Below are 1,051,494 nucleotides of genomic sequence, written 5' to 3' on the forward strand. Positions count from 1 at the left end.
ACATAAACCTTTAATATAGTCTGGTCATTAAATTATTAATATCCATACTATTTTCATTAATTTTTAAGGTACTGAAATTTGGATCTCCTCATTTCCTAAATATGCACATCAAGGAAGAAAATGTTTTTGATTGTTTTATGTTTAAATACTAATTGGGCTCCCCAGGGCATAAACTAAGAAAACAACTAAAAAAAAGTATATTAAGGATGTTGGAATTAAAAGTCAAACTATGTAAAATATTTAAAGATGTTTATTCTGAACCAATATGAGTTATCATGGTCCAGGTACAGTCCAAAAAGGTCCTAAGAATGTGTGCTCAAGGTTGTGTGGTTACAGTTGGTTTTATACATTTTAGGGAGACAGAATTTATAGGCAAAGACATAGATAAATACATACAAGGTATACACTGGTTCAGTCTAGAGAGATGGGATATTGTGAATTTGATGAAGGGGCTCACGGGTCATAGGTGGATTGAAAGATTATCTGTCTAACATTTGGTTGAGAGAGATACACTTTGTCTAAAGACTTAGGAAGTCACTAGAAAGAAATGCTTGAACTAAGATGAGGGAGTTTGAGGAAGCAACAGTTCTTGGTATGTAGATGAAGCCTCTATATAACAAGAACTCTACATAGCCAACTTCAAAAAGAATAGGTAGTAAATGTCTCTTTTGAGACCTTAAAGGGTATCAGAACCCATTAAATCTCTCCTAAATCCAGGAAAGAACTAGAAAGGGAAGGAGATTTTCTACAGATGCAAATTTATCCCAGAAGAGAGGGCCATTTCAAAATATATCCAAGAAATATATTCTGATGTACAATACTTTTATTTCCTTCAGGGCCTGCTATTTGTCATGTGATGCTATAGCAGAGTCAACTTGGAATTTAGTATCTTATTGCCACAAAGAGTCTATTTGGTCAGTTTCATGATCTCTGTGTTAATGTTAATGCTGGTCAGTTGTGCCTAAACTCCAAAAGAGAGAGGGTATAATGAGGCGTGTCCAAACTCCTTTCCTGTCATGATTGAGAACTCCGTTTTTCAGATTTCCCTTGGCCCATAAGGGGTCCACTCAGCTGGCTGGGGAGCTTAAGGTATTCTTTTTGGTTTACAAGCGGAACTGGGAATTAGAATAATGCATTTAAGGGATTTTTAAGTTCTAGCTTTGACATGTAAAGAGTTTAACAGGTGTCACTCTTATCTTTATAATAACAACAAAAGAACAGACTGAAGTTTTATGATTTTATTGGGCCAATCAGAAAACTGAAGTTGGAGGGAAAAATGACACCCTGAAATCTGGAGAGACAGACACATCCAGAGAAATACAGAAACAGATCTGTTTACCTGGAGCAGGAGTGCTGGAGCTATTAACTGGTACAAGCCCTGTAACAGTAATTTTGATGAATCACGGGGAGGCTGGATGTGGGCTAGTGTGAGACTGAGAAGCTTCTGGAAGCTGCAGTCTCAGAAAGCCAGTTGCACTTTCCAGGGCTTTAACTCCAGGAACCCACCAGCTTCTCATTGTAAAGATCCAAATAAGATCCCCATACGACTCTGGAAGAGGAGAGGAAGAGCTATCATTGTGAAATAGCCTAGAATACTGGCCACAAAAAAGTCCACCCTCCAGGAAAACACTTCCTAGGGACTTTTCTCACTCGAGCAAGGGCATTCCTCAACCTCCACTCACTCTGTTCTGACTGTCTCACATAAGGAGAGAAAAAATAAATCTCCATCAAAGTTACCGCTCATAGTCACAGGCCCATGAAGAGACAGATTTAATCATAAGATTGTAGAAATCTTTCTCTTCTTTGTACTTCACAACACCACCAAGGAGGACCCCATAAAACAGTGATTTAGAGCTTAAATGATTTGAGACAGAGACAGGTGTATCACAGAAACCGAAAGCCAAAGGGAGGCACAAAAACAAGGACGCTGGAGGAACTTGAAGCCAACGGCACTGACAGTAACAGCAAACATTAAATAAAAAGCTAAAATCCTAACCATATTAGCATAAATCATCACAAGAAAGGCCCATTTACCTGAGTTGGTATTAACTGATACAGTATGCTATCATTCTATGAAACCATAAAAGGCAACCAAATGCATGAAAAAATAGAATTTGAAGGTAAAAAAGCAAGCATTAGAAACAGATTCAGACATGATATATAAACGTTGAAATTTTTACCTAAAGAAATTAAAATTGATACAGGAGCTAAAAAGAAATTATTTAGGCAGATAGTGAGGGTAAGAGAGCCTCAGTGGAATTTCCTTTTAATAAAAAGCAGCCCCCAAATCATTTCTTTTCTAAAAAAAAAATTAGTCTAAAACATCAAGCTACAAACACAGGTAAGCAAACTAGAAGCTTGCATAGGTAAATGCCAGCAACTGTGCAAATAGAAATGGTATAACTGAAAACCAGGTATGTTCAACACGAGGCTCCATCTTCCCTTTACTTTGTCACCATGTGTGCAGTAAAAAGCAGGCAACATGGCGCCGATCAGGTAGAAAACCCATCTGCATAACGAAAGATTAGGGTGGGGTGGCCAGCTTCTTCACACACTGTGTAAATAGCACACCTGGTCCAACTAATCCTTTGCACCCTATGTAAATCAAACACAGCCTTGTCAAGGTCATCTATAAAACCAAACTCATCTTGCCACAAACAGGGAGATCGATTTGGAACACTCTCCCTCTTCATGAGGGAGGTTTTCTCTTTTGCTTGTTAAACTTCTCTTCTTTGTAGAGGCATGATCTCGGCTCACTGCAACCTCCGCCTCCCGGGTTCAAGCGATTCTCCTGCCTCAGCCTCCTGAGTAGCTGGGATTACAGGCACCGGCTACCACACCCTACTAATTTTTCTATTTTTAGTAGAGACCATGTTGGCCAGGATTTTCTCCATCTCTTGACCTCATGATCTGTCTGCTTCAGCCTCCCAAAGTGCTGGTATTACAGGCATGATCCACTGCCCTAGGCCCAAATTTCTGTTCTTAAATTCATTCCTTGTGTGTCTGCACCCTTGCTTTCCTTGGTGTCAGGCAAGGAACCTTGAATATTACCCCAGAAAAACAATGCCATTTCGAAATGACTATAATTAGTATGATAAGGGCTTTAATGAAAAAAATGTAGACAGCATACTAGAATATAAGGATAATGAAAGCAGAGATAAGGTAACTCTAAAGAAAGAATAAAATGCAAATATTAGAAACAATAATAAAGAAAAATTTCAACAGCACTAAAGAATGTCTTCAATGGGCTCAACAGTCAAAAAATCAGTGATCTTAAAGACAGATTGATGGAAACTTTTCAAGCAGAAATACAGAGATAAGAACAAATGGGAATGGAAATGGGGGGAAAGAATATCCAAAAATAGAATTACAAGAACCGTGGAGCAATTACAAATATGTATGTGATTGGAGTACCAAACAGAGAAGAAATAAAGAATGGAGACATACATTTGAAGTACTAATAGACAAGAATTTGCTAAAATTAGTGACAGAGACCTGACCACAGATCTAGGGAGTTCAACAAACACAAAATAAAATAAAACCAAAATATCCACGTTGATAAAGCTACTAAGTGGCGAGTGGCACATACAGCATGGGTACACTGGACACCAGGAGGATTCACGTTCCAGGAAGGGTGGAGAAAGATGGTGGGAAGTTTTATCATGCTATGCACAATGCATAGAATTTTAAATGTATATATATTATTTCTAGAATCTTCCATTTAACATTTCAGGCCACAGTTGACTGCGAGCAACTGAAACCAGGAAAAGTGAAACCACAGATAAAGGGGACAGCTCTATTTTATATGATCCCACTTTATAATCTCCTCTGGCTTGTAAATTTAACACAAAGAAAAATAGTTACAAACATTAATGTAATGACAGCAATATTTCACCCAACTACACCAATGTTAATCTAATTATGCCAATGCTACTTTAAATCTGAATGGTTTAAATATAAATAAAAAACAAAGACAGTGGGGTGAATAAAAAAAACCCAAATATTTGTTATCAATAAATAATTTCATTTTAACTAAAGACTTAGATAATTTAAAACTCATGGAATGGTTTTAAAAAGAAAAAGGAAAGACACAATACATGTAAGGAATAGAAGAATCAAATTTCACAATAAATTATGCCTAACATACATAGAATACTTCAGCCCCAAACAGCAGAATGTACATTCTTCTCAAATAAAATTGCACATTCTTTAAGATAGACCATATATTACAGCTGAAAACAAGTCTCATTATGTTTTATAGGATGTATATTCAAATTATCTTCTCTGATTGCAATAAGATGAAATTAAAACAAGCAAACAAACAAACAACAACAACAACAAAAACAGAAGAAAACCTGAGGATTTGTTGGCAAGATAGCTGAATAGGAACAGCTCTGGTCTGCAGCTCCCAGCGAGATTGATGCAGAAAGCGGGTGATTCCTGTGTTTCCAACTGAGGTACCCAGTTCATCTCATTGGGACTGGTTGGACAGTGGGTGCAGCCCAAGGAGGGCGTGCCAAAGCAGGTTGGGATGTCACCTCACCTGGGAAGTGCAAGGGATCAGGGAAGTGCAAGGGATCAGGGAAGTGCAAGCTCTTCTAGCCAAAGGAAGCCTTTAGGGATTGTACCATGCACTTTGGCCCAGATAACACGCTTTTTCCATGGTCTTCGCAACCCACAGACCAGGAGATTCCCTCCCGTGCCTACACCACCAGGGCCCTGGGTTTCCAGCACAAAACTGGGCAGCCATTGGGAAGACACTGAGCTAGTCACAGGAGTTTTTTTTTCATACCATAATGGAACCTGGAATGCTAATGAGACAGAACCATTCACTTCCCTGGAAAGTGGGTTGAAGCCAGGGAATCAAGTGGCCTGTCTCGGCAGGTCCCACCCCCAAGAAGCCAAGCTAAGATCCAGTGGCTTCAAATTCTCATGCCTGCACAGCAGTCTGAGCTCTATCTGGAACACTCGAGTTTGGCGTGGGGACGGGCATCCGCTATTGCTGAGGCTTAAGGAGGTGGTTTTACCCTCACAGTGTAAACAAAGCTGCTGGGAAGTTAGAACTGGGCAAAGCCCACTGCAGCTCAGGAAGGCCACTGTGGCCGACTGCCTCTCTGGATTTCCTGCTCTCTAGGCAGGGCATCTCTGAAAAAAAGGCAGCAGCCCTAGTCAGGGAATTATAGATAAAACCTCCACCTCCCTGAAACAGGGTACCTGGGGGAAAGGGTGGTTGTGGGCACAGCTTCAGCAGACTTAAACCTCACTAACTGGCAGCTCTGAAGAGAGCAGTGGATCTCCTAGCACAGCATTTGAGCTCTGATAAGGGACAGTCTGCCTCCTCAAATTGTTCCCTGACCCCCCTGTATCCTGACTGGGAGACACCTCCCAGTAGGGGCTGACAGGCAACTTACACAGGAGAGCTCTGGCTAGGATCTGGCGGGTGCCCTTCTGGGACGAAGCTTCCGGGGGTAGGAACAGGCAGCAATCTTTGCTGTTCTGCAGCCTCTGCCAGTGATACACAGCCAAACAGGGTCTGGAGAGTACCTCCAGCAAACTCCAGCAGACCAGCAGCAGATGGGCCTGACTTTTAGAAGGAAAATTGACAAAGAGAAAGGAATAGTATCAACATCAACAAAAAGAACGACCACTCAGAGACCCCATGTGAAGGTCACCAACTTAAAAGACCAAAGGTAAATAAATCCATGAAGATGGGAAGAAACCAGCGCAGAAAGGCTGAAAACTCCAAAAACCAGAACGCTGCTTCTCCTCCAAAGGATCACAGTTCCTCACCAAGAAGGGAACTAAACTGGATGGAGAATGAGTTTGATGATTTGACAGAAGTAGGCTTCAGAAGGTGGGTAATAACAGACTCCTCTGAGCTAAAGGAACATGTTCTAGCCCAATGCAAGAGAGCCATGAACCTTGAAAAAAGGTTAGACGAATTGCTAACTACAATAACCAGTTTAGAGAATAACATAAATGACCTGATGCAGCTGAAATACATAGCTCAAGAACTTGGTAAAGCGTACACAAGTATCAACAGCCGAATCAATCAAGAGGAAGAAAGGATATCAGAGACTGAATATCAACTCAATGAAATAAAGTGAGAAGACAAGATTAGAGAAAAAAGAGTGAAAAGAAACAAACGAAGCCTCCAAGAAATATGGGACTATGTGAAAAGACCAAATCTATGTTTAATTAGTTAGTGTACCTGAAAAGGTACACCTCACCTGAAAAGGTACACTAATTAACTTCAGCAAAGTCTCAGGATACAAAATCAATGTGCAAAAATCACAAGCATTCCTAAACATCAGTAATAGACAAACAGAGCGCAAAATCATGAGTGAACTCCCATTCACAATTGCTACTAAGAGAATAAAATATCTAGGAATAAAGTTTACAAGGGATGTAAAGGACCTCTTCAAGGAGAACTACAAACCACTGCTCAAGGAAATAAGAGAGGACACAAACAAATGAAAAAACATTTCACGTTCATGTATAGGAAAATCAATATTGTGAAAATAGCCATACTGCACACAGTAATTTATAGATTCAGTGCTATCCACATCAAGCTACCACTGACTCTCTTCACAGATTGGAAAAAACTACTTTAAATTTCATATGGAACCAAAGAAGAGCCCACATAGCAAAGACAATCCCAAACAAAAAGAACAAAGCTGGAAGCATCAGGCTACCTGACTTCAAACTCTACTCCAAGGCTACAGTAACCAAAACAGCATGGTACTGGTACCAAAACAGATATATAGACCAATGGAACAGAACAGAGGCCTCTGAAATAATGCCACACATCTACAACCATCTGATCTTTGACAAACCTGACAAAAACAAACAATGGTGAAAGGATTCCCTATGTAATTAATGGTGTTGAGAAAACTGGCTAGTCATATGCAGAAAGCTGGAATTAGATCCCTTTCTTACACCTTATACAAAAACTAACTCAAGATGGATAAAGACTTAAATATTAGACCTAAAACCATAAAAACTCTAGAAGAAAACCTAGATATGACCATTCAGGACATAGGCATGGGCAAAGACTTCATGACTAAAACACCAAAAGCAATGGCAACGAAAGCCAAAATCAACAAATGGAATCTCATTAAATTAAAGAACTTCTGCACAGTAAAAGAAGCTATCATCAGAGTGAACAGGCAACCTACAGAATGGGAGAAAATTTTTGCAATCTATCCACCTCACAAAAGGCTAATATCCACAATCTACAAGGAACTTAAACAAATTTACAAGAAAAAACAACCTATCAAAAAGTGGGCGAAGGATATTAACAGAGACTTCTCAAAAGAAAACATTTATGCATCCAACAAACATATGAAAATAAAGCTCATCATCACTGGTCATTAGAGAAATGCAAATCAAAACCACAATGAGATACCATCTCACACCAGTTAGAATGGCGATAATTAAAAAGTCAGGAAACAACAGATGCTGGAGACGATGTGGAGAAATAGGAACACTTTTACACTGTTGGTAGGAGTCTAAATTAGTTCAATCATTGTGGAAGACAGTGTGGCGATCCCTCAAGGATCTAGAACTAGAAATACCATTTGACCCAGCAATCCTATTACTGGGTATATACCCAAAGCATTATAAGTCATTCTACTATAAAGACACATGCACACATATGTTTATCACAGCATTGATCACAATAGCAAATATTTTGAGCCAACCCAAATGCCCCTCAATGATAGACTGGATAAAGAAAATGTGGTACATATACACCTTGGAATACTATGCAGCCATTAAAAAGAATGAGTTCATGTCCTTTGCAGGGCCATGGATGACACTGGAAACCATCTTTCTCAGCAAACTAACACAAGAACAGAAAACCAACACAGCATGTTCTCACTCATAAGTGGGAGTTGAACAATGAGAACACATGGACATAGGGAGGAGAGCATCACACACTGGGTCCTGTTGGAGGGTGAAGGGCCAGGAGGAGGGATAGCATTAGGAGAAATACCTAATGTAGATGACGGGTTGACGGGTGCAGCAAACCACCATGGCACATGTATACCTATGTAACAAACCTGCACGCTCTGCACATGTACTCCAGAACTTAAAGTATAATTTAAAAAAAGAAAATCTGTAATAATTCACAAATGTGTGGAAATTTTTAAACACACTCAACCATTGAGTCAAAAAGAAATCACAAGAGAAATTTTAAAAAAATTAGTAATGACTAAAATTTAAAAAACCACAACATATCAAAACTTTTTGGAACAGTGAAAGCAGTACTCAGAGGGAAATTGGTAGCTGAAAATGCCTACATTGAAAAAAAGAAAGATCTTGGATCAATAATCTAACTTTACATTTTAAGCAAGTAGAGAAAGATGAGCAAATTAAACACAAGCTAGCTGAAAAAAAAAAAATCAAATGATGCTGAAAAAAAACTAGGTATCCAAATATAAAAGAATGAACATGGTCAACCACACCCAAATATTAGTACAAGAAAAAAAATCAAAGTCCAAAATATAAGACGTAAAACTGTAAAATTTCTTAGGAGAAAACGTTGGGGACATTTTCTTGGACATTAGTGTGGGCAACTTTCATGGATCAAGCAAAAGAAAAAATTGATAAATTGAGTTTGCACTTTTGTGCATCAAAAGTTACTATCAAGGAAGCAAAAAGACGACCAACTGAATGGAAGACACTGTTGCAAATCATATTATCTGATAAGAGATTACTTTTCAGAATATGCAAAATAACTTCTAACATTCCACGACAGCAACAACAAAATAAACAACCCAATTCAAACATGGGCAAAGGATTTCATAGAAATTTTTCCAAAGAAGATATGCCAAGGGCCAATAAGTTCATGAACATATTCTCAACATTATTAGTCAGTAAGAAAATGCATATAAAACCACAATAAAATATAGCAAGTGTTGGCGTGTAGGATGTGAAGAAATAAGAAAACTTTTGTATTGCTGATAGCAGTGTAAACCAATGCAGCCATTGTGGAAACCAGTTTCCTAAAAATTTAAATATACAACAACCCATATGAGTCAGCAATTCCATATTTCATTTTTTTGGTATCTATGCGGAAAAGCTGAAAGTAAAAACTTGAACAAATATGTGTACACAAATATTCATTGTTGCATTATTCAGAATAGCCAAAAGATGAAAAGGACACAGGTGTTTATAAAAAGAAGAATGGACAAGCAAATATGGCATAGTCATATGATGGAATATTAATCAGCCATTAAAAAGAAAAAAATTCTTATGCATGACGTAATATGTCTGGACCTTGATAACATTTTGCGAAGTGAAATCAGCCAGACACAAAAGGGCAAATATTGTAATTCCACTTGTATGTTGTACCCAGAATAAGCCAATCCAAAGAGGCAGAAAGTAGAATTTAGGTTACCAGGAGCTGAGGAGGAGAAAAGAGTGAAAAGTTATTGCTTAACTGGTACAAACTGTTCTTAGGGATGATGAAAATGTTTTTGGTATAGACAGTGGTAATGAGTTCACAACATTGTTAAGGTATTTATAAAATACCTCTGAGTTGTACACTTAAAAATGGTTAAAATGATAAATATTAAACTATGCATGTTTTACCACAATAAAAAGTAACTGGCAAAACAGATACAGCAATATATAAAAATATTATATACCATGACAAGGTGGAATTTTTATCATGAATTCAGTTTTGTAATTTTTTAAAATACAGCAACATATACAAATATATTAGGTACCATAGAAAAGGGAATTTTTTTTCTTACGTATGCAAGGCTTTTTTTCGTATTTTATTGTATGTAATACACCATACAAAGGACAAAGGGCAAAACCACATAATCATCTTAATACACAGAGAAGAAGTTTGACAAATCCAATATCCTTTCAGAATTGAAACACCCAACAAACTAAGAATTGAAGGTAACAAAAGAAAAATAAAAGAAAAAGGAATTGAAAGTGACAAAAGTAAAATGTCTGCTCTTGCCTCTTCTAGTCAACATTGTGTTACACATTCCAGCCAAAGAAATTAGGCAAAGAAGAAAGATATTTTGATTAAAAAAAATAATAATAATAAAAAATAAAAAAGGAAGGCAGCAAGGAAGGCAAAAAGGAAAGAAGGAAAAAAGAAAGGAAAGAAGGATCTCTATTTGCAGATGAAAGTTCTCAGTAATTTGTTCAGAAAAAGCTATTTGAAACAATAATAAAGTTAAACAAGGTTTCAGGATAAAAGATTATTTTAAGAAATATTTCTATAAAGTAGCAATGAACAATGGAATTATGAAAAACTTCCATTTGCAATAGCATAAAAATAACAGCATATTAGTCAGGGTTCTCTAGAGGGACGGAACTAATAGGATATAAGTATGTATGAAGGGGAGTTTATTAAGAAGTATTGACTCACATGATCACAAGGTAAAGTCCCACAATAGGCTGCCAGCAAGCTGAGGAACCAGTAAGCCAGTTTTAGTCTCAAAATCTCAAAAGCAGGGAAGCTGACGATGCAACCTTCGGTCTGTGGCCAAAGGCCTGAGAGCCTCTGGCAAACCACTGGTGTAAGTCCGAGAGTCCAAAAGCTAAAGAACTTGGAGTTTGATGTTCAAGGGCAGGAAGCATCCAGCACGGGAGAAAGATGAAAGCCGGAAGACTCAGCAAGTCTGCTCTTCCATCTTCTCCTACGTGCCAGCTCCATGCTGGCGGCTGACTAGATGGTGCCCAATCAGACTGAGGATGGGTCTGCGTCTCCCAGTCCACTGACACAAATGTTAATCTCCTTTGACAACAGCCTCACAGATACTTCCAGGAACAATACTTTGCATCCTTCAATGCAATCAAGTTGACACTCAATATTAACCATCACAAACAGGAATACATTGAACACAAAAAGTGTGAGAGTTTCATACTGAAAACTATAAAACATTGTTGAGAAAATGTAAAGGAGATCTAAAGAAATGAAAAAGATATTCATACTTCCTGGATAAGAAGACAATATTGTTAAAGTGGCAGCACTCCAGAAATTATTCTACAGATTAAACACTATCCTTGTCAAAATCAGTCTGCTTTTAGTTTTGTTTTCTAAATTATTTATTATTTATTCATTTGCTTTTTTATTTATTTATTTTCATTTTATCTTAGTTCCTTGAGTCGACGTCTTGCTCTGTCAGCCAGGCTGGAAGGTAGTGACACAATTATGGCTCACTGCAACCTCAAACTTCTAGGTGGTAGTGATCTTCCCGCTTCAGCCTCTGAAGTGGCTGAGACTACAGGCACATGCCATCATTTGTGGATAACATTTTTTAAATTTTTAATAGAACTTGGGGTCTCAATATGTTGCCCAGGCTGGTCTCGAAATTTTGGCCTCACCTGATCTTCCTACCTTGGATTTCCAAACTGCTGAGACTATATACATGAGACAGCTCCCAGCCTGCTTTTAATAGAGACTGACAGACTTGTATTAAAATTTCATGTGGAAATTCAAGTTGCCAATAACAGCCAAAATAGTCTTAGAAAAAGAAAACTACTTTGAAGGATTCACATTCCCTAGTTTTAAAATTTACTACAGAAAACAAGACAGGATGGTAGAAGAATAAGAACAGACATACAGATTAATGGAATATATTTCAGTTCAGAAATGTGCCCTTATACTTATGGTCAATTGATTTTTGACAATGGTGCCAAGATAACTCAAGAAAACAAAATAATTCTTAGAATAAATGGTGCTGGGACAAGAGGACATCCACATACAATAGAATGAATTTGGACCCTCTACCTCACATCATGTACAGAAACTAACTCAAAATTAATCACAGACCAAGGTAGAAGGGCTAAAAATATAAAACTCTCAGTATAAAACAGAATAAGTCTTCATGGCCTTGGCTTTACCAGTGGTTTATTAGATATGATGCTGAAAGCGTAAGTGGAAAAAGGAAAAATGAATAAATTAGACTACATCAGAATTAAAAATGTTTGTACTTTAAATAATACCATTAAGAAAGTGAAAAGAAAACCCAGATGATGAGATGAAATATTTACAAATCATGTATTTGATAAGGGTCTTATATCCTGAATAAGAAAAGAGCCCTTAGAAATCAATAATGCATGAACAAATGACCTCATTAAAAAATAAGCAAAGAATCTGAATAGACATTTCTCCACAGAAGATATACAAATAGCAAGTAGACACATAAAAAAAATGATGAACATCATAAGTCATCATAGGGAAATGCAAATCAAAATCACAGTGAGATTCCCCTTCAAATCTACAAGACCGGTAATTTTTAAAAGATAGTTAATTATAAGCGTTGGTGAGGAGCGAGGATAGAAACTGGAACACTTATACATTGCTGCTGGCAATGTAAAATAGTGCAGTTACTTAGAAAACACTTTAGCAACACTGCAAAATCTTAAAAATAGAGTTAGCGTTAGTGTATAATCTAACAATTCTACAAATTCTACATATATAACTGAGAAAAAATAAAAACATAATTTCACAAAAAAATGTGTACATAAATGTTCATAGTATTATTTAATAATAACTCCTAAATGGAAACAACACTAATGTCTATCAATTGATACAAAGATAAATAAATTATAATATAATCATATTATTAAAAGGAATAAAGTACTGATATATGCTACAGTATGGATAAACCTTGAAAACATTACACTAACTGAAAGAAGTCAGTCACAACAGACCCCATGTTGTGTGATTCCAATTACATGGAGTATCCACTATGGCAAATCTTAGAGAGACAGAAAGTAGGTCTGTTGTTGCTTAGAGCTGGGCTTGGAGTCAGAATGAGAACTGATTCCTAATGAGGTTGCTTTTGGGAGAGATAGTTGTTTTTTTTTAATTGGATTGTGATTATGAATACATAACTCTGTAATATACTAAAATCCATGTAAACTGCTCACTTTCAAATTAGAAATTTTACGGCATGTGAATTATATCTATGTAAAGTCATTAATAAAAATAATATTACTTGCTTTAGGAATAGTATAAGAAACAAATGTATTTAGTGATAAAAATATGCTCAATAATAAAATATTTTTATTATCTTTCCTTTTGTATTATGCATGCTAGCATTCTTCTCTACTAATCTATTGAGTTGTTATAATATAATCACTACTTTAAAAAAAAAAGCAAATACTAAATAATGATTTGGAGTCTAGGTTCAGTTACTTGCTCTTGCCCTAAACTATCTCCTGTATTAATGCCTTAAGTATTGTACGTTTCAGAAAACTTCTTTAACAATGTATTAACATTGCTGATGAATATCTTGGCAACAGTAGGGTTTTTGTACTAGTCAAATGCTGCAATTACTTTTTGAGTTTGCTTTTTATGTGGGTAATGTAAATATTCAATTTCCCCTAACTGTACAAAACTACCAGATCCCCATAGGTGAAATCAGCTATCTCTGTGGTACTGGTGAATTTTCTATCTATGCCTACGCCATTTTCCAGGTTACCAAGAGTGATAAGATAATAAAAGTGAAGTTACTGAGAGCAGTGAATAAACCACCTACTATGGTGGTTTATATATGGTGGTGTATATATAATATACACTTTAAGTTTCAACCCTTAATCAATAATGCTTATGAAGTTGACAAAATGCCTTTCAAAGTAAAATAATCTACCTAGAGATGTTAGCTAGTATATAACTATGATTACTGATACATTTTCTACCCTGATAAACATTATTTTAAAAAATACAGAGTATAATTTTCTATATAGATATATAAGTACAGGAATCATTGATATTTTAATGCCTCAATTATCCAAGGAAACAATGAGTAAATCATTATTGCAATCAATTAAATACAATTGTTGATATTCAAAATATTTTTTTTTCTTAAATGACTTGGAATCTTTTCTAAAGTGTAGTAATTAACCCTCTGTCTTTGGAACATAGATCTGAATTTTCTGAAATTACTTTGTTACACTCTTTGACACACTGCAAATTTTTTATAATAAATGTATATTTTAATTTTGAGAAATAGAGATAGATCATGCAATTCTTGGCTTCTACTCACTAAACAGAGAGAGTGAAAAAAGTGAAACATATGTAAAAAATTGTATTTTGTAAAAGTAAAAAATCTAAATATGAGAACCAAAATTATTATTTTAAACATATCTGTTTTGTTTGTTTTTTAATTTGAAAAAAATAACACAATGCAACCCCAAGGGCTCTTGTCGTTGTTCACCTTCTGCTCCTATCTAGGAGCAAGAAGACAGAAAACCTGGAAAAGCTACTACCTTAATCCCAGCAATCAAGCAATAGCAAAGGACCGTTCATTTCTGACCAAGAAAGAGCTGGCAGATGAGAAAGGTTAACAACAAAAGGGCTAATTTGTTATGATTTGTGTGACTTATCCCGGCAGGAATCTGGCTTAAGATTCAGAACCTCAGCCAATCATTGGAATGAACTGTCTACTAAAATGAATGTAAGTATTGACATCTCCTTTCAAAATAAGACATGAAAAGTAAGAGAAAACAATTTCATATAAACCGTTTTCTTCATTGTACAAATAATCTATACATTTATGATAGGAAATTTTCTTTAAAATGTCTCTTCTCAAATGTTATTTATTATTAGATTTTATGATAGCACAAAATTACTTCTAGATAAATACACCTAAACTCTGTAATTAATGCCTATCAAAATACTCAATATGAGTATTTTCATATAATTGATAATTATTTTGACAAATGTATTCATGTTGTTATAATTTTCTTTGTTTAGTGAAATTCTGAGTATACTTTTGTTTTCTACTTTTATGTTTGCAAAAGTATCAAATAAAGATGTATTTTTATGAAAAAAATCAACTTTACTGTTGTCAAGGTTTTGCTTCTCCAGCTTCTTAAATGTAATCTCTTTCTCTCGCTCTCTTGTTCCGCTTTCATATATGGATATGTATTATATATGTGTATCTGAAAGTTTTAAAACTTCAGACAAAAGATATTGAGTAAATAAAAATTATTATTACAGAGATAAATTTCTCATATTTTGAACTGCATCTTTTGCCCCCAAAATATTTAAAGAACAGCTAAGAAAAAGCTTATCAAAGACTTTTTAGTGCCTCAACTTAATGAAATTGCTACAACCCCAGCTAGAAATGCAATTCTAAACATAATTTTGTCAGAATAATCCTCAGTAACTATTGTTTAAATGGAAATATCCATATTATTAGTTAGTAGGTTCTCTAAGACTGACACCTGTATGTAGTTGATATATCAGGTGTTTCTTCAATAATTCTTGCATCTCCTCCATTGCATATATCAAGTAATAATAAATAACAACAACAATAATAACAACAACTACAACAATAGCAGCAAAACCCTTCCTATGTGCCAGGCATTGTTCAAAATGCTTTACATTAATTAACTCATTTAATCATCAAGATGATCCTATAAAATATAGTAACCCCAATTTATGGATGAGGAAACTGGACATAAAAGTTTGAATAATTTCCCGAAGTCACATAACACGTTAAATGATGGGGCAAGGATTGACTCCTAGAATAATATTTTCAAGCTAAGCTTTTTACCACTGTGTGCTACTTTGTGTCTTCCTATAACACACACACACATGCATTTGCACACACAAACACGTGTGGCTTTATTTAAATTTTCTTTAAGCTCCAAACTTCTCATACACTAATAACAATACAATTTTTTCTTTTGTTTCAAGTAATATTCCATAGAGCCTCTGGTGTACCACAAACCTCAGTACAATAAGACCATAAAATTGAATTTATTGAACTACAGAGTTGCCCCTCGTGGTCTTATGCTGACTTGGTGTGAACCAAAGAAAGACTGTGCCTATAAAGACTACAATAAAGAAGTCCTCAATCAGCTCAGTAGGTAGAACGATTTCCACAGCTACCTTAGGAGGTACTTAATTATGATGCTCATTTCATTAAAGTAAATTCACGCAAATAATAACTCTCAAGGACAAGATCACTCCCAGGCATGATAACACTAGAATTCTTACTTTTTTTTTTTTTTTTTGAGACCGAGTCTAGCTCTGTGACGCAGGCTGGAGTGCAGTGGCGCGATCTCGGCTCACTACAAGCTCGTGCCCGGCCTAGAATTCTTACTCTTGACTGTTATGCTATCAAGACACTAGTCAAGGCTTGGAATAAAAATTCATGTCTTCATGGCATCCGCATTTTGACAGTAGCTGAAACCAAAGGAAAATATAAAGTTGTCCAAAGAAAGCAGTCAAGTTAAAAACAATGAACTGGACTCACAAAACGTAAGCATTAAACATATAGGCAGAAAAAGAGGTGAAGAAAATATGAAAGGTAGGATAAATACTAGCTATGGGTGCTTGGAGGGTGGCTCAGGGTGAAAAAGGCAGCCAGTTTCAATTTCAGAAAGGAAGGGGAGGTGCCATCAAATGAAATAACGTTTCACTAAGGAAAAAAGTCTTGAATCAAATGAAAGCATCTATGGAATTTAGGATAGTTTCAGCAAAGTGGTAGGCTTGGAAAACATATTTAAGTAGAGGCTGGGTAGGAGTGGTTCATGCCTGTTATCCTTGCACTTTGGGAGGCTGAGATGGGTAGATTGCCGGAGCCCAGGAGTTTGAGACTAGCCTGGGCAACACAGTGAGACCCTGTCTCTTAAAAAAAATATATAAAAGTTAGACAGGCTTGATGGTGCCCACCTGTGGTCCCGGATACATGAGAGGCTGAGGTGAAGGATTGGATGAGCATGGGAAGTCAAGGCTGCAGTGAGCCATCATTGCGCAATTGCACTCCAGTCTGGGAGACAGAGTGAGACCCTGTCTCAAAAATAAATAAATAAATAAATAAGAACAGGCAGAGGTTTGTTGAGGAAATTGGATATAGGAAAATGGAGATAGCAGACATAAAACCTTTAGGTTTTTGTTTGTTTGTTTTATATAAACTTGCCTTAGGAAAAAAAAATAGCTAGTTTCAATTGTAAGACAAGTCAAAGTTGATTTTTTTCCTCCTTTGATTTGACAGAAAAGTAAGAAAGTTTATAGCTACAGGAAAAATGTTAAGAGAAAGAGGTTAAAAATAGAGGTAACAGTAGAAAGAGGGAACACTTACTAGGGGAAATTATTGGAAGACATTAACAAAAATAAAATTAAGATTTAATTTTAAGAAATTTGACTCTTGGCTGTTGATAGGGAAGCTTGACACAGGGCAGGGTTCCCACTGAGAACAATCAGAAAACGTAAGTAAAATACCAAAAACAGTTTGGAGGAATTGGAGAGTTTACACTGTATTCATAACTTAAAAAGCCAGACCCTAGAGGAAGGGGAGCTTATGTAGAGAACCTAAGTTTATGCAAGCCACATTTCCCCTTTAGCATTTGTCTACTGAGCATTGAGGGAAAGGCTGAGAACCAAGACAGAGGGCAGGAAGAGGAACCACCAAACTCCGGGACGTTCGATGGAGGAGACAGAACAAAATATTAGAGTTGATGGGTCAAGATGACCAGCTGGTAAGGGGCCAAAATCTCAGAGAGGAGGGAAGCACAGAGATGTGAAAGTGATATTTAGCATCTTCTGTCCTGTTAACACATTGTCTATATTAATCTATGTGGTAGACTGTATGATAATAATCTACATAGTGAAGGAGAATAAAAAACAAAACAAAAAGGAACTGCAAAACACAGTGCAGTTGTTGGCACTATTGCCCTTCTAGAAGACAAAATGGAATCAAGGATCCAAAAAGAAGGAAGGCTCTAGGAATCATCCCAAGCTCTCAGTTATTTTCCTCCCGGTACTACACCCTAGGAGTGTGGGTAAACCAGAGAAAGACTGCACCTTACACAGACTATAAACAAGCCATGATTCACTTCAGTCCCTAATAGATTTGAGGCTATCCAATTTTCTGTTCCCTGCACAAAATACTAGAGCACAGGATGCAGCCTGTATGAAGAGAGAGAATATTATCTGTAAAATTCTCAGTTTTTCATATAAAATTCTGAGCAATCATTCAAAAATGTTGTAAGTATGCTAAAACAAATAAAATAGAAAAGCAAGCAGCAGAAACAAACCTGCAGGTGACCAATATCAGAATGGGTAAAAACAAATACTACAGTTACAAATTGTATAACCCAGTTAAAATAATAAAATAAAATAAAATAAAAAATAAATAAAATAAAACAATATACCAATGGAAAAATGGGCAAAGCATGATACCCCACAATAGAAATTTCCAAAAGCTTCCAATATTATACACTTCCAAAAGCATATTATGCTGTATGCAACTTCATTAATTGTCTGGGAAATGCAAATTAGAATCTCAGGCAGACTCTACTAGAGACCTACCAGAATAGTTAAAAACAAAATGACTGATAATTTAAGGGTTGATAAACAGATGTTGCCACTGGAATCCTCAAACATTGTTGGTAGTAATGAAAACTGTGCACCTACTTGTAAAACTCCTAGCAAATATCTGCTAAAATACATGCATACCCATTTATATGAAGTTCAAAACCTGACCAACGTTATCTAAGCTGTTACAAGTCATCACAGTGGTAATCTGTGATGGGTAGTGACCAGATAGGAACACAGGAAGGACTTACAGAATACTCTTTTTAAAGTTCATCCCTATTCCCCAAATCACATTCTTGCAAGCCTACCTATTTGTGTTAGCCATTGCTGTAGCATTGAGGGGAACATAAATGTCCTTCAGCTACATTCTTTATGACTTAGATTCTGTGTCTCTTATCTTCTATCTGGAGCTTCTCTGCAGCTGTCACATTCTATAACTATAGGAATGATCTCAAACATACCAGAAATTATGTAAATATATAAATACAAGGTAGTCACTGCATTCTAATGCTTTGATCAATATCAGGCAGGAAAAATTGTTGATATTACCCTTTCTTGGTTTCTTGTAGGCAGTTCTGAGATGTGTTCTGCACTGCTTTTCAGGGATCCCCAGTTACCCACAACACACACTAGCTCAATATACACTCTTGGATTGGATTTTCCTTCTTAAGGATTTTTCTAATCTTAAAACCTTCAGTTATGTTCCTTTTAATTACTTTAATTACTTCCTACTTTTAACGACTTGTCAACAATCCCTTGATTCAGATTTTGCTTTTTGAGGAAACCCAATCCAAATAAGTCAGTACTCTCAGATTCTGGAATAAGACTACTTATTGATCAGAAGATAACCTGATCTTATTGCAGATGAAATTAGAATATTGATAATCCCTCAATGTGTAATAAATTACAGTTACTAAAACCTGATCAATGGTTGATTATACTGAGGTACAGATGAAAAATGAAGCATTTGTTGAAGACCTAGTAGACACTTGAATGTTATAGTGTCTGTGATAATTACCTGGGTTTATTAAAAAATTTAGAATCCTTGAAGAAGACAGAAGCAGAATCAGATTAACCATCAACTCACCTCACCCTGAGAAAGCCAAAGATCTTCCAAGGCAGCAATTAGAGGCTCATATCCTGTAGCTACAAGATGGAGTGTGCTACAGATTAGTCTAGAATATAATTGTGAGAGGAGCCAAGGTACAAGGAGAAAAAAATGCCACACCTCCTCCCACCACCAAGTCTCCTCTGGCAACATTAAGGAGTTGATAAGATCCCTCTTAGCATAGGCTAGGTGATAGGGCTTAAATGACAGAGGCAAAGTGGATACAATTCTAACCAAAGTGATATAAATATTATTGTGTGAATGCCTATATCCTCTCCAAATTCATATGCTGAAATCCTAACTCCCACAGTAATGGTATTAGAAGGTAGAGTCTTGGACAGTGATTAGATCATGAGGATATAGGCTTCATGATTGGGATTAGTGCTCTTATGAAAGCAACAACAGAGAACTAGCTCACCTCTTCCACGATGTGAGAACACCATGAGAAGGTGACATCTATGAACCAGGAAAAAACCCTCACCAGACACCAAGTGTTCTTGTTTTTCGACCTTAGACTTCCCAGCCTCCAGAACCATAAGAAATAATTTTTTGTTATTTTAAGCCACTCAGCTTACAGTATTTTTGTTATAGCATCCTGAACAAATTAAGATAGCAAGAAGAGAGACAAATAAGAAAGCAAATAGGATATTGTTTGGCTTAACCAGAGAAAATTACCAACAGCTTAAAAGCAAAGATTGAATTCAGCTATAACAATAGAAAAATGCTACTTTTCCTAAAATTTCCATATCTAAGCCAGTACTTTGACTAGTGACCTACAATGAAACAGCAAGCGTAGTTCATTTGGGGAAAAGTCTTAAACACCACTGCATGTATATGCAATAAATACTACCCCAATATTTTGCCAAAAGGAGCCAAAGTCATTCACCAGAATAGAGAGAAGAAAAAATCAAAAACAAAAACAAAACAAAACAAAACAAAAAAAGCGCCATTCACCATTGTGTCAAATCAATGTGCAGGGAAGCACTGGATAGTTTTACAGGATGACGTTTCCTGCAGCTGTTAGGGTGGTGCCTCAAGCTAGTGATTGTATGCACATACAATGGGCTTTTCAATAAAGAACTCATGATGACAGAATGGAGCCTATTATTGATTCAAAATTATAGACTCCATCTAACTAAGGCCAATCTAAATACTGCTACTGATGGAGGACCAAGCTATTGATAGCAGAAACCAATATTTAGCCTTTGAAATTGCACTATTCCTCAAGAGGATGAGCAAATTTCCTAGTGGCACATTGATTAGATTGCATCACTTCTAGTCTGAAGTGGGTAAAATTTTGTCCTTACTAAAAGTGATATCTGTTCTGGAAATGAGCTTGCCCTAAATGCTCAAAATGCCTCTGCCAATACCAGCATCTGAGGGTTTAGAGAAGGCTTGATTTACTTTCATGAATCTCTGAATAAGGCTTCCTCAAATAAGGATTTTTTTTTTTTAATCATGAAAGTATGGCAATGGGCAACTAAACCAAGAGTCTCAGGGCTCCTCGCAGATATAGCTTCACTCAGAAACAGTCAGCCTAGTAGAAAGATGGAATGTAAAACCTTATTAAATTCTCAGCTAAAGTGTCAGGTAGGGGTTTGGTGTTGTCCTTCAGGATGTAGTATATGCACTAAACCAATGACCAAATACTATACAGTATCCGTAGTACCTAAAATACATGGATTTTTATACCAAGGCTTGGACATAGAATCAGCACTTGTAACTATCAAACGGTTGAGGAATTTCTACTTCATTTGACCACAGTTACATTGGATTAGAAGTGTTTGCATCCTTGCATCCGTGTGTGTGTGTGCGCGCGCACGCGCATGTGTGTGTCTATTGGGTGTGCGTGTTGGGATGAGTAGTACTTCCCTACAGGTAAACAGTAAGGGTTTCACTGAACCCAAAGCTGTGATTTCCCCATGACAATGTTCGAGTTCTCATGCTGATTGACTCGTAAGCAATAAATGAAGTTACTATATTGGTAGGATTGATTGACACTGATTTATATGAGTGTCAAAGCATAATACAACACAATAGAGATAGAAAGGATGATATCTAGACCCCAGAATAATCACAGATTCATCTATTGGTGCTATGTCCAGTTACAACTGTAAAGGGGAAATCATTCCAATTATGGCTCAATTAAGGCAAAAGCAATCAAGGACTCTGATCCCTTGTACTGTTCATCTTACTGGATACAATGAGAAAAATCTAAATGGGTGGGAGGTAATAGACATCATAAGCAGAAAAGATAGCTCCAGATCAGTTATAATTGGTGAGTCTGTAAATTATTTTACTGGTCCTTTTGTGTTGAGTCTCTTGTAGAGATTGTGATCATCTGATACTTTGCAGTCTTTTTTGATAGTCCTGATTTAGATGATGAAAAAGCATGAGTGGATCCAAGGTGCAAGGGATGAACTGTGCTGAACATCCATTGTACCCCATTATCTTGGCCAAATGTTTACAGTTGGTCATTCACAGCAATCAGTTGAGCATAAAATACAGCTTGAGAACATACGTCCTTGATTTTACTGTTTATCTCTTTCTTCCTGCTCTGAAAATTCTCTTTTGCTGCACATAGGGAATCTGAAAGAGTGTACTGAGCCATTTAACCACGTGTATGAATCTGGAAGTGTGAGGGTGTTAGGACCTCTTGGGCAAACCTTGGGCAGTGCAAAGCAGGTGTGGTCAGCAAACCTCTTCTTCCATGTGTACAGCAGACTGCCCTTCCCAGTTGGTCAGAGGATCACCAGTAGGATTGAAGCCTCTTTGTCCACAGTGGTAACCAGTTCAATTTTCAACTATTCAATTGGCTTTCTTTCTTTCCTTATTTCACTGTTCTAAATTCCCCTAGTTTTATTCACTGAAATATTTCAAATTAAACTAGCTGTATACAAGTTTTTGTCTCCAGTTATGCTTTTTAGAAGAACATAAGCTAAAAATATGACAGTGCTCTATTTCATAATCTGGGTGGTTGTTACACAGAAGTAGAGAGTAATGAGTGTACTATTCAGCAATAGAAAGTTTATTTTAAAATCATATACTCCAACTTGGGAGATTCTAAGCAGATTCTAAGACCATACTATCTCATGAAAACTTCTTACCCTAATAGAAATGATATCCACTTACTCTTAATATACCTTTTCTTATCTCCTTGAAAATGTTCCATTCCATATCCCTCTTATCTGATACAAGTCTGTATGAGTCCGTGAGATTTTTCTTTTCTCTCTTTTAAAATTGTCATTAAAAAATAATTTTAGATGCAAAAACATTGCACAAGTTATTTTCATATACACTGAGCTTCTGCAAATGTTAACTGACATAATCACAGTACAAATATTAAAATCAGGAAATTAATGTTGATACAGCACTATTATCTAATCTACAGGCCTTATTCAAATTCATCACTTGCCTCACTAATACCATTTTCCCAGTCCAGGACCCATTGAGGATCACACGTTGCATTTACTTGTCATGGTTCCCTTGTCTTCTCTAATCTTGGGCAGATCCTCAATATTTCTGCTTTTTGCGACCTTGTCATTTTTGCTTCCATTTTAATACCACTATTTTTCTTTTTTACTTAACCAGACTAGACCGATATAGTTCAGTGTGTGTGGCCTTGTAACTGAGCTAAAATCAGTAACATATAAGGAGATATAATGTGGGACTCTGCTCTTCCTGTCTCATGAAACTCCCTGCTCATGTTCTCCATACCATTTCCTTACCAGCTGCCTAGATCAGAGGTAGTCACTCAGTGGGGAAAGGGGGCTGGATGTTGAAGCCATGGAAGAAGGCAGAGCTTCTGTCATCTTGAGGCACTGATGTGAAGAATGGCCAACACAAACCTACTCACTGCAGGTATCATTCATAAGCAAGAAAGAACTCTATTATGTTTGACTAATTTTGCATTTGTATTTGACTTACTTAACTAGTTGTTTGGGGGTCCAGACTACCATAACTAGTTCACAGAAAAAAAATGATTTGAGGAGTTAGGCAAAGTGCTTAAAATAAGCAATGGGTTTCCAGATTGGGGATAGGGGGAGTTGATGAGGGCAGAGAACTATGATACAGAGATGAGGATGCAGGAGAGTGCAGCTGACTATAGGGATGCATGGGCTTTCTGAAGAATGACTACAATTAATTGAATACACAGTGCAGTACCAATTCATTAACTGAGACCCCGCACCTAGTCAGATTCATTTTCAAGCACTACAGACTAAGTGTTTTCCTGGAGTTGTATCAGGCACTGAAAATTCCAGGGTCCAAATCTGAATTCATGACCTCCCCACAAAATTCTCCTGTGAGTTTTAGCTTAGAAAAATGCCACCACCATCCACACAGTTATTCAGATTCAGAAATCTCTAAACCACAGAAATAGTCTTCTAGTTTTTATGCAACATCCAGTTTTATCTCTTCCATCCACTCCTTTCTCCAAATGTTGCCAAAATGTTCACTTTAAAAGCAAATCTGATAAGATGACCTCTCTCCTTCTCCCTTCTCTCTGCTCCCAATCTACTGTTATGAATCATGAATGCTGATCTTTTCTTTTACTATAAAAGCATATTCCTTACCGTGGCATCTCTGGCGTTGCATAATTCAATTCTTTGGCCCTTAAGATGCTCTTTATTGTCACTCCAGGGATTTTGGATATGCTGGTGTTTTGTTGTTGGTGGTTGTTTGTTTTTTTGCATAGGAGAGATTTCTCCAACTACTGATGACTAACTCACTTCCCTCCCACACCTTAGGTCAACTCTCACTTTCTTTAGGAGACCTTCATTGAACCCACAGTGACATATGTTCCTGTTGACTCCCTGTACTTCTCCATTTGTAGAACTCATTGTAATTATGGATAGGTGTTCACTATTTGTATAATTGACCTAAAAATAGATCCTTTGGAAACAGAAGATGCCTGTTTCATTGAGTAATTATCTTGTTCATATTTTGAGTAAATGCAAAATGTATCTTCTCTCCAAATGGCTCCTACCACATCTTCTGTATCTTGATCCCCTTCCCCAGTCTGGTGAGCTGACTTAGAGACACACAAAGAAACCTCAATCACTTAGAGCATTATATAGAAACAATGAATTTTCAAAATCTATAAGCAAGTGCTTACAAGGTATTGTGGGGATATGTGAGTGAATGTCATGATTATGCAGGGCAGGTTACACAGCAACACTTCAGGGAGGATTTAGGTGTTGAGATAAGCTGTACAGAATGAGAGAAACTTGATTTGACAGGAAGAATTAGGATCAGAAAACCACTAAATGGAAAAATGTGTGCATTCATACACTCGGCAAACAGAGTTACAGGCAAGCAAAGATAAGCATCCATAAGCTCTTCTATCGGGTGCTAAAAACGAGCAGGAGGAAATGCACAACAAATCACACTAATGAAATGTGGGCAGTTCTCTCTGCACACCGTTGTGCAGTTCATTATATTGCTTTTAGCTGAACAACTGATTAAAAAGGATAACACTATTTGGGTTTTATTTATTTTATGTATTGAAAAGTCAAGGTTAGGGGATCCTGGGACTATTTAGAGATTCAACACCAGAACTTTGGGTCTGCTTTAGTGTGATTTTACAGACCTCTGGGCTTGCTTGTAAGGGAACTACAGCAGTGCCAGGTATCCTATTCTGATATGATGATGCCCTAAGTGGCCCTCTTCTCTCATGGCTCATCCAGTTTCTCGGCAGAGTAGGTGGGGGTGAAGGGTGCAGATCTCATTCAGGAACCTGTGACCACAGCAAAGCTATTGCCCAAGGCACAGAAAGTCAGTACAACAACACTGAGGGTTGTAGCAGTAAAAGAGCTTAATAATTGTAGGGCAGCCAAATGAGGAAATAGGAGGAAATCTCAAATCTGCCTCCCCAAAGAGTTTGGGGGCAGAGATATTAAGGAGTTTAGCATAAGCTGGGGTATGAGGATCACTGATTAGTCAGAGTGCAGGGCCAAGTCATGGGACCAGGAGAGGAAGAAACTGCATTCTCATGATGATTAGGTTTCTCTGTGAGGATCTTTAAACTATTTGGTGTCAGTCATTCAGCCAGAATTCAGAGTCAAAACACCTTAAGCAATCCTTTTCTTTTCTTTTTTTTTTTCTGAGACGGAGTCTCACTCTGTCGCTCAGGCTGGAGTGCAGTGGCGTAATTTCCACTCACTGCAAGCTCCGCCTCCCGGGTTCACGCCCTTCTCCTGCCTCAGCCTCCCGTGTAGCTGGGACTAGGGAGCCCGCCACTGCGCCGGGCTACTGTTTGTATTTTTAGTAGAGACGGGGTTTCACCGTGTTAACCGGGGTGGTCTCAATCTCCTGACCTCGTGATCCGCCCGTCTCGGCCTCCCAAAGTGCTGGGATTACAGGCGTGAGCCACCGCGCCCGGCCTAAGCAATTCTTAAATTAAAAAGTTATGATTCTAAGGTCAGCAGTCATATCTATAGGAGCAACAGGGATACAGATGGTCAGTATCTAGTGCTGTGTAACTTGGAATTACAAGGAAGTAATTCAAAGTTAATTCAATTAATTAAGCCTGATTAATGCATGCTTATAACCATATTTCTGCCCAGAACCCAGAATGTAATTCTTGTTAACATTGTGAGGACAGCATCCAACCCTCCATCCACACCACTTCAGGTCAAGATTGGGTAACAGAGCCATGTTGCAGCTGGGAGCCAGGTTATGGAGCTGAGTAGCTAACATTTTCTATCCTGACAGCCGGCCTACATCTGCAAGAAAGGGATGTTCCCAACTATTGGTACTCTGTGACCTATCAACAGTGTGTGCACATGTAGAAATCTCAGTTATTACTTATTAGCTCTGACCAAATGACGAAGATCTTCAAGGAAGAAACAGTACTTCAACTAATATGCACTTGAGAGCCAAACTTGTTCCTGAACTTGGGAGACATGGAAAGTAGAATGGTGGAAAAACAATCATAGCCCCAGTCCCTCAGGCCATTGGACTTGCTGGTGTCCCTCAGGCCATTGAACTTGCTGTAGCATCTTCCTCAAGATTTGCACGTGACTGGCTGCATTTTGTCATTTGGATACCTGCTCATTTGGACACATACCACACTATCAGAGATGCCTTCCAGATGTCCTCATCTCAAATAGTTATTTTCCTGCTGAAATTGCACCTGTCAAGTGCTCTTTAAGTTATAAAGCTCTCCAAGTTAACACCTGGAATGTTTTCGATGAGATATGTAAGAGCAAATTAATAATATAACTGGAAGAAAGACAAAATGACTAGGTAGATTGTGGTATAACAAAAAATAAGTAAATACTTACTTACTTTTGTCTGGGTTCCTGGTAAAAATTTCTAAAATCTTTGGAATCTCTGCAGGGACAAGAGTGTCTTTTCTGTGCTAATGAGACAACAGGTGGCTGGGGTCTCCTAGATAGCTTCAGGATGGGGGCTGATGACCAGAAATAAAAAATAGCAGGCATGAATAGAGGGCCAAAATTCTCATTAGTCCCTCCCTCCTAATTCCCCACCCCAGTCTTGGGACTGGGAGACAGGCTAGAGGCTGAGTTAAGTCACCAAAAGTCAATGATATAACTAATCATGTCTGTGTAATGAAACCTCCATCAAAATCCCTAAACAATGTGGTTTGCAGAGCTTCCAGGCTGGTGAGAGTGTGGGATACCTGGGAAAGCCACCGAAGCACCACACCCCTTCCTCCACAGCTTGCCCTGTGCATCTCTGCCATTTGGCTGTTCTCGAGTTGTATACATTATAATAAACTGGTAATAGTAAGTAAAGTATTTTCCTAAGTAAGTTCTATGAGTCATTCTAGCAAATGATCAAATTTGATGGGATATCCTAGGAACTGCTGAGTTTGTAGTTGGTGAGGCAGAAGTGCATGTAGCCCGGGCAGCCCATCTGTGGCTGGCATCTGAAATGGGGTCAATCTTGTGGGACTCCCTTAAATTTGTGGAGTCTGATGCTAACTCTAGGTATTCAGTGTCAGAATTAAGTTGAAATTTTGAATACCCAGTTGGTATTAGACATTTAGAGAATTGGTTGGAGCTAAGAGGAAAAAAACTGCTCATTGATAAAAACATTAAATACAGAGATAAACACTGACAAAGAAGGAAAATAAATCATAAACTACAAACACTTGCTAATATAGAGACAAAAATAGTAAAAAAAAAAAAAAAAAGTTAGCAAGTAAGACTGATACTTTATTAAGATTATAAGCTACCACCAAAAAGTGACCTTAAGAAAAACCATTGTTTCCAATGGCAAGATTCATTAAGGGAATACACACAAAAATAGCAAAAGAGTAAAAGATTATTCATTTGATTGTGCCTGAAATGACATTTGTTTTTGTTTTCCCACACTACACTGATATGTAAAATGGCACTTGAAATAAGTCAACATTTCTTCTTAATAGAATCTCATAGTGAACAAAAAATAAAATGAAATTAAATTAACAGAAAATATAATATCTTAAAGCAGGCACCAACATTATGCATAACAGTAAAGTCACCATAAGGGTTATTTTCAGATAATATGATGGTGAGCTAGAAAAAACAATAGAATTAGCTGCACCTACCTCCAACTACAATGACTCACAAAAGTGCTCATGAGGGTAAGATTCAGAATACTCTTTTATGAGTAAGACAGATTTTCTTCTTGCATCACTGATGCCATCCTGATTCCAGTGTAAGTGCTAAGGAGAAAGACACCTGGAGACATAGGGAGACAAGATAGTAGGGAAGCCATTATTAGGCAGGTATAGAAGGGAAATGTTGTACCTTTCTATTTCAGAGGACTGTGGAAAGGAGAAGGTAAGTAGAGAGATTGTAAGGTTGAAATCTTGGATTCTAATGTCCTCCTAACTGTGGAATTGGCTGTGAGAAAAAGGGGGAGGTGAGGAGAGAGCTGAAAAATGAGGAAAGAATTTGGCCCAGTTCCCATTTGGTTTTCCCAGAAGCGATTACTTCACTTTTTCGTTTTAAAGAATGTTGGTCTTTAATAGAACTTCAATTCTTTAAAATTTAACAGAGATCAAAGTACAGAACATCAGAAGGTATTCTCCATCTGCACTTCTGAACATTCACACTGTTGGAACAGAGGTCACTTGAATTTTAAGGAAATATATTAAAAATATTTTAATCCAATTAAGTATACAGTTCTGTATTCTGATAAATCTATACAGGCATTTAACTACCACCACAAGATACAGCACAATTGCATCAGCTAAAAACATTCCCCCTTGCTCTTTATAGTGAAGCCCTTCCCAGACTTACAGCCCTAATAGCCATGGAACTATGGCCTAGCAGTTTGAAAGCAATAATGAGATCTATTTTGTGCAGTTATTTATTTATTTTTTTTTACCAAAAAGTTTTATTTTCCAATTATTTGGCATCATTTTAAAAGTACCTTTATTGGGATATGATTTTTTCACTTCTTACTCCTAGTCTCCCTGCTCTTAGACTCAAAAATACTTTGACAGGAAAAGGTAGAAGAACCAGAGGCTAAGTAATCTGGAAGAATAATTATATAGAGTGTTTCTCACTTTTTTTTTTTTTCGTCTATCCTCCCCTGTTGAGCATGCATGCTATAGACAGTGTGCGTCCTGGCACCCTCTATGGAGCCCCTCTTAACATCCATGTGGTAAAGAAAATATCCATAAGTTAGCACAAGCTCGAAAAGAAGAATACGGGAAATGATTAAGGAGCATGATGTCACAAAGATGTCACAAAGAAAGCAAATTAACCTGTAGTCAAAGATTACAGCACAGACCTCCCAACCTACTGGAAATTAAGCCAGATCTTAAGATTCCACCGTGCTTGTGAAAAATAATGGAACCAATCACTGACAGAATTTGATGACTCTCCTAGGGCAGACCACTGCTCACATTGGTTTCAATGCTAGCTGAATACCCAAAGTCAGCATTAGACTCAACGGTGGAGTGAATAGCATCTACATGCATACAAAACCAGCCCGAGCACCGGCCTGAGATCAGGCACCCCCTTCCTCCATCGCCAATGCCATGAGTCTCTGAAACACCCATGCCATCTTAAAGAGGAAACAGAAGGAAAATAAAACAATACCAAAACAATCCAACACATATCTCCCAAATCAATGAATGATCCGAAAGAGAATATTTCAGTTGATAGACACTGAGAAAATAATTAAAGAGAGGTCTAATGGGTGTATTAAATAAGTTACATAAAATAGATACTTTTTATTTAAAAATTTAGGTATAGTTTTCTTGTAAACCAAATAGTTAAGCATTTAATATATTCCACTGCTTTTATATATAGCAGCAGAAAATAAATGGAGAGACCTATCAAGTTCGTGGATATAACCTACTATTGCAAACATATTAACTCTCTACAAGACTGTCCATACAATTAAATTAATCTAATCAGAAGAAGAAAAATTAAGAAGGAAAACCAATAATTTCTAACATCAAGAAGCAGGACCTCCTTGTCCCTAAAGTTCATCTAAGTATATAAAATTAGAAATTATAAAAAATGAGTTATTGGATAGACATATATTTTAGAATATATTATAGAATTTAATCAGTACATAAAAGATGTTAACAACCTTACAATAGACAGACGAAGTTGGAAATTGATGGTTACTCAGTTACTACTGTGGGGAAAATAACTTTTGAAACAATTTTTTAAAATGTGATCTATTTAGGTCACTAAAGGAAAATCCTACTAAATACAGAATGTACATTGTGTTTGCCTTTGTTTATGCCCTGTGCATGCAGAAAGACTATCTCTACGTGGAGATATTTTATCACTATATGTAAGCATAAATTTAAAAAGAAAATGCTGAGCTGCAAGTAATTTTTAAGCATTCTGTGATCCATTCACACTTTGTTTGTTTCTTTCTTTTCTTTTTTTTTTTTTTTTTTTTTTTTTGAGATAGAGTCTCGCTCTGTCTCCCAGGTTGGAGAGCAGTGGCGTGATCTGGGTTCACTGCAAACTCTGCCACCTGGGTTCAAGCAATTATTCTGTCTCAGCCTCCTGAGTAACTGTGATTACAGGTGTGTGTCACCATGCCCGGCTAATTTTTGTATTTTCAGTAGAGACAGGGTTTCACCATATTGGCCAGGCTGGTCTCGAACTCCTGACCTCAGGTGATCCACCCACCTTGGCCTCCCAAAGTGCTGGAATTACAGGCGTGAGCTGCCGTGCCTGTCTTTTAGGAATTTTAACAATTTTATAGATTTATGTCCACTATCTTGTTTTATCTGCAACATATAAACAATTCTTATTTGGCCATTATCTACATTGTTTTTGTTTAGTATATTGTCCCAATTTTTATTAAACCATAATTTATATACAGTAAAATTAATCCAATTCAGTATACAGTTCTGTATTCTGATAAATCTATACAGGCATTTAACTACCACCACAAGATACAGCACAATTGCATCACCTAAAAACATTCCCCCTTGCCTTTTATAGTCAAGTGCTTCCCAGACTTCCAGCCCCTGACAGGCCCGGGTCTGTTTCCTGTTCCTACATTAAGGGTGGTGGGGGGAAGAAAGCCTTCAATTTTCCTTATCTGTCTTTTTTCAATTTTCACTGTAGAGATCTTTCGCTTCTTTGGTTAATTCCTAGGTATTTAATTTTATTTGTGTCTATTCTAAACGGGACTATTTTTCGTTATTTCTTTTTCAAATTGTTCACTGTTTGCATATAGAGATGTTTCTGAGCTTTGTATGTTGATTTTGAATCCTGCAACTTTAGCGAATTTGTTTACCAGTTCTAATAGTTTTCTGATGGGGTCTTTATGTTTTTCCGAATATAAGTTCATGTCATCTTCAGATAAGGCTAATTTTACTTCCTTTCCAAATTGGATGCTGTTTATTTATTTGTCTGGTCTGATTGATATTTTGTTTCTTCATTATGAATTTAGGTATAGGTTTAGGTCAGTGAGAATTCTGTTGTGCCCTCCTGAGGGGTGTGTGTGTGTGTGTGTGTGTGTGTGTAAAGGAGCGATCACAGCCCATGGATTTGAGGAAAACCTTTCCCTCATCCTTGTGGTGAAACTTTGAAGGTAGCAAACATTAAGCACTACCGTATTTCTCTTGGTCTGTTTTTCTCACCCATCCTTCCCCCCACCCCCTACTCTGAATGCACTGATATTCTGAAATGTACCACTTTAGAAATCTAAGATTATCCAGATGTGAGGAAGAGGAGGACTCTCAGGTAAAACTCACCTATGTGGTTACAGAATAGGATTTTCCTCAAGGATTGTGGAACCCACACTCTGAAGAGGAGGAGACTGTCCACAGCAGAGGAAAGAAAGGGACCCTGAGACTGGGCAGCAAGGACTTTCTACCCTTTGAAAGGCACTGAGCACGGTGCTCACATCCAGGTTCACTGTGAGTAGTGCTAGTCTTTTGATGTCATTTAAAATTCTTAAATTCTTCTTTTAGATTCATCTTATAACCATCAAATATATGTATTCAAATAATTCTTTTGAAATAGAACATGAATTTTCTGAGTCCCTGTGTGTGCAGAAGTATTTTTCTATTGACTTTAATTATTGCATACAAATTACTGAGAACAAATGTCTTGGTTACAATCCTTTCCCAGTCAGCACTCTCTGAGGCCATTTGGCTATGATTAGATAGAATTCTTTTTAGGCTGACGTCAACAAATTCTAACCTCTTTAGTTCAGAATACACATTTCCATTTTTAAGGTAGAAATGTTTCATTTAATACTATGCTGTATAATTGCTTAGCTTCATTTGTAAAAAGATCTTCCTTGGGTCCAGCCCTCATTTTACTATTGGTTCTATTCTTTTTTGTCTATGATCCCCACCCAGTCCCTGGTTTTTGATAAGATTCCCTTCAGCATGCTGTGCTATAGAAGGTAGTGTTGTTCCCCTCACTCATCGTTCACCTGAACCATCAGGCCCAGTCAACAAGTGTTGTCCCTGAAACACCCAAGACCCCTCCCAGGGCATCTGCTGCTCCCTGCACGCTGTTTATCCATTGCTCACCACTGCCCTTTACTTATAGGGAGCCCGTGTTCAAGTCGTTGCTCACCAGTTTCTCTCTGTTTGTAGAGTGTAATAGAATGAGTTTATAAATCTTGGGAGTTCTAGAAAAAAATAACTGTCTAGCAGTCTACTTCCAAATCTATGTAAACAATGGAAACCAGAATGCACTTTCACTCTGTTGTCAGAATTCAGATGATATTTTTCCTGTTGAAAGGTCAATGGAATTAGACGAATAACATAAAACCAGTAGTTGTATTTACTTGGTGTCTCTCAAAGCAAATAGGGAGATCATTATCCCTTTACTGTCTGTACCTGGACTCAGACAGCCAAAGATAATTTTAATGAGAAAATTCAGCAGTCACCTCTTTACTGTGTTTTTGCAGCCTTTCCAAGCAGCTGGGCTACTTTTTCTTCCATCAGTACAGTCGTTCCTCCATACAGTTTCCTGTGGAAAACTGGTTACAAGACTTCCCACAAATACCAAAATCTGAAGATGTTAAAGCCCCTTACAGGAATGGCATAGTATTTACATATAATCTGCATACATCCTTCCAAACTTTAAATCATTTCTAGATTATAAATAATACCTAATGCAATGTACATGTTATGTAAATAGTTCTTAGACTGTATTGGCTTTTATTTGTGATATGGGAGGGGGGCAGGGAAGTGCTGGGAGGAGAAGGATAAGGTCCCTGGCAAGGGCTGCACCCTCAGGCCTGGGCCCACGGACCTAGTTGAGGACAGGCATTTGTTTTCGTACCCAAATATTGCATTTTCAAGACCACCCTGGCCCATCACACCCCCTATCCTGTATCCATAAAAACACTGAGACTCTAGAAGGCACAGACATAAGTCTGTGGACTTTGAGAGGAACACATTGGTGGAAGAACACACAGGCAGTTGAACATTGAGGAGAGTCGAGTTCTCCAGAGAAGCCAACAGGCCATTGACTGTAGGACAATGTGAAATTCGGCTCGAGCAGTTATAGTGTGTCCGGAATTGGTGGGTTCTTGGTCTCACTGACTTCAAGAATGAAGCGCAGACCCTCGCGGTGGGTGTTACAGTTCTTAAAGATGGTGTGTCCAGAGTTTGTTCCTTCAGATGTTCAGGTGTGTCTGGAGCTTCTTCTTTCTGGTGGGTTCATGGTCTCGCTGTCAGGAGTGAAGCTGTAGACCTTCACAGTGAGTGTTACAGCTCATGAAGGCAGCGTGGACCCAAAGAGTGAGCAGCAGCAAGACTTATTGTAAAGAGAGAAAGAACAAAGCTTCCACAGCGTGAAAGTGAACTGGAGCAGGTTGCCACTGCTGGCTTGGGCAGCCTGCTTTTATTCCTTTATCTGACCCCACCCACATCCTGCTGATTGGTCCATTTTACAGAAAGCTGATTGGTCTATTTTACAGAGAGCTGATTGGTACGTTTTGACAGAGTGCTGATTGGTGCATTTACAATCCTTGAGCTAGACACAGAGTGCTAGACAGAAAAGTTCTCCAAGTCCCCACCAGGTTTGCTAGATACAGAGTTAGCTAGATACAGAGTACCAATTGCTGTATTTATAAACCTTGAGCTAGACACAGAGTACTGATTGGTGTGTTTTCTAACCTTGAGCTAGACACAGAGTGCTGACTGGTGTATTTACAATCCTCTAGCTAGATATAAAAGTTCTCTAAGTCCCCACCAGATTAGCTAGATACAGAGTGTTGACTGGTGCGCATAAAACCCTCCAGCTAGATATAAAAGTTCTCCAAGTCCCCATCTGGCTCAGGAGCCCAGCTGGCTTCACCTAGTGGATCCTGTACTGGGGCTGCAGGCAGAGCTGCCTGCCAGTCCCTAGCCGCACCTGCACTCCTCAGCCCTTGGGCTGTCGATGGGACCAGGTGCCACGGAGCAGGGGACAGTGCCCATCGGGGAAGCTCAGGCCACGTGGGAGCCCACTGCAGGGGGGAGCTCAGACATGGCAAGCTGCAAGTCCTGAGCCCTGCTCCGTGGGGAGGCAGCTAAGGCCTGGTGAGAATTTGAGTGCAGTACCTGGGGGCCCAGACATAACCTCTGCAGCTGCTGGCCTGGGTGCTAAGGGCCTCACTTCCCTGGGCCTGCGGTGCTGGTTGGCAGCTCCATGTGCAGGGTCCATCAGCCCGCACCCACCAGAATTTGCACTGGCCTGTGAACATCACGTGTAGCCCCTCTTCCCACCCGTGCCTCTCCCTCCACGGCTCCTAGCAAGCAGAGGGAGGCGGTTCTGGTCTCAGCCAGCCCAGAGAGGGGCTCCCACGGTTCCGTGGCAGGCTAAAGGGCTCCTCAAGCGCCACCAGAGTGGAAGCCAAGGCTGAGGAGGCACTGAGAGTGAGGGCTGCTGGTGCATTGTCACCTCTCAATCACCCTTCTAAACAGGACACCCAAACTGCTGTTGGGAATTTGGCCTATGACCACTCTAGCTACTTCCTGCTTGATAAGGGCAATGAAGGGGCACTGCAGTTGTAGTGTCCTCCAGAGGGGAGCTCTCTAGGCCACTGAAAGTGCCAGTGGGTTGGTCCAGGGGTCCTTAGTAGAAGTTGTTAATTGAGCTCATTTGGGGTTCCATTTGTAAGACCATCTGTAGCTTGATGGCCTCGATTCTACAGGAAACAAATTTGACAAGAAGGTTAAAGATACAGGGTCCAAAGGCAAGTAACAGCAAGATGGCTGCCATGGGACCTAGAAAGGGGAGAAGCCATGTTGCCCAACTCCAGAGGTTGTTATAAGAATTTGAAAGGCGTTGCCTGATTTCAGAAGTCTTTTCCTGTAAATGCCAGACAGCATCTCGTACTATCCCTGACTGGTTAATATAAAAACAACACTCTTCCTCTAAGAAGGCGCAGAGTCCTCCTTTCTCAGCAGTGTTGAGTTCTAAGCCTCGGCAGTTTTGGAGAGTCACTGCTGCTAAAGAGTCTATTTGGGATTGTAGAGTAAGGATAGATTTCATTATTTCTTGCAAATTGTCTGAGAAATCCTTTGAGAGTGTGTGGTAGTAGGATAATGAAGTAGATAAACCAGCTATTCCAATTCCTGTAGCAGTAGCCATTCCTAGCCCTACAAGTAGGGGTATTAATTGTATGAGTCTGTGCTGATGGACTTGAGCTTTGAGGGGTACTGACAAGGTCTGATTTCCTGGGTCAATGTTAATATTGAGACTTAGAAAGACTAAGATGCAGGTGCCAATCCAGTTAGTTGGAAGGCAGATGCAAGTCGATGTTCCACATAAGAAGAACATGCCTTGGCTGGGTAGACATTTAGAAATTTACCCTGGGGGCTTTTAAAGGAATAGGGTACACTGTTTTTTCTTTACTACTTCCATCTCTCTTTCTTGCTCTTTGACTTCTCCTTTGTCTTTCTTTCCTTCCTTCTTTCTTTGACTTTCTGTATCTTTCTCTCTCTTTCTCTGACTTCCTGTCTCTTTCTCTCTTTCCGTCTTCTCCTGGTCTTCCTCTGCTAGCAGCTTAAGCTGCTGTACTCCCTCTCCTTTCCATTCTGATGACTTTGGCAGTGTAAGACCACCACCTCCTTGGGTATTTGCACTGCATGGAATAACTCCGTAATTTCCTTGTGGCATTTAATGGGGGTTCCCCCAGAGGGGGAACATGTAGGATTAGATAAACATACTTGCTATCTGCATATACATTTATTCTTTTCCCCTTTCCCAGTTCTAAGGCTCAGGTAAGTGCCACCAGTTCTGCTAACTGGGCACTGGTCCCTGGGGGAAAGGCTTACTTTCAAGTATGGTTACATCACTAACTATGGCGTAACCTGCCCTTCGTATCCCATTCTCCACAAATGAACTTTCATCAGTATATAGGTTAAGGTCAGGATTAGTTAAGGGGACTTCTAAGAGATCATCTCAGGCTGCATAAGTCTGGACTATAATTTGTTGGCAGTCACGCTCAATTGGTTCCCCATCCTCTGGGAGAAAAGTGGCAGTGTTGAGGGCCACACATGTACGCATTTGAAGCACCGGTCCCTCAAGGAGTAGCATGTGGTATCTAAGTAGGCGATTGCCTGAGAGCCATAAACTTCCTTTGGCACCTAGTATGCCATTTACGTCATGAGTAGTCCAGACAGTGAGATCCTTTCCTTGTATTATCTCGATAGCCTCTGACACTAAGACAGCCACTGCTGCAACTACCCATAAACAATGAGGCCAGCCTTTTGCTACAACATCAATTTCCTTACTGAGATATGCCACTGGTTGTGGGGTTGTCCCATGAGTCTGAGTAAGGACTCCAACAGCTATACCTGCACTTGTGACATACAGAGAGAAGTTTTGTCCTGTGGGAAGGCTTAAAGCTGGACCTTGTACTAGGGCCACTTTAAAGTTTTGAAGGCTGTTTCTGCCTCTGCTTCCCATCCTCCTAGATGAGTATTTACCCTCGGAGTTTCCTTGATTAGAGTATAGAGGGGCCTGGCTATCTCGCTGTATACGGGGATCCATAGTCGGCAAAAGCCAGTAATTCCAAGGAACCCTCGCAACTGTTTTAATGTCTTAGGGTGAGGATAAGCCGGTATAGGCTGTATTCATTCCTTGCTGAAGGTCCTGGCCCCCACCCCCCCGGCTAAGATTAGGCCTAGATATTTTACCTGATGTAGGCAAAGCTGGATCTTCAACCTGGACACTTTGTACCCTTGATTAGCTAGAAAGTTCAAGAGATCTAGAGTAGCCTGCTGGCATGAGGCTTCCAAATTGGTAGCCAAAAGTAAATCATCTACATACTGAAGGACCAGAGTGCCTGGACTTGAGAAGTGGCCCAGATCTTGGGCTAGTGCCTGACCAAACAGGTGAGGGCTATCCCTAAACCCTTGGGGCAAGACGGTTCACATAAGTTGGGATGTGTGGTCTGTGGGATCCTCAAAGGCAAAGAGAAACTGGGAGTCAGAGTGCAGGGGAATACAGAAGAAGGCATCCTTGAGGTCCAGAACAGTGAACCATTCTGCTTCCTCTGGTATTTGAGATAGCAAGGTATAGGGGTTGGGTACAACTGGATATAGAGGAATTACTGCCTCACTGATGAGCCTAAGATCTTGCACTAGTCTCCACTGACCATTTGGTTTTTGTACTGCTAGAATTGGGGTGTTGCAAAGACTGCTGCATTTCTTTACTAAGCCTTGAGCTTTTAAATATTTAACAATATCCTGTGATCCTTTATGAGCTTCAGGACTTAAGGGATGTTGCCTTTGACAAGGAAAAGTGTTGGATTTTTTAACCTGATTTGGACTGGGCAGGCATTTTTTGCCCTTCCAAATTGTCTTTCCAATGCCCAGACTTCAGGTTTGATTCCCTCCTCAAGTAGGGGACAACAAATGGGTAACCTGTTCCCCATATTCATGTAGATAATAGCTCCAGTCTCGGCTAATCTATCCCTCTCTAATAAGGGTGTGGGACTTTCAGGCATAACAACAAAGGCATGTGCAAAGAGCAAAGTCACTCAATTACAACTGAGGAGGTGGGAGAAATAACCTGGTTACAGGCAGTCCCAGGATTCCTCGGATAGTAACGGACCTTGGAGTCAGTCGTCTAGGACAGGAGATTAACACTGAGAAGACTGCACAGTGTCCAGGAGGAAGTCAATTTCCTGGCCCTCAATGGTTAAGTGTACCCAGGGCTCAGTGAGAGTGGTGACATGAGCTGGTGCTTGCCTCAGGCACCCTCAGTCCTGCTGTTGGATCATCTGGTTGGGGGCTTCTGATCCAGAGAACCTTCATCCTCTGGGGCAGTGTACCTTCCAGTGATCGCCTTGGCATAGTGGACATGGATGAGGGGCAGCTTATTTCTCATTGGACAATTTTTTTAAAGTGTCCTATTAAACCACACTGATAACAAAGCTTACTGGGTGAGTGGCCTGCTCCCTTTTCTGTCCTCTCTGAACCACCAAGGTTTGTTTGTCTGGGGGCCATGACTAAGGCTATGGCCTTTCTCTGATCTCATTTTTCCTTTTGGGCCTGTTCCTCTTGGTCCCTGTTACAGAACACCAAGATTGCCAAGTTTAATAATGCCTCCAAATTTTGTTCAGGGCCCAGGACTTGCTTTTGGAGCTTTCTCCTGATATCTACAACTGACTGGGTAATAAACTTATCTTTCAGAATCAATTGACCCTCAAGTGATTCGGGTGACAGGGGAGTATAATTTCCTAAGGCCTCCCATAGCCACTCAAGGAAGGCAGAAGTATTTTCTTCCTTTCCCTGAGTTATGGTGGACATCATTGAGTAATTCATGGGCTTTTTCCTAATTCTCCTTAGTCCTTCTAGAACACAGGCCAACAGATGTTTATGACTCCAGTCCCCATGATCTGAGTCAAGGTACCAGTGGGGATTCATACTGGGGATGGCTTGCTGACTGGCAGGGAATTTGTCCCTTTCTTTGGCTGTCATTCTATCATTTACTTGACTAAGATACCAGGCATCTCCAAACTCTCGGGCTGTAGCCAAAGCTGCACTCTTTTCATTAAAGGCCAAGGTTTGATCTAACAGTAGCATGACATCTCTCCAAGCGAGGTCGAAGGTTTGCCCTAGACACTATAGGACATCTATGTACCTATCAGGATCATCTGAAAACTTCCCCAGGTCTGCCTTGATCTGCTTTAAATCAGAGAAGGAGAAGGGTACGTGTACCTGGGTTGGGCTGAATTTCCCTCCCCCGACAGCTTGAAGGGGACATAACCGATAGCCTGAGGGTTTTTGTGGTCCTTTGGAGATTTCTTTGCTTATTTCCTTCTGGGCAGGAGAGATTGGAGGATTATTATTAGTAGGAAGGGGAGCTATGGGGAGGCTAGGATACGGGGGTAAGCTAAGAGGCCCTCCTGTGGGATGTAAATTGCAAGCTTTGCATAGTTGTGTATTCTCCCTCAATGAAAAGAAAGCTTGGACATAAGGTATTTCACTCAATCTGCCTTCCCTCTTACAAAAAAGGTCAAGCTGCAGGATACTATTGTAATTTGTACTTCCCTCAGGTGGCCATTTTTCCCCATCAGAGAGAGAATATTGGGGCCAAGCAGTAGTGCAGAAAAAATGAGTCACCTCTTTTTCAGCGTTTGTGGGTCAAATTGGTCCCAATGGCTTAGGATGCATTTCAAGGGTGAGCCTGTTGATGCCTGAGTGTTTCCCATCTGAAAGACAAAATCACCCGCGGTTTTGGTTTGTTTTGTTTCTCCCCCGGACCAAGAACTTGCAATGGTCCCTGCACCCTGCCGATTGGAATAGTTGTGCTCACCAATGCTGCAGCAGAAACAACCCTTGCCCAAGAACCTGCAACGGTCCCTGGACCCTGTTGATCAGAATAGTTGTGCTCACCGACGCAACAGCAGGAACACTAGTTTTTCCCCCAGACCACATGGAGGACCAAGGAAGGTCTGACTTAGTGGCCCTTACCAATGCATTCTCAAGAACCTCCACCTTTGCCTGTCCACCTAGACCACATGGAGGACTGGACAGAGAAAAATCAGATTTAGCGGCCCTTATCAATGCATTCTCAAAAACCTGTACCTGTTAGAATCCTAAGCATTCTCCTGTTAGTACTGGGACTTTATCCCTGTCCTATAAACATGTTATGCCCCAAAAATGAAGTGGAGAGCCATACCCTGAGGGAGGGAAGGGATCTCCAGGGTTGGAAGAGTGACACCTTTTGTCCTCATTTATATGAATAGGAAGGATACAATTGCTGAGGCTTCCCACATCCTAGCTTCAGGAATAGCTTTTGTTAGGCCTGTTAGTCTGAGGGACGACCCTAAAATTCCAGATAGTCCCCCCTATGACAGGGATTTGGACAAAAATTATGTCTTTCTGATTGGTGAGCCTGGGTGCCTAAAGGTGGTAACTGAGTCTTGAAGTTTATACTAGAAGTCATTCTTATAGGAGAAACTAGAAATGCACCAGAGACAGGAGCGATTTTTAGAAGCAGGACTAACCTCAAAGAGAGGTGAGGGGAAGTTTGTCTGGCAGGAATTAGGACCCGGGGGTAAGGGTCAGGGTAGATAGAATAGATGGGTGAGTCTCGCTTGGGCGACCTGCCTTTGAGAGTTCTGCTCATGGCCGCAGGATCAACCAACTTGTTGTTGGGACCCCAGAGCTGCATGGCTTTCCTCTCAGTTGACCCTTGGCTCAGCCCAGAAGTACAGGAAAAGCAGAAGCTGGTTCTAGGCAAATCAACGCTCCCAACTCCAAAGAGTCGGGGATTGTTAGAGAGCCCTTTCCCAGAAAACCTGACACCCGTGTCTTTAGTCCAGCGGCCATGCTAGTCACTTTTAACTGGCCAACAGGTGACTGGTATTTAGCTCCCGAATTCTAAGGAAAAATAGGACAGAATAGCAAGTGAAAGGGGTCCGTTGGTGCTCACTACTCGGGGATATTCAATGTCCCACTTCTTGGTGATAGGCAAAAGTCTCACTGCAATAGGCGATAGTCTCAGCACTTGGCGATAGGCAATTGTCCCTTTGTGGTCGTCAAAATGTGTCTGAAATTGGTGGGTTCTTGGTCTCACTGACTTCAAGAATGAAGCTGCGGACCCTGGCGGTGTTACAGTTCTTAAAGATGATGCGTCCGGAGTTTGTTCCTTCAGATGTTCAGATGTGTCTGGAGCGTCTTCTTTCTGGTGGGTTCGTGGTCTTGTTGTCAGGAGTGAAGCTGCAGACCTTCGTGGTGAGTGTTACGATTCTTAAAAGCAGCATGTCTGGAGTTGTTCATTTTTCCCGGTGGGTTCGTTGTCTAGTTGGCTTCAGGAGAGAAGCTGCAGACCTTCGCGGTGAATGTTACAGCTCATAAAGGAAGCGTGGACCCAAAGAGTGAGAAGCAGTAAGATTTACTGCAAAGAGCGAAAGAACAAACCTTCCACAATGTGTAAGGTGACCCAAGCAGGTTGCCACTGCTGGCTTGGGCAGCCTGCTTTTATTCTCTTATCTGACCCCAACCACATCCTGCTGATTGGTCCATTTTACAGAGAGCTGATTGGTCTATTTTACAGAGAGCTGATTGGTGTGTTTTGACAGAGTGCTGATTGGTGCGTTTACAATCCTTGAGCTAGACACAGAGTGCTAGACAGAAAAGTTCTCCAAGTCCCCACTAGGTTAGCTAGACACAGAGTCAGCTAGATACAGAGTACCAATTGGTGTATTTACAAACCTTGAGCTAGACACAGAGTGCTGATTGGTGTATTTACGATCCTCTAGCTAGACATAAAAGTTCTCCAAGTCCCCACCAGATTAACTACATACAGAGTGCTGATTGGTGCACATACAACCCTCCAGCTAGATATAGAAGTTCTCCAAGTCACCATCCGGCTCACGAGCCGGCTTCACCTAGTGGATCCTGCACCTGGGCTGCAGGTGGAGCTGCCTGCCAGTCTCTAGCCCTGCCTGCACTCCTCAGACCTTGGGCTGTCGATGGGACCAGGCACCACAGAGCACCCGTCAGAGAGGCTCAGGCCTGGCCCGAGCCCACCGCATGTGGGGAGCTCAGACATGGCGGGCTGCAGGTCCCAAGCCCTGCTCCACAGGAAGGCAGCTAAGGCCCAGCCAGAATTTGAGTGCAGCCCTGGTGGGCCAGCACTACTGGGGGACCCTGCGCAACCTCTGCAGCTGCTGGCCCAGGTGCTAAGTCCCTCACTGCCCTGGGCCTGTGGCGCTGGCCGGCCACTCAGTGTGTGGGGCCTCCAAGCCGGTGCCCTCCAGCCAGAACTCACACTGGTCGGTGAGCCCTGTGCCCAGCCCCAGTTCCCGCCCCGCACCTCTCCCTCCACGCCTACCCGCAAACAGAGAGAGGCGGCTCTGGCCTCAGCCAGCCCAGAGCGGGGCTCCCAGGTTTCCGCCATGGTGGGCTGAAGAGCTCCTCAGGCACCACCAGAGTGGATGCCAAGGCCGAGGAGGCACTGACAGTGAGGGGTGCTAGCACATTGTCACCTGTCAATAGGAGAGGAGGGCTGCCAGCGGCTGACTCCAGGGGAAGACTACTTTCCCACTCTCCTCCTTCTGGCCTCCCCATTCACCTCCCTGCGAGCTACCTCCACTTAATAAAACACTGTGCTCATTCTCCAAGCTCACGTGTGATCCGATTTTTCCTGTACACTAAGGCATGAACCTGGGATGCAGAAAGCCCTCTGTCCTTGTGATAAGGCAGAGGGCCTGGCTGAGCTGATTAACAGAAGCCACTTGCAGATTGTGTTAATCAAAAACTGAAACTGAAAGAGCACACTGTAACACACGCTCACTGGGGCTTCAGCAGCTGTAAACACTCAATCCTCAGACATTGCCCTGGGGTAGGCCCTCCTCACTACCTGCCCTTAGGCATGCTCCCCTCTAGGAGTATGAGCAGTGGGGCACCAGAAGCGAGACATACCCCCATTGCACGCCCTGTGAGGGGGATAAAGGAACTTAACCCTGTTTCATGGGCAGTATTTTTTATTGTCACAGTGTTATTTTTATTTTTTACTTTTTTCAAATATTTTAGATCCACAGTTGGTGGAGTCCCCATATGCAGAGCCAGGGATATGGAGAGCTGACTGTAGTGCTCTGTGACAATCATTAAAGGCCAAATTCTCCCTCCTCCCAAGAAGAGCTAAAGTGTAAATTAGTTATACTAAGCTCAGTTCTTTGGAGGTAAAATAAAGATCCCTTATTCATATCATCTCCCCTAATATGTATTAATTAATCCTTTTTTAGAACTTTTCTTGATCTTTCACCTCTGCCTAAAAGTAGGATTCAACTGTATTGTTTCTTCCAGCCCTTTCTTTCCCTTCCCCCAAATAAATGGCGGCCTATAGCCATAGTCTCCATTTTTTCCAGTGACATCCTTTAATATCTACTTATTCCTAACCAAAAGTTCAGGGGATAGTGTTCTCTTTTACTGATCTCATTAATGAACCACTTCTCACAATGAGTCAAACAGATAGAATTAGTATTTTAGAAGATTTTTCAAAAACTTCTTTATCTGAAACAACAGACTGTCAGCACTTGCTTACTATGTTGGAATTCTGAATATTATTAAATTCACTTAATTATTATAAATTTTTGATGCTGCTTAGTAATATAATGTAATTTTACTCTGGAATTTGAATGTTCTGTGTATCAGATTTGTCAGCTAGTTTTGTTTTCAATAGAATAAATGTAATATTTTATGAGAATTTATATTAATTTTCTCAACAGTCAATGACTCATATTCTTGTCATTAAAATGTCTTTCTTCATATTGCATTAAATTCTCATTTAGAAAGTTTCTGATTTTGTTAGGGCAGCAATTTTTATGTTCTGGTTTTGGGAACTGTTTTAAAGTGTGAGTTCAATAATTCATGAATAAATGAATGCTCAGATAGTAGTCAGGAAATGTCGTGAACATTTTTCAGAGTGTTTAAATTTATTCTTGAGAGTTAAAGAATTAAGTTTTGTCCTTGAAATGCCTATTTTATTTTCATATTCTTATATGAAATATTTATCAGTGAATTCACCTGGGGACATCACTTTAGATTAGAACTAGAAGACAATAACAATGATATGCGACAATTACTTTATTGTGAGAGTGACTGTATGGTGACCATGTAATTATGTAATGCTTACCTGAAAAGTTTAGGCAGTTAAACTTTTAAGCAATGAACTAGAGTTCCCTGCCAAGATATTGATGACTAGCCAATAGTGATGCCATTTCCTAGATAGAAAAAGGCACCACTAATAGGTTGACTGGATTATTTGCAAAAGTACCCACATTGTATTGAAGCTAAAGGCAATAATTTGATGAGATCTCATTTGTTTAATGTCTAGGGAAAAATCTTTTCAGGAAATTGTACTTATCTTTAGATAGATGAACTAGTAATGGCTTTATAGTTAATGGTACTTTGTCAGTTCATTGAATACTTTCAGACTATTCTGAGGTGGACCTGATAAATCTGAAAGCTTTGTGAACGGAGCAGAAGAATAATGTTTTCAAAGGAACAAGTCATGTTTCCCGTAAAATGTGAAAACTTTGAGATATAACAGGGCAAGTAGAATGACCAAAATAAAATTGTAAAGTAATAAAACATTCCCAAGTCCTGACTGAATAAAATAAACACTCAGTAAAAGGTCATTATGTACCAGGCACTGAATGCTTGGGGCTAGAGATAAATTAAACACAAGCTATTTTTGTTTTCTGAAGCTTCCAGTGAACTAGGAGAGGGGAGCATACAAACAAACAAATGCCCTGTAGGATAAAAAAAAAAAGTGCTTGGCAAATAATAATTTTTCCACAAATATTAGGCACTTTGTTTTAATGGGACTGAGAACTGAATTACAATGGGAAATCCCTGGAGAAAGTGGTTCACTTAGTTCAGTGAGGCTATGCAATCTTCACCTCCCGGGTGGTGATGCCAGAACTACTGAGTCTAGCAGTAGCCACAGTTGTCCAGAGATAGATGAGGACACTGTGAAACCTCAACTTCTTGTGTCTTTGCTTGCAATAATCTCTCTACCACTATAGGCCCATGTAAATATTGCAGTGACCTTCACTGTTGCTCAACAATTTTCTTTGGTGATAGACATTGCTATCACTGATAGCAATAGAAGTAGAACCAGTCTTTGAATATAGGTTGATTCACCATTTTTCAACACCTTCCACTGAAGTTATTAACCAGCTTAAATTAAGAGTAACCAAAGGGTGCCCTTTGCAATCAACACAGACATTTCCATGACCAAAATTAGAACCAGAAATTACAAGGTCAATAGATCATTGTGTAGATTTAGACTTCAGAAATGCATCCAGAAAACTGATTGACACCTTAAGCTGTCTGATTTAAATTACACCTTTTCATTTACTGGTTTATGACTTGAAAAATGTATTTAGCTGCTTCTGTGTCTATTTTGCATCAACATAATGAATTTATGAGTAATAAAAGTTTTACACAATTATGATGATTAAATGAGATAGTCTACATAAAGGAAGTGCTGTATTCTATAGAAAAGCTCAAGTTATTATGTAACTTTCCATAAACCTAATAATTTACATATACTTAAATGGTTTTATATTGTATTTCCCACATGTGATCCATAAGTTATAAATGAGTAGTTTTTAAAGTGTGTATTTTAGAGCCTCAGGACTGCACCAGGGGTCAGACAAGGGAAGAGAAAAGATGTAACAAAAGCCCTCAACAACCTATGAGAATTCAGAAACAATGGTATCAGGCTGCCAAGTATTTGTAATCTTTATTATATCTTTTGCATCTGTGGAAATTTAAACATTTTTATAATCTATAAATGTTGGATTTGATTTTATTAAAGAACCTACTTCAAAATGTATGTGTCTAGAATTTATTCAACTATTTATGTTTTAAAATACATTTTTCTATAAATAATATCATTAAACACGTGACAAACCCTACATGGAGTGTTATGAAAGTCTCATTTTAAATACAGAAAAATTCAGACTCAGGGAGATTAACTTCTTATTGTTTCATTGCTCACAGACTTACTCCGTAGGGCTCAAAATATACTCATTGTTTTCATATTTAAAGCACTATTTTTTTCATTAAGGTTTTCATTGTGACATAATTATAGATTTACATGCAGTTGCAAAAAATAATACATAGAGATCCTTTATACACTTTATCTAATTTACTTCAATGCTGATAGCATGCAAAAGTGTAAAAAAATTCACAACTAAAATACTGATATTGATACAGTCAAAACACCGATTTGCATCAGAGGCTCCCTCATGTTGCTCTTTTACAACCACACCTTTCCTTCAGTCACCAATCCTCCCCACACTCAACCTTTGGCAACCACTGAACTATTTCCATTTCTGTATTTTTGTCATTTCATAAATATTATATAAATATAAACTCATAGACTTTATAACTTTTTGGGGTTGACTTTTATTCTCAGCATTATTTTTTGCAAATTTCTCCAGGTTGTCAAATGTATCTATAACTTGTTCCTTTTCATTGCTGAATAATATTTCATGGTAAGGACGTAGAACGGTTTGTTGAAACTTTCTCCTATTTAAGGACATTTGTGTTATTTTCAGGTTTTGACTGTTACTACAGAAGAGTTAAGCATACATTTTAATAATTAATTATCACTGTTGAAAATATATGAAAAACATGATTCTGTGGTCTTGATACAATGTAGATTGCTTTTATTTTCCAGAAGCTAAATCAAATATGCTGATTAGACTTGTAGATATGTTCAAAATTTTAATGATATAATACAAGTAAACTTCCTTCTTTATATTTGAACAAATGGCATGTAAACTACTGGAACAATAATGAATACTAAGCTCCCATAAATTCTATGAAGTTACCAGGGAACAAAAATCTAATTTTCTTCATTGTAATTTCAAATATATAAATATTTGAATTTCTATATTGTCAATTTGCTTTTTGCTTAGTTTCAAAAATTTTTAACTTTCTTTTTATAACCTTACTTTTTATATCCATATTGTCTTTTGGGAGCTTATGTATGACTTATTATAGTTACCAATGCTTTAGGTGAAGAGGTTAGGAAGAGGGGAAGGAGCTCTTCACCAATCTCTCTAATGCATGCTCATTTTCTGATTAAATTGGGTGCACTCAGTATCAGGTTCTTAAAAAGGAGAAGAGACCTCAGTGTGCCAGGAATGGAGCACCAGTCACCTGTGCTCTTAAGTTCTCCCAGATATTTTCATGGCCAAGCAGAGGCATTTTCTACATGACAGATTTGGCTTGATTAGCCAAATTTTGATATTGATTATATGGTACCACTTAGACCGTGGCTTTACTAGAGCTAAGAAAAGTCAGGAGGATCAGTGGGGTTTCACACTCACCTGAAGAAGCAGGATGTGCATGCAGGAGCGCCACTTTATAACCGAAGCTCAGAGCTTTCTCCCTCTAAAACCAGAAGCAAGAACATTTACCTTCCCAGATCATCTCTTCAAAGTTATTCATTTCAAATGCAGTACCTACTCCTTTCCAAGTTAGTTCAAGGGTACTGTCATAAGAAGCAGGAAAGTCATTCTTATATATTTACTTAAATGTATATTTTTATTAAAATATATTTTAGTATACTTTATTAGTTTTTATTAAAACATATTTTTCAAAACATTTAAACTACATTTATTTGAACTTAGTGACACTAAAACCCAAAACTTTTCAGTTATTAGCCCATGCTGTTTTATCATAGGACTGTGGCTTGCATTTTTCTTTCATGGCAAGAAAATCTTCAGCAGTGCTTTAAGGTGTTACCTGTGTATATCTTACAATTATATTTAATCTCCTAATGACTCCTTCATTGGAAAATGTTGACTTGAAAATCTACACTGAGTTTAAAGTTTTGAGACTACTACTCAATATCTCTATTGTCAAAAGATTTACTGAGTCACAATTATGTGCCATACACAAGGCTAGGTATGCAAGTTATTATTACTATTGGCATAACTCTGGTGTTAAACTACACATAGTCCAGTAGGTGAGCAGACCAGGAGTATAGTACCAGGTTTTAACAGTTGCAAGAAAGGCCTGTCATTCTCAAAGAGAGGTCCTGTTTATCTCACTCAGCAGCACCTCTAGCATCTAGCACATTAATTAGCATTCTTTTTATACTCAGACAATATTTATTAGATTGATTAACTGAATAGATAAATTATGGGCATAGTAGAGCTTGTAGAAATTCTATAATTCAAATGTAGAATTACCTAGATTAGACTGGCAACCCATACTATCATATATATATTTTCTCTTTTGAATATTTTTCTCTAAATATAATAGCAATGAATATACATTTGTGGTTTTTGAAAGATTTAGCAATGTAAAATTTTAAAATAAATATTTTCTGTATTTTCAGGACCCAGAAGTACAGGTAAAATTGTTTATATGTTTTCTTTCATTTGTATTAAGTGTTGGACATTTTCCAAATAAAATTAGTAGCATACAATATATTGGATTTTATTTTCTTTATAATTAGCATTATATAAACAATTTGTCAGTATAGTTTAAGGCTACATGATAGCTCATCCTATATGTCAGTATATCAAACATTATTGACAATTACCTTACTATAAATGTTGATTGTTCCCATTTATGTACCATTAGTAATACTGTGATAGATAGTAATGTGTGTTCCTAAGTGTTTGTTTCAGGTTACCTCCTGTATTAGTGAAACGGCTTTGTTGTCTGTGGTAAATACTCTGGGTTCATCATCTTATGCCAAGAAAATTTAGGACATGGATACACATGAGGAGTTTAGAAGCAGAGGTTTAATAGACAAAAGAAAGATAAATGAGGACAGCTCTTTCCCTACTGAGAGAGAGGGGATTCCGAAAGCAAACACCAGCCAGTGATGGATGCACTGAATTTTATAGGCAGGCTTGAGGAGGCAGTGTCTGATTTATGTAGAGCCCACAGATTGCTTCGATTAGGTGTGTGTGACATTTACATAGTGCACAGGGAAGACTGGCCACTCCACCCTGGTCTTATTATATAAATGGCTTTCCACTTGACCAGTGCCATCTTGTCTGCTCCTTACTGTACAGGTGGCTGGCAAAGAGAGAAGGGAACATGGAGTTGCTATTTTGAACATGGTTAGCCCCAGGTAGCTTTTTCTGCTAGCATTCACCCATGCAAGCTTCCAGCTTGCTTGTCTATGTCTGCAGCTCAATTTTACAAACTGTTCTTTGTTAGAAAATGATTTGGGGACTGTTTTTCATTAATAAGGAAAACCTTACTGAGGACTCCATACCCTCACTACCTGCCTAAGTAAATTCTTCTTAACTCCTGTATCATTAGTCTGTTCTCACACTGCTATGAATAAATACCCGAGACTGAATAATTTATAAAGAAAAGAAGTTTAATTGATTCACAGTACCTCATGGCTGGGGAGTCCTCAGGAAACTTACAATCATGACAGAAGACATCACTTCATAGGGCAGAAGGAGAAAGAATGAATGCTGAGTGAAGAAGGCAGGCATCTGTTCTTATAAAACCATCAGATCTCATGATAACTCACTCACTATCAGGAGAAAAGCATGGGCAGAACTGCCCCCATGATTCAATTATCTCCACCTTGTCACACCCTTGCCACATGGGTATTTTTACAATTCAAGGTCAGATTTAGGTAGGGACACAGAACAAAACCATATTACCTCCTAACAGTATCTTGATCTAATTGCTATTGTCTTTCCCTTATCATCAGTCTACTACTGAAAAACTACAAGAAATGCTAAAAGATTGAAAAGTCTAAAGATGAATATAGAAGTTGTATTAACAGCCCACAAAAAATTGTGATGTTTCTGAGCAATAAAATTCTACGAATTTTAAAAAAGAAAAGGATGATTTATTTTAGAGAAAAAGAAAAGGACGATTTATTTTAGAGTCCCATGAAAAGAATTTTTGCTCCATTTAAACCCAGACCTCTGATCGTTTCACATAATCATTGCATCTAACCAGTGTAGCTGGGGTCTTTGACAAAAATTGATAAATATACTAGCACTCTGTTAGACTTCATAAAATATTAAGGAAGAAGAGGAAGTAGCACGAGCCGCTAATCAACAAGGATGCTGTATTAAAGAAGCTTAGATTGATTTGAAGATGACCATCTCTAGCAGACAGACATTCCAGAGGACAAGTAGAACTACTTATGTGATGCAGACTCATAACATTCCTGTAAATAACACCGGTCTTTGCTCGTTTAGAATTCATCGGAGAATCGAAAAACCATTAACAGTGTCTGAGCGTCTGTGCCTGGCCGAGTAACTGTGATAGGTAAACAAAACATTTTCTCATTCTCTAGGCATTTACAGACGTGTATTGCAGTTATTTAAATGCAAGAATTCCTGCTGAATTAGGCAGACAGATTTTTAATACAAATTGTAGTAAGAGATGAATAAACTGTCACGTAAATAGGAGAGATTTATTCATATTAGGGAACCCAGGTAGATAATAACTTTATTCGACATCTATTCAACAAATATTTATTGAGTGTTTATCATGTTTTCCAGAAATAAATCACATAGCAGTGAACTAGACAGAAGTCTTGATCTCATATAGGTTTCGCCACAGTAGAGGAAGGCAAACCCCAAACAAATAAAACAGGAAAAACAGAGTTATCATTTACTGAGATGGGCACAACCAAGAACGGCCTGCCCTGAGGGACAGAGTAACAAAAGCTCAGTTTAGCTTGGGTTAAGTTTAAAATTTAAAAGTTTAAGGATAAGAAAGAGAATTTCAAATCAAAAGAAAATTTTAAAATTAATATTTTGGAATTCTAGAATCTAATCCAAAACATAGAGCAATCAAAAGGACCGTTTAAATGAAGAAACGGATGAGTGAGTTTTTGTAGGGAAAGCATTGTGGTAGTTTTGTTCACCTGGCCACCATCTCTCAGTCTCCAGCCAGTGGGAGTGGTCATGGCTGTGAGCTTGGCAACCCGTGTTCCCAATGTGCCTTGCTGGTGCCAAGAGGCTAATAGGCACCTTGTTCTCAAAAGACTGGCTCTTAAAATTCATGTTAGTAAAATACTGTGTTTTGACTTTTTTGTGGTTCCCAGAGGAACAGGCACAAAGACTGACCTTTAGTTTGTTTTCTTCTTTCCTCCTTGGGTTGGAATGATTGTCCAGGCAGTGACACTGGTGGTCTGTCTAAAAATTTAGAGACATATGCTACCCATTCATACCTGGAGAAAGGGACAATAAACAGGGAAAACTAAAATAAACCCAAGGACAGGAAGAAGAAGGCAGAAAAGAAAGTTCCTTGGAGGAATAATGGCTCAGAATGACCATTACATATACCAGGGAAAGAGGGAGTGGAATGTGCAGGCCCAGCACCGGATGCAGGCTCAGAAAAGACTGGAGAGGACCCTGTGCCTACCCTCCTGGCCGATCTGCAGACTCTGCAGAAGCAACAGGGAAAAGCAAAGCTGAATTATAAGCAGCCCAGTTTAGCATTGAGAGATTGCTCCAGCTCAAAGCCAAACAGAAAAAAATTTTTTTCTCTCTCTCCTTCTATTTTTTTCTCTCCCTCTTTCCCCTCTTGGCTATAAATGTTTAATAAAATTACTTCTCTATGATTTGGTGACAATTGAGAAAGTGAACAGAGATGTCAGTGATCACACATGACAAGGAATGCATTATTGCAAAATAGTTTGAAAAAAAGTTACTAGACCACTGTACAACTACAGATCTCAGCAAGCAAACCTAAGGGAGGGGGAGAAAGTGACTTCCAGAGTTACTGGAACACAATACTCAGAAGCCCAGTTTTTAACAAACCATTACAAGGCATACAATGAAAAAGGAATGTATGGCCCATTCAAAGGAAATATTAGATTGACAAAAACTATCCCTGAGGACATCCAGACATGAAACTTATTAGATAAAGACTTTAAATGTACTGTCTTGAATATGTTCAAAGGGCTAAAGGAAACTGTGGACAAAAACGTCTAACGGAAACAATGGAAACCATATGTGAACAAAATGAGAATATCAATAAAGATATTAAAATTATAAAAATGAAGCAAATAGAAATTCTGAAACTGAAAAGGGCAATAATTGAAATAAAAACTTCACTCCAGATGTTTAACAGGATTTGAGCAGGAAGAAGAAAGAATCAGCAATTTTCTTGAAGACAAGACAATTAAAATTTCTGAGGAGAAGAAAGAAAAAATAATGAAGAAAAGTGAACAGAGTCTTAGGGATCTGTAAAACACCATTTTACCATTTCACACCATATCACCATTTAAATATAAATTTATTATATATTTTATAATAATTTATATATAACATTTACATAATATATATAATTTTTATATATAATAGTATACATAATATATATTAATATATAAACTACGTATATTAATTATATATAAACATGTATATTAACCTTGTATACTATGTATATTAACATATATGTTAACTATTTATATAGAGAGAAAGATAAATATTAGCTGAAACCCCTTTAATAAGTGGTGCAAGAACAACTGGATTTTCAGATACAAAAAAATAAGATCAGGCTTAGCACAATAGCTCACATCTATAATCCCAGAACTTTGAGAGGCCAAGGCACACAGATTGCTTAAGTCTAGGAATTCGAGATCAGCCTGGGCAACATGGCAATAACCTGTCTCTACAGAAAATAACAACAATAAAAATTTAGCTGGGAGTGGTGGCATGCACCTGTAATCCCAGCTACTTAGGAGGCTGAGATGAGAGGGTCATTTGAGCTTGAGAGATTGAAGCTCCAGTGAACAATTACTGTATCACTTTACTTCAAACTGGACAACAGATTGAGGCCCTGTCTTAAACAAACAAGCAAGCAAACAAACAAACAAAAAATGCTCTCAGAGTAGAGGATTTAAAAAATAATAATAATCATGTTGGACTCCTAAATTTAAAATGGATCAGTGACCTGAATATAAGCACTAAAACCATGTAACTCTTAGAAGGAAACAAAGAGGTAGATTTTTACAGCCTTATATTTGGCAGTAGATTTTTAGGTATAACATCAAAAGCAGAAGCAGCAAAAGAAATAAAAGAGATAAGTCAGACTTCATCAAAACTGTAAGCTTTTGTGTATCAAAAACTCAGTAATAAAATGAAAAGAACCTACACAATACAGCATATTTGCAAATATTATAGCTGATAAGAAACTAATATACAACATATATAAAGAATGCTTATGACTCGACAACAAAACCACAGCGAACCTAATTAAAAACAAGCCCACGGACTTGAATAGACCTTTTCCCAAAGAATACATACAAATGACTGATAAGCACATAAAATGATGCTCAACATCATCGGTTATTATGGAAATGAAAAAACACAATGAGATATCACTTCATTCCCACTAGCATGGTGATTTAAAAATAAAGAAAGAAAAGAGCAATTGTTGGCAGGGATATGGAGAAATTAGAACACTCATAAACTCTGGTGAAAATGTAAAATGATACAGCCACTGTGAAAAACAAATAGTTAGCTCCTCAAAATGTTAAACATAGAATTACTCTATGACCCGGCCATTCCACTCCTAGCTATATACCTAAGAGAACTGAAAACTTATAGTCATATGAATACATGTACATGCATATTCAAAGCAAGCAGCACTCTTCACAATAGCTAAAAGGTGGAAACATCCCAAATGTTGTTCATCAATAGAAGAAGGGAAAACAAATCATGGTATATATGCATAATAAAAAGTTATTAGCAATAAAAAAGAATGAAATAATTATTGATATATGCTACAAAATGATAAGCCTCAGAAACTTCATACTAAGTAAAAGAAGGCAGGCACAAAACATCATGTATTGTCTGATTCCTGTTATATAAAGTATAAAAGTCGGGCACAGTGGCTCACGCCTGTTGTCCCAGCATTTTGGGAGGCCGAGATGGGTGGAACACCTGAGGTCAAGGGTATGAGACCAACCTGGCCAACATGATGAAACCCTGCATCTACTAAAAATACAAAAATTAGCTGGGCATGGTGGCAGAGGCCTCTATTCCCAGCTAGTCGGGAGGCTGAGGTGGGAGAATCACTTGAACCTGGGAGACGAAGGTTGCAGTGAGCCAAGGTTGCACCATTGTAGTCCAGCCTGGGCAACAAATGTGAAACTCCACCTCAAAAAACCTTAAAAAATATAAATAAATAAATGCAGTATTCAGCATAGGTAAATTCATACAGACAGAATTTATATTGGTGGGTGTTGGAAGGTGGAAGGAGGGGGAATGGAGAATTACTTAATGGTTACTGAGTTTCATTCTGGGATGAAACAAAAATGTTTTGGAACTAGATAGATACAGAACTTGCAGAACAATGTACTAAATGCCACTCACTCACTGAATTGTTCCCTTAAAAGCAATCAATGTAATGTTATGTGAACTTTATCTCATTTAAAAATATGATGTAAATGAACTCTGTAAATTGAATACACTGATGCACCAAGAAAAAAAGAAGAAAAAAGAAAAGAAAGTAATTCAAGCTAAGATATAGAAGCAGAAAAGCACCGGTATAACAAGGGATAATGGAAAATAAGTCTAACAAAATAAGTCTACTGTGATTATGAGAATAGTCTTCATCATAACATTGTACTAAAGCAATTGTAGTGTTACTCATCATACAGGTGTTAAAATATGAAAATGTTAAAATATGAAAGATACCTCATATTTTGTGGTACAAAAACTATTTTGGATTCTTTGTGGAAATACTGAATCAGTTTTAGGGCTCTACAACTTAATGTGAACACAGACTAAAATTTGTTACAGAAACCATTTCAGTGAGTCCTCAAACACTGTAGACACAAGATATATATAAATATCCATATGCTCATTGTCTTTTTACTTTTAAAAAATCTAGAGAATGAGAAAATTCTCAAAGATGGAAACTAAAATAATCCTCAGATTTGTATAAAAACACGTTTGCTTTTTAATTGAAATAATGCAATTAATAGTGGTTATGTTTTCTAATGAACATTTAATTTACTCTTTGAGAAATTACTTAGGATTACAAGTCATTACCAAATAATTGCATGTGGTATAGTGATTTGTGTCGTGTCATTAATTTGTACTGGTGAAAGAGACCAGTATTTCTAAAGTCAAATTCTAGCCTTTTGTAAAAAAAAAAAAACAACTTTCTTTTTCATAATAAAAATTAATACTGTTGAAGCAAACTAAATATGGCCTGAGAAGGACTCTGTACTTCTGTATTTGAGTCCTTGTGGATGAACTGCAACCTAACTTAACTGGTAGACAAGATTAAAAACGTAACTCAGGAGTATGCACCTGTAAAAATCGCTAAGTCTTGGCCACTCCCAGCAGCCATACTTCATACATGGCTGAGTGTTCAAACTGTGTTCAAATAAGGCAAACACGGAGCTATAAACAATCCAGTTGTTTCTGTACCTCACTTCCTATTTCTGTACCTCACTTTACTTTTTTAATCTATTAATTTCTTCTGACAACAAGGCACCCCTGGAGTCTCTCTGAATCTGCTGTGAATCTGGGGGTGCCCAATTCACAAATTATTCATTGCTCAAATAAATCCTTTAAATTGAATTCGGCTCAAGTTTTTAACGGTACTCATAAATATAATCGTTTTCAATTGCCTGGTGTTTGCTGACAAATCACTGATGGGATAGAAATGTCATTTTCATTTAAAGAAGATATCAATAATAGAGGAAGGGTCAAGCTGACATTTATTTCATTTGGATTTAAATCATCAACAAAAGAAGTGCCCAGTTGGAGTAGTAGGCTAGATAGCTGATGACTGCCATTGCAGACATGACTTACCACATGTGTAGCATTTTCTTTTGAGATGAATCTCCTATGAAAATTGCCATTTTGCATTGAGTGCAATTGGAGGTGTCCCTTCCTTTTGCTGTAGTCAGTCTACCAAATAGTCGCCCTTGCCCTGAGGGTGCGGCACAGGGAACTCCAGCCCAGCAAGGGCCGTTGCCTCAGTTGCTGCAATGGAACAAGCCATAGTGGAAATGTGGGTGGAACATCGGGCTTATTGTATTGCTGTACCCTGGGAGTCAAATGTCTGTGCTCAAATGTCAATATTCCTACCAATATGCTCTGAGGACCTGGGGCAAACTTCTTATCATGTGTTAGCTTCAATTTCCTCATTTATTAAAAGCGGACAACTACAGTACTGGGTTGTTGGGATTCAGTGAAAACTGTGTAAGGCACTCAGCTCAATTCCTGGAAGAATGAAAAAATATTCAGCAGATAACAGCAGTTATGATTATTGTGAGTAGTTGTCACCTAAGCAAACTATCCATAAACAATAGTTTGCATGTTTTTGCCTTACTGGGAAGAAAACAATTAAGTGAGGAAGAAATTCCTAGTTAAAAATATAAAGCAAAATGAGTACTTATATTATAAAGAAAACAATGGTACACTGGACATTTTACAATATCACTTTCAAGGTTAAATGCAGCATTTGGCATTTAACAGGCTTTCTCAGTGGGAACTCAAATATTATTCTATTTTTAGGTGCCTGGAAAAAAATAGAGGTTCAAGAAATATCTGTAGGATAAGTGAAAGAATTTAACAAACATCTATGAAATGAATTTTTTCAAAATAGCTATTCTATAGGTTAATGATAGCTAAACTAAGAATATTAAAAAATTAAAACCTTTTTTGTGGGTTTCCCATGTGTTCATATTATCAGGATGTCTTAAAAGACTATTCCATTGAGTCAGAAGCAAGGCTTGATATGCACAAATTTGAGCTTACCAGCCAGATAAATATCTGTCCTGATAAAATATCTACAATTTTCTCTTAAGCTGTGTCTCAATGTAACAAAATAAAAAATCTTAAATTTATTTTTGTATAATATAATATATCTGATGCATATAATTAAAACATACTATGTATATAATTATTTAATTAAAGCAATTACAAAAGAAAAGTGCATGTGGTCCTTTAGGTTTATCAGCTTTTATCTCATAATCTTAAACTAAGGTGATATATCTATTGGTTGAAAATATCAACTGAGGTTTAAGTCTCAAAATTTCATTTACAGACTTTTGTTCTGGAAAAATACTCTGGACAGATTCAAAATAACATGACCAACTCACTGATGTTACTGATGTTATTTAGATTTCTACAAGCAGCTTTGATCAATCTCTTGTCACCCAGAGTAAAGAAATAATAACTTTGTAAGGAGTTGCCAGATGCCTGAGGTGGCAGCCCATGCATTTAATAAAAATGAATGATGGTGCAAGAGATTCTGAATCCCACATACTTGCTATAGCATGGTTAGAACAACAGTGCTGCTCTTTCTTCCCACATCTCTGTAATCTGTCAAAAGCACATCTTATTTTTGAGGAAGAATTTTTATTGAGCACATATGTGCCAGGGCTGGCCTAACGCACTTAAAATATCAACTCGAAATATATATTTAGAATAAGTCCAAAAACTTAGAAGTGATCTGAGGTAAAAGTTAAGCCAGGAGACCAATTTAATCAATGGAAGACACCCAGATTTTTAGTCCTTGAATTGTTCATCAGAAAATAGAGATAGCAGAGAAGGAGAAACAGACTTAAGCTCTACCCTGAAATAGAAATGGCAGGAAGAGTGTTTAAGTGGCTCCAGGTAACAGTAACAAAGGAGCACTTATTATCCAGCACCTCGTGCAGCCTGTGGGCCGAGCATCTCACTTCAGCCCTTGGAAGCTGTTTCTCATCTCTATCAAGTCATGGTACATTATTTCATTGGGTGGTCTGGGGGGCATTGCCTGTCATAGGCACTTCCTTTGCTTCACTTTATATTCATTAAGAAACTTCATTTCCAAAGCTCTTGTAAAGTTGTAGATGATTCATTTAAGAGTGGGTTTCAACTTGCTGACTATTGGTCGAAGTCCTGTATTGATGACCACACCAAATGAATCAGGAGCAGATGATTGATAATGACAAACTTGTGTAGTGACCCTTTCAGATAAATCTAGAAACACCAGTCACCCTACAGAATCACCAACAGAGTCGCCCACCAGCCATCCTACAGAATCACCAACAGCATAGCTATTTAAAATGGGACCAATGGATACTTGGGCATAAAGAAATTAACAAATTTAAAGGTCACATGTTTATGTTAGACCATATGGATACTATTAATTAAAATAATCCGGAACTTCAGAGTCTCAGCAAGAAACAGCATCCACTTGAAAATGGTTTAAATAATGAAACCTAAATAAAAGACTATTAATAGAGCATGGTCAGGATTAAGAAAAACAACCATGATGTATGCTGGGATCTAAAGGAGCAACGGTTTGAGACTACAGCATGGAGCGAGCAGGAAGGAAACACCCTGACCTCTACTGCATTGTCCCTATAGCATCTCATCACTCTTTTTCAATTAGAAACAAGCTGCCAAGGATTGGAATGACGAAGAACATTGGGCAGAGCCTTGAAGATCACAGAGCAGGGCAGTGGGATCAGAGAATGTGCCTGGGAAAGACCACTGGAGACTAACCGGCAAAACTCATCCACTTATCCACCAGCATTCTTTCTTGTCTTTTGTTCATGTGAAGAAATTCTCATGCTAAGCAGAAGGGAGTCATAAAGTATCATTGGCCATTGTATATCACTATGTGATGTAAATTTCACACTTCCTTTTAGAACTTAAATTAGGATGTTAGACTACATTTAGGCACCAGTAGAACACTGAAGGAGAAGTAGGAAGAAATGGTTAAGATAAAATACCCATACCTGCCATGATTGGCCTCTGTAAATGAATACTAGACTCTAGACCACAATTATGAGCATACCTTTCTCCTTCTGTCATTCATTGTATGTTCCCCTTTCCTTCTGCCTATACCTTGCCTAGATAAGGTTGTATCTTTAATCTTAATGGATCTGAGTCCTCAGTGGTCTCATCTCTGTCAAGGTGCTGGCCTTTACTTTTGGACACAGGGATACCACAGTATGCACTGGGACAAATAGCTTCTACATCTAGTCCCTTTGGCCCAGATGGTTTCTTCTTGGCAAGTGGGACTGATTGTCACCTTCTTCCCTGCTTGCCCTTCAGTGGCATATGGTGGCCAAAATGACCTAAAGACATGAGACATGTCTCAGCTTCCAATTCCGTTCAGAATTTCTTGGTGAAAGTGTTTGTTTTCTTGGGAAGTAGGGCCTCCAAAATCATCCAAGGGAGAGACAAGAATCAGAAACTCCTTAAAGGCTGAAAGTTGAAACTGTGAGGGATACTCACTATTAAACCCTCCTCCACATCCCTGGCCCTGGATTCTTGCATTCTGGAGAAGGGGGAAAACAGCACCATATATTAGTTGTGAGTTTAAAGCAAATGCGGCAACCAATGAGTCCTTATTTCGATTTGAAGGATAGATGATGATAGACATGGAGATACATTAGCAAGGTCTCCCTCAGGGACTGTTGTTCCAAGGCTGAGAGGGTAACCAGCAGACAGTCTTCACTGGTCTGGCCCTTCAGGGATTGCCCAAGCTCTGAAGAGCTGCCTCCTCTAAGATCATTCCCTTCCTTTATGCATCATATATCCAATGACTTACTGAGATGGGTTGTAAAGTTCTGGGTCCTTTGGCCCACTGTGGAAAAACTCAGTCCTTTCCAGTTCCAGGGTGTCATGTAGAGTTCCTGAGGCTATCAGGTCTGAACAGCAGGTTGTCTCCTTTCCCTGTCCAATTATGCTTCCTTCTCTACTTTCTGCAGATGTCAATCCTAAGGACATTCAATGAGAAGTATATCAGACATTATGCTCCCTCTTAGAGTCTATTTCTTAGACAAGCAACTGTCACATCTTATCTCTCAGATGATGCTGTCACTGTTGGTTCCATAATTCACATCAGATTTATCAAGTCAGTGGCTTGTAATGGAATTTGCCAAAAAAAAAAAAAAAAAAAATCAAAGTCAAGTGGCAAGTCTCATACCACACTTCTTTCCCTGTAAAACAAATTTTTAAGTCAAAAGCAGTATTTGTGGAACACCATCTTGGCAAGTAAAGAATTCTGAATGTCCACAGAGGACAGTGCTGGCAGGAACATGTGGGCAAAGGAAGAAAACTTATATTTGAAAATCATCTCTTTCCTCATGAGAACATCACTGTCCCCTATGGGATGTAATTTGTCCAGTGTGTCCTACTACCCCTGGGAGCCTGGCTGCCCCGATCTGTAATTCCCAGGGAGTTGCAACAGGTCATGGACTCTGTGCTGGCCTCTGCTGTTAACACTCAGTGAAAGTGTCAGTCAGACCTGTTTTGGTGAGAGGAGTTCTGTTATCGAACCCCTGTATGTCCTCCACCCCTGCCTGGAATGATGAGTAAATCTATTGCATAAGTGCTGGGAAAAGCAGGGAACAGAAGCTTGTTGACATCCACAGCTCAGTTGTCTTTCCATCCTCATCTGTTCCACCTGATAAAAGAGCATCTGTCTTACCACAGAGGCCTGCTGAGGGGTGGTCCCAGGATCATGGACATCCTCACACTCTTTGCCCAGTCTGAGCAACTCACCCATCTGGTCTTCCCGGACCTCCTTGTTCTTAATCTTCCAGTCTTTCTTTTTCTGGGTCCTTGATCAATGAGGCAAACCATATGTATGCCTATGCTCCTGCCTCACACCACTTCTCTCTCCACACGCAGTGGACATTATTCTGTACTCTTGCAAATTTCCACTCTCCACTGTATTCCAAGGCGCTCTCCTGAGTAGGAATCAAATGCATCACTTTCTGTTTTGTGATATGTTCATAACCAAGATGATTGATCTGTGAACCAAACTTGGTTATTTCTTTATCCATCACTCTCACAACACACACACCAAGAGGCAGAGCCCTGGTGGGCAGTGAGAGATACAGGGCCTGGGACACTTGCTAATGCATCTTATTGTGTTCTGGCTCTGCCCATTTCTCATCTAGGAGGTACCTCACTTGTCTTTATATGGATTGCTGTTGTGCCCAAATGATCTTACGACTTGATAGCTTTTATATAGCTCAGTTCATGATGGGTCATTTTGGCCACAAGGTTATTTAGTGCCCCATGGTTAGACATTTCATATCTGTTAGGTCCAGTAGCATATCAAAAATTGGTTTGTTTGTTTTTTAAAAATGTATCATTCTCTTCTGCATATGGCTTGACCTTACTTCAATACCCTAAAGTAAATGTTATAATTTTGCTTTTGGGCCTTGCACAGGAGGCCATGTGAGATGATAAAATAATTAGAGTATAATATGGTTGGATTAACAGGTCATGTGTCCCAAATGGCAGGACTAGCTGCACAGCAGCCTGGATCTTTTAAGAGCCCTTTTCTTCTTTAAGTACTATTAAAAGTGGGTAATCCCTTCAAAGTGGGGGATCCTTTGGGTGATACAGTTAATGCACCTGGTTCCCAGGAAGCTGGCTCTAAGCTGGAGGTCTGCATGCATGAAATTTACTGGAGAGAATTCATGGGATAACACTTAGAGAGGAGTGAAGAAAATGTGGTTAGACAGAGACAAACTGTTAAATTGTGATTTTAGTTGCAAAAAAGCTCTCAGCAAATCTTTCAGGGAGTTCTGCATCTGGGATATACTTTCAGGCTTAAATTGGAGCAAGGGGTCCAGGCCTATATATTTTTACAGAGGTATCCACTGTAAGCACACATGGGTCAAGGAGGCTCTGTTCAGTTAAAGGCAAATCCCCAAAGAGGAATCAGCTGAAAGCTGTCAAAGGCCGAGGGAATAAGTGTTTAATCCTGGAGGTGGAGTGGTGGAGGCATTAGATTTGCCAGATTTACCAAATAAAGGTACAGGGTGCTGAGTTTAATATGAATTTCAGATTTTTAAAAAAGCATAAATATATAATATTTAATCTTTGGGACATATTTATGACTAAAAAACTATCTGTGTATATCTAAAATGTAAATCTAATTGAATGTCAAACAAAAAGTTTTTATTTCATCTCAAATGGGCAAGCAACAGAATAAGATATTACTGGTCTAGCAAAATTTATTATTTTAATATGAACAATATGTAATAAATATCTGACATAGATTGAATTGTGTGCCCCCAAGATTCCTATGTTGAAGCCCTAACCCATAGGACCTCAGAATGGGACTGTATTGGAGACAGGAACTTTAAGGAGGTAATTAAGAGTTAACGAGATCCTAAGGGTGGGGTCTCCATCCGAGGTCCCTATAAGAAGAGGAAAGGACACCAGATATCACTCTCTGTCTCTCTCCAGGCATGAACAGAGAAAAGACCACGTGTAGTGGAATCATTTGGCCATCTGCAAGCCAGAAAGAAGTGTCTGCCTCATTAGACACCCTGGCACCTTTATCCTGGACTTCCAGCCTCCAGAACCGTGAGAAATACATTTCTGTTATTGAAGCCACCCAGTCTGTGGTATGCTATTTTGGCAGCTCAAGCAGGCTAATATAATATCCTTCCCCAATTAAGCAGTTAATTGTAAAACAAACTAGAAAGCAAACACAGTTTGCTAACTAAATATTTAATTGACACAATAGAAAATAAAGTCATTGATACCCCTGTCTTGGTCACTGTCACTAATATGGAAATTCATGTATACATGAATTGCCAAAGAAATGTTTCTCATCAGAGTGTTTTCTTCTAACATAATTTGATTAAGTAATTTTAAAATACCATAATGGGGAGTTTAAAATTGTGTGAATAATTATATTTTATTTGCATTTATTGGAGTTTCCTAAAATAGTGTCTCTGAACATATTCTTAGTGGTCCAAATTTTCAATATAAATTTTTTTTTCCTGAGACTTTACTGAAGTTGCATATCAGCCTAAGGAGATTTTGGACTGAGATGATGGGGTTTTCTAAATACTCAATCATGTCATCTGCAAACAGAGACAATTTGACTTCCTGTCTTCCTATTTGAATCCCCTTTATTTCTTTCTTTTGCCTGATTGCCCCAGCCAGAACTTCGAATACTACATTGAATAGGAGTGGTGAAAGACGGTATCCTTGTCTTGTGCCAGTTTTCAAAGGGAATGCTTACAGTTTCTGCCCATTCAGTATGATATTGGCTGTGGGTTTGTCATAAATAGCTCTTATTATTTTCAGATATGTTCCATCGATACCTAGTTTATTGAGAGCTTTTAGCATGAAGGAGTGTTAAACTTTGTTGAAGGCCTTTTCCGCATCTATTGAGATAATCATGTGGTTTTTATCATTGGTTCTGTTTATGTGATGGATTACATTTATTGATTTGCATATGTTGAATGAGTCTTGCATCCCAGAGATAAAGCCAACTTGATCGTAGTGGATAAGCTTTTTGATGTGCTGCTGGATTCGGTTTGCCAGTAGTTAATTGAAGATTTTCACATTGATGTTCATCAGGACTATTGGCCTGAAATTTTCTTTTTTTGTTGTGTCTCTGCCAGGTTTTGGTATCAGAGTGATGCTGGCCTCATAAAATGAGTTAGGGATGACTCCCTCTTTTTCTATTGTTTGGAATAGTTTCGGAAATAATGGTACCAGATCCTCTTTGTACTTCTGGTAGCTTTCAGCTGTGAATCCGCCTGGTCCTGGACTTTTTTTGATTGGTAGGTTATTAATTACTACCTCAATTACAAAACTTGTTATTGGTCCTTTCAGGGATTTCACTTCTTCCTGATTTAGACTTGGGAGGGTGTATGTGTCCAGGAATGTATCCATTTATTCTAGATATTCTAGTTTATTTGCATAGGGGTGTTTATGTTATTCTCTGATGGTAGTTTGTATTTCAGTGGGATCAGTGGTGATATCCTCTGTACCATTTTTTATTGAGTCTATTTGATTCTTCTCTCTTTTCTTCATCATTAGTCTGGCTAGTGGTCTATCTATTTTGTTGATCTTTTAAGAAAACCAGCTCCTGGATTCATTGAATTTTTAAAGAGTTTTTCGTGTCTCCATCTCCTTCAGTTCTGCTCTGATCTTAGTTATTTCTTGTCGTCAGCTAGTTTCTGAATTTGTTTGCTGTTGCTTCTCTAGTTCTTTTAACTTTGATATTAGGGCGTCAATTTTAGATATTTCCTGCTTTCTCTTGTGGGCATAAATTTCCCTCTACACACTGCTTTAAATGTGTCCCAGAGATTCTGGTATGTTCTGCCTTCATTCTAATTGGTTTCAAAGAACATCTTCATTTCTGCCCTCATTTTTTTATTTACCCAGTAGTCATTCAGGAGTAGGTTTTTCAGTTTCCATGTAGTTTTGCAGTTTTGAGTGAGTTTCTTAATCCTGAGTTCTAATTTGATTACACTGTGGTCTGAAAGACTGCTTGTTATGATTTCCATTCTTTTGCATTTGCTGAGGAGTGTATGTGGCCAATTTTAGAGTAAGTGCGATGAGGTGCTGACAAGCATTCCTATATACCAATAACAGACAAACAGAACCAAATCATGAGTGAACTCCCTTTCACAATTGCTACTAAGAGAATAAAATATTTAGGAATATAACTACAAGGGATTTATAGTTCTTCAAGGAGAACCACTGCTCAAGGAAATAAGAGAGAGCAAAAACAAATGGAAAAACATTACATGCTCATGGATAGGAAGAATCAGTATCGTGAAAATGGCCATACTGCCCACAGTAATTTACAGATTCAATGCTATGCCCATCAAACTACCGAGACTTTCTTCGCAGAATTGAAAGAAACTACTTTAAACTTCATATGGAACCAAAAAAGAGCCAAGACAATCCAAGTCAAAATAACAAAGCTGGAGGCATCACACTACCTGACTTCAAATGATACTACAAGGCTACAGTAAAAAAAACAGCCTGGTACTGGTACCAAAACAGATATATAGACCAGTGGAACAGAACAGAGGCCTCAGAAATAACACCACATGTCTGCAACCATCTGATCTTTCAAAAACCTGTTACAAACAACCAATGGGGAAAAGATTCCCTGTTTAATAAATGGTGTTGGGAAACTGGCTAGCCATATGCAGAAAACTGAAACTGGACCCCTTCCTTTACACCTTACACCTTATACAAAAATCCACTCAAGATGGATTAAAGACTTAAACTTAAAACCTAAAGCCATGAAATTCCTAGAAGAAAACCTGGGCAATACCATTCAGGACATAAGCATGGGCAAAGACTTCACAAATATAGCACCAAAAGCAATGGCAATAAAATCTAGAATCAACAAATGAGATCTCATTAAACTAAAAAGCTTCTGCACAGCAAAAGAAACTATCATCAGAGTGAATAGGCAGCCTACAGAATGGGAAAAAATTTTTGCAAGCTATCCATCTGAGAAAGGGCTAATATCCAGAATCTACAAAGAACTTAAACAAATTTACAAGAAAAACAAACAACCCAATCAATAAGTGGATGAAGGATATGAATAGACACTTCTCAAAAGAAGATATTTATGCAGCCAACAAACATGAAAAAAAGCTAATCTGCACTGATCATTAGAGAAATGCAAATCAAAACCGCAGTGAAATACCATCTCACGCCAGTTAGAATGCTGACCATTAAAAGTCAGGAAACAACAGATGCTGGAGAGGATGTGTAGAAATAGGAATGCTTTTACACTGTTGGTGGGAATGTAAATCAGTTCAACCATTGTGGAAGATGGTGAGGCAATTCCTCAAGGATCTAGAACTAGTAATACCATTTGACCCAGCAATCCCATTACTGGGTACATACCCAAAGGATTATAAATCATTCTACTATAAAGACACCTGCACATGTATGTTTATTGTGGCACTATTCACAATAGCAAAGACTTGGAACCAACCCAAAAGTCTATCAGTGATAGACTGGATTAAGAAAATGTGGCACATATTCACCATGCAATGCTATGCAACCATAAAAAAGGATGAGTTCATATCCTTTGCAGGGACATGGATGAAGCTGGAAACCATCATTCTCAGCAACCTAACACAAGAACAGAAAACCAAATACCATATTCTCACTCATAAATGGGAGCTGAACCAAGAGAACACATGGACACAGGGAGGGGAACATCACACCCTGTGGCCTGTCTGAGGGTAGGTGCCTGGGGAAGATATAGCATTAGGAGAACTACCTAACGTAGATGACGGGTCGATGGGTGCAACAAACCACCATGGCACGTGTATAACTATGTAACAAAATTGCACATTCTGCACATGTACCCCAAAACTTAAAGCATAATAATAATTAAAACATTTAATTTTTTTTTTTAATTTCCCCTTTCTTTTGGTTGCTAATCTGTGTGTGTGTGTGTGTATGCGCGCGTGTGCATGCGTGTGTGTGTGTGTTTACCTGTTCTAGGTCATTTCAACAACAATTTCTTACTTGAACACTGCCATGCAGCATGCACATTTGTATTACTGCTATGATTGGATTGGTGCCCAGTGATGACCTAACCCTACAATGTTTTATTTTAATGTTATGTCCCTTAAGTGGAAGTAGAGGACTCTCAGGATTCTAAAGAGGGGGATCCAGTACTTCTCAATCAACACTGAAGATTTCTACTTGTGTTTGGCAAAACATTCTCACGGTCTCTGTTAGCTTCCTCAATTTTAGACACAAATTTATGGAAAAGATTATTGGTCAAATGGACATCGTGATGTCTGCTTCCAGGAATTTTAAAAAGCATATTAAGATACTAATTTAGTCTGGTATCCCCATCTTTACAGCAGTGAATAAAAGACTTTTATAACCTTCATATAATTTTTCAAAAAGATTATTGTGCATCTTAACAGAACATCATGCATTAATACTTAATGCACTTTGAAATACAAAAGATTTTAAAAGAGCTACAGAAGAGGAATATAATCCTTAGGAAAGAGTAAAACCAAGACAAAGAAGATTAAAGGAGGCACATTCAGCTGAATAACAATTCGCACTGAAGTATCATTAACTGCAGATGGTTAAGGTGAGTTTAGTATGGGCTGCAACAGAAACCAGAATGAGTTAAATTAGGCCAATATACTTCCAACTGGAATGATAAGAATTCAAATTTTGCAGGCATTGAAAACCAGAGGCTAAAAAATGTAAATAGATACTTTTGTAATCAATCATAATTACTTAATTATGAAAATTATATATGTTCAAAAAACAAACTCTACATAAGCATATTGAGATGAAATTGTAGGCACTGTGAGTAAATGATGATTAAAGAAGTCTCAGAGAAAATAAATTAGCATTGGTAGAAAGGCTTTTATTTGTCTTTGTGGGGCAAAGTCAATGGGAACAGTAATACAGAAAAGTGAAAAACCATCTTGAATCTGCCATGGGTCTGACTACTTGATCTGTGGCTATGAGCCTTTCGAGACCAGGGAACAGCAGACTGCAGCATAATTTCTCATCAGTGTCCCTCAGGTTGGATGCTGTTCCTCTCTCTTCCTCGTTGGAACATTCAGTAATATTAAGGGATAACAAAAACTTTAAAAGTGACTTTCACTTCTTGTGTTTTCTGCCACTACTCACCCTTTTTACCTAAGAAGAGTTTCAAGATATGGCTATGCCTTTAAAACGTCACAGAAAATGTTGCTGCCTTTAACTTATAAATACATCTGCGAAACAGTGTAGAAAGGTGTAGTGAGCTTATTTCCTTGTAAGGAAGATCAAATCACATTCTTCTACGAAAGCTTCTTAATAAATTAATGTGGACATCACACCAGCCATCACAAAAGTAATCAGGAGTAAGTGAAAATTCATAACCATCTAATGATATGCCCTATTAATTGGCATATGAAGTATGACTGCAATTTTCAGATACAATTATCACCTTTGTAATCTCTTGAGTATCTACATTAATGAAGAGAAGAGGATAGTGTTTAATAGTTAATAATATAAATATATATTTGACTTTAGGATGACTGTTCACTTTAGCCATCCTTTTGCTTTGGAAAAGAATCTTTTTTGAAGTAAGGTGGGAGGGCCCTAGTTCAATATGACTTTTAAAAGGAGGAAATTTTGATATAGAGACAGACACACAGGAGGGAAGATTATGTGAAGACACACAAAGAGAAAGTCATGTGAAGACACACAAGGAGAAAGTCATGTGAAGACTGGAGTGATGCTACCAAAAGCCAAGAAACAATTGGGGCTACCAGAAGCTGGAACAGGGAAGCAAGATTCTTCCTCTAAGATATCTGAGGGAGCGTGGCTCTGCCAACACCTTGATTTCAGACTTCTGAACTCAAGAACTGTGAAACAAAAAGTTGATGTTGTTTTAAAAAATCTTTTTTTTTGATACTTTGCTATGGCAGTTTTAGAGAACTAATAAGCCTCTTGATACTTTTCATGATGGAAAACCATGATGTTGCCTGAGTGTCTGTGGCCTACAACCAGCTGCTGTAATAAACCATCGTGGGCTGTGCTCTTGGCACCCATCTTTCTGTTGTTGGGATGATTCAGCATCTCCAACAAGCACATGCAGGATGCTGTTTCTAAAGGGCAGCTCACTGTCCCCTTTAAACCGGAATGTAAGAGATTTCTAGCCCTTTATGAGTGAGTGCATCAAACCTCACAATTCGAGCTTACTAGTGGTCCAAAACTGATGGCATTTTCTTTGTCAATTGTAAATGTAACATATGTTAGAAAAAGTCCTGATGGTTCCCTAGACAAACTCCCAAACTTACATTTGGGTCTCTAGTTATAGATTTGCAAAATACTAATTTTACAAATGAACTTTGGAAAGTATTTCACAAAATCAAGGCAATGGGAATTCACCTTGTAGCACTCCCCTCACGCATTTTGATGTATACTTTCTCCCAAGTCTTTTTGTTGACAGGCATGAAGAACACTTGCACTTCAGCAGCATTGAGAGTTCTAATGGAGCAGACTGTGGAGGAGCCGGAGGAATGGTGCACACATTTGTCCCTCTCACCACTTATCCTTCCAGGGTCCAGCAGTACAGTCCATAGCCCACTAGAAAAGGACAGATCCTGGCTACACAGGAAATGCTATGTTTTATATGGACATTGCGCGTGCAGGCCTGTCTCTAAGCCCTTTCTCTAACCCACCTCATGCTGTCACTCTAACCCCTGAGGAATATGTAGGGTTTTCATTGCCAATGAATTTGTTGGTGGAAAATTATCTAATGGAGTATAGAGCACTTTGAAATTGGGTAAAGTTTAAAAGGGAGTAAAGGATAGCAACCACGCATTGCTTTTTTACTGTTTACTGTATAAGAAAGGCTGTTGAAGATTCAAAGACTCTTCAAACAATTTCTCCATGAAGTAGGAGATATATGATTTTAATCATCATGTTTACTATCAGTAAGGCAGCATTTAGTACAGACTTCAGTAAGTACTTGGAAGTTGTAATTGTAAGCATGCTCAGATCTATCATGTCCTAGGCTGCTAGGCAGTAAGAAAAACAGCAATGTTCAGTTTGCTGCACCTAGACTTGGCCTAGGTCCTCTCCCCACATTCTCTCTAAACCTCACAAGGAGGCACTACAAGGAAGATGCCATCAAATTCAGCAAGCCTCCTTTAGGAATAAGATAAGGAAAATGACAATTGGAAAGATGGAGCTATTTGATTCTGGTTGTGTATCTTGTGAATGACAGAGTGAGAATTAAAAACAAGCCTCATCTTTGCCAAAAAACATGCTTTTGTTTGTTTTTACTTCATTAACTTGTCATAGCGAAAAAAAAATGGACTTTAAAAATTAGACTTAGAATCAAGTTTCTTATTTAGTTATATGACTTTGAAACATGCCGTACCTATCACAATGTCCCTCACATACAAGATGCTCTAAACATAATTGCTCAATGTGTTTATCTGAGTTTCAGTTTCACTGACATCAAAATGGACCTACAATACTTATTTTAGTGGCTTATTTATCAGGATTCTGTAAGATAGATAAAAAAGCCTGATGTGTTTTGCTTTCAATAAATGTCAGTTTTCACTCCCTTTTCTTCTTCTTTCTCTCTAATATTTCTTTATTTAAACAAGAAATAATCAGAAGCTTTCAACATCAGTGTGTGTTAATATTGTATAACTTTCATATCATGAGATAACTTGGACAAAAGAATCTGCCTTATTGTGTATGACATGTTCTGTCAAAGCAAATGAGCCTGAAAAACTGTTTCCTTACACAAGGTAACAGAGATACATGTGGAAATTACAGACCGTAACTAACAATATATCATGCAAAATGTATAGTCAAAAGGAAACATCAATATAAATAAAACTTCTTAATGTAAGACAGATGACTTTTTTCTTTTCAATAAATGAGAAAATTTCAGATAACCTGAGCAGACAAACGGCGTGAAATTGTTTTGCATCTTAGTAAGATCAGTTTTACAAAGAAGAAGTTACTATGTGGAACAAGCAGATGACACATTGAGTTCAGTGGAGTTGTCTAAACAAGTTACTCCAAGTTCCAGCCTGGGATGATGGAGGAGGACACTCACACTCATTCTGCCCCTGATTATGCAAATATTTTTTCTTGTCATAATAATCCATGGTAAGATTGTGTCTGTCCACTTCGTTTCACCTCTTGATTGTAACATGGATTTTATCCCATTTCCCAGTGACCTTCTGTGAACGTCATGCAAGTTCATGATGATTTTATTCATTGTGGTGCACACATGACTTGAAGAGTAATTGGAGAACTTGTTTTATTTTCCTTGGGAAACTAAATAAAAGCAACTATAACAAATCAGTCTTAAAAATATATATTTGAAAGGATAGACTTACATTGAAAGGAACTTATAAAGTTTAATAGAAGAAAAATCTAAAATTTAAGATTAGTGATTGTAGACAATTACCTTTTACTGTTATGAGAGTATTTTTGTATAATCCAAAGCACGGATGGCTTTGCTCTTGAGAAAATAACAATTCGTGTATTGATACAATTTTCCGTTTTGCAGCTAAAATGAAATCTAACATATGGCCAAGGAAAATGTGCAAGGTACTAATTGGATTTGGCAAAATAAGTTCATTGGTGAACTCAGTAAAAGCAGAGAGGGAGGCTATTGATTTTCATTGATTATGATGGTGGTTCCAAAAAAGTGAAAATAATTAAATCTACCAAAACAAGTCAAAGAATATTTGCAGAGGAAGGGACTTAACCTAGTTCAACAGACATGAGACCCTTTTCTTCAGGAACTGCTAGAAAGCAATGGGTCTCTAAGTATTTTAGAAAATTTTATTCAAATTGGAAACAAAAACTTGATTGTCTCTATGGCTGGTCACAAGAAGGAAGAGTATACTAATTTTCTATTGATGCATAATAGATTAGAAACCAAGGGGCTTAAAGCAACACACTCCGCAGGAGTTGAAAGTCCAGGCATGGTATTACTGGGCTCCCTGCTCAGGATCTCACAGGTGTCAGTTATGGTGTTGCCAGGGTGCATTCTCATCTAGAGGCTGGAGTGGGAAAGAACCCATTCCTTCACATTGTTGGCAGAAATCATTTCCTGTGGTGTGTGACTGAGACCCTTGGCTGTTGCTGGCAGTGGGTTCTCAGTCACTTGTCTGTCCACAGTCACTTGTCACACAGACTCCTCCAACATAGCCAATTACTTCATTAAGCCAGCAAGGAGAATCTCTCACTTGAGGGAGGGACCTCATCCCTCTTGTAAGAGCCTTTACCTAAGTAGGTCAGCCCCACTCAGGATGATCTCTCTTTTTCTTTTATTTTCTTTTGTCTTCTTTTCTTCTTTTTTTTTTTGGTTTTGTTTTGTTTTGTTTTGTTTTTTTGTGTTGTTGTTTTAGACAAGGTCTTGCTCTGTCACATAGTCTGGAGTACATTTGCACAATACTGGGCTCAAGCAATCCTCCCACCTCGGCCTCAAGTGTCTGGGACTGCAGGTCCATACCATCATCATCATGCCCGGATAATTGTTTGAAATTTTTTGTACAGACTGGGTCTCATCATGTTACTCAGGCTGGTCTCAAACTCCTGGTCACAAGTGATCCTCCCACCTCAGCCTCCAAAGTGCTGGGATTACAGGTATAAACCACTGACCCTAGTCCATGTCACTTTTGATTAATTTAACATTAACTCATTTGGGGCCTTAATTCTTTCACATTGGCCATATTCTTCTAGCCAGAAGCATGTAACAAGTCACACCCATGTCCAGGAGGAGGAGGTTATGCAGGATATGAACTCCAGTGGATAGAATTAAGTGGGCTCAGTAGGGTCTGCCCATCAAAAGGAGAAAATAAAATGTTGGAGCTGAAGCTGAAGCTAGGGTTTCCTGAGTGGTAACCATGCGGCCTAAAAAAGAAAGTTCACTAAGTGGTCACAGAACTCCCCAGCAGAGGTAGATTAAGACCTTTAGATACTGAAAATATTTTGACAATTCTATATGTAATTTAAAATAATGCTACTTATTTTATCGTAATGACTAACATTGTCTTTTTTAAAATATTGCATTAACAAATTGTAAATGTTCTAGGCTGGGTGTGGTGGCTCATGCCTGCAATCCCAGTACTTTGGGAGTCCAAAGTGGGCTGATCACCTGAAATCAGGAGTTCGAGACCAGCCTGGCCAACATGGCGAAACCCATCTCTACTAAAAATACAAAAATTAGCTGGGCTTGGTGGCAGGTGCCTGTAGTCCCAGCTACTTGGGAGACTGAGGCAGGGGAATCACTTGAATCTGGGAGGTGGAGGTTGCAGTGAGCCAAGATCACACCACTGCACTCCAGCCTGGGCGACAGAGCGAGACTCCATCTCAAAACAAACAGACAAATAAACAAACAAAAATTGTAAACGTTCCCTTTTTGCTGTTTTTTCTAGGTACATATGTGCTCAGTATGCTTATTGGGTGACTCAGTTTTGCTCCCTGTAAAAGATACACGATATTAGGTACCTATACCTGAGAGAGAAGGGTATAAGTTGTGGGTATATTTTTTAACTAATGGATTCACCTATTATGTCGAGGAAAGAGAAAAAATATAACATAATCTGTTATTTTCACAAGTGGCCAACTTTTAAGAATTGGCTACTTCTTTTCGAATAATTTCATGAAAGATCTACATCATACTGAAGGGGAGGATTTGAAACTTATTAAGAAATAGTACAATTCTCTATTGACTGTTTCTGCTAATTGGCTACTAAATAACATGACTGTAATAATTGTTTATAAAGCTGCTTTCTATCCTGTTTTAGTTCTGATTATACAATATACAAAATGAAGAAAAAGGTATAAATTATCTTTAAAATTATCTCTATTTAATACACACATTCTATATATCTCCAGTTTTGTTCTGCAAAACTGCTGGTTCTAACTTTATGAAAATCCTGTTCAGCATTTCAGAAAAAAATAGGCCACTGATTTTGAGTTTAGTTGCCTCTGAAGTCAAATTACATAAGGGGGAAATTTTGAGCTACAAAAGTCTATAGGGCTACAAAGTATTTTGAAGGTTGTTCTATTTTTCTTTTCCTATGCTCCACAGACATGCTTCCTCACAGCTATAGCACGAGCCTTACAAGGCAAATTCTATCCCAGACATAACTGTTGTGAAGTGATTACAGAACAACACAGGGGAAATCAGAGCAGCTTCCTATTCACTTCCAAGCTGTACACAATGTCAACCTCAGCAGCCTCTAGTTAATGTTCCTATAGTCTCTACTTAGTGCTTAGTTAATGGGAGCTAACCTCCAATCCAAGTCCACTGGTGTGTAGCCCAATAAATCAATCTTCAGTCTTGCTGTTTATTTGACTTGAGTTAATTTGAGTTGCCAGGAAGGTTCTGGGGCATTTAGAGCTACCTCTGCATCTCCAGGTGTCTCGGCAACAAAGAATATAAAAAAGAGCCTCGATCAAGAGGGTGATACACACTTATCACAGACCTTTCTCACTTACTGACTCCTTTCACAAAACTAAGCCTTTCACTAGGACTATAGGTGCATTAACAGGACTGACTGTGTTCTTAGACCACTATCTTTGCTTTTAAATAATAGTAAATACCGGCCGGACATGGTGGCTCACACTTGTAATCCCAGTGCTTTGGGAGGCCGAGGTGGGCGGATCACAAGGTCAGGAGATCAAGACCATCCTGGTAACACAGTGAAACCCCATCTCTACTAAAAATACAAAAAATTAGCTTAGCTGGGTGCGGTAGTAGTCCCAGCGAGTAGTAGTCCCAGCTACTCAGGAGGCTGAGGCAGGAGAATGGCGTGAACCTGGGAGGCAGAGCTTGAAGTGAGCTGAGATCGTGCCACTGCACTCCAGCCTGGGCGAAAGAGTGAGACTCCACCTCAAAAAATAATAATAAAAAAAATAACAAAAAATGTCAGGAAATCTATGTTTTTTTTTTTTTAAATCAGGTATTGGAATGGATCTCCAATAAATTAGTTCACCTCAGTGCTCAACTATGATTCACCTGGTAATTTTGGAAAACAAGGATATTATTTTAATTACCCCACAAATGGAAGTCCATAACCACAGAAGTGAGACTAACCAAACGTTCAGTACCTGAGAATACAACAATATCCATTAACCATGGGAATGAGCAGAACATGAACTAAATCACACTCACAATGGAGACTCAAGGAAAAATGGACCAGAGATCTAAGGTAAAACATGCTGTTAAGCCTCATAAGGATTGTTTTTGTGTCCTGGAGCCAAAGCTAGCAGTAAATGATTCTATAACTGCCTAAAGAAGTATTTTTTAAGTCATATTTTGTGTATCATTACAAAGATTGCAAATTAACTGCTGAAAAATAAATCTGTCTCGAATAGAACATTAAGAAATATCTCTTGGCAAAGAGAAGCCTTAACTTCACTATTAGTCTTTAATTTGCCTTGCAAAGCCACATCATGTAGCTCAAGGTAAATGAAATATAAAGTGAAGTGACTTGTCTAAATAAAATAAAAACAAATTTAATTCTTTTCTACAAAATTATGGTAATAGCTTTTCTTGATTTTTATATATAGTGTTTTTTGAAGTGATACCAGCAATGAAAACTATAAAGCCAGAAGTTGTAACTCAGCTGAAATCAACAATGACATCCTACTCCGTTAGAATACTTAGTAGGAGAGCTTGCTGCTGGATTGGATACTGGAAATTTTGTGACTGATAAAGAATAAAGGATAATTATTTTAGGTAGGGTTCTATTTCTTTAAGAAAAAGTCAAGTAAAATGTCTATGTTGTTAAAAGATTGTCTATGTCCAGATAATTAGTTTATTAATGTGATTTCACTTCTTTCTCTTCTTTGTCAATGCATCCATAGTGGACCACCCAGCCTGAACCTGAAGTAAATTCAAATATTCCTGACAAGGCCAGGCGCGGTGGCTCACACCTGTAATCCCAGCACTTTGGGAGGCCGAGGCAGGTGGATCACGAGATCAGGAGATCGAGACCACCCTGGCTAACACAGTGAAACCCCGTCTCTACTAAAAATACAAAAAAATTAGCCAGGAGTGGTGGCGGGTAGTCCCAGCTACTCGGAAAGCTGATTGAGGGGAATCGCTTGAACCTGGGAGGCAGAAGTTGCAGTGAGCCGAGATTGCGCGGCTGCACTGCAGCCTGGGCAACACAGCGCGACTCTGTCTCAAAGAAAAGAAAGAGAGAGAGAGAGAGAGAGAGAGAGAGAGAGAGAGAGAGAGAGAGAGAGAGAAAGTTAGTTCCTGATAAGCTTAGATAGAAAACCTCCCCTTTAAACTTATTTTCAAAGGAGCTGAAAATCTTCTTGGAAGAGAAGCTATAATAAAGGAAAAACAAATAAGAAACAATAAGCTTGACTCAGTGAGTGCTTCCTTCTAGGAGAGGAAGGGTGGTCCCGGGCAGGTTGTCCACTGTTGCTATTTGCTCGGTGCCCAGGGTTCACCCCAGTCCTTCCTGAGTGAGAGGACTGTAAATAAAAATGAAAGATCAATTTCTTAAAACTCAGGGTGACACTGAGATTTAAGGAGCACCACTGTTTCCTCTCCGTCAATTTGTAACATAAAAGGAGGAAAGTTTCCTTGCAAATATTCAGCAGGACACTTTACAATTTTTGCCATCTTGAAGTTTCTCCCACTTTCGGAGGAGCGGGAAGAGGTGGTATACAGAGGTGGTAGTGCTCAGGTTACCTGGTGGGAAACATCTCTCCTCAGCAGATGGCCAGTGAGAAATGATAGGAGAGATTTCCTGAACTTCTATAAAGCACACCTTTAAAAATACTCTAGAGATACCTGAATACCACTTTCTTTAAGGATACAGGTGCGGAGAACTGGTAGAATGAATATTTTTATATTTATTGGAATTATGTTAGTAAAATAAGAAAAAAAAAAAAAGCTACTGAGATCCAAGAAAATAAGGTTGTGCTTCAGTTCTTTAGAATATCAAACTCCTTCCACCCCTATTTTTTTTGGAAGACTGGTATCATTTCATTTATATTCTTGCCAGTTTCTCTTCTAATAATACAAGTGGATTTAAAAACTTTTAACTTTTCTTTCCAATGCCATAGGTATCTGTGAATTCTTAAGAGGAGTATTATATGTAAGTGGGTCTTCTAAGCAGAAAGATTATTTATTCATTTTTTATTTGTTTGATAATCTTTTTTTATTTTATTGATAATCTTTATTTATTATGATAGCTGGGACAGCCTCAGGAGGGTTCAGTGAGGAAGTATTATGGGATCAAGGACCTCAGGGAGTGAGCACATAGTGATAGTGGGAGTCAGCCTCTCTCCCACACTCTCCTCCTCTGATTCTCAGCTCTGTTCTTTGCGTGTTGGTTCTCCCCATGGCAGGGAGGTTGGTTTCCAAGGCCCAACCTTACGCTTACACTCTAGCATTCAAGCAGACAAGTGGGCAGCTGTCCATCTCCAGTTAAAAATATTGCAGAGAAGAGTGCAGATTGTCCAGGTCACCTTCTCATACTGAACATATGATGAAATGTTCTGGCTATTTTCCATTTTGCATAAAAGTGAATGCTCAACAGTTTCAAGTTCCTCTTCATGAATATACTTCTTATGCAGACTCAAATAAATATGAGATATCATTTGGGAAAAACAAATGAGGCCTTGGTCAACATAAGAATTTTCTCTTTGTTTTAATGTTATCTTCAAGTTACAGCAATAAACAATGTTTTAAAAGTAATTCGCATATATAAAAAGTTACGTATTTAAAACATTTCTTCAATTCTTCAGTTTAAGTCAATAACTTTTCTCCCCAACTATGTAAAGTTGGAAAAACCCCATCTATTGATTAACAAAACTTTCTTCGGCTGTATCTTCTTCAAGAAACTTGGTCTTTCTGGGTAGTAATAGCATCACTATACCTTGCATCTAAAGCCAACTTGCTAATGTTGGCTCTTGCATTTGGTGAGGTAAGTCATCAGTATATCTGATTCTAAAACCACTTAAAATAATAGCAATTGATGCAAACTTCTTAACAGTGGGAGAAATTAGATGACAAATCTGAATATTTAGTATTTACTGAATTTGTGTGATTACATGAAAGAAAATGAATGTAAAGATGTGTTTTGTGATTCAGTAAAAATGTCAAGCTTTCTGTCAAGCAGAATTTTAACTTCCACTTTCATCAAGAGAATCTAAATTGGTATTAATACAATGAAACTTGCACTACAAGGTCATAACCTGTCTTCAGACTAAGTGTAGAAAAAGTAAATAAGATGTAATATAGCTGATATGCTGTGAGTTGACTCTACTTAAAGACTTAAAAATGTGGCAATCAGTGCCTGTTGTTATACTTTATTATGATATGTAATGTGTGAAAAATCATAGCTTATTTTCATAGATAAGTGTCTCATATTAACACCTTGAAAGTTTATCAATAAGATCCTGGAACAGCAGAAATAAAATAAGCCCATTCACAGAAAACAAACATATATTTAGAAATGTTAAGCAGCATTTACTTAGAGATTAAAACTTGAAAAGTGTTTTCATATTCATTACTACATTTGGTTCTTATAGCCTTGTAATTATTATTATTTGAACAAGACAATTATGATTGAGAAATATTTCATAATAAAAAGTAACTTATGTTGATCTAAAATTCAGAATTTTTCTATGTAAAATTATTTCTAATATATGGGAAACTAATTGGTCAAAACTCATAAAGCCAATCCTGTTATGATCACAGTTTATTCTGGGATCAACTTCTAGCAAGCTGGAGTCATCACCAGTTTTCTGCCCACTACAGTGATACCCTTTCCTGTTTACAGATTCTTTCTGTGAGGCCTTATTTTTCAAGGAGCAAAAGCATGAAACCTTTTCACCCACATGAAGCAATACTGCACGCACCAACATTAACATCTGAACTTTTTCAGGTGACAGCTCACGACAGAAAATGTTGAGCTTTTACAGATGTTCATCTTTTTTTCTTTTCCTCAACCAACTTAGCTTATCAAATTTTGAACTATTCAGTTAGAAATATGAGGAGGATTGTCAGTTCCTCTCTGACAAGGCCATATGTTTCACAAATCAAATTTTTACACTTCTCTTTGCTATTTAGTGATCACATTTGTAGTTTAAGTGCCTTCACTAAAGCCTTTTTTTTTTTTGCCACATTTATATCTCTCTTTCAAATTCTTTAAAATATAATTATGCTCTTCGCAGTGTTTAAGCCTTAAAACTATATAGAATACTTTGAGTGAACTCTTCTCTTAGCATAGAGGGATCATGCTTAGATGTTAAGTATCAGGCACTTTTGACATCTTATATGTGAAGAGCTAAAGATATCTTCTCACCACCACCAAGGAAAAAGCATCCCTCTTACCTTTTTAGTAGCATTATTGTGCATGTATGATTATTTGATTCATTTCTACTACAAGAACATGTTCTGAGAAATTATTTGATACAAGGTCATAACCCACAGATCTAACTTAGCAGATAAGAGAACAAATGAAAAAATGTACTGACGTTGAAGATGCCAAGTTTGCTTGACAATATCAAACAGCATCAGTTTCAGTGATTTCAGTCAAGGAGAAGACGACTTTGATATAAATACCAAGTTTTAACAACTCCAATGTGTTAACTGAATTTGATGTCTTTAAGTAAGCCATGCTATCAAAAAGCATTCTTTATACAGTTTCTGAAATGCTTGGCTGTTCAACCAAATGAGCAGTAGAGTCCTGAATAACTGTGACAAAAGTTCTTGGTAAAAACATTGAGCACATAAATGCTGTAAGAAAATAAATATTCCACTTATTATAAGTTAAAGACAATTTTTTCTTATAGAGGTACTGATATCTGGATTTCCTTCTATAGTGCTACTGTGTCAGTTAAATATGTACTTTTTTTTTTTTTTTGCTTACGTGAATGTTTATACCCACATGCGATATCTGTTCAAGTTCTACACATAAATATTAATTTATTATATTTATTAGGTTTGTTATGTTAACATCATTTAATAAGTCCTTTTCTACTTAAGCTAGAAAGAAAGAATGTTTTGATTTACAACTAAAAAGCTGACCAATACAGTAACAGGTATTAGAAATCAGAATTTAATATCTGGTCTAGTTGATTGGAAACCTGTGAGGATTAGCATTAAATTATAAATTATTTGATAGTTCTGAATCCCAGCAGGGAGCAGTTACCTAGAATGAGGTGTCAAAGATAAGGCTTGGTTTCAACTGTGTGACTATTGACCCTGTTAGTATGGGCATAGGATATGCTAGAAATGGGGAGTGAGCTGGTCACTTTTATGTGCAATACAGGACTTAGCAATTTAATATGAAAAGGTCTAATTTTAATTTCTTGGGTCAAATTATGGTCAGAGAATGAGCAAGTTTTCATAACTGACAAAAATGTTTCTAATCTTTGGTGATATGTAGATCAGGGCAAAGAAAGAAAATCAGTCAGAGTCAGGTCCTAAATATTATTGTGTGTATGTGAATAGTTGCTTTGTCTCTTATGTGAAATTTCCTATGTAAAATTTAAGACATAGTGGGACAAGCTGAGCCTCTGACAAGTGAAGGATTGACGTTGGGGAGATTCAGGTGCCTTTTAGGCCTCTCTTTTTGGCCTTTTAGACCAAACACACTGCATCTCCATGCCAGGAGTGGAATCTGCTCCTTTCTCATCTGCCTAGACCCTGTGAGGACCTTACCTAAGGTTTTGGTGAGCAGAAGTGTGTTAATGTTCCTTAAGAATTACTGTAAAATGTTGAAAGACTCTAGGCCTCAATCTGTGTCAGATCACAGTATGCCTCAAGGATCCTATTTCAGGGCCAACCTGGTAAGAAAAGGTGTATACATCAAACTAACTGTATTTTTGTGTTAATGAATATAAGAAAAAAAAAAAAAACTTAGTAAGTGAAAATGGGCATTGATGGTGCTAACTTGGAGAAGTAAGGAAAGGTAATTCTGATTTGGGCCAGAATAATTAAAAAGAAAAAATATCATTGATTATTTTAACAGATATAGCAAAAGTGTGAAAAAGTATCAACTACCATTCATGATACAAATATCTGCAGACAATTAATCGAAGGAAATGTTTTTAACCTGATAAAGGACCTTACAAAAAAGGGGAGCCTGTGGGCATTTCCTCAAAATGCTAAGCTTATAGTTATCCTATGACCCAGCAACTCCATTCCTAGGGATACTCTAGCTATATTCAAAAGAACTGACAATGCGTGTATTTACACAAAAACAAAATATGGTCTATCTTTACAATGGAATACTATTTGCTTATAAAAAGGAACACAGTAATAATATGTGTGGTTGAGCTTGAAAATATTATACTAGGCCACAGTCAATGGCTCATGCCTGTATTCCTAGCACTTTGGGAGGCCGAGGTAGGTGGATCATGAGGTTAGGAGTCCAAGACCAGCCTGGCCAAGATGGTGAAACCCCATCTCTACTAAAAATCTAAAATACTAAATACTAAAATACTAAAATTACCCAGGCATGTGGTGTAATTCAGGAGGCTGAAACAGAGAATTGCTTGAACCTGGCAGGCAGAGGTTGCAGTGAACCAAGATAGCGCCACTGCACTCCAGCCTGGGTGACAGAGCAACACTCGGTCTCAAATATATATATACACTAAGTTTAGATAGATAGATAGATAGATAGATAGATAGATAGATAGATAGATAGATAGTATATATATACACATATAGATAGTATATATATGTACTATCTATTATACTATATAGTTTGATATATATCAAATATATATACACTAAGTATAAATATATATACACTAAGTAAAATAACTTAGTTAAAAAATATTATTTGACTTTCTGTATAGAAATAATATACAGATATAGACACCTGTTGGTGGCTCTGAGTTAGAGGTTCTACGGTGCTCTGTTCAGAGTATAAGGGAGACCATAAGAAAATCCAGGGACTCAAAAGTGTCCTTCCTCAAGTTGCAAGGTCATTGAGCAGCTCCCCAGGTTTGTAGTTGGAAAAGGGGGCTTTAGAAGGGAAGGGTGAGTCTTTCTTGGTTGGAACTGGAAGTTGTCATTTATTTTAAAAGATCTTTATGTCCCTTTTGAAAGATAATAATATTATAGCTACCATTTTCAATGCACTGTTCTGTTATTATGATGTATGTATGCCCCAAACAACATATGAACTAATTAAATATTCCGACTATCTCCAGATTTCATGCAAGAGTATTCTGACACACAATGTTTAAGCAACTTGCTCAAAACCATTTAGCCAGTAAATATTTGGCTTTAGAAAAGAATCTATGACCTTGCTGGAGGCCACCTGATAATTTGCTAGATTCTGAGTGATGACTTGATGTAAGAAGACTATAGGAAGTTTTGTGTTCATTTTTATCCTCCCAAAACAAAATTAAAACTAGAAAAGTTCTTACTGTGGTCAAAACCAAAGTATAAACACTGCTGACATAGTCATTTTGTAACAAATAAATGGGAATATATAAAATTATAAAATTGTCACAGATTTACCAGTTTATTTAAAATGGTTCTAGGGAAAAATCCAATTTTAATCTATCAGTTGTTCAAGTATAATCAAATTAATAAATCTGTTTTTTAAGTTGAGAAATTCATGTTAGAACATAACAAATGAAAAATGGTAGGTTTAATTTATGGAAAGTTATCAGACTTTCATCATCCCCTGACTCCATGCTCACCAAGCATCTTCTGAATACATTTGTCTTTGCAAGTATATTTACTTCCAAGGAATTTTGCTGTACATCACCAAAATCTTCTTCTGTCTTCTTCTGTCTGAATCATATATTTTTAAATTGCAATTTGGTTCATACACTATCTCCTTGAGAATTTTATCATCAAGAAATAACGCTGGATACCAACCCACTTGGAGGAATTGACCATTTCCAGTTTCTGTGAGTCTAAATGTGAGGACCAGTTCCTAGACCATGCAGCCTCACCAGCATGATGCCTCCTGGAGAAACCAGGCTTAGTGGGCTAGATGGATGCCCTAGAGAACAACACTCTCTTATTTCTTGTCAGCTGCAGCATTGCTGTCATCATGTGAAAGATTTATGAAACATATCTAAATTAAAAGTGTGGACTAACATGGCCAGGACTGGAACACACGCCTCTTAACTTCAAGTCAAATTATTATTCTGTAAGAGTCTCTCTGTCTCTGTCTCTCTCTTTTGATCTATGTACCTAAGCGTGCACGCGCGCGCGCACGCGCACACACACACACACACACACACAACTACTTAAGACCTGAGTGAATAAGTAGTTCCCAGAAAAGTGGCATTAGCATATGGTTGCAAGTAAGCATTGTTTTTGTCTAATATTAAATTAACAAAACTGATAAAATTATATCTTGTGTAAGAAAAAAGTCATGTAAAGGGAAAGCAGACTGTAACTCTAAAATGTTGAAGTCATTAATTTCTAGAAGTAAAATATTTTAACATACTTTTAATTTTTTCTATTGTAACATTGATTCATATTGTACAAATTGGTAATTTATGCTTTGAGATATAAAGCTATCGTTTTAAATTTTAAGATATAAAGCTATCTTTAATAAATCTACCTTTGGCAGAGTATCTTTCTCTTTCTTTCATCAGTGGTAGAGCAGGTAAATAATCTTTGAAAGTTTTTTGACTAAGTCTTGAATATTGTAAGGCAAAGCAGATATAAAGATAATTTATATTGGCTTTAGTACTAGCTTACAATTTCCAAGGAAAGTGATATGATTATAAAACAAACAATAGCCACTTAGTTTTCAATGACATAGATATGTTACTTAGCAGAATTATTAATCTTTATCATCCAATTTATGTCATTCTTCAATTCACAAAGCAGTTTTTCATGGAATAATTCTTTTGAAACTCTTTCCATTCTCTAGAGGTATATCCCCATATATTTTATAACACAAATAGCTGACTTCCCAAATAAAGCATAATGGGATATTGGAAATGCTGCTGTCAAGATTTACACATAAAGCAATGGGTTACAAGAATCATAAATTCTGGATGAAGTAAATGCTCTTCTGTGCTAGACTAGCTGCAAATTTCATTAACAAAGGAAGAATTTTAGGCTATAGTTTACATGAAGTATTTTTTTCTAGAAAGAACATTTTATAAGTTAAAATGTCTATGCTAATAATTAATCAAAAATGTTTAAAGCTTATTTCAAATAGTTTTAGACTGTGTTGGCATTAGAATAATATATGAACACAAAAAGCCCACTTTTGTCAAGTCTGGCAGCCTGAAGATGCAAACATGGACATGTTCCCAACCATTATACATAGTTCACTGGCTCTCAGTTCATGTGCCCATACAGAGTTCCAAGTCTCTGCATCAACTTGCAACTGATTATTTTTTGGAATTCAGATATATTGTATGGGGTGCTTCATGTGTACTCTCCAATATGTCTGTGAACTTCAAAGTGCCATTAGCTATTTCTCGTTTCCCATTTCAGATCTCTCCATATTGCCCATTGTCAAGGGTCTTGAAGCCACTAGCAAGTTCCTCAGTGCCTACTCCAGAGGAGCTCCAGGAAATCCATCTTTTGTTCTCAAAATTCCACCGCCACCACCATCTTCCCCTATACAGATAATGCCTTTATCTGTGTCTTGACACAATTCATCTTTAGATCAATACCCAATGACCAGTTACATTATTTTAACAACATAACACAATATCTGTGTATTGACTGGGTGAAAATCATTTATTTATTTATTGTATTTTTCCATTGGTAGTAAACCTTTCTTTAGAAAACATAGATTTTTATTAATCTGGGCTCAAAGATACAGTCATTGTTTTTAAGCTACAGCACGATTCCATTTTTTGCCTGCAAGACAGAACAAGGAACAGAAGTGTTAACTTGTATTACACTAAAGTGCCTTTCTATTCTCAGATCAAATTGCAAAACTCTTTTCTGTTATGCTTTGAACCATTAAGATATTGGCTTTGAAAGTCCATCAGGCACAGTAAGTGTTTATAGGTTAATTCCAAAGACATCCTCAATACCATGTCATGCAGTAAAATAAGCAAATGGAACCAGGGCTGGACATGCTTTAATTAGTTTTGTCTATTGGAAATCACAGGAGGCTTATAGAAACCTCTTCATTCCTCCAGGCTTTATTACTTGATATATTCACAGCATGTATTTTCTGTATCACCTTATTAAAAAAAACCCAGGGTAACTACTAAAGATCACACTGTTTTTCCACGCCATCCAAGTAGCATTTTAGAGGAGATGTAATGATTCTCAGCAAGAATAAATGTTTTATAATTTTGATCTTTGGCACAAAAATTAAAAAGAGCAAAGACAGTGTTTGCTTCCTGAGAGACACCTTCTGTTGTGTTTTTTAATCTCAATCTTTTCTGGTACCCTACAAAACAATGACTTTAGAGATCTGTTTGGCAAGAGTCACATTTTAAGCACACTTAAATAGGGTGGTATATTCTGCTTGATCCATATAAGGTAAAAACTCATGTCCCCTACATCTGATGATATGTCTTTGTCCATTGAAATAATCACTTTTATAACTCCTAGTGCTTCCCTCTAGAAATTTTTTATGATGATAATATAATATTAATTTATGTAAATTTACCAACTTACATAAATTCATGTAAAAGTGCCAAAATCACTTCCTATAATTTATTGCTCCACGTGAGACAAAAAGCCAACTACATGTACGTTATAGATCTACATGTAAGACATGATGATAAAACTTCTCATCTCAAACATGTATAATATATTAGACAAAGTTCTTCAGGTAACGAGAACTAATCTAATTGGAGATATAGAAAGATTGATGGTAAGGAAATAGTCTACGTAATTGTGGAGGCTAGAAAGTCCAAAATCTGCAGAGTCAATGTCCCAGCTTGAGTCCGAAGGCAGAAGTTGCTGTAGAAATAGGAAAAGGTGATGTCCCAATTTTTTTTTCTTTACTTATTTTTTATTATTATTATACTTTAAGTTCTAGGGTACATGTGTATAACGTGCAGGTTTATTACATATGTATACTTGTGCCATGTTGCTGTGCTGCACCCATCAACTCGTCATTTACATCAGGTATAACTCCCAATGCAATTTCTCTCCCCTCCCCCCTCCCCATGATAGGCCCCAGTGTGTGATGTTCCCCTTCCCGAGTCCAAGTGATCTCACTGTTCAGTTCCCACCTATGAGTGAGAACATGCGGTGTTTGGTTTTCTGTTCTTGAGATAGTTTGCTGAGAATGATGGTTTCCAGCTGCATCCATGTCCCTACAAAGGACACAAACGCATCCTTTTTTATGGCTGCATAGTATTCCATGGTGTATATGTGCCACATTTTCTTAATCCAGTCTGTCACTGATGGACATTTGGGTTGATTCCAAGTCTTTGCTATTGTGAATAGTGCCGCAATAAACATACGTGTGCATGTGTCTTTATAGTAGCATGATTTATAATCCTTTGGGTATATACCCAGTAATGGGATGGCTGGTTCATATGGTACTTCTAGTTCTAGATACTTGAGGAATCACCATACTGTTTTCCATAATGGTTGAACTAGTTTACAATCCCACCAACAGTGTAAAAGTGTTCCTATTTCTCCACATCCTCTCCGGCACCTGTTGTTTCCTGATTTTTTAATGATTGCCATTCTAACTGGTGTGAGATGGTATCTCGTTGTGGTTTTGATTTGCATTTCTCTGATGGCCAGTGATAATGAGCATTTTTTCATGTGTCTGTTGGCTGTATGCATGTCTTCTTTTGAGAAATGTCTGTTCATATCCTTTGCCCTCTTTTCGATGGGGTTGTTTGTTTTGTTCTTGTAAATTTGTTTGAGTTCTTTATAGGTTCTGGATATTAACCCTTTGTCAGATGAGTACATTACAAAAATTTTCTCCCATTCTGTAGGTTGCCTGTCCACTCTGATGGTAGTTTCTTTTGCTATGCAGAAGCTCTTTAGTTTAATTAGATCCCATTTGTCAATTTTGGCTTTTGTTGCCGTTGCTTTTGGTGTTTTAGACATGAAGTCCTTGACCATGCATATGTCCTGAATGGTATTACCTAGGTTTTCTTCTAGGGTTTTTATGGTATTAGATCTAACATTTAAGTCTCTAATCCATCTTGAATTAATTTTCGTATAAGAAGTAAGGAAAGGATCCAGTTTCAGCTTTCTACTTATGGCTAGCCAATTTTCCCAGCACCATTTATTAAATAGGGAATCTTTTCCCCATTTCTTGTTTTTCTGAGGTTTGTCAAAGATCAGATGGCTGTAGATGTGTGGTATTATTTCTGAGGACTCTGTTCTGTTCCATTGGTCTATATCTCTGTTTTGGTACCAGTACCATGCTGTTTTGGTTACTGTAGCCTTGTAGTATAGTTTGAAGTCAGGTAGCGTGATGCCTCCAGCTTTGTTCTTTTGATTTAGGATTGTCTTGGCAATGTAGGGTCTTTTTTGGTTCCATATGAACTTTAAAGCAGTTTTTTCCAATTCTGTGAAGAAACTCATTGGTAGCTTCATGGGAATGACATTGAATCTATAAATTACCTTGGACAGTATGGCCATTTTCACAATATTGATTCTTCCTATCCATGAGCATGGTATGTTCTTCCATTTGTTTGTGTCCTCTTTTATTTCACTGAGCAGTGGTTTGTAGTTCTCCTTGAAGAGGTCCTTTAACATCCTTTGTAAGTTGGATTCCTAGGTATTTTATTCTCTTTGAAGCAATTGTGAATGGAAGTTCATTCATGATTTGGCTCTCTGTTTGTCTGTTACTGTTGTATAAGAATGCTTGTGATTTTTGCACATTAATTTTGTATCCTGAGACTTTGCTGAAGTTGCTTATCAGCTTAAGGAGATTTTGGGCTGAGATAATGGGGTTTTCTAAATATACAATCATGTCATCTGCAAACAGGGACAATTTGACTTCTTCTTTTCCTGACTGAATACCCTTGATTTCTTTCTCTTGCCTAATTGCCCTAGCCAGAACTTCCAACACTATGTTGAATAGGAGTGGCGAGAGAGGACATCCCTGTCTTGTGCCAATTTTCAAAGGGAAATTTTCCCGTTTTTGCCCATTCAGTATGATATTGGCTGTGGGTTTGTCATAAATAGCTCTTATTATTTTGAGATACGTTCCATCAATACCGAATTTATTGAGCGTTTTTAGCATGAAGGGCTGTTGAATTTTGTCAAAGGCCTTTTCTGCATCTATTGAGATAATCATGTGGTTTTTGTCTTTGGTTCTGTTTATATGCTGGATTATGTTTATTGGTTTGCATATGTCGAACCAGCCTTGCATCCCAGGGATGAAGCCCACTTGATCATGGTGGAAAAGTTTTGGATGTGCTGCTGGATCTGGTTTGCCAGTATTTTATTGAGGATTTTTGCATCGATGTTCATCAGGGATATGGGTCTAAAATTCTCTTTTTCTGTTGTGTCTCTGTCAGGCTTTGGTATCAGGATGATATTGGCCTCATAAAATGAGTTAGAGAGGATTCCCTCTTTTTCTATTGATTGGAATAGTTTCAGAAGGAAAGGTACCAGCTCCTCCTTGTACCTCTGGTAGAATTCACCTGTGAATCCATCTGGTCCTGGACGTTTTTTGGTTGGTAGGCTATTAATTATTGCCTCAATTGCATAGCCTGCTATTGGTCTATTCAGAAATTCAGCTTCTTCCTGGTTTAGTCTTGGGAAAGTGTAAGTGTCCAGGAAATTATCCATTTCTTCTAGATTTTCTAGTTTATTTACATAGAGGTGTTTATACTATTCTCTGATGGTAGTTTGTATTTCTGTGGGATCGGTGGTGATATCCCCTTCATCATTTTTTATTGTGTCTATTTGATTCTTCTCTCTTTTCTTCTTTATTAGTCTTGCTAGTGGTCTATCAATTTTGTTGATCTTTCCAAAAAACCAACTCCTGGATTCATTGATTTTTTTGGAGGGTTTTTTGTGTCTCTATCTCCTTCAGTTCTGCTCTGATCTTAGTTATTTCTTGCCTTCTGCTAGCTTTTGAATGTGTTTGCTCTTGCTTCTCTAGTTCTTTTAATTGTGATGTTAGAGTGTCCATTTTAGATCTTTCCAGCTTTCTCTTGTGGGCATTTAGTGCTATAAATTTCCCTCTACACACTGCTTTTAATGTGGTATGATTCTGGTATGTTGTATCTTTGTTCTCATTGGTTTTCATAGAATATCTTTTTTTTTTTTTTTAAGTTTTGCTTTCCATTTTATTTATTTATTTTATTTTTTTAAATTTATTTATTATTATTATACTTTAAGTTGTAGGGTATATGTGCATAACGTGCAGGTTTGTTACATATGTATACTTGTGCCATGTTGGTGTGCTGCACCCATCAACTCGTCATTTACATCAGGTATAACTCCCAGTGCAATCCCTCCCCCCTCCCCCCTCCCCATGATAGGCCCCGGTGTGTGATGTTCCCCTTCCCAAGTCCAAGTGATCTCATTGTTCAGTTCCCACCTATGAGTGAGAACATGCGGTGTTTGGTTTTCTGTTCTTGTGATAGTTTGCTAAGAATGATGGTTTCCAGCTGCATCCATATCCCTACAAAGGACACAAACTCATCCTTTTTTATGGCTGCATAGTATTCCATGGTGTATATGTGCCACATTTTCTTAATCCAGTCTGTCACTGATGGACATGTGGGTTGATTCCAAGTCTTTGCTATTGTGAATAGTGCCGCAATAAACATACGTGTGCATGTGTCTTTATAGCAGCATAATTTATAATCCTTTGGGTATATACCCAGTAATGGGATGGCTGGGTCATATGGTACATCTAGTTCTAGATCCTTGAGGAATCGCCATACTGTTTTCCATAATGGTTGAACTAGTTTACAATCCCACCAACAGTGTAAAAGTGTTCCTATTTCTCCACATCCTCTCCAGCACCTGTTGTTTCCTGACTTTTTAATGATCGCCATTCTTATTTCTGCCTTCATTTTGTTATGTACCCAGTAGTCACTCAGGAGCAGGTTATTCAGTTTCCATGTAGTTGAGCGGTTTTGATTGAGTTTCATAATCCTGAGTTCTAGTTTGATTGCACTGTGGTCTGAGAGAAAATTTGTTATCATTTCCATTCTTGTACATTTGCTGAGGAGTGCTTTACTTCCAATTATGTGGTCAATTTTGGAATAAGTGTGATGTGGTGCTGAGAAGAATGTATATTCTGTTGATCTGGGGTGGAGAGTTCTGTAGATGTCTATTAGGTCTGCTTGCTGCAGAGGTGAGTTCAATTCCTGGATATCCTTGTTAACTTTCTGTCTCGTTGATCTGTCAATGTTGACAGTGGGGTGTTGAAGTCTCCCATTATTATTGTATGGGAGTCTAAATCTCTTTGTAAATCTCTAAGGACTTGCTTTATGAATCTAGGTACTCCTGTATTGGGTGCATATATATTTAGGATAGTTAGCTCTTCCTGTTGAATTGATCCCTTTACCATTATGTAATGGCCTTCTTTGTCTCTTTCGATCTTTGATGGTTTAAAGTCTGTTTTATCAGAGACTAGTATTGCAACCCCTGCTATTTTTTTTTTTTTTTTCTCCATTTGCTTGGTAGATCTTCCTCCGTCCCTCTATTTTGAGCCTATGTATGTCTCTGCATGTGAGATGGGTCTCCTGAATACAGCAAACTGATGGGTCTTGACTCTTTATCCAGTTTGCCAGTCTGTGTCTTTTAATTGGAGCATTTAGTCCATTTACGCTTAAGGTTAATATTGTTATGTGTGAACTTGATCCTGCCATTATGATATTAACTGGTTATTTTGCTCGTTAGTTGATGCAGTTTCTTCCTAGCCTCGATGGTCTTTACATTTTGGCATGTTTTTGCAATGGCTGGTACTGGTTGTTCCTTTCCATGTTTAGTGCTTCCTTCAGGGTCTCTTGTAAGGCAGGCCTGGTAATGACAAAATCTCTAAGCATTTGCTTATCTGTAAAGGATTTTATTTCTCCTTCACTTATGAAACTTAGTTTGGCAGGATATGAAATTCTGGGTTTAAAATTCTTTTCTTTAAGAATGTTGAATATTGGCCCCCACTCTCTTCTGGCTTGTAGAGTTTCTGCCGAGAGATCTGCTGTTAGTCTGATGGGCTTCCCTTTGTGGGTAACCCGACCTTTCTCTCTGGCTGCCCTTAAGATTTTTTCCTTCATTTCAACTTTGGTGAATCTGGCAATTATGTGCCTTGGAGTTACTCTTCTCGAGGAGTATCTTTGTGGTGTTCTCTGTATTTCCTGAATTTGAATGTTGGCCTGCCCTACTAGGTTGGGGAAGTTCTCCTGGATGATATCCTGAAGAGTGTTTTCCGACTTGGTTCCATTTTCCCCCTCACTTTTAGGCACCCCAATCAGATGTAGATTTGGTCTTTTTACATAATCCCATACTTCTTGCAGGCTTTGTTCATTTCTTTTTCTTCTTCTTTCTTTAGATTTCTCTTCTTGCTTCATTTCATTCATTTGATCCTCAATCGCTGATACTCTTTCTTCCAGTTGATCGAGTTGGTTATTGAAGCTTGTACATTTGTCAAGTATTTCTCGTGTCATGGTTTTCATCTCTGTCAGTTCGTCTATGGCCTTCTCTGCATTAATTATTCTAGTTATCAATTCTTCCACTCTTTTTTCAAGATTTTTAGTTTCTTTGCGCTGGCTACATAATTCCTCCTTTAGCTCTGAGAAGTTTGATGGACTGAAGCCTTCTTATCTCATCTCGTCAAAGTCACTCTCCATCCAGCTTTGATCTGTTGCTGGCGATGAGCTGCGTTCCTTTGGAGGGGTAGATGTGCTCTTATTTTTTGAATTTCCAGCTTTTCTGTCCTGCTTTTTCCCCATCTTTGTGGTTTTATCTGCCTCTGGTCTTTGATGATGGTGATGTACTGATGGGGTTTTGGTGTGAGTGTCCTTCCTGTTTGTTAGTTTTCCTTCTAACAGTCAGGACCCTCAGCTGTAGGTCTGTTGGAGATTGCTTAAGGTCCACTCCAGACCCTATTTGCCTGGGTCTCAGCAGTAGAGGCTGCAGAAGATAGAATATTGCTGAACAGCGAGTGTACCTGTCTGATTCTTGCTTTGGAAGCTTCCTCTCAGGGGTGTACTCCACCGTGTGAGGTGTGGGGTGTCAGTCTGCCCCTAGTGGGGGATGTCTCCCAGTTAGGCTACTCAGGGGTCAGGGACCCACTTGAGCAGGCAATCTGTCCGTTCGCAGATCTCAACTTCCATGTTGGGAGATCCACTGCTCTCTTCAAAGCTGTCAGACAGAGTCGTTTGCATCTGCAGAGGTTTCTGCTGCTGCTGTTGTTGTTGTTGTTGTTGTTGTTGTTGTTGTAGTTCAGCTGTGCTCTGTCCCCAGAGGTGGAGTCTACAGAGACAGGCAGGCCTCCTTGAGCTGCTGTGAGCTCCACCCAGTTTGAGCCTCCCAGCGGCTTTGTTTACCTACTTAAGCCTCAGCAATGGCAGGCACCCCTCCCCCAGCCTTGCTGCTGCCTTGCAGTTAGATCGCAGGCTGCTGTGCTAGCAATTAGGGAGGCTCTGTGGGCCTGGGACCCTCCAGGCAAATTGTCCAGCAATCGCCAGTGAGATGAACCCAGTACCTCAGTTTAAAATGCAGAAATCACCTGTCTTCTGTGTCGCTCGTTCTGGGAGCTGGAGACTGGAGCTGTTCCTATTTGGCCATCTTGCTCCGCCCTCCGATGTCCCAATTTTAAGGCCTTTGGGGAAATTAGGTTTTTGTTCTATTCAGGTCTTTGTCTGATTGACTGAGTCCCATCTACATTAGAGAGGGCAATCTGCTTTATTCGGTCTACGGATTTAAATATTAATATTACCAAAACAAACACACACACACACACACACACACACACACACACACAGAGAAACATCCAGGATAATATTTAACCAAATATCTCAATACCCCATGAACCAGTCAACTTGACATATAAAATTAACTGTCATGGGTATTATGAATATACATGTGGTTTGGAGAACTAGTTCTTGACACAAATTAAAAAGGATTTAACCCAGGAGTTTGACACCAGCCTGGGTAACATGGGGAGACCCTGTTTCTATTTTAAAAAAATTTTTAGTCAGGAGTGGTTGTACACATCTATAGTCCCTGCTACTGGGGAGGCTGACATGGGAGGATTGCTTGAGCCCAGGAGGTCAAGGCTGCAGTGAGCCATGTTGGCACCACTGCATTCCAGCCTGGGCTGCAGAGCGAGACCTTGTCTCAAAAGAGAAGAGGCTTTAACCATAAAGAAAAGATTAATAAAATGCCACATTAAAATTAAAGTTAACAAATTCTGTTTTTCAGTAGCTACAATTTAGAGAATATATTTACACAGCTAAGTATGCTACAGCAATCAAAATAAATAATCTACTGTTATAAGCAATAACATGGATAAATCTCACAAGCATTGTATTGAATGAAAGAAGCCCTATGCAAGAGTGAATGTTCTATAATTCCACTTAATGCTAACTCTAGCAACTAATAAATATGATCTTTAGAATTCAGGATAACACTTGCATTTGGATAGAGTAAGGATAAAGATCTGGGGGTTATTTATAAGCTTACATTCACTTTGTGATAATTCGTCAATGTATAAATTTATATTTGTATGGTTTTCTTTATGTATAACATACATATAAATAAGAAGTCAACTGCAAACTTTCTTATATTTAAAAGAAGCAGTTAAATTGCCAGTCTAAAGTACAATTTTGCTATATCTTCTAGAGTTATTAATCATCAGAGGAACTAAAGACAAAAATGATTTTGCAAATCCAAGAGGAAGGCACAATCAATACTTATTATAAAAACACAATTTTAATATAAAGAAAGATAACATAATTAGGGTTAACATTTATTACTTTTAATACTGCTAAATCTATACTATTCCATGGTGTATATGTGCCAAATTTTCTTAATCCAGTCTGTCACTGATGGTCTTTTGGATTGATTCCAAGTCTTTGCTATGGTGAATAGTGCTGCAATAAACATACGTGTGCATGTGTCTTTATAGTAGCATGACTTATAATCCTTTGGGTATATACCCAGTAATGGGATGGCTGGGTCAAATGGTATTTCTAGTTCTAGATACTTGAGGAATCGCCATACTGTTTTCCACAATGGTTGAACTAGTTTACAGTCCCACCAACAGTGTAAAAGTGTTCCTATTTCTCCACATCCTCTCTGGCACCTGTTGTTTCCTGATTTTTTAATGATTGCCATTCTAACTGGTGTGAGATGGTATCTCGTTGTGGTTTTGATTTGCATTTCTCTGATGGCCAGTGATGATGAGCATTTTTTCATGCATCTGTTGGCTGTATGAATGTCTTCTTTTGAGAAGTGTCTGCTCATATCCTTTGCCCACTTTTTGATGGATTTGTTTGTTTTTTTCTTGTAAATTTGTTTGAGTTCTTTGTAGGTTCTGGATAGCCCTTTGTCAGATGAGTAGATTGCAAAAATTTCTCCCATTCTGTAGGTTGCCTGTTCACTCTGATGGTGGTTTCTTTTGCTTTACAGAAGCTCTTTAGTTTAATTAGATCCCATTTGTCAATTTTGGCTTTTGTTGCCATTGCTTTTGGTGTTTTAGACATGAAGTCCTTGACCATGCATATGTCCTGAATGGTATTACCTAGGTTTTCTTCTAGGGTTTTTATGGTATTAGATCTAACATTTAAGTCTCTAATCCATCTTGAATTAATTTTCGTATAAGGAGTAAGGAAGCTATCTAGTTTCAGCTTTCTACATATGGCTAACCAGTTTTCCCAGCACAATTTATTAAACAGGGAATCCTTTCCCCATTTCTTGTTTTTCTCAGGTTTATCAAAGATCAGATGGTTGTAGATGTGTGGTATTATTTCTGAGGCTCTGTTCTGTTCCATAGGTCTATATCTCTGTTTTGGTACCAGTATCATGATGTTTTGGTTAATATAGCCTTATAGTATAGCTTGAAGTCAGGTAGCGTGATGCCTCCAGCTTTGTTCCTTTGACTTAGGATTGTCTTGGCAATGTGGGGTCTTTTTTGGTTCCATATGAACTTTAAAGCAGTTTTTTCCAATTCTGTGAAGAAACTCATTGATAGCTTGATGGGGATGGAATTGAATCTATAAATTACTTTGGGCAGTATGACCATTTTCACAATATGGATTCTTCCTATCCAGGAGCATGGTATGTTCTTCCATTTGTTTGTGTCCTCTTTTATTTCACTGAGCAGTGGTTTGTAGTTCTCCTTGAAGAGGTCCTTTACATTCCTTGTAAGTTGGATTCCTAGGTATTTTATTCTCTTTGAAGCTATTGTGAATGGTTCATTCATGATTTGGCTGTCTGTCTGTTACTGGTGTATAAGAATGCTTGTAGCCGGGCGCGGTGGCTCACGCCTGTAATCCCAGCACTTTGGGAGGCCGAGGCGGGCGGATCACAAGGTCAGGAGATCGAGACCACGGTGAAACCCCGTCTCTACTAAAAATGCAAAAAATTAGCAGGGCGAGGCGGCGGGCGCCTGTAGTCCCAGCTACTGGGGAGGCTGAGGCAGGAGAATGGCGTGAACCCGGGAGGCGGAGCTTGCAGTGAGCCGAGATCGTGCCATTGCACTCCAGCCTGGGCGACTAAGCGAGACTCTGTCTCAAAAAAAAAAAAAAAAAAAAAAAAAAAGAATGCTTGTGATTTTTGCACATTAATTTTGTATCCTGAGACTGCTGAAGTTACTTATCAGCTTAAGGAGATTTTGGGCTGAGATAATGGGGTTTTCTAAATATACAATCATGTCATCTGCCCTTGCCAGAAGTTCCAACACTATGTTGAATAGGAGTGGTGAGAGAGGGCATCCCTGTCTTGTGCCAGTTTTCAAAAGGGATGCTTCGTTTTTGCCCATTCAGTATGATATTGGCTGTGAGTTTGTCATAAATAGGTCTTATTATTTTGAGATATGTCCTATCAATACCGAATTTATTGAGCGTTTTTAGCATGAAGGGCTGTTGAATTTTGTCAAAGGCCTTTTCTGCCTCGATTGAATTAATCATGTGGTTTTTGTCTTTGGTTCTGTTTATATGCTGGATTACATTTATTGGTTTGCCTAAGTTGAACCAGCCTTGCATCCCAGGGATGAAGTCCACTTGATCGTGGTGGATAAGCTTTTGGATGTGCTGCTGGATTCAGTTTGTCAGTATTTTTTGGAGGATTTTTGCATCGATGTTCATCAGGGATATTGGTTTAAAATTCTCTTTTTCTGTTGTGTCTCTGTCAGGCTTTGGTATCAGGATGATTTTGGCCTAGTAAAATGAGTTAGGGAGGATTCTCTCTTTTTCTGTTGATTGGAATAGTTTCAGAAGGAATGGTACCAACTCCTCCTTTTACCTCTGGTAGAATTAGGCTGTGAATCCGTCTGGTCCTGGGCTTTTTTTGGTTGGTAGGCTATTAATTATTGCCTCAATTTCATAGCCTGTTATTGGTCTATTCAGGGTTTCAACTTCTTCCTTGTTTAGTCTTGGGAGAGTGTAAGTGTCCAGGAAATTATTCATTTCTTCTAGATTTTCTAGTTTATTTGCATAGAGGTGTTTATAGTATTCTCTGATGGAAGTTTGTATTTCTGTGGGGTCGGTGGTGATATCCCCTTTATCATTTTTTATTGCATATTTGATTCTTCTCTCTTTTCTTTTTATTAGTCTTGCTATCAGTCTATCAATTTTGTCGATATTTTCAAAAAATCAGCTCCTGGATTCATTGATTTTTTGGCGGGTTTTTTGTGTCTCTATCTCCTGAAGTCATTTTTAAATGAGATTAACATTCAAATCAGGAGGCAGAGTAAAGCAGAGTGGCCTCCGTAATAATAGTGGGGATCGTTCAATCAGTTGAAGACCTGACTAGAACAAAAAGCTGATTCTCCTTCCAAACAAAAGAGAATTTTGCCTTTCTGACTGCCTTTGAACTGAAACTATTTTTTTTTTTTCTGGCTCTGGAGAAAAAAAAAGCAAAAAAAAAAAAAAAGCAAAAAAAAAAAAAACAGAAAAAAAAACTGTTTTTTCTGGCTCTGACTCTGGTTCTGGCTCTGGCTTTTGCCAGTCTTCAGACTGAAGGTATTTCAGAATATCTAATAATCACACAAGTAAGAACCTTTTATATCCAATCTATGCAATATTTCATCATCTGCGTATGAGTTTCTATTTTCCTAACAATACACACACACACATTTTGTGTATTAGATTTATTTTTCTACACTAACTGTAAATTTTTATTTCTTTTTGCTAAGAAATGTGTTACACTTTTCTGCAATTTAGAACTCCCCTCCTGTGAACTGCCCTGTCTTACTGTTTGCCTGTTTTGTTATTTCCTGTCTTTATTTGTTGTAGAAATTATTTATATAATCCTAATAGTAATAATGTCTAAATTATAAATGTAAAATGTTTTATCAGTTCTAAAAGTGATTGTGGATTGCTTTTTTCATTTTAGTATCATAATTTAAGAACTATTAAAATTTAGTCTTACTGTAGTATAATTTGTTGGTCATATCCATTTGAGTTTTTGTTTCTTTATCTTAATAGATATTCATACTTTGGACCAATAAAGATTATGCCAGGTATTTTCTTCTAAAGTTTATAATTATTTACTTTTATATTTATATCTCTAATTCAACTTTAATAAAGAATAGTGTTTCAATGTTTTGTTTATCCATATGAATAACCAGTGGTTAGGGTATAATTGGTTGATTCTTCCCCCACTCTTCTGTGTGTACCCAAATCATATAACAGCAATTATATGATATATAAAACAAATGTATAGCTTGGATGTATTTTGGTATTATCACAACTTTCCAATATTTCTCTCTGGTAAAGCAATATTTGTCTTCAATCTATTTCTTCAGTGTATTTAGGGATATTTTTGGCCACTGACTTTTCCAAAATAAATGTATACATTGCTTGTTAAATTTTATTTGAAAACACATGCTAACCTTATTTTTAAAGAATCTCTGCTTATAGATACTTTTAAAAAAAAATCAATCTGCTTTTACTGACTGTATTTAAGAATGTGTATTACTTCTCAGTTAAAGTCTTCTCATATGTATTCCAACAAATACATAAAGAACAACAAATTATTCTACATAAAGCAACTACAAATATTTTCCTAGACTTATTTCTATTAGTTCTAAAGTTATCATAAATGTTAACTCTTTTAATACTTACATATTCTCACTCTTTGTGAGAACATTTCTGTGATGATATTGAGAAATACAATTGATTTTTCTAAACTTAAATTTAGTCACCTTGGTGAATTATCTTACTTATAAAAACATTTCTCCATAGACCCTATAGGATTTTCCATGTATCCTTTCAATGATCTGTTAACCATGACTCTTTGATTTTGCCATGGCAAATCATTATATCTTTTTAAAAAATTTTCCTTGCTGAAAAGGACTGCCCATACAATATTGATGAAAAATGTTCATAGACACATTCTTACATGATTTTAAAGAAAATGTAACGGGATAATTCTGAAGTAAGCAAAATTTCCTATGATCTTTCTCAAATGAGGAATTTTATTGTTGGATTCATTATGATCAATCTAGTTTTCCCTGTAAAATAAGTTTTGCATTGAATTTTTCATAAATGTTTTAAAGTTAAATTATCCTGATGAGATTTTAATTGCTCATGATTTCTATTTTCATATAAAATTGCAGAATTTATTTTGCTAATAATTTCCTTTAGAGTGGTGGTATCTAGAGCTATAAGTGAGTTTGGTCAGTATTTTTTTCTGGATTTTGCATTATTTGCTTTTATTTTTTCTTTAATACCTATTGGCTTCAAATAAATAAATTAGAGAATGTTCACTTTATTTGCGGTTTAATCCTAATTTGGTTACTGTAGCATTTATTTATTTATTTATTTATTTATTTATTTATTTATGTATTTATTTTTTTTGAGACGGAGTCTCGCTGTGTCGCCCAGGCTGGAGTGCAGTGGCCGGATCTCAGCTCACTGCTGCAAGCTCTGCCTCCCGGGTTTTTACGCCATTCTCCCGCCTCAGCCTCCCGAGTAGCCGGGACTACAGGCGCCCGCCACCTCGCCCGGCTAGTTTTTTGTATTTTTTAGTAGAGACGGGGTTTCACCGTGTTAGCCAGGATGGTCTCGAACTCCTGACCTCGTGATCCGCCCGTCTCGGCCTCCCAAAGTGCTGGGATTACAGGCTTGAGCCACCGCGCCCGGCCAGCATTTATTTTTTAGAAATTACTTCTAAAATTATTTGTGTTGTTGCTTTGAGGAGGCAAAATTTAAACTACTGGTTCAACTGTTTTGTTTTTTTAAGTATTTTTTAAATACCTATGTCCTTCTGTTTCAATGGTCATAAGTGATTACTTTGGGAAAATTTTCCAATTATTTTATATAAATTTAAAGTTGATTGGCATGACATTTTTTCCTAGTAATATGTTAGGCACTTATGAATACATAACTTTGTCACTACATGCATTTATGCAAACTGGTTTTCTTTCTGTTTTTATTGATAAATCCTACCAGATACTTTTCTGTTTATTATTTTTAAACAATCAAAGTTTTGATGCTCTATTGAATGCATTTTTATTATATTGGTATTTGATTTTACCTGTATTGTATCATCTTTTTCTATTTTGGGTTTATATAGATACAGATATTTGGTAAATTATTAAGTTGGATGTTGATTTTATTAATTTTCATCTTTTTAAGCAAACATAAGAATTTAAGGGTCTGAAATTCTTTTGAAATATGCCTTAGCTACGTCTCATGAATTCCTATCAAAAAAATATTTTCACAAGTACAAAATTTTAAGGTATTTTTGTACATTTTCATTTATCAATCAGATATTTACAGGTGGGATTTTAAGTTTTATTTAGATGTATAATTTGTAGTTTATTTTATTGTAAATTTATAATCCAATATTTTTGTTGTCAGAGAATGTCATATGTGTATTAATTTTTTTGATGTCTGTAAGAGTTGGATGTAGGGCTTAGAAAATAACCAATATTCAAAATGTGTCTTGTATGCTTAAAAATATTGCACATATCTAAGTTTTGTTTTTTATTTTCCAGCATTTTTGAGGTATAATTGTAACCATGGAACCAGCTCCAGATGACTAATGATTGCTTAAATTGTTTCAGGTGGTACAGAGCCAAAATTGCCCAGCCATGGTCAACAGAAAGGGCTTTAACCTCCTAACTCTGAACACCACCAGCCTGGCAGAACAGCAGAGACTGTTGGCATCACCAGGGACTAGCTGGGACCACTATAAAAGCTTGACTCACCCTCAGCTCGGAGCGACAGATTCGAACGTTGTCTCCTGTCCCCTTGCCAGCTGACTTGCAGTAAAGCTTTTCTTTTCTCAAAAGATAGTGTCACGGTGTTGGTTTCTATGCCCATCAGACAGTAAGCCCATTGCTTGGTAATGTAATTTACAAACAAAATTCAAAAATACTTAAAGTGTACAACTTTATGTTTTGATATATGTACACACTGTTAAATGACTACCACAGTCAAATGAATTTGCATAGCAATCACCTCACATAGTTACCTTTGTGTGCATGCATGTGGGCTGATGGTATTTAAGATCTATCCCATTAGCAAATTTCAATAATATAATATATTCTTATTAACCCCAGTCACCATGCTATATACTAGGTCTGCAGAATTTATTCATCTTGCATAACTTCAGCTGTGTGCTCTTTGACCAACAACTCCCTATTTCCTCCACCCTGTAGGCACTGACAACCATTACTCTACTCTGTGCTTCTGAGAGTTTAACTTTCTTATATTCCACATATAAATGAGATTATGCAGCATTTGTCTTCCTAAACCTGGTTTCTACATTTGCATGCTGAGTTTGCAAAATGTCCACAAGATTACATGTCATTTATGACATTCAGAATGGCTATATTCTTAATTGTTTATGTTTATTTAACTGATCAAATTCTTAGAGAACCATGCTATAATCTTGCATGCTAATGTCAAATTTCCTTTGTAAGTCTATCAGTAATTTTTCATCTGGTGTACAGAAGGTATTTACCATAAAGTAAGTTAACCTTTGTATTAACTGAAATATAAACTCTATTCAGACCTTCTTAATGTTTTGCCTAATATTATTTTTTCTGTTCCAGGATTCAATTCAGGATACCACATTTCTGGTAGTGGCAGGTTCTTAGATTTTCCTTTTCTTTTCTGACTTTAATAATTTTGATGACTACTGTTTAATTATTTTGTAGAATGTCCCTCAACTTGAATTTGCCTTATGTTTTTCTAATTAGACTGGGACTTTTGGGATTTAAGGAGAAAAACCAAAGATATACAGTTCATTTTCTTCCAGTATATTAGGGGTATATACTATCAACATGACATCACCATTGAAGTTGACTTTGATCACCCAGTTGAGGAAATGACACAGGATTCTTTTGGTGCCATTTTGCTAGGCAGAAATCTCCATGGTCAGAAGTGCCTCTGACTTGGCGTCACTTGGTTCTGGGCTCACCACTGGGCTCACTCTGCCCACCCAGCCCGACAGGCTGTGCTTGGTTCATGCCTGGATTTTGCAACCACTATGGGCTCTGCACTAAACCCAGGGCTGAGGCTGGCATGCCATGACCTGCTTCCACCTTGGGCGCCTGCATCTGGATGAGGGGAATTCAGTGATGCCCAAAAATTTGGAAATGCAAGCAACTGTAGAGTCCCAAGTGGTGCTATGCCTCTTTCCCAGGGAGTCCCAAGGTCTGAGTCCCCAAGGACTCAGCTTGGCAAACAAGGGTGGTGGGGGGCTTGTTGCAGTTCATTTGTGTTATGGCTTTTGTTTGTTCTCAGGCCCCACAGCATGGTGTATGGTGGGGTGGGGGCATGTTACAGTTTATTCATGTTACAGTTCATTTTTACCACTTGTAGCTTGGCGAATAGGGGTGTGTGGTGCCCAGCAGCTTGGCAAACTTGAGGGAGGGTTTATGATGTTACAGCTACTTTCACATCGTCTGTTTGGTAGGTTCTGTGTTATTGTCCCATGTCCAAGAGGAATGAGGTGCACTGATACCAGAGAGTAAGCAAGATGGAGAATAGATTTGTTGAGCAACAGAAGGAAAGTTATCAGCAGAGAGGCGACCCAAGAGTGGGTAGCCCTCTGTGTGAGAGGGTCCCAAAAGTCAGTAGCCCAATGTGTGGCTGAGACCAGGACTTTTATGGGCTCAGAATGAGGGAGTGAATGCTGACTAGTCCATGGGTAGGCCTAGAAAAAGCACCATTTGATTGGGTAAAAGGCATTGAGGAACTTCTCACTTCAGTTGTGGCCTTTACCCAGAACTGGCAGCTCAGTTCAGGCTTTAAATTATCTTTGGTTTGAAGGTCAGGTTTCACCAGGGACCCACCCCTGTCTGCCTAGGGATGTGTCTATCTCCCGCCACTATCAGTAATAATAATTACCAATACTTACTCTCATTTATAAGTAGGAGCTGAATGCTTTGTACACACAGACATAGAAAGTGATATGATAGGCCTTGGAGACTCAGAAGGGAGTGAGGTTGGGAAGAAGGTGAGGCATGAGAAATTACTTAATGGGTAAAATGTACATTGTTTGTGTGACTATTACACTAAATGCCAGACTTCTATGCAATATATTCATGTAGCAAAACCGTCATTGTGTCCCTTAAAGTTATACAAACAAAACAAAGCAAAAACAGAGTATCTCATAACTTATTTTTTTAAATTAACTCAAAATGGATCACGGTGGGGAGCAGTGGCTCATGCCTGTAATCCCAACACTTTGGGAGGCCAAGGAGGGTGGATCACTTGAGGCCAGGAGTTCAAGACAAGCCTGGACAACATGGGGAAACTCCATCTCTACTAAAAATAAAGGATAAAAACACTTGGAAGCGCTGTGATTTCGATGATGATTGTGCTTTTTAATCTGTGTTGTTTGTATAGTCTGCAGATGTGGATTCTGCCTCCTGCAAGAAGTAGCTCACCATGACAAAGCTGCCTTTGCTTTTATCACTTTGCAAATCAAAGAAGGGAGACATGTTGGGAACAGGCCCCCCCCCCCCACCAAAAAAATCTGGCCATAAACTGGCCACAAAACTGACCGTTTTGTTCAGATCAGCTGAGCATAGTGTGGCCATGGCATGCAGACTGAGAGGTGCAATTTAAGCTAAACACCTTAGGGGACCAATTAATAATTACTCCATAGGAATCATTGTGCAGCGCCTCTGCCTGTTCTGCAATACAATCTTCCTAAACAAATATGTTCATTTTTTCTGACCAGGTTCAATTTTGTTTACAAATAGGTTTTTGAGGGCGGTATGCCTCAATTACAGGAGCAGATTTATTATGGTAAATACTGAGATCAGAAAACATGTGTAACTGTGTCATAGAGTGATTACATCCAAGCATTATTACCAGCCAAGATTGATAAATATGCCCAATAAGTATAATTGTTCTCTGTGTCAGCCCTTGCTGAAGGAATACTCATGGCAATGGTGGTCATCACTATCATAGCTACCATTAAATTACTCATTGTGACTGGTTGTACTGCTTTCCTCAGGTTTTCTTCCACCACCTGTGACAGTTTCTTGATCTGTCCCCAGGTGGGTGGCTGTGTTCAGTGGGTGTTGCGCGTTACAGTTGAGGTCCTCCTCAGCATCAGCCTCAACATGGCTGCAAACAGAGGATCCTCAGGATCCTCCTGGAATCTCTTCCTTGGCATCTGGCTCATGATAAGGTTTCAGGTGTCTTGATGGTATCCAAATCAGCTGTTGATTTTGGCCTGGAGAAACACAAGCATACCTTCTACTCCAAGTTATTATTTTACCTATTTCCCAGACTTTTGATACCGGATCTCTCCACCAAACCAGTTGTTCTTCTTCTGTATTTGCAGCTGGTTTCTGTAGATGCTGTTCAGCTGCTGATAACATCTGGCCATTGGGCAAGCTCAAATATTTTAAAGTTAATAATGCTAGATTCTACTGTGTATGGGCTGTCCCATAATCCCTATTTCTTCTCTTTTTTGGGGGGGTTTTGTCATCAGTTGTTCATCTGTATGAATTTGTAACTGAGCATTTTCAATTAGCTGTGTGGAATGAACCATGTATGAAGAATCACAAATCACATTAATAGGCATATCAAAAGCAGTCAATACCTCAATTACTGCTATAAGCTCCACTTTCTGAGCTGAAGTATAGGGCGTCTGGAAAATTTTACCTTTTTATCCAGAATAAGAAGCTTTACCATTACTAGACCCATCTGTAAAACAATGAAAATGCTTAGCAGGATGCAAGTTGTTTACCACAGGAATTGTAAATGCAAACCGTTCACAGTCTTGCTCAGCTAAGGGGATAGTAAAGAAAGTCTTTTAAATCTATGACTATTAAAGGCCAATTTTAAGTTATCTAAAGCCTCCAGTTTCTCTTTACTCAGAGGCCATTGTTCTATCCAAATTGGCTTATCTGTTAACCGTTATAAAGGTATAGATTCTGGAGGCTTAACAATGGCCGCCATCAAAATTGATATCCCAAACCTTGGCAGGAACTTTGTCTTTCCACTTGAAGTGGTTCTTTCAAACCCTGCACATTTTTTTCTAGTCCCATACCAGGGACATACCTCATTTCATGCATCATACGTTGATTCTGAGGGCTATATAATTGTTCTGGAATTAGAACTTATGCTCCCCATTGTTGTAATAAATCTCTTCCCCATAAGCTTATAGGTGCAGAAGTTATAATTGGTTGAATAGTCCCAGGTTGTCCATAAGGCACTTCACAATGCAAAATATAACTACTTTGATATACTTCAGGGGCTTTTACCAGCTCCAACTATGTTAAATTGAGTGGGTTGAATTGGTCATGTGGATGGCCAGTGCTGTATATAAATGACTGAAATGTCCATTCCTGTATCTACCAAACCTTTAAATTTCTTTCCCTGAATAGTTATTTCACAGGTAGGATGTTTATCAGTAATTTGATTTACCCAATAAGCTGCTTTGCCTTGTTTATTTGTGCTTCCAAATCTTCCTGTTTGTTTAATTTCACTTTTTCCCATTCCCACATACGGCACAATCAGGAGCTGTGCTATGCGCTCTCCTGGCCCTGCTTTCCAGGGAACAGAAGTAGATATAACAATTAGAATTTCCCCATTGTAATCTGAATCAATGACTCCTGTATGTATTTGTATCCCTTTTAAACTTAAACTAGACCTTCCTAAAAGTAATCCTTTGTCCACACTGGCAAGGGTCCACAGACTCCTGTTGGGACGTTTTATGGGGGTTCCCCAGGCAGAAGGCTCACAGCTTTTGTGCAGCATAAATCTAATCCAGCACTACCGTCTGTGGTATTTCCCAAAATCGGGTTCCCATCTTTATCAAACTTAGAGTGACACTGTTTAGCCCAATATTTTCCTTTTTTACATTTTGGACATATTTCGGGCTCAGCCATTTTCTTTTTTCCCCTATCTGGTGGCCTAACTCGCTGATGTTTTCTACATTCTTTTTAGTATGACCACGCTTTCTACAGTTAAAACAAGCTCTAGGAAATGGAGTATTTCATTTATCCACTCTCAGTCCTGCCATTGCCTGTGCCAGCAAAGTAGCTTTATGCAGATTACCTCTGATACTATCACAGGCCTTGATATAATCAAGTAAATGTGCTTTCCCTCTGCTGGGTCGCAGAGCAGCCTGGCAATTGGGATTAGCATTGTCAAAAGCTAGTAACTGCAGCACTGTATCCTAGCAGCCAAATCTGCAATCACCTTTTTAAGAGACTCCTGTAACCGAGCTATAAAATCCACATATGGTTCTTTTGGTCCCTGTTTTAGAGCACTAAAGGAAGGGTATTATTCTCCACATGAAGCGATTTTTTTACCCAAGCTCTTATGCACACTCCTCTAAGCTGTTCTATGCCATCATCCTGCATGACCACTTGTGTGTCTAAACCAACCCAGCCACCAACCCCCAATAGTTGGTCTGCAGTTATATTAATTTGAGGTTGGGGCTGGGCATTGCGAGCAACCTGAATGGAAGCTTCATCTGCCCACCAACTTTTAAATTGTAAGAACTGAGCAGCAGTTAGACAAGCTCGAGTAAGAGAGTCCCAGTCAGTAGGAATCATCCGACTGGAAACAGCAAATATTCTTTAACAGTCCCATTACAAAAGGAGAATCTGGTCCATGCTGATTTATAGCTTGTTTAAATTCTTTGAGTAATTTAAAAGGAAAAGGCTCAAATGTAGCTATAATATTTCCCTGTTGATCTGGGGGGTGTATTCTAACAGGGAACTGCTGAGCCTCTAAATCACCATCTCATCTAGCTTCCTGAATTTCTACCTGAATAGGACTAAGAGCGGTCGCTCGAGGCCCTGCTCAAACAGTCACTGGGGCAACTACTTTTCACCTAGTGTCCTCTGGAAAAGAAAGATCTGGAGGGCCATTTTCTTCAAAATAATAATGAGGGGGTGCAGAAGGGTACGGATGAACCTCTCCCTCCTTTGCCACTTTAGCTTTAGCTGGCAAATAAACCTTCTCTGTAACCTCTTCTGTTACTTTGTTATACTCTCCTTCCTCATCATCATCAGTGTGAAAAAGTTCCAAGGTGGAATGAACCAGACCCCACACTTGTCCCATTGTTACCCTGACACTTCTGAGCTCCCCTTCTTACACACTACGGGGATTGCTTTAAGAGTACTCGGGTGTCCTCCAGCGAGTTCCATATTCTCCAACCGCTGCTCCAGTGACCCTTCAACCTGAATTTGAGCCCCCATGATGGACGTCACTTGTCGAGACCAGCTCAGGTGGGGAGATCCTAACCCAGTGGTGCTAGAGGAATTAAAGACACACACACAGAAATATAGAGGTGTGAAGTGGGAGATCAGGGGTCTCACAGCCTTCAGAGCTGAGAGCTGCAAACAGAGACTTACCCACATATTTATTAACAGCAAGCCAGTCATTAGCATTGTTTCTATAGATATTTGATTAACTAAAAGTATCCGTTATGGGAAATGAAGGGATGGGCTGAAATAAAGGGGTGGGTCTGGCTAGTTATCTGCAGCAGGAACATGCCCTTAAGGCACAGATCGCTCATGCTATTGTTTGTGGTTTAATAACACCCTTAAGCAGTTTTCCTTCCCAGGTGGGCCAGTGTTCCTTGCCCTCATTCCGGTAAATCTACAACTTTCCAGCATGGGCATTACGGCCATCATTAACATGTCACAGTGCTGCAGAGATTTTGTTTATGGCCAGTTTTGGGGCCAGTTTATGGCCAGATTTTGGGAGCCCTGTTCCCAACACAATGTGATGTGTGCCTGTAGTCCTAGCTACTTGGGAAGCTGAGGCATGACAATTGCTAGAACCCAGAAGGCAGGGGTTATAGTGACCCGAGATTGTGCTACCGCACTCCAGTCTGGGTGACAGAGCAAGACTCTGTCTCAAAAATTAAAAAAAAAAAAAATTTTTTAAATGAATCACCAACATAAGTGTAAGGCATAAAACTATAAAATTTTAAAATAAAAAATAAGAGAAAATTAATCTGACCTTTAGCTGGCAAATAAATCTGCTCTGTAACCTCTTCTGTTACTTCATTATACTCTCCTTCCTCCTCATCATCAGTGTGAAAAAGTTCCAAGGTGGAATGAACCAGACCCCACACTTGTCCCATTGTTACCCTGACACTTCCAAGCTCCCCTTCTTACACACTACGGGGATTGCTTTAAGAGTACTTGGGTGTCCTCCAGCTAGTTCCATATTCTCCAACCATTGCTCCAGTGGCCCTTCAATCTGAAAGGCTGGTGAAGAGTTCTTAGACTTGACATCAAAATTACAAGCCATAAAAGAAAAAATCTAAATTGTATCTTGTCAAAATTAATTGTTTTTACTCTATAAAAGCACCCATTAAGCTGTAGGCTTGAAGAAAATATTTCTAAACCACATTTCTGACAAAGGACTCATGTCTAAAATATATAAAGAACTTCCAAAACTCACTGCTAGGAAAAAAAAGCCCATTAGAAAATAGACAAAAGACATGAGCAGACATTTCTCTGGCATCTAAGTGTATTAAAACATGTCAGTATTATTAGCTATTAGGAAAATGCAAATTTAAGGCCATAATGAAATATTCCTGCATGCCTATCACAATAGCTAATTTTTTTTAATGACAATAACAAATGCTGACTAGAATCTGGAAAACCTGATTACTCATATATTGTTGCCAGGAATGTCAGATAGCACAGCTTCTCTGAAAACAGTTTGTCAATTTCTCTTCCTGCCTTCCTGCCTCTCCTTCATTCTTTCCTCCCTCCCTTCTTCCCTCCCTCCCTCCCCCCTTCTCCCTCTTTCTTTCTTTCCTTCCTTCCTTCCTTCTTTCCTTCCTTCCTTCCTTCCTTCCTTCCTTTCTTTCTTTCTTTCTCTTTCTTTCCTTCCTTCCTTCCTTCCTTCCTTCCTTCCTTCCTTCCTTCCTTCCTTCCTTCCTTCCTTCCTTCCTTCTTTCCTTCTTTTGAAGGAGTTTCACTCTTGTTGTCCATGCTGGAGTGCAATGGTGTGATCTTGGCTCACCGCAACCTCCACCTTGAACCAGGTTCAAGTGATTCTCCTGCCTCAACCTCCAGAGTAGCTGGGATTACAGGCATGTGCCACCACACCTGGCTAATTTTCTACTTTTAGTTGAGACGGGGTTTCTCCATGTTGGTCAGGCTGGTCTCAAACTCCCGACCTCAGGTGATCCATCTGCTTCAGCCTCCCAAAGTGCTGGGATTATAGGCGTGAGCCACTGTGCGTGGCCCATTTGTCAGTTTCTTACAAACTAAACATGTGTGTTGGTGAAAGAAGCCCCACACCACCCAGAGGAACCCTGAGTCTGGCAGAGACAAAGGAGTTAGAAAGAGATAGAATAAGCATTTAAAAGGCGGATCCAGGGGACTGGAGCATCAGATGCTTGCTCACAGCCCAGAGCTCTTGGGCTCCACTCAATTAATTGGTTTACAAGCTCTTTGTTCTTAGGGCAGATGGGAAGGGGAGGAAGGAATGAGGAAAAGGATTAATCAATGAAGGAGAATTCGTGAGTCATTCAATAAGATGTATAGTAGTGGCAGTTTCTGTGAATTTCCTTGAGCAAAGGCGTGTGTCTGAACTACTTAAGATCTTTAACTTGTTGGGACTGAAATGGGTGGGAGGGTGGCAGCGTGTTTCAGGAGGAGCCAAGGTGTTTGATTATACTCCACTGCTTCAAGGGAGTGTTATCTCCCTGAGCAATCTATGGAATGCCGCTGAGCGGTTATGCTCTCAGGGCATAAAGACATGAAGGCAATAAGGAGACTTTTCTCCTCAGAGGCCACCCATGGCTTCCCATGGGTGTCTCACACAGGGGAGACCAACTCAACTGGCACCCCAGACACTCTCTTTCCCACAATGCGCTTAGCACATAACCCAGCAATTGCACTCCTGGACATTTATCCCAGAAAAATAAAAATGTATGTTCACACAAAGTTTTGCATGTGAATGTTTCTAAAAGCTTTGTTTGTAATAGTCAAACTACAAAAACAACACAGACGTCCTTCAACAGTTGAATGATTAAAGAAACTGCAGTACATCAATACCATGAGATACCATGTAGCAATAAAAGGGAAGGAACTATTGATACACACAACTTGACGGCTCTCCAGGGGATTTTGTTGAGTGAAAAAAGCCAGTTCCAAATGATTACATCCTTTAAGATTCCATCTAATTAACTTTATTAAAATGAGATGATTATAGTCCTGAAGAAGGCATTAGTGGTTTCTAGGGATTAAGTGAGAAAGGAAAAAAAAAAAATTATCTGAGGAATGGGGAGCCCCTTTAAATTATCAAGCTCAAGGAGGCATTTAAAGTGTCATGTCAGTCAGGTCACACTCCCCCTTGAGCTAAATAATTACCTCTTGAAGCCGCTTGCTATGCTCTAGACTAACTCATGCCAAGTAGCCATAAATGCCATACACTCAATATCTCAACAATGTATAGCCAATCACTAATCAATGTTATTTTGCAAGCCAGTGACAATTCCTGATGAGCAATTTACATAATTACCCCCTCTCCTGATTCATCATTTTTTTCTTTAAAACCTTGAGCCTCTCCTTTGTTCTCTGGAACACTCTCCATGGCAACCTAGAACTGTGCCCTGGATTGTAGTCCCAGGCTGCAGTCCTAAACCTTGGCCTAAATAAACCCTCTGTATTAATTTAGCATCAGCTTCTGCCTTTTAGGGCAATGTAGTGATGGGTGAAGAGGGAGGTTGCAGCTTATAAAGGGTCACACAAGGGAGGTTTGTCCTCTAGCTTGACTGCAGTGGTGACTCTACAAATTCACACATGATAAAATCACCAAGGACTAATTGCACACACACACACACACACACACTCACATGACTACATTTAAAACCAATAATATTGGAATACAGTCAATGGTTTATATTAATATTCTCCTACTGCAATATTTGACTTTATCTGACCAAGGTGTTACCACTGGATGACACTGGGTAAAAAGTGTGTGGGCTCCATTATTTCTCACAACTGCATATGAACATACAGTTATGCAAATAATATAAATAAATCACTTAGACCAAATGTATCTTTTAGGTATTAAAAAAGTTAAAACCTTTATAATAATATTAAGAATTATCATCATTATTACTAGTCACTTGTAGTCTGAAGCCTGAGTCCTTCCTCCTTATCTTCTCTCTAAGTTATTGCAAAATATTGGATCAAAGTTTGGTTTTCTTCTAACAAGTTCATGAATCTTCTTAAAACTCATTCTGAACTGATTATCAATTACTTCTGCCTTAGCTCGGTTTTATTTCACTGAATAGCCACCTTGTAGCTATTTAAACAGAACTCACTTATGATGCACCAAGTACTGTATCTTCCCCAAGAGACATATTCATAATTTATATTCCCATCCATTTTAAAGTGATTCATTCTTGTCATAACATTGTCTTACTAATTAGAGTCACATTTCTTCACCATTTCCTTCCAAATCTCTCAAATGTGACATCTAAACAGCCTCCTTTTAAGACTTGTATTCATCTGTAAATGACTCCTTCAAGGTCATTGATACCTTTTTGCACTGCTGAGAACACTTTCTAAGTCCATTACTTTCTATAAACCTGACATAAATAAGTCCACATTAACGTTTTCCAGTCGTCATTCACAGGAGCAGTAGAGTTTTGAAATTAAATCAGTAAAATAAAAGTCAGAAAATCTTCCAACTCAATCATCCTATTGATTTACTGAGAATGTTTAAACACCTAAGGTAGTGGTATTATTTTTCAAAGAAATCAATGTTTCATATGATGGTTTTTTTTGCAATGGCAAATACTACTTTTAAATTAGCTCAATTTATTAATATTGAGATGTGAGTACTGGGAACAGAAGAGTGTGATCCCTTTAAATGATATGGAAGTGGGTAAAGGAAGTGCCGGGTAGACCAGGGCATGGTTCCTGGCTAGGGCTCTACCCCAGGGAGCTAGGTGGATACAGGCACTTCTGCCTTTGCACCCAAATGTTGCATTTTCCATGACCACTCTGGCCCACCACGCCCCCCATCCTGGGCCTATAAAAACCCAAGACCCTAGCAGGCAGATAGAGCTGCTGGACAGCGACAGGAACACATTAGCAGAAAAAGACAAGTGACTGGACATCAAGAGGACATCGAGGGGAGCACACCAGTGAAAGAGCAAACCAACAGATGCTGGCACCCCCGCAGGCCACTGATCAGTGGAACAAGGCTGAGTTTGGCCGGGGCAATTGGAGGAGAGCCGGGCCACTGAGCACCCCAGCTCTAGGCTAAGACCATCTCCCTTCTGGCTCTCCCACCTGCGAGAGCTACTTCTTCTCCACAAAACTTTGCACTCATTCCCCAAGCCCGCATGTGATCTGATTCTTTCAGTACCCCAAGGCAAGAACCCCCAAATACAGAAATCCCTCTGTCCTTGTGACAGGGTAGAGGGTCTAATTGAGTTGGTCTACACAAGCTGACTATGCATGGCAAAATTAAAAAAACAAAACTAAAAGAGCACCCTGTAACATACACCCACTGGGGCTTCAGCTGTAAACATTCACCTCTAGACACTGCCGTGGAGATTAAGCCCCACAGCCTGTTCATCTTTATGACCGCCTAGAGGTTTGAGTAGTGGGGCACTGAAGAAGCAAGCCACACCCCATCACGCGCCCTGTGAGGAAGACAAGGGAACCTTTCCCATTTCAATATTATTAAGACTGCTTGCTAATAACGAGATTTGAAATGGGTACTCTTTCAAAATGTTAATATACACAATATGCCTGTGCCTTTATGTTTTTTACAATTAACGTTATTATGTGTTTCTTGCCTTGAGATCCTTTCCAAGGTGCCCAACTATATTAGTTGCTTTGTGAGTTACTTCTTGAATTGAGATGTCTTCAAGACATTAAGCCGAACACAACAAATTCGTTTAAAAGGAGCTTGTTTTTAGTGCTCTCTATGTAAACTCTTTAAATGTTCTGACCTAACGTCTCAGGCCAACTCCTATTTTTGCTTTTGAGAAGCCTCACTTTAGGGAGCAGTTGGATCCTCTTATCCATTTTATATTTCAAAATCTAAGCCTCTAAACAGACATTCCATGTTTAAAGGGCTCCCAGAACTCCTGTGAGGTGAAAATACAGGTGGGGAAATGTGGTTTGGTCACTGTGAGAGTTGCCCACTTGCTTTTGTCACACAAAGGCAAACCTTCAAGCTCTTGCATAATGGAAGGAATGATTGAGGCTAGGCCTCATGCTTTTTATAATGTGGGATTTTTATGCTATGTTGTATTTTTCTTTCATCTTTTTCTGGCATGCTAACTATTTTGCATACATAATCTCTTAACTGATTTCATTTGCTCAGGGATCATAAACATTTTATATGCTATTGAAAGAAATTTTGCCTTTGATGTAGGATGCCTGGAGCTTAAATTTAAAATGTATCATTCATTACTGCACATTTTTCAACATTCTAAAATATATTTCAACCAAAACTATATCACAAACCAGAATAAGTAATGCTGATACGCTATTTGAAAGTTACAAGGACTAGGTCATTATCACCACTAAAATCACCCCTGTTTTGCCTCTATATGGATGGATTCACATAGAAGTCTAAGTAAAAGAGAATTAAAATATAGCTAAGATGTTTAATTCTCTATTTCATATAATTATGTATAATAATGTAAATAAAATAGTCTGTTGAATCATAATGGTGTTCAAATAATATAATTTTAGCAACTCTATCTTTAGGAATGGAAGATAGAGTGCAGACTATCCTTTAATAAATATAATGGCAATAACTAATGGAGTCACCCCTTGGCATCTAGTGAGGATTGGATCCAAGACCCAGCGATACTAAAATCCATGGATGCTGAAGTCCCTTATATAAAATGGCTCACTATTTGCATATAATCTATACACATTCTCTCCTATAGTTTAAATCATGTTTAGGTTATTTATAATACTTAATATATCAATGTCATGTCAATTGTTATCATACTGTATTTTAATTTGTGGTTTAAAAAATTTTTAAATATTTTTGATTAGTGTTTGGTTGAATTTATTGATGTGAAACCAATGAATAGATGGCTGACTATATATAGATGCATCTTTTCAGTTAGTGAAGAAATTTTATAAACATAGTTGACTGTAATAACACACACACACACACACGCACACAACACAGTTCATGTCTTTCCAATCAGAAAACAAACACAGATTAGGTTAGCTTTTCTCAATAAATTTTCTTAGAATATACTTTCTTCATAGTTTCCAGTTGTCTATCAAATGGTTCATAACTCCTTTGGCAGTTTCAGGAGAAATGGCAGAGGCAAGTTGGTCTACAAACATTCCTCAATTTGCATGTATTTCCCATGGATAGTTTTACCTAGAGATTTTCTGATGTGTGTCAGTACCTTAGGTCATTTCAAGCAAAAAAGAAGGTTCAGTAAAGCCGATCCTAATGTAAAAGGTTGATACGTTTTAATCATGAATTTTTGCATTCAGCACTATTTATTTGTATTAATGACATTTTTGTTGCATCCTTAATTTTGTACCTAATAGGAAAACAAGCATGGCTAATAACTGAATTGGTTCATATCTAGCTTAAGTTAGTTAGCTACCATTCCTCTTGGACAACCGATTTCCACATTCATACATTATTGCTTATTTTTGTTGTATTCCTCTTATTAAAATATCATTCATTGTGCCAGCAGTTCATCAACATGCATCACTGACTTAAAAGGATTAATTAAAGCAAAGAATACTAATTCCTAATAAAGATAAAACTAACATATAAAGTATAAAAATAAACAACTGATAATAATAGAAATGGAAATGGTGAACATAAATCAAGAAATGTGATTTGGAATATGAGTGAGAAGAAAATATTGAAATGTTCTGATTGCACAAACATTCTGAAAAAGCAGACTTTGACTAGAAAGAACAAAAATAATTATCTAAAAATTATTGTTCTAATACTGAAAATCCTTAGTTTCCTGTATATTATCTTTTACAAATTTTATTAGAAAATGGCATAAATCTAATAAATGTATCATTCTCATTTTCTGAAAATTTTGGTTATCTAAAATTTGAATTTAGGTTTTCTAATACATTAATTTTTGCCCAGAAGGCTTACAGAAAACCTAAACTAAGGAAATATCATTTAAAGGAATACCAGTAATGGCAAAAACTTATTCAAGTTACTTTATTACTAGCCAGGCACAGTGACCCACACCTGCAATCCCAGCACTTTGGGAGGCCAAGGAGGCTGAGGAAGAAGAATTGCTTGAGCCCCAGGAGTTTGAGGTTACTGTGAGCTATGATTATGCCACTGCACTCCAGCCTGGGTGACAGGGTGAGACAAGTGAGACCCTTTCTCTCAAAAAAAAGAAAGAAATAAAAACTCTTACTGAGAAAATTAACAACTTGTACCAAAGTTAATTTTTAAAAATCTTATGATTTAGGAAGAAACAGAATGGATGTTGGCAGAATTAGTTATCATTATAATGATGTGGAAGTTGCACAAAAGTAGAAGAATAATTATTCTTACATAAGTGAAGTCATAAGAGAACACGAGGCATCCCCTGCCTCAGCCTCCCAAGTAGCTGGGATTACAGACATCCGCTACCATGCCCCACTAAATTTTTTTGTATTTTTAGTAGAGACGGGCTTTCATCATATTAGCCAGGATGGTCTCCATCTCCTGACCTCATGATCCGCCCGCCTCGGCCTCCCAAAGTGCTGGGATTACAGGCATGAGCCACCACACCTGGCGAGAACATGAAGCATCTCTTAGCGTACATGTGGTAGTCATTTAACAGAGAGTGCTTTCTTGGTGGTTTTCACTAAGTGAGAAAGGTTCTCATATTTACTGAACATTCTTTTTGAGTCATGGCAGAGACTGAAATTATATTTCAGAATTAGACTGCATTTCCAGATACAGCAAGAAAGTGCCTTAATGCCAGCCAGCAGAATTGTCTGTTATATCCACAGACAATCCTTGGTGATGGATAGCAGACTTCAGGGTCAAAAGACCCAGGGCGAGTATGGCTTCGGTCAATTCTCGACATGACTGCTGGATTGTCAGTCGTGAATGGGCAGCAGGACCAAGCCAGACTTACACAGATTTGTTCTCTGTCCAAGGGACAGACACACACTACATTTATGAAAATGAGAGGATTTTAAAAATTCTTCAGATAGGCATATCTTAGCTTATTTGGTTCACTGAAATTCCTGACACTCTCACTTCACTGATGAATTTTTTTTTTTTTTTTTTTAATGTTCAGAAAAAGTTATTACAGTTTCTTAAGAAAGCAAACTGTGGAAAAAGAAACTCGACAATTGAATAATTGAATTTTACCCGATTGTTAAGTCTTTGAAAACCATGTCTAAATTCAACAGCAAAGCATGGTGAAATTTATTCCAGACATGAATGCAACCAAAGAGATGATAAAAGATTATTTCCTTGCTTTCTTCAAAGCCAAAAATTTAGACTTTCAGTATATTTATTACTCATGCACCATGAAAAATGTCTTCAAAGTTTCTGAAGTTGTCAAAGGCAAGTTGTTTCCAGTACTGTTTTACAAAGCTTCCAACACCCCTTCTTTTTCCTAGGAGTATGATTTTGAATTAGAAATGTCTGCCTTAAATAAAGATTAATTAGAAAAACTAATGGTATATTAAACTTTGCTTATTGCTCAAGCTTTTTCTTTTTGAGTTTTACATGGATTCATTTGTGAATTGCAAAACATATAACTTTCTGATATGAGTGTGCAAACATACACGTGTATACAAAATGCATATTATTGCAACTTTAGTTTTTCTTAAATTTGTTTTTTCATCTGTGGTATAAACATGATTAACTGATTCACAGTAGCCAAAAGTCTGAGAAATGTTATTCTAAATGTAATATAATTTATAATTTTATTTTTACTTTAATACAATATGGCATACATAACAATTGACTAACTGTTGTCATTAATTGATTAAATATTAATTAACAAAAATTGTGAAATTAGTTCAAATTAATATGTTGTTTGCTTTATGATTCTTGTCTCATCATATTTGTGAGGAAAGAAGTAGCTACAATTTTTTTTTAGTCCTATGGATTATCTCTAATTGCTAGGAAAATAAGGAATTTACCTCGTCTGGTATATCTTAAGGCCTTGCTGTTCAAAGTTGTGTGTATTTTATCCTAAGGTGGGAAGGTTTGTAGGTTATAAGTAGAAAGGAGGACTTTTTTGAATTATATATTTAGAAAATCATTTTGTAGAGATAAGCAATGGGGAATGCTAGAATAAATCACAGCTACTGGATTAAAGTCAGTGACATCAGTATGAACCATTTAGCTTCATATAAATACTGATGGATATCCATGCATACATACATATGTGTGTGTGTGTGTGTGTGTGTGTGTGTATGTTACAGAGGTGTGAAGAGATACAATTAGTATCCATTCATACATATGTTTCATAGTTCTATGCACTAAAAATGTCTAGAAATAATAACATCCCAGAAGCACATCCAGTGCCCTTATCTTGATTTCTGATACTGTTCTCCAAGTATAGAAACAAGAACTCTTTGGAGAAATGGCTCATTCAAGGGCTGGGAAAGAGATTATACAAGATGAGACTAGAACGTCTTGCAGATCCAAAAAGTAAGGAAGAACTAAAAAATAAAATGATAGGGCTGATTGAAAGAGATACAGGAGCCAAGTGAAAGAGCTCTCGATGGCAAGCTGGAAACATTGAAGTGAAAATAAGTAAAATCATATTGGCAAATCACCCAAAGCATAAAATAAATATTAATGAGTTCTTACCAATATAATTAAATGACTAAATAAATACGTAAATGGAGGAGAAGAGAAAAATCTCCCAAGGAGAATACCAAATTATCTACATATTCCTTCTTCAAGAAACTAGACCACTATAGGGACAACCCTTAGCGACTTGTTTACAAAGAGTATAGTAAAGAAGTGAGAGGAAGTAAGTTGACATGGAGGCACCTGAGGAACACTACCTCAGTCAGATGATCAAGGGGAGCATCATCAGTGATGAGTCACATGACAGCACCGCCCTTGACACACATGACATGTTGGAATTGCACTTACCTCTGTCGTCTTCTCCCCAAAACACAAAACCCCAGCCTGACTTTCAGAAAAACATCAGAGAAACACAAGCTGAGTGACATTTTACTGAATGTCTCTGACCAATATTCCTAAAAACTATCGAGGTCATCAAAATCAAAGGACTTTGAGAAACTGGCACAAACCAGAGCAGTCTAAGGAGATACAGTGACTGAATACAGTTTTCTGGAAGGGCTCCGGGAGCTGGAAAAAACACAAATAGGAAAAAACTAACACATCCAAGTAAAATATGGAGCTTAGCTTAAAAAATGAACAAAAAATTACTCTGACTACTCTAGAAAGAATGAGATTTGGGGCATGCGCTTGCCTACATAGTACCCTTTCTCTCTTCTTTATAATTACCTATATGTACTTAGCTAAGATCCTGTAGTTGCCAAACTCCTTTGTGGGAGCATGGCTCTATTTACTTACATCCAATGAGATGTAAGCCAGATCGTGTGGAACCTCTGAGAAGTCTGCTGAGAGGCAGCTGTTTCAGCTGGGGGGCGAGGTCTTACCCACCACTTCTCTATGCAGCCTGAGATAGTGACATGATGGAAGAAGCTCTGTAGCCATCTTGGATTAAAGTGACCTTGAGGATGGCAGCCTCACAATGAAGATGGCTGAGTAGAGGACACACGAGCCTGGGTCCCTGATAACTGTAGAAACATCACACGTGCCTTTTCTAGCCTACCTTAAAACTGCTTATTTTGCAAGAGAAAAGTGAGCCTTTTAATATTGAAGGCATGAGTTTTCTGCATTGCACATCTGAACTTACTCTTACCTGACATAGGCAATATTTGGAAGTGTCAAGGCTAGTTAATAGAGTATTAGTAGTGTGAACCATTTGATATTGCTTTTCTTGTAGGTGAAAAAAAATTCAAGCATTAGCAATTTAATTTCGTTCATTCTAAATAGTGTTAGTCTAAGTAAAAGTGTGACTTAGTCTAGGATTTGGAAATGGGAAAATCAGAAAGGTTCAGGGTATATGTGGAAGATCAAACTAATAAGACTTAATGATGAATTATATATTTTGTAATTAAAACAAATGAAATGAATGTGGCATCTAGCTTCCAGGCATTAGCTATTGGATGCATCCTGGACAGAAATTGTTGGGTGAGCTGAGGTGAGTGCTGGGCAGAGGTAGCATCTGGCTCCTGCCAACCAACGACACCCCTCAAAGCAGGGCAGCAGTTTTCCCTGAAGCAGGTCTGAGTCCAGCATGTCTGGGTGCTACAATCTTCCAGGGGGTTGCCTTATTTTCGTCACTCCTTACTTCAGTTCATTCACCACCGTCCCTGGATATATTTCTCAAGGAAGCAAACACTAATTTGCTGTGCCATCCCCTTGTTTGCTATTTTTTAGAGACTAAAAAAACAAACTACTACACCAAGTTTTGACATTTTTCTCTATACATTTTAACACTCAATCATCTGTTCCAAACCCAGTACTCCTCGCTTTCCTACCAAAACCCTGATTATCAATTAATCTACATACTGTCCTTTTCATACCTGAGGTGTATTTCTTCCTCTGTGTCTTCTTTAGCTTCTCCAAACCTATTTGCACTCCTACTTCTCTACCTGAATCCAATCTCTTTTACCTGATCTTCTCTTCCCCTATCACTGAATCCAAACAATTATTCCTTCCTCTGATCCTGTTCAGCACTGAATTATAACATTATTCCACAGATATATCGAATAAGGGAGTGCTTTGACTGAGCCCTTAGATTTGCTGCATTTGGTTCTTCTAATGATGTTATTAACTCCTTAGTAAGTAGAAACAGGCCTTATGTGTCTATTTTTGGTATTTAGCATTCAGTTTAGTATTTATGTTAGTCATGAACACAACATAGCTTAAAAATATAAGAATTGCTGTAATTTCTCAGGGTAGTTCACCAAGTAAAGGCAGTATTTGGTGTAGACACGATTAGTCATTTCTATTCATTTGTGCCACCTTAAATGGTAGAATATTACATACAAGGATACATTGTCTTTGTTTGGTAAAGAACAATGTCAAAAAGACCAGTTATTCAAATCTGCAAGCTAGAACATCAATATTGGTCATATTTAAATTTATTTTTGTAGAGAAAGTTTTATAGAAGCATAAACTATGGCTTAAAGAACAATTTAAAAATTGAAATCATACCATATATCTTGTTTTATTAATTTATGTTACCATAATCCTTTGCACACATTTTAGTAGAACTGCTAGATCCCAAGAGTACATTTGTTTTGAAGGATTTTGCAGCCACATTTCCTCTAGATGTGAAAACACAGTGCATATGTCATCTCTTTCCTAAGAAAGATGATGCCCTTGGCAGAGTTACCATCTAAAATACCCAGGACCACTCTACACAGAGCACGTGTGTCATCCATCATTTCACTCAGAACATTACAGTCCTAAAGAATTATGTCTTTTTTACCCTGAGGGCTGCATCACTTTCAGGAACAGCCATGGAAATATTTGCCAAATGAGCCACATTTCTAAAGAGGGGGTGACTGCTATTTTGGTTGATCAAAATATATCACTTAAATTGGATAATTCTAATATAGAATGTGAGGCATCGCACTTTTCTAGAAACGTGAAATATTTCTATTTCAAGTCAGTCATTACTCTGTGGCTTAACGCTATACGTTCTTACCTGAATGTTGTCTTTAGACTGTCCCTTTTGTGTTCCTTTTGTACATTCACTTACGGTTTGTCTACTTCATTTTTTGTCACTTTTCAGTGGGTTCCTGTTAAAACACTTGATACCCTGGCTAACCTAACAAGAATGAGTCAAATTGGGACTCAGAAAAAGCTGGCTTCACTATAATGTTGGTAATACTACCAATATTTTGCATGTGGAGAAACAATGATTAAGCAAAAAGCAACTATCCGAGGATAATCCAGTAATAAATATGTGATGTATATTCAAATGCAGGTTTCCTAAATCTGCATGCTTCCCATTGTATAATTATAGATTTCATAAGTTGGGTGTTTTATGTTTGCATAAACAGGCACAATTCCTCTTTACTTTTGAAATAAGTCTTCGACTTCAAAAATGAGCTACTCTGCTTCCAATTTACTTTAAACAAAATACAATTTAGGAGGGTAAGAATAAAGGAAATAATATTTAGAGAATGCTTGCTACATGTCTGACATTAAGCTACAAATTTTATATGTTAATTAATCATTTCCAATTGGTAGCTTTCATCTAGCATTTTGCAGAAACTCTTAATCTCATTGGCAGTTAAAAGTGCACTGTAGGGTGGATGAATTTAGCAAAGGCAATCTATCCTGATGATTGTATTCACAGTGTATAGCTTCATGTCATTTTTAATTAAAGATAATAAATTGGTTTGACACGAATAGTTCAATTTCATGCATACTCATTTATTTCAATTATCTATTCAATAATTAGTAATTCCAACCTTATAGAACATCTTAAGGTAGTAACTAGAATCCTTAGTTTTTTTATCCTTTGACATTTCATGGGCTTTCATATTAATATATGAAAGGGACTTTCAAAATGTTGAAAATTCAACAGTGCAGAAGCAGACAATGGCCCTATTCTCATACAACAGGGCTGACTTTGCAGTAGGCTAAACAGATAATAAACGTAGTAAAGTAATACTAAGTATAATTTTTTTTTCTTTTTTTTTTTTTTTTAGAAAAGGCTAGTCAGGCGCCGTGGCTCATGCCTGTAATCCCAGCACTTTAGGGAGCCGACGCGGGTGGATCACCTGAAGAGTTTAAGACCAGCCTGGCCAACATGTTAAAACTGCATCTCTACCCAAAAAATACAAAAATTAGTTGGGCGTGGTGGTGCGCACTTGTAATCCCAGCTACTGGGGGAGGCTGAGGCAGGAGAATCGTTTGAACTCAGAAGGTGGAGGCTGTAGTGAGCTGAGATCATGCCATTGCACTCCAGCTTGGGCAACAAGAGCGAACCCTGTCTCAGAAAAAAAAAAAAAAAAAAAGAAAAAAAAAGTCCTTTGTTTCATTAGGCCTTTCTCCCCTTGTTATCCAGCCTTATTTCAAAGTGGCACTGAAAGTTTTTAGCCCCTCTTTATTTTTAGTCATTCAGATCAAATGCCTACCATGATGAGCAATAGTGAGGAAACAGGAACTTCCAAGAACCTTCCTAGAGCTCACTATAGAGGTTATATAGTGTTCTTAATTACCATCCATCATTCAACCTGGCTTTTCAATTGCAACATGTTTTACACAATCTGCTTGTCCCTGTTTTACTTACTTATAAATAAGAGTAGTTTCTGCCAAACACGTTTCTCATTTGTGAAGCACAATGGACACATGCAATTAACGCATTAACTATGGTAGACCACATGGGCCTCTTTTTTTTTTTTTTTTTTTTTTTTTTGGCAATTGTATCCTTTATTATCTATCCACAGTGGTTTCAAACAAGCATTGGGAGCAATCACAGGTAAACACTTTCCCCAAGTTCTCTGGAGAGTGCATCATAATTTAACTCTCTTGTATACAACTCACTGTTCCTTCTCTACTGACTTCATTCTTTTTTTTTTTTAATTATACTTTAAGTTCTAGGGTACATGTGCATAACGTGCAGGTTTGTTACATATGTATACTTGTGCCATGTTGCTATGCTGCACCCATCAAATCATCAGCACCCATCAACTCGCCATTTACATCAGGTATAACTCCCAGTGCAATCCCTCCCCCTTCCCCCCTCCCCATGATAGGCCCCGGTGTATGATGTTCCCCTTCCCGAGTTCCAGTGATCTCACTGTTCAGTTCCCACCTATGAGTGAGAACATGCAGTGTTTGGTTTTCTGTTCTTGTGATAGTTTGCTGAGAATGATGGTTTCCAGCTGCATCCATGTCACTACAAAGGACACAAACTCCTCCTTTTTTATGGCTGCATAGTATTCCATGGTGTATATGTGCCACATTTTCTTAATCCAGTCTGTCACTGATGGACATTTGGGTTGATTCCAAGTCTTTGCTATTGTGAATAGTGCCGCAATAAACATACGTGTGCATGTGTCTTTATAGCAGCATGATTTATAATCCTTTGGGTATATACCCAGTAATGGGATGGCTGGGTCACATGGTACTTCTAGTTCTAGATCCTTGAGGAATCGCCATACTGTTTTCCATAATGGTTGAACTAGTTTACAATCCCACCAACAGTGTAAAAGTGTTCCTATTTCTCCACATCCTCTCCAGCACCTGTTGTTTCCTGACTTCTTAATGATTGCCATTCTAACTGGTGTGAGATGGTATCTCGTTGTAGTTTTGATTTGCATTTCTCTGATGGCCAGTGATGATGAGCATTTTTTCATGTGTCTGTTGGCTGTATGAATGTCTTCTTTTGAGAAATGTCTGTTCATATCCTTTGCCCACTTTTTGATGGGGTTGTTTGTTTTTTTCTTGTAAATTTGTTTGAGTTCTTTGTAGGTTCTGGATATTAGCCCTTTGTCAGATGAGTAGATTGCAAAAACTTTCTCCCATTCTGTAGGTTGCCTGTCCACTCTGATGGTAGTTTCTTTTGCTGTGCAGAAGCTCTTTAGTTTAATTAGATCCCATTTGTCAATTTTGGCTTTTGTTGCCATTGCTTTTGGTGTTTTAGACATGAAGTCCTTGCCCAGGCCTATGTCCTGAATGGTATTACCTAGGTTTTCTTCTAGGGTTTTTATGGTATTAGGTCTAACATTTAAGTCTCTAATCCATCTTGAATTAATTTTCATATAAGGAGTAAGGAAAGGATCCAGTTTCAGCTTTCTATTTAAGACTAGCCAATTTTCCCAGCACCATTTATTAAATAGGGAATCCTTTCCCCATTTCTTGTTTTTCTCAGATTTGTCAAAGATCAGATGGTTGTAATGTGTGGTATTATTTCTGAGGAATCTGTTCTGTTCCATTGGTTTATATCTCTGTTTTGGTACCAGTACCATGCTGTTTTGGTTACTGTAGCCTTGTAGTATAGTTTGAAGTCAGGTAGCGTGATGCCTCCAGCTTTGTTCTTTTGACTTAGGATTGTCTTGACAATGCGGGCTCTTTTTTTATTCCATATTCAAAGCAGTTTTTTCCAATTCTGTGAAGAAACTCATTGGTAGCTTCATGGGAATGGCATTGAATCTATAAATAACCTTGGGCTGTATGGCCTTTTTCACGACATTGATTCTTCCTATCCATGAGCATGGTATGTTCTTCCATTTGTTTGTGTCCTCTTTTATTTCACTGAGCAATGGTTTGTAGTTCTCCTTGAAGAGGTCCTTTACATCCCTTGTAAGTTGGATTCCTAGGTATTTTATTCTCTCTGAAGCAATTGTGAATGGAAGTTCATTCATGATTTGGTTCTCTGTTTGTCTGTTACTGGTGTATAAGAATGCTTGTGATTTTTGCACATTGATTTTGTATCCTGAGACTTTGCTGAAGTTGCTTATCAGCTTAAGGAGATTTTGGGCTGAGATAATGGGGTTTTCTAAATATACAATCATGTCATCTGCAAAGAGGGACAATTTGACTCCTTCTTTTCCTAACTGAATACCCTTGATTTCTTTCTCTTGCCTGATTGCCCTAGCCAGAACTTCCAACACTATGTTGAATAGGAGTGGTGAGAGAGGGCATCCTTGTCTTGTGCCAGTTAACAGTGAGTAAAAGAGCTAGGGTAAAAAACGCTGATGTGATGTGTCTCTTTTAAAAATACTTTTACATGATGTGTCTTTAACTTAAATTCTTTGATGAGTCTGAAAGAAGAGAAATTCAGTGATTTAAGTGTTCATTTTTTACTAGTGTGCAGACGTCCTCTGTGTAACATTTATTTCGTTGCTTCTGTTTTATCGAGCCTTTCACCTTCATTTAACTTTGCTGATGTTCTAATGAGTCAAAATTTGAAAAAAAAGAGCATAGTTTTATACTGATAAACATGGACCCTGAAAAAAATAAAAAGAACATGCAAATCTCATTATTACTTTTATAATTTAGTTTATGCTTTTAGCTTTCCACATTCAAAAGTTTCCCAAACTAAATATCTAACCAGAAATGTTTGAAAAGCTGTTTGAACATATCACTGTTTTTTTGGAAATGACCTGTCTACATTCCTTGGAGAATGTTTAATTGTTGTATTTATTGTAGCCAATTCTTTGAAAAATTAACAGTGTCTCCTAACTTGCTTTTGTAATCTTTGTTAGCATACAAAATTGCAAATAAGGATAAGAAAAAGTAATCTAATGATCAGTATGAAATGTATATATTTGAAAATGTCTTTCTCTTATCCTAAAATTCATAACAAACCTAGGTAAAAATAAACTATAGGGGACAATCAAAGTCTACCCTATCTGTGATTAGAAATTTTGTGACATTCTTTCCTAATCCCTAGTTGGCTAGCACAATTGGAGGAAATCATCTTAATGCATGCATGAGAGTCATTGATCATAGACTTTTCCCTGTCTACTTCTTACTACACAAGGGAATTTGAATTAATAAAATTATACAATTTCTCTTCATTTACTTAGAAGAATTCTCTCTTTCTAGCTGCATAGTAGGGGATAATATCCTCAGGGATATGGAGACAAAAGAATTCATCCTATGCCAATTTATTGTGGTAGGAAGACAAATTATCCTACATTAACGTAAGCCTGTGGGAGCTCCTTCCAAGGACTGATGGCAATATAGAAATACATAATACACCTAATGTAAAAGATACAACTACCATGTCTCTAGAATAAACAGAAGAAGGATACCTTATTTATCTTGCAATAGGCAAAGACTTCTTAAAGAGGACACAGAAAGCATTAACCACAAGATAAAAGGCTGACCTTATTAAAATAAAGAACTCAACAAATTAACAACAATCCTTAAGTTTGTGAATACATAAAGAAGACTGGGAGGAAATAGCTTCGATGCATACTGAAGAGAGGTTTTACTTCCATAATACATAGAGAACTCATAAAATCAACCAGAAAAATGGAGAAAACTAATTATCAGAAAATTAAACATTAAAATGAGAATGAAATATTACTGCAATCATTCTCAAGTATCTAAAACAAAAATGAGAGACAACAGCAAGTGTAACATGGACATGGAGCAATTAAAACTCTCATACAGGCTGGGTGTGGTGGTTCATGCCTGTAATCTCAGAAATTTGGGAGGCCAAGGTGGGAAGATTGCTTGAAGCCAGAAGTTCAAGACCAGCCTGGAAAACATAGTAAGATCCTCATCGCTACAAAGCGCGTGCACACACACACACACACACACACACACACAGAGAAAAACACTCTCATACATTGCTGAGTGGGAGTGTAAATTGGCTGTCCACATTGGCAAATCATTTTGTAGTATCTCCTAGAGCGAATCATACATTCACACTATGACCTAGCCCTTTCATTCCTGCCAATGAGTGCTTATCCCCAACAAATTATATGCAAAAGAATGCCCATACTAGTATAATTCATAATTGCCAAAAATGAAAACAATTCACATGTCTATAAACAACAGAATGAATAAATATAGCAAGACATGTTTATAAAAGTGTATTTGACATAGCAACAAAATAAAACTAATTATTATCATAAACAAGAACATAAATAAATTTTACATCGCAAAAAAATTCATGCTGAGTAATTTCATTTGTTCGAAGTACAAAACCAGGCAAAACTGGTCTGTAAAGATGGTGGTCTGAATAGCATTGGTAACTGACTCAGAGGTGACCTGAGGAGGTCCTCTCAGATGGGTAATGTTCTATATGCTGATTGTCTCAATGATTTCCTCCTGACATGCTCCCTTTGCCCAAATCCAGTAATAATCCATAGGCCCTATAATCTACAGATGCCGAACATTTGGCTCAGCCTTCCAGGACACAGAAAGGTGGAGATGAGAGAAGGAAAATCTGAAAGAACAAATGAATATCCATCCCATTTCAAGATTTTGAGCAAATATGTTCTAGAGCAGGTCTGGAATCATCTTTAGTCAAGGGTATGGCTTCTTATTTCAGTCTTCTGTTTTTTTTTCTGGCAAAATTGTGTTATGATTAATTAGGTCAAGAAAGTGCCACCAAACAAATTTGGAAGCATAAAATAACGTCTTAAAAAGTAAGAGACACTAATAAATAGTGGTTAAGAGCTTGCATTTTGGAATCATAGCTGGGTCTAATCTGTGCCCCAAGGTTCTTATTTCCAAACTTCCAGCACTAACATTTACATTGTTAAGATATGTGAGGGTTCAACGAGATACTGAAGGTGAAGCTTTTGATACAAGGCCCAGCACACAGTAAATGGCAGCTAACTGACATTAAGAAGCTGTGTTGCAATAGATGAAGGTTGTATAGTTTTCAGCCCAGGTCAGCGTGAAACTAATGACTCCCGAAGTAATTTTGAGGTACATAGGGAAGTGAGAGGGTTCTGAAAAACAGAGTGGTCAAATATATCAGTCAAGTCAAATGCAGAAAATGAGTGATTTAGGACGTCATACTTACAGCAGATGGAATTTTGAGTCCCTGGAATATTTTTTAAATCATGATTAATGAATATAGTAAATACAATAGGAAATGGAAAACCGATAAAAGATCATTGGGAAAGTTTCTGTAATAGTCAGTAGGACTCAGTCCAAATGACAAGGACATCAGAAATTTCATGATATTGGCATGAAACAGGAATATAAAGTGCTAATGCACTTTGTAGGGAAGAATTTATTAGCCTCAAAAATAGCATATTCAGGGAGAACAATGGTTATTGCTGGGTTCTGAATCCCTTCCCCCCCAACAAAGTAGAACAAATCACTCTTAAGATGACTAAGGACAACAAGTCCACATGTGACTGCAGTTTCAGGAAATACAGATGTGAGAGTCTTCAAAATACTGTAAAATAGTGACAAAATAATAACAAATCTGATAGATTGAAGCCCCCATGCACCACTGTAAGCCTGAGGATGCCAAGGGCTGGAAAGAGCCACAGGGTACAAGAAACACAGCAGCCAAATAAATAACCAATTCCAGTCAAATCCTGTGCAGAGGGAAAACTATGCTACAAAGAACATCATCGGTCAACTGAAAAAAATAACATATAGATGATTAGATTTTTAAAACTCATTTTTTTTCTTTTCTTTTTTTTTAAATTTATTTATTATTATTATACTTTAAGTTGTAGGGTACATGTGCATAACGTGCAGGTTTGTTACATATGTATACTTGTGCCATGTTGGTGTGCTGCACCCATCAACTCGTCATTTACATCAGGTATAACTCCCAATGCAATCCCTCCCCCCTCCCCCCTCCCCATGATAGGCCCCTGTGTGTGATGTTCCCCTTCCTGAGTCCAAGTGATCTCATTGTTCAGTTCCCACCTATGAGTGAGAACATGCGGTGTTTGGTTTTCTGTTCTTGTGATAGTTTGCTAAGAATGATGGTTTCCAGCTGCATCCATGTCCCTACAAAGGACACAAACTCCTCCTTTTTGATGGCTGCATAGTATTCCATGGTGTATATGTGCCACATTTTCTTAATCCAATCTGTCACTGATGGACATTTGGGTTGATTCCAAGTCTTTGCTATTGTGAATAGTGCTGCAATAAACATACGAGTGCATGTGTCTTTATAGCAGCATAATTTATAATCCTTTGGGTATATACCCAGTAATGGGATGGCTGGGTCATATGGTACATCTAGTTCTAGATCCTTGAGGAATCGCCATACTGTTTTCCATAATGGTTGAACTAGTTTACAATCCCACCAACAGTGTAAAAGTGTTCCTATTTCTCCACATCCTCTCCAGCACCTGTTGTTTCCTGACTTTTTAATGATCGCCATTCTAACTGGTGTGAGATGGTATCTCATTGTGGTTGCATTTCTCTGATGACCAGTGATGATGAGCATTTTTTCATGTGTCTGTTGGCTGTATGAATGTCTTCTTTTGGGAAATGTCTGTTCATATCCTTTGCCCACTTTTTGATGGGGTCATTTTTTTTTTTCTTGTAAATTTGTTTGAGTTCTTTGTAGGTTCTGGATATTAGCCCTTTGTCAGATGAGTAGGTTGCAAAATTTTTCTCCCATTCTGTAGGTTGCCTGTTCACTCTGATGGTAGTTTCTTTTGCTGTGCAGAAGCTCTTTAGTTTAATGAGATCCCATTTGTCAATTTTGGCTTTTGCTGCCGTTGCTTTTGGTGTTTTAGACATGAAGTCTTAAGATCAACAAAATTGACAGACCACTAGCAAGACTAATAAAGAAGAAAAGAGAGAAGAATCAAATCGACGCAATTAAAAATGATAAAGGGGATATCACCACCGACCCCACAGAAATACAAACTACCATCAGAGAATACTATAAACACCTCTACGCAAATAAACTGGAAAATCTAGAAGAAATGGATAATTTCCTGGACACTTACACTCTTCCAAGACTAAACCAGGAAGAAGTTGAATCCCTGAATAGACCAATAGCAGGCTCTGAAATTGAGGCAATAATTAATAGCCTACCAACCAAAAAAAGTCCAGGACCAGATGGATTCACAGCTGAATTCTACCAGAGATACAAGGAGGAGTTGGTACCATTCCTTCTGAAACTATTCCAATCAATAGAAAAAGAGGGAATCCTCCCTAACTCATTTTATGAGGCCAACATCATCCTGATACCAAAGCCTGGCAGAGACACAACAAAAAAAGAGAATTTTAGACCAATATCCCTGATGAACATCGATGCAAAAATCCTCAATAAAATACTGGCAAACCGGATTCAGCAACACATCAAAAAGCTTATCCACCATGATCAAGTGGGCTTCATCCCTGGGATGCAAGGCTGGTTCAACATTCGCAAATCAATAAACATAATCCAGCATATAAACAGAACCAAAGACAAGAACCACATGATTATCTCAATAGATGCAGAAAAGGCTTTTGACAAAATTCAACAGCCCTTCATGCTAAAAACGCTTTAAACTCATTTTTTAAAGCAAGCTAAAGAGAATATCTATAGAAAGACTTTGAGATTTGAATAAATAGCAGTGCTGGCCCTTTACAGCAGGGAACTGGTGACTGTTTGTGGAAAGAGTCAGAGAGAGGTGCTTGTACTTTTTAAAATGTTTCACCATGATTATGTGTATGTGTGTGTATGTTCATGCATGTGTGTGTGCATATTTCTAATAATAAATACTTTTTCTGAGTAAAGTGGGAGTTTTTGAAAGGCTACCGGCTCAGTTGCACAGAACATGGGCTCTGGAGTCAGACAAATTCCATCTCCTCCCACTTACTGGTTTACCTCTATCATGTTATTTAAATTCTTAAGCCCTAGCTTTATATCTAGATTACATAAAGATGACCTATGGTTGTTATTGCAATAAGTGAAGGAATTGGTATAGATTTCTGAAGTTTGTTAGCTCCCTCAGTATGTTGAAAGTCATCACCATTAGGCTCTGGGTACCTAACTGTTTACACAGACAACTGCAGTGACAACTAGGGCATCTGTGCTAACTGCAGGTCAGAACAAAACTCTGTAGTCACTCTGCTCACTAAGATGAGGAAACATGGAACATATTTAGAAAGGGGCACAATAAAATGCTATTGGGCGGGGATTTAAAGGGCCTGAAAATCCTAAATTTGCAGGACCACCTGTTCCTTAAACAAAGTGAAATAATTTTTGTTTGGTTTGCATTCGGTTCATTTTAAGAGACTTGTGACAGCTCTTATATTGACAGTAGTTATTTAAAACTTTTAAAATTGCACATGAAATCTCTCAGTCTATGTGAGGAAAACCTTTAACCTCAGACACATGGAAACTTGGGTTCAGTGTACTTCATTTTAAAAAGTAAATAATTTTTATTTTTGACTTCAGGTTTATATAAATAATTAAAAATTACTTAAACACTTAAACACGCTTTTCTTGTTTGATTCTTTTGAACAACAACAAAAAAATAACTTTCAAGACAAGCTCCATGAAGATGCTTTGCTTTTTACTGTTTTTTCCCTATGGATAACTTTATGGCAAATGCTCCAAGATGTCAAAAACCTAAAATAACTGCGCATTCAGAAAAAAAAATTTCAAAACTAAAAAAATTTCAAAGAAGAGTAAAATGACTAGAAGAAACAATGTGGATCTTTATTTATTCTTATACTTTTCCAGTCAAATACATTTGAGGTCATTTTTAAAAATAAATACAAATAACAAAATGGAAACTATAGATGAAGAAGAAAGATCGAGATACTTCTCAGCAACAAGGAAAAAGAGGGAATTGAGAGGTGCTGCCCCTCCTCACTTGAGGGAAGGCTCCCTAACCCCTCTCAGGGTTACGCATGTATTTTAAACAATGACAATAACAACAAAGGGTCACCTACAATGACAGGTACATGCTATTGCCTCCATAATTAAATTTAAAATTGTATGTATTTGTAGAAGAATGCAAAAGTTAAATATATTCCAGAACATCAGAAATAAGCATATTTATATTTTTATCAGAGAAATAAGCCTTTTGATTTTTCCTTTTAAAAAGATTTTTATTTTAGAAGAGATTTAGATTTATAGAATTATTGCAAAGGTAGAGCAGAGAGTCCCACGCATCCTAATCCCTAGTTTCCCATATGAACACCTCATATCAGTATGGTATGTTTTTCACAATTAATAAAAAATATTGCTACATTATTATTAATGAAAGTCTATACATTATTCAGATTTTCTGTTTTTCTCTATTTTTTTCTCTTCCAGGATCCCATCAAGGATACTACCTTTTACTTTGTAGTTATGTCTCCTTACATTGCTTTTCGTTGTGATAGGTTCTCAGACTTTGCTTATGAATGCCATTAGAATTTAGGAAATTATGTGTCAGATATTTTATTGAATATCAATCAATTGAGAATTATCTGTTGTTTTTCTCCTGATTAGACTGGGGTTATGGATTTGAGGAGTGAAAACACAAGGGCAAAGTTCTATTCTCATCACATTACATCAAGGGTATGTATTATCAGCATGACTTGTCACTGTTGGTATTAACCTTGATAATCTGGTGAAGGAAGTTTTCGTCCATTATTTCCACCATAAAGTCACTGTTTTATTTCTCCCTTCTATAAAGTAATCTTCAAAAGAAATTCACTATATATACCACACTTTTCACTTGGCTCCTCTATCTTTTTGATATATCCCATGATTGTGTGTGTGTGTGTCTGTGTGTGTGTGTGTGTGTTGTGTTTTAACATTTTCTTATTTTCTGATCCTACAAGATGCTCAAGGCTGATCTTGTATATTTTCTGTCCCAGTCAAAGAGTCAGCCATTTCTTTAAAGAGTTCTGGTTTCTTTTGTCAATGAATGGTACAAAAATCCAAGATCTAGGATATCTTTTTATCTAGGGCTTTTTAACTGACAGGACAAGAAGATATTTAGGTGTGTATATATCTATGTATAAAAACATATGTATAAATATTTCCATATATAATTTTATGTATATTAACATAAACATGAGTTCATACTGATATCTCCAACTGTAATCATTTCTACGGGGAGCAGTCGCAACTTTTCTCCTGGTTTGTCTGTAAGCTCCTACTCCAACACTTAAAAACAGGGCTCTCACCCTCTGCCATCTATTTACTAAATTGTTCAATTCCAGTGTACATGTATGGTGGCTTCAGACTTATTAACCCATATCCCCATGGGAAACAACTTTATAAACTACAATGCAATTCTTATGCACGTTTCTTTTGTCCAGTTTCTTGTGCACAGACTCCACACTGATTTTCAAAGATATTTAGGTCACCAACTAATTGCCCACTTCCATCAGTGAGATTGTTTCTGACATTTTTAATACTATTAGATTATTTTGTCACATTATATACCTCATCCTGTTGTCACCCAATCTCCTGAATAATTTTCTAAATTTGCGTACATTAAGGTGCAATCTTTGTTCTGTAACTTTCTATGGGTTTTGACAAATGCATAAGCACATGGATCCACCATTAGAGTATCATATGTAATACTTCCAATACCCTATAAAATGCCCTATATTTCACCTATTCATCCCTCTCTCACCCCAAACGTCTGGCAATCATTGATGTTTTTTATTGTCTTTATAGTTTTTCCTTCTACAAAATGAAATACAATTGAAATTATACAGTATATAGCTTTCAGTCAGGCTAGCTTCTTTCACATAACAATATGAATTTAAGATTTAGGTCTGTTTTTTTGTGGTTATATAGTCCATTTTTTTATCCCTCTATAATATTCCATTGTATGGATATTCCACAATTTGTCTATCAATGTCTATCCATTCACTTCTTAAAAGTCATCTGGATTGCATGTAGTTTTGAGTAATTATAAACACATCTACTAGAAATACAAGCATGTAGGATTCCATATGGACATAAGTTTACTGGAGTGTAATTATTGCATTGTATGAGAAGACTATGTTTAGCTTTGGAAGAAGCTGCCAAACAGCATTCTAAAGTGGCTGTGCCATTTACTTTCACACCGTGAATCACCAAGAGCTTCTGCTGCTCTGCATCCCCACAGCCATTTGTATTTTCAGTGTTTTGAATTTTAACCATTATCAGGGGTATATATCAATTTTACTGTGATTTTCATTTGAAATTCCCTAATGACAAATAATGTTGAGTATATTTTCATGAGTTTATATCCTCTTTGTATAACTTCTCTGGTGAAATGTTTGTCCAGATTTGGATTACTTTTAACTAGGTTGTTTGTTCCTCGTTGTTGATTCTTAAGAGTTCTTTGTATACTTTTGATATGAAATTTTCATTATATTTGTATTTTGCAAATATTTTCTTCCAGTCTCTGGCTTGTCTTTTTATTCTCTTAACGATGTCTTTTGCAGAGAAAAAAAATTTAAGTTTGATCAAGTCCAAATTATCAATTTTCTCTTTCTTGTATCATGGTTTTAGTATTGTCGCTATAAAAATACAATTAAACCATTGGTAAGTATTTTTTCTCTTATAATGTCATGTAAAAGTTGCATATATTTTACATTTTACAGTTAGGTCTATAAGCAAATTTGAAATAATTTTGTAAGAAGTCTAAGGTCCTTGTCTAGGTTTGGAATATTTTTAAAAATTTTTTATATACAGACATTTTAATTTTTCCTCAGCATTTGGTTGAAAGACTATCCTTTCTTCATTGAGTTGAATCCTTTGTCAAAGGTCACTAAACTATATTTCTGTTGGTCTATTTGTGAGATCTCTATTGTAGTTCATCCTTCTATATGTTTATTATTTTGCCAATAGTAGACTGTCACTATTACTTGTGCTACGTGGTAAGTTTTACAATCAAGTAGTTTGGGTACTTTGACTTTGTTCTTCAGTCCTGTATTGGCTGTTCCAGGTCTTACCTTTCCATACAAACTTTAGAATCAGTTTGTCAGTATCTCAATCTGTTCCAGCTGCCGTAACAAAATGCCATAGAATGAAGCTTTAGCAACAAGCCATTTATTTCTCACAGTTCTGGAGACTAAGGTGTCTGAGATCAGAGTGCTGGCTAATTCTGTTTATGGAGAGAGCTATCTTCCTGGCTTGCAAATGTCTGCCTTTTCCTCTGCCCTGCCATGGAGCAGAGAGATAACCCTCTTTGTCCTCTTATTGGTCACTAATCCCATCACAAGCACCCCACTCTCATGACCTCATCTAACCTAATTAGCTCTCAAAGTCCTCATCTCCACATACCATCACACTACGAGTTAATGCTTCAATATATGAATTTGGAGTGGGGTGCAAAATTCTATCCATAACAGTCAGTATCTACAAAATACCTTGCTAGGATTTTTATTTTCATTGTGTTGACCCTAGAGATCAATTCGGGAAGAAATGATATCTTAACAATGTTGGGCCTTCCAAACCACGAATTTGGAATATCATTCCATTTATTTAGATATTCTTTGGCTTTTTATCAATGTTCTATATTACTTTCACACATATGTTTTCTGTAATTTTAACTTAAATATTCTATTTATGTGATATTTAAATAATATTACATTTTTAACCTCAAATTCTAATTATTCATAGTTATAGTATAGGAAAGCAACTGAATTTTCGCATAAACTAAACTTAATTATAAGTTGCATAAGCTTTTTATGTAATTCTTTGGGGTTCTCTCTATATAAAATCTTATAATCTACAAATAGAGTTTCTTTCTTTTCAGTCTGTATACATTTATTTTCCTTATCTTGTCTTACTGTAGTAGGTAGGAGTTCTAGCACTATGTTGAATAAGAGTTGTGAGAGGACCTCCTTTGTTAAGTATGATTTTTACTGTAGGTTTTCTGTGGCTACACTTTATCAAATTCAGACCGTTCTCTTTCGTTCATAGTTTGCTGATAGTTTTTATAATGAATGGATATAGCATTTTGTCAAATTATTTTTCTGAGCCAACTGATATGTTTGTATTATTTTAATTCTTTTGTCTGTTGATTGGATACATTACATACATTTATTTTCTAAACTTGCACAACTGTAGTAAATCCTACATTGTCATGATGTACTTTTTTGCATTATTAGAATTAATTTACTAATATTTTGTTAGTATTTTTGCATCTCATTTCATGAGAGATAATGTTCTATTTCTTTCTTTTTATCTTTTATCTGGTTTTGATAATAGGATAGTTCCATACTTATAAAATAAATTAGAAAGTTTTGCTCTGCTTCTATTTTCAGGAAAAGTTTATGAATAATTGGTATCATTCCTTCCTCTGTTTTGTACAATTCACCAGTGAAACTATTTTGACTGTTGATTTATTCTTTAGAGAGCTATGAGTTATTGATTCAATTACTTTAATGCATATAAGCACTGGGAATTCAGGCTGCCTTTTTGCTTTGTGTGAGTTATGGTAGTTTGTGTCTTCCAAGGAACTGGTCTATTTCATCTAGTTATCAATTTTGTGGCTAGAGAATTGCTCATATATATTTACTTTTTAATTCACTTAAAGGGCCTGATATTAGTGTTGATCATTTTTGTATTTTTGATATTGGTAATTTCTTTATTCTCTTTCTTTCTTTCACCTGCCTAGAAATTTATTACTCCTATTAAACTTTTCAAAGGTGGATTTTTTCCATATTTTAAATTTTATTAATTTCTGTTCTAATTTTTGTCATTTTCTTATGTTTTCTTTAGCCTAAAGGATTCTTTTGTCTCTATTTTTATGGTGAGAGCCAGATTATGGATTCTAGATCTTTCTTCTCTCTTAAATATACTTTGAATGCTACAAACCTTCCTCTAAGCACTGTTTTGCTGCTTTCCACACATTTTGATAGTGTGTTTTATTTTCTTTAGTGCAAAACATTTTTAAATTTCTCTTAAAAATTCTTGTTTGATCCATATATTACTTAGATGTGAATAGTTTAATTTTCAATTGTTTGCAGATTTTCTAGGTGACTTGTTGGTACTCTTTTCTAGTTTAATTAAATTGTTCCTAAGGACATATTCAGTATGCTTTCAGTTTAAATGTTTTCCTTTATTTTGTTAATGTGCTGTATTACATTGATTGATTTTTATATGCTAAACTATCCTTGTATTCCAGGAGTAACCCTCACTTGCTTATGGTGCATAATCTTTTTAAAGTGCTGCTCTATCCTGTCTGCTGGTATTTTGTTGTAGATTTTTACATCAGTATTCAACAGTGTCATCGGTCTGCATTTTTGTTTTTTTTTTTTGTTTCTGTTTTTGTTTTGTTTTTCCCTATACTTCTTTGTCTGGCTTTGTATCAGGGTAGTGCTGACTTTATAAAACGAGTTTGACTGTATTTCCTCCTCTGCAAGTTTTTAGAAAAATTTGAGGAAGATTGGTGTTAATTTAATTCTTTTAAAATTTTTAAGGTGTGTTTATGATGCAGATTGTGGACTATCTTGATAAATGTTTCATGCAAGGCTGAGTTGAATGTGCATTCTTCAGTTGTTGGATGTGGCATTCTGTAAATGTTAACTAGATCAAACAGATTGATAGTGCTGTTCAAATAAAATATATCTTTACTGCTTTTCTAGCTGCTTGAGCTATACATTACTGATAAGGTATGCCAACATCTCCAAACATAATAGTGGATTTATCTACATCTTCTTTCAGTTCTACAAATATTTGTCTCGCATATTTTGATGATGTATTGTTTGGTGTTTATGCATTTAGGATTTGTATGTTTTCTTGGAAAATTTGCCCCTTTATGATTATATAACGCTCTCCTTTTCATTAATAATTTCCCTTGCTCTAAAGGCTTGTCTTTAGTTAATATAGTCATTCGAGCTTTCTTTTGATTTTTGTTAGCAATATACATTCTTCTCAATCTCTTTACTTTTAACCTGTCTTTATTTTAAAAGTAGACTTACTGTACATAATAGATAGTGAGTCTTGTTTTATCATATATACTGGCAATCTCTGCATTTTCACTGGCATATTTAGACCGTTCAAATTTAAGGCGATTATTCCTATCTTTGGATCAATATTAACTATGTTTGTAACTCCTTTCTATATATTGCCAAAGACTTCTTTTTCTGTCCTCTATGGACTTATATGAGTATTTTTATATGACTCAATTTTATCTTCTCTTTCAGGATATCAGTTATACCTTTTTAAATATTTATTTTATTATTTTTTGTTGATTTCTTAATTTTTATTTTAGATTCAGGAGTAAATGGGCAGGTTTGTAACATGGGTATATTTCAGGTCACTGAGGTTTAGTGTATGATTTATCCCATCACCCAGGTGATAATAATATTACCCAATAGGCAATTTTTTACCCAAACACCTTTCTCACTCTCCCCACTCAAGCAGTTCCCAGGGTCTATTCTTACAGCTTTGGTTTATGTGTATCCAATGTTTAGCTCCCGCTTATAAGTGAGAATGTGCAGTATTTGGTTTTCTGTTCTGGTGTTACCTCACTTAGAATAGTGGCCCATAATCCCAGCACTTTGGGAAGCTGAGGCAGGTGGGTCATGAGGTCAGGAGTTCGAGACCAGTCTGGCCAACATGGTGAAACCCAATCTCTACTAAAAGTAGAAAAAATTAACCGGGTGCAGTGGTGTGTGTCTGTAATCCCAGTTAATCCTAGCTACTTGGGAGGCTGAGGCAGGGAAATCGCAGGAACCCAGGAGGCGGAGGTTGCGGTGAGCCACGTTCACGCCATTGCACTCCAGCCGAGTGACAGTGCAGTGTGAGACTCTGTCTCCAAAAAAAAAAAAAAAAAAAAAAAAAAAGAATGATGGCCTCCAGCTTCATCCAAGTGGCTGCAAAGGGCATGATTTCATTACTTTACTTTTTATGGCTTTGCAGTATTCCATGATATATATGTACCACATTTTATTTATCCAATTTACTGTTAATGGGCATCCACTTTGATTCCAGTCTTTGCTATTGTGAATAGTCCTTCAATGAACATGCAAGTACCTGTGACTTTTTGTTAAAAAAAAAAAAAAAAAAAAAAAAAACAGTTTCTTTTCTCTTGGGTATACACCCACTGGTGGGATTGCTAGGTTGAATGGCAGTTCTGTTTAAAGTTGTTGAGAAATTTACACGCTGCTTTCCACAGTGGCTAAGCTGATTTACATTCCCACCAGCAGTCTCTAAGTGTTCCCTTTCTCACATCTTCACCAACCTCATTGTCTTCTGACATTTTTTTAATAGCCATTCTCACTGGTGTGAGATGCTGTCTCATTGTGGTTTTGATGTGCATTTCTGTAATGATTAGCAAAGAGTATTTTTTCATATTATCTGGTGGCCATATGTATGTCTTCTTTGAAGAAATGTCTGTTCGTGTCCTTTGTACACTTATTTTCTTTCCTTTTTTATTTTTATTTATTTATTTTTTTGAGATGGAGTCTTGCTCTGTCACCAGGCTGGAGTGCAATGGTGTGAACTCAGCTAAGACGTTCTCAATCTCCTGACCTTGTGATCTGCCCACCTCGGCCTACCAAAGTGCTGGGATTACAGACATGAGTCTCCGTGCCTGGCCCCTTTGTACACTTTTAATGGGGTTGTTTTTTGTTTGTTGAATTAAGTTCCCTACAGATTGTGGATATTAGACCTTTTTTGGATGCATAATTTGTGAATATTTTCTCCCATTCTGTGGGTTGCCTGTTTACTCTGTTGAGAGTTTCTTTTGCTGTACAGAAGTTCTTTGGTTTGATTAGGTTGCACTTGCCAATTTTTGGTTTTGTTGCAATTGCTTTTGAGGACTTAGTCATTAATTCTTTCCCAAGACTGATTTCCAGAATGGTATTTCATAAGTTTTCTTCTCAGATTCTTATAGTTTTAGATCACACATTTAAATTTTTAATCCATCTTGAGTTAATATTTGTATGTGGTGAAAGGAAGGTTCAATCCTCTGCATAAGGCTAGCCAGCTATCCTAACAGTATTTATTGAACAGGGAGTCTTTTCCCCATTGCTTCTTATTGTCAGCTTTGTCAAAGATCAGGTGATTGTAGGTGTGTTGCTTTATTTATGGGTTCTTTTGTCTGTTCCATTGGTCTATGTGGCTGCTTTTCATACCAATACCATGCTGTTTTGATTACTATAGACTTATAGTATTGTTTTATGTCAGATAGTGTGATGCCTCCAGCTTTATTATTTTTGCCTAGTATTGTGCTGGTGATTTGGACTCTTTCTTGGTTCTATATGAATTTTAGAGTAATTTTTTTCTAATTCTGTGAAAAATAACATAGGTATTTTGATAGCAATAGCAGTGAGTCTGTTCCCCTGTGCAGTATTGTCATTTTAACAACACTGATTCTTGCTACTCATGAGCATGGAATGTTTTTCCATTTGAATGTGTCTTCTTTGATTTCTTTCAGTAGTGTTTGGTAATTCTCATTGTAGAGATCTTTATATCCCTGGTGAGTTGTATTTCTATAGGGGTGGTTGTAATGTCATCTTTGTCATTTTGGATTGTATATATTTGAATCTTTTGTTTTTCTTTATTAATCTAGCTATAGATCCATCTTGTTTATTCTATTGAAGAGCAACTTTGGGTTTCTCTGATCTCTTCTATGGATTTTTTGCATCTCAAATTCATTCAATTCTGGTCTGATTTTAATTATTTATTTTCTACTGCTAGTTTTAGGGTTTGCTTGCTCTTGTTTTTGTAGTTTTTCTAGGTGTGGCATTAAGTTATTAATTTGAGTTCTTTCTAACTTCTTGATGTAAGAGTTTAGTGCTATAAATTTTCCTCTTAACATTACTTTAGCTATATCCCAAAGATTCTTGTATGTTGTGTCACTCTTTGTGTTAGTTTCAAATAGTTATTTTTATTTTTGCCTTAATTTTATTCCTAACCAAGTCATTCAGGAGGAGGTTGTTTACTTCCACGTAATCATGTGGTTTTGAGATACTCAATTCAGGTCTGATTTTGATTATTTATTTTCTACTGCTAGTTTTATGGTTTGTTTGCTCCTGTTTTTGTAGTTTTTCTAGGTGTGGCATTAAGTTGTTAATTTGAGTTCTTTCTAACTTCTTGACGTAAGTGTTTAGTGCTATAAATTTTCCTCTTAACATTACTTTAGCTATATCCAAAAGATTCTTGTATGTTGTGTCACTCTTTGTGTTAGTTTCAAATAGTTATTTTTATTTCTGCCTTAATTTTATTCCTAATCAAGTCATTCAGGAGCAGGTTGTTTCGCTTCCGTGTAATTGTGTGGTTTTGAGATATTATCTTGGTATTTATTTCTACTTTTATTGCACTGTGGTCTGAGAATGTGGTTGATATGATTTCAGTTTTGTTTTTTTTTTTTTTAATCTGTTGAGACTTGCTTTATGGCGGAGCATTTCGTCAATCTTGAGTATATACTGCATACAGAGAAGAAGAATGTATATTCTGCTATTGTTGGATGGAGTGTTCTTTAGCTATCTATTAGGACAAATTGGTCAAGTATTGAATTTAAGTCCAAAATATCCTTGTTGGGCTTCTGTGGCAATGATCTGTCCAATACTGTCAGTGTGATTTGAAGTATCACACTATTCCTGTATGGTTATCTAAATCATTTTGTAGATCTCTAAGAACTTATTTTGTGAATATGAGTGCTCCAATGTTGGATGTGCATATATTAAGGAGAGTTAAGTCATCTTATTGAATTGAACCCTTTGTCATTATGTGATGCCTTTCTTTATCCTTTGGAATGGTCATTGTTGGTTAAAGTCTGTTTTATCTGTTATAATAGTAGTGATGCCTGCCTTTTTTTAAAATTTTTGTTAGTGTGATAAATATTTGTCCATTTCTTTACTTTAAGCCTATGTGTGTTGTTAGTTGTGAGATGAGTCTCTTGAAGACAGCAGACAGCTCAGTCTCGCTTCTTTATCCAACTTTTCACCCTATGCTTTTTAAGTGGAGCATTTAGCCTGTTTACATTAATCATCAATAATGATATGTGAGGATTTGATCTTGTCATTCTATCATTAGCTAATTGTTACGCAGACTTGATTGTATAGCTGCTTTATAGTGTCAACAAGCATACCTAAGTGTTTTTGGTGATGGCAGATATTTTTTCATTTTCATACTTAGCACTGCCTTTAGGACCTCTTGTAAGGCAGGTCTAATGATAACAAATTCATTTAGGATTTTCTTGTCTGAAAATGAGTTTATTTCTTCTTTGCTCAGTTGGATGGAATATGAGATTCTGGGTTGGAATTTCTTTTCTTTAAGGATGCTGAAAATAGGCCCCCAATCTCTTCTGGCTTGTAAGGTTTCTGCTGAAAGTTCTACTGTTAGTCTGATGGGATTCCCTTTGTAAGTGAACATCCCCTTCTCTCTAGCTACCTTTAGGAATTTTTTTTTTTTTTCACATTGGCCTTGAAGAATCTAATGACTCTTATGTCTTGGGGATGGTCACCTTGTCCAGTACCACACAGGGGTTCTCTGTATTTCTTGAATTTGCATGTCAACCTGTCTGCTGAAATTACAGAAATTTTCATGAATTATTTCCTCCAATATATTTTGCAACTTGCTTGCTCTCTCTCATTCTCATTTAGAAATGCCAATGAATTATATGTTTACACAGTCCCATATTTCTTTACATAATCCCATATTTCTCAGAGTTTTTCTTCATTTGTCAATATTCTTTTTTCTTTATTTTTGTCTACCTGCATTGCTTTGAAGGAGCTGTTTTCAAGCTCTGAGATGCTTCCTCAGCTTGATCTATTCTGTTGTTTATGCCTTGTTTTATGAAATTCCTGTAGTGAATTTTTTATTTCTAATAATTCAGTTTGCTTCTTTCTTAAAATAGCTATGTCATCTTTTTACTCTCTTGGATTGTTTTACTGTTTTCCTTAAATTGGGTTTCAACCTTCTCTTATATCTCATTCAGCTTGCTTGCCATCTAGTTTCTGAATTCCATTGCTGACATTTCAGCCATTTCTATCTAGTTAAGAACCATTGCTAAGGAGCTAGTGTAATCCTTTGTAAGTAAGAGGACACTCTTAACTTTAAGAGTTGCCAGAGTTCTTGCACTGGTTCTTTTGCATCTGTGAGGTCTGATGTCCCTTTATTCTTTGAAGTTGTTGTCCCTTGAATGGGGCTTTTTGTTTTTATGTTCTTTATTGCCCGGGAGGGTTTGACTGTGGTATGAGTTGTATATAGTCGAATGGCTTCATTTCCAGATCCTTTCAGAGGGCCAAGTTTCAGCTCAGCAATCCTGAACAGATTCTGGAGCTGGAATCAGGCCCTTAACTTTGTCCTCTGGTCCTTGAGGGGTAGCACTGGCTGCACCGCAGGGCTGAGTTGCTCCCAAACCACTGGCAACAGCACTCCGTGGGGGTTGTGTGCAAAAATACACTGGCAGGCAGCATGGGGGTAGTGTGTGAAGGTGCTCCAGTGGGGTGGTGGCAGAGTCATGGCCAAATGCATTCCAGTAGGGCAATGATTGGTGGGGGCATCTTGGAGGGACACACTCTGGTGGGGAGCTGTCAGCAAAAGGACTTTGGTGGGGTGGCAGGGGCTGCCTGCAAGAGCACTATGGCCACAGCGACTGCAAAAGTGCTTTAGTGAGACAGCTGAAGATGTTTGTGAGCTGGTGTTGTCAGACAGGGACTCTGGAGGGGGGCATCAGAAAGGGGGTGGGGTGCACAAATGAAACTCACCCCTGTGCCAGAAGAAAGGCAGCCATGCTTTCTCCAAGTGCAGCAGATAACAAAGTTAAAGCCACCTGGAGGAATATGGAGAGTGTTGGGGGATGGGTGCCTATGGCATCTTCCACCACATCCTTTCCCCCACTAACTCAACTGAGCTCTGTGCAGATTCAAGCTCTGTCTTTGCCAAATCTCTGGGCAGTTTCTCCTGCCAACTAAAAAGACCTTGGGGCTCATGGGGTCATCTATACTAAGATTCCGGAGATCTGTGGAGATAGAGGGCTGATCTATATTTCGCTCACCCGTTCCTTAGAATCCATTCAGAACCAGGAATGAGTCCTGATGCTTGACCTCAATTATACTTCTTCTGATTTTTTTAAGTGCTTTTCTTACAGTTTACAACATAAATTTTTGGCTACTTCAAGGCCACCTTAAAATGATACTATTTTTCATGTTACTTCAGGCAACTTATAATGGAGGATCCAAATTTTGACTCTCACATCCCTTGTGACAAAGCTTACATTTAACTTATTCATAGGCTGTAAATTCATGATACTTTATTACTATTATTACTTATAATAAATCATTATCTTTTACATCATTAAGAATTATAAATAATAAAACATATTAATTTACCAAAAGTCATTACTTCTCTGTTGTTCTCCATTTCTTTACATTGATTCAATATTCTGACCTAAATGGTAACTTCTTCCAGAATAAAAAATAATAATAAACCTTATAAAGCAGGTCTGTTGGCCATGAATTCTATTTGTTTTTGTGTGAGAAAGATTTTATCTCCGTTTACTTTTGAAAGGTAATTTCACAGGGTATAGAATTTTAGGTTGGTAGTTTTTGTTCTTTCAACATTTTAAAGACACAACTCTGTTTTCAACTAGATTTTCTTTTGTTTATGTGGTTTCCAATAAGAATCTGATGTTTCTGCTATTCTTCCTCTATAGATAATTTTCCTCCACTCTGGGTCTATTTAGAAGTTTATCTTTGTCTCTTGCTTCCTGGAGTTTTAATGTATGTTTAAGGTGAGAGCTTTTTGGTTTTCTTGTTTTTGTATTTATTTTGCTGGGTGTTCTATAACCTTCCTGATTCTGTGATTGTCATTAATTTTAAAAAGTTCTCAGCATCATTACTTCACAACTTTCTGCTCCATTGATTTTTCTTCTCCTCATGATACTTGATTACACCTATATTACATCATTTTAATTGTCCAACAGTACACAAAGATTCTGTTCTATTTTTTATCCCCCCCAACTTCACCTTTTAATTTCATTTTGGGAAGTTTCTGTTAACTTATATTCATGCTTACTGATCCTTTACTCAACTCTATCTTGCTTCCTTCCATCCTACTGATGACTTCAAATGACATTTTTAATTTGTTGTAGTGTTTTTATTCTTAACATTCACTTCTGATTTTTAATTAAAAATACCATATCTCTATTATGCATCTGGTCTTTTATGTTCTTACTTTTTTATTAGAGCCCTTAATACATTAGAAATCATTTTTGGTGTTTTGTTTGGGGGATTTTTGGTATTTTTTATTGAGATAAGACTTAAATAACATGAAATTAATCTTTATGAAGTGAACAATTCAGTGTCATTTAGTGTATTCACAATGTTGTACAAGTATCACCTTCATCTAGTTCCAAGACATGTTCATCATCCAAAACAAACCCCAGGCACATCAAGCAGTTATCCCCTACTGCCTTCTCCCCAAAAACCACCGGTCTCCTTTCTGTTAAATGGATGTATTTATTAGGCTAGTTCATATAAATGGAACCATACAGTATATCGCTTTTCACGCTTGGCTTATTTATATTAGTATGATGTTTTCAAGGTTCATCTATACTGTGGTATATAGTGGATTTCATTCCTTTTTAAGGCTGAATAATATTCCATTGTGTGGATATACCACCTTTTGTCAAATGTCAAATGTCCCTTGATAAGCATTTGGGTTGTTTCCACCTTTTGGCTATTTGAATAGTGCTGCTATGAATATTTATGTGGAAATATTTGTTTGAATATCTATTTTTATTTCTTTTGAGTGTATACTTAGGAGTGAAATCCCTGGGTCACATGGTAATTCTATGTTTAAAATTCTGAGGAACCTCCAGTGTTTCCCATCATGGCTACAACATACTGAATTCCCATTAACAATGTACAAAGTTTTTAATTTATTCATATCTTTCCCAATACTTGTTATATTTGTTTATTATTATTTTTTGATTGTCACCATCTTAGTGGATACAAAGTGATATTTCATTGTGGTATTACTATGTATTTTGCTAACGATTAATGATGTTGAGGGTCTTTTCATGTGCTATTGGCCATTTGTATATCTTTGTTAGAGAAGAAAATAATAAAAATAAGAGCAGAGATCAATGAAATAGAACACAAAAAAAAAGGGGAAAATCAACAAAACAGTAAGTTGATTCTGTAAAAGATTAGCAGATTTTTTAAAAGTCTAAAATGTTGGAGCAAGAGAAAAGAGAGAGAAAAAATACAAATTAATAATATCAGAAGTAATATATTGAATTTCAGTACAGATCCTACATATTTTGAATCCCTTCTGTCAGTAAATTACAAGACTTAGATAAGTTGTACAAATACATTGAAAAAATTAATTCATTAACATAAATGCAAGAATAAAATTAACACTGCATATTAATCTTAAGGAAATTACATTTGCACTCAAAACTTTCTATAGAAAAAATTTCCAAGCTCTAATTGCTTCACTGGTGAATTCTGCCAAAATTTTATGAAAGAGATCAATAATACATTTTTAGAAAATAGAAGAAAAATAGCTTTACAATGACATTATAAGAAACAAATGTTATAAACCAATTATTCTTCGTAACATACTGGCTAAAAGAAAATAAAAGTAGTATAAATCAAAACTATTATTAAACAAGAAGTATAATCCATTATTACAGAGTAGGATTTATATTAGAATTACAAGTTTGCTTTTACATTAATAAATATATGTATGTAATTTAATACTTAAATCATAAATAGAATAAAAGACTATGTGTAAGGTTTAACAAAAACTGTCCTTTCCCTTTCTTCATGAAAATTTGGTCTTTGGTTGATTCCCTGCTTTTGTTTCTATAGAAACTAATGGCATGCTTTACTGGACAATGCTGTTTATGGAAAAGCTGACCGTGGATAGATACATTGCTCCTGTAGTGGCAATTATAAATACAATATTCTTTCCTTATCCCCAATTTTGTTTCCATACCTTCAGTCACCCCACTCAACCATGGTCCAAAAATACTAAGTGGAAAATGCCCCCCAAAATTCCTAAGTTTTAAATTACATGTCATTCTGAGTAGTGTGATGAAATCTTGCCCTATTCTGCTTCATCCGGACTAGGATGTGAATCTTCCCTTTCTCCGGTATCTCCACTCTATGGGGATCTCCTGTCTGCCTGTTAATCACTTAGTAGCCATCTCGGTTAACAGATGGATTGTGGTGATATCACAGTACTTGTGTTCAAATCACCATTATTACTTAATGATGACCCCAAAGCGCAAGAGTAGTAGTAATGGCAATTCAGATATACCGAAGAGAAGATGTAAAGTGCTTCCTTTAAGTGAAAAGTTGAAAGTTCTTAACTTTATAAGGAGAGAAAATCAAAGGTATGCTGTGATTGCTAGTATCTATGGAAAGAACAAATTTACCTGTGAAATTGTGAAGAACGAAAAAGAACTTCAGACTAGTTTAACTGTTGTACCTCGACACTGTAAAATTACAACCACAGTACATGAAAGGTGCTTAATTGAGATAGAAAAGGCATTACATTTGTGGGTGGAAGACATTATCAGAAACATGCTCCTAATTATGGCAATTGGGTTCAGCACTGTCCATGATTTCCGGCATCCACCTGGGGTCTTGGAATGCATTCCCTGTGAAGCAGTGGGCACTGCCATATACTGTGTGGCCCTTCTATCTTTTGGCTTTTTTAAATGAGATAACTTGTGAATGGGCAGGTTATAGGGCACTGAAAACTATGGTTATGGAGCTATTACAGGCTTTTGGTGAGAGAGTGCAGCTTCTAAGCCAGCGGAGCTCCTACACCAATAGGAATTTTTGATAGAAATCCACATTTATGATTGTATATCTTCACTGCATTTTACCATGGGTCTTATTGCAGACACCGAATCAACTCTTTTTAGGTACATCTGTTTAATAAAAGCTAAAGAGTTTGATATATAACTCACTGAATCATGCAGTAGTTCTTATAATGTCAACATATTAAGTTTTGATAATCAGTTATTTTATTGGTGAAATATTCTATAGTTTTAAACACATATCTTCATTGAGAATCAAACCACGCATTTTCTTGATGGTGGGAAAAGAAATAGTGTTATATTTCAATAGATCACTCTAAGTGATTTATTGAAGTATTATTCTTTAAAAGTTAGGCAATACTGATTAATTATCAATCAGGTCTGCAATATGTGAAATTGCAAAGCAGGTTATGGTTTATAATGATCTTACATGGTTCTCTTAATCTAATTGTAATTTTTCTTTATCATTTTCTCTACTAAACACTAAAATTACAAGTTTGTTCTCTTGAACAAAAAAAAAAATGTTAATGTATTCCTCCTGCTAAGATCAAACTATATTTTTTTGGTGACTGGAGGGTACGTGTCCTGCTGAGGTAACATAAATTGCTACACTTCCCTAAGAGTGTTCAGTTACAGTAACAATCTACCCTGCCAGGTCCCAGCAGGAGAAAATGACTCACTTCTAAATCTAGTGAATATCCAGACACATTTAACATCTTTTTTTTTTTTTTTTTTTTTTTTTTTTTTTTTTTTTGAGACGGAGTCTTGCTCTGTCACCCAGGCTGGAGTGCAGTGGCCGGATCTCAGCTCACTGCAAGCTCCGCCTCCCGGGTTTACGCCATTCTCCTGCCTCAGCCTCCCGAGTAGCTGGGACTACAGGCCACCGCCACCTCGCCCGGCTAGTTTTTTTTGTATTTTTTAGTAGAGACGGGGTTTCACCGTGTTAGCCGGGATCGTCTCTCGATCTCCTGGCCTCGTGATCCGCCCGTCTCGGCCTCCCAAAGTGCTGGGATTACAGGCTTGAGCCACCGCGCCCGCCCATCATCTTAAAGTGTACTTTTACCAGATGATTTTTAATATATATGTCATAATATATATTATGACAAAATTATTTTATGGATTGTTATCCCAAAAAGAACCACTCAAATCTGAAGATTATAAGCACCTATTGATTAATTACTCACACTTGTCAAGGGTTTAGAAGGTTATGGCAATTTAATAAAATTCACAGACAGTCTGGGCATGGCAGCTCATGCTTGTAATCTCAACACTTTGGTAGGCCAAGGCAGGCGGATCATGAGGTCAGGAGTTTGAACCAGTCTGGCTAACATGGTGAAACCCCGTCTCTACTAAATATACCAAAAAAAAGTAGCGGGGCGTGGTAGCAGGTGCCTGTACTCAGGAGGCTGAGGCAGGATAATCACTTGAACCCCAGAAGGCAGAGGTTGTAGTGAGCCTAGGTCACGCCACTGCACTCCAGCCTGGCAACAAGAATGAGACTCCGTTTCAAAAAAAATAAAATAAAAAATATTACAGGCAGAAACAAATTTTTCCTCTTTTGGAAAATATACATTTTTATCTCCAGTCTCCAGAACAATATTAGGTGAATGTAGGCTATGATGATTTGAACTTTGATCTTTTAAATTTGCAGTGACACTAGAGTTGATATTTTGCCACTGAAACATAATATAACTGCATCTTGCTGGGAAAACATCAGGAAAAGTGGTAATTCATAATAGTATATTAATGAAAATCAGACTGACTCCTGACTCCTGTAAGGAAGGATGTTATAGAAGTTGGGAGGTATAAAATGCTTAAATTATCTTCCTCTTCTCATTTCTCACCCTCTGCATCCTTATGCCCCAGGATGTTTTGGAAATCTCCAAGGCCAGCAGAAAAAGGCAAAATATTTTTCAAGTGCTTAAAGGAAAGTACTGTTAACCCAGAATCCGATTCCAGCAAAAATATTCTTCAGGCATAAAGGGGAAGTCATGACTTTTCAGATGGCGAAAACATACAGAACTTGTCCCCAATAGGTTTACCTTAAAGAATGGCAGAAGGAAGTTCTCTAACGGTCAAGATCTGTGGCTAGTCAGTAGCCTAGTCAGTTCTTAGAACTGACACCAAAAGCATAATCCACAGAAGGAAAAAATAATAATATATAGAACTTCATTCAAACGTTTAAAAGTTCCTCTGCTAAAATTCTCATTGTTTTTTACCCACAAATAAGGCCTGTCTCTCTCTCTCTGCTTTGAAAATATTTTTCTTGGTTTTTAGTTTTAGAAGTTTGAAGATGATGTATCTTGCTGTGAATGTATTGGAGTTTATCCTGTTTGGTGTTCCCTCAGGTTTATGTCTTTTGCCAAATTAGGGAAGGTTCTAGCCATTATTTTTTCAAGTACTTTCTCAGTCAGTTTCTCTTTTTTCTCTCCTTGCAACAGTTTGATAACATGAATGTTAGAAATTTTATTACAACCTTCTCTGTTTCTGAGGATCCACTCCTTTCTTTTTAGTCTATTTTTTCTGTTAGTCAGATTGAATAATTTCAACTATTTTATCTTTCAGTTCACTTTTTCATTTTATGCCCCCTCCATTCTATTGTTACACACATATATGGAAGTTTTATTTCAATTATTATATTTTTAAGTTGAAAACTTCTATTTTTTTGTTTCTTTCCTGAGACTTTTCATTTTTTTTTACATTTTTATAAAGCATATTTATAACTGCTCCTTAAAGTATTTTAATAATGGCTTCTTGAAAGTCTTTAATAATTCTAACATCTGTATCATCTTGGTATTGTCATCTGTGGATTATCTTTTCTCATTCAAGTTGAGATCTTCCTGTCTCTTGGTATGATGCATGACTTTCCATGGAAACAAGCTGGGATCTTCAGACTTTGCTATATCAAACATTTCTGGAACCCTTAAGGTCATTATATTTGTTTATCATTATATTTATCATTATATTTGTATATCCATGTTATTGAATGCAATTGCACTTTGTTCATTCATATCAATGTATAGTATTTCATTTCTATTGAGAGAGTACACTTATTATATATACTTTACAATATATAAATTGATAGGTTAGACTTTATTTCTGCATATACAGATAAACTTTATGTTGAAACCATTTTATATATTTTTTAAATCTTGAAGCTTATGAATAGCTCTGCAGTGATAATCCTTGATGTATCTTTTGGTGAATATATGTCCTTATTTTAGTTCACTAGCTACATAAGAGTGGGATTGTTGAGTCACAAAGTGTACATATACTCAGCTTTGACAGATACTTCCAAACAGTTTTCTGATATGGTTGTACTAACTTATTTCCCATTAGCAGTGTATGAGAGTTTCAGTTGTTCCATACTCTTGACAGCCCTTGGATCACTGTTTTTTTTTTAAGCATCATTGGTGATTGTATCATTGCACTGTGGTTTTAACTTGCATTTCTTAGACAAAGACTACAGTGCTTCATGTGTTTATTGTACATCTGAATATCCTCTTATTTGAAATATCTCTTCAAAACTTTTGCCCATTTAATGTAGAATTGTCTTTTTCTTTATTATAAATATATTGGAGTTCTTTATATTCTCTGAATATGCATGTGTTTTAGAATCTATATCTATACTAATGTAGATATAGATCTATATCTAAATGATTATCTTCTATGTCTCTGCAGGCTATCTTTTCAATTAATGTTATCTTTTGATCTGAAGTTCTTATTTATAAGTAAGTGTGATACAGCAATTTTTTTTTGTGGTTAGTGCATTTTTTTCCTCCTTTAAGAAATGTTACCTCCTTTAAGGTCATAAAAATATTCTTCTGTGTATATTTCTAAAGGTTTCATTGTTTATATTTATACCTATAATTTATATTTATATAAATATAAATCTATATATTTATATCTATGATTAAAGTGGAATTGATTATTGTAAACGGCATGAAGTAGAGACAAGAGATTTTTTAAATCTAATAGATTAAGAGTTACTTATTTACAAGACCATTTTTTTTCCACCATTACAATGCAGCATTACATTTTTTTCATTAACAGGTAAAGTACCCCTATTCCTGGATTCTATCCCTGTTTCAATTTCACATTGCCTCATTTACTATCACTTTATAATAGATCTTAAAAGAGAGAACATTAGGAAGTTTGAATAAATAATAATTTTAAATTATCTATTACAGAAAAATCCATCTTTATTCTTTCAATTTTTTTATTTTAACTGAAAGACAGCCTTGTATGTTTCAATCATGTACATATGGTGTTTTGAAGTTTATATATATTGTGGAATGCTTAAATCTAGCTAATAAATGCATTTTTTGTGATTTGATAAAAACACACAACTTCACATTCTTTACTCTTTCAAAAATAGAATGTATCTTAATTATAGTCACCTTCTGTACAAAAGATTTCTTGAAATATATTCCTTCTATACAATTGTGGTTATGTATCTTTTGACCAAAATGGATATTTTTCACATGTAATAAAATTTTTTAGTTTTTATTTCTTAATTACTAAATTTTATGTATAAAATAAAATTCTTCATGTGATTTTTAAAATTTTCTTATATCTAAGAGAGATGAACAGGTCTAATAGCATTTGGAGACAAATTTACATTTGTAAATATAAATTAGCTATTTGTTTGTTTCTGGATAAGTCCACAAACATATCCAAATATTTTTTGCAGATAAAGCTGATGATATCACATAAATAACCTTTTCTGCAAAGTTTATATTAATTATTAGGATATTTTATGAGAGTTTGCAATCTTATACAATCACTTATTACAATCTTATACAATATTTTATAAGACTTTTGCAATCTTATATGACCTTATATAAGATCATTATTTTGATCAATGATGAACTGCACATTCATCTCATAAATTATAATGAAGAGGCTGTGCCTGGTGGTGCACACCTGTAATCCCAGCACTTTGAGAGGCTGAGATGGGCAGATTGCTTGAGCTCAGGAGTTTGAGACGAGCCTGCACAACATGGAGAAACCTCATCTTTACAAAAAATGCGAAAGTTAACTGCACATGGTGGTGTGCACCTGTAGTCCCAGCTACTGTGGGAGCTAAGGTGGGAGCATTGCTTGAGCCCAGGAAATCGAGGCTGTAGCGAGCCCAGTGTTACTGCACTTCAGCCTGGAGCTGTTACCGCCCCTAGAGACCTTCTAGTGGGACAAGATGTGGAGTCGGAAGACAGTGATATTGATGATCCTGATTCTGAGTGTAGGCCTAGCCTAAGGTGTGTGCCTTAAATTTTTTTTTTAAGTGTGTGTTTGCAATTAAAATTTTAAAAGGTAAAAAATTTTAAAAAAGAAAAAAGTACATAGACAAATGATAGAAAGAAAGAAAATATTTTTGTACAGTTGTACAACATCTTTTGTTTTGTTTTCTTCTTCTTTTTTTTTTTTTTTTTTTTTGGAGACAAAGTCTCACTCTATCGCCTAGACTGGAGTGCAGTGGCATGATCACAGTTCACTGCAACTTCTGCCTCCCAGGTTCAAGCGATTCTCATGCCTCAACCTCCCAAGGAGCTAGGATTACAGGCATCCACCACCACGCCCAGCTAATTTTTGTATTTTTAGTAGAGACGGGGTTTCACCATGTTGGCCAGGCGGGTCTCAAACTCCTGACCTCAGGTGATCCACCTACCTCGGCCTCCCAAAGTGCTGGGATTACAGGTGTGAGCCACCGCACCCAGTCGTGTATTGATTTTAAGAGAAGTATTATTACAAAAGAGTAAAGGAGTATAAAAAAGTTAAGTTTATAAGGTAAAAAAAGTTATGCTACGCTATGATTAATTTATTATTAAGAAAAGAAACTTTTTAAAAATTAAGTGTAGTGTAGCTTAAACATACAGTGTTATAAAGTCTACGGTAATGCACAGTAATGTCCTAGGGCTTCGCATTTAGTCACCACTCACTCATTGGCCCAGAGCAACTTCCAGTCCTTCAGGCTCCATTCTTGATAAGTTCCCCCTACCGGGGTACCATTTGTCATCTTTTATATTATATTTTTACTGTACCTTTTCTATGTTTAGAAACACCAATACTTGCCATTGTGTTACAATTGCCTACAGTATTCAGTAGAGTAACATATTGTATAGCTTTGTAGCCTAAGTGCAATGGGTTATACCATGAATCCTAGGAGTGTGGTAGGCTCTGCCACCTGTGATTTAATTATATATTTGTCAGATCATATCCCCATTATTAAGTGACACATGATGATAAATCCTAATTCTGAAAAGAGTCAGGCATACTTAGGTACTTTTTTATTATCTCCCTGCACCTTGCCTAGCAGATTTAGCCTCAGGCCCTTGGCTAACTACTGACCATCCTGAATGATTTATGGCTTCAACTGCCCATGAGACACGCTCCCAGGGATTTCTGATCTAGAGGTACATAAATTTATGACTTAACTACTTTGATGTAAGTGATTGACAAACAGACACTTGTACAGATCAAGGAGCTAAATCAGTTTATAAATTTAAACCAGCCATATACAGATATGAGCATAAATAAATGATGCATAGAATCTTTGAGACTATCTCCTTATCCTCGGAGTACAACTATGTTGGATTTATATTGTAGCCTACTAATGATACAAGTTGGAAAGTTGTTGATGAAAACATCCACCCACTTTTCTTACAAACAAGGTTAGATATTTTCTCTTCCTTACATTTCTACAAATCTATGACTTGCAAGCTCTCTCTATATATGCTCTCAGATAACTTATACTATAACTTATATCTATGACACTTTGGTACTAAAAACTGCTAAGCTATTATATGTACTATGCAAATATATAACATAAATACTATGATTTTCAATGGTCAAGAGTGTTACTTAAATTTTATTTAGTTGAATTCCGTATAGACCCCCAAGTGATTAATTATATGTGAAAAAATATAATTTTAACCAAGATAATGTCAAATAAAAATGATATATAGGATTAGAGAAAATATATCAAGAATCTGCTCTTGAAAGCCATTGTAAGTTGTCAAATAACCACTAAAGAGCGAGACTCTGTCAAAAAAAAAAAAACCCACAATGATATATCATTTTATGCTAGCAATAATGGCTATTAGTAAAACACCAAAACAACAGATATTGATATGGATATGGAGAAAAGGAAACATATATTGTTGCTGGGAATGTAAATTAATTTAAACTCCATGGAAAATAGTATGGAGATTTCTCAAAGAACTAAAGACAAAATGACCATTCAACACAGCAATCTTACTATTAAGCATTTACCAAACAGAAAATAAATTGTTATATCAAAAGGGCAGTTGAACTTGCATGTTCTTCATGGCACTATTCAAAATAGTAAAGGTGACCAACAATGAGTGTCCATCAATGGTTGACTGAATAAAGAAAATGTGGTACATACTCACCACGGAATAGTATGCAGATATAAAAATGAACTAAATCATGTCGTTTGCAGCAATGGGGGTGGAGCTAGAGGCCATTATCCTGAGTGAACGAACTCAGAAAACCAAATACTACATGTTCTCACTTACAAGTTGTATCTAAACGATGGGTAAATGTGGTCATAAATAAGAAAATAATAGGCACTGGGGACTCCAAAAGGAGGGGGAAGTTGAAAAACTAACAAGTACCAGGTTCACTATTTGGATATTGGATACATCAGAATCCTAATCCCCACCGGTATGCTATATACTCATGCAACAAACAAGCACATGTACCTTCTGGATTAAGATAAAATAACATAACATAAAATAAAAGTTTACAGTTAAAAAAAAAAAAAAAAAAAAAAAAAAACCTGTTGCAGCCCAGCACAGTGGCTCACACCTGTAATCCTAGCATTTTGGGAGGCTGAGGCAGGCAGATCACGAGGTCAGGAGTTCAAGACCAGCCTCACAAACATGGTGAAACCTTTTCTCTACTTAAAATACAAAAATTTGCTGGACCTGGTGGCACGTGCCGGTAATCCCAGCTATTCAGGAGGCTGAGGTAGGAGAATCACTTGAACCCAGGAGGTGGAGGTTGCAGTGAGCCGAGATGGTGCCACGGTACTCTAGCCTGGGAGACAGAGTGAGACTCTGTCTCAAAAAAAAAAAAAAAAGAAAAAAGAAAAAAGAAAAACCTGTTGCTAAATCGGCAGTCTGATTCAGAAAATATTTACTTATTTTACTTCAAAATTGACCCCAAGTTTTGTACTCATATCCATTAATATATTATCCAGTTTTTTTATGCAATCATTATTTTACTCTGAGGCAATAAACGTTTCTATTTTTCTTTGGAGTGCCAATTTGATCAAAGTTGCAATTATCCGTCTAAAAGCAATGTTTAATATACCTAAATTGCTTGTTTCAAACATAATTTATTGATGAAACAAACATATTTCCAGCTCTTTTCTCAATGGCCACTTCCACTAGAAAGGCTAAAAAATAAATAAAACATCAATATATAATTATGGTCTTGTAGTTAAAGACAACCCTGTGACATCATTTTGGTCGAAAAAGGATTTATAGAATTATAATGGCAGGGTATAGAAGGTGTTGGTGCTTTTAGAGTAAGGGGGCATTCACAGCTGGTGCTATTTCTCATTCTCCTTCCCAAGCTTCCCCCCTTTATGATGGTCATGATGTTTCAGACGATCCCATGTGTCTCACAGGAACGAACTGACAAGCATAATGGAATGATTTCCAGAATGGCTACGTGAGGGGCTTGGCAATTCTCTTCCCCGTAAAACAACCAGTTAATTGATAAAATATACAAGAAACACCCACTTACCTTAAAGTCTCTGAAAACTGATCTAATTTCATGTAGCAAATGGAGAAACAGTTATTCAAAAATACCTGCTAACTTTCTGTGAGAACAGCAAGAATCTGTAGCATTTACAATCTGCTTCAATTAACTTCCCATGCATGTTATAAGGAGTCTCCACCTTGACAGTACAACCAAGAAAGAAGGATCCCTTTTCTCACTGGTGGTAGCCTGAATAGTATTTCGCTCACGTAGGAACATGGTACTGGTAACTATTATCTCCCATAACCCAGCTCTCTGTGTAGAAGCCTTAATCTGAGAAGGCACAGAAAGAGGACTAGGTTTCCCTTCCTTCACCCAGCTGACACACATAAGGCAGAACCTCTATCCAGACACGTTAGCCTAATAAAACTAGGACCCATATCTTTCCGGCCACAGCTAATGGTATGACAGAAGTTCATACTAGGAAAGAATGATGGGAAGACCAGGAGCTATCAACCCTCTCCTCCACCCCCATGTCCACTCATGGAACAATGGTGTCATTCTTGAAAAGAAAAATATAGTAATCAAAACACCTGAAAAATTTAAGCTATAGAGAGGAAAAAAGAAAAGGAGGTGCCAGAACCTGCCTTAAAGAGAGTGCAGATCTTAGATTTAGTGAACAAAAACTTCAAAAACAGCTATTATACATTTTTTCAAAGGACTGCCAGGAACTGTATCTAAAGAATTAAAGTATAATGACAAGTTTTTATCAACTAGAGAATATCAACACATAAATAGAAATGATAATGAAGAATCAAATGGGAATTTTAAAGTTGACAAGTACAATAATAAAAATTTAAAACTTACTGAAGGGCTCATCAGTAGATTTGAGTTGACAGAAGTAAGAACAAATGAACTTGATAAAATTAAAAGGTAATTAATGATCAGAAAAACAGATAAGAATGAAGAAAAAGTTAACAGAACCACAGATAAATGTGGGACAACTTAAGCAGTCTAAAATATGCACAATAGGAATACCAGAAGAAGAGAGAGAGAAAGGAACAAAATACCATTACAAAATAGTGGCAGACACTGCAAATTTGATGAAAAACACAAATACTCTACATATTTAAGAAAATAAACAATCCTTAAGTAGGCTAAATACAGAAATATCCCCACCAAGAAGCATCATAGTCAAAAGGTTAAAAGCCAAATATAAAAAGAAAACTGTGAAAGCAGCTACAGAATAAAAATTCAGGCCAGGCACAGTGGCTCATGCCTGTAATCCCAGCACTTTGAGAGGCTGAGGCGGGTGGATTACCTGAGGTCAGGAGTTCAAGACCAGCCTGGCCAACATGGTGAAACCCTATCTCTACTAAAAATACAAAAAAAAAAAAAAAAAAAAAAAATAGCAGGGGTGGTGGCTGGCGCCTGTAATCCCAGCCACTCAGGAGACCAAGGCAGGATAATCGCTTGAACCCAGGAGGTGGAGGTTGCAGTGATCTGAGATCGTGCCATTGCACTCCAGTCTGGGCAACAAGAGCAAAACTCCACCCACCCCCCAAAAAGAAGAAAGAAACAATAAGTTCAAGAAGTTCTGAGATGGCATATTAAAAATCCTGAAGACAAAAAGAGAGTCTACCAAAAATCTTATTCCCAGGTATACATATTATTCAAAAATGAAGAAGAAATAAAGATGTTCCAAAGCAAGAAAAACAGAAAATTGTTGCTAACCCACCTGCCTTAAAAATATACTAAAGGAAGTTCTTCAATGCGAATGTGACAACAGATGGTAATATAACTATACACACTCCCACATATCAAAATAGCTTCAGTAAAGGTACTTTTGTAGATAATGATAAAAGACAAAATAACTATATGATAAATTGTCTTTTTTTCTTCACTTATTTACAGGGCAAAGAGACTGAATTAGTCATTTTTAAATTTCCCACAAAGAAAAGCCCGATTCCAATGGCTTCACTGATGAATTCTACCAGACATTTAAAGAAAACTTAAGACTAATAATACCTCATAAATTTTCAAAAAGTTGAAAATAGAGAGTACATTCAAACGTAATTCTATGAAACTAGAATTCCTTGATATTAGAACAAGAAAAAGACGTCACAAGAAAAACTGCAGACCAATGCCTCTTATTAAAATAAACATGAAAATTGTCAACTATAATTATCTGAAACCAGTGACATGCGAAACAGATTACACACCTTCAACAAGTAAGATGTAGCTCAGAAATGAAAGATAGGTGTAACGTGTGAAAATAAATCAACGCAATATGCCATATTGATAGAATAAAGGACTAAAACCACACTACTTAATCTGAAAAGACCCAGAAAAGCCATCAAACAAAATCCAACACCCATTCATAATAGAAACACTAGACAAACTCAAAGTAAAAGTGACCTTCCTTAATCTGACACACAGCATGTATGAAACACCCAGAGCTAATATCATAATGAATGAAGAAAAATAATGCTTTCACTCTAAAATAAGAAAGAAGATAATGATGTTTGCTCTCACCGCTTCTGTTCCACTACACGCTACATGTTCTAGTCAGAAAATTTAAGCTAGAAAAAAAAATCCAGATTAGAAAGGAAAAATAAAACAATGTCTATTTACAGATGACATGGTATTTTATATCTACAACCCTCAAAATTTACTAAAATACTAATAAATGGGTTCACAGAGATTAAATGATACAAATTCCACATACAAAAATTAATCATCTTTCTATACATTGGCAATGAATAAAGCAAAGAGGAAGTTAAGAAATAATTTTATTTATAATAGCATCAAAAGGATAATAAAATACATAGAAATACATTTATCAAAATAAGTGCAGTATTTGTAAACTGAAAACAACAAAATATTGTTGAAAGAAATTAAGTTCTAAATTATTCATATGGCAATGAGTTAAGATTATTAAAGTGACAATACTCCCTCAAATTTTATCCCTATACCATGAAATTCAAAATTCCAACTAGATTTTTTGGAGAAGTTAACAAGCTCTTCCTAAAATTCACATGGAAGTCAAAGAACCAGAATAATTCGTTAAAACAATGTTGAAATAGAAAAAGTTGGAGGAGTCACAGTTCTCTTTCAAAAACTACAAGAAAGATATGTGCTGAAATAAAACAGTGTGGTGCTGGAATAAGAATAAACATATGGATAAATGTATTAAAACTAAGAGTTGAGAAGTTAACCCGAATATCTATGATCAATTGATCTTTGGCAAAGAGTTCTTAGCCATGACACCAAAAGCAAGATACATAACTTTTCCTCTGGGACGATTCTGTTAAGAAGATCCAAAAACAATTGACAGACTGGGGGAAAATATTTGTAAACATGTTATCTGACAGAAATCTAGTTTCTAGAATATATAAGGAACACAATGGAAAAATACAATGTACTCTAATCCAAAAATGGACAAAATCATCAAGATTTATTTCACCAAGAATACCTGCTGCCAAATAAGCACATGAAAAGATGTTCAACATCATCAGTCGTTAGCAAAGTGCAAATTAACACCATGATGAGATGTCACTTTGTGCATATTAAAAGAGCAAGGCAAAAATATTATATATGGTATTGACAATACAAAAATGCTGACCAAGATTTGTAGAAACCGGTGTTCTCAATCATTGGTGGTAGAAATTTAGAATTGTACAGACACTCTGTAAAATAATTTTGCAGTTTCTTCATTGAAAACATAAGTAATCACACATTTAGTGGATGATCCAGCAATCGCCTTACTGGGTGTTCATCCCAGAGAAACAAAAAGTTATGTGCATGCAGAAACATGTACATGATATCTCACAGAAACTTTATTTAAAATAGCCCCAAACTGGAAACAATTAAAATGTTTCTCAATAGGTGAAGGATGAGATATACTTCTATGCTTATATGGAATACTACTCACCACTCGACAGAATTAACTATGAATACACATAACAACTTGGATGGATCTCAAGGGCATTATGCCGAGCGATAAAAGCTTATCTCAAAATGTTGCATACTATATGATGCTACTTATATAACATTCTTAATGCGACACAATCATAAGACTGGAGAACAGATTAGATTCCCCAGGGTAAGCAATGGCATACAGGGTTGGGGCAGGGCTGCGACTAAATGGGTTGCACAAAGGAGATCTTTGTGAAGGTGAAATAGTTCTGTATCTAGATTGCAGTGGTGGTTACACAAATATGAGCATGAGATAAAATGACACAGAGTTATATTTACACATTGAGCCAATATTAATTTCCTGTTTTGATGATGTATTAGAATTACGTAAGATATATTGAGGGAAGTTGGGTAAAGGATGCAGGTCTTTTCTGGAATATCTATCCAACGTTCTGTGGTTACATAATTACTTCAAAATAAAAATTTAACAAGAGAAATTTACAACATAGTTTTATCTAAAAAACATAATACTAAGTGAAGTAAACCAGTCAAAAATACTGTTTATTGCATGATAATGTTTATAAGACATTATCAAAATAGGCAACTATAGAGAAAGACAGTCTGCAAGTGGTTGCCAAGGACTGGAGGTGAGGTGGGGCAGGACAATGGTGAAGAACAGGTAGTAGGTACAAGGATTTTTTGGGGGATGATAAAAATACTTTAAAATTATATTATGATTGTATTTGCACAACTCTCTGAATACACTACACCCCATTGAATCGTGTACTTTAAACAGATGAACTTTATAGTGTGTAAACTGTAACTCTGTACAACCGAATAAAATGAAGAATATCTGAAAGTCCCTGAGGTTTACTAAGGCCCTGGCCTTGGCCTTGAGCTCAGAAGTTGATGATGCCATCAGGATCCACTGAAACTAGATGGATCTGCAACTTGTTGTGTTTCATAAGCACTACATACTTTGAAATTATAGATAAAGCTCTTATTAATTAGTTTTAACCATTGCATGGCATTCCACTGTATGAATACACAATGGTTATGTATTCTTATTTCTATATACAAGTAATTTATGTATTTCTCCTTATACTCATAAAGGGGAATTTTATATTGAAGAGAACAATTTTTGTGTTATGACATGAGCCTATCTTAAACTTTTTAGATGAAGGCATATTTTTCTATGAAGCAATGGACCAATTACTCTCCTACTGACACACTGTGTCATACCTGTTTTTCAGGTTGTTTCCTGTACTTGTTATTGTCAGACTTTATTTTTCAGTAAATTGCTTTTAAATTGCACATCATTGTGAATTGTATTTTCCTAATTTCTAGTAAAATAGAGTAGGTTTTTAAATGCTTATTTATTTTACATTTACAAATCAGAAAAAAAATCATTATATGATTTACCCATTTTCTATTATTTTAATTGCAGCATTTTTCCTTTTAGATTTGTATGGTAGATCTAGGAATCTTTATTGCAAATATCCTTTCCCAGCTTCTGGCAAGCCTTTTTTTGTTGTTTGTAAAGTCTTTTTTAGATTCCTAAAGCCTCTGTTCTAATGGAGGAGAAATAATAGTTGTCTTTAAAAATTGGTGTGTATTTTGTATAATTGTTAATATTTTATTTTCATACTTTGATTTTTCTTAAACCGAAGCACCTTTCTATGTTTTAGGTAATGTTATATTTTTTTCCATATAGATAATCAATAGCCCCAGTATAATTAATTAAATACTCCATTCTTTGTGAATTCATACTACCACTCTAAGATGCTGACTCCAGAGATGTTTTGAGATTTATTTTACTAGATACGTGAGTGCACTATCTTGCTGTCATTAACATTTTGTATTATATATAAGCCTCTAGTTTTCAGGACCATGAAGTGAATATAAATTCAAACTCATGACTGATGACATATGATTATGAGTCTGCTGGATGAAATTTGTCCACCCAGTGTCCTGATGAGGCAGATGAATTTGACCTTGTTGCTGCTTTACACCAATGGGGAGATGTTTTGATATTCATTGTTTTGCTGAAGATATAGTCAAGCATCAGAAGTTCCTCAGCACTGATATGGTTAAAACGTCTTATGTCACCCAACGTTCAGCCTATTTTTAGTATAAAAATTCACTAAATTAAAATGATTTTAATTTTTGATATTTGAAATAGTTGAGATAATTATCTCAAATTATAATCCTCTAAGAAAGTTCTAAGCATATTTCTAAGGGGGGAGGGGCGTGGAGACTATTTTAAGATATTTAATTAACTTCTAAATAAATACCATACATACCACCCCACAACTCTGTCAAAGCAAGATAGTCATATTTGCTATGTATTTCTTATAAAGTCGCTAAAATGTTTCTTATGTCACATTTTCAAAATTCCAAGTCACCTATACTGTAACATAGTGTAGCATATTTTCACCTTCAAGGAAAGCCTATTATGTGGCATTAAACAATTGCTCTCCTAAGCTTTGCTACAGCTCATAATTTTTGTTATAGAATGTAATTACTGTTTTTTTAATCATGAGATTAGCTATGCTAGACTACACAGGTAACAGTTCACATTTTCTTCTTTGCTTTTTAAGTTATGCATGAAGATATACCGATAAACTCTCTCAACTTAATCTCTGAGTACATTACAAATGAAACAGATGTCTCTGAAAAAATTTGTATCAAAATAATTTTTTAAATTTCAAGCTCATTTTTCAGTAAACCTTATTATAAAATTAAAAGTGATTATCTTTAAGAAAACATTTGCCTTCAATCTTTTCTCTACACAACCAATTTAAAAACTCACATATTTTAGAAACATTCTAATTTTCTGACAAAATGTGAGAGCTATTTAACTATGTTTTAAAAATATGAGGCATGAAAGTATGAGAAGCTATGAGGTTGGTTTGTTAGAGATTCCACAGGCACTAGCAATGTGATCCCAACAACATACAAGAAGTTTTCATTAGGATTACACACAACTGGGCAGAGCGGTATTGCAGACTGCAGCTGATCAGCTTTAACGTTTTCAAAAATAAAAAGAAAGAAGAAAAATTGACAAATAGGTAATGCATGTATTATTAAATACCTTTTGTCCGACTGTTACCATCACCTGTATCAATGCCAAAACATTATTCATATACACTGAAAAGACAAACAAAACACAATTGTTAATGTTGAGTTTCCTTGCATTTTTTCCTCCATATTCATGAAGAAGTCAATAAGAAGGAGGATCACAGAGGTCACAAGACTAGTGAGGGCCCCCTAGCATTAGAAGGCAAGTGGTGTTGTTATTCATTTTTTCTTTTGTTCAGATTTTTCCCAGCCAAAGGTTTCCAGGTCTACAGATCCTAGAAGGTGATTATTAAAGTCTAGGAGTTATTTCTTTTTAAATGAATGTATTGCTCAACTAATTCATGTTTGTTGTAGAAAAACTATAAAACACAGATAAGCATACAATAAACAATCACTTCAAATCCCCACAATTGAGGCAAAAACCCTATGCCAATTGAAACAATTTTAAATGTAGATGTGTGTTTTTTATGAACACAAAGAGTGAAATTGCCTTTGACTATGATAAGTCCAGAAACCAGAACATTCTGCTACTGTATTGCTAATTATAATTCTCATAAATCATATCAATCTCTTTTCTCAAAATCAAATTCAAACATGTCACTATTTTTTAAAATAAAGAAATCCATCCCAATGTACCCTAAAAAGTTCTGTGCTTTTATTTTACATGATCTTCATCTTTCAGAGCCAGAAAGCAATAAATTTACCTAAATTTATCTAAGCTTTGGCTTTTTTTGGACATATAATGTTTACATATCATAAAGTAAACAACATGTGTCAACACAAAAGAAAGAAAGCTGTGAAGTAATTTGAGGCTCCACTGCAATGTTCTAATTTTATGGTCTCCTTTATTTCCTTGAAATAAGGTAAATGGAAATTAGGATGGCATTTAACAAGAAGAAGATGCAGGGGCTCTAAGGAGGAAAATGAGCAGGATCCTTGTAGCTGTTTCCAGTGTGCTTACCTCTTGTGTTAGGTAGGAGAGTATTTCTGGTTTCATTACCCATGAAGAGGCTTCCAAATGGATGCCTCCCCATAGGGTTCCCAAGCAATCATTCCATTAGTCAATGAATAAAGAGACACTCAGTGACTAAGTCATCAGACTAATAGCACATTCACGGGTTGTAATAAATGAAAGTTAAACAAAGCCTCTGATTCTCACAGAAAGTCCAGAGTCAGAGACATACCTCTTGACCCACATTCCACACCCAAAATATTCCCTTGTCCTCTTAACTAGGAAACTGATTTGTCTTTTCTTTCCATTCTCTGTGACCATACACTAATTAAACAAATATGTGTTGGGCGTCAATAAGAAATAATTCCTGTCGTTAACAAGAATCCCTCCTTAAGTTCAAACTTGAATCTTTCTGATTTCAAAGCTGCTGCTCTCAGGTAATAAAGTATACTGCCTTTTACAGAAATAGTATTATTTCATTTTCCTTCCGTAAGTTTTTGTCTAACATGTGCAACATACATGCAAGGGGATACAATCTCCATCACTTTGATGAGAACCTGAAAACTAGAAATATTCAAGCAAACTTTCCAAGATAAAAAGCAGGTAAATTGCAGAGCCAACATATGAACACTGTTATTCCAAATACGTGAGTAGAATAGAGATGAGGTGGACACAAACAATACCCAGTTTCTGACCCAGGGTAACATCCTGAGTGGTAATGCCACCTAAATTAGGGATAGCAGGTTTGAGGAAGAAGAAAAATCAATGATCATTGTATCAACTGAGTGAATAGAAATTGGAGGTAAGATAGAAGACAAAATTTATCATTTTGTTTTCAAGAATTTTGCAGACGACAGTCAAGGAAAGGTTTAAGAATATCTAGATACACAAATAAGATCAAATCAGCATGAAACTTTATTATTTTAATTGCTTAGCTTGTTAGGTTAGTATGTTTCTAATAAGATGACAGAAACTTGAGGATATTTGTTGACTTGAGAAGCAAAAGGCAGAGATGAAGGAGCAACTGAAGAAGGGAATTTGGAAACAGTGTTCTAAAGAAACAGGAAAGAATGGGATCAAGAAACAAGAGTGCAGGTTTAATTTAGACAAAAGACACTTGATTTCAATCAAAAAGACATTTGATTTCAATAACCTTAATTAACTTCTATGGTATTCTGCTTTGATGTCACTAATTTTTTACTAGCAATATTTGTCTACCTGTTACTTTGAATTTTATGACAATTGAATTATTTTTAATCAACTTCCTTATGAATGTATAATACAAATATACATGGTATGGTTTTTATTTTTGTGATTGGACACTGCATCATATTAGTAGTCATTAGGGCAGTCTGCATACTACAAAGTGTAGCAGAAAGGGGGTGACAGAAAGATCCTCTGTAATGTTGAATCTCAGACATTCCTATCAGTATCAGGTCTTCAAGTTGAATTGGGCAATTATTGCTACTTCCAATCCATGGGCAGAGTCTTGTCTTCAGAATTCCAAATCTCAAAACTATAATAAAGTTACTAAAACATTATTAGTGTAATCCATTTCAAATGAACTGCCACATACATATAAATAAGCAATAGATGGTTTAAGGAAAGAGCCATCAAATCTAAAAATTTAAAGCAAAGATTCCAGGTTGAAGCTTGAGTTCAGTTAACATGGTTTACTCTTGGACTCTTGGTTTTTTGCCAGTGGTGGTAGGACATCTTTGCATGCTTTTGAAACTTTTTAAACATGTTTATGTATGTCAGTGAAAGTTGTTAATCCAGGTGTTATTTTTCTCTATAATTAAGCTTCCTAGTCATCCAACATTTTGGGTAATAGCATAGTTACCATCTCATTAAAAATGTGAATGCCAATGAAGAAACATGTTTCTAGAATGAAGCACCTTCTTTCTTTTTACCAGGTCACTGTGACAGAGATGAGACATTTGATTTCAATAACCTTAATTAACTTCCATGGTATTCTGCCTTGATGTCACTAATTTTTTACTAGCAATATTTGCCTGCCTGTTACTTTGAATTTTATGACAATTGAATTATTTTTAATCAACTTCCTTATGAATGTATAAAACAAATATATATGGTATGTTTTTAGTTTTGTGATTGGACACTGCATGATATTAGTAGTTAGGTCCTACCACCCAAATATGTTGTGTCCCAGCCCTATGTTTGCTTCTTTATAACTTACCACAATGAAAGTTTGCTCATGAGTGTTTAGTAGGTTTTTGCTGGTATCTCCACCTGGAATATAAGATACAAGCACAAAACTGTCTTTCTTTTCACTATTCAATTCTCACTGCCTAACCGAGGGTATGGATTAGTCACTTAATGTTTGCCGAAGAAATGCTTGAATGAGCCAAATCATTGTAAATGTTCCAATTGATTTGCTTTCTACAGACCTGGATTTTGATCTCCCTTTTTTTTTTTTTTTTTTTTTAGTTTAGTAACTTTAGACTATTTCAATGATTTTCTTTAACAGTAAGATGGATAGATAGATAGATAGATAGATAGATAGATAGACAGATATGTGAACTTTATCAATGATATGGTTTAGATCTGTGTCTCCACTCAAATCTTATGTCAAATTGTAATCGCCAGTGTTGGGGGTGCTGCCTGGTGGGAGGTGATTAGATCATGGGGGCAGTTTCTAATGGTTTAGCACCATCCCCCATGTACTGTCTCATGATAGAATTCTCATGAGATCTGGTTGTTTAAAAGTGGGTAGCACCTCCACCCTCCATCTTTCTTTTTCCTGGCCATATGAGATGCCTTCCTTGATCCCCCTTTGCCTTCCTAAGTTTCCTGAGGCTTCCCGAGAAGCAGAAGCTGCTATGCTTCCTGTACAGCCTGCATAATCATGAGTCAATTAAACCTCTTTTCTTTATAAAGTACCCAGTTTCAGGTATTTCTTTATAGTGGTGTGAGAATGGATTAATACAACCCAACTCAACTCATTATAGATGGACAAACATATATTTTTTTACTGTATTCTTAATTACAGTGGTTTGGTTTTATATGTGTGCTTGCATCTTGTTTACAAATGATCATATTTTTAAAATCCAGCTGTACTTCAAATAATCAAATAAGTGGATTATAAAAGTATTTTCATTTTAACCACTATAAATACAGATGCTGCTAAGTTGTTAATTTCCTGAAAATAATCTCTTACATCTGTTTAAATCCATTAGAATACAAATGACAAGCGAGTTCTTTGATACTTATTTTGATGTCCTTAGAATGCATTTATCTCTTTCTCGGAGAGCTAATTGTTTATTTTTTCCTTAAATATCCTTTTAGAAAGATATCATTAATGTTTATTCTTTTTTCTTCCTACTGTTTGACCTCATTTGTAGGTTTTCCACAAAACATAACAGCTTGGATTTGGTGAATGGTTCATCACACGAATCACAATCTCTCCCTAGCCCTAGTTTAAGAATCCTTAACATGATTTATAACTTCTCCCAATTTCTTTTTACCTCCACTTTCCCATTTATTAACATCTTTACAATTTTACTCTCCCTTCTAAATATAATTCTTCTCAGCACAAGTCAGTGTTTTAATACACTCTTGTGAGGACAGGGAGAGCACACTAACCCTGGAGAGGAGTGACAGCCTGAGAGATTAGAACATTATATGAGAAATTTGACTAAAATTAGAAAAGCAACAGACGCCTTTCTCCCGAACAGGTCTCAGGAGCATGACTTGACCCAGGAGGTTTAGTACATGGTCCTGGGATTTAGCAGTGATGAGGAAAAATGTGCAGTGCCTTGGGACACTTGCCTGTTTAAATCAGTGTTGCCAATCATTGTCTTTGCCCTGAATTTTTAAATATTGACTTCCATATTTGCAAGGCAAATGCTCTTAATTTCTGATGCAGTTAGTGAAGTCTGCCATCTACTTTGTCCCAAGCCCTTTAACTGACATAAAGAGAAAGGAATTTTAAGAATCGAAGTATGTAAAAGCCAAATTGTTCTCTCTCTCTCTCTCTCTCCCCCCCTCCCCCCACCCCCCACCACCCAAACACACACACACACACACACACACACACACACGAAGAAATAACAGTCCAGCGAGTTTGAGTTATTTACCTGTTATCACAATGGATGGGACACCTTCCCTGCCTCTCATTACATTTATGCCTATGGCCCCTGAGGAAGAGCAGAGCTTAAGAAGAAGTCTGGCTCCCTGATCTCCATGTAACTCTACCAACCAGAAACAGATGACCAAAAATATAAATCCAGGTATTCAGATTTCTAACGTGATCATCTGGAGATTTAAATGAATTTTTATGATTAATCACGATGATCTAAATAAACAAAAATACTTATATTAATTGTATTTTGGCCACATGATAAGAGTCATATGAATTCCAACTCTTCTTGGCTGGTTAGCATGTTCAACAGAACCCCTGAAGATAGAAAGATATATCAACAGGTAAATACAACCTCTCCACGTTTATTATACATTGAAATTAGAAGCAACAGGAAAAAGAAGGTGAATGGAGGTAAATGACTCAATTGAGAAATTAGAAATATGGCCAAGTTCTGCTATAAACATACTTTGGGTTTTGGTTTTCTTTCTTTGTTGCCATTTTTCTTTGCTGTACTTGAGCAAAACCATGATTACCAACCGTATATGAGGTGCGATCATTCTTAAATACACTTTGACATAGAGATGGTAAACCCAATAGAAACATGACTCATCCCCAAATGTATACACTATAAATTCATGATGCCCAAATTGAACAATTAAAGATTTAGAAGGATTAGTCATCCACATTTATTTTTTTAAATAACTGTAATTGCAAATAATGTACTTTACATTATACTGTAAGATGTAGTAATGACTGAATAAAATCTCAATGTAGGATAATTATATAAGAGTACCCCAATAATACCTGTGATGATAATAATGTCTCTACCTGCTATCAGTGATGAAAAAGAGCATGAATAGGAAACCTGGTTAGCTCAATTAAGGCTTTTAATAATAAGCTGAGTACAACGTGATAAGTACAATGTTTCGCATTAAACATATTTGGTATATTGAATATTATGAAGGAAAATGGAAAATTCTAATTATGAAATAAAACTACAAAGATAAGTGATATCAGAAAATGGGAAGTAAAAAATATAGTCTTTGTCACCCAAGAAATTAAAACCCAAGGTTTTAGTTTTTCTTTTCTCTTCATTTATACTTTTCATAGATAAGATAGTTAATATTTAACTTGATATTCTTGAGCAAAGTTGAATTACAAGAATTTTTAAATTTGCATTATAGATTCCAAACTACTTTGGAATATTCTCCACACATTTAAAGGACATCTTTTTCAAAGCACCATGGCTTTAGAGATAGAAAGGGTTTGACAGGGTGCTATTAATTATGACATTTTCACAATTATTTTCAAAAACTAGCTGGAATTTTTATAAATAATGTATTAACCTGATGTGATGAATCTAGATAGCAAATTATCTCTTACACTTTTTTTAATAAAAGCTAATGGCACTTGTGGAAATACATTGATCTGACTCCATCAGAAAACACTTGTAACATGGTAATGAAAACCTGAGTACCATAGATAAAACACAGCAAATGAATTTCCTCATGTTATGAGAGCAATATCAAGCACAATGTGAATGTTGCTATTAATTCTTATTTTCCATTATTGTTGCAAAATGTTGTTAAAAGCATTTGTGAATTCAAACTAATTAAATCTTTTGACCTACTCCAAAAGAAATGATCCCCCAAGACATAGCTTCAAAAATCTAATTTTCCTTCAAACTGTTGTATATTTGAGGGCTTTAATTAATTCATTAGTTTATTTAATATGATAAAATTAATCTTGATTTTGCATTTCATTTTAATAACTTTGATAGCTTAAGAACTGCATTGATCTTATGATAATTTTGCCTGAGATGTGTTATAATCTTGAAGGATTTCTCTGAATTCCCATTTGCAAATAGTCTCAGAATTTGCAAGTATTTGCTTGTTGAGCACAAATACATTTAATGGTAAAAGTAGCAAAAATGCAGACAATCACAAATAAACACTGAAAATAAACACAAAAATGTGTTTCCAAACTTCTTTATATAATTTTTTTTACGGACTTAGCCTCTGATTGGAGAAGAAGTGCTAATGTGAAATTCGAAGGCTTCCCCCAGGAGACTTCTGATGACTCTTTTAAAGTGCATTATTCAGATTAGAGTGAGCAGCTGCTCCTGTGCCCAACTGTGAATAGTTCTGAAAGCTTTTCTCTATAAGTCACTGATCCAACTGTCATAGTTCACAATAATCATGCTTTAGGTTAAGGCCTTAAAATGTCCCCATTAAAATACATATGAATTAATTGGCAATGGGGTGACAGGTAGAGGGAGACTAGATTAATCCAAAGATTTTCAAAATATTTTTGAAAGGTTTCATGAACAACTTTTACTCATAAAGTTTGAAACTTAATTCCACATTAATTCATTTATTCACAAGTATTTATTTGTATGGACTAGACACTATTCTTGGTATAGTAATGATTCAGGCATATGTACCAGGGGAGCATCTGCTCTGCTGTGGCCTGCAAAAGACCTTTGGGTTTCCTGAAGCTCTCACTACTTATCCCACCTAGTGTCACTTAGCCTGCACTGCTTTGTATTGTGTATTGCATGGGATAGCAATCTCCTCCACCCATGGTGTGTCAGATATTGGAGGGGTGATTTTATTTGACATACAGCACTGATCAATGTCTCACTGTGAAGTTTAGAGGATGCTGATGATAGATTGAGCACGTGTTTTATGCATGTATATTCTTTGACTTACAACTTACGTATAGTGTCTTCTAGTTCTATTTCCCAATGAGCTATTTGAGTTAACTGGCTCATTTCCTACTGAAAATAAATTTGAACTCCACAGGAAAATATCCTGATTTACTTAATTGCAAAAGGTATGTCAATATTTGAATACCCAACTTTTCAATTCCAATCATTAGGGACTATTTTCATAATATGTTGAATTCAAGGACTTCTAAAATATAAGCAATGATTTGGGAACAGAAAAGATGAACTTGGAAGCTGTAGAGTCTCTACAGTAAAAAATAATTGGTTATGTTCTAGCTGCATGGCTTTATTCATGTAACTTCTTCAATCATAACAATGTTTACTTAGTACCTACCATGCACTAAAAAGAAGTACAAGACATTGAAGACATAACTCTGAAACAATAGATGCCTTATAATAATCAGCTTATGGTCTAGGAACACCTAAATAACTACAAACAGGGCAATAAATACAGTCGTGAGGTTTGTACAAAAAGTCAGGGAGATAAATGGAAACCACATCTATTGTATTTTGAGTGATCAAGGCAGGAGTATTTGGAGAAATACAGCAGAAATCAGCCAAAAGAGGAGGGAGATAGAGGATAAACAAATTCTTTCAGAAAGAAAAAACATGGACATAAGGTGGACAGATGACATAGAGTAGAGTTTATTGATGAAACTAATGTGAATTTCTATATTTTCTCTCAAAATGAGAACCATTATGCTTGTTATACTTACCCCACAGGCATTTATTTATAAAGAGCAAATGAAATGGAAATGTTAGAGAATATATATGAGAACTGGAGTATTTCTGGTTTCACTAGGTGGCTTCTATTCATAGTAAAGACTTTTCTAAAATTCTTATTAACTGTTATTCAGTTTGTTGAAGTACAAGTAGAAAAACAGTTTTAGTTAATCAAATGTTTAAATATTATTACTCTATGTATAAATATACTATATTTTATCAATTCTTTACAACATTTTTGTATCTTAGCTAAAATCCCTTATATATTGTTACTTTATAAATTTAACATATCAAAATTTTTAAATACCTAAATGTCTAACAAAACATTACCAATTAATAAATGTCCTATAAATCTAATGAGTTAAGCTCATAAAGTTAATACATTTTAAGTTCACATAAGTATTTCAGGGTTGCTTACAATCTTAATGAAAATCCCTTTATACATTTTAATATTAAGTGTAAACATAATTAATCTCTTTATACATTTCAAATAGAAAAATGAGGCTTATCCATTAGGTCTCTATTGTACCAAATTATTTTAAACATAACAAATACCATTACACTAAATATACATAGTTGTTACAAATATAACACAAAAATATTCAAATGATGAGTGTGATTGGCTTCGTAATTTTGAATATTTATTTCTGGTTATTCTGAAATTCATATTCAATGCTTATCTACTACCAATTGTATTATTCCAAACAAATCAGGATTCTCTTTTCAGTATTTTTATGTCATCCATAGAGATATTTTTTCAGAATGCTGGTGTCAATACTTGCTTAATATACTTATTGAGACCATGAACTCCTGTAGTCACAAAAACAAATTTCTATGATTTGCTAAGAACTACATTCCTACATATTCACCTGATTTAAATCGGAAACCTACCAACCAAATTTTCTAATCTGTTCATCAAATTCAACTAATTAGTTTACTGCCAAATTCTATTCTAAAATATTTTTCCTCTTTCTCCTATGTGATAGGACCACAATTTATGTAGCTATTTTTATTTCGTTCCATTAGATTTTTTTTATCTGTCAAAAGTTTGTCACATAATTCACATTTGACATACCGTCAGTACAGGTCCTGCCCTAGGCACTGATGTGGAACGAAGAGACACAAAATTCATTCTCCCATGAGGCTTACATTCTCATGGGGTCATTATCGACAAGGGCTTACATAGAAAATTAAATAAGATTATGGAATAGTAACTAAGTAATTTCTTTCATTAGTTGGTCAGATAAGCCCATTCCCAATAGAAAATGAGCAGAAACTTTAAAATCAGGGAAGAAACGTGACTGAATAGAAGGAACTGCTAGTGCATTAGGATTGAACATAATGTATTTAAGTGTCTCCAAATCAGGCAAGCAGGCCAGAACATAGAAAATTAAGGAGGGAAGTGTTGGACAGATACCTGCAGGCCAGATCTTTCAGACACTTTTAGGCAAGAATAAATAGAGTAAAAAAGTCATTGTATAGTGTTAAGCAAGGGTGGGCATGGGTGCATTAAAAAAAAAAAAATTCTACTGATTACCATGTGTAAACTAATTTTAAGAAGCTAGATTGTAGATTGTAAAGTAGTGAGATAAGAATGCAATTAATCAGGTACCAGTTGTTGGGAACTCAACTAAAGAAATAAACATGAAGGTGGTAAGAAATGGTCAGACTCAGGATATATTTTAATGTTAGAATATGTAAGAGTTACTGAGGGACTGAATCTGGTCTTTGAGGGTAGAAGGGAAAATCAATTACTGATGATGTATTACTCTGAAATTTGGAGTTTGAGAATCATGGTTGTGAGAGTTCTATTTTGGACAAGTTAAGTTGAAAATGTCAATTTAACATCCAAACGTTGATGTCAAAGGCACCATTTGATATACATCTGGGGTTATGGAGAAAAATCAGGGCTAAGAAACATATTTTAGAGTCTTTGACATATAGGTGTATTTAAAGCCATGAAAAGAGCTGAGATAATATAAAGAGTAGGTAGACAGAACAAGATCAAAGGGCCTGGGAACAAGTGATGCAATATTTTGTAGATGAGAAAAAAAGAAAGACGAGCCAGGAGGAAAAAAGAAAGAAAGAAAATAGATGGTGAAATATTTTATAGAAGGAAACACTGAGTATTTTGTTTTCTTAGAAGACCAGGGAAAAAAGAGTTCAGGATGGGAGGTATGGTCAACAGTGCCAAATACTGAAAATCAGCTGGGTGAGATATAAACAGAGAAGTGAACATTGGATTTGACAACATAGAAGTAAGGTCAGAGCCTGACTAGACAGGGTTGAGAAGAGAATATGAGGTAAGGAAATTATGATAGTGTCCGTAGAAAATTCTTTCAACAAATACACGTTATCTTGTTCTTTTTGTTAGTCTAGTAGAGAGATGAGACAATATCTAGAAACCTATGTGGCATCAAGGGGTCAGGAGACAGTTTAATATTAAATGAACACATGATTTTATGCTGATATAACTAAAACAGTGAAAATAGAGATATGCTTATGCAGGGGAGAGAAGAGATAACTGGCAATAATTTAATATTTGTGATGTAAGACCAGATGAGATGTACTACTCAAGTAGAGATGGATTTTTCGTAAGATCTTTGGTAGCAACTAGAATAGTTTGTTCTTATAACAAGAAAATAGAGAGCAGGGAGTAAGAAATGTAGTAAGAAAATATGACCAGATTGCTTGGTCATACTTGAAAGATTTCAAATATCCATTTGAAATCTGTGATCATGAATTTAAGTTAGACTCTTTAGCAACTATCTTGTTATGTTCTCAGGCAGAATAGGGGCTAAATGAAGCCTGCAATCTTTGATTTTCTATCAAAGTAATTTAACAGGAGAAAGAAGTGAGAGAACTAAGAATGTCTGCAAAAGAGAAATTACAGCGACGTACCATGAAATCCAGGCTGGCCAGGGAGGGTTTGACAGCACAATAGGGCAACTGACAATGAGAAAAAGAAGTGGTGATGCAGTTTTGTTGTTGGCGATGAGATTACTGATGTAACATGGAAATGGACCGGGTGGTGCTGCTAAGTGAAAATGTTGTCAGTGAGGAGATGCAGTGAAGGCAAATATTATCTACAATTGTTGACGTCACAAGGAATAGAGATAGAAAGGGAAATGGAAGGGGAGATGTTAAGCAGGACAATAAAGTCACAAATGAATGAAATAGAAATGACTAGGAGACAAGTAAATTATAACTAACAAGAAGAGGTAGCAGAGGTAACATGAAAGTTTAAAATTCAGAATGAAGACTTAATTAAAGGGAATAGTAACTAAAAACTTTTGCCATTTCTAGACTCTGTTATTTTTAAATTTTTCAATGAAGTATATAAATACCAAATTTCTTCCTTTTAAATTACTACCTTATAGCCATAGAAATATAGATGGCCTATAACAAATACAGTTTCTTAAAAACCCACAATACTAATGCAAATTTACCCCATATAGAATGTTTAGCTTGTTAAATATATGTATATTGAAAAAACTCAAAATCTTCTATACATCTTAAAGTAAGAGTTGATAATCTTTTTTCTGTAAAGGGTGAGAGTAAATGTCTTAAGTTTTATAGGACAAGCAAGCTCTATGGCAATTACTGAACTCTACTACTGTAATGTGAATGCAGCCATAGATAGTATGTAAATAAATTTGTATTTTTGAAACAATACAACTTTATTTATAAAAACAGGTGATGGGTTAAATCTGACCTCCTGGTCTTAGTTTGCCAACAGTTGAGTCCAACAACCAACTTAATTAGAATCTCAATTTTAAACTCTAGTGGATTATAAAAATCAATAATAGCAATGCCTTTATATCTATATCTCTAAATATATATTTAAGTGGACAGTATTTGGAATTGAGTTTTGACCTATGAATATTTTGCCTTACAAATATTTGAAATTTTGGAGATTAAAGACGACTGAGTTATGCATAGTTGCTCAGTATTCTAAAGACACAGCATGTAGACAAATTCAATATAACATACTTATCATTGGCTGGGCGCAGTGGCTCACGCCTGTAATCCCAGCACTTTGAGAGGACGAGGCAGGTGGATCACAAGGTCAAGAAATAGAGACCATCCTGGCCAACATGGTGAAACCGCGTCTCCACTGAAAATACAAAAATTAGCTCGGCTTGGTGGCATGCGCCTGTAGTCCCAGCAACTCCGGAGGCTGAGGCAGGAGAATTGCTTGAACCCAGGAGGCATAGGTTGCAGTAAGCGGAGACCGCACCACTGCATTCCAGCGTGGTGAATGTTACCTATATGTATTTCTTCAAAAGGTAAAATAAGATAAAAGATGTTTGAGGAAAAAAGTGTCATACTAGTTGCTCTTAGAGGAGTTCATTTAAATACGTGTTTTAGATAAAATTGTACATCCATCATTCGTGATCTACAAGATCAAATAAAAATGAAGTTAAGGGCCGGGCGCCGTGGCTCAAGCCTGTAATCCCAGCACTTTGGAAGGCCAAGGCGGGCAGATCACGGAGTCAGGAGATCGAGACCATCCTGACGAATATGGTGAAACCCCGTCTCCACTAAAAACACAAAAAAATTAGCCGGGCGAGGTGGCGGGCGCCTGTGTTCCCAGCTTCTCGGGAGGCTGAGGCAGGAGAATGGCGTGAACCCGAGAGGCGGAGCTTACAGTGAGCCGAGAACGCGCCACTGCACTCCAGCCTGGGTGACAGAGCGAGGCTCCATCTCAAAAGAAAAAAAAAAAGAAAAAAGAAAAAAAAATGAAGTTAAGATAAAAATGGCTTAGGGTAACTTTCAGTTTCCAGTCTGGCATCTAAGGGCTCCAAAAGTTATCACTTCCATCTCTACAAGAAGATAAAAGAAACTGAACAAATTGAAAATCGTCAATTCCTTTTAGATCTTTCAGAGAATTGAAGTCAACACGTCAGTCACTGTCCCCCAAAATTAGAGAGACAAAGCAAACTAACACAGGAATAGAAAAACAAAATACCACATGTTCTCACTTATAAGTGGGAACTAAACATCAAGAACATATAGACACAAAGAAGGAAAAACCCACACCAGGACCTACTTTAGAGCAGAGGATGGAGGAAGGTGAGGATCAAAAAACACCTATCAGGTACTATGATAATTACCTGGGTGATAAAATAACCAATACACCAAATCCCCATGGTATACAATTTACCTATATAACAAACCTGCACATGGGCACTTGAACCTAAAATAAAAGTTAAAAAAAAATTGGAGAGACAGACAGGCACATACAAAGTATCACAATATGTCAGAGCAGAAGTCAAGGAGCAAAAACTGCTGCTAGAGCCAGTAGTGAGGTAAGAAAACGTAACTGTAATTTAAAAACTGTTGAAGGTTTAGTATGGACAAGAAAAAATCTACCCCTAGTCATATAAGATTCAAACTGCAGAAAATCAAAATGAGAGAACATTCAAAGAAGTCAAAAGCAAAAATACACTTTATCTATAGAGAAGCAAGGATAAGATTATATCTGATTTCAGACACGATGCAAGTAAGAAAAGATGATAATAAAATATTTAAAACAGTGAAAGAAGAAAATGTGACCAACCTAAATTTCTATTTTCTATAAAATTATCCTTCAAAGATAAAAGAAAAATACAGATTTTCTGAGATAAACAAACGTTGAGGAAATTTGTTACTGTTAGACCCATCTTGCAAGAAGTGTTAAAGCAATTTCTTCAGAAAGAAGAAAAATTATATAGGTCAGGAAGTCATATGTACATTTTATTAGTCTGCTTGTGATGCAATAACAAAATACTTGAAACTCGTAAATTTATAAAAAATAGCAATTAATTTTTCCACAGTCTGAAGGCTGGGAAGTCCAAGATCAAGGTGCTGGCAGATTCATTGTCTGATAAGGACTCTCTCTTTCTGCTCCCAAGATGATGTCTTGTCGCTGTGTTCTCTAGAGGGAACAAACACTGTGTCCTCATATGGTGAAAGGGGAACAAGGGGTGGTAGCTCTCTGAAGACCCTTTTATGAGGTTTTAATCCTATTCATGAAGGCAGAGCCCTCATGACTTAATCACTTCCTCAAAGGCCTTAATACTGTCATGTTGGGGTTTTCATTCCAACATATATATTTTGAAGGAACACATATGTTCACACCATAGAGCCTGCAGTGATAGCAGCCTTGAGAACATTTATTTCTCCTTGGCTTCACCCCTAACGAGGTGCCATATGATTCAGAGCTTATTTTTGGAAATATTTTCACAATTACCTTTAAAATGTTTAACAATAGCAATTTGATGTCAAACTTAATGGTATGAATGTTATCACTTGTGAACTAATAGTACCTTGCATGGATATGTTTAAGATTAAACATGGGCCTAGAACCATTGAATTGGGAAAAATGAAGAAACATTTTAGGAGAAGGAAAATATAAATTTTTGTAATTGCATTCATCTTCACCTGTGATTCTCACTCTTCTCAACCCAATAAACCTTACTTGCATTCCTTATGTTCCCTCATAGTCATTATAAAGACAAGATCATCTACACAATTAAGTCAACCTTTCGAAGTTTTTTTTCCTATCTGCTTAAGGCACTTATGTTTCAGTTGTTCATTCCAATTTCCAATGAGATAACTGCTCTAAGGCTGACAGAGATGGGGTATGTTCATGTTATGTTTTATTGCCTTTTTTTGTTATTATTTGCATTTCTTACCAAAAAAATAATTTCAAGTTCAATCAAGAATTTGCTGTTTCAAACCTTTGATTGCATTCTCTGAGACTACTTGCATTATAAGTTAATTGAGAAATGGGTTAGAATAGGTGTTCATCTCAGTTAACACCCATTTTTATACCTCAAAGAGATCTGAAAGACCAGCAATGCACTCAAATCTTTTACTAGGGAATTTTATTCACAGCTGTTTTCAAGCATTTATTTCCTATGAGTGATAGGTGTTATTTTTTAAATCACATTGGTGGTTTTCACTGGTGCAAAAGAAAAATGTTATCTCTTTGCCCATTGATGAGTGGCGTAAGTAACTATCTGCCTTTGTATTTCATGAATTCAACTAGCAAGCTTAGGAAACAGACTAAGGCATCTGAGCTGGTACCTGGGCTTTGGTTTTGTTTTGTTGTCTTATTAGTAGGAAGGTGGTAAACAACTCATAACCAATTAAATTGTCATAAAAGTTTACATACGAAATGCAGTTATCTGGAGCGATCAATTCTGCCCTGTGTTTTACTGAACAGTGTATGTTTGATACGTAGACATTAGCAGAAAACCAATTTATAGTGCTTAATATTATTAATAATGAGATATTCATTAGTGACACAGGTTAGTGAAATATCACTACAAATAATTATGTGTAATAACTCATTACCCAGCATAAATGTAAATGCTCTTTAGTTTCAAATTTTTTGTGATGTTCAATCTCCTTACTTTGAGAGAAAAGCATTTACTAGTTGCCTGTCAATTATCAAAAATGCAAATATGCCCTAGTGACTTACCATCCCTTTTCCAGTTTTTTGTTTATTTGTTTGTTTGTTTACAAAATATTACTAATCTTTGCATGAATGTAAAGCACCTAGTTACGTGGTTCATTTGGCTCAAATTTTAATGAAGTATATCCATTAAATTATCCGGATACACCTACTCTAAATTAAGAGTCTTCTAAATATTTCAAGGAAATTAACAAAAGAATGTATATGCTGTCTCCCTATAACTGAATGAAAATTAGGTAAAACAGAAATCCCAGTGAAGAGTCAATATTATTGAAGTGAGAGAAAAAATAATGAGGTAACAAAAGGATCAAGCAGAACACTAATGTCTTTTGACATCTCTCACAAATCTGAAGTGGGCATGTACAACATTCTCCCTGACAAGCTCAGCCTCTGTGCTCTGTGCTGCCAAGTGCTGCCCACCCATCAGTGTGCAGAGGCAGCCTGTGGGCAAGGCTACCTCATGGGCAAAACCAGTATTTTGTAAAAAGCTTGAAGGAAGCGTTTTTATCTAAAGCTTGACAAGCATTGATTCCACCGAATTTGATTAAAAACATCTATTAATGTCAACCTTTAAAAATAACAGTGAAAAGCAAACAAACAACTCCATCCAAAAATAGGCGAAGGACATGAACAGACACTTCTCAAAAGAAGACATTTATGTGGCTAACAAACATATGAAAAAAAGCTTATCATCACTGGTATTAGAGAAATGCAAATCAAAACCACAATGAACTACCATCTCATGCCAGTCAGAATGGCAATTATTAAAAAGTCAGGAAACAACAGATGCTGGTGAGGCTACAGAGAAATAGGAACGCTTTTACACTGCTGGTGGGAGTGCAAATTACTTCAAACATTATGGAAGACAGTGTGGCGATTCCTCAAGGATTTAGAACCAGAAATACCATTTGACCAAATACCATTTGACCCAGAAATCCTATTACTGGGTATATACCCAAAGGATTATAAATCATTCTACTATAAAGACACATGCACAAGTATGTTTATTGCAGCACTATTTACAATAGCAAAGACTTGGAAACAACCCAAATACTTATCAGTGAAAGACTGGATAAAGAAAATGTGGCACATATATGCCATGGAATACTATGCAGCCATAAAAAAGAATGAGTTCAGGTCCTTTGCAAGGACACCGATGAAGCTGGAAGCCATCATTCTCAGCAAACTAATACAGGAACAGAAAACCAAACACTGCATGTTCTCACTCATAAGTGGCAGTTGAACAATGAGAACACATGGACACAAGGAGGGGAACATCACCCACTGGGGCCTGCTGGGGGGCAGGCGAAGGGGAGGCATTAGAACAAATACCTAATGCATGTGGGGCTTAAAGCCTAGATGACAGGTTGATAGGTGCAGCAAACCAGTATGGCACATGCATACCTATGTAACAAACCTGCACATTCTGCACATGCATCCCAGAACTTAAAATAAAATAATTAAATTTAAAAAGAAGTTCCTCAAATAGGACTCAGCTCAATATCTCTGAAGTTCTCTCAGTCTTCTCACCTCTCTGTGTTGCTTTTATACTTCAAGTTTTACATCTGTTCGAGGCCCAGAGGAAGACGGAACCGACTTACTGCAGCTTTCTCTTTTTTGTTTGTTTGTTTGAGACAGAGCCTGACTCTGTCATCTAGCCTAGAGTGCAGTGGCACCATCTCAGCTCACCGCAACCTCCACTCCCTGGGTTTAAGCTGTTCTGCTTCAACTTCATCAGTAGCTGGGATTACAAGTTCCCACCACCATACCCAGCTAATTTTTGTATTTTAGTAGAGACAGGGATTTACCATGTTGGCCAGGCTGGTCTTGAACTCCTGACCTCAAGAGATCTGCCTGCCTCAGCCTCCCAAAGTGCTGGAATTACAGACCTGAGCCACCATGCCCGGCCAGCTCACTCTTAAAAATCAAAAGCATGACTCCCTAGTAAGCCCTCACAACAACCATTGTGTCTTATGGGCTTATAACTGGCCAAATGCTCATTTCTGAAATAATGCTTTTGGCCAAAAAAATTGGAGCAACTAACATTGTCTGAAGAAATCACTGTGTGAAGGGAGATGGGAGTAATCTGATTTAGGTAAAATAATCAATGCCTATCACGAAGCAGGAAAAATGATCAATCTCTTCTCAAAGCACAGAACTGCTAAAGAGAGAACAACACATGGAAGCATTTTGGAGAAAGAGGAGCACTACCAACTGTACATCCAAAGCACAGAGATCTAGAAAGAAGAAAAGTTCCTAATTTTCAAGTCTTCACGTAGGTCATTTCTATTTCGCATGCATCCACTGCCAATGTGTGTGGTATCCTGGGACTTTAGGCATTACATCTTGCCTTAGAAATTAGCTCTGACCCGTATTTGGTTCACATGAGTCTATAACGAGCAAATACAATATAACAAAATATTTGTACTTTTCATGAACTGGTACATTAGTAATGTGTTCATGGTTAAATAAACACAATATTAGAATACTTAATAATAAAGTGATAAATACTGTGTCAATTATGAAATAACTATTTTACTAAATAATGAATCAAGAAATATTATTTTTAAATGCCAACAGTTTGATCAAAACTTTGGTTCTACAAGTTTTAGTAAAAGCACGTCTATCAGTTTTGAGATGGTTCACTACTACAACAAATGTCAATCTCTAAATAATTATAAACAGTACAGAGAAAGAAAGCTGATTCGCAAATGCAGCAAATAAAGTCAGGAATAAGTCTGCTTTGTCCAACAACTTCTCACCCAACAGCCATCACACATTTAGCATTTGATTATGCATGTGTTAGAGAGGCATGACATTCCATAATACAAAATTATAACTAAAAGCCATCTGTTTCTGCTTATGTTTTAGCAAGTTTTTATAATATGAAAACAGCTATTTTTCACCAGAATAGACAGCTGGTTTGTCTTAATGTAGCCGGTCCTTAAATTTGACATGCCAGTCAAGCCACGAGGGGAGAACAAAATATATAATTTGATATACCAGCAATGTCATTGCAAGAGAATGAAACGTAGAAGCCAGTATGTGTGTGTGTGTGTGTGTGCGCGTGCGTGTGTGTGTGTGTGTGTGTATGGTGGGGGGTGTAATAGAAAGATAAAAATTAGAAGGGAAGAAAATTTTATTTACAAACAACAAGCATTACATAAATTTCAGATGATTCACATTTAAAAGATATACTAATATTGATTTTTTCAAAACACTGTGCTTAAAACAAATGAAACCAGCAAAATCTCCCTGAGATTATATAAATAATTTAAGGTAGGCCATCCTCTGTCCTCAGCCCACTTGTATGGAACACTCCACTACAAATGTAAGGAAACTTAAACAATTTCTTCACCATCATGCCTCTAATTCACAAATGAAGAAACTAATTAAGTCCACACGAGGCAGAAGAAGAAAAGTCCAGATTACAACTTGGATACTAAAACTTTATCTCCACTGTATCAGACTATTTATCTGATGCAAATCATTCCCTGTGTCTCCACCTAATCTGCTAATATTCACCTACATACAATTACTCATTAAGATCCTTCCGGAATTCAATTGAAATTCTTTTCAGTCAAACATTTCCCTAATTCTGCTTTCCACTAAAATTCGGCTTATATTTAATAAATTACAGGAAGCTATTCATGATCACTCACATACTTCTTAAAGTCCCTTGTGTCTGATCATTAAGATTCATTGTCAACAAATGTACATAGAGATGATTAATAGTATATTGGTTTTATACACATTACACATAGTTCAATAAGTAGTTAATTTAACTGTAAAACATATCCAATGTTAAAGCAAATTACAAGTAATGTGAGAATTTAACCAAGGCAAACTTTTGGAATGAGCTGCCAATTTCACTTCATTAAGGTTTTGGTGAACATTTACTTTCTGTTTTCTGACTGATTAACTTTTGAACTTCTATGCCTCATGCTAATTTAAATGTTACACTGATTATGGCAAATAAACATAGAATCCACAAATCCCCTCTATGAAAACTGGCAGTATTGAGTAAAAATTAGTATCATCATAAAGTGTATAAACTGTGCTTTCTGATCTAGCTTTTAATTTATGACCACACTTCTCAGCGGGTCTTCAGCTTCCTCATGCTCAACCCCCCAAAATTCTATTAAGCTTTCCCAATAGCCCTGCTACTCACTGTGCTGAATGAACTATTTCTCTCCCTTTCTGTCTTCTCCAACTGCCAGCACCCGTTTATTATTTTCTATTAGTGGATCACCTTTATTTCTATTTCCTGAGAAAATACAAGCTCTAAGAAGAAAATTACCAGTTTTTTCTACCATCCAACTAACTACAAATATTCTTGTTAGTATGTGAGAGCTGTATCTTGTTCAACATAAGAACAATCCTTCTGCTTGTGAACGGATTCTACCTTCTCTTATCTTCCTAGAGCTTAACTCCTAAAATTATTTCTTCTTTCTCTTAAATCATCAATTTCCATCTGTGTAATCACATCCAAGAAACTGGATGAAATTGCTTCCACTTATTCAAAGTATCTCCTTAACCAAGGCAGATGTTACATCTGAGCCAAGATCACTCCACTACACTCCAACCTAGACAAAATAGTGAGACTCCGTCTTTTTAAAAAAAAAAAAAAAAAAAAAAAAAAGTATATCCTTAACACTTTAAGCTTTTTCATTTGGGTATTAGGCCATTTTCATACTGTTATAAAGACATACCCAAGACTGGGTAATTTATAAATGAAAGAGCTTTAATTGACTCACAGTTCTGCAGGGTTGAGGAAGCCTCAGGAAACTTACAATCATGGTGGAAGGGAAAGAGGCATTTCTTACATGGCAGCAAATGAGAGAGAGAATGGCAAAAGACGAGGGAAACTTATATTAATAAAATCATCAGATATTGTGAGAACTCACTCACTATCATAAGCACAGCATGGGGAAAACCGCCCCCATGATTCAATTACCTCCACCTGGATTCTCCCTAGCCAAATGGGGTTTATGGGGATTACAATTCAAGATGAGATTTTAGTGGGGACACAAAGCCTAACCATATAAATTTGCCACCTCATTTCTCTGCTCATTTTAATGGCAAAATTCTTTTAAAGAGGTGCCTAATCACAGTCTCCCCTTTTCATCTCCCACAAAACACTCTAATGTGAGTTTTCCCGCCATCACTGTACTAAAATCATTCTCATCAAGGCCTCTGAGAGCCTTCTTTTCTTCAAATCAAATGACCTAATATCTTACTATTCTTCATCTACTCAAACCCTTAGCAATGATTAATATGCTCAAATCACTATTCAACTGTTCACTGTTGTACTGGAAACTGCCGTTTTTCACTTAGTCTTAGAGAATGCACTTCCTTGCTTTTCTGCTGACCCCACTAGACATTCTTCTCAATTTCGTTTGCTGTCTCCCTTTTCCCCTTACCTAAATATTGAATTGCCCTAGACCTCAGTTTTTTCTTTTTTTTTTTTTCCTTTCAAACTGCACTCCCTCTATTTGTGATGTCATGCTGTATCATGGCTGTCACTAGGATGACTACAAAATAAGTACCTCTAGTTCTAGACTTTCCCCTAGAGTTCTATGTTACTTGCTCAGTTTTCCATTGACATGCTCAATCACACCAAAATTTATATGAGCAAAAGGAAATGTCTGAATCCTGATGACTCCACTCCTTAAAAATAATTTCCTTTTTTAGTCTTTCCAAACTCAGAATGACCATTTGAGTAATTAGGCCAAAACATACATAATATGGTTTCGATCTGTGTCTCCACCCAAATCTCATGTTTAATTGTAATCCCCAGTGTTGGAGATGGGACAGTGGAGGTGATTGGATCATGGGGGTGGGTTTCTCAGGAATGGCTTAGCACCGTCCCCTGAGTGCTATCTGTGAAATAATGAGTGAGTTCTCATGAGATCTGGTTCTTTAAACGTGTGTGCCATCTCTCGTTCCAGCTCCAGCCAAGTAACATGTCTGCTCTCCTTCACCTTCCACCAGGATTGTCAGTTTCCTGAGGCCTCCCCAGAAGCCAAGCAGATGCCAGCATCATGCTTCCAACCATGAGTCAATTAAACCTCTTTTCTTTATAAATTATCCAGTCTCAGGTATTTCCTTATAGCAATGCAAGAACAGGCTAATTCAATACACTTTATCCTTTATTCTTTGCTTTCCAGTAAACCTATATTCAATCAATCAGAAAATCCTACTTCGAATTACACCTTGAATATGTCCACTTTATTCTATCACTTTTTACTGGTAATACCTTCCAAACAGGTCTCCATAGTGACTTTCTTGTCACATGCATAAGCATTTCTTCATGCAGCATTCAGAAAACTCTTCCAAAAATGCAGAAGAAGTTCTCTTGCTTGAACCTACCACTGGCTGTTAATAATACTTAGAATAAAATCCAACTTCTTAGATCCATCAAGATCTAGCATCTCCCTACCTCTCCAGTCTCCACTTCTCTTCTCCTTGTCTCCTGCAATCCAAATATCGGATTTTTTTGTTCATCTTCAAATTTTATATATAACTTCACTCTAGCAATTTCACCTTTAGCAATTATTTGAAAGTTGAGTAATTTATTTTAATTCACTTTATGCCTTTTTCAAAATCTAAGTGCTATTGTTCTCATCCTTTGATCTGATTGGTGGTTAGCAATTATTTGAAATAACAAAACAAACAAGTAATAATGTTGAATTTATATAGATATTTATTGTACTGCTGTTAATGATTATATGAGATATTAAAATGACACAAATAATGTGAAATATGTTTAATAAAGTTTCTTACATGGAGTAAATGAAATAATAGATTCAAGAGTAAATTTATTGATGTGACACTGTATACTAGCAAATGAAAAAAACTGTATTAAAATTTCCACAGTATAATTCTGAATATATTAGAAATAATGAACAACCAAACATGTAAAAATGGAGTATACACATTAATATGTTAACAGTAATAATTTAAGTATTGGAGAAAAGTTAATTTTAATCTTATTTGAGCTTATTTGTTTAAATATGTTATATAATAACATGTATCACTTGGGAAATAAAGAAAATGTATATCTATAAAATGTTAAGGATTATATTTACAAGAAGATTTTGAAAACACAGCCAGTTGATTGAGCCCTCATCTCCCTCTACTGTGAAATGCATGGGACTACCTCTTCAAATAAATACCAGGACTTACAGGGGACAGCGTTTGATGCTTTGTATTATATTGGGGGGTTTGATGGACTGGACTGGCGTGAGAGTCCGTCCACTAGGGTGGGAGCCTAACAATAGGAATTGGAAAGGAGTTGATATTAAGAAGATCTGTCTTTTCTGATATCTGGGGACTCCATGAAAGAAGGAAACTGTTGACCATTCTGAGTCCCTAGAGTCCCAGAAAGCAAGAGTGAGTATAAGGATGATGTCTTTTGGGACTTTCATAAAGTAAAAATGAGGCCATAGTAAAACAAAGAGCCTTTCTTCAAGAACTTCAAAACAGAACCGGCTTTTAGTCCTCAAGTGCAGGGACAGAAATGGGAAGCCCATTTGCATTTTGTCCTCACTGGACCTCTGCTATTTAGAATGCTGCAGCCACCTTGCCTAAGCACACATGGGCCGACAATAGAGAAGTGGAGTGCCCATCTGAATTCACAAGAACTTACCACCAATCAGATAGAAAGATGAGAATAATCGGACTTAGATTTTGAAAACGAGTGAAGTGAGTTAAAATAAATTACTCAACTTTCAAGTAAAGTTTCGTTCAAAAAAGAGAAAGAAATGAATTTTATAAAGACAGTGAAACAAACAAAAATCTTCAAACTGCTCTGATCATTTTCTACTGCTCTGTAACAATAGCAACACTGCAGTTTAAGAAGCCAATGTTTGTTTTCTACAGTTACCGTGGTTTAGGAACACAAGTAAGGAGTACTGCGTCCTGTGTTCAAGGTCTGCAAGGCATCAATGAGGGTACCAGCCAAGTTGCATTCCCATGTGGACATGCAGATATTTCCAAACACGTTCAGGTTGTTGGCAAAATTCATTTCCTCCCAAGTTTAGAATTTAGGGCCCCAGCTTCTTGCTGGCTATTGTCTGAGAGTTGCTTCAGTTGCCATGGGACCTCTCTGATGTGGCATTTTTCTTCTTCAGGGCCAAGAGGAGTAACATCCATCGTCACTGTCGTATTCTATTGATTGGAAATAAGTCCCAGTCCTGCCCACATTCAAAGGAGAAGATTGTGCGGGAAGTGAACACTAGAGAGGAGAAATTACTAGATATCATCTTAGAGTCTGTCTGCCACACAAATAAAATAATGAAAAATGTAGCTAAATTAAAGGAATTGGGTCATCACTGAGACCTATAATGAGCAAGAAATATATCAAGTGAGAGATCAAAAATTAAGAGGTTAAAATCATGAGGGGAAGGTCAAGGAACTGAGTGATGGAGTCAGAAGACCTAATGTATGATAACCTGGGGTCTTAGGGGTCGAAAACACACACAGGATAAAAGAAATAGAAGATTGTGGAGACACAGTAATCCAATAAATAACAGGAAAACAGTTCTCTTTACTTGATGGAAACAATGTAATAGAAACACTGAAGTCTGAAAATCAAATGGGTTCATAGAGTTCCAATCTATATTGAGGAAAATACACACACATACACATTTATACACACACATATTTATACAAACACACCCAACCCCCGCCCCCCCCACCCCCACACACAGACACACACACCAGGGAATCTTCCTGAGTATACAACTAGTCTACGTTTTCCAGTCTTCTTTGAAAGTAGATGTAGCCACAGATGAATAATTTTTGTTAATAAATTCTGAAAGGTATACCACTTCCACACCTGGCCCATGGAAATTTATGAAAGCTCTTCATGTTCTGTTTTCACACATAGGGTAGGTGGAATGGAAGCCACTCCTCAGGCAACTTTGTAAAGCACACTTGAGCTGGTAGAAGAGTCATCAGACGTGATGACAAGCTACAGGGAAAGCTGCCTGCTGCCTGGTTCACCTGCCGCCAAGACAGAGCATATTTGTCAGTAAGTTTCATGCTCACAAAAATAGAAGTAAATCCTTCACTGGCCTCTTAGAATCAACACTGTAGAAATAAAGACAAAAATACAAAGAATTTATGAAAAATAATATTATTTTGAAGTCTGTGGACCTGGAACAAATAGAAGTTTTATAATTTGGGGCTTTGCTATAGATACACTGGTATATTCACATCAGCATATATCATTCAGTTATTCAAAAGAATAAATGAGAATCAGTGAGTTGAAATTATTTTCGTAGTGTCTCACCCTTGATATGAAGAAGAAAAACAAAAAGTGGGAAAGTGTGTTTAACGAAGTGTCATTAAAAACGAAAAATATCAACATTAACTTTAAAAAAATCACTTTATGGGGCAGGTGCAGTGGCTAACACCTGTAATCCCAGACACCTGTAATCCCAGCACTTTGGGAGGCCGAGGCAGGTGGATCACCTGAGCTCAGGAGTTCGACACCAACCTCAGCAACACGGTGAAACCCCGTCTCTACCTAAAATACAGAAAAATTAGCTGGGCTTGGTGGTAGGTACCTGTAGTCCCAACTACTCAGGAGGCTGAGGCAGGAGAATCGTTTGAACCCAGGAAGCGGAGGTTGCAGTGAGTCAAAATTGCACCACTGCATTCCAGCATGGGTGACAGAGTGAGACTCTGGTTCAAGAAAAAAAAGTCACTTTATAAATACTTCTATGTTTACAGAAAAAGAATGTTGAAGGATATACATGAGATTGTTATAAAGACAACTTAAAGAGAGAAAGGAAATGATACTAGTAATGGGAAGAAGAATGAAGAGGATCCAGCTAGAAAAAAAAAATAAATTTTAATACACTAAAAAGAATTAATGTGATCACATTCATAATTAATGTAAAAGCCTCTTTAAGTGTATATATGTATAAGGAAGTTAAATAGATATTTATTAAACAATTTTAATTATCTCAAATTCGCTTTCTATAGTTATATGGCAGACCTAGAATAGGATAGTTACCAATGATGCGTAATGTGTTGTTTCTCAAAGATACTGGGGGGCAAAGGATGCATGGAAAAACACGGTCATCCAATTATTGTCCTAGATCCTGTATTATAACCTTAACATTTTAGAAAATTTATTTTCTCTCACTTTAGTGTTTTAAAAAAAATTCATATAAATGCCAAACCTTCCAATCTATTCAAATTGAAATGATGCAAATATCTATTCTATATGTATTTATCTCCATATATACTGATCTTTTCTTTGTCTTAATCTGTTGTTTTGAAAATCATATCAAAATAGGAAAATATAAGAATGATCGATAAATTATTAAACATATTATATATTCTTCAAGGACATAACACTAAACTTTGTTACCTGGGATTGTTTTAAAAATGGACTTGCAAAAACCAATCATCTGCTTTCCTTGTTTCTATCAGTTTTATATATTAGTATTTTACAAGAAGCCAATTTATTATTATGAAATTTTTACTTTAAGAACTCTCATTTTGACAGCACTCTTTACATGTTGGCTTAATAATAATTTAGTAATTCAAATCAGCCAAAATGCTGTTTTGCAATTTTTAAAGGAATAATCTCCATTTACATTGAATTACAAATATATCAAAATAATGAGAAATATATTAATATTCACAATATGAAATACACAAATTTAAGAATGAGTTTTGGGGACATTATTCTATATGCAGAATAATCAGTAGCCAGAAAACAAAACTAAATACTCAAGTTGTTACTGGAACTTTGTGAAGAATGACATTTTCTCTCTGAGTCTTCTTTCAATGTCTAAGAATTACTAGTTAATTAAGTGAAATCTTTAAAAAGCATTTGGATCCTCAAAGTTTTGCTGGATGGCGCTTGACTTTCTTAATGTGCTCAGTTTGTTTTCTATAGCTTGCCATTGCTGTCTCATGTCAGAATTCTTTAGTTATTCCTTTGTTGTTGTGTTTGGTTTGATTTAGTTTGATTTGGTTTTGGTTTTATTTGTCTCAAAGTACGATACTACAGACCTCTTTTCCATTGGGTAGTCCACTACTCTACAGTATACAAAATAGATATTCAAAATTTTAGTAATTTTTTTCGCTGACTAATTTGTCACTTACTGACCTAACCAGTGAATATCTAAATATGATAGTAAAGAGCTGCTATTTTTGAAATAGTCCCTTTAGAAAAGTAATAAACTTCATTTTATTCTATCTATTAGAAATATAAATACATTTAATTTTTGTAGAGCATTTTTCTACAGCATTCCAATAAGCCATATATAATGGATGTGGTCTTCCCCATGAAAGAAAAAACAAGTGGTCTGCTCTCTGGCAGTGCCTTTTTTCCCATCAGATCAAGGAAGTACATGCAGTGTAATAATATCACAACATCCACACATGAGGAAAGTCATCTAGTCCATCTAGTCCACACTATTCTGTGTATCCCAAATAAATATAAATAAACTCTTGTAGAAATCAATACTGATAATAAGAAGAAAGAAAAATAAATTAGCAAACCAAAAACATTTTTGGTTTGTCTATTAAAAAAAAATGATCTATTTGCATCTCTTCCTTTGAGAAATGTCTGTTCAGATCCTTTGCTCATTTTTAAATTTGGTTACTTGTTTTCTTGCTTTTCAGTTGTTTTAGTTCCTTATATATTTTAAATATTAGTCCTTCATCAGATGTATGGTTTGCAAATATTTTCTCCCATCTCGTAGGTTGTCTCTTCACTTTGTTATTTCCTTTGCTGTGTGGAAGATTTTTGGTTTGATGCAATCCCGTTTGTCTGTTTTTGCTTTTGTTGCCTATACTTTTGGAGTCTTATCTAAGAAATCATTGCCCAGAACAATATTGTGGATTATTTTTCCTATTTTCTTCTAGTGGCTTTATAGTTTAAAGTTTTACATGTAAGTCATTCATCCATTTTGAGCTATTTTTAAAATAGGATGTGAGATAAGTTCTAATTTAATTCTGCTGCTTGTGCATATCCAGTTTTCCCAGCACCGTTTATTAAAGAAACTGTCCTTTCGCCATTGTGTTCTTAATATCTGTATCAAAAATCAATTGACTGAGAAAAGCTGGGTTTATTTGTGGGTTTTCTATCCTATTCCATTGGTTGATGTATCTGCTTTTTATGTCAGTGTCATGCTGTTTTGGGTCACAATAGCTTCATAATGCATTTTGAAATAAAGGTGTTGTGATGTCTCCAGCTTTGTTATTTTTGCTCAAGATTGTTTTGGCTATTTCGGGACTTTTTTGGTTTCTTATGAATTTTAGGATTTTTTTCATATTTCTGTGAAAATGACATTAGAAATTTGATAGGAACTGTATTCAATCTGCAGATTATTTTGGGTAGTATGGATATTTTAACAAGATTAATTCTTCCAGTCTATGAACATGAGGTATCTTTTTATTTAATTGTGTCTTCTTCAGTTTCTTCCATGATATTATATAGTTTTCAGTATACAGATACTTCACCTTCTTGGCTAAATTGTAAATGGGATTGTTTTCTGGATTTCTTTATCGAATAGTCTATTTTTAGAATATAGAAATGTTACAGATTTTTGTATGTTGATTAATGATTGGCCAACAGCTATATTAAAAAACTTCAACATCTCTAATCATTAGAGAAATGGAACTTAAAAACACAAGATATTGTATCCTGCCTGTTAGAATGGCTACTATCAAAAAGACGAATGATGACGTGTTGGTGAGAATGTGGAGAAAAGGCAATCCTTGTACATTGTAGGTGGGAATGTAAATTAGTAGATGTATTTTGGAAAAGAATATAAGGTTTCTCAAAAAGCTTAAAATATAATTGCCATATAATCCAGTGCTTCTGGTCATATATCCAAAGGGATTTAATTAGTATGTTAAAGAATATCTGCACTTCCATATTCATTTCAGCAGTTTTTATTTTAGCCAAGAAAGGGAAGCAATCTAAGTGTCCATCAATGGATGAATGGATAAAGAAAGTGTGAAAAATATAGATAGATAGATAGATAGATAGATAGATAGATAGATAGATAGATAGATAATGGGGGAGGCTATGCATGCATGAGGGTAGGAAGTTATGGGATATCCCTATACCTTCCTCTCAATTTTGATCCTCACCTAAAATTGTTTTTTACAAAATAAGTCTAAAAAAACCTTACCATAAAAGTGAAACTTTTAATAGTATATAGTATTTCTAAAGTGAGCATCTCATTTGATATTATAGCTGCCCTGTTTATTTATTTAAATAGATGCCTGTATAACAGAATTGAATTATTTGTGTTTTTTTTTTTTTCAGTTGTACTCACAGCTCTAATTTATTATAGCAGAAGGATACCAAGAAAAATCAGCAAAGGTAAAAGGTGAATGAAAGTCTCAGGAAATCAGGCACAAGCTTCCAAAAATTCTCTCCCAGTAGTTACACAGGACATGGATGGCAACATGTATGAAATGCTGTCTGCCAAGGAAGCTTATTAGAGACTCACTCCCCAGGGGTTTTAAAACTTATTTTAAACTAACAAATAATAATTATGTGTAATTTTGAGAGTAGTGTGATGTTTTGATCTATGTATATATTTTTAAAAGATAGATTGAGCTAGTGAGCATTTACATCACCTCCCCAATTTATCTTTTTTTGTGGTGAAAACATTAAAAATAAATTTTAGCAATTTTGAAATATACAATACAGTATTATTAACAGTGGTGAACATGGAGTGCAATAGATTACTAAAACTTCTTCCTCCAGCCTAACTGAAACTTTGTACCCTTGGAAATACTATATACTATTAAAAGTTTCACTTTTATTGTAAGGTTTCTTTTTTAGACTTATTTTTTAAAAAACAATTTTAGGTTAGGAGCAAAGTTGAGAGGAAAGTATAGGCATATCCCATAACTTCCGAACCTCATGCATGCATAGTGTCCCCCATAACAGTATCACCACAAAGGTGGTACATTTGTTCTAACTGATGAACGTATATTGGCACATCATTATCACCGAAAAGACTATAGTTTACGTCGTGGTTACTCTTGGTGTTGTACATTTTCTGGGTTTGGGCAAATGTATAATGACATGTAGTTATCATATAGAATAGTTTCACTGCCTTTGAAGTCCTCTGTGCTCTACCTATTCATCCGTCTCTTCTAATCATTGGCAACCACTGATCTTTTTATCGTCTCCATAGTTTTGCCCTTTTCAGAATATAATGTAGTTTGAATCATACAGTATGCAGCCTTTTCAGACGGTCTTCTTTCACTTAGTAATATGCTTTTAAGATTTCTTCATGGATTAAGAGCTTATTTCCTTTTAGTGTTAAATATTATTCCATTGTCTGGATGTATGTGTTTATCCATTTACCTATTGAGGGTCATCTTGGGGACTTCAAAGTTCGTCAATTATGAATAAAATGGCTACAAATATCCATGTGCAGGTTTTTCTGTGGACATAAGTTTTAAACTGCTTTGGGAAAATACCAAGGAGCATGCTTGCTAGACCAGATGGTGAGAGTATGTATAGTTTTGTAAGAAATCATCAAACCATCTCCTAAAGCGTCTGTACTGCTTTGCATTCCTTCCAGCCATTAATAAGGATTTCTGCTGCTCCACATTCTCACCAGCACTTGCTGGTGTTATGAATTTGGCCCATTTTAATAGGTTTACAGTGGTATCTCATTGTTTTAATTTTCATTTACCTGATGGTATATAAATGATGTGGAGCACTTTTTCTCTCCCAATTTGCCATCTATATGTCTTCTTTGGTGAGGTTTCTGTTCAGGTCTTTGGCTTATTTTTAGTTGATTGTTTTATTATTGTTACATTTTAGGAGTTTTTTGTATATTTTGGATAACCATCCTTTATTAGGTATGTTTTCTGCATATGTTTTCTTTCAGTCTGCGGCTTGTCTTTTCGCTCTCTTGACAGTATTTTTTTGCAGAGTAGAAATATTTAATTTTAATGAGGGTCCAGCTTATCAATTACTTCAAGGATTGTGTCTTTGCTGTCATAACTTAAAAGTCATCATCAAACTCAAGATAATCTAGATTTTATTCCATATTATTGTCTAAGAGTTTGATAATGTTGTGTTTTACATTTAGGTATGTTATCCATTTTGAGTTAATTTTTGTGAAAAGTGTAAGGTCTGTCTCTAGATTCCTTTTTTGGCATGCGAACATCCAGTTGTTCCAGCACCATATGGGAAAACATGATCTTTGCTTTATCGTCTTGCCTTTGCTTCTTTGTCAAAGATCAGTGGACTATTTCTGAGCTCTCTATCCTGTTCCATTAATTAATTGTCTATTTGTTCACCAATACAATATTGTCTTGATTATTGTAGCTTTATAGTAAGTCTTAAAGTTGGGTAATACTTGTGCTCCCACTTGTCCTCCCACTTGTCCTACTTCATCAATTCTGGGTCTTCTGCCTCTCCATGTAAGCTTTACAATCAGTTTGTCAATACTCATAGACTAATTTTCTGAGATTTTTATTGGGATTGCATTTAATTTATAGATTGAGAAGAACTGACAATATGGAGTCTTTCTATTCATTAACATGAAATATATCTCTGTTTGTTAGTTCTTTGATTTATTTTATCAGAGTTTTGGAGGTTTCCATGTATAGATTTTGTACATGCTTCACTAGATTTATACCTAAGCATTTAATTTGAGAGGAAGTGTTAATATAAATGTATTATGTTTTTTATTTTAAATTCCACTTGCTCATTGATGGAATAAAGGAAAGTTGTTATCTCCTATTTATTAAACTTGCACGCTGCAAACTTGCTATAATTGTTTATTAGTCCAAGGAGTACTTTGTGGATTCTTTCCATTTTTCTGCACAGATGATCAAGTCATCTGCAAATGAAAACAGTTTCATTTCTTTCTTACCAATATGTCTATCATCTATTTCCTTTTCTTATCTCATTGTAGTAGCTAGGACTTCCAATACAGTGTTGAAAACCAGTGGTGAGAGGACATACTTGTTTCGTTTCTGATCTTAGTGAGAAAGTTACTAATTTCTCACATCAAGCATGATGTTAGCTTAGATTTCCTGTAGATGTTCTTTATTGAGTTGAGTAAGTTCACCTCTATTGCTAATTTACTGAGAGTTTGTATCATGAATGTGTGTTGGAGTGTTTCAAATTATTTTTCTCCATTTATTGTTGAGATCATGGGATTTTTCTTCAAAAGTCATTGATGTGATAAATTATATTAGTTGATATCTGAATGTTGAACCAGCTTGCATACTTCAAATAAATCCCATTTTATCATGGTGTATAATTCATTTTATAAGTTGTTGAATTCAATTTTCTTTTTTTAGTATTATTATTTTTTTTTATTTTTGAGACAGAGTCTCTCTCTGTCACCCAGGATGGAGTTCAGTGACGCCATCTCGGCTCACTGCAAGCTCTGCCTTCCAGGATCACCCCATTCTTCTGCCTCAGCCTCCCGAGAAGCTGGGACTACAGGCACCAGTCACCACGCCTGGATAATTTTTTTTTTGTATTTTTAGTAGAGATGGGTTTCACCATGTTAACCAGGATGGTCTCGATCTCCTGACCTCATGATCCACCTGTCTTGGCCTCCCAAAGTGCTGGGATTACAGGAGTGAGCCACCACGCCCAGCCAAATTCAATTTTCTAATAGTGGGTGTTTGTACCTGTGTTCATGAGTAATATTGTCTATAGTTTTCCTTTCTCATAATATCTTTGTCTGATTTTGGTATTAGGGTGATTCTAGCTTCATAGAATGAGCTAGAAAGTATTTCCACTGCTTCCATCACAAATAAAGAGATTGTAGAGAATCTGGTAGAATTCATTTCTTAAATTGTTTGGTAGAATTCACCAGTGAACTCATTTGGAACAGATGCATCGTGTTTTGGAATGTTATTAATTATTGATTCAATTTATTTAATAGATATAGGCCTATTCTGATTGTCTGTTTCTTCTTGTGTAAGCTTTATCAGATTGTGTCTTTCAAGGAATTTGTCCAGTTCATGTGTTATCAAATTTGTGAGCATAGAGTTTTTCATAGTATTCCTTCGTTATCTTTTCAAGGTCCATTGATGTCCACTTAATATACTGATGTCTCCTTGTTCATTTCTGACATTAGTACTTTGTGTTCTCTCTCTTGTTTTCTTAGTTAACCTAGCTAGAGGCTTGTCAATTTTATTAATCTTCGTGAAGAAGCAGCTTTTTTAAATTGTGTATTCTTATTAATTTCCTGTTTACAATTTTATTGATTTCTGCTATTCCATTATTTATTTTATATTGTCAATTTTGTATATAATTGTTCTTTCCTTTCTAATTTGCTAAGGTGGAAACTTGCGTGATTGATTGGGAATACAACAATCATCTTGGCAGGGTTGTTTTTTTTCTGTTAACACTCAAATATTTCGCTTCACTTTTCTTGCTTATATGGCTTCCGAGGAAAAGTCAGATATAGCTATGATATTTTGCTTCTCTATAAGTAATATGTGTTTTTCTCTAGCCTCTTTCAGGTTTTGTTATTTATGTTTGACATTTTTTTTTACTTTGAAAATGATACATCTAAGTGTAGGGTTATTTTGACATTTATCCTGTATTAACATTCTCTGAATTTCCTGAATCTTTGGTTTGGTGTTTGACATTAATTTGGAGGGATCCTTGGTCATCACTGTTTCAAATACTTATTCTGTTCATTTTTTTCTTTCTTTCCCTTCTGGTATTCTCATTACATGTATGTTGCACCTTTTGTAGTTGTTTCACAGCCCTTGAATATTTTGTTCTTTTTTTTTTCATTCTTTGTTCTCTTTGCTTTTCAGTTTCGGGAGTTTCTATTGACATATGCTCAAGGTCATACATTTTTTCCCTCAGCAGTGTCCAGTCTACCAAAAAGCCCATCAAAGGTATTCTTCATTTCTTTTACAGTGTTTTGATATTTAGCATCTGTTGTTTCTTTCTTTGGATTTCTATCATTTGTTTGAGTTGCCCATCTGTTCTTGTGTATTGCCTACTTTAGACATCAGAGCCCTTAGCATATTAATCACAGTTATTTTAAAATCCTTGTCTGATAATTCCAACATCCCTGCCATGTCTGGTTCTGGTGTTTGATCTGTCTCTTCAAAATGTGTGTGTGTGTGTGTGTGTGTGTGTGTGTGTGTGTGTGTGTGTGTGTGTATGTGTGTATATATATATATATATATATCTCGAGAGAGAGAGAGAGAGTTTTAGTATGCTTGCACCTTTTTATTGATAGTCAGATAAGATGTACTGTATAAAAGGAACTTCTGTGAATAGGCGTTTAGTAATGTGGCGGTAAGGTGTGGGGCTGGGAAGAATCCTATAGTCTTATGATTAGTTCTCTGTTTTTCAGTAAGTCTCTGCTTCTGGGCTATGACTTTCACAAGTGCTTCTCCATTTTTTTCTTCTTTTTCTCTCATTCCATATGCAAGGCTGAAGTAGGCTGGACTTGGGTATTGCCCTTTTCTCTGGTAAGTTATGCTCTGGCATAACTCCAGCAGGTTTGGCTCTGGTTAACTGTATCAGTCAGAGTTCTCTAGAGGGACAGAACTAATAGGATAGATGTATATTATGAAAGGAAGTTTATTTAGAATTTTCTCGCACAATCACAAGGTGAAATCCCCAACTGACCATCTGCAAACTGAGAAGCGAGGAAGCCAGTCTGAGTCTTAAAACCTCAAAAGTAGGGAAGCTGACAGTGTAGCCTTCAATCTGCGGCCAAAGGCTTGAGAGCCCTGGCAAATCATTGGTGTGGGTCCAAGAGTCCAAAATCTGGAGAACTTGTAGTCTGATGTTCCAAGGCAGGAAGTATCTAGCACAGAACAAAGATGGAGGCTGGAAGACTCAGCACATCTACTCCTTCCAACTTCTTCTGCCTGCTTTATTCTAGCCACCCTGGCAGCTGATTAGATGGTGCCCACCCAGATCGAGGGTGGGTCTGCCTCTCCCAGTCCACTGACTCAAATGTTAACCTCCTTTGGCAACACCCTCACAGAGACACTCAGGAACAATATTTTGCATCCTTCAATTCAATCAAGTTGACAATATTAACCATCACAAGTCCACCCCTTGAAAACTTGAACCCATACACATCTCCAGAAATCATAAATAATCTTCAAATAAAAACAATAGTAAGGTCATAATTATGCCTGACTCAATATGGCTATCCTTCGTACAACCAGAAACACACTAATCCTTAACCTAAATACTATTACATAAAGTTAACAAACACTTAAATACTGATATGAAGTCAGTAAACATTATGCCACATGATAAAGAAAAAGAATGAAATAAAATGAAGATATTTTCTTACTACAAGTGTATACATGCACAAACATGTTCTTAACAAAATAAGGAGGAAATACTCATCACAATTACAGTCCTTGTTTCTGCAACTGGCCATGTGGTTATAACTAGTATTGATGACTACCTTCTTCTACTACTCATTCTGTATCCCTTTTGTTTTTAGTAAGCACTTCAGTGGGTCATGGATTTTTTTTACCTGGTGAGATGAAGCAAACCTTCATTCCTGAAGAGTCTGGACCATTAGTAGGTCCTGTCTGGATTGGGTTGTTGTAGTTTCTCATTGACCTTAATCGCAGTTCATGATAATACTAAGAGATGCCCTAAGGGATCTCCTGTATTTCACACATTCTTCTTCACCTCCATTGTGGGCAGTAGATTGATTTCATCTTGATAGTCTAGATCAATCACCACAGCCAACACTGTACCTCCCTTCTTAGCCTGTTGACTTAGAGGTAGGAGGATCCCAAAGTGGCCAGGTGGCAATCTTAATTTCCAGTTTAATGGAATTGTTGTGTCTCCTGGTGGCAGCCTTCCTCCCACTGAAACTAAGACCTCTTGGCCAGGAGAACATAATGCATTGGGAACAGGAAGCAAAATCTTGCTAGTGGGTCCCTAGGGGTGATGGTGAGTGGTGCCATCTCCACTTCTACCCCTTGAATTCTGGAACTGTGAACCCTGGTATACACAGCTTTCTAGAGTACTTATTTCTCAAGTTAAGAGGGCAAAACTTGTTATGAACAGAGTGCCCCAGCATATTTCAAAATGGTTCATTTTCCTTTTCTCCTGCTGGAAGTATGAGGGGATTTTTCTGGTTTCGCTGTGAGAACACTGTGGAGCTCCTGAAGGTAAGACTCACAAAAGCATGGTGGAACCCTGGATATTTTAATTCTTAGATTTGTCCACACATGGACTCCAGCAATTCTCGATTATGTTTCAAGTTCTCCTACTCCAACACAGGTTCCTGTGAAGGTTTCTACTCTAGCATGTTGTAATTACTTTTCTCTACCTGTCTATCTCTTCAATTTTGGCAGCAGTAGTTTGCCTTGTGACCTCACTTCCCTTACGAATCTCAGAAGAGTTGCTGACTTTTTATTGTGTTTAACTTTTTTCCTGTGATTAAGACAAGAGCAACATTCGAGGTCCTTACATGTGGAACCTGACCAACTGACTTTTAATATGGATTAAAATTTTTATATTTCTGACCAGTTCCTTTTTTCTAAGATTTTTAATAAAACATAAGTAAATGACTTTTCTACAGCTTCATCCTCATCAACAATAACAAAAGCACAGGCCTTAAAAGATTCAGGAAAATAAGCATTTTATACGCTTTCCATATTCTTTTTTTTTTTTTTTTTTTTTTTGAGACGGAGTCTCGCTCTGTCGCCCAGGCTGGAGTGCAGTGGCGCGATCTCGGCTCACTGCAAGCTCCGCCTCCCGGGTTCACGCCATTCTCCTGCCTCAGCCTCCCGCGCCCGGCTAATTTTTTTTTGTATTTTTAGTAGAGACGGGGTTTCACCGTGGTCTCGATCTCCTGACCTTGTGATCCGCCCGCCTCGGCCTCCCAAAGTGCTGGGATTACAGGCGTGAGCCACCGCGCCCGGCACACTTTCCGTATTCTTATACAGAAAACAAATTTCAGGCACCTTTAACTACTCTTACAGGTTGAACTCATCTTCAATAACCTTATTTTGTAAACTGCAGATTAAATGTTTTGTACTTTAAAGTCACAATGTTTTAAACTTTTTTGTTTGGTCGGTTTGTAATCTGGTCAACATGTATTTGTGAAATGCCTACTAAGAAAATAAGCACTGTGTTAGACTGAGAATGGAGGAAGATAAAAGGTGTTTTGTTATTGTAAACACTATAGTATTTTATAGCAGACAGTTGTGGAGAAATATAATTATACCATAATAAACTTGTTATATTTATATGAGTTACAAAGGGCTTAAGGTTCCATCTGTTTATTTCAATTGAATATATGAACAGAATTCAGATGAGAAATATTTATGGTTGTCCAGTATGGACTTTAGCTAATCTTTAGCTATCATAATATCTAATTAATGATTATGCAACTTTTTCTATAAAAAATAAAAATGGAGGGATATCAGCTGATGTGTTTACAAAATGTCTTTCTTTTCTTTTTACTTTTTACTAAAGTAGTCATAATAGCAAAAGATGAAACTTTATTTTAACAGAAGAAAATTATTTCATTTCTGTTATTCATAAGACACATTTTATATTTGCAGCAAATAAATGTTATATATGCCAGAGTGCAAAGTTCTGTAATGAAATTGGAGGTGGAGAGGAGAAAGTTAAGGCAATCTCTACCAGGAAGAGAGGCAGAAAAATATCAGCCCCTGCCAGAGCAGAAATGCCCTTAGGAAAAATGTGGCAACTGAAATAAATTGTAAACTAACCTAGCACAGGGATTAATAGGGCCCTTGGAATTAAATTTCTACCCAATTTACTTTGTCTCATGCTGTCTTTATAGTAAATTTTAAGACTCGGACCTCAAAATAAATAATATAAATTTTTAAAGCAAGGTATTTTGCAAGAGTTGGCTGATTTTGTTTTTATGCCACATAATATGTCTCTATTATTAAATTTTAAGTAATACCTTCCTATTCTTCTATGTGCCTATTCTTTTATTATTTTCTCACCAAAATGGTTATTAAATTTCATTCCTTTCTCCCTTCAAAGACACCTTGCTGTTTTACACTTTCATTATTTTTCTTTTCTTTTTTTTGGAGACGGAGTCTCACTCTGTTGCCAGGCGGAAGTACAGTGGCTTGATCTGGGCTCACTGCAACCTCCGCCTCCCTATCAAGTTGGTAGGCCTCCTGCTTCAGCCTACCCAGTTGCTGGTACTACAGGAGCACACCACCACGCCCAGCTAATTTTTGTGTTTTTAGTAGAGAGGGAGTTTCACCATGTTGGCCAAGATGGTCTTGATCTCTTGACCTTGTGATCAGCCCGCCTAGGCCTCCCAAAGTGCCGGGATTACAGGCGTGAGCCACTGCACCTGGCCTATTATTTTTCTTCTTGCTTTAATATTCTTCTTGTTTTATTCTTCTTGCTTTAATATATACTTTATTTTTATTTCATATAACTATTTATTCCCCTGAAATTACTGAAAAAATAACTACTTCATTTGGATAGAGATTGAACAAATGGTAGTGACTCAAAATGTATATTGGTGATTGAATTTATTTATTACACATACCAATTATTTCTAACTCTACTTTTTTCAGGTGGTTAATAACATATGGAAAACTCTTTGACCTGTTATGTTCCTTGATACTTCACAACAAAAACTACTATTTATTTACTACTATAAGTTTACTAAATTCCTCTAATTTACAGAATACTTAATTTACTGGATACTTAATAGGCATTATCAATTCAGTTCTTACATCAGTCATATAGGATATATAATTTATGACCATAGTTTAGAAATAAAAATGATACTTTGACAGGTTTATTCATTTGTCCAAGTAACGCAACTCAGTAGAAAGTCAGAATTTAAACATATCTACCATGTATGTGCTATTCTTTATCATCTATTTTACCTCCACAAGGAAAAAAATATGCTCTTAATTCAAAAGCTTATATGTTCCTTAGATGAAATAGAGGAACGTGAGATGATCTCAGGTATTAATTAGGCGAATGGCAAACAGAAATGAAAGGAAAACAAGAAAGATCTCAAACTGGGAACTGTGTGGATGGAAAGCCAGATGTTGCAGAAACCTACAGAACAGGAAGGAGGCCCTGACCAAGCTCTTCAGATGGCCTCCAGCTATATGTCACTAAATTGAGAGAAATGCTTGAGTTGAACAAGGAAGTGAAGACACTAAGCAGTGGCACAAACTAATTTCAGAAGAGTACTTTGATTTTGGCTACTGGCAGATGGAATTGGGTGGAAGAAACAGATCAAAAGTTTACTATCTAGGACAGGGCCTCTAGAACCTAGAACCTGAGGCCAGGATTCAAGTGTTGATACTTTATTTGGAAAGTGCAGGCTCAGGGCTGTGAATGCAATGAAAAATGGAAGTGAAGCACACAGAGATCAAAGCTTCAGGATGAGCCTCGAAGACACGGGGGATTTCTCAGGCAGGGCTGTAATCCTATCTCAGAGTAGTTTACAAAAGGGACAGAGGAAGGGGGTGCATCCGCTTCACTCCCTCCATGTCCGTTTCCTGTCAGTGGAGAGTTTCTCATGGTGGGTCATTCCAGGTTGTGTCCCCCAGAGCGAGTTTCAGCGGGCGGGGGCCGAGGGCGCGGGCCTCCGGCCCCGCACTCGGAGAGGCCGGCGGGCGCCGCTGGCCCAGGGCAGTGATGGGCTTAGTACCCGAGCCAGCAGTTGCAGAGGTTCCGCCGGGTCCCCCAGCACTGCGGGCCCGCATGCACCGCGCTGGAATGAGCCTCAGCCGCCTCCCTGCGGGGCAGGGCTTGAGACCTGCAGCCCACCATGTCGGAGCCCCCACCTCCGCGGTGGGCTCCGGCGCGACAGGAGCCTCCCCGACAGGCGCCGCCCCCTGCTCCATGGTGCCTGGTCCCATCGACCGCCCAAGGACTGAGGAGTGCAGGCGGGGCTGCGGACTGGCGGGCAGCTCCACCTGCAGCCCCAGTACAGGATCCACTAGGTGAAGCCATCTGGGCTTCTGAGTCTAGTGGGGACTTGGAGAACCTTTATGTCTAGCTAAGGGATGGTAAAAGCACCAATCATCACTCTGTGTGTAGCTCAGGGTTTGTAACTACCCCAATCAGCACTCTGTGTCTAGCTCAAGGTTTGTAAATACACCAATCAGTACTCTGTAGCTAGTTAACTTAGTGGGGACTTGGAGAACTTTTCTGTCTAGCTAAAGGATTGTAAAGGCACCAATCAGCACTATGTCAAAACGGACCAATCAGCTCTCTGTAAAATGAACCAATCAGCAGGATGTGGGTGGGGCCAGATAAGGGAATAAAAACAGGCTGCCTGAGCCAGGTAGGGCAACCCCTTGTCCTACCCTTCCGTAGTGTGGGAAGTTTATTCTTTTGCTCTTTGCAATAAATCTTGCTGCTGCTTACTCTTTGGGTCCATGCTGCTTTTAAGACCTGTAACACTCACTGCGAAGGTCTGCAGCTTCACTCCTGAAGCCAGTGAGACCACGAACCCACCAGAAAGAGTGAACAGCTCCAGATATGCTGCCTTGAAGAGCTGTAACGCTCACCACAAAGGTCTGCAGCCTCACTCCTGTCAGTGAGACCAGGAACCCACCAGAAGGAAGAAGCTCCAGACACATCTGAACGTCTGAAAAAACAAACTCCGGACACACCATCTTTAAGAACTGTAACGCTCACCTCGAGGGTCCGTGACTTCATTCTTGAAGTCAGTGAGACCAAGAACCCACCAATTCCAGACACACTATGAAGGAAGCAATAGCTGAATCCGAAACACCCGTTATGGTGTATTACCTATGAAACTACAAGGCTGGACTAAAAATGTCTGTGAGTTTTCAAGTCTAAACAGATATTTATGCTCTCAAACTTATCCAGTCTATTAATTTTGTATGCCTGTCTTAACAAATTACCACAGACTGAATGGCTTAAAAATATATAAATTTATTTTCTCATATTTATGGAGACCAGAAGTCCAAAGTCAAGGTGTTGGCAAGACCATGGTACCTCTGAAGGCTCTAGGAAAGAAACTTCCACGTATATTGAGACTCCTGGTAGCTCCATGCATTGCTTACCTTGTGGCTAATTCTATTTTCTGCCTCCAACTTTGCCACATTCTCCTTCTGCCCAGGACTCTTCCTTCTCTTTCTCTGAAAAGGACAGTCATCATTGCCTTTAAGGTTCATTCAGGTAATCCAGGATTATCTCATCTCGAGATCCTTAATTATATATCCAAAATCCTTTTTCAGATAAGGTAACATTCAGGGATTCCAGGAATTAGAATATAAAGCTATTTTGGGAAGCCACCATTCAATCCACTACAGGAATAGGTTGTTAAATGCAACAGTCTTTAAAAAATGAATACTCTCCAACATGCACTGCAAATGTGGCCTGAATTGCGAAGGTCAATAACTAATCTTCCAAGGGGCTGAGTTGGAGGCCCTGGAGAACAAGATAAGGGAATTTTTCATGTTTCAGCACTAGGGAAAGATGGATCAGCTAAAAGATGCCATAGCTGGGGCAGAGAATATTTGTAATCCAGCAGGATTTAATAGTTGCTATAAAGTAATGCCATCTTGGTGTTTTCCATCTTTGTCTGCTCTTTGTTGGGGTTAGTGAAACTGACCCAACAGTCACATAGATAGTTTTTTGGATAAACAGAAATTGACGCTCTGGTCTTAAAGGTTGAAGCTTACATTTGCTTCATCTGAGTTCCTTCCTCAGGAAACCACCTTCAGGTCTCAAAAAAAGTATTAAAGAACTGAAGCTCACCAAATCGCCACATCCGGACAACATAATATGCCACCTTCATTCATCATGATTGCTTCCTTGTTCCTCCCTAGTTCCTGTTTTCTTACACATTGTTACATTTCTTTCCTGCTATGGAAACCCCTAGTTTTAGTCTGTCAGGGAGTTAGATTTGAGACTGAGGTTACATTTTCTCTGCTGCAGCACCAGATTTAAGCCTTCTCCCTTGGTAATACTTGTAATCTCAGTGATTGACACTCTGTAAGGTGAGCAGCAGGGCCTAGGCTGAAGCCCTGGTGTTTTTGGTAACATTACATCATGAATAACTTGGGTGTGCTTCACCACTGAAGGTATCCAAGTGTGTGAATGCAGGGGAAGGTTGAAGGGAAGCAGGCAATTTTTCTGTGTATTTTTAAGAGGCGGTCTCACTCTGTCATAATTTGCGTTTAATTTAAAAGTTACAGGAAGCTACCTCCCAATCTCATGAAAAATGCTGCACATCACACACAAATCTTAGATTTAGTGGTTCCACCCCAATTGTCTTGACTGAGTAAGGGATGACTATCTATGGAATGAAGAAAGGTAAATAGGGTCACCTGGCAGAAACCGTTAGTTGTTCACAAAAAAAAATAAAATAAAATAAAAAATGTTCTGTTCTTTCTTTCCTAAGAGCAGAATTGTAGCTTGTGGTTACGATATACACTACATGGAGACTGCATATATCAGTCATTTTACTGCTAGATGTGGCCTCATGACTGTTCAAAACCAATGGATGGTGAGCTAATGCAGCACAGGTGTGTCCTGGAAAGTCTTTAGCATGCACCTTGCCATGCCATTTCTCCATTGTTGCTGACTGGAGTAACCAGAAAGACCTTGAAAGTTTCATGTTCCAGGGAGTAGAACCATTGTCAGCTGATGTCGCTGAATGATTTTTCAAGACAAATACACTATGGAGCTGCTCAGTGAAGTATAGGATACACTGAATTCTTACACATGTGAAAAATAAAATACTTCATCCTTTGTCTTATTATTCTGAAGTCTCTTATTACAAAAGGTAAGCCTTTTATTTTGGAAGAATTTTAGATAGTTCACTTCAATTAAAATTATTGTTCAGCGATTATTGTTATTACAGAATGCACTGGCTATTGTGGGGAAGAGTAAAAACACAGACAGAGAGAGAGGATCAATGTTTTAAGGAGCTTTAGGTTATTGGAGGTATCCGAAGAAATAACAGAGTAAAATACCAGACAAATAACTAGAATATGAACTCTCATATAAGTTCTAGAGCAGATTGTAGGAAGAGCCAAATGTGCATTGGGAAATCAGAAAAGACATGACAGAAAAATGTAACATTTGGACTAGAGATTTGGTTCAGATAAGAGGTTGTCAGGTGTAAATCCAGAGGAGAGAAAAGAGCAACCGAGTAGTTTTACACACTATAGTAAGAGTCATGTGTATGCAAATCTGTGATAAGCACATAACATGTTTAAAAAATTAGCTACATCCTGTGAGGAATATAAAAAAATAATGACTGCTTCTCCTCTCAATGGACTTGCAAGTTAGCAAGGAATACGACACAGCCACAGAATTAACACTACACACAGAATTTAATGAGTGCTACAAGGGATATATAAATAACCTGTTAAAAAGGAAGAGCTCCACAAAACTCTTAACCCTTTCAAGCAGCAATATTGTCTTCATTTGTAAAATTAAAAAGGTACATGACAGAACCCACAATGTTATTGTTTTTAATGTTAAATGAGCTAAGGACTGCAGAATATGCGAGTGCCTTAAACATGGTAAACATGCTGGTGTGGAGATTGTTGTGGTTTTCGCTGTGGTTGTTGCTGTGTTTTGCGTTGGGTCCTGGGGGTTGTGTAGAGTTTGGATAATCAGACTTCACATCAATTTTGGTAGAAAGACTAGCTTGCACAAACTGTAAAATCAGGAATATCCAGGGACCATTCAGAGCATAGGGGACAGTTTGCTTTCTTTGTGACATGATATAGACAGGGTAGCAGATGGCCTCCCTTCACTGCCATGCTAAGAGGTTTGGATGTCGTTTGATTGGTGGGGACAGGCTATGCACTGAATGCATTTGAGCAAGGAAGCTGTAAGTTAAAAGTTTTCGTAAGTTTTTAGGCCAGATTAAATTTCAGAGAACCTGGAAGTAGAGTGACCCAGATAGAAGGCTATTTTCATAGTCTAGTGAGAGGTAATTAAAGTGTAGAGATAGAGCCACAGATGTGGGGAAGAAAATGAACTGAAGAGTTTGCGAAACATCACAAAGATATAATTTATAGAATATAGCAATTGATTACATACGAGAACTGGTAAAGTGAGAAAGAGAAAAATTTTTAAAAAGCTGTCAGATTTTTAAGTGGTCAGGATCATGAAGGTGATAATTTCAAGAAAGAAGTAAACAAAAAATGCTGGTTTGTTTTGGACATATTCTTTGATGCAATGGTGGAACATGTTGGTAGGATTCTCACTTAGCAGTTGGAAATTTCTGATTGGCAGTTGGAGTGAGAGCTGGCTAACATGCAAGCTGTGCTCTTAGTGGAGAGAGCTGAGGCAAAGAATATAAAGTAAGGTTGTTTTGATACTCTGGCCTGGAGATTACTCTGCTCTTTATTTCGAAGGGGGCATTCAATAAATATGTGTGTCAAGACAGCTGTGGAATTTGGCAATACCTCTGTCTCCTCATATTCATACCAGCAAAGTGCAGACCTCGTTAACAGCCCTGTTATTCCTCATCTGTGCCCTTGTTGCTCAGGATGTCAGACAATGCTGGTAATGAGCCTGAGAGTATATGTATAATTCCTTTAGAAGATGAATACAAATGTTAGCTTGGCCTTCATTCCCTCAAAGTTGTACTGTTTGTCACAAGGAAGAGAAAAATATCGATTCAGAATAGATTAGTAAAACTCTACCTCGTTGTCATAAAAAAAAAAACAAAAAACCCTGAAGAACCTACTTTCTTGTTTTCAATACACTCATTAGGTTCATTACTTCAGTTGATTCATTACTTTATCTCTCATATCTGTCTTGGTGATGGAAGTTTATTTGAAAGTTTATTTCCCCCAATTTTATAACAGTTTCCAACATGTGTTCATGTTCCAAAGAGCTTCTGTTTTTTTCTTCCAAACTCAGTATTCTTCATTAAGTATCCTAGTATTATCAGTATCTCCTGCTCGCTGATCTCCTAGTATTATCAGTATCTTTACACACATGCACAGACACATGTTATTGAATAATTCATAATTTAGGATAATTCATAATCTTCCCAGAGAGTACACTAACTCATCTAATACTGAAAATAAAATTCAAAAATGTGAATTAGTCCCTTCTTCAGTTACTATGAATTTAACAAACTGAGATGTAGCTGCTGCTTTGAATATTTTTACAAATGGAGATTAATGTTACATGACATATTTGAACAACTTACTTAATTATTTACTTATAAATATAATTCCTGGAATTAGCTGACTTAAAATATTGCCCTGACCACATTTTGGCTGTATATTTTTTAAGTCACTATAACTCTCTTAAGTGAAAGATATCATTTGCAAAATAGATGCATAATTGGTTCTCATCCCTCTGGGATGTGAGCATGAGAGATAACTTAGTAGTGCCAAAGATGATAATTAGGGGTAATGGCAGTAGTCGTCCTAGTGACAGTAGCAGTAATAGTAGTTAGTGGTGGTACTATTGGTAGTAGTGATGGATCAGTTAAGAATTTACTTCAAAGTCTTGATGGATATTGAAGAGGGGCCATTCGGATGTAGATAAGGATAGAGGACTAGGCAGAGTTGCCCAAAGATAAAATGAAGAGTTAGGAGAGAGAAAGTTAAGACTGACCTGGGACAACTCCCCAAATTGAGAAGATGAAGGAGGACGAGCCAGCAGTGGAAAACTGAGAGAAAACTGAGAGAAAAAGAAGCGACGGGGTCAAAGAGGAAACAGCAGTGAACCTTGCCAGATGCTGAGGAGAGTTTCAATAACCTGAGCATTGAACGAGTGTGAAATGGGTTGAAAATTATCTATCTTCAAGGCAGTGAGAACACAATACAGGTAATAATAGGCTTAAGGGAAAAAGGTGGTAAACCTAAATATGCCGTATGAGATTTTTTTTGTGGTAAAAGAAAAAAGAGGACAAAGATACATCAGTCATGGGAGGTTGACAGAAGAGCATTTTTGCAAATGAAGCACAGAAACACAGCCAGGCCCATTTGTTTGCACATTGTAGATGGCTGCTTTCTCTGACAGACAGAGCTGCCTCCCTAGGACAGAGTTGAGAGGCTATGACAAAGGCTGCATGATACACAAAGCTGAAAGTACTTACCTTTTGGCTCTTTATGGAAAACGTTTACCAACCCCAATTCTACGTGATCCTGGGAAAACTGATTTTGGAACTTACAGATAGAAACATGTTTACTCCTCCTCAAATACATGTATTCAAAAAATATCTATCTATCTATCTATATACACACATATATTTTTATGAAAAAATATTTGTGCAGATTATTTATGTAGATACCAGCTCTCCCTTCTTGAATGAATAGCTTCTAAGTTCCATAAATAATCCACTGTCCCACGATAACCTTTTTTATTATGTCACTAAGCAAAACCAATAAATTCCATCATCATTCTCTCAATTACATAAAACTAAATGCAAATAAAAGTTTAAAACTTTTCATCACCAAAATAGTGTTAGAAAAGCAACTTTATAAAAATAGAATAATTTTTCACATTTCCTACTATTTGAAGGTGCATTTTAGAGTAAGTGTTTGAATTTATGTATAATAAATCACAATTTGTGAGCATATTTAATCATTTTATATTACAATTATTTTTAATATGAATCATTAAATAAATTATCACATAATGAATTAAGGAATAATAAAAAAGCATTTATTACTTCTAATATGTATAGTGTCATGAGTACAGAGAATTAACAAACTTGTTAAACACCACCTTAGTGAGTTATGGTTTCTATAGTACTCAATAAAAACAGATGCCAAATTTAATTGAATTTAATTATACATTTCTCTTGTTGGAGTATATTGAATTTGAAAATGTTAAAATTTACTCATTAGTTCTAGGCACAAATAGACAATATGTCTCATATATTTCAGGAAATGGGTAATAATATCTGACTCCTCAATTTTCGTGAGAAGCAAAATGGAATGTGCTATTAAAAGTCTTAATGCTAGATGTGTTGCAGCTGCCAAATTCTAAAATTTCCAATTAATGACTGTACAATAAACATTAAAATAATAAGCAAAATAATTAAGAGTGAAGCTTACATATGGCTTATATGCTTTTAACTAGGCGCTTAGAGTTTGCAAAGACCAAGAGCTGCAGCACTAATTTCGTTGAGAGATTTTTTAAAAATTAGTGTTCTTCAGAGAATCTAGATGAATACTCAAAAACAGTTAAGCATGTTAAGTAAACTTTCACATAAGAATGTTTTTTAAAATTGTGTTTGAAATGTAACCAACACATTGGTGTTGATTCTTCCTTAGACAGTGTCAATATTTTTTAAATAAACCTAAAATGCTTGAAATTTATCTGTTTGTATACTTTGTAATGAAATTAAATTTACTATTAATTTTCTTTATCAGAGATTTTAGAACTCTTTTTAGATTTTTATGTTATAATATTTTTGATAAATGTACCTGAATTTCTAGCATCTTAAGAATTTTAAATGATCAGGCTAGGCACAGTGGCTCACGCCTGTAATCCTGGCACTTTGAGAGGCCAAGGCGGGTGGATCACCTGAGGTCAGAAGTTCAAGACTAGCTTGGCCAACATGGTGAAACTGCATCTCTAATAAAAGTACAAATATTTGCCAGGTGTGGTGGCGCAAGCCTGTAGTTCCAGCTACTCAGGAAGCTGAGGCAGGAGAATTGCTTGAACCCGGAAGTTGAAGGTTGCAGTGAGCAAAGATTGCACCATTGCACTCTAGACTGGGTTACAAGAGCAAAACACTGTCTCAAAAAAAAAAAAATTAATGATCAACAATGACTTGGCTTTTATTGTTGCACCTTCTCTTGGAAAAGTAAGCAAAACTGCCTTTGATGGTAAGAAAAAAATACCTTTTTTCTTTTGAACTTGAAAATGTTTTAGAGAAGAGATAGAGTAGATGATATTTGAGTCACTAATAACATCTAGATGCCTTAGCTGCAGAGAACAATCAACTCCTAGACTTCTTTAAAACTATATTCTCAAGGATGCAGAGATATTCTGGCCTATCTGTAACACTTACTCTGAGGACGACGCAACATCAACTAAAACATTTGCTACTTAAGTTATGTTATTATTGGGAACTTAGGTCTCTCAAACTAATGCTTCAGAAGATTGCCTCTTGCTCAACAAGAAGAAAATGTCAGGACTTTCTCTGTGGCTCGATGCTGTTGGCCATGAAGAGTGTCCAGGGACTGAGCAGGTGCAGGCTCTGTGCCAGGCAGGCCAAGACATGCATCCAGCTTTGCTGTCACTAGCCCATCATCCAATTCTGCCTAGGGAGAACAAAGTTGGTAATTCAGTAAGAAGTTAAAGATGAAAAGGGGGACTGCTATGGCAACAAAAAATGCTGGATTTCTGTTCTCACACACTCTGCATAAATGTCACCAGAGAGGGGCTCAAAAACCACTTCTCCCATGGCCTGTGTAGGACACAGGGACATCAGAGGCACATGGGGATGACTCTAGGTGGAGCTCAGAGAGTGAACAGAGAAGGCTATGACTGGAAGGGGCTGTGTTCTCCCTATGGCAGGGCACAAGGTGTGCTTTCTACCGGCCAACTGTGGATCTCCTGAAAGAGATGCAACTTGAACCATCGCCAACAGATCCCATGGTGCTGAAGAGGACTGCCTGGTGGCTGCGTGACACTGACAAGAGCTGCTGCATAGGGGCTGAGTGGGAGTCACCTGCGTCCATCTGGAGAGGGTTTCACCTGACTCAGAAAATTACCAGGTGTCCTGGTTGGGAAGTCTGAAAAATCCACCATGGCCTTTACCTAAAAGGCAGCTTTTAATTCTTTTGGAGATTTAGGAACATATTGGAAATATGATTATTATTAATAAGTTGATAGAAACTTTATACCTCATGGCATTCTCTAACTCTTAATTTGAAGTTCAAAAAAGGAGCTCTTTGTTTTCCTCTACTGAATTAAGAATTCCTTTTGTGTGTTTGGCATTTCAGCAACCTTGCCAAGATATCTGTCACCTCCTAATTTCTTATCTTCACTCTCTTCCTCTCTCCGTGGGGTCTCCAATATCTCCAAATTTTGGTGGTCTCTACATAAACTTTAAAAAAAAAAAAAAGCAAACAAAAATAAACAAAGGCTTATTTAACTCATTTCTCCTCCTCACTTGAGAGGAGCTTTTTTTCCATTGCTATAATTGTGAAACAAATGTTCTATACTCATAGCTACTATTTCCTTACCAACAATTTGTTAGTATGCTGAAATGCGTTCTTTCACATTTACTCTATCAAAATCACCCTTCCAAAGACCTTAACCATTTGCATCCTACCTACAAAAAAGAGTCCTGTGTTTTTTCTTCATTTATTCTCAGTCACATCTTGAGAGTATTTTCGTTTTTTGCATCATTTCTATGGTGGGTTTCAGGTGTCAGAAATATTGAGCAAAGTCTCACTGATGCAATGAACAAGAATAGAAAACTTTTATTAAAAGAGGAGATTTTGACAAATGTGGTTAAAATTACAACTTTAAGAAGTAAATAAGACATTTATAAGACAATATAAATATATATGATTTTTTGAACTAAAAAATTACAATAACAATACTTAATAAAATATAAAGATAATATGGCTTCTAAGCATTCCATCGCACCAAAAACTTTTCCTCCTCTTCCAGCTGCAATAGAGATAAAAGAATTTACCCAACAAACATATTGTCTATAATTTGACATATGAACGTTACACTGAATAGAACTCAAAATGCCAACAGCCATTAGTAAGTGTAAAATTGTGCTAAGATTAAATGACAAACCTTTGCCTTTTTAGTTTTTCGTTTGAATATGACTTTGTATATTTAAGAACATCATAATTTCAGGAGTGTGTTAATAAACTTTCTGTCTTGATAAATTACTGTCATTATCTCTAATAATTTAGATCCTATAAATATATGCACACTTTGGAAAATAATAATTGCATAATTCCTAAGAATATAATTGATAACACATTAAAATTATGAAATTTTATTTTTTTATTTATTTATTTTTTTTTTTTTTGAGACGGAGTCTTGCTCAGTCACCCAGGCTGGAGTGCGGTGGCGCGATCTTGGCTCACTGCAAGCTCCGCCTCCCGGGTTCTCGCCATTCTCCTGCCTCAGCCTCCCGAGTAGCTGGGACTACAGGTGCCCGCCACTATGCCCGGCTAGTTTTTTGTATTTTTAGTAGAGACGGGGTTTCACCGTGTTAGACAGGATGGTCTCGATCTCCCGACCTCCTGATCCGCCCGTCTCAGCCTCCCAAAGTGCTGGGATTACAGGCTTGAGCCACCGCGCCCGGCCAAAATTATGAAATTTTAAATAAATTTATCCATATCTATTGCCTATTAAGAATTCTTGGCCAGGCGCAATGGCTCACGCCTGTAATCCTAGCACTTTGGGAGACCAAGACTGGTGGATCACGAAGTCAGGAGATCAAGACCACCATGGCTAACACGGTGAAACCCCATCTCTACTAAAAAAATACAAAAAATTAGCCAGACATGGTGGTGGGTGCCTGTAGTCCCAGCTGAGGAAGCTGAGGCAGGAGAATAGCATGAAATCAGTGAGCCAAGATCGCACCACTGCACTTCCTGCCTGGGCGACAGAGCAAGACTCCGTCTCAAAAAAAAAAAAAAAAAAGGAATTATTGACAGAGTGAACATCCTTGCCCTACTCATAGGGGTACAAACTAAGTGCTTCACCAACACACCAGTTGTACTTGAGTCTATATTGGCAGCAAAATGGCGAAAATGCTAGATATTTAAAACACTTTAACAGGTCTGTTGAAGGTCTAAGCTAAATGGAAGACGAATAGGAAAAAGCTTTGTTTATTTACCCTCATTGTCTTCAGATGGCTTCTAACCCATTTCTACCTCCAGCCTTTTCCCCTCTCCAGAGCATATCTCACAGCTTTTCTGTTGGTCCTGAACAGGCTAGTGCAGAAGCTCTATCTTACATGCAATGCAAGAATTCTTCCCACCTGTCTGCTTAGTCATGATCCTTGGCTGAGCGGCCTGCAGTGGGAAAGGGGATTGTGCCAGTGTCTTTCTCTTTCTATATGGCTCCTTTTTTTCAAGGAATTCAAGAATCGGGCAGTGGAGAGTCAATTAGAGGAGACAGTTCATACATAAGGTAGTACATGGCACGGCATGCATTCTGTTACTAGAGTTCTCTCTTGTTAATATGATAGTGTTCAACATGCTTCCTATTTAGTGTATCTCCAAATGTCAGTACTCACATGCAGTATCTTATGGATTCTTGAAACTCTTCAGTGCTTCCCAGTGCAAGCAGAACATTCACTAATTGCCAAGGAGACTACTTGTTGCCCAGTTTTTCTATAGTAACAGAGATTAACTGAACAAATGAAAGCCAAGCTAAACAAGATAATTCTCAGCATAAACTGTAGCTTTCAGTGGCTGCCTGACTAAGGTCTCACTGATGGGAAGTGGAAATGATATAAGCCATTTTCACATAGAACTCAGCTAGTCTCAGCTAGAACTCAGAGGTATCACATGCCAGCTTTGACCATACAGAGGACAGTGTCTTAGGAGATGATGAAATAACAGATGGAAGGATCCTGGATCCCTGAATGATTATGTGGAGCAGAGATGCCTTTTCAATCTGCACCACCAACCTCTGAAGAGTTATGTCAGAAAATTTGTAGGCCATTGTATTGTAGGACCTCCTTTTTATTAGCTTAGACATTTCTCTTTCTAATAGTCCAACTCAACTACTACGACTTACCCTCAGCTCCTGCTTTGTCTCCCTCATCCTGACAGAAAGCACCTTCTTGGAAAGATCTTACTATAAGGATTGTGACCTGTCTACTTCCTGAGTTGTCCAAAATACCCAAGAGAAATTTACATACCATTGCCACTTCAAACAATGGAGGCACTGCTCCATGTAGCTGCTCTTTCAATTAAAGCAGATAGCACTGCAAACCTCCTACTTTCTGATTTCTACAGGCAGAACACAGTAAAGAGTCTGTGCATCCTGGCTCTGAAACATGTTGTGAGAAGGGAGATCTCAGTGTTTCCTTCCTCCATACCCTGGCCTCTTCCTCAGTACCCTTCCCTAGAGTTTTACATGTGGTTTACTGGAGGAAGACCAATGAAAGGAAAATGCCACTGCATCCACACATTATCTAGCTTGGATAATTCTTTTCAGACATTTAGGCTGGGATGGGGTGAGTTATTAATACTCCCTCAATCTGTTCTCTATTCAGCACTGTGATGGTTAATTTTATGTGTCTACTCAACTCAGTGTCCAAATATTTGTTCAAATATTGTTCTGGGTGTGTCTGTGAGGGTGTTTTTGGATGAGATCAACATTTAAATCAGTTGACCGAGTAAATCAGACTGCCCTCTCTGATATGGGGGGGGTCCTTATCCAGTCAGTTGAAAAACTGAATAGAACAAGAAAGGCCAAACATCCCCCGGGGCTGGAGGGAGTTTATGTTGCTTGATTGTCTTCAAACTGAGACATTGGTTTTTTCCTGCCTTGAACTGAAACATTGTCTCTTCTTGGGTCTTCGGCCTGGTAACCTTCAGACTTGAACCACACCATCAGTTCTCCTGGGCCTCAGGCTTTGTGCTGCAACTGAAACTATACCATTATCTCTGTGAGGTCACTAGCTTTCAAACTACCCTGCAGATTGGGACTTATTAGTCTGCATCCAAAATCCTGTGATCAATTCCTTATAGTAAATCCCTTTATATGTATGTGTGTACACACACACACACACACACACACATATTCATATACACATTATATATACACATATACGTACACACATATACATATACACATATATACATACACACCCATATATATATGCACACTATATATACACATATGCATACACACATATATACATACACACATACACATATATACATATACACATATATATGCATATACACATACACACATATATACATATACACATATATACATACACACACATAAATATACAAATTATCTACACACACACACACACACACACACACACACACACACCCCCCTAGGTACTCTGCTCCTCTGGAGAATCTGACTAACACAAGCACCTTTCCTTTTAATGTGGGAACTTATCACCTAGTCTCCTTAACTTTGGGACTTTAACTAAAATTCTGAGACCACAAGAAAAATTACACTTATTTTCTTAGTAAATATGTTTTAGTATCAAATCCAGTGAGAAAGAGAAAAATATACTTCAATATAGCATGTGTTTTTGACCTAAAATTTAAAAAACAAAAAAAAACCCTTTTCAAACAATGGAAGCAACTAGAAGCTAAAGGATTCCAGGAATGGGTGTGGAGGGGAGAGGACTCAATCAGATTTTGTGTCAAATAAAGATTACCTATATGGTAATTTTAATATTTAGTGAAATAAAGATTACTAATGTGTAAGTGTCCTTACTTCCCATGCATATTGGTAAGCAGGCCATTTAAAGTTAGATTTGAGCACATTTCTGTCTCTCTCTTTTGTCAGATACCAAATGAGGTCAATTTAGAAATAAACCTAATTGACATGAGTTTGTATAAGTAAATGCTGTTGGACAATTTTTCTTAGAAGTTGTAAGTAAAGTAAGAAGAATAGTATATTTCTGTCTCTATTCATGTCAATAGTTTTTAAGATTAGGTGGTTTTGGTTACATGGATGAGTTATTTAGTGGTAAGTTATGAGATTTTTCATGCACCTGTCACCCAAGCAGTGTACACTGTACACAATATGTAGTCTTTTATTCCTCAGCCCACTCCCAACCACCCCCCAAAGTCCCCAAAGTCCATCACATCACTCTATATGCTTTTGAGTCCTCATAGCTTAGCTCTCACTTATAAGTGAGAACATATGATACTTGGTTTTTCATTCTGAGCTACTTCTGAGTTAGAATAATGGCCTCCAACTAGATTTAAGTTTCTGCAAACAACATTATTTTATTCCTTTTTATGGAATGAAGCATTCCATGGTATATATATATATATACACCACACTTTCCTTTTTTTTTTTTTTTTTTTTGAGACAAAGTCTCACTCTGTTGTCCAGGCTGGAGTGCAGCGGTGCCATCTCAGCTCCTAAGTAGCTGGGATTACAGGCACCTGCCACAATGCCTGGCTAATTTTTGTATTTTTAGTTGAAACAGGGTTTCACCATATTAGTTGATCTGGTCTCCATCTCCCAACCTCAGATGATCTGCCTGCCTCAGCCTCCCAAAGTGCAAGGATTACAGATGTGAGCCACCACACCTGACCCACATTTTCTTTATCCATTTGTTGGTCAGTGGTCACTTAGGTTGGTTCCCTATCTTTGCAATTGCAAATTCTGCTGCTATAAACGTGCATATGTATGTGTCTTTTTAATAGAATGACTTCTTTGCCTTTGAGCAGAGACTCAGTAGTGAGATTGTTGGATTGAATGGTAGTTCTACTTTTAGTTCTTTAAGGAGTCTCCATACTGTTTTCCAGAGTGACTATACTAATTTACATTCCCACCAGCAGTGTAGAAGTGTTCCCTTTTCACCATATCTATGCCAACATCTATAGTTTTTCCTTACATTTTAATTGTGGACATTTCATGTTGTTAATTTTAAAAACTATTTACACATTCACCAACTTGATTTCCTGCAGCAATTCTGGGATCCACCCAGCTCCCTTAAATGGATGCCAGAGAGGACCCCAGGGCTTAGAGTCACCATTGTTTTCATATCAGGGCAAGGAGAGGTATTCAGAGAATTATACTTTCCTTTAAGTAAAAACTTTGTATTTTTAAATTATTTTAAGCAAGAATTAATTATTTTCAGCTTTTATTTTAGATTAAGGGGGTACATGTGCAGGTTTGTTACCTGAGTACACTGTGAGATATTAAGGATTGGAATACAATTGATGCTGTCACCCAGATACTGAGTATAGTACTCAATACTTAATTTTTCAACATTTTTCCCCTTTCCCTTTCTCCCCCCTTGTATTAGCCTGTTCTCATGCTGCTGATAAAGACATATCCAAGACTGGGTAATTTATATAGGAAAGAGGTTTAACTGACTCACAGTTCTGCAGGGCTAAGGAAACCTCAGGAAACTTATTAATACAATCATGGCAGAAGGGGAAGCAAGCACATCCTTCTTCAAGAGCTGCAGGACAGAGAAGTGTTGAACAAAAGGGGGAAAAGTCCCTTATAAAAACCACCAGATCTTGTGAGAACTCACTATCACAAGAACAGCATGAAGATAACTGACCCCATGTTTCAATTACCTCTCACTAAGTCCCTCCTAAGACATGTGGGGAGTATGGGAACTACAATTCAAGATAAAGTTTTGGTGAGGACACAGCCAAACCATATCATTCTGCCCCAGACCCTTCCAAATCTCATGTCCTCACATTCCAAAACCAATCGTGCCTTCCCAACAGTCCCACAAAGTCTTAACTTATTCTAGCATTAACTCAAAGGTCTAAGTCCAAAGTCTCATCTGAGATAAGGCAAGTCCCTTTGTGTCCAGAGTTGGTTCCTTCTGGTGGGTTCATGGTCTTGCTGACTTCAAGAATGAAGTCATGGACCTTTGCAGTGAGTGTTACAGCTCTTAAAGATTGCACGGACCCAAAGAGTGAGCAGTAGCAAGGTTTATTGTGAACAGCAAAAGAACAAAGCTTCCACAGCATGGAAGGTGACCCAAGAAAGTTGCCACTGCTGGCTGGCAGTGGACAGCTTTTATTCACTTATTTGTCCCCTCCCATCATGTTCTGTTTCTGTCCTATCAGAATGCTCTTTCTTCAATCCTCCCTGTGATTGGCTACTTTTAGGATCTTGCCGATTGGTGCATTTTTTTTTTCTTTTTTGAGGCTGAATCTCACTCTGTCACCCAGGCTGGAGTGAAGTGATATGGTCCTGGCTCACTGCCAGCTCTGCCTCTCAAGTTCATGCCATTCTCCTGCCTCAGCCTCCCAAGTAGCTAGGAATACAGGTGCCCACCACCACACCTGGCTAATTTTTTGTATTTTTAGTAGAGATTGGGTTTCACCCTGTTAGCCAGGATGGTCTCAATCTCCTGACCTCATGCTCTGCCCAGGTCGGCCTCCCAAGGTGCTGGGGTTACAGGTGGGAGCCCCGCCTGATTGGTGCATTTTACAGAACACTGATTGATGCATTTTACAATCTTCTTGCTAGCTACAGAGTATTGATTGGTGTGTTTATACCGAGTGCTGATTGTTGCATTTGACGATCCTCTTGTAAGACAGAAAAGTTCTCCAAGTTCTCACTCGACCCAGGAAGTTAAACTGGCTTCACATCTCAATCCCGGCTCTAAACAGGACACCCCAACTGCTATTGGGAATTGGGCGATGACTGCTCTAGCTACTTCCTGCTGGATGGGGTGAAGAAGGGGCCCTGCAGTTGTAATGTTCTCCTGAGGGGAACTCTCTGGGCCAGTTATTGGGGGAAACAACCCCCAATATTTCAATGTAGGTTCTTTCTATTTTCCATAAGTGTCAGCTGCGAAATAAAGAGAAAGAGTACAAAGAGAAGAATTTTACAGCTTGGCCTCCGAGGGTGACATTGCATATTGGTAGGGCCATGATGCCCACCTGAGCTGCAAATCCAGCAAGTTTTATTAAGGATTTCAAAAGGGGAGGGGTACAAGAACAGGGAGTAGGTCATAAGATACATGTTTCAAAGGGCAAAAAGGAGAACAAAAATCACATGCTTCTGAGGAAACAGGACAAGGCCAATTCAGAACTACTGATAAGGGTCTATGTTCAGCTGTTCATGTATTGTCTTGGCAAACAACTTAAAAGAAAACAGGGTTCGATAGCAGAGAACCGGTCTGATCACAAGTTTACCAGGGTGGAGTTTCCCAATCCTAGTAAGCCTGAGGGTACTGCAGGAGACCAGGGCGTATTTCAGTCTTTATCTCAACCGCATAAGAGAGACACTCCCAGAGCGGCTGTTTATAGATCTCTCCCCAGTAATGCATTCCTTCCCCAAGGTATTAATTATTAATATTCCTTGCTAGCAAAAGAATTTAGCGGTATCTTCCTCACTTACACGTCCATTTATAGGCTCTCTTCAAGAAGAAAAATATGGCTTTATTTTGCCCAACCCCACAGGGAGTCAGACCTTATGGTTGTCTTTCCTTGTTCCTTGAAAATTGCTGTTATTCTGTTCTTTTTCAAGGTGCACTGATTTCATATTATTCAAACACACATGTTTTACAATCAATCTGCACAGTTAACTCAAATATCATAGTGGTCCACAAATATCAAGCTGAGATATACATTTTCAGCTTACAAAGATAACAGGATTAAGAGAGTAAAGAAAAGATAGGCATAAGAAATTATAAAAATATTATTTGGGAATTGATAAATGTCCATATTAATATAAAATCTTCAAAATTTATGTTCCCCTGCCATGGTTCTAGCCAGTGCCTCCGTTTGGGGTCCCTGACTTCCCACAACATCCAGTCAAAGGGCCAGTGGATTGATCCAGGGGTCCCTGGTAGAAGTTGTGAGTTGAGCTTATTTGGGGTTCTATTAGTAAGACCATCTGTAGCTTGATGGCCTCACTCCCGGAGGAAACAAATTTGATAAGGAGGTTTAAAATGCTGGGTCTAAAGGCAAGTAATAGCAAGATGACTGTCATGGTACCTAGAAAGGGGAGAAGCCATGTCACCCAACTCCAGAGGTTGATATAAGAGTTTGAAAGGCATTGTCTGATTTCAGAAGCCTTTTCCTGTAAATGCCAGTGGGATCTTGTACTCTCCCTAACTGATTAGTGCAAAAGCAACACTCTTCCCCTAAGAAGGTGGAAAGTCCTCCCTTCTTAGGAGTGAGGAGGTCTAGGCCTCGGCAGTTTTAGAAAGTTACGGCTGCCAAATAGTCTATTTGGGATTGTAGAGTAAAGATAGATTCTATTATTTCTTGGAAAGTGTCTGAGAAATCCTTTGAAAGTGTGTGGTAGTAGGATAACGAAGTGGACAAACTTGCTATTCTGGCTCCTGTAGCAGTGGCCATTCCTAACCTTGTAAGTAGGTGTATTCGTTATATGGCCCTGTGCTGATGGACTTGAGTTTTGAGGAGCACTGATAGGGTCTGATGTCCTGGAGCAATGTCAATGTTGGGACTTAGGAAGACTAAGGTGCAAGTGCCTGTCCAGTTGGTAGGGAGGCAGATATAGGTTGAAGTTCCACATAAGAAGAATATGCCTTGGCTGTATAGACAGAACTGGTTGTGTATGTTAAAAAGGTGTGTGAGTTTGTTGTTTCCATTTTCCCATACCCCTAGAGTACTTGCCAAGGTGGCTCTTTTGAGCAGCTGGAAAGGGGTGTTGGGAGCAAACTGAGTGGCTCCCTGTGTTCTATTTTCCCATTAGAGAAAATATCATTTTGTATCTGCTAGAAACCATTCAAGGAAGTGATAGAAGGAGGGGATGAGAAGGCATTCACTAGTGGTGGGGGCACTGCTTCAGGGGGTTTGGGGGGTGAATCGTCATGCAGGGAGCATGTTTGCCATCACAAAATCCAGACTATTTGTTAAGCAGGGAGAAGGTGATGATTTTTGGAGGCCCTGAGAAGCAGACAAGCCATCTGAATGGAGCTGTTTGGGTGACTCAGAAGTTACTATAATCAATTGGGGCTTAAAGTTGTAGGGTGTAATTACACTGATGGGATAGTAGGTGCCCCAGGGGCAGGCCTGATAAAAGGTTGTGCTGGATGCATAAGGGGACTTGGAAAATTAAGATGGTATTCATGGTTACAGGGTCCTGTATGGCTTTTCATTGCTCATGTAATAGGTGAGGTTGGAAATATAAGAGAGTAAAAGTTGGATTGTGCATCCTGTTAGGGTGTTCTTAGTCCTATCAGAGATAGGGAAGTTGGCTAATGATTGCATATTTAGAAGTTGGAAAGGGTCTTTTCCTTCATAATGAGAATGGTAGGTTAAGTTAATAAAGACCCAGTTTTTTGCAGGAACAGAAGTGGCAACATAAGCAGTAGCTGATAGAGAGATACAAAGTCAACAGTCGTTTGCCAGTGAAGGGTTGGACTGGTTTAACAGAGAGTGGATTAAGTTGAGACTTTTGTAGAGGTAATTAGGAACCAGTGGAAGGGGAGGGGTGACTATCTGGGGTATCCCAGGAAGCAGGAGGAATAGATAAGCAAAGAGTAAGTAGGAGGGTAAAGATGGTACCCTAGAAGATGAAATTATTTTATCCAGTCTAAGTTAAAGGTAGGAGTAAAATTGTTGTCAGAAGGAAGGATGATAGAAAAAAGCTTGACGTGATTAGGATTTTTGTCCCAGCAGGAGCTACAGCTGCAGTGGGACTGCAGCTCCTGCCAGGAGTATGGCTCCTGCAAAGAGTATGTTAGTGTACTGCTTAATAATGTGACAAAACAGTAAAAAAAATTCCATTAATAGGGCAAGGAGAGGTGTTAAAGATTATGTAGATTTTCACTTATTTTTTAAGTAGGAAAGGTTTTTCCTCAGGATCAGCTGTAGGAGTCCTTTTACTCTGGGATGTTTCCTTCCAAATTAGGAGATGCAAGGCCTCCAGTGGCTCACAGGTGTATCGAGGCTGGTCTGGCTGATCTTGGGACTCCTGAGCTGTCGGTCGTGCCGGTTCCTCAGGGGATGTCCTAAGTTTAACTTAGGTGTAGTGAATCCAAGATTCCATTCCTGCCACCATAACTGCAGTGGGGATAGAGAGGATTACTAAGTATGGTCTTCCCACAAAGTATCCATAGATGGGGAGGTACAGGGGAGGGATTTGACCAACACTAGATCTCTTGGTTGAAACAATTCCATTCTCTTTACTCTGTGACATCCTTTGGGTAGATTTTTAAGGTTTTGTTGATATTTTGCCAAAGAAGTTATATATTTGACCAAGTTTTCTGCTTTCTGATCAAGTAGGAGGTCATTTGTGAGAAAAGGTCATCCATACAGCATTTCATATGGACTGAGTCCCATTTTGTGAAGAGAATTTCAGATTCTCAATAAGGTCATGGGCAAGAGAGTAGGCCATAGGAGGTAAGTTTCTTGTGTTAGCTTCCATAAATGCCTCTTGAGTGTCTCATTTGCTTTCTTGACCTTCCCTGAGGATTGTGGCCTCCAGACGCAGTGAAGGTGATATTGTATCCCTAGTGCCCTGGAAATTCCCTGAGTTACCATGGCTTTAAAAGCCAGACCATTGTAGCTTTGCAAGCCTAGGGGAAGACCAAATCTAGGAATTATTTCATGAATTAGGACTTTAACCACTTCCTGAGCCTTCTCTGTCATGTAGGGGAAGGCTTCTATCCAATTTGTAAAGGTATCAACACAGACCAACAAGTATTGAAATCCCCTTGACCTAGGCATATGGGTGAAGTCTAACTGCCAGTCCTCTCTGGCATAGTGACCTATTCTTTGTTCCCCCAGAGGGGCCTTACAATGACCCCAAGGGTTATTCCTTTGGCACACCTCACAGACTTTGACTACTTGTTGGATGCTCCGGAGGATATTTGGTCCTGTAAATAAGGATTTGGCCATTTGATGAGTGTTCTCAATACCCATATGAAAAGTTTAGTGGAGTATCTTAAGTATTTTCCACTGGCTAGCTTCGGGTATGAGTACCTTTCCCTCTTCTGTTGTTAACCACCCCAAGGGGAGAAAACTATGCCCCCATGAAAGTTCCCATTCTGTTTTGATCAGGGAGTACTGGGGCTTAATCTCTTGGAGAAGGTTGTTCCATATCAAAGACCCTTCCATATTTATTTCTAATGAGAGGTTCCACCTGGCAGCAATTTTGGCCTCACTGTTTGCCCAACAGTTTCCTTCTGCCTTTTCTCCTTCACCTTTTTGATGGCTTTGGCAGTGTAAGACTGCCACCTCCTTGGGTTTTTGCATTGGGTGCAATATCTCCATGATTTCATTGTGGTATTTAATGGGGGTTCCCACAGAGGTTAGGAACTCCCTTTTTTTCCATACTGTAGCATGGACATGTAGGATTAGGTAAGCATACTTGCTATCTGAATACATATTTATTCTTTTTCCTTTTCCCAGTTCTAAGGCTCAGGTAAATGCCACTAGTTCTGCTAACTGGGCTCTGGTCCTTGGGGGAAGAAGCTTATTTTCAAATACTGTTACATCACTAACTATGGCATAACCAGCCCTTTGTATCCCATTCTCCACAAATGAACTTCCATCCATGTATACGATAAGGTTAGGGTTAGCTAAGGGGACTTCTAAGAGATCCTCTTGGGTGGCATAAGTCTGGGCTCCAATTTATTGGCAATTATGCTCAATTGGTTCCCCACCCTCTGGGAGAAAAGGGTTGCACATGTGTGTATTTGAAGCACCAGTCCCTCAAAGAGTAGCACCTGGTATCTAAGCAGGCAGTTGTCTGATAGCCATAAACTTCCTTTGGCACCTAGTATGCCATTTACATCATGAGTAGTCCAGACAGTGAGATTCTTTCCTTGTACTATTTTGATAGCCTCTGATACTAAGATGGCCACCACCACCACAAACCATAAACAGTGAGGCCAGCCTTTTGCTACTACATCAATTTCCTTACTTATGTATGCCACTGGTTGTGAGGTTATCGCACAAGTCTGAATAAGGACTCCAAGAACTATCCACGCTCTTGCTGTGGCATATAAAGAGAAGTTTTATCCTGTGGGAAGGCTTAAGGCTGGAGCTTTTGCTAGGGCCTGCTTTAAGGTTTTGAAGGCTGTTTCTGCCTCTGGCTCCCATTCTGCTAGATGAATATTTGCCCTCTGTGTCTCCTTGATTAGAGTATAGACTGGCCTGGCCATCTCGCTATATCTGGGGATCCATAGTTGGCAAAAGTCGGTGATTCCAAGGAACCCCCACAACTGTTTTAATTTCTTAGGGTGAGGATAAGCCAGTATAGGCTGTATTCATTCCTTGTTGAGGGCCCTAGTTCCTCTGGCTAAGATTAGGCCTAGATATTTGACTTATTTTAGGCAGAGCTGGGTCTTTGGTTTAGATACCTTGTACCCTTGATTAGCTAGAAAGTTTGAGAGATCTAGAGTAGCCTGCTGGCATGACGCTTTCAAACTGGTAGCCAAAAGTAAATCATCCACATACTGAAGGACCAAAGTACCTGGACTTGAGAAGTGGCCTAGAGCTTGGGTCAGTGCCTGACCAATGAGATGAGGACTATCCCTAAATCTTTGAGGCAAGACCATCTATATAAGTTGGAACATGTGTTCTGTGGGATCCTCAAAGGCAAAGAGAAACTGGGAACCAGAGTGCAGGGAAATGCAAAAGAAGGCATCCCTGAGGTCAAGAACAGTGAACCATTTGCTTCTTCTGGTATTTGAGAGAGCAACGTATAAGGGTTGAGTACAACTGGATATAGAGGAATTACTACCTCATTGATGAGTCTAAGATCTTGTCCTGGTCTCCACTGACTGTTTGGTTTTCATACCCCTAGAATTGGGGTGTCGCATTTTCTTACTAAGCCTTGAGCTTTTAAAGGTCTAACAATATCCTGTAATCCTTTATGAGCTTCAGGCCTTAAGGGATATTGCCTTTGATAAGGAAAAGTGGTGGAATCTTTTTGCTTGATTTGAACCAGACAGGTATTTTTTGCCCTTCTGAATTGTCCTTCCAATGCCCAGACTTCAGGGTTGATTCCCTCCTCAAGTAGGGGACAACAAATGGGTAACTTGTTCACCATATTCATGTAGATAATAGCTCCAGTTTCGGCTAATATGTCTCTCCCTAATAAGGGCGTGGGATTTTCAGGCATAACAGGAAAGGCATGTGAAAAGAGCAAAGTCTGTCAACTACAACTGAGGAGGTGGGAGAAATACCTGGTTACAGGCTGTCCCAGGATTCTTCGGATGGTAATAGACCTTGAGCAGAGCCATCTGGGGCAGGAGATTAACACTGAGAAGGCCGCACCAGTGTCCAGGAGGAAGTCAATTTCCTGGCCTTCAATGGTTAAACTTACCCGGGCTGAGTGAGGGTGATGACATGAGCTGGCACTTACCCCAGGCGCCCTCAGTCCTGTTGTTGGATCATCTGGTTGGGGGCTTCTGGCCCAGAGAACCTTTGTCCTCTGGGCAGTATGCCTTCCAGTGATTGCCTCAGCATAGTGGACATGGGCAAGGTGGTGGCTTGTTTCTCGTTGGGCAATCTTTTTTAAGATGTCCTTGCAAACCACACTGATAACAAGCCCTACCAGGTGATTGGCCTGCTCCATTTTCTGTCCTGTCTGAACAACCAAGGTTTGTTTGTCTGAGGGCCACGACTAAGGCTGCAGCCTGTCTCTTATGTCGCTTTTCCTTTTTTGGCCTGTTCTTCTTGGTCCCTATTATAGAACCCCAAGGTTGCCAGGTTTAATAATGCCTCCAGATTTTGTTCAGGGCCCAAGGCTTGCTTTTGTAGATTTCTCCTGATATCTGCAGCTGACCGTGTAATGAACTTATTTTTGAGGATCAATTGACCCTCAAGGGAGTCAGGTGATGGGGGAGTATATTTTCTTAAGGCCTCCTGTAGCCACTCAAGGAAGGCAAAAGGATTTTCTTTCTTTCCCTGGGTTATGGTGGACATCATTGAATAATTCATGGACTTTTTCCTAGTTCTCCTTAGTCCTTCTAGAACACAGGTGAACAGATGTTTGCAACTCCAGTCCCCATGATCTGAGTTGAGGTCTTAGTGGGGATCCATACTAGGGACAGCTTGCTGACCAGTAGGGAATGTCTCCCTTTCTTCAGCTGTCATTCTATCATCTATTTGACTAAGATACCAGATATCTCCAAACTCTTGAGCTGCAGCTAAAGTCACATTCCTTTCATTAAAGGCCAGGGTTTGTTCTAATAATAGCATGATATCACTCCAAGTGAGGTCAAAGATTTGCCCTAGACCCTGTAGGACATCTATATACCTATCAGGATCATCTGACAACTTCCCCAGGTCTCCTTTGATCTGCTTTAAATCAGAGAGAGAGAAGGGGACCAATTCTTCTTCCTCTACAGCTTGAAGGGGGTGTAACCAATAGCCCAGGGACTTTTGTGGTCCCTTGGAGATTGCTTGTTTACTTCTGGGTGGGGGAAATTAGAGGAGGCTTATCATTAATAGGAAAGGGAGCTGTAGGAAGGCTAGGATATGGAAGTAAGCTGAGAGGTCCTCCTGTGGGATGTAGATTGCAAGCTTTGCATAGTTGTGGATTATCCTTCAATGAAAAGAAAGCTTGGACATAAGGTATTTCACTCCATTTGCCTTCCCTCTTACAGAAAAGGTTAAGCTGCAGGATAGTATTGTAATTTACACTTCCATCAGGTGGCCACTTCTTCCCATCAGAGAGAGAATATAGGCACCAGGCCATAGTGCAGAAAAAAAATGAGCTGCCTCTTTTTCAGTGTTTGAGGGTCAAGTTGGTCCCAATGGCTTAGGATGCATTTCAAGGGTGATCCTGTTGATGGCTGGGTGTTTCCCAACTGAAAGAAAAAAACAAAACAAAACAAAACAAAAAAAAAAACAATAAAACACCCTGGACCCTGCTGTTTGGAATAATTGAGCTCACTGAAGCAGCAGCAGAAACACTAGTTTTCCTCCTAGACCACAATGAGGACTGAGGAAGGTCAGATTTAGTGGCCCTTACTGACACATTCTCAAAAACCTGCACCCTTGCCTTTCGTCTTAGACCACAAAGAGGATCAAGAAAAAAATCTAATTTAGTGGCCCTTACCAATGTATTCTTTTTTTTTTTTTTTTTTTTTTTTTTTGAGACAGAGTCTCTCTCTGTCATCCACGCTAGAGTGTGGTGGTGTAATCTCAGCTCACTGCATGCTGCGCCTCCCAGGTTCACACCATTCTCCAGCCTCAGCCTCCCAAGTAGCTGGGACTACAAGCACCCACCAGCATGCCTAATTTTTTGTATTTTTTAGTACAGACGGGGTTTCATCATGTTAGCCAGGATGGTCGTGCTCTCCTACCTCATGATCTGCCTGCCTTGGCCTCCGAAAGTTCTGGCATTACAGGTGTGAGCCACCATGCCCAGCCACTGATGCATTCTTGAAAGCCTGTTAGAGTCCTAAGCGTTTTCTCCTGTTGGTATTGGGACCTTACCCTTGTTCTATAAAGATGACTTGCCTCAAAATGGAGCAAAGAGCCATACCCTGAGGGAGGGAAGGGATCTCCAGGGTTGGAAGAATGATGTCTTTTGTCCTCACTTCTCATCATATGAATAGGAAGGATGCAATTTCTGAGACTCCTCATATTCTAGCTTTCGGAATAGCCTTTGTTAGGCCTGCTAGTGGGAGGAGGGATCCTAAAATTCCAGATAGTACCCTCCCTGAAAGGCCTTTGGGCAAAAATTGTCTTTCTGATTGGTGAGTCTGGGTGCCTAAGGAAGGGAACAGATAATCAAAATTTATACTAGAAATCATTCTTATAGGAGAAACTAGAAAAACACCAGTAACAGGGAGTGGCTTTTAGAAGCGGGACTAGCCTCGGAGAAGAGAGGTGGGAGGAAGTTTGACAGGTATTAGGACCCAGGATGAAAAGGTCAGGATAGATAGGAAAGATGGGCAAGTCTCGCTTGGGCAATGTAACTTTGAGAGTTCTGCTCATGGCTGCAGGGTCAACCAACTTTTTGTCAGGAAGCTGAAGTTGAATGGCTTCCCTCTCTGTTGACCCTCGGCTCAGCCCTAAAGTATAAGAAAAGTGGAAGCTGGTTCTGTGCAAACCAATGTTCCCAATTCTGAAGAGTTGGGGATAGTTAGAGAGCCCTTTCCCAGAAAGCCTGACACCCTTGTCTTTAGTCCGGCAGCCAACAGGTGCCCAGTGTTTGGCCCCCAAATTCTAAGGGAAAACAGGACAGAACAGCAAGCAAAAGGAATCCAATGATACTGCATGGCGATACCCTGGACGAGCTCCCAAAATGTGTCTGGATTTGGTTCCTTCTGATGGATTCACGATCTTGCTGACTTCAAGAATGAAGCCGCAGACCTTGATAATGAGTGTTACAGCTCTTAAAGATGGCATAGACTCGAAGAGTGAGCAGTAGCAAGGTTTATTGTGAAGAACAAAAGAACAAAGCTCCCACAGTGTGGAAAGGGACCAGAGTGGGATGCCGCTGCTGGAAGGAGGTAGCCAACTTTTATTCCCTTATTTGTCCCCTCCCATGTTCTGTTTCTGTTCTGTCAGAATACCCTTCATTCAATCCTCTCTGTGATTGGCTACTTTTAGGATCCTGCTGATTGGTGCATTTTACAGAATGCTGATTGGTGCATTTTACAGAGTGCTGATTAGTGTATTTTACAATCCGCTTGCTAGCTACAGAACACTGATTGGTGCATTTTACAATCTCCTTGCTAGCTACAAAGCACTTATTGGTGTGTTTTTACAGAGTGCTGATTGATGCATTTTGCAATCTTCTTGTAAGACAGAAAAGTTCTCCAAGTCCCCACTCAACCCAGGAAGTCCAGCTGGCTTCACCTCTTACCTTCTGCCTATGAGCCTGTAAAATCGAAAACAAGTTAGTTACTTCCTAGACACAGTGATAGTAAGGCATTGAGTAAATACACCTGTTCCAAATCAGAGAAATTGGCCAAAACAAAGGGGCTACAAGCCCCATATAAGTCTGAAATCCAGTAGGGCAGTTGTTAATCTTGAAAGATCCTAAATGATCTTCTTTGACTCCACGTCTCACATCCAGGTCATGCTAATGCAAGAGGTGGGCTCCCACAGCCTTGGGCAGCCTTGGAGACTTTGTTGGGTACAGGTCCCCTTCCAGAGGCTTTCATGGGCTGACATTGAGTGTCTATGAGTTTTCCAGGTATATGGTGCAATCTGTCAGTGGATCTACCATTCTGGGGTCTGGAGGACAGTGGATCTCTTCTCACAGCTTCACTAGGCAGTGCCCCCACTGGGGACTCTGTGTGGGAGCTCCAACCCCACATTTCTCCTCTGGCCTACCCCAGCAGAAGGTCTCCATGAGAGCTCCACCACTGCAGCAAAACTTCTGCCTAGACATCCAGGCATTTCCATACATCATCTGAAATCTAGGCAGAGGTTTCCAAACCTCAATTTTTCACTTCTGTGCAATTGCAGGCTCAACAACATGTGAAAGCTGCCAAGTCTTGGAGCTTGCACCCTTGGAAGCCACAGCCTGAGGTGTACCTTGGCCTTTTTTAGCCATGGCTGGAGCAGCTGGGATGCAGGGCACCAAGTCCTGAGGCTGCACACTAGGCTGCACACAACAGGGAGCCTTCGGTCCTGACCATTAAACCATTTTTAACTCCTAGGCTTCCTGGTCTGTGATGGGAGGGGCTGCCACGAAGGTCTCTGGCATGTCCTGGAGACATTTTCATCATTGTCTTAGTGATTAACACTAGGCTCCTTGTTACTTATGTGAATTTTCTGCACATAATTTCTCCCCAGAAAATGAGTTTTTCTTTTCTATTGCAGGGCAGGCTGCAAATTTTCCAAACTTTTATGCTCTGTTTCCTCTTGAAACCTTTGGCACTTAGAAATTTCTTCTGCCAGATACCCTAAATTATATCTCTCAAATTTTAAGTTCCAAAGATCTCTAGAACAGGGGCAAAATGCCGCCAGTCTCTTTGCATAGCAAGAGTGACCTTTACTCCAGTTCCTAACAAGTTCCTCATCTCCATCTGAAACCACCTCAGCCTGGACTTTGTTGTCCATACCACTAGCAGCATTTTGGTCAGAGCTATTTAACAAGTCTCCAGGAAGCTCCAACCATTCACACATTTTTTTCTTTCTTCTTTCGAGCCCTCTAAATTGTTCCAACCTTTTCCTGTTACCCAGTTCCAGAGTTACTTCCACATTTTTAGATGTCTTTACTGCAGTACCCCAATGTCTGGTACCAATTTACTGTATTAATCTCTTCTCACACTGCTAATAAAGTCATACCCAAGACTGGGTAATTTATAAAGGAAAGAGGTTTAATTGACTTACAGTTCCACAGGGCTGTGGAGGCCTCAGAAAACTTATTAATATAATCATGGTGAAAGGGGAAAAAAAACAGTCCTTCTTCATGGGTCAGAAGTGCTGAGCAAAAGGGGAAATGTCCCTCATAAAATCATCAGATCTTGTAAGAATTCACTCACTCATGCAAACTGAGAGTAACTTCCCCCATGATTCAATTACCTCCCACTGGGTCCCTCCCATAACGTGTGGGGATTATGTCAACTACAATTCAATATGAAATCTGGGTGGGGACACAGCCAAACCATATCACTCCTCTAGTAGTTCTCGGTGTCTATTGTTGCCATTTTACATCCGTGGGTAACCAGGGTTTAACTTCCACTTATAAGAGAGAATATGCAGTATTTGGTTTTCTGTTTCTGCATTAATTTGCTTAAGATAGTGACCTCCAGCTGCATCCATGTTACTCCAATTAACGTGATTTCATTCTTTTTTATGGCTTCATAGTATTACATGTTGTATATATACCACATTTTCTTTATCCAGTCCACCATTGACAGGCACTTAGGTTGATTCCATGTCTTCGATATTGTGAATAGTGTTGTGATGAACATGTGAGTGCATGTGTTTTTTCTTTGGTAGAACAATTTGTTTTCTTTTTGATATACATCCAGTAATGGGATTACTGAATTGAATGTAGTTCTCTAGTTCTAAGTTCCAAGTTCTTTGAGAAATCTGAGGGACTTATACTTTATTTTTATTTCATTGATTACTTTTGTTTTGCTAGTTATTGAATTTATGCTTATTAATTTGTACTTAATTACTTTTTATATAGACATGGTTTGTCATTTCCTACTCCAATTCTCATATAATAAACTGGGGATTTATAAATGAAATGCAAACATGATTTTCATAGGAAATATTAACTCGACTAATTGCTTGGTAAAAACACTCAACTTTGTATTCAAAACAATATCCCAGAAACCCAGGTGCCTCATTCAACCTGTCTATATTCATTACATAGTTTATTTTTCATTTGTTTAAAAATCATATTCTAATAGTATTCTTCAAGGTAAAGTTTGTATTATTTTGCATGTTCTGAAATAAATTAAACTGTGTCTGCATTGTCGACATTGTTCAATCTTTTGTTTTTGTCCTTATTTTGTTTGGTCTAGAAATAGAAATAAAACCTTGGAAACCTTGGAAATGTGAAGTTATAGAAGACTGAGCATGTGTCACAATAAAGACAATGTTTCTGCCATTCTGAGGAATTGGCAGACCTAGTGATTTTCATGCTATCAGCATCCATGAGAGTTTGCAGCCACTCCAGAGGGAGAGAGAGGGGCAGCCAATTAAAGGCTGAGATGAATACAGATAAGCTGGCTGCCAATAAAAATATATATTAATAAAGTGTTCAACAGTTGAATTTAAAATTCATGTAACAAAGGAAAAAAACAGTATCTGCATCCTTTGGTTAAGAATGAAACAACACAAATAAATAAACAGTAAAGCTTACAAAAGTATTAATGAACCTTCTCACTCTCCCTTCAGGCTTAAAAAAATCCTAATTATAGCAGCCAAAAGGTAGAGCTCATCACAGGCAGGTGGCAGCTCCAAGTAAGTAGGCTGGGCTGATTTCTCTCTTTTTCTTTTCCTTTTTTTTTTTTTTTTTTTTTTTTTTTGAGATGGAGTTTTGCTCTTGTTGCCCAGGCTAGAGTGCAGTGATGTGATCTTGGCGCACTGCAACCTCCACCTCCTGGGTTCAAGAGATTATCCTGTCTCAGCCTCCCAAGTAGCTGGGATTACAGGTGTGCACCACCACATCTGGCTAATTTTTTGCCCTTTTAATAGAGATGGTGTTTCACCATGTTTGTCAGGCTGGTCTCAAACTCCTGACCTCAGATGATCTGCCCATCTCGGCCTCCCAAAGTGCTGGGATTACAGGTGTGAGCCACCATGCCAAGCCGGCTGATTTCTTTATTAAAAGTCCTATTCCAGCACTGAGCATGACACTGAAAAGATGGAAGACTTTCTAATTCATTATAAACAATACAGGGAGAACTCTTTCCCAGTGAACAGCGGCATCATGTTTAGCAGCATGGAAATTGCCACACTTGCTCCCCCTACCTAAGGGAAGGGGTTTACCTTGAGGCCAGCAGTGCACTGAAATGTGCCTCTGAAAGGGAATGCTTGTTCTCTGGTGGAGCTTGCCTGGAGCCTGCTGGGGCTGACAGTCCACACTTAGACTCTGCACACACCACTGCATTTCATGCGTGAACAACACATGGCCCAGGGACACTTTCTAGCAAGACAGCACTGTGTCTTGGAAAGGGAAAGGACCTTAGGATGTGTATTAATCCATTCTCATCCTGGTGATAAAGATGTATCTAAGACACAGCAATTCACAGAAGAATGAGGTTTGTTGGACTTACAGTTCTATATGGCTGGAGAGGCCTCACAATCATAGTGCAAGCAAGGAAAACCAAGTCACGTCTTACATGGGTGGCAGCAGGCAAAGAGAGAGAGCTTGTGCAGGGAAACTCCCATTTTTAAAACCATCAGATCTTGTGAGACTTACTCACTATCATGAGAACAGCGTGGGAAAGACCTGTCCCCCACAGTTAAATTACATCCCACCAGGTTCATCCTGTGAAACGTGGGAAGTGTGGCAATTACAATTAAAAATGAGATTTGGGTGGGGACACAGCCAAACCATATTAGGGTCATTTGTTCTGGGTTCTTTTCCTATTTTTGCTGTTTTGAGTGATCTTATGCACATCATTTAATGTTACTAAGCCTCAGTTTTTCAACTGCAAAATGACCATACTTGCCTCACAATACTAATGTGACAATCTAATGTTTGACAGCAAATATCAAATTTAATTGTGAAATGCTAAAATCATTCTACTTAAATTCAAAACCAAGAGGAATGTTCTTTGTCATTATTTCTACTCCAAATTGTGTGGAAGATTCTAGTCAATATAGTAATAAAAAATTATGGAAAAAATAGAATGTATAGGATTAGAAAGGCAGAAACAAAAATTTGAATACTATCTAGAGTACCATAGTTTTTCCAACAAACTCAAGATAATCTAGAAATATACTAATAGGACTAAAGAACTCAAAAGTGTTCCTAGCTCTATTATCAATATAAAAATTTATTGTACTCCTGTATGTCAGCAATGAACATACAGAAAGCATACTTTTAAAGGCATACATTTTATAGCACCCACAAGAGTTTAATATTTATAGGAATTCATCTAAAAAGATATGGAGCATATTGATGAGGGAAAATGCAGTACTACTGAAAGAAGACCAGAAAAGACTTAAGTAAATGGAAAGACATAGGGTATCATATGTGAAAACACTCAATACAGTAAAATATCATTTGCCTAAATTTACCTATCAATTCAATGCAATTTCAACTAAAATCCCAATGGGATTCCTTTTAGGGAACTTTTAAAACTGACTTAAGTGTTCATATGGAAATGCTAAGGTCTAAATCAAGTCAAGACACTGCTGAAGAAGAGAGGGGCTCCATTAGCCCTCCTAGATATCAAGACCTGCTATAAAGCTATGGTGATGAATGTCTTGTAGAACTGTCACCATGATAGACCAATGTAACAGAGCAGACAGCCCAGAAACAAACCCACAACACAAGGAAACTTCATAAGTAGCAGAGGAGGCTTGAAAAAACAGTGGAAGAGTGCTTTGATGAATAGTGCTGTTTATCCTTGTTGAAAGATTGTAATTAGATATACATAAAAAGTAAATTTCAGGTAAATCTAAGATTAATGTGTAAAAAGAGGAAAGTACTTTAACATTGTTTTTGAAAAATAATTTCAATAATTTATGAAAAAATTATTGGAGAATATGTTGTACTCAAGGCTCAAAAAGATTTCTCCAAAAGGCACAAAATTGTAATTATAAAGGAAAAACTGATAAAGTCAACTATTTTAGAGCCTGACACTTCTATATTACGAAAGATACTGACAGGTAGAAAGACAAGTCTAAACTGCAGAAAACATTTCCAATACACGCAAGTGACAATGGATTAGAATGGAAGATACATAAAGAACTCCTAAAAATCTATATATATAGATAGATTTCATATATATAAATAATATTAAAATGTATATTTTATATATATATATACAGAGAGAGAGAGAGAGAGAGAGTTGGAGTCTCGTACTGTTGCCTGGGCTAGAGTGCAATGGTGCGATCATGGCTCACTGCAACCTCTGCCTCCCAGGTTCAAATGATTCTCCTGCCTCAGCCTCCTGAGTAACTGGGATTACAGGCACATGCCTCCATGCCCGGCTAATTTTTTAAATTTTTAGTAGAGATGGGGTTTCACTATGTTGGCCAGGCTGGTCTTGAACTCCTGACTTCGTGATCTGCCCACCTTGGCCACCCAAAGTGCTGGGATTACAGGCATCAATATATTTTTTAAATGAGAATCCTAACTGAAAATCAAGCAAACAATACAGAAAGATAATTCATAAAACTTATAGGACATATTAGCGGAAAATAAGCAAACAAAAATACTCTCCTTTTTATTTTTTGGCAGAGAAATGCGTATTAAAATCACAAGGAGACAGAATATAGCAACAAGATTTTGCAAGTGTAACAATGCTAAGACTCCTACGTAAGCATATGGGGACATAAAATTTCTAACATTCAGCTAGTGGAATTTTAAATTTGCACAACCCCTTTGCAGAGTAATTTGGCAATATTTGAGAAATATATGCATACACTATGAACCAGCAATTATATTAAATATATTCACATATACACTTGTGAGTATACATTCATTGCATTCTCTCTACTATTCCATTAAATATTTCATAATGAAAATATGCTTTCTTTGAAGGTGAAAAATGTTTGTGTATGCATAAACAGAGATGAGAAGTAATTTAAATCTTTTTAGCTAACCTGAAAACTTACTATATGCGTGCTTCTATAACACACTATTTTATTCTTAATTGTGTCGCTAGTAACCTCTCCACTTTTGGAAAATTGTTCTAGGCATTTATGTTTCCTGTTAGAAAGGGAATTATGGAATAAAAAGAATTCATGTCTCTATCTTCCCCACTATCATCATCACATATTTTGCATTTATTTATTTATTTATTTATTTATTTATTTATTTATTTTGAGACGGAGTCTTGCTCTGTCGCCCAGGCTGGGGTGCAGTGGCCGGATCTCAGCTCACTGCAAGCTCCACCTCCCAGGTTTACGCCATTCTCCTACCTCAGCCTCCCGAGTAGCTGGGACTACAGGCGCCCGCCAACCCGCCCGGCTAGTTTTTTTGCATTTTTTAGTAGAGACGGGGTTTCACCGTGTTAGCGAGGATGGTCTCCATCTCCTGACCTTGTGATCCGCCCGTCTCGGCCTCCCAAAGTGCTGGGATTACAGGCTTGAGCCACCGCGCCCGGCCATATTTTGCATTTAATGTGTGCTCAAAAACATTAAGAGTTTGAGAAGCTTGGCGCTCACTAATTCAGGTCCAGCAAAGAAAGCAGGATGTCCTTTGGGGGTGAATGTCCAAGAAGGAGTCTTGGAAAACTATTGTTTCTGAGCTACATATATGCACAAGCTCTGGTTTATGGATTCTTCTGAATTTTTAGGACTGGATAGAATACTGACAGGATAGTGTTTAGGGGCTCATCTCCATTGACATAATTCCATTCCAAACCTCCAGTGTGGGTCAGTATCCCCGATGTATTGAGATACCCTGGGCACCGGACTGTGAAACTAGAGGCCTGTTACACGGTGCCCCCAGAAAACAAACATGAATGCTTAAAAGTAGCAGTGTGAGACTGGGAGCGCTGGCTCACGCCTGTAATCCCAGCATTTTGGGAGGTTGAGGTGGGCGGATCACCTGAGGTCGGGAGTTCGAGATCAGCCTGACCAACATGGAGAAACCTCATCTCTACTAAAAATACAAAACGAGCCGGTGTCATTGCACTACAGCCTGGGCAACAAGATCAAAATCCCATCTCAAAGAAAAAAAAAAAAAGTAGCAGTGTGTTCCTCAGGATGAAAAGTTTATTTGTTTATCTCCAGTGTCTGATATAGTAGTTACTGCCATTAAGAAGATTATATCTAGTTTTAATGTTTTCTAACTCCCCTTTTAAATGTACTTTGGTCTAATCTGTTTTTAATCTAATTTTGCAAATGTTTAATTGCATTCTGCTCAACCACTAAGAAAGTATTGTGATACACTCTAAGTAGTTTTGATTATATCATGAATTATGCATTTCTGTCAAATGGTTATTTTCTATGGTTTTCCATGTCTCTTTTTTGTGATATATAAGCATAAATAACTTCTAGATATGAATAATACATCAAACAAAGTAGAGCTCAATAGTATTAATGCACTTTTATATAAAAATCAATGGCTACTTTTTTGGCATTCAATTCCAACTTACTGCCTGTTCACAGTGATATCTGCTCATTTGACATTCTTGAAGAAAAACAGAACTGAGACAGCTGAAATGTATCATTCTTTCTATAATAAAAATCTGAAATATAGATCTGTCAGATGACACAGTTTCTTTATAATAGAGGGATACTCAAAAGCCAGAATAATTTATTCAACTTGTATACTTTATTGATTTTTGGCTGGGAATACATAATAGAGCCCAATATCTGGAATAGTTCCTTCACCATTTTTTTTGCCTTTTTAAAAATTAAATGTTTTGTTTTTAGATTTTGTGGATACATAGTAGAAGTATATATTTCTGGGATACATGAAGTGTTTTGATACAGGAATGCAATTTGAAATAATCAAATCATAGAGAATGGGGTATCCATCCCCTGAAGCATTTATTCTTTGTGTTGCAAACAATCTTATTACCCTTTTAGTTATTTAAAAATGTACAACTAACTTATTGTTGACGACATTCACCCTGTTCTGTGTTCATAGAGTATGTCTTATTCATTCTTTTTAACTACATATATATTTTGTACCCATTAACTAACTGTTATATAAGTTTGATATATAGAAATCAATGTAGTTGTGATAGACACCAAAGTCCTCTGATCAACAACCATTTGCAACCTTTTTCTCTTATGTAGCCACCCCACTACAGAAACTATGAAAGCTAATCACTCATGTTCCAAAGTTCCTTTGCTTTTATGGGTGCTGAGGCAGCATGGTACTAGCCAATATAAGCAGAAATTGACTGGAGGAAAGAAGTTCTGTGCAGGTTTTGATTTTCTAACAAAAGGGACAGAAAGCCTTAAGTATAAATGTCTCCTGGTGTTCACAGTTATATGAAGAACCTGAGGCACCACATATGGCAGGAAGAGGAAGAGTACAACTAAGAGGTTGGCTCTGCCACTGCATGAATGCCGACAGACACTATATTCACATTTCTATTTTTAAGACATTATAAATAAGGCTGATATTGTTTGGCCCTGTGTCCCCAACCAAGTCTCATCTCAAATTGTAATCCTCACATGTCCCAGGGTGAGGCCTGGTCCGGGGTGACTGAATCATGGGGGTAGACTTCCCCCTTGCTATTTTTGTGACAGTGGGTTTTCATGAGATCCGGTTGTTTAAAAGTGTGTGGCACTTCCGGCTTCACTCTCTCTCTCTGCTGCCGCCACGAGAAGACATGCCTTGCTTCCCCTTCGCCTTCGGCCATGATTGCAACTTTCCTGAGACCCCCAAGTCATGCTTCCTGTCAAGCCTGTGGAACTGTGAGTCAAACCTCGTTTCTTCATAAATTACCCAGTTTCAGATAGTTCTTTACAGCAGTGTGAAAACAGATAATACAAAGGCTAAAAGCTTCTCACAAACAAAAGCTACTTCTAACTCAAACACCAAATAAATAATCTTTCTATTAATCTAGCTAGTTGATTTATAAAGAATTAATTTCCATTTTTTTCACATATCTCTTACAATCACATACTACTTTTAATATTTTCTTTATAGTTCAGATTCTCATATCTTATGCCAGAAATTCAGTTAGCACCTTTATTTGTCATTAGAGTGATGGTGAAGGAGTGCATTTAGCTCATAATGGATCTATTATCACCTGTTCTCTGTGTCTCACCCATTTTGTGTTGACATAATCTACCCCAAGTATAAAATCTGGGTCCTCATGATAAAGGGATAAGCCTCTGAATAGTTCTGGCTAACAGAAACTTTCTTCATGATAGAAATGCCCTTGAGTGTACTGTTCAGAATGGTAGTCACTAGTCACATTTAGCCATCGAGCATATGAAATACGCTCAGCACAAACGAAGAATGCAAATGTTAATATTACTTAATTAAAATTGAATGTATCTTTGCCTTGTGACTACCTTATTGGACAGTAGAGACTACAGAAACCAAGAGAGAGTGGTCTAAGTTCACTATGACTGTGGCTTTCAGACTAAATTTTAGATTTAGTTGTCTCTGGTGCCTTCCTGGTGCCTTCCTGTCTAACCAAATTTGCACATGTTCTTCAGACTTAAGTTTCTAAAGCACTAGGTGATTTCACCTGGTTGTTCAAAAGTTGTATGGGATACTCATGAATTAAAAATTAGATTTCAACTTCTGATATTGACATTCAAGATTCTTCATAACTTAGACTCTCTTTTTCTGCTGAAGTTCCTCCATATATATGTTTACGTTTACCAAAATGGTCTACTCATTGTGTTATTCATAATATATTCATAATTTTCTTTCCTGTTTGCAGTAATTTTGCCACCTGCAATGTCCTGCATGCATCCGTAGGTCAAATTAAAAAGTTTTGTTATCTTAACAATATTAATTCTCTAATTCATAGACATAGGATGTCTTTCCATTTATTTAAGTCATCTTTAATTTTTCTAAACAATATATCGTTTCCAGCATAAACATTTTTCAGCTTTGTTAAATTTATTCATAAGTATTTTTGTTAAATTTATTCAAAGTATTTTATTCTTTTTTGATGCTAAAGTCTTTTTTGAGTCTTTTCCTTTTTTTTATTTTGCTTATTACTAGTTTATAGGAGTATAATTGAATTTTATATATTGATGTCATATTTCTGCAATGTTATTGAACTTGTTTATTATTTCTAGTAGTTGTTAGTGGGGTTCTTAAGACTTCCTATATATGAGATCATGGTTTTCTTCAAATAGAAATAGCTTTACTTCCTTTCCAAAATGAATGCTTTTTTTTTTTTTTTTCATTTTCTTACCTTATTGCATGGCAAGAACTTCCATCACGTAACTGAAGTGTTGAGAGTGGGCATCCTTGTTTTGCTCCTGATCTTAAGGGCAAAACATTGTCTTACAACGTTAAATGATTATGTTAGCTTTGGGTTTTACATAAGGGCCATTTTCAAGTTGAGACAGTTTCCCTCTATTTCTAATTTGTTGAGAGTTTTCACTGTGAAAAGACATTAAATTTTGACAAATGAAATTTCCATATATTTAAGATAATTGTGTGAGTTTCTTGCCCTTTATTCTCTTCATATTGTGTATTATATTAACTGACTTTAAGATGTAAAACCAACTTTGTAGTCTTGGGATAAATTTCACTTGGCTGTGCATGTATCATATATACGTTGCTGTGTTCTGTTTGCTAGTACATAGTTGAAGGTTTTTGGATCTATATTCATAAGATAGATTGGTCTTTAATTGTAATATATTTGACTGATTTTGGTATTAGAGTAATACTGACCTCATGGAGTTTGTTTGAAAGTGTTCCCTTTTGCTGTGTTCTTTGGGGGAGTTTGCAGCAGTTCTAGAAGGGAGGTTTATAGCAAAAAAAAACAAAAAACAAAAAACACACACATCAAAAACAAAAAGATCTCAAATGAACAACCTAAAGTTACACCTTAAGGAACTAGAAAAAGAAGAACAAATCAAGCACAAAGTTAGTGAAATGAAGGATATACTAAAGAACAGAGCAGAAATAAAAGAGAGAAACTAGATCAACAGTAGAAAAGATCAACTAAGAGTTGGTTTCTTGAAAAGATAAACACAATTGCAAACCTTCAGCTGGACTAAGAAAAAAAGGCTCAAATAAATAAAAGCAGAAATGATAGAGGATATATTAAAACTGATACCACAGAAATGCAAAGTATCATACAAATCTACTATGGACAATTTTATGCTAACAAATAGGATAACCTAGGAGGAATGGATACATTCATAGACACATACAACCTACCAAGATTTAATCACAACAAAATAGAATATCTTAAGCCCAGCCGAATTCTACCAAACATTTCCAGAAGAACTATCAGGCTTTTTCAAACCTTTCCCAAAAAAGTTAAGAAGAGGCAATATTTTCAAACCCATTTTTCAAGGCCAGTTTGATCCTGATATTAAAGCTTTATGAAGACACCACAAGAAAATAAAACTACAGGTCAATATTCCTCATGAACATAGATGCAAAAATCGTCAAAAAAAATATAGGTAACTGGGCTGGGCACGGTGGCTCATACCTGTAATCCCAGACAGGGTTTCACCATGTTGGCCTGGCTGGTCTCGATCTTCTGACCTCAGGTGATCCACCTGCCTCAGCCTCCCAAGATGCTGGGATTACAGGCATGAACCATTGCACACAGCAATTTCTGCCTTTTGATCAGATTTTCAGACTAACTTTAAAGTGAATATATTTCTCTCAATCAGCTCCCTAAGCATGAAAGAGTACATTTTCACAAAATTTATTCCTACCAAGTGTATATAGTATACTAGTGCTGCTTCATATTATAGCTAAAAAACTGTTATATTTTTGCTTTGCTTTACTGTTACAGGAAGTCTTGAACATATTTTGTTTTTGATGTTATACAATAAAGTGAATGAACTTTAAGCTATATTATTATAAAGTAGACTCTGCTTTTACTCTACAACTAGGATACTTTAACATCTGTCTCAACTTTCCTTGCACAAAAGAATATTAAAAATGTGTTTTGAGAATGCAAATAGCTGCTATAAAAGCTTAACAAGTCAATGGTGGATTTTTTCAAATATCTCAACTGCAAAAGCAGAAAAGTGGTGTCATGTTGACGTAGAAGATAACACATATACTATATGCGTTTATCTTTCCCTACAAATTTTCACTCTGATTATTGGGTTATTAGTTATTGAATATTGATTCCCCTTGCTTGCTTCTATTTTTAATGTTTGTTGATAACTAACCTCAAGTATAGACTGGATTTCTGTTCCATCTCAGTACACAGTCAAGCATGAAAAGCCCAATGTCCATGCCCAGTCTCTACTTTGGAAAAGGGGCAGCCCCCTGAGCTCTGTGATACTCCCAGACATAACCATTATCTGTCCTGGCCTTTCTACACCACAGGTAATTTAGGATTTTGTGCCAGTGTGTTTGTTGTAGGCCTGAGATTTGCATGTGTTTTGGTGTGGGGGTGGGGAAGGGTGAGGGCAAATCTGATGGTTTGTTGATACCATCAAAAAGAAACAAGCTCACTTACGTTCCTAATCCCCGTCTTTGGAAACCGAAAACTGTATAGCTTCTTTGTAGTCCTACATCAACAAGATACCACTTTTCTGCTTTTGCAGTTGAGATATTTCATGATTATACTATTTAAATGGCTGTAACAGAGGTCTTTATTTTTTGTCTGGTTGTTCTAGAGTCATTTTCTTTGCAAAAATTATTTGAAGATGGTGAAAGTGTTGTGGGTGGCCTCCTAAAATTATAGTTGGTTTTGAAACTACCACTGTTGCTGCTACCCGTAGAGCATCTTGCTACTTGGAACACCGTCTGGGGCTTCGAGTCAGCATGACTTCATATTTAAAGGTCAGCTCAGGTTTTTGGAAGTCAAGCCACTCCATTTTGGACTGCCAACGGCAACCCGGATGCCAGTGTGGTGTGCTGGCTCCTGTAATTTCCTAGCTGTTAATGTAATGACACATGGCTTCCAACTGTGCTTCAGTAAATTGCTTCTTCTTAAGATGCGTTACCATTCTTGGATCTCATAGTGCACACATATTTCAATTTTAAAGCAAAAAGAAAAGGAAGAAAGAAAAAAAACGGTCTATCTTATTGCCTAAAGGTAATTGTGTAAAAGAGCCATTCCAGCATCGTGATACAAAAAGACTCTGGTTCATATTTCATGCTGATTTCTTCCTTTTGCTCACACAGGAATATCCAGCAGTGACAAGAAGAACACATGAATCTTTCATCTGTAGTCAAGAAAACTAGTTTATACATTAAACACTTTCAGGATATACATATTTTATATGTCTAATTAATAAATTTAACATCCATTTAGTCCAACGAAATCAATTTAGAAGACCAAAATACTCTATTGTGGCCTTCATCACTTACAAATAAGAAGTGATTAAATAAATGAATACATTATTTATCAAGTTTCCTCTTCAAGATTGCAGAAAACTCAGTGATACCGTGGGAATTCTTTGAACAAAAATATAATTTGTATCTTTTCCATAGCCTACTATAATGCATGTATATTCATCAAGAAAAATGATTTTAGTTAACCTATGCAAATATGAACTGTTTTTAAGAAGAATGGATGAGAAAGCAAAAGAAAATTTAAATAATTCATAAATGTCAGTTTTCCAGAAACCAAATGAAGGATTTTAACATGAGGGAAATGAGAAGATAGTGCATTCCATTAAAAGAGGCATGTATTCAAAGTGAATGGGGAGAAATCTGATTCTTGCAACCCAAACTGCTTTAAATTTTTTAACATGCCATCAGTCACAATAAAGAAACCAAAGAATCTACTCCTCAGAATTTGTTTCCTTACTGGCCCTGTTTTCATATAAAAATAATTAAACCCAGTTATAATAACTATGAAAGTATTTGGAACCATTTGCAGCAACTAATGTAAACAGTGTTCTTTATAAAAATAAAGACAAAATAAAGAATTCCTGGAGATCCAGATGCCTGGATTTTCTAATCTGAATTATTTTAATTGAGTGAAGAAATCATAACCATACTTTGTCACAGGAGAAGAGTGAAGAAGGATCTTAACCAAATGTTGTTTAGGATTTGCTTTTGAAGTTTTGTCTTGTATAATTTATGCATTAAAAATACGTAGTCTGTCACCAGGGACAGCGGCTCATGCCTGTAATTCTAGCACTTTGGGAGGCCGAGGCAGGCAAGACCTTTGAGGTCGAGAGTTCGAGACCAGCCTGCCAACATGGTGAAACAGTCTCTACTAAAAATACAAAAATTAGCTGGACTTTTTGGTGCGTGCCTGTAATCCCAACTACTTGGGAATCTGAGGCAGGAGAATCGCTTGAACCAGGGGGGTGAAGGTTGCTTTGAGCCAAGATCATGCCCCTGTACTCCAGTCTGGGTGACAGTGCCTCAAAAAAAATAAATAAATAAATTTAAAAAATGAAAAGAAATGTAGTTTGAGTGGAGGTAGGAGAAAGGTCCGACAAGACTCTGGGACTATATATATACACAGATAAATATATACAAGCATATACACAAGCATATACAAATATATATATGTACATGATACACATATACACTGTGTATATGTATATTTCAAAGAAACATTGCTTCTGTGACAATATCAGTCAAATAAGTTGGTTTGCATGACTCTTCTATTTTCATTTAAACTTCAAATCCTTTGAGAAGTTAGGAGCACATCCTTTACATTTTCTGCTGCTTAACATCTGAGACAACATGATATTCAGTACTCTAAGAAGCAGTGTTGCTTTTTTTCAAGGCATATAACTGACTTTTATCATATGGTCCCATGCCACAAGGCCGTGACTACACATACTGGTTATAAAATAAGCACTATACATTTTGGTCATCATTATGCTCTCTTTTTTAAAAAAAAAAAAAAAAAAAAAAAAAAAAAAAAAAAAAAAACGGAGTCTCTCTCTGTCACCCAGGTTGGAGTACAGTGGCGCAATCTCGGCTCACTGCAAGCTCCACCTCCTGCGTTCACGCCATTCTCCTGCCTCAGCCTTCGGAGTAGCTGGGACTATAGGTACCCACCACCACGCCCGGCTAATTTTTTATATTTTTTTAGTAGAGACGGGGTTTCACCGTGTTAGCCAGAGTGGTCTCAATCGCCTAACCTGATGATCCTCCCGCCTTGGCCTCCCAAAGTGCTGGAATTACAGGCATGAGCCCCCGTGCCTGGCCTTTTATTTTTTTAGGAGTCTTACTCTGTCACTCAGGTTGGAGTGTAGTGGCACAATCTCGGCTCACTGCAACCTCTGCCTCCTGAGTTCAAGTGATTCTCCTGTCTCAGCCTCCCAGGTAGCTGGGATTACATGTGTGCTCCACCATGCCTGGCTAATTTTTGTAATTTTAGTAGAGACGGGACTTTGCCATGTTGGCCAGGCTGGTCTCAAACTCCTGACCTCAGGTGATCCACCTTCCTCGGCCTCCCAAAGTGTTGGGATTACAGGTGTGAACCACTGTGCCCAACCTCATGCTCTCTTTTTATAAAGGTACCATTTCAAATGCTTGTCATTCCCAGTAGTGGTGATATCTTAATAGATGGATGATTCCTAAGCAGTCATCACCTGGAAGACTCCACTTAGGTGTTTTTTCCCCACTGGGTATTTTTATAACCCTCCACTGCTAGTGCAGAGGGGAACACTGACTAAAGGACTGTCACTTTCTTCCCAAAATGTTCTAAGATTCAAGTTTTTTCTCATATTTTCCATTACTCCCTTCCACCCCAAATGCCTACAGTGACGCGGCCTATGCATCAGAGACCTGTGTATTAAGTGTTCTGTGCTTACTTGTGGTCAGAGAGAACTGCAAAGGCTAAAAGTAGAAATCATTCAGATGTGATCAAAGTGAATTAATGCTCATCACTCAATTATACTTCACAATTATAACTGCTTTCCACAAGTTTTGAGATACTTTTTAGTTTTGGGTTCAGTCTAACTATTTTATAATTTCCATCCTAATCTATTTTTTGATGAAAGTATATGCATATACTATCATTTTGTTAATTATTAATTTTCTATTTTGAGTGTATTTGTTATGAAGTAACATACAGTGTAAAATACCACTTGATCGCTGAAATTTGTTAAAATATAAAGTGCAACACAGGGTCAGTTTTTCAAAATGTTTCCTATTTTCCACCAGTTCCATTCCTTCTCTTAGTATCCTTCAGAATTTTTTACTATCTTAAATCCTTGGGGTGATAATAATCCTATTTGTTGTGATTTTTTCACTAATCTGTGTGATGAGCCGTTTCCTCATATGGTTTGTGATTTCTTTATTGGGACAGGGCAACTGTTTACATCCGTTTCCTAGCTTGGGATTTCCAAACCTTAAGGCTAGTGTCAATTTAACTGCAGACCTCCACAGGGCATGGGATAAGAGTTTCTTCCATCCCAAGCTGGGAATAGAAAGGACCTTCTCTGCAGCATCCCTGGATTGGAGACCAGATTTTCCAGGCATCCTCCATGGGAAGGACGTCCTAAGGAAGCAACTTGGTTTATGCTCATAGCATTGTCCTGGCCCCAGGCTGCACCATCTAATCCCGAGTGTGAATTTAAAACGCCAGCCTCAACTTTACCAGGCCCTACCTATATCTGACTTTATTTTGTCACTGGCTTGCCTTTTGTATCTCTTGATTTAGGTTCCTTCCGTTGTAAAACTCAGAGACTTTCCGTGTTTTTTTCCTCTCATATTCAATTATATATTTCATGTTCTGTATTATATTTTGTTCAGCATTTTAGAAACCTGAAACAGAACAGGATTCTGGTTAGTTCAGTTTTCCATGTCATTAGAAATTTGGGGCATGGGTTTAAAACATAAAACGTAGTCTTGCAGGCTCTTTGCGCTTCTAGTGTCTGGGCTTTGATTTAACACTGGGCACTAGAGCTCCTTGTCTTCATTGTGCTTGGTTCATTACCAGGATCAAATTGGAATGTTCTCCAGATTCATCAGCATAGACCTGTGTGGCTCCAGCCTGCTCCTTTAGCTCTGCCTCCATGCTCTGCCCTTCAGAGTCACTTGTACATCCAGTTCATGTGTTTTACCTTTATACATTTTTTCTTTCTTTTGTGGGCAAATGGTATCACATTGTCAATCACATATTCCATGCCCTGACAGCAAGTCGTGTTGTTTCTTTCACATGTTTTTCCAAAAAACAGATTACTTGATACTTTCCACTTCTAAACGATTCTAAATTTCTAAAAATCCAAGTTCTCCTCTAACTTGACTTAGTTTCTTTTCTCTCAAAATATCATTACCACCTCACGTGTGTAAGTCTTATCAGCTTACGTAGCTTTTACCCAGCTCATTTATTTTTGATGTGATACTTTCTTTTAAAATCTGAAAAATGGAAATTTCTACTACACACACACAAAGGCACATGCACACACATACACACACACACAGGCACACATCCTAAAATTAAAAATAGTCATTGCACTTAGACTGGAGAAATGAAGGACAGGGTATATATCCTTGGGAAATATTTGAAATTTTTACCATTTGCAATATTATTTTCAAGAATAAAAACAATATTAAAAACATAGACAAACAAGTGTTATACAATAAAATGTACAAAGTAAAAAGCAATTTATATGACTGAATTATAATGATGTCTATAAAGTTGGCTGAATTTTCAAGTTACCTTGTCAATCGACAAACAGTTTTTAAAATCCTCATGTAGTCAATCCAGTTCCATTTTAAATGATAATTTCATTCTGTTATTTTAATATCTGTTTATGTTATATGAGCCAGTCATATTAACCACGTGACATCCAAGTTAATGTGTGGTTAGTGTGTAAAAAATAAAATCAGCAATCACATAGGTCTTGTTTAAATGGCAGTAAGATGAACAACAGCAAATGAATATTATGAGAAACCTAAACTTGACCAAGTTCATTCATAATTGTCATTTGTTACTCTCATCTGCAGGTAAGCTTACTGTGACTGTTTCTGAGGAACGCATTACACTTACATTCAGAAGATTTAGCTGCATTTCACCATGTTGGGTCTTAAAAGGCCACCAAATGTCAAGCATCTGAGATTTGTTAGGTTTTATCTTTTAAAACTTAGTATAATAAAAAATTGTTTTGGATTTTTAAAGGCCATGAAATATAAAACTGTTATGGCATATTAGGATTTATCCTTTTAAACTTTTTTAGTAAAAATTAATTTGGATCTTGGGAATCACTAACACATTTAAAAACAAATATACTACAAACTCCAGAAACATCTTTCCTCACTCACGATAAAAAGAGCTACCAGAATATTTTCTCTAAAACTAATACTGCATTTTACAAAAGAACTCTAAATATTGGGAAACGATGCCTATTTTTAAAAGTTTATTTTGTAATTGAAAAACAGTAGCGCTGTCTCTTTGAGGCCCTCTCTTGGCAGCACACTACATGAAATATTTCCTCAAAGGGTTTGGCTGTCATGGTTGCTTATGCTTATAATTCCAGTGCTTTGGGAGGCTGAGGAGGGACGATTGCTTGAAGCCAGAAGTTTGAGATCAGCCTGGGGAACACAGTGAAACCCTATTTCTACAAAATTTAAAAAAAAAATTAGCTGGACATGGTGGCATGCACCTGTCGCGCCGCCCACTCAAGAGGCTGAGATGAGACTATTGCTTGAGCCCAGGAGGTGGAGGCTGCAGTGAGCTGTGATGGCACCACTGCACTGCACTCTAGCCTGGGTGACAGAGTGAGACCTTGTCTCAAAAAAAAAAAAGCCTTGGCACAAAGTATTCTTTAAAAAGATCTATCAACCCCACATATGAGTACATATTTTTATATCAGATTTTAAAGGCTCTGATCTAATATGAAGTGAAAATCACCTAAATTACTTAATACTCAATTCTGAGTATAAATACACTTGTCTATGGGGTTCTGTGTCAAATGCTGTAAGAGAGTGCCCAAATTAGAAGAACCCTACAGCAACACCTTTTGTAAAAGTCAGAAACACTTTCAAGTCTGCTTATAGTAAATTCAGATTGCTCCTGAATTTCAGGCTTGGCTCTATTTCAATTTTGACATCTCAGGAATGGTAACAATGACAAGTAAGAGGAAGGCAGACATTGAGCAATTCTGCTTTAGTCTCTTTCTTTCAGAGAGTTTGCATTTTTCAGCCACATGCAGAACTAACAAGTTCCCTAAAATAATGATATTCCTTTACTGACTTTTTCCTTATGTCCCAGGACTTAAGAGACTAATGAAGGTTAAGATAAATGCCTTCCCAGCAAAATCTGACAATTGTCTAGGTTGTAGATCTGAGAGAGGGGGGTCAGTGGGGAGAACAGCATCACAACATTGTCATGAAAGTATCATAGACCCTTCCAGATGTTTTCGTAAGTGTGAAACTCATTATTTCAAAATTCCTGCAGATTATGAAACCTGGAGACCTCTCTAAATTCCAAAATTAGAGATTTTCCACAATACTCGTATATTTTTTAAATATTCCATGGTATTCTTTTTATTTCCAGATGCGGTATATAAAACTGACAGCTTACAGTAAGAAATATTTCTTATGATAAAATATTTCCTATGCACTTTATTGCTTTTAGTTTTGAATTATTTCAAGATGTGTTAGAAAATGAACAAAATAAAAGATCTTCAGTATATGTAAGATTAAATGAAGTAAGTTGCTTAAGTCAGTGGTTTCCATATCAATGATGTGACTACAAGTTAAAAGTGCCAAAGTCCTAAGTGTCTCTTCCTGAGAAATTTCCCATTCAGGGCTCAAGAGCACAACACTTTTATTAGCGTTTCTCTGGGGAATCAGTTGGCATTCCTCAGTCTCTGCAAACTGGACAGCAGGTTCCTTTTACCAATTCAGGACTGGGACAGGGAGCCGGCGGACAAATCTCCACCACACAGGTGACCTGGCCACTCTGAAAGGCAACATGCACATATCACCTCCATGTTTTTTATAGTCAAAGTACTTAAAAGACAAATAAATATTTCTTATAATACATAATCTAATAAGCTGACTGTCTCCATACAAAAAAAATTGTTCATAGCATAAGCTCATTTTTGCATGGTTTCTATTCAATCTTTCTTTCCACACATTTGCAGCGCGAAGAGCAAGGCTGCCCTCTAAAATGTTACCTACCATATCGTACCATATGGTAGGATTAGCTGAGGAAGTTCATACATTTCTAGATGGCTGGAAAGAATCAGCTCTGTTCAAAAAGCAAACTAAATAACAAATATAGAGCATGTTTTTTTGTTTTGGTGGACACCATGACAACACTTTTTTATTTTTCCGTAAAATTGGGTAGTTTACCAAGTGCCCACAGTGTTTATAGTGAGCCTGACTGCAGAATAATGAGATGAACTCAAGTCCCAGGCTGGCTCAGTTTACTTGTTGACATAAACTTCCTTAGCCTCAGCTCCTTTGTCCATCAGTGAACATGGAAAAAGCTCGTTGTCTCTGGCAAGTGCTCATAAGATTGTGGCTATACTTTTTTATCAGTAAGCAAAAACCTCAAAATTTTACACCAGTACCTTGATCTTAAAAATATACCTAGAATCTATTGATATAAAGTTTTTTTTTTCTCCTTTTGAATTTTTCAATTATGCTTCAAGTGGCTGGCTAGGAGAAGTGAAATGGGGGGAGCTGGAGGGGAAAAGCAGCACAAACCTCACAGACGCAGTGAGTGCAGTCTTCTTTCATCCAGCGCTCCTCAGCCTTCCTTGGAACTCCTTTAACATCTGTACACCCTGCCTGCCTCAGGCGTGCCTCCAGCTTGTTTATCTGAAAGAGGAGGCAAAGGAAAGAAGAGTGGGAATTGAAGCGGATAGCAACAAAGCCAATCAATAACGTGGTTTGATGAAATGCTCTATTCTGTAAGCACACACCTAGAAGGCAAAAGAAACTTCAAAGCCTACATGATTTTTCTTAATATTTTCCCCCAGAACTTAATGAGCTTGATTCATCCAGTATCCAAACTAATAAACAGTTCTGTAGGTGTTAAAAAATATTGAACATGGACCTAGAGTCTGAAAGAGTTAATTTCTAAAGGAAGGGGAATTAAAATCAAATGAATAAAATTACATATTTGGAAAATCTTCTCAATAAGCATAAATGTAAATTCAACTAATAAGTATTTTTATTATTTGTCACCCAAGTTGTTGTAAAATAATATGTATTTAACAGATATTTATTAAGTTTCAAAGATGAAAGCAAGCAAACCAGGGTCTCTCTGGCTTTACAATTTGGTAGAAAGGCCAATAAATCACGGCTATAAGCCATTAGATAATGAAGGTCTTTAGGAATCCCAAGGAGAGCAGAAGGGAAGTTGATATGGTTTGGCTTTATGTCTCTACCCAATCTCATGTTGAATTGTAATTCCAAATGTTGGGGGAGGGACCTGGTGGGAGGTGATTGGATCTTGGGGCTGGATTTCCCTTATGCTCTTCTCATGATAGTGAGTTCTCAGGAGATCTGATGGTTTCATAGTGTTTGGCAGTTCCTCCCCCATTTGCTCTCTCTCTCCTGCTGCCATGTGAAGAAGGTGCTTGCTTCCCCTTTCCCTTCCACCATGATTGTAAGCTTCCTGAGGCCTCCCAGTCATGCTTCCTGTGGAACTGTAAGTCAGTTAAACCTACTGTCTTCATAAATTGCCCAGTATCAGGTAGTTCTTTATAGCAGTGTCAGAATGAACTAATAAAGAAGCCACACTCAGTTCTGCCTCAGGCAATGAGGGGAGACCTGATTTTATGGACTGAACTGTGTTCCCCCAAAATTCATAAGTTGAAGCCCTAATCCTCCATGTGACTATATTTGGGCATAGGGCCTCTAAGGATGTAATGAAGATTAAATGAGGTCATGGGAGTGGGGCTCCAACCCAATAGCACTGGTGTCTTTGTAAAAAGAGGAAGAGACTCCAGGTGTGCTCACACAGCGAAGGCCATGTGAGGACACAGGGAGAAGGTGGCCATCAGCAAGCCAAAGAATAAGGACTTGGAAGAAACCATCCCTGATGACACTTTGATGGTGGACTTTCAGCCTCCAGAACTGTGAAAAAATAAACTGTTTAAGTTACCCATTCTCTTGTATTCTGTTATTGTGTTGAGCAGACTAATATATGTTATATGGAGAAAAGCATTTGAGCTGTAAAAGATGACCATGTCTTTCAGGAGAACAAGCAGGGAAAAGGCATTTCAGGCAAATGGAAAAAATATATATATGTTAAAGCATGGGCACCACAAATAGATCAGTATTTCAGAAATGTACATTTTTCTCCCCTCCTTCATTGGGGACATCCACAGAGAACATGTTAGTGGGAACTGAGGTGGGATGAGTGGGCAGCAAAGAAAATTAGGACCCTAAAAGTCACATAAATTAATTAAGCGCAGTCTCCAGGCAATGGGAAATAACATCACAACGATCACTCCAGTGGCAACATGAAGGATCATTGGTAAGAAACTAGCAACGAGACCAATATGGGCTCCACTGAGGAAGGAGGCAGTGAGACTAAAAGAGCCATGTAGCAGGTAGAGGACATTGGCTAGATGTGGGTTTAAGAAGAAGAGAAGAACCCAAAAAATCACGATGAACTCAGGCTTCATGTAGAAAGCAAAAAGTCTTGATGTGAAAGAATTTTGATTCTATAAATTCTTTTCACCACTTGTGCATTGAAGTAGGACAGGAGGGTTGGCTCTTGGAAGATAATTTAGCATGAGTGCCTACACTTGGGCAGTGGCATCCACCCATTCATTACTCAACAGATATATTCAGTACCTGATATGTACCAGTTAATACACTAATAAACTAGCAGGACTTGATCCTTGACTTTAGTTGAGTTGCGAGAATGGAGAGGATAAGACAAATATTACAATGCAGGCTTGAATGGCAAGGCTTCACAATAACCAGATGTGAACCAAATAATCCATTGCTCGAGTGGGGTCATGGGTTTGAAGTATGGAAATCACAAAAAATCTCTGAAGATATTAATGAATATGTCCTAGCAGACTAGGACACATAGAAAACTTTTATTTCCAAAAACACCGGGAAAATGCATATCTATTATAAACTTTAGGCACTTAGGACAGTAAAACTCTTTCAAACTTAAATAAAATGACAAATTAATAAATTATTTAAGGGAAATAGTTTTGCTTTTTTTGTTTTGATTTGTTTTTTGAGAGAGTCTCACTCTGTCATCCAGGCTGGAGTGCCGTGGCATCATCATGGCTCACTGTATCCTCAACCTCCTGGGCTCAAGTGATCATCCCTCCTCAGCCTCCCAGGTAGCTGGAACCACTGGTGTATGCCACCACATCCAGCTAGTTTTTTGTTGTTGCTGTTGTTTTGTAAAGATGGTGTCTTGCTATGTTACCCAGGCTGATCCTGAACTCCTGGACTCAAGCAATCCTTCTGTCTTGGCTTCCCAAAGTGCTGAGATTACAGGCTTAAACCACCACACCCTGCTCTAAGAAGGGAAATAAATAGGGTTTTTTGTTGTTGTTGTTGTTTTTGTTTTTGTTTTTGAGACAGAGTCTAGCTCTGTCACCCAGACTGGAGGGCAGTGGCGAGATCTCGGCTCACTGCAAGCTCCACCTCCTGGGTTCATGCCAATTCTCCTGCCTCAGCCTCTCAAATAGCTGGGACTACAGGTACCCGCCACCATGCCTGGCTAAATTTTTGTGTTTTTAGTAGAGACAGGATTTCACCATCTTAGCCAGAATGGTCTCGATCTCTTGACCTTGTGATCCGCCCACCTCAACCTCCCAAAGTGCTGGGATTACAGGCATGAGCCACTGCGCCCGGTCAGGAAATAAATACTTTAAGAATCTTGTATGTACCAGGACAGAGTGCGGTGGCTCACACTTGTAATTCCAGCACTTTGGGAGGCCAATGCTGGTGGATCACTTGAGGTCAGAAGTTCAAGACGGTCAGCATGGTGAAACCCCATCTCTACTAAATATACAAAAAATTAGCTGGGCGTAGTTGGGGGCACCTGTAATCTCAGCTACTTGGGAGACTGAGGCAGGATAATCAGTTGAACCCAGGGGGCAGAAGTTGCAGTGAGCCAAGATCATGCCATTGCACCCTGGCCTGGGCGGCAAGAGCCAAAACTTCATCTCAAAAAATAAAAATAAAAATAAAAAATTTAAAAATGATCTTGTATGGAAGGTAAGTATAAGAAATACAGTGTATGGGAGTTTTGTTCTAGGCTTTACTACAAAGCCTTGATAATAAAAGGATGTAACTTTCCTTTTCCTATCACCCCATGTATTCATTGTTAGTATACAGAAATGCCATTAATTTTTTATATGTTTATCTTGGGTTTATGTTGTATCATCTAACCTTGTTCAACTCATTTATTCATTTTAGGAGTATTTTTGTAGATTCCTTGAGATTTTTCTATGTAGGTATCTGTATAACCTGAAAATAGTTTAATTTCTTCCTTTTCAATCTATAGGTCTTTTCCTTTTCTTGACTTATTGCACTGGCAAGGACTTCCAGCATTAGGTTGGATAAGAGTGGTGAGAATGGATATCCTTGCCTTGTTTGCAATGCCTTGCAATTTTATGGGTAAAGCATTCAAACATTCACCATTCAGCATGTAAATGGCAGGGTGATGTTTCCCTTTTGCTGCTTTCAAAATGTTTTCCTTTTTGATTTTAAAAGTGTGACTATGATGTGTCTTGGTGTGCATTTCTTTGGAATTGTCCTGACTTTCTCTCTTCTTTCTATCCAAGACTTGAATAACACAAATGTTGGATGTTTTATTAAAATCCCACAGGCTTCTTAGGCTCTGCTCATCTTGTTTTTGTCTATGCTGTCTCTGTTGTTGAGAATGTATAATTGCTAGTCTTCTATCTTTCAGTTCACTGATTCTTTCCCCTCTGATCTATATTTTGAGTCCATCTATTAATCTTTTTTATTTCTGTTATTATAGTTTTCAGTTCTAAAATCTCCATCTGGTTTCTCTTTGGGCCTTGTATTATTTTGATGAGATTTTTCATCCATTTTTCATTTGTTTACAGTGTGTTTGAAATTGCTCATTGAAGCATTTTTTATGATTGCTTTATTTATTTGTTTATTTATTTTGAGACATAGTCTCACTCTGTCGCCCATGCTGGAGTGCAATGGCATGATCTCGGCTCACTGCAGCCTCCTGCCTCAGCCTCCTGAGTACCTGGGATTACAGGCATGCGCCACCACACCTGGCTAATTTTTGTATTTTTAGTAGAGACAGGGTTTCAGCATGTTGGTCAGGCTGGTCTCAAACTCCTGACCATGTGATCCACCCACCTCAGCCTCCCAAAGTGCTGGGATTACAGGTGTGAGCCACTGCACCCAGCCTATGACTGCTTTAAAATCTTTTTCAGATAACTGCAATACCTCTATCACTTCAGTGTTGATTGCCTTTTTTCATTCCATTTGGGATCTTCCTAGTTCTTGGTATGGTGAATAATTTCCTATTGAAACCTGGAGGCTTTGGATCTTACTGAAGCCTTCTATTTCAGGTATTTTCCTCTGAAACTGCTGTGGCTTGGGAAGAGGGGTCCCACATCATTACTGCCATGTGGGAATAGAAGTCCAGGTTCCCTCCCTGGCCTCCGTTGACACACAAAGGGGTTCTTTTCATTACTTTTGGGAGGAATTGGGGTTCTGGCTCCCTGTCAGCCCACCTCATAACCCTCCTGGATGGGAGGTGTAGTATTCTGTGAATCCTCCCCACACGGCCTCCATGCATCTCAGGATGGAGAAGGGCAGGGCAGCCTTATCACCCCCTGAAAAATGGAGAGCACTGGAGCCTCCCCTAGGCCTTCTCTGCAACCACCCCAGTGAAGAGGGAGGGGAGCTTCATTCCCGCTGAGTGAGGACGCAAGCCCAGCCTCCCCTTGTGACCTCAAGCTTTTGAGTGCAACCATCTGGCAGGACGATTCCCTAATTTCCTACTTGGCTTTCTCAGACAGCAGTCTCAAGGGGTCCTTAGGTGCCTCAGTATAGCCTGGGGAGAGTGAAAGCCACCTCCTCACTTGGGCTTTGCTGGTCTTGCTGGAGGTGGGGGCCACAGTTTCTTCTGTGCTGTTTGGCTGGGGAAGAATGGTTATTGTCTAAAAGTTACCTGTATTGCTAGGCCTCCACTGTTTTGGCCTGTTGTCTAGAGGGACTCAGGTTTTGCTGGGCCTTTTTCTGTGTCTGTTGATATGCTCAGGTTGGTTGCTGGCTTCTTCAGCTTGAAGCCTGAGCTACATGAGGAAAAAGTGCCCAGGAAAGAGCATCACATTGCTCCTGGAGTCCAAGGTCCCTGATCAGTCTGCTTTCTTGCTCTTCACCATTCTGAGTCATCTAATGTTTGTTTTAAACGTGATATCCAGGGGTTGTAGCTGTCTATACTATAATCAAGAGGCGTCTGGGTGCAGTGGCTCATGCCTGTAGTCCCAGCACTTTGGGAGGCTGAGGCAGGTGGGTCACTTGAGGTAAGGATTTCAAGACCAGCCTGGCCAACATGGTGAAACCCCGTCTCTGCTAAAAATACAAAAGTTAGCCAAGCATGGTGGTGAGCGCCTGTAATCCAAGCTACTTGGGAGACTGAAGCACGAGAATTGCTTGAACCTGGGAAGCAGAGGTTGCAGTGAGCTGAGATCGCACCACTGCACCCTAGTCTGGGCGAGAGAGTGAGACTCAGTCTCAGAAAAGAAGTAAAAATAAAAGAAAAATAAGCAGGAGGCAAAAATATATCTACTCTGCCTTCCCAGAAATAGAATTCTCATTAGACACTATTTCATATAACATTTTTACTTAATTTATTCAAACTATTGCAGTTGTAGATTTCCTAAGGATATGTAATCAAAAGTGTAGCCTCCTCAGCCTCACCGCATTCCCCAAAAGGCAGCTGCTGTGTCAAAGTATATAATACTGACAATGATTGTGTCATTGTTGCCCTGCATTCCAGAAGCATCCTTATCTGCATGGTTCCTGCTTGGGGTTGAGCTGCATCACTCCCCAAATTCAAATCTTGAGGATCTAACCCTCTGTACCTCAGAATGTGACGTTTTTTTGGAAATAGGAGTATTGCAGATGTAATTAGTTATAATAAAGTCATGTTAGAGTAGAGTGAGCCCCTACTTCAATGTGACTGATGCTCTCATAAACAAAGGAAATCTGAACACAGATTGGCACACAGGGATAATCCCATGTGAACATAAAGACAGAGAAATACAAGCCAAAAAACATCACATTCTGAGGTACTGTCTAGTGAGACTTCTATTGCCTATCTCCTTCTGCAACAGGAAGGTGTACTCCAGATAAAGATGTTCCTTCCTCTGGGTTGGAGGACTGACAAACTGTGGAGGATAGACACAGCTGAATCCCAAAGAGCATGCAACATGAGTGAGAAACAATCCTCCTTGTTGCCGTAAACTGAGATTTGGGTTGTTACTGGAGTGTAACTTAGCAAAACCTGTCTAATTCATGGCTTAATCTAGACCATGCTGCTGTATAAAATGCAAGTGAAAGAAAAAAACTCTCACCATAACAACAAGAATTACCAAGTTATTTTCTTCAGTAATGGCCCTGATACAATGATGTAAGTGTCTTTTCACTGGGAGCTGTACAGAAACAGTTATGGGAAATTTAGAAGGGGTTTCTTATTAACCAGTTCATGTTTCTGAAAACCTTTTGTATGCAAAATTAAAAGGGGTAATGGAAAATACTGCAGAATTGTAACTACATAAGCTTGAACTATAAAGTCAAGGGCACTCCAAGATTCAATGTTGTAAAGTTCAATACTTTTGCTCGGTGTACTTAAGATGCATCTCCAGATGTTTTATGCAAGAGCATAGCCCATAAACCTGAAGAGCCAAGCTCCTACAAGATACCAGGACTTTTAAATGGGCAAAGAAACCTCTCTGGGTTGAGAAATATGAGTAAAACATAAAGCAACTCCAGTGTTAGTTCCAGCATGTAGCAAGCTTGTAAATCATCACTCCCATCTTCACGACAAGAAAAATTGGACACACTGAAAATCAATAAATTTCTTAAAGAGCTAAGGTTGCAGGGCAAACCACTAAGGTGAAATCTGAAGAGACAGGAGGATAACAAGAGAGGCAGCAATCAAGATCTACTTACCTGGAACAGACTGACTGAGCATTGAGCCATACTGGTGGGAACACCCTGATGGTTAGTTTTATAAGTCAGCTTGGAGAGTGCTTTTGGATGAGATTAACATTTAAACTGGTGAATTCTGGGTAGACCTCATCATCGAATCCGCAAACATGTCATATACCAACGCCTGAGCCCTATCTATCACTCTCATTGCCACTTCCCTAACAAGCGCCTACAGTGCTCGAACTATTCTCCTCATCCTAACAGGACAACCTCGCTTCCCAACCTTAGTCAACATTAACGAAAACACCCCCACCCTATTAAACCCAATCAAAAGTCTCACAATCAGCAGCCTACTCGCAGGATTCCTCATTACTAACAGCATCTCTCCCACCTTACCTCCCCATCTAACAATATCATCTCACCTAAAACTCTCGGCCCTGTACATAACCGCTCTAGGCTTCCTAGTAGCCTTGGACCTTACTCTTATAGCCAATAAGCTTAAAATGGATATCCCATCATACATATTTAAATTCTCTAACATACTAGGATATTTTCCCATTACAATTCATAGCACAGCTCCCTACCAAAACCTACTTATAAGTCAAAACCTAGCTTCCCTTTTACTAGACTCAATCTGACTAGAAAAATCTATACCTAAAACAATCTCACATACCCACATTATCACCTCCATCCTCACAACCACTCAAAAGGGTATAATCAAATTCCATTTTCTCTCTTTCCTTATCCCTCTCACTCTAGTCTTATTTCTAATAACGTAACCTATTACCCTGAGCAATCTCAATCACAATATATACACCAACAAACAATGTTCAACCAATAACTACCACAAATCAATGCCCATAGTCATACAAAGCACCCGCACCAATAGAATCCTCCCGAATTAACCCCGGCCCTTCTCCCTCAAAAATCACTCAACTCCCTATATTGTTAAAATTAACCACCACCACTAACCCATCAAAATCTAAAACCCATAAAACCAACCCTACCTCCATCGCTAATCCTACTAAAAGACTCCCCAGAACCTCAAATCCTGAGCCCCATGCCTCAGGATACTCTTCAATAGCCATTGCCGTAATATAACCAACAACAACCATTATGCCTCCCAAATAAATTAAAAATATCATTAAATCCACATAAGCTCCTCCATAATTTAAAATAATAACACCTTGGAATCAACCCAAATGTCCATCAGTGACAGATTGGATTAAGAAAATGTGGCACATATACACCATGGAATACTATGCAGCCATAAAAAAGGATGAGTTTGAGTCCTTTGTAGGGACATGGATGCAGCTGGAATCCATCATTCTTAGCAAACTATCACAAGAACAGAAAACCAAACACCGCATGTTCTCACTCATAGGTGGGAACTGAACAATGAGATCACTCGGACTCAGGAAGGGGAACATCACACACCGGGGCCTATCATGGGGAGGGGGGAGGGGGGAGGGATTGCACTGGGAGTTATACCTGATGTAAATGACGAGTTGATGGGTGCAGCACAGCAACATGGCACAAGTATACATATGTAACAAACCTGCACGTTATGCACATGTACCCTCCAACTTAAAGTATAATAATAATAAATAAATTAAAAATAAAAATAAAAATAAAAATAAAATAAAATAATAACACAACCAACCACACCACTAACAATCAATGCTAAACCCCTATAAATAGGAGAAGGCTTGGAAGAAAACCCCACAAATCCCATAACCAACAGTACACTTAATAAGAATAAAATATATGTCATTGTTTCCACACGGGCTCTAACCATGACTAATGATATGAAAAACCATCGTTATATTTCAACTACAAAAACACCAATGACCCCAACACACAAACCCAACCCACTCATAAAAATAATCAACCACTCCCTCATTGACTTACCCACCCCATCTAATATCTCCATATGATGAAACTTTGGCTCACTCCTTGCAACCTGTCTAACCCTACAAATCATCACAGGCTTATTCCTAGCAATACACTACTCACCAGATATTTTCTCCGCCTTCTCTTCAGTCGCACACATCACTCGAGATGTAAACTATGGCTGAACCCTTTGCTATCTCCACGCTAACGGTGCCTCTATGTTCTTTATCTGCCTCTTTCTACATATTGGCCGAGGCCTATATTATAGCTCATTCCTCCTTCTAGAAACCTGAAATATTGGCATTATACTGCTACTTATAACTATAGCAACAGCCTTCAGAGGCTACGTACTCCCATGAGGCCAAATATCATTCTGGAGTGCCACAGTAATCACAAATCTTCTATCAGCCATCCCATATATCAGAACTAACCTTGTCCAATGAGTCTGAGGTGGATATTCAATTGACAATCCCACCCTCACACGGTTCTTCACCCTTCACTTCATCCTACCCTTTATTATTACAGCCCTTACAATTCTACATCTACTATTTCTACACGAAACAGGATCAAACAACCCCTCCAGAATTTCCTCTCACTCCAACAAAATTACCTTTCACCCCTATTATACAATCAAAGATATCCTAGGCTTAATCCTTCTCCTTCTCGCCCTAATAATACTAGTATTATTTTCACCCGACCTTTTAAGTGACCCAGACAACTATACTTCAGCTAACCCCCTAAACACCCCCCCGCATGTTAAACCAGAATGATACTTCCTATTCGCATATGCAATTCTATGATCTATCCCTAATAAATTAGGAGGAGTGCTAGCACTCCTCCTATCAATCCTCATTTTAGCACTTATCCCCATACTCCATAAATCCAAACAACAAAGTAAAATATTCCGCCCACATAGCCAATTCCTATAGTGACCCCTAATTATAATTCTACTAACTCTCACTTGAATCGGAGGCCAACCAGTAAACCAACCCTTCATCATTATTGGGCAAGTAGCATCCATAATATACTTTATCACAGTCCTAACCTTAATACCACTTGCCTCCTTAACCGAAAACAATCTACTCAAATGAACCTGCCCTGGTAGTATAAGTTAATACACTGGTCTTGTAAACCGGAAATAGAAACTTCTCCCCAGGACAACTCAGAAAGAAAGCACTCAACTTCACCACCAACACCCAAAACTGGCATTCTAATTTAAACTACTTTCTGTATTCTATGGGGTGCAAGCTTTAAATGCAACTTAAGTACTAAGTTATTTTATCAGACCCCAATGAAAATCGTGCATTACTGCTATCCAACATGAATATTATATAGTACTATAAATGCTTGACTGTACATAGCACATGCTCTTACATATTTGCTAACTACCCTTGAAAACATGCTTACAAGCAAGAACTCTAATGATTTAACCAACCGTAGAACATAACACTAACATTCAAAGATCAAGCATCTTCCCAAGAATATCAACTAACACAACTGTTCATTTACCATATATAGCACATTAAATCGTTCATTGGGCATAGCACATTTTAGTCAAATAAATCCTTGTCACCACGGACACCCCTCTCAGTTAGGGGTCCCTTTTTTACCATCCTCCATGAAATCAATATCCCGCACAAGAGTGCTACTCTCCTCGCTCCAGGCCCATAACACGTGGGGGTAGCTATAGTGAACTGTATCCGGCATCTGGTTCTTACCTCAGGGCCATAGAAATCAAGATCGCCCACACGTTCCTCTTAAATAAGATATCTCGATGGATCACGGGTCTATCACCCTATTAACCAGTCACGGGAGCTCTCCATGCATTTTGTATTTTTTATCTCGGGTGTGCACGCGACCCCATCGCAGAAAGCTGGACCCCCACACCGTATGTCGCAGGATCTGTCTTTGATTCCTAGTACATACCATTGTTGATCGCACCTACGTTCAATATCCCAGCCCCGCATAAATATCATAAGGTGTTACTTAATTCATGCTTGTATTAAAAACATAATAGCATGTTATTTAATTCATGCTATACGACACGTCCTTCTTTACACTATAAAATCACAACAAATTTTTTACCAAACCCCCCTCCCCCACCTCTGACTTTTTCCCTAAAAATATACTTTTGCCAAACCCCCAAAACAAAAGCCTTAATCCACTTAGCCAGAGCCTATGTTTTCATCTTTTAGCTGTGCATAACTTCAACTGCTACCCCTCAACTAACACAACCCTCATCTCACCCCACTACTCTCAACCTTAATCTCTTCTTTATTCTATCCCACCTATATACTTATCCACTACCAGACCAACACCCTTATTATCACAGCCCCAAAGATAGCACTTCACAACCACATACTCCTCCAAAAATCTAACAAAACCCCGTTTATGTAGCTTAATTTACCTAAAGCAAGACACTGAAAATGCCTAGATGGGTTTATATACTCCATAAACAGACAGGTTTGGTCCTAACCTTTCTATTAACTCTTAGCAAGATTATGCATGCAAGCATCCTCGTCCCCGTGAAAACACCCTCTAAATCACCACAGACAAAAGGAGTAAGTATCAATCATGCACAACGCAGCTCAAAACACTTTGCTCAGCCACATCCCCACGGGAGACAGCAGTGACAAACCTTTAGCAATAAACAAAAGTTTAACTAAGCTATGCTACATTCAGGGTTGGTTAATTTTGTGCCAGCCACCGCGGCCATACCCAAGCTAATAGAGACTGGCGTAAAGAGTGTTTTAGATCTATTCTAGTAAAGCCAAACTCCATCTAAGTTGTAAAAAACCCTAGCTGATGTAAAATAAACTACGAAAGTGGCTTTAAAATTTCTGAACACACAATAGCTAAGGCTCAAACTGGGATTAGATACCCCACTATGCTTAGCCTTAACCCTCAATAGTTAAAACAACAAAACTACTCGCCAGAATACTACAAGCAACAGCTTAAAACTCAAAGGACTTAGCAGTGCTTCACATCCCTCTAGAGGAGCCTGTTCTATAATTGATAAACCCCAATTCACCTCACCATCTCTTGCTCAACCTATATATGGCCATCCTCAGCAAACCCTAATAAAGGCCACAAAGTAAGCATAAATGACCCCGCAAAAACGTTAGGTCAAGGTGTAGCTTATGAGATGGTAAGAAATGGGCTACATTTTCTACCTCAGAAAACCCCATGATGACTCTTACGAAACCTAAGAGCTCAAGGAGGATTTAGCAGTAAATTAAGAATAGAGTGCTTAATTGAATGAGGCCATAAAGCATGCACACACCCCCCGTCACCCTCCTCAAGTATATTTAAGGATCAACTTAACTAAACACCACCTCATATTTATATAGAGGAGATAAGTCGTAACACGGTAAGTGTGCTGGAAAGTGCACTTGGATAAACCAAGGCATAGCTTAACACAAAGCATCCGGCTTACACCCAGAAGATCTCAACATAATTTGATTGCCTTGAGCTAATGCTAGCCCCAAACCTAATCAACACTAATACCAAATTAACCTCTACTAAATCATTTACCCATACAAAAGTATAGGCGATAGAAATTTTATCCTGGCGCTATAGACACAGTACCGTAAGGGAAAGATGAAAAAGATTAACCAAGCACAAAATAGCAAGCACTCACGCCTATACCTTCTGCATAATGAAACAGTTTCGCAAAGAGAACTAAAGCCAAATTCCCCGAAGCCAGACGAAAACTAAAACCAAATTCCCCAAAAACAGCTAAAAGAGCACACCCGTCTATGTAGCAAAATAGTGGGAAGATTTATGGGTAGAGGTGACAAGCCTAACAAGCCTGGTGATAGCTGGTTATCCAAGATAGAATCTTAGTTCAACCTTAAGTTTACCTACAGAATCACTTAATTCCCCCATAAGCTTAATTGTTAGTCTAAAGAGGGACAGCTCTTTAGACACTAGGAAAAAACCTTATATAGAGAGTAAAAAAACCCAGTTCCCATAGTTGGCCCAAAAGCAGCCATCAATTAAGAAAGTGTTCAAGCTCAACATAATTATCTTTAAAAAATCTCAAACATTCTACTGAACTCCTCACATCACACTGGATTAATCTATTATTTCATAGAAGTGATAATGCTAATATAAGTAACATGAATATATTCTCCACTGCATAAGCCTACATCCGACTGAAAAACTTCACTGATACTTAACAGCCTAATATCAATAAATACAAACAAAGTCAATATTATTCATACTGTTAACCCAACACAGGCATGCTTTTAAGGAAAGGTTAAAAAAAGTAAAAGGAACTCGGCAAACTTAACCCCGCCTATTTACCAAAAACATCACCTCTAGCATTACCAGTATTAGAGGCACCGCCTGCCCAGTGACACATGTTTAACGGCCGCGGTACCCTGACTGTGCAAAGGGAGCATAATCACTTGTTCCTTAAATAGGGACTCGCATGAATGGCACCACGAGGGTTCAACTGTCTCTTACTTTCAACCAGTGAAATTGACCTGCCCGTGAAGAGGCGAGCATAAAATAGTAAGACGAGAAGACCCTATGGAGCTTTAATTTACTAATGCAATCAAAATCATATAAATCTGCAGACTTTAAACTACTACACCTGCATTAAAAATTTTGGTCGGGGTGACCTCGGAGCATAACTAAACCTCCGAACAACCTATGCTAAGGCTACACAAGCCAAAGCGAGTCAACATCCATAATTGATCCAATAACTTGACCAACGGAACAAGTTACCCTAGGGATAACAGCGCAATTCTATTCTAGAGTCCATATCAACAATAGGGTTTACAACCTCGATGTTGGATCAGGACATCCTAATGGTGCAGCAGCTATCAAGGGTTCTTTTGTTCAACAATTAAAGTCCTACGTGATCTGAGTTCAGACCAGAGCAATCCAGGTTGGTTTCTAATGTGGGTGGGCCTCATGCAGTAAGTTGAAGGCCTGAATCGAACACAAATAGCAGCCTCCCAGAGCAAGACTGACTTCTCCAGCAGATAGCCTTCTGCTTCATCTGCACCATCAGCTGTCCTGGGTATTCAGTCTGTCAGGCCAAGATTTCGGACTGTCCAGCCTCCATAATGGTGTGAGCCAATGTCTTTGAATACACATATCAGACAGACAGACAGACATTTCCTATTAGTTACAGTTCTCTGGAGAACTCTGACTAATACAAACACTTAAATGGTAATTTTAAGAAGTTGCTGGAGGCTTCCTTCACTTTTTTGTTCCAGTCAGGCCCTGAACAAATTGAAGGGTGCCCCCCTACAGTGGGGAAAGGCACCTGCTTTCTCAGTTCACCAATCACCAATCCTAATGCTAATCTCTTCAGAAATACTCTCACAGAAACGTCCAGAAATACTATTTAACCAGAGAGCTGGGCATCCCACGATCCAGAAATTGACACATAAAATTAACTATCACACTCAAGGTGGCATGGGAAAGAATCTGTTGACCTGAAGATATGTCAGTAGTAATTTCCCAAACTAAAATGCAAAGAGAAAACTGAGAATGAAACACTAACAGAAAACCTAAGAACTACAGGGCAATGTAAAAATTGTGAGCGTGACAAACTACTAGGTGTTACTGTCTTAGTGAGGTAAGGTACTCATGAAGTTTAACTGAAGGAAACTTACAAGGTTCTCATAGAAGACATCCAAGAAACATCCCCTCCTGGCCCTGGCAGGGGCAGGGGAAGATATCCTTTGTGAAAAACACCCAGAGCCTTCTCCATAAAAAAGGCCTCTATACCAAGGGGAAGGAACTTGAAAGGGTACAGTACTAAATTCTAAAACAAACTGGGAAAAGGGATTCTTATCCGCTGCATCCTACTCCAGGCTTCCTGACTCACCTAATCGGGAAAAAGCCAACGGAAAAACCAGGGGTCTGTCCTCCAATGAAATAAATTACCTGCACACCAGCCAGGGAAAGGAGTAGGAGGTGGAGAAAAAGCCACACTACTGGAGCAATGCTTAAGAAAATCACAGCCTCAGAGCGTAAGCCCACTAGACAGCTGAGGATTCATCAGAAGATGATATAATATTTCCCATCCCCACACCTAACCAGCACATCAACAGGATGCCAGCATAATAACAGTGATTACTGCTGAAGCAGCTGAAAGACACAGACTCTCTCTGAGGAAGAATACATAAGAAAGGCCAAAGTCAGTAGGAAAAACAAAAACAAAGACACTGGAGGAATTTAAAGCCATGGCATCTACAGTTACAGGAAACACTAAACGCAGCACAACATTCAGCCTTTTCAATACAAAAACCTAAAAAGGCTTATGACTACAGTTCCTATTACCCAAGACATCATGTATGGCTTTAAACAAAATTTACAAGGCATGCTCCAAAGAAGGGGAAAAAACACAGTTTTAAGATGCAAAGCAAGCATCGGAAGCAGACCACATGAGACAAAGATGTTGAAATTATCTGGAAAGGATAAAACTAACTATGATTAATCCATTCGTGGCCCTAATAGAAAAAGTAGGCAACATTCAAGGAAAGATAGGTAATGTAAGTAGAGAGAGAAAAATGCTGAAGAACAATTAAAAGAAAATGCTAGAAATCAAAACTATAACAGAAATGAAGAATGCCTTTGATGGCTTCATCATTAGACTAAATGTATTAGTCAAGATTCTCCAGGGAAATAAAACCAATAAGACGTGAATGTGAAGAGGTTTACTGTAAGGAATTGGATCCATGTTTACAGAGATTAAGAAGTGCCACAATCTTCTGTCTGAAAACTGGAGACCCAGGAATGTCAGTGGTATAGTTCAAAGATTGGAGAGCCAGAGAACAAATGGTATAGATCAGTCTGAATCTGAAGACCTGAGAACCAGGAGTGCCAAGGGCAGGAGAGGCTTATGTCCCAATTCAAGCAGTCAGGCACAGTTAATTCAACCTTCTTCCACTTTTTTGTTCCAGTCAGGCCCTGAACAAATTGAAGAATGCCCACCTACACTGGGGAGGGGCGCTTGCTTTTCTTAGTCCACCAATTGTAATGCTAATCTCTTTAGAAACACTCTCACAGAAACATGAAAAATACTGCTTAACCAGATAGCTGGGCATCCCACGATCCAGAATTTGACACATAAAATTAACTATCACATTCAAGGTGACAGGGGAAAGAATCTGTTGACCTGAAGATATGTCAATAGTAACTTCGCAAACTAAAATGCAAAGAGAAAACTGAGAATGGAAAACTAATACAAAATCTAAGAACTACAGGGCAATATTTTTAAAAATGTGACTATTTAGAATCCCTTATAATTCCATATTAATTTTCAACAGGCTGTTTCATTTCTGCAAAATTGGTGTCCAAGTTTGCTAGGGCTGTCATAACAAAATACCACAGACTGGGTAGCCTAAACAACAGAAATTTTTTTTTCTCAAAGTTCTAGAGGCTAAAAGTCCAAAATCAAGGTGCCAGCATGGTTGATTTCTTCTGAGGGCTTTCTCTTGACTTGCAGATGGTTATCAACTACATCCACATTATGAGGTACTGGGGATTAGAACTCAACATGAAAATCTGAGGAAAAGACACAATTTAGTCCATAATGCTACACCCTTTGAACCCCTAAAATTCATGTCTTTCTCACAGGCAAAATAAACAATTCACCCCATCGCAATAGCCCCTAAAGTCTTAATCCATTCCAAGTCCCAAATCTCATTAAAATATCATCTAAACCAATTATGGGTAAGACTAGAGTATGACTGATCCTGAGAGAAAATTCCTCTCAATCTTTGAACCTGAGAAACCTAACAAGTTATTTGCTTTCAGAATACAATGGATAAGGACTTCCGGTAGATCATAGCAGACAGGAGGCAGGACAAGATTGCAGCTCCGGATAGTGCAGCATTGCGGAGGCTCTCATTGTGAAACTTAGCTCCAGATCAACTGCAAGAATAAAACAGCAATCCCGAGAGGATCTACAGACCCTCTGAAGGAAGCAGACTGCTCCTGCAGGACCCAGGAGTCACCCCAAATACTGTAAGTGCCCGAAGTGCAGAAGTGGGAAAGGGAGACCCTCCTTTCCCAGACACACACCTCCACTGGCGAAGCTGAAGGTCTGTTTGTGGGAGATGTTCCCGACTTTACCTGAAGCTGAGTTGAGTTAGAGCCAAGCCAAGTGAAATACCAGGGGGGAGGAGGCAGCAGGGAGACCCTGAGAGCTCACTGAATCCCCAAGCCGCCCATTCCTGCCTGACACCACAGGGATCCATCAGGAGAGAGCCAGAGGAGCAGGGGATAAAACCCCACTGGAGAGAAGGACTTCCCTAGCTGAAGTTTGTAACAATTTGAGTGGGGCCAGAAGCCTCCTAGCTGGAACTCTGGGGAGGTAGCAAATCCAGCTAGCAGACATCAGAGGCAGGGAAGAACTAAAACCCTTTTCTTTTCGTAGTTGGGAGGCTGAAAGCCTGAAAGCCTCTGGCAAGTTTTCAAGCCTGCCCTCCACCTGGAAACAGACTCGGGGCTGTTGCAGGTGGCACAGTGGGAGTGGGACCGGCCCTTTGGTTTGCATGAGAGCTGGGTGAGGTCTATGAGTGCCAGCTTTTCCCCACTTCCCTGACAACCTGCATGACTCAGCAGAGGCAGCTATAATCCTCCTAGGTACTAGGTACACAACTGCAGTGACCTGGGAATCTCATCCCCATCCCCCACAGCAGCACAGCAAGACTGGCCCAAGGAGAGTCTAAGCTCACCCACGCCTAGCCTGGTCCCCACCTGATGGTCCCTCCCTACCCACCCTGGTAGCAGAAGACAAAAGACATATAATCTTGGTAGTTCTAGGGCCCAGTCCCTCTCTGTACTACTACAGCTGGTGCTTTCTGCAGAGCACCACCTCCTGGCCGGGGGTCAACCAGCACAAAAATAGAACATTAAACCACCCAAGCTAAGAACCCTCATGAAGTCCGCTTCACCCTCCGCCATCTCCTCCAGCACAGGTGCTGGCATCCATGGCTAAGAGACCCATAGACAGTTCACATCACAGGGCTCCATGCAGAAACCACCAGGACCAGCCAGGAGCTCAATAAACTCACTGAATGGCTAGACCCAGAAGACAGACAACAATCACTGCAGTTCGGCTCACAGGAAGCCACAACCACAGGAAAAGGGGGCGAGTACTATATCAACAGAACACCCTGTGGGACAAAAGAATCTGAACAACAGCCTTCAGCCCTAGACCTTCCCTCTGACAGAGCCTACCCAAATGAGAAGGAACAGAAAACCCTGGTAATATGAAAACACAAGGCTCATCAGTGACCAAAAAAATCACACTAGTTCACCAGCAAAGGATCCAAACCAAGAATAAATCTCTGACTCACCTGAAAAAGAATTCAGGAGGTTAGTTACTAAGCTAATCAGAGAGGGACCAAAGAAAGGCAAAGTCCAATTCAAGGGCTTGTATCAAAAAATGATAATGGAAGTGAAGGGAGAAATACTCAACAAAATAGAGTGCTTAAATAAATAACAATAAAAATTCAGGAAACTTTGGACACACTTTCAGAAATGCAAAATGCTCTGCAAAGTCTCAGAAATAGAATTGAACAAGTAGAAGAAAAAAATTCAGGGCTCGAAGACAAGGTTTTTGAACTAACCCAATCCTACAAAGACAAAGAAAAAAGAATAAGAAAATATGAACAAAGCCTCCAAGAAGTCTGGGGTTATGTTAAACGACCAAACCTAAGAACAATCAGTGTTCCCGAGGAAGAAGACAATTCTAAAAGCTTGGAAAACATATTTGGGGGAATCATCGAGGAAAACTTCCCCAGCCTTGCCAGAGACCTAGATGTGCAAATACAAGAAGCACAAAGAACACCTGGGAAATTCATTGCAAAAAGATCTTCAGCTAGGCACATTGTCATCAGGTTATCCAAAGTTAAGACGAAGGAAATAATCTTAAGAGCTGTGAGACAGAAGCACCAGGTAACCTGTAAAGATAAACCAATCAGATTAACAGCAAATTTCTCAGCAGAAACCCTACAAGCTAGAAGGGATTGGGGCCCTATCTTCAACTTCCTCAAACAAAACAATCTTCAGCCAAGAATTTTGTAGCTAGTGAAACTCAGCATCATATATGAAGGAAAGAGACAGTCATTTTCAGACAAACAAATGCTGAGAGAATTTGCCATTACCAAGCCACCATTATAAGAACTGCTAAAAGGAGCTCAAAATCTTGAAACAAATCCTGGAAACACATCAAAACAGAATCTCTTTAAAGCACAAAGCACATAGGACCAATAAAACAAAAATACAAGTTAAAAAGCAAAAACAAAAAAGTATTCAGGCAGCAAAGGGCACAATGAATGCAATAGCACCTCACATTTCAATACTAAGATTGGAAGTAAATGTCCTCAATGCTCCACTTAAAAGATACAGAACTGCAGAATGCATAAGAACTCACCAACCAACTCTCTGCTGCCTTCAGGAAACTCACCTGACACATAAAGACTCACATAAACTTAAAGTAAAGGGCTGGAAAAAAGCATGTTATGAACATAGACACCAAAAGTGAGCAGGGTTAACTATTCTTATATCAGACAAAACAAACTTTAAAGCAACAGTGGTTAAAAGGTCAAAGAGGGACAGTATATAATGGTAAAAGGCCTTGTCCAACAGGACAATATCACAATCCTAAACATATATGCATCTAACACTGGAGCTCCCAAATTTATAAAACAATTACTAATAGACCTAAGAAATGAGATAGACAGAAACACATTAATAGTGGGGGATTTCAATACTCCACTGACAGCACCAGACAGGTCATCATGACAGAAAGTCAACAAGGAAACAATGGATCTAAACTATACCATGTAACAAATGGACCTAACAGATATATACAGAACACTCCATTCAGCAACTATAGAATACACATTCTATTCAACAGCCCATGGAACTTTCTCCAAGATAGACCATATGATAGGCCATAAAATGAGCCTCAATACATTTAAGAAAATTGAAATTATATCAAGCATTCTCTCAGACCACAGTGGAATAAAACTGGAAATCAACTCCAAAAGGAACCTTCAAAACCATGCAAATATATAGAAAATAAATAACCTGCTCTTGAATGAGCATTGAGTCAAAAGCAAAATCAAGATGGAAATTAAAAACTTCTTCAAACTGAATGACAAAAATGACACAACATATCAAATTCTCTGGGATACAGCTAAGGTGGTGCTAAGAGGAAAGTTTGTAGACCTAAATGCCTACATCAAAAAGTCTAAAAGAGCACAGACAATCTAAGATCACACCTCAAAGAACTAGAGAAACAAGAACAAACCAAACCCAAACCCAGCAGAAGGAAGGAAATTACCAAGATCAGAGCAGAGCTAAACAAAATTGAAGCCAAAAAAAGTACAAAAGATAAGTGAAACAAAAAGCTGGTTCTTTGAAAAGATAAATACAATTGATAGACCATTAGCAAGATTAACCAAGAAAAGAAGAGAGAAAATCCAAATAACCTCACTGAGATATGATACAGGAAATATTACAACTGACACCACTGGAATACAAAAGACCATTCAAGGCTACTATGAACACCTATACACACATAAACTAGAAAACCTAGAAGAGATGGATAGATTCCCGGAATTCCTACCCAGAAGAGAAAACGTATATTCCTTCCTCATATACTTAGAGTCCACAAGAAAATCTAATATGAGTTTATTAGATCTTCTCATCTAGACATTTTCTGCCTCACCAGGCACCTTGTACGTTGTTTTGACAATCTTGATTAGCTAATCTCCAGCCACACTGAACATCACTCTGTTCCTTACATATGTCATAACCTATTTAACCTTAACTGTTTCACCTTCTATAATTGTTATTTAGTAATAACATTACCTGTCTCCTAATTTTAAAAAGCCTCTGGAGTGTCTTTTATTCCTTCCTTTCAACCATCTACCTTTACTTGTTTAATAAAGTGAGGAGGCTGGGTTTTCTGGAATAGTTCTAATGTATGTGTTTTTTTCCCAGGCCTAATTAATTTTAGGTTAACAAATTATAGTGGCCAACATAGTAATCTCCATATCTCTGTTTATATCAGTTTGTTTATTTGTTTTATGTAATTGGCATTCAGAACGGAATTCTGTCTTTGTGACCACAAAGTATTTTTCCGACCTCATGTACCATCTTTCCAATACCTAACTGATTACCAAGTCACAGTGAACTAAATAATCTTCCTTAACTATGGTCTCTAGTTAGTCTACTGTCAACTTGTCATCATCCACACCCTTTTCCACCAATCTCAGAAACAGAAAATGCTTCCTGGATCTCTTTCCTTTTGTGGTTTTGGGTTAGAGTCTACCAATGAGAGGCACTGATATAAGATTTTGAAGCAGACGCCGTTAGTTAGTATCCTAAGTGCAGTTGTCAGAAGATGTATAAAGAAGGGTTGGGTTTGGGGATCCTGCACAAATGACTGAGATGTGCTATGGCTTCCTGGTGAGCTCCCTCCAGTAGCTGTTTCCATGACCTTTGTTCTCATTGCTCCAACAGCTGTGAGAATCTCTGATTTCTCTTATTAAAACCTTTTCTATTTGTAGTACCTCCAGCACATGCATGCACACAGTTTTGTAATATCTGTGAAGACCTCACTAACATTTTGATAATAATTAAACGTGTAAATTCTTATATCTCATCCCATTGTTCATTATATACCCTACACACACACACACTCACACACACACACACACACATATCCATGCCCCCTCCACAGTCAGGTAAACTAGATACAATCTTAAATAGAAATAATAAAATGTTCTGCATGTAATTATGTGTTATTCTCACAATAATCAGAATCAAATAAAAAGGGCAAATATAATTTACTGGACCCAACTACTTACACAAGAGCTATAACATGTCATGGAAATTTGCAGACCACTTTCGTTAGCTTGATGCCATCATGGTTAATAAATCAAGACCAAAAAGTATCATTCCTAGACATTCCAAAGTTACTTAACAAAGGTAAAACTTCAACAGCTTGAAATGTCAAGACTGACCTTATGTTGCAGCCCATAAATGTAATGTCACCTAGAGTTAGGAAGTAAAGGTTAGAAATCTTTGGCTGAGGTTTGGAATCCCCTCGCATCTAAGGGATGAGTCTCAAGAACATTAGTAATCTCCCATGATGAGGCCCATTATGGGATACAGATTCTCTTAAACATTCTAGATTCTGTTTAATCTATTTCTTTGCTGTCTAATTTCACTTCCAGAAATATACATGCCCTTTATCTCTATGCTCATTTTTCATAAAACAAAGGGTTTTTGTAAAGAGCAAACTTTTCACAGGACTTACTGCATCCACACTGGTGAGTAATAGAAAAACCACAAAGTGGCATACATTGGACAATCAGAAATGTCCTTCTCCAGCTAACAGGCTCACTGTTACAACCTGCCTTTCAATGTGGGCCATTAAAAATTTATTGCTCAGTATAGTAAGTGACAGATCAGTAGTAAGTACTAATTTCACAAACACTCAGGGCTTCTCGCATCCCAAAAGACCGTTTGCCCTCACAAAAGTCTGTCTGTCTTCATCATCCCCATCTATCTTTGGGTGCTCCCCACTCTAGTTGCACCTGACAGTCACCCGGGAAATCTGCAGTTTATCATTGCTGTCTATCCTGGGTTCTTTATTTTTCTCAATCCCCTTTAGATGACCTGGGTTGATTTCTGGCTTCGGTCAATATTCCTTATTGCTGGTGTTATGTCATGTTTATTTATTGTTTAAATCCTATCAGTCAGGCATTTGCTACATGTCACTCAGTGTACATGAGGCACTGGGCACTGCTGCAACTTCTTTCCACCTCTAAAGCCTGGTCATAGCTTGAGTAAGTCACTGACCTCTATAAGAGATCACAGGACCTTCTAGTTCTCTCATGGAACCTTGCCCAGCCTGTCATACACCTTAGATTATGGAGAGATCTAGAACTAACTTTTCATGCTCCAACACAAAGAAACTGGTTATTTTTAAACACGGACTTTATACCAGGCTCTGAAGATACCCCTGTGAAATAGTCTCAACTATTAAGAAATTAACAATGGAATGAAAGAGACAGACGATTAAACAGGCAAAAACACTCCACCCTGATACATTTAGAGATAAGTACTAAGAATGCTACTAAACACCTAGAAGGGACAACTACTGCAGTCTTGGGATATGTTTAAAAACATACATCTCTGGGATGTTTTTAATCACTACTGCACACATCAGATACACAATTATCACCATCAATATGTAATGAAATTGAAATTGAACTGAAATGTTGCTTGTGGAATCTACCTGTGTCTATAAATCCATAAATTAAATTTATGAAAAAATAGTTTGTTGAGTGATATATGAGTTAATGTTTAAATTGTTCGGGCCCACCTTCTTTAGCCCAGTGCTGAGGACTCTTCTTTGCTCTTATAACTTCTCTTCTCTGACACACATTAACTCACTGGCATGAAACAGGGTTTGCAGACTCTGTGACGTCCAGAGTTCTCAGTCACCCCAACCATTTCATGCTATCTATCTTAAGGGTAACCTAGAAGCAATGCCTCATGGCTTTCAGATTTTTATAGGACTCAGATTGGGCCAAGCACGGTGGCTCATGCCTGTAATCCCAGCACTTTGGGAGGCTAACGCAAGTGGATCACCTGAAGTCAGGAGGTTGAGACCAGCCTGGCCAACATGGTGAAACACCATCTCTACTAAAAATACAAAATGAGCTGGGCATGGTGGTGGGTGCCTGTAGTCCCAGCTACTCGGGAGGCTGAGGCAGGAGAATCGCTTGAATCCGGGAGGCAGAAGTTGCAATGAGCTGGGATTTCACCACTGCACTCCAGCCTGGGCAACAGAGTGAGACTCCATCTAAAAAATAAAAGAACAAACAAACAAACAAAAGATGCAGATTGGATGGCCAGGCACAGTGGCTCATGCCTGTAATCCCAGCATTTTGGGAAGCCAAGGTGGGTAGATCACCTGAGGTCAGAAGTTCAAAACTAGCCTGGCCAACATGGCAAAACCCCATCTCTACTAAAAATACAAAAATTACCCGGTCACAGTAGTGGGCACCTGTAATTCCAGCTACTCAGGAGGCTAATACAGGAGAATCACTTGAACCTGGGAGGCAGAAGTAGGTTGCAGTGAGCCAAGATCATGCCATTGCACTCTAGCCTGGGCGACAGAGCGAGACTCCATCTCAAAAAACAAAAAAAGGAAAAAAAGATTCAGATTGGACAAGTGATTTCAATGGTCGGTATTTCTGGTCAAGTGAAGGCACTGATATGGACTGCAGCTGCAGGCAGCTTAGCCTCCCAGTGGGAGCCTCTCAGGGAAGCATACGCACCTGGTAATCACACCCCTTCACCTAGGACTAGACGTGCTCACATCCAAAAGAAGCAATCATATTTTAAGGGGCTTGTAGTTCACAAAGTCCTTCTGTTCTAGAATCTCTTTGGATCCTCACAATAGCCCTGAAGGTCAGATGAGGATACTTGTTCTGAATGATTAAATAAATTGACTGCGTCAGGCCAATAGTGAGGACAGAACTTCCTGATGGCAGACCCCGGGCTCAGTCCATCCCCCTACAGTGTTTTCTGCTTTCAAGGCTTTGATGCTATGAAGAAAAGCATATACCTCACAGTGACATTACTATCTAAGAAGCAGACAGCTTGGCATCATGCCTTAAAAGAAATCAGACGTATATTTTTGAATAAAAACATCTACATTGCTATTTCTAATACAAGTCTTTTCCTTCTTGTTGATTCATCCTTAAGTTTTAGGAAAAATGAAATAAGGCATGAGCCAGAACAACTGACAAAATAAGGAAAAGTAGAGCGGGTTGTGGGAATGTTGTTTTCCACAGCTTTGTCAGAAAAAGAAAGCCCGAGAAAACAGTAATTCCTAAGAAGCTTCTTTGACTCTACTCCAAGAAAAATTGATAAGAAAAATATACATCGTGCTGTTAACAATTATATCCATCTGTGCAGATGAAGCAGGCATCAAGTTCACAGTTATTCAGACAAGTGCTGGTGAGGCACTTGGAAGCAGCAAGCGGAGCTGGTGCTGACCAAATTCGTGCCAGTCAGAGCCCTGAGCATTAGGTAGAAAGGATAAGGCTCTCTGCCTCTTTGTAGTGTGAGTTTCCCCAAGCCCTCCTTCCCTGACTCAATTCTTATTACAATACTACTCCCTGCTGGCGCAGTGACTCACACCCATAATCCCAGTACTTTGGGAGGCCAAGATGGGCAAATCACTTGAGTCCAGGTGTTCAAGACCAGCCTGGCCAACATGGCCAAACCCCATTTCCACTAAAAATATAAAAATTAGCTGGGTGTTGTGATGGGCGCCTGTAATCCTAGCTACTCGGGAGGCTGAGGCACGAGAATCACTTGAACCCAAGAGATAGAGGCTCCAGTGAGCCAGGATTGTGCCACTGCATTCCAGCCGGGGCAACAGAACAAGACTGTGTCTTTAAAAAAGCAAAAGTAAAAGCAAGCAAAGAAAGCAATACAACTCCCTGTATAGGTTTTTATTATTCTGATACTGTGCTGTATTTGTGGAGAGTTACTGGACAGATCTTTTATGTTTAGTTGTTCCAATGCATACAATAAGGACATGTTATCTGAGGAGAAAATGAACCTGTTCTCTGAGTGCCGTGATGGTTTCCTGAATTTCCGCTGCAAACGTGCTGAAATCTTGGGAGAACTTTGTTTTTTCCAGAACCGTCACATTTCTTGCATCTTCACCCACATATATTTTATCTTGTTGCCTGTTTATAACAAGAAGCAAATAAAATGCTGAAAAATAAAATTGTGTGAGGATTTTAAAATACCATCCAATCTTCTTTGGTCATTTGGCAGGTACAAGGCATTGTGACTGGTGTTCTGTGTGATCTTAAAAGGAAAATGATATGAATGGGATTCAAAATTAAAATTAAATGGCAGATAAGATGATAATCCAGAGTGTCACATCTGGTTCATGTGATTTATCTAAAATGATAAGAAAGTATTTCTTATGACATAAAGGGAATGTCATGTTGTATTACATATATATTTGATATATTATTTCGATCTTAAAGTATGTCTTTTGCTAATGAATTCCTCATTTGACCTTAAACAGTGAAAAAGCAGTGACAAATTTAATATAACATGTTATCCAGTAGCCAGGTAGGAAAGTTGCTTTCTCTATTATAAATTCATGGCAAGAACTAAAATAAGATAAGGATACTATGAGTGATGAAAATCTAACATTTAACCTGATGCAAAATAGCTCAGTCTTGTTGATAATAAAAGGATATAAGGAAATCATGGGTTGAATTTAAGATAGGTTTCTTAGAGTTTACTGAAATTATCAAGAAACAGAAGCAAAAAACCAGTTTGGGAAATAGAAATGAAATTTCTTTCTATTTACAATTATGATGTATTGCTAAAAATATTTTTAGATAGATTTGATTTATTGGGTATGATATCTGTGTTTCAAGTTCTCAATTTTTTTCCAAATTTTGTAAAAAGTTATTCCTTGTGAAGAAACCATTATAACTTTCAAATTGTTCTGTTTTACTCTATTTGAAATGTGTCTTCCATTGTTTACTAAGAAAATGGCTTGCCAGAAACAGTACATTCTATGAGCCTATAAAACAAGTTATAAATCAGAGACATAGTATAGAGTTTACATCAATCAGGAAATTTTAAAAAGGGAAACACAGAAAAACAACAAAAGTTACCAACAGCAGTAGTTTAGGCACTGGATAACTCCATGTCCTCTGAGACACTGCGAGCTAGAGGCACCATGAATGAGTACTGACCACATGCTAGCTCCTATACAGTACTGTGTTAAAAGGTTTAAATGTACAAGTGTTGTTAGGGATAATACTGATGCAAATGGTTGGACATTTTACTTTCACAATGCTCTCTTCTGTAAATCTTCAATGTCTAATCAAAGGTTTTTAATCCTGAAAAAGCCTGAATGACTGTATGAAGATATAACCAACAGTCTATAGACCACATGTGGGCACACAAGGAAGTGGCTGATGTTGGTGAGCCCAGATGTTGTGGAGTAGGAGAGTATTCACAATTTAACAAGTATGTGTGGGTATGGGCCATGCATCAGGCATTCTGCTCAGGTAGATGGGTGCAGCATGTGAGGGTGCTGCCGTTAGGCTCCTCACATTCTTTCAAAAAGAACAGTTGGCAAAGAAGCAAGACATATAGCATCCGCACTAGGAAGACAATAAGAGGTATAACCTCTTATTTGTAGGCAACAATACTACATTTTAAGCTTTACTGATGTACAACTGATACACACAAAAACACACATATTTAATGTATACATTTTGATGAGTTTGGACATGTGCATATATACCTGTGATACTACAAAGTACTCAATATAAATATACTCACCACCTCCAAAAATTAACTTATTTTTTTTCATGTGTGCATGTGGTTTGTTTTGGTTTTTGTTTGTTCTTATGATGATATTTAATATGAGATCTATCTTCTCAAACTATTTGAAAGTGTACAGTACCATTTATTAACTATGGGTACTAGGTTGTACAGCGAATCTCTAGAACTTATTTGTCTTGCATAAGTAAAACTCTTTACTCATTGAGCAACAATTCTCCATTTCTTCTCCTCCTAGCCCCTGACCACCAGCATTCTATTCTCTGCCACTCTGAGTCCAACTCTTTTAGATACCTCATACAAATAGAATCATGCAATATCTTCCTTTTGTGACTGCCAAATTTCACTTAGCATAATGTCCTCTAGAACTACAATGACATAGCACCTCACACCTGTTAGGATGACTATTACCAAAAAACGAAAGATAACAAGCGTTAGTGAGGATTATACAATGTTGGTGGAAATGTGGGATGGTGTAGCCACTGTGGAAAACAGTATGGAGACTCCTCAAAAAGCAACATGGAACTACCATTTCATCTAGCAATCCCACTCCTGGGTATACAGCCAAAATAATTGAAATGAGGATATCAAAGAGATGTCCGCACTCCCATGTTACCTGCAACGTTATTCATAATTGGAACAATATAGAAACAATATAAGTGTCCATCAATGGACAGATGAACAATACTGTATTGTACACTGACAAATGCGTTAAGAGGTATGATCTCATGTTGTTCTTATCACAATAAAATAAAATTAATAAAGTAAAATAAAATATATAAAAAATAAAGTTTTACCCATAAAAAATAGTGTATGCTATTTAAGAAGACTTGCAAAATGCAGTAAAGTGTAAAAGAAAAGTCATCAGTACTCAATTAAATGGGGGAGGGATGACCTATATTCATAAGAATAAACGTTTAACATAATTATTTATATTTTTAGCTTGTTATTTCATTTACAAATAGGTTTTTTCCATAGTAAAGGTAGCACATGTTATTTTAGAAAAATATGTTAAAGCAGAAGTGCAGAACAACAACAACAACAAAAAACATTTAAATTAATCAGGAAAAATGATTCTTTTATCTCAAAAATTACTTCACATTGTTGATTTCTGATTAAAAAAAAACATTTAGAAATCTCTGAAAAGCACATAATACGAGGAAGAAAATCCCCGGTAGTCTCAAACAAACATGAATGCATAAATAAATAAGAAGGCAAAGCTTTCTACCTGGGAGCAGAGCAGTAATGAGTATGGGAAGCTGTATAAAGAGAATCCCATGTCAGGTCCACGTAGTTAGTGCCTGCTCTGCGCAGGCAGGAGTTGAAGTGCTAGCGTGCACTTTGTGTCATTTAACTGCCCAGTTCTATAAGACACTTTAACTAGCCTGTGTTTCCGGTGAGAATACTGCAGCTTAGAAAGTTCTTAACATGTCCACAGTATACAGAGCTGTTAAACTGCACAGCTGGGATGCAGATTAGGATTCAAAAAAAAGGGCCTTGCTCTTAACCAGTACATAGTCTATTTTCCATCCATAGAGAGTGGTGGGTAATTTAAAGAATGATCAGATTTACATTTTAGACAATTTGGAAGGATGGAAGAGAGGCAAGGAGCCCAGGTAGGAAGGTTTCTGCAAAAAATGAAACACAAAAACTTGTATCCTCAAGTTAAAACAATAATCTTGAAAAGTAGGTATTACATGCCCATTTTACAGCTGAGAAAACGGAGATTTGGAAATTTTATATAACATGCATAGTTATGAAGCGGTAGAAATAGGATTTGAATCCATGTGCCTGACTCTAAAGCCTTCACACTTCCTGTCCAACAACACTATCTCCTCTCCTCAATCTTAGAGTACAGGGCCCATATATTGTTCGAGTTTACAGCTGTAATTGAAGAAATGGATGCCAAAAATGGATTTTGAATTTGGCTGAATTATACCACTTAGGAGGCAGCTATGGACAACAAAAATAGGATATATGGTTCCTTGAAAGAATCTGCATGGCCTATGGAGCTGTGAATTGCAATGTTTATTTTGGTAACTTAATTTCACAAGTAGGTACTGACTCCTTATTCAATGAAAAGGAGTTACTGGACATATCTATGCACAAGGTAATGTTTCTGCTTTCAGAAGCTTCCAAGTCAACAGTAGGGAGAAACTTTTGAAAGCAACACTTTGTATCAAGCTAATATACAAGCTACATAAAAGAAGTCCTAAAGGATTTCAAAGGAATAAGATTGACATTTCTCAGTTTTCTAAGAATTCAAAAATATTCCATCCTGGTCACAAATCAAGTCTTGCTTGCCATGTACTATTCATGAATTCAAATCAACTTAACATGAATTAACTTAAATAGATACTATTACCTTTCTCACAAACAATATGCTATTTCACATTTTCAAAAAGAATCTGAAAAATATCAACCCATAATGTCATTTAAGGGGTCAAAACGAGCATCATGCAATGTAGTTTTCTGAACTTTATTGAGAAAATTCATTGTCAAATACGCTCTGGCTGGGCTACTGCAGAGTGAAATGGAACCCAAACACATTACAGAACTCATTCTGTGTTTGCTCCTTTTCATGTGGTTCATCTTATATGTAAATAAGTTAACTGTGGTCTCTATTAAAAAAGATTAAAAAAAAATTGTAGGTTTGAAGCAAATCTATAGTAAGTTGCCTAAAGAAATGAGATATTTCTATACATACCTACTTCTTAGATGACTTAACTCCATATCTTTCTCATCAGGATAGTTGTTTCGAGCTGAGCGTTTCTTTTGAGATTCTTGTGTCACTTCTCTGAACTGTCCTCTACTCCTACAGTCTGTGGAGAAAGAAGTAACCACAATAGCATCATGTGAGATGGGATGTCACGATCTCATCTAGATCATTTCTTTAATGGTCAGAGAGGGTAAGAGTGCCAAGAAGAAAGAGCAGAGAGCGAGAGTGAGAGAGACTCATTTAGTCCATTGCATTTTGCTGGGTGACCACAGTCTCAGATACTTGCTTTTGCATGTCACCGAATCTCTGTTTTGCAGCAGCAAGTGGGATGCAGAGCAGTCTGCAGAGCCTCTGGAGGAGCCCCAGGGAGAGTGATGTTGAATCTTAGTAAGGGCATGGATTGCACAGCGTCTTTTATCCACTAAGGACTTGGTACAATGAAGAAAGAAGCAGAAAAGTCCTGGGTGGAATGCTTGAAATTTGGCAACTCCTCAAAGTGTCTCAGGCACACCTGATACCCACTAGGGATTTGTTTTTTAAGATGCCTCCTGTTGCACGTCTGTACTGTGCCCTCAAAGTGGTTAAAATGGTAAGTTTTATGTTATGTGTTTTCATCACAATCAAAAAGATATGAGAATAACATGAAAAACTTGTTGCAAATAAATATGGAACTTTAAAAAGTGGTCTCTGATATAGTATGCATGTCCCCCTCAAACCTCCTGTTGAGATGTAAGCACCAGTGTTGGTGGAGCCTGGTGGGAGGTATCTGGATGTGGGAGTAGCTCCCTCATGTCTTTGTGCTGTTCTTGCCATAGTGAGTGAGTTCTCGGAGATCTGTTGTTTACAAGTGCGTGGGACCTCCCCCTACTCTCTTGCTCCCGATCACATCACGTGCCCTGCCTCCTGCTCCCCTTTGCCTTGGCCATGAGTGAAAGCTTCCTGAGGCCTCTCTAGAAGCTGAGCAGATACTGGCACCAGACTTTCAGTGTGGCCTATAGAACTGTGAGCCCATTCAACTGCTTTTATTTATAAATTACCCAGTCTTGGGTATTTTTTATAGCAATGCAAAAACTGCCTAATACACTCTCTGAAATTTCATATGAAAACAGATGGTCTGGAAACTAAGATATTAGAATGAAAATGAAAAAGAATGATATAGGAATCAACATTCCCAGATAGTAAAACTATTATACATGAAGTTCAAAAATAAAAATTCTTAATACTGATGGGAAAATGACTGAAGAAATAAAGCAGGATAACAACCCCAGAGCATCTTACCATGCAATCAAATTTAACACATTATATTAGGCAGCACAAATTGGAAAATAGAGAGAGAGTACTTTTGTTCTGGGCAACTAGCAAGTTATTCCTAAAAGAAGAGAAAGTGAAAACAACTTACATCTTCACCTTATCATACATAAATTAAATTCAAGAGGGATATGACATGAAAGATTATCAAGCAAACATGAATATGAAATGTAGGATGATTTTTAAAATGACACAACAAGCTGCAAATGCTATAACACTAAACAAAATAAGAGTAAAACTTATACATATGAACTCACTGATATTAAAACATACCAGAAATAAACTAAAATGGAAATATCCCAAAATGACAACAGTGACATGTCTAGAAAACTGGTTATGATTGTTACTTGTTTTCTTTTTTGATTTGTACTTCTACCTTTTGTTTTCTTTTGTCCTTGTTTTCAATTTAAAAAGTATTTATAAAATCCAAACACAGTTCACTGAAGAAAATCCAAGCCTTCTTATAAGGTTTATAAGTTAATTCTCATATTGTTGTATATTACCATAATTGGATAAAAAATTTCTGGAGGCCAAGTGCAGTGGCTCATGCCTCAGCCTCCCAAAGTGCTGGGATTATAGGCATGAGCCACCGCGCCTGACCTATTACTACTTTTATAATGATGAAGTCAAAACATTCTAGATAAAGCTGTACATTATACTAAGGGACCCACAGGTGCTTATTTTCCCCTACTGTTATGCTGTTACTTCAACTTAGTACTTTACTGATAATTAATAACCCATAAATATTCACAGTTCTGGGTAAAAAAAAAAATACATAGAAATTTTTAAGAAGAATACAACTAAAGAAAGTAAACTTCAATCACAAAATAAAACTCAGTCTTTCTATTTCTGAATAGCACACAGCTTTTGTCAATAAATATTTATGGAGTTCTTACTGAATTAAGGTATTAGGCTAGGCACTGTAGAGAAAATAAAAATGGATAAGCCATGGTTCCTGATTTTCAATAGGTTGCAAGTATTCTCCCCACTACAATGCAGCATCTCCAGCTAAGCCAAATATCTTTCTTTCCAATTCTCATATAAAAAGGAAAAATGTAGAGAAAAGGCTCTGCAGATAAACTCTCATCATCTATGGTCTTTCATTATTTTGTAGAAAGATAAAGCTTTAGAATTTATTTACTTTAAAGCACCAATAGATTGTTCAAGGTCGTATAAATAGAACCCCAAAGCAAGGAATCGTATATATAAAATCACAGGTATACAGAGATGAGTACACCTGAACAGAAACAACCCACAAGACTGCAGTGATGTGGCAGCTTTCTTGTAATGTGACAGCTAAAATGTTGTAGTTCTGACATCATTTCTTTTAATTCACTTCATTATTTATTCCTAGATACTGCCAAAGAAGCAGAGTGTCCTTGATTGCTGAATATTTGGCTGTTAAGTAAACAACATTACATTTAAATTCAATGTTAGTATAGTAGATGCTTTGATTTTATCCCTATGCATATTTATCTTATATAAATATATACATATGCATACATATATATCCATGTGTATGTGTATATATACCTACATGTGTTGAAGCTCTGTTCTTAGGCTTTACATGAGTTATTTATTTGAAACTTTACAATAACCCATACTCAATATTATCTTCCCTATTGTTAACCTGAGGAAATTAAGGCACAGAAAGATTATATTATCTCATACGAAGTCCTACAGCTTTTCAACCGAAGAGACAGGGTTTAAATCCAGATTATATTATCTTGTACAAAGTCCTACAGCTTTTCAACAGAAGAGACAGAGTTTAAACCCAGACAGTCAGACTCAAAAGTCATAATGCCACAGCACAGAACGATGAAAACAGAAGAAGGTTAACTCCTAGATTTCTGCTTATGCAACTTGCAAATAATAGGGTCATTATTTGTTAACTGAATGAATGGATGGAGGGAGGGTGGAAAGTAAAAGGAAATGACTTAAATTTAGCTCAGCTTAAATTTCTGGTCTATGTATGACATGGGGGCGATAGCAGATAGGGTTTTTGAAGACAGCAATAGATGTGGATGAAGATGCAGCCAGATAACTCGTGTTCAAGGGGCATAATGGTGTGTGTGTGTGTGTGTGTGTGTGTGTGTGTGTGTGTGTGTGTGTGAATCTTCCCATTCAGGGCAGCCTTGGTTGCCCCCACCCCAACCCTGCTCTTGCCTTTGCTTTGTGAATGGTGACCTAGATTCTTAGTGAATGAAACAAGGTCCTTCCCTATGTAGCACCTTCTTGCCTCTGCAGTCTCATTTCTCCCTAATGCACAATCCACAGCCAGTTATCCTGCTCCAACTTCATTTGGTCTCACTTGACTGACAAATGCCATAGATGTCATGTCAGCCTTCTCCAGGAAGCCTTTCTCAACTGCCAAGAGCAAGTTGGATGTAAACTCATTGTACTCTCTCAACACTCTCTGGATACAATGGGTCTCACTCCTCTCATTCTCTGAGAAGAGCAGAAGAGAAGGGCCTTGTCCTACCTACCGGTTAATCCTCAGCACCTGCTTGTGGCATGTGCCCAGTAAATGCTTTAATAAAATTAGAAAATTCTCAAGACAACAGGTTGCTTTAGGAATGTGTCTGAATATTGCAGTTTATTGGAGTGGATTGACAGTCCATGGTGAATAAACAAGGTCAAGTTTGGGAGACTGAGCTATAGTAGCTCAGGCAATCATGTGTCTTTCCATGAACTGATCAAAACTATGCAACTGTGGAACACTAGTATCCCAATGCTGCACTCCATAGATTAAAAATACGTCAAAATTGATTTTTTAAATTGGCAAAAATATATCTGATTTTCATTTTCAACACTTTCAGCACCTCTTATTTGCTTGCAAAAAGGGAACAAGTACAAATAACTGAGAGCAAATTTACAAAACTGACAATAAATTTGCGGGACGCTTTGAGAATGAGTGCATTCATATTGCATATGAAACATCTCCGTTGTCTGGGGTATATGCCCTGGTTCTTTATCTCATACCGAGAAAAAATTCAGGAAACGGACACACACGAGGAGTAGGTTTAGAGGAATAAAGTTTAATAGACCTAAAAGAAGAGAAAGAGAAAAAGCTTCCTCATTCTGGGAAAGCTGTTCGCCCAAGAGAGGGTCTCTGGTTTGGGACCTAATGCAATCAATTTTGTACATAGGCTTGAGGAGGCAGTGATTGATTTACATAGGGTCCAGGGGATTGGTCTGATCAGGTATGTCATTTACATAGCCTAGGAAAAGACTAGTCCTCCCACCCTAGGAAAAGACCAGCCCTCCCACCCTAGTCTTTTATTATGCAAATGCAACTTCTTCTTCTTTTTTGAGAGGGAGTTTCACTCTTGTCGCCCAGGCTACAGTGCAATGGTGCAATCTCAGCTAACTGCAACCTCCGCCTCCCGGGTTCAAGTGATTCTCCTGCCCCAGCCTCCAGCATAGCTGGAATTACAGGTGTGCACTACCCAGCTAATTTTTGTATTATTAGTAGAGACAGGGTTTCACTATGTTGACCAAGCTGGTCTCGAACTCAGCTGATCCGCCCACCTCGGCCTCCCAAAATGCTGGGATTACATGCGTGAGCCACCGCACCCGGTCGCAAATGCAGCTTCTACCTGGCGGCCACCATGACACCCGCACATGTGGTGACAAGAAAAAGGGAGCAGGAACCGCCATGTTGGATGGACTTGGCTCTTAGCAGCATGTATTTACATACGCATATCTATGCTTGCAGCCTGACCTTTAAGACTGCTTTTTGTTAGAGAAGAAATGATTTGGGGCTGCTTTTTATTAAAGGAAAATTCCACGGAGAACTTTTACCCTCGCTAACTTCCCAAAATAATTTCTTAATAATTCATATATTAATAGCAAAATGGCTTCTAATTCTCATAAAATAACTGAGTATATTAATACATCATATCCTTAGATGATGTTTCACCTCAATTAGAATCAATACTGAACTGAACTATTCCCACAATTGTTTTGAAGTGAGAGGGTTCCAGTAGCAACCCATTAATATTTCTTCATACTCTTACTGGTATTTCACTTTCTTATTACAACTGTTTTAGGAATCTATCACAGTGTAACAGGTTACTACAAACGCAATGGCTTAAAATGATACAAACGCATTTTTATGGATTGCTGCGTATTCCCTCAAAATTCGTATGTTGAAATTCTGGCAAACCACGAAAAGTAGGGGGAGGGGCATGGAATGCATTCTCCCACACAGCCTCAGTTGCAACCAGCCCTGCCACCACTTGATCTTAGACTTTCTGCCTCTGGAATGGGGAGACACGTTTTGCTGTCCCGTTTGTGATGCTTTGTTACAGAATCCCAAGCAAACTACCACACGCAGCACATCACACCTTCCGTGGCCAGAATTCAGGAGTCCAGGCACAGATTAGCAGGTCCTTTGCTCAGTCTCATGAGGCTCCAATCAAGAGGTTAGTGGGGCTACATTCTCATCTCATCTGAGGCAGAATCTGTGTTGGCAGAACTCACTTCCTCGTGGTTGTGTTACTGAAGGCCACCTGGAGGCCACCCACAGTTCCCTTCCATGAGGCCCTCTCCATAAGAAATAAAAATCAGAAAATGTTATCTCCACAACATAGTGGTTTGCTTTCTCACAATCAGCAGGGGAATCTTTCTCCCTCTGTCTACTAAGACAGAGTCTAATATGAGGTAGCTTCATCGTAGGAGGGACACCTCATCACCTTTGCTGTATTCTACTGGTTAGAAGCAGGTCACAGGTTCTGCTCTCACTAAAGAAAAGGGATGACATGAGGGTGTGACTCCTCAGGGTTACCTTAGTGTGTGGTCATCTCAACAACTATCTACTGCACACCGCACTCAACTTGCTCTCATGAATCAGGGAGATAGTTATCACCATTAAAAAATTCACTGTAGTATGGAAATCTTGTAAAAAGCTAAAAATAGAACTACCTTTTGATCCAGCAATCGCACTACTGGGTATTTACCCAAAGGAAAAGAAATCATTATTTCAAAAAGGCACCTGCACTCATATGTTTATCACAGCTCTACTCAAAAGAAGAAAAATATGAGATCAACCTAAAAGTCCATCAATGGATTAAAAAAGGTGGTATATATTCACCATGGATGATATGGTTTGGCTCTGTGTTCCCATTCAAATCTCATCTCGAATTGTTAAGTCGCACATGTCCAGGGAGGCACCTGATGGGAGGTGATTGGACCATGGGGGCGGTTCCCCCATGCTGTTCTCATGATACTGAGGGGGTTCTCATGAGATCTGATGGTTTAAAAGTGAGACACTTCCCCTTCACTCTCCCTTTCTCCTGCCACCTTCTGAAGAATGTGCCTTCTTCTCCTTTGCCTTCCACCATGATAGTGAGTTTCCTGAGGTCTCCCCAGCCATGTGGAACTGTCAGTCAAAAATCCTCATTTATTTGTAAATTACCCAATCTCAGGTAGTACATCTATAACAGTGTGAAAATGGACTAATACAATGGACTAATACTCAGTCATAAAAAGAGTGAAATCATGTCTTTTGCAGCAACGTGGAGGGAACTGGAGGCCATTATCCTAAGTGAAATAACTCAGAAACATAAAAGCAAGTAGCTCATGTTCTCACTTATGAGTGGGAGCTAACAATGGGTACACATGGATGGACAGAGTGGAATAACATGCTGGAGACTCTGAAAGGTAGGAGAGTAGGAGGGGAGTGAGGGCTGAAGATTGCCTATTGAGTACAATGGTACAAAGAAGTATACAATTAAAAAGCATTCCTATATCTCAGGACTCTAAGAAAGAAAATGGTGACAAACTTCTTCTAATTTTCAATTTCGTTTTTCTCTCTTTATCATTATTGGAAAAAATGTTATTATTGTGTTATTGTGTATGTTACTATGTACTATATATATTATACCTATATAATACATATTAGATATTAGATGAATATATAATTTCTTATAGTTATTACTTCTGCCTCTTTTATTTTTTAAGCCAGCTATTAGATTTATTCATCACTTCCGCTTATATCTTCATTCAGGCTTTCTCAGAACATTCATATTTATTTAGCTGTCTTTTCTCTACCATCTTTAGCTGTGTGTTTTGTTAATTTATTTTTATTATTTCATTTTTAATAAAACTACAAGTTTGTTTCTGTATTTACCTCTGTTACCCATAAATTTTGATAATAATGATGTCATTAGTATTTTTAGATATTCAACTTAAATTTTGTTGCCTTATTGATAAAATATTTATTTGGTCTAATGACTAAAAAAATTCTAAGTAGCTATTTTCTTTTAAACTTGATTATTTTAGATTAGTTGCATTGTGGTAAAAGATAATGAAGTTTGCTTTTGGGAAATTTAGTGTTTCTAGTGACCTAGCATATAATCAATATTTGAAAATCCTTATGAATATTTGAAGATAAAGTTAATTTTAGCTTATAGGGACAAAGTTAAATACATCTTTCACAAATTGATCTCATTAATAATATTCAAACACAATTCTATTAAGCTGTGCTGAATGGATGCTAAGCTATTTCAAAATTGAGATTGAGAAAAACTTCTTTTTTCAGTTAATGCTTTTCTTACATTCAACTGTGTATTGTTATTGCCACTCCCGTTTCTGTGTGCCTGACTTAACTTTGATGTATGCTTTTATATTTGACCATGTTCAATATTTTACTTATGTATGGCCCTTGTTAATGGTATACAGTTAAAATCTGCTTTTTAGATACATAAAGCAGTCTTCGACTTCCAGCAATTCTCTTAAGGCACTGAAACTTCAGGCACATTTGGGTCTTATGAAGATTTTAAGATTTTTGTTCTTCAATGTTTCCTTTAGACTGCACATTGTTGGTTTTCCCTAGTGATTTGCAGAGCATATATCCTGTTTACCAAATATTTTGCATTTTATGGGAACATATTTGAAACTAAATTTCATTAATTATCAATGTCATACTTTAACAATATTAGTAATTACAAATGTAATGAGGATTTCCAAATTTTCTAATTTTTATCATTTATCATCATGCTTATGCTAAGTCAATTTTATCAGTAGAATTTTGATTTCCTTGATTATGGCACAAACAAATGGACAATTACAAAATTTGCTAAAATAAGTAGATTGGTAACAAGGACTTGTGAATGTTGTTTAATTGCACCTGCAATGCCTAAAGTATTATGCGAACACTCTTGATCCTATTGATTAGCTGATATGAAAAATTAGCTTAAATTGATGTTAAAATGTCAAGATTCTTGCATTTGTAATTGATTAGCATAAGATTCTACAAAGGAAGGTCATCAGCTACAAGACAGTTCTCATATTTACTAAAACGCACATTTCTAATGGGAAAATACTAAGAGGAACATATCTGATGGAAAAATACCGAGAGGCCCTACTTATCTGATGATAAAATAAACTTCTAGTATTAAGAAACCATTTTCTTAAGCAACTTGGTGAAGCCCTGCTAATGAATTGCCTAATCCTGGTACAGAAAGATTTTTCTTTCTTCTATGATATAATAGATTGTAAATAAATGCAAAATGCTGTATTTGGAAGATAACTTATTCTTAGAACTTATGAGAGGGTTATTTTCAAGGGAATGCTTTGTACTCTATGTAAAGTCAACATCATCAGTAGAGTTTGATTAATATTATATATCACTGAACACTCATCCTGTTTTGTATCATTTCAGGGCTACTTATTTGCCCCATTTCCAATTGTAGTGTTCTCACCTTGATTTCCACAAGTTTTGCATGTAAGATATTAGGTACTAACAGACCCAAGAAGAGTGGGAGATGTCCTTATGGTGTTCTATTAAAAATAGCGAAAACTTTCAAAGACAAACCTGAGATCACTGTTGCAATGTAATTGCTTCATTAAAGCTTTATAGGAGTTGTTGAAATCTTACTTCTTTAGTAATACTTAGAAGGCATTGTATAGGTTCAGCATGAAACAGCCACAGAGCATCATGAAATATGATGGTAATAAAATTAGTCTCTTATGAAAGAAATTAAAGTTTAATTAGTTTACAAACATAAGCACAATTTATTTGAAAGAAAGTCATGAGCAAACCTAAATATATTTACATTTGTACATAAAACATACTGTATTTACAATTACTTGATGCTTTAAAGACAGAAGTTAATGTGAAGTATGAAGCTGGAAATTACAAGACCAGATGGTTCAATAAATCCCAGTAGAAAATATACATCTGTTGACTCTTTGTGAAATTGTTTTACTTGAAGGAAGTTTTATTTGAGTGGCATGAAATCTTAGTACATCACTTATCTTGTCTTAGGAAATATCCCACCCGCCTTAGATGTAAGTTTTTAATTTCTAAAATAAATGAGGGTAAATCATTTTCTGTTCCAGGTTGAAGAGAATGCTTTCTATTTTGTGCAAAGTCAGTTTTATCAGTAGAGTTTTGACTGATTTATGACACAAACAAATGTGTCAATTGCAGAGTTTGCTGAAATTAGTAGATTGGTAATAAGAACTTGAGAATATTATTTAATTGCATCTCTAATGCCTACAGTATTATGCAAAGACTCTTGATCTATTGATTAGCTGATACTGAAAATTAGTTTAATTCGATGTTAAAATATCAAGATTGTTGCATTTTCAATTTTTTAGCACAGGATTCTAAAAAAGAAGGCCACCCAGCTAAAGAAGAGTTCCTGTGTTTACTACTGGCGAAAGAGATTTGGAGAAAATCATAGAAGGTATAACAAAAGGAAAACTAGCGATGAGGTGACTTGGTGGAGTGCGGAAAACAAATGGACTTGGCAATGGGGAGTCTGAGCTCTATCCCTAGGTCTGCTAATAAATAACTGAGGGCAAATTACTTAAACCTTTCCAACTTTTGCTTCCTAATCTTAAGATGAAGTGTTGGGTTTTTAATTTTGTTTCTTAGTCAAATAATCTCTTAGGTCACCTCCAGCTTCAAAAATCTATAACTGGCTGGGCGCGGTGGCCCACGCCTGTAATCCCAGCACTTTGAGAGGCCGAGGTGGCGAATCATCTGAGGACAGGAGTTTGAGAACAGCTTGGCCAACATAGTGAAACCCTGTCTCTACTAAAAATACAAAAATTAACTGGGTGTGGTGGTGGGTGCCTGTAATCCCAGCTACTCAGGAGGCTGAGGCAGGAGAATCACTTGAACCTGGGAGGCGGAGGTTACAGTGAGCCGAGACTGCCATTGCGCTCCAGCCTGGGTGATAAGAGTGAAACTCTATCTCAAAAAAAGAATTAAAAAAAAAAAAAAGAAAATCTGTACCTAAGATAGCTAAGGAAAGAAAAGAACCTAGGAATATAATGTGAAACGTTCTATAGAGTATGTTAAGTGATATAAAATATTAAATCTCAAAGAAAATATGAAAATTTTTGCTTTATCTTTTATGCTGGTAAAATAAGATTCTTGGCTTTATCATTATATTCATTCATTTATCAATCTTGGTTAGTGTGATCTTTTGATAACTACGAATTTAGCATTTGTCTTATGAGGTTTCCCTTTTCCTTAAAAGCAAATCAAATCAAAAAACATTTTGAACACTTGCTGCTTATAACTTCACCAGCTATGGATCTGTAGGAGCTCTCTTGGTTCCTCATCTTTTCTTAATATTTTCAGTGGGCACTTACTGTTTCTTAGGCCTTACCTACAGCACTGAATTACTATGTTTCTGCTGGGTAAAAGAACAATAACTCCAATGAAGCAGCTGATTCATCTGATAATTATCACCCAAACCACCCTACTGTTTATATAAGCTCTGAGTCAACTTGTAAGTTGTTTTGCCATAATTTGGACACTGTCAGTGGAATAGCATTTTCTCATGTACCTAGAAAAATAAAAAGCCCTCCTCATGGACAACAAGCAACATAATCTTTCGCCAGAATATCCCATTATTTGAATCAGAATATAGTCTCATTATCCTTACCAGTATTAATCCTTCCAGAGTGCTGTATTAATGAGCTAAGTTGTAAGTATACTGGTTTTCTCCTACATATCTTGTACCAAAGACATCCATTCACCTGAGGCAAGAGTATACACAGAAGCAGCACAGAATTCCTGGCTTGCCTCTGCCATGTTTCTACATTCTCTGGTACCACTGATAGCAGTTCCTGTGCAAACACAGCATTCCCGGAATGACTTCCAGTAAAATGCTGGGTGGCCAAAGATAAATGATTCTACAGAGAATATCAAGAAGTGGTCCCTAAAGGAGGTCATCTGAGCGGATAGTATCTGATGTGGCTTCTTCGGATGCATTTGCACATATTTTTTCACACATACTTAGATGCAACTTGCTCATATTGACAAAACCGGAGTCAGTATACACACACAATGGAGAGTATAAATCTATGTGTCAAAATAACATGGGCAGAGAAATTAACCCACAAGGTAAAAGCAAAAAGTTGGCAACCCCAGAGTGGAACAAATAGGATGCCTAGGGAAGAAAAAATCCCTGACTTTTTTGGAGATTAACCACATGATTTTTATTTTTTCCTCATGGAGGGCTTGTAGGTTTATTTTTGAGTAGGAAAGAAATATGTCAGATTGGACATTTCTGTCAATATCCACAACATACCTTTAAAGCTATGCTTACTTCTGGGGATCACACTTTAATAAAGACCTTAATGAACTATAATGTTCTGAAAGAAAAACAGATTAGCAAAATCAGATTAATGAAGCAACTCTAAATCATGCAGCATGAAGAAACTAGGGAGTTTACGGTGAATGGTGTCTGTTTAGTGCAAGAGAAAAAAGTCATTATAGAAAAGAAAGTCATCTTCAAAGGAAAAACGTAATGTAAGGAGAATTAGAATTATCCCACGTTTCTCCACAAGGTGAAAATGACCAAATGGAAACCTGTTATGATAAGTTTCATCTTAGTATAAGATTAAAAATGAAACCTAATGAATTATTTTTAAATGAAATAGATTGCTCAGACGATGTGGGCTCAGAGCCCATGGGATTTCATCTTCTCTCTTCCCAGGCTAAAAGACAGGAGGGGGCCAGATGAAACAGTAAACAGGTAGTACCAGTTTTGCTTTTCACTTACGATAATCCTGAGGATCCTTCTAAGAGCTTTTTCGTCTTCAAAGAAATCAGTATTTTAGAACTGAATTCTAGGTCGCCCCTTAGCTTCAGATCAAAACTGGTTTACTCAGACCTTGTGTCGGTACATTCCTAGCTCCCACAATAGTGTGAAAAAAATGATTAAACAGGATCTTCTGTGACCTTGAACAACCAGATATGCTGGATAATGCTGTCAGACAGGAAAGCTCACATGCCTGTGCTCTCCCCAAAGAGCTCAGGCCTTGGTCAGCATGCACCTCAACCAAAGACAAGAGGAAGAGTCTCCCTTGGCCCTTACATGAGGTCCCCATCACAGGATGCTCATTGCAGCATGCAGACCCTGAGCTCACAACGATTTGGGAGCATGGTGCTCTGAAGATGAGCACCCCAAAGATGGGTCTTCTTCCCCTCCCCCACAACCCAAGGGGACAGGCCTCCCCTGGGCAAGTGGCATAGGGACATAGAGGCCACAGTGTGCTTGAGAGGAGAGGGAAGCCCTGGGGAAGAATGCAGCACACAATTCTCCTGAAGGCCACAGCCCTGGGGGAGCCACGCCCAGCTCTCCCCAACTGAGAACTCAGAGCAGCTCACCTCTGAAAGGACTTCATGTTCAGATTTCTGGGGTTGCTCCGAGAGCTTCTGCCCTCAGAGCATGCAGCGTGTCTCCACTTCTCAGAGGGCCAAGAATGAACTGAATAAATGGGTTGTCTTCCTGCTCTAGCCTAGGGGAGGCTGATGTCATAGCCCAGCCCAATGAACCTGTCTCCTTCTGCTAGGTTTCTGCCATGGAGATAACCTTGACAACTGGAGCCAAGATAAAAAAGTCACTGTCCATGAAAGGGTCCTGAACAGTCATCAGAGAGAGGAGCCACTTTCTCAGTGAAAACATGACCCAAGGGACGGAGATGACAAAAGAACATCTGTTTAAAATAGTAACAATAATAAATATTAATAATACAAGCAGTTAGGCATTTCTGATGCTGCAAATGATGCCCTAAAACTTAAACAGATGATGTTGGAACTAACAAGTTAAATAGATAAATTTAAAAGGAGGTTGATCTCTGTTGAGACTGATTGGTGAATTTGATATAAGTGATCATGTGCAAAAAATATGTCAGAGCATTTAGCAAAAATATAAAAGAGAGTAATATGAAGGAAAAGAAAAGAGACTTGGAGGGTAGACCTAACGCTCAAATAAAGAATGTTTCAGAAGGAAAAAAACTATTTGGAGGATACATAGAGATATACAGTAATTAAGGAAATATATGCTTGTTGAAGAAATATGCAAATCTGTGAATTGAAATTGTTCCCTAAGTTTGACACTGGATTGATAAGGAAAGTTACATCTAAGCATATTCTGCTCTAATTCTGAACAAAAGATCTTACAGAATCCCATTAAAAAAGAATTAGAGACACCTATTTAAGCAAGGGAAAAAATCCAGACTGGCACCTATCGCACCTATCCTTCCAATTGCAATATAAGAAGCTAGAAATCAGGGAAGGAACACTGGCAAAGAGTAGAAAAGATCACAGTCCAGGAATCCTGTGCAAGTAAGATGTTCTTCACTGTTCAGCAGGAAAAAGATACTTGAGCATAAAATATTATTTGCAGAATACTTTACACAAGTACTCAATTTGAAAGCTTTACTTGATAGACCACTTTAGGAAAAGAGAAAAGAAAAAAAAAAAAGCAATGAGTAGTAAAGGCAAGCATTTTCCACCTATATATGCACACACCTATACATGTGTACACTTACTCTTGTGTAACCTGAACATGTATATATCTATACATGCATGTACACAACCATTCATGTATATACTTTTGTGTACACATATAAACATACCCATACATGTTTACAAATATACATGTGCCCACTAATACATGTACACACATCTACATATACACACTCATACATGCTTATACATATAATACCTATTCATGCATATGACTATACATGTACATATGCATACTTAAATATGTATATATCATACATACACATAGCTATACATGCCTATACTATATATACATCTACATGTACATGCTTATGCATACACATGTATATATGTACACAACTACACATGCACACACCCATATGTATACACACTCATGCATGCACACACCTATCCATGTACAGTTATATACACACATACATACACATGTTGTTAAATTAAGTTTAGCCCAAAGCTACCTCCTTACATATTTTAAGTTCAGCCTAAAGGTTTTTCCAGACATAGTGAACTGTAACCTAACTGGATGTGTAAACAGACTGTAGTTTACACTTGTGTCAATCACTAAGTTTTGGCCAATCAAAGGCAGCCAACTGTTCTAATTGTGTTCAATAATGCAAACGCTGGTCTGGAACCAATCTGGCTGTTTCTGTACCTCACTTCTGTTTTCTGTACATCAGTTCTCTTTTTCTGTCCATAAATCTTCCACCACATGACTGTGCTGGAGTCTCTGAGCCTACTCTGGCTCAGGAGTCTTCCTAATTAACAGATGGTGTCAGAAGTGGGACCTGAAGTAGCACTTCCCCTGATGCCCAGGAGCAACAAGTGACCAAGTGAGGTCCCTGCCAGGCCCACTGTGGTCACTGCTCTCTCACAACAGCTGGGGATCCTGGTAAATTCTCTCTCAGATTCCAAAGCTCCACAGATTTGTTTTTACCTCTCTGAGTTTGTTTGAGCAAATTTTTTATCTGAACTGCGTTCAGAAAACACAACAGAAACTGGACTGATGCAGAATCACATTGAATCTGATATTAACTTGCTTGGATCCGGTAGAGGCCTCTTATGTCTGACAGAAACTGATAGTAAATGGAAATATTGCAGGAGGTGTAAATTTCAGCTTTTGGAAATTCACAAGGATTTTTGTGTTCTACCGCTTCCTAGCACTTTTATTTTTTTGTGTGCTTAGGTAGGAAAAAAAATCATTGACTAAGTTGATTAAGGAGATCTGATAGCCAAAGCCAAGATGTAAGCTAAAAAGGAGATCCTTAGTTTCTAAAGAACTGAATAATCCACCTTCCAGCTATGCCTACATTTGCATATATAAATATCAACTCTGGAAGCAGCAAACACTTATAGAAGTGGTAAAATATAACTAAAGGTAATTTAAAATTAGAATGGAATGTTCCAAATGAATAACACCACACTTTAAGCAGTGAATCTGAAAATGAGAATTCCTAGCCAGGTGCGGTGGCTCACGCCTGTAATCTCAGCACTTTGGGAGGCCAACGCAGGTGGATCACTTAAGGTCAGGAGTTTGAGACCAGCCTGGCCAACATGGTGAAACCCCCATCTCTGCTAAAAATACTAAAATTAGACAGGCGTGACAGTGGGCACCTGTAGTCCCAGCTACTTGGGAGGCTGAGATAGGAGAATTACTTGAACCCCAGGATCTTGCCACTGCACTCCAGCCTGGGCAACACAGTGAGATTCCATCTCAAAAAAAAAAAAAAAAGAAAAGAAAAAGAAAAGGAGAATTCTTGAATTAGTCTCATTTAGGGATGCCTATTGATAGGCAGAAGCTTCTAAAAAGATTTTATTATTTTTACTTTCTTTAAAAGACGTTTTATACATGGAAAATAAAAAGTTTAAGTGACTAATTGAAAAGAAAATATCTGTTAACCTTTTGGTTTAGTTATTATTCTTCCCCAAAGGCAAAAAGAAAGGTATCCCAAAGTGTTTACAAAAGATAAGACCTTCGGTAAAGTAGACTGTCTTCTTTCTCACAGCAATCCATGCTGAATCCAGTCATGGAAAATGCTTTCTTTGCCCTATTCCTTAATGGACTCCATGCTGAACTCAGTAATTTTAGCTAAGAAATAGTAGCTAAGTTAAAAAGAACACCCATGGAACTAAAATATGCCTTTCTGAAATTTAATTGGCTATCTTTAAACCTTTTTGTAAAAGAAATCTACATTTATAAAGGAAATTTGCATTTTTAAGGATATCTGCCTGTGTACATTAGAAACTCTTGCCATTGTTTTCAATTTACATGACAAGTCAAACATTTTTTAAAGTGCTTTACATATTATCTTGTCTTAACTGAACTTTTACTTTTACTGTTTTTTCCTTGGTTTGAGCTGATGATACAATATTTAGGCCTAAAGTCTTAGCTCTGTGCTGTCGAAATACAGATTTTCTTGTTTGGCCTGGGAGTTGGCCCTTTAGAAGTACAGATTTGGGGTTGCCTGGCTGGAGGTTGCTTAGGGCAACGAAGCATGTGATTGAAAGAGGGATAGTCTAAAGAGAGAAAGTAAAAATTATTTATAAGCTAGCTTTATGAAAGCCAGAAGATCTGTTTCTGTCTGTGTTCATATGTCTACTATATATGTTAAGTGTATGTGATAAGATTTGGTAAATAAAACTGTTTTTAAATTGTTGGCAAAATACGATTGGTTTCAAAATTGTCAGTTAAATATAAGTAGGTACTTGTTTGATTTGACTGTGAGCTTATGGTTTGGTTTTGAGAGTCTGGATTCGGTGCTCTGGACAGATGGCCATGGTGAGGTCTGGGGATAAATTCTCAGTTCCTAGAACAGCACCTACAAGCCAGGATCAAGCCCAACATGGCCCCTTCTTCCCTGGCCCAGTTTTGCCTCCTGGCTTCTCTGGAAGGGGTTGTATCCTCCAGTCATCCTCCTCACAGCTGTTTTCTGTCCTGACTTCTGCATCAGGCATGGAAATTCAGGACTTAGACAGGCACTGCCCTTCATAGTCCTCCTGGGTGACACGTGGCTAAATGGCATATGGGGGAAGACATTAGGGAAGGTACCTGGGGGAAGACATTAGCGAAGGTACTGTAGCAGGACAAGTCACAGACAAAATCCCTCAGACACCAAGTTAAAGAAGGAAGGGCTTTATTCGGCTGGGAGCTTTAGCAAGACTCACGTCTCGGAAACAGAGCTCTCCGAATGAGCAATTCCTGTCCCTCTTAAGGGCTTACAACTCTAGGGGTCCACATGAGAGGTTGTGATTAATTGAGCAAGCAGGGAGTATGTGACTGGTGGCTGCATGCACCAGTAATTAGAATGGAACAGGAAAGGGATTTTCACAGTGCTTTTCCATACAATGTCTGTAATTCATAGATAACATAGCCAATTAGGTCAGGGGTCGATCTTTAACTACCAGGCCCAGGGTGTTGCGCCAGGCTGTCTACCTGTGGATTTCATTTCTGCCTTTTAGTTTTTGCTTCTTCTTTCTATGGAGGCAGAAATTGGGCAGAAGATAATATGAGGGGTGGTCTCCTCCTTTAGTACCTGGGGGAAGACATTTTCAGTGCATGTTTTCTGATTGTATGAAAGCTTTCCCATGCACAAGGGCTGAGGTTATAACAGTAGCTAAAAGACTATTCCTGGAGAAATAGCCAGAGATAGAATACTTATTTCACTGGACAACTTATAAAACAGTTAAGCAAGGTATTATAGATACTATAGTACTGGGCAAAGCTAACTGAATTGACTGAATTGTTTTGGTCAAATATATTGTAGATTAATGACAATCAGTCCCACTTCTGGTGTAAAACGTAAGTTGACACCTTTATTATATCATTGAAAGGCCTCTCCCCCTAATAATACAGTCTCATACACCTTCCACTAATACACTCTGACATAACTAAATGCAGCAAAGCCTTGATGCACTATGTCAAGGTGTATTTTCACAAGGTAAAGAAAGCTTTATATGGTGATCTTACTGAGGACAATCAACCCCTTCACAACCTAGAACCTGAAGACTGAATCTTCTGAGAACAACATCAGCATTGGCCTTTGCCATCACATTGTAACAAAACTTTGAGACCTTAAACCTTGGGTTCATGACCTCACAATTCAGAAGGTCCCCTCCACACTCTTCCAAATGTATTCCCACTGGAAACTTTAAGGTAAAGCTAACCAGGAAAAGTTCTCCCCAGAAGAAGATGACACCATTGATATGGGTAGCTTTTTCACCAGATCGAGAATCAAGACTTATCTGCTATCATAAGACTCTTATCTTTCTATTTTTTTCATTGTTTATACTTCTATGAACAACAAAAGTGAAAAAGGAGACTGTTGTGTGGACTCATGGGGTATACTTTAATTTTGTGAAAAATATTGAAGCCAGCCTTAAACACAGACAACTTTATGCTTTGATAGATGGAAGATGAAGGGCCAGTGTAAGTGAGAAATGTTCATGGTACATTTGTTGTCTCATAATCAGTCAGAAACAGAACATTGATACCCTCCTCTTAAGCTACATCATAGGTTAAAGAGAACATTGCTGCCACAGGTTATGGAGAAAATTAATAGGAAGCCTTCACTCTTCCTAATGGGCATCTTTTGTTAGGTTTCTTTTCCCATGGTTTGGAATAAATGAAGCAATGATTAGAAATTTATCCCTCATGATAGGCTCTTACAGCAGATAATACTGTAAATGCTATGTTATACAATAGACTTTATTTTTTTTCTTTATTTTATTTTAGAGATGAAATCTTGCTCTGTAGCCCAGGCTGGAGTGCAGTGGCACGATCTCGGCTCACTGAAAGCTCTGCCTCCCAGGTTCAAACAATTCTCTTGCCTCAGCCTCCCGAATAGCTGGGATTACAGGCACCCACCACCACACCCAGCTAATTTTTGTATTTTTAGTAGAGATGGGGTTTTACTGTGTTGGCCAGCCTTTCCTGGAACTCCTGGCCTCAAGTGATCTGCCCGCCTTGGCCTCCCAAAGTGCTGGGATTACAGGATTGAGCCACCGTGCCCAGCCGGTTATACAACAGACTTTAAATGCTCCTGTGAAAGTTGTGCTAAATAATAAAATTGCTCTAGATTACTTAGTGATAAACAGAGAAGTGTCTGTGCGGTTGTTGGCACTTCTTGTTACCCATGAAGAAATACATCACATCAGATATTATAGAGATTCAGTTGTAAGGAATTAATGAGCAGGCTGCTTGGTTAAAGTGAGTAGATTCTTTACCTAGCACATTCTTTGACCTATTTGATTTTATTTGGTTGGTTTGGTTTACAGGACCCCAGGTAAGGAGCATACTCCAAGCTCTTGGTATTATCCTCCTGATAATCATAACAGCAGTCTCCCTGCTGCATTGTATTCTCTCAAACATTTTAAGCGTTAGCATGCAGCCATCTGTAGAATGTCAAACGGCCTTTCTTCAACTGGAATGACAAAACTCAAAGGAACATGTGACCATGAGAACATCGTAGCCTATGAATGATATGCTGAGACAGAAAACCCAAAATGATGGTAACGAGAGTGGTGATCAGGCCCTAAGTATTGTTCACACACTCAACTATGTGAGAACCTTACCAAAAAGGGAGAGGAGGCTTTAAACAAAATTATGGGAGGTCATTGTTTTGGACTGGGCTCCTGCACTAGGCCCCAACAAACCAGACAAAAACAAAATGGAGGCACTTATGCTAAATGCAACATAACCAAACTGAAACTTTAAGAAAGGAGATAGGTCCTAAAATGACTATTATCCCCCCCTGTAAACAGCAGATTCCAACAAAAGAAGATTGCCCCTACTCTAACCCTCACGCACACACAAAATTACTTAACGTTTAGGATGATGATAGAGTGATATTAATTCCTGAAGTTTTGGTCTATCTCCCAAAGTTGAGAGGATGACCAGAAGAGAGAAATTGCTAAATTAAGTTTAGCCCAAAGCTGCCTCCTTACAAATTTTAAGTTTGGCCTAAAGATGTCTGGGCGTAGTGAACCTGACTGGAAGTGCAAACAGACTGTAATCAACTCTTGCGCCAGCTGAGCCTCATAATCAGTTGGCCAATCAAAGCCAGCCAACTGTTCAAATTGGGTTCTAAAATAAGGCAAAACCCGAACTGTGACCAATTTGGCTGTTCCTGAACCTCACTTCTGTTTTCCGTACATCGTTTCTCTTTTTCTATCCATAAATCTTCGTCCACCACGTGGCTGTGCTGGAGTCTCTCTGAGCCTGCTCTGGCTCAGGAGGCTGCCCTTTGTCAATTAAAGTCTGTGAAATTCAATTTGTCTAAGGTTTTTAACAATGTACACATCTGTATGTGTACACACCTATACTTGTATACAGACATAGATGATACGTTTTCTGTATTATGTAAATAATGCATATGCAAATAATGGGAAAAATAAATAAGGCTAATTTGAAAAGGGAAGCTCTAAATAACAGTAAATGAAGTAACTAAAGAAAGTCCCCACATGAATGAAGCCCTCTGTACACTAGGACCTCGTGGTAGGCAGTACACAGGGAGAAGGAGCAGCACAGATGAAATGCAGCAGCTACTTTGCTACAGAGAGGACCAAGGGACTGAAAGAAATCTACTTAAGCATAAAAAAATTCAAATAAGCCAGGCGTGGTGGCCTACACCTGTAAGCCCAGCACTGTGGGAGGTCAGGAGTTCAAGACCATCCTGGTCAACATGGTGAAACCCCGTCTCTACTAAAAGTACAAAAATTAGCCAGGTGTGGTGGTGGGCGCCTATAGTCCCAGCTACTCTGGAGGCTGAGGCGGGGGAATCACCTGAACCCGGGAGGTGGAGGCTGCAATGAGCCGGGATCGCGCCACTGCACTCCAGCCTGGTGACAGAGCAAGACTCCGTCTAAAAAAAAAAAAAGAAAGAAAGAAATTCACATAAAAGGAAGCAAGTACGTTGCTGCTGGGTAAATGATGAAACCGTTTCAATTTAGTGGTAAGCCTGGGATGTTCACCCTCACCGTTGTTAACAGATAGCATTGGCAGAGAGCTCATACAGATTGATTAAAGGACAAAGACCATGAACACACAATGCACACAGCCAATCCCCAAAACCAAAAACCATGGAAACAGCTGTTTAAACATACTAACAGAGAAATGAAAATTAAAATGAGCTTGAGATAATTAAGTTTTTACTCACTGCACTATCAAAAAACTGAGGACTATATTACCAATTGCTGGTCGGGAAATAAAGTGGGTATTAATATAATTGTGGAATCATAATGTTTATCTTTTTAGAAATAAATATGACAACACCTTTTTTTCATTAAAAAGCCTATATCCTGCACCTCAGCAACTTTACTTTGGGAATTCTATAAGAACCTAGCCTATGGAAATATAAGTCCTGATATGCAAAGTATGGCTGCATAAATGTTGGTATATACAATCCTATCCATTAAACACTAAGCAATATTTTAAAGGAATTACTTATATAAGAAATACATAGAATGACTTGAGGAAATTTATTAAAAAAATGCATGATATGGAAGTAGTTAAGCGCAAAAAGGAAAACAAAAACACCATGCTGTTTTAGAATGGTCTCTAGTTTCTGTGAAGAGAAACTGAAATTCATGGGTTAAAAACTGTGGGTAGGGCCAGGTGCAGTGGCTCATGCCTGTAATCTCAGCATTCTGGGAGGCTGAGAGGGACGGATCACCTGAAGTCGGGAGTTCGAGACCAGCCGGACCAACACGGAGAAACCTTGTCTCTACTAAAAATACAAAAATTAGCCAGGCCTGACAGTGCATGCCTGTAATCCCAGCTACTCGGGAGGCTGAGGCAGGAGAATCATTTGAACCCAGGAGGCAGAGGTTGCGGTTAGCTGAGATCACACCATTGCACTCTAGGCTGGGCAACAAGGGCAAAACTCCACCTCAAAATAAAACAAAATAAAACAAAAACAGTGGATAACAAACTTCTTCATTGAACATAATAAATGACATGAAAAATGCAAACCAAATCCTTAACACCCCAACTTTTTCCAGTTTGATTACCCATACAAACCCATAGTCTTACAGCTAAGTGACACAAATCCCAGCTGCATTATTTAGATCTCATGCCTTCTACCTTCAAAGAATAACAAGATATAATGATGTAAATCTTGATTGTATTTAATTATCACTGTTTAAACAGACTCAGAGTCCATTTCAATGTGTTTAGGAATTTAGGAGAAGAGTTTCTCCAGGATTTTTTAAAAATGTAGTTAAATTTGGAATATGCTGATATCAGTATTAACCAGTAGGCTATTATTCATGGGAAACAAAAATGAAAAAAAAAAAATAGCCCTGTTGAAAATAAAATTATTCTATAAAAGCAACATAAAGAGCTGAGGGTTAATTTAATCATACATTTCATTCTAACAAAATGAACCACTAGGACTGCTTGGAGTGGCCCTTTACATCCCAAACGAAGGTCTCTATTTTACTCTAGGATAATGCTAGTTAAAACAACTAAATCCGCTGGGCGTGGTGGCTCATGCCTGTAATCACAGCAATTTGGGAGGCTGAGGTGGGTGGATCACTTGAGATCGGGAGTTCAAGACCAGCCTGGCCAACGTGGTGAAACCCTGTCTCTACTAAAAATACAAAAATTAGCCAGGTGTAGTTGTGTGGGCCTGTAATCCCAGCTACTCGGGAGGCTGAGGCTGGAGAATCACTTGGAACCCGGGAGGCAGAAGTTGCAGTGAGCTGAGAATGCACCAATGCACTCCAGCCTAGGCAACAGAGAGAGACTGTTTCAAAATCAATCAATCAATTAATCAATCAATCAATCATTTAAGCGCCATCGTTTATTTTAATCTGAGAATGAGATTAGCAAAGGAGAGGGAAGAAATCTATTAATACAACATGAATGAACACACAACAAAGACAAGTGTATTGAGTAGTGACATAGTTTCTAGGTCCTTTAACACACCTTCTCTGTCTGGGAAATTCACAACTTCAGGTCTCAGGGATGGACTCAGTGGAGTCAAACCAGCAATTCTCAACTGCCTTAATTAACTCAAGCCATTAAAATGTATACCCTATCTGAAACTACGGAGCCACAGCCTAGAAACTAGTTCCTCAGAGATCTGAGTGATTCAGCAGGCCCCTAATCTACGTAGAGCAATGTTTCTGTTAATTGGGAAGTGTAAGAAGCCCATCCCATAAGAAAGTGGTCCACTTTTGAGCAGTTACTAAACACCTTTTTTTAAGCCACTCATTTTAAACTGTCTTTTAATTTTTCTGAAAAATCCATGCTTGTTAGTCAAAAAGTACATAGAAAAATACATGTGTATCCATTTGTAATGGTTCTCATTACAAACATTACATTATGGTTGGAACTACATAAGGCATATTCATATCCTTAGGTAATTTTGCTACTGACATGACTTCTGAGCATTTTTATAGTGTCATTAAAAAAAAAAAAAAAACTGTATTTTTGTTTCCAATTAAGTAGTAGATGTTTACTACTGGCTTATTCATTTCCAGAGATTTTTTAAAGGCACTCACAGAGAAAGAGTGTTATTATTCATTGGGACCACAGATCTTGATAAGAACACTGCACAAACTCAAAACCCCAACCCACTCCTGGTCTGTTACATCCTTGCATTGCATTTTCCATAACAAACGTTGCCCACAGCAGACGCATTACCATTTAAGTAACCAGAGGAGCCCTCTTCCTCCGAGTCTTCAATGTGGAACAATGGCAATGGGGGGAGGGCAGCAGAGGAACTGCCCTTGGTGGGGGCCTGCTTGCTGTCTCTGTGCCATGCACCTACCCTACAGGTGCTACCAGGTGGCGGTGGGCACAGAGGAAAGAGCCGAGTCCTTCAGGTCAGCTGTGGGACCTTAGAAAATGTATTTAGTTTCCAGGAGCCTATTTTCCTCATATGTAAATCAGGGATAACAACACCCACCTTGAAAGACTCAGGACAATTATACGAGCTAAGTGTTTCCATGAATCACCTATCACACGGCCAGAGGTGAGAAGAGCTAGAAATGGTATGCGTCAGTATAAGGGGCACCCAGCCCTGGCCTCTACACGGAGCCATTGCTTCCTTGCAGGGCACCACTCTGGTCATCACAGCCCACACCCTGCCATGCCATCTATCTCTCCCTCTGCTCACCAGGCCCTATGTCTCATCCCAGGGACATTGGAGAAGAAGCAAAGGAGTGTTAGTAGTTGCCATTAATATGGTTTGTATACTGTTCCCTGTTCCCCCAACATTCTGAAGAGGGGGGACTATTTCATTATTCCTGGATCTAATTACCAAGAACTTGAGGTAAAGGAAAGAATGCTGCCCTCACTGCAGTACTACATTCCTTTTTGCTGTGTCCAATAAAGCACCACCACAGTGAAAAAGACAACCTTGACTCAGGTGTCATTGAGACTGGCTCTGTCACCCAGGCTGGAGGCACGATCTGGACTCACCACAACCTCTGCTTCCAGGGTTCAAGTGATTCTCCTGCCTCAGCCTCCCAAGTAGCTGGGATTACAGGTGCCCACCACCACGCCTGGCTAATTTTCGTATTTTTAGTGGAGACAGGGTTTCGCTATGTTGGCCAAGCGTGTCCTCAAGCAATCCACCCACTTTGGCTTCCCAAAGTGCTAGAATTACAGGCTTGAGCCATCACACGCAGCCAGTGTTCTATCACGCTTCTAGCAGTGGCTTTCAATTTCCTCCCCTGACCACAAATCTCTAGTACTACTTAGGTACTGAGAATGATCATTTCAGTCCTAGAGAACATCAGAACTCCCAGGCCCATGGCCACTACATGGAGCAGGTATGAAGCTGTGGTGGCACTTGTGTCGTTGGCGTCCAGAGGAGCCGCAAGTATCCTCCATGTAACAAACACCTGTGACGTCTTACCTGTGAAGACGTCAGCATATTCTGCTGGAGAACCGTCAAGTCCTCAGTTCACCTCTAGGTTTCAACAAATGATACATCTTTTCTCTGGCCCTGGCTCCACCACTTACTCATATTTGGACTTTGAGAAAGTCGTCTAATATTTTTGAGCCATACTTTCATCAAAGGAGAAAGAAATCCACATTTCTAAAGGGATATTGTGAGAACAAAACGGACGCTTATAGAAGCACCTTAGGGAAAGTTTGGTTCATAAACGGTGATGTTGTAGATACCACCAATTCTGTCGTGCCATTAGGGAAAGTTTTTTCCTGACTCTATCAAAATTTCCTTGTACTTCCAATGAGCACTACTGCCACATCTTATAAAGAATGAATAGTCTAAGTTAGCCAAGTTACTATCAACTTTCATTTCTCTCTTGTTAAATGAACACCAAGAAGTAGATATAGTCAGTACCAAGCAATTGGCGTTTGATCTTTGGTGCAGAAATCTGAAATGCAGTAAGAAGGCAGAGGCCAGTTTTGACAACAAGTGTCCCCATTCTAACAAGGTTAATGTGGAATGGAAGAGGATGGGCAGGTTGGGAGCCTCTGTTTTTCCTGGTGTCCACCCCTTCATCATCCATCAGATTTCCAAAAGGAAAGTTCTGTGTTGTTGGCTTTTTGTGTATCTTTGTTTAAATCACATCTTTGACACTGAAAACAATTCAAGCGCATGAACATGCACATCAATCTAGATGAACATGCACATCAATCCACTCATTGCATTATTACTGACCTGCACAGCAGTCTTGCCACACTCGCAGGTCCACCTTTGGGATCTCGCTGCAGCTCAGGTAATCCTGTGGGTATTCTGCCTTTACAAAGACATCAGCCTGCACTTGCTGAATGCTGTCACCATTGTCACAAAGCACTCGGCCCAGGGACGCCTGCTTCAGCTGAGTGAGTTGTGCCGGGGTAAATACTCCAGGATTTTCATACCAGAACCTGATAGTCAACAAAAAAAGCATTGTCGCGGGTCTGTGGCCTGAGAACTCAACTGCATGTCAAACAGCCACAATGCACCAAGAAGAGCTCAACATAAAAGGCGCATACTGAAAGGATTATGCTTGTTCTCCAACTGAGTATCCTTTTAATTCCCTCCAATATTTACAACATTCTTACAACATTCTTAAATCCCATGCTTCCAAACTGTCATCACTTTCTACCTCAAGCTTTACGAAAGGATTCAAAGGAAAGTTTTCTAAGGTTTTCCCCCAAAAGAGAAAAGTCCATTATTACATTTTTAAAATTTATTTATTTATTTATTTATGTATTTTGAGATGGAGTCTCACTCACTCTGTAGCCCAGGCTGGAGTGCAGTGGCAGGATCTCGGCTCACTGCAGCCTCCACCTCCAGAGTTCAAGCAACTCTCCTGCCTCAGCCTCCCAAGTAGCTGGGATTACAGGCTCCCGTCACCATGCCTGGCTCATTTTTATATCGTTAGTAGAGACAGGGATTTGCCATGTTAGCCAGACCAGTCTCAAACTCCTGGCCTCAAGTAATCTGCCCACCTCGGCCTCCCAAAGTGTTGGGATTACAGTTGTGAGCCACTGCACCTAGCCCTATTGCTACATTTAAATTCCATGAACTAACCTTAGAAATTGTCTGAGCAAGGTAATATTAACATGTTTGCCTACAAAGAGAGTATCACTTTTGATAATTAACATATACTATTTGGTTGTATCTATCGATTAACTAGAATAAGCACATTCAATTTTAAATGAAAGGATATGATCAATTTTAAATAAAAGATTAAAGTCAATCTTTGGGTTAATTCAGTAAAGTCAATCCTTGGGTTTAATCATTCAGTAAATACTTGAATACCATATGCCAAGCACTTTTTCATACTGGGTATAGAACAGGAAATTAAGATGGTAAGCAAAAAGACTTCTTACCACTCTCTTGATGTTATGGACTGAGCTGTGTACCCCTAAAATGTATATGTTAAAGTCTTATGCCCCAGTACCTTCGAAGGTGACTCTATTTGGAGATAGGGCCTTTACATAGGTATTTCAGGTAAAAATAGATCATATGAGTGAGCCCTAACCCAGTATGACTGGTGTCCTTATAAGAAAAGGAAATGTGGACATAGATACAGAGGGATGACCAAGTGAAGACCCAGGGAGAAGATGCTATCTACAGGCTGGAAGAGACACCCCAGTAGGAATCAACTCTGCTGATGCCTTGATCAGCATCTAACCTCCAGAATTGCGAGAATAAAAAATTTCGTTGTTTAAGCTATCCAGGCTATGTGACTTTGTTACAATAGCCTAGCAAACTAATATATATGGAGAAGACAGCTTACCCCCCAAACTGAAGCTTTTTCAATTATTTTCAGTCTTTGACTACATATATTCTTAAACTATTGCCAATTGATCATATTAACCCAATTGTGTGGGTCAAGAAATTCAATGTTAAAAATGATTTTAAGGAAATATACTATTAATTGTTACCAATGTGCAATAAAGGGAATTAAATCCTTTGCTACTTTCTCTATAATTTGTAAGTGGAAGAGATTTGAAAGGAAATTTAAAGAATAATTTTTATTGTAATTTTAATTAAAAATACAGCTCTGGGCTTTGTTTCAAGTCTTATATACATTATCTCTGCAATACTACAAAAGGTTATATTGTCAAACAGATTTACAAGATTCCTAGATCTTACTCAACACTAAGCTTTACTAATGATTCAGAAGATACCATGCCCTGGAACATACTGGATCCCAAGCAATAGAAGAGCACATGTCCACTCAGGAGAGGGTGCTTAGGTTTGTGTTTCCTGGTTTTTATTCATGGTTAGTTTTGGAACAGTAAAGATATTACATGACTAACTTACATTCTCCAGCCCGCTGTTTCCCATTATTTCATGATTAAATTTATTTGCGATGAACAATTTAGATAAACCAAGAAATTTTAGAGAAGAGTTCCCAGCTATCTTTCCACTCGTAAATGCCCTCATAATGTAATTTTACAGGGAGATCTGGTCTAGGGTCAGCAGGTCTTCCTCCATGAGAATGAAGGGAGGGAATCTCAAGGCTGCTCTCAATTCCTTCCTTCTCAACATCACTGAAGGTTGCAGACATCTTATGGAATAGGTATAATTGTTATTCACACTTTACAGATGAGGAACCTGGTTCCAAGTGATACATGTCCAAAGTTAAACAGCTGTGAGTAGTGAGACTCAGATTCAAGCACAACGTAGTCCATCTAGCTGTCAATCTCTTAATCACCCACTTCTATTGCTTTTTGAGAAATTCTGTTTCTTCTCTTCTTACAAAGATTTACAAAAATAAATGCTATCTGATAATAATGGTGGTTACAAAAGTTCTGTCACCAAATGCTGTCTGATATTTATTATACTCAATATGCATTAAATCATAAAAAATGTGAATCACAATAGGTTATACATATACATTTCAGGTCAAAAATAACTTCTGTGATGTTTAATAAGTATAACAGATAATCCTTCACCTATCTCCATCTCTTAGCCGCTGAAACTGGGTAACAAACAGGCACATAAGTGTTGGTCCCACTCTCGTACCAGGAATCAGGTCTTCAACCATAAGGGCAGGCCAGAGGTCAATGTCACCTGGAGAGCCATACAACCTGGAACAGAGACAGGCAGACAGCACATGTCTGAGACCAGAAGGGGCATTGAAAATATTCCTTTTATGAATGACACCAAGCATTATTGTATCCACACAAAAATAGAAAAGTAGATATGATTATTACTGTGTTCTCATTTCACAGGGGAAAGCACTGAGATGAAGGAACCCTCAGGGATTACCCCACAGGCAGGGTCATAACCTATCCAAGGACATATGACACGAAGCCTCATGCAATGTCCCCTGTGCAATTCTTTATAATTATTCTCTAAGCATATGGAATATAACTGTGTGTGTGTGTGTGTATATATATATATATGCAAGTGTCTGTGTTATGCTCATGTATAAATGCATCTAGCTAATTCCTTCAGAAATACATAGAAAATTAACAATTCGGCATTGAGAAATGTCCACGTCAGTGTATATGCTAGGTATGCTAAAAAGTAAAAAGTCAGAAGAAAATCATAATTTGAGGAGATGATAAGATAATGAGTGTTAGGTAAGTTTCTCTTGCTAAAAAGGCAGTTAAGTATTTGATCTAAGATTTGAAGCAATTTTTTAAAAACAACAAACAAACAAAAAAGCACAATGCAAATGTTGATTATAAGCCAACAGCCGTGGCTCAGTACTCACTTAGAGAAAGAAAATATGATCCATATCCTTGACACTCCTAGTAGGAGTCACTCTTATTGTTTTTTTTTTTCTCTGTACTCTAATGATAAATGTGACACCAACTTAAATTGTCCCTTGTTTTATTTTATTTCATATATATGATTCCCTAAACTACAAATAGTTCAGTGTGCATATTTTAACCTTGTCACAAATGGAAATATAGTGTTCATACTTCCTTTTTCTCACTCAACAGTTTACTTGGCGACGCAATTGTGTGGTTGCATACATTTGTACCTTCTTCATTTTGTCTGCTGTATAATAAACAGTCTATTATTGGAAACCATTCCAATTTAGTTTAGTTACACTGCTGATGAATACTTGTGAGGTTTTCAACTTTTACACTATGAACATTCTCTACATGTTTCTTCATATGCACAAGAGTTTCTCTAGACTAGGCATCAGCAAATTTTTACCATAAAGAGCCAGAGAGACAGTATTTTCAGCTTTGTGGGACAACTGTGGGTTCTGTTGCAACTACCCAACTCCTGTCTTGCATAAAAGCAGCCATAGACAACATATAAACAAATAGACATAGTTGTGTTCCAATAAAGCTTTATTTACAAAATTAGGAAAGTAGGTCAGATTTGACCAATTGGCTGTGGTTTGCGGATCCCTGCTCTAGATTATGTTGCGCAAGAGCTAGAATTCTGAGTGCAGAGTATAATATCTTCAATTTTAATAGTTAATGCCAAACTGCTATCCAAAATTGATGTATGATTCATATTCCCGTAATGAGTATACAGAATTACTCTGTGATACATATCCATATGTATATCTTCAATTTTAATAGACAATGCCAAACTGCTATCCAAAATAGATGTACAATTCATACTTCCACAAAAAGCATATCAAAACTCTCAATGCCACCTGGAAAGTCATACAACCTGGGACAGACAGGCATATTATTCCTTGACACATTGTAACTTATTCCATTTTACTTTATTTTGTTAGTCAACTCTCATCACTGCTGCCCTTCCCCGCTTTCTACTTCTTGGTTTCCATCTTCATTGTCCTCTTATTTATCTTCATCTGGCTCCTTTTTGCTGCAACATCAGCTCCTCTTCCTCTTCCTCTGCCTCCTCCTCCTCCTTTCTTTTCTTAATTTCTGATAATAGGTGGACTTTTTAGATTTCCAAGTGCTTGCTTGAATGTTTGAGGGCCGTTTAATTCAGGTGTGAATGTTGTGTTATTGTTTCCTCCTGTTTCAATTCTTTTTTTGAGATATTTTTCCTGAAATGTTTTGATTTGCATTTCTGTTTTCTTGTTACATACCTTTATTTGAAATTGGTCTCTCTCTCTCTCATTTAATTCCCATGCATTTTCATGAAATGAATTTCTGGTTCAATAGCATACTTTTCTATCACTATAGGGAAGTGCAGTCTTTTTGATGCCTGCTTTGGTGGTAATGGGGAAAAGTGGGAGTTAAAATGTTTTGTTTCTCTTTAAGTGCTACAGCATCCTTAATTTAATTTCATTCTGCTTTCATGTCACTATCAAATCTGAAGGGGCACTCTACCCTTTCTCTACTTACCTCCTTCTTATGCCCCTACCCTCCCCCCCAAAAAAGCCATCTCTGGACACTCTCAGATTTGTAACTAGTGTTGATAACTCCCAGGTTTCCAGAATTTCATTTGACAACCTAATACTTGGTGCTGGAGTATTTCCTTCCAGAGGATTTTTTTTTCTTTCTTTTTTTTTTTTTTTTTTTTTTGAGACAGGGTCTCACTTTGTTGCCCATGCTGGACTGCAATGGTGCAATCACACCTCACTACAGCTTCAAGCTCCTGTGCTCGAGGGCTCCTCTTGGCACAGCGCCAGGATGCCCCATCCTTTTCTATATTTTACCTTCCCTCCTTCCCATTCCTTTGTCCATGGAGATTTTTCGAATTAACTTACCCTTCTTTTCCCCAAACCCACAATGTCAGGCCTCTGAGCCCAAGCTAAGCCATCATATCCCTAGTGACCTGCGCGTATATATCCAGATGGCCTGAAGTAACTGAAGATCCACAAAATAAGTGAAAATAGCCTTGATGACATTCCACCATTATGATTTGTTTCTGCCCCACCCTAACTGATCAATGTACTTTGTAATCTCCCCTACCCTTAAGAAGGTTCTTTGTAATTCTCCCTACCCTTGAGAATGTACTTTGTGGGATCCACCCCCTGCCCACAAAACATTTGCTCCTAACTCCACCGCTTATCCCAAAACCTGTAAGAACTAATGATAATCCCACCATGCTGGCTGCCTCCTTTTTCGGACTCAGCCCCCCTGCACCCAGGTGAAATAAACAGCCTTGCTGCTCATACAAAGCCTGTTTGGTGGTCTCTTCACATGGACACACGTGAGACATTTGGTGCCAAAGACCCAGATCAGCGGGACTCCTTTGGGAGACCAGTCCCCTGTCCTCACCCTCACTCCATGAAGAGGTCCACCTACAACTTCAGGTCTTCAGACCAACCAGCCCAAGGAACATCTCACGGATTTTAAATCAGGTAAGAGGTTGGAGAAGAGATTTCTCCAACCCCTCTCACTATCCCTCAACCTCTTTCTCCTTTCAGACTTGGTGCCACCCTTCAATCTCTCCCTCCTCTTAATTTCAGTACCTTTCCTTTTCTGGTAGAGACAAAGGAGATGTGTTTTATCCGTGGATTCAAAACTCTGGCGCCAGTCACGGACTTGGGAAGACAGTCTTCCCTTGGTGTTTAATCACAAGGGGATGCCTGCTTGATTATTCACCTATGTTTCAGAGGTGTCTGACCACATGGGGACGCCTGCCTTGGTCTTTCACTCTTAGCAGCAAGCACCGCTTTTCTGGGGAGCAAACAACCCCTGACCCCTTCTCTTCATGTCTCCACACATTCTCCACTTTACTGGGGGGCAAGCACTCCCCACCCCTTCTCTCTGTGTCTCTACCCCTTTTCCAGTTTCCTGGGGGGCAGGCACCTCCCACCCCTTCTCCACTTTCCTGGGGGCAAGCACCCCCCACCCTTTCTCCACTTTCTTGCGGGGCAAGCCCCTCTCACCCTGTTTCCACTTTCCTGGGGGGGCAAGCACCCCCCACCCCTTCTCTCTATGTCTCTACCCTTCTCTTTAAACTTGCCTCCTTCACTAAGGGCAACCTTGCACCCTCCATTCCTCCTTCTTCTCCCTTAGCCTGTGTTCTCAAGAACTTAAAACCTCTTCAACTCTTGCCTGACCTAAAATCTAAGCTTCTTATTTTCTTCTGCAATGCTGCTTGACCCCAATACAAACTCGACAGTGGTTCCACAGAGTCAGAAAATGGCACTTTCGATTTTTCCATCCTACAAGATCTAAATAATTCTTCTCGTAAAATGGGCAAATGGTCTGAGGTGCCTGACGTCCAGACATTCTTTTACACATTGGTCCCTCCCTAGTCTCCGTTCCCAATGCAACTTGTCCCAAATCTTGCTTCTTTCCCTCCCGTCTGTCCCTTCAGTCCCAACCCCAAGCATCTCTGAGTCTTTTGAATCTTCCTTTTCTATGGACCCATCTGACCTCTCCTCTCCTCCCGAGGCTGCTCCTCGCCAGGCTGAGCTAGGTCCCAATTTTTCCTCAGCCTCCGCTCCCCCACCCTATAATCCTTTTGTCATCTCCCCTCCTCACACCCGGTCCGGCTTACAGTTTTGTTCCGCGACTAGCACTCCCCGACCTGCTGCCCAGCAATTTCCTCTTAAAAAGGTGGCTGGAGCTAAAGGCATAGTCAAGGTTAATGCTCCATTTTCTTTATCCAACCTCTCACAAATCAGTTAGCGTTTAGGCTCTTTTTCATAAAATACAAAAACCCAGTCCAATTCATGGCCTGTTCGGCAGCAACCCTGAGACGCTTTACAGCCCTAGACCCTAAAAAGTCAGAAGGCCGTCTTATTCTCAATATGCATTTTATTTTATTACCCAATCTGCTCCCGACATTCCATAAGCTCCAAAAATTAAATTCCAGCTCTCAAACACCACAACAGGACTTAATTAACCTTGCCTTCAAGGTGTACAATAATACAGTAGAGGCAGCCAAGTAGCAACTTATTTCTGAGTTGCATTTCCTTGCCTCCAGCCACATCTCTAGCACACAAGAACTCCAGACACCTGAACCGCAGCTGCCAGGGGTTCCTCCAGAACCTCCTCCCCCAGGAGCTTGGTACAAGTGCTGGAAATCTGGCCACTGGGCCAAGGAATGCCTGCAGCCCCGAATTCCTCCGAAGCCATGTCCCATCTGTGTGGGACCCCACTGAAAATTGGACTGTTCAACTCACCTGGCAGCCACTCCCAGAGCCCCTGGAACTCTGGCCCAAGGCTCTCTGACTGACTCCCTCCCAGATCTTCTCGGCTTAGCAGCTGAAGACTGACACTGCCCGATCGCCTCGGAAACCTACAGGACCAACACAGACGCTTTGGGTAACTCTTACAGTGGAGGGTAAGTCTGTCCCCTTCTTAATCAATATGGAGGCTACCCACTCCACATTACCTTCTTTTCAAGGGCCTGTTTCCCTTGCCTCCATAACCATTGTGGGTATTGACGGCCAGGCTGCTAAACCTCTTAAAACTCTCCAACTCTGGTGCCAATTTGGACAACATTCTTTTATGCACTCCTTTTTAGTTATCCCCACCTGCCCAGTTCCCTGTTTTGATCGAGACATTTTAACTAAATTATCTGCTTCCCTGACTATTGCTGGACTACAGCCACATCTCATTGCCACCCTTCTTCCCAACCCAAAGCCTCCTTCTCATCTTCCTCTCATATCCTCCCACCTTAATCCAAAAGTATATAGGATACCTCTACTCCCTCCTTGGTGACAAATGATGCACCACTTACCATCCCATTAAAATCTAATCACACTTACCACGCTCAATGCCGATATCCCACCCCACAGCATGCTTTAAAAGGATTAAAGCCTGCTATCACTGGCCTGTTACAGCCTGGCCTTTTAAAGCCTATAAACTCTCCTTACAATTCCCCCATTTTACCTGTCCAAGAACCAGACAAGCCTTACAGATTAGTTCAGGATCTGCACCTTATCAACAAAATTGTCTTGCCTATCCACCCCGTGATGCCAAAGCCATGTACTCTCCTATCCTCAATACCTCCCTCCACAACCCCTCCATAACCCATTATTCTATTCTGGATCTCAAACCTGCTTTCTTCACTATTCCTTTGTACTCTTCATCCCAGCCTCTCTTTGTTTTCACTTGGACTGACCCTGACACCCATCAGGCTCAGCAAATTACCTGGGCTGTACTGCCGCAAGGCTTTGCGGACAGCCCCCATTACTTCAGTCAAGTTGAAATTTCTTCCTTGTCCATTACCTATCTCGACATAATTCTTCATGAAAACACGTGCTCTCCCTGCTGATCGTGTCTGACTAATCTCCCAAACCCCAACCCCTTCTACAAAACAATAACTCCTTTCCTTCCTGGGCATGGTAGGATACTTTCGCCTTCAGAACCTGGTTTTGCTATCCTAACAAAACCATTATATAAACTCACAAAAGCAAACCTAGCTGACCCCATAGATCCTAAATCCTTTTGCCACTCCTCTTTCTGTTCCTTAAAAACAGCCCTAGAAGCTGCCCCCACACTAGCTCTCCCTAACTCATCCCAACCCTTTTCATTACACACAGCCAAAGTGCAGGGCTATGCCGTTCGAGTTCTTACGCAAGAGCCAGGACCATGCCCTGTAGCCTTTCTGTCCAAACAACTTGACCTTACTGTTTTAGCCTAGCCCTCATGTCTGTGTGTGGTGGCTGCTGCTGCCCTAATACTTTCAGAGGTCCTCAAAATCACAAACTATGCTCAACTCACTCTCTACAGTTCTCATAACTTCCAAAATCTATTTTCTTCCTCACACCTGACACATATACTTTCTGCTTCCTGGCTCCTTCAGCTGTACTCACCCTTTGTTGAGTCTCTCACAGTTACCATTGTTCCTGGCCCGGACATCAATCCAGCCTCCCACATTATTCCAGATACCACACCTGAACCCCATGACTGTATCTCTCTGATACACCTGACATTCACTCCATTTCCCCATGTTTCCTTCTTTCCTGTTCCTCACCCTGATCACACTTGCTTTACTGATGGCAGTTCCACCAGGCCTAATCACCACTCACCAGTAAAGGCAGGCTATGCTATAGTATCTTCCACATCTATCATCGAGGCTACTGCTCTGCCCCACTCCACTACCTCTCAGCAAGCCGAACTCGTTGCCTTAAGTTGAGCCTTCACTCTTGCAAAGGGACTATACATCAATATTTATACTGACTCTAAATATGTCTTCCATATCCTGCACCACTATGCTGTTATATAGGCAGAAAGAAGTTTCCTTACTATGCAAGGGTCCTTCATCATTAATGCCTCTTTAATAAAAACTCTACTCAAGGTTGCTTTACTTCCAAAGGAAGCTGGAGTCATTCACTGCAAGAGCCATCAAAAGGCATCAGATCTCATTGCTCAGGGCAATGCTTATGCTGATAAGGTAGCTAAAAAGCAGTCAGCATTCCAACTTCTGCCCTCATGACCAGTTTTTCTCCTTATCGGTCACTCCCACCTACTCTTCCACTGAGACTTCCACCTATCAATCTCTTCCCACACAAGGCAAATGGTTCTTTGGCCAAGGAAAATATCTCCTTCCAGCCTTATAGGCCCATTCTATTCTGTCGTCATTTCATAACCTCTTCCATGTAGGTTGCAAGCCACTAGTCTGCCTCTTAGAACCTCTCATTTCCTTTCCATCGTGGAAATTTATCCTCAAAAAAATCACTTCTTAGTGTTCCATCTGCTATTCTACTACTCCTCAAGAATTTCTCAGGTCCCCTCCCTTCCCTACACATCAAACTCGGGGATTTGCCCCCACCTAGGACTGGCAAATTGACTTTACTCATGTGCCTTGAGTTAGGAAACTAAAATACCTCTTGATCTGGGTAGACACTTTCACTGGGTGGGTAGAGGCCTTTCCCACAGGGTCTGAGAAGGAAATTTCTTCCCTTCTGTCAGACATAATTCCTTGGTTTGGCCTTCCCACCTCTATGCAGTCTGATAGCAGATCAGCCTTTATTAGTCAAATCACCCAAGCAGATTTTCAGGCTCTTGATATTCAGTGAAACCTTTATATCCCTTACCATCCTCAATCTTCAGGAAAGGTAGAACAGACTAATGGTCTTTACCTCACCAAGCTCAGCCACCAACTTAAAAAGGACTGGACAATACTTTTACCACTTGCCCTCCTTGGAATTCAGGCCTATCCTCAGAATGCTACAGGGTACAGCCCGTTTGAGCTCCTATATGGACAGTCCTTTTTATTAGGCCCCAGTCTCATTCCAGACACCAGACCAACTTGGACTGTGCCCCAAAAAACTTGTCATCCCTATTCTCTTCTGTCTAGTCATACTTCTATTCACCGTTCTCAACTCCTCATAAATGCCCGGCTCTTGTTTACACTGCCAGTTTACACTGTTTCTCCAAGCCTTCACAGCTGATATCTCCTGGTGCTATCCCCAAACCGCCACTCTTAACTCCCTCTTAAAGTAAATAAATAATCTTTGCTGGCAGGGCTATGCTGAACCTCCTTAGGCACTCTCTAATTAGAAGTCCTGGGTCCTCCCAATTCTTAGTCCTTTAATACCTGTTTCTCTCCTTCTCTTATTCCGTTTAGCTTTTCAATTCATACAAAACTGTATCCAGGCCATCACCAATAATTCTATATGACAAATGTTTCTTCTAACAACCCCACAATATCACCCCTTACCGCAAAATCTTCCTTCAGCTTAATCTCTCCCACTCTAGGTTCCCACGCTGCCCCTAATCCCTCTCAAAGCAGCCCTGAGAAACATCGCCCATTATCTCTCCATACCACCCCGAAAAATTTTCACCACCCCAACACTTTACCACTATTTAGTTTTATTTTTCTTATTAATATAAGAAGACAGGAATGTCAGGCCTCTGAGCCCAAGCTAAGCCATCACATCTCTTGTGACCTGCACGTATACATCCAGATGGCCTGAAGCAACTGAAGATCCACAAAATAAGTGAAAATAGCCTTAACTGATGACATTCCACCATTGTGATTTGTTTCTGCCCCACCCTAACTGATCACTGTACTTTGTAATCTCCCCCACCCTTAAGAAGGTTCTTTGTAATTCTTCCCACCCTTGAGAATGTACTTTGTGGGATCCATCCCCTGCCCGCAAAACCTCGCTCCTAACTCCACCACCTATCCCAAAACCTATAAGAAGTAATGATAATCCCACCACACTGGCTGCCTCCTTTTTCGGACTCAGCCCACCTACACAGAGGTGAAACAAACACCCTTGTTGCTCACACAAAGCCTGTTTGGTGGTCTCTTCACACGGACACACATGAGACACAAACTTCCAGGGAACGTGGAGTTCCAGTGGCAGCTCTGAGAACTTGTTATTTTCAGACTTGCCATTGAAATTCATGCCATTTTCTGTCTCTCACTAATTCTGAAGGTATGAGTCATGTGTTATTTTGTGTTCTCTCTGTTGATCTTACAGATTCTGAGAAGGCTGTGGTGAGAGATTTAGAAGTAAGGGACAATTATTTTCCTAGGTCTAACCTGAAAAAATGTCTTTTTCAAAATTTGTGGTAATCTGAGGGGTGTGAAATGATGTTTCATTATGATTCTGGATTTTCCTAATGAATTATACAATTGAATATCTTCTACATGTTGATTGAAAATTTAGTTTTTTCTTATATGAAATGTGTATTTATACCTTTTACCCTTTTTTAATTTTTTTTTTTTTTTTTTTTTTTTTTGCTTACTGTTAATTCTCTACATATTCTGAATGTTAATACTGTGATCTATGTCTAAATGTATTCTTTGTATTTGTGGTGGATTATGTTGGATTCTCATGAAAATATTTTCTTAATCTTAAGGTCATTTTATCAATTTTTATATCAATTTTATAATTTTTTGTACCTTACTGAAAATTTCTTTCTTTCCCCAATGCCATAGAGATAGTCTCGTTTATTTTTTGTGAAGTTAAAATTCTGCCTCTCAGATTTAAGTCCCCAATCTATCTGGAATTGATTTTCATATAAGATATGAGATCAGAATGCATACTCATTTTTAATCCAAGGGTAGCCAGTTGGTACCACACCACTTACTGAATATGTTCTCACTTCTCACTGATGTTTCTTGCAGCTCTTTCGACTTCCATATATGAGCTGTTTTTCTTGTGGCTCTCTATTCTATTCTACTGTCCTAATTACTGAAAGCTTTATAGCAGTGAACTTGGTTTCCCTGCTTGGGCCACATTGAAAGAAGAAGAATTGTCTTGGGCCACACATAAAATACACTAACACTAAGAATAGCTGATGAACTAAAAAAAAAAAAAAAAATCGCAAAAATAAATCTCATAATGTTTTAAGAAAGTCTATGATCTGTGTTGGGCCACACTGAAAGCCATCCTGGGCTGCATGCCTCCCACAAGCCGCAAGTTGGAAAAGTTTGTTTTATAGAAGAGTTGCTAACTGGAACATCACGCCACCCTACTATGTTCCTCTTGGCCATCAGCTTTACCAATTTAATTTTAAAATCAGCTGTTGATGCCACAAAGAAGCATTCTTCATTGGCATTACAATAAATATATCATTTGGGGGAAGCACTGACATATCAGTATTACTGAATCTTTCTACACCTAACATTTAATTAATGCTTACAATAGAATTTTGAGATGTTCTTTATTTAGTTAGGATGTTCCATTTTTCCTAGGATACTAAGAGCCTTTCTTAAATTCTAGAGAAATGTTGCATTTTACATGGATTGTTTTTTCTGCCAGTACTGAAATGATCACTTTTTACTTTTTATTCAGCTTATGACCTAAATTATATGAACACTTTAAAAATCTTGGACCAATTATATTACTGAAACGAGCCTATTATGGTCATTTTATATATATGTATGTATATATGGCATTCAACTTAAGTTTTCAATGCTTTGTTTATAATTTTTATACATATTTATATGAGATACTGTCTTGTAAATTTCCTTGCCTCGTACTGTTATTATTTATTTTAACATCAAAATGTTACTGGCCTGAGAAAGTAAGTTAGTGTTCCTTCTGTTGCATTCCCTAAATGATTCCATGGGCCTTTGGAACCACCCAAATTACATTCATAAGTGGAACACTAGGCTTGATTTTGTATAGCAGTTTTAGGTTCCCAGCAATACTGAGTGAAAGATACAGAGATTTATCATACACCCCTGCATTACTTCTTTAAAATAAGTAAAAAAAAAAAAAAAAAAAAAAAAAAAAAAGGATATATTGATCTCTGAATGGCTAGAATTAAATTATTGCAGAATATGAGAAATAATAGTAATGGAAATCAGAAAGTTACATAGGGTCAGATTTATGTCTATGAACTGTAAGAGTCCAGAAAAAAAATAGTACTTAGAGGTTTTAGAAGTTAGAACATTGAACTTTCCCAGAGAGTATAATCCTGGCTTTGTTAATTTCAGTTCTTCATCATTGATCTGTTTCTCATCTCTTAAATAATGCAGCTAAGCGTCAACTATTCCTGTCCTTATCGTTCTATATTACTTTACCATGGCTCACCACAGCAGGTCCAAGAAATGCTGAGAGTCTTTGTGCCTATACTATATAAGTAACTTATTAATCCTGTATAGCCTATGTTTGGAAAAATAAATCCTCTCCACTTTCCTTAGAGGGAAATCCGAGATCCATAAGCTCTCAAAACATTTCTTATTAATTCATCTGCATTACTCTGGAGAATATCAATTCTATTTTTAAAAATTTTTTCAACTATAGACATTGTAGCTCTTCTTTTGTGGTTATAATTGGTCATTAGTAAGATTATAAAGCAGCTTCTGTGTTAATAGCTTTGGTATGTCATTTCACTCATCAACTTTCACCCCCAAACCTAATGTTAAATGTTTGTTCCATAACTTAAAATGATAATCCATTATAAGGCAGCATGGTTTTATGACTGCAAAGAGATTTGTAATCTGACATGGCATCTAAGGGACACTGTCCCTGAAGGTGAGAATGACAATACACACCAAATCCCTTTCTGTTGTATACAGCAGCAAATACAAAGGGCGCTGGTACTTTTGGCCAGAATTCCCCTAAATGCAGACAGCATGAGAGAGTACTGCCCAAAGCAAGGCTGCAAACTGCCATCATAAAATCTCCTGGCTTTGGTAATGTACCATCTAACTGTGTTTAAATTTACCTTCTAACCTTTTCCATGATTGCAAAACAAAAACACACATGGAATAATAAGAGTAAACAGTCTAGCTATGTTTAAAAAAAAAGTGTGCTTTTGTCGGTACTTTGATATACAGAGAGTTGAAAGAAGATTTGCAGACCTTGAAATGAGCTATTTCATGCCATAAAGACCACAGTGTCAATTCATATCTAATTTCATAATAACAGTTTGACTTAAAGTAGGCTTTAGAAGGAAGGATAATAATAATAACTTTCAATCAACTGGATCATTCACAGAGACACAAGGGCAGAGGTCCTGTATGGAATTTTTTCAGGGTTATACATGCTCACCTGATTCAGAGAGTGAAAGACAGATAGTGCAGCAATGTATGGTTTTAATGAAACAAATAAAAATCCTTCCCCAAAACACAAAGCAAAGGTTCTTTGTGATCAAGTGCCCTTGTGGAAAAGCTTTCTGAGAGACATCTGGATTTTCAGAGCAAATATGATCATTTAGTAGCTTTTAGAGAAAAAATATATTTGAAACATGTCCTTTGGCAAAAAAAGGCAAAATGCCCTTGTGTACTCTCACACAGAATAAAATTTCCTCTGCCTCAGGAAGATTGCATCCATTTAAGGGAAGTAAATGACATTTTACATCAGAGAAATTAAAACGATGAAAACATCCTATCCCACCAGCATGATTAGTCAGATCAGACACATGGTACAAAATAATCTTATGGTTACCAGCACTGAAATAAAGGTGAATGACAAAAAAAAAAAAAAAAAATTCTTATGGTTATTTTGAGTCACTAACAACACCAGACAGAAAAAAATGTCTCTTTACCTGGAAGAAAATTTTCCGAGAATACTTTTTATTAAAAACTATCTTGGGCCTCTAGATATTTTCTCAAAAATCTTAAGGACACCACGTTTTTGTAAAAATAAATTTTTCTACAATTAAAAATGTATGCATTTTAGTAAACTATATATAAAGCTCTATGTTAACAAACATCTCTGTAACAGAAATAGCACAGAAAAGTAAACAAATGGGAAAAATGATTCAAGTGATTTTTACTTTTAAACAAGTATATAATACTATTCATTTATGGGAGGAGGAACTTTTCTTTCTACTACTACTTTAAAGGAGGAAAATAACCTAAGCTATTTATACAAGATTTTACATAGAACTAAAATGTAATAGTCATCAAATTTTCAAAAGCAGAATACAGAATATAGAACTCCGTAATTATATCTAATAATAAAAATAATAATTTAAACTTTGTTCCATGATTAGAAGAAAAAGGAAAGAAGGGCTATAAATATAAGAAGAAAATTAAGAAATAGAATAAAATCAATGAAGGCAGAGACATCAAGAACAAGACAGAGATAAGTCCAGGCAGTCATTGAGACTGAGCTAGACTTCCACATAAGAAAAGAGACAGGTCCATATCCAATAAAAATTCACATGTATTGAACAGTAGCATATTTGAACAATACTTACATCATGATAGCTATTAACAATTAAATCATTTTTAACCCCAATGGGTAAATTTGCTTTTCACTGTCACCTCAGGATGAAATACAAGTAAGTTTTTTAAAAGCTATTTTATTAAATTCTACCTACATACAGTAACCCTTTGAAATCCTGGGCCTGAGACATGTTCTCCTTTTATTTAAACGGTTGACTAAATAAACATCAAGTATTAAGGACACACAGTGTCCAGGTGAGACTACCCACATCATAACCACAGAAGCAGAAAAATAGCTAAAAAGGAAAAAAAAAAAAAAAAAAAAAAAAAACACTTTTCACTGTGTAAGACAATGTCATTAAATGTTATGTTTACACACTACATAAGATTAGTTAGCATACATTCTGGGTAAGTAATCTACAGTAATAAATCATGCTTTTAATTCCTGATTGAGAAGTTAAAGATTAACTTGCCATTTAATCCACATATTCTTAAGGGTTCCCTGAGTTTTCTAGCCACCAGTCTAGACTGAAAAAGGACTAATTAACAGCCCCTAATTTAAAGAGCATAGACCAGTCAGAAGGCATAAACAGATATTTAAAACATAAACTACATTTTTATACCACGTGATATAGTTTGGCTGTGTCCCTGCCCAAATCTCATCTTGAATTGTAGCTCCCATAATTCCCATGTGCTGTGGGAGGGATCTGATGGGAGATAACTGAATCGTAGGGTGGTTTCCCCCATACTGTTCCCCTGTTACTGAATAAGTCTCATAAGAGCTAATGGTTTTATAAGGGGTTTCTCCTTTCACTTGGCTCTCATTCTCTCTTGCCTGCCACCATGTAAGACATGCCTTTCACCTTCCACCATGATTGTGAGCCCTGCCAGCCAAGTGGAACTATAAGTCTATTAAACCTCTTTTTCTTTATAAATTACCCAGTCTCTGGTATATATTTATCAGTGGCATGAAAATGGACTAATAGACCATGGTATTGATAAAAAGCAGATAATGAATAAAAGAATAGCTATTCATTGGTGGAATTCAAGACACTTAACAGAAATGTTGGGTGATTTATTCTTTTTTTTTTTTTTTTTTTTTTGACATCAGAGTCTTGCACTGTCACCCAGGCTGGAGTGCAGTGGCATGATCTCAGCTCACCACAACCTCTGCCTTCCAGCTTCAAGCAATTCTTCTGCCTCAGCCTCCGGAGTAGCTGGGACTACAGGTGCATGCCACCACACCTGGCTAATTTTTGTATTTTTAGTAGAATTGGGGTTTCACCATATTGGCCAGGCTGGTCTCGAACTCCTGACCTTGTGATCTGTCCTCCTCGGCCTCCCAAAGTGCTGGGATTACAGGCGTGAGCCACTGCGCCCAGTGGGGTTATTTATTCTAAGCTCAAAAATCACACCCCTATGTCATGATACTGGTAGTAGTAAGATAGATGACTGATAGAAAAAGAGATAATGATAGATATACAGAGATGACAGAGAATTAGAAACAAGTGACAGATGACTGATAAAGATAAGAGCTAGAGATAATATAGATAGATAAGAGATAAAGAGAAATTATAGAAATAGATAATAGATATATAAGTACGTAAGTGGATAAATAAATGATAGATGGAAACTTCATCTCTACTAAAAATACAAAAATTAACTGGGTGCGGTGGCACGCACCTGTAGTCCCAGCTACTAGGGAGGCTGAGGCAGAAGAATTGTTTGAACCCAGGAGGCGGGAGGTTGCAGTGAGCCAAGATCGTACCACTGCACTCCAGCCTGAGTGACAGATGACAGAGCAAGACTCCATCTCAAAAGGAAAAAAAAAAAAAAAAAGAAAGAGTCTTTTCTACATACCAGCCAAGTGACAAGCATTTTATTTCTATTATTCTATTTAATCAACTATATACACTTGTTTTATAAATTTCATGTATGTCCTCAAAATTGCAAAACTATTTTGGCTTGACGCTCTGACTTTTTTCCAATCTTATGAAATCCATTACAATGTGAGAGCTTCTCCACTCAAATCTGATTTCCCACTGTTCTACTCTTTCACAATCAGAGATGAACTAAGCTTTTCCTTCATTCAGCAAAGGAAGCCTATAGTCAGGACCTCCTCAACTATCCACCACAAACCATGCCACTGCACAGATCTCATAATTGCCCCCCACTCTTACAATTCTCCCTTTTAGATAACATTCTAAACTGATGAAAATTATGCAGTTATAAAAATGAGCAGGCTTCATTTTCTTTCTCCAGCTCATCAGTCCCAATAGGGCCTGTTGCATTGAAATTTAAAACCAATGTTAAGTATGGTAATAGAGCCATCTTTGTTTCCAGGTGGGCATTCTCCAGGGAGGGGCCATAAGGACGTCTCACTTTGTATGCCAGGTCCCAGCAAATAGAGTAACTGCTGGCTGTCATGAGAGCCATGTCTAGAAGAAGTCAGAGATTGCCTCTGTGTTCGGTAGGAAAAAATCCTGTGAGAGTTTAGCAGGGCTTGTCACAGATGCAGGAGGAGAGACAGGTCACACAATTGCTAGTTTTTTGCCTTTTCTAAGCCAGTGAGTGCTTCATCATTCACTACAGTATCAGCTGTGTACCTTTTATTAAGCAAATAGGTGGAATAAAGTAGATACAATAAATATTTATGAATTAATGTAATTACTAATTGAATAAATACACGGATATTACAGTAAAAAGAGATGTTTCTATTTCAAAACCGCTAACAATGTTTTTGTTGTTGTTATTTTCACCTTAAATATGTTTTCAAGTTTTATCAAATGTCATTTTGGCATACTCTGAGATGACTGAATAGGTTTTATAACTGTATATTCTAATAGAATGCCCTATATTGATACTAACTCAGTTTTATATTCTGGACTTATATTAATTATTCCTTCTTAATCATGTTGGACTATTCTTAAACTATTGATGATTTGACTGACAAGCATTTTTTTCTAAATGTTATTACCTAAAAAAAATGACTTTAGGGTTAACATTACAGATCCTTTCTTAAGGTTTATACCAGAGCCATGCTAATTTCAGATAATAAATCAAGTAGGTTATCATCTTTTTATATATTCCATAATACTGCATAATGTGTTCTTTAAAATTTGAAATGTTTTGTCTAGTTAGAACTCAGAAACTATTAAAAGCAATTTTTCAATTATTTCAAATTAATGTAGGCTCTGTCTTGATATTGGTTTTCTTATTATTCTAAGACCAAATGGAAAATTATTCAATTACTATGATTTTCAAGCTATCTTTATAAAAACACAAATAGTAATTTTTTAGAAATCTGTTTTTTTATGTTTTTGTAACTTAACTTTCAGTTTGGGAATATATTAATCAGTCTTTTTTTTTCAACTTTTTACTTTATTAACTTTTGCTTTTGTATTTATTCTTTCCAACTTGAGTTAGGCACTTAACATAAGTGAAAAATATCTGCTATGCTCATCCTGTGAGATTTTTGGTTGTTGATTACCATAACCTCACCTATCTAGACTGATACAGGTTTTCAAATACATACATTCTACTTCCTATGTGAGATGTTCTGCAGATGAGTACATTGGTACTGGTTCTGTTCATTAAATGTGAGGACTCAAGTCCTTCTTCAATTTTATAACTCTTCTATTGCTAACCCTTCAAACTGGGTCTCTCTCTCATTCCTGTTTTCTACCCCTTGGAACTTCTATAAATATTTTATGTTTTCAATCTTTTGTCTCTATCTCTAAATCTCTTATTATTTATTCTTCTCATCTATCTGTACTACACGCTGAGTGAATTCTTCAGATTTATCTTCCAGTTCACCATTTTTTTATTCAGCTATTTCTGGTATGCTGTTTCACTATCTATTGAAATCTTAATTTCAATTATATATATCATGTCTTGAAATTCAGTTTTTCAAATACTGTGTACCTTTTCCTTTTAACATGGTTTCTATTCATTCTCTTAGTTATGTTAAATGCACATACTTTAAAGTCTCTCCTATTGTTTTAATCTCCCTAAGTTCCATTTTTATTTTGTTTTGTTTTGTTGCTTTTCATTTATTCTCATTACTATCTTGCAGCTATGTATTTGCTGAAATGAATTTTAACTTGCATGTGTGAGAAGGAGAGAACTTCTTGGGAGTTTGGTTTGTCATTCCCGTGACTGTCTGTATGCACTGGGTCATAAAAGAATGCCTAGAGAGTGATTTCACATGTGCTTGTGCCAGGATTTCAGCGGTTTCATGTGCCCTGGGCTGTTTTTCATGTTAATTTATCTTCTTGTCTTTCCAGCACCATGGTGTTTGAGTAAATTCAGATTCTTTTCCTGTGTAACACAGGCTGGCATTAGAATTTCAAAAATTTTCCTGTTTTATTTTAGCCTCAGTCCCTGATGTTTACTCGAGAAACCATGTTGCTGCTTCCTCTTTCCTGATGGGAAAGGACGTTCTAGTTCCCTTCATCCTGGCAGAGATGAGGCAGGATTTCAGGCTTTCTGCAGAGAACTCTGTTTCAGGACTCTGATTGGGTGGATTCCATATCTCCTTACCCTGAATGGGTACTAAAACCTAAACTTCTGATAACTAAGACCAATGTCTATGACTGATAATCCCGGGCCAAGACAGCACATTCATTCCTGATTTCTCTCTGGCTTTTAAGTTTCCTTGTCCTTTCTGATATATAAGAATTGCCCATTTTTTTTTTTGAGCTTGTTTATCTTTAAAGCCATTCTTTATAGTTTTACTTTTTGTTCAATGGTTCTATGTATTTTTTAGCAAAAAAGAAGATTATTTTACCGATTTGATTGTTTGCCAAGAAATTCTCAACCTGCCAGTGAAAAGAGGCTATTCTTCAAATGCCTTATAAAACACATCATTCTCTGTTTAAAGTAGCTTTTATATCACATTTCCCCATAATGGAATAGGCAAGAAAAACAAAGAAGAGTTTTTAATATTATATATAGCACAAATATTTACATGTTTTAATTCATTTTCAAATATTTTCAGGTAACTAAAAGTAGAAAATAAACTAATGACTTCATTGGCTATAGAAGTCACGCCCCCCACCGAAAAAAAAAAAATTCTATTCTAGCTAAAAAATGTTATGAAGTAACATTAATTGTTAATGAGAAAATTAGGGTATAGGCAAAATTATCCAAATGTTGCATAGAACATCTGGCATTATGCAAAATGAAAGTAAATATTGACTTAATTCAGTCTTTAAAAACATTCTAAACTGATTCAAACTAGTTTTTGTCTGCCTTAGGCTCATAAGTATTTGCAAAGGAGAATATTTTAGAGCCATTTAAAAGCATTCAGTAAGTTTCCTGTGGCAACCAATGAATAATATGCCCAGGGAAGTGGAAACTCAGGTGGTTCATGCAATTTGCCCAAGATCACAAAGTTAATTACTAGGAACTCAGAAAAGCACCAAGGTAGTATTTTCAGCACATTTTCCGAAATTCCCTGCCTTCTCCATATTAATTCTGGATGAAAGAAGTACAAATATTAATTCACAGATATCTTTATTACAATTTATAAAGGCTTTAAAATATTTTCTGTACATTCTATAAATTTGCATGATAACAGTTATTGCTCTCTTCACACAAAAACATAAAGCACATTGGTTGCTTTCCCCAATTCCAGCCAAGAAGATGTGGATTCAGGTTCTCTGAGGATCTCTATTTGTTTAATGAGGTGACAAGTCGACCTCACTAAATGGCACAAAGCACAGATTTCCAACAGCAACAGTGGCGCCATTTCTATTGTGAGGTTAGGAGAGATTGATTGGCATAAAAATTAATAACAAATTTCCTCAATTTTAATGTAAAGAGAAGACTAGAGAGTATACAAATGGGAGTATTCTCTCTCTTTTTTTTTTTTGAGACGGAGTCTCGCTCTGTCGCCCAGGCTGGAGAGCAGTGGTGCAAACTCGGCTCACTGCAAGCTGCACCTCCCGGGTTCACGCCATTCTCCTGTCTCAGTCTTCCAAGTAACTGGGACTACAGGCACCCGCCACCACGCCCGGCTAATTTTTTGTATTTTTACTAGAGACGGGGTTTCGCCGTGTTAGCCAGGATGGTCTGGATCTCCTGATCTCGTGATCCACCCGCCTCCGCCTCCCAAAGTGCTGGGATTACAGGCTTGAGCCCCCGCGCCCGGCAGAGAGTATTCTCACTTGCAGCCATTTGAAAATATATTTCCTGAGCAAAAGAAAACACTGAGTTACACATCACTGACTATGAATTTTACTTAATTTAAAGCCAGTCTCCTGTGTTTTCATTCTGAAGTATACATTTTATGTGAATGTCATGCTGCTCTGAAAGGAAAAGGAAAGAATTGCTACCTACAGAAAGACAGGTTTCCACCTTACTTAAAGAATGTTTTTTCTTTAATTTTCCTGAATTTTAATTTCCTAAATTTCCATAATTGGAGACCAGTGCAGATTCACTTACACATGGCAATCAGATGTGTGCATAGAGTTAGCATCCAGGCACTCTGCTAAGTGCTTGACATGCTTTAAATTATTTCATCTTCTCAGTAAACTGATGAGATATATACAGTGATTATCCTCATTTTAGGGATGAGAAGTATGAGCCCATGAAGAAGTACAAAAGGCTCCACAGTGAGAAGGAAATGAAGAGAGCACGTATAGCACTATGGTCTGACATCAGAGCCTTTATGCCTGTATTGCTAAGTGCTGGATTATGCTGTTTCTCAGTCTCCTTCTGTGCTAAAGTTGAAGCAAAACAGAAAATAAAAACAAACATTGGCAGTTGCATAATAGCAGTGCACCACCCTTCAAAGATATGCATGGCCTAATCTTTGGAACCTGTGAATATGTCACCTTACATGGCAAAAGAGATTTTGCAGATGTGATTCACCAAAGGATATCAAGAGGGAAAGACCATTGTGCATTAACTGGGTGGGCCCAGTGTAATCACAAGAGTTCTTAAAAGTGGAAAAAGGAATAGGAGAGTGAAAAGAAGGGGCCACAGCGAAGGAGTGTGGGCAGCCTCTAGAAGCGGGAAAGATGGGGAAACAGATCCTCCCAAGAAGCCTCCTGAAAGGGGACAGACCTGATTTTAGCCCAGCAAGACAAATTTCCGACTCCTGGCATCTGAACTATAAGACAATAAATCTGTCTTTTTTTAAGGCATCTAGTTTATGGTAATTCATTATAGCAGTCACAGGAAATAATATAGTGGCTAAAAGCATCAACTTTGGAATCATATAGATTCAGATTAAAACCCGCATTGTCCACTTGACAACTCCATGTCCTTCGGAAAGTTAACACCATGAGATAATGAAAGTGTTAATGGAAAGTGTGAATGTGCCCAGGGCATATACAGAAGAGATCCACCTCAAACTATTCTATTCATGTTGGAGCACGAATAATTATTTTAAAAAATAGCACTTCATGTAATAAATTGTCTTACAAAATGAGAGGTGATGTATGTCACAAAACACTCCTTTTTGTGCAACATATGCTGACCAAATATGAAGAAATATTATTACTATTAGATTAAACCTACCCCATCCATAAAGCCTAAGAGGTTAATAAGAAAAATATGGCTTCCATTTGGGGACTTTTTTGATACGACTGTCTCATATTGAGATGAGAAAACTATAACTCTGAAGAGAAACAGAATCATTCCCAAATCCTGAGATATATTGGAAAAACTCATCAAAGAATATCCTTCTTCAATTTTGCTTTGATTCTGCAACAGTAGGCGTAGGCAAACTGTTCTTAAAGGGTGACTAGTATACCTTTGGACTTTTCAAGCCATACAGTCTTTGTTGCAACTATTCAACTCTGCCAGGTAGTGGGACATAGAGAATGTTAAGTAAATGTGTCTGGCTATGTAACAAACTATTCACAAGAACAACAGCCAGCCTGCAGGCTGTGGTTTGCCAAACTCTGTGTTAAAGTGGCATCTTGACCTGAAGGTTGTTCACTCTAACTCTGAAGTTTTAGCACTCACAGTGCCGTTTTTTATTCTCAAAAGTGCCCTGGGGTACATAGCCCTGGTCCTACAGCCACATAGGACTAGAAGTCTCTGCTCTGCCCAGGATCCCACAAAGGCACTTGGTTGTGTATCTATTCATCTTGGAAGACCTCAAGTGTAGACAGGGACTGTCCTAGACATATGGCACAATGGTCATCCCTTGTCTGCCTCACATTTCACAAAGATGAGCACAGTCAACAACCCCATGAGATACAACCTGCTCAAACGAAGGGAAAGGGTGTGTCATGGGTCTGTATTTGCTGAGTAACTACCCAGAGGCAGAGTTCACAGGAAGCAAGTGAAGATGACTCTATAGAGCCCTAACCACAAGGGCCGCTCCCGAGACCCTAGAGAGGGCCTGCAGGATGTTCACGCAGTCACAATGTGCATAAAGTGTGTGTGCATATAAGCGTCAGGCCTCCTTGACTTTGTAGACACTATTTCAGATGCTGGGTGAACACACTCAACAAAAGAACTCTCAGAAGACTGGGATGGGGCTCAACAAATTCAGAACTATCACCTGCTCACTCACCCTCCAGAGATCATCAATGCAGGTATGGTGTTCATTTCACCTGTGCTGTCTCTCCCTCAACTTCTGTTTAAAACAGTGACTTAATAAATGTCTGTGAAATGTAGATATCAGTGCATTCAATGCAGGAAGAAAGGTAAGTCATTATAAAAGAAAATATTTTTAAAAAATGATTTACTGAGTTAAAGAGATTGGAAAAAAGGGAATTAAAATTATGAGACCAAAGAAACAACCAAGAATTCTAAGTACAATTCTAAGTACACATTGAATTGAAAAATAAAGGGTGAAACTGTGAAAAAGAGGATCTAGAAAGATTAAAAGACGATATAATTTGGTTTCAAAGAGGATACGAAATGTCACAGAGGAACGGAAAAAGCAGTAGAAAAGAGGACATTGAGAAGAGATATATAGAAAAACAGGAAATAAATGGCTATGTTCCTTCTTGCTTGCTTGCTTTTGTTTTGGCTGAGAATAAAAGAGCTTTCCAAAACTTTAAAAAATCTATTATTGCCTAATGAGACCCATACTTAACTCCAATTTACTCTCAGGGCAGTTAGCCCACCACCCCCGACTCTGCCAGCAGAATGCCACTGAGTAATGGGACTGTCACAGGACAATTCCACAGCTCCCCACTGCTCCTTTCTTGTTTTTCGAAGGGAAGATTATCTAAGACTATAGCTAATTTATGGCTATCTACGCCTCTCTTGCTACAGGTACTGACACTAATGGATCTTAGCTGCACTTGGCTGAGAAATAAATGGGTTCTATAGATCAGCAATAAACACAGCTACAGCAGGGAACGCAGCTTCAGCAGACCACCTATGCCTGCGAGAAGAAAGGGATGGACTAGACAGGGAATGGGAATTTGACTGCAGGATTCATGTGCGTATGATGTGTGATTGGGATGATGGCTAATCTGAGTTTTTTCTCTTTCCATACGCCAAAGCCAGATGCCTGGTTGCAAGCCTCTGGCTGCAGGCACCATGTATGCTGCTGGATGGGGTAGTGCAGCACAGGGACCTGGGAAGACCCACTGTCCCCAGAGGCCTTCCCAAGGGGAGTGCAGAGCACCTGTGGCTCCACATGACTCAGCAATGACTGTGGCCTGAGAGTTCCTGGTTGCACAGAAACATCAATCTGGGATTTAAAAATAAACAGGCCAGGTGTGGTGGCTCAGGCCTGTAATTCCAGCACTTTGGGAGGCCGAGGCAGGTGGATCACCTGAGGTCGGGAGTTTGAGACCAGCCTGACCAACATGGAGAAACCCCGTCTCTACTAAAAATATAAAAATTAGCTGGCATGGTGGTGCACGCCTGTACTCCCAGATACTTGGGAGGTTGAGGCAGGAGAACCGCTTGAACGTGGGAGGCGGAGGTTGAGGTGAGCCGAGATTGCACAATTGCATTCCAGCCTGGGCAAAAAGAATGAAACTCCATCTCAAAAATAATGGTAATAATAATAATAAACAAATAAACCATGCATACTGTAGTCCAGATATTCTTTCCAATCAGCCCTGCTGTAAGATCTTGTGTTGGAAGCAATTTTCAAGCTTTTCCTCACAGAAGGAAAAAAAGGACTTACTCATATTTTCAGCCTCTAAACAGTCACTTTGCACTTGAAACCTGCAAACTTATTTGCTATACTTTATTTTTGAATATTTTGATCGCTGTCTCTGCCATCGCCACTCAACTGTGGTCTTCACACAATTGTTGTATATGAACCTATATATATTAGGCCTGATACAAAACCAAAATATGTTATTAAGGGTTTTGGCAGATACATAAAAAGTTGAACACATTTTAGTTGACTACTGTTCTTAAAGTGACTATCAACTGGGGACCATTCTTGTACAGCAAGTCCTTATGAAATAAAATATAAGCATGCCTGCTAACAATTCCAATTTTTTAGTTCCTTAGCTAGACATGGGTTTTGAATCAGTTCTAATGTTTATATTCATGTTACAATTATGACCAAATTATACTATTACTTTTAAAGATTTTGGAACTGTTGTTTAAATTTCTGGTTTGCTATTTAGATATGTTAAAAATGCAAATTGTTTACATAGTTCAAATCCCTAATCTAAGGCCACAGGAAATATAACGCCTCAAAAACAAAAAACTAAACCAACAAAACTTATGCGCTCCATTAATCCTTCTGCTTGTTTAACAAATACTAAGAATCAGGCATTGTTAGACACTTAAGGAGATAAGCCACACTCCTCCAGAATGTTCACATTTTAATATGGAGGTTGCGTATATAAATAGTTGCAATGTACTATAAGCATTTTAATATTAATAGGTGCAAAGTTCTGTGATATTACCAATGAAAAAATAGCTCTGCAGGGGTAACAATATTAGGTGCCATACAAAGGAAGAAATGCATTGCAGGAGGATGTAAAGAGAGCTGCTGTGAACATTCAGGTGTAAGTAGGGAGAGGCCTAAAATACATAGTTAATTACGGTAAAAATTTTTCATTTGAACAATTGCTCAGGAGCTAAAATTTTAGGGGAAAAATACAATTTAGAATGAATGTAAACTTGTTTCTGGCTATGGTGTGATGGAAAGGAGACTAGTTTTCCCATCATAAACAATCACAATCTCAGACTGAGGAGCCTGAGAAGAGGGAAACTCATGACAATGGCCTCAGTTTCCGTCTAGGAGAAACTTCCCACACACTGTACAGAGCACTAGAATCTCAGCACAGCAAGGTGCAGCTGCACTCAAGAGGCTGCCATCCCAGTTCCAGAAAGCTGAAGCAGCTGGGAACAGGTGGCGGGGCCTGCAGTGGGGAGGGGGCAGACATTTACCTTGGGGCCCCTCACAGCCCTGGGGATGGCTGGCTGACACCTGAGCAACAGGAACTGCATGAGGTGTACACAGGGCAACTGCTGCAGAAGGTTGAATCAGAACACGGTGATGGCTGTAACACCTCAGTAACACCCAGAGAGCAGTCAGACAGCAGTTTGCCAAGTCTCCGAGTCTTAACAGAATAACTTCTATCCTTATAAGGATAAATTCTACTCAACAGAGCTGAAAACCAAGCCCTGCCAAGATTAGCATGGCCCACAGCATTTGGAAGTTCAGCCATCCCACGTCAGCGAAGCTTAGGAGACATTCATGGAGTTTCTACATTTCCACCCAAATGAAGCATAAAACCTATGCAAATACAAGACAGAATCACAGTAATTGATATGCACTTAGAAATTACAAGACAGAGAAAGAAGCAAAATTGGAATTCACACTTAGGAAAGTAATGAACCCCTGAATGATGGTTGTAATGTTTAATTTATCAGAAAAGGACATTAAAGCCACTATTATGCATGTATTTAACAAATTAAAGAAGGTATGCTCTTATTGAATTAACATTTAAACAAATATAAAAAGAAAATTAAAAATCATAAAAAAGGTAAATTCTAGAACTAGTGCAATAATCAAAATGACAATTTCAGTTGATATATGTAAAAGGAGATTGAAGATGACAGTAGAAAGTCTGTGAACTAGCAGGAAAAATCAATAGAATATTTCCAACCAGAAGAACAGACGGGAGAAAAAAATTAAGCAAATATAAAGTCTTCTACACTGCCAGTGGGAGGGAATAATATTACAACCGCTTTGGGTAACAATTTGGCAGTTTCTAATAAAGTTAAACACAGAGTTACGAAGTGACCTAGAAATTATACTGTTAGGTTTTTATTCAAGAGAAATGGAATCATAGGCCCACAAAAAGACTTGCGTATGAGCGTTCATCGCAGAGTTATTCAGAAGCGATAAAAACGGGAAACAGCCCAAATGGCCACTTCAAATAGAAAATTAAACAAATATTTGTATATTCTTACAAACAATACCACTCACAATGAACAAAACATATGATCTACAGGTGCACTTCACAATATGTGTGAACTTCAAAAAATCCCAGGCAAAATAATCTTAAAACAATACATACGGTATGATTCAATTTATGTAAAGTTCTAGAAGAGACAAAATGAACATACAGTGAGAAAATTCCAATATGTGTTTGCTGGGAAGGGTCTGGGTGAGAAGACAGACTGCAAAGACCATGAGCTATGCTTCCGGAATGATGACAATGCTCTTTGTCTTCACTGGGGTAATGATTACAGAGGTATGAATATTGTTCAAAGGCATCAAATTGTACACTTAAAAGGTGTGCATTGTACCACATGCCACTTTTGATACATGATGTTAATTGAAAATTTTAGTTTAGTTTAGACAGATTTTGGTGATTTAAAGACAAAATGTATTAAATTGCATTCAGATATATACTCTGTTGGTAACATAGAATTTAGACGTGAAATAAAGCATAAAGATTTCTATAAAGTATTTGCTATGATTTCATACAGTATATAATGAGGAACAACTGAATATCTTCATTTCTGTAAGTGTTAAATTTTGATAACATAATGGTAAAGATTTCTTCAGCTGAATTTTTATAATTGTAAAATAACCTATCATAGTACTACACAATTTTCAAAGGCAGGAATAAAAAGTAGATTCTCAAAGTGAAGAAGTTATACACAGATTGTGAGTATCCCTTATCCAGCTTGGGATCAGCAATGTTTCAGATTTGGAATCTTTTTGGATTTGGGAATATTTGCACATACATAATGAGATATCATGGGAATGGAATCCAACTCTAAACACCAAATTCATTTATGTTTCACATACACCTTATAAGATATATTGCAGCTGAAGGGGGTAGTGAAAGTCTTTTTTCCCTCGGGGATGCTTTTGTGCACCTCTTTTAACTGAAACTGGTCATATGAGTTCGGGATGGAATTTTCCACTTGTGGCATCATGACAGTATTCAAACATTTTTGCTTTTTGATTTTTGAGCATTTGAGGAATTTTGAATTTTTGGATTAGTGATGCTCAACCTGTATATATTTATAACTTCTAAAACACAATTACTAAGACTCACCACTGTCTACACAACTGATATTAAATTAATGTCATACTTTAAGGCGTTAAATTATTTTGCATTCTGTTTTTGCTAGACAAACAGAACTGCATGCCTTCTAAGAAATGGACCTTTGGGGATAACTGACTGACAATCTTATTTTTAATTGGCCTCTTGTCACTTTTTATTTGCTCAGGCATGTGTGTCTTCTGTGTTGTAGGGATATAGTGTTGACAGAATGAGTTTTGATTGGTTAAGTGTGTGCATTTTTAACTTTTTGAAATTGGGGTTAAGGTCATGTAAGAATCAAACATGTGATGTTCTCTGTTGTAACTTCTCATTCTTTTGTATAAAAGATTATACAAAAGATTATAATCATAGTTCATTGATGCCACTTAATAGTTGATGAAAAAATAAATTGGTAAGAATAAGCGTAAAAATCTAGTTTTCACCTAAGAACATTTCTCTTGTCAAAGGTGTTCAAGCAAAGAATAATTTTCCAATCAAAGGCCCTTGGAAAATTAAAATGAATCTCACCCAAGCAAGTCCCACTTTCCCTAATGAAATATCTAGAGAGCAGCTGCTTTGTGCTAGGCCCTGGGCTGAGCTCCAGGGATTCAAAGATAAATTAGACAATGTATCTGCTACCAAGCAGTACATACTCTTGGAACCTGTCATTCAATTAATATGTTCTCTAGAAAAGCAGAAATACTGTGCAATGAAAATGACCAGGGATGGCAAGGCTCTAAAACTGGCATTTAGAGTCAAACAACAAAATTTGGTATAATTGTATAATATAATATCCTTATAAAAGTATTGCTTAGAAAAAAATGTGATACTTAAGACTCTTGTGCTAGCTATATCATAAAAGACTATAAACATGTGAGTAGGAGAGAGCCATCATCAGTGCACCATATGCATAAATTAGGAGATAGGAGAGCTGAGAGAGAAAGGAAGAAAATGCTGAACAGAAAGAAGCAGAGACTAGAGATGAAGACAAGATGCTGGTCCTCCAGAGGTTTAAGCAGCTCAGGACTCTCCTGTGATGTAAAGAACAAAGTCACTGCCTCCAAAAGGGATAGGAGAAAAGGACTGGTCCTTGACTAAGAGTTCATGGTAGTCGCAAATCTGGGGGCTGCTTTTTGGCCAAGGGAGCAGCCATTTGAAGGCATGTGGGAGAGAAGCACCCTTTTCCTGTGTCTGAGATGCCAGCAAGGAAGGGATACTACATCAGTGAAGGAATAGAGGGCACCCAGGAATCTGTGAGTCCTCTGAAAATACACACAGAATGTGGGGTCTATTTTTCTATCTTTGCTGTATCTTCCTGCAAAAGAAGTTTCATAGATTCTACTAGATTTGTGAGATGGTCTTATGTAAAATGGTCAACAATCACTGTTTTATGGCAATTAAAGTTGCTCCTGGGCCTACTAAATACTCAGGAAAGGTGAGGGGGTAGCGCCGATGCAAGGTCTTTTAAGGCTGGCATGAATGTAAAAGTTGATAAATAGTTAGCAGAGGAATGACAGCTGAACATGCAGAAGAAGGAAAAGTCAAGCCCACGGGAAAGGGGCGACCTTTCCTGGCACAGGAAGACAAAGACAGACAATGCAAGTTTTTGGGAAGGAATCATGCGATTTCACCTCCTGAAACCCAGAAGTGGAAAGAGGGAAGAAATTAAATTTTTTTTTTGTTAATTTGTCTGTTTATTTTTAATATTATCAAGTGAAGCTATCATAACATAGGTACATACACAGAATATAAGTTACTTAATTGGTGAAATATGATCTATTTTTTTAAAGAGCTGAGGCAGGGCTGGGTGTGGTAGCTCACATCTGTAATCCCAGTACTTTGGGAGGCTGAGGCAAGTGGATCACATGTGGTTAGGAGTTCGAGGTCGACCTGGCTAACATGGCGAGACCCAGTCTCTACTAAATATACAAAATTAACCAGGCGTAGTGGCACACGCCTGTAATCCCAGCTACTCGGGAGGCTGAGGCAGGAGAATCACTTGAATCTTGGAGGTGGAGGTTGCAGCAAACCGAGATCGCACCGCTGCACTCCTGCCTAGATGACAGAGCAAGACTCCGTCTCAAAAAAAAAAAAAAAAAAGCCGAGGCAGTTACACATTTTTGTGATTATGAGTGACAAATGAAGTTATACTTACTCAAAACCAAAAGTAACCATATCCACAAAAAATCACACACAGTATTATGTTTTCAAAAGAAGATTAAAAAATAGCTTTAAAAACGGTCTCTCTGGGAACTTACGTTCACAATTCAGTGGATAACTGATCTTCACCTTCTGCTCATTACATGTTTTAGGAAGAATAAAAAGAAACAGTGTGATTCTTGAGAGCAAGAATACTCTTATAAAAAGAAAATAATTCATTTTCATATGATCCCGGAATAAAACAAGCTCTTTAAAAAATAAAACACTTTGGACCAAGAAAACAAAATGAAAAAAAGATTTCCTGAGCTCTTGGTACTGAAGGAGGCAGGATGTTTGTACATGTCACAAATCCTACTGGCAAATGCTGCGGTCTGTGGATCTCAGAGCAGTGAACTCAGAGGAGTAGATGCCGAGGAACCCCACCCAGCCCCTGTCTGCCTCTCCCGGAACTCCTCTGCTGTCCTCTCCTCTAGAGGGCAGTGTTCCATGTACAATTCCACTTAGAAGAAAGTGTGTCAGTTTCGCTGGTGCGTCTTAATGTTATGGGGGTGAGATGAGTCCAATGCTAATTCTAGGATTAGACTCCTTGGTGCAGCAAGACCCATGGCGTTTCATGTCTCACACATATCACAGGGGCCCTGGTGCCAGTCTTGACCCTACTTCTCATGTATCTCAAATGTCCTTCTTGGCACTCACAGCCAAGTCTTTCAGAGACAGCTGCCATCTGCTTTAGGATTGGGTTTCCACACTGTTATGATCTAAATGTATCTCCCCCAGATTCAAATGTGGAAACTTCATCTCCGATGTAATGGTATTGACAAGTGGGGTCTTAGGAGATCAGGTCATGAGGGTGGAACCCTCATGAAAGTTATTAATGAATTATAAAAGAGGCTTCACATTTGCTCCTTTTGTCTTCCCTCCACTCAGCCACGTGAAGATACAGGGCTCGAGACACATCTTCGAGGCAGAGACAAGAGCCCCCACCCAGTGGACTGAAGTGATTTAAAAACAAAGTCCTAAAACCACACTTGTGAATTGATACAAAAAGGAAAAGAAGTAATAGGGTAAAGAAATACTATGTAAATTAAACTACTTAAAGCTACGTTATCTTCAGCATTCCTGAGAAATTGCAATCTACAGATTTGAGGACTAACACTGTAAAAAAATTCCAATTTATTTATTTTGCACTCATAGTTGAATGAGTGTATGTTTCATATTTTACAAATTTGCCGTGAATGGAAGGGGAAAGTCAGGCATCTGTAACAGCCTAAGCGAAAAGCATCTGGCTTCTGCTGACTTCTGGCAACCCACCCATGCCAGTCAGCAATGCTCTCCTCCTCCTGCTGATGCCAAGCACCAGGATGCACAGAGTTCCACTAGTTCAAACATTCTCCCAGGCAAGGATAACGACTCAACATTTAGGCTGCATAGACTCTTGGGGCTAATATCCCATATACATGAAAGGAACAAATAGAAAGGTCACTGAGTGAATGCTCAATGCAGTCTCCCCAGCTGCTGTCCGTTTGAAAGGGCACTCATACTTCACATCGGCCACTGCAAGGATGGACAGTGGCCCGCAGTGGAGGCTAATACAGCTAACACTAGAACCACATGATTTAGGAGGAATTTGGGACAGGAAATTTGTAAGAAGAAACATTCCGGGTATTCTAATTTGTGGTGAATTTACAAGTTAGCTGCCAATTGAGAAGTGGGACTCAGATTGCACAAAACATCATACTCCTAGCTTTTTCTAATCCAGATAATCTACCCACAGGAAACATTTAAAATTCTGATAGGATTGCATACATGGCCACAAGCCTATCTGTGCCATCTTTGAGCTTCTCCTGGATGACTCTAGTAGCTGTGGGATTCCTGGCTGCTATGCTAGCCTCTCCTCCTTACAATACACCTTCCAGATGTCTGCCAGTTACTGTGTCAGGGAAGAGTCTCTTTTCAGGTCACTCTCCTGCTTTAGAGTTAAATACGGAGTGAAGATCAGATTCCCTTGCAAGGAGCACAGCCTCTTTAAAACCTGTCCCCTATTATCTTTTTGTTCTCTCCTCCTGACATTCAACCCCACGCCTTCCTGCTTTCAGTCCCTCACCCCAGATGCTACCTGCTGTTCCCCATCATCTAGCCTCTTACACTGAAACTTCTAAGACCAGATCAAATGGCATCTCTTATCAGTGGCTTGCTGTGAGCCTTCCATTTCTCACCGCTGTGTGCTCACAGCATTTAATCACGACTTTTACCAAGCCCTTTCCACACTGATCACGGCAGCTCCCTGGCTCCCCCCACATGCTGTCAGGCTTTCCCTGTGTGGATGCTGTTTCAGTCATCTTGGCTCCCACGCCTACCACAGGGCTGGATCTGAGCAGATGTGCAATATCATAATGCCCCTGACAATTGAAATTATCATGTTATAATAAAATATCTACAGCTAACATTTATTGATTGCCTATGATGCAGGAGGAATGGGGCCAAGTATCTGATGCATTTTATGTAATTTAATCTTTAAACAATTCTGAGAAGAAGGTGCTACTTTCTCATTTTATAGGTATCCTGAGATTGAAAACTGTTTACTTTTCACAGGCTCTCGGTACTGTTGGGTGGTAGAACAGAGATTTAAACCAGGTCTTCGTGAATCCAAATCATTGTCCTTTCCAAAAGAAATGTGCAAATTCAATCTGCGGGGTGCTTTGATTTCTTTTAAATACATTACACATTTTCACAGTTTGATATTCCACATATGTGACAAATTCTATTGGCATAGAAGTATTTATAGCCTTGGTTTTGCAAAGAAAGGCCTAATCTTGGCAATTGGCTACAGAACTTATAATTTAAAACTTCTTTGAAAGATTTCACACAAAAATACCTTAAAATATTAATAAATATTAGTCTCCTATATTTAACCTACTGCAGACAAAAGTTCTTTATGAAACTTTTAAAAATATATATATATTTTTAAAGGAGGAAGGTTGGTGAGCATGAGAAACAGTTGAATCTCATTCCTGGAAATGTATACTTATAGTTTTAATGAAACTTCAAATCCTGTATGTAGAAAAAGTAACAGTAATACTTTAATGAAAGACATTAAAGGTGCAGTGAAAAAGCTCCAACTTAAATTCCGACCATGAATTAGAACTATCACAAAAAATAATTTGTTTTTATTGTCACTACTTTTCTCTCCCTAAGAAGGCCTATGTGATGGGCCAGTTTATTTTATGAATTTATATCAGAATGTATGGTCTCATATCAACAAAAGGGGCTTGCTTGGATTACCACAGAACATAAATGGGCTAGATATGCTTGCCTTGCCTCTCCTAACTGAAATGCAAGTTAATAGGAGGTAGCAATATTTGCATTTCCAAGGAGGTGGGTAGAAAAAGGAACAGAAAGGGGGACTTCAGTTTCTGGTGAATCCTTCCTTTAATATTAAACCTCTCCAACAACAAGTACTAAAAGCTCTGCAACACCCCCAGGGAACCAAATTCCAGCCACACAAAGTGACCTTTAACACTTTTACCTCTCCTAGGAAATGTTTAAATCCAAGCAACATTTGCATACTTACTTTCTCAGTTTTTGTCTAATCTCTGAATCTTTAATTTCATTTTGAAGATCCTCAAAGTTCTTAACTGAAGTCAAATTACAGAAAACTCTGAAGTCAACATATGGTGGGATCCCGTGGTCTCTACCCCTTTGGATGATGGTGGCAGCCGAGTCCACTGCTGCAGAATAAGCGGCGGAGAAGAGCCTCTGTGTCAGCTCAAGACTGAGAAGGTAGGAGGTTGCCCGCCATTTAGCTGCCACGCCAAACAGCCCCCGGAGGACCGGGTCTATCCCACCTTCCTTAATTATTCTGGATGGTGAAAAGAGCGCTTTATTGAACGGAAGGTGGCCTTCGGAAATTTCACCTAAGGTGTCATTCAGTCGGTAGAGAATAGGATTGATTAATATGTGGCCAAATCTAAAGGCTGCAGTAGCAAAAGAGTTAATGATGCCCGCATTCACGTTGGGGTTGTAGCCCCGGTAACCCCTCAGCATCCTAGTGCCAGGGTCCCCCAGGACCTTAGGCAGCCAGTGGCTGTAGGTGATGTGCTGCAGCTCCGCACCTACGATCTTCCTGGCTTCTTGGTAAACCGTGTCTCCGTCCCAGTGGGGGTTTAGGGCGGACAGCTCCCTGGCCAGCCTGTTGTGTTCCCGGAACCACAGGGTGTGCATGGCGGTCAGAGCCAGATGCTCGTTGGCCCGGTGGTCCCCGGCCAGGAAACAGGGGCTGTCCTGCTCCTGTCGCTCGCACCCAGTGGGTGGGTCTGTAGAAAAGGGCAATAAGTGCTTTCCCGAAGGAGGCCAAGGCAAGCCTGTCCTCAGGAGTCCCCGAAGCACGGAAGGGTCTCTGAGAGCCTGGGATTCCTGCTCCGAGCTCCCGTAAACGTTGGAGCCATCGATGTAGGCTGTTTGCTGGTTGATCTGCTCTCGTGCATAGACTGAACCCACCTTCGCAGAGGGTCGGCCGCTGGCACACGCGGGGCTGGAGCGCGCGAAGAGCATGCAGGTCGCGTGGGTGCCCCGGGGGTTGGCGTGCCGGGTGTTCATGGGGAAGCACGGAGGGTCGTTGGTGCAGACGGAGCTGCACGGCCGCCCATCCAAGAAGCGGGCTGTGCTCAGCGCGGGCACTGTGTGGCCCAAGTCGTGCTCTAGAAACCAGCCCCAGTGCATAAGCATACGTGTGTAGCTGTGGTCGGGGGTGACGGCCGCAGCGCGCGCCCACACTGTGGCGACCAGCCGGGGCGGCGGGAGGGGCTGGCGGGAGCCCACGGGAAGGCCGAGCCCGCGGGGCGAGCGGATGCCATCCTGGTAGGCGGGTTGCAGCAGGCGCGCGAAGGCGGTCAGCGCAGCGCCCCACGTGGGCTGCTGCAGGTTGTTGCACGTGCCGTCGTGGGCGCGGTACTTTCTGTGGAAACATGGGTGGGAGCAGTTTGGCAGAGGCCTGCGAGCTGTGCATCCAGATAAACTGGCGATGAGGCCGAGGGAGCGCGGGGACACCAAGTCATTGTACCGGAATTCTGAAAGACACGCGGCAAAAGCCATGAGGAGGGCGGGCCTGGGAGGGCGCGGGCAACTTGGAACTCCAGGTGCTGCGGGAACACCCCGCCCGCCCTGGGTGGACAGAAGCCCTTCTTACTTCTAACAACATTTCGTTAGGTCACAACAAAAGGGGGGTTCATTCTATAACACTAAAAGATGTTTCCAGAAGATCCCTGGATTATTTTTGTACTGTTCATCCTGTAAACAATGGCTAGCTGCTAGAAGAAGCAAAATGGAAAGAGAACAGGTGCCAGCCAGCTACTAACTTCTACTCTGTGCCTTTACAAGAACGATGTTGGCAAGGATTTGTTCATCCACATCCCAGAATTGTTTTGTTGATTTTTGTTTGTTTCATTTCAGAATTTTTTCTCTCAAGTTTTGTGCTTCTAGAGAACAAGGTCAAAGAAATGTCACTATGGATCATGTGAATATTAACCCACATGATATTTGACAAGGAGGGATTAAGCAGCAACTTTCTGAACTACTATAAGCTGTCATTCCCTGGCAAACAGGCAAAATAATAAGGGACATGCTTGGAGCTCTACCTTTTAACAGGGCTTAAAATTCCAGCTTTCTCCCAATGCTACAAAGACTGTTCACTAAGTCGTACGAAAAGTTACCATCCCTATTTAATCCCCAGAAACTGGCAAGCGATAATGGGACCATTTGCACTTTATCTGTGTTAGCCAGCTCCTGGCTGGATCCTGAGATATCCTAATCTTGGGAATCTGGATATTTTGGCTAAAGAAGCTTTGAAAACCCATCATACTGGCTGGCCGGGGACAGTCATATGCCCGTTAGGGAAATTGTACAGAGCTCTAAGGACTGAAGCAAGCTCACAGATAGGCCTTCTGCACCATGTCTCGGTTGATTTTCTGAAGGAGAATAAAGAAAGGGTAAGCCGATAGAAGTTGATGCTGTATTCACAGCACAAATAGTATGTAGCAAAGAATCTTCATTTATTTCATTTGAAAGAGAACAACTTAGAAAATCTGAAAGCTTTCGATATCATCTCATTTGACATATACTAAGTAGATGTCTGGTTTTAAAAAGAAATACACAAGAACTTGCATATACCAAAAAGCAAAACAACAACAACAACAACAGAAAAAAACAAAAATCAAAAGAATTGGGGAGGGATTATAAATATTATAAGTGGAGAAGAAATTTCAAGTAAATTCACTGAATGATTCAGGTGATTACAAGGATAAAGTAGAAAAATATTCCCCTGGTAATAAAGCATTTCTCTGTAAGACACAATAATATCTTTTACATTTGAAATGCAAGTTCACTTAATATAAGTTTCCTAAATTTGTTCTCTATACTTATAACTGTCAAAAGCTGAGACAAGTTTGAATATATATTTATCATCCTTACTTTGGAATTACAGTTCCTATGAGAAACATCTGTATTTATTTGGTAAAAATAATAAGTAAATTAATTTCTAAATCCCAAGATATTCTGGAGATTAAAAGTTCAGTGTCCATTGCTAAGGTGGTAGTCAGTTTTCTGTGGGCAGTAGGCCGAGAACAGAATGGTTTTGCGGCTGACCTTTGCCTTCCAAGTCCACAGTGAGTCCCTGCTTCGCACGTTCCCGTATCAGCTGTAGCGTGTGCTCAAAAATCTCCCCTGCTCTTGCCGTTTCCACAATCAGTGGGTCACGCGGGTAATGAAACTGAGCCAGCAGGTCACTGGAGGTGTGAGGTTTTCTGCAAATGACAAAACACATGATTCTTTACAAAGCAAGACTGCAGAATCCATGAAGCTTGCAAATACTGTGCATTTAAAAAGGCATTTCCCAAACGTTCGAGAAGAATGAAAGCTCCACCACTACCATAGAAGCTCTACAGAGGAGCTGTGGGCTCTTTTCCTATTTTGCTAACAACTTGATTCCAAATGTTAGTCCCAGTGCTGAACTCAAAAATATATGTTTTTAATGAATGGATGATTTAAACAATAGTTTTATGCAGTAAACAACATCCATGGTGGGGTTCTAAACTGGAGGGGTCAATGAATGGATTCTAGGGGGCTCAGTAAACCTTCTGAAGTACTATGCAATACCTCGGTCTGCAAGACTTGGCATTTTGTACCTTCTCTTCCTTAGTGTAATCTCCTAGAAATTCCCGCTTGCCTTTAGAATCCGGCTCAGGCCTCACTCTCCCTGTAGAGTTTCCCTGAGAGCTCTGACAAGCTATCACTCCATCTTCTCTATTACTCCTGTATCCTTAAATACGTCTCTTATATACTCAGTAAGATGTACTTGAATTGCTGACATATTGTCTCCTCTGCTAAAGAAAGAACTAGGTTACTGATGAGATATTGACCTATTATTTATCTTGTATCCCAAATACCAAGCCCACTGACCACCACACAGTAGCAGTCTATGCACATTTGTAGAACTGAACTAAATATGTTAAAAAGAAATTTAAAAGCACTGAGAATGTGAAGCAAACTGTTTTAGAGACTTTGGTCGACTAAGGTACATCTCATCCTCTATGTCTTGAATCTTAATAACTTGAGGTCACAGAATAATAATAATTATGCTAGTAGCTCACTTTGGTTAAGCACTTTCTATTCTCCAGGCACTGCTGAAGCACTTTTTACATATTATCTCATTTTTTCTTCCTAGCAAACACATCCATGAAGTAGATCCTAGTGTTATCCCAATTTTACAGGCAAGGAGCCTGAGGTACAAAGATGTTAAGTTACTTGCCCAAGGTCACCCAGACAGAAAGTAATGAAGTGAGCAATCAAGGAGAGAATATAAATCGGCTGCGTGGTTCTAGAACACACGCCCATGACCACAAAGCCATTCTGTTTATGGATGTGCAGGAAGCCAGATGAGACTCAATTTGGGATTTTACAATGTCCCTTTTTGACCACTAACTGCAAATACTGAATATGTACTTCATTCCATTATGATGAAACCAACAATCATTTTTTTTGTTGTTGTTAATACATCCTGATGTCACAAACACAGAGAAGTTAATGGGATTGGAAGTTTTCACTAGTCCACAAACATTCCAATTCAAATTAAAATAAAGTAAAATGACAAATATCCTAAACATAATGTTTGTCGTAGCCTCCCAGTTTATACCGAGGTGTGTTCAACTTAATAATCATTCTCAATTCACACATTGCAGGAGCACTGCATCTGACACTGTTTGGTGGATGCTGAGGTAACAGAGCCCATTACCTAGTGTCTATTGTCAGCCTGTATAGCATGGACCTTTGGCATATATTAATGCCATTTAGATTCTATGGGGAAGAAGTGTCCCCTTTTTTAAGGTGAACTGATAATGATAGCTAGCCCAGATGGGGACGCATACACAAGGACTAAAGAAAGCACTCTTCTGCAATCTTATGCACTATAATATGACTTATGGAGATGATAAAAACCAAGTAGAACAGAAATGAAAACAAGTTTTCAATCTATATAAAATAAATTCTTACTGTGAAAATAAATGTCTTCGTGTGGAGTTAATTGCACTGTCAACTCTCTGTACAGCATCAAGAATGGAAGACTCAACAAAGTCATCGCCAGCTTGTCTACCCTGTATAGCTTTAAAAATCAATTCCATGATTATAAATATCAAACAGACTTTGAAGTTAGGCATGATATGATATAAATGGCATTACATTTTTAAGAGAAAACCTCTAAGACAATGAAAATGTTATACAATATCTACATGATAATGCCCATTGCAGAGAGTAGGTAATTATCTTGAAGCAAAGCTTCATCTAACAATAACAATGTTATTTAGAGAATTAAATTATTCCAAAATCTAGTAAAGCTATGTGAAATATTTCCTTTTGAACAACGCTGATTCACACGGGATCCAGGTTTGTCAGCAATTTGTCATCTTGGAGAAGGCATGAAATACCTATCTCTTCAGCCACCTTGCTGTAATGTTAAACATTAAAGCAAAGTGAATATTGTTCCATCCCACAGAGGCTTCTTAAGGCAAGAATTGAACTCTCAGTAAGATTTATGGGAAAATTAATTTATGCTTTTTTATAGCTCTCCAACATGTGAAAATACTGCAAAGTTGAATCCTGTAGACAAAGGAAGCTATTTACTTACAGCTGATCATTTCCAATCTATTGAATCTTCTTCAAATACTGGTTTAAGAAGTTTAACCATAAAAGAACAAATACTAAATAAAAATAATTATGAATGAATATTTACAGTTCATATCAGAGATATAATCAGCACAGTATCTAATTCATTTTGAGATATTAAAAGTAGAGTAACATTTTATATGACACAGACAATGAAAACAATAACTTTTTAGCACTGCTAAATACTGAAAGCAAAAGTCGATATAGCTTTAAATGTTAAGTTTGAAATTATTGTCATTTAGGGGAAGTAAAAGTGATTACAAACTTAAATAGTAATAGGAAGGTATTGTATGTATTATCAAAAAGAACTCACAATGAAGTAACCAATGTAAGCCTAAGTCAAGGTGTTACCACAATATAGTATGGTGCTATTTTAAATATATGTATCTATATATGTGTTTATATACATATTTAAGCATATATATTTCACAATAGATGTGCCCATATAGCATTCTACATCTAGATATTACAGGAAAAATCCTGTATATTATGACCATCTATATACCCTAGATTTTATTGTCTTAAAAAGACCACTAACATAAAACAATGTAAAGAAAAAAAATACCAGTGGTAGGGAAATATTATAAGGAAAAAATAAAATTCAGGACTATACTGAAACTCCTTCTTGGCAAACTAGATTATGTTCAGCAATTGTGAGTAAGTAGGTGGCTCCATTGTCAAGTCATTGCAGCCTTTATCATGACCACAAGATTGAGGCTCAAAATGGCCAATGTTGCTTTTCCTAGTCCAAAAAGTACATGGGATTGACCACATATTAGCTAAAGATAATTGAAAGAAAAAAAAAAACACAAAAATTGATTAATTCAATTGGATGAAATTAACAATTTCCTTTCAAGTAAGAATATGAACAAAATAACTAATAAATGACACAAATAGCTGACAACATTTGCAATCTCAAACTCTGATCCAGAAATGATATTCTGTTTCATACAAAGAAACTTTATAATACACTAAGAAAAAAATATATAGGCAAGTTATAAAAGAGGAAAGCTCAAAAGTTAATAAGGATATAACAAGCTCAAAATCACTTGTAACCTCAAAAATGAAATTTAAAGTGTCAATGAACTACCATTTTATGCTTATTCTGGCAAAAAATAAAAAGTTGGTTAAAGCCAAATTTTCTCAGAAGTGAGAGTTCCTATAAATCCTTAGGCAGCCTGATAGGACTGTGGAATTGACACCTATTTTGGGGATTGTATTTAGAGCCATTTTTGGCTGGAAAGAGATTGTGGTTGTTACTTAGTAAAATTACATATGCACACATCCTCTCATCCAGCAATTTCAATCCCATGCATATATGTAGAAAAATTATAATTGAAATCCACAAGAGTATGTATGATAATGTTTATTGTAGCTTTGTGCAGTAGGAATTGTAGAAAATTGGTTGTACAGCGGTGGAAGTGTGGGTGTATTAGTCTGTTCTCACATTGCTATACAGAACTACCTGAGACTGGATAATTTATAAAGAAAAGAGGTTTAATTGGCTTACAGTTCCTCAGGTTGTACAGGAAGGATCACTGGGGGGGCCTTAGGAAACTTACAATAGTGGTAGAAGGTGAAGAGGAAGGAAGCACGTGTTACATGACTGGAGCAGTAGAGAGCAAAGGGAAAGAGGCTACACAATTTTAAACAACCAGATCTCATGAGAATTCACTCACTATCACAAGAACAGCAAGAGGGAAATTCACCCCAATCACCTCCCACCAGGCCCCTCCTCCAACATTGGGGATTAAAATTTGACATGAGATATGGGCGGGGACACAAATCCAAACCAAACCAGTGTGCAAGGAAAATGTGGTGGATGTCCAACGTGCATGCAACAGTTAGAATTGCAAGTGCATGCAACAGTTAGAAAATGTGGTGAATGTTCAACGTGCATGCAACAGTTATACATGATGTAAATGACGAGTTGATGGGTGCTGATGAGTTGATGGCTGCAGCACACCAACATGGCACAAGTATACATATGTAACAAACCTGCACATTATGCACATGTACCCTAGAACTCAAAGTATAATAATAAAAAAAATAAAATAAAAATTTAAAAAAAAATATTCCCAACATAAAAAAAAAAAAAAAAAGAATTGCCAGTGCATACGTGGACAGACACTTAAAAGATGCTTAAGGTAAAAATTAGAAAACTAGAAAGAGATTACCATAAAATGATTGAATTAAAATATATAATACTTAGATGTAGTATAGTTGTTACATACATAGCAAGGATGACGGAAACAGAGTATGGACATAAAAGGGAATTAATTAATTAGTTAACTGAGTAATTAATATAATTACTAAGATTACGAGAAAATAATACTATAAATATAGCTACATTAGTCTGCTTATGTGTTCAAAAAAAGTCAGTAGGAATGAGCCTACTTAATTTACTTTTACCTTAGAAATAAAGAAGCTAAAATCAATCAAATCAATCTGCACTGGCATGTATGACTTGATTATTTAATCAACATATTAGATTTTCTTTGTCCCTTTTACTCCTTCACTTTTGGACCTCAAATATAGAAAGCATCATTAACTACATGCTTCTGTTTGTGTCAGGTATTGTCACTGGGCCACTGCATCTGGGACAAAATATGTTATCAAAGGACTACTTGGATTGGGAAGTAAGAAGGTTGTGTGCTAGGACTGAGTTACCCTACAGGATGTAGTGCTATTGAGATGCCAAAATTTAAAAGGCTATTCACTATGGTGGTCAGAAGTTGATGTAAAGTATAAATTTCAGGAAATCATCATTTAATATGTGAATGTGAATTGGATTGATATTTTTGCTTTTATTCTATTTATAAAATTGTTTTGCTGCTATAGTTGTATAAGATTTACAAGCATGGGCCGGGCGCGGTGGCTCAAGCCTGTAATCCCAGCACTTTGGGAGGCCGAGACGGGCGGATCACGAGGTCAGGAGATTGAGACCATCCTGGCTAACACAATGAAACCCTGTCTCCACTAAAAATACAAAAAAATTAGCCGGGCGTGGTGGCGGCGCCTGTAGTCCCAGCTACTCGGGAGGCTGAGGCAGGAGAATGGCGGGAACCCGGGAGGCGGAGCTTGCAGTGAGCCGAGATCGCGCCACTGCACTCCAGCCTGGGCGACAGAGCGAGACTCCGCCTCAAAAAAAAAAAAAAAAAAAAAAAAAAAAAAGATTTACAAGCATGGGGATTTTACAGCCCTTGTCTTCATCTTTCAGCGCATCCATTAAATGGAAAGAGCAAGCCTTGCTCAGCACAGAGCTCAGGGCTGATGTGATTATCAGATAGCAAAGACACGCAAAGTTCTTTCAAAACTGCATGTCACAATGCACATATAAGGTGACTTTCATGATTAATGTGTTTTAAAACCCACAGGCAATCTGTATCCTCACACGATTATCAATTGATACTATGTTATACTGTCATTTCCTTCAATACGATTTGCTATTTATCTATAAGAATCAGAAGTCAACCAGCGTGTAAAAGTGAAAAGGAGAAGAAAATTTGGAAAATAGAATAGTATGCAAATACTCTTTGAAATATTTAAACTACACAAATAGAAAACACATAAAGTTGTTCAGATTCTTAAAAGCACATTAAATACATGATATATTCAAACAAAAACATTCTTGATAACAAAGCTTTCTCGTTTTAATGTTAGTTGTGTTTTTTTAAGTTTATGTGGTTTAAGAGTAAACTAAAACTAACTCTTTTATTATTCATTTGATTTCAGTGTTGTTTGGTACAAATTGCAAAAATAGTTTTATAAATTTCTTTAGAACAGCACTGTGTTATGTAAGCAAATCCAATGTGTTGGGGGCACATTAGAATTAATCAATACTGTTGTAGTTATTTGTCTCAAAAATCATCTCAGTTAATGGCCTAAGGAATAGAATAATCAGAAAATTCTGAGCATATTCTCCATCTTTTCGTGCAAAATTTTACAGGAGTAGAGGGACAATTAGATCATTTTTCTTTGTTAAGTCTCAGGGTTAATAAAAATGAGAAAAAGGCCTCAGTAGATTTACAAAATGAACATGTTTAAAGTTATTGATGCACATCTACTTGCAATCCTGTCCCTGTATCTATGAGGCTATCACCATTATTGATGGTAAATTTAAATGGTAATATTGAGTCCTTTCAGAAAATGGGGAGCTTAGGCCACGTGGTCACTCACTGCTCTGCATGAAAGGCCTGGTTCTGGGTCACTTGGGGACTGAACCTAGAGATGGGATGGGAAAACTAAACAGCTGTGCTCCTCTGTCACCATTGCTAAAATATGCCTAGACCTCAATAAAGGCTGAGATTTTTTCACAATTACCAGTGGGGTTTTGAGTATCTTTTTATCCTCCGCTATTTCCCCCTGGGGAAGAAAATTACCAGATGATGTAACTATCATAACTAAATAGGTCTTATCACTCTCAGTCTTTCCCTAAAAAGAATGATGCTAACACTGACATATGTGAGGGCTGTCCTAGGACACCAGAGACATGACCACAGCATACACACTGATGGTAATGACTGCCTTTATGAAATCATTTTCTTTCAACAGCAGAGAATCTGTCTTACTCATCACTTTGCATCATTAAACATGGAAACGATTTCATTGCCCTGGAGAGCTCCACTGTTTTTCACAGACTGGAAAAGGAAAGGCACCATCTACTTTGTTTAAGGTTATGGTGCTCAGATTACAACGTTTTATTTGTTTTCTTTATAATGTTTAAACTATTCAAACACTACAACACCAAAAATCTGGAAATGCTACTTACACATTAAATGTATATGTTAAAATTTTGAGAGCATTTATCTCAGGATAGAAGTATGTGGTCACTATGTATTTTAGTACAAAATGGATGAGAAATGTGTTACTTTTAACATAGTTAAACGTAATATAAACATAAGTGTATGTATACTAGGCAGATGCTGTTGTTTACAGAAATATTTCCCCATTTTTGTATTATTAAAGTTTGACAAAATTAAAACAGAAAATAAAATTAAAAGCTTGGCAAGAGAGCAAAAATAGTTTTTAAACTAATTTACACCCTATTCAGAGTAAATTGTAAAATGTAGTAAAACAGCAATTTAAAACTCTTCAATCACCAATTTCACATCATTAATGTTTGAATAAATATAACTAGTGAAAATATTTCAATACCTTATTGTCCACTCATAACTGCAACAACTTCAGTGGCTTAGAAATTGATGTTTGTCTACACCATGACAAATATTGGGATTAAAATGTCCAATAATTCAAATAGTGAATCGTTTATACAGAGTTTTGAAAAATAACTAGAACTCACAAGAATTTAACAGGTTAATTAATGTATAGCATTTGGAACACATGGTAAATGCTCAATAAATGTTAACTCTTATTTTTACTAGTGATATTCCTATGAGTTTAGTATAAGTTATTTCATTAACTTCAAAGAAAAGGTCCCACTAACCTAAAGTCAGCTAATGTAGCCTTACATCTTCAATCAGTTTAGTTTGATAATAATTTATTGGGTTAAGGATACAGTTGAAGTAGCGAATATTACAGGTGGGAGGATAATTTGGAAAGTTATTTCCAAACCTACATTCAAAATGATGAAAGACTGAGCCATAGAACAGGAGTCACATAAAGAAGAGAAGTGGATTTTCACATAGGTGGGAACTGAACAATGAGATCACTTGGACTCAGGAAGGGGAACATCACACACCGGGGCCTATCATGGGGAGGGGGGAGGGGGGAGGGATTGCATTGGGAGTTATACCTGATGTAAATGACGAGTTGATGGGTGCTGACGAGTTGATGGGTGCAGCACACCAACATGGCACAAGTATACATATGTAACAAACCTGCACGTTATGCACATGTACCCTAGAACTTAAAGTATAATAATAATAAATAAATTAAAAAAAAAAAGAAGAGAAGTGGAAAAGAAGCAATTTTGGGGGAGGAAAGACCAGTGAGGCACTGAGGTGGGGTAAGGGAGCCAGGGAGGAAGATAAATCATGAGGGCAGCTTCCTGCTTCTGCTGTGAAGGCATGGTAGGAGGAGACAAGGTATTCAGGGAAAGACCAGGGGTTCAGATTCGAATATGTTCAAGATCAGTTTTTAACACGAGGAATTGCGAGGACCGTGGGTCCACCAAAATGAGGTGCCCAACAATTAGACACTAAACTAGGAATTTCAGAGTATATTGTATTGCTAAGCATTGTTTTCATACAATTTAAACCAGTATATGCATGTTACATGCTCCAAGTTTTTCATTTAATAAATTATGGGTCATCTTTGCATTTTTCACCTTGTCCATGTATTAGTTCAATGTCTCAATGGTAAGAATTTTATCACAGACATGCCATAAAGTGCTTCCTCATTACCATTGCACTATTTTTGTAACTATTGTTTGAATTCTATCATGGAAACATAGAAATTCTATGCCAGAAAATACTCTTGAGAGAGTTCAGGTCCATCTTTTAAAAAAATAAGAAAATCAATTCCAGTCAGGGGTAAGGAAGTTATCCAAAGTGGCTGAGATCAATGAAGTCTGATGGCTTAACCCAGGGTTTTCGTCTCACTATCTCACACTTCTAATGTTTCATATAAATGTGTTATGTATTCAGTCAAACCGAATCATTTTCACTAGCAAGAAATGGGTCTACGCTTCACAACACTTACGAGCACTTTGTAGTTAATATAATGTAGTGGACTGTTAACAATAAATTATTCTTAAATATTTTTAAAAGCCAATAAATATATAAATATTTTATCTAAATAAAATGTGTAACATTTAGATACAAAATATTATCTAGAAAAAAGAGAGAAGTGGGCAAATAGAATTAATATTTGCTGATATAAAATACATTAACAACATCCTAAACAAAAGGATAGCTTCCCAGTAAATACTGTATCAATCTTACAAGTTATTTATGTAAACTGTTTACAAATCTATTAACTCTAAAGGGAAAATGAGCTTTCTGAAAAAATTACAACTGTAGAAATCTTTTTGTTCTTTTGCTATCATAGATGCCCTGCTACAAACGTCAGTCAGTAAAACGTGAATTTTATATAATGCCTAGATGGTTGTGTACTTTTCATTATTCCGCATCACTTTCTATGGCTGTAATTCCCAATGTAAATTAGAAACTCAAAAGTCATGATCACTTACTTGTGTCATTTACTCCACAAATGGAGTTACAACATTCTACTATGACTAAGTGGGGGCATCAAGATTGGAAAATCCTCCTGCAATGTATGAATTTTTCCTTTTAGTTATAATGACTTGGTGAATGAAAGGGTCTCGCTCATAAAACATTAAATGTTACTTTATTTTGCCATATTTCCCCTTATTCTGCTAGTTTGGGTTTTATAAATACATATACACTCCTGTCTTGGATATTAAATTTTCTCAAAACTTTTAAATTTGTATTCTTTCATCTTTCTTTTACTTTATTAAAAAATATTTCTAACATTATGAAATTTATTTGGTATAAATTACTTTTCTCTCATATTGACATATAAATGCCCCAGAGCCAAAATAGTTTTTCTTTGTTGAATAACATTTATTTTATTGCGTTATTATCTCCTTATAGCCTGTTTCAACACCATAGAACAGAATATCTCTGAATGTTATCACTGTTCTGAAATCTGGTAAATAAAGTGATTAATGCATTTTACTGAATGTTTTACTTCTGTTTTGTTTTTGATATGAAGTCTCACTCTGTCACCCAGGCTGGAGTGCAATGGTGTGATCTTGACACTGCAAGATCCACCTCCCAGGTTTAAGTGATTCTCTTGCCTCAGTCTCCCAAGTAGCTGGGACTACAGGTGCGCACCACCATGTCTAGTTAATTGTTTGTATTTTTGGTAGAGACAGAGTTTCACTATTTTGGCCAGGCTGGTCTCAAACTCCTGACGTTGTGATACACCTGTCTCAGCTTCCCAAAGTGCTGGGATTACAGGCGTGAGCCACTGCACCCAACCTGAATGTTTTACTTTTAATACATATGTGTAACTACATTCAGTTAAATTTCTGTTAAAGACGATGAAATTCTTGTGTTGGAGATTCTGAAATGTTTTTTTCACTGTGATTATAGTGCTTCTGTGTTTGTGGAAGAGCAAGACAGAGAGGCAATACAGAGAGAGAGGATGTTTGTTTGCATAAGTGTTTAATGGCAAAGATTTTTAGCATTTCTAAAACATTGGGATATTAATTTAAATTCTGTAATAACTTTTTCCCAAACTATCTCAAGGGCATTTTTCCACAGGTCTCATAAATAGTTGAAGAGCAAAACGTGAACTCCATAAATTTATAAGAAGCACAACTACCATAGATTTTAAATCAGGAAAATCATGAACTCATAGAGAATAGCAGAGTGAGACTAGGATTTTGTAACATTAAGAAATTTTAGGTTGAGGATGGTGGCTCACGCCTGTAATCCCAGCACTTTGGGAGGCTAAGGTGGGCAGATCACCTGAGGTCAGGAGTTCAAGACAGGCCTGGCCAACATGGTGAAACCCCATCTCTACTAAAAATACAAAAATTAACATGGCATGGTAGGCGCCTGTAACCCTGGCAACTCGGGAGGCTGGGGCAGGAAAATTGCTTGAACCCGGGAGGCGGAAGTTGCAGTGAGCCGAGATTGTGCCACTGCACTCCAGCCAGAGTGAGACTCCGTCTCAAAAAAAATAAAAAGCAATTTTATAAGATAAACAACCTCTGACACTATTAGGACAAATATTTGTTGATTACTAAACTACATTGTTACAATTTTAAGAATATTATTCTACAAGAAGACATTTTTACAATATGGTATAATGAATGCATGCTGACTGATGTGCTGCTAATGAAAATATACATTTTATTTAAAATACCTAGACCAGGGATTCTCAACCCCAATGCCTTGAGAATAAATCCATACTCCTCACTGAGGTTTGAAGATCCTATGACAGGGGTCCCCAACCCCCAATACTGGTCATAGCCTGTTAGTAACACAGCAGGAGGCGAACAGCAGGTGAACAAGCATAACTGCCTGAGCTCCACCTCCTGTCAGATCAGCAGGGGCACTAGATTCTAACAGAAGCACAAACCCTATTGTGAACTGCACATGTGAAAAATCTAGGTTGTGCACTCCTTATGAGAATCTAATGCCTGATGATCTGTCACTGTCTCCCATCACCCCCAGATGGGACCATCTAGTTGCAGAAAAACAAGCCCAGGGCTACCACTGATTCTACATTATGGTGAGTTGTAGAATTATTTCATTATGTATTACAATGTAATAATAATAGATATAAAGTGCACAATAAATGTAATGCACTTGAATCATCCCAAAGCCATCTCCCCACCCCTGGTCTGTGGAAAAATTGTCTCTGACGTAACCAGTTCCTGGTGCCAAAAAGATTGAGGACCACTGACCTCAGAAGTTTGATATCTCAGAATATGTAAGTGGAAGAATATGAAAGTATTCATATGATAGGAAAATGGCAAATCTTTATAAATATGAGTTGATAAGCTAAATCTATTTTTTTTTTGAGGCGGAGTCTCACTCTGTCGCCCAGGCTGGAGGATAAGCTAAATCTATTTTAAGTCAGGCCTGTGTTATGAAATATTATTGTACATAATAAAAGAGTTACCCAATCTCTTTTATAAACCCATAAGGCCTGGAAAAACTAAAAGGTAAAAAAGAATGTGTAAAACTATATTTATGAAATTTGTTCATTTTTAAGGAAACCGAAAGATGAGCAAAGCCCAAAATAGCATTCCAGATGCTCATAGCTAAACTCATTTATTTCAACTGTTGATTAACAATACAGCAAAAACTCCTGAACCCATTTGCAAAAAAAGCAACACTGATGTCAACTCCCATATGCAGACATACTGTGCTTTCCTTCAATGCTTCCCCATGTAGAGAACACACCAGGCAATCTTCACAGCCTGTCTCCACTTGTAAATAACCTCAGCTGAGTTTCAGTACAGTCTACGCAAGCCTGTCTACAAATGGACTCTCCCATCTCCCTTGTGAACTAAATAATGAAAAAAAGAAAAAAAAGATTTTTTATAAGACTACGGTAAACAGTATTTTAAACAATCATTATATATAATCAACCCGCAGAGGGTTCTAGCTATATAACTAGATTGATGATAGAATGTAAAAAGCTATGTCAATTATGTTGGCCAATTATAAATGCCTGCAAACATTGAGATATTTGTTCTGGTGGTTGTAAAGCTTACTTGGGAGTTTGATGGATTGATTTCTAATTTTAAACTGGGATTAAACATACTAGACTAGAATACGTAGTATATGTTGAATTTCATATTATGCTTCAACCTGCAGCTCCACATTTTGGCTATAAATACATCTTGCATTCTATAATTTTTGGATTGTAAGAAAACATGATACACATTTGCAAATCTTTGCTATTTATGTTCTTTTTTAAATTGTTATTTTTCACTTTATATCCCTTAAGACTGTTTACATTTAAAAGTTTTTATTTTAAAAAGAATAAAACAGCTTTAACTATAAACACACTTGACCAGAAAGAAAGCATAAGAGAGCATGATTAGTGAGGTCAGTCAGATAGGATTAGCAGTAGAAGCTGTTCAGAGACAGTTATTTGGATGTTGTAAATGGAGCTACTTACAAACACCTACCAGTGACTGTAAGAAACATGTTGGTCACAACAAGGCCAAATGAATTCCGAGCCACACATTCGTATCTTCCCTGGTCAGGGAACCCTGCATCGTAGATAGTCAGCGTGCCTTCACCATCCACATGGAATTTACCACTCTCAGTTATCTGCACACCTTCCTAGGGAACAAAAAAGAGTTGCCACTGGATGGGTATGGTTCCTTAAAAAATCATTTATTTACTTTTTTCAATGTGGGTTCGTTTGTTCAACAGACATGTACTGCATGTCTGCTGTGTGTCAAGTACTGGAGGAGATACATGAATCTAGTGGAGAGAAGGGAGAGAGGAAAAGAGGTTTCTAGGAAGTGTGGTTTTTCTCTCTCTAATTATTAAATATGATAACCAAAAGTTAAATCATGTAATTATTTAATAGAATAATTATTTTAAAATTATCACTCCAATGAATGGAGAGACATAATTGATTCATATATTCCTTACTGCTAAAGATAATTCTGACAACTACATTTGGTCGGGCACAGTGGCTCATGCCTATAATCCCAGCATTTTGGAAGACTGAGACAGGAGGATCACTTGAGCTCAGGAGTTCAAGACTAACCTGAGTGACATAGCAAGACCCCATCCCTACAAAAAAAATAGAACAAAAGTCAGCCTGGCATGGTAGCATGTGCCTGTAGTTCTAGCTACTCAGGAGACTGAAGTCAGAGGGTCGCTTGAGTCCAGAAGTGTGAATCTGTAGTGAACTATGATCATGCCATTGTACTGTGGCCTCGACAACCTCACAAGATCCCATATGTAAAATAAAAAATATTACAAATTGACAAGGAGAAGTATGTTCACAAATCCATCATCCAAAAACATCAAAATATTTTTATTAACGTATTTCTAATTTCCCTTCTATTTCTTCCTTGCATGTACTCATATGTTTCGTATAGCTACACTGATATGTGTATTATATATATATATACACAATTAAAATATACTGTAAGAAGATAAAAATAACTAAATTTTATATGAACTATTATTAAAGTGCATTTACTTTTAATTAATATAGATTTACATACTTTTCATTATTATGGACTTAATTTTAAAAAGTAAAAGAAATTGGCCTTAAGAAATTGCAGTTAAAATGGTGTGCCTCTGCCCTGCCTCTAGCCCCAAAAGACTCACAAGAAACAGAGGATGGGAGATATTTTTTCAAAAGAACTCACACTCCAGCTATAGCCAACAGGCCACAGTGTAACCGTGAACGTTTCAAGTGAAAATAATGTTTCACAGGTCTTCGGATTCTCACAGCTGACTTTACCCAATTCTGAAAAACAAGTCCAGGCGATTGGTAGCTGGTAACTCAGAGTAGGGAGTGACAGGAAGTTGCAGGAACCTACCAGATGAGAGGGCAGATGAGAGAGACCAGACACAAGGCATGGATGAGGCACCCAGGTGCACAGGTCACAGGGCCCAGCGGGTCCTTCCTTCAGAACCACACCTTCCCTGTCTCAGGCTGGCTCACTACTAAATTTTCTTTCAAAGTTGCTCCCTTCTCCTCACCTATTGCCAGAGCTCCAGACTAAATTTATAGCTCTGAAATATCTGCTTGGAGTCTCAGCAATCAGATAGCTTTCCAGAACATTCCTTATCTGCTTATGGTAAGGCTTTTCTATTGCTGGTAGCAAAGGTATGCTAACTCATCCCTTTTCCAAACTCGTGAGCTGAAGAGGACTGTTATGAAGGGTAAATGTGATTGTGTGTGTAAAATGTCTGGCATAGAGTCGGAACTCAATCAGTTTGTGATTAAAAGCTACCTTTTACAAAGTAGACGCTGAGATATTCTGCTGATGTGATTATATAATGATGCATGTCATAGAGTGTAGAATAAGGCTTTAGAGACTGCCCAAAATGTATATTTTTCACACTTTCTATTTTTAGCATAAAAATATTTTAATGTATAATATCAAATTAAAAGGGGTTTTAAAAAATATTCAGACTAATGAGAGGACGTGAACCGAAAGACTCATGATTGAGACCCCTGAACTTACTCTTCATAGAGACTGACATGTGAGACTTGCTACAGCACAAAAGAAGGCCTTGTTAATATATGGCAGCAATAAAAATAAGCCAAGTGGGTTTTGGAAAACAGCTTTGTAACCTTTCACAGATTTTATATTTTGTCAAAATGTTTCAAAAACTGACATTCAGGCGTGCAAATTTGTTGATTTTTAAGAACACTGAAATCTGAGACCGACCATTTTGTTTTGATGAAAAACTTAAAACAGAAGAAGCAGTTATGTTGGAAGAACATGGTTTCCAAAAGATGTAAGATACATAAGTAAGGAGCTATTGTTTCTTTAAAGCCATTCAGGGTTTGAAACTTTAGAACTACTTTTTCTTGTTTCTTTAACATTAGGTTTTCCATTCCTTTCCTGCTTCAGCCAATGACCTACTTTTAATCCACTTCTGAGTTATTAATTTAAAATGGTTTCTTATTAGCCACTAAACTCTTAATTTATATGTGTCAAAACCAATTTTCCTTAGAGGAATTCAGTTATGCTTGTGAAGTTTTCATCACCAGGCAAATGAGAAAGGATAAACCTTATCAAAACACTGACCCAAAATCAGATACAGTTACTTAAAAAAAAAGAAAGAAAGAAAAATAAGAAACAGGAAATAAACCTGCTGCAATGTAAAAAGTATTATTTGCTAGCAAAAGTTGCAACAGTAAAAAATCAATATGAGAATGATTACCTCCACTTCAGTGGGTCGATACATCTGTCAGTGTTTTTAATATTACTGTACTTTAGTTGAGATCTTACCTTATTCCAAGTAATTATGGGCTGTGGTTCTCCTTGAGCATGACATGAAATGTTTATATTCTTTCCAACCTCGACACTTGTATCCTGAGGACGTTGAGTAAACACTGCAAGAGCTGTAGAAACAAACCAAAATAACATCATGTCAAATAATATCATTTTTGTCAATATATGCCAGCTGAGTCAAAGGTATGAATCTGAATGTCACATTGGTTAAGCACACTAGTTTTTTAAAAATCAATTACTTGGACATCTAGGGGAATAACAAGCATCACACCCATGTTGGCACCAAGTAGAGCAGAGGTGAGAGCAGGAATTAGGCAAAAGGAATGCACTGAAACTTTCACTACATTTGCATTTTTAACACGTATCTCTTCAGCTGAGCTGTGGGTACAGCATTTTCATTATTCTGTCTCAGTACTTTTTGTTAAGTGTGAAATAAAACTATATGGTAACATCAAAATTTATCTGTGGCTAAGATAAAAAGATCCAGCTCTTCAGTGAGCATCTCATTTCCTCAAAAAACACAAACTACCATAACACACCTAATATGAAATAGATAATTCAGATAGCTCTATAACTATCGAAAAATGAATTCCTAATCCTTAAAACTCCCCAAATAAGAAATCCCCAGGAAGGAATTAAAATTATTTTACCAGGGAATTTGACCCAGTGTTTAAAAAATGTAACAGCAATTTTATAGACTCTCCTCTATAAAATAACAGAGGAGGGAATATTCCCCAACTCCTTTCGGGAGGCTCATCCTAATATCAAAACCAGATGACGACTATAACAAAGAAAAAAAAAAACTACAGTCAAATACTTCTCATGAACATATACACAAAAATCATTAACAAAATATCGGCAAATAGAATTTATCAATATGAAAAGGTTTAGACATCATGAGCAAGTAAGGTTTATTCCCAGGATGAAATACTGGTTCAATATTTGAAAATAAATCAATATAATCCATCGTATTAATGGCTAAAGAAGAAAAATCACATAATAGTATCAATAAATAAAAAGTGCTTGCATATATTCAACACTCATTATAAGTTAAAGACCTCTCAGAAAGAAAATAAAAATAGAGGGGAACTTCTACAACTTGGAAAAGAACATGTACAAAAGCCCTAGAGTAAGGAAACACAGTGAATACTTTTCACATAGAAAATAAGGCAGGGATATCTGCTCTCTCCAGTCTTATTCAACGCAGTACTGCAATTTCTAGCCTGTGCATCATGGCAAGAAAAGGACATAAAAAGCAAACAGAATGGAAAAGAAGAGATAAAACTGTCCCTATTTGCAGATGAAATTATTGTCTATGTAGAAAATCCTAAAACATATCAAAAATACTCCAAAGTCAGTTCAGCAAGGTCTCTGGATACAAGACAAATGTATTAATATATAGATAGTATTTATTTTATATACAATCAATGAACATATGGACATGGATTTTTTTTAAAAAAATTGCTCAAAAGCATGAAATAATTAGGTATAAATTTAACAAAATATCTACAGTACTTATAAACTAAAAGCTAAAAAATACTGTAGTACAAAATCAAAGATAAAAAAATGAATAAACACATATGCATGGATTGAAAGTCTAAAGACAGTAAAGATGTCATTTCTTTACAAGTTGATATACAGGTTTAATGTAATTCTCATTAAAATTCCAGCAAGATTTTTTCATAGATATAGATGAGATTATTCTAAAATTTATGCGGAAATGCAAAGGAACTAGTATAACTAAACAGTTTTGACAAAAAAGAATAAAGTGAGAGCAATTAATCTACTGGATTTTAAGATGGGTCATATAGCTGCAGTAATCAAGACTGGTATTGAGGAAACGGCAGACACAAACACAAATATCAATGGGACAGAGCAGGAACCCAGTAATGGACCCACACAAATATGCTCTATAGATTTTAACAAAAGTGCAGAAGCAGTTCACTGGAAGCCTTTCAACCAATGGTACAATAGCAAATGGATAACTATAGGCAGAAGAATAAACCTTTACTTAAGCCTCATACTTTATAAAAAAAGTAAATCAAAATGGACGACAAACTTAAATATAAAAAGTAAAACTATTATTTAAAAAATAGGAGAAAATCTTTGCTATTTAAGCCAAAAGTTCTTTGACTTTGCATAAAAAGCTTGATCTATTAAAGAAAAAAATTGGTAATCAGGACTTCATCAAAATAAAAAATTCTGTGCTGTGAACACCATGCTGAGAGTATCAGAAGGCAAGTTATAGACGGAGAAAATATTTGTAAACCACACATGCAGAAAGGAATAGGGTCTAAAATATATAAAGAACCCAACAATTCAACAGTAAAATACCAAACACTTCAAACAGATAATGGACAAAAGGCATGACATTGTACTGAAGAGGATATACAGATGGCAAATCAGCATATGAAAAGGTGCTCAAAATCAGAAGTCATTAGTGACATGCAAATTAAAACCACAAGGTGATATTACTACACACCTATAAAAATGGCTGAAATACAAAATAATGAAATTACAAATTGCAGGCAAGGATGCAGGGAAACTGAATTACTCATACATTGTGGGTGGGAATATAAGATGGTACAGGCACTCTGGAAAAGAGTTTGGAAACTTCTTTAAAAATTTAAACATGTGGCCGGGTGCAGTGACTCATGCCTATAATCCCAGCACTTTGTGAGGCTGAAGTTGGCGGATCACCTGAGGTCAAGAGTTCGAAACCAGCCTGGCCAGCATGGTGAAACCTTGTCTCTACTAAAAATATAAGAAATTAGCCAGGCATGGGGGTGCGAGCCTGTAATTCCAACTACTTGGGAATCTGAGGCAGGAGAATCGCTTGAACCCAGGAGGTGGAGGTTGCAGTGAGCCACTGCACTCCAGCCTGGGCAATAGAGTGAGACTCCATCTCAAAACAAAACAAAACAAGTCCAAAAATGCACAAGCCAAGCCCTATGGTAGTAAAATATGCAGTCTTTTAGGAAAGCTACCAAACTGTCTTCCTTTTTTTTTTTTTTTTTTTTTTCTTTTGAGACAGGGTCTCACTCTGCCACCCAGGCTGGATCTTCGATAAAGGAAATAAGCGCTTTCATCATATCTTTCTTGTATGTTTCTGTATTTCTGAAAAAAAATTATGGTAACATCAAACATTTATTACTGACAAAGATAAAAAGGTTCAGTTCCTCTGTTGGAATCTTATTTTTCTTATGTATTTAAACCTCATGCTATATTCTAAGTTAACACATGCATTTCAGAATGCTGAGACCATGGCTGATTGATGCCTGACAATGCATAATGGACATCTCATGAGGACCAGGGTCAGCCTATGAGGCAGTGATGCTCCTGATCCAATCAAGACGTCTCCAGTGTCTCACTTTTCACATCATAGCCTCCTTTGTCTGATGTCCTTTATTGCCAGCTGCTTTCACCTCCTGTCACAACAGATGCTCATTACCACGAGCTGTGCCATCACTTGTAATATTTTGGAAATATCTAACACCACACTCTAAAGCAAAGTTCTTCTCACTATGCCCTTGCATCTCCTCATTTGGACTTTACCTAGACTTGGAAGGCGATCTGCTTCTTTCCTGGTGACCAACAATCTTCTAGTCTCATTCCCTTTCCTTTTCAGCCAAGCTCCTGTGAACAAATAGAAGCTTGAAAGATCCAGTCCTTCAGGATGAATCCCAAGCGGCTAACTGTGCTTAAATGTAAAATAGAGCCAAACAGCCATTTCCTGACCAGAGGTGACACACATACTCTGAGATCCCTGAAAACACACATCTTTTTAACTTCAAGACCTTCAGAGCTTACCTGAACCAACCAATCAGAACTCAGCAAGTTTGAATCATTCATTTGCATAAATGAACCTGATTGGAAATGTGGGCGGAAACTTTTGCTACGAAACTTGAACTCTCTCTTTGTTCTCTGGAACGCACCTTTGTTTTACACTAGGGATTGTGTCTCTCCAGTTTGCAAACTGTTCACTGGAATAAAATCTCTCCTTCAAATTCCTTTTCAAAGAACTTTTATTCAGGATCCCAAGTTTTATCACCTTTACCACTTTTCTTCCAAAATGCTAAACTCCTTTACCCCATTGTTCTTTCATTCAACTACCCTCCACCATTTTCTTGCATTTCTTCTCACAAAATATCTGGAGTAAAAACAGAGTGATCCTATGTCCTGGTTTGTCAGGAACAAACTGCCCTTGTCAATCCAGATCCTATTTTACATCAACAGCAATGAATTTCAAGCATTCACTTCTCTTTCAAGTCACCTACTTCATCTCTTGGAATACCCTTCTCCTACACAATATTGACTTCTCCACAAAGAAAACAGAATCCATCAGACTATAAATTCCTCAAATCCTATACTCCTCTTCCACAGAGGTGTCATTCAATCTATACACCCATTCTTACCTCCCCTCCTATCCTCATCTAAATTGAAAAAATAACTCTTCTTTTAAAGGTCACTTGCAAATCTCACCCCATCTTGCCACCTGAGTGATCTTAAATTATTTAATGCTCATGCTCTTCCATCTTTTCAGCCTCTCCTTCCTTTAGAAAATACCTAGGAAAAACAGGCCCTTCCCCTTGTTCCGCATGACCCAGCCCCATCTCCACTGCTGTCTCTTTACTGTTTCCCTCTTCACTTGTTTCCAAGAAACAAATACGTTTCTCTGCTTATGGCCCTTCTATCCCCTTTATGCCACACCACTTTCATTAAGGCTTCGATTTCCTTGACTGTATGAAACTGCCCTTGTTCAGACCCTTAAAAAAATTCCAATCTTTACTGAATGCAACTTTTTGTGGCTTTTGACACATTTGATTCTCTCCTTCTGGCAATAACTTTTTCTTAGCTGTTAAGACTCTTGTCTCCTCAGGGATTTTGTGTAACCCAGAGGCTGGGAATTCCTCTATAGTATCACTCATAGCTTTTTCTTCTCTCTACATGCTAAGGGGTTCCAATTGTTGGTCTTCTCACCTTTTCACTCAACGCACGACCTCAGTTCTAAATTAGTTCATTAATAACCATGGAGTTTACATCTTAGGTCCACGCTCAGAAACCAATCGTTTCATGGATACCTACATTAATTCTCAGAAAGGATACCAAATTTAACTTTTTCCCAAGCTGTATTGACTATGTTTTCCCATTTGTTAATTGAATTCTTTTTATTAAATTAGGGAATTTTTTATATGTTACAGATATCAAAACACAAAACACACTTGTCAGTCATATATATTGCAAATATCTGCTATTTCTGACTGACGAATAGAATATCCAAATTTTAATGTAGATAAGATTATCCTCTTTTCTGATACGCTAATAGTTTCCTGTAATTTGTTTTGCAAATCTTTCTATACTACTATCATAATAATTTTACTTCTTGTTCAAAAAGAGTTAAATGTCTTAAATATTAAAACATTTTTATCTGGAATTGATTTTGATGTGTAGGGTGATATAAAGATGTAATTTCACCTTCTCCCTGTGGATAATGAGTTTCCCAGAACTATTATTGAGAAGCCATAGTTTCTGCTCATGCTTACACATACCGTTTTTTTTTGTTTGTTTGTTTGTTTGTTTGTCTCTTTGGTAAGTTGTTAATCCTTGGGCCAATCATACAATATGTTATTCCTGAGTAGTATACAGTAATACCATCTTGGTATTTGGATGATCTAGGTTATTTTTGGATTTTTGTTATTCCATATGCCTTCCAGAATTATCCTTTCAGTTTCCATCAAGAACTCTTTAGGGTTTTGATTGGAATTGCATTGATCTATAAATCAATGGCGGAAGAATTAGCATCTTTACAATAGTAAGTCTGTCTTCTTCAATTTCTTACAATGACATTTTATTTTTCTTCTACACAATTCTTGCACATCTTTTGTTAGATTTATTTTTAACTATACTTTCTCGTCATTTTAAGGAGTTTTTGTTTTTAAAATAAAATTAGGCATTTTGTTGCTGGCATGTAGAAAGAAAAATAGTTTTTACTTGTTAATGTCATATCCAATGATCTTCCTGAACTCTTAGGTCTGATAGTTTATTTGTAGATGTTTTTGGATTGTGTATGAGGAAAATCCTATTATACACAAATAAAATTGTATGTATTTCTTCTAAAGTCATAACATTTGTTTTCTATGTCTTGCCTTTTTGTAAAGACTAGACCTTCCATTACAACACTGAGTACATGCAATCTTCTTCCTAATTTTCAAAGGAATATTTCGGCCAGGCGCGGTGGCTCATGCCTGTAATACCAGCACTTTGAGAGGCCAAGGCGAGTGGGGATCACTTGAGCCCAGGAGTTTGAGACCAGCCTGGCCAACATGGTAAAAACCTGTCTCTACTAAAATACAAAAATTAGCTGGATGTGGCGGAGCGTCCCTGTAGTCCCAGCTACTGGGGAAGCTGAGCCAGGAGAAGCGCTTGAAGTCAAGAGGTGGAGATTGCAGTGAGCAGAGGTCGCACCACAGCACTCCAGCCTGGGTGACAGAGTAAGACTCTATCTCTAATAATAATAATAATAATAATAATAATAATAATAATAGAAATATTTCTAACATTTCACCTTTAAAAATGTAATTTTCTATGGTTTTATTTCTACAAAAAAGGGTGTTTTTTGTAGAAAACATTTTATTTCTATATTGCTAAGACCTTCTCTTAATAATTAGTTAATAAATTTGATCGAATGTTTTCCCTGCATCTATTAAAATGATTTGTCCTCCATTAATCTAGTAATATCAGTGGAGTCAGTGGGGGAATATTTTTTACAGAGATTAAGATTTTTTTGTCCATAATTTCTTTTATTAATTTGAAGTGTATTTCCTCTTATATTATCTGCAAAACTTTGTTTAAGACTGGGTTGACTTTTAGGACATTTACAGAATTCATCTGTAAATTTGCTGCCACTACTCCTTTCTTAACTTTTATTTAAACAATTAATTTGTTGGTTTTCTAATTCATCACTTTCACTTTTCTGATTTGAAACTTATAATCGTATTTTTATGCTTTACTATTTACCCTTAGTATCTGTGGCATTCATACTTACAAGCCTGAAATTAACAGATTAACCAACCTATTAGCCAACACCTCATCTCAGATATGTAAGAATATTATAAAACTTTAATTCCAATAACCATTTTTCCAACATATATTCCATTGTAAGTCAGTATTTAATTGTATAATTTTATTCAATGTCATACCTTAATGATTACAATTATTATTGAATGTAGAAAATATTTTAATATTATCTATATGTTCATCAGGTTCTTTATTCACTAGTGAATTTCTTTTTTTGAATCTCAGCTCTTTTAAGATTTTGTCTTTCTTCAAGAAGATAATCTTTAGCCCTCATTCTTGAATGCTTCGATGGGTATACAATACTATATTCTCAGTTTTATTTTCTGAAACTATCTTTACTTAGCTCTTATCCATGAAGGAGTTGATGCTTATATAATATAAGATTTACAGTTATTTTTGTCAAAACACTTTGAAGAATCGATTCCAGCATCTTTTGGTTTCTGTTGCTACTAACATAAAGCCTGTTGTTAGTTTAACTGCTGTAAGTGATTTGCCTTTTTTCTCTGACTGTCACTTCACTCAGCTCTCTGCTCAAATGTCATGTCCTTCTAGAGGTATCCCCTGACCTCTCTTTTTAAATGACATGTCCTGGTACATTTTTCTGGCCCTATGCCTTGTTGCTTCTTCATCACACTTAACACTCTCTGGAATACAGGATATTTATTTCCTTTTCTTTCCCTTCAGATGAGAAGCATATTTTCTAAGAGAACAGGGATTCTTCTGCTGTATTTACTGCTAAGTCACCAGTGACTAAAATAGTGATACCACATGGTTTGTACTCAATATACATTAAATGTATTTTGTACCATGTACCAAATGGTTCCAGAATGTTTGCTAATAATCTTTTTGGAACTACTAGGAAATAAGAAGGTTAAAAATACTAGAATTAAGACACTATGAATTCTAGTATGCTCTACTGCAGATTAATGGCATTGATATTATTTCCCCCCAAATTATGATAATCATGAGCATTTATTAGATGAGGAAAGTGAGTCACAGAATTATGACAGAACATAACACAGATAAGTTGCTATAGACACAATATATCATGATTTTAGCATTCTATAGATTGCCTCTTTACAGAAATGAGGTAGTAAAAACAGGGTACAAAGGAACTCTTTATAAAGGATTTCTAATGGTTGAACATCTATACCCAAGAAATATCAATTAATAGATCATGTCACCCAGATAAAGAGCTCTGTCCTTTCCACATTTTATCAAGTATATGGATAAAAACACACAAAAAATCTTCATTGGCCGGGCACGGTGGCTCACGCCTGTAGTTCCAGCACTTTGGGAGGCCAAGGTGGGCAGATCACGAGGTCAGGAGATCGAGACCATCCTGGCTAACATGTTGAAACCCCGTCTCTACTAAAAATACAAAAAAAAAAAAAAAAAAAAAGGAGCCAGGAGTGATGGCACGCACCTGTAATCCCAGCTACTCAGGAGGCTGAGGCAGGAGAATCACTTGAACCCAGCAGGTGGAGGTTGCAATGAACTGCGATTGCTCCACTGCACTCCAGCCTGGGTGATAGAGCAAGATTCAGTCTCAAAAGAAAAAAAAAAAAAGTTCTCACCAGTGTTTCTTGTTTGCTTGTTTTTTGTTTGTTTGGTTTTTTAGATGCAACATATTTGGAAGATAAAATAATTATACTGGACTCCAGTCAAGAATGGAAAGGTATCGTTGCAGCCTGGTAGAATGGCTGAAATAAACAAGTTAAAATTTAAAAATGTATAAATTTGGGGAATTTTTTAGATTAAATAAAATTTTCTTTACAAATAGAAGATGTAGATAATGAGAACAAATAATTAGTGTGGAGGCAAGGTGGCGGCAACCAAGAGGAAACAGTATGGAGGCGTGGCAATTCAGGCAAAGAACCCAAAAAGAAACAAAAAAGAGGACGAGTGGCCAGCTAAGCTGAGAGCCACCGCAGAGGAGGTGGAGGAAGAAGATGGAGACTGGATCCCAGGCCGTGTTTGCAAGGGGGAGTGAAAAAACAAGGAATGGATTTTCATCTTTTCTCCCAGAGGAATAAATAAATTTCAGAACAAGACATTTTATGCAGGACTTGAGAATGTTGATGCCTCATTCTAAAGCAGACACTAAAGTGGATCGTAAGTATAAATAATTTGTGATTAGCGAGCTCTGTGAAATGAAAAACTGTAATAAATGCATATACTTTGAAGCTAAGAAAAAACAGGATCTCTTTATGTAGCTTTCAAATTCATCTCATGGACCATCTGCTAAATTTCTTGTTCAAAATATTCATACCCTAGCTGAACTAAAGATAACTGGAAACTGTTTGAAAGGTTCTCGGCCCCTTTTGCCTTGACCCAGCTTTTGATGAATTACTACATTATGGTTTGTTAAAGGAACTCTTAATTCAGATCTTTAGTACACTGTGCTATCATCCCAAAAGCCAACCATTCATGGTCCATGTGTTCACTTTCATCTTTTTGGATAATAGGATATGGTTTCAGAAGTTTCATATCATAGAAGAAGATGTTCCTCTTGTAGAAATAGGACCTTGTTTTGTCTTAAATCTCATAAACATTATTCAGGGAAGTTTTGGAGGATCAACTTTATATGAAAATTCTCACCACCAGGCACCAAAAATGCATTGCCATGTCATAATATCCATCACACCTGCAAAATACAGAGAGAGTCAGCAAGTGAAAGATGTGCAGAAACTGAGAAAGAAAGTGCCAAAGATCGTTCTTCCTCCTGATCCCCCTGTTCAGACCACAGTGGAATAAAATTCAAAATCAACTCCGGAAGGAACCCTCAAAACCATGCAAATACGTGGAAATTAAACAGTCTGCTGCTGAATGATCATTAAGTCAACAGTGAAATCAAGATGGAAATTTCAGAACTGTTTGAGCTGAACAATACTACACAACCTATCAAAACCTCTGGGATAAAGCAAATACGGTGCTAAGAGGGAAGTTCATAGCCTTAAATGCCTACATCAAAAAGTCTCAAAGGGCATAAACAGACAATGGAAGGTCACACCTCAAGGAACTAGAGAAAGAAAAACAAACCAAACCCAAATCCAGCAGAAGAAAAGAAATAACAAAGATCAGAGCAGAACTACATGAAATTGAAGCAAACAAGCAAAATACAAAAGACAAATGGAAAAAATAAAAGCTGGTTCTTCGAAAATATAAATAAAATTCATAGGTCATTAGCAAGATTAACCAAGAAAAGAAGAGAAAAGAACCTAATAAGCTGAATTAGAAACGAAACCGGAGATATTACAACCAATACCACAGAAATACAAAAGATCATTCAAGGCTACTATGCAAACCTTCATGTGCACAAACTAGAAAACCTAGAGGAGATGGATATATTCCTGAAAATATACAATCCTCCTACATTAAACCAGGAAGAAATAGAAACTCAGAATAGACCAACGGTAAGTAGTGAGATTAAAACAGTAATAAAAAATTTGCCAAAAAATGTCTAGAATTCACAGCTGAATTCTATCAGACACTCAAAGAAGAATTGGTATCGATCTTACTGACACTATTCCACAAGATAGAGAAGGGGGAATTTTCCCTAAATCATGCTATGAAGCCAGTATCATCCTAACACCAAAACCCAGGAAAGGACATAATAGAAAAAGAAAACTACAGCCTGGCACGGTGGCTCACTCCTGTAATGCCAGCACTTTGGGAGGCCGAGGCAGGTGGATCACAACGTCAGGAGATTGAGACCATCCTGGCTAACACAGTGAAATCCCATCTTCACTAAAAATACAAAAAAAAATTAGCCGTGCGTGGTGGCTGGCGCCTGTAGTCCCAGCTACTCGGGAGGCTGAGGCAGGAGAATGGCGTCAACCCTGGAGGCAGAACTGGCAGTGAGTCAAGATTGCGCCACTGCACTCCAGCCTGGGCAACAGAGTGGGACTCCGTCTCAAAACAAAAATAAAAAAGGAAGAAAGAAAACTACAGACCAAGATCCCTGATGAATATAGATGCAGAAATCCTTGACAAAATACTAGCTAACCAAATTCAACAGCATTTCAAAATGTTAATCCACCATAATCAAATGGGTTTTATAACACGGATGCACAGATGGTTTAACATATGCAAATCAGTAAGTGTGATACACCACATAAACAGAATTAAAAACAAAAATAACATGATCATATCAATAGATGCAGAAAAAGCATTTGACAAAATCCAGCATTGCTTTATGACTAAAACCCTCACCAAAATTTGCATAGAAGGGAAATATCCTAAGGTAATAAAAGTCATATATGATAAACCCACAACCCAACATAATACTGAATGGGGAAAAGTTGACAGCACTACCCCTGAGAACTGGAAAAATACAAAGATGCCCACTCTTACTACTTCTATTCAACATAGTACTAGAAGTCCTAGACAGAACAACTGAACAAGAGAAAGAAATAAAGGCCATCCAAATCAGTAAAGAGGAAGTTAAACTCACTGTTTGCTGATAATATGATTGTATACCTAGAAAACCCTAAAGGCTCCTCCAAAAAGTTCCTAGAACTGATAAATGTGTTCAGCAAAGTTTCAGGATAGAAAATTAATGTACACAAATCAGTAGCACTGGTATATACAGGAGCAACCAAACTGAGAATCAAATCAGGAACTCAACTCCCTTGACAATAACTGCAAAAAATAAAATAAACTACTTAGAAGTATACGTAATCAAGGAGGTGAAAGAGCTCTACAATGAAAAGTTCAAAACACTACTGAAAGAAATGATAGATGACACAAATGAATGGAAACAGATCCTGTGCTCATGAATGGGGATAATCAATATTGTGAAAATGATCATACTGCCAAAAGCAATCTAAAAATTCAATGCAATTCCCATCAAAATACCACCATCATTCTTCACAGAACTAAAAAAAGCAATTCTAAAATTCAAATGGAAGCCAAAAAGAGCCTGCATAGCCAAAGCAAGACTAAGCAAAAAGAACAAATCTAGAGGCATCTCATCACCTGACTTCAAACTGTACTATAAGGTCATGGTCACCAATACAGCAAGGAACTGTTATAAAAATAGGCATATAAACCAATGGAACAGAACAGAGAACCCAGAAATAAAGCCAAATACCTATGGCCCACTGATCTTCATTAAGGCAAACAAAAACGTAAAGTGGGGAAAGGATACCCTATTCAACAAATGGTGTTGGAATAATTGGCAAGCCATGTGGAGAAGAATGAAACTGGATCCTCATCTTTCACCTTATACAAAAATCAACTCAAGGTTGATCAAGGACTTAAATTTAAGACCTGAAACCATAAAAACTGTAGAAGATAACATCAGAAAAAACCCTTCTAGACATTGGCTTAGGCAAAGACTTCGTGACCAAGAACCCAAAAGCAAATGCAACAAAAACATAAATAAATGAGACTTAAACTAACAAGCTTCTGCACAGTAAAAGAAATAATCAGCAAACAGACGACCCACACAATAGAAGAAAATCTTCGCAATCTATGCATCTGATGAAGACTAATATCTAGAATCTACAAGGAACTCAAACAAATCAGCAAGAAAAAAACAAACAATCCCCAAAAAAGTAGGCTAAGGACATGAATAGACAATTCTCAAAAAAAAGATATACAAAGGGCCAACAAACATATGAAAAAATGCTCAACATCACAAATGATCAGGGAGATGCAAATCAAAGCAAATATGTGATACCACCTTACTCCTGCAAGAATGGCCATAATCAAAAAATTTAAAAAAAAAATGATGTTGGTGTAGATGTAGTGGAAAGGGAACACTTTTATACTGCTGGTGGGAATGTAAACTAGTATAACCACTGTGGAAAACAGTGTGGAGATTCCCTAAAGAATTAACAGTACAGGCCAAGTACAGTGGCTCATGCCTGTAATCCCAACACTTTGGGAGGCCAAGGTAAGTGGATCACTTGAGGCCAAGAGTTTGGGACCTGCCAGGTCAACATGGCAAAAAACCATCTCTACTAAAAATACAAATGTCAGCCAGGCATGTCAGCATGCACCTGTAATCTCAGCTACTCGGGAGACCGAGGGAAGAGAATTGCTTGAACCCTGGAGGCAGAGGTTGCAGTAAGCCAAGATCGCACCACTGCACTCCAGCCCGGGTGACAAAGTCAGACTCTGTCTCAAAAAAAAAAAAAAAAAAAAAAAAAAAAAGAAAAGAAAAGAAAAGAAAAGAAAAGTAGAACTACCATTTGATCCAACAATTCCCCTACTGGGTATTTACCCAGAGGAAAAGAAGAGATCATTATACCAAAAAGAAACTTGCACATGCAGGTTTATAACAGCACAATTTTCAATTGCAAAAATATGAAACTAGTCCAAATGTCCATCAATCAACAAGTGGATGAATAAATTGTATATATACACACACACATGCCATGGAATACTACTTAGCCATAAAAGGGAATGAAATAATGGCATTTGCAGCAACCTGGATGGAATTGAAGACTATTATTCTAAGTGAAGTAACTCAGGAATGGAAAACCAAATATTTTATGCTCTCACTCATAAGTGGGAGCTAAGCTATAAGGATGAAAATAGATAATAATGATACAATGGACTTTGGGGACTCGGGGGAAAGGATGGGAGGGTGGTGAGAGATAAAAGACTACACATTGGACGCGGTGTACACTGCTTGGATGATGAGTGCACCAAAATCTCAGAAATCACCACTAAAGAACTTACTCATGTAACCAAACACCACCTATTCCCCTCCAAAAAAATCCCATTGAAAAATAATAATAATAATAATTCATGTCGCAGTGACCTCTGGGGATGTTACCAGTGAAACATCATGAATGAGTCCACACCATCCATGAAAGCGCTCCCACATTGCAGCTATCCCACAACACTCTACATAGCTCACAACACATGTTGCCCTTACTGACTGACGGTGCACATTTATTCAGTATTTACCTTCTGCTTACAAAATATATTTTAAAATTAAAATAACGGCTAAAGTATCTATCTAGGAAGGAAGTTACACATTTGAGTCTGAATTGGGACACAGAGAAATACCTGAGACCAGGAAGGGTCTGAAAACACAGGTAGCAGGGTATTAAGGGAGCTTTTCCATCTGTCTTAGTATTGCTGCTAAGGCCTATGGCACAGGGAGAAAAGTGAGATGTGTCCCAGCCACCAGGTGCAGAGGGCCAGCAGGATTGCACTGCCTCTCCCCTGTGGGGCTTACTGAGCAGATCCAGAGTCTGTCCAACACCACCAGGTGACTGTGGGAGAGAGGGTCCCATGTCTTTGGGCAGTGCAGTGCTGAGGGGAAGAGTCATCATATAATTTGGCTCTGTGTCCCCACCCACATCTCACTTTGAATTGTAATCCCCACGTGTCAAGGGCTGGACTGGGTGGAGATAATTGAATCATGGGGGTGGTTTCCCCCATACTGTTCTCGTGATAGTGAGTTCTCACGAGCTCTGATGGTTTTATAAGGGGCTTCCCCCTTTGCTTGGCACTCATTCTCTTTTCTGCCACACTGTGAAGAGGTGCGTTCTGCCACGATTGTAAGTTTCCTGAGGCCTCCCCAGCCATGCAGAACTGTGAGTCAATTAAACCTCTTTTCTTTATAAATTACCCAGTCTCAGGTATTTCTTCATGGTAGCATGCGAACCGACTAATACAAGGCCCTTCATTTTCTTGGATATGGAGAAGAGAGTTGCCTCCCATAAAATTGAAAGTGTCACGCAGAAGCGGAGACTAGCATTTACTTCCCTAGTTAGATGTCTGCTTGGTCAGTGGACTTGATGACATGGTAGAGGTGAACAGCAGCAGAGAACTAGAAAGCAGAGGCAAACCTGAGAGACAGAGCAGCATGGCAACGTGACATGCTATAACAAGTCAGTGCCAATTTATTTTAGTGCAAAAAAAAAAAAAATGAAATCCATGCACAGTTTTTTCCTAATATGCCTTCTCCATGAACTTTCGAAGTCCCTCAGCACTGGTACACAGAGAGATCACTGTGATGATTACAGATTGATCACTGTGGTGGTTAGTGGTAACCACAGAAAATGGTGACTTAAGCTGTCTTTCAGGTAATAAATGCTCTGTAGGACTGTACATTGAGTGAGGAAACCCTGTTAGCTGGGGTTGGTTCTAAGAGGATGTAAGATTGGCTGAAAGACCAAATGCTGGAGCTGGATGTCTCACATCAGGGAATAGAGTACTGGGAGGACTTCAATATGGCCTCTGAATAATACACACATGAAGCCTGGGAGCTGGCCACGCAGAACACCCTGATGACCAAACAAGGCCACGCAGCAACAGAAGGAGAGGTCGCCACACTGCTGACTTCCAGTCAGTAGGCTTTTCTCCTCCCTTTTTCTGTACCCTCACTGGGAAGGACACCTCCAGAACAAAACCCATGTGACATGGACCCAGGGTCACTTTTCCATATGTCTATTGAGTTAGTCCCAACTCTTTTATTATTGAGTTGCTTTCTTTACTGACAGAAAATGCTATGCTTTTCGTGCATTAATTTCCAGATAAAATGGAACAAATTTGTAGATTACATATTGTTTTCTAATATGCCATCTGGGTATATTTTAATTATTGTAGGTTTATCATGCATTTTAGTATCTAGTATAATTAGCCCTCCTTGATTCTGGTTCTTTTTCAGAATTTTCTTAGTTATTCTTTCTTACGTCTCTTACCTAATTTTGGTGATTTGTCACTCAACTCTATGTTAAATGACAGTGATGAGAGTAGAAATCTTTGTTCTGTTCCTTTCTTTATGAAAATATTATCTTATTCATTGATTAAGCAAGATTCTAGCTAATGAGTTCAGTAGACCTATTTTATGTTAAAGAAATATCTGTTCAAAACTATGTTATGAAGAGTTTTTGATGAGAATGAATGTTGAATGTTTAACAAATGCCTTTTTAGTAGCTATGGAAATACTCATGATTTTTCTTCCTAAATCGATTAATATAAAATATGTCAATTAATAAAATATATTCTTTCCTACTACTGGTTTGCTCTTAAATTTCTGGAATAAATGCCACTAATGTTTTGAATGTGCTACTGGATTCTTTGATACCGATGATTATATTTATTTATTTTCAATTTGGATTTTTGTGTGGATATGTAAGAGCTTTGCTTTTTTATCTTTCATTAATTCTTAGAGCTTTATTATCAAGATTATGCTTGCTTTTAAAAAATACTTTATGACATTAATATTTTCTAATCTTTGAAGCAATTTAAATAACATTGGAAATGTTATTTAAAGGAGTGATAGTTCCTCCTAGAAAAGTGCCTGACCACATGATTTACGAAACGTAGCTTTTCCACAGGTTTAACACATGGAATAATTAACAACCTCTACAGCCATGCCAGAGAGTCATAATTTGAATATCTGTTCTGCTCTGGTCTCTGGCAACTTGTTTTCTCCTTGTAACATTCTGTTAGATTTCTCTCTCTTTTGACATAAATTTTCATTAATTAGATTTTTCTGTAAAATTAGTAATTTTATCCATTGCTTACAAATATTTGCATATAATTATCCAAAATACTAGTGGAAAAAATAAAATGCATAAGTAAGGGTTAGAAGCACCTCTGGAGTGAAAAGACACTGTCAAAAATGCATGAGGGATATGAAGACAGATATGAAAAAAGCCAGCATAATGCTCTGAAAACAAAGAGCTAAAAGGAATTGAAGACAAAGAGAGAGAGCTAGACATTTGGGCAAAGAAGATCAACAGATGAGTGGCACCCAATCATTTTGGCCTCAGGAACCCTTTACTTTTAAAAATTATTGACAAGCACTAAGATCTTTTATTTATATGGCTCACATGTGCATCAGAAACTAAAACTGAGAATTTAAAAATTTATGTGCTCGTTTTAAAATTGTGATTATAAACTCATAGCATTTTTAAATAACAAATTTTTCTGAAAATTATATTTTCTAAAAAAAAGTAGTGAGTAGAGTAGCATTGTTTTACAAATCTCAATAATAGAAGAACTGCTTCCAAATTCAATCTCTTACAATTAGTTGTTTTGATTGAAGTCTATGAATAAAATATTACCTCACAAAGACATGTTTTTAAAAGTATAGGAGTATTTTTAAGGATTTTTCAGATAATTGTAAACTTTCTTTGATACTATACCAAAATTTGACAATTTCCTTTATGACACAAACTACTGAAAGGACATGTATGTAAAGGTCAAAATTTAATGAAAGTAATATTTCCCCATTTCATCAATAACAGCATCAAGTTACATTACCTTTCTTTTTTACTTTCTGCTACAAACAAAGGATATAATGATATACTCCTACCATTTGGCACCCACTGTCTTGGTTCAGGCTGAGGCTCCAGCAGTTTTACCCACCATGACTTTTGCACCATCAGCGCAAATGTCAACCCAGCGAAGAGGCAAATTACTGATACTATTAGGAGAAAGTTTTAACCTAGGAAATCCCCTCAAGGGTCTGGGGATCTACCTCAACCAGCAACCACGGAACACACTTTGAGAAGTATTGCAACATACACAAAATGTGGAGGTTCCCCAAAAAGAAACAACTAATGAGACAGAAGCAATGTTAAAAGAATTAATTCAAGAGAACATTCCTTAAATAAAATAGTATTTGATTCTTCATAGTAAAACAACAACAAAAACAACAACAACAACAACAACAAAAACACCTAATACCCAAAGGAAATTCAACACTAAGACACCTTAGGCAGAATAAGACTGTCATAGCACATGAAATTCATGTGCCCAAAATATAGTCAAGGAAGCCGATTTCTAGCTGGAAACAGATGAAGGTTCTGCAAAGTATTACTGGGAACAGGTACTGGGGGGAAAATGTTGCTCATAATCTCAGAGATAAAATGATTCAACCTGCTATACTTTTTCTTGAATTCATTCACTCTTCCCTTCCCACCACTGTGATCCTAGTTTATAGATCTCGTATCACTTGGTGACAGTAGTAGCTCCAGTGGTTTCTGACTTTCATTTTTCTCTATTCCACGCTATCCTATCCTCTTTAGGTTAACAAATATTCTTTATACATATGTATATACATATATATATTTTTTTGAGATAGAGTCTTGCTTTGTCGCCCAGGCTGGAGTGCGGTGGCATGATCTTGGGTCACTGAAACCTCCTTCTCCAGGGTTCAAACGATTCTCCCTCCTCAGCCTCCCATCTCAGTCTCCCGAGTAGCTGGGACTACAGGCACATGTCACCATGCCTGGCTAATATTTGTAGTTTTGGTAGAGACAGGGTTTCACCATGTTGCCCAAGCTGGTCTCAAACTCCTGATCTCAGGTGATCCACCAGCCTCAGCCTCCCAAAGTGCTGAGATTACAGGCATGAGCAAGTACCACACTCAGCCCAGGTTAACGAATATTCTGAATAATCAATGTGATCAAGACTTTCAATAGCTTCATAGTCTGAAGTCTAGATCTGATGTGTTCCAATTCAACTAACCATCCCAACTAACTCCTTCCATATGGCTCTCACTATTCACAAAATCTGGTGCTACACTTAGGGCTCTTTGTTCCTTTGTTCTCTAAAAAACTTGTTTGCTTCCATATTCATGCCAATTGCTAGTGGCATTTTCTCAACTATGGATATTTGGTAGATTTACCAAATTCTTCTACATATGCCAACTCCTAGATTAAATAGTGTATTCTAATACTAATTTCAACAGGGGCAACCTAGAGTGGTCTTAGAGAGTTGAGGAAGCCTCCTTAGGGAAATGAAGTGGCTTCTAGATTGAGATCTAAAGCATCAACAGGAGCAAGTCAAGTGAAAGGATTTGGTAATGGGGAAAAATCAAGATGAGGCTATTTGATGTCCTTACCTCATATTTGGTTTTAATAATATGTGTGGACTTACTATTGGTCCCATTTTAAAACATACTATGTAAATACCACCTAATTTTTGGATTTTACTTGAACACCAATTCAAAAGTAGTTTGAAACATTCTGCATACTCGCTTTTGTTATTTCCTCTTAGACAGAAAGGTTTGCCAGGGCACATCATAGCTTGACACCTTTCCACAATTGCGTTTTCAAATCTTCCCACTCATTTGAGTTGCTATTTGCACATCTTCCCTACAATCCTTTTTCCCTCTCATAGAACCTCAACTTCCTTTAAAAAAAAAAAAAGTTTAATATGTCTAAAATACAAGGGGAAAGTAATTTCTAACAGACCATATGTAGACAGTAGCTCTGTGTAGGGTTTCATCTGTGTTCAGGCATCATGAACATGTCAGCATTCCCAAGGCTTCTTCTCACACCTACGTTGACACATGCAGCAGAGCTTTGCTTTTCCTTCCCCTATGCTCTCATCAACATATGTTACCTCTGAATTGAGATCTACTACGTCAGAACAAATTGTAGCAAATTGTGGAGAGACTCGGGAAATTATATTTAAATGTACAGCAGTGCTGAAAATGCAGTTTAGGTGCTGTGCATTTTGTAATTAAGTTCCATCATTTCACCATAAGCCAGAAACTAAGAAAAAATTTCAATAGTAATTAATAACAACCATTTTTCATTTTTATATTGGAATTATCTTTAAAAATTCAGATCTTACATTTTTTCCCTTTTTACCTCTCAGTTGACAATAAATTATGGATGAATAAGACAATCTCATTCCACAATATATATTATCTAGGATAAACCTAAGTACAGTTGTCACATGAAGAGTCTGAAGGGAGTGTCTTTACTGTATTCCTAATACCACTGAGCATAAAACATACTTCAGTGTCAGAGTGAGATTCAGTCTGTCAGGCCTGAGAAGCTGCATTCTTTTGTAAGATAGTCTAGGCAGGTAGGACTAAGTAATCATAGTAATGGTAAAAAATTTTGTAAGAAAATCTGAAATGGCATTTTTAAGGAAAACATAATCATAATTAGTATGAATGAAAGTAGAATTCTAAAAAATGAAGTTATATAAAAGACTGATTGGAAGAAGATATCAAATTTGCATTTCTTAGGTCCTATGACTATATATATATATAGAGAGAGAGAGAGAAAGAGAGAGAGAGAGAGAGGTGCACACTTCAGAATGCGAATATGAATCACAGTATGTATTACCTTTGGGTTTTACAGTCAGCTGCACAGACACTTTTTTCACCCCCAATGAACTGACTGCTTGACATTCATATTGGCCTTGATCGTGCTGTGCTGCATGGTCAATTCTCAAAGTGCCAGAGGAGAGAACTGTATGCCGGCCTTCCACAGGGAGCTGCCCTCCTGCAAAAAGAGGTAAAGAAAGTATTCTACATGGCCCAGAGCACTGAAAGCCAGAGCTGCTGGTTGTCCTGGGTAAAGGGTGAGGCCTGTCTTTCAGGAAATTCTCGGTGCTAGGGTGTACTGTGTGGGTTCTGCCCTAGCATTGCAACTCCAGAAACACAGCATCCCCATGCCACTTGTCGCCAAACATCTGCCACTGCATCGTAAGGAATTCTCATCTGTCACCAGAACAGCCCAGCCTCCTAATGAATTTTTAACCTTCATGTTTGTGCCCCTCAGCCTTACTATAATCAGAAAGCAAATTTCAAAACCAATCTGATTCTTAAACTAGATTTTCAGATATCTTCGTGACAATTGTCTATCATGTGTATGCAATATTTGGAATACAACGTCATTGAAATACACTTAAAATTCAGAGGCAGCATATCGAAAATGGTGATTTTGTGACATTCATGCTGTTACTCTACACAGACAACCAGAGGCCATTGTACTTTTCACTTCTGAGCTTATATGAGCTTCTGAATCCTTCTTAACACTTTTTGCTTATGGTCATTAACAATTAAATCAGATTATCATTTTCAACTAGATTAGTGAAAACTTGTGTCTTAATGAATGTCTTGTTATAGAAGGAAAAAGGAATAGCTAACCCTATTGAGCGTACACACACTGTGCCACCAACTGTTCTAAATGTTGAAGAGTATAAATTATTCAAATCAATCACCACAACTACCCTATGATGTAGGAGTGTCATCACCCCCAACATAGCAACAAGGACTCCGGAAAACAGCAGTTAACACATTTGCCCAAGGTCACATGACAAGCAAATGGAGGAGGAGTGGAGATGTGAACCAAGGCTTTATGGAGATGGGAACCAAAGTCTACCTCCTATCAACTAATCTCATAAAGAACAAAGCAAAAAAATTAATACAAGAAATTCATAAATGTAGATGTATTTTGAATTTTATTTAGTACCTTAACTAATATGGAAAGTAGGATTTCCGAGCCGGGAGGAATCTCAGACAAGCTCTCATCCAGCCAATTGTCAATCTTGTTCTGTTATGTGCCCAGGTTCCCTGGAAGTGTCTGGCCCCTTGGTGGGGCATAGGGGGTTAGATCCTTGCCAGACCCACGCCCAACCCACCCACACTTCAGGAACAGCGGCTCTTTTTTGCGGCTTCACTTCGGATTTCATTTCACTTATGATTTCATTTTGTACTAGATGAAAATTCTCCCACTAAAAAAAAAATGTTTAAAACTGCTACTCTTGTGGCTGGGCGCCGTGGCTCACTCCGGTAATCCTAGCACTTTGGGAGGCCGAGGCGGGCAAATCACGAGATCAGGAGATCAAGACCATCCTGGCTAACACGGTGAAACCCCGTCTGTATTAAAAATACAAAAAAAGTAGCCAGGCGTGGTGGTGGGCGCCTGTATTCCCAGCTACAGGTTGAGGCAGGAGAATGGCGTGAACCCGGGAGGCGGAGTTTGCAGTGAGCCAAGATCACTCCACTGCACTCCAGCCTGGGCGACAGAGCGAGACTCTGTCTCAAAAACAAAAAACAAAAACAAAAACTGTACGCTTTCCAATAATTTTATTTTAAAAATCAGGAAGCAAAGTCCAACAAGGGATGATCTCAGGAAGGCCACACACTCAAATGCCAAAACTCAAAACCCACAAAAATTATGATGATGTTATTTTTAGATCAAAGATTATTTTCTGTGTAATTTTTTCATGTCCATGATATACCTTCGATAATTAATTTAAACCATGTTTTTTACTCTCCACAAAAGAAGGCGTTTACTTTCCCCCACAATCACTTGTAGATGTTCTAATACCTGTTTTTGTCCAGACAATTACAGGAGGTGGGTTGCCGTCAGCTTCACAGAGCCACTCTACAGCATGTTCTTCCAGCACCACTTGATCCTTGGGGGCTACTGTAAATTGTGGAGGAGCTAAAGAGAATGAAACATACATCAAAATTGAAAATTATTTTACAAATTTTCAGTGCCAATAGAAAAAAGAAAATGTGTTCAAATATGTCGTGTGATCAGAATTTGTTTCCAATTATATATAAACAAGGTTATAAAGAGGGTGGAGATGCTTCTGTATGTTTGTGCCTGTTTGCAAGGAAGCCAGAAATACACACATCTGGTCTGCAAAGCAGAACAGCAGTAGCCAATGAGAAGAAACAATTTCTAAATCTTATGGCAGCTGTTTCCCATGATTAAATCATATTGGTTATCATTTTACTAGATGTGATAAACATATTTAAAGCTACAAATCATACTTTAAACTATTAACAAAACCATTTTCTCCAAATTTTCACATGCACAATAAAATTTGAAACGAGTTGATTTTTCGATTTCAGAAAGAAAAATAAGCTCCTTAAGATTAATGTTCCTACAACACTTGAAATTATACTTTTGAAAAAGTCACATTTATGTCAAAATTCAGAGTTCCAAATATTCAGATTTTGTATTATTGATTTTATATAAATAAGAAATAGCTAATTATTGCATATACCATTCCTGAAAAGGGATTCTGTCCACGACTCTTTGATTGAATAAAAAAATAAATCAATGTGGCCATTTAAGAAGAGCACAATGATCCCCAGTAACGCCTAAGTAATCAGAAGAACTTTCACAATTGACTTTGTAACTGGAAAGGGGTCCCAATACAGACCCCAAAAGAGGGTTCTTGGACTTTATGCAAGACAGAATATGAGGCAAATCCATAGAGTAAAGTGAAAGCAGGTTTATTAGGAAAGTAAAGGAATAAAGAATGGCTACTCCACAGGCAGAGAAGCAGTATAGGCTGCTTGGCTGAGTATACTTACAGTTATTTCTCGATTATGTGCTAAACATGGGGCGGATTATTTATGAGTTTTCCAGGAAAGGGGTGGGCAATTCCTAGAACTTAGAGTTCCTCCCCTCTTTAGATCATAAGAGGTAACTTCCTGACATTGCCATGGCATTTGTAAACTGTCCTGGTGCTAGTAGGAGTGTCTTGTAACATGCTAATGCATTATAATTAGCATATAATGAGCAGTGAGAACAACCAGGGGTCACTGTCATCACCATCTTGGTTTTGGCAGGTTTTTTGCCAGCTCCTTTACTGCATCTTATTTTATCAGCAGGGTCTTTGTGCCCTGTATATTGTGCCAACCTCCTATCTCATCCTGTGACTAAGAATGCCAAACCTGCTAGGAATCCAGCCCAGCAGGTCTCATCCTCATTTTACCCAGCCCCCATTCAAGATGGAGTCACTCTGGTTCAAATGCCTTTGACAACCTGACAAATCATTTCTCTGCCTTGTTAGATTTTTGCACAATTCCTCCTACCCCCTTTCTTGCACCGGCATCGGGAAATACAAGAAACATGCCAAAGTAAATAATATTTGGCAAAGTGTATTTGTTGCACGTTTCATACTGTGTGCAGGTACTAAAGAGTTTTTTAAAGTCATCATCGATTCTAAGTAAGGTGCTGGACTAAATAACTATGGTATAAGATAAATTTCCAAGTCACACAAATTCACGGAAACCCTCAGGAATGCCTGCAAGCTATTTGTAATAGAGTTCTAGAAGAGTCAAGCTGGAAAACAGCCCACAAATCAGCAGTCTCAGGCTCCTCATTGCACAGATGAGAAAATTCAGACTGTGGGAGGGAGGATTGAATTTCTCTCAGTCAGAGCTAATAAGTAGAAAAGATAGTAGAGAATCTGGGCCGCTCAACCCCCAGCCTGATGTTCTTTCCAGAACATTACACTAACTCCCAAAATTACTAAGAACAACTTAAAAAGAACAAAAATATTTCTACATTAAAAAATAGATTCATGACACAGTAAAAGAGCTATATAACAAAAGATGATAGTAGTTAGGAGAAATAATGCAGTCCTGGTTCTAGGGTTGGGAAATTTGATTTCAACTTTTGAATAATACTAACTTTGATAATTATTAAAATATTAAAATTTTATTTTATTTTAATTATTAAAAATATTAACATTTAATAATAACTTTAATAATAGTTAGGGTTCACAGTTAGCCAAGTCTGTGTGAAAAGAATTGTTAAGCTTCACGTGTTCTCACTTTTAACAGAACCCAAGATCCACATCTTAGCAAAGTATAGAAAACATTTAAGAAAATAGTCAGTTTACATTTGTTTCTAACACTAAAATGAGCAGCTTGCTAGATCGATGAAGAAATTATGAACATCGCCAAAGCAGGCAGAGAAGGTGGAATAATTAGACAGGAATGAGGAAGCTGACGTCTTTGGGCTTTCCATTTTAAATGATGGCCTTCTGAGACCCACCTCCAGTGCCAAAATAGCACATGCTGAGATGAAGTGTTTTGCTATTTTATTAAAATCTAAGATTCTGGCTATTCATTAAGGTGCTGCCTCACGCATAAAGCATTTTGATTTACATTGCTGATAACCATAGGCCTTTTTACCTATGTGTCCACACTGTGATTCATATCTTTCATTGAAGCTTTTTTGTGTCGTTTTATTTATTATTTATATTTGTTCCAGTCAGTCTGAAAAAGGAAGTTTATCTGTGGCTAACTGTGATTTCGGTTTAAATAGACATTAAAAGATCAAGAACATGGGTAGAAACCCGTTAAAATGACACAAAAGGAGAGCTCTTAAAATGTTTAATCTATGACTAGGCAAATAAAATCAGCCTTTTAAAGAAATGTATAGAACGATTAACGGACCATTTTGAAATCAATTAAAAATCTGGACATACAGATCCAAAAGTGACACAAGTACATGGTCACAAATAACAAAGGACAAGCAGATGGCCATTTCAGTGCAAACTCACTGGCAACAAGAAATCATTAACATATTGCGGTATAAGAAATAGGCAGGATGGTAAATGTTACCAGAGTTCTGTTAAGCATTGACTGACGCAGATGAGCAGATAGAAGCATACGAAGGAAGTACATGGAAAAAGCTGAGAAACAAAAGCCTAGCACAGTGTCGAATACAGGCAACCACTAACGTGTGAAAGTGATCAGGCATTAGGTTTCTAAAAAAACAGACATTGAACACAAAATGATGTAAGCAAAACAAAACCCAAACACAATGTCTCTGAAAGCATTTTTCAATCTCAACATATTAAAAGTTTAAAAATAATGTCTGGATCCTTTAAAAGTAATTTCCCCCAAGAAAATATTTCATTTCTGCACCTTCTTATTAGAGGAAGGAAAGTATTTTCAGGATATTAGCAGTTCTAGGGAAAAACACAATTTTTTTTTCCTGAGACATGTAAATAGGAACAAGAAAGTATTGATCTATTGCTACTTAAGGAGTTGATGCTAAGCAGTTCAAATTAAAAAACATTCTCTGAATGCAGGAAGCCTAGGCTAGAGGAAGCCTTGTGCTTTATGGAGGCCAAGACCACTCTTGGGGTCGCTGGAGCTCACTGTCCTGAAGCCCTCCCAACTCAGGCACTGCACTAGGCTGGCCACTTCCATTTTTCTCTGTTCTAAATTTCACAAGGTTCAGTGTTTTGGTAGACAACATCCCATGCAAATCTTAAAATAATGAAACTTAACTCAATCAAAATATTCATGACATTGGGAAGCCCTTAAAACGGATCATGTGAATTACCGTACTCTCATCAACTGATGAAAAACTGTTTTAGAAAGAACAGGACTTTTGGTATGACTCCAATAGCACTTATATTATGCTGTTTACTAAACTCTAACCCTACAGGAGGATGGCATGCAAGCACACATGCACACACACACACACGCACACAAACAGGTACACACACACACACACACACACATGCACGCACACACACCAGAAAGCAAGGGCCCACCCCAGGCTGAGAACTAAAGTACAAAGAAGAATGTGCCTTCTTTATAACACGATTGCATGCCCATGCATATAAATTAATTTCTGGATTCAGAATAGTTTTATTATTGCTGTTGTTAAACAGCCTGGCCTTGCAGGAGCCTTCAACATGTCCTCAAGCTCTGTTGAGTAGACAGTTTGGTAAGTGACTATGAACACAGGGCACAGCCTTTTCACTTTCATATCTGTACTGTCTTTCCTGTATCTGTAAAATATTCTGAAGCACAAATATCTCTTGACAGTTTCCTTCCAGATTAATGACTCCATCTCTTTTGTTGCTAATGGTTGATTCTGACCTTTGGATAAAGATTGAAGTAGGAAAGAAAAAAAAAACAACTTTTAACTTGAAACAGATTGGCTTTGAAAGTTTTATTGTGTCAAGAAATAATTGGCAAATCAAAATCTCTCTCCACTGATGTACATGACGTTATTTAAGTTGAAAAATAATTTTCTGAGTATGGCGGGAGGAACATTTCAATCATGACCTTCTGCTCCCATACCTTGTACAATTATGTTTGCTGTAGCTTGAACAGAGCCGTAGCTATTGTTAGCGTGACAGGTAAATCGACCATGATCCCGTTGTGTGATGTTCTGTAAGTAAAGTCCACTGGACGTTGCCACGTGCCTGGATCCATCCAGCTCCAATCCATTGTCCCTGGTCCAAGTGATATGGGGGTGTGGGTGGCCTGTGGCCATACATTCCAAAGTTGTGCTGGTGCCAATTAAAACCTCTGTGTCCTGGGGCTGGATTACAAAGGCTGGTTTGACTGATGGTAAGGGGAGAACAAAACAAAATCCAGCAAGTAAGAGTTAGGAAGATGTATTTATTCTGCATTGTGGTTTTAAGATTATTGTCATTTTCAAAATGCCTTTAAACTAAAATATTACATATATACATTGAATTCCCAGAGAATTAAATCTAAAATAATGAAATGTGGATTTGCTGTGAGTACATACTTTTTAAAAAAGATTGCTTGCCTTGATATCATGATATATTATAGATACTGCAAAGCACCTACACAATACATATTCCTTATTTTCGGGGCTAAATGGTTAAACATTCCCTCTTAAGAATACTCACATTTTTAAAAAATTTAGGCACATGTCACTGGGAATAAATAAAAGTGCTAAGTCTAAGTAGTCATTTCTTCCTCCTGTTTGCTACCTGGAATTCGGGCAGGAATGCATTTGGGTTACAGGAGCCACTTTGTGATTAAGAGGTGAAAATTATGAGGAATAAAGAAACCTATGTGCAAAGCAGATCAAAAAGCAGAAAGAAGTATATTATTGGCTCATTGGGGTAAAGTGGTAGCTCTGTGACAGACTACCCCTGTCCTACTTGTGGCATACAAATTAAAATACACATGCACACACACAAACCCACACACATAGATGTTATGCATTTAAGCCATATCTAGCCAAGCTTTCAATTACTTTCAGTTAAACGTATTATAAATTGATTCATCAAGTATCCATGTAAATAGAAAATTTAGATTTTCATGTAAGGAGTTCCAGTCTTACAAATTCATAGGAGATTCTCTTTCTGGAAATCTCAAGCAAAAATTAAAAACTTGCTAATGTGTTAAAAATGCCTAATGATTGAGTCTAAGTTTGGGGAGGGGGGCTCCTCCATTCCTGAGATGAACATACTTGGAAGAGTGGAAATAAATTAAATTAATCCAATTCAACAATAAATGTTTAATTTAATTCCTAACAATAGTGAATGTCTTATGTACCTCAGTAACATGCTGGATGTTGGAAAGATACACAGATGAACAAAAGCACTCCTCCTTGTGTGCTCCTACTCCAGCTGCATGGACAGAGGACAGAACACATCATCCATAAAACCACAGCATGCCTCAGAAGGAATTGTCTCAGAGTTAGATGTAAATGTGATAGGAGAACATTCTGGCAAGAGGTAAGGGAAAGTATAGGGAAAGCTATTATAATAATTGAAATAAATGTTCTGAAGTAAGTCAGTAGCAGTAGAACTGGAAAAGGAGATAATCTGATGCATCTTAGAACTAAATTTTTACAGAATTGTGGAAGGAGTAGCACTCGAGGGTGAATCGGAGGTTGCCGGAGGAGAGTAATGATATCAATAGAGATAGCAAACACAGGATGCTGTGGCTTTGTGTGGGCAAATGTGTTTGAGAGATGTAAAGATTTACATGTGAAGATAAAAAGAAAGTCCTGGCAACATCCATTGAAAGCTCAGGCAGGATCTCAGCAATAAACACTACAAATTTTACATGAAGTATGAAAGCTGAAGGTCTGGGAAGAGCTCAGATGGAAGAGGAAAAAACTGTGATTAGGGCACGGGGGACTAGAGAAAGGGAGGGGAGGACAGCACTATAAGGAACACCACATTTTAGGCAGACAAATGAGATTTAAAAAAAGAATTGAGGACACTAGGAGAAGATCAAGAGGAAGTCATCTCCTCAAAGTAGAAATGAAATTGAGGCAATAATTAATAGCCTACCAACCAAAAAAAGTCCAGGACCAGACGAATTCACAGCCAAATTCTACCAGAGGTAAAAGGAGGAGCTGGTACCATTCCTTCTGAAACTATTTCAATCACTAGAAAAAGAGGTAATCCTCCCTAACTCATTTTATGAGGCCAACATCATCCTGATACCAAAGCCTGGCAGAGATACAACAAAAAAATAGAATTTTAGACCAATATCCCTGAAGAACATCGATGCAAAAATCCTCAATAAAATACTGGCAAACTGAATCCAGCAGCACATCAAAAAGCTTATCCACCATGATCAAGTGGGCTTCATCCCTGGGATGCAAGGCTGGTTCAACATACACAAATCAATAAACGTAATCCACCATATAAACAGAACCAAAGACAAAAACCACATGATTATCTCAATAGATGCAGAAAAGGCCTTTGACAAAATTCAGCAGTCCTTCATGCTAAAAACTCTCAATAAATTCGGTATTGATGGAACGTATCTCAAAATAATAAGAGCTATTTATGACAAACCCACAGTCAATATCATACTGAATGGGCAAAAACCGGAAGCATTCCCCTTGAAAACTGGCACAAGACAAGATGCTCTCTCTCACCACTCCTATTCAACATAGTGTTGGAAGTTCTGGCTAGGGCAATCAGGCGAGAGAAAGAAACAAAGGGTATTCAGTTAGGAAAAGAAGAAGTCAAATTGTCCCTGTTTGCAGATGACATGATTGCATATTTAGAAAACCCCATCGTCTCAGCCCAAAATCTCCTTAAGCTGATAAGCAACTAAGTCTCAGGATACAAAATCAGTGTGCAAAAAATCACAGGCATTCTTATACACCAGTAACAGACAAACAGAGAGCCAAATCATGAATGAACTCCCATTCACAATTGCTTCAAAGAGAATGAAATACCTAGGAATCCAACTTACAAGGGATGTAAAGGACCTCTTCAAGGAAAACTATAAACCACTGCTCAGTGAAATAAAACAGAACACAAACAAATGGAAGAATGTACCATGCTCATGGATAGGAAGAATCAATATTGTGAAAATGGCCATACTGCGCAAGGTAATTTATAGATTCAATTCCATCCCCATTAAGTTACCAATGGCTTTCTTCACAGAATTGGAAAAAAACTGCTTTTATGTTCATATGGAACCAAAAAAGATCCCGCATTGCCAAGACAATCCTAAGGCAAAAGAACAAAGCTGGAGGCATCACGCTACCTGACTTTAAACTATACTACAAGGCTAAAGTAACCAAAACAGCATGGTACTGGTACCAAAACAGAGATACAGACCAATGGAACAGAACAGAGCCCTCAGAAATAATACCACACATCTACAGTCATCTGATCTTTGACAAACCTGACAAAAACAAGAAATGGGGAAAGGATTCCCTATTTAATAAATGGTGCTGTGAAAATTGGCTAGCCATAAGTAGAAAGCTGAAACTGGATCCTTTCCTTACTCCTTATACGAAAATTAATTCAAGATGGATTAGAGACTTAAATGTTAGACCTAAAACCATAAAAACCCTAGAAGAAAACGTAGGTAATACCATTGAGGACATAGACCTGGGCAAGGATTTCATGTCTAAAACACCAAAAGCAACGGCAACAAATGCCAAAATTGACAAATGGGATCTAATTAAACTAAAGAGCTTCTGCACAGCAAAAGAAACTATCATCAGAGTGAACAGGCAACCTACAGAATGGGAGAAAATATTTGCAATCTATTCAACTGACAAAGGGCTAATATCCAGAACCTATAAAGAACTCAAACAAATTTACAAGAATAAAACAACCCCATCAAAAAGTGGGCTAAGGATATGAACAGACACTTCTCAAAAGAAGACATTTCATACAGCCAATAGACACATGAAAAATGCTCATCATTACTTGCCATCAGAGAAATGCAAATCAAAACCACAATGAGATACCATCTCACAGCAGTTAGAACAGCAATCATTAAAAAATCAGGAAACAACAGGTGCTGGAGAGGATGTGGAGAAATAGGAACACTTTTACACTGTTGGTGGAACTGTAAACTAGTTCAACCATTGTGGAAAACAGTGTGGCGATTGCTGAAGGATCTAAACTAGAAATACCATTTGACCCAGCCATCCCATTACTGGGTATATACCCAAAGGATTATAAATCATGCTGCTATAAAGACACATGCACATGTATGTTTATTGTGGCCCTATTCACAATATCAAAGACTTGGAATCAACCCAAATGTCCATCAGTGACAGACTGGATTAAGAAAATGTGGCACATATACACCATGGAATACTATGCAGCCATAAAAAACAATGAGTTCGTGTCCTTTGTAGGGACATGGGTGCAGCTGGAAACCATTATTCTCAGCAAACTATCGCAAGAACAGAAAACCAAACACCACATGTTCTCACTCATAGGTGGGAATTTAACAATGAGATCACTTGGACACAGAAAGGGGAACATCACACACCGGGTCCTATTGTAGGGAGGGGAGTGTGGGGAGGGATAGCATTAGGAGATATACCTAATGTAAATGACGAGTTAATGGGTGCAGTACACCAACATGGCACATGCATACATATGTAACAAACCTGCACGTTGTGCACATGTACCCTTGAACTTAAAGTATAATAATAATAATTTTTTACAAATGCTCATGGGTGCGAGATCAGACTTGACCTAGAGGCAGAAGGGAAGGAGGCTTTGGAAGGAGACAGTGGTGTTTCAATTAGAAATTACTTGGTGTAATCCCAGCACTTTGGGAGGCCTAAGCAGGAGGATCGCTTAAGGACAGGAGTTTGAGTCTGCAGTGAGCTGTGATCATACCACTGCACTCCAGCCTGGGTGACAGAGTGAGACTTTGTCTCTATAAACATTTTTTAAAGAAATTACTTGGGAACTATGTGAGAAAGTATCATATTCAATCAATTGGTAACTCAAGTGACTTTTTTTCCTGGAAAACCTCTTGATTCCTGCAGTTTCCTCCATTCACTTTGCCACTGCCCTATCCATGCTGCCACCAGCTCTGCCCTGTGGCAATTGCCACTGCTGACTTCTTCATCCTGATATGCCTATCTTACCATGCCCTCCTGTTTGTTCTCTGAACTGCCGCCAGCATCATTTTTCTAAAAGAAAAATCTAATTTTGATCATCTTAGTGTAGCGTCATGAGTAGTCTGAGTGATCTGACACCACTTTACACTCCTCACCAAATCTCGTGTCATTCCCAGCCTCTCCTCTCTATGCTCCACGATCATCTCTTGAATGTGCCTTGCTCTGTCTTCCCTATGCTGTCTTTTCTCCTAAAATGATGCTTCAACCCTACTTCTCTGGCTCTCTCTCACTTGTTGTTTCTTTCAACTTAAAGGTCACTGCTCTTGGGAAGACCTGAATGAATGCAATCCTCCAAGGCTGCTGCTCTAAGTGCTCCCCTCCACTGGGATGGGCTGGAGCTGGCTCTGGAGGGCCAGTTGTCAAATTTTCAGTATTCTGCAAACTGATTGCTACACAAAGTCATTCTTAAAATTTTAATTATATAAACTTACAATCAAATAAGTTTTATTAACATCAAAACTAACAAATTCATCCCTATTTTTTACATTTTATTATTATCTTCGGTCTCAGGGTTATTATGCCCACTGTGTCTGCATGCTAGAAATGCTATATTATGATGAACTTCTGTGCATCTCTTCCAAACTCCACATTAAGTGATATCATTTTGGTAACCAGGAACTAGCCATGGTGAGATTATTTATACAACAGATACTGACAAATGCTGCAAGTCAGGGCTCCCTGCTCCTCAGAGTCAATTTACTAACATTTACCAGCACACAACTGTCCTTTATGCTTCTCTTCCCTCTTCTTACACATCACAAAGCTTATTTCTTGAATTATGGCTATCATCTAATATATGATAGCCTCAGTAAGGTGAGAGACAATGTATTTCCATCATGTCAACATGCTATTAATGAAAATTTGTTGCAGTCATCGCGTCTGGTTTATATAAGCCACTGAAATTATGACAAAGCAAAGCCCCTGGAAGGTTAAATAAGGAACGTGGTTGATAACCATTCAATCTTCAACAGCTAGCTCAGTGGGCATTCAATAAATATGTGTTGGATGAATTCATGATGAATGAATGATTGAATGAATTTCTGAAAAGAGTAATATTCCTGCCTAGGTAACACTGGTTCACTCTGCGTAAGGATGCTGGAGAGCCGGATGGGGAATCAAAAGGAGAATAGAAAAGTCTTGGAACCACAATATGCTGTACCAGAAAGGAACAAAGGCAGGAAATTAAAATAAACTTCAAGAGGAAAAATTCAAGTTTCTCTAAAACGAAATTAGAAAAACAACAGCCAATGGAAATAGCTTCACTTTGAAGCATTATATACTCTAAAGCAGCAATATTATGTCATTTTCCAGTGCAAATAACTGATAGAAGCAGAAAATAATAGTTTTACCTGGACGACCGGAGTATCTGAGCATGGCACTCTGTGTCTTGGCTTCCCCAGCGGAATTTCTGGCCATGCACTGATAGACACCTTGGTCTGACTCTCTGGTGTTTTGGATCATGAGTGTGCCATCATCAAACATATTAAGTCGAGTATCATCTTCCAAATCCAATGAATGACTGGAAATATATGTTATACATGGATATTATTTAATCCCATTCATGTTTAAAACTCTTAACAAGACTGAGAATATAGTATTATATAGCTATGTTTCATGTCTACCCAATTTGTTAAATTTATTTTACCTGAAAACTTTAAATTATTTCACTTTAAATCCTAGTTATCTTCTTCCTATTTCAAGATTACACCCTGAACAAAGACTGTGAGTCACCATTTGATAGAGGGAAATGGGGTTGAGATGTTCTGCCTTCCTGAGTGGCATGAATTTAGACACTGAAGCAAACACTCCCATATGACAGACACTTCAGCACATTTTTATACATCTGAATGCCCATTTTTCAGAAAAGAAATCACCAGATGGTAATATGTAATCCTTTTACCTCCTTCCATGAGTCATTCAGTATTCTTTCATATTTTGTTAAAGTGTAAAACAAATATTCCTATTCAAACCAGCATGGGCTCAAAGCCAAGTAGAATTATATGACTGAGCAGTAAATAACATACCTACCTACCCAGTTGTTGAATATCAGGCCCCTTTCTCTAACTTGAACCATTTGGATACACTAGAAAATTCCCATTTATCAATTAAGTGCATAATCCATTGAGTGCAAGTAGGTTCAGATGTGCAACATCATATTACATCAATAACCACAAGAAAGGCAGTGCCTGCATGAGTTATTTTTAGCAATAAATGCAAAGCTACTGACACAGAAACATACGTTAGAAATTTTTACAGATTTTTTTTCTGGCCAAGATTTTTTTTCTTTAAAATATTTAATGATTATGTATGAGAAGGTATATAGATTTTCACATGTGTATGCTTAGTACTAATGAACGTGCTAGACATAGACAAAGGAAATCTACTCTCCTCCATTTTCATCACTCAATACATATTTATTAAACACCGGCTAGATGTCACCCACAAAAACATCATTCACAGAGAAAAAAAAGTCCAGTAGGAGAATCCCATAGTTCTCCCTCTAATTTGTGTACTTGTTTTATAAAGCCAGGTAAACATTTTCCTACAAATTTCAAAATGTACCCACACTAAAGAATAACAACCTATTCCCATATAGGTAAAAGCAGTAAAGCTTGTTAAAGAGATGAAGAAATCATCATTCTTATCTAACCATTTTTGTCATGAAAGATAAGAAAGAAACAGACAATCATCATATTTCACTTTTCCGTTGTAGAGCAGAATCACAGAGTGAAGGCAGGAATGATGGAGACAATCTGATCTTCTTCAGCCATTGGGTGAGAAAAGCCCAATGTGAAGAAAAAGTACCAATTAGCCAAATAAGAAATTTAAGTTGTCATTTTTGAACAGGTTAGTTTCAGAAAAAGCAGGCCCGCTTTTGAATAGCCAGCAATGCAAGACAAAGGCAAGAAAAGGAGAAACTGGATGCTCCTATCCATATCACCTGTGAAGTTTCTCAGTATAAGTAGCATGGAACAAACATCAGAAAGAATTTTTTTTCAAGACCGGGAGCAGTGCCTCATGCCTGTAATCCCAGCACTTTGGGAGGCCGAGGCAGGCAGATTGCCTGAGGTCGGGAATTCAAGAAATAATATTTTTTCTTAAAGTGCCCAATTCAAGAGGCTCATTTAGTATTAAGCAATTTAATTATTTTAAATGCAATTCTAAGATTATCTAACACTGAACCCAAATAAGACTACTTGCAAAGGAATATGATAAATGATGAAATCACATTTTTCAGAAGATGATTTAAGTTCCTGGAATTTTGTTCCAAAACTTTGCAGCCCAAAATTTCAAAGGCTACCAGATATGTATGTGCTATCTATCATCTGGCTACACAATGCAATAGAATTCACCAAGATTCATTATGTTAAAAATGATATAAAACAGGCAGTAGCACATTACACCCATAAATTCAAAATGCATCATTCCTTTTCCTAGTAATTTCCCTCTTTGTTCATAACCTCTTCATTATGCTCATAAAACTTGTTTGCTCATGAATCATGATTTTCCTTCCCAAAAACTCAAAGTCTTCATGTTTCAGTATATTCCATTCACATTGTCACTTTGATGCAAATAGCAATCATATGTAAAAACACAAAGGTTTGCAGAAGTAGAATATATGTGAATATATTCTATTTTTCTTGAAAATGTATACATAAACATATTTGATTTAATGAAGACCTACAAATAACTTCTATTAAGGTGTTTCATTACAACAATCATTTGTTAAGTGCTTTCTAAGAACTAGGTGTTGTAGCTAGATACCAGAAATATAGATAAATAAGTTATCACCACACAAATTAAAACCATCTTCTACAGACATACACAATGACTCACACCTGTGATGCCAGCATGATGGGAGGCTGAGGTGGGAGGACTGCTTGAGGCCAGGAGCTTGAGACCAGCCTGGGCAACATAGTGAGACCCTGACTCTAAAAAAACCTAAAAATTGTCCAGATGTGGTGGCATAGGCCTGTAGTTCCAGCTACTTGGAGGCTGAAACAGGAGGATTGCTTGAGCTCAGAAATTCAAGCCTGCAGTGAACTATGATTGTGCCACTGAACTCCAGCCTGGGCAAAAGAGTGAGACTCTGTCTCAAAAAAACAAAACAAAACAAACAAAAAAAAAACTCCACATAGAAAACCACCATCAACCACAAATTATAGTATAGTTGTAAAGTTTGCTTATAATCTACCAGAACTATCAATCATATTTACCATGTTTAGAATCTGAATTTATCTAGAATGGCCTAAATTTCCATAGCTAAACCTCAACATTAACAAAAGTGTGGAAGACAGCCAACTAGATGCAGCCAGGAAGCCCTTCTCCCACCAAGAGAAGTCAAAATATTGAAAAAGCCATCACACTTTAAACAGATCTTTTGAGGGAAAACACTGATGATTGCTAGAGGGGAAACGCAGACACTGACGCTGAATAGGGTGGAAGCTGGGAAGCCTGCACAGATTCGCCAAGTGCCAAGACCCATTCCTCATCCTGATCAGGTCCTAAGGAAGAGGTGAGTGAAGGAACTGCAGGGCACCACACCCCCGCCATGGACCTCTGGGATCCTAGCTGCAAGAGATCCCATGACCCCCATAAACATTTAAATTGGTGGGGGAAGGCAGCGACAGAGCTTGAGCCTGCATGGAGCCCAGGTTTTACACATGGGGCAACTCCAGCAAAATGTGACCATAGGTACCCGTGCCCCCAGGCTCTCCACTTTGCTCTGAGTCACTCTAGCCCCTGTTGACTGCTGGGTTGGGATACAGCAGGGCTGCCTTTCCTACAGGACTGGGGCCAATCTGATCTGCATGCCCCCTTGTCTCTGGACCCTCCCAAGGACCCAGCCTAGCTGGTCCCATAAGAGCATGCATACAACACAGCCTCCACTGCCCAGCCTGAGTGCTTTGCCAGCAGCCTGAGAGCGCTACAGCCTCCCCAGCACAGCCAGTGCTTGACCCCAAGGGGCTAAAGGAGAAAACCACAGGCTCAATCCCAGCCCCCGAGGGTCCAAGCACACACACACAATTGAAGGATATCAAGCTGAGATCTGTGACCAGAGATTGATCAAGGGAGGAACCCCCAATCTCAGAACACTGTGAAGAGTGAGATGCAGATTTGTGTTCTGGCACAGGAGCTGGGTGTGCCTCCCTGCCACAGGGCTAGTATGGGAAGGATGTGGCCTTTCTGCTAGCCACAGCCTCTGCCTGAGGGAACTCCATGGCCTGAAACACCTGACAGCCCAGCCATCTGGGTGCAGAAGGCTTGGGACAAACCCAGAGGATCGAGTAAGCTACAGAGCAGCCACCAGGAGACCTAGTCAAGGAAGCACAACCTGGGCAGTCCCCGCAGCCATCTGCTGGGCAAAAAAACCCAAGCTGTGGGCACTACACCAACTGCATAGCCAAAATAATTCCACCGTGCCCTGGGTCCTCTGCCCTTGACCTCCTACACAAACACCACCGATGGACATCACAAAGCACAGAGGACCAGTGGGTCACTAGGGAGTTGTGAGTCTCCCTATCGTTTGGCTCAGGTTTCCCCTAAGAGTGAGAGTAGCACAGCCTGTCAGGGCCCCTCTGGGCCTAAGAAAATGTAGGTGTGTCAACAGTGATCAGAGGGGGCCCCACAAGGCCCAAGAATAAACTTGGCAAGGAAATATATCTCTCACTCCCTGTCTCTCCCACCCCAGAGCACTGCAGCAAACAAGAACAAGCTGAAATAGAAAAGAAGTGCACAGCTGAGGAAGAGTCTGTCAGTCAGCCCTTACTCTTAAGCATCATCTACTGAGCTGCAGCCTGAAATATACCACCAAACAAAAATTCTTTCAGCACGCATCACCCATGAAACACAATGCAAAAATCTAGCCACAAATTAAGTACCCGCACAGAGCCTTGATATTCGGAAAGCACACAGAAGCAAAGTCATGCAACTATATTCAACATACACCACAGTCAAGATCTCAAGGGAAATAAAGAACATAAAAACAAAAAAGCCCCATACAAATGACAACAACTTCAAAGAGATAAAGAAACACCAGCCCTCTTGAATGAGTAAGAATGAGTGGAAGAACTCTGGCAATTAAAAAAGTCAGAGCATCTTATTACTTCCAAAAGACTGCACTGACTCGCCAGCAATGGATCCTAACCAGATTGAAATGGCTGAAGTGACAGACATACAGTTCAGAATCTGGATGGCAAGGAAGCTCAATAAGGTAAGGAGAAAGTTGAAACCTAATCCAAGGAAGCCAATAAAATGATCCAATAGTTGAAAGATAACGTAGACATTTTAAGAAGGAACCAAACTGAACTTCTGGAATTGAAAAAGTCACTACAGGAATTTCATAATACAGTTAGAAGCCTTAAAAACAGAACAAACCAAGCAGAGGAAAGAATCTCAGAGCTCAAAAACTGGTTGTTTGAATCAACCAAGTCAGACAAAAAGAGAGAAAAAAGAATTAAAAAGAAGGAATAAAATATCTGAGAAATATGGGATTACATAAGGAGACCAAACCTACGATTCATTGGCATTCCTGAGGGAAAATGAAGAAGAGTAAACAACTGGGAAAATACATTTGAGAATATAGTCCACAAAAATTTCCCCAGTATTGCTAGAGACATCAGCATGCAAATTCAAGAAATTCAGAGAATCCCTGTGAGATATTATACAAGATGCCCCCAAGACACACAGTCATCAGATTCTGTGAGGTTAACGTGAAAAAAAACAAAAACAAAAACAAAAAAAACTTAAGGGAAGCTAGAAAAAAGGGACTGATTTCTTACAAAGGAGCCCCATAGGGCTAACAGCAGACTTGACTGCAGAAGCCTTGCAAGCCAGAAGAGATTGGGGACCTATTGTCAACATGCTTAAAGAAAAGAAATTCCAAACAAGAATTCCATATCCAGCCAAACTAAACGTTGTAAGTGAAGGATAAATAAAATTCTTCCCAGACAAGCAAATGTTAACAGAACTGGTTACCACTAGAAAAGCCTTATAAGAGGACCTTAAGGGAGTTCTAAACATGGAAACAAAAGAATGATGCCTACTACCACCAACACATATTTAAGTACATACCCCATAGATAGATCCTATAAAGCAACTACACAATCAAGCCTGCCAAACAATCAGCTAAACAACAAGATCAAAACATCACATATCAATATTAACCTTGAATGCAAATAGTCTAAATGGCCCATTAAAAAGGCACAGAGTTGCAAGTTGGATTTTTAAAAAGACCCAAACTTTTGGAGTCTTCAACAGACTCATCTCACATGTAATGACACACAAAGGCTCAAAGTAAAAGGATGGAGAAAGATCTGTCATGCAATTGGAAAACAAAAAAGGGTAGGAGGTTGCTATTCTTATATAAGATAAAATAGACTTTAAACCATCAACTATAAATAAAAGGACAAATAAGGGCATTACATAATGAGTTCAATTCAACAAGAAGGCAAAGAAATTCTGAACTTAAATTTGACAGTTGACCAACTAGACTTGATAGCTACAGAACACTTTGTCCAATAATAACAGAATATACATTCTTCTCATCTGTACATGGAAGATGATCACATACTTAGCCATAAAGCAAGTCTCACTAAATGCAAAAACATCAAAATCATACCAACCATACACTCAGACACAATGTAATAAAAATAAAAGTGAATATCAAGAATAGCTCTCAAAATATGGAAATTAAACAACTTAATCTTGAATGACTTTTGGGTAAACAACAAAATTAAAACAGAAATCAAAAAATTCTTTGAAATTCATTAAAATAGAAACACAACACACCAAATCTCTGGAATGCAGCAAAAATAATGTTAAGAGGAGAATTTATAAAGCTAAACGCCTACATGAACAAGTTAAGAAAGATCTCAAATTAACAATCTAGAGGAACAACAACAACAACAACAACAACAAAACAACTAGAATAACCCCAAAGTGAAGCAGAAGAAAAAATATAACTGGCCGGGCACACAGTGGCTCATGCCTGTAACCCCAGCACTTTGGGAGCCTGAGGCAGGAGGACTTTTTGAGCCCAGGAGTTTGAGACCAGCCTAGGCAAATGTAGAAAGACCTTATATCTACAAAAAATGAAAATATTAGTTGGGTGTGCTGGCATGTGCCTGTAGTCTCAGCTACTCAGGAGCCTGAGGTGGAATGATTGCTTGAGCCTGGGAGGTCAAAGCTGCAGTAAGCTATGATTGCACAATTACAATTTAGCCGATCTAGCCCGGGTGACAGAGTGAGACCCCATTTCTAATATTTTAAAAAATCAATTTTTAAAAATGAAATAACCAAAATCAGAGCAGAACTATATGAAACTGAGACACAAAATCCATACAAAAGATCAATGAAACCAAAAGTTGGTTATGTGAAAGGATGAATAGGATTGATAGAACATTAGCTAGATTAACAAAGGAAAAAAGAAATTAAACAACTTAATCCTGAATTTCAAACTGTTGTAGTATCATCTTTGTCATTTCTGATTGTGATTATTTGAATCATCTCTTAAACCAGGAAGAAACTGAAACCCTGAACAGATGAATAATGAGTTCTGACACATGGGCAAAGGGAGGGGAACATCACACACCAGGGACTGTCTCGGGGTGGGGAGCTAGGGGAGGGATAGCATTAGGGGAAATACCTAATGTAGATGATGGGTTGATAGGTGCAGCAAACCACCAAGGCGCATGTATACCTATGTAACAAACCTGCACGTTCTGCACATGTATCCCAGAAAGTAAAGTGTAATAATAATAATGAGTCTGAAATTGAATAAGTAATAAAAATCCTATGAATCAATCAAAAAAGACTTAGACTAGATGGAGTCACAGCCAAATTTTACCTGACATACAAAGAAGAGCTTGTGCCAATTCTACTGAATCTATTTCAAAAACTCAAGGAAGAAGGATCCTCCCTAGCTCATTCTATGAAGTGAATATCACCCTGATACTAAAATCTGGCAGAGGCACAACAAAAAAGGAAACCATGGGCCAGCATCCCTGATGAACATAAATCCCAAAATCCTCAACAAAATGCTAGCAAACTGAAGCCGGCAGTACATCAGAAAGTTAATTTACCACGACCAAGTAGGCTTTATTCCTAAGATACAAAGTTGGTTCAACATACGCAAATCAATACGTGTCATTCACCACATAAACAGAATTTTAAAAAATTATATGGTCATCTCGGTAAATCTGGAGAAAGCTTTCTATAAACTCCAACCTTCCTTCATGATTAAAAAAAAAACCTCAACAAACAAGGCATCAAAGGAACATACCTCAAAATAGTAAGAGCCATCAATTACAATCCCACAGCCAATATCATACTGAATGGGCAAAAGCTGGAAGCATTCCCCTTGAGAACCAAAACAAGACAAGGATGTCCACTCCTATTCAACATAGTACTGGAAGTCCTAGCCAGAGCAATCAGGTAAGAGAAAGAAATAAATGACATCCAAATAGAAGAAAAAGTCAAACTATCTCTGTTTACTGATAATATGATTCTATACCTTGAAAACCCTAAATCTGCCACCAAAGCCTCCTAGAACTGATAAAGGACTTCAGTAAATTTTCAGGATACAAAATCAATGTATAAAAAATAGTAGCATTTCTGTACACCAATAATGTTCAAGCTGAGAGCCACATCAAATATGTAATCCCACTTACTATAGTCACAAAAAGAAAAAATATCTAGAAATATATCTAACCAAGTAAGTGAAATATTACTACAAGGAGAACTACAAAACATGGTTGAAAGAAGCCATAGATGACACCAATAAATAAAAAAGCATTTTATGCTCATAAATTGGAAGAATCAATATTGTTCAAATGGCTACACTGCCCAAGGCAATTTACAAATTCAATGCTATTCCTATCAAAGCACCAATGCCATTTTTCACAGATTTAGGAAAAAAAAAAAACTATTCTAAAATTCATACGAAACAGAAAAAGAGCCTGACTAGCCAAAGCAATTCTAAGCAAAAAGAACAAAGCTGGAAGTATCACATTATCCAACATCAAGCTATTCTACAAGGCTACACTAAACAAAATATGGTGCTAGTATAAAAACAGAAACATAGACAAACAGAACAGAATAGAGAACCCAGAAATAAAACTGCACCCCTACAGCCATCTGATCTTCAACAAAGTCAACAAAACTAAGCAATGGAAAAGGATTCCCTATTCAATAAATCGTGCTGGGAGAACTGGCTATCCATATGCAGAAAGATGAAACGAGACCCCTATATATCTCCATATACAAAAATCAATTCAGGATGGATTAAAGACTTAAATATAAGACCTCAAACTGTAAAAATTTTAGAAGAAAACCTAAGAAATACCCTTCTCAACATCAGTCTTGGCAAAGAATTTATGGCTAAGTCCTCAAAGCAATTGCAATGAAAACAAAAATTGACAAGTGGGACCTAATTAAACTAAAGAGCTTCTGCACAGCAAGATAAACTATCAACAGAGTAAACAGACAACTTACAGTCTGGAGAAAGTACCCACAAACTACACATCTGACGAAAGCCTAATATCCAGAATCTACAAGGAACTTAAACAAATCAACAAACAAAACACAAATGACCCTATTAATAAGCAGGCAAAGTACAAGAACAGACACTTCTCACAGGAAGGCATACAGGCAACTAGCAAACTTATGAAAAAAATGCTCATTATCACTAATCATCAGATAAATGCAAATCAAAACCACAATAAGATGCCATCTACCACCCATCAGAATGGCTTTCATTAAAAAGTCAAAAAATAACAGGTCTTGTTGGGGCTGCAGAGAAAAGCTAATGCTTCCACACTGTTGGAAATGTAGATTAGTTCAGCCACTGCGGAGAGCAGTTTGAAGACTTCTCAAAGAAGTAAAAGTTGAGCTACCGTCCAACACAGCAACCCCATTACTGGATACCAAAAGAAAAATAAATCTTTCTACCAAAAAGACCCATGTGTCCATATGTTAATTACAGCACTATACGCAATAGCAAAAACATAGAATCAACACAGATTCCTATCAATGGTGGATTAGATAAAGAAAATGTACTACATACACACCTTGGAATAATATGCAGCCATAAAAAATAACGGAATCATGTCCTTTGCAACAATCTGAATGCAGTTGAAGGCCATTATCCTAAGTGAACTAATATAGGAACAACAACGACAGCAAATAAATACTGTTTGTTTTTACAAACTTACAAATATTCTCACTTGTAAATGAGAGCTAAATATTGGGTACATATGGATGTAAAAATGGGAACATTAGACACTGGGGAATACGTGATGGAGAGGTAGGGAGGGAGATAAGCATTGAAAAACTACGTATTTGTTACTATGCTCACTTCTTGGGTGACGGTTCAGTCATATTCCAAACCTCAGCATCATGTCGTATACCTTTGTAACAAGCCTGCACTTGTATCCCCAGAATCTACAATAAAAGTTGAAAAAGAAATAGAAAAGTCTGGTTGGTTTTTACATCTCTTTCATCAAGTCATTGTCTTGCTCAACATCTTCTAATGGGTCTCAAAGTTTGTAAACTGAAAGCCCAAGTCATTAGTTTTGCCATTATTGTGCAATCTTTTTCTATTTCTCCCCAAGGTAAAACCTTAATTCTTACAAATGTGCTCTACACACTTTCCTGAAACTAACCTTCATTTATTTTCATTCTGAGTTTTTAATTACTCTTTCTTCAGCCTGGAAGGTTTCTCTCATCTTTGAATCTATTCAGTTATTCTAAAACTACTTACTAAGTGCTGGTAATCATTTCATTTTCCTACTGAGAAGCGTAAAGAATCTCTAAAATTATCTTGACAAATCACTGTTTTCTAAAATTTGTTTAAATTATAATAAAAGGAAGGGATTTTCATGAAATCGATTCTTAGCTATGAGTTGAGATTTTGAGTCTTTGTGTCTTTTGTGATCAATGTTGATAAGTGTTCTATAACTGCTTGAAAATATAGTATGTTAGCTTTGTATATAGTAGATATCATCAGTGTTCTAAGCTATGTTTAGATATTGCTACTAATTTTTGTTCCTAATCTTTCTGGGAAAGCAGTATTAAAATTTCTTGCTATAATTGGATTTATGTAAATATATCCTTATAATTTTCTCAATCTTGTTTTATTCTTCAGCAGCTATTTTGTTAGGTATATAAATGTTCATGAATTTTAAATTCAGGTAAATTACAATTTTTATCATTAAGTGTGATCTAATGATATGCGATTACACTATAATATTCTTACATCATCCTTATCTTGATCAGTATAACTTAGTTGATATATTTATTTACCTATCGACCTTCCACCTTTCAGTGTCATAATGTTTCAGATATACCTCTTATAAATAGCATATAGCTGGATTTTAAAATTCAATCTTATGTCTTCAAATAGACTATTTATTGTTTTTACTAATATGTTTAAATTTATTTCTGATGAGTTATTTTATATTTTCTCTTTCCCAAGCCTTTTCTCTGTCTTTTTAATCCATCCCCGCTTCCATTTTGTGTATTGATCCAGTTTTCTTTATCCACTTTTTTTCTTCTCCTAGTGTGGAAGGATCTTTCTATTTGTTAGTATTTCATCTTAATTGTTAACATGCACTCTTGACTTAACAGAATTCACAGTATCACTCTCCACCTAAAAAATGAGGCATGTAAAATAATTTAATTATTTTCTCTCTCCTTATAACTCTTCTATTAATACTGTCTAACATTCTACTTTTTTCTTACTTTAAAGTTGTTCAATCCTTAATTTAGTAATCTAAGTTTATTCATATTTATCAACATGTTTAAAACTTTCTTTGTTCAAATTTGCTTTTTGCAAATCACATCTTTCTTATTGGATCAAATTCTTACTTACTGAAACACATCTATTTGTAGTTCTTTCAAATATTCCTGAATAAAGCTCTATTCTTTGCCTAAAAATGGTTTTATTTTACCATGTCAGATAATTTAGCTGGATGTAAAATTGAAGGAAATCAGTTATTTTTCCTTAACATCCTAAATATATTTCATTGTCTTCTGTCTGACGTAAAGTTTACTGCAAGTATAATTGCTGCACATTTGAAGGTAATCTGCAAATTACTTGTGAATGAAAGATTTTTGTCTCTGACTTTCAATGTTGTGATCACAATGAAGAGTACAGATTTATTTTTTAAATCGTATTTTGGAATCAATATACTTCTCATTCTGAAATTGTGTGACTTTTTTATTTCTGGATAATTCTATCGTTACCTTTTCAAACGTTTCCTTTAGCTCACTCTTTCCTACCTGCCTTTCTGGAACTCCTACTGGATAGACACTAGACATTTGCATTGTAGCCTCCATGTCTCATAACCATACTTAAATCTGTTTATTCCCACATACCTACTTTCTAATCTTCCAATTCTACCTCTGGTTGTGTCTAATCAGTTTTTAATCCACTCATCTAAGGACCCTAAATCCAGGCCCTCTCGAGGGGAGTAGAAAAGGATAATGATAATGAAAGGACAGATGGGTGGGTAGCTTCTGAGTTAGGGTATTTTTTCTTACCCTAGTTCATGTCGAACAGATGTTTGTTTCAAATTATTTGCTATACCACACTTTATGCTCCATGCACTTTCAGGATATATATTATCTTTCTATAAAAAATACTCAACAGTAAATAATCAATAAGTTAATAGTTGCTCATGTTAAACGTGTTAAACATTTCTTGTCATAAACTCTTCTCTTTCATCTTTAATTTTTTAATATAAAATGATTAACATTTTAACGAACATTTTTACCCATACTTTTTTTCTTTATTCTATTCTTTCTTTTTAGATTGCTTTGTTTTCCTTTCAACTGCATCTTAGCTTCTTTAGTCACTATATTTGAAACTTTTATGTCATAAGTTAAAATAGGCAATGTGATTTTTTCACTTGTTTCTTTCTAAATACTAGTGAGTATCTTTGTAACCTCGAGCACATCATTTTAAAATTTAAATTGTAGGAAGGCAGAAAAAGCAGTTTTAAGACATTACAAGCAGTGATTTCTGTTTCTCAAGCACACCTGAGCAATCTCAAGATGGAAATAAATTGAACACTTCTATCAATTGAAATCTTTCTCATGGGCTAGATTCCAGATTTAATACTATTCATAATTGCCTTCTATATAAGTTATTTTTAACCTATACTTACTAGACTTTTTACAAGAATTTAAAACACATGGCTTAGTTTCTGGCTACAATTATAAATCTAAATTATATGCAAAAAGCAAAAAAAATGTATAATATGTTTTAGAATATTTTATACAGACAAGCAAAAAGAATCAGAGTTGATTATACACGTGACAAAAGAAAATCAGTGAAAGTTTGTACAAGAATGGAAGGGACACATGAAAACCATGCTAACTATCAGTAACATAACTAATGATAATATAATTATCCAAGTGCTATCATTGAATTATATTAGGTATATAGTGCACTTTATGTTTCTATTTTACTTTAACTACCAGTTCAGTTTTAAAACAGATATATAGACCAATGGAACAGAACAGAGGTCTCAGAAATAATGCCACACATCTACAAATATCTGATCTTTGACAAACCTGACAAAAACAAGCAACTGGGAAAGGATTCTCCATTTAACAAATGGTATTGGGAAAACTGGCTAGCCATATGCAGAAAACTGAAACTGGACCCCTTCCTTACACCTTATACACAAATTAACTCAAGATGGATTACAGACTTAAACGTAAGACCTAAAACCATAAAATCCCTAGAAGAAAACAGGCAATACCATTCAGGCCGTAGGCATGGGCAAAGACTTCATGACTAAAATACCAAAAGCAATGGCAACAAAAGCCAAAACTGACAAATGGGATCTAATTAAACTAAAGAACTTCTGCACAGCAAAAGAAACTATCATCAGAATGAAAAGGCAACCTACAGGAGAAAATTTTTACAATCTATCCATCTGACAAAGAGCTAATATCCAGAATCTACAAGGAACTTAAACAAATTTACAAAAAAAAAAAATTCAAAAAGTGAGCAAAGGATATGAACAGACACTTCTCAAAAGAAGACATTTATGTAGCCAACAAACATATGAAAAAAAGCTCATCATCACTGATCATTAGAGAAATGCAAATCAAAACTACAATGAGATACCATCTCATGCCAGTTAGAATGGTGATCACGTTTAACTTTTTAAACGTTTGTTTTTACTATTTAATTTTATACTCAGGTTTTTGAACTCATTGGTTTTATGTTTTATCAACTAGTACCATGAGCATAAAATAAGTGACTAGCTTTTTAAATAATTTTGCATGTCATTTATTGCTAGTTTGCTTAAATAATCCTATACTGATTTACCATAGGAAAGTTGCAATATCAAATATGAAGTATCAGTTTAAATCTGAAATAACTTAGATGTGGCTATATCAAATTATATTCAGCTTTAAAACAAACCAGTTTGTTATTAATCCCAACATTTCCTTCTAGAAATAATACAGAATTATTTTAGTCAGTTACAGAATCACTAAGATCTGGAAATGTATAAGTTTTTTGTTTTTTGTTTTTTGTTTTTTGTTTTTCTTTTGAGACAGAGTCTCGCTCTGCAGCCCAGGCTGGAGGGCAGTGGCACAATCTCGGCTCACCGAAAGCTCCGCCTCCCAGGTTCAGGCTATTCTTCTACCTCAGCCTCCCTAGTAGCTGGGACTACAGGCGCCTGACACCACACCCGGCTAATTTTTTGTATTTTTAGTAGAGACGGGGTTTCACCATGTTAGCCAGGATGGTCTTGATCTGCTGACCTCGTGATCTGCCCACCTCGGCCTCCCAAAGTGCTGGAATTACAGGCATGAGCCACCGTGCCCGGCCGGAAATGTATAAGTTTTAAGAAAAAGGCCTTTACATAGCTTGAGTTAGTCAAAAGATAAAAGTTAAAAGACTTTTTATCTTTAAGAAACTCTGAAAATTTTATCAATTTCTTCTCTAGATAAAGAAGTTAAATTGAGTTAAAAAGATAGCTGGAATCAGAAAGAGAATCACAACCCATGTCCATGCTCAGTATTTACTTGTTGTGTATCCAAATAATCTCAGGTTTGGGGTTTCCTTCTGCCCGACAGGTGAAATAGACAGTATTTCCTGATGGTACCTCCACATCTTGGGGCTCAAAAGTAATTCGGGGGCTCTCTGCAACAAAAGAATTATTAATATATTTTTCAAAGATACAAAATTATGGCCTTCTAAGATGCTGAGAAAGAGATATAGGCAATTTAAATTTATTTCTACATTAAAGTTTTACACATCGAACTGCATTTACCCAGTAATACATGCACCAGGTTAGAGATTAGACATATATTTGACTTATACTTTAGAAGTTTGAAAGATTCACTGCACAAAGGGATCTCCAATGAAGTAAATTAAGTAAATTTTCCTGTGCTTTTATTTCTAGGAGCTCAACACAACCATATTTATGGAAGGAGTTTTATTTTATGGATCAATTTTTCAAACCAAGTACTTAAACTGAGCTTGCAATTTTGCAGGCACTCTTCCTAGACAATTAGCCATCTAAGCACCCAACCACCCACTTTACACAATTTACAACAAGTGATATGTCTAGACCTCAAACCTGGTTGAGCAAAATTCTTATCTATATAAATGAATGATTTCATCTTCCAATAATAATTGAGTGGTAAAACATGAAAACACTTAAATTATTTTAATAAGAAGATGGAGTGATTGATTTTGTAATGAATCAGGTAATTTTATCGAACTTAAATTATAAAGAACAATGCACAAAAGGAACTTTTAGTTTTCTATAGTTTCACTTAATTCCCTTTAAACCTTTCTAAGTAACAAAACTCTTCTTTTTATGAGTGCCTTATCTGAAATTACCTGTCATTAACCATGACTATTATGTCTGTAGAACATTCCGTAGATCTTTACTAATCTTGCATACTTCATTGAAAGTCCATATAATTAATATCTTGGCTTTATTCTCTTTAGATAAGTGATTTTATTCATTTATGTAATTAAAAAAAATAATTCAACATCAGCTATGTGCCAGACAAGGCACTAGGACTAGTGATGAAGCAATGTTCAAAATAGACAAGGTCTCTGTACCAAATGGTTCACAGTTTCATTGAAGCAGTTGAAAATAAACACACACACAAACACACGTGCGCGCACACACACACACACACATACACACATATTAACATGGGCAGCAACTGCTTAGATGGAAAATAAATGATGTTTTGATGGATTATAAAAAGGAACCTGATTCAGTATGCAGGGATAGGTAGGACAGTGGGAAGGGGGTTTAAATGAAGGCTTTCCATGGAATTCATATTTAAGAGGAGAACCATGAAAAGAAGTAGAATCAGAACACTGTAGGCAGGAAAGACAGCATGTAAAAAGTCCTTGGGTTGAAGAAAGACTTAAGAACTTCCAAGAATGGAGAACACTGAAGTGGCTACAACACTGAGAAAAGAGTAAGTGACTGGAGGAGCACAGTGTAGCCAGGAAGGACTGTACAAAAAGAATCAACAACATTAAGAATTGTGTGTTTTATTTTAAGGTAGGAACCTATATAAGGATTATAGGTGAAGAAATGATGTAATAAGATGTGTTTTTAAACAATTTTCCCAAACATAAAGGAGCAAGAAAAATGAAAGCTGGGATATCAGTTAAGATGTGAAGCAATCCAGCCAAACTTGACTGTGGTTTGAACTAGAAGTTAGTAGTAAAGATGGGAGCTATGGACAAGCTTGAGAATTTTTGGCAGTAAAGACCAAGTCAATTTTCTTCTCAATTTGAATATAAATTAATTATATTGATGTGATTTTTAATTACTTGTTTAGAGAAATTCAAAAAATGACTTGCCAGTGAGAGAGTGGAAAGCAAATTTTTGCTGTAATTACAGCAGTCATGTGAGCGAATCTCCAAAACACTGATTTATCACACACAAGCACACACACACGAGGGTGTTCATTTTTTTCTATTTAACCCGAAATACAAGAATAGAGATACATAGAGATATATCCTTATATTCACTTGAAAAGCTTTAAATGAAAATCAAATAATATTGTAATCAGCCACAATAAATTATTTAGGTAAAGCCTATTGCTTTAGTAAGGTTGTCAGAATATAACTATATGCTTATTAAATCCAAGGCTTCCATTATTTAAAAATTTACAATGAGACAGTAAGACTGATTTTCATTATTTTAGTCATATTCATGATCCCATTATACATTTAAAAAATCAATTACGGGATTTGTTGAGGGGCTTTCTCAGCAATAAATATTAGCAATTATTTGATCTAAAGTTGAAACTCCTAACTTATTGATTATTAACACTAAGTCATACGAAGGAATAAGTGGAGATTTTAATGTTGGATACCACTTCTGGTGACCTTGTTGAAAATCAGTTTTCTCAATATTTTTCCCCTGAAATTATGGAAATTAGATTAAATGTTCCTCGAAGACTCTTTCAGCTCTTAATTTTATGTTGATAAAACCTTCTTTAAATGAAAATGCAGATGATGGAAAGAAAATTGGCAATACTTTTACCACATTCCTTAAAAACACTTTCCAATAACACGTTCTTCTAAAATGCATATTATATAATAAACCTTTACAGAAAGAGAGCAAATGAGAGACATTTCTATGTTATGTACACATTGAAATTTACGTACGGCAATTGAATTCCTCTACTGTTACTGAAGCAACTGCACGTCCTTGGAGTCTCCTGGGATATTCACATGTAGCCGCAGCCTGGGTGTGGCCGTGTTGGGCAAAGCCTTGTAAAAGCTCACCCAGCCATATCAGATCACAGTCACAAACCAGGACGTTGGAATCCAGACGCCTAGGAATGCAGGCAAGAAGTACAACTGTTAAAAGGGACTATTAATTTATATGATAAATCTTTTGAGTGGTAATATTTAATTTCCCCCTGATTTACCTTGTCTGTTACATTTTTGACTCCAGGATTCTATTAACCAATAAACAGATTTTAAGAATCACTTAACTTGTTGCATATCTTGCACAAAGTAGACACATTTTCATATTAACCATGTTTTTGAGAAGTCACTTTAAAACTGGAAAAGCGGTTTTCCCTTAATGTGCACTATGTCTATTACAAATAAATAATTGTGAGATGAAATGAATCCTTATTTGTTTTAGAGAAATGTAGAATTAAAACTGTAAGTATGGCCAGGTGCAGTGGCTCACGCCTATAATTCAAGCGCTTTGGGAGGCCTAGGCAAAAGCATCACTCGAGGCCAGGAGTCTGAGACCAGCCTGGGCATTCTAGCAAAGTTCCATCTCCAAAGATAAAAATTTTCTTTAATTTCTTTATGGTTTCAACTTTTATTCTAGATTCAGGGGGTACATGTGCAGTTTGTTACCTGGGTATATTGCATAATGCTGAGGTTTGCGGTCCTGTTGATCCCATCACCAACATACTCAACATAGTACCCAATAGTTTTACAACCCTCACTCCCCTCCCTCCCTTCCCTCACCAGTAGTCCCTAGTGTCTATCATTGTCATTTTTATAACTATGAGTATCCAATATTTAGATCCCACTTATAAGTGAGAACACATGGTTTTTGGTTTACTGTTCCTGCATTAATTCACTTAGGATAATGGCCTTCAGTTATAGACATGTTGGGCAAAGGACATTATTTCATTATTTTTTATGGCTATATATACAATTTTTTTAGTTAGCCAGGCATGGTGGCACCCGCCTGTAGTCCCAGCCACTTGGGAGGCTGAGGTGGGAGAACCACTTGAGCCCAGGAGTTGGAGGCTGCAGTGGGCTGTGAAGGCATCACTGCGCTCCAGCCTGGGTGACAAAGTGAGACCCTGTCCCAAAAGCAAAAACAAACAAACAAACAAAAAAGCTGTAAGTATGGAAGTGTTCCAGTTTGCTTTGTTTATGTGTTATAGAACAAGGAAGCTGTAATGCGGTGGTGGTATTTCAATATTTTTGGATTACTCAAAAGAGTGGTAGAAGCTTTGCTGCCCAAAGGAGGCTTATAAATGTGATGTGTGATCCACGCAGCTCCCCCGGCAAGTTGGCTTTTTTCTTTTGTAAACTCCTTGGCATTAATATGGATAGGCATGTGTTCTCTGTGTTTTCCATTTGCTCTAAAGGACAGAAGCCAAGCTTTCCTTTTTTGTAATGCTCAAAGTCCCGGTTAGAAGGTCCCCCTCTGGAATTGCCACATACAGACTGTAATAGGAAGGCAATGGCTCTTTTCATTTCTTTATGATGTTTCCTAATATAGGCACACAAGTTATTCATTTTTGCCAAGGTTTACTGTGCTTCACTAATTTTTTCTAGCATATTTTTCCTCATGAAATAAAATAGATCACCAAAGAGATTTATGTGTATGTACCTCCATTCTTGCCAAAAGATGTCTGGCAAAAAGGTATAGAAATGATTAATACTTTTTTCATTTCTCCCAGTGGGTTAAAAAGGGAGCTTTTGCTAAGTGGAATTCACAAGTCTGTCTATGGTGGCAACTGGATCACACTCTATGCAAGGAAGTCCAGCAATGAAACAGTAATGTGAACATATTTACAATAGGTGTTAGATTGCTTCTACCTGATTGTAAGAAGTAGTGTCCTATGTGACTGGAGGAGAATACAAAATGCCACAATTTTAATAACTTTTAATCAAAATTATTCATGCACAAAAGTCCTTACAAATATGGAAAACAAACACACAAACATAAATTAAATCTAAAGATATCAATTTGCAAATAAAAATATCACTTCATTGTATTAATTTAGAAATTTGCATCAATGTCATGATACTGGAAGAGACAAACCTGAAAGTAAAAAATTGTGCTATTCTCTAGACGTAGAAACTAAAACACTTCCTAAAACAACTGTATACATTTTAATAAAATTAAGAAAGTCTTATTATCTGACAGTTTCATAAAATGTTTTGTAGATACCCAATTCATATGACTAATTTTTATAACTGTATCTAAATTTTATTATATTACCCTGAAAATGATAGCTATATTTAGTAGCTTTAAATTGCTAAAGGGAAAAAAATTTGCACTTATTGAAAAGTTAGTTAACCATATAGATATTATTTGCTTAATGTTTCCAACAAGACTTCACACTAACGTGAGAATATAAAGCCATGGCTAAAGTAGGGAATTCTGTCAGCCTTGTCGGGAGTGAAGTGTAAGTCGTAAAAGTCAACTAGCACTTGTTCAGGAAAGCGCTGTTGGTTCAGCGGGCCTTGGCTGTTCCTTGTCACTGACTGATTTATTGTACCAGCTACATGGCTATAAAACAGATCTTGTTCAACAGTATTGTGTTCAACATTCACATTTACATTTTGAGTTTAATTTCTTGTAATTTTCTCAAAAAGGAACATACAAGAACTTACTCCTCTAAATATAAAGGAGTAAGTTCTCGCTTCAGCATCACCATGACGTTCGTCTAAATTGAACATAAGCAAGCATGTGAATATACATCCCCTGGGAGCATCCCGAGCATGGCAGCCTCACCATGCAGTTGTCCCATTTCCCAGAGTCATCACTGCTTACTCATCGCCTTCCCTCAGTTATACCTTCCCTTATGCGTCCTCATGCTTATGTGTTTTGGTAACAACTGAGCACAAGATTTCATTTCTTTCTAATTATTATTTTCAATTTAAGATACTCATCCATAGTGGAGTTGCAAAACATGAAGAAAACAACAAAAGGATACAGATTTTCACTTGCCAATTGAAAAACTCCTTTTGTGTTTGGAAAATAATCTAGTAGTAAAACTATACTTTCATATGATAATCTGAGTAATCTTTATAAATAATTTTCAAATTTATCATGAGAAAACGTTTTCAAAATTTTGCCTATAATTTAGAGCCATGATTATTGAAAACTAAGAAGCAATAGGGTCAATCAATAAGAAAGATGATTCTTATGAACTTTTATTAGACTATACTAAATATTGAATACACTATGTTTAAAATCATTATTTTACTGTTCTCCATTTTGAAAGTGCTCTTACATCAAATATCATACCAAGTATAATAAATGAAAGCCCCTCTGATGGTATGCAGTCAAGAATCACAGCACTAAAATAATTACTCACTTGCACATATTCTCTGCTCAATGAAAAATTTCAAAGGAAAAAAGTGGTGCCAGGTAAATTAATCTTTTCCATTTGAAAACAGTAACACCTCACTTGTACTTACACAATCCCTTTCACTTAGAGATCCAAAAACACTTTTAAACAAAACAAAATCAAGAACATTTTATTGATTTTTATAGTCCACTTGTGAAGGGTGTGATTGTCATGAGTTAGAAACGGTATGACAGATGGAGAACCCAGCGTTGGATGACCTTCATAGTGCCAAGCCTGGAGTCAAGGGCAGAATTCCCGCTGCTTTCTCTGCCCTCACATGCTATCAGTGAGTGGACACTCCTCAGTTGAAAAACTTTATTGTTGAAGGTGGAATTTATTTAATAGTAGGCGTAGCCCTCTATTGCTCTCCTATATTCTGTTGTTCTCATCTAAATTGTAGCCTAAATAAGACAAAAGTTGAGGATTTGGAATAAACAGATGCCCAGTTTCCACCCCATCTTGGACCCATCAGGATTTCATGGACCCTGAGCAGTTTGCTCAAATCATCTGTGTGTCAGTTTCCCACAAAATAAGTTCATAAAATAAAGATACTTCATCAAAATAACAAACTAAAAAAATCATCTGAAAACATTTGGATGCACAGTGCATGCATGTAAGGTGCATACTGGCACATCACTGTAAGGAGAACTCCCTCAGCCTCTTTATTGGCAGTTATTTTTGCATGTGTGTTCCAGCAATGGAGTGAATGCTGTTTCAGTAAATGTAAGAGGAGGCTGGAACAAAAAAGCTGCTACTAAGATTTAACAGGAAAGAATAATAAAAAGAGATTAGAAAAAACTAAGGGATTTGGCACTTCAAAACTTTCTCTGAGTCACAGAAGGCAAGAATGACCCAGATAGAAATTTATATAGACAAGAAACACTGCATGGGAATTATAATTGCAAATATACAAAGACAGTGATTCTAACCGTATTTGATGTAACAAATTCAAAAAAAGAGAGAAAACAGACAAGTAGAAAATAATACACAATATTTCTCCCACCACCAAAATGGAACATCCTATGACCCTGTTACAAAATGTCTTGGCATTTTGCATATCCCACATAGGACTGAAAAACAAGAATAAATGGATGTGTTATTCCAAATGGCTGGTGCAGCCAGTTCTGACAAGTAAGAAAACTTTGGCAGTCATCATGGATGGAACTGGAAGCCACTATCTTTAGTGAAATAACTCAGAAACAGAAAGTCAAATACCTCATGTTTTCAAGCTTACAAGTGGGAGCTAAATAATGCATACACATGGATATAGGGAGTGAAATAATAGACATTGGAGAATCAGAAAAGTGAGAGGGTGGAGTGGGCGTGAGGCATGAGAAATTATCTAATGGGTGCAGTGTACACCATTAGGGTGATGGCTACACTAAAAACCCAGATTTCACCACTATGCTATATATCCATGTAACAAATCTACACTCGTACCACTTTACAGATAGATTAGATAGATAGATAGATAGATAGATAGATAGATAGATAGATAGATAGATAGATAGATAGATATGGTCAGTTGATGACCATATCCAAGACTTTTGAGGGCTTAGATACAGTCAAAGAACATCAAGAAGACTGGGAAGCAGCATTATGTGTGTCTGACATGAGAATTACCAAGAAAGTAGGAAATAAAGACTTGAAGAAAAGGATTAGGAGTGGATGAAATGTCTCCTTGATTAAACTCAAAGATTACGAGCGTTATTTCTGGGCACCAGTTGGGCCTGGATTTATTTTCCTCAGGGCTCTGATTTTTACTTAATCATAACATTCTCTTGCTCATGGACCTGTGTCTAGGAACACAATATTAGAAGAGCAACCACAACAAAAGTGGCCTCTGTATTAGGCCATTCTTGAATTGCCATAAAAAAATACCTAAGACTGGGTAATTTATAAGAAAAGAGATTTAATTGGCTCATGGTTCTGTAGGCTGTACAGGAAGCATAGCGCCAGCATTAGTTCTGGGGGAGGCCTCAGGAAGCTTTTACTCACGGCGGAAGGAGGAGCAGAAGCAGGCACTTCACATGGTGAAAGCAGGAGAAAGGGTGGAGAGTGACACAGGTTGTAATGACCAGATCTCAAGAAAACACACTCAATATTGGGAGGACAGCACTTAGCCATGAAGGATCTGCCCCCATGAACCTCCCATCATTCCCCACATCTGACACTAGGGATTACAATTGCACATAAGATTTAGAGGGGACAACATCCAAACTATATTAGCCTCTGATATGGTTTGACTGTATCCCCACCCAAATCTCACCTTGAAATGTAAAAATCCCTAAATGTCAAGGGCCAGGTGAAGATAATTGAGTCATAGGGGTGGTTTCCCCCATACTGTTCTCATGGTAGTGAATAAGTCTCACAAGATCTGATGGTTTTATAAATGGGTGTTCCCCTGCACAGGTTCGTTTGCCTGCTGCCATGTAAGACATTCCTGTGCTCTTTCTTCATCTTCTGCCATGATTGTGAGGCCTCCTTAGCCATGTGGAAATGTGAGTCCATTAAACCTCTTTTTCTTTATAAATTACCCAGTCTCATGTGTGTCTTTATTAGCAGTATGAGAACAGACTAATATAGTAAATTGGTACTGGGAGTGGGGCACTGCTGTAAAGATTCCCAAAAATGTAGAAGGGACTTTAGAACTGGATAACAGGCAGATGTTGGAACAGTTTAGAGGGTTCAGAAGCAGATAGAAAACTGTTTGAAAGTTTAGAACTTCCTAGAGACTTGAAGGGCTCAGAAGACAGGGAGATGTGGGAAAACTTGGAATTTCCTAGAGACATGTTTAATAGCTTTGACCAAAATGCTGATAGTGGCATGGACAATAAAATCCAGACTGAGATAGTCTCAGATGGAGATGGGGAACCTGTTGGGAACTGGAGTGAAGGTCACTCTTGCTATGCAAAGAGACTGGTGGCATTTTGCCCCTGCCCTAGAGATCTGTGGAAATTTGAACTTGAGAGAGATGATTTCAGGTATCTGGTGGAAGAAATTTCTGGTTGGCAAAGCATTCAGGAGGTGACAGTGCATAAAAATTTTGAAAATTTGTAGCCTGATGTTGCAGTAGAAAAGAAAAACCCATTTTCTGGGGAGAAATTCATGCTGGCTGCAGAAATATGAAAAGTCATGAGGGGCCAAATGTTAATCACCAAGACAATGGGGAAAATGTCTCCAGGGTATGTCAGAGAACTTAATGGCAGCTCCTCCCATCACTGGCCTTGAGGCCTAGGAGGGAAAAATGATTTCATGCACTGGGCCTGGGGCCCCCCTTTTCTATGCAGTTTCTGAACATGGTGCCCTGCATCCCAGCTGTTTCAGCTCTAGCCATGACTAAAAGGGGTCAACATACTTCTCAGGTCATTGCTTCAGAGGGTGCAAGTCCAAAGCCTTAGCAGCTTACATGTGGTGTTGGGCCTGTGGGAGTACAGAAGTCAAGAATTGAGGTTTGGGAACCTCTGCCTAGATTTCAGAGAATGTGAAGAAATACCTGAATGTCCATGCAGAAGTTTGCTGCAGGGATGGGGCCCTCATGGAGAACCTCTGCCAGGGCAGTGTGGAAAGAAAATACGGGGTTGGAGCCCCCACACAGAGTCCCTACTGGGGCACTGCCTAGTGGAGCTGTGAGAAGAGGGCCAACATCCTCCAGACCCCAGAATGGTAGATCCACTGACAGCTTGTACTGTGCACCTGGAAAAGCTGCAGACACTCAACACACCCCATGAAAGAAATCAGGAAGGAGGCTGTGCCCTGCAAAGCCACAGGAGCAGAGCTGCCCAAGACCATGGGAGCCCACCTATTTCATCAATATGGCCTGGTCGTGAGACATGGAGTCAAAGGAAATCATTTTGGAGCTTTAAGATTCGAAAATCCCACTGGATTTTGGACTTGCATGGGACCTGTAGCCCCTTCATTCTGGACAATTTCTGCCATTTGGAATGACTGTATTTACCCAACACCTGAACCCCCATTTTATGTAGGAAGTAACTAACTTGCTTTTGATTTTACAGGCTCATAGGAAGACGGGACTTGCCTTGTCTCAGATGAAACTTTGGACTGTGGACTTTTGAGTTAATACTGAAATGAGTTAAAACTTTGGGGGACTGTCAGGAAGGTACGATTTGTTTTCAAATGTGAGGATATGAGATTTGGGAGGGGCCAAGGGTGGAATGATATAGTTTGACTGTGTCCCCACCAAAATCTCATCTTGAATTGTAATAATCCCCATGTGTCAAGGGTACTAAATCAGAGGGGCAGTTTCCCCCATATTGTTCTCACAGTAGTGAATAAGTCTTATGAGATCTGATGGTTTTATAAATGGGAGTTCTCTGCACAGGCTCTCTTGCCTGCCACCACGTAAGACATTCCTTTGCTCTCTCTTCATCTTCTGCCATGACTGTGAGGCTTCCCCAGTCATGAGGAACTGTGAGTCCGTTAAACCTCTTTTTCTTTATAAACTACCCAGTCACGGGTATGTCTTTATTAACAGTGTGAGAACAGACTAATACAGCCTCCAAGGCCAGTGATGGATACACCTGTGTGAGTTTTCCATTATGTGCTCCCTGACTGACATCTGGGAAGCAGGCATCTATCCTTTTCTGATAACTGGAACTTATATTTGTGTTTGGGGTCGAGGACTGGGGGAGGGCGGGGGGCGGTAACCACAAAATAAAACATCAGTAGTGTAGAAGGCTACACACAGATGGGAGTGAAGAGACAGCTGGAATGAAGGAGGGTGGAGACAACGGTGTAAAAAAGTGATGGACATCAGCCCACGGACGGGAGTAAGGAAGGCGTGGAGAACACAGACTTTGCAAGCATGGGGATTTTTGTTTTGTTTTGCTTAATGTAGGAGGAAATGAGTAGGAAGACAACTCCGTACAACAAGGGAAAACTGAAGCCTGGCCCGAGGAATCAGATTTTCTTTGGAACTTCTCACATCTCTTTACTCATAAAAAAGTTAAAGGAAAAGGAAGCCTTGGGAGTCTTTAGATTTAGCCAGCAAGGATATTACAGAGAACCAAGGAAAACTTCTATTTTCAATACTCCTTTCAAATGTCACTTCTAAGAGAATACATGAAAGCCCAGAAGACTATCTGGGTTCTCTATCGCTCTGCAGTTAACAAAACCATTTTCTCCCTAACATGCTAGAATTGCAATGTCTTTCACAGCAAAAGCAGGAGAAGGCAACCAACCATAGTTTGGGATTTGTTTTGGAGGAAATTATAAGGTTTTTGTGTTAATGCACTTGCTTTCACTTACAATCTTTTTAATGAATCCAGATTAGAAAAGCTCCCAGCCGGGATTTTAGATAATTTGTTGTTATGCAAAAATCTGAAAAACAAAAGATAAACTTTAATCACCATACAATAATAATGAGTTTGACAAACAAAACCTTTCTTTTCACCTAACTGTGAATCCCATACCTTTTTTGAAATATTTCAGTGAGAAAGGGCAAACAGAAGTCAGAGTGTCATTTACACAACCATCTGTTTTAAAGATTTACATATCTCTATCTACCACTACTGTATGGGTATTTTTTCACACCTGTATACTCTTGATTTTTTTAGTTTACTTAGAGATTATAAATGCTAAAGAGAAATCCATAAAAATAAACATTTAAGTATGACGAAATCAAAGTAAATAGTCAATGTATTCATTATCAGCATGCAATGTACACATATATCAAATCAGCATGTTGTACACCTTGAATGCATACAATTTTTATTTGTGAACTAAATATTTTAAATTTAAAAATAATGGCACAGGCCAGGCATGGTGGCTCAGGCCTGTAATCCCAGCACTTTGGGAGGACAAGCTGGGCAGATGACTCGAGGTCAGGAGTTTGAGACCAGCCTGGCTGACATGGTGAAACCCTGTCTCTACCAAAAATACAAAAATTAGCCAGGCATGGTGGCAGGTGCCTGTAATCCAAGCTACCCCAGAGGCTGAGGCATGAGAATTGCTTGAACCGGGGAGGTGGAGGTTTTAGTGAAGTGAGATCGCACCCCTGTACTCCAGCCTGGGTGACAGAGTAAGACTCTGTCTCAAAAAAAATAAAAAATAAAAAATAAAAAATAAAAAAAGTGGAACAACAATATATGACAACAGATGCCTGCAGGTGCCTGAGTAACTGATGTAATCCTGCACGTGTGGGATCACATGGAGATGTGCAAGCTCTGCTGCTCAGTCAGCCATTTCTACATGTCCAGGGCCAGATCACAGAGAGGTGCACTTATGAGGCCGTGCCCCCTGCGAGGTGATGGAGGGTGGTGGGAGGAGGAGAAGATCCAGGCCTCAGTACTTCTCCCTCTCCCTCCACCCAAGCAGTCCTGCACTGGCTTTGGCTCCCTCCATACTGCCTTGGCTATACCCATTCTCCTCGCTATGACCAGAGAAATTGTGACCAAGAAAATCGCCAGCCAGGGACTGTCTAGTAACGAGGACCAGTGAATACATATTCGCAAAAAGCCCATGTGTGAAGAGAGAAAACACGATGGTCTCTGCAATACAGAGAAAAGATGGAAACCAGTTTTATTAAGACTCAAGGATATTAGCATAAATAATCAATTTATATCTTAAACTTAACAATTAGCTACATCCAGCCACTTTATGAACTATACTTCATGACTAGTACCTCTGTCACAAAATTAAATAAAATTATGTGGCCATATTTTCTTATCAGTGTTTTGCCTTTATGTTTTTGGCTTTATTTTAACTATATTAAGCATTAAGGTCGGGGGAGTGAGCTGGGGCCAAACTATTTCTACTATTTTGGGAACTTGAATTTCACTGATGCACATCTGAGAAGATAAAAAGTTTTCCTGATCCTTCCTATTTTGATTCCCTGTGCTTGTCTTTACCGGCCCCATCTGATTCACCCAATTCAGAAGCATTGGCTAGAGATGATGACATGAAGATGGATATTGACAAAGACTCTCTGCTTGACCAAACTCTACACAGGTTCTCCTGAGCTCTTTTCCAACTAGACCTGACTTTCGGCTTTCCATGTCCATCTCTACATTGTTCAATTTTAGTAAGAACCCTGCTACTAAGTTTAACCAGCACCTCCCGCCCCTTGACACCTGAAATTCCTCATCCGCATCATTTCCCATGTGATATTTGATCATCACAAAGAGTCCTGTTAAATAGGGTCACCCTGAGCCTTTCCCCTAATGTTTCCTCTGAGTGATTTTTCATCCATTGACTCTACCCTGCTCCTGGGCTATCAACTCCCACTTGCTCATGGTGTATTTGGAATTCAGCCCAATCTTTCTCCCCCAGTGCATAACTCCATTGCACTGGGGCCCTATACCTATACCTGTCACCATGGCCCTCCTTGAATAACATCTTTCTTGCCATGCTTTAACAAGCGTTGTTGAACAACTTTTTCTTCAACAATGTGCAGATGTATGACGCAGTAATTCTCATTCTCTACATCAAGCCCTAGCCGTATGCCATTTCCTTATCTTGGGGAACACTGGAACAGAGTTTCATGATGGAGAAACAACTTATAGTAGATTGCACTGAACCTTGGGAAAAGCCAAATTACCAGGACAATTTATGCCTGCTTTATTTTTGCTAGGTAAAATCAAAGCTTTCTTCATTATTTTATAAGTAGTGCAGTTCTGCAAGATAACAACAGTAGAAAGACTGTTGTTCTTTCTTTAAATGTATTTTAGAGGCTGGAAATTGCATCCATGATTGAATATTGAAAGATATTATTTATTTTCCAAGCCAAGCAGACCAGAATTTATTGCTTAACAGGCAAAACAAATCAAAAGAAAAGTAAAACATTTCCATCATCACAGATTTTGAAGCAAGGTATGAAGCAAGGTATGTAAATATTGAAAAATCATTCTTGAACTTTTTTCTTAATTTTGTACAAATGGTGCTACTCAGGAGGCTGAGGCAGGAGAATGGCATAAACCCAGGAGGCGGAGCTTGCAGTGAGCCGAGATCGCGCCACTGCACTCCAGCCTGGGCGACAGAGCGAGACTCCGTCTCAAAAAAAAAAAAAAAAAAAAAAAAAAATATCCAAATCAATGATATTTTACAACAGTTTATGTCAAACATGTTATATGATTCCCAAATCAGATATTACTGCTACTTGATATTTCTATAACAATTTCCTTTCAAGCAGATTAATCTAAGTCTCAGTCCCTTTATGTATAAAGGAGAAATTATGATAATAATTGTCGTTGTTTATCTCCTAGAATACTATCCTAGTAGTATTCAGTAAATTAAAACAGTAGTACTGTTTTAGCAGTACTGATTTGCATGGGGTGCAAAAATGTGTGCTTGTAGTTTCTTTTTTTTCCTTTCTTCTTTCCAACTTTCCTGAAATTAATCTTCAAAACAGTTCTGCAATGCATTTGTTGATTTCTGCTTGTAGACGACTTTGATTGCTTTACTCCCAACAAGAAGCTGAAAAGCACTTCTTCCTATGTTAAAAAGTTTAGATAGATAGATAGATAGATAGATAGATAGATAGATAGATAGATATTTTTTTCTTTTCAGACAGAGTCTCACTCTTGCCAGGCTGCAGTGCAGTGGCAAGATCTCGGCTCATTGAAACCTCCGCCTCCTGGGTTCAAGTGATTCTCCTGCCTCAGCCTCCTAAGTAGCTACAGGCACACGCCACCACACCCAGCTAATTTTTTGTATTTTTAGAAGAGACAGGGTTTCACCATGTTGGCCAGAATGGTCTCGATCTCTTGACATCGTGATCGCCTGCCTCAGCCTCCCAAAGTGCTGGGATTACAGGCAGGAGCCACTGCACCCGGCCAAAAAGTTTATATAATTATTTGCTGCTGCTGTCTTCTGTCAAAGATGCTTGATCAAAAAAATAGTATTTGAGCAGTATCTACTTTTATACAAAGTTTATACAGAGTTTATACAAAGACTTGTCTCATTCCTGTGACAGAAACATGCATATTATCCAAAAAAGTCAAGTAATGAATGAGCACTTTCCTCATAAATGTTCTAAGAAAGTAAATCTTCTGCCTAAGGTTTAGGTTAATGTTTCAAGATGTATTCCTTGAAAATCCAGGAGACTTTTGAGAAGCAGAGTAAAAGTCATATTCAGATCCTACTCCTTGAGAAAACTGTTTGAAATGGCCTCAGCCTTAGTGAGGTGCATACCAGATAGAGACAACATTGTCTAGTCTGGTGGACTCTGTGTTCTTTAATACCAACCATAAATTTTTAGCCAAAAAGTCCAAATTCTGTAATGCTTGACATACTTTAATGAAAGCACTACTTCGATTTTCTGCCTGAGCACCAAGCTCTAAAGCAACTTGAACATTCTAATCCATGTGGCTCCACTAAATGTGCTTGGATTCTTTTGCTTGGTAACATAATAGTAAGTAGTTGATTGTGTTTGAAGATAAGACTTATCTTTTGGAGAAAACCTAACTTGGTAAAGTGAAGATTTTCAAATCAATCCTTCTTTTTATAGAAAAGAGGGAGATGCAGGACTTCCTTGATTGTATTGAGATCATGACTTCACTGAAAAGAGCATTCCTACCCAGGTGTTAGAGGTTAGTACTTATGAATATAACACAAAGGGGCTTTTGTCAAATCATGACAATAAAGAACCATTCTAGGCATTGTGCTGCTGCTGCTGAATGCACATTACTTGGCTATGTGCAGTTCGCAGATAAAGTCATGGTAAATTTGCTTGAATTTAGAAATGCCTTAATAGGATAATTTTAGCAATAAAAATATTATTTCAGCAAACAAATTTCAAAGTTACGGGGAAAAGAATTTTAGTCCAAAATAGTGAAGTAGATATGCAAATCTTCCTCAATCTCTTTTGAGTCTCCACTGAAATAATTACCGGGATGCTTAATATGAACAAATATATCCATATTCATCAAGAGGGCAGAATGTGGAAGGTCACCAACAGATAAGAGTATTCAGCAAATTCTGGATAAATAAAATGCATGAGAAAATGTTGACAGATTAAATAGGAGAGAAAGCTGCAGCCCAGAGAATCCTATGAGGCGGAGCAATCTGACTGTGTGTCGCCCGGAGACCCCAAACAGTTAAGGCAGGGGCAGAGGAGGGAGAAGTGAGATTGGAAACAAGGGTTCACAAAGACCTGGATGGAGAAACACAATAATTAGTAGCCACCATCCAGAACACCAACAGCTAAGAGGAAAAATGTTAATGATATAGTGATAGATGAGATAGACATAGAAATAGAGATTTTTTTCCCAAAGAAATTGAACAAATTGAAAGAAGAAAAGTAATGGAATTTTTGGGAGCTGAAACCGAAGCGAAAAAGCCTTCCTCATTCTGGAATTTTAGGAAGATAAACCTGCATTTTACTTCCAATTGTGCAAACTAAAATTTACACCAAAGGGGAAATTTTGTAAGAAAATAAACTTATGTAAAAGAGAGCAGGTGAAACTCACACTACCAATTGAAATGCTTCTAATTTCAAATGTCAATAGACAATGAAGAATCACAAGGCATGGGAGGTTAATTAGGAACATGAAAAGGAAAGACCAACATTTTAAAAAAGGAAAACAATGCCAGAAGAAACAGAGAAATTCCAATAACTAGGGAAAAAAAGTAAGAGAGCATTACAATTATTACATGTACTCAGAGACTTCAATATATATCATACTTATAAAAAAAGGATAAGTTTCTATAGAAGATAAATAAATGGGAAACAAGAAAGATCTCTTAGGAATTAAATTCTGATTAAAAAATATTTTCACGTAGTAAATGTCAAAAATTAAGTAAAACATACCAAATTAGGAATCAAAATGACAAAATAACAGATATTATAAAACAAAAGATAAAAAATGTAGAGATCCAGATAATCTAATATTCAATTACAGTATGTCTAGAAGAGAAGACAGAAGGAATAAAGGGAAACATAGTCAAATAAATAATTAAAGATAATCTTTCAAAATTGTGGATGGATTTGTCTTTACATTGAAAACTCCAATAATTGAAAAGTCACATTCCTTGATGTAAATTTATAAGATTTTATTTTGATTTTAACTATATATTTATTTAGAGACAAGGTCTCACCCTTCACTCAGGCTGGAGTACAGTCGCACAATCATGGTTCATTGCAGCCTCAACCTGCTAGGCTCAAGCAGTCCTCCTTCCTCAGCTTCCCAAGTAGCTGAGACTACAGGTGCCTGCCATCATGCTCAGCTAATTTATTTTTATTTTTATTTTTTGTAGAGATTGGTTTTTGCTATGTTGCCCAGGCTAGTCTGGAACTTCTGGGCTCAAGCAATCCTCCCACCTCAGCCTCTCAAAGTGCTGGGAGCGCAGGCCATTACACCTGGCCTGTAAGATTTTTAAAAATAAAGAATAACCATAAAATTTTAAACCTCTCTGTGAAAATAAAATTTATTTCCTATAAAACAGAATGATAATAGGCTAGAAGAAATAGAATGGACTCTTCAAAGATCAAGGGAAACTTCTTGAACTTACAATTTTATAACAGATGACCTATCAACTAATTATGAGGAAATAATACATATAATTTCAGGCATTCAAAGATTATCAAAACTATCTCCCTTAAGACTTTTCATAGTAAGTTCTTCAACATGTGTTCCAGCAGAACAAAGAAGTAACACAAGAAAAAGGAAGAATGGAGATGAGAAACCATGGACTTCACTCAAGCAATTAGTGAAGGGAAATTCCAGGTTGATGGCAGATGACACTAATCCTAATGAAAAGTCAGTTCAAATTAGAAAACGGGTTTCTGGTGTAAAAGAGAAATGACATGGTTTATATAATTTGGTGACATAAAAAATGTGAAGATATTGCAAAGGCACATAATGCATTTAGAATGTCCAGGAAGAGCAAAAAATATATACGAAAGTAACAGTTCAAATATGAACCAAAGACATGACATTATTTTAAATAATTTAAATCACACAAGAAAATTGCCCTTTTATTAAGACAATTATTTTTGAAGTGGCCAGATTCATAATATTTACACAAAGAGAAAGAAATAAAATGTGAGCATGTTTCCTGACCCTACAATAATTTAGTTAAAATAATATATACTTTCAATTGTTCAAGGTAATTTATGGTCAACAGCAAGAAATTTCATTGTAGTTGCAGGGTAGGCTAAACATGTTGAATATCTGAGTAATATAAAGATAATAACATAGCTAACAGAGTGAAGATGTGTATATATATATATTTAGTTCACTTATCGGTATGTAATTGACCTTCTAGTGTGTGTGTGTGTCTGTGTGTGTGCATGCATGTGTGTGTGCATGCAGGTGTGTGTGTCTGTATCACACAGGGATAGCATAAGCAAGATAAATTCTGATCTTCAGAGTGAAAATTGGTATCTTCTACAGTGGAAAAGGAATGAAATAAAAATCTATTACCTATTTGTGACAGTTAATACTGAGTGTTAATTTGATTGGATTGAAAGATACAAAATATTGATCCTTGGTGTGCTTGTGAGGGTGTTGCCAAAGGAGATTAACATTTGAGTCAGTGGACTGGGAAAGGCAGACCCACCCTTAACCTGGGAGGGCACCATCTAATCAGTTGCCAGCGTGACCAGAATAAAAAGCAGGTAGAAGAACATGAAAAGATTAGACTGGCTTAGCCTCCCAGACTACATCTTTCTCCTGAGCTGCATTCTTTTTGTCCTCAAACATCAGACTCCAAGTTCTCAGACTGGCTTCCTTGCTCCTCAGCTTGCAGATGGTCTATTGTGGGACCTTGTGATTATGTAAGTTAATACTCCTAAACTCCCCTTTATATAGCATCTATCTATCCTATTAGTTCTGTCCCTCTAGAGAATCCTAATAATTATGATGGCAACAACCAAAGAATATAAAAGAGAAATAGCTAAAAGAAGCTGCCTTTGGAGAGAGGGTCCAAGATCAAGTTTTTTTTCAGGAGCTCTATTGTGTGATATGATTTGATACACATGTCTGCACTACAAGGTTAAAATAGATACAAATATATTTAGACAATAGGAAAGAAACCAGAAACTAAAACTTTTTTAGTTGGTCCATTCCATGCCTTCCGAGCCCACTCATGGATCCCAAGCTAAGAAGTCCTTTCTATAAAGGCAAGCCCCACCACCACTGCCATGGGCCTGCCTGCCAGGGCTTCCACACCTTCCCAGGCAGCAGGACTCTCCCCTTCCCATCTTCACAGTTTTCAGGGCTGCTGTTGGTGAGGATTTTGAGTCTTGATGGTTTATTGGCTTCACAGCAAAAATACAAGGCTTAGTGGTTTATTGCTACACCACAGGAATACAAGACTAACAATTTGACAAAAAAAAAAAAATCCTTCAAATTAAAGTTGGTGTCTCATGTGTTTTGAAGGTATCAACCATTGTGATGCTAAATCTTGAACAATCCATCTGTTTTGCACCATGGCTGTCCTGCACAGGGCTGGCTCCCTGCTCACACAGGTTAGAGCAGAAAAGGGGTAGTACAGCACATTTTCCTACCTCATTTCCTATTCACGATCACATGCCTCCAGCACAAAGTAAACAAAAGCAAACCATGTGATTGTATGGCTTGCAACTGCTACACTTCCATAGGCAAATGAGGTTGCAGTAACTGCATAAGAAAGTGGTTAACTTGCTCTCCTTAGTCTTTAATTTTACTGATCTATTTTGTGTATTATTTAAGGGCATCCTTTTTTAAACATAAATTTTTAATTCAAATTTTCTTTTAGGGAAAACAGATTTCTGGTTAAGGTTAACTATGTAATTCCACACTTTCTTTTCAGAGAAAAATAGCATATCATCAGCTAGATACAATGAATTTATTAATATAAGGTATTAGAAGAACTGAAGTAGTAGAGTATCTTTATTTGATAAAAGACAAAACAGAAGAAGGCTGTCCAAGTGCCCCTGTGGTTTGTCATTGTCTGTTTAATAAGCCTTTATTGAAATACAAAATACATCCGGAAAAGTGCAGACATTGTGATGTAGAGTACAATGCCTTGCCTGAAAGTGAACACAGCTGTGTAATTACCACCCAGGAAAAACAAAGAACACAAAACATTGCCAGGCCTACAGAGGCTCCTCCTGCCATTTCTAACGTCCTCTCTCCCACCAAAGGTAAGCAGCATTTGACTTCTCAATACTGCATATATTACTCCTATCTCTTAAAATTACTTTTGAGGATAAAATAGAACTATGGAATTTCCAGTGTTCAGATTATTCTTCTCAGAATGTTTCTGACATCCATCCATCTTGCAGTATAGTATTCTATTTTATGAATGTACAACAGCTTATTTCTCTACCATTTTGTTATTGGAGACTTGAGTAGTTCTCAGTGTGGAGTTACCAGAAATAATGCTGCTGCAAATACAAGAACACATCTTCTGGTGCATACATGTGTGCATTTCTGCTGTGTATATACTCGAAAGTGAAACTGCTAAGTCATAGGGGATGTATATGATCATCTATACAAAATTCTGCTGTAAGGTTTTGTTTGTTTGTTTGTTTCTTTCTTTCTTTTTGAGACAGAATCTCACTCTGCAACCCAGGCTGGAGTGCAGTGGCACGATCTTGGCTCACTGCAACCTACGCCTCCCGGGTTCAAGCGATTCTCGTGCCTCAGCCTCCCGAGTAGCTGGGATTACAGGAGTGTGCCACCAGGCTCAGCTACTTTTTTGTATTTTTAGCAGAGACAGGGTTTCACCATCTTGGCCAAGCTGGTATCGAACTCCTGAATGAACTCAGGTGATCTGCCCACCTCGGCCTCCCAGAGTGCTGGGATTACAGGTGTGAGCCACTATGCCCGGCCCCTGATGTAAGTTTTTTAAATAGCTTTCCCTCATTTGTGAAGTGCTTCTTCCTCTCTTTTGCCCTATTTTTTAATTGGCTATTTCACCTTTTCTCCATTGATCTTAAACTATAGAAAGCTTTATATTAACTCTGTTTTATAGTGCCAAGGTACAGGCTATGCCTCTAAAGCTCACGGCAAAGTGGCCTGATCTCCATGGCAGTCAGATGGGTTGTATAAACGGAAAATGTAAAGCAGAAGGAAAGGACATCTAAAGGGTCAACACTTACAGTCGCTCTAATTTCGGAAGGTCTCCAAAGGTCTCTGGCTGTAGCGTTTCTAGTTGGTTGAAATGAATGTACCTGGAAGGCAAAAATTCAAGTTGGTTATTCCTTGTGCTGGTGAGTAAAATAAAATGTTTGAAGAATTAGCAATTGCTTCAGCTGAAATTGTGAATTTCACTGGCTCCAACCACTATATGTCACATACCAAAATCAGAAACTCAGATATTTTGTCGCTTCTGTTCTTCACAGTCCTGGGTCTAAAATCCTGATGTTCCAAAGGGGAATCCGAAGTCCACCCAGAAAGGGGCATGATGCTGCCCCCTTTTCCCAGGGAGCCTCTTGAGTCGATGCTAACTGGTTGTTGAAATTACTCTTTTACTCATTAAAATGTTTAAAGTAGGTGAAGTTAGGGTAATAGTTAAGATTTCAAACGTAATAAGATACATTACAAGTGACCACACGCTTATTTACATTTCAGAACAGGGAGAAGTGTCCTGTCTGAGGGAGTCAAAGGATGACCTATTTGATGTCATATGATCATCATACTCGAATTAATCCTAACCCTGGGGGATCGATGAGAAGTAATGTGTCTTATGTTAATCCTTTTGGAATTAGAGTTTTTCAGACCTCGGTATCCCCTCTGTGCAACTGATCCAGGAGTTATTTCCTAAGCTTCCATTTCAGAAAGGCTTCTCCTAAAACAGGGCAACTGAAGACAGAAAGGCTGGCATTTCCTTCAGAAATCTTGTGATGAAATGGAGAAGCATGCTTCCAGAGCAGACAGCTGAGCAGACCTTTGCGAAGCGAATCTTCCCAACAGACAGAAGGATCCATGGGGAAGGCTGCACACTCCTCTTAGAAAATTTAAATGTATTCCCTGAACCTGACTTCTCAACACAGCTTTTTCAAATACTATCAATGAAACCAACAGTAATATACAGTAGTCTATAGTGAACTGCTGAGGAAAGCACTGCAGATACAAAGTTATCATGAAAAGCAACAAAGTTTCACCCTAAATTGGAAAAAGAGGATATTGTACATGTATGTGGGAAGACACAGTGAATGGTACTTGATTTTGTCAATGGGAAGCTATCTGACTTGAAGTAAGGGCAGGAAAGTAAAAAGAAAGCTTTATAGCCCATGTTTGCATAAAATGTATTTATTTCATCACAATTAGAAATATTTTTGAAAGGAGAAAAGAAGAATGTTTAAGAAAAAATACTTTTGCTTCATTCCTAGGCTTCCTTCTTATAAATCATTATTATAGGAAGAGCACTTGGGACACCTAATGAAAAAGTAAAATAATCACAAGAGAATGAAAACCATGTCGCTGGAAACGTATGCTTGTTTCAGATTACCTTAGGTTGGATCCAGAGTCAGTGCTACACTATACCACTCTCTGAAATTCAGCATCCTGGCCCTTGTCCCATGCATTCCTCCCAGGAGTTCTGTTCATTTTAAAAGTGGTGACATTTTACAGTGGTGACATTGTATAAGACCCAGCAATAATTGCCTTAGGGATAGCATGAAACAATTTTACCTTGGTTGCCTTGAATTATACACACACTCACACTCATAACAGACTCTCACACATACAGACACTCTCAGCTTCACACATACTTTCATAATCACAGACACACACTCTCACATTATTTCACACTGATACACTCTAACACACTCATATGAACACACCCTCGCATGTTGACAGACTCCCTCATACTCACAAATGCTCACACTCACACACTCACTCACATATACTCATATACACTACCACACTTACGCTAACACACACACACTCTTGGACACGCGTGCGCACTCACACTTGTTCACATACACTCTCACATACACTAACACACACTGTCACACTCAGATACACATCTATACACTCGCACACACTCACCTAATCTCACACACTCACACACTGTCATGCTCACACTCACATTGTCTCGTACACTAACACACTTTCACACACTGACACATGTATTCACATATATGCTCACATACACTAACATAGTCACACACACATAGTCACTCCCATGCACTCACACACTGTCACCCACAAAATCATTACCTGCATCACTGGTCTAGCACATTAAAAAGGAGGTAGGGGCTGGGAGAGTGAAAACGGATATGAGGGAGGAGTGTTGGGGGGTGACTGGCTGCTGAAAGCGGGGAAGAGAGAGAAGTCTCTGTGACTGCAGTGAAGAAAGAGCTAGAAAGAGGGTCCATTACAAGGTTTCTCTTCCCAAGTGAAATGTATCGCATCATTGGATTCCAATCTCTGTGTATACTGGACAGGCCCAGGCCTGTAGAGTACAAATAGACATTTTATGAAGACTAGGAATAAGTGCTGATGAGGGCATCAAACTTAGCATGAAGTAAATAAGAGCAATAGCAAAAAAAAAAAATTTATTGTCCTAAGTGCTTTACATGTATTTAGTCATTTTTAATTTTTTGCAACCGCACTGTGTGGTAGGTTTATAAATACCCCAGATAAGGTAATTTGTTCAGTTTCACACAGCCAGCCTCTCTTAACGGCAAGCGGGATGGCCATGCACAGGCTCAGCTGACACAGAGTACCCAGAGATGAGCTATGGAAACCTGATCCAAGAATCCCAGAGCAGAGCCTTTCTCGGGTATGGAAACAGATACTCCACAGGGAGAAGGAAAGTGCCCAAGGCCACAGAGCCAATCAATGGTAAATCCAAGCCACAGACCCAGCAACACTCAGGCTCTTTACACTCCTGTTCTCAGTTTGCCTACATTAGTGGCTTTTTAAATGTGAAGCTGTGGGGTTCTTAACTGGAGGCAAGTATCGCATTCCAGTCATAAAACAAGCTAACAGGTCACAGGAAAGGAGTCACAAGCCAGGTCTGTGGTTTAGCCAAGCTAACAACTCCCAGATTTTCAAAGTGAATATTCTAGCCTATGTATAAGTTCAGCAGAAGTGTTTTGTTGTTGTTGTTGTTGTTGTTGTTTTTGCGTTCAACTTTTTAATGCTTTGGAACAATTTATTATAAAGAAAACTTGAGTTTAGCATAAGAATTTTCAAGTAGCACTAGTATTCCTGACATCATTGATCAAATGTGTATCCTCCATAGTTTGCACAGGTGTCTGCATTGCTAGAACTAGAAAGAAAGACAGCTTTCACTTGGGAGGGCATCTTACACACTGAGCCACCTAAAATTGGGGCAAAGAGACAATCTAAAGGGTAGAATAACATACAACAGTTTATCTAATATCACATAGCTACTATGTGATTTACAATCCACAGTAATTAATAAATATAGATTTAATATTTAAATATTTCACAGGTAGCAATTCATACTTACTATGAATTGCTCATAATTCATGAGAAATGCATAATCTCCTTTTCCACAATGCACCCACTGACAGCCCACTAATCACAGAGCCCTGTCTATTCCCCATCCCAGCCATGCTTCCCTAGAATAAATCACTGCAATCTTAGACTCACCCAGGGATGCCCTGAAGGACAAATGTTTTCTGCTGGACTTCAATCTAATACACAGTAGGGTAAGCAACTGGTATTGGAATTCACTACCAATGAATAAGAAAAATGCATGTAAGATTATTTCCTTGCAGGAAAATAAGACAACCCAGAGAGTTCTGTTCGATTATAGTGCAAGTATATTTAAGTTTTGTGTCCATATGATTTGCCAAATTTTCTAACAAAATTGTTTTCAAAATTTTTTTAAAACTGTAAGTCAATTTAAAGCAGTAGGATGTTTTAGGTTATATGTGTTTGATTTATGTGATGGCTTTAATAGATTCAAATAAGGAGGGAGTTAGCTTTGATCTCCACTCCCTTCTGAGCTTTGATAAGATAGCAAGAGTATCCTCTCCTATACCTTATTTTTCTAGGCTGTGGATAACCCTGTCATTTTTGGATATCTATTGCAGGTAGATAAATATGAATGATTACTTGAGAGTATTTTAAATCTGTTTAAGTCACTTCATCAAGTTTACATGTAAATGAATTAGTAGTTATCCCTTCATTTAAAGCAGACAGGAAATTATTGCCATTGTCGTGTCATGTTGATTCATACTTAGCTTCCCCAGATGCTTTCATCAACACCCCTGGCTTCAATTATTATCTCTATGCAGAAGACCTACAAGTTACATCTCCAACCCAAATTTACCTCTAGGACCTAAATTCATGCACCCAATGTCTTCTTAAAAGACATTGTCTTTTAAGGATTTAAGACATCCTAGATGTCTCAAGGAACCTCAAATCCAACGTGTCAGAAACCCAGCCCAGGATCTTCCTTCACCATACTGGCTGTCCTCCATTTTTGCTTGTCTCAGTTCATGGCACTGCTGTATATCTATTTGCACAACTCAGAAAACCAGTACTGACCCCTCCGTCTCCCTCACTCCCTGTATCTTACCCAATTCTGTGTTTGTTTGTTTGTTTGTTTGTTTGTTTTTTTATTTTGCTTCCTAAATGTCTCTTGAATGTACTCCATTCTCCTCTTACCCACTACTTCCACACTAGAGCAAACTATGCCCTCAGGTACTAAAATATAAGAACTTACCCAATTCTGTGTGTGTGTGTTTGTTTTTTGTTTTGCTTCCTAAATGTCTCTTGAATGTACTCCATTCTCCTCTTACCCGCTACTTCCACACTAGAGCAAACTATGCCCTCAGGTACTAAAATATTAGAACAAAATGGTCTCCCTACATCCATCTGGTCTACCCTCAAAAGAAATACAAGACCCTTAAATGACTTTTAATTTCTATAGAAATAAAGACAGAATTTTTTAACAGAGCCCAAGTTCTAGCCTGTTCTTGCCTGAAAATGCCCTTCCAGTCTCCCCTTTATCCCCCTCTTGCCCCACCTCAATCCCAGTGCTCTGGCCTCCTCCCAGCCACATACCTGCCATACTCCTGCCCACAGCAGTCTCTGAATGATTGTCTTGGTAGCCCAGTAAACCTTCCCACCCTTCTTGCCTGGTAATTCCGGACTTGTTTTCAGATCTTACTGTGCTCTTTCCTTGGAAAGCCTTCCCTGCGCTCCTGGTCTAATGCCCCTGTTATGGGTTCACCCAACATTGTACTGTTGCAACGTTGTATTTCTTTGAGTGATTATGTGATCCATGTCTGTCTGCCCTAACTAAACTCTAAGGTCCATGAAGACAGAAATCATATTGGATTTAAAGTAATATTCACATCCCTAGTTTCTTAGCAGAGTTTGACAAATGGATAGTCAATGCATAGCTGATCACTGAAAGAATGAATGACCAGTCAGTATTTTTGCATGAGCATCGTCTTTGCAAACGTGAGGATAAGACATTGAACTCTTCATATGTTCTATGGTATAAAACAAAAGATGGGAGTACGAACCCTAATAAAAGCTTTCTGAGTTAATATCAGCTCAACAACCTAAAATGGTATTACATTTCCTTGGGGGAAGAACCATCCCAAACATTTACACAAGCCTGACTTTAGTAAGATCTGTAATAATGTATGTTTAATTGTATTTCCTAAAACTTTATAGAATCCTTGAGCACTAATGAACCTAGAAGGCATCTAGCAAAGTCTTCCTGGGGCTTCTCCAGGAGAATCCATCTCACTCCAAAGGGACATGTTAGAATCACACATTTTTGTGAGCACTGAAAGCACATGTGACATCTCTTATCTGAGTAAATATTTATTTATACAACCACCCCGAGGCATCAGGCCACCAAACTGAGGACAAAAAATCTTCCTACAATCTTTAAAACATGCAGAGCAAGAACATGTGGCCAGAGAACGACAACAAAAATAAGAGAATGATTCTCAGGGTGAGAAGTTGCTGGTATCGCTTTAGCTTTCAGCGTGAACTCACTGAGCCACATAAAAACAAATGTTCTGTGCCGTATGATCACCTTGGCAACCTCCATCTAAGGCAAGAGCAGAGATGGAGAGAAAAACACTGTATTTATCTGTATCTAACGGCACAATCAAAATAGCATATACAGTCAATGTTCTCAACCTTTTTGTATAAAGTAGCTGCTTTTTATATTCTCAAAATCCATGAGATTATAAAGAAAAAAAGGCGTACTGTTGGTAGAAGGAGGCTGCACACCAGAGTGTGTCTGTGTGTCTCTGTGTGTCTGTGTATGTAATTTTGCATGTGTCTATATGTGTGCAAACACAAGCTAAGGATATCTGAATCTGAAGCCAGAAATACAGGGGATATTGAAAATAAGATGTCAGCAATCCTAGCACATGAAACAGAGCTTAGAGGAAAAGCAGTTTGCTGATAGCTGGCTTGGAGATCCACCGTGTCCTGCCTCACATCCACGGGCTGGGTGCATGGAGATGACACCAACTTTCTGTATAATAATTTCAGCTGAGATTAAAATAGGCACTTTTTAGCTTCATTGCACAATAGCAAGCAAGAATTATCTATTACACCAACAAATTATTCATAGAGTTTAGGAATTAATTAAACATCCGAATGAAGATCCTTATTTCAGAGCACAGTAAATTATTTCAACTGATTTTAAAGGAAAAACTGACTGAATTATCATAATCCGTTGTTTCCAGAGAAAAGCTTTCCAGCATCTCATTTGCATGCTGTGCTAAAGTCAATAACAGTATATTCTACCAAAATTCTTTATAAAGAGAATTATGTTTATTCTTAAAGAGTTAAAACCAGTTAAAAATCATACTGCACAAGCTTTACTCCCTGGGAAGTTATTTCAATCCTAAATTAGAATAGTTACAGAAAAAGGCTGGGCACGGTGGCTCATGCCTGTAATCCCAGCACTTTGGGAAGCCAAGGCGGGTGGATCACTAGGTCAGGAGACTGAGACCATCCTGGCCAACACGGTGAAACCCTGTCTCTACTAAAAATACAAAAATTAGCTGTGCATGGTGGCACGTGCCTGTAATCCCAGCTACTCGGGAGGCTGAGGAAGGAGAATTGCTTGAACCAGGGATTCAGAGGTTGCAGTGAGCCAAGATCGCACCACTGCATTCCAGTCTGGGTGACAATGCAAGACTCTGTCTCAAAAAAAAATAGTTACAGAAAAAGTCATGTTTCTACAATAGTTTAGATATTGTGCGATTGAGAGTTATGAAAAATCTTTCACACTCTTTGTTCAATCTCTATCTCTTTTTGTCTGAACTAATAGCTATAAATGTTCCACATAAATCCAGTCTCTTCTTTCCAACCTACACTATGTTGAATATGCTTTCAAAATAGCATTATTTTGAAAAAAATGCAGATTAGTTCATCCACTTTATTAAGGATCATCAATGTCTTCTCACCGTCTTTAGCAGGAATTCAAGGATTTTCAAGATTCAGCACCAACTTGTGACTTTCTCCTCCCTCATAAGTCTGAGCACTCTCTAACTAAATTCAATATCTCTGGAATCACTCCTGTTTTTTTTCAGTGTCTAACATTCAAAGTGTTTTCTCACCCATTAGAGCTCAATGGTACTTTTTTTCATTAAGGACTTAGTGACTGCTTGTGTCAGACGTAACTTCACTCCTCTGGCTCCTTTAGTATATTAAAACATTTATAAGTACTTATTGAGTGCCTGTGAAGTGTAAGACAAGATCCTTGACCTTCTCAGTGATTGGAATTAGGTAAGTGGTAAAATACAAGGAATCGATGACCACAGTCTGGAAGAACATGTATTATGATAATGGGATGCAAGGAATACCATGAGAATCCAAAGATCTACATTCGATTTAAAGATAAAGAAAGGTTGTACAGAGAAAAGGATTCTTTACCTAACTTTTATGGCAAACAGTAATGACCTAGGAGCAAAAGAGAAAAGACAGTGTAGAAAATGGGGAGACAAATGTATGTGAGGTGCAGAGGCATTAAAATGCAGGGCTCTTGTACAGAATAGTAAGGAGCTGAATGGGATAGAAGCACTGGTTGCCTGCAGAGCTCTGGAAAGATGGACTTGGGCAGGAACCGAATCACACATTTCCTTTGCACTCAACAAGGTGGTTTGAGCTTTACCTTAAAGATATAAGGACACATGACAAGATTTAAAGAAAAGAAATTTCTTAGTGAAATTTTTATTTTACAACATTACCAGCATCTATGCAAACAAAGGACTGGACATTAGCTAGAGAGAGAGACTCCAGCTAGAGCAATGGTGTGCAGTGGTTTTCAGCTTAGGATAATTTTGTTTTGTCCTCCTCCATCCCCCCAGGGAATATTTGGCAATGTCTGGAGATGTTTTTATTTGTCGCAGCTGGAGGTGGTGGTGCTACTAGCCTCCAGTGGGTAGGGACCAGGGTGTTGCTCAACGTCCTACATGACCTGGGCCAGCCCCACAATATTACTAAGCCCAAAATGTCAACAGTGCCAGGTTGAGAAACACCTGAGCTACAGCCTGCTTTATTTTCTGAGCAGGAAGGAGTGGTGGTGACGATGAACGCCACGTGGAGCCTCAATTGAAGGCTGCAAGAGCTTTTCCAAAGGATCCTAGAAAATGAAATGATAGAAAATTATTAAAAGGGTGCCAAAGAAGAAGAGGAAAGAATTAATAGAAGCAAAGTGAGGAAGACCCTGCACAGGACCAGTGGTACTCGATGGCACCAAAAGGGCTATTGGAAGATGTGACTGTAAAAAGGAGGCAGGAATGTGTCCCAGTGAAACCGGCTGGAACAGAGGAAATGGGCACTAACCCACAATCATCTCTTGTCACAAGGAAAACTAGTGAGATGTCTATTAGCTTTGCCCTCAATTTTCCCCTTAAGGTAAAAGGCAAAGTCAACGGTGAAATATAAGAGATATGTCGAAAAGAAAAGCAGGGGTGTGAATTTTCAATTGTGGCTATATCACACAGGACAAGGAGCTCAGCTCCTTTTGATCATCACTGCTAAAGCTGGGACTGAGTTCTTAGTCCTTTCCCTAGTGGATTTTCAGCAGCATTGGAGTGCATCAGTTAGTCCCTCTCCCTGCCATGTTCTTCCCTGGCTTCCAGGACACCATTCTCCCAGATCCTCTCCCACCTCAATGGACATGCCCAGGGCCCTTCACTGCTTCCTTCTCTTTCCCCAGGCTCCTGGACTGGAGTGCCTGGGGCTGAGTCCTGAGGCTTCTCCTTTTTTCCAGCCAAACTCAATGGCATCCAATACTGGGAACATGAGCACTTTCAGATGCCAAAGATACCCACATTGCACAGCTAGTCCTCACCGCCGCCTTACATTGGAGACCCATGCCCTACTGCCAGCCCCATGCCCATGGGGCTGCCTAGTAGACATCTCAAACTTGTTGTGTGCAAATCTGCAATCCTGATTAGTCTTCATGCCCACTTCCCAGCCTGTCCATCTCAGCTGAGGACCATACTTCCTTCTAGTTGTTTAGGGCAAGAATCTCAGTAATACCTTCAACTTCTTTCTTTCTCCAATATTCTACATCTAAGTGATTGGTTGCAAAAGAAATCCAGATGGTGCACCCATCCCAAACCTACCCTGCTGCCTCCTTAATCTGAGACCACACCACTTCTGGCCTATTGTACAACAAAACAACCAACTGGTCCCCGCCCTTGCCAGGCCATAGCCTATTGTCAACATAGTCATCCTTGTTGAGATAAGAGATTTTAGATGTTCTCACCACACAGACAAAACAATAAGCGTATGAAGTAAAATAGGTTAATTAGTTTGACTTGGCCATTTCACAATGTATGCATATATATAAGCATCATATTGTACATTATAAATATATACAATATTTATTTGTCAAATAAATCTCTATAAAGAAGAATGCAAGAAACATAGAAATCAGAGTGATCATTGTAAGGCCTGTTGGATCAGGTATGCCAACTGTCCTTCAAAACCCTCCAGTGCTCACTCAGAATAAAATGCACATCACTCAAAATGATACAAATCAAATCTGTTCCTCTGATCTACACAGTTCTGTGCTACCTGGGCCTGTCTCTCTGCTCCAGCCACATCAGTATCCAAGGTGTTCCTCTCACATGCCAGGCTCACTCCTAACTTAGGGTGTTAGCAGTGGCTGCCTCTCTGCCTGCACTGTGTCTCCCTGGCATGCATGTGTCTCCTTCCCTGCCCACAGTATATCTGTGTGTGTGTGTGTGTGTGTGTTTACAGATTTAAATATTTGCCAAAGACTTGCATTACACTATGCAATATGCTTGTTCATTTATTAGTTTTAAAGCTTGCCTTCCCTGCTAGAATGTTAGCAGGTCCATCAAGGTCAGGAATTTTATGTTTTGTTTAGTGCCACAGCCCAGCTCCTAAAAGAGTTTTGGCATGCAAAAGACACCCATTAAAACTGAAAAATGATAATATTATCTATATTGCAGGGCAGCTGCAAGATCAGAGAGAATGCGCAATAGACGCTTAGTACAAGGTTCTAGAAAGGCAGAAGGCCAAGTCACCTATGAAATGTGGGAGGAGTATTGGATCTAAGGCAAGAGGGGCACCTTGGGAAGAGTCCGCAGAGCCAGCGAGAGAAGGAGCTCCATTGTGCTCCTTGTCATTGCTAGACCATGGTCAAGTTTTAGTTTTCACCTTTATTGACCCATCGAGAGCATGATCCTACTGAGAAACTCATCTCACCTAGTTCTAGAAGATCACACTCTCTAAGACTTCTTAACAAACATGAGTTTCTGGAAAAATTGAATTATTTGAGGATCTACCTGAAATTCGAGATGGGTTTGTTGTTACTCAAAATAGTACAGCTATGTGATTTTGTGGTTTCCTTCAACACAGTGGAGGAAATAAAGAAATAGAAGCTGAAGTTGGCTCATATTTGAATCTAAAGGACAGCAGGAGCATAGAACAAAGCATACAGAGGAAAAGAACTATAGGCCACATGCAGAGGGACTTAAATCTGGAAAGCATGGACAGATTTTAGATGAGATAAAACCGTACCATGAGGTGAGGCCTGAGACATGACCTAAGAAGCACAGGAGACCTGAGGCTCATCAGGCGATATTTTGGAATTTAAGATTCCCGGGGCCGGGCACTATGGTTCACGCCTATAATCTCAGCACTTGGGGAGGTCAAAGTGGGTGGATCATGTGAGGTCAAGAGTTTGAGACTAGCCTGGCCAACACGACTTTACTGGTTTGCCTGTGAATACTGAGATATGTAGGGGCTGGTCTGTATTTTTTTAAGCACTAATTAAAGGGTTTCAGGCTCAGGAAATTGATGTTGTCAGTGCTGCAATTTAGGGTCACGGTTCAGTCAAAGGTGGTACGATGGAACAGAACAAGGGATGAATTAGCTATGCGGATGCTATCGTGGTCTAGGAAAGAAGAAATGAGGCAGCGGGTCTCACGTGAAGCAGAGATAATCCCAAGAGAAAATGCAGAAATGGATCCCAGAGGCTTTTACAGGGGAAGGATGGGGCAACAGAAGCTTGAGCACTGGACACATGGAGGCCCGCACTCATCTTCTTATTTGACTCCTCAATCACTCTGTGATGCTGTGGCTGGTGATACTTCATGCCAGGGCAGTGGAAGATTGCAGATCACCTGTAAAAATCACCTAGCACCTTTCTGATACATGGCAGAAGTCCAAGGCAACTAGAGAGTAGAGGAGGTTGAGAAAATCCTTATGGTTTAGAATGTTAGACAGGGGCCAGCAGTAGGGAGGGATATTTGGTCTTCTTCCCTCCAGAGTTAATAGAGCATACAATAGAGCAATGCAATAATAGAGGGGCTGGTTGCTGATGGAGAAGTGACTCCCAATGCTGGGCTCTTTGTGAAACACTGGAATGGACAACTTGGTTGGTGCTGAGGTCAGCATGGGGACTTTTACTTCATGCTTCCAAATTAAAATCATCGGGTCCCCTTCCCAAGCTTATGTGCAGAGATATGCAGGGCCTGGAGCATGTCCTCCAAAGCCGTTCACTGACCGGGTTTCAAGGAGGGGGCTGCAGGCCAGACTCAGTCAGGCAGGGCAGAAAAAGGATAACTAGTGGGCCATCCCTGAGGTCACCGCAGAGCCACCCTGATCCAGGGACATCAATCACCAATCAATCAAATGCACTTCCCCCTTTCAAAGGGGGAAGTGTTTGAGAAGGGGGAGAAACGCCCAGGATGAAGAGTGCAGTGCCAGGCTTGAGAAGAAATGTGAGAAAAACACAAGAAGGGGAGAAGGTAAAGCCTCCTTCCCTAGTAGACTGTATTTGCTATATTTCTTCTCAGCCCTGAACCTGAATGCCCCCATCATCCAGCCAAGTTACTTGCTAAAAGATTTCAGTTGAATTTAAAAGCAAAGGAATGGCTGCCTGCTCTGACATCTCCTTCACGCGCCATGATTTTACGGCACTGTGTCCGTGCACAACGCTCGTCAGATCAGACCGCACCCCTGAAACCATTCCCATTAAAAAAACTCAAGTGGGGAGGTGCGCACAATTTATACACCTGCTGACATTTTGAAAATGAAACAAGTACAAGGTATTTCAGAGAAGGGCAGCATAAAGTGGAAATTTCAGAACTCTTGCCATCAAGAAAAGAGAGCAACAAAGTTAGATCCAGAGGAGGAAATAAATGTGTGAAGAGGAGCAAAGACAGCCTCCTGAGATGTGAGGACAGGGGTGAGAAGTGGACCTGATGTGACACGGATGGTGGGATTTCTAAGAAGTGAGAGAAGCACAGAGAGAAGTCAGAGAAGAAGGATCAAATCACAAAGGAGATATTCCAATATGTCCCCCTCTCAGCCATAAAGTGAAGATCTGTTTGTAAGAGTAACATAGAAAAACAGAGATGGCGGCATTGATTCTGTAACAGGGAAACAGCAAATGAATGAATATAACACACTCCATTTTGTTTCTTTTTAATTATACTTTAAGTTCTAGAGTATATGTGCACAACGTGCAGGTTTGTTACATATGTATACATGTGCCATGTTGGTGTGCTGCACCCATTAACTGGCCACTTACATTAGGTATATCTCCTAATGCTATCCCTCCCCCATCCCCCGATCCCATAACAGGTCCCAGTGTGTGATGTTCCCCTTCCTGTGTCCAAGTGTTCTCATTGCTCAATTTCCACCTATGAGTGAGAACATGCGGTGTTTGCTTTTCTGTTCTTGTGATAGTTTGCTGAGAATGATGGTTTCCAGCTGCATCCATGTCCCTACAAAGGACATGCACTCATCCTTTTTTTATGGCTGCATAGTATTCCATGGTGTATATGTGCCACATTTTTCTTAATCCAGTCTGCCATTGATGGACATTTGGGTTGGTTCTAATTCTTTGATATTGTGAATAGTGCCACAATGAACATATGTGTGCATGTGTCTTTATAGCAGCATGATTTATAATCCTTTGGGTATATACCCCGTAATGGGATGGTTGGGTCAAATGGTACTTCTAGTTCTAGATCCTGAGGAATCACCACACTGTCTTCCACAATGGTTGAACTAGTTTACAGTACCTCTAACAGTGTAAAAGTATTCCTATTTCTCCACATCCTCTCCAGCACCTGTTGTTTCCTGACTTTTTAATGATTGCCATTCTAACTGGTGTGAGATGGTATCTCATTGTGGTTTTGATTTGCATTTCTCTGATGGCTAGTCATGATGATCATGTGCCTGTTGGCTGCATACATGCCTACTTTGGAGAAGTGTCTGTTCAAATCCTTGGCCCACTTTTTGATGGGGTTGTTTGTTTTTTTCTTGTAAATTTGTTTGAGTTATTTGTAGGTTCTGGATATTAGCCCTTTGCCAGATGAGTAGATTGCAAAAATTTTCTCCCATTCTGTAGGTTGCCTGTTCACTCTGATGGTAGTTTCTTTTGCTGTGCAGAAGCTCTTTAGTTTAATGAGATCCCATTTGTCAATTTTGGCTTTTGTTGCCAATGCTTTTCATGTTTTAGACATGAAGTCCTTGCCCATGCCTATGTCCTGAATGGTATTGCCTAGGTTTTCTTCTAGGGTTTTTATGGTTTTAGGTCTAACATTTAAGTCTCTAATCCATCTTGAATTAATTTTTGTATAAGATATAAGGAAAGGATCCAGTTTCAGCTTTATACTTATGGCTAACCAGTTTTCCCAGCACCATTTATTAAATAGCAAATCCTTTCCCCATTTCTTGTTTTTGTCAGGTTTGTCAAAGATCAGATGGTTGTAGATGTGTGGTATTGTTTCTGAGGGCTCTGTTCTGTTCCATTGGTCTATATCTCTGTTTTAGTACCAGTACCATGCTGTTTTGGTTACTGTAGCCTTGTGGTATAGTTTGAAGTCAGGTAGCATGATGTTTCCAGCTTTGTTCTTTCGGCTTAGGACTGTCTTGGCAATGCAGGCTCTTTTTTGGTTCCATATGAACTTTAAAGCAGTTTTTTCCAATTCTGTGAAGAAAGTCATTGGCAACTTGATGGGTATGGCACTGAATCTATAAATTACCTTGGGCAGTATGGCCATTTTCATGATATTGATTCTTCCTATCCATGAGCATGGAATGCTCTTCCATTTGTTTGTGTTCTCTTTTATTTCGTTGAGCAGTGGTTTGTAGTTCTCCTTGACGAGGTCCTTCATATCCCTTGTAAATTGGATTCCTAGGTATTTTATTCTCTTTGAAGCAATTGTGAATGGGAGTTCACTCATGATTTGGCTCTCTGTTTGTTATTGGTGTATAAGAATGCTAGTGACTTTTGTACACTGATTTTGTATACTGAGACTTTGCTGAAGTTGCTTATCAGCTTAAGGAGATTTGGGGCTGAGATCATGGGGTTTTCTAAATATACAATCATGTCATCTGCAAACAGGGACAATTTGACTTCTTCTTTTGCTAATTGACTACCTTTTAATTCTTTCTCCTGCCTGATTTCCCTGGCCAGAACTTCCAACACTATGTTGAATAGGAGTGGTGAGAGAGGGCATCCCTGTCTTGTGCCAGTTGTCAAGGGGAATGCTTCCAGTTTTTGCCCGTTCAGTATGATATTGGCTGTGGGTTTGTCATAAATAGCTCCTATTATTTTGAGATATGTTCCATCAATACCAAATTTATTGAGAGTTTTTAGCATGAAGGACTGTTGAATTTTGTCAAAGGCCTTTTCTGCATCTATTGAGATAATCATGTGATTTTTGTCTTTGGTTCTATTTATATGCCGGATTACATTTATTGATTTGCATATGTTGAACCAGCCTTGCATCCCAGGGATGAAGCCCACTTGATCATGGTGGATAAGCTTTTTGAAGTGCTGCTGGATTCGGTTTGCCAGCATTTTATTGAGGATTTTTGCACTGATGTTCATCATGGATATTGATCTGAAATTCTCTTTTTTTGTTGTGTCTCTGCCAGGCTTTGATATCAGGATGATGTTAGGCTCGTAAAATGAGTTAGGGAGGATACCCTCTTTTACTGTTGACTTGAATAATTTCAGAAGGAATGGTCCCAGCTCATCTTTGTACCTCTGGTAAAATTCGGCTGTGAATCCATCTGGTCCTGGACTTTTTTTGGTTGGTAGGCTATTAATTATTGCCTCAATTTCAGAGTGTTATTTGTCTATTCAGGGATTCAACTTCTTCCTGGTTAAGTCTTGGGAGAGTGTATGTGTCCGGGAATTTATCCATTTCTTCTAGGTTTTCTAGTTTATTTGCGTAGAGGTGTGTTTATAGTATTCTCTGATAGTAGTTTGTATTTCTGTGGGGTCGGTGGTAATATCCCCTTTATCATTTTTTATTGCATCTATTTGATTCTTCTCTCTTTTCTTCTTTATTAGTCTTGCTAGCAATCTATTGACTTTTTGATCTTTAAAAAAAAAAAAAAAAAAAAAAAACAGCTCCTGGATTCATTGATTTTTTTTTTAAGGTTTTTTTGTGTCTCTGTCTCCTTCAGTTCTGCTCTGATCTTAGTTATTTATTGCCTTCTGCTAGCTTTTGAATGTGTTTGCTCTTGCTTCTGTAGTTCTTTTAATTGTGATGTTACAATGTCAATTTTAGATCTTTCCTGCTTTCTCTTGTGGGCATTTAGTGGTATAAATTTCCCTCTACACACTGCTTTAAATGTGTCCCAGAGATTCTGGTATGTTGTATCTTTGTTCTCTTTGGTTTCAAAGAACATCTTTATTTCTGCCTTCATTTTATTATGCACCCAGTAGTCATTCAGGAGCAGGCTGTTCAGTTTCCATGTAATTGAGTGGTTTTGACTGAGTTTCTTAATCCTGAGTTCTAGCTTGATTGCACTGTGTTCTATGAGTTTGTTATAATTTCTGTTCTTTTATATTTGCTGAGGAGTGCTTTACTTCCAACTATGTGGTCAATTTTGGAGTAAGTGCAATGTGGTGCTGAGAAGAATATATATTCTGCTGAGTTGGGGTGGAGAGTTCTGTAGATGTCTATTAGGTCTGCTTGGTGCAGAGCTGAGTTCAATTCCTGGATATCCTTGTTAACTTTCTGTCTCGTGGATCTGTCTAATGTTGACAGTGGGTTGTTAAAGTCTCCCATTATTATTGTATGGGAGTCTAAGTCTCTTTGTAAGTCTCTAAGGACTTGCTTTATGAATCTAGGTGCTCCTGTATTGGGTGCATATACATTTAGGATAGTTACCTCTTCTTGTTGAATAGATCCCTTTAACATTATGTAATGGCCTTCTTTGTGTCTTTTGATCTTTGTTGGTTTAAAGTCTATTTTATCAGAGACTAGGATTGCAATCCCTGCCTTTTTTTGTTTTCCATTTGCTTGGTAGATCTTCCTCCATCCCTTTATTTTGAGCCTATGTGTGTCTCTGCACATGAGATGGGTCTCCTGGATATGGCACACTGACGGGTCTTGACTCTTTATCCAATTTGCCAGTCTGTGTCTTTTAATTGGAGCATTTAGCTCATCTACATTTAAGGTTAATATTTTTATGTGTGAACTTGATCCTGTCATTATGATATTAGCTGGTTGTTTTGCTCGTTAGTTGATGCAGTTTCTTCCTAGCATCGATGATCTTTACATTTTGGCATGTTTTTGCATTGGCCGGTACTGGTTGTTCCTTTCCATGTTTAGTGCTTCCTTCAGGAGTTCTTGTAGGGCAGACCTGGTGGTGACAAAATCTCTCAGCATTTGCTTGTCTGTAAAGGATTTTATTTCTCCTTCACTTATGAAACTTAGTTTGGCTGCATATGAAATTCTGGGTTGAAAATTCTTTTCTTTAAGAATGTTGAATATTGGCCCCCACTCTCTTCTGGCTTGTAGAGTTTCTCCTGAGAGATCTGCTGTTAATCTGATGGGCTTCCCTCTGTGGATAACCCAACCTTTCTCTCTGGCTGCCCTTAACATTTTTTCCTTCATTTCAGCTTTGGTGAATCTGACAATTATGTGTCTTGGAGTTGCTCTTCTCGAGGAGTATCTTTGTGGTGTTCTCTGTATTTCCTGAATTTGAATGTTGTCCTGTCTTGCTAGGTTGGGGAAGTTCTCCTGGATAATATCCTTCAGAGTATTTTCCAACTTGGTTCTATTCTCCCCGTCATTTTCAGGTACACCAATCAGATGTAGATTTGGTCTCTTCACATAGTCCCATATTTCTTGGAGGTTTCGTTCATTTCTTTTTACTCTTTTTTCTCTAAACTTCTCTTCTCACTTCATTTCATTCATTTGATCTTCAGTCACTGATACCCTTTCTTCCAGTTGATTGAGTCAGTCACTGAAGCTTGTGCATTTGTCATGTAGTTCTCGTTTTTATCTCTATCAGTTCGTTTATTGACTTCTCTGCATTGGTTATTCTAGTTAGCCATTCGTCAAATCTTTTTTCAAGGTTTTTAGTTTCTTTGCACTGGGTTCGTAATTCCTCCTTTAGCTCGGAGAATTTTGATTGTCTGAAGTCTTCTTCTCTCAACTCGTCAAAGCCATTCTCCATCCAGCTTTGTTTTGTTGCTGGTGAGGAGCTGCTTTCCTTTGGAGGGGGAAAGGTGCTCTGATTTTTAGAATTTCCAGCTTTTCTGCTCTGCTTTTTCCCTATCTTTGTGGTTTTATCTACCTTTGGTCTTTTATGATGGTGACATATAGATGGGGTTTTGGTGTGGATGTCCTTTCTGTTTGTTATTTTTCCTTCTAACAGTCAGGATCCTCAGCGGCAGGTCTGTTGAGTTTGCTGAAGGTTCACTCCAGACCCTGTTTGCCTGGGTATCAGCAGTGGAGGCTGCAGAAGAGTGAATATTGCTGAACAGCAAATGTTGCTGTCTGATCATTCCTCTGGAAGCTTCGTCTCAGAGGTGTACCCGGACTTGTGAGGTGTGAGGTGTCAGTCTGCCCCTAGTGGGGGATTTCTCCCAGTTAGGCTACTCGAGAGTCAGGGACCTCCTTGATCAGATAATCTGTCCATTCTCAGTTCTCAAACTCTGTGCTGGGAAAAGCTATCAGACAGGGACATTTACGTCTGCATAGGTTTCTGCTGCCTTTTGTTTGGCTATGCCCTGTCCCCAGAGGTGGAGTCTACAGAGGTAGGCAGGCCTCCTTGAGCTTTGGTGGGCTCCACCCGGTTCGAGCTTCCTGGCTGCTTTGTTTACCTACTAATCCTCAGCAATGGCGGGTGCCCCTCCCCTAGCCTCACTACTACCTTGCAGTTAGATCTCAGACTGCTGTGCTAGCAATGAGGGAGGTGGGCATAGGACCCTCTGAGCCTGGTGCAGGATATAATCTCCTGGTGTGCTGTTTGCTAAGACCCTTGGTAAAGCACAGTATTAGGGTGGGAGTGACCCGATTTTCCTGGTATTGTGTGTCACGGTTTCCCTTGGCTAGGAAGGGGAATTCCCTTCCCCCTTGCGCTTCCCGGGTGAGGCAATGCCTTACCCTGCTTTGGCTCTCACTTGGGCTGCACCCACTGTCCTGCCCCCACTATCTGACATGCCCCAGTGAGATGAATCCAGTACCTCATTTGGAAATGCAGAAATCACCCGTCCTCTGTGTCATTCACGCTGGTTGCTGGAGGCTGGAGCTGTTCCTATTTGGCCATCTTGGTGCAGATCCAACACTCTCCATTTTTGTTTAAGGGATCTTTACCCAATCTTGCATGTAGGATAGGATAACTTTAGAGCACTGAGATAAAATGCGGAAACAGCTACATGCAGTTTTTGAAGCTAACTCTGGGATTAAAGGGGAAGTATGTAAACATCAAATGATGTTTTGCTGAAGATTTACAGGAGCATTATGACCTGGCCAAGGATAAAATTCCCAACCTTCTTGGACCCTTGCTGGTGCCCAGATGTCTGCAGTCATGATCACATGACTCTTGATCTCAATTCCCTTCTCTCCACCCTGCTTCCCTTAACATAAAAAAGAGCCCAAAATATATACTGACTTAAGATGGTTCTTAGGACACTAGTCTGCCGTCTTCTTGGTTTACTGGCTCTTGAATAAAGCTGATTTTCTTCCCACCAACTATTAAACAGTGAGCAGCCCAAACTAAGTTCTGTTCCAATTATAAGGCAAGGAAGGCATCCTGGAAGGGTCTGTGCTTGCATGCTGTGGAAAGATCCACCTCTCCCTCTGCCTCTTGAGTTTTCATACAAACAAAATCAATTGTACATAAGCATCAGGAAGCTAAGATTTGTTCAAACAAATCAGGACTCTAGCTAGCAGCAGTGTTGAAGACCTGGTTGCAGAGGGGAGATGAACAAGTGGTGGGTGGGGTGCAGGAGTTGTGATGTGGGCTGATGCTCACAGGTGAGGCTGTGCTGCTCTCCAGGTGAGGATGTACATGTGCAGGCAGGGTCTCGGCATAAACACTCTGAGGATGGAAGCAGTGAGGAAAGGGAAGTACGAGAGGTCAGCACTAACGTGCCCTGGACTGTGCCTTGTGAAAGTTGCTTCAGAATCACCAGGGCCACCCCGAGCATGAAGGTGGTGGGCCCACATCTTAGTAGCAGGGGAAGATGAGTCACACTGTGCAAGTGACCAGGAGAAGCCTCAGCTTGCACACCAATGCACCCTTACTGCATTCTTTCTGTGACTTCAGACAAGCATGGCATTTGATTACTACAACAACAGAAACTTTTAAATAAGAAAGAGAATGAAGCTATAATGAAAGTTATAGAAAAATTAGCAATGGTCACTGATGCACAACATTGAAACATTTTCTATAAATATGTTTTCTCACAATAGTGAAAGAGAACACACTATAGATTAGTATCGGCATGCATGCATGCCTCCTTTATTCTAAATTGGCCTTAGAAACTCAAATCTCTTTCTAAATGTATATACTGTAAAAGTTATATTTAAATTTGCTCCATAAGATTCCAACTAACTATAAAATTCTACAATGTTCTAAATATTCTGGCCTGGAAGACTCTCCCAATTAAACCCATAAAGCCAGTTTCCAGACATAGTTGATTGTCACCTGGGGATTTACACCTCAGAGAGAACTAGACACAGCTTTAACCAAACCTGTTCATAAGTGAATATTGTTTCTCCTCTATTTCCATAACAATGGTTTTATTTTACATTTCACTTCTGGATGTAAGCCATATACAAATTAGAGGAGGACAGTCTGCCATGAATAGAGCCCCTTACATTTATTGAAGAACACAGAGCTCTATTCCTCACTGAGGAAGTTGGTTGATGCTTGAAATCTTGAGCATATTTGCATTGCATTGAGAATAAATGGCTTTTATCTCTGCTGGAGCCATAAGAAATAAACTAATAGTAGGCTTTTTAACATTTAGAGGATAATAGGATAGGGAACAATACTAGGACAAAACCATGATGATAGTTGTATGAAATAGTTAATGAGTAAAATTGCAAAGAAGACTCAATTGTTTCAGTCTGCATTTATAACATATTTCCAAATTATAATCCTTATTTCTTTCCTTTTAAGTCACTAATTTCAGATGTAATAGAAAATGTCAGGTTGCTACATACAGAACCATCAGTGAATGAAGCTTTCCAAATGCAACATTTAAGACTCGGGGCAGCAGACTCAATACTATATTATGAAAATTCACATGCTTTGATAATTCAAATGTTAATGACATAATTATTTGTAATACACCAATCCTTCAGGTAGCATCTTCCAATAGTACAATCTAAATGCCTTCCAACACATAGGACTGACAAAGAAAGGTAGAATAGAAATCAAATGGTGCTCCTGAGCCCCCCGTTCAATACTTTGAGCAAATGACACCACTTAAGTATGTCCATACCCACATCCACTATGCCACTCCACAAAGTCTAAGCAACTGAGCAAGACCCTCTGGGGCTTCATGGAAAGCCCAGAGACATAATACATACAGCCCTGGAAATGGGAGAAAGTTACATCCCCACAATGACCTCCAGAAATCAAAGTATTGAAGAAAAGAGGCATTTGAGGCAAGCCAATGTCCTTTTCATTCCCACAATCATTGTTGCTCTGTGCAAAATTCCCATTTCATAACATACACTTTTGGAGAAACATACTTGGAGAAACTTTGGTCTGAAGCATCATGACATTGTCTCAAGCAGATAAATACATAGTAAAGAATAAAGAGAATGGTTAGACCTAAAATTATACTAAAAGCAAACAGCAGCATGAAGCCAGGAGGAGGCTGTGTCCTCACCAGAGCTGAGCCTCACCTTACAGGGACCTGAGAATCTCAGTGTTGAAGACCCCAGGTGTGATGCCTGCTGAGGATAGAAGGGAGCAAGGGAAGTGAGGGACAATCGGGGCGATATGGAAGCACCCTGGTCATGGACTTGCAGGCTCTTCAGGGGCTCGGTGGAAGAGAGTTTAGATGAAAGAGCATGGGGAGATCATCCACAGACGTTGGGTTCCAGGGTGCAGGTCACACCCTAGCTGGTCTGTGCTGGTGTGAGGATCCAGGGTGGAGGCATTGTCGAGAGGTGGAGAAGGAACCCACTGTGAACACATACCTGATAGTTCTGGGAAGCTGACTTGGAAACAAAGTGCCCAGCATCCATGTTCTCCAGGCATTCTTGATACACACCACTAAACACGTACCCAAGCACACTGTGGATGCTTCTTTAGATATTTCTCTTCCCTGTCCATAGCAAAAGTCCTTGGGAGCTGTGAGGAAAACACGTTCCTTGCCTTCATTTTCTGTTCCTCTTGTCCTCCCTCAGGAACATCTCACGGAATTGATGGACTGTCATCCTCCTCCCACAGGGGAGAGAATAAGCTCTTGGCTTGACTTGTCTGATTTCTGGAAAGTAACTGGAACTCCCTGAGAGCTAATGTTCTTATTTGTCACAAGTGAAAATAACAATCTTTTGGAAGTTTCATGGGTGTGAGTGAAATATTCATATATATAGACATACAAAGCACAAAGTACAGACTGTCACAATAATTGTGATTATTTTAATATCATATTTCTATTAGTTTTTTCCTCTTTCCTAATTTCACGTTTTACAAGATTTTAAAGTACTCACCTGGTTCAAGTTTTTATAGTAATAAAGATATATAGTAGTTTTTAAAATGCTTTAAGTAACTTTATAAGCCTCTGGGGGGTGAAATTTCAATTTAGGATCATAACTGAGGTATAACAAGATGTATTATTTTCAATAATAAAACAATTGAAAGATATAGTTTCAGCTTTGGGTAGATTTTCTTTCTGTGTTTCTGACTTTTAAAGGATATTATTAAAGCCTCTTTTGAAATAAAATTATGTAACTTTAAAAAACAAATTTTATATATATAAGATCATTCTGAGATGAGTAACAGCATTCTATAATTTAAATCAAAGAAATATGTTATATTTCTTCTATTCAATTTATATAAAATATGCATGGTGAAAAGCAGAGCTCTGGTTGTGAAAATACAGTACAGCCACTTTTGATTAGAAACACAAATTCAAGTCAACTCTAGAAAGAAGTTAATTTTCACTTGGCCTGTAGAGTAGATAAACTGGTATTTAAGCCTGAGCCTCTGTGAGTATCTTGGCTTTGACAGACACAGATTACAGCCTTTCCAAGAATATATTTTCATTTATATTTCTCCTTCAGAGTAAGAGGATTGATAGTCAGAAAATCCACCATGATGAGTAATTAGGATTTGTTCATGGTGCTTTATTTTACTTTAAATTGACATTCTACCCCAGTATATTTCTAGACAAAATTAGTTTTACAGTATTAGCATTTTCTAGAGAGTGCCATATTATTCTCATCTGCCAGAATGAGATGAGACATGCAAAGAAATGATATAACATGCCTCAAGTCACATCGTCCTTTCTGTTCTTGCCATCGGCTACATCGTAAATCATTCCTTGGTAGTAAAATGCTGCCAGGGCCCCTTTAACTGTTTCCTGACACTAGGGACCAATTAAGATGTATAAACTATACATTTAATAGATGCTCCCTGCCTAAAAGAGTTAAAATGCCTCTGAGGTCCTACTTCAACACCAAAGCCTGACAAATAAAAGAATTAGAAGCAAGCAAGCCATAGAGCTTGACACTGTTAATTCCTATTTATTATTAAACCCAATTATCAAAAGTTCTAATCGTCCAGTTTTTATTTCGTTTTGGCATATTCTGTATATTCTTCCTTTTACTTTGTTTTAAAGAAAAATGTAAAACAAATAAGTAGAACACCAGTAGTGATTTATTTCAATTCATTGTAACCTTTCACTACTGATGCTCAGCTCTGATTGAATATTATATTTACCCGGACAACATTTTTTTAAAATCTAGATATTTTAGATTTTTTTCAGGTATCCACCCTGAGAGATTCTGATTTCACTGGGCTGGGTGGTACCCAGGCACTGTTATTTTTCAGAAATTCTCCAGGTGATTCTTATATAAAACTCGAATGGAAAACCATTGTTTTATAGCAATGAAATGTAGATCCTATATCATAACCAAAATATATTAAAATATATTGCAGTACTTTCTAAAGAAAATATTAGTATATAGTGTGCAAAATGCTTTTATTGTACTAAAGTTTAAAACTAATAATAATGGTATATATAATAATGCTCAGGATGCAAAAATAGTAATAGAACCCTTTCTTATCCATTGTTGGCACAAATGACAACGTCTTGCTAATGCTTTCTAAGACTTGGTCTAGCTTCTTTGTCAGAGCAGTAGATTTGTTATTTCTAAAACGCCAGTGTAAAATAAAATGTATCATACTAGCATTCTACGGCACATCAAAGATGAGTGATAACACTATTATATGTGTAATTGTCTCTTATATGTTTTATCAAGGGATAATTTTACATGATTTTGTTCTTTTTCCTAACTGGTGACAAGCTTTCAACTAGCTTCAGAGGGAGAGCTGAGATTAATTGCAATCTAGTACATTGTAACTGTTGCTTCCTGTTTGTGAAGATCAGCATCTAATCAATAAAATATTAATGACTTTTTTCCAGCTCTTCTAAATTAACAGCTAAAGGCAAAGAGTTGTTTTTGTTCTCCACTCTATTTCTTTATTTCTTTATAGTTGGGTATAAAATCAAATGAAACGTAGTTTTCCGTGTGATTAATGTTGACTTTAACAGATTGCTTCTGTTTGGTGTAGTTAGTTCCTTGATTTATCTTCATATAATGGCAAGGCTCTGTCTCTAACAAACCTCTTTAAGGCTATTGTTTCTTAACAGTGTTCTTCCTAACGTCAGGGTCAGTGTATCTTATTTTGTTTTTATCATAGACTTATGTAACATGTTAATCTTTTTGAAGCACAAATAAAAAACAAATGGCTAACTCTCATACCTACTGAATAAGAACTTCTGTGAGGAGTTCTATAAACCCACAGACGGATTCCAATGCTGAATTTCCAATTGGCCTATGAGAGCTCCTGAAGCTCCACTGGGCACATGTTACTGATTCTTGGACCAAGACTGCCAGAGTCCCTGTTCTCAAGGAGCACACAACACTTGGGAGAATCAAGTGTTTCTGTGCACATCAAACCTATGCACATCAAACAATCACAGCATAAAACATATACATATGTATATATGCATATGCATACAACCATAGAACATATGCTCAAAACTGTGGAATACAGCTGAGTATTTTCAATGGTAGAAAGTGACAGAGATCATTATGGACTGAAGTTGTCAGGGAAGATGTTAATATAACCTTGATTTGTGTCCTGAGAAACTCTTATAGAGGCAGGAACATAAGAAAGAGGTTAGTGGTGGGAAAACAGCATAAATCATAGCAGAAAATAATACTAACCTCACTAGAGGATTCACTGCGCTGCAGAAAGAGGAGGAGGTGACTGACAGGTTACATTACACTGCACCCTGAGAATGAGAGGGAGAGAATCTGATTTTATCACTGTAGGGGACATGGAGCAATTGTATATTAATGAGAAAGAAAGTGGCTGAGGATGAGTCTGACAGGGACACTAAGAATGGGCTCCATAGGAGAAATGATGGTGGCAGAAAAACCTGGGAGGTGGTAATTGCAGATGTTACCTGATGAAGGGAGGCACAAGTGAAGAAAGAAGGGGTGGGAGGAAGGAAATAATTAAAGGTTAATACAAAAGACAAAAGGCACAGGAAATAAAAGAGGACTCCAGGATTTTGGTCAGAAATTTTTTAAAACAGAAACGGAAACTTTGGGATAGGAAACTGATTTGGCCATTAGGAAAGTGGAAGTAATGACATAAGATGGATTTTTCCTATTTTGAGAGTTTGAGAAGAAATACAAGTAAAAATTGCCATTGGTAATCTTAATTCTGTGATGGTAGGATAAAAAATTAAAGTAAGACAAAAATCTAGATTGGATATATAGAATAAAGACTAACATATAAATAATAGCTAAGTACAAGAGTGATCAAGAATTTCCCGCAGAAGGCTGGGCGAGGTGGCTCACCCCTGTAATCCCAGAACTTTGGGAGGCTGAGGCCGGTAGATCACCTGAGGTCAGAGGTTCAAGACCAGCCTGGCCAACATGATGAAATTCCATCTCTACTAAAAATTAGCCAGGCGTGGTGGTGTGTGCCTATAATCCCAGCTACTTGGGAGGCTGAGACAGGAGAATTGCTTGAACCTGGGAGGTAGAGGTTGCAGGGAGCAGGCATTGTGCCACTGCACTGCAGCCTGAGTGACAGAGCAAGACTTCATCTAAAAAATAAAAATAAAAATAAAATAAAAAATAAAAAAAAAAGTTTCCTGAAGAAAATGGAGAAAAGGAAAACACGGAAAAGGAGAAGGAGGAGGAAAGATAAACTGTTTATCATATGGAAGGGCTCAAGCTGGAATGGCTACACACATCTCAAGACTGAGTTCATTAAAAAATAAAGATCAAGAGAGATGAACAACAAGAAAAACTGCAATGGTTGTATAGGTGCCGAAAGGGCGAGTTCTCTCAAGGGGTAAACAATAATGAGAGATTAGGGCATCCCAAGAGACTAGAAGTCAGGATTCCTGTCCTTACAATAAAAACAAGTTCAACGAAACGAAAATAACTACTTTTTTTGGACCCACCAGAGAACTGAGGTCTCAGAGCAATGAGCTACCCCTAAATCTGAAAAGACAGGCACCTTTCAGGCAGAAAAAAACAACCTGAGATTTGCTTACCAGGAGCGGAACACCGCAGGAAGCCACAATCTGGGGGGAACGGCAAGGTTGGAATTTGGAGGAGTTGCTGGCGTCCAAGTGTGGACTGAGGGTGTGGGGTTCTGCAGGCTTTTCCTCCAGGAAGAAGCTCACTGAGACCCACAGAAAGAATTCAGGGGAATCTGAGGGAGCTTCCCTCACACGCGGCAGGGAAAGGGAAAGAATTATCACAGTGCTGTCTGCCCAGGCCCTGCTCCCTCACAGAATTAAAGTCTCAACCTTGGGAAGAACACCGCCAGAGGGCAATAGTGAAATCCCGCTCCATGGGCCCCTCTTCAACCCAACTGTAGCTTCTGCTTTCCCTCAGAAAAATAAGTAAAAGAAAGAAAACAAAACATCCGTCTAGAAGGGCAAGCGCTTGGAATATGTGATCTGGAACCTGGCTGCAGGCAAGGGACTGGGGCAGGGAAGTGACTGGGGCCAGTCACTCCACGCCGCACCAGGAGGAGGGACGGAAACACGCGGGAGAGCCACACCCTGGAGACACAGGCCCGACACGCACCCAGAGGATCCAAATCTCATTGGAAGATCTGAGGACCTCCACCCACCATTTCCTCCCCCTATGCTAATAAATCTCCAGGAACACGAACTATGGGTCGGAGTGAGAAAAGCTCTAAGGAGCATCACAGAGGCCAAACCTGAAACGGGAAGCGAAACACGGTGCACCACAAGAAACGGGATACTCTCCTGCCCACACGGCCAGCAAACTTCACACCGCCCGGCTCTTGCAGAGCAACGCAAATCCTCACACTGAAGCCTGCATACCTCAGCACCTACCGCCTTGCTCAACACTCCTGGCCCACGAACAAAGAAAACTTACAGGCATACCAAAAGTCAGAAAAACACAAACATTCCGAAGAAACAAAACAATCGCCGGAACCAGACTCAACATGACCAAGATGTTGACATTTATCATACAGGGAATCTAAAATAACTCTAACTAGGCCAGACGCAGTGGCTCATGCCTGTCATCCCAGCACTTCGGCTGGGTGGGAGGAAGGCGGAGGTGGGAGGATTGCTAGACGCCAGGAGCTTGAGACCATCCCGGGCAACAGAACACATAGCATGACCCCGTTTCTGGGAAAAAAAAAAAAAAATTAAAATATTAGCCAGGTATTGTATTCCTGCCTGCAGTCCCAGCTTCCCAATAGGCTGACGTGGAAAGATCGCTTGAGCTCAGGAGTATGAGGCTACCGTGTGCTGTGATTGCATCATGGCACTGAAGCCTGAGTAACAGGGTAAGACTATGTCTCTAAAAATATAAAAATAAAAAAGTCTTTACTGGAAAAAGTAAATGACTTATAAGACTAGATAGATAATCTCAGAGAGATGGAAACTATAAAAAATGGAAAATACTTTAACTCAAAAACAATAGCAACAAAAATGCTTCAGCCTCATTAGTAGATTTGACATAGTTGAGTAACATAGTTGAGTAAAGAGTAGCTAATTTGAAAAAAGTCAACAAAAGTTGACTCAAAGAGAACTGAACTAAAATAATAATAATAAACAGATATCCAAGAAATGTGGGGAAATAGTCGTGATGCATACCTAGTTAAAAACAGAAACCAGCAGAATAAATCTTTAAATAAATAAACAATGGCTTCTTTATAGAAGAAATAATGGAAATAAAAGTTTCCAAAATTAGTGTCAAATATCAAGCTAATTAACAATAAGATCACTTGGACTCAGGAAGGGGAACATCACACACAGGGGCCTATCATGGGGAGGGGGGAGGGGGGAGGGATTGCATTGGGAGTTATACCTGATGTAAATGATGAGTTGATGGGTGCAGCACACCAACATGGCACAAGTATACATATGTAACAAACCTGCACGTTATGCACATGTACCCTACAACTTAAAGTATAATAATAATAAATAAATTGAAAAAAAAAAATATCAAGCTAAAACTCCGAGGAGCTTAGACACACCAACAAATACCAGGATAAATACCAAAAACTACATCTATGCATGACATAATCAAACTGCAGAAAACCAAAGACAAAGAGATATCCTTGAAATCAGTCAAAAGAAAGGAAAGGAAAAAAGAAAAAAAAACTTATCTACAGAGGAACAAGGATAAGAATTACATTGAACTTCTCATTAGAAACCATGCAAACAGGAAGAAAACAGAGTGAATCATTTAAAATATTAAAAGAGAAAAACTGCCAATTTAGAATTCTATACCCAGTGAAGTTGACCTCAAAGATGAAAGAGAAATAGACTTTCTCAGACAAACAAAAACTGAGGCAAAATAAACATAACTGAGAAAATTCTTCCGGCAGAAAGTAATTATATAGGTCAGAAACTGGGATCTACACAAACAAGGAATGAGCGTTCTAGAGAGAAAAAATTGAGAGAATAATCTTTTATTTTTCTTATTTTTAAGTTCTCTAAAATTCTAATGAGAAAAGGAAATACAGTGCAAACTTCAAAACTAACAAGTCGATTGAACCTGGACTATATGAAATGGGAATCAAATAGGAAGGAATAATATATTCTAAGTGATGTTTTTCAGAAGAAGATCATCAAAAATAAGAGAAACTATTTAGTAAATCTGTAAAAAGGTATTTGTAGTCCCTCTTCTTCTGGGTTCTCTGTTTTGACTGCCATCGGATCACGTCTGTGGAATTAGTTATGAAATGAGCATGGGTCTAAATGAGAAGATGACCATGCCCCACAGGCAGACTGGCACGCTGAGCTCCAGCATTAAAGGACTGGTTGAAAAACTTAGAGTAGAGTAGAGGAAACTAGAACAAACTACCAGAGAAGTTCATTTTTCATTGAAAATATAATATGTCCATTTTCTTCTATTGTAATTGGCCTTATGAGAGAATGTAAGGCCAGGTGAGGTGGCTCTCGCCTGTAATCCCAGCACTTTGGGGGCCGAGGTGGGCGGATCACCAGAGGTCAGGAGGTCAAGATCAGCCTGGCCAACATGATGAAATTCCATCTCTACTAAAACTGCCAAGATGAGCTGGGCATCATGGTGCATGCCTGTAATCCCAGCTACCAGGGAGGCTGAGGCAGGAGAATCACTTGAACCCAGGAGACGGAGGTTGCAGTGAGCCAGGATCATGCCATTGAACTCCAGCCTGGGCAACCAGAGTGAAATCCGTCTCAAAAGAAAAAAAAGAAAAAAAAAAAAAACAGAGAATGTAATAGAAGTCTCTTCTCATTTAGTAAAATAGTTTATCTTTGTGGGAAACTTATGACCATTAACTGGTTTAGTTTCTTTACCTAGAGATGAAATTACGTACAACAGTGATATCTTTTTATGAAATCAAGCTTCATCAAAAGAGAAAGATAACTATTTTAATGATAGGTTAAAATTGTATATATTCTATTTTAACCTATCATTTAAAAACCAGCCATGTATCCTGCAAACAGAGTATAAGAGGAGCACACTTAAATATCTATGATGTGTCTAAAGAAATAGTACATGAAAAATCAATTAAGATATTAGGATTTTTGAGTGATACAGATATAAAAATATTCTCACTTACGATAGAATGTTGTGAAACATCTATAAGATTTATCCACTTCTATTATTTACTAATATTGCTTTTGGTAATAATAGCTGTAAACTACATTTGAAAAATAAAATTTTCTCTCTATACAAGTTGCGTATCCCATCAACATAGCTAACTATCTGTGGCATATGGGAAAATCATTGACTTGTGGTCTAAAAACCTGAATTCCAGTTGTGTTCTGCTATTAACTTATCTTGTGATTTTGAGAAATTCAGTTCTTTCTCAAGTATCTAGTGTTCTTTTTCAGCATTTAGCTCTTAAGTGTATCAACTGAAAAACAAGACAAAGAAAACACAGATAAAAGAATTCAGCTAGATGATGCAAAAAGTCCCTTCCAGCGTGATATGAAAATGCTTTTAGGAAAATGAGAGTCAACATTATCCCAGGAACCTAGTATTACTGGAAACTGCACCTGCTTTTGCTACTTGCTATCTTGGAGGCTCCCACACTCTTACTTTAAGGTGGGCAAGTGTGATCTTCCCCTTTGTACAGGAGGTCCCTCAGGCCCAGGGGTGAGCCTGAGCAATGATAGGAGAAGTATATTAATCGATTCAAAATTGAACTAGACCAGGCAAAATTTCTTTTTTAATCCCTGAAAGAAATCAGAGAATTCTCTGATCTGTCAGAAATGAAATCAGGGTTGGAAAAGGAAAATTTCCATGATGTTTAAAGAAAGTGATGGGGAAAAAATGTTAGCATCATGTCTCAACTGTGTCAAGATCAATCCCTTCAATAAATGATTTAAGCATGTAACTGGGGCCTCTGCAGCAGGATGTGGGCACCCCACTGCATGTGTGGAACCACCTATATGATGGGCTTGTCCACAGGGTTCCTCATGGCACCCAACAGATTATGATGGAGTCATACCAATTGATATATGACCTTGTTTTAAATACAATCCTGTTATGACACACTGTTAAATACTCTCCCTAACATGACATCTAGTTGTTTTCATCCTCTGAAAAGTTGTTTTCTTGTAATGAAAACAGATAACTTCAAAGCACATAATAGGTATACAATAAATAGTAGTTATTATTAATTAAAATTAAAAATTAAAGTTCTTCTTGCTGAGAATCATGTTGCAGAACTTGGGAATAATTTTTTTATGGCTGGCATGTCATAGACAATTGGCTTGGTAGCCTCCTTTTTCTCTAAAAGGGCAATGCATTTAAACAGTTATAATAGCTTTTAAAAACCACTTCCTAAATCTCTTCCTCTAAGCTTTGTGAAATGCCATCACAAATCTCAAAGTTTAGGCAAATCTTTCCACCTAATAGGGAGTGAAGCACAAAACAGAAATGTATACAATTGAGTTTTTGTTTTAGATGTGAAACTTTTCTCATGACACCACCATTAACTAAAAAACAAACAAACAAACAAAAAAAAGATTTCTATAAAATAAGTTCTTCTCAATTGATTTTTTAGTTATCTTTCAAAAAGTATCTTTTGAACAGTTTGAATGTGTCAGGAAAATGCATCTTTTACTTTTTGTGTGTGCCTAGTTACAGAATGGGAAATCATCAAATTCTCTTCTATGGTCACTGTTCTCCTGAAATAGAAACAGCACAATTTCAGAGGAAATTGCTCTTGGGAGTTTTCCAACCCAATACTGCAATCTTGAGATTTCTGGAATCTTTGAACAAGCTTAAGGTTAGAAATGCAAAAGTTCCAAACCAACCCAGAAAGCACTAAAACTGTTGACTCATACACCCTCGCCTTGCTGGAACAGCAGCGTGTTGAACTCTTCCTGATGAGGCGCCATCCCAGAAGACTGAGAACTGACAAGAAGGAAGAACAATTTTAAAGCAAACACTGCTTCTCCATTTTTAAAAATTGCTAGTTGAATTTATGTGTCACCTTTATAAAAAAAAAAAAAATCTCTTAAAAGTCTTCACACATCATTTTCGCCACAACAGGAAAAGTGCAGGAAAGTTCTGCGAAGCCTTTTTTGCTTTTCTTCTGACCCGCTCATGATTTCTAGTGGCATTATCATTTTTGTGAAAATTACATATACATTATCATTTTTGTGAAAATTACATATTCTTTAAATGGGTAGATTTTATGGTATGTAAATTATAGTTCAATAAAGCTGTTAAAAATGATAAATGGGTTAAGAAAAATTCAAACAATACAGAAAAGTGCATTAAAAAACCCTAAAAACCCAACTGCCCAGTAATTACTCCATGTAACATTTGTCACTGCCCCTGGGTCTGCTTCGCTCTCTATCTGTACTCACACACACTCAGAAACGTGTCTCCAACTTAATATAACATCTATTTTCCCTCCTCCATCTCGGTAAACAAAGTTCTAACATGGAGACAGAAGGAAAATCAAGGCCCAGCTAAAAGCATCAGCCTAGTACAAAATGTTGGACAAAATAAAAAACATTCCAGTGTGGTGACTCTGATGCTATAAATACAAATTAAAATTAAAAAACCTAAAGCCAGTGATCCTGGCTCAGGGAAGATTCTGGCATCCTGTCTGTCCTCTTAGCAGAGCAACCCCTGAGCACTGAAGGAACCGGAGCATGTCCGTGGTCAGCAGTCGCGATGACGGCCATCAGACAGTAGGGCCAGGGGACTGCACGTTACCCGGGAAATGCACAGGCCAGAACTCCATTGTGAACCCTCCCACAGATTTGTCCTAAAGACACAAACACTGATTATATGGAGTTGTGGCAAATAAAACAGAGGAAAACCCAACCCAGAATACTGTGCTGTGTGTCTAATGGCATGCTCACTCATACAGCTCTTGTTAGGGTGAAATACTGCTGAAACTCCAGAAATCTCTCCATCTGAAATGTTTTGCATATATAGTTTTTTCCCCTCACCGAAATGAAATGTCACTGAAATGCCATCATTTTACTATAATCTGTCCTCGGAATGTTCCCAATGTGTGTGTGTCAATCACAGGAGTCCTGGATCAGCCAGGACAGACAGGTGGACGCATTCCTGGCCTCTGCAATTGGGCACCGGGCTGGCGAGGCAGGTACTGCGAGTTAACAGTGCCACCTTCAGGACACAGAGGGCAGAACAGAGCATATCAGCAACAGAAAGAGCTCTCTCTCTAAGAACGAGAAATCTTCAATTTGACTTTAAAAAAAAAAAAAAAAAAAAAGCGAATTACTTTTCCTGACTCTCAATTTGGATGCATGCAGCCCATTTCTTGAACAGTTGCCAGGATATCTTCCCGAAATGAAGGTCTGATTCTCTCACTGCTCTGTTTCTCCTGATCGGTCAGACACCTGAGCTTGCCATAGAAGACCCGCAATGATCTGGGACCTACCTACATGGGTTCCTGCCTTCACACCTGCTTCCTACCTCCTGCGAGTATGTTGGTTCAGTTCCCTACCTGCCATGTTTTCATGAGTTAGAGCGTTTGCTCCCTGCCACCTCATATTTCCATTTGCTTGATAGGCTCATTTTACCTGCTTTCCACCTTCTAATTCCAATCCACACCTGGCAAATATTCACTCCTCATTGTAGACCTCCACCAGAACAATAAGGAGAGCCAACACATTGTGGCATTCCGTGGTTGCCAAACCCTGTTCCAGCTACTTTGTATGAACTATTCCTTTTGTTCTACAGCAACGTTGTGAGGTGAGTATTATTATCCACAGGAGATGTTATGGCCCAGGGCTCAGAACAGCTGTCTAAGTGGTACGACTTTTCTGAGTGTAAATACTTAAACTTAGCTGCAGGCAGTAATGGCAGTGGTTGCCAACACAGGTCTGGACCTCATAGTCCTTATGACCTATATGTAGGAGAGAGAACCATCTGCAGGAGTGTGAAGGAAGGCTAGAGTTGCTATCATGAAATTGTGCAGAGAGTGTGACAGTAGGAATCCATGATGGAGAGACAGAGGTTACTTGTACTTAGCCTTGAAGAGAGAATCAGTCAGGGAAAATATGCAGAGAATGAAGCTTGCATGGAGGTTAGGAGTGTGGATCTGGGGCCCAGCTCCTGGGTTTCAGTCATGGCTCCAACACTGGCTGTTTGAGCTGGGCCAAGGAGTTTAACCTCAATGTGCCTCAGGTTCCTTATCTGTCTAATCTAGTAGTTTCTGTGCAAGATAATTTGGAAAAAGAAGAAACCAAAGGTATCAGAATTAATCAGAGGGCCATTGCAATATTACAATGGCCAGGAGAGGATTAAAATATTAATTAAAAAAATGGTCACTTGACTCATCCTTAAGTTGTTTATACAATTACTATGGGATTGAAAACAACAGACTCCGCTTCTCCTGGCAGCTGAGAAGGTGACTCAGGGACACAGAAAATAAAGAAACAAGTTCTACCAGCTAGTGTCATAAAGATGCAAATAATTTCACTTAAGGATATAACAAAAACTGAAGGCAAAAAGTGTGTTACCCATAGTGCTATTTAAAATAACAAAATTTTAAAATATGCGGATGCCCAACAATGAATGTTTAAAATGAATGATAGTACATTCATATAGTTAATACAATATACAGCCATTACATTGTGTTATCAAAGAATGTTTCATGTTGTTATAAACAGCCCTTCAAAGATGTAAATGCATTAACCTCTGAACCTGACTGTGTTACATTACATGGCAAAAGGGACTTTGCAGACGTGATTAAGATTAAGAGCTTTGAGATGAGAGATTATCTTGGATTATCTGGGTAGGTCCAATCTAATCACACCAGTTCTTAGAAGTGGTAAAGGGGGCAGAAGAGCCCATCAGGGAGGTGTGACATAGGAAAAGGGCAGAGATCCAGAGCATAGGAGGGACTCACTTTACTGTTGCTGGTTTTAAAGATGGAAATGGGACTGCAGGCCCAGGACTGCAGACAACCTCTAGAAAGTGGGTTTTTACAGTTTCCACGACTGCAAGAAACTGAACTCTGCTCACAACACAAGTGAGTAGGAAGCGAATTCTCCCCTAAAGCATCCAGAAAGGAGCACACTCGTGCCGACACCTAGATTTAGCCAGGTGAGACCCACACCGAAATTCTGACCCAAGGAAATGGAAAACAACTAATTTGTATTGCTTAAGATGCTATGGTTGTGGTGATTTGTTATGGGAGCAAATATAGTTACAAATCTGTATATTGTTATACAATTATAAACATTATGGACAATGTCAGGTTTTTTAAAAGCCCAGCATAGCACTGCATAGATACTTTAATGTCACTCACATCCCAGCTGTATACACATGCAAGAAGAAAATGAAATATACAAAAATATTTTTCAGAGTTTGGGGATTATGGGCATTTTCATTTCCTCTGGATATGTTACCCATCGTCACTCCCTCTTATCCCTTCTCCCACTCACTGTCTTTCTGGATGCTAATCCAACTGGGCTTCTGCCTCCATGTTTGCACCTGGAGCAACAGTAATGGGTAACTAGTTTGCAAAGTCGAATGCTCTTCCCACTATCCTCTTACTTGACTCATCAACAGCATTGCCCACAGGTTATTACTCCTGAAGACCTAAAAGTGTTGCTTATTGGGCTCTGGGATGCCTCCCCTAGGATCTTGTAATTGCAATTGCCTGTTCTAAGTCTCTTTTGCTGTTTCATTCTCACCTCTCGATCTCCAGATGTCTGGGTGAATTGGGATTCAAACATTAGATCTCTTTCTGCCACTGGGTACACTCTCCTTAGCCCATCTCATCCATCCTTTGAATTTAATTCATATCCATATAATGATGACTCCCAAATATTGATCTCCCAAGAAGACCTCTACTGTGAACTCCAGAGGCACACAGCCAGCTACCTGTCCCTGCAGTCTAACCTGTCCAACCTGAGTTCCCAGTCTCTCCCCATAACCACACCCCTTCCATTCTTCCACATCTCAGTACATGAAAACTATTCTTCTAGACTAGGCACTATGGACATTTGTGAGGAGCTGTCCCATGCTTGGTAGGAAGTGTAGCAGCATCCCTGGCCTCTACCCACAAGATGCCTATAGCAATCCCCCTTCCCCAGTTGTACAACGAAAAATGCATCGACATCGTTAAATGATCCCTAGGGAGGCAACTTCCTCAAATCCCCTGTGAGGAAGCACTCATCTAGGCCAAGAGCTTTGGAGTTCTTGTGGATATAGGTTGAAGATAAACCAGACAGACTATTAGATGATCAAGGGGAGAGGTAGGGTGGGCAGCTGGGTGTGTGCATCTGGAGTTCACAGTAGAGGTCTAGTTGGGAGATCAGTATTTGAGAGTCATCATTGTATGGATACAATTTAAATTCAAAAGATGGATGAGACGGGTTATGGAGAGTATACCTACTGGCAAAAAAGGGATCTAGCGAGTGATTCCTAAGTTCCTCTCTTCTCCTTTTTGCTCACCTTATAAATCCATTTGTTCATGACATCTGCCTTCCTTACCTTCAACCTAAATCCACAGTAGAAACACTTCTCCCCTGCTCCTCCCCTTCCCTGGCCTCTAGTCTTCCTCTTTCTCTCTACTGAATGGATCAAAGCAGCCAGAATGATCCTTTCAAACATAAATCAGATCTGTCATTGCTCAGCTGGAAATTCCCAGTATCTTTTTCCTGCTCGAAGTAGAGCCAATGTTGCTGCCATGACCACGCGGACTGCCCACAGCTGCTCGGGTGTCTCTGTGGCTCTCCACTCACCCCAGTACAGCACATCTGCCCAACCAGCTCCCTGCTTTTCCTTAAACACACAGTGCCTAGTTAACTCTGACCTCCGGCCTCTGCACTCACACTCTGCTTGTAATGCTCTGTTCCTGAGGCTCCAAGCCTCCCTCCAAGCCTCAGTTCTGCTGTGAGGGCTTCCCTCCACCCTATTTAACACCGCACCCCACCCTTGCACCATTTCCCAGTAGCTACAACCCTCTCTCTGCTACTCCACATATTAATGTGTTCCTTTGTTTCTCTCTCCTCCCTAAAAAGGAAGAACTGTGAGGCTGATACTTTTTTTTTAAATCATTGATTGATTTCCAGTGCCTAGATAGAAAATGCCTAGCACAAAATAGATGCTCAGTAAATATTTTGAATGTGCACAAGAATAAATGAATGAGTAAATGAATGAACTGTAATCATAAGAAAGTCCAAATAGGGAAAGTTACTGCCTGTCACTTTTAAACTTTCAATCAGTCTATGAGCCTCTCATCTGACACTAACAGAAAGAGGGCATTGGCTAAAACTTCCAAGCCTACAGACAGAACGGTCTCCCCAACAAATGCCCCCAAAAGTGTGTTAGCTAGAGCTGTCTAGAGCTACCAAATTGCTTAACCAAGGAATTGAATCCAGTGGAAGGAGTTGTAATTTTGCCCATCAGGATGTGACATGCATTGTAGACCAGTGATGACTGCGTCCTTCAAGATCTCCATGTTCTCTAACGAGTCTTTGCTTGCTTGCTTTTATTAAACCTGTTCTACTCCTCCCCACTCCGCCCCGCCATCCCCAGCGTATACTGAAGAGGTGGAGTGGATAACCTGTCTCCCAGTCATCAGCCCCTGAGGGCCACACCTGGAGCAGCTGTGGAGAATGACAAGGTGCAGAGATCCCAGACACTCAGCTGCTGGTCGGAATGAGACGGGCTCAGGCTGGTCCCTGGGGAGAAGGTAGGTATATTATATAGCAAGTAAGGCATGAACACAGGGCTCTGTTGGGTCAGCAGAGAGATGGAACATGAGACACTGTGAGGTGGGCTTGTTGCTGTTGTGTTGTATATAAGCCCTAACTTATACAGATCTATGGGCAAGAAGGAGCTTAAGTCAAGTGAAGAAGATAGGGATGAGATATGAGGAATGGTGGAGAGAATCTGCAAAGTCTTGGAGGTGATAGAAGAGGAAACGCATTCAAAGAAAGGATGGGGATTGCCATCACACATCTCAGTAGACAACACCCAAGTTCAAGTATAGAAACAGAATTCAACCATTGCCAAACTCCAATCATAAAGTAATGGTGAAGAGCTCCCCCCACCATCATCATCCACATTCAGTTGCAGACATCCCAAGAAGCAAGAATACTCCCTAAACACGGTTTAATGTATACCTTCTCTTGACTAAATTTTGCTACAACAGCTTGCGAGCATTGCAATGGCTTCTTGTGTAGATCAAGGCGGTATAATAATTGAGGTTGCGGGGTCTGTTCTGTCTACGGTACAGAATGCAGGTAAGTATGACTAATGCAAGGCATGCTTCTCTTAAGATGGCTTAGTAATAGCCTTCCCATTAGAGGCACTGACACTGGAAACAACTTTTATAATTACCACTTAAGAATCAGTGGCCAGAATTAAGAAAAGAAAAAAGATTGCTAAAACAGCAAAGCCTGTTATTTTTCATAGTATTATATAGTGATATTCTCATGAAGAACCAAAACTCAAAAGCAAAAGACTTCAGTTTGTATTTGGCATTACTGTTCACCAACTGTGCAACAATGTGTGACTGGGTGAAACTCTCTGAGACTCTGCTGCTGCTTCTATAACCGTTCTGACAGCAATGGTTACCTCACAGTTACTAGAGTATTAATGCCTCAATGTGTACAAAAACACTGTTAACAAGGTTGCCTGACACCAGTGTGTGATGTTATTACTATTATTGCTGTTTCAGTAGAAGTGAGAGTAGCATCTTTGAGTTTGTTTGTCTGCTTTTTGGTTTTTAACTTCTCCTTTGGTAAGTCATTGGTGCAGGTTCAATTGAAAAGATATCAGCAGAATGTAAAGGCTTCAGACAGCTCACTAATTCAAAGTGTGGTCTCTTTGACAAAGTCCTCCCAACGAGATATTAGTGATAGTCTTCTGGTGCTGACTCTTCTATTTTCTCCTTTCACTACCCTGGAACATGGATGCAGAGCAGCTTTCATTAAAGATATTAAAACAGAAGATAGAATAAGCTTTCTTCTCAGATGTAATCATTGAGTTACCTTACTAACTCCGAAATGCCTATACCCAAACTTCTTGTTGAATTAAATAAATGAAACTCTTTTTTGATTAAGCCACAACTCTGGCTGAATGTGAAACTGAATACAATTCTAACTGAATCAAGGAGGAAAAAAAAGTGTCGCCTCCTGACTGCCATAGCAGCATCTCCAGAAGCTGATTCAAGAAGCAGAAACATGGCCCCACACTACAACTTCTGAATCAGAATCTTCTTTTAAAAAATATCACTAAGCATTCATATGCTGTTTATTTATTTATATTTATTTACTTTTTTATTTTTTGAGGCAGAGTCTCCCTCTGTTGCCCAGGCTGGAGTGCAGTGGTGCAATCTCAGCTCACTGCAACCTCTGCCTCCTGGGTTCAAGCGATTCTCCTGCCTTAGACTCCAGAGTAGCTAGGATCACAGGCATACACCACCATGCCTGGCTAATTTTTGTATTTTTAGTAGAGACAGGGTTTCACCACGTTGGCCAGGCTGGTCTTGAACTCCTGACCTCAGGTGATCCACCTGCCTCGGCCTCCCAAAGTGTTGGGATTACAGGAATGAGCCACTGTGCCCAGCCTCATATGCTGTTAAAAGTTTGAGAAGAACTGGTATAGACGTGTCTTTTCTTCTTTCTTTTTCTCCTTTCTCCCCTCTTTCCTCTCTTATTTTCCTTATAAAAGAAAAAAATAATCCTTAGTCCTCATAGAATCTCACAGGACAGGCATAGTGGAGATTATTCTTGCCCCTTCCCTGCATTCACTCTCTTTTACTGTGACTACAATTCTTACCACGTTTCCAGCTTCTGTAATCTGTGTAAGGCTGACCCCAGCCCTGGACTTGGCGGATGGAACAAGTGATTGAATTCAGTGCAACCAGAGCATGCAGACCCCTGGCCATGGTGACCAGGCCGGCAATGGGCACCTGACCATCCCAGTCAGTCCACTCAGGACCACACCCTCTCACGCCTTGCAATTTTCCTGTATATTTGAGTACCAAGTTCTATCTTAATGAACAAGAATGGGGATAAAATGAGGAGGCTGGAGCCCAAGCAACCTTTTTATACCGTTATAGAGCTTGAGAATAAAACTTGACACCAAGGACATAGGAACTGGAAAAGGAGAGAAGAAAACCTTATACTAAGTCGCATCCAGACTATGAGGCCTCATTTTTTGCTTAAGCCAGTTGAGGTTGAGCTCTCACTCTACCACTTACAGTGCAATGTATGCTTAATTATATACATAAAGGGAGGAAAAAGAACAGTAGCTGAACGGAAATGTTGGCTCAAGATATGGGCTTTCTTGGTGAGAAAAACTTGAGCCCACACTGAAAGGAAAGAGGTAATGAAGGTGTGAAGGGGAAAAGCAAAAGAGAACGGGAAGGGCTCAGAGAGCGAGTATGACACCGTCCAGGGAACAGGCCTGACAGTGCCTAGGATAAGGTGGCACCGAGTTTGTTCAATATCCCAAGTCTTTCAGTTTTTTAAAAAAATGCATTTATTCTTTAAGTTTTTGGATTCCTCTTTCTTCATAATATATCACAAATTTTATCAGATTTTCAAAGGTTTATGCTTGGCAAACATGAGTAATTGCTACAACACTAAATGGAACTGAAGAGGTCTGGTCCCCAACAGTTTTCATGCAATTACATAAAAAATGAATGTCTGAGAAAGTGGTTTCTGCAACAAACGTGCTCTGAGGTGTAGAAAAGAAAGTTAAGAAGATGACATCTTCATGACTTCTACTTCTTAGGTACCTGAACTCAGTGTTTATAAAAATCCATTTAAAGCGCAAACCTAATGTGCTTATTTGGCTGGTGCCCGGCACAGCTTTTATGCCAGAGAAAGGCAGACTTTGGCTAATGGGGCTTATAAACCACCGGTGACGGTTGTTAGGAGAGGGTTGTAGACAGAAAAGGAAACATAAATCCCAGATAAGACTCGGATAGTATCTCTAGGACATGTAATACCTTTAAGGTAGAGATAATGATTCCTAACCCTGACCACACATTAGAGTCTCATGGGGAACTCTGAAAAAAAGCCACTGATGCCAGCACCCTCCTCCTGAGACTCTGCTTCACTGTGAGTGCGGGCAGGCAGTTCCTAGGTGATTCTAACATGCTGCGGGCTGGACACCTTCTGGCTGGGGACACTACTGAGCACCATGATAAGACAGAAAAGTTTTCACTCATCTCAACCTATCCTCTTAAAACACAACTTAGAAAAGGAAAATTTAATCAGAACCTCAGGCATATAAATTGGCAGCAATTGTTTGCAGAGTCACTTCAAAACATATTCAGACCTATCAATTTTATTCTTCTCTCTAACCATTTTAAAAACTGCACTGCTTGAAGTTGGACATGAGTCCCCTACCTCCCTGTGATCCCAGCCAGTGACAAGTACCTGTGAGCAAACAAAGAGCAACAGGGGCGAAGAGAGATGTTCAGTTCCACCCCCTGCTGACCTATTTCTCAGTGTGAGTGTCTGGGCCTTTTCCTCAGAAACCTTGAAGAGCCCCCAAAGGATATCAGAGAACTTCTCTGTTTTTAACATGTGCTTCCTATTGAAGAACAAACTTGGGCATTTTCAAAGTAAGTTATGCTCTTTACATCATACGGGCTTTATCTAGAATTGCATAGAAGAGGGAAAGGTCTTCAAACCCTATTTTTTTTCATGCGGTGCCCAAAAAAGAGGTTTTACCAGTGTTAGACTCATGAGAAGGAATATCAGTGAGGAATCAGGACGGAATAGATCGGAGAAGCCACACCACTTCCAGCTAGCATGACATACAGCCAATCCTGCCCCAGAAAAGGATGCTCTCACAACTTAACAATAGAGAACGTTGTATTACTATTTTCTCATCAAATGTGTCTCCAATTTGCTACAAATAATTACATAATGCAGAATAGAGCTATTCCTAGAGAGGTGCTTACAAATAGACTTTGACTGATGCGCAGGGAATGCGGTGAAATTGCAGTGCCTACAACTGCTCTCCAACCCTCGTATCCTCAGGTTCTGTGAAAGAGACACCAGTGATTCTACCCAACTTACACAGGATGCTGTTTCCAGACAAAAATGTGCTTTGATTTTTCCAAATAATTTAGATAACTAAAATGTTTGCTTTGGTATGATTCTACCAAAAAAAAACATGTTTCATTTGTCTGTACATTTATAGTGTGTTTGGTTTTAGAAATTCCAACAAACTGATCCATAGAGTCGATATAAATTCAATCAGAATTCAGAAGGCTTTTTTTTTTTCTCAGACCGAAGGGATGATTAGAAATAGACAATCTAATTCTAAGATATATATGAGAATTCAAATAATTTTTAAAAATAAATCAGCCGGGTGCAGTGGCTCACACCTGTAATCCCAGCCCTTTGGGAGCCTGAGGTGGGTGGATCATCTGAGGTCAGGAGTTTGAGACCAGACTGGCCAACATGATGAAACCTCATCTCTACTGAAAATATAAAAATTAGGCAAGTGTGGTAGTGGGTGCCTGTAATCCCAGCTACTCAGGAGGCTGAGGCAGGAGAATCACTTGAATCTGGGAAGCGGAGGTTGCAGTAAAAACCGAGATCGTGCCAGTGCACTCCAGTCTGGGCAACAAGAGCGAAATTCGATCTCAAATAAATAAATTAATGAATTAAAGTTGGAGACACTTTACTGTCTGATTTTAAGACTTGCTATAAACCGCTGAACAAAACTAAGGGGGAAATCATGCAATTATCTGGTGAATAATAATAATATATTTGTCTTTGTTTTTTGTTTTATGTTTTTTGTTCCTTCCTTCCCAATCTGAATTCCTTCCATTTATTTTCCTTTCCTTATTAGAATCATTAGAATCTCCGGTAAAATATTGAGTTGGAATCATGTAAGCAGACATCCTTACCTTGTTCTTAACCTTAAGTTATTCAGTCTTTCACCACTGAGTATGAAATTCACCAAGGGTCTTTCCTAGATATCTTTCACCAGGTTAAGGAAGATCCCATTTGTTCTTAATTTGATAAAGGTTTTCTGTCATGAATAGATGTTAAATTTTTCCATATGCTTTTTCTGCATATATTGAGATGTTTTTATTTTTTTTTAATCTGTTAATATAATAAATTACATTTTTGGTTTTCGAATGTTAAACTAACTTGCATTCCTAAAATTAAACTTACTTGGGCATTATTTATTTTTACCTTTTTCTTATACTGCTGAACTCAATTTTCTAATATTTGATTAAGGGATTTTGCTTTATTTTAATGAGAAATATAGTTATGTTGAAGGTCTTTTCTGATGTCTGTGATTTTGGTGTCATAAAATAATTCTAACTCATAAAATGAGTTGAGAAGTATCCTACTAGAAGAATTTGTACAGAATTGAATTTGTTTGTTTCTTAAATATTTGTTAGAATTTAACAGTGAAGGCATTTGGGTGTAGAGTTACCTCAAGTTGGTTGATTCTGTTATTCAGGTCTTCTTTATACTTACTTTCTGTCTACTTGTTCTATCAGTTACTAAAAGAGAAGCATGGAATTTGTTTATTTCTTTTTTCTGTTGTATCACGTTTTGGCACCTTGTATTTTGTAACTCTTGTATGATGTGCTTGCCTGGTAATGTTTGACTGGATGATGGAAACTGTGATTTTTAGATTCTTGGGTGCAGATTTTGTTTTTGTTTTTTTTTTTTTTCAAGAATATTGGACTTTCAGCCGGTCGCAGTGGCTTATGCTTATAATCCCAGCACTTTGTGGGGCCAAGGCGTGCAAATCACGAGGTCAAGAGATCGAGACCAGCCTGACCAACACGGCGAAATCTCGTCTCTACTAAAAATACAAAAATTATCTGGGCGTGGTGGTGTGTGCCTATAGTCCCAGCTACTTGGGAGGCTGAGGAAGTAGAATCACTTGAACCTGGGAGGCGGAGGTTGCAGTGAGCCAAGATTGCACCACTGCACATTGGCCTGGCAACAGAGCGAGACTCCATCAAAAAAAAAAAAAAGAATATTGGACTTTCTTCTGCCACACAGTTACATTTCTTGGGATCGGTTTGATCCTTTCAGGTTTACTTTTGTGCTTTATAGAGCAGGCCCAGAATGATCTTCATAATAGGGCTCATATAGCCTTTCTACTAAGGTGACACTTTTCTGAGGGCTCCATCCAATGCCGTGCAGCAAGGTCTTTCCACACTAGCTGGTAGTAACACAAAGTATTTCCCACCCTGAGTGATTTCTGGGAAGTTTTAGGCCTAGGGATTTTTACTAGTTCTTTTCTAGCCACAAGTAGTTTCCTCTGACACGTGCAGGTCAGTGTCCGGCCAAAGATTTTAGGGGAAGCCTCTGCAGGTCTCTAGGGCTCTCTGTGTAGCTCCCTGCTCACTGGTCTCCTACACCACTAATTTTTACGCTAGGCTTCCTGAGCCCCAGTCTCTGTCTCCTCAACTTGACAAGGCTGCTGGTCTCTGGTTGGGAACCCTTCTCTGTACTTGAGCATGGAAACCACATCTGGAAAGCACCAAAGAAAATTCACAGACATCAATCGGTGTGTCCCTTCCCTCATGGACCACAGCCCTTCACAGCCTGCTCTCCAGTTCTCCAACACGGCCATTTCATGTGTTCTGATTTTCTAGGAGTTTTTTTAAGCAGAATATTAATCTGGTCTCTCCTATTCCATCATGGTCAAAAGCAGAAACTTGTTTCTGTTTTATAATTCAATGAAAACTCTCCCAGACATTATATATCAAAAGTGCTTTTTGTACTAAGTTGCTAGTCATCATGAGGGAAAAAAATTACATTAAATAAAGTCTTTTGTAAAGAACATTTACCACCACAATAGTCTATGTTTTATTCTGAATTGCAGGCTTTAATTTATTTTGAGAAAGGGAGAAAAAAAGAGTATCCTCAACATTTAAAAACTGGTTTGGCACTCAGGGGAAGTCCATGGTATTCTCCTATTAAATAGTACCTAACAGAACACAACTTCAAACAAGGTTACCCTGAGATCATGATAAAATGAGCCAAAACAAGCCTACTTTATAATTTTGTCTCAGCATAGACAAAAGCAAGTTTATTGTACATTATGGACTGAATGTTTATGTTCCATATAATTCATACGTTGAAATCTTAACCCCAGATATAATAGTATTTGGAGACAAGGCCTTTGAGAGGTAATAGAATTAGATTAGATCACGAGGGTAGGGCCCTTGTGATGGAGTTAATGCCTTATGAGACAGGAAAAAAAAGAGAGAGAGAGAGAGAGAAGTCGGCCAGGTGCTATAGCTCATTTCTGTAATCTCAGCACTAAAAAAGGTACCCTAGTAAAATATCCCACTTAGAAATAAGTAAATGGGTAAAGAGAAGAAGAGATAATAAATATAAGGCTATGCACTGAAGAGGAAATGTAAGTTAAGAAATAACGACTATGGGAGGATCACAAGGTCAGGAGATTGAGACAATCCTGGCTAACATGGTGAAACCCCTTCTCTACTAAAAATACAAAAATTTGCCGGGTGTGGTGGCATGCACCTGTAATCCCAGCTACTTGGGAGGCTGAGGGAGAAGAATCGCTTTAACCTGGGAGGTGGAGGTTGCAGTGAGCCGAAATAACACCATTGCACTCCAGCCTGGTGACAGAGCAAGACTCCATCTGAAAGAAAGAAAGAAAAAGAAAGAAAGAAAGAAAGAAAGAAAGAAAGAAAGAAAGAAAGAAAGAAAGAAAGAAAGAAAGAAAGAAAGAAAAAGAAAGAACAGACAGACTAGTCAAAGTAGATTATAACTCTTCTAGTTCAATGGTCATATAAGGAACATAGCCAGAAGATACAATTTTTACAAAAGAGATATTTGGTGCCTACTAAGGAGGCAAGAAAAAAGAAAAATTTATTGGCAAGGATAATCAATAAAAATATGAAAATATGTCAGCTCTATCAGTGAAATAAAGGCAGAAATTGTAGATGAGGAATAACTGAAAGCAGGATGATTGATTAACATCAACATTAGTAAACGGTGCTTTCTAAGAATATACTGATTACTCTTGTTCTGAAAAGTGGAGTGATTGAAGAGTTCTCTGTGCCATTTGTAGAGTAGAAATATCCAGCTAACAGGATGTGTATGTAAAAGGAGAAAATAATACCTAATCAAAAGGTCTTTACCTTTGGTAAAAGTTCATTATATCCTCTCAAGTCTGTTCATTTTAAAGTACGATATGCTTCATGTAACTGAGCATGAACTTTCCTGAACAAAATCTGGGGTGGATGGTGAACACGAAGTGCAGATATGAGCACAGAAGCTCTAGCTGATGCTGCAGGCAGGGGGGAGGGCGTGGCAGGGGGGAGGGCGTGGCCTGATAATAAATTATCATCTATTTTCTTTCATAAAAATTCAATGATTATAATTCTTACAAGATGATTACTCCTCCCTATGCTATCTTCTGCACTGACCCAATCAATATAACATCAGGTTATTCTTCAGAACTCTCTAGCCCTCACTGATGCTTAAAGTAACATTTTTGTTTATTCTGTGACAATGTTGTGTTTACCAAATTTCTCTTGATGTAGCCAACACATAGAAAATAACCTAATGCAACATAAAGAGAACATTTATACTTGAAACTACGGTAGTTTGGCAAATTTTCAATCAGCAAAAAATCAAGAAAAGAATAAGGCTAACAAATCCTTCTTCAATGTCCCTTCCTCACCCACCACAACCCTACTTTTTAGGCTCAAAGGCTATGTCATGAAGATAATAGGAAAATCAAAAAGTGTATTTTTATATTAATAATGTTCAACATTTATGTCTGTAGCAGGATTGACATTTCTATACTGTGCTGCTGTCAAGACCTCTGAAAAGATCTATTATTTGTCTCTGCCTTCCTCAAAAATAAATTTAATTTAAAATGGATGATGTACAATAAGAAACATTAAAATAAAGACAATATAAAGAACAAATATCTCAGGCACCTTAAGATCTATCACTATTCTGTCAAGATATACTAAAATAAAATTGACTTTTAGAGTTATGATTAAAATTATGATAAATCTTAAGGATTATAGATTACATGTTTGGAAACCAAAAATTCTCTTTGAATAGTGATTCCCAATAGCATGGAATCAGTTTTAAAAAAGAAAGCAAAAATGTCTGTTTTCTCGGCTTTAAATACTAGGATTACTCAATATTAGTCAAACCAGTAATTATTATCAGAATATAAAGCACTTACTGCTGAGAATTATGTGCATTTTAAATGGGAATTAGAACTTTTCATATGCTAATTTTTATAAGCCATCTGTAAATATATTTGATGAAAAACATCACAGTGATAAGGGCTTTCCATTTTGTCTTTATTTAAAAATGTATACTTGATTGGTTAATGTGATGATTTAGCAATATAGTAAACATTACCTAAAGCATTACACAATTTAAAATTATTTTTTAAAAAGATGAAGGCACACATTTTATCACAGTGATAGTTTATTAGTCATTGTCTTAGTTTTGTGCTGCTCTTTAAAATAAATACCACAGACTTGGTAATTTATAATGAATAGAAATGTATTAGCTCATGGCTCTGAAGGCTAGGAAGTCCAAGATTGAGGGGCCAATCGCCCCCTCAATCCCATGTCATCCCATGGCAGAAGGGCAAAGAGGGTGAGAGAGAGCCAAAAGGGGAAAAAGCACTTCCTTTCATAAGGAACCCAATCCCAAGATGTGGAACTCTCCCCTACAGTAATGGCATTGATCTATTCATGAGGGCAGAGGCTTCTTGGTCCAACCTCTCAATACTGCTACAAGACAATTAAATTTCAACCTGATATTCAGAGGAAACAAACATTCAAACTTAGGTTTCTCTTACATTCAAAATATGTTAATTTCATCTCTATACCTCAAAATCTTAACTCATTCCAGCATCAACTGAAAAGTCTAAAGTCCAAAGTCTCATTTAAACCAGATATCGGTGAGTAGGGGGGATGACGGATGGAAGACAGGACTAACGTGCAGCTCTCATTTGGACAGACAGAACAGCATCTGGAGACTTACATTGTGAACTCTTTCTTCAATAACCACTACAGGAACATATGAGGAAAACCAAAAGAATTCACAGACTCTTTGAAAGCAGTTGCTTGCTGCTACAAGTGCTGTGAGACAGCCAGAAAACTGTGAGTTCCTAAATTGTTAGAGGGGGAAAACTCAGCCTCTGAACATGCATTCCCACTGAGGAACCTAAAAATCCAGATCACAAAAGAAGGATTTAACCTTACCTGTAGCTGAAATGGATTTAAGGAGCTGAGTCTATAGCCATACCACCCTGAACGTGCCTGATCTTGTTTGATCTCAGAAGCTAAGCAAGATCAGGCCTGGTTAGTACTTGGATGGGATTTAGGGAGCTGAGTGAAATATAAAAGTAGAAAAAGCAGCAGGAAGAGCCGTTTAGGCACTCCTGGTCACCAGCTTGAGCCCAGGGAAGCCATTCCTAGCCTTACCTCACAGAGGTCCTTGGGGAAGGGAAGGCAGCTAGCAGAATTGGGGAGGGGCCACAGGGTGAAGGAAGCTCCTAGTTGAACTTGGTAATAATTGCAACTGAGCATGAACTTTCTTGAACAAAATCTGGGGTGGAGAGTGAACACAAAGTGCAGAAATGAGCACAGAAGCTCCAGCCAATGGTGCAGGCAGGTGGGGAGGGGGAAGGCCTGAGAGCCCTACTTGCTTTCTCAGTCAGGAGGCAAGATCTCAGCCCTGCACAATGACTGCATGGATATAAATTCAGTGCAGATGGGCGGGGCACAGCAGGAGTGGGGCGGGGCACAGCAGGAGTGAGACTGGCCTTGATGGCTCCATGGGAACAGGGTGAGGCCTGTCACTGCTGGCTTCCCCCAATTCCCTGACAACCTGTATGAAGCAGCAGAAGCAGTCATAATCCCCCTTGGAACATAACTCCATTAGCCAAAGAACCACCCCCTCAATCCCCCACAGTGGCCACAGCAAGCCCCACCAAAGAAGAGTCTGAGATGGGGACTGCCCAACCCTGCCCCCACCTGATGGTTTTCTCTACCTGCCCTGATAGCCAAAGGCAAAAGACATAAACTGTTGGGAGCTCTATGGCCCCGCCCATCACCTGAGAAACCTGAGTACCTAGCCTGACCAATGTAGGGCAAACCTATATTCCCCTCTTATTGCCACAGCTGGTACTCTCTTGAAAGTATCACCTCCTAGCTAGAGGCCACCAGCTCAAGCTATTATTTCAACTCAGAACAACCCTGCTCCAAAGAAGGAGCAAACGGCAGCAAATTTCACCAGCTGCAATACCCTAGCTAACCACAGATCCTCTGGCCATGTGACAGCTTCACCACTAGCATAATCAGCATTCAAGAAAACCAGCACACTAAATAAAACTCCAATAACAGACTCCGACAGAGTCCACTTCACTCCCCCACAACCTCCACCAGAGCAGGTACTGGTATCCATGGCTGGGAGACCTAAAGACAGATTACATCACAAGACTCTTTGCAGACATTCCCCAGCACCAGCCTAGAGCCCAGTAGCCCTGCTAGGGGGCTAGACGCAGAAGAGAAATACTGGTCACCAAAGTCTGGCTCTCAGAAAACCCTATCCCTAGGGGAAGGGGGAGAACATTACATCAAGGTATCACCCCATGGGACAAGAGTATCTGAACAGCAGCTTGAGTCCCAGATCTTTCCACTGAAACAGTCTACCCAAATAAGAAGGAACCAGAAAAGTAATTCTGAAAGTATGACAAAACAACGTTCTACAACATTCCCCAAAAGCTCACACTAGCTCTCTAGCAATGGATCCAAACAAAGAAGAAATCTCTGAATTGTCAGATAAAGAATTCAGAAAGTTGATTGTTAAACTACTCAGGGAAACACCGGAGAAAGGTGAAAAAGATATTTAAAAAAAATACAGAATATGAATGAAAAGTTTGCAGCGAAATAGATATCATAAGGAAAACACAGTCACAACTTCTAGAAATGAAAGACGCACTTAGGGAAATACAAATACACTGGAAAGTTTTGAACAATAGAATTATACAAGTAGAAGTAACAACTTCAGAATTTTAAAAAAAAAAAAAAAAAAAGGCTTTTGAATTAACCCAACCTGACAAAGAAAAAATTTTAAGAATGAACAAAGCCTCCCAGAAATTTGGGATTATGTTAAACAACCAAATATTAGAATAATTGGTGTTCCTGAAGAAGAGATATCTAAAACTTTGGAAACTTATTTGAGGGAATAATCAAGGAAATCTTCCTTGATCTTTCTAGAAGTCTAGACATCCAAATACAAGAAGCTCAAAGAATACTCAGGAAATTTAACACAAAAAGATCATTACCTAGCCACATAGTTATCATGTTATCTAAATTCAAGATGAAGGGAAAAATCTGAAGGGTTGCGAAGCCAAAGCACCAGGTAGTCTATGAGGGAAAACTTGTCAGATTAACAGCAGGTTTTTCAGCAGAGACCTTGCAAGCCAGGATTGGAGTTCTATCTTTAGCCTCCTTAAACAAAATAATTGTTAGTCAAGAATTTTGTATCCAGCAAAACTAAACTTCATAAATGAAGGAGAGATAAAGTATATTTCAAACAAAACAAATGCTGAGAGAATTCACCTCTATCAAACCAGTACTACAAAAAAATGCTAACTCTTGAAACAAACCCTCAAAATACACCAAAATAGAATCTCTGTAAAGTACGAATCTCATAGGACCTATAAAACAATAACACAGTGGATATAAAAACAAGGTATTCAGGCAACAACTAGCACAAGAAATAGGAGAGTACTTCACATCTCAGTGCTAGCATTGAATGCAAATGGTCTAAAGGATTCACTTAAAAGATACCGAATGGCGGCCAGGAGCGATGGTTCATGCCTGTAATCCCAGCACTTTGGGAGGCCAAGGCGGGCGGATCACAAGGTCAGGAGATCCAGACCATCCTGGCTAACACAGTGAAACCCTGTCTCTACTAAAAATACAAAAAATTAGCTGGGCGTGGTGGCACATGCCTGTAGTCCCAGCTACTCAGGAGGCTGGGGCAAGAGAATGGCGTGAACCTGGGAGGCAGTGGAGCTTGCGCTGAGACGAGATCGCACCACTGTACTCCAGCCTGGGTGACAGAGTGAGAAAAAAAAAAAGATACGGAATGACAGAATGCATAAAAATCCAACAACCAAGTCTTTCTGTCTTCTAGAGATCCACCTAACACATAAGGACTCACATAAACATAAGGCAAAGGGGTGGGAAAAGGGATTTCATGCAAACGGAAACCAAAAACAAGCAGGAATAGCTATTCTTACATCAGACAAAACACACTATAAAGCAATAACAGTTTAAAAAGACAAAGAGAGACATTATATAATGCTAAAAAGATTAGCCCAATAGAAAAATATCACAATTTTAAACATATATGCACATAACACTGGAGCCAAATTTATAAAAGAATTACTACTTGACCTAAGAAATGAGATAGACGGCAACACAATCATAATGGGGACTTCAGTACTCCACTGACAGCACTGGACTGGTCATCAAGACAGAAAATCCACAAAGAAGCAATGGACTTAAACTATACCCTAGGAAAAATGGACTTAACAGATATTTACAGAGCATTCTACCCAATAACTGAAGAATATATATTTTTTTCATCAGCACATGGAACATTCTCCAAGATAGACCATTATGACAGGCCACAAAACAAGTCTCAAGAAATTTAAGAAAAATGAAATTATATCAAGTACTCTCTCAGATCACAGGGGAATAAAATTGGAAATTCACTCTAAAAGGAACTCTCAAAAATATACAAATACATGGAAATTAAATAATCTGCCCCTGATTATTCAACAATTAAGATGAAAATTGAAAAATTGTTCAAACTGAATGATGATAGTGACACAAAACCTCCGGGATAGAGAAAAAGCAGTTCTAAGAGGAAAGTTCATAGCATTAAATGCACACATCAAAAAATCTAAGAGTACAAACAGACAATCTAGGTTCACATCTCAAGGAACTAGAGAAACAAAAACAAACTAAACCCAAAACCAGCAGAAGAAAAGAAATAACAATGATCAGAGCAGAACTAAATGAAATGGAAACAAACAATACAATACAAAAGATAAAACAAAAAGCTGGTTCTTTGAAAAGATAAACAAAATCAGTAGACCATTAGGGAGATTAACCAAGAAAAGAAGGGAGAAGATCCGAATAAGCTCAATCAGAAATGAAATGGGAGATATTAAAACCAATACCACAGAAATACAAAAGATCACTTGAGGCTACTATGAACACCTTCATGTGCACAAACTAGAAAACCTAGAGGAGATGAATAAATTCCTGGAAATATACACACCTCCTAGATTAAACCTGGAAGAAATAGAAACTCTGAACAGACCAATAACAAGTAGTGAGATTGAATAAAAAATTGCAAACAACAACAACAAAAAGTCCAGGATCAGATGGATTTACAGCTGAATTCTATTAGACATTCAAGTAAGAATTGGTTCCAATCCTACTGAAACTATTCCAAAAGATAAAGAAAGAAGGAATCCTCCCTAAATCATTCTATGAAGCCACTATTACCATAATACCAAAACCAGGAAATGATGTAACAAAAAAAGAAAACTACAGACCAGTGTCCCTGATGAACATGATGCAAAAATCCTCAACAAAAACCGAGCTGACCAAATACAACAGCGTATCAAAAAGATAATACACAATGATCAAGTGGGTTTCATACCATGGATATAGGGTTGGTTTAACATGCTAGTCAATAAATGTGATACACCCCTTAAACAGAATTAAAACAAAAAATCATATTATTATCTCAGTGGATGCAGAAAAAGCACTTGACAAAATTCAGCATCCTTTATGATTAAAACCCTCAGCAAAATTTGCATAGAATGGACATACCCTAAGGTAATAAACGCCGTCTATGACAAACCCACAACCAACATTATATGGAAAGCACTACCGCTGAGAACTGGAACAAGACAAGGATACTCACTTTCACCACTTTTATTCAGCATAGTACTGGAAATCCTAGCTAGAGTAGTCAGACAAGAGAAAGAAAGAAAGGGCATCCTAATCAGTAAAGAGAAAGTCAAACTGTCTCTGTTTGCCAATGATATGATTGTACCAGAAAACCCTAAAGACTCATCCAAAAAGCTCCTAGATCTGATAAATGAATTCAGTAAACTTTCAGAATACAAAATCAATGTACAGAAATCAGTAGCACTGCTATACACCAACAGTGACCAAGCTGAGAACCAAATCGAGAACTCAGCCCCTTTTACAACAGCTGAAAAACAAACAAAACAAAACAAAACAAAACAAAACAAAAAACCTTACAAATATACCTAACCAAAAAGGTAAAAGATCTCTAAAACAAAAACTAAAAAATGCTGCTGAAAGAAATCATAGATGACACAAACAAATGGAAACACATCCTATATTCACAGATGGGTAGAATCAGTATTATGAAAATGACCATACTTCCAAAAGCAATCTATAAATTCAATACAATTCCCATCAAAATATCACTATCATCCTTCATAGAACTATGAAAAACAATCCTAAAATTCATAAGGAACCAAAAAAGAGCCCACAAAAGCAAGACTAAGCAAAAAGAACAAATCTGGAAGCATCACAATATCTAACTATAAGCTATGCTACAAGCCTATAAATACCAAAACAGCATGGTACTACTGGTATAAAAACAGGCAAGTAGAACAATGGAATGAAATAGAGAACTCAGAAATAGAACCAAATACATATAACCAATTGATCTTTGGCAAAGCAAACAAAAACATAAAGTGGGGAAAGGAGATCCTATTTAACAAATAGTGTTGGGATAATTGGAAAGCCACACGTAGAAAAATCAAACTGGAACTTTTTCTCATCTAATACAAAAATCAACTCAAGATGGGTCAGAGACGTAAATCTAAGACCTGAAACCATAAAAATTCTAGAAGACAACATTGTAAAAACTCTTCTAGATATTGGCCTAGGCAAAGACTTCATGACCAAGAACCCAAAAGTAAATGCAACAAAAACAAAGATAAATAGATAGGACTTAATTAAACTAAAAACCTCTGCACAGCAAAAGAAGTAATCAGCAGAGTAAAAGACAGTCCACAGAGTGGGAGAAAATATTTGCAAACTACGCATCTGACAAAGGACTACCATCCAGAATCTATAAGGGAACTAAAATGAATCAGTCAGAAAAATGCAAGCAATCCCATGAAAAAGTGGGCTAAGGACATGAATAGACAATGCTGAAAAGAAGATATACAAATGATCAACAAATATATGAAAAAATGCTCAACATCACTCATTATCAGGAAAATGCAAATCAAAACCACCATGCGATACTACCTTAGTCCTGCAAGAATGGCCATAATGTAATTAAGAAAACAAAAAATATCAGATGTTGGTGTGGATGTGGTTAAAAAGGAACACTTTTACAATGCTGGTGGGGCAACCACTAATACAACCACTACAGAAAACAGTATGGAGATTCCTTAAAGAACTAAAAGTAGAACTACCATTTGATCCAGCAATCCCACTACTGGGTATATATCCACAGAAAAAGAAGTTATTATATAAAACAGACACAAGCACAGCTATGTTTATAGCAGCACAATTTGCAATTGCAAAAATATGAACCAGCTTGAATGTCCATCAACCAACAAGTGGAAAATGAAAATGTGGTGTATATATACCATGGAATACTACTCAGACATAAAAATGAATGAAATAATGGCACTTGCAGCAACCTGGATGGAGTTGGAGACCATTATTCCAAGTGCAGAAACTCAGAAATGGAAAGCCAAATGTCGTATGTTCTCACAAGTGCGAGCTAAGCTACGAGGACACAAAGGCATTAGAATGATACAATGGACTCTAGGTACTCGGAGTAAGGATGGAAGCGGGGGTGAGGGCTCAAAGACTATGCATTGGGTGCAGCGTACACTGCTCAGGTGTTGGGTGCACCAAAATCTCAAAAATCACCATTAAAGAACTTACTCATGTAACCAAACACCATGTGTCCCTCCCAAAACTATTGAAATAATAGTAGTAATCATAATAAAACATAGACAAAAATTTAAATAAGTCAGATATGGGTAAGACTCAAGGCATGATTCATCCTGAGGCAAATTTCCCTACAACTGTGAGCCTGTGAAATCAAAACCAGTTACATGCTTCCAAAATGCAATGTGGGACATGCATAGAATAGACATTCCTATTACAAAAGGGAAAAACAGGCAAGAAAAAAGGAGCAACTGGTCCCAAATAAGTCCACAATTCAACAGGGTAAACAACATTAAATCCTAAGGCTCTAGAATTATCTTCCTTGACTCTGTGTCCTGCCTCCTGGACAAGGTGGGGTAGGGGTTGGGCCCCCAAGGCTTCAAGCAGCCCAAGCCCTATGGCTCAACACAACCAAAGCTCTCATGGGTTGAAGTCTTTTGCCTGCAGCTCTCCCAGGCTGACATTGCACATTGGCAGCTCAATAGTTCTGGGATCTTGGTGGCAGTCCCACTCCCTTTACTCCACTAGGCATTGCCCTCACAGGGGCTGTCTGCAATGGCTCTGCTCCTGTGAAAAGGCATTGCCTGGGGCTCCAGGCTGTCCAAGACATCCTTTGAAATCTAGATGGAGACCATTTTTGACCCCGTAGCCCACTCATTCTGTGCATGTGCAGAATTAATACCAAACTGCAGACTCTGTAAGCAAGTGTATAAACTATGCTTTTTAAAGATGTTCTTCATCATTTAGTTTAATGCCTTGCTGTGAGAAGTTTATATATGCGCACTGAAAACATGAAATGAGTGTATTACTTCAAAGATGCATTGTAAGCTGCTTTACTACAGTGAATTGAACTACTTCCCAAACAATGAACTCTGTAAACAAATGTACAAATATGCATTTAAAAGATGTTCCTTACCATTTAGTTTATTGCCTTATTGTGAGGGATTTTATATATATATACATATATATACACACACACACACACACACAGAAAATATAAATTTGGGCATGTTACTTCAAAGATGCATTGTGAAGCACTTTATTAAAATAAATTAAACTGTTTAACACTGTGAACCTTTTAATCACATGTTTAAGACATGCTTTTTAAAGATGTCCCTTGCTCTTGTGTTCTAAGCCATAATGTGAGGAGTTTATATATCCACATTTAAAAGATGAATCAAAGTATGTTACTTCAAAGATGTATTGCGAGCTGACTTATTACAGTGAATTGAACTGTTTACCATTCTGTGAATTCTGTAAACAAGCATATAAAATGTTTTTTAAAGATGTTCTATACCAATAAGTTTAAAGACTTATCGTATGAGGTTTACAAATACATACTAAAACATAAATCTGCTGCCAAGGCTTACCACCTACATTCTTCAAATTAGGGCATAATCCACACCTGAGCCCACTTGAGTGACAGCTGAGGTGACCAAGGAGCACTGTTTAGGAATTTGGGGGGCAGAGACTTAAGGTGGTGGAGGGTAGTGAATGCTGATTTTTTTCAGGCATGATGAGCTGCTCTCTTGAGGCTGCCTCAAAGATCTCTGAAATGAATTGCGTGTCATTCTCCCATTGTCTTGATGAATGGCACCTGGCTTCTTTTATCTACTCTAATCTCTTTATCAAAGGATCAATTGGCTGCACCCTTGCACTTTTTTTGTTCTTTACTTGGCCAGGCTGTGAATTTTCTAAATTTTTATGTTCCACTTCCATTTTAATTAAAAATGTCATCTTTAAATCATTCATTTCTTCCCATATTTTACTCTAGGCATTTAATAGAAGCCGTGCAGCTCCTTCAACATTTTGCTTAGAAATTTATTCCACCAGATGTCCCAATTCATTCTCTTAAATTCAGCCTTACATAAAGCCCTCTGGTATGGACACAATTCAGCCAAGTTATTTTCCACGTTAGAAAATAATGGCCTTTATTCCAGTTTCCATTACCTTGTTCCTCATTTCTGCCCAAGACCCCATCAGAATTGCCTTACTGTCCATATTTATACCAGCATTCTGATCATAGTTACTTAAGCAACCTCTAAGAAGTTTTAGACTTTCCCTACAGCTCTCCTTTTGTTTTGAGCCCTCACCAGAATTGCCCTTAATGATCTATTCATGGCAATACAAGCTTTTTCTATCCTGCTTCTCCAGATTCTTCCATCTTCTACCCATTATCCAGTTCCAAAGTCACTTCCAAATATTCAGGTGTTTGTCACAGTAACACTCTACTCTTTGGTAACAGTTCTCTTTCTGAGTCATTTTGTGCAGCTATAACAGAGTACCACAGATGGAGTAATTCATAATGATTAGAAATTCATTGGCTCACAATTCCAGAGGCTGGGAATTCCAAGATTGAAGGGCCAGCATCCTTTAAGGACCTTCCTGCAGTATAATCCCATGGCAAAAGGGCAAGAGAAGGCAAGAGAGAGAGAGAAAGAAGGATCCTAGTTTGTCCTTTTATAAGGAACCCACCCCCATGATAAAGAGCTTGCTCCCACAATAAGAAACTCACTTCCACGATGACAACATTAATCTACTCATTACATTTCATGGTCTAATCAATCCTTAAAGTTCCCACTTCTTAATGCTGATACCATGGCAATTAAATTTCAGCATGAGTTTCAAACCATAGCAGTCATATAAAAGGAAATTAATAAGAGCCAAAAGTAGAGCAAAGGCAATTAAAAAACTTTTTATGATTGGTTGACTGTGTTTTAATACTATAACCTTCAGCCTTCTATGAAAAAGAAATTTAGATTTCTTCTGACCATACTTATTACAGAAATAATTTAAAATCATGTTTTGAAATTAAGAAAACACATTGAATATGGAAACAAAATTGAGGAGCAAAAACTTCTGATATACAGAAATCCTACCAATACTTAAAAACCAGACTGCATTCTACATATCTGAGTTTCAGAACTATCCCACAGGTTGTGAAAAATGGGAAAAATCTTCTTAATTATCTAATTAGTATTTGTGTTTCAAACACTTGTAATTGACAGAAATCTCTGAATAAAACATCAAATTGCAGTTTAGTAGCAGTATTAGTATACAATATGACTTTTTGATATTGAAGGATTCATATTTCACATTGAAATTATGATGGTGAATCTGAGGTTTTCATAAAGTATCAAATGCTAAGAAGTACACTAAGATAGCAGTCAGTTTGAGTTGTAATAATAATGCTACAGGGCTGGACATGGAAGCTGATGCCTATAATCTCAGCACTTTGGGTGTCCAAGGTGGGCAGATCTCTTGAGGCCAAAAGTTCGAGACCAGCCTGGCCAATGTGGTGAAACCCTGTCTGTACTAAAAATATAGAAATTAGCCGGGCATGGTGGGGCATACCTGTTATCCCAGCTACTTGGGAGACTGAGGCACAAGAATCACTTGAACCCGGGAGGCGGATGAGCTGTGATGGGACAACTGCACTCCAGTCTGGGCAACAGAGAGAGACTCTGCCTCAAAAATAATAATAATGATGATGATGATGATAATAATAATAATAATAATAATACAGACTCTTAATTTGGGGCAAATCATTTAACTAACATTGAATTTAATTTTATTATCTGTAAAATGAGAGGTATAATCCCATGCTTTAGAAGTTCTAATGTCAGTTAAAAGCTTGACCTTCTTTCATAAATTATAGTCACAGCTATAAATTACCTTCTATAAAAAGCCTATTTTATGTCAAGTAATAAACATTTTTGCTTAATAAACATTATTGCTCTTTGCATGCAATACCTTAATATGCACCGCAGAAATATGTGCATTTCAGGATTTGGAAACAAAGGTTCATAGAGGGTAAGTTGCCCAATGTCACACAAGTAATAAATGCAGTGCTGGAATTCCAGCTGAGTTCTATCTGTCTTCTATCCTTATGCCAACACAGTCATACATTCTGATTTTTATCCAACTGATGACAGATATTCAGTCATTCAAGCCACATGGCAAAGTTTAAAATAATTGTTCAGCTATCACATAATGGCATTTAAAAAGCTGTCTCTCTGAACCGTCACCATGAGTGATTTAATAAAAAAGCTTCTATTACTTACAGATGTTCCAAAGATATGAGTCCTTTAAATGTTTGCTTATCTAGTGCATGGATTTCATTCTTGTATAGGTACCTGGAAAATATATAGAATCTCATTAAATTACAAATTAGTAGAGATACTACCTGTCTTAGATACAAACTTTTTAAACTATAAGCTGTGGACCTTAGGAGCTTTGTGGGATGTCCATAGATTCCCTAACAATATATAGAAATTGTTATTTCATTTAAATGTGTTCAATTGGTAAGAGTTCTAAACCTCTCTCATCAAATTCTCAAATGGATCCTTGGTTCAAAACATTAAGGAACATAGAGTATTTGTGGAGAAATTCTGACTAATGGAGTCATTTATATTGAGTAACAACTTCTCTAAGAAAAATATGTTTGACTATAAATAATTTTTTTAAATTTATTTTATGACACTGAATATATTCAACTGGTAGTTATAAAGCTGGCAAATACCACCATGAGATTCATCTTAAGGGACTAAAACATCTTAGAGATGCATAAGATGAGTTTTGATCCTCCTGTGGCTGCTGTTGAAAATCTGCAGGAAAGAATACTGTAAATGGATTTATAAATACGATGATACAACTAATCTTACCAAACGGTTTAAAGAAAACAATTTATGTGACATATGAGCACTTTCTCCATCATTTTTCTTCAACCATAGGTTGGTAAGGTGATTTCTTCCCCACACTCTTTGTTAATGTCATGAAAATAAAGCCCTGGATCATTTCTACTTGTGCCTCTCAAGGTTTGAGACTACTAGAATTCCTGAAACCTTCTATCAAGTGTCTTTGGAATGTGCTCTTGCATATTATCGGTGCATCAGAATCACCTGGTGATTTATTAAATACACCAATTCTAAAGTCCACCCACAAACCTACTCAATCGGACTCTCTCAGGATATTTTCTAGATAATTCAATTGCAGCTCATCTGCAGTCCTGCCTTAAAGGCCATCAAAATCACAATTCTGCCTAAAAATAAAGAAGGAACTGATTTTCTATAATTTGCTTAGTGAAGCTTTGAAAGTTCCAAACCAGTTTCTTTTCCCCCAGTTTAGGACTCCAGTCAGTTTCTAAAAGTAGCAGTGACTAGTGTGGGTTTACATCTAACTAGATATTGTTTTTCCACAGCATTAATTGATACTACGGAATATTTTGCTTTTACTCCAAATCTCAAAAATACAGCTACATGTTAGAATTCAAGAAATACAATATTTTAGAACCATGTTTTTTCAAACGTTTATAGGAAGCATTGAGAAGTCGCAAAACTCACTAGTGGTTCTCAAGTGTGGATGTATGCAAATCATAGTGTAGGTACATGAGTCAGTAGTATTTGCAAGGCCTCATTTTGAGTTCTACCCAAGCCTCATAGTGATGTCTGGGTCCCTGCCTCCACAAATTCTGATTTAATGATGGATCCAGGGTACAGACTAAACATTGAGATTCTTCATAGCTCCACAGGAAATAATAATATGCAGCAAGGTTGAAAACTACTGTTACTAGATACAGAACCAGTGAAAGTATTCTGTAAATGAACCCCACTGGATTCAGAAATACCTCCTGGTAAAGGCCCTTAAACTATTAGAATGTTGAGAGCCACGTGACTTCAAGGGTGTCATGTCTTGAGGTACAAAGAAGTTGACTTCTACTGAGAGGCATAGAAGCCCTATACTTGGTTTTTATTATTATCGTCAATTTTAAATAATGAGGGACTGTTTCATAAAGATAAAATGAAATCATAAAATATTTCATGAAGGAGTTTCAAAACCAAAAACTAAAGATTTCCCATAATATTTTATCTCAGATATACAGATTCACTTTAGACTGTTATATTGTAGAAAATGGTTCAGGAAAAATAAGCACAAAGTAGGGGGGAAAGAAGAGAATAGAACTCCTGCAGTCAGATCTGCACAAATTGATTAACTCAGTAAAGTATGAGTTCCAGATATGTTACTACCTGTATTAATGTTGTAGGACCAACAGGCTTGTATGCTCGCTGAAGAGTAACAGACCAATATACTGAGATGGCAGAGTTTGCAGCAGAGAAAGAGTTTAATTATCAACGGGTAGCCAAATGAAGAGACAGAAAGGACCCTCAAGTTCTTCTCCCCAGTGAGTTCTGGGCTGGGGTTTTTAATGGGATAGAGGGGGGAAAGAGGCTAGAAAACTGGGGTTGTTGATTGGCCGGAATAAGGGGGATATTATTTGGATGTGGAAACCGCATTCCTTGGTGAGTCAGCTCCTCTTCAGGTCCTTCAGACTTTATTGGTGTGCAGGACCGAAAAGGATGTCTCAAATGAAAAACTTAACATTTCACAATTCTCAAGTTGTTATCTACAGAGCAGTTAAGGAGAACTATAATCTTCATGGGTCTATGTGATTTTAGGACAATAGGCACCAAACGGCTATGAGGAAGGGGTCAGAGAGCAGTTGATCTCATGATGAATGCTGATGTGCTGAAAGTTTGGCTTATTTTTGTTTCTTCCCACCCTCCCACCCACCTTATTTCCTGATAAATTTTATAAAGTTTATAGGAACCGTTTCATTAACACCAGCCACACAGCTTCCAATTTCCCATAGGATAATGGTATTCAGCTAAATTCAAATCTCTCCACACACCTCTGAAAACCACACAGTTTAACAAGAACAAAAACACATCACCCAGAGCACAAGCTATGACAAAACCAGAGAAAGAGAGCATTAGCAACTTCATTTAAGTGGGGAAAACACTAAAGGCATCTCTAGAGTCTACCCTCAGCAGAGTCAAGTGGGGATTTCACAGATGAAGGGACTGTGGTAGAAGGGGTAGAATAACAAAGGGTGAGAGTACCACCCTGATGAGAACCTTAGATTGAGGAAATTAGAACCCTGGCTCCTAAGGAATTGAAAGAAAGGGCTTGGAAAATGAGTGGGAGAAGGCACCTTGCTAGCATGGGGTAACTTGTGGAGAATTGGTGTTGACAGGAAAGAAGAAAGCAAGAAGTCAAAGGTAAAATAAATTAATACCAGAATTTTAAAAATCAAGATTATTGTGTACCAAGATAATCACTGTAAGGAAAATTACCTATAAATACTGAAAGGAAATTAAGAAAAACAAATCTGATATTAAATTTGATACAAATAGAAAACCTAGAAATAGAAATTTTGACCAAAATCTAAATAAAAAATCAAAAAGATATTTCTCAACTATTTCATTTACAATAGCTTATACATAAGAAGCTACCTAGGAATAAACTTAACCAAGGGGGTTAAAGACTTCTACACTGAAAGATACAAAACATTACTGTAAGAAATTAAAGAGAATGTGAATGAATTGAAAGATTTCCCATATTCATGGACTTAAAGATTTGATATTGTTAAAATGTCAATACTACTCAAAGTGATCTAAAAATTTAATACAATCCCCATCAGAATTCCAATGACAATTTTTTTTTGCAGAAATAGGGAATCCCATCCTAAAATCTATGTGACATTTCAAGAGGCCCTGAACAGTTAAAACAATCTTGAGAAAGAATAACATAGTTGAAGATTTTACGCTTTCTGATTTCAAAACTTATAACAAATGTAGAGTAATCAAACCAGCATGTTACTGGCATAGAAACAGATATATAGACCAATAGCAAGTCCAGAAATAAGCTCTCGCATATATGGTCAAATGATTATTTACAAGAGTGCCAAGAATATACAATGAGGAAAGGAAAATCTGTCCAATAAATAGTGTTGGGAAAACTGGCTCTCCACATGGAAAAGAATAAAACTGGAACCTTCTCTCATATCATATACAAAAATTAACTCAAAATGAAGCAAATACCTAAACCTGTCAGAAGGAAACATACAGAGAAAGCTCCATGACCTTGGGTTTGGCAAATATTTTTTTTATTATTATTATTATACTGTAAGTTCTAGGATACATGTGCACAAAGTGCAGGTTTGTTACATATGTATACATGTGCCATGTTGGTGTGCTGCACCCATTAACTCATCATTTGCATTAGGTATATCTCCTAATGCAATCCCTCCCCCGCCCCCCCCCCACAATAGGACCCGGTGTGTGATGTTCCCCTTCCTGTGTCCAAGTGATCTCATTGCTCAATTCCCACCTATGAGTGAGAACTTGTGATAGTTTGCTGAGAATGATGGTTTCCAGCTGCATCCATGTCCCTACAAAGGACATGAACTCATCCTTTTTTATGGCTGCATAGTATTCCATGGTGTATATGTGCCACATTTTCTTAATCCAGTCTGTCACTGATGGACATTTGGGTTGATTCCAAGTCTTTGCTATTGTGAATAGTGCCGCAATAAACACACGTGTGCATGTGTCTTTATAGCAGCATGACTTATAATCCTTTGGGTATATACCCAGTAATGGGATGGCTGGGTCAAATGGTATTTCTAGCTCTAGATCCTTGAGGAATCACCACACTGTTTTCCACAAAGGTTGAACTAGTTTACAGTCCCACCAACAGTGTAAAAGTGTTCCTATTTCTCCACATCCTCTCCAGCACCTGTTGTTTCCTGATTTTTTTAATGATTACCATTCTAACTGGTGTGAGATGGTATCTCATTGTGGTTTTGATTCGCATTTCTCTGATGGTGAGTGATGATGGAAGGATTCCCTATTTAATAAATGGTGCTGGGGAAATTGGGTAGCCATAAGTAGAAAGCTGAAACTGGATCCTTTCCTTACTCCTTATATGAAAATTAATTCAAGATGGATTAGAGACTTAAATGTTAGACCTAAAACCATAAAAAACCCTAGAAGAAAACCTAGGTAATACCATTCAGGACATAGGCATGGGCAAGGAATTCATGTCTAAAACACCAAAAGCAACGGCAACAAAAGCCAAAATTGACAAATGGGATCTAATTAAACTAAAGAGCTTCTGCATAGCAAAAGAAACTACCATCAGAGTGAACAGGCAACCTACAGAATGGGAGAAAATTTTTGCAATCTACTCATCTGACAAAGGGCTAATATCCAGAACCTATAAAGGACTCAATCAAATTTATAAGAAAAAACAATCCCATCAAAAAGTGGGCAAAGGATATGAACAGACACTTCTCAAAAGAAGACATTCATACAGCCGGCAAATATTTCTTAAATGTGACACCAAAAGCAAAGGTAACAAAAGTAAAAATAGATAAACTAGACTACACCAAGATTTAAAAGTTTGGTATGTCAAAGAATACAAGGTGAAAAGACAACCTGCAGAATAGATGAAAATATTTGCAAATCATATATCTGACAAGGAGTTAATATCCAGAATATACAAAGACCTTCTACAAGTCAACAACCACAACAACCAAAAAATAAAAAAAAATTAAAAATGGGTAAAGGACTTTAATAGACAGTTCGTCAAGGAAAATACACAAGTGACCAACAAGAATTCACTAATCATTAGTGAAATGCAAATCAAAACCACAATAAGCCATCACCTCACATGTTAGGATGGCTACTTTCGAAAAGACAAAATAAGCATTTGTGAGGATGTGGAGAAATAAGAATCCTGTACACTGTTGGTGGGAATGTGAATTGGTACAATCACTATGAAAAACTGTATGGAAAGTCCTCAAAAATTAAAAATTCAATTACCATCTAGCAATTCCTAGGAAAATATACTTCTGGGCATATATCTGAAAGAACTGAAAGTAGAGATATCTGCACACACATGTTCCACACCAGTACTACTCACATAGCCAAGAGGTGGATTCAACCCAAGTGTCCATTGGTGTGAATAGAAAAACAAAATGTAGTATATACATACAATGGTATATTATTCAGCCTTAACATTTCAGGAAGCCAAGGCAGGAGGATCACTTGAGCCCAGGAATTCAAGACCAGTCTGGAAAGATGAGATAGCAAGATCTCATCTCTACTAAAAATTTTTTGAATTAATTATTTTTTTTAAAAAGGAAGGAAATTCTGACACATGTTACAAAATGGATTAACATTGAGGATATTAAACTAAGTAAAGTAAACCGGTCACAAGAAGACAAATACTATATGATTCCTCTTGTATGAGGAAGATAGAGTAGTAAACTCATAATGACAGAAAGTAGAACAGTGGTTGCCAGGGGCTACAGAGAGAAGGAAATGGAGAGCTGTTTAATGGGTACAGAGTTTCAGTTTTGCAAGATTAAAAAGTTCTGGAGCTTGATTACACCACAATGTGAATATATTGAATAATACCAAACCATTTAGAAATGTTTAAGATGGTACATTTTATGTTTTTTTATTTTTTAATATGTTTGTATTTTTTACCACAATTACATTTTTAAAAAATGTTAAAAGGACATAAAAATTGTCTAAATTATATAAAATAACTGTGTCTGCATAAAAATTAAAACTACATCCAAAATAGTAACAATGATAACAGGCCTGGGGTTTTGCACAATTTTATTTTCTTCATTGTTCTTTTTCATATTTCAATATTTTCTAAGATGATTATATATTGATATATTGCTTTTTCACATTTATTTCATATTTATTTGTATTATATGAGTAAGAAATCACATCACTTTATAAAATATACAATTTTTTTAAAGAAATAAATCAAACTCATCTACATGTTCTTCACCCTGGATAATAACATTACTTTTAAAATGTTGTTTTATATTTTGTGTTATCTTTTTTTATAAAATGATATTTAGTGTATATTTTGTTACTTTTTACCTTAACACTGGAAGATGTTAACCAACTTATTTTATCCCTCCATGCTTCATTAAATTTCTTTAGATAACTAAAGATTCTTTCCCTAATTCCAAAAAACATTATGTGAAATTTATAGCCCCAATAATAACATACTCATGAAATCACAGAAATCAAACATCATGTATTTCCTTTTAAGTCTCACATAGCTATTATATAGGTTTGACACTAAAATTTTTGGGAAATGCTTGCTGAAGTAATGTATTAAATTTTTCACTCCACACTCTCAGTGTAGATAAAAATTATTGGGCTACTGGACCAAAGAGTGTTATAGAGGGGAGCAATGAAAAGCCTAAACCCTCCCCATCAAACACAGAATTAGTTCCAAGGGAAGAGTAATAAAAATCAAAATAGTTGGTAGGTGTGAGAATAGAGTCTGCACCCCCATTTCCTGATGGTCTGGAAGATGACAGACATCACAGATAGGTTTCTAATCTACAATGGGACCACAGAAGTGCTGAGATGGCTGCAAGATGCATCAAGGCATAAAACTAACCTGACAAACCACTGAGCTCTTCAATGGGGTGGGGAAGAGACAAAGATTTTTGCAGGCCTTATAGTGGGTGGATGTGACACAAAGAGTCATAACCTGCAAGGGAGTTGCAGTTGTAATGAGGAGATGTCACAGTAGAGGTTGGTTTGCTCTTGCAGCCCTGTGACAAGAAAGAAACAGAGTAGCCCCAGATGTCATGACTGTGCTCAAGGACAACCTAGACTTGTGTTCCACCTCACAGAATGAGAATGATCACAGACTAGAGAGCAAGCGTAATACCTCCATGAAAACAACCAAGAGGTCTCATGAAGTCATATGGAGCGTGGGCAGCCATCTTAGCCCAGGCTGCCATAACAAAACTGCATAGACTGGATGGCTTGAACAATAGCAATTTATATGCTGACAGTTCTAGAGGCTGAAAAGTCCAAGATCAAGATCTGGCACTGTTTAGTTTCTGAAGTCTCTCTTCCTGGCTCACAGATAGCCACTTTGTCACTGTGCCCTTACATGGCACAGAGAGAGCGAGAGCAAGCCCTGATGTCTCTTCCTCCTTCAAGGGCACTACTCCCATACAAGGGCTCCACACTCATGACCTCACCCAAACCCAATTACCTGCTGAAGGCTCCACCTCCAAATACCATCATACTGGTTCTTAGGGCTGCAAGATAGGAGTCCTGGGAGGATGCAAACATTCAATCCATAACAGTATTTTAGATTGAATAGAGGGAAAAGAACGAGTAAAGGAGATTCTGAACAGACTCTGTTTAACCCAAATGATAAGTTGACTCAAATTGGGCCAAGATATTTTCTGCCATTATGTGGAATGAAGTCCAAAATAAGAATTAGCTTACCAAAAAAAATTTTTTTGCACTCCTCAATACATAGACTGATAAATTCATACTTGATACACACCCCATTTAAACATATTTCCATGTGAAGAACTACACAGTAAGTTGCAAAAGTTGCACACCTCAGTCTCTGTGTGGTATCACGCCCCGGTCAATGTGTTTAAAAGGCAGTACAAAGCAATCTAACTTTATATTATCTATAAAAATTCATGCAGATTGTAAAATAATAGTATATGTGAAAATAAAAATGCAAAAGAACTTAAAATGTGAAATAAATTTAGTTGTTAATTCAAAGTTGGAAAGTCGTTTCTATACACACAAAATCTAGAAGTCATGACATAATGTTTGACTACACGAAATGTCAAGGAAATTGAAATCTTGTTTTCTAAAAGATCCTACATTTAATTACCTCCCAGTATAAAAGGACACTTGCTATTCAGATTTTATTTTCAATTGCTATTTTTCACTAGAAGAAATTCAACTCTTTGAAGACACAACTGCTTCCAGGTCTGGGACATCAAAAGTATATGACACAATGTTTGACAAAAAGCACTCAAAATCTAATGGGATTATGTCAAAAGTACAAAAGAGTTAGCTGGAAGAGTCTTCCACTGGTCAAATTTGGGACTATTTGAGGGTTAGAAAAAGGGATAATGGAACTGATTATAATACATAGAATTTATTTTATTTCCAACTTTTATTTTCTGTTCTGAGAGCACTGTGCAGGTTTGTTACATAGGTAATTGCAGGTTACAGAGGGTGCACAGATTATTTTGTGCACCCTCTGTGCTAGTGCTTATTATCTGGGTGACAAAATAATCTGTGCACCCTCTATGGCCTGCAATTAGGGAGTTTTTCCATCTTCATCCTCCTCCCAACCTCCGCCCTCAAGCAGGCACCAGTGTCTATTGTCCCCTTCTTTGTGTCCATGTGTACTTAATGTTTAGCATTTCATGAGTCCACTGAGATAAGGGAGAAAAAGAGAAAACGACAGAGACACAACATGATGGGGCAGGGGAACAGATTCCTTCTTTTCAGAAGAATACCAGCTACTACAGGGAGTCATAAAATTAGGAAATCATAATTTTGCAACACAGTATAAAAGTATATTTATGCAAGGCTCTTCAACGATGCCAAAACCATTGGTGAAATTTTGTGTATGGGAAAGCAATTAATTTTGATACATTAATCTCGAATCTTATAAACCTTGCTATAATCACTTATTAGTTCTAGGAGATTTGTGTTGATTGTTTGGGATTTTCTTGATAAGTAATCATGTAATCTGCAAACAAAGACGGTTTTATTTCTCCCTTCCCAATCTATTGTTTCCACATTTCATTAGCTAAGACTTCCAGTCTGATGGTGAATAGGGATGGAGAGAGGTCCTGGCCTTGTTCCTGAGCCTAGTGGGAAAGCAATACAGGTTAAGCATCCCTAATCCAAAAATATGAAATCTGAAATGCTCCAAATTCCAAAACTTTTTAAGTGAGGACGTGATGCAAGGATATTATTCTATACCTGACTTCCTGTGAGAGGTCATAGTTAAAACTCAGTCACATAACATACAGCTTATTCAATGTCCCCAAGGGAAAAGGGCTCTCCCAGCCCCCTTCAGTTGCAATATATCTTTTGTTAAATAAATAAATACATACATAAAGTGCACAGTAACTTTTTAGTTGAAAAACCACATCATAGGTGGAGGCTGAAAGCCTGCCATTGTTTGTCGTTGCTGTTGTTCAACAGCTGATGCAGGTATCTGGTGATGCCACTGCCCTGCTTAGGTACTCTGCACAGAATATTTTTTCACTGTAAAAATAATATGTCATTTTTTACTATTGAGTACTTATGTGTGAATAAGTATAAAAAAAAGATTCCGAGTCAGGAATGAGAGTCCTGCCAAACAATAACAGATTGTCTACATGGACGGCTGAGACAGCGACATCTTGGCTTTCTGATGGTTCAATGTACACATACTTTGTCTCATGCAAAAAACTATTAAAATATTTTATAAAATTACTATCAGTCTATGTGCATAAGGTGAACACATATAATGTATTGTGAAACATAAATGAATTTCATGTGTATATGAATTCCATCCCTAAGATTTCTCATTATGCATATGCAAATATGCCAAAATTTTAAAAATCTGTAATTCAAAATATTTCTGGTCTCATGCATTTCATATAAAGGATACTTAACCTGTAGTTTCTCGCCATTAAGCATTATATTAGCCAGAGGGGTTTTTTTAGATCTTCTTTATCGAGTTAAGAGAGTCCCCTTGCTTTCTATTTTGCTCAGGTTTTATCACAAATCGGTGTTCAATTTTGCCAAATGCATTTTATGCATCTGCTGATATAATCATATCACTTTTCTTTTCTAACCTGTTGATATGATGGATTACATTATCTGATTTTCAAATGTTGAGCCACCTTTGTATACCCGGGATAGTACAATTATTTTTATATATTGTTGATTTGATTAGCTAATATTGTGTTGAGGATTCTTGCATTTATATTTATGAGAGATATTGGTCTGTGGTTATCATTTCCTGTAATATATTTTTCTGGTTTTGGTATTAGGGTAATGTTGACCTCAGATAATTAAAGTTAGGAAGTATTCCCTCTGTTTCTGTTTTTCTGGAACAAAGTATAGATAATTAACATCATTTTTTCTTTAAGTGTTTGCTAGAATTCACCAGCAAAATCATCTGAATCTAGTGCTTTCCGTTTTGGAAGGTTATTAATTATCAATTCAATTTGTTTAATAAATATGGGCCTATTTAGATTATCTTTTTCTTCTTGTGTGGTTTGTTACATTGTGTCTTTCAAGAAATCAGTCCATTTTATCTAAGTTACCAAATTTATGGGCTTAAAATTGCTAATAATACCCTTTTATTATTCTTTTAATCTCTATGGCTCACTAGAGATGGTCTAATTTTATATGTGATATTAGTAATTTGTGTTTATTCTTTTTTTTTCTTCACTATCCTGGCTGGGAGATTGTCAATTTTCACAATTTTTTCAAAGAACCAGTTTTTACTTTTGTCAAATTTCTGTATTGTTTCCCATTTTCACTTTTATTGATTTCTGTTCTATTTTGTAATTATTCATTTCTTCTGCTTGTTTAATTTTATATTGCTTTTGTTTCTCTTGTCTCCTATGATTGGAAGTCTAGATTATTGATTTTATATACTTTTTCTTTTCTAATATATGCATTCAACACTGTATCTCTAAGGACTGCTTTCTCTGCATCCTACAAAATCTGATGAGTTGTACTTTTACTTTTATTCAGTTTAAAATACTTTTAAATTTCCCTTGAGACTCCTTTGATCAGCATGTTACTTATAAGTGTGTTTAATCTATAAATATTTTGTTATTTTCCAGCTATCTTTCAGTCGTTAATTTCTAGTTTGATTCCATTGTGGTTTGAGGACATACTTTGTATGCTTTCTATTTTTTAATTGGATGAGATGTGTTGTATGGCATATAATATGGTCCTTCTTGGTGAATGTTCTATGTGAGCTTGAGAAGAATGTGTATTTCTGTTGTCATTGGTTGGAGTAGTCTATAAATGTTAATTAGATCCAGTTGAGTGATGATGCTATTCAGTTCAACTATATCTTTACTAGTTTTCTGCCTGCTGGATATGTCAATTACTGATAGAGGCATGTTGAACCCTTCAACTATCATACTGGATTCCTCTATTTCTTTTTGCAGCTCTAACAGTTTTCACCTCACATATTTTGCTGCTCTACTGTTAGGTGCATGTTAGGTGCATATACATTAAGGATTGCTGTGTCTTCTTGGAGAATGAATCCCTTTACCATTACATAATACTCTCTTTATCCCTGAATTCTTTTTGTTTTTGTCATTAAGTCTGCTGTATCTGAAATTAATATAGCTACTCTAGTTTTCTTTTGTGTTAGCATGATACAACTTTCTCCATCTCTTTATTTTTAATCTACCTATAATTTATATTTAAAGTGGGTTTCTTTTAGACAGTGTATAGTTGGATCTCATTTTGTTAATCTACCTGTCAATCTCTATCTTTTACTTAGTGTATTGAAATCATTCACATTTAAAGTAACTATTGGTATGACTGAATTCATAGCTACCATATTTGAAATTATTTTCTATTCACTGTACTTATTTTTTTATCTTCACCTTTTTTCTGCCTTCTTTGATTTTAATTGAGCACTTCACATAATTCAATTTTTTCTTCTCTCTTAGCATATCAATTATGCTTGTATGCTTATATCAATATTCTTCTTTTAAAAATATCATTAATTGTGAATGGAAGTTCATTCATGATTTGGCTCTCTGTTTGTCTGTTACTGGTGTATACGAATGCTTGTGATTTTTGCACATTAATTTTGTATCCTGAGACTTTGCTGAAGTTGCTTATCAGCTTAAGGAGATTTTGGGCTGAGACAATGGGATTTTCTAAATATACAATCATGTCATCTGCAAACAGGGACAATTTGACTTCTTCTTTTCCTAACTGAATACCCTTGATTTCTTTCTCTTGCCTGATTGCCCTAGCCAGAACTTCCAACACTATGTTGAATAGGAGTAGTGAGAGAGGGCATCCCTGTCTTGTGCCAGTTTTCAAAGGGAATTTTTCCAGTTTTTGCCCATTCAGTATGATATTGGCTGTGGGTTTGTCATAAATAGCTCTTATTATTTTGAGGTACGTTCCATCAATACCGAATTTATTGAGCGTTTTTAGCATGAAGGGCTGTTGAATTTTGTCAAAAGCCTTTTCTGCATCTATTGAGATAATCATGTGGTTCTTGTCTTTAGTTCTGTTTATATGCTGGATTATGTTTATTGATTTGCAAATGTTGAACCAGCCTTGCATCCCAGGGATGAAGCCCACTTGGTCATGGTGGATAAGCTTTTTGATGTGCTGCTGAATCCGGTTTGCCAGTATTTTATTGAGGATTTTTGCATCGATGTTCATCAGGGATATTGGTCTAAAATTCTCTTTTTTTGTTGTGTCTCTGCCAGGCTTTGGTATCAGGATGATGTTGGCCTCATAAAATGAGTTAGGGAGGATTCCCTCTTTTTCTATTGATTGGAATAGTTTCAGAAGGAATGGTACCAGCTCCTCCTTGTACCTCTGGTAGAATTCAGCTGTGAATCCATCTGGCCCTGGACTTTTTTTCGTTGGTAGGCTATTAATTATTGCCTCAATTTCAGAGCCTGCTATTGGTCTATTCAGGGATTCAACTTCTTCCTGGTTTAGTCTTGGAAGAGTGTAAGTGTCCAGGAAATTATCCATTTCTTCTAGATTTTCTAGTTTATTTGCGTAGAGGTGTTCATAGTATTCTCTGATAGTAGTTTGTATTTCTGTGGGGTTAGTGGTGATATCCCCTTTATCATTTTTTATTGCATCTACTTGATTCTTCTCCCTTTTCTTCTTTATTAGTCTTGCTAGCGGTCTGCAATTTTGTTGATCTTTTCAAAAAACCAACTCCTGGATTCATTGATTTTTTGGAGGGTTTTTTGTGTCTCTATCTCATTCAGTTCTGCTCTGATCTTAGTTATTTCTTGCCTTCTGCTAGCTTTTGAATGCGTTTGCTCTTGCTTCTCACAATTGCTTCAAAGAGAATAAAATACCTAGGAATCCAACTTACAAGGGATGTAAAGGACCTCTTCAAGGAGAACTACAAAACACTGCTCAGTGAAATAAAAGAGGACACAAACAAATGAAAGAACATACCATGCTCATGGATAGGAAGAATCAATATCGTGAAAATGGCCATACTGCCCAAGGTAATTTATAGATTCAATGCCATCCCCATCAAGCTACCAATGAGTTTTTCACAGAATTGGAAAAAACTGCTTTAAAATTCATATGGAACCAAAAAAGAGCCCACATTGCCAAGACAATCCTAAGTCAACAGAACAGAGCTGGAGGCATCACGCTACCTGACTTCAAACTATACTACAAGGCTACAGTAACCAAAACAGCATGGTACTGGTACCAAAACAGAGATATAGATCAATGGAACAGAACAGAGTCCTCAGAAATAATACCACACATCTACAGTCATCTGATCTTTGACAAACTTGACAAAAATAAGAAATGGGGAAAGGATTCCCTATTTAATAAATGGTGCTGTGAAAATTGGCTAGCCATAAGTAGAAAGCTGAAACTGGATCCTTTCCTTACTCCTTATACAAAAATTAATTTAAGATGGATTAGAGACTTAAATGTTAGAACTAATACCATAAAAACCCTAGAGGAAAACCTAGGTAGTACCATTCAGGACATAGGCATGGGCAAAGACTTCATGTCTAAAACACCAAAAGCAACGGCAGCAAAAGCCAAAATTGACAAATGGGATCTAATTAAACTAAAGAGCTTCTGCACAGCAAAAGACACTACCATCAGAGTGAACAGGCAACCTACAGAATGGGAGAAAATTTTTGCAATCTACTCATCTGACAAAGGGCTAATATCCAGAACCTACAAAGAACTCAAACAAATTTACAAGAAAAAAACAAACAACCCCATCAAAAAGTGGGCAAAGGATATGAACAGACATTTCTCAAAAGAAGACATTCATACAGCCAACAGACACATGAAAAAATGCTCATCATCACTGGCCATCAGAGAAATGCAAATCAAAACCACAATGAGATACCATCTCACACCAGTTAGAATGGCGATCATTAAAAAGTCAGGAAACAACAGGTGCTGGAGAGGATGTGGAGAAATAGGAACACTTTTACACTGTTGGTGGGATTGTAAACTAGTTCAACCATTATGGAAAACAGTATGGCGATTCCTCAAGGATCTAGAACTAGATGTACCATATGACCCAGCCATCCCATTACTGGGTATATACCCAAAGGATTATAAATCATGCTGCTATAAAGACACATGCACACGTATGTTTATTGCGGCACTATTCACAATAGCAAAGACTTGGAATCAACCCAAATGTCCATCAGTGACAGACTGGATTAAGAAAATGTGGCACATATACACCATGGAATATTATGCAGCCATAAAAAAGGATGAGTTTGTGTCCTTTGTAGGGACATGGATGCAGCTGGAAACCATCATTCTTAGCAAACTATCACAAGAACAAAAAACCAAACACCGCATGTTCTCACTCATAGGTGGGAACTGAACAATGAGATCACTTGGACTCGGGAAGGGGAACATCACCCACCAGGGCCTATCATGGGGAGGGGGGAGGGGGGAGGGATTGCATTGGGAGTTATATCTGATGTAAATGACGAGTTGATGGGTGCCGACGAGTTGATGGGTGCAGCACACCAACATGGCACAAGTATACATATGTAACAAACCTGCACGTTATGCACATGTACCCTAGAACTTAAAGTATAATAATAATAAAAAAAATCATTAATTGTTAACCTACAGCTTACAGTTAACATTTACTATAACATTTACTATAAGTCTACTTTCAGGTAACACTATACTACTTCATGGGTAGTGCTGGTACCTTGTAACAGAGTACAGTCATCCTTCAGTATGCACAAGGGATTGGTTTCAAGACCTCTCAAGAACACCAAAATCTTTAGATGCTCAAGTTCTGATATAAAGTCATGCGACATTTACATATAACCTATGTACATCCTCCTATATACTCCAAATTATCTCTAAATTACTAACAATACCTAATACAATATAGAAAACTATGTAGATAGTTGTTTAACAGTTTAGAGAATAGTAAGAAAAAAATCTGTGTATGTTCATACAGGTGCAATTTTTTCCCAATATTTTCCATCCACGATCAGCTGAATCCATGGATGTGAAACTCACAAATATGAAGGGCTAACTGTATTTCCAATTCCCTTTTTCTATCCCTGTTAGCAATTATTCCTGTCATTCCACTTATCTATAAGCTACCAAGTTTATTGTATCTATTATTATTCTGAACAAACTCTTATCTGTTATATCAATGAAGAATACAAAATAAAAGATTATATTGTACCTTGATTTATTCCTTCTCTATTGCTCTACCATTCTTTGTATGAATCCGAGTTTCAGATACATATCATTTTCTTTCTCTTTGAAGGATTTTATAAGCATTTATCGCAAGGCAGGTCTACTAGTGACAAATTTCCTCAATTCTTATTTGTCTAAGAAAGTCATTATTTCCTCTTCAATTTGAAGGATTTTTATCAATACGGAAGTCTAAACTGGTGGGTTTTACTTTCAACATTTTAAATATTTTACTTCATGCTCATTTTGCTTGCATGGTTTCTGAGAAGTCCAGTGTAATTTGTATCCTTGTTCCTCTACAGGTAAGGTGTTTTTACCCCTGGCTTTCAAGATTTAATTTTCTGTCTGTTTTTCTGCAATGTGAATATGCTATGCCTAGGTATATATCCTTTGATATTTATTCTGCTTTGTGTTCTGTGAGCTTTTGGGACCCGTGTTTCCCATCTGTCATTATTTTTGAAAAATTATCAGCCATTATTACTACAAATGTTTGTTCTTCTTTCACATTTTCTTCCAATCTGGTATTTTCATTACATGTATGTTACACCTTTTGTTATTATCCTGCCTTTCTTGAGTATTGTGTTTCATTTTTCTATCCTTTTTCTCTTTGTATTTCAGTTTAGGAGGTCTCTATTGACATAGCATCAAGGTCACTGATTCTTTCCTCAGTCATATCCAGTCAAGTGGTGGGCCCATCAAAGGCATTCTTAACTTCTGCTACAGTGTTTTTATTTCTAGCATTTCCTTTTCATTCTTTCCTAGAGTTTCCGTTTCTTGCTTAAATTACCCATCTGTTCTTGCATGTTTTCCACTTTTTCCATTAGACTCTTTGGCACATTAATGTAGTTGTTTGAAATTCCTGAGTGAGCATTCCAAAATCTCTGCCAAATCTGAGCCTAGTTCTGATGCCAGCTTTATCTCTTCTGACTGCATGTTTTCTTGCTTTTTAACTTTCCTTATAATTTTTTTAAAAGGTGACAGTTCCTGTAACAGAAACTAAGGTAAATGATTTTTCAGTACTGAAAGGTGACTTGCAGCTTATTTTCATATGGTTCAGTAAAATGTAAAATGTATAATGCATACAAATATATAATGTGCCAATTTCTAATTAATTTCCATTCAATGGTGGGTTTACAGGCATTTACTTTCCTGTATGCTTACAAATTTTCAAGGTAAAATTTTGAGAGCAAATATGAAAAGTTTAGGATGCTAATAGCTACAACACACAGTTTTTGTTCTTTCAAAAATGTTATGATGAACATACAGAGATAAACACACATGACAATTGTATGTCACCCTATGAAGGCAAATAAACATTTTCTTTATTTAAAAGCAACATAATTTAGTATTCAATATTATCCCTTCAAAAAGGATTAGGAATTTCTTCCAAGACGTAAAAATGCTATCTAAAATAACATTAACTTAAAATTTTTGGTACTACTGAATTATGAGATAGTTTTTATTATCATATTTACTCATCATAGTTTTTTCAAACCATTAAAATATTTTAAACATTTTGAAAGGAAGATAATTCTATGTAAGGAAAAACTGTAAGTCTAAAATCAAATTAATACTCCAGCAAAAGTGACAGCTAATTTACTTCTGTAAAGCCATGTTTCTGACCAATAATACATCAGAGATACACGGGCATGAAAATCTTCTAAAGTGCCTTGCTTGAGACAGTTTTACCAAAAAAGAGTTAAAATTTTTTCTCAGTAAATAATGCATTTAGATGTTTTACCAAAAATGGCACAATTTTCTGCATGTGCTTTTGTTGCCTGGCATCACTGCGAAGCTGCAGAGCAGCTTTGGCAGCACCAACCTCCTCATTTCTTAGTTACAGTGTTTACACCCAGCCTCGGGCTGCAGTGATCAGCTCAGGGAAAGACATGAGCAGTGAGACACAAGGAGACATTTGCTGGGATTCTCATATATTTTAAAAGTTTAATCTGTCTTCCTCATGAGCCATCAGAAGAAATCCATTATTTTCCCTGGATGGGGCAGTATGAAGAGTCTGGCAGAGAAGTGTTGCTAACTGGAAGGGAAAACATGACGCTGTTGTGGTCCACTAGGTAGAGCTGAAGGATGAATTAAACCCGGGAGAGGCCCGCCCATCCTGAGAGATGCAGATGAACTAGGCTCTTGGAGAAATTGTTTGAGCCATTAGGTTCGCCTTGGTCATCATTACTTCTATGATATTTACATCTACCTGAGCAGTTTGTTTGTATTTTTATTTGTTTGTTTTGGTCTATTGTCACCAAGAGAATCTAAACTGACATTATACTTTTTAAAAAGAAAGGAAAGGAAACAAAAGAGGAAAAAAGAAACTTTCATTTTTCTTTTATCATTGCCTCCTCATCCTTTTCATCTATGAATTATTCCAAATAATGGCTTCAGCAACATGAAAACCCACCAAATCTGAAGCATTTTTATTTTTAACAATACTACCATGGGAAGCTGTCTCCTGTCCTTTTATCCACTATTCACGTAGGTTTACTAACAATAGTGTATACTTATAACGTTACATTTTGCTCATTTGGTAATTCCAATATTCAAGCTAGAATTCATAAGGGTCAAGGAAGTAGATATAAACTGTATAAAATGGTAAATGAGAAATATATATGAAATTCTTACTCATAATTCAATATATTTAAAATGTATTACGTATATTGTAACTAAAACAAATGATATATATGCAATAGCTGTTAAATAGGCAAAGTTTGTGCTGAAATCAGTTCTATTCTCACTATATTTAGGGGCAAACTAAAGTTTCTCCTGTATCCTAAAACTGTGTTCTGCATTATTTCAGAGTGTAATAATTCACTAATTTCCAAAGATCTTAAACAGTAACAGAAAAGGACAATTAAAAAAATTTCACCACTTCTGTCAGTCCTTTTTTTCTGAAAAAAAAAATTGTCAGATAAGCCAATGACAGTAAAATTCTATCTATTAACATGTACAAACATTCCAGAAATATTTTCACTTGAGATTAGAGTGCGGTTCAACAACAAACTTATGTTGGTTCTACAACAATCAAAGCCAGGAAGTTAAATTATCATTTTTGATTCAACATTTATTCATTTTGGAAATTAGGTATTAGATTATTGCCAGTGAGCTCCAAAAATACAGTCATCAGTTGAGAAACATCCTCACAGAATCCAAAAATATATATTTAGATAACAGATATGTATAGAAAATAAATAATTTGATAAGAATTTTATGTTGACATGTTTCATTAAATATTTACACATCAACCTATGTATTTACACTGATGGTGGCATTTTGAGAGAGATTATGCCCAACTGTAAAAATAAGGCTTAAGCTAAAATGATATTTAAACTATAGAAAATGGCTTATACATAATCTATAAGACTCCTTCTAAGGGAAAAGCTTCTGAAGTTTTGAACTAAAAAACACATTTTTAGAACATTCTTCTCAAATGATAATCTAAACTTTGATTTAAAATCTCAAGACTCTCAACCAAAAGTGTGGTAAGCTCAATATTATAGGACAGAAATGTGAGTTTTGACTCATTTATGGAACTCCCAGAATATTGAGCTTATTTGTGTAGAGTATTAATACATAAAATCATAAAACTAATCTGAAAATTCAATGAGACACTTACAGAAATATTTTGTAAGACACTGTACAAATGTAATATATTAAAAATTACTATCAGTAAGGTGTTTGACAAACAAATGATGAGCAAGAAATGTGTAGAATAAGTGAATGAACACAGATTATCCCTTACTTACAATAGTTTCCCTTTATGACAGTGCAATAGCCATATGCAGTCAGTATGCTTTTGACCTACAATAGGATTTCATCCAGATAAACCCATCATAAATTGAAAACAGCGTAGATCAAAAATGCACTTTCCACTTACAACATTTTAAATTTATAATGGGTTTATCAGGACATAACCCCATAATAAGTTAAGCAGCACTTGTATGTAAATTAATAAAAGTAATCAATGAGTAAATGGTTGCATGAAAATAAGTTTTGGAATTCTACTTCTGTTATACACCAGAAGAACTGAAAGCAGCTACTCAAACAGATACATGCAAAGCAATGTTCATAGCAGCATTATTCATAATAGCCAAAATATAGAAATAACATTGAACAGATGTGCCACACTTAAGCAAAATATGGTATATCTGTACAATGGAATATTATTTGGCCTTAAAAAGAAATGAAATTCTGATACATGTTGCAACATGGATGAATCTTAAGAGCATTACTCTGAATGAAAGAAACCAAAACAAAGTTGAAAATACTGAACTATTCACGAAGTATTTAAAATAGAAAAATTCATAGAGACTGAAAGTAGAATGGGTACTATGAGGGGCTGAGAGTGGGAGGAATAGAGGGTTATTTAATAAGTATAGTTTTTGTTTGGGATGATGAAAAAAATTCTAGAAATGGATAGTGGTGATGGTTGCACAATATGGTGGATGTACTTAATGATACTAAGCATTAAGTACTAAGCAGTACTTAATGATATTAAAATGATTAAAATGGCATATTTTATGTAATATATGTCTTACCACATTTTAAAGAATAAAATTTTATCACATATTGGAGAGCTGTGATTATTACCTAGTTCTCTTTGTTTAAAAACACACACACACGTAAAGTAAAAATGCTCAAAAGTGCCTTTCTCATATTTATCCCACTAAGGGCTACTAGAAATCTTGGACATTACATATAAGACAAACATAAGAAGCCTCTGAAAGGTAGAAAGCAAATTTCCCAGGAACTTCAGGGCCCAAGATATGACACAATGGTAATTTTCTAGGTTTTCTTTTTGCTCATTTATTTCAAACTTAGAGCTGAACAAGCAAAAGCCTAGAAAATATCAATGAGTACAGATGACAAAAAGTCCAAAAATAAGAGGAGAGATAAGTCTAGCAAGACAGAAAACTTTCATAAAATAATAACTCTATTCTAGCCAAACACTACAGAAGAAACTATGGTTGCACTCCCACTCATGCCATTAAAGTCAACTGGGGATCCTAGATCCTCACCCTTGTGAGGCTATGTTGAGGCACCCAACACCCCCATAGCCGTGTTGTCAGAGAAGGTAAAGTAAGGAGCTGGAATTTTCATTCCAAAATGGTGATAATAATGAAATCCACTCTGGTATCAGTACAGACCCCATAGAAAGCCTCGACCTCCACCCCAAACCAGCAATAAAGAGCTGTCCTTCCTGCTCCCCACTGGAATGGTGTCAGAGGGAAACCAGTGGATAGTCAGCATTTTAACCAATATGAAGCAGTGATGATGCCACCCCCACTACATGGTATCAGTGCAGTTCATATGGGGAGCAATAATAAAACATTTATACCCCTCTTGAAAAAGAAAGTATCAGTGGAGAGCCTGCCCTACCAACTCCGACTAGAAGTAACAAGGAATCCCACCACTATGTGGGAATCAATGGAAGCTACATGGGAAACCTGGACTCCTATCTGCACGTGACAATAATGAGGAAGCTTTCTTTCCTTTGATAGCAGTGTAGGAGGAAGTCAGCTAAAATAGAAAATTCAAGTAAGATCCAGGATCTCCTCTCCCCCCAAAAAATGATATCATAGTCTTTACCCCCAGTACCTCAGAATGTGACTGTATTTGAAAATAAGACCTTTAAAGAAGAAATTAAGGTAAAACAAGGTCATCCAGATGGGCCCTAATTTTTATAAAATTAGCATCCTTAGTATCTCGAAGAAAATAAGATTAGGACACAGGCACAGAGGAAAGACTATGTAAAGACAGAGAGAGAAGACAGTCATTCTGTCAGCCAAGGAAAGGGCCTTTAGAAGAGACCAAAATTACATTTCTATTGTAAGCCACCCAGCCTGTGGGACTTTCTTATGGCAGCGCTAGCAAAGTAATACAGATGACATCAGCAAGATAACAGAGATGTTAGGATTATATAATAGCGATTTTAAAAGAACATCATAAAAATGCCTCAGGAAGCAATCACAAACAAGATGGAAATACATTTTTTAAAACCAGCCTTAAAAAATAAATAGGAAATATAAAAAGATCCAAACAGAAACTTTAGAATAGAAAAATACTTATCTATTGAAGTATTAAAAAAAAAATCAATGGATAAGTCAGTGGCAGGATGGAGAAGACAACAGAAAAAGAGGTGAACTTGATGAAGAGTAGTAGTTATTACTCAATCTGAACAACAGAGAGAACATAGACATTAAAATATAAACTGAGTCTCAGGGACTTGTGGGACTTTAACAAAAGATATGGCATTGTTTTCAACACAGTCCTAGGAAGAGAGGAGAAAAAAAGGATGAGACGAAAAAGTCTTTAAAGAAATAATGACCGAAAACTTCCAATGTTGGCGAAAGAGATAAATCTACAGATTCAAGGAGCTGAGTGAGCCCTAAACAGGACAAACTCAAAGAAATCTAAATCAATATACTTCATATTCAAATATCAGAAAACTAAAGAAAAAGAAAATCTTGAAAGCAGTGAGAGAGGAAAGATAGCTGGAAGAATCATAGAAATGACAGCAGATTTCTCATCAGAAACCACAGAGGCAAAAGGAATTGGCACATTTTTGAAGTGCTGGAAGGAAATATTTGTCAACCCAGAATCCTATATCTAGCTAAAATACTCTTCAGGAATAAAGGATAAACCAAGACATTCTCAGATAAGGGGAAATTAAAAGCATTTGTCAACAGCAGAGCTATTTTGAAGGAATGGTTAAATGAAATTCTCTAAGGGGAAAGAAAATAATAAAAGAAGGAAATACGAAGCATCGAGAAGAAAGAATAATAGAAAGAGTAAAACTTATGGAGAAATACATTTTACCATTTCTCTTTGGCATCCTAAATTATGGTTGATAATTGAATTAAAAATAATAGCATTTTCTGAAGTAATTCTCACTGTATGTAGAGAAAATAGTTAAGACAATTATAAATCAGGGAGGGTAAAGGGACTTAAGAAAAGGAAAAATTTTATACTTAAATAAATAGAATGACATTTGAGGAGGCTGTGATAAATTATGTATATGTATTTAATACCTGAGCATCCACTACAAAAGCTGCACGAAGACTTAAGAACTAACAGATAAATCAAAGTACAATTCTAAAACATGTACAAATAACCAACAGGAAGGTAGAAAAAAGAGAAAACACAGAAAAGGGAGAAAATAAAAAATAGACAGAAAAGAAAAATTAAAATGTGAAATTTAAACCCTAAACAGCTTGGCCAACATACTGAAACCCCATCTTGACTAAAAATACAAAAATTAGCCAGGTGTGGTGGTGCATGCCTGTAATCCCAGCTAGTCAGGAGGCTGAGGCAGGAGAATTGGTCGAACCTGGAACCTGGAAGGCGGAGGTTGCAGTGAGCAGATATCAGACCACTGTACTCCAGCCTGGGCCACAGAATGACTCCCTCTCAAAAAGAAAAAGACAAAGATTGGCAAAACAGATTTTTAAAATATGACCAGCTATATGCTGTCTATTAGAAAACAAGATCAAGTAAAAGGATATGAAAGTGAAAGTATGAAAAAAGTTAGGTCATGCAAACCTCAATCAAAAGAAAACAGGAATGGTTCTATTAACATCAGAAAAAGTAGGCTTCCAAATAAAGGCAATGACTAAAGATAGGGAAGAATATTTTAAAAATATTTTAGAAAGGTCAGTCCACCAAGAAGACATAGAAATATTAAATGTATGTACCAAGAAACAGAGCTAGAAAACATGTAAAGCAAAAAATAGAACTGATGAGAGAAAGAGATAAATGCATATAGTGAGAGATTTTAATACCCTTTTCTCAACAATTGATGGAAGACCTAGACGAAAATCACCCAGGAAATATAAGAACTCAATAACATAAAACAATACAGTCTAACTCACATTTACAGAACACTCCTCCAAAAACAAAAACTGAATTCAAATCCTTTTTGAGTTCCCACAGAATATATATCAAGATAATGTCCTGAGCTATAAAACAATCCTCAACAATTTAAAATATTGAAATCATACAGAGTATATTTTCTGAACACACAAAAAACCAATAGCAAAAAAGATAACAGGAGAATATCTAAACACTTGGAAACTAAACAACACACTTACAAATAATCTACGAGTCAGAAAATCTGAAAAGAGCTTAAAAAAAGTACATCGGACTGAATGAAAATGAAAATACAACACCAAAAATTAATGGGACATAGCTAAGGTAGTATAGGAAGGAAAATCTATCATATGAAATGCTTACATTATAAAAAAGCAAAAGTTTCAAATTAATAATCAAAACAACCACTTCAGAAACCTAGAATACAAGAGCAAAATAAACTCAAAGCAAGAAGAAAATAATAAAAATAAGCAAAACTTAATGAAATTCAAAAACAGGTAATCAACAGAAAATCAGAGAACTTAGAAAAAGCTGATTATTTTAAAAAATTAGTAAAATTGAAAAACCTCTAGCAAGACTGACAAAGAACAAAAGAGAGAAAACACAAATACCAATATGAGAAAATCACTACAAATCCTGCAGACATCAAAAAGGTACTAACAGAACACAACAAACAACTCTACACATATATATTTGACAAATTAGAAGAAATGGACAACTTCCTCAAAAAGCACAAACTATTAGTTTACCCAGTGTGAAAGAGATAATGTGAATAGTGCTGTAACTGTTTAAAAAATTGAATTCAGAACTTAAACATTCTTGAAAAAGAAATCTCCAGGCCCACATAGAGTCATTGAGGAATTTTATCAGACATTTAATGACGAATTTAACACCAAATCTACACAATCTTTTCCAGAAAAGTAGCAGAGAAGGAATACTTCTCAATTCGCTTTATAAAGTTAGTATTAACGTGATACCAAAACCTGAGAGATAGTAAGAAAAAAAGAAACAACATGCCAATAACCCTCATGAATGTGGATACATAAATTGTCAAGAAAATATTAGCAAATGTATTTGAGCAATATATTTAAGAATTATACTCCATAATCTAGGGAGTTGTATTTCAGAAATACAAAAGTAGTTCAATATTCAAAAATCAATGAATAAAATCTACTCTCTACATATTTATGTGTGTATATATGCATTTATATATATATGAATTTATGTATATATGTATTTATATATGCATTTATGTATGTATGTATATAGAGAGAGTGGATTTTATTCATTAATTTGAAAAGATTAATATAATTGAAAAACCTCTGGCAAGACTGACAAAGAACAAAAGAGAGAAAACACAAGTACTGATATGAAAAAATCACTACAAATATATATTATATATATATATATAAAAAATCAGGCTGAAAAAGAAAAGTCATCTAGTCACAGCAATCAATAAAGAGAAAAACCTTTGGCCAGGCGCGGTGGCTCACACCTATAATCCCAGCACTTTGGGAGGCCGAGGCGTGCAGATCACGAGGTCAAGAGTTCGAGACCAGCCTGACCAATATGGTGAAACCCTTTGTCTACTAAAAATACAAAAATTAGCCGGACGTGGTGGCACGTGTCTGTAATCCCAGCTACTCAGGAGACCGAGGCAGGGGAATCGCTTGAAACCAGGTGGCAGAGATCACAGAGAGCCAAGATCGTGCCATTGCACTCCAGCCTGGGTGACAGAGTGAGACTCCTTCTCAAAAAAAGAAAAAAACTTCTGACTAAATTCTATGTACATTCATGATCGAAGCTCCAGGAAAATAGAAATATAGGGAAATGTCCTTAACTTGGTAAAGAGCTTGACAAAAACCTACAGCTAATCTTATCCATAATGGTTTAAGACTGAATCCTTCCCTCGAAGATCAGGAGCAAGGCAGGAATGTCTGCTCTTACCATGCCATTGGAAGACCTAGGCAACGAAAAAAGGTCGGGAAAAATAATATACAAATCAGAAAGAAAGAAAGAAAATATATTCCTGTTTACAGATAATATGCTTATGTATGTAAAAAATCCCAAAATTATCTTAGAATTTAAAAAGTGAGATCAGCAAGATCACAGTATACAAGGGAATATGGAAATCAATTGCATTACTAGTTTCTAGAAGTTACACTAGATTTCTAGTAGTAATGCTAATATTTCATTTCGGCAATGAAAATGTGAACATTGAAATTATACTAAAAAGCAATACTCTTTACAGTCACTTGAAAACAAAATACTTAGGTATAAACCTACCAAAAGCTTTAGAGGATGTTTATTTTCAAACTTTAAAACACTGATTAAAAAAAAAAAAACAGATCTAAATAAATGGAGACATACCTTGTTTATGAATTAAAAGTTTCATAGAGTAAATATGTCATTTAGCCCCAAACTGCCATACAAATTTAAAACAAGCTACGAAAATTCCAGCAAGACTGTTGTACATGTAGACAAAATTATATTTTAATGGAAGGCAAAGAATCTAGACTAACTAAAAATTTTGAAAAAAAAATAAAATGGAAGGAAACTGTCTACTTGTCTTCAGGATGTATTATTTAGCTAATCAAGATTATTTGGCAAAGGGGTAAACATATAGGTAAATGTCGTAAAATAGAGAGCCTAGAAATAGACCCTCAAAATATAGCCAACTTATTTTTGACAAAGGTACAGAAGTAATTCAGGGGAAGAAAGAAAGCATTTTAACAGGAGGTGCTGAAGCAACTGAACATTCATGGCAAAAACACGAGCCTTGATCTAAGCCTCACACCTTACACAAAAACTAACTCTAAGTGGGTTGTAGAATTAAATGTAGATATGGAAACTATAAATCTTTCAGGAAAAACAGCCAGGAGAAAATCTTCTGGATGGATAGGCAGGAAAAGAACTGTGAGACTTGACACCAAAGGTATAATCCATAGACAAAACCTTTGATAAATTGAACTTCATCAAAATGAAAATACCTGCTCTTCAAAAGACCCTGTTAAGAAGATTAAAAGCAAGTTACAGACTGGAAGAAAATATTTGAAAAGTACATATCTGATAAAGGACTAATCTCTAGAATATATAAACTCTCAAAACTTAACAGTACAAAACCCCACAATCTCATTAGAAAGTAAGCAAAAGACATGAGCAGACACGAACAGAAGATAAACAGATGGTAAATGCTCATGACAGATATTCCACATCATCAGCCATTAGAGAAGTATAAACTAAAACTGCAATGAGATATTCCTATACACATATCTGAATGGCTAAAATTATAAATAGTGACAATATAAAATGTTGGCAGGGGTGCAGAGAAACTGGATCACATACTAGTGAGAATATAAAATGGTACAGCTCCTCTGGAAAACAATTTATCAGTGTCTTTAAAACCAAACATCCAATCACCATGTGACCCAGCAATCACACTCCAGGATGTTTATTCTAAAGAATAAAAAAATTAAATTCACCCAAAAATAGTTGTGTAAATTTTTATTTGTGTATGAAGCAATGTTAATCACCACCCTAAAGATTTTAATTCTGAATAACCAGAAACTGGAAATAACTCAGATGTCTTTCAATAGGTGAATGGTTAAACACACTGGTATATTGATACCATGGAATATTACTCAGCAATAAAAAGTAATAAACTATCAGTATTACGCAAAAACCAGGATGACTCTCCAGAGAATGATGCTACATGAAAATAAAAGGCAATCACAAAAGGCTATATATTTTATGTTTCAATTTAAATAACATTCTTTAAATAAAACCATGGAAATGGCGAATTGACTGGTAGTTGCCAGAATTTGAAGAGGGGGTGGGCAGAGGGAAGTGGATGTGGCTATAAAAGAGCAACATGAGGGACCTTGGGTGGTGGAAATGCTCTTTATCTTGACTGTATCAATGCCAGTATTCTGGTCACACATTGCACTATATTTTTTGCTATATTTATCATCGGTAGAAACTGGATAAAGAGTAGATGTTATCTCTCCGTGTACTATTTCTTACAGTTGTGTGTGAATTTATAATTATCTCAGAATAAAACATTTTATTTAAAAACATCTGTTGAATGAATGGATGTTGAAATGAATTAATAAGTTAACTGAAATCATTTTCCCTGTTGCTGTATCTAAGTCCAAATTCTGTTCTCTGGAACTACTAAGGTTAATTTAATTCATTTTATCGCACAAAACTAATTTGTTCCACACATCTGTTAATTAGACTTTTGAATATCATGTTCCACCAATGTCATCCATTCTACAGTTTAAAAATACAGTTGATATTAATAATCATTTGTTTAACATGTGTAAGTACTAGGGACTGCATACTATTGCCTGGAAGACAAAAGTAGTTAATAAATTCCTTGATATCAAGTAGCTTATCGCTAGAATAGAAGGATACAACAACTATATGAAAACTCAGATATTGAAATCAGAGGGAGAGGAAAGGAAATAATGTCTTACATGTGAGAAGTACCTCTGGCTGGGGAAATCTAGAAAAGTTATATAAAGGATGTGAGTTGCTGGCTGTTCATGAAATAGATGCATAATAGAAGGCAAACTTCAAAGACTTTTTTGCATAATTAGCAAATATGCAACGCAAAAATCTACTGAATCTATTTCTCCCTCTCTTCGCAAACCTGAAAAGGATTCTCTCACTATGGACCTTACTCTAGTGAGTACGTAACAGGCAGAAAGGTGGCTGATTGGGAGAACTGGACTTGAGTAGCCTGAAATCAAAGAAAAATCAGGAAAGAGGAAGGAGTGAGTAAAACGTCTGGAGGAAAAGAAATCTTGTAGCCTTGGATCATTCTGGCTAGGGTAACAATATGACTGACCCCAATCATCTGTAAGGTTGACCTTGTATTACCAAACAGCTTCATAAAAGCATATGCTTGGGAGGCCAAGGTGGGCAGATTGCCTGAGCTCAGGAGTTCAAGACCAGCGTGGACAACATGGCAAAAACCCATCTCTAGTAAAAATACAAAAAATTAGCTGGGCATGGTGGTGTGTGTGTGTAATCCCAGCTACCTGAGCAGCTAAGGCACAAGAATTGCTTGAACCTGGGAGGCGGAAGTTGCAGTGAGCTGAGATTGCACCACTGCACTCCTGCCTGGGTGACAGAGTGAGACTCTGTCTCAAAATTAATTAATTAATTAATTAAAAAAAATAAAAATAAAATAAAGAACTAAAGTATATGCACCAGAAAAAGAAATGAAATAAGTTACCTTCGTGAGAAATTCATGAAAGCATAAAATTAGGCATCAAAGAGTTTGAATCAAATTAAAACACCCATGTTCATCAGGGATACTGGCTTGCAATGTTCTTTTCTTATAGCATCCTTGCCTGGCTTTGATTTCAGAGCAATGCTGGTCTCATGAAAGCAGTTTGGAAGTCTTCCTTAATATTAACTCTTTTGAAACATTTTGAGAAGGATTGGCATTAGTTCTTGAAATGTTTGGTAGAATTCAGCAGTGAAGCCATGAGGTCCTCGGTTTTTATTTGGTGGGATATGTTTCATTACTGATGCGATCTCCTTACTCATATGCCTGTTCAGATTTTCTTTTTCTCCCTCATTAATCTTTTTTTAGCTGTCATAGAAAAATTTAATTACATGGAACACATGAGAATATATTAGGATTTTTTAAAGCAGTTTACAAAATGATATATTTTTTTAAATTTATTTATAAATAGAAAAAGTATACTCTTAAGTTTCCTATGGAGCTATGGACTGAATTGTATCCCCTCAAAATTCATATGTTGAAGCTCTAACCCCAAATGTGACTATATTTGGAGACAGGACTTTTATAAAACAGAGTTAATGAGGTCATGGGTACAATCCTAATCCTACAGGATTATTACATAGCACGGGTACTGAGGAAAGAAGGTGGCTGTCTGCAAGGAAGAAAGCACTCAGTAGAACTTGACTATGCTAGCACTCTGATATCAGGCTTCCAGACTCCAGAACTGGGAGAAAATCAGTGTCTGTTGGTTGAACCATCTAGTCTATGGTATTTTGTTATGGTATCCTGAGCCTATTAAGATATAGAGTAAATGTAGGTTATTCTCATGACTAGGAAAAGATCTTTTCAGCATTAGTAACAACTTTGAAAGGCTCTGACAGGTAAATTTTATTTAAAAAGTGTTGCACACAAAAACACTTGTCTGTATTCAGGGTCATAGAGTTCTTTTGAAGGACAATTTATGATGCTTTATAAGAAATCCTACATTACCTTATCTGATGCTTAGCAACACTGACATTTATCACTTGTTACTCCCTTTTACTCTTGATTTTATGATCTGAGCAGATAGAATGTGAAATGATGTTTTTTTTAAATGACTTCATCAATTGTGATAAAATTACATGCTTTAAATTCCTCAAAAGTAAGACACTACAGTTATCTTATATTAAAGCAGTCATTTGAAATTAGTCTTATATAACTAGGATGATCACGTGCTTGATTGGCTTGGGACAGCCTTGGTTTATATACTCTATACTAGCATAATTGTTAGCAGTGCCTGCTTTCACTCTCAAAAAAAAATCCTGGTAAATGATGGCCAATCTACATATAATCAATTACAGAACAGGATAGTTACATTGAAGGAATTTTATAAACGTAGTGCTTAGTCTGGGGAAGGAAATACCATCCATCATTAAAATCTGAAAAATATGGTTCTCACAGTATACAATATTCAATTATGTAAATATTTTTCCCACAGGGAACCAAAGTAAATTTTGTGAGTGAATTGAAAAATACTAAGAACAAGGTGCCAAAATATTTTTTAGGTGATTGTGTTAGTCCACTCGCATCGCTCTAAAGGAATATCTGAGACTGGGTAATTTATAAATAAAAGAGTTTTATTTTGGCTCCCAGTTCAGCAGGTTGTGTGAGGAACACAGCGCCAGCATCTGCTTGGCTTCTGGTGAGGGCCACAGGAAGCTGACCATCGTGGCGGAAGGCAAAGGGGGACCCAGCATCACACATGGAGAAAGGAAGCAAAAGCCTCCTCATCAATCTTGAAAGGTTGCAGGTTTCTAGAAATCTTTCTTCTATGTTATCAAATTTGGGGGTGTGTAGTTGTTCATAGCAGTCTCATTATCTTTTGTATTTCTGTGGTATTAGTTGTAATGTCTCCTCTTCCCTGCTCCAACTTCTTGAATCTCATTCTGGACATTCATGACTCCAAATGCCAAGGACATGGTAATTTACTACTGAAATATTAAGATAGAAAACAAATGAATAATGTTCCTCTACTATATCAGTTCATAGATTTTATGAGGACAGAGCCAAATCTTTTTTGCTCACCATGACACAACTAGAGCCTAGTATAGTACTTGGCATGGCAGGTGTTTGTTACATTATCATTGGACGGATGAATAGATAAATAGATGGATAGATGGACATTAAATAGATTGTTGGATGGATGAAAAAATGGATGAACACATGGATGAAAACTAAAATTTCTTAATCAAAATATGCTGACAAAGTAATTATATGTCAAGATTATAAAGTAATGCTACCTAATTTTCACAAAGAGAAAATAGTTGCAAGTACAGAGAGAAAAGATAGATGTATAGGAAGGCTGGATGAGTGGCTCAAAAAGGACCTTCCAGAAGTTCCTCAACTTGGCCTACAAAATGAATTTAGTCAGAGCATCTGAATATATTTTATTCTTTTGGAAACTAATTTTCCCTATCCAAAGTCACACACACACAAAAACTAGTCAATAAATCAATTAATTAATAAAAAATGTTACTTCCTTGAAGATTGGGCTATTTTTCTCAGGTAGTCAGCATATTCTTTCCTTGATGGCAAATCTATATGAGATTCAGATGACAATCAGGATGCTTGATGAAAATAGATTCAGAGCTAGATGATGCTAATGCTTGTTCTCATTGAGTTATGACCATTTGATGCAGCTATTTCTCTAAGTGGGTAAACCTGCGGAGTTGACCAGACCACCCCACTCCGTAAGGCAGGGAATACTTTCCCAGGCAGGGTAGGAGAGGTGTCACTGCTCTTCACTCCCACCCCAGACCACCTGCTCTGCTTCTGTTCCCACATTTTTTCCTCAGAAGGCCCTGGTATTTTCATATTTGTGTCCTTGGTAAAATTAATTACTGTGTTCATCTATCCCATATATAAAACCTTACAAGTTTGTTGCATAGATTACTGACAGTGTACATCTCTAATAACATAGTAGGTAAAAAAATAAGTGATCTGTTATGTGATCATCAGAGTCATGGAGCAGGAAGTATTTTCAGGAAGACACAATATCCCAGCATAATACAGTTGCCAAGAGAGTACGTGAAGCTGGCAATTCAGAAGGATATCAAATGTCACATACTAGGAACTTTAGAGCTCCAAGTTTGAGGAGTTGATTGTCATGAAGGCTGAAGATATAAATAAAGTTGAATTTTATATGTTCTGTTAATGAGATTTTACTTCATCCCAAAAACAATGGGAGCCACTGAAGAACTCTAAGAAAAATGGGCTAATCAAGTCTTTTTTTTTTTTTTTTTTTTTAAGAAAAGATGACTAGTTGCCCTTCAGAGATTTAGAAAGGGAAAGATTTGGGCAAAGAAATAAAGTTTTGTACAGGCAAGGGTGATGGATATGGAGGATGGAAGCTAAGGCAGCACAATGAGGGTAGATAGGAGGGGAATAGAGCAATGTTAACCTAGACCCTATAGGACTTAACAACTCACTGGACACAGCACGAGAGAAAGTGGGAGAAGGCCAATATGATGTGCAGATATTGAGTTTGGATGACTGTATGAGTCTGTCGTCATTTCCCAAAATAAGAAGCACATTTGAAGGGGAAAGTAAAGAGTGGGTTTGAAGGGAGAAAGATAATGAGTTAAATTTAAGTCACGTTGAATTTGAAGCTCCTGTGGGACATATCAGTGGAAATATTGAGTTAGAAATTGCATGTGTATGGGTTGCGAAACATAAAACTAATCCAGGCTAGAAATAAAGATTTGGGAGCCAGGAGCATCTACATGATGACTGATACCATGGAAGCAGATATGTTCCAAGACAGGGAGGTGTAAAGTGGGAAAAGAGAACAGCACATGAGCAAGAACTCAGGGTGAAGGAGTCCGAGCACGCAGGTCAGCAAATGGCACACCAGGAACATGCAATGTCACTAACACCAAGGAGATCAGAGGGTGAGCAGTCAGTGCAGGAGACCATGAAGCCTCGTGAAACATAATTAAACACAGAACGGTTCAATATGTTTAACAACATGAGTGGCCTTCATCAAAAAACCTTTAGTAGAGTGGTAGGAATGGAGACTGGTTTGGAGTGAGTAGAAGTAAGAAAGAGCTAACTACACAGAGACAGAAAACTTGGCACACAAACCCTCCTCCCCCATGATCTGGTCCTTGTCAAACTTACTAGCCTTATTTCTCATCATGCTCCATTCAGGCCCTCCCATCCATTCATTAAAAGATACTTGCCATAACACAAACATACCAGACTGTTTGCTGAATTTTCTCACAATCCTCTTGCTCCTTCCATCAAGTCCAACCTGCCCCCCACCCCTTGTGGCTCCCCAAATAGACATGGCCCCTTTTCTCTTTGAGCTCCTACTGCATAATCCATCCTGAACACTAACCCCGGATGTGCTTGTGATTAAAACCCGTACCTCAACCCCTGGAAGCTCCAGACCTATATGAATGTGATAGAGTGCAGAAACTGCAAAAAATTCCTCCCATCCCTGATTCATACCCCTTTGCAAAGTGATTAAGCTGCTTCATCTACCAAAATATGGAGCCTGTTTCTCCAGTGCTGAATCACATCTCGGTCATGTGGCTTGAATGGCCAAATGGGACACTGGCAAACATGACACAAGCAAGGCGTGGAAAGCACTCATCCCTGATGATGCTAGGGATAAGGTAATTGTGTAAACAAGCACAGAGAAAGAGAAGCCACATGGAAAAGAAAAGCATCCCAGCTGATACTGAGAAATTGCCAGCTATGTGAATAAAGTCATTCTAGATCAGAAGGTCTGAGCCAACATAGACAAAAAGAGCTGTCTCATTAGTCCATGAAACAATCATGAGAGATAAAAATGTTTGATTGTTTTAAGCCACTAAATTCTGCAGTGGTTTATTTCACAGCAAAAGTTGAGAAACTGGACAAGAAACCACAAGGAAATTGCACTCATTTTATTAAGATTGTCAGTAAAACCCAGGGAGTAAGAGATTTCAGAACTGGTGAGCATTGTGTCCTTCAAGCTTACACTATTAAAGGTCACATTCTTCAATGGCACTTACTTGCCTACTATTTCAAAAAAAAATTTTATCTGTAGGATACAATAGGAATGGGGCAGACTCCCAATAAATTCAAAGAAACTGGAGAGAAATGGAAAAGGCCAATACTGAGGACACAATTGCAAGTGACACATTCAGCCAATAATCTAAGTAGGTGAGCTTGTGCAGAAGGAGCAGCATTCAGTAACAGGAGTTCATAAGGACAAAGCTGCTCAGAGCTGGGCTAGTAGGAAGAAGAAGCTATAATTCAGATAAAATACTAAACTTAGAGAACAAGAACCATGGCCAGAAACAGAATCACAGATTTGAATATGGAATAAATTTCCTCTTTAAATGCTAGCAATTGATGCCTAGTTTATTGCAGACATGCACAGAGATGCATTAGTTTTTTGCCCCATGGGTAATTGGAAACTTGTGAAATTATCAGTGCCCTTAAGTAACATGACTATTATCACATTTTGCATTACAGTGATTTGATATCATTATCAATGCCCGTAAGTAACAAGATCATTATCATTTGGATGTCAAGATGTTTCTGAATAAATAAATTTTACTTTGGAGTTTATCATTAGATTAAGTCAAACGGTTAAAAATAATGAACATTGCAATGCTATTCTTAAGGGTTGCTAAACCAAAGAAAAGGAGCTAAAGTTTAAGAGTCTGCTAAACCAAAGAAAAGGAGCATTTTGCTCTTAGATCTTCAATATGTCTTAGCTCTAAAATTCAGCTAATATTAAACGAATCACTATAACCCAAAAATATTCTCAAACAATTGTATTTTTTTTTAATTTGAAAGCACAACTTGTCTTAAGACATTTCAATTTATTTTTTCCCAAGGGGATCAGAGATACATTTTGGTTCAAAACACACAAGAATTTCAGATGAGTTTACAAATGCTTGCGTCTTAGGGGAAAAGCTATACTATCCTTTGTGTTTGACAGGATAAAACTGCAGTTCTGTGGTATAAATAGCTTAATGAAAATTAACCTCCTGAATATACAAGCACTATAACAACTTTTTGTAACATAAATACTTGTAATCTTTGGGAAAGTGCACACTATAAATAATTGATAAATACACATGTTGTTGAAACAACAGAGGCATTTAATAGCGTTATCATTCCTCTCTTAAGAATAATTACTTCAACATAACTAAGAGTGTTAATTAAGCAAATATCAAGCATTTATTGAGTAACTTATGTTCATACATTTATTCAACAAATATTTAATGAGTAGTTTCTGTGTTCTAGATACTAATTCTGGATGCTGACATATGGGATAAATAAGGAGAGCATGGCCACCTGACCTCACAGAATCCAGTGGGGAAATAATAAAATAAATAATTTAACAAATAGATGAGAAAAAATAAACTTTTGTGGTATATGCAATAAATGAAATACACAGGGCACCACGTTAGGGAGGAAAAGAGAAGTATTGGTTGACTTAAGGTGATTCCTAGAGGACATGACATTAAAGCTGGGACAAGAAAGGGAAAATAGTCAAGGAACAAACAAAAAGCAGGGCATGCCCAGGGTCAGAGAGTAGAAAGGCAGCGCTTACCATATTTGAAGAAATAAAAGAGCAGTGGATCAAGTATAAAGAGCAAAGAAAAGGTATAAAAACTTGCAGGTATTGTATGCATTGAATGTGTCTTCTAACTCACAACACTCTTTCTCTACAAAATTCCCTGGTTACTTGGCAATGTTATTGAAAACATGGTAAAATTTACTGCAGTGGGCACATGAATGTGTTCACCATGTACTGCATCACACATTTTTTATCCTTGCCTTTTAAATAATATATCTTACAGAAGCCCAGACTTTTTTTTCACTTAATAACTAGTGTTTTTAGTTGGCCAGAGCATTGATTAGAAGTTATGTGAAGTGATTTTTTGTTCTCACTCAGAGCAGAGAATACACTTGTGTATGTAACTGATCCAAGCCTCTGCAACATTGAACATTTGTCTTATTCAAAATTAATTTCCTGCTAATAACTGTGATTTTACTATATTTCCTCATTGAATATTAGTGCAAGTGATGAGATTCCTTCTAAATTGGTTTTTGAAAAGCCATAAAGGTTCTTGTTTTGTTTTATTAATTTGTTTTTTTTTACTATAAGAGAGTTACTCTTGACATGCCAATGAGTAGAGAACGACAGAGCAGGACTGAGATGAAACATAGGGAGAAGGTCAAGCTCCTTCACTAATGAGCAGCAGGCTTTGCACACCACCAAAGTTTGAGGGATACTTAGTACTGTGTAAAATATGGAAATAAAGAATGGCATGTACCCACTGGGCATGTGCTATGGTTTTAATGTCCCCTCCAAAATTCATTGAAATTTAATTTCCAGTGTAACTATGATAAGAGGCAGGACCTTGAAGAGGTGATTAGGTCATGAGGAATCTTCCCTCATGAATGGGTTAATGCCATTATCACAGGAGTGAGTTGGTTATCACCAAAGTTTGGCCCTTTTTCTCTCTGTCTTGTGTGTTTGTTTGTTCTTCCACTATGTTATGACACAGCAAGAAGGCCCTCTCCAGATGCAACCCCTTAGTCTTGGAGCTCCCAGCCTCCAGAACCATGAGCCAAATAAACTTTACTTTATAAATTACCCAGTCTGTAATATTCTTTCATAGTAGCAGAAAACAAAGACAGAGAAGTGGTATTGAGAGGTGGATCTGTTGTTCTAACAGATACCAGAAAATGCAGAAGCAGCTTTGGAACTGGGTAATGGGTAAAGGCTAAAAGAGTCTGGAGGAGCAGGCTAGAAAAACCCTAGATTACCATGAACAGAATGTTAAGGGTGATTCTGTTAAGGGCTTATAAGAGGAATCTGTAGAAAAGGTATGGAATGTCTTAGATATTAAGTGGTCGTGGCCAGAATGTTGATAGAAACACGGACAGTAAAGGCCATTCTCATGAGGTCTCAGACAGAAATGAAGAACAAGGTATTGGAAGCTGGATTAAAACTCACCCTGTTATACAGTTGCAAAGAACTTGGCTGAATTGTGTTTGTGTACTAGGACTTTATGGAATGAAGAACTTAAGGGTCATTAACTAAGATGTCTGATGCAAGAAATATCTAAGCAGTAGAGCATTCAGGTTGCTGCATAGCTACTTCTAACCACATACATTGAGATGCTAGAGGAAAAAGCTTAAAGATGGAATTTATAATTAAAAGGTAAAAAACAGAAAGATTTGGAAAATTTGCAGGCTGCACATGTAAAGAGTAAAGAAGCATGTGAAAGAGAGAATACTACAGGTGTGCCCAAGTGACCATTTGCAAAAGAGTTTACCACAGATAGTGATTCAGGTGCTATTCATCAAGTGAACAGGAGAAAGACCTCAAAGGCATTTCAGAGGCCTTCAAGTCTGCCTGTCCCATCACAGGCCTTGAGCTCTAGAAAAAATAGAATAGTTTCAGGGAATGGGCTCAAGGTACCTTCCATGGAATTGCTGCTCAGAGCCACATTGGGCCTCTGCTTCCTGTGTTCCACCACAGTGTATGCCTCAACCAACCCCACCTATAGCCTAAGTTGGTTCCTGTGCAGTGTGCATGCAGTAAGCCTTGACAGTGTCCACATGTTATAAGTATCCAGGCTCACAGAATACAAGAGCTGTGGGAGTATGGCTCCCTTCACCTGGATTTCAAAGGATGTATCAAATAACCTGAGAGCCTAAGCAGAATCCTGCCACAGGTGGAGCCTCCACAGAGAGTGCTCACTAGGGCAAATCCTAGTGGATCCATGGGATTGGGCTGCCACTGAGACCCCAGAGCTATAGGGTCACCAGTGGAAACTCTGGCCTGGGAAGGTCGTAGGCATGAGACTCCAACCCAAGAGAACTGAAGCATGGGCTGAGCCCAGCAAAGACATGGGGTCGTGGCCACCTGAGGCTTTGGAGACCCAAATTCCCCAGTGTCCAGAAGGTGGCAAATGGAGTAAATGATTGTTGTGGAAGTCTGAGGTTTAACATTGTTTTCCCTATTAGATTTTGGACCAACTTAGGGCCTCTTGCTTCTTTCTTTTTGCCTATCTCTCCCTTTTGTCATGGGAGTGTCTATCGTATGCAGGCACCATTGTCATATTTTGGAAGTAGATATCTTTTTTTTTATTTATTTCACAGGCTTACAGCTGGAGAGGAATTTGCCTCAGGATGAATCGCACCTTGAGTCTCACCCATATCCGATTCAGATGACATTCTGGACTTTGGAGTTTTGAGTTTGTGCTAAAATAAGTGAAGACTTTTGGAGCCACCGAGATGGAATAAATATATTTTTGTATATAAGAAGGACATGAGTTTTGTGAGGCAAAGAGGCAGAATGCTACAGTTTAAATGTTTGCTTCCTCTAAAACTCATATTGAAATTTAATTGTCACTGTGATGGTATTAAGAGGAGGGACTATTAAGAAGTGATTAGGTCACGAGGGCTCTTCCCTCATGAATGCAATAATGCCATTATCATGGAAGTGGATTAGTGATTGAGGGATTTCAGCCCCCTTTTTCTCCCTGTCTGTATGCTCATTTGTCCTTCCATCATGTTAGGATGCAACCCCTTGATCTTGGACTTCTCAGTCTCCAGAACCATGAGCCAAATAAACTTTTTTTTAAAAAATTAATTACCTAGTCTGTGGTATTCTGTTACATCAGCAGAAAATTGACTAAGATGGTATGTCGGATTTGTTATGAAAGGTTAGGCGAGCAGATGGAATTGACTGACCTAAGAGGAAACTGAAACTTCAGGACTCAGTAATTACCAGAGCTGTGGGAGACCTCTATGTTAGGCTGAGATGTCTCAACTGAAGACAGGAGGCTTTGAGGCTCCTGACCTGGGGTTTAATAAGAATTTCAATGGTTTTGAAAGATACTACAGTCGTATAAATTTGGTCAGAGCTAAAGACTGGAATGGTGTTCTTCTCTTCAAGAGAACAAATTTTTAGCAGTGTGCTTGATTAATCTACAAATGAACATATTTGTATAAAAATATTCATTATCACCTTAATATTGTTTTAAAAAGAAAGTTGTAGCACTCACTCCAGCTGAGATAAAAGCCCTTGTAGTTTGTTTCTTCAGCCTCCAACCTAACCATATCCAATCGTGACCTCCCACCATTGAAATTATCAAACACCAATGTTTCTGAGTCAAACAGGCAGTTGTTTAAAATATTTTTATTCCCGTTTACCAATAATACACAAAAACCATGAAAATTGTCAGTGATCATATTTGTGACCTAATCTTTCCAAAATTTGGTTCTTACCCAAGTTTATTAAAGTTCCTAACTGTAATGTGTTCACTGGCTTTGGAAGGTCTTGGATGGATAAGTTGTTGGCATAAAGCTCCTTTAGCCAACAAAAAAAAGAAACCCTTTTTTGGGTGTATGGAATTTTTTACAATTACTGAGTAATTAAATTTGAATGTGAAATATTGGAAAACTGTTTTGTTTTTATTTGTATCCAATTTAGACCTTACGGCAAGAGAATTGTGTATATTCAAATGTTTTCAGATGCGCAACCTATTGAAAGCAATAATTTATTGCACTTAAGACACGTTCATATGTGAGTTTTATATAAAGGTTGAAAGTGCTTTTCATGAAGGTAAAGAATTATTTTAATTTAAAGTAAACGTGCACACAAAAAGGCAAAAATAGTCAATCAACACCATAAGCCATTGTTATTTTTTCTTATAACTTACAGATATTGCAAATTTTCAAGTCCTTCAAAAGCACTTCTGGAAATCTTTCTGATGTGGTTGTTGTTCAGCAGACTGAAAAAACAAAAACAAACAAATAATTCCCAAATGAGAAACAGATTCTGCAAACATCAAAATAGTTCTGCTAAGTATAGTTCTTTGCACAACAGAAAAATATTTACTGACATGGTTCACTAAATTTGGAAATTTATACTTTAATTCCCGATTCAAAAAAGTGATATAAAACATTAATTTGTCACAAAGACTTTTCAAAAATAATTTGTGTTTATTAAATGACCCTAAAACATTCCTAAAACAACTTTGCAACCCAGAGATAAAATTCTTGTTTTCCTGAAGCACGTCATCTAAAAGGAAAATTATCAACATAGCCACGGTAACAAAGGAACATATTCCTAAACAAACAGATGGAGAGTATTGAACACTCAGTCTTAAGCATCTTCCTTGGAAAAATAAATATCACAGCTATTGGCACACAGTGGACTTTCATTGTGTATTTGTTAAACTGTCAAACCAAGAGTCAATTACACCATAGGAAGTGAGGCTCTTATTATAGTAGTATCCAACGGTCCAAAAATGATTTCTAAAAAATCCAGGGAGAAAAATAACAGGTGGCAGAAATAAATCGAATTTGAACAGTAAAACAAGTTACAGAAAATCAACTTTCAGTAACTTCAAAAACTTCAGAAAAAGCACTCTGGCAAATGAAAATTATAAATTTTTTTTCTGGTTAAAAACACTTAAAGTTTCTTTCAAATTTAAATTATTATGGCATGTCTAAATATAGAGGGAAAGTCTGCTAATTAGATTGGCACACATGTTCCTGAATATTCTATACTGTCTAAAACCCTCAAAGCTTCTAAAAATCTACTGCGAAAGTCCAATGCTGGAGGATTCACTTTTAGTATATTATAAAATATTTGTTTTGTGGGGTTTTTGTATGAATGATTAGGAAAACAGAAGTGTTTTGGCCATTGGAGCAGATGATTATTTGAGTTATTATGCACAATTTCACAGGCAGCCTAGAGATTCCGAAGCTCATCTGTTCCTAACTGATTCACTGTAGGTCTCGCTGTTAAATTCCCCAAACAGCATCTGAAGTGGCTGACACCTCACCTGTGGCACCAGAGCCATTTCTCGCCATTTGTGACTGCCTAGTGTCCTGGCCATTGGGAGGCAGAACAACCAATCTACAGCCTGCATTGGAGCTGATGCCATACAGAGATAATGCCAATTTTCATGGATAATTCTAAGCTTCAGTCAATGAGCCATTCAACTTTATAGTCCACCATGTGTTCAAGGAATTTTTAAACAGGCTGAAAGCAATATAACTAGTTAATGTGTAATTAATACCAGACACAAACCTTGTCCTGGGAGAATTTGCTGTTTAGGTACTCTCTCATTCTATTGTTCAAAATTAATTAATGCACTTCTGTTAGGTCCCCAAACCACCACCATGCAAATATATTTACTTGAAGAAATGACTATTCTGTCCCTCTTAGTCTATTAAATACAACATGCACCAATGCATGTAGAATAAACTATACATGTGTGTATACATACATATGTGCATGTGTGTATGTAATTTGCACATCTGCTATGATGCATGTATATGTGTGGTATGTGACACATGTATATAGTCTCAACCTCATATTAATCACAGATCACAAAAAACAATTTGAGTGACTATTTTCTTAAATCTTCCAACGATGGTGCCTAGGAGAGAGAAATTGACTCACTTCATACAAAAGCTGTCTTTGGGCATTAGTGTTAATTATCTTTCAAAGCCACAGTTAAGAAATGGAAAAGATATTACATACCATAATTAGTCTTTCTTCAGTACATTAAATGTGCTTGAAGCCTATGTTTCTGCATATTCTTTTATAGTTATTTAAATTTTAACAAAAATAAAACACAAGATTTCAAAAACTCACACTGAAGTTATGATGTGCATGACCTACAGTATGAGATCAAACAATTTAACTTGTTTTCTTGAAAATGTTTCTATTGCTGACAAGAAACCAATTCATTAAAATGGTTCACAGTTGAATGTATTTTCCAATCACAAGTACATATTTCTTGTCAAGTTTTATTCAGAGCATTATGGTTTCCATCAAAATATCTTTACTATAATTTTAATGGTTGGAACCCTACCCAAGTAATGTCTTGGTTAAGTGGTTATAGAAACTGTCATTTATATTATTTTGTTTTGTTATTCATAAAGAAAATGCATTCAAAATTTATGAGTGGGTCTGCTAAAATTCAGGGCATAAAACAATACCTAACTTTCTTTCATCAAAAATCAGCACAAGCTTAGGGAAATTTGTGGCTGTATCCTATATCCTCATGACGCCCATGATGCCAAAGGAACAAAACAAAACAAAACGAAACAAAAAAGAAGCAAACAAAACCTGCAAGAAGAAAAAGTAAAAATTTTACAGGTTTTATTGAGAAAATAAAACAATTTCTGAAAACAGGAGATCTGAACATGCTGATGATCAAACTTTTGGGGTAAAAGAGGAACCAGTAATAGACCAATGGTCCAGTTTATTAGCTCTATCTGTTTTTGCTGAAACACAGTCTTACCCAGAGTATGCCCACATACACTTGCATATTTACTATTATAGAAACGTATACTGTGTGGTTGGAAATATTTTATTAAAAACCGTAAGTGACTGCTAGAAAAGATTAAGGCAATTTGCATAATCAGCAATTCATCAAAGCGTAAAATAAAAAATAAAAATAATAAAATTTATAAAGAAAAACAGAACTCTCTCCCATCTCACACGAAATTTCTGCTGGGGTAATGCCAAGATTTACTCCACAAGTGAATCATTATCTCTGCGTAGAAATACAAATAATATACTTTTTGTAAGTGGTAATAATGTTGGTCTGTTCCTGCTTGTTATGGTTATGCTTATTTTCATTTGGATACTCCAGAAATATGGTTCTGCTACTCTTAACATTAGCAGTTAAGGGTTGTGAACTTCATTTCTGTGCATACTAAAGTAAACATAGTATGAAATCTTCAATGAGCATAAATCATTATTCTGGAGTGATCTGCATAGTCACCAAGCAAGAGATTCATGGCAAAAGTCACTTATAGCTACCCTTGATTATCTGTCACAGCCACAGAAAAATATTTATATAATCATAAACAATGCATAAATCATTTGCAATTCAAAACCATAAGAAAAAAAAAAGGAAAAGGAGAAAGGAGAGGAAAAGGAAAAAGGAAAGGAAAAGAAATCAGGCTGATTTAAAGAACACAAATTTATTATTTTTTCCAACTTTTATTTTAGATTCAGGGGGCACATATGCAGATACGTTACCTGGGTATATTGCATGCTTCTGAGATTTCGGGTATGGATAATCCCATCACCTGGTACTGAGAATAGTACCAAATAGTTTTCCAGCCCTTGCCACCCTCCCTTCCTGTCTACTCTAGTAGTCCCCAGTGTCTATTGTTGCCCTCATTATGTCCATAAGTATCCAATGTTTAGCTCCCACTTAAAAGTGAAAACGTAGTATTTGGTTTTGTTGTTTTTTTTTTTTTTTTTTTTTTGGTTCCTGCATTAATTCACTTAGGATAATGACTTCCAGATGCATCCATGTTGTTGCAAGGAACATGATTTCATTCTTATGGCTGCGTAGTATTCCACGGTATATATGTACCACACTTATCCAGTCCACTACTGATGGACACCTATGTTGATTCCATGATTTTGCTATGATGTAGACTGTTGTAATTAACATATGAGCATATGTGTCTTTTTGGTAGAATGATTTGTTTTCTTTTTTATATATACCCAGTAATAGGATTGCTAGGTCAAATGGTAGTTCTGTTTTAAATTCTTTGAGCAATCTCCAACCTGCTTTCCACAGCGGCTGAACTAATTTACTTTCCCATCAACACTATAAAAGCATTCCCTTTTCTCCACAGCCTCACCCACAGCTGTTGCTTTTTTTACTTTTTAATAATAGCCATTCTGACTATTATTATAGAGGTAGTATCTTATTGTGGTTTTGATTTGCTTTTATTTGATGACTCGTGATGATGAGCATTTTATCATACGTTTGTGGGCTACATGTATGCCTTCTTTTCAGATGTCTCTGTTCATGTCCTTTGCCTATTTTTGTTGAGGTTATTTGTTTTTTGTTTGTTCAATTGTTTAAGTTTCTTAAAGATTCTAGATAGTAGACCTTCATCAGATGAAGAGTTTGCAGATATTTCCTCCCATTCTGTAGGTTGTCTGTTTACTGTGTTTTTAGTTCTTTTGCTGTGCAGAAGCTCTTTATTTTTATTAGGTCCCACTTGCCAATTTTTGTTTTCTTTGCATCTGCTTTTGAGGGTTTAGTCAAAAATGTTCTCCCAATGCCCATGCCCAGATGGTATTTTGTAGGTTTTCTTCTAGAATTCTTAGAGTCTGAGGTCTTAGATTTAAATATTTAATCCATCTTGAGTTAATGTTTGTACACAGTGGAAGGTAGGGGTCAAGTTTCATTCTTCAACATATGGCTAGCCAGCTATTCTAGCACCATTTATTAAATAGGGAGTTTTTCCCCCATTGCTTATTTATGTTGACTTCATCAAAGATCAAATGATTGTAGGTGTGTGGCCTTATGTCAGGGCTCTGTATTCTGTTCCAGTGGTCTATGTGTCTGTTTTTGTACCAGTACAATGCTGTTTTGGTTACTGTAGCCTTCTAATATAGTTGGAAGTTGGGTAATGTGATGCCTCTGACTTTGTACTTTTTTAAAGATTGCTTTGGTTATTGGGGCTATTTGGGGTTTCATATACATTTTACAATAGTTTTTTTCCAATTCTGTGAAAAACTACACTGGTAGTTCGCTAGGAATAGCATTGACTCTATCGATCACTTTGAGCAGAATGTCCATTTTAACAGATATTGATTCTTCCAATCCATGAGTATGGAATATTTTTCCATTTGTTTGTGCCATCTATGATTTCTTTTAGCAGTTTTTTGTTTCGTTTTCCTTGTAGAGGTCTTTCACTTCCTTTGTTAGATATATCTCTAAGTATTTGTGTGTGGGGGGGGGGGTGTATGTCTACTGTAAATAGTACTGCATTCTTTTCTTTTTTTTTTTTTGGCTTTTTTTCTTTTTTCTTTTTTTTTTTTTGAGATGGAGTTTCACTCTTGTTGCCCATACTGGAGTGCAATGGTGTGATCTTAGCTCACTGCAACCTCCACCTCCCAGGTTCAAGCAAGTCTCCTGCCTTAGCCTCCCGAGTAGCTGGGATTACAGGCATGTGCCACCATGCCTGGTTAATTTTGTATTTTTAGTAGAGAAGGGGTTTCTCCATGTTGGTCAGGCTGGTTTCGAACTCTCGATCTCAGGTGATCCGCCTGCCTTGGCCTCCCAAAGTTCTGGGATTACAGGCATGAGCCACTGCACGCAGCCTAGAATTGCATTCTTAATTTGGCTGTCAGCTTGAATGTAATTTGTGTATAAAAATGTTGTTACTACTTGTTGCATGTTTATTTTGTATCCTGAAATTTGTTGAAGTTGTTTATCAGTTTCAGAAGGCTTATGGTGGAATTTTTAGAATTTTAAGGCATAAAATCATATTGTCCACAAAGAGAGGTAGTTCTCCTTTTTTTCCTATTTTGATGCCTTTTATTTCTTTCTCTTGCCTGATTGCTTTTACTAGCACCTTTAGTACTATTTTGAATAGGGATGATGGGAGTTGGCATCCTTGTCTTATTCCAGTTCTCAAAGGGAAAGCTTCCAATTTTTGTCTGTGAAGTATGATGTTGGCTGTGAGCTTATCATAGATGGCTTATTATTTTGATGTATATTCCTTCAATGCCTTGTTTCTTGAGAGTTTTCATTATAAAGAGACATTGAATTTCATCAAAAGCTCTTTCTGCATTTATTGAGATGATCATATGGTTTTTCTTTTTTAATTCTGCTTATATGGTGAATCAAATTCTCACATTTATTGATTTTCATATGCTGAACCAATCTTGAATCCCAGAAATGAAGCATATGTGATCATGGTGAACTAATTTTTTGATGTGCTGCTGGATTCAGTTTGCTAGTATTTTGTTGAGGAATTTTATATCTATGTTCACTAGGGATATTGGCCTGTAATTTCATTTTTTATTGTATCTTTGTATCAAGGTGATGCTGGCCCCCAAAGAGTGAGTTAGGCAAACATGCCTCTTCGATTTTCTAACGTAAGTTTGAGTAGAATTGGTGTCAACTCTTCTTTGTACATCTGGTAGCATTCGGCTGTGAATCCGTTTGGTACAAGGCTTATTTTTTACAGGTTTTTATTACTGATTCAATTTTGGAAGTTGATATTGGTCCATTCAGCATTTCAATTTTTTCCTGATTCAATCTTGGGAGATTTGTCCTTACAGGAATTTATCAATTTCCTCTAGATTTTCTGGTTTGTATGTATAGAGGTGTTCATAACAGTCTCTGAGGATCTTTTGTATTTCTGTAGGATTGATTGTAATGTCTGCTTTGTCATTTCTGATTGTGCTAATTTGGATCTTCTTTTTCTCTTTGTTAATCTAGCTAGAGGTCTATCCATCTTGTTTGTCTTTTTAAACAACCAACTTTTGATTTTGTTGATTCTTTGTATGGATTTGGGGTCTCAGTTTTATTCATTTCTGCTTTGATTTTATTTACTTCTTTTCTCCTGCTAGTTCTGGGGTTAGTTTGTTCTTGTTTTTCTCATTTTTCCAGGTGTGATGTCAGATTGTTAATTTGAGATCTTCCTAATTTTTCGAGGTAGGCATTTATTGCTCTCAACTTTCCTCTTAACATTGCTTTTATTGCATCCCAGAGATTTTGATATGTTATGTATCTGTTTTTATTTATTTCCAATAATTTTTTGATTTCTGATTCATTGTTTACCCAAAGTCATTCAGAAATAAGTTGTTTAATTTCCATGTAAGCGTATGGTTTTGAGAGATCTTTTTGAAATTGACTTATATTTTTATTCCACTGTGGCCCAAGAGTATGATTGGTATAATTTTGATTCTTTTAAAATGTATTGATACTTGCTTTATGGCCAAACATATGGTCAATCTTGGAGTATGCTCCATGTGCAGATGAGAGAATATATATTCCGTGGTTGATCCATGGAGTATTCTGTAATGTTTATTAGGTTTAACTGGCCAAGTGTTGTGTTTAAGTCCATAGTTTTGTTTTGTTAATTTTCCGTCTTGATGGTCTGTCCAACGTTGTCATTGAGTGTTGAAGTTCATAACTATTACTATGTGGCTGTCTACATCATTTTAGATCTAGAAATACTTGTTTTATAAATCTGGGTGCTCCAATGTTGGGTGTGCACATATTTAGGATAGTTAAGTCTTCTTGTTGAAGTGAACTCTTTGTCATTATGTAATACCCTTCTTTGTCTTTTACTGTTGTTGATTTAATCTCTGTTTTATCTGATATAAGAACAGCAACTCCTGCTTTTTTTTCCATTTGCATGGCAGATTTCTCACTAACACTCTGCTTTGAGCCTATTGGTATCATTATGTGTGAGTTGAATCTCTTGAAGACAGCAGATGGATGGGTCCTCTTTTTTTATCCAACTTGCCACTCTGTGCCTTTAAAGTAGGGCATTTAGAACATGTACATTCAAGTTTAATATTCATATGTAAGAGTTTGACCCTATTACAAAATTGTTAGCTGTTTGCTTTGTAGTAGCTTCTATTGTGGATTTTTTTTTTTTTTAAAACATATAGGGTCTGCAGGCTATGCACTTAAGTGTGTTTTATGGTAGTAGGTATCATTCTTTTGTTTCCATATTTAGAACTTCATCAAGAATCTCACATAAGGCTGGTCTAGTGGTGATGAGTCCCCTTAGTTCTTGCTTGTCTGGAAAAGATTTTATTTCTCCTTCATTTATGAAGCTTAGTTTGGTGGGATATGAAATTCTTGGTTGGAATCTCTTTTCTTTAAGAATGCTGAAAATAGGCCCCCGAACTCTCCTTACTTGTAAGGATGTTAGCCTGATAGGCTTCCCTTTGTATGTGATTTTTTTTCTTTTCTTGAGCATTGACTTCGGACAGTCTGGTGACTATATTCCTTGGTGATGTTTGTTTTGTGTAGTATCTCACAGGTGTGCTCTAGATTTTTTTATCTAGATGTCTATATCTCCAACTAGATTAAGGAAGTTTCCTTGAATTATTCCCTCAAGTTTATTTTCCACATTGTTTGCTTTTTCTCCTTCTCTTTCAGGAATACCAATAATTCATAGTTTATTTTGATTTACATAATCCCATATTTCTTAAATACTTCGTTTGTTTAAACATTTATTTCCTTTTTTAAATCAGATTATGTTAATTCAAAAGACCAGTCTTCAAGCTCTGAAATTCTTTTATCTGCTTAGTCCATATGAATTTATTATTAAGTGAATTTGTTAACTTTTTTCTTCATGTATATTTCTCAAAAAAAGCAGATTTACATGTGAAATATGAGTAACAAATTCTAAGACTTCAAAATTCTAATGTTCTTTGAAACAAATATTATTTGAAAGAAAGATGTAGTTATGAAAATTTATGTTCAGGACCATGTGTTTCTTTTGATGTACATTAACTTAAAAAATCCTTTGTCTCACATTTTCACTTTGTTGTGTATCTTTTCTTTATCAACTTATTAAAAACCCTTTGTAAGCAAAAAATTAAACTTTTGTTTATAATGTTTTAGAATTATTTTGTCAAAGTTTATATAATTTATACTTTTAGCTTTCTTTATTGTTTGTATTTTACAAATGTTTTAAATTTTTATGTAATAAAATTTATTGTTCTTTTCCTTTATGGCTTTGGATTTTGTATCATACTTAGGCTTTCCTGAATCTAAGATTACATTAAAATCCCAATATTTTTCTTAAGCTTTGTAGTTTCATTTTAATGCTTTAATCTTTGAATCATCTTGAATTAACATTTTTTCCAAATTATTTACATATTATCATTACTATCGATTGACATATTTACAGTTTCTCCTGTGATATGCAATATTAATATAATTATATGCAAATCTCCATCATGTAACTGGTTCCCTTTCTAGACACACTGCAATGGAAATATTTACAATATTATTGTTTTTTAATATTTTACTCTTTATATAGGATAGTTTCTACCCCTGTCTTTTACTATTTTAATGATTAATTTTAAAGATATTTTTCTGGGTATATTTTAGGAATATCCTTCAAGCTTCAAAAATTTCCTTTGCATATTTTGACTAATATTAAAATTTTACCATATTGACTTTACCTTTCATTTTTCTGCTTATCTAAACCATCTTTTTAATCTTAGTATGTTTTAGAAGTAGTCACCTTCTGTGTGCTATGTATTTCTTATCGAGTCTGTTGATACTTCTTATGTCTTCCAGTTTGCTAAGCTGGATATTTTCTTTTGTCATATTTTGTAACAGATGACTTTTTGAATATAGGATTTTGAATATAGATTTTTTCATATCAGTTGTTACTATAATTCCTTATTATACTTCTTTATTGTTTTTAACCATTTGTAAAGTGAATGTAGGTTGCACGATATAAGCATATCCTATAATGATCATGATTTTTTTGCTTTCTCTTTTCCATAATTATAATTTATTTCTATCCCTAATAATGCTAGATAATATATCTTTAAAATGTGCTTTGAAATGATGATGATAATGGACATTCTTTTAGAGTTTTGACCTTAATAATTATGATAGTTTCAGACTAGTCAGGTTGGAAGAGAAAAAATTATAAAGAAAATATGTACCAGGCAACTCTATTACTAAATCAGGAAACCGGGCAGTGACAAAGGAGTGTCATTGTGCTCATGCTTTCTCTTACCACTAGTAATTACTATCATAAGCAGTACTAAAGATATGACTTTTTTGTAGATCTATACCAAAACCAAAGAAGTAGTACATTTTTCGTAATACTGTCAACATATTATAACTGCTTTAAGAAACCTTCCCCCAAAATTTTAATAAAATTTGTTTGTTAAATTATTCAATTCCTAAAATCCATTGCTAATACTTAAACACTTATCCATAAATTTAGGCTTCTAGATAGTGTTAGGTCTTTCTGTTATTTTCAGACATTATTAATTTCAAGACTTTTTACCATCCTGTACCCAGATACACTATACTTGTATACATCTATATATACATCCAAACACATATGCAACTGCTATTGTGTCATCTTCTGACACACAGAGCAAATATCTCATCAGAGCTTGTATAGTATTAGGAATATACATCATCATATGACTTCCATTTTAGTAGAACTATAATGCTACCATGTATCACATAAGTAATCCATGACAACTATATAAAAGTTAGAAAATACATATTTGCCCAAGTAAAATTAAAAGAAACAACACTATTCAGAAATACTAAGTTAATTTTGGTAAATATCTTCTAAGTTTTAGAATTACTCAATATTTATAAATTGCCCATGATCAGCAGCTAGTAATTTTGTATTTTCTTATATTCTTGCCTTGTACCATATGAAATATAAATATTATTCTAGGACATATTTATGAGAGATATAATGACATATACTAAGTAAAAAGCAATAATTTTCTTTCATTTGGACATATAGGTAACAAGATTAAATACTTTTGAATAAGTCAAGATGAGAAACTATCAATTTGATAAAGTAATTTTATAGAATTGCTGAAATATAAAAGAGCTCAGATTGGTTGATATTTTCCAAGGTTTCCTGTCTTTCTTCCAGGTTTGGTCATATGACTATTTGTTGCCAATCTGTTACGGTCACAGGCTTTATGTAATTTTAAAAGAAAAAAAGAAAGAATCTGAATTCAAAAATGTGAAATGCATACAGATAGTCATTATTAAAATTATTAATATAAATATTCATTATTAAAAAGAAAATCATGAGGCCATGTTTAATATCAATTTGCTAAATACATTTTAAAATCTAAGATCAAAGATGATGCTCTTAAATATATGAGTTTAATAATGAATCATTTAATTTCCTGAATGTTGAATAAAGGAAAAATTATAGTTAGATGTTGTTGGATTTGAATGTGTCCCCCAAAAGTTCATGTGCTGGAAACTTAATCCCTCTGTTCTCATGAATAAATTTATGGATTAATGATGGCCCTGCCCTCATAAATGAGTTAATGTTGCTATCAAAGGTGTGGGTTTTGTTGTCTCCCTCATGAATGAATGAATGTTGCTATCACAGGAGTGGGTTCATTATCTCAGGAGTGGCTTCGTTATAAAAATGAGCTCTCTGACTCTCCTGCTCTTGCCCTCTCACCATGTAATGCAACCCATCATGTTATGAAACAGGAAGAAAGCCCTCACGAGATGCTAGTGCCATGCATTTGGACTTCTCAGCCTCCATAACTGTAAGAAATAAATTTATGTTATTCATATATTATCTTGTTATAGCATCATAAAATAGACTAAGACAGATCTCTTTTTAAAAAAAGAAAAGATGCCAGATGCTATGAGATTGTAAATTGTAATAAGATTAACATTCAGCAAACGAAGAAAATCTCCTTCTTTTAAATTACTCATGTACGTGCCATGAGAGGCTAAACTGACATTGCCATAGAGTATCATAGAGTTTTAGACATAAAGAAACCTCAAAAGTTATTTAACTTTGAATTTTTTGTCTGTTTTGGCTTTTGCGATAACAAAACTAATGAAACATGAATTTATCTCTCATCATAGCATATTTTTAGGGAATGGGTCTATTTGTGCATGCTAGCCGTGGATCCTTTATGTTCCAGTGGAAATGCAGAACATATGACGCTTTCTGTTTGTGGTTCTTGCATAGCTCATTGAAAAAGGCAAAATACAATTAACCTTTAGGTATATGCATTTTCCACAAGTAGAAATAATATTCTAAAGTTCTTTAACCAAACTTTTGAAAGCAGAGTTTTAAAGAAATTCAAACTAGCCTTTAACATCTAGAACTGTCCTCCCCAACTGAAATATAATCTGAGCCACAAATGCAAGTCACATATGTGATTTCTAATTTTCTAGTAGCCACATTTTAAAAAAGTAAAAAGAACTGGGTAAAATTGATTTTTATGATATATCTTTATCTAATACAGTGTATTGAAATGATTATCATTCTAATGTGTAACCAATATAAAAATTATAAATAAGATATTTTATATTCTTATTTTCAGATGTCTTTGCAATCTGAATGTCTTTCACACATACAGCAGATAGCAACTTGGACTAACTACACGTCAAGTGCTCAACAGCACCCACCTGTGGCTCATACATGTGGCTACCATATTGGACAGCATAGTTACTTTGCTCACACACTGTCAACAGTCCCTACAAAATCTTTCTTCTCTAAAAATGCCCTGTAATCCAGAAAGAACTCACATCACCATTACCTCTTCATGCAATTTAGTAAAACTTATGTGTTTGAGTTTTTTTTTCTGATACAATAATGTACTTAAATATATTGTGGAATGCAATTTACTTGATCCATGTCTTTAACTGAGCACTCTAGAAACCAATATTTATTGACTCTCAGGCTCCATGATCCCATAGACTGATCTGTATAGTAGTGGACATGGGAAATGGGGAGGGACACAGTTAGAAGCGCTTTCCTAAACCCTTCCGATGGTTGTCCATATGCAGCTCACAGGTCTCCACCTGCCAAATTCACATGACATTTTTGAGAGTTAATTGGCACTAATAGAAGTAATTAGTATGATCTCATTTCTTTCTTCCAGAGCCTTCAATCCCTGATGTTCATAACAAAGGAGGCACAAAGCCCAATTATTTTTGGCTCTTGGGCTGGTTGTGATCATCATACATTAACCAATTTTCTACCTCCACTGCCAGTAACTGCTGGGGCTGCTAACTGCAATTGTTGGGAAGCCACTCCACCTCTACCCACCAATATTGCTTGGCACTGTAAGAAAGCAGAGAGGGACTGGGTGCGGTGGCTCATGCCTGTAATCCCAGCACTTTGGGAGGCCAAGGTGGGCAGATCACCTGAGGTCAGGAGTTCAAGAAAAGCCTGACCAACATGGCAAAACCCCATCTCTACTAAAAACACAAAATTAACCAGGCATGATGGTGCAAGCCTGTAGCCCCAGCTACTTGGGAGGCTGAGGCAGGAGAATCACTGAAGCCCGGGAGGGAGAGGTTGCAGTGAGCTGAGATTGCACCACTGCACTCTAATTTGGGCAACAGAGTGCGACTCCATCTCAAAAAAAAGGAAGAGGGGAAGGAAGGAAGGAGGGAGGGAGGAAAGGAAGGAAGGAAGGAAGGAAGGAAGGAAGGAAGGAAGGAAGGAAGGAAGGAAGGAAGGAAGGAAGGAAGGAAGGAAGGAAGGAAGGAAAAAGAAAGAAAGAGAAACAAGTCGGGCGCAGTGGCTCCCGCCTGTAATCCCAGCACTTTGGAAGGCCGAGGTGGGCGGATCACGAGGTCAGGAGATGGAGACCATCCTGGCTAACATGGTGAAACCCCATCTCTGCTAAAAATACAAAAAATTAGCCAGGCATCATGGCGGGTGCCTGTAATCCCAGGTACTCGAGAGGCTGAGGCAGGAGAATGACTTGAATCCGGAAGGCAGAGCTTGCAGTGCGCCGAGATTACCCCATTGCACTCCAGCCTGGGCAACAGCACGAGACTCCATCTCGAAAGAAAGAAAGAAAGAAAGAGAGGAAGAGAGGAAGGAAGGAGGGAAGGAAGGAGGGAAGGAGGGAAGGGAGGAAGGGAGAGGGAGGGAGGGAGACAAGGAAAGAAGGAAGGAGGAAAGGAGGGAGGGAGGGGAGGGAGGGAAGGAAGGAAGGAAGGAAGGAAGGAAGGAAGGAAGGAAGGAAGGAAGGAAGGAAGGAAGGAAGGAAGGAAGGAAGGAAAGAAAAAAAAGAAAGAAATGAAAGAAAGAAAGAAGCCGGGAGCAGTGGCTCCCACCTGTAACTCCAGCACTTTGGGAGGCCAAGGTGGGCGGATCACGAGGTCAGGAGATGGAGACCATCCTGGCTAACATGGTGAAACCCCATCTCTCTTAAAAATACAAAAAATTAGCCAGGCATCGTGGCGGGTGCCTGTAATCCCAGGTACTCAAGAGGCTGAGGCAGGAGAATGGCGTGAACCCAGAAGGCAGAGCTTGCAGTGCGCCGAGATTACCCCATTGCACTCCAGCCTGGGCAACAGTGCCAGACTCCATCTCAGGAAGGAAGGGAGGAAGGGAGGGAGGGAGCCCAAAGTCATGGGGTCATCAGGTTCATCTCAAGACAACTCTGTCATTGACTTCCAGGTTTCATTTTTATTACAAAGCCACAAAGCATTAATAGGACAAAGGTAAAGAGAAAGTAGTGCATTGAGTGAGGCCTAAGGAAAAGCATATGTTTTCTCTGAATTTTATGTATAACTCTTGAATATGAAAACACTCAAATTGACGAGGTGCTCTCTCAAGTCACTTACCCCAGCCCTCTCCCAATTCTATCAGGATTAAGTGGAAAATTCTAGAGATTTCACTGTTAGTGACTCCTTGTTCTCATAAAGGCATCTTTAAGGATTTACAGTTCTCTAAGGATGAATGACAACCTTGAAAGAGAGACTCCAATGCACTGCAAGGAGCAATATTAATAACTCAAGGTCATGTGTTCTAATTCTCAATAAATCTTATTGATTACTTAATATTTTGGAGTTTGACTTTTCCCATATGTAAAAAAAGAAAAAGTAATAACAACTGATATCACACAGTTGATTAAAATGATGTACATCAGAATAAAAAACTAGAAAAATTCAAGTGGTAATTTATAGAGTATGAGGACTCCAGTGGGGGCAGGTGGTAATGAACTACCTAGGAATATGGAATTGTCCTTGGGAGGACACATCAGGAAGTGTCCTCTAGCCCGGAGTCCTTGACCCCTGTGCTCCTGACCTTTGGGGCCACATAATTCCATGTTGGGAGGGTTGATGTCCTGTGATTGTAGCATGATTAACAGGGTAAAATCAGAAGTGAGAACAGGTAGCTAAAGTGAATTAAGCTAAAATTGGTCAACGTGGTGATGGAGATGAATAGAGTTGGTAGGAAATAGGAAACAAAGGTGAAACACACATAGATGGACAAGTGCAGGTGGAAGGATAAATCCAAGAACAAGAATAACATGGGAAGAAATGGGAAATCTCAGGAAGAGTTAAAGGAAAAATAGCAGCGAGAGTTGTGGAAGCGGAAGAAATTGTTCTGGAGGGCTGCTTACTGCTTGAAATGCCTTTTGTTTCAACTTGTTCTTCACAGGATTGGGGGAAGCTCTCAACATTTTAAATGTGCAGAGAGAAGCACTTCTGGCATCGCCAGGTAACGAGATAACCAGATCACACCTGGACAATTTCTGGGAGCTGGGGGGTTCTCTGTCTCACTGTCTCTGCTTGCAAAGCCCCGTTTTCACTCGCTTGTCACCATTTGCTGGAGGAGATCAAGTTGCAAGGTCACATGTTACTGGCCTTATATTAATACAATAATCTTTCCATTTTTTTCAACACACAGTTCTAGCAACCAGGAATAGGTATAATAATTCGCTTTTAATTAAAGTCAAGGAAAAGAGAGCACAAGAATTTGTTCACAGGTCAAGTTCCTTTAGGTGGTTACCCTAAAGACAAATTACACCTGTTGGTCCTTGTGAGAAGAGACACCCATTTTAAGCAACAAGAAGCCTGTGCCATTTGGGACCAACTGGGCTTGGAGTCCACATTAGATTACATTGTTTCAAGTTCCTCAGGCATCATTAGCACCATCCATAGCTCTGGAGCTCTATGGAATACATTTTTAATAAGCTAGTGTGAAGGTTTTATTTACAATAGTATATAAATATTAGAAATTAAAAGCTATACATTCACTATTTCAATTCTATTAGTATTCAGTCTTCAGAACTACCAGTTATTGATAGACCTTCCCTCTCTTTATGTCAAAATATTCCTGGAAGAAATGTAATAAACTATTTTAGGGAAGAGGGTGAGTATATTTATTCATTTTCTATTGCTATGTAACAAATTACCACCAATTCAATTGCTCAAAACAATACTCCTTTATTATCTCAATTGGTTTAGGAGTACAGGCATGGCTCTGTTGCATCCTCTGCTAAGGGTCTCATCAGGCTGAAATCAAAGTGTCGGCCAGGCTGAATTCCATCTAGAGTAAGAGTCCTCTTCCAAACTCTTTCAAGTTGTTGTCAGAATTCAGGACTTTGCAGCTGGAGAACTGCAGCCCTCAGCTGCTAGTGGCCACACTTCTCCATAGGCATCTCATGGCATACTCTGTTTCTTCTTCCAGCCTCTTTTAAAGAGCCCATCTGATTAGGCCAGGCCCACATAAGATGATCTGCCTTTTGATTGACTCAAAGTCCATTCACAGACCTTCATTAAACACGAAAAATATCTCTCCATCTTTGCAATAGTGTAAGTAATCACAAACCCTGAGTCTAAGCAACATGGGTGACATGAGTGACGCCCATCATATGCAGAGGCCTCATCCACATTCCAGGACAGGGTCATTGTATGGGTATTAGGGGGTCATCTTGGAATTTCTCCTATCACCTTGAGTTGGGGATTAGTAATTGAGGCAGATTGTTTGGCTTTATTTGTATATACAATCAAAATAGTATTATTATTATTTTAATTAGCATGCCATGTAATATTTAATAAAAATGTTAAATATGAAAAAATTATGTTTTATTTAGGGATATATGACACCCTTATTAGAAACAGAAATAAGTATTTAGAAATTTATAATAGCAATTTCAGCATAGCAGTTACTTTGATCATGAAAAAAGAGGATGTAATTGGATTTATTGTTGGTTTGTTTTTTAAGTGGAATGGTAGTTACATGAGTGTTTATTATAGTGTTTTAGATCTTTTAAGGAGTCTTACTTATTTTATGATAAATGTTTAAATATAGTGATTAAACATTTTTTTGTGTAATTGACTCTGTTTTCAAAGTTATATAACAAAGCTTCTGCCTTCAACAATCTCAAAAATCTAACAAGGGAAGAACCAGAGAAATAAGAAATGACAAATGTCTTACAAATTTTTGTGTGAAAAGGACTATGGGATAGGTCACGCACCCAAACAAAGGTTTGAATGAAAGAAGCAGGAACTTTCCCAGGAGGGAGCACGGCTCTCTGGAGGAGGGGTGGGAACTGTCTGCTGAGTGGGAGGGGAGAGCCCAGAGATTCCCAGGAGGGAGCACAGCTTTCTGGAAGAGAGGTGGGAACTTTCTGCAGAGTAGGATCAAGGCCAGAGTTTCCCAGGAGGGAGCACAACACTTTGGAGGAAGGGTGGGAACTGTCTGTGGAGTAGGAGGAGTGAGGCCAGGAGCAGCTGGGATGCTGAAGGGAAGGCCCGGGGCACCAGCGATGGGCAGCTCAGAGGGTGCTCTAGGGAAGGGAGGAAGCCAGAGGAGCAGATGCAGGCAGATCTGGAAAGACCTGGGTCACTCTGCTACGCTTCCCTTTCTTCTCTTGAAAGCACTGGGGACTCAAGAGTCTTTTAACCAGAGGAATAATGGTATTGGCAAATATCGACCTGGCAACAGGATAAAAGTGGGTTCCTTTGTTAGTTTGCATTGGAGGGAGGTAGAGGAAGGTAGAGGAAAGGAGGCTGGAGTTTTGAAGAGCACATTGGTGGTTTTGCTTCCAACCTCCACTCCTTCTCTCCTTCCCAGCAACCCTGTCCTGTTCTGTAGGGCCTGGTTCCTTTGTCCTCTGACCTCCAGTTGGCTTCGTGAAATGGGCAGCACCAGATGTAGGAGGAGAAAAGCAAGTAAAATTGAGATATTTACTCGCTACCTACAGATTTGCGGGAGGCTACCGCCATCAAAAAACCCACAGTTCATGCTGAGTATCTCTCTCCACGCAACTCTCTCTGCATCTCTATAGCTGGTGTTTGCTTCTTCCCCTTGTTCCTTTAGGGCTGGTAAAGTCTGCCAGGCATGGTTCTATGGTCTGAATGTTTGTGTCCCCCACTGCCCCAAATACCTGTGTTGAAATCCTAACTCCTAATGTGATGATATTGGGAAGTGGGACCTTTGAGAGGTGATCAGGTCATGAGGGAGGAGCTCCCTTGAATGGGATTAGTGCCCTTATAAAAGAGACCCCCACAGAGCTCCCTCCCCAATTCCACCATGGGAGAACACAGGGAGAAGTTGGCAGCCTGCCTCCTGGAAGAGCCCTCACCAACCCCTGGCCATGCTGTGCCCTGATGCAGGACTTGTGGCCTCCAGAACTGTGAGAAATAAATTTCTGTTATTCATAAGCCACTCAATCGATGATATTTTGTTATGTAACAAATAAACTAAGACACACGAGATATTGCAGTTTTCCTTGTCTTTCAACACCATGTCTGAACCTTTGTAATAGTTCCTTAACTAAATTCTCTTCAGAATGCCCAATCTGTGTGTCATCTGTTCTCTGTCAGCACACAGGGCGCCTAATTTGGGAGGTTACTACTGCGATGTAAGGTAGACCCGGCAAGGACCTAAACTAAGGCTGTGAATAGGGAGACGAAGCATCAGAAGGATTAGAGGGAAAATCAATCACAGCTGATAAGCAATTGACTATGAGGCCATAAGTGAATATCAAAGGTTATTCTCAGGTTTCAGATCTGGATTACCAGAGGGTGCTGTCACTGTTCACCAAAAAGAAAAAGAAAAAAAAGAGTGTGTATATATATATATGCCAGTGGGATGTGAAAATGTTAAGCCAGGGTTGATCATGAGTTCAGTTTAGGAGAGAATATATTTGAGATGCTTTACAGGTAGCAAAGTATAAATGCATTGATTCAAGTCTCAGGACTGAGATAAGGCCTAAAGACATAAATTTGAGCATCACTGGATGTACAGGTAGTATCTGAAGACAAGAAAGTACACATGATCACCCAGAGATTTTAGGTAAAGAGGGTCCAGGGAAACATCACAGCTTAAGGAGCAGGGTGGGGAAAGACAAACTTGCAGAGAAAAGGATGATTTCAAGGATGGAGTGATCATTACTATCAGAATTACTAAAAAGTCGAGTAAGAGAAAAACTTTGCTATCCACAATAATTTAGCAACTGCTTCTCATGGATGCTGACATATTGTAACTAAAATGTCACTTCCTCAGGTTGTCTCTTTTTTCTCCGTTTTCTTCATAGGATTAATCATGACATTTACTTTTTATTTGACAGGCTCACCCTCTAAAATGCAAACTCCACGAGGCACATCTTCTATTGCTTGTTTATCCTTACACCAAGGGAGCAAGCATAGATGAATATGCATTGCTTAAGTGAAAAAGTCATTGAACTGGGAGGCCATTATTATCTTTTGATGTGGTCTCAAATTAACCATCATCCAAATTATTCTATTTATGTAGTGTTAGGTGCCCTGGTCTCTCTGTCCTAGGTTTCTGGGCCTGAAAGAAAGTGCACTGAAGCAACAGGAAGTGATTCTGCACTGCTTGTGGCATTACCTTCCCTCCCACCTGATGGTCGTGCTATCTTCATATTTTGTACACCATCGACTCAGTGAACAGCTAGTTTCATGTATTCCTTTAAAGAAATGATATGTAAGAAATAACTTTCAGAATTATGGAATCTAAGAGCAACAGATCAGTCAGAACCAATCATTCTCTTATAATTTCTCTTCCATTACTCCACCAATTATTTCAGCCAGATTACTGTGTAAAATTAAGATTAGCCTAAAGCTGTCTCCTTACATATTTCAAGTTTGGCCTAAAGATTTCTTGGTATATAGTGAACCGTAATCTAACTGGATGTGTAAACAGACTGTAACGTACTCTTGCAGCACGCAACCGAGTCTCAGCCAATTGCAGGTGGCCAACTGTTCAAATAAGGTGAACTCCAAGCTATAACCAATCTGGCTGTTTCTGTACCTCACTTCCATTTACTCTACCTTACTTTCCCTTTTTTGCCCATAAACTCTGGCCACATGGCAGCACCTGAATCACTCTGAACCTATTCTGGTTGGGAGTAGAGATGCCTAATTCACGAATTGTTATGTCCTCAGTTAAACTCTGTTAAATTTAATCTGTCTAAGGTTTTTCTTTTAACCCTGTATTATAGAGATCGACTTATAAATTCACTCAGATGATTTTTAAAATCAACTTTAGATTTTTTTACATTTTTATTATCTACAAGTTTTATGAAAATAATGATCATCTGCCTGTATCTGACATAGTACAAGAATTTAAGAAAAACTTAAATGTATCCAAAAAGGAAGAAAATATAAGACTCCTCAGAGGGCAACACGATCTGGAAATATTTCAGCTTCTTAGTAGGAGAAATAATCTCAAGATAGAAACTTAAAAAGTGCAAGATGATAGAAGTAAATAAGCAAATAAAAAATGTATCTCATTTTCAGTTAATTTGAATAAAAACATATTTTGGTTATTAATTATGTATTTCAAATTCCATTTTATAGTTGAACTTCAAAAAGTTTAATATTATATAATGTTCAAAGAAAATCAAATGCAGATTTTCATACCTTTTCCTCTGACTTCAATCAGACATGCTCAGTGGTTTTCTATTCAGAATGTGCAAGTTAATCTCTAGGTTGTAAACGGCACAAATTTCCACTAGCAGCACAACATAAAATAGCATGTCTGAGCTCACAAACCTATTCCTTCTTACTGGCATTTTTTAAATGCATGAGAATTTGCTCATTTAAAAAAAAAAAAAATCCTTACAATATTTTTCTACTCCTCAGTCAACCTAAGAAGCTGACTTGTTTTTTTCCACCAGTTTCTCTATGAAAATTATATGAAATAGAAAATAGACAATGCTATGTATGTAAATAGTTTTTGCCCAACTGTAAGTATTATGGGCACAAAAACATTTATTTCTGTGATGTCAGACTCCACTACATTTTCTCTCAAAATACATATTTCAGAATTAAAGCAAAAATTTTTTGAGCATCGTTAAAGTAGAGAATTCAAACTTAAAGAGTCTGTGGGGAAAAGAGAGGAAAAGGCTGGAAATGGAGTCACAGAGTCCTACATAAATCTACATGAGGGATTGCACCTAGAAATAGGAATTTAGTTTGAGAGTTAATTTCTTCAGTGTGAGTGAAATTTCAAAGCTTCAGTCACTGGCAGGATTCAAGTATTCATTATAAGGTAAACTCCTTAAGACAGATTTTACCAATGATGAAAATTCACTGAAATAACACATTTACAATTCATAATAAAAAGAAACAATTTGACAAATGAGAATTTCCAATACGATGTTGAGATCAGCCCTCTGCATACGTTCCTTGCTCCTCAGTGTTGTAGCCCGTCAGTGCATGATGACAGTGCATTAGCATGGCGGCAGACAATGGCCATGACCACAGCAGCCTGAACGTGGCACCTCTATGAGACTGTCCATGCAAGTGTCACCTGACCTCCACCACCCAGCCATTGACTCTGCCCGGTGACTGCCTTTCTCTATCAGAGCAATGGCCCCACATGCTAAACCACAAAGATCCACTCCAACTGACATACAAAAGTATCTGGCAGGTGGGGTGGAGCCCAGGCCTGAGATGGACTAGCTTGGAGCAATTAAGGAGCAATTAGGTTGTGCCTCTGAAGATGTCTGCACACGTGCATGGACCAACAGACAGCTCATTTTCAGTCTCGTGTTTTGAAAAACACAGGAAATCTTACATTCAAAAAATCTGCACAGATGGTTTCTGGTACTTTTCTAAAGTGTCCATGTGAGAGCAGCCACAGATAGAAGGGAAGACACAGCCTTGCATGTAGATTTGTCTGAGAGAGATCACCAAGGTCCCCTCTGGGATCAGCCACGACGCCACACTTCCTACACCTTACCTTCAAAAGAGCTTTTCTTTGGGCCAAACACTAAACTGAAGAATGTATTTCTAGGGAAAAATACACAGAAACACACACACACACACACATTTGTATCCATAGGTATATGGATATCTGTGTATGTACAGTGATCCCTGGGTATCTGAGGGGCATTGGTTCAAGGACCTTCCTCTAACACCAAAATTCAAGGATGCTCAAGTTCCTTACATAAGATGATGTAGTACTGGCATATTACCTACATGTGTATACTTTAAATACTGCTGCATACTTTAAATCATCTCTAGATTACTTACATACCTAAAATAATGCCTACACATCACTTCATTCCCATGGATTCAATGAGGTACATGGTGTGAAATTCAACTTTTTCTTTTGAAATTTTGTGGGATTTTTTTTCAAATATTTTCAATCCGAGGTCAGTTGAATTCAAATTTGAAACTCACAGATATGATTGATTGACTGTACTTTAAATAATCTCGAGATTACTTATAATATAATATAATATAAATGCTATGTAAATAGTTGTTATTCTATGCTGTATTTTTATTAGTATTATTTTAATTGTTTTAATTGTTTTCTTTTAAATATTTCTATCTGTGGTTGGTTGAACTCTGAGAATCAGAACCTGTAGATTCAGAGGGCCAACTGTACTTAAATGTATATCTAAAAGAAGAAAGGGAGTTAGAGAATTGGGAGAATAGACTGTTAACAGGGAGTCCCTGGGGAAGCCTGAGAGCAAGAATTGAAAAAAATAATTCTCCAATTTGTCAATTTGGCCAAATGCCATCTCAACCTTCCTCAATCTCTATAAATTAAATAAATGCACATGAAATTTAAAAGCAGTGTAATTTTAATGGACCCATTTCTTAAAGTTAGTTGACATTAAAAGACAGCATTTGTTACTGTATATTTGGTCATTTCGATTTGCAAAAGATTAATAGGAGGTAGCAAAAAATGATGCAAATAAAAGATACAAACACTCTGCCAATTGTTTTAATTAACTTCAAATTACAATTGCATTCTTCAAGTATGATGCTTTTCTGTTAAATGCTCTAAGTGTCTTGGTTGTTTCACTGCCACTGCAAACAGCAATGCCAAAAAGAATGCTGAATTTCCATTGAGTTTTCACATGTGCCACATAATGACTGGAAAGCTTAGAGAAATATGACTTTGAACTGATAATGACTTCAGGCTCAGTTAATACTGCATAGAAATCTACTAAACATTAGTAAGCTGGTGCTCTCTAGGTGTTGGGACTTTCCTTCAGGTTTAATTGCTAACATTCCAATTTTTGTCTTTTAGAAAATGTCTGTAGCAAGTATGCATTAATTTTGCATTAAAAAATGAAACAAGCACAGTAATTTAAAAACACAAATGACATATGGGTTTAAGAGATGTCCAGCAGAGCTACTTCTCCCACTGACAATGGAAAGGGAAGAGAAAGCCAAGAAAGAGGTTTTGAGAATTGTCCTTTTCTTTTTCCTTCTGCCTGTAATGGAAAACACACAAACACACATGCATGCAGGTGCACATGCACATGCTGTGAGGGTTCTTCCGTGACAGCCTTGCTCCAATACAGGGATTTCCAAGTGGTTATAAAATGCCTTTTGAAGAAAATCCCACCATTTTGAAAGTTGCTGCTTCTTTTCTGACTGCCAAGTTGCAGCTCCCTGGTGAGTCATTGTGCAACAAAAATGGCCTTCTGGGCCCCCAGGAGCTGCCTCACCACACAAGCTGCCAGTCACCCGGCCCTCCAGATGGCAACAGCAGGACTGAAGCTAAAGGGCAAAGACACTGGTGATTACCAGAGCAGAGAATGGGACAGAAATAGGAAATACAAACAAAGCAAAGTCTGAAAGGCGAGGGCCTACAACCTGGAAATCAGCAGGTGTTGGCATTCAGGAGGAAGTTCTTTTCCTTGGACTTCAATATACTTAATAGTAAATGAAAAAAATTGAATGAAAACTTGCTGGATGGATTGACTAGGGGCAGAATCAGGATGCAGCTGCAACGGGGAACCAGGCATCATGGAACTGCTATGATATTCCTCCAGTAAACTTTATCTGCTTTTAAAGAGAAAGTGCAGTAGTCTCCAGCTACCTGCTGCATGGTTCATGTTTTAGTTCTTTCTCAGCTAATGGTGAAGTCGGCCTGAGGGTGTGAAACCAGATAGGAGGCCTCGCAATAAAAATTAGTGCCTGGGGCCTCTCCCAGGGAGGAGCAGGTGTGCAGAAGAATAAACTTGAAATCAAACTCCCCATGGGACCTGATAACTCCTAAAGAGAAGCAGTGAAGTACAGTGACTGTCGTTTGGTGCTCTGCACTCAGGCAGACCTAAGTTTGAATCCCAGATCCAGATCCACCCTCCTAGCCTGCAAAATAAGAAACATAATAACACCTCCCTTCCCTTGCACAATTGTTCTGAGTGGTGCTGACTCTGGATCTTCAAGAGCACTCAAAAAATGTTGGTGGTTCTTATTAAAAGAGTGGTAAATATCTGAGCTCCAGCATTCTTTTATGCAGACAGATGCTCTAGTATTTCTTTATATTTCAAGAAGTATTTCTAGACTTGGAAGCACAGTTCTGAGAGTATGACCCGTAACGTAGATCAGACATCTCATAGAGTTCAGAAAATGATACCCCAAAGTGATGGCCTCCGAACTGGCCTCAGAAGCAAAGTCTCTCTCTGATCTTCTGCTCCTCTGTCTCTCACTATTTATTCTCCCTCAAGTCTAGCTTCTTCCCCAAGGTGGACATAGAAACCAGAAGCCCCTTTCCCTAAAGTCAGCGATAAACCATAAAAATATTTCTCCAGCCTTCCCTGCCTTTCTGTGTAAGAGCTGGCCATAAAGAAATTCTCTGATCTGTTTTGTATAATGGTAGATCATATGACCCCCTTTCCAGAAAGGGTCTAGCCTCACACCTTGGAGGAAGGAATGCTGCAGAAGAGGCCAAGAAGAATCTGAGTGGACAGGCCTTGCCAGGTTGTGTGATTTGGGTCTGTGTCCCCACACAAATCTCATGTCCAGTTGTAATTCCTAATGTTAGAGATGGGGCCTGGTAGGAGGTGATTAGATCATCGGGATGGATTTCTCCCTTGGTGCTGCTTTCATGATAGCGAGTGAGTGCTCATGAGATCTGGTTGTTTAAAAGTTGGTGGCACTTCCGTGCTTTCTCTTCCTCCTGCTCCAGCCATGTAAGACATGCCTGCTCCCCCTTAGTCTTCCACTATGATTGTAAGTTTACTGAGGCCTTCCCAGACATGCTTCCTGTACAGCCTACAGAACCGTGAGCCAATTAAACCTCTTTTCTTTATAAATTGCCAAGTCTCAGGTATTTCTTTATAGTAGCACAAGAACAGACTAATACACTGGGTTTCCTTACTCTGTCTGTTAGCATTAGATCATACACTTTCATGCAATCAGATTTCCACCCAGCTGCTCATTCTTCATCAAACCTAGGCATAAAAATCGGCAGTTTTCTCTGTATTTGGGGGCCTTCGTTCTGAAGGCTCCCATATCACATAAAGCTTTAATTAAATAAATCTGTTCTACTCTTCTATTGTTAGCCCGTCTTTTGTTACTGGACTATCGGCCATCACCCTTATGATGGGTGAGGAAAGGAATCACACCATTTTGCCCTTATACCTCAAAAATTTTGTTGTGAAAACCTATTTTTAAAGGAACAGCTGAAAATACAGTTTTGAACAAAATGAAGGTGTTGTAAAGACAAATTTGGAAAAAATTTTTCAACGAATTGAGAATAGCCAAAGACCAGATAAAATGTATGGCCATATTTTTTAGATATCCCAAAGTAATTTTCTATATTTTGAAGGTTTCACAAATGCCTCTAATCCTGAAGAGGTTGAAAAAAATCTCAATATGTGAGGTGGAAAATAAATAAGTTTCCAAATCTGCTGTACACAACAATGTACTTTAGTCCTAGAGTGATTTTTAGGTAACACATGACCAACATTTTCCCTTAATTTCTTGCCTATTACTGACTGTTTTCTTGGAATTCCAAGTATTACAAAAGCCGAATTCATTGTGTGAGTATGATATTTGCATATTTCCAGCTGAGACTTTCTTACAACTCAATCACTTTTTTTTTTTTTAGATGGAGTCTCACTCTGTCACCCAGGCTGGAGTACAGTGGCGTGACCTCAGCTCTCTGCAACCTCCGGCTCCCAGGTTCAAGCAATTCTCCTGTCTCAGCTTCCCAAGTAGCTGGGACTACAGGTGCATGCTGCCACGCCTGGCTAATTTTTTTTGTATTTTAGTAGACATGAGGTTTCACCGTGTTGCCCGGGCTGGTCTCAAACTCCTGAGCTCAGGCAATCCACCTGCCTTGGCATCCCAAAGTGCTAGGATTACAGGCGTGGGCCACCACGCCCAGCCTTAAATACTTTTATTGTTACAAAAATAGTTTCTTCTGACAACTGAATAAATTCCTTTTGTGCACTTCTCAGGACAATATATTGTTATTTTTGTAAGCAGCTACAGATATGAGAATTAGCTTGCTAAATAGCAATGTCGTTTGCCCTTTAAGAGCTTAGTTATGGATTGATTCATGAGTCACACTTTTCATAATATTACTAATATACTATGAAATAAAGATAAACTACTTTCCATCTTGCCAATTCCTCCCTTTAAAAATTGGTAGGAGTATATATCAAGTATATCTGTATTCAAATGGATTTTATAAATATTACTCTCAAATTTTCTCTGCTCTCATGCATAAGGATTTGTTACAAATATCTACACATCATAAAATTTCTATCCATCTGTAGATTCTAGAATAGTGGTTGATTGCTAAATAGTAATACACAACCTTGTATTCTGTATAATATAAATGGAGTGATAACAAAAGTTGGTATTCTAAAACTACAGAGCACTTAAAATAATTGCCTGTTATGTGTTGGCATAATTAAAATATTGTTGAGAAAACTATTAATGCATTTATATAAAATAACATTACAAAAGAATGTGTGTGTGTGTGTGTGTGTGTACAGCAAAAGCGTTATATAGTGAAGCAGAAATTCAGATTTTGGAGGATATTGTAGACAGGATTCTAAGATGCCAGACCCCAGGATCTATTCCTCAAGAATGGGACTTTGAATATAATGAGATATCATGCCTGTGACTATGATACCTTACATATATAAAAGTAATTTTGTAGACCAGGTGCAGTGACTCACACCTGTAATCCCCATACTTTGAGAGGCTGAGGTGGGTGGATCACTTGATCCCAGGAGTTTGAGACCAGCCTCGACAATATGGCAAAACCTTGTCTCTACAAAAAATACAAAAATTAGCTAGGCATGGTGACTTGCACCTATAGTCCTAGCTACTTAGGAGGCTGAGGTGATAGGATCACTTGAGCCCAAGAGGCAAAGGTTGAGTTGCAGTGAGCTGAGATCATGCCATTACATGCCAGCATGGGCAACAGAGTGAGACCCTGTCTAGAAAAAAAAACAAAAAAAAGTTATTTTGCAGATGTAGTTAAGTTTACTAATCAGTTGACTGATTAATTGGGTGGTTCTGGTTTAATCTCAGGAGCCCCTAAAAAGTAGGGAGTTTTCTCTACTTCTGGCAGAAGGGGAATTCAGAGAGATTCAAAGCATAAAAAGGAGTTAGTGGGCCTTTGCTGGCTTCCAAGATGCAGGGGCCACCTGTCAGGACCAAAGAGGGGCCTCTGGTAGCTGAGAATAACCCCACCCGCTGCCCGGCAAGGAAGCAGTAATCTCAGATCCACAATTCCAGGAACTGAACCCTGCCAATGACCTAAGAGTTGAAGCTGCCAGACTTTGAGCCCACAGAACTGTGAGCTAATAAATGGGCACTGCTTTAAGCCACTGTGTTTGTGGGAATTTGCTATGCTGCCATAGAAAATTAGTACAGAGGAATACTTTATGTTGTTTGGGGTTATATAAATGCCTGAAAATCTGCAATGCAACAATGTATAAATTAAGCAATGTGGATTAATGTTAGAAATCACCCAGAACAATGCCTAACACATTTTTATTATGATGTATTAACATTTAAGAAGTAGAAACCTAATACAAAGTAACTGCATAATAGCATAATACCACAACCAACCAGATGAACAAGTGGTGGTAGAAAACGCTCTGGAAAAGGACATAAGGGAAGCTGGTGCTCCTGCCAAGTGATCAGTATGAACAGCTCACCTGGGCTCAGTTTCTTCTGCAAGAGGAGTTAAGTGTACTAACTTATTTCTAATGATTGATAAAGACTAAGCCAAGTCTCAGTTCTCTGAAGGCACCTACCCTGGGCCCACTCTGGCCCCAGCTCCTGCTGCGCTCATTCTGCCTGCCCACTGGGCCACACTCGCTGGGCCCAGCTCACCTCAACATGGAACAAACAGAGGGTGCTAAGCAGCTCAGCAGTTTCACATTCACATCTAAGTGGAAAGACAAAAGGAACTGCTGCCTTCCCTATTATATGTACCTGTTCAAAACCTGCTCTGCTCAGTATAAAGCTTCTATTGTTACTTTAACAAGAAGTACAAAGGTTTCTGTAATTCCTGGTTTGAAATTTCGATTTTCAGTTTTTGTTAGGCTGTATCTTCTAATCGCACTACCCCAAGGGCCTCTTTCCTTGTCCTCTCTCTGGCTACAGCCTCTAAAACGAAAATGCTCCGCCTCTGCTGGAGGAAGCGATTCCCCAGGGCAGGGAACAGAGGCAGAGAGCAGCACTCTGGGCCCAGCTAGTTTAGGTCTGATGTCGGCACCACCCCTAAGCTAGCCTTGTTTCATCCAACCTTGCAGTGCCTCAGTTTCTCCAGTGGGTAACAGTAGTAACACAAGGAACTGTTAAAAAGATCACATGAATTCTGTATGCAACGCACTTAGAATAGGTGGGGTAAGCGTCGCTAAGTCTTCCCTATTCTGTTGCTCCAGGCTGTTTCACTCTCCACCTAGAAGCACATGTGTGCGCCTGTGCATGAGCATGCGTGTATATTTGGCACATTATCAATACTAGCATGTAATTATGCATTCTCTGCCCTCCTTCACTGTGCGGAAGGTATTGGAGGGCTTTTTATCTGTCACTGGGACCTTTCACAGCAAACAGCAGACCCATGGGCACGCCAGCGGCTCCATACGTGCTCTCGGCAGGACAGAGTGTGCAGAGCTCAGCCCGGCTGTTGTGTTCCTCCCTTTCTCACACTGTTATTTCCCTTCTTTTGCTGTTTCGAAAAAGGGATGCCATAAAGTTTGCTTAAAGTGTGTGAAACTAGTGATGAGGATGAATCCACAAGCCAGGCATGGTGGGTGACTCACACCTATAATCCCAGCATTCTGTGAGGCCTAGGTGGTAGGTTCACTTGAGGCCAGGAGCTGGAGACCAGCCTGTTCAACATAGGAAGACCCCATCTCTACAAAAATTAAAAACTTTGCCTGGTGTGGTGGCGTATGCCTGTAGTCCCAGCTTCTTGGGAGGCTGAGGTGGGAGGATCACTTGAGTCTAGGAGGTCAAGGTTGAAACAAGCTGTGATCATACCACTGCACTCCAGACTGGGTGACAGGCAAGACGCTGTTTCAAATTAAAAAAAAAAAAAAAAAAAAAAAAAAATCTACACAGGTAAAATACCTCCTTCCTCCTTGTCAGAATCCTATCTGCCCCCAGAGCATAAAGTCAACCAGAAATGACTCTGAAGATCCACCTGACCCCAGATATCTGGGAGCCAAAGGACCACAGACCAGTGGCATTTACCTCTCCATGCAGCACCAGACCAGGCCTTGCCAAGAGAAATTCATCCAACCCAAGGCGGGGAGAAAATACAACAGTAAGACAGGTGTCGTTTTGTTTTCTATTTTAACCATGAGATAAGTACTTATTACCAAAATTGTTTTGGTACTATTTCCTTTGAATGTAGCATTTTCGCATTGCTACTATTAATAGTATTCTTACTGCAATCATTTGACATTGTACCATAGAAATATTTACATTTGTTCTCATAGTCTGTTATAGCTCTATTGACTAGAAATAATAATGTTTTCTAAAACAAGCTATCACACACTATAAGTAAATAATCACAAATATAATTGCCAACATTAGAAATAAAGAAATCAAATAGAAAGTGTTTAGAGCCTATTCTACCTTAGCATGTCTTTCTGATTATATATATTTATATAATTATATAATTATATATTTTATATATTGTATATATATGTCCTTCCTTTTTCAGACTGGAGTCAACATTACTAAAATCAAATCCTGTCCCGGGAATGTGATGTAGCCAAGGTCTCAGCACTCCCAGTCTGAAAGCCAGAGCTCAGGTGTCATATCAAACATGAATCTGAAATCAATGAGTGAAGATAAAGGAATTATGTATATTTGACGGTCATCATTACCCATCAATTATTGTGCAGATGCTTTGTCAATAAAACTTACATTTTACATAATCATAATTCTAAACGTTAAATAGTTAACACCTAAATCATGGGTTTTAAATAATTTAAAATTTTTTTATAGTTATTATGAAAAGTTATCTACCATGTTCAAGGCATATTCCTAAATTCTGGGGCATATAAAGATAATAAAATACAGACCATGAAAACCTGAAAAGTTACTGAAGGTGCCTGAAAAGGTAGCTACACAATAGAGCATTTACTTTGGAGTCAGAGTGAAAGGACACTGCACATAAGTTCTTGCATAAGTCACCCAACATCTGCTCCCAGGGAAAATGGTGACTTTATCAGAAACTTCATTAGCATCCGTAAGATGTTAAAGACAAAAACAAATTAAGACTCTTCCTTCCATAGGGAAAAAAGTGATGTATGATTTTAAAATATTACTCTCAAGTTATGTAGCACCCCTGTGACTTCTAAACATCACCACCATCAAATATTTATAAAGGCAAATATTAGTAAATAGAATAATCCTCAATCCCAAGCAGGCCAAATCACACTGACTAATTCAGTCATTTTACAACCAACTGCATAGACACTTTAAGATTCATTTAAATTGAAAACCGGTATAAAATATAAAATACACAATAATATATTTCTCCTAGAGAAAAATCTATACAGACTGTGCAAAATGTCAGGGTTCAAATTTCATGCCATGGTCTGGAGGGAAAGCAGGAAGAAAAGTAAAAATTTTGATCAGAACATGGTAGCACATGACTGGAATTGCTTAAAGGAAAAATCAAATTGGTAAGTTGGAAAGAACAACGTAGAAAGTTATAGTCACACAATTGAAAAAGAGAGGGAAATTAAAATCAGCATTGAAATGATAATGACTTCCTGGTTAATGCCTAATAATTGCCTCTCTTTAAAATATTTATTTAAAATAGGTTTTTTTAGTACTCTATGATCTGGTATTTTCTCTCTCTTCTTCTTCATAATCAGACTTACTTAACAGCCAAGTAAAGATTTAAAGTTTGCCTTCCACTATCTTATAGTCTTTGAGACTTCTCAAAATAATAAGCAAATTAGGATTTCATTGTATCATACCAGAAATAAGTTCTTTTACATACAAATGTCTGTCATAAAGCAATAATCTAAACACTCAACAAAAAATGTAATTTTAAAACCTAATTTTATTTGTATGCTAAAAATGTGCTAATCACCACCATCAAATGACCTGAATTAATGAGGAGGCAATAACAAAAATCATTTTATCATAGATAATAACGAGAATGAACACTTGTATAATATTTGCTATGCACCTGCCACTGTTCTGATAGTTTTCTATCTGCCTACTTACCTGTCTATGTCTGCCTGACTACTCATCTATACAACTACATAAACCGTGACAACCTTCAGTGGCTTTTATTCTATCTGATGTATCGATATAAAAACTACAGTTTGGTTATGACAAGCGAACCATTCTCTATCTCAATCCATGCTTCTAAAACCTCATTTTGTAATAAGGGGTGCTCTGATGGCAACAGCTGTCACTCATTGTGGTGAGATTCCCAGTTTGACTGACTTGCAGGGGACCCCTTCTTTCTTAAATTTTTTATCTCTACACTAAACTACTCCCTCTGCTATCCTCACAGCTTTCCCAGGCAGCAGATATGTGCCCTGTTTGGAGCCTCCAAACAAACACCCAAGCTTGCCGCACTCAGTTTCTACCTAACAGCACCTGGCACAGATGAACTTAGTTATGTCAGCAACCATTCAACAGTAGACCCAGAAAAATGTAAATGCAACCTCTTTCAAAAGCCAATCAGCTCGTCAATGTGAACCAAAGAGGCAATTTCTCTTTCGAGAAATATTTAATTTAAACACCCAAATCAGTAAACCTAGTAAAATATTAATATAACTTCATATACAAGCCAATTTGTTATTATGAACCAAAGAGGCAATTTTTGTGATAAATATGTAAGTGGTGAGTGATGGCAGAAAGAATCAAAGCTGTTGTCATCCAGGCTCTGTCCATTGAGCAGTCTTGGATGTCTGTTCACATTAGCTGTGCTTTCTTGAGGTTGCCAGTCATACTTATATTGAATCCATATTTTCTCATAATAGAGATTTAAAAACTTACAAGAGCATGTTTAATAAGTTTTTTTTAACATCAACAAAGCATATATCTTTATTTGGCTGGATATTTTTGATTTTGGTAATCATAAATGGTATATTTTCCTGAAACAAATTAATCACGAACCATGTGTAAAGCAGCAAGCCAACTGTACTTTTAGGAGTACAATTAAATTTCTCTATGACTTTGCTTCCAGTGATTCTGGATAAATTTGAATACTAGCAGGTCACCAGTGGTTACCAAGTTAAAGACAGAAAATTCAGAGCAGGGTCTCCAAAAGATAAAATCAAGACGCTTGGAAAAATTAAAAGGTGAGATTTAATAGGAAGTCAGCTATTTTTAATTATTTGTATATGATCATCCAATTTATTGAAAATTTTTAAAAATCTTAAACAACCTTCATTCGGCAATTATGTTCATGTGGTCAAGGAATACACATTGAATATCAATTATGCACTACTAGACATATACATTTATTACATTTCATTATAGTGGCAAGAAACACAAGATAAAATGTCAGAATGAAAAAAAATGCCATGAGATGAGGTGAGGTCAGCACACATGGAATAGAGCTCCAAGGGATCCTCAGAGAAACATTAAAATATCAAGCAGTAACTGTCAAAACCAACTTCGTCTGAACTCTAGAAGAAAGTCAATGGTTTACAGCAACAAAGTGAAGGCTGAATGAAGAAAAAGACAGCTTATAAATTGTAAGAAGGCTTTGTGGGGTTTTTACTTGCCCTTGCCCCACCCCCATCCTGGGTTCAAAGGTGATCTTGATATCAGCAGTCCAGGGTCCTGGGCCCTGGTTCCGGAGGGAGCAAAGCAGATTCATTCTCAGAGAATTCTCAAAGTATTTATCCATTCGAACCTCTCTGGGGGCTACCTAAAAGACTGAGACAAGGTGCTTGTGTTCATTTCACTGAACTTAGAATTCACTCAGGGAAGAAAAGCAGCAGCCATTCCTCAAAACTATTCTAAAGCCAAAAAACAACTCACAGGCATGTGGGCACAAGATCACAGTGCAGGCCAATAACAGAGCAGCAAAAGCCTAGAAGGAAAGTTGAGAAAAGGGTTTCTTCAGAAAATTAGGATATTCAAAAGTGGCTGTGTACACTGGGAAATTTAGAAAGCCACAAGCATATCCAGGACTGAACTCAGGCTCAGAAAAGACCCAAGAAAACTCTGTTTGCATTTTTTGACTGATCTCTTGATTCAACACAAATGGAAAGTAAACACTGAAACAGAGTTGTAAATAGTTTTGCTAAGCACTGAAGGAGTCCCCAGGCAGGAGTCAATATACAAGCTTTGGGAGAGGCCTTCCTTCCTTCCTTCCTTCCTTCCTTCCTTCCTTCCTTCCTTCCTTCCTTCCTTCCTTCCTTCCTTCCCTCCCTCCCTCCCTCCTTCCCTCCTTCCTCCTTCCTTCCTTCCTTCCTTCCTTCCTTCCTTCCTTCCTTCCTTCCTTCCTCTCTCTTCTTTCTTTTTCCTTCCTTCCTTCTCTTTCTTTCTTTCTTTCTTTCTTTCTTTCTTTCTTTCTTTCTTTCTTTCCTTCCTTCCTTCCTTCCTTCCTTTCCTTCCTTCCTTCCTTCCTTCCTTCCTTCCTTCCTTCCTTCCTTCCTTCCTTCCTTCCTTCCTTCTTTCTTTCTTTCTTTCTTTCTTTCTTTCTTTCTTTCTTTCTTTCTTTCTTTCTTTCTATCTTTCTTTCTCTCTCTCTCTCTCTCTTTCGTTTTTCATCTCTCTCTGTTCTCTTTTCTTCTTTTTTTTCTTTTTGAGACAGAGTCTTGCTTTGTCACCCAGACTGGAGTGCAGTGGTGCTACCTCAGCTCATTGCAACCTCCAACTCCCAGGTTCAAGCGATTCTCCTACCTCAGCCTCCTGAGTAGCTGGGATGATAGGTGCATGCCACTACAACCAGCTAATTTTTATATATTTAGTAGAGATGTGGTTTCACCATGGTGGCCAGGATGGTCTCGATCTCCTGACCTCATGATCCATCTGCCTTGGCCTCCCAAAGTGCTGGGATTACAGACATGAGCCACTGCGCCCGACCTCTGTTTTCTTTTTTTTATTTTTCATTTTGATTCCTGGCATTAGGGAAATCTCTACCAAAATTCTAGCTGAATAGAAGTAAAAAGAACAGTCTTCAGAGACTACACATAACAAAAAGAAGACTTTACAAAAAAATAGTTTAAAAAAGTCACTAACAGCAAACAGCTACAGACCATAGCAAACAAAAACAAATCTTGAAGAGGGGAAAAAAACTGATTTCCAGAGTCACCATATTATATATTCAAAATATCCAAGTTGCAACAAAAACTATGAAGCTTACAAAGAAGCAAGAAAGTTTGTCCAATTCACAAAAGGCATAAAGAAAATTGTCCCTGATGAAACAAACACAAACATTGGACTAACTAGACAAAGACTTTCAAATCAACTGTCTTAAATATGCTTTAAAAAAGCTAAAAGAAACCATGGCAAAGAGATAAAAGGAAACTGGGAGAACAATGTATGAACAAATAGAGAATATCCATAGAGAAATAGAAATTACGTAAAGGAAGCAGACATAGTGGAGATGAAAAATATAAAAAGACATATTGTAGCTGAATAATACAATAGCCAAATGAAAGACCCACTAGAGAGTTTCAATAGCACATTTGAGAAGGCAAAAGAAAGAATCAGCACTCTGGAAGATAGGTCAACTGAAATTATCCAGCCTGAGGAGCAGAAAGTAAAAAGAATGAAGAAAAATGAACAGACCCTAAGAGACTATGGGACACTATCAAGCATGTTAACATACACATAAATGAGAAATCCCAAGAAAAGAGAAAGAGAAAAAGAAAAATAAAGAATACTTGAAGAAACAGTAGACAAAACCTTTCCAAATTTGATAAAAGATAAAAATCTGAACATCTAAGAAGTTCAGTGAGCTCCAAGAAAGAAAAATGCAAAAGATCCACAGAGAGACAAATTATTGTCAAATTTTGATAGCCAAAAACAAGAGAATGTTTAAAGCACTAGGAGAGAAGCAACTTGTCATGTACATGTGATCCACAGTAAGATTAACAGCAGATTTAGCATCAGAAACCATGGGGACATGAAGGAAACAGAATGACATTTTAAAGTGCTAAAAATTTTTAAAACTGTCAACAAAAGTCTTTTATATCTAGCAAACCTATCCCTCGAAAATGAATAATAAAATGGCATACTGCCAAAAGCAATTTAAAGATTCAATGCTATTCCTAGCAAACTACAAATGACATTTTTCAAAGAATTAGAAAAATCTATTTTAAAATTAATATGGAACCAAAAATAAACCCATATAGCCAAGGCAATCCTAAGCAAAAAGAACAAAACTGGAGGCATTACATTACCCAACTTCAAACTATAATACAAGGCTATAGTAATGAAAACAACATGGTACTGGTACAAAAACAAACACATAGACCAGTAGAAAAGAATAGAGTCCAGAAATAATGCCACACACTTACAACCATTTCATCTTAGACAAAATTGACAAAAACAAGCAGTGGGAAATTACTTCCTATTCAATAAATAATGCTGGGATAACTGGCTAGCCATATGCTGAAGATTAAAACTGGATGCCTTCCTTACACCATATATAAAAATAAATTCAAGACGGATTGAACACTGAAATGTAACATGTAAAACTATAAAAACTTTATAAGATAACCTAGAAAATATGAATCTGGACATAGGCCTTGGCAAAGATTTCATGACAAAGATGCCGAAAGCAAATGCAACACAAACAAAAAGTGATAAATGAGACCTAATTAAACTAAAGAGCTTCTACACAGCAAAGTAAACTAGCAGCAGAGTAAACAGACAACCTACAAAATGGGAGAAAATATTTGCAAACTATGCATCCAACAAAAGTCTAATATCCAGAATCTATAAGGAATGTAAAGAAATCACCAAGCAAATCACAAACAACCCCATTAAAAGTAGGCAAGGGACATAAACACTTTTCAAAAAAGTCATACATGCAGCCAACAAGCATATGAAAAAATGCTCAACATCACTGATTGTTAGAGAAGTGCAAATCAAACCCACAATGAGATACCATCTCATAACAGAATAGTTATTATCAAAGAGTCAGAAATAACAGATGCTGGCAAGGTTGTAGAGAAAAGGGAATGTTTATACACTGCTGGTGGGAACATAAATTAGTTCAGCCATTGTGGAAATCAGTGTGGCTATTTCTCAAAGAACTTAAAGCAGTACTACCATTCGACCCACCAACCTCTTTGTTGGGTTCTGTCATATAAATTGTTCTGTCATAAAGACATATAAATTGTTCTGTCATAAAGACACATGCATACCTATGTTCATCACAGCACTATTCATAACAACAAAGATACCGAATGAACCTAAATGGCCATCAATGGTAAACTGGATAAAGAAAATGTAGTATATCTGTAATCCCAGCACTTTGGGAGGCCGAGACGGGCAGATCACGAGGTCAGGAGATCGAGGCCATCCTGGCTAACACGGTGAAACCCCGTCTCTACTAAAAAATACAAAAAACTAGCCGGGCAAGGTGGCGGGCGCCTGTAGTCCCAGCTACTCGGGAGGCTGAGGCAGGAGAATGGTGTAAACGCGGGAGGCGGAGCTTGCAGTGAGCTGACTCCAGCCACTGCACTCCAGCCTGGGCGACAGAGCGAGACTCCGTCTCAAAAAAAAAAAAAAAAAAAAAAAAGAAAATGTATATATACACCATGGAGTACTATGCAGCCATTACAAAGAATGAGATCATGTTCTTTACAGCAACATGGTTGGAGTTGGAGGCCATTATCCTTAGTAAACTAATGCAGGAACAGAAAACCAAATACCACATGTTCTTACTTATAAGTGGAAGCTAAACATTGAGAACACATGGACACAAAGAAGAGAATAAGAGATACCAGGGCCTACTTAGGGTGAGGATGGGAGGAGGGAAAAAATTGAGAAACTACCTACTGAGTATGATGCTTATTACCAGGGTAAGGAAATAATCTGTACACCAAACCCCCATGACATGCAAATTACCTGTATTACAAAGCTGCACATGTACTACTGAATCTAAAATAAAAGCTTTTTAAAAATGAAGAATACTGGCCGGGCGCGGTGGCTCACGCCTGTAATCCCAGCATTTTAGGAGGCCAAGGCAGGCGGATCACGAGGTCAGGAGATCCAGACCATCCTGGCGAACACGGTGAAACTCCGTCTCTACTAAAAATACAAAAAAATTAGCCGGACGTGGTGGCGGGCGCCTGTAGTCCCAGCTATTCTGGAGACTGAGGCAGGAGAATGGCGTGAACCCGGGAGGCGGCGGAGCTTGCAGTGAGCGGAGATCGCGCCACTGCACTCCAGCCTGGGCGACAGAACGAGACTCCGTCTCAAAAAAAAAAAAAAAAAGAAAAAGAAAAAAAAGAAGAATATTAAGTCATTTCCAGATAAACAAGAGCTAAGAGATTTTATTGTTAATGGACCTATCCTACAAGAAATGTTAGCGGGCATCTTTTGGGCTGACATGAAAGGACACTACATAACAGCTCTAAACAATACAGAGAAGTGAAAATATCCAGGAGAGATAACTATATAGATAATTACAAATGACAGAATTATTATATTTCAAGGTTTAAGTCTTCTTTTTATTTCCATATGATCTAAAATGTAAATACATAAAATAATAGCTATAAATTTATGTTCACAGGCACCCCATAATAAAGGCGTAATATGTAACAGTAACAACGTAACAGTGGAGGTACAGATTGTATGGAGCAGAGTTTATGCTATTGAAGCTAAGTTGATATCAATTACCTCATGTCTCATTTCTCACGGAAATGGGATCAGAATCAAAACAGTAAAATAAAAAATTAATTAAATGCAAAAGAAGGTACTAATGGAGGAGAAGAAGAAGAAGAAAGGTGTAAAACACACAGAAAACAGGAAAATGACAGAAGTAAGCCCTATCTTACCAGTAATTATTTTTAATATAAATAGATTGAATTCTCCAATCAAAAGGCAGAGAGCAGCAGAATGACTTTTAAAACATGATGCAAATATTTTTTTTGGCTATGAGTCCAAAACAACAAACAACAGAGCCCCAAATTATATGAAGAAAAAAGGACCACTAAAGAGAGAAAGAGATAGTTCTACAGTAATAGTTGGAGACTCCAATACCCTACTTTTAATATGGGTAGAACATCTAGACAGAAGATAAATAATGATATAGAAGACTTGAAAAGCACTGTAAATCAACTACATCTAACAGGCTATATAAATATATTTACACCACAACAGGCAGGGTGTGGTGGCTCACGCCTGTAATCCCAGCACTTTGGGAGGCCGAGGCAGGCAGATCACTTAAGCCCAGGAGTTCAAGACCAGCCTGGTCAACATGGCAAAATCTTGTCTCTACAAAATGTAAAGAAAAATAAGCCAGGCATGGTGGCACATGCCTGTAGTCCCAGCTACTCAGGAGGCTAAGGTGGGAGGATCATTTGAGCCAAAAGTTCAAGGCTGCAGTGAACTATGATTGCATTACTGCACTCCAGCCTGGGCAACAGAGTGAGATCCTATCTCAATCAATCAATAAATAATTTAAAAAACAAAAATAAATAAAAATATTTACACCACAATGCAGTTAAAGAATAAACATTTTTTCAAGTACTTATGGAACATTTAAGATGGACCACATATCAAACCATACATTCAAGTATTAATAAACTTTAATAGATTGAAATAATACAAAATATCTTCCCTAACCAAATAGAATGAATTTAGAAATCAATAACAGAAGTAAAACTAGAAAATTCATAAATATGTGGCAATTAAACTAAATATCCTTTTTTTTTTTTTTTTTTTTTTTGTTTTCCGTAATTTTAGATTTTCTGTTATTTTAGATTCAAGGGGCACATGTATAGGTTTGTTACCTGGATATACTGTGTGATGCTAAGTTTTGGAGTATAAATGATCCTGTCATGCAGATAGTGATCTCGTTACCCAATATGTGGCTTTTCAGCCCTTTCACCCTTCCCTCTCTCCCCACTCTAATACCCCCAGTGTCAGTTTGTTCCCATCTTTATGTCCATATGCACCCAATGTTTAGCTCCCACTTACAAGTGAGAACACATGGTATTTGGTTTTTCTGTTTCTGCATTAATGTGCTTAGGATAATGAGCTCCAGCTGCATCCATGTTACTGCAAAGGACATGATTTCATTCTCTTTTTTGGATGCATAGTAGTTCATGGTCTATGTGTACCACGTTTTCTGTATCCAATCCACTGTTGATAGGCACCTAGGTTGATTCTATCTTTGCTATCATGAAAGTGCTATAATGAACATATAAATGCATGTGTCTTTTTGGTAGTACAGTTGGTTTTCCTTTGGGTATATATCCTGTAATGAGATTGCCGGGTCAAATGGTTGTTTAAATTCTTTGAGAAATCTCTAACCTGCTTTCCACAGAGGCTGAACTAATTTACATTACCAGCAACAGCATATAAGTGTTCTCCTTTCTCTGCAGGCTTACCAGCATCTGTTGTTTTTTAACTTCTTAATAATGGCCATTATCTGCAGTGAGCTATGATCATGTCACTGCATTCTAGCCTATGTGACAGAGCCAGACCCCATCTCTAAAAAGAAGAAGAAGAAGAATAGCCATTCTGACAGATGTGAAATGGTATTTTATTGAGGTTTTGATTTGCATTTCTCAGATGATTAGTGACGTGGAGCATTTTTTCATATATTTGTTGGCCGCTTGTATGCCCTCCTTTGAGAAGTGTCTGTTCATGTTCTTTGCTCACTTTTTGATGGGGTTATATGTTTTTGGCTTATTTAAGTTCCTTATACATTCTGAATACTAGACCGTTATTGGATGCACAGTTTGTAAATATTTCCTTCTATCCTATAGGCTATTTATTCTGTTGATAGTTTCTTTTGTTATGGAGGAGCTCTATAGTTTAATCAGGTCCTGTTTGTCAATTTTTGTTTTTGTTGCAATTGCTTTTGAGGACTTAGTCATAAATTATTTCCCAAGTCCAGTGTCCAGAATGGTATTTCCTAGGTTTTCTAGTATTTTTAGAGTTTGTGATCTTATATCTAAATCTTTAGTGCAATTTGAACTTATTTTTTTATACAAGGAAAGTTAGGGATCCAGTATCATTCATCTGCATATGGCTAGCCAGTAATTGCAGCACCATTTATTGAATAGGGAGTCTTTTCCCCACTGTTTATTTTTTTTGACTTTGTCAAAGATCAGTTGGCTGTAGATGTGCAGCTTTCTTTCTGGGTTCTGTATTCCATTCCATTGGTTTATATGTCTGTTTTTGAATCAGTACCATGCTGTTTTGGTTACTATAGCCTCATAATATAGTTTGAAGTTGGGTTACGTGATGCCTCTGGCTTTGCTCTTTTTGCTTAAGATTTCTTTGGCTATTTGGGTTCTCATTTGGTTCTGTATTAATTTTAGAATAGTTTTTACAATTCTGTGAAAAATAACATTGGTAGTTTGATAGGAATAACGCTGAATCTGTAGATTGCTTTGGGCAGTATAGCCATTTTAATAATGTTTATTCTTCCAATCCATGGGCATGGACTGTTTTTCCATTTGTTTGTGTCATCTACGATTTCTTTCAGCAGTGTTTTGTACTTTTCCTTATAAAGCTCTTTCACCTCTTTGGTTAGATGTATTCCTACATATTTTATTTTTCTGTGGCTATTGAAAATGGGATTGCAGTCTTGATTTGGCTCCCAGTTTGTACATTATTAGTGTATAGGAAATGATATTGATTTCTGTAGATTGACTTTGTATTGTGAAACCTTACTGAAGTTATTTATCAGTTCTGGGAGCCTTTTGGTGGAATCTTTAGGATTTTCTAGGTACAGAATCATATTGTCAGTGAAGACAGATAATTGGACTTCTTCTTTTCCTATTTGAAAGGCTTTTATTTCTTTCTCTAGTCTGATTTCTCTGAATAGGACTTTCAGTTCTATGTTGAATAGGAGTGGTGAGAGTAGGCATCCTGTCTTCTTCTAGTTTTTAAGGGGAATGCTTCCAAGTTTTGCCCATTCAGTATGATGTCAGATGACAACACACTGTTTAAATGACAAATGGGTCAGAGAAGAAATCATGAGGGAAATTTAAAAATAATTAGGACAAATGAAAACAAAAAATACAATATACCAAAACTTATGGGATGCAGTGAAAGCAGTGCTCAGAGAGAAATTGATAACTCTAAAGGCCTACATTTTCAAAAAGTAGAAGATCTCAAATCAATAACCTAACTTTACATTTGAAGGAGTTAGAGACAGAAAAGCAAGTTAAATGCAAAGCAATAGAAGGAAGAAAATTAAGATTAGAGTGGAGATAAATGAAATAGAGAAGAGAAAAACAATAAATAGAGTCGATGAAACCAAAAGGTGGTTCTTTGAAAAGATCAATAAAATTTTAAAAACTTTAACTAGGCTAACCATGAAAACAAGAAAAATAAAAACTGAAGAAATACTACTGACATTATTAAAGGAGATAAATAAAATATAAGAGAGTATTATTAAAATTGTACACCAACAAATTAGATAACCTAGATAAAATAGAGAAATTATTAGAAATAGACAAATTACAAAAACTGTCTCCAAAAAAAGTAGAAAATCTGAGTGGGGGGTGAAGTACTCTTTAAGAGATTGAATCAGTAATCAAAAGCCTCACAACAAAGAAAAGCTCAAGACCAAATAGTTTCACTGGTAAATTTTATCAAATATTTAAAAAAATAATGCCACCTCGTCTCAAAATTTTCCAAAAAAATAGATGAGAAAGGAATGCTTTTAAACTCAGTATTAGCCTGCTACTAAACACAGACAAGACACCACAAGAAAACACAGAGCAATATCCTTTAGTAATATTGATGCAAAATTGTTCAACAAAATACTGGAAAATTGAATAAAAAGCATAACATAACCATTATTCACCAGGATCAAGTAGATTTAACCCAAGAATGCAAAGATAGTTTAACATAAGAAAATCAACCAATGCTATACACCACATTAATGGAATGATGGAGGAGAAAACACAATCCTATCAAATGATACCTAAAAAGTATTTGAAAAAATTCAACACCCTTTTATATCAAAAAAGAATACTCAAAAAACAAGTAATAGAAGGAAATTTCTGAACATAACAAAGAATATTTACAAAAAATCCACAGATAACATTATACTTAATGGTTAAAGAAACCTTCCCCCTAAGATCAGAAACATGACAAAGATGCCTATTTTCATCACTACTATTTAACGCTATATTGGAAGTTCTAGCCAGAGCAGTTAGGCAATAAAAAGAAATACAGGCATCCAAACTGGAAAAGAAGAAGTAAAACTATCTCTATTCACAGATGGCATAATGTGTGTCTAGAAAATCTCAAAGATTTCAGAAAATAACTACTATAGATAATAAATCAATTTATCACAGTTGCAGGTACAAGATCAATATGCAAAAATCAGCTGTGTTCTGTACATCAGCAATAAATAATCTGAAAAGGAAATTAACAATTATACTTATAATATCAAAAAGGATAAAATGTCTAGAAATAAATTTAACCAAGATAAAGGCTTATACATTAAAAACTACAAACATTCCTGAAAGAATAAGGATGACCTAAATAAATGAAAAAGAACTTCATGTTTATGAATTGGAAAGCTTAAGATGTTGAGATTACAACTACCAAAGTGATACACAGATTTAATACAATCCCTGTAAAATTTCCAATGACCTTTTTTTTTTTTTTTTTTTTTTTTGCAGAAGTAGAAAACCTATCCTAAAATTCATATGGAATTTCAAGGGACCCCTAGTCTATTTTCATGCTGCTATCAAGAACTGCCTGAGCTTGGGTGATTTATAAAGGAAAGAGGTTTAATTGACTCACAGTTCTGCATGGCTGGGGAGCCCTCAAGAAACTCACAATCATGTCAGAAGGTGAAGCAGAAACAAACACCATCTTTAGAAGGCAGCAGAAGAGAGAGTGAGTGCCAGCCAGGGAAATGCCAGACACTTACGAAACCATCAGATCTCATGAGAACTCACTCACCGTCACTAGAACAGCATGAGGGAAATTGCCCCCATGATTCAATTACCTCCACGTGGTTTTTCCTTCAACACTTGGGGACTATGAGGATTACAATTCAAGATGAGATTTTGGTGGGCACACAAATCAAACCATAACAACCCCAAATAGCCAAAACAATTTTGAAGATGGTTGTGGTGGCTCACAACTGCAATCCCGGCACTTTGGGAGGCAAAAGCAAGAGGATTGCTTGAGTCCAGAAGTTCAAGACCAGTCTGAGCAACACAATAAAAGCCCCAGCTCCACAAAAAAATAAAAAATTAGCCAGGCACATGCAATCTTAGCTACTCAGGAGGCTGAGGTGGGAGGATCACCTGAGCCCAGGAGGTTGAGGCTGCAGAGAGCCAAGATCATGCTACTGCACACTAATCTGGGGATCCTTGAAATTACATGTGAATATATTGATCTTGTACTTGCAAACGTGAGACATTGATTTATTAGCTCTAGTAACTATTTTGTGAAATATATTTTAGTTTTCTGAGGAAATTCCGTACTGTTTTCCATAATGGCAATATTAATTTTCATTCTCATAAACAGATAAGATGATTACTTTTCAATTAAAAATAAAGGCCAGGCATGGTGGCTCACATTTGTAATCCCAGCACTTTGGAAGGCCGAGGCAGGCAGATCACAAGGTCAGGAAATCTAGACCATCCTAGCTAACACAGTTAAATCCCGTCTCTACTAAAAATACAAAAAATTAGCCAGGCGTGGTGGCGGGCGCTCAAAAAATAAATAAATAAATAAATAAATAAAGTTAAACAAGTAAAATAAAACAATTATTTTAAAAGATCACATTTGATCAGAGAACTAAACAAAGTGAAGGAGACAGTCATGTCAGTCTCTAATAGTCTGGGTAGAGATCAGTACAAATATATAAACCCTGCAGCAAAGGCACATTTGATATATATATATAGGTTGTTTTTGTGTTTGTTTTTGTTTTGCGACAGAGTCTCACTCTGTCACCCAGGCTGGAGTGCAGTGGTGTGATCTCGGCTCATGGCAAGCTCTGCCTCCCAGGTTCACACCATTCTCCTGCCTCAGCCTCCCAAGTAGCTGGGACTACAGGCGCCCGCCACCATGCCCGGCTAATGTTTTGTATTTTTAGTAGAGATGGTGTTTCACCACGTTAGCCAGGATGGTCTCAATCTCCTGACCTTGTGATCTGCCCACCTCGGCCTCCCAAAGTGCTGGGATTACAGGCAGGAGCCACCGCACTCGGCCAATATTTATATATTTTAAAAAAATAGAAGCCTATAGTATCAGCAGCAGCGTGAAGCGGGCTGAGTCTAGGAGCTCACGTCAGAGAAGTGCCCCAGGCTGATTGTAGAGGGCCATATAGGTTATGGCCGGGACACGAATCCGTAGGTGGAAGAGAAGACTTTTCAATCAGTCACGGTTCTCCAGAGAAACAGAACCAATAGGAAATATATGGAGATATAAAAAAGAAGATTTACACAGGAATTGCCTCACATGATTGTGGAAGCCGAGAAGTCCCATGATCTGCCCTCTGCAAGCTGAAGACCCAGGAAAGCCTGTGGTACAGTCTGAAGGCCTGAGAGCTGGCCGGCTGATGGTGCAGATTCCAGTTTTGAAGTCCTGAGAGCCAGGAGAGCCATGGGCAAAAGATGGATGTCCCAGCTCAGCATTCAGGCAGAGTGCAAATTCCTCCTCCCTCTGATTTTTTGTTCTCTGCAGGCCCTCAGTGGATAGGATAGCACCCACCCACACTGGGGATGGCCATCTGCTGTCCTCAGGCCACCGATTCATGCTTATTTCTTCCAGAAACGCCCTCACAGACACACTCAGAAATCATGTCTAATCACATAACTGGGCATCCTGCAATCTAATTAATTTAAAATTAACCATCATACCATCAACGGATGGTGTTGAGCAGATGATTGAGATGATATAACATCTATTTAGAGGATCACACGGCTGCTTGAGAAGCGGGTAAAAAGAGGCAGGGAGACCATTTAATTAGCTTTGGCTTTAGGTGACAGGCAGTGAAGCCAGATGACTGCTGATAGCAGTGAGGTGGTGAACAGATCAGATTTAAAGTATATTTAAAGATAGAATGAAGAGGATTTGCTGATAGATGTACGGTTTGAGGTAAAGAGAGGAGATTAGAATGACTTTAACATTACAGGCCACCTGATAGAATAAAAGTAACACAGCCTGAAATGGAGAAATTTACAGGAGGAGCAAATTTGGTAAAATATATGAATCAAAAGTTTGATTTTATAAATACTGAGCTCGGGATACTGACAAGCCTCAGATGTTGTGCAGACAGTTATATGAAATCGAAGTTCAAAGTCATAGTGAAAATATAAATGTGGAGGGTCCAGTGTTTAAAACCACGGTGCTGGACATGCTCACCTCGAAGGAGAGTGTAAGGAAAGGGCTGCGTGCTGAGCTGTGAGGCACTGCAGCATAAAGACTGAGAAGAGGAAAGACAGAGGGAAAGGAAAACAAGAGACATGCCATGGGTTAGGAGGATACCAAGGAAAGGGCTGTGTTATGGGATGCACTGTGTTCCCCGAAATGTGTATGTTGATGCCCTAACCCCTCATGTGACTAAATTTGCAAGTAGGGCCCCTCAAGAAGGAATTAATGTTAAGTGAAGTCTTAAGGACAGGGCCCTGATCAAGTAACACTTGTGTCCTTATAAGGAGAGGAAGAGACAGCAGGATATCTGTGTGCAGAGAAAAGGCCAGTGAGGATGCGGGGAGAGATGACATCTACATGCCAAGGGGAGAGGCCTCAGGAGAAACCAGACCCGCTGGCACCATGATCTTGGACTTCCATACTCCAGGACTGTGAGAAAACACATTTCTGTTTTTAAAGCCACCTGGCCTGTGGCATTTTGTTATGATAGCCGTAGCCAACTAATACAAGTGATAACACAAAGTGCAATTAAGGAAAATATTTCAAAAAGGAGGAGTTGACCCCTGTTTCAGATATTACTGATTGGGCAAGCAAAACAAGCACTGAAGCATACCCACGGGCTGGGGCACCCATGGCGGTCGACGGTTACCTGGGAGACAGCCTTTCAGTGGTGTGTGGTGCTCCAGACTGACCCGGGTAGGTTCAAGAGAGGAAGGGAGGAAAGCACACAGATAGAAGGAGAAATAACAGCACTTCTAGGAGCCTTGCTCCTAAGGGGAGCAGGAAAATAGGGAGGTAGCAAGAGAGAGGGAGAGAGATGTCAGATCAGAGGAAGTTATTTCTTCATGTTACAGAATTTATTAAATGTCAGTATGTTTGTGTGAAAAGTACAAAAGAAAATGACAAACTGATGATTAGGAGAGATAGGGGACAATCGCAAGAATCTGCCACTGCCTGGGAGAGAAGGAAGTGATCTAGGGCACAGGTGGTTGTGGAAAGTGGCCAGGATGGTTTTTATTCAATGCAGCAAGAGTGAAGAGAGAGCCGATGGCCTGGAAGTGCAAATGTCTATTACTACTGGTACTTCAGTACGTAGATATGCTGTAAAAAGGATACAACGTACTTTTAAGAGAAATGTATGCTCTTGGGTGTTTTCACCATTTTGGAGCTTTCTTTGGGAAACCAGGATGTATCATCCCTTATACAGGGTCTATAAATTCAGAGTAACATAAATTGAGGCAAAAGAAAATCATAAGAAGTCTCTAAGGAGACTTCATGGCCCAATTAGTAAAGTCCACACCTTAGAGCCAAGAAATATCTGGGATGTGCCTATCAGAGAGCTTTTATAAGCCAAATTTTCCTGGCATCCACCCCAGAAATGTCTCTCCCAATTTCTGGCCAGTATCAAAATACCAACACATGACAAGAAGTTGGACCAAGGGGGAAATGAAGGTGAAGAGAACATCTCAGAGAAGATGAGTGATGGTAATTGTGCTGCTGAAGCTTCACCTGTGTGTTCTAAGAGTTCCCCAAAATGAGGCAGAAAAAAACTAAACCATTCCACTGAGCACTGTGCAAGCCTTTTGGAAAATACAGCAGGTTCTATATTTGCATAATGTAGAAAAATGTGAGTCATCATTTTACAACGCCGAAGTTAAAATTTCCCCAAATCACATAGAGACGGTAGTGTATGAGGGGCAGTATTATGGACTGTCTAGGAGCATGAACTTTGTAGCCAGAGCCACTGTGTCAAGGAAAGATCTACCACTGCATTTTTCTGCAAGTCTGACAAAGTTAGCTGACTTCTCTGTGCATCAGTGTCCTCCGCTGTAAAATAAGGATCATGATAGTGCTTCATGGGGTTTATTAAATTAGCAAGTAAATGAAGAACACTTACAACAGTGTCTCCATAATACTGACTTTATTTTTAATATTTATTATTAGAATTTATAGTTAGACACAGAGAAGGGACTCAACAGTATTAGCTTCTTTCTTTTTATTTTTTGCCTATTTTTTAATATCAAGAAGAGCACTGTAAAATATTGAATATTTGATTCTTAGATGGTATGATGTCTTGGGCTTCATATAATGTTTCCTTTTATGGTATTAATTTCTAAAGTCACATAAAGTATAGATATTTTCATGCATCATTCTTCTTTTTGCAACTCAAAATTAGGGTGTCTAAATATATGTTACTCTTACAGTACAACTACTATAATTACTCTTATTGCTCCTATTACTACCACCACCAATCATAACTAATGATAATAAACTTTTACCTTTCTGTGGTAGGCTGAATAACGGCCACCCAAAAATATCAGGTCGTACTTCCTGGAATCTGTAAATTTTATCTGACAAGAAAAAGGAATCTTCAGGGATGTGATTAAATTAAGGATCTTGAAACAGGGGATTATTCAGAGTAGGCCCTTAATCCAACCACAACTATCCATGTAAGCAAGAGACTCTACAGGCACTGAATAGAAAGCAATTCTTAGCAAGAGATAGAGGCAGAGATTGGAGTGATATGGCCTCAAGGCAAGAAACACCAAATAATGCCAGCACGCCCTGGATGCTAAAAGAGGCAAGGAGAAGTTTCTCTCCCAGAGCCTCTGGAGGGCAGGCAGTCCTGCCTACACCTTCGTTTCAGGTTTCTGGTCTCTAGAATTGTGAGAGAATCCATTTCTTTTAGTTTAAGACATCAAGGCTTTGGTGATTTTTTTTACAGCAGCCCTGGAAAATTAATATAGCTTCTTTGCATCCTCACACTATATTTTAAATGTATTATTTTCTTTAATCATTACATTAATTATATGAGCTATGATTATCCTCTTTTATAGATATGGAAACTAATATCATATAGCTAATGAAAGTCAGAACTCGAGCTCTCACCCAGGTAGAAGATTCTAAAAGCTATCATTATGTTTATACTTATGCTGTTATAGTGATTTCATGTGTTTTTACTAAAATGTTTTACTATGCTTAAAAACTATATCAAAAATCACATTTAAACAACATAATAAAAAATTACAAAGGGGTAGAAATTCCAAATTTAATTTAGTGCTCATACATTTCCTACTTACATACTTTCCTTTTTCTTCTACTAACAGGACACATAAGTGAAGAACAATGAATAAGAGGATGAAACAATTAATATGGGTGCAAACATTTCATCATTAACTTTTAAGGGATTTTTAAAGAAAAACTAGTAAAATTTTCATGTCAAACAGCATGCTTTAAGAAAAGAGAAACGTCTTTGGCTGGTAACTGTGTCTTCAGCCCTTCAGACAAGACACGCTCAAGGGAAAAAACAGCAGTAGTTGCAGTACCAACATAAATCCCAGCCTTGGTTTAATTGTCATTTTCTCATGAATCTGAAAACAGCCTTTTGAGCTTGAAAGAGGAAAGTCGGCAGATAACACACCTGTTATGAGATGAAACTTTCCCATTAAACATACTGTGTTTTTTAACCTCTAATTATAACAATTTACCTTTTGAATCTTGCCTATAGCTGCATCTTTTATTCTTTTGGAAACTGGGTAAACGTTTATTACTAGAAGACATAATCTCTTAGCTTTGTAGGTGAAGAAACTGTGATCCAAGGAGTAAAACAATTTACTCAAGGTCAAATATTTAGTCATTGTAAAGCACCTACCACAACACTTCACATATAACATGTTTACAATAAAGAGAAAATCCTTTTATAATTTTTAATTTTATATTTCTAGTTGGGGGGGAGTCTGCAATATATTTTAGTATTGCAAATTGTGCATACATTAATGCTATTTCTTTTAAATTATGTATTTATGTTACTTTTTATTTTTGATTAAACATTTTATTGACTTTAGAAAAATTCTCATTATTGATCTGTTTCACAGGTGACACATTCTTTGGACAATGAAAATCCAGGCCAGGGGAAGGTCCCATGCCCACGGATCCTCCCTCATTGCTAACACAGCAGTCTGTGATCTAAAGGCAAGGCAGCAGCAAGGCTGGGGGAGGGTCGCCCGCCATTGCTGAGGCTTAAGTAGGTAAACAAAGCGCTGGGAAGCTCAAACTGGGTGGAGCTCACAGCAGCTCAAGAAGGCCTGCCTGTCTCTGTAGACTCCACCTCTGGGGACAGGACACAGCTAAACAACAACAACAACAACAACAACAAAAGCAGCAGAAACTTCTGCAGACGCAAACGACTCTGTCTGACAGTTTTGAAGAGAGCAGTGGATCTCCCAACATGGAGGTTGAGATCTGAAAACAGACAGACTGCCTGCTCAAGTGGGTCCCTGACCCTTGAGTAGCATAACTGGGAGACATCCCCCACTAGGGGCAGACCGACACCCCACACCTCACATGGTGGAGTACACCCCTGAGAGGAAGTTTCCAAAGCAAGAATCAGACAGGTACACTCGCTGTTCAGCAATATTCTATCTTCTGCAGCCTCTGCTGCTGATACCCAAGCAAACAGTGTCTGGAGCGGACCTCAAGCAATCTCCAACAGACCTACAGCTGAGGGTCCTGACTGTTAGAAGGAAAACTAACAAACAGGAACGACACCCACACCAAAACCCCATCAGTACGTCACTATCATCAAAGACTAGAGGCAGATAAAACCACAAAGATGGGGAAAAAGCAGGGCAGAAAAGCTGGAAATTCAAAAAATAAGAGCACATCTACCCCTCCAAAGGAATGCAGCTCATCGCCAGCAATGGATCAAAGCTGGATGGAGAATGACTTTGACGAGATGAGAGAAGAAGGCTTCAGTCCATCAAACTTCTCAGAGCTAAAGGAGGAATTACGTACCCAGTGCAAAGAAACTAAAAATCTTGAAAAACGAGTGGAAGAATTGATAACTAGAATAATTAATGCAGAGAAGGCCATAAACGAACTGACAGAGATGAAAACCATGACACGAGAAATATGTGACAAATGCACAAGCTTCACTAACCGACTCGATCAACTGGAAGAAAGAGTATCAGTGATTGAGGATCAAATGAATGAAATGAAGCGAGAAGAGAAATTTAAAGAAAAAAGAAGAAAAAGAAATGAACAAAGCCTTCAAGAAGTATGGGATTATGCAAAAAGACCAAATCTACATCTGATTGGTGTATCTGAAAGTGACAGGGAGAATGGAATCAAGTTGGAAAACACTCTTCAGGATATCATCCAGGAGAACTTCCCCAACCTAGTAGGGCAGGCCAACATTCAAATTCAGGAAATACAGAGAACACCACAACGATACTCCTCGAGAAGAACAACTCCAAGACACATAATTGCCAGATTCACCAAAGTTGAAATGAAGGAAAAAATCTTAAGGGCAGCCAGAGAGAAAGGTCGAGTTACTCACAAAGGGAAGCCCATCAGACTAACAGCACATCTCTCGGCAGAAACTCTCCAAGCCAGAAGAGAGTGGGGGCCAATATTCAACATTCTTAAAGAAAAGAATTTTAAACCCAGAATTTCATATCCAGCCAAACTAAGTTTCATAAGTGAAGGAGAAATAAAATCCTTTACAGATAAGCAAATGCTTAGAGATTTTGTCACCACCAGGCCTGCCTTATGAGAGACCCTGAAGGAAGCACTAAACATGGAAAGGAACAACCAGTACCAGCCATTGCAAAAACATGCCAAAATGTAAAGACCATTGATATTAAGAAGAAACTGCATCAACTAACGAGCAACACAACCAGTTAATATCATAATGGCAGGATCAAGTTCACACATAACAATATTAACATTAAATGTAAATGGACTAAATGGTCCAATTAAAAGACACAGACTGGCAAACTGGATAAAGAGTCAAGACCCATCAGTTTGCTGTATTTAGGAGACCCATCTCACATGCAGAGACACACATAGGCTCAAAATAAAGGGATGGAGGAAGATCTACCAAGCAAATGGAAAACAAAAAAAAGCAGGAGTTGCAATACTAGTCTCTGATAAAACAGACTTTAAACCATCAAAGATCAAAAGAGACAAAGAAGGCCATTACATAATGGTAAAGAGATCAATTCAACAGAAAGAGCTAACTATCCTAAATATATATGCACCCAATACAGGAGCACCCAGATTCATAAAGCAAGTCCTTAGAGACTTCCAAAGAGACTTAGACTCCCATACAATAATAATGGGAGACTTCAACACCCCACTGTCAACATTAGACAGATCAACGAGACAGAAAATTAACAAGGATATCCAGGAATTGAACTCATCTCTGCAGCAAACAGACCTAATAGACATCTACAGAACTCTCCACCCCAAATCAACAGAATACACATTCTTCTCAGCACCACATCACACTTATTCCAAAATTGACCACATAATTGGAAGTAAAGCACTCCTCAGCAAATGTAAAAGAACAGAAATTATAACAAACTCTCTCTCAGACCACAGTGCAATCAAACTAGAACTCAGGACTAAGAAACTCAATCAAAACTGTTCAACTACATGGAAACTGAATAACCTGCTCCTGAATGACTACTGGGTACATAATGAAATGAAGGCAGAAATAAAGATGTTCTTTGAAACCAATGAGAACAAAGATACAACATACCAGAATCTCTGGGACACATTTAAAGCAGTGTGTAGCGGGAAATGTATAGCACTAAATGCCCACAAGAGAAAGCTGGAAAGATCTAAAATTGACATTGTAACATCACAAATAAAAGAACTAGAGAAACAGGAGCAAACACATTCAAAAGCTAGCAGAAGGCAAGAAATAACTAAGATCAGAGCAGAACTGAAGGAGATAGAGACACAAAAAACCCTCCAAAAACTCAATGAATCCAGGAGCTGGTTTTTTGAAAAGATCAACAAAATTGATAGACTGCTAGCAAGACGAATAAAGAAGAAGAGAGAGAAGAATCAAATACATGCAATAAAACATGTTAAAGGGGATATCACCACCGATCCCACAGAAATACAAACTACCATCAGAGAATACTATAAACAACTCTATGCAAATAAACTCGAAAATCTAGAAGAAATTGATAATTTCCTGGACACTTACACTCTCCCAAGACTAAACCAGGAAGAAGCTGAATCCCTGAATAGACCAATAGCAGGCTCTGAAATTGAGGCAATAATTGCCTACCAACCAAAAAAAGTCCAGGACCAGATGGATTCACAGTTGAATTCTACCAGAGGTACAAGGAGGAGGTGGTACCATTCCTTCTGAAACTATTCCAATCAACAGAAAAAGAGGGAATCCTCCCTAATTCATTTTATGAGGCCAACATCATCCTGATACCAAAGCCTGGCAGAGACACAACAAAAAAAGAGAATTTTAGACCAATATCCCTGATGATCATCGATGCAAAAATCCTCAATAAAATACTGGCAAACCGGATCCAGCAGCACATCAAAAACCTTATCCACCATGATCAAGTGGGCTTCATCCCTGGGATGCAAGGCTGGTTCAACATATGCAAATCAATAAACATAATCCAGCATATAAACAGAACCAAAGACAAAAACCACATAATTATCTCAATAGATGCCGAAAAGGCTTTTGACAAAATTCAACAGTCCTTCATGCTAAAAACTCTCAATAAATTCATTATTGATGGAACGTATCTCAAAATAATAAGAGCTATTTATGACAAACCCACAGCCACTATCATACTGAATGGGCAAAAACTGGAAGCATTCCCTTTGAAAACTGGCACAAGACAGGGATGCCCTCTCTCACCACTCCTATTCAACATAGTGTTGGAAGTTCTGGCCAGGGCAATCAGGCAAGAGAAAGAAATCAAGGATATTCAGTTAGGAAAAGAAGAAGTCAAATTGTCCCTCTTTGCAGATGACATGATTGTATATTTAGAAAACCCCATTGTCTCAGCCCAAAATCTCCTTAAGCTCATAAGCAACTTTAGCAAAGTCTCAGGATACAAAATTAATGTGCAAAAATCACAAGCATTCTTACACAACAGTAACAGACAAACAGAGAGCCAAATCATGAATGAACTTCCATTCACAATTGCTTCAAAGAGAATAAAATACCTAGGAATCCAACTTACAAGGGATGTAAAGGACCTCTTCAAGGAGAACTACAAAACACTGCTCAGTGAAATAAAAGAGGACACAAACAAATGGAAGAACATACCATGCTCATGGATAGGAAGAATCAATATCATGAAAATGGCCATACTGCCCAAGGTAATTTATAGATTCAATGCCATCCCCATCAAGCTACCAATGAGTTTTTCACAGAATTGGAAAAAACTGCTTTAAAATTCATATGGAACCAAAAAAGAGCCCACATTGCCAAGAGAATCCTAAGTCAAAAGAACAAAGCTGGAGGCATCATGCTACCTGACTTCAAACTATACTACAAGGCTACAGTAACCAAAACAGCATGGTACTGGTACCAAAACAGAGATATAGACCAATGGAACAGAACAGAGTCCTCAGAAATAATACCACACATCTATAGCCATCTGATCTTTGACAAACCTGACAAAAACAAGAAATGGGGAAAGGATTCCCTATTTATTAAATGGTGCTGTGAAAATTGGCTAGCCATAAGTAGAAAGCTGAAACTGGATTCTTTCCTTACTCCTTATACGAAAATTAATTCAAGATGGATTAGAGACTTAAATGTTAGACCTAATACCATAAAAACCCTAGAGGAAAACCTAGGTAGTACCATTCAGGACATAGGCATGGGCAAAGACTTCATGTCTAAAACACCAAAAGCAACGGCAACAAAAGCCAAAATTGACAAATGGGATCTAATTAAACTAAAGAGCTTCTGCACTGCAAAAGAAACTACCATCAGAGTGAACAGGCAACCTACAGAATGGGAGAAAATTTTTGCAATCTACTCATCTGACAAAGGGCTAATATCCAGAACCTACAAATAACTCAAACAAATTTACAAGAAAAAAACAAACAACCCCATCAAAAAGTGGGCAAAGGATATGAACAGACATTTCTCAAAAGAAGACATTCGTACAGCCAACAGACACATGAACAAATGCTCATCATCACTCACCATCAGAGAAATGCAAATCAAAACCACAATGAGATACCATCTCACACCAGTTAGAATGGCAATCATTAAAAAGTCAGGAAACAACAGGTGCTGGAGAGGATGTGGAGAAATAGGAACACTTTTACACTGTTGGTGGGATTGTAAACTCGTTCAACCATTATGGAAAACAGTATGGCGATTCCTCAAGGATCTAGAACTAGAAGCATCATGTGACCCAGCCATCCCATTACTGGGTATACACCCAAAGGATTATAAATCATGCTGCTATAAAGACACATGCACATGTGTGTTTATTGTGGCATTATTCACAATAGCAAAGACTTGGACTCAACCCAAATGTCCATCAGTGACAGACTGGATTAAGAAAATGTGGCACATATACACCATAGAATACTATGCAGCCATAAAAAAGGATGAGTTTGTGTCCTTTGTAGGGACATGGATGCAGCTGGAAACCATCATTCTCAGCAAACTATCGCAAGAACAGAAAACAAAACACTGCATGTTCTCACTCATAGGTGGGAACTGAACAATGAGATCACTTGGACTCGGGAAGGGGAACATCACACACCAGAGCTTATCATGGGGGGGGGGGGGAGGGGGAAGGATTGCATTGGGAGTTATTCCTGATATAAATGACAAGTTGATGGGTACTGAAGATTTGATGGGTGCAGCACACCAACATGGCACAAGTATACATATGTAACAAACCTGCACATTATGCACATGTACCCTAGAACTTAAAGTATAATAATAATTAAAAAAAAAAGAAAGAAAGAAAATCCAGGCCAGGCATGATGGTTCATGCCTGTAATCTCAGCACTTTGGGAGGCCGAGGCAGGTGGATCACCTGAGGTCAGGAGTTTGAGACCAGCCTGGCCAATATAGTAAAACCTCATCTCTACAAAAAATACAAATAATTGGCTAGGCATGGTAGTGCATGCCTGTAATCCCAGCTAGTTGGGAGGCTGAGGCAGGAGAATTGCTTAAACTCCTGAGGCAGAGGTTGTAGTGAGCTGAGATCCACTACTGTACTCCAGCCTCAACAATAGAGACTTTGTCTCAAAAATAAAAAAATCCAGTTATTCACCTTTGAATTGATTCCATAGGAGTTCTATATCTTAAATGCTCCTTTATTGTATAGAGCAAAATAATGACAAAGTCAAGAGATTAAGAGTAATACTCAAAATTTAACAATGTACAGGCATAGATAAAAATAAATAAATAAGTCTTCCAGTAGATTTTAAAGTCAACTATTTACTAATTGGAAGTTTACTCTGATCTGCCCTGATTCTTCTCATTCACCCTATAGCCACCCATACTGTTTCTGCCATGATCGACAATAAATTTTCTAAAATAGACAAGACCATTTAACTTGGTTTTATTCTCCTGATGTTGTGATTTTGTTTTGTAGGATAATAAGAGAAATTTATTAGGAAGAGATCAGCCAGAGTCCTTTTTACATTGCCTTACCATGACCATCTTCCAATAAGCTAACGCTGTATTCAGTGCTCAGGCCCTATTGCTTGTGGAAATTGCCCTAAGAGAACTACATCTAGGATCAGATCGGGTCAATAGGCAGAAGAATTGGTCTCAATGTTGGTGAAGTTCAGTGCAATTTATGCTGCAGTGCCAAATTTGTGGAGATAAATTAGTCTATTAGCCACTAGTGATAAGGCTGATTGATGAACAGCAAAAGTGAAAATAATGCATTTACTTTTGAATTCGGTAAGAGCAAAGACAAAATGACCTAACTCTTATCAGCGGTTTTGTCACAAATCGATCACTAGCTCATCATATGCCACTATCTTCTCAATACACGCCTTACACAAAAAACTACCACTAATATAACGTGCTGTCCCCTGAGACTACATACAGACTGGAAAAGAAAACTTTTTATTTCCAAAAGACATGATTGTGTACTTACAAAAATCCAAAGGATATAAGCAAAGGAGTAGAATTAGTGAGGTTTAATTTAGTAAGGTCACTGGAGACAATATCAATATACAAAACTCAATTGCATTTTATCTACTAGCATGAAATAAATAGAACATATAATTTAACGCCATTTAACAATAATATTAATACATACATTAACTAACTATATGTGATACTTATTTAAACATTCTACATACTGCATCTATATCTATATATCTTACCTAGGAATAAAGCGTAGCATATATATTTGGCTGAAGAGATTCAGCCAAATTAGAATAAACAGACATAGATGAGTGTAGGGAGAGAGAGAAATGTGAATGTGGCAAAATGTTAACTGGTGAATTTAGGTAAAAGATACACAGCAATTATCATGCCCTTCTTTTGAGATTTGGGTAGCTTTGAAATTTTCAAAATAAAACGTCAGAGGAAACGTTAGTAAACTTAAGGTTTAAGGAGTTAAATAACTTGCTACACTTCACAAAACAATTGGAAGGACCAGAAATACCCCCCAGCTCCTCCCATTTGACATTCTTCTCAAGGTTCTTTTCACCTTGCTTTTCAATTAGGCCTTCCTTCCAGAATGCAGCTGAGTGAGGAGTGTCAGTCCTAGAATCAGATCTTCGTATTTCCGTTGTTGCTATTTAAATAGTGGCATGCATTTATTTTATTTTTGTGGTATAGTCTAACCTTTTGTCCTTGGCATTTATTAGCTATTGCTGTTCCTCCAGGGCTCAATCATCTTTTTTATAAGCATAATTGTGTTGTCCACAGTTGAATTTGAGCCTGTTTCCCAAATGTATTACTCTTATCAGTTTCATCCAGAAACTGGAAGGCGGAGGCACCCTGGCAAGTCACAGAGCTCTGCCAGGCACCACTTCACTGTGCTGCAGCGGGTGAAATTCAGGGTCTGATAACATATATTTGATATTACCCTCTAGTACTTACGCTCCAGCAATACATAACATTTCCAGATTTTTAATTAAGTAAACCTCTTAGCAAGCTCTGTTTAATACAAAAATGCCAACTCTTTTTGAGAAAACCCTCTCTTTTACGATATAGAAGCAATGTGGTTGGCATTTTTTTAAATTGTAAGAAAACAATGGAGTTTCTATGCAATTTACTATAAAGGCAACCCAAGGAAATAGAATCACCAGATGCTTGATTTCGCTTTGTGATGCCATGTTGGTATAAGAGCCATATGGTCAAAATTTTTAATATTCTTCATGAAAATTTTAACTTTATTTTTAAAAAATGTGTCCTTATTTCTTTTGCTTTTACAATAAATTAGTAAAGACCTTTGGGTCTTCACTTAACTAGTCTAACAGAAATTCCTCTGAAGTCTCAGGAGTGGTGTCTCATTGCTTAACTCATTTTCTCGACAGAAATCTCTCTCTCTTTCTCTCTCTGACTCTCACACACACACACACAAACACACACACACACACACACACCAACCACATGTACACACAACTTACTGTTTAAATGATCTACCATCTGTATTCCAGGGAAGTACTCTTCTGAGTGCTATCATGAGAAACCATATAGCCCAGCAGTTAACAGTTCAAACTGTGTGGAACCCTGACTCTGATCCTTTCTATCTGCCTCCATTTGGGTAAATTACGTTACAGCCAGGAACCTGAATTTCCTCATCTGTAAAATGAGGAAAGGAATATAGCATGAGAGAAAGGAATATAGATAATATATATAAAGCAACTGGTATAAAATGAGGCTTACAATTAACAGCATAATTACTATTTTATTATGGTTTTCTAATAAAAAATATTTAGAAACAAATTAATATTATCCATGGTTTCTGCCAAGTGAAGTAGATTATTCATCAATAATTAATGTTCATCAATAATTGTGTACTGTAACTCCAAAATGTGGCCAAACCCCAATAGATTTTATCAGTTTGTTACACTCCTTGAATTTTTTAAATGGCAACTATCTCTATTGAAAATATTTGAAAACATTTTATCATATTCACCATTTAATCAATGAATAAAATATTTGGTTATCTATCATATACATGTTTCAGTAGACAGTGGTGAAAGGTTTCATTGATGGTGCTATTCAACTATTGGACACCCCAGAAATACTCATTAGAAGATACTCAATAGGCTGGGCACGGTGTCTCATGCCTGTAATTTCAACACTTTGGGAGGCCAAGGCGGGTGGATCACGAGGTCGGGAGATTGAGACCATCCTGGCCAACATGGCAAAACCCCGTCTCTATTAAAAATACAAAAATTAGCCGGGTGTGGTGACAGGCACCTGTAATCCCAGCAACTCAGAAGGCTGAGGCAGGAGAATTGCTTGAACCTGGGAGGTGGAGGTTGCAGTGAGCCAAGATCGAGCCACTGCACTCCAGTCTGGGCAACAGAGCAAGGCTCTCTTTCAAAGAAAAAAACAATAATAATCAAATGCAGATCTTTGGGCCCATCCTGAGAAGTCCTAAATTAGGATCCCTGGGGAAGAGGGCTGGGAATTTGCATGTCCACAGGCACTCCAAGAAATGCTTTTGTAATTGCACTTTGATAATCATTGCTTTATTTTAAAACAAAGAATAAACCCTGCAGTCCTTACTTTCTTATGTTCTTACATCATCCCAAACAGAGACACTGTGATAAAAATATGTGTGTTCCGGCATCAGTTACTGGAAAGAAACCAGATGGGAGAAACACAAGTGTAAAGTTATGATCTCAACTCTAAAGTTAGAAGGGCTAGCTTGACCTGAATATGGTGAGTTCTGCCAAGTTGATAAAATTGCTAACTCTATCATGAGAATATTATGACAAGAAGACAAACACACCCACATGGGTCTAGCCTCACTGAACATTCTTAACTTTCAGTGTGTTCACTCAGTGGATTAATCTAAATGCAGCATAGGAAGATTTTACACCTTGAACCTCCGGTCGTCACCTCTCATAGGTCTCTTCTCCTTATAGCACTTACTATACATAGAGATTTTTTTTATTACAGACATATTACAGTTGGGTGTTGGCTACCTGACTGCCCCACAATGTCAGACCATCAGTTCTATCATAGCAGGGGCATGTGCATTTGGATCCAAATACAAAACCAGCCAACTGGTAGCCCACAATAGATAAAAGATACTGTTGAGTGAATAAAATAAATGCCTTTTAACTTGGAAACATTTATCGGTGCTTAACCCTAAAGTTGTCATTTCTTCTCTGTGTGATTTTTTTTCATTTAAAAACTATCATAAAACAGCATCTCTATATGATTCTAAAGTTTCTCTTTGTTTTAGAGTATCACAAATAAGAAGGCCTAGTAGCATACTGAGTAGAGCATGTGCTTTGCAGTTAGGAGGTTGTGAATTTTAATTTCATTTCTGTTGCTTTCTTGCCATGGGACTCATAGACAAGTTATTTAACCCCTCCTTCTCTCTATTTCTTCTTCTCATGAAGCTTTTCTAAACCAATAGAAAACAAATAAATTGGATAAATAAGAATCTCTTCCACGTTCAAAAGGTTATAAAAACATAGGCAGTGTAAAGAAGCAGCAGAATTTTCCCAGTTATAAGACATCTACAAGGTGTCATTCTTCTACTAGCTGTTCTTGATGCTCAGAATGATTTTCATGGTAAATTTCAATCCAACCAGCAAATAATTTTAGGAATCTTACAGATAAGCAATAAGTACTCACAGAGTGTTCAAATTCTTGAGTTTCTTGAAGGCGCTCCCTGGAATTTCTCTTATTCTGTTAAACCTCAAGTCTCTGGGAACATAAAAAGGTGAAGAACAATCACAATATGTTGACTGTGTTCTGCCATTATTTCCAGAAGCTTGAAAGTTAAATCTCCTTTTATGATCAAACATACAGTACTAAAGGACTAAATATAATTAAGACAGAACTAGTGCACATCATACACTAATCATTAGGGAGGTGCACTGTTTACAGAAAATTTTGCATCTCTGGGGCCATATGCTTGTCACAGGATGCCAGACAAATGTGGCTACTTATAGAGCTCTGCGAAGTGTTAAAGACAGTTACACCATTTATTTTAGGTTTTATTTGTATGCCAGTAAAACAAACTCTATACATGGCAGCATGTCAGTTGAGTACATTTAGTTTGGAAAATAATTGATGTATTAGATGTCACATATCGACTCAACACCACTGTTTGAATTTACCTAAAATTATTAATTACTTAATTTTTCTTCACAGTACAGGAATACAATGGCCTTCCATGAAGTATTAAATCAACAGAAGAATTAGTTTGAGAGAGACGTTACTCCACAACCAACATTCTCTTTCATGAATTCACATCTTTTTTATTCAGCATGTGAATAATTGAGTGTCAACTACGTGCCACCTATCATGTTAAGTAATAAGGATGCAAAGATAAGCAAGATAGGATCCCTGCTACTGAGCCAGATAGTTCAGTGGGGGGATGACAAGGAAGTTATTACACGACTAGGATGTATAGTGTTTGTGATGCAACAGAGGATCAAACAAATGCCATGCACACTTCGAAGGCTTAGGGACTGCTCTGCCTCAAGCCCCTCTATCATTTGGAGAATGAGTCTCCCCACTCCATGTCATTATGGTAAAGACGTCAAGCAGGGGCCTCTTCCTGCCCAGAACAGGGTGGTTAACTGGGGGCAGCATCTCCACGGACATACTGTTACTTCCATGGGGAACATATGACCCAAGCAAGGCCAGCAGGAGGTGTTTTTAAGCATTGACGTGGCTGCTGAATAAAACAGTCATGTTCTGTCTCTGGGGTTCAGAGCTCTAAGGAAAATGAGCATCTAGGGCCACTAACTCATATTGTCCACACTAGAAAGCGCCAGCCTAGGAATAAAGCCCAGGAAACACATAGGGTCAAAATAGCAAATGAAAGAAACAAAACCCTGGACCCAGGATTGCCTGAGACCAAATTTACTCCTTGACTTTCCAGATCCCGGACACCAGGAACTGTCATTTTGATAAACTAATTTGAGCTGAATTTCTATCTCTAATGCAAGGAGTATAGAACAAAGATGAAGTAATTTGCTTGGGAATGTTAGGACCAAGGAGAAGTATATCAGGGAAATTTTATAGGATGCTAGAATGGCAGTAATAGAATAAAATGAAAACAAAAAAACTGTCTTTACTTCCCTTCAATTAATTTCTCAAAACAAAACTCTTCACCACCATAAAAAGTTGTTCTATCGTAGAATACTTGACTTACAAACTTTATAAGAGTACCTTAAAATCTATCATCTATCACTTTGTCTTTCTCTAGACTTTGCCAAAATGAGCAAAATTTTATAGGAGCTATTATTTTCAATTAAAGTTATTAAATAACTCAGTGACTATACCTCCTTGCTAAATGGAATGCACTGCATATATGTCATGCATTGCTGTTTAGTATGTCTATACTCTATTGGTAAAAGAAACTGTAAGTTATATGAGATCCTCCCTATAAACATGTAAGACATTAAGTTATATAGACCCAAATACCCTGGAAACCACTGCTTTCTCTTAAAAACAGAAGCTAAAAATTAATAGTTATAGAAAGGGCTTTCCTCTTGCATTAAACAATAGTCCTAATAATTCTCCCAAAATAGGATTCCAACAATACAAGAAGGAAGCAAATATAAAAAGATAAACCATTTTCCTTATTTTAGGCTTTGACATTTCTGAAAAATTCAGAAAAGTACAAATGAGAAAATAATAATCCTTACTGTCTACATCCAGAATTAACTACTATTAATATTTATATCTTGATATAGTTGCTTCTACTCATAATTTCACGTGTGTATTTTTACTACATAAATTATATATAAAAACACATTGTAGATAAAATGAACATCTTTTAAGCACCATCTTAATTTTAGCTTTGTCTCCCACACCAGATATAACCACTCATGTATTTGACAGTCCTCTTCAGACATACATTTCTATGTATGTGGATAAATATAAGATGAAATGTAAACACATACAGATACTTCTTGACTTATGATGGGGTTATGTCCTTATAAATCCACTGTAAGTTGAAAACATTACAAGTCAAAAATGCATTTAATACAACCGAACTACCAACATCATAGCTTAGCCTAGCCTACCTTAAACGTGCTCAGAACACTTGCATTAGCCTGCAGTTGGGCAAAATTATCTAACACATACCCTATTTTATAATAAATGTTGACTATCTCATGCAGTTTACTCACTATTGTACATTACATCAAAATTGCAACCATTTAACAACATGGTAAAGTCAAAAATCATAAATTGCACCATTGTAAGTCAAAAACTGTCTATATATGAAAATAAACCTAATATATGGGCAAATTTAAAATATTTTGTGCTTTTAAATTTACAAAAAAGCGCTATCAAATGTTATATGGTTGTTAAAACTTCCCTCTTCCCTTCCACTACATATTTTCTATGTTATTCCTTGTCTAGACATGAAGGACTAGGTATTTTTGTCTAACTTCTCCACAGTACTCCACAATGCAGACAGACTACACAGTTCCTTTATAGATTCCTTTACTGACAGACATTTTGGTTGTTTCCAAATTTTTGCAACATTATTTACTAACAATATTGCAATAAATATGTATGCATGTCTCCTTGTACCCTTGAAAAAAAGTTTGTCTATGCTAAATATTTGGAATTGGGATTGCTAGGTTATAGGGTAGGTACATCTTCAGTTGTACGAAATGATGCCATTGCAAATTTTGTTTTCAGTTACATCCATTATAACGGTAATATAACTGAAAATAATGTGAAAAGATGCTTGAACTCATCACCAAATTACATAGTTAAACTTATCACTGGATTGATTTGAAAGCCAAGGTGCTATATGTATCTGTTATCAGAATTTCCTTCTTGTTTTTCTCCACAAGTAAGCAGACATAAGCTTTTCTCCCACAGAGACAGTCTTGCTCGTAAGCTGGTGCCATAGCAAGGTCTCCAGGGTACCCAGGCTCACCCAGTGGACTGTAAGACTCTGCCCACTGACTTTGGCCATGCCCTGTTCTCACCACTGAGGCATGCTCAGGGACTCTCTTCCTGAGAAGCAGAGTGTGGACTGAGCTGGGTGCAGTAGCTCATGCCTATAATCCCAGCACTTTGGGAGGCTGAGGCAGGACGACCTCTTGAGCCCAGGAGTTCAAGATCAGCCTGGGCAACATGGCAAGTCCCCATCTCTACAAAAAATACAAAGATTAGCCAGGCACGGTGGTGCACACCTGTGGTTGCAGCTACTCAAGAGGTTGAGGTGGGAAGATTACCTGAGCCCAGGAGGTCAAAGGTATAATGAGCCATGATCACACCACCGCACTCCAGCCTGGGCCACAGAGTGAGACCCTATCTCAAAAAAAAAAAAAAAAATGGTTGGACTCCCAAAGATTTTCTCCAGATTGACTTAAATTCCAATAAGTCATATTCAAATATAAGTTGTAAGATAAATGTGATCCTCTTGAAATACTATGTGTAGGTGAGACTGAATGCAAAATGTTGTTAAGAGATAAAATCAAAAGTCTGAACTTGAGCCCCTTCCTGAGGAGACCCAGGCCACACAGCTCATCCAGCGAGGTGTGGGGCCTCCTGCTAATCCCTGGGTTGAACACAGTCTCCAGATTTGTTGTGAGTAGATGCTTGGCTATCATAGCTAAGAATCTCATGCTCGGAGAGCAAAACAAATGAGCTGAGACGCTCAGAGAATGCTGTCTTACCAGGCTGATTTCTGTTCGCGTGTTGTACTTGTTTCTCTGAAATCTGAGAAATATTCTTTCTGGCAGAAAGCCTGTCTTCCCGAGAAAAAGATCAACCAGCTCTGTACCTGAGCCAAAAGCATTCCTATTGAAGGTAAGGATGCAATTAAGTCACCGGAATGGCACAAGCCTGCCACCGCAGAAAGAGAGGCAAGCAGGTTCCCGTCTCCCTGAGCTACCATGAAGGGCAGGAGGGAGAAGGTGATTCCTAAAAGCTGGGCTGTTATTTTATTGGGAGACACGCACTCCTGTGCACTGCTGCCCGCAGCCCACTTTTGGCATCAGAGTGAGGGCAGACTCCGCTCCCTGTAGCCAGACCCTCTGTCAGTCACTCCGATCAGCCCCACTCCAGCTCCCACCACAACGCCTCCCTTAGGCGATGCCCTTTGTGACTGCTCCTCATCCAGCATATCAGAACGGTGCTGGGACACTGTCGGGACACTGCCACGCTGCCCGGCCTTGGAGTCAGGGGAAGAATCAAGGAGATTTTTCCACACCTCTCCCTGTTGCTCTAAAACAAGCCTTCTTCATCATTTCATTTGACAGCCCTGTCATTGTAGAAATTGGAAATACATTTTCCAGGCTTGAGACGATCGTCTGGAGGACACCCTCTGTCTTGACTGATTCCCAGTCATATCCCCAGCTGAGGAAGGCTCCTGAATTTTCTCGAATCTCTAGTGCACTTGCTGCCTTCCAGTTGCCTCACAGCCAGGGCTTGAGGCCATCTTCTGCTGTTGTTTGCTGGCCCAGTATTAGCCTGCTGTAGTGGTTAATTTTATGGATCAACTTGGCTAGGCCATCGCACCCATGGAACTCAGCTTTTGGCCAAACACCAATCTAGATGTTGCTCTGAAGGTATTTTTTACAATATGATTAATATTTAAATCAGTAAGCTTTGAGTAAAGCATATCACGCTCCACAATGTGGTTGAACCTCATCCAATCAGTTGAAGGCCTTAAGAGGAAAGCCCCGGGTCCCCTGAGGAAGAGGGAAGCTGCCCCCAGACTGCCTTGGACTTGAGCTGCAACATCGGCTCTTCCCTGGGTCCCCAGCCTGCCAACTGCCCTGAAGATATCAGAGCGGCCAGCCCCCACAATCGTGTGAGCCAATTCCTTAAAATCTCCTTCTCCATATACATACACACATCCCCTGTTCCCTGGTGGGCAGGTGTTGGTCTGGCAAAGTCTGTAAGGAGACCACAGTGTGAGGAAAGCCAGAAAGGAAGGGCAGACCTTGCAGGAATCTTGTCTGCAGTTAGTGTGAGGCAGGTGGCAGTGGGGTGATTTTTTTGTTTCTTTCTTTGGTACGTTTGATACTTATCTACAGATCTCCAACAATAGCTAAAGCACTTATACATAAATAGGAATACTATAAAGGTTTCAAAGAAGACACTCAAACAACTTTATAAAAGTTCTTCCATCTAGCATCTTCACTTTGCTCCTCAGTGAAATTCCCAGCCCACATCTACACTATTTTCCAGAAAACGATTTCATTCCCCGTCAAGCTCGTGGATTAGACCAAGGAGAGCTGAGACTTGCTCTGCTAAAGTGCTTGTTCACAAAGTCGCTGGGATCAGAAAATCAATTACAATTGACCTTCCTTATTTTCGGGTCTGCAGATTCAGTGGACTGCAGATCAAAAATATTTAGAAGAAGCAATAAAAAATAAAAATATGGCCAGGCGTAGTGGCTCATACCTGTAATCCCGGCACTTTGGGAGGCTGAGGCAGGCAGATCACAAAGTCAGGAGTTCGAGCCCAACCTGACCAATATGGTGAAACCCAGTATCTAATAAAAATACAAAAATTAGCCGGGCATGGTGGCAGACACCTGTAGCCCCAGCTACTTGGGAGGCTGGGGCAGGAGAATCTCTTGAACTCGGGAGGTGGAGGTTGCAGTGAGCTGAGATCGTGCCACTGCACTCCAGCCTGGGTGAAAGAGCGAGACTCCATCTCAAAAAATAAAATAAACAAATAAAAATAAAAAAAAACAATAAAAATACAAACTTTAAAAAATACAGAATCATAACTATTTGCATAGCACTTACATTGTATTAGGTATCATAAGTAATCTAGAGATGATTGAAAGTATGGGGGAGAATGTGCATAGTTTATAAGCAAATACTACAGCATTTTCAATCAGAAACTTGAACAGCTGCGAATTTTGATATCCTGGGGGTTCCTGGGACCAATCCCCCTCAGATATCAAAAGAACAAGTGTACTTTTTGGGTCTTACTGTTGAGCACTGTCAGGCACTCATGGGAAGTTAAAATAGGTCAGCAGCAAGGGAGCACACATATGTATAAACATAAAAACTAAGGGGTGCACATTTCATCAACATCCCAGTTTTTAGAAACAACCAGTACTACTTTTATAAACTTGAAAGACTTGATCTTTTTTAAACGAAGCTGGCTTGCCGATCAGTCAGCCCAGCCTTTGACTTTACCTAAGAGAAAGCCAAAAGGGAAGTGGAGAGAACAGGAAGGCACTCCCATACTCATCCTAGCTGAAGTTCCAGACACTGTTTCAAGACAGGTGTTAACATGATGATTTTAGAACTGAAGTTAAGACTCAGAACATCAGATTCCCCTCAAAGCAAAGCCAGTGGCCATGGGAAATGACCCTTAAGTGTGTCTGCTGATGCAGCAGGCACTCCCTCACTGCCTCCATTGCCCCGCCTGCACTTAAATGTGTTGTGAGGAAGCTGAGACCCCAGTGATGGACCAGCAGGTCCACCATTGGCCGACCACCAAGGGCCCGAGGCTGCACCAGAAACCCATCTCCTGATTTCCTTGTTAGTACAATTTCCACCTCATTATCCTAAACCGAGTTCCCACTTTTCTCAGGCAGGGCAATTAGTGTTCCATGTTAAATCCCTTCTCTTTGAGGGATTATGTGGTTAGAACTAACAAACACCCTTTATTTCCTCTAATGAACTGACAATGACCGAGTTAATGCAAGGTGTTAACCAGTTCAAGGCAAGTCAGCCTTGACAGGAGTATGAGGCCACCTTCTCCAGGTCATTAAAAGCATCCGAAAGTAAGGAGAGTACTGCAGTTTTGACGGTGGTATCCCTGTATGTGGGAATCCAGTGTAAACTGAGAAAACTCACAGAACAGTCCCTTCCAGATTTCTTCATCTGCTATGTCTAGTTCTTCCAGCAGGTGTCACTAAAAGGTAGCCCTCTCTTAACAGGACAGCGAGCTGGTTTCAAGAGCGATGAAGCGGCCAGACATGGTGGCTCACTGTGGGTGCTGTAATCCTAACACCATGGGAAGCCCGAGATGGGCAGATCACTTGAGATCAGGAGTTCAGGAGTTCATGACCAGCCTGGCCAAGGCAGTGAAACCCTGTCTCTACTAAAAATATAAAAATTAGCCGAACATGATGGCACATGCCTGTGATCTCAGCTACTTGGGAGGTTGAGGCAGGAGAATCACTTGAACCTGGGAAAGGGAGGTTGCAGTGAGCAGAGACTGCACCACTGCACTCCAGCCTGGGTGACAGAGCAAGACTTTCTCAAAAAAAAAAAAAAAAAAAAAAAAGAGAGAGAGAGAGAGAAATGAGGGGGTTTGATCTGTCCTGAACATTGCAGTGGGAGAAGGACTAGGCTACATCCGAAGAGCGTCACTGGGTCACATTCATTTGCGTGCGAAAATAGTTTCCAACTGCAAAGTCTAACTCTGAGGTCATCATATGCCGTGTAATATAAAGTAATGTCTTTCACTTGGAAATAAGAAGCTCTAAGTGAATTTTTACACAAAACTAAGGAATAACCTCTTCAATTGCTAACTTTGTCATTCCGGAGAAAGTGAGTTTAAAAGTAGTAAGATTTAACTTTTCAAATGAATTAACATAATTCAGTTTTAGGATCCTTGTTACATTATGCAATGATTTCCACTGTTTCTGTGCCCCACACACCATGTTAAATGCGGCTCCTCCAAATGCCTGTGTGCCTGGGAAGACAAACTGGCATTACTGGATCTCACTAGACAATACCAGCACATTTGCACATGAGCCAATAAACACAGCATGAAGACAGAAAATGATGGAATCACTGAGATCAGACTTGGTTATAGCTTTATCCGGCATTATATTTGCCTTGATTGTCCTTCCTGTCTCCTACTGCTCAGCTGCTGCTTGGCTCTGGGGGAGTCAGACACATTCTCCCAGCCTGGTTCTTGACCATTTATATAGCAACCTGGGACTTGGCAGGAGTGAGATGCGCTCCCAGGTGCTCTGTGGTCCCACTGTGGATGAAGCTGAGCCTGTCTGCATGGCTGTCACCCATCTTCACACCCTGGCCTCCCCCAGCCCTCCCAGTCACACTGAACCTGCTCATCACAGCCTGGTCATACTATTTTCCAGCTCTATGCAGGTGCACATATGGTTCCTCTTCCTGGAATGCCCGTGCCTTTCTTCTCTCCTTCCCACATCCGTGGTGAAGTCGAGGGCAGCACACCTCCCAGGGAGCACCCGCGCAGGAGATCAGGAGAAGCACAGTGGTGGCAGCTGCCCTGCCAGCTGCACCATCTGCTTGGGTGCCTCTTGCTGCTGATGCTAGGACTGGCTGCCACACTGGAATGTGGATTTCAAATTCACCCTTCCTTTCCTTAGAAAGACATTCCCTGACAACTGCGCTCTGGGAACCCCTGTGCTCCCCTAAGGCCTTTGCAATGGAGGCAGTTAGCGCAGTGGTTGGGAGTGCAGGCTTCAGCCAGGGAAGCGAACCTGCAGTGGGTCTCCCTGGCCACCCTTGAGCCCAGCGGCTTGGATAGGCCCACACACTCTCAGGACTCCTTATCTGAAAATGAGCATAATGATGCTCAGTACTAAACGTGAGGATTTATCCAGAGCATTTAGAATAGTGGCTAATAAGTGCTTGTAGTCATGACATGACCAATATCAATACAGACACTGCTTTTATAACATTTTAAACACCATGGTGTCATTGTCTCATAACTGTCTCTGTTCCCACCCAACACAGCCAAACTGAGAGCTCCTGAAGAGCAGGGAAATGTCTAACTATCTTCTTTATATGGAAAATAAAGCATAAATACTGACACAGAGTATAGAACCAAAATCATAGCAATAATAATATTGTTAGTGAATGAATCACTTATGGCTAATAATTGGAAAAATTCAAAGTATTCTTTCCTTCCAATTCAAAACCAATTGTTTAAAGAAAAGAAAACTCCAGTTAACAGAATGTACATTCCTCTACAAGGCTAGCCAAGCCGGTCACTGTCACTTGTGGTTCTGTGCAGATCTGCCTGAGTGTTGGGAAATGTGTACCGTACACCACAAAACTCAAATCTCCATACACCAACCACTTCATTCCTGTGATGATGCGAGGAAGCTGACAGAGACAGTGGATTTTGCAATAGTCTGGAACTGTCAACTATGCAATGTTCTTTTAGGAAACTATATTTGTCTGTCAAAATTTTAGTGAATTATTTAACATTTTTGCTCTATCTCTTACACCGATATTTGGATACCAGTGATAACAACCGAAAAAATATTTAGCAATTTTGTTGCATTTCTTCTTCTTCAACCCACTGCAAGCTAACCTCCTCCTTTATCATTTCATTCAAATCATCCCAGCCTAGGTCACCTCTGAATTCTTGACGCAAAGTCAGTGAACTGGAGGCATCATTTTCCTTGATCTTTCGGTGGCATCTGATCATGTTAGCTCTCTTCCTCTTTAAGCTACCCTTGATCTTCTCCTTTCTCTTTAAACAGTCTGTCTCAGACTCTTTTTCCAGACCATGTTCTTCTGCCTGCCTCTGTATGAACCCTCTTCTCTCCTCCCTTGACCTTCCTTTAGCAATTCCATCCACTCTTTGGTTTCCATGCAGCTATATATAAGTAAGTAAGCAGAAAGTATACACATGAGGAAGCATAAGTGTGTGTCTATACTTAAAGAGATACATGTACATATATACATGTATATATACATATACATACACACAAACCAAATCTTTCCCTTTCTCTTATTGACCATGCCCTTCGTACTTGACATTAATCTACCCATTTGACCTCTCTAATAAATGGGTTACCAGAGATACCTCTCAACTTTGCCCAAAGTCTTAAAAAAATCCTCCTCTTCTCCTCTTCTCACTATTTTTCTATTCTCAGCCCAGACATAAAATCAGAGTCCTAGGAGCCACCCATTCTTTCTGACTCTACACGTTCATGCAGCTACGAAGTTCTCTGCACTTCCCAAGTGAAGTCCTCTGCGCTTCCCAAGTGAAGTCCCATGCCCGCATCATCACTGTCCTGATGGGCCATTCTCCTGCACTCTATACGCCCCTCTTGCATGTAGCTGTGGGGGTCTTCATAGGAAAGCAAACTATGTTGGTTTTTGTGTCGATTTATTTTAATTCTCCCAGTTTAAAATCCTTCCAGACATGGATTTCCATCACCAGCAGAGCCCAACCGTAGTGGCCTGTGTGGTCTGAGACCCACCCCGATTTTCTCTGTTTCCCTCCCTTAGGCTTGCCTCTGATACCCTGTGCATAAGCCCAGCCCAGTGCTTCCCACCCCAGCACACTGCAGGATGTGTCATACTCATCATCATCTCATCCAATTTCTTTCTAGAATTCCTTCTCATCATCCAATGTTAGAAAATATCCATCCATCTTCAAAAATTCTGCTCAATCACGGTCTCTTCCATAAAGCCTTGAATCTGATAAGAAAGCCTGAATATGCCCCCGGCTTGCTAGCCCCTCCCTTGGCTGCTATTCTGTAAGTGCCCCGACAGCCCACAGCTTCTGTGCCTAGAGAGCATGGCCCCAAGTCACTGTGTTCATTCAACAAAAAGATGAATGAATGAATGTTTTACACTCCTTGAAGTTCCAACAAAATGTACCTTTTCCAAAAGCAGAGTGCTTTTCTTTCTCAACCCTCCATGTTAGCTCTACTAACTTTACACCTGGTGAAAACTGCACAAAATGTATTTATCTACTACTTACACAAAAATGGTTGCCCCCTTTTCTTCACCAATTTGATATTTTTCATGGCTGGTTTACTGCAACAGTATTTTTGTGTTGTCATTTTCCCTACAGTGAGATCAGCAAGAACTTTTCATCCAAAGAGCTATGGATGCCAAATACATAAATGTCTACAACCTCGCTACACTATAGAACTAGATAGCGACCCAGAGAAATCACTGTGCCAAGAATGTGACCGCAAGAGCTAAGGGCTATTCACAGCAGAGCTGTTTGGAAGTACAGCTTCAGTTCTTCTTGCTAAAAACACACAAGGAGGGGGCTGCTTTTTCTGAATCCATTTGCACTAGAGACATGCTTTGAATTAGCCTCTAGTATACAATTACATCACGTTTGCTCATTCCATGGCAAAAACCTTTTGTTTTAAAGGTCAGAAATGAGTTTTCACAAATCTGCTTCCATCTGCATTCCATGCCTGAAAATCATCCTGTGTGAAATGTCAGCTGACACTGAACTCGCCTGCAACATGGCTGAGCACGGGCTGAGGAGACACGGGACTCACCATTTCTGATTTCACAGGTGAGGAATTCTTGTGCCAGCCCCAGAAAGTTTATCACCAGTGTAGCCATTTAAAAGAAGAACCGACCAGTTGAGTATTTTGGTGAATGTTATTCTTCCTCTTCCATAAATATTTACCATAATCCAAGGCTTCTTTCTCTCTCTCTCTCTCTTTTTTTGTTTTTGTTTTTGTTTTTGTTTTTAGATGGAGTCTCACTCTGTTGCCCAGGCTGGCATGCAGTGGCGCTATCTCAGCTCACTGCATCCTCTGCCTCCTGGGTTCAAGCAATTCTCCTGCCTCAGCCTCCTGAGTAGCTGGAACTACAGGTGAGCGCCACCACGCCCAGCTAATTTCTATATTTTTAGTAGAGATGGTGTTTCACCATGCTGGCCAGGCTGGTCTCAAACCCCTGATCTCAAGTGATCTGCCCGCCTCAGCCTCTGAAAGTCCCGGGATTACAGGCGTGAGCCACCGTGCCTGGCCACCAGATATCTCTGACAGGATCATGGTAATAAGACAAAAGGCTGAAAGGAGAAAAGCACTCTTACGAGAAAGATTTTGCTTAACTTATGGTTTCAGCAGGGTCTACAACATGTCTGTACAAATGTATATGACTGCTGGTTCTGTATTTCAGTTCAGAGGATCCAGTCATAATTCGTATCACATAATATTCTCCATATCCCATTTACATACACAATTCTGGCATCATTATCAATATTACTAAAAATTCAAATAGTATATTAAACAATACCATCTTTTCAAAAAATTATTCTTCCTTTAGGTGATATGTGTAGTAAATACTTTAACATATTTTTGTCAAATATTCCAGAAATTTATGGAAATATTAGCTAGTCAGAAGGTCCATAAACTTTTAAATGTTCTTGCATATAATAACTGATCAAAAACCATTTGTTGACAAATGATAGATGGATGGATGGGTGGACAAGTGCATGGATGGATGGATGTAGGCTCTTTGGAGAAAATAAATGTTAATTAAAATAAATATTACTAAAAATAAATAACACAGTAGCTTGCATACTGAAGTCACTCAGAAATTCTATGATAAATAAATCTGAATTAATGAATAATAATGAATGAATATATTAAAATATCAACTTATTTTCTTCCTCAGGTGAACTAAAAACAATTATTTCAACATTATGCTGAAAGAAATGTTGTTAATCAATTATTTTGATTCAGACTTTTTAAATGAGGAAATATAGTGTAGAAAAGTTCACGGAATTAACTAGGATCAAAAAGAGAACTAGACTTTAAGTCTTCTGACTTTGATTAAAGTGATATTCCATTAGAGCACATTATTATTTACTTCTAGTAACTGAAAAAAAAAAAAAAACTTCTGTTATGACCTACTTTCAGAATATATTATAATGAGTGAAGGAATACTGTACAATTCATTGTAGTTTCTAGTCAGCAGTTTTATTGTATGACTGCAATGACGGAATAATTATAATTGCTTACTTAGGTTTTGGAAACATTTCCAACCTCCTGGCCAATTTGTAATTTAAGGCATCCGTTAGTCTCTTGATTAAGAGATGGTTGGTTGGTCAGACTTTGGAGGTGTAATTTCAGGGTTTCATATGGGCTACAGATTGGCAGGAATTTACCACATATATGGGCATACACATACACACAACACACACTCTAAAAGTTAGATGGAAATCCTGATTTAATTAGCCAAGGATTAGAAAATGACTATCAAAAGCAAAATGTCCATGCTGGGCAGAATTAAATTTAGCCAAGCTTCCCTGACCCCTGGAATCCAAAACAAAGACACGTTAATCTAATGGATGGGATTTCTTAATCATTTATAAAATGGTACTTTTTTCACACACATTTTTAAAAAATAACTCCATGAACACCTTAAGAATATAAATATACTCCATCTTTCCATATGTTCACTAATTCAACAAATTGTGAACAATGAAGTAATACCATTATGAAGATTTCTTGCTTCAGGCTGGGCACGGTGGCTCACACCTGTAATCTCAGTACTTTGGGAGGCCAACGTGGGCAGATCACTTGAGGTCAGGAGTTCTAGACCAGCCTGGGCAATACAGTGAAACCCCGTCTCTACTAAAAATATAAAAATATAGCTAGTTGTGGTGGTGCACACCTGTAATCCCAGCTACTTGGGCAGCTGAGGAAGGAGAATTGCTTGAACCCAGGCGGCAGAGGTTGCAATGAGCCGAGACCACGCCATTGCACTCCAGTCTGAGCAACCAGCGAAATTCCATCTCACACACACACACACACACACACACACAAGATTTCTTGCTTTGGATGGAAGAATTACATGAAGAGAATACAATCATGCCTGACTTAATGATGGTTATACATTCATAGAAATGTCTTGTTAGATGACTTTGTCCTTGCACAAAGATCATAGAGTGCATTCACACAAACCTACACATAGCAGAGCCTAGTACACACACAAACTATATAGTGTATAGGGTGTACTCTGTTGCTCCTAGGCTACACACCTGTGCAGCATGTTACTGTACTGAACATTGTAGGCAATTGTAATGCAATGGTAACTATTTGTGTGTCTAAACATAGAAAAGGTATAATAAAAATATGATATTATAATCTTATGGGACCACCATCATATGTGGCTCATTGTTAACCATAACATCATTATGTGGCACATGACTGTATCTCCAACTTTTTATTTATCATTTTAAAATTTTTCATTGCTGATAAAATGTGATGCAGTAGAAAGATCACTAGATTTTACAATGAGATTTGTTAACCCACTGCATGACACTAGCAACTCTCTTTAACATCTAGAAACTAACGTGTCCCCCAATGAGGAAAAGAGGAGCTGTATTTGGCTCTGTACTAAGTGGCACTCCTGGAAAATCTAACAATTACGTATAAAATTATAAAATCGCCATTAGTCTGTGTTAGCTTAATAATTCTTACCAATATCTTTTCATTGCCATGCATAAAGTAGAATGCCATGACTCAAAATTCTATTGAGGCATCTTAAGAAACTTCAAAATGAAACAAAACTAAGAAAAATAAGACTTTAAACCAAGTATTGGGTTCAAAGAATATGCAAAACCTTTGTAAAGATCATTTATGTTAGCCAAGAAACAATTGTTGTGTGACTTGACTTGAAATAGTATGAATTTTGTGGTATATTCTTATTTGGAAGACTTGACTTGAAATAGTATGAATTTTGCTGTATATCCTTATTTGGAAGAGATTGACAGACAGTATTCCATTCGATTGCAATTGAAGCTGGTGACTGGAAAGAACCAATGTTTTCGTGGGTACACAAATACACATATTCATGCAGAGAGAAAAACAGCAGTTGTGCATGGTACTTGAAATTCATTTGCCCCAAACAAAAATTTTATAGCGTCTTCCTTCTTTGGAATTAGAAGCTAATACAACCTGGGAAGTTTTCTCCTTTTGTGGTCTTCCAGAAATAACAGCAACAGAGACGTCTATAATTTTTCACTTTTTACAAAATCTATTTTAAAAATAAAGGGTTGAGTTTTCTCCAGAGTAGAAAAAAATTATACACTCTACCACCACCATCATTTTTCAAATAATCTACGAATTTTATTTTCGGAGTTTACTTACAGTAAACCAGAAGGAAAACCAGAAATTAAGTGGAACTGTTCTCAGTAGCCCCAGGCCCCTGTCTCTCCAGACTACTCCCCCAGGACTGTGGCCCCAGACCAGCTCCCAGCAGGCTCTGCCAAACACTTGATCACTTACAGACCTTCGCTCCCCTCTCCTTTATCCCAAATTGCCCTGAACCTCCATTCTCACTAACTTCACCACGTGTCAGAACACTGCACACTCACTTTCTCTCCATCTCCTCCCTATCGCACACTCACCAGTGTGTAGTAGTCATGAACATTTCAGAATGAGTAGACAAATTTGAGTTATTTGAAGAAGGTTAACGAGCACATATTTTAAATAATGATTACCAAGAATTAGCATGGTTTCATCAAGAATAAATTAACTATTGCAAGTCAAATCATTATTTTTTCGAGACAGAGTCTCACTTTGTCACCCAGGCTGGAGTGCAGTGGTGCCATCTCAGCTCACGGCAAACTTCACCTCCCAGATTCAAGTAATTCTTGTGCCTCAGCCTCCCAAGTAGCTGGGATTACAGGTGCATACCACCACACCCAGCTAATTTTTGTATTTTTATTACAGACAGGGTTTCGTCATGTTGGCCAGGGGGGTCTTGAACTCCTGACCTCAAGTGATCCACCTAACCTCAGCCTGCCAAAGTGCTGGGATTAGAGGCATGAGCCACCATGCCTGGCCTCAAATCATTGTTGAACAGAATCTTGGAAACGGACTAATGCAGCAAACATAATAGAAGTGGCTTTAAGTAAATTATCTCACAAGGACCAGGTGGAAATGTTGTGAGAAGTTGATCCATAGCTGCAGGATGAATGGATTAATTTCACATTAGAAGGCGATTTCTACAAGAGTGCTGGAATCCTATGGCTTCGTTTCTGCTAAGTTCAACATCGTATTAATGAAAAGGAGAATAGTAGAGAAGGAAATGTCAAAATTACAAATAACCTGAAGCTTTTGGGGAAAGGTCATATGGTGCCTATTAGAGTCATACTCTAAGTCGCTGTTGGAATCATGGCACATTTTAAATATAAAAGAAATACAAAAGAAATAAATGTTCTTGTCATTGCAAATAGCATATTATATAAGTCTAGGGTGAGGAGAAATAACTTTGGGACTTAATTTATATTATAAATTAGTGCTTTTAAGGACTAGACACTAGGTACTCCCCGAGGTTCTATAAACTAAAAATAATTAGTTCCATGGAAAGCTAGTATTAGCCAGTATTAGTCAATGAAAATAACTAAGAAAATATAATATTGTACTATTAGACTATAGAAGAAAATTCACCAATTTTAAAAATATATATTCCTGATTTTCTCTGAAATTCTTCAGTTGTGGGTGAAACTTACAAGAAAACAGGATTAAATTCAGGAGAAATAAATTCAGATGGTGGAATGCAGATAAACCATATTAGAGGAGAAACGATTGAAAAAAACTGAGGGGTGTTGAACTTTGAAAGATGAGAAATACGCACTCACTCTCTTCAAATATTAGAAAGTATAGAAATTCCAAGTTTTACACATATATGTTTAATTGAACTAAGTGACCAACAAACAGAGAATGATAAATAAATTATGGTACATCAATATTTAATGATGTGGGGAAATGTTCACAACATAGAATGTAGTTCTGAAAATAGTGTATCAAGCCAGAGTTCAATTACAATTTCACAGCTGAATGTGTTTACAAGCACATACAGGAAAACCTACAAGAAAAGATACTAAATGCTAATAGTGACTATTGCTGCAGGGTAGAAATATGGGCGACTTTCATTTTCTTTTTTATTCTTTGTTACATTTTCCAAACTTTATACAATAAACAAACACTTCTTGGGGATGGTTCCAAGACAGCTGAATAGGAACAGCTCCAGTCTACAGCTCCCAGCGTGAGTGATGCAGAAGATAGGTGATTTCTGCATTTCTAACTGAGGTACTGAGTTCATCTCACTGGGACTTGTCGGACACTGGGTGCAGGACAGTGGGTGCAACCCACTGAGAGTGAGCCGAAGCAGGGCGAGGCATCGCCTCACCCGGGAAGCACAAGGGGTCAGGGAATTCCCTTTCCTAGCCAAAGAAAGCCGTGACAGATGGCACCTGGAAAATCGGGTCATTCCCACCCTAATACTGCACTTTTCCAATGGTCTTAGCAAACTGCACACCAGGAGATTACATCTCACACCTGGCTTGGAGGGTCCCACGCCCATAGAGCCTCACTCATTGCTAGCACAGCAGTCTGAGATCCAACTGCAAGGCAGCAGCGAGGCTGGGGGAGGGGCGCCTGCCATTACTGAGGCTTGAGTAGGTAAACAAAGCAGCCAGGAAGCTCGAACTGGGTGGGGCCCACCTCAGCTCAAGGAGGCCTGCCTGCATCTGTAGACTGCACCTGTTGGGGCAGGGCATAACCAAACAAAAGGCAGCAGAAACCTCTGCAGACTTAAATGTCCCCGTCTGACAGCTTTGAAGAGAGTAGTGGTTCTCCCAGCATGGAATTTGAGATCTGAGAACAGACAGACTGCCTCCTCAAGTGGGTCCCTGACCCCTGAGTAGCCAAACTGAGAGGCACCCCCGAGTAGGGGCAGACTGACACCTCACATGGCCGGGTACCCCTCTGAGATGAAACTTCCAGAGGAACGATCAGGCAACAACATCTGCTGTTCAGCAATATTCACTGCTCTACAGCCTCCTCTGCTGATACCCAGGCAAACAGGGTCTGAAGTGGACCTCCAGGAAACTCCAACAGACCTGCAGCTGAGGGTCCTGACTGTTAGAAGGAAAACTAACAAACAGAAAGGATATCCACACCAAAACTCCAACTGTATGTCACCATCATCAAAGACCAAAGGGAGATAAAACCACAAAGATGGGGAAAAAAAGAGCAGAAAAGCTGAAAAATCTAAAACTCAGAGCTCCTCTCCCACTCCAAAGGAATGCAGATCCTCGTCAGCACTGGAACAAAACTGGACAGAGAATGACTTTGACAATTTGAGAGAAGGCTTCAGACAATCAAACTTCTCCAAGCTGAAGAAAGAAGTTGGAACCCAATGCAAAGAAGCTAAAAACCTTGAAAAAAGATTAGATGAATGGCTAACTAGAATAACCAGTGTAGAGAAGTCCTTAAATGACCTGATGGAGTTGAAAACCATGACATGAGAACTACGTGATGAATGCACAAGCTTCAGTGGCTGATCCGATCAACTGGAAGAAAGGGTATCAGTGATTGAAGATCAAATGATTGAAATGAAGCGAGAAGAGAAGTTTAGACAAAAAAGAGTAAAAAGAAATGAATAAAGCCTCCAAGAAATATGGGTCTATGTGAAAAGAACAAATCTACATCTGATTGGTGTATCTGAAAGTGACAGGGAGAATGGAACCAAGTTGGAAAACACTCTGCTGGATATTATGCAGGAGACTTCCCCAACCTAGCAAGGCAGGCCAACAATGAAATTCAGGAAATACAGAGAACGTCACAAAGATACTCCTTGAGAAGAGCAACTCCATGACACATAATTGTCAGATTCACCAAAGTTGAAATGAAGGAAAAAATCTTAAGGGCAGCCAGAGAGAAAGGTCGGGTTACCACAAAGGGAAGCCCATCAGACTAACAGCAGATCTCTCAGCAGAAACTCTACAAGCCAGAAGAGAGTGGGGGCCAATAATCAACATTCTTAAAGAAAAGAATTTTCAACCCAGATTTTCATATCCAGCAAAACTAAGCTTCATAAGTGAAGGAGAAATAAAATCCTTTACAGACAAGCAAATGCTTAGAGATTTTGTCACCACCAGGCCTGCCCTACAAGAACTCCTGAAGGAAACACTAAACATGAAAAGGAACAACCGGTACCAGCCACTGCAAAAACATGCCAAATTGTAAAGACCATTGATACTAGGAAGAAACTGCATCAACTAACGGGCAAAATAACCAGTTAATATCATAATGACATGATCAAATTCACACATAAAAATACTAACCTTAAATGTAAATGGGCTAAATGCTCCAATTAAAAGACACAGACTGGCAAATTGGATAAAGAGTCAAGACCCATCAGCGTGCTGTATTCAGGAGACCCATCTCATGTGCAGAGAGACATATAGGCTCAAAATAAAGGGATGGAGGAAGATCTACCAAGCAAATGGAAAACAAACAAACAAAAAAAGGCAGGGGTTGCAATCCTAGTCTCTGATAAAACAGACTTTAAACCAACAAAGATCAAAAGAGAAAAAGAAGGTCATTACATAATGGTAAAGGGATCACTTCAACAAGAAGAACTAACTGTCCTAAATATATATGCACCCAATACAGGAGAACCCAGATTCATAAAGCAAGTCCTTAGAGACCTACAAAAAGACTTAGACTCCCACACAATAATAATGGGAGACTTTAACACCCCACTGTCAACATTAGACAGATCAATGAGACAGAAAGTTAACAAGCATATCCAGGAATTGAACTCAGCTCTGCACCAAGCAGACCTAATAGACATCGACAGAACTCTGCACCCCAAATCAACAGAATATACATTCTTCTTAGCACCACATCGCACTTATTCCAAAATTGACCACATAGTTGGAAGTAAAGCACTCCTCAGTAAATGTAAAAGAACAGAAATTATAACAAACTGTCTCTCAGACCACATTGTAACCAAATTAGAACTCAGGATTAAGAAACTCACTCAAAACCACTCAACTGCATGGAAACTGAAGAACCTGCTCCTGAATGACTACTGGGTACATAACGAAATGAAGGCAGAAATACAGATGTTCCTTGAAATCAATGAGAACAAAGACACAATACACCAGAGTCTCTGGGACACATTTAAAGCAGTGGGTAGAGGGAAATTTATAGCACTAAACACCCACAAGAGAAAGCAGGAGAGATCTAAAATTGACACCCTAACATCACAATTAAAAGAACTGGAGAAGCAAGAGCAAACACATTTGAAAGCTAGCAGAAGGCAAGAAATAACTAAGATCAGAGCAGAACTGGAGGAGATAGAGACACAAAAAAACCCTCCAAAAAATCAATGAATCCACGAGCTGGTTTTTGACAAGATCAACAAAATTGATAGACTGCTAGCAAGACAAATAAAGAAGAAAAGAGAGAAGAATCAAACAGATGCAATAAAAAATGATAAAGGGGATATCACCACTGACCCCACAGAAACACAAACTACCATCAGAGAATACTATAAACACCTCTACACAAATAAACTAGACAATGTAGAAGAAATGGATAAATTCCTGGACACATACACCCTCCCAAGACTAACCCAGGAAGAAGTTGAATCCCTGAATAGACCAATAACAGGTTCTGAAATTGAGGCAATAATTAATAGCCTACCAACGAAAAAAAGTCTAGGATCAGAGGGATTCACAGCCGAATTCTACCAGAAGTACAAGGAGGAGATGGTACCATTCCTTCTGAAACTATTCCAATCAATAGAAAAAGAGGGAATCCTCCCTAACTCATTTTATGAGGCCAACATCATCCTGATACCAAAGCCTGGCAGAGACACACACAAAAAAGAGAATTTTAGACCAATATCCCTGATGAACATCAATACAAAAATCCTCAATAAAATACTGGCAAACAAAATCCAGCAGCACATCAAAAAGCTTATCCACCACGATCAAGTTGGCTTCATCTGTGGGATGCAAGGCTGGTTCAATGTGCACAAATCAATAAAAGCAATCCATCATATAAACAGAACCAAAGAGAAAAAAAAAAACATGATTATCTCAATACATGCAGAAAAGGTCTTTGACTAAGTCCAACAGCTCTTCATGCTAAAAACTCTCAATAAATTCGGTATTGATGGAATGTATCACAAAATAATAAGAGCTATTTATGACAAACCCACAGCCAATATCATACTGAATGGGCAAAAACTGGAAGCATTCCCTTTGAAAACAGCAAAAGACGGGGATGCCCTCTCTCACCACTCCTATTCAACATAGTGTTGGAAGTTCTGGCCAGGGCAATCAGGCAGGAGAAAGAAATAAAGAGTATTCAATTAGGAAAAGAGGAAGTCAAATTGTCCCTGTTTGCAGATGACATGATTGTATATTTAGAAAACCCCATCATCTCAGTCCCAAATCTCCTTAAGCTGATAAGCAACTTCAGCAAAGTCTCAGGATACAAAATCAATGGGCAAAAATCACAACCATTACTGTACACCAATAACAGACAAACAGAGAGCTAAATCATGAGTGAACTCCCATTCACAATTGCTTCAAGGAGAATAAAATACCTGGGAAAGCAACATACAAGGGATGTGAAGGACCTCTTCAAGGAGAACTACAAACCACTGCTCACTGAAATAAAAGAGGACACAAACAAATGGAAGAACATTCCATGCTCATGGATAGGAATAATCAATATTGTGAAAATGGCCATACTGCCCAAAGTAATTTGTAGATTCAATGCCATCCCCATCAAGGTGCCAATGACTTTCTTCACAGAATTGGAAAAAACTACTTTAAAGTTCATATGGAAATGAAAAAGAGCCTGCATTGCCAAGATAATCCAAAGCCAAAAGAACAAAGCAGGAGGCATCATGTAACCTGACTTCAACCTATACTACAAGGCTACAGTAACCAAAACAGCATGGTACAGATACCAAAACAGAGATATAGACAAATGGAACAGAACAGAGCCCTCAGAAATAATATCACACATCTACAACCATCTGATCTTTGACAAACCTGACAAAAACAAGAAATGGGGAAATATTCCGTGTTTAATAAATGGTGCTGGGAAAACTGGCTAGCCATATGTAGAATGCTGAAACTGGATCCCTTCCTTACACCTTATACAAAAAATAATTCAAGATGGATTAAAGACTTAAATGTCAGACCTAAAACCATAAAAACCCTAGAAGAAAACCAAGCAATACCATTCAGGACATAGGCATGGGCAAGGACTTCATGTCTAAAACACCAAAAGCAATGGCAACAAAAGCCAAAATTTACAAATGGGATCTAATTAAACTGAAGAGCTTCTGCACAGCAAAAGAAACTACCATCAGAGTGAACAGGCAACCTACAGAATGGGAGAAAATTTTTGCAATCTACTCATCTGACAAAGGGCTAATATCCAGAACCTATAAAGAACTCAAACAAATTTACAAGAAAAAAACAACCCCATCAAAAAGTGGGCAAAGGATATGAACAGACACTTCTCAAAAGAAGACATTCATATAGCCAACAGACACATGAAAAAGTGCTCATCATCACTCGCCATCAGAGAAATACAAACCAAAACCACAATGAGATACCATCTCACACCAGTTAGAATGGCAATCATTAAAAAGTCAGGAAACAACAGGTGCTGGAGAGGATGTGGAGACATAGGAACACTTTTACACTGTTGGTGGGACTGTAAACTCGTTCAACCATTGTGGAAAACAGTGTGGCAATTCCTCAAGGATCTAGAACTAGTAATACCATTTGACCCAGCCATCTCATTACTGGGTATATACCCAAAGGATTATAAATCATGCTGCTATAAAGACACATGCACATGTATGTTTATTGCAGCACTATTCACAATAGCAAAGACTTGGAACCAACCCAAATGTCCATCACTGACTGACTGGCACATATACACCATGGAATACTATGCAGCCATAAAAAAGGATGAGTTCGTGTCCTTTGTAGGGACATGGATGCAGCTGGAAACCATCATTCTCAGCAAACTATTGCAAGGACAAAAAACCAAACACCGCGTGTTCTCACTCATAGGTGGGAATTAAACAATGAGAACACTTGGACACAGGAAGGGAAACGTCACAGACTGGGGGCCTGTCGTGGTGTGGAGGGAGTGGGGAGGGATAGCATTAGGAGATCTACGTAATGTAAATGATAAGTTAATGGGTGCAGCAGACCAACATGGCACATGTGTGTTATATATATATGCAACAAACCTGCACATTGTGCATATGTACCCTAGAACTTAAAGTATAATTAAAAAAAAGAAAAACAAAAACAACAACAAAAAAATACTTCTTCTATAAGTTCAAACTACATGAGTTACCAAAAAATATATACTTATAGGGTTCCTCCAAAAAGATAAGAAAGATCACCAGCTGTTGGGAGACAGATTTCAACTGAATAAACATTTTAAGTTTCTATATCAGGAAAGTGAATGACCTTGAGAAGCAAGCAATGTCCTTGACTGTGGGCATTTTGATAAAGACTAAATGATGACCCAACTGGAATAGCATAAAGAAAAATCAATTAACAGATGTTTTTAACTTTTTTGATCCTTTTAATGCAAATAATATATAATCCCTTAACTGTGCAAACCAAGATTAGAAACCCAAGAATGCAAAAGCTCTGCCTCTCTACATAGTTGAGTTAAATATGGAGAGGATGAACAGAAAAACATCAGCCCTTCAGGAATTTAGACTTAAAATTTAGCCTTTTATAGGTTTTTGGATGTGGGCATAACTTTTTTCGTATTTAATTAAGGCATGCCACCAGGTCACAGATGCCAAATAAAATTAAAAAAAAAAATCCCTGAAGACTTAAATAGGAACTTAAGAGGCTATTTTTAAATGCATTGGTTAAAACAATAAGACTAAAAACTTGAAGCTGCATTGAGTTTATTGGCCCTACATGTATTTTCTTGCTTCCAATGGTTTTCAACCATTTAATTTCAGAAATGCCATTTCATCTCTTTAATACTCAGCACCTCTGAATTACATACATTTTTCTTCTATTTCCTATGTACTAGGAGCAGGATTTAAGTCATTGCCTCTTTTCCTCCAACTATTGCTGAGAAGGCACTCTATTACATATCCTAAAAAGACAAAAAGATTGCATTGTGGCTTTGTGAATCTGTTCAGTGACGCATGAAACTCAGGCTGACTGGTGCCGAGATGGATTCGATGACTCAAGCTGAATAGCCCTGGGAGCTGGAATCCCTCAGCACTCGTTAACTGAAATGTAAAGGAAATAATGGCAAATTGACTGCCTTGAATCGAGCATAAAGGAGAATGCCGGAAATAATTAGATGCCATGACTTTGGAAAGAGAAACTTCTTGCAGATTGCTTCCTTCAGACAACCTCGGACTCAGGAGTTTTGTATTGTTCACTTAACATAAGTGACTATGATTGAATTATAAGTTCTCTAGGGAAAGCAGCACACTGAAATGGATTATATCATGAATTTAGCCTGGATGAAAGTCCTTGCTCTGAAATTCCAAGTAGCATTGGTGTGGCTATTGGGGCAACTTTCTGTGCTGAGGAGCATGGACCTGAGCGTCAGGGGTTTGGCTCCTGGTCCTGCCGTATCCATCACGGCAGCAAAAGCGACTGCCCCGTGGGCACTGTGCAGCCTTCTTACACTTTGCCATGTTAGACTGGCATGCCGCTCCTATTTTATATAAAATGTAACTGAATATTAACTTGCCCAAGCACAAACCAAGCGTGGTTTCACGTCCAGATTTGTCTCATTCCAAAGTGTTTAGTTAACGCTCTCCTACCCTTTGTTAGATTGTGGAAAAATTACATTATTTTTCCTGACTTAGATTCCTTAATTCGATGACCTGGAAGTCCTTCTCTAGTAGAAATGGTCCATGAGTCCTTGGGAAACTGAGAACTAGCTCTGAGCTATTACCTGCCATTTATTCTATATGGCCCATCATTTGCTAAGCACTCTCCTACTTCTTCAATGCACCTGTTCCATACCCTTGTCACTCACTTGCTCTTATAAACACTAGTCATTTCTCCATTTGGAGCACTGATGCTCCCCTTGGCGATGATCTGAATGTCTCCCCTCCAAAATTCAGATGTTGCCAATGTGATGGTATTAACAAGTAGGGCCTTTAAGAGGTGATTAGGCCACAGAAGCTTCTCTTTTGTAGATGAGATTAAGGCCCTTATAAAAGAGGCTTCCTGCAGCATTGGATTCACTTGCTTTTCCACCTCCGGCAACCTGAGGATATAGCATTCCTTCCCTCCAGCAGACATAGCAACAAGGCACCACTTTGGAAGCAGACAGCATCCCTCATTGGACAACCAAACCTGCCAGCCCTTTGATCCCAGACTTCCAGAACTGTGAGACATAAATTCCTGTCCTGTAGAAACTGCCCAGACTCGGCCAGGCACGGTGGCTAACACTGTAATCCCAGCACTTTGGGAAGCTGAGGCGGGCAAATCATGAGGTCAGGAGTTCAAGACCAGCCTGACCAATATGGTGAAACTCTGTCTCTACTAAAAATACATAAATTAGATGGGTGTGTTGGCACACACCTGTAGTCCCAGCTACTTGGGAGGCTGAGGCAGGAGAATCACTCAAACCTGGGAGGCAGAGGTTGCAGTAAGCCGAGATCACACCACTGCACTCCAGCCTGGGTGACAGAGCAAGACTCCGTCTCAAAAAAAAAAAAAAAAAAAAAAAAAAAAAAAAAAAAAAAAAAAAAAAAAAAAAAGACACAGAAGACCGGTGATTTCTGCATTTTCAACTGAGGTACTGGGTTCATCTCACTGGGGAGTGCCGGACGATCGGTGCTGGTCAGCTGCTGCAGCCCGACCAGCGAGAGCTGAAGCAGGGCGAGGCATTGCCTCACCTGGGAAGCGCAAGGGGGAAGGGAGTCCCTTTTCCTAGCCAGGGGAACTGAGACACACAACACCTGGAAAATCGGGTAACTCCCACCCCAATACTGTGCTTTAAGCAAACAGGCACACCAGGATATCATATCCCACACCTGGCTGGGAGGGTCCCACACCCACGGAGCCTCCCTCATTGCTAGCGCAGCAGTCTGTGATCTACCGGCAAGGCAGCAGCGAGGCTGGGGGAGGGGCGCCCGCCATTGCTGAGGCTTAAGTAGGTAAACAAAGCTGCTGGGAAGCTCGAACTGGGTGGAGCTCACAGCAGCTCCAGGAAACCTGCCTGTCTCTGTAGACTCCACCTCTGGGGACCGGGCACAGTAAACTAAACAAACGCAGCAGACACCTCTGCAGACGCAAACAACTCTGTCTGACAGCTTTGAAGAGAGCAGTGGATCTCCCAACACGGAGGTTGAGATCTGAGAAGGGACAGACTCCCTGCTCAAGTGGGTCCCTGACCCCTGAGTAGCCTAACTGGGAGACATCCCCCACTAGGGGCAGTCTGACACCCCACACCTCACAGGGAGGAGTACACCCCTGAGAGGAAGCTTCCAAAGCAAGAATCAGACAGGTACACTTGCTGTTCAGAAATATTCTATCTTCTGCAGCCTCTGCTGCTGATACCCAGGCAAACAGGGTCTGGAGTGGACCTCAAGCAATCTCCAACAGACCTACAGCTGAGGGTCCTGACTGTTAGAAGGAAAACTATCAAACAGGAAGGACACCTACACCAAAATCCCATCAGTACATCACCATCATCAAAGACCAGAGGCAGATAAAACCACAAAGATGGGGAAAAAGCAGGGCAGAAAAGCTGGAAATTCAAAAAATAAGAGCGCATCTCCCCCGGCAAAGGAGCGCAGCTCATCGCCAGCAACGGATCAAAGCTGGACGGAGAATGACTTTGACGAGATGAGAGAAGAAGGCTTCAGTCCATCAAATTTCTCAGAACTAAAGGAGGAATTACGTACCCAGCGCAAAGAAACTAAAAATCTTGAAAAAAAAGTGGAAGAATTGATGGCTAGAGTAATTAATGCAGAGAAGGTCATAAACGAAATGAAAGAGATGAAAACCATGACACGAGAAATACGTGACAAATGCACAAGCTTCAGTAACCGACTCGATCAACTGGAAGAAAGAGTATCAGCGATTGAGGATCAAATGAATGAAATGAAGCGAGAAGAGAAACCAAAAGAAAAAAGAAGAAAAAGAAATGAACAAAGCCTGCAAGAAGTATGGGATTATGTAAAAAGACCAAATCTACGTCTGATTGGGGTGCCTGAAAGTGAGGGGGAAAATGGAACCAAGTTGGAAAACACTCTTCAGGATATCATCCAGGAGAACTTCCCCAACCTAGTAGGGCAGGCCAACATTCAAATCCAGGAAATACAGAGAACACCACAAAGATACTCCTCGAGAAGAGCAACTCCAAGACACATAATTGCCAGATTCACCAAAGTTGAAATGAAGGAAAAAATCTTAAGGGCAGCCAGAGAGAAAGGTCGGGTTACCCACAAAGGGAAGCCCATCAGACTAACAGCAGATCTCTCAGCAGAAACTCTACAAGCCAGAAGAGAGTGGGGGCCAATATTCAACATTCTTAAAGAAAAGAATTTTAAACCCAGAATTTCATATCCAGCCAAACTAAGTTTCATAAGTGAAGGAGAAATAAAATCCTTTACAGATAAGCAAATGCTTAGAGATTTTGTCACCACTAGGCCTGCCTTACAAGAGACCCTGAAGGAAGCACTCAACATGGAAAGGAACAACCAGTACCAGCCATTGCAAAAACATGCCAAAATGTAAAGACCATCGAGGCTAGGAAGAAACTGCATCAACTAATGAGCAAAATAACCAGTTAATATCATAATGGCAGGATCAAGTTCACACATAACAATCTTAACCTTAAATGTAAATGGACTAAATGCTCCAATTAAAAGACACAGACTGGCAAACTGGATAAAGAGTCAAGACCCATCAGTCTGCTGTATTCAGGAGACCCATCTCACACGCAGAGACATACATAGGCTCAAAATAAAGGGATGGAGGAAGATTTACCAAGCAAATGGAGAACAAAAAAAAGCAGGGGTTGCAATACTAGTCTCTGATAAAACAGACTTTAAACCATCAAAGATCAAAAGAGACAAAGAAGGCCATTACATAATGGTAAAGGGATCAATTCAACAGGAAGAGCTAACTATCCTAAATATATATGCACCCAATACAGGAGCACCCAGATTCATCAAGCAAGTCCTTAGAGACTTCCAAAGAGACTTAGACTCCCATACAATAATAATGGGAGACTTCAACACTCCACTGTCAACATTAGACAGATCAACGAGACAGAAAGTTAACAAGGATATCCAGGAATTGAACTCATCTCTGCAGCAAGCAGACCTAATAGACATCTATAGAACTCTCCACCCCAAATCAACAGAATATACATTCTTCTCAGCACCACATCATACTTACTCCAAAATCGACCACGTAATTGGAAGTAAAGCACTCCTCAGCAAATGTACAAGAACAGAAATTATAACAAACTGTCTCTCAGACCACAGTGCAATCAAACTAGAACTCAGGACTAAGAAACTCAATCAAAACCGCTCAACTACATGGAAACTGAACAACCTGCTCCTGAATGACTACTGGGTACATAACGAAATGAAGGCAGAAATAAAGATGTTCTTTGAAACCAATGAGAACAAAGATACAACATACCAGAATCTCTGGGACACATTTAAAGCAGTGTGTAGAGGGAAATTTATAGCACTAAATGCCCACAAGAGAAAGCAGGAAAGATCTAAAATTGACACTCTAACATCGCAATTAAAAGAACTAGAGAAGCAAGAGCAAACACATCCGAAAGCTAGCAGAAGGCAAGAAATAACTAAGATCAGAGCAGAACTGAAGGAGATAGAGACACAAAAAACCCTCCAAAAAATCAATGAATCCAGGAGTTGGTTTTTTGAAAAGATCAACAAAATTGACAGACCACTAGCCAGACTAATAAAGAAGAAAAGAGAGAAGAAACAAATCGAGGCAATTAAAAATGATAAAGGGGATATCACCACTGACCCCACAGAAATACAAACTACCATCAGAGAATACTATAAACACCTCTACGCAAATAAACTGGAAAATCTAGAAGAAATGGATAATTTCCTGGACACTTACACTCTTCCAAGACTAAACCAGGAAGAAGTTGAATCCCTGAATAGACCAATAGCAGGCTCTGAAATTGAGGCAACAATTAATAGCCTACCAACCAAAAAAAGTCCAGGACCAGATGGATTCACAGCTGAATTCTACCAGAGGTACAAGGAGGAGTTGGTACCATTCCTTCTGAAACTATTCCAATCAATAGAAAAAGAGGGAATCCTCCCTAACTCATTTTATGAAGCCAACATCATCCTGATACCAAAGCCTGGCAGAGACACAACAAAAAAAGAGAATTTTAGACCAATATCCCTGATGAACATCGATGCAAAAATCCTCAATAAAATACTGGCAAACCGGATTCAGCAACACATCAAAAAGCTTATCCACCATGATCAAGTGGGCTTCATCCCTGGGATGCAAGGCTGGTTCAACATTCGCAAATCAATAAACATAATCCAGCATATAAACAGAACCAAAGACAAGAACCACATGATTATCTCAATTGATGCAGAAAAGGCTTTTGACAAAATTCAACAGCCCTTCATGCTAAAAACGCTCAATAAATTCGGTATTGATGGAACGTACCTCAAGATAATAAGAGCTATTTATGACAAACCCACAGCCAATATCATACTGAATGAGCAAAAACTGGAAAAATTCCCTTTGAAAACTGGCACAAGACAGGGATGCCCTCTCTCACCACTCCTATTCAACATAGTGTTGGAAGTTCTGGCTAGGGCAATCAGGCAAGAGAAAGAAATCAAGGGTATTCAGTTAGGAAAAGAAGAAGTCAAATTGTCCCTGTTTGCAGATGACATGATTGTATATTTAGAAAACCCCATTGTCTCAGCCCAAAATCTCCTTAAGCTGATAAGCAACTTCAGCAAAGTCTCAGGATACAAAATTAATGTGCAAAAATCACAAGCATTCTTATACACCAGTAACAGACAAACAGAGAGCCAAATCAGGAATGAACTTCCATTCACAATTGCTTCAAAGAGAATCAAATACCTAGGAATCCAACTTACAAGGGATGTAAAGGACCTCTTCAAGGAGAACTACAAACCACTGCTCAGTGAAATAAAAGAGGACACAAACAAATGGAAGAACATACCATGCTCATGGATAGGAAGAATCAATATCGTGAAAATGGCCATACTGCCCAAGGTAATTTATAGATTCAATGCCATCCCCATCAAGCTACCAATGAGTTTCTTCACAGAATTGGAAAAAACTGCTTTAAAGTTCATATGGAACCAAAAAAGAGCCCGCATCTCCAAGACAATCCTCAGTCAAAAGAACAAAGCTGGAGGCATCATGCTACCTGACTTCAAACTATACTACAAGGCTACAGTAACCAAAACAGCATGGTACTGGTACCAAAACAGAGATATAGACCAATGGAACAGAACAGAGTCCTCAGAAGTAATACCACACATCTACAGCCATCTGATCTTTGACAAACCTGAGAGAAACAAGAAATGGGGAAAGGATTCCCTATTTAATAAATGGTGCTGGGAAAATTGGCTAGCCATAAGTAGAAAGCTGAAACTGGATCCTTTCCTTACTCCTTATACGAAAATTAATTCAAGATGGATTAGAGACTTAAATGTTAGACCTAATACCATAAAAATCCTAGAGGAAAACCTAGGTAGTACCATTCAGGACATAGGCATGGGCAAAGACTTCATGTCTAAAACACCAAAAGCAACGGCAGCAAAAGCCAAAATTGACAAATGGGATCTCATTAAACTAAAGAGCTTCTGCACAGCAAAAGAAACTACCATCAGAGTGAACAGGCAACCTACAGAATGGGAGAAAATGTTTGCTATCTACTCATCTGACAAAGGGCTAATATCCAGAACCTACAAAGAACTCAAACACATTTACAAGAAAAAAACAAACAACCCCATCAAAAAGTGGGCAAAGGATATGAACAGACATTTCTCAAAAGAAGACATTCATACAGCCAACAGACACATGAAAAAATGCTCATCATCACTGGCCATCAGAGAAATGCAAATCAAAACCACAATGAGATACCATCTCACACCAGTTAGAATGGCAATCATTAAAAAGTCAGGAAACAACAGGTGCTGGAGAGGATGTGGAGAAATAGGAACACTTTTACACTGTTGGTGGGATTGTAAACTAGTTCAACCATTATGGAAAACAGTATGGCGATTCCTCAAGGATCTAGAACTAGATGTACCATATGACCCAGCCATCCCATTACTGGGTATATACCCAAAGGATTATAAATTATGCTGCTATAAAGACACATGCACACGTATGTTTATTGCAGCACTATTCACAATAGCAAAGACTTGGAATCAACCCAAATGTCCATCAGAGACAGATTGGATTAAGAAAATGTGGCACATATACACCATGGAATACTATGCAGCCATCAAAAAGGATGAGTTTGAGTCCTTTGTAGGGACTTGGATGCAGCTGGAATCCATCATTCTTAGCAAACTATCACAAGAACAGAAAACCAAACACCGCATGTTCTCACTCATAGGTGGGAACTGAACAATGAGATCACTCGGACTCAGGAAGGGGAACATCACACACCGGGGCCTATCATGGGGAGGGGGCAGGGGGGAGGGATTGCATTGGGAGTTATACCTGATGTAAATGACGAGTTGATGGGTGCAGCACAGCAACATGGCACAAGTATACATATGTAACAAACCTGCACGTTATGCACATGTACCCTACAACTTAAAGTATAATAATAATAAATAAATTTAAAAAAAAAAAAAAAAAAAGAAGAAAAAAGAAAAAAAAAAAAAAGAAATTGCCCAGACTCATAATCTGTTACAGCAGCACAAGCAACGACACCCTTCAATGGTTTTCCTGCTGCAAGGGAGCTCCACTTCAGTCAATACAGAAGAAGACTTTCTAAAAGTCACGTATAAAGATTCTTAACCCATTACATCTCTTACAATTCTTATCTGGTCATCCATTGCATAATATTCAATAATCTGTGTTTGGAGCAAGTTACTAACAGCTCTAAGCCTTTGTTCCTCCTTATAACAGGGTTAAGATAATCACATGGAAGAATAGATATAGATGGTAAGTCCCCAGTAAACATGCCTTATTACTCAGATTGTTGTTGACTCTGTTACTGACGTTGTTATCTTTACCTCTGAAGAATGCTCCACTTCATCTTCTAAACCCTTTGGTGCCTTCACCTATGCTGGCCATTTGCTCTCTGATGAGTGTCCATTTTCTCTGTGGTTCTCCTAGGATGGACTCACCTTTCTATTGTTTTTTTCTTTTTTTTGAGATGGAATCTTGCCCTGTTGCCCAGGCTGGAGTGCAGTAGCACAATCTCGGCTCACCACAACCTCTGCTTGCTGGGTTCAAGCAATTCTCCTGCCTCAGCCTCCCGAGTAGCTAGAATTACAGGTGCATACCACTGTACCTGGCTAATTTTCATATTTTTAGTAGAGACGAGGGTTCACCATGCTTTCCAGGCTGGTCTCGAACTCGTGACCTTAAGTGATCTGCCCACCCTGGCCTCCCAAAGTACTAGGATTACAGGCGTGAGCCACCATGTCTGGCTGGACTCATCTTTGACCACCAGCCCTCCCTATCCTGTTCTCCACCAGAACTGTCGAGCTGCTCCTATCTGGTGTAGAATTACCAAACCACGTGGAAATAATGTATCTCTTGCCAAATGCCTCCAGCTCTTCTATCACAATTAGTTTTTTGAATAATTAGGATAGGTTCATTTTCATATTCTTTCCTCATCACTGTATATTATCCAGCTCAGTGTCATATATCCCTTGGCCAAGTAATAAATGTTATTTGATTAATGAAAAAGAAGATCAATAAGTAACCCTGTCAAAAAATTTTTCAGGCAACCCAGGAATAAACACCTCAGGGCTGCGAGTAGCATTCCAGGTGGGAATCGGCTCCTGAAATGGGTCGCGATACAAAGAAAAAGGAACCAGAGAGCACAGAAGCTTATCCTCTTAACTGAATCATCAAGCCAAAACAGTTCCAGTTGCAGTAGCTGCAGGATTCAAACAGGATTGTTTGCTCGAAGCTCTAATTTAGAAGATGAAAGCCTACTCCCAGAGCCTTCGCTTTGTTTCTAATTACTTTCCCCATTTGTTTTGGTGAAGTGGAGAAAAATACTTAGTAAGCATTTTTGTTGCCAACTAGTTGAGTAAGTTTCCGTTGTTCAGAGCCTCGCATAAAAGCCTCTCATCACCCTGCATACCTCTTGGCCATTATCACATGATCTCCTGATTATTCTTTGACATAGATGGATAATCTGTGTGATATATTACAAACGTTTCCTATCATCGACCAAATCATTATTCTCTGCTGCTTAAAGCAACAGAAAAAAAAAAATGTATTCGTCTGCTCCATTCAGGGGAAGAGAAATTTCTCAAATTGTCTGATGAGGATTTAGAGTGCTAACCTAGTTAAAACCTAAAGACTTTCTTGATCACACAGTGACTGACCAGTTCCAGTGCATAAAATGACTCAATCCACAGTTATCTGAGAGCCTTGCTTATAAAACATCATTTTGTGCTATGTTTCCAGTATGCAACAGAACTGATAGCTCCGGTATTAATTAATGGACTTAGGTGTTAAAAAGTTAAAAATAAATGAGTAAATAACAACTATTTTGAAGTCACTATTTCTAAAACAGATGGCTTTTACTTAGGAAATAGGCTAAAACATAATGTAGAATGGTGGTTTCTTCTAAATAGACATATACTACTTCATATAAAATCTTTTCCCAAAATAAAATCTTTGGATAATTTATAACTTTTCTAAAAGCACACTAATTTATTTATCATTCCACAATGAAAGTAAACATGGAAACTCAAAGATCTGGCACTAAACCTTAAGGATACCTGGGTTCCAGCTAATACCGCTACTAGGAACAGGGCTTCCTTCCTCAGAAAGGCCATGATGAATTCCTGGAGTATGTGCTCAATAACCATAAAGAGTTTGCAGGGCTTAAAAATCACATAACTAAGAAGGGCCATAAAGATTTTCTCATAAAACCTCTTGTAAAGAGAAGGCATGTTGCTCAAAGAATATCGTGTATGAAGAAGGATATCTTTGGATCTCCATTCCCGCATAAAACATTATTCTTGAAGCATTTGTCCGGACACGCTCTGGCTCTCCTCAGTATAAGGAGAAGTAGGAGGCATATGGTGGATCTTCAAGAACCCAACTTGAAGGAGAATTGCATTCTTGGGTATCTTAGTATCATCAGTTCTCAGACTTGTTTCTTCAGTGGAGATCACTGAAACGCTTAAAGCATAGCACCTGCTCGTCATGTTGTAAGTGATTACTTACGCATTTAGCCCACACCTATTTTGTATGTCCCAAAGGTACTCTGTAGAATTTAACATTAAAAAATAGAATCTGACATTGATTTAACAATTACTACTTATTTTAACTGGATTGTTTTGACTACATAAAACCAAACTCAATCTATCAACATTTGTTTCATACCTACCATATGCCTGACGTTGTTCTAAGTTCTGGAGAAACAATGAGTGAGACACGAATCTTTGAAGACAATGGCTTCAGAGAATCTGGTTTGGCAGAAAAAACATATAAGCAAATAGTCCCAAGAACTCAGGTGGATGCAATCCTATGATCGAGGTAATGCAGAGGAAAAAACTGGCACTTTTCTTACTCTGAAGTTATAAGCATTCCTTCCTTCCTTTTAGCTGAACATTTATTTAGGCTAGACAATGCATCCTCTTTATTTTGAAGCCTGGGAAACGGGCTGTTACAGTGGAAAGAGTACACACATATTGGACAGAGAAACCTGCTCAGAAGTTTAGGCCTCACACTATAGTATTATGACATCAGGTAATTTGCATAAATCCCTTAAGCCCCAGTCTTCTTATCTACAAACAGGGATTCCATGAGATATTATGATGCATATAGATTACCTAAAACACCTTAGGTCAGTCATAGGTCTTGTGCAACCTTGAACAAATTACTTAACATATCATTTGTAAATAGGAGTAGGATTTGCTAAATCAGGGGTGGAGAATACAGAGATTGCTGACATTAAGTGACTGACACATCATGCTCAATAATTTATATCTACTATTAGTAGTAGTATGACTTTATGCCCATCCTTGGATCTACATGCATCCCTTTTATTTAATGTCATTCCTGAGGAGTCAGGGACTAGATATTTTGCTTTGCATTTGGGCTTCATGCTTTGACTTCCAGAGGGACAATTTGGCATGTAGTGCAGTGTTGTGAACACTTTGATAGAACTTCAAAGCCTGGTAGTTGAATGCCCTTACCTTGCACAGAACAATGGCCTGATAAGTGCTCATTTCATGAATAAGCATCGCCTTCAGGAAGCTAAGCACTAACCAGTTATCCATCCCATCAGAACAACTTCACCAGAGTCAGGATGCTTCGTGAAAGGGCCAAAGTTGTCCCTGTTTGTACACTCATAACTCTCTCCCGGGACACATGTTCATTAGCTGCAAAGAATTGTTTCATTTAATTTTAAGTTATTCCCTGAAACTTGTATGTGAATGAGACACTATAAAGTTCACAGGCTACTTCTATTCCTATCACTTATACTTTGATTTATGCTTGAAAATATTCACTTTCTCTTCATTTACAATAAACTCTGACGGTTTCCTTCCCATTTATGATGGAGCATCCAAGTCTCGAGGCTCGTGCTGATGACCTAGCACTGTAATCTCATCTTATCCACAATGGAGAGTCACTGCCTGGGCAGAAATGGTTTCACCAAAGGCCAGGTGTCTGTGTGGTGCCTGCATGTGGTGTGCATGTGGCTTGGGAAGAGGCTCTTGAGGTGTGAAATAGAGTTGTCTTCTTCAAAACACGGGAAAGTAGGAGTGATACTTTTGCTTGACTGTTTCTTGAATTTTCCAGAGTTTTCATGAGTGCTTTGACAATGAAGTTTATATCTAATAGTGCACAGGCATCTTCCAGTGACAATTTCATAAATGAAGGTGTATTACAGAGAAAAAAATATTGTTTTCTTGATATATTTAACCGTATATATGTGTGTTTAAAATAAACTGATTACATATATACACATTTTCAAAAACAATGCTTTTTTGGTAGTGAAACTAAGTCCTAGTGCAAACACAAATTTATTGAGTGGGGAAAAAAATGCCAGTAAATCTTTGGTGCCTTCTTGTCATCTCACGGAGGTGCGAGGCCACAGCAGTGACCACGGGCGTCCTGCAGCCGGGTGGCTGGGCAGCGAGTCTCCCATGTAGGACTGCTGCTTGCTCGCTGTGTGATCCTGGGCAGGATTTTAGCGTCCCCGCGCCCAATTTTCTCGTCAAATTGTTTCTGTCTCATAGGACTGTTGTGAAGATACGTGATTAGGGGACTTAATGAGGTAGAACACATTCATTTAATCAGCAGGAGATGGTGCTATTTTAGTATGGAATTTCCCCTCACACCACATTTCTAGAACTAACTGAACCCTAGAAGACCAGGGTTTTGGAATTTGCCCAGAAAAGTCAGTGGGACATGTTGTGGTATTTTCGTCCAGACACATGTGGTTTTTTGTCCAGAAGAGAGAGCTAACTGTCACCCCCAGAGCCAGAAGGGGATCTTAAGGCTGTCGATTCGATACAGGACTGGTGTACCTTTTCCAGTGCACCTTTTCCAGTGGACCTGAGCATGCGTGGAGCAGACCCACTCAATGGAGCAAACTCTTTGTAAGAACACAGGAAAACAAGGGAAGAAGGAGGTTTCTTCAGATTTCATAGGCCAGACACAAACCCTCCCATCCCCAAGATCCCAGCCCCCAACACCACCAGTCACCCTCCAGAAGTCCCCATAAGAGAACTGCTCTTCATCATTGTTTTACCTCTTCCTTCCACACCCCACCCCACCTCACCTATCAGTACCAATCCCAGAATTATTTGTGCATTTCTCTCTGAACTTTCTCTCCCTCTTCTGGTCCCAAAGAATCAAAAATGGGTATCTGGCTCCCTGGTATGTATTCACTCTTGAGGTTCCCTGGAGGAGCCTACATGCATCCTCTGGTTTTCCTGGGCAAGGGCCCTGGGGTCCTCAGCCCACACGCTGCTGCAGCTCTGCAGGTAAGCAGGGCTGCAGAGTCACCCAGGCCCTGGCGTGTGTCTCAAGCCCTGCTGCCCTCTTAGGGCACTCCCACCCTGTCTCAGGAAATGTCTAGCATATGGCCATGGACAACAATATTGTCACGAGGTTGTGACATTAATCGAAAAGAACACTAGCGTTTTCAAAATAATCCAACTTGTAAATAGAAACTATGGCTTTACTGCAGTTTTGAAGCATTTTTTCAACATATGTGCAATGCCATATTTGCAGCACATGGTCTGCACACAGCAACCACTGAGACTCCATCTCTCAGCGGGCACTATGTTTCCACTGGGCATGAGTACACTCAATGCTCTTCATTATGAAATCTGTATAAATCTATCATACAAATGACAGCAGATAGGCTAAGATCACATTTAAGATATCTTTCATAATGCATTAGTATATGCTCATTGTAAAAATATTTTAAAATATGAAAAGTTATAAAGTAGAAAAGTACGTGCCAGTGCTAAAATACAGTTAGCAAATTATGTTATATAAATGCTATGGTTAAAAAAAGAAAACAAAAAAAACAAAACAAAAACCCAGCTATTACATATTGAACATCACAAAGACCATAAAATGATCTGTATAGAATATTTTAAATATGATCTTACCTGCTCAGAGTTTTATAAAGAAAAATCCCAGCCAGTGAATTTTTATTTGAAAGGGCTGCCAAAAAAACAGTTGGCATTTTCTGGATATGTTTGCTACCGAGGGCTAGTGTCTACCATTGCATTGTTCAAATATTAAAAACCAAAAGAGAATAGGCAATGACACTAAGAAGCTTCTAGCAAGTCTTTTGCCTCATCTCCTCCTGAGAGTGCTGAGAAACTCTTTGAAGGGGGTGAGGGGCCCTTGTAATTGGTGCGGTGTCCACATGCTTGGAGAATGAGCAACTCTATGTATGTGTTCAGGGCCCTCTGTTCACGCATAGCTCTGTCCTTAACCCGTTTGCTGCTGAATGACTGGGCTGCACATCTGCGACAGCATCATGCCACTTACTCTCCCCTAACCTACCTCCTCTTTAGCTGCAATCAAGCTTGCCTTTGTTAACCCAAATAGTCTTTTCTTAGAAATGTGTATAATATTGTTCATTGCTTTTTCAGTAAGAAGCAGCTCAGAGACAGAGTGGAGAAACAAATGATACAGATACAACTATACAAGAGAGAGAGCAAGTGGTATGATTTGACTAGAGCAGTGGTTCTCAGTCCAGAGTTCATCAGCATTTCCCGAAGGGCTTGTTAAGAAGGGATTGCTGGGCTCCACCCCAGAGGTTGATGAAGTAGTAGTGCTGCAGTGGGAGGCTGGGAATTTCCATTTCTAACAAGTTCCCAGGTGCTGCCAATCCTACAATTAAGGAACCACCAGAAAGCTAATATCTCTTTGAGATCCTAGTTTCAATCTTTTGGATAAATATTCAGAAGTGGAATTTTTGGATCATATGGTAGTTTTATTTTTAATTTTTTGAGGAATCTCCATACTGTTTTCCATGGTGGCTGCACCATTTTGCATTCCAACCAACAGTGTACAAAGGTTCCAATTTCTCCACATCCTTACTAACACGTATTGTCATATATATATATGCCTGTTAGAAATGCAAATCAAAGCCACAGTGAGGTAACACCTCACACCAATTGATACCTCATTTGGTATCAATTGAGGCGATACCTCATTGTGGCTTTGATTTGCATTTCCCTAATGATTAGTGACATTAAGCAATTTTCATCTGCCTATTGGCTATTTGTATGTCTTCTTTGGAGAAATCATTCAAGTCTTTAGCCTATTTTAAAAATTGGATTTTTGCTTTTTTTTTTTAACTACTGAGTTATAAAATCTCCTAAATAATCCCTTATTTGATATTGGGGAGAGGGGAATGGGGAATTAGTCAGAAACAGGCATAAAGTCTCAATTATTCAAGATGGAAGAGATCCAGAGATCTGCTATACAACATTGCCCCTGGAATTAGCAATGTGGTATCCTACACTTAAAATTTTGTTCATAAGTAAGATCCTGGAGCAAAGAAGAAGCTCCCCTCAGAGGTATTTTTGTCTTGTCTTCTCCTCTAAGCTCCCCTAAATTCCCTGAACAAAAAAGCTTCATGATAGACCATGCTTTCAGGCTGTACTGAGTTTTAGCAGGACTATAAGAAAAGAGGCAGAGATTCCAAGGCATGCAAGACTGATGTGTAGGCAAACAGCTCGAGTGTAGCAAGGAGGAAGGCAGAAAGCACAATTGGATTTCAAGGTTCACTTTCCTCTTCCCCCTCGAATATGTTGTTCTTACCTTAAGTGTTCCAAAATGGATTTTCTGCCCCTTTCCCTCCCATCCATTTACATGTCAAAACCTCCAGATTGAATAAAAGAATGTATAAAAGAAAATTACACTTGACAAATTAGCCAGTTTAAATTAGCAGTTCAGAATTACTACAATAGGACACCAATATCTATGCTATGTGTTTCCACCTAGAGAGCAGTAAATCAAAGCTGAGTTTGGTTTTATGGCTGCTAGTACTTGCATCCACAGGCTTATAAAATATCTATAATGATTTATAACAGGAAAGGAGCAGTCATTGTGTCCAACTCACAGACCTCACATAATGTCTTTGCAACTGATCCACTGTCAAGGCCAAAGCAAAAATTAAGACTAGGATTTACCAGGTCAGATCAAGTATTCCATCGTCACCATGAACATAAGGGTCCCCGCACGAAGTATTCTAGGTGCTTCTAGACAGTGTAAAAGGCATAATTCCAGGATAGCCCTCAAGATTCCCATATCCTCAACTTTCAAAATTTCCCAGCAGACAATAATCTAGGTGGAAAACCTGTGCATAATGATCTAAGCCCAGAACCCAACTCCATTTTACACACTGCATATGCTTGTATAATTCCCTTCCATTCAGTGTGGGCAGAGTCTGTGAAAATGATGGGATGTCACTGTGTGATTATACTGTTACATGCAAAAGGAATTTTGGAAATGTGATTAAGGTTACTAATCAGTTGACTTTGACTTAATCAAAAGGGAGATCATTCAGGTGGGCCTGACTTAATTACACGAGCTCTTTAAGTCTGAGTCCAGAGGTCAGAGGAAAAGTCAGAGATTTGAAGCAACACAGACATTCTCTTGCTGGTCTTGAAGGAGCAAATGGACATTTTGTAGAGAAAGCCACTTGGAAGGGAGCAGTGGGCAATCACTAAGAGCTAAGAATGGTCCCCAGATGACAGTCAGGAAACAGGACCTCAGCCCTATGACTACAAGGAAGTTAATTTTGCCAACAGCCTGCATGGCCTGCAAAGAACCCCAGCCTCAGATGAAACAGCAGTCCAAGCTGACATGATCTCAGCTGTGGGAGACCCTGAGCAAGAACCTAGCCATGGGATGCCCAGACAGCTGACTGGCAGACTGGGAACTAATAAATGGATATTGTTGGCAAGCACTCAGTGGTATTCAGCAATAGAAAACAAATTCAGACAACTTTTGTTTGTTTGTTATGGTCATTGGCACAAACCACTGTGTCTCACTGTGCTGCTTTTATTCTCTTCCCTTCCTATTCTTATTATAGTTATCACCACTCTCTGTCAACTCTACTAGAAACCTCATGTAAAATGCAGGTGGGCTCTGGGCTCAGATTATTATGCACAGTTTTTCACCTAGATTAATGTCTGCTGGGAAATTTTGGAAGTTGAGGACATGGGAAAGTTCTTTACCAATTAGGTCTGTCCCACATAATACAGGTTGTCTAACAGGCTACAACTTCATTCTTCAAATGCCAGTTCATGTTCCCCAATTACTACGGCAACCAGCATCATAGCCCCACATTTGGCAAAGCCCTCACAAGTAAAACCATCTCCCTGAAAATCACTAATTTAGCCCCACATAGCAGGGCTCTCCTAGTCTCACCACTGCCTACTTAGCCTCTCTGGGAACTCTGCTGTCACTTAACATTCTCTGGATCAGGGCTAATATCATTTTCTACACTCTGAATTCTTCCCTATCCTCTTCAATTTCAACCCCTTCTTCGTTTACCTACATACACACATATACACATAGGCACTGTGGTGCTTAAAACAAAAGTTGGCTTCAAAGAACTCATCAAATCTGCCTTCCTCTTAAAGTCTCAGAAGCTCATCTCCTTTATTCATACACACTAATTAACACGTTGTCTCCCAACTTCTTGAATCCATTTTTTCCTTTTATTGCTATATTATTTATCAATAGTGTTGGCATATTGTTATGTTTTTGTGTTATCTGTTATGTTTCCTATTACATTTTTAAAGGAGTACCCACAGCAACAAATATTCAATGAATTAATGAATATTACATAAGGAGTATAAGTAACATGATACGTTTTAGCATCAATTTAGACATTCAAATTTCAGAAGTTCTTCCCATTGACTAAATTCAAATACTCTTTTCACAGTCTGAGGATGGAATGCTTAAAGGTTAGCATCCTCTGCCACTAATCTTCCCATTCTTTCTAATCAGCCATAGGGAAGTATATGTAATCTCTGTCCTCAGTTCTTCTTCCCAGTGGGATGAGGAGGACATCAATCTGGGAAACAGATTCACTCTAAAGCCAAGTACACTATGAAATTGTTTTCAAACAGTCCTCTAGAACTCTCTTGGTAATGTGATAACAGCCCACAGCAATGGCTTGGCCTGTCCATGTCCCTGGAGATAATGTAATATAAGAAACCACAGCCATGCTTTCTTCCCAGCCTGGAATGATCCACAGTGGCCATGAGCCAGTAGTTGGAGTAACAGAGGTATGGAAGCCTCTGCCGCCCCACTGCCTCATACAATGAAATAGGAATCAGCAAAATAGCAGTAACTGTTCCCCAATTGGGGGGTTGGGGGGTCTCTAATTTAATAAGTCCCACTTGACTAGCAGGCTCCCAGACCAGTATTTGCAACACTCATTGAGCAGGATGGCTAGAGACAATAGTAGTTTTTTAAAATCATGGTGCTTTATATGCATGAGAATTAACCAATAATTAAAGGAAAAAGGTTAAATCCTCAACTCATATGAAATATCAAAATCATTTCCAAATAGATAAGAAGTTAAATCTAACTCAAAAAATCAAATAACAAAAATATATAAGATTTGAATGATGAAATATTTTGTGGGCATAAAAAATGAAATAAATGACAAACGATTACCTCAAAAGATATGCATAACTTTAAAAATGTAAAACCTCATGATAAAAAATAAAAAGCAAAAGGCAAACCACATAAGAAATTATTATTATCAATTAGAAAGGGTTAATAGTCTTAATATTTTGCCTTTTACAAATAAATAAGGAAAACATCAAAAACCCAGTAGAAACTTAAAGATTAATAAAGGGACATTTTTCAGTCAAATAAATAGAAATTAATTCTAGACTTAAGAAAACTGTCATTCTTATTAATAACCAAAGGAATGCAAATACAATTTCTCATCTTGTGATAAGATGTGATATCACATGGTAAAAGTTTAAATAATAATATTAAAGTGTCTTATGAAGTAGTAACTACAAAACAAAATACACGTTTCTATTTAATATACATGTTAAATAGTCAATGGTAGCAAGAATGTAGCAAAACCAAACACTCCTGCTGTGAAAACAGAAATTGTCAACCACCCTTCTCTAAAGCAATTTGTCGTTATATTTTAGGAGTTTCAATATGTCAGATGCTTTAGTCTAACAATTGCATTTCTATAAATATGAAAAATAACAAGATATGATAAAAATGTTGATGATATGATATTTAAAAAGAATGTCTATAGTCATTATCTCAGCTGTATTATATATGGTATATAGCTAGAAGTAAACCTAGCAGAAAATGTTAATATAACCACTTCCAGTTTGTGAAAATGAATGTTGCTTCTTTTCTAAGTTTTCTACATGAGAATGTAAATAATTTCATTATTAGAAGATCACCAAAGACCTACTGAATGGAAATAGAAGAGTCATATGACTGATTCCACTTGACCCAAGTTCTTTCTGTGTGGCAGGCCAAGTGCAATCGCCAGAGATAGAAGTTCCTGTATTCATGGAACTCATCGTCCAACACAGGAGACTGATACTTTTTAAAAATAGTTATTGTAATAAAGTATGACAAGAGTGATAATGAGAATGGAGCTGTCCTAGTGAATAAGCCAAAGACATTCCATGGGGGTGGAGGGAAAGTCATGCCTCAGTCACCAAAGCTGTATGTAATGAGTGAACCATGGTCCGTGTGCCAAATATAGCCTGAATAACTTCACTTTAGAGCCCTCAGCATATTTCCAGCACGAAAGATTAGAAAGCTGTGAATGTGTTGCCCCATTTTTTAAATAGCACAGATATTGACATTTCGATTTCTACACAGTTCCAATGATCTCAATGATATTCTTCTGTTCAATGAAGTAGGAAATCTAGATTATAAGAAAATATAGATTTTCCTAAAGCAAAAGAAAATTACTTACCTTTGGCAAGAAAAAATCGTGATCAGTAAACATTTTTTCCTTACATATTTTAATATGACAAATCTTGCTACACAGCCACTGCGGCAGATCAGTATGACCAGAGGACGTACCACTGGGTGAGGGGAGGAGAGCCAGTGGCATGGGTGCAGGAAGATTGGAGTCAGAAGCATGTCAGTCTCAAAGTCAGGTAAAAAGACTGCGACCTTATCTTTCAAGTATCTAGTATTCATTTAAGAATTTTAAGAAAAAGAATAACATAATCTGATTTGTGTTTTAGAAAGGGCATTCTGTTGGCTGGTGAATTTACAAGAACCATACACAGAACACACTGCAGAACAGAAAATGAGGTCAAAGCAACACATTAACAATTTATGAAGGCAGGTCTGGGTTCAATGATAAGAAAGTTGAACAAACACAATTTGGTGACCCCGTGGACTGCAGCCAGTTGGAGGAAAAGGGCGGAATCTTGGGTGATCCTGAGTTTTCTGACATGGGTGACAGAAAGAACATCCAATGGTAACATTTAATTTTTATTTTATTAGCCCCTCTATCCTAAGCTCTAATGCTTGCAGTGCCCATTCTGAAGGCATGGTGCCACAGGCATATCTGTACAGTCACTACTGGTTCAAAAAGAAAAAAGAAATTGGCTAAGCACTAGCCAATCTGAAGACAGAAAATCAACCTGAGGGGAACAGATGTTTCCAAAATAAAGGAGGGCATGCATATTTTTAAAAGAATAATCTAATTACAAAAGCTAACTTCATTCTTACTGAAAGAAAGCCAGGTTAATTAGATCTGCAGGAACAGCACCATCTTCATTCTTGAGCAGAAATCCTCATAACCCACCAAGTTTCAAGGCCTCACTTTACATTGCTGTAAACGAGGAGGTTCAGACATCTCTCAATTGGACGGGTCCCAGCATGTTTCCCTCACCATGCCATTAGGAATCAGGAATCGGGCTTTCAGACACTCCTGGCTGGGAATCACCCAACAGCCGCACTCCTGGGGCTGCCTGTATGGGGCCCATCTGTTCAAACAGCAGGTTGCCAGCCCACTACTCTCTTGGAGTCCAGCCACAGGTCAAGGATGAAGCCACATGGAGTCTCCTTGGGCACCTATTGAAGCGTGGGAGCCGCTCTGCAGCGGGAGGCTTATTTGCCCAAGCAACCGTGCTGTCGGCTCCTTCATGATTTCTTTCAGTTCTCTGTACTCAGCTCCAACTTATGGGCCATCTCAGACGTCCAGATTTTTTTTTTTTTTTTTTTTTTTTGCTTCATTTTGGGGATTAATATGTAAATCTACTACAGAACGTCTTTACATATTTATGATCTGCATTTCACAACCTCTCTATTGATCAAACCAATGAAGGGCAAATCTTTCTATCCTCTTTTGACTCATTAGTTTACTTTGCTTGGGGAAGTGGTTGGTTATCTCATCCTCATATGTACCAGTTAGTCTTATGGGTGATGCCCCAAGTAATGATGGATTAAGAGGCTGTTATCCAACTCTTTTTTTTCCCGCAATAAAGGTAACTGCTTCCTTAATTTCCCACCCCAGTGAACCCTATGCTGAAGGAAGAGAAGATAGACCATGACTATATTTACGAGAAAACCAAAATAACAGGGAAGTTTCTGGAAATTTATCTCCTATCACTTTTGATTGTGGTAATGTAAGGAAATAACATAAAGAGGAGCCTGGTTCTATGAAAATAGGATTTAGCCATTCTGAGAAGAATGACGTTCCACTGAGGCACAGTATGGGCCATTACTCAACTAGTACAGATTTAGCTTTTAACATCTCTGATAAATACGAGCCTTCGGCACAGGTTCGCCGCCACAGGGATGTCTCCTTGAGGTTCACAGGTTGCATATTCAATTTCCTTCCAAACAGCTAGTGGAAAAAGTCTAATAAAGATTATATCAGACTCTGTGAAGTAAGAAAGAAATACTAAAGAAAGTCATGTCCTCCTAACCTCTTTGATAATAAAACCCAGCTTTTTATATTTTCCCTTGTGCAAAGACCAAACCAACATAACTGCGTTTAGATTGTCAATAGCTGATAAGCTAACCTCATATGTGGAAAAAGTACTGTTTTTCCAAAAAACATGGCTATTTAGCTAGAGACAAACATTTACTAGTTTGACTTAAAAAAGTTAATTTAAAATGAAAAAAAAAAAACACACCCCAGTATAAAATAAAGTTTAAAGTTGAACAAAACTTTCTTTTTTTTTTTTTTTTGAGACGGAGTCTCGCTCTGTCGCCCAGGCAGGAGTGCAGTGGCCGGATCTCAGCTCACTGCAAGCTCCGCCCCCCGGGTTTACGCCATTCTCCTGCCTCAGCCTCCCGAGTAGCTGGGACTACAGGCGCCCGCCACCTCGCCCGGCTAGTTTTTTGTATTTTTAGTAGAGACGGGGTTTCACCGTGTTAGCCAGGATGTTCTCGATCTCCTGACCTCGTGATCCGCCCGACTCGGCCTCCCAAAGTGCTGGGATTACAGGCTTGAGCCACCGCGCCCGGCTGAACAAAACTTTCTAAGGAAGGTCATGAAAAGTCATTAAGACAAAGGCACAACTAATTAATAGTACCACAAAAGAATGCCAAGACAATCCCTCTTTCTTCCTTTCTTTTCTTTCTTCCATGATGCCTACTTCTAAAAGCACTACCTTATTAACACTTTTTTACCAAACGTTGTAATTTTTCAGAACACTCATCCTCGGCCCAGGCCAGCAGACGGAGGAAGGCAGATGTGTGACTCCCTACATCCATAGATGAAGTTTCAAAGGTTGCATTTCAAATCCCCACTTTGTTAGGTGATCTAAATAAGCAGTCTTTTACAAGTTCAGGTCTCCATTGAACTTATAACCTAAATTTGAATTGTTCATAAGTAGAACCAACACAGCCATGAGCATCTGAGGCAAAAGCAGACTCGTGCTGTTGCAAGTAGCAGCAAGGGCCCCTGATTAAGGCCTGTAATATAAGCCATCCCTCTCCATCCCCTCTTTACTGAGGCCACCCTGTAAAGGACAACAAACCTTAAAAGCAGAGTCTGAGAGTTTTTATTATTCGATTATTTCTGTCAACATGTGCTTATGACAAAACCACAAGGATCTGACTGATGAGCATAAAACAATATCCAATACCAATTAGCTTTGCTAATTATTGTTGGTTCTCAAAAGTCTCTTTCCAAGAAACTCAAAAAGAAGTCCAGAGAAAGACAACTATTAAATTATTTGAATATGAAATGATTTAAATATTTTTCAGTCAGTATCCATATGGGAATTTGGAGTGGTAAATATAGTAAGTTCAAGGGGAATAAAGGAAATAGAAAAATTAAGTTTTACATGAGGAAAGTCCATGAAAGTATAACACATTTTCTTTGCCTTGTTTACAAAAACCTCTTAAACAAGTCTTTGAAAATTTAGTAATAAATCAAAAGGTTAAAGAAATGAGAGGTTGTGGTGGGGGCCAAATTTCACTGGAGAATAACCCAAGAGAAAACCAAGGAAGAAGTCATTGAAGTCAGAAAGGGGAGAGGCTTCCAGATGGACACATCTTCCCATGCCAGCACCGTAATTCCAGGGCTTCAAGTCAAAATGGACTAATTTCTTAACTACGACTAAACCACAGCTCACTAGCTGTGGTACACCACAGTCTAAAATGTGACTTCTCCCACTGAAAATGCTCTTTGCTTTAACGAACAAGTGGAAGTTCTCATCTTCCCCATGGAAAACATCCCCTAGCAGAGTTACGTAAGTTCCTGTCTCAACTGCTCCAAATTGAAACACAAAAATTACACAAAATACAGTAGTTAAATACATTTTACAGATTATATTTAGGCTCACATTAGAAGTCACAATTTTGTAGCTTCAATCATTATTCTTGCTGGAAATTTTGAAATTTATTTTCAGGCAAATTCTCCAGACTTAAACACAATCTATGTCTTCAAAGAGATCAGAGCCTCTATCTGTCCAGAGAATCTTACTCAGTGATCCTAATACACTCAAAATAACTGAAATTGTTTATGTCAATTCTAATATAAAAAGAAATGCCACGAAAGTCGCAGACAATAAGAAAATCTTTTCCATTTAGTACAGGAGGGCAGCACAGAAGAGTAAACAGTCCAATTTGTTCAAACCACTAGGCAAGCTTAGCGTGGTAAAGAATGTACTGAAGATTTGTATGTAAGCTCTAAATCACTGCTACCAATGTACGCTGTCGTTGCATTAGGATCAATAGCAATACAAGGTATTTACTTCATGAGAAACACTAGGTTTATGCTCTACATTATTTATCCTCATTTTACACAAGATAAACACAGGCTGAGTTTAAGTTTCTTGCACAACATAACCTGTTCAATCTTTCAATGAAACATGGCCGGGCACTATGACTCACATCTGTAATCCCAACACTTTGGGAGGCAGAAGTGAGTGGATCAATGAGCCCAGGAGTTTCAGACCAGCGTGGGCAACATGGCAAAACCCCCTCTCTACTAAAAACACAAAAATTCTCCAGGCATGGTGGTGTGTGCCTATGGTCTCAGCTACTTGGGAGGCTGAGGTAAAAGGATCAGTTGAGCCAGGGAGGTAGAGGTTGCAGTGAGCCAAGATGGCGCCACTGCACTCCGCCCTGGGTGACAGAGCAAGACCCTGTCTCAAAAACAACAACAACAAAGGAATTTGAAACCAGCACTACTATCTCTTTCATTCAGGCTTTTAATACATAGACTATAAATGACACAAAGCATCTTTCATTGTTGATAGATATGTGATCAAATCATATGTTATTTTGAGGAAATCTCTAGAAACCAACATTTTATCTTAATGAAGATGATAATATATTCCACCAAATCACACTTCTGTTTTTCAAGTAATATTCGAAAACATCACTCTTTTTGGGGAAACAGCCACTTTCTTCTCATCACCCTCCACCCACCAATGGGAGGCAATGTGTGTTAGCCTAGTATCCTGTGAAAAATGCTTCATCATGGGAGGCTGAGGTGGGCAGATCACTTTAGGTCAGGAGTTCGAGACCAACCTCACCAACATGGTGAAACCCTGTTTCTACTAAACAAAATACAAAAATCTGGATGTGATTGTGTGTGCTTGTAATCCCAGCTACTTGGAAGGCTGAGGCTGGGGAACCACTTGAACCCAGGAGGCGGAGGTTGCACCAAGCCAAGATGGTCCTACTGCCCTCCAACCTGGGCGATAAAGCGAGACTCTGTCTCAAAAAAAAAAAAAGGTTCACCAATAACTCTGTGACACATATGAGGGAGAACTCACACTCAAGCCTTGCAGATATGTTAAATAGACCAACAGGAATTTAGGTGCCCATATTCTCACGTTTACAGTAACCTTTCATCAGGGAGAGAGAGCTGCTGATGCCTTAAATCTTGATTTGTACATTGTCTGACACAAAAAAGAACCACGTGACTCCCAAACTCTCTAATCTTTAGTAGCTAGGCATTGTCAATCATGCAAGTGTAATGAATTTTAAGCAAAGTCATCTCAGGTTTTTCCCTGGCCTTTCTATTAGCAAGCTGTATGAACCCAAACAAAGCATTAACCTCTCTACTCTCCAGCCTTTCCATTTGTAACATAACAACGCAAGAATAGACTTCACTTTATTTAAAGTTAAACAAACAGACATTGAGCTATAAGGCAGACATTAAGACCATCTGAGTGTACTTTCTAGAATAAAATTTTATGAAATCTACATGCATCCAAATCTTATAAGGTTTTATGGTACATTGCATTTAAAGTATATTGTTAATGTTTAAGCTATAAGACTTCCATTGTTTTTTTCTGGCTACATGGAAGTTGAAACCAATAAACCATACAGTGTGATTCTATCTGAGTGGGTTCAGAGCCTCTGTGAAGGCTGGGCCAATAGGTGAGGCCATGTGCATAACTATGTTTATTAGAAATGAAAGGATGGATGCTAAGGGCTGGATACCTTCAGAGGCTGTGTCAGCAGAACCTGTGCTGCTGTCTGTACCTGCTGTGGTTCTGTGGTTTGCTCTGACTGTAACAGCACTTTTATTTAATCAAAGTTCCCTTTACTTCCCACTACTGCACTTAATCAATATAGTTTTTTGCTTAAGAATGAAAGAAAAGGTGAAAATAAATGAATTATCATTTCCTATCAGTAGTCATGATAGTTTCTCATTTAATAGGGGTTACGTTTACCTTCAGCATAGGATTTTTGCAAGAATGAATTGGTATCACCTACTACAGCACTTAGCACAGAATTGGCACATACTAGGTTCCCACCTTATCATTATTATTACCAATTATATCGGGGAGACAGATCAGAGTAGTAAATTCCAGTGCTATAACACACACACACACACGTACGCACACGCATACATCTTGTGTTTGGTGTCATTATGTTTTGGTCTTGGTGTCGTAATGATTATTTAACAAATTCATTGGATGAGTGAGACCTCAGAGACAACAATCCATAGCACAGGGCACTCCAGCATGCTCATTAACTGTTCCCTCCCCAAGTGAAAATAGCAGCCATTTGTGTGAGGCTGTACGGTTCCCCTCACTTGCACGTAAAATGATTCAACTCGTTCGTTATTTTAAGAAAACATGAGCTTTCTTTTGCTAGAAAAGCTAAGGTGACTCTGAAAGCAAGGGAATGTGAGAGCTGAGAAGCTTCCAGAACTGAGTGCCTGGGGACTCTGATAATTGGAAAGTTATTTGATCTCTAACTCCATGCTCCCTCGACTATTACTGAGTATCCTTCACAGGCTAGTGGTTTGGACAACCAGCTTTTGCAGCTTCCTCGGGGAACAGAACAGGGCTGATACGAAGAAGTACATTTAGAGGTGAATGAAATTTCAGCTCCCAATTTCCTAAAATACTGCACAAAGGTACAAATTCAGGCCTGACATTATCTGAAACAAATGTCATGCATTCCATTTCCCCATGATCTACTTTAGTTCTTGGCCTTGTACACTTGATACAGCGATGAAAATAGCACTGGTTTCATCTTAGGCAATAGAGAGACTCTGGCTGCTGTGGTCTTAATTGTGTCCCCCTAAAATTCTTATGTTGAAGCCCTAAACGCCCATCTGACTGCATTAGAGACAGGGCCTTTAGGGAGGTGATTAAGGTTAATTGAGGTCTTCATGGTGGAGCCCTCATCCAAGGAACTATTGCCCTTATAAGAGGAAGAGACCCAGATCTCTTGCTCTGCCATGTGAGGACACAAGGAGAAGGCGGCCGTCTGCAAGCCAAGAAGATTCTCACTATGCTGGCACCCTAATCTCAAACTCTCAGCCTCCAGAGTGGTGAGAAATAAATTTTTGTCATGTAATCCACCAAGTCTGTGGTCTTTGTTACGGCAGCCCTCGCTGAGTAAAGCACTGATTCAACTGGGAGGATCTTCTGGGAGGAGCAGGATGCAGGAACCTGCTCCCCGCTAGACACAATTCAAGGCACATGACTTTCTCTATGCCGACAGGAAACACACAGATCCATTCACAGGCATATGCACATTCACATACATCCACACACAGGTCCACACACATCCACACACATCCACACACATCCACACACAGAGGTCCACACACATCCACACACAGGTCCACACACATCCACACACATCCACACACACGGGTCCACACACATCCACACACAGGTCCACACACATCCACACACAGAGGTCCATACACATCCACACACAGAGGTCCACACACATCCACACACAGGTCCATGCAACACACACAGAGGTCCACACACATCCACAAACACGTCCACACACATATACACACAGGTCCATGCAACACACACAGGTCCACACACATCCACACACAGGTACACACACAAGTGCACACACACATTCTACTCTGCAAGAGACTTTGCTGATTATATTGTTGCTGTTTCAAAGCAGAAACAATAAACAGTAATAAATGCATCTCTTAGGAAAGTTATAGGTGAAGAAAGTTTTTAGATTTTCTTTTTTTTTTTAAATTATACTTTAAGTTCTAGGGTACATGTGCACAACGTGCAGGTTTGTTACATATATATACATATGCCATGTTGGTGTGCTGCACCCATTAACTTATCATTTACATTAGGTATATCTCCTAATGCTATACCCCCTCCCCCCTCCCCCCTACCCACAATAGGCCCCAGTGTGTGATGTTCCCCTTCCTGTGTCCAAGTGTTCTCATTGTTCAATTCCCACCTAAGAGTGAGAACATGCGGTGTTTGGTTTTCTGTTCTTGCGACAGTTTGCTGAGAATGATGGTTTCCAGCTGCATCCATGTCCCTACAAAGGACACGAACTCATCCTTTTTGATGGCTGCATAGTATTCCATGGTGTATGTGCCACATTTTCTTAATCCACTCTGTCACTGATGGATATTTGGGTTGAGTCCAAGTCTTTGCTATTGTGAAGAGTGCTGCAATAAACATACATGTGCATGTGTCTTTATAGCAGCATGATTTATAATCCTTTGGGTATATACCCAGTAATGGGATGGCTGGGTCAAATGGTATTTCTAGTTCTAGATCCTTGAGGAATCGCCACACTGTTTTCCACAATGGTTGAACGAGTTTACAGTCCCACCAACAGTGTAGAAGTGTTCCTATTTCTCCACATCCTCTCCAGCACTTGTTGTTTCCTGACTTTTTAATGATTGCCATTCTAACTGGTGTGAGATGGTATCTCATTGTGGTTTTGATTTGTATTTCTCTGATGGCGAGTGATGATGAGCGTTTTTTCATGTGTCTGTTGGCTGTATGAATGTCTTCTTTTGAGAAATGTCTGTTCATATCCTTTGCCCACTTTTTGATGGGGTTGTTTGTTTTTTTCTTGTAAATTTGTTTGAGTTCTTTGTAGGTTCTGGATATTAGCCCTTTGTCAGATGAGTAGATTGCAAAAATTTTCTCCCATTCTGTAGGTTGCCTGTTCACTCTGATGGTAGTTTCTTTTGCCATGCAGAAGCTCTTCAGTTTAATTAGATCCCATTTGTCAATTTTGGTTTTTGTTGCCGTTACTTTTCACTTAAACATGGAGAAATAAGCCGAGCACAGTGGCTCACGCCTGTAATCCCAACACTTTGGGAGGCCAAGGTGGGAGGATCACTTGAGGTCAGGAGTTCGAGACCAGCCTGGCCAACATGTTGAAACCCCATCTCTACTAAAAATACAAAACTTAGCCGAGCGTGGTGGCGGGCTCCTGTAATCCCAGCTACTTAGGAGGCTAAGGCAGGAGAATCACTTGAACCTGGGAAGTGATTTAACCCAAAGTTGCCGTGAGCCAAGATCATGCCACTGCATTCCAGCCTGGGGGACAGAGCAAGACTGTTTTGGGGAGTGGAGGGAAGAAATATACTAAATAAGGAAATAGCAAAGGTAATTATTTTTATTTTTAAAAGATTTACTAGGCTTATTGGCTTACATATATTCAATACAAGCATATGTAGTATGACAGGTCCCCACAGGGTTACTTAAGGATGTATGTCCACTGTCTGAACCCTGAAGACCAGGCAGTGAGCCAAGACCATGGTGCTCAGCCAAGGAGTGGATGTCCCTGAGAGCCCAAACATCTCAGAGAGTATCTGAGAGCCTACTAAGGAAAACAGTGTCTTCACACACACATAGTAAGCAAAGAGCCAGAAAATTAGCTTAAAAGTAGCTTAGAGACAGGAGTGATGCAGATTCCTAGAGCAGCCCTGCACCACCCAGGAGTGCCTTGTCTGTCTTAATAAACTCATCTATTCACCAAGCGGAATTTGTCTGAGTCATTCTTTGGTCTCTTGGCTCCTTCCTAGTTTCAAGGGGATATTACAGTCCCAAGTTTTCCTCATAACAGCATATTTTGGACATACTGTGGGTTCCATTCTGGGCCAACTCAATAAAGCAAGTATCACAATAATAAAGTGAGTTAAATGAATTTTTTGGTTTTCCTGTACAAACATGTTACGTTTACACTATACTATGGTCTTTTAAGTGTGCAATGGGCAATGGCACTATGACTAAAAAAAGTACTTAAGTAAAACATACTTTATTGCTAAAACATGCTAATGACCATCTGAGCCCTCAGCAAGTTCACAATAAATTTTGCTGGTGGAGGGTTTTGCCTCAATGTTGATGGCTGCTGACTGATCAGGGTGGCAGTTGCTGAAAATTGAGGTGGCTGCAACGAATATAATTCAATATAATTCAATAATGAGGTTTGGTACATTGATCAATGTATTCTGCATTGATCGATGCAAAGATGCATCAGTGCATTGGTGCATTCTTTCATGAAGAATTTCTCTATATCATGCAATGCTGTCAGTATTTTACCTACAGTAGAACTTCCTTCAGAATTGGAGTAAATTCTCTCAGTCTTTGCTATTGCCTTATCAACTAAGTTGACATAATATTCTAAATTGCTTTGTTGTCATTTCAACAATGTTCACAGCGTCTTCACTAACAGCAGATTCCATCTCGAAGAAACCACTGTTTTTGCTCTTCCATAAGAAGCAAGTCCTCATCCGTTCATGTTTGATCATGAGATTGCAGCAATTTAGTCACATCCTCAGGCTCCACTTCTAATTCTAGTTCTCTTGCTATTTTTACCACATCTGCAGTTATTTCTTCCACTGAAGTCTTGAAGCCCTCAAAGTCATCCATGAAAGTTGGAATCGGCTTCTTCCAAACTCCTGCTAATGTTGATATTTTTATTATACCTTCTCTCATGGATCATGCATGTTCTTAATGCTATCTAAAATGGTAAATCCTTTCCAGAAGGCTTTCATTTTACTTTTCCCAGGTCCCTCAGAGGAATCACTGTCTATGGGAGCCACAGACTTAAGAAATGTATTTCTGAAATTATAAGACTTGAAAGTCAAAATTACTCCTTGATCTATATGCTGCAGAGCAAATATTGTGTTAGCAGGCATGAAAACATTAATCTCCTGGCACATCTCCATCAGAGCTCTTGGGTGACCAGGTGCTTATCAATGAGTGCTAATATTTTGAAAGGAATCTTTTTTTCTGATCAGTAGGTCTCAGCAGTGGGCTTTAAATACTCACTAAACCTTGCTGCAAAGAAATGAGCTGTCATCCAGGCTTTGTTGTTCCATTTCTAGAGCACAGGCAGAGTACATTTAACATAATTCTTAAGGACTCTAGGATCTTCAGAACGATAAAAGAGATGTGGCTTCAACTTAAAGTCACCAGCTTCATTAGCCCCTAACAAGAGAGTTAACCTGTCCTTTGAAGATTTGAAGGCAGACATTGACTTCTCCTCTCTATCTACAAAAGTCCTAGATGGTATTTTCTTCCAATAGAAATCTGGAACCACCTTCATCAATTATCTCAGCTGGATCTTCTGGATAACTTGATGCTAAGCACTTGCACTTTTATGTTATAGAGATGGCTTTTCCCTTCAACCTCATGAACTAGTCTCTGCTAGCTTCAAATTTTCTTCTCTAACTTTCTCAAATCGCCCAGCCTTCATAGAATTGAAGACAGTGTGGTCCTTACTCAGTGCTAGGCTTTGGCTTAAGGGAAGGTTGTGGCTGATTTGTGCTTCTATCCAGACTTCTATAACTTTCTTCATATTAGCAATGAGGCTGTTTCGCTTATTCATGTGTTCACTGGAGTAGCACTTTTAGTTTCCTTCAAGAGCTTTTCCTTTGCATTCACAACTTGGCTGTCTGGCACAAGAGGCCTGGCTTTCAGCCTATCTCAGCTTTCTACGTGCCTTCCTCACTAAGCATAATCATGTCTAGCTTTTAATTTTAGGTGGGAGACATGCAACTCTTCCTTTCACTTGAGGACTTACGGGCCATTGTAGGGTTATTAACTGGCCTAATTTCAATATTACGTCTTAAGGAATAGGAAGGCCTGAGAATAGGGAAACAAATGAGGTAACAAATAGCTGGTCAAGTAGGTAAGAACACACAGGACATTTGTCCACCATCCTATATGGACATGGTCTGTAGCACCCTAAAACAATTATAATAGCAGCATCAAAGACCACTGACCACAGACCACCATGACAAATATAATAACAATGAAAAGATTTGAAATATTGTGAGAATTACCAAATTGTGAGACTGAGACATGAAGTGAGCACATGCTGTTAAGAAAATAGAGCCCACAGACTTGCTGTGGGCATGGTAGTCACAAACCTTCAATTTGTAAAAAATGCAAGCATCTGTGAAATGCAATAAAGTGAAGTGCAACAAAACAAGGTATGCCTGCATATACATACACACACACACACAAACACACACATATACACACACAAACATATATACACACAGATGCATACAGACACATATACATACCCACACATATACACACAAACATACACACCCACACACATATATACATACACATGTACATATGTATACACACATACAAAAACAAATACACACAAATACACACACATACATACATCCACAAGTATATGCACATGTATACAGACATGCACACATACACATACACACACAAACATATACATACCCATATGCACACACATACATATATACACACACATATATTGACACACACATGCATACACACATATACATACACACATATAAACATATATATACACAGACACACAAATACACATACATACACATTTACACACATACCCACATACACATGTATACACACACACATACATACACATTTACACATATACCCATATATACACATGTGCACACACAGACACAAATACATGTGTGCACAAACATACACACACAAGTATATGCACATGTATACACTCATATAAACATGCATACATAAAAACACATACATGCACATGCATACACATACACACATAAACAAACACACATACACACATAGACACATATACCTATAAATACACACATACACTTATGCACACACACATATATACATACATATAAACACATACACACAAGTGCATATACACACATATGCACTCATACACACATATACACATACACTCACAAGTATATACACACACTCATATACATACACAATATACACACACATATACACACATACACAAATTCATATACACACATATACATACAGATACAGAGATGCACACACAGATACACACACATATACACACAGAGAGAAATTCTAATACAATACTATCTAGGTTTCTTGTAGAAAGCATCCTAACATTGAACACTGTCATTTGTTTTTTCAAAATTGTATGATTACAAGTACATTCAGGATAACAGTTTCTACATTAGATGACAAATTATAAGAATTATTATTAGCAATTCAGTTAGTAGTATTTACCATTTTTGCCTTCATTGTTTTCAATAATACTATATGTATATTACAGGTGAAAATAAAAACTGATGAATGCAGGCAAATTTCAAACAGTGAGTCACTGGGCTCCTTCACCCAACCTGCATTGTATACTTCTCTTTCAAATTCAATAGGTCTTCAGATATTGTTTTGAATAATTTGTGGTGACTATCATTTCAGAACAGATTTAATGCATTATTCAATTATAATCATTTTCTCCTTGTCTTAGAGGAGGGTGAGTTAGAAATTCCAGAGCTTAGCTTTCAGGCCAAAAAATTATAGAACTGTTCTTCCATTCTACTTTGCCAATACTAAGTGATCCTCTCGCTTTTGAGTATTGGGTAGCTAATTAAAGCAATTAGCATCATCTCTGCAGTCATATATTTCACACTGCACTCCACATTGCTGTAAGTAAATCGATTACCAAAACAATAGATTTACATTAGTGAGAATTCTCTTTTCCATTATAAATTGTTCTAATTCTTTCAAAACAAATTTTATCTCTGTCTGAAGGTCTGATTGTTTTTCCATAAAGGGAAGTTGAGATACTCAACTATATATTGATTTAAAAGCCAGGACAAGATTTTTCAGATATGGGAATTTTAGAAATGCAGTCTCTTTGTTTACAACCAAGTCCAATGGCTCTTGGATGGGAAATCTTGAAGCCAGTTGTTCTCAGCTCGAACTGCCCATGAGATTCACCCAAGTGAATTTTTAAACTCCTGATGCCTGAGCCCCACCCCAGCTATTAATCAACTTATTTTTTGTTAGTACACTAAAAGTGAAAACACTATATTAATTAAAAATTGCTTATTTAAATATGTTTACAATACTAGAAAAATAAATGTTTTCCTTCCAGTCTCGCTTTTGAAACAACTTATTCTGGTTTTTATTTTTTCCCAATTTTTCAAATACAGAATGGTCAATTTGCATAATGTATCTGATAAATATTGCAGAGGCACCCTCTGTTATTTTATTCATTTGTCTTCTATAGTAAACTTGATGAAGAAAGACTGACTTTTAGACTGACTTCAGAATGACTTGTTTGCTAATTGGCATTGACTCTGCTACTTCCGTAAGTGATGGAATGCTGGAACTGAAAGTTGAAGTGGAAATGTGACTTTCACTTCAGAGCCCTGGGAAATTTCGGGTAAGAATTGAATGAGAATAGTGGTAAAGGTTTCAGTAATAAACTTTGGCAATATAGTAGAGGGAAAAACTTGTTTTAAATCCAAGTACATAGCCATGCAAATAAATCTTCCAGCTTTCACTGGAACTTGCAGGTCAGAATCAACTAGCATGCTCCCTTTTTCCAACAATCCTGTTTGAAAAATTCTAGCATAGTTATTAGGGTGTGTGGTTGGGTATAAATTTCAATCCTGCTTTTTATTAACTGTGGGACATTGACAAGGTAGTAAGCTGGGTGCCTCAATCTCCCCATCTATCACATGGATGTAATAACAGTACCTATGCCATTCTGCTGATAAGAAGATTAAATAACATCACCAACTTCATGAAATCAATGTGAATTGTTATCATGTTCCCAGAACTGTACTTAGAGCATCAGAATTTGTTCTAAGTACATCAATGGCACCCACTTGATCAGTTGTTGTCAAGTTTATCTAATCAATCCAGAAATATATTGAAATACAGAAACAAAAGAAAACTTCCGGGGTCTGTTTTCTATTTCGACATAATCTATTTGGCCACGAGGAGGGATTCTGGAATCTGAAAACCTGAGCAGACTCCACATTTTTAATTATCTCATTTTTATCATCACATTTCCTCTATATTTGGAATAATCTTTTTCAGTAACATTCTTTTTCTACACTTTACAATCACTGATGCTATCTGAACTCTTTATTAATCAGCTAACGTTGAATGTGCATACAGCACCAGGTATACTGTGTGCAAAGCTGCTGAACCCATGACATTTTGCTGATAATCTTTTAGTTTTCAGGGAACTTCTTTTAATTTTCTGTGCTATCTAAGTAATTTAAATTGAATACGTTAATCAAATTGTTCATTCTACACAGGAGTAATTTAACAGTAGAGCACAGATTTTTCAATTTGAGGTTCTTTTCATATCAAAAAAAAAAAAAGGGATAGTGGCATTTCTCATTAACAGCTGTGCACAGAATGCAGCCAAAGAAAATATTTCTAAATATTTCCCTAACAATTACATATTCTTTATTTATGGAGAATTGATCATTAATTTATCTGTTAATTTTATTGCATTTTTTCAAATAAATCAGTACAATCATATCTTTGCGAACAATCTCAGGATTGATTTGTTTTCATTTTTGCTTCTCTACCTTTTATTTTCCATCTTGCAAACCACTAACTTCAACTTTAATCCAACGCTTCTCAAAATGTGGTCACTGGAATCCCTGCATCTGGTATGCTTGATAAAAACACTGGAACCCAGACCCAGCCTCACCGAGCCACCCTATCAGAAACTGTGGCCAGCAAGTACTGCCTAGTGCTGAGAGTAACTTCTTGTGTCCACTCATCATCAACCCCTGCAGGATTTTCTATTTAATTTAATTTGTTCATACATTTTTAAAGGATAAATAATTTAAATGCAGCATGATTAAAAATCCTTTTGTAAATTTGAGTTGCATAGTTTTTCACACCAAAATCTTTTCTTGGACAATTAATTTAGAATATTTGCCTTTATTTCTTCTAATGTTTTCCAGAGCAAAGCAGTATAAAATTATGTTAGTATTTTTATTTTATCTGTTTTAGTTGGGAGAAAAACTATTATCACAAGTCTTTCCGACTTGGTAAATCCCAAAACCAACTTACTACAAATATGCATGTACTCATGACATTGCCAATAAAATAGAGAACTACCAAGAACATTGAAGTCCCATGTGTGTACCCCTTTCTGGTCTCATGTTCCCACAGAGATGCAATCACTAACCTATTCTTTTTCCCTTTGTCCCTTCCTGGATTTTCTTTCAATTTACCATATAAATGTGTACCCATAGACAATACATAGTTAAGTTTTATATGTTTTGAGCATTACATAATGTGGGATCACATGCATATATTTTGCAAATTGCTTTTTTAACTGATGTTTTCAACAGTCATTTATGTAGATGTATGTAGTAACAGTTCATTTATTTTTTACTGCTGTATAGTATTTCATTTTGTGAATATACCACTGTCTATCCATTCAACTATTCAAAGATATTTGGGTTACTAACAATTACTTGCTGTTACAAAGATGTCATTAGCAGTCTTGTTCATATTTCCTAGTGTCTGTGTGCAAGAATGTATCTAGGTTATGTACCTGGAAATAAAATTACCTGCTCTAAGTTATGCATATATTCCACTTTACTAGTCAAGAATAAATTGTTTCCCTGAGTGTTTGTATTAATTCAGACTCCCACCAGCAGTGTATAACACTTCTCATTGCTCCACATGGATGACCACACTTAGAGTACTCAAACTTTAATTTTAGCCAATGTGGAGGAAGTGAAACATACCTTATTGCTGTTGCAACCAACTTGCATTTCTCTGATTTCTAATGAGGCTAAGCATTTTTTGGTGGTTTATTGGACATTAATGTGATCTCTTATATAAAATGCCTTTTGTATTGTAGTCTCCTTTCTACTCTTTTTCCATGCTTATTGATTTTTAGGACTGTGTATATTCTAGATCTTAATCATTAGTCTAATACATGTAATATATATACATTTTCTTTATTGGACCTTAGTAAACAGCACATACACATAAACACTTTATACTAAATTCTCATCTCAGGGATATTGGAGCCATCCAAGTAATGTGAATTCATGCCCCAAATACTGTGGGCTGGTTTATGATTAGGATTTCTCAGAAAAAAGTAAATAAATGGTTTCCCTTTTTTCACTTGGTGATAAGACTGAGACCAGAAAGAATTTGTACTGCCCGCTGGATCAACCTTTGACTGAGGCTTTGATCCTCAGGCATGGGGGGTCTCCACATAACTGAAGGGGGCCCTGGGCCACCAGGGATGTGACCCACCCTCTAGAATACCTCAGATCCAGGACTCAGTCACCTGTCTAGGTCTGGGCTCTCTCTTCACCTTAACATTTGAGAATAGCCCTCATTTTTTGTCATGTCAACTGTAAAATTAAAGGGAAGCTCCTGCTACACTCTTGTACTGGAAGAGCTCCTTAGGTTACTTGGTCTGGCACATTGCTGATAAAACATCCAAGAAATTAAATTAAGGACTAATGCCACGGGGACAATAACATGGTTCACAGTGACGATAAGCTTCATGGGAAGCATGGTGGTCATCTAAACAGTAATTGTACTGGCTACTGGCTAACTCTGAGGGAGAAGAAGGAGGAAGAGAAGGAGGAAGAGAAGGTGATAATTTCTCTATCAGAAAGCGCATATTACTTAAACAAGATAAATGAACACGGTGAGATAATGTGTGTAAGAAATAATATTTTCTATGTTAGGAATTCCTTGTTTTACTTAGATTTGTAGTACATTTAAAATAAAGGAGTGAGCGTGTTCATTCTCTCAGTCCATTGATTTCCTTCTTTAATGTCAGCTACAGAGCTCAGCTTCTGGCAAAGACAGACCAAATAGTTCAGATGAACCCTCCTGGTGAAAACACGGTGTGTGTGTGTGCTCACGCGCACACACACGTGTGCAGATTCTTACATGCACAAAGATATTCATAATTTACATTTATTTTAATTGCATTCCCAGACAAAGTGGAAAGAATGAGTTAGAAGCAGTATTTAAAAGGATAATGGCTGAGAATTTTCCAAAACTGACAGAAGGCACCAAGATGAAAATAGGTAAGACTTGACCAGGCACGGTGGCTCATGCCTGTAATCCCAGCATTTTGGGAGGCCAAGTTGGGTAGATCACCTGAGGTCAGGAGTTCAAGACCAGCCTGACCAACATGGTGAAACCCCGTCTCTACTAAAAATACAAACATTAGCTGGGCATGGTGGAGGGTGCCTGTAATCCCAGCTACTCAGAAGACTGAGGCAAGAAAATTACTTGAACCTGGGAATCAGAGGAGGCGGAGGTTGCAGTAAGCTGAGATCGCGCCACTACACTCCAGGCTGGGTGACGACGAGAGCGAAACTCCATCTCAAAAAAAAAAAAATTGGTAAGACTGTTTACCTCCAATACTTCACATTCTATTTCAATCAGTGAGTAAATGCATAGTTAAAATACTGGTGCCAAGGGAGGAAGTAGGGAATTCACACAGGAGGAACACCCGATGCAAATTGGAGCCATCAGAAAAGGCTTCCACAGTAGATTTTGTGAGAGCTAAAGCATGAAGAGAACAATTGCTTATTTTAACATAGTTATATTTATTTTCATTAACCACCATAATAATTTCAATTATTTTTATGGTAATAGTTTTCTTATTATGCAAATGAAGGAGTAACAGGATTGAAATAGTAAAGTTGAGTTTACAAGCTGAGCACCAGAAAAACAAATAAAAGAGACTAATTTTTATCATCTTATCTATTTGAGTTTCAAAGATTCCCTCAGAAAAGCCTAGATTTGTCAAACATTTGAAATAAATGCCGTTGGAAAATCAAACTTCAATATGAAGTTTCTTAAGCTCCTCTTTGCTAAGAGTGTAATTTTCCCAATCAGTGAATGTATTAACGAGACTATCAAACAGACTTCAACCTTTGAAGCTTTGATTCTCAGGCACGGGGGGGTCTCCATTTAACTGCCCACTGAAGGGGTCTCTGGGTTTTCAGCAGAAAAAATGCTTGGGTTCCAATGAGTTCCGCTTTGTGTAGCATTCAAAAGAGAATTGCACCATTACTGAATCTACACAGACGGTTTTACTACTTATGATAGCCTAAAATTTATACTCAGTTCTCATAAACAAATTTATGAGTAAGTTATTTTAGTAATTTGTTATGTATCATGCTCACTTCTAGTAGAACTGAGCATCTCTGATATTTTCAGTGGTTTGTTTTGCTTGCTCTCTCTCTGTCCAATGGAGTAAATAATCCTTTAATAAAAACAGAGGCAGACACATGACAAGCAGTTCATCATGTGAGGAAATTCACATTTAGACAAGTATGCTTTCAAATAGAGAGTCCCTTTTTAAATCTTTTAGGGGAATTTTTAAGCTCTATTGAGACATAGTTGATATTTGTATATTTAAAATGCACTTAATGTATATATTTTGATGAGTTTGGACATATGCATATACTCATGATACCACAGCCGAGTACTACTAAACATATTCATCACCTCCACAAATTTTCTTGTATTTTTTTATGGTTTCATTTTTGTTTTGTTTTGTTTGGTTTGGTTTGGTTTGTGGTAAGAGCATTTAACATGAGATCTAGCATCTTAAAATATTTTAAAGTGTACAATTCTGTTTTATTAACCACAGATACTGTTCTGCAAAACACATCTCTAGAACTTATTTGTCTTGAATAATTGAAAAGTCATACTCACTGAGCAACAAATCCCCATTTCCTCCTCCCCACAACCTCTGGCAACCACCATTCTATTCTCTGCTTCTGTGAATTTGACTATTTTACATTCTTCATATGAGTGGAATCATGCAGTGTTTGTCCTTCTGTGACTGGCTTATTTCACTTAACATAGTATCTTCCAGGTCAGCTTATGTTGTCACACATGGTAGGATTTCCTTTTCTTTTAAGGCTGAATAATAGTCTACCTGTGTGTGTGTGTGCACGTGCGTGCATATATATATACGTGCACACATGCACATACAAATATATATATATTTTCCTTATTCATTCAGATGTCCTTGACCTTTTGTGTAGCAAAGGTCAATAAATAATTTCCATCATAAGAACCACATCTAAATTAAAATCTTCTTGATATTTACTCATGCACCGATTCATTAAATCAATAAATATTTCTAAAAGACCCACTTTGTGCCAGTCTCCTGTACTAGTTCCTGAGAATATATGTCGAGTAAGGGAAAGTTTTTGTCCTCTCAAAATTCCAAGTTGCAAGAGAGAAAAACAGGTAAGTCAGAGTATGATGAGCCCGTTGATTGTGATTCACCTGGAATGGCTGGAACAGAGAAGGGCACCTGAGTCACCCTGGAGAAGGAAGGGGAGGCCCTGGAGCTGGCCTGTCAATAAGACAACTGGCTCCAGGAAGTCACTGTCTGTAGTCATCTGTCTTCTTATCTTCCATAAGCACCTGCTGTAGGCTCTGCACAATGGAGGTGAAAAGACAATGGAGCTAAGAAAGCAGACTGAAATAAAAAGAGAGCTCACAGACAGAAGAATAATGTAAAAAAAAAAACAGAACCCTTATGAACTTAAATTGTAGGAAATTGTAAAGAACAGAATTGCCATTGCAGAGAAGTGAAGTACATCAGCAATGTGGAGTACAGGCTGAAATTCAAAGGAAAAGAACACCGATATAAAAATCAGAGAGCTCACAGACATGGAAGAAAAATAATAGAGACCCTTTGTAGGAATAACTAGAATCCTTGAAGAAGAGAACAGAATCTTTGGGGAAGAATGCTCAAAAACATAATAGACCAAAATGTCGAACTGAGAGAAGCCCTTAGATTCAGTTTATACCAAACCAAATTCATGAAAAATAATTAATTGTTAAGCCTGTGTTCCACAGGATGTTAGTTCAAGTGCTGAAGTTTCAGGCAGGCACTAAAATTCAGAGAGAAGTCAAAGCAGGAGTTATAAATCTAGGAGTTATTAGCATGTGAATATTTAAACTGTGGGACCAGATGAGATAATTAGGGAGAGGGGCAATAGGAGAAAAAGATAATTTGAAATGACATGCTTGGGCATTCCAGCCTTTGGGGTTTAAGCAGAAGATGAGTAGATTGCTAAGGAATGAAGAAGGAGCCCTACTGAGGAAGGGGAAGTGAGTCAATTAGCAGATAAATGTGGAAGTGTGGTAAGCCTCATTAGTAATCAAATAAATGCAAATTAAAGAGATCAAATTTGATATTAATTGTATTGGCAAGAATTAGTAAATTTCATTACTAATGTCAATTGGAAATCAAACTTGCAAAACGTAATTATACATTTTGAACATCTTTTGACCCCGAATCCCATTTTTAAGAATTTATTGTAAGAAACTGACCAGACAAGAGCACAAGAATGCAAACTCATCACAGTACTGTTTATAATCAGTAAATTACTAAATTTCTACAAAGAAATGAAGGATAACTTAATTATGGTACATGAACATGGTGGGATTTTATGTAGTCATTAAAATAAAGAGGATATCCATGTACTTAAATATGTATGTATGAACCAACATTATTTACATGATATTTACAATATAGTATAACAAAAATATTGTTTATAGAATATCATTAAACAAAATTGATTATAGTTACACACAAAATTTTGCACCTATTATCTATGTGAAATTTTAGTCAATATGCAAATATCTATGCACACAAATAGTCCAAAATGATAGACTCTAAATGTTAATGAGGAGTAGGAGTTTTCACAACTTTGACTATAATGTTTATATTATTCCATAAGCATTTTTATAACAACCATATATTGCCTTTTTAGCTAGAGGAGCCAATCAAGGTATTTTAACTTTGAAAAAAGAGATAAAAATACTTCTCCTCATTCCTCAGCTTTCCCTTTTGTCTGCTCTACTGATCCCTTTAACTGCACCACCCCCAGTGTAGGCTCTGAGACTTCACCAAAAATTGATTCTGGGCAGCCAGACAAAATCTTTCTTGCTCTAGATTTTATATCATATCACTTTTATAGAAGCAAATAGATTTCTCCTTCCATTTGAGTGAATATGAAATTGTCTCTTTTTAAATTTTTAGAATCTATTTTAACTGACAAATAAAAGTTATATGTATTTATGGAATGCTACATGATGCTTTGATATATGTATATATTCTGGAATGGCTATATCAGGCTACCTAACAAATCTATTACTTCACTTATGTATCAATTTTTTGGGGGGTGAGGACATTTAAAATGTGCTTTTATAGCAATTTTCAAACATACAATACAATGCAACTAACTATAGTCACCATGTTGTACAATAGATCTCCTGAATTTATTTCTCCTAATGAAAACTTTGTATCCTTTCACCAATCTAAGGCGAAATACACCTAAGGTGACAATCTAAGGTGAAATACACCACCTCCCTTAGGCCCTGGTAGCTGCCATTCTGCTCTCTGCTACTATGAATGAGCCTGAAGTATTTGTCTTTCTGTGCCTGGCTTATTTCACTTAGCATAATGTCTTCTAGGTTCGTCCACGTTGTCACAAAGGGCAAAAACCATATGGTCATACCAATAGACACAGAAAAGCCATTTGACAAATTTTAACATCTTTTTATAATAAAAACCGTCAACAAATTAGATACAGAAGGCGTGTACCTCAACACAAGAAAGGCCGTGTATGGTAAGCTCACAGGCCTCACACTCCATGGTGCAAACTCAAAAGCTTCTCCTCTAACATCAAGAACTACATAAGAATGCCCACTCTCACCATATGTATTCAACAGAGAACTGAAAATCCTAGCCACAGAAATTAGGTAAGAAAAAGAAATATATAAAAGATATCCAAATCAGAAATGAAGAAGTTAAATTGTCATAGTTTACAGACATCATGGTATTAGATATAGAAAACTAGCAGTTACACCAAAAACTGTTAAAACTTTAAAATTATCTTTTTATTTTATTTTATTTTATTTTTGAGATAGAGTCTCACTCTGTGACCCAGGCTGGAGTGCAATGGTGCGATCCTGGCTCACTGCAACCACCTTTCAGATTCAAAGGATTATCGTGCCTCAACCTCTCAAGTAGCTGGGATTACAGGCGCCCACCACTACACCTGGCTAATTTTTGTATTTTTAGTAGAGACAGGGTTTTGTCATGTTGGTCAGGCTGGTCTCAAACTCCTGACCTCAAGTGATCCACCTGCCTTGGCCTCCCTAAGTGCTGGGATTACAGGCATGAGCCATGGGATCCAGCCAAAATTATCTCTTGAACTTATCAATGCATTGTGATTGTTTGCTTCAGTTATACATATGGCTTGTCTTCAGATTATAAACATTACAAAGATCTAATACAGTTGAGAGTTTGTCATGAAGCTCCTGAATTATGAAAAAGAAATAATACATGGTTGGGAACCAGAGAGCTATGAGTTCTAAATTCTACATGTATTCTATTCTCCAATTACTTTGTCAACTTACTTTTGTTAAGTGACTTTGTTTTGTTAAGGAACTTTGTATTCTACAATTTCCAAATGGAAATGCTGGCCTAGACCACTGTGTCCAAAAGTGTATGTGTATATATATGTAGTATATAGTTAAAAGTATATATATATGTAGTATACAGTTAATTTTATAATGTGTCAACAAAAAATACTTGTAGCTATCCAATTTTCATTAGGCGTATCTGACTGCCTTTACCTTATTCTCATTTTTCTTTTTATCCAGCATTTATTATTACTGAAACACCAGGGGTTTGTTCTAGGTCCTGCTGCTTGCAGCACAGAAAGCCAATCACTGAGACAACAAGCATTGCCAAAGAAGAAGGTTTACTCCGGTACTGCAGCCAAGGAGATGGGAATTCAGTCTCAAATCCATCTCCCTGCTTGACTAAAACTAGGGGTTTAAATAGCAGGGAAGAAATGTAACAAGGTATGAGAAACCAGGAACTAGGAGAGAGGCAAGGAAGCAATTATGAGGAATGAGGCATCTGTCATCTCATTGTCTGGGTGTGGTAACATGGTTAGGTTTCAGTTCTTTGATTTTTTTTTTATTTTATTTTTATTTTTTTATTTTATTTTATTTTTTCTGAGAGGTCTGAAGGTCTTTTCCTGAGGAGGGAACTCAGATAAAACAAATGTAAGGTTCAACCTTTAAGACCAAAAGGGTCAATTTCTCTGTTCATCTAAAAAAAAACTACCTGTGGTACTATTGGGTTGATTTCAGTTAATTTTCATTAGGCACATCTGACTGCCTTTACCCTACTTTCATTTTTCTTTCATGTAGAATTCACTACCAACTGAAATACTATAGCATATGTTTATTTATTAGGTTTCTAATGTATTCTCTCTCTCTCTCTCTCTCTCTCTCTCTCTCTCTCTCTCTCTCTCTCTGCTAAAATGTAAGCCCAATGAGGGCAGTAGGTTTTCTCTGTTTAACTCACTCATATCCCAACCACCTAGAATCATGCCTGGGACATATACTAACTTAATAAACATTTGTCAAATAAGTATTTGGACATTGATCACATGTATCAAAGTTAATGTAAACAGACAACCTTAGCTCTTATAGTATAAGAAACATATAATGACTTTAGCTTCTATAGTATAAGAAAAAAGTCTACATTCTATCTATGGCACATTGTACAGACAAATCTAGATTAAACATAATGCTCAAGAAACTGTATAATTGGGCTTATTGAATTCCTGGCACTGTTAAAATATTCCTTTTAAACTTCCGTTTTGAAAATATTTGTAATACCTTATGATTAATGTGTAATAAAAATGACTTTTTTTCAATTATTCATAATTTTGCAGAGTCTCAGAGCATTCATTCTAAACATTACTTCTCATTATGCAACAATAAACCATAGAAATAAAAAGTCTAGAAGGCTGAGCTAAAAGAGTACTCATCACAATTAAATCTCTAATATGAGCTAATTTTAAGGTTATTTTTATTTTTCTCCTAAAAATGTGAGTCAATAAAAATTCTGCTAAACTAGTATTTGGAGTTTAAACGTGTCTGGCTATTTCTAAATGACTTAATATGAAACGCATTAACTTAAAACAAGCATACATTTTTATCTTTAGAAAATCATGTTAGATAAACTTGAACTTTAGGAAGTATTTATAATATCAGCTTGCTGCTGTGCAAAGGCATAGCTGCCCTAAGGCTAAACACATAGAAAGTTTCACCTGAAAGAGATAGCGCCACAAGGCATTCTTTATCTCAGGTTTGATATGCCTGTCTTTTTTAAATAAAGGATCTTTAAATTCCTAGGCAGTCTTATCAGAAGCGGCAGCTGGCTAAATGTAGAATGATTATATAACTTGGCATTCAAACAAGGACACTTGAGAATGAAATGAAATACCTTTAACCATCACCCAGAAACAGAGCCTTCTGTCACCCACCCCAGTTGAATAGGCAAGGCTGGCCAACATTGTCCTCACACCTGGTTAAGATAGTTTCTGTCAAGTAATCTGAAGATAAAACCACAGGCCTATGTATATTAAGGGCCAATTGTTTAACCACAAACAATTCATTAAGCGTAAATTAATATGCTAAAAGACTTGGTTAGTCAAAACAAGCTTTATCCTTTTGTCATCAAAGTAGAAAAAAAAATTCAATGAAGAAATAAACTGCTTGCCATGAAGATAAACACATTTTTTTGAGGAATCATTTGTAGTATAAGAAGAGCTGATTAGCAGAATCCGATTTTCTGTTGTAGGCCTTTAATCTCAATTAGGGTTGAAATGTATTCCCAAAAGATAATAAATGTTAGATCCAAGCAAAATAGTCACTTGTTTTATTGTAATAAAAGTGATCTACCAAAAAACCCCACAGTCTTACCTTTCCTCCATATTGCTTTAATTCTCTACACATTTATGTTTGCAAAATCCATATAATAAAAGCATAAATTGTTTTTTGGAGTTTTCAAATGAAGAAAATTATACAAGAGCCGGTAATTTTTATCACCCTGAAATGCTTTTTAAAGCTCTTCAGAATGGGTAGTACATTGAGTTCAACTCCTTTTTAAGATTAGAATATTGTAATAAGTAAAATCAAGTCATCCCTAATGATTACAGCATAAATTGGCCACATTATGTAGAATGTTATCCTCTAGGCCTTATATTTTTGACTTAATAAATATGCCCATACTTTGTGCACCCAGATTCTCTTTTCTGCCACATGGAAGGATGACTTATCATTGGCTACACTGCACTTTAAAGAATTCAAGGCGTCATTTCTCTGATTTAGTAATATTGCTGCGCTATTATCCACCATCTTCATTTTATCGCACGGAGGAAGCATTCTATTACCACTACACTGTTGGCCATATAAATACATCTAGAGCAAACAGACACTTCAGTCATTCTGGGAGGCTGTCTGTGCTCTATTTATTTATTCTTTTTAATAGCTTAATGGGGAAAAAAAAGATTTTGGGGGTATAATATGGTGGAAAATGTTTAAGTTTAAATATTGAGATTGTTAAATGTTGAACTTCTATTACCTGTTGCTACTCTGAAAGCATTTGAAAATCAAGAAGGTATGACATTTTCACACAGAGAACAGTTCAGAGGAGAGGATAACAGTTCAAAGGAAAAATAAATGACAAGAGGGGAAGAAAAATGGTAATATAGGTATTTGTTCCATTGCATCATTTTGTAAAGTAAAACAAATCTCCTGAATGGACAAATGAAATACCTTTCCATTCAGACACCTTTTCACTTCAGTATTATCCTCTGTTATCCCATTCAACTTACAAATTCAAAAGCTGCAATTGTCTTTTTTCAAGGAAACAGAGAAAATATTACTGAGTTGTTAGTATCCTTCCTTCTACCAAAGAATAAATTGTAAGTGCCATAAAGAGAGCATGTCCAACCTCACCCATTGCCAAATGAAAACCCTTTCTCAGTTTCCACTATGGGGAGTATCATGAGAGCAGCATTAGTTGCCAATATTTTTGCCATTTTCTCAGCTCTTTAAAAGGCTTCTATTGCTTCTTAAAAGATAAATATTAAATGTAGTATATATCTGATAAGGAATTAATATGAAAGTATTTTTTAAAACTCTGGCAACTCAACAATAAAAGACAAACAACACAATTCAAAAATAAGTGAAGGACTTGAATAGACATTTCTCCAAAGAAGACATACAAAGGGCCAAGAAGAATATGAAAAGATGCTCAACATCACTGATCATCAGGGAAATGCAAATCAAAACCACGATAAGATACACCTGATTTTGAATGGCAAAACAGAGAGGGTGAGAGATTGACTTAGTTGCAGAAAAACACGGCTAGTAATCAGTGAAGCAAGGACTTGAACTCCAACTGACTCCACCAAACACAATTTTAATCACTACACTAAGCAGTAGAGAAGAATGAAAAAAATGTCTTTTGAGTCAGACACATTAGGTTTGAACGTCAGTTGTGCCGTTTACCAGCTAAGTGATTGAGGAAAGTGTTGATTTCTCATATTCTTAGCTTCTCCAACTCTATAAACAGGCACCTCACTGACTTCCTGTGGCAGAAGGTAAGAGAAGATCAACATGTAGCACATCACCTGCCATAAGAGGAGGTCTGCAAATGCTACAATAGAAATAGTTTATTCACCCTCCAAAGATCCTTATGAATATGGGGGCGGGGTGTCTAGTCAAGTTAATGGTGTGGAGGTAGCAGGTGTCAGCTGACTCAGGAGGTACAGTAACCTGAGGCAGGGCTAACTTCGTTTCTTTGGATATTGGTTCTTCTGATCTGCAACCCAGTGTTTTATCTGAGCTGCCTGTGTTTCTTATCAGGTACAGTAAATAACGGTACTTGAAAGTTCAACAGAAGTTTAAAACAAAGCTATTCAGTCCACTTGGAAGAATCTTACAATATGCAAATTTAAATTCAAGAGTTTGCCTCTACCCTTTTGATTTATAGATACGGATGCTGTACTATGATTGCTCAACCATAGACTGGATTGACACCTACAGATCTCTGTATCATGAAAAGTTACAGTCACGCCCTCAACTAACACTCACTGACACCCCATAACAAAACTCCATGGAGAGATTCAGTCATTCATCAATGTCAGAAACAAAATTCCATGTGGGTGCCTGCTTTCAAAACACTGAATTCCCATCTGGCAAGATCCTAATGAACAAAGGAAAGATCTATGTTTAATGAAGCAATACCCTTTCGGTAGATATTTCTTGACAGCTGTACCTTGGGGCCATTGCATTTCTGGCAGCCTTGCTACACCTTCAAAAGGACAAAAATCCTAAAACAATCATGTATTCAAATGCTCAAGTGCACAACACATAAATTCTCCTTTCCCTCTTGCTGATTCCATGGAATGAGACTAACTTTCAATCAAGCTAGTTGAAGTGAGGTATAGTTAACTAATTTTACTTTATGCTATGTGTTTTTTAAACTGTGCACTCTTGCTGTGAAACAAGGCTGAATCAATGAAAGCCAAATGTACCTTTAGTGAGGAAAAGGCCCTGTGAGATATAAAAGACATTTTAGAATCCATAAGGATAATAGTGTAAGAGCTCCAAATGTGTGCCATGATTTTCTCCAGATTACTTTTTGTGTATCTAATTCATATTTCAGAAAGTAAATGATAATATAGGAAAGTAAAAGAACAGAGAAGAAAACATTGGCAGCACACAGGACCTACACCAGGCATCCCCAAAGGCAGGTGGAAAACGATTGCACCCCTAGCTCCTATAATCGTCAAGAAGAGCAGAGAAGGCTCCCTCGGGCCCCTCACAGCAAGCAAGGGGAAGAGATGCAAGATTTTTCAAAAGGCAAGATTCTAATCGCTACCTTAAGATTTGTAAATCCAAGTACTCTTTTGTTGTTGTTTTTTTTCTACTCTATCATTTAGGAATGATTTGGGCTGCAAATAACAGAAAACCCTACTCAGACTCAAACAGATGAGCTATTTGCACCATACAAGACCAGAGGAGGTTGTCTAGGTGGCTGCAGTTGCTCAGCAGTGTCAACAAGGACTTTGTGCTTTATCACCCTTAGTATGTGGCCTTCACACTCATCTTGACAAAATAACTTTTGTCTTTACCAGTGAGAATGAGAAAGAAGGGGCTTACCAATTCTAACTGTCTCTCCCTTTTAAAAAGATGCCCTTGATTCCTGCTCTTGCAGATATCTTGTAATAGTATAGTTTCTCTGAAAGCAGAACTTGAGATAAAGACGTAGCTCCAGGAAGTTTACACAGGAATGTGACAGGGAGCAGGTGTGAGGAATGAAGAAACCTGGAAAGGAGGAAAAACCATTCTAAGGACACATTGGCCAGTGCCATAGATGACTTGCAAAAGAACTGCAGAGTCTTCCAAATGCTTCTCAGAACTTAGACCTGGCGGATAAAAGGGGACACATCTGTCTGTTTCTGCCATCCCATCAGTCACAGGTGCTCCATGAGTGCTAACATCCCACATCTCTAGTGTGGGCTATCCATGTTGCAGGATCTGAGAAGCCACACAGCAGAAAATAAAAGCCATGACCTGGGCTGGAAGCACAAGCTGCAAGGTTGTCCCTGCATAATCAGTGTTTGTGCATGACCAGAGACCACAATCAGCTGGAATCAGAGGAGAGGCTCAGGGAAAAGGAAATAGTGCCCATGAGTGGGGCCAGGATAGTCCTCACCGGCCAGACCCTTCTGGCCTCTGCAGCAGCAGGAGAGGGAGAGAAGATGAGTATTTGTGGTCAGGCAGCGTCACCCTGCAGGATTCTGTCGGCAAAAGGGAACAAGAAGAACAAGAATGGATGCTGGGCAAGCCACCACCAGAGTCAGCTGCCACTCACTGGCTAACTGGCTAATTATAACGGGGGTTTCCAAAAACTTATTGTCACCTAAAAGCAAAGTGAGTCATGCTGAATATGTTTTCTTTTAAATTGTTGTCCTTTGAGCAAATGAGCTAGATTTTTTTTTAAATTACTACAACTTGTGGTAAATTCTTCTCTGATCAAGAGAAAGCAGAGAGCGGTCACCACTTCTCTTAAATGTCTTGCTTTTGACACAGCTGTCTGAGGAGGCAGGCCTGGCTGGAAGGAACAGGAGCACGGGCGAGTACCCAGGAAGGAAAGCAAGGCCTGCAATTGATTGTCCCAAGAAGACTCCAACGCCACAGCCACAGGCAGTCTCAGGGGTCTGGAAGGAGGGAGACCACCTTCCATGTGGGGGCCAGGGACTGGGGTGGAGGAGCTTGGAGATTGTGCAGGACTTCCATTTTTAGCCCTGGACCCAGCAGGGAAGCTCTCCACCCTTTAGTGAATGACAAGGATTGGGGAGCACCAATGTAAAACCAAAGGGCTGCACTGGAGGTTGGGTGAAAAAGGTAGAAGTTATCTGTACACACTTTCCAGCATTCTTCTTTTTGGTTTTCTTCTCAAAAAAGATAGTAGCCTTCCAAAGTGAACCAAGAAATACCAACCGTGGCTCGAACTTCTTAGTCGGCCTCTAACTGCATTTTCATACATTGCCCTAAAGGGGCACACTTCTCATCGCTTACTAGTCACATTTGCTTCAGTTATAGTTTTCATAGAATTCTTTTGAAAAGTATGCTGTGACATCTCATTCCCTGTGCTATAAAACTCAAAGATGGACACATCTGCTTGAAGAATCTTGTTTCACAGTTTCCCCTGTGACAGCTCGTATGCCCCGAGGACTGCCTCTTGGCCCCACTGTGGTGTGTTAGGTACGCTCATGTTGATCATCTGCATGAGCTCCTTCGCTGATTTCATACTTTAAAAGCTGGATATTTTCCTTTTTTTTTTTTTTTTTGAGACGCAGTCTCGCTCTGTCGCCCAGGCTGGAGTGCAGTGGCGTGATCTCGGCTCACTGCAAGCTCCGCCTCCCAGGTTCCCGCCATTCTCTTGCCTCAGCCTCCCGAGTAGCTGGGACTGCCGGCGCCTGCCACCGTGCCCGGCTAATTTTTTGTATTTTTTTAGTAGAGACGGGGTTTCACAGTGTTAGCCAGGATGGTCTCGATCTCCTGACCTCGGAGCCGCCAGCCTCGGCCTCCCAAAGTGCTGGGATTACAGGCCTGAGCCACCGCACCCCGCCAGATATTTTCAATTTACCAGGATCCTGAACTCGTCATTTGTGTTAAAAAAATCAGACTTCCTGAGTTTGGGAGAAGTTTTATACAGAAGCAAATTGTTCTTAAAAAACGACTTATATGGCATTTTATTCTTTATGTCTGAACTGCATTTTTAAAGCTGTGTTTAATACTCAGTAATTTTTTATTACACTTTGAAAATGTTTTTGGAAGGGTTTTCATTTATGTTTATTTTCCCAACTTCCTGCTTTACTGTCAGCTGTTATTTGTAAATAGATACTATTTATAAATCAGACTTATTGGCGTAATTGTGGTGTTATTTATATGAATCGCATGTGAATAAGTATGCTCTTTTTTGAGAATAGTATTTTTATTTTTATTAACCAAAATTTTAAAAAGAAATGTGCTATCCTGATATTCCTGAGCAGCATATAGATGAAGTCTCACTTGAGTAATCCCTACATTCAAGTGACATTAATTTAATAAGCTCTTGAAAATTGGGTATATTTCTCACTTCCTAGCTGGATATTTTGGTGAAGCATCTAGGACACCAACACCATCACCTTTACAGCAGAATAAACAGCATATTCACACAGCTAGTGGTCACCGCGCTTTTCCGTCTTGCTGCCAGCTCCCTACTGGCCTTGTGCAGGCTCCTGTCTAGGCTGGTGAAGGCAAGATAAGAGCAAGTGTTCAGTACTTCCAGGCACAACAAAGGGAACTCCGCAGGCTGACACAGACGCTCGCTCGCATGGAAGGAAAATCTCATTTTCCTCCCAAAGCTGTTCCACCACGGTCCCCGGATATCCGTGGCTCTTCTGGATAGTGACAGGGAGGGAGCTGAAGCACTGTCTCAGAGGCTGCAGAGCCAAAGAACGAGTCCTCAGAGCCACCTTGCTGAACCCTGAGACTCAGAGCTTCAGTCCCAGGTTGAGCTTCAACCCGCAGACAACCTTCAAAGGACACACCAGCACCCCAGAATCAAGGATGGCCGAAAGTGAGGCTGGCACTGAAAATGAGCAGAGACCACGAAAACTAAAACACTCTTCACACTCAAGAGCTCACTTCATTTTTTTTTAATTAGACAAAGAACTCTATTAATCTTTGTTTCAAACTTTATTCCCAGGTTTTTTTCAGCTTAATTAGCTGCAAAGAATGAATTGTGTATAAGCAAAACCTAAAAACAGCTGAAGTATCTAAGGCACTTGGGTTTAAAAATGTTAGAGATTTAGTTTTTATGAGATCCATAAAGAAGACAATTTTGAAAAGCAGTCATAATATAAAACAGCAGCTCCCAGTAACTTCTGCAACTTCTATTTTCTTTAGAAGTTGACTCAATTCACTTCACCTCATTCTTGGAAGCCTCATCAAAATTCTCCACAAGGTCAGGAACTTCATTCTCACCATCATCGTCATCCTCTCCAGCAGCAAGTGGTGCTTTTCCATCTACAGATAGTTGGGCGGAGCTCCAGCCAGTCTCCTTAAACTAGTCAGACTGTCTGCACCAAGCTGGTTTACAATGAAAAACCAGCTGGTAGCATTTCTTTCAGCAGCTTTGTCCCAGCATGGCCTGTCAAGGTGAAAGTGTTCACAGAGGTACCTGACCTTTAGGGTTGCTAAAATGGATTGCTGTTCATCGGTTTGTAAACGTATTCACCTCTTCAGTACCAGAGATAGTGTTTACCCCTAACTTCTTTAAGGAGAGCTAAAGTTTTTTATAATCTGCTGCAGCTGTTCTTCTTCCTTCTGCAAGCAGTTGCTTTCTCACCAATGCACACCGGTGCCTGCTGTCTGCTGAGCTTTCCCTGATTCATGATTGTTTCTTTCAACTTGTTGGAGAGGAAAAGGGGCAGCAAGAGGGACTAGTGAAATGGGGGAGTTCCCTGACCCACCTTGCAGGAAATGCGACAGGGATGTGGCTCATCTGTTTGGCCACCATGTGCACTCCAACCCCTATGGGAGGGGGAGCACACAGACAGGCAGGTGCAGGAGCCAGGGTAAGAGCCCCTGGGCTCTGATGCCACAGCAGCATCCAGGGGTGGTAGGCTGAAACTCCTGAAGCCTAAGTGGGCATATGCTACAGTGCATTCTTTTAGCTTTGCAGTTCGCAGGTGACTTACATGTTAACCAGCTCAGTGCCCTCTTGGTACCTGGGTCCTTGTTCAGCGTCCAGGAAGAATCAAGTCACACACAGACTCAGAGATGAACGTGGGTTTTTTATTGAGTGGTGAGGTGGCTCTCAGTGGGGTGGATGGGGAGCTGGAAAGGGGATGGAGTGGGAAGATGATCTTCCCCTGGGGTTTGGCTGCCCAGTGGCCCATCTTCTCTCCCAGTGTCCCCAGCCAAACTCCTCTGAGCATTCAGACGCTCCTTCTCTTCTCTATGCTGCACCGTTCTGCCATTCTTCTGCTCTTCTGTTTGTCCCCTCATGGAACCCGGGGTTTGGGGTTTATATGAGTACAGGAAGGGGACATGGCAGGCCAAAAGACAACTTTCTTTTTCCTATTTTTGGGAGCAAAAATAGGAATGCCTGTTCTCATTTAGGGCCACAGGTTTCCAAGCTTGGGGGTGGGGACTTTGCCAGGGAACTGCTTTCTTCTATCCAGTATTTCCCTGTCTCCTGTCCATATCACTAGGGTTGGCACTCAAGGGATCTCTGGTAGAACAGCTGAGACTAGGCACTCACACGTGGGGATGCAAAATGGCCTCAAGAATTCATTTCTATAGCATATACCTGCCCCACACACAATGAAAAGAAAAGAAGAAAAGGAAAGGAAAGGAGGAAAGGAAAGGAAAGGAAAGGAAAGGAAAGGAAAGGAAAGGAAAGGAAAGGAAAGGAAAGGAAAGGAAAGGAAAGGAAAGGACACAAGATAGAGCTATATTAGTCAAAGTCTACAAGCAGAATATCTGGGGAAAAAAACCTATAAAAGACAATTAATCTCCCTTCTGGATAGCACTCAGAAAAAAGATTTCACTTTTCCAATTAGTGTGAAATTAACTTAGAGAAAACAGGAACATGGTAAAGAAAACACAAATTGAGAATCAAATGGACCTGGATTCAAATCCAGACTCTAATTTACTATTCCTAATTCATCTATGCCTTGCAGATACAGATGAGAAAAGGTAAAAACAAAACTGAAACCAGACTCAAACACTGGCTTCCCAGAACTCTTGCCCTATCAGGTACAAGGGACACTAGACAGGCAGTCCTGCAAGGGCGGTATCAGCCTCAAGCAAGCCCTGAGCCAACCCAATACCCTAGTCCAGAATGTTAGGAAAGGCTCTGCTGTGGCCCAAATGGAGACAAGTCCATCAAGGAGAGAAACACATTGTGTGCAGTTCCTCAGTCACAGAGAACTTGGAGGGCTCCACTGCGAGAGCAGTTCGGGGTCTCTGTGCACGGGGAGCAGTTCAGCAGTGAGTGACTTGCAGAAGGTGGGCCAGGGGCTGGGGGAGCACCAGCAGGTCGACAAAGGTCCTCTGAGCCAGATGGGGCTGTTTCCTAAGGGCAGTCAGCAGCCACTGAAAACATTAGGCAGGGAAGGGGCGTGATCAGGCTTGTCTTTACAGAAAGTTCACTTTTGCTGTCGATGAGAGGACTGCGCTGGAAACAATAAAACTGGTAGCAAGGAGTCTGGTGGGAGCCACTTGGAATAACTCAGGAGAGAGACAGTCTGCACCTGAACAAGATGACCACAAGGCGGCAGGGAAGAAGAGGAAATAAGATGGAGGAGTTTGAGGGTTGAATTGAATAGGGGTGGAGGGTGCAGAAAAGGGAAGAGGGAGACACTGAGCGGGATGGGCTTCTCTTGGCTATCGCTGGACTAGGGGTGGGGGTGGGGTGCTACTCACAGAGCAGTGACCCATCTAAGACAGGTTGGGAGGACGGGTGGAGACTGCTGGCCAGAGCTCAGGAGAGAGTTTGGGGCTACAATGGCTATTTGGGGAATCTCTGCAAGGTTGTTAACTGATGGCATGCAAGTAGAAGAGGCCACAAAGGGAGAGTACGTAGAGAAAGGATCCTAGAGGACAGGCCTATAAGGAACAGCTGCTTTTAAGAGCAAGCAGAGGAGTCTTTAATCCATCTTGAATTAATTTTTGTATAAGATGTAAGGAAGGGATCCAGTTTAAGCTTTCTGTATATGGCTAGCCAGTTTTCCCAGCACCATTTATTAAATAGGGAATCCTTTCCCCATTTCTTGTTTTTGTCAGGTTAGTCAAAGATCAGATGGTTGTAGATGTGTGGTATTACTTCTGAGGCTCTGTTCTGTTCCATTTGTCTATATCTCTGTTTTGGTACCAGTACCATGCTGTTTTGGTTGACCCAGCCATCCCATTACTGGGTATACACCCAAAGGATTATAAATCATGCTACTATAAAGACACATGCACACATATGTTTATTGCGGCACTATTCACAATAGCAAAGACTTGGAACCAACCCAAATGTCCATCAGTGATAGACTGGATTAAGAAAATGTGGCACGGCCGGGCACAGTGGTTCATGCCTATAATCCCAGGACTTTGGAAGGCCGAGGTAGGTGAATTACGAGGTCAAGAGATCGAGACCGTCCTGGCTAACACAGTGAAACCCTGTCTCTACTAAAAATACAAAAAAATTATCTGGGCGTGGTGGTGGGCACCTGTAGTCCCAGCTACTTGGGAGGCTGAGGCAGGAGAATGGCGTGAACCCAGGAGGCGGAGCTTGCAGTAAGCTGCGATTGCCCCACTGCACTCCAGCCTGGGCGACAGAGCAAGACTCTGTCTCAAAAAAAAAAAAAAAAAAAAGAAAAAGAAAAGAAAGAAAATGTGACACATATACACCATGGAATACTATGCAGCCATAAAAAAGGATGAATTCATGTCCTTTGTAGGGACATGGATGAAGCTGGAAACCATCGTTCTCAGCAAACTATCAAAGGACAGGAAACCAAACACTGCATGTTCTCTCATAGGTGGGAATTGGAAAATGAGAACACTTGGACACAGGGTGGGGAACATCACACACCGGGGCCTGTCAGGGAGTGAGGGTATGGGAGAGGGATAGCATTAGGAGATATACCTAATGTAAATGACAAGTTAACGGGTGCAGCACACCAACATGGCACATGTATACATATGTAACAAACCTGCAGGTTGTGCACATGTACCCTAGAACTTCAAGTATAATAATAAAAAAATAAATAAATAATAAAAGAGCAGGCAGAAGAGGTGTCATCAGAGGAGATTGGGAAGTGGGTCCGGGACAGCTGGAGAATAGAGACCCCATCTGTTTGGTTATCCATTGCAGTCGCAGGTCTCCAAACAACGCCTGAGACAACAGAGATATCTGTTATGTAAATTAGTTGCTGAGGACCACATGACATTGCAGAAGACAAGGAAAAATCAGATGTCAGGAAGAAGAGCAATCTCAAGAGAACTTGAAGTTGTGTTTACCTGTGGAAGGTGTTTCTGTCCTTTGAGAGTAGGACACTGTGAGCCACCATAAATAGTTCTCCTTAGTCCATAAAACGCCATGGACACTACTAGCAAAGTCCACTGTAGGCAGAGGTGAGTAACAGGCTTCGTGTGGGTCACCCCAGCCCTGTGGAAGCCGGTTTAGCGCAATGAGACCTGAAATAGCCTGAAAGCTCTCAGCTCCCTGTCCGTCCTTTTTATCATCTAAGGATCCCCTGCCCTGTCCTTGTGAGTGCCATGAGCTCTATTGCCTTTCTCAGCAATCACTAAAATTCATGCATGTTTCAGTTTACCCCAGCCCAGCTTTTCCTCCAGGAACTACTTCCAATTGCTCCCCTCACCCAGGAGCCAAACTCCTCTAACTCTCACCGACTCCACCTATTGTCCTTGGACACATTTTTTTCTTTTTCTTCTTTTTTGGAGATGGGGTCTCACTCTGTCACCCAGGCTGGAGTGCAGTGGTACCATTATAACTCTCTGCAGGTTCAAACTCCAGATGTTTATTACTAATTTCTGGGTATTTGCTGTCTTTTCTATTCAACCATGTACTAAGGGGCTGAGGACAAGGTCCTTTTAAGGGTTTTCTGGACCCACAATGTCTAGAAAGTATCAAACCTTCCATAAATATTTGTTGACAATCAACAGCCCCATCATCATCCCCATGGCGCCATGTACATCGGTCACAGAAAGAATACAACATTTGCCATAATGGGTAGGCATGTCGGTGTTTTTGTCTTTCCCATTGGCAAGAAATAAGAGCATTAGAAATAAAAGCGATGTTTTTATTAGTAGTACTTGAAGAAATCTGAGTAAACTGATTGAAAATTCTATTTATGTTTGTAAATGTGGTTCTAACACCACTTACTTTATTTTCTTTGATCATCTTAGCTACAAAATAAAAATAGCACTTCCAGAATGGAAGGCTTCTATAATAAGAACAAATTCAGGGGCAGAGTGTTCTCTTTCCTTCCCGGGAGCATTGTCTTGGCCTCTATCATGGAAGGAGGAGAAAATCTCCCACCTCAGGCTCTTGAAGCACCTCATTCCATTAGCTGCCTGGTTGTCAAATCTGTGTTACCAAGCACTCCCAGGCATGAATTATAAGTCTTGGGAGATTGGGAACAACAAAAGAACATTTTGATTGGGGATAGAACCCAGTTGTCTTTAGTAAGACACCTTAAGGTGTTTTATGTGCTGCAAGGATGTGTAGTAGATGGTCAACAGGCAAGTATTCACACACAGGTAAGACACAGGTCATCTTACATGTGTAAGCTGATTTTATGGGTCATAATTTTTCAAAAACTTTGCTTCATTAGGCTTAAATGTGACCACTGACTATTTCAACAACATTGGCCTCTACGTTTTGGCTCAGTCATTAATTATTGATGTAGCCTTGATAAAATCACTTCAGTCTCTGAACTTCAGCTTTAACTGTAAAATAAAAAGGATTTGTTCAATGTCTCTTGAATCTCTTGAAATTCTATCCTTGATTCTGAGACTTAAACATTACAGAAAGAAATGCAGCGTTTTTTGATGCCCTGTGTGTATCTCAATTGCAGCTCTAACTGCAATCTACTCAAATCAGTTCTTGAATAGTTCATTTCTCCCACTAAAACGAGCTCCATGGGAGCAGGAATGAGTCCCATTACCTCTGGTGCCCCAGGTAGAGCGAAGAGCTCTCAGCACCCATGGGCCCAAAGTCCCTTACGGAGTGGATGAACACGCTGGCTCTACGCCAGCTCTTGTACCTCTTGATCCTGTAGCCTGCTTACATCCCACTTCACCTCCGGCTTGGTGAACTCAAGAGAAACGGAATTCATTGAAAGGCCCATGATAGCTGCCCTTACCTCCCTGTCTTATGTCTCTTTGTGCCCACAGAAACCGCCTGGGACCAGAAAAAGGTAGATGTGACTGTGCAAAAAGATAGAAGATGAGGAAGACAGGTCTTCTTACATGCCTATAAGGTCGTTTTATTAATCACTATTCTTTGCTGTTCAACTGAACTATTCTTTAACTCACATTCTAGGTTAGAAGATAACCTAGATTCTAGATTCCTAGAATGTTCAACATTAAATGATACTTAAAGCAGCACAAGGCTTCACCTAAAATAAATCTTGAAGTGACTTACAAAGCTAATGAATCTGGTGTGGCTCCTTTCAATATTTTCATTACATTGAGCCACTAAAAGCTCATTTTAAAAATCTAGGATTTGAAAAAAATAACCTACTATACTGAAAAGTTTAATTTCATTTATCACCATTTTGGAATAATCTACCTGAATAAAGTTTCAAAGTACTACTAGATTCTTAGACCCAGGCAATACTTTATAGTTTTAGTAAGGACTTTCAACCCTTTTCTTCCAGTTCAAGAAAGGCTCCCCACCTTCCTAAATGACAGAACAACCATGATCCTTGACGGGCCTCCCTCCATGGCCAAGAGCATGAAGCGTACCTTGAATAAAAGTCTAACTACTCCGTTTGTCCTTATAAGATGACACCAATATAATACAAATTGGAAGAAATGTTTTGCATCAAGAAATAAATTGTTCCTGAGATGCTAGAAAACAAGTACTTATAGTAAGTGCAGACTAGGAACAAGATTGTTTGCCTGGAAATTTCAAACACTGAACCAAAATTCCTTATGTTGCTTGTACTAAAGAGCATGGCATTTTGCTTTGTAATTTTGCTTTTAATCTATAGGATCACTTTACAATTACATACTCTCAAATCAAAGTAAAAGCACATAAAAATGATTCCATAGTACTGCTACACAGTGGGGGTCCGTAAACATCTGCACCATAACCAACATAACAAAAATGAATCAAGTTAAACAATAGTGCAAAATACTATAAAAACATTTCTCTTCATGGTAATGCTGGTGTTTGCAATTGTCTACTGTTGCAAGATCACTTAGAAGAATACAAAACCCAAGCATTTACTTTGGGAATATAGAGTTGTTAAAGCAAATAAGAGGAAGCCCTTGCCCTAAGATTTCCTCTGTACCCAGAGCTCTATGTAAGCAAACTGAAACTTGGCTTGGAGGGCATTGTTTTATAACTGACTAAGAAAAGGAAAAATGAAAAGGAAGAAACATCTAGACTCAGTCAATCACAAACAGCCAAACACCAGGTTAGCTGTGGAACTAGGGACCTACAATCACGCTAGGCCTAAATAATGCAAACACCTACGGTAGGTAATCAGGAAATGTCTTAACTTTGCTTCCACGTTCAGCCTCTGAAAGCTTGCTGCTCACACTCTAGCAGAGCACTCTGAGCTCTGCCGGGTTTGAGTGCTCCCCAGTTCATGAATTCTTCTTTGTTTAAATAGATTCTGTTACATTTATTTTCTCTAAAGCTTTCCTTTTAAGAGAGTAAACAAAAAAGAAAAGTTAAAAGTAAAATTTTGTTCTCTTACATTTCACATATGTATTCTATTGCTTAACATATTAAATACAGTCATGCACCACACAATGATGTTTCAGTCAGTGATGGACCGCATGTGCACTGGTGGTCCCATAGGATTACAATGGAGCTGACAAATTCCTATTGCCTAGTGATGTTGTCACCATAGTAAGGTCATTGTGTAATGCATTACTAACATGTTTGTGGTTATGATGATGTAAACAAACCTGCTGTGCTTCCAGTGGTATAAAAGTCTAGCACATACAGTTATGTATAGCACATAATACTTGATACAACAACGACTATGTTACTGATTTATATATGTATTATACTTTTAATCATTATTTTACTTACTCCTTCTGCTTATGTATTTTTTCAAAGTAAACTGTAAATTAGCTTCAGGCAGGTCCTTCAAAATGTGTTCCAGAAGAAGCATTGCTGTCATAGGAGATGACAGCTCTACGGGTGTTACTGCCCCAAAAATGTTCTACTGGGACAAGATACAGAAGTGGAAGATGGTAATATTGATGATCCTGATCCTGTGCAGGCCTAGGCAAATGTGTGTGCTTGTGTTTGTGTCTTAGTTTTTAACAAAAAGTATTAAATGAAAAAAAAATTAAAAGTTTTAAAAATAAAAAATGTATAGAATAGGGAGATAAAGAGAGAAAATATCTTTGTACAATTGTACAATGTGTTGGTGTTTTAAGCTGAGTGTTATTACAAAAGAAACAAAAAGTTAAAAAAATTAAAGTTTATAATGAAAAACTTTATAGTAGGCTTAGTTTAATTATTATTGAAGACAGAAAAATGTTTTACAAATTTAGTGTAGCCTAAGTCTACAGTGTTTATAAAGTGTACAGTAATGTACAGGAATATCCTAGGTCTTCACGTTTACTCACCACTCATTCACTGACTCCCCCAGAGCAACTTCCATCCTACAAGCTCCATTCATGGTATGTGCTCTATATAGGTGTACCAGTTTTTGTCTTTTTTATGGTATTTTTCTGTACCTTTTCTATTTTATATATGTTTAGATACATAAATACTTACTCTTGCATTCCAGTTGCCTACAGTACTCAGTACAGTAACATGCTGTATAGGTTTGTAGCCTGGGAGCACAATGAAAGAATCACCTAATCAGGACGTACCCCCATTGTTAAGTAAGACGTAACTTAAACTAGATTTCACTAAAATTAAAAACTGCTATATGTGAAAGACACTGTCAAGAGAATGAAAAGACACGTGACAGACTTAAAGAAAATATTTGCAAAATATATTTCTGATAAAGGATAGTTATCCAAAATATACCAAAAAAATAAAACTCAACAATAAGAAAACAAAAAATGGGTAAAAGCCCCACTAACACCTCACCAAAGAAGATATACAGATGACAAATAGGCATATGAAAATATGCTCAATATCATATGTCATTAGAAAATTACACATTAAAACAATGAGATAACACTACACACCCATTTAGAATGGCCAAAATCCAAAACACTGACAACACTAAATGCTGGTGAGGATACTGAGCAGCAGAGACTCTTATTCGTTGCTGGTGGGAATGCGAAACAGTGCAGCCACTTTGGGAAAGTTTGGCAGTTTCTTACAAAAATAAGCATACTCTTGCCATATAATCCAGCATCTGTGCTCCTTGGCATTTCCTCAAATAGAGGAAAACTTAATTCACATGAAACCTGCACACAGATATTTATAGAAGGTTTAATCATCATTGTCAAGACTTGGGAGCAAACAAGATGTCCTTCAGCAGGTGAATGGATAAACTGGAGTACATCCACACTAGGAACTATTAACCAGAAATGAGCTATCAAGCTATAAAAACACATGGAGGAAACTCAAATGCACACTACTAAGTGAAAGAAGCCAATCTGAAAAAGCTATGTGCTCTGTGACACACTATGGCATTCTGGAAAAAGCAAAACTACGAAGACAATAACAAGATCAATGGTTGCCAATGGTTAGAAGAGAAGGGGGAAGGATACATGGAGCACAGAGGACTTTTAGGGCAGTGAAACTGTCCTGTATGATAGTATAATAGTGAATATATGCCATTACACTTCAGTCAAAACCCCTAGAATGTACACCAAGAGTGAACCCAAGCAATAACTATGAACTTTGAGTAATAAATATGTGTCAATGCAGGTTCATCACTTGTAACACCTCATGCAGGGTATTGACAGGGGGTAGCTTATGGCACATGGGCACTCCGTACTTTCCACTCAATTTTGCCATGAACCTAAAACTGCTCTGACTAATAAAGTCTATTTTAAAGTGTCAACATAACCAAATAAACTTTCCTGAATTTTTTTCCTTCATTACACATTTTTTATTTCAAAACCAATTTTTATGTATAGCTCATTCTATGAATATATTATTGCTATATTTTCATAATCTGGATGTCATCAAACTATAGGCCTTATTTTGTAGTTACAGGAAGAAAACCCCCAAGTAATCTCTGAGCAGTTTACCAATTGTCTACTATGTACCACTGATGTGTCTATATGCCATGAATGTAGAGATTATTAAGATGAAATCTCTGTCCCTAACGGCTAACCCTCTAATTCTCTAATAGAAAAAGACAGAAAAGTAAACAATCAATAAATATTTATGTACAAATAAACACTTAGATGGTATATTAGTCTGTTCTCATGCTGCTAATAAAAACATACCACAAGACTGGGTAATTGTTAAAGGGAAGAGGTTTAATGGACTCACAGTTCCACATGGCTGGGGAGGCCTCACATTCATGGCAGAAGGTGAAAGAGAAGCAAAGTCACATTTTACATGGAGGAAGGCAAGAAAGCATGTGCAGGAGAACTGCCCTTTATGATACCATCAGATCTCCTGAGAGTTATTCACTATCACAAGAACAGCATAGGAAAGACCTGCCCCCATGATTCAATTACCTCCCACTGAGTTCCTCTCATGACATGTGGAAATTATGAAAGCTACAATTCAAGATGAGATTTAGGTGGGGACACAGCCAACCATATCATTCTGCTGCTGGCGCCTCCCAAATCTCATGTCCTCACATTTCAAAACCAATCATGCCTTCCCAACAGTCCCCCAAAGTCTTTATTCATTTCAGCATTAACTCAAAAGTCCACAATCCAAAGTTTCATCAAAGACAAGGAAAGTCCTTTCCACCTAAGAGCCTGTAAAATCAAAAGCAAGTTAGTTAATTCCTAGATACAATGGGGCTATAGGCATTGAATAAATACACCCATTCCAAATGGAAGAAATTGGCCACAACAAAGGGGTTACAGGCCCCATGCCAGTCTGAAATCCAATGGTGTAGTCAAATCTTAAAGCTCCAAAATGGTCTCCATTGACTCCATGTCTTACATCCAGGTCACACTGATGCAAAAGGTGGATTTCCATGGTCTTACACAGCTGCACCCCTGTGACCTTGCAGGGTACAGCCCCCTCCTGGTTGCTTTCAGGAACTGGCATTGAGTGTCTGCAGCTTTGTCAGGCACACACTGCAAGCTATGAATGGAACTACCATTTTGGGGTCTGGAGGACGGTGGCCCTCTTCTCACAGCTCCACTGGGACTCTGTGTGGGGCTTCCCACCCCACATTCCCATTTGCACTGCCCTAGCAGAGGTTCTTCATGAGGGCTCTGCCCTGCAGCACACCTATGCCTGGACACCCAGGCATTTCCATACATCCTCTGAAATCTAGGCAGGGGTTCCCAAACCTCAATTCTTAACTTCTGTACACTCACATGCCCAACACCACATGTAAGCCATCAAAGCTTGGGGCTTGCACCCTCTGAAGCAATGACCTGAGCTCTATTTTGGCCCCTTTTAGCCATGGCTGGGACACAGGGCATGGAGTCCTAAGACTGAACACAGCAGGGGGCCCTGGACCATTTTTTTTTTTTCCTCCTAGGTCTCCAAGGCCTTTGATGGAAGGGGCTGCTGTGAAGACGTCAGACATGTCCTGAAGATATTTTCCCCATTGTCTTGGCAATTAACATTGGATTCCTCATTACTTATGCAAATTTCTGTGGCCAGCTTGAATTTCTCCTCAGAAAATGGGTTTCTCTTTTCTATCACATCATCAGGCTCCAAATTTTCCAAACTTTCATGTTGTACTTCCCTTTTAAACATAAGTTCCTATCCCAAACCATATCTTTGTGAATACATAAAACTGAATGCTTTTAACAGCACCCAAGAGCACTTTCCTGCTTAGAAATTTCTTCTGCCAGATGCCCTAAATCATCTCTCTCTAGTTCAAAGTTCCACAAATCTCTAGGAGAGGGGCAAAATGCCACCAGACTCTGCTAAAACATAGCAAGAGTCACCTTTATTCCATTTCCCAACAAGTTCCTCATCTCCATCTGAGACCACATCAGCCTGGACTTTATTGTCCATATCACTATCAGCATTTTGGTCAAAGCCATTCAACAAATTTCTAGGAAGTTCCAAACTTTCCTACATCTTCTTATCTTCTTCTGAGCCCCTCAGACTGTTCCAATCTCTGCCTGTTACCCAGTTCCAAAGTCGCTTCCACAGTTTCGGGTATCTTTACAACAGCGCCCCACTCTACCAGTACCAATTTACTGTATTAGTCTGTTCTCATCCTGCTAATAAAGACATACCTGAGACTGGGTAATTTATAAAGGAAAGAGGTTTAATGGACTCACATTTCCACATAGCTGGGGAGGCCTCACAATTATGGCAGAAGGCAAAGGAGAAGCAAAGACACATCTTACATGGCAGCAGGCAAGAGAGCATGTGTAGGGAAACTCCCCTTTATAAAATCATCAGATCTCATGAGATTTGTCCACTATCATGAGAACAGCTTGGGAAAGACCCATCCCCATAATTTAATTACCTCCCCCTGGGTCCCTCCCATGACATGTGGGAATGATGGGAGCTACAATTCAAGATGAGATTTGGGTGGGGACACAGCTAAACCATATCACATGGGATCCCAGGAGGGTTTCAACAATCTGTTCTCTGTTCACTACAAATCCCAGGTGCCCTGTGGCCACTTTTAGAGCAATTTGTCACCTTGAGTAAGAGTCTAAATTCTGTTTGTCTGCTTTGTTCTGGCAACAGTGCCTGTCACATGGTAGGTGCTCAGTAGTTATCTGTGGATGAGCATGACTTCTAGAAACACTTGCTTTAGAACCAAATCCAAGAGTAAATCTAAGACTGAGAGGAAAAGGAAAACCCTGTAGTGTCCTTACTTGAGGCTGTAAAACATATTCACTAGCATTCTGATGAATACAGATAAGTAACATATTTTCCTCCCCCTTCCCTCATTTCTATCTGCAAATGAATCCTATAAAGCAGTTTAAGGCTATGGGCTTCCAAAATGTAACTCAAGTGTGCTCACCTGGTGGATTTTGGTTTTAGAAAAGTAGAACAAAGTAAAAGATTTGCACACCTTATGTTTTAGTTTCTTATAAAACTAAGCATTTTCTTGCCATTTCTTGGTGATTTGCTCTCAGAAAAGGAGGAAACATGGAGGAGGAAAGAACAAAGTGAGCAAGGAATGTAAATAAAGGAAAAACAGGCCGGGTATGGTAGTTCATGCCTGTAATCCCAGCACTTTGGGAGGCTGAGGTGGGCAGATCATCAGCCTGGCCAACATGGCAAAACCCTGTCTCTACTAAAAATACAAAAATTAGCTGGGCATAGTGGCGGGCACCTGTAGTCCCAGCTGCTCGGGAGACTGAGGCAGGAAAATCGCTTGAATCCAGGGGGCAGAGGTTACGGTGAGCCAAGGTCATGCCACTGCACTCCAGCCTGGGTGACACAGCAAGACTCTGTCTCAAATAATATATATATATACACACACACACACACATATATATACACAAATATATATTATAGATATATTTTATATATAATATATATATAAAGGAAAAAACAAAAGAAGGGATATGAGAAGGTTTGCTTGAATTCTGAGTAGCATATCTGCAAAAGAATATTCCATTTTATATTAATAAATATCTTGAATACATGTTTTATGGTTAACTCTAGACATCATTGACTTAGAATGTATCTTTCAAGCTGAGGAACGATGTTCTGACCTTATCAGCAAAGGGCAGTTAATTCCTGTCATTACACGAAATCTCACTATCAGTATAATGAGGAGCTTTGAAAGATCAATAGCATAGCACCTTTCTAAGTTTCTTGTTTGGATAATTATTTTAGGACTTAAAGCTCCAAAATTTTTTATTTTCAAAAAAGAGTTTGTTAGGGAAGAGTAGAGATAAACAGTGAATTCAAACAAACTATTTTTTAAATTATACACTGAGAATAAGAATCAAAGAAATTAAAGTAAAAGAGGACATACTAGAAAATACTCTTTTAACACCCTAAATTCCTTTTGGCATACAGTTGAGGTAAATTGTTCTATTTAAGTCCCACTTGACCTTTCAAAATGGTGGAAATTACTTGGTTGTGATAGTTGGGGTCAGAAACAGGAGTCTAAGTTGATGAGTGAATAATCTCTAACTCTTTTGGAACTTACAGCTCATCAACATCAACACGTAATATTTATATGACAATCTTAACATCTTAACATGAGACAGATAAAAGACATAGACAATAAAAATAGGCATTTTGCCTAGCAATTTCAAACAAGTATCTATCTAAATACATGGCAGAGCTACCAGACAAAACCATCTGGTATTTCCTAGGTTGACACCTAATAAATCAAGTAAAGACAATATTTTCTACTCTGCTCTTTAAAACCTCCAAGGAAAATTAAAAGACAGTGTTAAGTCAAGCATGCAGCTGCTGAGACTCAAAACAGTATTACATAGCAAAATTAGAACTGCCGAAATCTGAGCATGAAACGCAAATACAGTGAAGCTCTTGAAAGTCTCAGGTTTAAAACATTGAATTGAAAAAAACATAATAGGGATGGAGAGACTGGGGAGATGTTGATCAAAGGATATAAAATTTTAGTTAAACAGGAAGAATAAATTCAGGAGATCAATTGTACAACATGGTGACTATGATTAATAACAACATATATTCTTGAAAATTGCTAAGAGATTATACTTTAAGTGTTCTCATCACAAAAAGATAAGTATGTGAGATAATGCAAGTTAATCGGCTTGATTTAGCCATTCTACAATGTAAACATATATTGAAACATCATGTTATATGCCATAAATATATATAACTTTTGTCCAATTAAAAATAAATTAAAAATTTGGTCAGGTGCAGTGGGTCACGCCTGTAATCCCAACACTTTGGGATGCTGAGGTGAGTGGATCACTTGAGATCAGGAGTTTGAGATCAGCCTGGCCAACATGGTGAGACCCTGTCTCTACTGAAAAAAAAAAAAACAAAAGTTAGCTGGGCATGGTGGTGCATGCCTGTAATCCTAGCTACTCAGGAGGCTGAGGCAGGAGAATCACTTGAACCCAGAAGGCGGAATTTGCAGTGAATCAAGCTCCTGCTACTGCACCCCAGCCTGGGTGACAGAGCAAGACTGTCTCAGAAAAAATAAATAAATAAAATTAATTAAGCAAGGAAAAAATGTTTTAATCATAATTAATTCTTCAACTTAATAGGCTAAAAAGAGATAAAAGTTCTCTAACTGTTTCTGGACAGGTTTAGGGGGTTCCTCCCAGAAAATGTTGTCTTTCCCCCTACCTGCCTCCCACCACAACCTAAACCTAATAAACTCCCAAGTCGAATTGTTAATGATGTTTTAATTGAGGCCTGTACCCTTGAAAGAGCCATAATTTTTAAGCTGAGTTAGACATTTAGAAGATAACATCACTGATATTTTTCCTGTGATTTTTATGTCTAAATAAACTAAGAGAAGGGATTTCAAAAGTATTTATCATTTGCGAGAAACAGCTCTGAGGAGAGGAGCATACATTTTTGTCACACAGAATATGGCATTGTTATATACATTTGTATAGAGTGAATGTGCACTATGCCAGTTGATGTTTATCATAGCCCTAAGACAGAAAAGAAACTTTTTATGTGAGGAACACGAACCTCTTTAAATTATCAGGCCCAGAGAGGCATTTAAAATGTGACAGCAGACATATCTCACTCCCCTTTTAACTAAAATAACGACCCTTAAAGTCATTTGCTAGGCAGGCTCCAGACTAACTGACTCCAAGTAGCTGTAAAATGCCACACACCTTATGGTTCAACAATGTACAGCCAATCACTAACCAGTGTTATTCTGTAAACCAGTGAGAATGCCTGTCAAACAACTTTGGATCAGTCCACTCCTTGTTCTGTTTGTCTTTAAAAACCTGCCTGTAACAAAGGCAAAGAGAGCGTTCCCCAAGGCAACCTGAAAGTGTGTCCCAGGCAGCTGTCCTCCCTGTGGCTAAGGTCAACTCTATAAATTATATTTTGTGCCCCAGTTTCTTCCCTTAGGTAGACAGACCTTTGTGGTGCATAACGGCAGTTGTAAAGAATAAATGATAAGTTCATTATTTCCTTCATCCCTTATTTCAACAAATATTGATTGCTGAAATCTTAATTTTAATTAAAATGTTTGGAAAGCAAGAGTCTTAAAATAAAACTAATGAAAGAAAGCAATTCCACTTCTTCCTTTAAGTGTTAACTATATACAAAGTTTTAAGGTTGACATTTTTAATACCTAAAATGAATTTCTTTATCTATAAGAGTGACTGTTGGCCGGGCGCGGTGGCTCAAGCCTGTAATCCCAGCACTTTGGGAGGCCGAGGCGGGCGGATCACAAGGTCAGGAGATCGAGACCACAGTGAAACCCCGTCTCTACTAAAAATACAAAAAATTAGCCGAGCGCGGTGGCGGGCGCCTGTAGTCCTAGCTACTCAGGAGGCTGAGGCAGGAGAATGGCGTGAACCCAGGAGGCGGAGCTTGCAGTGAGCCGAGATCGCGCCACTGCACTCCAGCCTGGGCAACAGCGTGAGACTCCGTCTCAAAAAAAAAAAAAAAAAAAAGAGTGACTGTTCTTTAGATACCAAAACAACTCTAAAAAATTAATTGGCTCATAATACAAAGAATTTCAAACTAATTTTCAAAATGTACTCCCTGGATTGTTTTTTCACTCCCACAAACTTGGCACCTCTGCATTTATCAATGTCCCCAAGATTCCAGTTTGTATTTCCAGCTGCCCAAAGACACCTTCATTTCTGTCACCAAAATGACCATCTCCTTACCACATTTGAAAAAAAAAAAATGCAAATAAAAGATAAAACTCTCTTTTTCGACTAATGGAAACATCATGTGTCCTCTACTCTAAACCCTTATAGTAGTTTCTTTCAGTAACAATAACATCTGATTTTATTGCATTTTGTTTTGTTCTTCTGCAACTTCATATGTGACAAACTTATGTGCCCAAAAAGAAGCACTGCATGAGACTTTAATTTTCATGTGGGCAATGACAAAGACTACCTAGTTCAATCCCATAGGCTTATCATTCAGGTGCAGCCTGGTACCCAGCAGGCATTAATGTGCATTTCTTCAATGAATAAAGGAATGAGCACCCTGCTCGAGGCCCAACCAGGGCCAAGCCCTCACCCATTCTCCTCTTTCTACCCTAATGAAGAGCATCTCTCCCAACTAGACAGGAAGACCTCATGGTCTTTGCTCCTCTCACCTGCATAACCAAGTCATGGCCAAGACTTACTCATTCTGCCTCTGAGACATTTCTTCATCCTGCCTGCTCCTCCAGTTCACCCTGTTGTTGTCTGAAAGATGTTCACATTCAGTGCAGTTATCTTTCTGCAAAGTTTGCTGTCAGAACCCCCTACCACTCCTTTCTGCCCATCTCTTCTCACTAGCCCCCATTAATCCCATCGCTCCTGCTAGCATGCTTTCTATATGTAGATGGGATTAAGATTCACTCTTGCTGGATACCTGTCCCTGTCAATTTGTGAAGTCCCCAGTGATTGACATGGTATGGCCACCTGCCCACCCAGGGGCCCCAGCTCTCAGTCTCACTCTTCCCCAATCTCTTGTGTGCTCTGTCCTCTAGTCACACAGATGACTGGGACCACAAACAAAGGAATGTGATGCTGGCAGCACAGTTCACATTGAATATTGGACCGACTAAAGTCAGTAATGCCCACCAACTGGACCCCACAGGGCCTTCTAACAGGCTTTTCTGCATCCTTTTATTCCACCCACGTTACAAATATAGTGAGCTTTTAAAAGCAAGTCTTATTGACCTTCTTCCTAAAATCTGTCAGTGTTTTCCTGTTGTTCTCAGGGTTTTGTTTTAAGCAGAAATGTACTGTGATTTATGAGACTCTGCCCCTGATAGCCAGCCCTGCTCTCCAGGCTCAGCTCACCTTTGCTCTTCAGCCAAAGCCACCATCTTCTGTTTACCAAAACGTGCTGTGCTCCTCCCGGTATGCATATCCAGTATGTGACTCTTGCACCTAACATTCCCTCTGCCAAGAACATTCCACTTGCTGTCCACTTGGTAATTCCTCTTTACTCTTCAAATTTGTCCTCAAATGTCACTTCCTCAGATTAAATCTTTCTAGGGCACCCACTTTACAATTTTATATAGCAACTTAGCTAAATTGGAAACACATGCGCGCGCGCACACACACACACACACATACATATAAGATACTCTATGTGAATACTACAAACAACTTTATTCTCATAAACTTGACAATGTAAAAAAAAAATGGAAAAATTCCTAAACAAAAAATCACAAACTACCAAAACTCAATTGGGATGAAATAAACAAATTGAGTAGTCCTATAACTATCAAATAAATTGAATTTGTAATTTAGAAATTCCCAAAAATGAAATAGTCAGTCCTAGATGGTTTCATTGGAGAATTCTAACAACATTTTTTAAAGAATAACACCCACATTACACAATCTCTTCCAAGAAATAGAAGACTAGAGAACACATCTCCACTTATTCATTGAGGTCAGTATTACCCTGACAACAAAATTAGTCGAAAATAGTACAAAAAAAAGAAAACTACAGACCAATATCTCTCATGAACGAAGGCAAAAAAGTTCTTGGCAAAACATTATCAAATCAAATCTAGTAAATATAAAAGGAATTATATATTTCCCATGACCAATTGAAATTTATTTCAAGTGTACAGGCCTAGTTCAACATTCAAAAAACCAATCACTATAACCAATCACAGTAAACATGGTAAAGAAAAAAATGTATAATCATATCATTTTACACAGAAAAAACACTTGACAAAATCCAACATCTGTTCATGATTAAAGAAAAAAAGAAACTTAGAAAACTACAAATGGAGCAGAAGTCAACCTTATAAAGAGCATCTATACAAGTCCAACAGTAAACAATGGTCAGTGGTAAAAGACTGAATGATTTCTCTTAAGATCAAGAACAAGAAAATGATTTCCCCTAAGATTAGAAACAGGAGTGTCACTGCTCTTATTCATGATAAGTATCAGAAATTCCAGCCAGTGCAACAAGGCAAGAAAAAGAAATAACAGGCATACAAATTGGAAAGAAGAAAATAAAACTGTTGTAATTTGTACATGAGAAAATCACAAAGATTACAAACGAATATACTAAAAACAACTAAAAATCTCCTAGAAATAACAGGTGATTTCAGCAAGATTGCATGAAATAAGATAAATACACAAAAATCAATTTCATTTCTACATGCTAACAATGAACTTGTAGAATTCACAATCTGAAACACAAAACCATTTATAATCACACCAAAGAAAATGAAATACTTAGAACATGTGTATAGGATCTGTATTCTTAAAATTACAAAATGCTGATTAAAGAAACTAATGAATATCTAAATAAATGGAAAGACATACAATGTTTGTGGATTGAATAACTCAACATAATAAAGATGTCACTACTTCCCAAATTTGATCCTGATGTGTAATGCAATTCCTATCAAAATTTAGCCAGGTTCTTTTTCTAGTAAAATGATATGATTATATAATTTTTTCTTTACTGTGTTAATGTGATTGGTTATAGTGATTGGATTGAGTACATGTCTTTGCTATTGTGAATAGTGCTGCAAAGAAGAATGTGTGCATGTATCTTTATAACAGAATGATTTATATTCCTTTGGGTATATACCCAGTAATAGTATTGCTGGATCAAATGGTATTTCTGGTTTTAGATCCTTAAGGAATCACCACAATGTCTTCCACAATGGTTGAACTAATTTACATTCCCACCAATAGTGTAAAAGGGTTCCTATTCCTCTACAGCCTCGCTAGCATCTGTTGTTTCTTGACGTTTTAATAATCGCCACTCTGACTGGCATGAGATGGTATCTAATTGTGGCTTTGATTTGCATTTCTCTAATGATCAGTGATGTTGTGCTGTTTTTCATGTTTGTTGGCTGCATAAATGTCTTCTTTTGAGAATTTTATATTCATGTCCTTTGCCCACTTTTTAATGGGGTTGTTTTTTTTCTTGTAATTATGTTCAATTTCCTTGCAGATTCTGGATATTAGACCTTTGTCAGAGGGATATGTGATGAATTACATTTATTGATTTGCATATGTTGAACCAGTCTTGCATCCCAGTGATGAGGAAGACTTGATCATGGTAGGTAAGCTTTTTTATGTGCTGCTGGATTCGATTTGCCAGTATTTTATTGACGTTTTCGCATCAATGTTCATCTGAAATATTGGCCTGAAGTTTCCTTGTTTTGTTGTGTCTCTGACAGGTTTTGGTATCAGGTTGTTGCTAGCCTCATAAAATGAGTTAGGCAGAAGTTCCTCCTTTTCAGTTGTTTGGAATAGTTTCAGAAGGAATGGTACCAGCTCCTCTTTGAAACTCTGGTAGAATTAACTGTAAATCTGTCTGGTCCTGGTTTTTTGTTTGTTTATTTGTTTGTTTTTTGGTTGATAGGCTATTTATTACTGCCTCAATTGCAGAACATGCTATTGGTCTATTCAGGAATTTGACTTCTTCCTAGTTTAGTCTTGGGATGGTGTATGTGTCCAGGAATTTATCGGTTTTTTTCTAGATTTTCTAGTTTATTTGCATAGAGGTGTTTATACTATGCTATCATTGTGTGGAAGTCTAAGTCTCTTTGTATGTCTTTAAGAATTTGTTTAATGATTTTAAGTGCTCCTGTATCGGGTGCATATAGATTTAGGATTATTCATTCTTCATGTTGAATTGATCCCTTTACCATTATGTAATGTCCTTCTTTGTCTTTTTTTATCTTTGTTGGTTTAAAGGACAGACAACTTTATTCTAAGTTTTACAAGGAAACACACAGGATCTAACTAGCTAAAAAGACAATTCACAAAATTTGAAAAAGAATAATTTATTGAGAAGAATCAATCTAAGAAATGTTAAGGATTACTACATAGCTACAGTTTCAAGACAGTGTGGTATCAGAGGAGAAGTAGACATATAGGTCAATGAAATAAAATAGAGAACTCCAAAATAGACCCATACAAATATGTTCAAACAATTTTTGACATCAGAATAATTAAAATAAAAGATTGTAGTAAGGTCACATGTCAGTGAGGATGCGGGTGAACTGATTACTCACATCGCTGGTGGGAATGTAAAATATCACAATTCTGGAAAAGAATGTGGCAGTTTCTCATAAAACCAAATGTGTATTTACCATTGACCCAGCAATTACTCTATTTGACATTTGTACTAGAGAAACGAAAACAAATGTACACAAAAATACCTGTTCATAAAAGATCACAGTTTTCTTATTTATAAAACCCAAAATGTGGAAACAACCAAATATGCTTCAGTGTTTAACCAAAGGGTTAAACAACCTGTGCTATATCTATACCATGGAATACTACTCAGCAACAGTGAAAGAAATGATGCATACCACAAATTGGCTGGATCTCAAGGGAATGACACTGAGTGAAAAGCCAATCTGCATGAGTCCACCTATGCAGCACTATTGAAATGACATTATTAAAGAGACGAGAAGAGATTAGTGGTTACCAGTAGCTGAGGAAGATGAGGAAGGATGACAGGGACTATAAAAGGGGGGCAGGGTCAATCCTTGTGACGAAACTGTTATTTTGACTGTTGCAGTGATCACACACAGCTACTCAGATGGTAAAGAGGAGTAGAACTAAATTCCCATGGTTGGGGGAGAACAGTGTACATATAAAAACAGAAAATCTGAATAATATCCCTGGATTATGTCAGTGTCAATTTCCTCACTGTGATATTGCACTATAGTTTTATCGGACGTTAGTTACCATTAAAGGATACCGAGTGACCGGTATACAAGATCTCTCTGTATTATTTCTTACAACTTCATGTGAATCCACAGTTATCTCAAGCAGTTTTTAAAATTTAGACAAAAGGGGGGACAAAACATCAACAAATGAAGAAAATGTTTATATATATAAACGTTTTATATATATAATCAATAAAACTTTTATATAAATATAAAAATTTTACATATAAATGTGTGTATATATGTATATATATAAAAATGTGTGTGTGTGTGTGTATATATGTGTGTGTGTGTATATATATATCTCAGAGAACAAGATAGCCCAAGTGAAGCCAGACAAATAAGCTATAACAAATTTCATGGACAGTGACTGTTTTGTTTGCCACACTAAGCGTTTGATGATTGTCACAGGAAAATAGAAAGAGAATGTTTCCTGATAAGAAGAAATGTAGCCCAAGCCTGAAGCACTTGGCAGATACTGTAAAGAGAATCAAATGCAACATGCTGAAAGAGCACAGGCTTTGGAACCAACGGAGCCTGTTGGTGATCTATAATTTAATCAAAAGTTTCCTAAAATTTAATAAATTCTGAAATATAAGTGGAACAATAGGTAGTCATTCAGTTCCAGTAAAGTATTTCTGCAACATTATCAATTTGCAGAAGGGCAAAGAGACACACAAATGATCTTCTCGCTTCATTTGAAATTAAAGTTCTTTTGCCATCTCATTAAATGAAACAAACGAAGTGACTTTAAAAGTACACAATCTGGAAATCCACGTGAGAGCCAGGATGGAATGAAGGAGGCAACTTCCACTTTTAATAATCCCTACTTTTGTTTTTGTTTTTCGTCTTTTGTTTTTTGTTTTTTTGAGACAGGGCCTCACTCTGTTGCCCAGGCTGGAGTGCAGTGGCATGATCTTGGCTCACTGTAACCCCCACCTCCCGGGTTCAAGCTATTCTGCTGCCTCAGCCTCCTGAGTAGCTGGCATTACAAGTGCCCACTACCATGCCTGGCTAATTTGTTTTGGGGGTTTTTTTGTTTTTTGATTTTTGGGTTTTTTTGAGACAGTCTCGCTTTGTCCACCAGGCTGGAGTAGTGCAGTGGTGCAATCTTGGCTCACTGCAACCTCTACCTCCCAGGTTCAAGCGATTCTCATGCCTCAGCCTCCCAACTAGCTGGGATTAGTGGTACCTGCCACCACACGTGGCTACTTTTTGTATTTTTAGTAGAGTTGGGGCCTTGCCATGTTGGCCAGGCTGTTCTTGAACTCCTGACCTCAGGAGATCCACGCACCTTGGCCTCCCAAATGCTGGGATTACAGGCATGAACCACAGTGCCTAGCCCCTACTTTTGTCTTTGTTTGTTTGTTTGAAGATGTTTATCTTGGTCAGTTGGGAATATCTGGAATAAATGTTGGAACCTTTATTTTTCTGATGTGCTGAGAGACAGAGAAAGGAAGGAAGGAGGCAGGGAAGGAAGGAAGGAAGGAAGGAAGGAAGGAAGGAAGGAAAGAAAGACAGAAAGACAGAAGGAACAGAGAGAGAGAAAGAAAGAAAGAAAAAGAAAGAAAGAAAGAAAAGAAAGGAAGGAAGGAAGGAAGGGAGGGAGGGAGGGAGGGAGGGAGGGAGAGAGGGAGGGAGGGAGGGAAGGAGGGAGGGAAAAAGAGAGAGAAAGAAAGAAAGAAAGAGAGAAAGAAAGAAAGAGAGAAAGAGAAAGAAAGAAAGAGAGAGAGAGAAAGAAAGAAAGAAAGAAAGAAAGAAAGAGAGAAAGAAAGAAAGAAAGAAAGAAAGAAAGAAAGAAAGAAAGAAAGAAAGAAAGAAAGAAAGAAAGAAAGAAAATTGACCACTCCAGCCTGGGAGACAGAATGAGGCTCCATCTCAGAAAAAAAAGAAAGAAAGAAAGAAAAGAAAGGAAGGAAAGAAGGAGAGAAAAAGAAGAAAGAAAGAAAGAAAGAAAGAAAGAAAGAAAGAAAGAAAGAAAGAAAGAAAGAAAGAAAGAAAGAAAGAAAGAAAGAAAGAAAGAAAGAAAGGAAGGAAGGAAGGAAGGAAGAAAGAAAGAAAAAAAGAAAGAAAGAAGGAAAGGAAGGAAGGAAGGAAGGGGAGAGAAAAGAGAAAGAGAAAGAAGAAAGAGAGAAAGGAATGAAGGAAGGAGAAAGAGAAAGAAAGATAAGAAAGAAAGAAAGAAAGAAAGAAAGAAAGAAAGAAAGAAAGAAAGAAAGAAAGAGAAGAAAGAGAAAGAGAAGAAAGAAAGGAATTCATTTTAAACTCTGGAAATGACATTTACTGATATGATACTATTAATTTTAAGATGGATGTTGATGATACAACAAATTGTTGAGAAAGCCACTTATTTGTTATTTTGTCATCTATTGCTTACTTTGAGAAAATACCAAGTGCCTATAAGATAACTTAAATATAAAACTGGCTCTAGAGGATTGCTATCCAGTAGAATGAAATCTTCAAGGACTTTTCATCAGTAATTCAATGGTATGTCAAGATTAAGATTCTAGCTTTCAAAAAACCTCAAACGCTACTCAAAGAAAAATTAATACAAAACAAATAGAAGAAAGTCAATACAACAAACAAATAACCACAAAAGTAACCCTGATTCTGTTGGCCCAGCCCCTCTACCTTGCTTCCATTTAAAAATCCTATCCATCTCTCTAGCAAGTCTTTAAAATACAAAATTATCTTCAAATTTATAGTCTTATAAAAAGCTAATTAAAAGAAAGTATGAGCTAAAGCAGCAGATTTATTCATTTTCAGGCTACCTGATCTAAACCAGAAGGCAAATTGACACCCTGTTCCCAGAGTCATGTCTCCTTTCAGGCCGAGACAGTGGAACATCACCTTGCCTCCATCCTGTCCTCTAACCTTCCTACTCTGTCAGGTACAGAAGCCCAGCCACCCTGAGGTCAACCTCCACACTCTTCCAAGAGTCACGGCAACATGAGAGAAATTCTCCACCACTACTCCTTTTTTTTTTTTTTTTTTTTTTTTTTTTTTTTTTTGAGGCAGAGTCTCACTCTGTGGCTGGAGTGCAGTGGTGAGGCTGGAATGCAGTGGTGCAACCTCGGCTCACTGCAACCTCCACCTCCCAGGTTCAGGTGATTTTCCTGTCTCAGCCTCCCGAGTAGCTGGGATCACACCACGCTCAGCTAATTTTTGTACTTTTAGTAGAGGGAGGATTTCACCATGTTGACCAGGCTGGTCTTGAACTCCTGACCTCAGGTGATCTTTTTGCCTCGGCCTCCCAAAGTGCTGGGATTACAGGCGTGAGCCACCACGCCCAGCCTTACCATTATTTTTTAAGACACACGGTTTCACAGTTCTTTAGTAAGACTTTCTATTAGCAAGACTTCCATCTCCAGAAAGCTCCAGAGATGTAGGCATCATCTCTAGATTTAGTTAAACCCTTCTAGATTTAGTTAAACCCCTCATCTTCAAGAATTCTTTCTCAAGGGACAGTGCCAAAATGCACCTGCAATTAAAGAAGCATCCATTTGAGGAATCAGGTGTCAGTCTTCTCTTCTTGCAGGACTTCTCAATCTCTCCAAGATATTATCTTAAAGCAGTCCCACCCCTAGTAGAAGAGGGAGTGGCCACCAACCATGGAACTTCCTGAAAGCCCAAGGACACTGATTACAGTTGATTTTCTCCCCTGTCCTCTCTTCATCTAGAACAGGCAAAGGGTGTCAGGCAATGGATAATTATAGAAGGGCCTCGTCTGTGTCCTATTAGGGTACCGTTAACTTTCTTTATAAGGAGGGGAAACTGAGCATCCATTGTTGGCATTGGTGAGTCTTGGTTACCATTTCTGGAGCAACAGATAAGTCCCCCTCAAAAGCTTGTTACATATGTAGTGTTTATCTCGGGGCTGTGGTATTAGGGAGGTGGATAGGTGAACTTCTATTATCTACTTTATAAGCTCCAGTAATGTCTATTTGTTGCTTCTTGTGGTTGAAGAAAATGTTTTTGTTGTTTGTTTATTTTTTGAGACAAGGTCTCACTCTGTGGCCCAGGCTACAGTGTAGTGGTGTGATCACAGCTCACTGCAGCCTAGACTTCACTGGCTCAGGTGATTCTCCCACCTCAGCCTCCCAAGTAGCTGGGACTACGGGTGCACGCCACCATGCCCAGCTAATTTTTGTATTTTTTGTAGAGACAGGATTTCACCGTGTTGGCCAGGCTGGTCTTGAACTCCTGGGCTCAAGGGACCCTCCCACCTCAGCCTCCCAAAGTGCTGGGATTAAAGTGTGAGCCACCGTGCCAAGCCAAATGTGCTGATTTACAGTTAACAAAGAAACCTATCAAATATTTTTAAGAAAAACAAAAAGCTATAGACTAATACGGAAAATATTTTATTATAAACAAAAAAACTCATGATGGAGTTTTGTTTGTCTATAGCATGAAATTCAGGCTTCTCCTTGTGAGACTTAAAGACCTGATCCAACCTTCCTTCCTGGTGCCCACCCTCTCCACTGGACATGGGTACCCCAGACACACACACCATACACTGCTGCAGGCAAACAGTGTGCTCCTTCACTTTTCTTTTTAATTGTCAGTGTTATTTCATTCTTCTACATTGCTCTTTGCCATCTTTGCCACCACCATCAGGTGAACTCAGTTGCTCTCCAGTATTTTTAAGTGAACTCACAACGTAAAAGGGTGGGAGAAGTATGAGTTAATTTACTCTCAGTGGAGAATTACAAACTAACCACAACACAATGTGGACAGAAACAACAGGTGGCATGTTTAATGTGGCATGCAAGCAAGGATTAAGAAGAAATTCATTTTCCCCTGGAATGCCAAGGAGAGGTCCAAATTGATGCCCTTTTTTTTTCGAGCTGGGTTTTGGATTGCAATTGAACCAGGAAATAAGGGGAGTGGCAGAGCTAGGGCAATGCTCCAGCTGTCCGGAAACACTTTCAGGCTACACCTTAAAACGAGTTCAAGTACAATTAGCTGGTGTCACACTAGCTCTGTCTTTTAGCTAAATAGGATCAAACTTGGGTCAATTCCCAGGTCATAGTTTTAATGAATTCAACCTGGTCATTGAAGCAATAAAAGATTTGTTTGTGTTTAAAAGTCACCTTATTCCAAAATAGCAGGAGTAGGGAAAGAGCTCATTTTCAGAGAACAGCCTGCCTGGGGGTCTGATCTCAGCTTCCACACACAAGCTGGCAGGATGGAAAAGGGTTATTTATCCTCCCTGGGTTGCAGTTTCCTCTTGTTTACATAGCAGCAATAACAGTACCTCTAAAAGCATCTGAGTGTGAGTGGTAAATGAGTTAATATATTGAGAATGATTAGCAAGGTAATTTACTCAAGCTCATTTGAATAGTTAGTGTAGGACACAGTCAGATGGCTTCTAACTCAAAGCTTCTTAGTCATATGACAGCGGCCGCTAAGCTACTAAGTGACAAATCATAAGACACATGGGGGACTTACACACACATGTGGTCAGTTTGCATCAGTAATTGATTCTCTAAATATCAAATTAACGTTTGCCTACTTTTTTGAGATTGACTCCTCATGAATAAGGTGAACTGAGTGAGTTTGATTTCTTTCTTCTAGTGCATGTTTCAGAAGTGGGGATGGAAAGGGTTTTGTCCTCAGTGGAGATCATCTTTCTGTTCATTGACACGGGCCCTGGCAGGGAGAGCTGGGATTGCCTCAGAAGGTGAGCAGCTCAAACCCTGCATTGTGGGTGAGCAGGCAGGCAGGCAGGCAGGGTGGCGCACTCCTGAGTGCCACTGCATTCCTGCAGGCCACCTGGTCCCGACTGGAGCACAGCATCACTGCCTGGGCCGAGGCTTACTGTCCTGGATTAGCAAGAACAGCTGGAAGGTTTGTTTGGGCATGGGGTGAAGGAGGGGTTATTTTTAAAAACTGTGAACAAGTGACCATAGAATTAAAAAGGAATTGAGGATTGGGACAAAGAACGACATGAAGTCACAAGCCCGTGGGTCCACTCAAGTGTCCAGAAGCCCCTACCTTCCTCAGTAGCCTCCTGCCGTGGGTCTTTCCCCTGGTTCATGGGGAAAACACTCATCAGTCCAAATGCCTACCTTAAAATACTCAGCAGTCCGAAACAACCTGCCAAAACTACCTGGGAGAGTGCAGTGTTTGTTTTCAAAATTAAGGCACTAAAAATAAGCAGAATGCATTTCATAGGAGATATACCTAATGTAAATGATGAGTGAATGGGTGTAGCACACCAACATGCACATGTATACATATGTAACAAAACTGCATGTTGTGCAATGTACCCTAGAACTTAAAGTATAATAATAAAAAAAAAGAAACGCAGTTTATTTAAAACTACCTATTGTCTCCTTCAAGTTCCTTAGAGTTCATTATGAATTTGAAGGCATAAGCAGTTTAAGTATGATAGGCTAAATTTAGCCAATACCTGAAAAAATCAAGCTAAAAGGAATAGTTATGAATTCCTTTAAAATAATTTTAAACATTTTGTTATCAGTATTAATTACATGCTCTAAATTATTCATTGATACTAATTATGTAACACAAGGAGGTACAAGTACTTCAAAGAATGTCTGCAGATGATTGTATAAAAAGAATCTTCTAAGGTACATCCTATGACACTCTTGGAAGGTTTAAGATTTTAAATTGATACTATTCTATAGCCATGGGTCACCTAACGACGAGGATATGTTCTGAGAAATATGTGTTCTGAGAAATATGTCCTTAGAAGATTTCAATGTTGAGCAGACATCATAGAGCATCCTTACACAAAGCTATATGATAGAGCCTCCCACGCTCCTAGGCTATATGGTATAGCCATCAACACCTGTGCAGCGTGTCACCGCACTGAGTACTGTAGGCAACTGAAACATGATGGTAAGTATAGTGTATCTAAACATATCTAAACATAGAAAAGGTACAGTAAAAACACAGCATAAAAGATTAAAAACGGTCCACCTGCACAGGGCACTCACCTTGAATGCAGCATGCAGGATGGAAGTTGCTCAGGGTGAGTCAGTGATTGAGGGGTGAGTGAATGCAAAGGCCTAGGACATTACTGTACACTACTGTAGACTTCATTAACACTGAACAGCTACACTAAATTTATTTTTGTTTATTTATTTATTTTTGAGATGGAGTCTTACTCTGCTGCCAGGCTGGAGTACAGTGGCGTGATCTCACCTCACTGCAACATCCGACTCCCTGGTTCAAGCGATTCTCCTGCCTCAGCCTCCTGAGTAGCTGGGATTACAGACACACACCACCATGCCCAGCTAATTTTTGTATTTTTAGTAGAAACAGGGTTTCACCATGTTGGCCAAGATGGTCTCCATCTTCTGACCTCGTGATCCTCCCACCTCGACCTCCCAAAGTGCTGGAATTATAGACCTGAGCTCCCACACCCAACCCACTAAACTTATTTTTAAAATTTTTCTTTCTTCAATAAAAATTAACCTTAGCCTATGTAACATTTTTACTTTAGAAAGTTTTTATATTTTTCAACATTTTTATCCTTTTGTAACACTTAGCTTAAAACACAAACACATTGTACAGCTGTACAAAATTTTTTTAAATCCGTATTTACAAGCTTTTTAAAATTTTTTGTTAAAAACTAAGACACAGACACACACACTATCCCAGGCCTGCACAGGGTCAGGATCATCCATATCACTGTCTTCCACCTCCGCATCATATCCCACTGGAAGGTCCTTAGGGGCAAAAACACGCATGGAGCTGTCATCTCTATGATAACAATGCCTCCTTCTCGATATCTCCTGAAGGACCTGCCTGAGGTTCTTCTTGAGTAGGTTCATTTATACCAACATCACCACAAACGCCTGAGTAATGCATTGCTCTGTGACAGTAAGACAGCTATGAGGGTGATAGGAACTTTTCAGCTGCATAATAATCATATGGGACCACTGTCATATACACTGTCTATCATTCACCAAAACATCATTATGTGGTGCATGACTGTATTATCTGACAATCAGTGTAAACCCAGGATAACATTTAAGCAAGGGCTCTTTGTAAATCTGTCTTTAGTTCCAGATGGCAGGAGATGATGTTCTCTTATTTACTACCCTGACAGTTATCAAACCTACCTGAAAGTCCTTTTCTTCAAGCCAGTCCCCAGTGCCCTAAGGTGTTAGAGGAAATGTGATATGACTCCCCCAAACATGCATTCTTTCAGGGAATAGGTTTTATAACACACACGCAGTCCCCCAGCTGCCCCAGGGCAGGGTATTCATAAAGTGTAAGAGTAGCTGCCATGAGGCCACCAGGAAAGAGTAAATCAAATGCCACCCACTGCCACCTACGCAAAACGCCCGAGAATCCCTGAGCCCTCCTTTGATGATGGCCTCCCAGGGATGGACAAAACCTTCCTTATCATGGAACTTCATGCCCTGGCTGACCTCCAAGTCATTCCTCAGATGAGATCCTCAAAGCCCTGTTTACAGGAGCTCCTCCGATGGGGATTCTGGGATTATTTGCTTCATTTTCTGGAGCTCTGAACATCAGTAGGGATTGGATTACGTCTCAGGGAGCAGCTGCGTTGCCAGGAACCCCAGGTAAAGCTGCACCACCTGGCAAGTCCCTAACCCAGGTCTTCCTCACGATCTTTTGCTTCATCCCATGGTAACTGAAATACTGCTCTACCCCTAGGGAATGTGGAGGCTGATACATGTGTGTTGAATTTAGATATTGAAATACTTGGGAAATGCGTTCCGTAAAGCCAATGATTTATAAATTCCAATGAACTACACTGATCATCAGTGTGCATCTCCCACTCCACTTCCCTTATATAAATCCCTTCTTCTCTCAGAGAATGCACTCTTTACTTAGGACAGGTACAGCCCAGACTTGTGTACAGTATAGACTTGTTAAAAATATCCCAGGCCCTGCTGAGAATAATAGAAACGATTGCCTCCAATGTACCTCATCAAGCAACATTCACACACACCAATCAAAACACTCTCACAAAACAGGAGAAAAGTTCACAAATGATCCAAAGTAGACAACATGTTGACATCTTCATGAATATGAACCACATCAATATTTATGTTCATAATTTATCTCAGAGCTTAGATCTGAATTATAGGCTGCAAGTGGACTAAATTGCCTAGATCCAGCCCAGCACGTCAGCTTCCCAGCAAACATGACGGAAGAGCCAACTGAAAACAAAATCCCTTTTTACTGCATTATCTACCCAAAGTTTAGGTTGTTGCTCAACATAGACAACCTTCTCAAAAGCACAATTTGCCTTTACTAATACAGTAGTCCTTGCTTACCGTGGTTTTGCTTTCAAGTTACCTGTGGTCAGCCATGGTGGGGAAATAGGTAAATACAGTAAAATAAGCTATTTTGAGAGAGCGGGGAGAGAGACAGAGAGCGAGGGAGAGGGCACATTCACATAATTTTTATTAAAGCATATTGTTATTATTGTTCTGTTTTATTAGTTTTGCTAATATCTACTGTGCCTAATTTATAAATTAAACTTTATCATAGGTATGTACATATAGGAAGAAATAGTACATACAGGGTTCAGCACTATCCACGGTTTCAGGTATCCACTGGGGGTCTCACCATGTATCCCCCCATGGAGAAGCGGGGATGGTTGTAAATAGACAGTTTAGACAGAGAACTCTTCCCTAGCTAGGGACAAAAGTTACAAATGCTTTGGTAGTTTTTAATTTTCTGCTGAGGCAGGGAAAAAATACAAAGTCTATCCAGAGAAAATGCCAGTTATTTTTTTTTTCAAAGTTTTAATCTTTATAGAGGAGAAGTGCTTTCAGACAGTTGCAAAGATTTTTCAAAAAAGAAATATCATTGCTCTTATTTTGCCAAGAAAAATTGAGATACTTCATCATAGGTCATATCAACACGTTCTGGGTAACAAAATTCTCATTCTTATAAGGCTAAATATGTAAGCACATGTGCTCTAATCTTAATTATCTGAAAGCTCAAAATTACTGATAAAATATAATTTACAATGACATCAGACTCTATTGAAATTCATCACCATTAAAGATCATGTTTTTAAGATCAAATGCTATTAAATCTTTATTTTCTGAGTAATTCCTGTAAATTTGATTGAGTTCTTTGTAGATTCTGGATATCTTTGTCAGATGAGTAGATTGCAAAAATTTTCTCCCATTCTGTAGGTTGCCTGTTCACTCTGATGGTAGTTTCTTTTGCTGTGCAGAAGCTCTTTAGTTTAATTAGATCCCACTTGTCAATTTTGGCTTTTGTTGCCATTTCTTTTGGTGTTTTGGACATGAAGTCCTTGCTCATGCCTGTGTCCTGAATGGTATTGCCTAGGTTTTCTTCTAGGGTTTTTATGGTTTTAGGTCTAACATTTAAGTCTTTAATCCATCTTGAATTAATTTTTGTATAAGGTGTAAGAAAGGGATCCAGTTTCAGCTTTCTACATATGGCTAGCCAGTTTTCCCAGCACCATTTATTAAATAGGGAATCCTTTCCCCATTTCTTGTTTTTGTCAGGTTTGTCAAAGATCAGATGGCTGTAGATGTGTGGTATTATTTCTGAGGGCTCTGTTCTGTTCCATTTGTCTATATATCTGTTTTGGTACCAGTACCATGCTGTTTTGGTTACTGTAGCCTTGTAGTATAGTTTGAAGTCAGGTAGCATGATGCCTCCAGCTTTGTTCTTTTGACTTAGGATTGTCTTGGCAATGCAGGCTCTGTTTTGGTTCCATATGAACTTTACAGTAGTTTTTTCCAATTCTGTGAAGAAAATCATTGGTAGCTTGATGGGGATAGCACTGAATCTATAAATTACCTTTGGCAGTATGGCCATTTTCACAATATTGATTCTTCCTATCCATGAGCATGGAATGTTCTTCCATTTATTTGTGTCCTCTTTTATTTCACTGAGCAGTGGTATGTAGTTCTCCTTGAAGAGGTCCTTCACATCCTTTGTATATTGGATTCCCAGGTATTTTATTCTCTTTGAAGCAATTGTGAATGGGAGTTCACTCATGATTTGGCCCTCTGTCTGTTATTGGTGTGTAAGAATGCTAGAGACTTTTGCACATTGATTTTATAGCTTGAGATTTGCTGAAGTTGCTTATCAGCTTACGGAGATTTTGGGCTGAGACAATGGGGTTTTCTAAATATACAATCATGTCATCTGCAAACAGAGACAATTTGACTTCCTCTTTTCCTAATTGAATACCCTTTAATTCTTTCTCCTGCCTGATTTCCCTGGCCAGAACTTCCAACACTATGTTGAATAGGAGTGGTGAGAGAGGGCATCCCTGTCTTGTGCCAGTTTTCAAGGGGAATGCTTCCAGTTTTTGCCCATTCAGTATGATATTGGCTGCGGGTTTGTCATAAATAGCTCTTGTTATTTTGAAATATGTTCCATCAATACCGAATTTATTGAGAATTTTTATCATGAAGGGCTGTTGAATTTTGTCAAAGGCCTTTTCTGCATCTATTGAGATAATCATGTGATTTTTGTCTTTGGTTCTATTTATATGCTGGATTACGTTTATTGATTTGCATATGTTGAACAAGCCTTGCATCCCAGGGATGAAGCCCACTTGATCAAGGATATGAACAGACACTTCTCAAAAGAAGACATTTATGCAACCAACAGACACATGAAAAAATGCTCATCATCACTGGCCATCAGAGAAATGCAAATCAAAACCACAATGAGATACCATCTCACACCAGTTAGAATGGTGATCATTAAAAAGTCAGGAAACAACAGGTGCTGGAGAGGATGTGGAGAAGGAAACAACAGGTGCTGGAGAGGATGTGGAGAAATAGGAACACTTTTACACTGTTGGTGGGACTGTAAACTAGTTCAGTCATTGTGGAAGACAGTGTGGCAATTCCTCAAGGATCTAGAACTAGAAATACCATTTGACCCAGCCATCCCATTACTGGGTATATACCCAAAGGATTATAAATCATGCTGCTATAAAGACACATGCACACATATGTTTACTGCAGCACTATTCACAATAGCAAAGACTTGGAACCAACCCAAATGTCCATCAATGTCAAACTGGATTAAGAAAATGTGGCACACATACACCATGGAATACTATTCAGCCATAAAAAAGGATGAGTTCGTGTCCTTTGTAGGGACATGGATGCAGCTGGAAACCATCATTCTCAGGAAACTATCGCAAGGAGAGAAAACCAAACACCGCATGTTCTCACTCACAGGTGGGAATTGAACAATAAGATCACTTGGATACAGGAAGGGGAACATCACAGACCGGGGCCTGTCATGGGGTGGGGGAAGGGGGTATGGATAGCATTAGGGGATATACCTAATGTAAATAACAAGTTAATGAGTGCAGCACACCAACATGGCACATGTATACATATGTAACAAACCTGCACGTTGTGCACTTGTACCCTAAAACTTAAAGTATAATAAAAATGCATATATATAAAAAAAATTTCTGAGTAATTCCTTTATACACTTTGTCCCTATCAAAGTATCTTTCATTTTGTTCTAAAATTTTACCACCACTTCCAATCTATGACTTCTCTGTGAAAAATGAATAAGTGAATTGGCGTGTTTATTTTACACTATGCTGGAGCTCATGTTTTCTCTGATATCTCACACAATTACTTCAGATATTAGATGACTGTCTGACCCCAGGTCACCATAGATTCGAAAGGTCTCGGCAGAAAAAAGGGAATTTGCATTAGAATATTTGGTCTCATTAAAAACGAAGTCCTCCAATCATGCCATCTGATCATGCCCAGATTCCATAGTGAACAAACTATAAGAAGCTGGGGTGGGAAACAGACGTGTGCTTTAATACTTTTTCTTTCAGACTTCCTCATAATTCTACCCAGTCCTCAATAATCCTAAAAGAAAATAAAGGTTTAGAAAACTAAACTCTTGTAAGATTATACTTTCCTTCTAATTTCCCCTCTTTATCAGTTAAGAGAAATACTTCTGTCCTTCAACTCAGGCGTAGAAGTGTTCCTGAAACAAACGGAGGGTTGGGCTGCTATTTCTCGTGGCCCAATAACAAGATGCAGATGAACTGGGGAGGAAGAGAGTTTTTATTTCTGCCACCAGTTACAAGGAGAAAGCCTGGAAATTATCGCTAGATCAACTCAAAATTACAAAGTTTTCCAGGGTTTATACACCTTCTAAACTATATGTCTACATGTAAGTGTGCATTCATCTAAAAAATAAGTGATTAATTTCTTCTAATCTATAACTAAGGTCTGAATCCTGAAGACCTTCCTCTGGAGATTCAGTAAATTTACTTAAACTCAGTGGGTCCAGGTGCTGGAGTGATTACCCTTATCTTGTCTCTTGTTAAATCACAGAGGTTTGGGGAGTTCTTTTGGACCCCTCATAAACTTGTTTGTGGAGGCCTGGGAGTTTCTTCAGACCCCCAATAAAATTTGTTTAATCCTAAATGGGTCTTGTTAAGAATGCCTTCATTATCTTACCATGCTTTAAGGCCCAGGAAAGGCCTACGCAAGACTCTTGGGCTTTTGTTACATTTCAGCCTTTGTATAAGGACACTGGCTCTCTCAGCTTTTAATATTTAACCCCTCAGTCAGTGCGGAAACAGTTGTTATGGAGGCCTATGTTAGTGAGACCTGGCCTGTCACAGAAGGGCTACGTAATGCAGATCATGTATTCCAGCATCGTGAACCTCTGTCACCTACAATCTCCTGACTAAAGGATGTGGGGTGGGCTTGGGTGTGCCCACACCTCCACAGTAAGTTGTACTGTCCTCATTGTTCATTTTCCCAATGCCCCTCTTATTTAAAATTACTGTTCATGCCTTTAGTGATATTTGTACTATAAGAAAGCATCAAGTTATACCTCAGGGAATCTGTTTGGCATTGAAGGAAAAATCTTGACTTTGATGGCAGATGGAAGTTAATTTGGTGGTCACCTCTCAACTCCTCGTGAATACTTTCCACATTATAAAGTCTGCTCACAGAGAATGAGCAGGTGTGAGGCATACCCAGGGGCACAAATGTCTACAAATGGGATAGCTGTGATGTCTCAGATTAAGACCAAGGTGTCTGCCAGAGTCCTGGGGAAAGGCTTCGCGGCGACTGCCAACATGCGGCTGTCTCCAGCCGGTGCCATTCGTCCTGCACATCAGTGAGTATTTGGCCATTTACAATGGAATAGTAAATATGGAATAGCACAATTATTATTCAGAGCACAGATTTGACCTACAAACGTATTTCTCTTGATTGCATAACATCTAACAGGGAATATAGTTTCTGGAGAAGTCAAATTCCCCTTTCCATTGTCCATTTCAGTTTATCCAAAGCCATAATGTGCTATGGCTATTTAAAAAAAAAAAAAAAAAAAAAGGTATTTTTGAATACGAATCACTCATTTCCCTGTTTAAGCTATTGTCACATGATTTCCCAGGTGGGAGATGATTGATGAATACTAGGCAGAATCCTTAACAAAGAGTGTACTGAAGGAAAGAGTAGGGAGCCACAAGAATTATAATAATCCCTCATTCTATCAGTTGGAGGATGAGAATGTATTTCAAGTAAACTGACATAATTCATTTGGAATTGCCTTTTAATCAAAAAGAAGAGTATCTTTTTATGTGTTCATTCTGATCCGCAGTATCGCACGATCATCCTTAAACAGGAACTCAATGAAATACTTTAACCTGCGCGTCTCACACTAAAAGGTTCATTGGTGATCCGGTTCATATATATATATAGATATATTTTGCCTGAAGCAAGCAGAATAAAAAGAACAGAGATAAATTCAGCTAAGGTCATATTGGGAAGAATCCCTTACAAAGAAGGAAAATGAAAAAGAAATCAGTATATAATGGGGAATAAACCATGAGGAAATTACAGCAGATGAAAGCTGATCATCTACAGCAAACAGGGCAAAGGTGGTACCAGAAGCAGATGTACAATTAAATCAGGAAGGCTGCGAGATACTGACCCACAGCCTGGCTGCACTGCAGCTTGGCCCCCTTACATACAGTGGGCATTCCTTTGTCTGACTTGATGAAAGTCTCACTTAACCTCAACCGATTAATACGCCTCTGGCCCTGAAATTACGTATCTCGATTATCAAGCCTCTAGAGACCTGAGGCATAGTTCTACATTCTTTTCTTAGCTATTTTGATAACAAGCCCCAAGGATTTATACAGAAAGTTTTGTCAAAACTATTCTCAGTCTCAGAAAATGTACAGTGTTTGTTACGTGTGTATTTAATACAAGGCTACAAAATGACTTTCAAAGCCTAGATGCAACAAGATAAAAGTGGAAGTTCTTATTTCACATATCTGGAGGAAAGAGGATTTTACTATAGGAATTTATTCATACCAATCTCTTTAAAATGTAGATTGTCAGTGAAAAAAAATGTAATGAATACCCAGGTGCCAAATCCTGTGGGCACTGGGAAGTGTGGTTGTGTGTGCCCTCAGGGGCTGTTGATCCCATTGCAGGTGGTGCTGAGAGTACACAAAAGAAACCCACCGTAGGATGCTACCCCGATGTGAAGCCTGCCCAAGGGCAGGGGAGAAGACATGGCTTCTGGCTGAAGGGAATAAAAAAGGTTTCCCTGAGAATGAGCTAGTTCATCTAAGCCTTGAAAATCAAGTCATTTCTTTTTCTTTCTTTTTTTTTTTTTTTTGAAGTGGTGCCATCTCGGCTCACTGCAAGCTCCGCCTCCCGGGTTCATGCCATTCTCCTGCCTCAGCCTCCTGAGTAGCTGGGACCACAGGCACCCGCCACCGTGCCCGGCTAATTTTTTGTATTTTTAGTAGAGACGAGGTTTCACCGTGTTAGCCAGGATGGTCTCGATCTCCTGACCTCCTGATCGGCCTGCCTCAGCCTCCCAAAGTGCTGGGATTACAGGCGTGAGCCACCGCACCCAGTTGAAAGTCAAGTTAATTCTGACAGGTGATTTTTAACAAGTAGTTTTTAGAGAAGTAGGAGAAGGCAATATTTGTTCATTCAGCATTAAAAAAAAATTTTTTTAGAGAGATGTGGTCTCACCATGTGGCCTATAATGGCCTCAAATTCCTGGCCTCAAGGGATTCTCCTGCCTGAGACTCCCCAGTAGCTGGGATTACAGGTATGACCCGCGGCACCCTGCACTGCAAACACTTATTAAATGCTTACTCTGCACGAGTTACTAGAGAATACAAGAGAGAACACAGGAAATGATGAAAGTTCCACCATTCAGGCTGGCCTCTAACATCTGTAGAGTCTGAACAAAAGGACAGATGGACCCCATACCATACATCTAAGCAGTGAAATGTAGTAAATTAAACTGTAAATAAAATATGTTCTATTCTCCTATCTTGAGAAGTATACCTTCATAATGACAAAATGTTAAAATGGTAGAGTCATGGTCAAATACTCATGATGATGGAATAGAATGATTTTTTTTTTTTTTTTTTTTTTTTTTTTGAGACAGAGTCTCGCTCTTGTCGCCCAGGCTGGAAGGCTGGAGTGCAGGGGCACTATGTTGGCTGACTGCAATTCCCACCTCCTGGGTTCAAGCAATTCTCCTGCCTCAGCCTCCTGAGTAGCTGGGATTACAGGCGCCCACCACCACACTCGACTAATTTTTGTATTTTTAGTAGAAACGGGTTTTGCCATATTGGTCAGGCTGGTCTCAAACTCCTGACCTCAGGTGACCCACCCGCCTCGGCCTCCCAACGTGCTGGGGTTACAGGCATTAGCCGCCATGCTCAGCCTATTATGCGGTTTTGAGACGTCCCTATGATGTGCTGTGACGGCAGATGAGTAAGAAAATCAAGACACACACAACTCATAAATGTTCATCTATATATTGTGTCAAATTTATATTTTTCCTTTTTATTAACAAAGTCACTGTGTGTTCACAGTCAAAATTTTCCATGTAATTTTGTTCTGTTGAGAGCAGTGCTAAAACTAGGCCATCTTTCTTGAATCACGGTAGTTTATTTCACCATAGAGAAATATCATTCTGCTAAGTCAGCAGCAACTGTCAATAAAATTCTTTATTTTTAGGCGATATTTAGACTCAGAAAAAATTAGATTTTACATATATTAGGTTGGTGCAAAAGTAATTGCGGTTTTTGCTATTACTTTCAATGGAATTAGAAATTCTAAGGACAGGTTGCAAATAAAATTATCATTATCCTAGGAAAAAACTATAATATTTTAAAATGTATCATGTAATACATGAGTATCACATGTATTATAAATCACACCATCTCTTTAAAAAAATCTGAATTCAACTGGGCGCAGTGGCTTACCCTTGTCATCCCAGCACTTTGGGAGGCCAAGCTGGGCAGATCACTTGAGGTCAGGAGTTCGAGACCATCCTGGGCAACAAGGCAAAACACCATCTCTGCAAAACATACAAATATTAGCTGGGCAAGGTGGTGCACCTGTAGTCCCAGCTACTCATGAGGCTGAGGTGGGAGAATGGCTTCAGCCCAGGAAACAGAAGTTGCAGTGAGTCCAGATAGCATGACTGCACTCCAGACTGGGTGACACAGTAAGACCCTGTCACAGAAAAAAAAAAAAAAAAAAAAAAAAAGAAAGAAAGAAAGAAAGAGAAAGAGAGAAAGAAAAAGAAATGCCTGAACCCATACAATACTTCCAAATTTTTTCAAATTTTTCTTTGCTGAAATATTTCATAGAAAACCTGTAATTAAGACATCTCAGTCTATAGTGGTGAGAAAATAGTATCTATATAAATTAGTTTTGGAATTATTTCTACAGGAAGCTTCATAGTAATGCAAATATCTCCATTTCCTTTTTCTAATATCCTTATATTTTACCGCTATGTTACTTTAGATGTATCACATGAAATATCTTCCAATTTAGAAAAAAAATCTTTAAAAATCATTTTATGTTAATTTTTTTTCTCACTTCATTATGCATTAAAAGATAGTTTCATTTTTATTTTGCCATTTTAGATAGTTTTAATTTGTTTTATTTTTCTAATCTGTACTACATGTTCAGACATTCTACCCTCAAATTCCAAAACCATGTCTTTTAGACTTAGAAACTATCCATTCTTCTCAAGAAATGTTGGATAGTCAATGTCAAAAGAAGTATCATTATGTTTGGCTAAATATTGGACATTTGTATGTTTAGAACATCATACCAAAGTTTTATATTGGCTATTACTTCTTTTCATCAAATGGTACTAATTGTTTTGCTATTTGTTCATAATTTTTCAGTTCTAGTCATTGTATCAGGTATACTTTCCTCTGATAGTGATTTTTTTAATATTCACTTTATCAAGAACCTAAGTGCTTCCATCACAGAGAACTTCATTACCCAAAGCTGGCCTTGAAGATTGGCTATAAAACATGTAACTGTAGTAACAAGGATATACTATCTTTGAACTTAAAATAAAGGTCAATTCCTCTAGACTTGTTTTCCATCCAGTGAAAAATTGCAGTCATTAATCTGAATCAGATTGCTTTCTAAAAGAAATCCTGCTGATATCGAGGATTGAAAGGCACCCTCCAGGATCAGCTTCTGTAAGACAGCAGGCTCTGTAGTGCCCATCATCTGCACCCGTGGCTAGTTCTGGGAGGACAGCGTTCCTTGTCTATCAGCTGGCCCAGCTGCCTTTGCTGCTTCTAAGCTGGAAATTAGATGGGAACACTTTTTTGATTTATTCTTGTGATTTTGATTAGTATTTCAAACTTTGCTTATAAAAAATATAAAGGAGTTTATCAGACCTGATTACATGGCATATGATGAGAAAAATTTTCTTGCTCATCTCCATTGTTATGGCCAGTAGCAAAAGTCTAAATAATTTGCAATGTCCAATTGGCTTGTTTTTGTTACTTTGATCAGTAATTAAATCTGGAAAATGTGTTATGTACTCTTTGCAAATTTTATATGGGTCATGCTTGACAGAAGCCTACTCTTTTTTTCATTGTTTCAGGAATTTAAAAATGTAAGCAGATTGCCTCTGAATTTCTTTGGTTTTTTCTGCTGCTTCCGCCCCTTTTCTGAGCTCTATTTTTGTCTTCTATTTCTAGCCCCATTTTGACATGAACTTATTCTTAGTGATCTAAAGAACTTTTAAAACTGTAATTGTATCCAAAGACTACAAAATTTGAATATATTCTCATGAAAATACCAATTAAACGTAAAAAACTGAATATATATTTTTCATGTACTTTGAAAAGTTTTTTAAATAATATAAACTACCTTAAAATTAAAGGCAAATATAAATAATAAAGTCAAATTTTAAATCAAATTTATTGAAATGAAGCTAAAATCTTTTTCTTTTTCTTTTTCTTTTTTTTTTTTTTTGTGAGACAGAGTCTCGCTCTGTCGCCCAGGCTGGAGTGCAGTGGCCGGATCTCAGCTCACTGCAAGCTCTGCCTCCCGGGTTTATGCCATTCTCCTGCCTCAGCCTCCCGAGTAGCTGGGACTACAGGCGCCCGCCACCTGGCCCGGCTAGTTTTTTTTGTTTTTTTTTAGTAGAGACGGGGTTTCGCCATGTTAGCCAGGATGGACTCGATCTCCTGACCTTGTGATCCGCCTGTCTTGGCCTCCCAAAGTGCTGGGATTACAGGCTTGAGCCACCGCACCCAGCCGAAAATCTTTTTCTTATGAAGATTTAATTACACCTTATTAAATATTTTTACAAAAGTAAAGCTATTTGTAATTAAACTTTCAAGGTCTTCATAGTCACCGGTGGAGAGAATCTGTATCTCATCTCACACATATTATAGCTAAACATACATATATATGAAAGTAAGAATATTGTGAATTTAAGAATAAGATGAATTGTCTAATATTCCTTAGCCACCATGTGCAACTATCACAAATTCCATGCTAATGTATGAGTAATTCCCGACCATATTTGGTTCATAAAGAAATGCAAGGAAATAGATGTTCAACAATACATGGAAAAAACACTTTGCAAGAATTAGAATGCTATTTCACGCTATCTGAGGGAAGGGATTTGACAAGTGATATGGTTAAGCTTTGTGTCCCCACCCAAATCTCACCTTGAATTATAATCCTTATAATCCCCATGTGTCAAGGGCGAGACCAGCTGGAGATAATTGGATCACGGTGGTGGTTTTCTTCAGGCTGTTCTCGTGATAGTGAGTTCTCATGAGATCTGATGGTTTTATAAACGTTTGGTAGTTCCTCCTCGATGCATTGTCCTTCCTGCCACCTTGTGAAGAAGGTGCCTTGCTTTCCCTTCATCTTCCACCATTATTGTAAGTTTCTGAGGCCTCCCCAGCCATGCAGAACTGTGAGTCAATTAAACCTCTTTCCTTTATAAATCACCCAGTCTCAGGCAGGTCTCTACAGAAGTGTAAAAATGGAATCATACAGCTAGTTAATGTGCTTGTGTTTTCTCTTACCTACAAATTTCCACAGCTCTAATCCTCCCTGAGCGCCAAAGCAGTGACTCTCTCCAGTGTTGCCACTGCTACAATCTGCCATGAATCTTGACAGATTTGGAAACTCAGTATCACCTTTTGTTTTGAGGACAAAGAGCAAGACATGGGGAGAAGCATTTCTTGGGGCTGGAATAGAATGGATCATGAGAATAGGAGTCAGCGTTTCAGGGTGCTCTGTGCCAGCACCGAGCACTGGACCTGATGTACACAGGCTCCCAGGGGTTCTTTGTTTGCCCTGGGTAGGTTGAAGAAGGTACCTCATCTACTCAGTCTTGTGATACTCTCCCACAGCCACTAAGCTCCAGCCAACCTCCCTGCCCTCTTTCTGTCCAAATTTATTCCTGCCTTAGACTTCACATCTCTGCTTGGCTGCCTCCTCTGTCTGAAAGCGTCAATTTAAATGCCACCTTCTCTGGCAGGCCAGCCCTGATGAAGTTGCTAAATAAGCTCATCCCCCTGCCAGCAGTGTCCCCTCACTGCATTCCGCTTCCTGCATAGGACGTCTCAGAATTTGCACTCTGTATTTGATCGTTTTCTCTTGATTATCTATGTTCCCGATTTGAGTGTGAGAGCCACAGGGGAGGGCCATGAAGCACTCTGACCAGCACAAAATAGGCAAGCCCTAAATACTGGAGGGAGAGAGAGAGGGTAGGAGAGCGGAGAATCCTCCTCAGGCAAGAATGACTGATGGATTAGTTCTCCATTTAAAAATACTTCCAGAGATGACCATTCATTTGTCATGCTTTAATAGCTGTGCTGCAAGAAACTAAATAGCAATAAGCAAGAAGAACACAAATTACATCATTCTTATACTTGACCGAACGTCAAAGGAGCCGAGTTCCCCACCTGCTCCAGTTTCCTAGACAGATGTCTGAACATTTAATTTAACATGGGTCTTCATTTCCTGCCCAGTGAAATATCTTGCTTGGTGACAGGGTTGTTACAAGGATGAATTAGCCAAGGCAATGTGCTCAGGGCACCAATGGTCCTCAGTAAATCCTGCTGACCTCAGCCGCCCCAAATGCTCAGGTGCTGTTTCTTGGGGGTCCACTTAAGGCCCCTGGCAAACTTCTCTACCAGTTCTGAGGCTACTCTTCTCCAGGTAAAGGAGGAAACTCAAATTTCCTAACAATCAGCTCAGAACCCAAGCTATCCTTGTTGGTATTTATATTTTATAAACAAAAAATGCACTTTCATATGTTAAAACTCTGAAGTCCATCAAAAACTGACTCCTTGTCAAGACTAATTTGAAAATCTCTCATCCTTAACAAGTTTAAAGAGTAAAAGTATATATTAATATTTACACAAGTACCAGTTAAGTTTCACACTTGATTGCCTAACTCCACATTCTAGCTGGTGTTTAGTGTAAGATGCTACACCAGTAGGAAGGAGTAAGAGAGTTAGTGAAGTTAGTAAAGCTCACAAAGTAGTATCGTTTATTGAGCTTAAAAAAAAGAGCTATTGTGAAATTACAGTGAGTAGCATTGTGTTCTAAATAAACATTCAGAGCACAGAAATAAAATAAATCCTCCCTTGGAAATTTGTCACAGGGTATGAGACAAACATGTACTCTGACTTACTCATATACTCAAACGCAAATTTTGCTGTTTGATGAAGTGCTTGAACTTTCTAACTCCATGTAATATTAATGTATTGCAATGAGATTTAGATCACCTTCTATTTGAATAGCACATCATTTATAAAGCAGTTTTTACAATAATGTGAACTGGTGGCATTTTAAAACTTTAGCATTTAACATCCACTATTTGTACCAGCAAAGAGTGCCCATAGTCATTGGTGCACATTGGGATTCCAAAGTAAGTTCGAAATTCCCCTTGTCTCTTTATGTCAGTAATACTTGCGTGCTTTAGTTCATGGTGAAATCCCTGTTCCCAGCCAGGTTCATGGTTAGCCTGAAGGAAATCACTTAAACTTTTCTGTTTTATACTTTTTGGGACCGAGTCTCGCTCTGTCACCCAGGCTGGAGTGCAGTGGCGCGATCTCAGCTCACTGCAAGCTCCACCTCCCGGGTTCATGCCATTCTTCTGCCTGAGCCTCCCAAGTAGCTAGTTCGACAGGCGCCCGCCACCACGCCCGGCTAATTTTTTTTTTCTTTCTTTTTTTTTTTTTTTTTTTTTTTTTGTATTTTTAGTAGAGACAGGGTTTCACTGTGTTATCCAGGATGGTCTCGATTTCCTGACCTCGTGATCTGCCCGCCTCGGCCTCCCAAAGTGCTGGGATTACAGGCTTGAGCCGCCGCGCCCAGCCTGAAATCACTTAAACTTTTTAGTATGTCCTTGAATTGAATGAGAGGCATTACCTGATATTTACAAACAACAGGGTTCCCCAAAATCTCAGGGCATTTGCTGAGAATGTATTATGAAGAACATTTCCTAGAAGCTAACAGCTCTGTTCCTGATACTTGCTAACCGAATGGCTTTGGTTTTACTCATCTGTAAAACGGGATGAGAAATAATTTCTACTATAAGGGATTCTTTTGAGGATTAAATGAGACTGTATGCATGAATTTCTTAGCTCATATCCAGTGGTCAATAACTGTCAGCCATTATGTTATTATTACCCCTGATAAATATTAAGGGTATGCCTCACAGTTTTTATGTATGCATATACAAATATGTATAATATGCATATATAATGTATATTTACAACAAAAAGCTAAGATTTAAAGCTCTTAATAGACTTGCTCATGTCAGAGTTAAAATTTAAAGCGAGGTTTTCTGGTATTCTTTTTTAAAATGTACTTCCACCTGTGATGACTGTACTTACCTTATCTGAAATATTCCACTTACTTTAGTGCCTCTGGAGTTTATTGTCTGAGAAAAGGTATTCCAAAGATGCTTAGTGAAAAAAAATAAATATAATGGAAAAATTCACCTTATTTAAATCATTTCTCTTGCTAGATTAAAATTCTCTTTTAAACTCAGAATGTATTGCATGCACACACACTAATTTCTAAATAAGTGTGCATTTTTTGGAAGCTGTGAAATGTTTCTGTACTCTACAGAGCAACTGGGAGATAGAGAATCTTAGAGTGTAGGATTAACAGAGAACATGGGAAACAAAAGTAAACTGAAAATAAAACAATGAGTAAATAGAGCTCTACTTTTAAGATTTATGTCAGTATAACTTCAAAGGCATACATCCATCGAATAAATGAGCTGGAAGAAATGAGGACTATAGCTCTGATTTTTTTTATCTTACCTAAATTCTTAGGGGCCTGGGAGTCATGCCCTATAAACCATAAATTCTCACCAAATACATATTGTGACTTACTTTTCAATCTGACTCTGGCATAACATTATGAGACAAGGAAAAAAATATTTAACCCCAAAATATATTTCCTTGTCATACCTTGAAATTACCCTGCAAAGTCTCTTACGGGAAAACTCCACATTCTATAGAGAATCCCCTTCCCCCTTTGTTTTCCTTCCTTTCTTCCCAGATCCAGGAGATAATCAACTAAGAGTCAGGCAAGCTTTTAAGTCCAATAACAAACAGTTTACAACCTGCTCCTCTCTCTGAAGTCTGCTGTCTGAGAGCTTCCTCTGCACAATAAAACATGGTCTCCACAATCCTTTATGTTTTACCTGAACATTCCTTTCTGTGGATCCCAGGTCTTTAGACAAACTCAACCAATTGTCAACAGACAATGTTTAAATTTACCTATAGCATGAAAGCCCCCACTTTGAGTTGTCCCACCTTTCTGAACCAAATCAATATATTTCTTAACTGTATTTGATTAATGTCTCATGTCTTCCTAAGATAAATAAAACAAAGTGCCCCGACCACCTTGGGCACATGTTCTCAGGACCTCCTGAGGGCTGTGTCATGGGCCATTGTCACTCATATTTGCCTTAGAATAAATCACTTAAAATCATCTTACAGAGTTTGATGCTTTTCATCACCAAAAGCTATATAATAATCAACCCAGCCCTCTCATCTTTCAAATGAGAAAACAAGGCAAAGAGAAAAAAAAAAAGTGTAACAGCTTTCTTGAGATATACTTTGCATAAAATGTATATATTTAAAATGTACAATTCAGTGATTTCTAGCATATTGACATAGTTGTACAACCATCACCACTACCTAAATTTAGAATATTTCCAACACCCATAAAGAAACTCCATATCCATTAGCAGAAATTCCCCCATTGTCCCTTATACCCAGCCCTAGAAAATCACTAACCTGCTTTTCTGTCTCTATCATTTGTCTATTCCAGATATTTATATAAATGATATCATAAAATATGTAGTGTTTGTGACTGGCTTCTTTCACTTAGCAAAATATTTTGAAATATTATCCATGTTGTAGCATGAATTAATACTTACGACCTTTTATTGCCAAATCATATTTCCTCTTCTTCAGTTTTTTGGAAAAATTTGTGAAGAATTATTAATTATCCTTTAAATGTGTGGTAGAATTCTTCAGCAAAGCCACCTGGACCTGGGATATAACTATGAGAATTTTTGAAATTACTAATTTAATCTCTTTACTTGTTATAGTTATATCTACTCAGATTTTCTAATACTTCTTAAGTCTGTTTTGGTAGTCTGTGCCTTTCCAGGAATTTGTTCATCTCATCTCAATTATCTAATTTGTTCATCATATTGCCTTATAATCCCTTTTATTTCTATAATTTCAGAAATAATGTCCTCTCTTTATTCCTGACTCTAGTAATTTGTAGTAATTTGAGTCTTCTCACTCTCTCTCCTTTTTGGTCTAGCTAAAGATTTGTCTATTTTTTGACCTTTTTAAATAACAAACTTTTGGTTTTGTTGATTTTCTCTATTTTTCTCTAGTCTCTATTTCATTTATTTCAGCTTTGATCTTTATGATTTCCTTCATTCTGCTTGCTTTGGGTTTAGTTTGCCCTTCTTTTTCTAGTTCTTTTTTTAAGTGAAAGTTTATTGATTTGATGTCATTTTTTTAAATATAGGCATTTACAATTCCAAATACCTCTCTGTCCATGACTGCAGCTCCACCCTATAAATGTCGTTATGTTTTAATTTTCATTCATCTTAAAGTATTTTCTATTAATATTTCCATTAATATTTTCCATTAATATTTTCCATTAATATTTCTTCTCTGAATCATTGTTTATTTAGATGTGTTTTGGTTTAATTTCCACATAATTGTTAATTCCCCCATTTACCTTCTATTATTGATTTCAAATTATATTCCAGGTAGTTAGAGATCATACTTTACATTTGTATTATTTCAGTCCTTTTTAATTTAGTGAGGCTTGTTATATGGGCTACCATACGAACTATCCTAGAGCATGTTTTACGTGCACTGAGAAAAATGTGTACCCTGCTGTAGCTGAATGGTGCATTACATAGATGTCTGTTAGGTCTAGCTGCGTTATGGTGTTGTTCAAGTTTTCTATTTACTCGATCTTCCACTTAGTTATTCTATCCATTATTGAAGTATTGAAGTTTCCAACTATTACTGTTGAATTGTCTATTTCTCACCTTCAGTTCAATCTATTTTTGTTGCATGTGTTTTGGGGATTTATTATTGAGTGCATATGTAATTATTGTGTCTTTCTGATGAACTAACCATTTCATTATTTTAAAACAGTGTCCTTTGTTTCTAGCATAAATTTGTCTTCAATTCTATGTTGTCTGATATTACTACAGCCACTACAGTTCTCTGTTGGTTACTATTTGCACAGTTGATATGGTTTGGCTGTCCCCACCCAAATCTCACCTTGAACTGTAGCTCCCATAATTCCTACATGTTGTGGGAGGGACTTGGTGGGAAATAATTAAACCATGGGGGTGGTTTCCCCCATACTATTCTTGTAGTAGTGAATAAGTCTCATAAGATCTGATGGTCTTATAAGGGGAAACTCCTTTGGCTTGGATCTCATTCTCTTTGCCTGCCACCATGTAAGACATGCCTTTAATCTTCTACCATGATTATGAGGCCTCCCCAGCCATGTGGAACTGTGAGTCCATTAAATCTCTTTTCATTTATAAATCACCCAGTCTCAGGTATGTCTTTATCAGCAGCATGAAAACTGACTAATACAACACTATTTCATTCTTTTCCTTTCAACTTATTTGTCTTTGAAGTCAAAGTGTGTCTCATTAATAGCATATAGTTGGTTCATGCTTTTTAATGCATTCTGCCAATCTCTGGCTTTGATTAGAAAGTTTAATCCATTTATATTACTAAATAATTAATACAACTATTAATAAGGTTTGATTATATTAATTTGTATTATATTTCATTAATATTATTATAAATAAAGATAAAGTGGGATTTACACCTTCCATTTACTTTTTGTTTTCTGTATGTCTCATATCTTTTTGTTCCTCTATTCCTCCATTACTGCCTACTTCTTTGTTAAATCAAAATTCTCTACTGTAGCATTTTAATTCTCCTGTATTCCTTTACTATAGTTTTGGAGGTGTTTTCTTAGGGATTACAGTTAACATTTTAAACAACTCATTTGCATTAATACCAACTTAATTTTAATAGTATAGAAAAAATTTCGCTCTACAGCTCTGTTCCCTTCCCACTCTTCTATATTACTATTGTCATGCAAATTTCACCTCTGTATATTTAAAATCCATCAACAGCATTTTGTCATTATTATTTTATCCAGTTTTCTTTTAAATCAGAAGAAAAGAGTTACTAACAAAAATACATTTACACTTTTACCTATGTAGTATACTTTGCAGTGCTTTTTCTGTGTATGGATTTGAAGAACTGGTTAGAGTCCTTTATTTCAGCCTAAAAAATTCACTTTAGCATATCTCGTAGAGCAGGTCTGCTAGTGATTAATCCTCTCCATATTTGTTTATCTGGGAATGTCCTAATTTTCCTTCACTCTTGGAGGATAATTTTGCTGGATATGCAATTGTTGGTTGACAGTCACTTTCTTTCTACACTTTGAATATGTCATCCCACTGCCTGAAGTCTCCATGGTTTATGATGAGAAATCAGCTATTAGTTTTAATGAGGATTATTTTATTTGTGATACATCTTTTTTTTTAAAAAAAAAGATATCTTCAACAGATTGAGTATGGTGTTTCTAGGGATGGATCTCTGAGTTTATCCTACTTGGAGTTCATTGAACTTGTTTGATGTGTATAATTGTTTTTCATCAAATTTTGGAATTTGTTGGAATTATTTCCTTTTTTTTTTTTTTTTTTTTTGAGATGGAGTCTCGCTCTGTCGCCCAGGCTGGAGTGCAGTGGCTGGATCTCAGCTCACTGCAAGCTCCGCCCTCCAGGTTTACACCATTCTCCTGCCTCAGCCTCCCGAGTAGCTGGGACTACAGGCGCCCGCCACCTCGCCCGGCTAGTTTTTTGTATGTTTTTAGTAGAGACGGTGTTTCACCGTGTTAGCCAGGATGGTCTTGATCTCCTGACCTCATGATCCGCCCATCTCGGCCTCCCAAAGTGCTGGGATTACAGGCTTGAGCCACCAGGCCTGGCCAGAATTATTTCTTTAAATATTCTTTCTGTCCCCTTCTCTCCCTCATCTCCTTTTAGAACTATGATCATGTGTATGTTGGTGCCCTTGATGGTACCCCATAGAGCTGTTTAGAGTCTCTGCATTTTTCTTCACACTTTTTAAATAATTTATACTTCTACTGATGTTCTCTATCTGGTTAGACATCATTCCTATGTCTGTCCTGCCATTCTTTAGATATAATTTCCTTTAGTTCTTGGAACAAGTTTATAACAGCTGATTTAAAGTCTTTATCTAGTTAGTCCAACATCTGAGTTTTCTTATGGATAGTTCCTATTGATTACCTTTCCTAAGCTTGAGCCATACTTTCCTCTTTCCTATATTTTTTCCTCTTTGCCTTTCTCTCTCTGTCTCTCCCTCTCCTTCTTCTACCCTCCTCCTTTCTCTGTGAAAACTGAACATTTAACATAATATAATAAGGCAACTCTAAAAATCTGAACCCCTTCCTAGTTTTCGTGTTTTTGCTGCTTGTTTAGTGATTTTCTTGGATGAGTTTTGTAAAGTCTGTATTCTTTGTCATATGAGGTCACTGAAGTTTCTACTCAGTTAGCTAATTGTTAGTTAGCTAATTATTAGACAGAGATTTCCTTAAACACCTTGAACCAATCAGTCTCCCATGTTTTGTTCAGGGGCTGTATATGTATATGTCCTGAGGCATGCCTTCAACACTCTGAAAGCTTACTACTGTGCCTTAGTCTTCACTTCCTGTTTTGTAGGGCCTCAAAGGTCACCTACAGATACTCTTTTCAAATCTTTACTGCATATTTACATGGTCTTCTAGATCCTCCGGAATATGTCAGAGAAACATGTTTTCAAAGCCTGTTACAGAGGTGTTTCATTTTCTAGATTTTCCTTTTAAGATTTTTGGCCATCCTCTTGTTTGCCCTAACTGGTATCACTGCCATGGGCTACTTTGATATATTAAATAATTGCTGCTGATGTTTTCAACCAAAGCCCTGAGGATACCGCGTTGCAGAGATAGTTATGAGTGAAGTCAAGTAAAGACATTTGTGAATCCAAATTTTCCAGAAAGTTTCCAGATAGGACAAATAATGACAATCATTGGTCTTTGTTTAGGATCTCCAAACCTGTTCTTTCCTTTTAGTGGTTTCTAGGCTCCTGATTTTCAGAGTTACCATGGCTGTGAGGCTGTTGGTTTTCAAGGCTACTGCGGAACTGGAGAGAAAGTGAAGGGAATCAACTAAGTTAAAACATCACAAAGCAGGGAATAAAGCTCACTGTTCTTACTGAGATTCAGTCACTTTGTATAAATGTTCTTTGAACTGTTGCAAGCCTTTAATTTCCAGACTTCTGATTTTTAAAAATTTATTTTATCAGATTTTACCAGAGATTTTTGTTTTGTTTTGTTTGTTTTTGCTTTTGTGGAGAAGTGGATTTTTGAAAGTCCTTGCTCTGCCATTCCAAAAGTGTTTCCTCTGGCCAAGAGAATTCAACTGACTTGTTTAAGGTCAACAGCTAGTTGATAATTGAGTCTTTATATGAACTGAGTTTCAAGTCAAATTTGGTGACCTTTCTGCTATAATAGGAGTAAATAAATTATAGGAAGTTAACTTCATTATATTCAAGTTTATATAAGAGTGAAATTTCTGGGAACAAAAGAACTCATGAGAAAACTCATGATGTCAATAACAACCAAGTTCTAAATTTTCAGATAATTATATTAACACAAGGCTGGAACAGCTTCCTCAGTATTCAAAACAAGCCATGAATAATTTAAAAGAGAAAAGGAAAAGGAACCTGTGAGCTCTAAGCTGGATTGAATCATTTATATGCAGATATGTGCACACATACTCACATTGTAACTACAAAACACAGAAGTGAGGCATGTTCAACAACCACCATTCTATGTATTATAAATTAGGCCAAAACAGAATGAATAAGAATGCACATCAGTCAGGTGCAGTGGCTCACACCTGTAATCCCAGCACTTTGGAAGGCCGAATCGGGTGGATCACGAGGTCAGAAGATCGAGACTATCCTGGCTAATACGGTGAAACCCCATCTCTACTAAAAATACAAAAAAAAAAAAAAAAATTAGCCAGGCATGGTGACAGGCACCTGTAGTCCCAGCTACTCAGGAGGCTAAGGCAGGAGAATGACGTGAACCCATGAGGCAGAGCTTGCAGCGAGCCAAGATTGCGTCACTGCACTCCAGCCTGGGTGACAGAGGGAGACTCTGTCTCAAAAAACAAGAAAAAAAAAAAAAAAAAAAAAAGGAATGCACATCACTGGTAAACAGAAGAATTGTGGAATGAACTGCACATTTTCTATTTGAGTCATATCAAAGTCATTCCACCAAACATTTATTAGTGGTTTACTATGTGCCCAACAGTTCATATGGGAAGAAATGCTAACTGCTACTCAGAATTTGTAGTTGAGACCCAGAATCACATGAAGATTCAGCCAGCCCTGCATCCACTCTCATAAAACTGGTCCAACAGTTATCATTACTCCAAAATGCTGCTCAAATATTGGAAAAGCTTGATGAACTCAAATCTGTGCAAGCTTTGGGCTCCTGCCACCTGCCTCTGCTCTTACCCCAACTCATGAAGCAACCTTTAGCTTGCTTCCCACTTCTGGCTTTGTGGCTGAGTAGACTTCACCCTGGTTCATGATATTTGATAATTGATGCTGCCTTCACAGCTAATAGCCCCAGCCTCCGGGTAGTCTTGATTACCCTGCTGTGAAGCCTTTGCCTGTTCTCTCTTATGTGCCTTTAAGAATTTGATTGTGTCCTACTTCTTCAATGATGCCTTCTTTTCCTGTGATACATGTTTTGACATGTAATCATAGCTATTTCATACTAACACAAACTTAGAACCACCATGTATTAGAACTGAAACTGAAAGTTAATCTGATTAGGCTCACCAAACTTGACCTGCCTTGCTTGTTGTCAGTCACTTGCTTTTAATTGATTTTAAAAACCATGTAGCTAAAAGTCATGTATCTAAATAATCTATAACTAAACTTCCACCATCTTTCTTAGAGACAATATCTCCGATGCATAGGTCACCATGGAAATGTTTGCTTAAGGTGTTTTTCAGGAACATGGAGTCAGCTTTTGTCCAGTTCAACCCAGTTGAGACCACTGACCCTTCAACTGGACCTGAGTGAATGTCCAATGGGTGACCTTTTGAGGTCAGAGGGCCAAAATCTCCACCCTCAGCTCTTAGTAATGATGTTATTTTGCGAACATGCATCCCATGAAGAGCTATGAAGCTCAACTATACTTGCACAGATCCCTGATTACCTCATTTTTCCTTATACCCAATCACCTTTCACCATGCTTCAGATCACCTTGCTCCTCTATCCCATAAATATTCCTAAAATCCCATCCCCAAGGAGACAGATTTGAGAGCTGTTCTCCCATCTCCTCACTCAACTGCCGTGTGAATAAAATATTTTCTCCACTGCAAACTTGTCATGTCAGCAACTGGCTTACTGTTCAACAGGCAGAACGAGCCTAGTTTGGAACAGAACCACCACACACCATTCTTTCAACAAGCTCTGATTGAATAGCTATGATCAAGGTGACAAAGACAGCCTTGGCCTTCATGGAGCTAATAGTAAAGTGAAAACAGGGCTGCAAGAACACTGGCTTAGCTGGAGGGGCTCAGCATGGGGACGGAGGTGTCCAGACTTCTGCTCCAAAGGAGTTTTTTCCTCCAGTTTTTTGCTTGTTACAGATGTAACTGGCTTTTCTCCCCATTGGTCCATGAGTCCAGGAAGCAACAGTCTTTATATAATCCTTTCCGTGTCTCCTGCTGTTTCCTCCTGTCTCTTGATCAGAATGCACAGGCCTTCAGCAGGATCTGAGATGTGAACTACTCACCTAATTTAAAGTCAAAACAGCTACGCACTCTCATATCACCAGTGAGACAGATATCTTCATAGCAAATTAAGGTGCAGATAATGAACATGTTAAAGTTGGGAGAAATATTTCAGGATACCTTGGGGCAGTGAGCCATGTGCTGCCTGCTGTCAATGATAGATGGATCTGCTTCGCAGGCAGCTGTCAGAGGGAGGGCAGCTCTTCATGTACAAGACATAAACTTCTCTCCAACAGTGACCACTACTGCACACCACACCATCTTCCCACGAAATGTAAGTGCTGTTCCCGCCAGCCATCACAGACACATGGACAGCAGCAGCAGCGATGGCAGAATCTTGGAATCCTAAAGACAATGACACACATTCCATAGCATGCTGCTATCAGTCTTGTCTCTGGAAGCCAAAAACAATAGCAGAACTGAAGAGTGTTTTAAAACCATGGACCTACAGTTTGATTTTCAAAAATACATCCAAAATAAAAATATGTCTAGCCAAATTTGCCAAGTGACACAAGAAACATTCTGTGCTCCTGATAAATCTCAACACCACAGAGAATGTTAAGGGAACGTTTCCAAACAAACAAAGCCAATCCACAGCAGTCCTATAAGACAAATTTCAGCAAACAAAGACTACATTTATCCATTCATTTACAGCAAACATTGAATTAGGAGAGTTATAAAGAGTACACTTTTCTATCTACACCAGAAGCTTATAATTTAGAGGAAAAATAAACATATAAATTAGGAATAATAACACAATCTACCTACTGTCATCTTCACATGGCCTGCAGTGACATGCAAAGTGCCCTTTGGTGTGTCAGGGACAGCTCCTGACCCTGCTCCCTGACCAGCTATCCCTCAGATGCCAAAGACCCCTATCTTTGGGGAAGTTAAGGAAAGATGACCCAGCAAGTATATCACTTGCTTTTGGGGTAGTCCTTGAGCACAGAATAAAGACAGAGACAGAGAGAAAACGAAAAAGACAGACAGAAGCAGAGAAAGTCAGAGAACAAGAAAAAAGACAAACAAAAGAGAGAGAGACAAACAGAAACAGAGACAGACAGAAAGAGACACAGAGAAAGAGACAGGGCTCTTCTACCTGAAAGCAGCTGAGCATGAAGCTTCTGGACCAGATGGTGCTGCCTGTGGGTGGCAAGTGCTCCCGTGATTCCACACCTCGGCCACTGGTCCACACACGTGGTTCCTCTGCCTGCCTCTCCTCCAGCTGTGGCACTGATATACACACATATATACACATATACACACACACACACATATATATATAAAACCATGAGGTTCTCTGACACCACACGATTTCCCCAGAAAGCACAGGTATCCAGCCAGAAAAGAGAGAGTGGGTCATGTGAGGAGGTGTGGCCTAGTGGAGCAGTTGGGAGGGTCCACTATGGTCCCTCTTCCTCCATGCCCACACCACCCCTCGGTGTCTCTCCCTCTCCTGCTCAGCTCGTAGGTTACTCACCCTGCAACCACGTCTCACCTCCCTCCTGTTTCTCACTCTCTTTGATGAACCAGCAGCACTGCCTGGCTCTGGGTCTCTCTCTCTCTCTCTCTCTCTCTATATATATATATATATACACACACATATATATATATGGCTGCTCCACTGGACCACACCTCCTTACATGCCCCACTCTCTCTTTTCTGGCTGGATACCTGTGCTTTCTGGGAAAATTGTGTGGTGTTAGAGAACCTCATGGACTTTTGAGGATCCCATTTGTTTTTTCAGAAGATTCTGGTAAACTATTTTGAGGGTGGGTGGGAAAGCCTGAAGCCAAGGCTGCCTAAGCTCGTCTGGGCAGACCTCAAGCAGCTGCTGTGGTCATCAGCGAGCTGGGCAGAGCAGGGAGGCACAGAAGCCACCAGGCCAGGTCAGCCCTGAGGACTCCAGGAAGGCTCTGGGGGAATTCGCTCAGAGCAGAGGGAGGCTGAGGATCGTAAGTTCAGGACTGATCTTATTTTGCCTTCAGGCTGGGGCGACAGTGACTGGGGTTGTATGAAGTCTGCGTGGAAGGTGGGAAGGAGGAAGAGGCTGAAGACATGGGACTGAGACAAGGTAGCATGGCTCTGCCCTGCAAAGGTCAGGGGCAGAGTTAATGAAGTTAGAGTCACCATAGAACCAAGAGGACCAGGGAACCAACCAGAGGGAGTGCCACAGGAGTGCCCTGGAGGGTCCAACTTGGAAAACTGAGAGGCACTGACCCCATTAAAGGCAACAGCAAGGAAACTAGACACGGACGGCATTTACTGCACACTAATGCGCCTGCTATGGCTCTAGGTAAATTATACATACCTACTTCAACCCTTACAGCAACACAACTATGCTCTAGAGCGTCAAAGATAAGATGTAGCCTGGAATATGAAGAGAATGGGCTAAAATAGTTTGGAATAAAGAGGGTCAGAAATAGCAGGATGATAATAAGATCAACTATGGATAAATGCAAACCCACACATTTGAAAACAAAAGCGCTAGCTAACATTTGACTATTTGCTCTATGTCAGACACCATGCTTAGCCTTTACATATATTATCTTATTTAATCCTCATGACAAACAAGGAGGTAAGTAGTTTTCTTATCCCCCTCCCCACCCTCCTTTTTTAAAAAAATCATATTCAAGTTCAGTGCTAGTAAGGCAAGGAGCCAGCCCCAGCTTCTGGCTCTAGAGCATACCGTGGGAAGCACCACATCACAGCCATTCTTTCACTTGGCCACAGGACACAGACACAGGCTTCTGTGGACCCTCTGGGAGAAGAAGGGGCTGTAAAACAGTCTCACTGCATGATGCTACTAATGAGCGGGGAGGGACGTCATAGTGCAGAGAAACAGACTCAGGGTGAACTAGACACGGAAAAGGCAGACCAATAGCCCAACTCCTTCCATGATCACCTTCTAGAATTTGTTCCCAAGTTTCCACCTCAGGAAACAAGAAAGGCAATGCAGATTTATTTTTGTACTGGGACTCCTCTTTAGAAGTCAAATGAAGTCAAATTACTTTGCTACAGTTTTACAATGATAGTTACTTTTATTCACATTTATTAAGTTTAACATTCTGCTAAGAAACAATGGTTTCAAACTTTCACATTGAAAAGTCCTCCTTTAATTAAGCATACAAAATTTACCATTTTCAACAGTAATCCATTTGCACAACTCATTCCTCAAGACTATTCCACTAAACTGAATCTTCATGTTTAATATATGAAAAAGTGATTTGTAGCCTTTCTTTCTTTCTTTCATGAAATACTAGCTTAAACATTAGCATTGCTACAGGGATTAAGATTTAGAAAATCTTAGGGACATGTAAATTGAGATAATGAAAAGATAGCTAATATGTAGAATAGAATTTTAAATGAGCATTAAATACTAATTGTCAGTGTAATTTCAGCACTTTGAAATGAATGTTTTTATTTAGTCTAATTTAGAAGAAAGTCATTTAAGTAAAATTCTGCAATTTTAAGTGTTTAATGGTAGTTGAAACAACAGGATTCTTTCATTTTATAATATTCAAAATTTTAAGTGACTGTTTAAACTGTGATTTGCATTCTGTTTCTGCTACTGTTTGAGAGGAATATCAAAACAGTTCTTCCCACTTAAAAGCAATAATATTGCACCTCCTAAGACTAAAAGGAATGTAACTTCCAATGGTACTCACCAGTTAATAAAATATTTTTTACTAACTGCCATTTTCAAAGGTTATTCTTTATTGCTTTCCAGAGAAGTATGCTCACTGTTACTTTTTCTAAATTATCCATGGTGAGGAAGATTAAAATATTAACAACTTTAGATTGAGTAGGTGTTTAGCCATATAAACCTTCTGACTATGTAACTTCACACAAGAAGCTTAAAAAGGTAAATTAGGGGGCTGGGCGCAGTGGCTCAGGCCTGTAATCCTAGCACTTTGGGAGGCTGAGGCAGGTGGATCATGAGGTCAGGAGATCGAGACCACCCTGGCTAACACGGTGAAACCCTGTCTTTACTAAAAATACAAAAAATTAGCCAGGCCTGGTGGCAGGCGCCTGTAGTTCCAGCAACTTGGGAGGCTGAGGCAGGAGAATGGCGTGAACCTGGGAGGCGGAGCTTGCAGTGAGCGGAGATCGAGCCACTGCACTCCAGCCTGGGCGACAGAGCGAGACTCCATCTCAAAAACAATAATAAAAATAAAAATAAAAAATAATTCCCCTATGTTATTTTATAACGTTTACATAAAATGGCAAGAAAAATACATTTAATATCATAATACATTTTCAATCCTCAGAATACAATCCTGAGATACATGATACATTTTAAAGTTATTGTGAAATCTTACTCTGCATAGAATTCACCCAATCAAGAGGTTTCTGAAAGTCTATGGTAACAGAATGATTTATTTCCTTCTAAAATTAAATATGTACCTAAGTATAATATAGTGGGCTTTGTTCTCCCATTAAATACATTGAACATATATTTATACAATTGTTATCCACTTAGGTAAGTTGCTTATTAATTACTATATATCCATCCACAAAGGCCATTACTACAAATTCATAGGCTGATCTGATTACTAAAATAAGAAGACTCCGTAGTTTAGGAGTGAAAACAAAGCTAATGTAATTTTGCAACCCCCAAAGAGAAGAAGCTATGTAGAGAATAAGCAGAAAATCAGTTGTCTTAATATTTATGAACTTTATCATGAAATTAATCAAAAATACCAAAACCAACTTAAACAGCTCGTTCTATTGCCATTCCAATGAGTAACGTTTTCAAGTCCATGTGGAATACATTTCTCTGATTCTCCACAGGGTTCATCAGTGTCACTCTGACAAAGTCTCTCTCCTTGAGTAAACCTTATACAGGCTCCTCTGACCCCCTCTTCTCAACGAGGCCTTGACCTGGCACCTTGCTCTTGGCCTGCTAGCCCAGTGGTAGCAAGAATACTGCTAAGTTGGATTTTTTAGCAAGAATTCCCCCCACCCTTGATGTCCCCTCTTAAGTCATTTTCCATCCAATGATTCCCTCACTCTGCTCGCTGGGCGTAATTTTCCACTTGTCTTGGCTTATTTAAAGTTGAGTCCCATCTCTTTCCCCTACTGCAATGGTCTTGACATATATCACAATAGTCCTGAATAATTTTTTCTTTAACACTCTCCCTTCTGTTTTGTTCTGGTTTCAATGCAGTGTATTAGCCCAGGAACAAATGTAGACTAGACAATCAACAACAGATGGCCCCTCTACACCTTACAGATGGCAACTTATGATATGTCACTATGGGTTTACAAAAGTCCAGATTCAAACTTCCAATATTTTCATATTAAAGTAAAAGCAAAGCAAGTATACAAAGTAAAATGCTTTAGCTACTCATTTCCTATATGATGTCTTAGAGTCACATGCCCATTTAATATATGTGAAATGGGTGATAGTCTCTAAAACCTGTTAAATATCACTGCTTCCTCCCATGGTGGGAATACAAGTCCCAATCTTCCAACATTGACCCAGTAGGGTGACTGTGGCAAGTCGCTTAATGCCTCTAAGCCTGCTTCCACATCCCCAAAGCAGGAATAACATTATTATCTACCTTATAAGATGGCTGTGATAATTAAATGTGTCAATACACACCAAGTGCTTGGGATGACACTTGGAATGCCGATCAACAAAACTGCACAAAAATAAATCAGAAGGAGAAAGTGAAACCATAGTTGCCACTGGTACCAACTGCCAGATAAAATATCATCATCAGCCATTCACAGAAAGTGGTCCATTTATTTTCCAACTTTACGTTCAGTTCTCAAGTTTCAGTTCATTGAATTTTTAACACAAATTTAGTCAGTACCAAGTACACAGCCTTCATGAAGTCAACTGGATGTCATTAAGTCATTCTTTGGTGTCGGCCAGGCAAGGTGTCTCATTGCCTGCAATCCCAGCACTTTGGGAGGCCAAGGTGGGCAGATCACCTGAGGTCAGGAGTTTGAGACCAGCCTGGCCAACATGGCAAAACCCCATCTCTACTAAAAATACAAAAATTAGCCAGGCATGGTAGTGGGTGCCTGTAATCCCAGTTACTCGAGAGGCTGAGGCAGGAGAATCGCATGAACCCAGGAGGCGGAGGTTGCGATGAGACGAGATTGTGGCACTATACTCCAGCCTGGGAGACAAGAGCAAAACTCCGTCTCAAAAACAAAACAAAACAACAACAACGAAGAAGTTATTCTTTGGTGTGTATTGGAAAATAGGAAAGGAACAGAAATATAGAGCCAGGGATGAAAGCCATAGATACTAACAAATGATCACAAGCTCAAGACGTGAAGTAAATACTTATCAATAGGCCGGGCATGGTGGCTCACGCCTGTAATCCCAGCATTTTGGGAGGCTGAGGCGGTCATCTCAGGAGGTCAGGAGATCAAGACCATCCTGGCTAACATGGTGAAACCCCATCTCTACTAAAAATACAAAAAATCAGCCAGGTGTGGTGGCAAGCACCTGTAGTCCTAGCTACTTGGGAGGCTGAGGCAGGAGAATGGCGTGAACCTGGGAGGCGAAGCTTGCAGTGAGCCGAGATCGCCCCACTGCACTCCAGCCTGAGCAACCCAGCAAGACTCTATCTCAAACAAAAACAAAAACAAAAACAAAAAACAAAGTATCAATAAATTAATAAATAAACAAAACCAGTGTGACCTTGTATTCCTTCTCAAAACATTTTTCACTACTATGAATTTCATGACAGCAACTTTGGAGGGGGCTACTAGGAAGTTCTTTCCTGTCTCCCACGTGGCAGGCTGTTTCTTAACTTAACCTATGTAATATCCTCATCACTCCTCTCCACACACATTTTTTAAGACATAATTTGCTAATTGAGCAGTTACTATGGATCAGGAGCTCTTGAAGGATATTATGCTCATTATTTATTTTCTACTCACAACTTTTCCAGTGAGATATTATTATTATTACAGAAGAAGATACAGGCTCCAAGAGACTGCATATGTTGCCCAAAATGGCAGGACTGGAAAGTGGCAGAGCCATGATCCAAGCTCAAGTCGGCTAGACTTAACATCCAGCTCGTTCTTCTCTGCTTTGGAGCCTCTCATGCTTTCACTTTTAAATGAAAGATAATGATGATTCTTAAAATAACTGCTATGTCTTCTTTTTGGCATTGCAATTGCTGCCAGAAGCTATATTTTATTTCTGATTCAGTTCTTGCAAGTATCCTTCCTTTCCAACAGTATGCTCTTTTACTTTCTAAAGAACACACTGAATTTTGCTATTTACAGTTCTGAGATTTAAGAACTGACAATCTAGGAGGAACTTTTATGTTGCTGATGACTTTTCGCTGGATCTTGACTTTTTTCCACTTCAGGGACATCACCTTACCTGGCTCTCATAGAATTGTGAAACACTATGTCCATTGATAACCATAAACAAAGAAACATGTTAAAATAAATAACCACTAATCAAAAGGGGGTAGAGTAGAAAAGATAATACTGTAGTGAGGCTATGCGTAGATATTAACATTTTATGTTTATAGGTTGACAGCTTTCCATCAGTACACAAGCTCTATGTGATTAAAACGTGCCCTCCTCCCCTATGCACCTCACCAGTTTCCAAGTGTCCTCCAGGCCAAGGCTGTGTGCAAGGGAAGGCCACACATATCATGATCTGACAGCAAGGCGAAGTCCCTGTGGGCACCTATGTGAGTTTCCGGGGTGTCTGAGAGAGAACTGCCATCCAATCCAAACAGCCTGTCACAAAATCCCAGATGTTGGGAACCGCTAACGGTAAAGAGTGAGGAAAGGAATCAAAACAAGCCCAGTGGAGACGGCACAGTACAGTCATGCACGGGGCAGAGAAGGAGGGGATGAGGCTGCCACTGACAACTGGTGCATTACCTGGAGAAATCCTGTGCCCAGAGAAGTCAGGCTCAGGCAGCAGAAAGGAAGGAAGAGCAGAGATGGGGAGTGCTGATGGCACAGAACTCCCAGTTCTGGTCCACCAAGTACGTGTGCCCATAAATTCTATCTCATGGATTCTGCTCTGACAACAGTGCATGTTCTTGGTAACCAGAAGGCTGTCAAGTAATAGTTGGCTGTCTTCATCCCTTTTCAGCTGTGATAATGATAGCAGCACAACTGAGATCAAATATAATCACACACAAACACAAGGCAGGCGGGGACATCACTTGGCAGTTGCAGGCTGTAAGGGGGCATCTCGAGCCTGGCTTTTCAAAGCACTGTTCCCACACTCACACTATAGTCACCAGCGAGCTTGTTAGAAATGCAGAGCCTCCACCTGGCGCAGTGGCTCATGCCTTTAACCCCAGCACTTTGGGAGGCTGAGGTGTGTGGATCACCTGAGGTCAGTAGTTCAAGACCAGCCCTGCCAATATGGGGAAATCCCGTATCTACTAAAAATACAAAAATTAGCTGGGCGTGATGGCGGGTGTCTGTAATCCCAGCTACTAAGGAGGCTGAAACAGGAGAATCACTTGAACCCGGGAGGTAAATGTTGCAGTGAGCCAAGATCGCTCTGCTGCACTCCAGCCTGGGCGATATAGTGAAACTCTGTCTTAAAAAAAAAAAGAAATGCAGAGCCTCAGGCCCTCCTAAGACCTGCTGATTCCGAACAGGCTGTATAACCCAGTGATTTGCATGCACAATAAAGTTTGAGGGACACTAATGTAGGTAGTTGAAAATGCCACCAAAATGAAATAATATAGATTTTATCAAAGAAAATTCTCAGACACCCCAAAATACATATGTAAATTCCCATGATTCCAAGAACCCCAGGTCAAGAAACACTATTCTAGGAGACCATGCACATACTTGTTTATCCTACACTGAGAAACCTTTAAAACTCATGGATGGGGAGTTTCTCAGTCAGTTTGGGCTGGTGTAATAAACTACCATATGCTGAGTAGCTTATAAACAACATCTTCTCACAGTGTCTTCAAATAATGGAATAGCCAAGCTCTCTGGGGCCTCCTTCTTTTTCTTTCTCTCTTTTTTTTTTTTTTTTTTAGACAGTTTCACTCTTTTCACCCAGGCTGGAGTGCAGTGGCGTGATCTCAGCTCACCGCAAACTCTACCTCCCAGGTTCAAGTGATTCTCCTGCCTCAGCTTCCCTAGTAGATGGAATTACAGGTGTGCACCACCACGCCTGGCTAATTTTTGTATTTTTAGTAGAGACAGGGTCTTGTCATGTTGGCCAGGCTGGTCTCGAACTCGTGACCTCAGGTGATCCACCTGCCTCGGCCTCTCAGGGTGCTGGGATTACAGGTGTGAGCCACCGCGCCTGGCCTCTTGGGCCTCTTTCATAGGAACACTAACTCCATTCATGAGGGTTCCACCTTTATGACCTAATGAGACCTCCATCTTCATGACCTAATCCTTTCCCAGAGGCCCCACCACCAAATACCAACACATTGGGGGTTAGGATTTCAACACATGAATTCTGGGTATCACAAACACTTAGAGGTCTACAGCACATAGGCTAAATAAAATATTTACATTATATAGACATGCATTATGGAAATGAGACCTCTATAAATCAGAAGGGTGTTTCCTTGGTGACGAATGTTTTCTACAATGAAAAGGGGGAGAGGAAGCAGGCAGCCTCTTATTTCTCTGACTTTGTATGCCTTGTGTAGATGCTTGGCGCACATGCATGCATGTGGCTTTGATTTGCTATTTTCTGCCATGTTGTCTGAAAGTGTTAAAGAATGAGTAATCTTGCAGCCATCATAAAAGAGCTGCTGATTCAAATGGCTTTGGGCTGCCAAGTCACCATTAGCTGGGACTTCACAATGCACGGAGATACATCAGTTTTCTGGGAACACATCAGTTTCCCTGTGGCTCTTCATCCAGTTACATAGGGTTTGGTCTCTTGATATTGATTCACTTTACAATTTTTCTGATTTTTACTTTCTTCTACTCATAATCTTCCTTTTAGTGGAAACTGTGGCATAATTGCATTCACATAAAACATGTTTCCTGGGCTCCTCTGCTGCCAGACATAGGAAAAGGCCAAGGAAGATATGTTAGCACAGGGGAGAAACAAAGTGGTCCAGCCTGGCAAGAGGTGCCTGATTGTCTGCTGCTCACATGAGCTCACGAACTCATTGATCCTCACTATTCAATATCCATTTCCAGATATTATCCTCTGATGACATAATCCAATCCAGAGCAAGAAAAGCAAAACCCCTGTTGGAACACAGGCACATGTGCACTCTCACTGCCAGCCTTGGCCAAGGCTGTTCCTGCCCAGAACACCGCCCCACCATCCTCATGGTGACTTCCAGTTCATCCTTAGCTATCACCTCCTCACCACATGTGTTCCAATGACCTGCTGCTACACAGTTAACCACAGTGTAGTTCAGGAATTTGGGCAAAACACAGTAGGGTGGGCTGGCCCCTGCCCATTGGTGTCTAGGGGCTCAGATGATAAGAAGGAAAGATTGACCTCACAGGACCATTGTCAGGAGTGCCCACCCACAGCCTCTGAGGGCTGGACCCTTACAAGGGGCCCAGTGCTCCAGGAATGAGTGTTCCAGCAAATAGAGCAGTGCTGCCTGGCCTTCAGAGATGCCTTGGGCTTCCCCCTCATTGTGCTGATTAAAGCAGTCACAGCACCTCCAGGTTCAAGGAGAAGGGCTCAGTTCCAAGCTCAAGGACAAGAGGGTCAAAGAATCAGCCACCATGTTTCAAAGCCACCAAGAAAGAGAAGTGTTGAATCCTTAAATATCAGGATAAATGCTGCTCCTATCAGTTCCCTTCTATGGCAGGACTAATCACAGCCTTTGGAAGGTTTACTCTCATTCTCCATAGACTATCATCTCCTTAAATAACTTATTCATCATCTTCTGCCTAATTATTACTACAGTGCAGGGCACATAGTAGTCACTGATAAAATATTTGTTGAAAAAATTGTTCCACACAAGAATACTTACAGATGCTCCTTAATCTCTTCTCATATGTATTGACTTACACTGAATAATCTGTCTAGCATATTCTCACTCCTTTATGGCATGCTAAATGCAAGGAAGAATTTCAGTCTATGAGGCATGGCTTCCAACCAACGCCTCCAAGTCATGCTACTTATCATGAAGCCAAGTTATCTAACAACAATCTTCTGGGGTTAATATAACCTTATCCCATAAAATTTCTCTTATAGGCAGAAAATTCACTTTAATGGTTTATGAATGTCCTGAACATGTCAGACTATTTCCCTACTGAGCATTCCCTCTGTACTCAATTGAAGAAGCACGACAATCTGCGATTTTAATATTAATAAGGCAAATTGACTTACAAAAAGGGTACAGCATTCTTGCATCCACAGTGGCTAATGGTTTAGGCAATAGGCAATATCCAGACATGCATATAATTATATGAAATTTGAGTTAAAATGTATTATTACATAATTATGAGAATAGCTTCCTCTTGGGTAAAAAGTGTCAAGATGGGTTTAAAATCAGCGTCGTTTTACTTGGAGACCATATTATTCCAGTTTCTTTTGCTACAGGATAAATTCATAAGTTGTAAGCAATTGGTGCCTTGAAACCAGCTGGCATCATGTAGCTGTGCACAACCCAAACATCATCAAGTGAAGTGCTTAGTACGTCCACCAGGCTGTATGCACAGCCCGAAGCGCCCGCAACTACTGGACACTGCAGAAAACCTCCTTCTGCTGCTGAGTCCAGTAACATGTAATGCCTTTACTAACAGAGAATAAAGTGGTTCCAAATAGTTGTCGTTAGGGAAGACATACAGAGTGGAAATTGGATAACTTAACCCAGCTAGATGCTTTTGATTGGTCTTCTGGAATGTTCACATCCCTTTAAAACTTTGCAGAGTTCTCCCCAGCAGTATAGGAGATGGAAGCCAAAAAGATAACACAGGATACTTTGAATTTCAGTTTTTTCTACTCATGCATTATTTTAACTAAACCATATAAAAATAATGCTCTACTACCTTTGATATGGAACAAACAATGGATAAACTCCTGGAAAGCCATTGCTGAAACACACACATCTGAATTTGGGGGAAAGGTGATCTCTAAGCAACAGCGAGAAAGCCATATGTAACAGGAATTTTGAATGAAATGGGCGTATTAGCCAGATAGCCAAGTTCCTACCACAGCACTCGCACAAAACTGTTGATATGTTTAGCGAGGCTTAGAAGTAGTCTCACTAGAAAGAAATTGGTAAAATGGAATTAAACATTATAAGTCAATAGGGCCAAAATTATGTTTTTAGATAGATTTGGAGGTTCAGTTCTTGAAATTCCAAAGTCGTGCTTGTTCATATCTTCTGAAAGATATATCGACTGTGATTAAATATTTTCTTTCCCCCCAAAAGAAACAATTTGAAAAACACGTGAACTAGCAGGTATATGTTGATAGAATAAATATGGCATAACAACACTACTCAGAAATCTCTGCTCAACATACTCTTAGTTTAGCAAACTGTAAAGTCTTGTGAGACCAAGAACTATAAAGACTCCTTTTTTTTCTAGCAAGAGGTGGACATATTTGATAAATCATTTTACTTTCTCCGTCAACTCTTGAAAAGACATTTCAATGAGACATCACTTTTATATTTGTTAATGTGCAAGGTCCCTGTAAAACTACCAAGGAATCAAACTGCATATTTTACCAGTCAAAACAAATTATTTCGCCTTGACGAATTATGCTTTTCTATTGTTTTTATGAATTCTTAAGCAGATCAATCAGCATAACACACTCATACCAGAATCTCATTCATGAACTTTATATGTTTCTTTCATATTTGCCATAAAGGCAATGTGAAATCATTGTGAGTAGCAGAGTAACCATAGGGCCTTTAGACAGTTCACAAACATTAAATAGAAAATACAATAGTTGGATAATCGAGTTGATGTACTCCTCTCATTATAGTCAATCTTAGCATTGCCCCTAATTGGATCAACATCACATGGAAACAAGTGCAACAAGTTTCTAGTAATAAAAGATAAAGGAATGCCTGAACACACAACAAAGAGTGTGCTTGCTCATCAGAGAGGCACTTATTAGGAGGCACAGAAATTTTTCCTGCAGTTAGAAAAAAAAAAATCATTCTGCATTGCTTCCCTTTACGATGTTGCTATACATTTCATAGCATAGAATAATATGTGTAGAAAAAAATAATATAATACTTTAGTACCCAAAGCAACTGAAAACACAAAATCATTCATTTAACTCCCCTCTTCTTAGCAGGGAAAATTATATTTCTATTAAAATATATTCATATTTAGGTTTTGCTTATTGAAGTAATGTAAATGCCCTAGAAAGCAATGCTTCCATGATCATAAAATTATAAACAAACAACAAAGACACATTTTAAGCATCAGTGGTTATATATCTCTCTCAGGCAAACGGTCTCCAGTGAAACTCCTGGGCTTACCATCAAGACCTTTTGTGGAATTAAACATTTTAGATGGAACAAGCTGTTTCTAGGGTGCACTTGATGATGGTCCTTTACGGTCTTCTAAAACTTGTCCTCACTCTAACTCCAGAATCCACTGTTTTGATTTTATTACCAAAAATACAATGCTGGTTGTTTGTACCTGCCAAAAAATACTTGAATGAAATGATTAACATGGTTCATTAGATAATGCCTGAGGACATACACATTGAAGGCATATTTCAAAGGAACAAATGCCATTTTATTATTACGATGATTCATACAATGCACATTAGCAATACACGTACAGGTAGACTTTGTCTTATTGTGCTTTGCTTTACTGTGCTTCGGAGATACCGTGTTTCTTAAAACCTGAAGGTCTGTGGCAACCCTGCGTGGAGTAAGTCTATTGGTGACACTTTCCCAACAGCATGTGCTCACTTCATGTTTCTGTATCATATTTGGGTAATTCTCCCAATATCTCAAACGTTTTCATTATTATTGTATCTGTTATAGTGGTCTGCGTTCAGTGATCTTTGGTGTTATTATTGTAATTGTTTGGGGGACCATGAACCACAGCCATGCAAGATGGTGAACTTAAATGTTGTGTGTGTTCTGACTGCTCCAACCAGCTGTTCCCCCCATCTCTCTCCCTCTCCTTGGGCCTCCCAATTCCCTGAGAAATTATTGGGAGGTCTATTGAAATTAGACCAACTAATAACCCTCCCGTGGCCTCTAAGTGTCCAAGGGAAAAGAAGAATCGCCAGTCTGTCACTTTAAAACAAAAGCTAGAAATGATTAAACTAGTGAGGAAGGCATGTCAAAAGCCAAGATAGGGCTCTGTACCTTAGACCAGAGCAAAGCCCTCACTCTCTTCAATTCTGTGAAGACTGAGAGAGAGAGAGATGAGGAGGCTAGAGAAGAAAAGTTTGAAGCTAGAAGGGGTGGAGCGAGATGGCAGAACAGAAGACTCCACTGACCATTCCCGCTTCGAGGACACCAATTAAACAACTATCTACAGGAAGAAAACACCTTTGTAAGAACCAAAAATCAGGTGAGCACTCACATTCCCTGGTTTTAACTTGATATACTGAAAGAGGCACTGAAGAGGTAGGAAAAACGTTCTTTTTACTTTTTAAGGAAAAAAAATTTTTTTTTTGAGATGGAGTTTCACTCTTGTTGCCCAGGCTGGAGTGCAGTGGCACCATCTCGGCTCACTGCAACCTCGGCCTCCTGAGCTCCAGCGATTCTCCTGCCTCAGCCGCCCTAGTAGCTGGGACTACAGGCACCTGCCACCACTCCCAGGTAATTTTTGTATTTTTAGTAGAGACAGGAATTCACCATGTTGGCCAGGCTTGTCTTGAACTCCTGACCTCAAGTGATCCACCTGCCTTGGCCTCCCAAAGTGTGGAAAAATATTCTTGAATCACTGACAACACCCTTTCCTCATTCCCCTACTCCCATCTTCACCCCCACCCCTTCAATACATTGCTGAGAGCATTTCTGTGCCCTGGGAAGAAGAAGAGCCAGCAATTGTGACACATTGAAGCTAGCAGAGGTTGTTCACAAAGTTTAAGGAAAGATGCCATCTCCATAACATAAAAGTACAAGGTGAAGCAGCAAGTTTTGATCTAGAAGCTGCAGCAAGTTATCCAGAAGACCTGGCTATAATCACTGATGAAGCTGGCCACACTAAACAACAGATTTTCAGTGTAAAGGAAACAGCCTGCTATTGGAAAACAATGCCACGTAAGACTTTTGTAGCAAGAAATAAGTCAATGCCTGGCTTCAAAACTACAAAGGACAGGATGAACTCTCCTATCAGGGGCTAATGTAGTTGATGACTTTAAGTTGAAGCCAAATTTTATTTATCCTTCTTAAGATCCTAGAGCCCTTAAGAACGATGTTAAATCTACTTAGCCTATGCCCTAGAAATGGAACAACAAAGCCTGGATGACAGCACATCTGTATACAGCAGGGTTTACTGAATATTTTAAGTCTACCACTGAAACCTACTTCCCAGGAAAAAACAACAACAACAACAAAAACGATTCCTTTCAAAATATGACCACTCATTTAGAATGCACCTGGTCACCCAAGAGCTCTGATGGAGATGTATAAGGAGATTAACGGTGTTTTTCATGCCTACTAACACATTATTCATTCTGCAAGCTTGGATCAAGAAGTAATTTTGATTTTCTTTCTTTTTTTTTTTTTTTTTAACAATAACAGAAATTTATTTCTCACTGTTCTGGAGACTGAGAAGTTCAAGATTGAGGTACCAGTAGATTCACTGTCTAATAAGGGCCCAGTTTCTGATTCATAGTGTCCTTACTTGTCATAATGAGTAAAGAGAGTTCGCTGGGACTTTTATAAGGGCACTAATATGATTCATGAGGGCTCTACCTGCATAAGCTAGCACCTCCAAAAGAACCTCTCTGAAATACAATCACATTGGGGATTAGATTTCAACATATGAATTTTGGGAAGACACAAGCATTCCAGCTATTGAATCTCCTTATTACATGACATAAGATACATTTACTTCACACCATAATATTTAAGCATCATTAACTTACATCATAATATTTGTGTTACAGGATACCAGGAAGAGTGAGCATCAGTTAAGGATGTTGCATTTTCTTCTGTGGAAAGGGTTAGTATGTTTGGTTGTATTCAGGATAGTCGTATCATGTTAGGCAGAGGGATGAGTTCGTCATTTTCTTTATTTAGAGATTTATGCATGGTTTAAGGACATGTGGAGTCTCTCAAATTTACAAGGAATCAATGTTATGGTTAATTTTACATGTCAACTTGTTCTGCTATGCTAGGTTAGGTTAGTTGTCTAGTCAAACAGCATTCTGGATGTTGCTGTGAGTATATATTTTTGGATGTGATTAATCTTTCAATCAGTAGACTTTGAGGAAAGCATATTATGCATACCCTCCATAATATGAGTGGGCCTCATGCAATCAGGTAAGGAAATTAAGAGCAAAGATATAGGCTTACCAAGATATAAACAATTCTACTTCAAAATTGCAACATAGAAACTCTACCTAAGATTATGGTTAGCTGGCCTGTCCAGTAGAATTTGAACAGAAATATCACTTCTATTTTTACTTGAATGTCCAGATTGCTGGCCCATCCTACAGATTTCAAATTTGTCAGCTCCCACAACTGCATAAGCCAATTCCTTAAAATAAAAATTATTTTCTGTTTCTTTATTATTATTATTATTATACTTTAAGTGCTAGGGTACATGTGCATAACGTGCAGGTTTGTTACATATGTATACTTGTGCCATGTTGGTGTGCTGCACCCATCAACTCGTCAGCACCCATTAACTTGTCATTTACATCAGGTATAACTCCCAATGCAATCCCTCCCCTCTCCCCCCTCCCCATGATAGGCCCCAGTGCGTGATGTTCCCCTTCCCAAGTCCAAGTGATCTCATTGTTCAGTTCCCACCTATGAGTGAGAACATGTGGTGTTTGGTTTTCTGTTCTTGCAATAGTTTGCTGAGAATGATGGTTTCCAGCTGCATCCATGTCCCTACAAAGGACACAAACTCATCCTTTTTTATAAAAGTCTTTACAAAAGACTTTATAAAAAGTCTTACTATTTATGAAATACATTTCTTATGGCTACAGCTGCCATAGATAGCGAATCTTCTGATAGATCTGGACAAGGTACACTGAAAACCTTCTGGAAAAGATTCACCAATCTAAATGCCATTAACAACATTTGTGATTCATGGGAAAAAGTCAAAATATCAACATTAACAATAGTTTGATGAAAGTACATTTTAACCCTCGGGGATGACTTAGAGGGGTTCAAGACTTCCGTGGAGGAAGTAACTGCAGATGTGGTAGAGAATCTCAAGAAAACTAGAATTTGAAGTGGAGCCTGTGATGTGACTGAATTGCTGCAATCTCATAATCAAACTTGAACAAATGAGGTCTTGCTTCTTATGCATGAGCAAAGAAAGTAGTTTCTTAAGACGAAGTCAACTCCTGGTGATGATACTGTGAACATTGTTAAAATGACAACAAAGCATTTAGGATAGTACATCAACTTAGTTGATAAGGCAGTAGCAAGGATTGAGAGAATTTACTCCAATTGTAATAGTTCTACTGTAGGTAAAATGCTATCAGACAGCCTCACACGCAAAAGAGAAATCTTGTGTGAAAAGAAGAGCCCATTAATGCAGCAAACGTCCTTGTCTTATTTTAAGAAAATTCCACAGCCTCCCCAGCCTTCAGCAACCACTATCCTGATCAGTCGGCAGCCATCAACAGTGAGGGAAGACCCTCCACCAGAAAAAAAAGCTTACAACTTGGAGAAAGCGCCAATGATCATCAGCATGTTTTAGCAATAAAGTGTTTTCAAATTAAGCTGTGTACATTTTTTAGACATAATGCTATTGCACACTTAACAGACTACAATATAGTGTAAACATAACTTTTATATGTCACATAAAACCAAAAAAAAATTGTGTGACTCACTTTTTTGCGATATTTGCCTAATGGTAGTTGTCTGAGACTAAACCTGCAATATCTTTGTAATGACTGTATGTAAATTAGCTAATAATTTTGAGAACCATTAATGATTTAGAGGACTAGGAGGTATTCCTCCTCTGGAGCTAGGAATGAAATTATTGTCATCCAGAATGAGTGACTGAGAACGGGGAAAGGATGAATTCTCCAAAGGAAAGTCCCCTGCTGGGAAAGTGGTGGGGGTGCAAAAGCCACCACTCAATTGTTCAAGGAACAGCCTTTGGAGTGGAAGAGACAGTAATCATTCCAGCTTGGACATGAAATGAAAAACCAGGAGTAGAAATGTATTAGATAAAGACGTATTTGCACTTTAAGTCCTATGGAGTGTAACTAGTAAGAGCTGCTTCACAATCTTAGACTTAAGACAACTTTGGGCCGGGCGCGGTGGCTCAAGCCTGTAATCCCAGCACTTTGGGAGGCCGAGACGGGTGGATCACGAGGTCAGGAGATCGAGACCATCCTGGCTAACACGGTGAAACCCCGTCTCCACTAAAAAATACAAAAAACTAGCCAGGCGAAGTGGCGGGCGCCTGTAGTCCCAGCTACTCGGGAGGCTGAGGCGGGAGAATGGCGTGAACCTGCGAGGCGGAGCTTGCAGTGAGCTGAGATCCGGCCACTGCACTCCAGCCTGGGCGACAGAGCGAGACTCCATCTCAAAAAAAAAAAAAAAAAAAAAAAAAAGACATCTTTGTAGCAGGGAGTCTGGTATCCCTCTCAGGGCTCCCTCTAACTGCCTTCCAGGGCACCAATTACTCCACAAGGGCCAAGTCAAATGAACTACAATACTCTCTGTCCTGTGGATCCAGAATTAATATTCCTGATTTCTCCCTGGGAATGCACACCACTAGTGCCTTTCCTTTTTCTTTTTCTTTTTTTAAAAATACCCCATTTATTTGGACATAGTGCTATCTGCCCATCCTTTTTAGGGCAGCCTCACTGAACACTTTCCTACTTTCCCTATTCTGCAAGACAAATTGCAGGTTCTCAATAGTCACTAGACAATGTTGCAAAGAGTGGCCCACAGCTTTCTCTCTTCATTGTGCCCATTTTTTTTTCCTTTTTTTGCTGTGTTTTTGTGTTACTCATATGGTGATGTTTTAGTTCACTCCAAATTGGAGATTTATCCTTGATTGATATATACAAGAATATTTCTAGAAAAGATTTGTCCTCAGAATGCCTTGCCAAAGAGGTAAATTTCAATTTTTCTCTTTTCCAGGAAGGATATGCATTAACAAGCACAGATGGTGAACAAAGGTGAGACGGGCATGACACGAGTCTTCAGGGATGACCAATGAGGGGCACTCAGTAGTGCCAGGGCAGCCATTGGATATAGTCTTCATTATATAGATGGAGAAAAAAAAAGGAAAACCCAGAGGCTGGGGGCTTAAATGATTTGCCCAAGATCATACACCTTCTTAGTGCCAGAAGAGAACAGGCATTCCGACTGGCGGCCTTCCATGACATCATGCCTGTGCAAATGACAATCACATCACGATAAATAACACAAAAGAAACTGTAGCCATTATCTTCTATTTTGCACTGGGCCTGCACTTGGCCTGGTTTTTCCAAACATACATCAGACTTGAATGACACAAGGCTTACCTTTAGAAGATAAAATCCACCCAAGGAGTATCCTTCAGGGGAAAGAGCACACAAAAAAGTTTAGAATTTAGAAGGAAGAACAAATATTAGGAAATTAAAGGGAACTTGTGTTACTTATCTTTAGACTCATTTATTTTTAAAAAATGAATCATTGTATTTGCTATTATTGCCCTAAATATATATGCAAAATATTTTTCTAGTAAGTTTTTTTCACTATTTTTCAAGTCTTGGAAGTTTAAGCCGTCAATCTAAGATGTAACAAGACTTACAATGAGCAATCCAACGCTTGTTTTTTAAAAATGTCTCTAATGCATTGAAATCTATGAGATCATTCAAGGATAATTAAATGTGACGTTTTAAAAGGGAAAAAAAAAAGCACAGTATGACTCTATGGTACAAGAACAAAATTGTTTAGATATAGGCATGGGAACAAGTCACAAGTTAAATTTTTTTCATGTTAATTTTCATTAATAGAATTTTTATTTATTTATTTATTTATTTATTTTTTTGCACAAACTCCCATTTTGAAAGAGAGATGAAATGAAATACCATTCAAAAGGAAGAGGAGGACGATTCTTTGTCAACCACACAGGCATTCAAATGGCAAGTGTGGGATTTTCTCCACCACGAAGTGAGGTACAGCTGGCCACAGACCCCAAAATGAATATTCAAAGAAACATTAAATTACTTTAAATTTTGCCTTTAAATTCCTATCCCGTTTGCTAATACTTTCATGGAAAGTTCTGTCGCCCTTTTAAGATAAAGCCTTCTCTTTTCTAACACGAGGTCCTGAGTTGCAAACCTTTTCTTATTTTCTCTTCTGGCATCCAGGAGCAACTAGGGCAGCATTATTTTTTCTATGAGGCACAGAGATTCCAGGATCCCTTTCTTCCCTTGCCTACCCGTGGGCCCATGCCGGAGGGGCAGCTCTCTGCGACACTGTCCGCACTGATGGGCGAGGGAAGGGCCTGGACACAGCGGAGGACGGCGGAGGGCAGCCGGGACGAGGTGTGGGTGGGCCCAGACCCAGGTGCCGGCAGCCCTTACTCCTGCTGCTGTGTTGAGGAGGGCTGCCACTCTTTCTTGTTGTTGTTTTTTAATATGTGCAAAACATTTATTCTGGGAATCTAAAATCTAGACAAAAAAAAAAAATTGGGCTTTAGAAAAAGCCTACACCAAATTGTCTTATTTCTTCCCTAATACAGAATTCTGTACAGAATACATACAGAATAAGGAGGCGAAAAAACTTAAAAAATAACATTGCTCCAGTTTGCCTGCAGGTATGTGATTTAAAATATCTCCGTTCTATTGAGGTATAGGATGCAAACTTTGGTAAAATTAGAAAAATTAACAAACCCTTTTTAAAAAAATACAAAACAAGCCCCCCCCCCCCCCAAAAAAAAAAGCCAAACAAACAAAAAGCCCTAACTTTGTATCTTTCTTGGTACATAAACAGTAACTACAAAAAAAATTCATTTGGAAAATGTGTTCATTAAAAAAAAAAAAAAGAATCCCTCTTGTAAGTTCTCAGTTGCCGAGTTTAAAAACGGCATTTAAATGATCTGTTAAACTCAAACTGTTCCCAAGCACCTGCCCCATGTCAGGAAGAACTGGATGACCGCCATTTCTAGAACCCGCTGCTGCGGGGAAGCCAGATGAGCAGGCTAGGTGGAGCTCCCGGAGGGTCGGCGGGCGCAGCTCCCTTGTGCTGACTCCTAGGCGAGGGAGAGCCCCGCGCTGCATGGGGAAAGTTCCTGCCCCGCTCCGCTGCCCCACCCGCTAGGCCGCAGGCCCTAGGCGTCTCCATGCCGCCCTGTCTCCACCTGCGCTCCTTGCCCCAGTCCGCGAGGTCTCGGGTCACGACATCGCCTGTCTCGCGGGTACGCATGGCTCCCTCTGCACTTAGAGCACAGCCACCCCCTGGACCGGTGTGGGTAGGCCCCCACATCCCCTCCTCGTCTGCTTCTACAGGTCCACCCTTCTCGTGCCCGGCCTGTCCCCACCTTGTGTGCCTGTGTGGCCGCGCTTAGTACGGAACTCGGAAAGACTGCTCCCTCTTGCGGTTGAGATCCTAGGGCCAACACCCTCTCAATGCATCCAGACCAGGGAATCCTCCCGCCCCGACCCCAGGTCTCACATCCCCGGCACCAGGGAAAAGCATCTCATCAGGCCCTGCTGCTACAAGGAGAGCTCCGCGGGGCAGGGCCTTGCCTGTCTGGGCCCCAGCAAGGAACAGGTGCAAAGATGAATCTGTAAAGTGATGGAACCCTAAAGATGCTACCTGCTTCCCAGGGGGAGTCGTGAGAACTGATCTGTGTGCCTGTGTCCTCCTGCCTTTAGTCAAGCGCCAGGCACACAGGAAAGAAACACTTGCAAAAAAAAAAAAAAAAAAAAAACTACCGGTGCATCATTAATGCGGCCAGAGCCTTCACATAACAAATGCTTATTGCACACATCCTGTATTCCCGGCACCATGTGTTATGAGCTGGGGATGGAGTGCTCATGAAGACAGAATGATCCCTTTTGTGGAGCTTATAATGTCATGGGGAAAACGTTAAATAATACAAACGTTGATTAAAGTGGTCAGAAAACAAGTACACAGCATGCCACTGAAGCACAGAGCAGCGGGACCCAACCTGTTAAAACATTTGTGTATGGGATTCTCAAATTCCAAATCCTGAGGCCTGCCTGTTCAGCCATGTAAACAGCCCCACCAGGAGGCCTGCCTTCCTTGCAGGTCTCCTCTATTTTTTTGCCAGGGCAGTCCCTGTCCAGGGCTCCCTCTCCAAAGCTAATGCTGGCTTCACTCCTCTTCTATACCCAAGAGATTTTAACTCAAAAGTGAAAGCTTTTCCCAATCTACTCCTTCTCCCTTGCTTCTAGGAACTTTCTAGATCTCCAAAGTTTTCTGATTTTTTCTAGACCACCACCCTCTACCTCCCCAGGGATTCCCTTTTATTTTTAAAAACTCTAAAGCTCCAGGCTCCTACAGCTGTGTGTGCACAAAAACAAATAAAACCCTTAAGTCTCCTTCCCCACACATATCTTTCAAGGAAAAGATGAGGGGGATAATTTTCCAACAGCACAAATCTCAGAATTCTGATAAATACAAACTAGAGATGGGGAAAAATATTACGATTTACAAGCTATGGTTTTAATTGGTATGAAACTTTGGGCAGAACTTTGACGATCATGGCTTGGAGAACTAGGAACTTTTCCTGTGTTCAGTAACGACTTGGAAGAATTGCCCCCTCTCTATTACACAAAGATGCTTGCTAAAATACAGTGGTGGTTTGGGACCAGAGCAAGATATGAGCACAACGACAATTATATGAAAATAAGTATGCCTCTGCACTGAAAACCCCGTCTACGAATTTATTAGATTCCCGCCTACTAAACATACTCTCCAGTATCTCACGTATCTCTCACACCCAGTAAAAACTTTAGTTTGCGGGGGAAAAAAGAATGTTTCTGAACGTTAAATCATCATTTCAGGAACGTGCAATCTTAGTAAAGTCAGGCAAAGAGTGAGTGTTTCCAGTGCTTTCTCTACAAAAGTAACTTTTTGGCTTCAAGAGACACTAGTTGATCATTTTCGTAATCTTTGTAAATATATTTCTTTGTACCCTGCCTTATTTTTTAAAAAGAGATCCAGAATCTTTTAGAATTTACCATTTTCACCTCTGCATTTTAATGGATACAATAATACTAGTACTTATAGGTGAAGCTAACATTTGGATAGTTCCTGGTACATGGTAAACAAACACAAAATTATAGGCGAGGAGACTGACACCAAAGGATTGAAGCCACTTGCCCAAAGACACACAGCTCATAAACTATGAAGGGGAAATTCAAGTGCAGGCAGTCAGGCTCTGGGATCCAGGGTCCTAACTACTGAACTCTCTTGCCCCTCAACTAGATCTGTGAGCCAGAAATACATTGTAGGCAAAGCCTAAGCTTGCCAAGAGTCGTCTTCTTACACAGAGAAAGACCAATAGATCATGTGGTCACATGACTTCCATAGGATTTATTCTGTGAGACTCAGATCATATTCACAACTGTATAGTCCAAATTGGCCAGGACTGTGGGTGACAGTGCCTTTCAAACTACACAGAGGTGACCTGCAATCATTCAGGAAGGCACCCTTAACAACTGCTCAGAGCCTGAAAGTCATGAAATGAAAAGCCATTCTCTAACAGTGAGAGAGCACCCAGGAACTGGGTCAACCCAATGCAGCTGTGACCATGTCATCCAGGTGACTTTCTGCTGCCTTAGTTCCATCATCTTGGTCAAATTCATTGGACGGAGAAAAGTATGGAAGGGTACATAAGTAGTTTTGCATAACTTATCCCTGCTGGTGCATGCAACCCTAAAAGTCAGGTGTTCATACAGCTTCCCCTTAGTAGAGTTAGCTTCCCACTCTCTCTAGACAGTTCAGGTTAGTACTTGTCCTGCTTTACTAGATAGTGGCAAGTAAAAATTCAATAGTGGATATAAAATCCTTCAATGCTTAATCATTATAGAGGCTGTTCTTGAAAGTTAGATTTTTTGTATAGGCTCTATTCTCAGTACAAGAACCTAGATGCCCAGGTAAGATTCTGCAATAGATTGTAAATCTGATGATGTCCCACTTAGAAAAAATACATTATTTTCTGTTTACAGAATCTTTTTCCCTTCTTTTGCATTCAAAAAGTTCAAATAAACAAATATTAAAAGAAAAATATAATCAGAAATTGTACAAAAAAAAGAAAATAAATGATTTAGAAAAAGTAGGTGGAAAACATTGAGTTTTACCTTCTCCCTTAACTAAGAGCAATCAGCTACTTGAAATCTTTCCTCAGGGGCCAAGATGGCCAAGTAAAAATAGATGCAGTCAGAGGCGCCCACTGAGAAGAATGAAAATGGCGAGTGAATCCTCCACCAGCAACTGAGGTATCGAGGTTCTCTCACTAGGACTGACTAGGTGGTCGGCATGACCCACGGAGAGCAAGAAAAAGACGGGTAGTGTGACAGCCCACTTGGGAGCCACACAGGGCAAGGGGAGCTCCTACCCCCAGCCAAGGGAGGTGATGAGTGATCATGCTACCCTGCCTGGGAAACCATGCTTTTTCCACTGATCTATACGACTGGGGGATCCTCATGAGCCCACACCACCAGAGCCTTGGGTCCCAAGCATAGAGCTGTGCAGATTCTCAGCAACCACTCAGCTGGAGACTGCCTAAAACTACCAAATTCCTGGAAGGAGAGGTGTTCATCATCACTGCAGCTGCCTGCTGCCTAAGACGACTGAACTCCCAGGGGAGGGGTGGCAGCCATCACTGCAGCTCCAGTTTGCCATTTTTTCCCCTGCTGGTGCTGGGAAGACTGGATGGTTTGGACCCAGGAGGAATTTCCCACAGCACAGGATAATGGCTGTGGTAGAATTTGGCCAGACTGCCTCTTTAGGCCAGACCCTGAACCAGCCTTCCTCACTGGGCGGGGCCTCCATGAAGGAGTTTCTGCAATTCCAGCCAGGGGTTTAGGGACAGCACTCTGATCTCCTTGGGACTGAGCTCCTTGGGGGAGAGGCAGCCGCGGTTTCCATGAATCAGCAGACTTAGTCTTTACCCCTGTGGGCTCTGAGAACCAGGCAGTCTAGAAAAATGGGATGTCCCCCAGCACAGCACACCCTATCCACCAAGGGGCAGCCAGAGTGCTTTGTTAAGCAGGTCCCAGATCCCATGTCTCCTGATTGCGTGAGAACCCCCACAACAGGGGTTGCCAGAGACTTATACAGGAGTGTTCCCACTGGCATCAGGTCGGTGCCCCTCTGGGACAGACAGCTCAGGGGAAGGAGCGGCAGTCATCTTTGCTATTCTGTACCCTCCACTGATGACACTTGCATGAAGGACCCATGTCTGGAGTGGAACCCCAGCAAACCACAGCAACCTTTGTAAGAGGGGCCTGACTGTTAAAAGAAAAACAAACAAGCAAACAAACAGAAAGCAACAACAACAACAACAGCATCAACAAAAAAGTCCCCACAAAAACCCCACAAAGGTCAGCAGCCTCAAAGATCAAAACTAGATAATATCACTCACAAAGATGAGAAAGAATCAACAAAAAAAAATGCTGGTAGCTCAAAAAGACAGAGTACCACTTCTCCAAATGATCACAACACCTCTCCAGCAAGGGCACAGAACTGAGCAGAGGCTGAGATGGATGAATTAACAGAAGTAGGCTTCAGAAAGTGGGTAATAATGAACTTTGCTGAGCTAAAGGAACATGTTCTTACCCAATGCAAACCAGAAGAGATTAGTGGACAATATCAAACATTCTTAAAAGAATTTCCAACCCAGAATTTCATTCTGCCAAATTAAGCTTCATAAGCAAAGGAGAAATAAAATCCTTTTCAGACAAGCAAATTCCGAGGGAATTCATCACCACCAGGCCTGCCTTGCAAGAGCTCCTGAAGGAAGCACTAAATATGGAAAAGAAAAACTGTTACCAGCCACTGCAAAAACATACTGAAGTACAAAGACCAATGACACTGTGAAGCAACTACATCAACAAGTCTGCAAAATAACCAGCCAACATCATGATGACAGGATCAAATTCATACATAACAATATTAATCTTAAATGTAAATGGACTAAATGTCCCAATTAAAAGACACAGAATGCAAGCTGAATTGAGTCAAGACCCATCAGTGTGCTGTATTCAAGAGACTCATCTTGTGCAGACACAGACAGGCTTCAAATAAAGGGATGGAGGAAAATTTACTAAGAAAATGGAAAGTCGAAAAAAGCATCCTATTTTCTGACAAAACAGACTTTACACTAACCAAGATCAAAAAAGACAAGGAAGGGCATTACATAATGGTAGAGGGATCAATTCAACAAGAAGAGTTAACTATCCTAAATGTATATGCACAAAATACAGGACCACCCTGATTCATAAAACAAACCCTTAGACACCTACAAAGGGGCTTAGACTCCCACAAAATAATAGGGGGAGACTTTAACAACACACTGTCAATATTAGACAGATCATCAAGACAGAAAATTAACCAGGATATTCAGGACTTGAACTCAGCTCTGGATCAAGCGGACATGATAGATATCTATAGAACTCTCCATCCAGAAAACAACAGAATATACATTCTTCTTGGTGCCACATGGCACTTACTCTAAAATCAATTACATAATTGGAAGTAAAACGCTCCACGGCAAACACAAAATAACTGAAATCATAACAAACAGTATCTCACAATACAGTACAATCAAATTAGAACTCAAGATAAAGAAACTCACTCAAAACCACACAACTACATGGAAATTGAACAACCTGCTCCTCAATGACTCCTGAATAAATAATGAAATTAAGGAAGAAATCAAGAAGTTCTTTGAAGCCAATGGGAACACAGAGACAATGCACCACAATCTCTGGGACACAGCTAAAGCAGTGTTAAGAGGCAAATTTATAGCACTAAATGCCCAAAAAGCTAGATGCAAGGGTCTGTCCCACAGACCATGACCCAGCGATGGATAAAGTACACTGACACACAGATATTCTGCTTTGTCAGTTCAGCTGAGTGTCTGGGCCACTATTTGCAACCATGGCCTCGACTTGCCAGCAAGACTCACATTTATTTAGTAAAGATTAATTGACGAAGGTCATGAGTAAACACACCTGTGGGTAATTAACCTGGTCACCCCCGACCCCAGAGAGAGACATCATGCACCCGCAAATGATCAAAGGTTGTTCTTAAGACCACATGAGTAAATAAGTTTATTAGGTAAACTCCCCACATCCTTTTGTACTCACTTTAAGCTTTTTACTTAAGGTGAGGATCAGGTTGCCTTCAGCTATAATCCATACTAAAGCTATGCAAACCTCTCAGCCTTCCAAGAAGGTTTGTGGCTATTACTATAACTATCTTTAATATTTTCCCACCAGCCTGAATGAACCCCCACAGCTAGAAAGATCTCAAACTGACACCTTAACATCACAATTAAAAGAACCAGAGAACTAAGAGAAAACAAAATCCAAAGCTAACAGAAAACAAAAAATTACCAAGATCATAGAGTGGAATTGAAGGAGATAGAGACCACACACACAACAACAACAACAACAAAACCTTCAAAAAATCAATGCATATATGAGCTGGTTTTTTGAAAAAAAATTAATAAAATAGACCACTAGTTAAACTAATAAAGAAGAAAAGAGAAAAATCAAATAGACACAATAAAAAATGATAAAGGGGATATCACCACTGACCCCAGAGAAATACAAACAACCGTCAGAGAATACTATAAACACCTGTATGCAAATCAACTAGAAAATCTAGAAAAAATGGTTAAATTCCTGGACACATACACCCTCTCAAGTCTAAACCAGGAAGAAGTTGAATCCCTGAATAGACCAATAATAAGTTCTGAAATTGAGGCAGAAATACTTAGCTTACCAATCAGTAAAAGCCCAGGACCAGACGAATTTACAGCTGAATTCTACCAGAGGTACAAAGAGGAGCTGGTACCATTTCTTCTGAAACTATTCCAAACAATTGAAAAGGAGAGACTTCTACCTAACTCATTTTATGAAGCCAGAATCATCCTGATACCAAAACCTGGCACAGATACAAAAAAAAGAGAAAACTTCAGGCCAATATCCTTGATGAATATCAATGCAAAAATCCTCAATAAAACACTGGCAAACCAAATCCAGCAGCACATTAAAAAGCTTATCCACCGTGATCAAGTTGGTGTCATCCCCAGGATGCAAGGCTAGTCAACATATGCAAATTAGTAAATGTAATTCATCACATAAGCAGAACTAAAGATAAAAACCACATGACTATCTCAATAGACACAGAAAAGGCCTTCAATAAAATTTAATGCTGATTCATGTTAAAAACTCTCAATAAACTTGGTATTGATAGAATATACCTCAAAATAAAAAGATCCATTTATAACAAACCCACTGCCAATATCATACTTAATGGGCAAAAGCTGGAAGCATTCCCCTTGAAAACTGGCACAAGACAAGGATGTCCTCTCTCACCACTCCTATTCACCATGGTATTGGATGTTATGGCCAGGGAAATCAGTCAAGAAAAAGAAATAAAGGGTATTCAAATTGGAAAAGAGGAAGTCAAAATGTCTCTGTTTGCAGATGACATGATCCTATATCTAGAAAACCCTATCATTTAAGCCTGAAAGCTTATTAAGCTGATAAGCCACTTTAACAAAATCTCAGGATACAAAGTCAATGTGCAAAAATCAAAAGCATTCCTATAAACCAACAACAGACAAGCAGAGAGTCAAATCATGAATGAACTCCCATTCACAATTGCTACAAAGAGAATAAAATACCTAGCAATAAAACTTAGAAGGGATGTGAAGAACCTCTTCAAAAAGAACTATAAGCCACTGCTCTAGGAAATAAGAGAGGACACAAACAAATGGAAAAACATTCCATGCTCATGGATAGGAAGAATTAATACCATGAAAATGGCTGTACTGCCCAAAGTAATTTGTAGATTCAATGCTATTCCCATTAAACTACCACTGACATTCTTCACAGAGTTAGAAAAAAAACTACTTTAAAATTCATGTGGAACCAAAAAAGAGCCTGTATAACCAAGACAATCCTAAGCAAAATGAACAAACCTGGAGGCATCATGCTACCTGACGTCAAACAATACAACAAGGCTACAGTAACCAAAACAGCATGATACTGATACAAAAACAGACACATAGACCAATGGAATAGAATAGAGATCTCAGAAATAAGACCCACACCTATAATCAGCTGATCTTCAACAAACCTGACAAAAACAAGCAATGGGGGAAGGATTCTCTATTTAATAAAAGGTGCTGGGTAAACCGGCTAGCCATATGCAGAAAATTGAAACTGGACTCATTATACAAAAGTTATACCTTATGCAAAAATTAACTCAAGATGGATTAAAGACTTAAATGTAAAACCCAGAACCATAAAAACCCTAGAAGTAAACCTAGGCAGTACCATTCAGGACATAGGCACAGGGAAAGATTTCATGATTAAAACATCAAAAGCAATTGCAACTAAAGCAAGAGTTGACTAATGGAATCTAATTAAACTATAGAGATTTTGCAAAGCAAGAGAAACTATCATCAGAGTGAACAGACAACATACAGAATGGGAAAAAATTTTTGCAATCTATTCATCTGACAAGGCCTAATACCCAAAATCTGCAAGGAACTTAAACAAATTTACAAGGAAAAACAAAACAAAACAACCCCATTAAAACGTGGGCAAAGGACATGAACAAACACTTCTCAAAAGAAGACATTTATGCAGCCAACAAACATATGAAAAAAGATACAACATCACTGATCATTAGAGAAATGCAAATGAAAACCACAATAAGATACCATCTGATGCAAGTCAGAGTGGTAGGGTTTAAAGAAGCCAAGAAACAACAGACGCTGGCAAGGCTGTGGATAGGAACCTTTTTACACTGTTGATGGGAATGTAAATTAGTTCAACCATTGTGGAAGACAGTGTGGCAATTCCTCAAAGACCTAGAACCAGAAATACCATTTGACCCAGCAATCCCATTACTGGGTATATACCCAAAGGAATATAAATCACCTAGAATCAGAAATACCATTTGACCCAGCAATCCCATTACTGGGCATATGCCCAAAGGAAAATAAATCATTCTATTATAAAGATACATGCACATATATCTTCACAATAGCTAAGACATGGAATCAACCCAAATCCCCATCAATGATAGACTGGATAAAGAAAATGTGGTACACATACACCATGGAATACTATGCAGCCATAAAAAGGAACAAGACAATTTCCTTTGCAGGGACATGGATGGAGCTGAAAGTCATTATCCTTAGCAAACTAATACAGGAACAGAAAACCATACACCACTTGCTCTCACTTATAAGTGGGAGCTGAACAATGAGAACACATGGACACAAGGAGGAGAACAACATACACTGGACCCTGTGGGGGCAGGGCAGAGAGGGAGAGCATCAGGATAAACAGCTAATGTATGTGGAGTTTAATACCTAGGTGATGGGTTGATAGGTGCAGCAAATCACCATAGCACACGTTTACTTATGTAACAAACCTGCAAGTCCTGCACATGTATCCTGGAACTTAAAATTAAATTAAAACTTAAAAAAAAGATATTATTCCTGAGAAAATGTGAGACATAAGTAAATAAAATAATTATTACTATAACCAACATTGGGAAGTTTAAAAATATAATAATTGATTGTTGTCTTGGGCTGGTGCCATGAGAGCTGTCTAGGATTCCCATGCAAACAGAGTTATAGTCCCTACTTGGTGGCTGCTTTTAGCTGACTTGGAACATTTTAAAAATAAGTTCTAAACACTGCAACAGCTTTTCAACTATACTTGTCTTTAGAGTTGGCCAAAACATAGACCATGGCAAAATCAGCCTCTCTCTAACAGGGCAAGGTGAGCCAGGAAGGGAACGGCTCCAGGTAGGGAGGCATTCTGATCTAGGTATGAAGAACAAACCGTTTTACTGTGCACCTACATCTGATTTAAAACAAGGGTGCCAACTAGAGAGATGGAGATCTTTGTACGTTTCTCCCTACCCACGCCCACCCCTCACAGCATTACAGGATTAACCATCACATCAGCACTCAAATATTTCTCATATCTGCTTGTCAGAATATTTAGCTTCTAATTCTCTTTTCTCCCTTACCTCATTTTCCCTAGAAACTTTTGCCTTTGGAATCTATTTTCCTCTTTGAACAGGCACATGCCACAAGCCTTTTCTGTAAGAGTAGTCAACACAGGTGAGATAGTAGGTGAGGCTTACAACTAAAATCGTTTCAGTCCAGGCAACTCCCTGTTAAACACAGAGTGGTCCACAGCACTCTTAGAATGGAGGGCCTGCCCCATGTCAAACTTTCAAATGGGCAATATTTTCAGCACCCCTCAAGTTTCACTGGGCCAATTGGCTCATTCCTGCATGCAACATATGTTATGTTAATATCCCAACATAAAATATGTTGGTATGTAAAATATTTTATGTTAATATATTTTATATTGTCTATCTTCTCTGTTCTCTGCCCTGAAGGAACTCAGTCTCTCAGAAAGACAAGTTAATAATGCTAATTCCACATGGTATGTTCCCTGATTCAGATAAGACAGGAAAAGTGTTTCATGCAGCCTGGGAGTAATAGGGAAAAGGAAGGCTTCCCTGAGGCGAGCTCTGAGCTGCTTCTGCAGAACAAGCAGGAGTAGACTCAATGTGGGGAAAATGGCCATGGATGCATTCCTGGCAGGAAAAACTGCTGTGGGAAGTCAGGGACCCTGAACAGAGGGACCAGCTGGAGCTGTGGCAGAGGAACATAAATTGTGAAGATGTCATTTTAATATGGACACATATCAGTTCCCAAAATTAATACTTTTATAATTTCTTATGCCTGTCTTTACTGCAATCTCTGAACATAAATTGTGAAGATTTCATGGACATTTATCAGTTCCCAAAAATAATACTCTTATAATTTCTTCCACCTGTCTTACTTTAATCTCTTAATCCTGTTATCTTCATAAGCTGAGGATGTTCGTCACCTCAGGACCACTATTGTACAAATTGATTGTAGAACATGTGTGTTTGAACAATATGAAATCTGATTGTAAAACATGGGTGTTTGAACAATATGAAATCAGTGCATCTTGGAAACAAACAGAACAACAGTGATTTTAGGGAACAAGGGAAGACAACCAACTGTCTGACTGCCTGCGGGGTCGGGCAGAATAGAGTCATATTTTTCTGTTTCCAGAGAAGCCCATAAATGGATGTGCAAGTAGGAGAGATATCATTAAATTCTTCTCCAAGCAAGGAATATTAAATGTTAAGACCCTAGGAAAAGAATTGCATTCCTGGAGGGAGGTCTATAAACAGCTGCTCTGGGAGTCTGTCTTACTCAGTAGAGATAAGGACTCAAGACTGCATGTCTTGCCTCCGTTTCCCTCCTGAGCTTACATATTTCTGAGCCCCTACCCTTTCTACCAGAATGCCCAGGTAAAACACAACAAAATTTAACAATGTATGAACCCCAAATATCCAAGACAGGTCTCAGTTAATTTAGAAAGTTTATTTTGCCAAGGTTGAGGACACACTCCCATGGCACAGCCTCAGGAGGTCCTGATGACATGATAGAGCACAGTTCGGTTTTATACATTTTAGGGAGACACGAGACATCAATCAGTTTATGTAAGATGAATATTGATTTGGTCTGGAAAGGTGGGACAACTTGAAGCAAAGGAGAACAACTTGAAGTGGGGAGGTGGCTTCCAGGTCATAGGTAGATAAGAAACAAATGATTGCATTCTTTTGAGTTTCTGATTAGCCTCTCCAAAGGAGGCAATCGGATACAGATTTATCTCAGTGAGAAGAGGGGTGACTTTGAGTAGAATGGGAGGCAGGTTGGTCCTAAGCAGTTCCCAGCTTGACTTTTCCCTTTAGCTTAGTGATTTTGGGGGCCCCAGGATTTATTTTGGTTTCACACTCTCAATGATTCAATTTTTTTCTCCTCTTTTTCACTCATTTCTCTGTCTTTGTTGCCCATCTAGTTGACAAACGAGGACATTCACCAACCCTTTTCACTCCATGAATACAGAAGCAGAATTGGTCCTTCTAACACCAGACTTGTACTGTCATTCAACTTTTCCCATGTGTAGTAGCTCTCCAACTAGCACAGGGACCACAGCTTTGCTGCCTCAGGTTGTGGCTACTTTCCACAAAGCTATTATTCCATAACACATCTCTTCACTTCATTTATAGAATCTACAGTAGGGTTGAAAGGCAGTGCTTAGTGTAGGGAACACTGTTCTAATAATTTAATCAGCATATGCCATCTAAGTACAGGCTGTTGTAGGATATCCTGGCTCCATTGACCTTCTAAAGCAATTTGTCTGTCCATTTGTTTTTCTTTTCTTTTTTTTTTTTTTTTAATACTTTAAGTTCTACGGTACCTATGCACAACATGCAGATTTCTTGAAGGATGACTCCCAAGTCTCTAGGGTACATTACACCTCGGCCAGTGGTGCTGGCCTTTACTCCTCTACCTCCTCAAGCTGTCCTCTCCACATTGTCCCTGCGTCCATTCTCCTGCTTGGGCCCCATCCACACTCACCTGCCCTTCCTTCCAGAACAGCCTCTTCCAGCCCCTCTCCACAGGATCACACTGGCCTGAGTCAGGAGGTCAGTGACAGCCACTTTCAGTTTCATTTCTCTCCCCAACAAGTCAACCACTGGGGGAAGTTTGAATGTTGACACAGTTCATCTGGGTCCCATTGTGCTTCCCCTCAACAATGCCAGGTGGGTGAAGGTCCAAGGAGTTCAGGCCTGTTCATTACTGCCAAGTGATCATTCAAAGCCAGCAAGTTATGTCAGTTACAAACGAGCTATAAAAAATTTTGTAACAAAGGTAAAAGTAACTCCTATTAAGTTGTATTTTATATATATATAATTTAAATTATAAAATTTTATATATAACTTATAAAACTTTATATATAATTTAAATTATAAAATTATATATATATGTGTTTGCTGCCTCAGATTGCGGCTGCTCCCTATTATTCCATAACACATCATTTTTCATTTATATATATTAAAGTGTGTATATATATATATATATATATATATATAATGAATGGAAATTGGAAAGAGCTGAAGGAATTCTATTTTCTTCTTGAACAAGGTGAAATTTTTATCAGCTGGACACACTTTTTCATGACTGAGCTTAAGACATTTTCCAATTCCCCACCGCCATCTTATTCCTCGAGTTTTGTATTATTTGGACAGCAAAGAAAGCTTTCCACATAAATAAAATGCTTAGAATTAAATGCTTAGAATTTCACATTGTAAATACTTTTGTATTTATGACTTTCAGGAAAATCCTCAATCATTAAAACAGCCCTAAGCTTAAAACGTATTCTAATATAATCAAGGTGGTTTTTAGAGCATGTTCAATTTGCAGTTACTGAGTCCATTTCTTAACCAGTAACTAAGCAAATTAGGAAAGTGCAACCTAATGATCCTGGCATAGGATAGAGTCAAATCACACTCACCATACACTGCTTCTGATTACTGAACAGGCTCCCTAAAGATGCTGTGTTCGTTACTGGATATTTTTTTGTTTGCAAATTCTAATTCTGAAAGATTTGTTTTACTAAAATCCACAGCATGAAGAGTGAAATTTTCTCAATGGCAACAGGGTTTTTGGTAAATGCTATTAGTTTAGAAACACAATGATATCTTTATAGTAGGAATGAAATTAAAATTTGGAGGGGCAGTTTTGCATTTTTCTAAACTTAAAACCCTGATCAACTGTAACCAGTCTTTAAAATAATACAGTTTTCTTATCTATGATTTAGGAAAATATTTTCTGCATTCAGGTTAAAATTTTGAAACATGTAAAAATGGAAAAAATCCATTTTAACAATACTACTAATTTTAACAATACTACTAATTAGCATTTACTAAGCATGTTGGCCATTTGCAGAGCTAAATATATTATTTACATCATTTCCATGTTACAGTGACAATAAACATACATAAGGGTGGTTTAACAAAAACTACTGGTTCTACTGCTGGTAAGAAATTCACCCAGCTTCCATTTGCCTTAGTTTTCAAAACTTAATTGTTTTTTTCTTTTTCATAATTGTTATTGTCACCTTTCATGATATTGCTGACATAAAATGCAACCCTACATCAAGGATTTTTAGCCCCAGAGGAGTAGAGGACCAATTTTTACAGGTTTTACACATACTTCTCAGCTTTTATACCATTTCTCTAGTAGAAGTCACACACTGAAGGTCCTGAGCAAAAAGCAGCCTACAAATACGCATGGTTGGGCTTGTGTATTTTTGCCTTTCCATTTCTAAAAATGTAATTAGCTGCTAATATTGAAAAGCTAGGGAATGTCACTTTTGGCTTCTATATTTTCTTGAAACTATGGCCCAAATCCCCAAAGCCCATCAATTAGCTAAGTAACTGGTTGCCCCATTAGCAAGAGCTGCCTCTGCCTTCATTACCATCCCGATACTCCAAGCTTCAGGCTAGTTGCTATTCATCACACAGTAGTCTGTCTTTCATCTACCCCACTTCCCTCAAATTATTTACTGGCAGGTTCCCAGAGATATTTAAGTTAGTAATTCCTGTCCTGAATTGCAAACATGATACTAATAGCGAAAACTTCCATACTGTTTACTAGAGCTAGACAATTTCCTAGGTACTTAAAATGCATCAATTCATTAAATCTTCAAAATAACCAACAAGGTGAACACTGCATTAGTCTGTTCTCACACCCTGTGATAAAGAAATACCTGAAACTGGGTAATTTATGAAGAAAAGAGGTTTAATTGGCTCATGGTTCGAAAAGCTGTACAGGAAGTATAGCAACTTTTGCTGGGCTTCTGGGGACGCCTCAGGAAACTTACAATCATGGCAGACGGCAAAGGGGGAGCAAGAACTTCACATGGCTGGAGCAAGAGGAAGACAGAGGCAAGAAGAGTTACATACTTTTAAGCAACCAGATCTTGTGATTACTTCACTCTCACCACGACAACACCAAGGGAGGTGGTGTTAAACCATGAGAATCCGCCCCCACGACCCAATCACCTCCCACCAGGCCCCACCTCCAACATTGGGAGTTACAATTCAACATGAGATTTGGGTGGGGACACAGATCCAAACCATATCAAACACTATTAGCATCTCCATTTAAGATTAGGAAACTGAGACACCAAGAAGTTGAGATTTTGTCCAAGGCAACACATTTTGTAAGTGGTGGCATGAGACTCCCAGACAGGGATCTGGCCAAGGGCCTGAGAATCCACCATTAAGCTTTATTTATAAACACAGTGGAAGACTCTGCATGACAATACTGACAACATCATTTCAATTCTGCTCATTACATTTAGAAGTGTGTGTCTAATGGGTGCTAATCTCTTCTTTGAAACACTTAGGAAACAAAATTTAGGTCGAGTTGTACCTCAGGTAGCTCCAAGACACTTGATTAGCCAAGCAGCCCCTTCTCTTAGGCTTTGCTGCTATCTACCAAAAAACTGTCATTACAAAAGGACAAATGGCTGGTTCTCAGTCTGAAGGCACCTGCAGAACTGTGTTGTCCACGTAGCAATAAGCAGTGCTCCCAAGTTCAAGAATCTTTTTAGTTATTACAGTAAGACTTATTTTGATATGTGCACGCATATAAAATTAATGAAATGCTTTACAGAAATGAAAATCTATGGATAATGTCATTTTCTATGTAAATACCATCAAATTGGACTTTTTATTACCAAGTCCTCATTTTGTGATTATGACTGACAAATGTGTGGCAATGATCCTCTTAAACATTTATATCTCAGAATTCCAGAAATTTTAAGCTATTTCCCTCCGCCCAAGAATGGACTTGAAATACCACAAGCAGTTTTGTCTTCCATGAACATGAGACAACCCACAAAACATTTATTATAGAGCAGGAAACCTCTTTAGGCTGCATCTTTCAGCATTTTTCCTTTTCTTCTGTTTTTTTTTCCTTAAATTTTTGAATTTGTTGTCTTTTTTTTTTTTTAAATAAACCCTAGAAACAGATCCTTTTCTTCTTTTGTGGTGATTTACCCTTCTAATTATCTAATTATGACTTAATTTAATCTAAATAAATTAAAATGTTTGAGTTTATTACCTTAATATTAAAGATGAGAAGACAGTATTTGAACTCAGACCTGTTTGACTCCCAAATTCTGGTTTGCCCTGCTATCCTGTAATGCCTCCTAGATGCCGATTAGTCTAAGCGGTTGCTCCACAAGGCTTTTAAGCATTCAAGAACTCAACTGAACCATTTGAGGGTCTGTTCTGGGGACAGACAGTGCTTCAAGTGCTGAGGGCTCAGGACTTCACCCTCCCAGGAGGTACACACAGTACAAAGCCTAACAATTTGTCAGCATATAATCAATTGAAACCACACTCTAAAGTTAAATTAGTTCCTTCCAAATGGGGCTGACATGTACTGACCAATTAAGAGGCCCAAAGATTTGGGAGCAGAGGATGAAAAGAAACAAATTGAGAACGTATGCAGGAAAATTACTGAAGGAAGATTGAAGATGAAAATTCTCAATGGTAAGTTCTGGAAGATGCTGGAAGAGAACTGAATCCAAAACAAATATATTTATGTCAACTCAGCATTGCTCACATTTTTCTAGTCTAACAGAGCAGAACCATGAAACTGAAAAGTGAGAAGCCTCTTCTAAGTATACAAGCAGGGAGAGCATTAGGAATCGTAAATTAAAAGGACACAGGTCCTAGCAGAGAAGCAATGAAGCATTGCGGAGGGTTTCCGGGGAATTTGTGTGAACTTACAGAACTGTGGTCTGCTGTGGTATCTGAGGAATGTGGTCCAGCGTCAAGTGCATGCAGCGGACAGTGCTCTTAAAGCAAAGGCACCGGCTGGGGCAAGGCAACCCTGGCAGGCACCATCCGGCCAGGAGAAAGAGAGTGGTCCAGCAGAACAGTCTGGGCTCCATCGCTCCATTCACTGCTGGCCACGCGAAGCAGCAGCCGGAGGGACAGCAGCAGCTGCAGCTGCAGCAGCAACCGCTGTGGTGGTGATGGTGGCTGTTGGGCTGAGCCAAGTTTGGGAGCGGTGGTGGAAAGCGGCTCCCAGGGAAAGGACACCCCTCTGACCAATCCAGGAGGAGGGATATCACATTACAGGGCTGAGGGCACAAGGGGCTCTAGGAGGCACTAGACTCACAGAGGCGAGGACTGAGAAGCTTGTCAATGCAAAAGCCTCTTTGTAAAACACCATGTGTTTTAGGCAGCATAATGAAAACAAACTTTCCCAAAGTTGCTTCCACTGCACATTTGATGAAAACCCCAGTCTCTTGGCCCCTAGCTGTCCTTTTGAAGCCCAAGTTGATTAATAATGTATTCAAACAATGCAGAACAGCTTTTCTTCTTTTTTATCTGGTAACATTACCAAACCCTAAAGGGCAGGCAGAGTTCTATTCCGTTCATCTAAGTGCACATATTCTTTCCTTATTCCAAACTATGCTCTTTTTAAAAAAAAAAAATGGTTTCATTTCCTTCAATATATTCTGCTTCTGAAACTCAACACATTTCACTCATGTAAGACTCAAACGGGCTACTTCTGATTTCTTCTTTTAATATTTAACATTTAAATTTATATGCTTAAAACCACGAACTCACATACCTCCTTGAAGAGGAGACAACTGATGGACAAACCTAAGTATGTATATGTAAAGTCAAACAGGTGTGAGCTCCCTCAGGACACGCTGGCAGCAGTGGCCCTGCTGGCTGCAGACTTTTCATCAGCAGTTTGAACTGGTCATGTTTCCCTGAAGTGAGCAGCCCCTCGTTGCGGATGTGTGTGAAAACTTAATAAATATGGAAACATCTACTTTTTGGTCATTCTGTAAGAAGGTATTTTAAAACAGATTTTTGGCTTTATCTTTAAAGACTAACATTTTCAAACAAAAATGTTTTAAATACATAAAAGTAATAGAAAACAAATTAAAACTTGCATGGTCAATCCCAGATGATCAGACTAGTAGACCAATGTCAGGAGCAAAATAAGTTCATCTCTCTGCAGAAATTTTTCAGTCCCTTTACATTCTACTGTAGGCGAATACTGCCCTCTTTTGGCAAAATGTTCACATCTAAATATGTGATTCTGGGGAGATTAAGATGTAAAAAGAGCTAAAAAAACTAATCTCCATGAACAAAAATGATTTAAACTTTACGTTTGACATTGTTCACGTGACTTTTATTGTCCAAGTATACCAACAAAGCCAATAAAGGAAATTTATTCCTTTAAATCCCCCCCAACAATCACTATGTTCTTGGCAGTGCCTGTGATTTGGAGGACATAGACAAGACCTGCAGGTTTGTGCCTTGTTTGCAATTCAAAATATAAAAAACAAACAAAAAAAATAAACAATATAAAATATAAAAATATCTTGCATTCATAAAGCAGACTTAAAAAGGGTAGGGGCTCAGAAATATGTAAGTTTGGGAGGGAAATAAGGGCAAGACATGCAGTTCTAAAAGTCATTGAGCTAAGGGTGTATACGAATTAGGTCGAAGGAAAGAAATCCTGCAAGTTTTTGTGCTTTGTTGTCAGTTCAAATTATTTAAAAAAAATCTTGCATTCATAAAGTTTTCTTGTTTTCTGAGATGGAGTCTCACTCTGTTGCCAGGCTAGAGTACAATGGCGCGATCTCAGCTCACCGCAACCTCTGCCTCCAAGATTCAAGTGATTCTCCTGCCTCAGTCTCCTGAGTAGCTGGGATTACAGGCGCCCGCCACCACACCTGGTTAATTTTTTGTATTTTAGTAGAGACGGGGTTTCACCATGTTGACCAGGATGGTCTCAATCTCCTGACCTTGTGATCTGCCCGCCTTGGCCTCCCAAAGTGCTGAGATTACAAGCGTGAGCCACCGAACCCAGCCCATAATGCATTTCTTTTTTACTGGAAAAAAAAAATACAAAAAACTTTCCACTTTAGAAATCTAAACTTATGTTGAATGAAAAAAAAAGAAAATCTACTGATTACCAACTGTCAGTACAGGACTAAGAACTGCAAGGCATGACCCTGCTCATGATCACAAGTCCTTCTGGACAATGACTTAGGACAACTTTCCAGCTGAAAACTACTAAATGTGCTAGATTTATTAAAATACTTTTAAAATTGTATAAATGCATCAATGTGCTATTACTGAGGAAATCAGTAAGATGTATACAAGAATCCAAAAAATGAAGTGGACATGAGTAGCCAGTCAACTGGGTAAACAATGAAGGTCGGTGCAGCTTGAGACTGTCTGCCCAACCATGTGAAAAGGAACTGCAGGAACTGGAGTAGCAGGGATACAGGAAAAAGAAAAGTCCTTTCTTAGGAGAGAGTCTTATTTCAAAAATCTCCTGCATAAAGCCACAGCCACATCTTAAGGATGAACTAGAAATAATTCTGCCCCCTGCCTCCACTTCCACCCACTCACTACACAAACCAGAAGACACAAGGAAAATGACCTATTTCAAAGTTTGCTATGGGGAGGCAGCAAACAAATCTTCCTGGAGGCGTGGTACCTCCAAGGTAGCCTTTACATGGATTTTCGGGCAACTCTACTTGAATGGTACAAAAAACTTTAAGTGGAGCATTTATAAAGGTCATAAGTTGGCAGTGCTCCTGGCAAAAACAACCTGGGGCCTATAATAATTCCCACAGTTTACAAAACAAGCTCAGTCAAAACCCACAAAATACAAAAGAAACAAACAGTGTTATGAAAGCTAGCCATCAAACCTTATGAGCATGAGCCCACTTTAAGCGTTCAGATACTGGAATCCAACATAGAATAGAATTAGGCAGTATGTTTACAGAATTGAACATAATAAAGAGTAGAAGACTATAAAACAACTAGGCAGACTTGAAAATATAGAACTACAAATTTAAATATAACAAATATTAGAACTCAATGTAAGGGTTTAACAACAGATTTAAAGCAACTAAAGAGAAGATTCGTGATAGGAAGATACTATCTAAGGAAATCTAGATTTCAATGCTGAGAAATATAAAGTTGAGATGATATTTGTAAGAAAAAACATGGCCAAGAATTTCTAGAACTGATGAAAGAGATGAACCCACACAGCTACAAGAATAGGCAGAATAAATGAAAAGATATTCATACCCAGGCACATTATATCAAACTACAGAAAATTAACTGTGCCAAGACAAGAATATTAACAATGTCAAGTAAAATTTTTAAAGCAGACAGAAATAAACACACCAAGCTATTTACTTAAAAATAAAGATACAAAGGCAGTAAAATAAGAAATAAGGCTCCACCATCATTCTTCACAGTATTAGAAAAAACAATTCTAAAATCCATATGGAACCTAAAAAGAGTCCACATAGCCAAAGCAACACTAAGCAAAAAGAACAAATCTGGAGGTGTCACACTACTTGATTTCAAACTATACTATAAGGCAGCAGTCACCAAAACAGCATGGTACTGGCATAAAATCAGGCACATAAACCAATGGAATGGAATAGAGAACTCAGAAAAATAAACCAGAATACTTACAGACAACTGATCTTTGACAAAGCAAACAAAAACAAAGTGGGGAAAGGACACCCTTTTCAGCAAATAGTGCTGGGATAATCAGCTAGCCACATGTAGGAGAATGAAACTGGGTCCTCTTTTCTCATCTTATACAAAAATCAACTCAAGATGGATTAAGGACTTAAATCTAAGACCTGAAACTATAAAAATTCTAGAAGATAACACTGGAAAAACCCTTCTAGACATTGACATAGGCAAGGATTTCATGACTAAGAACCCAAAGCAAATGCAATAAAAACAAAGATAAATAGCTGGGACTTAAAGAGCTTTTGCACAGCAAAAGGAACAGTCAGCAGAGTAAATAGACAACCCACAGAGTGGGAGAAAATCTTCACAATCTGTGTGTCTAACAAATGACTAATATCCAGAATCTCCAACGAACTCAAACAAATCAGTAAGAAAAAAAAAATCCCATCAAAAAGTAGGCTAAGGACATGAATAGATAATTCTCAAAAGAAGATGCACAAATGGCCAACAAACATGAAAACGTGAAAAAAAAGCTCAACATCACTAATGATTAGGGAAATGCAAATCATAACCACAATGCGATACCACCTTACTCCTGCAAGAATGGCCATAATAAACAAACAGTAGATACTGCTGTGGATGCGGTTATCAGGGAACACTTCTACACTGCTGGTGGGAATGTAAACTAGTACAGCCACTATGGAAAAGAGTGTGGAGATTCCTTAAAGAACTAAAAGTAGAACTACCATTTGATCCAGCAATCCCACTACTGGGTATTACCAGAGGAAAAGAAGTCGTTATACAAAAAAGATACTTGCACACGCATGTTTATAGCAGCACAATTCACAATTGCAAAATCATGGACCAACCTAAATGCCCATCAATCAATGGGTGGATAAACTGTGGTGTATATATATACGATGGAATACTACTGAGCTATAAAAAGGAATTTTAATGGCATTTGCAGCAACCTGGATGAGACTGGAGATTATTATTCTAAGGGAAGTAACTCAGAAATGGAAAATCAAATACCACGAGAACATCTATGTTCTCACTGATATGTGGGAACTAAGCTATGAGGATGCAAAGGCATAAGAATGATAAAATGGACTTTGGGAACATGGAGGTCAGGACGGGAGGGAGGGTGAGGAATAAAAGACTACAAATAGGGTGCAGTGTATACTGCTCTGGTGATGGGTGCACCAAAATCTCACAAAGCACCACTAATGAACTCACTCATGTAACCAAATACCACCTTTACCCCAATAACCTATGGAAAAATAAAAAAATTAAAATTAATAAACAAATAAGGCTGCTCTTGCTCATCACTATTCAGTTATACTGGAGGCCACAACTGGCAAATCTGGCAAAATAAAAAAACCAAGAGGGAAAAAAATAAAACTGTATAAAATTTATTCAAATATATGATTTCCTATAAAAAAAACTAAAATAATCAAAAGAGATAGTATTGGATTTAATTAATGTATAAAAACAATTAAAGGAATAACATACAATTTTAATAAACTACATCACTGAAAAATATAAAATATCTGCAACCAAATGTGACAAAAGATATTAGACCTTACAGCCAAACCATACTTAATAAGGTCTAAGAAAAAAGAGGTGCCATATTCATGGACTGGGGGACTCCCTATCATAAACATGTTGATTCTTGCATAAACTGATCTATAAATTCAAAGTGATTCCCAAGGAACTCCCAAAGAGGAGTGTGTGTGCGTGTATGTAATCTGAGAAGCCAATTGTGAAATTTAAAGTCTACAGTCTACAAGTTCAAGAAACTCCTAGCATATAAAGTGAAGGGATTTATCGTACTAGATCAAGAATTATTGTAAACCTCCAGTAAATAAAATTGTGTAGTGTTGGCACTGGGTTATATGATCTGACTAATAAAACAGAAAAGAAAGCCTAGACACACATCAAAAATACATGAAAACTTACGACAAAGTTAACACTGCACATCAGAGAAGAAAAAAAAAATTTTCAAAAGATGGTTCTCAAACAGTTGATCAATAAAGTAAAAAAAGAAACCGGACTATTATTTCTCACCATACACAAAGATCAATTCCAGCTATTGTGCAGATTTAAATGTGAAATGCAAAATCACAGACCTTCTGTAAGAAAATATAGGTTAATATTTCCATGACCTTGAGACTAAGGGTGAAGGAAGATGAATCTGGCAATTAAAATTGAAAATGTCAATTCATCAAAAAACATCATAAACAGAGTTAAGAAACCATAAACTGAGAAAAGATACTTGCAACACATATAATTGACAGTGGAATAATATCTAGACTGCAAAAGGAAATCCCACAAAACAATTTTTTAAAAGAAATTACTCAATAAAAAATTTTACAAGACTTGAACAGCACTTTGCAGAAAACCAAGAAACACTTGTAGATAAAACCCCCTTAAATAAATAACCTTCATGAGTTACAAAGTTCCCTAAGAAGATATTTCACACTGCCAAACAGGCAAAAGTCTGTCATGTGTAGGTGAAGATGTGGAATAACTGGGATATTTAAACATTGCTAGAAGAAACATACTGTTAAACTATTTGGGAAACAAATTTGCACCACCTAGGTAAAAGTGAATAGAAATGATTTCCTACGACCCAGTAATTCTACTCCTAGATGTGAACTCTAAGCAGACTCACACATGTCACAAGACATAAAAGAATGCTCACAACTGAACTACTGAGGGGACAAAAAATGTCCACCAACAGTAGAATAAACTGTGAAGTGTGAATGTAACAGAACAACATACGACATGGGGCAATCGCAGAAAGGTAATGTGAAAAAGAGAGCTGCCGAATGCATACAGTAGGATCCTAGCATGTATGAAGCCAAATACATTGTTAGGGGATGCAGGCATGTGATAAATTGAGAACAAAAGGCAGATTATGATAAACACAAAATCCCGCCTCCGAGGGATTAAGATGTGGTTGGGAAGGGGCACACAAGAGACTGTAAAGCTATCAGTTGAACCTAATGGGTACACACATATGTACCTACATGTACACTAAATTATTTCTTATACTTCATATTTTATAAATTTCCCTATCTACTGAATATTTCATAAAAATAAATTTTAAAAAACTTCCATACTCTTCAGAGATGGCAATAGTCAAAAGACAGTGAGATGTCCAAATAAAGACAACTGTATGCCATAATTGAGCATATCCATAGGTATACTGAGATTGCCTATATTTAAAAAGAAGAAGACAAACATAAAAGTCAGGCCATGGGAGAATAATGCTTAATTATACGTAATTGTTTATTTAAAATAATTTTCCAAGTCTTCCAATGATTTAACAGGCTTTGCTTCACTTTTATCATCTCAAACAGCTAGAAATCAACACACACTTTTTGTATTGTATTTTACCACTATGTATGCTATTTTAACATTTTTCTTTATTAAGAACCAAATATATTGACCAATAAGCAGTATATATTTAAATTATCTTCTTGGGTAGCTCTGAGGTTGCTGATGGCTTCTTGGGATTAATCTGATGCTGGAAGCTATCTTAGGCCCTGTCTCTAACTCACTATGTTTCAGGCAAAACATGCCACAGTTCTAGGTCTGTTTTCTCATCTGCAAAATAAACACCCAAATTAGATGATACTTGTTGTTTTATCTGGCTATAAAATTCCATCACTGTATTCCCCATCATTTTCACTTACTTTTACTTAATCTTTATTTACTAATTTTCCACCTATAAAGCATAATTTTCCATACTCAAGTAAACATAAATTCATTTAAAAAAAACACAAACCCAAAATATTCTTATTCTATCTGCATTAATAGATAAAAAGGCTTTAGCTCTAATTTTCATTTTTTATTTCTACCTCTTAAAGTCAATGATAAAGTCACAAGTGTAAAATGAATGCATTTAAAAACATAAAAGATACACTTCAATGACAAGAAATATGCAAAGATCATGAAAATGTACTGTACACTTTGCCAAGGTCAAAGAATAAAAGACAATATGGAAAAGTCAATCTTCAAATATATCCTTAACAAAAACTCTCTCCTACATAGTAAAAGCATCATCTAAACAGCAGCTCCAACCAAAAAATTTTTTTAAAAAAAGCAGGGGAGATGGGACAGATAACTTTCTCCAGGTTTTCCAGATAAAAACATGTGGTCACCAGGAATTCAAGGTAACTTCAAAAGCCGCATTTAATTCAAAATAAAATGAACATTTCTGACAGATGAAAACAGTATGAAACTGATTTTTTTTCTTTCCTAGATACAAATGATATGGGGCATTTCTTAACAGTTTAGTAATCATCTAAGAATAACTGTAGAAATAACCCCAATTCTACCATCCCAGCCACTGGTATAAAACAAACACCTTCCATGAAACTGTCTTTCACGTAACTAAAATATCCTCACTTACTTGGAACAATTTCGTGCTTACATGATCACAACCACTTGTTTTTAGATGCTGTGGGATTATTGGAGCTGAGATTTTTGAAACAATATCTGAATCTTAGCAGAGAGGTAATAATCCTTTCACTATACATTGATTGGGCTTCCTTAACCAAATCTGAGCAACTACTATAATAATAATGCTGGTGGTAGTCCATGATACTCTCAAATTTTTCCCTTTAAGAAATATATAAGCCATGTAACTGTAGCAAATATGTTACATTGTACACTTTCTTAACCCGGAATGGCTGTTTTCAGGCCTTATTAGGAAAACAAACAAACAATGGTAGTTACTACCTGTTTTTTATCATTCATAAGCTACAATAAAGTTCAAATATGGACAGTTTAATTGTGTGACATTAAGTAAAAAACGAAAACCATTATAGTTTTACCAAAAGAAACACAAAAAATATGGGAAGAAGTGAAATGAACAGGGCATAGGTCCCAAAGATTACATTATGATTCTCAACAGGATTTTCAAAACAAAGGGTATCTACATACAATTTCTGTGAATATTTCTTATACTAGAAAGATCCAAAGCAAATGTAGGCTCAGCCCTACCTTGTCAAAGATAAATATTCAGATAAACTAGAAGTTCCATCTGCTAAAGTGCATCCGCTGACCAGGTCCACCCTGGCCCTGCTACTTACAGCCATCCAAGAAAGTGGCCTCACTCATGCTCATTCACTCATTCTGTGTCCTATCAAGAGTCACACAAAACAATGGTTTTGCTTTTTTTAAAAAACCAAATACTTTATATGGTGAACTACAGAAAAAACAATTCTAAATATACTTTTAAAATTCTAGAGAGTTGAGATAACCTTTCTTTAAATACTGAAAATGTAAAGGGTCCATATAAAGAGTTGTATTAAGTATATACTTTCTATTTTAATAATTCACTTGCTGTGCTCTTAAAATCTCTATGAGAGAAGCAGATATTTTACCCATGTCTTTTGGTAAGAGATTCAAAAGCAGAAGTAGCAGGGCTGTAAAATTTCATAAAATTTGTGGGATTTTTTTAAAGCTAAATTATTCAATATCTTGTATTGTTATTGCACTCATGTATTGCCCGGAATATATATACAGCAACCCAGCAACAGTGATTGCAACACAAATAAGGTAAATAGGTCTACAAAGCATTTGATTTCCTTATTAGATAAATGAAGTTTTCATAGAGGAAATGCAAACAACTGCAATTCAGATCAGGTTATATAAGCTTAACAATTATTTAAACCTTATATAAAATTAAATCTAACCCTCACCACTACAAATCTGTAAGGAATCAGAAAAGGATTTATAGTACACAAGTCTTGACTACTGTTGCATTCCACTTTGAAACCACTCTAAGCTAAAACAACATTTTACCAAGATTTAAAGAAAAATAGATTTTATAAAAGGGATTCTTTTATTCACTGAATACATCATTTGTGTTACTGACAGAAACAAGTGATAATTTTTTTCCACTATAATTTGCTCTGATGAAAGAAGTAATTCTTTTAACTCCTAACAAATGCTACATTTTCAAGACTAAAGGAATTATCAGTAGGCATTCTTTCTTCTTGATCTAAGTTATTTGTCTCTAAAATATGTCAAGTAAGCTTTTAAAGATTCAGGGAGGGGCAGCTTCATGATTTTTTCTCTCAGTAAATTTTGAGGTGGCTCCTCTGGCTTCATCGCTTCACTGTGATCTTTTTCTTCCTCTTCTTTGTTATCTTCTTCCATTTTTTCATCCTCCTCACTGTCTAGAGGCTGAGGAATAAGCTGATTACCCACAAATACGTAAGTGTTAATTCTCTGTTTAACTCTCTTTCTTTTCCTTTTGGGTGGAGCCCTTTGAGGAATCCCCTTGGCCTGCATCTCATCATTTATGAAATTTCTAAGTGTGCGTCGAATGTAAATACGAGCCAAGTCCTGTAGATTCCTGACAGCACAGGGAGCTAAAAACAAACACAAAACACAAGAAAGAAAACATTAATCTATTGTTCACTTTTTTACATAAAACAAAACGTGTTTCTTAGCACATTTTAGAAAATACACAAAATATAAAAACTCTACCTTTCATCTAACAAAGGTTTCGGAGTAGTCATCATATGCCAAGGACCAATGGATAGCACAGAAGTTAAAACGTACAGGGGCGTGTGTGTGTTTGTGTGTTGGCATTTATATGCATAAAAGTTCTCTGGAAGCGTAAGAATTTAGAAACAGGGTACATGACCATGAAATAATTAGGAGACAAGAGCAGGAGAGAGACTATCCTGCATATCTTTTATACTTTTTGATGTATAAATCATACGAAAAGTACTATCTATTCATAACAACAGAAGTGAGATCCCATCCCCTATATAGTTTTTGTTTCTTTGTTTTGAAACAAGGTCTCACTGTAGCCCAGGCTGATTGTGTAGTGGCACAATCATGGTTTACTGGAGCCTCAACCACCCAGGCTCAGGTGATCCTCCTGCCTCAGCCTCCCAAGTAGCTGGGACGGAAGTGCACGCCAGCACACCTGGATAATTTTTTAATTATTTGTAGAGAGGGAATCTTACTATGTTGCCTAGGCAGGTCTCTTTAACTCCTGAGCTCATGTGAGCCTCTCATCTCAGCCTCCCCAAATATTGAGGTTACAGGTGTAAGCCATCATGCCCGGCCCTCTATATGTAAAAATGAACAAAAACCATCTGCTCTGCCCATTTTCCAAAATTGTTCACTAAGTTGTTTAACATTCATCAATAAGTAAGTATTAACCTATATCTGCCAGGCACTGTTAAAGAACCCATGTAGACACACTGGATGATTTAGATCACCAAGTCTGCACTCCCTGCACTTATGCAACTTACATAATCAGGGAGGAGTTGGTAAACAAAAATCAATTATAAAGAAGAAAAATAAGGAATACAAGAAAAAAAACAAAACATCAATGATATGACAGAAAAAGTGGGGTTCTGGTTTCTTTCTTTTTTGTTTTGAGACAAGAGCTTTGCTCTGTCACCAGGCTGTAGTGCAGTGGAGTGATCTCAGCTACTGTAATCTCCGCCTCCCGGGTCCAAGTGATTCTCCTGCCTCAGCATCCTGAGTAGCTGGGCCTACAGGCGTGTGCCACCACGCCTGGCTAATTTTTTGTATTTTTAGTAGCGATGGGGTTTCACTGTGTTAGTCAGGATGGTCTCAATCTCCTGACCTTGTGATCCACCCGCCTTGGCCTCCCAAAGTGCTGGGATTACAGGCACGAGCCACCACACCTAGCCCTGGTTGCTTTCTATTGGGTGGTCATAAAGGTCTCCCTGAGAAGATCATGTCCTAGCTAAGATCTAGATGATGTAACAGCCATGTAAACATCTTGGAGGCAGAGGGAACAGCAGAGCCCTAAAAGGTAAACGAGCTTAGCATGTTAAAGGAGCTGAAGGAAGGCTAGTGCAGATGAAGTTCGGAGCATGAGAATAGCCGGAATACTTTGGTAATCCACTTGAAATATGAACACACTCTAATGGAGAGTGGCAGTATAGATGGGAGAGATGGACAAATTCCAGGTATAATACATTCTGAAGATAGGATGGAAACGGATTGGCTGTAGGGGATGAGAGAGGGAAAAAAATAATCAAGGAAAACATCTAAGGTTTTGGCCTGAGCAACTGGGCAGATGCTGGTATCAGTTACTGACATGACAAAGACAGAGGAGAGAACAGGTTGAGAAGAAAATTTTAAAATGTACTTAGTTTGTGTTAGATGTGAATTGTCTATCATTTATCCAAAGTGGAGATTTCAGAGATAATTAACAACTACAATGTCATACTCGTCACCATTTTCAATGTTTTACAAGTAATAACTCAATGTTAGGAGATTACGTACTGAATGCAGGTTTTGACTGCAGAAGGTATGCTGCCTTTCCCACCATAAGCCACCATAAGATCACGACTCTGGAGCTCAGGGGCAAGGTCGGGGCTGGAGATGCTAATCCCATGTCAGCAGCCCATCGTGACATGCAAAGACCAAGAGTAGAGGAAAGCACCCAGAACTAAGCCTGAGAGAGCTCTGTAAAGGAACAGAGTGAAGAATAAATCTACCCTAAAGTTTTAGAAATTATAAAGGAGCTAGGAAATAGAAACTGTATCAGTCTTTTCAGCTGATCTTGGCTCTTGAATTTTTCTGTTACTGGTATTCTCTGTCAACACTGTAATTATGTTCTTCCTTTGCCAATACTGCATGCTATTCCAGCGATGTATCTTTCAATCCTAAATCATCAGAGGAATACCTGAAATTTATCAAGACCAATGGACCCAGCATGGAAAAAGATTCAGACTTGACTTTAGTAGCTGCTAACACTCAGAACTCCTAAAGTAGCAGTCATGTGAGCTTCATTTAAAAGTTCTTTTGGGCCAGGCACAATGGCTCAAGCCTGTAATCCCAGCACTTTGAGAGGCTGAGGCAGACGGATCACTTGAGCCCATAATCTTGAGACCAGTCTGGACAACATGGTGAAATCCTGTCTCTACAAAAAAAAAGAAAAATTAGCCGGGCATGGTGGTACATGCCTGTAGTCCCAGCTACTCAGTAGGTTGAGATGGGAGGATCATCTGAGCCTGGGTAGGTCAAGGCTGCAGTGAGCCATGGTCATGCCACTGCACTACAGCCTGGGTAACAGAGTGAGACCCTGTCTCAAAAAATTTTAAAAATAAAATTAAAAAGTTCTTTTGACTGACACAAAACCTTTTAGATAAGTCTCAGTCCTAATTATTCAAACATCCTCCATATTGTCTATTCCTTAAGAGTACCTTGTTTCCAATGCCTCCAGTTATGAGATTAGGATTTAACAGATGAGACAATACTAATCCTGACTGCTAGGAAAACTTATTTTAAATTTAAATAGAAAAAGAGGGAATCCTCCCTAACTCATTTTACGAGGCCAGCATCATCCTGATACCAAAACCTGGTAGAGACACAACAAAAAAAGAAAATTTCAGGCCAATATCCCTGATGAACATCGATGGGAAAATCCTCAATAAAATACTGGCAAACCAAATCCAGCAGCACATTAAAAAGCTTATCCACCATGATCAAGTCTGCTTTATCCCTGGGATGCAAAGATGGTTTAACATATGCAAATCAATAAATGTAATCCATCACATAAACAGAACCAACAACAAAAACCGTATGACTATCTCAATAGATGCAGAAAAGGCCTTTGACAAAATTCCACACTCCTTCATGCTAAAAAAACTCAACAAATTTGACATTGATGGAACATATCTCAAAATAATAAGAGATATTTATGACAAACCCACAGCCAATATCATACTGAATAGGCAAAAACTGGAAGCATTCTCTTTGAAAACCAGCACAAGACAACGATGTCCTCTCTCACCACTCCTATTCAACATAATGTTGGAAGTTCTGGCCAGAGCAATCAGATAAGAGAAAGAAATAAAGGGTACTCAAATAGGAAGAAAGTAAGTCAAATTTTCTCTGTTTGCAGATGACATGATTGTATACTTAGAAAACCCCATCATCTCAGCCCAAAATCTCCTGAAGCTGATAAGCAACTTTAGCAAAGTCCCAGGATACAATTCAATGTGCAAAAATCACAAGCATTCCTATACATCAAGAACTCCTAAAGTAACAGACAAACAGAGAGCCAAATCATGAGTGAACTCCCATTCACAACAGCTACTAAGAGAATGAAATATCTAGGAATCCAACTTACAAGGGATGTGAAGGACCTCTTCAAGAAGAACTACAAACCACTGCTCAAGGAAATAACAGAGGACACAAACAAATGGAAAAACATTCCATGCTCATGGATAGGAGAATCAATATCATGAAAATGGCCATACTGTCCAAAATAATTTATAGATTCAATGCTATCCCCATCAAGCTACCATTGACTTTCTTCACAGAATTGGAAAAAACTACTTTAAACTTCATATAGAACCCAAAAAGAGCCTGCATAGCCAAAACAATCTTAAACAAAAAGAACAAAGCTGGAGGCATCACACTACATGACTTCAAACTATACTACAAGACTACAGTAACCAATGGTACTGGTACCAAAACACATATACAGACCAATGGAACAAAACAGAGGCCTCAGAAATAACACTACACATCTACAACCATCTGATCTTTGACAAACCTAACAAAAACAAGCAATGGGGAACAGATTCCCTACTTAATAAATGGTGTTGGAAAAACTGGCTAGCCATATGCAGAAAACTGAAACTGCACACCTTCCTTACACTTTACACAAAAATCAACTCAAGATGGATTAAAGACTTAAACATAAAACCTAAAACCATAAAAACCCTAGAAGAAAACCTAGGCAATACCATTCAGGACATAAGGATGGACAAAGACTTCATGACTAAAACACCAAAAGCAATGGCAACAAATGAAAAAACTGACAAACGGGATCAAATTAAGCTAAAGAGCTTCTGCACAGCAAAAGAAACTATCATTACAGTAAACAGGCAACCTATAGAATGGGAGAAAATTTTTGCAATCTATCCATCTGATAAAGGTCTAATATCCAGAATCTACAAAGAATTTGAACAAATTTACAAGAAACAAACAAACCCCATCAAAAAATGAGCAAAGGATATGAACAGACACTTCTCAAAAGAATACATTTATGCGGCCAACAAACATATGAAAAAAAGCTCATGATCACTGGTCATTAGAGAAATGCAAATCAAAACTACAATGAGATACCACCTCCAGCCAGTTAGAATGGCGATCATTAAAAAGTCAGGAAACAACAGAAGCCGGCGAGGATGTGGAGAAATAGGAATGCTTTTACACTGTTGGTGGGAGTGTAAATTAGTTCAATCATTGTGGAAGACAGTGTGGCAATTCCTCAGGGATCTAGAACCAGAAATATCATTTGACCTAGGAATCCCATTACTGGGTATATACTTAAAGGATTATAAATCATTGCACTGTGCATGTAAACATACATGCACACGTATGTTTACTGCAGCACTGTTCACAATAGCAAAGACTTGGAACCAACACAAATACCCATCTGTGATAGACTTGATAAAGAAAATGTGGCATATATACACCAATTATGAAACAATTTTTCATAACAATTTATGAAGTCTCTTCTGTCCCTGAACTTTAAACAATGCATCTTTCTTTTTAGAATGTCTTCTCCCCAACCCCAATAAAAAAAAACACAGAAAGAAACAGGATTTTTAAATGTAATAAAATTAGTGGCGAATCAAGATGAAAAATTATGACTCCACTTTAGTAAGTTGTTTAATATGAGAAATTTGATTACTACGAGATACATTTGGCAAATAATTTCTATATTATTTTTGGGTTTTTTTATAGTCGCATTCTTTCATATTTTAATTCCCTACAATTAAGGAATAATGTCCTCTCAACAGCAAGCTATTTTGACTTACTTCTCTACACCCACAAAAACTTATTCTCCATACATCCTATTAAATTTTGGCAAATACCAATTTTTAAAACTTTTTTCATGCTCTATTACTATATGAAGCTTTTTTTTTTAGAAATTCACATAATTCCTGACTTTTTATAAGTTACTGTTGGTTACTGATGACTTTTCTCTTTATTGTAGAATTTCAAGTACAGTAGTCTCCCTTTATGCAGTTTCACCTTCCACGGTTTCTGCTTTCTACGGTCAACCAAGGTCTGAAAATATTAAATGGAAAATTTGAGAAAGAAGCAATTCATACATTTTAAATTGTGAGCTGTTCTGAGTAGTGTAGTACAATTTCATGCTGTCCTGCCTGGGATGTGAATCATCCCTCTGTCTACCATTTCCGCACCATATATACCACCCATCTGTTAGTAACTTAGCAGCTGCCTCAGTTATCAGATAGAAAAAAACATAATACATACAGGATTTTGTACTATTTGCAGGCCCAGGCATCCCCTGGAGGGTAATGGAACATATCCCCCAAGGATAAGGAGTGATGACTGTATACACAGAAAAGAGTCAATGTTTTAATAACTCCCATATATCTGGGCACTCAGCTTCAACAATTATCACTCTTCCCATCACCACCCCAGATTATTTTGATGAAATATTTAGACATATCATTTAGTCTGTAAATGTTTCAGAGGTATAATGGATTTTTTTTTTAATTTAGGCTCCTTTCCATTTTACCCTATTCTATTGAATTTATTCCTATTTTACATTCACTGTTACAAATGTCATTCAATCCAACCAATAGCAGTCTTACCAGCTACTTAGATTTGTGTTGAAATTCTTAAAATGAGGGAAAATGGAAATTGTGCATTCATAGCATATTATCTATGTCATTAATGAATTATGTTATTATAAAAATATATTTACAACCAAAATGCTTCTAAAATAAACAAGAAAACGATCAGATAAAAAATAGAATGACTACTGATAGAATTCTGAGATTTTAACAGTGTCAAAGTAAAATAGTTAAATAGCTGCTGCACAGAAATCAACAAGGGATTCTATAGGCATTCTTAGGTATGACACTTATGGTTGGGCCACTGTCAAAGCCAAGCTGTGTCAGAAAATTTTTTCATTACTTCCTTTTATTACTTCCCATCCAGTTAGGATAATTAAAACAAAATTATCATAAACTATAATTCTAGTGTTTGAAAACTAGGAAGAAAATAGTTTTGTTATTATTGTTGCAAGGAGTTTTAAGTAGGGACCGGTAACTACAGTATAGCCTACTATTGCAAATAGTACTAATATAGCATAAATATATAGAGTATACAGATAGTCCCTGACTTCTAATGGTTCAATGTAGGATTTTTCCACTTTACAATGTGTTTATCAGGATGTAACCCCACCTTACGCTGAGGAGCTCCTTATGTCTCACGATGGGGTTCGGGTTTCTACTAAATGAGTATCACTCTTGCAACCAAAGTAAGGTCAAACCATCCTAAGCTGGGGACCATGTGCTGTGTTACCAGCATTAAATCCATTTTCCACTCAACAACGTTCATGATTTACAATGGGTTTATCTGGCCATAGTCCCACCATAAGTCAAGAAGCATCTGTAGTCTACTAAAAAGTAGACTTCATGGAAACAATCATATAATGCATACACAGTCAAGTGATAATCACTGATTCTGGTGCTAGAAAGAAATGGATGTCCTATATTTTTCTGTGTCTCAGTGATACCTGTTTTTGACTAGATGGGAAGTTTAAATAAACATTTCAACACAGTAACCTCATGTTTCCAGTCTCCTTTATGATAATCCTTTGTTTTTTTATCATTCTTATTTTAGCTTTAATTTTGTTTTATATGGACTGTTACATATGGATTAAAATCCTTTTTGTAAGTAGCGAAAGTATAGATTACTAACAAGTATATTTGGAAAAACTGGTTGCTAACATTTTCCGAATTATGAAAGGTTGAAACTGTTTTAGAACTGACTGCTTAACTTCCTTCTAAATGAGATCACAATAACAGCACAGAATCAGAATCTATGACTCTCACAAATCTGTAAAGAGTGGTCAACGTATCACCTTTGACAGTGGCTCCCATTAGAGAAAAATGCTTGCAAAGCACTCTCCCAAGCTCAAGCTGAAGAAACATTTACGCCGCTAACACTCTGAGCAAGCAACACTCACCACAGAGCCATGACAGCCTCTCTGCATCATTGCACACATTCTTCCTAAGGGTGGAGGAATGGCTAGGCTTGTATATTTCAGGTATATAAAAAGCAGCTGGCCATGTTTGGCTGTCATTCCTTTCTCTTTTCCTCTGGGATGTGCCTACTTTCGTCTGGGACTCACACACATTGACTAGGCTCTATTCACCATATATTTACAGGTAGACTCTCATGGTGGCAGGCTGGCGCCACTGCCTGAAACTGGGTGGGTGGTTGGGTCTAATGTAAGGGTTGTGAAACCCTGTCTCTACTAAATATACAAAAACTAGCCAGGTATGGTGGTGGGAACCTGTAATCCCAGCTACTCAGGAGGCCAAAGCAGAAGAATTGCTTGAGCCCAGGAGGCAGAGACTGCAGTGAGCTGAGATCGTGCCACTGCATTACGGCCTGTGTGACACAGTGAGACTCCATCGTAAAAACAAAACAAAACAAACATTACTTCATATAATTTTCAAAAACACTCCAAATGTCCCAAAGTCATGCGGCTCAAAAGAGAGTAGAATGAACACTGAAAATAAAATTGTATCTTTCTATAAACCCAAGTTCCTATGAAATAAATTCATTTAAAAGGCAAACTAAGTCAAGAGGTTCCTTTTTGGTAAAGAATTTTACCTCATGGTTAAAAATACTATGATCTAAGCCAAACCAATTAATACCACTCTCTCCTCTCCATTTCAAGCTCTCATTTGCTCCATTACGTTGATCACTCCCTCCTTGAAACTTTTCTTTCTTGGTTTTCAACACCCTGGGACCTGACCCTAGTTTGCCCCCACCACCTTTGACCCTTCCTTCGCTAATCCATTTTCCTCCATTTTATCTCTAAATTGGTGAACCTCAGGTCCAACTCCAATATCTCTTCTTTATTTCTACTCTCTGCTAAGTGATCTCATCCATTTCTATCTATCCCTAGCCTAAAATGCCATGTTCATGTTGAGGGGTCTCCATTTATACCTTGCTCATGAAGCAGGTTTGTGCCACCTGACATTTGTCTGTATGGTAACAGACAACTCAAACACGATTAAAGGAAAATGTCAGATCTTTCTATTCCTATTTCCAAATTATGCCACTTCCAGTCTTCCTAGCAATAGTAAATAACACCAGCACTCAGCTAGCCTCAAGGGAAAACAAATTCCTCTTTTCCCTCCACCCACACTCTCCCCAGTCAGCTATTCTTCTGCCTTCAGACAACACTATCCACACCAACATCCACTCTCCCGTAGGTGTTTAAGAAAAGCCTCCTGACTGGCCTGCCTGCCTTTTTTTCCTATGATAATCCATCCTCCACAGCCAGCCAATGAGCTTCTGCCACTCTGGACCCTATGCCTGGTCTGAGAATGACCAAGTTCTCTTCAGACTAGATAAAGCCTTTTATATTTATTGTGTCTCTGTATGAAAAAATGCTGCCACTAAATCTTGACGTGGCAAGTTTTTTTATATCATTCTGGTCATAATTTAGATGTTGCTTTGGCAGAAAGGTCTTCCTTACCACCATACCTATAGTAGATACCCTTCCCACAACCAGTAACTTGCCACATCACAAACTGTAATTAATAAATTTGGTTTTGGTTTGACCTGCCCTTTCTTCTTATGTTTCCATGAAGGTAGCTAACAGTGTCTGGTATAAGGTGAGGGCTTTACTTTACCAAAACAAAACAAAACAAAACAAAACAAAAAAAAACCAAAAAACTGAGGCCCAGCGAAGTGGCTCATGTCTATAATTCTAGCACTTTGGGAGGCTGAGGCAGGTAGACCACTTGAGGTCAGATGTTTGAGACCAGCCTGGCCAACATGGTGAAACAGCATCTCTTCTAAAAATACAAAAATCAGCCGGGCGCGGTGGCTCACGCCTGTAATCCCAGCACTTTGGGAGGCCGAGGCGGGCGGATCACAAGGTCAGGAGATCAAGACCACGGTGAAACCCCGTCTCTACTAAAAATACAAAAAATTAGCCGGGCGCGGTTGTGGGCGCCTGTAGTCCCAGCTACTCGGGAGGCTGAGGCAGGAGAATGGCGTGAACCCGGGAGGCGGAGCTTGCAGTGAGCCGAGATCACGCCACTGCACTCCAGCCTGGGCGACAGAGCTAGACTCCGTCTCAAAAAAAAAAAAAAAAAAAATACAAAAATCAGCCAGGCGTGGTGGCGCACACCTGTAATCCCAGCTACTTGGGTGTCTGAGGCACAAGAATCACTTGAACCCAGGAGGCGGAGGTTGTAGTGAGCCGACATGGCACCACTGCACTCGAGCCTGGGCAACACAACGAGACTCTGTCTCCAAAAAAAAAAAAGGCTGAATAAATCCACTAAATATCTTACTGTATAAGTATTTAATTCTTCAGAATTACATAGTTTTAAATCCCAAGCATAAAAGCCAAACACCGTAAGTCACAATCCAATCAGAAAATATGAAGAGCTACTTACGGAGTCCCACAGAATCTGGTTTGCCATGATCATTCTTACTTGGTTGCACAAGTGGAGCAAATGAAACAGCAAGGATATTTTTACTTTCCCAAGTGTTCTGTCCAGTTCGCATAATCTGTGTTAACTATTTAGAGAAAAAAAAGAAAGAAAGAAAGTGAACAGCTTAATCCCAGCAATGTGGTCACCTTACAGTCAAAACTGTTTTAAGGGAACAACTGCCAGTCAGAGCTATACAATCACTTATATTTAAATGTGACCAAATTAATTCCATTTAAATATTTACTATAAAATATAAAAGGAATGAAACTATTTGCTGTTAATACAGATATTTTAATGCAAATGGGATACTCAAATATGGCCAAGTGAGTCTGCAATGTTAGATTTGTGGTCTGACAGTGTCTAGAAGAAGCACTACAATCCATACATGCCATTGCCTTTCAAAATACATGTCTGAGACAGGTTCAGTAATTTGGTTAAGGCATTATATTAATAAGACCATATTTTGACTACATGTTGACTTCATGCTCTTCCATGATATTAATGGAATACAGATTCTAATTCGACCCCCAACTTGATATCTCACAAATCAATGTAATTATAAAGAGACTAGAAGTTTTATCATTTCAGCAAACGCCCATCACTGGTCACAGGAAAAAAATATTAGCTCAATACACATCTTGTTCAGGTTTAATTAGTATATTCAACTTCTATCACAAAAAGCAGCTCGTTACTACATTTGATGTTTGTAAAATAGTATACAGTAAATGTTTAACAAAATATTGATGAGAAAGTCACATTTTACATATTTGAAAATGTATTGTTAAAGGAAAACAAAACAAAAAAAAATTGTTTAACTGGGAGTCTAAGCCCTGGAAGCATTCTAATAACATTTTTCCATGAACTTTTAAAAATGAATATTGATATACTCTTGCCCTTTTTAATATCTGACAAATGATTTGCTACAGAGCACAGTTCATGGTGATAGTGAGATCCACTGAGCTGCAAATGACACATGGTGATGCTAAGGGATCCCAAGATAAATAAAAATAAACTCCACAACTATCATGCTAGGACCCAGTCATCTTAGATACTCTACCTCAACTACACAAACTGCAGGTATTTTAAACATTTCAGATTTCAGTTAATGTAAACATAAAAGATATTTTTTAAATGTTTTTATAACTTTTTTAAGTAATTTGCTTTTGAAAGGTATACCCGTTTTCTGAGTAAATTAGTATTTCATACATTATACCTAATAATTCCAAACCAAGGCTAAAAAAGTAAAATTAATAATGTTCATAAATAGCTGCAGAATATTTTCTAATGAGTCTACTTGGTAATAATGAAGATTTTTTTAGTTCACTTGTTTTCTTTTTTTTTTTTTTTTTTGAGACGGAGTCTAGCTCTGTCGCCCAGGCTGGAGTGCAGTGGCCAGATCTCAGCTCACTGCAAGCTCCGCCTCCCGGGTTTACGCCATTCTCCTGCCTCAGCCTCCCGAGTAGCTGGGACTACAGGTGCCTGCCACCTCGCCCGGCTAGTTTTTTTTTTGTATTTTTTAGTAGAGACGGGGTTTCACCGTGTTAACCAGGATGGTCTCGATCTCCTGACCTTGTGATCCGCCCGTCTCAGCCTCCCAAAGTGCTGGGATTACAGGCTTGAGTCACCGCGCCCGGCCACTTGTTTTCTTAATGAAGTTAAATAGTTCAAAATCAAACCACAAAGAGGATTTCTTTTCTTTTCTGAGACAGGGTCTCACTTTGTCCCCCAGGCTGGATGCAGAGGCATAATCATGGCACACTGCAGCCTCAACCTCCCGGGCTCAAGTGATCCTCCCACCTCAGCCTTCTGAGTAGCTGAGACTACAGGTGCATCACCATGCCTGGATAATTTTTGTATCTGTTTGTAGAGACGGGGTTTTGCCATGTTGCCCCGACTTGTCTTGAACTCTAGGGCTCAAGCGATCTGCCTGCCTTAGCCTCCCAAAGGGCTGAGATTACAGGCGTGAGCCACCATGCCTGGCTAGGATTTCCTTTCGACACGTTCAAAGAACTGAAGAATATGGGAAACTGAGCAGCTAGTAGAGATCATCACATTCAACTTTTGGGAAAGCAAACTAAAGAAGCAAGCAGCTTGCTGAACACCAGCACAGGGAGTAACTGAGCTGAGTTGAAAGCCCAAGTTACCTCTCGTCATAGTAGAGAGATATTTTCTCTATCTCCTTTGTTTAAATAATTAAGATGTTTCAAGTTTTGTCTAAACAAATAAGACAGATCTGGTGAAAAGTATTTTTTCTTTAAAAGTTACAATGTACCTTTCACTGAATAAAATTCCTCAACCTTAAACAAATGTGCTTGCTTCCTAAGCCACTAAAGAAAAGGAGTGGAAGTTACCTGATCCTCTATAGGCATGACTAATATGCCTCCAACTTTTAGTAATATTTTCATGTAGTTTTCATGGTCTTTCTGGACTCCAGCTCCACAATAAATTCGATCATACTGATGACTGTCAGATGCTATCTGGAGGCAATTACCGACAACAAATGCAGGTTCACAGAACTCAAATCTGCATTGAAAAACAAACATATTTTAATTCATTTAAGCAAAATATTAGATCTAAAAAATTTACCATAATCCAGTCCTTTGAAATAATGGAAGTTACCAAAATTAATTATAAGGATAAAATGATTATAAACTTTATTTAAATATAATATTTATTAAGTTTAGCACTCATCAAATATATTGTTTTATTATCAATAACATAGGACAGACGTGTTTTCAAAACATTAACATTTTTGGCCACACTGAAACCTCACTTAAGTGTTAAGAAATAAATATAACGAAAAGCTCATCACAACCTCAATATTGTGACACTCCCAAAGTAACATATGATAACAATGAGAATCATAAGGATCAATAAATGAGAAAAGGCTTCACTTTGCATTGTCCTTTCCAAAAAAGGTGAGGGGCCAGCAGAAATGAGAAAGGTTTGTATAGAATTCATCTCAGTTTGACATTTTTGCTGAAGGTAAAAGTGGGAGAGCTTTGTCAAAAAAAAGATACGAGTGTCCCCACCACACACCCCTGCAACCAGTAAGGTTAGGAAGAGTTTCTAATAAATTTTGACTGAGGACCATTACTGATTGGGACAAAGACCAGAATGAATACTAGTTTTTTCATGTTGCTGCTTTGGTCCCGATGATCTCCCTAAGCAACATGAGATATGGTTTCAAAGGTATTTTATCTGGGCTGCTTGGTCCTGGTGACAGTGTTGGTTCATGGTACACAGAGTTACACTTTTACAAACTATCCTACTTGGACTTCTACTTTATTTCTTAAATTTTGATAAAAACAAAACTGAAAACAGGCTCTAATATAAATGTAATTAAAACCCCAACGCACTAATAAGACAGGTAATCTTATTAAAATTAATTCGTATCCTTTCACTTTTACGCTGAATAAGGTTAATATGATCATAGAGCAAAAGCACACTATTATTTAAGGATGAAATAATTTACATTAAAAGGTTTGGCATGCAGTGAAAAATAACACTGATCTGAATCACAACCATTTTTACTCTGTAAAATATATTCTGTCCTTTAGTAATTAATAGACTTATTACACAATTAAGTTTCCATTCAGAGTCACTAAAACACAGACACATCTATTTCCTAAAGAAGAAAATTTACCCAAATCTATGCCCTGTTCTTCATTTCTTGTCTTTTTGGTGGAAGGGGACAGAAGGTGGGATGGGAAGGGTCAAGGGTATCCCTGTACTATTGTCTCCATGCCCCAACGCTAAGGCAGTCCATGCTCCATTATTTCTTTTACTGTAACTGTCACCTCACTGATCACATTTTTCAGGTCTCTCTTCCATCCCTTTGCTCTCTACTGCGCAGGATAAGTTCAAGCTCCTAGGAGTGCTCCGTGGGGAATCTTTATGAGTCTACTGTCAAATCGTTCTACTAGACTCCTTTCCTGTCTATGCCCCAGCCTGAACATACTACTCTGCAGGCAGACTGAATTACTTGCTTCTAATTCCTTACAGGAACCATCACACAGTGTTTTGAAATCCTGCATCTGTGTATGTGCTGTTCCCTTAACTTAAAATATCCTTCCCCTCTCCTTCTACTCTTAATGCCTGATATCCCTTCAAGATATAGCTCAAATATCAGCTTTGCAATGAAATCTTACTCCATTCTTTAATAGCATCTCATCCTTTCTACTTGCACAGCACACAGAAAATGTGAATTTACCTATGTTAGAGAATCGTATTTAATTTCTCTTTTATACTCAAAACTATGCCATAATCTTGGATTTTTAAAAATATAGTCAAAATGTAATTTTCGGCTTTTAAGTAATTAGATACTGTAGATCACGTGGTTTAATCATCTTATCACAGTAAGCATTCTTTAAAAATAAGTTGGACTATTTCAGTAAGGTCTACCTAAAAACTTTATAGAAATTCATTTTAAATGCTTTAATTTTATCATAACTTATTTCAACCTCATAATTTTCAGAATGAGACTAAGGAATTTAAATAATTAAAAATGTTTGAATTATTAAACCTCTTTATCAGATACATTAAATCAACTAAAAAATATGCTTATAGTTTTAAAAGCTTCCTACTAGTTAAAAATATGTGGTAGCTTACAGAACTATTGCCAAGGAAAACACCACTACAGGTAATGACAGCTTACAATTAAAACCACTTTTCATATTAGTGGTATTTTATACACATTCATCACAGCAAAATAAGTTAGAAATAATTTAGTGTTTGATTCTAAAATTAAATGTGTGCTTTGGACAAGTTACCTGATACCACTAATTGCACACTTCCTTCAGTCAAATACTATTTGCTGAGCACTAGCTTTGTGCAGTGACTGAGAATACAATGGGAGACACTCATGTTTATCTCTAATGGAAGAGACAAACATCAAACAATCCTATTAATTGAAATATAAATTACAACTGTGATAAATGCTCTAAAGGGAAACTGACAGGCATGGGGATCAGAGAAGGGCTCCCTGAGAAATGGCAAGCTGGGATCTGAAAGGTGAGACAGGACAATCTAGAGCTGCCCTATCAAGATGAAAGCCACCAACCACTGTGGCGAGTAAAACCTTAAAATGTGGCTAGTCCAAGATCAGAGACTTTTTAAAACAATGTAAAATATCTAATTCTTTTTATATTTGCATATTAAAATATATATACTTTTTAATAGTCACCTAACATGAAAATACTAAATAACTACCCTTTTACTTAACAAAGAGTTGCTTCTAATACTTTAACACAATCGTCCCTTTGAAACATTTTTAAAATGTATTTTCCTGCTATCTCTTTGAATATTTCTTCTGAATTTAATTGTATCTCCATCACCTATTAGTCCTCAAAACACATGGATTAAATAAATGAACTAAACAAAAAAAAGAAACATAAATTTTTAACTTAACTACCTACCAACGTTGAATATGAACCCAAATTTGACAAATTAAATATGCTAATCACAAAAATCGCAGGAGTAGAAGAGAAGCTTTTCTAGAAATAAAGTTACAGAAAAAGCATATGCTTATGGTACTTCTTTTAATTGTTTTAATTTTTAAAATATAGACAGAGAGTCTCGCTATGTTGCCCAGGCTGGTCTCGTACTCCTGGCCTCAAGTGATCCCCCCACTCCAGCCTCCCAAAATGCTGGGATTACAGGCGTAAGCCACTGCGATCAGCCACCTATGGTACTTCTCTGTAGTAACATAATGGTTTATGTTTTGTTAAATTGGTTATTATAATAACTGTAACTTCATGTTACAGAATACAGTTTTTTTCCCAACATGCCAAAAAAGGAACAACAAAATAAACTCTTGCCTCTAACGAATAATCAACTCTCCTATAACTAAAAGGCAGGTTTTTCTTGGACCGGGGGGTCTTTCTGAAGATCTCCAATCAACCGACCTTATTATTCTAGTACACAACATGAATGTTTTTCCCTCTAATGTAAAGCAGAACAAGTATATCTACTTCTATCTAAGGGAAATTATTAATACAAAGGATAACTGCAGAGAAAAATCAAAACTCTAATAAATTTCTAGTAATTGCAACTCTACTTCTAGCAAACACATATATGGGGTCTTTATACTTTCACTTAACATGTTTAAATTGATTTTCTTTAACAGAATACTCAAATTTGAAAGTTTCCTTGAATTTAAGACAATATTCAAAAAGGGATGTACTATTACTAAGTTTAAAAATAAAAAATCGAAAGATATAAATAAAATTGGACAAAAAAGGATATTTTTAAATGTCGGCACTAACAAATCTAGAACATATTAGAGAACTCATATGCTAAACATATTGTAAGTATGGCTTAACCTTTTCTAGCCATAATACATAAAACTTCACAGTTAGTTAGAGAAAAACCTCTCAAACTGCATATTCTTACTTTTTTTCAATCTGTAAAGCAATTAGGGATTAACTTTCCAATAAAGTACTTATAGATGAACTTAGGTTTTTCTGACTGGGCACACTTTGAGAATCTTAGACATTTAGTATTCTGATACTAACATCATGACTTATTTATGTATCTATTTATTTTTACTTTGAGAGGAGGTCTTGCCCAGGCTGGAGTGCAGTGATGCGATCTTAGCTCACTGCAACCTCCACCTCTCAGGTTCAAGCAATTCTTGTGTCTCAGCCTCCTGAGTAGCTGGGACTACAGACGTGGACCACCACAACCAGCTAATTTTTTGTATTTTAGTAAAGATCAGGCTTCATCATGTTGCCAAGGCTGGTTCTGAACTCCTGAACTCCAGCAATCTACCTGCCTGGGCCTTCCAAACTGCTGGAATTACAGGCATGAGCCACTGCACCCGGCCCATAATTTATTTTTATACAGCATTTCATGTAAACAAATTCATACCAGTCAGGTTACAGAGTGGCCAAAATTTCAGTTAATATTTTTTCCAGAAGTCTATGATTACAGTTTTTCAGGTAGGCCAGGTGTGGCTCTTCACTCCTATAATCCCAGCATTTTCAGAGGCCAAGGCAGGAGGATCACTTGAGCCCAGGAGTTCCAGACCAGTCTGGGCAACGTGGCAAGACCCTGTCTCCACAAATTTCTTTTAAAAAATCAGTTGGGCATGGTAGCACACGCCTATAGTCCCAGCTACTCCGAAGGCCAAGGTGAGAGGATCGCTTGAGCCCACAAGCTGGAAACTACGGTGAGTTATGACCATGCCACTGCACTCCAGCCCATGTGACAGAGCAAGACCCTGTCTCAAAGAAAAAAAGAATTCAGGTAAATGTTTACTGATATTTATATATGTGAATAACTAGATGATTGATTCAAGACACAGATGGTGGCTACCATGCTATCGAACAGAGTAAATTACAACTCCTATTGATTCTTCCAAAGTAGAGAAGAAAATAAACATTTTTCCTCCTTAGGCTCTATCTTCTAACTTCTGTATCTTACCTAAGTTTCCATAAACCTATAGAGGTAAAGGACATATTTTAAACTACAAATACAATTTCTGTAGAATCTCTAAGACTGAACAATAAACTCAAAGGAAGTTCTCAAGTTTATTACAAAATAATACTATGTATAAAATTACACACAGAAATTATGTTAAAAATGGTGAAAGAAAATCTGAAATCTACCTTTTTACATCAACACCACAATAAACGAAATCTGAGAAGAAAAAAATGGCAAAAACTCTACTAAAATGATACTTAATACGTGTTTATAATTACTTGCAAAAGAGTGGTTGGTGTGTTCCTTCCCTAATTGTTAGGAGTTCATTAAAATTTTATGTTTGTAAGTAAAATAAAAAGTAGCAATCATTTTTATTCTTTGAAAAAAATGTTCAAAACAAAATTTCCAAGATAGAGATGTCCCACACTCCTAAATTATGCTACCAAAAATGTTATATGTATACAGAAAAAAAAATCAACAGTCCTGAAATGTGTATAATAACCACAAAATCATTCATTCTAAGCTTATAATAATTTATTGATTTAAACCTGAAAATTCAATGAATATTCTCAGACTCTCTTATGCAGATAAGGAAAAGTAATTGACATACTCTTAATAAAATGTACCCTGAAAATCATTTATGAAGAAATATAGAGCACATAAATATCTCGGTTTAGAACATGAACACTTGCCCAAAATGACACCGGGATTCTAATGACTTACCTTAGCAGTGGTTTTCTTTATAGGTGCAGGTTGGAATATCTTCATCTTGAGATGGACAGATGATTTCGTTCACAGCAGGGACCTTGCCAACTTGCCCATATAATTCTTTTGATAAGCTGCTAGGAGATCAGGGTGACCTAGCCTTGCCCTGTAGCTTCCCTCTTAGACGGATAGTCTAGGTCTAGGAGCTGACTGAGAGTAGAAAAAACAACATTCCCCTTCAATACACTGTTGAAGTGGGGCTGACAATTTGCACACCTAGTTTATCATGTGCCACAGGATGCTGTTATTGAAATTTTAGACAATTATTCCGGTGGAATAAAGAAATTTCAAGGACGTGGAAAAGAATCCTACCTTGTTCTCACACCTCATCCAAAACAACCTGCCAAATGAATCACAACAACTTCTTTTTCTTGAAATACTTTGTCAAAATACACATTTTGAGTTTTAAGAGCCATGACTGCTTTATTAAGACAAAACAAAACTTCAAATTTTTCCATTGTGAAGAAAACCAAGGGAAATGTTAAACTCTTGATCTCCAAATACACTTATACCATTCAAGGACTCCAACAATCAATAATTAAGCTATTTAATTACAATTTTTTGAAAAACTAAACTTTACATTTTCAAGTGTTTTCCCTTTCAAATGAATCAAACTCATCTCAGAATAATTCAGAATAATTCCAAGCAATGTGTTGCAAGTAAATACAGTTATTGTTCATTAAAGAAAGCATCAGAGAAATTCATAGTAACAAAAACAATCTCCAAACATTTTACAGGAAATGTGACACATAAGTCATACAAAGGAGAGCCTTTTATTGCTGAAATTGTATTTCAACAATTTCTTCTCCTAAAAATGTGTTTGAAGCCATGAAATTTTTCCCCATGCCATTTCTAACAGAGGTTAAAATATATAACCGATAGTCCTGATGACTATTTTCAAGGATTTCTCTCTCTCAACATCTCAATGTCTGTCATAATTGTGAACTGTATTTACGTATCTGTCACAACTTTAAAGTATATTTACAATCTCTAACAATTATTATAAAACTACTTCTAAACATTAGAATACCAAAATGTTCACATATTTGAGAAATATTTTGAATACTGAATATATAACGAATTATATATAGGAAAACTCCTTTAAATAAATGTAATTCTCATAAAGATGAAGTAAATAAAAGATGATAGAATATACAAGCATCTAATTTTCAAATGCAAATCATATGTGAAAAATGAACATATAATTTAAAATAAAATTAGGATAGTAGACATGACAATATCAACTAAATCTTCTAAAATACAAAAGTCTACTCTAACTCTACATATAAAACTTATACCTCAGCTAAATTTGAGTAATGAATTGCCTCCCCCACCCATCTCTGACCCCAATAAAAATTCATGCCATAGGCAAGTCTCATTAATGAACAAGATATGCTCTTTAATATAAATGCTATAGTGAATTAAATACACTATACATTAACAGCATTCCTTAATTCTAATGTGAAAAAAGTAAATAATGAAAATAAAAGTACTCCTTCAACTTTCCTATCTAGGAAACTTTCCTATCCAAGTTGCTAGGCTGTAATTCACTGATAGCAGTACCTTGCTGGAAAGAAATATTAGAATAAATCAACATTGACATCATAAGAGCCAAATAGAACTAAGTAAAAAGACTCCCAGGCTCAGGTTATAGCCTCTTTTTCTAACCCTCAGTTTTCTCATCTGGGAAATGTGAACACCAATTAATATTGTCTCTAGAACTGTGGATAAAACATTTAGAATGGTTAACACTAATGAATAGACAATGCATATTAGGTGCTATCATTTTGTATCATCTCATTATTATTTTCATTATTCATATCATGACTCATTTACATGGCAAACTATACGGAGACAATGGTCTTTCATTCATATGGAATGAAAATCTCCAATAATTCAAACTACATTATACTAATCTGGCTACTGACACTGTCATACTCTCACAGCTATAAGTCACCCAAAAAGGAAAGAATATAGGATCTATTGGCCTAATTAATGCTTTACAAGAAAATGGCCCTCTCTAAAGCATGCATTCTAGGGAGCTAAATCAAATACATACATGTATATGCATTACATATGTGTGGTTATAAATAAATGCTACACTAATAATCAATTCATTTTCAAAGTATTTACATGGTAAAAAGTCTACAATTCAGGTTCCTTTAACATACTCTTCTAAGTAAAGCTGGAGATTTTTTTTTAACCGTACATGAGCAAATACTGACTCATAATTTTACTTTCCCAATATCCTCCTTCCCTCTCAAAAGCCAGATACCTAAAGGCCTTTCCTTGTGTAGCTAAACATAGGATGTTTAGGAGAGCGTGTATAAAAGTACAATAGGAGTCAGCAAACTATGGAGAGCAGGCCAAGTCCAGACTACAGCTCATAAACAAAGTGTTTTTGTAAATAAAGTGTTACTGGAATACCCTCAAGCCCGTTCATTTTCATGGCATTTGTGTCCAGTTTTATACTGCAAAGGCAGAGTCAGGTGGTGGCAACAGACACCATTTAGATTAGCAAGCTTAAAAGATTTACTAATCGGGATTTGTGGGAAAAGCTTGCCAATGTTTCACAGGACCCTTGAAATCACATCATTTTTATAAGACAATTTCAGTGAATTTAAAAATACCGTATGTATCAAAGGAATACATCAGACATAAAACTTCCCCCTTCCCTCCCACCTCCAGTGCAGTAAATCCAGAGTAGCCTCTCCACATTATTTCATTTGCTGATATAAGACTAAGACATAGAAAGTTTAAAAGTACTTACTTATTTCTAAAGAAAGAATACTACTTTCAAGACACAGGAATCAAGCTTTATACAACATAAAAACATATTTGTATTTTATTTTGGGAAAAGGTCTCACTCTGTTGCCTAGGCTGGAGCGCAATTGTGCAATCTTGGCTTACTGCAACCTCCGCATCCCGTGTCCAAGCGATCCTCCCACCTCAGCCTCCCAAGTAGCTGGGAATACAGGTATGTGCAACCATACTCAGCTAATTTTTGTAATTTTTTTTTTTTTTTTTGTAGAGACAGGGTTTCGCCATCTTTGCCCAGGCTGGTCTCAAACTCCCAGGCTCAAGCAATCCGCCTGCCTTGGCCTCCCAAAGTGTTAAGATTACAGGTGTGAGCCACCACACCCAGCCTATATTTGTATTCTTAAAAAGGTCACCTAACATTATATAGTCTAATGCTGATTAGTGTATGGATTTTTTTCTCCCTCTACTGCATTTGGGAGTTTACTACGATCTTAAATATATGTATAAAACAAAACTTTAAAAATGCAATTCAAACCATAAGTGACATGATAATACTTTTGAAAAGGGGACTGATTAAAAAAAGATCCAAACCAACAGGATAAAAAAAACTGGAAGAATATTAGGTTTCAGCTATTTATTCTCTCTCCATTACACATAATCAAGGATAATCTGGTACTAAGGAATATATAAACAGCAATTAATTTTCCTCAGTTATCTTATATTTTGTTAACTAAAATCTGTATTTTGATGAACCATAATTAAATAAAACTGCTTAGAAATGAGATTTTCAAACCACTTGGCACAGCAAGTTTGTAAAATATTTTAAACTTGAAAATAAGTTTAAATATTATCCACAAACATCAAGACAAACTGAAAATAATCAAAACACATGTAAGAAAAAATCATTTTTATAATTTGTCACTGAAACCAAACTGTATAAAAGGAACAACAACAAAAAAAAAACACTGAATCCAGCCACTCATTACATTATGCAAAATGAAACATTTTCCTAATACCTACTACTCCTTGTATATAAGCTACTTTATAATCTGAAACACGTAACAGGAATGTTTTGGTACACTGAAGATTAGGATAATAAAATTGTCAGAACTGTATTCTTCATGACTAGTTCATGAATTAAGAATCTGTTTCAAAAATAAGCTGTAACAAACACTTTAGAAACAACTACATATAACTAAAACAAGGCCATAAAAAATTACAGAGAAACATTTATACCAGTCATCACTGTATTTGATGATTCATCATTTTATGAATAACAAACCTGTGTAACACAGTAATGACAAAATAAAACTAAAGAAATATAAGCCAGGGAAATTTGAGTATTTTACAATTACAAAAAAAAAAAAAAACACCAATTTTAAGAATTTTTAAAAATTGAGATACTTAAATAAGTAGTCTTCAAACTTATCTGTGTTGTGGATTATTATTTAAATTACATCAACATAGAAACGCTTCAAACACAACATATTTTACTGTTTCCCAGGACTATACCCTCTTGCCAGCAATAAGCTTGAGCTCCACAGATACTTGTACAGAGTTGCTTCACTGATTCAAGAGTCTTCCTTGAGTCTGTTCTGCTCAATTAATGACCCAAAATGGAATTATCTGTGTCTTCATGTATTAATAGGTGAAATCTATTAATAACTCAGCAGAGCTTAAAATAGACCTTAAACATTTGCTTTTACTAATACTTTTATATTTTCTAAGTTGAAATGTACTCAAAGAGCCCTTTTGTGTACACTGTTTCGAGATCAAAACAAATACTTAATAGCAATTAAATAAAATAAATAAAATTCTATAGTTCTAATGACTGTATGAAAATACATCACGACTACATCTTAAGCACTTACCATGCTACTATAATCCTTAAGACAGAGAGAAACGATAAAGACAAAAAAAGGATGCTAAAATTGAATCCAAATTTCTTGTCAAATAATTTGGACTAAAAACTTTTATTTCTGCCAAACGTGCTTTTCTTGGAAATAGGATATGAACCAACACAGTAAGCCTTGAAAAACGAATCAAAATGTGCATTACGTGTTGTTAAGACAAGCATAAATAAGATATAGGATGGTGTTCAGTAAATTAATGCAGAAAATTCAAATGGCTTGCTTAAATCCATTGAATTACAGTAAAAATAAAACCTGAGCATTTCCCAACTGCCCCATGCCTGCCTGCTGCCTGCAATCTTTAACACAGTTACAATCACACCTAGGTAGACACAAGATCTTGCCTTCATTGTAGGTATTGAGGATTTTGCTCCATTACATCAGGTTCTGTTCTTCAACCAATCAAATGCCACTTGCCAGAGGATAAATACAAACTGGGATTGCAAAGGGGAATGAAACAAAAGTACAAGAGGAAGGGGAGAAAAGGCAAAGGGAGGAGGGGGAAAATAAACATTCTTCTGAAGATATTCACAAGGTTTTTTGGCTTCTTCTCTCCGGTGCTGTCCTTCAATCTAGATCTTTCTAGAGAAAAGTCCTCAGTTCTGATCTAGCCCCCTCCCTCAAGTTTTGGTCATAGCCAAGGGCTGAAGATAAATGAGGGCCCACTCCCAACAAGCCAAGCTGAAATTTTCAGTTTTTGCCTAAAACTTCGTTCTTTAAAGTGACTGTTCTAAGCTTGTGTTTTCTATCCTTTTTAACACTTTTTCTCTTTGAAAATAAGATACACAGAGAAATGAAAGATGTAAAAGCTCCCCAAATTTTACACAATTTCAAAGAGCTCATGGATTTCAGTGTAAGTGCCCTTGCTCCATAGTAATGCAGAATTTTAGGATTATACACCAAATGGACTTTTCCTGCCAGCCCAAGGACCAAAGCCTGTGCAATATTTCTTCTAAGGGGAGTTATATTGTGAGTTTAAAACAATGGTTTTATAAACCAATTTCTCGTAAACAATCCTATCACAAGATATATCAATGTATTTCTATTATCATTTCTTCTGGATGTATTACAAAGTAGCTGAATATGTTAAAGTTCTTTGTATACTGACAGGTACCACCTCTTATGTTACAACTGAAGAGGACAAAACTACTAAATTACTATCCAAAAGGTAAAAAAACCAGTTCCAGACAAATACTGCAATCACAGCATTACACTGTATCTCCAGAAAAGATACCTGAATAATGTTTAATGAATTCAACATTACTAATAAAGTGCTAGTAGCAAAAAATTACTATATTTATAATTTACTATAGAATTACATACAGGTAAAGTTATAGCACAGAATAATATTAACTTTTTCTCATTTTATGGTGCACTGATTTTTGCTGCATTCAATTGAGTCAGTCAGGATCAATAATAGTGTTCAAGAATAGTCACGTTGCATATATCTATTTATTAAGTGATTTCAAACCAAAACTATAGATATGAATACTTACTTATCAAAGCTATCACTATTTTTGATGAAGCTCTCCAGTTTTTCCTTGGCATATTCCACCACATCTGAATGAAGCTCAATCCCATGATTTATTCCAAAAGGACCTGCAATCGTAGCAGCATTTTTATAAAAGATATTAATAATATGCCCTTACAGAGCTCTTTTAAGTTCTGCTCATTTATACATCACAGGAGTACTTAAAAGATGGCTTGAAATATGCAAATACCTCCTAGCTACAGATTTAAAAGTTGAATGGAAATCCATGTACATTGCTTTAATATAAAAAAGGAAAAAAAACAGTTTGCCTGAGTTTTCTATCAAAAAACACTACCAGGCATAAGGTTGAAACCTACAGAGCTGTCCCAAGAGAGGAGCTTATCTGGCAGGACAAAACTTCCAAAACAATAATATTTCTAAATGAAGTTTAAGTTACTTGCTATTATTTTATCATTTGCTAAAAAATTTGTAATTCAACATACTTAAAAACATGCGCTGACACAGATACTGCATGAATGTCTCGGGGCATTCCTATCCCCAGCCAGCAGAGGCTAAATTCCCACCCCATTCCACGCTTTTTGGAGCTCCCAGTGCCTAGCAGAATGTGGCCATCGGGCAGCATGCTGGACTTGACCCTCATGCTCCAGCGTATTTTACACTTCTCACTTAGGATTTCTCTTTACATATGCCCATGGATGGACTGACCTCCCAGGAAAAGGGGAATGAATAGAGGAGAGCGTTCTCAGCCCCCAGAGAGGTACTTGGGCTGGCTCTTTTCCCCCACCCTGGTACCAGCTCACACTGAAAATACGAGGACTCAGTATCTCCTAAGGCTACCGTACATACATACTAACCTGCCCCATGACCCACATGAGAATATAACACACAAATTACAGTTAATCCCTTTTCAGCTTCTGAAATTAAGCCAACCAGGTTTTCCACTCAACATTTTTTCCTTTAACATTAGACCTGGAAGGTGTATTATTTTCAGTATCTTTAGGAAATATTTAACTGGATGTACCCTCCACTAAATGTCTAAAACAACAGCGCATATTTGGATTGTTTCTACTGACCATTAGGTACTTTTAACCAAAAAAATCACAATCATAAATTGTCACGTTTGAATGTTCAAACAGTACATGTAAAATATGCTTTGCCGTCTAAGAAATATCTAGACTATACAAATTTAACCAAAATGTTCAGATATAATCTTCAAACCAAAATCAGATAAGAATAATGCCTTCCCCTAGTATACTTTTATAGTTTTTTAAAAACACTAATTTTACTTGAAAAATGTGTTCAGATAGGAAAATTAAATAAAAAGGTGCTTGATTCATCAAACCACAACAGAATTAACTTCCTTTGCAATGTTTTTACATTTTACGAATTGCCCTGATTAAAACAATGTTAAACTTTTTGCTTGTTTCCTTCCTTATGAACTCTTAGCCTTCATCTGAAAACTGGAACATCTGTCCAAAATCATTTATGACTCCTTGCAATTACTATTACTAGAGATAAACTGAGTAAAACTAAAATCTTTTATATTCAAAATAATAAAGCAGACAAAAAATTTAACTTAGAAAAGCACACAGTGAAGTCACTTTTCAATACATTAAATGTGAATATTCTGAGAATTTGAATTTCCATAGGTGTCAACATATAAAATGTTTTAAAAAGCCAAATAGTTTTCCTTATTTAAAATAATTCAAATACAGGCAGGATGTGGTGGCTCATGCCTGTAATCCCAGCACTTTAGGAGGCCAACGCGGGCAGATGGCTTGAGCCCAGGAGTTTGAGACCATCCTGGCCAACGTGGCAAAACCCTGTCTCTACTAAAAATAGAAAAATTTGCCAGGTGTGGTGGTGCACACCTTTAATCCCAGTTTCTTGGGAGGCTGAAGCATAAGAATTGCTTCAACTCAGAAGACGGAGGTTGCATTGAGCCAAGATCTTGCCACTGCACTCCAGCGTGGGTGACAGAGCAAGCCTCTGTCTCAGAAAAAGAAAAAAAAAAAATCAAATAAAGCTACACTTACTTATGTACACAGTAAGAAAAATACTATCCTATGACATAAACCTAATTTCCCTTTCTTCCTTTTAGGGTGATCCATTGACTATAAAACATGAGACGTTTACATTTTCATTATCCATTAAGAACCTAGGGTCAGGCACTGTGACTCACACCTGTAATCCCAGCACTTTGGGAGGCCAAGGTGGGAGAATTGCTTGAGCCTAGGACTCTGAGACCAGCCTGGGCAACACGGCAAGGCTTCGTCTCTACAATAAACAAAAAAGTAGCTGGGCTTAGTGGTGCATGCTACTTGAGAGGCTGAGGCAGGAGGATTGCTTGAGACCAGGAGGTAAAAGCTACAGTGAGTTTGTTGTGTTCCTGCCACTGCACTCTGGGCTGGGCAACAGTGAGAAACCGTGGTTTTGTTTGTTTTAAAAAAGAAGAAAAAAGAGAGAAAAAAAAATCTAGTTACATTTTTATAAAAACAGAAAAACCAGGGTTGCATAGATAGTCCAATTAAAAAGGTTAATATTGCTGGCACTCTATGTTTCCTATAAGACTCTATGTTCCTGTCACTGCAATTCTGGGCTGGGCAACAGAGTGAGACCGTGTCTTTAGAAAGAAAAAAAAGAGATAGAGAGACAGAGAGAGAGAGAGGGAAAAAAACATCTAGTTACATTTTTATAAAAAAGAAAATCCAGGGCTGCATAGATATGAGATCAATTAAAAAGGTCAATACTACTAGCACTCTATGTTTCCTGTAAGACAGAATATGTAAATATAATAACAAAGGTGTTAAGAATCTATAATCAAAGCTTCTAATCCATAGTTCAAACTGCACTATTAACAGAAAGAGTCTGAATTTCAAAGTTCTAGGCTCTCAGTTAAAGATGCCACAGGTCTCTTTTTCGTTTTATTTTTCCTGCTTTCTGCTTATTATCTAAAAGCAAACTGTCAACTTTTGCAAATAAGCTTAAAGAAACTTTCTTTTTTTTCACATAACTTGTTTTTCATACTACTTTGACACAAGATATTTAATAATGAAAGATAAAGACAATTCATTAATATGTAAAGGATTTGACAAACAACAAAAATACACATGTAAAATATGCTATGCATTAATATCGAATGTAAACACCAATTATGATTTTTTATAGATGAAACTGTTTAATTTTCGATGACATGGAGGGACATCTCTAATGATAACTACTTAACAATGTGAATGGTAACTAACATGTTCAAAGTAAATTAAAAAGAAAAATGCATTAATAAAAGGCAGAATTTAAATAGCAATGTCACCAATATCTCATTTATTTAGAATGTGATATACACCTTGAATGCATTAAGTGTATAAAAATGTAATGCAATGCTGATTATTACAACTCACATTTGGTATCTATATTAAATAGAACAACAGGAGAATAAAACAGAAAACTGAAAAAGCATACATAGCTGCTTCTGAGAAAGGGGACTAAGAGATCTAGGGTGGTAAGGAAACATTTTTATCATTATATGCTTTTGTATAAAGTTTGTTTTAACCATTTGCATGTATAACTTTTTTCAATCAAAAAACAATGGGCTACTGAAAGAGTTTTAAAAAGAGCATAAATGTTCTAATAAATAAACAAGTAATATATAGCTAATAGAAAGGTACAAGTTGTCAATGGAAAAAAGTGAAATGGTATCCAAAAGATGATGATGTTAACAGGCCAAGTGAAGCATAAATTTGACTTAGAATTCCAATGTTATTTCGTATTCGCCAATGTGAAGATTTTTCTATGAAACAAGGGCTTAATTTTTGTAACATATATTTTTGAAAAAAAGAAAATGTTGACCTTTAATAGCTAAATATTAAAGAGAACATAGAAACATACAGTGAAGCCAAAGTTTATTAAAACAAATACAGTAATTAGAAATACCTAGGAATCTTTACATAAAAAATAATTTTTAAGGTTGACAAATCCCCATCGAGAACAATAACAAATATACTAAAATCTAAGCTGCTTTCAAGTTTTCAAATCACATTCATTGGATCTAATTTTCTAATAATTGGATCTAATCTAGTTCATTTATCATTTACCAATTAGTCAAGAACCCAAGCTTGTACATAAAAGTCAATAATTACTCGATTTAGGCATCAAGTGTCTATGCAATACCAATTTTTTTAATTTATATCTATGTTCACCCCGTGTAATGTCCAACAGTTTGACAGTGTGGTGCCGATAAGTAGAAGACTGAGGCAGACCAAGGAAACCTAAGAGTTCCACACTGCATCTGAAGGAAGTTCACTGTGCCTTTAGTATTTTGTGTAACGCTAGTTTACAGAACATAGCCACAGGCAAAAAGTACTTCATAATACATAAAGTTCTAAAGGTGAAATAATTCAAGATCCATCATTTCAGCTGAGGACTCTGAGATCAAAATACTGGTATGGTGAGAAAGATAGATGAAAGGTCAGATGTCTTGGTTTCCAATCCCAGTTCCTCCTAACTGTTATATAATCTTAAGACCAGTCACTATAAGACCGGTTCCCACTGTATAAAAGGAGTCCCTGGGAAAAAGCATTAAATTTACGTAAAAGTACTGTGCACACTGTAACGTAATAGACAGATAAACTGTTGTTAAAAATTATGATGTGCTCTCTCCCCATATACAGGAATAGTTAGTTGTAGAAGCATAATTATAACCTATATAAAGGGTTCTCAACCCTGACTGCATATTAGAATAACCTGGGAATTTTTAATTTTTAAAAGTAGATTAAACTTAATTTGATTTAAACTGTAAATGCCTGGGACCTAACACAAACAAATAAAAAGGAATCTCTCAGGGTGTGACCCAGGGTCTGCAGATAATCCTAACATGCAACTGGGGCTGAGCAGTACTAGCCACCTTATTATAAAGCTCCATCTGAATTATTTTTTAAAATCTCTTTTGGACTATCCAAATCTCTGTTCACATTATAGTAAAGTAACATCAAGAGTTAATAGCTACCAGCAAAAGTATTTTGGCTAAAACTAAATATTCACCACAAGGGGGAGTAGGTGGATCAGTTATTAGGTTTCTATGAAACTAATATAAAGTCAATGAGAATTAAAATATAAATATAAAAGGATCTTTCAAGAAATTACAATGACATTACTAATTTTAGTTATATAAAATAAGGTATCTTTATGAAGATTTACAAGCAACTTTGTAAGTATTCAAGGAGAGTAACGGGTAAAAAGTTGACAGGAATAGGTTTCACTCTTTCCACGAATATCCTGTGGTATAATGCACAAAAATAAAACAGACCAAAGGTGAATAAAGGAAAAAGGAGGAAAGCAATTGGCGAAAGGCTAAGTAATTATTAACTAGACAATTAAGAGAAGCTGTTCTAATATATTCCAAACACTTATTAAGATATATTTATTTCTCCCATCCAACTATATCACATTGGGAAAAACATCAAACACTGTCAAATTTGTCCTGAGTCTTGCCATGTTAGCTTAACCATTCTGAAGCTAGTAAGATTAGACCTTGTTCTTTGCTCTCCAGCTTTGGGAAAGGCATCATGTAACAAGTCCTGCAATTTACCAGAAACACGTTCCAGTCCCTCGCCTCCTCTCAGTCTATGGCTATGCAAATGCTACTCTCTTTTATCACACATGAATCTTAGAAATATGTTTACAAAAGATCTCAAAGTGTTGGTTTCACAGTTACAGAGAATGGAACCAAGGCCCTAAGTAAACCATATCTCTAAAATGTCGAAATATCAAGAACAGATGTCACAATAAGTTCATTTACATATTTCTACACAATGTGCTAATATTCAAGACTAATAGGTCAAGAACAACCTATGACTATACCCCAACATGCGCAATGTAATATTAAAACAGAGATTAAATTTCTAACAAAGAAAATTCAACAAGCTGAGGAAAAAATTTGTTAAGGTATAATACAGAATAGTTTAAAAAGCTAATTTAAACACCTTCAGATTTTGACTCAAATTCTTTTTTTTTTTTTTTTTTTTTTTTTTGAGATGGAGTTTTGCTCTTGTTGCCCAGGCTGGAGTGCAATGGCATGACCTCACCTTCGCATCCCGGTTTCAAGCGATTCTCCTGCCTCAGCCTCCCAAGCAGCTTACAGGCATGAGCCACCACACCCGGCTAATTTTGTATTTTCAGTAGACGCAGGGTTTCTCTATGTTGGTCAGGCTGGTCTCGAACTCCTGACCGGTGATCTGCCCGCCTCGGCCTCCTAAAGTGCTGGGATTACAGGCATGAGCCACTGTGCCCAGTCTCAAATTTTTCTTAATGCAATCATTTTCCCTGGAAGACATTTTCATCAGCTCTTTCATTCCACTGCACGTCTATTTGTGAAGTACATGAAGATACCTGGGACCAGCATGGTAATAGATTCACATAAATACTCAATAAATATTTGCTAGACTAAATGAAGAACAGCCAGTAAGATTAACACCACACTTTTATTGCTAGTTCAGAAGCATCACACACAATTTCAAGGGTAGGAGATGTGTCTTGAACACTTTCATATCCTCACCAGCTGGCACAGGGTCTAACATAATACTTGCTTAAAGAATGATAAAGTACATAAATGTAGCTACAGTCTCAAATTTAAAAGGTTCACAACGAAGACTGAAACAAATGATATCCACAAAGTATAAAAATATTTTTCATGTCTTGATTTTAAAATAGTGCCTGACCAAAAAAATATGTTAAATCTATATTATCTGATGGTAGGGAATGATGCATGCCACAGAAGTAAATGTTATTAAGTACATTCCATTCAAAATTAATTTCTTATTAGTTTTAGCTGCTTGAAGAAATCTGTCAAAATTCAACAAATATTTTCCTTTTACTCCTAAATAAATTTGCTCTGACTCCAAGCCAACTATCCTTATAAAGCCTGTGAAAATCGCAGTGTCCTCAGAGCTCTATAATAAAGTTATCGTCAAAGTGGGGAGGCAACTAGGTAAAATATATGAGAGGAAAACAAGGAAAATACTTCGAAGTATTTCTTTTGATACTTTTAAATTTTCAGCCCTGTGATTATGTTACCTACTTCACAAAATAAAATTAAAAAGGAGAGACTGGTACTCAAGCTTCTGCATTATATAATTTAGAAGAAAAAAGGGCTCTTCATTAAGAAAGGAAACAGAGGAGAAAGAAGAGAATTTGGTAACTTTTTGTCACATGTGCAAGAGGGCAGGAAAAAAGCAGTTGGGGAAAGGCTTCAATTCTGGAATCTTCTGTACACTGGAGAAGAAACAGGATGCAGGCACCATGTTTAAGAATCCAGCTTGGGAGTGCAGCCTGGAAGATCAAGAATGTCCAGAGCTTAGTTGCCAGACCTTAGAGGCAGAAATCTATGAATCCTTTGCACGTGGATGTTAAAGAAAGAAGAAAGATTCACCCTTCACTACAGGATAAAGTCAAAGTTGCTCCCAAAAGAGGACAAAGTATTTATAAACATAACACATAGACATGTGAAATCCAAGGAAACAATTTTTGGCAAGGGTGTGGGAGGGTAGATGGACTGACCCCACAGGAACCAAATCCAGAGAGAATGTGAAGGCAGGTTCCAGATGAGACCAAGAACTCCAGCAGACCAAGCAGCCCTGCCAACTCCAGCCAACCTCTGGCTGTAACCTGACACATTCAGTCCAACATCCAACTCAGCCTAGGGAAGACTGTGTCACAGAGTAACAAAGATAACTCTGTAGGTGCCAGCTCCTACACAGGGAGATAGAGATTCACAAATTCTACACTTAAGGAAACAAATTCAGAACGGTTTAGTACTTTTCTCGAAGTAACACGCAGTCAATTCTCATTATTTACTGTGTAATAGTTATGTTCTAAAAAATACAGCAAACATTGAATTGGCAAAAAAATGAACTGTTGCTCCTTAGGAAAATATGTACATACATAAATATATCAAACAGATTATAATATTAAATCCTGAGAACTCATCCTGGTAGAGGCTATATTATTTATTTTACAAAAGAGAAAATAAACTTAAAAAGTGTTAGTGACTTGCCTGAGCCACCCCACGAACTGTTGCCAGAAATGGGATTCAAGTCATCAACAGGCCCCAGCGCAGACTGCAGCTTGTGACAAGCCTTTGGTCATCTCTGTATGACCACGGAGATAAGTAGGCAGAGAGAGCTTCACTTTATCCCACCTCAGCTAGGAAGATGCAAAGCAGGAGACTCAAATTTTTTGTTACTCTCTGCAAGCTCGCAAGTGATCATAAAAGCAGTGTGGGTTTTGATTTGGGGAGTTCAAATTAAGTATTAGTAAGTAGGTGAATTCTCAAGAGACAAAATTTGCAAATAGTAAGGATTGGCTGTATTTGCTACATAGACAACCTTGGTTGGGAAACAGTTAATCACAAAGATAAAACTCAAAATGCTCAGAGAACCACCTAAGCCACTTCACATCACTGGAGAAATTTCCTCCTAACTTCTAAGAATAGTATGAAAAAATATAACCAGAAGAAATTAGTATGAAAACTTTGTAAAACCTGTATTGCTTCCTAATATTTATTATTATTATTTACTATTACTGTATAATCAGCAGTAATATTATTCATAAACACAAAATCACCTGGGTATTGATTTTCAGAGTTAGCAGCAGTGAAAGAGGTGGTTGTCAGTAATGACTTCTACTGCACAACCAGTGTAAGTGAGAGGGGAAAAAAAAAAAATCTAAGAAATAGAACAGTGGTGGCAACTCCATATGGAGCACAAGGGCAGAAAAAAGACACCCAGAAGCCTAACTAGGACTAAGAAGTAATAGTTCAAATAGTTAAAGAGTTTCATGAATTTCGTAAAATGTGATTAGCCTAAAATAAAAGGTTGTTTTCAAAACAGATTTGCTGACAAAGCCCCAAATAAATCACATATTGAGAACAGATGGGCCAGGCGCAGTAGCTCACGCCTGTAATCCCAGCACTTTGGGAGCCCGAGGCGGGCAGATTACAAGGTCAGGAGATTGAGACTATCCTGCCCAACATAGTGAACCCCGTCTCTACTAAAAATACAAAAATTAGCCGGGCATGGTGGTGCATGCCCGTAATCCCGGCTACTTGGGAGGCTGAGGTAGGAGAATTGCTTGAACCTGGGAAGCAGAGGTTGCAGTGAGCAGAGATGGCACCACTGCACTCCAGCCTGGGCAACAGAGCAAGACTCTGCCTCAAAAAAAAAAAAAAAAGGCCGGGTGCAGTGGCTCACACCTGTCATCCAAGCACTTTGGGAGGACGAGGAGGGTGGATCACCTGAAGTCAGGAGTTCGAGACCAGCCTGACCAACATGGAGAAACCCTGTCTCTACCAAAAATACAGAATCAGCCAGGCGTGGTGGCACACACCTGTAATCCCAGCTACTAGGGAGGCTAAGTCAGGAGAATCGCTTGAACATGGGAGGCAGAGGTTGCGGTGAGCCAAGATCATGCCATTGCACTCCACCCTGGGCAACAAAAGTGACACTCTATCTCAAAAAAAAACAAAGAACATTATAATTCCTAAAAAGAAAAAAAACAAAAACAGAGCGAGGCATGGTGGCTCACACGTGTAATCCCAGCACTTTGGGAGGCCAAAGTGGGCAGAACACTTGAGGTCAGGGGTTCGAAACCAGCCTGACCAACATGGCAAAACCCCGTCTTTAATACGAAAAAAAAAAAAAAAAAATTAGCCAAGCGTGGTGATGCACACCTGTAGTACTAACTACTCAGGAGGCTGAGACAGAAGAATCAACTGAACCAGGGAGGCAGATGCTGCAGTGAACTGAGATCACATCACTGCACTCCAGCCTGGGCAACAGGGTGAGACTCTGTCTCAAAAAACAAAAAGATTTCCTTTAAAAAAAAAAGAAAAAGCGTTAACAGCATAGAGGAAAAGCTGAGGTTTGTTTTGATGCATAAAACAGAGTATATCTTATAGAGAAACCCTGATACCTGCAGAATGTGTTTTTTGTTGTTTTTGAGACAGAGTCTTACCCTGTAGCCCAGGCTGGAGCGCAGTGGCGCGATCTCGGCCCACTGCAAGCTCCGCCTCTCGAGTTCACGCCGTTCTCCTGCCTCAGCCTCCCAAGTAGCTGCGACTACAGGTGCCTGCCACCACGCCCGGTTAATTTTTTTTTTTTTTTTATTAGTAGAGGCAGGGTTTCACCGTGTTAGCCAGGATGGTCTCGATCTCCTGACCTTGTGATCCACCCACCTCGGCCTCCCAAAGGGCTGGGATTACAGATGTGAGCCACCACGCCCAGCCCAGAATGTGTTTTATCTTACCAAGAAGAATGAGAGGTGAGGAATGGGGGAACTGACCACCCTGGATCTCCCTAATTTTTCAGCTTAAAGTAAGTTAATAAAGAACATTCTTTAAGAGGCACTTAAAAGAGCATGAAAAAACATTTGAAAATTCTATTTGTGATAAAGACTTATATCCAAAATATATATAAACAATACTTACAATTCAATAATCAACAACCCAATTAACAAATAGGAAAAGATTTGACTAGTCATGTCACCAAAAAAATATACAAATGGCCCATAAGCACATGAACAGCTATTCCATATCATTAGTGATTAGGGAAGAGCAAATTAAAACCACAATGAAATGCTACTTTATATCAACTAACATCGTTCTTTAAAAAACGAAGTAACAAGTATTAGTGAGGATGTCAAGAAACTAGAACCTCATATAACGTTGGTGGGAATGTAAAATGGTGCAGCCACTCTGGAAAACGCTTTGTTGGTCTCTTAAAAACATAAATTTACCATACAGGTTAGCAATTCTACTCTTTTAAGAATCTACCTAAGAGAAATGAAAACGTATATCCACACAAAGATTTGTACCTAAATGTTCATAATGGCATTATGCATAATGGCCAAAAACTAGTAACTCAAATGTCTATTAACTGGTGAATGGATAAACAAAATGTAGGCCGGGCGCGGTGGCTCAAGCCTGTAATCCCAGCACTTTGGGAGGCCGAGACGGGCGGATCACGAGGTCAGGAGTTCGAGACCATCCTGGCTAACACGGTGAAACCCCGTCTCTACTAAAAAATACAAAAAACTAGCCGGGCGAGGTGGCGGGCGCCTGTAGTCCCGGCTACTCGGGAGACTGAGGCAGGAGAATGGCGTAAAAACCCGGGAGGCAGAGCTTGCAATGAGCTGAGATCCGGCCACTGCACTCCAGCCTGGGCGACACAGCGAGACTCCGTCTCAAAAAAAAAAAAAAAAAAAAAAAGTAGTGTGTATCTACATGATGAAACAGCATTCAGCCACAAAAAGGAATAAAGTACTTAGACATGCTACAGCATGGATGAACCCTGAAAATGTAATGCTAAGTGAAAGAAGCTGGATTCAGAACACCATACATTGTATGATTTCATTTATATGAAATGTCCAGAAAGGACAAATCTATAGAGACAGAAAGTAGGTAACTGGTTGTCAGGGACTGGCTGAGTACTGGGAGTAGATGCAACTAGGCATGGGGAATAATCTTTTCAGCACATTGGAAGTATCCTCAAACTGTATTGTGGTAATGTCTGCACAACTCAGCAAACTTAACTAAAAATCATTGAATTGTACTCTTAAACGAGTAAACTTGATGGTATGTGAATTATACCTCATTAGAGGCAGAGGGAGTGAGAGAATATGCATAAGCATGCAGGCAAAAGAGAGAAAGCACAAGCGCTGAGGTCAAAGGCGATATAGGTTAGCTGAATAAGGACCACCTAACATCCCATGACAAAGAGTGAAAGAGTGTAGAGGTCAAACATGATGGCAGCAGATAGCTTAACTAATGCTTTTGAATAACATGGCAACTGCAGTAAGTTTCCTGCTTACCAACTGTCACCTTTAGGAAAGAATGTTGTAGCAGCAAGGTAGTGGCATCTATAGTGCTGGATGACACTGGCAGTCTCCCCAAAATCAATCCTAATAATTAGGGAACTAGGCAAGAGACTAAGAGAAAGTCATTAGGTGGGATGAATCTGTATATGTTTTATAAGATACCTAGAATTTTTATAGTATGGATTATACAAGAATATGAAAATGAATCCCTAAGTAAAAAGGATCAGGATTGAGAATCCCTACCTGAATCACAAAGAGTTTATCATAATAACTTGCCTTCGCGGTTCTGATACTCAATTCAGTTATGGAAAGCAGAGGTAAAATATAGGACGTGGGAGGCTGCTTTTTTTGCATCCTATTTTTCAATGGAATTCCCTGAGAATGAAAAGACAGTACTGAGAGGAGAATCAATTAAGTACTAGATCTTTATGAAAACCCTTAGTTCAGGGAAAATATTTAAGGAGAAGCAAGCAGGACATGAAGAATTACCTTCAATTTGAAATTCAAAAACATGTCTCAATGACACATCTCAGGAGTTGGAGTGATCTATTCTCCATTGTCTTCAATAAAAGTAAATTTATGAATAATTCCCTAAAGTGTGCTTTAATCATAAGAAATTTTCTAAGGAAAACCCAGTACAAAAATTAACCATGCGTATTGGTACTCCCAGCTACTCAGGAGGCTGAGGCAGGAGAATCACTTGAGCCCAGGAGGTCGAGGCTGCAGTGAGCCAAGACCGTGTCGCCACACTCCAGCCTGTGCAAGAGACTGAGACCCTGCCGAAAAATAAATGAATAAATTAATGATAAAAGAAAAACCTAACTTAGTCTCACTGAATTTGTGTTTCTGGATTTGTGTTTCTGGAATGAAGTAGAAATTCCGCAAGGGGTTATCTTCCTTAACTGTGTTACCAAATCACAGATGCCCCACTCTCCCTACTTCAGCCGGGACTCCTCCAGAGTTTACTACTAAATATGTACTACCCATAGGACCCACTGTCTATGGGGAGCACCCGTTATCCCCATCTTGTTAGTGGAAAAGAAAAATGGCTGAGCCATAGTGTTATAGTTTTTTTGTTTTAAATAAAGAACTTCTGTTAATAAGGTGGCTGTGAAGCAGTGGAGCCAAATTTGATTCACTACACTCAGATAATCACAGGGAGCATATGAGCATGCTCCTCTGGATCCAGTTCTAAGTGATTTTTACGGATGTATACCTTCCCCTCCATGACATAAAACACACACAATACACAAACTAAAAATAGAAAGCAGGGTAAAAAAGATAAAGCTTCCTTAGAAGCCTGGTGAATTTAAGACTTATTAGCTGTAATCATAGTTTTACAGACTGTTGTTTCTGCTTCTCCTTCTTTAATCTTTCTCACCAAAGGAATATTCTTAATCAAAACGAGAACAACTATATCTTGGTCTTAACTTAGCAGGATCACATGAAGATAAATCCTGGAATAGTATCCAGGAGCCACTGCCATATATGTAAGATCCATGATTCCCTAGAGCCTTGTAACAGGAGGAAACCATCTAGCGCATTGCAGATCATTTACACCAGTGGTCCCTTTCCCCACACTGCCCATGTCATGGATTAAAAGACATTCATGATACAACAAGTTTGACATCTGCCTACAGTGCCATCTGGCCACAGACATCTAATCTCTTGGAGCCTGGGACTAGACAATGAGTCTAAGAAGGCAACCTCATTGCTGGCAAGATTGCAAATTATGATGCATACCTCCCCCATCCCAAGTTTGGCTAGATTGACCTCCCTCAGCATGAGCCAGTTGGCATATACTAGAGAAGTGGAAGACAGAATAAACAGGCACTTTCAGGCTGGCCAAACATGGTATAAGGCTTGGACTCCAGCCCAGAGTTGCCAGAGCTGGTTAAGAAGTGTTCAAGGATAGCAATTCCCATTTTTTTTTAAAGAAGCAGCTCTCCCTACTCTCACCTTTAGATTTTGCAGACTGTCTCAAACCCTATAGATTCCTTTTTCAAAGATAACTGGTGATAGAAGTGACAGACATCTGGAAGTTCCAACCTGTTAAGAAATTCCTGTCTCAGGACAGGGAGGAGGGCCAAATTTAAATGCAAGCTTCTAAATTTCTCTTTATCGATGAAAATTAATAATTTCCTATCACCTTTGAGCAGTTCTTATACATTAGGAACTAATTCAGTTGCAGAATGAAAGGCTTCCACCCCCACTCTTTTAAATGAAACAGATGGGAGGTCCCATGACTAACAGAGTAAGGAACCAGCTAGTGTGTACAGAGGAAATTTCAGACCTGACTATACCTTAAAAGTCATAATGTGACCACATAATTTATTGTCCAAACTCAGACACTTAGAGGAATAAAAGGACACTATTAACACTGACAATAGGAAAACAGAGATAAAGTAGGACTGTCCCAGCATACTGGAACATAGTCACCCTACTAGAGGATATGTCATTCTCTATTTAAAATTCTTCAATGATTCCCCATCACTTTAGAGTGAATTTTACACCACATTCTCATCCTTATTAATTTAGGGATATACCTCAACTATAGTACCTATCAGACTACATGAAGGCTGTTGATTTTCTTATGTCTTCTCACACCCCACCCACCCCCTCAAATAATGCTCTATTTTAACATATGCCACACAGTAGCAGCCAGTGAATACGGCAGCTGAACTAAATGGCTCGGTAAACTTCATAGTTGGTCATCCTCCATCCAACATAATGTCTTACAGCAGATCTTCCTCCACCCATGTGTCTTCTAGCTATATTCCATACTATCCAGTTGTCACTTCCTAAATATGTGACTTTCAGGCAAGTTATTTAACCTCCCTGTGCCTTTGTTTACTTGCCCATATAAAAGGATTAATAATAGTCTGTACTTCAAAGGAGTATTAGGAACACTGAATGAGCTAATACACACACACTGCTTTAAACAATACCTAGCATTTAACACCCAGTAAGCTCTTTGAGGGCAGAAATCTTAGTCCCTTTTGATCACTGCCATATGTACATGCCAGGAACAACGCTTGGCAGAGCAAACACTCGAAAAGTTTGCTGAAAGCTTAATGAACATATACTTCTTTCTTCTCTATTTTTCTCCAATCCCTTGCTTTACTGATAGTGCCACATCTTATATATCCCACATTCTCCTGTCTCTCTAACAAAAACCTGGCACAATGCTCTTAGATAACCATCAAACTTTATATGCCAGAAGACAGAACACTCTACCTGAAATAGATTAAATATTACTCCTGAGTTTCCTGCCTACCAGCGCTTGACTTGAAGTATAGACAATGACTAACAGAGAACAATCAGTTCCCAGAGCTACTGTAAGTTGAGGATTACACGTGGGAACTATCAGGGTAAGGACCGGGAATGAAAAAAGATTACTACTACTTTGTGTTTTCACATCTAAGGAAGGAAGATACTACATTGAGTATACACATTCAAACATACTGTATACAAAGTTACAACTCCTATAAATCATAAACCATAATACAAAATAGGCTTATTTTTTAAAATAGAATTTTACAAAAATAAAATTACCTAAAATTAAGCCCACCATTGTACTTAAATATCCGGTTCCACTTCCCAGGTTAAGAAAAGACAATCCTGGTTGAAGTTTCAATGCTTCCATAACTTCAGAATAAATGCAAGGTGCTGACAAGTGGATGTTTCCATGCTTCCAGGCTAAGTCTTTGTAAGCATTGTCTCTGTAGCCTTCCAAATAGTAATCTCCACGATCAATCGCTCTGAAGGCTTGCTCCACTCTTTCAGTACGAATATACTGAGCTTCTTTTAAATTATCAATTAAGTCATCATTATCTTCCCCAGCACTCACAGCTCCTCCCATGATAGTATTCAAATCAAATCATAAATTTAAAAATGAAATAAAATTAGTAGAAATGGCTTCCAATATTGCACTTGATTTCCAAAAATAAATTAATCCTGGAAGGGAAGAACAAAAATAAACAGGTTTAAATTAATGCTCAAAAGCAAAATAACTCGTTTATTAAATGTATGTCATTATAATTAACTACCATTTCTCATGGAAATATTCTGCTCCAGGCATAGTGCTAAACTCCTTCTTAACTATATTACTTTATTTAATCCATATAGTAACCACAAAAGGTAACTTATATGATCTCATCTGTACAGATGGGAAAACTGGAACACAAAGAAGTCAAGTAAGTCACCTAGTACCGTGAAGCCCATTATGGTGGCCACTAGTTACACATGGCTACCTAGATCTAAATTAATAAAAATTAAATACAATTTAAAATTCCATTAGTCATCCTACCTGTATTTTAAGTGCTTAATAGCTACTTGTAGCTAGTGGCTACCATACTGGACAGCACTACTCTGCAAAGTGACACTGTCAAGACTTGATCTCAGGTCTTTAAAGTCAGAAACCATGTTTTTTTTTTTTTTTTTTTTTTTTTTTTTAAGATAGGATCTCACTCTGTCAACCAGGCTGGAGTGCAATGGCATGATCTTGGCTCATCCCCTCCCGGGCTCAAGTAATCCTCCCACCTCAGCCTCCCAAGTATCTGGGATCACAGGCGCATGCCACCACGCTCAACTAATTTTTGTATTTTTTTGTAGAGATGGGGTTTCACCATGTTGCCCAAAATAGTCTCAAACCCCTGAGCTCAAAAGATGCATCTGCACTGGCCTCACAAAGTGCTGGGATAACAGGCATGAGCCACAACGCCCGACCTCCTCCATGGTCTTAATCACTGAGCCACACTGGCTTCTTTATAGTATAGTATAGTATAGTATAGTATAGTATAGTATAGTATAGATTAATTTTAAAAATTGATTTTAAATTCCTGAACTTAAAAACAATTTGAAAATGCACTACATAAATTTAAAATGTTAACACACAGAACAACATATTACTCGAAACACTGAACATAAAATGCAAAATAAACAAACCCCAGACTCATGTTTATTAACACACTTGTGTGCTCTCTGATAGTTTTGTTTAGCAAACCTTGTTGTGATAGAAACCACAAATTTTATTAACAACTTCAATAGTCCAAGCACTAGAACATATGTTTTATACACATACATACACACACACACACACACACTGAACTTAAGAGATTAAACTCAGCATCTGAATGCATCTAAGTGCAATTTGAGAAAACTTAAAACATTTCAAAACATAATACTGAATATACAATTTAAGTTTTATTCAACTATTGCTAGTAAGTTAATGTATCAATTTCTGAATTAATAAATCAGTAGAGGAGAACATGTGAAATGAAATACCCATGGCCAGTAACAAGAGTTATGACAGTTAACTCTGGCTAGGCTGTACTCCAACTCTTGACCCTAAAGAAGTATACCAGTTAGGGTCTCAAGTATCCCTAGGGTCCTCAGGCCCCTGGCACCACTGGGGCAGCTCCCCCAGTACAGCCTATCATATTGTCTTTGTGTCCGCTTTGTCCTTTCCTACAATTGCCTCAAGAACTTTTGGAGTAGAGGAAATACTGTGAATTCACATTTAATTCATTCAAACTCACTCATAACAAGTTGGCTGGCTCTAGCACCTTCAATCCTCAGAAATACGTTAAGTATAAGGGCTTACAGCACCCATCTCCTCAATGAATATATTTTGTAGAATGTAGTGCAATGGGAGATGTCAATTCCCTATTCCTTCAACAAGTCTTGGCTGTGGCATCTCGACTTGCTGAGTCCAACTGTAGCATTTCAAGACTTTTTTTTTTTTTTTTTTTTTTTTAAATAACATGGCCTTTAAGCACAAGTCAACTTTTTCATCTGGCACTCAGAGTGAATCTTTTCCTAAGGTAAAAGAAAAAATGGTTATATTACACTAGGAGATAGTCTTTGTCAGCATCCAGTGAGGCATCTGCCTAAGGATTTCGTAAGAACAATTCTGAGACACAGATATTTGGCAAATTGCTGTACTGTATATGCCACAATTTACTAGAAAAATGATTCCCTTTGAGTGGGCTCTAGGGCTTAAGAAGGATCTGATCCTGCTTAGGTCCTTCTAAATTCCATTCAATTCAAAATTATCATAGCAAAACAATCAATCAAATATGGTCTTTACTACACAGCTCACATTTTTGGTGAGAAAAAGGCAAGAAGAAGAATGAAATAAATAAGAACTACCGCCATTTACTGACAGATACTGTATTGAGTGTATTTGCAGCTCGTTAAAAATTACTATAAGCCAGGCCAGGCACGGTGGGTCACACCTATAATGCCAGCACTTTGGGAGGTTAAGGTGGGCAGGCGGATCACTTGAGGCAGAAGTTCGAGACCAGTCTGGCCAGTATGGCAAAATCCTGTCTCTACTAAAAATACAAAAAGTAGCCAGATGCGGTGGCTCACGCCTGTAATCCCAGCACTTTGGGAGGTTAAGGTGGGCAGATCACTTGAGGTCAAGACCAGCCTGGCCAACATGGTCAAACTCTGTCTCTACTAAACACACACACATAAAAAAAAATTAGCTGGGTGTGGTGGCACACAGCTGTAGTCTCAGCTACTCGGAAGGCTGAGCCAGGAGAATTGCTTGAACTTGGGAGGCAGAGGTTGCAGTGAGCCGAGTTTGCACCACTGCACTCCAGTCTGGGCAAAAGAGTGAGATTCCTTCTCCAAAAAAAAAAAAAAAAAAAAAAAATCCAATCAAATGACTGCATGATTTTTAAAAACAATGACTGAAGAATGGATTAGAAAAGCAAGATCCAGTAATATGCTGCCTACAAAAGACTCACTTTAGCCTTAGGACACACACAGACTGAGAATAAAGGGATGAAAAATGATAACCAAAAGAGAGCAGGAATGACTATACTTCCATCAGACAAAATAGACTTTAGGTCAAAAACTGTAAAAAGAGACAAAGAAGCAAAGAAGGACATTATTTTATGTCTTGTTCAAGAGAATAGAACAATTTTAAATAGGAGCACCTAAATATATAAAGCAAATATTAATAGATCTGAAGGATGAGATCAACTGCAACACAATAATAGCAGAGGACTTCAAACTCCATGTTCAACAATGGACATATCATACAGACAGAAACAGTGGACTTGAACAACGCTTTAGACCAAATGGACCTAACAGACATATATAGAACATTCTATCCAACAGCAACTGGAATGAGTATTCCCCAGGATATATTATATGTTTGTCTACAAAATAAGTTTCTATGAATCTAAGATCAAAATTATACCAAATATCTTTTCTACTCGTAATGGAATGAAACCAGAAACCAGTAACAGAAGGACTTTCGGGACATTCACACACACACAGAAATAAACAATATGCTCCTGAAAAACCAACTGGTCAAATAAATTTAAAAAGAAAATAAAGATATCTTGAGACAAATGAAAATGGAAACGCAACATACCATAACTTATGAGATGCATCAAAAGCAGTTGTAAAAGGGAAGTTCACAGCAATAAATGCCTATATCAAAAGAGAGTAAAGATTTCAAAAAAATTCAAGAAACTAGAGAAAAAAGAACCAGTTAATCCCCAATTAGCAGAAAGAATGAAATAAGATCCAGAACAGAAATAGATAAAATAGCAGAAAGAAAACAGAAAAGATCAGTAAAACTAAGAGTTGGTTCTTTAAAAAGATAAACAAAATCAATAAACCTTTAGCAAACTAACAAAAAAAGAAGGCTCTAACAATAAAGTCAGAAATGAAAGAGGAGATACCACAACTCAGAAGATACCACAGAAGTACAAAGGGTCAAAGAGATTATGAACAATTATCCACCAACAAATTGGATAACCTAGAATAAATTCCTGGAAATGTACACCCTACCAAAGTTGAATCAAGAAGGAATAGAAAATCTGAACAGACCAATAACAAGCTAGAAGACTGAATCAGTAATTAAGAAATCTCCATCAAAGAAAAACTCAGCACCAGATGCCTCAAGGTGGAATTACACCAAACATTTAAAGAACTAACACCAATTCCTTTTCAAATCCTTCCAAAAAATCAAAGTGAAGAGAATACCTACAAACTCCACTTACGACTCCAGTATTGCTCTGATACCGAAGCTAGACAAAGACACTACAAGAAAAGAAAATAACAGGCTAATATCCCTGATGAACATATCTGCAAAAATCTTCAATAAAATACTAGCAAACGAAATTCAACAGAACATTAAAAGGATCACTCACCACCAAGTGAGACTGATCCCTAGAATACAAGGATTGTTGAATATACACAAATCAATAATGTGATGGATGTACCCTATTAACAAAATGAGGACAAAAACCCTATGATCATTTCAATAGATGCAGAAAAAGTAGTTAACAAAACTCAGTATCCTTTCATAATAAAAACTCTCAATAAATTAGATACAGAGGGAAGATATCTCAACATAATAAAGGCTGTATATGAAAATTCCACAACAAACATACTCAGTGATGAAAAGTTGAAAGGTTTTCCATGATCAGGAATAAGGATTTCTATTCTTACTACTTCTATTCAACACAGAACAAAGTTCGAGCTGGAACAATTACACAAGAAAAAAAATAAAAGGCATCTAAATAGGAAAGCAAGAATTGAAAATACCTCTGTTAATTGATAATATAATCTTACATGCAGAAAATTGTAAAGACCCACCAAAAAACTATTAGAACTGCTAAACAAATCAGTAAAGTTGCAGGCTACAAAATCAACGTACAAAAGTCAGTAGCATTTCTTTACACTAACAACAAAATCAATTCCATTCACATCAAAAAAAAAAAAAAAAAAACCTAAAAGTAAACTTTAATCCAGGAGGTAAAAGATTTGTATACTAAACACTATTAAATATTGAAAGAAAATTGTAAACACCACAAATAAATGGAAAGGTATACCATGTTCATGGACTCACATAAATAATAGTTAAGATGTCCGTACTGCCAACAGTGGTTTACAGATTCAACGTAATCCATATTAAAATTCCAATGACATTTTTCACAAAAATAGGAAACAATTCTAAAATTTGCATAGAATCATATAGGCAAAAAGAAGAAAACTAGAGGCCTCACATTATCTGGCTTCAAAATCTATTACAAAGCTATAGTAATCAAAGCAGCATGGTACTGACATAAAAACAGACACAATGACCAACCAAAGTAGATGGAGAGACCAGAAATAAACTCCACACATTTCTGGTCAACTGATTTTCAACAAAGATACCAAGAACACACAATGAAGAAAGCACAGTCTCTTCAATAAGTGCTGCTGGAAAAATCAGGTATCCACATGAAGAAGAATGAAACTGAATCCTTATCTCACACCACATACAAAAATCAACTCAAAACAGATTAAAGATTTACATATAAGACCTGAAACTATATAACTATTAGAAGAAAACATAGGGGAAATGCTCCATTACATTGGTCTGGGCAAAGATTTCTTGGATATGATCCCAAAAGCACAGGCAACAAAAGCAAAAATAAACAAATGGCACTATATCAAACTAGAAAGCTTCTGTACAGTAAAGCTTTATTAATTGTTTACAAGCAGTAAAGTGAAGTGATAACACATATAGTAACTAAAAAAAAAAAAACCCGCAAACCATCCATCCATACATCTCATAAAGGATTGCAAACCATACATCTGACAAGGGATTAAGATCCAAAATATAAAATGAACTCAACTGAATAGCAAGAAAACAAATATGCCAATCAAAAAACAAACAAAAGACCTAATAAACAATTATCAAAAGAAGACATATAAACAGCCAACACACATGAAAAACTGGTCATCGCAGAAATGCAAATTAAAACCACAATGAGATATTACTTTATACCTGTCAGAATGGCTATTATCAAAAAGACAAAAGATAACAAGTATTGGTAAGGTTGTAGAGAAAAGAGAACTCTTGTGAACTGTTGGTGGAAATGTAAATTAATACTGCTGTTACAAAAAACAGTAAGGCTCCTCAGAACACTAAAATCAGAATTATCCTATGATCCAGTCAGTAATCCCACTTCTGAGTCTATATCCAAAAAGACTGAAATCAGTATGTCAAAGATATATCTGCATTCCCATGTTCACTGCAGCATTATTCACAATAGCCAAGATATGTAAGCAGGCTAGGTGTCCATCATCAGAGAAATGGGTAAAGAAAATGGTGTGTGTGTATGTGTGTGTATGTATATGTTTATATATATAGGAATTTGAGAAAAAGAAAAAGGTAAATATAGATTTACCTTATTTTATATATGTAAAATCCATTTATATATATAAATGGATTACTATTCAGCCTTTAAAAGGAGGGTAATTCTGTCATTTGCAATAACATGTATGAACCTGGAAGACATTATACGAAGTCATAAGACATACTAAGACGTAAGACAGGCATGGAAAGTCAAACACCACATGATCTCACTCATACGTGGAACCTAAAATGCTTGAACTTATAAAAGTAGAGCGTGAAATGATGATTACCAGAGGCTGGGGCAGGAGGGTAGATGGGGGAAAGGGGAAATGCTGATCAAAGGGCACAAAGTTTCTGCTAGACAAGAGAAATATGCTTTACTAATCTTTACAGAATGGTGACTATAATAAATAAAAATGTACTGTGTTATCTCAAAATTGCTGAAACAGTAAATTGTAAATGTTTTCACCATACAAAATGACAGCTTGGTAAAGCAAATTTTTTAATTGGCCTGATTTAATCATTCCACATTGTAAACATATTGAAACATCATATTGCACCCCATAAATATACAATTATTACTTGCTAATTAAAAATTAAATAGGATTTTAAGGAAAAACCAAAATTATAAAGAGAATTACATTACTTGGTGTGGGGGGTGTGGGAGAATGACACACTGTTTACATAGTCAAAATACTATAAACATAATTGCTTATTTAGTTTTAATACTCATTTAATCACACTGAGTGAGAGAGGAGAGGAAAGGAGTGGCATGGGAGCTAAAACCTCATCTATGATGACAGAATGTAAATGCTGTCCAAAAGTAATGAATAAAAAGGAAAAGCAGCATCTTGGTTAGCAATGTGTACGTTAAATACCCTACAAAACGGCTATATGTGTTAAGTTCCTTCTGGAATGTGAGCCTGAGGGTGAAAACAGGTGAAGCCAGGGATTGCTAGGCTTTGGCATCAAGGCTTGCAGTATCTTTACAAATTATATTACATGTATTATTTGAACAAAATTGGTGAGTAAAGGTAAAATTAAAGGGGTTATAGAGAGAGCACCGATGAAGTATAATAAAGCTATACGGAGAGTTTCCTAAGGAATAAAAATACATTAATAAGACAGTCTAGGGCAGAAAAATAAAGATACAGAAAGAGAAGATTATTACATAAATAATAACTTAAACCACACCAAAGAGTTTCACAGATACAGCTCTTCTTACCACATACATTATTGCTGAATGTAGAAACTGAATTATAAATTACATTTGTATAATACTCACTGATTTGATTACAATGTGCCTTTGCAGAAAACATGAAAATAAAGTAAAATTAAAATTTTCGTAATGCTAGCATTCAAAGAACCACTGTCATTATTAACTTTTAAGCAATCATATACTTCATTTTTTTAAACACATGACTGGTATTATACTGTATATATTGTTCAGGACTTTCATTTAATAAACCTTAAGCATTTCCTAATACCATGAGACACTCTTTCCAAATCCAGAAGTATGATATTCTACCACATGGATATAGCAGGATGCAACCAATCCCCCAATGTTAGACTATGAATAATCAATATAATCAATATTAGAATTGATTATAATTGATGTACACTTGAGAAGCTCGTAAATCAAAGTCTGTAGTGAATATTGTGGTAATTCAATAATAATCCTAACTTGAAATGTACAATATTTTTTATGAAAGTAAAATAAACACTAATAAAAAGCCAGCGTAGCATTAGGTCATCAGTGTCTGCCATTTGTTACTTCTAAGATAATCTCATCTCAATCATGGAAAAGTCAAATGCAAGTCAAGAGACCAAGGTCTAGCCATGGTTTCATAGATAACTTTGCTGTACTGATCTGGCCAAATCCCCAAAATGTCATTTCCTCACCTGTGAAATAAAAAAGCTATATTCTGCAGCTCCTAAGGTCCCTCAGACCTCTAATTTCCATGCTATTTTAGCATTGGTCAAATCTGCACTTGAATATAATCAAGTTTTAGTTATCTAGTAATGGCTGCTGTCCATGCCTTGCATTTCTGTTACTTTGGTCACAATTTTTACTGCCTCACTCCTGCCATTTTCTTTTCCACAAAGAAGAAACAATTTTAGGCGAGTTCAAGTCCTGCACTAAACAATAAAAGCAAAATAAGGAATTTGAGAGAAAGAAGAAAAAGGTAAATTATAGAAAAAGATCAAGTGTAAGAACATAATAAAAGGCTGAAAAACTTAAGCAGATACACAGTTATGTCTGTTTGAGAAGGAAGTCATCATGTTTCCTCATAAAACACAATTTCACTCCTTGGTATTTTTCTCTCTGCTGTGTGTTGGGTAGGGGCTGCAGAGAAAATAAAGGGTACATTCACATGTGCACACCTGAAACTATCTGCAAAGTGTTCCAAACGTTTCTTGCTATTATCCCAAAATTTAGAACTGTGACTTAAATCTATTTGGTTTTAGGAAAGAACTGCCAAAGGCCCCATACAATATTATGGTGTCTCTTACGCAGTTTAAGGATACCTTATGGAGCATTACGCACTGACAAGTTAAAGGAGGTAGGAAGCAGATCAATGGCAGACAGATGTTGCAAGGTGGGGGCAGAACAAAATGAATGCTGATTCACTTTCCTTTCCTCCTAGCATCCAGAGGGAAGCAGTCAACTGCTCTTTGCTGCTCCTTTCTCTGCAAAACTGAGGACTAAGCTCACCCAGCTCTAGAGGGAAGCTCACTCACCGGTGATCCAAAAGAAAACACACAAATTGTGGCCATGAACAAAGAAGGCTCCTCATGTCCTCAAAGCTCTTGTCATGGGATTCATGGACCAAGCCTGCTTTAAGTGCAGAGGCAACTACACAGGGAAAACATTTTTCTCAGTGATGGGACTGATAAAGAGATAGGATGAAATATAAATAAAGAATTATGAAAGAAAATAAATGGTTAAACTAAGGTTCACTATTCACTTGCCAAAAGCTGCCAAGAACATCCACTTTACTCTATAATCAATGATGAATACAAATCTTAAATTTTGTTTAAGTAGTGATAACACATAGAGCAGCAATTTCCTATATGCCTACTACACACCTAGCACTGTGCTCTAGTTCTTTACCATACTACTGTGAAGAGGCACGAGATCATATGAGAAGCTCACCGCCCTTGAATAACTGAAACACTACTCAAATCCAGCCTGTGAAGCTATGAAACCCTCTGACACAGAACTATTTGCTCAGAGGCTCCTGACGCATAATTCAAAACTAAACTTTTCATTAACTTTTAGCTGAAAAGATGTTCAATTCAGCTCTCTTTCAACCTCCTATATTTTCTTTTTCCTTTTAGTATTCTCAGCTTCAAAGGAAGAATGAAGCAGCTGTGGGTGGCAGGGCAGGGAAGCATCTGATGCCATTTATTGATCATGCAGCCTCAGGCAAATTACTTAATCTCCAGTTTCCTTATCTGTAAAATGAAAATAATTACCACATCATAAATTTGTGATGATTAAATAGTACACTGAATATAAAATTCCTAACATATAGCTGTCCAATAATATCAACTTATTTTCATTTCTGTGACAGAAAGGGCACGTTCTAAACTTTCATTTTTAAGCACGGAAGATTGGAAAGGGAAAATTAAAAAATACTGCTTCTCAAATCTAGCGAAGGTATCGCCTACTGACCTCCTTAAAGAGAAATTGAAGAATGGAAATGGAAATCCTGAAGTTAGAGGTATCTAAAAGAAAAACAGCCAAGGACAGGATATACAGAAGTCTGTGGAAAAATACTTACATTCACACATAAGTTGACTGCGAGAGAGAAGTTAAAGTGAAGAAAAGACAACACAGTTATCTTCTGCCATGCTCTGGGCCATCAACTGTGCTGAAGGGCCTAAATTAAGAGTAGCTGCCCTTCTGCGCTCACAGGGAGTCTCAGAAGGAAGAATGAGCTTACCTGGGCTAAGACAACAGTCAGATACCGACCCTCTTTGGTTTAAGGTCCATCTCACTAGCTAACTTTCGCCCTGGCTAATACTTTTACCTCTAATAGAGCATTTGTTATATAATTTAGCAAAAATTGTCTTGTAAAGTTTTCTTTGGTTCCACATATCTTTTCTGTCCAGACTGTAAACTCACTGAAGGGAAAAATAACATCTTATATTTAATGTATTTATCACAGTTGCATGGTCTTAGCAAACATCTAAGAAACAACTGTTCACTAAGTGTAAAACACTGTGAAAGTTATAGTTTTCTACTCTGGAAAGTCCTTCCAAATTTCAGTGTTCCCAATGGCTACAGGAAAGTCGAAGTACATCAAGTACATTTTTGCTTCTATATTCTCTTGACTATCTTCTTCCCCTACCCCTCCAATTCAATAATACAAATAATTTTTTTTTAAAGAAGCTCTCTTGGAAGCATCCACATTACACATTTTGATACATGGCGAATTTTAAGATGCCTATATTCACAGATGTAGCTTCCAACTTCCCCCACATCCTTTTAATTTTCATATTCCCCTTGGCTTGGAAACAGTGTGAACTCCAAGATAGAGAAACAGTAGATGGTAGTTCTACGACAGTTTTAGCGTATAATATTTGAAGTGATAAAATAATATATAAAACTTTAAAGGACAAGACATGAGGCTCATCTAGCTGAAATTTTATCATTTTGAAAATTATAGGACTTTATGGGTCCCCAAAGGCTTTCCTCTTCTCCCTTTTACTCAAACATCTGAACATAAGACCTTTTCAAACCTATATTACTACACGTATTGCCCTAAACACAACTGCCTATTACCAACACCCTCTACATGCAAAGTTCCACATATCTTTGAGCTAACAAAATTAATCCTCAGGGAATAATGGCCTCAGATTTAAGGATTACTGGTTAGCATTATCTGGATTTTTCAAGAAACAGAAGTGCTACACTAACCATCCTTAACACTTTTTAAAATATATATACATCCTTATGGGAGCTGCAGCCTAGAAAAACCTTTAAAACAAGTTGTTCACCTCCTCTAATTCAGGAAAAGTTTAAACAAAATATTCATTAACTGGCAACAGTTCTTAGGAATGTACTGAGATCAATAGGGAAACATGATTTTTAAAAAAGTACACATTTTCAGCTCTTCCGAGTTCAGGATTTCATAGTGGGGCTTATTTTATTTGAAAAGCTAGGAATTTATAAAGAACAATATTTGAATTTAAGAATATTCCAAAGCAAAAATGCACAACTGGGAACTACTCATCACTTCAGATGATCTGTATCTGTTCCCTTCCATGAATATACCATAAAATAAACCAAACATGAGCTCATACCAAATATACTCTTTCCATATATTAATGTACTGTGGAATGCAAAACTGGCCTTGTCATACTATATGATTTTAAGTCATTATCTTTTCTGGTTTTGGTTTTTTCACCTGCAAAATCAAGTCATTAAATCAAATTATCTCAATGACCCCTTTAAGAACTTTCAAAAAATCTAAGCATATTTACTTATTTACAAAGACATACATAGGTTAACTACAAAGTTTTTGGACTTATAAAGTGGCATCTTCTAAAGTCCAAAATGCTAATTTTATCTACAGATGAACACCGGCAAAAGCTATATAAAACAAAGCAGCTAAAGTATTATCTATAAGTTTTCAAAGCACTTTTAACATCAATTCATACAATTTCTTAAGTATCACAGGAATAAAGGCAGGATGGGTAGTATTACCTGCACCGTACAAATAAAAACAGACTGAGAAAGAGTAAATTACTTGTTCTGGATTTCCCACACAATAAAGGGATATTTCAATCTTATTCATAAATCTTATGCACTACTAAAAATATTGTAAGAAGAAACCACAACAAAAAAAGTCTGAGACCCCTGAGAACAATGCACACTTAAAAAATGATCCTACAGTTTAATTTCATTTACTGGAGCAAGTAATTGTACCCCTACTTTTCTGAATGAACCAGAGAAAGTTTAAGCAATTCTTGAAAATGTACTGTCATCATCAAATCATAGCAATGGTATAGGCTCTAAAGTGCTGGGAGGGTCACTGATACAGTTTTAATATTGTCACAGCCCAAATCCCATGTTGAATTGTAATCCCCAATTGCAGGCAGCGACTGGATCTTGGAAGTGGATCTCTCCTGTCTTGGTGCTGTCCTCATGACAGTGAGTTCTCTGGAGATCCAGTAGTTTAAAAGTGTACGGCACCTCCCCCTACTCTCTGTTGCTCCTGCTTTGGCCATGTAACCTGCTTGCTCCCCCTTCACCTTCCAGCATGAGTAAAAGCTTCCTGAGGCCTCGCCAGAAGCCAAACAGATGTCAGTATCCCACTTTCTGTAAAGCCTGCAGAACCATGAGCCAAACAAACCTTTTTTCTTTAAAAATTACCCAGGCTTAGGTATTTCTTATTTTTATTTTTTATTATTATTATTGAGACAGAGTCTTGCTCTGTCACCAGGCTGAGTGTAGTGGCATAATCTCAGCTCACTGCAACCTCCGCCTCCTGGGTTCAAGCGATTCACCAGCCTCAGCCTCCCAAGTAGCTGGGATTACAGGCATGCACCACCATGCCCAGCTAATTTTTTGTATTTTAGTAGAGACGGGGTTTCACCATGTTGGCCAAGATGATCTCGATCTCCTGACCTCATGATCCGCCCACCTCGGCCTCCCAAATGCTCAGTTATTTCTTTAGAGCAATGTAAGACTTGAACTTTTAAATTATTAATTTGTCATCAATGATTCCACAAGTCAATAAAACTCACTTAAAAGAACACCATCCAAATTGAGTAACCAAAATGCTTGTGAAAGTTTTTTACACTACAGTTCAGAACTTCCCCCGCCCCCACCCCAGGGCTGCATTTAACAACTTCTTCACCGTCGAACCAGTAAGTTAAGACACGGGCACACTAGGGAAAGAATTTCAAAGAATGATTTCAGGTCCCAGAGACAGTCTTTGCTCCAGAAAATCAGTTTCTTAAATGGTTAGTATATTTTCAATAAGCTGTTTAAAAATTACTTCCTTTTTTTTTTTTTTTTTTTTGAGACGTTGTCTCGCTCTGTCGCCCAGGCTGGAGTGCAGTGGCCGATCTCAGCTCACTGCAAGCTCCGCCTCCCGGGTTCACGCCATTCTCCTGCCTCAGCCTCCCGAGTAGCTGAGACTACAGGCGCCCGCCACCTCGCCCGGCTAGTTTTTTTTGTATTTTGTAGTAGAGACGGGGTTTCACCGTGTTAGCCAGGATGGTCTCGATCTCCTGACTTCGTGATCCGCCCGTCTCGGGCCTCCCAAAGTGCTGGGATTACAGGCTTGAGCCACCGCACCCGGCCTAAAAATTACTTTCAACTTGGTTATAATAAATTCATAAAACTAAAGACATTTAAAATCATAAAGAATTATTTCATATTAATTGGTCTTCAAACCGTAAACAGTAGCCAGTGAGTAAAATTACCTTTATTAACAGTGTATTTTAAAATACACTTCACATTTTAAATTCAACAAGTGCTCTCAAATGCTCTTTAAAATGCTTTCAATAAAAAATTACTCAACAACATTACCTAGCATTTGGATATTTAAATTTTTAAGTGTTTTATATAAAAAGATTTCATGTGATGATTTCCCCATTCAATAAACAAAAACTGATCACTTGTTTATACCTCAGGAACTATAATAAGCATGAGGATTCAAGGATCATACTCCAGAAGCTAAACTCAACTAAAGAGCTCTCTTATGAGGTAAGAACTGAAGAAGAGATCACTCCATTTCATCAAGAAATTGAGCCTCAGCAGTTGCCTTGTCCAAGATGACACAAGTTAGTTGCAAGTTATATATACTCAGAAAAGAGAAAACCTACTTCAAATATTACAACAATAGGAATACAAGGCCAAAAAGATCTAATGTATTCCTTTGCTTGTATTTCTTAAAACTAAGTAAACATAATGTTTCTTTTAAAAAGAATTTATTCTTTATTTCAATATTCAAGTTACTTACAGTAACTAATATGACCGAAACTTATGATAGCTTACAGAACATTTTAAGGGAAAGAAATACCAAAAAGTGAACCACTACAGAAAACAAAGTCAGGTTTTCTTATTATTTTTATTCTTGTTAAGGGATTCACTCTCTTCACAGAAAAATTTCATGAATTATTTTCAACCTCCAAATACAAATTATATAATTCAATTTAGTAACTATTATCTAGACTAAATCCATACAGGTTATGGTGGGAAGTCATAACACTCAACAAATGTAAAATTCTACTGGTCACAATTCAATAGGATTTATATCAGTAGGAATATAACTTAATTTTACTTAACTCATTTGCTACTGCTTAGAAGGATCATTTGTAGAATGAAAATTAGTATATCAAATCATAATTTCATATCAAGTTGTATGTTCATTCTGAGTCACAGTCTAATAGAAAGTGCTCTTTTCAATATAAATAAAAATTACACTTAAGGAAAGCATCATATAGTGTGGGTGTTTGGACCAATGGCTCATATCTGTAATCTCAGTACTTTGGGAGGCCAAGCAGGGAGGACAACTGGAGCCTAAGAGTTTGAGACCAACCTGGACAACGTGGAGAGACCTCATCTTTACAAAAAACTTTAAAAATCAGCCAGGCATGGTGGCACATACCTGCAGTTCCAGCTACTTGGAAAGTCGAGACAGAAGGATCACTTGTGCCCAGGAGTTCAAGGCTGCAATGAGCTATGATTGCACTACTGCACTCCAACATGGGTAACAGAGCAAGACCATCTCAAAAATGTATGTGTGTGTGTGTGTGTGTGTGTGTGCGTGCACGCACACACATGCGTGTCATCACTATTATATCATTACTGATGTAATACATATAAACTGTCTACAACAGTCCTTGATGCCTACCACATGCTCAATAGCTGTTGCTTCTATTACTTAATAGAGAAACTACTTAATCCTTCCATAAACAAACATATTCCCATTTCAAGAAACATTAGTCGAGTTGATAAAACCGGGAAATTTTTGTACAGTTAGTAAATACACATAAAATATTTTTGATGTTAGGTGCCAATTTTCAACAAGATCTCAGCAGCTTCACGGTGTTTCTGAGGGAAAACAAAGCATGGAAAGACGGGGTATAGCCTAGACTATATCCTATGATGTCGGATGGAAATGGAGGAGTCAGTGAGAACTCACAGTGTGAATTTTAAAATACACACAAACACATACACACAAAATAGAAAACTGCAGAAATATACACATATACATATTTTTCCTTGCTTATGAAGGTCTAGAATACACAGGCAGATGTTAGAAACACACCAGTAACCATAAGAAAACCTAGCACCCAGATCTTGGTTTCTAAATACTGTTCTCCTAGGCAAAGAAAAGAAACTAGGGTTCCTTGGGAAAATGACTGACTGCTAAATTCAGGCAGGGAAAACATGAGTCTGAAACACCTTCTTAAGACAAAATATGGAAGTCCTCAAAAAAATGAGGAGATGTCAAAGATACAGAATCTGGCTTGAAGAGTCTTCTGTTGGCCAAACTGAGTACGTTTTGGGAATCTACGTAATAGAGATTGATGATAATAGTCATAAAATAAAATGAGAATCAGAGAGTCCATACCTAAATGATGAATGAACAAATAAGTTGGGGGAGAAGGAAAAGCTCTCACAGTAGAATGGCAACAAATAAATATAGAAGAAATAATGGTGTTAGAAAAATACCAATGGATGCTAAAACCAGTGTGTGAAAATTTGGTGAGGAACAGGATTATCTGCATAATCTCAAAGTATCTCTCCACAAATTACCAATTAATAAAGGGACAAAAGAGTCACTTCACAATGGAGAAATCCAATGAACGCCATCTGAAGTAATCAAAACTAACTTCGCTAACATTGGGCCTCTTTGAAATGTTTGCTTCTTGGTGCCGTAAAGAAACAGTATTTGAATATAAACTTAATTGTTTTAGCAAGGTCATTTTTTTACTTTTTGTAGAAAGGGTACACTTGCCAGCAGTTTTGCCATGAGAGTACACCAAACAAAGGAGACAAGGTCATTTATAACCTAATGTGGTCACTTTACTGCTCTGTCTGGTTTTCATTGGCTGGAACAGGACCTTACATTTTGTATTTGACCTGACTGGACAGTAACTTAGAACTTTTTAAAACAGGCAAAGGTAGAGGAGAACAAAGGAAGGAGGAAGTAACCTGCAGAATGCTGAAAAAGGTAAAAACACTTTTAAATAAGGAAGAGGAATAGGCTATGACTTAATGTTTGCTTGGATCCAGTAAAAGCATGCCAGGGCAAATATTTAGGCTAATTTGTGGGAGCTACGAACATAAAGTACATCGATTTTTTTCTTATGGATAGCAGATACTTCAGAACATTAGTACAGGTCTTTGAATAAATTTTGCTTTTAAGAGAAGTTACTATTTATTCCTAATTAGACAGGGAAGAAAGTCTTCGAACAGGAACCTTTATTTTACTTTTTACAGGCCAAACCAATGCACCTACTGATGTATGTCCTGAGATGGATACTTATCATATCCATGATATTCCTGGACTAGATCCTAAACTAAGGGAGAAAGATACCTACAGGATACATTATTGAAAACAAGTGGCAGAATATGAATACAGGTTATATATAAATGGTATTGTATAATTATTAAACTTACTGATTTTAATAACTATACTGTAGTTCTCTAAGAAAACATCCTTGTTCTTGGAAAATATGTACTAAAGTAAAAAAAAAAAAAAAAAAAGAGTACTCCAAACTCCTCCAAATAGTGCAGAAAACAAATGTGTGTGTGTGTGTATGTGTGTGTGTGTGTGTGTGTGTGTAATAAAGCAAATGTATCAAAATGCAAGCAACTAATGAATCTAAGCGAAGGGTGTACTGGAGTTCCTTGTACTCTTGTGCCAGTTCTTCTACAAGCTTGAAATTCTATCAAAATAAAGATACATAAAAGTAAGCCATTGTGAATCTAAGCAAAGGGTGTATAGCAAGCTTGTCCAACCCACAGCCCATGGGTCATATGCAGTCCAGGATGGCTTTGAATGCAGCCAAACACAAAATCATAAACTTTCTTAAAACACTATGGGATTTTGTTTTCTTTTAGTTCATCAGTTATTAGTGTTTGTGTATTTTATGTGTGGTCCATGACAATCTTTTTCCAATATGGCCCGGGGACGCCAAAAGATTGGACACCCCTGGTATACAGGAAGAAGTTTCTTGTGCTATTTCTCACAATTTTTCTATAAGTTTGAAACTATTTCAAAATGAATTTATATAAATACATGAATTATGAGTTAAAATGCAAGCAAGATCTTCATGCCTGTAATCCCAGCACTTTGGGAGGCTGGGGCAGGAGAATTGTTTCAGTCCAGGAGTTCGAGAACAGCCTGGGCAACATAGTGAGAGACCCTCATCTCTACAAAAAAAATTTAAAAATTAGTCAGGCATTGTGGCTCATGACTATAGTCCCAGCTAATCAGGAAGTGGAGGTTGGGTGATCCCTTGAGCCCAAGAGGTAAAGCCTGCAGCAAGCTATGATCACACCACTATACTTCAGCCTGGGTGACAGAGCAAAACCCTGTCTCAAAAACAAATAAATAAAGCCTAAGGGGAATAGCAGATTAATGGAAAAGAATGCTATTTTGTGCAGACAGGAAATAGATGAAAGACAACTTGACTTTTAAAACTATGAGTAAGGCTCATGCCTGTAATCCCAGCACTTTGGGAGGCCAAGGTGGGAGGACTGCTTGAGCCCAGGAGTTCGAGACCAGCCCTGGCAAAATAGTGAGACTCTATTTCTATAAAACATTTAAAACATTAGCCAGGTGTAGTAGTGTGCACCTGTGATCCCAGGGACTCGGAACTCTGAGGTAGGAAGATTGCTTGAGCCTGGGAGGTCAAGGCTGCAGTGAGACGTGGTCATGCCACTGTACTCCAGCCTAGGAGACAGAGCAAGACCCTGTGTCTCAAAAGAAAAAAGAAAAAAAAGCAAGAACTGAGCAATCAGCAAAGATAATTCCTTCACAGTATATATTTCCTAAAGTTCACTCCTAGACCTGTCACATGAGGGGGGAAAAAAAGCAAAGAAAAATCACCTTAGGAAGGAATGTCATATTGTTCTTCTCAGTTTAGGTTGGAGAAAAGTGGCATGACTAAAATCAAATAAAGTTGGAAATGTAACAGGAAACTTATAAGAGCCAAAACCAAATCATGGGAACAAACTATAACAAAACAAAGCTTTAAAGAAAATGGTAATTTAAAACTAAAGTCAGTGTATTCATGTTCATGATTATCCCACTAAACTATAATTTAAGAATCTGAGGTGGGCTATGGGAATTCATATATAAATCAGGTTGAGGAAAACACAGATTAATAGGAAAGTGAAACTATGTGAAAACTGAGTACTTACAATTTACAAGTCAACAGGTTCTATTCAATTAAAGCTCAGTCACACACCTGCCTCTGAGCAACCAAAGCAAAATAAAATAACCAGAAAAAAAGAGAGACAACCATGTATCTCATTTCAGGTAGAGAAGACATTCTAAATTAAAAAGCCACAGGCAAAACGTAAAAATGATAAAAACGATATATTCTATCTGGCAAAGCACAGAGTAAAACATCAAAATACAAACAAACTGGGTGAAAAATTGCAACATGTGGCAAAGGGTTGATATCCAAATTTATAAGAATTATTTACAAAGACACATTTTTAATTTTTGTAATAAAAGGGCAGAAGGCCAGGTGCAGTGGCTCATGCCTATAATCCCAGCACCTTGGAATGCCAAGGCTGCAGGATTATTTGAGGCCAGGAGTTAGAGACCAACCAAGGCAACATAGCAAGACCATCATCTCTACGAAAAAAAAAAAAAAGTTTTTTTAAAAAAAATAGCCAGGTGTAAGTGGTGGCATGTACCTGAAGTCCCAGCTACTCAGGGGGCTGAGGCAAGAGGATCCCTTGGGGGAGTTTGAGGTTACAGTGAGCTACAATAGCACCACTGCACTCCAGCCTGGTCAACAGAGCAAGATCCTGTCTCCTTTTAATGAAAAAAAAAAAAAGGGGGAGGCGGGCAGAGGAGACAACAAGTATTTACCAGAAGAATTACTAAACCACAAGCAAATATGAAATTATGCCCAACCTCAGTGGCAATTAAAATGCAAAATTAGAAAGACAACTTTAGGCCTGTAAGATTCACAGTGATTTTTTAAAAAAAACTTATTGAAAAAGGTGTAGGAAAACATGTTTCGTATTTGTATTTCTTACTACGTTATCTTATATACTAATAATAATCCCCCACGTCCTATCCTTAGGAAATATCAACTCTTCCACCTTTATTGGGAAGTCTAGCATTTCTACTGTAGTCTTCTCTACTCCTCAACTCATACCATAATCAGGGGCATCCTCAAGGTACATGAACAACCTTTTCAATCTCCAAAGGAACAACTATGACACCTTTAACTGAGGACTTGTATCACCCAATTGCCCAACCTGAATCCTTACTTTTTTCTCTGACCTGATTTTATGTCTATTTGGCTTGCTGTCTGCCACTACAGTCAATGTCACTAGTCCTCTACCCCAAGGATCAGCAAACTTTTTCTGAAAAGGCCAGATAGTAAACATTTTAGGATTTGCAGGCAATAGTTTCTCTCCCAACTACTGAACACTGCTGTTGTAGGGCAAAAGTAGCTATAGACAACTTATAAGTGAAAGAACATGGCTTTGTTCCAACACAATTTTATTTCTGGACACTAAAATTGGAAAGTCATATCGTTTTCATGTCATAAAATATTCTTCCAACCATTTGAAAGTAAACACCATTCTTAGCTGCAGACCACACAAAAAAAGACAGCAGTCCAAGTTTGGCCCATGGGCCACAACGGGCTAACACCTACTCTCATCTTCTTCCCAAATCAATCCCATGAACATTGCTTCACTGAGTCTTCATTACTCCCAATCCTTCATTCTAACTTTCTGCCTCACTCATCTTGCAAACTTCTGATCATGGAACAAGCCAATAATCTCTCTTCTCCATGGACTGTTTTATATTGTGAAGTGTTACTTAAGAAAGAAATCCAGTGCTTGTATTGGTGCCACTAAAATTTCATAATCTTCAAGCTTAACTGGATTTTCAACAATGCCCAGCAATATCTCTGTGTTTATTCACCTCTGGATCCCACTCCCCTCCCACAGCAAATTCATTACCACTACTACAACCAACAACCTCTCAAGACCAGGCTCCCTAATTCAACAAAGGGTCCTGCTTCATCCTCCACAGAAAAACAGGTCCTAAGGCAAAAAGCCTCAATTTGCCAGACTGTCACCCTAATCCCATCCCATTTGACAAGAATATTACAAATATGATAGCATTTATATTTACATCTACAGACAGGCAGAGTGTAGTAAGTTCAACTTTCATTTGGACCCCAACAGATCTGATTTCATCCACCTTAATAATTACTACACTTAGTAGTTGCCTGGCATTCAACCAACTGTTTTAGAATTGTCTTTTAATTATCCCTCAAAAAAACCTTCAAGGTAGGTTTTATTATACTGATTTTACAAAGAAAAAAATGTAGAGCTGGGCTTAAATCCTTGGTGTAATTCCAAAGCTGCAGAACTTTGCTCATATCTGGGCTCCATTTTTTTCCATTTCAAAAGTGCATTATCTAATCTGAGCCCTGAATACTATTTCAGGGGCACCTCCAGCCATCTCTCCTCCCACACCCTTTGCTGAAGTTCCCTTAACCACAATACACTTCAAGCCTCCATGTTCTTGCATATGCATTCTAGTCTCTACCTAGAAAGTCCTCCTTGTTCACTAAGATGCCACTAATGAGTCCCCTCCTCTTAGAAATCTCTAAGTCCAACCCCAAAACACTTATGAGCCTTAGTCTTTTCAGGCTGTCATAACAAAGTACCATAGACTGGGTGGCTTAAACAACCCAAATTTATTTTCTCAAGTTAGAAATCCAAGATAAAAGTGCCAGCAGAATCACTTTCTGGTTCTTGGCTTGCAGATGGTCACCATCTTGCTGTGTTCTCACATGACCTCTTCTTTGTACACACAAAAAAGCATGAGGGAGCGCTTGGTGTCACTTTTTAAAATGATGCGATTGGATCAGGGCCTCACCGTTATGATCTTCATTACTTCCTTGGAAACCCCTTATTCAAGTACAGCTACACTGGGCATGGGGTATGGGGCGGTCAGGGTTTCAACATATGACTTTTGTGGGGAAATAAACATTCAATCCATAACTGTACCTTTTTCAAAAGCTCTCAAACACCCTGAGCCTATGTGTATCTCTGTATCCTCTCTCCACAAAGTGACTATCCTGTTTCCCAACCACTGGACTGTGGCCTCTTCAAAGTAAGGGTCTACATGTTAGTCACTTGTTTACTTCTGACACTTAGCTGAATGCCTTATAACAAAGATAGTATTCAAGACTGCTACTAATGAATAACTGAGTGCAAGTTTCTCAGTTATTTAAGATCATGAAAAGAAGACATATATCTATGTACTTGACAAATTACACCCTCCACTGGACATTAACATAGCCTGTTTGGGGTATTATATTTCATTGGAGAGAAAACACAAGTCTTTAAAAGCTTACAGTTTAATTGTGAATATCATACTTTAAAAAAAAAAAAAAGAAAAAACGGCCGAACGTGGTGGCTCACGCCTGTAATCCCAACACTTTGGGAGGCCAAGGCAGGCGGATCACGAGGTCAGAAGATAGAGACCATACTGGCTAACATGGTGAAACCCCGGCTTTACTAAAAATACAAAAAAAAAAAAAAATTAACCGCGCGTGGTGGCCTGTGCCTGTAGTCCTAGCTACTCGGGAAGTTGAAGTGGGAGAATGGTGTGAACCCAAGAGGCAGAGCTTGCAGTGAGCTGAGATCGCGCCACTAGACTCCAGTCTGGGCGACAGAGCGAGACTCTGTCTTGGGGGTAGGAGGGAAAAAACAGACAAAAAAGGTAAGGTAAATGCTTCAGAGTTCAAAATAAGAGAAAATGAACAGGGAATATAATAGCTAGATGGAATAAAACCTATGAAACCAAAAGTATTATCATCAGATTATAAAGTATTTAAACTTGTAATTTTCCATGGCCTGAATTAAGTAGCAAAGACTGTAGTACAGATGCCATAGTTCCCATTAAAGGTGAAAGAGTTGATACTTCAGTGTCCTAAAGCTAGCAAGTGGGGAGACTGTTATTAAGAGTAAAATATATATATATATATGTATATATACACAGACAGATACTAAGAGAGGGACACACACAAAAACACAGGGAGAGGAAAGAAATTCAACAGATTTTCCTCTGAATTATTAATGCAATATTAAGCCACAGTAAATCTCACAAAAGAGCAAATATTTTAAACAGTTTTATAAATATTAAGTATAAGGAGGTACACAAAGGTTGGCAAATGCCCAAGATATTTTTAAAATGTGTTCAGAAAGTCAAATTGAAAACAACCTAGGTATGTGTATTTTCTAAATCATTCCCTTGATGTACAGACCTAGCTAGCATAAGGTAACAAGGGCTTTTTTTTAGGCCTCTGAATTCCCTGCAGTTGAATTACTGTGACAAAAGCAATAAAAAGAGGCCAAGTAAAAATCAGTCATATTATATTGCTGAAATTTAAAAACCTCATTCCAGAACTTTAAAACCAGTTGTGTTCACAAAAACAAAGACACAGTTCATAAATATTCTTGTGCAAATAAACCCAAACAAAATAGGCACTTTGATATTTGTGAAAAGCAGGTCAAGAGAAATAAATAAAATCATAAAATTATCTAGTTTGCTCTGTCATTCATCAGACAAAACTACTCGTTCAAGGGCATACTGACAGATTTGTGGCTCCAGGATCTTGAGTTTCTTTTCAATAGATCCTAAAATAAAAGCTATAAAATATGACATTTTCTGAGATAAAATGCCTTCTTTGGGTCTGTTGCTATCTGCTGAACATTACCTATCAGTTGGGATTGAGACAGTGTTAAAGCCTGATATTGTTAAAATAAACCAGGTGTACCTCTTAAAAATACAGACAGAGCCACTGATCTAAGTCAGTGCAGTAAAAACAAGCAGTGCCTAAATATTTGGTTCAGGACTACAGTTTCATTTTTATATTTCAGTATGAGAGAATACAGGAGGCAAGCAGGAAATAGCCACAATCAGCTGAACTGGGAACAACCAAACACAAAAGCAGGAATTGGCCTCTAAGTCAAAAGGAGTGTACCATCATTTTATCTAGAAGAAAAGTTTCTGAATGACAAAAGGAAATAAAATAACAAGTATGTTCTTCAAGAAAACCCTAGTGTAGTAATATGCTGCCCTGATCCCACCAGGGATTAGGCACAAATAAATATTCTTTTTAACACCCACTGCCTCAATCCCAACTGATAGGTAATGTTCAGCAGACAGCATTGGAGAAAACACTGCAAGGGGAAAGGACTTTGCTTCCCAGCCTGGTGCATTGCTTGGCAGGCTTTCCCAGCACCAGGATGCTGCAGTGCATGACAATAGACAGCTTTCCCCAGCACTCTCTTTTGGACAGTTTGTAGAACACAGCCTCTAGCAAAATGCCTCTATGAACATCTTTCTATGGTATCCTAGAGGACAGATTTCTGGCAAATTCCATCAACTTCTCTGCCATCCAATAACCTATGGATATACCCTCTCCAACAAGACCTGATCTCAGCCTGGGATAGTCCTCTTCTTTGGGTGCTCAATTGTAGTTCTAGAAGTAGTGACTGTTTCTTACATCTATTTCTATATTCTGTAGCACTTTCTGTACTTCCTACTAGCTCTGTTACAGTAAATAATCCTTTACACTAAACATTCTCTGCTCAAATTACTGCATGATTTCCTGACTGGACCCAGATTTATATAATCCGAAGACCAGAAAGACTACACACAAGCCACTGAAATAAAGACAGAAGTTGAGCAATAAAATTAACTAAAATACAACAGATACTGATACTTGGCCAGACAAAGCATCCACAACCTCCTCAATTTAACTTAAATTACTCTATCACACAAACAGCCTCTCATCCTTTTCATTTTAACTTCTAAGTATTTGGGTGCGGGGAGGGTATCTGCTTCTTGGCAAAATTTTGAACACTTCTTACCACATTTTCTGCGTTAAGAGAGCTGTCATGCTGATCAGAGAGGGGAAGTTAGATGCCAGCAGTGACTAAGAGTACTGAGAGTGGCAGTTATCAATTCTACCACCTTCAAGTTCCTACCTAGGACAATACATCATACAAACTTTTAGACAGGAGGATGCCTTAGTGGCTTCATCTACAGGAGTTGGCTTGAAAAGAGCTTGTTAACTGAAGCACATGTTTTTTCTGGTGCCCTTGCTTCTCTCCTATAAACTTACATGATTATTAACACACATGGGAAATGACAAAATAAAACCACTGAAAAACTCCTTAAATTTCACGTAGGCAGGGGTAGGCAGGCTAAAAATACAAATTCACAAAGGAGCTATTTGCAGAAAAACAATTTTACAATAAAGCAACAGTAAATGACACTAAATAAATCACATACTTTGTCACTGTATTAAAATGCAATACACTCACCACCACAGAAGAGTGGTAACTGTCAGAAAGACAGCCTTATGACTCTACAGGGGCATACGTTGTTTGTGCTGGGTCAGAAGGTTATACGTGTTCTGGAAAAACAAAAACACTTTCAATGATAGCAATTTTTTGTAATTTGTGTTATCCAATGACATTACTATAAATTCTCCTTTAACAACTCGAGAGCATAGAGTGGAAATGCATTTTTGTGTACTTACAGTGAATGCACAGGGATATTCTTTCCTACTAAGAATAAAGACTATGTATAATTTTTTAAAGCACAAGGCTCTTTCCTCCAAACTGGTAAGAATCTTTGCAGCAAATTCACAAAGACCTCAACTTCTGTCTGCTTTTCTGCAATTTAAATAGCTGTTAATTTTGTCCCTTCCTCCAACATATTGCCGAAGAGACTTCAAGACAGGTATTTTTCCTTTCTCCTGTTGGACTTACTCAAAATCATCATCCTCTTTAGCAGAAATTTTCCAGTGCATTCAATAAGTTTCTAGATTAATTTCACTGGGGAGGGAAGTTCTATCATTTCAAATTTAGAATATATCTAAAACTATAGCCCCTCACCTTTCAGACCAGGTACTCTTCAATTACTCCCATTCCCCTTAGTGAAAAGCCCTTTTGTGAATATCCCTATCCATTTTTGCTAGATTACTGCAATGAACTTCAAGATGATCATACCTGTAGTTGTGCCAGTTTCAATGGCATCCTATATGCCATTTTGATTCATCTGCCCAGTATATAACTTTTATCAATAAAGAGGCTCCAAAAATCCAGAGGTACCCCCAAGATTCTACGAAAATGGGAAGAAATCTCACTTGGCAGGACTCAATGCTGCCCCCATTTAAACACAGCTGCACTAGTTGTATCAGTTTTATAAATGTCATCTTAATATTTTGTTGGGGACAGGCTGTTTAGAAGTCATTTCCATAAGGATTCAAATGGCCACAGTGTATTTACCTGTATTAGTTTTCTATCACTGTCACAGCAAATTAGCATAAACTTTAATGGCTTAAAACCACACAAGTTTATTATGTGATAGTTCTGGAAGTCAGAAGTCTGACACACGGGTCTCATGATACAAGTCTCACCGGGCTAAGATCAAGGTGTTGGGGAGACTGTTCCTTTCTGAAGGTTCTTTGGGAGAAATCTGTTCCCTTGCATCAGTGTCTAGTGTCCATCTGCTTTTTTTCTCTCTCTCTCACGCCTCATGGCCCTCTCTTTCCTCCGTCTTCAAAGCAAGAATCATGGGGCTGATTCCTTTTCCGCTGTCTCTCTGGTTCTTTCACTCTGCCTCCCCCTTCCATTTTTAAGGACCCTTATGATTACACTGGGCTCATCGGGATAATCCAGGATAATCTTCCTATCTTAAACTGATTAGCAACTTTAATTCATCTGCAACCTTAATTCCCCTTTGCCATATAAGGTCACATATTCGCAGGTTCCAGGGATTAGAACATGGACCTCTTTGGGGGGCTACTATGCACCAACCACACTACCCAAACTTTGACTCCTACTCTTCAGGGTAATGCTGTTCCATAGGGAATCAGACACAATCCATCTTAAATATGTATACCGGCAGCCCAAATCCATCCCTTCTTCTCCCATTTCTCATCCAGCATACAGGTGAAGAAACAATATGGCAAAAGGATCAGCAGCAAGAAATATGCTTATTATTCCTTGACAGACGTGGAATTTATTTTCTCTTACAGGCAAATAATACAAGGTTATGTTCTTAAGATAGTCTCAAATCCTCTAACTGAAGCAATAACTATGTATAAACTAACAGTGCAAGAACATCCTGAAGACCCTGAAACTCAATTTTAAGTAGCAACTGGAAACACTGCAAAAAATGAAACTATCAATTGTCTGGTATGGTAATTATCAAGCCACACAATCATTTTCCTCTTGTTTAAAAAAAAAAAAAAAAAAAAAAAAGGGGGGTATGCTCAGTCCCAACATCTGAGAACAGTTTCACACAAAAAAGTTTTCATAATTTTTTTTTTTTTTTTTTTGAGATGGAGTCTTGTTCTGTCACCAGGCTGGAGTGCAGTGGCACGATCTCAGCTCACTGCAACCTCTGTCTCCTGGGTTCAAGTGATTCTCCTGCCTCAGTCTCTCAAGTAGCTGAATTACAGCTACCACACTCAGCGCCATCACACTCAGCTAATTTTCTTGTATCTTTAGTAGAGACAGGGTTTCACCATGTTGGCCAGGATGGTCTCGATCTCTTGACCTTGTGATCCGCCCGCCTTGGCCTCCCAAAGTGCTGGGACTACAGGCATAAGCCATCACGCCCGGCCAAGTTTTCATAATTTCTAGTATCTTACTCTATTAGAAGAAACTGTGCCTAAACATAAACTTCAAGTTTAAAACTGTTTACAGTTCATTCCTAATTCCTGACCTTACTTTTAGGATAGTAGAAAGCTACCATACAGATTCATTCTGAGTGCTTACATAAGTTCAGTTCAATAGAGTAAGACCCTGTATATGATGGTCCATACCTTTTCTTAGCTGTTGGCATCCAACAGGATATAGTAGTAGATTCAAAACTGTCACTTCAATGCAGGAGGATTCCAGGTTGGGCCTCAAGAGGGAGCATCCTTTTTTTTTTTTTTTTTTTTTGAGATAGAGTCTCGCTCTGTTGCCCAGGCTGGAGTGCAGTGGCCGGATCTTGGCTCACTGCAAGCTCCGCCTCCCGGGTTTACGCCATTCTCCTGCCTCAGCCTCCCGAGTAGCTGAGACTACAGGTGCCCGCCACCTCGCCTGGCTAGTTTTTTGTATTTTTTAGTAGAGACAGGGTTTCACCGGGTTAGCCAGGATGGTCTCGATCTCCTGACCTCGTGATCCGCCCGTCTCCGCCTCCCAAAGTGCTGGGATTACAGTCTTGAGCCACCGCGCCCGGCCTGGAGCATCCTTTTAAAAACAGATTCCCCTGCAGGTAAATGACTTTTGTGTATCACAAAAAAATGAATGTGAAGATACACTAGATAACAAAATATTAACACATTTAGGAGCAGGACCTGATTTTTTTAATGCTCCCACAGTAGAAGGCACTACAGGTTATGAAAAGAAATCAGCAGGCCCTGACCTTTATAAATAAGCTTTGGGGTAACAATGAGAAAGAGATCCAGAATCAAACATATTCATGAAAGTCTGAACTCACAGCCTTTATTTTACCATTGGCCATTAACCTTTCTATGACCTACCTTAGTTTTAAGAATCAAATGAAATAATGTACATATTTCATTTGATTCTTAAAAATTTAATAATTTTTATCTAGCACCGAGTAAAACAAATCAACGTTACTGGTAACTGAAAAATACTCCTTTAAGATCCAAAGATTAAAAACAAACTAATGAAAGTCTTTATATAGTGTATCAGTTCTATAGTCTTAGCGAATTACCCAGCATAACTCAACCACTTCTTAGTGGCTCAGGGTCATTATGAGGAATATTATGATAATGGTATGCCAGGAGCACCTCAGAGACCAACACACACAGTAAAAGCATTCCACCATCTGGAATTAGTTTGCTCTCTCACTGCAGTAATTTCTCGTTTCTTTTTTGTGTGACTAGATGATTCAAATCTGCTTTATTTTACACACAACTATGTTGGGTCTAATGTGACTCCACAGTCTGTCCCTGACTATATAGGACACATTCTCCTTGCTTTTCCTAGGCCTTCTGTTGTTATTGTTAACTCCTCACTCACTACCTACAATATTGGTAAGAGACCATGAGGTTGTAAGTCCAAGTTTGGCCTCTACTGAAAGTGGATATTGCTTCTAGGTTAGGTTCGTCACTTTCTGTCAAGTGTTAATTGATCTCATAATTTCTGAAAAGTAGCATATGACTCACAAAATAATATATAACTTTTATTACTGATTATTAGTGCAACTACCATTAATTAAGCACTTACAGCATAAAGCTTTGAGGTGTTTTAAGTATATTAACACATTTCAGTCTTCATAAAATTTTTTGTAACAGCATTACTTTTAGGGATGCGAAACGAAGGAAAGGGATTAAATAACTTCCTTAACCTTTTACAGCTAGGAGGAGGCAAAACTGGGGTTTAGTTCTAGATCTATCTCACATTAAACCCTATTTCTTTCAACAATGTTGATTGCTGAGTCTGATACCACCATTTTATAGAAAATAAAGCAGATTGAGGAAATCGAAGTCACTTTGAATTTTAGCTCATGCATCTATAAAATAGGAATAATAGTACTTTCCTACCTCTTTGACAAGACGCAAAGTTACATGAAAATGTGAAAAGTATCAAATTTAACAGGGTCTCATGCTGACTACAAAATGCCAGGAAGCACCATTCCCACAGAAAGTGTCAGTTTTCCTGAAGCAGTACAGGGAATGCCATTTATATTATATTCTATGTGAATATACACGCATATATATATTAGTGTATACACATACACATACATGTATACACATACATATATTAGTGTGAAGTGAATTAATTTTATTAAGTGCTGCCTAGATACAATAAAACCAGTGATTACTCGACAGTGATAACTGAACAAGTCCTTAACAACAACAACAACAAAAAAAGCTTATATAAAGCCTTTTTGTCATAAATAATGAGGTAATTAAACTACTTTAAGTCCAAGGGGATTACCTCCCTTTCCTTTAAAGCCAAATCAACTGCATGAATGGTTATAATTCACAGATATTTATATAGATCATTGTAGAAATGCCTAAATCTTTCCATTTCTAATTTCTCTGGTTCATAAAAAAATAAAGGTTCAAATTACTCTATTTACAGGGAAACGTCAAGCCCATTAAAATGGTTTAGATGCATTTAAAATAATTCTTTCACAATGGGATTTACAATGCATGTTAAATCAGTATAGAACACTGGTAGGCTTTTCCTTGAAACTAAAATTAGAGTGGCTGCCTTTGCATGTTCCAAAATTTGTTCTTATACAGTTGAGTATGAAGACTGACCAGAAAATTTTAAATCTGCTCTAGCCACCAAGAGCCTATAATGAAAACATGAAAACTTAGAATACCAAGACTTACAGGAGTAACAGAGATAAACCATCCTTCTAAAACAAAGACTGTTTTGCATTTGCTTTTTGAGCTATGCCATTTCTAAATAGTTCCTTCTATTCAAGGCCCAATATTTTAAATATGGACTACAAAGATATAATGATATGTAATCAGAACAAAACCTCTATACTACTTAAGCAATAGCAGTGACAGAGACGCACTGACTGATCCACCCACCAGCACACCTGTGGCTCCCATAACCAATACCTAAACACCCATGTGCTTGGCTGTACAAATGTAGACATCCCCTAACAATGTTAAGCCAAGGCCTTACCACAACCTTGGTTACTTAAAGCACCACTTCCTAGCACAGATGCAACCAGGTCAGAGAAAATGCAAGCACTCACATTTTCCATTCTTCTATCACCAAATGCATCTGCCTTATATGGCAGCAAGACATAAAGCTGGACATTTCTCGTGGTGTTTTCATTTAACACAGAGTTCCCTCAGAATTAAAAAACATACAAGCCCTAGATGATAACATCCCTGTTAACCTGTTTCTCCTTTTCTTTATCCGTATTTTCTAGTCTTTCCACAATAAATTTCTACTGCTGTTATACAGGGAAAAAAGCAAAATCAAATAAATGAGCTTTTACTTATTATGTTCACAATATCTAGGAAAGTATAATTGACCAAAGAGAGAATCACAGGAGCTCAGAAATGGGTCAGTGCAAATGAACCACTGTTAAAAATAAATCTAAACCATATGAACGTAGGCAGCATATACATACCACCCTAAAAATAAATGACATGAGGTCGGGCAAGGTGGCTCACTCCTCTAATCCACTTTGGGAGGACAAGGCAGGAGGATGGCTTGAGCCCACGAGTTTTGAGACAAGCCTGGGCAACACACTGAGACGCCTATCTCTACAAAAAATGAAAGGAAAAAAAACACATTAGCCAAGCATAGTGGCACATGCCTGTAATCCCAGCTACTGGGGAGGTTGAAGTGGGAGGATTGCTCGAGGTCAGGAGGTGGAGGTTGCAGTGAGCCGAGATCGCACTACTGCACTCCAGGTTGGGTGACACAGCAAGACCCTGTCTCAAAAAAAGCCAAAAACAAAAAAAAACAAAAAAAACTCAAATCCCAAATTTAGCATAGAATGTCTGGAAAATAAAGAGAATATATCATTATTCAATAAATTATATGCCACTATTTAAAAAAATACATATATATATATAGCTTGAGAAACCTTAAATGATCTGCAGAAATACCTGCTAAAACTAGCTACACAGGCTAAATAGGTAGTACCGTTTACACAATAACAGTGTGTATTTACAGCCCCCTTGGATCTAAAGGAATTTTCACTATATATTTACCTGGTATCCCACCAACACCTTCTTCTCTTGTTAAAGATTCTGACTTTTACATTCATTCCATTTACTTGTTATTCAATAGAATTCTGACTGACATTTTTAATATGCATGAATATACTGTTTCTGTTTATATGTAAGTCCGAAAGGATTCATACCAAACTGTCAAAAAACCATTACCCCAGCAAACCATGAGGAGCAGACACGGATGATGGGGGCCTGCTTGTTTAACTTCATTTAATTTAGTAATTTAAATCTTATTTCTGTATATACAATCATTTTTCAATAAAAAGATTAATGACCACATAAAATATTGCATGCCACAACATTTCCTTCTAGATGACACAAAGGGATCTAAATTCAACCCCTGAATAGGTTTCCTATGTTAAATATACCAGCATAGGCTATAGATGCAGACACCAAACTCCAGATACCAGGTATCCTTTCTAAACACTGAACGGCTAATACATGCAGGGCTGACCCTTGCCCAGAGTGGATCATTTGTCATGGCAGCTGCTACCCATCACCACTACCATCCCAACTCTTCCAACTCAACTGTTAATTATGGACTCTAGCAGATGTCTTCACATAACCCCATAGTTCTCTCCATTCACTTACACACTAATCATCAGGTCAGAAAAGGAACCAAAAAGCCCATTTCAGCTTTCAAACTTTATTTTCCCCTACAAGGAAAGACCACCTACTTTTTACTTTTCTTCCTTCAAAGTGTTGTCACAATGGTTGTAATAGTCGGAAACTAAATGCTCATTAGTAGGGAATATAATTAAATCAATTAAAATTGATATACAATCTACAGCTGTAACTACATATAATATACTCTGAGGCTGAAATTTTTTTTAAGAATGAAGTAGTTCTTTATCTCCTCACTGTCATGTGAAAATCCAAGTGAAAAAACAGCAGTGTCTCTCATCTTTATGTAAGTGGAAAGAAAAAGAAATTTATTCATATTTCTTTGTACATACAAATAAAATAATAGTTTCTATTATATCATTCTAGAGATAAATGACTACTTTCCAGGGGGAAAATGGGAGGCTGTTGAAGACACATTTTCAGTTTATATATTTTTTGTATCACTTAAAATTTGAAACATGACCATTTTTAAAGTCAGTGAATTATTTTAAACTCGCTTACACCTTGTATCTTCAAAGAAATATTTATGATTAATATTTTATAAAGCTAAAGGCAGGTAGACTACAAACGGATTAGTCTGAGAATCAGTCTCATTCCTTTATGAGCACGCATTCTAACATTCCAAAAAGAAAACGTCTCCTCCCATCACCAAGATATCCTACGCTCACAATTCCTAACAGAATTATACTTTTACTTTCTAAAGCAAGAATCATCACTTATTAGTTAGCTAAACTGTAAACAACACAGGGCGCAATGGCAGACAGAAGAAAAAACTGTAACTTCTGCATGACAACCATTAATATCGATAGATTATTTTAAGAAAGTCTGAAATTTCATATGAACTCTTCAGCAATGTAAGAATTATGTATAACCTGTGTGAGGGCATTTCAGCTGATTGTACAACTGGAGCTTCCTGATATCACCAAAAGAAATAAAACAATACTAAAATATAGACAGAGTTGTACTCCATCTTTCACATCTATGTAAGCTTTAAGAAACTATAAGATCAGAGAGTTTATGAGAATATTGCACTCATTAGAAAACTTGTCTGACCCAACAGCATGGAAAATAATTCACATGGTAAATCATTATTTTTTTTTAATTTATATACAGTACCAAGAAAGGATATGTGCACACAGAAAAACAACACTGATCTGTCTTAAATAAACAACATAATTACCTTATAATCTGAAAACAAAGAATTCATGATAGCCCACAAGAAATTTAGTTCTGTTATGGACACACACAATTAAAAATTCTAACAAGCTAGTGCGTGTGTGTGTGAGAGAGAACGAGAGAGAGACACAGAGAGAAACTAAAATCAAATATACTGCTTAAATACCATTGAAAGGGGTAGTTTACCAGGGATCATTTTCATACTTATTTACCCATACTTCCTGAGCACAAGACACAAGGAACAGTAAGACATAGTTTGTGCTTCAAGTATCTTATATAATCCAATTACAACTGTTAGAGTACTCAAAACAAATTTAGAGTAAAAAGTATCATCATAGTTTAAACAGCTGTATGAATGTGCAGGAGATTTTACTACTACACTACACAGACTGGGAGGTGGGGGCTCTAGGGAAATATGGTGTACGCTGTATAAACTAGACTTTTACATGGAGGACTCCTAAAGGCAGAGATGGGAGAAAGAAAAAAATTCCAAGAAATGGAAATGCATGAGAAACAAAAAAAGTAAAGTAAAACTGAAGTTTACATTCTTTTTGGAACAGCTGCTGGAACATAAAGAATGTAACTTAAAGTTTAACTAAAACAAGAAATAAGTTTTGAAAGGGGCACTGAAGTCAAAAGGGAACACTGAGGAACTCGGGCTTTCTTCCAGAGTGGATCAGGAGCCACTCGGCAGAGGCGCAGTGGTCAAGAACACAGACTTGCAAGAAGACATGTTGGGATTCAAATTCCAGCTCTTCTACCTACTAACAACTCCTTCAAGATCATGAAGTTCCAATTTCTTCACCTGTAGAATGGGGATAATATAAATTATAATGACCACATGAGAACAAAGGATTCACCACATTGACTGACATAAAAACACCCAAGTGAATTTGTTTTGTTTGCTTGTCATCAGGCAGGGAACCTGATCAGGACTACATTTAGGACAATTAATAAGCAGTATTCACAATGAATGGCAAACCAAGAGATTAATGTCTCTTGTTGTGTATATGACTACTGGAGAATTGAAAAAAGATAAGCGAAATCAGGAACCACAATGCCGTAAGATGACCAAAAAAAAAAATTCTAAGAAAAGGAGAGAGAGAAGAAACAAGGATGACCTTTTGATTTTGAGTCCAGATGACTAAGAAAATGCTAAGGTCATTAATACAAACAAGGAAGAAGAATCAGGCTTGCAAAAGAAGTTTAATTCTGAATCTACTGATTCAAGATTACAAAATTACAGCTACTAAGTTGATCAGGGAGAACAACGTTGGTAAATCTGAAGCTTAGGAATTAAAATAAGGCCGATGATACAGAATTGGAAGCCTCAGCAAAGAGGGTGTGGGGAATGAGCAGTTGAAACCATGGATCTGTGTGGGATTGCCAAAGCAGAGAACGAATTCCAAAAAGGAAAAGAACTAAACCTAAGGTAACACCTAAAGGCAACACCTATCTGAAATTCAGGAAGTGAGAGAGAAAAATGAACAAAGGCCCCAAGAAGGGTGAGTTGGAGGTGCCAGTTTGTGAAAGTCACCAAGACAGACCTTCACAGCATTTCACATTCTGCAGCTCTTTCAATGCTCATTATAACTTTAGATTATAAACTGAACTGACTTTACCAATTGGTAATACGATTATCATAAAAGGTTTTTAAGAGTCTGCAAGTTACGGAAGAGTGCTCGGTAGAAAACACAGAAGAGTGTTTTATGCAAATTAGTGTTTAAGCCCCAAGAATATTTTAAGCTCTAGAAATCATACATGATGCATGTCTTGTATTAAGACATAAAGTTGATTTATTTCTGGCTACCCGCGCATGTATGTTTCAAAAAGGATTTTCAGGTTAAATTGGAAAATACGCTATTTCTTCCCATCAGCAATATCTCTCATTAATTTTTGCGAATATACATACACATAGTGTTCGATTCCCAACCCTTCCCCACTTCAACAGCTGAAAAACCTTACCATATTCTAAAAGCATCTTTAGGGGGCTGAAATATTTCTGTGTTACCTAACTATAGAACCCACTCACATCCAACATCCAATGTTAAGTTACCAAGAGATAATCAATGGCAGCTACGCCACTTAGGTATGAATCCAATTACCATCCTTAACAATTGCCAGTAAAATGTCAAAGCTTTTCCTATATTTTGGTTTCTTCTCAAATACAGATTACAACTGACCATGCTTTATTAATTTTAGTATTTGTCCCATTTATTTATTTATTTATTTATTTATTTTTGAGACAGAATCTCACTCTTTTGCCCAAGCTGGAGTGAAGTGGAGCGATCTTGGCTCACTGCAACTCCGACTCCCAGGTTCAAGCAACTCTCCTGCCTCAGCCTCCCGAGTAGCTGGGATTACAGGTGCCCACCACCACACTCGGCTAATTTTTGTATTTTTAGTAGAGACGGGTTTCACCATGTTGGCCAGGTTGGACTCGAACTCCTGACCTCAGATGATCCACCTGCCTCGGCCTCCCAAAGTGCTAGGATTACAAGCGTGAGCCACCACGCCCGGCCACCACATTTCTTCCAACTATGTAGTTGCCACATCTAATGGAAAATGAAAAAAGATTAATAAACCACAATATTATGCCTGTCATTATGCATTTTAAGGGACTACCAAATATTTTTAAATACCAAGAATGATATAAGTAACTTTTAATCTTTTTAGAATTTTTTAGGGCCCTCTTGGTATTCTTTCTAGCACATTAGTTTACAAGTTCAACTACATTCATAAAAATGTTTACTGATGTGAGATTATCCTTCTGAGTTTGTAAGGAATATGCAGCTGAGAGCTACAATTTACAATAATATCCCAATTTACCATGGCACCCAGCAGTGTCTAAAGTAACACAAATCCCCATCTTCTTGGTTAACAGCATAAGATCAAGGAGTTTAAAATTTTAGTAATATGCCACCAGAAACCTCATCTAAAAAAATACCATTATCGTTTCACACTATATTCTCTAGACTATTTTAAATGCATGTGATTATATTCATGTAGTTATTTTGTAAGGAACATTTCAAAGACAGCTGAAAAAAACCGTAAGGGCAACAATTTTATAAGGCAGTTTTCATTCACAGGAGGTAAAACAAGAGCAGAAAACACAGGTTCTTGGATTAAGTACTCCTGAATATAAACACGCACTATTACACACAAAAAAAAAGGGGCAGTGGGATCTTGAGCAGTTTTCTCTCTCAAAGCTTCTGTTTATTACTCTATAGAATGAGAAGTTATGTTGTTGTTATGAGAAATATATGAGCATATTATGTTGTTACTCTATAGAATGCCAGTTATGTTGTTGTTATGAGAAATATATGAGCATATTATCACCAAAAATAACTAAAATGTCACGGATATACTTTATTCCTTTCAAGCAGTTTCTAAATAATAAAATACACAATTTGGCTTAAAATTTCAGGCTATGCATGTTTAGAACCTGACGTTGTTCGTGATTATCTTCCTCAGTTGTTCTTTCCCTGGAAGCTAGCACCAAGATGAACACACAGTACATTTTTAATAAATATAGGCTAGTGATTAAATTAACAAAGCCTCCAGCTCTTCTGCACACAGAAATACAGCATACAATGGGGATTACCTATATTTCTGTCTTACTAGTAGGCAGTGCAGTATCACCCTTCCACTTCCAGTTTACTCCCTATGGCTTACTTACCAAAATATTTAATCCCCGTTGCTTTTTTTTTGTCTCAGGCTAGGGCCACTAGCTTTCTACCTTTCCTACCTTACCTTTCCTTCATATATTAGCTACTTCATGTTAAAGTAATTACAAGTGTTCAACTGACCATGTGGAATTAAAATTTACTTCGAAAATATGAACTCAAAAAAAAAAGTAAACTAATTCAGCAACCTTATGTTTTATGGAGTCATCCAGCCTCATGTAAACTACCATTAAGCAGTATGTAAACATTATTACTCAATCTGCTTAATACGAAAGTAATCTCGTCGGGCCTCCGACATTCTGAAAGTTTTGCCACACTGTTTCAAAATATTGGCTTGTAGACCTTTTCAAAGCTACTGATTACTGAAAACTTGGCAACCATGTTTAACAATAAAGAAAAGCCTTCCCCGAGCCTACGTAGATTGGATTCTCTAATACATAGTAATAATGTTTTCAAAAAGAATGAGGCGAGTAATAAAATGGAGGAATATCCATGATGCATTGTTGGCTAATAAAACGTTGTACTGTACTATGTATGATCCCAATCTTGTTTCTAAAGCACACTCATTAAATGCACAGAAAAAAAAAATTCTGAATAACTACCCACCACACTTGGCGAGTGGCTAACCTAGGTAGTAAGAAGGGGAAATATGGGGGAAAGGGCTCGAGAGAGGGCAGGTTTCTTCATTGTTTGGCTGCTTCATTTTTTCTCAAAGAGCACGCAGTACTTTTGTAATTAAAAAATGATAAATGGAGGAAAAACACTGCTAAACGCATACTTTTTCCTCCCTAGCACATTCTTCTGATTTGTAATGTTAAAAATATAGCTCTAGTTTCTCGATTCTAAAAAGAGCACACACGAAAACAAAATTAGAGAAGTTCCAAAAAATCTTGGATTTGCAAAATTACTCCCTCGGGTTCTCCCCGTGGGTCCTCTCCATGCCGGTGTCTGAAATCCCCCAAGCAAAACGCGGGCACAGCACTTCTCCTGAACGGTAGTAGACGCTCACAAACACAAAAAGAGCCCTGGGCGCCTGCTATAACCTCTCAGTCCCCTCCCAGCACCCGAGGCTTCCCCGAGCCTACGTAGATTGGATTCTCTTCCTCCAAAACCAAAACAACAGAAGTCACTGGGCGGATCCAAAACGGCCCTAAGGGGCCCGCGTGCATCTCACGACGCCAGCCTGGGGACTCTGGTCCCCAAGCCCAGGTCAGAGCCGAAGGACGGGCCTGACGACGCGGCGCCCCGGCCTCCCTCGGGCCCCCGACCTCCCCGGCCCCAGGGACCCCGGCTCCAGACCTCCAGGCTTCGCTGGGCCCCTTTCGACTCTCCGACCTCCCGAGTCCTCTGCCCCGGGTCCGTCCCTCCCTCAACCTGCCCCGCAGCCCCTCCGTTTCCCGGCCCCCGACCTGCCTGTCCTTAGGTCCCACTGCCCCCGACTCTCGGCTGCCGTCCCCGTGGCTCGCTAGCCTCCGAGCGTATCCCAGTCGCCCGCCCGGCCACAGCACGCGGGACGCGCACACCCCACGACCCCGAGCCCCCGCTGGCGGCAGCGTTACCTGTGGCGCGGGCAACGGCGCGCAGGCCAGACGCTAGGACTCGGCGGGGTCCGCAGCAGCCAGACGCCGCCACCACCACAATAACAACACGGACACCACCGCCGAGTGGAGAGGCGGGGCCCGGACCCGCGACTGGAGCAGCCAGAGAGTCCCGGCCTCCGGAGCCGCCGGAGACAGAGCATGCGCAGAGAGTCACGGGCACGGGGGCAGCTCCCCGCGGACGCCAAAGTCAACAAGGCCGGGAGACGCCCCCATCTGGCCCCGCCCCCTCAGGGCTCGCTCCACCCCCCAAGCCCAAACAACGCGAGGCCTTGGCGGGCCAGAAGACGACGGCTGTAGGGGAGATCCCGCGAGAGCGTGGCCTCCACCTTTCCTCTCCACCCTCATTTCCACGTTCGCGTATCAGCGCGGGGTTTCTGGCTTTCGGTGGTCTCAGAGCTACGTAGTGTCGGGGAGTAGACACAGGGTGTCCTTTGTGTTGAAGGACAGTGTCTTAAGGTGTGGGAGCGTTTTTGAGGTGTATTCCTGGGTTTGGAGGCGAACCCCCCAATGGTTACCGCCACAGAGACTTTGCGGAGGGCGCTCACTGGCTTAGGCGAAGAGCGAAGGCTCAAGACTGTGCTGTTTTTTAGTGGCCCCTTGGCGTCCAGAAGTTCCCCCGAGCGCCCACCGTATGCACTCCCGCCGCCTGTGCCCCGCCCTACCTGTCAGGCGACCGCGGGCCTCAGCTCGGGGACGCCCGGAGTGGCCGCCTTCTCGCGTCTTGCTGACCCGGGGCTGGGGCGTGTGCTTCTCCTGCAGCTGACGGAAGATGCTGGGCCACGCAAGTTTCCCTGGGCTTGGTTAACCACCCCAAAACCCATTTCCAGAAGGAAAGGGTGTTGAGGAGAAGGGATAGAAAGTCGAGAAGAGGGCCGGACGGAGTGTCTCACGCCTGTAATCCCAGCACTTTGGGAGGCTGGGAGGGGGGTGGCGGATCACCTGAGGTCAAGAGTTCAAGACCAGCCTGGCCTAGGCCTACATGGTGAAACCCTGTCTCTACTGAAAATACAAAAATTAGCCGGGTTTGGTGGCACGCACCTGTAGTCCCAGCAGCTCGAGAGGCTGAGGCAGGAGAACCTCTTGAACCTGGGAGTGGGAGGTTGCAGTGCTGAGGTGGCACCATTGCACTCCAGCCTGGGCAACAAGAGCGAAACTCCATCTCAAGAAAAAAAAAAGTCGAGAAGAGGAAAGGAGACATAGGGGCAGGCGAGCCGGGTAAACACTGCCACTAAGGATCCTAAGCAGTGAACATGCTGTTGGTACTTGTAAGACTCCTAGCAAACTGCATTTAATTTTTTTCAATTAGTTTTAGTGTACATAAAGGCATGTCTTTTCCAAATACTCTAATTTTTGAAGTGTTTTTCTTTCTTGTTCATTAATCTTTGTGCGTTTCTCTCCAGTCTCTAATAGTAGGTTGTGGCATGATTTGCTTCCATCATGTGAATTCTGTTGGGTTTTGATTTTCAAATAGGAGAGTGAATGTAAGCTGTCCTTACAGGTTACCTAAGGTAAGTTAGAATTAGAACGTCTTTACGCCAGAACTACTGCTTCCCACCATAACCAACCATCTGCAAAAGCGTTCAGAAAGAGCATGCTAGGAAGGTCAAAAGCTTCAAATCACGAAATAAGAACTTGAAAACAAGAGCAAAATTGTTGCTGAGGCAGTCTGCCATTTAACTCAAAAGCTTCACTTTATTTAAGTATGAGTGCATATTCAGTGGACATTGAGCTCCGAACTGTTCAAAATATCTGTCCATCTGCATTCTGAAGTAGAGCTGCGGGTCACACGTATTAGCTCCATCTTTGGATTTCTGCCTGGACCCAGGGCACTCCTAACCGTTATGGGATCATATAACAATCTTACAGGATGAGTTTTCTGCTAGTCCAAGCAGAAATTTTGGCACATGAAAACATCTTACCATAAACAAAAAAAGTACAAATGGTAATAAGGAAAATAGCTAAAATGATTAAACAACTCTTACAGCCTTTTCCCCTGTTTTCTCTGCATTTTTTCAAAACATATTTTCCTTTACTCTCTTCCTTCTGCTATGGGAATTTTTCAGGGTTCTAGACCTTTTTTCTTGTCTGCGGCTGTGAAGTTAAACACGGGTCATTTTTTAAATAAGACTACTAGTGAGTACCTTCTTAATAAACAAGACCAAGTGCTACTCTTGTGGGTGAGTAGTTGAACAGCAAGTAAAGCACTCTATCAACTCTGTAATTTTCCTGTGGTAGGCACACCCCATCTCCACCTTCACATCTTTTCTGATTATGCCTCCATACCTTACACACATAATTTACTTTTATTTTTTTTTAAAGAGACAGAGTCTTTTGCTCTGTTGCCCAGGCTGCAGTGCAGTGGTGTGATCTCTGCTCACTGCAACCTCTGCCTCCCGGGTTCAAGCAGTTCTCCTGCCTCAGCCTCCCAAGTAGCTAGGATCACAAGAGCGCACCGCCACGCCCTGCTAAGTTTTGTAGTTTTAGTAGAGATGGGGTTTTGCCATGTTGGCCAGGCTGGCCTCCAACTCCTGATCTCAAGTGATCCACCCGCCTCGGCCTCCCAAAGTGTTCGGATTACAGGCATGAGCCACCGCGCCCGGCTTCTTGTGTGTGTTCCTACTAAATTGTAGTCATGAAAGTTGAGCACATACCCAGTATGCTCACTATTTCTCTCCAGGGCCTGATACAGTGGCTGCTACAACATTGATACTCTGCATTTGTTGAATGAGTAATTTAAATTTTAAGTTATCATCTAGAATCATTTAGAGATTTATTTAGACTTTGATAAATTTAGATAGCCCACACACAATTTATTCCTAGAGTTCTTGATACGTTGTTGCAGTAAGTTTGGTCCTTACAACAGCAATAACACTGTAATAACTTAATTCTTCGTACCAGATTGCTTCACTTTTTTTATTAAGCAGAAAATACCCAAAGTAAAATTGAGCTATTTGGGACTCCTTTCAGAATACTATGTAGGCCGAAGCACTGTTGTATCAGAAGTGCTCTGTTACTTGAATTCATAAGATGTTCAACAAATAACTGCTTACTAAACTAAATGGTATTCAGCATACAGCTATTCTCACCATGCTAGGAGTTCACATTTTTCATATGTGTGGCAGTTAGCACTGGTGCATGTTTCCTTCAGCCTCAGAAATGGAGGTGTCTGCGTGTTGCCCAGATCTAGCTTGAAACCTGTAGTTGCTTCCTAACACCTAAGTTGTATAATGGGACTTGATTATGTTTTATAGAGCCAAGTCTGGTCCGTGAGGACCGAAAGGATTTCCTCATCATAACTCTAATTTGGCCTGCAATGTCTGGGGAAAACCCAAAACTAAAATCTGACTAAATATGGTACTGTTTTCTTCTGCAGTTTGATTTCCTTGTACCATTTTCAGTACAGTTAAATTCATCACCTCCCCCACCTCACCATCCCCCTCCCCCTGCAAAAAAAAAAAGAAAAAGAAAAGCGAAAACAGAAGTATTTTCTCTCTTAAAGAGAATTGTCTTTGGCCAGGCACAGTGGCTCACGACTGTAGTCCCAGTCCTTTAGGAAGGGAGAATCATTTGAGCTCAGAAGTCACAAGATTTCAAGATCAGCCTGAGGAACATAGTGAGACCTCATCTCTACAAAAAATTTAAAAATACGTGAGTGTGGTGATGCATTCCTGTAGTCCCAGCTATTCCAGAAGCTGAGGTGGGAGGATGACTTGAGCCCAGGAGTTAGTTACTAATTGGATGTAGTCTGCACAGGTAGATTTCATTTTCAGTATTAAAAAGGTCAGTAATTTCTGGAATATTCACTTGACAAATAATAGGATTAAATGTATCTTAAATTGCACATACAATCCCTCAAATACATAGATTCCAATGCTAGGATAACCTTCCAATCAAAGGAAATATAAATTATCAACAAAATGAATTTCTTTTAGAAAAATAAGCATTTATAATTTATTGTCTACAGTAAGCAAAAAGTGAATTTTAACTCACAAATTAAAATTACTCTTATATGGTGCTCGATCTATGTAGATAACTTTCCTTTATTAAAAATTCTGCTTAAAAAAAATCATGGAGTGGAGAAAAAGAAAAACTTCTGCTTGTAAACTAAGTGCACCAAAACTGTGGATAAACGTATTTTTAATGTATATGTAAAATTTAATATTTTTTAGAGAATCTGTTAAAGTTCAATAAACATTTTCTGACACTGTGATAGATACTGAGGATATTGAAATAATACATGATGTAGCTTCTGTCTTAATAAACTTACATTCAAATAATAGAAGGTGGAAAGTGACCCTTGACATAATAGTAAGAGTACAAATAAAATGCTGTTGCTCCATAGTAGTGTTTCATGGCAGAAATCAAATTTGAATCAAGCTTTGAAATTTGAATAGAATTTTTGAATTATGGAGACAAGATAACAATTATTTTAGGGACATGGAATATAAAAGAATAACACTTACATAGATCATTTGTTTTCAAAGAGCAGAGATTAATCTGCTTTAGCTAGAACATAGAATGCAAAAAAAGATAATAGGAGATAAGCCTAGAAAGGTAGACTGCAGCCAGACTTTGATGGTCATTAGGTTGGATGCAACAGGCAACAAGGAGCCAAAACTTAAATGTTCACTTTTATGTAAATGTAGCTGACTCAAGTACCTTATATTAGAACTAAAAATTATGCTGTATATAACTATTACTGTAGTTAGGTAAAACCATTTCAGAGTCTGCTGTGTTTATTTATGAGTGTGTGTGTACATATTATATGTATGTATGTGTTATTTTCTAAGTATGACATTTGAATTCTGAAATGAAGATGAAAAAGGCTTTGGTCAGTAAGCCTATCTTCCTTGGTCAGATACTGAACCACAGTAGTAAGTCCAGGCACTGAAATGATAATTCATATGTATGGATTCTTCTTTGCTCTAGGTTGATGAACACAGCAATTATGAAGAGTTGACTAGAACCAACTGATCTTTTTTTTTTTTAATTCCACTAAATAAAGTAGTTTGCTAAAAATAATAGTAAAAGTAGGAGCTGTGACAACAAATTCATTCTTAGGGCAGAACAGACTATTAAATGAAAAATCCTAGAACAAAAGCTAGCCTAGATAATGAACATGGGTTTTTTGTTGTTTTGGGGTTTTTTTGTTTGTTTGTTTTTGTTTTGTTTTGTTTTGTTTTAGCAAAAATATGTCAAAATGTTATTTAAATTCTGTGTTCTTTCAAGGAGATATTTACAGAAAGTGATCCACACCAAAGTCCCTGGAAAAGTGTTCAGTGTTACCCAACTTGAAGGTCATGGCTAAGTGATAAATGTAATCTAAAAAACACAGGTGGTTGGATCACACTGTTTCCACTGCCCCTGCTGCCAGGACTAGCTGTAAATCAGTGTGTAATATGAGCAGCATGTATTGCAGCTATCCTCCCTCCTTTCTTTTCTGTAACCTCAGTAAGCAGTGCCCTCAAGCTGCCTGCAGCTGTGTGGGTGCCCCCTCTATGGTATCATCCATGCCTTCTCCATCAGTGCTGTCCTTTGACCCCATCTTTCTTCTCCTTATCTGCAATGTGTCCTGCTGGACCCAGGACTCAGCTAGAACCATGTTAGAAAGACATGATTTTAAAAAAAGTTAATGACAAGATACTTAATACATGAAATCAGCTTTATTTCCTTCTGGGAATATTTTTATTTAAACAATTCTTTAAAAATCTACAATTTTTACAAAGGAATTAAATAATGATGTTCTATTATAGGGAATTTGAAGCCTCAGGAGTAAGCTAAGGCTAGATTGTTTTAGGCAGGAGGACTTTGTGTTCTTAGCTTCCCTCGGTTTCTAATTAAAAGGCTGAAAAATGAGATACATCTCTGACATAGTTTATACAGTGGGGCTCCCACGTCCATGGGTTCCACACCCTAGAATCAACCAACCATAGATGGAAAATATTCCCCCAAAAAATAGATAGTTGTATGTATACTAAACGTGTAGACTTTTTTTTTGGTCATTACTTCCTAAATAACACATGCTGAATTTCCTACCAGAGACAAAAGTTTCAGTCTTATTTTTTATATACTTATATCATTACTTCCTAAATAACACATGCTGAATTTCCTACCAGAGACAAAAGTTTCAGTCTTATTTTTTATATACTTATATCTTAGGCAAGACTTTAATAAACCAAGAAATGGTTAATTTTAACAAAACATATGTTAATATACCATTAATGCCAGTGCATGAATCAGCTTACGGTTTTTATTCCTAGCTACTGTTTTTTTGTTTTACTTTTTGGAGACAGAGTCTCACTCTGCTGCCCAGGCTGGAATGCAGCGATGTGATCATAGCTCACTGCTGTCTTGAACTCCTGCGTTTAAGCGGTCCTGGTGACTCTGCCTCCTAAGTAGCTGGAACTACATGCATGTGCCACATCATGGAGCTAATTTTTAAATTCTTAGTAGAGATAGAAGTCTCATAATATTGTCCAGGCTGGGCTCAAACTCCTTTCCTCAAGTGATCCTCCTGCCTCAGCCTCCCAAAGTGCTAGGATTACTAGTGTCAGCCACCGTGCCTGGCCCTAGCTACTGTTATAAGTTCAGGAATATCAAAGAAAAAAAGCACCAGACAGCCAGGCATGGTGTCTCACACCTGTAATCCCAGCACTTTGGGAGGCTGAGGCAGGCAGATCACGAGGTCAGGTGATTGAGACCATCCCGGCTAACACGGTGAAACCCCATCTCTACTAAAAATACAAAAAATTAGCTGGGCGTGGTGGCAGGAACCTGTAGTCCCAGCTACTCAGGAGACTTGAGAAAGGAGAATGATGTGAACCTGGGAGGCGGAGCTTGCAGTGAGCCAAGATTGCGCCACTGTACTCCAGCCTGGGCAACAGAGTGACGCTCCATCCCCCCTGCCAAAAAAAAAGAAAAAGAAAAAAAAAGGCTCCAGACAAGGTAAACAGGAAAGGAAGACTTTATATAACATTTACATTGTATTAGATATTATTAGAAACCTAGACGTTATTTGTCATATATGGGAGGATGTGCATAGGTTATATGCAAATACTACCCTATTTTATTTCAGGGATTTGAGCATCCAGATTTTGGTATCCAAGGGTGGGAAGTCCTGGAACCAACCCCTATGGATACTGAGGGGCAACTGTATTTTTTTTTTACACCGTTTTCTTTTCCCCTAATGTATTTTAGCAGATAGCCAATTGTATGATTCCTTGCCTTGGTGACGTAATGAAGTTTTTGGCAGGGCAGAAAGCAGACTTTTCTTGTACAGCAATGACCCCATATTCCTCCCCACACTGTAAATGGAAAAGAGGAATATGGATCCATTGAGCTGTAAAACAAGACAAAATCTGTTTACCAAACAGTATCATAGCCACCTGCTAAACCTCGGGGGAAAATGGATGCATGCTACACCTAGGGAGGCAGGAGTTTTCCACGTGGGGTTTCCACCTTTGCCTCATTTCCTCATGCCCCACATATAGAATTGAATATGCAGAACCTCCAGAACTGAAGGGTCCATCCCAGCTAGGACAACAAGCCTCTCACAACCAACAGCTTATGACCCACAGAGCCTCCTCAATGATTTGACCATATGTGAGATTCCAGAATATTTTAATCATCCTGTAGATAGGAGACCTGAGAGTGTAACTCAAAGAAAAATTTCTCATTTGTTTCAAAAAATATGAGCTTAAGGTCAAAATTTATTATAGAAAAAAATTTAAATAATTAGAATATACTTGACTCACCAGATTTTCTAAACTGAGCTATCCTCTATGACTAGGCAACATTACCTTATGATCTAAAACTTATACGATCTGTTGTGGTTGTTTAATGACATTCCAACACGTCATCAGAAAATATTCTTAGAAAGCTGTCTGGTGGTCAGGTGTTCTCAACACCTCGACTTTAGCTTGCCACGTACTTCAGATGACAACACAGTCTGGTTTGCCCAAGTCAGTCCCAGTTTATGACTGTTGTGCTGATGTAATTACTAATGGTGTACCAGTCATTCTCAGAAGCGTCCAGGTTTGGATGATAAATTTTATATATATATATAAATATATATATTATATATATATATATATCCACATATAATTTATAAAAATTATGTATATATCTATAATATATGCAGATATAATTTATATATCTGTAATATATATCTATATATTATGTAGTTATAATTTTTGTCATTAAAAAATTATATATATCCCTATATATAATTTATATATTAAAATTATAACATAGCTATATATCTTATATAGAGAGCTATTATATATATAATATATATGTATATCTATATAAGTTATATAGAGAGATATGTATAATTTATCCTCCAAACCTGGACACTGCTAATACAGAACTCATTTAACTGTATCAGTCTGGATGGGCTAGATTATGCTGCTCTAACAAGTGGCACAAAATTGCAGTGGCCTATCATGGCAAAAGTTTATATATCAGATGGTATTCCAGGGCAGCTGTCCTCCATGAGTTGGCTTAGCACTTCTGACACCATCATATTGACATGTGCTTTCTATTGTTGTTATGACGGAAAGAGAGCTCTTGCAGTGTCTTATGCCAACAAATAAGTGATCCTGCCTGAAAATGGCACACATCACTTCTGTACACATTCATATAGCTCAGACTACCTGCAAAGGGACAGGTACTTTTCCCATTTTCCAAGAAGAACAGAATATGAGTATGAAAAGTCCCAGTGCTACAAATTCAAGCAAGTAGCCACATACCAATGAGATTATTTATTGTTGGAATTATGAAGCTGAAAAATGTATTCTTATATGGGCAGATAAATTCCTTTGCCACTACCTTAGTCACAATCTTGGTAATGATAAGTCTTTGAGGATCCTAACTTAAAACAGTTCTTATGGTCCAGATAGAGTTTTTAAAGTTTTGTCACCAAACGAGGAGCAGTAGCAAAGAAGAAAACAAAATGCAAAACATGAATCAAGATCCTTTTAAAAAAACAGGAATAATAAAAAATAAAAGTTGTAAAACAGAAATGCATACTTCATAAATATGTGCATTTTATAATCCCCTAACTTAAATAGTACTCAGGAATAAAAGACTGTAAGGTTTTTTGTGTATTTATATATTTATTTTTGGGACAGAGTCTCAAGCTGGAATGCAGTGGCACAATGTTGGCTCACTGCAACCTCTGCGTCCTGGGTTCAAGCGATTCTCCTACCGCAGCCTTCTGAGTAGCTGGAATTTCAGAACCCCACCACCATGCCCAGCTAATTTTTGTATTTTTAGTAGAGACGTTTTGCCATGTTGGCCAGGCTGGTCTCAAACTCCTGACCTCAGGTGATCCACCCGCCTCGGCCTCCCGAAGTGCTGGGATTACAGGTGTGAGCCACTGCGCCTGGCCAAAAACTGTAAGTTAATTCGTGTACATGCATTAATAGTCTATTATACATCTATTGGGAAAATTAACTGTTTATGACTATAGAGACAAGTTCTTTGTTTCAGTAGAAAACTATAACACCCCCTTGTGGGTTACCAGATTCTAGTCTTGTACGTTGACTTTGAGCTATTTTTCACCTCTTTGTAACCTACATAGTTTTGTTGCCTACTTGTAAATGGTACTGGACTCTGCTCTTTCACAAATAGTGTCAGTCTTTATCAAATTTTCAATTCTTCTAGTTTCCTTTAATATCTGGCTACCACTCTCTGAAGTTTCTGATTTTTCCTCTACCTTCCTGACTTAACTAAAACCTGCCTTTCCAGATCCTTATTGGGACTCTAGGTTGTCTTGTAGCTAGTCTTTTCTCCTAGATCTGCAGAAATCCTGCAAGATAAATTTCCAAGCGCTCATCATCACAAAAGATCATGTTAGGGCATCCTTCATGCCCAGAGCTACTTCTCTGGAGGCCGCTCAGGAAGTTCACTGGAACTCCAGCTTCTGTCACACTCTGCTGCAGGAAATAGCCATGATCGTGACAATCTCACCAAAACCTCCCTGAGGTCTGTGTCATCACCAAAATGTTCAAACTGCAAACCAGAAATTGGTTTGCAGTGGCAGTTGGATTGCCACTGCCATCCTTATTCCATCTTCTACAGGTGCTTCAAGCCTAAAGTCTGGAATCACCAGCTGGCTTCATAGTCTGCTCCAACAATTAACTTTTGTTTTTCTTTTATTTTCATAGGAATACCCTTCATTAAATGCTCTTACCATCCAACAAAAAGTCTTTACTGCAAGTCTCAAGAGAATAGTTTAGCTTTTCCTTGATTAACAAAAGGCAGCCAACTTAGAAATGAACTTATTGTTTAGAGGAAAGAAAAATGTCTGTTCTTTCCTTGAACAAGGGAAAAGACTAACCACACTTTATTTATTTGTGTGTGTGTGTTGCGTGGTTTTTTCCTTTTTTGAGGCGGGGGGAGGGGACAAGGGCTCACTTTGTCCACCCAGGCTGTAGTGTGGTGGTACAATCAGCTCACTGCAGCCTCGAACTCCTGGATTCAAGAGGTCCTCCCACCTCAGTCTCCTGAGTATCTGTGACTACAGGCATACTACACTGATCCTGGCTAATTTTTTTTTTTTTTTAAATATACAGATGGCGGTCTCACTTTGTTGCCCAGGCTGGTCTCAAACTCCTGGCTTTAAGTGATCCTTCTGCCTCAGCCTACAAAGCAATGGATTATAGGCATGAGCCACTGCACCCTGCTTGACCAAACTTTTGTAACACTCAGCCCTCTTCTTGGCTAGGCCTCACGTTTGACCTGCTGGGCCTGGTTTAGCAAGAATCCCCACACCCTTGGTACTTGTATTAGTCTGCTCAGGCTGCCTTATGGCAAAATATCATACACTGAGTGGCTTAAACAATAGACATTTTTACACAGTTCTGGAGGCCAAGGACAGTTTGCTAGCATGGATGGTTTCTGGTGAGAGCTCTCTTTTTGAGTTCAGATGGTTACCTCCTCACTGTGTTCTCACATGGCCTCTTTTCTGTGCGCCAGCAGGGACAGAGAGTATGTCTCTTCTCATAAGGACACTAATCCTAGCGAATCAGGGCCCTATTCTTATGATCTCATTTTAATTTTAATTTTAAGTATTTCCTTACTCCAAATATAGCCACAGTGGGAATTAGGGCTTCAACAGATGAATTTGGGTGGGGAGGGAGGACACAGACATTCACACCATAACAATAAATCAAGTTCCCCTTAGTAATTTTTCATCCACTAACACCTCACCTTGCCCACTGGCTATAAATCCCCAGGTATCTGGAGTTGAGTTCAGTCTCTTCCTTACTACAGTTGTCTTGAATAAAGTCTACCTTGCCTGTTTAACTTGTCTGGTACATTTTTTTCTTTGATAATCCTGCACTTAAACAGTAGCCAAGGCCAGGCATGGTGGCTCACACCTATAATCCCAGCACATTGGGAGGCTGAGGCAGGAGGATCACTTGAAGCCAGGAGTTTGAGACTAGCCTACACAACATAGCAAGATCCCATCTCTGCTAAAAATGTAAAATTAGCTGGATGTGGTGGCACAAACATATAGTCTCAGCTACTCAGGAGGTGGAGGCAGGATGATTGCTTGAGCCCAAAGGTTCAAGGCTACAGTGAGCTACGTTCACATCACTGCATTTCAGCCCGGGCAACAGAGTGAGACCCTGTCTCCAAAAAAAAAATCTTTTTTTTTAAATTAAAAACAATAGCTAGGAATAAAAACCATAAGCTAATATATATACTTGCATTAATGGTCTATTAGCATCTTTTGTGGGAATTAACCATTTCTTGGCTTATGAAAGACTTGCCTAAGATATTAGTATGTAAAAAATATGAAGCTTTTTACTCTGGTATGAAATTCAGGATGCTTGAAATTGTAACATACCTATGATCAAAACTCCTCAGTGAAAAGTCTTTCCCAACTAGACGTGAAAACTATTACCCAACTAGATGTCACTGGCCATCTGCTATGATGCAACAAAAGAAAATATAGTCTAGCTAACTCTTATACCAAATAGTTGTTGAGTGTTGGGGAAGTATTTGGTGCTAGGAAGAAGTTGAGGACATATATAAGACAAAGGCCTTAACTCTCAAATGCACTTGAGAGTGCCTGAAAATACATGTATAAAATCTTTCCATCTGTATATGGTAAAGTAAAATAGCATAACAAAATCTTATTGGTGTATCAAAGGATTTCAGTATTTTCTGCCTCACTATTAAGAAAAGTATGGATAGCCAAATAAGTTGTTTTAGAATGGTGGTATCATTTATCTCATACTACCCAGCAAATGCTTTTTGTAATGAAAACTAGACTGAAAGAGGTGAGTGCCTCTTTTAAGCCAGGATTAATTATAAGTAATATGGGCAGAGTCATGTTAATCACATAAAACCAGACTAGCTGGACTTAGAAGGAGATTAATATTCATAATGACAAGGAAAATCTGAAGAAATCTTGCTACAGACAGTATTATATTTATGGAGTAGTCTGCCTGAAGTGGAAGAGCCCACCATCTTTTTCCTCTATCCAAAGAAAGATTACAAGTCTTTCTTTTTCTTTTCTTTTCTTTTTTGTTTGCTGTTTTGAGACAGGGTCTTGCTCTGTTGCTCAGGCTGGACTGAAGTGGAGCTTTCACAGCCCACTGCAACCTTAAATACCTGGGCTCAAGCAATCCTCCTGCCTCAGCCTCCTGAGTAGCTGGGACCACAGATGTGCACCACCACGCCCAGCTACATGTCTTTCTTTTGGGGGCAGCAGAAACCTGGGCAGAGGAGGAATCCTGATATACAGTTCTGAAACAAAGTGGCAGAATTTGTAATACAGAAGAAGGAACTTGTGACTGGTATTCTGTTATCCACAAGAGTAAATGTTCCCAAATAAATAAAACTGGGATATGAAATGGTGGGGTGCGTGGTGCCTGTCATGAAAAGAAGGTCTAGATTGCAAGAGTAATATTGGAGAATTTTGGAGATGTTTTACAACCAGAGAATAAAAGACCATCCTTTTGTCTGACATGGTATAGTTTTGTGCCCTTTACATACAATGAGAAAACAAAAGCTAAATAAAATCATAGGTCCTGATCCTCCAGTGCTTAGATACACTTAATTTAATTTTTGAAATACTTAAGCCTACATCAGAGATCATTGAGTATTCACTTGGGGGAAACAGAGGAAGCAATGGCTCACCCCTGTCAGAGAGGATCAACAACCTGCAGACATTCCTTATTATGAGAGATGGGTAACTGGAGTCTGCTTACCCTACTTCCAAAGCTTAAATATTCAGCAGTCAAAAATTGACACAGAGCTGTACAAAGGAATTGGAAACATTCATCTTTTTTTTTCATTACGGTATTTCAAGCGTATAGAATGGGACTTAAAGTGAAATACAATAGCCCCTTGTTTGAATCCACCCACCCTTGTATCCACTCCCCAGAATCAACAAGTTTTAATTATTTCTGCTTTTAGTCCTATACTCCTATATCTCTATTACTTCTTCTCTAAATAAGGTGATTATGCCATTATTGCTTAATTTAACAACTTGGTTCATTAATTTTTATCAACTTTAGGCTATTATGAGAATTTAGATTTAATGCCCCCATTCAGTTTTATCAGCATTTTTTTTTCTTTTTTACCTTTGTAACTTTGGCATTTACCATTGTAACTCAAAATCATATCATGTTCCATTTACAAAGATAGGCTGTCCCTACTCTGCAACTGAAAAACGGGCCGGGCATGATGGCTCATGCCTGTAATCCCAGCACTATGGGAGGCCGCGGTGGGCTGATCATGAGGTCAGCTGTTCAAGACCAACCTAACCAATATGGTGAAACCCCGCCTCTACTAAAATTACAAAAATTAGCCAAGCATGGTGGCGTTTTCCTGTGGTCTCAGCTACTTGGGAGGCTGAGGCAGGAGAACCACTTGAACCCAGAAGGTGGAGTTTGCACTGAGCCAAGGTTGTGCCACTGCACTCCAGCCTGGACAGAGCAAGACTCCATCTCAAAAAAGAAAAAAAAAAAAGGAAAGAAAGAAAAATGGAAGTGTATTCCTTCGATTCTCCTTCCACCTCTATTCTGTCTTTCCATCTCCCAACTTTTATAAGCTGTGTTTTTGCTTTTGTGTATCAAAGTTGATCATGATTATGTTCTGTTCTGCAACCATAGCTCTCTGCCATCTTACTATGTAGGTTTTTTGTTTGTTTGTTTTGTTTTTTTTAATTTTTTGTAGAGATGAGGTCTTGCTCTGTCACCCAGACTGGAGTGCAGTGGCACGATCATAGCTCACCGCACCCGCAAATTCCTGGGCTCAAGTCATCCTCTACCTCTGCCTCCCTGAGTAACTGAAACTACAGGTACAAGCCCCCACACCTAGCTAATTTATTATTATTATTATTGTAGAGACAGGGTCTCACTATGTTGCCCAGGCTGGCTTCTAACTCCTGACTTCAAGCAATCCTTCTGCCCTGGCCTCCCAAAATGTTGGAATTACAGGTGTGAGCCACCACTGTGCCCAGCCCAGTTCCCTCATTACTAGAGCTATGTAAATATTGTTTTCTTCAGAAACAACGTACCATTTAAGAAGAAATATTCAAATTCATATTCCTTTCCTATAGCCTACCATTTTCTTAAAATTATGCCATGTTTTCATTTTGCTTTCTCACAAATTTTTGTGCTTTTTTCTTTTAGAACTGCTTTTGTTTTCCTTGTTATGAAAAAAAATTCTTTCTTCAATGTATTTCTATTATCTTTAAATTTTGTACTCATTCTTTTATTTGAATAAATTTCTTTTTTTTTTCTTTTTTTTTTTCTTTTTTTTTTTTTTGAGATGGAGTCTTGCTCTGTTGCCCAGGCTGGAGTGCAGTGGCGCAATCTCGGCTAACTGCAATCTCCTCCCAGGTTCACACCATTCTCCTGCCTCAGCCTCCCAATTAGCTGGGACTACAGGCGCCCACCACCACGCCCAGCTAATTTTTTTGTATTTTTAGTAGAGACAGGGTTTCACCATGTTAGCCAGGATGGTCTCAATCTCCTGACCTCGTGATCCGCCCGCCTCAGCCTCCCAAAGTGTTGGGATTACAGGCGTGAGCCACCGCGCCTGGCCTATTTGAATAAATTTCAGATTTTTTTCTGCTTTCACTTTTTATTTTTAAATAATTATATACTCACAGGCAGTTGTAAAGGTAGCACAGAGTTTCCATGTACCCATCATTCAATTTCTCCCAGTAGCTATCTTACATAATTACAGAAAAATATCAAAACCAGCAACTTGATATTGCTGCAATATGTACATAATTTTATGTAATTTTAGCATACGTAGATTTCCGTGATTGCCACCATAATCAAGACAGAACTCTTCTGGTACCAAAAAGCTGTCCCTTCTGGTACCCCTTTCTAACCATATCCATTCCTCACCACCACTATCCCTAACCCTTGGGAACTACTAATCTGTTTTCCATCTCTATATTTCTTTTTTGTTAAGAATGATTTAAAAATAGAATCACAGTATATGACCTCTTGAGACTGCCTTTTTCTTTTCACTTGGAATACTGCCATTTAGATTCATTGAAGCTGTTGCATATACCAAAAATATCTCTTTTATTGTTAAACAGTATTCCCTGATGATATGGTCTGACTCTGTGTCCCAATCCAAATCTCATCTCAAATTGTGATCCCCATGTGTCCAAGGAGGGACCTAATAGTAGGGGATTCCCTTCCCTTTCTTGTTCCCCTTCCCCTTCCCCTTCCCCTTTCCCTTCCCTTCCCTTCCCTGCAAAGCTGTAAGTCAATTAAAACTCTTTTGTTTAGAAATTACCCAGTCTCAGGTAGTATCTTTACAGCATTGTGAAAATGAACTAATACACCTGGTATGGATATATCAGAGTTAATTGAACCATTTGCCTATTGAGGTACACTTAGACTGTTTTTTTCTATGTTGGGCTATAACAAATAAAGCTGCTGTGAACATTTGTTTACAGGTTTTTCTGCAGACAGTGTTCCTTTCACTGGGATGAATACACAGAAGTACAATTGCCGGGTCATATGGTAAACATATGTTTAGGTTTTTTAAGGATCTGTAAAAAAATATTTTCCAGAATAGCCGTACCATTTGACATTCTCACCAGCAATGTCTAAGAGATCTAACTTCTCCACAGCCTTACCAGTCTTAAGTTCACTACTTTTTACGTTACTTATTCTAATAAGTAAGGATGTTGAATATCTTTTCATGTACTTATTTGCCATTGGTATATCCCCTTCAGTGAAATGTTACTTTGGGTCTTTCTCTGATTTTCTAATTGAAATTTTTTGATATATTTAATACCTTCCAAATTTATATTTTTTGAAAGTTTTTGTTTGTGTATTTGTTTTGAGACAGGATCTCACTCTTTAGTCCAGTCTGGAGTGCAGTGGTGCAATCACAGCTCACTGCCATCTTGACCTTCTGGGTTCCAGCAATTCCCCACCTCAACCTCCCCAAGTAGCTGGGACCACAGGCATGCACTACCATGCCCAACTAACTTTCTGTTGCTGTTTTGTAATGATGAGGTCCCACTATGTTGGTCAGGCTGGTCTTGAACTCCTGGGCTCAAGCAGTCCTCCTCACTCAGCCTCCCAAAGTGCAGGCGTGAGCCACTATGCCCAGCAAACGTTCTTTATATGTTTTAGATCCTTTGTCAAATATATGGTTTGCAAATACTTTTTCCATGTCTGCACTTGTCTTTTTATCTTTTAACATGGATTTTCATAGAGTAAAAGTTTTTGATTTTGATGCAGTTCAGTTTATCATTTTTGTCTTTTATGAATTGATATTTTGGGGTCATGTCTAAGAATTCACCAAATTCTTAGGAGTTTTCCAAAAATTCCCAGGAGTTTTCTATTATCTTCTAAAAGTTTTAAAGTTTTAGATTTAAATCTGTATGATTCATTTTAAATTAATGTTTTATATAGGATTTGAAGTTTAGGTTGGATTTCATTTTTTTCCTATAACATCTAATTGCCCAGGGCCATTTATTGAAAACACTATTCTTCCTCTATTACATAGCTGTTGCTGTTTTAGTTGTTTTGCTATTATTTTGTCAATAATCAGTGGCAGTCCATATGTAGAGTTATTTTGGGGTTCTTTATTGTGTTCCACTGATTATGAATTTATCCCTACACCAGTGCCACCCAATCTTTGTTACTCTAGCTAAAAGTTTTGAAAATGAATAGAGATTCTGTCTACTTTGTTGTTCTCAGAATTGTTTTAGCTGTTCTAATTATTTTGCCTTTCCATATATAAATTTTAGAAAAATCTGATCTATATCTACAAAAATAATCATCTGGGATTTTATTTTATTTTATTTTATTTTGAGACGGAGTCTCGCTCTGTCGCCCAGGCTAGAGTGCAGTGGCAGGATCTCGGCTCACTGCAAGCTCCGCCGCCCAGGTTTACGCCATTCTCCTGCCTCAGCCTCCCGAGTAGCTGGGACTACAGGCGCCCACCTCCACGCCCAGCTAATTTTTTTGTATTTTTAGTAGAGACGGGGTTTCACTGTGTTAGCCAGGATGGTCCCGATCTCCTGACCTCGTGATCCACCCGTCTCGGCCTCCCAAAGTGCTGGGATTACAGGTTTGAGCCACCGCGCCCGGCCTCGTCTGGGATTTTAATAGTGTCACACGCATCTGTGTGAAGAGACCACCAAACAGGCTTTGTGTGAGCAACAGGGCTGTTTATTTCACCTGGGTGCAGGCGGGCTGAGTCCAAAAAGAGAGTCAGCAAAGGGTGGTGGGATTATCATTAGTTCTTATAGCTTTGGGATTAGGCGGTGGACTTAGGAGCAATGTTTTGCGGGCAAAGGGTGGATCTCACAAAGTGCATTTTCAAGGGTGGGAAGAATTACAAAGAACCTTCTTAAGGGTGGGGAAGATTACAAAGAACCTTCTTAAGGGTGGGAGTGATTACAAAGTACATTGATCAGTTAGGGTAGGGCAGAAACAAATCACAATGGTGGAATGTCATCAGTTAAGGCTATTTTCACTTCTTTTGTGGATCTTCAGTTGCTTCAGGCCATCTGGATGTATATGTGCAGGTCACAGGGGATATGATGGCTTAGCTTGGGCTCAGAGGCCTGACAAATAGAAATTGTGTTAAATTGTACCTCAATTTGGAGAGAATTGGTATACTATGTTGTGTTTTACCATTCACGGCCAGAGAATATCTCTCAGTTTATACTATCATTGATTCTTTTGTCTGTGTTTTATAGGTTTCACCATGTAAGTCCTGTGCATATGTTATTAGATTTACACCTAAGTATTTCACCTTTCTTAAGTAATTGTGAGTGGTACTGAATTTTTAATTTCAATTTCCACATGTTTATTGCTAGAATATAGAAATGCAATTGATGTTTGTATGTTGATCTTGTATCTGGCCACCTTGCTAAACTCAGTATTTCTAGAAGTTTTTTGTGTCTGTGTGAGCATATTTCTTAGGGTTTTCTATGTCAGTTATCATGTCATCTGCAAATAGAGACAGTTTCTTTCTTTCTTTCCAATCTGTATGTCTTTATTTCCTTTTCATTGTGCTACCTAAAACTTCTAGCACTATTTTGATTACACATGGTTAGAGTGCATATCCTTCCTTGTTTCTGATCTTAAGAGGAATTAACAGCCTTTCATAAATGAATATATGTTATTTATCAGGTGTTTTTGTAGATGTTTTTTATAAAACTGGAGATATTCTCATTATAATATGCTGCTGAATTTTGTTCACTAATTTTTTTGTTGAGGATTTTTACATTTATATTTACAAGGAGTATTTGTTGGTAGTTTTATATTCATGTAGTGTTGTCTCCCTACCTGGCTTTGATATCAGTGTAATATAAGCTTCAGAAAATAAGTTAGGAATTGTCTCCTTATCTTCTATTTTTTGGAAAATTTTGAGAAGAATTGGTGTTAATTCTTTAAACATTTGGTAGAATTCAACAGTGAAGCTATTTACTCTTGGGCTTTTCTTTGTTGGGGGATTTCTCATTACTAATTCAATCACTTGTTATGGGTCTAATAAAATTTTTTATTTCTTCTTGAGTCAATTTCTTCTTGAGTAATTTGCATGTTTCTAGAAAATTATCCATTTCACCTAGGTTATCTAATTTATTGGTGTACAGTTGTTTATAGTATCATCTTATAGCTTTTTTATTTCTGTAAGTTCATTGGAATGTCACCAATTTTATTTGATTTTAGGTTTTTGTGTCTTCTTGCTTTTTAAAAATGTCAGCTAAACTAGATTGATTTTTGTTTTTTAAAAAAAGCAAGAAGATGCAAAAACTTTGTCAATTATATTGATCTTTTAAAAGTACCAACTTTTGGTTTTGTTGATTATTTTGTTTTTTAATTTCATTTATTGTTGCTATAATTTTTATTATTTCTTCTGTTCACTTTGAGTTTAATTTGTTCATTGTGTCAGTCAGAGATCTTCAAAACCAATAGAAGATATACAGACTGAACAGATGTAACACCAATTATACATAATTTCTTCCAGAAATTAGAAGAGGAAGAAATACATTGTAAATCATTCTATGAGGTAAATGTTACCCTAATAATAAAACCAAAGACATCAGGAAAAAAGAAAACCACAGACCAACATCTTTCTTGAATAAATATGCAGACATTCTTAACAAAGTAATAGTGAAGAGAATTCAGCAATATGTAAGTTGGCTTTTCCTTTATTCAGTGTTCACTTTGATTCTGTTTCCCACATTTCTAGCAAAGCTAATTCTGAAAGTTTCTACTTCATTTTTTGTGCTGTTTTTATGTTCTGGCAAAGCTAATTCTGAGAGTTTCTGCATGATTTGTGTGTTGTTTCTGTGGAGGACAGGGTGCTTGAAGCTCTATACTCTGCCATTTTTGCTGATCGCTTATTATTTCTTTAAAGGTTCCTCGGCTGACTCTAGTGAGGAGCCAAGATAAGAGCCACTGAAGTCACTGCCTCCTTCCCTACTGTAATTTATTGCCACTATACCTCTAGTTATATCAAATAGCTTATTGCTGTGGAGTCTGCTCATGCATTTGTTACTGTCTTTGAACTTTCAATGCAAGGTATTCTACCTTTGCTGACTCTTCCTGGGAGAAACATACAACCTCTTTACCACCTTCATAATTGCATATTTGTTTGCCTTCTCAACTGAATTGACTCTTTGAGGGCAAACACTTTCTCTTACTCACCTTTCATACCATAATGTCAGACCCATAGTCAAGAGATGTTAAGTGAACCACAAACTATGTGTAGTAAGTGCTTGCTAAAAATACATCCATTAAAAATGGTTTCTGGGTCTTAGTCTAAAGAGAAACAAACACTCACAATCTTTTGTTTTCTGTTTGGAACATCATTTTCTTTCTCAGGCAATAGCAGCCCGAGTAAGGGTAACCAAAAGGTATGAACAAAAATAACTGCAGTAAGAGAAATAGTTCTTAGTCCCAGATCCCACCATTTTAATAAGTCGGGGTGCTAACTCATTTCCAAATGCATTCCTTCCCTTGGAAATGTGCGGAAATGGGTGCCTCCTGTGTCTCCCTGCTGCAGTCCTGGGGCTATGCTCTGTTCTGCTCTCTTGACCTTAACTGCTGCAGCTTCTCTGGGTCTTGCAGATTAGGGATGTGTCTCTTCTCCCTGTCACTGTCCATGTCATCCCAAGTGTCCATGCTTCCCATTTCACTGCCAACCCACGGGCTCTGGTAGTTATGGATCCAGTCAGACATCTAATAGCTACAGTGTCTTAGTTCATTCAGGCTGCTGTGATAGAACACCACACACTGCATGACTTAAAATCAACAGAAATTTATTTCTCACAGTTCTAGAGACTGCAAAGTCTGAAACCAAGGCATTGGTAGATTTGGCAACTGGTGAGGGCCCACTTCCTAGTTCATAGAAAGCTGTATTCTCATTTTGTCCTCTTATGGTAGAAGGGGCAAAGGAGCTCTCTGGGGTCTCTTTTATAAGGGCACTAACCTCATTCGTGAGAGGTCCACCTCATGGCCTAATCACAATCCCAAAGGCCTCACCTCTTAATATCATCACACTGGGAAGTAGGATTGTGACATACGAAGTTTAGGGGGATGCAAACATTCATTCCATTGCATATGGATTCAGGTATTAACTCTATCCCCTATATTTTAAAACATTTGTTGGTTTAAGAGGTATCATTGTATTTCAAACAGAGGTGGCCTTGAGAGCTCAGGCTTTTGTAGAATATATTATTCAAATGCTCTTTAGTCTCCTAACTCTCCAATTTGAAGATTTGAGCCTTTTTGTGTTTAAAATGTGAATTCTCACCATTCTCTCTTTCTTAGAATCATGGTCCTAGTTCTGAGTTGGGCCCAGGAGTTGTAGTTTGTGACATATCCCTTAGGGGATGCTGCTGCAGGCCTCATGGGCACAGGCAGCATAGAGATAACTACTGTCATCATTGTTTGTCTGTTGTAAGCGCTCTAAGCATCACAACAGTGCTTACAGTTCACCTGAGGTTCCACCTGATTGACATATTTATTTGTAATGATATCTGGAAATTTACAATTAAGATTTTTAAATTTATATTTTTAAATTAGAACAAAGTAACATGCATGTCGTGGTTAATATAAATCATATATTGCTGCTGGACTTGTAACAATATCAACCGTTCCTTCACCCATCCTTCCTCAACCTTGGCCCAACCATCCCAGGGAAATCCACTTTTAATCATTCCTTTTTAATTTTGTTGTGTTGCTCATTTCTTTAATCAAAATTATGTTAAGTGCTGTTTAATATTTATTTTCAGACATTGTCATCCTCCTGCAATGATGGTTGTAGAGATTCTTCACTTAGTACACTCATTGCTGCTCTCCTATTTTTTATTTCTTTGACTATATCTTCTGTCTTTAAAAAAATCTACATAAGCCTGTATTTCCTATTCCATTGAGCACAGGCAGTCTCTTGAGTCCCTACTCTACAAGAGGATGACATTCATTTCCACATTTTCTCTTCACCTCTTCTTCCCACCCCACCTTCCAATCTATGCAAGTGCTCAAGGTCAATGTTGTTTCTACTATTTATAATATAATTATAATTAAATTATAGGTGTCCTTCAACCTGGGATTTTATGAATATAGACAATAAAAAGGATTTAATGATAAAGCTTACTATGGAATGAGAATCACACCATTTGCAGTTTAAGTAGCATAATTTTATGCAACAATTATGCCTAATGTATATTAATATGCTTAAATGGTATTCTTAGATTAGCTTTCACTCTTTCTTCATTTAAAACAGATAAAAACTTTAGCCAGCTAGCTTTATCTATTGTATATTTTCCCTCTTTTCTTGTTGCTTGAGTTCTGTCAACCCTCTGTGGTTTTTGCCTACTATGTATCTGCACCAAATGCTTGATGCTTACTTGTAGCTGAATCTTGTTAAAGAAAAAAATTCTATCTGGGCATGGTGACTCATGCCTGTAATCCCAACACTGTGGGAGTCTGAGGCTGGAGGATCACTTGAACCCAGGAGTTAGAGACCAGCCTGGACCACACAGTGAAACCCTGTCTCGACAAAAAATTTTTTAAAAAATTAGCTGGGCATGGTGGCACACACTTGTGGTCCTAGCTACTCAGGAGGCTGAGGTGGGAGGATCACTTGAACCCAGGAGTTTGAGGCTGCAATGGGCTGTGATTGCACCACTGCTCTCCAGCCTGGGTGACAGAGACCCTGTCTCTCTCCAAAAAAAAAAAAAAGAGAAAAAGAGAAAAAGAAAAAGTTATTCAGTGACGCTTGTTAAAGTACAGTTAAGGCAGACAGCATTCAAGATGATCTCAATAGGTATAGGGACCATTGTAACAAGGTCTTGCAATGGAGAGAGAGATTGGGCTTAACTCCAAATACAGCATGGGCAAGTAGGAGTTGATAGCCAAGGAGTAGGGTTGGGGTCAATGAATAGAAAATTAGTAAGAGATAGCATAAGAGATAGCATAAGGGAAAGAGGAATTCTGGCTAAGCTGACCTACAGGATTCTTGCTGAAGGCAGGCAGGGTGATCAGGCCCCCGGAACCAGGCCTGCGTCTGCCTGGCCTAAACCCAGTAGTTAAAAATCAACTCACGACTTAGAAACCGATGTTCCTGACATTGTATAGAAGAACATTGTGAAACTCCCTGCCCTGTTCTGTTTCTCTCTGACTACCAGTACATGAAACCCCTATCACATATCACCTAGATTGCTTAATCAATCACAACCCTTTCATATGAAATCTCCAGTGTTGTGAGCCCTTAAAAGGGACAGAAACTGTGCACTCGGGGAGCTCGGATTTTAAGGTGGTAGCTTGCCGATGCTCCAGCTGAATAAAGCCCTTCCTTCTACAACTCAGTGTCTGAGAGGTTTTGTCTGCAGCTTGTCCTGCTACATTTCTTGGTTCCCTGATGGGGAAGCGAGGTAACTGATGAATGGAATGGCCGAGGCAGCCCCTTAGGTGGCTTAGGCCTGCCCTGTGGAGCATCCCTGAGGGGAACTCTGGCCAGCCTGAGTGACGCTATCCAAAGGGCACTCCCAGGTTGGCAATTGTCCTGGTGGAACGCCTCACCAGAGCAGCTCGTAGCAGGCCCTGGCGGAGGATTAACACAGTGGCTGAACACCTGGAAGGAACTGGCACTTTGAGTCCGGACATCTGAAACTTGTTAAGACTAGTTTTTGGAACTTGCCCCTCTCCATTTGAGTGGAAGCGAGGCCTGATCACCCGCAGTGTGCCTGTATCAGCATTTTTGTTCTGGTTTTGACTTGACTTGACCTGGTAAGACTAGTCTTTGAAATTTGCCCCACTCCATTTGTCACCCACGGTGTGCCTATATCGGCAATTTTGTTGTGGTTTGGACTTGACTTGAATTGCTGGATACTTTGGTTTTGGTTTTGACTTGGCTTAAATTTCTTGGTACTCGGATTTTAAATTTCATGGTATTCTGATTTTGGTTTAGAATAAATGCTACAAGTGTGTGTGTGTGTGTGTGTGTGTGTGTGTGTGTGTGTGTGTGTGTCTGTCTTCTTTACCTGTTCTTTGTTTTGTGGTGATTGTGTGGTGTGTGTGGTATTTTGTCTTAAAAAGACATGGGTCAAGTGCAAAGTAAGCCCACCCCATTGGAAACTATGCTAAAAAATTTCAAGAAAAGAAAAAAAGGGGGGAGGCAGAATTTATATTAAAAAAATTATATAGTAAATTCTTGTCCTAAAATAAATTAACTAGTTTTTAAAAAAAAAAAAAAGTTTGTAATAAGTCAAAAAGTTGAGACATGTCAAAAAAATTGTCTGTGAAAGTTGTAAAAAAAAAGTTATAAAAATTTTTTATGCAAAAGAAGTTATATAATTTAAAAGTAATAAGGCCTCCTGAATACGACTGAAAAAAACAGTTTATGTGCAAGGTGTATAAAAAAAGGTAAAATATACTTTTAGTAAAAAGATTATAGGGAGACATAAGAATGTGGATTTTTACCTACATTAAAAGGTTAAAAAAATTATTGTTTTAAAAGTTTAAGCAAGTTTTAAAATGTTAATTATAAAAAAAAATTCTGTGTGTAAACATATTAGCTAAAGTTAAAAAGGTATCATCCAGTTTTTCTGTGAACTTGACATTAAAGTAAAAATGCAATGGGTTTTTCTTAAAGCATCAGCCTGCTCTTTAACAAAAATTATAAAAGGTTAAAAAAAATCTATAAAATTGTACCTGATGGTCAAACAAAAAATTAAATAAATATGTCTGTAAGGTTTTATTAAAATTAAGATTAACCTTAATAACACACTAATATAAAGGTAAAATTTAACTTATCTGGTATAAAAATAATACAAAAAACATTATTAAATATAAAATGGTGTTTAGCTTTTTTTGGTCTAAAAACTAATAAAAATAGGTGCTAAAGAAAACGTTCATTTTACTAGAGAATCGTAGAAGTTAAAGACTTAAAACAAACTTTGGCAATTAAGACAGGATACCAAGATGGAAATGCCTGGTTGAAATGGATCAAATATTCCATCTACATGTTAAACAAAAACAATTGTTATGCTTGTGCACATGGCAGGCCAAAGGCCCTGATTGTCCCCCCTCCACTAAGGTAGTCCTCCAGTCGACCAGGCGTGGGCTGCATGGTAGCTCTTTTCCAGGATTCTATAGCCTGGAGTAATAAGTCATGCCAAGCTCTTTCTACTATATCCCAAAGTCCCTGCGGGTAAGCCCCCAAGAGCCATCCAGCTTCCGTCTCTCAACGCTAAGTTCACTTCGTGTCTCTCACAGCAGGGAGAGGAGACTTAGCATTCCTTGGAGACCTGAAGGGATGTAGTGAGCTTAAAAATTTTCAAGAGCTTATCAATCAGTCAGTCCTTGTTCATCCCCAGGTGGATGTGTTGTGATATTGTGGTGGACCTTTACTGAGAACTCTGCCAAATAACTAGAGTGGCACTTGTACTTTAGTCCATTTGGCTATCCCTTTCACCCTGGCATTTCATCAACCAAAATAATAATAATAAGACATCATAAAGCGAGAGAAGCCCCTTATAGGTCTTTCAACTCTCACATCTATTTAGATGCAATTGGAGCCCTGCAAGAAATACCAGATCAATTTAAAGTTTAAAATCAAATAGTTACAGGATTTAAGGCAATATTTTGGTAAATGACAGTCAATAAAAATGTAGATTAAATAAACTACATCTATGACAACCAACAACAACGAGCTTCTCATGAGTTAAAGAGAAAAACTCATGTGGGCCCCAGCCCTGAGGCTACCTGACCTGACAAAACTCTTTATACTCTATGTGTCAAAAAAAAAAACAACAAAATGACAGTTGGAGTTTTAACCCAGACTGTAGGGCCTTGGCCAAAGCCAGTGGTCTATCTGTCGAAACAACTAGACAAGATTTCCAAAGGCTGGCCCCCATGTCCAAGGGCCCTGGCAACCACGGCCCTGTTAGCACAAGAAGCAGATAAGCTAACTCTTAGGCAAAAATCTAAACATAAAGTCCCCCCGTGCTGTGGTGATTTTAATGAATACCAAAGGACACCATTAGCTAATAAATGCTAGACTAACTAGATACCGAAGCTTGCTCTGTAAAAATCCTCACATAACCTTTGAAGTTTGCAACACCCTAAACCCTGCCACCTTGCTCCTGGTATCAGAGAGCCCAGTTAAACGTAACTGTGTAAAAGTATTGGACTCAGTCTATTCTAGTGGGCAAAACCTCCGAGACCATCCTTAAACATCAGTAGACTGGGAACTGTACATGGATGGGAGCAGCTTCGCCAGCCCCTGTAAAGTGACTCTAAAAAAGACAACAAGCCCTGCTCCAGTCACATCCGGAAGCTGGCTGGTCCATGCACAGCCGAAGCATGAGGAAACTCACTGTGGAACTCATTTTTCTTAAAATTTGGACTTGTACAGTAAGGACTTCAACTGACCTTCCTCCAACTGAAGGTTATTCCCAGTATATACATCAAATCACTTAGGTAGGAAAAAAATTGCTACAGTCCTATTATTTTATGGTTATTATAGGTGTACCAGGACTCTAAAAAAAAAAACTTGTTTGTATAATGACACCCAGTACGAGATATGTAATCCAGGAAATGATCAGCCCGATGTGTGCTATGACCCCTCTGAACCTCTCATGATCACAGTTTTTGAAATAAAATTAAGAACTGGTCCTTTTCTAAGTGACACAAGTAAAGTAATAGCTAGAACAAAGAAAAGAGGAGTCCCCGAAAATGTAACCTTAAAATTTAACGCCTGTGCCACTATAAATAATAAGCAGCATTAGATGGGATGCAGTTCTCTAGATTAAAAAAAAGGTTACACAGCAAAAAATAAGTGTTTCTGTCAAACATCATATTTATGTAAGATGTGTCAATCTGGTCTTGTGTCACTTACACTACTTAAAAAATAAATAAATAAAAATAAAAAAGATCTTGTTTGGCTCCAAAAAGAAAAAGTCAGCCCCTCCTGCATGAGTGGGAGCTACAACCCTTTAAAATTGGTAATCACAAACCCCTCAGATCCAAACTAAAATAAAAAAAAATACGTAACATTAGGCATTAATAAAAAAGGACTAGATCCTAGCGTAAACATCCTAATAAAAGGCGAGGTTCAAAGACACTCTCCAGAACCAGTATTTCAGACTTTCTATGATGAACTAAATGTGCCAGTACCTGAGATTCCAGGAAAAACTAAAAGTTTGCTTTTGCGATTAGCCAAACATGTAGCCCAGTCTCTAAAAGTCACTTCATGTTATGTTTGTGGAGGAACCGTAACAGAAGATCAACGGCCATGGGAAGCCCAAGAATTAGTTCCTACAGACCCAGTTTCTGATGAATTCCTGGCCCAAAAGAACCACCCCGACATTTTTAGATTCTAAAAGTCTCAATTATTAGACAGTATTGCATAGCTAGAGAAGGAAAAGGATTCACTCATCCTGTAGGGCAGCTTAGTTGTCTTAGGCAAAAGCTGTATAATAGTACTGCAAAAACAGTCTCACCCAAAATTCCACCAGGACTAGACTGCCCCCACCGGGTTATACTGGATATGTAGACATAGAGCCTATGGTAAGCTGCCTGACCAGTAGACAGGTGGTTGTGTTATTGGCAGTATTAAACCATTTTCTTCCTACCGCCCATAAAAACAGGCAAACTCCTGGGCTTCCCTGTCTATACTTCCCATGGAAAATGAAGCATAGCCAAAGGTAATTAAAAAAATAATAAATGACCTCCTAAAAAATTATACAATACTATAGGCCTGCCACTTAGACACAAGATGGCTCATGGGAATACTGACCCCTATTTACATGCTCAACTAAATCATACAGTTACAAGCTGTTTTAAAAATCATCACTAATAAAACCAGTCAAGCCTTGACTATTCTGGCCTGGCAAGAAACTCAGATAAGAAATGCTATCTATCAAAATAAATTGGCTCTTGACTACTTACTAACAACTAAAAAAGAGGTCTATAAGAAATTTAACCTTACTAATTACTGTCTACACATAGATAATCAAAGACAAGTAGTTGAAGACATAGTCACATGTGCCTGTACAAGTGTATCACAAATTCAACCCTGAAGTCATGTTTAACAATTAGTTGCCAGCACCAGGAGGATTTAAAACTCTTATAATAAAAATTATAATTGTAATAAAAACCTGCTTACTGCTCCCTTGTTTGCTACCTGTACTTCTTCAAATAATAAAAAAAGCTTCATAGCTACCCTAGTGTACTACATAAATCACTATCAATCTATTAAACAAAAAGACATAAGTAACAAAAATAAGAGTGAAAATTCCCACTAATAAAAAGTGAGAGTCTCAAAAGGGGGGAAATGAGGAAAGAGAGAGACCCTCTCATATTATTTTATACTGTTTTATACTCAGTACTTGTTTTAAGAAAAAACAATGAAGTAAAACCAAAGACAGGCAGCCCGGCGCCAGGCTCAGAACCAGGGTGGGTCTGCCTGGCCTAAACCCAGTAGTTAAAAATCAACTCATGACTTAGAAACTGATGTTCCTGACATTGTATAGAAGAACACTGTGAAACTCCCTGCCCTGTTCTGTTTCTCTCTGACTACCAGTACATGAAACCCCTATCACATATCACCTAGATTGCTTAATCAATCACAACCCTTTCATATGAAATCTCCAGTGTTGTGAGCCCTTAAAAGGGACAGAAATTGTGCACTCGGGGAGCCCGGATTTTAAGGCGGTAGCTTGCCGATGCTCCCAACTGAATAAAGCCCTTCCTTCTATAACTCAGTGTCTGAGAGATTTTGTCTGCGGCTCGTCCTGCTACAGTGGGGATGAGGAACCTGATCACATAATGAGGATGATCCAATATTGAGAATGGGAGCTTCTTGTTAAACTACCTAAGCAATACACTTTGCTAAAACTGGATTTTATAAGAAAGCACACAGATGGGCCTAGCAGATGATTCAGAAGCGTGACTAAAGTTTGGCCAAGCAAGGAATCTATGTCAGTGGACAAGGTGGACTTTGTTACTAAACATCCTTTGACCTAGTCTTGGATACAATTGTTTCACATATCTTGAAGCAGAATGCAATATGCTATGCTCCCTTAGGAGGAAATTATAGCATCAATCTCAAGTCCTTACTTAAAGCAGTTCTCAGTCTCTATACCTCTAATGGCTCCAGATTTCAATTTCTATTAATAGCTTCCATTTGATTTCTAAGAATGTCTTTCTTCCACAAAAGGTGGATAAAATACTTGATTTTGGTTTTATATAATCTAAGAAGGGTGTGTATATATGCTGTCCTGAATTTTAATACTTAGAATTCTGGTAGACATACAGCCTATTACATACTATGCAGTTTATATTTTACTATCCTTTATTCTCTCTTTATCTCATCTGAAGCATCAGCTCCTCAGAGAAATTTTCATTCTTTTCCCAGCCCCAGTCAGGTCCCCTTTTTGTTTTCATCGTAGCTCTCATAGCTATGTTCAGTGATGCCACATGTGTGTTTGTGAGTCTCCACCCCACTAGCATATGAGTTCCATGCTAGCAGACACTTTGTTCCTTTTTCTCTCTCAGTGCTGTATCCTGAAAGCCAACAGTGACCAGCAGGGAGTGGCTTAGTGAAGATTGTTAGAAGAGACAAAATCTCTCTTCTTCCTGGTACAGAACCAGGCTATGTTTCCTAGCAAGCTGCGCAGTGGTTTGGTCAAATGACTAAATGTTCATGAATGAAATGTGAGCAGTGGTGATTTGTGTCCTTGGAGACTTATGCCTTACAATAGTGTCTGCATTCTTCACGGTCTCCTTCCCTTTCTCCCAATGATCCAGCTTTAGCCAGGCAGATGTCACCAATACCCTAAGGGAAGGAATGAAGTTCCTGAATATGAATGACTTCCTAAAGTAGAGCTGCCCCACCAAGAAGACAGCTTACTGCTTGCAACTGTTAATGTGAAAAGAAGTAGGTTTTTTGTTTGAGTCTTTGTTGAGGCGCTTTGTAATGGTAGTGTCAATGAAGAGTCAAACTCTATAAAATATTTAAAGAGATTTACTCTGAGCCAAATATGAGTGACCATGGCCCATGACACAGTCCTCAGGAGGTCCTGAGAACATGTGCCCAAGGTGTTTGGGGTGCAGGTTGGTTTTATAGATTTTAGGGAAGCATAAGCTATCAATCAAATACATTTAAGGATACATTGGTTTGTTCCAGAAAGGCGGGACAACTTGAAGGGGGTGGAGCTTTCAAGCTATAGGTAAATTTAAACATTTTCTGGTTGACAGTAGATTGAGTTTTCATCTAAGAATCTGGGATCAATAGAAAGCAAACGTTCAGGTTAAGATTGTTAGGGACAAATCGCCCCAAAAAAGCTTCTTGGTACTGACAACTACCCTCCCTAAACCTCTCCAGGATACCCCTCCCCTTCCCCCAAGCCTTTTTACATTTCTAAGCCCTTATCTAGGCGCCACCGTGGTGAAGCCAGCAGACTTCACTTATCAGACCTTGCTGTGATGAGCAAACCCCAATTACAAACCATTCAGACCACACAGGGGGAGGTCGTGGGAAGCATAAACAAACTTTACCTACATCCCCCTGTATCATAAACATCACAAGGTGGTATGTGGTAGAATTAACCAGCAAACAACCCCAGGGTCTCTCTCCCCCATATAAACCCCTCATTTTGTAAGCTCAGGGCTGCCTCCTCTGTCTGTAATGGAGCAGCCGGTAGGTCGAATAAAGGTTTGCCTGAACTTGGGTCTCTCTCTTGTCCTTTCTCTCGCCCACCTTACAAAGATGAAAGATTGTGGAAACCAAAGTTCTTTTGAAGTCTCATAGTGGCTGCCCTTAGAAACAATAGATGACAAATGTTTCCTATTCAGACCCTTTAAAGGGTGCTAGACTCTCAGTTAATCTATTTAGAATTGGAGGGGCCTGGAAGGAAAAGGTCTAGCTGTGTTAATAGTGATTCTTTATAGATGTGAATTTTCCCCCACAAAGGATGGCTTGCAGAGCTATGTCAAAATGTGACCAAAAAAAAACATGTTTTACAGGTAAAATATTTTTATTTTCTCCCTTGTCTCATAATGTTATTGACAGAGCAGGAGCATCCCCATCTTGGACAAGCGCTGCCATTTTAAAGTTCACCTTGATCAAAAACTGCCTAAATCCAAAGGGCATCAGCCTAATGGCTAAGGTCAGCATGATCATAAACCACAAATGACATTTCCGACCAGAAACATTGCAACAGTAAGATAAGCCTGTCCCCAACCAGAGACATGCCAGCCCCAAGATTACCTCCCCACCAACTGGAGAGATGTCAGCCCCGAGATAACTCCCCTCCTGCTGGAAAGATGTCAGCCCCAAGATAACCTCCCCTCTGAGCAGAGACATTCCAACCCCGCCATAAACTTCTCCCCGACACGGAAACATTCCAAGCTTGTGATAAGCTCTCTCACCCTAAAAAAAAAAAAACACCTGGAAGCCCCTCTCAGGTTTATTCTCCAAAATAAACATGTCTTTAACTGTTGAGTCACTTTTCGTGTTTCTTTCCTCTTTCTTTAATTTACAGTTATGTCAGAATCAGGTTTGGAAAATAAGTTACAATATATAGGGTTAAATAAAACCTGTCTGATGAGAATCTATGATGGTAGGGCATGACTCTCCAGACTCCTTAGATAGGAATTTGGGCAAGATAAAAAATAATCAGAGTTTAGACCTCAGTAGCTTAGCTTTTTACCCAAATAAAGTAGGTCTTAAATAAGTATTTGTTGATCAAAAAGTTGGGGCTTAGAAACTGATACTCCAAGATGCGGTAGTTTGATATGCTGAACTGAAGGAGCCTCAAAGTCTCTCTGACTCTCCACTTTCTTTAGTCTCTCAATCCTTTGTCTGTCCCAAAGCATAGGATAAAGTTGTTCTCTGAAGGTCCCTTGTCTGCCCGAAATCCAGACCAACCAAAGAAGAAAACAATTACCTCTGATTTCTTCCCTAAGTTTTCATTAACTGAACTTTTTACTGAAACACCAGGGATTCTGTCTAGGACTTGTTGCTCCATGTACAGAATGCCAATCACTGACTTAACGAGTATTGCCAGGGAAGAAGGCTTTAATTGGGTGCTCAGTGGAGGAGAACAGGAGGTCAGTCTCAAATCTGTCTCTCCAACTGACCAAAATTGGGATGTTTAGGATGCAGGAGTTTTTGCTCCTTAGTTCACCTGAAATCCAGGTCCTTGTTACACGACCAGGGAAAAATTAGACATATGGAAACATTGAAAGGTGAGGAGAGCAGAATTTATTAAAAGAAAGCTCTCAGTGAAAAAAAAGGGGGTCCTGACAACAGGCTCCCACCTCACAGATTGAATACCAGGGCACCACACACACAAGCTGAAGAATCCAGGCTCCTCCCTACTGCATAAGGAGCTAATCCCTGGTGACTCCACCCCATACTCCCAGTACACAGGCAGGCACCCAGTCTGTTGTGGGCATGTCCAGACAAGGCCCTAGGCAGGTTCCCCATCTGCACAAAAGCATCTGATATGAACACTGTGGGATGGATCAGAGATTCTCTGGGTATCCTCCCTTATCTGCCTCCTGAATCTATCACTTATATAGAGGGGAAGGCAGGGAAAACAGAAATTAGGGAGGAGTAAGGAAGCAATTTTGATGGATACAAGGTTTGGCATCTCATTTTCTGGATGCGGTGATCTGATGAGTTTCAGTCCCATGCCTGAGGGTCAGTATCCAGAGGAAGGAGTTCAGTTAAGACAAATACAAGTTTTAAGATAGAGGGTCAATTTCTGTGTTATTCAAAAACCCATAAATATCATTTCTATGAGACAGTTTGGCCTGTTTCAAACTTATATCACAGGAATCAAGAAACCATTGTCTGCCCTGTAGGACCAGAGTTTGTCCCAGGTCACTGCATGTTTTTCAAGCCCACTGAAATCCCCTAAAAATAATTTATTACCCCCTAAAATAATCTACACTTCTCCATCATCCTTTCCCCTAAGAAGAAAGGTATATAACCATCTACACTTTATGGGTGATGCAGCAATCACGCTGTGATTTCTCCTGCCCCCCCGTACACTAATCAATGGGTATGCCATTTCTCCTATCAATCTGCCTTTGTCAGTTGATTTTCAGTGAACCGTCAGAGGGTGAAAGGAAAGTTTTCACTAGCCCCTACAGAATGAATGAATAAATAATCATATTTCCATTTATAGTTGGGGAAACAGAATAGAAACTTATAGGTGTTGCTCAAGGTCACCTAATTTTGGATTTAATCCCAATTCTCATTCCAAAGTCCATGATTTATTCTGTGCACTAGCAGTTCGTTCTTTTTGTAAAAAAAAATTTTTAATTGTGTTTGTAGAGACAGTGTCTCACTATGTTGCCCAGGCTGGTCTCAAACTTCCGGGCTCAAGTGATCCTTCTGCCTCAGACTCCCAAAGTGCTGGGATTATAGGCATGAGCCATTATACCCAGTTAGTTGTATCTCAAGCTTTAGCCACATGAAGACCACCAGAAGAGCTCCTCAGGTTGAGAGAGAAATAATACAGGGTGGTCACAGGAGAAAATTCTAGGCAGCAGTTTCACATGACTAGCCAAAGGAAACTGTTGAAATGGCTGCATACGCTAGGGGATGATAAAACCTGAAAACCAGGGAGTGGATCAAGCTGGCTAAGACCAACTGGACCCAATATGGTGCTGGATTTGACCTAGGTTTTACCTAGGACCTCATTATATGCTCATTAAAACATTAAATCCATTAACCACCAGTGCCATGACAGTTTCGGGAACATCTATATTTGGGGTAAAAATGGGTGGTACTGCAGTTCCAAGGAAACTTCACCTTTTTCCAGAAATCTGTGTGAATATTCCTTGGTTTATTCACATAAAGGTAGAAGCCTCAAACCCTGTTGGGTGCTACTCTCTCTCGAGTACAACTGCACTCCCTACTCCCCTTTCTTGATTATATACTTCTCGCTTCACAATAAATCCCCATAGCCTGAGAGGTCAAGGTTGCAGTGAGCCTTGACTGTGCCACTGTACTCCAGCCTGGGCAACAGAATGAGACCCTGTCTCGATCCATCCATCCATCTATTCATCCATCCATCTGGATATTGCAAGGAGCTAAAAGAAAGTCCCACACAAATTTAGGTTTTATTTTCAGATAAGCTCTTCTATCAATCCAGAATGAAAAGGTATCACAGGTTACCCACTTGAAGCTGCATCCTCCTTAGAGGAACTTTCACAGAAGCTGTGTGCTGTCCTCCATTTGCTGATTTGAAGTGTAAATTTCACCCATGCAGAATCTTTTAGGGAAATTCTCAAGACCATGATTATATTTTACCACTATAAAGGTGGACTGTGGTTTCTGCAGATGACCACATTGAAAAACACTTCTTCTTGTATTGAAAATTAAACTATTTCCTACATATTCTTTGCAGAGAGGACCAAGAGCTGGCTCTGAGTCTCTAAGACCCAGCGGTGTGGGGAGTGACAACGTCCACCCTAGTGTCCTGGGCTCCACCCTCAGAAATTTGTAGTTGCAAGGTCTCAGACAGCACCTAGAATTTTGGGGACTTCTTTTCCAAGTGTGAAAGGAGGCTCCTTTCCAATCATTATGTTTTAAATTTACTTCAGAGCTCCAAGGGACCCCTGTCAGAAGTGTTTTTTAATAGCCTTTTTATTTTTCACCCAGAGTAACACTTAAAAATAACAAGGTAATTTATGCACCAGTTGCTTCAATCTTCTACTGGAGCAAACTTTTTGTTGGCAGTGTTTTGTTATTGGCTGATATGTTTCAATGTTCCAAGAACTTGAGCCCCACACCTCACAGAGAGGTGACCACAAAAATGCTCTTTCCTTATTTATCATGAGGCCAACAACAGTACCTACCTCATAGCCTCCTCTAGAAGATTCCATAAGTCAACTTTGATTGTAAAACACTCAGGTCACTGCCTGGCACGTAGTGCCATTTATCAGTTTGTGAAGTGAACCCATGGTCAAATTTTGTAGTGACTGCTTTGCCCTGGGTAAGGGAAACTGCTACTCTCTTTTATAATTGTTAGTAGCATTAAATTGCAACTCTACCTTTCTTATTTAGGGGCACTAAGGGGGGAACTTTACTTTGTGACAAAAATATAACAAAATCTTAAGCATACAGAAGTGCTAAAACAAGGTGTAAAAACAAAAAGAACATCTGTATTAGTCCATTCTCACATTGCTATAAAGAACTACCTGAGACTGGGTAATTTATAAAGAAAAGAGGGTTAATTGGTTCACAGTTCCATTGGCTGTACAGGAAGCATGGCTGGGGATGCTTCAAGAAGCTTACAATCATGGCAGAAAATGAAGGTGAAGCAAGCACATCTTCACATGGCGAGCAGGAGAGAGAGAGAGAGAGAGCAAATGGGAGACTGCTACATACTTTTAAACAACCAGAGCTAGTGAGAACTCACTCACTATCATGAGAACAGCAGGGGGGTAAATCAACCCCATGATCCATTCATCTCCAACCAGATGCCTCCCCCAGTATTGCGGATGACAATTCAACATGAGATTTGGGTGTGGACACAAATCCAAACTGTATCATCACCTCATGCTTTTGTTCTGTTTCCATGTTGGAATTTATCTGGAGCCTGGAGTAGCAGTGCCAGATGTTCCTTATGACAGTTTATCAAAGCCAGCTTTGCAGAGGTGAAGGAAGCATTGCTACATGGCAGTGAGCCAGGAGCACAAACTGTGGGATCTAAGAGTGGCCAAGGCTTTCTTGCTACATTTAGGAAATGGTATTTTTGATACACATCTCAGATAATTCTGATAGAGGTGACTTCATTATAGACCACAGGCTCTTTGGCTACCCATATAATGGAAATTAAATCATGGCCAAGTAGATTTTCCAGATAAGACTTTTATTACGGGGCTTATGCTCAAGTGCAAGGGAGACAGCAACGGTGAGGTGTAAAGATCCTCTGACTAGCTCCCAAGAAAACGCCCGTAGGGATTTTTTTTTTTTAATTCGATAAAACATGGGAATTGATTTCAAGATTAGTGTATGCAGGCTGGGCTGGGCAAAGAATGTGAACGGTGGGGGATGCAGGTCAGCATGTCTGGTTGTGATGGTTCTCTTGAGTAATGAACCATCTGGTGGTCTGGTGGGGGCAGCAAAGCTGGAATCAATTGTTCAGTTTTTCTTCCCAAGAGAGGACATTTGCAACTTTGGTTTGATGTTTAGCTCTCCTAAGGCTAGTTTCTGGAATTTTCTAAGTAAAAGAAATGGTTGAACTTTATGACAGCACGGAAGAATGGCTATTTTCTTTGTGTGACAGAAGCCTCAGGGTCAGTGGATATAGCATCCATGAAGTAGTGGTGTGGGTTGTGTGAAGAGAAGAAAAAAATAAAAAAATATATGAAGGAGAAGTCGTGTCCCACTCCTGTTCTATCTCAGTCTGAGGATTGCACTTTGAGAAACACAAGTCACCCTTAGTAAATTTCAATCAAACTTCTAACTTTTGAATATATATTGTAATTTTAATTACTTATTAGTGACAGAGTCTGACTCTGTCACCCAGGCTGGAGTATAGTGGCATGTTCATAACTCACTACAGTCTCAACCTTCCGGGTTCAGGCAATCCTCTTGCCTCAGCCTCTTGCACAGCTGGGACTACAGGCACATGCCACTACACGTGGCTAATTAAAAATTTTTTTTCATAGAGATGGGTCTTACTATGTTGCTTAGGCTGGTCTCGAACTTTTGACCTCAGGTAATCATCCCACCTTGGCCTGCCAAAATGGAATTACAGGCGTGAGCCACCGTATCGCTCCCATATTATAATTCAATTGGACAAATTGCCTGAGATTTTTCATTCTTTGTCATTTTAGATGAGATGAAAATGAAAGACTTAGTAACAGTTATGCTGGAATCTTACATGCAAATGCATGTTCTTTGAATAAGAGCAGGTTTCTTTATTTAGCATTTCTAATTTAATCCTTGACATTAAACCACATTAGAGTCTTTAATTCTTTTACTGTTTTATAAACTACTGAGAAGCAACTGAGAGATTGAAGCAACTCTGGTGCATGTATTTTTAAAAACTTACCATTTGTCTAGGTGTGAGCATAGCATCTAAGCAATGAGTGTAATTTTGTACACTGGGATTTTGTTTAGTGTGCCTGCAGTGTACCATGGAAGAAAGTCTAACAATGCTTTAACTAGGTTTATCAAAAATAAGCAAAAATTCAAGATGGATCATGCTATTAAAATAAGTATTCTTTTAGCCATAGCATATATTTAAGTACATGAAAGTGTGTGGGTTTGTTTTTTTTTTTCAGTTGATAAACATGAGAATATTTGCAGATGAATATTATCCAAGGCTTAACTTGTACCTTTGTCCTTATATAAGTGTCAGAAAATGGCTCATGTCCAACAATTTTTAAAAAACAGAACCATAAATAAATATCACATCTCATAGAATTCACGATTTTCCCCAAGATGAAAATTGCAGGAAATAGAACTGTTGAATTCTAGGAAGTTGTCTACACCAAAGACAATGGAGTTTTAAATCTTGACATTCCTTTTGAGTCACGCCTTTTCAGATAAGCATGTGGGACAGTGGGGGTTATCTACAGTGAATTTTGGTTATGTTTTTGGTATTATGAAAGTTCGGATCTTTTCAAAATGCTCAAGTTTACCCTTATGTTATAGCCCAGCATCCTGCTAGTCTTAGTTGAAAATAAAAAGGAGCATACCACTGAAAAATCAGCATTTGTTTTCTTCAAGTATCTCTTAACGAATAAGAATGCCATTTAGTTAAAAAAAAAAAAGTCTTCTGTCTTCCAACATGACATAACAGAACCTTGAAGGATTTATATCTTGGAAGGTGAAACCATTATTCCCTGGTTAAAATGATTAATTTACAAAAGCAACAGATGGTAAGGAGTAGAGGAGTTACAGTGTCACACTGTATGGGAGAGAAAAGAGAAGTTGTTACCCTATTTAAAACAAACTGAAACAGAGAAAGAAACTCAGAAAATGCACACAGGAAGTGACTAGCAGCAATGGAACAAATGGCAGATGTTAAATGAAACAGCATTAAGACTAAGGCTAAGTGAAATTATATAGGCTCTGAGTGATTTTATGAAGGATGATATTTATGACTTACGTTTGGAACAGTGTATCAAGAAGATTCAAGAGTAAACTCCCTGTCCTCATCATAGATGAGGGCACCGTCTTTCTGGCCTGAGCTATTTCCACAGTCTCTTAAGTGACCTCTCCGTTCTCAGTCTCTCCCAACTCCAGTCCAACTTGTACATGACCACCGTGACAACCCTCTACGTTAAGACCTTTATATCTTGACCATTACTTAGAGAACAAATTCCAAACTTCTTAGTAATAGTAACCCAGCCAGGCGTGGTGGCTCATGCCTGTAATCCCAGCACTTTGGGAGGCCAAGGTGGGTGGATCACCTGAGGTTGGGAGTTCGGGACCAGCCTGGCCAACATGGTGAAACCCCATCTCTACTAAAAATACAAAAAACTCTCTGGGTGTGGTGACGGATGCCTGTAATCCCAGCTACTCAGGAGGCTGAAGCAGGAGAATCACTTGAACCCTGGTGGTGGAAGTTGTAGTGAGCCAAGATTATGTACACCATTGCACTGCAGCCTGGACAACGAGGGCGAAACTCCATATCAAAAAAATAAATAAATGAATAAAAACATAACCCATAATTCTTTGGAACTGTAAGATCTATGTAAAATTGCACAAACCCTGGCAACTTTAGAGTCTGTGAAAGACCAACAGCCCTGAAAGAGTTACAGGGATTTCAGCATCTGTTCTGCCTCCACACTTCTGTGCAAAGGCTGTCCTTGGGTACCACCAAGTTGTTTTGGTTCCTTGGAAACCTAATTCCAAGGAAACCTAGTTTCTTGATCAGTTTCCAGAAGAAAATGAATCAATGGTATGGTCACACAATGTATCTGCTTGGGAGTATACAGAGTCATTGAATGCCTGTGGTTCTTTCTTGAGGAGGAGCTACACTGTGTACAGGCTACACACAGTGGTTCGCTCCCTCCCTTTTCTCTTCTTTCTCTTCACATTCTTCCCTCATCTCCTTCTTTGGGGCAAAACAAAGCTTCTCTCATTGTTGCATGTGAGGGTTTTAGAAATGCTTTCGGCTGCCTGGACATGACTTTTGGGTCTCAACATCTATCTCAGGGTGCTAAAGCTTTCTTCTCACTAAGGAGAGTTCTCCAGTGCTGGATATTTTCTCGTTGTCCCTCAGAATTTTCTGGCTATCCTACTCTATGGTCCAGGAAGGGTGGGAACTGCATCAACAAAAACCTCTTATCTTAGGCCTCCAGGTAGGTTCAGCCAATGGGAGGCAGCAAGCGATGGCACGGGCCTGGGGGAAGGCAAGGTGTGGCAGGGACCTCCCCTGGCCCCTGCTCTGCACCAGGTCCTGAGGGTGCTCTGTGTTTCTTCTGGTTGCCCTCTCTGGGTTCTGATCTTCCTTCTTTGGCTCCTTCAGGCCCAGGGCTGGCAAAGGCTTTCTGTTCCTTCTTGGTATCTTTAAACTCAGACCTACCTTTGTAGATAACTTGTTAATGCTCCTCAAATAAACCAGCTTGAGTGTGCCAAGACCCTGAGCTCCTATGAGGGATATGGTGCCTGACACTGTGACAGTCATAATTTCTCCACTTGCTGACACATAGCATAGGAAGTATTTACAGTGCAGCCCCACTTTATGTTCCCATGCTCACCAAACCTCCTACCTTTCTTTGACCCTAACAGTGTTTTGTTTTGTTTTGTTTTGTTTTTGAGACGGAGTCTCGCTGTGTCGCCCAGGCTGGAGTGCAGTGGCCGGATCTCAGCTCACTGCAAGCTCCGCCTCCCGGGTTTACGCCATTCTCCTGCCTCAGCCTCCCGAGTAGCTGGGACTACAGGCACCCGCCACCTCGCCCGGCTAGTTTTTTGTATTTTTTTTTTTTTTTTTAGTAGAGACGGGGTTTCACTGTGGTCTCGATCTCCTGACCTTGTGATCCGCCCGCCTCGGCCTCCCAAAGTGCTGGGATTACAGGCGTGAGCCACCGCGCCCGGCCCTTAACAGTGTTTTAACTTCATGCCTTTATGCACTTAGGGTTTCCTCCTGCAATGGGGTGCCTTTTTCTCCTTTTCTGCCTACCACCAATCTCTTCATCTTTAAGATCCCTCACAAACGTCACTTGTCTGAGAAGCCTTTCTTCTTACCTCCTCCCCAGAAAGACTTGAATTCTGTGCTTCCATGCGACACTCTGTGGCATGTCTGTCTCCCCACAGAAATGATACCTTCATTCATGTAGTCATTCCCCCCAAACAAATATTTATCAATTATCCTCTATGTTCCAGGCACTATGATAAATTCATGGGAACACAACATCAACAAAACAAAGTCCCTGCCCTCATGGAGTTTATATTCTAGTGAGGGGACAAACAATACATTCGTGAACAAGTAGATTGATGATTATCCAGTAAAGGTGAGTATTATGGAGATAAATGAAGCAGACCAAGAGATGACCTGTGTTAGAATGAGAAGTTTCCAAATGAGGAAAGAATTGTTGCCAGGAGGTCTGAGTGAAGAGCTGGTGGTTGAGCAGAGACCTGGATGATGTGAGGAGAATATCTGAGGATAAATCTTTTAGCCACAGAAACAGCTGTGCAATAGTCCTAGGGGTGGGGAGGAAGTGTGCTTAGCATGTTTGAGGAAGGGCACAGAGCTAGCGGGTTGGGGGAACATTAGGATGTGAGATGAGGGCCACTCAGGGTGGGTGAGCCTAGGATGAGTCTTGCACCACAGGATCACAGATTTGGAGTCCCCTGAAGAGCTATAGGTAGGGGTTACCCTGACTTGACTATGCACTCTGTGAACCCCAGTGGTTTGTCTAGAGCCTGGCTGAAGGGATAACTAAATTGTAGTAGACCTCAGTTAATTCTGTAATTTTTTTTTTCTCCTTTAGCCAACATAACTTTCCCAAGTGTTATAAAAATATCTGTGGCCTGTTTTAAAGATATAACACCAGGCAGAACAGCTGACATCCAAAATGACAAGGCTGTGAGGTGACAACTCTCAGCCAACCCTGTCCCCTCCTGGTGTCTCTGCCTCTGTGTCTGTCTCTTCGTGATGTGGAAAGTTTCATTCAGATCTCAGGCTCCAGGCAAACTCTCAAACACCATGCAGCCAGGAGGCAAGGATGCCATTCTACCTATCAAAGCCATAAGCTTATTTTTCACAAAATTTGGCCAGTTAGTTCCGTGCTCTTAAGCCATTTTTCAAATTATAAATGACAGCAAAAAGAAAAAATGACTTAGACTAAGAAAAATAGATACTGATAGCCCATGTACTAACTAGAATTATCTCCTTGCTAAAATATATATATTTGTTGGGTACCCACAAATATACAGAGGAAAATAACAAACATTGGGGACTTCAAAAGCTGGGAGAATAGGGAGATGAGGGCTAAAATATCACCTAATGGGTACAATATTCAGTATTTGAGCAACAGGCATACCAGAAACCCAAAGCTCACCATTGTACAGTATATCCATATAATAAACCTGCATATATCTTGAATATATATATATAATGTTTTATGATATTGTCATTCATGAATCAAAATGTATAATTACCTGTAAGAGATACTTTTCTTTTGTAAATTTTAGCATAATACAAATATGGCAAAGTAAGGAACTACAAAAGAACAGAAAACAGTTGTCCTCTGGCTTCCCACTGAATATTTATTTTAGCTTCCAGATATGCAAATATTTGAATAGAAGGAAACTGCATTGTAGAAGTTTATTTTAGTTACAATGAGATTAATGGCATCTATTAGACATATTTTGTGATTGAGTATTCTGAAAGAAAAAACTGCTTAAAATATTTTTTTAAAATTTCATAACTCTACAATTCTGAATTCTTTATTCATTAAATAAATAGCACATCAAGAAGGCTTGAATATAAACAGATTGGTCACAGAAATCTAAACCTATACTTAATTAAATTTAACCAATAAACCCAGCTCCCCACCAGTTTGTGAGTGCTGGCACACAGCAGATGGTCCTCGTTGTTTCAGTAACATCACAGGGATTTACCCAAACCACTGTGATGCCAATCCAACCAAAACTCCTGATGGAAAAACTTCAATCTCAGGAATTCAGTCTGGAGACTTGCTCTATGAAGAAGATGAAGCTAAAAAAAAAAAAAAAAAAAGAAGATGAAGCTATGTAGAAATGTAGCATAAAGTGATTGCTTTCCTAAGGATTGCTTAATTACCATATTTTTCTTAATTTTGGAAAAAAAATTTAATAAATCAAATACAACAAATCCACCAGACACCAAAAAAGGAGAAATGAAATTTAATTTCATTGTAAGAGACTTGATTTAGGCAGAAGAGAGACCTTTGTAACAGAAAAACTATCTAGACATAACCATCCTAAGAGGCATTTGTTACCTCATCTGTAATAATATGGCAGAAAGCCAGTTTGAAATGACTGAGGTGTTTTAGAGGTTAAAGAAATGAATGTTTTTGAGAAATTAAGCAGTCTTCTATTCAAATAATTGTGGGTGTTAAACATTTTTAGAACTCATCTTTATCCTTCATTATTAATAAATTGGTATTATGTAAGAGTTCATTTTCATTCTTCATCAGGGCTGCAACTCTTTATCCATTAAACAATTGACTCCTCATTCCTCCTTTTCCCCAGCCCTTGCTAACTGACATTGTTTCCTGTCCCTGTAAATTTGAGTACTCTAGTTACTTCATAAAAGTGGAATCACACAGTATTTTTCCTTTTGTGTCTGGCTTATTAGTGTGATGTCTTCACGGTTCATCTATGTTGTAGCATGTGTCAGACTTTCATTCCTTTTTCAGGGCGAACAGTTTTTTATTGTATGTATATAACACATTTTGTTTATCCATTCATCCATTGGTGGACATCTGGGTTGTTCCCACCTTTTGGCTATTGTGAATAATACTATTATGAACATGGGTATATAAAGATTTGTTTGAGACCCTGCTGCTTTCAGTTCTTTTGGGTGTTTACTCAGAAGTATAATTTATGGATCTTTTATAATTCTGTCAGAGGCATGTGAACCAGAGCAACTCCATCTTAAATAGGAGCTGGGTAAAATGAGGCTGAAACCTACTGGGCTGCATTCCCAGACAGTTAAGGCATTCTAAGTCACAGGATGAAATAGGAGGTCAGCACAAAGTACAGGTCATAAAGACCTTGCTGATAAAACAGGTTGCAGTAAAGGAGCCAGCCAAGACCCACCAAAACCAAGATGACTGCAAGAGTGACCTCTGGTCATCCTCACTACTAGACTCCCATCAGCACCATGGCACTTCACAGGTGCCACGGCAATGTCAGGAAGTTACCCGATATGGTCTAAAAAGGGAAAGCATGAATAATCCACCACTCGTTTAGCATATCATCAAGAAATAAACCATAAAAATGGGCAACCAACAGCCCTCAGGACTGCTCTGTCTATGGAGTAGCCATTCTTTTATTCCTTTACTTTCTTAATAAACTTGTTTTCACTTTGCACTGCAGACTCGCCATAAATTCTTTCTTGTGTGAGACCAAAAACTCTCTCTTGGGGTCTGGATGGGGACCCCTTCCTGTAACAATTCTCTGTTTAATTTTTGGGGGAACTGTCATACTGTTTTTTTCTGAGCTGTACCATTTTACATTCTTACCAGCAACAAACAAGGGTTCGTATTTATCCACATCCTTGCCAATGAAGTGGTGTAACTGTCTGGGGTAAATACCCGAGGTTCGTCGTCTCACGCCAGAGAAATCAAAGATGCAGACACACGAAGGGAGGTTAAGAGCAGACGTTTAATAGGTGAAAGAGAAAAGAGAATAGCTCTCTCTCCTGCAGACAGAGAGAGGTTCCCAAGTGGGTCTTCCAGTTTCATGGTGAAATGCAGGGGTTTTTATAGACAATCTTGAGGAGGTCATGTCTGATTTACATAGGGCCCGAGGGGTTGGTTGGACCGGTGTGTCATTTGCATAGTGCACAAAGAAGCTGGCCATCCCACCCTAAACTTTTTAAAATTTATTTTAATTAATTAATTTATTTTTATTTATTTATTTAATTTAATTTTTTTTTTTTTTTTTTTTTTTTTTTTTTTTTTTTTTTGAGATGGAGTTTTGCTCTTGTTGCCTGGGCTGGAGTGCAATTGGTGTGATCTCTGCTCATTGCAACCTCCACCTTCCAGGTTCAAGTGATTCTCCTGCCTCAGCCTCCCGAGTAGCTGGGATTACAGGCATGTGCCACCATATCCAGCTAATTTTGTATTTTTAGTAGGGACAGGGTTTCACCATACTGACCAGGCTGGTCTCGAACTCCTGACCTCAAGTGACCCACCCGCCTCGGCCTCCCAAAGTGCTGGTATTACAGGTGTGAGCCACCGGGGCCCAGCCCCACCCTAATCTTTTATTATGCAGTTGGGGTATCTACCTGGCAGACACCATATTTCCTGTCTTTTTAGTGCACATGTGGCCACAAAGAAAAGGGAAGCGGGAACCTCCACATTGAACATGTCTGGCACCCAGGTAGCCTTTTTCTATTGGTGCAGCTGCCAGCATTTACCTATGCAAGCTTCCAGCTTGCTTATTTATGTCTGCAGCTTGATTTTACAGGCTGCTCTTTGTTAGAAATGAAGTGATTTGGGGGCTGCTTTTTGCTAACAGGGAATTACCAGGGATTCTCTTACCCTTACTATCTACCTAAATATTTCCTTTTTAGCTCCTGTATCACCAACACTAGTTATTTTTATTTACTCTTTTGATAACGGATTTTTTTAGTGAGTGTAAAGTAGTATCTCAATGTGGTTTTGATTTGTATTTCCCTAATGGTTAGTGATGGTAAGCATCTTCTCATATGGTCATTGGTTCTTTGAATATCTTTTTTGGAAAAATACCTTTTCAAATCCTTTGTCCATTTTTAAATGGGATTGTTTGTTTTTTGTTGTTGAGTTGTCAGGGTATTAAAATATATATAATTTTCAATGTTAATCCTTTATCAGATGCATAATTTGCAAATATTTTCTCCCATTCTGTAAGTGGCTGTCTTAGCTAGGACAGCCATAACAAAATACCATAGACCACATGGCTTAAGCAACAGAAATTCCTTTTCTTACAGTTCTGTAGTCTGAGAAATCTGGTTGATTTGGTTCCTGGTGAGGACTTGTTTTGCTGTCTTATAGGCGGCTCCCATCTTGTCCTGGGGCATTAAAAAAAGCCAATTATCATCTTAAAGAGAAGGTTGAAACCTACCTCTGTAAAGCAGAGGTAGGTTTCAACCTCCAAATGGAGAGGAGATGGAATGATTTAGTTCGTCATAGGAAATCTGGCACCACCAAAGGTTAACCTGACATCTGTCTGAAGATTTGTTTTCAAGTCCCTGCTCAGCATGGTTTCCTTTGTGACCTCCAGAAAGTCACTCAGATTCTTTGAACCTTATTTTTTTCATCTCTAAGCCCTCATTTCATTCTGATTTCTATTTAGATAGATTATAGGACTAGGACTCATGTTTTTCTTCTTAATATTGAAAAGTCTATTCCAAGACATCCACTTTACCATGAGAATCTAATCTGCAGAGGATACAAGGACTTGAAGTAGCTCAAATTATACATTTAGAACATGTTCAATCCAGGGTCATTACTCAGTTTACCTTTGTATTTCTTTCTCCATAATCATATTTTTCTAATTTAAAATATTACGTGGTGCTGTAAATATATTTCATAACTACCTTTTTTACATTCTTCCATGTAAGGTCACTTAGTGTTTTAACTTTATTATCAAATTAATTTTACTCAATATTATTGTACAAGTTATTAAAATTTTATTGCTAATAATTTTCAGACAGTTTTAATTAATAAGCATTTAATATTCAACATTATGATGCCCACATTTGAAGTATAATTTCCCCTTGCTTAAATTGCTTTTCAGTGCCCACCAGTACTGTCTTACAACACTAGAAATTTCATATTATGGTAAACAAATGATGGTAAATTTAGGATAAGATGTGTTTAGATTCAAGTTTGTAGATGTCAGTGCACTTTGAATGTATTGAGTCATCTTAGAGCTGGTCACTGTTAGTGGATTACAACGGTTTGTTATTCCTGTTTTGCTGATAGGTAGCACATTCAGAATATGGGGTTTGCACACCATTGGTAAACATAGAACTCCAGCCTCCTGTGTTGGTAGTTTTCCCTCTTTAAGATTCCTGACAACTCTGCAATCAGCTTCTCTTGCTATGTAGAGTTAAATGGATGTTGGAAAGCTGTCACTATTTATTCTTAAAGGATTTCTTTAGATGGTGAGAAGGACTTCTGCCCAGGAAGCTAGTCAAAATGCTGCATATATGAGAGGTCTGAGCACATTCACAGGTCCCTGCAGCTGTTAGCACCTGTCTGTGAGCAACCCGTGATCTTTGATCTCTTCTTCTGGTAGATGCTTTAATGGTGAGGAAAACCATATTCTGCATGACTCCTGATGCCATATGGCTACTCTGGCCACTGAGAGCTGCCGAAACAACTAAAATAACAGCCTGACCTTTCATTTTCATTTTCTACTTCAGTGGGAATGTGAAACTTTGCAGCTTTTATCTGGGTTGTATGTTCAAGTTTATTTGCTTGCTTGTTTGTTTATTTAATGTATACTGATTATAGGATACATCAAATGTAAAACTTTCAGATATTTCCATAGGATCACAATACTTTTGTATATTATATGAGTAGTTTAAAATTTTATTCCTCTGTTTTCCACTTTTCCATTTCAATCACCTGATTTATAATGTCACATCTCTTTGAAAGAACTTAAAGGCAAGACATTTCCTAGTATCAGCCGGCATCAGGACTGAAATAGTCTTTGCAAAATTACAACAGTGAGAAAAAATTGACATCAGAAAATTATCACAGTAACAAATCTGCTTGCCTCCAACCTCCAACCTATCCATGTTCATTCCTGGACACAGGTCAAACTAACTTTGGGAGGAATTTAGTTTATAGTGTAAATTTTTTTTTTTTTTTTTTTTTTTCTGAGAGAGTCTCACTCTATCACCCAGGCAGGAGTAGAGTGGCATGATATCACCTCTTTGCAGCCTCCGGCTCCCAGGTTGAAGCGATTCTCCCACCTCAGCCTCCAAAGTAGCTGGGATTACAGGTATATACCATCACACTCGGCTAATTTTTGTATTTTTTGTAGAGATGGGGTTTCCCTATGTTGGCCAGGCTGGTCTCAAACTCCTGACCTCAAGTGATCCATCTTCCTCTGCCTCTCTAAATGCTGAGCCACTGCACCCAACCTTATAGTTTAACTTTGAAACAAAGATAATAATAGCCCTTTCCAGGAAATTAAAAAAAAAAAAAAACCCTCCTTGAGCCAAAGATCCCAAGATTCCCAACCTCCCCAGTTGCTCGTACAGATAACATCACTATTGTAAAATCTCAGATTGGTGTTCGAAGTATTTTTTCCAACCCTGCATTCTGATAGCTCAACTGGCACCACCCAGACCAGTAAAGTGGTTTAATTGGTCATGTAGCCCCCCACCCCCAAACTGACTCAGTGTAAGAAGATGGTTTTGAATCCCTATGATTTCATTCTCGACCCGATCAATCAGCATTCCCCATTTCTCAGTCTCCTGCCTGCCAAATTATCCTTTAAAAACCCTAGTTCTTTATAACTCAAAAAACGGACTGATTTGAGTAAAAGCCTAGTCATTCATCTAGCCAAATCTCTGTGCATTAAACTCTCTCTATTGCAATTCCCATCTTGATAAACTGACTGCATCTGGGCAGCAGGCAAGAGGAACCCATTGGGCGGTTACAGGACCTTTGTGATTTTGTGCTGCTTGTCTCAAGTTGTAGGTTCAGGATATGATGGTGGAGACAAATGACCAAGTTCTGCTTTAGTTAGGCCCAGAGGGCATCACCTGTGCATTTCCATGCAGAATCTACATTGTGAGCTGCAATGCCACAACCCCACCTGTCTGACCACCTCCTGGAGTAAGAGATAGCCTGCGGATGACTCCAGCCAAAGGCGTTGAGGACAAAACCAAATCAAAACAGACAACAGAAACAGGAGGAGGTGCCAATACTAGAAAAAAACAAGTCACTGATGTCAGTAAAACCATCAGGATAAATACTGTGGAGGAAGAGTGGTCGTGAGTTGGACTCACTCAGATCAATAAAGCATTTTATACCTGGTGCTGTTCCTAGATGCTTGCATGCAGCAGCCTGCCAGAAGTAGAATGAAATCTGTGGAAATCTCATAATTACTAGCTGCTGAGTATATGTCCTTTCTAATTTGTAGAGGAAGATGGACCTTAAGATAATTACCTGAAATTATAGAGGATGTTGACATCTATATTTCCACCCTTGATGTCTTCTCTAAGCTCCAGATTCATATATCCAGCTATCTCTTAGAAAAAACCAAACTCATTATGTTTCCTCAAACTCATTCTTCTTTTATATATATATTCAATGTGTATATATATGTGTGTGTATATATATATTTTTTCTTTTAGAGACAGAGTCTCGCTCTGTCATCCAGGCTAGAGTGCAATGCTGCAATCATGTCTTACTGCAGCCTTGAACTCCTGGGTTCAAGGGATCCTCCCACCTCAGCCTCTCAAGTAGGTAAGAATACAGGAGTGCACCACCATGCCTGGCTACGTATATATTTTCAGTGTCATCTCATTCACAGTTATGAACTCATTGTATATGTAGTGCTAGTAAAAATGAGAAATTAAATCAATATTTTTTAAACTAAACCGACCCTGATAATGTAAGTGCATGTCAGTTAGGATCCTTTCTTCTACTTTTAACATATTCTAAGCTCAATAAATCAGAAGACATATTTTTCCTTAGGAAAGTTCTTAAGGGACACTTTTTCCCTTTTTATGACTCTCAGACAAACTCCAGCATGGTCTATTGGGAATAAATAACACCCAGTGAAGAAAACTGGAAGAAGAGGAGAGAGGAAAGGCAAGGCCATCCATATAATGAAGAGAATGTTGTCTAGAAATGAAGATGAGTAAGAGAAGGAATTATGAAGGTCAACCAGCAACAAAAGTCCTTCTACGATTGCAAAACTCAGGTTAGGACCTAGAAATGGTGATAAGCTGACCTCTAAGTTCCCAAAGGCAGAGGGAAGTCAACGCGTTGCAGGGTAGAATCATCGAAGGCTCTCCTCAGAGTGTAGCACCCTGAGCCATTGCTGTGAGTCGCTCAGATGCACTGTACATGCCTGATGGACATGATGCTTGGCCATGTGGGAGCCACGGGAAAAAACTTCCCCTTCACCCTCTGAAGTTTCACTAAAAAATGAACTCGCAAAAGGCAGATTCATTGGAGAAAAGGCGTACAGGTTTATTAACACACACACAAGGAGAACCACAGAGTACTCACCCACTCCCTAATGGGGTTCAGAAGCTTGTCTGCTATCCTGGCAAAACAGGGTATGGGAGGGAGAGAAGAGGAATTTTGTTGAGGGGATTACCAGGAAGAATGAATAGATCAAAGAATAGAGATTAATTTATACATCGTCTTGTGAATGGGTCTGTTCAGGCATGGTTACATTCTCGGTCTTATAGGGAGGGGAAGAAAAAACAACTGTTCTCCTTAATGGGTTTGGCTGTTAGGCAGATAAAGAAATCTCAACTTCCTTCTGTGCTTTGGGAGAAACAGTAGAAGGTGGATCGGGGGGAAAGACCTTGAAGCTTCTTCGGTTCAGCATGTCAAGATGCCGTATTGTTGGGGTATTATCTTCTGAGCCCCAACAACCAGCGCCTCACCTCCTAGGACACCTTGCCTGGGTGCTTTCTTCTCTGCTTCCACCCCAACCTATAGAATTGCAACTGAAACCACCTTTGCAAAGATTACGATTACGACAGTGAGAGAAATCCAACAGGGCTGACTCCATCTTGCGTCTGACCACCTAGCTGTCCCGGTTTATTCCTAGGTAGAGGCCAAGCTAACTTTGGGAGGGATTTTGTTTCTAGCTTAACCTTAAAACAAAGATGATAACAGCTCTTCACAAAACTAAATCGCATTTGTAAAACTAATGAAAGTCCATGAGAACAGGTGTGTGAGAGGGGCCTGAACTCTGCTAAGATGTTGGTGTAGTTTCTATAGTAATCTCTTACTGCTCCAGAGTCATGTGGCAGAAGGCACAGGATTCATGACTTCCCCAGTTGCTCCTACAAATAACATCATGATTGTGGAAGCTAAGATTGATTTTTTGCAACATTTTTCAAACTTACTGTACCCGGACTGTGACTCATGACCCAACGGGTCCTGTGGCCCCACCCAGAGGACCATTTTCCACATCCCTATGATTTCCTCCCCAACCAATCAGCACCACCCATTCCCTAGGTCCCTGCCCACCAAATTGTCCATAAAAACCCTAGCCTCTAAGTCCTTGGAGTGTCTGATTTGAGTAATAGCTCTGTCTCCCATGTGGCAGTCTCATGTCAATTACTCTTTCTTTCCTGCAATAGCATGGTCTCAGTGAATTGGTTTTGTCTGTGCAGCAAGCAGGAAGAATTCATCTGGTAATTACACAACCCTCAAGCTTGGCCCAGGTAAATTCTCTTATATTAGTTTTGTCTCAGGTTCTTCCTTTTAGGTCAATAATATTATTATTATTTTTTTAATTTGCTTACTTGTCAGTTGACTGTTGTCACCACACAAGAAAATAAACTGCACAAAAGGAGGCAGCTGAACTCTTGTTTAATGGTGTAGATTCAGGATCTAGAGTTGTGCATGCAATTCTAGGAGCTCAACCAATGGCTGTTAAGTTAGTGGATAAATAAAATGCTGACTTGATGTAACATCAGCATCATGGGGTAAAACATTGTATCTCAATCTTACTTCAAAGGAGGTTTTGGTCAAGGCTCCCCTGTAAACAAAAATCTTCCTTCCCTTAACATGTAAAGTCTATTACTAACTTGTAAAGACCCTTTCTAACTTGGAGAGGGTGAAGGCCTCACAAGAAAAGACACAGGGCCGGTTATCTGAGGGAACTCTTGAGTAGAAAAGGAAATTGACAGCACAAAGGCTGTAACAGTGTCTAGTCCTGGAGATTAAAGTGGGGGAAATGCCATTGAAAGCAGGTTGGGTTTCAGAGCTCCCTCCCTCAATTGTGATGCATACTACAAGATCATAGTTCTGATTAGAAAGTCTTTTTTTTTTTTTTTTTTTTTTTTTTTTTTGAGACAGAGTCTCGCTTTGTTGCCCAGGCTGGAGTGCAGTGGTGCAATCTTGGCTCACTGCAACCTCTGCCTCTCAGGTTCAAGTGATTCTCCTGCCTCTGCCTCGTAAGTAGCTGGGACTACAGATGTGCACCACCACGCCCAGCTAATTTTTGTATTTTTAGTAGAGACAGGTTTCGCCATGTTGGTCAGGCTGGTCTCGAACTCCTGACCTCAGGTGATCCACCCACCTTGGGCTCCCAAAGTTCTAGGATTACAAGTGTGAGCCACCGCACCTGGCCAAGCATGTCCTTTTAAATCTCACCTGGTATCACAGGGAGAGAGGGAATGAGAAGGGGTTTTAAAAGGATATGCCTTTAAACAGACATGCTTTTAAAACCCCTTCTCATTCCCTTTCTCCCTGTAATACCAGGTGAGAAGAGATAAGATAAGAACTTTTATCTGAGGACTGTGAATCCTTTTAAACAATCAGGCCCAGAGATATAAATCTGAGGACTATGTGTCCTTTTAAACACTCAGGCCCAGAGATTTAAAACTTCTGCTCTTTCTCCCCATGATACCAAGTGAGAAAAGATAAGAACTTTTGTCTGAGGACTATGAGTCCTTTTAAACAATCAGGCCCAGAGAGAAATAATGAGATGGAAATCATGTCCTACTTCCCCCTTGAGCTACGTATTCACATCTTCAAACCGCTTGTGGTTGGACACAGTGGCTCGTGCCTGTAATCCCAACACTTTGGGAGGCCAGGACAGGAGGATCACTTGAGACCAGGAGTTCAAGACTAGCCTGGGCAACAAAGTGAGAACCCTGTCTCTACAAAAAATGAAAATTAAAAAAATAAAAATAAAAAACCCTGCTCTCTATTGCCATAAGTAGCTATCAATTAACCCAATAATGCCTCACTGGACACCATAACCCATTCCCAGTAGCTTAACAAGGTATAGCCAATCACTATTTAATGTTATTTCTGTAAACCAACGTGAATTTCTGACAAACACTTCGTATGAGTCCACTCCCTGTTCCCCTTTTCTGCCTTTAAAATCTACTTGGAACTGCTGCTACTCAGAGTGTATATTCGGGGCAAATTGAATAATGCTCTTGGGTTGCAGTTCTCAAACTTGGCCCAAATAAACTATTTCTATTAATTTTGCTTCCGTTTCTCTTTTTTTTTTTTAGGTCAACACAGATTCTCAGAATTAAACATTTCCATGTCCCAGAAGATGACAAAGTCACTCACAAAAATACCTCAAAATGTGTTTGTCAAGAAATTACACTTTCTCTTGATTTTGTGGACCACTTTCTAATTTCCAACCCAGATAAAAGCCTCCTAGTGAAGCTGGTATTTCCTAGCACATCCGTCTACCCTCCCCAGCACACTGTTCCATCCCTGGATGGCCTGTCCACAGACAGCACTCCTGTGTGGCCACTGGGGGAGGCAGCTGCATCCCAGAGATGGTGATGTCCAGGGCTTGATAAGGAAGCTCTTTGTGTGGCCTGGAGATGTCCCGGGAGCTGGTTGGTGCCCATCTTCTCTCATTTCCTTACCACCTTCTTTCTTGTGTTGCTTTCTCCTTCTAAACTCCCTATGGTGTTGGAGCAGCCAGAGAAGAAATGTTACTAGAGCTGTTACCGCTACCTACAAGGAGCCCCATTCTGCACACAGAGGCTGCTGGCTCCTTTTTCCCAATCACAGACCAGAATGTATGTGAAAGAAGATGTGGCTGTTCTGCAGGTTGGAGCTCTAGGATCGGAAGAACTCATCTGTATCACATATGATCCAGCTGAAAGTCCCTACAGACTGGGCCCTCTGTGTTTTTAGAGGCAGCTTCCAAGGGCAGGAAGACTTCCAGAGTGCAGGACTGAGCCTGCTGCTAATCTTGTTCTGGTCGAGAGTTTGATGAGGGAGACAAGAATTGTGGAGCGAGAACAGCAGCAGCAGCAAATCTGCAGAGAGGAATGCCAAATTCACTGCTATGATTTTTTTTTTCTTTTTTTGAGACAGTTTCACTCTGTCACCCAGGCTGGAGTATAGTGCCATTTCCGCTCATTGCAACCTCTGCCCCCCCCGGGTTCAAGCAATTCTCCTGCCTCAGCCTCCTAAATAGCTGGGATTATAGGCATGTGCCACCATGCCTGGCTAATTTTTGTATTTTTAGTAGAGATGGGGTTTTGCCATGTTGGCCAGGCTGGTCTCAAACTACTGACCTCATGTGATCCACCCGCCTGGCCCCGCAAAGTACTGGGATTACAGGTGTCAGCCACCACGCCTGGCCTGCTGTGATTTTTCATTGAACCTAGTTAACTCATTTTTAACCCCTATTTTTGGTACAAAAATAAAACTTAGGTTGTAATCAACTGGTGGGCTCTTTCCACCTACTGCACAGATAAGATCAGTCCACGGAGACCACAGCGTTGCAGTAAAGAAAGAGTTTGATGTGAGGCCAGCCACGTGGGAGAACTGGAGTTATAACTCAAATCAGTCTTCCCAAAGGCTTGGACGTCAGGATTTTTGTGTACAATTTGGTGGGCAAGGAGCTAGGGAATGGGTGTTGCTGATTGGTAGGGAGTGAAATCATAGGGGTGTGGAAAACAGTCCTCATGTGCTGAGTTTTCCTCTGGGTGGGGCCACAGGACCAGCAGAGTTATGAATCCATGTGGGGCCAGTCTGAAGAACATCTCAAAAAATCAATCGTAGGTTCTACAATAGTGATGTTATCTATAGGAGCAGTTGGAGAAGTCACAGATCTTGTGACCCCTGGCCACATGACTCCTGGGCAGTAAGGGATTACTATGCCTACATTTCAGCAGAGTTCACATCCTTCCCACAACTCTAATCTTGCAGTCCTTCATTAATCATACAAAGGCAGTTTTCAGTCCCTGAGCAAGGAGGGGTTTGTTTTGGGGCGGGACAATTATCATGCTTTATTTCAGGTTAAACTATAAACTAGATTCCTCCCAAAGTTAGCTTGGTCTACGGCCAGGAATGACATGGACAGCTGGGAGGGCAGAAGCAAGATGGAGTCAACTATGTCCGATTTATCATACTGTCATAATTTTTCAAAGGCAGTTTCAAGGTTACTATTCTCATGATTCAACACATCCTCAAGGAGTGAGATTGAGTCTGTGTAAGTGTATCGTGACTTTCCATAACACGCCTTGTCATGCAGTCTTCTACCCTGCTAGAACTGGAATCTGGCCTCGGCTGGTTCCTACCAGCAGTACTGCCATCACCTCATCCTCATCTGCCCCATCTGTTGTTTTGGAACCACTTGTGTCCTCTGAAATACATATGTTGAAGTCCTAACCTCTTGTGCCTCAGAATGGGACTATGTTTGGAGATAGGGTTTTAAAGAGGTAATTAAGGTTAACTGAGATAATTAGTGTGAGCCCTGATCCAAAATGACCCTTATAAGAAGAGGAAATTTGATGCTTATACTCACAGAAGAATAAATCATTTGAAGACACAGAGAGAAGAGGGCCAAGGAGACAGGTCTCAGAGAAACTAACCCAATGACACTTCGTCTTGGATTTCCAGCCTCCAGAATTACTGGAAAATACATTTTTCTTGTTTAGGCCACCCAATCTTTACTACTTTGTTATAGCAACCCTAGCAAACTAATGCTGTCACCAACCCAGTGTGAAAATGGAACATTCCCAATTCTCTTGCTGTTAGGCCAAGCTTATTTGTAATAGATTCTTGTTTTCAAAGGATATATATACATTGAGATTCTCAATATATTTGTTAAAATACATTGTTTCTTGTTAAAAGCGTAGGACTTTTAAATGTCTTTGTGTTACAGATACGTAGATGTTCTGAGCCGTAATTTTTGGAAAATGCTTTCAAAGAAAAGGAAATCTACTGGACAAATAGTATGATTAATGGGGATCTAGTGACAAAATAATTGGCCCTAATTGGATTTGTGATGTTTTTGCAGCTTGAAATTAGCTTCAAAATCCAACAATAACATGAAAGAATGTTCAGTATCATGAATCAAATTAAAACCACGATTAAATCACCTCACTTTCATTAGGGTAGCTACTATAAAAAAAAAAAAAAGCAAAACAAAACGGAAAATAACAACTGTCGGCAAGGATGTGGAGAAATTGGAACCCTTGTGAAACCATCCCACAGTGTTGACAAGAATTGCATGCTGGGTTCTGGACAGAGGTAGTTCCAATTAAGTACTAATCAGTCTGCACTTGGGCCCACTTCCTCGTTGTCAAAAGTCATGTAGCACTAGATGCTGACCATGTACACATCCCCACTGTTCCTACAGATGTAATCTCTGACATTAGAATCATGAGGCTTTTGTTTAAGGATCACTTATAATGTTTTTCAGACCCCAAATTCCAGCAGCCAGTTTGAAGACTCCTACAGAGTAATGGGATCAGCATGAGAATACAGCTTCTCCGTCTCCCTATCTCATGACTTCACCCTCTACTCTTCCAACCAATCAGTGATCTCCACATTGCAGCCCATTCCAACACTCTTAAAAACCCTTACTCTTCAGGGAGACAGATTTGAGGTTTCTTCCCATCTCATTCAACAACCCTACTATTAAACCCCTTTCCCTGCTACAACCTGGTGTCCCAGCTTATTGATTTGCTGTGTGCATTGAGCAATGAACCTATTTCAGTTACACTTGTGCACTGTTGGCAAGAAGGTAAAATGGTACAGCCACTATGGAAAATGGTATGAAAGTTTCTCCAAAAATTAAAAATAGAATTCTCATGTAACCCAGCCGTCCCACTTCTGGGCATGTACATCCAAAGGAAGTGAAATCAGTATCTCAAAGAGACCTTTGTACACCCGTGTTCATAATAGCATTATTCACAGTAGCCAAAAGGTGGGAACAATTCAATGTCCATTGACAGAGGCACAGATAAACAAAATAAAGTATATACATAACAATGGAAAATTATTCAGCCTTGAAAAGAAATGAAAGTCTGGCATGTACTATAACATGGATGAACCTTGAGGACAGTGTGCTAAGTGAAATGAGTCAGAAGCAAAAAGACAAATATTGTATGATTCCACTTACATAAGGTACCCAGAGTAGTCAAATTCATAGAGACACAAGGTGTCCACTGGAATGGCGATTGCCAGGGGAAGGGGAAGGGAAAATGGGGAGCTGTTTAAATGAGTCCAGAGTTTCAGTTTGGAAATGATGACAGAGCTCTGGAGATTGGTTGCATACCAATATGAACATAGATAACAGTATGGCATTGTACATTTAGAAATGATTAAAATGGAAAATTTTATGTTAAATGTATTTTACCACAACCAAAATTTAAAAGAAAGAAAAAAACAGCTATGAAGATTTCTAAGTTATTTTGCCATGAGGAAAAATAAACAGATCCCATAAAAAAAATCCTGAGTGGATCTGGTAATGTCATTGTGTATGTAAAGTCGTTTTCTTGAGCAACATAGGGAATAGTCTTTAATCTTTTAAAATATCACGGGAAAAAAAAGCGAGTAAAAGTCACATTGCTCTGCCTCAATTCACAAGAGTTTTTATGGAACTCAATTATTGGTTGATAGTGGAAGCTCTTGTTGGATAATTTTTCACTTTTCTGATCATCTGGGGTAGAGTTTTAAGACTTTACTAGTTCCTCCCCGTACAGAGCTATAGGATTCCACTTGACCATGTTGCTCTCCCATTTCTACATAGTTTTAAAAATTATAGAATATCTCTTTTCATGGTGTTTGGTTCTATAATGTTTTAATTATCAGCGGCTGATGAAAAAAGTCAATGTTCTACCTCTTGATTCTGATGGCCATTTTCATACTCATTGTAGGAACTACAATATTGTTTTCTGTCTGAACTTGCAGTCACAGAGCATGAAACAAATAACAATTGAATTCTAAATAACTGCTTTCCAGATTTTGTACTGGCTATCTAATTCTATCTATCTATCTATCTATCTATCTATCTATCTATCTATCTATCTATCAATCATCTATCTTATAGCACTGTGGAATTTAATTTAATTAGTAGTTAACTATTGCAGCCTACAGAATGTTAAAATAATTCTGACGTTATTAATGTCCCTAAGCCTACCAGTAAGCCTCACAGAGAAAATAAGTTTGTTGGGCATGACGCTTAAACTTTAAGAGTATTTATTATTTAATAAATTAATGGTTCACTGAACCAGACCATCTATATAGCTTTATAAACATTTACTTGGTTTTATAAACAAAAACCTACCATGGAAAATGTAATGCACCACTCTTAAAGGCATTGGAGAATATAAAGTTGTTATTTTAAGGAAATATTTCCAGTTAGATTTCATGTAGCCAATATTAGCAAGGATGTTAGGGCAACGGGGATTAGGCAACAATTTACATACAGCCTCTCAGAAAAGCAAGAATCAACCCACTGTAATGGAGACTATATTAAGTAGTTGTAAGGATCTTATCAAAATTAAGAGAATCCTGGCCAGATGCAGTGGCTCATGCCTGTAATCTCAGCACTTTGGGAGGCAGAGACAGGGGGATTGCTTGAGTCCAGGAGTTTGAGACCAGCATGGACAACATATTGAGACCCTGTCTCTACATAAAAATTGTTAGTAGCCAGGTATTGTGACAAGTGCCAGTAGTCCCAGCTACTAGAGAGACTGAGGTGGGAGGATGGCTTGAACCCAGACAGTCAAGGCTGTCATGAGCTGTGATTGTACCACTGTGCTCTAGTCTGGGTGACAGAGTGAGACCTTGTCTCAAAAAAATTAAAATTTTTAGTTAAAATTAAAAATAAAATAAAATTTAAAATAAATTTTAAAATTAAGATAATCTTAAAAAAATATTTACCCACATTTAATACTCTTCCAGAAGCATTGCTGTTGAAAGAGGTCCTAAGGTGACAAGTGCTCCTGGGCCTTCTCAGATAGGGTAGTGGCCCCCCTGAAAGTCTTGACTGCAGCAGAATTTTCAGTTGTACACACCCTCTAGCATGAAACAAAAGGCAGAGGGCAATAATCACCCTCAAAGAACTGTAATATTGTGGAAAACATTTCTTTCAAATAAAATTCCTGCATTTCAGTAATTACAAGCACACCAATCTTGAAACTATCGTGTGCCTTTGTCAATTTTCAACACCTTTATTGAGATTTTAACTGACATGCAAAATCATCACTCACTGCAAAAGTACAATTCAATGATTTTTCGTAAATATTACAGAATTGTGCAATTATCACCACAATCCAATTTTAGAACACTGCCATCTCCCCAAAAAAATAATTCCCACCCCTACTCTCACCCTTTGGCAATCATTGATCTGCTTTTCAGCTCTAATAATTTGCCTTTTCTGAATATTTTATGGTAATGGTGACATATAATATGTGGGCTTTTTTATTTATTTCTTCCAAGTAGCCTAATATTTTTGAAGTTCAGCCATATTTTTACGTATATCAGTAGTCCATTGCTTTCTGTTGCTTGATAGAATTCTAGTGTATGGGTGTACAACTTTTTTTTTTTTTTTTCTGGAGTGCAGTGGCACAATCATGGCTCACTGCAGACTTGACCTCCCAAGCACAAGCAATCCTCCTACACCTCAGCCTCTAGAGTAGCTATGACTACAGGTGCTTGCCACCACACCCGGCTAATTTTTTTTTTCTTTGTAGAGTTGGGATCTCACCACATTGCCTAGGCTGATCTCAAACTCCTGGACTCAAGCAACCTTCCTGCCTTGTCCTCCCAAAGTGTTGGGATTACCGGAGTGAGCCACTGCACCCAGCCGACGACATTTTGTAATGCCCTCACCACTTGATAGACATTTAAATTGTTTCCAGTTTGGGTCTATCATGAATTAAGATGCTATTAACTTTCACATATGTATCTTTATTTTGTATTTTTTTTTTTTTTGAGACAGAGTCCCACTCTGTTGTCCAGGCTGGAGTGCAGTGGCATGATCTCTGCTCACTGCTACCTCCGTCTCCTGGGTTCAAGCGAATCTCCTGCCTCAGCCTCCCGAGTAGCTGGGACTACAGGCTTGTGCCACTACCACTCTGGCTAAGTTTTGTATTTTCAGTAGAGATGAGGTTTCGTCATATTGGCCAGACTGGTCTTGAACGCCTGACCTCAAGTGATCCACCCGTGTCAACCTCCCAGAGTGCTGGGATTATGGGCATGAGCCACTGCACCTGGCCCTCACATATATATCTTTGTATGGACATACGCTTTTACTTTTCTTGGGTGGATTCCTAGCAGTGAAATTGTTTGGTTGTATGGTAAGTTCATGTTTAACATTTTAAGAAATTGTCAAACTCTTGTCCAAAGCAGCTGCACCATTTGCATTCCCACAAGCATATGTGAGGCTTCCATATTTTCCACATCCTTGCCATCCCTTGGTATGGACTGCTATTTTCTTGATAGCCTTGTCACTTGGTTTTTATGATAAATGATGCTCTTGATTGTCAGGTTTCTCTCTGAAAGGCCATTCACATTCCTCACAGCTGGGGAGGAGGAGGAGGCAAGGATGTCAAAGATATCTTTGTCGAGGCAGAGCCAGATTAGAGAATGTGGCTTAGATTTGGGGCAAGTAGATAAGGTTTCTAATAATGTCTCCTCTGAACGAAAATTATTCACTGCAGCCTGCAGGCTTCCCTGCCTTTCTCCTGCCACCCTCTGGACGAGTCCCAGCCTGCCCAATGAAACCACCTTGGGGAGGAGATGAGCAGGAAGCCATGAGAGCAGGCAACGAAGAGCCTGGCCTCAAGGTCCAGGTGAGCATCATAACCAGTAGATACCGGAGAACAGATGAGAGTCAAATGCCGGCTTCTGCCTGCTCACAGAAATCAATTCATACGTGGAGAGCAGTGTCCAAGGCTGAACTTGTTTCTCAGTTAGAGTCCTCTTTTGGGGACTGGAGCAGCAATCCCCACTTACAAACATCAGCAGTGAGGAAAAGTATCCCCACCAAGTTTGTGGCCATGACATTTTTTGCTCATACGCATTTGTAAACCGTTCTTCCTCATTTTCTAACCACATAAACGTTGATAGCAATACCTATGTGTACATAGAGTTTAGCGCTATAGAAAATGCTGCTGCATGAGTCATCTTGCTCCAGGCTTACAGAAGACACTGATCTCTGAAGGCTGCAACAGCCTGCAAGTAACAAAGCCAAGTAGCAGAGCTCAAGCTGAGTGTCTGCGGCTGCAAGTGTGGGCCCTGCCCTCACATCCTCACTGCTCAGTCACAAAGCAGAACCAATTTTTTTTTTTTTTTTTAAACAGAGTCTCACTCTGTCACCCAGGCAAGGGTGCAGTGGTGCAATCTTGGCTCACTGCAACCTCCCCACTTGGGTTCAAGTGATTCTCCCACCTTAGCCTCCCGAGTAGCTGGAATTACAGGCTTGCGCCATCATGCCTGGCTAATTTTTGTACTTTTAGTAGAGACGGGGTTTTGCCATGCTGACCAACCTAGTCTCAAACTGCTGACCTCAGATGATCCACACGCCTTGGCTTCCCAAAGTGTTGGGATTACAGACGTGAGCCCGGCCAGCTGAACCTGTCTTTAGAAGACTCACAAAGTTGCCCTGTGTGACTGCTTACTTTTTAAAAGCGAATGCAGTATTTGAAATACAGAATCACAAATTAAATCAATATTAGTAAAAATAAAGCAATACTAATAGGCACTACCAAAATTAGCAGATTGTTTCCACAGTGCTTGAGCCAATAGAAATGTACACTTTTTTTTTGCCTTATGCACAAATGTGCTGTTTCACTTCACACCAATGATCTGAATGAAAATGGCTTCCTTGATAAGTGCAACTGTGCTACTGCCTTATAATTACTCTATAACTCAGAGTTCTTTAGCAGCAGGGAACACACACCAAATAATGATTCTCAACTCTTCCAGAATTCTTCCCTTGTGGTCATGCTTGCAGCTGTCTGATTTGTACCTTAGTAGTATCATCTTACATGTTCTAATAAAGTGTTCCCAAACCATGTTCTCTGTAACACTAGAGTTCAGCAAGTTAGTACTAGATGTTCTGTAAAAAATAAAAAATAAAAAATAAATAAAACTTTTTGTGACCAAATAATTTCAGAAAACATAGGTTAAAACAAATTTAAACAGATTCTTTAAGGATTTTCTGAGTCTTTATTATGCCAGTGAACATGTGGATTGTCAAGAGGGACTAGCATATTCATTGTTTCCCAAATGTATTCATTTCAGAATTTTTAAAAATTAATATATTGTGGGGTATTTTTTAACATATTAATATATTGCAAGATATTCTCTTTGTATTTCTATTCCCATCTTTGAATACGCTGCTATATTGAGATACTGACATTAATTTGCCTGAAAAAAAAAACTGCATAGAGCCACTAAATGTGGTGGAAAGTGTTTGAGGGTTGAATGTGATAAAGCAAAGATATTAATCAGTTATCTTGAAGACTACAAAGCTTGTTTACTTCCACATTATGAATTTATGGTAAGAATAGCCATCGCCAAAAATACTCAGACCATTTATTTACTATTAAATATGAGTCGCCAGCTGTGGTGGCACGCACCTGTAATCCCAGTTCCTCAGGAGGTTGAGGCAGAAGAATTACTTGAACCCGGGAGGTGGAGGTTGCAGTGAGTCGAGATCGCCCCACTGCATTCCAGCATGGGCAACAGAGTGAGACTGAGACTCTGTCCAAAAAAAAAAAAAAAGATGACTCTGAAACTATTGTTATCCTATGTCAATCTTCCTTATATCCTCTAAGATAGAAAGCATTACCCTTAATTTACCAGAAACAAGGCTTAAATAATTGAAGCAATTTTCCCAAGATCGTTCAGCTAGTAAAAGTTGCGAAACTGATCCAAAGCAAAGTTTGTACAAATCTGTATCCCAACTATTCTCTGTACTTCTCTGTTCTAAAATGTAATCTCTACTTCAAGTGATTTAATATTCTATAATTATTAGAGATTTGATTGATAAGGATTATGACCATATAGAATTTAGAACTTTTGAAATAAAGATTACAGAGCAGCAAATATTATTCTGGCATTAATTTTCTTTTTCTTTCTTTCTTTTTTTTTTTTTTTTTTTTGTTTTGAGACGGAGTCTCGCTCTGCCGCCCAGGCTGGAGTGCAGTGGCCAGATCTCGGCTCACTGCAAGCTCTGCCTCCCGGGTTCACGCCATTCTCCTGCCTCAGCCTCCTGAGTAGCTGGGACTACAGGCGCCCACCACCTCGCCCGGCTAGTTTTTTGTATTTTTTAGTAGAGACGGGGTTTCACCGTGTCAGCCAGGATGGTCTCGATCTCCTGACCTCGTGATCCGCCCGTCTCGGCCTCCCAAAGTGCTGGGATTACAGGCTTGAGCCACCGCGCCCGGCCTTTTCTTTCTTTTTTTTCTTTTTGAGACGGAGTTTCGCTCTATCCCCCAGGCCAGAGTGCAATGGCGTGATCTCACCTCTCTGCAACCTCGGCCTCCTGGGTTCAAGTGATCCTCTTTCCTCAGCCTCCTGAGTAGCTAGGATTACAGGTGTGCGCCACCATGCCTGGCTAATTTTTTTTCTTGTATTTTTAGTAGAGATGGGGTTTCTCCATGTTGGTCAGGCTGGTCTTGAACTCCTGACCTCAGGTAATCCACCCGCCTCGGCCTCCCAAAGTGCTAGTATTACAGGCATGAGCCACCACACTTGGCCTTAGTTTTCTTTTTCCAGGCTTTGGCAATTAGTTTTCACAAAGTTCTTGAGAAATTATAATTTCCTGGAAACAAAATAGAAACACTGTAAATACATTTAATGGAGTAACACTTGATAATTCTGCCGGAAAACAAAAACACTCCTAAATGTTGTGAAAAACAAGCTGTGGAGTGCAGCTGTAAATTCCTTCGTATCAGATTCTAGTACCAGATGCTGTGAGAAAAGATTTAAGAGTCTCTGTGTGTGTGTGTGTGTGTGTGTGTGTGTGTGTGTGTGTGTGTGTGTGAGATGTAACTTGGAGAAAGATCAAATTAAAATGGAAAATGGAGGAGGTATTTTTATAGTCTCCTCATTTGCACTCCAAGTTAGGAAATGGCTGTATAAAGAGATGACCTCCAAGAACCTTTATAGGACTGATGTGGCTTGACCAAGACAAATATAAATAAAGAATGGACAGTGGAGTCATGGCTTAGGGTGTGACAGCGGCCTCTAGTACTTGAAGAACTGTACTTTGGTGGGAGATTAAGCTTTTGTGTCACCTGGAGGAAGAATCCTGATAAATGGGTTGTGAAGGGGTCAGTCCACCAAGGTGGTTAAGCCCGAACCTGGAGTCCAGCAGCTCAGACTCACATGCCAGCGCCAGCTTACTCCTCAATAGTTATGGGAGTTTGGACATGGTAGTCAATTTCTTTAAGCTTCATTTCTTCTTCTTTGTTCTAAGGAAACTCATACTAACCTCATAGGGTTATTGTAAAAAAAAAAATGAGATAACATTTGTAGTGTGCTCAGTCCATTGCCTGGCCCTCCATAAAAGCACTGTAAGTGGTAGTAATAACAACACAGTCATTGGGAGTCAGACTGTGGCTCAAGATAAGTTAGAACTTCCTAAAAGAAGGAGGTAACTTATTCTGGAAGTGCTAAAATTTAGCTGGGATTGTCTCCTGTTAAGGAAATTAGAGAGAAAATTTAAGATTGCAGATGGGCTTGCTGCCTTCCCCTGACTCCCATCTCCTTTGTTTCTCAACTGGTGGCTTGCTCATGCCGAGTCACCTCTCCATTTTCAGAACAGATGATGGAACATTAAGTGATGTGGGTGTAAGCTTCTCACCTGGCCACTGTGAGGCCAGATGACAAAATCCACAAGTGTAGGAGTTAGTCCTCTATGGAGTGACCTTTGAACAATGAGAAATGGAACACAGAAGTGATGCGGGACAGGTGAGCCCCCAGATTGGGGCTTAGCCTGGGAGGGTTCTTAGCTTCACCCAGGAAGAAATTCAAAGACAAACCAGTGGTGTTAGACGGTAACTTTTATTGAAGCAGCAGTGTACAGCAGTAGCAAAGGGACTGCTCCTTGCAGAGCAGGGCCCTCCTGTAGGTAATGTGCCCAGAGTAGCAGCTCAGAGGCAGTTCTGCAGGCATATTTACACCCACTTTTAATTATATGCAAACCAAGGGAAGAATTATGCAGAAATTTCCAGAAAAAGGTGGTAATTTCTGGGTCATCAGGCCTTTGCCAGGGAAAGGGGGCAGTAACTTCTGAGTGTTGCTGTGGCAATGGTAAACTGACATGGCACACTGGTGGGTGTGTCTTAAGAAGAGGTGCTTTCACCTCTTCCCTTTTTTGGCTAGTTCTCAATCTGGTCTGGTGTCTGAGCCCTGCCTCCAAAGTCAAGTCCCACTTCCTACCTCAAAAGGAGCTGGGCAGATACACCTCTCCCTCCTTTCATTCTGCTGTGGACTACTCCAGAGCCCTGCGTGAGGATAGGCTGGTTAAAAGGCTGTATGTAATTTGCAGACAGCTGTGGCGTGTTGTACCACACAGTGTATTGTCTCATGTTCCTTTGCCTCAGTTTGTCTTTTTCCTTACCTCACCATTCCAACTGTGCACCTCTCAGATAAGCATCAAAGCTGAAGCCTTGAGTCTGGCTCATCTTCAAAAAATAAAATAAAATAAAACAATTTTAAAAGGCCAGGCATGGTGGCCATGCCTGTAATCCTAGCACTTTGGGAGGCCAAGGCAGGGGGATCACTTGAGGTCAGGAGTTCAAAACCAACCTTGCAACATGGTGAAACCCCGTCTCTACTAAAGATACAAAAAATGAGCCAGGTGTGGTGGTGTGTGCCTATACTTCTAGCTACTTGGGAGGCTGAGGCAGGAGAATCACTGGAACCTGGGAGGCAGAGGTTGCAGTGAGCTGAGATTGCACTGCTGCACTCCAGCCTGGACAATAGACTGAGATTCAATTTCAAAAATAAAATAAAATAAAATAAAATAAAATAAAATAAACCATCTGGACTAAAAGGTGTTTCTTGAAATCTAAGATTTGCTTTCATTGTAAAGCTGACCTTTGACTTTTATCTCATTAGACAGGATGTCATATACACAGCAAATCAAGTGATTTACCTAGGATTTCTCTACCTCTTTGAAATAAATGAATCATGTTTTCATGATATTAGGTATTTACATAATACCTTTGGGGCCAAGTGGCCTCTTCTTTCATACAAAGTGTGATATTGCTATAGGGAACATTAATCTTATGCAGGCCAGGGTGCTGATTATTCTTGAAAAAATAGTATATGGTGACTTTTTGCCTTTTCTGCTACTTTGTTATACCCTAGTACACTGTGACACCTCCCACTAGTACTCAGGAAATAGTAAATGGTGTGCTGCCTGTGTTGAAGATGTGACTGGGGTCACCATTTTATAGATTTGAAGCTTCCGGGGTTAGGAGCTAAAATCCTAGTTTTTGTTTGTTTGCTTTTGTAGTTAGGAATAACTGAGAGCTGAGAGTACAGTTGTTCATGCATTTTCTGTAATATGTGCCCTTTGTGACTTAATGTTTATTGATCTGTTACTCACTAGACTCTGTGACAAGTGCTGGAGTTAAAATGATAAACTGGATAAACATGGTCCCTACCTTTGTGTAACTTACAGTGTGGTGGAGGAGATGGTGAAAAATACAATGACATAAACAAAATAACTAAAAATGGTGACACATGCAATGAAGAAAAAACCAAATCAGGGCACTGGGAAAGAGAAACAGAGGGAAACCTGCTGTGGAGGATGGCCAGGGAAGTCCTCTCTGAGAAGGCAACGTATAAACCCAGCCTTGCAAGAAGCAAAGAAGCTGGCAGTGTGCAGAGTGGCCATGGAGTGCTGAAGGGGATCAAGGAACCCATCTGGGGCCTGAGACAGACGGAGGGGCAGGAAAGAGGCCATCCAGGTGGGCACTGGTGTTGCATTCTGTGAGCTGGGTTTTTCTTTCTTTCTTTCTTTCTTTCTTTCTTTCTTTCTTTCTTTCTTTCTTTCTTTCTTTCTTTCTTTCTTTCTTTCTTTTTTTCTTCCTTCCTTCCTTCCTTTCTTTCTTTCTTTCTTTCTTTCTTTCTTTCTTTCTTTCTTTCTTTCTTTCTTTCTTTCTTTCTTTCTTTCTACGAGATGGAGTCTTGCTCTGTCACCCAGGCTGGAGTGCAGTGGTGTGATCTCAGCTCATTGCAGCCTCTGCCTCCCAGGTTCAAGGGATTCTTCTGCCTCAGCCTCCTGAGTAGCTGGGATTATAGGTGTGTGCCACCATGCCTGGCTAATTTTTGTATTTTTTAGTAGAGACGGGGTTTCCCAATGTTGGCCAGGCTGGTCTCGAACTCCTGACCTCAGGTGATCCACCCCCCTCGGCCTCCCAAAGTGTTGGTATCATAGGCATCAGCCACTGCACCCGACTGAGCTGGGGTTTTAATTTATGTGCAATGAGAAACTGCTTGAGAATTTGAAGGAGAGAAGTAACACATGCTCCAATTTAGGTACTAAGAATTTTACTCTGGTTTCTGTGTGAAAACTGATTTGAGTAAGGGAGAGACCAGTTAGTAAGCTGTTGACATGATTACAAACCCTATGATGAGAAGAACCAATGACCTACACCAGTGAATGGTAGTGGGAGAGAGAGTGGTAGATGATTCCAGATATGTTTTAAGGGGAAAATCGACAGAATTTACTGATTGGTTGCATATAATGGGTAACAAAAGATAGGGATCAAGATAGATCACTAGACTTTGACCTGAGATATTAGGAGCATGGTGGGAAAGATTGGGGAAGAGGGGTATGCTTACAGGGAAAAAATAGATCATTCCAATTTAAATATTTACAGAGATATTTGGAAAAGTCAAGCAAGCAGTCAAACATATAAGTCTGGACTTCAGAGGAGTGTTCTGGGCTAAAGTGATAAATTTAAGAGGCATCTGACATAGTTGATATGTAAGACATAAGATAAAATGAAACCTCCTATGAGGAATGTTTAGAGCACCAAGGGTCTAATCCTGAAGAAAGCTGGCAAAAAGATTAAGGAGGATCAACCAGGTAGGAGGAAAAAATCAGAGAGGTTAGAGCCCAGGAGCTAAGGGAGAGAGTGTTGCTGGAGGGGGGCTGGGCAGCTGTGTTGGATGCTACTGAAAGGTTGCCCAAGATAAGGGCAGAGAAGGTCCCACTGCATAGAGTGACAGGGAAACCAATGAGCTTGGCAAGGCTGGGTGGTGTGATCAAGGCTGGAGCTAGACTGGATTTCCTCAGAGGAAAGGTGAGCTGAGGAGGCCAAGTCAGTGTGTGTGTATACAGAAAGCATTTCGGTGGTGGCTGGACAAAGGATCAAGGGATGGTTTCTGCACTGGCGAGGAGTAATCCTGGAGACAGGAAGAGACTGGTGATTCAAGAGACAGTAGACAGAAGAAGGCGCTGTCTGGGGGAGACAGGTAGAGAGATGCGCCAAACTACAGATAATGAGATTGTCCCTGGGTATTAGGAGTGTGTTAGTTTGCTGGGGCTGTCGTAACCAGGTACCGAAACTGGGTAACAGGGATAACAAAAATGAACTGTGTCACCGTTCTGGAGGCTGAAGGTCCAAGATCAAGGCGTTGGTGGGGTTGGTTCTTTCTGGCCACGAGGGAAGCATCTGTGCAGGCTTCATCCCTCGCCTTGTAGGTGGTGTCTTCCCCCAGGTCTTCACATCGCCTCCGCTTTGTGTGTGTCTGTGCCCAAATTTCCTCTTTTAAGGACACCAGTCATATTGGAGTAGAGCCTACCCTCATGACCTCATTTTAACTTCACATCTTTAAAGACCCTGTCTCCAAATACAGCCCCATGCTGAGTTACTAGGAGTTTAGAATTTCAACATGTGAATTTGGTGGTTGGGGATGCTGGGGGTGGGTGGGGGGATATAATACATCCTGTAACAAGGAAAAACATTTCTTCTCCTGTAACTGAATGAGAAAGGGTTGGGGAAGTCAGGGCTAGGTGTTTAGATTGGTGATGAAAGGTAGAAAGGTACCTAATTTCATGGCTTCTAACCTCAATGCGACAACTATGGGTAGAAGATAAGAAAAGAAAAAAAGTTTGAAGCAGTTGCCTGGGGAAATGGGAACATTGTATTACTAAAGAAACACAGTAGGATTCCTGGGCAGCAATAAGGGCCTATTTCAGTTTTGTGGTCATGAATTTAAAGTGAAACCATTCAGCTCAGCTTGTAATTTCCTGTAGCAACACGCAGCTGCTCTGGAAGGCAGAGGGAAGCAGATGGGATTGTACCGAGCGAGCGTCACTTACCACTAGAAATTAAAATAGTGTGCAATTTTGAGAGAGGTTTAAAATAACACAGGCATTTAGATAGAATCTATCACTCTCTTTACCAAATATTAACTGCTGCCAATTGCACCTCCGTTTCTGCTCCTCTCTGAGCTTAAACAAATCAACTTGCATTAAGTCTTTTCTTAGAATCTGAGACTTTCTGCAGTCCATGTCACGTGTCTGGGTTTCAGAATACCTGAACCTGATAAGCAGGACCCTCTAGACTAGAGTCAGGGGTGTCCACAAGCAAGCCCTGAGGGAGGACAAAAGTTTGCCTGAGGCCAGAAGGTCAAACTAAATTCCTCCCTGGTGAAGAACTTGCGATTCATTTACTTTCACATTTCCTTATAGCTAGGGAGCTAGGAAAGGTGACTACTTTTTATGTTCACAGCCTAAAGTGAACTTTTATTTATTCGGTCAGCAAACAGTGTTCTGTGTGCTCACTGTGTGCAGGTGCCACTCTCCTCAGTGTTAGTGAACAAGAAAATGTCTGCATATAAAGTTTGGTAGTGGAGATGGAAAGGGTCACGAAACCAAATAAAATGCTAATGTTGTTTTAGATAGGGATAATGCTGTGAAGAAACAAAAGCACAGTAGAAAGTTAGGGAAGAGAAAGGGTTTGGATAGGGTGATTGCATGAGCTCATGAGACAGGGTGATTGCATGAGCTCATGAGGGGTTGCATTTGGGCAGAGCATGATGAAAGCCAGAGAAAAACACACTTTAGATCAGGAATGTTGCTTTTTGCAGTAACTTTTTGCTAAATTGCAGATTAAGTGATGACAAATCTGCCTCATAAGGGATTCTACTTCCTAAAACACAGTAGTTTGTATACAAACTTTGATTTACCATTGCTTTGATTATAAACATACAACAATGTAAACAAGTTCTATTATAAAATTATTAGTGAGTACAGATTTATTATTTCCAATGCATCAAATGGTTTCTCTATTATTTGAAATCTTAGTGGATGACTAGTGCTCATAAAAAATTTAATAGAAACCTTGAAGCCACTTGGATTCTTGATTTTCATAGACAACTGAGAGACACCAAAATAGTGCTCCTTAAATCATTACAACTGCAAAATAGGATTTAGTACATAGTCAACTCTTGTAACATAGAAGACATTTCCATAACACAGCATTATCACATGACCTTTTTCCAAATATAAATTCACTTCTCCGCCAGGTTTATGACATGATAGCTAAACAACTTTGGTATTAAAACCAGTGGAGACAGTTAGAGAGGGAAATAAGGAAGCCTCCCTTGCATATGACATATTATGTAGATGTGTGTATTCATGTCCAGGATTTCTATACTGCCACTTATTCAAGAAATCTAGAAATATAAGAGCAGATTTTCATTAAGATAAATAAGTTCCAAGCATGTTACTTCCTTTAGGTGATGGCTTTTATAGGGCAGTACTTGGCATCTGGTTATTTGTCACATAGTTGAAAATACGCTGTTGACACAATCTCAATCATGAGCAACACCCACCAAGAATGGTGAGCTCTGGAGGTGTCTCAGAATCCTAGTGGACCCTCAGCTTCTTGTTTCCCCAGTGAAAGACTGGGAAGACAATCAACTGCTCAGTCAGAGGTGACTTAGGGAGATTGTAAGGTAATACCAGGCAAACAGTTGGTCTTTCAATCACTGGTTCAGTATGTGTTTCTCTACAGAAGGTAAAAGTATTCCATGTCTTGCTCTCTCACTCCTAGTCAACAGCTGAAACATGTGGCAACCATTTAGGCCATTAGCTATTATTTACCAAAGGTGAATGGAGTTAGTTTTATCTTCAAAAGTGTTTTAAGACCAGAATATTGAGGACAATGAAGCTAACATTAGACATATGCCATCCCAGACTCCCTTATTCACCTAAAAGTTAATAATAGGACTATAGCAACATCCTCTCAGTCTTTGCTTTTTTTTTTTTAATAACAACTTTATTGTGATATAACTCATATGTTACAAAATTTACTCTTTTAAGATGTACAATTTAGTAGTTTTAGGTATATTCATAGGTATAATCTATTCATAGCATATTAACAGTATATTCTAATTTTAGACATTTTATAATACCTCAAAAGAAACTTCAAGCCCATTTTCTCCTGCCAGCCTCTAGCAACCTTTCTGTCTGTATTAATTTACCTATTCCTTATTAAATTACTTTCTTGTCCATAATTATGTCTTCCTGATTGATTCTTTAATTATAAAAATATCCTTTATTTCTAGAAACAATTTTTGTCTACAGATCATTTTGTCTCATATTAATGTAGCCACTCCACTTTAGTTTGGTGACTATTATCTTACAAGATCTTTTTCCATATTTGCTTTCAACTAATTTGTGTCTTTGACACTCAAATGTATCTCTTGTAGACAGCATGTAGTTGGAGCATTTTTTTCTTTTTTAAAACCTATTTTGCCAATCTCCCACTTTTTATTGTAATGTTTAATCGATTTACATTTAACATGATTAACAATGAGGTAAGATTTTATCCCAGCCCGCGGGATAGTCAGTGTAGGCCCTGGAGGAGGGGGTGGGAATTTGGGGAACAAGAGACACGAGAAATGGAGACAAGACAGTGCTCTGATCAAGTCTCGTTTAATGGTGGTAATGCAATGCCTTATATACATTTGGAGGGGAAGGGGTTGGGCTAAGGCGGAAATGACCTCATTGCAGAAGGCGTGGCCAGATAGGCTTTGGTTTCTCCGGGCGGACGTCATGTTGCGCCTGCGCTGTCAGGTAGTCTTTTCGCGGGCGCGGGAAAAATCAATGAAGAAGAAGCGGGAAGAGCGCCATCTTTTAATGGCGGTATTAATACAGGGAAGAAGGTAAATCTAGGGAGAAGGTGTGGGGTGGAAATGAATATAGCTCAGGCGTTTAATCTTTAATTATTATTCGCTATGGCCGGGGCGTGCAGCTCCGGACAAGATTTACTTCTAGCATTTGGCTATGTGATTTCCTCACCTGTTACATCCCACTGGTTTCTCTTTTTTTGTTAGATAAGTGTTTCCTATTGTACCATTTTACTATACTTTTTACTTATTGATTGACTACTTACTATCTATTTGACTCACTACTTTAGATTTTATTTCTTGTTCCTTTTACTATATTTTTTGGAGTTATTTTCTCAGTGGTGCCCTAAATATTACAACTAGCATCCTAATTTTAAAAATCTTAATTTTGGTAGTATACAAAAACTTCACACAAAAATAACACTCTTTCCTCCCCCACCTCCTTTGTGCTGTGATTGTCATTCAAATTACCTTATACATGACAAGCTCATCAATACATTTTAAAAATTATTGCTATATGCAATTTTCTTTTAAATCAGATTGGAGAAGAAAACTGTTATATGTGTACTGTCCTTTATGTATGCCTATGTGGCTATCTGTATCAGTCCTCTTTATTTCTTCATGTGGATTTGAGTTACTGTCTAATGTCCTTCATTTCAGCCTGAAGGACTTCCTTTAGTATTTCTCGTACAGCAGGGCTGCTAGTGATAAATTTTCTTTTGTTTTTCTGGGAATAGCTTAATTTCTTTTACATTTTGAAGAATAGTCTTGCTGCATACAGAAATTTTGGTTGGCAGTTGTTCTCTTTCAGCACTTTTACATATGTCGTCCTACTGTCTTCTGGCTTCTATAGTTTTGGATGAGAAATCAATTGTTAATCTCATTGAGAATCACTTGTGTATGATGTATCATTTTAAGGTTCTATTTTTGTCTTTGTCTTTTAGCAGTTTGGCTCTGATGCAGTTTGACTATGATGTAAATTTATTTAAATTTATCCTATTTGGAGTTTGTAGAGTTTCTTAGTTGTCTAGATAATGTTTTACATGGATTTCTCTAAAATGTAATAATAAAATAATACAATTTAATAATAAAATAAATTTCAGCTTTATTTCTCTAAATATTCTTTTTGCCTCTCTTTCTTCTTCCTCCCCTTTCTAAGGAACTCCATTATATGTATGTTGGCATATTTGATGGTGTTACACAGGTTTCTGAGGCTCTGTTTGTTTTCTTCATTCTTATTCTTTGTCTTCCTCAGTTTGAATAACCCCCTTTGATTATCTTCAACTTTTATGAGTCTTCAGCCATTCAGGTCTGCTGTTGAGTCTTTTCAGTGAATTTTTTTCTTTCAATTATTATACTTCTCAAATCCAGAATTTCTATTTGGTTCATTTCTACAATTTCTGTCTGTTTGTTGGTATTCCTCATCTGGTAAGGCAACATTGTCATGCATTATTTCTTGAGGAATTGTATTCTTTAGCTCTTTGACATATTTATAACAGCAGATTTAAAGTCTTTTAGCAGTAAAGCGCTATATCAGTACTATATCAGCAATAAAGTACAATATCTGAGCTTCCTTGGAAAAAGTTTCTGTTAACTGCATTTTTTCCTATGCACAGGCCGTACTTTCCTGTTTCTTTGCATGTCTCATAAAATTTTTGTTGAAAAGTGAACATGTAAAATATAGTGCAGAAAAAAGAACAAATTCCAGAAATATAAAACAGTAACAAACAGAGTAGATATTAACTCAACTATATCAATCACTTTAAATGTGAATGATCTAAATATGCCAGCTAAGAAATAGAGACAGATGGAGTGGGTAAAACAAAGTCTCAATTAATGCTGCTTACATGAAATTCACTTTATGATGACACAGATAGACTAAATGTAAAAGGATGGATGGATGTTTAGTCACGCAAACACTAAACAAAAGAAAGCTGGGGTAGATAGTTATCCAGAATAAAGAGCATAATTACATAATGATAGAGGAATCAATTATCCAAGAAGACATAACATCTTTAATGTGTATGTGCCTAACAACAAAGTGTCAAGACACATGGGACCAAAACTAATAGAACTGCAAGAAAAAAAATAGAGAAATCTATGATTATATTTGAAGACTTCCACACCTCTCTATTGTAACTGACAGATTAAGCAGGCAGAAATTCAGCAAGGATATAGTCCAACTGAAGACTTCTATCAATAAACTGGATCAAACTGACATTTAAAGAGCACATCATTCAACAACAGCAGAATGCACATTCCTTTTAATCTCACATGGAACACTTACCATAGACTATGGTGATGATAGACCATATTCTGGGTCATAAAACACCTTAAGAAATTTCAGCAAATACAAATCACACAACATATATTCTTACATCATAATAGAATTAAACTACAAGTCAACAATAGAAATATAACTGAAAAATTCTAAGTATTTGGAGACCAAATCATGCAATTCTAAATAACACATGGGTCAAAGGAAGAGTCACAAGAGAAATTAAAATGTATTTTGAACTAAATAAAATCATAATTCAACTTATTAAAATTTGAGGGATGTAGTAAACACAATGTTTACAGGGAAATTTACAGCATTCAATATATATAGTAAAAATGAAGAAAGATCAAAATTTGGTAATCTAAGCTCTCATCATAGGAAACTAGAGAAAGAAGAAGGATAGAAACCTGAAGCGGGCAGCTGAAAAGAAATAAAATTAGACTATAAATCAGTGAAATTGAAAGCAGAAAATCAATAGAGAAAATCAACCAAACCAAAAACTATTTCCATGAGAAGATCAATGAAATTGATAAAACTGTAGCCAGGCTAACCAAGACAAAAAGAAAAAGTACAAAATACTAATATAAGAAATGAAAGAGGAGCCATCACTGCTGATAACATGGACATGAAAAGAATAAAAAAAGAGGGTCAGGTGCGGTGGCTCATGCCTGTAATCCCAGCACTTGGGGAGGCAAAGGCAGGCGGATCACAAGGTCAAGAGATCAAGATCATCCTGGCCAACATGGTGAAACCCCGCCTATACTAAAAATACAAAAAAAGAAAAAATTAGCTGGGTGTGGCAGTGCGCACTTTTAGTCCCAGCTACTCAGGAGGCTGAGGCAGGAGAATTGCTTGAACTTGGGAGGCAGAGGCTGCAGCAAGCTGAGGTCGTGGGTGACAGAGTGAGACTCCATCTCAAAAAAAAAAAAAAAAAAAAGAATAAAAGAATATTATAGAATGTTATAAACAAGTCTATGCCCACAAATTTGACAACCCAGATGAAATGGACAAATTTTTTTGAAAGGCATAATCTAACAAAACTCATTCAGGGAAAAATAGGCAATATTATTAGGTCTTATTTATTAAAGGAATTGAATAAACAACCAATAAGTTTCCAAAATGATAGCATCAGGCCCAGATGGTTTCACTGGTAAGTTCTACCAAAGAATTAAGTGAGAAATAATAGCAATTCTTTACATTCTCTTCCAGAAAATAGAAATAGAAGGACCTCTTCTGAACTCATTCTATGAGATAGCATTTTCTTAATACCAAAACCAGAAAAAGACAACTGGAACAACTAGACATCTCATGTAAAATACATGAATAAATCTAGATACAAACTTCAGGCCTTTCCCAAAAAATTAACTCAAAATGGATCATAGATCTAAATGTAAACCATAGAAACTTTACAGTTTTATAACCTCTAGAAGATAATAGAGAAAATATAGGTGGGAGATGACTTATTAGATGCAACACCAAAAGCACTATCCATGAAGGAAAAAAATTGAAAAATTTTTTTGTTAAAATTTAAAATGTCACGTTTGTGAAAAATACTGTTAAGAGAATGAAAAGACAAACTTCAGAGTGGGTGACAATGTTTATGGAACACATATCTGATAAAGAACTTGTAACCAAAATATACAAATAACCCCCCACTTTTTTTGAGACAGGGTCTCACTCTGTTGCCCAGCCTGGAGTGCAGTGGTGCAATCTTGGTTCGGTGTAACCTCTGCCTCCTGGGCTCAAGTGATCCTCCCAAGTAACTGGGACTACAGCAAATTTTTTTTGTAGTTTTTGTAGAGATGGAGTCTCACTATGTTACCCAGGATGGTCTTGAATTTCTGGGCTCAAGTGGTCCACCTGTCTCAGCCTCCCAAAGTGTTGGGATTACAGGAGTGAGCCAGCGTGCCCAGCTCAAAGAACCCTTAAACTTGACCATAAAGAAGCAAACAACTCAATTTAAAGATGGGCAAAAAAAAAAAAAAAAAAAAAAAAAAAAAAAAAAAATCTGAACAGAAAACCTCATCAAAGAATATATACAGATGTCAAGTAAGCATAGAAAACAATACTCAACATCATATGCCATTAGAGAATTGCAAATTAAAACAATAGTGACATATTATGACACACATACTAAAATTGCTAAAATCCAAAGATCTGACCATACCAAGTGCTGACAAGAATGTGGAGCAACAGAAACTCCCTCGTTCTTCACTAGTGGGAATGCAAAGTGGTACAGCCACCTTGGCAGACAGTTTGGTAGTTTCTTACAAAGCAAATCTAACCATGTAATTCAACAATTATGTTTCTAAGTATTTCCCCAAGTGAGTTTAAAACTTATGTTCATAATTTGCTCCCTCCTATGGCATTTAAAAAAAAAAATTTGGTTCAGGAGGTATGTATGTGGATTTTTATATGGTTATATTGTGTAATGCTGAGGTTTGGGCTTCTACTGAACCTGTCACCCAAATCATGAACACAGTACCCAACAGGTGGTTTTTCAATCCTTGTTCCCTTCTTCCTCCTCCCCATTGGAGTCCCCAGTGTCTACTGTTTACAGCTTTATGTCTACTCACACAACTTGTACACAAATGTTTATATTCATAATTGCAAAATACTGGAATCAAACAATATATCCTTTGATAGGTAAATGGATAAACAAAGTATGGTACATCCATATAATGGCATATTACTCAATAATAAAAAGAAGATGAGCCATTAAACCAAGAAAAGACATGGAGAAACCTTAAACACATATTGCTGAGTGAAAGAAGCCAGTGTGAGAAGGCTGTATACTGTACGGCCCCAACCATATAACATTCTGGGAAGGGCAAAAGTATGGAAACAGTACAAAGATCAGGTGGGCGCAGGCAGCCTCAGTCTGTTTGACTTTGCAGAGCTATGGAGGATGGCTTCTGCTTGGATTTCAGGGGTTCAAGCAGCAGGAGGCTTGACCCAGGGCTCATCGTGGAGCAAGTGAAAGTGCAGATTGCATAGCACCTGCAGACAGGTGCTTCCGGAAGCACATTGGGAAGGTGGGTTGGGGGCTCCTGGGACAATCTCAAGCAGAAGTGCATCCTCATGTGAATAGACTGCTACATGGACACCTGGAACACCGTGTCCTGTGCCCACAACTCCTGGCTTCAACGGGAACAAGCCAACTTGTGATCAGGAGGCATGACACTAGCTGGAGGTCCACCCTCTGGCCTCCCCACCCCATTTCCATTCCCATGTATGTGCATTGTGAGGTGGGAGCCAACATGTGCGCACTGACTGCCCATTGCTTATGGGGATGACACCGTGCCAGGACAGATGGGACTGTGTCACTCCTGGCCTCCACCCTGCCCCCTGTCACTTACCCCTGCCAGTGAGTGTGGCTTGGGTCTGGTTCCTTCCTGAAGTGCTGGCAGCCCAGCAGCACCTCCTTCAGGCCTGAGGGTAGGTGATTTCTCCCCTGGTATACCCAGGTCATCTTAGTGACCTGGGCAGAGAACCCTTCTTTTATTTTATTATTATGATTTATTTCAACAGCTTTTGGAGTACAAGTGGCTTTTGGTTACACGGATGAATTATATAGTGGTAAATTCTGAGGCTTTAGTACACTGTCACTGGAATAGAGTACAATGTACCCAATATGTAGTTTATCTTGCACCCTTCCTTCCCCCTCCTACTTCTGAGTCTACAAAGTTTATTATATCACTCTGTATGCCTTTGGGTATTCACAGCTCAGCTCCCACTTGTAAGTGAGAACATACGGTGTTTGGTTTTCCATTCCTGAGTTACTTCACTTAGAATAGTGACCTCCAGCTCCATCCAAGTTGCTGCAAAAGACATTATTTCACTCCTTTTGATGGCTGAATAGTATTCCATGGTGCATATATACCATATTTTCTTTATTCACTCATTGGTTCATGAGCGCTTAGATTGGTTCCACATCTTTGCAATTGTGAATTGGGCTGCAAGAAACATATATGTGCCTGTCATATAATGACTTCTTTTCCTTTGTGTAGAGACCCAAAGGTGGCATTGCTGGATCAAATGGTCGAACCACATTTATTGTTTAAGGAATTTCCATACTGTTTTCCATAAAGGTTGTACTAATTACATTCCCACAAGCAGTGTATAAATAATCCCTTTATACCACATCCACACCAACATCTATTGTTTTTGGACTTTTTACTAATGGCCATTCTCCCAGAGGTAAGCTGGCATCTAATTGTGGTTTTACTTTACATTTCCCTGATGATTAGTGATGTTGAGCATTTTTTTCATATGTTTGTTGGCCATTTGTATATCTTCTTCTTCTTTTTTACATTGCCACCATAGAAGCACTGATTGTGTATCTTTTGAGAAATGTTTGTTCATGTTATTTGCCCGCTTTTTGATGGGATTATTTGCCTTTTTCTGGTTGATTTATTTGAGTTCTTTGTAGCTTCTGGATACTAGTTCTTTGTCGGATGCATAGTTTGCAAATATTTTCTCCCATCCTATGGTTTGTCTCTTTACTCTGATGATTACTTATTTTGTTGTGCAGAAGTTTTTAAATTTAATCATATCCTATTTCTTTATTTTTGTTTCTGTTGCATTTGCTTTTGGGGTGTTAGTCATGAATTCTTTGCCTATGCTGATGTCTACATGAGTTTTTCCAAGGTTATATTCTAGAATTTGTATGGTTTTGGGACTTGGATTTCAGTCTTTGATCCAATTTGAGTTGATTTTTGTATAAGTGAGAGATGAGGATCCAGTTTTATTCTTCTACATGTGACTTGCCAGTTATCCCAGCACCGTTTATTAAATACTTAATTTATGTTTCTGCATGCTTTGTCAAAGATCAGTTGGTTGTAAGTATTGGCTTTATTTCTGGGTTCTCTGTTCTATTCTATTGGTCTATGTGCCTATTTGAATACCAGTACCATGCTGTTTTGGTCACTATACCCTTGTAGTATAACTTGAAGTCTGGTAATGTGATGCCTCAGGATTTGTTCTTTTTTACTTATGATTGCTTTGGCGATTTGGCCTCATTTTTGGTTCCATATGAAATTTAGGATTATTTGTTTTTTCTAATTCTGTGAAAAATAATGTCATTTTTTTATGGGAATTGCACTGAATCTGTAGGTTGCTTTGGGCAGTGTGGTCATTTTCACAGTATTGAGAGAACCCTTATTTTGACCTTGGAGTAAAGAGTGGTCAGACACCACCTGAGCTGTGACCTCTTGAGGGTGGACAAGTAAATTGCTGGAGGAGAGGCAAGAAAAAAGCAGTAAAAAGATCAGTGGTTGTCAGTGCTTCACGGTGAGGGGAAGAGAAATGAATAGGTGGAGTACGGTGGAGTTTTAGGGCAGTGAAACTATTCTGTATGGTACTATAATGGTGGATTCATGTCTGTAGACCCATAGAATATAAAACATAAAGAGTGAACTTTTGCAGCTTGCCAGGAGTCCAAAAAATAAAAAATAAAAAATAATAAAGGGCCAGGCATGGTGGTTCATGCCTGTAATTTCTGGGAGGCTGAGGTGGGAGGATTGCTTGAGTCCAGGAGTTCAAGACAAGCCTGGGTAACATAGTGAGACCTCATTTCTAGAAAGCAAAAGAAAAAATTAACTGGATGTGGTGGTGCACACACCTGTGGTCCCACCTATTCAGGAGGCTGAGGCAGGAAGATTGCTTGAACCCAGGAGGTTGAGGCTGCAGTGAGATATAATTATGTCACTGCATATCAGCCTGAGCAATGGCTGGAGGACCTGTACCAAAAATAAAAACAAAATAAAAATAAAAAAAGAATGAACCCTAATGTAAAATATGGACTTCAGTTAATAATAATATATCAACATAGGCACATCAATTATAACACATATATCACACTAATTCATTGTTAAGAACAGGGGAGCTGGCCTGGTATGGTGGCTCACACCTGTAATCCCAACACTTTGGGAGGCTGAGGCGGGAGGATCACTTGAGCTCAGGAGTTGAGATTAGCCTGGCCAACATAGTGAAACCTGTCTCTAGTAAAAATACAAAAATTAGCCGGATGTGGTGACAGGCAGGTGTAGTCCCAGCTACTTAGGAGGCTGAGGCAGGAGAATTGTTTGAACCTGGGAGGCGTAGGTTGCAGTGAGTCGAGATTGCAACACTGTATTCCAGCCTGAGCAACAGAGCGAAAATCATTCTCAAAAAAAAAAAAAAAAAAAAAAAAAAAAAAGGAACAGGGGAGCTGTGTGAACTCTGTACTAGCTGCTTAATTTTTTATTAAACCTAAAATGGCTTTCAAAAGGAAATCTATTAATGAAAACACTATTATAGTGTGGCAACTCTTAAAACCAGATTCCCCTCAATCCCCAGGGTCTGTTGTTGTTTATGTTGCTTTTGTTTGTTTAAAGTCTTTTCTGAACGAATTCCATAAAGCCTCTATTCTTTGTTCTGTGTGGCCTCTGAAGTATCTGCCTGGTTAGCTTAGGGGTCAGTTAATGATTAGACAGAAACTTCCCTGAAGGCCTTGAGCCACTGTCTCCCAGTCTTACAAGGGCCTCTGAGTACACAGTGGGGCACATCTGCAATGCTCTGGCAGTTTGCAACTCTGCCTTCACCTTGACTTCCTGTTTGCATAAGGCCTTAAGCACCTCTGGGTGAGAGATTTGGGACTTTTCAAGTCATTACTGGTTATGTACACAGCCTTGTACATGGGTGGGTCTTTATTTTTCCTATGATATTTTGGACATATTCAAAGTCTCTTATTGATATCTCATTCCCTGAATTTTCCTTTTAATATTTGTGGCCAGGCTCTTGCTTTCCCCAACTGTATCTTGGGATCAGGCTTGCCGGGAGCTCCGTCATTGTCCTGCTCTCTCTGGTGGCTGCTGACTTTCAAGACAGAAACAGCTGCCAGGCTGCTGCCTTTCAAGGCTGCCATGGGGATGGAAGAGGCTGCTTCCAACACCACGAAGCTCACTGTTTTTGCTGAAATTTTGCCATGCTCTTGAATAAATATTTCGCAGATTGTTGTGAGCCTTTGGCTAATTTTCAGAGTTGTGAAGATGTTGATTTTGACCATGTTGACAGTGTTCACGTTGCTTTTTGGAGGAACAGATTTTCAGAGGTCCTTATCCCACCAATTTGGAAGTGTTTCTCCCAGGCTTCTTTTCTTTTCTTTTCTTTTCTTTTCTTTTCTTTTCTTTTTTTTTGAGACGGAGCCTTACTCTGTCACCCAGGCTGGAGTGGTGCATGCCGTGATCTCAGCTCACTACAACCTCCACTTCCTGGGTTCAAGTGATTCTCCTGCCTCAGCCTCCCAAGTAGCTGAGACTACAGGTGCATGCCACTGTACCTAGTTAATTTTTGTATTTTTAGTAGAGACAAGATTTCACCATGTTGGCCAGGCCGGTCTTGAACTCCTGGCCTCAAGTTATCCTCCCACCTTGGCCTCCTAAAGTGCTGAGATTACAGGCGTGAACCACCACACCCCGCCTCCCAGCCTTACTTTTTACATCAGCTTTGCTCCATACAAGTGCCAGGGGTTACATAGGTAAACCTTATTTAGTTAATCTAATCATGGAAACATTTACATTATATACTACATAATTATTTTAAATATATAAGGTGTGGTTATTTTTTAAAAACTAGCTGCTAACTTATTTTACTTCACTTAAAGCCTCAGACTTTTTAATTCTCGAATTTATCATGCATGAGAACCCTGACTCTTGCTCCTGACTGTTCTTTAGAATCACCTAAGGAACTCTAAAAATACTGATGCTGAGGCTGTACCTCAAGCAAATTGAATTGGAATCTCTGTGGGTGGGACCCAAGCCTCTGCAATATTATTTTTAAGCTCCTCAGCTTATTCTTATTCTCAGAGAGGGTTGAAGGTTGACAATCCCACAGCGTTACGTCTGGCACTAATTGATTTGACCTACTTTTTGAGTATTCAGACAAAGAAGGAGGAATGAGCTCTAGAAAAAGCAATGGACAGTGATTGCCACCAGAGGTAGGTCAGCCTCAAGAGTGTCTTCAGTGGCGAATAACACAAGGAATGTAAAAGTACTGAAAACTGAAAATCACAATACAAATAAATAGTTTTACTGTGTTTCAAAACTATTCCAAGAACCATATATGTACATATGTCCATCTGTAAGGACTGGTTAATTCTGGTATATTATCATACATTGGATATTTATGGAAAGGTTCCAAATGCAAAGCTTCTATTGACGCCAGGACATGCTACCCTCTTGGCATTGACATATGACAGTATGCTCAGTATTGCCAAACAGAAAAGTGTCCCTAGCTTCAATGTCCAGAGTTTTTATTGGGGCTTCATTTTGTAGGCATGATTGATTGATTGATTGATTACCCCGTGGTTGAACTCAGTCTCCCCACCAAAGGTTGAGCTGATATTACATGGCCCAATGTACCTACCACGAGTCAACTTGCTAACATAAACCATTAGCTCTGGTCTGCAGGAGGATGAACGTGAAAAAAAAGGCGCTCCTATTGTTCCAGAAATTCTAAGGTTTTAGAGAGTACCTCATAGGACAAGGTCAAATTCTTTGTTACACATATATGAAAACTGAAATTTAAGCTGTTAGGCTAGTGTTATTTAACAAAATCATAAAAATTGAAATTTGTAAATATGAAAATTGTGCATATATTTACACATGCATGAATTGCCTACATAAAATAAAAAGCAATGTTTTTATTTAGGAAAACAGTTTGTCAGAATGTACCAACAAGTCTTTTAAAAAAGCATACATCTAGGTGCCATCATCTCATACTGTGACTAATTCAAAGAGTAACATCAAATATTCAAAAATTTATGTCAAAGGAAAAAGAAAAATAACTTAAACTGGAAAATGTTCACATTTGAGGGAGTTTAATGCCGCTATTTTCATGCATAAAATGGAGAAACATTTTTACATAATGTTACCTGAAAAAGTGTATAAAATTATATGTGTAACATGAGTCAACTTATATTTCAGAAGGCATACTAAATTTTGTATAGTAGTTACCTTTAATCCCTAGGAAAAAAAGTAAATTGCTAACTCATTTTGCTTTGCTATATATTTCAATTTTTCTATAAACTGGAGTTCTTAAAAAAATTAAAATTTAGGTTCGGCATGGTGGCTGACGCCTGTAATCCCAGCACTTTGGGAGGCTGAGACGGGTGGATCACTTGCGGTCAGGAGTTTGAGGCCAGCCTGGCTAACGTGGTGAAACCTCATTTCTACTAAAAATGCAAAAAAAAAATTAGCTGGGCATTGTGGCATATGTCTGTAATCCCACCTACGTGGGAGGCTGAGGCAGGAGAATCACTTGAACCGGAGGTAGAGGCAGGAGAATTGCTTGAATCAGGAGGTGGAGGTTGCAGTGAGCCAAGCTCGTGCCACTGCATTCCAGCCTGGGCAACAGAGTGAGATTTTGTCTCCCAAAAAAAAAAAAAAAAAAAAAAAAAGTTAAAATTTAAAGCAGACATTAAGTAGTTTTGGGTTTGACATATTTCTTATTGCGGTACCAACATTGAAAAGTGATTTTTAAAGACAAGGTATTTAGAAAAAGAGGATTTAGGATAGACTTTTGTTGATTACATTCTATGCAAGATTTTTGGAGTATGTAACTTTCTTGTCTAGGTATTTTTTGCGGGGTAGAGATGGTGCAGAACTTCTATCAGATGTTCAAAGAATATGCAAACTCAGAAAAGTTAAGAACCACTCAGAGAAAATTTACCAAAGGAACACAACAGGTGAAACTGTAAACAGAAGAAGGAAGAGTAATATTTTGATGGGGAAAACAAGTCATAAAGGGTTTTCTTAATACAAAAAGAGCTAGTATTGCAGAACAAATTAAAAGGTATGGGTTTTGAAACTGGTGGATCTGGGGTCAAAGTCCAGTTCCATCACTTAACTACAATTGTCATGTGAGCAAAGTTATTCAGCATCTCTTCTATGGTTTGAGTATTTGTGTTCCCCGCCTGAAATTGTATGTTGAAACTTAATCTCCAATGTGATAGTTGTAAGAGGTGGGGCCTTTGAGGAAGTGATTAAGTCATGAGGGCAGAGCCCTTAGGGATGGGATTAGTGCCCACATAAAAGATGCCAGAGGGAGTTTGTTTGCCCACTTCTGTCATGTAAGGACACAGCAAGAAGTCACCATCTATGAAGCAGACATCAAATCTGCTGGTGCCTTGATCTCAGACTTCCCAGGCTCCAGAACAATGAGCAGTTTCTGTTGTTTATTCATTACTGCAGTCTAAGATATTCTGTTACAGCAGCTGAAATTGACTAAGACACTCCCAGAGTGTATCATCTATATAGTTCAAGTCTGGAATATTGATTAAAACTGGGTGAGAGTTGCTAAGTACTGTGCTCAATAGTTTACGTGTAGCAGCTCATTGATCTAATGACCTTAGGAGGCAGGTAATATTGTCCTCATTTTAAAGATAAGAAAGGTGAGACCTACCCAACAGGATAACAAAGAAGCCTGCAGTCAGTACTTAGCATGTGCTGGCTAAGAAAACTAGAAACTGCTCATTTCCACATCTATTGAGTATAACTATATTATTCTTGCCACAGAGCCATTCCTATCCTTTCCTATCCGCTCCTCTCCCTGATATATTACAGACTGCTGGAAATACAAATTAACATTTTTACTTTAATCCACATTGATACCCTTGAAGGAGTAAATATTGCAAACATGTCCAGTTAAATTTCCCCAGAGGGACTCTGGAATGCAGGTCAGACTGAATGTTCATTGAATACAACAAGTCTGTTGAGAGATTTTACTCCAAGACAAAAAGTCTCTAAATAGAATATAGTAATTTATTGTTGAGAATGATAAAGTTGTGATTACTGAGAATACCAAATTATACCCACTTCAGGAAGGCTCCTTCTATTCATTCTCCATCCGCTCCACAAATACTTGTTGAGCAGCTAATTAGTGTCAGATCATCCACAGGATCCGGGCACAGCAGGGAACAGACAGACACAAACCTCCTTCCAGGCATGTGCTCTTAAGAGTGCCTTATGTACTCTTCATGCCTGTTGCGTCTAGCCATTTCAATGAGCATACACACCATGGTGTAAATATGGATACATATTTCTGGAAAATTCCTAGTTAAAATTGGACCTCAAGAAACTACAGTATTAGATTACTTGAAGCAGTATATCTCCGCCACGTGGTGACACAGGCTGCAAATTTTAGGGATAATGCCTAAAGCAGTGGTCCCCAGTGTTTTTAGCACAGGGGATTGGTTTTATGGAATACAATTTTGCCACGAACCAGTGTGGGAGGGATGGTGTTGGGATGACTCAAATGCAATTGTGCAATTTATTTCTGTTATTATTACATTGTAATATATAATGAAATAATTATACAACTCATCATAATGTAGAATCAGTGGGAGCCCTGAGCTTGTTTTCCTGCAACAAGAAGGTCCAGTCTGGGGCTGATGGGAGACAGTGACAGATCATGAGGCATTAGATTCTCATAAGGAACATGCAACCTAGATCCCTTGAATGCACAGTTCACAACAGGGTTTGTGCTCCTACGAGAATTTTTTTTTAATTTATTTTTTATTTTTCTTATTTTTTTTGAGCCACAGTTTCGCCCTTGTTCCCCAGGCTACAGTGCAATGGCTCTATCTCGGCTCACTGCAACCTCCACCACCCAGGTTCAAGTGATTCTCCTGCCTCAGCCTCCTGAGTAGCTGGAATTACAGGTGCCTGCCACCGCCATGGCCAGCTAACTTTTTTTTTGTATTTTTAGTAGAGACGGGGTTTCTGCATGTTGACCAGGCTGGTCTTGAACTCCTGACCTCAGGTGATCTACCCGCCTTGGCCTTTCAAAGTGCTGGGATTACAGGTGTGAGCCACTGCGCATTCTCATTCCTATGAGAATCCAATGCCGCTGCTGATCTCACAGGAGGCAGAGCTCAGGCAGTAATGCCAGTGATGGGTAGTGGTTGTAAATACCGATGAAGCTTTGGTTGCTTGCCCACCGCTCACCCCCTGCTGTGTGGCCCAGTTCCTAACAGGCCACAGACTGGTACCAGTCCACGGCCCAGGGGTTGGGGACCCCTGTCCTAAAGGAAAGAAGGTCATTTGTTAATCTTGTAAACCTTGCATTATAAGACCATGTTGTGATACTTCTAAATCACTTTTGTGTCAAAAAAGTTGTCTATTTTTTTAATAAGATGACTGACACTAAAAAACATTAAGTGAAGAGTAACTCGTACTTACAAACTTTCCAGTCCAAAATATTTTTGTAGTGGATTTCAAAGTACTGCCCAAGGAGTAGTGAAACCGCCTTTGCAAAATTATAACTGAGGAGAGTATGACGGTGAAATAAATCAGACCTAACACACTCCATTTTGCTTCTAACCCTTAAGCTATCCTTGTTCATTCTTGAGGGTAGGCCGAACTAACTTTAGGAAGGAATTCAGTTCATGGTTTAACTCTAAAGCAAAATTGATAATAGCCCTTTCCCCAAAAGACTCCCTTCTTGCCTGGGGACCAGTCTGCCTTTGCAGGACTAACAAATTAGCTACAAGATTAGAAATTACAGTTTAGGGATCATTCAGCATCTAGTTCCAAGAGTCTGAACCTTCCCAAATTGGTCCTGGGGATAACATCACTATTGTAAAACTTAAGATTAGTGCTTGAGATATTTTACAATATCTCACAGCTGCACTCAGTGGATCAGCTGACACCATCTAGACCAGTAATCTGGCTCAACCAGTTCTGCCACCCCACCCAGGAACAGAAAGCAGCAAGAAAAACTCACTGTGATTCCACCTCCAACCTGGCCAATCAGCACTCCCCATTTTCCAAGCCCCTACCCGCCAAATTTTCTTTAAAAACTCTGATCCCTGAATGTTCCAAGAGACTGATTTGTGTAATAATAAAACTCTGGTCTCCCACACAGCCGGCTCTGGATGAATTACTTTTTCTCCATTGCAAGTCTCTTGTCTTGATAAATTAATTGGCTCTGTCTAGGCAGCAGGCAAGGTGAACCCATTGGGCGGTTATGGTAGTCCTAAAAGGAGTTACAGACTTAACTCTTACAATACAAATATGTATGTGATATTGTTGGTAAGTCTATTCCTTGCCTAAATTGTTAATTAATATTATTGTAAAGAAAATGTCACTTCATCTCTTCTTTTTTGTTTGTTCTTTCCTTTTCTCTTTGTGGCAGTAATGAAGAGTAGCAGAAGAATGTATTATTCGGGGTTCTTAAAGTTCTTAATCTACCAGAGTTTGTAACATGATTCTTATTTCTTTTTACCTAGTAGAATGGAGTGAGACAATTCATGTGTTTTGCTAACAGAGCAAATGCAGTCAATGTTGAAATGTAAAACTCCATTAGTTTCTATATAGGTCACTTAGCTTTGTGGTATCTCATGGCCATAGAATGTGGCTTTAATTAACTCTGGTCAGCCATTGTGAAAATATGCACCGAAAGTTATCCAGTGGATTGGGTGAGAGATGATAACAAGGTGAAAATCCACCAACATCACAGAAAACCAGCTTCAGGCAACTATCCTCCTTGGTAACTGGTTGGCATTGTTATCCTAAATCTGAGATAATAAATATTACGTAACAAATTATTGACAGATTATTTATTATTCATGACAGTCCAGATATCTTTGCATTTCAAATGACTAATGTCCAGTAAGTGACAGATACACTGTCACGGAAACTTTTTGAGAAAATTATTTATTTTATTTGTATTTGACATTACAAAAGGACTTTAAAGCACCAATCCTTTTCCAATCGTTATAGGAAAGCCACACACACATGTGCACATTATAGGAAAGCCTCACCCACACGAGCACATAGACGTGTGCTTGACAAAACCATGGAGCTGAGCTGCGTAAGAATGCTCTGTCTCAGCGCATACTGCTCAGGTGATGGGTGCACCAAAATCTCACAAATCACCACTAAAGAACTTACTCTCATGTAACCAAATACCACCAGTTCCCCAAAAACCTATGGAAATAAAAAAATTCATATAATAACAAAGAATGCTCTGTCTTTCTGTTAGAAATAATAATGCCTCTCTCAGTTGTTGTTTCTCACCCGACAGTCAAGGTTTGTGTTGGGGGGTGGAAGCGGTGCTAGGTAAAGCGTTAATAACATTTACCTATGAGCAAAAAAAAAAAAAAAAAAAAAATTAGAAAATTAATTTTACACAATAGTGGTTGGCTATTGATATTTTTTCTCAGAAAACATTTTAATGTTTAGTCCTTTCCATTGTGAAAACCCAAAACCAAGCGTACACTTATAGTGGCTTCTCTCCCGTAAGGTTTTAGCATTCAAACTTGCAAATTACAATTATATTAAAAAGTTCAATACTTCCAAGGGGTTGCTGAGTTCTAAGGAGGGAATGGCAAACTGTTAATTTTGTTCTCCTAATGCAGCCTTTAGTGATCTTCAAAGTGACTGTGTTTATAGAAATTATTAAAGCAGATAATAGAGCAAACCTTTTACTGTTTTAAGACAGAGTATCACTCTGTCACCCAGGCTGGACAATCTTGGCTCCCTGCAACTTCTGCCCTCCCCGGTTCAAGCAATTCTCCTGCCTCAGCCTCCTGAGTAGCTGAGATTACAGGTGCCTGTCACCACACTCAGCTAATTTTTTGTATTTTTAGTAGAGACGTGGTTTCACCATGTTGGCCAGGCTGGTCTCGAACTCCTGACCTCAGGTGATCCACCCACCTAGGCCTCCCAAAGTTCTGGGATTACAGGTATGAGCCACCGTGCCCAGCTGGAGCAAACTTTTTTTTTTTTTTCCTTAACATGGAGTCTCACTCTATTGCCCAGGCTGGAGTGCAGTGGCACAATCTCAGCTCACTGCAAACTCTACCTCCCAGGTTCAAGCGATTCTCCTGTCTCAGCCTCCTGAGTAGCTGGGACTACAGGTGTGCCACCATGCCTGGCTAATTTTTGTATTTTTAGTAGAGATGGGGTTTCACCATGTTGGTCAGGCTGGTCTCAAACTCCTGACCTTGTGATCTGCCCGGCTTGGCCTCCTGAAGTGCTGGGATTACAGGCATGAGCCACTGAACCCAGCCAGAGCAAACTTTTAACACACAAAACAGCTATGATCCTTTGTTGACCATAACTCTAATAAATGTAAAGGAAGCAAGAAGACTTTTCAGAGCTTTCCCAATCAGTCAGAATATGCAATGGCTGTCTTAGAGGGAAGCATGGATGATAATAGGACACACTTTGTAGGTATCATGCAAATAACATTTTTTGATGAACTATATTAATTTAGGTATTCAACTGTGAGGTTGTAACACAATTATCTCTACTTTTATTTGAAGTACCACACATACTTGTATATTTGAAAGTTAGTCATATAGATTGGGTCATTCTTATCACACCCAACTAAAACAGAGTCAAGAGCCACGGGTAGAAAAGCACTTGGGGCACAAAACATTGCTTCAAAAATGTAATCCACTGCAAGATGGCTATTGAAGCTGGTGGCTGTAGCCTGAAACCAGGTTTACCTAATAGCTACTGAAATAACTTGCTGCAACTCCACCAGTCATGCACAAATCAGAGCTTGCCAGCTCGCCAAAATTTTGCTAGTGCCGATTAATTTTCTTTCAAAACAATATGTAACATTGCTCCTTTTTGCAAGATGCCCAACCTTCTCTTTGTTCTTCAGACACACGGAAGAGCACCTCGTCTGTGTGTATGCCCCGAATTGCAATTCTTGCTTGCCAAATAAAATGTTCCAAATTTAGAGATTTATCTCTTTATTTTATATGACTTTGACATACTTGTAGTTTTTGTTTGTTTATTTTGTTTGAGATGGGATCTTGCTCTGTCATCCAGGCTGTAGGGGAGCGGCATGATTATAGTTCTCACTACAGCCTCGAATTCCTGGGCTCAAGTTGTCCTCCTGGCTCAATCTCCCATGTAGCTGATACTATAGGTGTGAGCCACCTTGCTTGGCTAATTTTTTTTTTTTTTTTTTTTTTTTTTTAAGTAGAAATGAGATCTTAGTATGTTGTCTAGGCTGATATCCAACTCCTGGGCCTCAAGTGATCCTCCTACCTCAGCGTCCCAAAGCCCTGAGATTACAGTTGTGAGCCATTCACATAGTTTAAAAGTCAAATTGTCCTTCATCAATTTCCTGTATCCGCCTCCCTATCCCAAATCCTGCTCCTAGTTACAATCACTTGTAGCTTATTTAGCAAAGTCCAATGGTCTTACTTTTAAATATCATATTTTGTTGTCTTTTTTTTTTTTCTTTTTGAGATGGAGTCTTGCTCTGTTGCCCAGGCTGGAGTGCAATGGCGCAATCTCGGCTCACTGCAACCTCCACCTCCTGGGTTCAAGCGATTCTCCTGCCTCAGCCTCCTGAGTAGCTGGAATTAGAGGTGCCTGCCACCACACCCAGCTAATTTTTGAATTTTTGGTAGAGATAGGGTTTCACCATGTTGGCTGGGCTGGTCTCAAACCCCTGACCTTAGGTGATCCACCCTCCTTGGCCTCCCAAAGTTCTGGGATTACAGGCGTGAGCCACCACATCCATCCTTGTTGTCATTTAAAATTAATTTTTATTACTCATTATTTTTTATTTTCTGTTATGGAAAAAGAAGATTAAGCCATATTATCCATCCACAACTTCCTTTCTCTCCAGCTTGCTATTATATGGTTTTATGGGACTTTGCGTTCAGCATGATTAGCAAGTTCAGAGGAGAGCATGTTTTTTGGCAGCCACCCTCCCTAATCCTCCAGCAGGCAATCTGGCCCTATCTAACTCTAGGCGTCTTTTCTAGTATCCCTGGTACCCTGTGCTCCAGGCACAAAGGGCAGTTTACCCTTCTGAGTGCACCCTGGGGCCTCAAATCCTTTCCTTACCCAGGGCCAGTCGCACCCGCCTCTGCACCTTGCAGACCCCTCACTCCTTCAAGCCTCACCTCTTCAGATGCCTTCCCCACCTCGCCAAGCAGAGGCTGCCACTCCCTCGCTGCACTCCCACAACACCATGCCAGTACCTCTGCCATAGCAATTACTGGGTTAAAGAAGATTAGAGGCAAGACGGATCATTTAAGATTGTTTTCATCCTGTTATCTTTTTCCAAACCAGAGGTGGAAGAGACAAGACTAAAAGCTGAAGAGGGTAGAAGCAGAAAAACTAGCCTTGTTTTGTTTGTTTGTTTTTTTCTAGGAAGACTGAGGGAAATGCAAGCAGTACTCCTAGGGTCTCTATGCTCAGGTAGAGAGTTTGAGAAACATGTCTTAAGTCCATGGAGTGCATGACTGGTGCCTTCCCTCCCAATGTCCCCAGCAGTCACCATGGGCCAGTAGGCCTGACTCCTGAGCCAGCATCTGGTATCCTCACGAGAGTCACCTCCAGGAGCCCCAAGGGGAACCCGCTTGGTATCACACACCTTAGTGGCTTCTTTCCCTTCCTGTTTCACTTCTCCACCCGCTACAGGTAGTATTTCCTGGAATCAACTTCCAAATCATTGACTTACATGCTCCCTTTTTCAGAGTCTGGTCCTGGGAGAACCTAAGTTAAGAAAGCATTTGACTTCTTTCAAAATTACTTAAGGTAGTATGCACTATGCCTGGACCGACCTCACTCGGGTCAGGATTTGAATGTGCCTTCCTTTGCTGCCAGATGGGTGGCAAAGGCCATATCTTATTGATGTGACTCTTAACAGATTATTTGTGAAATGAATAAATGTATGGATGAACGAAAGATGTCCCATAGAAGCCATACAGTAATACAAGGGATTTCTAAAATTCAACAAGTTAGATTCCCTGTTGCTTCTCTGTTTCAGCAAACATACCCACTCATCATGAACTGGCTCAGCTTAAGTAATGAATAAGCTCATTAAATATTTTAGTCATATTCACACTCCTTTAATGAGTTGTTTTTTCCAAACTTACATAGCATATTATTGGCTTTAAATATATTTTCACTATTTAAAAATAATAATAATGGTAATGTTTCAGCAGAGGAATTTTTAATTTAGAGTTTAATGATCCTAGAGACTCATTACTTTGCTTTCTTGAAATACAGAACCAAAACATTTTTATCTCATCCTAAATCACTTTTATGAAGCTAATTTTCTCCACCACTGAATTTAGAGGAAATCCTCTTAATTTGGAGCCAGACATTACGTAAGATGTGTTGTCTTAAATATATAAGTAAATATTAAAATAACATTTTCAATATTATGGAGGATATTTAAATTGATATTTTAAGGAATCAATATATAGAAACTGAAAGGAATAAGTGTCATTTTTAGCTTGTCAGGAATCAAGTTTAAGACATTAAAAAATAAGTATATATACATATATATATATACACACACACACATATATTCCGCCAAAGATTGTTGATATCTTTCATATCACATGCATAGTTGGAAGGCATTATAATTTGGTGGCATCCAAAGCAAATGTTATTTGTCCTTTCTGTATCACTGCATGTGAACACAGCTTCAGGGATGGTACACTTCTTACTTTTTAACTAACATTCATGTGCTGCTAGGGTTTTGCTATAGGTGGAATATTTGTGTCTCTCCAAAATTCATATGTTGAAGCTGGCTCAATACCAAATGTCACAGTATTTGGAGGTGAGGATTTAGGGAGGTAATTAGGTCATAATGGTGGAGCCCTTATGAATGGGATTAGTGCCTTTATATAAAGAGACACATGGGAAATGATCTCTCTCTCCATGAACTGAGGACACAGTGAGAAGGTGGCCATCTGCAAACCAGAAGGAGAGCCTGAGACAGCAACTAAATAGGCCAGCACCTATGTCTTGAACTTTCCTGCTTCCAGAACTGTGAGAAATAAATGTTTGTTGTTTAACCTACCAAGTCTCTGGTATTTTTTAAAATAGCAGCCTGAGTTAAATAGCAAGTTTCCAAGAGTGAACTTTCACATGAGGCTTACAGGAGGGCTCAGGAGGACTTGGCAGTGGGGATGGGGGTTGGTTCTCAGAAGACCATCTTGTCCCTGACAATCCAGCATTTGGTGAGTGACACTAGTCAGGTCACTTTTCTGGGCCTAAGAATCTCCAACTCCTATAGATAAATAGTACAGTCTGCCCTTCACACTCTCTGAAATAGTGTGAGGGTGAGATGAAACACTGATATGAAAAATGCCTTAAAATCTGTAAAAACTCATACATGAGTAAATGTTTTGTTTATTCTAAGATTTATGTCTGCCCTTTCTGTCTTATGAAGGGAGAGACAATGAAGTATTTTAGGTGTAAGGGGAAGGAAGAAGAGAGATAAGTGAATACACATCTTATTGTATTGATTGAATGTCAAATCAACAGACACAGATTTTTCCCTTTAATTTCCACTGGTCAACCTCTCAGGTTCCTAGTTTCTTCCTACCTAACATAAAGGTTTGGAATGGTTTCTAAATTTTTTTGAGATACTATGAGGAAAGGTTTCTATTAAATTTATGGATAATTTTTAGAAGGAATTTACTAAATAGATGTTGTGGTTCCTTTGGAAAAAGTTCATACTACAGAATTATGTTTATTTAGAATTGAAATTCCATTTTGGAATGTAAGCCCTTCTCATTTCTATCACACCTCAGTCATTTCTGTCATGAACAGTAGGCACCCCCACAAAGCCAACATAATTTTCTAGGCTGACAATGACTTGCTTCTTGACCAAACTCTAGTCAGGCTCCTCTGAACCCTTTTCTTGACTAGGCTTCAACCTTTGCCTATGAAAACTTGAAAACTTCAGACTCTCAGCACAGATGAGTTTGCTCACCTTCTGCACTAAGAGATTGAATAAACAGTCACATAGTTTCTAATAGCTCAAGTCATGCCCCTAGAATGATGACTCCAAACCCCGTAAGTTTTTGCCTGGAAAAGCTCAAGGCTTCCAAAACAATTCACTGTGTGTTCTAGCCACAACCTGCTCGTCTTTTAGGCTCTGTGGGAGGTTAGAAGTTAGCAAACCCAGATGGCCTAGGCACTTGGACCAGCCCCTGACTGATTTTTGTATTTTTTAACTTCTCTGACTCTACTGAGCCCCCACTGGCCCTCTTCCTACTCCCTCATTCTCCTTTTATAACACAAAGTCACCTCTGCACAAATCCGAGTTGAGTTCAGTTCATTCTGGACTCTTTTCCCTATTGCAACAGTTATTCCTGGTTAAACGCTGTCCTTACCACTTGAACTAGTGTCCTCCTTTGTTTATCTCTTGACAAGGCCCAGTGCAAAATGAAAACACAGGTCCCATGTTCAAAAAGCACGAAAAAGTGTTATTACAGGTGCTAGAATAAAAAGTTTTTTTCTTTTCATCTAACATCTATTTCTGAACTGGTTTTTGTTTTTGTTTACATTTTGGTGTTTAATATTAAGTAAAGAAGAATTAAAATTTTAAATATTAGCATGAAGTTTATGCTTCATCTTTATACTATGCAATGCCTGTTTTAAATGTAGGTGTAAAGCATTTAACTCTTATCACCTAAATTACACAAGTTATACTTGTCTATGTCTATACATTTCATTTTTGACAGAATAGTGAAAATACTTATGATGAGAGACCAAAATAGACACCTCATTATCAACTAAGATGGACTCTAAAGTTAAGGAAAGAAAAGTTACCTATGGGTTCAGGGTTCAGGGCAGCAGGCATGGCAACTCCCTAAATTTCTACAGCTGCAAGAAAAACCACGGTCTTGCTAAATTTGCTAAGAATAGGAGCTATTAAACAAATTATCACATTCTTCCTAACTCTGATTTATAATTCAGATCACTGCAACTCTGGACAGAGGACTGACCTTACAAATACTCTTTTCTGACAAGGAACTGCAGACCTTAAGCTAGTTTTAGCAGCTTATGGAAGCTGCACACAAACTGTTCCTGTGTCTTGTAGTTCACCTTTTGATGTAAAGAACCAATTCCACCTCATTTGTTTGTTGGTTTGTTTTTTGAGATGGAGTCTTGCTCTGTCACCCAGGCTGGAGGGCAGTGGCAGGATCTTGGCTCTCTGCAACCTCTGCCTCCTAGGTTCAAGTGATTCTCCTGCCTCAGCCTCCTGAGTAGCTGGGATCACAGGTGCCTGCCACCATGCCCAGCTATTTTTTTTTTTTTTTTTTGTATTTTTAGTAGAGACGGGGTTTCACCTCACTGGTCATGGGGGCCTCAAACTCCTGACCTCAAATGATCCACCCACCTTGGCCTCCTAAAGTGCTTGGATTACAGGTGTGAGCCACCGGACCTGGTCCCACCTAGTTTTGATGCTAAAACCCCACTCCAAAGTAAACATTCGATGTACGTTACATACATGTTTACCCGTTGCACATGTGCTTGCCTCCCCTAACGAGTATGTCTGGCTTTCCCTCTCAACACGCTGAATCCGTGGGACTCTATTATGTAACACAGACCTTGCAGGGCATAAAACCCAAGCTGCCCTTTCCCTCTTCAAAGAGAGTACCTTCGATCCTCGCTACAAACTGTCTTTTCATGATTTGTAAACTGCTATCACAAAAAAGTTCTCCTTTCTACTATTCAGCAATTCTGGTGGTCTTTTGGAGGACACATTGCACAAAATAACTTTCTATTTGCTTCTTGATATGTGCACGTTCTACCAATGCTCTCTGCCTTTGGCTTAGCAACAAGTAAGGGAGAACTGAAAGGTAAAGGTACTCTGTGTTGCCCCTTTTCCCTTTTCTTCCCGTCATTATCTTCAGTGAATACAGGGAAGAGTGTAAGCAGGAAAGAGTTTGAGAGGACTCCTTGGTGGTTCGTGTTTCTTCACACACTTTCTGCCTTCTGCTGGCAAGTTGTGGCTTGCAGGGAAAGCATGTCCTCTCCTGGCTCTCTGCCATAGACTTTATTTTTATTTTATTTTATTTTATTTTATTTTATCTTTTTGAGACAGAGTCTTGCTGTCACCCATGCTGGAGTGCAGTGGCGTGATCGTGGCTCGCTGCAACCTGTGCCTCCTGGGTTCGAGAGACTCTCCTGGGTAGCTGGGAGTACAGGGATGTGCCACCATGCCCGGCTAATTTTTGTATATTTAGTAGAGATGGGGTTTCACCATGTTGGCCATGCTGGTCTCAAACTCCTGACCTCAAGTGATCTGCCTTCCTAGGTTTCCCGAAGTGTGGGATTACAGGTGTGAGCCACTGTGCCCGGCTGATAGACTAGGCACTCACCTAGTCCTCACTTTGAATCTTTTTGAACTCCAGCATGGCACGGGTCTCCTGGAATTCTGTGGTCATGGGGTGTCAGTGGGCTGCATGCATGAATGAAGTTGCAAAGAGCAGCCCTGATCCCCTGTGCTCATGCACAGGCTCCATTGTCCCATTGCACCTCACTGACAAAGCACAAGTTCGGAGATAAAATTATTAAGAATTTCAAACAGTGACAGCAGAAAATTAAGCCAACTATGGGTGCTTCTGAGAGCCAGGCCACATGTGACTATAAAGGTTGTGCAGCAAGCCGGTGCTAGCTCCCATCGCACCAATTGTTCACCATGTCCTCAAGACTGCATGACTGATTACAACTGTTCACTGGTTTCCTTTTCTGTTTAGAATACCCTCTGCTCTCTTCTCTAAGTGGCTAATTCATTATAAACTGGCAACTCTACCCAAGAGATCATTCTTGATTCATTCATGCAGGTAGACTTACTAGTTGTTTCTCTTTTGTTCCAATAGCATTCAGACTGTTTGCCAATGATCACTTTCATAACTTACAATACTGTGAAGACCTGTGCATTTGTACACAAGAATAAGCAAGAGTCCAGGAAAGGCTTTATTTATCATGATCTTTTCATGATAAAAGATCTTCACCCTCCACCCACTGACCACATACAGTAGGAACTCCAGCGTTGGCTGAATAATAGGCTAAGGCTTTAAAATGACGAGAAACACTAGTTAGCATGAGTATAAATTACAATCTCAGGATCATTGACTCCAAATCGTCCTAATTTTCAATTTTTCATTTAGCAAACATTTATCAGGCTCTATTGTAGGCCCTCTATAGAGGAGAGAAGGACAGAGGCAAATCCCTGTCCCCTGGAGCTTATGCTTCTAGTGAAGCGAGGTGTGATGGTGAGCTTTCAGCAGTAGGTAATTGTGTGATGTGAGCTCAGTTAATGCTACCAAGAGAAAGGAAAGATGGTCAAAGGATTGAGGGTGGCAGGTGCTGTTTAGACAGGGCTGTAAAGGAGGCCTCTGAGTGCAGGCAGGAAGAAGTGGGGCGAGCACATGCTCCCCTTCTGGGGGAGAGCACCCAGGCAGGCACCTGGAAGGAGGGACATGGTGGAGATACTTGAGGAGGAGCAAAAGGCTGAGCATGAAACTTTAAAGAGAAACAGGATGTTTGCACAGCTTCCAAAATATTTTCTCTTCACTATGATACTTTTAATATAGATCCATACACTCTTTGACACTCCTCCCTCCAGGGGTGGAGCTTGACCCTCCTCCCCTTGACTGCAGGCTGGCTTCTAACAAATGGGGGCACAGAAAGGGGAAAAAGAGCATCTTCACAGTGGAGAAACCTGTCATTTCCCCTCAAGACTTGGAAGATAATGTTCACCGCTTAATAGCAACTTAATGGGTAGTAAGGATTCTGCTGCCAATTTGGTTCTCATTCCCCCAGCTTCTATCTGAATGCTATTAGCAGTTTTATTTGTCCTTTGGGTTCTTTTATTTCATCAGGATGTGCACAGGTGTTGGTCTGGGACTACTTATCCCAAGTGATATCTGATTAGTGATTTTAGTTTGGACATTTTTCCCCTCCAAATTTCATGTTGAAATTTGATCCCCAGTATTGGAGGTTGTGCTGAATGGAAGATGGTTGAGTCATGGGGGGGAGATTCCCCCATGAATGACTTAGTGCTGTCCCTGCAGCAAGGAGTAAGTTCTCTCTCTATTAGAACGTGAAAGCTAGTTGTTTAAAAGAACATGGCACCTTCCCCTCTGTCTTGCCATGTGACATGCCCGATCACCTTCTCCTTCTGCCACAGGTGGAAGCTTCCTGAAACCCTCCCCAGAAGCAGATGCTGAAGCCATGCTTCTTGACCAACCTGCAGAGCCATGAGCTTATTAATTACCAGCCTCAGGCGTTCCTTTATAGCAGCACAAAATGGACCAATACAATTAGCAATTTGAATTTAAAGACATGTATTTCAGCCTGGTGTGGTGGCTCACACCTGTAACCCCAGCATTTTGGGAGGCTGAGATGGGAGGATTGCTTGAGTCCAGGAGTTCAAGACTAGCCTGGGCAATATAGCAAGATCTCATCTCCACTAAAATTCAAAAAAATTAGCTGGGTGTGGTGTGCACACCTGTAGCCTCAGCTACTTAAGGGGTAGAGGTAAGCAGATCACTTGAACCTGGGAAGTTGAGGATGTGGCAAGCTGTAATCCCACCATTGCACTGCAGCCTGGGGGACAGAGCAAGACCAAAGGAAAAAAGAAGAAAAAAAGAAAAAAAAGGACTTCTGTGTTTCTTTTGGTGGGGAAAATATTATTCTTATTTGATTTCTTTCCCTCTATTATTTCATTTGTTTTATCCTTCTAGAACTCCTTCTAAAAGCATGTTAGAGTTTGTGGATTTATCCTTCCTGCGATATTTTCCGATATTATCCATCTCTTTGTCTTTCTCTTTTATGTTCTTGGAGAAGTTTTGACTTTGTCTTTTGACTCTGTATTTTAGATTATTAATTTACTTTAATCATGTCTATTTTTAAAACATGGCTGTTCTAATTTTTAAAAATTTTTTGCAATTGCATTTAAAAACATTTAAAGAGTCATGTTTATTAAAACATTACACAGAATTGAAACTTATACAGAATAAAATTTACCCTTTTTAGGGTATAGTTCTATGCATTTTGACAAAAGCATAGACTCATGGAACCATCACCACAATTAGGATATGGAATAATTCCATTACCCTAAATGACAATCACATTTTAAATTATTGTTTTGGTTCCTTTTTCTATAGAAAGTTGTTCTTTAAGCAAAGTGAGAGGCATCTCACCACCCAACCTCAAACTATATTATAAGGCTACAGTAATCAAAATAGCGTGGAACTGGTACAAAAACAGACACATAGACCAATGGAACAGAGTAAAGAACTCAGAAATAAGACTGCACATCTACAACCATCTGATCTTTGACAAACCTGACAAAAACAAGCAATGGGGAAACGATTCCTATTTAATAAATGGTGCTGGGAGAACTGGCTATTCATGTGCAGGAAATTGAAACTGGACCCCTTCAATACACATATAAAAATTAACTCACGGTGGATTAAAGACTTAACTCAAGGTGGATTAAAGACTTAAATGTAAAACCTAAAACTATAAAAACCCTAGAAGAAAATCTCGGCAGTACCATTCAGCACACAAGCATGGGCAAAGATTTCATGACAAAAACACCAAAAGCAATTGTGACAAAAGCAAAAATTGACAAATGGAGTCTAATTGAACTAAAGGGCTTCTGCATAGCAAAAGAAACTATCATCAGAGTGAACAGACAACCTGCAGAATGGGAGGACATTTTTGCAATCTATCCATCTGGCAAGGGTCTAATATCCAGAGTGTACAAGGAACTTAAACAAATTTAAAGACAAAAACAAACAACCCCATTAAAAAATGGGCAAAGGGCACGAACAGACACTTCACAAAAGAAGACATTCATGCAGCCAACAAACCAGAAAAAAAGCTCAACATCATTGATTATTACAGAAGTGCAAATCAAAACTACAGTTAGAAACAATCTCATGCCAATCATAATGGCTACTATTAAAATGTCAAGGATCAACAGATGTTGGTGAGGTTGCAAAGAAAAGGTAATGCTTTTACACTGTTGGTGGGAGTGTAAATTAGTTCAACCATTGTGGAAGACCATGTGGCAATTCCTCAAAGATCTAGAAGCAGAAATACCAATTGACCCAGCAATCCCATTATGGTTATATACCCAAAGGAATATAAATCATTCTAATATAAAGATACATGCACACATATGTTCACTACAGCACTATTCACAATAGCAAAGACATGGAATCAACCCAAATGTCCATCAATGATAGGCTGGATAAAGAAAATGCAGTATATATACACCATGGAATACTATGAAGCCATAAAAAGGAACAAGATCATGTCCTTTGCAGGGACATAGATGGAGCTGGAAGCTGTTATTCTTAGCAAATAAATTCAGGAACAGAAAACCAAACACCACATGTTCTCACAAGTGGGAGCCGAAAGATGAGAACACATGGACACATGGGGAGGAACAACACACACTGGGATGTGTTGGGGGTCCGGGGGAGGGAGAGTATCAGGAAGAATAGCTGATGGATGCTGGGCTGAATAGCTAGGTGATGGGTTGATCTGTGCAGCAAGCCACCATGGCATACATTTACATGTATAACAAACCTGTAAGTCCTGCACATCCCGCACATGTACCCTGGAACTTAAAATGAAACTTGAAGAAAAAAAAAGTTAAAAAAAGAAAGCTTTTTTTCTTTTTTAAGAACAAATTAATTTTGTTCTAAAATATTTTCTGTTTCCTGAATTATTTTAGGCTTTTCAGAATCAATTGCTTGGTCTGGTGATTCTCCACCCTCCCTTACAGATTGCTGATGTGGATTTCTCGGCAATTCGTCACAGGTCCCTTTCTCTCTCCAGCAAGTCTCTCGCTTGAGCAACAGCTGCATGCATGCAGGATCTGTGGAGGCGTGTGCCACCCATAAGAGGAGCAGGCTGTGTGGACGGCAGGCATCACTTTAGGGCCAGTGGGCACGATGTAGTCAGGCGGACTGAGGGTCCCAAAGGCAGCAAAGAAAAGCCGCCTTCACTTTGGCTGTGGACTTCCACTCTGGGCGAAAGTTCTTTTCTCTATTCTCTCTTTTATGCTTGTCATGAAGGACCAGAGGTTCTTGAGACACACGTTCCCTCTCTCAGGTATCTACTCCCCATTAGAAACCTTCCTGAGACAGTAGTTCTCTTTCTTCTGATGCCATGTTTCAGCTGGAAAGCACTTGTTGAGACCCACTACTGACTGCTACTGTAGTCTGCGTGTGTGTTATGGGGGTGGATCTGGGGGCAACCGGTCCACCTGCTCCACAGGAGGTGCTTGTTATCAAGGCCCCAGATCTCTTGGCCTCGCCTAGGGGCTTAAGGTTCCCTGTAGTGCCGGCCTTTTCATCTTTTCTTCTGCCGCGTGGCTTGCACTATGGTTTCCTTTACACACCTCAATCTGTCCTCCAGGAATTGCTCAAAAGTTCTCTTCCATCCATACCTATTCCCTGTTTCTCAGCACTGTTGTGGATTTCTTGTTTCCATCCTTCCTTCTTTTCCTTTGGCCTCCCTCTGTCCTCCCCTCTCTGCCTCTCTCCCTTCTTTCCTCTGTTCCTTCTTCTTGTGTGTTGTGTCATTTTTAAGGGATTTGTGTTTGGAAAGAAATTGGATTCTGTTATCAGTCTACTATCTTAATCCAATCTTTATTGTTTGTTTGACACTTTATTTTGTCAAAGTCAAATAAAATAAAGAGACCAATCCCTAAAATGAAAATGCTTTATTTGGGAGGAAAGCATCACAGTTCAGGGCATACACGCAGACTGCAAGGTCATTAGTGAGTCTCAAGGAAAAAGAGGTTAGAGGTTTTACAAAAAGGAGAAATATTGTATATTGCTCTTTGAGAAATTTCATTGGCAGGTTCTGAGGAGCTGGCAAGTTCTGATTGGTGAGTGATGGCAGCAGGCAAAACTAGTCTTAGAGTTGTAACAGGTGTTTCGGTAATCATTAGATGAGACTTATTTCAGATTACAGCAGGCAGTTTCAGCTGCCAGGCTTGCAGAAAGTTACATTTATGGAGCAATATTTTGTGCCCTGAGTGCTTTTACCCTTGGCCTCTCCATTCAAGTTGTATGATAAACAAGAATGACCCACTTTCTATGATAAACTTTCACAATTTGTATACTCATTACAGAGGCAACCTAGTATAATGGTTGAGAGGTTGTACTGTGATACCAGACAGCCTGAGTTAGAATATCAGCTCTTTTGCATAATATCTGTGTGACCTTGGACAAGTTGCTTTATTTTTCTGTGCTTCAGTTTTATCTGTAAAATGGGATAAAAAATAAAATAGTTTCCTTTTTTTTTTTTTTTGAGACTGAGTCTCGCTCTGTCACCCAGACTGGAGTGCGGTGGCACGATCTCGGTTCACTGCAAGCTCCTCCTCCCAGGTTCACGCCAGTCTCCTGTCTCAGCCTCCCGAGTAGCTGGGACTACAGGTGCCTGCCACCAGGCCCGGCTAATTTTTGGATTTTTGGTAGAGACAGGGTTTCCATGTTAGCGAGGATGGTCTCGATCTCCTGACCTCATGATCAGCGTTCCTCGGCCTCTCAAAGTGCTGGGATCACAGGCGTGAACCACCGTGCCCAGCCAAAATAGTTTCCGTTTTTATCCTATTTAGTCCCATAGAATAGTCTTCTGTGAGACTGTTCTAAGGATTAAAAGTGAATATATGTAAGTCACTTAGAACATTGCCTGGCACACATTTTATTATTGTTTTATGTACTATGTTCTTAAAATTCAATGAGTTATCTCTTTGATTTTTTTTTAATGTTTGCTTTTATAAATTGCACCAACAATTCATTTTGTTTACTTATTCTTAAGGTAGAGCAACATTATTTGTATAAAATAGTTGCACAATATATCAACAACTAGAAACAACTCAAATATATAACAATTATAGAATTAATAAGTAAACCACAGAATATATTATTATAAATTAAAAGGAAGACATGGAAAAATAGATTCACGAAAACTTTTGCATGAACAAAAGACAATAAAAAATAGAATACTTAATGCTATTTTTCCACTGATTTTATATATAACTTTGAGTTCTTAAAGAATGGAATCAGAAAAGTTGTACTTTATCACTTTTTAACATGGTGGATTATTATTTTAAAGGCAAAGGTAAAGAGAAGAGACACTGTGATTTATTTAATAACCATGACAATTTTCAGGTACCTCTAAGCTTTTCCAGTCATGGGCATAGACAATGCCTGCTTTCACCGAGCCTGTCTGGAAGCAAAGTCTCCACTACCATAGTTACCACTGGGACCCACCCTAGTCTAAGGAAATGATTCCAAGACACTCTATTTTTCTTAAATGAAATAGCCCTTTGTGTCTCAACCTTTTGAAGGCAGCCCATCCCACCTATGTTGCAACATCACAGCTAGAGTCAGATTTTCTAGCAAGATGTTTCCAGTGAAGAACATAGCTTTATTGTAGCTTAGATGACGAGACTCCAAAGAAGTCTGGAAAAGATGGCTCATATTAAACAATAGGCAATATAATGCGAAGGTAAAATAGAAATTAGGATACCGTTGGTGAAAAATATTTTAGGTTTTCTTTTAGGGCATGTACTGGGATAGGATGAGTGAAATATTTTAGAGAGTGTTTATTTCCTTCTGGTATAATTTAGGATCAGAAAACCAGCGAGGTTTTGTTTTGTTTTGTTTTGTTTTGTTTTTTGAGATGGAGTCACTCTGTTGCCCAGGCTGCAGATAGTGGCACAATCTTGGCTCACTGCAACTTCCGCCACCTGGGTTCAGGTGATTCTCCTGTCGCACCCTCCCAAATACTTTGGATTACAGGCGTGAGCCACCACATCCAGCTAATTTTTTTTTTTTTTTTTTTTTTTTAGATGGAGTCTCACTCTGTCGCCCAGACTGGGGTGCAGTGGTGCCATCTCAGCTCACTCAATGGCAAAACCTCCTGGGTTCATGCCATTCTCCTGCCTCAGCCTCCCGAGTAGCTGAGACTACAGGTATCCACCACTATGCCCAGATAATTTTTTGTATTTTTAGTAGAGACAGGGTTTCCCTGTGTTAGCCAGAGACCTCGCTGTCCGCCTGCCTCAGCCACCCAAAGTGCTGGGATTGCAGGCATGAGCCGCTGTGCCCGGCCTAGCAAGGTATTTTATTTTTTTTAATGTAGGCAGAACATAGAGAACTAGGGATTTGGTTAACATGGGATTTAAATAAAATACACCGTTTCTCCAATTACTTTTTGGAGATTTTATAATTTTGACATCTAAAAATTATCTGTATTGAAATATTTTTAAAAGTGCAATCATATTCAATGCTAGTATTGAGGGAACAAAACACATTTATATACAACTATCTTGTTTTTTTAGCCAGTGCCTTCTTCAGCATATACTACTATTTTTTAAAAATTAATTTGTAAACTAATGTACAAATCATGAAAATAGTGTTAAGCTTGTCATCATTAACATATTGCTTAATCTTTGTGTTTTAAATATATAAACAAGGTGTTTACATTAATTATTTTTCTTTTAGCACATCAAACTTAGTATAGTAATATGGATAAACCCTGATTTGTATACCTCTGAAAATCACATTTGGAAAGATACATTACATTCCTTAACAATGTCTCTCTGATTTTTTTTTCAGTTTTCAAATTAAGAGAAAAAATGAAATGTGACAACTGAGAAATATGAGAGTCTATTTACTATAAACTAGTTTACAGATTGAGTTAAAATAATGAGACGAGGAGACTTCTGGCAGACACACAGGACTTGTTTACATTTTGATTGCAGTTTAATAATTTGCTGATTGCATTATAATCACAGCAATATTGCATTTTAATCACATGCATACATTTGGTTGACTAAATTAATGCCTTTAAATCATAATTTGATTTTTGCTAATACATAACCAGTTCTTTTTCTGTCCCTGCTCCAGTGAGGATAATAATCAGTGAGCATGGTTTTGGATGAATTCTTTTTGGTAAACTCCCTAGCCACATTCTGCTTCTTGCCTGCTGAAGACATCATTTTTCATACAAATGTGGAATAATGAATAATGCTTCATAGAATAATGTATAATGAACTGGAAGGAAACCTCATCTAGCATAAACCTGCAATATTCTTTGTGTGACTAAAATCCACAATTACTGGAGCAGAGAATTGCCCTGCTCCTCCTAAACTATGTGCCTTTCCTTCATGGTGCTAAGGTCTCTTGGCCTCAAGTGGGCAAGTGGCTGGGATGAGTCCTTGTGGAAGGGGATCGCAGGACATGTCACAAGACCTTTTAGAATCTGCAAACACTGTTGCACATTTTCAATGTACTCCTTTCTCCATTAGTCAAGCATGGACGCATTTTTAGTAGAAAAAAATTACAAGAAGGCAAAAAATTATTCACAATCCCACTGCCCAGATAATCTCTGTGCCATTTAAAAAATAAAACATGGGGCCGGGCACGGTGGCTCATGCCTGTAATTCCAACACTTTGGGAGGCTGAGGCAGGTGGATCACCTGAGGTCAGCAGTTCAAGACTAGTCTGGCCAACATGGTGAAACCCTGTCTCTACAAAAATACAAAAATTAGCCAGGCGTGATGGCAGATGCCTGTAATCCAGCCACTTGGGAGGCTGAGGTGGGAGAATGACTTGAACCTGGGAGGCGGAAGTTGCAGTGAGCAGAGATCGTGTGACTGCACTCCAGCCTGGGTGACAGAGTGAGACTCCATCTCTCAAAAACAAAAAACAAACAAACAAAAAACGCGGGAAATACATGAATAGTAGAAAATTCAGAAAACATACAAAATAATTTGTAGTGAAAGGTAAATCCTTTGCATTTCTTTTCACCTCATTCTCTTTCTACAAAGCCAGTGTCTTGAGGCCTTTTGAGGACATTTTTTGTGTCTTTCTAGCAGGATGGGAGGATAATGCCCCTGAGGTGTTGGGGGCAGGGAGGCAATGGGCTCAAGCTTTTTTTTACCTCCCCAAGCTCTGGGTGTGGGATTCAGAGGCCTTGTGAACAGAACAAAGACTGAGGAAGGGTCTGACTTAGGGTGTTGGGTGGTGCAAGCATGTGGGGGGTGGCGGGAAAAAGAAGGTGGCTCAATCCACTGAGAGTCATCAGGACAGACTGGTCTGGTCTGCACCCTGAAGTAGGGACCAAGGCTGGAATCACACACCTGGAGACACAGTGGATGAAAGGCCTTAGAGGAAACCATGAGGACAGGATGCAATATCTTGACCTGGTGGTAGGCTTCCTATGAATCCCAAAGCCAATGAAGCCAGGAAAAAAGACAGAAGGAGAGAAACCCTGAAAACGGACTGTAACTGGAGTTAACTTGAGAGTGATGGGGTTAAACAGAAGCAATCACATTGGCAGGCAAGATTAAATTATTTCCACCATCAACAGTAATGGGTGTTTCAGAGCTAAGTTAACTTTTTTTTTATTTGGAGACAGAGTCTTGTTCTGTCACCCAGGCTGGAGTGCAGTGGCAAAATCCTTGCTCATTGAAATCTATGCCTCCCAGGTTCAGACGATTCTCCTGCCTCAGCCTCCCAAGCAGCTGGGATTATAGGAATGCACCACCATGCACAGACAATTTTTGTATTTTTAGTAGAGGTGGGGTTTTGCCATGTTGGTCAGGCTGGTCTCAAACTCCTGACCTCAGCTGATCTGCCCACCTTGGCCTCCCAAAGTGCTGGGATTATAGGTGTGAGACACCACTCCCAACCTGTTAACTTCTGTAATACAAAAACATTGTTTTAGTTCTTTATATTTGAGTTATGACTTTCATTAATAACCTTGTTCTACTTGAATTTTATTACTCAATCCTTACAACTTTAGGCAATACTATTATTTCATTTTTACAGATGAGAAAACTAAGGCTTAGATTGATGAATTGACCCAACGTTACATAGCTAGTAAGTGATGCACCCAGGTTTTGTGTTCAGATCCCCAGAGTCCAAAGTTATTTTGACCCCTGTATCAGTCAGGGGACAGTTAGGAAATAGAAACCACATCATTACTTTAGGAGAGAGAATCTATGTAACAACTGTTAACTAATATGGAACAACTGGTGAGGTGGACACTAATTTTTCATGGTGGCAACAACTTCAGAAAGCAGCTACTACCTTTTGGGCTAGGAGAACAAAGGGAAGTGGTTGGAATCAACAGAACTTAGATACTTGCAGAAGGGCCCCTGCACCGTTAGGCCTCCGTCTGAGGGCACGTAATCAGACTGGGCCTGTAAATTCACTAATGCTGTTGTAACAAACTACCACAGTCAGTGTGAGGGAACCTTATTGGCTGCCAGGAAGAGGAGGGAGAGGCAGGATAGGCAAGAAACAGAAAGTGGTGTCTCCATTCTTTTTCCTTCAACCTCCCGTCGGTCACTCTCTTGCATGCTTCAGTTGGTGAAAGCTGACATGGAGCCAGTGGCCAGAATATCAATGAGGTCTGCTGGATCCTAGCAGAGTTAGAAGGATGGGTTCAAGGCTGATAGTACATTGGTAATTGACACAGTCAATGCACACTCCTTTCCACACACTTTTGGATTTTCATACAATATCCAAAACAACTCCCTACATCTTCCTAATTAGCTGCAATTATCCTTAGTACAAAGACTGTCTCAATCTCTCCTCCAAACAAGGACACACAAAGTCCCAATAGTTATAGTCTGTATTTCTGACTCTGTTAATCCTATTAAAATTCAGTCACAAACCTATGTGAATATTCTGCTACCTAAGCAGGAAACTATCATGCTAACTATCACCACAGATCTTGAATAAAAAATAAAGGGAAGGAGAAGAGAAAATTAGTTAATGCTGCTCTAGTCCTCTGACTTTCTTTTTCTACTACTTACTGTATGTTTCTTTTGCCCTCTTACAGGAAATGAACTGGTTGTGATATTTTACCTGACAGAATGACCCAAACCTTCCTTGCCAAAGTTTTTGAATTATCTGTGGTTCTGTATTTTTGTAGTAGTTGTTTTTGTTGCTACAATTTTCCTGGAAATTTTTAAACTGTGCATGGATATACTAAGAAGCACTCATAGAAGCCCGTTGTTTTCCAGACATTAATCCATTTTGCCCCTATGGTGTAGGAGAAACCCAATTTCTTCTTCATAATCAGGATCGAATAACCAGGGAAGTAGCCCCCTTCCTTGCCTATTGTTTCAGTAGCATGAGGATTCCAAAAGGCCAAATGATGTTCTCTACTTCCAGGTCAACGAGACTATCAAAAGACTCCTGGTGAAAGAATTTCTGACATGTGAACCAAAACCTCTAGACCAGCAGAACTCAAAGTCTCAGTAATGGGAAGTGAAATTTTGTGAGAGGGTTATTAGGTATTGTCATTGGTTTTCTTATCCTGATAGAGAATGCTTCCAAGGCTTCCACTAGGCCTTTCCTATCATAATGGACCTTGCTCCAAGGGTCAGAAGGTCAATGTGGGTATTCTGCCGGTGGTTGAGTGTGTTTATTCCAATAAAAGATTTAGCAAAAGCAGGAAAATAAGCATAAGTTTGGTTCGTGGACCTACTGGTCCACTCGAGCCCTAACTTCATTGATCATCTCACCATCATAACCTTTGCTTTGACTGCTATACCACCATGGCATTTGGGTCCCCAGGAAATAGTGTCAGTTCCGAATCAGTGCCCAATAATTCCTAAAACATCTAGGTACTTCCTTTTTTCAAATAACAGTAACTTCATTAAATAGCCTCAGGTCCCTTAGGGAGAGCTACAGGAAAGGACTTATAGTATATACTTGGATTAGCACAGCAGGGTCCTGCAAAGACATCCACTTACACATGTAGCACCATAGGGTATTATAATACTTTCTTCTTGATATCATGAGAACCCATTCCTGAATAGATTCCTCAGCTTTCTGTTAACAGAAATTAGCAACATCTTGCAATGGTTTTGGTGCATAAACTGCTTCCTCCAGAATTTTACTTTGCAATTGTTCCCCTGGAGTTGCTGATATATGGCACTAGCTTTGGGTCTACAAGAGGTGGCCATGTTGGATCTTAAGGAAAATAGATATTGCCTCACATGGAGACTATCCCAGGTGAGCTTACTGCATGTCTTCAAGTGAGGGAAGGCTAGTCTCCTCAGGCCTGGAAGGGCAGACTGCTGCCACTGGAATGGAAAAATCAGAGAGGCTTGGGAGTTAAAGATTCTCAGCTTTCTCTGTACTCACCTAGATGTCCTTTAAAAAGCCTAGGATCCCATTCCTTCTCAATCAGTGCTGTAACCTTGACTCAAGAGATTTGGCGAGGTCATTATTTCAACTTATGCTGTAATTTCTGCAGCCTTTGGAATTAAGTTTTGTGTACAATTTTTAACACTAGAACAATGTAGCTACAATAAATAAGAAACTCTTTTAGGGCTGCTGTAGAAGCTTTTTCTTCTGTGATTTTGAGGGTTTAAACACCTGAGCTGTGCTTCTTTTCTTTTCTATATTTTTATTTTTGAGAAGGGGTCTTGCTATATTGCCCAGGGTAGTTTCAAACTCCTGGGCTCAAGTGATCCACCCGCCGTAGTCTCTGGAGCAGTTGGAACTCCAGGTGTGCAGTCGTATCCTGCCCAGTCATTTTCTTTCTGTGAGCAATCCAGGGCATTTAGAGGAAGCTATTCCAAATCATTGTCTTTGTAGAATTCATTCCTGCAAAATGCCAATGGCAGCAGCCACTTGATCCTGTGGTCATTAATTACTCTCAAGCACAGGTAACTAGTTATGCCTAATCAGGATGCTCCTACGGGCCTGGGAGAACTAGCTCCTTCTCCCAGCAGGGAGGTTAGCATGATGATCAGGTCCCAGTCACAATCCAAACCATACCTTTTTGGGGTATACTTATTGGGACCACTCATAGCACAAATTTCTATATTTTCTTTAGAGTCAAATTAAGAGACAGAACCACACAAGTTATTTTAGCAGATAATTTAATACAAAGAATTGTTAACCAGGTATTGAAATACAGACAACTCAAAAAGCCAGACATCACCAAGGTAGCAACCCTCACCGAGGGCTGGTGGAACAAGAAGTTAGAATATATAAATTTAGAAGCTTGGAGACCCACGGATCCCAGAGACACAGATCGCTGGGACTAGGATGCTCTTTGGCTGATGCTGATGTAGACACTGTGGGGCTGGGACCTTGGCTTCTAAGGAGGGACTGACTGCCTGGTGGCTGATGTTGTTGTGTTTTATGTATGTGTATATAAAATACGTGTATGTATATATATATTTATACAATAGATACTTTTTTGGAATCATTTCAAAATAAATATCAGACATCATGATATTTATGCCTAAATACATCTCTCCTATTCTTTTTACATTATTATTCCCATCTACCCCAAATTTTATATTTATTCAATAATATTTAATATCCAGTCCATATTTAAAATTATCCAATGGTTCATGAAAATCCTTCAAAGTTCTTTTTGTTTTTTAAAATTCAGGACTCAATCAGGTTTCACTGCTTATAGTTTCTTGCCCTATCTCTTTTAATCTAGACCAGCTTTTCTTTTCCTTTTTTTTCCTTCCTTTCTTTCCCTCCATCCCTCCTTCTCTTTCTCCCATCTTCCCTTTGTTTTTAAAGACAACAAAGGGAAGGTCCAGACCACTGTTTTCATTGAATGCTCCAGTTTCTGGATTTGTCTGATAGTTTTCTCATGATTAACTTTGGATTAAATATGTAGGGGAAGAATACAAAATCAATAATGTTGTATATTTTCAATGGTAGCAATGACTTCCAGTATATCAAAATTATCCACATGAAGTGGTGGATACTAAATGACACTGTCCCTTTCCAAAACATAATGTAATAATTATAGTCATTTGATCAGGTACTAAACTGGGTGCTGTGCATATGTTATTTGCATTCTCAAAACAATTCAGCAAGGCATTATTTATACAATTTTACATATAAAAATAGTGTTAAAGATAATTGCTGCCCAACATCCATTTTCTTCTTCTTTAGCAGCATAATTCTGATTACATTTGTAACTGACAATGTACCTAGTTAAAGGCCTAAATCTCTACCCTCTCTTATTTAGTTAGATGAGGCCATGTGACCACATTCTGTTCACGGAGATGTAAGCAAATGTATTGTTTGAGATTTCTGGGAGTCTACTGAAGGAACTTGGGCTGAAGACAGTTGGGCTTCTGACTGTCTCCTTTTTATTCTTCCTGCCTTCTGGACTATGAAAGCGGTAGCTCAAGCTCCATGTGCCATATTGGACCATGAAGTAATTTTAAAGATGGAAGTCACTGAACTCAGGATTTAAGGATGAAAGAGCAGTAAGATGTAAAGTCTCGGGAGGGCAGGTAACTGTGGCGCTCAGATGTAACAGAAATACATGTCTATGTTATTTGTCACTGCCATTTTGGATTTTCCTTTATATAACCAAGCATAATCCTGATACAGAATTCCAGAAAGATTAAATACATTGCTTTAGATAATGCAGTTTGTGAGCAGCAGATCCAGGATTCAAGCCTAAGATACAATCTTCCTGTGCATCTCATAAAAATAATGCAGCAATGAATTATAACACATCATATATTCATACCAATTCACACCACTTCATTGATTCAGCACACTCTAACAACTCCACTGGCAGAGTTTATGGTACTTAAATAAACTAGCAAAAAACTATGTTACTTTATGTGAGCATCAAGGCAGGATAAGAGTTTTTTCAAAGTTCAAACAATCCATCATCCAGATCACAGATTGATTAAAGTCTGTTTTTATCTCAGCAGTGAGCTTTATCTGCAGCAAGCTTTCTATAGTTGCAGTTTCTGAAAGAATACAGTTGTAGAAAGCTCTAGAAATGGGGAGCTTTTTCAGGCTGCTGCTGATCCAGTCCCAAACTGTTGGGAAGCTCTGTGTCCACGTGGCTGAGGCCAGGCTCGCTCTGCCGGCCTGGGTGCTGCTCTATTCTGGGAGAAGCTGCTGTTGAAGTGCACAGTGGCTTCATAGCACAGGCTGAAAAAATAATCCTAAAGGAGCTAGAGAAAGCTGGCATCTTTTCTCTGAATTCATGATCCCCGTGTTCTTTAGAGTTTAAAGCAGCATCCATTTTTACTGATTCACTAGTTTGATTTTCTATTTTAAACAATAAAGTCTAAATAAATAATGTGGAAGGACCACTTGTTAGAAAACATAAATTTCACCCAAAATGATACAAGAAATTTGGTTTCAACCTCTCTGAGAACATTGTCATCTTTTTCATTTACACATTCACTTTTAAGCCATCTTAGGTATATGATGATGTTTTAATAATTAATATAGTAAATTAGTGTAATTAAAATAATTATAACCTAACAAATTAAACTTTGTATTTTGTTTAACACTTAAACATATATTGGTGAGTTAGATAATGATTAAAAATTACACCACTAGGGCCCTGATTTAATTAGTATTCTCTTGACAGGTACAGTTGCTAAGTGGTAAAAATTACATATTTTGTCATTTCATTATAAATTGTCATTATAAATCATTTAATGATTTCAAAGAAAAACAGACTTCCCTTGGTTCCATATGATATTATGAAGTTCCTAAAAGAAGATTTGCTGTTCAGAAAAGACAAATTGAGTGAGAGATTTGTATGCTAACCATTTAGTTCGTAGTTATTGACTACTTTAACATAGTAATAAGGCGTAATAACTTTGAGACTAATTGTAGAGGCATTTGAAGGTGAAGCATGTGGAAATGAGGGGAAAAGCCATAGGAGGCTGGGAAGCCACAAGGGGACTGATGCAGCTGGAAGGCTGTGCATGTAAAATGTCCCTAATTATGTCACCATGGAGTCGCCATCCAGCCCTGGAGGGTTAATGGTCTCCCTGAGGTTCGTCCAGGGAGATGATTGTCCCCGGGCTTTGGTGACTATGTGGTAGACCACCTAACCTGGGACACTTTTGAGAATGAAAAGGGGCCCCTAAATTCTGAAAATTTTATAATTTTTGAAATATCAATTTATTAATCAACATATTGGTATTATTATAGGGACAGACTCATAATTACATTAACAACTATTTTCAAATATTAATTCCAAAAATAGTGTATATGTACATATGTTAAAATACTTAAAACTACCTTATATTGATGATATCATTAAAATAATATAAGCAGAATCATTATTTTTGGTATATATTTGAATGTTTAAATTAATGTTTTAGACATTTAAGAAACACTATGGCACTGGTATTTTTCTGAAACTTTTTTTTTTTTTTGAGATGGAATTGCACTCTGTGGCCCAGGTGGGAGTGCAGTGGTGTGATCTCAGCTCCCTTCAACTTCTGCCTCCCGGGTTCAAGCGATTCTCCTATCTCAGCCTTCCAAGTAGCTGGAATTACAAGTATGCGCCGCCACGCCCGGCTAATTTTTGCATTTTTAGTAGAGACAGGGTTTCATCATGTTGGCCAGACTGGTCTTGAACTCCTGACCTCAAGTGATCTGACAGCCTCGGCCTCCCAAAGTGCTAGGATTACAGGTGTGAGCCATCAGGCCCGGTTGATATTATTTTTTAATGCAGCTTTTATTTTGTTTTTTAAAATAAAATTGCCAGCAGTATTTTTCAAAGTTGCATTTAGGGCTAATAAACCTGAAATTATTGGTACTTTCCCCTGACTTCAGTCTATGGGCCATAATAACTTTTAGTTGAGAAAATTCTCTACAGATGTTGAAGCACTTAGCCTAGGGTAAATTTTGACAAGTAGAAGATAATGTGTTTGGGGATGATAATACAAAACATTTTAGTCGGAGGCATGGTAAAAACAGGAATCTTACTAAGTCAAGAAAATTGTGGCATAGAAAAGATTTGGATTTGGCTGTGGTGCAGACATAATTGACAGTTGTGTCCACACCAGCTGCAGTGTTGTTTCAATGTACAGAAAAGCTGCAGCTGTCAGAATGCACACTTATTTGTAAACACAGCAGTTTCTGAGCACAATTTTCTTTAATCTGCAAGTGCCTGCAGGTGTCTGTAAAAGGGAGGTGTGAGTACTACTGCTACTAGCCAGGGTCAGGGAGAGGCAGGTGCTGGCAGAACCAAGCATACCTCAGTCAGCCTCTGTGATCACAGGTGTCTCACACACTAGTAGCCGACTGAGCAGGAAGTATGGAGTGCAGGTCCACAAACCCATTCCAATTCTTTTAATGCACCTATTAGTACTGCTGTAAAATTTTTTTAAAACCCAGTAAAAGTGTGAAACTGGATGATTTCGTAAGGGCACTGGGCATCATTCAAGACTGTTCCGGCTGCCGCAGGACAGATGGCCATCCCTCCCGCCCTCTAGATCAGTGCTGTTAAGTAGAAAGAAAATGCGAGCCGGACATGTAGTAGTATTACATTTTCAGGTAACCACATTAACGAGTAAAAGCAACCGGTAGAATTAATTTCAGTGTTTTCCCAATATATCCAAAATGTTATTTCTAATGTGATCAACATAAAAATAGTTAATGAGATATTTCACATTCTTCCTTTTTGTGCTAATTTCTTGAAATCTTTTGTGAATTTTACAGTTATAGATCCTCTGTTTGGAGAGCCACATTTCAAGCCTCAATGACCACCTGCGGTCGGTAGCCACTGCACGGGGCAGTGAAGCTACAGATGAGAAACGTGCGTCGTGAATGTTCACCGCGGCGCCTGAAATTGTACAGCTCGTAGGAAGCAGAGTCGTTTTTGAGCCCAGGTCTGATGACGCCAAGGCTGGGTCCTTTCCACTCTTCTCTACCGAGGCAGCTGGAGTCTCAGCGTCGGAGATGCCACCGCCCCTCAGTTAATGCGCCCCATGTGTCCCCTTGGTCCCCCAGGGCAGAGGTCTCTCTCTTCCTCCCTGTCTTCTTTCTCCTTCTCTCCTCTCCATGGTAACTGCTTTTCCGCGCCGGAGGGCAGTGGAAGGAGCGCCATGTGCAGCCCACGGCGGTCAGTAGGGGGCGTCACTGCAGCCAGCGCGGTGCGTAGTGCGGGCCTCCTGCGCGCCCCCAACACCCGCAGGGGCGCTGGAGCAGGGCGCATGCGGTGGGAAAGAGGGTCCCCCAAGGGCGGGCAAATCACGGTAGAACCTGTGTGACGGCCCCCTCTCCACAGACGAAACCTGTATGGCAGTGAAACCAGGGGCCCGTCTTCAGTTTCGCAGTTTCAGGAATTTGATTTTATCATTTTGTTCAGAAACTTTCAGATCTAGGAATTGCAGCGAAATTCGAAGAGACCGACGGAATGGTTCCAGAATATAAGTCCGCTGGCAGGGTAAGTGTCCTTTGCACGCGGTGCTCTTTCCTCCTAAGGAACAAAGTCCACACCTGGAGTTTCACCACGGGTACAGAATGGAAACGGAAACCGCTGCGTATGCCGAGGGTAAAATTTCCCTGAGGCCGGGATCATGGACTGAGCTGTGTCTCCCCAGGCCTTGCACCGCTCAACTCCTATGTTGAAGTTCTAACTCCCAGTACCTCAAAATGTGAATGTTTTTGGAGATGGGGGTCTCTAAAGAGATGAAGTTCAGGCTGGGATTGGTGTCTCACGCCTGTAATCCCAGCACTTTGGGAGGCCGTGGCGGGCGGATCACCTGAGGTCAGGGGTTCAAGACCAGCCTGGCCAACATGGCGAAATCCCATCTCTACTGAAAATACAAAAAGTAGCCCAGCATGGTGGCGGGCACCTGTAATCCCAGCTATTCAGAGGCTGAGGCAGGAGAATAGCTTGAACCTGGGAGGTGGAGGTCGTAGTGAGCCGAGATTGCGCCGCTGCACTCCAGCCTGGGCGACAGAGCGAGACTCCATCTCAAAACAAAACAAAACAAAACAAAAATGGATAAAGTTCAGATGAGGTCCTATGGGTGGTAACTAATTCAGTATGACTGGTGTCCTTATAAGAGGAAGAGATGAGGACACATACACACACAGGGAAGGCTGTGTGAGGACACAGGGAGATGCTCTCTACTGGCCCTGGAGAGAGACTTCGGGAGAAATCTCCCCTGCCCTCACCTTGATTTTGGCCTTCTAGAGCCTCCAGAATTATGAAGAAATAAATGTCCGTTGGCTTAGCACTCCCAGTGCTTGGTACTTTTTTCCGGCAGCCTTAGCCAGCTAGTGCATGTGGCACAGGCTGAACTGCTCCATCTGTTTCTGAATTGCGCTCTGCTTTTAGGGCTGTTCGACCCAGATGCCCTGCTTCTCGGGTAGGTCTGACCTGCTGGCACATTTTCACTATTTGTATTTCCCTTCTCTGAACTCCTTTCAGACTTCCATTATTACACCCAACCTATGAGACGGATTCTGTCACGATTTCCATGACTTTTGTGAGGTCAGGGGCAATAGTACAAATTAGAAGCTATAAGTCAAGCTAAAAGCTGTTTTAAAATGCCTGTTCTAGCCTCATACCTTTCCTAATAGTGAGGGAGTCCAGGCATCACGTTCCAGCTCTGGGTCTCTCTGAGTGCTCCTCTAGGATGCAGTGGTGGACCGGGTGGCCTCGCTTTCCGCTAGCCGCCGGCTCCCTCCCGCACCACTGCAGCCTGTGACTCTCAAAAGCCCCTGCTGGGCCAGTCCTCCTCTGGCCTAAGGATACAGATGGGGGCCAAGGCCAGCCTCTGGGGCATAGCCCCAGGAAGAGGAGCACAAGACCCTGGGGATGCGCATGGGCAGCTTGGGAAAGGAACTGTGAGTCCCTCGTCGCTGGAGGGTATGGAGGGGACACCCTAGGACGACCTAAGGGGCAAAGGCCATGGTCTGGGCCCGTCTTTCCTGCATGTAAGGAAAGCGCTGAGCTTCATTTTAGTTTTCTTATAAGTAAACTGATAGGGACTTAGCTCTCCTTTAGCTACTCGCTTATTAGTCCAGCAATTCCCCAGAATGACTTGAGTTCTATTCACCATAATCGGTTCAATTCCACCGTTGTAGCAACATTCTGTCCTCTCTTCTAAAAAGCATAAACCCTGCGATTGCACAGCCACAGGCACTGCCTATCTGCTTAGTGGTAAGGAAGGAGATTTCCCCTCTGCAGGGGAGCAGCACTTGCTCTTCCCGGCCCGGGGCTCAGCCACATCCTGTTCCAGCCCTGCCCTCCAGTGGCGCTCAGATGCAGCTGCCCTGCCCTCTGCTGGACGCTTGGGCAGTGGCGCACGCACTTCTCCCTTCAACTGACTGAAATCCAGGCCCTCCTGCAGTGCACTTTTACCCACTTATTAGGAAGGAAAAGTGGGTTTACTATGGTCTGCGTATTTGTGTCCTCTGAAAATTCATATGTTGAAACCTAATCCCTGGCGTGAGGGTATTGGGAGTTGGGGTCCTTGGAGGTGATTGGGTCATGAGGGTGCAGCCCTCATGAATGGGGTTGGTACCCTTGTGAAAGAGACCCCAAAGAGCTGCCTCCCCACTCCACCATGTAAAGACACAGCAAAAAGACAGCCGCCTAAGAACCAGGAAACAGGCCCTCACCAGACCCGGCATCTCCTGGTGCCTTAATCTTGGACTTCCAGCCTCCATGAGTGTGAGAAATAAGTTTATGTTACAGCAGTGGAAACTGACTAACACAGGATTGAATGAATTTAGATTTAGATGATTTTGTATTCTCCTTTACATTGTGTTATCTTTTAGTTTGTGAAAAACTAGGATTGTTTTCATGATATATTAAAGCTAAGTTGTCAAAGTACTTACATATTTTACTTAAATAGTACCTTGTGCAAGGACAAGGGAATACTTTTAGATGTTTCTAACTCAGTTACAAAAAAAAAAAAGACCTGCTGATAAATAATAGCATACTTAATTGTAATAAAATCTACGAGGTCTTAGTAGTTCACTATGACATGACAGTTGACTAAAATAAATCTCCTTTGAGAAAAATTGCTTATAACTTTAAGGAAACAAATAATTTTCTACAACTAATATGCTTAAAATATAGTTTCAAAATCTTAAGGTTATGAATCCTTGGAATTACTAAGATAAACCTTCCATTTGCATAGAAAAGTGTTTTTTGTTGTTATTAAGAAATAGAAGGAAAGAGCTACAGAAACATAGAGTGACTAGAGATGTAATTTTCTTCATATTTTTCTTGGAAGGATCATAACTCACTGCAGCCTCAAATTCCTGGCAGCCTCAAGTGATCAGTCCTGGATTACAGGCTCTGGCTGCTGGCCCAACTCTCTTGTCTTTCTTTCTAAACACAAAATAATGGATAAACCGTTACTTTGTATTGTTAAAGTGCATTTGTCAAGGTTTTCTTAGTGAAAAACTTATGATTCTTAGTTTCAACTATGATCTAAATCAAGTTTGAGTCAAAGAATTTGGAGCCCATAATCTTATAGATTCTTAACCATTATTTATTAACCATATATTTATTTAAAATAACTTTTTTCTGCCATTTCTGTGACTTCCATGATTTCTGCCATATATATGTATACTTTTCTCTTTCATATCTTTCACTTTTTATACTGTTTGCCTGAAATTACTTAACATTTTCTTTAACTGGGCTGATCGCAGCATCCAGCAAGGGAAGGGACCTTGGTGGTGTGAGAGATTAGCAGCCTAGCAACCTTTCTAATTTGGCCTCTGGCTGAGGTAGGATTCAAGAGCCTGGTTTTGTTTTCCTGAGTTTATTTTTTATTTCTACTTTCTGCTTATGACAAGTAATACTGTCATGCTACTTACAGTGGTAGTAAGAATATAAGTTTTCCTTTTAAAACGAGTCACTGAAAAGAAAAAAAAAAAAGACCAATGTTTACTCTACATACAAAAAACAGTAAAAATGCGAGGTAATCATTCGTGTTTAGGAAACAGCCCTAATTCAGCCCTTATCAATTCTCCTAGACTGTTGTAAGAGCTTCCAAAGTGTTCTCCCTGCCTTTGTTTGCCTGCACACTGTACAGACATTTCCTCACACAAAAACATAAGTCTCCCTAAGTTACTCCCTTGTCTTTTGATCACTGAGTGCCTGCAGAATGCCTTTTACCACTGGCTATTAAAAAATGGAAACTCTTTGGTGTGGTATGAATAGAAGGGTGCTCAAAATCTGAGCTCTTGCCATCACTTTCTCCTATGAACTCTGTGCTTAGAGTAACTCTGTGGTAACATATGTAATACTTCCCTAAAATGGGTTTGTATAAATACATAATAATCTTGTATTGCTAGACAACCTAATTTGGTTTTCCTGCTATCTTTTAACCTTTCCCATTTAACAAACATTCATTCATAAATTCCTTAGTTTTCCCAAACTTCTTTTATACCCAGTCTATAAATGGAATAAACTACGTAGCATCAGGAACAACTTGTTGGGCTTTGTTGCTACTTAAGTGTTATGTGCTATTAGCAGCATTTGAATACTAATGATATGCTGGATCCTATTCATAATGAGATACCCTTATAGCATTTTTTAATCCAGTCTTTTGTTGGATATTACAGGCTAGTAACCGTGCCATTGCTCAGATTACAATGGTGAACATTTCTGACATGGTTCCTCCTCTCTTGGGGCACACACCCTGGGGCTGATATAGGTAAATAGGTGACTACAATCCATGTGTGTTAGGGAAAGCCCAGAGTAATTTAAAGGAGTCTTTGACTGATACTCAGGAATCAAAAGAAGTGCATCTCAACTGAGGCCTGAATGATGCGTTAGCAGTTAGCCAGGTGAAGACAGAGAAGAGGGTCTTAGCAGAGGGAATAGCATATGTACAAGCTTGGAGGTGAGTGTGCATAGTGGATTAGTACCTGTGAAGCATCATAAACTATGCTCACGCCAAGCCAAGCCACCTGAAGCCCTTGACCATGGCATGCTTCTGTTAACAGTGACGCCTTCGTTTCTGTGGATGTGGCACATGGAAAAAGGATGTGTCACAATCCATGAAGCTAAATGTCAAAGAGAAAAGAAGACCTTCATTGTCATCAACACTGGGCTACATTCCTTTCCTAAGGCAAGGACTTCGTAGACACTTCTTTCCAGCAGAGATTGCTCAACAGGGATTAGGGAGGTACAAGTATTTTGAGACGTGAACAACAGTTGACCTTGCGAGGTTTGAAATAAACATTTGATGGGAAGGTAAAAGCAGATGAAGATGTCATTTCAGAGCCTCCTCTTGTGTACTCTTTTGACAGGAATTAGGCTGTCATTCACCTTTGGGGTGAAGCCAAGCGTCTTCTGGAAATCCACTGGCATGGGTTTTGTAGTTACACCTGTAGTGTGTGGAAGTTTATAGGATGTACTCCAGGGCCCAGTGTGAAGCCTCTCTCTGTCACTCAGCAAGTGTGTGATTTGGGGCTGGTTATTTCATCTCTCTGTGCCTCATTTCCCTACCCTGAAAACTGGTGCTAACAGTAGTACCAACTTCAACATGCTTTTGTGAGATTAAAACTAAATAACTACAACACTCAGCATGGTGCTGGGCATGTGTTGGGCACCATGTAAGTATCTGCTTTGCTATTATTTGCTGTCAGAATGCAAAGGCACAGGTTCACTGTTTGGGCTAGAGGCCACTGATGCATCTAAATCTTCACTTACTTACCCTCTTCCTTCTTCCCTCCTGCAGTGGTTTGAAGCAAACCCAAGACATACCATTTCATCCACAAATACTTCAGTATGATTGAAATCTAATTTAACAGTTGCATAATACTCTACCAAGTGGACTTTTTAAACTGTCTTTAAACATTCCTTTCTAGCCTGCCAGATTTTTAGGTGGCAGATTTTAAACTTTTTACTATTGAGCATAAATTGTTTTCTGTATACATAGTATATGTTTCTGTATATATATTTCTATAACACACATATTTCTATATGTTTAGAATTTTTCTCCTGAATTAATGAGACTAAAGGGTATGAACTTTTTAAAGACATTTACCTGATACATATTCCTGATTCTTAACATTTAGGATAAACATTTAGTGTTAATGAATATTCCCATAAGCAACATGAGACCAGGGATTTAGTCTATTTTGTTCAAGGCTTTATCTCCAATAGTTCGACCAATGTCTACTACATAATAATGCTCAATAAATGTAAATGAATGAATGGCAGTCCTTTTATATTGTTCCTGCTAATATTCATTCACTCGCTGGACAAATATTTGTTGAGGACACTCTCCATTCCAGACTTCATGGCAGGTACTGGATACACAGGGGGAAACAGTATTGCCGCCATTCCTACCTTCATGGAGCCGGTCGTCTCCTTCAGGGTTCTAAACAGGCCAAGCTCCCAAGAGGGAGGTGCAGGGCTGGTGCTGCCCGGCAGACTCTTGGCCTGCAGTGAGATCAGAATGGAAATCAGAGCGAGCATTCAGAACATGTGCAGCGACAACATAACACAGTAGTTTTACATTTTATGCATCTTATAATAACAAAAATTTATTTGTATTTTGTATGTTTAAAACAATCACTTTCCTAGTAATTTATTTTTATTGTATTCTTAGAAAAGTATCTGTCCAAGAAGAGGGGAAAAAATTAGCCCTTCACTAAAGATACAATGAAAAGACAACATGCTGCTTGATTTGGGTGCATGAGGAAAATACTAGAACTTTTTCGCATGTATTCATGTATTAGAAAGGCAAATGAACTTCAAGAGTGTTCGGTTAGGACTGACTCTGTGTCATCATGAGGCCTGTGTGGCCACTTTTCAAGAACAGTTGCCAGGCCTCCCCAAAGAACAGTGCGACATCCACTACATCTGGGATCAAGGGCATCACCTTCTCTCTGTTTGCTTTCAACATATTGTAATAGTTTATGGTTTGGTTGAGCTTAGTTAAATGTATTTGCAGATTACATTATCTGATACTAACTAAACCAACACTACAAAATGAACAGGAGACTAAACAGATTCATGTGAAGAAATCACGAATTGAAGATAATGGCAACAATAAAAACACAAACTAAAAATAAGAAATGGTAGAGTTCTCATTCTTACACCTAAAACAAGCTCGTGGCTGGGTGTGTGGCTCACACCTGTAATCCCAGCTCTTTGGAAGGCTGAGGCAAGTGGATCAGTTGAGGCCAGGAAGTCCAGCCTGGCCAACATAGCGAAACCCTGTCTCTATTAAATTTTAATCAAAATTTAATTTTAAAATTTAATTTAAAATTAAAAATACAGAAAGTTACCTGGGTATGGTGGTGCGTGCCTGTAATCCCAGCTGCTCCAGAGGCTGAGGCAGGAGAAATGCTTGAACCCAGGAGGCAGAGGTTGCAGTGAGCTGAATTCTCACCACTGCACTCCAGTCTGGGTGACAGAGTGACTCTGTCTCCAAACAACAACAACAACAACAAAAAAAACCAAGCTCATTATCAGTCACATATAGGACAGGAAGAAAAAAATCAGACCTAACAATAAGTCACACAAAAACTGAAACTATCAGTAAGAAAAATTTGAAAAATACATTTATACCAATAATAATGAGCCTCACCCTAGTGTTTTGATAGATATGTGAATACTAGCAAAAAGCAACCACAGATAGCCAAATACCTTCAAAGCAGACATATGGAACAAAAAGACAAATCTCTACATTTTTGTAGACATGTTAATTAAGATAGAAGGTGCCTGGTAACCACTCAGTGCTATGTATTGGTTGCTAGGAAAAAAAAAGTTAAAAGCTCAGCACAAAAGCCTCTTTTTATGTCTATTTTTAAAGTTTTTGTATGCATAGCAAAAGGCAAACAGCTACATCTTATTGGAGAACTACCAAAGACCCTCAGGAACACATCTGTGGTTGAGGAAAGTGGATCGTGCTTGTTGCGGCGAGAAAAAACAAACACCGTGGAAAACCGTGGATGTCTCAGGAAGAGGGTGATGAAAAGAAAGTATTATAGGATTTGGGTTTGGAGTAGGTGATTTTGAAAGAGGGTTTCAGGGAATGGGGCTTTGGTAAGGATCATTACTGTCAGGAGGCAGGGGCAATTTTACAGTTGGATGGCTTAATCTTTTCTTACAAGATGAGAAGCAAGGCTGACACAGTGATTTATAAAGAAGCAGCAGTTACTTATACTAGCCAGGAGAGGGGGATGTTTGGTCATTTTGTGGTTTGAAAAATGTTTTTTTCAAAAATTTTTCATTTTATTGTGGTAAGAATGCTTAGCATGAAATCTATTTTTTTAAACAAATTTTAAGTGTACAATATATTATTGTTGACTCTAGGTACGATGTGATACAGCAGATCTCTACAGTATATTCATCTTGTTTAACTGAAACTTTATGTCTGTTGATATCCCCATGTCCACATTTCCCTATTACCAAGCCCTTGTCACCACCATTTCAGTCTTTAATTTAATGAATTTGACTATTTAAGATACCTCATATAAGTGGAATCATACAGTACTTGTCTTTAAATATCTGGCTTACTTCCCTTAACATAACACTCTCAAGGTCTTTCATAGTGTCATATTGCAGAATTTTCTTCTTTTTAAAGGCTGAATAGTATTTCATTACACAGACATGTGTTTATGTATATACTTTTTTTTTTCTTTTTGTTTTTAGAGATAGAGTCTCGCTATTTTGCCCAGGTCTGGGACTCCTGGGCTCAAGCAGTCCTCCTGCCTCAGCCTCCTGAATAGCTGGAACTATAGACATGCACTACTGTGCCTGACATGCCACATTTTCTTTATCCATTCATCCATTGATGATTAAACAACAGTTAGATTGTTTCCACTTCTTGGCTGTTGTGAATCATGCTGCAAATGAATACGGGAGGGCAGACATCTCTGCAAGATCCTGATTTCAATTCTTTTGAATACCTAGGAGTGGGATGGTTGGATCATATGGTAGTTCTCATTTTAAGTTTTTGAAGAACCTCCATACTGTTTTCCATAGTGGCTGCACCATTTTGCATTCCTGCCAACAGTGTGCAAAGTTTCCACATTCTTGCTAACAGTTGTCTTTTGTTTTTTTGATAATAGTCATCCCAGCAGGTGTTAATGAGATGATACTTTGTTGTGGTTTTGATTTGCATTTCCCTAATAATTAGAGATCATGAGCATTTCTTTTCTTCTTTTGCTGTCTTTCTTTGTGTTTTGTTTTTCTTGGACTCTTTGTGTTGGTGTCTGCTTATTAGACAAAGCAGCCACCTCTGCTGGTCTTCATGGACTGGCCTCGTTCAGGAGATGACCCCCATCAATCAGACTGGGCAGAGATTCTGGGGGCCTCTACAAAATCTTTACCTTCCCAGGAAGAGGCAAGCAGCTATGATTTTGTTCAACCACTCCGTGGGGAGCGGGATGGGGAGCTGTGGTCATTGCCAGCCCGAGCTGCTGTTTCCACTCCCCTCCAGGATGGTAAGCTGTGGTAGACTTGTCTGAGCTTCCAGTATAGCAGGACAGTGGTCGATCTTCTGGGGAGCCCCCTTGGGAAAGTTGGGGTGCTGGATATGGGAACCAACCCCTTACCCCCTTGGGAGAAACCAGGAGCTAAGAGGTCTTTTTCTGATTATATGGCACTGCACTAGGGACAGGGACCCCAGTGAGTGGGTGTCTCAACGTTCCCTACCAACTTTGATGAGTCAGTTTTCATGGAGTGCAGGAGCTTGTCACTTACTTTCTGAATTTCTTTTTCTTTTTCTTTTTGAGACGGAGTCTCGCTCTTTCACTCAGGCTGGAGTGCAGTGGCACACTCTCGGCTCACTGTAAGCTCTGCTTCCCAGGTTCACGCTATTCTCCTGCCTCAGCCTCCCGAGTAGCTGGGACTACAGGCAATCGCCACCACACCTGGTTAATTTTTTTGTATTTTTAGTAGAGAAGGGGTTTCATTGTGTTAGCCAGGATGGTCTTGATCTCCTGACCTCGTGATCCACCTGCCTCGACCTCCCAAAGTGTTGGGATTACAGGCGTGAGCCACCACGCCCGACCTCTGAATTTCTTACAAAGGGAAATTGTCTTAATCAATCATGACCGCAGAATGACCTTATCTGATTTTTGTGTTCTGTGAAATAGTTTGTGTTCAACAGTATGGAACACCCAGGCTTAACTGTGAAAGCCAGACTAGCACCAGGATGTCAGTGGCATGTTGATCTTTTCCAGAACTTTGGCATTTATTCTGAGGAACCAGGAAGCCACTCCAATATTTGACCAGAAAAATACCATTTTCGCCTTGTGTTTAAACAGGACCACCTGAGATGGTAGGTGGAGAATTTATTTTACAATATGGTACTTTTATATATTAAGGAAGACTTAAAGTTATGTACTAATCTTTCATAAAGTGGCTTCAAATACTCCTTTCTGTTGGTCAGATTTTGTCAAGGCGTCTTGCATTATATCTTACTGAAAATGGCAGAATATGACCTGAAAAATAACAACCTTGATTTTTTTTTTTTTTCTTTGAGGCAGTGTCTCGCTTTGTTATCCAGGCCAGAGTGCAGTGGCACAGTCCACTATAATACCTCATAATTAAACCATTAATTAGTTTATTTAATAAACTAATATAAAAATTAGTTGTTATTTATCTTTTATCAAAAATTCAACCAAAGTTTTGAACATTAAAAAAAAATCTGTAAAAATTTTACTTGGGTCTCTCTGACATCTTCACTGCACTTAATCACATTAGTTTAAACAGTAAAAAAAGCGAAGGAAAATATTAGGCACATTATATTATACTGTAGAAGTAAAAGAGAACTTTGTATTTTGCTTAGTCATCCTTTTATTTTAATAAAAGTTGAAGCTTATCGGTCAGCATATGCAGTGATACACACTCAAGCAAACACATAGAAAAGCATCTCAGAGGTTGTGTCGAAACGTAATAAAGCTTGTCCTCCTTTCTAGAATTAAAGGAGCATTTAGAGAAATGTGGTTTTTGCCAGGCTGCGTGATCACAGAATGTCTCTGAGCCTGTCATGCCAAGCTTGAACAAACCAATGTGAAGATCCTCTTCAACTTCTTTCTTTAAAATTTTTTATCATTCTGCACAAATATTCCTTTTTACTATCAATCATTTAAATATGTAATTATTAAATATTTAAAATGTTCAAAAACCACAGTAAAAAATGCAACAAGAACCTACCACCTGTATTTCACAGATGTCAGCCTACTTCCATGAGAAAAAAATAGCCTCAGATATTTTCGTAGAGATTAACAGACTTAAAGTTGTGATTTTGTTGACAGCCAGTGGGGAGGGAAAGATTCTATTTGATGTCAAATGGATGCAATATATCCATCTAATTTAAGCACTGTTGATGCTATTTAAATATTTCTATAGTATTTTCACCACATCTTTGTGATTTTAGGTTGTCTATTTTCCCTCCGCTATTGACCTATTCATTGTGAAATGCTACTTAGGATTTAGGATGTCTAGGCTATGAAAAATTTTATAAAATATATTTTACAAAGTGAAAAAATATTTTGTGAAAATAGTTCTGAAAGTGAAGATGCTTAAATAAATATTTTTTAAAATCATGTTTTTTATATTTGCCACCCTTCTCTTTTCTTCTTGGCATCTACTTTCTTTTGTTCTTAATCTTCTTTTTCTACCCTCAATAATCCCTGGAAGATCTCAGTTGAAAACAATTCTGTCTTCCCTTAGTATTCTCTTTCTTAGTCTACCCTAAGAGTTTGGGTAAGATATTAGGTTGTATTGTATTTTCTCTGAATTAGATACTATTCTAAAAGAAAAAACATATGTACTTAGGTGACTACATATCATTCTGTAATGTATATATTTTCTAAAAACTATGAGATATAATTATATCTGTGAGATTATATCTCATAGTTTTTAGAAAATTAGAATTTAAAAAGCCAAAGTTGTAAAACTAGAACTAAAAAAACCAAAGTTGTAAAATTAGGTGCATTATTGTTGATAACCACTGTTTTGATTATAATTATGTTACTAATACATAGAATTTAGTACTTGATTATTTTTCACTGTCGATATTGAGAATGTATTCATGTATATTCCAAATTAAAAGAAAACTAATTCTAATATACTCTCTCTCTCTCTCTTTGTCTCTCTCTCCCTCCCTTCCCTCTCTCTCTTTCTCTGTCCTCTAGGCTTATAATCTGTATCTTTTACATTGAGAAAATGAAAGTATCAGTTGATAATTCCTGCCAAATGACCACATTCAGCCACAGTTAGTATTTTGAGAGTACAAGAATAAATTGAGCAAGCAACATTGGAATATGCACTTGCTCCTTATTTAGGCAATATTCCTGACAGACCAAGAATGGATGGCTTTAGCACCCACTCACCTTCCTCAGGCCCCTTTTGACCAAGTGTACGCCACCTCATCAGCATCTCCAATTTGTTCTTGACTTTCCTTCTCAATAAGCCTTTGTACTATTCTCAGTCTGCTCCTCTTCACTCCGACATCTTCCCTTTCTACCCATTTTCCACATAGCCAGTGATATTTTGTATCTTATATAGCACTAATCTGACCATGTTCTGCTTAAAAACCAAGCTAGCATGCAGGGAATACAAAACTAATTTGGATGACTTTTGTGACCTTCATGAACCTGCTCTGGCCTGTCTTTTCAGCATCATCCTCAGGTTCTCATTACAGCATATAGCCTACCATGTGGCTATTAGTCCTTCCATGAAAACTGTGTGTTTTATGTCTCTATGCTCTTTTTGGCAAATTGTTTTTTTCTAGATGCAATGTCTTTTCTTCCCCTCTTTGCTTGGCACAACGTGACATAATCTTCAAGGCCTAAGTCAATTGTCACCATCTCTCCAGGAAGAAAGAATCATGCACTCTACTGTGGCCCCACTGCTGTGTGTCCAATCTTAGAGCACTGATCAAAGTGTATGCCATTGGTACAAATCTAACTCCTTTGAGAAAGCCAAGTCTTTTTTTTAAAAAAATAGCACAAGCTTTGGAGCACAGGATATAAATTCCAGCACTGCAACCTTCAGTTCTGAAGACTTTAGATATAACCTTTTCTATGCAAAGAGAATAATCATGTCTATCTTGGGGTGCTATTATGTACAAGGCAATCAGTAGATGTATTGTTTGTTCTCCATACATGCTGTCCAGATTATGATCTCTTTATGGTTCTATTCAACCTTCTATCTTTGCATCCAGTACCTAACATAGAGTCTAGCATGAGGTAAACTCTCAAATATTTATTGAATGAACAATAGCATATATAAGCAGAAATTAACTATAGGCATTGGCAAAGAATGCAACTGAAATGTATATGATATACTCCATTAATATCAAGTATATAAATTCTAGCTGGACTTGAGGTATAGTTAACACGGAGAGAAAATCGTATCTTGTCATTTTATAATAAAGTGTTTTCAATTTGACTTCTGATTAGGTAGGCAAACCAGAAACCCAAATTCTATTTCCTTGATTTACTTGTAGAAAATTATTTTCAGGCTGAAATAACTGGCTTCTATCCTTTAAACTCAGAATTTATAACTCACAGGTCCTCAATCATTCGAAATTTGGTTAAATACAAAATCAAACCTAATTCAGACCATTAATTACAGAGCTCCTAATGTTCTATTCAGCTTTGATAGCTATATTCTCTAGAAGAAAACAGCAACAATTATAAAACAGTTATTTCTGTTGGCTAGGAAATTTCAAGTTCTTTGGGATTTTACCCAACTCTGCATTTATTCACATATTTTCCCTCTTGTTAGGAGTAAGGTGCATGGGGAAATTGCACAGATTAGCTTCAGCTACTTTGCATTCAGCATCACTAAGAGTAAGCCAGGGCTGTGGAGCAGGAAGAGTGGACAGATGTCATTTTGCCAGCCCCGTGTTTGTTCCTTCTTCTGGTCATAGCACCCTCATTTTGCATTAGGGATTTAACCCCCTGCACTGCCTCAGTCTTGCCAACACTGTAAACCAAGGCATTTTTTTTTCCTGTCCCTTGCCATCAGTGGTGACCTATCTAGGCCAACCAGACGCTCTCTACCCATCTCGGACACCACACCCAGATGTCAAGGTGTCTATTCATTCCTGCTTACCAGGTCTCTAGAGCTGCCCTTCGTTCCAGTCTGCCCAAAGGCCAGTTCTGCAGCTTCCCTTCAATTCTGGGAACTACCTGAGGTCCTTACAATAAATCCCTTTTCACTTACAAAGGTTGAGTTCCTGTTACTTTTAATCAGGGAATCCTAACTAATACATACAGGAAAATTTATTTTACAGGAAAAGATATTTTAATTCCAGCATTATCTTATGCAATATCAAGTAGTTACACCCAGTCAATCCACTATACAATAATCAATGTCTGACAACAGATGGCTCCTGTGACTGGGAGCGGGCTGCCAGCCCTCCAGAGCTCGGCTTTCTCATCTGTAAAATGATGATCATAAAACTACTAGATACTCTTTTTTTACTAGGCTTGCTGTGACAGCAAATTTTTTTAAAAAAAGAAAGTGTTTTTCGAATCACGAAGCACTCTATAACGTAAGGTATTTAACTTACATTTATTCTTTTAATAAACATTTCCTACAACACAAACTGTTCCTACAAAAAAATTACCATGAGGTTATTTTTGTGTTCATAGTGAGTGTTTCAAAGAAGTAGTCAGCTCTATCCAAAAGTGTGAAATCCACATATCTGAACGCTGACAATGTCCAGCATGTGTGATGGCTCCTTGTTTTGCTTTGGTTTGCAACAATCTCCAGATGGCCATTGCTTTGTTTTGTGTTTAATGAGTTTGCATAGTAAAGAGTATATACTTAGATATTTTGAGAGAGTTTTGAGGGAGAATATCATGGTATCTGTTGAACAATTTCAGTTGGCCTTTTTCTATGTCAAAATGTAACATGAGGCAGGTCGGGTGAAGGGGCTTACACCTGTAATCCCAGCACTTTGGGAGGCTGAGGTGGGCAGATCACTTGAGGTCAGGAATTCAAGACCAGCTTGGCCAACATGTCAAAACCCTGTCTCTACAAAAAATATAAAAAATTAGCTGGATGTGGTAGTGCATGCCTGTAATCCCAGCTATTCAGGAGGCTAAGGCAGGAGAATTGCTTGAGCCCAGGAGGCAGAGGTTGCAGTGAGCTGATATGCCACTGCACTCCAGCCTGGGCAACAGGGTGAAACTCTGTCTCAAAAAAAAAAAAAAAAAAAAAAGTAACACCAATCCTCATTGTCCTTCTTGAGGGGCAGTGATGTATAGTGGAAAAACACACTTAATGTCAACTGGAGCATTGGGGTCCAAGGCCATGCTCCTCATTCATTATCTTTGTGTCTTTAGGAGATTGGTTTTCTATTCTACACCCTTTCCTTGTCTGCCAAATAAACCCAATCTGTCCTAAGTTGTAAGAATTCAATGAGATCATGAATTCTTTCTGAAGTGCAAAGCACTAGCAAAATGTAAGTCAATGTTTATCCATCAGGAGTTATTATTTTCCTCCAATCAAACAGTTACTTAATACTACTCACATTTCAATCATCTCATTATCACCTTCAGCCAAACAGACATTCTCGCCTTTTTTTCTCCACTAGGGTATTTTATGATTGATATTAAGAAAGTACAACGTGTGACTCAATGTCATTTAGACGAGGCTGGTCTGTGTGAACAGGGACAAGCAGCAGTTCTATTCTCCTGGAGCTTGTTAGGTATCTGCATTGCTGGTTCCACTGCAGACAGGCCAAGGCAGACCCCTGTGGCAGAGCCCAGGAATCCACGTTTGAGTATTTGAGTAGGCGTCTGAGCAGGTGCTTCAGCAAGTGGTTGAATAGATGTTTGAGCAGGTGTTTGAGCAGGGCCTTCAGGGGATTCTGATGTCCACTTAGGTAGAGAAGCACTGGCTCAGACCTTTCCATTCCAGCTTCTCATTTCTACACCAAATGTAATTTTTCATTTTACTCAAAATAACTATAATATTAATGATAGTACAATCACAGTGATGGTATAATAATAATTATAATAACCATGTTGCCCCTCCTTCCTTTAGGCTAATATTCATCTGAAGCCTGAGTGACTCCAAAAAGATGACACTCTTCTGTCCACCAAAACCTTCCAGAGGCTTCCTGTGCTCACTTGAAGTAAAATCCGAAGTGCTGACTGTGATGACCAGCTCCTCTAGCAGGCCTGCTGCGGGACAGCTTCTCCACCAGCCTCCCGTTCAAGTCCTCTACTTCTGCCACTGTGGCCTCTGCATTGTTCCTGAGCATCCCAAGCACATTCCCACTTCAAGGCCTTGGTGCTTGCCATTTGTCTGCTTCTCTCCTGGTCTATGCCTGGCTGGTTCTTGTTTCTTTTGAACTCTGACCAGGTGCACCTCATGAGAGAGGCCTTCCTTGACCTCCGTCCTCCATTCCTGTCACTAGCCCCATCTGACAGGGTTGCCCTCCCCCTCCCCTGCCCCCATCCCTGTGTAAACCCCATGAGAGAATGGCCTCTGTCCTTAGGCAGATGTGTCTCCCCAGAACCCAGGACAGGACAGTCACACGGGAGGCAACCAACACACTTTTCTTAAATGATGGAATAAAGTACTGACTGGGTTTCAAGCACTGATGTGGTTTGGCTCTGTGTCTCCACCCAATTCTCATCTCCAATTGTAATCCCCATGTGTCCAGGAAGGACCTGGTGGGAAGTGACTGGATCATGGGGACAGTTTCCCCCGTGCTGTTCTTATGACAGTGAGGGATTTCTCACAATATCTAATGATTTAAAAATGGCAGTTTCCCCTGCTCTCTCTCTCTCCTGCTGCCATATAAGATATGTCTTGCTTCCCCTTTGCCTTCCACCATGATTGTAAGTTTCCTGAGGCCTTCTCAGCTATGTGGAACTCTGAGTCAACTAAGCCTCTGTTCTTTTTAAATTACCCAGTCTCAGGTATTCTTTATAAGTGAAAATGGACTAATACAGAGAATTGGTACCAAGGTAGTAGGGCATTGCTATAAGATACCTTAGAATGTGCAAGCAACTTTGGAACTGGGTAACTGACAGAGGTTGGAACAGTTTGGAGGCCTCAGAAGAAGACAGGAGGATGTGAGAAAAGTTTGGAACTTCCTAGAAATGTATTGAATGGTTTTAACCAAAATGCTCATAGTGACATGGACAATGAAGTCCATACTGAGGTGGTCTCAGATGGAGATGAGAAACTTATTGGAAACTGGAGCAAAGGTCACTTTTGCTATGCTTTAGCAAAAAGGCATGGCATTTTGCCCTGCCCTAGAGATCTGTGGGACTTTGAACTTGAGAGAGATGATTTAGGGTATGTGGTGGAAGAAATTTCTAACCAGCAAAGCACTCAAGAAGTGACCTGGATTTTCCTGAAAGTGTACAGTTATATGTGTTCACAAAGAGATGGTTTGAAATTGGAGCTTATGTTTAAAAGGGAAACAAAGTATAAAAGTTTGGAAAATTTGCAGCCTGACCATATGGTAGAAAAGAAAAACTCATTTTCTGGGGAGAAATTCAAGCCAGCTGCTGAAATTTGCATAAGTAATGAGGAACCAAATCTTAATAGCCAAGACAATGGAGAAAATGTCTCTAGGGCATGTCAGATATCTTAGCAGTAGGCCCTCTCATCACAGGCCCAGAGACCTAGGAGGAAAAAATGGTTTCGTGGGCCAGGCCCAGGGCCCAACTTCTCTGTGCAGCTTTGGTACTTGGTTCCCTGTGTTCTAACCACTCCAGCTCCAGTACTGGCTAAAAGAGGCCAAGGTACAGCTTGGGCCATTGCAAACCCCAAGCCTTGGCAGCTTCCACATGGTGTTGGGCCTGTGGGTGCATAAAAGACAAAACTTGAGGTTTGGGAGCCTCCACCTAGATTTCAGAGAATGTATGGAAAAGCCTGGATGTCCAGGCAGAAGTTTGCTGCAGGGGTGGACCTCTCATGAAGAATCTCTGCTAGAGCAGTGCAGAAGGGAAATGTGGGGTTGGAGCCCCCAAAAAGAATCCCCACTGTGGCACTGCCTAGTGGAGCTGTGAGAAGAGGGCCACTGTCCTTCAGACCCCACAATGGTGGATCCACTGACAGCTTGCACTATGTGCTTGGAGAAGCTGCAGGCACTCAACACCAGCCTGTGAAAGCAGCTGTGGGGGCAGAGCTGCCCAAGGCCTTGGGAGCTCACCTCTGGATGTGATACATGAAGTCAAAGGAGATTTTGGAGTTTTAAAATTTAATGGCTGTTTGGTCATGTTTCAGACTTGCATGGGACCTGTGGCCCCTTTGTTTTGAGCATTTTTTCCCATTTGGAATGGGAGCATTTACCCAACGTTTGTACCTCCATTGTATCTTGGAAGTAACTAACTTGCTTTTGATTGTACAGGCTCATAGGTGGAAGGGACTAGCCTTGTCTGAGATGAGATTTGGACTTTGTACTTTTGAGTTAATGCTGGAATGAATTCAGACTTTGGGGATTACTGGGAAGGCATGGTTGTATTTGGCAACATGAGAAGGACATGAGATTTGGGAGAGGTCGGGGTGGAATGATACGGTTTGGATCTGTGTCTCCACCCAAATCTCATGTCAAATTGCAATCCTCAGTGTTGAAGGTGGGACCTGGTAGGAGGTGACTGGATCATGGGGGTGGGTTTCTCATGAATGGTTTAGCACCATCCACTTGGTACTGTTCTCGAAATAGTGAGTATGTTCTCCTGAGATCTGGTTGTTTAGTGTGTGGCATCTCCCCTTCCCCATTCCCTTGCTTACTACTGCTCTTGCCATGTAAGATGTTTCCCCCTTTGCCTTCTACCATGATTGGAAGTTTACTGAGGCTTTCCAAGGAGCAGAAACCTCTATGCTTCCTGTATGGCCTGAAGAACTGTGAACCAGTTAAACTTCCTTTCTTATAAATTACTCAGTCTCAGGTATTTATTTATGGCAATTCAAGAATGAACGAATACAGATATAAATACAAATGTTTTATTTACTAAGACTGCCAGCTTTTGGATCTCCTTTCTGACAGTTCAACAGAGTCCTTCTTAGGTGTCCAGTCAAAATATTGAGTATTACACTTTGACTAAGCACAGCTTCCTCTCTGGATGTTTTTCCTCCACTATCTTGAAAAACAGTTCAATGCAAAATGTTCTATGAAATGAAAAAGAAAAGTAATAATTTAACCATGAGAAAAGCTTTTTTTTTTTTTTTTTTTTTTTAAATTAGATAGTGTCTCATTCTGTCACACAGGCTGGAGTGCAGTGGCACAATCTTGGTATAGCCTCAAACTCTTCTGGGCTCAAGCAATCCTCCCACTTGAGCCTCCTGAGTAGTTGGGACTACAGGTACGCATCACTATGCCTGGCTAATTTTTGTAGTGATTTTTTTTTGTAGTGATGGGGTCTCCCCATGTTGCCCAGGCTGGTCTTTAACTCCTGGCTTCAATGATTCATCTGCCTCAGCCTCCCAAAGTGCTGGGATTACAGACATGAGCCATTGTGCCTGCCCTAGTGTCTCCTTAATTATGAAATAATAGCCAATAATCAGTAGCCATTTGAGGAAAGCCAATGAAGAAAGAAACTAAGAAAGAAAAAAAGAAAAAGAAAAAGGAGGTAAGGAGATCAAAGAAGAAAAGGAGAAAGAATGAACGAACCAAAATAGGAAAAAAATAAAGGAACTCAATGGGGAAAAATGATAAATATGTTAGAATAAAACGATAAAAATTATATTTAAGACCCTTGGAAAAATAAGAGATGACATTTTATTCAAGAAAACATATCAGAAGGCTAAGGGCAGAAAAAGGGAACAACACAGAACTCTGAAAAATTTAAGAACTGAAACAAAAATTCGGAAGATAGGGTGGAGAAAGTCTTCCAGAAGCAATTAAAAAGGTATAAAGAGAAAAACAGGAAAGATAATACTTTTTTAAAAAGTCTGTGAGTTTTAATGTCTCTTTAAGAATTTCATTAAAAGAATAGAAAAAAATGGAAGAGAAGAAAATATTTCTTAAAATGCAGTTTTTCTGTTTTTCGTTTTTTTTTTTTTTTTTTTAATTTGAAGGACATGGCGAGACACTGTAGCTCACGTTTGTAATCCCAGCACTTTGGGAGGCTGAGGTGAGAGGATCTCTTGAGTCCAGGAGTTTGTCTGGGCAACAAAGTGAGATCCCCATCTCTATATGAAAAAAAAAATGTTTTAAGAATAATAAAAAATCTGAAGGACACCAGTTTCTGGGAAATTTAAGAAGAAATAATGATAGGGACCTTGAAAATCAAGCTAATATAAATGAGTTAATTCATAAAACTGTACAGAAAAGAAAATGTGTTTATAGTACACTGATTGGCTCTGGAGTTTAAAAAGAAAACAGATTGTCAATAGTGTTTACACTCAGTATTAATCAGGAAACTGTGATCTGCTTCTATTTTCCTCCCAATAGAATAAATTCTTAAATTTCCCACCAGTGCTCTCTGAACGCCTTTGGACCTGGTCCTCTGCAGAGCCCACACCTCCCGCAGTTTATCAGGTGCCGTTTTCCTTCTTCCCTAGAAGCCCCCATGCTCAGGCTCCAGTTGGCATTGGGTGCTCCCAAGCTCTGCTGCATGGCTGTCCTCCTGGGCCCCACTTCCCTCTTTTCTGTGTCTCATGGCCTGTTCACTGGAACCTGCCTTTTATTCTATTCTGATGCATGCTTGGTGTCAGGGAACACACCCTCTTTTCAACAGAGTTGTGTTTTAGTGTTAGAGAAAAGCAGGGGCAACCAGGACCTAAATCCCTGTCTTTCGCATCGGTGTCAGGAGAATCTCTCTAAACAAATCAACAAACATATTTGAGACAGTTTCTACCTAAAACTGGAAACAGGAAGGTCAGTGCTGAGGAAAGAGCTAAATGAATTGAATGTGGCAGGCTCTGAGGAGGATGCCCAGGAGGAGTGAAGGGGCAGGACAGGGACAGACTATGTGACTTTAATGGCATGGAAATCTATCACTGCAATGGTTCAAACATTAATTTTAAATAAATACATAATATAAAAATTTTAATAAATGTATTTAAATAAATTTTAGATAATAAGTATAATAAATTATACTTTTCAGGAAAAGTATAATTTCTTTTTGATACTTTCCCTATACTATTTCTACATTTTCCATTTTTTTCTATACTTTCCTAACTTAGGAATCTATGATAAAGGTATTCCTGGAACTGGTTTTGTAACTATATGTGAGTACCAGTCAGGGGACCCGTGGGGATAAGAAGACACTCTTTAATGAGGATCATTTTAGGAAGATTTAATAAAAGGCTACATACAATGAGTGGACCGAGTGTAAGAAACCACCAGGGCTGTGCCCAGAATGCAAAGGAAAGTCGTTTGCAGCCACTGCATTAGCAGAGCTGGAGCCTAGGTGGAGGGACTCACTGGCTGGGCTGGGGGAGGGCCAGAGGATAAGTTTAGCTTCTCCTTCCTCCCTCAGATGTCTTGCCCAGGCTCAGGAGCCCCTGGAGGCAGGGAAAAAGGATGAAGGCTGCATCTGCAAGAGGCACATTGAAATCACCTGCAAGACAGGTATGCGAGCAAAGCGAGGCACGCACTCCTGCCGACTTACTTCAGGCACAACTCAGATAAAATGCACCTAGCTTAGCCCCTGTATCTGGAAAGTCTCCTCCTCTGTGCCCAGCGGAAATTGGAACTCTGACATCTGTGTAAACACCTGGGCCCTATTTCTCTTCCTGTTCAGTCTAGACTTCTACACTTTGGCCCCTGTGCAACTGACTTCATTTTCTGAATTCACAAGCTGTTTGCCTTCTTCACCTCCACTAATCTTTTGCTGTGAGCAGCGTCATTTATCATGTACTACTTGCCTGAAAGGCAGGCAGCACAGAGGGATGTGAGTGCATGGGATCAAATCCCTACGGCTCCATGCCAGCCCCACTACTTGGGAAGTCGTTTTATCTCTTCGAGTCTCATTTTCTTCTTCAGAGCATTGGGGAAAATACTTCCTAAGTTTGCTGTGAGAACTAAATAAGATAATGTATATGAAGCAACCAGTACAGTGGCCAGTAAGTACCATCTCTTTCCTGTATTCCAGACAGAGAGGGCATCAGACATTCAGAGAATGTCGAATAGGGGTGGTGAGAGTAGACCTGATGAATTCCAGGAATCAAGGGAGAGATAGTTTCATGGGAGAGAAACCCCTAGACGTTTTAGAAGCAAGTCAAAGAAAATGCTGTGAAAAGTAAGGTCTGCTTTCTTCTACGTTACAACACAGGTAAGGGACTAATTTTACTACGTAAAATTTTACTATGTAAAATTTGGTGTCTTCACTTTAAAAATAGGGGGATCACGATTGTCCTTCTCTGCTGTGGTAATGCACAGTTAGTGCTTAGAACAACATCAGGCTCGCAGAGGGACTCATGCCGGTTAGTTTCAGGTGGTTTCTTGAGCCTTTGAAACTTGTCCCCTGCTCGCCAATCTCCAAATTTCTTGTTGTCTTTTGGTAGAATAAAAGCCAATATATAACAGGAGTGTGATTCTTTACTCTGAAACAACAAAGAGAAAGGGAACTGGAGTAATAAGAACAACCCTACAGCCAATCTTTAGAGAAGGGAGTAGAGTGTTCTATGAGCAATGCAATGCACAGAAAGAAAGAAAGTGAGCTCAATTTTTAGAGGATCCAGTTGCTTTAGGGGACCCAGCTGTCAGGAGGCCCAGGTGTGATTTTCTGACTCAAAAATATCCACTGCCCATCTGCAGGCTCCTGTTGGCACCCAATTGTCTTGTGCATTTCCAGAGTTCTTCTACGTCCAGTTCTGGGGGCTATGCCTTCACACAGCATTCTCTGGTGTGATCAGGAACATGTCTTCAGCTATACAAGCCGGGCACTGCTGGTGCCTTCTCCATGAAGTAATGCTTCAAGCAGTCACTTCCAGCATCCCCAGGCTTTTGTGCTGATGTGTTTGCATTTATCCTTGTGCTTGGATCTCTTTGCTCCTTCTGAGCAATGTATACTGCCAGCTGTGGTGAGGAGTACTCTCTGGTAATGTCAATGACTATGTTCACTATATATTGAGCTTTGCCCATCATTGCAAAGCAGAATTCGGCGTAATATGAGATGTGTACAAAATGTTCATCTTCTGTCTGAAGCTTTTCTTGTCATTGAGTTATTATATTAGTGTTAGGGACTTTTTGTCCATCCAGCAAATATTTATTAAATATCCATTACATACCAGATACTGTAAGGGTGAGGATAGAGAGGATATACAGATAGAAATAGCTAGGCACAGTGGCTCACACCTGTAATCCCAGCACTTTGATAGGTCAATGCGGGAGGATCACTTGAAGCCAGGGGTTCAAGTGCAACATAGTGATACCCCATCTCTACAAAAGAAAAAATGATTAAAAATAGCAGAGCATGGGGGCACGTGCCTGTAGTCCCAGCTACTCGGGAGGCTGAGGCGGGAGGATCACTTGAGCCCAGAATTTTGCAGTGAGCTAGGATTGCACCACTGTACTCCAGCCTGGGCAACAGAGCAAGACGTTGTCCCCAAAAAAAAAAAAAAAAAAAAAAAAAGAGAGAGAGAGAGAGAGAGAGAAAGAGAAACATTATCTTCTTGGGCCTACTGTCATATTTATAAAATGGATTTAAAATTTTGCATATACACTCATCGTAAGGTAAAATACAACAGCCTTTGAACTACGAGTATTTGATCTGAAAAGTCTGCTTGGACAAGGCCAAGAGCATGGACAGTGCCTTTCCCAGCCGGTTTATTTCCTTAAAAATCCACTGGGGTTGCTATATAGGAGTCCATATTAATTTTGTGAGGACGAGCTTAGAAAATGTTTTCTTAATTAGAAATATTTATGTTTATTACAAGAGGTGATAAGAAGATAGGGATAGAAATGCTGCATCAGTGATGACTTTTTGGGTTTTTCAGAATGATATCTGGAGTCTTAAAAACCAAAGTTGTTCTTCGTCGGATTTTTCAATGTAATCAATATGTTAAAATATGCTTCTTATTTTGAATAGTAGACTAGGTACTTGCACAGACTTTAAGAAATACTTAGAGCCATGGGGTACTGAAAACATGCGTATTTTTCAAGTTAGAACAGTGTGAATGGCGAATTGTACTTGCTTCTGGGTGAGTAAATAATATTCAGCCATTTAATCCTATTATCAAAGTGAGTTAACAGGATCCAATGTAAATACCAGTTGAGATTTGTTTATACAGATCTGAATAATGAAATACTGTAGATCTTCTGGCGTCTGATTCTAAGATGAATACTTGTTTGTTTCAAACTTTCCAACATGCTTCTGATAAACTGAAGACCTCTGTGTGTGTGGGTGGGGGGTTGTATGTGAGGGCATGTGTGTGATATGTGTGTAGTGTGTGTGTGACTGTGTGTGGTGTGTGTATATGAGTGCGTGTCAGCATTAAATACATCCCTGAAATTTGACTAGCTTTTACTTTTTCCATCTTCATTGAAAGAATGCAAATCCTATTCCAATAGCACATTTTTCCCTTGACTAGTATTCAGATCTGCCACAATTTTCAGGAAGAAAAAGGAAATGTAGACATTCATAGACTTGAGCTGATTCTATACCAACATCTTTGTAGTAAACCTTTGTTTTATTATTGTTGAATAATAGTGTAATATTCAAGGACATGTTAGATATGCAGTTTTTGACTCTATAGAAAAAGCAGGAGAAAAAGTCAAAATGAATTGAAATAAAAATAAAGCTGAAAAAGGGCAGAACAATGCATCTTATAGGAATTTAGAAATCACAATCAGACATGCAACTTACAGAGCCATAAAAGATTTGATCTAGAAAAAATCTTAATAATAAAATTTATTTTCTATGTTATCCTCAAGTAGTCATAATTAAACTTGTTCCAAAATTTAAAGTGAGTCAACATTCCTAAAAGTTGTTTTGACATTGAGAGCTCTTTTCTAGAGGAAAAAAAATTCCTTTATTTTGACACATTTAAAATAGAATAAACTTTTAAAGGAAGCCAATGTAGAACGTAGTGCTAATTTTTGGAAATATTTGCTGATTTTTAAAATCTTTTTTAAACTTGAAAATTTAGAGTACATATAAATAAAATAAAGACCAGATAGGTATTAATTCAGATGAATTTTTGCCCTTGTCACTAACTTTCATGACATATAAATGACCAAAAATGTTTTTATGAAGTTCAGGATAGAGTTTTAAATATTGGGCCGGGCGCGGTGGCTCAAGCCTGTAATCCCAGCACTTTGGGAGGCCGAGATGGGCGGATCACGAGGTCAGGAGATCGAGACCATCCTGGCTAACACGGTGAAACCCTGTCTCTACTAAAAAATACAAAAAACTAGCCGGGCGAGGTGGCAGGCGCCTGTAGTCCCAGTTACTTGGGAGGCTGAGGCAGGAGAATGGCGTAAACCTGGGAGGCGGAGCTTGCAGTGAGCTGAGATCCGGCCACTGCACCCCAGCCTGGGCAACAGAGCCAGACTCCAGCTCAAAAAAAAAAAAAAAATATTGGTATGTGGTGCTAGAGTTAGTAATGGAATCAGTTGTTCAGGGAAGTAGGCTGAAATCATGTAAATAATTCACAGAGTACCTTTACAGTAGATGTTATTTTAAAAAATACAAACATGAAAATTTGTAAATGTAATTCTTCTGCTTACTAGAGTACTTTTTCATTTCTAATAGTACCCCAGATAGTCAAGCTATATTTGGAAGGTTGAAATTATTTTCATAAAGACACAATGTAGAACGAGCTTCAGGCCTTCTTTGGTATTAAATTTGCGAGGGACCCTCTTGAAGCCTACTACAGTGAAGGCATGATTGGATGTTTAAATTTTATTTTATTTAATTTTTTTGAGCAGAGTCTCACTCTGTCGCCCAGGCTGGAGTGCAGTGATGTGATCTCAGCTCACTGCAAGCTCTGCCTCCCGGGTTCACGCCATTCTCCTGCCTCAGCCTCCCAAGTAGCTGAGATTACAGGCGCCTACCACCACGCCTGGCTAATTTTTTGTATTTTTTAGTAGAGACAGGGTTTCACCATGTTAGCCAGGATGGCCTCGATGTCCTGACCTCATGATCCACCTGCCTCGGCCTCCCAAAGTGCTGAGATTACAGGCGAGAGCCACCATGCCCGGCCTGGATGTTTAAATTTTTTTGAAATGAATCCCTCAAGCTGAGTCTATGCAGTATTATAGTCATGAGCCACATAGCAACATTTCAGTCAATGATGGGCTGCATATGTAATGATGGTCCTATTCTGTCTATTTTTACTGTACTTTTTCTAGGTTTAGATATGTTTAGATACACAAATACCATTGTGTTCCAGTTGCCTGCAGTATCCAGTACAGTCCCATGCTGTGCAGGTTTGCAGCCTGGGAGCAATGGGCTGTACCATATAGCCTGGGTGTGGGGTGGGCTCTACCATCTAGGTTTGTGTAAGTGTACTCTGTGATGTTCGCACAATGTCGGAATTGCCTAACAATACGTTTCTCAGAAGGTGTTGCTATCATTAAGCAACACACAGAACTGTAATTGAAAGGACTTTGTGGAAATTATCTGATTTGGAGTGAATAACCGTACCAAGTTCAGATGAGTAAATCTCAAGGTAAATACTTGGAGAATGACTTGTTTAGTTAATTAGTTTGCTAGGGCTGCCATGACAAAGTGCACAGACTGGGTGACCTAAGCAACAGAAATTTGTTTTCTCACTGTTCTAGGGGCTGGAAGTCTGAGATCAAGGTGTCAACAGGGTTAGTTATCCTGAGAACTCTCTCATTGGCTTGTAGAGGGTATCATCTTCCTGTGTCTTCAAATGGGCTTCCCTCTGTGTCTCTCTGTATCCTAATCTCTTCTTAAAAGGACACCTGCCATGCTGGATTAGGGTCCACCCTAATAACCTCATTTTAACTTAATCACCTCTTTAAATGCCCTATCTCGAAATACAGTCTCATTATAAGATACTGGAGGTTAGGACCTTAACACACGCGTTTTGAAAGGACAGAAATCAGCCCACAATATTTAGCTTTTACAACTTAAATTAACCTGACAAATTTTGTGTCAGCCTAGAACTCTCAACACTCGGAACTTGTCTTGGTATTCTTCTGTTGTTTAAAATGTTCTCATTTCCTCTTTAGCTTCCCAACATTCAGAGAAGCCAAATGTTTTAGTATCTTGGAGAGGAAACTCACAGAGTAACATATTTTGCAGAGGTAAGATCCCTTTACTGACTCAGGGCCTGCACATGGCAAGCTCTGAAAAAACAACTTGGGACTCCGGATGGGGGCTGGCACCCTCACCTGCTTTCGGAGTTTCCTTCCTCTAAGACTGAATGCTTCTCTCTCTGTGCTTGGGTGGTTCACAAGCAGGTGGGTAGCCCTGAATTTCTGTGCTTCTGTCAACATCTTCTTTTCCTAATAACCTTAAGATCCCTCCCACCGCCATCCATGAGAGACATATTTAGCATGTTCCAAAGTCTTATTTGCCTTTTTATTGCTTCCCAACCCAAATTGAGAAATTAAAACACAAACCCACTTGCTCCACATCTCCCACCCTCTCTGGGCACTTTTGTGTTCTACTTTCCCCAAATCCTTCTCTAGATGGTTGAGCAATAGACAATACTTGGTGATACATTTCTGTCATTTTCCTTCTGCTTCACCTCCATGCTGTTGGTTTAGCATGATCTCATTACTTCTCATCTGCAAAGTTAACTGTCTGTCCTTCAAGTAAATTGGTCATTAATATCTCTCATTGCTTTTAATTTTCACAACTTGAATTGGAAATGGAAATTCACTCTATTGTTGTGATGAATTATCCTCTACAGTCATCTGAGAGTCATCTGTGACATCTGCCTTCCCTCTGCATTCATGTTGTTTTCACCGGTTGCTATGGATGGCTCCTACCCACCATCTTCAACACACCCTTTCTTTTCATTCCCGCTGTCACTGCCCAGTTCCCACCTGCATAATCTCCTGCCTGGATTAAGCCATACAAGCCTCCAGTCTGGTTGTCATACCTCAAATATCACCCTCGCCTCAACACATTTGCTACAATGCTGGTGGAATAAAGGAACTTTCTAAAACTCATACCCAATGGGGTGATTCTCCTGCTTAAAATTCTTCAATGGTTTCCAACTAAACAAATTCTAAAATTGTTTTCATGACATTTGAAACCTTTGAGACTAGAATTCCTTCCTATTTCTTGCATGTTTCGCAGTCACATCCATGCTAGGCTATGCTGACCCCTGTCCCTGTCACTGGGAGGCCTTCCATGACCTCAGTCTGCTCTTCTAATGGACCTAATATGACACTTGCTTATTTCATACACTGTAGTCGATTATTTTTTACTTGTCTGATTTTCCTTCTAGAGTCTAGACAAGGAGCCTCAATGAGCACAGACTTCTCCTTTTAGAATGTGTTTGTCTTTGCTTGTTTAATATAGAGTAAGTCCTCAGAACTTGGTTGGATTAATACACATTTATAAAAATCTGAGGCCAGACTATATTCCTAGTACCTTTGTAAAAAAATTATGTAATTATCAATAATTTCTTGAGTAATTGTCATTATTTACACTTAATGTATTTCCAACAAACTGAGTTATCTGACAAGCTTATACCATGTTAATATAGTGAGGCTAAAATGGCAGGAATTGCCCAATGCAGAATGAGTCGGTGTGTATAATGCCATCTTGACTACTGGGGGACAACAAATGAAAAAGTAAAAACAAAACACACAAAAAACTACCTGTCAATAGCTTTTTTTTTTTTTTAAAAGGTTGTTAATTGTGACTCTGAATTTAATTTCTGACTTTTAAAAATCTTTAATTATTAAGCTGTTCTCTTATAGCTATCGTGTTTTTTTTTTCTACTGAACACATTTCCCCTTCCCCCGTCAAACAGGGCTTGTAGTAAGAACATGGTCAGGACGATCTTGGCCTTTGGATTCCATTAGGGTCATATTTAGGACTTGGCCGGAGCAGGGATTTGGCAGCCACTCACCCCTCTCTAACCAGCATTCTGTTTGGCAAAGCCTGCCAGGTGCCTGATTGTGCAGAGAAACGGGATGGGATCACTCAGTGTGACAGTCAGGAGAGATTTCACAGATCACAAGTGTTTGGAGAGGCAAGTCAGAGCTGAGCCATGGCAACGTGGCTGCGTCGCACTGAGTGGGAGTGGCCTGCCAGCAAGAGTCCAAGGTCACGGGAGTCACCTCGCCTTTGGACAAGGGCCCAATGCAGAGATGCCTCAAGGTACACCGCTGGTGCATGTAATTCTTTTGAAAATTCCAAACTATGCTCTTTACCTGGTCAGCCTGCAAGCACAAGGAAATTGGAATTTAACATGACTTGGTGGATAATAAGCCTTTAAATAATGACATTTTTACAGTCTGTCCTCAAAGGAGTACAATGCCAACTTTGTTGTGAGGCAGATGGTGGGGAAAAAGGTGGATGTGAATCTGATCATTTAGCAGGCAAATTAATTTATGTGACAATAACCAGCCTCCAAATTGGGTTTATTGACTCATTACATTTTCTCCCTATGAAATTTAGTAAAATGCCAAACTCCACATTTTAGAGGAGCTGAAGGTTATTTTCTCATTTTAAAAGGGAGCACATTCAGCATTTGTTTGAATCTACATAAATAATATTCCCCCAGCTTCAAAAAAGTTGGTGATTTTTTTGTGGTTTAAGGAAAACACATTTGTAATAAAATTACAGTTCCTTAGGCAATCCTCAATTAATCTTAAAAATAATCAATTACTTAATTTATGGATCACTTTTTTGGGGAGCCAAAGTAATTTTCCAAAAAAAAATTAAATAAATTAGATCAGTAAAACCTCAAAATCATCTTAATAAGTAAAAAAAAAAAAAAAAAAGAAAAAAAGAAAAAAAAAAGAAAACATGAAGAGAAAAGAGAATGGATAAAAGATTTTAATGTCATCTTAACTGCTCTCTGAGTTGAAGAAATCTGCTTACTACGGAAAGGTGATCTTATTTGATCTTCTAAGGTCAACTGAGTAAAAAGGAAAATAGAAAATCAAGAAGAGAAACAGAAACACAGACACCATTTCTTAAACTATATGGTAGGTGATACAATAAAGTCTTATAGCCCACAGCTTAGAATTGCTGTCTCCAGTGCACAGGTTCAGGGATGTCTGTGGCCTTCCCAAAGCTGGCCGGCCGTGGCATGCCACCTCATCACGCTGACAGCTGAAGCCTCCTGGGACAGGTGCATGCTTCATCCTCCTGGGACTCCCCAGGACCTACCCAATTACAGGCTCCTGGACCAGTTCAGCTCCATCTTTTTCTAGCCACATCCTCTCAAAACTTTGTCATTCTAGTTTTTGCTTCTCTCCACATGCTAAGAAAATCAGGTAGAGATTTCTTTTCTGTTGGCAATACAAGCATCAGCAACTGTTTTTAAATGTATTTTTTAATTTAAAAATTACATAAATACATTGACACAGAGAGGGGAACATCACACACCGGGGCCTGTCAGGGGGTGGGAGGGCAAGGGGAAGGAGAGCATTAGGACAAATACCTAATGCATGTGGGGCTTAAAACCTGGATGACGGGTTGATAGGCGCAGCAAACCACCGTGGCACAGGTATACCTATGTAACAGACCTGCACATTCTGCACATGTATCCCAGAACTTAAAATTTTAAAAAAATTACATAAATACACTCTTGCTGGCAAAAACGTGGACAGTGGGGATAGATGTAGACTAATGAGGGCATGCTCCCTTTTCCTCTCCGGAGCATTGAGGTATGTGGCTGTGTATTTATGAAAGCAGGGGTATGAATATGCCGATATTGCTCCATTTGTTTTTTAAATCAACAGGCTGATGTCATGATGATGGTTCCCTGACTTGTATTAGTCACAGAATAACGTGCATGTGCCACATCACTGCACACATGATACCTCAGACTTTTAATGGCCGCTGGTATTCAAAAGTGAGGATGCATTCCATTTTGTGCATCATAGCTTTTTGTTTCCTTCTCTGAGGCAGATGAAAGGGGATACATCTTCCTTTTTATGGACAAAAATTTTGACTTCACCATTTCCTTATGTCTTTTTCAGAAGGAACATCTGGCAGGAGACATTGGAAAATAAGTGTAACAAAGCATGTGAAGGGTTAATAATCAACAATTTATTTGGAAAGCAATTTATCAAGAAATTATTCCTATACAATGGCATGCTGCAATTGCTGGTCCACCCAAAATATCCCCTGGTATGGCTGCATTGTCATCATGTCCTCACATGGCTCCTGCTGGCCCAGGTCTCTGCAGAACCTTCCCTGTCCTCTGCCTTTCCTACCGCCCCCTAGCATGGAGCATCACCTCCAGACTCTTCTTCTTAAATGCCGACCATGGTATCTTGTGCTCAGAACCTGTTAATGGCTTTCAGCAGCCAGACTTGAATGAACTCTGAGTTCCCCGCAGTGACGTCCCTAGCTCCTCACAGCCCAACTTCAGTTGTAGCCAGAGGAGTGAGTGTTCTGATCGGTCTCAACAGGTGATCAGCTGTGATCCCATCATTGATCCTCCCCCGGTCTCAGTTTCCTCATCCATAAAGGTAAGATCTTGACTACATAACCTATGTCGTTATTTTCCATTGTGAGACTCACAGCTTATTTCAGCATTGATCAAAGAGTTCCGAAGTTCTCTTTGCCATGCCAACTCTAAGATCAGCAGTATCTTTCATCCCCACTTCAACGCAGTTTAAGATCTTTTGAGGGATTTTGCTTCAGTTTTAAACATATGAGTATTGATGTTTATTGAAATCCCAAAGCCGGATGGGACTTGGCTCATTCTCACATCCTGGCACCACTTTGCAGCCAGTGACATGAGGTGCCTCTGCCAGCAAGGCCTGTTTTAATCAAAAGCTTTCATCTGAAATGCAATTCACAATTTCTGGGTGGTAAAGAATGAATCCCCACAGGATGACAGTACAGAGCTGTAATGCTAAGCTCTTTAAATGCCTTTGACAGGAGGTAAAAGGTCTGAAACACACTTGCTTCAAGTACTCTTTGCAGGGTATCATCCTAAAGACAAGGAATGCATAGGATGATGCCCCTGCCCTCAGGCAGATTAGAGTCCAGTAGCAGATAAGCCATGGCTACACTGTGTCAGAACATGGAAATGTCACTAGAGAAGCATTAAGAGCTCTGAGAATTCATAGAAGGGACACAAGCACTTGTGACTGGGAAAAGGAAGGAAAGATTCATAAAGAAAGTGGAATTAATGTTGCCTGGCTTTGTCGTCGTTGTTTGTAGCAGTTAAAGAGGCTATTAAGAAGGAAGTTGGAACTGTAGTTTAGAATTATGTATACAGTGAAGTAGGTTTCTTTCCCCTCACCTCCACACCTAGTAAAATTGTCAGCTGATTCTCAGAGATTTAAAAATCCTGTGAAGGGACAGATGTCATGCCATCCCGGAGCATATGTCCAGGCATTTGAGTGGTGGGAGAGCTGGAGAGGCAGAGTTTCAGGCGGGAACCAGAGAGCTGCAGCCATCACTGTTTGTAAGTCTCAACCAACCTAGCCTTATCCAGTAAACCCTTGTTACCATGGCTGAGGTTTTAGTGGCTATAATCCTGCATACTTTGGTTCCTTCTCCAAGCCTGGGAGCAGCAGAAAAATAGATGCAGAAATCAGACAGGTGGTCCAAGTCACATTCACCCTATTCCTGAGGAGTCTAAGGTGGGGAGTGCAGGGGTCTGGACACGACTGGGCTCTGCAGCAACCCCGTGCCCCCTTCCTGCCACCTGTGTTGACTTGACCTCCCAAGCCACAGGCCTCCCTGCAGGGGAAGGGTGACTGAAGATCAAGCATAGATTCCAGGTCATGAGGACAAGCAGCTAGCCGCAGAAGAAAGGACAGCTATGCATACAGATGCGGTTCCCTCTTGGAACTGATCAATCTGAAGAGCCACGTCTCCTCTGGGGACAATTGGGAAGCCACGCCTCCTTTGGGAATAGCAAGTGTCCAACAGAGGCAATGGCCAGAGGCCAGGTGTGCTTCTCTAGTGGGAGCCTCCCACAGAAATAGCCAAGGCATGTGAACATTCCTGAGGACCTGTTTATTTTATTTTTATTTTTTATATATATTTTTTTGAGATGGAGTCTCACTCTGTCACCCAGGTGGGAGTGCAGTGGTGCAATCTCAGCTCACTGCAAACTCTACCTCCCCGGTTCAAGCGATTCTCCTGCTTCAGCTTCCCAAGTAGCTGGGATTACAGATGCCCACCACGGTGCCTGGCTAACTGTTGTATTTTTAGCGGAAACAGGATTTCACCATGTTAGCCAGACTGGTCTCAAACTTTTGACCTCAGGCAATCTGCCTGCCTTGGCCTCCCAACGTGCTGGGATTACAGGCTTGAACCACCATGCCTGGCCGCAATTTTTGCTTTTTTTGAAACAGGGTCTTGCTCTGTAACCCAGACCAGAGTACAGTGGCACAATCATGGCTTTCTGCAGCCTCGAACTCGTGGGCTCAAGCAATCTTCCCACCTTAACCTCCCACGTAGTTGGGGCCACAGGAATGCACCACCACACCCTGCCAATTAGTTTCCTTAAACAGGCTGCGGTTCATCCCCAAATGCAGGAAATGAGCAGTTTTCTTCATCAGCTGTGCTCCAGTTTACTTGAGGTGAGTGCCCTGACGTTCAGGTTTGCCTGTAGCATTGCTCTGTTGAACCAGCTTAATTATTCCCATTTTGCTCTAGAACATTGCTGTCCCAAGGCTGACAGTCATTTCCTATTCTACTCTTCAGCCCTTGGTGTGTACATTTATATGCATACATGTGCTCATGTATGTATACATGTATATATATAATACACTCATGCATAGCTGGGTATGGTGGCTCACGCCTGTAATCCCAGCACTTTGGGAGGCCGAGGCGGGTGGATCATGGGGTCAGGAGATCGAGACCATCCTGGCTAACACGGTGAAATCCCGTCTCTACTAAAAATACAAAATATTAGCTGGGCGTGGTGGTGGGTGCCTGTAGTTCCAGCTACACGGGAGGCGGAGGCAGAAGAATGGTGTGAACCTAGGAGGCGGAGCTTGCAGTGAGCCGAGATCGCGCCACTGCACTTCAGCCTGGGTGACAGAGTGAGACTCCATCACAAAAAAAAATGGTATCACAGTTAACCCAAGCAAAGAACTCAGCAGTTAACATCATCTAGAACCACATGGTTGGCACCAACCTGAGACCAACCAGGGAAAGACAAGGTGACATCTGACAGAAGAAAGAAAATTGTTGTCAGCCATGAGGCCATTGTATAGACTTGGATTTAATGGCAGGACTCATTCATCGAGCTCATCATAGTTGGGGAAAATGCTCCTCTCCACAGGCTGTTTCTCCTCAATACTTTGAAAATTTTCTTGCAAAATTTAGATATTTGCACTACTAGCAGCTGTAGACCCTAGATTTTTTTAACTTTTATTTTGCATTTAATTAAATGATTTTTTAAAAAATTTTAGGTTCAGTGAGGGTGTACATGTGCAGGTTTGTTTCACGGGTGTATTGTATGATGCTGAGATTTGGGCTTCTATTGTTCCGGCCACCCGAATAGTTAACATAGTACCCAATAGGCAGTTTTTCAACTTGTGCCCCCCTTCTTCCCTCCCCGTCCAGTAGTCCCCAGTGTCTATTGTTTCCATCTTTATTTCCATGTGTACCCAATGGTTAGCCCCCACTTATGAGAACATGGGATATTTGGTTTTCTGTTCCTGTGTTAATTTGCTTAGGATAGTGGTCTCCAGCTGCATCCATGCTCCTTCAAAGGAATCTCATAAAAAAGAAATATCTCATTCTTTTTTATGGCTGCATAGTATTCCATGGTGTATATGTACCACATTTTCTTTATTCAGTCCACCATTGATGGGCACCTAGCTTGATTCCGTGTCTTTGCTATTGTGAATAGTGCTGCAATGAAAGTATGGATGCATGTGTCTTTTTGGTAGAATGATTTATTTTCCACTGGGTATGTACCCAGTAATGGCCTTGCTGTAGACCCTTGATATGTTGAGGTGCATTTCTTTCCCATCCAGCATAATCAAACCTCTATTTCTAATGCCCCCTTTTTCTGGTGGCCCTGACCTTTTAGGATTGAGCTGAGGACAGGGCTCTGATCAATGCCACAGCTCCTGTGCTTTCTCCTGAGCTTCGTCTGTACTGCAGTGGCTGCCACCATTACCTCTGGATGTTGAGTTGCAGGGACTGTGCTGTCTGCCTCCCCCGCAGGAGTTCTCCCCTGGAGAGTCACTGTTGGCAGATGAAGAAACACAGCTGATGCTGTGGAAGCCAGAGCCCTGAGGCTTCTGTAGAGGATCAGCCCTGCCAGGGTTCCTCCTCCACACCCTTCCTCTCCTCACTTCACATTTCTCAGACAATGAATATCTTGTGATCCTTTAATAACAACATACATGCTTCTTTCTGCCATGTGATTTTCTAAAGTAGTGTAATATCCCTTGGTATTCTATTTTCTCTGTCGTTCCCTTGATCTCTTCTAAAATATTCGGATGAATTTTTAAAAGTTTAACTTTTTAAAAAAAACATTTGATCCCTCCCTTTGCAATTTGCTGAAATGGAGTGCTTTATTTATTTCCATTGTTTTAGACCTATATATTTCCAGATGTTCTTAGATTCTACCTCATAGAAAAAGATATGCAGCCAAGGAGTTCTGGGTCAGCTGGCAGCATCTATCCTCTTGCCTCCTCACTACGTAGGGAAGGTTACCTGGGTGATTTGACATTATACACAGCTTTAACCAAGAACCGGGCTTTTCAGCAAACCAGTGACTCTAGGACTGTGGCTCCCAGGCCAATACCATCATCATCCCCTGAAAACTTGTTAGAATGTAAATTATTGTGTACCACCTTATACCTGCTGAATTGGTAACTCTGGGTGTGGAGCCAGCATCTGTGTTTAAACTGCTGATGCTCAGTCAATGTTAGTCCAGGCTTCTTCATCAAAAACACCATAGACTAGGTGGCTGAAAAAACAGAAATCTATTCCTCACAGTCCCAAAGGCTGGGCCATCCAAAATCCAAGTGGGGGCCAATTGGATTCCTGGTAAGGGTTGTTTTCCTGCTTTGCAGACAGCCACCTTCTCACTCTGTCTTCACCTGGTAGAGAGAGAAAAAGAGGGATCATCTCTTTCTTGTCTCTTTTTAATCCTCTCATAAGGGCACTAATTTCATTCATGAGGGCTCCACCCTCATGACCTAATCACCTCTCAAAGGTCCCACCTCCAAATACCATCACACTGGGGGGTTAGGATTTCAACATAGGAATGTTAGGGGCCTACACATTCAGCCCATAGCGCTCAAGTTTGTGAGCCACTGCCTTAAACAATATCTAGGCTCTGACTAGCTCAGCCACATCGGGTTAGGAGGAAGGCCTTCCTTTGTTCCCTGGCTCACTGGAGAGTTCTGCAGGGTTCATGGATGTGGCAGCTCATCTTCTTCAGACAGCTAGCATAGCAGAGGTCATCGTAGCACTGTAGTGAGAGCTCCCCATGCTGCCTGTGCTCCAGCCAGCTCCAGTGGTTCACATAGAGCAACTCAATAGTCTTAATGACAGCCTTAATAAGATAGGTTCTCAGTTTATACTCACTTTTTATCTCTCCCTCTCCCCTAACTGTGGGCAACCAGTGATTCTTTTACTGTCTCCATACTCTTCCTTTTTCCAGAATGTCATAGAGTTGGAATCATACATTGTGTAGCCTTTTCAGGTTGGCTTCCTTCACTTAGTAATACGCATTTAAGATTTCCATGTCTTTTCATGGCTTGAGAACTAATGTCTTTATACCTCTAAATAGCATTCCACTTTCTGGATGTACCAAAGTTTGTTTATATATGCATCTACTAGTTTTATATTCATTTTACTGACAAGAAAGCTGAGGCACTTTGGGTTAACAACTTACCTAACCCCACATAGACCATGGGAGGCAGGGGCAGGGCTGGCACCGAGGCCGCACGATCAGCAGCCGTGCTCATTGCCAAAGAAACCCACTGTCCTCAGCTGACCGGGTCGGAACCACCTCTATTCTGTCGCTCACAAATACTCAAGCACTCACAGACCTCCTTCACATAAACCAGTCTTCTGAGCCTCGTTAGCTCTTATAAAAATAACTCATATAACACTCTTGATTGAAATAATATCCTGTGTGAAAAGCCCATATGGTTTCTTTCCTGTGGATTAGCTTTCTCTAAGAAGTTATTGAGAAAACATTTCACAAAAGATGCCACATATCAGGTTGCCACACATTGGTGGCCAGTCAGGGCCATGCATTTTCCCCCTACACATAACTGAAGGCATGTGCTACCAAAAGGGCATTGGTTTTTGTACTTGGAACCTGTTTGCCAAAAGGAAAGCAGCTGCCCTGAACCTCAGGTTCAGGAAGGAAGGAAGGAAGGGCAGAAGGAAGAAAGGAAGGAAAGGCAGGAAGGAAGGGAAGGAAGGAAGGAGGGAGGGAAGGAAGGAAGAGAGGGAAGGAAGGGAGGAAGGGAAAAAGGAAGGAAGGGAGGGAGAGAGGGAGGGGAAGGGCAAGGGAAGGAAGGAAGGAGAGGAAGAGAAAAAAAGGAGAGGAATTAATATATCCCTCTCAGGCTTGTGAATATGAAGTGAGCCGATGAGCTAGAGAAATCTAGCATGAGCCTCACCAGGAGGTGCTCAGCCTGAATACTTTCTCCTTTCAGTCAGAGGCCAAGCAGCTCCCGTAGCTCTGTGGTTTCTCTGGCTGCTTGGCTCCTTGGCTCCTTGGTTTTTTGGCTCCTGTGGCTCCCATGGCCCTGATAGCTCACCTGGCCATATGGCATTGCTCCCAACAGCAATGTCCTGTCCTGGGGCTTCTCCACTGAACCTAGAATTGACCACTGAGCTCCAGGACCAAGTAAGACCAAGGATTACTCAAGCATCCTTAAACCATGAAGGTTTTATGGTAATAAGTCCTCAAGTCATAGAGATTAGAAATGTTAGGTGCCCAGAATATAAAGTGATTTATAAAAATGTATACTGTGTAAAATTCCATATTCCGCATATATAAAAATAAAAATGGCAAAATGTGTTTCTTATGTGCATATAAAGGTACCCTGTACTGAAAGTATTTAGCTTAAGTTTGAGCACACCTGGAGAAAACATCGTCAAGGCAAAAGGCAGGCACCTGGCACCTCCTCACCTCCCTGGAGCAGGACTCTGTTTGTTCCTGTAGAGGGAAGTACAGACAGCCCGGATGTCAGGGGCCCCAGTGCCTTGCTGGTGACACTTGCAGCTGAGAAATGTAATCTTTCTCCTGTCGGCATCACTGGACCTATTTGCTGAGGGCAGAGCAGCTTTTCTGTAGTTAGCTGATGCCAGAGCCATGAGAAATGTGGAAGGACTGTGGGAGCCTAACCTTGTTAGTCTTAGGAAATTAAGGTGAACGTTTTCTTTTTAGCTGAATGTCCAAAAATTTATTTTTCTTTCTGAAGATACTTAGGAGATTCTTTGACTCAGCTGTAGTAGTTAACATTTCATTAGAATTGAAACTGAGTATAAAAATCATCTCATTGAATTAAAGCAAAGGGCTTCTTCCGGAAAGTGGCACCATGTGTGAGCCCAGCCTCGCTCCTGCTGGTGAGAGGGCAGACTTTGCAGTGTGGTGAGCACCTGGAGCTCAAAATGGGGCTCCTGGAGTGTTTTCATCCATGTAACTGTATGGACTCAATCATGTGTCCCGCGTCCACCTGCCGACATCCTAATCCCAGTATCTAAGAACGTGGCTGTATTTGGAGACAGGATCTCCAAAGAGGTAGTTAGGGTACATTGAGGTCTTTAGGGTGGACCCTCATCCAATATGACTGGTGGTGTTTTTATAAAAAGAGGAGATTAGGACACAGACAGAGATGCCAGACAAGCACACACATGGAGAGACACCACTGCAACATCTGGGCAGAGGCAGCCGTCTGCGAGGCAAGGAGAGAGGCCTCAAAGAAACCAACCTTGATGACATCTTGATCTTGAACTTCCAGCCTCCAGAATTGTGAGAAAAATATATTTCTGTTGTTTAAGGCACCCAGTTTGTGGTACATTGTTATGGCACCACTAGAAAACTAATCAGTAACACATTTATTTCATTTTTCACTTTTGGTCTGAATGAACAATAGGGAATGAAGCATTTACCCTGATTTAGCCCCACAATCTGCCTTTTTCCAAGAAAGCAAGGAGAACATGTGTGAGCTGTATCTTCAAATCCTTATCTCCTACCAAGTGGTATGTTTTGTGAGAATAATAACAGATAGATTATAATTTTGAGTCAATTCTAAAGTTAAAAAATACACTATGATTAATACAAATTCTTCTAAAAATAAACATGACATATACATTCCATTAAATTAGGGAGTGATATCATTTCACAGTTGGGAGGACAGCATCTGACTTATTGAAGCAAAACACTATTCAATGAAGTCAGGATTTTAGGGTCTTAGTGAAATATTTTGCAATATAAAACCAGCCAGTATTCATAAATTGGAATGTAAATTTGCCTTGGTCAAACTTGCGCAATTGCTTCTAACAAAGATAATTTTACAAGACTTTTAAGTATATGCTTGAATGATTATTCTAGCTTCCCAGATTAGATAGCAATAGGAACTGAATAGGAAATTCAAAAAGCCTAAAAACTTCCAAAAAGAAGCAGTGACTGCTGTCCACATTTGTGTTGTATGCATTCACAAAAACAACCAGATGTTACAGTCATTAATTGTCTGAATATCTCTAATCAATGACAAAAAGCCTAAAAAAGTTTAAAGGTAATTAACAATGATGCTCTAAAAGCTTTCTTTAATGTGCATTCATCTGCAAGTATCAGAGGCTTTTAAAAGGTTTTGTATACACTGATATTAAAGCAGTCTTTTTTGTGTGATATTTTGTCTACTTGCTTTTGAATAAGTAAAAATAAAAACCTGTTGTAGCTGATAGCAATTATAGCAAAAAAATTTAAGCCAATCTGCATTTCAGCCAAAGGATGTGACCTGAACTTTTGATTCTAATTCTTGCTCGCATGTTATTTGAGACTTCTTGTTGTGTAATTAGAATAAAGGCCACTGAACAAGTTAAATGAATATTAAAACATGAGTGGACAAAAATGTGTCTATATTGTCTGATTTCTTAAACTGCATTCACTGTACATGAGTGTTTGTTATGTAGCCTCAGTACTTTTTGCTGTGTCTGAAATATCTCATGATAAAAATAAAATGAAAAAAAAAAAAAAGATGTGTTCCCAGCATTTATTTATTTCCCTCTTTTGTGGGTCTTCTGACAACTGTTGGCTCCACCCTTCTGTGTAGGGCGGGTCCTAGGGGTGGCATGGGCTGTGGGATCACAGGTCTCAGGACTAGCTTTGGCATAATGTACCCTGGCTTTTAGTCTGTTCGTGCCATCATTTAAAAAAGATACTTGAATAGATTCTTGCATTGAAAAGCACATAGTAGGGGATCAAAATGGATTTTTGATGAGTGGGAATCGCACAGTGTTTCAGGAAGCTTGTGTGGGATTGTCAGAGATTTAAAAGAAGGGTTCCTTTGACACTGGGGTGGGAAAAGCAGAAAAGCCCCTGTCAGGAGCTACCCATCACCAGTCACCTGTGAAGGCAGATTGCTTTTTTAAGTGTTGAAAATAAAAGGATGTTGGAAACAAAGTAGCTGCTTACTACATAAGGAGTGTGAGAAGCATTTGGGTAAAAGAGCTCTACATTTAAAGCCCTGACCTACCTACGCAAAAATATTGAAAATTTGTTATTTCACAAGTAATTATCAAGGAATTATTATATTGCAAAAGCTATAAATAATATATTGGTATGATATACGGCCCAAATTCAGAAAGTTTACAAAAGTACCACCGATTTAATAGTAATGGTTTAGGAAAAAAGAAAGTATTATTTCATTAAAAATACATATTATTGGCTGGGCGTGGTAACTCACGCCTGTAATCCCAGCACTTTGGGAGGCCGAGGCAGGTGGATCATGAGGTCAAGAGATCGAGACCATCCTAGCCAACATTATGAAACCTTGTCTCTACTAAAAATAAAAAAAGTAGCTGGGCATGGTAGTGCACACCTGTAGTCCCAGCTACTAGGGAGGCTGAGGCAGGAGAATCACTTGAACCCAGGAGGTGGAGGTTGCAGTAAGCCAAGATCACGCCACTGCACTCCAACCTGGCCAAAGAGCGAGACTCTGTCTCAAAAAAATCAACCAAACAAAAAAACCATATTATTTGTGAAGCACATACTAACTGCAGAGGTGGTAAAATGTGAAAAATCATGCACCTTAGATTTGAGGAAATATGACACGATAGGAATTGACCTAAATCTTCACATACTCTATCCTAGAGAGGAGAGGATAGTGCAGATGTATAAGAGCTTATGCAGAGTGCTTTAGGTCAGGCATGGTGGCTCATGCCTGTAATCCCAGCACTTTGGGTGGCCGAGGCAGGATGATCACTTGAGCCCAGGAGTTGGAGACCAGCTGGGGCAACATGGTGAAACTCTCACCTCTACAGGAAATAAAAAAAAAAATTAGCCAGGAATGGTGGCACATGCCTATAGTCCCAGGTACAAGGGAGGTTGAGGCAGGAGGATCACTTGAGCCCAGTAAGTCAAGACAGCAGTGAACCATGTTCCCACCACTGCACTCCAGCCTGGGCAACAGAGTGAGAGCACTGTTAGAGTTGGCTAATGTTATTACTTCTAGTTGCATGACTTTGGGAAAGTTGTTTAACTACTTTAAGCCTTGGTTTCCTCATTTATAACATGAGAGTAATCATTGTCTACTTCATATGGCTAGGGGAATTAAATGAATTATCAGATATAACATGCCTGGTAGTGTTGGGTAAGATCTTAGAAATGGCCACAGTTATTTTCATTGCGTGCAATGTCAGGAGTCATCTGTGGGTCTCATTCATGCCTATGTCCCTGCTTGTCTATTTTCTGTGTTCCCTCTGTCCTCACAACAAATCAACCCAAAATTCACATTTCACCTACATGTTTCTGTGATTTCTGCCCTGGAATCTGGAAAAACAGTGATCATTGATTGAGTGTCATGCAGGTTCTCTCAATAAATTACCTCATTTAATCCCCTTGACAATTTCTACAAGGTACATGGGATTAACCTCATTTTGCACATTTATAACTAGGGACAGAGACAGTAAGTGACTTGCTCAAGATTCTAGAATAGTGAAGAATATGCCCAGGAATAAGAATTAGATCTCCAAAGCCCATGTTCTTTTGACATGATTTTGTTCAGTACCGTCAAGCATGGCTATTATTTGAATAACCAACCTGGTTTCCTACTATGCTGTCTTATATTTTTTTTACTGTTTCCCTTCCCCATCCCCCATTCATGTTTAAAGTAGGCAACTGTTTTTGACACCCGCTCATTACTTTTACATCGTGTGGATGATTTATTAGTCCATCCCTTCTCTGAGACCTACACATCTTCACTTTGGATTTAGATGAGGGCTGTGTATTATTGCACACTGAGCATAGCTAGGGAGATTCACCTAGTCTGTGGGCCATGGCTCAAAGTCTGAGACCGCCAATCTACTTCTGCCTACTAGGGCTATTTCACAGAAGTGGAATCACACAATATGTGGTCTTTCGTGCCAGACTACTTTCACTTAGCCTGATGCTCTCAAGGTTCATCCGTATTGCAGCGTGTATCAGTACTTCATTCCTCTTTATGGTTGAATAATATTTCATTGTGTGTATATACTGTAATTTGTTCATCCATTCATCAGTCGGGGAACATTGGGTTGATTTTACATTTTGGCTCTTGTGAATGGTGCTGGTATTAACATTGCTTTACAAGTATTTATTTTATTATCTGTTTTCAATTATTTGGATATATACCTAGGAGTGGAATTCCTGGATAACCTGGTAATCCTGTGTTTAACTTTTTGAGGAAATGTCAAACTACTTTTTCACAGTGGTTGAACCATTTTGTAGTCTCACCAGCAATGTATGAAGGTTCCAGTTTCTCCAAATGCCCACCAATGCTTGTTATTTTCAATTTTGAAAAATTATAGACATCCTTTTGGGTGGTAAATGAAATCTCACTGCGGTTTTTGACCTGTGTTTACCTCATTCAGGCACTTTTTAGGTATTTGTATATCTTCTTTGGAGAAATGTCTATTTATATCCTTTGCTCATGTCTTTTCTATTTTTTCATGATGATATTCTTTAAAAATGTTTTTAAAAATTTTTTGTGGGTACATAGTAGGTGTCTATATTTATGGGATACATGAGATGTTTTGATACAGCCATGCAGTGCATAATAAACACACTATGGAGAATGAGGTCTCCATTTCCTCAAGCATTTCATTTATTCTTTGTACTATAAATAATCCAATTACACTCTTTCAGTTATTTTTAAATATACAATTAAGTTTTTACTGACTATAGTCACCCTGTCATGCTATCAAACAGTAGGTCTTACTCATTGTATGTTTTTTATACCCATTCGCCATCCCCACCTCCTCTCAACACTCCCACTACCATTTCCAGCCTCTGATAACCATCCTTCTACTTTCCATGTTCATGAGTTCAATTGTTTTGATTGTGAGATCCCACACATAAGTGAGAATATGTGATGTTTGTCTTTCTGTGCCCGGCTTATTTCACTTAACATAATGATCTCCAGTTCCATCCATGTTGTTGCAAATGATTGGATCTCATTATTTTTTATGGCTGAATAGTACTCCATTTGTATATGTACCATATTTTCTTCATCTGTTCATCTGTTGATGGACACTTAGGTTGCTTCCAAATCCTAGCTATTGCGAACAGAGTTGCAACAAATATGGGAGTGCCGATATCTCTTTGATATACTAATTTCCTTTCTTTTGGGTACATACATACTATTTTTAGTATTCTGAGGAGCCTCGCAACTGTTCTCCATAGTGATTGTACTAATTTACCTTTAGCCGTATCTTAGTGTGTCATTTGTCTTTTTATTATTGCGTTGTAAGTATTCTTTACATATTTTAGATATGAGTTCCTTATCAGATACATGCTTTGTAATTTTGTTTCAGTTTGTGGGTTGTCTTTTTTACTTTCTTGATGGTGTCCTTTGATTCACAAAACATTTACATTTTAAGTCCACTTTTTTTATTTTTCTTTTTTTGCTCATGCTTTTGGTGTCATATCTAAGAATCCATTGCCAAATTTAATCTCATGAATATTTATTCCTGTGTTTCCTTCTAAGAGTTTTGTAGTTTTAGGTTTCAGTTTAGGTCTTTAATCCATTTTGAATTAATTTTTGTATACAGTATAAAGTTAAGTGTTCAAATTCCTTTTTTCTTTTTTTTTTTTTGCACGTGGGTATCTGGTTGTCCATTTGTTGAATGCATTATTCTTTTTTAATTGAATGGTCTTGGCATTCTTGTAGAAACTCAATTGATCATAAATGCATGGGTTTATTTCTATTTGATTCCATTGATCATATGTCTATACTTATGCTAGATTAATTTGTCTTACTTGTTGCCTTATAATAAGATGTGCAGTCAAGAATACTAAGTCCTTGAATTTTTTATTTCAAGATTGTTTTGGCACTTCTGAGTCACTTGAGTTTCCATACGAATTTTAGGAACATCTTGTCAATTTATAAAAAACACAGTCAGTTGGTATTCTAATGTGGATTGCACTGGATATATTGATTGGTTCGGGTGGTACGAACATGTGATGGTTTTACATTTATTTATATATTCTTTAATTTCTTTTACTAAGGAGTTGTAATTTTTACAGCATAAGTTTTACACTCCTTTTGCTAAATTTAAAGCTAAGCATTTTATTCTTTTTAAAGTTATATAAAAAGTTGTTTTCATAACTATATTTAAAGATTGTTATCAGTATTTAGAAATACCATTGATTTTTGTATATTGGTCTTATATCCTACAACTTTGCTGAATACATTCTAATAATTTTAAAGTAGATTAGCTTGGATTTTTAAAATATACAAGGTCATATTATCTGTGAATAGAAATGCTATTAAGTCTTCCCTTCCAATCTGGTGCCTTTTATTTCTTTTCCTTGCCAAATTTCCCTGGCTAGAACCTCTAATAATGCTGAATATAAATGGTAGGAACAGATACCCTTCTTTTATTTATGATCTTAGGAGAAAGTAACCAGTTTTTCATATTGGGTGTGATGTTAGTTATGGAATTTTTACAAATTTCCTTTGTCAGATTAAAGAAATTTCCTTCTATTTTTAGTTTGTTAAGAATTGTTTTCATGCAAGGGCACTGGATTTTGTCAAATGCTTTTCCTGCATTAATTGAGATCATCGTGGTTTTTGTTTATTATTCAATTTATATAGTATATTACATTAATTAATTTTTACATGTTAAACCTCACATTACTGGTATAAATTCAAATTTGTTCATAGTGTATAATTTTTATTTTTTAATGTTTCAAGTTTTAGCTTGCTAGTATTTTGTTGAGAATTTTTGCATATGTATTCATAACATATATTGGTTTGTAGTTTAAAAAATCTTTGGCTGGCTTTGGTGTCAGGGTAATAACTAGTCTCATAGAATTAGTTGAGAAGTGTTTTCTCTTCTTTTTATGAAAGGGAATTGTTTATGAAGAACTGGTATTAATTCATCTCTAAATATTTTTAGAATTTACTAGTGAAACCATCTTGGCCTAGGCATTTCATAGAGGGTAATTTTTTGATTACTATTTTAATCTCTTTATTTCTGATAGGCCTATTCAGATTTTTATTTTTTTAATTTCATTTGGACTTTTATTTTTTTGTTGTTTGTTTTTTTGAAACAGGGTCTTGCTCTGTTGCCCAGGCTGAAGTGTAGTAAAGCAATCATGGCTCACTTGACCTCCTGGGCTCAAGCTATCTTCCCTCCTCAGTCTCCCAACTAGCTGGGACTACAGACATGCACCACCATGTCCATCTAATTTGTTAATTTTACAAAATGTTTTATTATTTATTAATTTTTTATTTCAATAGTTTTTGGGGAACAGGTGGTTTTTGGTCACATAGATCAGTTCTTTAGTGGTGCTTTCTGAGATTTTGGTGCACCCATCACAAGAGCAGTGTACACTGTACCCAATGTGTAGTCTTTCATCCCTCAACCCCCTCCCACCCTTCCCCTCGAGTCCCCAAAGTTTATTATATAATTCTTATGCCTCTGTGTCCTCATAGCTTTAGCCCCCACTTACAAGGGAGAACATACAATGTTTGGTTTTCCATTCCTGAGTTACTTCACTTAGAATAATGGTCTCCAACTCCATCCAGGTTGCTGGGAATGCTATTGTACCTCACATCTCAATACTAACACTGAATATAAATGGCCTAATGCTCCACATAAAAGATACAGAATGGCAGAATGAATTAAATATATATATGAATAGCATATATTTGTGTGTATATATATACACACACACACATATGTAATATTTTCTTTATCCACTCGTTGGTTGATGGGCATTTAGGCTGGTTCCATATTTTTGCAATTGCAAATTGTGCTGCTATAAACATGTGTATGCAAGTGTCTTTTTCATATAATGACTTCTTTTTCTGTTAGATACCCTGTAATGCAATTACAGAATCAAATGGTAGATGTACTTTTAGTACCTTAGGGACTCTCTGTAATGTTTTCCATAGTGGTTGTACTAGTTTGCATTCCCACCAGCAGTGTAAAAATATTCCCTTTTTACCACGTCCACACCAATATCTGTTCTCTTTTGATTTTTAAATTATGGCAATTCTTGCTGGAGTAAGGTAGTATCACATTGTGGTTTTGATTTGTATTTCCTTGATCATTAGTGATGTCGAGCATTTTTTCATGCCTGTTGGCCATTTGTATATCTTCTTTTGAGACCTGTCTATTCATATTCTTTGCCCACTTTTTGATGAGATTATTATTATTATTATTTTTTCTTGATGACTTGTTTGAGTTTCTTGTAGGTTCTGGATATTAGTTCTTTGTCAGATGCATAATTTGTGAATATTTGCTCCCGCACTGTGTGTTGTTTGTTTACTCTGCTGATGATTTCTTTTGCTATGCAGAAGCTTTTTAGTTTAATTAGATCACATCTACTTATTTCTGTTTTTGTTGCATTTGCTTTTGGGTTCTTGGTCATGAACTCTTTGTCTAAGCCTATGTCTAGCAGAGTTTTTCTAATGTTATCTTCTAAAATTTTTATGGTTTCAGATCTTAGATTTAAGTCTTTGATCCATCTTAGTTGATATTTGTATATGGTGAAAGGTGAGGATACAGTTTCAATCTTATACATGTGGCTTGCCAATTATCACAGCATCCCTATATTGAATAGGGTGCCTTTTCTTCCCTTTATGTTTTTGTTTGCTTCATCGAGGATCAGTTGGCTGTAAGTATCTGACTTTATTTTGGTTCTCTCTTCTGTTCCATTGGTCTATGTGCCTATTTTTATATCAGTACCATGCTGTTTTGGTAACTCTAGCTTTACAATATAGTTTGAAGTCAAGTAATGTGATGCCTCCAGATTTGTTCTTTTTGCTTAGTCTTGCTTTGGCTACAGAGGCTCTTTTTTGGTTCCATATGGATTTAAGGATTTTTTTTTTTCTAGTTTGTGAAGATTGATGATGGTAATTTGATGGGAATTGCACTGATTCTTTATATTGCTTTTGGCAGTATGATCATTTTCACAATATTGATTCTACCCATCCATGAGCACGGGTTGGGTTTCCATTTGTTTGTGTCAACTTTCTGTTTCATTTATCTTCTATGATTTCTTTCAGCAGCGTTTTGAGTTTTCCTTGCAGAGATCTTTCACCTCCTTAGTTAGGTATATTCCTAAGTACTTTTTTTTTCTGGCTGTTGTAAATGGGATTGAGTTCTGGATTTGTTTCTTGGCTTGGTTGTTTTTGGTGTATAGCAGTGCTACTGATTTATGTGCATTGATTTTGTATCCTGAAACCTTGCTGAATTCATTTGGCAGATCTAGGAGTTTTTTGGATGAATCATTAGGGTTTTCTAGGTCATTGGCCACAGCGACAGTTAACTTTCTCTTTGTTGATTTGGATGCCCGTTATTTCTTTCTCTTGTCTAATTGCTCTGGCTAGGACTTCCAGTACTATGTTGAAGAGAAGTGGTGATAGTGGGCATCCTTATCTTATTCCAGTTCTCAGGGGGAATCCTTTCAACTTTTCTCCATTCAATATATTGTTGGCTGTGGATGTGACATGGATGACTTTTATTACCTTGAGTTATGTTTGTTCTATGCAGATTTTCCTGAGGGTTTAATCATAAAGGGATACTGGATTTTGTCAAATGCTTTATCTACTTTTGTTGGGATAATCATATGATTTTTCTTTTTAATTCTGTCTATGTGATGTATCACATTTATTAACTTGTGTATGTTAAACCATCCCTGCCTCCCTGGTGTGAAACAGTTAACTGTTTCTTGGATAGAGTTAGCTAGTATTTTATTGAGGATTTTTGCATCTATGTTCACCAAGGACATTGGTCTGTAGCTTTTTTTGTTGTTGTTAGGTTTTTTCCTGCTTTTGGTATTATAGTGATACTGGCTTCATAGGATGCTTTAGGGAGGATTTCCTTTTTCTCTATCTTTTGGAATACTTTCAGTAAGATTGGTACCAATTCTTTGAATATCCAATAGAATTCAACTGTGAGTCCATCTGGTTCTGGATTTTTTTTTTTTTTTGTTGGCAATTTTTTGATCACTATTTCTATCTTGCTACTTGTTACTTGTCTGTTTGGAGTGTATATTTCTTCCTGATTTAATTTTAAAAAGTTGCATATTTTCAGGAATTTTTTCATCTCCTCTAGATTTGCTCGTTTGTGTGTGTAAAGGTGTTCATAGTAGCCTTGAATGATCGTTTGTATTTCTGTAGTATCAATTGTAATATCTCCTATTTTATTTCTACTTCAGCTTATTTGGATCTTCTCTCTTCTTTTCTTGGTCAATCTTCCTAATTGTATGTCAATTTTGTTTATCTTTTCAAAGACCCAGCTTTTTGTTTCATTTATCTTTTGTATTATTTTTGTTTGTTTGTTTTAATTTCATTTAGTTATGCTCTGATCTTTGTTATTTCTTTTCTTCAGCTGGGTTTGGGTTTGGTTTGTTCCTATTTCCCTAATTCCTTGAGATGTGACCTTCAATTGTCTATTGGTGCCCTTTCAGACTTTTTGAAGTAGGCATTTAATGCTATGAACTTTCCTCTTAGCACTGCTTTCCTATATCCCAGAAGTTTTGATAAGTTGTATTACTATTAGCATTCAGTTGAAAGAATTTTTAAATTTCTATCTTGATTTCATTGTTGACCCAAATATCATCCAAGAGCAGATTATTTAATTTACATGTATTTGTATAGTTTCAAGGGTTCCTTTTTGATTTAATTTCCAGTTTTATTCCACTGTGGTCTGAGAGAGTACTTGATACAATTTTGATTTTCTTAAATGTATTGAGACTTGTTTTGTGGCTTATCATATAGTCTATCTTAGAGAATGTTCCATGTGCTGATGAATAGAATGCATGTTGTTGGAGAGAATGTTCTGTAAATATCTGATAAGTCCATTTGTTCTAGGGTATAGTTTAAGTCCATTGTTTCTTTGTTGACCTTCTGTCTTGATGACCTGTCTAGTGCTGTCAGGGGAGTATTGAAATCTCCCACCATTACTGTGTTACTGTCTATCTCACTTCTTAGGTCTGGTAGTAATTATTTAATAAATTCGGGAGCTCCAGTGTTAAGTCCCTATATATTTAGAATTGTGACATTTTCCTGTTGGAGTAAGCCTTTTATAATTATATAATGTTCTCTTTGTCTTTTTAAACTGTTGTTTCATTAACATTTGCTTTGTCTGATATAAGAATAGCTACTCCTGCTTGCTTTTAGTTTATATTTACATGGAACATCTTTTTCCATCCCTGTACCTTAAGTTTATGTAAGTCCTTACGTGTTAGGTGAGCCTCTTGAAGACAGCAGATACTTCGTTGATGGACTTTTTAATTCATTCTGCCATTCTGTATCTTTTATATGGAGCATTTAGACCATTTATATTCAGTGTTAGTATTGAGATGTGAGCTATTATTCTATTTATCATGCTAGTTGTTGCCTGAATACCTTTTTTTTTTTATAATCCTGTTATTGTTTTATAGACTCTGTGAGAATTTTGCCTTAAGGTGGTTCTATTTTGGTATATTTTGAGGTTTTGTTTCAAGATTTAGAACTCCTTTTAGCATTTCTTACAGTGTTGGCTTGGTAGTGGCCAATTCTGTCAGCATTTGTTTGTCTGAAAAAGACTTTATCTTTCCTTCATTTGTGAAGCTTAGTGTTGCTGGATACAAAATTCTCAGCTAACAATTATTTTGTTTGAGGAGGCTAAAGATAGAACCCTAGACCCTAATTTCCTTCATAGGTTACCAGATGTTTTTGTCTCACAGCTCTTAAGATTCTTTCCTTTGTCTTGACTTTAGTTAACCTAGTAACTATGTGCCTAGGTGATGATCTTTTTGCAATGAATTTCCCAGATATTCTTTGAGCTTCTTGTGTTTGGATGTATAGATCTCTAATGAGGACAGGGAAGTTTTCCCAAATTATATCCTCAAGTAAGTTTTCCAGACTTTTAGATTTCTCTTCTTCCTCATGAAAACCAATTATTCTTAGTTTTGGCCATTTAACATAACCCCAAATTTCTTAGAGGCTTTGCTCATTTTCTAAAAATTGTTTTTTCTTTGTCTTTGTTGGATTGGGTTAATTCAAAAGCCTTGTCTTTGAGCTCTGATTCTTGTTTGATTCTATTTTTGATACTTGTTTGATTCTATTCCTGAGACTTGTTTGATACTTGTTTGATTCTATTCCTGAGACTTTCCAGTGCATTTTGTATTTCTGTAAGTGTGGCTTTCATTTCCAGAAGTTATGATTTTTTTTCTTCATGCTATCTATTTATCTGGAGAATTTTTCATTCATATCTTGTATTGTTTCTGGCAATTCAGAGATTTCTTCTTGGTTTGGATTCATTGCTGGGGAGCTTGTGTGATGTTTTGAGGGTGTTATAGATCCTTGTTTTGTTGTATTACCAGAATTATTTTTCTGGTTCCTTCTCATTTTGGTAGACGATTTCAGTGGAAAGCTCTGGAACTCAAAGGCTGCTGTTCAGATTCCTTTGTCCCATGGTGTGATCCCTTGATGTGGTGCTCTCATCCTTTTCCTAAGGATGGGGCTTCCTGAGAGCTGCAGTGATTGTTACTGCTCTTCTGGGTCTAGCCACCCAATGGGGCTACCAGACCCTGTGCTGGTGCTGGGGAATGCCTGCAAAGAGTCCTGTGATGTTAACTGTCTTCAGATCTTCCAGCCATGGATACCAGCACCTGCTTTGATGGAGGTGGCAGGAGAGTGAAGTAGACTGTGTGACAGTCATTAGTTGTAGATATGTTTAGTGTGCTGGCTTTCTCGGATGCTGAGTATGCTAGTAGTGAAGTTGATACATGGATAGACTCAGGACCTCTGGTTAGCTAAGATGTTGCAGGCATTGGAATTAGCTATTGTTAACCCTATTTCTTGGGAGTAGAGTTATTTTATCATGAGTTTCTGTAATGGCCTGGGTTGGTGGCCTCCAACCAGGAAGTGGCACTTTCAAGAGAGCACCAGCTGCAGTAGTAGAAGGGAGATACAAGCTTGCCCTAAGTTGACCAGGATGAGTTAGGCCAGGGCAGGCAGTGGGCAGGACCATAAAGTTCCCCAGAGTTTATGTCTTTTATGTTCAGCTACAAGGATGGGTAGAGAAAAGCCATCAGGTGGGGACAGGGTTAGGCAGGTCGGAGCTCAGATTTTCCTTGGGCAGGGCTTGCCACAACCACTATGGGGGATGAAGGATGGTTCTCAGGCCAATGAGGTTATGTTCCAGAGGGGATTATGGCTGCCTCTGCTGTGCCATCTAGTTTGCCAGGGAAATGGGGGAAAGCCAGTAGTGATTGGCCTCACTTAGCTCCCATGCAGTTGGTGAGGCTGGCCTTCCTCCTGCAGTGCTCTGCTAACAGTGATGAGTTTAGATCCAGGCAGCCAGTGTGTGGGACTCAGATCTTGCCCTAGGCCATAAACTTTGTTGCTGAGAAAGCAGGTGCAGGTTTCAGGCCTCATCCCTCCTTATCTGCCCACAATGCTAGCAGTGACTCCTGTGCTCATATCTGCAACAATTCCCATTCAATTCCTTGATTCTGCTCAAGAAAATTTGTGCTCAGTCAAAATTACTACAAAATTCAGCTGGAAACTTCTTTTACCCTGTTCACCCTGTGACCCCTCCCTAATTCCATTGGCTGCCTTCCTCAAGGTCCCTGTGAGATGTAGTCAGGGTTGTCTTCCCTGGGCCCAGGCTGGATACCGGAAGTGCCTACAAGTCTCTTCCTGCTGCTGCTTCTATTTTTATGTTTTGCATGGCTCCCTAAATCCGTTTCAGCTCCTGGTAAAGTTAAATGCTTTCTCCCGTGATCTGGATTTTCGGGTTCTCCAGTGGGGATGTGTTTTCCGAGGTAGGTTTCCCCGCTCACACTTTGGGAACTCACAGTTTTTCACCTGTCTCGTGGAATTTACAGTGACATGACACTCTTTTGAAAGGATCTATGAATTCTTTTGGTTTTCTTGGTATGCTCCTGCAGTGGTTCTTGGAGCAAAAGTTCATGGTGTGAGTCTCCACATGTTCTGTCTGTCCAAGTGGGAGCTGCATGTTAGCCCCATCTCCTATCTGCCCTCTTCCTTTACTCTCCCTATTCAGATTTTCTATTTCTTCTTAAGTCTGTTTCAGTAATTTGTGTTCTCTATGAATTTGTCCATTTCAACTAAATTTTCTAATTTATTGACACAATTGCTTGTACTATTTCTTTATAATCCTTTTGCTTTTACTAAGATTGGAAATAAAGTCTTCTCTTTCATTTCTGATTTAGTTTTCCTTTATTTTTGAATATAAAGTATGTCTTCTGTTGACAGCATGTATTTGGATCTCGTTTTTCTTAAATCTTGTCTGACAATTTGCTTTTTGATTGGGTTATTTAATTTGATAACATTTAACGTTATTATTGGTATAGTTGGATTTACATCTAACTATAACTTCCAATTTATGGAATTGGAATTCCATATATTGGATTTGTATCCAACTGTATCAATAATAACATTAAATGATTACATGCCATTTTGCTTTTTTGTTTTTGTTAATATCTCATGTCTTTTCTGTTCCCTTATTACTCCTTTTTTGCTTTCTTTGCCTTTAGTGGATATTTTCTAAAGTACCATTTTTATTTCTTCAATAAGGTTTTGCTATTTTTTAAGTTGTTTTCTTAGCAGTTGCTCTAGGGCTTACAATATGCACCTTAACTTATGAAAATCAGCTTCACATTTGTATTAATTTAACTCCAATGAAATACACAAATGTTACTTTTATGATGCTCTATTCTTTTTTACTTTTTGTGACATCATTGTTATACATATTACATCTATAAATGTTACAAATTCAACAATACTTTTTTTTTTGAGACAGAGTCTCTCTCTGTCACCCAGGCTGGAGTGTAATGGTACAATCTTGGTTCACTGCAACCTCCTCTTCTCGAGTTCAAGTGATTCTCTCACCTCGACCTCCCAAGTAGCTAGGATTACAGGCATATGCCACCACCCCGGCTAATTTTTGTATTTTTAGTAGAGATGGGGTTCACCATGTTGTCCAGGCTGGTCTTGAACCCCTGACTTTGTGATCCACCTGCCTCAGCCTCCCAAGGTGCTGGGATTACAAGCATGAGCCACTACGCCCCTCGTCAACAATACATTGTTATAAATGATTACCTTATACCATCTTATAAGTGTTTTAAAGAAGCTGAGAGAGAAAAGGAAAGCAAGTAAATAAATATTTATAGTCTTTGTTATATTAACCCTGTTTTTAAAAATTAGTGCAGGTTCTCTTCATTTGTTCTGTGGCTTTGAGTTGCCATCTGAAGTCCTTTCCATAGTCCAGTATAGCTTTTCCAACTCACCTCCTTTGTAATGTTATTGGCAAATATATTGCATTTTTATATGTTATAGGTCCAACAATAAAATTATACATATTTTTGTTTTTTATCATTAATTTTTAAACCAGTTAAGAGAAGGAAGGGAGAGAAATATGCACTTCTGCTGTCCTTTGTAAATACCAAAATACCTTTAATAATTAGCTTTTAGATCTTAATTTTTCCATAGAGATTATGATTATTGTCACTTGCTTTCATATTAAATAAAGTTCTTTAGTGTTTCTTGCAAGGTAAGTCCACTAGCAACAAATTCTCTTAGTGTTTGTTTGCATAGGGGTGTCTATATTTTGCCTTCATTTCTATAGAATAACTTTGCTGAATATAAGATTCTTCATTGATAGTTTTTTTTCCATTTCTTCCAGCCTTCTTCACTACTTTTCTTTAACTTACTTTTTAACTGACAAATACAAATCGTGTATATTTATGGTGTACAAAATGTTGTTTTAAAGTATATATACATTAAATGTGGAATGGGTAAATTGTGGAATGGGTAAATTGAGCTAACTGACACATGTGTTACCTCACTCTTTATGGTGAGAAAATTTAAAATCCACTCTCTTAGCATTTTTTTGAGAATGAAATACATTGCTATTAACTATAGTCATTATGTTGTACAATAGATCTCTTTCACTGATTCATCCTAACTAAAGTTTTGTATCCTTTGACCAACATCTCCCCAAACACACTCTCTTTTCCCAGACCCCAGTTAACCATCATTCTCCTCTGTACTTCCATGAATTACTTTTTTAAATTTCACATATAAATGAGATCATATGGTATTTATCTTTCTGTGCCTGGCTTATTTTACGTAACACAGTGTTCTCCAGGTTCATCCATGTTCTTGCAAATGACAAGATTTTCTTCATTTTTAAAGGCTGAATAGTATCCCATTCTGTATATACTGTATTTTCTTGGCCTCCATAATTTCTGATATGTCAATTATAATCTTATTTGGGACCCCATCTAGATAATCACTTATTTTTCTCTCCCTGATTTCAAGATTTCCACACGAGGTTATTCTACTTCGTTAGTGTATGGTTTTAACAATTTTAAAGCTTTGTTAATATTTATTTTGTTCAGTTTCAGAAAACAAGATGTTATCTTATGACTTCATTCTGCCATTATTTTATTATTTCATTCTGCCATCTTGCTTCAGAGGAGCCTCTCAAATAAAAGAAAGATGGTGGAAATTTGCAGTTTCATCATCCTACTTCTTGAGACCTATCTGAAAAGACTTTGCATCTGTCGTGAGGTAAACCAAGAATGTCCAAAAACTAAGCTTGTATATTTCTGATGTGGTCTGGGTACAAGTGTCGTAAGATCCCTCTCTCCTACTTTGTAAATTAACATGAAGATATGTGTGACCTTATGAAAACACACTGTGACCATCACCAGTGACATAATACACCCCTCCATGCCTTACATTTTATAATTGAAATTAGCAGTCCATGGATGGCATTGATGTTCAATAGCACAATTGTGCCATCTGTTTCAACACCACAGTTTGGGGGATTTCCACATAGTACATTGAGGGATTATTTTAAGAGGCGAATGTATGATGAAGTCCCCTAATAGTGCCTCTTTACTAAACCAATTTGGTATTTATAAAAGCCTAGGGGGAGAAAAAGTTACTGAAATTGCATCACCACCTTCAGAAAAATTTTCAAAGGGCGTATTTAATATTAATGTAGTGTACAATTACTGTTGGGCTCCTGCCAAGAGTGCCAGCAGAACATAGGCTGTGAATGTCCCAATGTGCCTGAAAATTATTTTAATTTACAAAAACCTACTCAAGCTGCTGTTTGTAGATTTGAACTTGAGGGCAGATTCTGCAAAAAAAAAGTAGAACATTTGCAAAAGTATGCAAATAGACATCAGAATGAAGCCCTAGGTTTATAGCCCATTAAAGTACCTGAGGTCACAAGACCCAAGAGGAGCTATTAAAGAATATTCAAAAGGGCAAGATGCTTCAGGAGTCCAACCTTGCAGGAGAGTTCAAACATGGGTATAAGAAAAGGAGGGAGGCGGTATTGATGGAACGTACCTCAAAATAATAAGAGCTATCTATGACAAACCCACAGCCAATATCATACTGAATGGGCAAAAACTGGAAAAATTTCCTTTGAAAACTGGCACAAGACAGGGATGCCCTCTCTCACCACTCCTATTCAACATAGTGTTGGAAGTTCTGGCTAGGGCAATTAGGCAAGAGAAAGAAATCAAGGGTATTCAGTTAGGAAAAGAAGAAGTCAAATTGTCCCTGTTTGCAGATGACATGATTGTATATTTAGAAAACCCCATTGTCTCAGCCCAAAATCTCCTTAAGCTGATAAGCAACTTCAGCAAAGTCTCAGGATACAAAATTAATGTGCAAAAATCACAAGCATTCTTATACACCAGTAACAGACAAACAGAGAGCCAAATCAGGAATGAACTTCCATTCACAATTGCTTCAAAGAGAATCAAATACCTAGGAATCCAACTTACAAGGGATGTAAAGGACCTCTTCAAGGAGAACTACAAACCACTGCTCAGTGAAATCAAAGAGGACACAAACAAATGGAAGAACATACCATGCTCATGGATAGGAAGAATCAATATCGTGAAAATGGCCATACTGCCCAAGGTAATTTATAGATTCAATGCCATCCCCATCAAGCTACCAACGAGTTTCTTCACAGAATTGGAAAAAACTGCTTTAAAGTTCATATGGAACCAAAAAAGAGCCCACATCTCCAAGACAATCCTAAGTCAAAAGAACAAAGCTGGAGGCATCACGCTACCTGACTTCAAACTATACTACAAGGCTACAGTAACCAAAACAGCATGGTACTGGTACCAAAACAGAGATATAGACCAATGGAACAGAACAGAGTCCTCAGAAATAATACCACACATCTACAGCCATCTGGTCTTTGACAAACCTGAGAGAAACAAGAAATGGGGAAAGGATTCCCTATTTAATAAATGGTGCTGGGAAAATTGGCTAGCCGTAAGTAGAAAGCTGAAACTGGATCCTTTCCTTACTCCTTATACGAAAATTAATTCAAGATGGATTAGAGACTTAAATGTTAGACCTAAAACCATAAAAACCCTAGAGGAAAACCTAGGTAGTACCATTCAGGACATAGGCATGGGCAAAGACTTCATGTCTAAAACACCAAAAGCAACAGCAGCAAAAGCCAAAATTGACAAATGGGATCTCATTAAACTAAAGAGCTTCTGCACAGCAAAAGAAACTACCATCAGAGTGAACAGGCAACCTACAGAATGGGAGAAAATTTTTGCAATCTACTCATCTGACAAAGGGCTAATATCCAGAACCTACAAAGAACTCAAACAAATTTACAAGAAAAAAACAAACAACCCCATCAAAAAGTGGGCAAAGGATATGAACAGACATTTCTCAAAAGAAGACATTCATACAGCCAACAGACACATGAAAAAATGCTCATCATCACTGACCATCAGAGAAATGCAAATCAAAACCACAATGAGATACCATCTCACACCAGTTAGAATGGCGATCATGAAAAAGTCAGGAAACAACAGGTGCTGGAGAGGCTGTGGAGAAATAGGAACACTTTTACACTGTTGGTGGGATTGTAAACTAGTTCAACCATTATGGAAAACAGTATGGCGATTCCTCAAGGATCTAGAACTAGATGTACCATATGTCCCAGCCATCCCATTACTGGGTATATACCCAAAGGATTATAAATTATGCTGCTACAAAGACACATGCACACGTATGTTTATTGCGGCACTATTCACAATAGCAAAGTCTTGGAATCAACCGAAATGTCCATCAGTGACAGATTGGATTAAGAAAATGTGGCACATATACACCATGGAATACTATGCAGCGATAAAAAAGGATGAGTTTGTGTCCTTTGTAGGGACATGGATGCAGCTGGAAACCATCATTCTTAGCAAACTATCACAAGAACAGAAAACCAAACACCGCATGTTCTCACTCATAGGTGGGAACTGAACAATGAGATCACTTGGACTCAGGAAGGGGAACATCACACACCGGGGCCTATCATGGGGAGGGGGGAGGGGGGAGGGGGGAGGAATTGCACTGGGAGTTATACCTGATGTAAATGACGAGTTGATGGGTGCAGCACACCAACAAGGCACAAGTATACATATGTAACAAACCTGCACGTTATGCACATGTACCCTACAACTTAAAGTATAATAATAATAAATAAATTTAAAAAAAAAAAAAGAAAAGGAGGGAGGCAGGTAGCTCAGATAGCTCTCTCTTATGGAGTCTTTTTCACCTCGCCTTTTCTCTTGGTTCTGGTAATTCCCACTTTCTCTCTTCTAGTCTCTCTATCATTTTATTAAGCTGCAAAAATGAGCTTGCTTTTCCTCTACATCTCCTTCCAGATAATACCGTAAAAACCTTACTTTTCCCTAGAAAATATATTTTCATACGCTAAGAGCCATCTATTTTAAAATGAATTATGTATCTTTCTCAGTGTTTTACAAAGCATTTTCTCCCTTAGCACTATATCACATTATTATATTTTCATGTTTAATAGAATATTTTTGTATTGAAATTATGCACAATTGCAAATTATCATTAGACTGAAAGAGGACAACACAACACTTAAAGTATAAATAAGCAGAGCTTGCATGAAAGACTCTGAATTGGAGCTTTTGTATCTTTGTTAATTATCTTTTGGATTATGCAGATGGTATTTTGCAATGGGGCAGCAGAACGTCAGTTTTCTCTGAAGTTCTGCCATCTATTGGTTAATTCACGCAATAAAAATTTATTCTAACATTAATTAAAAACAACCACCATGGAAAGTCTTTCTATTTATGGAATAGAAAATATGTACATTCTTTGTAGAATTATGTAAAATTTTTCAAAAACAAAGTCTCTATGATGAAGCTTTAAATATAAACTTTAGTGCCAGCAATTAAGTGTAATTATTTTTATTAGACCTATTTTGTTTTTATGGCATTGTGGCCGAAGCTGAAGAATAATGGAAAAATAACTTGCTAAATATCAAAATATTATATCCAACCATCAAAAATGTAATACTAACTGTGATGTGTGTACGATTTCATTTTATGGAAAAAGGAGGTAGTTTAAAGAAGTTAAGTCACATCCAAAATCATACACAGCATAACCAACAAAGTCAAGATTTCAAGTCTGTTTGTCTAATTTTATTTTTTTCTCATACACAAGGAAACAATGTTTGTTTAATTTTAAAGTTCATGCTAATGACAAGTGGAAAAGCAGCTGCTCAAAGGATCTATAATCTCAGTGGCTATCAAAATAGTCACTTTAAAAAATATATATATATATATATTTGTATAAATAATTATAGACTGTGTCCTTAGGATGGCTGTGGCCTCTCCTTCTATGGCAGGCATAACTAATATCTTATAGTAACCGAGACACCTACTGAGTATGCCCCGTGCAGTCACCACACCCATGGTCCTGCAGTGGACACACAAGGAGAAGGAAGTTCCCAAGTCTAGAAATTAGATTCTCAGTAATGGGAAAAAGGATGGAAAAAGAAACTTAGTCGTTTCAAAGACATCTCACTATTGTTATTTCACTTAATCATCATCATGAGGCAGTGAGGCAATATTATTCCCATTTCTATGCGAGAAGACAAAAATTAAAGGTAAGGGATTCAGTCACAGAGCCAATGTGGTAGAACTGGACTCTGACTCAGGTCCTCAGACTCAATATCCTATACTCTTTCTACCCATTAAGTGAATGAATAATTAATAATTAACTCTGAATAAGAAGAAAGAACTGGTTGGTAAAACAAAAAGTTAGTGGACTATTGGAAGAAAGTTGGCTAGAGTATATTTGTTGCTGCAAAACAAACTCCTTAAAACTTTGTAGCTTAACACCACAATCATTGTAGGTTACACATTCAGAGAAGGCTCAGCAGGATGGTTCATCCTACTCTAAGTGATGTCTTCTGAGACTGGAATGTACAAGATATTCCCTTCACTAATTTCTGGCTTCTCAGCTAAGTTGACTTCAGTAACTGAGGGCTGGTTGGGGCTGCTTTATGGGGACGATATGCCTATGCCTAGGATTTTTGGATTTCTTTGTTGGCTGTGTTCTTTGGTTCTGCACTGTTGTAGCCTCAGGGGTCTCTCTCTATCTCTACTCCTCTCTCCCTCACCCGGTATCCTGTTTACATGGTGTTACTACATGGTTTCTTCACATGATCTTTCCAGCAGGCTAGCCAGACCTCTTACTTGAAAGCTCAGGGCTCCCAAGAGAGCAAAAGTAAAAGTTTACAGAGCTTCTCAAGATTAGTCAGAACTGGCAACATCTTTCCTGACTTATTTTAAAAATTAAGTCACAGGCTCAGCCTAGATTCAAGGATAGGCATAAATAATGAGAAGTATGGGTAAATGGAGGTACTAATTTAATGAATTACCATAACCCTGACCCCTAATGATTCACAGTTCTACCATATACATTATATATTCATTCTCTAGAATGCCTTCCAAAGTTGTCATTGTGTTATGACATAGGGTTCAGGCTTGAGGTTCAGGGTCTCCTTACCTAGTTTAGGTCCATGTGCAGGTGATGCTCTTCAGAAGTGGGCCCTCCAATGAAATCAAAATTCAAGTTGTCTTCCATACACCTAACACACATAGGTAAGGCTGTGCCAGGAAAACCAAAAAGGCTTTCCTATTTACAAAGGGTGAAAACAGAAGGCCCACAGTAGCCTGTGAATTCATAGAAATTTTGAAATCCTGACAGGCATAAATTTGACATTCCTTGACTAGGTCCCAGTTCTGCCCTCAAGGAGTGTTTCTTCATGGCCATTGGTTCCACCCTCAGAAGTATTTTTTTTTCCTATGAGAAATGGCTTTTATTTGGAGTTGAGTGGTTTTCATAGCCTGTATATTGGGGTTCCCAAGACCACCTTAGGCCCGATGATTTACTAGAAAGACTCACTGGTCTTGGAAGCTTTATTCACACAGTTATGGTTTATTACAGTGAAAAGATATAGATTAAAATCAACAAAGGAAAGATGCAAATGGTGTGACTTCCGGGAGTAACCTGGTGCAAGCTTCCAGGTGTCCCATTCCTGTGGAATGTACTTAATTCTCTCAGCAACGATGTATGACAACCAGAAAAGCTCCCCTGAACCTTGGTGTCCAGTGATTTTGTTGGGAAGTCACTCAGAATCCTTCTTCCCCTCAGCAAAATAGGCATTCACTGTAAGTCATATTGTCAGCATAAAGTAATTGTCAAACTGGTACTGTATGTCCCAAGGCCTCAGGCATACCAAAACACTCATCAGGTAGCATATTCCAGGTCATAGAGCTCATATCCCAGGAACCAGCCAAAGGCTAGTCCTGAACACAGACTTTCCCTCAGAATGTGCAGGGTTTGAGCAACGTGGGTCTACTGAGTTAACCCTTTCCTGCACAATTTAAAATTATTTTATCATTTTAAACTTTCTCTGGTCTTTTGAGTTCAATATAGTATAATTCTTTAGAAAGTTAATACATTTTCTATGTATCGAATTATAAATTTACTGTATTCATTAAAAGCTATACCCATAAATCTCTTCAAAACAGATCTCTTTCCACTTGGACCTCAAAATCAGAGTGATAGGGGATAAATTAAGATTCTTAAAAGCCCCACTGTCTATCGGAATTGTTCCACAATGTCTTAAGTCTTTCTGAAGTGTTAACAAGTGTTTCACATATTTTTGTTCCTGTAATAACTCTTTTACTGGGAGGGCCCTGGATTTGATCTTTATTCTGAGGAAATTACTAATTCACTCTGAGAATCTTTTGCTATAAGAGATGGGATGAGAAACAGTTTTATGTTGGAATCCTAAAGTCGTGGTTTATTTATATTTACCCTAAATTCTTCTTGAAAATAAAACTTTTATCTCTCTTATTTTATTGCTCCCAGTTTTATTATAGGCAGCTGAAGGAAGCTCCTTAGGCAGATCCATCATTTTATTAGGAGCTCTTTCTCCGTCCATTTACGAAGGCAACAGTTCTGTGTATTATTCTGCCCCCATTTTCTTATGAAGCTTCTGGTCCTCCCTCTCAGCGAGGCATCTTCAGGCTTGCCTCACTGCCTGGCCTCAAAGCTAATGTGGCACAGCCCGGTGGTAAAGTCTTCTACCATGATGATCGTTTGGGCAATTTCCCTTAAAATTCCATCAGGTTTTGCTATATCAACATGAATCATAGAGCCACTTTTTAAGGTGCATACAAGTTCATAATTTCCTTATATCTATTAGCTTAATTGTTCCTTATAATTATTACCTATCATCTCACTTCATCTGTCTTAATGCTTTATCCTCAAAGTCTCTTTTGTTTGGTATTAGTATCTCTGCCCTATCTTTTGGTTTGCCAGTCATAACCTTTTTCTAATTCTTTATTTTCAACCTTCTGAGTTTCTTTGCTTTACTTTTGTCTTACATAAGCACCATGTTGCTGGATTTAAATAACTCCTTCCAGTAATAATGGTTACAGGTACATTTAGACACGATTCTACCATCTTATTTTGTGTTCTGTTTGCCATTTCTGAGGTGAGGCCACTTGATCCAAGACCTCAGGGATGAAAAGCATCCAGCCTTGGGACGTGCCCTTTGCAGGCAGAGAAAAGAACAAATGCAAAGAGCGGAGGCAGAAAAGCACTCAACAGAGCTGAGGACTAGGAGGAGGCCATTGTGACTGAGGTGTGGTGAAACAGTCCTGCAGGGTGGAGTAGCTGCAAGGACCCCCATGGTGGAGGGGCTTGTAGCCATGGTGAATGTTGAAGCCCCCAGAGAGGGCTTTCCATAAGGAGAAGGGTCTTGGCTTCTTTCTGTCTGAGAGAAACCAGTTCACCAGATGGTGAGACATGGAGAGTGGCAGAGCAACCCTTCTGTGTTCTCTTTGTTGGGGATCCACCTGCCTGCAGAGGGCACGTGTCAGGTTTGTGCTCCACCATAGGATGAACACTCCCTCTCCTGTGCTGGGACCCACAATTTTCCGGCAGTACCACTGTCTAGCCCAGGCCTCTGTGCCAGCAGCTCACTGGCCCACACTCACAGGCTGCATTCCCCAATGTTGTCAGAAGCAAAGGTTATGCTTCAACCTCTATATGCCTGGCTCCTGTGTCTGGTAGGATACAGAAATAGTATTTAGTCAGCCCATGGGAAAAACAAACAAACAAACAAACAAACAATATCATACAACTTACGTATTTTTTTCAAACTGCAATGGGAAGAATTTGAAAGATTTTAAGCAGTAGTTTGGGTTGAAATTATCTGATTTATGCTCTATAAAGATAATTTTTACTACTGAGAATAGAATGGAACATAGTGGTCAAAATTAGAAGCCAAGAAGAGAAGTGAAATGAGTAATGGGGAGGAGTTTATGATATTCCTTGAACTTAGTGTTAGCACTTGAGTGGAAGGCGCTGCTAGGAGTTTCAGTGGAAAGCCTGGGAAGGTATCACCTTTAGGGGTTTATACATAAGATCTGTGTTTGGGGTTTGTTGAGTTTGAAGTGTCCATTAGTGAAGTATAGATATCAGATGTGTAATTGAATTTGATGCTGAAATTTAGGGTTACATCAGAACTGAAGGTTTACATTTGGGACTCGTCAGCAAAAGGTCGTATAATGCCCTTGGATTCTGTATGAAACCTAACACGTGTTTGATAGCTATAATTACAGGGTGATCAAGGCTGATGCCATAACTATGCAAGGTGGGGAGAAGATGCAGGAATGCACGCATGACAACCACCAACAGTCGGGATAGCTGCTTTATGAACCTACTTACTCTCCTCACAGTCGAGATCATCAGGAAAGAGTCATGGCATAAAGCTGGAAGAACAATGTCAGGAATATTTTGTCTAATCAAGAGGATGAACCATAATCTGATGCAATCTCCGATTTTAAAATTACTTATTTCATCCTTTATAATTTATTGCTAATGTATAATTTCATGTATGTTATTAATCTCACAAAACATAAACAAAATTTTGGAAAATTGAAAAATGGATGCATGAATGTTCAATGAATTGAACATTTACTGAAAACTCAGTAACTATTCAAACGAATGTTCAAATCAGAAAAAAAATTGACTTAAAATTTTGTGCTGCTTACCTGAAAAGCACAGTGCAAAAGGATTGAGGGAAAACCTTAATATATAAGGGAACAGAAGCAGATGCAAAATCTATGGATAAATATATGATTTTTCATTATTGAAGAAAAGTTTGGATTCACTTGGAATAATGAAAAAAGGTAGGAGGAGAATGTACCAAAGTATTTGCCTTTTTGGAATTGAAAGTTTTCAACTATAAAATTTAACAGCTTGATGACATAAAAGGATGAAACTCTTAAAAAAAAATGACACAAAGTGGACTAACGCCGCCATCACAACCACTTTCAGGAAAATATCTACAAATAGATTGTCCTCCCATTATTAGATTGGTGTTAATAATTATTCAGGCGCCAAATGGTAGTTTGGAGAATTACTGAGGGAAGATTTTCAGACCAATTCTCCTATTTGAGACATTCTGAGACTTAGAAATGTGTGGAATTGAATTAAGCACTGGTGAAACAACTTGTTTTCTCTTCTCTGTTACAAATAAGCCTCTCTAGCATTCTGGTTAAACCTCATAGCCCCTTAAGGGGAGGGGAGAAAAGGACCTAACATTTACGGAGGCCAGTGGGGTGAGATCTGCAGTCAGTTCATAAGGTTTCAAGGGGAGTTAAGACCCTGTTGCTGCCTTCAAGGAGCTCATTTGGCTACTTGTTTGATCTCACAGCAGTTTGCCGTGACAAGTAAAATTGCTCCTGTTGGATGAGGACACTGAGGCTGAGGAGGAGGGAGTGAGAGGATGAAGGGAACCTGTCTAAGGTCTCCCCTGGTGTGACGGGCAGGGAATCTGGCCCAAGCTGGCTGCAGAGCGGTGGAAACTGAAGGTTCAAGATATGCTTTGTGGGTAGAAGACCATCAATAACAAAGAGTTTGTTATTCATTCATTAAAGACGTGCAATGTATTGCCAGTGCAGCCATACCAGGCATATGGAGGGAAAAGAAATTACATTCATGAGAAGAGATGCATCCTTTCTCTTAACAGTTTATAACGTAACAGGAGGTTGATACAGTAATTATGAGAAAAATGCAATGTGGAAAATACCATGAAAAGAAATACTATGGGTGTCTACACTTCACTCCTTAACAACTTATTCTAGTGACTTAGCCCCCACAGAATTCCTGGGTCCCATCAATCTCTTTTGATCAATATGGACATTGATTATCAAAGGCTTATAATCAAACTTGAGCAAATTAATAGCTCCATATATGCATAATTGGTTGATTATTTGTGGGTTATATATAATTCTTCCCACTCTAGTCACTCTGTATTATCCCACAATTTTCATTATTTCATATTTCCCCAAAATGTTCAGGGAACACAGGAATTGCAGAAATGAAACTCAGTAACTGTATGTCTTATTTGCATATTTGGTTAAAAAGAAAAGATGAACGATAAATTTTTAAACTACCATTGGATTTCAATTATTCATGCCTTCATTGGCTTCTCTTTTTATTTCCAAAAAAGTTTATCTGCCTTTCCAATAATTTGTCTCAATGTTATTAAGAAGTAGGTACATTAAGCTAATATCTTAAAAAATTGAATCAATGTGAAAATTTTAAAAATTAATCTTGAAAGATAGAAGTTTATGATGATAAAATTTAAAAGTTCATATGAAAAGGAGATTTAAAAATATTTCAACTATAATTTTATTACCCCAAGATAGCCACTGATAATATTTTGTTATAATTTTACATTGTTCTGGAGCTCACATTTTTGTCTTAAAAGTATGTAAGACTTTTTTCTGTATTAGCACATATGCAGTTGGTCTTCTCTATTCGTGAGTTCCACATCTGTAGATTCAACTGAGAATTGAAAATATTCAAAAAATAATTGCATCTGTACTGAACAAGTACAAATATTTTTCTTGTCATGATTCCCTACACATTATAGTACAAATACTATTTAGATAACATTTATATTTTATTAGGTGATATAAATAACCTAAAGATGATTTAAAGTATATAGGAGGGTCGGGTGCAGTGTCTCATGCCTGTAATCCCAGAACTTTGGGAGGCCAAGGCAGGTACATTGCTTGAGCTCAGGAGTCCGAGACCAGCCTGGTCAATACAGTGAAACTCCGTCTCTACTAATAATACAAAAATTAGCTGGCTGTGATGGTGCACACCTATAGTCCCAGCTACTGGGGAGGCTGAAGTGGGAGAATTGCTTGAGCCTTAGAAGTGATCACGCCACTGCACTCCAGCCTGGGTGACAGAGGGAGACGCTGTCTCAAAAATAAATAAATAAATAATATCAAAAGTATACAGGTGGATGTGTGTAGATTATATGCAAATACTATGCCATTATATATCAGGGACTTGAGCTTTGTTGGTTTTTGATACCCACAGTGAGAGGTGGGGAAGAGGGTGTCCTGGAACTAATCCCCGGATACTGAGGAAGACTAACTCTTCATCACCTTTCAACGATCACATAGCATTCTACTGTAAAAATGTGCCATAAATGACTAAACTATTCACTTGCTTAACAAGGTATTTCTATATACTCCTTATAAACAAGGCTTCTATGAGTATCTTTGTACATATATTTGTTTTATTAGGTCTCATATTTAGAAATAAAATTGCTAGGTCAACGGTACTAACATGTTTAAGGCTTTTGATACATATTGCCAAATCTTCCTCCAGAAATGAAGCAATCAATGTTTCTGAAAGCAGTCTAGTAGAAAGCTTATTTTCCAAAACTCCCTATCATTACTAATTTGATGAATAAAGATAGCTCATTTTAATTAAAAATGTAAAATCTAATACTTTAACATTTTAAAGTTTAACCTTTTGATTTTTAAACAGTTGTATACAGATGAGCAGAAAACAGGAAGAATTAAACACCCACTCTAAGCACTGAGCACACCAAGTTAAGAAAAGCTGTTTTGGATTCCACACCAGGTAGGAACTGAGAAGCTAAGGATTAGGCCCAACAAGGAAGAATAAAGGCAGGAGAAGGGACCTTCAGTCATAGCTGTTATCAGCCTTGGGCCGGCTTCACAAGGAAATTTGAGAGTAACTCAAGCTTTGGTAAACACTCATATGAATTGTCCGGAGATGCCTGGGGAAAGAGAATGAAAATGAGAGGATAAGGAACCTTGGGACAGGAACCCAGACGGAAATTATTACAGGAGAGTAATTAAAATGCCGTGACAACCCTCTGAAGTTGAAAGAGAACAGTGCACTGGAGTCTAAGGCTTTGTCCTTTTCCGGCTGTAACCATTGCCTTCCTGTCTCCTTCATAGACCTCAATCATGGAGATCCGTAAAAGACAGTGATCACTGATACCTCGCTATTTTTTTGATTTTTTAAAAAATGTTATTGTACAGGCGTCTTTACTTTGCATTAACACATGATGCATCTCAGGTGAACATGTTGAGATAGTCTCCAGGGAAGTTGGTAGGGAGGGATGATGGGGAAGACACACAAAATGTCTGCCCCTTCTGAGATAGGATTGCCAAGGAGCTGGCTAATGAGGGTGCACAACAGTGTGCCTTCACCAGCACTCCCAAGGGTATAAATAAAGGAGTTAAATGAGTACCTGCTATACCCATACAGGCAGTCCGGAGTGTACAGAGGGAGCATGACAGGGTACGGCCTCCCACAAGTCTTATACCAGCCTCCACCCTAGACAGAAAAATCTAACTTCCTTCTGGAGACTTCCAACTGCCCATCCTACTGATAAAGCAACAGCAACAAAGAGACAATTGTGGTTGCTCACAGATTTGCAGGTGGGAAATGCAGAAAAACTCTGGTCCAGAGTAAAAACAGCTTATCTTACATGTCCTGATTCTTCTCCATCATCTCTACCACTGAGAACACCAGTAGTAGGCATGGCGGCTCATGCCTGCAATCCCAGTGCTTTGGGAGGCCAAGGCAGAAGGATCATGAGCCAAGGATTTGGCAACCAGCTTGGGCAACATAGTGAGACCCCATCTCTACAGAAAAAAAGGAAGAAGGAAAGAGGGAGAGAAAGAGAAGGAAGGAAGGACGGAAGGAAGGAAGGAAGGGAGGGAGGGAGGGAGGGAGGGAAGGAGGGAGGGAGGGAGGCAGGGGAAAGGAAGGAGAAAAGAAAGAAAAGAAAAGATAGCCAAGTGTGTTGGCGTGTGCTTGTTGTCCCAGCTACCCAGGAAGCTGAGGCGGGAAGATAGGTTGAATAGAGGAGTTTGAGGCTGCAGTGGGCTATGACTGTGAAACCGTACTTCAGCCTGGGTAATAGAGCAAGACCTTGTCTCAAACACACACACACACACACACACACACACACACACACACACACACACACACACGCCTGCACATATATCAGTATAATGTATATGACCCAGCATTTCTAGAGATCCTTTATAGGCATGATTGCTGTCCCTTCCTCATGGAAACAGTCCTGTGAAGGTGGCAAGCTATGACTGTTTTTAATTCTTGTGGCACTTTTAACGTTCTTATTAAATCAAAAGAGGGACTGGCCTATTGAACTTTCCTCAAATATAGAATGATTCCATGTGCAAAGGCTCATCAGCTCTGCCACAGGAAAAGTAATATGGGGTGCTGGGGACCTTAAACTGTCCTGTGGTTACACATTAGACTTTCTATCTGCCCTTCAAAAGACGGTAGGTCTCAGAACTGGTTTGAACCTCTGGAAAAAAAAGAAGAAGAACTCTCCCTAGCAGATGGCTTGAATAACTCCAGCAGAAGGCTGACGCTAATGTAAATAATATCTAAATGTTTAATACTTTTTAAAGTAGAGGATAAATGGATAATAGAAAACTTGGGCTAGCCTCAGTCCCTTATTCCTACATAATGAACACCTTGTTTGTTTTCAAAGAATCAATATTTAGTTTAACTGAAATATTTGGGACATCATTAATTTTGACCAAAGATATCCAGCTATAACATTTATTTCAAAACCAAGCTTGTGACAGTTGAATTAAAATATAAATATTACTTTTTCTCTCCACAAATAATGTCACAAAACAAATTATTTTACTCATGGTATACATTAGAAGAAATTTACCATGTGTTAATGGTTCTCCATTCTAAAGTTAGAAAGTACCCACCTTATAGGAATTTCAACGCATATTATAATTTTTTTCTACTGTGAATTTGATATTCTAATATAATCTGTCATCACTAGAATCACTTCCCTTAGGTCATCTTAGGGAAGTGGCTGTAAAGTCTAGAAGAGAGATGTTGATTTGATCTGTTCATGCATAAATAAGCTTGCATGTGGCTCAGCCCCAAACAGAAAATTATATTAATGTGGAAATACTCGATTAAATGAGATTACTGGTTCCTGAACAATTCTCTTGATGGGTATAGAATTTCTTTTGTTTGTTCCAATATGTTTTTTAAAGCAAACTCTAACCTTCTTAATTTTCCTTTGATCTAACGTCCTTTGTAAACTGCAGCCTTGACCAGATGAGTTTTGTTCTAAGAGTATTAGCTTCTATTATCAGTGCTGGTGTTAAAAAGGAGACTCAGAGGGAGATACAAGGAGCAATAGAGAGGCAACAAAATGACTGCAGGAGTTGAAATTGTTTCACTAGGAGGATTTTAATAATATGTCCTTAGAAGAAAAAATACCTAAAAGTTCATCTAATCCAACTTCTTATTGTATTATTGTGGAACGTTGAGCCAGAGGACATAAATGGCTTAACCAAAGTTAGAGGCAGGTCAAAAGCTAGAATATGTGTCAACTGAGTTTAATTTAGTGTTCTTTCTACCTTGATGTTTCTATTCATCTATCCATCTATCCATCTATCCATCCATCCACCCATCCATCCACCCACCCACCCATCCAACCATCTATTGATCTCTATACCAATATCTACGTAATCATGACTTTCTCTCTCTCTCTCTCTCTCTCTCTCTGTGTGTGTGTGTGTGTGTGTGTGTGTGTGTGTGTGTGTAGTATTTTGGGGGAAAATTTTCTGAAGTATTTTGTTCTCAGAAAGTATTTAAATTTGAAAGAAAGTCTAGAACCATTTCCTCCAGACTATGTGACCTTGATTCTTGAAGGAAACTCAGAATTTGAAATAATATAAACATGGCTTACTAAAGAATTTCACAGACTAATTCTGAATTGGGAATTTAAATTACATATTACTCACATTAACATATTTTTATCACCTCTATACATCAAAATTAATTTATTACTAATTTAATATATAGTTGCAAAGTCACCTAACCTGCCAAAGAAATGAGGTTGTGGTAGCAAAGCTGGATGAATATACTACCTGTGGGAAAAATACTTCAGAAGGAAGATACACAAAAATATTTGGATTACAATAAACAAATGATAGATCAGAAAATCTCTGCTTGGCCCATGTGTTTCTCCTGACCTAAGTAAAACTTTATTAATATATTTTTGTTTTAGATATTGTAGATCAGAAATTTACTTCTCAGATTTTGTTCCTAATGACAATAGTAATAATAAAATGTTAACAGCCAATGTGCCAAGCACTTTCTAATTACACAATCAATTATTTTAGAGATAAGAGAATCTACGTTACCTCTAAGATTCTGACTCAGAGCCAAGACATTAACAAAGGTGAGGAGAGACTGATGGAGGAAGTGGTTACCTGGGAGAATTCAGATCCCCGATAATACAGAACATCTGTTTCCTCGGTGTACAAGGACAGGAGGAACAGGGAACATTTATTAATTAAAGAAATAGAATATGATATTTCTCCACTACTCATCTATGCATTATTTTCTTCCCCTTGACAAAAACTGAAGACAAAAAAGATTCCACTATTTGCCCAGAGAATGTGCTTAGCACTTTATGCAAGTTACCTCACATCAACCTTGACAGTAAATATAATTTTATCCTATTTTAAGAAGATGAATATCACCCAAAGTCTGTCCCGGTTAGCCAGTATGTCACTCTCCTATACCCATCTGCGGACCCACCCAGCTTGTTCTGTCTGTGCCTCCCTCTTTCAATCTCATACCCTCCTGGTTCTTATCTCTGTTTCACTTTTATAAACCCACTCCCTTTCCTTTGTACTTAGCATTTGATCTTCCTAGCTGTCCTTGAAGCTCCTTCAGGCTTTTGCTTTATTTTTTTTCTGTGGGAAACTGGGCATGACAGTTCTGTGTGATTCCTCTGACCAGGATGTTAATTCCAGCAAAGACCTAAGCCTTGGGGAGGCCCAGCTAGTGGGTCGTTGAATAGACAGGATTCTTTTGGTTGAAGTGAGAGAATCCCAAATCAAATGAGCTCACATAAGAATGGCAATTAATTGTTGGGAAGAAGGTTCTGGAAACACTGTGCCCTGACATTTCCTTTCCCCTCCATTTATCACTGAACCATGCATCTCCTCAGATCTGTGGCTGCTATCACCTGCAAAGTTCTGGGTTTGGGAGAGATCTCAGGTTCTGCTGAATGTCCCTGGGCACTTCGTTCTATGGCGATAGGCCAGGCAATTAGCTCACAGGCAGCTTAGTGATAGCGACTGAAGGGCTGAAGACACTAGGGCAATCTTGAAGGTAAGGAATCTGTGAATCTGGGAGAACATCAGTCCAATGTGATGGGTCCCGACTGACTGGATCTTTGACGTTAGGCAAATACAGAGACACTGGAAAGCAAGAAGCTTGGGCATGGCGAGGACCAGGAGGATAGTGTCAGTCTACTCTGTACTGAAAGCCCATAGCAAGAGTGGAGAGGAAAAAGACAGCAAGAGCCCAGTTTGTCTCCCATTCCCTAATGAGCAATTGATTCAAGGAAGGACTGAAGAGGGGTGAGATGTCTGTATCAGATATTCCAGGAAATGAATCCTTGTTCCTAAGGGAGTGCCATAGGAAGAAGTGGACCGTCTTCATCCTCTGCCAACATCAGCCTGAGCTGTGGGAAGTTCAGGTGCTGCTCAGGAGAGTAGAGCACAGAAATGGGAGGACCCTGGAGTCTGACTGAACTCACTGAGTCAATGAGCCAACCAACCCTGAAGCTTCCCACATCTCTAGACACCCCACTGTGTGAGATGGCACGTGTCCTTGTTTAATCAAGTTGTAGCCAGGGTGTTATGTGCTGCCTGATGCAACCTAACTGATGCAACTTGATAAGAAGTTACAAAGCAATTAAGTTAAATGGAATTATTTAACTACAAAATGAAGGATGGGGGTGGAGTGATAAAGAGAGGACAAGAAGAGACAGTTACATAGAGAGAGAGGAGACAGAGATAGGGATAGAGGACGTACAACTATATGTAAGGGGAAGAAAGTGTTCAGAGCAACTGCTTAATAGAAATCATTACAAAGTATATACAGTAGTACCCTTTTATCTGTGGTTTTGCTTTTTCCGGAGTTTCAGTTACTCATAGTTAACAGTGGTTGCAAAATATTAAATAGAATATGCCAGAAAAAAACAGTTTCCAAGTTTTAAATTGCAGACCATTCTGTGTATTATAATGAGATCTCTTGCTGTCATGCTGTGTCCTTCCCGAGATATCGATCATCCCTTTGTCCAGCATCTCCAACTGTTCATGCTCCCCACCCAGTAACCACTTAGTAGCTGTCCCAAGCCATCAGATCAACAGATCACAAGCCGACGACATTTTGAGAGAGAAAGGAGAGACCACATTCTCATAAATTTTATTACAGCATATTGTGATAATGGTTCTACTTTATTATTAGTTATTGTTGTTAACCTCTTCCTGTGTCTAATTTATAAATTAAACTTTATCAGAGGTAAAAATGTATGTGTATAGGGCTCTGTATTATTTGTGGTTTCAGGCATCCACTGGAGGTCTTAGAATATACTTCCCGAAGAGAAGGGGGACTAGTGTAGTAGAACTTTGGAAAATGTGTAACACTAGACTCCAAAGTTGCAGGAATCTGACACTTCACCAAAGACAAGAAGTTAAATTACTCCTTGAATTACCAGTGAGGTTGTAATCTTTTTTTTTTTTTTCTTTTTTTTTTTGAGACCGAGTCTCACTCTGTTGCCCAGGTGGAAGTGCAGTGGTGTGATCTTAGCTCACCGCAACCTCTGCCTCCCAGGTTCAAGTGATTCTCCTGCCTCATCCTCCCAAGTAGCTGGGACTACAGGCAACCGCCATCACACGCAGCTAACTTTTGTGTTTTGGTAGAGATGGGGTTTCACCACGTTGGCCAGGCTTGTTGCGAACTCCTGACCTAGTCATCTGCCCATTTCAGCCTCCCAGAGTGCTCAGATTACAGGCCTAGCCACTGCGCCTGGCCTCTAATCTCTTTAAAAAACTCTTACATATGGCATCAATTAGTAATTTACTTAATTAAAAAATCCATTCAACATGAAGAATTGTATACTTTTAACAGTAAGGAAATGTGATCACCCACATTTAGTATTATTATTTTAATCATTTGAAAATTTACTTCCACATTCTCACAGCAGTATTGCCAATTTATCCACTTACAGCACGAATCCCTCTCCCACCAGCAACCAGCCTCCATAAAAATGGAATTTGGAAAATTATAAAACTCCAACTCTGTAATGAGTGTTTGAGTGTTTACTGAAATTTATCGTATGGAGCACATGAGAGAGAATACCATGCGTTGTAAAATGACAGGAGTGTTACTATTTCACATTTTTAGCTAACAACAACTTTTAATGCTAGGATGGACTTTTGAAAGCTGAGACTTACGTTTCTCACTAGTTTTTAACAAGTTTATCAACTACGTATTTTTTTTTTCCTACCGAAAACTACGTTTTAGATCAGGCAATTTTCACAGATTTACCCAGAACCGGTCAAATGCTCCTTTTCTTTGGATAAGAAACACTTCATTTTTGTCTCTGAGTTTCAGACCTGCACACCAGCGCTGGTGCAGGGAGGGTGGACAGCACACGCTGACTGCTTTTGTGGCTGAAACGAGCTCTGCACTGGCATCAGTGGGGATGTTTGTTTGAGCGCCCCTCAGCTGCCCAGGGAGAAACTGCAGCTACCTAGCCTGAGCAGTTCCTCTCTTCCACTTTTTTTTTTCTCTTTGTTTGTTTTAAACAAGATAGAAGAAGTAACAAGATAATTAGTTTGTCAGTCTGCTGCTTATATCTCAGTCAGGGCGGACTTCACATGACAGTCTTTAAGACTGGCTGAAAGGTTAAAATTTTTAAAAATCTAATATGGTATTAACAGAGTAAGTGATAAATTTTAAAAGTATATGAGAGGCTAGGCGCGGTGGCTCATGCCTGTAATCCCAGCACTTTGGGAGGCCGAGGCAGGCAGATCACGAGGTCAGGAGTTCAAGACCAGCCTGGCCAATATGGTGAAACCCCGTCTCTACTAAAAATACAAAAATTACCCGGGCATGGTGGTGGGCGCCTGTAATCCCAGCTACTTGGGAGGCTGAGGTAGAATTGCTTGAACTCAGGAGGCGGAGGTTTCGGTGCCACTGCGCTCTAGCCTGGGCTACAGAGCGAGACTCCCTCTCAAAAACAAAACAAAACAAAACAAAACAAAACACACACACACACACACACACACACACGAGAAAGAAAGAAAAATAAATAAAAGTTGGTTGGGGATTGTTTTAGTTTGCTAGGGCTGCCATATCAAAGTACCAAAAACTGCAGAGCTTAAATAGGAAATACTTATTGTCTCACAGTTTTGTGGGTGAGAAGTTTGAGATCAAAGCATGGGCAGAGTTGGTTCCTTCTGCGGGTCCTGAGGGAAGGGTTTCCTTGGCTTGTAGGTGACTGTCTTTATGTTCACAGGGCATTCTTCCTCTATAGGTCAGTGTCCTTATCTCATTTTCTTTTTTCTTTTTTGAGACGGAGTCTCACTCTATAGCCCAAGCTGGAGAGAAGTTGTGTGATCTCAGCTCACTGCAACCTCCGCCTCTGGGGCTCAAACGATTCTCCTGCCTCAGCCTCCCCAATAGCTGGGACTACAGGAGTGTGCCACCATGGTCAGCTAATTTTATTTTATTTTTTTGTATTTTAGTAGGACGAGGTTTCACCGTGTTGCCCAGGGTGGTCTCGAACTCCTGAGCTCGGGCTATCTGTCCGCCTTGGCCTTCCAAAGTACTGAGATTACAGGTGTGAGCCACCGCACCGGCCTCATTTTCTTATAAGGACACCAGTCATACTGGATTAGGACCCACGCTCATGGCTACATTTTAATTTAATTACCACTTTAAAGATCCTACTTCTAAATGCTGTAGTCACATTCTGAGGTACTAGGGGTTAGGACTTCAACATGTGAATTTCGGGGCACACAATTCAACCCAAAACAGGAAGAAAGTATTTTTATTATAAGTAATTTGTATATGGAAGAGCAAAAACAATGTGAACAAAAAATCACAATGTGTGGGCAATATCTAGACCCAATTTGATAGATATAAATGAACTTAGATTTCATTTTTAAAATACTGCTGAAATAATCTGGATATATTTCAGACAAGATCAGGCACATTCAGAATGGTACGATCATAGACAATCAGGATATATTTCAATGATTAAGAACTTAACGCAAAGTAACAGACTATTGTAGCCGTTTCTTACATAATTCAATACAGCAAAATTAAATACCACAATATGTTTCCACTTGAGTCGTGTAAAGGTGGTTTTCTTTCTTTCTTGTTTTTAATTTGAGATGGAGTTTCGCTCTTGTTGCCCAGGCTGCAGTGGCACAATCTTGGCTCACTGCAGCCTCTGCCTCCCAGGTTCAAGTGATTCTCGCACCTCAGCCTCCCGACTAATAGGATTACAGGCGCCTGCCACCGCACCCAACTAATTTTTGTATTTTTGGTAGAGATGGGGTTTCACCATGTTGGCCAGGCTGGTCTCGAACTGCTGGCCTCAGGTGATCCACCCGCCTCAGCCTCCCAAAGTCCTGGGATTACAAGCGTGAGCCACTGTGCCCAGCTGCAAAGGTGGTTTTCTAACATATTAAAGCAGAGTAGAATTGAACAAGACCTAAAAGTTGTTCTTTTATAATGATAATTGCTGACTTGAGGAAATAAATCTAAGTCAAATAATTGAATTTTAAGTTTCTAACAATGGTTGCAATTTGTGATATCTAAGATAATTATATCTCCCAAATGATTATTAGTTTTGAAATATAGGATACAGTTTGGTACAAAGGCTCATTATTTTGAACACATGAAATGTCTTTTGAATAGCAGTCAGACTTCCAAAATTTTGAACATGACATAGTAACTTACAAAATTAGCACATTTCCTCTGAAGAAATATTATGCCAGTGAGGCAAATCTATCAAGCAGGTTTTTTTTAAAAAACATTTTTCTTGAGGCATCACTGATGTACAATAAACTGTACATATTTAAAATGTACATTCTTTCACATTTCTGTAATGGGTGAAACCATAATCTACATCAAGATAAGAGGGTGTACATTGCACCCCAAATTTCCTGGTCCTCCTTAGTAATCCTTCCCTCATGCCTCTCCTCGACCCTATCCTCCAAACCCAGCCAAACACTGGACAACGTTGAACTTGACCTGAGCCCTGTGCTCCTGAAAAACAGTAATGGGGAAGACACCACCCTACAACCCTTCGTTTTCAAAAATCTTCCCATCATTTTGCATCCCATCATTTCCCAAAGAAAGAGCTAACCATAAACCCAAATATTCTGAGATAAGATCCCTCTCCATCTTTCCTCATGACTCCCGTTTGAAGACTCAATGAATCTCTTGTTTAGCTGCTTCCTTTTCTCAGAGATGTTCCTTATAAATGAACATTCTCCCTATTGCAACAACCTGAATAAAATCATCTCCAGAATTGTCCTGTGCATTTGGTGTGTCACTGTGGTCCTGTGACTCCACAGGATTGGACCTCATCTGTGAAGCCCTGTTCACGCCGCCCAGTAAGGAGGCCTTCTTCACAGGGCTCTTCCCTGACCTGCCAGCTGTGGACCAAGGGTATGTCTGACATTTGGCCCTGTGCTCTGCCTCCTGTCCAAACCCTCCCCTTGTAAGGTTTTGGTTATGCTTCTTTTTGAGTATTCACTCGATTTCTGGTGCCAGCTTCTTTTGATTTTATTGTCTAACCATTTGGGATTCTCTGTAAATGAATTGATGATTTATGGAAATCCTATGTCTGCTGTGTGAAAAACGATGGAGAATCTGCTTTGTTTTTCTTTTATTTTAATTTGAGACAGGGTCTTGCTGTGTCACCTAGGTTGGAGTGCAGTTGCACCATCATAGCTCACTGCAACCTCCCAAACTCAAATGTACGTCCTGCCTCACCCTCCTGAGTAGCTAGGACTACAGATAGGCACCACCACACTCGGCTAATTTTTGCACTTTTAGTAGAGACAGGGTTTCGCCATGTTGGCCAGTCTGATCTCAAACTCCTGACCTCAGGTGAACCGCCCGCCTCGGCCTCCCAAAGTGCTGGGATTACAGGTGTGAGCCACCACGCCCAGCTGAGATAGGCTTTTTCTGTATTGACCAGGTTGGACTTGAACTCCTAGGCTCAAGTGATCTGAATGCCACAGCCTCCCAAAATGCTGGGATTACAGGTGTGAGCCACTTCACCCAGCCTGTTCTTCTTTACTGATTGTCTATTTTGAGCTCAAATCAATTAAGGATTCACACTCTCTGGGAAGAGAACAGCTTATCGATATGGCCTGGTGAGTTTTTGTAATTCTGTGTTACTTTGACCCATGGCTGAAATTCTGAACTGAAGCTATAAGCTTTCTCGCTATGTCATATTGTTTATGTTTCTCTGTCTGTAATTTAGAAAGACATTTATCTCTCATTGTGTGAGTGTGTAATGTTTTCCTACCTCCAGATGGTATTAATAACTTAAATTATAAAAATATCTTAAAGGGACACTACGCTGATTGGCTTGGAAATAAATAAGCATTTCTATCATTGAATATTCCTAAAATTCTCAGAAATTAAGGAAATTTAACTTGCACTGCTTACAATGTTCTAAAAAATTGTATTCTTACAGAAACCAACTCAAACAAACATTTTCTCTACCGTAATCAGCTGAAGATAATCAGAAGTTCAACTGCCTGGCACTGTCAGTCTTTGTCTCCTTTCCTTCTTCCTCTTCTGCCACAGCCCCTGCTGCCTCCACTGCCAATGTTAATGCTCGAGGAAGGTCCTCATGATCTCCAGAGGCTTTATCCAAAGAACACGTTTCCATTATGATCTTATTGGACCTCTTTGCTACATTTGATAATGAACTTTCTTCCTACTTCAGAGCTTCTGCTTCCCTGAATTCCATGATACTTTTTCCCAGGGCTTCTCCATTTCTTTTCTTTCTATCTTTCTTTTTTGAGACGGAGTCTCACTGTTGCCTGGGCTGGAGTGCAGTGGTGTGATCTTGGCTCACTGCAACCTCCACCTCCCAGGTTCAAGCCATTCTCCTGCCTCAGCCTCCCAAGTAGCTGGGATTACAGGTGCATGCCACCATGCCTGGCTAATTTTTGTGTTTTTAGTAGAGACGGGGTTTCACCATGTTGGCCAAGCTGGTCTTGAACTCCTGACCTTGTGATCTGCCTGCCTCGGCCTCCCAAAGTGCTGGGATTACAGGCGTGAGCCACTGTGCCTGGCCTAGGCCTTCCACATTTCTGACTGGTACTTCTTGGTCCTTTTTTTGGTAAGTCTCTCTCACCCACTGTAAACATCACACTCCTCACTGCCTTTCTCTTTTGTATACTCTTGTTTTAAGGCCACTGAGAGGACAAAGACTTCCTTTGAGTAAATTACACACAATGGTCCCCCTTGCTTTTGTAGAGACAGGTCCTTCTCTCTTGCCCAGGTTGGACTCCAGCTCCTGAGCTCCAGGGTTCCTCCTGCCTCAGCCTCCCAAGTAAGGAGCTCCTTTTAAGTAGATGGATTAGCAGAAGGTAAAGCCACTTCCTCTTGTGCCACAGCCTGGACCAGGACGTAAGTTTGGTGAGGACTAGATTTTACCCTCATTCATGTCTTGCAGGTACCATTGAGCCAGTGCACAAGCTGTGCAGTTGTACAGGGGTCTCTCTCACTGGGTAGTATTCTTCATGCTCGTGGTTTTTTGTTTGTTGTTTGTTGTTTGTTTTTTGGGGGGTTCTTTTAATCCTCGCTGTTTTTATTGTTTTGGGAAATGCAATTTAAAAAATGGGGGAGGGGGGGAGGTGTAAAAATGTCTAACTGCACCAGAACTTTCCTACTTTAACACACCAACCTGTCATTGCACTCTGATAAATGAGATTGGCATGTATAATCAAAACAAGACTCACATCCAATTTTCATGTTTTCTGAGAGCAGCAGGACATACAAAAGCACCTGGTAATACGTTTTTTTCTGGATAAAACTACACATTTTTTTTCTTCAGACTAGTTTTTCAACAAGGTTTTTACTGACCAGGTTTTTCAACTCCTCTGTTTAATAATAAAAATTTTACAAAAATATATAGGTGTTAGGAAAATTCTTCAGGAAGTATTGGAGGAAGGCAGGATAAAGAATTTGCTACATAAGGAAATGGCTGCTGTTAAAGAATGCATATATTTAATGATTAACATTTTTAAGAACCTGTTTGTAGTGTTTCTTTGTGTAATTTTTTTCTGTATTTACTTGGTAATGCACCTGCATGTCAAAGAAGAATTTGCAAGAAAAAAATGCAAACAGATATTAAATAACAATGAAAAAGATTATTGTTATTTCCACTAGAAGTCAGACAAGAGAAACATGTGGAGATTTTTTTTATCCTGAATCTTTCCTGAAATACAGTAAAGAGGAGCTGCTTGCAATATATATTAAACACAATCACAGATTTGCACTTCTTTCAGCTTTTCCATTGAGGGAAAAGAGAATGAGTCTATTACTGTAAATTATACTGTTGAAATTGTATCAATTTATTACCCTGATTTTTTAAACAAAATGAATAGTTTATGAACTAGTAACAAAATTGTAGGCTTTTACAATGTTATATTATTTATCCAATTGTTGCTAAACTGACTCTCGTAAGGATATATGAAATTCTGTATCTTTTATTAAAGGCATACAATGTGAATCATAGAAAAGAATTCATAATTCTATTATAATAACTAGATGGCCACACACATCTTTGTAGTTAATATATATTAGACGTTATGTCTCCTTTAAAAGTTACATTAAACATTAAAACAGTAAAATCTGTACATGGTACTAAGAGTTTTATCCCCCTTTGCATCCAGTAATGTTGAAAGATTGAAAAGCTGGGCTTGGGGTTAGGGAGACCTGGTCTCAATTCTGGGCCAGCCTCTTGGTGGTCCTGTGATCTTAGGCTGGTCGTCAACCTCTCTGCAGGACACTGCCTGTGCTCATGATGGAAGAGGTCTGGTGGAACAAGGCCAGCAGCTGTAACTGCTTTGAGCGGTGACCAGAAATCTTATGAGGCAGGAATTTAGAGTGAGTGGTGACTAGAAGAACGTACTCTCTTTGAGAACCGTAATATGTATTGGAGAAGGTGCTGGAATGCCCATAGGATATGTGGTAGAGACTTGAGCTGAATCACAGTTTCCTTCAATAGCCAAATGATTCCAAAGCTAGAACTCGAGGATGTTCCTAATACTTACAAATAATGCTGCCCAGAGCTATTGTTTTATCTTGTAACAGACAGTGCAATAATTACAACAGACTTTACAGGTTAAATGTCCATCTTATTAGCTCACTGTACCTCATTGCCGAATGTCACTGATATGTCACAATTCCTTATGGTAGGCCCCAGGCTTCCTCCTGTCTTCTCTCACCATTCTTTTGTGACACCTGGTTCCTTTTCCTTTATTGCCTTTACTCTAGTCAGTTTGCACCGCTCAATATTTACCTAAAAACTCCATCCTGCACATTACAGCTTTCCTCTTTTCATGCCGTTTCCTTCACTTAGAATGCCCATCTTTTATCCTTTTTTCCAAAATTCCATTTATGCTTCAAATCCCAACTCAAATGCTATTGCTTCCATGGGGCTTTCTTTGGTCTCATCAGAGTTATTCTTGTGTGCTCTCAGAGCATTGTTTTGAGGGTATTTTTCCCTCTGTACAGTGCTTGCTGCATTCTGCTTTGTGATATAGTGATGAGAAAGAAGGCTTCCTGGTGAAGGGAGTGCAGTTGAGGTGCATGCTGTGTGCACCACCCAGCTCTCTAGCTACCAGAGTGAAGCACTGAGCTCCCAGCTGCTGGGAGTATGGGTGACTGGCCCCTGGCAGCTGAGTCCCTTTCTAGAATAGAGCTGTCTTGGCCGGGTCGTATCCTCTTTCCTGGGCTGCTAGTCTAAGGACTCATCCATCTGGGATGGCTGGGTTTATAAAGGGCAAGTCCCCTTGCCTCAAAGTGAAACAGCTCTGCAAGGCTGTCTCAGTTCCAGAGCTTCCCCTGGCTCAGCCAAGATCTTGGTGGTGACTACATCTGGGTTCAACTCTTCCTTCTGCCCTATCCTGCTTTCTTCTCACTCCTTAAGACTTGATCCCAAGGGCATTCCCCATTAAGTTTCCTCCATGCAAATTTCACCTCAGCATCTCTTTCCTGGGATCCCACCTTTTCCTCATTGTCAGCACTTGGCATGTGTCTGCGGAGGTACTGAGACTGTGTTGATTCAGCAGAAGAGAGGTTCCTGGTCCTACCTGTTAATCAAAGCTCAATATCAAAAAGGTATCCAGTCTAGCTCTTGTTCTCATGACATCTTTGAGTTGTTTAAAGGACTTATCTAGGAGACTGGGTCTTTTATTCTTAGGTGAAAATGCAACAAATATTGAATTAAATTAAACCTATGTTTCCTACAGTGGGAGAAACAGTTAAAGAAAGGAAAGAAAATCATCCGAGATCACACATAAAAGAACTAGATCTACAATTTAGTCCTTTCCACAGTAAGGACATCTTCCCATGCATATAGAGTCTGTGACTTTCAGTTCCAACTGAATCGTTATAGAAATTTAAAAAAGAAAAGAAGAAAAGGAGTTTATCTCTACATTGATGTTCATGTTTCAGGCCCGACTTTGTTGCTGAACTAAAATCCAGACATTCCTTGTCTCTCCGAAGCCTGGGCTCTTTTCTGGGTGTTCTCTAGCTATAGTTGGGAGAGTCAATTTGGACACAGAGTCATGAGTAATTCGGGATGTGCGTCCACAGTAGCTTTGGATTAAGAGCCCCCAGGTCTCCAGCAGGAATGTGCAGCCTCTGCCCTGCTAGGCGTCACTGTCTTGGGCACCCTTGGGGGTTTCAGGTCTCTGTGTCCAGCAGTGCAACTCCTTAGAGCTGTGAGATGTTGGCAAAAATGCAGAGTAAATTAAATAGGGCTCAGGCTTCTGTCTCCAGCATTGGACCCTGTCGTGTCCTGAAGGGAGGAGGTTACATCCACTTGACAGCTTCATGGGCCGGCTGTACGAGATGAATTCTCTCTGTGGTTCTGGGTGGGAAATGACTGAGGGAAGATGATCTTTCCTTCTGACTTTGGGAAGCTGCTCTGCAGATGACCCCTGAAGAAATTGCACACAGTGCAGTGATGTCTGCTGGGTAATCCTTGGGAGAAACACGACATGCCACACTATGGCTATATGTTATGCTTTTGCCTTATCACATCTTTGCATTCCCTAAAGGTAATAAAAGTAAACTTAGTATGGGAATTTTTAGAAGAAACCCGAACATTCTAGAGACAATTAAAGGACATTATAAAGAGAAATTTATATTAAGGACTACAAAATGGAAGAGTGAAAATCAATAGACTATACGTCTATTAAGCAGGGCTTTTGACAAATTAAATCAGAGAATATGTCAGACTAATTTTCAAAGAGAATACTGCATAGGGTTGATTGAAAGAGAATTGTTATAACAAAAGAGATGGAAGAAAAATTACAGTGAGGTGCTGAAAGGTGATGAAACAAGGTCATTGTTGTTACTGTCTATGAAATACATGTAAATCCCCCCTTCCCATTTTAATGAATTACAATCCACAATCGTGTAAACCAATCCTTTCACTAAAGAGTTAAAATTTATTTATATGTGACATAAGCTTTCCTTGCACTGTGTGTCCTAAGCAAATCAGGTGTTTGAGGAATCAGTTACAGAAACAGCCTCAAAATCATGGAAGGACATTCAGAAAAATGTTATCCACTCTGGTAGGAAATGAGTTTTGAAATTAAGAGCATCGTGGGAAATGTGTATAATTCAGTCCTAGGAACAGGCTAAAAAAGGCTATTGAAAAGTTGATTTACTCATTGTTTGGTGCCAGATCCAAATGTAATTGCAGTGGAAAAATTAGCACTAGATTATTGCATAGCAGTTTTGAAAAACTGCGTCTTGGCCAATTTGTTTTTCTAAAGCAATGTAACATTAGCTAACATGAGTCAGGCTGTAATATTTTTCAGGCTCTGCCTACTTAGTGCCAAAAACCTTTAGATGAGAAGTGAAAACTGTATTCATATAGATGCAGATGTTTTTGGCTCTAAGACACAAATATTTCACTGAAGTACTTACGGTTTTTGCTAATATGAATTATAGTTTTTCAGAAGTTTCGGGTGGGAACAACAACAACCATTAGCTTGCTCGGTAGGTTTTTGTGAGGCTGCCTGTCCCCGCCTGGCCCTTCTGACATCGGCCAGGGGCTGACAGGCAGCCTCAATCAAGACAAGTGACTCAAGTGGTTACCGGGAGGCGGATCCGCCTAGTGTTTGGCCACACCCCATTGCTGCCCCGGGGCTGCTCCCCTAACCCTTGTGGAGTCTCAACCCAGATCCTCCAGAAGTTTCTGAGACCAGGATTCTTGCCAATGTGAGAGTGGGAGGTGTTCCTAAGGAAAACTGGTCTGGGAAGAGTGGTGAGGGATTGGGAATATGGACGGACAAAGGGCCAGGCTAGGGGCTCACCCGACAGGGGAACACTGGGGACCCTGCAGCTCCCGCTTCCAAGCCTTGTGAGTCAGGGAGAGGGAGCTGGGGTAGAGGAGGGCGGTGTTCGGGGAGCGGGTGCAAACCCCTGGGCCCTGCCACCCTAGCGACACCACGGCAGCCTGACGGGTGCGTGCATCAGTGGTGTGCATCCCAGGCAGGGGTCACACCACTGTTAAAGGAATCCAGGGCGCCGAGACCCCAACCCTCCTGGCAGGGCTGAGAGGACCCTCCCGTCCCCTTCCCGGAGCAGCCTCCGCTGGGACTGCAGCTTCTTGCTCAGACTTCAGGACCGGCCCAGACCTCAGGGCCTCCTCTCCACTTCGCTCTTCTTATCCCTGATGATATACTTGAGCTCCCAAGTCTCTATCCTCTCTGGCTTCCTTTCCTGTCCACACATGTAAATTTTCACACTATCGGGGGTGGGGAGGTGGTGGGGGAGGGAAGAGTTGTTTAACCGTGGTTACTGCAAATAGGTGGGAGGACGGGGGGGGGGGGGACTCCGACGTACCCCTCAGTGTGCCAGGCGAAGCATGTGTCACATTTCAAGCCTGAACTTATGTTTGAAACTATCCTGGATTATCTCCACTTTATGGTAGAAGCTGAGGCTACGTCTTAGCTCAGGGCTGCTGGGAAGTATCCGCCCAGATCCGACCGGACGGGGTCGGGGGAGTGCCTGCCAGGGCGCGGAGGGGAGGAGAGGTGGGTACAGACTTCAGCCTGGGGCGAGTCTGACCCAGATAAAGGGGCAGGTGGAAGAGGCTGGGGCTGAGTGCGGTTCCAGGAGGTTCCCAGGCTGTGGGGAGGCTGCAGCCAGTTTCAGGGGGGCGCTGCAGGCCGGGTGGCGGCAGCGGGATGGCTTTGGCGCGTGGCCCCTGCGCTATGTGCGCCAGGGAGCCTTGGGGCTGGGGACGCTTCGAGGCCTCTCCGGACCCCACCCACCGAGAGGTTAAATACCTTTCTGCTCGCACCGTTGGCCAGCGGAGGGCTGGGGCTCAAACCCTACCCTTTTCGGCATACCCTGCTGAACTGAGTTCTCCACATTTTCTAGAACTTTATGTATTTCTGTATTTCACAGGAGAATTGAATTGGGGTCTAGACAAGTTCGCTGCTTTTTTTTTCCCCCCTGAAAGACGATACGGTGAAAATGGAAAAAAAATCCAGAGCTCGTGGTTATGTCACATGAGGCATTGCGTGATTTTTCAGGACACCGCAAGTATTTCTAAAACTGAAAAGCAGTGCCGCACTGAAGATTAATAGTGATCGCAGGTGATACAGAGTGTATAAATGAGATAAATACTACACAACTCTACTCTTTAAAAGTTGACCCCGTGTTCTCACACTTGTTATCATTCAAGAACCTTGAGCAGAACTGGGTCATATATTATTTTACATTTGGGAAAACAGGAATAGGGAGTATCTGGTGGCCTTTTCGATGTCACTCGCTAAGTCTTTCCTTCACTGACTCATTCACTCAGTTACTCTAACTCTGTGCCGGGGCCTCTCCCCATTCCTGAGAACAGTGAGGACCAGGGTAGAGATCTGGCCCTCCTGTAGCTCGTGTTTCAGTTCCACAGTCACGCGCAAATTGTGAAATGTTTGGTGTATCTGAAATGCCAAACACATGGCCATCCTGTCGGTGGGGATGTCAGGCTCAGTGGGAGCGGAACCCACTGGGATGGGTGTCCAGGAAAACTGGGCCTTTTAGCCCCTTCTAGTTGAATCATATGGATAAGTGCATATCAAACTTTGGGCATATGTAATCCATTTAATGAGGGTCCAACAATTTCAAATGTCCATTTTTAGGAAGAAAAAAGACTGCTCACAATTTAAAAATAATACTTATAAAAATTATGAATTTAAAAATTGCAGTAAAAGGGATACCATAATTTGAAAAATGTTCATCCAATTCTACCCAGGATAAATAAGCCACAGGTTCAAGCTCCCCATGGACTTGGCTCACATCTCCTGGTGGAGAAAGTGAGATGTCGGCCCCTACATCCATTCTCTCTACCTACTGAGGAACAGAACTCCCAACACCAGTTCTTAGCTATGCACATTATTACCCAGAAGCAAAGACTTCCCTCGAGTTAGGCAAGGCCATGTGACTAACTCCAGCCAATGAAATGTAAGTACAAGCGGAATAGGTGGTGTCTAGGGTGACTGATTAAAGGGATATGGCTGAGCTCTGGGGGTTCCAAATTTGCTCTTTGGTCTTTCCTCCTTCCATAGTGTAAGATGCAGGTGAAATGGCTGGAGCTCTAGCAGCCATCTTAGATGATGTGATAACTTTGTGGATGGCAGGTTGATTGATTAGAAAGGTAGATGAAACTAAAGCCTCATTTTATTGCTTACCAGCTGACTTCTTTAGAGAGACAGAGAGAGAGAGAGAGAGAGAGAGAGGGAGAGAATTTCCTATCTTTTTAAAGTTACTCTTTCTGGGACTTTAATGTTGTCCAGATAAACCAAATCTAACACAATTAAAGTGCACTGCTCTTTATTTCTATTAAATTGGGAAATCCTAACATCATTTTAAGTCATTAAGATGAGAGCAATTGGTCAGTGGTTCTGACAGGAAGTTCTGGATCTGAATTGAAACTGGACCCAGAAATAATGCTGCAATTTCTTGCTCCTTACTAATTTCGATTATTCAAACGTCTTAAGGTGACAAACACCTCACATTCAAACACTAGGAGATTAAGTGTGAGCTTGAACAATAGCTCTAAGTGGAGTCCTAATTCTTTCCTTGGTTGTATCTGTCTCTGGAAGCATTTTGGAAACTATTTGGTCTTAGTGTCGTTTATATATAAATAATCTAATAATGAGTCATTGATTTCTTTCTTCAGTGAGCAAAGAAATAATTGAGTAATCAAGTACTGTGAAACATTGAGCTTCAGGTGATTGGACTGTTTGATTCATAATTTGTTTTATTCAAGACACCCTACCATCTTGCTCTCAACATTAAAAGTTGTGACATTTTGGCTTTAAAGTTCAGGTTCAGTTTAGGTAAGATGCTGAATGTGTTTGAGATCGAAAACTGACAAAGCTCAATGAAATCTCAGAGACGGTTTTAAGTAACATTATCAGGGTAATGAGAAAATATTTTTATCTCATTCCTTATTCAAAAAAATGTTGGGGCGAGGCACGGTGCCTCACATCTGTTATTCCAGCACTTTGGGAGGCCAAAGAGGGAAGACCTCTTGAGGTCAGGAGTTCAAGACCAACCTGGTCAACAGAGGGAGACCCTGTCTCTACAAGTAAATAAATAACAAAAAATCTTGAATTGCACTTACACCTTCTCCTTTATTAGAGAGCATACTAATATGTGAAGAAGTAAACTCACTCACTAGTTCTTCACCAAGCATGTGTTCCCTCTCTTGATATATATACATATATATACATATGTATCTTCAGTGTCCAAAGATAAATTTTCAGTGTCCCCTATTTCCTCCAACGCAGCATTAAGATCAGAAACATATTGCAGTGCCAGCTGCTGTCTGTGAACGAAGCAGTTTCTGGATGGGCATTCAAGTTTAGCCAGTTTTATTCCAATATTAATGCCCTTCCTTTTTTCACACTTAGCAGGTGTTTCAAATTAGTACTAACTAAGTGTAAATAATGGATCAAAAATAGTCATTAATTTAGCAAGAAATCTCACAGGCTTTGGGTAATAACTGCACAGGTCTCCCTCACTCACTTTGTGGCGGCATTTTATAGTGTGAGCAAGTGTGGGCTCCAAACTCACTAGGGTAGAGTTAAAATCCAAGCTCTGCCACTTAGGAGCTTTGTAATCCTGTCTTAAGGAATCTCTGTGTGCCACTAAAATGTATGTGTTGAAAACCTAATCCCCGAGGCGATGATATTAGGAGGTGGGGCCTGTGGGAAGTGATTAGGTCATGAGGGTTGAGCCCTCATGAATAGGATTAGTGCCTTTATAAAACACACCCCCGAAAGTTACCTTGATTTCTTCTGCTTTGTGCGGATGCAGCAAGAAGACAGCCATCTATGAGCCAGGAAGCAGGCCCTACCCCGCATTGATCTTGGTCTCCCCAGACTCAGAACCATGAGAAATAAATTTCTGTCATTTACAAGCCACCCAGCCTATGGTAGTTTGTTATAGGAGCTGACATGAAATAAAACCGTGCCTCAGTTTCCCCATCTATCATTGGTGAGAGTGTTAGTATCTGCCTTATGGGAATATGCTTCTTTAAGTTTCAATTTTTATGTTGGAATTCCCACCTCTCCATGTCACTTCAATAAATGTTTTGTGTGCTTGATTCATTTGTGTGCATCAGAAATATAATACAACAAAACAAGACAATGAAAACATAATCAACTTAAGCAATACGGCACAAAGAATATGAAAATACACTTGCTGAGATGAACTGCACCCCATTCACTGAATGTTAGGTAGCCTGTGTAAACCAACCCAAGCCATTGTATAGCTCATCTGTAATTCTCAAGGACCTAATGATAAATGGAATTTCTGTGAAAACTGTAATTAAATTCTCCTGAGTAGCTGGGACCACAGGCATGTGTCACCATATCCGATTAATTTTTGTATTTTTAGTAGAGATGGGGTTTCACCACGTTGCCCAGGCTGGTCTTGAATTCCTGGGCTCAAGAGATTCACCTGCCTCGGCCTCCCAAAGTGCTGGGATTACAGGCAACCGCCACCATGCCCGTCCTATTCCAACCATTATGGTCATCTTGTGAATCAGAATTTGGTTATGTAGATGGGTAATTGTAAAAAAAAAAAAAAAAAAAAAAAAAAAAGAAAAAAAAAAAGCTAAAACGAGTAGGTTTTCAGGTTGCATCAGGTCAGGCACATTTGATACATTTGTGGATTTTAGAGTGTGATTTAGCCACTCTCTTTGTCTGATCATGTAAAAATTGTTATCCTTTTTAGATATTTTCTGTTTTGGTGTGTTTCTCCCTCACAAAAACGGAAAAAAAGCATTGTGATTTCTGAGCTGTAGGAAAGATAAAAACTAGGTTATTTCCTTGGATTTTCTTTTTGAACACCTTGTTTCTTACAGAAAAAACGGTAAAGTAGCACTGTTTAATAGAAATGTGGGGAGAGCCACACATGTTATTATATATTTTCTAGCATTCCCTAGCATTCATACTGAAAATGAATAAAAAGAAAAGGGGAAATTCATTTTAAAACTAGACTTTATTTAACTCAATATATTCAACACATTTTTATTTCAATTTGTGGTCTTGAGCCATAATTCAGTGCTCTACAACTACTGTTTTAAGAAGTGCAGCCAGGCTGCGATGGAGAAACCAGTGGGGCAAGAGGCTAAAAGGAGACGTTGGAGGGAGGGAGAGCAGAACTCCCTCCACGTGATGGGGAGAAGGCTCCACTCAGTGCTGAGAAGAGGATGCATACAGCTGTGCCCACGCTACTGAGCCGCTTTATGAATCCTTTAAAAAAATCTCCTGATTATCATAACTCATAATTTACAGAATTGTTGTGAGAACTAAATAACATGTATAAAGCACTTGGGAAATTTCTGGTGAATATTAAATGCCTGATTGATGTTAAAACACACAGACACACCTTTATAAAAAGCTTCAGGGTGCCTTGCAGTGCCTGTGGGGACTTTGAACATTTCCAAGACCACGTGTTAACTTCTGCTGCTGCCCTTGAGGAATTTGTATTGACATTTGACACTTTTAAAAACCTCATGTTATCAGGATGGATAAATTTTCTTATTTTCGTTTCTTCTCCTTTCCTCCATTCTTCCTTTCCTGGTTTTGTAGACTACGTACAGTTTTCCTGCTGATCTAGATGAATCTCTGGCGATGAAAAGGGTACATGGGAGAGATAAAAACATTCCCTTTTTTTTTTTGTTCATAGAAATATCCAAGAAAGTTGTTGAAAACATTTACAGTTACACTTACAGCTTTTCAATTATTCAAAATTGAAGGATTTATATACATAATTACCAAAAAAGTGGGGCTATGGATGGAAGATACATTGGCGGGTGTATGTAGACATTACTTGGGTCTGTCAAATGCTGGCTGCCACAAAATACAACTGAAATAATCTATTGATAAAACAAAACTGAGTTTGCCTTGACAGAATCTTAACAGCATGTGAGGAAAGGGGGCTAGCAAGCATGGGGTATTTATGTGATTTGAGGGGACTGACTTAAGGAGGGCCCTTGAATGTGAGGGCATGATTAGGGTTGGGCAAGTTCACAACATAACAATTTAGGAGAAAGACACACAGCAAAGCCAAAGTTTCCATGTGAGTCTCAAAGAGTAAACAATCACTTGACATGAATGAATGTCCTGAGAAGGGGTATTTATTCTGAGAGTACATTGAGTAGTTCTGGTTTTATCTGGTTCGGGTAAATGGATTGTTAGGAAGTTCTTGGAACAGATAATGAAGATATTTTCCGTTTTTTATCCCGGGCAAGAATTTCCTGGAATAGTAAATTCATGCTAATGGAGCCAATCCCATAGTAGAGGCTTGTCCATGCAGACATTGACCCGTGGCCCAGGCAAGAAGCCAGCGGCGTGGGTGTGGATGTTTTTGTCCTTGGGTCTTTGATGAGACACAGAATTTGAGCGTTCTCTCTCATATTTTTGAAATTCAAGTATACTAGTCTCAGGGATCAATATTTACAAAGATTTCTGATAGTTAAAAGTTTGACCCTTTAAGAGCATTATTAAAGTGTGTCTTAATACATTTTGTGTTGTTATAAAGGAATACTGGAGGCTGGAAAATTTATAAAGACAAGAGGTTATTTGGCTCACGGCCCTCCAGACTGTACATGGAGCCCCATGCCAGCATCCACTCTGGTGAGGGTCTTAGGAAGCTCCCCTTCATGGGGAAAGTTGAAGGGGCCCTGGACTGTGCAGAGGTCACATGGTGGCAGAGGAAGCAGGGCAGAGTGAGGTACCCAGCTCTCCTTAACAACCAGCTCTCTCAGTGGATGGAATGATAACTCACTCCCTCCCCACCCCCATAGGGACATTAATCTATTCATGGGCAATTCATCTTCATGACCCAAACACCTCCCACTAGGCCCCACCTCCAACACTGGGGATTACATTTCCACATGAGGTTTCGGGAGTCAAATATCCAAACCAGAGCAGCATGACATATCCCCAAAGTGCCACTCGCACTTTCGAATATCAAACCCATAAATCTAACCCTAGATTTCACTTAAAACTGAACAAGACTATCAGTTACAGAAGGCAGATGATTACATTTATATATGAGAATATACATCTAAGTGGAAAACTCTACTAAAACAGCAGCTGTTTCTGAAGAGCAGGGAACTTCACATTCTATTTATGTTTTAAAAATTTAGTAGCTGGTAAAGTTCAGGACAAACTGTCTTTTTATTTGTCGGGGGCCAATTCAAAACTGTCAAGCATACACAAAGCGGCTAATGACAGAACAAAATATTTATATTGTTTTGCTCTAAGAACAATAAAAAAATGAGCAATTTACATTTTTCTTATTTTTGGCTATTTATTATAACCCATATTAAGATTTTTCAATCCCAATTCATCAAATACATTATTAGGATGTCACATTTTTTGTGATACGCAAGAAAAATACATCATAAAGTGTGGTGTAAATGTGAAAATGATGCTTCTTTGAACAACTTTTCCTGGAATGGGCCCTGGCATATATCTTAACTGTTTCTTGCTGAATGACCGTGCACAGAGGCCAGTGAGGTGCTGGCCAGCACAGCAAGTATGGCTAAATGCAGTCGTGGCGGCCTGCAGAAGGGACAGGAACTTGCCTCTGGATCAGAGTTGAGTTGAATTCTGACCCTGGTACTTATCTCTGGGGCATCAAACAATGAGTAGAGTTTACTCTCTCTAACCCTTGGTTGTCTCTTAGTGTAATGTTGATCATAAGAATTCTGTTGCAGTGTGACTATGAAGCTTACAAGAGGGAATTCAGTGATGTACTCGTTACCGTAGTGTTAAGATTGAGGAATATTGGAATATGTCTGGATGCTGGCGTGCATCTCAATCTTACCTCGTTCTTATTTTCTGTCCTCCAGATGAAACTACATCAGACAGGTGATGAGACAGATCCTGTTGGTTAGAGCATCTAGGTCGAGAGGTCTACACGGGGCTCATTTACTTCTAAATGTGCAAGTCAGTGAGTCCTGCTATTGTCCTCATTAGAGAAGGACTATCCACAATAGAATTATTTTTGTAAAAATAGTGACAAAGGATTTGCCTTGCTTTAATCAAACACATCTGAGGTGGAATCCTGGCTTCATCATTTCCTAATTTTACGATCTTGAGCAAGTTACTAACTTTGCTAAACACCAGTTTCCTCATCAGTTTAATTGTGCATGGTGATATTTGCTTGATACATTTTGTGAGATGAAGTATACAAAACATCATTGATTGTGTCTGACAGCGGGGATAGTTATTAGCTAATTAAATCTGCTTACTTTATAATTATCTGCTGAATAATGAGAGGAAATAGCAGGGCACTTTTCCCAGACCACAATAAAATGAATGTAATGTGTGAAAAGAGATGTAGAAAACATTAGTTTTTACAAATATTAATAAAATACTTATGTACCATAACAAGTTAATTTTTGAAACTTTTTCTAATGGGGTAAATCAAAAAATTATTCACCCCCTTCTTTTTATTCAGGTCCTTGGTTCCAGTAGAAGGGTTTTAGTCTTATGTCTGAAGGCCCCAGGACTTTTCATGGGATGGTAATGATAGTCTCTATACACTGGCCTGAAAATGATCGCAGCAACACTCCTTACCAGTTTTTATTTGTACCATACCCCACATACACAGCATTGAACACAATTTTCTTGCCCTGATGTATGAAATGTTAATCGTCTGAATTGCTGGAACAAATTATCTGCAGTGAAAATCGGATCTTGTCATTCTCTGATTTTAAATTTTTCTTTCACATGTTGACGTCTGTGGAAGTTAGAACTCTTTAGCATGCCAGTCTACAATATGACCTCCTCCTCTTCCCACTCACCTGGGCTTTGGCCTCTCATCTTCTCACTTCTCACCAATTTTTCTGTGCTTTAAATATGTGAAGCTGCTGCCTTGATGATTGCCATACTTTTGCCCATGCTGTTGTCACTGCCTGTGGCACGTGTTCTCAAACTTGCCCTGCTGAATCGGAAGCAGTATTCTTCCTGGAAATCCAGGTTTGTTAGGTAACCCTCACATGGTTTCCACAGGAGCCTGTGTATACCCAAACCAAAATATTTCACTTATTTCATTGTCTCCCATGAGGTTGAACTCCCACGGGAGGAAGGAAGTGGGCCCGGCATAAACGCGTTCCAAGTAAACATCTTTTTGATGAATGGATGACTCTTAGTCACCATTTCCAGTAAGACTGGTGCTCTTCTTATGACGCATTGTTGACAGAGTTGTAGACACTACTCATTGATATAAAATCTTAATCAGAGGCCGGGCGTGGTGGCTCACGCCTGTAATCCCAGCACTTTGGGAGGCTGAGGAAGGTGGATCACTTGAGGTCTGGAGTTCAAGACCAGCCTGACCAAGATGGTGAAACCCCATCTCTACTAAATACAAAAAATTAGCTGGGCATGGTGGTGCATGCCTGTAATCCCAGCTACTTGGGAGCCTGAGGCAGGAGAATTGCTTGAACCCGGGAGGTGGAGGTTGCAATGAGCCGAGATTGTGCCATCGCATCCAGCCCGGGCAACAAGAGCGAAACTCTATCTCAGAAAAAAAAAAAAAACAAACAACGTTCCAATCAGAGCAAGATGCACATGCTTGGCTAAGGGTAAGCTAAGAGCCTGACTGAGCAGATTTGCATTTTGTGATCCATTTTATGCACGTCTTCAACATGTGAATGTGGTGACTAAATGAAAGCTATATTGTGCATTAATGGTTATGTTTTGGCTCCTGGTAAATGAAGGTCTCCCA

At 38.5% G+C, this 1,051,494-nt stretch overlaps 2 protein-coding genes, 2 long non-coding RNA genes and 2 pseudogenes across 14 annotated transcripts; 2 read left to right on the forward strand and 4 right to left on the reverse strand.

The window, feature by feature from the left end:
* Positions 1-1,223: 1,223 nt before the first annotated feature.
* Positions 1,224-10,474, reverse strand: LOC135964533 (uncharacterized). Its single transcript, XR_010577016.2, has 3 exons — positions 10,397-10,474; positions 5,412-5,584; positions 1,224-1,549 (listed from the first exon to the last, which is right to left on the reverse strand). It is a non-coding gene; the product is annotated as an uncharacterized lncRNA (long non-coding RNA).
* Positions 10,475-247,617: 237,143 nt separating this feature from the next.
* Positions 247,618-755,138, reverse strand: PXDNL (peroxidasin like). 3 transcript variants are annotated; one of them, XM_045398234.2, is made up of 23 exons: positions 754,857-755,138; positions 587,565-587,636; positions 527,150-527,221; positions 487,247-487,318; positions 428,369-428,440; positions 418,591-418,662; positions 409,868-410,037; positions 407,242-407,359; positions 392,544-392,713; positions 386,106-386,372; positions 381,583-381,699; positions 379,591-379,749; positions 359,447-359,559; positions 356,642-356,798; positions 345,334-345,442; positions 343,432-343,589; positions 340,364-341,858; positions 307,699-307,833; positions 304,964-305,172; positions 279,233-279,347; positions 274,766-274,895; positions 248,815-248,928; positions 247,618-248,062 (listed from the first exon to the last, which is right to left on the reverse strand). In XM_045398234.2, the coding sequence occupies exons 1-23, from the start codon at positions 755,018-755,020 to the stop codon at positions 247,964-247,966; spliced, it is 4,359 nt and encodes a 1,452-aa protein (XP_045254169.2). In that variant the 5' UTR covers positions 755,021-755,138; the 3' UTR covers positions 247,618-247,963. The 3 variants fall into 3 exon arrangements, with proteins under 3 accessions (XP_045254169.2, XP_065375273.1, XP_045254170.1); XM_065519201.1 differs by lacking the exon at positions 418,591-418,662; XM_045398235.2 differs by lacking the exons at positions 407,242-407,359; positions 418,591-418,662; positions 428,369-428,440; ... (2 more) ...; positions 587,565-587,636; positions 754,857-755,138 and having other exon boundaries at positions 409,868-409,994.
* On the forward strand, positions 368,197-370,474 carry LOC102123339 (ribosome biogenesis protein BRX1 homolog pseudogene; annotated as a pseudogene).
* Positions 663,276-668,320, reverse strand: LOC102123727 (transcription factor BTF3-like; annotated as a pseudogene).
* A 6,741-nt stretch (positions 755,139-761,879) lies between the features above and the next one.
* On the reverse strand, positions 761,880-844,504 carry PCMTD1 (protein-L-isoaspartate (D-aspartate) O-methyltransferase domain containing 1). 9 transcript variants are annotated; one of them, XM_073998806.1, is made up of 8 exons: positions 843,553-843,721; positions 830,089-830,180; positions 804,911-805,312; positions 789,495-789,597; positions 783,287-783,478; positions 777,490-777,661; positions 775,100-775,223; positions 761,880-764,992 (listed from the first exon to the last, which is right to left on the reverse strand). In XM_073998806.1, exons 6-8 carry the CDS (start codon positions 777,541-777,543, stop codon positions 764,625-764,627), a joined length of 546 nt encoding a protein of 181 aa, XP_073854907.1. In that variant the 5' UTR covers positions 777,544-777,661; positions 783,287-783,478; positions 789,495-789,597; positions 804,911-805,312; positions 830,089-830,180; positions 843,553-843,721; the 3' UTR covers positions 761,880-764,624. The 9 variants fall into 9 exon arrangements, with proteins under 9 accessions (XP_073854907.1, XP_073854906.1, XP_065375275.1 ...); XM_073998805.1 differs by lacking the exon at positions 830,089-830,180; XM_065519203.2 differs by lacking the exon at positions 783,287-783,478.
* Positions 844,505-957,431: 112,927 nt separating this feature from the next.
* LOC107130688 (uncharacterized) lies at positions 957,432-974,240 on the forward strand. Its single transcript, XR_001493142.3, has 3 exons — positions 957,432-958,139; positions 967,871-967,968; positions 973,698-974,240. It is a non-coding gene; the product is annotated as an uncharacterized lncRNA (long non-coding RNA).
* Positions 974,241-1,051,494: the final 77,254 nt, after the last annotated feature.

The sequence above is a fragment of the Macaca fascicularis genome, chromosome 8 (assembly GCF_037993035.2).
Source record: "Macaca fascicularis isolate 582-1 chromosome 8, T2T-MFA8v1.1".
NCBI classification, from domain to species: Eukaryota; Metazoa; Chordata; class Mammalia; order Primates; family Cercopithecidae; genus Macaca; species Macaca fascicularis.

Coding starts and splice junctions, on each gene's coding strand:
- PCMTD1 (XM_065519205.1), bottom strand. CDS start 805,217: ATGGGAGGAGCTGTGAGTGCTGGGGAAGATAATGATGACTTAATTGAT. Junction 789,598..804,910: donor AATGGTGGGCTTAATTTTAG/GTAATTTTATTT, acceptor CTACGATTGCAG/GTCCTTTTGGAATAAATCAT. Junction 777,662..789,494: donor AATAGTGATAGCTTTGATAA/GTAAGTATTCAT, acceptor TTTTCAATGCAG/ATTTGAGTTCTGTGAACCTG.
- PXDNL (XM_045398234.2), bottom strand. CDS start 755,020: ATGGAGCCCAGACTGTTCTGCTGGACCACTCTCTTTCTCCTGGCCGGA. Junction 407,360..409,867: donor AGTAGAGGAATTCAATTGCC/GTACGTAAATTT, acceptor CTTTTGTTGCAG/AGAGCCCCCGAATTACTTTT. Junction 341,859..343,431: donor TGTGGACTTGGAAGGCAAAG/GTCAGCCGCAAA, acceptor CGTGTCTTTCAG/AATTCCGGTACAATGACTTG.